The 1,064,591-nt window shown below is 42.8% G+C and overlaps 1 protein-coding gene, 7 long non-coding RNA genes, 1 other non-coding gene and 1 pseudogene across 13 annotated transcripts; 5 read left to right on the top strand and 5 right to left on the bottom strand.

Moving 5' to 3' along the window:
- The first annotated feature begins 48,381 nt into the window (after positions 1-48,381).
- Positions 48,382-48,517, top strand: LOC112661959 (U8 small nucleolar RNA). Its single transcript, XR_003138113.1, has one exon. It is a non-coding gene; the product is annotated as a U8 small nucleolar RNA (small nucleolar RNA).
- A 46,637-nt stretch (positions 48,518-95,154) lies between these two features.
- LOC112661583 (ATP synthase F(0) complex subunit C2, mitochondrial-like) lies at positions 95,155-95,635 on the bottom strand (annotated as a pseudogene).
- Positions 95,636-172,295: 76,660 nt separating this feature from the next.
- On the bottom strand, positions 172,296-178,718 carry LOC125754165 (uncharacterized). The gene is made up of 3 exons (XR_007407692.1): positions 178,589-178,718; positions 175,574-175,624; positions 172,296-175,251 (listed from the first exon to the last, which is right to left on the bottom strand). It is a non-coding gene; the product is annotated as an uncharacterized LOC125754165 (long non-coding RNA).
- Positions 177,684-187,408, top strand: LOC112661882 (uncharacterized). Its single transcript, XR_003138066.3, has 3 exons — positions 177,684-177,870; positions 178,476-178,700; positions 186,637-187,408. It is a non-coding gene; the product is annotated as an uncharacterized LOC112661882 (long non-coding RNA).
- A 95,354-nt stretch (positions 187,409-282,762) lies between these two features.
- On the top strand, positions 282,763-1,016,941 carry DSCAM (DS cell adhesion molecule). 3 transcript variants are annotated; one of them, XM_035709183.2, is made up of 33 exons: positions 282,763-282,889; positions 404,273-404,590; positions 422,327-422,473; positions 711,351-711,497; positions 719,140-719,418; positions 723,221-723,496; positions 730,907-731,203; positions 731,959-732,234; positions 754,228-754,506; positions 777,736-777,855; positions 797,637-797,810; positions 878,443-878,639; positions 879,651-879,747; positions 880,432-880,560; positions 890,030-890,197; positions 898,075-898,145; positions 916,098-916,338; positions 917,908-918,054; positions 924,276-924,431; positions 936,088-936,221; positions 954,893-955,046; positions 957,518-957,635; positions 958,936-959,099; positions 960,733-960,831; positions 964,348-964,536; positions 965,753-966,043; positions 969,470-969,646; positions 981,856-981,886; positions 988,936-989,051; positions 992,581-992,730; positions 1,000,835-1,001,032; positions 1,002,350-1,002,652; positions 1,015,977-1,016,941. In XM_035709183.2, exons 1-33 carry the CDS (start codon positions 282,847-282,849, stop codon positions 1,016,327-1,016,329), a joined length of 6,039 nt encoding a protein of 2,012 aa, XP_035565076.1. In that variant the 5' UTR covers positions 282,763-282,846; the 3' UTR covers positions 1,016,330-1,016,941. The 3 variants fall into 3 exon arrangements, with proteins under 3 accessions (XP_035565076.1, XP_048960737.1, XP_035565077.1); XM_049104780.1 differs by lacking the exons at positions 960,733-960,831; positions 964,348-964,536; positions 965,753-966,043; ... (5 more) ...; positions 1,002,350-1,002,652; positions 1,015,977-1,016,941 and having other exon boundaries at positions 958,932-959,069; XM_035709184.2 differs by lacking the exons at positions 917,908-918,054; positions 924,276-924,431; positions 936,088-936,221; ... (11 more) ...; positions 1,002,350-1,002,652; positions 1,015,977-1,016,941 and having other exon boundaries at positions 890,121-890,197; positions 916,098-916,299.
- LOC112661593 (uncharacterized) lies at positions 307,567-318,145 on the bottom strand. The gene is made up of 3 exons (XR_003137825.2): positions 318,022-318,145; positions 314,820-314,949; positions 307,567-308,433 (listed from the first exon to the last, which is right to left on the bottom strand). It is a non-coding gene; the product is annotated as an uncharacterized LOC112661593 (long non-coding RNA).
- On the top strand, positions 318,227-355,347 carry LOC125754164 (uncharacterized). The gene is made up of 3 exons (XR_007407690.1): positions 318,227-318,321; positions 353,915-354,069; positions 354,717-355,347. It is a non-coding gene; the product is annotated as an uncharacterized LOC125754164 (long non-coding RNA).
- On the top strand, positions 588,420-604,080 carry LOC112661594 (uncharacterized). Its single transcript, XR_003137826.3, has 3 exons — positions 588,420-588,488; positions 590,324-590,474; positions 603,705-604,080. It is a non-coding gene; the product is annotated as an uncharacterized LOC112661594 (long non-coding RNA).
- LOC112661592 (uncharacterized) lies at positions 994,866-1,005,278 on the bottom strand. Of its 2 annotated transcripts, none has more exons than XR_007407691.1 (3): positions 1,005,054-1,005,278; positions 997,161-997,279; positions 994,866-995,340 (listed from the first exon to the last, which is right to left on the bottom strand). It is a non-coding gene; the product is annotated as an uncharacterized LOC112661592 (long non-coding RNA). The 2 variants fall into 2 exon arrangements; XR_003137824.3 differs by lacking the exon at positions 1,005,054-1,005,278 and adding an exon at positions 997,793-1,001,089.
- Positions 1,013,290-1,047,427, bottom strand: LOC112661589 (uncharacterized). 2 transcript variants are annotated; one of them, XR_003137820.3, is made up of 4 exons: positions 1,046,947-1,047,427; positions 1,039,489-1,039,636; positions 1,022,780-1,022,923; positions 1,013,290-1,014,299 (listed from the first exon to the last, which is right to left on the bottom strand). It is a non-coding gene; the product is annotated as an uncharacterized LOC112661589 (long non-coding RNA). The 2 variants fall into 2 exon arrangements; XR_003137819.3 differs by lacking the exon at positions 1,022,780-1,022,923 and having other exon boundaries at positions 1,013,299-1,014,299; positions 1,046,947-1,047,391.
- Positions 1,047,428-1,064,591: the final 17,164 nt, after the last annotated feature.

Raw genomic sequence — 1,064,591 nt, 5'->3', positions numbered from 1 at the left:
CCCCGCGGCCAAGGTCACCGCGGCGCGCGGGGTCCCCCGGGGCGCCCCGGGCGCGCCCTGCGCAGCCCCGGCGGCTCTCGGGCCGCGCCCCTTCCCCGGGAAACTCGGGGCCCGACTCCCCTCGGAACGCGCCCCGCGGCCGCGGCCAACGGATGTGACGAGGCTCATCTGATACCAGGGGGAAAGTTTCGGGAACGCTTAAAGGGGCAGCGAGGGCCGGAGCCCCGCGCGCCAGGGGGGCCCCCGCAGCGGCGGGGGTGGGCGGGCTTGGGGCGCGGAGAGGGGAGCGGCGGGCGGGCGGGCGGCCGCGAGCATCCCCAGGAGCCGCGCCTGCCCCCGCCGGCTCGGTCCCCGCCGCTCTCAGGCGCTCGGGAGTCGGGCTGCGCCTCCGGGCCTTGCCCCCGCCGCGCCCTGCTCGGTCCCGCGCCGCATCCCCACTCCCCGGCTGCAGGGGGCTGGGCAGGCGGGGAGAGCGCGACGGCTTCGGGGACTTCTCCCTAGAAATCTTGGGCGCGGGGGGAGGGGACCTGGCTGCCGGCCCGGGCCTCGCTTCCCCTGGAGCCCCCCGTTACCGCCTGGGTGGGGGTGGGGGTGGGGGTGGGGGGGAGGCGTCTGCTGCTGCCTTGCAGCTTGGGCTCCTCAGCCCCAATGCAGAGGAGAAGCTGCTCCCTCACCTCCCCCAGGACTCGCTCGGTCCACCCAGCAAGTTGCAGTCACGATGCAAACATCAGGGCGGCCGAGTCTGCACCGCTGCGCGCCTCCCCCTCCCCCTCCCCATCCCCCTCCGCCGGCCCTCGGCGCATGATCTAATTAATACTTGCTTAGCCCTGGACCCCGAGACCAAAGAAGTGGCACAGGAGTGCGAGCAACGAGGCTTATTTTATTTTAGGTACTAAACGCGGGAGGGACAGTTGCACAAGCTAGAGTCGGTCCATTTCTTTTGAAACAAAGAGCAGAAAAATCCTACCTCCTCCAGCTGAATTATGTCCGCTATTTTAAAAAAAAACAAACACACACACACACACACACACACATGCACTTCAAACAGTGGAAAGGTTGGAGGGAAGCTTCACTCCCTGCAAGTTCCAGATTGGATATTTTATCCCTGCCTTCTCGATTTTAGAATCAGGTCTTAACTCTGCAAGAGACCCCCCCCCACACACACACACACACACACACGTGGGAGAGCTTCAGCAGGTGTATGTGAAAATCACATCTTCCCAAAACTATATCCCCACTTTAACACATTCCCAGCCTCAAAAAGAAAGGCCTACCCGGGCCTGTGATGTAACCTAAATCGTTATCCTCATAAATCTGCATAGTAATTCCAGAGCTATTATATTCATATATTCACATTTCAAATTCAAGGTTGGAGAGGAAGTATAATTTTTAAAGAATGGTTATTTATACTCCTTAGTGTCCAGTCGTGAGGGGTTCAGAGAGACGTGCAGACAGTTCTCAGGAGAACACAACCTTGTAAAAAAAACAAATGGAATTTATTAAGGACGTTGGCATAGGGGCTACATGACTCTGAAGTTCAACATTAGAGACATTTGCTCTAATAATTAAACACCACAGGGGAACGTTTGAAAAATCAAGTCTAATTAAGGTTTGTCCTTCATGGAACGCCTGACTCCACCTAGTGTGAGCTTTTCATTTTGAAAGGGCTAGTTTAGGTTTACCGGAAAACAGATGCATTAAGATATAGTCACAGAGGAGCTCATGCAGTTTTAATGGACGACAGAGCTGTCTCATCAGAAAATAATACGGCTGAAGTGACAGCATCTGATGACTGTCCCCCTGGCTGGCTGTTTTATGAATGGTCTCCGAGTTCTTGACCCCTCCTCAGAACCAGGGTGCTGGCTGGGCCTGGGAGGGAATCATTTTACCTGCCAGGTGTTCTCACTCAAACCCAGGGGGCAGCCTTAGAAGCCCTTGATATGGGGAGCATATCAAGGCTTAGATCAGTGGAAGCACTGATCTAAGAAGCCACTTCCCATAGCATTCATAAGCAGTGGGGAGAAGGTGGACCCCTCACACCCCTAGACCACCCCTGCATCCTCTTCAAAATGTCGCTTCCCCGCCCACACCCTACCCCACCCCATCCCACCCCACCGTGCACTGAGGGCTCCTTGCTGAGACTGGCCCATCCTCCTTGTAAAGAGCAAACATCCTCACCAAGAACTGCCCTGGACAGTTGAAGGTGAGGACGGGTCTCACCTCCCATCCAAGGAACCAGCCAGGGACTCATTGCAAAAGTATGTGGTGCTTGGCCAGGAACATTGTCATCGGCGTGTTTATGTTCACTGGCTCTTGCCACTAGCTCTGAGTCCTTTTACACCAGCCGTTCTCAGACTTTTGGGTCCCAGGACCCTTTAACTCTTAAAAACTGGGGACTGCCATGGGGCACCTGGGTGACTCAGCAGTTGAGCATATTCTTTTGGTTCAGGTTATGATCTCAGGGTCCAGGGATCAAGTCCCGCATCAGGCTTCCCACGAGGGGGAGCCTCCTTCTCCCTCTGCCTATGTCTCTGCCTCTCTCTCTGTCTCTCATGAATAAATAAATTAAAATTTTTTTAAAAAATTGGGGACAGCCATGGAGCACCTGGGTTAAGTGTAGGTTAAGTAGGTTGTGTCCCACTCTTGATCTTAGCTCAGGTCTTGATCTCAGGGTTGTGAGTTCAAGCCCCACAATGGATTTAGAGATTACTTAAAAATAAAATCTAAAAAAAAAAAAAAGATTGAGGACCCCAAGGAGTTTTTATTTAAGTAAATCATATCTATGAATAGTTACCAAATTAGAAATTAAAACAGAAATTTTAATATGCAAAAATGCATTTAAAAATAATGTAATAAACCCATTATACAACAACCCATTTCATTAAAATAACATTTCAATGGAAACTAATCTTTTCAAAAAGTGAGAAGAATGGCTATTTTGCATTTTTGCAAGTCTCTTTATCTGGCTTAACGGAAGGTAGCTGGGTTCTTATATATGCTTCTGCATTCAGTCTGTTAGGAAGCCTCGGGAAAATTCTAACCAGCACATAGAACTGAACAAAAGTGAAAAAGACAACACTTTAGAATCATCATAAAAATAGTTTTGCGCTAGAAGGCCCTCTGAAAGGGTCAGATCATACTTGGAGAACGGCTGCTTTGCACTATCTTTGGTTTCTACGTTTGCATCTACATTTTCAACAGATAATGACTCCTCTCTATCAGGCACTGTGTCAGCGACTGGGAGGGAAAGGCGGAGTACGATCTGGTCCTTGCTCTTAAGTTTGCAGACTCAATCAAAGGGCTCCTTCCTCTATCTGATTGCCTCCCACACTTAGCAAGAGGAGGACACCAGCCACCTGCAGCTAGCTCCGTGAAAGCTTATCAGCTCATCTCCTTATTCTCCTGTAGCTTCATTTTCTGCCTGCCTCCTGGTTCCTTCCCAGAAACTTAGCAAACATGCTTACAGCCCCCACTTCTCTTTTTTTAAAACCATCTTCATCCCACTTCTGCCGGTTACTGGCCCTTATCTTCCTCCCCTTATAGCCACACTTGATGAAAGAGCTGCCTGCCCTCCTTACCTCGACTTCCTCCGCCTTCAGTCACTCTGCACCCTACAAAACCCAACTCCCAAAAGGTCGGACCCGTAGACATCTCTCCGTCTTTATTCCTACCCGGCCCCTGGGCAGCACTCCATGCTGGTTCTTCAGAGCCAAGCCTGGCCGCTCAGTGAATCACCTGGGGGATCCTGCCTGCACCTCTTCCCCTTCAGACGATTTGGGGCCAGCTTCCAGAACTGCTGGTTTGAAAGCTCCTCAGGTGAGCCAAGAAGTAGACTGTGGAAGAAAGAGGGTAAGGTGTCAGACTGAAGAGATTCAGGAGCTGCGTGGTCCTGAATTGGTTTGGAAATTTCAGTAAGTATTCCTGAGATCTTTCATATTAAAAAAAAAAAATGCCTCGGGGTAGCTGAGTGTCTCAGTGGGCTGAGCATCTGACTCTTGGTTTTGGCTTGGATCATGATCTCAGGGTGGTGACGTCCAGCCCCACACTGGTCTCTGCACCTAGCGAGGGGTCTGCTGTCTCCCAGTCTCTCTCCCTCTCCTTCTGCTGCTCTCCCTGCTTGAGTTCTCTCTTTCTCTCTCAAATGAATAAATAAAATCTTTAAAAAAATGATAATAAGCCTTGCTGTGTCTACTGGATAGGTCTACACACAAATGAGCACCCATAGTGCCTGCATTAGGGCTTCTAAGTATCACTTCCCCATGAAGCAAACCTTGGCTCTCCAGAGAATGTGGGTTTCAGGTCCGTGGAAGAAACCAAGCAAGGTGACCCTAGAACATCTTGTCATACCAGAAAGCGAGGGTGTTATCAAAGACTCTGGAAGCCCTGTCCAGAGCTGGGGCAGAGCTGGGACAATTAAAACATCATTAAAGGTAGTAACCATAATGGTCCAATACGCTTCAATTACGTTGAAACCTATTCGTTCATGATGTCCTCTGAAAAAGTACATTGATTGTTTCTGAAGACTGCTAAGGAGCCCGTCGCATTATTTTTTTAAAACTGGCAGAAAAAGGAAAAGAATCAAGCATTTATTATCTTGACTTTCCTGTACAAACTCTACCTCAGTAGAACCAAATAATTGATGAGGGGAAATTTCTCTTTATGGAAGGATTACAGCTAATACGTGAAGAAAAAATGATGGGATTGGAATATTGCCACCGAGCAGCCCCTCATGAATTCATAGATCTAGGCATTGAGCATACTTGGCTGATAACTTCGCACACAAAACAAGAGACCATTCAACATTCTGTGATTCCTGATGGAAGTCCAGAATGCTACCAGTGAAATGTTCTCACCAGAAAATCAAACCTGAATCTGACTAAGCTTCTGTGTCACAGATTGACATGTTACATCCTGGGCCAGCTCAGCCCTGCTGCCTGTTTGTGCGAATAAAGCTTTATTGAAACACAGCCATGCCCATTTGTCTAAGTAGTTGCAACAGAGATGATTTGGCTTTGAGGGCTGAAATATTTACCATCCAACCCTTTACGGAAAATGTTTGCCAACCTTTGCTATAGATCAAAAGAGTCCCAAGACTCTTATCAATCAGTTGTGATAGAAGGACCATATTGAAATCCTGATTGAACAAAAGGAAAATTTACTTACAAGACAATTAGAGAAATTTGAACACTGTTCAAATGTTATGGAATTATTAATAATTTTAGATGTATACGTATGAGCTCCCAAGGGTTCCAACCAGGTGGCTTCACTGAACTCCTGCTTTTGTAAATTATTTTTTTTTACTATTGCTGGAAGTGTCCCACCTGCTGCTCCCAATAAAGGCAGATGTGTGGCCGTCAAAAAATAATAATAATAATTTTAGATGTAATAATGGTATTGAGGGGCACCTGAGTGGCTCAGTGGTTGAGCATCTGCCTTTGGCTCATGATCCCAAGTCCTGGGATTGGTCCCACATTGGGTTCCCCACAGGGAGCCTGCCTATGTCTCTGCCTCCCTCTCTCCCTGTCTCTCATGAATAAATAAATAATTTTAAAAAATAATGGCATTGAGTGTGTGTGTATGTGTATAAGAGGTATGATCTAGGGCAGACATGCTGCAATATTTATAAATGTAATGAGATTTATTTCAAAATAACATAGGTTAATAGAGAACATGCCAGTCAGTATTCTCAGTGAAATGTATAATCCTACTAATAACTCTGTTAGTAGGCATCATTATTATTCCCATTTTACAGATGAGAACCAGAGGCACAGAGTTGTTATTTGACTGCTGAGTAATGGGGCTGGAATTCAGATCCTGGGGACCTCAGAGCCTGTGCTCCTTAGCACCCCTTCAATGCGGCCCTTTCTGAAGGATCACAGCGTGTCTAGCTGGAGAGGACCCCCCGGGAACACCCGCCCGGGGAGCATACAGAAGGTGAAGCCACCAGGCGGTCCTACATGCAGCATCCCCGTAGCTCGTTTCATGACAAGCTGAGCCCTTCTCTGTGCCACTGACCACATCAGAGCTGGAGCCACGTGGGACGAATGGCCCCTTCCATCAGAGATGACAGTGTAGCAGGACACGTACCAGAGATACATCTTCGCTTTGGAAACACCACTCGGGCTTGGGTGGAGGAGGGATGGGTGGGGGTGAGCCCATGACGGGGAGACCAGTTAGGAGGCTGTGGCAAGACCCCGTGAGGAGGTGACAAGGGGCATGGAGAGGGTGGAGTCAGCATTTAGTGTGGAGGGAGGAGGACTCACGGGTGCTCTCCAGACACGTGCATTTCTTCCGTTTGCTGGGGGCCATCCCCGTGCCACTGAGTTTGCACGTGATGTCACAAACCCTGCTCGTTCTGACTCTTGGACAGTGAGAAGCAGGGAGGCTGGCAGCGGTCCCCACTTTCGGAGGGACAGCAGTGCTGAGCTCCCAGCACCTCCTGGACGCTGACTGCTTCCCATCCTCTGCCCCTCGGGGGCAGGCAGACCTCCGGCAAGGGGACACCAAGGCACGGGGCACTGAAGATCTGCCCAGGGGCCCTGTGTGTAATGATGAGCCAGATCTGCACTCGGTCAGTCAGCCACCGAAGCCCGTGTCCTTTTACCTGAGCCAGGCTGCTTCTTAAAATGACTAATCAGGCACGTTCTAGGACAGAGGGCAATAGGACTCACCTCCGTCCGACTTCCCGTTAAATACCAAGTACCCTTCCTGCATTAGAAGTAGGGCCCCCTGTGCAGGAAGCCTGGCCACTCTCAGGAACACGGTGGCTGGATACACAGGGCCCATCAGGGGAACACTACACCTGCTGGGGCCGCCCCGCAAGGCTCTGTCTGGAGAGGCGGGCTCCAAATCACGGAGGTTTCCGAGTGGTTTGTCCACCGCAACCCCGCTCTTTCGGCCAGCGGAGGGAACAGCCAATGACCACTGCACCGGCCTGAGCCCTGAGCCCCGGGATGAATGGCTCATTCTGCCGCAGACCACGGGACTGTGCCCAGCACCTTTCCTGTGCTCTCACCTGGATTTCCTTCCACGTGGGTCTGCTGCTCACCTCCATGGGGTGTTCTCAGAGCTTCAGCACGAATGGGGTCCCATTGTGCAGCAGCATGGCCTATTTACTTGCTTTAGTGGGATCCTCGTTAGGATCAAATTATATCCCAGGACACGTGGGTGGCTCACTTGGTGAAGCGTTTGCCTTCAGCTCAGGTCATGATCCCGGGGTCCTGGGATGGAGCCCTGGGTCAGGCACCCTGCTCAGCAGGGAGTCTGCTTCTCCCTCTCCCTCTGCTCCTCCCCTCACTTGTGCTCTCCCTTTCTCTCTCAAATAAATACAATCTTTACTTTAAAAAAAAAAAGAGTTCAATTATATCCCATAGCCCCTTGAGTCTATTGACACTTAACCACTCCAAAGCCAGGACGCAGGCTTCGTTACCTGTGAAGGCATGTATTTGACGGGTATTCCTGGTGCCATGGTTGAAAACCACTCCCCCTCAACACTTGTAACCAAACAATTGAAGGATCATTTGTGAAACGTGTGTGAGTTTGGGGTTTGTCTCAAACTTTCTGTTGATACTTTCAAGCAATGTCAAGAAAGCCCAGTGTGAATGCTTACAAGAAGGTGTCTGGGGCTGGGAGTCTCCTGGAGACCCCAGGAGGGAACCACTTGTGTGAGGCAGGATAATGGCCTCTTAAGGATGCCCACATCCCAAATCCCAGGATCTGTAAGTTACCTTCTGTGCCAGAAGGGACTTTGCAGGTGTGACTAAGTTAAGGCCCTTGGGGACGGGCAAAGTATCCCGGACTATCCAGTTGGGCCCAGTCTAACCTTGTGCATCTTTAAAATCAGAGAACCTTTCCCAGCTGTGGCCAGAGGGATGGGGTTTTGTTAGCTTTGAAAGGGGAGGACAGGGCCATGAGCCACGGAATGCAGGTGGCCTGAGAAATTTGTAAGGATGAGGAATGCCACTGTCCCCTCGAGCCACCAGAAAGGAAAGCAACCCCACCTACTCCTTGACCTTAGCCCAGTGAGGCCCAGGTGAGACCTCTGACCTCTTAACATACAGGTGTCAGATAATAAAATCCACATGTTTCAGCCACTGAGTTCGTGGAAATTTGTTACAGCAGCAAGAGGATACAGATACACCACTTTCAGGAAGCGATCACCTCACACCTTACTGGCCCAGAGGATGATATTTATATCGAAAACATGGATAGTGACCACTACAAGTCCAAGAATGGGCCAGAATATGAAAAATTTTGAGAATAACTTACCAGTCTATTCACCTGTATTTTAGGTTCACACAGGAATGTCTAAATAGGGCTACAATTCTCTTTCATAGATATAAAACAGAAATCCTGAGTGATAAGAGAGTATCCTATCATGGGTTAATGGTAACATATCCTTTTCAAAAAATTTTTTAAAGATTTTGTTTATTTATTCATGAGAGACACACAGAGAGAGGCAGAGGCACAGGCAGAGGCAGAAGCAGGCTCCATGAGGGGAACCCGATGTGGGACTCGATCCCGGGACCCGGGGGTCACGCCCTGAGCCAAAGGCAAGATGCTCAACCCCTGAGCCACCCGGGCACCCAACATATCCTTTTCTTAGTCATTCATGAAATAATGGTTCTTTCCACTGAAGTGTGTATTTTTTTTTTTAATTAATGAATTAGGGGAGCAAGGAAAGGGAGAGAGAGAGTCTCAAGTGGACTTCCTACCACGTGTGGAGTGCATCGGGGGCCTCGTCTCCTGGCCCTGAGATCATGACCTGAGCTGAAACCAAGAATCGGATGCTTATCCGACTGAGCCCCCCAGTACCCCTAGGAGCGTATTTTACCATCATGATGGTCAGGGACATAGAATAACCCATATGGGCATGCTCGTTACATAGGAGTCATTGGGTTAACATTTGCTTTCCTGAAAATGTCTTGGATTTTAAGACTTGGCCCCTCAGCTGCGTGTTTTTGGGGTTTTGGAGGTGCCTACCTGCACCGTCATCCTTCCTCACCTGTAGGGCTTGGTGTGAATGGCCTCCTTCTCTCTCTGTAATGGAGCTGCTCTGTCATTCTCATCGTTCTGGGAACCACTTCTTGTCCTCATTCTGGAGCCTGGTAGTCATTTGGCTAAGACCCCACAGGTGAGAGGCGGGGGAATCCTCCTTCCCGGGGTTAGCATCCTTCTGGAGTCCACAGCGGTCCCGTGTACTTCGAATTTTACATCATCAGAATTAGTTGATAATAACGCCAAGGCCGGTGGAGTCCCAGAGTGGCGGAATGAGAAGCGGCTTGGCGGCCCCCAAACGACACGTTCGGCTGCACACACATCTTATTGTCCTGTAATAATGTCCTGTGTTTATTTTGGTCACCTTCCGAAAGCCTCGACTGCGTCCCTTTCCTGGTAAAAGTCTGGAGGAAGACAAATTCCAGCATCTGTTTGGACAGGGGCCATTTGGAGAATGGGACTGTCCTCTGCGAGGATTTATGAGTGTGTTGGAGACACAAAGAGCGCAGAAGGGACACAGGGAAGGTGACAAGTAAGGAAGAAAGTGCAGAGAAGTCGCCAGCCTCTGCACTGTCACCACTGCCCCTGTGGTTCTCGGGCTTCAGCGGGATTTCGGAGCCCTTGGCTGGTCCAGTGTTGCCCCGTCCCATCTCCGCTGGAGGCTAGGAAACCACCTGCCCTCAAGCATGGGGCACACAACCCCACCGCCCACCTACAAGCTGAGGGGGTACAGCAGCCCACAGTGGGTCCTCTGGGGGAGGTTGGAGGAGGGGATGGCAAGGGAGCTTTGGAGACCCCCCTGTCTGAAAAGCAGCCAAACCTAGCATTTGACCTGCTTGCCCCTGGGGGCTGCCTGCTGGAGGGGTGGGACTTCTGGTCTGGCAGGGCTCTTACAGAAAAGCAAGGAAAGGACCCGGAGGGGTTGGGGGGGGGGGCTCTGCAGTTCATTTTAGGATGCCATAGTCAAAATGCCCAAGCATGCCCATCCCCTGCCATGAGCCTCTCCGGCTTTCCTTTGACCTCTTAGAGACACACCCCTGAAGTCCCATCAGCACCGAGGCCTGAAGGGTGGGTGGGCAGACGGGGAGCGGTTATGGGAGTACTCATGAGAAATCTGAGCAATTTCGTCAGAGAGTCGCACACAGAGTGACCGGCAGCCTCTGCCTGCAGACTCAAGGGCTCACAGCCACCCACTTGGCTCAAAATGGCAGCCACCCCCTGCGAGCGGGCTCTTAGCTCTTGCCCACCTGTCCCCATCCTGCCTCTGCACCATTTCCAAGAGGAAGCATGTCAGCTCACCCCCACCTCCAATTTCATTCTCTGCTCTCTCCTGAGGACTCCCACTCAACTGGCTACAGAGAGAGCCCATGCCAGCCACCGGAATTCATCAGGCTGAGCTTTGGCTTGTAAGTGTGCGCAGACAAGGAGAAGCTCCCAGACACACAAAGAGAGTCGGTGGCTGAAAGGGGCCATTGAGCCAATATTTCTGAGCTAATTTTGAGCTAATTTTTCCCCCCGGGGAAATTTCAGGAGCTATTCATGCGAAGGGAAAAACAGATTTTACTCTGTGTGTGTGTGTGTGTGTGTGTGTGTTTAAATGAGCAATTGGAGCTCAAAGAATTCTTGGAGCAAAAGCCATGATTTTTGAGAATAAAAGAAAAACTTGAGTAGAGACCACAAATGGCAGAAAGGACGGAGCTAAAAGCCTGATGCCAGCGCTGGATTAGCAGCTCAACGGAACTCGGGTTCTTGTTGCCACCCCAGAGCGAGAGGGCCCCGAGGAGGGAACAACCATGAAAGGCAGTATTTACGACCCCGAGACCAAGGGGAAATCCATGAGCTCTTGTCTTTCAGGACGAGAGAGGAGAGGCGAAGCAGGGTTCAGAGAAACAAGTGTTCGTTGAGCTGAAGACGTCGGATCACAAGTGCTCCCCAGGGGCTGGGTGGGATTATTTCAAAAGGTACTTAGGAATTCTGAAGACAAAAATTCTTTGCATCCGCCCATATGGGCTCATCTCTAGGACCCCGAATGGCTGAAGACAGAAGCACAGCAGGTCCGAGGTGAAGAGGGTTGGTCCCAGACTCTGTCTACCACCACCACCCCCGGGGGAGGGAAGTGAGGGGAGTACGGGGTGCAGAAGTGGGCCCTGCCTGCCTGGCAAGGCTCTTCCTCAAGACGCCCTCCAACCAAATGAAAGAGAAATGAGGCAGGAGGAGGCCTTCCAGACCAGGAAGGTGGGGTGTGTGAGCAGCAGTGTGACCCCGCATGGCCCTGACGCTGACAGCTGAATCCAAACAGCTGTTGACAATAGACCCAGAGAGAAGGAAGTAGTGTGATTGTGAAGAAGGAATTCTTGAAACAGGAGAGGCCGGTGGAGACCCAAACCCCAGGTGTCACCCACTCTCCCAGTTGGGCAGGACAGGGTGGGGATGAAGAGGAAGGGCCCAGAGTCTGGGGGGGGTGTGTGTGGGGGATGCGGTGGGGTTGGATGGGGCCTGTGGCCGGGAGTGCAGGGAGGGGAGGGTTATCTGAAGAGGGAGGGAGACGTCCTGGTCACACACACACACACACACACACACACACACACACGCCAGGGCTGAGTTCTGACACCATCTGTTGTGCCTCCTCACGCTGCCTTGGCTTCCCCGCCTGTGAGGTGGGAGATGAAGCCCACTGCGTTGGACGCCGTGGAATGAAGACACAGTACCTGCCAATCGCCTCACTCGGAGCTGGCGCATTTCAAGCGCTTTAGCTATGATTTCAGTTCATGACAGTCACTGTTATTGACGGGGATGGGAACACGTAAGTTAAGCCACGCTGAAAACTTTTTTGAAATTTAAGAACCTAGGATTTCAGGGGATCCCTGGGGGGCTCCGCGGTTTAGCGCCTGCCTTGGGCCCAGGGCGTGATCCTGGAGTCCCGGGATCGAGTCCCACGTGGGCTCCCTGCATGGAGCCTGCTTCTCCCTCTGCCTCTGTCTCTGCCTCTCTCTCTCTCTCTCTCTCTCTGTGTGTGTGTCTGTGTCTTTCATGAATAAATAAATATAATCTTAAAAAAAAAAAAGGAAAAAAAAAGAACCTAGGATTTCAAGGATGCCCTTATGAGAAGTTACCGGAAGCTGGGGGGCCCCTGGCCGGCTCAGTGGGTGGTGGGTGGCATGTGACTCTTGGTCTCGTGGTCATGGGTTGGCGACCCATGCTGGGCTTACAGCTTACTTAAAAAAAAAAAAAAAAAAAAGATATCAGGTGTCAGAGATCCTTTCAATGTACCCTTCTGGGAGTGGAATATTGACATCCCCACCCAGGTGACAAACCTGTGCCCTACCCCCCTGCTGAGTCCTATGTCCTGAAACACTCTCCCGAAGCCCTGGGAGAGGCGGGTGAGGTGTGTCCGGCCTCTGAGTAAGCCCCGTGAGGAGTCCGGCTGGCTTAGGGCTGGGTTGGGTCAGCTTTGGAGGGTGGAGTTTGTTTGCTTTCTTTTCAGGGAGGTTGGGACCGAATCCAGAGCCAACAAGAAAGTCATAGGAAAGTTCTGCTTCGTGCAAAGAGCAGGATGTAGGCCTGTGTACACAGTGAGAGGATAATTATTTGGGGTTTTCTTAAGAACTTTTTTTCACTTTTTCCATTTTTTTCATTTATTCATGAGAGGCAGAGACACAGGCAGAGGGAGAAGCAAGCTCCCTGCAGGGGAGCCCGATGCAGGACTCGATCCCAGGACCCTGGGACCACGATCTGAGCTGAAGGCAGACGCTCAACCATTGAGCCACCCAAGTGCCCTGATGATAACTGGTTTTTTTTTTTTTTTTAAGATTTTATTTGTTTATTTGAGAGAGAGGAAGAGAGCACACAAGCAGGGGAGTTGGAGGGGTGAGAGCAGAGGGTGGGAGAGAAGCAAATGCCCCACTGAGCAGGGTGACAGGACTCAGGGCTGGATCCTGAGATGGTGACCTGAGCGAAGGCAGATGCCAGCGCTATCCTCGGCAGCTCCCTTCAGCCACCCAAACTCCTCTGAAGGGCCACACTCCCTTCTATGCTGCAAAAAAAGGTCCCAGTGGCCTCTCCCAGAGGCCTGGACACCAGAGAGTCTCACCTGGACATCCCTCCCTTAGGGGTCACTTGGGACAGTGGAGGGGTTGGTCGTGGGCAGACCCGCTGCTATTAGGATCTGACTTTGGGGCTTCCCGGGGACTTGGGGGATGAGCCCTCTGGGAGAAATTTATCTTCTCAAAAAAAAAAAAAAAAGAAATTTCTCTTCTTGGGACGTGTGCTTAAAGCTGCCAATCTCCATCATGACAGTTACTATTTATCAGCTGCCATATGCCAGGCTCTCGCACACTTTCTCCCATTTACTCCTTAAGCAACTGTGGACCGTGAGCATCATGATCCCCAATGGACACGCCAGGCCGCAGAGCCCTGGAGAGTGAGGAGCTGGCCCCGTACTAGGTGGAGGGGACGCAGGACCCCGGTCCCGGATCCCCCAATCACTTCAGGAAGAATTTGGAGATTGTTCCTTCATCGGAATTTTTAGTGTTTCCATTCCAGGGAAGCTTTTTATTGGGTCTTGAAAGCAGATACTCCAAGGTAGGTAGCTACCTGTCCTGTATGAGGGCGGAGGAGACCAGTATCGCCCCCCCACGAAGTGCAATCTTGCCCCACTGGTTCTTGGAGGCTGGCGGCTTTCTACTTAGGAATGAGGCCATTGGGTGCTGCACCTGCCTTTCCGCCTGGACCCAGCGGGCTCCGGGCCGTTGCTGGTTTTCTAGCTCTCAGTGGTGATAACTCGGGGCTGGGGCATTTTGTCCTCCAAGCTGGAGGCCAAACAAATAAGCTCATGACCTTGAGTACCTGTTGTCCCCACATTGGACATTAAACTTGATGGAGTCCCTTGACGGAAGCCAATTGTGGACCCCGGGGATGGGCTTGCACCACCCAGGGAAGGACAACCAAGGTGGTGAAAGTCATCTTTGGGTCCGAGCCCCAGAACCCAGTGGGGGGCTCCCGCCTGACCCGCGCCCTCGGCTGCACTTGATCCAGGGCTGACAGTTTGTCTTTTCTCCCGGGTTCTCTGCCATCCTCCGTCCCTCTGTCCTCCTCAGCCTCTCCTGAGGCTCTGGGGCCTCCCCAGGGGCCTGGCACCCGAGGCCCCTCTGCCCCCGTGCAGCTCGAAGCCCTCGGCCTTCAGGACTTACCAGGAGCTGCCCGCCTTCCTCTGGCTCCTCCACCGTCACCCACCTGCCCCCCAGCCTCCCAGAGGGCACCCTGGCCCACACACCTGTCCACACCTGTCCCCGGGCTTAGTCCCCTGCCCGCCACCCCCCCCAGCTCCTGCAAGGATGTCTGCAGGGACCCACGTCTTTGGGGGAGCAGGGAGGCCCTCCTCTCCTCTCAGGCTCACCCCAGCTGCGCTGGGGTCAGGGGAGTCTACCCTCAGGGCCTCCTTGCTGCTTCCTCCCTCGGGAGCACCTGCTCCGTCCGGGATGCTCCCCGCGACAGCTCCTGCACTGCACCCCCCCCCCACCAAACTCTGCTCCCAGGTTCCCTGGTTCCACTCCCGGCCAGCAGCTCCCTCCCTGTCCTGCCCAGGTCTCCCCTGCCACTTCCTCTTCCAACCTCACTCCCCCACTTCCTCAAGTCTCCCCTCCGTCCTCTTCCCCACCCTTTCCATCACCTTTCCCTCCCCCACCTGGTCCCTCCTCCCCTCCCCCACCTTCTCTCCCTTCCCCTCTCTTCTCCCTTACCCCTATCCTTCCTCCTCCCCTCCTCCCTCTCCCTCCCTCACCCCCTCTTCCTCCTCCTTCCTTCCCCTCCCCCACCCCTTCTCCTTCCTTCCTCCATCCCCCTCTCAACCCCACCTCCAGTCATCCTCTGTCCCTCCTTCCTTTCATTCCCTCTTTCTTTCCCTCCACAGCACTTACACTTTATAATAAAGCCACACAAATGAATCCGTCGTTCTATTTGTAGTTGACCATCCGCTGTCTCTGCGGCTACCCCCTCCTGCAGCACCTGAAGTCCACCCGGGCCACGGTCCTTGCCCATCTTGGGTATTGACACATCCCAAATGCCCAGAACAGAGGTCGGCCCGCCCAGGTGCTCAGCACATATTTATTGAACTGATGAAGGAGGGCTCCTCCTCCTTCCTACAGTCCCAGGGTGTCCTCCAGCCCGGTGGCCCTTAAAAGTCCTCTTGACCCCTCTGTTCTCTGGCACTGATGTGAGAAACAAAGGGAGAAGGAAATGGAGACAAAATTAAGTGTCCTTATAACCTGCAGCCCATTGACAAGTACTGGAGGCCGGCAGAGTAGAAAGTTCCTCCAGGAAGCTCCCTAGGGTCTTAGTGTTAATGCCCGTTAGAGGGAAAAACAACCTTGGTTTGACCAGAGCGGGGCCTCCTTAGCCTGTGAAAGTCCTTTTGGAGCTTCCCTTCCCTTTATTTCCCCCAACCCCAAAGTATATAACAGTCACCCCTCCCAATCCCAGGGCACCAGCTCTTTCTGCACCTGGTCCTGTCTTCCTGCTTTACTGAAGTCACCTTTTTGCACCAAAGATGGCTCAAGAATTCTTTCTTGGCCATCGGCCCTGGACCCCAGCAACACTGCCCCCAAAACACATCATCACCACCACAGGCTGCGCTTGATGCACCACTGGGGTGAGCCCAGCCGCGTCCCTCTCGTGAGTGGGAGGCTGTGTTGCCTCCTGGTTGAGCTGAACCGTCCAGTAAACTAAGACAATGACCGTGCCTTGCAAATACCGGTGGTTGGAACCCTTGGAACCCGCTGTTTATCTTCTGGGCGGGAGGTATTTCAGGTGCAAAGTGAAAGAAAAAGTCTAGAAGAGCAAGCTGAGGACACCGAAATTCTTGTTTCTTTTATTTATTTATTTTTCTTCTTCTTTTTAAAGGGAAGAGGGTCAGAGGGAGAGAGGGAGAGAGAGAGAGAGAGAGAGAGAGAGGATTTTTTTTTTTAGATTTTTATTTATTTATTCATGAGAGACACAGAGAGAAGCAGAGACACAGGCTTCATGCAGGGAGCCCGATGCGGGACTCGATCCCAGGACCCCGGCATCATGGCCTGAGCCAAAGGCTGAAACTCAACCACTTAGCTACCCAGTCATCCCAAAGAGAGAGAGAGAATCTTTTTTTAATTAATTAATTTATTTTTATTTATTTATTTTTATTTTTTATTGGAGTTCAGTTTGCCAACATATAGCATAACCCCCAGTGCTCATCCCATCAAGTGCCCCCCTCAGTGCCTGTCACCCAGTCACCCACACCCCCCCGCCCACCTCCCTTTCTACCACCCCTTGTTTATTTCCCAGAATTAGGAGTGAGAGAGAGACAATCTTAAGGAAAATCCACACCCAGTGTGAAGTCCGATGTGGGTCCCAATCTCACGACCCCAAGATCATGACCTGAGCTGAAATCAAACTGACTGAGCCATCCAGGCTCAGAGGTATAAAAACATAATAGTATATAATATAGGAAATTGTCAGAGTGAGAAATAAATGGACTTAAAAAAAAAAAACCATGCCTTAGAAAAGTGTTTCCCATACATAACCCATGAATACCTTCAATATTTAGTGACAAAACAATGAAAAATTATATTAGTCTTTTGCCAAAAATTACGTTTCTGTGCCCGTTCACTTGAAAATCACTTAAACCCCTATGACATTACGTTATGTTTTTATACCTTAGGGATACTTTATATACTTTAAAATGTCTTTTAGGGGCACCTGGGTGGCTCAGGTCATGATCTCAAGGTCATGAGATCGACCAGCCAGGCTCCACCCTCAGTTGGGGGTCTGCTTGAGTTTTTTTTTTCTCTCTCTCTCTCCCTCTGCTCCTCCCCCATTCCTTTCTCTCTTTAAAATAAATAAATAAATAAAATTAAAATAAATTTCTTTTTGAAAAGTCCTGGGGTGCCTGAGTAGCTCCATCAGTTGAGTGACCAATTCTTGATTTCAGCTCAAGTCATGATCTCAGGGTCCTGGGTCATGAGACTGAGCCCCGAGTCTGGCTCCACGGTCAGCACAGAGTCTGCTTGGGATTCTCTCTCTCTCTCTGCCTTTAGCCTCCCCACTCCCTCACATTCTCTGTGTCTCTAAAATAAGTAAAAACTCTTTAAAAAATTTTTTTCCTTGTGTTCTTTTGGAATTAAGATACACAAGCTCTGAAAACACTGCTAATGTGAGCACGTCTGGATGTGCAAGTTCAGGGTATGTGGTTTTTCGACTATACATCTGGCGACAGAGAACACAAGAAGGTGCTGGATGCGCCCAGACTTCCATGTGCTTGGAAATTCTGCTGGGAAGAAGGCAGGAGAGGAGAACAGGGACATGCTACTTTGTATCTGGGTCCACGTCAGGTCCATCTTTCCCATCCTTAGCACAGCTGGGCTCTCTCTCTCTCTCTCTCTTCCTCCTTCTTCTTTGCTCCTTTGCACGTCCTGAGGCTCCTTCCATGGTTGCCTTCTATCAACCAGGCCAACTGGCCCTAGAACCAAGCATCGGGGGTAAAGCAGAGAACTTGCCCTGATGGAGTTCCGGTTCCATCTCCAAGATGCAGACCAGCTTGGGAGGCTGGCTAACACTTACTGGGCACTCAGCGGGCACGCAGGTATAGACACCCCACCTTTACCAGGTCACTTATAAACCATCAGCCAGGATGCCTGGGTATCTCAGTAGTTGAACATCTGCCTTGGGCTCAGGGCATGTCCCCAGGGTCCTGGGATCAAGTCCCACATCGGGCTCCTTGCATGGAGCTTCCTTCTCCCTCTGCCTGTGTCTCTGCCTCTCTCTCTCTGTGTCTCTCATAAGTAAATAAATACAATCTTAAAAAAAAAAAGTCAACCCAGTTGCACAGCAGAGGAAACTACAGGGCATGGGAGCTAAGTACATGAACCGCAGGGTAAGTGATGGGTAGGTACCCAGGGCACAGTGATTTTGTATAAACGTAAGATCCTACGCAAAGTTAAAGAAGCCATCAGAGCTTTGTTACGAGTGCGTCTCTGGAGGATAAGAAGATTAGATTATTCTAATCCCCGAATACAACACTTTGCTGCATGAGTATTTTACAATATTAAAAGACAACATTGCAGGGCGTGATTAACAAGATCATTAGGGGCTTTGCTAGCGCTCTGGAGCTCTTACCCTGTAACAGGAGCTTTCTGTACCATCCCCGCTGTCACAACCATCCCAAGGGCCCTTCACTATCACATCATGGTGAGAAGATCCCACTCGGGGGCTCAGTCACCTCTGCAGGGGTGTCTTGAGCTCCTGCTGGCCAGGCCTTCCCGTCTACAGCTGCTCCCTGGGGGTGACCTAGAGTGTGTGCTTCTCCCAGATGGCACCTCCAATGGGGCTCTGACCATCACCGTCTGAGAAGCACTACCAAGCCCCAGCATTACCCGAAAGTGGGTTCGCCCCTTGTTGGCCTCTGGGAGCCAAAGGGCGCGACCAACCAAGCCAAAGAATAGGACAAGGACAAGAATAGTGTCCTTGGAGGAAGCAAAGGGGAACACGGGGGCTATTTCCCCAAGCAGCGCCTCCTCAAACAACACAACTGGGCAAGGTTTAAGCTGGGGCGCTTGCATGTTCACGAGGGGGCGCGTGCAGTGGGGAGCGCAGCGTGCAATTGGGGCAAAAGCCATCTTTTTTTTGTTTTTCTCTCTTTTTTTTGGCTCCACAACCCAGCGTGGAGCCCAACGCAGGGCTTGAACTCAAGACCCTGAGATCAAGAGCCGGTGCTTAGCTGACTGAGCCACCCAGGCGCCCCAGGGGCAAAAGCCATGTTAAGCGCCAGAGTCGGGGTGCTGGGCGGCGGAAGCCACGGGGCCGGCCAGAGGCGACGCCGTCAGTTCTGCACCCCAGTTGGTCTGGCACCTGAGCGCTCAGGGGGTTCGGATCCTGCAGTGACAGCTCAGGAGCGTGTTGGCCAATCTTTGTTTTGAGCCGACGCTGGGACCGATTGACTGTCCCTGATCCCACGAGGCTCTCTCCTGGCTTCCTAGTGGCAGCTGCTTCTTTCGTTCTTTTCTTGCCTTAAAATCCTTAACTACTGGGCAGCCCGGGTGGCTCAGCAGTTTAGGGCCTGCCTACGGCCCAGGGTGTGATCCTGGAGACCCGGGATCGAGTCTCGCATTGGGCTCCCTGCATGGAGCCTGCTTCTCCCTCTGCCTGTGTCTCTGCCTCTCATGATTAAATAAATAATTTTTTTTTAAAAATCCTTAACTACTGGGGTCTATTCTTGTGCAATTTCGACATATCCCAGGGTGTTCTGGAAGAAACGTGCTTTGGGGAAGTAGTGCTGGTCAGGCCTAGATCCCGGGGTGGCCGGGGCCTAACGTGACCTTTCTGATGTCGAGAAAGCTGTAGCTCATCTATCTTTTTCTGGGGACCCCTAACTCTGCTTGCATAGGCCCCTGAGGAAGGCTTCTCAAGCCCCCAGTGCACAGGGGCCTCTGCCCTCCTTCATCACGCGCACACACACACACACACCCTGCACACACACATACACAAACCCCGCACACACGACATATCACACACACACACCACACACAGAGTGCACACATACCACACTACGTACACACTGCACACACATCACACCACACACACACCATACCGCACACATACACACCCTACACACACACATGACATATCATATACACACCACACACACAGTACATACACACCACACTACATATACATACAGCATGTGCCACACACACACACACACACGCACTACACACCACACTAAACACACATGCATCACACCACGCAAGAGCAGACAATCTACGGACCAAACGAGAGCCATCAGCCCCTTGGCATCTGCTCAATGTGCTCAAACATGGGGCGGGTGTCTCTAGAATGAAGAAAGGCAAGTCTGCCAAGAGCACCAGCAGAGACTAGTTAGTCTGACTTTCTTTGGGGCCCACGGGGCTGTGGTTTGGAACTTGGGGCCGCTGTTCTCAGGGGCCGCTGCAGGGGACACCGCCCTGTCCTCCCTGAAAAGCTGCACCACCCCTGCCCCCATCCGCTGCTGTGCCCAGGCCCACCCTCCACCCCCCCACCCCAGCTCAGCACCAGCCGCTCTGGCATTGAACTCACAGGAAATGCTTTGTGTTTGAGGAAAATTGAGAGTTTGCATACCCAAGATGTGTGGAGGCCGAGAAAAATCAAGGCCATCCCACCTCAAGTTTAGCATTAGCACAAGTACAGCCATCTTAGGCCCCTGGGAATAAGAGCTGAATTTTATAGCAAAAACTGCAGAATGTCCTCAATGTCCTCGGCAGGGAATCCCATATCAGAAAGACAACAGAGCCCACACCCGTGGTAGCAAGTCCCATATTAGAATGAGAACAGAGCTCAACGCCCTTGAAAGCCCCACATCAGAATGTAAACAGAACTTGAGAAATTCCTCCACCCCTTCTGAAAATCCCCTAGGCCAGCCTATAAAAAAAACCAGCTGTAACCCACTTCGGGGTCCAAGTCCCTGCTCCGCTGCGTCGGGCCCAAGCTCGAGCTTGTAAATAAACCCTTGTGTGTTTGCATGCGGGTCGGCTCCTCGGTGGTTTCTCGGATTCGCAATCTTGGGCACAAAAGATGCATCTCCCCACGGCAGGGATTTATGCATCGGGGCCACAGTTTATCTGCAGGTACTTCTCCCCCTTCCCAATCACTTAATGGCAGATCTGCACTTTGTCTTTGGCCTGCAGGTCTGGTCTCCCGGTCGAAGGGATCGGCCAGGTCTTGTCTGCAATCCGTCTTCAGAAATGCGGGAACAGTTGAAATTCATTCCAGTGACACTAGGGTCGGTTTATAAACAGGTCCATCTTGGGAAATCACTTTTATGGCAAATGTTCATGTTTTCCGGGGTCCCCTGCTTCGGTGGGCAGGGTGGTTATGCATGGGGTTCCCTCTTAAAATGTAGGTGTGGGTATCAGATCGGTTTGAGTAAGTTTAGCCCCTGGCTGATTTTTCCTCCCCCTGAATTAAACTTTTTCTTCTGCTAAAATCTATTGGGAAAAATTAAAGAGAAGAAGAAAAAGAAGAAGAAGAAGAAGAAGAAGAAGAAGAAGACGATGGCATGCGTTGGTTTGTCTGCTGTATGCGTTTCTTTCAGCAGAATCAATGAATCCCTCTTTGTTCGCAGCTGCAAGCCAGGGCTTTAAGCTCCCCCATGGTTGTGTCCATGTGTAGCACTGTACCAGGTAACGAAAGGGTTTTTCCAATGTTTCCGTTCTTTGTTTTCAAGGAACAACAGAGAGGGGGTGTTTCTAAGCAAGTAAGTTCCCAGAAGCGAGTGGCCGAGGCCCCTGAATCCTGGGAAGCAGAGTTGAGTTGGAGAAAGCGGCCGCCACATTTCCTATAAGCTGCCTCTTCCCTTTCCTCCCCGAGGAGTGGCCTCGGGTGCTCCTCACTAGCAGGTGTGCACAGGGTCGTTTCCCGTCCCGAGCCACCTGAGCCTCTGGGAGCCAACTTCCAGACCCTGCTCGGGCTGGTCCGGGTGGAGTCTGGTGGCCCTGGGGTGGCCCTGGGGAGCCCTGGGGGAGCCGTTTCCCAGGGAAATGAGAAGCTGGGGCCATTCCAGTCTACACCCTACTCCTCAGGGGGCCTCTTCTGCTCTAACACCTGGCTCTGAGCCTAGGAAAATACCAGCTTGTCATGCTAATTAGTTAACGATCCATCAGTCTTTGGGAATCGCTTTGACCTCCCTGCTGAGCCCCGACAGCCCCTCAGGGAGCCCCTAGCTGCCCATCCTGCCCCCCCACAATGTGTCCAAAAGTCTTTAGCTCCCAGGGGACTCTGAGCCAGCCCCGCAACTCTCACAGGTGTCACCTGCTTCCTTATCCCCTCCTGGCGGGTGTTCCGGGATGCAGAGGCGACGCGGTAACTGCGCTCAGCTAGCGGAGTGGGATCCGTGAACACGACGGTGAGACGTGACGGGCTTGGCAGCTGCGGGCTCGCAGATCAGGGGAGAAGGTGGGCAGGTAGATACCTCGTCCTAGGATTTTGAGCCTAACGGCTGGCCGGTGTCCGCCGAGGCAGCACAGGTGTCCCAGAACTTGTTCTGAGCCCAGAGCTTCGCGCGCCCAGGGGCTCTGGATACTCCTGTCCCCTGCCCAGGGCGGTCCGGTGCTCGGGGGCGCCCGGAGGCGAGCCAGGCTTTTGACGGAGGTACTAGTTCCATCAGGGGCCCTCCCCGCCCAGGGGACTCTGTGCACTGGCCCCTGCGTGCTTGTCCACCTCCCCCCATCCCCTGTCATGGTTAGCACCCTGCACCCACCCATCTTCCCTTCTCCGCCAGTGGCCATCCTGACCTCCCCTGGGGGCTCTCAGGACGGTCACGTCACCGCCCCCGTGGCCTAAACCACCAGGGACAGTCATGCCCGCTCTTCGGAGGTCACAGAAGGTTTCATCCTCACGATACCCTGTGTTCCCCACCTGGAAATGGGTAGACTTTGGATTGTTTTTCTAAAGGTGCCTTTATTAGTTTTTCTTTATACAATTCAGGATTTAATTAATTAACTAATTCAGCTTTGAAGATTTTGTTCTCGGGAACTCTCTACCCCCAACGTGGGGCTCGAACTCACAACCCTGAGATCAAGGGTGACACGCTCCCCCCCGACTGAGGCAGCCAGGCGCTCCACATTTATTAAGTTTTATTTATTTATTTTAAAAGATTTTATTTATTTATATGAGAGAGAGAAAGCGCAAGGGCAGGGGGAGAGGGAGAAGCCCCCACCCCTGAGCAGGAAGCCTGATTCAGGGCTCGATCTCAGGACCCCAAGATCATGGTCTGAGCAGAAGGCAGAGGCTTCACCAACCGAGCCACCCAGGCCCCCTCTTAGGTTTTAATAAACATGTTGTTGTTTTCAGGCATCACATATTTGAAAAAAAAAAAAAAAGTGTGTTGTTGTCTTGGATCAATACACACACAGTGAAGCTCTTCAGAGGGTTATATAACCCACAGGCCGTCTTTACTATCACAAAACTGGGAGGAGGTTGTGGCTATAGTAACGCCTGCCCATCACGCTAATTCTCTTTATCCTGCAGGGAAAGAATACCTTGTATTTTTTTACAGTTCTTTATATTTTAAAAAAACCCACCCATATTCAATTCACAGGACAATTGGATAGTCTTCGCAATCTCGAGAGGCCTGGGGAGCAAAATGACTGTCTCTGGTTTCCACGCTGAGGACACTGAGGCTTATATAAGGCCCAGTGATCTGTTTGGACTCACAACTAATAGATAACACAGCTAGAATTTGATTTTAGATTTTTTTTTCTTTCTCTCTCTTTTTTTTTTAAGTGTAGGGTTTTTTGTTTCTTTTTATTTTTAAGATTTTTTAATGTATTCATCTGAGAGAGAGACAGAGAGACCACAAGCAAGGGCAGAGGCAGAGGGAGAAGCAGGGTCCCCGCTGAGCAGGGAGCCCGATGCGGAACTCCATCTCAGGACCCCGGGATCAGGACCTGAACCTAAGGCAGATGCTCAACCATCTGGGCCACCCAGGCGCCCCAATTGTGGATTTTCTGACTCTTTCAACTAAAGATCTAATTTCTTTCCTAAAACTCCGGTTTTTGGGTGTAGTTACAAAAAAAGCAAGTGCTCAGGGCCTGTGCACACTCTCCCCTCACGATCCTTTCTCCGGGTCACCCCATGTGTTAGAGAACACAATTCACCTGAGTGCATCTTAAGATCTAATTGGCTTATTACGCGATTCACGAACGAGGCAGAGGCAGCATTCCATCCAGCAAGCGGAGGGGAGCTCTGGGGAACTGTGACAACGTGGAGGGTTTTTATAGGAAGGACAGTGGGGCAAGGACGTTATTAGCAAAAGAAAAGAGAGGATTGGGACGCCTGGGTGGCTCAGCAGCCGAGTGGTTGAGTGTTTGTGGCTCAGGTTGTGATCGTGACCCCGGGGGTCCTGGGATCGAGTCCCACATCGGGATCCCCGCAGGAAGCCTGCTTCTCCCTCTGCCTGTGTCTCTGTCTCTCGGTGTCTCTCCTGAATAAATAAATAAAATATTAAAAAAAAAAGAAAAGAAAAGAGAGGATTATTTTAGGTCACCTTCCCTGTGTGGGAAGGGTGGGTGGGGGTGGGTGTCTATTCTGCAGATTCCCTCCTCTTCCTTGTGGGGAGTGAGAAGGCCCAGCAGACCCAGTTCCCTTGCTGGTGAGGACAGGACATTCCTGACTGGCCAGTTCAGACCACATTTCTGGGGGAGGGTGGGACTGCAGTTCGGGTAGGGATGAAACCTCGGTTTGGGGACTTGGCCTAAGTGGCTCCATTTGGGGGCTGCGGTTTTCTGTGTAATCCACGGAAGCTGACGTCTTCAAACACACTCTATGCTGGGTGGCCCCACCCTCCAAAGGTGGCAGGCCTCACCTTAGGAGCCGGGAGTGGAGTCTCTCTGGATACTTTTCCTGATTTAAGAAAATCCTTGTCACGGGAAATCCGAGAGGGAGACAAACCCTAAGAGACTCTTAATCATAGGAAACAAACTGAGGGTCACTGGAGGGGACCTAGTTTGGGGTAACTGGGTGATGGGCATGAAGGAGGGCACAGCGATGGGATGAGCTCTGGGTGTTATATGAGTGATGGATCACAGACCTCTACCTCCAATAATACATTATATGTTAATTAAATTTAAATTAAAAAAAATAATTACTAAATTCAAAAGTTGAAAATAAAAAAAGTTTTAGAAAGAAAATCCTTAAGACTCCTAACTCTGGGAAACGAACTAGGGGTGGTGGAAGGGGAGGTGGGCGGGGGGTGGGGGTGACTGGGTGACGGGCACTGAGGGGGGCACTTGACGGGATGAACACTGGGTGTTATTCTGTACGTTGGCAAATTGAACACCAATAAAAAAATAAATTTATTATTTAAAAAAACAAATAAATGAGGCAATATTTCATTGCATAAAAAAAGAAAATCCTTGTCACTGCTTTTCCAATGTATTACCTCCAATAACACATTATATGTTAATTAGTTGAATTTAAATTAAAAAAAAACTACTAAATTCACAAGTTGAAAATAAAACAAAATTTTAAAAAGAAAGTCCTTGTCACTGCTTTTCCTGCTGGAAGCACTGGTGGCAGGATTGTCATAGCAGTAGGACCCTTTTACTGGACGGTGACCAGATAGAGGTCTTGTCCACCCTGAGTGTCGCAGAGTCCCAAGTGCCCCGAGCTCCCGGAGGAGGGACAGGGTGTCCACCCTGCGCTCGGTGGATGTGGGGCCCCGAAAGGGGCCTGTGCACACTCTCCCCTCATGTTCCTTTCTCTAGGTCACCCCATGTGTTAGAGAACACAATTCACCCGAGTGCATCTCAGGATGCATCCCCGGAGCCTGGGGAAAAGGGGCCCTGGAGAGATGGCACCTGCTGGATTAGCTCAGGTAGGAACTGGAGGTGAAAGCAAGGAGGGGTGGCTGTTGGATCCGAGACACACCCGGGCCTGGGGAAGAAGTGAGGGAAGAGAGGGGACAGTAAGGAGGAGGCTTGAGCAAGAGTCCTGGCAGGGGACCAGCTGGTGGCCACGGGGTGATCCTGCAGAGGGTCAGTCGTAGCTGAACGAGGAGGGCGAGGAGGGCCCGCTGTGTCTCCAGGGCTGCTGGGCTCACTCCCAGATGTAAGAAAACACCAGAAAAACACGTTTTGTGACTTGATATGCTACTTTCTTCTGTACTCTTTCGACTGAACTCTGGAAGTCTTGCTATAGGAAACGGGTGTGCGCCCTCCACCCTGACACAAAGCCCCAGGCCCCAGCTCCCTCTCCCAACCGGGTGCTCCGGGATTTGTTTGAGCTCCGCTGTGCTCTCTTGTTCCCCTTTCCACGCAGCGATCCCACAGTCACGTAGGTTCCTACGGGTAGGATTCGCCTCCGTTTGATCACAGCTCCCCCAGTGGGTTTGCTTCCTATTCCTGCCTCGGTGGATGTGACCAGTGAACGCTGGTTTCCGGAGGCTCCGCTGATGGGGGGCGTTCGTTTCTCCTCCGCCTTCCTGGATGGAGGAGCACACGAGCTCAGCTCAGCAGCGAGTCAGAAACCTTCGCCTTGTGTCTGGGAAGGGCACGGACTTGGAAGGCCGACAAGACTTAGGCCATCCTGGTGCCTAGCTCTCGGGGTCTCAGTTTCCTGCTCCGTGATTGGGGACAATCGTCCTCTCCGTGGGACAGCCGTCATGCATAAGCTGGCACACACGGCCTGGCGTGCGGGCTCCTCCAAGGTGACCCCGCTTCCCCGGCCCTCTTCCCAGCACGTTAGTCCCAGGACTAGAAAAGTCACCGCTGATTCTGTGAATCTTTAAAAACTGTCAGTAACAGCCACACTGGAACGCAGCGGTCTGCTCCGCGCTTCTTGTGCACAAAACGAACAACTCAGGGGCACCCCCGGTGGCTCAGCAGTTGAGCACCTGCCTTCAGCCCAGGGCGTGACCCTGGGGTCCTGGGATCGAGTCCCTCATCGGGGTCCCTGCAGGAAGCCTGCTTCTCCCTCTGCCTGTGTCTCTGCCCCTCTCTCTCTCTCTCTGTGTCTCCCGAATAAATAAATACAATCTTAAAAAAAAAAACCCACAAAAATAAACAAGAAAAAAACAAAATGAACAACTCAGAAAATCTCTGCTTTCACACTGAAACCCCGGGTGCATCAGAGGCCACGGTCGTTGGCACCGTTAAGTGCGAGGAGAACAATTGAGAGGTTGGCGAAAACACCTGGTGGTGAGTTAGGGACAATGGGGCTAGGCAGGGAAAGATGAGGGGAAGGCCCAGAGTCGGGCTCCCATACATCCCAAGGACACCAAATGGCCCAGAGTCAGGCTCCTACCCATCCCAAGGACACAGAGATAAGACCATAAAAACAGAAAAAATAACCAAAAAAAAAAAAAAAAAAAAAAAAAAAAAGAAAAGAAAAAATAACCAAATCAGGCTCCCTAGCTCCAAAGTGTTAGGGAGTATCCCCCTTTCGATGGTTACCAGACGATCCCAGAGCTTCTCCAGACCCCAAAACAGCCAGAGGTCAATCCCCTGAGACGGCACAAAGGCATCTCAAGGCCTTGGGCTTCCCAGTTAGGTTCCCAGTAAAAGGTCAGCCAAAAAGCCCTCAGGGGCAACCCTGGGGGGGCCCCTCTCGGTCCTGAGAGCTTCTCTGTGTCTCTGCCTAATACACCCATAGCCCTTTACTCACGCTCCTGGGTCGGTGAGATTCATGCTTCGGCCCCGGGAGACAAGCACCAAGCTCCCCCATGTTAGTCGGACTCTTCTCCCAGCGCCAGGCCGTGAGCATATTGGGGTGCCCGCTGGGGCTTCGGGTGCTCACGCTGGGTGCCGGCACCCCCCGACCAGGCTCCTTCTCTGCCTACGTCCTGCCACCTCCGACACCCGTTGGGAAGTCAGGTTTGCAGATGACGGTGGCAGCGTGACTCCCAGGATGGAGACTCGATGTGGGCTTCAGGGCACCCAGTGGGCCCCTCCGGTCCCCAGGCAGCGAAGGCACGTCTGAGCTTTGCTCACTTACGCCCAGGGAGCCCTTTCCTCGCCCCCTGAGCTGCCGGACTGTGCTGGTCACAGAAGCCACTACTTACGCAGAGGTGCTTCCACTTGGGGCTGCCTTGGCCCAAATTAGGCAAAGCCCTTGGGCAGAGTTGGTCAGGGGGCTCACCAGAGGGCTCCTCACTCCGGGCCCGGGAGGCAGTGCCTGTGGCCTGGCCGGTCCGGGCAGGGTGGGGGTGTGTGGGGTGGGTGTCGGGGTGCCGCTGCCTGCTGCAATGTGCATCTGGAGTTTGGGGTGATGCCGTGATGGGGGGTGCTGCACCAGGGTGAGTGAGAGCACCTCTACCGCTGGAGGTGCCCGGTGAGGCCTTCCATGCTCCAGGTGGCTGGACTGTGACATCCTGCACAGATGCCACAGGCCACTAGGGCAGCCTCACAGACAAATGAAGCCCATGCGTGCCCCCTGGGCCCCCGCAGGTGTGCATGGCGCTGCATGGGGGGCTCGGGATTTTTCCACAGTGGGATGCTTCAGGCAGAGATCCGGGTGACACTTCTGCAAGCCAAGGAGCACCAAAGATGGCCAGCAAACCCCCAGAAGCTGGGGTGGGGTGTGGGGAGCCTGGAGCAGAGTCTCCCTCCGTCAGAGGGACCCAACCCTGCTGACCCCTTGATCTCAGACTTCGGCCTCCTGAACTGAGAGTACATTTTTGTTGCTTTGAGTCCCTGGAGGTGCTTTGTTACAGCAGCCCTAGGACCTTTGTGCAAGAGTCATGTCTGGGGGTGAGCGGGGGGTCAGTTCTGGGCCTCATCTCCTCCCTGGGGACACGCACGCCTTGAGAGAAGCCCCACCGCCTTGGAGCAGGGGCAGCACGCTCCTGCCCCTTTGGCCACCGACCCCCGCACCTGGGTGCTGTTGGGATGGAGACGACTCCCCTGTGGCGGAGGCTGGATGCCGCGGGGTGGCTTCTGGTCCCGAAACTTCTAGCCCAGGGGGAATGTTGTCCCTCCTCCTGCTGGCGGGCCTGACACTGGTTTCTGAGTCAGATCTCCGGGAGGAAAAGTCCTCTGGGGGGAAAAGTGGATTCAAGCTGGGGGCCCGGGTCCCACGGCCCCCTCCAGCCTCACCCGGGGTTTTCTCCTCTGCGACCTGTGGCCCCCGCTCTCCCGACGTCAGCTCCAGCGGGCAGAGGTGGTACTGGGCGCCCTCCGGGCCCGGTCAGGCGGAGTCCACGCTTACTTGCAGGCCTCGCAGCTCCCCCCCGCCCTTCCTGCCTCTTTCTTCGCAGCAGAGCCTCGGCCACGTCTGTACGGTCCGTTCCTCTTCTCTCTCCCCCCAGTGAAGCCATAGCTAACCATTCCCCCGGGCTCGTTTGGCCACGTCGTCGGGCACCAAGTGTTTCTGAGGCCATAGAGCCCTGGGGCCGGTAACTGACCATCTGGGAAACAGACAGGCATTTACAACCAAATAATTACCGAAATTATCCGCAAAGCAAATGTGAACGGTGACCAACAGCAATAAAACCGAGGACATTGGACGCTGTGCCTTCCCGATGTTTCGTACAAGATCTACCGCCAAACTTGAGAGTCTAACATGTACTTGAAAAAACTCTCCTTATTCCCCAAACATGCAGGGCCTGCCCCCAGCCCTGCCTGTCAAGTGAACAGAGCAAGGATGGGAGAGTCGTCTTGGATTTTGTAGAATGACGAGTGTGCTAGAGCCTGGCACGGGTGGGGGTCCGAAGTAGTCAGAAGGGGAGCCTGGCTGGGTCAGTGGGTAGAGCATCTGCCTTTGGCTTGGGTCATGACCCTGGGGTCCTGGGATCGAGTCCCGCATCGAGCTCCCTGCATGGAGCCTGCTTCTCCCTCTGCCTGCATCTCTGCCTCTCTCTCTCTCTGTGTCTCTCATGAATAAATAAATAAAATCTGTTTTAAAAAAAAGGAATAATATCAACCTTACAGTTTGCATAGCGACGATTAGAATAGGCCGACTGTTAGGTTGTAAGCACGCTGGTCTGGGAGGCGAACATATGAAGCAGCGGGGGGCAGAGGGGCAGCTGCCCGCGGCCACTGGGTGACAAGACGACAGGCACTTGGGGGAGGAGTGCCCCGCGAAGGGGACCGCTGGACAAACTCTACCTGCTTCACCGTATCTGTTTCCCACCCCGGTTCTCTCGATCAGAATGGGAATGTCATGTCAGACGCACACTGTGGATTCCTTTTCCTGCCAAAACGCCTCTTCTAAGCAGTGAGCAAGAAAGTCGTTTGAGTGAATAAAGCCAAAAGCCCATTTGGCAAGAATGCTGTTTTGGAAAACGATCAGCGGTGTGGGTTGGGATGAGGTTTTCTGTGCATTTCCATTATTTCTCCAGCTTTGCGTAACCCTGACTGAGCAATGTTCCGCTGAGCGAAGGCTGGGCAGCAGATGGACAGAGATTCTTCTCTAAACTCTGTTCTGAGCCAATTTCAAAATACAGAGGAAGAGGGGGGGAAAAACCCAACACCCCTTGTTTTACCTTTTCAGTTTTGAGAGGTTTCATGTGAAGACACAATTTTAAAATTTCTTTCTTTCCCCCCAGTGAGATATTTGGAGGTGGTGTTCCGGGAATGGGATGGAATTGGTATTTACCGAGGAGTTTCTCACCCCGAAGCCCATACCATTCCTGGACTTTTCACTGCCCATAATTCAAGAAGTGGGCGGGTGGGGGTTTTTGCTAAAGAGTATGCATGTGTGCGTGTGCGTGTGCGTGTGTGTAGAAGACATATTATGGAGGCATGTTCAAAATGACCGCAGTGAACGCCAGTTTGGATTAATTCTGTGCACGTAATGAGTCCTGAGTTTTCAGTCTGCTGATTTGCTAGCCCGCCTGGGTCGGCCATCCTTTGACTGAGGGATGGACTCATTCCAGTACTGGCCGAGGGCCCACGACAGCCACACCGGGGTTGAGGCGCTGGGGATCCAGAAATTAAAAAGCAGGAAAAAAGCCTGGCTTTGTGGACCTGACCCCTTTGCGCAGTGGTTGCACAGGAGCCGCCCCATCGCGGGCCGCCCTAAACACGGTCCATGACCCTGGCTTGGGACTCTCTGCTTGCGCTTCCGGTTTCCCCGGGCCGTGTCCGTCTCTGGCTCCCCACGCAGATGAGAACCCCCATCCCTGCCTCCTTTTGGGAATTAGATACGGCGGCCGGGGTCAAATGGAGGCTGGGCCGCTTACCAGCGGAGGCGCCCATCCGATCAGTCCCCGCTGCGAGACTCAGTCTCCACATATGTAAGATGGAGCAGACAGCTCCATAGAGATGGCATGAGGACAGGGACACAGTGCCCGGCTCAGGGCTGGGCCCGGTTCCTGCTCCGTAGGTGCCCACCAGGGTTACTGTTCCTCCTGCATCTCAGGGCTGAGGAGCCCCGAGGGAGCACAGAACCTGTCCTTTGTCCAGAACCCACAAACAGAGGGATGGAGCTGTGGCCACTGCCCACCCTGGGGGAGGTAGGCAGCGGTGAAGGGGTACCCCACAGGATCGGGCCGGCCCCGAGAGGTCAGGGTGAGGACCAAGGGGACTCCAGGGCTTTCTTAGCCAGCTAGGTGGTACGGACCCTTCTTCTGCTGGACAGCTGGCTCCCATATGTTTGTGTCCACTTGTCCAGCGGGTGTCCGTGGTCCAGCTGCCCCTTCTGTACTGGGGAGAGTCGAGAACTGCTGAGCTGCCGGGGGGCGCAGAGGTCCTCCATGTGCGACCGGGGAAGAGCCAGGGTGCAAAGGGGAATGGACGTCCACCTGCCAGCTCTCAGCCTCGGTTTCCGGCAGGCCTGGGGGTGGGGGTGGGGGGGCTGCAGGGAACCTCACAGAGATGGAAGAGCCTGCCCGCCTCTCTGGATTCATTGGTCCCCTGGGACACTACGGGCTGACCTTAAAGCCGGGCACCTACTTCCGACAAGGGGCCAGGGGTACTCCTGCAGTTATTCCCCACCTCAGGGCCCGGCGAGTCAGGCCATACCCACCTGCAGAAGGCCGTTCCGCAGGGCAATGTTGGCGAGGCCATCTGCCTGCCCCGCACCCCAGAGTGCAGAGCTCTGAGTGGCCCCTGGGAGCCCCAAACCCGCGATGGGAAGAGTCCAGAGCACAGAACCAGGTGGAGCTGGTGGCCAGGTGGACGGTGCTGCCTAGCAGTGCTGCTCCTGCAGGGATACCCCTTGGCCCCGGGGTCCTACACTCCTGGCTCTGTCCCCCCCATCTCCTCCGACCCCTCCATCACCTCCGACCCCGCCTCCAACTCCTCTGTCCCTTCCTCCATCTCCTCCATCCCTGCCTCCATCTCCTCTGTCCCTGCCTCCATCTCCTCCATCCCCCCTCCATCTCCTCCGACCCCGCCTCCATCTCCTCCATCCCCCCTCCATCACCTCCATCCCCGCCTCCATCTCCTCCGTCCCGTCTCCATCTCTTCTGTCCCTGCCTCCATCACCTCTGTCCCCCCCAACTCCTCCGTCCCCTCTCCATCACCTCTGTACCCCCTTCATCTCCTCCGACCCTACCTCCATCTCTTCCGTCCCCGCCTCCATCACCTCTGTTGTACCCTCCTTCCTTCAGGCATGAGCTACCGTGCCCACAGGCAGTTTGTGGGGCGTTGCCAGTTTCCAGGTATGAAGGTGGAGGCCAGGGACCCACTGTGGCCTACACCCGGTATTCTTGCAGCAGCAGGTGGGAGGCAGGAGGCAGGGCTCCTTCACCTGAAGCTGAGGCCACACGCGGATGCCCAACTCAGCCAAGCTGTCCTAAAAGGGAGATGGGTGCCCTGGGTGACTCAGAGGTCGGTGCACAGGCATGCCTGGGAGAGGCCCAGCTTGGGCCATCGGCTTATAGACTTCCAGGCTAAGAAAGGGATTCTGCTGACAGTCTCCTGATTTTCTGCAGAGCATCACCCAAGGTCGTGAGTTAGAGCCCCTAGACTGGTAGTTCTCACTTTTGAATGTACTTAAGAATCAGCAGGTGGTGGGGGGTGAAGGTGCTTGAGTAGGTCAGTCAGCTGGGCATCCGACTCTTGATTTCAGCTCGGGTCATGATCTCAGGGTCCTGGGATCCACTGGAGTCTGGCCCCACCCTCAGTAGGGAGTCTGCTTGAGATCCTCTCCCTCTGGCTCTGCACCCCCCTACCACACATGCTCTCTCTCCCAAATAAATTTTTTAAAAAATCACCCAGGGTGACTGCACAGGGATTTCAGACGCACAGCCAGGACCCCAGGGAACCGGGTTCTGAGGTCTGGCTTCTGCAGCCCAGGGTTCTTTACCTTGACCATTGCCTCCAGGCACTCTGCTGCAGGGGGTGCATGTGGTCCCCCCAGGAGTCCCCCTACCCCACCACTCACCCTCTGTGAGGTATTATTGGGGCAGTGGCCAGAGTAAAGGCAGGTGGTGGCCTGCCTAGGTTTTCTGCGGCGTGCCACGTCCAGAATATTTTCTTGAAGATGGATAATAAATCACAAACACAACCTGTCCACCCGGCGCCTCCATGCTCCACCCCCTGTTCTGTGAAAGACCCTAGAGCTCAGGCTCTGGAGATAGTTTGGGAGAATCAGGTAAATAGCTAAGTTTGAGAACGTTTTCCATCTGTCTGCTGTTGCTGCCACAGATGCTCCCAGGTCGTTGCTGGATGACCGTAGCTGGTCCAAACAACTGCAAGTAGCAGCAATCAACTGCAGACAGAGCGGCCCTGAGAAATTGGTAATTAAAGCCTTGAGAACTGAATAAAAACGAAGGTCAGCAACATCAGGGAAAGAAACAGGGTCTTTCCTCATTTTGAAGAGTTGTCACCAGCGGCAGCTTCTCGGTGGCCACCAGATGTCAGTATAATGTAGGCCTAGCAGGACGCTGCCTCCAGAGGAGGCCAAGGGCTCCAGGAGCACCTGCCCTCAGACGTCCACGGTCCCAAGAATCAAAGGACTGGCCTAGACCTGCAAAATCATGGCAGCTTGTATTCCTGCCTTTGCCACAATGTGAGCAAGTGTTTGGGGGAAGCTTGCTTCCTATTTTATTTATTCATGAAAGACACACAGAGAGAGAGAGACAGAGAGAGACTGAGACACAGGCAGAGGGAGAAACAGGCTCCATGCAGGGAGCCTGACGCTTGCTTCCTATTTTAAAGAAAATTCAAGAGATATTCAAAGGACCAGAGAAACATTTTACCTAGACTGACCTCGTTCGAAGTCTGAAAGCGAATACAGGCTGAAGAAGAGGCAAAGAAATCTGACATGCTACGATATTCCAGAACCGTCTGGGAATACGCTTGTGGCTATAAAAGGTGTCGATAGCATGTTCTCGATATTTTTAAAAAATAGGTTACATTAGCATGTATAATGTAATCCTTTTTAGAAAATGTACATTCTATACATTTTAATTTAAAAAAAATAAAAATATTTTCTTTTGCACAAAAATAATAAAGTTCTTAAAGGAACAAACTGTGTGGCTTCTCTCACACAAAGTTACGCACATGGAAACGTTGTGGCGACGGGAGTTTCAGGTTTTTTTTTTATGATTTCATTTATTCATGAGAGAGAGAGAGAGAGACAGAACCCGAGCAGGGAGGACGGGTAGCAGGAGAAGCAGACTCCCCCACTGAGCAGGGAGCCCCATGCATGACTCGATCCTAGGACCCTGGGATTATGACCTGAGCAGAAGGCAGATGCTCAACCACTGAGCCACCCAGTCTTCCCCAACTTGCCCTTTCTTGGTGAGCATCCTTCTCTGAGGCTGGAAAGCAGGTAGACCAGGTGTCCCCTTTATACCTTATCCCATATTTTTTGACCTTAGATTTTTCTAGCCCCACACAAAAGGAACAGATGCTCGAGAAAGGTTAGTTGAATAAAAAGATCAATAAGATTTAATCACGTCCCATGGGAACTCACACCCCGTGGGGAATAAAACAGACACACACAGAATCCTAATGCGTGTGGTTAATGTTGGTCCTTTGCCTGGGATGCTCTGCTCGGTCCTCCTCCTTGCTTGGATCGACTTTCGCTTGTGCACTCGCATCTCCAGGAAGCCTTGAGCTCCTCCGGTTGCCTAAGGGCACCATCCACTCTCGTACCTGCCTCGCTGCCCCAGGACCTTTCCACAGCCAGAGCACGGGGCTATCTGAATGTGCCAGAAAATAGGCCTGTGCGGGGCTGCCCTTCATCAGTGGTGGATGGGAGATGGTGATGAACACCCAGCACCTCTCCCCCTGGCAGGACCCCCTGGGTCTCCCAGACATCCCTGGTGGGGTGGACCTAGATGCTCACAGTGGCAACCACGTACCATGTATGGACTCCTCTTCTGTATCTCATCTCTCCATCCCCCCACCAGCGCTTCATAGGATCGCCTCCCAAATACACTGTTAATTCAAATTCTTGTCTCAAGGGTGGCCTCTGGGGGAATCAAGCCTAGAACATGAAATATCTCTATTCTTGCATGCATAGACTGCATTAATTGCACCCATTTTGGGACGCCTGGGTGGCTCAGCGGTTGAGCGTCTGCCTTTAGCTCAGGGCGTGATCCCGGGTCCAGGATCGAGTCCCACTTCAGACTCCCTGCGAGGAGTCTGCTTCTCCCTCTGCCAGTGTCTCTGCCTCTCTCTGTGTGTCTCTTATGAATAAATCAATAAAATTAAAAAAAAATATGCCCATTTTCTGGGTGGGTTCCCCCCAGGCTATGAACTCTATGACAACAACAGCCCTGTCTAGGTCCAGTTCTGTCTCTGGAACATAATAGTTTCTCGATAATTTTTTATTGACCCCTTGAGTCTCTCTAGAACTCAGTCTATAATTACTGACTTGAAAGAGGGGGAACTTGGGACGCCTAGGTGGCTCTGCGGTGGAGTATCTGAGATCCTGGAGTCCCGGGATCGAGTCCCGCATCGGGCTCCCTGCATGGAGCCTGCTTCTCCCTCTGTCTGTGTCTCTGCCTCTCCCTCTCTCTCTGTGTCTCTCATGAATAAATAAACAAAATTAAAAAAAAGAAAGAAAGAAAGAAAGAAAGAAAGAAAGAAAGAAAGAAAGAAAGAGAGAAAGAAAAAGAGAGAAAGAAAGAAAGAGAAAGAAAGAAAGAAAGAAAGAAAGAAAGAAAGAAAGAAAGGAAGGAAGGCAGGCGGGGAGCTTTCTTATTCCAGACTTTTCTTTGCCTAACTAATTGGAGAATAGTTTTGGTCAAAATCTACTCCTGAGCAGGAGAGGCCAACACATTCTAGATTTGTTTCAATCTGTGACCTATTAGAGCTGTTTTCTTGCTCTTTCTCTTCTCTTCTCTTCTCTTCTCTTCTCTTCTCTTCTCTTCTCTTCTCTTCTTTCTCTTCTCTTCTCTTCTCTTCTCTTCTCTTCTCTTCTCTTCTCTTCTCTTCTCTTCTCTTCTCTTCTCTTCTCTTCTTTCTCCTCTCCTCTCCTCTCCTCTCCTCTCCTCTCCTCTCCTCTCCTCTCCTCTCCTCTCCTCTTCTCTTCTCTTCTCTTTCTTTTTTCCCATGCAAAGTCCTCTCTCTTCTGGGTTTGGATACTGATTCCCACACATGTCCTCCTACAGGAGTAGGCTGGTTCCCATTGCCCTGTGGCCCACCTCGTGTTCCTCTGCCTGGAATGTCCCCTCCCCTCTCCCCCTTCCCCACTCCTTCCTTCCTGCCTCTGCCTGACTCCTACTTGTCCTTCCCAACCCAGAGTATCATTTTCTCTGAAAAGCTTTCATTCACCCACAGGTAGATGTTCCTTCAGGGCTTCCCCGTACAGCACAGTTTGGTCAAGATCAATAAGGAAAGCACCATGACCTGATGGTGGAGAACACGACTCTGGAGCCAGACCGCCAGGGTCCTCATCTCAGCTCCATCGCCGCCAGCTGTGCGACATGGGCAAGGTACTTCACCTCCCCAGGTCACAGTTTCTTTATTTAAAATTGAAGACAGGGGATCCCTGGGTGGCTCAGTGGTTTAGCACCTGCCTTTGGCCCAAGGCACAATCTTGGAGTCCCGGGATGGAGCCCCGGGATTGAGTCCCATGTCGGGCTCCCTGCATGGAGCCTGCTTCTCCCTCCTCCTGTGTCTCCACTTCTCTCTCTCTCTATGTCTATCAAAAATAAATAAATAAATCTTTAAAAAAAATTGAAGACAATGCATGATTTTTTTCATAAGGCAAGAGGAAGTGCCATATGCATTTCTGCAGGAAGTGTGCATCCTTTGGTGTGAGGATTTGGTCAGTTTCCCCTTAAGGCCAAGAATCAGGGATTCTGGGGGCCCAGGACAGGAAAACGTGTGGTGGCACTAGACTGTGCTCCGTGAAGTGAAGACATACTGACCAAAACGTGAAATGAATGTGGGTGAATTGTGTAACACACACACACACACACACACGCACACATATTGAGCACACAGTTTATTTTTATTTATTTTTAAATTTTATTTATTATTCATGAGAGACACACAGAGAGAGAAAGAGGCAGAGACACAGGCAGAAGGAGAAGCAGGCTCCCTGCAGGGAGCCCGATGCAGGACTCGATCCCGGGACCCCGGGGTCACGCCCTGAGCCAAAGGCAGATGCTCCACCACGGAGCCACCCAGGCATCCCTCAGCCCACGGTTTAAATACACACATTTTTCTTTTCTTTCTGAGTAAACTCTACCCCCCAATGTGGGGCTCCAACTCACAACCCCGAGATCAAGAGTTGCACGGTCCACTAAGGAAGTCGGCCAAGTGCCCTCAAAATGAGCATATTTTTTCTCGTGAATGCTTTACCCCACATTCTTTACTCCAGCCAGTGGCCTGGTGTCTGCGGTTGACACCTCCTTCTCCCTTCTGTAGGAGCTTCGCTCTCTTAGCTTGGTCCCTTGGCACATGCTGTTCCTTCTGCCTGGAGCTGTTCCCTGGCAGCCGCCCCACCCCCGTCACCTGGTCCTGGCCAACCTCTCCTTCCTGACCTGGCTTACACACCTGCTCTGAAATGCTTTGTTTATACAAAGGTCTGCAGAAGCAGGCCCACCCCAGGGTGCCCCTCTCCCTCAGGGCGGGGCTCTGTTGCTGACTTGACCTTGATGCCTTTCCCACCCGGTGCTTCACTCTCCCTCTTGGTCATTGCTCAGAATGTACAATAAACACCGTCCAACAGCATAATTCCTCCTCCACCGTCGCTTCTGGTACGTGTGCTGTACATTTTACTTCTTCAAATGTTACTAACCCCACGGTTATAATGGTTGTTTTTCACACGTTCATTAACTCGTAAAGATATTACTTTAAAAAAAAAAGAAAAAAGTTTAATGCCTGCCTTCATCTTTGACTCATTTTTCTGTTTCTGGAATTCTGCATTGCTTCATGCACAGCTGTTTGCACCTGGGAGCTTTTCATTCCCTGAAAAACTTTCCAAAATATTTCTAGTTGTTCCTGTGTCTGAACATTCTCTTATTTCACTTTTCTTCTTCTTATTTTTTTTTATTTCACTTTTCTTAATGATATTTTCTCTGGATGTGAAATCCTTAGGTTGATGAACTCTTTTCCTTTTTTCTTTCTTTTTTTTATAAAGATATTGCTCCATTAACATATGGCCTCCTTTATTTCCGATGGCAAAGACAGTGTTCATACATCTCATCATTGCTCCCCTGTATGTAATGAATCTCTTTTTCTCCGGCTGCTTTTTTTTTCTTTTTAAAGATTTTATTTATTTATTTATTTATTTATTTATTTATTTATTTATTTATTCATTCATTCATTCATTCATTCATTCATTCAGAGAGGCTGTGTGAGCAGGAGATGGGTGGGGGGCACAGAGGGAGAGAGAGAAGCTCAAGCAGACTCCCTCCCTTCTGTGCGTGGAGCCGGAAGCAGAGCTCAATCAGATCCCGTGACTCCGAGATCACGACCTGAGCCCAAATCAAATGAGAGTCGGACACTCAACCGACTGAGCCCCCCGGGCCCCCGGGCGCCCCTCTCAGTCTGCTTTTAAGATGACCCATTTATCGCTACTTCTCAGCAACTTGATATCGTGCACCTTGGGGTGACTTTTCTTTGTGTTTCTTCTCTCTGAGGGTTTGTGAGTTTCTGTTTTTCATCAAATCTGGAAATATTTTGGCCATTGTTTCTCTACTTTTTCTTTTTCTTCGTATTGAAGTATAATTAACACAGTGTCAGGTGTACAATATAGTGCTCCAACACTTGCATATATCACCTGGTGCTCATCAGGACAGGTGCACTCTTTCACTCCGTCACCTGTTTGATTCATCCCCCATCCTTCTCCCCTCTGGTGACCATCAGTGTGTTCTCTGTAGTTAAGAGTCTGTTTTTCTTTAGAAGATGTTATTTTTGGGCACCCGGGGGGCTCAGTGGTTGAGCATCTGCCTTTGGCTCAGGTCATGATTCTGGGGTTCTGGGATCAAGTCCCACATCGGGCTCCCTGTGAGGAGCCTGCTTCTCCCTCTGCCTGTCTCTGCCTCTCTCTCTTTGTTTCTCATGAGTAAATAAATAAAAATTTTAAATTAAAGCTCTTGGTATATGTCTTTCTCTGTCTGATTTATTTCCCTCAGCCCGATACCCTCTAGGTCCACCCATGTTGTTGCAAATGACCAGTTTTTATTCCTTTTCATGGCTGAGTACTTGGCTATTATTTCTTCAAAAATTTTTTAGCTCCAATATCTCATTTATCTTCTTCTGAGACTCCAATTACTTGTTTATTAGATCACTTTATTTTGTCCCACAGACTACTGGGGCTCTCTTCAGTTTCCTTCAGCCAGACCCAGCCAATGAGTATTTTATTTTACACACTACATTTTTCTGTTCTAAAATTTCCACTGTGTTCTTCTTTTTAATAGTTTCCACTTCTCTACTGAGATTTATCATATGTTCCATCATTATGCTCATGTTTTTGCTTTAAGTCTGCAACCATAATTGTAACAGTTGTTTTAAAGTCCTTGCATGCTAATTCTGTAATTCTGGGTATGTCTGGGTCTTTTCTTGATGATTGGCATTTTTTTCCTCCCTAGGTAACAGATCACATCATCCTGCCTGTTTGCATACCTAGAAATACTTACATTTTATGCTGAGCATTGTGGATGCTAGCTTGTTAAGTGCTTGAACTATCTCATCTTTCATAAAGAGCGCTGAATTTTGTTCTGGCAAGTAGCTAATTTGTAGTTCAGCATGAACCTTTCTTTTTTTTATAATTTTTTAAATTATTATTCATGAGAGACACACAGAGAGAGGCAGAGACACAGGCAGAGGGAGAAGCAGGCTCCCTGTGAGGAGCCCGATGTGGGACTCGATCCCAGAGCCCCAGGATCACGACCTGAGCCAAAGGCAGACGCTCAACTGTTGAGCCACCCAGGCGTCCCCAGTGTGAACCTTTCAAGGCTTGTCTTTAAGCTTCATCAGGCTGGCTATAGAGTAGCTTTTACTCCAGGACTAGTGATCCACAGCTTCTGAGGCATGGCACTCCTCAGGTGTCAACTGAGTTCCCAGGGTGTTCACTGAGACTGATGGATTCTGGCAAGGTGGAACACCTGTCTTCCACTTTTTTTTGCAAGTTTTGGAATCTCTGTTTGGCTCACAGCAACCTGGCCTTGACACACCCACCACTCAGCACTCAGCCAGACTCAAGGGGGGTCCCCCTGCAGATTTCTGGAGCCCCTTCTGTGAAGCTCCCTCCTGCCTTACACTCTGTCGCACGCTCATTCCCATCATCTTAGCAGCCAAACTGCTCCAAAACATGCTGCGCTCTGCTTGGGCTCGCCTTTCCTGGGCCACTATCCAGAAAGTGCCTTAAGGCGGAAAACCGGGGAAATCATAGGGCTCGCCTGATTTCCCTCTCAGAGATCCATCCTGCTGTGTCTGATGTCCAATATCTGGGACCTTCTGTTTCACATACTTCATCTGTTCTCATAGCTGTTTCTGGTGGGAGGGCTGGTCTGGTACCTCTTACTCTCCCCAATCCCTCTGGATGTTGCGAGAATTATTCAAGAGACAGTGATGGGGATTTCACATCTGTGCACCCCCAGCTCTTACAGAGCTTACGCACCCCTCATGCCTGTGAGAGGGTGAATAATGGTCCCACCCAAAGATGCTCATAGGCTAGTCTCCAGAAACAGTGACTATGTTACCTCCTATGGCAAAGGGGACTTTGCAGGTGTGATTAAATTAAGGATCTCTAATTGGGTGACTCAGCAGCTAAGCGTCTGCCTTCGGCTCAGGGCATGACCCTGGAGTCCTGGGATCGAGTTCCTCATTGGGCTCCTTTTGGGGAGCCTGCTTCTCCCTCTGCTTGTGTCTCTGCCTCTCTCTGTCTCTCCTGAATAAATAAATTAAAATCTTAAAAAAAGAAATAAGGATCTTGGGCAGCCCCAGTGGCTCAGCAGTTTAGCGCCTGCCTTTGGCCCAGGGCATGATCCTGGAGACCCAGGATCAAGTCCCACATCGGGCTCCCTGCATGGAGCCTGCTTTTCCCTCTGCCTGTGTCTCTGCCTCTCTCTCTCTCTCTCTCTCTCTCTCTTTGTCTCTCATGAATAAATAAAATATTAAATTTTTTTATAAAAATTAGAATTTAATAAATAAAATCTTTAAAAAAATTAAGGATGTGCGATGACCCTGAACTGTTTGGGTGTGCCAGGGTCATCACAAGGTCTTTACAAGAGAGGGAGGCAGGAGGGCCTGGGCTGACAGAAGTGATGAGGGAAGCAGAGGTTGGCGAGGGGTTCTTTGAAGGGGCCACAAAATAATCCCCACTCCCCTCTCTGAAGCTTCCAGAAGGAATGCAGCCCTGCCGGCAGGTTGATATTCCACTTCTGACACCTGGAACTCGGAGAATAAACTCGCCTTGTTTTGAACCACAAAGTCGTGGTCGTCTGTTACAGCAGCAATAGGAAATTAATTTAGCCTTATAGATATAGTTCAATGGAAAAAGTTGTGAAGACCTGGAGTCATGTATACAAGTGCCTCGGGGATAATTAGCTCATAATCCTCTCCGTTGTTCGCAGCTTTTGAGAAGTTCTCTAGAGAAGGAAGCGAGGACCTTCCAAGAGATGAAGAGCTGAGAAGAGGAGGAAACGGTCCAGAATGTCAATGTGACTTGAGCAACAGGGTCAGGGAGGAGAGGTGCCCGTCCCTTGACCCAGTAGTATGAGGGAGGGGAGCCCCGTTCCACGGGGTCAGAAGGGTAGCCACCTTTAATGCAAAAGTCCTGAGGTGGTCAGCTACGTTAGTGGGGATGGAAACTATTTTCAGATACATCGTACTTCGGAGATCTATGTAAGTGGTTTGAATTAAGCACTCACTGAGGTGGGATTCAAACCTGGGCCCTTCTGACCCCAGAGCTCAGGGCCTGGGCCACCGTGCAACTTTGCCTCCGTAGAGAACCAAGGCCGCAGAAACCTCTTGGGGACATTGCTCTGGCTCTGCTTGATTGCTGCGCCAAGTCCTTCCACTCATTCCCGTGTCCTTCCACCGAGGAACCAACCACGTGCCTATCATACGCCTCAATTCTCCCTCCTTGGAAACACAACCCAGCTCTGTTCCTATGAAAAGAGTGATTTTATTCATGAGCCACCAGCCTCTGCCTTCCCCAAAATTCCTCTTTGGGTCGCCTCTCTTCTGCAAGGAGCTAAAATATTCAACGCAGCAAGGGAATCCAAGAAAAGAGGCTGCAGGGCTCTTTCCAGGCTCACCTCTGTCTGCCAAGACTAGCTGGGGGTTGACAGCCGAAAGCCATGGCCCACACGGGTCCCCTGCGAAGGCGTGTCCCTTGCTGCGAGGCCACAAGTCTGTGAGCTCTGCCCTGAGACCCGTGGGTGGTGTGGGCTCCTCGGCCGATAACTGGCAGCTGCCCACCTACAACTCAGCCCCGGAGCTACAAATGCCTCTTTGCCCCCAATTACTTGACCACCCAGCCTCAGAGTGATTATAAATAACTCCATCCGCTCCAGGACCAGTAAGTCAAGACTCACACTCTGGTTGCCACATGATCGTGATTATATAATCACGTCCGCGTGCGCCGCCGGAGTTTGAAAGTGAGGTGATCAAGATCTGCTTGCTGACACCCAGGACCCGCACCTCGGCTACGGCACTTGTGTTTCTTCTCATCCCCGGGAAACGCATAGGCCAGATGTTCAGCGATTGTGGAATCTTGCACATGAGGTTCAAAATGCCCCTTGCAAGAACTAGAAAAAGACCTTTCGGTGCATTGGAAGTTGATCTTTTCTGAGGTAACTGAAAATATGAGAGGGAGAGCAGGTGGGGGGAGTATTTCCTGTTAGGCTCACAGACAAAATTAGTGCTAGGTGTGGCTGGATGTGCGAGATGTGGCTAGCTGTGCTCGATGTCGCGCTGACTTTAGAAAGCTCGTCATGTGCTGTGACTGTGGACGGTGATGTTAATATTCCTCTGTGCCTGGCTGGTAAACATTTCACTGAAGATTTTATTAAGGGTATCTTCTGGGGACCCGTGTTGATTTAGTGCTTGTTCCCCAGCTGGTCAGGTGCTGGGCAGGTGCTCGGGCATATTTCCGGCAAAAGTGAAAAGCAAACAGAGCTGTTTCTAAGATGATCGTCTTTGTTTGATTTATGCTAATGTCTTGTTAGCATTTAAAATCAATTCCTTACTTTGATTTGGTATTAAATATTGGGTACCCTCCAAAGGGCAGGAAAACGAACGGGAGACCGCTTATTTGAACACCTGATGGGCTCATTCCTAAATTTAATGTGAAGACGTGGTTGGGTAATAATACACGTGCTCTTGCAAGGATTTATATTTGAATTTTTTCTTTCTTTTTTTTTTTTTTTCTTAAGAGTTCATGTGAGAGTGGGGAGGAGGGGCAGAGGGAGACCCTCAAGCAGGCTCCGCATCCAGCGCTGACTCAGGGCACCATCTCACAACCCTGAGACCATGACCTGAGCTGAAATCAAGATTCTCAGATGCTAAAAAAAAAAAAAAAAAAAGATTCTCAGATGCTAACCAACCAGGCCACCCAGGTGCCCCTTGAAATTTATTTATTATTATTTTTTAGATTATTATTATTATTTTTTATTCTTGAGAGACACACAGAGAGACAGAGACACAGGCAGAGGGAGAAGCAGGCTCCCTGCCGGGAGCCTGATGTGGGACTTGATCCTGGACACCGGAATCTCGCCCTGAGCCGAAGGCAGGTGCACAAACGCTGAGTCACCCAGGCATCCCACCCCTTGAAATTTAAACGAGCAAGATACTTGCCTCTGATGAGTGACTCCAATGTATTTTTTCTTTATCTGTTTGGACTGCTATCTCCACACGCTCTTGGAGGGTGCCACACGTTTGAAAGCTGCATGCATCCTAACTGCGCACACACATTTGAAAACCCCTGCTCTTATTCCATTGTTTATTTATGGATGTGTTCATTTCTTTCACTTTTTAAAAAATATTTTATTTATTTATTCATGAGAGACACACAGAGAGAGAGAGGCAGAGACACAGGCAGAGGGAGAAGCAGGCTCCATGCAGGGAGCCTGATGCGGGACTTGACCCTGGGACTCCAGGATCACGCCCTGGGCTGAAGGCAGGTGCTAAACCACTGAGCCACCCAGGGATCCCCTGTTCATTTCTTTCTTGTCTTTATTCCCCATCTCCATAGACAATCATAGTAAAATGTGCTTAATGCACATATTTAATTGAAGGCGATCCTTTAAAAAGGTACAATCTTGCTTCACGGGTGCAGGTTTTAGTTTCATGTAAACAAGGAAGAATGTGGCCTCTTGAGCCAGACAGCTTGGATTCAAACCCACGCCCTGCCACGTACCGACTGTTGATCTAGATCTACTTAACGTTGCCTTTGTGGGTCTCTGTTTCATCTTCCATAAAATGGCTTTGATAATAGCAACCTGCAGCCCTGGCTGGCTTGTGATGATTAAATTAGTGAGTACAAGTGAGGTCCTTGGAGGGGAGTCCGGTGGGTAGTCAGCCCTCCACAGGGGTTAGCTACTGTCATGACTAGTCTGTCTTTAAAGACAGGCTGATCTTTGTATTCCTCACCAAATGCTAGAGAGAGACATTGATTAATTTAGTTGATTGGCACTTGTTCATCAGGCGTGCGTGTTTCTCACCAGCTGATGTGTGGGCTCCTTTGAGGTCAGTTGCTCAGCCCCGAGGCCAAATAAGTGGCCCCTCTGGGCAGAGAACAGCCTAATGGCATTTGCTGAGCAGGGCCTTTGGGCAGGACCTCGGTGGTTAAAAGTCTGAGTCCAGTGAAATGATAGCAGCCACACAGTGGGCGAAACAGGGCAAATTTAATATAAAGAACACTGGCTGTGACAAAAGAGTAACTACGTCCTAAAGCAATGCCAAGGAAGGACAGACTCAGGAGTTCAGATCTCCCGGAGAAGGTGTGGTTCAGCCGCGGGGCAGCAGGAAGGTGGTTGCTGGTTCGGGCCAGGCCAGAGCTGGTGAAGCTGCTGGACCAGCCCTAGGTCACCCCCCCGGAGGCACAGGTCCTGGCGTGGGGCGGAGAGGGGAGCCCTTCAGAGCTCGGGGGCTGCAGGATCTCAAGGGAATGTCCCGCTGGAGGTCCTCACAACACCCACACCCCTTCTACGCTGGAAGTAGGAAGCCTCTTCCTTCTCCGTGTCCCTCCAGCACCCTCTACTGAGAAATCTTAGCACAGCGCTTACTTTAAGGAGATGCTTGAAGAAATCCCAGGGAGGATCCAGAACATCACACAGAGAAGGATGTGCGCATCTCTGAGAGGCCATGCACAGCCGCTGACGCACACGCCGTGCTCCACTCACTGTCAGGCTAAGTCACGGGGCAACCACCCGTCTGCGTCGGCGCTGGGCCCTTCTGAAAATCACTGGAATAAGTCTGATATTTTTTGCATTGACCATGTGCCAGGTGCCGCCGTCCTGGTGCTGAGGGGGCCGACGGGAACGATGCGATGCACAAGGGTCTTGTGCTCACGGGGCCCACATTCTAGAAAAGGAAGCCGATAAGCTAAGATACAACAAGATGTTAGGCAATGGCCAGTGCCGTGTTGGATAAAACAGGCTGGTGGGCAGGTCAAGGAAGTGCTCTCTGAAGGGGTGACATTGAACCCGAGGGGTGGGTGTCAGGAGGGGACCTGAGGTGGGCGGAGGGGTGGAGGAAAGGCATCCCAGCCCGAAATGCTAAAATACATCCCTGGGATTCCAAGCATCCCTAAGGTACCAACACTTCCTGTTTCGCAGATAAGAAAATCCTATGTATGAGCTGATAACTGAATCTATTCCTTCACATCTATTTATGTGTTATTTTGACGTGAGTTAAAAAAAAAAGCCCACTTGCACCATGTTGCTGTATTTCCTTGCAGAGGCTTAGATGTTCCACGTGAAGTTTATTTGTGGCTCAGTGGCTGGGTCGGCCCACCTGAGGGGCTGGGGTAGGAGACGAGGAGTGGCTTTTAGGATGCGCCTCCACCCCACGCCTGGCTTCTCAGAGATTGTCCTTCCTCCCTTCCTTCTCTAGCACCTTCGTGCTCCGCCTTCCTGCAGGAACCTGTCTCCGGGGGACAGCTGTGCCCTCCCGCTCTGTTGACACAGGCCTCCGTTAAGTACTTTTCTCCCGGGAAGAGCGCACGGTGAAGTCTCCCTCATCCTTCTTCCGTCTCTGCCATCAGATCTCCTGTGTCACCAGCGACCACTTCTCAGATTGTCGCAGCCCCGCTCTGCGCTACCGTGTAGAGGAGCACACGCTTTAGCGTGTTACTTCGTCCCAGGCGTATCCGGGACACAGAATTTCCTACAGTGCTGCCTTTGGCATAAACTGCAGGCAGATGGAAGAGGTATTTGTGGCTCCGGGTAGGGGATTTACCCATCTATGTATGCTCAAGGCTGGTCCAAGATAAAACCAAATGAGGCCGTTTTTGTTTCTTGCGTGTGATCCAACGATCTCATTTTCTGTTCCCGTTGGACCTCCTGGTTGACACACAAAATAAACAGCGATGGATGAATGGGTCAACAGAACATGGTCTATACTTACAATGGAGTAGCATTCAGCCTTAAGAAGGAAGGATCTAGGGCAGCCCGGGGGGCTCAGCGGTTTAGCGCAGCCTTCAGCCCAGGGCGTGATCCTGGAGACCCGAGATCGAGTCCCACGTCGGGCTCCCTGCGTGGAGCCTGCTTCTCCCTCTGCCTGTGTCTCTGCCTCTCTCTGTGTTTCTCATGAATAAATAAATAAAATCTTAAAAAAAAAAAAAGAAGGACCTACTGACACCTGCCACAGCATGAATGAACCTTGAGGACATGATGGTGAGTGAAATAAGCCAGGCCCGAAAGACGAGTGCTGTGTGATGTCTCCCACATGAGGCCTCTGGAATAGTCAGATCCATAGGGGCAGAAAGTAAAATCGGATGTGTCGGGGTGGGGGTGTGTGCAAGGGGTGGGTAGGAGGGATGGGGGAGTCAGTGCTTCATGGAGACAGAGTTTCAGTTTGGGGCAGGCCAAGAGTTCTGGAGCCGGACGGTGGGGATGGCGGGGATGGCGGGGATGGTGGCACCGCGGTATGCATTTCTCAACGCTACTGAACAGTACGCTGAAAAGTGGTCGAGATGGTAGATTTTATGTTATGTATATTTAATGGTGGTCAAAATAAAATGGGAAGGACACGTGTCCTGAGGCTGCAGACTCTGCTAGTTTGGCCTGGAAGGAGAGGGGAGGAGTAGCAGGTATGGAGTCCCTAAAGCTGCCGGGGACAGCCTGAGGCTCTCCGGGGCAGCTCATTCTCCAGGGAAGAAGCACCTTTCCTTTCCTTTCCTTTCCTTTCCTTTCCTTTCCTTTCCTTTCCTTCCCCTTCCCCTTCCCCTTCCCCTTCCCCTTCCCCTTCCCCTTCCCCTTTCCTTTCCCCTTCCCCTTTCCTTTTCCCTTCCCCTTTCCCTCTTTCTTTGCTTTTCTCCCTGGCCAGCACTGTTTCTGCAAATGACATTCTCCACATCCTAATCCCAGTACCACCTGAGCACAGAGCTCAGAGCTCCGACACTGCAGATGGTTGTGCCTCCTGCGCAGTTATTGTTGAGGAAGGCGAGCCCCACCCCAACTAGTGGAGCTTGCATGGGGTCCTTCCTTCCTCATTCGTGCTTCTGAAGAAGGTTTTGCAAATATAAACTGGCCATTCTTGACAGATTGTATCTCTTACTGAATGTGTCTTGGGGCTGTAATTTGGCGGAGTCTTGAGCATGTTGCAATATGCATCCCGCCAAAGGACTTCCCTGGGTTTCTCCCATTTCCCAGGATGTACATAAAGGGATGGCTATTCCCCATAATTGCATCTATAACGTCTATGAAATGCACATTTACCAATCAGCAAGCCAGGTAGGTGGCCAACTCTTAAGGGTCTGATGGACTGAAGCCACTCCAAAGATCAAGTTGCGTCAGGCCTCGGATCGCCGTGGTCCGCAGTAGATTATTTCATGTTTGTTCTGTGCAGACGCTGGTTTCCTCAGAAGTCTATGTGCTCCTAGAAGGAGTCGAACCGCTAAGGTTTGGAATCCTAGAACATCTGGAAGAAGAAACAGCCCCGAGTCACGAGTCTCCGACATTGGCCCGTTGCTGTGGTATTTGAAGGAGTCCAACAGAGGTGACAGTGTCGGTGATCGGTTGTGCGCCGTCCCCGGTGTGGGCACGCTCTAGCAAATCAGGCGTGCAACCAGTGCATTTCCCCAGTTCCAGTTCCCTCCGGTTTGAGAGCGGAGACACCCTCTGGAATGAGCAACGGAGCTCCTACAATTTGCCCGTCATGGATCGCACACATTCTTCTTTCTGCTTTTCTTCATTTTTGAGAGACTTTATAAAAACAAATACCCGTGGAAGCACAGCGCTTCCTTCCGATGACGCATCCTGTCGGGCTTGGAGTCAGCCCTTGCGTGTGGTCGGTCAGGTCACCGCCCGCTGCAGATGCTGCCTCAGAACTTGGTGACACGGGATCGTCGGGTAGGATCATCGTTACCTGTTCCCCCTTCGGGAGGGCAGATGTGAACGTGATGATCAGAGCTCGTGTGATTCGTGGTTAGTGTCTCGGTGTGGCCAGGACCTGCAGCACCTTGGTCACTCCTGTATGATTCTCCATGGGAAATAATAATAATAATAATAATAATAATAATAATAATAATAATAAAAAGAACCGGGGACGCCTGGGTGGCTCAGTGGTTGAGCGTCTGCCTTCGGCTCAGGTCGTGATCCCAGAGTCTTGGGATCGAATCCCATATTGGGCTCCCCTGCAGGGAGCCTGCTTCTCCCTCTGCCTGTGTCTCTGCTTCTCTCTGTGTGTCTCTCATGAATAAATAAATAAAATCTAAAAGAGAGAGAGAGAGAAAGACACAAAGCTTGCTGAGTGGCCACGGGTGGGGGTGGGGGTGGGCGGCGATGGGAGGGGAGTGAGTAGTGAACATGCATCCGCACATGCCTTGTGCAGTCTACCACACATGCACCCTAGAGGTGCAGCGCGAAACCTGCGCAACTGCATTCGGTAGCCCTGCGTTAGCTGGTGGCTGCAGGGAAGGATCCTCCTGCGCAGGTTATGGGAGGTAAAGTCGAAACAGTACACCGTCCCTGGGATGTGGAGCTGGGAGGACCACATCCAGACCTTGAAGATTTTCTAGGGGACGGATGACTTCACCTACAAAGTGGATGTTTGGAGGGTGAGTCAGCATTTGCAGGCGGGATGACTGTGGGCTGAGCAGGGCAGGGAAGCTGTGACACCAGACGAAGCTTTGAGCCGAGTATTGGTTGTCAAAGCTCCCTCATGGTCCCTTCCCTGCTCTCTCTGAGGAAGTCCTTTGGCCACCCCCACAGACCTGGAGCTGCTTCTGGAACATCACATACCCTGTGAATGTCTGCTCTGACCGTTACAGGCCGGCTCGTTCCTAAATGCCGCCTCCTCTGCTGAGTCTCAGATGAGGCCGGACACGTGGCGTTTGCTCCAAAGGCTCCTTCTGGTGACTCGCATCTCAGCTCCTAAGGCACGAGCCCCCCAACCGCCCCCCCCCCCCAGGCAGCAAGGAGCCAGAGGTTGCAAGATGTAACCTTCTTATTTCACTGGTGAGGAAATTGAATCCAAAAGGACAACGGCTCTGGAGAGGACACTTGTGGAGGCAGGAGTGAAACCCACACAGACGTGTGGAAGTGCCGTCCCCCGGGATGACGCGGAGTGCGTGTGGGGTCAAGGAGAGAACCTCTCTGGTGACTCCCCAGCCAGCCCGAGCCCCCCGGTTCAGCTCACCTTGTCTCGGAGGTCCCCATGCCACATACCTCGGCTCCATGGTCATGACGCCAACGCGCCCATCGATGACCACGTTAGGGAGTCTGGACGCCCCGGTCCGACCGTAACTCCCAGGACTGCCGAGGCGCCCGAGGCCGGGAGACGGGTGGTGGACGATTCTCCAGCCCCCGGGAAGAGCCAGCACCTCGCTGCCGGACGTCTGGCCTCCAGGGTCGCCAGAGAATAAAGTCCTGTCGTCTCAAGTCCCCCAGATTTTGGAAACTCGTTGGTGGTCACGCTAGGAAATGGACACAAGCACGATGCAAGATTCCTTTGTGATTCTGTGCTGGAACCAAAGTCCTCGAAGAGGATGTGTGCTGCGGTGCCTGCTGGGACCACGGGCGTGCCTGTCATTCTCCAGTCATGGAGATTTCTCCGTGGGGAATGTGGGAGCCCGTCTTCATGCCATCGGTGTCCTCAGCAGAGCCAACTCGGAGGCCCCTGGGAGTGCCCTGCTCCGGCTACTCCGGGCCGCCCCCTGCCCACCTGCCCGCCTGGCCCTGGGGAGCCCGTCTGTGCACGTCGTGTATCCTCTGCTGGGTACTCGCACCAGCCAACCACGCCGTGTCCGCTCGCCCTCTCCCGTGGGTCTTGCCCCTCTTGGCTCTGCCGACACCTGCTTCTAGCTGAGGACAAGTGTCCCATGGCCTGCTCTTGGTGCTCGGGACCCCAGGGCAGGGGGCTGGGCAGTGCTAGTCCCGGTCTGCCTGCCCTGGTGCTTAGGAGGCCCACACCTCCTTACATCACTGCGCCCATCTCTTCTATTGTCCTCTGGGCCATGCCCCTTGTTGTGGGGGTGGAGGGCCTCGGCCCTGGATGCATGGTCTTCCTCTGCGCTCTGCACCCTGGCGTCCTCACCCATGCCAACCTCCCCCTCCTCCCTGGTGGCTTCTCACCCTATGCCAGTTTTCCTTCTCAGATGTTGTCATTTCCAGAACCCTCCCCTGTTCTTCACAGCCAGACTTGGTGGGAAATCACCTGCACCCAAGGCTTCCATCCCCCACAACCCCCAGCTCCCCATCACCCAGCATCTTAGCCCCGAAATGGCTGCTAAGTCCATGAATCCTGCAGCCTGTGTCACCGTGAACCTCACTCTCCCTAAGAAGATGTTCATCCCAGATCCTTAGCACTTACACACTCGCCTGGTCCCTGTCTCCCTGCCCGCTCTTGCGCCTCCATGTGTTTATGACATGGTCCTTTCGCCCTCGGATGCTGAATGTCAGGGCTCCTCAGGGTGGCCCAATCTCAGGCATGTCTGTCGTTTCACTAAAAACCCATCCTGATAACTCCTCGAGGTGCATCTATGTCCCAGACCCTGTCCTGAGCTCCTGCTCCGGGGAGCCACCCTCACCCACAGGACAACTCCATGTGGTTTCTTGGGTTGCTCCAACTCAAATGTGTGACCTCAAATGAAAATGAATTCTGGTTTTTACCTTCTTGAATTTCTGTCTCTGTCTTTGGGAACACGGTAACATCTTCTATCAAGTCACCCAAGCCAGAGACCTGGGTGTTTTCTTTGACTGTGCTTCCTCTCCCTCACTTCCCACATCCACTCCTTCATCTCATGTTGCTTCTAGAAGTGTCTCTAGATACTCCAGTTCTCTCCATTTCCTCAACAACTACCTCCTCTGCCACCTTGGATCTGGATGGTTGCCGCAGCTCCCAACTGTGCTTCCAGCCATGAGCCTCTGCAATGCTCTCCAAACTGCAGCTGGAATGTTCTATCAGAAATGCAGGTATGATCATGCCTCAATTTGCTTAAACCCTTCAGAGGCTCCCCATGGTCTCGTTAGTGCTGTAGGATGCCTTACTGTCCAGAGCCCCCTCTTGTCCCTAGAACTCTGACCCCTATCATGGTGTACTGCTCGTGGTGCATGGCCATGGCAGCCATTCTTGCTCTCTCCTCTCCTCTCCACTCCTCTCCTCTCCTCTCCTCTCCTCTCCTCTCCTCTCCTCTCCTCTCCTCTCCTCTCCTCGTCTCTCTCACTGCTAAGCTAAGCCTTTGTCTTTAGATTTTCCTCTGTTTGGGCCACCTGGCTCTCCCTCTGCCTCCATCTCTTGTTGACCCAGCCAACTCTTATCATCCATCCATCAGAACTGACTCCACCCTCTCTCTGCAATGGTCCTCAATCCCTCCCCTGGGTGACACGGTCTCACTTAACTCTTTGTCACCCTTGCATGTAGCTTACAATGCCTCTTCACTTGTTGTGTTGCCCTCCAATCTGTCAGCTCTGATCTGTACCTGTTTTGCTCACTATTCTGTCCTTGGTGATTAGCACATCACTGTTGTTTAGGAAGTATTTATTCAATGAATGAATAAATGTGAGTTAAATGGGTTGGATACCCCATGGGGCTCATATCCAGCTCATTTAGAGACAGGTAGATAGTTTGACTATTTTAGATTCTTCATATAAGTGGGATAACATAATAGTAGTTCTTCTGTGTCTGGCTTATTTTACTCAGCATAAACATCCTCCAGGCTCACCCATTTTGTCCCATATGGCAGGACTTCCTTCTTTCTGAAAGCAGAAAGTAGGGTGGTGGTTGCCAGGGTCTAGGGGGAAGTGGGTGGGAGATGTTTAGCTAAAGGTACAAGGCTTTAGTTATACAACTTCTAGAGACCTACTGTGCAGCGTAGTGCCTACAGTGAATAATTTCGTATTGCATACTATGGTGCATACATGTGTGAAGGGGAAGATCTTATGCTAAGTGTTCTTACACACAAAAAGAAAGTGGACAGGAGAAAATTTTTGGAGGCGATGGATATATTCAGGTCATTGATGATGGTCATAGGTTTGTGGGTGTATATTCCAACATTGAGGTATGTACTAAATATGTACAGCTGTTTGTAAGTCAGTCATATCTCAATCAAGTGGTTTTAGAAAATAAGAACACAGGTAGACAGTATTACTTCTGTGTGATAATGCTAAGCCTGTGCACATGGGGTTGGAGCATCATTGCTATGGCACTCAGTGGGTACGTGAAGGTCACATCAGGACTCTGCCTGGGGGCTTCTGTTCCAGGATAAGAGTCAGGGCTTGCAATAGCTCAGTTGCCTGAAGAAATGGTTCAAGTCATAGCTGGATGTGGTTTCCTGTCCCTCATGGGAAATGTCACCTTGTTTCACATCAAAGCCCATGTTCCTGCCACTTCTCAGGGAGATGCTTGGAGCCCTGCAGCACCAGTGCTGGAAAGAGGATGGGGCATCAGAAAAGACATGGTCTTGGGCCAAGTGAAGGGCCGACCTTGTCACCTTCAGATGGCACTTTGGCCTGTGGGGACTTCTCTGGAGAAGAAGGAAGAATGCTGAAATTCACTTTTGGGGAATTTAAAGACACACCAAAGCATTTTTAGGACATTGTTCAATGATTCTCCATGATTTTGTTTGGTCAACTTGCAGAAATATTCTCTCTAATCTTAGACAGATTTCCTACACTTTTTCCACACTCAGTTTCCTCATCTGTAAGGTGGGGGCAATGTCTGCTCATCTCAGAAGGATGGCTTCCAGAGTACAAGGGATGGAAGGACACCTTATCCCCCATATTTACTTGTGATGGGCACCTAGCTCTTTCCCAGTAAATGCAGACCAGCTCAGCACTGGAGATGGAGCCCACAAATGCATGGAGTCCCAGGTGGTACCCAGGTTAGATACTTGCTCATTAGGAGCACTGGGCCAGGCACCTCTTTGATGTGCAGGGTATCTTAGCTTGTGGTTTGGGTCACAAAAGGAAGGATGAAATGGAATGAAGACCATCTTGTACCCAGGCTGTTGAGTTAACTGACTGTAAGCAGATTTCCCTACCAGTAAGGAGGCAGGTTGCAGACCCTGGAACAAGGCTGCTGGGGCTCCAAGATCCTCTTCCACTTCCCGCTGTGGTCAAGCAGTGTGTAGCAGTTTCTTTATCTGCAAACCCATGAAGTAGAGGTGAAGTTAAATGAACTAATGTATGTAGGGCGCTTGGAGCATGGACTGGCTCAGGATTAGCATATGGTGGATGCTAGCTGTCATCATCATCATCACCACCACCATTACCACCACTATTACCACCATCATAATCATCACCATCACCACCACTATCACCACCATTATCACCACCATCATCACTATCATCATCATCATCGGCACCATCATCATCATCACCATCACCATCACCACCATCTTCATCATCATTACCACCATCACCATCACCACCACCACCATCATCATCATCACCACCATCATAACCACATCATCATCATCATCATCATCATCACTATCATCACCACCACCACCACCATCATCATCACCATCACCACCACTGTCACCACTATCATAACCACCATCATCATCACCATTATCACTATCATCATCACCATCATCACCACCATCTTCATCATCATTACCACATCACTATCACCACCATCACCATCATCATCATCACCATCATAACCACAATCATCATCAGCATTATCACTATCATCGTCATCGACACCATCATCATCACCATCACCACCATCTTCATCATCACCACCACCATTACCATCATTATCATCACCATCACCACCATTATTACCACTATCATAACCACCACCACCATCATCATCATCATCATTATCAGTGAAAGGATGAGGAAATCCAGCTTATACATAGCCTGTTGCTTTGCGTGACTCGGGAGTTAAAGTGAGGTTAATACATCACTGAAGAGCAGAGTGATGATTTAAAGGTCTCTGTGACCAGCGAGAATGGGGAAAATTAATAAGGCAGGAAACCACAAATGTTGGAGAGGATGCAGAGAAAAGGGAACCCTCTTACACTGTTGGTGGGAATGTGAACTGGTGCAGCCACTGTGGAAAACTGTGTGGAGGTTCCTCAAAGAGTTAAAAATAGACCTGCCCTACGACCCAGCAATTGCACTGCTGGGGATTTACCCCAAAGATGCAGATGCAATGAAACGCCGGGACACCTGCACCCCGATGTTTCTAGCAGCAATGTCCACAATAGCCAAACTGTGGAAGGAGCCTCGGTGTCCATCGAAAGAGGAATGGATAAAGAAGATGTGGTCTATGTATACAATGGAATATTCCTCAGCCATTAGAAATGACAAATACCCACCATTTGCTTCAACGTGGATGGAACTGGAGGGTATTATGCTGAGTGAAGTAAGTCAGTCGGAGAAGGACAAACATTGTATGTTCTCATTCATTTGGGGAATATAAATAATAGTGAAAGGGAATAGAAGGGAAGGGAGAAGAAATGGGTAGGACATATCAGAAAGGGAGACAGAACATGAAGACTCCTAACTCTGGGAAACGAACTAGAGGTAGTGGAAGGGGAGGAGGGCAGGGGGTGGGGGTGAATGGGTGACGGACACTGAGGGGGGGCACTTGACGGGATGAGCACTGGGTGTTATTCTGTATGTTGGCAAATTGAACACCAATAAAAAATAAATTTATTATTTAAAAAAAAAAAGGTCTCTGTGATTACTCATACCAAATAAGCACTGATCCAGATGTTGTGTGGCAGGAGATGCTGTGGCTTCAAGTCCAGCAGTAAAAGAGCAAGAGATAGGTAGGAATATCTGGTTCAGGAAGCCCAAGCATCAGGATTTGGGGCTGTGGCCATCATTCCATTTCTGAGCACTGAGCTCCAAAATCTTTGGAAAAGAAATGCTATTATCCTGAGAGATGCGATTCTGACAACAGGAGTTTACCTGGTTGCTGAAATTCTACATTCAGGTAGTTGTTTTCTTATTCAAAGGTGGTGGTTGTTTTACTTACATAAATATGGATTTGTGTTATCTTATTGCAAATGTATTTTGTAAAAAAATTGCCTTGAAGGTAGGTCATTACATGACAACCATCCAATCTGAGCTTTAGAGAAAGCTTCTCCTCCCTCACTTCTTTGCTTTTATTTTCCTTCATTCTTTTTCTCTGATATAGCAAAAACCACTTGCTTTTTAAGTTAGGTATGTAATTGTTATTTTTTTTAGTTAGATACATAATTAAAAATAAATTTAGATATTAAAATTAAATACATAACAGTTTTAACAGATTCAAACAATTGTTCTAATGAATTCAAACAAAGTCACATTAAATGTGTAAAATGTGTTTCCCACCAAATCCTAAATCACCTATTCTCGGACTTCTCAGTAACCTCGTGGGTCTCCACTGCCCACAGCCATAGCCACTTTTATAACTCTCTCTCCCTTTCTCCCCCTCTCCTCCTCCTTCTCCTAACCACTTACCTATGTACTTACTTATCTTTCACGACAATTTCTTTTAAAGTAGGCTCCCTGGGATCCCTGGGTGGCGCAGCGGTTTGGCGCCTGCCTTTGGCCTAGGGCGCGATCCTGGAGACCCGGGATCGAATCCCACATCGGGCTCCCGGTGCATGGAGCCTGCTTCTCCCTCTGCCTGTGACTCTGCCTCCCTCTCTCTCTCTCTGTAACTAACATAAATAAATAAAAAAAAAATAAAGTAGGCTCCCTGCCCAATGTGGAGCCCAGTGCAGAGCTTGAACTTATGACCTGAGATTAAGATCTGAGCTGAGATCAAGAGTTGGATGCTTAACTGACTGAGCCACCCAGGCACCCCAACTATTTTCTTTCATTAATAATATACTGTAATCTTTCAACATCATTGCTTACACTTCATTTTGAAAACAATTACATTTTTATTCCTGGTACAAATACAGATTATTCCCATTTTCAGTATTGGTGTTAACTGTTACAAACAGAGCTTTCAAGAATGACCTCTTACAGATTATCTTTGCTTACTTGCGCTGCTATTTCTCTAGGATAGAAATGACATTGCTCTGACAAAGTGTGTGCATGTTTACAATTTTGGAACTGACATATTTTCCCTCTCCAAAATGTTTGTATCTGTTTATACTTTCACCAATAATATGTGAAAGTGATAATTTCCTTAGAGCACCACAAACAAATATTTTCAATCTTTAAATTTTATGTCAATCTCATGGGCAAAAAAAATATTCGTCTTAGTACTGGCTCTAATCATGTGTTTGTTTGCTTTTTTGGTAAAGATGTGCAAATATTTTCTTCCAGCCTGCCATTTGTCAACTTGGCTAAGTTGGAACTCTGTATCTCCCAATCCATCCTTGTGTGTGATATCAGATAGAAATCACTCAGGGAGTTTGCTTGAGATGTGGGAGAGGAAAGAAAGCCTCAGTATTACTGTCTCTACAGGTTGTTTCTGTAGACAAGAGGCAGACAGGACCAGCCAGTGGTGGCCAGAGGCTCTCAATATTCCTTGAGTTCTTCTGCTCCTGGTTCAGCTCATCCCCACTGACTGGCTGACTGCACAACCTGTCACAAGCCTCCCTTTCTCAGCCTGACTGGGGAGCTAGCTGGATATGCTCAGCTGCTCAGAGTGGTTGGTGGTTTACTCCTTTGCTCCTCCGCTTCTCCCTTACCACACAGTCTGCATCTTACTGCAAGCCTCTGACCCCAAAATGCATACAGATGACTCCATGGCCATGCCTGTACCATCTTTTTCACTTGGGTCATGGATCTTTTGCCACATAGGATTTTGCATTTTTTTAAAAAATTTATTTTAATTTTATAATTTTTAAAGATTTTATTTATTCATGAGAGGCACAGAGAGGCAGAAGCACAGGCAAAGGGAGAACCAGGCTCCCTGCAGGAAGCCCGATGTGGGACTTGATCCCAGGACCCCAGGATCACGCCCTGAGCTGAAGGCAGATGCTCAACCACTGAGTGACCCAAGCATCCCTGCATTTTTAATTTTAAAAAATATTTTATTTATTTATTTGGGAGAGCAGAGTGAGAGAGTGTAAACGGTGGGGAGGGGCGGAGGGAAAGGAAGAAGCAGGCTCCCCACTGAACACTGAGCCTGATGATACAGAGCTTGATTTCAGGACCCTGGGATCATGACCTAAACTGAAGGCAACTGCTTAACCTACTGAGTCACACAGGTGCCCCAGACTTTGCATTTTTTAAAAAATATTTTATTTATTTATTTCAGATAGAGAGTGAGAGAGAGGGAGAGAGAGAGAGAGAGCAACAGCCAGGGGGCAGAGGGAGAGGGAGAAGCAGATTCCCTATTGAGCAGGGAGCCCAATGGTGGCTCGATCCCAGGACCTCAGGATTACGATCTGAGCCCAAGGCAGATGCTTAACCTACTGAGCCACCCAACTGCCCTGGATTTTGCATTTTTAAATACTCAACTTTGTGTGAGTCTTGGCTTTCCTTTCCTTTCCTTTATGACTTCTGGCTTGTGTCTTGCTGCGAGACATCTCCTACACTCTAAGATTGTAGAAAAAAGTATTTTCATATTAAATGCTTTCATAACCTGTAAAGATATATAGATCTTTAGTCCATGTAGAATATCAGCCTAAGATACGAGGTAGAGATTTAACTCATTTTACCTACATGATTGGCCAATCATCCCAACAACATTTGGTGAATGATCCATTGTTTCCCTACTGATGTGAGTGGCAAGCCTAAATTCAAAGCCCTGCTCTGCCACTTACCCATATAACCCTCAAACCTCCCTGCCTCTTCCTGCCTTAGCTTTCTCATGCATAGGTTGGGGGGCCTCTCCTGGACTCTGTTCATTGGAAGAGTGGGCTCTTCTGAATGGGCTGGTTCATGGAAAGTGCCTACCACATCCTAACTTCTCAGTAAAGGTTAACTCTTCTTAATTCTGTGGTTATGAAGTCTTTGCACTGAGGAATAACATCTCACCTATTATTCACAACTTCCTTTATGGCCTTCCAGAAAGATTTGCATTTTCTTCATATGTCTTGTGCATTGTTGTTCAGCTTATTCTTGGATATTTTATACATTTGGTTGGTGTTGTGTGTGGCCTCTTCATTTTGTCATATCTTGTAGTTAGTGATTCCTTGTGTGTGTATGTGTGTATATATATATATATTTTTTTTTGTGTGTGTGTATATATATATATATATTTTTTTTTTTTGTATATTTATTTTGGATCCTGCTTCCTTACTAACTCTGACAATGGGTCCTCATAGTTTCAGAATTAATTTATTTAGATTTCCTAGGTAGGTGTGTGTTATATGGAAAGAACTATACCTTCATGACTTTTATTCTAATAGTTAGACATTTTGTTCCCTACCTTCACCCCATCTTGTGGTATTAAGACCTCCAGGCCACTGCTGTCTGATAAAAATGTCTGTAGTCATGGAAATATTCTATATCTACACTGTTTGATATGTAAACCATTAGCCACTTGTGGGCTATTGAACACTTGAAATGTGGCTACTGATACTGGTGAATTGGATTTTATTTTATTTTATTTTTTAATAAATTTATTTTTTATTGATGTTCAATTTGCCAATATATAGAATAATACCCAGTGCTCATCCCGTCAAGTGCCCCCCTCAGTGCCCGTCACCCAGTCACCCCCACCCCCCTCCCACCTCCCCTTCCACCACCCCTAGTTCGTTTCCCAGAGTTAGGAGTCTTTCATGTTCTGTCTCCCTTGGTGAATTGGATTTTAAATTTTATATTTAATTTTTATTTTTTTAAAGATTGTATTTGTTTATTCATGAGAGACACAGAGAGAAGCAGAGACATAGGTAGAGGGAGAAGTAGGCTCCTCATGGGGAGCCCAATGCAGGACTCAATCCCAGGACCCCAGGATCATGATCTGAGCTGAAGGCAGACGCTCAACCATTGAGCCACCTAAGAGCTCCTATATTTAATTTTAAATAATAAAAACTTACATAGCTGACTCTCCCTCCTGGTGGTTCATCCCCTGTATGGGTAAGATGGTGTAAATTTGAATCCCACAACTATATGAAGCACAGCCATGAGCTTTTTTTTTTTTTTTTTTTTTTTTACATGTCACAGGGCTACCCACAGCGACTGGACTGGTTGGTGGTTGGACTGGTGTCTGCTTCCTTGCTCCTTAGGAGAAGTGGCCAAAGCATTTGGAATCCCGTTTTTTTTTAAAGGAAGAGTGACTCCTGAGGGCTCCAGCCTCCTTCAGAGATCTCAGTTCTTGCTTCTCACTTCTCACTTCCCTTGGCTCAGCTTGCATTTAGTCCCTGGGCTCTCATCCCAGGGCTGATATCTGGGTCCTGTTGGCCACATTAGAGTCGGCTCATGCTTCGTACTTTGGCTTACAATTTCCCCTCATTTCTGGCCTCTGATGTTTTCTCCTTTTTTTTTTTTTTTTTTGGTGTGTGTGTTTTCTCCTTCTTATTTGAGATTGCCGTGTTATTTATTTACTTATTTAAAAATTAAAAAAAAATTTGAGTAATCTCTCCCCTCAATGTGGGGCTCACGCCCACAACCCCGAGATCAAGAGTTGCACATTCCACTGATTGACCCAGCCAGACGCCCTGAGATTGTAGTGTTTAAAACAAAACCTGCTGACTTTGTGTTATATTTAACCCACCTTTTCTCTGTGTTTTTGTATAGTGTGTGGGGGCAGTTGTCCATATTACCGGAAATTCCTCCTTTATCATCCTTAATGTTATGATGTAAGTCAGACTTGCTAGATGTTAGTCTATTTTGCTGGTCTTTGTAAAGAATTAGCTCTTGCTTTTATCAATTTGCTAACTTTTCAAGGGGGAGGGGAGGAGGGGACAAGGGAGGAGGAGCCTTCTATTTATTTTTTCCCTCTTATCCTCATTAATTCTTTCCTTTAGGCTTACTGTTGTTTAGTTGTATTGACTATTTGTGTTAAACGCTTAGCTCATTTATTTTTAATCTCTATTGTTTTCCTATAAAGCCATAATTGTTCTTTGGATTACTAATTTGCTGCATCCTATAGGTGTTGATAGCTAGTGCTCACTTGACAATTTCCCCAATAATAGAAGAGCCATTGAGCAAACTGCTGTTAAGACATCCAATGACTGGACTTTGGGGGTGGGAGGGTGCTAATTTAGAGTGTTTTGACATTGAGATCAGAAATCACGCTCACATAAGATTTCTGCTGTGTGGAAAACTGTGAGCTTTCCTCTGCAGAGAAGGATGGAGAAAGTAGGAAGGATGAATTTGGAAAGGGAAGGAAGGGCAGGAAATCTGGGGGAGATGAGTATATCTGAGCTTCCTTTCTTCCTGGGATTTGGCAGGTGTGGAGACAGAGAGCCTCACAGGGAGATTTATCCCACGGGCTCAAGTGTCAGCGTCACCATGCAAGTGAGGGTGCCAAGTAGCTCTCCTACTCCCTCCCTTCCTTCTGAGGGTGGTACCTGTTTTCCCAGGCATGTGTCACTGGGAAAAGGCCTCTCTTCCTGCTGTGTTCCCTGCTTTGTCGCAGCAGGAGGGCTAATGAGGAGCGGACCAAGCATGCATTCAGCACACGCCCAGGTTCCAGGCTCTGCACCCTGGACGGGCCACCTCTGCCAGCCGCCGTGGGCCACACCTATGGTACGTGGCGAGCGAGGCCCTTCCCCAGGCCCACGGGGCTCTGCAGTGCTGAGACAGGCAGGCACACGTCAACAAGCCAAGCGAGGACTGAGAGGAGCCGCATGGCAAGGTGGGCCGCGCCTGGGCCCATATCCCCACCTATTAGGCATCGGGCATTGGTGGTGGGAGCCGGGGAGGGTCCTGAGCCTGGGTTTTCCCACCTGTAAGGATCTCTACCCGGTGATGTTGATGCAAGAGCAGGAAGCAGGAGTGTGGTTAGCACCCTGCTCAGGACCCAGTACGTGACTGACTGGGCCAGGTGCATCCTCCTCGACCTCCCTGCAGCGCTGAGCCCTGAGGGAGCTGCATCCCAGGGGAGCCTCCTGCGTCCCCAGGATGCTGCTCTCCCATCCTCTCCCGCCCCTGCGGAGCTCTCTCCAGGGTCCTGCCCTGGCCCTGCTGGTGGCTCTCCCATCCCTTAAGGGCAGCCTCTGCGGAAGATGTGCCCGGGGCCCCATCCCTTCCCTTGCCAGGGGTCTCCTGCTCCCCGTTTTAACTCGTGCACGTGGTCAGAGGATCCCCCAGGGGGTGTCTGACCCAGAGGCAGTGCCTCTGTTCCCCTTTCCTGCCTGGCACCTCCATTCCTGCTGTGTGAGCCCAGCTTCCTCCTGCTTTCCCAGGCAGGAAACCTCTGAGTCAGACACACTTAACTTCTCCCTCTTCATGTCTTCCACAGTCCCTCAGCTGTCACATCCTGTCAGGCCTGATTCTGGGGCCTCTCGCATCAGCTGTGGCATCTGGCCCCTCGTTTCCATTCCCATTACCGTCCCTGTAATGCAGACCCTCATCACCCTACCCGCGGCCCCAGGCAGCTGCCGGCGCCCCCGTCTCTGCCTTCCTTCCACCCTGCATGCTGCTCATGCGAATCCGGGTGAAGTCCAGCTCTGCGTCCATCCATGCCTCATGCATGGATTTCTAGTGGGTTTTCTCGGCCTCCTGGAAGTGGCCACATTGCACACCTGCCATTCAGGTCTTCTGGATTGGAAGTGATCGCTGACTCCAAGCTGTTGCTCCGTGCCATCCTTCCTGGGTCCGTGGTCCACTTAGACAGACTCCTCCTGGTTCTCCCAGATGGTCAACAATGGTCTGTGCCTTGACTGACTCTCCTCCACTCTCCACTTCCCTTCTCTCCCCTCCTCTTGTGACTCTCTCTCCAGTTGCCCCATGCAGTGACAGCACCCTCCTCAGGTCCTGCACCCATCCTGTCTTGCACCTCCAAGCAGACATCAAGCTGTAGAGCACCATCCATGCTCTAGGAAGCCACCATCTTCAAGTCTGTAACGCGCCTTTGTGCACATCTGGCTGTGGGAACTTGGAGGAGCTACTTTCCCTCACTGGATCTGTTTATTCACCAACAACACTGTTATTTCATAGTGCTGTGGAAAGGACTAAATAAGATAGCATCTAAACACGGGGGACCCAGAGGGTCAGGTTCTTTCCCTTAGGAAATCTTTTATTTTGTGCCTGATATTATCAGTCAGAGACATCTGGGTCTCTTCTAACTGGAGTGTGCATGCAAATGGCTTCGCCCAGAGTCTGCCACATGCTCCACAAATTTTTTTTGTTGTGGTTATTGTTACTTGTGAAGGTTGTGCTTTATGTCCTCTGGGTAAGTGAGAGAGAAATTAGACCTTACTTGACAAATATAAAATGTTGGTAATGGTTAGGGATATATCAATGTTTTCAAATTTGAATATTTGTTTTTGAATTGCTAACTTTAACTCTGCCTGAATTCCTTGAAGTTTATTTTCCTTTAAAATCGTTGTGGTTGATGATGAGCCCAAGCTCGCCTGCAGTGCCATCATAGCATGAAGCCATAGCTGGGTCACTATCAAAGAAGGAGCAAGTGCATTACATAGTCACCAAATGGTCACGTATTATTTAAACAGCAATATCGATGTATGTAGGCTCAAAGGGATTTTTTATTTTGGTCCCCATGCACCAGATAGTTCTTACTCTTCTAAATTCTTGATTCCCTTGTTTAGAAGAGGGAGATCTAAACAAGTAATTGTTTGTGGTTTGAGCATACATATTATTTCAATCTCATTTTAAAACACCAAGAATTTGAGGGGGTAACTGTTGTTATTTTGCACAGGAGGCTCCCTTCTGTCCAACTCGTCATCCAGGACTCAAGGCAGCAGCCTCCGACTCAACCAATACTGAACCTGAGGTTGGCAAAATAATGGCCCTCCAAAGATGTCCACGTGATCCTTGGAAACCAAAGATAGGTTACCTAACGTGGCAAAGGGGAACTGAAGCTTCAGATGGAATTATGGTTGCTTGACAGTTGACCTTAAAAATATCCTGGATTACCAAAGTGAACCGAATATAACCACAAGATTAATTAAAACCCGAAGAGAGAGTCAGAGTCAGAGTCAGAGTCAGAGGAGAAGATGTGAGAATAATCTCAAGACCAGAGTCGTGTGCTTGCTGTCTTTGAAGGCAGAGGAGTCGGGTCATGCACCAAGGAATGCTGACATCCTCTAAAAGTTGGAAAAGACAAGAAAACAGATTCTCTGTCAGGGCTTCCAGGAGGAATTCAGCCCTGCAGACTTCTTTATTTTAGCTCAGTGAGACCCATTTCAGACTTCTGGCCTCTGGAACTATAAGCTAATACACTTGAGTTGCTTGAAGACCACAAATGTGAATTTGTTACAGCAGTGATAGAAAATTAATACAGTCTTTGATACCAGGAATGTGGTGCTGATGTAAAAAACGTGTATTTTTCTTTTTTAAGAACTGTAAATGGTTTTGGACTTGGCAGTGGGCCGAGGCTTGAAGAATTTTGAGGAGTGTGATACACCATTCATAGAGATATGGAAGTTTCAGAGTGCCAGCGAGGGCTCACAAGGGAGTGAGAAACTGGTGAAGAAGAAATGTAAATCGTGGCAAACAGACTGTTGGTAAAAATATGGGTGCTAGAGGTGCTGCAAGTGAGAACTCAGAAGGAACTGAGGAGCCTGTCCCAGGAAACTGGGGGAGCAGAGCCTTGCTGTGTGGTGGCACAAAGCTTGGTGGATTCTTGTCTTGTTCCCATAACAGAGTCTTTTGTGTGAAAAGTAGAATGAGTAAAGAACGAACTTGCAGATTTATTTATTTTTAAAGATTTTATTTATTTATTCATGAGAAACACACAGAGAGAGAGGCAGAAACACAGGCAGAGGGAGAAGCAGGCTCCCTGTGGGGAACCTGATGCAGGACTTGATCCTAGGACCCCGGAATCACGCCCTGAGCCAAAGGCAGATTCTCAACAACTGAGCCGCCCGGGTGCCCCAAACTTGTAGATTTAATGGAGGAGATCAACAAGCAAAGTGTTGAAAGTACAACTTGGCTTCTCCTTGCTGTTTAGGGTAAAATTCAAGATGAATGAGATAAATGGAGAGGAGACATGTTAAAGAGGAATCAGAACTCGTCGGTTTTGAACATTCTCATCCCCACAATGAAGATGATGCTAAAATGAAGGGATTTACTGTCAGGAAAACATGCTCTAGAAAAAGCTCAGGGAGTGGCTGCACGATCTTTTCCTGATGTCTTCCAAAAATCAAAAGATCCTAGTATTCAGTCGCACAAACATTTCTTTGAAGAGATTATGAGTGTGACTCACAGATTTCCTAGATAAATCAGAGGACTTCTGGGAAGCTTGGGAGCATGGCCTCATACTATCTCAAGTGGAAACCAGAGATGAGGTTATTCAGGAAGACTTGTGCACGACTCATGGAATTAGTCCCCATGATATAAATGGGAGACCCATAAAGTTCTTGAGAACTTAACTGCCAATTTGGACTAGAAAGGAAAGACAGGCTGAAAGTAGTGTTGTTGGCATTACAGGCAGGGGACAGCTTGCTAAAACCACTCATGATACTTTTCATGAAAGAGGAAGGATGCCACAAAGGTGGAGCCAGGATGGAACCAAGAGCCATGCAGGATTAGTCCCATGCTTCATACCCAGTGGAATTTGTCTGACTGGATTTCCAAGTCAATTGGGACCCATGACTCCTCTCTTCCCTCCATTTTTTCCCCCTTTGACCTGAGTGTCTATGGCTGGGGTCCTTGCGTGTCCCATCATTATCTATTGGAGCAGATCACTTGTTCTCTGGTTTTGTAGATCTACCGATGGAGGGGAATTTTGCTCTGGGATGAATTGCACCCAGAGTATCACCCATTCTTGATTTAAATAATGAAATTTGGGACTTCCCATCTGATGAGAGTTAGACAGGGTTTTGGACTTGGCCCTGATTCTGTGATGGGTTGAGACTTTTAGGGGCACTGGGATGGGGGTCAATGTACTTTTCACTGTAACAGAATTGTTATGATAAAACACGGGGCTGTGCAGTGTGAGATTATGGGTAGACGCCAGGGGAAAGGGTTCAAATTTCACTCTATGTAAAGTGGGAAGCCTCTGTAAGTGCAGCAGTACAAATGAGTGGGATATAGCTAAGCTGATGGAATTTGGGAGGAAACAATACTCTGTATCCAGACCTCAGTTTCAACCTTAGAAAGAAACAATCATTATTTAAAAGGAAGTGGCCAGCACGTTATCCCAAGCTCCTGGAATATTTGACTTCTTTAGGCTTTTCCTCCATCTAGTATAGATACTCTGGTCAAAAAGAAGAAGGTCTCCCAGACAATAAGCAAGAATGCTTTAGTCATGGATCTCAAGAAAGGAAGATAGTGTGATTTTGATAATGATTATCACATGACTCTAGTGAGGGTCTAGAAGGCAGGGAACTGGGCTGTGGGCTTCAGGTCCCTCAAACAAACATTCCTGTTTGGCATGGAGAGCCACCTTGCTGGTGTTCATCACCGCACGGATGGTGCATTTTTGCAAACTTCCCTGTCATGCCTCCCTAGGTGTCAATCCAGTTGATTCTTAGGACTGTAGTCAAACTTACAACTCCTGTATTGATCATGTGAGTGGAAACAGGCACCCCCTACAAGCCCCCAGTCTGTCTTCCACGCTGTATTGTCTCCACCTGTCCTTGTAGTTGCTCTAGCTCTGGTCCCAGCATCAACCCGTATGACCTGCCGAATTTCCATCTGGAGACCAGAAGATGCCATTCATATTTGAGGTGCCCCCAACCTGCACATATCACCTTCACCTGAAACCTGCTCTCATCTTTGTCCCCTGATTTCTCCTTAGTGACTTCTCCACCCATAGGAACTTCCACATTAGAAACCTGGGCACTCTCTTAGTCTTCCTTCCTCTTTCATGCAATTTGTTCAATCAGCCCAGGTACTGCTAATTCTGGTTCTTCAATGTCTCTCGATTCGGAGCTCCTCCTTCCTCTCAGCACTCCCTTTGTTCTAGTCTTCATCATGCCTTGCCTGGACACATACCCGCTCAGTGAGTGCCAGTTGCTGGATCTCCCCAACAGTCCGCATCCTGCTCCTTGTGGCTGCTCATTCCTGTGCACTGGTTCCAGTGGGGTAACCCATTGTCCGACTCTGGCCACATGGATTCTAACATGGTGAGAACATGTTCTGGATACTTTCTGTGTTTGAATGGATGGGTGAGTATCCATTGTTGAATGGCGGGGCTTGTAAGACACAAGCCCAGGGAACATGCACAGGCAGCCATTCTTCCAGCCCTTGAAAAAGCAGGGGAGCAATCAAATGAGCCAGATCAAATGGGCCCAATCAAATGGGCCAGAGCTGACACAAAGAGAGAAACTGAGACCAGAGGGCCCAGAGAGGGGATCTGGCTCGCTGAGTCCCCAGGTATTGGTGTCATGGCTGTGTCTTTGTTCTTCCTTTCCATGAGAGCCAATACATCGACCATGCCCTGCAAGGGTTTCGTTTGTGCTTCTGTCACAGTATTAATTTTGCTGTCCCTCTCTGTTTCTAAATGGCCCCTTTGTTTCTCATTACTAGTAGAGGAAGTTCCAGCTTGTTGGCATAGCTTTTTATCTCACCTCTGACTTCCTCTTTGCTCTGGCATCCTTTCACATCATTCACCTCTACTTTACATCAGAGGAAGAAAAACAAGCAGATTATGGGTGTTGCCTCACATCTGAGTATTTGTCAGTGCTCCCTCCCCACCTTCCTTGACACCTCCCCCACCTTCTGCCTGGGGTTCTTGGGGCCTGTTCCTCTGTTGGGAAATCCTTATTTCTTCAAATTATGGCTCTAATGTCTTCTTTAAGAAGCTTCCTCTGAGCAGGCCTTCCGATAAAATTATTTATTTCCGTCTGTGCAATCTCTGTGATGTGCATTTCCTTCCTTTGTTGGTTGGTTCACATTGTAAGTGAGCTCATGGGCTTAGCTGCCTGGTTCCCTGATGGGAATGGGAACTCCTTCAAGCAGAGGCCATCTTTGAGCACAATGCTTGGCACATGATGGGCGGTCAACAATTACTCAACTGAGAATTTAAATGAAAAAGAACTTAACAAAGGCACATGGGCATATTCCTGTGAATTCATGTTGATCCCAGGGATCAGGACTCTTTCCTAAGTTCCCTCAAAGCCAGTGTAACTGTGCCTCTCATAATCTGTCTGGTGATCAGAGTGAACCACACTCATCTGAAGCTTTCATCTGCTGTGGTCTGTCTCCTGACATCACCGGACTCAGCGGGATCACTCAAGTAGCCAGGGGGCTGTGATGGGCTGAATGTGTCCCCAAAATTTATATGTCAGAGTTCCGGCACCTCACAGGGTAACTGTATTTGGAGATGGGGTCTTTAGAGAGGTAAATGAGGTCACTAGTGTGGCCCTGCTCCATTCTGACTGGAATAAGAATAAGAAAATAAGATCCCTCTCTGTTTCTAAATGGCCCCTGAGTATTGAGTAATGACTGGGGTCCTTATCAGAAGAGGGGATCAAAGAGAGATGGTATGAGGACAGAGGGAGAAAGGATGGGGTCTACATGCCCAGGAGAGGCCTCAGGAGGAATCAGCCCTAGTGACCCTGCCCCCCCTCCCCCAACCTCAGTCATCTAGCCTCAGGACTACGAGAGAATAGAGGCATTTGGTTAAGCCCCCCTTCCATCTGCAGAACTCATTATGGTGACCCAAGCTGACTACTACAGATGCCCTATGACTTCACCTCAATTTCAGGATCCTGGGTGGAGACTGGATAGGCTTGGGGATATGGCCCATTTCAGCAGTTCAGAGTCTCTAACTGAACCCCCACCTACTCTGAGCTTTTGCTCCCTGGGTGTCTTTATTTTATTATTTTTTATTTTTAAAATATATTTATTTATTTATTCATGAAAGATACAGAGAGAGAAATTGAGAGAGAGAGAGAGAGAGAGAGAGAAGCAGAGACACAGGCAGAGGGAGAAGCAGGCTCCATGCAGGGAGCCCGACATGGGACTTGATCCTGGGACTCCAGGGTCATGCTCCCTGAGTGTCTTTAGTCTGCTGTTCTGGTTTAGCCGCAGCCACAGCTAACTCTATTGGGTTGCTCTTGTGGGCAAGCTCTGCCAAAGTGCATTATCTCATAAAATCTTCCCCACACTTTCTATGGCATAGATTCTATTATTGGCCTCAGTGTAAAGATGAGAAAATGAGATCCAAATAGAGCCAGTGACTTGCCTTAGGTCAGAAGAAGGAGCAGAGCTGAGCTCCAAACTAGGTACGAGCCCTTGTGTCTCTAATGGTTGATTCTCCTTGGAGCTCAATTCAGAAGGAAAGCTGGCATTGATTAATTGTATTTTTTACTCTGTCATTTTGTACTCTTATCCACGTAGCATGTGCCTATTCATCGTCCTCATGCATTTATTGAGTGCTTTCTACATGTCAGCACAAGCCTCGCCTATTCCTCCTGGATTTTCTCCTTGACCATCATGGCTTTATGAAAAACAATGGTCATCCTCAGAATGTTAACAAGTGCTCATTCTGCAGTGTTGTCCTTGGGGCATCACTCTTGCCTGAATGTCTCACACGTGTGGACCTTTCCTGGAATACTGAGCTGGTGTGGGATGCCTCCTTGATCTGTTGGATGTGGCTTTCACAATCTGTTTATCCAAGAGAGTGGGGCAGTGGTCACACATGCCTCTCACTCCTATAGGGACAGTCTGTGGCTGCTTCATTCAGCCTCTTCATCTCTTCAGAGGCTTTTCTCTGAGCTTTCATAGCATCTCTGCTGTCCCATTCTCTTGTAACTTCACTCACGACTCTGTGTTTCTCTTGTGCCCAGTAAGAAATTGCCAAGGCCTAATGTGTCTGTCCATCCAATGGCCATGGTGCCTTCTGTCGTTCTGGCTCTGGCAAACTCTTGCCAGGACTATTCACAATTTCTTCTATAATGATCACTTTTCCTCGCCATGTGGCCTCTTCAGTTGAACCGCAATCATGTTTGATGCATCATGTTCCCTCCTGTCCCAGGAACCTTGCACATGCTGTTTTCTCTGCCTGAAATGCTTTTGCCCCCTCTCTCCTACTCACTTATTTCCTGAGAGCACTGTTTCCAGATAACTTCAGACAATTGAGTTCCCCACATGCAATGAGTTGAATTGTGTCCCCCACATAAGTCATATGTTGAAGTCCTCACCCATCTACCTCGGATTGTGATCTTATTTAGAAAGAAGGTCATTGCATTAGTTAACATGAGCTCATGCTAGAGTTGGATAAGTCCCTAATCCACTCATATGACTGAGGTCCTTATAAAAAAGGGAAGTGTGGACACAGACACACACATGGGCAGAGAGGGAATGTCACATGAAGATGCAGGGAGAGATGGGGCAATGGTTCTACAAGCCAAGGAACATATCAAAAGCTGGGGAAGAGGATGGAACAGATTCTCCCTCACATCCTCAGGAGGAGTCAGTCCTGCCCAGACTTTGGCTTCCAGCATCCAGAGCTGAGGGACAACACATTTCTCTTGGTCAAGCTGCTCAGTTTGCTGTCCTGTTACAGAACCCCGGGAAAGCAACACACCATTTACAGGTCTCTCTGTCAAACTATCCTTCTGCCTAAGCATGACCATCATTATAAGAATTTATTCAATGTTGATGCTTCCACCATCAAGTCAAGGATAACATCTATTGGCTACCATGTATTCATAGAACTCAGAACGAGGCATAGTGCGTGCTCAAGAGTTGTCCATTAAGATGTGAAAGAAAGAAAGAGAAGAAAATAAATGGCAGTAAAGTCTTTAAAAGTTATTTACTAGTCCAGTGGTTTTTCTTTGAATTAGGAAAAATGCTATTATATTTGAATTTAAAGATTATCATTCAATTCAGCTCAGAAGTCTGCAGTGTTCCAAGGGAGCAAAGTTTGAGGATCACTAATCTAAAAACGATGTAGTGTTTACTTTCCTTTAACCCCTTCCATTTCCATGTCTCTATCCACACTATTCCTTCTGCTGAGGGTTTTCATGATTCCTTCTTTCCGTACCAAATTTTACCCATCCTTCAGAACTCAGTCCAAATGTTCCTCTTTCCCACCATGATGTCTTCCTGGATGCGCCATTGGAATGATCTCGGATATATTTTGCCTCTAATGCACAGCACCATTGGAAGCAGAAGCTGGGAGACGCAGTCCTCCTATGCATTTAGAAGGAGAGAGAAATTGCTTTGGTAGGTAGTGTAGCCAGTCACAGTCCTAGTTGTTTCCAGATGACTCTGGCATGCCCACATGGTGGGGTTTCTCCCCACAATTGAGAATCACTGTCCTAAACTGAAAGTCATCTCTCCCTTCTTAAATTCCCAGATAAAATTTTCTTAGCCATAGTCTGATAAGAACTTCCACTTCTAAACTTTGGCTATACTTGTTTATGTATGTGACATTTTTTCTCCAGTTTGAGAACAACAGGGCACATGTGAATGCTTTGTCGCTATAGGTTCTCTCAACACAGTAACCTTCATCTCTGCAGCCAGGGACGCATGGGGCCACATGTCACATTCACTTGCTTAGCCACTTAATATTTCAGATGTGTTTTCATGATCCGACTCAGATCATGTACTTAAACAGGGCCTTTTTTGGTGAGCTGGGACTGAGTGAAATTCTGGGAGACTGATGGGTGTGGTGGGTCAAACACAGGGAAATGATACCTTAGTTGTTAATGGGGAAGCATCTACAGAGAGGTCTGGTGCCTCTGCTCCCCTCTGCACCATGTCCTTTATGTCCTTATGTGCTGCTTAGCTTGCTTTTCTAAAAAAGTATTTCTAAGTACAGCAATACATTATTTCATTTTATTTCATTGAAGTTACTCTGCTGAGATTGTCATATTTATAATTACAACGTGTGCTTAGAGAGACAGAGAGAGGGTGTGTGCATGTAGGAGAAGAAAGAGATCCTTATATATTATTCTGCGAGTGTCTGCTGGCTGAGGTGAGGACGGCCCTGCTTCCATTATCAGCTAAGTTTTGACTGATGTGTGTCATTGAAGTCAGCCTGACTGATTATATACAGGAGATCTTGGTAACTACGGATTCATTAGGCTGGCCAAGAAGCCTGGATTGATAGTCAAAAGCTACGCCAATGCTTCTGGAAAAGTATTTTATTCCAAAAAGTGCTTTCTTCTGGGAAAACAGAAAGGAGATGACCTATAATCCTATTTCTATTTATTCTCTGAAAAGTATCATCTTTTATGTTGACCTTAGAATTACAAATTTGGGCTGCATGTTTTCTGCTCTTAGGAAGTAAATGAATCTAATACTTAGTGTTTTTTATATACTTGCAGACCTGTTAGGACCAGTTGTGAGATCATATTACAATGTAGTCTGGAGTGTTGGTTAGACTTGGTGGATTGTATGCAATATTCATTGTGTGAGTTAGATTATCTATTACACATCATATTTATTGGATCCGTATGTAAAGGGTTAATGCATTCCTGATGGTTTTTAACTTCCATTTGTAAATACTTACTACAAAAAAAGTGATTTTTTAAAAAGATTTCATTTATTTATTTATCTATGAGACACACACACACACACACACACACACAGAGGCAGAGACACAGGCAGAGGGAGAAGCAGGCTCCATCCAGGGAGCCCGATGCGGGACCCGATCCCAGGACCCCAGGATTGCCCCCTGGGCCAAAAGCAGGTGCCAAACCACTGAGCCACCCAGGGATCCCCCAAAACAGTGATTTCATATAAATAGTGAGTCTCAATTTTATAAAACAAGCTGGGTTTGTAGCAATGGGGTAGTGGCCGTGATGTGTACTTGGAACAACATTGCTTCCTTTTGGCCCAATAGCGCCCTGATAAGGATCCTCCCCTCCCTTGTAGGAGACCAGGTTTGGTCCATGGCATCAGCTTCTCCTCCCAAGGTTGACAGACTGTGGAATTTGATGCTGGTGGTGCTTCCTGCCCTATGGGTAGGGGTGAGCTTGCATCCATGAGCTAGATCTCCTCCAGCTCATTAAGGTCCTGCCTCAAAGGGATCCCCTCTTTGTGTGCCAGAAGCAATATGGCTCCTCAGCAGAAAGATGTGGAAAGACAGTGAGAGAGACTTTGGAGAGACTTGTAACAGCCCCATGCATTCCTGGGTAAAAACCAAACGAAACAAGGTTGGTTTCTGTCCTCACCAGTTTGCAGCAGCAAAGCTAGACATGAAGGGGATTTTCTCATCTTTGGTTTTCTGGCTTCAGATAGGCCCACATGTCAATGATCACCCACACATTTACGTGGCTTGTTTTCAAAGAGCTGAAAGATCAGATTCTGTGATTGTTCCAGAGAGCAATGCACGTTATATATCTGCAGTGAAATGTTGGCTGGTTAATAGCACTGGCTGGCTCTGATCATAAGGGACTCAGCGTCTCACAGAAGTAAAAATAAGAAGTGACTGGTCTAGCTGATGACAAGAGAATTACTACATTAAAAGACATACATTAGAGGGTTTTTTTTCTTTTTTCTTTTTTTTGGTCATACTGAAGTCTGGGAGTTACATGTGAAAGCAAAAACAATTGAACAATTGAACATCAGTAGAGAAAGAGAAAGACACCAGACCATCCATATGATACTCTCAGTCATTTTATTTATTTATTTATTTTATTTTATTTTATTTTATTTTATTTTAATTTATTTATTTTTACTCTCAGTCATTTTAAAGAGAAGTTTCGCTGCCTTTCCATATCATATACCTTTTTTTTTCTGGAAGTGGGCAAGTCCATAGATGCATAGATGTCCATACGTGTCCCCAAAGAATCTTGCATGCTCCTCATCTCTTTCAGTGGAGCCAGTGGAAGGGCCCTGATGCTGTGAATGTGTGTTTTGCCTGCAAAATTTGGTGCAGGTGGGACTAGAGGTACCAGCCTCCTTCATGGATGGCTGAGACTGGCGGCAGGGGGCCATAGCCCAGGTGACGACTGGAATGCCTATGAAACCAGACTTCTGTCTCAAATTGCCAAGAGCTACTGATGACTCTCAGAAACCCTAGCAAAGTCCAGCTGAAGGCTTGTGCTCTGTGCTCCAGCCTCTCTGGTCTGTCTGCTGCATCTCAGACCCAATGCACACCCTTGTTTCTTCCTGTTTCCCACAGATTGTTCTGGCTTTCTCCCAGAAACACCTTCCTTACCTTGGACGTTTGACCAGATGTAAAATTCAACTCATGTAGATGTTCTGGGACATGTCCTTCTTGGTCACCTATGCCCCTTCCCCCAGCCTCATGTAAGATATATCACCCTCATATGGGTCCCAGGGCACCCTGTGTTTTCCCCATTGCAGCTCTTTCCCAGCCCTCTGCTGCTTGATGTTCTCTCTCCCAGGATGGAGCCTTTGTAGGCATTTCTACAGCAGAGCTTCTGGGTGCCAGAGGCGACTGGATGGTAGGGCGCAACCCGGAGGCTATGTTCTGGCATGTGCACACATTATGTGATATATCGACTATTGCAATATGGAGATGTCTCTCTTACATGCGTGCTAAGCGGCACTCGTTAAATATGTGTCTTATCTGTTTGTCCTGACATTGGAATGTAGGTGTTAGGTGTGGACGAAGGACAGGGAATCTCAGAGAAAATTGTTTTGGAGTGGTTTCTGCTGTGCCCATCCAGGGAATGAAGTTCCAGAGGGAGAGGTTGTAGGAACTCAACACAGACCTGCAGACAGAGAAACGTGGCCTAGACACATAATTGTGGTTCTTCGTGATGAGTCATGTCACAAAAATGACTCCTGCACAAAAGAGCAGAAGTTTCCCAGTCATAGGAGAAAATGTGTCCCAAAAGCATTAAAGGACCTTTCAGGCCAGAAGTGATGGTGCTTCTTCTTTCAGTGGAAGAGAATAAACAACTCTAGGTTTTAGGGTCTGAACTTTACTCATTGGATTTGGAGTAACGCAGGCATCTTTCTCTCTTTGGTTGGAAGCTCCCAAGAGGACAGCTTGAATTTTATTATGCTTCTTAGAATGTTTACCCCCTTTCTTGGGAGCACTGGGGACTCATAGCCTACTGCGTCAGGGCACTGGACTAGCATCTGAGAGGAGAATTGGATTTCCTACTTGATGCAGCAGATGTGTAGAGCCAGGTGAGGTGGGTGGAGAGGTGGGGGTTTAGTGAGGCTGAATCCAACTATGTGCTATTAATGTCTGCCTAACATTCCTGCTTTGGGAGGAAATTGCTCCCTTATGATTAACTGTATTATTATAGGATATTACAGGTACCTGCTGGGCTGTCGGGCAGGGTACATGGTCCCCCTTTGGCCAGAAGAGATCACATTGCCCATGCTGAGTTGGTCACCTACTGCCACTTCTTAGATGCAGGGATTACTTAGCAAGAGAGTGAATTCTTCACTGAGGCTGATGCAATTAGAGTCCTGTGAATTTCTGAACCAAAGAAGAATGTTGTTCTGGGATCATGGCAACAACTCTCTGCCGTGGGAAGAGAGATTGCAGACAGAGAGCAGGGGAGACCAGCCAGTGTTAAAAATCAGTACAGGGAGGGAGCGCTGTGGTAGTGCTGAGTCCCAAGTCTAGCTTCCAGGTATACAAACTGAGTAACAACATTCTCTCCCTTACTCCTCCCTTCTCAAAGGTACCTGCTTTAGTCAGGATTCTCCAGAGAGCTAGATCTAATCAGACGTTTTTTTAAAAAAATTAATTAATTATTGGAATTGGCTCCTATGATTATAGAGACTGAAAGGTCCCAAGATCTGCAGGTGGCAAGTCAGCAATCCTGGAGAGCCCTGGTGTGGTTGCAGTCTGAAGGCAGGCAGGCTCGAGACCCAGGAAGAACCAGTGTTTATGTTTGAGTGTGAAGTAAGGAAAAAACCAATATCCCAGTTAGAAGAGTCTGGTAGGAGGGGTTCCTTCTTTCTCATCCTTTTCCATCTATTTAATAGGCCTTCAATTGACAGGATGAGGCCTAGGTGCACTGGAGAGGGGACACTCAGCTTTACTCAGATCATCAACTGAAATGCAAATCTCATCCAGAAAACCCCTCACAGACACACCTAGAGTAGTGTTTGAGGAAATATTTAGATACTCTGTGGCTCAGTCAAGTTGACATGTGAAATTAATCATCCAAAGTCCACCCCTTGTCAACTTGGCACTCATCTGTGTCTCTTTAAACCATACTTACTTAATCTCCTAATATAAATGTAAACACACACAAATAACAAAATAAGGAAGAAATCCCCATGATAATTACAGTTCCCATTTCTGGAATTGATCACATGGTCTTAGCACCTCAGTGGGTTGTGGTTCTTTCTTTGCCTGCTGGAGTGACCCAAACCTTCATTTCCGAAGGGTCTGGGCCATTAGTAATCCTACTGGGTTGGGTCATTGTGGTTTTTCACTGACCTTAATCACAGGGCTTGGTAATACCAAGAAACACCCTAAAGCATCGCCTATATTCTGGACACACTCTTCCTTCTCTCCATTGTGGTAGGCAGGATCAGTTACCCCAGCAACACAGCACTCTCCTCTTTGCCTGTTGACTCAGAGGCACGAGGAGCCCAATGTGGCTGGCAATCTCAACTTTCAGTTCAGTGGAATCATTGTTGTGTCTACTGGTGAAGGGAACATAAATTTGGATCAGATAAAATTTATCTATCTATTATCTATCTATCTATCTATCTATCATCTATCTATTATCTATCTATCATCCATCTATCTACCTATCTTTCTATCATCTGTCTATTATCAAACTTATTGATAGGGACTCACCAAGCAGAGATTCTACAGTTAATGTTGCAGCTAATGGAGTTATAAAGGACCCTACCTTTCAAACCAGTTGGTTTGGTTGGTTGGCTGAAACATGGACCAAAATTTGGCCCACAGTAAACAAGTCAGAAAAACTTGGCCTACCTTGATTTGATGTAGAGGAAGGGATCCAAAGACCTGGGGGTATTGGAGAGTTGGACTGAATTTATCATTTAAGACCTACTCACCTGCCTTGGGGGACACATCTCTTTTTGTCACAGTTGTGAGAAATAAATTTGTGAAGGGGGCCTCAGTATCCTTGAAGAGCTCTCTGATTGTTCTTCTGTGCAGCCCAGACCTTGCATTGAGAAGGGCAGTCACAGGATTGGGAGGCCTAAATGCAGTGGGAGCAATTGGGTCCCAGAGTGGCGGGGGCCAAGAGGTGGCTCTCAGTGGCCAAAGGTAAGGTGAGCAGAGACCATAATGGACAGCTGAGTCAAAGCAGCAATCAGGCTAGTTTGACTCCCATGGGCCTTTGCCATTGATCATGGTGTTTCCAAAACTGAAATACAAAGCCTACTCAATCTTACTTAGTCTGCATTAGCAGAAAAATTCTAGGTTGAATGAACAAAAGCCTAACTTGAATCATAAAAGCAGAGATAGCCCTTCCATCAATTCCCACACTTAAGCCAATTTACAGACCCCAAAATGTGTATTACTCATCTTTCTCCTAGCCTTTCCCAAAGAGATCTATGGCCTTTAACTGCACATCGGTGAAGAGGATATAATCCTGACACTGATTCCAGGAGACCCAAAATGACTCTACGGCCCACTAGTTAGGGTAGGTGCTTGTGGAGGTTAGGTGATCAATGGAGTTTTGGCTTGGATCCATTTCACAGTGGGCCCAGGTGGTCTCTGAACCTGTCCTGTGGTTTTTTCCTCCAGTTCTGGAATGCACAATTAGAACAGATGTACTCAGCAGCTGGGAGAATCACCACACTGGTTCCCTCACCTGGGGAGTAAGGGAGGTTCTAGGAGCACCACTGAGGATTTAAAGGTTGCGGGGGTGGTGATTCCCATAACATCCCCATTCAGCTGGCCTCTTTGGCCTGTGCAGAAAACATATGGGTCCTGGAGATGGCAGCGGATGACCATAAACTCAACCAAGTGGAGGCTCCAATGGCAGCTCCTGTACCAGAGGTGGTGTCACTGCATGAGCAAATTTACACATCCCCTGGTCCTGGGTATAGAACTACTGATATGAAAGAAAAATGTTTCTTTTATTCATGCCTATTTATAAGGTCCACCAGAAGCTAGCAAGGCTAGCAATGCACTGACCTACTTCAGGGGTCTATTAGCTCTCCAGCACTATGTCATTATTTAGTTCTCAGGGATCTTGACCCCCTTTCCCTGCCACAAGTTATCACTCTGGCCCATTTCATTGATGACATTATGCTGATTCGACCTAGTGAGCAAGAAGTAGCAACTACCCTAGACTTATCAGTAGACATTTGTGGGTTTGAGGGTAGGAAATAAATTGGGCAAAAATTTGTGGACCTTCTACCTCAGTGAAATTTCTAGGGGTCCAGTGGTGAAGGGCATGCCAAGATATCCCTTCTAGGTGAGGTATACATTGTTGCATCTGGCCTCTCTTACAACCAAAAAAAGAAGCACAAGTCCTAGTGGGTCTCTTTGGATTCTAGAGGCAACATATTCCTGGTTTAGGGGTGCTGCTCTTGCCCATTTACCAAGTGACCCAAAGAGCTGCTAGTTTTGAGTGGGCCCCAAACAGGATTCTTAGTGGGTCCAGGCTGCTTTGCAGACTGCTCTGTCACTTGGACCATATGATCCAGCAGATTTGGTGGTGCTTGAATCATCAGTGGCAGGTAGTGATGCTATTTGTAGACTTTGTCAGGCCCCTATATGTGAATCAGTGCAGAACCTTAGGGTTTTGGAGCAAAGTCTTGCCATCTTGTACTGATAACTACTCTCCTTTTGAGAAACAGCTCCTTGCCTGCTAGTAGGCTTTAGTAGAGACTGAATGGTTAATGGTAGGCCATCAGATTACCGCAACATGACCCTCCTACCCCAAGGCATAGATTTGAGGATGTGCAACAGCACTCCATCATCAATGAAAGTGATATATATGCATGTTGGGGCCAAGAGGGCCCTGAAAGTACAGTAAGCTATATGAAGAGGTGGTCCAAATACCCATGGTCACCACTCCTGCTACACTGCTTTCTCTCTCCCAGTCTGCATCTGTGGCCTTGTGGGGAGTTCCCTGCAATTAACCGACAGAGGAAGAGAAAACTTGGGCCTGGTCTTCAGATTATTCTGCTTGCTATGCAGGTACTATCTGAAGGTGGATAGTTTCAGCATCATAGCCCCTTTGCAGGACATCCCCAAAGGGTAGTGATGAAGGGAAATCCACCCAGTGGGTAAACTTAGAGGAATGTACTTATCCATTCAGTTTACTTGAAGGAAGAAATGGCGGACATGTGATTACACGTTTATCATTGACTGTGGCCAATAGTTTGGCTGAGTGGTCAGGGACTTTGAAGGAATATGATTGGAAAATTGTTGACAAGGAAATTTGGGGAAGAGAAGTCTGGATAGACTTTTCTGAATGGGCAAAAACTATGAAGATATTAGTGTCCTATGTGAATACTTACCAAAGGGTAAGCTCAGCCAAAGAGGATTTTAATGATCAAGTGGATAGAATGACCCATTCTGTGACTACAAGCCAGCCTCTTTCCCTGTCCACCCCACCATCATCCATTGGCTTGTGAACAAAGTAGCCGTACTATACTCAGCTCAGGCCACAACTGTGTATCCCACAGACTGGGTAGTTTAAACAACAGAAATCTGTTTTCTCAAAATTCTGGAACTGAGATGTCCAAATTCAAGATGTTGACTGATTTCAGACCTTGATGAGAGCTCTCCTGTTGGCTTGCAGATGACCATCTTCTTACAGTGTCCTCACATGGCTGAGATAAGAAGAGTTTTGGTGTTTCTTCCTCCTTTAACAAGGGCACCAGCCCTATTGGATTATGGACCCACTGTTATGATCTCATTTAACCTTTATTACCTCTTGACAGCCCAATTCTCCAAATACAGTCACATTGAGGATTAGGGATTCAAATATATGAATTTGGGAGGGGGCACATTTCAATCCAAAGCATTCTAATCTGGTTCCCCAAATTCCTGTCTTTCTCACATGCAGAATACATTCATTCCTCTGCAACAGCCCCCAAAAGTCTCAACATGATATCAACAACTCTAAAATCCAGAGTCTCATCTAAACATCATCTAAGCCAGATGTGGATGAGACTAAGGTACAAATCCCCCCGAGGCAAATTCCCCTTCAGTTGTGAAACCAGACAAGGGACATGTTTTGAACATACAACGGTGTAAAAATTATTGCAAAATTTTCAGCTCTTATTGTGTATTTACTCTTCCAGATGAAATTCAGGGTCATTTATTAAGTTAAAAACATTTTAAAAAGCATTTCAATTGGCACTGCATTGAATTTATAGAACAATTTAGGGAGACTGACATCTTTTTAGTATTCAATCATTTTATCTGAAAAATGTGTTTTTGTTTCTGTTTTTCAGTCACTAAAGTAATTTTTATAACCCTTAGATTATACAATTTTTTTCATGTAGGTTCAGCATGTTATTTGTAATGTTTCTGTCTGGGTATGTCATAATTTTAGATGAAAATTATGAAGGAATTTTTCCTTTTCTAATATTTTCTAGTAATATATGGAAAATGTATATAGGAAATCTATTAATTTTACAAATGAACTTTGTGGACTTTTTCTAATTTATCTTTAATATTTTAATTTTTTTCTTTTGATTTTCTCGGTGTAAAATAATATTCAACAATAATCATAATTATGTTTCCTCATTTGCAATGTTGATCTTCTTTTTATTTCTCTAGTTGCATTGATCAATATTTCTAGATCAAAGCTAAATAATAGTGGTTACGGTGGGAATCACTGCCAATCCCTAATGTTAAAGAGAGCACTTCCAGCGGTTCCCTAGATTACCAGAAAATATATGGTTGTGATAAAATATCATAAAATCATAAAATCATAAAATAGTCATCTTAACCATTTTTAAGTATACAGATCAGGGGCATCAAGCACATTCACATTGTTGTGCAACCATCCCACCATCCACCTCCAGGACTCTTTCTTCTCCAACTGAAATTCTCTCTCCATCAAATACTAACTCTCCATCCCCTCCCCTAGCTCCTGGGAACTACCATTTGGTTTCTGTTTCTGTGAATTTAACTATGCTAGAGACCTCATGTAAGTGGAATCATACAGTATTTCTCTTTTTGTGACTGGCTTATTTTACTCACATAATGTCTTCAAAATTAATCCATGTTGTAGCAGATGTCAGAAAATCCCTCTTTGTAAGATTCAATAATATTCCACTGTGTGGATAGATCACATTTTATGTATCCATTCCTCTTCAAGGAATGCTTGGTTTGTTTCCATCTTTGGTTACTGTGAATAATGCTTCTATGAATGTAGGTTTACGAAGGTTCCTCACTCTTTAATTTGAGATCTATATGGTCAGGAGAGGAGCGAGGGCCATGTGGACAGAATTGAGACTTGGTGTGTGTGGATCAGATTCAAGGTCACGTTTCCAAATTGGAGATCATGGAAGCACCTGAGGTTGGAGCTTTAATGAAAAATTTGAATGGGGCCATGCCCTTGTAGTGAAAATTAGAACATTGTGGGTTAAAAGCACTTAGACAAGCTAAAACCAGGACCTGATGAGTAGGAGGGAAGGATAAGGATAAGAGTAGAGCAATGAACGGGTTGAGATTCTTTCCCTCTGCTCCTCCCCCAACTCATGCTCACCCTCTCTCTCTCTCTCTCTCTCTCTCTCTCTCAAATAAATAAATAAAATCTTAAAAAAAAGCATAGAACAATGACTCCATCTGAAGGTCCAGATATACCATATGGAGATTAGATATACCATATGATATACCATACCAGAAGGTTAGATATACCATATGGAGACATCACCCCCTGCAAGACCTCAACCACTGCTTCGCTGCCAAGTTTTATAAAATGTCTCTGTGTCAAGAACAAAACCCTTAATAGCCAACGTAGGCATTGGAATTAGGACCAGGTAATTATTATTTTAAAGCTGAGAATGGTACTAACTACCAGTTATTGAACTCTTTCTGTGTAACAGTAATAAGAAGGGCTTTACGATCCTTATCCCATTTTAATAATCCAGGAAGCTCCTGCACAGAGAAGAGAGTTAAGAGCTAGGTTATGGTGATGAACTGACAAATAGTAGCCAGATTCAAGTCCAGTTTTACTCCTGAGCTGGGCTCATTCATAGCCACTGGGATCTTCTGCCTCAACTCCTGACCTGAAACTAATAGATCACTGGACATAAACTTAGTCAGCTGGGGTTGCTTGTTCAAACTGCAAATGTACATATATTTTTAAAGAAAGTTGGATTGGATCATTGGTTCATAAGCCTGGCTGTACACTGGGATCACTTGGGTACTTATCAAAATTCCACAAGCCTGGGTTATACCCCCAAACAACTTTGAGTCTCATAATTCTATAGATTGTTCTAATAGATATATGGGAAATATTTTTAAAAGATTTTATTTATTAAGACATTTATTTATTTATTTGAGAGAGAAAGGGAACACAAGCGAGGTGAGGGGAGAAGGAGAAGTAGACTCCCCACTGAGCAGGGAGATTGATGTGGGGCTTGATCCCAGGTCCCCAGGATCATGACCTGAGCTGAAGACAGATGCATAACTGATTAAGCCACCCCAGGTGTCCCTATGGGAGGTATTTTTAAAAACACATTGTCAGTAAAAGACAGGTTCTAGTCTTACATGGGCAGATGTCATTGTTTTATGCTGGATCCCTGGTACTCTGGAAGTAAACATGAGAAAAGCCTGAGTCAGAGGCAGCCAACGTTGGGATCTAGGCTGTGTCTCCTGGAAAGACCATTTAGTTAATGAAGTTTCACACCAAATTAATCAGAGTTTGTTTGACCTTTAACTATATATATATATATATAACTTAAAACAGATTCATGATTATGTGAAACCTTGAAATCAGGAGAAATACAGACAGATCTATCTATCTCAGTTACACACTCTTAGTTTTGCAGAGATGTCTCCTCTCCCCACAATCTAGATTAAGTCATTTCCTGGGCATAATCACGAACATCAATGAAATACAAATAAGAAAGTCTCCTTTTGACTATATCTTTTATTATTCTTCTCTTTAAAGGAAGGAGAGAAGAAATTTGGCCTTTTTTTTTTTTACTTCTATGGAAAAATGATTTATTTATTGGAACATCAAGGGAAAATAACCTATGAGAAAGATTTTGTCCCTCAAAATAACAGACGTGTGAATCCTCTGAGCTTAAAGAGGTAAGAGTTTGTGCTCATAAGCCTAGATGTTGTGGTTCCCAGTTGGGAAGAAAATGGTTAATGTTTTGGTTTACCTCTATTCTCCCACTCTTTGTGAACAAATCTAAAAATGCTCCCACGTTGTTTAATTTAAATGCACCGCTCCCATTCCAGTCAGAGTGCTCATTCCCGAAGATAGTGGCCAAGTGGGTAATTCCTGGTTTAGGCCTTGAACATCTGGTGGCCTTTGAATTTGATGGCATGTAATTACAGCAGGGGTGGTGGGACAGTTGGGGATTAAAGGGATGTTGTTTAATCTTCCACCATATGTTCCCATTTAACCTCTCCTCCCTCTCCCCTGCACCTGGGTGCTCAGGAAGCATCTTGTGGCTGCCTCTGAAGCCTGACCCTTGGAGATTTACAGTTTAAAGACAGGCCATCTCTTCCCTTCCAGTACTCAGTGGTTCTGATTTTACGGTCCCTTGTATTTCCATGCCCTGTTCACAAGTTCACTAATCTAAGCAGTATAATTGTGACCCAGAAAGCAAAGAATCTTAGAATTGATTAAGTCTCCCTGGGAAAAAGTACCAGTTCTGCTTTGTCACAGTAACTGCTACCTCATATGCTTCCAGACCTTGCTCACGTAACTTTGTACGTCTTCACGGATGGCGAGTGGGTGGATGGCTGTTAGAAGTTTTTCAGAGCCAGACATAAGCCATATGTTTTTGGGCTAAGATGTTGGAGCTACCTGGTTGGAGGCGTGATGTTCCCACCAGGATGAATGCCAGGGGGTGCATACAAGTGATCAGGCACAGGATGCTCTATTAGATGTCCAGACATCATAAGCACCTCTGAGTCATCTTCTTAGAGCTGTTCTTGGCACATGGTGGAGCTTATAAACGGTGGCTATTCTAGGTGTGTGGAAGCGTGCGAGACTGAAGTGCAAACAGCTGCTTTGGGAAATAAAGGCAGGTACAAGAATATGAGTCAGCAAAGCAAAGACTTATGCCCACCGTCCTCTGACTTTTTTCCCATTCCACTACATGTCCTTGGCGCTGGGGAGTCCGGTAGCCAAAAACCACATGTGTTGGTTCTCAAGTAACAATGATTAATGATAATTCTTTTTTTTTTTTTAATAACACTCTCAGGCTTTATATAGAACAAAGATCCTGGGAAAATTGAGTAATGAAACAAACACTCACAAAACTGTCAAGTAAACCAGACTGTTGCTCTATTCTCCATGGGCTCATAGTGTGAGCGCTGGGGGCAGCAGGTGTCACAGACTGAGCAGGAGTGCCCAGAGCTCTCTGGAATCCTGTCTCTGAGCTTGTCATGTAGTCTGTTGTCATGGCAGGGTTTCTAACCCAACCTGTCGGGCTCTGCCGACTGCTACCAAAAATGGCCTCACCTGTGCCCTTGGAAACTTCTGTTCTGATTCTGGTAGATTGTACAATGATCCCTCAAGATGTCCATTCCCTAAACTCTGGAACCTGTGACTGTTCCCTTAGATGGCAGATTTTGCAGATATGATTCAATTAAGGCTTTTGAGATTGTCCTGGATTACCTGGGTGAGCCGTAAATGCAGCAGCAAGTGTCCTTATAAGAAAGAGGCAGATGCAGAGGCAGATTTGACACAGAGGAAGGAGGAGAGGCCCATACAACTGTGGAGACAGAAATAAGAGAGACGTAGCCACCAGCCAAGGAATGCTGGTGGCTGCTGGAAGCTGGAAGAAGCAAGAAATAGATTCTACTCTAGATATTCCCAAGGGAGCATAGCCCCGGCCACACTCTGGTTTCAGTTCAGTGATGTCAAGTCCAGTTCTGGCCTCTAGAGTTGTGAGAGAATAAATTTCTGCTCTTTAAAGCCATCAAACCTTTGATAATTTGTTACAACAGCCACAAGAGGGGATCCCTGGGTGGCTCAGCGGTTTAGCACCACCTCTGGCCCAGGGCATGATCCTGGAGACCCGGGATCGAGTCCCATATCGGGCTCCCTGCATGGACCTGCTTCTTCCTCTGCCTGTGTCTCAGCCTCTCTCTCTCTTTCTCTCTCTGTGTCTCTCATGAATAAATAAATAAAATCTTAAAAAAAAAAAAACAGCCACAAGAAATGAATACTCTAACAGAAGGTTAGAGGGACTTGGGCAGTATTTTTTCTTTTTTTTAGTATCACATATTTGGCTATGTAGTTTTTCTATAAAATATAAACTGAGGGCAGCCCGGGTGGCTCAGCGGTTTAGCGCCTGCCTTCAGCCTGGGACGTGATCCTGGAGTTCTGGGATCGAGACCCAAGTCGTGCTCCCTGCATGGAGCCTGCTTCTCCCTCTGCCTTGTGTCTCTGAGCCTCTCTCTCTCTCTGTGTCTCTCATGAATAAATAAATAAAATCTTTAAAATATATATATATAAACTGAGAGTCTAGTATGGGCTAGATGCCAGGAGGTAGAGAAGCATGAAAATGACATAAAACAAATAATATGCTGAATCATATTATATTGCTAATATTCAACCATTTTGACCTACAAAGTGGTAGTTTTCTACGACTAAGTTATCAGAGGCAACACAGCCACCACCTGGTTCTCTTAGACACTTACTTTGTAGCTCTGAGCCAACATGTAGAAAGTCTGAGGCTGCCATGCTGTGGGGAAGCCACATGTAGGTGTTCTGCTCAACATCTCCAGCTGAAATCCCAGGTGACAGTAAACAGTAACCTGCAGACACACGAGTGACGATGCCTCAGAAGAATCTTGCCGCCAGACGTTGAGTCACATCTGATCTTCTCGTCGCCCAGATGAGATCCAGACATTCTGGAGCCTGGACGCTCTATTTAAGCTCTATCCCTTCTTACTTCTTGAATCAAGAATGTGTGAGCATAATAAAATGATTTCTTAAAGCTGTAAAGTTTGGGGATAATTTGTTACACAGCAACAAATAACTAAACAGCTTATTTTTTTTCCCCCATGAAAAAAGGAAGCATGTCTACAACATTGTTTTCTGTTGAATAAGAAAGGAGAAAATGGGAATAAAAGCATCTAGGAGTATACTGACAGGGAACAATGACTCATCCTATCCTGGTTCTCTTTGCTTTGGCATCAAAGGTCTTATGATTTAAGGGATGAAATGGATATCACAAATAAGAGGCAGTATTAGGTAATGAGCCATCTAAGCAGTTGTAACAAAGAAATCCCCAAGTACAGTGGCTTAAAGAGAATAGAAGTTGACTTCCCTCTCACGTAACAGTCTAAGACATGGAATAGCTTTTCTCTATGTGATCATTCCTGGAAGCGAGCGATTCCTTTCATCTTGTTCTACTGTTCCCAATGGCTTTGTGCTCATCTGCAAGTTGATCATGTTCCAGCTTAAGGGGAGAGAGAGAGAAAGGGGCTAGTTGATTATTTTCCATTAAATGAGGCAGAAACCACATATTAGTTTTGCTCATAGATGCACATAGCCACACTTAGCTGTGAAGGAAATTGGGCACACATAGCTTCTAGAGGGGCCTCCACTGCCCCCTGTAACTCTAGTTCTATGGACAAAAGGGAGAATGAATTTCAATGGGCAAGACACAATTTTTGACATAGATAAAATGGAAAAGGTCTGTAACTGAAGTGAAAAGAAGATAGGACTTGTCACTAGTTTGGGCTTAAAATTTCGGATTCGGCTTTAAGTAGGAAGCACCAGTCACTTGAAGGAAGAGCAGGGTTTCAATGGTAGATATTCCCTTTAATAAGTATGCCAGTGTGAATGAACGACACGCTCCTCTGACTCATTTTGCCTTATTTTAATCATAGTGGTTCTTTTTTTTTTTTTTTTAATCATAGTGGTTCTTAAGCAATCAACCAGTTCCCAAGAGCTGACCCTCTCTGGTTCGTGATTCTTTGAGACTTGAAGTTCACTTGACATTGCTCTCAAAAGGATCCCCAGGAGCCAAGGGCACCACTGTTATGTGGCCCTCCTGAGATACACAACTACTGAAGAGTCATGGTGCCACAGTGACTTAACGACTCTGATGTCATTTGCCATGTCCCCAAATTTCAGAATCTGGCTTCACACTTTCATCACTCTTTCCAGAGAAGTCACCTGTGGTGATCAGAATAGGGAATACATAAATATATGATTATTGTCTACATAACTTGGATACTAACAAGGGAAAACTCCCGAAGCTACATGACATATAAGAGAAGGTTTCTTAGAGAATACAGCTTTCAGAGAGATTCTGGTAGTTTGTTAACATTTTAAAACACATGCACAATAACTGGAAGAGCAATTAATTGCTTTGGGTGGTGGTCGAAGAGTCTCTCTGCATGTTGGTGGAAGTTTGGATAGATTGCTCTGGTTGGAAGTGGATTCTCTGGTTCCTGGACTCCCCTGGAGTTTAGGACTGAGGTGAGCAGGCCTAGGATTGAGCTGCCTCAGGAGACAGGTGCAGATACCAGTTGGGGCTGGGCACTGCTTAGCTATGGGAACAATGGGAAACGGGACCCCTGGTTGATGAGATGAGAAGGGGAAAGGCATGGCTTGTTGAAGAGTGCCCTGTAGGTTTATAATATAAAAGTTCTCCCAGTCTGCCAATATTGTCTGGAAATTCTATGCTGCCCTTTAAAGTTAATGGAAAGTTCATTTATTTGCAGGAACCCGAAGAGGAGGGAGTGGGATTGATGTGCGCCAATCCCAAGGCTCAATCTCTGATTATTCTCAAGTATTAAGAAGCAGTTCCATATTCATTTCATCATGCATTTCATTTGGGAAACGAACACCTACTCTGTTAAAGGAAATGTGTTTTGGGCATGGAAAAGTAAATTTCAAGTACCTTCTACTTCTTATATTTCTTTGGGAGTTCTCCTTCGGAGACAGTGAGAGGAATTACTGAGGAAGGCTGGTTTAGCAAATGCTTTTGAGTTGTGTTCAACCTCAGAGGCACAGGCTCCACCCGTGAGAATGTCCAGTGTGCTGGTGTGTTGCTGTGGAGCCAAGAAAGGAACATTTCTAAGTTTCTTCCTAAGAGCTGAGCCATCGTAATGCTAATTTCTCCTTAATTTCATCATTTCTGAATCGGAGTCTCATGATTTCAAACTTACCTGGAGCTAAGTAAGCGTATATGCTTTTTTTCATTTATTTGCAACAGAGAGGCTGGAAGTGGGCTTGAAAGAATGCTATTCTATTTGGATAAGCTAATTGTTAAAAGAAAAATAACTCCCACATCCCAGTGGCTTAACACAGGCTTATTTCTTGCTCTTGGGAGTCTGATGGGGTTCCATGGCTTTCCTGGGTGGTTTTCCTCCAGATGCTAATTGGAGGATGCAGGTTTCTATCATCAAATGGTTCTCAGAGTCCTTCATATTTGATGTCATGGCTGGGAGAGGTGGAATGTACATGACTATACGGGATTCTCTAGGGGCCAGGTGGAAGTGGTATTGCACCTTCATTAATTGACCAGAGCCTAGTAGGATGGTCCCAACCAAATTGCTAAGCAGGTTGGAAAATTGTGACTTCTGTGTGCCCAGGAAGGCACATAGGGATTTGGTGGGCAGCCAGCTAATACCTGACCTTCATAATTAAGGAAAGTTTTATTTTATTTATTTATTTATTTATTTATTTATTTATTTATTTATTTATTTATTTATTTTTTATTTATTTTTTATTTATTTATTTTTAAAGATTTTATTTATTTATTCATGAGAGACACACACAGAGAGAGGCAGAGACACAAGCAGAGGGAGAAGCAGGCTCCATGCAGGAAGCCAAATGTTGGGCTCCATCCCAGGACCCCAGGATCACGCCCTGAGCCAAAGGCAGATGCCCAACTGCTGAGCCACCCAGGCATCCCTTAAGGAAACTTTTATGTCATTGATGATTACCAATGATGTGTGCAACCCCCCCACCCCGCCAGGGTAACGTATATATTGTTCTTTTGTTCCTCTAGGGCAGAGTTGGGGGCACAATACAGAAGATCATGGTGCACTCCTCATTGCTGTGAGGCTCATCTTTATTTGCCTCACTCCCCTTCTTCTTCCTCTTTCTCCACTAGCCACCCACTCCAATGTGTCTACTATATGTTCGTGGATACTTGTGTATTCTGTAGAACAAGCAGTGTGGGACATCTTTTCCAACCCTTAATATCAGTATTCATTCTGTTTGTACCATGGTCTCTCACTGTGGTTTATTTGTGTTATTTTGATCACTAGCGATTTTAATACCCATTTGTATATATTCATCTACAATTGCTTATTCAATTTCTCTCTAGGGTTTTAACTTTCTATGGGTTTTAAAAATTGATTTATAATGGTCCTTATGTATTCTGGACATTAATATGCTATTGACAGTTGATGTAGCAAGTGTTTCCTCTTAGTGTGTCTTTTCCCTGGGAACTTTGTGGTGCTCATCACTAGCAAGAAGCTTTAATTTTGATGCCATCAAGTTGGTCCATTAACATATTACTTTGAGGTTTATTCTTTTTGGTTCCTGTTTAAAAAGTCTTGTGCTGATTTTGAGTCATGAAGATGTATTCTTGAATCTTTGCAATTCTCTTTAACTTTCGGGGTTTTAAAGAGTCTGAAGATGACATTTTTACAGGGGATCAGTTGTGAATACAGCTTCATTTTCTCCACAGTAATTCAACTTCTTGCAAGTTATCTGCTAAAGAATTTCTTTTCCCCCATTGCTTTGTGGTGTTGCCTTTATCATACATAAAGCTGGCATGGGATGATCTCTGAGCTTCAGATGTTCCATTGGTCTATTTGTCCAAATCTGTACTAGAACCATCTTGCTTTTATTACAATGGTTTTCTCAAGTCAAGTCCTGACCTTGTTCTTTATTTTCAAGAAGCATTTTAGCATTTTGTGGATCTTATCCCTTCATATAAATGTTAGAGTTCTTATGTTGAATTCATAAAAAAAATCTAGCTGGAATGTTCATTAAGATTGCTCTGAGTGTATATATGAATTTAGGAATAATTGGTATAGCTAGTATATTGAATTGGTTAATTGCTATATTTACTATATTAGGTTTACTGCATTGTGCTAATTTATACCAGAAAGACAGCATAACATTTATTCAGATGATTAAATGAAAAATTTTCCATAAAGGCATTGTGTACTCACTCAAGCTAATTTTTTAAGACATGGATACCACTTTAACAAAATTTAATTGGGGACGTATTCACGTGAGGAGCTTCTATCATATTCCATCACAAATGTCTACGGAAACATGTCCCTTTAAGCCAGAGTTGGCACGCCCTACTTCCATCTCCAACCTCCCTCTCAGATGGAGCTCTTCAGAAAAGTAAAAAGCACCAATCAGTTCAAATACATTAACTGCATTCTGGGGATATAGATTTAAGACATGAACTCTGCCTGAGTAGAAAAATTTCAGCATGTTGGCAGCCCAACAAGACTTAAACAGCATGAACGCTCCGGGAGCTCTGAAACCTCTGTTTTGCTTATCAGAGTAATGCTCATTAAGAACCGAGAAAGCTGAGCGAGCTGTAATGAGTGCTCTTTTGAAGGAAGACTCAACACTCCTCAAACTTCTCCACCAGCATCCTTTGGAACAGAGAGAAAGGAGAATATACACCACAAATGGGCCTACACAGCCAAGGACGGTGTGAGGCCCGTGCAGATTTTCTCTTGAAGGTCTGGGTTTATAGAGTAAAATTTTATTGAAAATTTTAATTCTTCTCCAAAATATGATGATATGATGATTACAGGTTTTTCTAGGCATCATACAGTCTGAAGTAAAGTGGACTCTGGGGCAGGTAGTGCTGTGACTTTGGGTATTTCCAATCCTGCTGTCCAGGGGCCCAATTTGAAGGGAATGGCACTATAATTTTTTTGGTAAGAGTTGGCTTAGGGGTTGTTATGAGCTGAATTGTGTCCCCCTCCAAATTCATATGTTGAAGCTCTGACTCTAATACCATAGGATGTGGCCATATTTGGAGACGAGGCCTTTAAAGCAAATGAGGTCATTAGAATGGACCCTAATCCTTTCTGACTGAGTTCTTATGAGAAGAGAAGGACACGGATGCACACAGGGACCCTGTGAGGACACAGGGAGAGGATGGCATCTACATGCCCAGGAGAGAGGCCTCAGGAGGAAGCAGCCCTGCCCACACCTTGACCTCAGATGTCCAGCCTCCAGGACCATGAATAAAACAAGTCCCCTGTGCCAGCCCCCAGTCTGTGCTATTCATTATGGCCGCCTGAGCCCTCTGAACATCCGTATAGGGATGGAGGGCAGAATTACAGGAATGTGGGTTAGCTCAGATTTTTATGAGCTATGTTTCCAACTTGGTGGTTCTCTATCCTGGTTGTGTCCTTCTACAAATTACGGGCTCTTGGTATAAAGACAGTAGAGAGGTTGGCATGGGTCCAAGGAGAGAAGAAGGGTATGGGAAGATTAGTGGGTGGTGTAGGGTACATGATAATGGGGAGCTGGGAACTCTATCTAGAGGGGAAGTAGTGACTTTCTAGAGAATGCCGAGGAAAGAGGGTGCACTGCTCCCACCATGACCCATATGAAGCATTAGCATAATAAACAGGAAAGATTGTTCCGGTGGTGCCAGGGCCTGGGTGACCGATAGGACTTGGAGGCAGCACAGCTAGGGACAAACAGAGCTGGGCTTTAAATGAACCAATCTGAGAGCCGCTGGCCGCCCAGGGGTGACAGCGAAGGGAAGTTCAGTGAAGCATGGTTTTCTCAGCATGGACTGGAAAGGAGGCCGGGTGTGGGTCATCGCTGGGAACCTGCGTGGCAGGGGGCTCAGAATCTATGGTCTGGGGGTGGGAGGGCTGAGCAGCAGGGGCAGGAACCTCACTGACCTCACACACACAGCTCACAGGAAGCTGGGAAGGCACTCAAGCCAAGCAGGACATTGGCTGGTGCATTTTCAACAACCTTTACGAGGGCTTCCTCCTGACTCAGGGAAGGTTCTGGAAGGGAAATCGACCTGTGGTCCAGTCACATCAGCCACTGCACTGGGATGTGTTCACTTTGCCTCTCCTGGACACTGAGCTGCTCTGGGCGCTTGAGTGGGGCCTGGGCGACAGGCATGGGAAGCAGCGTCAGCTTCTGGAAGGTGAAGGATCAGGGAGAGGACAACAGGTGGTCATACAAGGAGGGACCCGGCAGCAGTTTTTGGGGTGATTTGCAGGGAGGACGGAGGCCTGTGACTGGACCGTAGAATCCGTCCACAGGGAGACGGGAGCCTGTCGGTGATATTACAGAACCCGAAGCTGTAAGATTTGAAAACAAACAATTATTTTAGCAGAAAATGAGAGACCAGCTTCAAGTTTTCTTGTTAAGGGCTTGTTTCTAAACAGCTGAATAATTACTGTCGTCTATTTAAGATTTCCAGATGGTTTCTAAAATTTTCTGCTTTCTTCAAAATTTCTCAGTCTTTTTACACTTGTCTCAAAGATTGCTATAACATTTCTAATTGGATCATTGCATTTACAACAAACATTTCTGGAAGGCCCACTCTGCTAAGCGCTGGTGAGTGAGATGCATAATAACTTCCAGGGTTTATTTTAAGAGGAGACGGTGCTTGTATGACTTGGTGTTCTTAGGATTTTGTTTTGTTCATAATATTCACTGTTAAATCGGCATTGACAAATACAATAGTGATTTGATAAATTCTCTAGTTCTGGATAAAATGGAACACTTCATACTTTTGCCCTAAGAATGGTATTTTAAGTTGACCTTAAAACACAGTTTAGTAACAACTCGCACTTTCTTACTCTACATGAGTAGTATGGATTTTTGTTTTCTTGCAGAAAAATTAAGTCTTTTTGAGGATTCTATAGTTTCTGATTTTTTTCGCTTAGAAAATTAAGCAAGTCTATCTCAAGTTCTTGGAGTGGTCACCGCAGACATGACCTTGTCTGTTATAAATATTTGTCATCGACGTTATGTTTCGGGACCATTAGGGACAGAGGGGATCCAGGGCTGCGGCCCCTACACCCTTCCCAGCCTCCCTCACCTGGTTCACGCAGCTGATTCCACAAGTCTGTGTCAGGGGCCGCTGAGCCTCCTGCCTTTTCCAAACACAGTCTTGCATTTCCTGCATTTTTCCATTCCCTTTCTACTGATTCTGCGAAGTCTTTCCTGAGAGTCCTCACGGAGTACATGTTTTCTTCCCTTTGTGTATTCACTACATTCTTAACTTTCTTTTGAGGGACCGTATTTCCGTTTTGAATTATAGATACGTTCCTATACAGATACGTTCCTACTGCTCTTGATAAATTACAATTTTTGAAGACTATGGCTGCTAAAGATAGACAGACACATGGCGAGAGATACGAATATAGAAAAAGATACAGAAATAAACATAAATACAGGTATAGATATTGCTCCTTCAGTAGAGCCTGTGCCCTATGAGGCCAGGGAGTTTTGTCTGCTTCGATCGTTGCAGCACTCCCAGCATCTAGAACACACCTGTTCTGGGTTGAACGCCCACCTGTGTGTCATTGGAGCGCCCAGAGCTCTCCTGCATGGGGTGCACGCGCACACTGAGATGTGATCACCTGTTCCCTGTCCCTTCCCCACTGCGTCCCGAGCTCCTTAAGGGCAGGCCTGGGCATCATTTATTGTTGTGTTCCTGTATTTTCTACTATGTGATTGACAATTATAAACATACAAGATGGAGATGTATCTGGAGTGTCCCCAAGAACTGAGAGATGGATGACATTGGTGATCGGATGCAAATCTCATGGCTCAGTCACACCTTCCTTCATGTCTTTACGCAATGTCACTTCAAGAGTGAGGTCTCCCTAGGGGTGTCGCCCTGAAAGTAAGACCAGTGTGCTCCCCCACTCCGCACTCCCTTTGCCCTTTTATTTTCCTCCAAAATACTTATGAGCACACCCTACGTTTGCAGTTTTTTTCTTACCTGCCTCCATGAAGTCAGGGATTCTCTTCTCTCCCTGCACAGATAGCAGGTGCTCCAAATATTTGCTGCATGAATGGGAGGCTGAAGTATGTTATCAAAATATACCTTAGGAATCATTCAAGACTTTTTATGATTTTTAAAAATAAACATTTAAAATCAGCCATGAGGAAAGGACAGGCTTGTCTTTTCTCTGAATATGTTCCAGGCCCATGTTTTTTTTTTTTTTTTTTTCTGTTTGGGACTCAGACTTCTGGTTTGAAGTTTCCATTGTTGGAGCAAACTTCCCCAGGTGGTGTGCCACTTGTGCCCCCCTCCCGAGCTTCACTTCTCCCCTGCTTGGAGCACCTCAGCCCTTCACCTAATCTCCTTGCTCCCACTACCAACCCCACCCCCCCATGTACTGTGAGGATAAAGGAGTTGGATATAGAGGGTTCTTTTTTTTTTTTTAAAGATTTTATTTATTCGTGAGACACACACACACACACACACACACACACACACACACAGAGGCAGAGACACAGGCAGAGGGAGAAGCAGGCTCCATGCAGGGAGCCCGACGTGGGACTCGATCCTGGGTCTCCAGGATCAGGCCCTGGACTGAAGGTGGTGCTAAACCACTGAGCCACCCGGGCTGCCCCCAGATAGTTCTTTAAAGGCCTTGGTGGCTTCATTCTTGGGGATGCCATGAGTCTCTCTCATGCTCTGGAGAGGGTGAGGGGGTTAGATGGAGCGGAGGACCCCTGAGCCCCTGTGTCCGCCCCAGCCCCTCTGGGGCCTGGCCTCCTCTTCTTGGCTTCATCCCCTCCCCAGCCAGGGACCATCCCAGGGTACTAGCTATGATCTCTGTGTCCAGGGCCCGGAGACCCCGCCAGCAGCACACAAGAGGCGTTCACGAAGATCAGGGACCATGGGTCACATATACTCAGAGGCCTGTGATGTGCTCTTCATTTCACTTGTTTTCACTGGCTCCATTTTGTGTTTGTTATTTTTTTTTATTGTGATGAAATACATGTAACATAAAATGCACTATTTGATCCATTCTTAAATGTATAATTCAGGGGCCCTGAGCACCTTCATGTTGCGCCCCCATCACACCGTCCTGTGTGTGTGCCATCTTTTGACATTTGCGTCCTAACCAATTATTTCTGGCTCTCTGTCAGTCATCGGGGACAGAGCTGGACAGTGAGGGGCATTCAATAAAAAATGAGGTTTAAGGAAAAATGGCTCTGCAGGAAACAGGTGAAACGCAGGGAGGCTCATTCCTCCTGGTCACTTCCACTCAGGGCCAGCAGAGGGGGCCGGTGGGCCAAGTCCCTGCGCATCCCGCCCGGAGGAGGAAGACGGGGCGGCAGGTGCCTGGGAGCCAGGCCAGCATACCCCACAGCAGAAGCTCCACACCGTGTAGGGAAACTGAGCCAAGCCACGTTGTAGTTGTTCAAAGTCAACTTTTCCCACCAATTTTCATCGTTTAAAGAAATAATCAAAGACGAACAAGGCGGGGGGGGGGGGGCTTCTTTCTTGGATTCCCAGGCTTTTTGCCCCAGGGGGTAGTTAGCAGCATCACTTGGGTATTTTTTTTTCTTATTAATACAGTATTTATTTGTCTTCCTTGTGTCAAACCCTGAGCCGACCACTTTCCCCAGGCTGCCGGGGGACGTATAGGGAAAGGAACACACGGGGCAGACAAGACGTGGGAGCAAGACCTATGGGAGGTGGAGACGACTCCTTCACATGGCCAAGAGGATGAGAAAGGCCCCCATCAGGCAAAAGAGCCCCGTGGCCTCCGAGAGCGCAAAGCCCAGAATGGCGTTGAGAGGGGCTGTTGCTTCAGAGAGGGATTCCTGGCATAACCAATGAGGAGGCTCCCAAACACAGTCCCAGTTCCAGCCCCGGAGACAGCCGGCCCTACAGTGGCAGCCCCAGCCCCAGCCCCAATGGACTTGGCTGCTGTGTCCATGTCCCTTGAAATGGTGCTGGTTTGGAAGCTGCGGCTGGGAAGAAGTGAGGTCAGGGGACGTGGGGCTGCCCAGCTGCCGAGGCTTAATCTGTCCGTGTCTCCGGTGGTTTTAGCATCACTGCAGACAGGGATGGGCCCAACAGCTGAGAGGTGCTCCGGACCAAGAAGGGGGTGGAGATGAACTTTGCACAGGTGTGCATTTCCAGGGGATGAGGGGCTGTAGCAGGAGAGCTGCTCCCGGTGCAGAGACGACAGAGAGCCACTTGGGTATTTTAAACTGGACAGATCTTGGGTGTTCTAGTGCCACCTGAGTCGGGGAGAAAGACCCATGCTGGGCTGCCAATCTCAGTGTGAAATTTAAGGAGTAAGGGAAAGTGAGGATATGGAGCAGGCGTCTCTTGTGTCTGGAATGGTGTGGGGCATGTCTGTGAACGCCGGGGGCCGCCACGGAGTGTCACCGCGTGGCACCTGCAGCTGCTCACTATGTTCCTTGGAGAAGACGAAGAAGTCAGGACTCCCCGGCTCCTCGCTCCCGAAGTGAACTTGGCTGTGAGTAACAGAAGGCCAGTCCATCTGCCCGGAGCGTCTATGTGGGCCAGCCACGTTCCACGGTCCACACAGGCAGCTAGAACGTTTTTTTAGCAGATCACCCAAGGTAGAAAATAGAATCCTGGCGATTACAGCCACGGACAGATACGAATGGGTGGGGATTGTCAACAAAGAAAGTAAAGAAGACAACTCAATTCTGTTTAAACCTGATCACTTAGAATTAGTTGAGAAGAAAACTCAAACACAAAGCTACAAAAAAATCCAAGCAAAAAAAAAAAAAAAAAAAAAAGAACCATTAATTCTTGACGAACCTTTACTAGAAAAACCTCATTATTTTACAGATGGAGAAGTACTTTCCTCCTTGACTATTCACTGTGCCTTATCTATGGACAATTTCAGAGTTAAAGGCAACAAAACAAAACAAAAAGCAGCGAACACCGAAAACCCACTCTGAGTTGCTTTTCATCATCCCAGTTTGGATTGCATTTTGTTTTTCCAGACCATCTTGCTTTGCAATTAGCAAACAGGCACTGAACGTTGCGACTCTCTTTCTTTCTTATCCCTCCCTGGAAAATGGAGTTCTCTATGCAAATTATTGCCCTATGTCTGACTGTCTTGGGTCCACGTAATGGGGTTGCTGACATTTCTCTGACCTCCTAGTGGAATAATTAGGTGCTCTAGTTACCAAGCAACAAAAAGTCGTATGACCCAGAGAGTCCTGAGCAGACTCAGTGGAGGGATGGAGTCTGCTTCCAGAAGAGCTTCCACCAGCCATGGGGGTGGTGATCTTCCTGCCAGGGTAGCCGACACTCTCAGGTGGCCAGGTCACCTCCGCTGTCCCCAGGCATGGCTCTGACAGGATGCCGGCCTGCCCATCAGCTGATTACCTGCTCTTCACACAGTAGTCCATGTGCAGGGTTCAGGGAACCCTTTTGAATTTTTATTGATTCATTTAACCTATTTTATTATAACAAATGCCATACACACAGAACCTGAGATCTACCCTCTTAACAAATATTTAAGTGTCAGGTACAGCATCGTTGCTGTAAAGACGGTGATGTGCGGCATGTCTCTGGAACGTTTCCTTGCACGGCTGACAGGATGCACACTGCACAGCAGCTCCCCACTCTCCCTCCCCCAGCTCCTGGCCACCACCGTGTACTCTCTGCTTCTATGAGTTTGACCACCTTAGCTACCGTGCACAAGAGCAATCATGCTGTATTTGTCCTTCTGTGACTGGCTTATTTCACTTAGTGTCAGGGCTGCTCGGAGAGCTTGGTGCTGGGAGGAGACACCACCTGTTCGGGACTGACCCCGTGCACTGGCAGTGGTGGTAGGTATTTCTGAATGACAGGTTTTGTGATTCCGACTGCAAAACCCCTGAAAGGAAGAAGGGCAGCACCAGAAGATGTTGTCCCGTAAACCTAGTGACTCCTTACTGCGGCATATCAAGAACAGAGCTGAAAAGAAGAGCATCACGCAGTCATGTATATAGAGTACCTGTGTCTGAAAATGTGTGTTTCCTTAAGAAAAAACTTCCATAAAAGCTATGTCCCAGATATCAACTGTGATGATGTCATGTCAATGTGTTGACATTATAGGATCATGAGTAACCCTTACTTATGTGTATACTTTTCTATATTTTTCAAATGTCCCACAGTCGACATTGCTTTTATATGAGCAAAATGTGTGTGTAATGTGTGTGTGTAATGACAGGGGTTTCCTGTCAAAAATGGGATTCTCTTTGTAAGAATGAGTTATTACCGCATAAATCTACTTATTCAGGGGGAGAAGTAAAAAACTCTATTTTGAGCAGTGACTCAAACTGCCTAGAAAACAGAGGGGAGGGACGCCGGGGTGGCTCAGAGGTTGGGCGGCTGCCTTTGGTCCAGGTTGTGATCCTGGGATCCGGGATTGAGTCCCGCATCGGGCTCCTGTGGGGAGCCTGCTTCTCCCTCTGCCTGTCTGTGTGTGTGTGTGTGTGTGTGTGTGTCTCTCATGAATAAATAGATAAATCTTCAAAAAAAAAAAAAGGAAAAAAAGAAAACAGAGGGGATTATCCACAAGAGTCAGACTCTAAAGACGGGAAACCTTGCCCATTTCAACCACCTTCCTGCGGCAGACTCTCCGGCCGTAATTCATACACATGATACCCAAGGTTCCCTGAGCGCTCACCACGTTCCAGACCTGCTAACCATTGTCCCTGTTAATCCTACACCAAGCCCGAGAGGGAGGTTCTGTTATCATCCCCATTTTCCAGGTGAGAAAAGAGAGGCACAGAGTGGTCAAGTGACCTGGCGAAGCTGCGGGCAGTGAGCTGGGTCCAGGAAGGGGCCTCCAGAGCTCATACTCCCCCACTAGGCCGTGCTGCCTCTTCAAGGTGGGGTGATGGGCCACAGGACGCCCCACCGGGATGTGTGGGGCTTACAAAGTCAGTGGCATTGGAGAGGCCCTTGGGAATGAAATGGCATAGCAAGAGGAGCTATTTATAATTCATTTAAGATGTTGATTCTTGTAGGAGAGTTCCTGTACGTGGGATTTCCTAGGACCGGCGTGAGATGCTAGCCAGCTCTCTGGCCTCTTTTAATTAATTAATTAATTTATTCATTCTTTTTAAAAATTTAAATTCAAAAAGTTAGCATATGTAGTGTATTATTAGTTTCAGAGGTAGAGTTCAGGGATTCATCAGTTGCCTATAGCACTCAGTGTTCACACATCATGTGCCCTCCTTCATGCCCGTCATCCATATATCCCATCTCCCCACCCTCCTTCCCTCCAGTGACTCTCAGTTTGTTTCTTATGATTAAGAATCTCTTATGGTCTATCTCTCTGATTTTGTCTTGTTTTATTTTTCCCTCCTTTTCTCTATGCTCATCTGTTTTGTTTCTTAAATTCCACATATGAGTGAGATCATATGATATTTGTCTTTCTCTGACTGACTTATTTGGCTCAGCATAATACCCTCTAGTTCTATCCATGTCATTGCAAATGGCAAGATTTCATTCCTTTCTGATGGCTGAGTAATATTCTGTTGTGTATATACAGACCACATCTTTATCCATTCATCAATGTGTATGTGTGTGTGTGTGTAAGGCTAAGAGGCAGCTCGGGTCAGGGTTTAATAGAACCATTTTTGGACTAAATGCATTTCACCAATGTCTTTGGAGCTGGCCTGGCTAAGCCAGAGCTGAGCACAAACAAGATCTGAATTACGTGCAATTAGAAACTTCCCTCCTCTTTGTCTGGCTTTGTCCTCATCAAATTCCATTTCTTGCTCTCATGGCCATCATCTACCCTGGCATCAGCTTAGCAGAACAACATTCATGAAATTAAATTCACAAAGGCCTTGGCAGCTTATTTTGAACCCAGCCCTGATAATAGTTTTGGCCCTGGTGACAAGGACATGAGGCAGGCGGCCAGCACCCCATCTGTAGACCTCCCTGTGAACGCTGTCTGGGGGGGTAGGGAGGGTGGCAGGAGGCTAGGTGATATACAGAGTAACTCTGGACATTACTGGAAACCCTGTTTCCTTCTTCTAAAACTCTAATCCTTGTGTTTTTAGTAAAGAAGTCCTGGAGAGAGTCTTTTCATCAAGTCACGCCGAAGGTTAATAAGTTGCTTCAAGACACCCAGTGCTAGGAACCTAGAATCCCAGAAGCTATTTCCATGACCATGTTTTAGGGCTTGAAAATCCCTACCATCCTATATTGTCCCTGCTTCTTTTCTCCAGCTGAATGATTTGGTGTAAAACAGAGGTACAAAAGGTGATTGTGTTGAGCCTTTTGGAGGATGGACTACACAACGGGCCTTTCAATTCCCAGGAACATAGCTTGTTTTATGCAAAATATATTGTACCATTCACTTCACAACTTAGCCATTTTGTTCTGATGCAGCCTCCTTTCAGATCCGACATACAGTATGTAGATGTGAGCCAACAACCAAAATCTCCTTTCTAAAACTGAAAATGTTCATATTTTTCTTTGAAGATCGTCACCTCTCTTCGGCAGGGAATTACTGTCAACTTTCTTGCTGCCTGGCGGCAGTTAACTGAGCTTTTTCTCCAATTTTTTTTTCCAAAGGAAATATTGTGCCAAGGACCATTTCTAGAAATACGTCTATATTTAAAAATCATTATCTTTGAAAACTAGCATCAGGAGTCATTGATGGTGCTGTATTCACATCAAGGAGCCAGAGTCCAGGTTAAACATCTTTTCATTGTATGTGAACTTGGTAACTCTTGGTCTATTTTAGAATGCTTTAGTTCAGTGTAATTACTACGGCTTCTGAAGGCGTATCTGTGTAATTACCATGTAGTTTATTTCATGGTAACTATGCAATTAACTTGTCCCACTTCCCTAAATGGAAAATACTATAATTCAGATAAGAATGGTTTGGATGCTAGTTTTCTCAACCGTACTTTAAAAATATCTATATTTTAAATACTTTTCTTCATAATCTCCCTTCTCTTTCTTCAAATAACCTATCTGGTCTAGTTAATTATTTTTTGCTTCTTTAGACCAAAAAAAAAGTCAGGAGTGCTAAAATTTTGTGAGGCAGCCCTGCATTATCAAGAAATCTTTTGAGGTATATATAAAAAAATAACAATGAGAGTTAAATTGTCCACATAGATGAGTACTGGGTTGGGGTCATTGAAGAGTCTGTTGAGGTCTGGGAGAAATTAGGTTGTGAGCCCCAAGAAAACATCTACATTTGTCTCTATTTTTCATTATGTCAGAATTAGCTTTGGGAGGATGTTTGCTTGATTTGGGTCCTTTGTATTTTCTGGCATGAAGGTGAGAGTGGCCTTTGAAGAATGTCTCAGGGGGCATTCCTTCTTGTTTAAGGCACACGTTAGAGTGATGGACCAGGGCACTAATATGAAGCTTTAGGAAAGTGAATGTAACCCCTAGGTTGCTAATTACAACTTAGGAGAAGATGGGAAGTGTCAACACATAGATTTTTTTTTTCAAAACATCATTTTGCTTGTTGCTGTCTGTACGACCAGCTTGGATGGCATTTATATTGAGATGATTGAGGAATTAACTCCAAAAAGCAAATCCTCTTACCTATCAAAATGTGGGCCCCAGGGCCAGTCATGGGCATAATTCTTATTCTCCTAATCTAATAAATCCACCTGCCCATCCAGATATCCAAATATCTAATATATATGGACTACCTAGATGCTGGGGTTAAAAAAAGACATGCCTCTCCCCTTGAGGACCTCACAGCCCATTTAGGGAGGCAGTGGGGCCACAGTGATTAGAGTATAGATAGCAACAGGGCACCATGATAGCAAAAGTAGATGTTCGAAGAGTACACAGTCACCCATGTTGCAAATATTCTACGAATGTGCTAAGTGCCTCCTATGTGCTGGGCACTATTCTCAATCATGGAGATACAGCAAAGAATGAATCTCATAAGATCCTGGTCCTAATGGTACTTCTATTTTAGTAGAGAGGCAGAAAATAAACAGGTCAACAAGTAAAATGAGCACCAATTGCCGGCAATGCCATATTCTACAAGGGGATGACAAAAGGATGGAGAAAGGAAGGTTGTGCTGGATACGATGGTCTTCGGAAGGTTCTCTAAGAAAGTGACATTTGAGCAGAGATGTACATAAAGTTGGGGCATGAATCTTGTGGAGGTGTGAAGGAGCCAGTCTCTGAGGTGGGATCCCAAAGTGCCAAAGCAGAGGAGGCTTTTGCTTGAGGAGTGGGGAGGCTGGAGAGCAGTGAGCCAGCATACATGCCACTAGAAATGAGGCCAGAGAGAGGCTGCGTATCAGCATGTGGGGCACATGGACACTGCAGGGAATTTGGGTTTTTATTTGTTGTTTTTCATTTGTTTGGTTTTTGCATGGGATAGGAAGTCATGGGAAGATTTTGTGCAAGGATCAGACAAGATCTGATTTTTTTTAAAAAAGTTAAATTCAATTTGCCAACATATAGTATTACACCTAGTGCTCATCCCATCAAGTGTGATTTTTTTTTTTAAAGAAAAGCACCACTCTTTGGCTCCCACATTAAAACCAGACTGAAGGAGGATCAAGAGAGGATGACAATGCCAGTCTGTAGAGCATTCTGGGTGAAGGGTGATGGCAGCTTAGGTTTGAGTGGTTGTGGGGTGCTGTACAAAGTACAAAGGCCCTGGATATGTTTTAAATATACACCAAATGCTGAGTTGGGTGGAAGGGGACAGAGAATGAAGGAGGCAAAGATGGCATCTAGGATTTTGGCTTGAGAAACCAGAAGAATGGATTTGCTAAAGTGGGGAAGACTTTGGGAGTGGTGGGGTTGGAGTTGATGAACCAGGGTTCATTCTTGGACATGCTGTGTTTGTGATGTCTGGTTGACATCAAAATGGAGATATTGGATAGACCACTGAACACATGAATCTAGAGTTGGGGAGGGAGTTTGGGTCAGGAATATAAATTAGGGAACTGTGAGCATGCAGGAGGCATTTAGGTAATGCTTAAATGGCAGCAGGACTGGATAAGCTCAGCAAGAGAGTAGGTGAAGGAAGAGAAGGGTCTGAAGTCTGAACATGGAGCCTGCTATGTTGACATGCTGGCAAGAGAAGGAAGAGCAAGAATCAGCAAGTGAGGCTGAGAAGAGGCAGACATGGAGATAGGAAGAAAACTAGGAGGGCTTGAAGTCAAGGGAAGCAAGGAAAGGAAGTGTTCAAAAGGAAGAAGATGAAAACCTATGTGAAATGCACAGAGGGATCCCTGGGTGGCGCAGCGGTTTAGCGCCTGCCTTTGGCCCAGGGCGCGATCCTGGAGACCCGGGATCGAGTCCCACGTCGGGCTCCCGGTGCATGGAGCCTGCTTCTCTCTCTGCCTCTCTCTCTCTCTCTCTCTCTCTCTCTGTGTGACTATCATAAATAAATTTAAAAAAAAAAAAAAAAAAAAAAAGAAATGCACAGAGAGGTCAAAGGAGGATGAGTGAACCACCCACTAGGTTTGACAAGATGGAGGTCACTGTCATTCTTGACAATGAGGATTCAGAGGCATGTTTGGGAACAAAAATCTAAGAGTAGGAGTAAGTAATAGTAGAGAGGTGGTGGAAACAGCCAGTACCCATTACCCTTTTGGGAAATTTAGCTATGAAGAGGAGAAGAGGAGGAGAGGTGTGATATGGTAGATGGAGGTAAGCATGGGGCCTAGGGAGATCTTCTTAAGGGTATTGCAGCACATTTGTGGGTTAAGGAAATCACTCCATGGAGGATGGAGGACTTGACAATGTACAGGGTGGGGAGGTGAGCTCAGAAGGCAAGGTGAGTCCCAGAGCAAGTCTGAGCAGAAACAGCTCTCATGGCAGAGGAGACCGAGTATGTGCGTACAGAGGCAGAGAGGGCACACGGAGGCTGGAGGAGAGAGCAGCAGCAAGCTCAGAAAGGCAGGTGACCTGAGACTCACTCATCCAGGGTCACACCGAAGGTGGCAGCCGAGCCACCTACAACCTGCTTTTCCTGGCTCCAGGCTGGTGCTCCTCATTCAAGTGCTCTCTATTGCCAAGGTGGGGAGCCTCTACCTCTCTCCTTCTTCTCCAGGCCAGTAGGACTTTTAACCAGCCTCCATTTCTGGACAATCTTCATTCTTGCCCTTCATTCAAAGCCCTTGCTGGTGTGTGCATGGTAGGCAGAACAATGGCCACTCAAAAATGTCTGTGCCCTAATCCCTAAAACCCGTGAATGTTACTTTAAGTGACAAAAGGGACTTTGCAGATGTAACTGAGTTAAGGATTTTGAATTGGGGAGATTATCCTGGATTATCTGGGTGGGCGGACACAGCGTCCTTTTATTTTTATTTTTTTATTTTTTTATTTTTTAAAATTTTTATTTATTTATGATAGTCACAGAGAGAGAGAGAGAGGCAGAGACACAGGCAGAGGGAGAAGCAGGCTCCATACACTAGGAGCCCGATGTGGGATTCGATCCCGGGTCTCCAGGATCGCGCCCTGGGCCAAAGGCAGGCGCCAAACCGCTGCGCCACCCAGGAATCCCCACAGCGTCCTTTTAGGAGGCAAGCAGGAGGGTCAGAGTCATAAAAGAAGACATGACAATGGAAGCAGAGGTTGGAGAGATGCACTTTGAGGTCTGAGAACGGGGCCACAAACCAAGGAGTGTAGGCTGACTCTAGAACCCTGGACAAGGCAAGGAAATTGATTTTTTTCTGGATAGTCCAGAAGGAACACCACCCTGCAGAAACCTCGATTTTAGTCTTATAAGATTCGTTTCAAACTTCTGCCTCTCCAACAGAAAGAGAATTGATTTGTGTTGTTTTAAGCCACTAAGTCTGGGGGTGTGTGCTACAGTGGCAACAGGACACTTGTCCATCTTTGATGAGAGTTACCCAGGTCTGAGATCCGCACTTTTGGAGCCCTGTTCCCACACACACGGTGCGCTAATCTTTGTGAAGGCATTGAACCTACGGATGGCCACTCCTCTTTTGGAGATGAAGACAGGCTGCTAAGAGAGCAAAGGTGAGTGAACAGCTTCTGGCATGCATCATATCAAGAGGCTAGTCAGGCCACAGGCATAGCTACATGGGCCCCATCTGTGACTTCTGCTTTGACAATGCTCACAATAAAGTGAGTCATTTCAGTAGCATTGCGGCCACGACAAGGGGAAGGGAACAATCTCAGCTCTGCACTCTATCCCGTGCTCCAGAGGCCAAGACACTGATCCTATCTTTCTTGCCACTTTCACAAACAGAAAGTCTGTGGGGTCTGTGGATGCCTTAGGCTTCAGGGTGGCATATGGATGTCCTTCCACTTCAACTCATTGGGATTTACATCATTTTTCTCTATTCATAAAGTTGAGACTTCTCCAAGGTCATGTCAAGAAGGCTGCCATTGGGTGGCTGTATGTCCCTGCTGCTGTTCTTAAACTAGTTTAAGTTATTAATCACCTTCCTTCCCTAATGTTTTTATTACTAAAATTAATGTGTTTGTTTTCTCCGTGTGTACCCTTGGATGATTTTGTCTTGGGTGGAATTTTAGAAACCAGAGATTCACGTGTATTGTGATCATCAGTGGGAGCATGAATGATCTGGCCACAGAGACAATGCGATGTTTCCCATAATACTCCGGGAGTGGGTGTTTTCATTCTTCCTTTGAACTTTCTATTTCCAGTGCTGCTGCCCTTTGTGGTTAGAAACGGGAAAACAATAGCATTCCATGTTCTCTCACTCATACGGGATGGGAAACTATAGTCCTAAAGTGAGAATTAAAATATTGTCCAATCACAGCTCAGCCAGTCCTGAGACATCGCTAAATATTATGAAATGAGATACATTTTCAATCTGAATTGCAACACTAGAGTGCTTCAAGTGAGTCTATAAATTAAAACAAACAGCATGCATGCAATATGAGAGAACCTGAAGATGACTCTGGGTAACTCAAGAGTCAGGTGTTTGGAGACAAAGGAGGAGGGAAAGAACTCTGGTCAGCTAAACCCATATTCTTCAGTTTTTCAGGCTCTGGTGAGTAAGGGGGTCAAGCTCGTGGTTCAAGCCATTGAGGATGAGGCATTTCAGAGCTTCAGCTCCTTTGTCTATGAGCATAGGAGCCCTCCAGAGAGGGATGCACAACTTCCAGAGATGACCATGGTGGGAAGCCCCAATTGTGGGAGACAGGATGGGCTACCCCAGGACTGTTGGTAGGGCATGGAGGTGACCTCTACTGAAAACAACGGTTTTTCAGTGGATTAGCACCTTGGGGACCTCTTCAGTGAAAGTTTTTTTTTTTTTTTTTTTTTTTAAACACCCTCCAGTCCCATCCCAGAGGAGAAATTGATCACTGCTTCTGGGTTTCCATGGTACCCCTCCCACACTTCCCTGGGTCTGCTGTTTGAACGTCTCTGTCCTCATTAGAGGACAAGCTTCTTAAGAGCTGAGTCAATGCGTTATAAATCCCATAACCACAGTGTGCCTCCCAATGCCTGGCTCATTGTTGATGCTCAGCAAATGTTTGCATGAACAAGGGGGATCCTTTAAGTCAGGGGTTGATATGCTCTGGGCCTTGGATCAAATCTGGCTTCTAACTTGACTTTATAAATAAAGTTTTATTGAGACACAACTGCATTCATTCATTTACATTTTGTCCATGGCACCCTACAACGGCAGTTTTGGGTAGGTGCTACTCTATCACTCATAATGCCCAAAATCGTTGCTTTCTGGCCATTTACATGAATGGTTTACTGACCCACACTGGGTAATTGCATCTTCTCTCAGTGACTGTATCTTTCTCGCTTTCTTTTTTTATTTTTTTTTAAGATTTTATTTATTTACTTGAGAGACAGAATGAGCGTGAGGGAGAGCCCATGATCAGGGACAGAGGAAGAGAGAAAAGCAGACTCCCCACTGAGCAGGGAGCCCGATGTTGGGCTGGATCCCAGGAGCCTGGGATTATGACCTGAGTCGAAAGCAGACGCTTAACCAACTAAGCCATCCAGGAGCCCCTTAGTGGTTGTATCTTAAAGCAAATTACAATGATATACTGAGAATCTTTTGGAACTTTCCTAATTTATCATTCCCACTAATCAGAGACAGCCTGATCTCGATACACTGGGGGCTGAGAATGAACACTGTTTCCTTTGTTCAGAGATGGACTGTCCTTGGACTCTGAAGGACTCCCTGTCCCCCAAGGTCTTGAGAGGGTTCATCTGGGCTAGTCTTATACAGGAAATCCTGAAAACAGCTTTCTGACTCTAAATTATTTCCTTGTTCACTTGTGCACATCACCTAAAATTTCATCAAACACCCCCATGAGTATTAAGGATAATATTGTTTTATTTTTCAGTCCAAGTGCTTTCCTCTCCCCTCTGGTCTGAGGTTGGTAACACTGTGAAATGCTGTGAGAGGCGTATGTGGTGGTGGGAGGGTGGGAAACGAGGAGGATTGCAGTTACTTTGGAGGTGGAATCTCTGGAGGGAGGAGGGCCTGAGCAGTTCCACGGAGTTGGGACTTTGAATGAAGAGAGGCCAACCTGTGCTGGGGCCTGGAGAGGTGGGAGGAGACATGCAGAGGAGGACCGTGGGGACAAGGGGCGTGTCATGCGTCTCTGCTTCCTTCAGTGTGTCCTGTGTTAACGGCTGCAAACGGACCGTTTTACCAGCTGGGCAAATACATCTAATCCAGTGGCTCCCAACAGGGAGTGATTCTGCCCCCCTGGAGCATATTTGGCAACGTCTAGAAACATTTTGGTTGTCAAAACCGTAGGTGGATGAGAGCACTTGTCCTCTAGTGAGTAAAAATCGGGGATGCCTCTAAAGATCCTACAAGACTCAGGGAAGGCTTTCCCCTCCGTCCCTACACACACACATACACAGGCGCACACACACGCACACAGAGCAAAAAATCATCTGGCTCTACCTGTCGGTGGTGCTGCAGTTGAGAACCCCGGTCACATCCTTGGCGTGTTCACACAGTTCCTCTGACACCACGAGAGACACTTGGAGGGGAGTTGTGTGTGAAAAGGTACATGCTTGGCTGGGGCCGAGTGAAATTTTTTGCCTAGAAGATTGCGAAGTAATTAGATGGGGCATCTACATTCTGTTTTGGGAGAAAAGGAAGAATTATCTTGTCATCACAGGGCAATTATCCTGTGAATATTTTGGCAGCACATTATGTTTTGCTATGTAATTGCAATTAACATGTAAGTGATCTAGTGCTTCTGGTGTGTGTCATCCCTACTGTGGAAAATATATGAGTAATGTCACGGTGACAGCTACACATGGGAGACATATGTCTAAAGAAGAGGTGGCATGGAAATCAGGCACATTGTTGGCTTCTTACCCAGCCCCCCAAGTGCTCATATGGTCATGTTTTTAGATGAATTTTACGTAAGAATGTACAGAAGGGGCTTGAAAAGCGGTAGTAAGTTATCCACATTGAGAGTGGTTGTGTGATTTTTCTGTCTCTGAGAAACACGTTCAGGTTCAACACTGTTTGTCGGCTTCTTGGAAGGCGAGCATATTCTTGATGGCACGGAATATTCTATCCCTTGTACCAAAAGAATATCATTTCTCTTCCCATACCTTTAAATGTTCCTATCTGGATTAAATCCCTTCCCCCTGAATATAGACTTCAATTTTCCATTAGAATTCTTTTTTTTTAATAAAGATTTTATTTATTTATTCACGAGAGATACACAGAGAGAGAGAGGCAGAGACACAGGCAGAGGGAGAAGCAGGCTCCATGCAGGGAGCCCGACGTGGGACTCCATCCAGGGTCTCCAAGATCACACCCCAGGCTGAAGGTGGTGCTAAACCGCTGGGCCACCGGGGCTGCCCGGAAAGTGTTTTATTTTGAATTGGATTTCTTTCCTCCTCTGTCCTGATTTCCAGCAGAAAGTTACAGAGGGTGTTTGGGTGCTGAGGGGCACTCTGGCTACACCCTGGCATGCTGCTCACTCTAAGTGGAGTGTCTGGGCTTGGCATGCATGCCCAGCTCCCTGTGGGCAGCTGGTTGGCATTAGGTAGGAGGCCTTGCCTTTTGCTAAGCCTGGTTGTCTCCTCTTGCACGTAGCTGAGAGTTAGGCTGGTGGGGACACCCCAGCTCTGCTGCCCATCCTTCTGGATCTAGAAACACAATTTCGTCAGAGCCTGTGAGGATCCTCAGGCCTTTGGAAACCTTCCTCACAGGGGCTAACCTGCACAAGGTAGATGCGTAAGCACTCAGGCCAAGATGGTGATTTCAATGATTCTAGCACTTGGGTTCCTCCAAGGAGACAGAGTTGGTTATGGTCCCCTGTCCCACTGCATATATACCCTTACCAGGCCTCCCTTCCTAACTACCCATTTTTTTTTCAAGGACAGTGGTATCTTTTAAGTCATCCGGGCTCACTTTTGTTGGTTTCTGATGCCTGAGGTCTTTATCTCCCATATACAACCAGCCACCTGGTGATGCGCTCACTGCTACTTTGTGGTGCTCTGTGTCTCTGTGTGTGCTCTTGGCTCCCACAGCCTCATAATCTAGGTCAGGCCAGTGCCACTGCCAGCACCTCCTGGACACAGCCGGGTATATCCTCCATAGCCCAAACACGCAAATCACGAAACTCAAGGGAAAAGCATCACTCTTCACTTATAAAAGAGATAATCATTGTTTATTTTACTATCATTGTGATTGTACATATTAAGTTTTTAAAAAATCAGTGTAGATGTACAGTCACAGATAAGCTTTGCAGACCTTGTTATTACTAATCACTGCTATTTTTGTGCTTTAAACATTTTCTGAACATTCATATATGCATGATCTCCCTGGGTACCTTTAAAGGATAATTCAATTTTCCAAAAAGAAATTTGCACACAGCCCTCAGAAATGTACACAATATACCTACTACGATTGCACAAAGCCGTAAGTGGGGACTGTATGTGGGTTTGAAAATGTGGTCTTCATCACGCAGTTTTATGGTCAAGCACAGGACCAGACATGAGGCTTCACTCTGAATCCAAACCCCTTCCCTGGATCCATTTGCTGGTTTCGGATACCCATCGGGCTCCCCGTATCCTGTCTAATTAGGCTCCAGCCCTGCAATATCCGTTCCGTACAATCATTTCATAATGGTTGCATCGAAGCTGCTAGTTTAATAATCTAGATAATAACACACTTTGTGCAGAATCATTGATAATAGCTGTGCATTTATAATCCATGCTGTGAATGCTTTCATCTTTTGAAACACGATAGTGTATTTCTCATACCAATTTTGAATCCCCACATGATCTTATTTTCTTCTCAACTGCTGATTTCATCTTGTTGCTGTTGCTGTTGTCATCCGGACTAGTGCTACCGGGGACACCCCTCTGGTCTCTCGCCCGCACACCTGCAACACTTTGCCTCCGTCTCTTCAAATGTCCTTGACGTCCATTCACTGATTCAGTACTTGCTGCATTTAGGGAACACTCCAGTGTCTCTGGTTTTATTTTATACACTCTAACTGTTGGAATCAAAAAATTAACAGTCCATGTCCTGCTTATGAGTGCTTTAAAGTTTTTTTTGTTTGTTTGCTTGTTTTTTTGTAGGATGCCTTGTGCTTTCCCTCAGCTCTGAGGAGGTGACACACCTGCTCATGGGGTTGGGAGGGCGCCCTAGCCGTCCTGCTGATTTGGCCTGAACAGCCATGTTCTGATTTTTCGTGGCTCCATCCAGGAGAGTAGTGGTGAGCACGGCTGATCGGCTGGCTCTTGGGTGGCGGGGGGACCGCTGGCTTTGTCCCCTTTGCACTTGCTGATCTCACCAGTCACACTTTGAGTCATTTATCAAAACATTGTAACTGTGGTTTCTATTTAGTTCTATGCAAAGGTGGTGTAAAATGTTTATAAAGAGAAAATTTTGATAGCTTTTTTTAAAAAAGATTTTATTTAGTTATTTGACAGAGAGAGAGCAAGAGAGCACAGGCAGGGGGAGTGGCAGAGGGAGAGGGAGAAGCAGACTCCCCACTGAACAGAGAGCTCTAAGTTCAGGTGTTTTGGGGTTTGTTTGGGATTTTTTAGATTTTATTTGTTTATTTGACAGAGAGAGCAAGAGTACAAGCAGGGGGAGCAAGGAGAGGGAGAAAAAGACTCTCCACTGAGCAGGGAGCTTGATGCAGAGCTTGATCCCAGGACCCTGGGATCATGACCTGAGCCAGGCAGATGCTTAACTGAGCCACCCAGGTGGCCCACATTTTGATATCTTTGAAGGAAAAAAAGCACAACAGCTTGGACAAGCCCACCGTGAGCTCATAATAGGTAAAAAATCTGAGTTTAGCTGTTTTTTTTTTTTTTTTTGAAGCTAATGAGACATGAATCAGAAAAAGCCAAGAACTTGTATAAGAGCTGGATAACAGCTGGCTTGCAAATACATTGATAAAGGAGTGTCTGTCCCCAGGAACTGAAGGGATTTGCTCCATACAAATCAAAGATGGAGACCAGTTAGCTGAGCTCAGCACAGAACATGCAAACCACATCCTGTGTCCTGCAGACTTCCTCCTAACCCATTGCACGTATTTCTGTTAAGTGCTATTGGTTAATGTCATTGCACGTATTTCTGTTAAGTGCTATTGCTATTTAAAATTGTGAAAACTTAATGGAAATAAGGAATTAAAACCAAGGCCAAGTTATAAACCAAATCCTGTGTTGTGCTTTAAAACATGAACTTAGGGGTGCCTGGGTGGCTCAGTCGGTTAAGCGTCTGCTTTGAGCTCGGGTCATGATCTCAGGGTCCTGGGATCAAGCTCTGCATCAGGCTCCCTGCTCAGTGGAGTGTCTGTTTCTCCCTCTCCTTGCTCCCCCTGCTTGTACTCTTGCTCTCTCTGTCAAATAAACAAATAAAATCTAAAAAATCCCAAACAAACCCCAAAACACCTGAACTTAGAGCATGTACCATTGGCAAAGGGTCTGGAGGAACAGTGAAGAGAATGGAAATTGAAACATTTGCTTTATAGATGTTTATTTGTGTTTCACCATCGAAATACATGTCCATTGTAGGATATTTCAAAAGTAGAAAAAGTGCAGAGATGCCAAAAACCCACCACCTCAGAACAAGCTCTGTTGAGATTTGGTGTATTTCCTTCCAGCAGGTTTTTATATGCTTTTTCTTTTTTTAAGGTAGTTGAGAAAAATGTGGGTATTAATCCTCACAGGCAAAAAATATTGGGCAGAGGCCCACAAAATAAATTCAAATACGGATGAATGGAAATTCTGATATTTTGTTCAGTAAGCACTTTTTACAGATACAAGTTTAGGGAGGCTTGGCTTCACATCAATTTAAGTGCTGAATATCTTGTTTTTCTTTGTTTGTTTTTAGTAGACAGCAAACTGAATATGGGGAAATATTGCCAACATAATCTTAAAATTAACTGAAGAAAGTACTGTGTCCAGATCAAGGGAGATAATCAAGGGCATTTTTGATTATGCACTACTATTTGGAAACAATTTTGAGTGTGTGCTGTGCCTTAATGGAGATATATTTATGGGTATATATTTATTTACTAACTATACACATGCAACTATAGTAATGTATTTTACCTCTATGTATGATCATTTTTACCCACTGCATATACATATATACACGCATATATACACACATATCTAATTACACACATGTAACTACGGTAATATATGAGTGTATAATAATATATATTCATGTTGGAACTCATATATTTTTTTAAATTTATTTATTTATGAGAGACACAAAGAGAGAGAGAGAGAGAGAGAGGCAGAGACAGCTGCAGGCTCCATGCAGGGAGCCTGATGCGGGACTCGATCCTCGGACTCCAGGATCATGCCCTGGGCCCAAGGCAGGCGCTAAACCACTGAGCCACCCAGGGATCCCCTGGAACTCATGTATTTAAAATAGTGTGGCTTGCTCTGGGCATCCCAGATCATGGGTAACTCTTACTAAAGACCGTTGCCAGGGACTGCAAGGGTCTGCAGCCCCGTCAGAGACTTGAGACCCTATGGGTCACTGAAAGTCCCTGTGTTCTGGTACCAAGGGGATGAGTCGGCTTCATCCCTCCCTCTGTACCTTTTTACCTCTTCTGTGACCATCCCACTGTGTACAATGTGAAACTTACATCATATCCTAGCGTTTCCAGAATATGAGCAGGAGGCTTGGTCAGCTATTTTTTTAAAAAGATTTTATTTATTTATTCATGAGAGATACCGAGAGAGGCAGAGACACAGGCAGAGGGAGAAGCAGGCTCCCTGTAGGGAGCCCGATGGGGACTTGATCCCCAGACCTGGGACCATGCCCTGAGCCGAAGGCAGACGCCCAACTGCTGAGCCACCTAGACGTCCCGGTCAGCTATTCTTAACACTCAAAAGGCCAACTGGACACACTGCATGGTTGTAAAGGTGGCCCCAATCAGCCAATCATTCTTTTTTTTTTTTTTTTGCCAATCATTCATGTTAGCACTCACAATCATATCCCATCCCCATGATCAAGATGCTTATTTTTTAAAAAATCGCATTCTCATTTCTGGAAATTTTAGGCATGATAAGGATGGGGGAAGTGATATGAAAGACCTTTGATATTCTTAAAAGATATGTCTTGAGATCTTAATACCTACTCCAGTTCTCAAATGCAATAGTAACATAATTCCATCCATGGAAAAGCATATGGTGGGCTTGCCAGAGACCCAAGCATAGCTGAATTGCCACCTCACTCCTCAGTATGTGCTGTGTCCACACTCTGAGACAGAATGCTTCCTGAGGCTGCCTTTCTCTTCAGTCCCACCACCAGCCCTAGCCAATGGCTTGCCTTTGGGGTCATTTATTCCTCTAGGAAGAGGAAGGGTTCCATCAATTCATAAGAGCTACTCGCTGTGACAGGAAGCAGAGAACCACCTGGGTTTCTGCAAATGGGGATGCTGGGTGGTCAGCAGGCTCCTTCCCCAGCCAAATGGTTTCCTCCAACATGCCAGCTCCCTAACTGGCATCCAGACCCGAGCCTTAGCAGAGTCACAGGTTACCGTATGCCATGGACTCTGGGGACGGGAAAGAACGGTGAATGCCATTCTTGAATGTGGAAGGGAAAGTGTGACCCCTGCTGTTTCTCCTTTACTTAACTGGAGGTGTCCTCAGCCTTCTTGAGAAGTAGTCATACGGTAGCAGAGGCTTAAGGTATCTTAAAAATGATCTTCTTAGCCATCTCATTTGGCAGAAGAGGAATTCTGGGCTGGAGGTTGTCACAGAGAGCTGGTAGGAGAACCCCAACCCGCAGTTCCCTAACCGTCCATTCCCCCCACCTGCACAATGGCATGGTCAGAGAGGGTTGGAGCTAATTTGCATCATGTGCTCGGAATTAATAAGACAATCGATGGAAATGATCCCTTCTAAATCAGCATTAAAATCCACAATTCCAGAGTCATGACCCTGGTGCTTCTTCCAAGCCGCAGCTATGGCGTTGCCATCTGTCCAAAGCTATCGGCTTGACCCATGGCCGTGGAAATGCTGTCTACAACTCTTAATGACGCAGGGGCATTATCTTTCCCAAAATCACCATTTTTCCATTTCATTTCTTTCTGCATGGTCATTTGTGGGAACCCTATGTTCGGAGGGAATAATGTCATGGATGAGTTATGTAACTCAGTACAAAATTTCCCTTCACTAAGATATGAATGAAAATCTCTCCGTAATAAACAAAAAGTATTGTGTATAATTTCCCACCGGTCTTTTTTGTTAATTGGGCTCTTGCTGTTGAAGCCTTTAATGTGGAGAATAAATGAATAACTGGCTTTTATGCACAGACTCCTTTCATTATGTACAAGGGCTCAAAATTTAAAGTGAACTATTTTTAGATCTTACATTATGATATAAAAGATTGTTTATTGCTGGTAATGCAGGAAGCAAATTGCATTTCTGCTTCTGCCTGGTTTTTTCCCGTGGCGGGTTGTGTGAGCTTCCATTCTTGCTGATTCATTCGTTATGTCCAAAAATGACTTGAGGAAAGTCCCATCCTTTTTAATGTGGAATGTGGTTCTCAAACATTTCTGGCACAATTCAAGTTCAAATTCTGCTTTGGCCCATCAGGGTGGTGGTCCTTAGATGAATCAAATTAAAATTTTCTTCTGTGAGCCCTGTTGGGGTAAAAACATAAGAAGTGGGATGAGGAAGGAACAAAATCCTCATGATGGCTCTGGCCCCAAATACGGGTTCTCTATGCCTCTCTCTCCTTTCTTCTCCTCCCCCAAACCCTTCTTCCTCTGCAGTTTTCCTTCTCTTCCTTCTGTCTCATGTTGCAAAATTACAGATCTTCATGTGACAAAATGTCATGGAACCTCACTGGTGGCTCTCGTACTTGTAGTCCCCGACATTGGTAGATGCAGAGCATACAAGAAACACTGTCATGCTCAACAACCTCTTATGATGAATCTTATTGAATTCATCACAATGGTTTCTATATACATTTTTAACATGTTACACATACATATACGAAAAATCATGTTTTTGATTTGTGAGCCAACATGGACCCCAGGACATGTCACAGCACAGCAGCAGTGGCCCATGGGTTGGGAGCCAGTGGGCCTATTGGACATACCTTTTCATATTTATTTATTCACTGCTTACTGGCTCCCAGTTATTCACTGGGCACTACGGGGAGATAGATGGCCAAGAGACGACTCTTGCCTGCAGGTAGACGTGTGTGAACCAGTGAGAAGCTGGGTGTGCGGTGCCCAGCTGGAGCACCTCCCCAGTGCATGGTCGCTGCCTCACATTGCATGGGTTGGTTCATCTCTTTGTGCATCAGTTTTCTCATCCATAAAATGGAGATAGCATTCCTCCTTCATTGGGCCGTGGCAAGAATTTAATGAGTGACGGCACATAAAGCATTTGGAGTGGCTGGTGCCTAAGTACTGTGCATGGCTGTCATTATTTGTTCCCGGGGAAGGGGGTGGCTGTGTGCCCCAGCCCCTCCAGCCGGTATGTGCCTATGAGGACCTTGCTGTTGGATGTATGATGACTCTCAGCCCCTTCTCCTCAGCAGGTGTGCCCCTTTTGTCTTCTGGGAAGAGGTTACCAAGGTTGAATAGGAAGGGCAAGAGGGTTACTGGGTAGTCAGACAGAGGAGCAGGGTTTTGGTCCTGGGTCTCAAGAGTGGCTCCTCATGCCCAAAGTCTCTCCAAACAGGTCCCTGGTGAGCACAGCCATCAACTCCCAGTCCAACCCCTCTGCTCAGGGCAGGCACGGGTACCAGCCCTTCCTTTGGTCTCTCCATCTCTAGCTCCTCTTCTATTCCCAGGCGTCTCTGCCTCCACAAGCTAGCAGGGCCCGCTGCTCCCCCTTTCCACCTAACCCTGCTCCCTCCATGCCTACTCGGGCCACTGTGGATGTTCCACTAGCCCTCAGCCACCTCGGCGGGGTTCAGGACTCCCAGGGAAGGCTTCCTCCCAGAGGGAGCCCCTTCCTGAAGGATGGATGGGAGATAGTGGCAGGTGGTGGGGGAGGCAAGTGCACTCCAGAGCGGGCCTGTGGGACCAAGGAACAGAACCTCCTACCCCTTCACTTCTCTGTCATGCATGTGGCCATCCTAGCCTCTGCCTTTAGGGAGCAAGTGAGGCCTTTCTACTGCGGGGGCAAGGCAGCTAGCTTGCTATTTCTCCTGGACAAAGACTTGCACCTTGAGGAGCAAAAAGATTGTTTTTGGAGCACCTTCTCTGTTTTCTCTGTGGGTAGGTGTTAGTGTCGCACAGTGGGAACAGGGCAAGGAAATCCAGTAGCTGTTTTTCCCCAAAGTAACACTTGCTAAGAGCACAGGTGCATGCTCAGTGGTTCTCTGACTTGGGGGGGCCTTCAAGTCACCTGGAGGGCTTGTTGAAACCCAGGTGGCTGTGCGCCACCCAGAGCTTCTCATTCAGTGTGTCTGGGGTAGGGCTCAAGAACCTGCTGTCTTTCTTCATTTTATTATATTTTTTAAGGTTTTATTTATTTATTCATGAGAGACACTGAGAGAGGCAGAGACACAGGCAGAGGGAGAAGCAAGTTCTGATGTAGGATTAGATCCCGGGACTCCAGGATCACGCCCTGAGCCAAAGGCAGATGCTCAACCACTGAGCCACCTAGGCGTCCCAAGAACCTGCTTTCTTAACAAGTTCCCAGGTGAGGCTGATATCACTGGTCTGGGGACCACAGTTTGAGAACCACCGTGTCCACCATAACCCAGCCATCGTGTGGACTTGGGGGCTTTCCATATCCTGACTCTCTGAGGAGACTGCCTCCCCGATGACACCAAAATGTTACTGCCTCCTTGACGAGGGCTGACAGTTACTGATTTATAGAGAGCCCCTTTAGGTATGTCTTGAAGATGCTCCTTTCTTAGCCAACTATCCCTTTCCTGGGTCAATGTAAATGATTTAATTTTCCTCTTATCTTGGACTATAACAGCAAAGGTCATTATTGCCTTTTCATTTCCCATTTTGTCAAATTGTATTTCCAGATTCAGGGTGTTGATGGATGGAGACAAACCAATCAATGTCTCCCAGTTGCTGCCCGCCCCCCACTGCCCAGGCTGGAGCCCCCAGCTGTACCCCTCCTGCTCACAACAGCTAATTCCACCAACTTGCTGATCAAGACACAGCAAACAAGATTAGTCGGGTTAATTGGATAAGACTCCAAGCCTAACTTCTCAGGTCTGGGAGCCCACTGGTGCATCTGAGAAGGTGCAGGCAACCCTGCCCTCCTGCCTTCTCCAACCCCCAGTCCTGCTGCCTGTTTCTAGAACATACAGCTGCTAGCCCCAAGAGTTAGTGCTATGGCCAGAGGGCCGTTCTTTGGGTAAGATCCCTCCAGTTACAAGAATAATCTGTGAGCGACCGAAGCACTGAGCTTTTTGGACACCGAAACATTCCCTGACCCAGACAACAGCAGCACTTTCTGCTGTTTCTAGAAAGTGAAGTTTATTTCTGGAATTTGGTTGGAGATCTCACTCAAAATCACCGCAGCACTGACGTCATCCATTCCATAACCCTCCGCTCTAGCACACAACCCAGAACTACCTGCAGGGATGTAGATAATTTTAAGGGAGAAGTATGTGATGTGAAACATTTAGCCCGACTTGGAGTCATTTCTGTACCACATTTTGATTTCCAAACAAAAGGAAGTAAAGTGGAATTTGGGCATCGGTGCCCTGCGGATGGCCAGGTGCGCCCTGCATGTCGGGGGGGGGGTGGGGGGTGGGGGGGTGGGGGGGGTGGGGACCTGCCAGCAGGTGGGAGGGGAGTGTGGCTCCCTCCTGCTGCATACAGGGAGCAGAGAGAGAGAGAGAGCAGCGAGGTGCCTCTGCTGGAGAGCAAGCTGCGGGGGGATGCAGAGACTATCCCAGGGTCGGTGCAGTGCGGTGACTTCATGCGAGGCTCTCACTCCCGTGGTGGTTCTCGGGGCGCTGACTCCCAGCCCCTGGCCTAGGGCGTGCCAGGCCCAGGCCATTCATCCACAGGCACGGCTCTCCTGCTCCGTCACTGTCCCCTGGAACCTGCCCTCCTTCCAGTCGACCCGTGTGTAACAGAATAAGTTCTCTTTCTGCTCACCCTGCCTCTGTCCATGTTCCATCCTACTTCTACCTTCATTAAAATTTGAGTATCAAATATCCATAAAATAACACAACTGCCTTTAGGAGGGAAGATGTTGTGACTGAGTTTTTATTTGTACCTGACTTGCGGTCGTGGGATCATTATGAAAAGACCCTGAGCCAGCACAAGCAATTAGCATGTGCCTTGTTGCAAAGGCACCCCGTGGGGTTGACCTACTTAGGGTCTGTCCATGGCTCCATTATGATGGCCCTTCTCAAGGGGCTGACCCCATCAACTGGTCATTGCCACCCACTCTGGGCTGTGAGGTAATTGGTCACAGTTTTGGATCTTTGGAGTTTCTTTAATTTTTAAATGCTAGTATTTGTCTTTTTAGAAGCATGTGATGAAAGGCAGTACTTTTTTTTAATAGGGGCATAAGATGATTAAAAAGTTATTGCTACCGGATGTATCCCATTGCTCATGCTCGTGAGAAGTGCCTCTTCCTGCACGACCCACTGCTCCAGCTCCTGCCAGCTGCCCTGCCTCCCATGAGTCTTAGGAAGCAAACCACAGCTACAGTTTGCACAATTAGGATTATGCAATTGCCTCACCATATGGGCAGAAATTGGTCTTAAAAAAAAGAATTCTGTATGAGGTTCAACTCCATTCCCATATTCCTTTTTGTGTCAGACCTGCATTGGAGATTTAAAGTATTTTTGACTCTGTTAAATAGAGGACTGGTAAGGAGACATGAACAATTTTTTAATCTGGGGGATAAGCCTAGATGTTTTGAGGAGCCAACCACTTCCTTCTCCCAACACATTTAATTTCTGGAGATACGCAGATAGTGGGTCGTTGTCTGTGTTCTCCTCTGCTCTGAGGCCACAGTTTGTTGGAATCAGAGTCCTGCCCCCTATTTCTCCATCTGCAGGTGGTTTGTCTGGTATTTTCTCTATTTGGCTCCATGCCTGAGCCTCACAAATCTGGTTGTGAAATTCCAGACACTGTATTTGTTCGTCTACACGTGGGCCTCCTTCTGCACATTATTTTCACCTGTGTCCGCTGCTCTTTGCCTTGCTGCCCATACCTTATCCCTTCTAGAAGTATTTCCTTAGCTCCTTCCACCTCTCCATTAGGTAAACTCCTACTGTAGGTTCATGGCACCTCTGTGAGGCTTTCTCCAACCCTCCAGGGCAGAACTAATGGCCAACTCTCTCTATTTGGGTATTTACCTGTTATAACCAGTCATGTCTTCCTTTCTTGAGCAACTGTACCCCTTGGGTCAAAGAGCTGCTTGCCTTAGGAAAGTTCCACAGAGGAGAGGCTGGGTGATTTTATTTAAAAATAAAAATTGGGGCACGTGGGTGGCTCAGTCTGCTAAGCATCTGCCTTCAGCTCAGGTCATGATCTTAGGATCCTGGAATAGAGCCCAGTGTCCTTGCTCAACAGGGAGTCTGCTTCTCCTTCTGCCCCTCTTCCATGCCCGTGCATGCACACGTGCTCTCTCTGTCTCTCAAATAAACAAATAAAATCTTTTTAAAAATAAAAATAAAAGGGAAAGATAAGGAAAAAGGAACTTGAAAGCTGCATAAGAGTGAAGGGAGTGGCTGGAAAGAAAACAGACACAGGTAATGACAGGTAACTAATAAGAACCTAGGCTCCCAGAGCACGAAAGTGCCTTAGAAACGGGGCAGTGAGGTCCTTAGCAGGTTGGGCAGGGTTTCTCGCAGGCACTGTGCTCCTTGGTGTGCATCTGCATGTAGACCCTGCAAGTTGGGCTTCCCAGCCATTTCTCTTCACAGAGGACTTTTGGGATGATCACTGTCAGCTCAGGGGCCATGGATTAATATGATCCATACCCTCAGAGATGCTTCTACTGAACTGTGGGAGCAAAACTGGCATGCGTGGGGAAATATATTAACACAAGAGGAAGAGGAGGCCTGGTCAGCATGTGCTGTCTGGGGGAGACCAAGGACAGAGTCCTTATTCTGGCCATGGTTCACATGAATTGCTACTTTCTTTGTACATTATTTACATGTTTCTCAACATCAGGATGGGTACACTGGACCTAGCAAGGCTGGAGGAACATAGGTCATAGGATCACCCTAGAGTATTGGACAGAGCACATAGGTTTCCTTTTCAGGTCCAGAGTGTACACCTTGTGCTGACGTGTGTGGGGCCTGGGATGTGACCCGTTTGAATGGCTTGTCCATTTGTATCTCCTGGCAGGAGCCTCTCTGCATATTTTTTGCCCAGTTATAATCCCCTCTCTTTTGACACTGATGTAACTATTGACCTAACCTTCATAACTAATCAGTCCATAAACACATAAACATGATGCAATGACAGGATAGTTTGCAGAATGAGAAGTCTGTCATGAGCGTCAGTCTTCTCACCCATTAAATGGGGTGGTTGGGAAGATCAAATGACCTGATAGGAGTAAAGCTTTTAGCTCAGTGCCAGGCACATAATAGATGCTCATTTCATGTTTGCTCTGCTGATGGTGGTGACAGTGATAGTGACAATGAAGAAGAAGAGAGGGAGAAAACAGAAGAAGAAGGGAGGGTGGGGGAAGAGACACACAATGCTTAACACAAACATGTTTGTGCATATATGCTTATACTTGTACACACAAACACGTGTAATATCACCTTCAATTTTATTTTCTTATCAAAACTTTACATGTATATACAGCATCACTGTGTATCACAGGAAACCCAATATTGGACTTATTGGGGGTATTTTCAATGGTATATACTTTTTTAAAGATTAATTTATTTATTTTAGAGAGAGAGAGCAAGAGAGTACAAGCAGGAGGGACAGAGGGAGAGAGAGAGAATCTCAAGCAGACTCCCCAATGAGCACGGAGCCTGATACAAACTCGATCCCATGACCCTGAGATCATAAACTGAGCTGAAACCAAAAGTGGGATGCTGAACTGACTGAGCCCCCAGGTGTCCTTGTTATGTGCTTTTTTTTTTTTAAATGATTTTTTAAATCATTATTGTCTTTCTTACTCTTTGGGAAAGCCTGTACTACAGAATGAATAATTAAAGTAGAAATATTTTTAGAGAATCTCAAATATAAAGCATTTGACGTACCCACTGCCCTGCCACCACGGTGACGAGGAGTATACTTCTGTCTGACAACCTTCTGGGCAGGGGGTATACCATGGAAATCATGTAGCCCTGATGCACTGACTCCACCAGCCCTTTGCCCAGCCCTCACTTCAATCTGCTGTATGTCTCACGAGTGAATTGTGGGTGCAGGTAAAAAATGTGCACTGATTCTTTGCAGCCTCCCCCACTAAGAGGCAGAGTCCATCCCTCAACTCTTGAGTCTGGGATGGCCCCTTCACTTGTTTCCACCAGTAGGAAGCAGCAGAAATAATGCTGTAGGAGTTCCGTGTCTGGGCCGGGGTGGGGGGGTAGGGGGTGGGGGGCTTTGCAGCTCCTCCTGTCACTCCATGAGAGGAGTGACTGCCATGTCCAGAAGCCTGGGCTAGCCAGCTGGAGAGCTCCTCTGCTGAGTTTGTGGGTGCCTTCCTCATGGACCACCATCCCTGTTGAACTGTCAGGTGACCTCACACCAGACCAGCAGAAGAACTGCTGGACCACAGAATTGAGAGCAAATAAAATGATTGCCATTGAGATATGGGTTTGAGGCTCCCTGTGCTTTGCCCATGGTCATCATGGACCCCATCTCTTGTGGGGTTTCTCAGACTTTCCACTGGGAACCAAAGTGCTGGTCCTGGGATGTGGGCTCACTCATGAACCTCTCTCAGTTTCTGCGTCCATGGTGCCCCTCCACCCTCCTCTGCTGACCTCGTCTCACCCCTGGCTGGGGAGCACTCTTGGGCAAGCCATTTGAAAAGATGCTGCAGCGAACGCATAGCAGATCCTGTCTTTTGGGTCATCATCTTAGTAATAACACCTGTGACCCTGTCCCATGGTGGCCAGATGACAAATGCCCCTGCGTTCTCATTCCTCGGGTGGGCAGTTGAAGTGGGTTCCTTGCCGTGTCTCTGAGGATCCTCAGCAGGCACTTACAAAAGTGAGTTGTTCAGATTCCCTGTAACTCCCCTTGGCACTTTTACTGACAGCCTTCCTCCCTTTCCTACACACACTCCCCACAGTCACCTCTCATATAAACACCTGTGTCTCTGGGTCCACTCTGAAGGATGCTTAATGTGAGAGGAGACACATCTACACTCCTCTTTGGTGGAAGCATGATTAGCTCCCACAGTGGCCACCATACTTGTTCAGCTGCTGGAGTCTCCCACCCACACACCTCCCAGCTCCCAGACACTGGGCTCCCTGGGTCAAGGGACAAACGATAAGATCCCTGAGGTCCTCTTGGGGCTCTCCTTTGGGCTCTGAAGCTATAGGACAACAGAGTGTCCCACCCCTTCCTCACGGGGTGTGGGATAAGGAAAGAGCAACGGTATTGCAAAATCGTTGCTCACAAAGAAAAGTTCTTTGGAGCAGAGTTTTGTGTTAAGTGTATAGTCATCTGTTTATGAGATGAGAGAGAGGGAGGGAGGGAGGGAGAAAGATGATAAGGAATCAGCTCATGTGATTGTGGAGGCTGACAAGTCCCAAATCTGTAGAGCTGGTGTCCCAGTTGGAGTCTGAAGGCTGGAAGCTGCTGTAGAACCAGAAGAGCTGATGCTTCAGTACAAGAGCAGCCAGGAGAAGGTCAGCCTTCCTTCTCTCCAGGTTGTCAGTCGCTTGGATGGGGACCACCCACACTGAGGAGGGCACCCTACTTCATTCAATGTTGGTGTCCCACTGAAATGTCCTTGCAGACACACCCAGGACGTGTGTCCACGTACCCAGGCACCCTGTGGCTGAGAGTCAAGCTGACATGTAAAATCAACCACCACAACTACCAAATTTTTAAAAACCAGCAAAATCTGGGATCATCGGCGAATGATTAAAACCCAGATCAAACTTTTATGAAGGATTCTGATGAGAAGGATGGACCATCTACTGCGCCTGAGCATTTTCTTATAACTTCTTGTTGAATGCCGTGCACAGACCTGTGCATGAGGATTATCATTGCCAATTCACCCTGGGGGGGGCGGCGGGGGGCTGGGAACCAAGGCTCAGAGAGGTGGAAGGACCTTCCCAAGCCCATGTGATTGTGATCTGCAAGAAGGACAGGACAAGGCAATGATTTTGGAACGGGGCCTTGTCATCTTTCCAGAGCAAATACCCTTTGCAGCCAACCTGTGATGACACGTGGGTTTAGTTTCCTAGCGCGGCCATCAGATTACTGCAAACCGGATGCCTTAAAATAATATATTATTTTCTTACAGTTCAGGCCAGAAATCCAAAATCAAGGTGACAGCCGAGCAGTGTTCCCTCTGAAGGCTCTGGGGGTGTGTGGTGGGGAAGCTTCCTTGTCTTTTCCTAGCTTGGGGGGTGGGCGCCATCTCTAGCATTCCTTGGCTTAGAGGTGCAATACTCTGATCACATGATGGACTCTGTGCCTTTACATCATCTTCCCTCTGTGTCTGTGTCCAATTTGCTCCTTCTTACAGGGACACCAGCCACTGGGGATTTAGGGCTCACCATAGCCCAGGGTGACCTCATCCTGACTTGGATTGCATCTGCAAAGACCCAATATCCCAGTAAGGTCATATTCACAGGTACCAGGGTGGTGGTGGTTAGGAGTTCAACTTTTTGTGGGGGAATCAGTCCTACTCACTGCCTACATTGACAGGCAGTTTCTCCCTGAGATTAGGATTTGCTGCTGGAGGAGACGGGATTGGAAGGCAAGCAAAGGGGAAGGTTTGGGTGGCCATGTGGTTTGAAGCTGCAGAGCTGAGGATCACCAGGTCAGACTATTTGGGAAAGGTCTGGAGCCTCACCCTCCTAGGCACTGCTGTTCTGATAGTGTGCATGAGTGTAAGTAAGTGATGTCCTAGCAGACCCTTATGATCTTTTATTTTTTTTTTTTAGATTTTATCTTACTTATTTGAGAAAGAGAGAAACAAAGGGAGAGGGAGAAGCAGACTCCCCACTGAGCAGGGATCCCAGTGTGGGGCTCGATCCCAGGACCCCGAGATCATGACCTGAGCTGAAGACAGCAGCTTAACTGACTGAAGCCCCCAGGCACCCTCCCTTACACACCGCCTTTATCTCTGTCTGGGTCACAGCGTTCCCCAGTTGCAGTCCGAACAAAATAGCCCCCCACGTGTGATCCCAACATCCTTGCTTACACACTGGCCAATTTTAAAACTGGGTCACTGTCAGATCTGGGGCTGTTCAAAGGGGGCTAATTTAAAGAGCTGATGAGAATTCTCCAAAATAGCAAGAGCAATTTTCCGAATAGTCTGTGCACTAAGGAACAAAGTTTGTGTTCAGTTTGTAATTGATTAGCTCTGTCTTAACTTGGACTCCATCCTTTTGTGTCAACTCATCTTGAGGCGCCGTGATGTGTCTCATAGGCCCTGTTCTCTGTGCTCACGACATTTCGTATCCCTTAATAGCTGTAGTGAACAAGCATACGCTAGAAAAATAATGAAGCGCTGTGAGCCATGAATACAAAGTTTGCCTCTTTGGTGCAAATAAATTCAGAGGTATCTGTGATCTTGGGTGACTAAGTAAGGAGTAAGACTTGGTTAGTTCGCCTTCATCAAGTTTCTTCTTGTCTGAATTCACTTTGGAAACAGTCCCTTTAGGATAAGTACCAGATTCTTAAAAATTTATTGTCTAAAGGTAAATGTGTTGGAAGGTTTTCAATAATTCAAAATATGGGCTTATGATGGAATCAGGTCTGGAAACTCCACAAGCCCCGTGGGACCGCGCCTGTGGAGCTGGGCTGTGCTGATCACAGGTGCTGGGGAAAAAGTGAACGGGGTGACCAAGCTTCCCGTCGGCGCTTCTGCTGGAACGCGAGTGCGGAGCAGGTCATCTGTGATACCTCCTAAGGGGTGTGAAAGCGGGATGACCCTTTCAGGTAGGACCTTTGTGAAAAAGGGGAGTTCCCACGAATATGATCTTCTTCTTACCCGAACATGAAAACTGCTGTGTTGGATTAAGTGAGTTTCCATGGTATCACAGAAAGGATATTTTCTGCTTCCTAGCTTGGATCCAGTATTTAACTTGTCAATATAACTCCTCATTTTTGTCAAATCATTTTGAAATCTTGAGCATGCTTTACTAGGTAGTCGTCGGATGTTTCGAACCGTTGCTACATGGTTTATGGACTCTCAGCCTATGTCGGGACTTCGGCAATTACTCATGTCGAGCCAAGTCCCGGGTATGTAGTGAGTGCTTAATAGGAGATGTGTAATTAATTCATGAACAGGTAAATGAAGGAGTGGATGGCCTGTTCTGCACAGGACTGGGTGCCAGGGGGGTGTCCTGCTCAGCAGCACTGGGATGGGATGTGGCTCAGGGTATTTCGGGGCTCAAGGTTCGTTGCTGGAACAGCAGGACATGTGATATAGCCAGTGTTTATAAGGCACCCACTATGTGCAGGGCCCTGAGTGTTGGCAGAGAGGGGAGTTTTGTGGGACATGCTAACTGCCTTTGAGCCAGGCACTCCTCCGCCACATCTGAAAAAGGAGATGAAAATAACACGAGTCACAAAAATACACTCAAAGGGGAGTTTGCAAGGCAAGTGAGCCTGCATGCCACATGCCACTCATGCTGAATTTCCTCAGTAAAATCGATGTGAATCATACTCAGCCTGCAAAATGCATCTCTGAGGGTGAAGATGGCCCCATTCGTAATTGCTCCCCAAGTTCCTTAGCACCCAATGCAATACTTACCTGGTGCTTTATTTACTTGGGTGCATGTCTGAGTCCACCATAATGTTGCACGAAGTGCAAGGAGTGCAGAAGTCCCTATCAGCTGTCCTTTCACACCTCTGGTGTCAGGGCACGTGGTAGGGATACATGAAACAGAACCGTGTAGGGAGAGCTGGTGACTTGAAAGAAGGCAGGCAGTGACTTTTCCAGGGCTGGCATGAGGGCGTTTGTGTGTCATTTCATGCCCCAGCCAGAGTGTCTCCTCTTCACACACCGTGTAACCTCTCATCTGACAGCCCTTTGTTTTTGTATAATAATTATTTTTACATTGTGCTAAATAAAATACACATATAAATTTTTACAATTTCAACTGTTTTAAGCATACAGGTCAGTGGCATTGAGGACATTCACACTGTTGTGCAACCATCCCCATCATCCATCTCCAGAACCTTTCTCATCCTGCAAACAGAAAACTCTGTATCTGTTAAACGATACCTTCCCATTCCCCCCTCCCCAGCCCCTGGAAACCACACGTTTTTATACCTGAGATGAAAAATACAAATAGTGAGGCATGTAAAATGCATAAATATTATGTGAATAGCTGGATGGAATTTTACACATCTGTAAACTGTGTAAAACTGTCAAGGTTGAGATAGAGAATATGCTCATCATCCCAGAAAGCTCCAGAATGATCCTTCCCACTCAATACTCTCCCAAGAGATAACCACTACTGTGAATTCAAACCCCATTGATTAGTTTCATCTGTTTGTGAACTTTAAAATAAGTGGAATCATGGGGTGGCCACTCTTTTGATTACGACTTTTTTTTTTAAACTCACTATAATGTCTATGAGATCTCGCCAGGCTTTTTTTGTGTATCAATAAATTAGTTTTTTCTTATGGAATGATATTCCAACGAATGGATGGGAAGGGTCTGTAAAAGGCATCTTTCTATTTTTAAAATCTGATATTTTGCCTTTTTAAAATTGACTTGTAGATAACCCATAAATGTTTGTGACACGGGTCCTTTGTCGGACCTATGCCTCATGAATATTGCCTCTGACTCTGTGGTGTGTTTTTCACTTTTTAAACGAAGTCATTTGGTGGAACTGAAATTCTCGACTGAATTGAAGTCCAATGTACCAATGATTTATTTTTTTAGTTTGTGCGCATTGGGTCAAATTTCAGGAATTTTTGCCAAAGTTATGAAGATCTTGTTGTAGATTTTCTTCTAGAAGCCTTAGTGTTTTGCTTTCATAATTTCCCATCTCAAATTAAAGTTGATGTATAATATGAGGTAGGAGTTCAAGGCTCATTTCCCCCCACGTTGGTATCTTATTACTCTGGTACCATTTATGGAGAAGATCATTATTTCTTCCCTGGATTGCATGGGTGCCTGTGTTGTAAACCAGGAGACTGTGTGGGGCAGTTTCTGGACTCTCTATTCTGTTCCATTGATCTATTTGTCTCTCTTTGGGCCAATACCAAAATGCTCCAATTGATGAATTTTTGTAGAAAGTCTTGAAATCTGGTCATGGAAGTCCTCCGATATTGTTCTTTTTCCAGGTTATGCAGACCATTCTTGGTCCTTTGCTCTTTCACAGACTTTTTGGAAGCACTTTGTCAACTTACACACATACGCATGCACACACCTGTTGGGATTTTAACCAGAATTGTGTTGAATTTGTAGATTGGTTTGGGGAGAATAGACATCTTTACAACATTAAGCGTTCCTGTTTGTGATCAAAGTGTACTTCTCCACATATTATGTCTTCTTTAATTTCTTAGTAGTTATTTTAGCTTTCATTTCAATGGTTTTGTCTAGATTTTGCTAGACTGATTCTTAAGCATTTGATGTTTTTGAATGCTATTGTAGATAGTATTTTTTAAAATTTATTTTAAAATTATTTTTTGCTTTAGAAGCCTAGGGTTGAGTATGGATGCTCCCATTTACTAGCTTTGTGTCTTTGGACACAATCCCTTATCTGCCTCAGTTTCCCCACTTATAAAGACGTTATAACAGTTTCTCCAATACTGTATTGTCACAAGGATCTGCTAAGATGCCAGTGCCAGACCAAGAGATACTCAAATCCTGCTCTGCTGAGAAGATATGTTGGGCAAGTCAGTTGTGGGCCTTTCTGAGGTTCAAGCTTTAGGAAAACTCAAGAATTACTAGTTCCTTCCTACATGCCCCCTTGTAAAGTGAGAGGTTCTCTCTCTATGAGAGAATAAAATTGTCAAATCTTTAGAGAGGGAGAGGCCCTGTCCAAGTGCTGCGTGAATGAGTCCATGCTATTGGTTTTAAGCCTTTGAATTTTGCGAGGGGAGAGAGTACCTTTCTTGAATTATCACTTTTGCAATTCCTTTCAAAGATGCCGTTTTAAGAGCTCGCTGGTGGCCTTCTGCAGAGCATTCTGTCTCATGACCACCGTTTAGAACATACTTAATGCCCAAATCTACCGAGCAAATGTTCTGCATGAGTTATTTTTCTAAGTAGATGGTTTTCCTTTGATCATAGTAATTGAAACTCCAATCCCTTAAGGGGTTTCTGGAAAGTGTGCATTTGGTGGACAATTGCTCACAGAGCAGGGGGAAATTATCCGAGAGGCTGTGCTTCCTGGTGGCTTGTTGATTATGGAAAATAAGCTTCCTGAAAATAGGTTCATCAGCTTAGCTGCCACTTTGATCCCCCACTACCCATATTTTTGTCCAGGTCTGGTAGGGCCCTCACTCGTTCCCTCCATTTTCTTTGCCATATCTTTTGGGCTTTAACTTCCCTGTATACCATTCAGGGATGTGCAGTTCATTAGGGGGATGCCATATGAAGACTTACATTTTCCTCCTTCCAGGAGTATTCTTTCCTTGTCCACACTCAGACCCACTCTGCCACTGGGAGATGCCCTCTGCTACAGAAGCTCCTGTCCCCCCGGATCCCCACCCCCAGAAGGCAGCTTAGGAACTGCCAGAGGGCCCTCTGCCTTTGGCTTGATGGAGCATTCCTAGTCTCACATTATCTTTTTTCCCCTTGGCCTTACTCTCTCTCCATGCTACTTACTACCTCTCCAGCCACTACATGTAGAATCAGAGCCTTGCCACACTGCCTTCATCCCACCTTACACAGGCACCTTTTATGGACACTGTTCCAGATGTTAATCCAGGGTCCCACCATTCTAGATGTAAATCTAGATGTAAATAGAGGAGAAAAGGTAAATTATTCAAATTTGAAGTTTGACAACTCAGAATATAACTGTCAATCACATTAAATTGTGTCTCATTCCCAGAAAAAAAAAATTTAGAAAACGTTCCTTGTTATTTGTAAAACCTAGAGTCACCAAAGTTCTGGGGATGCTTGTGATGCTTGGAGCAGGGGGCTTGCATTCCATTTCAGAAACCAGATGCAGTTTTCCCCATATTTTGAGCCTGCGGTTAATGGTGGGTAATGACTCTAGTGGCATGCAGGCACTCAGGCATGCACGGTGCCCTAGGCCTGCGTGTCCCAACAGCTCATAAACCTCAGGCAGATTTTAGCTGTGTCAGTTCCTTTGGATCCCATGGCTAATCTGGACCTTCACTGAGAAGTATCTCCAGAATTTCCCTCCAGAGTAGGAATACTTGGTGAGAAGAGGAGCCTCTGGGAGTAGAATGTTTGTTCTTTTGTGTAATAGGAAAGAAGGAAATCTGCCTTATTTCAGGGCTCCTCTGAATCCTTTGTCACAGGGACACCGGTACACACTGAGAAACATTTGGACTTTGCGCACAGAAGACAACTTGATTATCTTTAATTCCTAGCACATGGTTGACTCTTAGCAAATGGTTGTTGAATAAAATCACATGTGCTGGAGCTGACAGGGGATCTTTGAGGCTAGTTTCTAGATTAAAAAAAAACAAAAAACAAAAAACAGAGCCTCAGATTGGCTCCCCAGTTGCAGAGTAGTTCAATAATGACATCTAGGCTTTGGGTCTTCTCCCCACAATCACCCCTTTGCCAGCTAGGCCACGGGGCCTCCTAGAGTCTCAAACAGAAGGAAGTCATCCAGGGGTGGCTCAGCATGAGCCAAATCTGCACACCTTTTGTGCTCACTTACTTTGCATAGAAAAGCAGTAACTGCTCCCCAACCCCATCCTACCCCCCTGCTGCTAGCAGCGGCATGGGGCAGTGGTGGGCAGCTAAGCTGCCTGCAGGAAGTTAGGCTAAAGGGTTTGTAGCAACATTCACAGGACCATGTGCATCCACGGGCCCCTTTTCAAAAAATAGGGGTGCTGCTGCAATTTCTCCAGTGTACTGAAGAGAGCAGACATAAAAGGCTTCCTCGTGCCTATGCCTCCGGGTCTTTATCTACCACGGGGATGACATGAATACCTGCTCCCTGGGTTTTTATAAGGATGTATGGCTTTCATCAGTGGCTTACTTGGAAGATATGAGGGGTATTTATTATTCTTGGTTATAGAAAGGCTTGGTCTGCTGACCAAGCATATAGCAGGGCGGTGGAAACGGGGGTCCTCCACCTGATCGGAGGGTCAGGAGACCTCCTCTTTGTCAAGGACACTGGAAGACATTCCATATCTAACTGCTTGCAAATGGCTACACGGCAGCTCTGGGTTTCTATGGGTCTCCCTGTTTAAGATAATCTGTAAAATGTTTTAAAGATAAAGGAGAGAGAAAGATTATGTTGTCAGGGATTTTCAATATATATATATTTTAATCGGATGCTATGTGGCAAATAAATGAGACTCTCTGTTCTCTCATATCAGGGATATTTTGAAAGCTAAAATAACTCCAACTCCTGATTTCCTTTAAAAAACCCTAAAAAACCCTTCATCTCAGTTTATACTCTCTCTTTTTTTCTTTTTTTGCTAACGCTAAATTTTAAATCGTAGACTCAGATTATCAATGTTCACCCAGAGGATTGTAGCAGAGTCATTAAATCTTATTACAAAGCGAAGTGCAGAAAGTAATTGCACATATTTGTAAGAAGCTTAGAATTGATTAAAAATGCATAAAGAAAAGCTGCAAAATTCTCTGCAGGCCCAAGGATGCTACCCCCTCAGGGAGACCATCCCAGCTGCTCATTCTCTGAGTGGCCTTCACGGTTTCCCTGTGAACAGGCAGGAAGGCAGCCCCCGGCCCTTCAGAGAAGAGAGGTTGCTATGGCTTGGAAAGCCTGGGGAGAGTGGAATTCATATTCCTTTTGGGAGGCATGAGGAAAGCTCATCACACGGGATTGATGGAGTCTTACCCCCTCATCGTCCCGACCTCAAAGGCTGTGTTTTTGCAAGGTAGCATTTGCTCCAAGGGCGTATTGCAAGGGGGAGAAATGGAGACAAAGTGCGAGGGGGAGGGTCCATCCACATGCGTGCGGAAGGCACAGCAGTTTTGCTGATGTTTTTCACGGGGTTGCAGCAACACTGTAAGAAAATGCCCCGATATTTGTCAGTCCCATTTATAGGCTCTTGGCAATCACTTCCTGCAGCCATCAATCAACCGTCATGTGGGTTCAGGGCCCGCTGTACACACCCCACTGCTTGGCACAGGAGGGTGAGACAGGACGTCACTCAACATACATTTGATGAACACCTGTGATGAACCAACAACTGTTCTTTTCTTCATTTTATTAATTGGAGTATCATCGACACACATTGTTATATTAGCTTCAGGTGTACAGCATAGCGACTCGACAATTCTGTGTCCATTACATGACGCTCCTGTGGTCGGTGTGGTCACTATCTGTCACCAAACAGTTATCACACTATTGTTGACTACATTTCCCGTGTTGTACATTTCATCTCCCTGACTTATCTACTCAAGAACTGTGTAGGGTGTAGGGTATGAAGAAACACCACCATCATTAAGAAGTCCACACTATGGGGGAAGGAGGGGCATTGTTATCGACGGCTGTCTATGTCATGGTATTAGACACGTCTTTAAAAAGAATGATTTTTGAGGTATTCTTTTTTCTTTTTGTTTCTTCATTTTTAAAAAATAGATATGTATCAAACTGTATACTACAAACCCCATGAATCCAGCAAGGGGACATTTCCTAAAGTAGAAACACCTCTGTCAATAGCACCCAGATCAAGAAAGAAAACATTTGCTACTCAAAGTCCTGGTTTGTACCCCCATCAGTCATTATGGTCCCTAACTCGTGTTATAGACTATTTTTTTTGTGTTTTGATCTTTACCTATAAAAGCATATTTTCTACAGAAGAAGATGACAATGTGCTTTGAATTGTACATAAGTTTTAAGAATGACCAAACATATCTGAACGCACCTAGGTATGGGTTTTGGCACAACAGTCTAATTTGGCTGCAAAATCACAACTAAAGGTAGGCACACTACCTCCCTTACACTGTGTTTGACTCATTTAAAAGCCGTGAATTCTCTTGGTTTACTTAGAGTTCAAGGTCTCTACCCCTGGAAGGCCACTTCTCTTCCTTTACAGCCCTTTGGCCATTCTTTTTTTTTTTTTCCTGGCAATTCACATATGATTCTTTTTTCTTACTCTCAAAACCCTATGGAAAAGAGAGTTAGAGAATGAAAAATGGATTAGCTTACAACCATAAAGAGAATTGGAAGGGAGCTGACGATGAATGACAGCTAGCTCTGGGTTTCCCGCAGGTGAAAGCAGGTGGAGTGGTGGTGATGAATAATCAATCAGGGGTGGAGGGTCCAGAGGGAAATGTAACTGGGAGGGACCCTACCCTTTACACCTTACCAACACCCTGCAGAACCCCACGGAGGCCTGCAGTTCAGAGACACTATGGAGGATGGGAGTAAGATTTGGCAGGGATGAACCAGGACCTGAGTCCTGACAAGTCTCTTCCTCACCTTTGAGCACAGAACAGCCAACAGGCAGATGTTTACCCCTCAGGCAAAAAAGCAAAGGATTCTCCACTAAGCAAACAGCAAATTGAGCAGTAGCAGCGCAGTGAGCGAGCAGGCGCCAGGAGCAGCGTGCTCTGAGACCTGGGAGGTAGGGCTGTTCCCATCCTGCTCAGGCTGCAGTGAAACCTTCCATGAGGGGCATCATTTGCAGACACTGAGCTACCAGCTGCTGTTTATTTAAAATATAAATAGGGGTGCATGGATGGCTCAGTGGTGTAGGCCTCTGACTCTTGATTCTGGCTCAGGTCATGATTTCAGGGTTGTGAGATCAAGCCTTATCTTGGGCTTCATGCTCAGCAGGAAATCTGCTTGAGATTCTCTCTCTGCCTCTCCTGCCACTCATGCTTGCATGTCTCTCTCTCTAAAATAAATAAATAAATAGTAAACAAATAAAATGGGTAGCAGGGGGTCATGGACATTTAAGGAAAGCCTGTAATGTAAAGGAAAAAGGCAAAGATAAACAACCAGAAGAAAGTGATCCAGGAGGAAACAAATAATTCAAGGGGTGAAAGTGTACTTTAAAAAATCCTAATTGGGGGATCCCTGGGTGGCGCAGCGGTTTGGCGCCTGCCTTTGGCCCAGGGCGCGATCCTGGAGACCCAGGATCGAGTCCCACGTCGGGCTCCCGGTGCATGGAGCCTGCTTCTCCCTCTGCCTGTGTCTCTGCCTCTCTCTCTCTCTCTCTGTGACTATCATAAATAAATAAAAATTAAAAAAAAAATCCTAATTGGTGTCCTCTGAGAGAGCAATTTGAGAAGGTATAAAAGCCATAACATATCAATGGGATTTAACAAAGAAAGACTCCTAGAGAACAAGAATGATCTCTTAGAAAGCCAAAAATTATTTTCAAACTACAAAACTCAATACAAATTTCCACAATGAAATCCAGAAAGCCTCCTATAAAGTAAAACAAAAACATAGCACAAAAACAGGGTAGAAATGTGTGCAAGTGCCCGAGATGACAAATACCAGTGTAAAAGTCCAAGGTAATCAAGAGAATTTTTAGAAACAGAGACAAAAGAAAGCACAATTTTCAGAGGAATAATACTAGATGATTTTCTAGAAGTGAGGAAAGCACACATTCCTGGACAGAAATCATCCTCTGACCCCAGCAGAAGGGGACATTGAGGCACATTGACAAAAGGTCATAGTATACCAGTCAGTACGAGGTTCTGAAAGCCTCCAGAGAGTATGAAACTATTTCCTTACCAAGACTTAGAGTCAGACTGCCTGTGGATTTCTTACAAGCTCGGTGTTACCAGACAAGGAGGAATGTCTTCTCAGTTCTAAGGGATTTATAGCCTGGAATTATATATATGCAACAAAATTATCAACTAAGTGTGAAGACAGATTGTGCAAGAACCCAGATTTTTTCCCCCAAGGGAAACATTGTGACAAAGCTATTCTAGGATGTACTCCAGCAAAACAGGCACTGTACCAAAAGAGGAAGACTTAAGGTCCAAGAGGAAGAGATTTTATCCAGGATGATAACACTACAACAGAGCTGGGGAGAGATTAGTCTAGGGCCAAAGAGCTCAGTAAAGATAAGTGGAGGAAGAGAGTTCTGTATATCTGGAAATGTCCTTGAGATAGATAATGGTAAGGATATGATAAAAGTAGACATTACAAGACATGTTTAAGTTGATTGACAGATAGACAATAGATTATTAAGTATTTCAGGAAAAATAAAATCCATCAAAAAGGGGAAATTACTTATAATGTTATTTTTGACGTTACTGATTTTTACCTTTTAGAAGACCAATCATTGGACCAGAGACTAATCACGAGAATGGTTATAGAACAAAAGGTATATAGTGTTAACCTTGGCAATGAGAAAAGCAAAAGTTTAAAAGTCTGGGAAGTGTGTAAACCTGGATTTAAAATCAATCATGTATTTCTAAGTTTCCCCCTCGAGTATTCCAGAGTAAGGAGATAAGGTGTTCTGACCCCTGCATTTTCTTAGATGCTTCCATTGTGTGCCAGTGAATGTTACACAATGAGGATAGAGGCACCTGCACTTATACCATCCTTCTCTCTTCTCTCTCTCTCTCTCTCTCTCTCTCTCTTGTCTTTTAGAGGGGGAGGGGCAGAAGGAGAGGGAGAAAGAGAATCTCAAGCCGACTACCCAACATGGGGCTCAATCTCACAACCCAGAGATCATGACCCAAGCTGAAATCAAGAGTCGGATGCCTAACCATGAGCCACCCAGGCACCCCTATATCATCTTTCTCTTTGGGATTCAGCACATTCAAGGTGGGATTCAAAGAGGTGATAATCCAGGTGTATGCAATAATCTAGATGAACGCAATTATTATTCCTGTAGTGGTAATGGGGCTGGGTGGGTGTGACTGGGTTTTATTGCCTCCTTATTTTATTCATCTGCATTATTAGTGTTTTTTCTTAGTGTTTGAAACTGGCTTTTGCCAGGCTAAACACATGTATAGGCCTATAGCACAGAGCATCATGTGCATATTTCTGTTTTTTTGCAAGTAGTAGAAACAGGCATCTCTATATCCATCCATTCAGACCATGTAGTAGGTGGGGATTTGTCTCAGTTTGTTCAACTTCCTGCGTAGGACATGACCATGGTAAGAGTGTGGGGGGAGAAGGAGGTCCTAGACTTGATGTCAGTTAAGTGGCACTTGGTCTGACCTTCAGGAGGAGGGGCAGTCTCTTGCTGATGCGGGTCATGCCCCTTCCTCTGATGGCACAACTCGGGGGGACCCCCAGCACCTGGAGCAGTGCCCACCCTTCCCTTTCTCTTATTGACATCTGGGCACAAGCACTGACATGCAGGTGTACAAGGGATGTGTGGAAGGTGTGTTGATGAACTAGAGGCAGGGTGTGGCCTGTACTCCGTTATATGCGTGTAAATATATATATATATTTTCTATTAATTTTCGAAACATGCATGTTCATTGTAAAATGACAAACCCTTCAGAGGTACATTTGAATGCCACGTACAGAAGGTCAGTGTATCTCCCCTGGACAGTTTGCTCTTCTTGTTCTGAAATTCCTTTTTCTTTTGTCCTGTGGCATTTCTGCCATTGACAAACACGTCTAAATCTGAAGGTGGCTGGTCCCCAACATTCTCTCCATGCGCGCTGAAGACTGCCTGTCCACTTAGCTACCTTTGCCAGCACCCCGTGTGGCTCTTCAGTGCTGTGTTCATCGCTCCTGAGCTCTGGCTGGCATCCCGACAATCCACCACGATCAGCAGTGTGCGGGGCTGTGCCCAAAGGGGACATCTGGTTACCTCACTGTGGGCGGCTCATTGTCCTGCTGCCCAGGCTTCAAACCACACTGAATAATTTCCTTGCATCAGCTTTCTTAAAGGAAGGAGGCTGTGCTGTGTGTGTGTGTGTGCTTGTGTGTGTGTGTGCGTGTTTACATGATGAGTTTGGAAACATTTAAAATAGAATTTCACTTACATACACACGCAGATAATTCTGAAGAAAGGCATCAGCTCTCTAAATACTGAGGTCTCAGACGGGCTTTTGGGGGTGCAAATACCATACATTATGCTCAAGACAGATGCTCACTTGATTTCCAAAATACTCTTACCCTTCCTAGAACGCCCCACATTTTATTCCTAGTGTCTAGCATGCCCATACCCGTTCTGTAGTCACTGGAGTGAGGACGTCTGTCTGTGGCTCACGTTCAGAGCATGATCATTTATGGAGATACAGCTCTTACTTTTCCCTCTCCTCCTCTTTATGCAGGCAATAAATGCTGGGAGGCATAGGGACAAAATAGAACTGCTTTTTCATCTACTTGGGGGTTGAGCAAGATTGGGCCAAACAGCATGATCTCTACCATTTTTTGGGAAAAGCCTATTTTCTCCAGCTGCCTGGGTTTAATACATGGTGCGTTAGCCAGCCCGCTGGATGCAGGAGCACCCAGCAGTGGGTTGGCGCTCAGTGAATGCCATTGCTGAGAGAACTAACCAGGGTGGGCCTGGACATCACAGTAGTGACGCCCGTGATGACCATGGTGATGGCGGTTACCCAGCTGGAACCTGAATAAAGTGGGTGAAGGAGTCCACTAGGAGTACATTTTTCTCTCGTTCCTCACAGTGGGCATTAGGGAAATATAGGAGAACCAAGAACTTGCTCAACTTGCTCAGTCACTTTTCTCCTGCCTATTATTATAGTTTAACATGCTTAGCATTGTAAACAGGCTGATTAGATGTGCTACATTTTTGGGGGGACATTAAAGAATTTAATGTTTTCCCTTCTACAAAAAGAATGCATTTTTTAACAGAAAAAAAAAATCAGAAAATAAAAACAAAGTAAAATAACCACACTTGTTACCTCCCGCATCCCCAAGGGACTCTGGTTTATAGAATTCTCAATTTTCGTCCATTTAACAAATCACAAAAAATTACATGCCACTGCACAGTTTTGTAGACTTTTTTTTTTTCCACTTAAAATTGGCACCCTGGTGTCCCTGGATGTTGTGCTACAACAGTGGTGAGACCTGCAATCATTTTAGGGATAGTCCGTAGTTTAATTAGCTCCTTGGTATGATATTTAGTTTTCTTAATGTGAAAAATGGATTAGATAAGCATTATTACCGTTTTATGAATGATCCAGCCTGAATTCTGCTTTGACTTTAACGATTCAAACGAGGGAGGGAAGAAAATGGAAGTAGTCTAGTGTAGTGTGCGGGTGTGGGGGGTGGAGGTCACAGCCTCTTTTCTGGGTAAGTGGTTGAGGTTCCGCTTCCTTTCGTCCCACCTGGAGGGGGCACCACAGGGAAGCACCCATCAGGCTGTATTGGCAGGTTCACGTTCTAGAAACCCCACGGTCAGGTTTTCCATCACCTAAGATGCTGTTAAGTCAACACTGCCCCTCAGCCAGAATCCAAGCACAACCGTCCTCAGGAACAGAACAAACACATCTTCATGAAAAATCATGACTTCAGGGGAGACTTTGAGCCCTGGGATACCCTAACCTTTATAGCTGGTGTAGGTACACAGTTGTGCGGTTTAGCTCAATAAAACCTTCATGATATCTCAGGATGAGGCCAGAGGTTTCCACGGCAACTGAAATGCTACGCGAGCCCTCAGAACAGGGTGTCTCAGCACCTTCACCACCTTCCTGCATCTCATCTCCTCTGTGCCCCCTTGTCCTCTCTCAGCTCCACCCTGTTGGAGCATCCTGGGGATCTCCACCTGGCCCCTGAGCCAGGGAGCATGTCACAGAGCATCCTTTCTGTCCTTCCTTACCTGGCACAGGCTCTTTCTCTGCCACCTCTTTAAGGACTGGTAGTGCTGACCTGGAGGCACTACCATGCCAGAGGTCGTGGAGGGTAAATAATTTGTTGTCGATGAGATGTCCTTAACAATATCTTGCATTAATAGGCTGCTTCGCCTGGGGATTGGCAAATAGGTTTCCTTGGGAGTGGAGATCCATCCTTGATTGTTGACTATGGTGTCAGGAGTGATGAGCCCGTGGGCAGGCTGGGAGGGAAGTGTGTCGTGATCAAGTAGTGACACCTGCCACGTGTGTGGGAAGGAAGCTGATGATGGGTGAGCCACCTACCTGGTTCCCCTCCTTTAACCCAACTGTGGAATATCAGTAGGAAGCCTGGGGATAGGGATAAAAATACACTGGTTGAGGGACTCTGATCCGTTGGCACGGGAGCATTCTTGTTCACACAACAGTGTAAATACCCTTCCCCCATTACACATCCTCACATCATCTGAGTCCTGGGGCGTAGTGACAAATCAGATGATGAGAAAAAAGGAACCAACAAGCTGTCTCCCCTGTTAACGTCCATATATAAACTTGGGTCTGAAAAGATGTTTTTTTTTTTCTTATTTCTAGTCATCTTGACAATCCCCTCAAGTCATAAGAAAATACGTTCTAGAACTTGAGTCCTTGGAAGGAAAAAGTCTCCTCTCACTTTGGCAAGAGAAATGCCTGGTCTCATGAAAATGGTTTATACACGCTTCAAAGTTTGCTTCTCGTTCGCACAGACACTTGGAAGTTAGGGCCAAATACCTCCCCCAGTGAGACTCACATGTGATGTCTAGAATATGGTCTGTTAGAAGCTTAAAACTGTCCTCAAATTTAGTTTCTATCTAGTTATACCGCAGCCAAAAATGGAGCACAGGCCTCCAGAATACCAATCACATTTCAAGATTGTATTGTTTGGGGTGAAAAGCTGAAAGTCTGGGAAGGCAGAGTCAGCCATGGCAGCACGTGGGGGAGCGAGTGTCTCTCATGTGTCCAAGTGGCAGGGACAGCGAGCCCCCACGGAGGAGGCAGCCGATGCCAACAGGGGTGGCAAGGGCCCTGGTGCTTTCTCAGGATCTCCAAATGCGCTATTTTCCTGGAGCTGTTGTAACAAACCAGCACCAAGCCAGTGACTTCAAACAACACACACTGACTGTCTTGCAGTTTTGGAGGTCAGGAGTCCTGGCATCAAGGTGTCAGTAGGGCCGGTTCCTTCTCATGTCTCAGTGGGGGTGGGGGTGAGAGAGGGGAGCTGTTAACAGTCTTTCCCAGCTTTTTGGAATCATCTTTGTTTTGGTCTCGTGGCTTTTCCCTCCACCTTTAAAGCCCACTGTGTAGCATCTTCCAGGCTCTCCCTTCTCTAGGACTCAGACCTCTGGTCCCATTGTCCCATCCCTCTGTGTCTCTGACCCTCCTGCCCCCGTCTTGTAGCCATTGCTGTGATTAATTACATCAGGGCCAACTCAGATCACACAGGAAAGTCTCCATCTCAATGTTCTTAATCGTATCTGCAAATTCACTTCTGCCATGAAAGGTAGCAACGTCCCAGGCCCCAGGGACTAGGATGTGAGCATCCTTAGGGGGCCATCATTCTGCTACCACACCAAGGGGCAGGGATTGTCCCCTGCGGCCCAATCTCAGCCCGGTTGAGCAGCCCAGCTGACATGTTGCCAGTTCTGTGTCGTCAGTGGCTGAGCTCCCGTGAAATTGTGCCCTGATGACCTACTTTCACCTTGAAGACAGCAACAGAAAACCCTATGATAAAAAAAACAAAAACAAAAACAAAAAAACAAAGAAAAAAGAAAACCCTACGATATGTTAAAGAGCATTAATTCTGTAATTAAAATGTAAATAATTTCTATCCTAAGTACTATCCGTGGCTCTTTACATATTACAGCAATTGGATCTTTAGAAACAAAACCAAGGCTCTCAAAACAGGTGACTCCTCCCCTTCCCCCAAATACAGTCCATGGTAACATTTACATGAGTTTCCAGGCTCTTCTGGCTTCAGAGGGAGGTGCATTTGTCTTGATGAGAGCCAAGTGATGCTTGTGTTTTGTTTTTTCTCTTCAGAATTCCACCCCTGATATCAAGAGGTCTAATCTGGAAACTCAGTGAACTGGTCACTGCAGAGGCACCCCCATTGATTCTATGCTCTTGTCCGCTGTTGCCTTTCCGCCCCCAGCTCGGCTCGAATCCTTTTTCAACAAAACAGTAAGAGAGGTTTGATTGCCTTCGGAAGGAGCGGGCTCAGGTATGTAATCAGGCCTTAATTGGAAGCGCTGAGTGCTGAGTCTGGCCTGTCAGATGAGCAGATGCCCTCCAGGGGGAAGGATGAGTGCAGACCTCTTGAAGCCCCTCTGTGCTAAATAATAGAAACGGAAGGCTCCCTGAATGGGCCCATCTAGGCAATCAACACAGCTGTTTTCCGCTGCATAAAACAATTTCAACCAACTCAGTAAACTCAATTAATCCTCTTTAGAAGATACTGAGTGGAAGAAAAGAGATTTATTTTGAATATCCTCCCTAGAGCTGTCAGCACTGGGGCTCGGCAGGACAAATATGAGCTGGAGAAAGAAGGACCCACGCAGGCGTGGACTCAACCACAAATCGTAGTCTACAGATGTGGAGAGGCCACCCAGTGAGACTCTCCAAGTCTGGGTCGGGGCCAGAGGGAAGCTCTCTGGTTTCTGTCAAGGGACCTCTTTTTCCTTCCCTGTGATGTGACCCCTCAGGTATGGTCTCTGCCTAACTTTGAGTGGGGTGCCCCGCTTGTCCCCAGGGCAGCCTTGAGAGGGGCCCACCAGTGCTCCTCTCTGACATTCCCTCTTCTGGACACAGCTGTGGGTTTTTTGAGTGTCCACACTCTTCCTAGATCTGCCCCAAGCCATGGCTTCCAACCTTGAGACAGAGACGAAGTTCCCACTCTCTCCTGGTTGCCCTGTGTGAACTCTTGGAGGAACTCAGATTCTCTCACTTAAGACAGAACAAGTTGTGACTTTCAGTAGCTTCTGTCTTCTGACTGAGACAAGGAAATACTAAGACCAGTCATCTTCCTGAAATAGAGGAGGGGAAAGGGGGGGTGGAATCCATGTTTACATTTCAGGTGATTCTGCTACAAGATGGACATTGTGGATGCTGAGGATGTGAGAGGTCCTCTGTGATGTGAGAGGTCCAGGTGGGCAGTTTCAGCCCTGATGGATGGGAGGATGGTGTGGTGTGGAGTGAGGAGAATGAGTGGGGCAGGGCCAGCCACTAGGGCCAGGCACTTGGTCCTGCAGGACTTGAGATCCTGAGAGGGTTGGTTGGGAGAAGGCTGGGCTCAGGTGCCCAGAAGTAGGACCCAGCAGGAACTGGGCTCACTGAGACCCAGACCCTGGCCCTGAGGCATATGAGGGAGATTTGGTCAGAAGCTCTAGACAATAAAACGGAGATACAGGGTCCAACAGAACAATCAGAAGTTCAAGGGTGCTGAGCTTCTACCTATGAGTTCCTTAAATCCTTGATGACAAGAGTCATGGTTCCCAAGCCGGGGGCAGGGTTTCCTCATCACTGTATCCTATTCATGTTCACCTCTACTCTGCATGGGCAACAGCTTGCTTGAGTGGCTGATGAATAGTGTCACATTGGTTGGACTATGAGTTGGCTTGCCTGGTAGATTGGACCGCCCTGACTGCTGAATTAGCAAACCTCAGCACCCTTCCCTACTTGCTGGGGTGGTGAGCACTCCTGCTGGGTCCATCCCCCTCCCACCTGCATGGTTCTTGATATAAACAGCCATGTCTTGCTATAACCAAGGCTCATCCCTCAAGACTTTGCTCAAATACCACCCACTTTATGAAGCCCATGCAGTTCAATCACGTCATAGTTCTCTCCATATCTGTGGTTGTTCCCAACTTCCTAATAGATATTAATCTTTGGGGTTTGAGAATGAGAAATCTTAATTTGGGGGAATTTTCAGGAATGCCCATGATCATAAGCTATTTTTTTTAAAGATTTTATTTATTTATTCATGAGAGACACAGGGAGGGAGAGAGGCAGAGACATAGCAGAGGGAGAAGCAGGCTCCATGCAGGGAGCCCGATGCGGGACCCGACCCTGGGTCTCCAGGATCACACCCTGGGCCGAAGGCAGGTGTTAAACCGCTGAGCCACCCAGGGATCCTTCATAAGTTACTTTTAAAATACTTCCAATGTTCTTCATACTCTTTGCTCACTGTTAACGATACCTAAAATATTCTCATAAATAAGGAATATCAGGGGTGCCTGGGTGACTCAGTCAGTTATGCATCTGCCTTCAGCTCAGGTCAGGATCCCAGGGTCTTGGATAGAGCCCAGAGTCAGGCTACCTGCTTGGTAGGGGAGTAGGCTTCTCCCTCTCCCCCACACCCTCCTAATCGTTCTCTCTAAGTAAGTAAGTAAGTAAGTAAGTAAGTAAGTAAATAAATAAATAAATAAAATCTTTAAAAAATAAGAAATATCAAATTCAGCAGTATTTTCAAAGAATTGCAGCCTACAGCAAATATTCAAATCCCAGGAAATGCTAGTGAAGATAAGTAAAACTATGGAAAATTTGGACTCCTACCCAGATTGATAGTGCTTCATAGAATGGATAATTTAAGGACTTATTTCACTTTCAGCATTTATTATTCCTTGGCACACCACTTATAAGATTTGTAGAAAGTAAATATATGATAAACCAGTTTCCAGGAGCGCCTCACTATTAGCATCCAGGAACACATGCTGCTACAAAATGGCAGCAGGTGCAGGCTTGAGGGACAGTTGAGGACATGACCATTTATCTCCCGCCTACTCCGGCCCCAGTTACCCGAAATGTGGATCTTAGCTGTCAACTCCTTGTGTCAAGGTTTCCTGCTCCTGCCTTCAATGTGATGTCAACAGATGCCTTCAAAATAGTCACATCTCTCTTTTTTTTTTTTAAGATTTTATTTATTTATTCATGAGAGACACAGAGAGAGAGGCAGAGACACAGGCAGAAGGAGAAGCAGGGTCCCTGCGGGGAGCCCGATGTGAGACTCCATCCCTGGACCTCGGGATCATGACATGAGCCAAAGGCAGATGCTCAAGCACTGAGCCACCCAGGGGTCCCCAAACAGTCACATCTTTCTGTTGATCGTTCAACTTATAGTCACAGAAGAATTCTGATACTTATTTCTGGTTTCCTGTTTCTTGACCTAATTTTTCTGAACTTGGGGATTTGGAAAAATAAATTTCCAGAGAAACTTTAGGAAGGAATTCCTGAAGCACTTGGCATGTGTATCTGTGTTAGTGTTGTACAGTACAGTTAGTGCAGGACAGTAGATGTGTATCTGTCTACAGTATCGGATATTCTTCCCCTTAGTTGTTTATGAACTTAACCGGGAGCAAACCAATGTCCGATGATGTCAACAACTGTGATGTTCTCATGTTATTGAGCTGTTATTAAATAAGTTTTGTTGCCAAATAAATATTTTTAAAAGCCTCTTTATTTATTTAGGTCATCTCTACATCCAGCATGGGGCTCGAACTCAAAACCCCAAGAGTCACATGCTCTTCCAGCCAAGCACACCACCAAATAAACATTTTTATGAAATAAACTTAATAATCATAACTTCTTCTTCCTCTTTTTTCTTCTTCTCCTCTTCTTTTCCTCCTCATCTCCTCCTCATTCCTTAGGCATTTGCTATGTGGCAGATGCACACACTGCGGTGTAATTTATATCTGTAAAATGCACTCTTTGAGGTATACAGCTCAAGAGATTTTTTAAAAAGATTTTATTTATTTATTTTTAGGAGGAAAGGGGCAGAGGAAGAGGGAGCAGGAGAAGCAGGTTTCTCTCTGAGCGTGAAGCCCACTGCCAGGGTTGATCCCATGACCGTGAGATCATGACCTGAGTTGAAATCAAGAGTTGGATGCTTAACTGACTGAGCCACCCAAGAACCCCTAGTTCAAGAGATTTGACAAGTTTTTAAGCCATGTCACGGCCACTACAATCTTGACATTGAACATTTTCAACACTTCTGAAAGTTCCCTTCTTCTGTTGCAGCCCAGGTAGGCAATGCCCTGCTTTCTGACACTGTAAATTAGGTTTGCTTTTCTAGAAACTCAGGTGTATGGGTTTATCGAAATGGACTCTTTGAGGTCTTACTTCTTTTGCTGACCATGCCTCTGAGATTCATCCAAGCTGCTGAATGTACCAGTAAGCCATTCCATTCCTTTCTTCTCCCTCCCTTCCTTCTTACTGAGTCATATCCATTGTGTATGTAGACTATAATTGGTTTATCTACTCAACTTATTTTGGACATTTGAGTTGTTTCCAGTTTTGAGCTACTATGAATAAAGCTGCTGTAAACGTCCATGTATAAGATTTTATGTGGACACACATTTTTATCTGGATAAATACTTAGGATTGGAATTGTGGGTTGTATGCTAAATATATGTTTAACTTTGTATGAAATAGCAAAACTGTTTTCAAAAGTGGTAAAACCATTTTACTTTACCATCAGCAATGTAGGAGACTTCCAAATGCTTTACAACCTTGCCAATTTGGCATTGTCTGTCTTTTTAATTTTGGACATTAAGGGATCTGTAATGGTATCTGAGTGTGGTTTTATTCGCATTTTCCTAATGGCTAATGATCTTGAACATTTTTCAACACATTTAGAGGCCATTCCTATATCTGCTTTTGTAATACAGCTGTTCAAATCCTATGCTCGTGTTTTCATTGGGGTGTTTGCCTTATTATTGATTTGTGCACTTTTTAAAAAATATTTCTGGATATAAATTCTTCCTCATATACATGTGTTATGAGAACTTATTCCCAAACTATGGTTTATCTTCTCTTTCTTTCTTTCTTTTCTTTCTTTCTTTCTTTCTTTCTTTCTTTCTTTCTTTCTTTCTTTCTTTCTTCTTTCTTTCTTTCTTTCTTTCTTTCTTTCTTTCTTTCTTTCTTTCTTTCTTTCTCTTTCTTTCTTCTTTCTTCTTTTTTTTTTAGGTTTATTTACTTGGGAGAGAGAGAGCACACGAGTGACAGGGCAGGGAGAGGGAAAGCATCTCAAGCAGATTCTGGGCTGAGCTTGGAGCCCAAGGCCAGGCTCATGACCCTGAGATCATGACCTGAGCTGAAATCAAGAGTTGCTTTAACCACCTGGGCCACCCAGTTTCCTTTAGTCATTTTCTGATTAGGAACAGAAGATTTTAAATTTGATTAAGTCCAATTTATATATTTTTTTTCCTTTTGTTTGTGCTTTTTCTGTTTGGCTAAAAAAAATCCACTGCAAGAGCACAAATCTGACCCCCCACCCCCACCCCATATTCTTCTACAAGATTTAAAATAGTAATTTTAGGTTTAGATCTAGAATCTATTTCAAGCACATTCCTGGTGGTTTTGTTGTTGTTGTTGTTGTTGTTGTTTTCTTTGTTTTATTTTTTTGTTTGTTTGTTTGTTTTTTTTTGGTAAGAGTGGAGCTTCTCCCACCATCGCCCACCATCATGGATATCCAAATGTTCTGGTGCCAATTGTTGCAAGACTCTCCTTTTTTCAGTGAGTTGTCTTGATGCCTTTTGGAAAGTCAGTTGACTATATATTCATGGGTTTATTTCTTAACTCTCTCTCTCTCTCTCTCTCTCTCTCTCTCTCTCTCTCACTGAACTTGTGATTTCCTGGTAAAGCCCAACACAGTGCCTGGCCTAAAAGGTAAGTCAAGATTCGTTGAAGTGATATCAGCATATACAATTGCTGTCATAAGGGCCTCAGCTTATGTGGGGGGAGGCTCTCACTTCCTTACTAACCCTCTCAGCCCACTTTATAGTTTCTCTGCTCATGCAGCTTTGGCTTGGTTGCTTCCCATAACACGGAACTAGTTATCACTCAAGGCAGCACATCCCATTTTGGAAGTCTAATTAACTGCAAAATTCCCCAGCCAGGACACAAGTGGATACTAGGCAGGTAAAAGAGTACAGAGATTTCCTGCAGAGGAGAAAAGGTGCAGAGCAGGGAGCTTGGGAGCATGAAGATAAATTTCACTGAGCCTCTTTCCCAGCACCGGCTCAGTCTCAGTGGTTATCTTCAGGTGTTGGGTCCCTCCCTCTGTATCCTTATGCAGTGGCTGGTGACAGCTCATCAGAGATGCTGTGTCAGGAATTTATGTGTGCTGCTTGAGTAGTGGACTGGGGCTGGGCTGCACTGGGTGACCCCACCGTGTCTCCTGACTTCCAAGAGCCTTCAACTCTACTTCCTTTTTCCACTTCTCTTCAGAAGTGTTATTTACAGCCAGGCCTAAAAAGTCAGAAAAGCTCATCCAGTAAGTACGTCGTCCTGTATATCTTTTGGCTAGAACATATGAAGGGTTTATTTAAAGCGTCTTCAGGATTGTTCTCTGTGCTGGATGATCTAATTTCATCTGGCCTGTTTCCACATCTTCCTCGTATAACTCTGAGTCCTCGCTTCCACCTCCAAATTATCTTGTGCAGTTGATCTGGAATCTCAGAGTCAACAAGACTGTTCCCAGTAGCAAAGACTCTAGAAATCCATGTCCCATTGTCTCTGCTTGGGCCTTGGACAGGCATCCAGCAAGTCAGGTCTGCCATGTATATGTTTGTAAACTGAGGAGTTTCTTAAGAAAGTTTTATTTATTTTAATAAAATATTTTAATTTTCCTTCGAAGAAAACAAAAAAAATCTAATTGAAAATAAAGAATAAGATTACCCTATGAATAACATTCCTCTATCATAGTGATTTCTGGCTTTGAATAACCTTGTTAATTCAATTCAACTGTGTGCCTGGGCTAGCTGAGCTGACGCTTAATCCAAGGAGACAATGGAGTAAATTGGATTGCTTTAGCTAAAGCACACTTCCTGTCCTGCTGGCCTGCTTCTCTCAAAGGACAACAGATGATGCAAACCTTTCAGCTTTAGCCATGAGTGCACCACCTGCTCGACTAATAGAGAAATATATTTAACTGTGGGTATGGACATTTAGAATAAAATATGATTGTAAGATTACTTCTCATGTAAATATTTCAAATGCAACGTATGTGACATAAATATTGATTGCCAGGACTGGCAGTATTGAACATCAAATGAGCCTTTGCCACGCCTAACCTAATTCATTCATCCAGCCAGACTAACCTCTATGAGGCCTCATTTGCAAGTGTCCAGCCAAGGATTTGCAAGGCTATCAGTGATTGTGGTCGAAAGTCCAAATTTCTGGAACATATAGTCTGACTTTCAAAATGTGCTATGATCTGATATTGAAATGCATGACCTCTGTTTGGTTGGAAAACACACATAGTTTCCCCACTAATAGTCTTTCTGCTTAATTTAACTACTTTGGCCATTTGCACCTCTCATTAACCAAACAGGCATCTTAACCCTTGATATCAGGAAATTGATTTTCCAAGAAATTCTCTTGACATGGCCTTGCATGAATAGTACCAATTATTTTTGCTCTTTATATTCCCCCCCACCAAGCCACATCCTGACCTTTTATCTTTTTTTTTTCCCTCCAAAGAATTAACCCTGTACATGAAAACAAATGTACTTTTTGAAGGGGGAAGATAGTTTTGGAGATCACCCAGTTTATTGTTTTTTTTTGCTTTTTAAAATCTCGTGTTATAAAACATGGGAGATCCAGGAAGCCACATAGGACACATGCATAGCCAATTCATCACTGTGATGTGAACACAGTCATAATCAATGCCCACATCAAAAACAGCACTTTGCCAACAACCCAGAAGCTTCCCCATGTGCCCCATTTCAATCATACCAAATGCCTCCAAAGTAATCACCATCCTGACTTTTGTGGTGATAACTTTCTTACATTTCTTTCTAGTTTGTGAATCCCTAAATAGTAGAGTTTCATCTCAACTGTTTCTTTTCTCTAGTTTGACAGACTCTTGTTATTCACAGGTTTCTCCTCCACCCTTCCATCCCCTTTCTTGTCCTTCCAATTTACCTGTTGAGACTACTGAGCTCTTTGAACTGTGGTGTTTCCCAGTCTTGATTTTCTTGGATGTACACACATGGTGCGGTCCTGCATAATGTTCTTCCCTCCCTGCACTTTGGGAGCTGGATCTTAGGGTTTGATTACACGTAGACTTTCAGATTTGGTCCCTTTGGCAAGACGGGAAGAAGTGGTGGAGTGTTCTTTCATCAGGAGGCACATGGTGTCTGCTTATCTTTTCCTTGTTTATTTATTTATTTATTTATTTATTTATTTATTTATTTATTATTTTTTTTTTCTTTATTTTTTTAAAATGAATGTTTGTAGTCATTGGTGCTCATTGCCTCAATCTGTTAATTCATGGGCTTTTTCATTTGTTTTATTTTCTTTTGTGGTGGGAGAAGTTTGCAAATTGGTGATTTCTTTTTCATTTGTTAGCTGGGATACTTTAATAGAGACACTTCCTACTTTGCTATTTGGCTACCCAATAGTTTAGTTGATATATATAAACAGCAATAAATACTATATTTTTCCCTTGTTTGCCAGTTTTCAAGATAAATGCTGTATTCTTCCTCCTTTACCAGTTATAAAAATAATTAATTGGCTCCTTGTCATTGTTCAAAGGTGACCAAGTAGCTTTATAAGAAATATCATTAGGAAAGAATAGATTTTTAGTATATTTACTAGGTTTTGATGCCTGGTAATTGCTTTTGTGTTTCTTAAAAATATTTTATTTATTTTAGAGGGTGAAGAGAGCACACAGAGGGAGAGGGAAAAGCAGACTCCCTGCTGCGCAGTGAGCCTGATGTGGGACCCTGGGATCATGACCTGAGCCACTTAACCAACTGAGTTATCCAGATGCCTCTTGTTTTGCTTTTGTTTTTGTTTTAATTGAAGTTGAAATTGCTCTATCTTTGGTCAGTGGGAGCTTTTCATGTTATTCTTTGACGTGATCTATACTTTATGATGTGAAAAGATATTTTAGGTTCATCTTGTGCATTTCCTATGCCAAACCACCATCACCCATTTCTTTTAGAAGTCTTTGTTTCTTTTAATGGAAAACGTTATTTCTCATCACAGTAACCAATGTGGTTTGAGGGATGTGGATGCTGCTGGAGTTGGTCATTGTTTCAAGCCTTAAGCCATTTTAGTGGAAATGTGTAGGACGCACACACACACACACATATAATCTTATGAATGTAATTTGACACTTTTATTAAAAATAAAATTACAACATGCTCTTACAATCCAGCTATCATTCTCCTTGGTATTTACCAAAGGAGTTGAAAACTTATATCCACACAGAAACGTGCACATGGATGCTTGTAGCAGCTTTATTCATAGTTGTTCAAAACTTGGAAGAAATCAGAATGTCCTTTAGTAGGTGAATGGATAAATAAACTGTGGCCCATCAAGAGAGTGGCATATTATTCAGTGATGGAAAGAAATGAGCCATGAAAAGATATAAAGGGATTTTAAGTGCATATTACTAAGTGAAAGAAGCCATCTGAAAAGGCTGTGTACTGTATGACTCCAACTATATGGCATTCTGAGAAAAAAACTATGGAGACAGTAAAAAGTTGCCAGGAGTTGGGGAGGGGGAGGAATAAATAGACACATTACAGAGGATTTTTAGGGCATTTATCCAAAAACTATAAAATGTACAACATCAAGAGTGATGTAAAGGTAAACTATGGACATCGGCTCATTAATTGTGACAATTGTACCACTCTGGTGGAGAATGTTTATGTGTGTGTGGGTGCTGTGTGTGTGTGTGTGGGGGGCAGATGAACTCTCTGTACCTTCCCCTCAATTTTTATGTGAACCTAAAACTGCTCCAAAAAAATAAAGTCTCATTAAAAAATATAAGCAAATAAATAAACAAAAAAGAGACAACCTAACCTCTCCTCTACCACATCTATCTATATCTCCTTTCTTCCAAACTAAGAATACTAGTTTCCAATGACAAGGGGAATGATAGACTCAGAGCACCCATAATTGTTTGTTTATCCCACTTTGCACACACAAAATCTCAGAAAACCTATACAAATACTGTCACCATCAGTATGATTGCTGGAAGCATGAAACTTCTTGTTGGCACATTTTTTTCCTATTTGTCCTTGATACTAGGTCTACATTGTCAGAACAGCCAATTCACACCACACTCTCTCCCTCGAACCCACGTTAAGACCTCGCTCTAGAAGTCATTATACATTTAATGCTTGTCAATAGTAGTTGCATCAAGTAATCATTTTGATTTCTGAAGTTGTTTTCTTAGCAAGTTCCCCAAGAAGAGCTCATGCATGCGGAAAACAGTGTTTTTGTGCCTTTGATACTTGGAAATCAGCTTGTTGACTATAAACCTTGGACTCACATTTTTTTTTTTAAATCTTAAATGTGAAAAATCAGCAAATAGATACTACACCCAGCAGAAGAAGAGAGTTAATTAAGATTTGAGCAGAACTCAACAAAATCGAGACCAGAAGAACTGTGGAACAGATCAACAAAACCAGGAGTTGGTTCTTTGAAAGAATTAATAAGATAGATAAACCATTAGCCAGCCTTATTAAAAAGAAGAGAGAGAAGACTCAAATTAATAAAATCATGAATGAGAAAGGAGAGATCACTACCAACACCAAGGAAATACAAACGATTTTAAAAACATACTATGAACAGCTATATGCCAATAAATTAGGCAATCTAGAAGAAATGGACGCATTCCTGGAAAGCCACAAACTACCAAAACTGGAACAGGAAGAAATAGAAAACCTGTACATGGCCAATAACCAGGGAGGAAATTGAAGCAGTCATCAAAAACCTCCCAAGACACAAGAGTCCAGGGCCAGATGGCTTCCCAGGGGAATTCTATCAAACGTTTAAAGAAGAAACCATACCTATTCTCCTAAAGCTGTTTGGAAAGATAGAAAGAGATGGAGTACTTCCAAATTCGTTCTATGAGGCCAGCATCACCTTAATTCCAAAACCAGAAAAGACCCCACCAAAAAAGAGAATTACAGACCAATATCCCTGATGAACATGGATGCAAAAATTCTCAACAAGATACTAGCCAATAGGATCCAACAGTACATTAAGAAAATTATTCACCATGACCAAGTAGGATTTATCCCCGGGACTCAAGGCTGGTTCAACACTCGTAAAACAATCAATGTGATTCATCATATCAGTAAGAGAAAGACCAAGAACCATATGACCCTCTCATTAGATGCAGAGAAAACATTTGACAAAATACAGCATCCATTCCTGATCAAAACTCTTCAGAGTGGAGGGATAGAGGGAACATTCCTCAACATCTTAAAAGCCAACTACGAAAAGCCCACAGCAAATATTATTCTCAATGGGGAAGTAGTGGGAGCCTTTCCCCAAAGATCTGGAACAAGACAGGGATGTCCACTCTCACCACTGCTATTCAACATAGTACTGGAAGTCCTAGCCTCAGCAATCAGACAACAAAAAGACATTAAAGGCATTCAAATTGGCAAAGAAGAAGTCAAACTCTCCCTCTTCACTGATGACATGATACTCTACATAGAAAACCCAAAAGCCCCACCCCAAGATTGCTAGAACTCATACAGCAATTCGGTAGCGTGGCAGGATACAAAATCAGTGCCCAGAAATCAATGGCATTTCTATATACTAACAATGAGACTGAAGAAAGAGAAATTAAGGAGTCAATCCCATTTACAATTGCACCCAAAAGCATAAGATACCTAGGAATAAACCTAACCAAAGGATCTATACCCTAAAAACTATAGAACACTTCTGAAAGAAATTGAGGAAGACACAAAGAGATGGAAAAATATTCCATGCTCGTGGATTGGCAGAATTAATATTGTGAAAATGTCAATGTTACCCAGGGCAATGTACACGTTTAACGCAATCCCTATCAAAATACCATGGACTTTCTTCAGAGAGTTAGAACAAATTATTTTAAGATTTGTGTGGAATCAGAAAAGACCCCGAACAGCCAGGGGAATTTTAAAAAAGAAAACCATAGCTGGGGACATCACAATGCCAGATTTCAGGTTGTACTACAAGGTTGTGGTCATCAAGACAGTGTGGTACTGGCACAAAAACAGACACATAGATCAATGGAACAGAATAGAGAATCCAGAAGTGGACCCTCAACTTTATGGTCAACTAATAATCGATAAAGGAGGAAAGACTATCCATTGGAAGAAAGACAGTCTCTTCAATAGATGGTGCTGGGAACATTGGACATCCACATGCAGAAGAATGAAACTGGACCACTCTCTTGCACCAGACACAAAGATAAACTCAAAATGGATGAAAGATCTAAATGTGAGACAAGATTCCATCAAAATCCTAGAGGAAAACACAGGCAACACCCTTTTTGAACTTGGCCACAGTAACTTCTTGCAAGATACATCCACGAAGGCAAAAGAAACAAAAGCAAAAATGAACTACTGGGACTTCATCAAGATAAGAAGCTTTTGCACAGCAAAGGATACAGTCAACAAAACTCAAAGACAACCTACAGAATGGGAGAAGATATTTGCAAATGACGTATCAGATAAAGGGCTAGTTTCCAAGATCTATAAAGAACTTATTAAACTCAACAGCAAAGAAACAAACAATCCAATCATGAAATGGGCAAAAGACATGAAGAGAAATCTCACAGAGGAAGACATAGACATGGCCAACATGCACATGAGAAAATGCTCTGCATCACTTGCCATCAGGGAAATACAAATCCAAACCACAATGAGATACCACCTCACACCAGTGAGAATGAGGAAAATTAACAAGGCAGGAAACCACAAATGTTGGAGAGGATGCAGAGAAAGGGGAACCCTCTTACACTGTTGGTGGGAATGTGACCTGGTGCAGCCACTCTGGAAAACTGTGTGGAGGTTCCTCAAAGAGTTAAAAATAGACCTGCCCTACGACCCAGCAATTGCACTGCTGGGGATTTACCCCAAAGATTCAGATGGAATGAAACGCAGGGACACCTGCACCCCTATGTTTCTAGCAGCAATGGCCACAATAGCCAAACTGTGGAAGGAGCCTCAGTGTCCATCGAAAGATGAATGGATAAAGAAGATGTGGTTTATGTATACAATGGAATATTCCTCAGCCATTAGAAATGACAAATACCCACCATTTGCTTCGACGTGGATGGAACTGAGGGTACTATGCTGAGTGAAGTAAGTCAATCGGAGAAGGACAAATATTATATGTTCTCATTCATTTGGGGAATATAAATAATAGTGAAAGGGAATATAAGGGAAGGGAGAAGAAATGTGTGGGAAATATCAGAAAGGGAGACAGAACATAAAGACTCCTAACTCTGGGAAACGAACTAGGGGTGGTGGAAGGGGAGGAGGGCGGGGGGTGGGGGTGACTGGGTGACGGGCACTGAGGGGGCACTTGACGGGATGAGCACTGGGTGTTATTCTGTATGTTGGCAAATTGAACACCAATAAAAAAATAAATTTATTATTAAAAAAATCTTAAATGTTATGTCATTTTCTTAGGGCATAAACAATCGCTCTCAAAAAGCCCGTTAATAATCTTATTTCCCCCCCTTGTGAAGCACTTGTTCCTTTTGCCTACATTCCAAATAACCTTTTATTTGGGGGAAGGGAGGGGCAGAGGGAGAGGGAATGAATGAACCTCAGGTGGATTCCGTGCTGAGCACAGAGCACAACACAGGGCTTCATCTCACTACCCTGACTGAGATCACGACCTGAGCCAGAACCAAGAGTCCGATGCTCAACCGACTGAGCCACCCGTGTGGTGTGCAGCAACTAATTTCCTGAAGTTCAGTAATCTTGGTATATGTATTGGTAGGATAGGATGTGTCTTGGTCATTCTGGGTCAATATGGTCAGATACACAATATTGTCATGTTTCCACGTGTAACTTCCATGTGTAGTGTGTGTACATAACTGTTTATGGAAGCAATATTTTTATGTGCATAACCACCTATCAACATTTAGTGGGACAGTAGCATTAGATTCTGGAATTTTGCGCACAAAGTTTGGGGAAGTTTCTAGAGCAAGAGTCATCTAATTGCAGCCTCTGAGCCAAATTCCTTGAGGCCTACAAACTAAGAATGATTTTTACATTTTTATTTTTTATTTTTATTTATTTATTTATTTTTTTGATTTTTACATTTTTTAAATAGTTAAATTTGAAATGGTTACGTAAGTTCCTACTTGATATTTTCCATATTCCCTTTTGGCCCTCAAAGCCTAAAGTATTTACTATCTGGCCCTTTAAAAAAAGTATTTGACCTCTGTTTTATAAGAACTGTTGCAATAAATGAGGGAAAGTATCCAGGGGACATGATGGAGCCTCTCAAACCATGAAATGAAGTACATTTGTCTCAGACACTGCAGGCTGGTGTCTCCTAGCTTCTGCCTAAGACATCCTGCAGGGACCCCGAACCCTTACTCCCTGATTCTTTCTACATCTCTAGAAAGCTCCTCTCACTATGGGGACTTAGGATTTCATTCACACTCAGGTGTAAAAACACACTGGGAAATATTGCCCATTCAGAGAATTTTCATCTTAACAAAAGGGAACAATAGCTTTAAGAAAAAAGGAACAGGTGCTTGATTATTTTTAATTGCAGGATTCAACCTGTGTGTGTATGTGTGTGTATGGGGGGCACTCACATATGCACAGTGGCCATGGTGTAGCAAAATTAAATGATTACATGTGGGAGAAAAAGCCTGAAAATTACCTGGAAAATAATTAGAACAGTAGTGGGGAAATTTATACTACATTTATTTAGCATAATCAAATCAATATTGTTTTAGCCTGGGAACACATGAATTAATGTCATAGAACAGGATCTCGAAGTCAATTCTCATATGCAGGAAAATTTAATTTATGATAAAGATAGAATTGATATTTATTTGGAAAAGCTGGCTTACTCGAAAAATGATTCTGGAGAAACTTATTGACTGTCCATCTGGAAAACAGTAACATTGTTAAGTCAGATCAGACCCCAAAATAAACTGCAGATTGATTAAAGAAATATGATTTTTTAAAGAACCAACAAAAATCGTGGAAGGAATTCTAAGAGTAGAGAGCATTTGTTAACCAAGAAAACGGAAAAGCAATGGAATAAAGATACTCATATTTTCTATATACAGACTCATGTGGTAGGAAGATGCCATGAATAAAATAAAAAGTGAATCATTTGGCAAAATGTTTGCAACGGAGATGCTACATTAAGCTCTGGTGTTTTATAAAGATGAACAGAGAAAAGGGAACAATGCAACAGGATGGTGGGTTGTGTATGAAATAAGACAGGGAGTGTCCCAAAGCAGGACTAGGCATGAGGAGGTTTGCACAGTGGGGCTCATGGTGGAAATCATCATTACTCACTTCGAGGGCTCCTTTCAATGTCTCCAAACCCCTGCCCACTGCTTGTCCTCCCCCAGGGACTGAGCTCCTGCCTTTCCTCCGGGACGCTGACCTGTAGCCCTGCCAGGTGTCCCAGCCAGCTCTGAGGTTTCCTGCACTGATGCATTTCTCTCTCCCCTCTAGATGTGAAGCTCTAGAAGCTTCTAGAAACTCCGTGGTAATAGAAACCATGACTTTTCAGCATTTTCTGCCAAGACATCACAAGGAGATCAATTGAGTGCTGTCGCTTGGGGGATACATGTCAACATGTATGAGTTTTACTTGCCCCCTTTTTAGTCAATTGGGGCCAACATTTAAAATGATCTTTTATTAGATTATTAATAATAATCTTTTATTATTTTATTATTATCTATTATCGTTTTTCATAGATGAAAAAGGCCCTTTACAAAAGGCGCACCTGGCCGCGTGTGCCCGCATGGTCGGGCGCTGCAGCGTCAGTGCTGGAGCTGCCGAGTCCCCCCTCCCTGGGCCAGGCTCCCTCCCTGGTGGCTGGCACCGGAGTCTGATGGCTTGGGGTCTGGCTTCACACCCACTTCCTCACATATACCCTAGCTGTTAGCCTGCTGCGGGAGGGCTCCCCGGAGGTTTCTGGAATGAGTCTTTACCTGGCCCTACCATGAATTTTGATTTTGCTTAAACCTAAGTTTGCTTTGGTTGGTTTTTGCCTTTAGACTCAGTAGACCAGGCTCCTGTATTCCCAGCTTCTGAAAATGTCAAGTTTTATGGTGTGTGTCTGTCTTCCGGCCTGTCCATCTATCTATCCGCCATCCATTCATCTACCTACTTTTTTAAAAAATTTATCCATCATCCATCCATCCATCCATCCATCCATCCATCCATCCATCATCCATCCATCCACACATGTGTACATACATACATGGCTACACATACATTTATATGTAGGTACAAATAGATGTGTGTGTACACATACGCGTGCACATGGGCACACCCATACATATACTTTAACTTTTCTGTACATAGGTACATGCTCTCACACACATAGCTGTACCCATACACCTATGCCCTAGACCCATATTTCTATCTGTGTCTATACAATAGCTTTTAGGCTATTTCTCTCCAGGCATCAGGACTTATTTTCCTGCTGCAGAAAGACCTTCCTGCCCTTCATTCAGGGGACATTTGTGCCTCCTCCCCGTGCTCTCCTAGTTGGGAGCTCTGCCCTCCCAAGCAGCAGCGCTGCAGACCCCAGGTGGGGGCGGGAGCAAAGCCTCAGGAGAGCCCCCAGCCTGCCAGCTCCAGGGAGAGTCTCCAGTCTTAAGAGCTCTTATAGAAACCAGAACCAAAAAGCAAAAGTAAAACAAAACAAAGCTTTGAAACTCATACGAAAAACTTAGGCTTCTGTTAAAAAAACAAAGTCTTCTTTCCTCTCATGATACATCACCCTCCCAAGCTGCATTTTCATATCCCTCATTTATAGAATAATTAGAAAAGAAAATTATGAGGTAAAGTGCAGGGAGACTGAGCTGATAATTTTTAGGCATTTGCAAAATCAGTGTCCAGGTTGCATTTTTTTCATTAGCCAGTGCCCCCTCCCCCTTTCTTTTCTGGTTTGTTTTTACTGAACTCAGGTTTCGCTTGTGCCCGGTGCCTATTTTTCACAAACCCCAGACGTCCAGATTACGAGCATGTACATTGTAATGCTGCTGAGTTCCCGCACGTCACGTCTGCGGACCTGGAGGTTCATTACCCACAAGGTAATTACCTTGCATTTGCGGGAGCTAGAACTTTCGAGAAGCAGCACTCATTTTTATAGTGAACACATACTTCCCCTGGGGATGAAGGAGTCTTTGTGGCCCATCCTCTGTCTTGTCTGGGGCAGTCATGGCTGGAATAGGCAGTCAGAGAGGGTGGGGTCTCTGACTTGCTCCTTAATTACGGGGGTGGTGTCTAAGCCCCTGCAGAGGCTGTACTGTCTTGAGGCCTCCTCCCCTGGCTCTGGTTCTCTTGCCCCCCATCTCCCAGGCTATGCTGGGTTTCCACTCTTGGGGTACACCCAGATGCCCAGGTCAATGATGAGAAGACTGGTGCTGTGCCTCTCCTGCCTTCTCGTAGGCTCTCTTGGGAACATCTATCCTTCTGGGCGTCTCCAGTTCTCAGGCCCACATGCCTCTGGTTTTGTTGGGCAGTCTCATGTGCCAAATTGTGTCCCCCATCTCCCTGAAAATGCATATGCTGAAACTCTAACCCTTTAAGTGACTGTATTTGGAGACCAGAGTCTTTACAGAGGTAATTAAGGTAAAACGAGATCATTAGACTGGGTTCCAATTCAATAGGACTGGTGTCTCTAGAAAAACAGCAGAAACCCGGGGAAGACGGCCGTCCACAAGCCCAGGAGGGAGGCCTCAGGAGTAACCGGCTCTGTCCACACCTTGACCTCAGACTTCCAGCCCCCGGGACAGAGAGACAGTAGGTTTCTGTAGTTTGAGGCACCAGGGTGTGAAACCTCGATGTGGCCACCCGAGTAGACTAAAATAGGCATGAAATGCAAGGGGCCAAAAGTCAGTTTTGACTCTCCCTCACTTTGAGTAAGCAGAGTAATAAATGCAGAACTGTCAGCAAGCATCTGCTCTACTCTGGGGACTTGAGGTGGATACTGTACTTTTAGGGGGAGCAGGGGAGGGACAAGGGTATATATAGCACAGTGACCCAGGATATTCTTGCAATGAGTGATCCACTCCATACACTCCAAATTACATAACTACTATTACATTTAAATAAATGATTTTAATAAGAAACATAGTACTTCCTTTTAATTAATTAATTAATTAAGCATTTTCACTCTCGGTTTTCTTTCGTTTGTTTTTTAACTCTGGGAAACGAACTAGGGGTGGTGGAAGGGGAGGAGGGCGGGGGGTGGGGGTGAATGAGTGACGGGCACTGAGGGGGGCACTTGACGGGATGAGCACTGGGTGTTATTCTGTATGTTGGCAAATTGAACACCAATAAAAAATAAATTTATTATAAAAAAAAAGTAAGAGAGATATTCAGAGTTCTGGCAATAAATTACAAGAATCCTCGTTGGATTCAAAGGGAATAGCTCCTTGGTTGGTACCTTTTGTTCTTACCTCCTGTCTTTTGAGAATGAATTAACCACAGGAAAGATGTACACAGAAGACAACTGAAGTAAGAAGGAAGATTTCTTTAACATTCACAGATTACTTTTATTTTATTGTTATATTTTAAGATTTTTAAAAAAGATTTTATTTATTTATTCATGAGAGATCCAGAGAGAGGCAGAGACACAGGCAGAGGGAGAAGCAGGCTCCATGCCGGGAGCCCGACGTGGGACTCGATCCTGGGACCCCGGGATCATGCCCTGAGTTGAAGGTAGACGCTCAACCGCTGAGCCACCCAGGTGTTCTAAGATTTTATTTATTTATTCATTTTAGAAAGAGAGTATGCATGAGGAGGGGCAGAGGGAAAGGGAGAAGAGGAGGGAAAGAATCTCAAGCATAACTGGTGAACTCAGAGCCAGACACGGGGTTTGATCTCATGACCCTGAGATCGCAGTCCGAAATGAAACCAAGAGTTGGACGCTTAACTGACTGAGCCACCCAGGTGCCCCACAGATTTTTTTCTTTAAAAAGAACCAAGTGACACCATGTTAATTTATTTTATCTGAGAAAGAAAATACCTTTCTGTAAAACATCCCACTGGGTTCTCCTGGAACATGACATGTATTTCCAGGCTGCCTATATATGTTCAAATCTCCAAACATGGAGTTCCTTCCTGAATATCCTAGGGCTTTGGACAAGGATGGGCAAACAGATGACATCCACCTCTCTCGGGTGCCAACCACAGTCCCATACACACAGCACGGGGCCTCCACACATGCACGCTCATTTCTGGGTGGGACATGAATGAAGTCAGGTTGGCTTTCATTTTCTTACTGCCCTGAACATGCCAAGATACAAAATAGCAGCACAGAGAATCAGGTGGTTTAAGCCCCGTTGTCCATGTGATGGAGTCCAGTGAATGTAGTTGCCCTTAGAAACCCAAGTTCATTATCAATGCCTGTCCTCCACTTATCTTCTCATGAAAATATAAATCTGAGAACAATACTGTCGTGCTTTAAACCCCTCAGAGACTCTGTTTTGCACAGAGAATAAAATCCGGATGTCTCAGCAAGGCCAAGGGGGTCCTCAGGGATTCCCCCTTGTTGGTGTCTTAGGCTTGACTTAGACTGTTTGTCTTCTCTGAAGACCATTGTCGAGTTTTTCATACATGCGAAACCCTTTACAGCTTGGGAGTTCTTCTGTCCAGAGACCACACGGAGGTCCCTCCAACTTTCCAACCTGAACCATGAGCCCTGTTCAGTCACTTCACAGTTTCCTATACTTTTCCTTTATGTCGCCTGTCTTGGTTACGAAAATACCTAATTTTGTGTGATCCTGGAATATCTAAGCTCTAAGTAGCATGAAGGAGGAGCCCTGTCTATTTTGTTCAGTTTCCCTCTGAGCTACTTGTGGTCCATCCTCGTGGTCTCATTACGTCCTCACAATATAGGAATTAAGGAAGCGCAGCCCTATTACCTGGCACCTGACTGTCATTTTAATGAAAGTGTGTCCAGACTTCCTGAGCCTTTCTTCTTTACGAAAAGAATGCTATCTTGGGATACTCCATATTTTGCTGATTTTCATTAGCAGCTGGGAATGAATTTTCAAGCAGTTTGAATACGGTGACGTATTCATCACCAGATGGGAGGGATTACTCCTTCCTAGTCTTTTATTTATTTCTTATTTTCTATTTTTTCTTTTTAAAAAATTTAGTTAAATTCAATCAATTAACATATAGTGTATCATTAGTTTTAGAGGTAGAGTAAAATGATTCATCTGTTGCATATAACACCCAGTGCTCATCACATTGCGTGCCCCTCCTTCATGCCCATCACCCAGTTACCCCATCCTCCCAAACCCCTGCCTTCCAGCCACCCTCAGTTTGTTTCCTAGAGTTCAGAGTCTCTCATGGTTTATCTCCCTCTCTGGTTTCATCTTATTTCATTTTTCCCTCCCTTGCCCTATGATCCTCTGTTTTGTTTCTTAAATTCCACAAATGACTGAAATCCTATGATAATTGTCCTTCTCTGACTGCCTTATTTTGCTCAGCATAATACCCTCTAGTTCCTTCCATGTCAATGCAAATGGTATGATTTCATTCTTTGGATGGCTGAGTAATACTCCACTGTATGTATATACCACATCCTTCCTAGTCTTTTTTTTTTTTTTCCTTCCTAGTCTTAAACGAGGTCTCCTAAGGACGGTTTGATCTTAGACAGCTCCCTTGACCTTGGGCAACTGTGAATTACCTCCCACGCAAAAGATGTCACGTTGATCCCCTTTTCTGGGCCCCAGCCTTAACATTTGATGAGACCATAAACAACGATAAGAGAATGCCTTTGTGTAGCGTTTCATCATTTACAAAAGGGCAGTTTCATTTTGCAGCACGTTTTCCTGGGGAGAAACTGTTCCCATGGAGACTTCACTGTATCCAGGCCTCAATCTTGGGGGTCCCCACTGATCACTACTGCCCATGACCTCCTTGGTTCACCCCAAGGGTCTGTAAACTCCAGGCCATGGACCAGATCTGGTCTGCTGTCCTGCTGTCTGTCTGTATAACCTGTGAGCTGACAATGGAGTCTACATTTTCAGCTGGCAGAGAAAAAGCGTCGAAGGATGAATACTTTGTGACACAAGAAAATTCTATGGAGTTCAGATTTCAGCATCCACAAATAAATTTTTGGGGAAGTGCATCCTCTCTTATTTGTTTACTTGTCCGTGGCTTGTGCTATATCACAGCAGAGTTGAGTCGTTGGGACAGGCAGGGCCTGCAAAGCTGAAGATATTTTCCAGGTGGTCCTTTGTAAAGAGAGTTTGCCAGCACCTCACTCATGTGGGGGTTTTCTATAAGGTTTTTGCCTCGCCTGCCTGTCATCTGAGCTTCTCTCTCACCCTTCAGCATCTCGGGGTCACTGTCATTGCTTCTGGGAAGCCCCTCGACCCCTGTTTACTTGAGGAGGTCCCCATTCTTTATTTTCTTGTGATCCCCTCCCCTTCCCCTGCCTGCGCTGAGTCTTCCGTCTTTCCATCCTAACACTTGCTGTGGTTAATACCGGTGGGATTAGGGGATTCAAATCCATATTCCTCCACCAGCAGAGCTTTGTGACAGGGGGTCCGCGTCTGGTTTTGTGCAGCATTATATCAGCAATGCTCAGCAAAGCACAGAGAGATATTGATAGACCATATGACTGAGGTTTTAAGGCCATCTCACATCAAAGAAAACAACTTCATATACAAGAAAAGGAGCTTTGAGAACTCAGACAATCAGAACCCATCCTTATACCAGCAATTATTTCTGATCATGGGCCACAAGACACGGCTAATCAGATCCACAGGCAGAAACCTCCTACTTAAACTCAGGAAATCTCCCAGAGGTTACTAATCAGAAGCAGATCAGCCCATGTTTATACTGCTTGGCAGAAATTTTACCAAACCACGGAGCAGAAATTTTATCAAACCAAGCAACCCAAATGGGGATTTCACTTTGATTGGGCACTTATGCTACACGTTAGGGCTAATTCTATGGGCATCAGTAGTCCACTAGACCCATTTTATAGATGCGAAATGCAGGCAGAGGAGTCACATTGAGTTAGGGACAAACGGGGCTAGGCAGGGCTAGGCCACAGAAGCAGGCTCACAAAAATCCTAAAAATGCTGAGGTGTAAGAAAAGCAGAGATAAATGAACAAGCCAGACCGCTCTGCCCTAGGGTGTGGGTGGGGAAGGTGTCTTGTTATAACAGCTACTTGAGACCAACAAAGAATAACCAGACCCTAAAGAAGAAGTAAGCCATTAAAGATGTTACCAATAGTCCTTACTCAATGGTGATACCAATGGAGATGTTAAAAGTATTTAGGTTCCCTGATTAGGCTCTCAATGAAAGGCCAACCCTACAAACCCTCAGTGGCCAACCCTGTCAGAACCCCTCTCACTCCTGAGAGCTTTCTCTGTATCTTTGCTTAATAAACTTCTATCCCTTTACTCACTCTCCTGGGTCCCCAAGATTAATTCGACTCTGTGAGACAAGAACCAAGCTCTCCCAGATCAATATCCTTGTCCAGAGTCTGTATTAAAATCTAGATCCACTTATCCCATGGCCCGATAAACGCGATAGGGTTGAGCATAAGTGTCCTTCACCACATGTTAATTGCAAAAACTTGCCAACACTTTGGCATCCCTTGGGGCTATCAGGTGCTGTCAGACATGTGGAAAGTGGGCTCCAAAGGGCAGCTGAGGGATCCAGTAGTTGCTGATGGCTGCAGGGTACCTTACCTGGGGCTAAGGGTATGTTGACCACACAGTGCTGTGAAAATTATCCATTTAGAAGGTATTTGTCTCAAGATTTCCCTTGGGTAATCCTGAAGGGCAAAGTCATTTCGAGCCTGGAAGCCCGAGATGTTGACTGCACCACCTTGTAATGTAAATCATGTCAGTCTAACTGGTTGGGGCCTCTGAGTTCAAAATCAAGTGAAGGGGTACGTGTAATAGATTGTCGTCGTCGTCTTCTTCTTCTTGACTGTTTTCTTCTAACGCTGGGTGATGCTTACAAGCCACACATATTGAACATGGTGAACACAACACAACTTTTGGCCATCATTAGCTACACCACTCCCATCAGTAAGTTTATTGTCACCTCCATATCCAACCCGACGGGAAGCCTGGATGTTTTGTATTTTATTTATTTATTTTTTTTGCCATCAACATGCAAAGAGCTTGGAAGTCATCTTTACAACAAGACAAAAGCTAAGAATCAACACCTTTGTTTGGCCTCATCAGAGAAGGGAAACCAGACACTGCAGAATCTGGAGAGATGATGCCTTTGGGGAGAGAGACAGCCACAGAGGTGTGCTTACCTGGAGCAGAATCGCCGCAGCGGCCGCACGGGGGCAGGAGCACTTAAACAGTATTTCTGATGAATTGCTGGAGGCTGAGTGTGGATAGTCTGAGGGGAGCAAAGTCCCAGGAGACCCTGTCCTTGGGGCCCCCACATTGAAGAGCCACTGATGATCCTCTTGGGTGTCTGGCAAGGGGAGGGGCAATGTGCCGAGGGCGTTCCCCAAAACGCAGGTCCCAGGAAAGACTTAATCAAAACCTTATTCCAACATCCATCCCCTTTAGCCTTTTGGGTCTCCTAGAAGGGCGGGGAGGAGCTAGGCAACCCTTGCGAAGATCACAGGTCCACCCAAACACTAGGCTGCGATTGCAGGTTCTGTGACCCGCACGGTCCCCATCCCAGGACAGCACCGTCCTCCCTTCCACACACACAGCTGTGCAGTCATCTCTCGGCCTTCACTCACCAGCAGGGCAGCAAACCTCAGGTGTGCGTCTTACACTCTACATCTGGATCTGCTCTGCTCCCCCCCTCCACTGGTCTGGTATGTCCTCCTTTCGAAGCTTGCAAATAATGTGAAGGGGATGGTCATAGGATTGCTGTGACTTCGGCAAGACGATGAAATCCATGCCTGACACAGAGTAGACTTGCTGGGAATCTTAGCTGCGGCCGATAAAGGTGCTGGGTTTGGCTCTTTGGCTCCTGAGCGGGGCCTGGCGTCGTTCTCCTCAGCAAAGGTGATTTCTCCGTCTTCCTGGGACGCTCAGCCAGCAGGGGTCCTGTGTTTTCTTGATGACGAAGAGATCTTTCTGGTTCTCCGGAGGCCACATGACCACCGGCCAAGGCCGTGGGGGCTACATTTGCTGCAATAATGCAGAGAAAGTGCAACAGGACTGCCAGGTGTGTGGCAGGCCCACACCCTTCATATGAAGCAGCTGTGATCACAGTATTGTTTTTATCCTTTTTTTAAGATTTTATTTACTTATTCATGAGAGACACAGAGAGAGAGGCAGAGACACAGGCAGAGGGAGAAGCAGGCTCCATGCAGGGAGCCTGACGCGGGACTCGATCCTGGGACCCTGGGAGCACGCCTGAGCCGAAGGCACTGAGCCGCCCCTGACAGTATTGCATTTAATCACACAGAGAGTGGGATCCCTGGGTGGCGCAGCGGTTTGGTGCCTGCCTTTGGCCCAGGGCGCGATCCTGGAGACCCGGGATCGAATCCCACGTCAGGCTCCCGGTGCATGGAGCCTGCTTCTCCCTCTGCCTGTGTCTCTGCCTCTCTCTCTCTCTCTGTAACTATCATAAATAAATAAAAATTAAAAAAAAAAAATCACACAGAGAGTGTGTCATTCACTTGCAAAAAAAGTAGATGACGCTATCCACTATGTTCTCCTACACTAACAACACTGTTTCTGGACTTTTCCCTTCATTCCAATCCGTGCCACGAGGCATCTATGTAAAATATCACCGGCGTGAAATAGGAGGGAAATGTTCCTATTTCATCCGTGCGTTCCATAGCCAGCTTCCATCTCCTTCCCGCCGAGGAAGATCTGAGGGCCTGGTGGATGAGCCTCAGCACCTTCTACCGGCTCCTCACAGAAGGCAGGGCATACAGGACTTCCCCAGCGTGGCTCTTTTTAGAAGAAAATTAGTTGGTTTTTTTTTTAAGGGAGGTGTGCAAAAGCTGAATCTTCTGATGCGCACGTGCATCATGCACTGTGTCCCCCGGTTTGGAATAATGCTCTGGAAACACATGCTTTCCCCCCCCCATAAAAAAGCCCCCAGGGAGTACGTGATGTGACTGTTTAGGTAGGGTTACCTGTACGCGTGGTCAGTGACAAGCTGGGAGAGATGCTTTCACCTGGACAAGGGGACCCCTGGGACCCCAGCCGAGCGGGGCTGGAATAGTGAAGTGCTTTCTAAGAAAAGCAATGAGAGTGGGACCCCTGGGTGGCTCAGCAGTTGAGGGTCTGCCTTTGGCTCAGGGCGTGATCCCAGGGTCCTGGGATTGAGTCCCGCATCAGGCTACCTGCAGGGAGCCTGCTTCTTCCTCTGCCTCTCTCTCTCTCTCTCTCTCTCTCTCTCTGTGTCTCCTGAATAAATAAGGAAAATCTTAAAAAAAAAAAAAAAAAAAAAAAAAAAGAAAGAAAGAAAAAAGCAATGAGAGCCTGACGGAAACCACTTTCTTGCCTCTCGCCATGCATCGGTGTGGCCAGCACCCCAGAGTCCTGTCTGTCGTCTCCTCCTTCTGTCTGTTTTCATGCCCAGCCCCATCCCAAGCAGACCAGACGTCAGCGGGTGCTGTGGGCCAGAAGGGGGAGGCTGCTTGCCTTTGCACTGACCTATGGTTGTGACCTCACTGTCCGAATACTTTGGCAACCAAGGGGCCACGTGAGGTTTCAAGAAATGCTCGGCCTTCAAATTCCTGCCTTGTTACAAGTTACAAAACGCTTGGTTGTCACATTGCGGTCCCTCCGGAGGTGAGTCAGGCTTCCCGCTCCTCGCTACTCACAGGTGGAGAGCTTCCCAGGCCCCCTGCCTCTCCGGGTTTGCTCTGTGACAGGCTGGTGGGCACTGCACACGCAGATGCATGTGTAACAGCCCGCTACCCACACTGTCTCACTCCTGGCGATGCCATTTCATTGGGGAGGGCCTGGGAGAGGTTTGGCTGTCAGAAGGGGGGTGCAACAGGGCCTGGGAGAGGTTTGGCTGTCAGAAGGGGGGTGGGCCTGGGGTCCCAGGCACCTACTGGGTGCTGTGCAACGTGTGTGCGGTGTGTGTGCACGTGTGTGAGATGCATATGCGGTGTGTGATATGTGTGTTGCATGGACTGTATGTTGGGTATTAATGTGTGTTGTATGTGCACATGTGTGAGCATGTGTGATGTATGTGTGGTGTGTGATGTGTGTGGTGTGTGTGCACCTGTGCGATATGTGTGTGGTGTACGTCTGTGCATGTGCATGTGTGTGTTACACTCTCGCCCTTCCCAGGTGAGGGTCGGGGGCTTCAAGGGAATGACTCATATACACTGGGAAAGGGAGCAGAGGATAGCGACAGAGCCCCGCACTCTTTCCCCCAAATACTTAAGGTGCCAGTGTCTTCCTCTTGCTCCTGAACTAAGGCTGGTCACTCAGATTGTCTCGTAATCACAGAAGTTTTTTCTACAAAGTAACACTGACACATACACATTCAATGGAGGATCACTTAAGTGAAAAAGCAATTTTGTCTGTTTTTATTGGAGAAAAGTGTTTGATGTTGCACTATAAAAACTTCAAATAGAATAGGCAAATTCTACTGAATACAAACAACAAATTAAAGAGCTACCTTATGAGTTACTATGCTTATTTTTTTATTTTATGTTTTTAAAAGATTTTATTTATTTATTTGAGAGAGAAAGATCACAGAAGGAGAGGGAGAAGCAGACTTCACATTGACCAGGGAGCCCCAGGTGGGGCTGGATCCCAGGACCCCAAGACCATGACCCAACTTGAAGGCAGACACTTAACCGGCTGAGCTGAGCCACCCAGGCGCCCCAACCATATTATGTTTAGAAGAGGGGTAGGAGATCCTAAAATGGAGATCCGAAGAAAGATGGGAAGGAAGGTCAACTGTGAGTTTGCATGGGCTCCAGGAAACTACCCTCTAACTAATTCTCATTTACAAATTCTACAAGTATATTCCATTCCAGTGGGTGACACTCGACTGGTCTAACTGGTCTACCCATGAGGTGCTATCCCACTGCCTTAATTCCTGTACTTCTATCATGAGGCTTAAAATCTGGTAGTATCATCTTCCAACTTTGCTCTTCTTTTTCATGATTTTCTTCAATATTCCAGGTCCTTTGAATTTCTCAGTCCATTAAAATTTTGAATTCGGATTGTTAATTTTTCCCAAAAATATCTGCTGGGATTTTGACAGGAATTTTACTGATATTACTACAAAATGTGGGGACCTTAAAATATTCCAATTGAGTTATATATTTCATTAAAAAACTTCTGTAGTGTCTGGTTTGCAGTATAGAGTTCATGCATATCATTGGTTAGATTTGTTCTCAAGCATTGTTATTTTCTAATATGATTTGCAATGATATTTAAATTTTTCATGTTGTGATTCTTTGTTGATAGTATCTAGACAAACATTTGATACTTCTATATTTATCATTTGTTCAGCAAATTTGGTAAATTCACTTTTTAATGCTGTTACTTCTGCAGATTCACTTTGCTTTTTAAATATACAATCATGTCATCTGTGAATAATGACAGTTTTATTTGGTTCCTTCTAACATTTAGACATTTCATTCTTTATCTTGCTTTTTTGCACTGTGTAGGGTCTCAAGCACAATGTTGGATGGAAGTGATGACAGTGGAATCCTTGTTTTTTTTTTTTTTTCTAAATTTTAGAGAAGGATTTTAATATTTCATCACTAAGTATTATATTAGCTGTTGGGTATTTTTTGGTAAACATCTTCAACAGACTAAAGAAGATTCCTTCCATTTCTAGTTTGCAGAAAGTTTTTTTTTTTTTTTAATATCATGAATGTTGTTGGATCCTATCGATGGCTTTTCTGCATCCACCGAGATGAACATATCATTTTTCTCCTTTATTCTTTTAACGTAGTGCATTAAACAGATCAATTGTCAATGTTAACGCATCCTTTTATTCCTAGAATAACCTTCCTGTGACCATATTTTGTCTTTTATATATAGGACTGGATTTTATTTTATTTTATTTAACAACAAGTTTATACTTCAATTCCAGTTATTTAACATAAAGTGGAATTTTCGCTTCGGTGTTAATGTGGTAATTTTAAAAAAGACTTTTGCATCTATAGACAAAAGAGAGGTTGGCCCATAACTTTCCTTCCTTGAAATGACCATGTCTGGTTTTATCATCAAGATTTGGGGCACTTGGTTAGTCCAGTTGGTTAAGTGTCTGACTCTTGGTTTCAGCTTAGGTCATGACCTCAGGGTATTGCAGTGAGCCTTGTGTTGGGCTTAGTGCAGGGTCTGCTTAAGATTCTCTCCCCCTCTCGCTCTGCTCCCACCCTGTACATGCTCATTTTCTCTCTAAAGATAAATAAATAATTTTAAAAATCTTATAAAATTATTTGGGATGAATTCCTCAGTCCTGTATTTTCTAAAACTGGTTTGTAAAAAAAAAAAAAAACAAAACTTTTATTTATTCCTTAAATATTTTGAAGAGTTCACCCATGAGGTCACCTTAGTTTGAAATTTTTGGTGGAAAATTTTTAATGAGATCAACTCTTTAGAAAATATTGAATTTTTCAGGTTTTCTGATTTTTTCTGACAGTTTTAGTAGTATGTGTTTTAAAAATCTTGTCCATTTAATTTTTGAAAGAATTGGCATAAAATCATTAATAATACTTTCTTCTTATTTTTTAAAGCCCATTGGATTTGTAGTAATGTTCTTTTTAAAATATTGATACTGGTTATTTTTGTCTTTTTTCATTTTTCTTGGATGGTCTTATAGGTGGTTTAACAATACCATTAATCTTTGCAAAGTATCTACTGGCTTTATTGATTTTCTCTATTAAATGTTTGCTTTCTATTAAATTGATTTCTGTTCTTAATTTTACTCTTTCTGTCTTTTGACTTTTGTTGGGTTTAATTTTCTTTTCTTTTTTTTTTAGCTTATTCAGATGCAATTTTAGATAATTAATTATTTTAAAACACATTTATTCAAAGCCATAAATTTTCTCCTGCTTCTTTGGCATTATTCTACAAGATTGGAAATGTTAAATCTTCATTATTATTTCGTTGAAAACATTTTCTAATTTCCATTTTGGTTCCTTATTTGACTCAGTGTTATTTAGACATGTTTAATTTTCAAGTGCTTGAGAATATTTTAGTTACCTGTCATTGATAGTCCAAGTTGATCCTACTGGGGCAGAGAATGAATAGGCTTTGTATGATTTTGACTCTTTGGAATTTGCTGAGATCTACTTTATGGCCCACCCTATTCATTTATTTTGCTGAATGTTCTATATGAACTGGAAACATATGTATTTGGTATGTCAGGATTAGTTTTCCATAATGTTGATTGGGTCAATGCAATTAATCATCTTGTTTAATTCTTCTGTAGCCTATTTCCCCCCCGCCCCGGTTGTTGTCTATTCTATCAGTTACCAGGAGAGATTTGGTAAAATCTTTTTTTTTTTTTTTTTTTTGAGATTTGGTAAAATCTTGATAGCACATTGTTTATTTTTCTTTTTACTTCTGCAAAGGTCTGTATTAGGTACGTTTTAGTTGTGTTATTAAGTGCATACACATTTAGGATTAGTTTTATCTTCTGGCTCACTGGATCCTTGTATTATTATGGTAGGTCCTTCCTAGTCTCTGAAACAAGAATGTTAGTACTATAGAATATGGCCGCAACAGCCTCTCCTGGTTCTGTTTGAGCATTGTAGTCACTTTCATCTTTTTACTTTTCCATGACAATATTCATATATTATTGTCTTTTGCAACCACTAAATTATTGGTGCTTGTTTTTTAATAAATTATTTGTCATTTAATTAGATTGTATAGTCCTTTTGTAGGGAATGTAATTAATAATATAGTTGATTTTAATTTTATCATCTTTTCGTTGTTTTCTATCCATCCCATCTGTTGTTGGTTTTTTAAAATTTATCCTTTCCTGATTTTTTCAAAGTTTTTCACTCTTTTAGATTTTTGTTTATATATTCTTACTATTGTTATAGCCGTACTTTAGGAAATTAATGATCATTCCAGATAAATACTTACCTTTACCACTTCTGGAATAATGGAAGAGTCCTATCCCAGTATGATTCTACCCATGCTCAGCACCTGTGTGCTTGTCCTCATACATTTGTGCTTCTGCATATGCTATAAACCACAGAAAATACTATCATCACTTTTTGGATTAATTCGTTATTAAGATTAAGTTATTTTCGTTAAACAGTTAACATCATTTGTGTTTACCCTTGTATCGACTCCTGCCAAGACTCTTCAAAGTTCTATTCTTTTATCAAGGTTCATTTGCCTTCAGCCTGAAGAACTGCCTTTAGTATTGTTATTTATCATTCCAATCTCTGGCAGCAAATTGATTTAGCATTTACTTTCCTAAATATATCTTTATTTCATGCATTTTTGAAGGACACTTATGAATTTATGATGGAATAAAATTCTAGGTTGGAAGGTCTTTTTTTCTTCCCTCAGCAATTTAAAGACATCACCTGTTGTTTCTGGCTTCCACATATTGCTTTTTGGAAGGTTATATGTCTTTTCTTGTTGGAAAGATTTTCTTCCTGTATCTGGTTTTCACTATTTTAAATAAACCTGTTCTGGTATGATTTTTTTTTTTAGAGGGAATAATTATCCTGCTGATGTCTTACTGAGTTTCTATAATATGTGGATTGAGACCTTTTATCAGTTTTGAGAAATTCTTAGCCATTATCCCTTCAAATATTTTTCTGCCCACCCTCTCTCCTCCTCGCTTTCTGGAACTCCAATTACACATTTATTAGAACTTTGAACTATGTCTTGATTTGTCCATGCTTTGAATTGTTTTTCCATTCTTTTAATGTGTTTCAGTCTAGATATTTTCCGTGTACCATCACTGAATTCATTACTGCTGTTTTCTGCTATGTTGAGTCTTCTGTTAAGTCTATACAACCTCAGATATTTATTTTTTCCATTCTATTTTATTTTATTAAAAATTTCTTTTTATTTAAATTCAATTTGCCAGCATAAGCCTCAGATATTTAAAAAAAATTCCAGAATGTCCACTTGATTATGTTGTATACTCCTACTTTACAGTAATACTCTCTATCCTTTCATTAATTTTACTAATATTTTTCTTTCTATGACTTAACATATTAATTATAGTTATTTTAAAGTCCTTGTCAACTGTGTTCAATATCTGGATCTTCTGTGTGTGTGCCTCTATTTTTTGAATATTTATCATCTTCTTTAAAATAAACTTTTTATTTTAGAATAGTTTTATGGTTACAAAAAGGTATGAAAATAATGCCAAGATTTTCTATGTGTTCTGAACCCAGTTTCCCTTATTACCATTATAATTCTTGAAAGATTTTACTTATTTATTTATTAGATAGATAGATAGATAGATAGATAGATAGATAGATAGATAGAGATTGAGAGAGAGAGAGAGAGAGAACAAGCAGGAAGGAGCAGCAGAGGAAGAGGGAGAAGCAGATGCCCCCTGAGCAAGGAGCCTGATGTGGGGCTCCATCCCAGGACCCTGGGATCATGACCTAAGCCAAAGGCAGACACTTAACCAACTGATCCACCCAGGCATCCCATTCCCATGCACATATCTAGGATACATATCGTCAATGTGACTTCATGATTGGTGTTAACCTTAGTCCTCAGCTGTGTTCTACAGACTCCTCCATATTGCACTTTTTTGGAAGGAAAATACTAAGCACAGTCCATGCTTAAGTAGGAGTTATGCTCTGCTTTCCTAAAGATAAAGTATCTACATAAATTATTTGGGATTCTTCTGCATGGGAGATTTGTCTGTTCTCTACTCACTTTTCAATCATTTGTTAATATTTGGTATAGACTAATGGGTATATATGTTATATTTTATAATCCAATATTACTTTATTTTTATGCCTAAATTATTTCTAGCTTTGACCAGTTGATTCATCAGTTCCTTTGACATATCCTACAATTTCTTTTTTTTTTTTTTTGAGCATTTCTTTACATTCTGTTAACACAAAAAGCTGCAGGCTTATCTTCAGGATTTTCTGCTCTGATCCTAGAATCAGACATTTCTCCAGGGAGTCTTGGTTGCTTTGATTAGAAAGTGGTATTAGAAACCAAGTTTTGGGGCTAGATATGCTACTTGACAACTTATCGACAAACATTTCCATACATAACTGTGTCTGTATTCAGCTAAATGTGAGTTTATACTGGTGGCTCTAACTTTAATCCATTATTACCTGGATCATTCTAGCCCCCTCCTTGCTTATCTGTAACCTCCCACTGCAACAGTGGGACACCTGCCACTCTTGCTGAGTTGTGTTAGTTCTGGTATGCACCTGTAGTGTCTTCAGAATTAACCCATAGTCCTGGGGGGGGAACAAGATTACCAGCCAGAGCACTGGGCCTATGTGCTATTTCTTTTACTTTTAGACTTACCAGTTTCACTCACTCCCAAAGCTTAGGTTAGTATATTTTTTCACCCTTCTCTTCACTGAGTTTGTTTCATACAGTTTAATATAGCTCGGTCCTTTTGTTATATTCTACATTCCATGCTGGGATCACTGAGCTCCTAAGTGACTTAAAATTTGTATACATTAAGTTTCCCTCTTTGTGTGATAAAGTTTAATGGGTTTTGGCAAGTACATAGTACCATGTATCCAACAATACAGTATCAGAGAGAATTGTTTCACCAAGTCCAAATGTAGGGCTACTCCACATATACTAAACTGTATGTTGAATTTCATCAAGGCCAGCACTACTTAAGTATTCGACATGGTATAAGGTTCCTAGGTGCCCCTTCCAGACATGACAACATCTAATGTGTATTTTTTTGCGTCTCGTTTGAAGTGTATAATATCAGAGGATATTTTGCTTATATAGAATTATAAGTTGATTCTTTTTTTCCCCAAATTTTAATATTTAATTTCACATTCTTCTTACTTAACGCTGTTTCTGATGAGACACCTGCTGTAATTTTATCCTTGTTCCACTGTAAGTTAGATGATTTCTTTTCCCCTGGCTTTTTTTCAAGATTTTTTTCTCTTTCTTTTTCTTTTCTTTCTTTCTTTTCTTTTCTTTTTTTTTTTTTTGTGGTTTGAATTCAGTGTGTTTGGTATTTTGGGGAGAGGGGTGGTGTTATCTCACTAGGTGTTCTTTGACCTTCCTGGGTCTGTGGCTTAGCATCTGCTATTTATTTTGGAAAATTCTTGGCCATTATTATGTCAAATGTTCTCTATTTCTTCTGGTGTACCAATTGCACATATGGTACAACTTTGAAATCATTCCACAGTTTTTGGATATTCTATTTCTGGATTGCTTTCTTTCATTCCTTTTTTTCTTTTTGAATTTCAGTTTGGGAAGTTTTTCTTGATTTGTCTTCAAGTTCACGAGTGCCTTGGCTCTCTTGCATCGACAGATGAGCCCATCCACATAGCCTTCGTTTCTCTTACAGTATTATTCCTAACATTTGTCTTTTTATTCTTAGAGTTTCCAACTCCGTGCTTACATCACTCATCTGTTTTTTTGCATGTTGTCTGCATTTTTCTCCTATACACATTAGCAGAGAAATCATATTTTAAATATCCATCTTTTCAGATTTTGCTTCTTCTTGCTTTTTTTGGACTCCTGGTAATTTATTGTGGAGAGCTGGATATAGCATGTCAGCTGGCTGTAACAGGTACTAAAGTATATGGTGCTAGGTGTTATGTTAATCTGGACAAGAGTGCTTGATACTTGTTGCACTAGGTGCCAGAAACTTCCTACGCCTTCAGTGTCATTGTTTTCTCCTCCCATACTGACTTAGAGCTTCCCTAGTTACTCTTCCCTATATAAAGTCTGTGTTCTGCAGCCCTTTCATCTTTAACCCACTGTTTTTTCATACTGTAGCCCTGCTAGTATGGAGGTAAGGTATGGGGGATGGGAAGCATTTTATAATCTCATGGTTTAGTCTCGCTGTTTAGTGGGGCTGTGACCTTCACAGGTGTTTCTCTAGCAGCCTAGTTTCTCCCTTTGGCCCTTGCTTCCTGCTCTGTTCTGTAGCTACAGCAATTCCCAATCTACTTCTTTGAAGTCTTGTGCCTTGATGACTGGGTTTTTCCACTTAGATGAGACAGGAAGGCTACATGGGGCTTGACTGGAAGGAATACCCTTCTGCAGCTGAGCTACAGTTCTGACAAGGTCTTTCCCACTGGACAGTAGTCCTGTCTTATGGATAAGATTGCCACATTTTGCAATGATTGCCTTTCTCTACCAGAGCCAGGAGGACGTCTTTCTCAAATCTTCACCATGAAAACCTGGTGTGGTTCCTAGAAGGAACGCTCACAAATGTATCCCCTCCAACCCCAACACACACACACATGCACACTAAGACGATGGCCCCCAGGAATTTCTCAGTCTTGTGCTAGCCTCTACTTCAGCCTCTAGCAATTCATCAAAATTGCCAATTAAACATTTCTAGCAGTCTGCAGCTCCAGTGGCTTCTGCTCCGGAGAAGCAGATTTCAGCTGTGATTCTCATATTTGCCCGTCTCTCTAGATTTTTGTGGTAGTGGCTTAACCTGTGACCTCTATTTTCTCGTCAGTTCAAGGAAAAGCATTGATTTTAAGTTTGTCCAGATTTTTGTTGGTGGTGATAAGTATAGAATGATGATTTCCAGATTCTTTGTATGCTTGAGCTAAAATCATATACCTCTAATTAAAAAAACTTTTCCTCTTGATTGTTGATCCAATCATTTATCCAATGATATTTTTTGCTATATCCCAAACATGGCATATAAATAGATCATGTGTGCTCTAGATAATATCTTTAGCCAGTGAGGGTTCCCTTTTCCTCTTGTGGGCATATAGAATGAGAAGCTCATGACTGCAATCCAATTGAGATTATCTTGGGTTGGGGCTGGGTTGGAATTTTATCAAGATTTGTTCATATTTGGTAAATCCTTGTTTCTTGGGTTGTGGTGCTCCCCAGTTGTTTTTTTTTTTTTTTAATCTCTTCAGCCTTACCAGAATGCTCTACCCTTCAGAGTTTTTTAGCTTAGTTCTTGCTTCACATAAGTTCAAGTATGGCTAATGACTGCAAAGGAAGACTGGCTTTGTGTTTGCTGCAGAACTTCTCTCTCTAATGGGACTTAGTTTCTTAAACACTGTATGAAATTTCAGTCTGTGTTTTTGTCTACGTCCTCAGTTTCCAGCAGTGCAGTAGAGTTCAGCAAATGTCTCAAGGGGAAGACATGCTTCTTGGGGAATATCCTTTCAATACATCACTTCATCCACAGATGTCCACCCAAAGTCTTCCAGAAGCATCCCTCCATTTGGGCCAAGCTTAATCTTCATCTCATATTCAGAATTGGCAAATGCATCAAGAGAAGAAAACAGTCAGCAATTAGCATCTCCTCTAGGAAAAGCTCTTGTATCTCTCTGGCTTAAGTTCTTTTGGTCTTCATCACTTTTGGACCTCTCCAATCCTTTAAAAATATGAGATGTATAATTTCTCCAATTAAAAAAATTACAGTGGTAATACAGATCTGCATGTCTACAGTATCTATTTGGAATCAGATGATATAGATCACATTTTTTTCAGAGGAAAAATTAGGATTCTTTCATTGGCATTTGCCTGTATGTACCATGCTAGTAGTAGGTATCAGCAAAGCTACCTAATTCTACCCATTGACTCACAAATTAGCTAGATATCTGCAATCATCTCCACATGTTTAGTGTTGGACTGTCAACAAGAGTAGGCATCCAATATCTGTGTTTCAAACTTTGAGAAGTATAATAAGCATGTACCTATGGTTCTGATGGGAATTCAAGGCAGCCCAGTGGAGGAGAGTTCTGCATCTGTAAAGAGGAGCAGAAAGCATAATAGACAAAATTGCACAATATTACATGAAGCAGAAGAAAACAGGGGTATCCTGAGGGACACTTTAATTAAAGCCCAGAAAATTGCAATTTCTTTAGAAAGAACACAAAGAACAGGAAACATCCGGTATAGATTCACAAAGGACTACTTAGAGGTATACCAAAAAAATTATACTGGAAATGATGAACAGAGGAGGGAAACTCAGAAATAAAAGAAAAAAAAAAAGAAACATGAGCTTCAAAAAAAAAAATCTCAAACTGTTTCAACATTGTATAATGCCAATGAGGTCAGTGTGCTGCAGAAAACTACCACATTAATTTCTCAATGTCTCTGGCAAGGATATGAGCTGTCAAGTCCTTAGGAAAATGTGAAACAAATAATCTATATTGAATTCAACTTGGTTGGAGTGCAGGATAGATGGTGGAGGTTAGTGAAGGTATAAGTTTCCAACTGCAAAGAGATCTTTGTTCGTTTTTGGCATTCCCCAAGATTGAAAGGTCTGCCTGTGCAAAATGTAGAGGAGCATTATACACATGTATTTGTGGTGTGTGTATGTGTGCAGTAGGGTAAAGGCTGAAGAATTGTGTGTCATCAATTTCCCCCATAAATATGAGAACTCTCCTTTCCAAACGCAAATGAAAAACAATCTGACAAGTGGCACATGTACTTACGGTTCAAGGGACACAGTATTTAAAATCAATGATGTTCTATAAAACTCAAGGCACTTTGGGATGCCATACTGGAGTGGTAGACTGAGGGTAGATTCTGGAGTCAGACTCAGGTGCAAATCCTGACACCACACTGAACAAATAAGTGAGCATGGGAAGGTCATTAACTTCTCTGAGCTCGTCTTTTCACATGTAGAGTGGAGATAACATCTACTTCCTAGGGTTTCTGTGGTGATTAAGCAATACACAGTGAACGCTAAGCATAATGCCAGGTACCACCAGATAGACACCCAAGAAATGACACCACTCGTGAGTATGCAGTGCAGTGCATGTGGGAGAAGAAAATATCAAGTTGAGGTGGCAAGGGCATTACTAGAAGGAACGTTTCAGGTTAAGAGGGAGGGACAGTCGTGGCTGTGTCCTAAATGAAGTCACTAGGAGATTAGAGGTGGGGGAGCAGAGGTAGAGGGTGAAGGATTCTGGTACTGATATTATCAGAAAACAGGAGTTCTAGGGAGGCAAGAAATAAAAATGATAAAATGCAAAACACAGGTGGGAAGGCCCCAGATGCAATTTCCTGAGTCTGGCCTGTTTCAAGATTCTTCTGAGCTATGGTTCAGTTGTGAGCCTGTCTCCATGAGGTCACAACAAATCTGGTAATCCAAGGATCCTACAATGTGACTGTGTCTTCATGGTTGCCTTCCCATGAAGCCACTACAGTGTCTGCTAATTTCAGGATCCTGTGTGATCTGATCCTTCTCTCAGTAAAGTCACCACAGGGCCCCTGGCAGGCCACTCGGCTGCAGCATTCCCACTAGCCACATTGGCAGGACAAGGGGTTGATATCTTTGAAAGTTTTTTCAAAGCTAAAATCCATGATCCATAAGTTGAAATACCTTGTAATTTTTTTTAAAAAGATCAAAATAAGAAGCATATAAGTGTAATATGCAAGAAGAGATAAAATCAGTTATAAATGACTTCTGTGAGAATAAGAGGAAAACAATGCAGAGGTTATTGTGGGGGTACAAGCCACACACATATCTTTATTTGTGGTCTTGCTGAAGAATGGAGATTAATCAGAGGCAGGGGATGGGGAGAAGGAGCGATTCCAACTGGTGCAATCTGGTTGAATCACCCTCCTTAGAGCCCAGTGCTTCTAGGTAGAGAAAGGGGGGCTACCTCTTCCTTGACAAGGAGTCATCCATAGAGAGGTTTAGAATGTGATTCATCTTTGCTTCTGTGGCTTGAAAGACTTCCTCTCCTTCTATTTTTAGCCTTCAGCCCAGGTGTGATTGGGCTCACTGAGTGACTGGCCTTTTAATTAATTTACCTGATAAAGGAAACATTTTGTGCTTAGTCAAACAGTGGGTGAGGACTGGGTCTGAAAACACACCATCGGGATGGAACAAACCTACTTCTAATGAGGTCAGGAAAGAATAAGGATTAAGAGAAATTGACCAGAGTGGATGAGGGCAGCACCAATCAGATTTCCAGGAGCAGAAGATTGTGAATGTGACCCTTCATTAAAAAAGATGTTGGCTCTGACAAAGCTTCAGGTAAAGGGCTCGGTCTTGCCCAGGGATGGGAAAGAGGGAGGGTCAGTGTGATTTCAGTTTTCCTGCCAGGAAACAGTGCACCAAAAGTTTACACATTTACTCATCAGCATTCCAAACCTGGGTTTCTGTAGTGATAGACTTTCTCCCCCTTCCCCTAACTCCACTCTGTTTAGGCAGCAGGTCACAGTCATGAATGAGATAGGACCAGAGACCTATCACAGTAAGAGCTGCTGCATGGAAAAGGAAACTCATCCCACAGTTCAGTTTTCCCCTTATCTTTCCCATAAGTGGGGGGAATGTCAGAATTGTGGCAAAGTGATGGTAACCATGTTCCTGGTGCACAACTGCTGGGAAGAGTTGTTACAATTAGATTTTATTATGATTTTCCCTCCTGTGGTGAATAGATACTAAGGTAATCCCCAGTGAGCCCTGCCTCCTGGTGTTCCCGGCTTTGTGAAATGCTCCTTTCACTGAGTTTAGGTGGGATCCATGGCTTGTTTTTAATCAATAGAATATGGCAAAGGTGGCAGGAGGTGTGTCCTGTGATTGTACTGTGTTGTGTAAGACTCTGTCTCACTAACAAACTCACTGTTGCTCTCCTGCAGGCCCCAGAGAAGCAATATACCATGCTGTGGACTGCCTGTGGAGAGAGAATTGTGGGCACCTGTAGCGGCTAAGGGCAACCTCTGGCCAACACCCATCGAGGAATTCTGCTAACCTGTGCAAGCTTGGAAGTGAAGTCCTCCTCCACTCAACTTCCAGATGAGAACACAGCCCAGCAGATTGGGCTACTTAATTGTAGCCTTGTGAGACCGTGAGCAGAGGGCCAGGTAAGCTGTGCTTGGAAGTCCTGAACTTCAGAAACTGAGATAGTGAACAGATAAGCCACTAAAGCACTAAGGTTGTGGTAATCTGTTATGCACCATAGAAAATGACTATGTCTCCTTAGACCGTATTTTGCCTGGGGATTTTGACATCTTCATGTTGAGAGTCCTTGAGGTCTTGGGTGATGGTGCCCAACCCTCCCCTTCTGTTGGCTGTCTACGCTGGCAACTAGGAATGGCTTTCCGTGATTGGATGTCCTTCTGAAACACATCTTCGACCTTGAGGCACAGCCACCAGCAGTGGTAGATATGCTAAACAAAGCTTTATTAACACAGTGCTTCCCTTTGGCATGGATTCCCCTATTTTATGATCCTCCTATTATGTCAGACCCTGGGTCAGGCACCTCAGCAAAAATATTCATGGTGAAGCCCAGAACTGCCTACAGAATTCTAGAATCCTGTAGAAGAGAGGCGTGTTGAGATAAATGCCTGTTGTCCAGGCAATAAGGCAATCGTAAGGAAGATATGAACCCCACCACTTTGAGCATTTCCTTCCTCATTTTGGTTGCACTGTCTAGGCAGCCAGTCCTCCCATGCTCACATGTTCTCATTTGAGCTGCTTTTCTGCCCATTGCTTCCTGTCTTAACAAAGGGGGTGCAAGTGGGCCTCCCTTCCCTTGGGAGAGCCCACTGGGCTTTTATGATGTTCTTGAATGCTGTGTGTTTTGTTTTCTAAGTGATTCCATATTCAGTGGTGTTCATTCTTTGCAAAATTTTGTATGGGGTGAACGTAGTCTTTAGCACCATTGCTCTTCGGTTTCTACAACTTTCCTCTATTTTCGCTAGTTCCTCTTTCTCCTTCAGGACTCTGATCCTTCCCTTTCTATCAAATGCTGATCTCAAAAAGAGGACCAGCTGTGTTAGTCATCCAGCCTGGCAGTCTCTTCCAAGCAGACTATACAGCGGTGGTACCTTTCACAGGGATGTTTGTAGATTTGGCTTAATCACTGTGGGTGAAAGAGGTTGGCTATCATTTGAATGGATTAATTATGTGGGTGTCTAGGAAGATCTCTTCAGACAAGGAGGAAATAATCTGGTTGGCTTGTGCATAAAAACAGTTATCATCTCACTTGTGACCAGTACCATGTGAAATGTATGGATATGTGGTGTCACGTGTGCATTTACAATAGTGGTTCTCAACTGGAGCGATTTTGCCCCCTACTGGACATTCGGCAATGTCTGGGGACATTTTTTGGTTGTCACAAGCCCGGGGGAGGGGATGTGTCTACTGGTATCGGGTTTCAGAGGCCAGGATTGCTGCTAAATCACCTCCAATGCATAGGACAGTCCCCAAGATAAGGAGTTATCTAGCCCAACTTGATAGCAGGGTTGAGGTAGGGAACCCCTGATTTAACAGACTCAAATTCAATGCCATATATTGTGGCAAAGAAAAAAAGCAAAAGCAACAAATGCAGATAAAGTAAGAATTCCCTCCACTCACCCCATTTTTACCCTTCAGAACGGTTTTTCCCTCCCCTTGACCAGCCACAAGTGAAGCCCACAGAGAAATAAAGTAGGCTATCTTCTTTGCTTTGAACTGCTGTTAAGATTTAACATTCATCTTTATTAACTTTATCCTGAAAGTGTACATGAGAATGTGTATTCTGGATTAGAGACAGGTGATCATTATTCATTTAGAAAGCAAATAACGTCTGCAGGGTTCCTGTGCCTTGATTCTCACCCCCGGGGTGAGGTGGGGAGAAGTAGGCCAATGCCATACACAGACATAAACACAAAATCTGCATCTGAGCAAAGAATGAATTTTCTCTCCTGATGCACAGGAGAAAGAGGCAGCTGCCTCCTGTCCCCTCCCAGGAGGAGGGAGGAAAACCTTTGCTCCTAGAGATGGAGCCCTAGAGCATCCTGGGTTCTCATTCTATCTAGAGTGTAAATACATCCCTTCCAAGGCTAGGTGAGCTCTGGAGTCTAGTTTTGAAGGCCTAGAGATATTTCTGTCTCTAGACTTGAAACGTCAACAGCCAGACAGAGTTAGTACATCTCTTTGGGGTTTTCTTACTCGCTGCAGTTGTACATTAACTTCTTCCTGAGGCTTTCTCTGAGCCCCCATTTGCAGGCAAAGTTATTCAGAAAGCCCCAACACCACCAGAACACACACATATTTCTTCACACCCAGCCATCCCCAGGGCTTCTGAGGACTTAAGGATCTCACTGATGACCTGCTTTTCCTTTTGTGGCTGCCCCAAGTAGGGTAGGAACTCTCCTGCCATGAAGAAGACTGCACCCTTGAGCAGAGTCCTCCCTTGCCACATTCCATGAAGGTTCTTTCCACAAATCTGATCAGAAAGCTCTACTGGATTAGTAGAGCACTGACCTTTCTGCAGATGGTATGTTTACAGTTGAGAAGGAGCCTTGTGGAGACGATATTCCACCCAAAGATTGTGTCAGGGCAGGAATGTGGCCCTGGAACTAACTGGTGCTGGGAATGCTTCTAAGATCCCCTGAAAATAGTCTAAGGGAGTTGTCATTTGCACCCAAGTGATTGGCATTTTTTGGATTCCTTTAGCCATTGCCACGCACACAGCTCACACAGTCAGCAGCCTGTTCAAGGACAGTCGTAACACACTCTTGGCCTTTGGGGATTTTTAGAAACAGTGCTAAAAATGAAGGGAAAGTCATTTTAAGATTCCTTCAAATTGCACTATTTGGGGGTAAATGTGTTCTAAATGATTCCCAAGGGAAAAAAATAATGCTGTTAAGTTGCTACTCCATACCTAGAATACAAGATACTGAATAGCACATACTAGGAAGCAGGTGCTTATCGTTTATGAAATAAAGCCTGAAGGTGAAACATTCAGTATATTACTTACACTTTGTTTTGGAGGTTTAAGTATTCGCTGGGGAGAAATTGATAAGAAGCCAGAAGCTGAGCTTGGATCCTGTCATCCATGCTTGACCTCCCAAGTGTGAGGGGCCGTTCAGCTCAAGTTCATTTCAGGAGGTGGGTGGCAAACCAGGCTGTCTGACTCCAGAGGTGCGCCAAGCCTCATTTTACCCAGAGAGCAAGAGACAATGGTAGTGAGTTGTAAATATTAGCTGTTGAGCTCTGTATTCCGTGATCCCATCATTCTGAAACTCATTCTGTTTTTTTTTTTTTTTTTTTTAAGTAATAAGTAGATATTTTCAAAGAGGCTCAGTTAGCACCAAAACTCAGGAAGGACCTACACCAGTTGCCATCCAAAGGTATCCATTCAGCTTGTAATTGTCCTAGGGTGATGCAAGTTAAGACTACCTGAGTCCTGCTTCCTAGGAACTTCCAATCCATAGTGGGGAGAAGAGCTACTGAACAGGAAATTGGGCATCTGCCTGTGGGTTTATCTCCAACTAGAGATCTTCCCCTGCTTTAGGTTGGAGGGTGAGGTGTATTCTCTGGAAAAATTTAACAGACTAAAGGTTCCATTTCTCCAAGATCAGCATCAACATGGACCTCTGTGAAGTTACTATTAGATGAGATGGTTTCAAGACTCTTCCATTTTACCTGAGTTAAATAAATGGCACTTGGAGCCCAGGGTTTTGAAGACCATTGAGGCCAGGAAGCCAAGGAAACTCTTCCTGGATTGGTTGGTTACTGCTCTTTTCTCAAGAAGCCAATCAAGCCATGTTTTCAAAATCTCAGTACATGCTCAACCCAGGAAGAAAGTAAGAAAGGGCACAATATCCTCTGGTTTCAGGAGAACACAGAACCCATCACCTGCATCTAAGTGAGCCTGAAAATATTTAATGAGGCACCCAGAGCTCACTGATTCAACTGTTTAGTGACCAGGAGGCTCAGGGAATTAGATTAGGAACATGGCCGATATAATCCTTTTCCCCACAGAGTTTATAATTTAATAGTGAAAGTGAAAGAGGGTGGCAACCACAATGTGTAGTTGAGGGAAAGAGCCAGCTTGTTTCAGGAGTCGTGGGAGGTCTCCCTAAGAAACAGTGCCAGAAGAAGGCCTACCCATGGCCAACAGACACATGAGAAAATGTTCCATATCATTTGGCATCAGGGAAATACAAATCAAAGCCACAATGAGATTCCACCCCACACCAGTGAGAATGGCTAAAATTAACAAGACAGGAAACAACAAATGTTGACGAGGATGCAGAGAAAGGGGAACCCTCTTACACTGTTGGTGGGAATGCAAGTTGGTGCAACCACTCTGGAAAACAGTGTAGAGGTTCCTCAAGAAGTTAAAAATGGAGCTACCCTATGGCCCAGCAATTGCACTGCTGGGGATTTACCCCAAGGATACAGATGTAGTGAAAGGAAGGGGCACCTGCACCCCAATGATCATAACAGCAGTGTCCACAATAGCCACCTGGCGGAGGAGCTGAGATGTCCTTTGACAGATGAATGGATAAAGAAGATGTGGTGTCTATATACAATGGGATATTACTCAGCCATCAGAAAGGACAAATACTCACCATTTACTTCGATATGGATGAACTGGAGGGTATTATGCTGAGTGAAATAAGTCAATCAGAGAAGGACAATAATCATGTGGTTTCACTCATATGAGGAATATAAGAAATAGTGTAAGGGACTATAAGGGAAAGGAGGAAACTGAGTGGAGAAAATTAGAGGGAGACAAACCATGATAGACTCCTAACTCTGGGAAACAAACTGAGGGTGTAGAAGGGCTGGGAGTGGAGTAATTAGGTGGAAGGCATTAAGGGGGGCACTTTTGGGATGGGCACTGGCTGTTATACTATAAGTTGGAAAATTGAATTTGTTTTATTTTAATTTTTTAAAGATTTTATTTATTTATTCATGAAAGACACACAGAGAGAGGTAGAGACACAGGCAGAGGGAGAAGCAGACTCCTCACAGGGAACCTGATGTGGGGCTTGATTCCAGGACCCCAGGATCATGCCCTGAGCCAAAGGCAGACTCTCAATCAGGGAGCCACCCAGGTGCCCTGGCAAATAGAACTTAAATAAAATATTAAAAAAAGAAGCAGTGCCAGAACGCAGGGTGAGTCTGGGGCAACCCTGCCAAGCAGATGGCCTGCAATGCTGGCTGCTGCCCTGGGACATGCCCCACAGAGTGCAGGGTTCTGAGCAACCAGGGACTCTTGAGGTAACATAGCTGAAGATTTATTCTTCTGTCTCCTCTAATTGGAGAAACACCACACCTCTCCTGCTGCAACTGTGGAGACCATGTTATAGGAAACACTGTTTTTTGTTTGCTTTTTTTTTTTTAATTTCTCTCTTCCTCCTTTCCTCCAGTCTCATTCCTTCTCTCTTGTCTCTCAGTACAAAATATAAGCCAAGCTCATTCATACCTATGAGGGCATGTCTCTGTGGTGTTTCAGCATCTGCTCAGAACTGCTCAGCAACCAGATGTCCTGCTGGAGAAGTGGTTGTAGAGAGGTGTAGAGATTGAAATTTTGGCACTGGAGGATGAAATCACTAGGTGAGAGGGATGGACCACCAGAAGCAAACTCTGGTTGTGCATATATCTGATGGTGCTTAGCAGCTGTTGGCAAACAATTTTATAAAACATTAAAAACATATTTATTTATCTATTCCTGAAAGAGAGAGAGAGGAGAGAGGAGAGAGGAGAGAGGAGAGAGGAGAGAGGAGAGAGAGAGAGAGAGAGAGAGAGAGAGAGAGAGAGAGAGAGAATTCCAAGCAGACACCCCACACTGAGTATAGAGTCCAATGCAGGGCTCGATCTCATACCCTGAGATCATGACCTGAGCTGGAACCAAGAGTCAGACACTTAACCAACTAAGCCACCCAGGAGCCTCATGATCTTTGATGTATATTTGGCTCTTCTCTGTTAATGTTCGTGCTTTGTCTTTATAAAATCTGATGACGCAGCCCATCCCTGCTCATGTAGAATGGGATGGATGAATGAGAACTGGATCTGGTGTGAGAGCCACTGGTCCAGTGTCCAGGGAAACAGCCTTCATTACAAAATGGCACCTTAATGGAAGACCAGGAGACTTCTTTCCATTACAGGCTCCCAGCATGAGTTTCCTAGGGAGAAAGAACCAGGCATGATGGCCTCTTTCTTCTTCTTGCTCTGAGAACTTTGGGCCTGTGGAATGGAGCTTTGCCAGGCTCTGGGCTTTCCTGGATATGAAGGAGGAAAGTCCTCCAGTCCTTGCAGAGACAGCAGGGCATCTCTGGAGGTGCTCACAATGTATCAGGGTCAGGTGAAACAAAACATGGCCCCATTTCACCATGACTCATTAATTAGGGGATGAAAAATAGGTCACAGTGATGTTTCAACATATGGTGGCTCATGGAAATTCAAATAACATACAAATAAGAATTTTGTGCCACAAGATAATCTTTTCATGTACGTCAGGTGTGCTGACCTGGACAGTTATGGTGACATAAATGCTATTAGTGAGCATAATCTTTGAGCCTTGAGGTGTGACTTAATGGTCCCAGGCTCAGACTTTCAATCAGTAATTTTGTAAGTCTCTTTTTCCTTTTTTTGAGAAAGGCAAATGTGGGCCATTATTCCTATGGCCCCACATTAATGCTGGCGTGCCTGGCAAGAAATCTCATTACATTACTGATTTCAGAGTCAAAGTGCTTATGTTATAAAGAAGCTAAAATTTCACCTGTAGGAAAATTGGCACAATTTCTTATTTTACCATCCTCAGTGCCAAGCATAAAAAATGCACTTTCTGTTTGGGTAATTTTGCACAGCAGGAACTTTAAATTATTTACAGCTTTCCTTGTCTGGAAGCAGAGGAAACACACCATTTTCCAGGCCACAATTTATACTGTGAAATGTTCTTAGAAAAAAAAAAAGGGAGTAAATTACTGATGTGTGCAAGAATCAGAGAAAGAACACGGGAGTGTCAAAAAACAAGGGGTGTCTTTCTCTTGCTATAACCAAGGTGGATCTGAGGGACCTGCAGGGCAGTTAAACATCAAGATGCCTGGAAATTGCACTGTTCTTGGAGGCTTCTGCAAAATGATTCCAAAACTATCGTGAATGACCAAAAACTGGAATGAAATGATGAAAACCTGGCTGTGAAAGCAGTGCTGGACAGAGGAGAGCACTGGTGGCTAAGAACTCATGAAGGTTGGTCCATGTCTCATGGGAGCCAGCCAGGGATATGCATTTTGGGAACTCAGTCCCCTAATTTTCAGGCAGAGCATTTGCATGCCTGGGGAGGTAAATGAAGGACCCAAAGTCATTTTCCTTTCTTCTCTTGCCAGCCTTCTGTGTCCCACCAGCCTCGTGCCCAATAGCCTCGTGCTATTCCTACTGAATAGCTGGTGTGCCTGGAGCATCCTCCACACAGCATCACTAAGCATTGCCATCTGCTCATCAGTATTAGTCCCCATTGCTGATGAAGAGCTTCACATCTTGGTTTTGAACTGATCACCTGCCAACTTAATTAGTGAAAATGAGTCCATTAAGGTTAAGGTTCTGGACCTGCATGGTTAGAGACCTCACCTGGTGGTGGAGAGAGGGGTCTGTCCACATGCCATTCTTCTTGGGCTTCACTTCTAATTCTATTAATTGACTTGAGTCCAACTAAACAAAATAACAATAATGCTTTACATTCATTGAGCAGCATTATGATGAGTATCGTGGGATTAACCTCCCTTAATCCTTATCTCAAATACACAGACTAATTCCAACTTTATAGTTGTGTAAACTGATTCTCGCATAGATAGGAAGAGGTGTTGGTGGGATTCAGACTAGACACTCTGCCTGTAGAGACCACCCTCTCCACTGCCCTGCTGTCCTGAGTAGCAAGCAAACCCTCCTCAGCTGGAAGTTAGCATTGGATGTAACTCATGAAGCATTTACTTACCATCCATTTATCACAATGGCACATTCAGAAACATGCCTAGTAGGGGTCAGGTACAAGCAAAATAAATATATCTTTTCTTTCGACAGTCTTACTGCTTCTGTTCTCCGTTGGCTGGGGAGAAACAAAGGCTAAAATAATTAATCCATGTTCATAGATAAGAAGGAACATTCCTCCTGCTTGGAACATGATCTGGACCCCTCCTCCACAGACAGTTCCCAGGTGGTTCAAGAAGAACTCACTTCATTCAGGATGACTAGTCAAAAGTAAACCACTGTAGGATCTATTTAAAGGCCCTTCAAGGAAGAGCCAGAAGACGTGGCAGTTCAAGAATACTCACTCGGCAACATTTGTTGTTTCCTGCCTTATTAATTTTCCCATTCTCACTGGTGTGAGGTGGTATCTTATTGTGGTTTTGATTTGTATTTCCCTGATGACGAGTGATGCAGAGCATTTTCTCATGTTCTTGTTGGCCATGTCTATGTCTTCCTCTGTGAGATTTCTGCTCATGTCTTTTGCCTATTTCATGATTCAATGTCCACAATAATCAAACGGTGGAAGGAGCCTCGGTGTCCATCGAAAGATGAATGGATAAAGAAGCTGTGGTCTATGTATACAATGGAATATTACTCAGCCATTAGAAACGACAAATACCCACCATTTGCTTCGATGTGGATGGAACTGGAGGGTATTATGCTGAGTGAAATAAGTCAATAGGAGAAGAACAAACATTACATGGTCTCATTCATTTGGGGAATATAAAAAATAGTGAAAGGGAATAAAGGGGAAAGGAGAAAAAAATGAGTGGGAAATATCAGAAAGGAAGACAGAACATGAGAGACTCCTAACTCTGGGAAACGAACTAGGGGTGGTAGAAAGGGAGGTGGGTGGGGGGGGTGACTGGGTGATGGGCACTGAGGGGGTACTTGATGGGATGAACACTGGGTGTTATTCTATATGTTGGCAAATAGAACACCAATAAAAATAAATTTATTAAAAAAAAAGAATACTCACTCAGTCAATACTTTCAGGTCAAGAAGAAAGTGACCATAGAACAGGCTCAACCTATCTTCAGAAAATCTTTGAAATCTTAATTAAGCTATCACCATCAAACAACATGAAGTGAAAGAGAAAAAAACCCAGACATTCAAGAGCTCAGGGAACACCTAGAGAGAGTGAGAGCTAAGATAGGGAGCTAAGAGAGAGAGAAGGTGAAAGATGGAAGTTGCTCTCCTGCAGAGCAGAGAGCAACCTGAGTTACAGCCCCAGTGTGTGCAGGTATCACAGCAGGAGAGCTGGTTTGTAGGGGGAGCACTCACCCTCTTGCTAGCAGAACTGCCTCCAGCACTATTTAAACTATTTCAAGACATAGAAAAAGAAAGAACATCTTCCTTTTCAAAAAAATTGAAGCAAACGGGGTGCTTAGGTGGCACTGTTAAGTGTCAGACTCTTGGTTTTGGTTCAGGGTGTGACCTCAGGGTCGTGAGATCAAGCTCTGCTTTCAGAGCAGAGTCTGCTTGAGGTTCTCTCTCCCTCTCACTTTGCCCCTTCTGCTCGTGCTTTCTCATTCTCTCTCTCTCTTTCTAAGATAAATAAATAAATCTTTTAAAAAATTGAAGCAAATACAGCTTTGTTATCAAAGGTTAAAAAGAAAAAGCAACGTGAGAAACAAAAACCACAGGCAAATCTTACTGAATAATAGTTTCTAGTAACACATTAGAAAAAATCATATTAAGAGAATTTTGTTCTCAGAATACAAACTTCCTTCAATATTAGGAAACCTTTTAGTAATAACTCACCACATTAATAGAGCAAAAGAGAAAAGGTTCCCATTAGATGCTGGAAAAACAGCTGATAATGCTACATCTAAGTTATGAATGGAAAAGAGTAAGAATTGCTTTCTCAGCAATATGAAATATATTCAACACAAGATATAACAAGCCAAATGAAATTTGTGATTTTTGATTGTTTCTTGCCATAAAATCCATTTTGTGGTCAATTGGACGCATTTGAAAAAATGTGGGTATTATTATAATAAAGCTAGATATTATACTAATTACTAATTTTGTTTTGTTTAATAATGATTTGTGTCCATATAGAGGAATAGCTTACTTTTTTGGATTTTCATGATTTCTGTTATTTACTTGAAATCAGTCAGCAATGTGTGTGTATACACATGGTGTGTGTGTAAAGCAAGTAAGAAAGAATGTTAGCAACCGTTGAATCTAGATTCTTTGGTTTATCATGTTTACTTTCTAGTAAACATCTATACTTTCTAATTTTATTTATATTTTAAGTGTTCATGATAAAATATTTTAAAATAGTCATCTCAATCTGAAAGGCACCTTAATGCTTTGTAGGGCAACACTGAAAGCATCCCCATCAGGTTGAGAGTAAGACAAAAGGACATGAAATGTTATCTGGTTCATCACTACAACTAGAAAGGAAAAGGAAATTAGAGTGGATGAAGTATTGTTGTCCTTACGGAAAAAAGTGGAAAAAGCAAGAAGAAACAGTTGAAAAGCAATTATACACAAGAGAATCCAGAAAGGGTCAGAATAGAACAATTAATATACAGATACTAATTGCTGTCTTACACTCAGCAGAGGGAGGTTACGGTCAGAGAGAAATCCATTTATAACATCGACAAAAAACATGACATAGCTGAGGGTGAGCTTACCAGGAAATGGTGAAGATCGTGCTGAAGAAAACATTAAAACATTATGAAAGGACAAGACAGACTTGATAAATGGGAAAGCACTCTGCTTGGACAGGACTCAGCTTCTTGGAATGACCAACTATCCCTTGGTGAATCTATACATTTAATATAATGGCATTTTTTAAAGGGAGGAATAAACAACCTTTCTGAAAATAATTTTAAAATAAAATTGCAATAATTAAATCAATGTGATGCTGTGTGATTAGGAAAGACAGACAAATGGAAAAGAGACACAGTACAGGCCCAATTAGGTAAAGAATTTAAAGATGTGATTTTAAATTAGAGAGGAAAATATTAATTAATTATTAAATAATGATTGTATTTGGAAAAACTAAATAGTATCTGGAAAAAATAAATTGTAGAAAACAAATTTTCAATAGCTCAAACTATATATATAAAGAATATATATAAAGTGTGTCTATGCATATATATGTATATATAAACCATAAAAGCACTATAAGAAAGCATAGGAATGAAGAATTTCTCTTCAGCTATTACACCAGAACTAGACTGATAAATTTGACTGCATATAGCCCTGAATTGGGAAAAACTTTATCACAAACGAACTCAAAACGAAGCAACAATCTTGCAAAAAAATGCAGTTTATATCATGATCAAAGGGTTGGTTTTTCTAACAAACTAATAAGAAAATATTTAAAATAAAATAGAAATTGAGTGGAGGGAATACGCAGATAGTTTCCACCATTTTACCCAATACAATATAGAAAGCTCCTAGACACTTGGAGATGTGTTCTGAGTCACACGAGTCAGGATTCATGCATATCTAAATGTTACCCTGACTCTGTTGTTCACCTGTCAGGTTGACATGGACCAGAGACAACAGCACTTGGGGAAGTTAGGGGGAGACGGACATGCTCTTGTTTTGTGGCTAGAAATTGTCACTTGGTACATCTCTCGAAGATAAATTTGGAAATTTTTATTATAAATTTTAATTATGTTTAATTAATCACATTTTCTTATCAGGATACATTTATAATATTTGATGATCCGGCAATAGCATTATTTACTGATTGTAAATATTTATATATAAATATGTAATATTTATATATGACTATATTATACAAATATAAATATAACACAAATATAAAATATTACTAATCAATCATATATAATTAGTAATATTTTATATTTATGTTATATTTGTATTTGTATAACATCTTTATTAGGAAGCCTGTATGTAAATCCATGATGACATATTCATTTAGTGGCAGCTCTTACAAAGGATGAGAGAAGTCTTTGGTGCTTGCATTGAAACATCTGCAAAATAAATGTGAAGTGAAAAACAGCAAACTCAGGAATATGGTGATGAGCAGGCTATTATGTGTATATTTTCCACTCGTATGATTGTCTTGCCCAAGTACAGGATATCCACCTCTGTGAGGCTCTGCAAACAGCTGGTAGCAGTGCTCGCCTCGGGGGCCAGGCTGTGGAAAGAGGATTGGTGGTCAGAAGCCTACATCCCGCCATATAACACGTTTATCCTAACTTTGGTGTCATTTGCACATAGTATTTATGCAAATCATGACTACGATTTTGAAGACAATAACTTTAAGAGCAAGCACATGCATTCACCACGGGCCAGGTGCCCCTCAGATGGGCTTAGACTTCTCGGGTCACACCAGCCTCACAGCCGCAGGAGGCAAGCGCAGTTGTAATGGATGATAAATGCAGTGCAAGGCGCACGGTGCTCAGGGGACAGTGACACTGGGATCCTTCCAGCCATTTGCTTTGGAGTCTCTGCTGCATCAGATGTTTGTGGAGGAACCCCAGTAGAACAGGGTTTTTACTCTGGCTTGTGACACTAGTTACAGAGGATGGAAAGGAAGCCCCTTTCCAGAGGTGTGAGTGAATGGGGCCCAGACTCAAGGCTGGGTGGAGCTGGCTCAGAAAGAAGGACCCTGCTCTTTTAAGAAGTGAGGGATCTGGTGAGGATCGATGCCATCAGCACGTGATTTGCATGGCTGGTGGTCAGATGCTTCAAGGTCAGCTCCAATGACCTACCTCATCCTTTATAACAGCTGTTCCTAAATAAACGCATTGTGATGGATTTACACATTTCATAACATAAGCATTTGGTTTGTTTGTTTACTAGCCTTCTATTACAGTCGTATTGCATTTTATATGTTATGTATTTCCATTATATTTTTATTTATGCTCTATGCAATATACACATCTGTAAATATCATCATATTATATGTACTATGACCGTATGAAATCAGTAGTGACGTAAGAGGGTTCAAGTCCCTGAGGACTAAGCCTTACTAATCAAAGCCACAGTGAGGTAAAGATTCACCCCAATCAGGATGGCTAGAATCCAAAAGAGAGACAATAACGGGTGTGGGTCAGGATGTAGAGAAACTGGAAGCCTCTCCGTGCAGGTGGGAATGTAAAATGGTGCAACCACTTTGGAAAACAGTCTGGCTGTTTTTCAAATGGCTAAACACACAGTCACCATATGACCCAACAATCTCACTCCTAGGTGTATATGCAAGACAAATAAAAACATCTGTCTACACAAAAACTTGTACAAGAATGTTTATAGCAGCCCATCCCCATAATAGCCAAAAAGTGAAATAACCCAAATGTCTTCTGTCAACTGAGAATGGGTAAAGTGTGGTGCACCCACGTGATGGAGTCATTGAGAACCTGACGCAACATGGATGCACCTTGAAAAACATTCTGTCATGCGAAAAACAGCCAGTCATAAAGGCCACATATATGATCCTATTTTTATGAAATAGGCAAATATACAGAGATATAAAGTAGATGAGTAGTCACTTAGACTGGGGATGGGGACAGTGGAGAATGGGGAGCGAGTGCTTCACAGGTATAGGGTTTCTTTTTTTTTTAATTTTTATTTATTTATGATAGTCACACAGGGAGAGTGAGAGGCAGAGACACAGGCAGAGGGAGAAGCAGGCTCCATGCACCGGGAACCCGACGTGGGATTCGATCCCGGGTCTCCAGGATCGCGCCCTGGGCCAAAGGCAGGCGCCAGACCGCTGCGCCACCCAGGGATCCCTAGGGTTTCTTTTGGGATGATGGAAAGGTCCTGTGATTGACAGACTTGACAGTTGCCTAATTCCGTGAATATAGTAAAATCATAGAACTGGACACGTCAAACCAGGATTGTGCAGTATATGCATCACATCGCTATGAGGCAATTTCTGAGTTCTTTGTGAAATAGTGAAGTTGTCTCCTCTAAGAATGCAGGCCAGGCAGCAAGGAGCAGCCTTAGGGAGGGAATGAGGTTTGAAGCAGCTTTTGTGGCCATGAATGGGGACTCTGACCAGCGACCAGAGAAGGATACAGGGCTGCAGGCTGGGGTCTCAGAAGCAGTCAGCATCCTAGGATTCATAGGACACCAGTCCTCAAAGATGTGTGATTTCCCCAGCAGCCCCAGTGGACAAGGTGCAGGAGTGTCCTCCTGGTTTTAAACAGAAGCTCCAAGAATGCAGGACTTTACTTGCTGAACATTGTATGTCCCCTGGGGTGGGTGGGACTCATTTGCAGGGACACTGGGTGGAGCGGTGCCTGACAGCCCTGTGCCCTGATAACACAGACATCACCAGCCACATGCTCCCAGGAGGCCACTGCACCCCCACTCTGCCCATCAGCCCAGATTCCTTCCCAGCAGTAATCACCATGTTTGAAAAACAAATACAGTGTGCCCTTAGTTGGTTCCAGCAGCTATGAGAGCACCTTTGCACAGATGGCTTTTGATTTCTGCAGCAAGAAGAATGTTATCACAGCCCTGTATGGATGGTGGCCAAGACTCAGGGGTGGTGGGTGACATATACTCAGACCCCTCCTCTTGCAAGCTTTGAGGTTTGAGTCTGACGTGGGTCCCACGTCCCGGTGGGTAAGATTTCCACCATCCCAAGCCACATCTTCATTTGTTCCATGAGTATTAAGTGCCCATGCATGCCAGGCCCCCAGCTTGGCGGTGAGAATATAGAGATGGCCTCCAGGAACTCACAGACCAGCTGGGGAGACTGCCCTCCCATGTGGTACCCCTTGCAGCCCCGCCACTGGTAGGAAGCAGACCTAGGTAGGCAAGCGTTTGACTTGCTGGACATATTGATGCCACGGGTTGACATTAGTTGGGTCATGATGACTCTGTCAACATGTAAAATCACAGCTCTTTAAAATACCAAAACACTGCTTGCAACAGCTCAGCGGTTGAGCATCTGCCTTTGGCTCAGGTTATGATCCAGAGGACCCAGGATTGAGTCCCACATCGAGCTCCCTGCAGGGAGCCTGCTTCTCCCTCAGCCTGTGTTTCTGACTTTCTCTCTCTCTGAGTCTCTCATGAATAAATTTAAAAAATATATTAAAAAAAACACACACACACAAAAACAGCCATTCCTGGGCCTGACTACATCCCGAACTCCCACCCTCGCCAAAATCTGTTTCCATTTGCTGTGGTAGCAATTTCTAGAGAGTACTTTCTCTCTCTCTCTCTTTTTTTTTCCTTGACAAGGTATTGCTTTTATGATCAGAAAAGTAATAAGGATTTTTTAAAGTTTATTAGAACTAGACTCACTTCTAAGCCCAGTTGCCCCAAATCATACTTTTAAAAGGGATTTTATGATACTAAATATATTACAGAGACTATAGAAAGGACATTCAGTTATTGAATTGAGGATTTTCTGTGATAGCTGGACTCAGAATAAAGGATAATTTTGTGGCACTGATTCCCTTTCCTTGTGACTCAACAGCCCAGTGGCTAAAGTAGGTGTAGTCAATCAGGAGGGGAGCGGATTGTGAGCCAGCGCAGAGCAGGGTCTGCAGTGGGGATGACTGCTTGTTTCTGTTTTTAATAATATTTTATTTTAGATGATACATTTTTACAACTTTTAGATTATACATTTATTTGCACAGTGGTCACAAAATAGAAAAGAGGTGAAATTTTTCTTCCAGGCCACCCAGTTCTCTTCCCTAGAGGCAACAGAGGTTCCAGAATCCTGGCCGAGCAATTACCCACACAAACCAGCCAATGGTTAGGTGTGAGTGAGTCCAGACACATGGATATACAGATATGCATGTGAACATATATGCATATAAGTGCATATAACACATGTGTCCCTAGCACAGATGTGGTGTAGACTACAGATAGAGATGATATATTTCTACATGAATTGGAGCAACAGTACACATTGTTTCCTGCTTTGCTTTCATCGCTTCTCCCAAAACCTGCTGTAATGGACAGTCTTCTACAAACTGAGTTCGGCTAAACTAAGATGCCTCGATATTAAGACATCCTATTATTTTAGGTGCCATGGACAAAGAAAAAAAACACCGCTAATTAAAACATGCCACAGCATTGAGAGTCAAACTCACCCAATTTCCAAAATGCATCTTAAAAATCGATAAACTATAGCCTATTGTCACTCAAGGCTGTCGGGTAAACTCCCAGGAGTGGATCTGCAAGGTCAAAATGTAAGTTTATTTGTAATCTTTAAATATCTGGTTGTGACCACTGAGGCTCTCCCAATTTACACCTGAATGTGTGAAAATGCCCGACTGCCCGCTTCTTCTCAAATTTAGTATCCAAACAAGCTCTTAAAATTTTTTTTCTAATAGATGAAAAAATGGTGTAGTTTCATTTTTGCTCTTTTTTCTTATGTGTGATGTTGAATTTCACTTAAGAGCTGTTTGAGTTTTCTGTTCTGAGAGCCATTAAAGTTCTTTGCTCATTTTTCTATTGACTTGTTGCTTTTCATATGGTTTTGTGGGTGTTTTTTTCTCATATTAGGAAGTTAGCCCTTTGTGTTATGAATTACACATTTTTCCCCCAGAGTCTTCTATTTGTCTTTTACTTTAATTATGGTGTTTTGCTTTGTAGATTTTTTTTTCTTTTTCTTTTTTTCTTTGTTTTTTTTTAGAGAGAGAGAGAGAGAGAACAGTGGGGGAGGGCATGCAGAGAGAGAAGGAAAGAATCTCAAGCAGACTCCAATGTGGGGCTCTATCTCAGGACCCTGAGGTCATGACCTAGCTGAAACCAAGAGCCAGACAGTTAACCAATTGAACCAGCCAGGCCCGCTGCTTTGTAGATCTTTTAAAATTTTTTTCTCATGTTGTCTAATGCATCTGTCTTCTCTTTTGTGGCTTCTAGGTTTTGTGTCACACTCAGGGGCCTTTTGAGTTGTGAGATAATTAAACACAATCCATCCATACTTATTTATGATGCTTTTATAATTTCTTTTAAAAGCTTTTTCCTGGGGATCCCTGGGTGGCGCAGCGGTTTGGCGCCTGCCTTTGGCCCAGGGCGCGATCCTGGAGACCCGGGATCGAATCCCACGTCGGGCTCCCGGTGCATGGAGCCTGCTTCTCCCTCTGCCTGTGTCTCTGCCTCATTTTCTCTCTCTCTCTGTGACTATCACAAATAAATAAAAACTAAAAAAAATAAAATAAAAATAAAAGCTTTTTCCTGGAATTTGTTTAGATTTATGGTTTTAAGTACAAATTCATAATATTTTTTTTTCTGAATGGCTATCAAATTGTCCTGGTGACATGACATGCTGCCCTAAACATGTAATAGCATCCCCTGTGCATTTGGATCTGTTTTTGGAATCCTCCCAAATTCTTATGATATTATCACTTGCTATCTCTCTTGAATCTTGTATCTTTCTACTGGATTCTATCCCTTGGCTTCTGCATTTGGATGCAGTTTATTTCCCACAAAATAATAGCCCCTCTCAATACTACATTACCCCACATTGGAATCTATGCTTTTTCACTTTATATAGCCAAGCTTCCAGAAAGAAAACAATTTCATATTTTCTCTCTCTAATTTCCTGACTTTTGCTTTACTTTTCTGTTCTCTGTGATTCCACCCAATGACACATTAAAATTGTTCTTATTAAAGTCACCAATAACCTTGGGTTCTCATCATACTTGAATCACTTAGAAGCTTTCAATGGTGCTGACAGCTTTTTGCACCTTGGCCTCTTTGGTGGCACCATGTATGGCATCACTCATCCTTTGAGTGGACTGTCCTCGATTCCATTTGCAGGCTTGTTCTTCTCTGGCCATTCAGTGGTGCTTCTCAAGCCTGGGCTCAGCTCCTCCTCCTCTTTCACTTTTTACTCTCCCCAGAGAATCTGAGGCCCATCACTTTTTACTATCCACCCACTGATGACTTTTCCTTTCTTTCTTCTTCCCTGGGGTTCCTCTGAGCTCTGGCCTTATGTTTCCAGTTGCTAATTGGCCATCTCCACATGGAAGTTTTTTTGACATGTCAAACTTGACATGCCTGATTCTAATTCCATGATCCCAACTGCATGCCTCCACTGTCTATGCTGTGTCCCCTTTCTGAATGAACGACAGGCCATCTATCCAATTGTGCAAACAAAGTTTCTAGCATCCTTCCTGGAATGACTCTTTCTGTGCTAGTTGTGTGATGAATTGGTCTGTATTCAACTCATTACAAGTGATTGTTAAATTTTCCAGAATTTTGTGAACTGGTTGTTAAAAGCCAGGTGACAAAAAATTAATTATTAAAAATAAATGATACTGACTTACAAGTAAGCAAATTGTACTGAAACAAAGGTAATAAATATTTGCAACCATCACTTCCTAACTATTTTATTGCATTTTATGATCATCTTTGTTCTAGAGATTATTGCCTGGTGGGAATCCTATATCCTTCATGCACCTCTTCTCAATCCTGCCTTCAGTGACGTCACATTGGCGGCCTGAAATATGTCACGGTGGGAGTATTTTCACCATAGAAATTGGTAAATGTTACTAACCAGAGCTGGACTTATTGCTTTATTAGTTGTGCAGACTTAAGGTGTTGGAGAAAATGTCAATGATGTGGATCACACTTTGAAGGGTGGCACACCTTTTAGTCATTATGATGCTAATAACTCAAACACTTGAGGAAGCCAGCTTTCAGTATTCAAAAATTACTAGCCTGCCCAGCAAAGAACTAGGTCAGGTCTTTGGCCAATGATAGCAAGTTCTGACCTACATCGTCATTATTCCACTTTGTGTTTCTTCTAAATGAAAGTAGCAACCAGTATTTATATCAGAAACTTTATCAGTTGGAACATAGGTTCTCTCGAGATTTAAGAGTTCTGCCAAAATAAATAAAACATATTGTGAAGATCACTTTACTATGTGGAATTGACAATAATAAATATTAGGCACATTGTTATTATTTGTAAATTGTGTGCTGTAGTCTCTTATGACCATAAAATTCCCTGCCTTAGCCCAATCACTGTCTCCTCTCAGATGAATTACAGTGCTGACCCCACGGCCTCCTGGCAGCCACTTTTGCTCCACCTCTTCTTCTGGAAATCCGAATGTGATCGTTCATCTTTCTTGCAGTCAGTACTGCGAGAAAATACTCTTTAATATAAAGAAGGCCTACTATGTGTGCTTCTTTAGGGGCTAGCCATCAGTGGATAAAATAAACATCAGTCCTTGTCCTCATGGATTTTGTATTCTAGAAAATTAAAATTTAGTAAGTGCTATAAAGACAAATTGAGCAGGGGTGGCCATGAGGGAGAGCACATAGCAGGTTTGCAGAAAAAATAATGAGAATCACACAAGAATATGGCTGCATACCAGTGATCCAGAGACCTGCTCGGGCTCTGCCCCAGTGTCACCCCTGAAACCCGCTGTACCATCCTGCTTGGCCTCCATGGCCTTCTCCCCAAGCCCCACACATTGGGGGCTTTCCTTAGTCCCTTGTTCCCACTGAGCCATTGAGAAGCCTGCCTGGTGAAAGCCTCAGGCTTAAGAGTTTGCCCGAGATAAGAATTTGAATAAAAATCTGGAGCCTTATTCTTACTTCAAGTATGATTTGTTACCCAACAGTGATTGCTAGAGGGGAAATGTCTAGGGTGAACAAATGTGTCATAGGAAGTGCACATATTTTAAATGAAGGAGGTGGAATTGCATTGTTACTGCAGGAAGACTGTGTCACAGAAGCTGTGTCCTATACAGATGAGCCTTACTCTCTGGACTCTACCTCTATTGTCAATGGGGAACACTGGCCAAGGCACCTGTATTTGTCTTGTTGAGTGGGAAGAAGAGACTCTCCCTTCACAGTGGCTGAACAAGTGCATTCATTTCCTATTGCTGCTCTAACAAATCACCACTAACTCTGTGGCTTATAACACAAATCTCATATATCACATTTCTGTGGATCAGAGGCCCAACATGGTGTAGCTTGGTTCTCTTCCCAGGGCCTTGCAAGGCCAGAGTTGAGGAGTCGAGGTATTGGCTACGCTGGTTTTTTTTTTTTTTTAAGATTTTATTTATTTATTCATGAGAGACACACAGAGAGAGGCAGAGACACAAGCAGAGGGAGAAACAGGCTCCCTGAGGGGACCTGATGTGGAACTCGATCCCAGGACCCTGGGATCATGACCTGAGCTGAAGGCAGATGCTCAACCACTGAGCCACCCAGGAGCTCCAGATAGGCTGCGTTTATCTGGAGGCTCTGTGGAAAAATCGTCTTCCAAGCTTCCAAGCTTGCTCAGGTATTGCAAGAATTCAGTTCCATGCATCTGCAAGACAGAAGTCCCTGTTCCCTTGCTGGATGGTGGCCTCCACATTCTTTGGCTTATGGCTCCTCCATCTTCAAAGCCAGTGATGGTCTATCAAATACTTCTCCTGATGCAAATCCTTCTGCTTCTTCTCCCTCTTCTTCTTCTTCTTTTAAGGGCTCATGTGATGACATTGGGCCCCCCAGGATAATCCAGCATAATCTTGCTATCTCAAGGTCTTCTTATTAGTAGCCTTAATTACATCTGAGAAGTCCCTTTTGCCAAGTTATTTGTGGGCATAGCACCAGGGGTCAAAGTCATGGGGATCAAATTCAACCTACCCTGGTCAGCCTTGGGTTCTCAAGACCTCATGCATTCTAGAGCCCTCAAAGTCCCCACCCCATCACAGGATCGGCCCAAGGTCCAAAATCTCATCTAAATCTCATTGATTCTGGAGACCAGCATTCACCACCTGAATCAGGTGCAGCTCCTGGGAACATTCCTCCCCATCTACAGGCCAGTGACTGAGGACAAATTACGCGTCTCCAACACAGAGTGGTGGCACATGCACAAGTTAACAGTCGCAGATATTCCTCTTCAAAATCGTGCAACACGGACGGTGAGGTGAAGTCTTGGGTCCAAAGCAATTTTGAAACCCAACCAGGTGAAGTCTCTTAGATTTCCAGGCCTGGGGATAACCTGTGGCTCTCAGCTCTGTCTCTGGGCTCTTTGTCTTGCTCTGAGTCACCTTCCCTTTTTTATGAAAGCCAGCATATTTTTTAGCTCAACAGTTTTATCAGCCTGCTTCCTGCCAATAGAGTTGTTGGGTGGGGGTGGGGGGGTGGTTAGGGTCCAACAGCTTCCTCTCAACTCATCCTCTTTCTGTCCCTTCTGGTCCAAACTGGCATCACTTCCGCTGATCTAAAATTCTCGAGAACTGTGTGGGCCTGTTGGGAATGTCCCAGAGTTAACACCATGGAACAAAAGCCTCATTCATGGGTCCCTCATCTTAAAATGCCAGTGTCATCGCAAAATCATCATCATGGAATTTCTTCTTTATGATGTCTTCATTCCCACCTGCCCCCCCCCTCCCACAATTTTGGCAAATTAATCAAGGAGTGAAATGAGAGCACAGTGTTCATTTGTTTTAAGTGAACTTGATTTCTGAAAATCTGATTTTAGGAAAGTAATAAAGCAGGGAAGTAACTTGGTTCTCCTTAACCTTGTGGTTACAGAATTTGGCACTACTACAGCCATGAGCCCCTGTGGGTGATTTGTTTTTTTTTGTTTTCCACAACTGTGGATTATTTCATATCATGAATAAGAATATGACAAAATAGCACTCAAAATTGCATTTTGAGAACACCTGGTTGGAGATAAATAACAAAATAACACATATGTAAATTAGACAGGCATGGTTTAGGTGTATTCATGGTTGTCCCTTGAAAAGGTGGGTAATTTGGCACAGGCAGCCACCGAGCCATCCACCAAACACAGAATATTGTGAATGAGAAACAGCAGATTGAGGATCAAGGAAACAAGGAATCAAGGAAACACACTGTCATTATCAAGAACGAAGTGTTAGGGATGCCTGGGTGGCTCAGGGCGTGACTCCGGGGTCCTGGGATCGAGTCCTGCATCGGGCCCCCTGCAGGGAGCCTAATTCTCCCTCTGCCTGTGTCTTTGCTTCTATCTCTGTCCCTCATGAATAAATAAATAAAATTTCTAAAAAGAAGAATGAAACACCAAAATTCAACAGAATTAATACGGAAGCAGGAAGTTTAACAAATAATCAGAGAAACATTACAGAAGCATCTTGATTGGGGTGTGTGCAAAGGCGTTTAAAGAGTGTCTCACTCCTCAGTGTGACCCTTAATGAGACTCTCTGAGAGTAGAAAGGATTAGAGAATGAAGTAATTGGAAGGTTAAGAGAACATAAGCCCAAATACAGGAAACATTCAAGAAGACACTTTGGGATTTCTGGTAATGCTGTGTGTGTGTGTGTGTGTGTGTGTGTGTGTGTACAGGTATCTTCCATTTTTCAAAAGCTTAAGTTAAACAACTTTGCTTTTACAAAAGACCTACATTAGTACCTGTCCTCACTACTCAAAAGAAATCCAGAGGGGATTTTCACTTTTATAAAAATGGTGAAAAGTGAAAACAGTGTCCAGCAGCAGGTTTGCAGTGAGCTGCAGGGAAGGTAGTGTGCACCCCATGCAGTGAGCAATGACCCCCTGGACTTCCTGCCCCACACACCACCTGCAGCATCTCAGCTTCTGGTCCTCAGGGCTCTGAACGGTGTCTGTTAGCATCTGGGCATGATCTCAACTGCTTCTGTGTATTCATTAGCTAAATGTGCTCTGGGAATCAGAAAAACCTAAAAGAGGTGATATTTTTTGGGGTCTGGGAAAGCTCAAAAGTTTTCCATGTAAACTAATGTTAATTGTTCCTTTGCTTTACATCATTTTGCATGGTGGGGGCAACCTCTATATGGATGCACACACACACACACACACACACACACACACACACTCCAAATATTTGATTCTGTTATTTCTCTAACGCACCTGAGCTGAAATCTGAACATGGCCACAAAATACAGGAAAGTTCATCATTTAGCAGGTTGACCTTCATCTCTGCATTTCAAGAATCAGGAAAGGTTTTCAAATTAAACCCCTAGGACCATCCCAAAGATGGTAATTCCTAAGAAGAACCTGATATTCAAATGTAGAGGTTCCCAGTCTTGGTAACAGATGGAAAATACTGTGTCAGTGGGGCTAAGGAGTATTTCCTGTCCTCAGTACACGAGAAGATACTCTTCTGAGTTACTTATTTATCAGTTTATGTGGGAAAAAATGTCACTGATAGCATCGAATGGGTTTCCACTGCTTTTCCTTTCCTTAACCTATTAATCAGATTTCTTTCTAAGCCTGCTGCAGAAGAGGGGCAATTGTTAGGAGTCCAGATGCTCTGCATCAATTCACATAGGACAGAAAACGAGATTAGTTGGGGAAGAGGAAAAGAAGAAAAAAAAGAATCAGGGTGGGCAGCATTAGGAAGAATATGGTGGATGTCATGGGGACACGCCAGGACCATGCGCTATTTTTCTGATGGATATCAAGTGTGATGAGGTTACATGGTGACCCCCAAAGGATACATCCAACTGAGGCCTGTGAGAGTGGTCTTGTTTGGAAAAAGGGTCTTTGCAGATGTAATTAAGGATCTTGGATAGGATCATCCTGACTCAGGATGGACCCCGGATGAGTGGCAAGTGTTCTTATCAGAGAACAGAAGGGAGAAAACAGACAGGGAGAAGATGGTGAAGGTGATGAAGGAGGAGAGACAAGGATTTGGCTACAAATCAAAGAACACCATGGGCCGCCGCAGCCACGGGAAGTTGCAGGAGTCGTGGAACAGATTCTCCTCACAGCCCGGTGAAGAAACCAACCCAACTCACACCTTGATTTCAGACTTGTACCCTCCAGAACTGTGGGAGGACACCTTTCTCTTGCGGTAAGCCACCCTGCTTGTGGTAAATTGTTTTGGCAGCTACTGGAAACCAATGCATTGTGATGCCATGGGGTGGGGGCAGGGAAGAGAGTGAGAGCGAGTGGGAAGGCGGGCAGGGGGAGAAGAAAGAAAAAAACATATAATGGAGATTTCATCCTTTTTTTTTAAAGATTTTATTCATTTATTCATAGAGACACACACAGAGAGAGAAAAAGAGAGAGAGAGAGGCAGAGACACAGCCAGAGGGAGAAGCAGGCTCCATGCAGGAAGCCTGACGTGGGACTCGATCCCGGGACTCCAGGACCACGCCCTGGACCGAAAGCGGTGCTAAACCTTTGAGCCACCCGGGCTGCCCGAGATTTCATCCTTTATCGGAATTTAGTAAGTATATTTCTTACCAATAGTTTAGATTCATTTAATAAATATTTCTGAAGTCCCTACTTGATGCCTGGGACTCTTCCAGGCACTTGGATTTTAATAGCTCATGGGATAGGTGCAGACACTTGCCCTCTTGGAACTTATGTTCTGGGTTGTTTTTGTTTATTTTTGTTTATTTTTGTGGAGGGAAGGGAGAGAGGTTGAGCAGTGCAGCGGGGCAGAAGAGAGAGAGAGAGATTGAGAATCTCAAGCAGACTCCATGCTGAGTGCAGAGCCTGACACAGGGCTCGATCTCATGACCCTGACATCATGACCTGAGCTGAAATCAAAATGGGATGCTTCAGTGACTGAGCCACCTAGGAGCCACTTCCATTTTGTTATTAAATGTCACATCATCTTAAGGTAAGGACTAAGATATGCACCTTCATGAGTCGTATATTCTGGGGGTCCACCTGTGAATGGATTTGAGGCACACTCCAACCCTGAGTTACCAGCAGCCTGGAGGCAGGCACGACCATGTGGTGGGCTGGTGAGGCGGGTGACACGGGTGAGTGGTGGAGGTTTGTGTCCCCCAGCGGAGCTAGCAGAAAACCACGAAAGAGATCGAGGTAGTCATGGCAATGCATTAGAGGACACACGAGATGGATCTGAAGGAGAACCCAAACTTCACTGTGTTACACAAATCCCTGAGCTGAGGAGGGTTGAGAAACTTCTTGCGGAATTGCTAGCTGGAATTAGTAGTTATCCTGGTCTCCATGGACAGCCAGTTTCTTGAGAAATTTGAGTCTTTTCTGGACAGAGAGAGGAGACTTGCAGGGACCAAGGCTTGGTTTCCTCCCGTGGAATCACTGATAGATGTAGTTACCAGCAGGGAGCTGGGAAATCCACTGGGAGCAGGGCACAGGTGAGGGGCATGGAAGCAGGGGTGGATGAAGGCAGGGACTGAATTAGAGGCCACAGGGGCCAGGGGGCTGTTGTTCATGGTCTCAGAGCCATAGGTCTTCTGTTGTCATAGCAGATGGCATCCCCGCCAGGGAATAGGCACAAGGAGAGGAGAACCCAGGATCATCAGGGAGACATCATCATACAGAATGTTCAGGTGGGGGAAGCACAGGACTGACCCTGATCACAAGGAATGTTGGGAACACAGGGTCAGGTGAGACCAGGAAGGTCAACCAGCAGTTGGAAACCAAGGTGTGGGCAGAGTGGGCTCCTTCTTGGGGGTTCTGAGAGAGAATAGGTCTGGGCATCTCTCCCGGTTTCTGGCCCTAGGCAATCCTCGGGGTTCCTTAGCTTGTAGATGAATCAATCTAGTCTCTAGATTGAGACCGCCTAGTCTCTAGATTGTGGACACCGTCTCCACATGGTGTCCTCCTTGTGTGAATGTCCACCTGGCTTCTCTTCTTAACAGGATGCCAATCATTGGATTTAGAGCCCTCCCTAATCCAGGATGACCTCATCTCAAGACCCTTAGCTTGAAAAAAAAATAAGTACACATTCATAGGAATGGAGGTTAGCAAATCTTTGTTAGAGTAGCAATGGAACCTAGTAGTTTGGCCTGATGCCCACTCCAGCCTGCCTTCTCAACAGGGTGGGGGAAATGAGCTGTTGGGGGTGGGCCTGGAGGGAGTGTAGGACAGGTCCAGTGGTGCCAGGCTTGAGAGAGCCTGGACGAGAGAGAGGAGAGGATATTGAGAGATCTGGGGGTGAGAAATGCAGAAAGAGCCTCAGGGAAAGGGAAGATCTGAAGGTATCAACATTGCGCACCTCACACCACGAGTGGATCCTTCCTTTGTCAAGTTTTAAAGACTCGCTGAAAGATTTAAATTGCATTTCAATAATCATCTGGTAGCCAGACTGAGGATTCTTTGACACTGTCCCCACTATATAGAAGTGGTCCTTCAGGTGGAGCAAGAGGGCCTGGTTTTATATTCAGCTACATTTGGAGCAGACCTAAAACGATGTCCCCCCCCATCCACTCCCCACTTAGGGTAGTAGTCCAAAAACCTTGTATTGATTTACGTGTGTTTTTCCTACAGGCCAGAAAGAGTTCATTCCAAGGAGTCAAGAGATGTTGCCCAATAATCCAGAGACTGAATCCTAAAGCCTGAGCTAGGAAGATTCTCCCCCTGCTTCCTCTGTGTCTGGGCTGCCACGCTACACCTGGTAGCATCTCTTCATACGGAGAAACACATTTTCTGGAAGACTCACGCTTCCATCCTCCATCTTCCTCTGAGGAGCACCCATGTTTGGCGGTCTCTGGTTCCCTTCTGGAAACCTCCTCAGTAAATCTGGTTCGCAACTGAGCAGAGAGCATGAGCCTGCCTTAAAAGCCATGACCTGACTGGCAAAGAGAATAGCCGCATCTCAGTTTCAGCTACATTACAAATAATAAGCTCTTGTTGCATGGGACTGGGGATCCACAATTTCTCTCTCTGTCTTTTTTTTTTTTTTGATCCACCACAATATCTTAATGAATCCTTATTTTTTATTTATTTATTTTTTTTATTGGTGTTCAATTTACTAACATACAGAATAACCCCCAGTGCCCGTCACCCATTCACTCCCACCCCCCGCCCTCCTCCCCTTCCAACACCCCTAGTTCGTTTCCCAGAGTTAGCAGTCTTTACGTTCTGTCTCCCTTTCTGATATTTCCCACACATTTCTTCCCCCTTCCCTTATATTCCCTTTCACTATTATTTATTTTTATTTTCTTTTTTTCCATGGAAGCAAATGTTGCCTGGAAAAATAGTAATCAGAAATGTATCCCATGGATATGTCATTTCTTCTATCTCCTAGCCTTGATTTAGTTAGTTTTCATTCATTCATTCAGCAAATAAATTTTCTTGAATCCCTACTGTGTGCCAAGCTTGGCTGAGCTGGTCGACCCAACACGTCATTTCTCATGCTTCTGGCAGCTGAATCCGTATTTCAGGGCTCGCTGTTTCTCGTGTTTCATCACGGTGCATGGCCTCGTTTAGCTTCCTGTTGCTCAAGATGTATATTGTTAAAATCTGAATTCCCTTCTCCCACTTTTCTAAAGCAGTAGTAATAATGGTCACAGTCAGAGGAGGTCAAGCCTATTTACTATATTAAAATATTAACTTGCTAGCCAATTTCAACGCCAACCGATTTAAAACCGCGCATATAAAAAGGGTTAAATGTGACAAGAAAAATAGAAAACTCAGGTACATTGTGCCCATCAATGACCTTGGGAGCCTGTCAGAAAATCTCTCAGATTTTGAAAGGATAAAATAAATGGTTGGAGGGAGACATTTAAAGAAATCATATGCAGTTGTAACAATACATCCCACCAACAATGGGGGCCTGTTTGCAGTAATGAACCAACCTGACGTCCATCAGCCATGCATCGGTTCAGTGGTAACAATGGTGACATTGTGTGCTCGTGGCACACAGAAGGTTGTGATGTGAAAATTATCCTTCATTCGGCTCCTTCCACCCTGGTTCCAAATTGAACCCTTAGAGAAATATTTGGTTGGGCCTGTGCTTTCAAAATAAAGCAAATGCACTTTAAAAACATTAAAATAAGTCAGAGACAATGGCTTTACCAGAACCATGTGGATTAGGTGGATTTAGCTGTAATTTTAGACGAAACAAGGTTAGCTTCAGGAAAGGCTCCAACCGTAGTTTTGAAAAGTTAAACAAAACATGCCAGTAGGTTGGAATTCCATGCTGGCTGCCCGGGGATAGGATGAAGGAGTGGCCTCAGACAGAACCAGCTCAGAACTATAATAAATGACTTATTAAGACCCAGGGAAATGAACAGGTGTAGGGTATACCTAGAGTGTTTAAAGGAGTTTAATGCTTTTGACTGAAATTGCCTAATATCAGTAGACAAAGATGAATTTGCACCGGGTCTTCCAGTGGTGGGTCAAAGCAAGCATTAGACAAGGCAGCTCAAGAGGAACACTTCTCTGAAATGAAACAAAACCCAACCTGTCTGATAGGGAAGCAGAAAGGGGGTCGTTCTGCCCAGAGTGTGGAGATTAACTACGGGTACCGACCTCCCCGATGTCACCTCATCCCACACAGGGCCTGGAAGGTCTGGATGGCGAGGCTGGCTCATTACAGCGGGTCTGCTCTTCTCCCAACAGCCTCCTGACATCCGTGCTCGTGTGGCCAGTTGTCTCTTCCAGCCTGAGTGTCGCTGATGGCGAGGCTCCCTCTTGCCTCTTCCCTTTTCTTTCCAAACCTTCTGTCTTTCCTCTCGGCCCAGCAGCCCCCATGTTCATTAAGACCATGAGTCCTTGGCGCTCGTTAACTCTGAAAACCCCTGTCCTCTCTGTATGGGCCTGACGTTTCTACTGTTTTCCTGTGGCTGGTGTAACGAATGCCTACAGATGTTGTAGCTCCAGACAGCAAGAATTTGTTCTCTGGTGGTTCTGGAAGTCAGGCATCCAAGAGGGGTCTCATGGGGCTAATATCAAGGTGCACCAGGCCTGGTTGCTTCTGGAGACTCCAGGGGGAGACTCTACCCCTTTGCTTCTCTTATGGTCTACGTGTCTGTGTCCCTCCAAATTCATACACTGAAATCCTAGCCTCCAGTGTGATGGTGTGAGGAAGTAGGCTTTTGGGAGGTGATTAATAATGAGTGTGGGGCCCCACGATGGGATCAGTGCCCTTATGAAAGGGATCCCCGAGGTCTCTCACCTCCCCTTCCACGGCAGGGTGGATGGGGTGGGGGTCACAGGGAGACACTTGCCATCTGCAACCCATAAGAGGACATGGCCCAGATCACCACCAAACAGGTGCCGGATCATAGAGGGCCGGCCTCCAGACCTGTGAGAAATACATGTTTGTGTTGTGGGTCCTCTGGTCTGTGGGGCCCTGTCACAGCAGCCCTAACTGAGGAAGGCACTGGCCTTTCTTTGGTGCGGGCCCTCCTCTTCACATGACCTGACCTCGGCTCCCCTCTCTACTGCCTCCTTTTTATAAAAATCCTTGTGCTCACATTGGACCCACCCCGATAACCCAAGATAAGCTCCCCATCACAACTTTAACCACATCTGCAAGTCTTCCCCCCACCCTCCCCAGTAAGGAAGGTAGCCTCATCACTGGGATTAGGATGTGGACAACATCAGAGGCCATCTCTCTGCCCTCCACGGGGCTCACCAAATTCTCCACCACAAAGCATGTCTTATCTCCTCCAGCAGCTGTGACTGGATGTCTGCCTGAGAAGTTCCCGGCCCTCACACTGCGTGTTGGCCGCCCTCTGCTCCTCACTGCAGTGGGGCTGGTCTCAGGCTGGCTTCCTGCAGGGGGAGGGAGAGACAGCCCAGGGCATCTCACATCTCTCTAGGTGGGTGAAGCTCCTGGCATCAGCTGCATGCCCTCCACGGTTTCCGTCCTGCTGGTGGACCCACCCCTGCCTTTGCCTCCTGCCCTTGGACTCCACCCCAGGGGTGGCACTGGCTCCGTGGTGCTGCTAATCTCTGCAATGCCTCACAGCCCTGTGCTCTATTTCAATTCTTCTAAGCACCTTTGTATTTATTTTTTTATTTTTTATTTATTAATTTTTTTGCACCTTTGTATTTAATTCTCCAAGTTACAGTCCCTCTCTTTAATTTATCTGGTAGGGATTTGGCTTCTTGGCTAGACCCTGATGGACGCACTATTTCCACAGTGTGGGGGAGGTAGAGCTACAAAGTGGCTTGACCTTTGCTCCCAGAAGTTGACAGTATGGCCAAGGACACAGAACAAACGGCGTTGTGCAAATCGGGGTGAGTGAGGCCACAATCCTGCATCAACAGGACGCTGTGGGGCATAGAGACAGGGCCCTTCTGGAGACGTGAAGCTGAATGTGCGCTTGATTTTCGAGGATGGAGAGAATTCCAAGACAGTAAAGTGGGGTAGGACGTTTCAGGAAGAGGGAGGAAGTAGGCAGGACCCCAGAGGCAGGACTGGGCAGGGGTACTGGGGAGTGGAGGGGAGCCCAGTGTGGCACGCACCCCTGGTGGAGGATGACGGTGGGAGGGAAGTGGTAGTGAAAGGTCGCAGGGCTGTCACTCAGTGTCCTGGGGCTGCTGCAGTAAGTCACTCCGAACCTGAACTGGTGGCTTAAACCAACAGGAATCTATTGTCTCACATTTTGCAAAGCCAGAGTCCCATGTGAAGATGCTGGCTTGCTCTGCTCCGAGCGCTTCTCCAGCTTCTGGTGGCTGCCGGCAGCACTCGGGGTTCCCCTGGCTTGTGGCTGCCTCTCTCCTGTCTCTACCTGGGTTGTCACAAGTCACCCCCAGCAGGTGTGTCTCTATGTTCTTGCCCAAATCCCCCTCTTCTCACAAGGACACCAGCCATTGGAGTCAGGGCCACCCAGCTCCAGTCTTGACCTCCCCCTACATGCATGACATCTGGAAAGTTGACTTATGAACTGCACAGGTTTAAAATTCATGGATCCACTTAGATGCATAATTTTTACATTTTGGGGTAAATATGGCTTAACATTCTAAATGTATTTTCTTTTATGATTTTCTTAATAACATTGTCTTTTCTCTAGCTTACTTTATTGTAGGGACACCATGTATAATATGTATGACATACAAAATATGTGCTAATCTACCTTTTTATGTTATCTGTGGGGTCAACAGTAGGCTATTAGAGGTTTGGGATAGTCAAAAGTTATGCATAGAATTTTAGCTGCACCAGGGGTCTGGGGGTTTTTCAAGGGACAGTGCATTTCTAAATAACATCACACCCACAAATACTGGGGGGTCAGGCCCTCACCATATCTTTTTAGGGGACACAATTCAGTCCACAGCAGGCTGGTTTGTGGAGACCCCCCAGTGCCTTGCTGAGGCATGCATATTTGATGACAAGCTATGGCTTTATTGGGGCAGGAACACAAGGGAACTCTTGTCTGCTGGCCCATTTTCATGAACTTTTCAACCAACCCAGTCTTTTATTAGCAAAACCAAAACAAAACAGTAACCTTCCCAACCCCACAAGTCCACATGTCTCTCTTCCTCTCAAGAGACAACTTGTGCACACTTGGTGCCTCCCCCAACCTCCCCGCCCTGTTCACCTCCCATCTACTCCTTTACCTGCTGGTTCTGCTTCCCGTGCTCTCCGTGTCATCACCCACCATCTCTCCATGTGCTTGCGGATGGCCCTCCACCCTGCTAAACAGTGCTGCTTACCTGTCCTGCCCCCACCTGCAACTCAACTTCTCCAAAACAGAACCACCTACCTCCCCGGCCTTGAGTCCCCCTTGGTAATGACTGACCCTGCTAATCCCCCAGCTTTCCAGCCAGCCCTGTGGTCACTGCCAATGCCCTCCTCTCACCCAAGCCATGTGTCCCCTCGTCCTTGAAACTCATCATCTCCGGTGGGCATTGCTCAACCGTCTCCTAAATGATTCCTGTTCCTCAGACTGTCTCCTAAATGATCCCCAAACTCCTCAGAGCAGCCCCAGTGATTTTTCTTGAATGTGAATCTGCCAGCTGTCTCAGGCTGCCTATAAGGCGCAGACCGGCTGCCGGTCCTGTGGAGCAGGCTGCAGGGGCTGAGCCTGGCCCGCTTCCATTTCTCACCACGCGGGTGTGTGCTGCCTGAGTGCAGCCACTCAGATGCTGCGCTACTCACCTTTCCATCCCCTAAATATGCTGCTTCTTGCTTCCTTACTGCAAGGCTTTTGTCTAACAGAGGAACTTTCTTTCCTCTTCACCCAGCCAAAGCCTACTTATTTCATTTTAATGAGGCGGTAAGCAGAGAGAGCAAGTCAGAAACAGAAGATTGCAATTATCTTCCTGTGACTACGTACTCCTTCCTAGTCTCTCCACTTTGGACAAACCCCAGGTGGCCTCTCTGCTAACATCACAGGACCAAGCCTGACGCAAATGCAGAACCAGCTGCTGGCCCATCTCCACTGTGCACACCGAGAGACGCTTTCCTCAACGATGGGAGCATTTCAAATACTTGTCGGATCCCAGGTGGAGGAGGAAGAGCTGGTGGTTCAAATAACTCTCTGATTTCCAAGCCAAGAAGATGGAATTTACATAAATGACAGAAAATGCATGCTCCTTTACATCAAAGCCCTGTGCAGTTGTGCATGGACCCGACCATCTGTGAAGGGTTTGGCTAACAGAATCCACTTCTGAAAGCGCATCCCAGGGAAATTCACTGATTTATATTTGGGGAGAGACCAATAATATCCCTGCTGAAAGGGGCCTTGGCTATCACCTGTGCAGCCATGCTGCTCTCTATAGGCGAGAGCAGATGGGTGCAGGGACAGATGACTCACTCAAGGTGACTCAGCTCGTCAAGGGAACAGGGGACACAGGTGCTGGGTGTCACTTTCCCAGGCACTTGTTCTTCCTGACACTTCTGGCCCCCATCACAGCATAGAGAAGAAGTCAACAGAGGCCTGGAATCTAATCCCAAGAGTTGCTCTCCATCTCTGTGATCCTGGGGAAGCTACCTGTGTAAGCACAGGTATCCCAAGGGGATAGAGATCTCTTTCCTGCCAACCTCAGGAGCTGTTCAGCCAGTCATTATTGGTCTATTCCAACATTTATTCATTATGTTGTTTGAGCATTGGGTACCATGCTGTGTGCTGTAATTCCAACCAGATAAAATGTGGTCCCAAAAGGAACCTCCAGATCTATCCCCCCAGCTCGTGGAAACTTGGATTGCTCCCGACACACATAGGAAGCATCGTGGCTACGGCCTGCTTGTGAAGATATTCTTGGCTGTACTTCTGACATCAGGCCCTGGTCCCAGTACTCTCCAGGTGCTTCACGCCAAGGCTGCTGTGATGGCAGGTGCCAGTCTGCTTGGGCTGCCGTAACAAAACACTGTGGCCTAGGGGCTTAAACAACAGACATTTATTTCCTCAGAGTGCTGGAGGCTAAAAGTGCAAGATCAAGGTGCTGGCTGATTAGATTTCTGGCGAGGCCTCTCTTCTTGGCTTGCAGACGGCCACCTTCCCACTTTGTCCTCACATGACCTTTCCTCATGCATGTCAGGGAAAGAAAGAGAGAGAGAGAGATCCCTGGTGTCTTCCTCATAAGGACACTCATCCTATGGAATCAGGGCCTTCTCTGTGACCTCATTCAGCCTTAATTACCTTCTGAGGCCCCATTTCCAAATGAAGCCATTTTGGGGTTTAGGGTTTCAACAAACAAATTGAGGGAAGGAGTGCAGTCCATGCACCCAGGGGCAGGAGCTATTCTGCTCCATGAGGCGAATGCTCCTCTGCTGCCCAAGTAGCTTGTACTGTGACACACATACAGTGCTCCTTTGGTGTTCCCAGAGAAATGCACAGCTCTTACAGACTTTATGCTTCATTTGTTCAGGAGAGCAGGAGAGCAATCTTCAAGATGTTGGTTTGTTTCTCTGGAATGGAAATTACTGTCCTCCTATTAGCTGAATTGACATGGTAGGGGTGGGACAGCTTTGCTGGCCACCTCCCAGGATTTTCCTCCTCTTCCTCGGTGGCAGTTGGGTGCATCATGTCCTGAGTAAAGACTGCATTTCTCAGCCTTCTGTGCAGAGTTGACTCCCACTGTGGATCCTGGATGGCTGAAAGGTCAGCAGTGAAATGTATATGGAAAAAAACAAAACTGACCTGGGAGAGATGGGTGCAAGGAAAGGATGGTGGGCACAGTGCAAAAATGCACAGCTACACCGAATTCAGACTGAACTGCAAAAACAACATAAAAATATTTTATGTTGATCAATATGGACTTCAAACTAGGCAACAATAGTAAGAGGAAATCAGCTTCATCATATGATTGGGTAGGATTGAGCTACTGAAATAAGAAAAATTAATTCTATACCCTGTTAGAATTATAATGAAGTTTAGGTATTAACAATTTCATTTATTTATTTTCTTCAAGATTTATTTATTTATTTGAGAGAGAGAGAGGGAAGGAGAGAGTGCATGAATGGGGGCAGGACCGAGGAAGAAGGAGAGAGAATCCTCAGGCAAACTCCATGTGAGCACAGAGCATGATGTGAGGCTCGATCTCACAACCCTGAGATCTTGACCTGAGCCAAAATCAAGAGTTGGATGCTCAACCGACTGAGCCACCAGAGAGCCCATAGGTGATAACAATTATGGAGCAACAATCGAAGAACAGAAAAAAATTTTGACTTCCTAATTGAAGAGGATAAGTGCTGGTGAAGAAAACTTAAAGAAATCAATGCAACAAAAGGCAAAAAAAATAATCAAAGGGGAAAAGCAGGATAAAAAGCATAACATAGCAGAAATAAATAAAATTATGTCACAGAAAATATTAGGTTGAATGTCATGAGATTGTCATTTTTTTCAGTAAGAATATTTAAATATTAGTAATTGCTTATGGCTTAACCTATTATAAAGCATGACTGTGTTTCCTCATGAATAAAAGACAACAAATAAGGGAATGGATTTTTAAAAATTCAACTTGATGATGTTAAAAAAGGTGTGTTTAAACAGACCACGGGAGAAAGGCTGGAAGCACAGCTCAGGAACAGATGCACAGTCAGTACTGACCAAAATGAAGCTGATGCAGCTGCCATCATGCCACCGAAATTGACTTTAAGGCAGAAAGCATTATTTAGGGATGAACAGAGATGCAGTAATAATAAACCCTACATTTTCCTGAGAACGTGCCACAACCACAAGCCTGTGCACATCTGAAAAATATGTGGCTTACTGTATATAGAGAAGGCAAACTATAAGCCTAAGTCACTGACTCATCTATCTATCTATCTATCTATCTATCTATCTATCTATCTATCTATCATCTGTCATCTATCATCTGTCTATCTCAGAAAAGCACAAGAGGAAGCAGACCTATGCATAATCTCACTGAGAAAATTTAATACAACTCTACCAGAAATTGATAGAACAGAAGAATATATCACAATGTTGTGAAAGAGGTGAAAAATACCATTCTGCACAATTGATTGGAAAAAAAATATATCCCTGCACTGAAAAAGTGGAAGATAGACATTCTTTTCAAGTTCAAGTTATGTAGTTTATTAAACTCAGCCTGAATCACACAGAGGGAAGCAAGGGGAGAGAGGAAGGGTAAGTTAACACACTTGAGAGCTGGTGAACTCCTTGAATCCTAGGTATGTGGTACTTATGGGAATTCTCATCCTGCTGGATCAGCCTTCCCCCTGAGGACGTGGTTATGAGGACAGAACTGAGGTTTGAATAAGCAGCTCCACAAACAGAAAGTTCCCTGGGTCACTAGCACCTGATACCTGCCTCATGGGAGAGACACAGAGGCAAGGAAGGCTGGCGTGGCCACAGCTCACTAGGTAGTCTGCTGATTAGCTGTGGTTTTCATCTGAGCTTCTTGGGCAGAGCACCGGGGCTGTGGAGAGACCATAAAGGGTGTCATTGGTGGCTGGCTGAATCTGAGGGACACACCATCACTTGCCTAGAGGTGGCACCATCATGACCTGTTCTCCAGGCCTTCCCTGCTTTATGCCAGCATCTACTTTATTACATCATATTTTAAGGATTTGTTCTATCTAACCTTGATACGTCATACAGGCCACTAACTTAACTTTCTCTATGTAACATATCTATCAATTTTACTGTTTCACGAGCTACTTAAAATATTCATTATCTATATTTAACTTACACTATGGTTTTAATAAATATCATAAAACTAATAGCTTATTTAAGATCTAGGCTTAACTCTTCTTGTGAGTTTTGTAAGAAAATCCACATGGTCTCTGGACTGCCTGAATGATCCCTTTCTTCAAAGCACTCAAAGGTTTTAGTATGGGTACAGACCCAAGGGACTCATTCCTGCTCATAGAAACACACACACACACACACACACACATGCATTCTGATTGTTTTCTTTATAGATGAATTGGATATTCTCCGATAACACAGCAAACACACATTATACTTTTCCTAAATAATTTTTTTGCTAATGGAAAAAATATCAGTGGAAATTGTGAAGTAGTTAGAACAACAATGGAACACTGCTTGATATGACTTGTGGGATGCAGCTAAAGCAGTACTTAGGTGTACATTTATAGCCCCAGCTACTTTATTGAAAATAAGACTAGCAAATGTGAATTGAGCATTCAATTAAAGAAGCTAGATAAAGAAAAACAGAGAAAAAGTAAAGAAGTCAAATAGAGAAGGCTTTGATTAATAAGAAAGCCTAGGTAGTTTTAGTTAATGGAAATCTCCATGGCCCTAATGGGGGCTGAATTAAACAAAGGCAGTCTGAAGCTTAATATAAATAAAATGCTGTATGTGAAAGGCAGTGATTGCTATAGAATATCCTACATTGCTCAGTTCGTCTCCAGGGCTTTCAGTTAATATACTGGCACATGAAAAATAGTGAATTGTTCAGGAGTTACAGTGGAAACTGGGAATGTTTAGCCTGTTTAAAAGATCTATGGGAGAATCTGTAAGAGGATGGATTAGACTCAAGTTGTTCGGTAATTTAGGAATAATTTAACTGTTTGGAATTATAGAAAGTCAAATGTCAGGTTGTCATAAGTAAAGACATTTATCTAACAATGAGGAGTGTTTGAAATGGTGTAGGTTGCCATGTAGAGCAGCTCTTTTCAGTTCTTTTCTGATGGAATTCGAGGGGCTGAACCCTCTTGTGAGTAATGGAGAGAAGCAGTGTAGAGTCTCCCACCTTGGGAGACATGGGGTCATTTTCAGTCCAAAGAGTTTATTAATCTAGAATAATAATAGCATGCTGGCATGGAGGCAATCCTGTATTTAAACACTGGTTTCTTCCAACAAAACTCTTGTAAATTATAAAAGTTAGACAACTCTCATATCACAACATGTTCCTGGGTTATGAGTCACCTTGGATTGGGTGACTTTCTTAAGCACCCATCATGATCATAAATGATCTTGTTTCTTATTTGCTTATTCAAATACTCTATTTATTCTCCTCCCTGAAGGCAGGGACTGGTGTATCGCAGATTTTGAAATACCTGGCACCTGGAAATGAGCTGGGACATAGTACATATTTGATAAATATTTGCTCAAAGAATGTATCTAGGTTTGTTAATTCCAAATTATCAGTAGATCTTCTTCAAGGGATTCACAAACTCACAAACTTTCCAAATTTGTGTCTGAATTGGGTCTATGGGGAAAGAAGGTCCATAGATTTACGAGGAGCTTAAATGGGCCCTACATCTAAGCAAGGTTGAGAACTATCAATTTAGTGAGGCCAAGAAGAGACAAAGAGGGGTTTATTTGTCTTCTAAACATTATGGAAAAGATAGATTTCATGGAGTTTCAGTTGACTGTTAATATGCTTGCCTTATTGGAAAATTATATGAATTTTCTAGAAGTTGATAATCTTTATAGGATGTAAATTTGATAACTCATCCTTAACCACAATATTTGATTAGATAAATTCCTTCTCCTGCCACATCAGATTTGTTATAGATTCTTTTCAATTTTCAAGAATATTTGTATAACATATTTGTTTAATATCTTAATAGCATAGAAAATTTAAAAGATCTCTGGAGCATCTGAATTGCCTTTTTCTTTAAAGCACTCAAAGATTTTAGCCTGGGTTCACTCCTGGGACAGAATTGCTGTCAGACAGATAGGCAGACAGACAGACACACAGAAAACACACATACATACACAGAATCAGTACACCAAAGAGGGAAAGAAAAAAAGGGAAAGAAAGTGACTTTGGGCAGTTTAGATGGTTAATCTGCATCATTTTTGTTCCTGAATAGGTAATTTATCATTATGTGATTATGAGGATGATTATGGCGAGCCCCATTCTGTTAGCAGTTAAGAACACACAATGAATCCTACTGTCAGCTGTGACTGGAATGTAAAAATAAAGTATTTTATAATATTTATATCCTACTATTATAAATATTTGTATTATATTATTTTTATCATTATCATATTGTAATATTGATAGGATATCCTACAATCTTATGGGCTTTTTCCCTGCAACTGTCCTTATGTGTGTTACTCTATGCCTGAAGATCACACATTCTCCCTTCCCTCATGCTTATTATTTGCATTACCGTAAAATCACAGAAAATTACAATCCAACTCAAGAATATTATGTTGGCCCTAAAATGCTCATCTTCTTGCTCTGGCACCGGTTTTCTTCTTAGAAGGTTGGTTTGACACACAACAAAATGAATCAGGCACATCTCCTCATTCTTCCGAAAGATAAGCCCTTGTCTAATCCTGAACTGCAAATACAAGAACCCCACCTGAGATGCTTGTGAATAGTCTCACATGCAGGAAAAGAGAGTGTCCCCCTACCTGTCCACACAGGTGAATGTGGGAGCCTCCTTACTGTCCAACATGGCATTCATTCAAGAATGGATAAGAATTTTAAAAATGTAAAAATAGGATCTCATACTGCTCTTTCCATTTTGTCCTTTGGTAAGAAGATAAGAAATTAGTAAGAGTGACTTTTTTTTATTCCGAGGGCAGGGGTGGGATGGGGGAGGGGGACAAACATCTTGCTTTCTGCTTCCAAAATGGGAAACACTTCCCAATTGGTTAGAAGAACAAACTCTGTTTAAGTAAAAAAATTAGACTATGAATTGGAGAGAGATTGCTTTTTCATAGGCCTTGCCTCTGTCCAAGCATATGTGAATCTCTTTATATGTGGAGCATCTGGGATTTTCAATGATTATAAGGAAGCTCAGAGCCAGATCCTTCCTTGAGGAGCCCAAAGAGATTTAGGCTGCAGGTTCTGTGCAAGCCCTGGCATTCAGTAACATTTCCAATACATTGGTCTAACTCTGGCATTTTAGATTTATATGGTGGCAAGGAATGGCAAGGCAAATGCAAGAGGAATAAATAAATAAAGGTGTGAGTGAAGAGGGGTTGGCAGGTCTCAGGTACTCCCCCACCGCCCCCAGGACAATGTTTTTTGCAGTTCTTTATACAAACAACCATCATGACATACAGGTCAAGCGTCTAGCTCCATCATTTGTTCTGGGCAGCCCCTGTGCTGCTGCCCCTTCCCCCACCTGCCGTGCCTTTCTCAGTAAGATCCAGATGGCATTCCCTGGCCTCACATGGGGATAAGCTTCACCAGTGCCTGCTGCCTCTCCTCCCTACCTTTGTGATTGAATAGCATATTTTTCTTGTTGTCTTCCTTTTTTTTTTTTTTTCCCACATGCCCCAACTCTTGTTGCCTCCTATGTCCTCTAATGAATGAAGTCTGTGAGTTCATGATCTCCTGGGGCAAGTGGAAATTCCTCTCCCACTTTCCAATACCACATTTGAAGGGAGTTCAACTTCCCTCGGTTCTGATTCATAGAATGGACTTGACTATTCAAAGCATCCTAGTGTGAAAAGGCAGCAAATGTGGTCACCTAGACACTGAGCTAAAGGATGGTGTGTGCATAAAACTGCACCAATGCACCATAGCAAAATGGCATCTCTAGTGTGCAGGGCAGTCCTGTAAGTAGGGTGCAAGCATGCTTTGAAGCTATCGCTGTGCATGTCAATTATACTTCCCCCAGGAAATCCACCGTGCCGGATCCAAGGGCAGGGACTCCCACCCCTCTCACACCAGGCTTCCTTCAGTACTTACCAGCTGGAAGTGTCAGGCAAGGACAGCCACAGACCCTCCTCCTTGGTTCCTTCTGGCATTTACATCTTTACTTCCCAACAAACATATACTTACATCCCTTTTCTTATACGACAACGAGGCAGCTGGTCAACCTGACACTAACAGTAGGTTAAGGCAAAGAGGGAAAATAATGAGAACGGGAAACATTCTTCAGAGCCCCAAAGCAAGAAGCTTATTTACTTTTTTGCATTTCTGTAGACATTCAAAACAATTCCTGAACGTTAAAAATCGTGCACCCATTTGGAATAATTGAAATTGAAATGCGGAAGGTGTTACGTTGCGCTAATCCATTTACAGTGGTGTGAATTGCTTCTCATAGCCAACTGCCAGATGAGCTGCTTTATTTAATAACTTGAATGCTAAAGTTCCCTCGGGTGAGGAGACAGTTTTGCCACCAACTGTGGAATTTTTCCCCTTTTTCCGTTGTCCTGAGGTGGCCTGGCTGTGGTCCAGGCTCTCCCGAGATCTCAGCCAGCAGGAGCGGTACCTGCACAGCCTCTTCCCAGCACGGCCCATGCTTCATCCTGTACCTGCAGAGTCTTGAGGAGACAAAAAGGGGATAACGAACACGTCCTGTTTTGTGATGGCTCAGTTCTCATAATTTATAGGAATAAAATATGCATGGCTGTTATACCTGAAGAGAAGGAACAGGAATCGTTAGCAATTTGTCCATAGATATCATCATCAGAGAAAGCTTCAGAACCAGGGACCCCTGGGGGAACTGGTGTCAGGAAGACAGCTGAGGCTGAGCAGCACCAGGCTCTGGGGATTGCTTCTCCTAAGAAAGCATTCAGGGGCCCAACCAGGATGGCCCTCCTGATTTGATAGCGAGTCCATTTGTTTGCCTTGTCATGAAGGTTTGAGATTACAGAAATGTCCGGGGAAGGTGTGAGGACTCTCTCCAGGTGTGGGCCACGGGCCTCTGGGAATATCAGAACTCAAAATACTTTCACAGTGCAGTATCACATCATCAAAATGATTTTCTTAATGTGATACAAGGAGGCTATTTGCCTTTTTTTTTCTGAATTGACTTTAATGATGCAGATGCATTAATAGATATATTACAGTCTCCAGAGAAACAGAACCAATAGGATGTGTGTGTGTGTGTGTGTGTGTGTAGAGAGAGAGAGAAACAGTGTTATTTGGTGAGATAATACAAATATATGTAATGTAGATTAGATAGATAGGTATAGATAATACACAAATGAGAGAGAGAGAGAGAGAGAGAGAGAGAGATTTTAAGGAATTGGCTCACATGATTATGGGAACTAACATGTTCAAAATCTGCAGGGCAGGCCAGCAGGCTGGAGACCCAGGGAAGAGTGAAGAAAGGAAGGAAGAAAGGAAGGAAGGAAAGAAAATAAGGAAGGAAGGAAGAAATGAAAAAAGGAAGAAAAGAAGGAAGGGAAGTTAGTTTCATTTAAGAATATCCTTGGGATCCCTGGGTGGCGCAGCGGTTTGGTGCCTGCCTTTGGCCCAGAGCGCGATCCTGGAGACCCGGGATCGAATCCCACATCAGGCTCCCGGTGCATGGAGCCTGCTTCTCCCTCTGCCTATGTCTCTGCCTCTCTCTCTCTCTCTGTGACTATCATAAATAAATAAAAATTAAAAAAAAAAGAATATCCTTGATGAAATACTAAAACTAACTGATTTTATTAAATCCCAACACTCGAGTTCACATCTCTTACTATTACGCCGCTTCTACCTGAAGGAACACCTGACAGGTACACTGCAGCTTCAGACTTGGGTGTTCAGCAGACATTGTCAAATAAATGAATATACCGAGCCTGTCATTTCAAAGAACAACTGACAGTATTTGTTGTTAATTACAAAATTCATTTTTTTTCTTTTTTTTTATAAATTTATTTTTTATTGGTGTAAATTTACCAACATATAGAATAACACCCAGTGCTCATCCCGTCAAGTGCCCACCTCAGTGCCCGTTAAAATTCATTTTTTTGAGTAAAAGTGAGAATTTAAAAAATATGAGCTTAACACTCTCCCAATATATAGACTTTCCTGACGTTATACTAGTAATTGTGATTTTTTTGGTATTGTATCATGCATGCTTTGGCGAAGCAGTATTTTCCAATGACCAGTGCACGATGTTGCACGGGGGCCCGTGGCAGTGTAAGTGAGTATGGCAAGGCCACTGCTTCTGATCTCTTCCCACAGGGAAGGGATGGCACCACTCCTGGGAGATGGATGTGAGGACAGGACTGCAGAGTGGAGGGTCCCTCCCAGGAGACAAACCAGGTACTAGGATGTACCACCCAGGACTGTTACAAGAGACCTGGTTTGGATTAGAGAGAAAGTTCTTGAGATGATGTTGGGTTGTCCTTTTACCAAATCCCAGGAAAGGCTAGAGAGCATCTGAGTCTCCAGGAGCCATGGAAATGATGTTTCACACAGCCGTGGCGCCTGTGTGTTCTCTCTGCTTCTCCCTGTGTCACCCTCCCGCCTGTCTTCCTTCCCTGTTGGCTTTCTTCACACTGTGCCCACGTGGCTGCTGACACTCCACATCACTTGCCATGCTAGAATATGCTTCCATAGCTCCAGTTTGAAAAATTCTAGAGAAAAATTTGATTCACCCTGTTTAGGTCTGATGGTAGTCCCTGGATGGATCATTTAAATACAAAGGTGTGGGGGATAGGATCATGGAATACGGACGTGGTCCCTGGTGCCCATCTGTGTTGAAGCATCCTTTCTAGAGAAGGAGATGCGCAGAGGGCAGGGCAGTGCCTACTTGCTGTGGACTAAGAATGGGAGAGGTCTCTGAGCGTCAGGGAGCTGATCTGTCTCATAAGATAGATTTGGTGTCATGTCACCACGTGTGGCAGTCCCTTCATATTATCTCTTGTTGCCAAATTCCAGTTAGTAATCAACTGAGCTATGTGGAATTAAGCAGAAGACTCCACGTCCAATTGAAGTAGGAGCATGGTGGGGAACTCTTGTATCCCTTGAGAGTGCAGTGGTGGCCATGGCTGTTAGAGAGAGACCCCACTGAAAGGTCAAGGGCAAGAGTCCATGGTTCAACTGTCCTCCACCCTACCCCAACCTGGGGCATCTCTCTGCATAGGCAATCTTTCATTTTGTCATGGAAGAATGAGGGAGGAAGGGGTTCCTTCACTTGGGCATGGGTGGGCACGAGTAGAAGACCCTTTGCCGTCATTGGTAGGGTTTGGAGGCCAGCTGATGGAGACTGGTAGGTGGGAAGAAGTGTGTGTCTGAGTGGGCCCTGATTCCTGCACTGAGTCACTCGCTGACTGGCTGGAGGCTCCTTTGCATGAAATATAGAGGAAGAGATGTGTTTGAAGGGAGAATTGTAAGTTCAATGTAGGGCATGTCTTGTCTCAGGGGTGTGTGACATCCACGTGGAGATGTCGTATGTGCAGTTGGAAATTTGAGGGGAAGCTCCAAAGAGAGGTCTTCCTGGAGATCATGTCAAGACAGCAGCGCATGCTGGGAGCTGAAGCCATTGGCATTGAGCCACTTCTTGCAGCTCACCAGTGTCAACCTGGTGACAACCACTAGTGAGCAGGCAGGTAGATTCCAGAAGCTTTCATCCTTGCCATGGGGTCCCCTTAATCAATAAAAAATACTCTAATTTTATGTCCCCCCCTATCTCATTCTAGCCACATTTATCCAGAAATCTTCTAGATTTCTTATTTTGGCTCCTATGATCACTCATTTTGCCCCACTGGTGAGCAAGCTACCTCTTTGGCCAACCCAGCTGAGATCACCATGCGCCGTGCCAAATCTGTGCCATCTGCCCACCATGCCTCGGACCCTAGGCCCCTTTCCTGGACAATCTCATCCTTTTCTATTATTTTAATCATCACCTCTCTGCTGACCACTCTGGAATCACTGGTTCCTGGCCAGCTCACCCTTCCGGCCCTTCATTAGACCCTCAGCACCCCTTACTCGGGCTAGGCACACGTGAATCCAGCTCAGAGCCTTCCCACATGTTTCTTCTGTCAGGAGCCTTCTTGTGTTTAGATAGTTCAGGCTCTCCCTTCCCTCCTCATGTATCCTCATCTCTGGGACCCTCCCTGGACTCCCTGTGGAAAGGGACACCAGGCCATTCACTGTCCTTTCCTTCATGGTGTCCCATCACGTGCCATCAGGCTTCTCACGTTCTTCTTCCTTATTCATTCTTTTCCTCTTCCCCTAGAAGATGAGCCCAGGGAGTGCAGACATTTGCCTGTTTCATTCATAGACTTCTCAGCTTTCCCGAAAATGGTGCCTGGCACAGGGCAGGGGCTCAGGAAATGCTTGTTGACCAAGTGAATTCACTCATAAAAGTCTAATTCTAGAAATATGATCCTAGTGGCTTTATGGCATGCAGTCCCATGGATATAGTGGAGCTAACTGACCAGCTCCAGCCAGTGAACATGTAGTTTGCTGGTGTTTCCCCACCACCAGGACTCCCCTCCATTCCCTGGCCCTCCGTGTGAAACCTCACATGTGAGCGCATCCCCTTGGCCTCCACAGAAGCTTTGACCTCCGCCGCTCTAGTCCCATGGAGACCATGAGGAGCAGCAAGGAGTGACTGGCATCACTGATGGCTTTCATGTATTTGCAATTTCTGTGGCCCTATTACATCTGAGTCTGAGTAGGATCTTGCACCAGCGCCAACGACGGCAAAGTCAGAGCTCGGTCACTTGACATTCGTGGATCGGTGCTTGTCCTCTCCATCCATGCCTGATTGTCCGCACCAGTGAGGGTGAGGTGCAGTCTACACAGGAAGACACCAATGTTACCAGTCCTGCCCCCTTCCCCAACCCTCCATCGGAGCATGCACAGTCTTACTTGTCTGTTGTGCAATCCTCAGGAGAGACCGCCGCTGCTTGCGTGCATTTTGCAGATAACAGAAGCTCACTCCTTTGGCTGCCATGACCTGGAGCACTTGTGGCCGCTTCTAATGTGAATATGCTCTAATTCAGCTTATACAGGGCAGGGATTTGGTTGTCCCAATATTCCCAGGGTTTAGAAGACTACGTGGCCTATGGTTAGGCACTGAACACACAGCAGTTTGTTCAACAAACACAGGATAGTGGTTAAGTTTGCTTCAGGCTGCTGCAAAGCGAAGCTGCCTTAGGCTTTTTGCATGGCTCAGGATGATGCTTCTCAACCACCGCCAACCCTGCCTGGGCTGATGGCACGGGGTGACCCACGTCTGCTCCTGCAGTGGGAAGCCTCAGCTCTCCTTCCTCGGGTTTGCTCCTTCTCTTGGTGGCTTTCCCCTCTCTCCCCACTGCCTTTTCCTGTCCTTTCACCATTGCTTATGTCTTGTCGGCAGCAGCTTCTCATCTGATGGGAGCCGATCATTACCAATGGATGCTCAAATGCTCGTGAATAGTACGGTTGGGAAAGTGCTTCTTGCATACACGGTGGAGAAGAATAGGCAAGGAAGCTTATTAATGTTTTAAGGGCATTTCCTGTGATGTCTGAGGAGCTCTTTGGCACAGAGCAGGGGCTCAGGAAATGCTTATTGCCCAACGAGGACAAAATGCTTTGCCCTCCGAGGACAAACCTGTGGCCTGTAGAGCTGTCCGGAGGGGCTGGCCAAGCCACAGGGGTCATGAGGACTGGCCGAGGACCGCGCATCTGGCTCCATTTTCAGATGCACATAGACGCTTGTTCCAATTCATACTGTGCCTTGAATGGTGGTATTGGCGCTTCTAAAGAAAGAGCGCATTTATCAGAATGGGAGCAGGAGAGGAACAGCGGCCAGAAAGGAATACAGTCTCACACATTGCCTGCGGAGGGGGTGGCTTCTGGAAGCCTGATGCAAACATAGAGAAAGAGGGGCTTCTCTGTTTTAGGTGATCCCACCTGCTGGGTGCTTGGCGCAGCTTGGTGCCTCAAAGCTTCCAGTCTTCCCTGGTCCTTGTGTGGTTCAGGATCCTCCAGGAAGCTGTGTCTAGAGCGATGAGACGAGTAAGAGGCTTACTGGAGGATATCTGCATGGGATGAACTGGAGAAGGAGCACGAGCAGGTGGGGTGGGCTCCCCGGGTGCAGGGCAGGGCTGCCCCTCCTGCACACAGAGCGAGAAGACCGGGGACCATGTGGGGAGGGCCTCACCCTGAGCCACGGCACCAAGAAAGTCTTGGCGAGGCTGACAGAGCACCTTAGTGTAGAAACAGCCTGAGGGCAGCGATGTGTTGGGCGAAAATGGCCTGGCTCTTGCACCCAACCAAGGCCATCCCAGTGAGCATGTGGCCTCAGAGCCACATGGGGGGGGGGGCGGTGGCTGGGCACTGCCTACTATATGCCTTGCGGCTGGTTTCTCTTGAACAGCGAGCTGATTGGGGCCTGCCTGCAGCTGCCTTCATGACCTCACAGGCATAGGTGCCCCGGGGAGGGGGACTTCAGGGGTGGCCCTCTTTCCCTGCCCTCTGACTGGTCCGGAGCTGTCATCATATGGCTGGCCCTGGCTGTGTGCAGATCCTGTCCAGGCTCCCCTAGGACCAATCAGAGAGGGGGCCACAGTGAGAAGAAGATGTGGCTAATTTAAGAGTCATCAGGAAGGTGCCACGGAGGAAAGCATAGGATCATGACATTATTTGCAAACAGTTACTGGAGAAGGGCCTTAGACTATAACCGAGTGATTGAGGGAGAGTGAGTCCTTGGACACAAACCATAGTAGGGTTGGTGAAAGAAACACACAGAGGAGGGGATACAAAGCCCTGGGGCTTGGGGGGGTAGAGCTGGCATGATTGAAAAGCTGCGGCCGGGTGAGTCATTATATATGGCTAATAGCTTTGGTTGCTTTTCTTTTCCAAGAGCATTGGTCAAATTTATAATGTCTTGCACAGAAAGGTACTTTTTCGATGCTAGCTGGGATGAGGCCACTACTCTATACTGCGGTTCCTCCTGCCGTGATGCAGTGCACAACCTGGAGCACTGTGCCCTGCTGCCCTGGGCCCTGGGCAGCTGGGGCCTGAGCTGAGATTAGCAGTCACAGCTATGGTGGCACCTTCTAGCGAGAAGCATGAGGACACATGCTGAGAGCCATGGCAGCAGCTGCATCTTTCCAGAAAAGGGAGGTAGCTCTAGATAGGTGAACCTACAGCACTTACGTTTCTGGGCTGTCCCTGCCCCTGTCTCTTAGCTCCTGGGCTTTCACCTGTTTTGGGTCCTGGGTGTTACCGTTACATTCGGCCTTGCTGGGCTCTATGTTCCCACCTGGAATTTGACCTTGCATCTGGTTCTGCTCTGGTTCACGGACCCCCTGGATCCCTACAGATATATTCAATATGTATTCATTTATGTAGTTACCTAAAGATTTATATTTATTGGGTTCAAATTTATTTATTTAAGCTTAGTGAGCATCAGATGTTTACTTCTTTTACATTCGAAACATAATTTCACGTTAAGACATGTTCACTGGTTCCTAGGAGTGTTTCAAGCACAATGGTTTTCCTGATATGCCACGGATTGCTTCCTACGGCGGCCTTAGGGTTTGAGCCTGGGAGCATTCTATAACCAAAATGCTTATTTACCCAACGATGGCATATATTTCTTTTTTTTTTATTTTTTATTAAACACAACACAGTCACTTAGGAGTTTATTTAGGATTATTACCTAAATACTGTTTTTTTCTTTCACAACACTGTTTTCTTTTTCTTTGATCTTCTTTTTTTATTTTCTTTTTAAAAAATTTTTTAAAATTTAAATTCAATTTGCCAACATATAGTGTAACGCACGGTGCTCATCCCATCAAGTGCCCTCCTCAGGGCCCATCACCCAGTTACCCTGTGCCCACCCCCCCCCCCTTCACACCCCTTTGTTTGTTTCAGGTAAACTGTTTATCACATGATCAACCTTTGATGTGCACATTTCTTACAGTCCCACTACTGGGGGTTTAATCATGGGGGCGGGGGCCCTGGTGAAACACCTCTCCAAGGAGGCTCTGTAACCAGGGAAAAATGGGAACTGGAAATGTTTCAGGAAGATTTTCATCCTCCAGTTGCTGTTAGCCAGGTCAGTGAGGAGACATGAGGAATTCTTACCAAGTATAGAGACCAACTAGGTGCCAAATGAGAGGCAGTAACATTAAATTCAATGCAAGGGGTGAGAGTCTCTGGCAATGTCACATCTGGCTTCTTGCTGTCCTCATGCAGCAGACATTGCATCTAATTACTGTGATAGTGTCTGAGTGGAGTATTGTGGGCAAAGGCTCCCCAGACGGAGAGGGTATGAAGAAGTGACAAGGAGCCACGTGGAACTCCGGGCAGGGAACCACACCGAGAAGTGCCAGGTGGCTGAGGGTGGCGCTCTGACCCATTTGGTTGAAGCAAAGGGTTCATTAAGGTGGGGCAGGTGAGAAACGAGTCTGGAAATGAAAGCAGACACCTCCGGGCTGCTAGTTCCAAGATGAACAATAAATTCTCCAAGTGGTGTGCTGCATTTCAGCAGAGGTGGCCAGCCTAGCCATAGCCCGTGACTCATTAGTGTCTCTGCCATAATTTTATGCAAAGAGTTGTAATCCGATGTGCCCACTGATCCTTTGATTTGGAGTTTCAGCGGCCCGAATTTTCAGCCAAAAATAAGGGGTGGTGCCTAACGGGAAAAGATGCATGTTCTAGAGGCGTGTACAGTGCGAGCGGGGGACTCTCGGGACTTGAAATGCTTAACACGTGCTGGGCATGAGTTTCTGTTTTATGAGCATCTTCTAAAGTCTATGTCTTAGTCCGTTTCAGCTGCGGTGACAGACTGGGTGACCTAAAACTACAGAAATTTATTGCTCACAGTGCTGGAGCCTGGAGGTCTGCGATCAGGGTGCCTATGTGTGGTCGGATGAGGGTGGCTGACTTCTCGTGTGTCCTCACAGGGGGAGACAGGTAGGGAGGCCTGTGGGACCTCTTTGGTGAGAGCATGGATCCCACTCACGGAGGCTCTGACCCCCCTGACCTGGTCATGCTCAGAGGCACCAGCCCCTGGAGTCCCCACATTTGAGCGTCAGGATGGCAGCGTATGAATTTTGTCTGGACACAGAGGTTTACTGTCATTGCCAGAGTTGTTCTTTTCCCACCATGTATTAAAACGATTTCCTTTCTTTCACTCTTCCACTTCCACTTACTTTCCTCGCCGGCCATATCCGAGTTAAAGCTGGTGGCTGGAAAAGCCATTTTGTTCAGCAAATTGGTTTCATTTCCTATAATATCTTGCTTCATGACCATTCAGTGAAGAAGTGGACATAACGTTGTTAGAAGCTCGGGTGTGGGACTTGCTGCTCCGATCAAGTCCCGTTGGGGAAAATGAGAAAGTCCCTGTGCCCGCTGAGATTGGCCCATCCCAGGTTCTCTGCTCTGCTGCACCTGGAGGCTGACCCCCATGGAGCGTCCCCCCAGCACCTTTGCCCTCTGGCTTCTGATGGGGTCACCAGTGGGAGGTGGGCCAAAGGACTTGAGGGTAGAAGGGGAGAGAGAGACTTGCAAATGCCTTCCAGTGGTCATCCCCAGGTACTTGGCATCCTCCTTGGCTGCTGCCTCTCAGAAGATGGTTCTTCTATTGAACTATCTTCCAAGAGACCTAGGAGAAGCTGAAGACATTTCCCCCCTTAATCTCCAGTGGGGAGGGACTTCCAAAAAAAAAAAAAAGGCCAATCCTTTCTCCGTGCCATGGATCAGGTACTAAGCCATGAGCACCTCAGCATTACACACATTATCTTATTTCCTTCTCACAGCAACCCCTTGGGTTTTGAGGCCATTTGGCAGAATGGGCAGGGGAGGCTGAAACCTGGGGTATCGGAATCTGCAGACCACATCCATCCGTACCTATATTTCTCTCTATAATCCTTCCATGTCCTGAATTTTCTTCGGTTTCCTCCTAGAGATTTCCTACTTTCTTCATATCCATTCATAGCTAAATGGAGCATCATTTTGAAATCTTGAACTATTTATTCCAGTTCAGAAATGTGGGAACAAGAATGTCACTTTGGTCATTTATTTCTGGATTTTTTTTCAGTTCTTTTAACTTGTGTATTAAATTGTTCAAAGGAAAGGCATCTGGGTGGCTCAGTAACTTACTTAAGTGTCTGCCTTCGGCTCAGGACATGATCTCAGGGTCCTGGGGTTGAGCCCAGCATCAGGCTCCCTGCTCGTGAGGAGCCTGCTCCTCCCTCTCCCTCTGACCCTCCTCCCCACTTGTGCTTTCTCTCTCTCTGTCTCAAATAAATAAATAAAATCTTAAAAAAAATAAATTGTTCAAAGGACTCTGCTTCATTTGTCACAGTAGCAGACTTCGTTCTGTGATGTGTGCCAATAACAAGGTAGTGTTTCTAAATCTCATGGAGGCATTTGGATAAAAGTTGTTATGCAAAGTTAAGCAAACAGATTCAGAATATAATATCCAGTGAAAGACATGCATAACAGGGCCATACGTATGGTCAAACGTGTAAGCCGACTTCACTCATATGCTTTGTTAGTGTGATTTATTTGTAAAGATTATTTTTATAAATAAATTGGTCAATCATAAATGTTTTTAATACTGGGTTCTCTTTTTGGTTTAAACCACAGATATTTATTTACATTCTTTTGTATTAAAAGATAATACTTTCCCCCCGCCCTAAAATTGGGTTCTTACTCGAATGTGTTGCTTATACTGAAATGATGGCTTACACTCTCCTCTTCACAGGTCCCCTTCCCTGAACTTGAAACCAGCACAAAAAGGAAATGAAATGTCCCTCACACCTTCTCTAAATGCGTTCTTGTTTTCAAACTCATCACGAGCGGAATGACACTTAACACCAAAAATTTGTCGTAACACAGCCAGAGGGGAGACGCTGTACCTTGGTGTTTAGCATTGCCACCAAAACGAATTTTCATGGGATAAGGCTGTTTGACTTGACTGTGACCACCTTTTTTGGTTTTGTCTTGCATTATTTATTGTGTTAAAATATACATAATACGAAATACGCCGTGTTAGCTGCTTTGGGTGAACAGGTCAGTAGCATTCAGTACGTGCACACTGTTGTGTGACCAGCAGCACCACCCGCCTGCAGAGCTTCCCCGTTCCCCTGCTGAAGCTCAACCCCAGGGCAGCAGTGGTTTTAAAGCTTGATTCTGCATTTGGGGTAGGATCACCTGTAATAGTTGGTGTCACAGGGACAGTCGATGAGCACACTGTCCTCATCCAACTTGTTGATGAAATATGAGTGCAGGAAGTCAAGATTATGGTCCTTTACTATCCCAGTAGAGAATCCACCTGTCCCTGTAATAACCTGTAGCCCAGCTGTCTGGAGGTGGTGCACACCCGGCCACCATCAAACAATTCAAGGTATCTTTCTGCTCACGGGGCTCCACTGAACTGGAGTGACATTCCAGTGACATTTGGACACTTTATCCAAAAGTGGAGAATGTCGCTTCTTTGTCAAAGGACTTGCTGAACTCAAGCTAACCTCCCCTTGTGATCTTGGCCCCTAAGATCTAACAGATTCACCCAATCTAACCAGACCCGTAATCTTGGTTGTTGTCGTTTCTTTTTTTTTTTTTTTTTAAGATGCGTTTGGCAGGACTTCCTCTTTATGACTCCACGCTGGCTCTTAATTACTATCTTTTGCTCATAAACACCTCTGCAGGGCCCGTATGTCCACCATGCTCAGTTGTTTTCATCGGGGAGTCAGGGCCTACTTGTCCATGCCGTAAAACGACAGGTTCAGTCTCATCTTCATTACTGGAGACAGTGTCTGACGAGGTCACCTCCTCCAGCGCTGCACTGCCTGGCGTGGTGCGCTCACGAGTACGCTGGAGCTGTCTGATGCATGCCCCCACTGTCGATGCCTGCTGCCCTCTCCATACCCTGGCACTGCCTGACACCCCCTGGGCTGCCTGCCGGACCATCAGGCATCTCTGGACCTTCCCAACTGCCACCATCTCCTGCACTTCTTTTGTGATGATGCTCCTTCTGAATTTTCTGGGTAGCTCAGACTCACCATTTCTCAACCAGGTTTGCAGGTCTGCTTATTCTCACAGAACCTACCTCTTGGCAGCATTGTTGTAAACTTTCGATCCTCACAACAACCTTTTGGACTAAGTACTATTTATAGCCTTCCTCTTCAAGTGAGGGGTTGGTCGTGGAAAGGCTAAGGAGCCAACTGCCCAAGAACTGGCACCATGTGAGGCTCCAGTGTCCCTGCCCCAGCCTGCGCTCTACTTGGACTCCTCAACAAACCAGTTCTGAGCTGATTTCGTATTCAACGTCTCCTCGTCTCTTCTTAATCTTCTGAGATACAATTTTTAGCCTTGCTGGCAAGCCAAAGATGTAGTAGATGCTGTCACCTAGATGAATGAGGCTTTCTCCAGATGCTCACCTGGTGGAAACCCCCGGCGCTGTGGTCACACACTAATACAGATGGTGCTTTCTTCTGACTGGTTCCAGGGGATCCCCTCTTTGCTCCTCAGCCACATGCTCTTCACTGTAGAATCACACTCGGGTCACGGACAGTTAGATAGTCAGGTGTCCTCTGGGCATAGAGGGCCTCAACTTCATCTCCTCCATTAAATATGGAGTTTGGAAAGGAATAAAGCAACAGTAAGTGTCACAAGACCCAAAGGAGAAGTATTCACATCTTTGATCTGAGATTGCAAGTGATATTTATATAATGCCTAGAGCACCTCACATTGTCCACCCTTCGCGTTCACCTGGGATGTAGGCTGGCAGGAAGGGAGCTGCATCGCAGGATTGCTGTGGACATAATCCATAACTATCAACTAATTTGCAAAGCTGTAGCAGCTGCTGGGGCATAATTATGGCTCCTTATCCTTCTCCCTAATATTTTTCCCCCCAGAAATGATTCTAAAGACAATTTTAACTTAAATACATCAGGTGTATTTTATCTGCAATTTATTTTTCCTCCTAATACGTTTAAATGGCTGCTTAAGTCAAAAGGCTCTGAAATCCAGTCTTTCTTTAACAAGTGATCCAAGTACAAAGAAGATGGACCTAGGTACTTACTGCATAAATACAACAAGCCAGAGAGATTTTTAGTAAGTTCAAAGAAATTACTGGAGTTTTAAAAAACCTCTGAAGTCTTATAGTTCTTGGCTCTGAGGAAGCATGGGCTAAAACCCGAAGCTTCAGGAAACCAGACACTTCTTAATGATAAGAGGTTTCCTGTCTTTATAACATCAGTAGCTTAAATATTTTGTTATTCATGTTCGTACGCTCAGAAGTCACTCTTAGACTTGTGGCCCTTCTGATTTCCTCTTTGTGAGGTTTGTCATAAACGGATGCTTCCTGAAGGATGTTTACCTGCCTCGGACTTCCCGCAGAATAGAATTCCTGGAACAGAAGAGATTCTTGTTGAACAGAGCTTTATGAATTACGAATCTTCTCATATCACTGCCAGCAGCCCGGAGGGGTTGTGTTCCTTTGCCCATTTCAGGATTCAAAAACTAAGGCTGTAGATGCCCACCCATCTGTGGGGCTCCTACCAAAGTAGGATTTTTACTTGGAGGCCTGGAGGGGTTGATGAGCTCAGATAACTCTCGTTATAATTTGGGGGGAAATCATGTGTCTCTACCAGATGTGGTCTCTTCCTTTTCGAGGCCAGAGGTTTCAACGAATGATCTGTGAGTTCATTTCTTGGATCAATAGTCTACGATTCCAAGCTGCCAGAATCAAAATATCCATGTGTACCACACGGATTAACCTCTTTGCCTTTCTGGGTTATTGTGTTTGATTCCACTTGTCCCTAAAAAGTTAGGTTTCAGGCTTTTCAGAAGCAAGTTCCGCCAATTCTTTTGTAGTTTGATTCAGAGACGGCTAGGCTCACGTGTTCCTTCACCCTGTCCCCAGCTCTCTTAGACACACTGATGTGGGTTCCCCCCACCCCCATTAACAAGCTATTTTTAAGAGCACTTTTAGGTTCCCAAAAAGTTTTGAGTGGAAAGTTTATAAAGTTTCCCCACATCCCCTGTCCACACCCAGCTGCAGCACCCCTCACCACACCAGAGGGGTGCATTTGTTGCAGTCAATGAACCCACTCATCATTATCACCCAAAGGTCATGGTTACTTACATTGGGGTTCCCTCTTGGCATTGCACCTTCTTTTTTTATTTTTTATTTTTATTTATTTATTTTTCTTTTTGTTTTTAAGATTTTATTTATTTATTCATGAAAGACACAGAGAGAGAGGCAGAGACACAGGCAGTGGGAGAAGCAGGCTCCCTGAAGGGAGCCCGATGCGGGACTCGATCCCAGGACTCCAGGATGATGACCTGAGCCAAAGGCAGATGGACACTCAACCACTGAGCCACCTGGGTGCCCCCCTCTTTTGGTTTTGAGAAATGCAAAAGTGACACATGTCCACCACTACAGCATCACACAGAGTAGTTTCATCGGCCTAAAAACCCTCTGTGCTCTGCCTAATTGTCCCTCTTTCCTTCAGCCCCTGCAACCACTGATCTTTTACTGTCTCCATAGTTTTGCCTTTTCTAGCATGTTCTATGGTTGGAGTCATACAGTATGCAGCCTTTTCAGACTGGCGTCGTTCACTGAGTGACATGGATAAGGTTCCCCCATGTCTTTTTCATGGTTTGATAGCTCACTTCTTTCTAACATTGAATCATTTTCCATTGTCTGTATTTACCTGTTTATTTATCCTTTCAGCTACTGGAAGACATGGCGGTTGCTTCCAAGTGTGACGATCATAAATACAGCTTCGATAAACACCGTGTGCAGGTTTTTGCATGGACATAAGTTTTCAACTCTGCTGGGCAAATACCAAGGAGCAGCAGATGTGGTTTTTAACGCCTAGTGATAAATGTTTGGTTGAGCACTGGGCAGAGCTTCTTGAGAAGTGAGAGCATGTCAGTGTCATCCCCTTACCCCTTGGGCCCTGCCACTTGGCGGGTATGACAAAACGAGCCCCTACCACATGAACAGTGCTGTTGAGTGCTTGCGGGAGAGACAAAATGTGTCCCGTGTGGAGACTGCTCCCAAGGACCAGGAAGTGAGACGTGGACTCCCTAGGGTACAAGAGCAATACTGCGAGTGGTCAGTCAGGAGGGCTCTGATGGGGAGGGGTGTAATGGTCTGTGCTGGGCTGAACTGGAAAGCTCTGGGAGGAGCTGGTGTGCACCTGTGCTCTGGAGGAGGGAGAGACTAGGCCCTCATCTTGGAGGATGGAACACATGAGAAGGTGTGCTGGACCATGACCTGCAGTGACCTTCATGGGGAGGAGTTTTAAAGGAAACTGAGGGCTGCAAGGATGAAGACATCTGCCTGGACCTCTTGAGGTGTCTACTTCCTTCCCAGAATTACCCCCTGGATGCTGCAGTCGCTGGGCTACTGATGGGCATCAGGGTCCTGCCAACGGCATTCAGCCTGACTAGGGGGCTGCTGGATTTTCTTTTTTTTTTTTAATTTTTATTTGCTTATGATAGTCACAGAGAAAGAGAGAGAGGCAGAGACACAGGCAGAGGGAGAAGCAGGCCCCAGGCACCGGGAGCCCGACGTGGGATTCGATCCTGGGTCTCCAGGATCACGCCCTGGGCCAAAGGCAGGCGCTAAACTGCGCCATGGAGGGATCCCTGGATTTTCTTTAGTAAAAAACAGATGCTGTTGGGACGCCTGGGTGGCTCAGTGGTTGAGCGTCTGCCTTCAGCTCAGGGTGTGGTCCTGGGATCCAGTTTCGCATCGGGGTCCCCTCAGGGAGCCTGCTTCTCCCTCTGCCTGTGTCTCTGCCTCTCTCTGTATATGTCTCTGGTGAATAAATAAATAAACTCTCAAAAAAAAAAAAGGCAGATGCTGTTTTTCTTCTAGGTAGAAGAGAGGAAGACATGGAGGCCATGCTTGGAGACCAAACAAGGAGGGCGGCATCATGCCAACCGCTGCAAAGGGAGGCAGGAGAGGTGCTGGAGAGGGAGAGTCCTGGTGAATGGGAGCAGAATTACCAGTAAGGAAGCAGAACCAAGGGGGTGGAATGACTCAAAATTGCAGGCACCCGACATTCAGCCATAATAAGTATGAGTGATCATACTTTCCTCTCTCACCACCCCCCCCCCCCACCATGTTGTCTCTTTTGTTTTAAATATTAAACGTTTTCTATCTTATCCAGTATTAGACATCAAAGTGCTAAGACACAGTTCTGTATGGCCCTGGGACAATGAACACGTTTTGAAAACTCATCTTTGAGATATTTCTTATAAACACGCACAAGTCATGATTTCCCGGTTGCACAAAGCATGATTTAGGACATTGGTTACTTTGTCTTCTTCTGCTTTTTCAGATGTAGTGAATAGTGAATGGTCTATTGCTACTGATCTTGGCAATGCCCGTGTGCCTTGGCAGGGTTCAATCCCGGCCCCATTGGCAGTAGGAGATAAGCCGTGTCCCCGGGGGGGCAGTGCACAGGATAGACTCCAACCTGGCATCTTTCCTTTGCTGTCTTCATAAGCGCTCCCTGGAAACACCATTTCCAATCCCAGTGATGAATGCACTGTGGAAAAACACGTATTTGTGTGAAACCTAAAAACTTCCCAGTCACCACCGTTCACGAGGAAGCAGCTGCTCAGACAATCTGATGTGATCAGTTGGATTCAGTGGGGCAACCACGGACATCATGTGATTCCCAAATGCTACGGGGACAGATCTGTAGCATCAAAACCCCATTTTTGGCAGGTCAGGTTGCTGACGGTCTTGGAGTTTGGGGCCAGGGTCATGTCAACTCTTTTTTGATTTGTACTTTTTGACAGATTATGGCTTCTGTGGTCTACCTGTATCCTGACCACTCTGTTCTGCGTTACACGTTGCTCTCCAAACATTGTGCTTCCCACCTGGTCTGAAATGGCCAGGCCTCCAGTGACAACAGCCTAGGGTCTTCCTTGGGGACCCGGCCACAGAGTCAAATGCAGGAATTGCTGTCACCCCACCAGTAGAAACACAAAACTTAGCAGACAAACCATGCTAGTGTCTTTTTTAAAAAAAGATTATTTATTTATTTATTTATTTATTTATTTATTTATTTATTTATTTATGAAAGACACAGAGAGAGAGGCAGAGACACAGGCAGAGGGAGAAGCAGGCTCCATGCAGGGAGCCCGACGTGGGACTCGATCCCAGGACCCCGGGATCATGCCCTGGGCCGAAGGCAGGCGCTAAACCACTGAGCCACCCAGGGATCCCCATGCTAGTGTCTTTATACCTATATATGCAGCCTGTCTTTGGCCTAGCTCTTGGATTTGAAATTTTGGAGATTAGATCTTTCGTCTCTACTCCGGGCTTGGCCTTCTGTCCCAGAACGAGAGGTATCTTTTCTTCTTTCTGGTTTCCTGCACTTTGAATGCAGTTTGATTGGACGGTGGAATGGAAATCTCCGAACCAACATAGGCTCCTTAAAAGGAAATCATCTCTTTCTGTCGTATCTATATATACGTACACATATGCATATATACGGAAATATTCTACTTTTTCCCTTTAAAAACTGTGCATGTTTACGTTACTTTTCTTAAGCATCCAAATAGGATGCCAAAAAGTGAATCGGCTTCCTTCTCATCATGTCCTAAAAATCTAGAGAGATGAGAGAGGGGTGGAGGGCAGCCGCTATCAAAACTGTTGAGACCGTTAACCTGAGCGTTTTCCTGTGGGAAAAGCCCAAGACACGATGCGTACCTGAGCTTGATGACCAATGAAGCGTCTGTTCCCTGGAGATGATCATTCTGGAAAAGGAACAGCCCGTGGCCGTGAACCCTTGTCATTCCTGGGGCTGAAGGGGGGATGACCCGGGACCACTTTAAACACAGAAAGGACATTAGAGGGATGATAAGGGTGCACAAAAATAAAATAAAAAAAAGGATGATTTTGATTCTGATTGTAGAGGTTGGGAGGGAAGCTGCCGTAACAATATGTAGGGGTCACCAGGGAGAGTAGCCATAAAGCACGCACACTGTAGGGCACCCAGGTGGAGCGGATTACGTCAACGGGATGCAGAGTTTGAGGGTGTACCCTGGACGGGCCTTACCGAAAAGATCGGCTTCCTTCTCTGCAAGTGAACGAATCCAGGTGGCACGAAGGGCTTTTGTGTTTTATTGTTTGTTCTTACAGTCTAGCCTTGGTGTGGGTTCATCCTCTTAAAGGTGCAAATATATAATCACCCCCGTGCCCAGATAGACTGCCTTTGGAGACTCCCTGCAGAGCAGAAACCAATGCAACCGGTTTGGGGCTTTGCGAGCCACGCGCTGGTTAACATCTGGGGTCCTGTCCCCGCCTCGGGGCCAGGTGCGGCTGGACCACTTAGCCGAGCCGGTAACTCCAACAGCTCGCGGAGCTTGGCTCTGGATCTCACGGATCTCACCTGGAGATCCCGGCTTTTGCCAAAGTAAGGCGACGTCAATGGAATCTCAGATGCATTTCGACAGCACGGTGATTTCGTAAGCTTGCCTCCCACGCGTGTGCCCCATCTGGGTACTGATCGGTGAGGGGTCCTTGGAAGTGGCCCCTTGCGTTTGGTCATTGACCTTCCCTCTCGAGCTGCTGAAATGAGAGATGGACAAGTTGGATCCCAGCTGGACATTTCTGGGACGTCATCTGTGCCCAGCGTGCGCATTCCTGCCACGGCTCTCAACAGGCCCCACCGGGGCTAGCACTCCTGGGATTCCACGCTCCCGAGCGAGCCGAGTGAGCACAGCAGTCTGTGTCCAGGCCTCTGGGGGAGGCCGAGTTGCCTGACCATCTCCCCCCGCCCCCGAGCGCAGGGCTGCGGGGGAATGTTGTGCGTGGATGGCCTGACCAGCGGGGCTGAGAATCGGAATGAAGAGATCCTAGTGGTGGCGTCCACCAGCTTCGAGCGCTTTCAGGGTGCAGGTTGGCTTCATCCTCGCCGCAGCCCCGAGGGGCCAGGCGGCAGGTGGGGCTTGGCCGGGACAGTCGGGAGCCCTCAGGTGCCTGCAGTAGCCAGGTGCTGGGTCCTCAGGAAGATGTTTGGAAGCCCCTGGCAGGCCCCCACCCCGATGCCTGCACGGCTGCCATCGCGGGAGCCCTGGTCCCCCTGGGAACAGCCTGCAGGAGCCCCTCCTGGACAGAATCCAACAGCCCCCCCACCCCGGGGCAGAGGCGGTGGAGGGCGAGTCTCCAGGCTTCATCCCTGGGGAGGGAGGGGAGCCCGGTACTGAAGGTCAACACCTAACACCCAGGACAGGGCAGTACTGCTGTGGTCTCCACGTATGGATGGGAAACTGAGGCACAGAGAGATCAACTCACCTGGGACTTGTCCACTTGTCCAGGGTGTACGACTAGTACGTGGAACCCGAACCCAGGCCATCAGCTCCGTGGGCCGTGCTCTCAGCCACCTTGACCACGCTGTCTTTCTGCTAGAGGCCACGGGAGACAGCTGCTGTGGCCAGGGCTTCAGCGCACCACTTGGCTGCATATGCTCATGGCAGCTGGTGTGACCCCACCACAGGAGCTAGGTCCTGTGACTGTCCCCGAGGAAGAGGTCAGGAAACACACCTGAAGGCGTGGGCTCACCGAGCCTGCAGGCAGCTTCCTGGCAGCAACTGTGTCCTTCCCCGCACTGGGCTGACGCTGCAGAAGGAGGCTGTGCCGAGGTCGCCAAGAAAGGGCTTTTGCCCTTGAGCAGCAGCCCAGGTGAGCCACAGCAGGTGCCCATCACAGAGGGTGTGAGGCACGGAGCTGGCCTCGGGGCGTCTGCCCTGATGCAGGACCTCAGACCTCACCCTCAGACTCGAGAGGCAGCCTTGTGTCTCCCATCCTCCTGCTTCCTTCTCGCTCAGTCCTGGAGGCCTCCGGGAGGCGGCGGTGGCGGAAAGATGATCAAGGAGGGATGACCCGACGCCCTGCAGGTTCCTTGCAGACTTTCAAACCTAAGTCACAGCTGAACCGTGAGAAAATCAGGAAGGTGCTGAGATTTAGGAATTAGGCAAGGCTGCGGAAACTAAGCCTGAAGAGGATGGAGAAGCTGTGGGCTTCCCAGGAGCATCATCCAACTGTGGGAAAGAGGGACCTGGAAGCGGGTTTGGAGACAATGATGCGGTGAAAGCAGTTAGGACTGTTTCCTGACTACCCCACCCCGGGTCCCCCCCTTTCCATGTACTGGTTGTGCAGACATCATCGTCTCCATCCTCTCAAAACACTCGGGGGGTGACGGCATTATCCCCATTTTACAGGTGAGAAAACAGGTTTAGAGCTCAGCTGACTGGACTGAGACACAGACAAGCCATCGGGTTCACACCGTGAAGCTGGATGGAGTCGGCCTGAAGTCGTTCCAGCTGATTGATCTCTCCCGAGACAGCTCATTCCTGGCTTGATGCTGGACACTTGGCGATGGTATCGTAATAACGCCTTGTGGAAGCCAGTACATCAGTCCTCATGGGGAAGCTGATGTACAGTTAATGAATCCTTAATACTCCAGCGAAGCAGCCACTAATTGTGATATTGGGTGAAGAATCCAAGTCTAAGGAACCACTAATGCTCCAATCTGACGTTGATTTATTCAGAAGGGCATTAAAGAGGTGTTTTATGACTTGGCATGAGAGGGACCTGGCCAACGTGACCGATCTGAGCGGCCAGGAATACCTGGGGGATGGACCAGTGATCAGCGAGGGGAAGAAAGGAATCGTGAGAAGTGCGGGAGTGGAAAGACGGTCATTGTAGACGCAGTGCCAGTGCCGTCAAGGTGGTGCCCAGGTGGGAACCCGCTACACTGGGAGTTCTGATGCTGCGAGGCACGGAGAGGAAGCTGGCAAGTCAAATCTTTTTTTTTTTTAAGGATTTTATTTATTTATTCATGACACACACACACAGAGGCAGAGACACAGGCAGAGGGAGAAGCAGGCTCCATGCAGGGAGCCCGATGCTGGACTTGATCCCAGTCAAGTCCTTGCTGCCATTAAGAGCCGCCTCTGCAGGTGAGTGATGCCAGCACCATCGTTGAGCCAGCCCCGGCGCTGCTGAGCCAGCTCAGGGCGTCCCTAGCACCCCACTGCCTGCAAACCTACGTGTCCCTTCTCTGCCTTCAGGATTTTGCCTGTTTGCGTGTCTATTTGCTCCAAATTGCTGTTGTCACCACCACTAACCACTACACTGGAAGTGCCCCCAGTCTCCAGTATATCTGAGCTTCTCTCCCCATCACATTAATGCTGGAAATCACATGACTTTGTCCCACAGAACCCCCAAGCACGGCAACCACGCAGGAGTGCTAACAATCCCACAACTTAAAAGTTGTAAGAAAACACGAAAAGTGTAATACGAAATTACACGCACTTTCAAAATGAAACATGGGGACCATGAACGGAGGAGCCGAGTGCAAAGCCAACTATTAGCATCAAGATACCTCATTGTGTTTCTTTTTCATCTGGTCTTGTACGTGTGAATCTACGCGCCTGCTGAAAAGAGAACATAAAAGGCTCATGTCTTGGGGCAAAACTTCCTGACTTAGAGCAAAAATGGACCAATTACTACTAAATCAAATGAAAGTGTATCAGTGGCTCATAATTCTGTGCCCCAGGCCATTAACAAAGTTTCGAGGCAACGTGCAAACAGTGTCTTGCATGACCTTGAGGGAGAGCGTCGGGGCGCGATCCTAAAGCAGCCGTCCCACACCAGCCAGGGAGGCGGGGTGCCGACTGGTCTCCCACCCCACAGAGCTCTGGGGAGCTCTACCAGGGGGTGGGGGATGGAGCCCACAGGGGACAGCTGGATTCGATTTCGTTACCCTCAGGCATGAAACTCCAAGAAGGAATGGCAGCTCAGAAGTCACTTTCAAAGGTAAAGCGTAAAGCTGGGTTAAGGGTGCACACGATGTGCACACCGAGGACACTGATGTTAGACGCGCCGGTGGAACAGGGTGATAGAACGGTTGCTTTGTGGTTTATGGGTTTTCGTGCATTTTGCTTCCAAATCAAATAGAAGCCACGTGCAATTCTTTCTGCAGCCCTTTCTCCCTCCCGGGGACAGACCTACCCGTTCAAGATCGAGTGAGCCGTGAGCCGAAAGGAATAGGATCCTGGGAGGTGCACGACGCTGGTTCTGGAGTACTGATGGGGACGGCAAGACACTAAGCACTCTATTTCCAGGATCTATTTAAGACTAATTACTTAGCGATGGATGAGTTGGATGAGTTTAAGATAGTTTCCATAATCAGCTTGGGTAGGGACAGGGTAAAAATCTTTGCTGTTAATATTATGTCATTCAGGAGCCTAAAATATTAAGTCACTGAAAATAAAATTCCGTAATCCACCCGTACGTCCAATTACGGGTACTTGGAGCTAAATATTTTTAGGTTTGAAAATCACGAATAATGAATCCATTATTTTAACTAATTTAGATAGGATTTTACATTTTTTGTCATGAGACACCAATATCTCCAACCGTGGCTTTACGAAGCAGTGGTGGTTTAAACCTAACAAGCTTACTATGCAACAACACCCTTTTAACTAGAATTCTCTGTTAGCTAAAAAAAAAAGGAGGGGGGGGCAGCCCGGGTGGCTCAGTGGTTTAGCGCAGCCTTTGGCCCAGGGCGTGATCCTGGGGACCCAGGATCGCGCTCCGCGTCGGGCTCCCTGCATGGAGCCTGCTTCTCCCTCTGCCTGTGTCTCTGCCTCTCTCTCTGTCTCTCATGAATAAATAAATAAAATCTTAAAAAAAAATCTATCCACTCTGAAAATTAATGTCCAGAATAATGACCATGAAAAGGGAACAGGTGACTCGGTTGAGTGTGACTTTGAGGGCCCTGGCCTGACATTCTGGATTCTTCTCCTAGATAATGTTTCCTTTTCTTTTTATTTTTTTTCCTTCCCTCAGAATTTAAGAACTTTTTGTCTCCCAGTAAAGTTCTGCTTTTGTATAAGTACATGTGCTTAAGGGGGTCTGATGTGCACTTGCTTCTAGGTGTAACCAAGGTCTACCTGCAAGCAGGTGCTCAAGGCACAGAAATGAAATAGTGACTCAAAAAAAAAAAAAATTCTAGGCACTGAATTGTAGGAAACGTATTAGTGGGGGAGACCCAGGAATACAATCTGGCATCCCTGAAGCCATGTTACAGAGACTGCCGTCCTGTTTGAAAACTCCTGTGGACTCATAAGGACAGAATTGTATCCTGGTGGTTGAGATGCAAGGAACTTTAGCACAGCCTTCTGCATTTAAAAAAACACAATCCACTTATAGAGGATATTAATTTTTTTATAAATTTATTTTTTATTGGTGTTCAATTTGCCAACATACAGATATTAATGTTTTTAAGAGTCTGCATCCATGCAGCGCCAGACATTGTGTTGAGTCTTTGCACATTTGTTGTCTCATGTAAGCCAACTCTCGCACCTGCCCGGACACCACTGCACCCCCCCACACACACCCTCTGGACGCATGCCGGGTCCTTGACCTTCACTGACCTTACTTTTGCAGCCTCTCCGGCCTCATGTTTTACATGAGGCCCACCCCCATCCTCAGTCCCATTGATAGCATTACACTTCTGGTTTCAGACATTAGCGCGGGGCTCTGCAAACCACAACAAATCCAGCCAGCCACAGGAGTGGCTTTAACATGGTTAAAAAGTTAGAAAACCCAAAGAGGCCTATGTGTGATGTGTGAAGATTGTGAGATTTAGATCTGTGTCTGTGAATGAAGTTTTGTGGGCGCAGCCTCACGAGCGTTCATTTTGTTGTGTGGGTTTGCTTTTGTGCTCCTAAGTCAGCAGAGTTGAGTCGTGGGGACTGAGACTGTGTGTGGACCACCAATTTAACATATTTACTATCTGGTACTTTCAGAAGGACTTTGCAGACCCCTACGCCAGGCCTCACCCCCACCCCCAGGCCTTCAGCCTCTCAGTTCATGCCTTGAATTTTTACTGACCTTGTCACAAAAGGGAGCATGGGCTTTGGCCTGGGTTCATATGAGGCATAAGAAGTGATTCCCAAGAAAGATGGATAATTCAGAGTGGATTATTGGGATCTGACTCAATGTTGGAAAATGTAGTCAAAGCAATACAGACACTGGCCGCATTTACCTAGTGCTACCGATGATCTAGACTCTGTAAAACTGCTCCATTTTATCATCACTTCTGCCCTGCGTGGAAAGTATTATCGCACCCATTTTACAGATGAGAAAACTCAGGCCCAGACTGGTTAAGGGATTTCCAAAGGTCAGCTGGCCAGATGTGGAGGGTGACTTTGAAACCAAATCGACTGGCCCGAGAGACCACAATCCCAGCCACTTTGTCCTCCTGTCTTGAACCTTTAGTGAAAGTGAAACACCCATTTCAAATCCTAGCTCCCCCGGTGATGAGCTGTGTGACCTTGGTGAGTCCTCAACCTCACACAGGTTTGTCGTGAGGCTCAGAGAGGTGGGTGTCTGAGGACGTGTCTGGTGGGCCTCATGTAAAACATGGTGGTCAAATCTCAGCGAATTATGGGCTTTATAAAATATCCCAATGACCAGCAGCATTTATTCTTGATTTTAAATTCTGTTAGTCATAGTATTTACTTATTTTGTGGTTTTAAAAATGATGTGTCTAGCGGCTTTGATGTTGGTCTACCTTGTTGGGGGAGGCACCTGCCGCAGACCCTAGGACCGGAGTCTGGTGTCTTGTGCCAGTTTCAAGAAACAGGAATAGGCTCAGGTGTTGGCATATACGTGGGGTCAAGGGTCTTTTCCTTCATGGTGCTTGATCCTTCATGGTGCTTGATCTACAAGTGCTGCTGGTTTATCGGGATACACACAGCAATTGATAAAAATATGTGGGGGCACCTGGTGGATCAGTCAGTTAAACGTCTGCCTTCGGCTCAGGTCCTGATCCCAGGGTCCTGGGATCGAGCCTTGTGTCGGGCTTCCTGCTCAGCGAGGAGTCTGCTTCTCACTCTCCCTTGCTGCTCATGCTCTCTTTCTCTCTTTGTCAAATAATTAAATCTTTAAAAAAAAAAGTGTATGGACCCTTCAATAGTTGATTGTACTCACAAAATAGTTTTCTGGGGCATGAGTGAATAATGGTAATAATAATGCTATGCGTCTGGAGTGTACTGAGTCAAGCACTGTTTGATGTGCTTTGTCTGCGTCTCATTTATCGCTAAAAGCACCTCTATGCGGTGGTGCTACTGCCACCATCATCTGTGGAGGAGGGGATGGAGGCCGAGAAGCTGTGCCAGGTGGCCACAGTTCCACAGCTAGTGGGTAGTGGGAGTGGGATCAAACTCCACTCTCCTGACGGGGGCCTGGACTCCTTCCTCCTGAGCAGTGCAGCTCACATCAGGTAACCAGAGTACTGGGCCCCCCAGAGAGACGTGGACAGAAAATTCGAGGAATAATATTCCATTGTATACATAAACCACATCTTCTTTATCCATTCATCTTTCGATGGACACCGAGGCTCCTTCCACAGTTTGGCTATTGTGGACATTGCTGCTATTATTCAGCTATTAGAAGCACAAAATAAACTTTTCTAAGTACTTCAAAAAAAAATTAGAAACGACAAATACCCACCATTTGCTTCAACGTGGATGGAACTGGAGGGTATTATGCTGAGTGAAGTAAGTCAATCGGAGAAGGACAAACATTATATGGTCTCATTCATTTGGGGAATTAAATAATAGTGAAAGGGAATATAAGGGAAGGGAGAAGAAATGGGTAGGAAATATCAGAAAAGGAGACAACATAAAGACTCCTAACTCTGGGAAATGAACTAAGGGTGGTGGAAGGGGAGGAGGGTGGGGAGTGAGGGTGAATGAGTGACGGGCACTGAAGGGGGCACTGGGTGTTATTCCGTATGTTGGTAAATTGAACACCAATAAAAAATAAATTTATTATATATATAAAAAAAGAAAATTTGGGGAAGTGAGCTCTGGCCGGGCTTTCAGTCATAATGGTGCCAGGACCTTCTGCAAGCCCTGAGCTCTCGCCAGGCCTCCCAGGGGCTCCCCAAAGTCTTCCCTACTCTGGATTATACCACCTTCAAAAAAAAAAGTGTTACTTATGACCCTGTACACATACAACAAGTTTTCACATTGAGGAGAAATGGGATCTTAAAAAAAAAAAAAAAAAAAAAGAGGAAATGATATAGATCTGTTTGAAAGAAATTTGAAAAAAAATCTGGAAAAAGTCTGAGTTCAAAATACTGATTTTTTTACCAACAGGGAAGCAAAGGCTAGACTGTTAGTGTGCCCACGCGTACCAAATGGTTTGGCTAGATTGAGAAGAAAAAGTTAAATTCCGTAACGTTGTCAGACACGTGGGGCAGTTGAATGGTTTATTCCGTCCTCGGATGGTGTTGGTATTCCAGATGCGACGGGACAGGAGGCCCAGCCCGGCAGGCAGAGGTCTGGGAGGGCACTGACCCTGCAAAAATGCCGGCTCCTGCCCACGGGGCCTGCAGCAGGTGGGGGTCTGTGCCACCCGTTCCAGTAGAGGGCAAACATTTCCAAGGTGCCCATTGGCAGCCCCAAAGGCCAAGGGCAGGCTTGGAGCCTGGCCAGAGGAATCAACCAGAATCCCTAAAGTCTGAAATGAGAGGATCTGAGAAGAAAGGGTACGTGGAGTGTGACCTGAGGAGAAGACCCAGATGCGACTTTCACACTATCCTCAAGGTCATTGAGAGCATTTTTGGGACAAGGAGTCCTATTCTAGAATTTCGCTAGATTGTAATAAACGAAAGCAAATTGTAGCCACAGGGAGCTAGGGGAAGAGAAAAGACACAACTTTTTTTTTTTTTTTTTTTCCTGTAAGAAAAGATTTGTTAAATCTTTTTGAACTGACAAAAAAAAAAAAAAAAAAAAAAAAGGCAATTTGTCTTGGGCTGCTAAAGAAATAGATTGTCAATCTTTTTTTTTTTTTTTTTTTTTTTTTTAGCTGAACATATGTAGCTTCAAAAAACTCTAGAAAGTAGTAGAAAGTAGGAAGGGAACAAAGAAAAGATTCATGGACGGGAACCCTTTGGTGGTCTAATTTTTGTTCTACGGTACAAGGTGACGCGTGGTTGGTTGGGCCAGGCTGGGTTGGTGGTTCTTTTTTCTCAGATTTAGGCATTGCTCTGGCTTATGACCCTCTTGTCCCTTAAATGTTTTACAATTTTTATTATTTAAAAAAATAAAATTTTTATTATTTTAAGAAGAAATATAGTTACTCTGAGTCATTTAAAGTTAAAACAGTCATCCTCCTGCTGTGCGCCTGCAACGGAGAGTGATTTTAGAGAATTCAGGTATGACACGGGTGGTGGGCAGCTCTGATTCCCTCTCCAGGGGAGGAAGGACCCGGGGAGAAGGTTTGAGACTAGGAGGGGAAATGTCAGGAGATCCCAACTCAAAAAGTGGGAAGATAAAGGACGGGCCGCCTCGTTCCCATATTTCCCTATTTACGCTGCTCGGATCAAACCCCATCAAACAGGTGCTCTGTCACCAGGACAGTCCAGGGATTGCTGCTACTTTTCTGGGAGGCCTGGAGAACCCTGCAAACCCCGAACCTGTCATCACTAGGTAGACCTGTGTAGGCATCGGCCACTAGGTGGTGCCCAACCGCACAAAGGACCAGCCCAGATCTGGCCACGTGCCCAGAACACCTGGACAGGTGAGCTCACCTTGGTTATTCATCAGCTCTCAGAGAATGCCACCCCGCATTGACACCAATTGATTCATTTTATTTTTTTTAAGATTTTATTTATTTATTCGTAAGAGAGAGAGAGAGAGAGGCAGAGACACAGGCAGAGGGAGAAGCAGGCTCCATGCAGAGAGCCCGACGTGGGACTCGATCCCAGGACCCTGGAGTCATGCCCTGAGACGAAGGCAGACGCTCACCCACTGAGCCATCCTGGTGTCCCCATTGATTTATTTCAAACACCATGATTTTTTAAACGTCATTTTACTCTGGCTTTCTTGGATTTAAAAACACTGTGTTTTCTGCATTTTGTTCTGGTGAGGAAACTATCGGCTTCCTTGCTCTGGTCAACGGGGTTTTGGTTCTCCTACACGTCCTCCTACCACCTGAGAGGCCGCCTGCCTTCCCTGCTTCCTCCCGGGGTGCTGGGGTGAGGACTTGGGGTAATTCAGTCCCACAGTTCCCGTACAGGTCACGGTTGAGCCCATCGAGTGCCACGGTCACATTTCCTTTCTTGTAGCGGTTTTGTTAATCCCGGAGGTAACAGGTGCTCCATTTCTTCCCTTTGCCTTGTTTTCTCTCACTTCCGTTAATCAGTCCCAGACCTTCAAGCAGAAGGAATTCGCTCCATTCACTCGGAAACGCCAGGAACCTGCGAGCAGCTGTCTGTCCCGGGAGCCTCACTCTAGAACCTCGCTCAGGAGCCTCGCTCTGGAGCTCTCTATGCCCTGCTCCAGTCCTCACCAGTGCTCGACACTCTTGTCCTGGGACCCGCCTTATTAGTTCTTCTGGGGCTTTCCTTGGCCTTACTCTTGTAGGGATCCCTTCTTCCTGAAGGGAGGGTGCAGGGGATGTCTCTCCCTTCCATGCTTCACTCCCTGGTTTTGGTGGAGGAAGACTTCCAGGAGCTTCCAAGAAGGATTCATGGAGGGGGGTGGTGTAGCAGAGCGGATCAGAGCTCTGGTGTATCTTCATTCTACCCCTGCACTGGGAGATTGGGCGAGGCTACTGATTCTTTCTCTTTAGATTATTCTTCTTTTCTTTTCTTTTCTTTTCTTTTCTTTTCTTTTCTTTTCTTTTCTTTTCTTTTCTTTTCTTTTCTTTTCTTTTTTCTTTTCTTCTCTTCTCTTCTCTTCTTTTCTTTTCTTTCTTTTCTTTTCTTTCTTTCTTTCTTTCTTTTTTCTTTCTTTCTTTCTTTCTTTCTTTCTTTCTTTCTTTCTTTCTTTCTTTCTTTCTTCTTTTCTTTCTTTCTTTCTTTCTTTCTTTTTCTTTCTCCCTTCCTTCTTTCCTTCCTTCCTTCCTTCCTTTCCTTCTTTCTTTCTTCTTCTTTTTTTTTTTTTACAGCAGGGGGAGAGAGAGAATGTCAAGCAGGCTCCACATCCAATGCAGAGCCTGATGCAGGGCTCGATCCCATGACCCTGAGATCATGACCTGAGCCAAAACCAAGAGTTGGGTGCAGAACTAACTGAGCCACTCAGGCTCCCCTCTCCTCAGATGTTTAGACATTGCTCCTATGTTAGGACATTTGGGATTGATATTGAGAAAGACCGTGCTCCTCTGAACCATTATCCTTTAACATGGATAAATATAGGGCATTTTATTATATTCTCCTTATCCCTAGTGGTCAGAAATTTTTTGAGTGATTTGGAATTTATTTGTTTGTTTGTTTGTTTATTTATTTATTTATTTATTTATTTATTTATTTATTTATTTATGTATGTTCAGGGTACTCAGTATGCCTTTTTATTCCAACAGCTCACATGCTTCAGTCCTGGGACAATTTCTTCCATAATTTCCTTCATATTATATATATATATATATATATATATATATATATATAAAGATTTTTAAAATTTATTTATTCATGAGAGACACAGAGAGAAAGAGAGGCAGAGCCACAGGCAGAGGGAGAAGCAGGCTCCTGGCAGGGAGCCCAATGTGGAACTTGATCCTGGGTCTCCAGGGTCACACCCTGGGCTGAAGGTGGCCCTAAACCTCTGAGCCACCCAGGCTGCCCTCATGATATATTTTTCAAAGATTTTATTTAATTATTTTTCAGAGAGAGAGAGAGAGAGAGACAGAGAGAGAGAATGAGCAGGGGGAAGGGCAGAGGGAGAGAGAGAAGCAGACTCCCCATTGAGCAGGGACCCCAATGTGGGGCTTGATCCCAAGACCCTGAGATCATGCCCTGACTGAAGGCAGATGCTTCACTGACTGAGTCACCCAGGCATCCCTCCTTGATAATATTTTAATCTCTAAATTCTTTACTTTCTTCTTTTGGAAATTCATATAATTCAGATATTGGAAACCCTTGATCCATTTTCAAAGTATCTGTTTCTCTCCCTGTTTTCCATCCCTCTCCTCTTTGGGAGATTTGGTCACAACTTTTCACCTTCCAATCACCCTATTGACCTCATGAGGTTTCAATTCTCAGGAGCTCATTCTTACTTTTTAAGTGATGCTCTCACAACATGGTGTTCTTGTTTCACAGTTGAAAATGTTTTGGCTATTTCCCTGGGGGCATTCATTGTAGACTCTTTTGTTTTTTTGTTTTTTACATTCCTCAGCTTCCTTTATTTTTTATTTTTTATTTTTTTTGTTCAGTGTTTCCTCCCACTTGTCTCTGTCTTTTGTGTTGGAACTTGCCTAAAACTGTCTGTTAATCCTTGCGGGTACATTTACATTTCAGAAAGAGAATCCCAGTATTGAAAGTACTGATAGGGAACTCTGTGTATCATGCGTGTGGGGTGGGATGGAGGGGCCTGTGCAATGGTGGGCTTTTCTCCAGAGGCGTTAGTTGGCTTGACCACGGGGGAGCTGCAATGCCAGTGTCTGTGGGTCTTTTCACCTGTGAGGATCACGTCCCCAAAGAGCAGTCTGAGTCTCGTGGAGGGAGTGGAGGGTGCAGGCAGCACTAGTGTAAGTTTTGCTACCTGCATTCTGGAGCCTAAGCCAGCAGAAGGGAGAGGATACCAACCTGGGGATGCGGATTTCAACTGAATTTCTCTTTCTAGGGGAAGGACCGCTCCTCTCCATGGGGTTTCCGGCGACTGAGTCTAGATGCTTTCGAGAGGTTTGCCTAAGTCGCCTGCCAGCATCTGGGAGACACCTGCATCAGGCTGCCTGCAGAAGGGGGTACCTGGGATTCACCTGCTTCTCGAAGACTCTCTCCTCAGAGCATCTGTGCCTCCAAGCACCTCGGTCATTCCAGGGCCCTAGAGGGGCAACCCCCTTGCTTCTTGCTGGCCGTTCCTCCCCAGAAAAGGAGCCAGCTTCTCCCCCTACCAAGTCAGCACGCAAACCTCCCCTTCCATGCCTGTTCAAATTCTATGAGCATCTTTTGCCTGCGGCCATTCCTTTCCACCACTCACTTTGTCCTTTTGGATTCTTTGTCTACTGTCATTTGAGTGAGGTTCCTGAAGGGTGCTTGTGTCCAGCTCTCTGTGGTTCCTGGAGATCCCTCAGCTTCTATCATATATTGCATACTTTTAGGCCTTTAGAGAATGATCCCCCAAGGATTTAGGAAATGTTTGCCAAAAAATTTAGGGAACGTGAGGACAACGTGAGCAAGCCACAGAACGCTGGCCAGCAGTTGGAAAGACTGAACTTGGCTCGTCAACCCCTTGCTTACTCGTGAACAGGTCGCATTTCTCTAAATCTGTTTTATCCTCTGGAAAATGAGTCTAATCTACTAATATCTGCATCATTCAGCTACTCCAAGGCAGGGGGCGGGCGGGGGGGTATGAGGAGCAACCAGGAATGTTAATGCTCTCTGGAAAGTCAGACGTGTTTCACTATAAGCAAGCCTATTTTGATCACCAGTCAGAGATGGCACATTTATGAGAACAACGCAGTATTTCTTTAGCCTTTTGGAAAAATGGTTGCTAGGAACAATGATGTCAGGCTAGATTTGGATACATAACCCGGACTATACCTAGGGGCAGATGGGTGTACTTTTAAATTTTGGGGCAGCCTGGGTGGCTCAGTGGTTAAGCGCCGCCTTCAGCCCAGAGCATGATCCAGGAGACGTAGGATTGAGTCCCACGTCGGGCTCCCTGCATGGAGCCTGCTTCTCCCTCTGCCTGTGTCTCTGTCTCTCTCTCTCTGTATCTCATGAATGAATAAATAAAATCTTAAAAAAATAAATTTTGCTGGATTGAGCATCCTCCCTCCCTGCTGTTCCAGCCTCCCTGGAGTCCTTGGTTCTCAGCTGCTGCTTTAAGGCTGCAGAGCGCCCTGGTGGCCAGAGAGGCAGGGCAGGGGGTCCCCGCCTGCCACCTCCCAGGCAGGGAAGGTTAGGAGGGAGCACTGCGATTCGGGCCGCGGGAGAGGAGAGATGAGCCTGCCCGCCCGCCTGCTGCCTGGATGTGGAGGCTGAGGGCTGACGTACGCTCCTTCTAAACAGGTTTCAGTGATTTGCCCTCTTTTGTGTGACCAGCTCATCCCCTGCAAACCACGGTGCCCCTTTTCACACTGGATGCGCTAGCAAAGCCACAGCAACCCATCTAAACTTTCGGTGAATGGCCCTTTGATTTTCTCAGTGCTCCTGTCCCCTCCCACGCCACCTGCACCTGTCCCCTCCTTTTCCTAATATTGCAGGACAGCCTCAATTTCCTGCCAGGTTCCTCCTCGCACTGGCTCGATAGGGACCGATTCTGGGGTTGTGCTCAGTAGAAGCACTCCATCATATGCTGTTGAAAACGCTCGGGGTAAAAAATCCAGTCAGGGGCCACATGGTGATGTTTTTACTCCACTTGGGCTTATGTTAGGGCTACCACCACCCATCGCTGAATTTAACTCACTTTTTGGTTTTTGCTTTTTGGGTGGCCTGAGAGCATGCATCAGTGCTGAGTTGTTCCCCGGACAGGACAGGAAGTGAAACGGGCTATTTCTGGCCATTCTCCACTAAGGTTGGTGTTTTTATGGAACCCAGGATGCTGCAGGTTTGGGTTCCTTGCTGTCCTAAAGCAATGTCTGGGAAAGGCGTCCTGATGAACCAGGTGTTTCAAGGTCTGGCCGAATACTCTCACTTTGGTCCCACACCTGGTGTGGTTGTCCTCTGTGGACAGTCTTCTCAATGCTCTTTCCCTCACTAGTATCTGTGACCAAACTTGCTATTCCTTACTGACTCATGCTGTTCCCTGCATGTGCTCAGGGCAGAGAAGAGAAGTAGCTTCTCATCCAAAAGCTGGTTCCTCTCTGTCTGCCCTAACTTACTGATACTCCTGTAGCGGACCTGCCCTGTTTAGGGCACAATAATGATGAGTGTTCTGTAATTCATGTGTTTTGGTTACTTTGGTTGTCTTCCTACTGATGAGCAGGCACATGGCAGGCCTGCAGCACTGCCTGAGCACCTGCTGTATACTCTCAGCCCTGGGCTGCTACCCTGTAGGTATCAGCTTGGTTGATCCACACATGGACCTAAATAGGCAGACACTGTTCTCCCCACGGTGCAGGCCCAGTGCCGCTGTTGGCAGGTAACTTGCCCAAAGTCACACAGCAGTAGGTTCACAACATACATAATCTAAGAGAGAGGCTCTCCAAAAATCAGCCCTGACCTTTGTACATTGATGGTGGAAATGCACAATGGTGTAGTCAATGGTGTCAGAAGTTGTTGGAGTTCCTGACAAAGTTAGAAATTGTGTTACCGTATGACCCAACGCTTCCATTCCTAGGTATCTGCCCAAGAGCAATGAAAAGGAGGCTCCACACAAACCCCTATATGTGAATATTCAGAGCAGCATTCTTTAGAGCATCCCAAAGTGCGAACAACTCCAATGTCCGTCAACTGATAAATCAAATGTGGAATATAATGCAATGGGTTATTATGGAGCCATAAAAAGGAATGAAGTATTGGCACTACTACAGCACGGAGGGATCTATCTTTTTTTTTTTTGAGATTATTTATGTATTTATTCAGAGAGAGGCAGAGACATAGGCAGAGGGAGAAGCAGGCTCTCTGCAGGACTCAATCCCAGGACCCCATGATCATGACCTGAGCCAAAGGCAGATGCTCAACCACTGAACCACCCAGGTGTCCCTTGGAGGGACCTTGAAAACCTTGTGTTAAGTGAAAGAAGTCAGTCACAAAAGGGCACATACTGTATGGCTCCATTTATATGGCATGCCCATATAGGCAAATCCACAGAGAAAGCAAGTAGAATGGGGCTTGTCTATGGCTGTGTGTGTGTGTGTGGGGGGGGGGGGGGAGGATGGGGAGAGGTGGCTCATGGGTACAAGGTTTCTTTCTAGGGATGATGAATATCTTCTAAATTTAGATCTGATGATGTTTGCACAACTCTGTATACATACCAAATTACTGTATTGTATAGCTTAAATGGGTCAAGTGTAAGCTGTGAATTATCTTTCAATAATGCTGTTATATAAAATATCAGCTCTGTGGGTCATAATCACTTGGGCATATTGCATGTACAGGAGTCCCCCTCCCGTTATCTGCAGGGATCTGTTCCCCCTTATCTGACAGAAACTGCAGATAGTACCGAGTCCTACGTATACTATGTTCTTTCCTATACACACATTCCTGAGAAATGAGGAGAAAGGAGCAAGAATAAGGGGGAAGGAAGGACACCACTGTAAGCGATTTAGGGCCTGGGAAAAAAATACTCCTCCTGAAAAGGGAGGAACAGAAAAAAAAATTGCCCTTTTGGAATCTGAGAGGTATTCTGTGGATTTATTGACACAGGAGTACAGATCTGAAAACTTGTCACCATTCTTTCCTGAGTAAAATATTAATCTGTGTTTGTATGAACGAATGGGTAATAATCAATCCATGCTATTTGTCCCTTAATTTGGTTCAATGAGGAAACAAACAACTGCTGCTGGAATGCCATGGGATAAAAGACTTCTTTAGTATTTGAAGGAAACGTAAATCCTTAGAATTTAAACATTAATATGCCAAACATAATCCCTGCTTTCTATTTCTTAATTCATAGTAATAAAAGTAGGGAGTTAATAACAGTAATCTGATATCCCTATAGGCTTTCATAGAAACTTAATAATGTTTAAGTATTCTATTTTTTTTAATTTTAAAAATATATGAGAAAAATAGCATGAGCAATATTATTCCCATTTGACAGGTGCTTAATATCAAGAGCTGGAGAGATTAAGTGATTTATGTCAACTGAATTTGCTGAGGTGAGCCTAAAATCCAGGGCACCACTCCCCTGCTTTATCATACCGGGCTGCATCATTTTAAAGCAAAGAGGTGACTTTTTATCCCCCATCCTATGGCCAATGACACATGCCTGGAGATTGCTTTATATTTAAAATCCCCTCTCTAATCCTAGTCCTCAGTTTATATATGCATTCAGGCTCCTAAAAATCAAATGGAACATTGGAGAGAACACTGAGACCGGTGCTCCTGGGTAAAATATCTCCCTGTGGAATCTCCTGGCCCTACCCCATTTCCGAGCCTGAGGAACCCCTTCCCCAGCTCACAGCTGACTGAGGGCTGGAGCTATAAAGAGACAAGCAAAGTTAGACCATGTCTGCGTTCCTTACCCATGTCTGGCCATGGGCCTCCTATCCAGAGAGGAGGTGCTGTGTGTTGTGGAGAGCTGGGGATGCATACTGGGTTGGGACACCTCGGTCTGATCTTCACCCATTGCCACTCGTCCTCATCCTGAGCGAACCCTGGTTGGTTCTGATTATTTGCACCTACCAACCAGAGCTGGCTTGCTGAGGATCTCTGTGGAGGCAGTGCCCAGAAAGGCAGTTTGTTCACTCTAAACCAAACGTGGCTGTGCCCCATGGAAGCTGGACTGGACATTTTCTGTCGTGTTAATAATGTGCACAGCCTGGGGCTAACCAAAGTGGTGGAGGGGTGAGGCTTACCCTTGACGTCCCTGCATCAGTGTCCTCTTGGCACACCCTGACCCACTCAAACCTCACACATCCAACCCCCATCCTTCCGACTTTGGGAAGAAGGAAGGCATGTGTGAGTCTACTGAGTTTCTGGCACTCTGTTAGGAAGTTGACATCTGGTCAACCTGCTATGCGGTTGATAACAGAGGCTATATCAGGTAACCTGGTAAGGAATTAAGCTTTATTAAATTAAGTAGCAGTCCTGCCAGCTCCCTGGGGGGTACACAGATAAGAGACTCACACTGCCAGCCTCGTGAGGAGCATATGATTTAATGTTGGCCTCCCAGGATGAGTGTGGGCACCCAGAGCTGGCCTGGCAGGATGAGCATCTTGGCTCCAGTGACCCCCCACCATGTAACTTGGGGCAAGTTCTGTGACTTTTCCACATTTTGGCTTCCTGGTCAGTACAATGGGGGAAGGAGTTCTCTTTCTCTCCTAGGATACGAGGAGGACACTTGTAAACAGCTTCAATGGGCGGGACAAAGAGTGCTCAGTAAAGAGCTGATATTCTTGAATGTGATTCAAGCCTGTGAGTACTTGATGGCCCATGTATGGTGGGTGAGCAGCCAGCTGTGTGGAAGATGTGGGGGACCAGGGAGGGGGCTAGATCTCAGTCTGGGTGACAGGAGGTGACATTTGACTGAGTCCAGAAGGGCTCAGGGTAGGCTCTCCCCAGGCAGAAGAAAGGAGGAAACTTTTGGCAAGAGAAACCAGCATGATGTATTTGGTGAATTTGGGGAGTTCTGGATATCTGGTGATGCTGGCCCTGAGCGTCCCTGCACCCGAGTGACGTGGGGGGCGGGCTGAGTGTCCAGGCTGGGATGAGCGATCCAAGAGCCTTCTATGTTATAGGAAGGAGGCTGAATTTTATCAGTGGGAAACAGGTTTAAAGTAGAATTCCCAAAATATGTTCCTGGAACACTAATTCTATAGGACCGCCTTTTACGTTTAAATGCTTGGTATTAAGTTTCTTACAGCAAACTACCTAAGTAGTACATATTGATGCAATAAGTAAAATGATGCCGTATAAAATGTTAATAGTCTATCTCCTGCCAAGTCCCTGCCCATCTAGTTCCATCCTCTGAGGTGACAAAAGTAGACAGCTGGCTGGTGTCTTTCTCCACACTCATACACATGTAGACACACATTTAGAGAAACCCCTGATTAAGGGAATGACCCTTTCAGAGCAGAGTGTCCAGGGGAGGGGTTGCTCTTCTCATCCAAGGACTCTGCCTGGAGGTCCTTCAATCACACCATCCCCATGACCGATTTCTTTTGAAGTCGTCCTTTGTGGAGGTCACAACGAGATAGGCTCATGATAAATGAAACACCAAAAATATTTCTTGATAGCCTTTTGGTTGCTATAGAGAAAAAGCTTCTAAATACATCTCCAGCCAGCATGTTAATGATGACATCTGATATATTACAACCGGAAGGAAAAGAGGCACACAGACCACATTTACAGTTAATCCATTTGGGAGGAAGAATTGGGCTTCTAAATACAACTCAGTCACTTGTAAGATCATCTCCTGACAACCTAGAAGGAAAGGCCACCAAGTAGACCCTGTTATACACATCCTGGTCTGCCAACGTGAATCTGCACGGTCAGGGGCTACTTGGGGTTTGCAGGGACGCAGATGCCCAAGGCCAGATGTGATGTGATGAGTCTGAATGGTGGAACTAATTCTTCCTTTGACCTCAGGGGGTTCATGTTGAGGAAGGAACTCATGTGAAATGCCCTGTTCTCCATGGAGGCCCCAACAAGAAGCAGATGGGGGATACAGTGAAGGGCAGGGTACTGAGGTGACACTCCAGTGGGAGATGATGAAGTGATCAAGGCATGGTCCCAGTAGACAGCTTTTGCACCTCTAAGAATGAAGGAGCCAGGGGAACTGGAAGGTAGTATAGGACCCCGAGACAGAACTGTGGAGGACAGGATGGTGGGGGACAGAGGTTGTGGTCACAAGGAACTCAGCTGTTGACAAACCACGGTGTGGCAGGGAGGATGAGGGATACTGAATCAGACCTGTCTTTTCCTGCCTTCTGATCACCTCCCTTCTCTACTGGCTAAGCTGGTGGAGCCTGGATGGTGCAGTCCATGGAGGTCAGACGCTTGAAGCACTGGTGCCAGAAAAGGTGGAGGGTTAAATGGAGATCAACCAGCATACGCAATACCTGCAATATAAGTCATCAGATCTGCATCCTCACTGTATTCTTAAAGTTATAAATAAAAATGAGTTAAACTTACATTTTATTTATATTTCTAAGCTTGTATTTTTTTGAGGTTTTTTTGGGGGGGGCAATCTGAACACCCAAGCTATAGGCTTGAACCTATAGCCCCGAGATCAAGTGTTGCATGCTCTACTAACTGAGCCAGTCAGGTGCCCCATGATTTCTTTAAAGTTTGTTTGTTTGTTTGTTTATTTATTTATTTATTTATTTATTTATTTATTTATTTATTATCTAGTAATCTCAACACCCAACATGAAGCTTAAAGTCATGACCCCAAGATCGAGTCACATGCTCTTCTGACTGAGCCAGCCAGAAAGTCCTGTTAAACTTGTATATTTAAGAGGTAATGAGCCATCGCTATGAAATACTTGATCTCACATGAAGAATATCCTGGTTTCGGGGTGAAAAAAAACCACGTAATAAACAAAGATTATCTATGCTCACCGAGAAATTTTAGTAAATATAGTCTGCAACATTCTATCTGCCTCTTGCTTATGTTTTTTTTTTTTTAACCATCATGAGATATAAATCACATACCATGCAATTTACTCACTTCAGGTGTACAACTCAATGGCTTTTATACTATTCCCAGAAATGTACATCCATTACATAACAAATCCAATTTCAGGACATTTTTTGCGACCCCCAAAAGAAACCATTTACCCATTATCAGTCAATTCCCCTCCCCTTATTGCACCTCCCCAGCCCAAGGCAACCACTAATCTATCCTCTCCCTCTATGAATTTGCAACTTCTGGACACTCGCTATAAATGGAATCATATAGTACATGGTCCTTTGTGACAGGCTTCTCTTTCAGTTAGCACAGTGGTTTTTTTAATCCATGTTGTAACATGCATCAGAGCTTCACACCTTTTTATTTTTGAATATTTCATCATATGGATATATCATATTTTATCTAGTCATCATGATAATTATGAATGATTATGAATATTATCTCTAAAATATTTATGTACAAGTTTTTACGCAGCCGTAAGTTTTCATTTCTCTTGAATAGATACCTAGGAGTGGAATTTCTAGATCATATGGTAACTCTTTGTTTATTTATTTATTTTTTTAGGGAACTCACAAACTGTTTTCCAAAGTGGCTGTATCATTTTATATTTCTACCAACAGCGAATGAGGGTTTCAGTTTCTTCAAATGTGCAAACATTTGTTATTATCTCTTTCTGATACTTAGTGAAATGTCTTCTCATTGAGGCTTTGATTTGTATTTTCCTGATAACTAATGATGTTGAGTGTATTTTCATGTGTTATTGTCCATTTGAATATTGTCTTTGAAAGAATATCTAAGATCTCATATTTAATTGGATTATTTATTTCTAATTTAATTAATTTAAATTATTGTGAGGTAAGAGTTTTTTAAAAAAAAATCTAGTTTGGCTATAAATACCTTATCACCTATATGATTTGGAAATATTCTCCTATTCCAGGGGTTGTGTATTAAGTTTTTTGATGGTATTATTTGCAGCACAAAAACTTTTATTTTTGGTACAGTCTGATTCATGCATTTGTCTTTTGTCCCTTGTGCTTTTGGTGGTCTACCTAATAAGGTTTTGCCTAATGCGAGGTCACCAAGATTTACGCCTATGTTTTATAATTGTAGCTCTTAGAGTTATTTTGGTCTGTGATCATTTTGAGTTAATTTTTATGCATAGTGTGAGGTAGGGGTCCAGTTTCATTCTTTTGTATGGGGATATCAAATTGTCTCACATCAGTTGCTGAAAAAATTATTCTTCCTCCCCCCTTGAATTGTCTTAGCATTCTTGTGAAAATGAAAGGATTTGCTTCTGGACTCTCAATTCTGTTCCATGGATTTCCAGAGCACACTGTCTTCATAACTGAAGCTTTGTCATAAGCTCTTCCTTCCAATTTTATTGAGATATAATTGACATATAACATTGTGAAAGTTAAGGTGTGCAAAATGATGATATGAAATATGTATATATTATAAAAATGATTACCTCAATAAGTTTAGTTAACCTCTGTCACTTTACATAGTTACAATGTTTTCCCCCTTATGATAAGAACTTTTAAGATCTACTCTTTTTGTAATAAGTTTTGAATTGAAAGTGTGAATCCTCCAACTTTATTCTTCCTTGTAAAATTTTGACAATTAATTAATTTATTTTAAAAATTTTTTTATTTATTTATGATAGTCACACAGAGAGAGAGAGAGAGAGAGAGAGAGAGGCAGAGAGATAGGCAGAGGGAGAAGCAGGCTCCATGCACTGGGAGCCCGACGTGGGATTTGATCCCGGGTCTCCAGGATCACGCCCTGGGCCAAAGGCAGGCGCTAAACCGCTGCCCCACCCAGGGATCCCTTGACTATTAATTTATTTATAAATTTAGTTTGCTAATTTCTGCAAGAAAGCCAGCTAGTACACTGATAGGGAATACATTGAATCTGTAGATAAATTTGGGGAACATCATCATCTTAATGATATTGTCTACTTTTCTATGAACATGGGATGTTTTTCTTCTTTAATTTTTCTTTTTTTTTTTTTTTTAAACATTTTTTTAATTTTTATTTATTTATGAGAGTCTCACAGAGAGAGAGAGAGGCAGAGACACAGACAGAGGGAGAAGCAGGCTCCATGCACCCGGAGCCCGATGTGGGATTCGATCCCGGGTCTCCAGGATCGCGCCCTGGGCCAAAGGCAGGCGCCAAACCGTTGCGCCACCCAGGGATCCCCTTCTTTAATTTTTCAATAACGTTTTATAATTTTCAGAGTGCATGCTTTTTTATTTTTTATTTTTATTTTTTAAAGATTTTATTTATTTATTCATGAGATACAGAGAGAGAAAGAGAGGCAGAGACACAGGCAGAGGGAGAAGAAGGCTCCATGCAGGGAGCTTGATGTGGGACTCGATCCCAGGACTCCAGGATCATGCTGAAGGTAGGTGCCAAACCACTGAGCCACCCAGGGATCCCTACATTTCTTTTTTAAAAATATTTTATTTATTTATTCATAAGAGTCACAGAAAGAGAGGCAGAGACACAAGCAGAGGGAGAAGCAGGCTCCATGCAGGGAGCCCGATGTGGAACTCAATCCTGGGACTCCAGGATCATGCCCTGGGCTGAAGGCAGGCACTAAACTGCTGAGCAACCGAGGTGTCCCCCTACATTTCTTTTTTAAATGTCATTTTATTTTTTACTTTTTAAAAAAGTAAACTCTATGCCAATGTGGAACTTGAACTCAAAACCTCAAACTCAAAAGTCTCATTCACTGACTGATCCAGCCAGACACTCCAGCATTAAATATATTACCAAGTTTTTTTTTTTGATGCTATTGTAAATAGAATTGTTTTCTTATTTCACGTTCAGGTTTTTGTTGAAACTGTATAGAACTACGATGGATTTTTGTAAATTGACCCCATATCCTGCAAACTTGCTCAAGTTGTTTACTTGTTCTAATAGTTTAATCTACTTAAAGTAGATTCCTTAGGATTTTCTCTATACAAGTTTATGTAAATTGCAAATAGAGATAGTTTTATTTTTTCCTTTGTCGTCTGGATGCCTTTTATTTATTTTCTTGCCCAACTTTGTGGAGAAAATTTTCTTGACTAGCAGAGGTAAGAGCATATTATCCTTGCCATGTTATTGATCTTGGGGGAAAAGCATTAATTATTTCACCATTAATTATGATATGAAGCTGTGGTTTTTGTATATGTCCTTTATCAGACTAAGAAAATTCACTTTGTTCCTAGTTTGCTAAATGCTTTCATCATGGAAGGGTGTTGAGTTTTGACAAATGCTTTCTCTCATCTGATGAGGTGATCCTGTGGTTTTGGTCCTGTATTCTATTGACATGTATTATATTAGCTGATTTTCAGATGTTAAACCAACCTTGCATTCCTAGCATAAATGCCATTTGGTTATGGTGTACAGTTATTTTTACATATTGCTGGATTCAGTGTGTGGCATTTGGTTGCATCTTCTTACATCTATATTCACAACTGATATTGATCTGTAGTTTTCTTGTAAAATATTACAAGATCTTATAATATTGGCTGGTTTTAGCATCAATTGTATATTGGCCTAATATGAGTTGGGAATGTCTCTTCTAATTTTTGGAAGAGAGTTTTTTATGAAGAGTTAGTATTATTTATTCTTTAAGTGTTTGGTAGAATTAGCCAGTGAAGCCATCTGAGTCTGAGCATTTTTAGTGGGTTTTTGGTTATTAATTCAATCTATTTACTTGTTATGGGTCTATTAATATTTTCCATTTATTTTTGAGTAGTGTCAGGACTTTGTTTTTCTAGGAATTTTTTCACTTGGTATAAGTTATATAATCTATTGGTATGTATTTGTTCACTTATTCCATCATAATACTTTATAGCAGATCAATAATTTCCCATTTATTTCCTAATTTTAGTAAATTGAGTCTTTTTTTTCTTAGTTAATTAAAAAAAAAAGCATGTTGGAGCATCAGGCTGGCTCATAGGTAGAGCATATGACTCGATCTCAGGATTGTGAATTCAAGCCCCATACTGGGTGTAGAGATTACTTAAATTTAAAAAAAAATCAAAGGATTTAAAAAAGCATGTCACTTTTTTTATCAATTCAGGGAACTTTTTATTTTATTGACTTTCTCTATTGTTTTTTCGATTTTCTGTTTCATTAATTTCTCTCTAATCCATATGCTTGCTTTATGCTTAGCTAGTGAGGTTTTTTTTTTTTTTTTTTTTTTTTTTTTTTTAACTCCAGCATCTTGGGACACAGAGATTTAAGACTAATTTGAGATCATTCTTCTTCATTTTTCTTTTGAAATTCTGTGGAACTTGCATTTATCCATTAACTATAGTTTTGATGATATCTCTCATATTTTTTTAAAGATCTATTTATTTGTTTTAGAGAGAGGGAAAGAACATGAGTAGGGCGAGGGGCACAGGAAAAGGGAGAGAGAATCTTCAAGCAGACTCCCTGCTGAGTGCAGAGCCCTACATTGGACTCAATCTCAGGATCCTGAGATCATGACCTGAGCCAAAGGCAAATAAGTAACCAAGTTATGTAGGTGCTCCTTTTTTTAAATTTTAAAGTCTATTTCATATATTTATATATATATGCTCCCATTCTTTTATGGTTGTTGTATATCTTTTCCACCCTTTTACTTTCAACCTGTTTATATATTTGCACTTAAAATGTGTCCTCTGTAGATACCATGTAGTTAGACCTTGTTTTTGTTTTGTCCTGACTGACAACCTCTGCTTTTGGTTAGATTGCATAATCCATTCACCTTTAGTAGTGTTATTGATATAGTTGAATTTATATGCCCTTTTACTTTATTTTCTGTTTGTCTTATGTCTTTTTTGTTTATTCCTTATTTACTGATTTCTTTTACATTAAGCAAACATTTTCTAATGTTAATTTCTTTAATCACTTCCACAATATATTATCTGGGAATTTTTTCCTACCGATAGCTCTAGACTTATGATATACATCTTATCAAAATCTATTTTAGATTTAGACCAGCTCAATTCAAGTGAGATTATTAAAATGTAACTCCATTCCTCCCTCCCTTTTTTTGCACATTAGAAGTTTGTTATATTTACCTTCTTATTCACCATTTCTGATTTTCTTCATTTTTTTCCTATGCTTTGAGTTATCTTCTTGTATCATTTTCTTCCTCCCATACAATTTTATTCCTCCCTGCCTCCTTTGTGTTGTTATTGTCAAATACATTACAATTTTATAGGTTATAGGACCATTGATGCAATTACATGCATAATATTTTATGATTTTTAAAACTAGTTAGGAGAGGAAAGGAGAAGATATATGGGATTAACTCTCTCTATATATATTTATAATATGTTATATATAAATAACCAGAATATATATATGTATATGTATATATAACTAGAATAACACTTAACTATATGATTATAGTTATATAATCATATTGGTCCTTTTTGTTTCTTTGTATGAATTTGAATTACTGTCTGGTGTCAGGTTCCTAAGAAACTTCCTTTAGTATTTATTTTAAGTCAAATCTGCTTGAAATGAAATTTCTGTTATCGTTTTTTTCCCCCTAGGAATGTATTATAGCACTTTCACTTTGCAAAGATAGACTTGGTAGATATAAAATCCTTGGTTGACAGTATTTTTTTTTTCAATTTAGCAATTTGAAGAGGGACGAGCCCCTCTGCCACACAAGTGAAGCCTGGAGGATTAATTCTAGAGAAGGATACAGAGTCTCTGGACAAGGTGGCAGCAGAGACAGTTGAGAACTAGGTATAAACTGGAAACAGGAGGTTAAAGAACTCTTTGTGCCTTGAATGCTGACTTCCTAAGTCCTTCCCTACTCAGGCTCTCCCAAGTTTGGCAGCCACAATCACCCTGGGATTGCTGGTCAGTCTAAGGAGAAGGGTAAAGACACTGACATGCACAATTCCTCTAGTGAGACCATCCAGGCACACCACCCCACACCCTTCATTGCTTCTCAAACTACAGCATGAATAACTATTATGAAGGAAGGGGCATTAAAATACAGACTCCTGGGCCCCACCACCAGAAATTCTGATTCAGAAGGTCTAGGAAAGGCTCGAGAACCTGCATGTCTAATAAGCCCCTGGGAATACTGGCACTGCTTGTACATGGACCACACTTTGAGAATCACAGCTCTCAAGGAAAGTCCATGAGCTTCCAACTGACATTTTAGAATTCTGCTCTTAAATACAAATGGCGGTTAATCACAAGGCAGACACTCAACCAACTGAGCCATCCAGGCACCCCCAAATGCTATTTTTTAAAAAGGAAAAGTCAAGGCGGCCGAGTGGTGCGGTTGTTTGAGCTTTCAATTCTTGGTTTTGTCTTAGGTTGGTCCCGATCTTGGTCATGGGATCCACCAGCCTTGCATCCAACTTCACGCTCAGTGGGGAGTGTGCCTGGGATTCTCTCTCCTCGCACTAACCCTCTCACTTGCATCCTCTTTCTCTCTAAAATAAATTTAAAAATATTTATGAAATCAAAAAAGGAAAACTCAAACCAAAGTTCTTAGAAACTAAAAAAAATATGATAGCAGAATTAGAAAATCCAATGGAAGGGCTAGAAAGCATGATGTAGAAAGTAAAACAAAAATTTAGAGAGAGAGCAAGAGCTATTTTTTTTTTAAATTAGAAGACTGGTCCATGGAGCCTAACATCTGAATTAAAGGAGATATAGAACAAGGAAAATCATGTGAAAAGAAGAGAGTCATCAAAGAAATAATTCAAGAAACTTTTTTAGATCCAAAGGACAAGGAACTGAATTTCTGCACTGAAGGGGACCATCAAATATCCAGCAAAACAGATGAAAATAGACCTACACCTAAGCACACAAAATTTTAGAGCATGGACCAAAGATACTGGAAACTCTTAGAAAAAAAAAAAACCAACAACAGTGGATATAATACACAGGATTAAGAATCAGCATAGCATTGGATTTCTCAAAACTGGTATTAGAGGGATGCCTGGGTGGCTCAGCGGTTGGGCACCTGCCCCTGGCTCAGGGCGTGATCCGCAGTCTCAGGATCGAGTCCCACATTGGGCTCCCTGCCTGGAGCCTGCTTCTCCCTCTGCCTACATCTCTGCCTTTCCCTCTGTGTGTCTTTCATGAATAAATCAATAAAATCTTTAGAAAAAAAGCTGATATTAGAAATTAGAAAACAGAAGAGTATGTCATACAAAATCATAGATAAGGGATGCCTGAGTGGCTCAGTGGTTGAGCATCTGCCTTTGGCTCAGGTCATGATCCTGGGGTCCTGGGATAGAGTGCTGCATTGGGTTCCCCACAAGAAGCCTGCTTCTCCTTCTGGCTATATCTCTGCCTCTCTTTCTGTGTCTTTCATGAATAAATAAATAAAATCTTAAAAAAAAATCATAGACAAAGTTATTTCCAACCTAGAATCCCAAGTCCAGGTAAACCAACTGTTAATAATTGGCACCAACACTTTTTCATAATATAACATTTGAAAAAAATATACTTCCCCTACACCCTTTATCAAGGAGGTACTGACAGATGAGACCCACTAAACTGAAATTGGAAACCAAGAGAGAAGACATGACATACAGGAAAGAAACAAGGTCTAAAACAAGACAGAGATACAGGCAGTCTCTAGGATGATAGTGAGAACCCTAGGAAGCAGCCATAACACAACCCTAGAGGGCAAGGAGGCCAGATAGTGTCTGATAAGAGGCTCTTGGAGAGACATCTTCAGAGAGATGAAACAAGTAGAACATCTGGGTGTTTGAATCCACTGAGAGGAGAATTAGACAAATGGAAGGTTTGGAAGTAAGCACATTGGAGACCAAGCAAACAAAAGACCCAAATGAATGTTCATTCTAAAGAATTTTAAGGAAAAAATGTTTAAAAATGGGCTACATCTTCTTTACCCATTCATCTGTCAATGCACATCTGGGGTCTTTCCATATTTTGGCTATTGTGGACACTGCTGCTATAAACACTGGGGCACAAGAGTCCCTTTGGATTACTATGTTTGTATCCTTTGGGTAAATAAAACTGGAATATTATTTAAAGATTCTGTATAAGCCTGCTACTTCTAAACAAGGAGATAACTTTTTAAGTAAGTTAAAAACAGTTGAGTTTTAGCAAACCCTGTAAACAATATGACTCTTCAAATTTAGTACAAGTCTGAGAAAAAAATTGAATATCTAAAAATCTAAAGAAAAATAGACAAATAACATATAGAGTGACACTTCCCGGAATGGTGACATGTGGAGCTACATATACTCTCTCCCCAGTGAAATAACCTTAATTGGCCAATCAAGGAAAATTAAGTATTGAATATGAATTGACCAATTAAGGTTATTTCACTTATTTTTTTTTTAAAAACTAGTTTTTGGAAATTGTCCTAAAGGACTACAGCCGACATATATGAAAGAAACATTTATCTAATAAAATCTACTACATCTGGGTTAAAACAGTAAATGTCTGTAACATCTCTGCCATGATTTGCTCAGTCCACACTCCACTCCCACCTCAGTGTGACAGAAGGTCAACTTCAAGCAGGTACACTCCAAAACACGATACTCTCACTTCCCATCCAGATTTTGGATTTAGCAGGTAATAACTTCAAAGCATATGTTGTAAATATGTTCAAAGAGTTAAAGGATGCCAAGCTTAAAGGATTAAATGATGGTATGATAACAGTGTCTCATCAAATAGAGAATATTAACAAAGAGAGATAAATCATAGAAACAAACCAACTGAGAATTCTGGAGTTGAAAAGAATAATAATCAAAAAACTCACTAGAGATGTTCAAGAGTATGTATGAGTTGGCAGAAGAAAGTATCAATGAGCTTAAACATAGGTCAATAGAGATCATACAATCTGAAGAACAGAGAAAAAAGAATGAGAAAAATAAACAGAGTCTCAGTAAGTACGGAAAATTATTAAGCACACCAATATAAGGGTAATGAGTGCATCAGAAGAAGAGAAAGAAACACAAAAGATATTCAAAAACAATGGTTGAAAACTGCTCAGATTTGATGAAAATCTTTAATCTACATATTTCAGAAGTTCAGTGAACTGCAAGTCAGATAAATGCAAAAGATCCAAACCCATATCTGTTATAGAGAAGAGTTTGAGTTCCAAAGACAAAGATAAATCTTGAAAATAGCAAGAGAAAACAATTTATCACATATGAAGGAACCCCAACAATATTAACAGCTGATTATCAGCAACAATAGAGGCCAACACAGTGGGGATGATTGTCCATCTTGCTGGCTGTGCTACACCTCACCCTCCATGACCCTGGTTTCTGACTCCCCATTTTGGTTCCCACATTCTGTTTAAAGCCTGCCAGAGCCTTACGGGATTGGGCTGCTGCCTGCGCCCCTGCACCTCTTCCCCTTGCTTACCCCAAGCCTGCACCAGGGGCTTCCAGCTGTTCCATCACTTAGCAGCCCTCTAGGCTGGTGGCTTTGGCACAAGCTTCCTCTCTAGTTATGCTTTCTTCTGCATCCTGCTTCAACTAGCCAAATTCCTTGCCGCATATAATGGGTTGAAATGTGCCCCTACCCCCACCCCAGAAGATACTGAAGTCCTAACCCTCAGCATCTGAGAATATGACTTAATTGGAAATAAGGACTTTGCAGATGATCATGTTAAGATGAGATCATTAGAGTGGCCCTAATCCAATAATCCAATAAAATGGGGAAATCTGGACAGAAACAGGGATGCATACAGAGAAAGCACCGTGTGAACACAAAGGCAAGAATTTGGGTGATGCTTCTACAAGGCAAGGAACATGGAGTATTGCCAGCAAACTACCAGAAGCTGGGAGAGAGGCCTAGAACAGAGTCTTCTTCAAGGCCCTCAGAGGGAACTAACCCTGTTGACATCTTGATCGTTGACTTCTGGTCTCCAGAACTGGGAAAGAACACACATTTCTGTTGTCTGGACTGCCCAGTCTGTGGTAGGTTCTTACACTAGTCCTAGCAGAGTGAAACACTACCCTCTGGCCCTCCTCAGTGATGCCTGGTCTGCTCTCCCAGCCTTGGTTAAGGAACCCTTTGGGGTATATCTCTAGCTTACGCTTTTTCACCAAAGTACTGGTCTCAGTACAATTATTTAATTACTTCATTTTTTGTGTGTGTGTGCAGTTATTGGTTTTATTTGCTCCACATGGGTCTCTTGCATTCAAGGGATTGAGGCAATATCTGTCCTATTCACTAATATGCCCCAGTGTCCACCAGCATCTGATGACCTTGGTTAGCACTAGATGAAGGACCACCTTTGCCTTTTTTTTTTTTTATTTTTTTTTTATTTTTTATTTTTTTACCTTTCAGCTTCCCTTGGGAGGCTGGGCTGGCTTTGGATTTAGAAAACAGTCTGTGACCTTGGGCCATCTGTTGGACAGGATGTCCTGAGCTGCCCTCCAACACCACTTATTGCTGGTGGGTCACCTATTGTACCTCCTGGGCTGCCAGCAGAGAATGAGAATGAGGGAATTGACTCTCCCTGACGGGGTGGGCTCCACTGGCCCCCTGGACTCATCTGGGCCAACTACTGTTGCAGTTTCTGGAGCCCCGATCCCCTTCCAGACCAATCTTCCTGGGTGATTCTAACATGAGAATCACCGACTGGACGTCTTAAGCAGAATAGTAACTTATTTGGTCACCTGGATTCCTGTCTCATAGCAGATTGAAATAAACCAATATGGAAGGGGAGATTTACTAAAAACTGGTCCCAAATACCAAACCGCATAGAGTTCCCCAAATGCAACAGGATCACTAAGTATAGGGACCTATACCTTCATTGTGAGGCTCCTAATGATGGGTTTAAGTCATCAGGAAAAATATTATAGCATCATATGGGCTCCTTAAGAAGTCAGGACACAACAAATCACCATCACCAGCCCTGCCGTGTAGAGCATTTCTGACATTCTAGGCATACCTCTGAGCAGAGAGGATGCTTCATTTAAACCTCACAAGAGCCTTACAGATTATGTTCCATTGATATCCCTGTTTTGCAGATGAGGTAGCTGAGGCCTTGAGAGATGGCCTGAGCTGCTTGAAGTCCTTTTACTAGTAACTGGAGGGATGAATAGCCCTTATCTGTCTGACTCTAAAGTTGCTGATATTAATTTTTATTTGAAGAAGTTCCTTTTGTTGACATAAAAGACACATTTGTTAAAAGTAATTTATTGGGGCACCTGAGTGGCTTAGTAGTTGAGCTCAGGGCGTGATCCTGGGGTCCTGGGATCGAGTCCCACATTGAGCTCCCCACAGGCAGCCTGCTTTACCCTCTGCCTGTGTCTCTGCCTCTTCCTGTGTGTCTCTCATAAATAAATAAATAAAATCTTTTAAAAAAGAGAGAAAATTAATTCATGAAGAACATGTTGTGACTTATCAACACTGTGTTAATGAACCACTGTTATGTTTACTTAAAAATTACCCATAGGATGGATTGGGTAATGGTTGACAAATGTGAAATTTTTAATACTTAATTTATAATCAGAGCACTTTGGTGGATAAATAGAAGAACAGAACTATCATGTTTCACTCCTTTGCAGCTTCTAAATTGCAGCAGATCCACACTGGGGATGTATTTGCTGTATTTCCACAGTCTGAGTAACACTGAGCAGCAGAAGAATGCTCTTTTACCACATCTTCCCTCTGCTGGCCTGTTTGAGGCTATCCCCGTGAAGTGCCTTGCCTGGCACAGGTTGCTCTGTGTCAGCGGGGCTAGCCCCACTTTTTCCTCACTGTCTGCATGGCAAGTTCAGGTCAGGTTGCTATGATAAGCCTCTCTCAGATAAGTCTTTGAATAAGAAAAAAAGGAGAGCTTGGGTCTCCGGGGTGGCTCAGCCGTTGAGTGTCTGCTTTTGGCTCAGGGTGTGATCCCGGAGTCCCAGGATCGTGTCCCACATTGGGCTTCCTGCATGGAGCCTGCTTCTCCCTCTCCCTGTGTCTCTGCCTCTCTCTCTCTCTCCCTCCCTGTTTCTCATGAATAAATAAATAAAATCTTTAAAAAAAGAAAGAAAAAAGGAGAGCTTGCAGCATTGGGAGATTTGCATTCTTCTCCTGGTAGCAAGAAGCTCATCTGGATACCTGCCGGCAGGTAAGTCCACAGCTTTGTGCTTTCTCTGCAGCTTCCAAGTTCTGTCCTCTGAGACAGGTCATCGAAGTTTCTTCTAGGAAGTCCAAGAATAGAAAAAGGAAACTGAGTGAAAGAGCATTTTTGTATTCATCCCCACTTCTTTCTCTAGCGGTTGATTATGGAAACCCCCAACCTAACAGATGGTTGGGTGTGGGGCTATGTTGAAGATACTATTATTAACGGATGATATGCACGTGTCCTCTGCAGAGACTCCTAGGAGGCCAGCTCTCCAGCCAGCTGATGCTCTGATACTTTATTGTCTGGGACTAAAGCAGCTCTATGCATGGAAGAGAAAATTTTAGAATAAGCTATGCTCTCTCTGAAGGGCAAGGATAAGAACTGATTCTGCATTTATCTTTTCACTAACCGGAAGAAGGAAACTTCTACGTCTTAGAGGTTGCTTTCTTGGCATTTGACTGACCAAGACCTCAGTGTGAATGACTGGAAAATATTTAAATTCCTACTGGGCTGATTAAGAAATACAAATGCAGTTTTCAGAGTAGACATAGGTGGGCAATCCTTGACTGGTTTGTTGGTTCTTTGTAGTTTGTTGAATCAGATTTGCTAACAACCTTTAGGGATCCCTCATGACTCAAGCTGAATTCTTAGCTGGGATTGTATTTGTGGCTTCTCAGAATTGGGAGAGTCCTCATCAGCCTAAACAAGTTAGAGCTTAAGAGATCTAAAAAAGGGAGAAAGTTTTAGTATTTATACAGTAATGGAAAAAAATAGGATGATTCTGGGCTGTCACTTATTTTTATTACTTTATGCTTGCAAAAAGCATTCACAAATATTGATGAATTTAGGTTGCCAGGGGGCAAAAGTACCCAGACTTTGTAATACTTACAATATATGCAAAATATTTTAGAACTATAAGTTGTGACACCGTAAAAAGTGGAAGGGATGAGTTTCTCATGTTCAGGCTCATTAACAAGGGGTGAGAGAGAGAGGGAGAGATGTACATCAATGCCTGTCTTTTTCTATAAGGCAAAATGTGTTCCATATTTCTCTTTTCCATGCATTCTACTAGGAAGGGCGAAGGTTGAGATATTTCAAGAAAAAATTCTCTGGCTCTAGGTCCGTGAAGAGTATCCAGTGCTGTCCAATATAACTGTCAATAATGGAAGTGTTCTAAGTACTCACCATCAATGTGCTAACCACTAGGCACACATGATCACTGAGCACTTGAAACGCAGGCACTGCAACTGAGAAACTAAATTTTCGTTTTATTTTAATTAATTCACCTTTAAATATAAATAACCTCATGTGGCTAGTGGCTGAGATATTGATTGTGATGTATTGGACAGAGCTATAGGCCATAGCTTCCTAATGCTCATTATATTTTTTTTTTTTGGCTAATGACTTCTAATTGGAAAAGTATAAATATGCATGGCAAAATGACAGAAGATTAACAAGAAAACATCTATTTGATAAAAAAAAGATGATTTCATGAAATTACGTATTCTGTTTCCCTCCAGTCTCCCCTGAGATGAAACTATTGATAATAGCTTCTTTTATCTCTGTCCCCAACTTGTCTATGCATGTATAAATATGTAAATGTACATACATTTCATTATGTAATGATGTAATGAGAACATACAGTATCTTCTCTTTTCCCCACCCTATTTCTCTCACTTCAAGACATCCTAATCTTGGTGTATGGGCTGTAAAGCTGCCTCATCTTTTTGATGACTGCATAATATTCCAGATTTGCTAGTTGCATCATATTTAACTGGCCCCAATGGTGGAGAAATATCTATATCTATATCTATCTATATCTATATCTATATCTATATCTATATCTATATCTATATCATCTATCATCTATCTATCTATCTATCATCTATCATCTATCTATCTTTACTTCCTGTTGCTATTACAAATATCAATTTAATGACTATCCATCCACTTACATCTTTGCACGTATGGCTGGTCTTTTCTATGATAGCGAATTGCATAAGAAGTAGAGTCTCTCAGACAACACCAGAATACAAATCAGTTAGGATTCAATAGGATTCAATAGATGAGCACTGGGTGTTATTCTGTATGTCGGCAAATTGAACACCAATAAAAAATAAATTTATTATAAAAAAAATAAATGATCATCCTTGTGTTGCTCTCTGAAATAAACCAGAGTGAGCAAGTGATGGCTGTCACGTTGTCACGCTGTCCTACTGACTCTGTGGATGAGAGAAGTAGCGGCTGCCTATTTTGTTCGCTTGTGCCCACAGTCCTAGCCACAGCACAAGCTCAGCAAATCTTTGTCAAATGATGAGGAGATGCTCCAGTTGTACATCATACTCTGAGGTCTTTCGCCTCCCTTGGAAGACATCGGCTGAAGATTGGATGGGTTCCCTTTGTCATAAAGAGCAAATGCTATCAATAGCTCTGGCAATCAAATATTATTTATTTTTTAATTGCTTCCTACCCATTCTTGAAATAGCATCCCCACAGTTCCTAGAGAAATAGGAATAAAGAAGATGAAATATGGAGAGTTGCTTTTCAAAAGTTTGCTTAAAATTTTGTAAAGTTCCTCTGGAAATTGGATTGGGTAAAGATGTCATGGCCCATTTTATGGAGTATGAGTTCTGTTGGGCTGCTCCTTTGGGTCTTCTTGGGCTGAAAGGGCCCTGCCAGCTGCCACTGCAGCGCAGCGCAGGCCACATTTCTGCAAGACAGTGGATGGGAGCGTGGCACAGAAGGGGAAGCTGAGGTTGTCTGGTTGATCATGGGGATGATTTCCAAGATCAGGCTTCTCCTTTCCAGCTTTTCCTACCACTGCGCTCCAGGAACACTCTTGGCCTTTCTTCCATAACCACCTAAGCTCCCCTCTCCCTTTCCCTGGAGCCGCTCACCTATTCAGGGGCTTGTGCCAGGTCAGCCCCGGGGACAGGCCTGCTTTCCTCCTGTCACCTCCTCTGAGGGTTGGCTTCTGACCCCTCCTCTACCTCGTGGCTTAGTCCTCTGTGGGGAGTGGGGAAGTGAACTTCCCTTGAGGATTTTTATAATGAGAGAAAAGCAGAATGAGCTCCCATCTGACTCATCATCAGTGTCCTGGGAGCGGCAGAGTGAAGCATAGGCTGGAGTCCAGCAGGGCCCTTGGAGGCCGTGATGACAAGAAGGAGAAGGACTACACGATACAGAGAGAAGAGGCTCTTGATTCCACATTTCAGTTTCAGGGAGGCAGGACCAGAAAGGTCAGGAGAAAAGGAGACCAGTGAAGATGGACCCTTTGGGTCAGCACACGTACTCTGCATGCACCCCTGTATTACAGCACACAGACCCCATCAGGCTTCCTGGATAACTATTTTTCTTTCATTATTGTCTTTTCATTTCAGATATTCTTTTTTTTAAGATTTTATTTATTTATTCCAGAGAGAGAGAAAGAGAGAGAGAGAGAGAGAGACAGAGAGAGAGAGACAGAGGGAGAAGCAGGCTCCATACAGGGAGCCTGATGTGGGACATGATCCCGGGCCAAAGGCAGACACTCAACCACTGAGCCTCCTAGGCGTTATTTTAGATATTCTTTTTTTAAAAAAATTATTTATTTGAGAGAGAGAGAGAGAATGTGAGTGGGAGAGGAACAGAGAGGGAGGGAGAGAGCCAAGCAGATCCCCCACTGAGCTGGGAGTACAACACAGGGCTCGATCCCAGGACCCTGAGATGATGACCTGACCTGAAACCAGAAGTCGTTGCTTAACCGACCGAGTCACCCAGGTGCCCCTTGGATGTTCTTATCAAGAAAATAAAAAGGATCAAACAACCCAGGAAAGGTAATAAAACCAGTAAAACGTGGATCTCCCGCTACATGGATGACTACCATTAATATTTTCATTGTGACATATTTCACATAAAAGTGCTCAGGTTATATATTGTTATACGTGCTAAATCAACCTTTCCTTATTTTTTTCCATAAGTTTCTTCTTTCTCTCTCCCTGGGCTCCCCCTCTCCATCCTCTGCCCCATCCCATAACAAATATTTATTCATGGTGTGCAACATTTCCCCACCCTTAGGAAGGTGCTTGTTCACACATAACACATACACTTACACAGATATGGGGTTTCTGTTGTTTGATCTACAAAAATGAGATATTTTATTTAAAAATTTTTTTTTAAATTTTTAAAAAGATTTTTATTTATTTGAGAGAGACAGAGGGAGAAGGAGTGAGGGGAAACGTCGAGAGAGAAGCGGACGCCTTGCTGAGCAGGGAGCCTGATGCAGGGCTTGATCCCAGGACCCCAAGATCATGACCTGAGCCGAAGGCAGTCTCTGAACCGACTGAGCCACCCAGACGCCCCTGAAATGAAATATATTATGTATTCCTCGGCCTCTTCCTTTTCTCAGTTAAATGTGGTCGAAATGTCCTCACATCACTGATTCATTTTAGTTTTTGACTGTGACGTTCCAATGTTTGCATGCTCCAAAATGTATTCAGTATCCTTCCTTGATGGGCACTCAGATGATGTTTTTTTTTTTTCTTTTTCGTTTTTCTTTCCTTTTTTCTGTCTATTGTCTCAGCAAACAACGCTGCAGCAGATAGCATTGTACAAATAGCTTTAAGTACCGGTTATTTTTCACCTCAGTGGGGGAGATTCCCAAGAGTAGGATTGCTAAGTTGAAGGTAAGTGTATTTTTGTTTTGTTTTGTTTTGTTTTTTTTTCTTTTAATAGAAATCGCCAGAATCCGTTAACAGTAAAGAAAGCTACGAACACATCACACCGCCACCAGCAACATCTGAAAGCGCCCTTCTTCCCTGCATCCTGCCAACATTACAATCCCCCCGTTTTCTTTCTCATTTTGTGGTGAGAAGCAATATCGAATTATTTGAATTTACATTTTGTGGCTATTAGTGTGGTTGAGCATCTCCTCAGGTTTACTGGCTGTGTTGTTTTCTTCTGTGAAGGGTCCTATTCAAATCCTGTGCCCGTTTTTCTATTGGCTTGATGGCCCTTTTGTTACCGTCCTTTAAGTGATCCTTCACAGTTGATGTCAGGGCCTTGGCTGTCCTGCAGGTGGTCCCCGTTCCCCCCATCCACCTTGCATCTGTCCTCCCCGCTGTGTCGCTATATTTTGCTGTTCCACAAAGGTTTGTACTCGATGGTCTTTTATTTTATAGCTTCTGGGCTTTCTATCATGCTTACAGGTGTCTCCCGGGCCCCCGGATTGCACATTCTCCAGGACAGTCTACTATCTGAATTGCTTGGTTCAAAAATCATTTTTTTTAAATCTTTCAAATGTGGGGATTTTTAATTTCATTTTTGTTTTATTTTATTTTATTTATTAAGATTTTATTTATTTATTTGTCAGAGACAGAGAGAGAGAGAGAGAGAGAGGCAGAAACACAGGCAGAGGGAGAATCAGGCTCCCTGTGGGGATCCCAATCTGGGGACATGATCCCAGGACCCTGGGACCATGACCTGAGCCAAAGGCAGACACTCAACCACTGAGCCACCCGGGGGCCCCTTTGTTTCCTTTTTAAACCAAGCATTTAAATATGCCTGAAACGAGGTAAAGGTCTACTTTTACCTTATTCTGTTTGACTTCTCTAAAGACATTCAATTTTGGGGCACCGGGGGGCCTCAGTCGGTTGAGTGACTCTTGATTTCAGCTCAGGTCACGATCCCGGGGTCCTGGGATGGGGCCTGTGTCAGGCTCCCTGCTCAGCGATGAGTGTGCTTGAAGTCCTCTCTCTCTCCCTCTCCGCCTGACCCTCCCCTTGCTCTCTCCCTCTCAAAGAAATCAATAAATCTTAAAAAAAAAAAAAAAAAAAGACATTCAGCTTTGGTTCATGTAAATTGAAAGGAAACCTCTGGAATGTTTTCTTCTTCACCCACTTAAGCTTTCTGATTCTCCCTTTACCCTATCTTCTCCACGTTCCCGCTCTGTCCCACTGCTGGTGGCACTTACTGTTTTTTCTGCTATTTTTTGCCTTAAGCTATAAAACCTCACTCAGGACACCAACAACCGCAGCAATATCACTAGTGCTTACTTACATTTACTGGACTTGCTGTCTGCACGCCAGGCACCGTTCTCGGCGCTCTGCAGGTGTTAACTCACGGCGTGGTCACGGCAGCCCCGTGGCATCAGGAGGCCACCACCCAGGGCCCCACACTCAGTGGCACTGCACGGGGCCCAGCCCCACAGTCCCCATCCTAACCGCTGTGCCACACATGCCACAGGAAGCCAAGCTGGTCCCCCCTGCCCTTCCTACTTGTGATTGGCCCCTGCTCCTCTCTGTCCTGTCCCTCCAGTAACGACAGTGGCCCCTGGGCCCTCCTCAGCATCTGTTCGGTGGCATCAGGGGTGCTGAAGCCACGGGGCTGAGCTGTGGCTGGGGACGCGGGTGTCGCCCTATGGCCTGCGCTGCTTCCCCTAGGGTCACCCTAGGGCCACACTGGGTCACACAATGCCAAAGCTGTGGGCTAACCCACATGTGATCTCTTGTCCCCGTCCAGAACTGAGACACCCCGAAACGAGGTTCAAACCCCGCCACCTCCAACGTCTCCCATCTCCGGGAATTTGGTATGAACATGAGGCTCCCATGAGGGGGCAGTTTGCACACTTGGTTGTGGACCCAGGCTGGCTTCCAGGGGCTCAGTGGGCCCAGCAGACCCGGTCCTGCTCTCCCATGGGCCCTCCTCCCATCCAGCACCCTCCCCACACTTCCTGGTGCTGTGGTCCCTGCTCCCCAGACACCCCAGGTATGCATCTGCCTTCACCCCCTCTTATAATTCACCTCCCTAGACTCCGGGCCACGGCCTCTGAAAAACAACTTGTTAGAGGGACGCCCGGGGGGCTCAGCAGTTCAGCATCTGCCTTCGGTTCAGCATCTGCCTTCGGCCCAGGGCGTGACCCAAGGGTCCCGGGATTGAGCCCCAGGTCAGGCTCCCCGCAGGGAGCCTGCTTCTCCCTCTGCCTGTGTGTCTGCCTCTCTCTGTGTCTCTCTTGAATAAATAAATAAAATCTTAAAAAAAAATAACGTGAGAGCCTCCATCAGCAAGCCACCTGCCTGGTGGGGAGTAGAGAAATATTTGTTTCGATGAAATGTTTCTGTCGGGAGCCCAGGCACCTCCTCAATGGCAGGTGCTCGCGGAGTCTTGGCCTGGTGTGCGGAGTCCCCCTGCCTCCGAGGGGGTGCACCCAGGGGTAAATACCTCCAGTTACGGGGAGCCCCGGGGGCTGCACACTGCAGGGGGGTAGGTAAAGGCCCTGGGGGAGAGGGCGTGGGAGGTGGGAGGGCACCGGGGGTGTCTGGAGGGCGGGCGTGCTGCTGTGCTTGAGGAAGGTCAGGGAACCCGTGGGGAGGGTGGCAGTGGGGCCGCGGCGGGAGACCTGCCCTCAGAGCAGGGTGGAGGCGCCCACGGGTCGGGGCCTGCAGCCTGGTGGGGCCTCGGTCGGAGCAGGGCGCAGGGGCTGGTGCGCAGAGCTTCCTGTGGTCAGGAGCGAGTGTGTGTGCGCGGGGTGTGTGTGTGCAAGGCCGCGCTGCCTGCCCCACAGAGGATGGGCTGTGGGTGGAAGACAAGAGGAACAGTAAGCGCCCGGACGTGAGGGTGAACTAGTTTTGGGAGGTGCCCTCTGTCCACACAGACATCCCCGATGGAATGATCCAGGATGGGGTCATCTTGGAGCCTTCCCTCTCCCTCACCATTTCCTCCCTCTCTCACCACTTCCACCCTCTCTCCCACCACTTCCTCCCTCTCTCCCACCACTTCCTCCCTCTCCCTACCACTTCTTCCCTCTCTCACCACTTATTCCTTCTCCCTCCCCGCTTCCTCGCTCTCTCCCCACTTCCTCCCTCTCTCTCACCACTTCCTCCCTCTCTCCCCACTTCCACCCTCTCTCCCCACTTCTTCCCGCTCTCCCCACTTCCACCCTCTCCCTCCCCACTTCCTCCCTCTCCCCCACCACTTCCTCCCTCTCCCTCACCACTCCCTCCCTCTCTCCCCACTTATTCCTTCTCCCTCCCCACTTCCTCCCTCTCTCCCCACTTCCTCCCTCTCCCCCACCACTTCCTCCCTCTCTCACCACATCCTCCTTCTCCCTCCCCACTTCCTTCTTCTCCCCCACCACTTCCACCTTCTCTCCCACCACTTCCTCCCTCTCCCTCCCCACTTCCTCCCTCTCTCTCCACTTCCACCCTCTCTCCCACCACTTCCTCCCTCTCCCTCACCACTTCTTCCCTCTCTCACCACTTATTCCTTCTCCCTCCCCGCTTCCTCGCTCTCTCCCCACTTCCTCCCTCTCTCACCACTTCCTCCCTTTCTCCCTCTCACTACTTCCTCTCACTCTCACCTCTTCCTCTCTCACCACCTTCTCCCTCTCCCTCACTACTTCTTCCCTTCTCCTCCCCACTTCCTCCCTCTCTCTCATCACTTCCTCCCTTTCTCTCTCATACTTCCTCCCTCTCTCTCACCACTTCCTCTCCCTCTTTTTCACCTCTCCCTCCTCTCCCTCACCACTTCCTCCTTATCTCTCTCTTACCACTTCCTGCCATCTCTTCCCTGTTCAGAGGAGACTGATCCTTACCTGACCTACGAAGGTTGTACTTGGGTTCTGGCTCTGCTACTACCTAACTGGCTCACTGCTACAGGGCAGTTTCTGGACCTTTCTGAGCTGAGGCTCCCCATCCGAAGAATGGGGATGACAGTAATAGCACTTATCTCACTGACGAGAATTGAATTTGGTAAGCATCCACTCACTCAGCATGGAGCTGGACATGCCAGTGCTGAATAAACGCCAGTGCCGAGCTGAAGGACCACCGCATTGACGGTGACAGCGGCTGTCATCACCATTACCAGTACTTCTAAGTTCCCATGGTCTCACCTTCCTACTGTCTCCTGATATTATAAGATGTAAATGTCTTCATCCCTGTACCATGGCTTTCATCGGGTCTCAATCGTTTTCCATTGGACTCAGGCTAATTTTCTGACAGTGTCCTTGTGACCTCCTCAAATCCCCAGGCCATTCTCCACTGGGTCCGTAGCAGGGAATGTTTCCAAAACATAAATCTCATCATATCACTTCCTACTTACCATATGTCAGTAGCTTCCTCTCACCTTCATGATGAAGTCCAAACACCTCCTGCACCCATTCTTCTGTTTCTGTCCCGTGTTCTGCACACGTACTCCCAACACACACACACACACACACACACAACTAGCTGATTTAGATGTGCCACTCCCTCAATGATAGAGTTTATTTCATCAAATTATCGCAGCCATTATTTGAATCCCTTCTGAATTGTGAGGTTAGCGGGGACTGTCCAGCCACTGTTTTTTTTTTTTAATTTTTATTTATTTATGATAGTCACAGAGAGAGAAATAGAGAGAGGCAGAGACATAGGCAGAGGGAGAAGCAGGCTCCATGCACAGGGAGCCCGATGTGGGATTCGATCCCTGGTCTCCAGGATCGCGCCCTGGGCCAAAGGCAGGCGCCAAACCGCTGCGCCACCCAGGGATCCCCCCCTTTTTTTTTTTAATACACCGTTGAGTGTGTGAGTGCACTAATCTTAAGTGTGTATCTTGATGAATTTTTATATGTGTATGTATCCTTGTGACTTTCACCCAGATCCAGACAGAGAGCATGTCAAGCAGCCCAGAGGCTCCCGAAGGCCCTCCACCGCCTGGTCCATACTTCCTTGTCTTTAAGCTGCCTGGGGACCATGAGAGCCACTGTGGGTAGCAGGCATGCTCTGAGTATTTGTGGAAGGTCTCCATCAGTTCACTGGAGGAAGAAAGGGATGGCCCACTGACACTCTTGACCATCTCTGTCCTTTGCAGTTCTCAGAGATATAATAATGCCTGATTTCAATTTCATCAAAGTACCAGTCGCTGCGATAATAAATGTATTCAAAATGTTTCCACAGGCCTGGCTGCAGACAGTAGTCCCTGCAGATGGTGGTTCCCTGTGTAACTCTCATCAAGTCAGCTCCCATACCTCATTTTATCATCTCAACAATATGTAGGGTAAGAAGAGCAGGTATGGTTATTTCATCTTCCAAGGGAAGGCCCTGAGACTCCAGATAGTCTGAACTCCTGGGCACGTGCACCACAAAGGGGCATCTGGTGCAAGCAAGAGGTGTGAGGCCCATTGCCCATTTCTGTGGGGACAACCTTCTCATCCGTCTTGCTTTTTGATTTCAGGCTTCTTGGGTCCTATTATGGGGTCAGTTGTGTCTCTCCCAAAGCATATATTGAAACCCTAACGCCCACCCAGTATCTCAGAGTGTGGCCATGTTAAGAAGCAAGGTCATTACAAGTTGCGGATGTAATAAGATGAGGCCATGCTGGATTCGGGTGAGTCCCTCATCAAATATGGCTGCTGTCCTTATAAGAAGAGCAGGAGAGACACAGACACACGGAGTGGGAAGAGGCCACGTGAAGCTACGGACTAGATGGAGTGGGGCATCTACAAACCAAGGAACGCTGCGTGCTGCTGACCACTAGAAGCTGAGAGAGGCAGTTAGGGTTCTCCTATGTGTCAAAAGATAGCCCAACCAACACCATAACTTTGGACTTCTGTCCTCCAGGACTATGAGGTAGGAAATTTCCGTGGTTTTAAGTCATCCAGTTTGTGGTACTCATTTTAGCAGCCTGAGGACACGACCACACATCCCATTTGGGCAACGCCTTGTCCTCCTGGTCAAAAAGGAGCGAGCCTCCCCACTATGGACACCGTTGACATTTCCACCCAAAGTGCCAACTCAGCCATCGCGTCTATGTGCAACCCCAATCCCTCCTTTAGGACATGGCTCAAATGCCACCACTCCAGAGATGCTCTTCTTGATCCTGCAAGAGAACATGGAGGAGTAGACGGCGAAATTTGGGTGCTGGTGCTCTCCCAATGTCTGTTGCTTTTTATTTAGCATGATTCAGGTGGGTGAAAAGTGGCGTCCTGGACTTTGCCTCTCTTCTGCTTGGTAGGAGGACAGAGTCTGGGGAGCAGTGGGGGGAAGATTCCTTATGAGATGCTTTCTGGCCATTAGGTTGGAATACAAGAAAAGGAGAATTGTTGGAAGAAGTCATGGAGAGGACTCGACCTCTGGTAGATGGAGAGCTGGGCCTAGAGTCCTGTCCCCCCTCCTGCACCCCCAGAAGCCACTTCAAGGATACAACCTTGAGAGAGTAAGGTGCACTTGAGACCATCTGGAGGGTACCAGGAACTGAATCTCTTTAAGACCTCTGTATCAACTTTTAGGGCTCTGGAGGGCAAGATGGAGATGCAGTTCTCTGCATCCACATGTGGTTTTATATTGAAATAGGTTCTAAAAGTTTTTGTGACAAGGGTGCTGTGTTAGGCCTATTCGAGATCACTATTATCTTAGTCAGTCTGGGGCAGATGCATTTGGTAGACCCCACAGACCACTGGTTTCACGGGGTATGGGACCAGTGTATTGGCACTGGGATCCTGCATCCTGGAAGGGCCTGCATTTGGGCTCCGAAGCTCTGCCATTGCTGTCTTGAAAATTCTTATTACTTTTAGACATTTAAAAATTTATTACTTTAAAAAATTGCTTTTATTACCTAGAAAAATCTTTCCTACGTTTCTGGCTCCTGCACTGTCCTGCCTCCTGCCGCCCTCTCTGGAGGGCTTCTTGCCTGCCCACTCCCTCCCTCCATGGTGCCCCCCGGGGTCTTGACCAGGCTCCTCCCGACCCCATCCTGCAATCACTGCTGCTCTGCCATCGGGTGGCATCTGGGTAATGTTGGAAGAGGAGGCCCAGATTCTGCTATCACCCTCAGTCTGCCTGGTGGGGGCCCGGGTGTGCACTCTGGGAGTGTTGAGATAGGGCGTGCACCACCGTGTGCTGGTTGAGGGCAGCGCCGGGTAGCCACTGTCCCTACTCTAGGCTGCCCTTGCCGTGAGCTATTCCACTAGCGACTTGCCAGGGGCCGGACTGTCACTGCCTCTGATCCAGATACAAGTACTTGCCAGCTTGGAGACGGAAGCCCCTTGAGGATCTCCTGTGCACTGTGCACGGGGCAGTGGTCTGTGGGGAAGGGAAAGCCCTGCGGGGGGCACAGTGGGGGTGGAGGTGGTAGATATGAGCTCTTGGTGCTGCCCTGAGTCACAGCCGCTGGCCAGGGACTGTTCTCATGCCTAAGGGAGCCTGGCATTTAGTAGGGAAGGAAAAACACCATGACGAGTTGAGAGAGACGGAGAAAGAAAGGGGAACGTTTGGTATTTTAGTAACTTTGATAGCACTTTTTCCCTTTTTGAGAAAGGAGCTCCCCATTTTCATTCTGCAGGGGATCCTGCCGCCAGCCCCGCTCCCCAACCCAGCAATAGCCACGGGGCGACTTACTACAGTGACCACACCTGCTAGGGATAGGCCGTCGCATCTCCACCAGCACGTGGGCGAGGAACCGTGGTCCTTTTTGCTCTAGGTGGCTAAGGAGGCGCCGGCTGCACATCAGGTAGGTGGCCAGACTGTGCTCCGGGGTTGTCTGACCCCCGGGGCACCTGACCCCCGAGGCTGCGGAGAGCCGCACCCAGGCGTGGCAGGGCGTTGAGATTCTGAGACCTGAAGGAACAGGTGCAGGTGCAGGTGCAGGTGCGGGATGCGGGGGCTGCAGTCAGGCCATCACCTGTCCTCCTGGACTGCCTTTGGGGAAGCCCGGGGAGCCAGCCCCAGGCGTGCAAAGCCAGAGGACACGGGGCGTGTGGTCGGGCAGGGCTGGGCCTGCGGTCCTGAGTGGGTGGCAGCACGTGACCCCCTGCAGCTGCAGAGCTGTGGCGAGCTCAGCCTCACCGGCTGGCTGGCCCTTCCTCCCACACGGGGCCTGGCCATCTTGTGCCCAGCTCTGGTAAAGCACCATTTTGTTTCTGCCTCACCATTTGCTTTTCCTGTTATTTTGCGAGCTGCTTTAGGTGTGCTTATTTCCCCCTTTTTGCGGATAGAGGGAAACGTGGGGCCTGGGCCACACGCCCAGTGCCCGGGAGGCCCGCTCCTTTCCCACGAGACCTCCCTCCTTGGCCCCAGCCACCTCTCCTGGTCTTGATTGCCCCATCTCTGAGCTTTCTACCTTGGATCCTAGATGGGGGTGCATGCCAGCTTTTTTTTTTTTTTTTTTGTTGCAAAGTGATAAAATATGGATGCATGCCCTTGTTAAAGCTTTGATTTTAATATGCTTATGACTTCAAGAACCATACAGAACGTTCAGGAAATATAATCATGCTGGCTTTTCACAGTAATGTGGAAGGGGTCCTGTTTGGAATTAACTCAGATTATCAGCAATTTTAATCAGTTTCTTTCTTTCTTTTTTTTTTTTTTTGCACCCTTCAGAGAGCAAAATCAGGATTGCCTGTTTGTGTGCGACAGTGTATTTTGAGATAATTAAAAATTAGCCCGTGAAGCCATAGAGATCTTTACAGGAGCAGGAAGGTTCCGGAGGCAGCTTTTTCCCCCCTCCAGGCAGGCACACGAGCTGGACTTTTATATGAGGGTAAACACGAAATCCGAACCCAGCTGCACATTTTATGAAAACTGCTTAACATTTCATGGTCACCTCTGCTTGGCTGGCAGCCTTCCGGAAGAGTCACCCCTGGCCGCGTCTTATTAGCAACCTGCAAGGAAATAACTAAAAATAATCGGCCGCTTGAAATGATTCTTGAAGCCTCTGAGAAATGCATCCTGATAGATGACGGTGCGTGACTCCGCGGTGGCTGCGCGCTCTCCTCCATCCTGCCTCCAGTCCGGCTCCACTTCTCCGCTGCTGCTTTAAGACTGCAGAGCGCCCCAGCGGCCAGAGGCAGGGGAGGGGGGTCCCCGCTCGCCTCCGCGCCGCCCGCTCGCTCCGCGCCCGCCCGCCCGCCTCCCAGGCAGGGAAGGTTAGGAGGGAGCACTGCGATTCGGGCCGCGGGAGAGGAAAGATGAGCCTGCCCGCCCGCCTGCTGCCTGGATGTGGAGGCTGAGGGCTGGCGCACGGGAGGCCGCTTGCTGCGCATCGGGGGCGCCGGGTGCCCGGGATGAGCTCACGCCCGCGTCTGCGGCTCTGTCCACCTCCACCTGCAGACCTGCCGGCGGCCCCCTGAGCTGACGGCGCACCTGGGCTGCAGCCCCGCCGGCCCGCTCTGGCCGCAGCGTTGGGCGCGGCGCCCGGGAGCAGGTGTGCAGGAGCGCAGCGCGCGGGGAGCGCAGCCCTCGCCCCGGAGCCCGGCCGCGCCGCGTGCCCGGGCGGCTCGGCGGCAGCAGCAGCGGCGGCGGCGGGCGGGCGGCGGCCCCCGGGCAGGTGGCGAGCGAGCGGAGCCGGGCGGAGCGCGGGGGGCGAGGCCGGCGCGTCGCTCGCGGGAGGCCGGGGAGCAGCAGGGGCATGTGGATACTGGCTCTCTCCTTGTTCCAGAGCTTCGCGAATGGTGAGCCTTTCGGTTTGTGGCGAATCTCATTGCTCGGATGGACCGGAGCGTGGAGACGGGGTGCGGGGAGGCATTGGGTGCATGGGTGCATAGGTGCATGGGTGCATAGGTGCATGGGTGCATGGGTGCATGGGTGCATGGGTGCATGGGTGAAGTCTTTCCCTCCTTCTCCTCCCCCCCCACCCCAATCTGTGCTTAAATGATCATGCATTTCTTTCCTTTTTTTTTTTTTAATATTTTTATTTCTTTTGGGAGGAGAGGAGGCAATGTAGGGAGGCCGGGAGGTGTGTGTGTGTGTGGGGGGGGGTTGCAAAAAAATTGCTCTGTAATCATTTAAAGGAGCTTACCTAGCAAAGTGACAGCTCCGAGCTAACTCCAGTACTAGATAGCTAGCTCGTTTCAGAATAAACCAGGTTTGGCGACAGGAGGAGAGACTGGCGGAGATTCGTCGCCACTTTGACACGTTACAACCTCAAAGGGACACGGCATTCCAAGTGTGGGCAGGAGGAGGGTCAATTAAGAACACTTGCTTTCGCATTCAAAGCGTTTTCAGCTTTTAAAAGGTGTGCTTTAAATCAGCTGCAATTCGTCTCTCCGGCAGCAATGAAGCCTTTAAGAAAGATCTGTCCTTCCACTCCCCCCACCCCCCACCTCCAACCTTCTGGGTACTACATATTCCTCACAGTCATCTATGTAAAAATATGCACTCATAAGCATGACATCATCTGAGATGTTGACAAATTTTTCAGAAACACCTGTACAGTTGTACAAATGACATCAGTGAATATCGTAAATAAGCATTCCTTTCCTCGCGCCCAGCAATATTGCATTTTGAAATGCTTTCTTCCTGGGGATTTGGAAAGCTATTGCTCTTGCCTGAGTCAGACCCAATTAGTAAGTGTGATTGCACCTTAGGTTGCCTGTCACCGCGTAAATATGAACTTACATGTATGAATGGCTTCCTCTCATTTGGGAACTGGGGGAAATTGTCATCATTTGGCATTGCCTGGGAGTAGCTAGCTACAGCCTAAATTCCCATTTCAAATTTTGGAACACAAATCTGCATAAAATGTATGGCTTGCTGACAGTTAAAATTAAACCATTAAGCCGAATCCCCTACCCAGGAGAGAGAGAGAGCGAGAGCGAGAGCGAGAGCAAGAGAGAGAGAGAGAGAGAGAGAGCAAGGGGGTGGGGGTGGGAGGCAGGAAATCTCGCCCTGGTGAGAAAATGCCAGAAGCCAAGGGGAGGCTCTAAGATTTTCTTGGAAGATGCACAGGGAAGCTCTGAGTGTTAGCTGCATAGGGGTGCATTTTCTTTGCCTCTCTAGATAGCATCCTAGCAATCATCACACTGACAGGCCGGAGGAGACGCATAAACTTTGTAAAATTAAAAAAAAAATGATGACTAAGAAAAGGTAGAGCTGAACCAAGGCGCTCCTGGAATTAACATGGAAACGAGGCTTTGCTCTCTAATATAACCTAAAGCCAAGTGTTCAAAACTTTCATTTGGAGGTTTCCCAGCAGGAGAGAATCGCAACAAGTTCTGACATGACCCCATCTTTCCCAGAGGGCACTCTACCTCTTGTGCAGCCTCGTGGGAATTTACCTTGGGGGAGAGATCTGCTGTAGCTAATGTGTGGTGATGCATCAGGAAAGTCGGCCCTTGATGCTGCTCTGCTAATGTGAACTCAGAGAAAATGGAAAAATCACATATGTCGGCCGGTGCCTCCGAGCCTTGACGGCCTGTCTCACCTGTCAGGGTGTACGTCTCCGGACTCCTAGGAAAGGCCAGGATCATAGGATGAGATAAAATCTGCATCCTGTTGCGAAGTGTGTGTTTCAGGATGAGGGAAGACTTTGTGCTTCTGAATGGCAGTCAATTAGTGTTTTACAGTTTCACAGAGGTGACAAAAATAGTATGGGCGAATTTCTTGTTCAGGGATGCTGTGAATGTGCGTGACTTAAAAAAAATTAATTTTCCTACTAAAATCATCACGAGAGACTCCTATATAGGGAGACAATTGTGTAAAACCTCCAATAGTCTATATAGAAAATAAATGCAAAGAATATGCATGTGCATATGTATGTCCATTATCTTCTTACACCTTTTTCGAGACCTTTAAAGTTGATTGATAATCCCCATTATTGGGATTGTGATGAACACAGGTAGATTTCACAATATAAGCCTGTACATGTAAATGAATATTTTACATGGCCGTATTATGTGGCCTGATGCTATCTGTCAGAAGGCTGTGGAAAAGGCTGTGGAACTCTCTTATATAAAAATGGCCCTCTCTTTATATGACCAAGCATTAAAAAAAAAAAAATTAAAAAAAGAAAGACCCGACTGTAGAGCTTTGGGCTCTTTCATTTTTTTTTTTTTTTTTTGGAGGGGGGTTGGTGGTGGTGGTGGTGGAGGAGGAATTAGCTTTAAAGAGTTTCTCAATGAATGATGTTCAATGCACACTGTGCAAAGGATCATAAAATACATGGTCATGTGAAAATAGAATAAAGGTCCAATTTGGAATGCTTGCCCGTTCATAGGACCACATTTCAAAAATGTGAAATCAAATGGTTCTTACCTATCTGAATGAGACTTGGAAAAAAAAAAAAAAGAAAGAAAAAAATTTTCAAAAAAAATTTTCAACAACTATCATAGCTTGGTCTCCCTGAAATTTGAAAAATTCCTGAACGTGGGTGATAAGAGATCTATGAATTCTAATACCCAAGCTGATTACCGCTAGGCCTCAAACAGCAAAATGTCTGACATGATTTCAAAAAAATCTATTTGTAACAGATTATGCAGTTTGATATTTTGGGGTGCTGACAAAATAAGAACCGCGCAAGGCATCTGCATTTTCACAATAGGCAACAGCATTTTTTTTTTTCCCACTGAGGTAATCGGATGTACATTTATTTCTTAATAAAAGCACGGTGGCTGGACAGGCTGCCGACAGTGTTTTGGGTGACAGAAATGAGAGAGCAGTCCCTTCATGGGTTAAACCCTTGAATGAATTACCTCACCTGATCAGGTGCTGTCATCAGGTTTAAAGCAGTCAACTTGTTCTGCAGTGTTCTGGAAATACTCACGGGAGACCTTCGGTTATAGTGCAAGGAATCGAGGTCCACATATGTGCAGACACACATCCACACACACGTCCCCGGCTGCCTCTTCAGGACAGGATCATGCTGCATTGTGTTTGAGCACAATTTCTCATGGTTTTAACCCCACTGAGCCACATTCTAGTTTAAGATTCTCATTAAAGGCATAGACAGGCCTCCGGATAAGCAGAATGATGAGCAATAAGCATATTCATTACATATAATACATTTTTGCCGGTATCTTTGCCTCTCTTTTGATGGACCCACGTGTCCCTGACATCTTTTCTTAGGCCATGGAAGCTTGACCTTTGCCGTTTTGCTCTTTTCGTGGGGCTCGTGGAGATTAGGGATGGTGGGTGGTGGGAGAGAGACAGGTGCTCTTCAGAGCGGAGGTAGGGTGTCAGCCCCCCGAGTTCATCTCCAACAGGGTATCTCAGACTGCAGACTGGACATTGTATTTAAATGTAGGAGTAGACCTTTGTGAGCACAAATGCGCCTTGGGGGCTTTTAAAGTGACTTTTATTTTGCTCATGTAAATACACACAAGTAAACGATGTCATTAGGTGAAAAATTTCAGGGCCTCCTGTGTTTTTATTAAACGGATTCGAATTCTATCTCAGAATTTCAGAGCTCACCTGAAATTGCTCGGTTCCTTAAGCTGTGAGCCCCCGCCAGATGCCCTCGGTAGGAAAACAAAATGCCATACAGACCTTTAATAAATGCCAGCCCATCCTTCTCTACTTCTTGACTCCCTCCTGGATGCCACTTTGGCGTGACCACAGTTCATTGCTGCCCCGGGGAATCAGGGACCCGCTGGTACGGCATACAGCACTCTGGTAGGGGAAATAATTTTGTCAAAAAAAAAAAAAAAAAGACCCATCTGAATCCCTAATTAGTGGACCTCCACGTAGCTATCAAAGTGTTTTATCACTGATGGGTCTGAGATGAGATGCAGTGAGGATTTCCTGAAGAGACTCATGCAGTGTACATTGAAACTTGATGTAGAAGGACTGAGAGAGAGAAAGAGAGAGAGAGAGAGAGAGAGAGAGAGAGAGAGAGAGAGAGAGATGGAGAAGGTCATTTTATAAGGAGAGACCTATCAACACTGCAGGAGACTAGATACTTAATGTTTGGAAAATTAAAGGATGGGTATCTCAGGGGATGCATTTACAAAATCAACGGCATCCAAAATTTCACAAAATTAGCTGACTTCTCCGGGTGAGATTATGAACATGCCTCATCAATAATTAATAGGCAGTGAAGATGATACATTCCGGGTTAGCTCCGGCGGGGCGTCCAGGAGCGTTCCCTGGGTTTGCATGTGTGTTGGGTGCAGCGGGCACACCAGGCAGGGGCCGCCGTGTCTGGGCATTTTCTTGGCTGCTGGGCGGAAGTGCCTGCCCGCTCTTGGTGACCGGCTCCAGCGGCCGGCCTAGGAGATGGAGAGGTGGTGCTACCTGCATGTCAATTGTGTCCCTGCCATAGGACACTAGTGGGCGGCAAACCTCGCAAGACTGGTGCAGCCAGCCTTCAGCAAAGCGGGCAGACCCGCCGCCTCCGGGGAAGCAGTGTCGTGCGCGGAGGCTGGGCCATCAGAGGCTCCCCTCCCCGCCGATCTCTCCGGTTCCTGGGCCCTGTCGCCCTCGGCTCGGTGCACTTGTCCCGGGAGCAGTGCTAGGGCTGTGGCACGGAGGCCGTGTCCGGCCGTCTTTGTTTCCGAACGTATAAAGGGCCACCGTGCTCATAGCCCTGTTGCGAAGCCTAGAAGGTGCCTAGCGAGGAAGGTGCATTTGCATAGCCCCTTCCAAAGTGGCGGCGGCGGTGGGGTGGTGGTGGGGTGGGGGGCCCAGGCTTGCGTGCCTCTTGGAGGTGGCAGCTCCGGAGCAGCCCCGCGCCTGATTGGCTGACCTTCCAATGTCATTCCAGGAGGCGCTGCTGGCTTCCCCTCCTGCTGCTGGTGACAGGGGTGATGCTGCTGCTCCTGTGCCTCTGCAGTCCGACTGTCTCACTGCCCCGGGTGTGGGGGGGCAGGGCTGGGGGGAGGCGGTGGCCAGGAGCCCCCTCCCTGCCGCTCCCCCAGGCAGGCTGGGCAGCACCTGTTCACCTGGGCTGCTGTTAACTCTTCACCTCCCAGAGACCTGGGCCCAGAAATCCTCATCATCCATCTCCCTCCCCCCATATTTGTGTTCTTGTTCATGTTTTGAAAATAGGAGAAAATTCAGAGTGGCCTTTCCCTCCCTGAATTTATGGGTTAATTGAGATAAGACGGTGGGAATGGAAGATTCCTGCAACCTGACATGTACCGGTTCTGGACTCCCAGGGTGTAGCACGCAGGGCGCCTTCGGCAGGTGACATTGTCCGCCGAGGGGGCAGGAGGGAAGTACCACGGGGCAAATAGATGACCGGTTTCTGGCTGGGAGGCCAGGATGTTGGGCAGGGCTGGATTCAGAGATCTGCTCCCCCAGAGTAGGTCCCTACCTCATCCTCTTTCGTGGAGCCTTGGCCATTCCCTCGACAGGATCAAGGGCAGTCCATACTGTTTATTTCTTTGGTGCTAATTTGGCTGGTGGCTTGTGTCTCACTCTCTAGAGGGTAAGGTCCACCGTTTAGTCCCACCGTGCGGAGCACATGCACGGAGCAGGTGGAAATAGATGTTGGCTGACTGAGTGAATGAAGGGACAGATGAGAGAACCCTTCTCCCTGCCGTGCCCTTCCCTTCTCCCTCCCACCCACCCGTCTCCCATCCTCTTCACCCTTCCTTGGCTCCTTCTGGGCCCCAGGCCCTAAACCATGGTGCGAAAGGTACTAAGCAACTGTGTGGATTCCTTGGTTCCTGCCATCTCCATCTGATGCACGGACTCGATTTATTCCCTAGAAATACTTCTAGAGCATTTCCCTCTCTTTTCCGAAATGGATTTGCCTTTGGAATATGCTCCAGGACTCCATCACAGGGACATTATGGTGATGTGGTTGCTTTTGGTGCTCTTCTTGACGAGGATTGGCTCCAATGTCCATACGTGCACCAACCGCCTCGTTCGCAAGCATAGGCTGCTAAGTGCATGATTTAGAAATCCCATACGATGTCTACCACCCAGTTGCGTTCTGAAAACCAGTCAGAAGCATGAAATGGACACAGAGGTTTCCCTCGGGATTCTTGGGAATTCATTTCTTCATCAAAGAGCCACCCAGGGCATCAAAACAAAGCTCAGTTTCTTAGGCCTTAGTTGTCTTACAAACATCACATTACGATTTTCTTAAGTCTCCCGTTAATTTAGGACTTTCTCAGCATTCTCTCTTTTTTCCCTTCGTTTTGCAGCAGAACCAAATGTAAAAGTTAGTCCCTTCTTCAAAGTTACATGAGAGGAATGCGTTTTATTCATTACCAAAGTTTTGACTTTTGTTTAAATACAAGAATCAGATTAGGTGTCATAGTTTGCAATGCTGGCTATCTTTTGATATTTGGAGGTCTGTATTTGTTCTGTGTTGATCAATAATTATGGTATTTTTAGGGGCACCGGGGTGGTTCAGCGGTTTGGCACCGGCCTTCAGCTCAGGGTGTGACCCCAGGGTCCTGGGATCGAGTCCCACATCGGGGTCCCTGCAGGGAGCCTGCTTCTCCCTCTGCCTGTGTCTCAGCCTCTCTCTCTCTCTCTGTCTCTCATGAATAAATAAATAAAATCTTTAAAAAAACTTATGGTATTTAAAAAAAAGTCATTTGACTGGGTGAGGTTTTGGTCTTTAAGTCCTGTGGAATATGTAAATCATATGTATCCTGGTTTAGCAGAGAGGGGAGAAATGGGGTCAGCGAGGTGTTTGTCAGGATAAGAGGAAGGAAGAGGCTTCTGCACAGAGAGGAAGAATGACAGAGATTAATAAATCTTGCCTGCATCCCTATTTAAGTTATTTTTACGCAGACAACAGTGAGTAAGATTTAAGAGTGAGCAAGCAGTCCTATTTATAGAAAGCCGTTTTTAAATGCAGTGGTTGAGACAGTGAAAGAATTGAAAACGCCAGAGATCACCTTTGTGCTGAACAGCAGCTTCTCCTAACTTCCCGGCACGGGACAGGAGTTTTGGAGGAGACCAAAAGGGCATACCAGCCCTGGCGGGAGTATTCAGAAATTGCTTTTAGATGCTGCAGAATGTTCTAGAACTCCCAGGGTTGAAGTCTGTGTCTGACTTGGGGGAGGGGTGGGGAGCCAGTGTACATATGGTTTGGAAATGGGTCCTGGGTAGGTGTGGACAGGGCAGCGCAGGGTGGGCGCGGAGTGTGCCGTGTGGCCACAGGTGCTCCCTGGGCAGCGCGCATTGCCTCTCTCGCAGATGGTCGGCCCCAAGGAGTGTGGGAGGGCCGAATATGCATGCATGTTTGTAGCAGAGCAATGACTGAGAGAGGGGTTCAGGTTTAGGCTCCCTCGATGATCACAGGACCCTCTGTGTTAATCGCTTAACTAAATTCCGGAGATTTAAATTGTGCTATTCGCTCCTCAAAATGGTCAGTCCAGATGGGCAGGCCAAGTCCCCATAAGCTGCTTGCTTGGCATAAATGTCACAGGACAAAGGGAAAAGAACACACCTGCTCTTAAAAATGAAAATCGTCTTCCTTCCTAGGACTGCATCTGCTCCTTGGAACAGTTTGGTTTTACTGGTCTCAAGTGGGCCTTATTTCCTATTAAGAAGAACTCTTGAATTTGGAAATACTGCTGGTTTACAGGTTGGAAATGTGAACAAAAGCCACGGCCACGTCCTGGCCCACCCTTGGGCACGATGCTGTGAAAAGCATTTGCCTCTTGTCCCGGGAGGAAGCACCTGTACAATGGGCCATTTTGTGGTCGGCCTCTCCGGACTGTGGAATGGGCCTGTCTGCGGAGGTGGTTGGAAGGAGATGTGAACTCTCTAATTACCGATTTTGAGAGGTGTGAGAGCCTTGCCTCTTTTAATATTGAAATGAGGAACCAGGAAATAGTTTTAAGTCTCATTTTACATAGAATTTAAACAATTCTTCTTGTCCGCTGTGTGCAAATACAGTGAACGTTTATAGTTCTCTAGATACCTGAACTCTCAAGTTCCTGGATACTTCTGCAAAACTACAGGAGTGATGGCATTCCCAGGGAAGATCCTGATGCCCTCAGGGTCCCCAGGTGCTCTCTGCGTCCTCTGGGGACCTCCGTGAGGAGCACGTAAGGCTAGGCCTAGAACCCCCAGCAGGCAGGATGCTTGCCGAGGTGGCCTGCATCACGCACACTGAGGAGCTGGGCCATGTGAAATAGCCGATGGCCGTGGAGACCCTCACCACTCACACCTTTTCTTAATACTGAATAAAGCATAGACGTCCCTCGTGAAATCTCTGCTTCCCTCACCCGCTGAATGAACTTCAGGGCGATGGCAAGATTTCTGTGATTATGTCATAAGACAAAAAACAAAGTCTGAAGATAATTAGAACCACTGCAGTTCTGTGTGTTTTTATATTTTATTCCCCTCCCCCTCCTTTTTTTTTTTTTTTTTCTGCATAAAGGCCCTGACTTATGCTGTGGAAACTTTTGAGTAAACATATTTTCTCATTAGAGAGATCCGAGATTCATTTCTTCTCTCCACTGCGGCCTGATTTGATCTTGGGTTCCCGCAGGACACTAGAAACCCCAAATCCCAGCCTGCTTAATTACAGTGTTTATTTCTTAATATTGGCTGTAGAGCAGTTTTAATAACTGATTTGTAGCTGCCAGGGTAGAAATAACAATGCTTTGTAATATTACATGTGAGACTTCGGGGGTGAGACAAAGACCCCCCCCCAACTCCAACTTGGGCAACTTGACACCATGGAGAGGGCGCCATGGTTAACCTGTCACACGTACTGGACCCAGTCATCGTGGTTCCTGCAAAGGGTAGTCGTTTGCCTCTCTGGTGGCCAGGGAACAAGAAATGTGTAACAAATGTGAAATGCTCTCTAAGGAAAAGAATTATTCTTTCATAAATTATTCAGGTTGGGGAAACCCAAGTTAGCACTTCCTGTCTGGCACCTTGACGTGAGAGCAGAAGGCAAGTGGGATGGTTACTTACCAGACATGCGCATGCGTATTATGACTCCCCTGAATCAATACCTATGAAGTCTTTGGTGGCTACCGTTTACAATAGACTTGATGGATATTTACATAGAAAACTGGGAAGACAAAATTTGACCTACATGTGATGTTGGTCTTTGTCTTGGGCAGCTACTTTGATTAACGGTTCATTTGTGTCTGCGGCATCTCACATTACCCGCCTTGTGATTTATGGTCACAAGAGACCCCCTCGTTCTCCCTCTTGGCCCTCGCTGATGATGGGAGTGGGAGAGTACGCTGTAGGCTTTGCTGGCATCAGGTGCTTGGAGGCAGTGGGAGTAAAGGTATGGGAAGACCAAGGATATGGAGAAAGGGGCTGCACCAGCCCCCATGTCATGACCATGGAACAGACAGGGGAGGAAGGAGGAGGCGAGGTGTCTCCAGGCCATAGTCTCTTGACACCTTGGGCCCTGTTCTAGTTAATGTGCCTCCTTCTGGACCTTCTTAGCTGTGGATCAAGGCCACTGGTTCTCATTGCCCCAGGGGCTGAGGCAGGGAGGAAGAAGTTAAGGAAACTTCCCAGAGAGATTTTCCCCTTATGAGTCTTGGAGATTCTGATGCCAGCACCATTTTGGGAGTGGGCTGTAGTTGGAAAGTTCCTCAGGTCTCCTTCCAACACGTACCTTTGCCAACTTTTTCTCCATCCCTGTAGGTTCTCAACTTTGTGCAGAAGACTCAGCTAATAGTTTGTATAGTTTCCTGGCTCTCATGACCAGAAAGTCTTGTTCTGCAGCTCTGGGATGTGCATGGTTTAGGAAATGGCCTTATTTTTCTGATCCAGGGGGCCCATAATATCCCTCTGGAGTAACACACACTTGGCAAGGGACTTGTTGGCCCCTGTTTGACATGAGGGCCAGACACTGGCTAAAAGTCAACCCAAGGATGTTTCAAGTGGACCTCAATTCTTGGGGAACTCTGTATTGAGTAGTGGTTTATCAGCAGGGCTGAACACGTGTGGGGTTAGGTAGTCATTGACTACCATACAGACTTGGGTGGGTTTCGGGATAGATGACAGTAAAAGCTGGAAACAGGGAAGACCCTGAGTGGGGGACGATGTCATCCCATCAGGGGCACTTCTAATTTGGATGCTCAGGAATCATTTATGTGTCTCTCTGATATCTATATACCTTAGCGTCTAAGCATATACATGTGGGCATGTGGGCCATTTTTTTTCTTATTGAGTTTGTTGGATGTTCAGGTTTATTGCTAGCATGTGCTTTGCTTATGGGCTTGGTTCCCTTTGCATTTTTTGCACTGACCCCTTCCTTGCTAGCAGCTGGAGTCTGAGAAGAGAAGCCCTTGGAAACCTACATGTGGCCCCATTGCTCCAAGCAGGAAGCCCATAGTGCGAATCCGAGCAGGTGACTGGTGAGCAATTTTGAGTGATGATCAAGGGCAGATTGAGACAGGACAGGAGAATGAATCTATTTGCAGCTTGAGGTTTTGCTTCGGTGCCAACCCGGGAATGCGGCATATGCCTTCATTCAAATATCGGTGCTCAAGCTCCTTCCAAAGCCAGATATAAACGACTTGGGGATGGTTTACTCTTTTGGGTTTTCTTGGTCTCTTCCTCCTTCTTTGAGACAGATCACCCCAAATTGACTATATTTATCAAAGGGAGCATGTGCCGTCATGCCAAGTCTTCATAAAAAGAGAAAATGGCATATAAGGACATATATGCATTTTTAGACCTTGTCGCATGTATGATAAAATTGAGGACAATTACTAGTGTCAGAATCATCCTTTCAAAACACCGTGTCCTTGATTTTTGAACTAAAATAGACTTGAACGTGTGCTGGAGAGAGGCCTAAATTCGGAGCCTTAAAAAATATCCTTTTGTGTCCTGAGATCTTATTTTAGATAATATTAAAAATAACTTTCCCTCCTAGGCATCTTAAACAAGTTTGATGTTATAATGCTTTGGCGATTTTATTGTGATTCACTGCAGAGATAATCTTTCAGAGCGGCTGTTTTGATACTTAGCTTTAGAAGAAAAACGGTATGAAAGTCATCGCGGGCTGAAGAAATGTGATTTCTGCTTACTCAGAACTACAGGAATTAGGGGAGACCCCGTTTCTTTGCAACAATAGTCTCCTACTCCTACGTTCCTCTAAAAAGGGGGCATTGTGCTAGGAAGTCAGCAGCTCTACCGAGAGAGTTCGTGGAAGATCTGGTCTAAAATAGCTCCCAACCCGTCTCTGATCTAGAGCTTTCGAAACCTCCACGGTCTGTACAGACTGTTCTCTTCAAAATTTCGTACCGGCGTAGGTCACTGTCTTTTGATCTCTCCCCTGTGGGAAGGGTATAAATATTTCCATCATCAAGTTTAATGACCTGCAAGGGACTCACGAGTCATTGTAAATGGTTAAACACTTTCCTTAGAAAAAATACAAATGAGAGGTTGTGTGACTCAGATTTATTTTTAGAGCCAATCACCTTAACCCATAGAAGATATTTATTACATGCCGTAGTAGGTGTTGAGCGCTTTCCCCTTCGGTTGGTAGCATCTGCGTCCCTCTGCAAGCAGCAGGCATGAGCATCCTCAAGGCCCGTGTGTCTCAGGGCTGAGCGGCTTAGGGCCGTGCACTGAGCCTCCTGCAATGGAGATGGATTTGCGGGGACCAGAGGGGCTTTCTGCACTTAGTCCCTTGTCATTATTTTCACCTTCTCTCTCTCTCCTTGGAAACTGGAGCAAATATTAGAACTTAGGTGCACCCATGAGAGAGAGAAGAGAGCTGTATGGCCCCAGGATCCAAGGCCTCTGCTGGCTCAGGCAGCTGGAAGGACCTGGGGGGGGGGGGGCGGTTTCCCTCAGATGAAGTCTGGGGGCAAGGGACAGTGTCCTTTCAGCCGATGGGTGACCCACTCAGGAGTGCCCGTGGAAGTCTGGAGATCTTTGCAAGGGTGGGAAACTGATATTTAAATATTCTTCTGAAGCATCCAGGCATTGGCATTCTCGGTTATTGTGAAGCTCTGAACGAACCATGAGACACAAAGTAAACTCTGTGGAGCTATTATTTTAGGCTCATTATTTTTGGCAGCTGGAAATAAAAGACACCCTTCCACCCCTCCCCACCCTTTTGTGATCTGATCATTTAAAAAAGTGGTATGATCTTGACAAAATGTGGTCTTCAGCCAAATCAGTGGTTCTAACCAGGGGCAGTTTCATCCCCCAAGTGATAATGAGCAATATCTGGAAACATTTTCAGTTGTCACGATTCTCATGGGGGAGGGGATGCCACTGGCATCTAGTGGGTGGAGGCCAGAGATGTTGCTCAACACCCCACAGTGTACAGGACAGACCCGACCCCTAACCCCCCCACTCACCCAAAAAATGATTTTCTGATCCAAAATGTCAGCAGTGCAGAGGTTGAGCAACCCTGAGTTAAATCATTTTAAGGCCTAGTTCCTACAATAGAATATCAGGTCTGTGCTTTTCTGTGGATGCCACAGCGGCCCCGGAGAGACAGCAAGAAGGAAGATGTTCTGAATCTCAGTTCTGATTCCTTGGCTACCAGACTCCAAGCTGGTAATGCTTGTGGTTGATGAAGCTTTATTTACTACTCACTTCTGATTTTTTGTCACGAGTAAAAAAGAAGAAAACCAAATCTGTATCCCCTTTTTGGCCGAATCAGTAAGAACAGGAGCATCGAGGTGTTGTTCCTCTAGCCCTTTTTCCCCCTCAAGTGATTATGCTAATTAGTGTTTGATCAGATGATTAAATTATAATTCGATTAATCCTGCGTGCACAGCGCTCAGAATGCATTTCTCTCGCCTGGTTACCTTGTGCCCGGAGCACCCTGTTCTGGCCGACGGAGGCTTGCTCTTCCTGAAGATGTGGATTTCTGTTTTCAAAGCACTGCAAATCCTTTGTTGCGTGGTACAAGGGAGAGGGGATATTTCTGTAACCTGTTCTCCCAGGCAGAGGCTGGACTGCGGAGGCCTCTGGGAAATGTGGAAACCCTAGCTAGGAAGCACCAATTATTTGGAGAAATGAGATGCAGAGAGGTGCTGCAAGGGCAGGGAGCTCCCCCACCCAAAGGAGGCTCTGGGCCCCACCCCCAAGACCACCAGCTGGGCCTTTGGCTCTAGGAGACACCTTCCCTGACACCTTCCTCCCAGGGCTGGGGGTCATCGTCGGGGAGAGCTGCTTTAGTGCGTGCTGGGCCTAGAGGCATGTTCTCTGTGTTTATTTCAAGTGTGTTTTTCCTGAAAAAAGTGTTCCACCATTTTGTGTTGGTGTGTTTGGGTGTTTAATAGTGCAGCTTAAAGCATTGGTGTTCACCACTGTTTCTAGGTAGTGACCTCTTGTCTACGCCTAGAGCTTTCGTCTAGGTGCCTCGCAGCTGTGTTGAATGAAGGCCTGTGACATGCCCCCTGATAGGAGAAATCTGAGATGAGTTGGGAAGAGCATGCATGGAAAGTACTGATGGCAGTTCCACTGTGAATAGATTTCGCCTCCAGGATGGGAGGTTGCGTGGCTCATTTTGTGGTTTCAGGAGCTTGGCAGTGGTGGGGTTTTTGTTTACACACTGTCCCTATTTTCTCCCTTTACATTTATGCAGTGGGGGTCGTCTGGTTACTAAAACATCAGTATTTAGGATATGTATTCTTTTTTCTATCAGAATGCACGTGTGTTTGGATCTGCCTGGAACTTACGGCATTTGCATTTAAGACCAGGCCAGAAGATGAGACATAAGTCATCAGTCCCACATCTCTTGTCCTGAGGACCACTGGGACCACAGAATCAATGACAATATAGGGACTAAATACCTGCTAAGATTTTCATATCTCCCCTACTCTGAGAAGTGTGAAGTATCATTTTTATTTATTTATTTATTTATTTATTTAATTTTTAATTTATTTATGATACTCACAGAGAGAGAGAGAGAGAGGCAGAGACACAGGCAGAGGGAGAAGCAGGCTCCATGCACCGGGAGCCTGACGTGGGATTTGATCCCGGGTCTCCAGGATCGTGTCCTGGGCCAAAGGCAGGCGCCAAACCGCTGCGCCACCCAGGGATCCCTGAAGTATCATTTTTAAAAGGATTTTATTTATTTGTGTAAAGAGAGCATGGGGGTGGGTAGGGACAGAGAGAGAGGGAGAATCTCAAGCAGACTCATTGGTGAACATGGACCCCAATGCAGGGCTCTATCACCTGACCTTGAGAGCATGACCTGAGCTGAAATTAAGAGTGGAACAAGGGGTGGTGGAAGGGAGGTGGGTGGGGGATGGGGTGACTGGGGGATGGGCATTGAGGGGGGCACTTGATGGGATGAACACTGTTATACTATATGTTGATAAATCAAACTCTAATAAAAAATATACAAAAAAAAGAGTCGACACTTGACGGACTGAGCCATGCGGGCGTCCCGTGTGCAATGGCATTTATAAGAGATTGCCATCTTTTGATTTTCTTTGAAGAATGAAGCTCTACTTGTTATTATTCACACAAAAAATGAAAGTAAGAGGAAACTCTCATTTGCTGAGCATCTGAAGTGTGCTTACTATCTTATGTGCACTTGTGCTTCTTAGTGATAGGAGTGATGATGATGTCATTGGCAGTCACTGGCATTACTTACTACTAAGATGTGAGGTATGACTTTAAGAGTTTATGGTAGTGCCTGTAATGCCCGAAGCTGGGAGGTAGGCATTAATACCATATTACAGAGGTGCCTGGGAGGCTCAGTGGTTGAGCATCTGCCTTTGGCTCAAGGCATGATCCCGAGGTCCAGAGATCGAGTCCCTCATCGAGTTCCCTGCAGGGAGCCTGCTTCTCCCTCTGCCTGCGTCTCTGCCTCTCTCTCTGAGTCTCTCATTAATAAATAAATAAAATCTTTTAAAAAAATACCACCATTACCACCATAAGGTGGGGTCTACGGCCTCCACGCATCCTCACACAGCCCAGTGAGAAAGTACTCCCAGTGTCAGTTTTGGACAATAAGAGCCCAGGGTTTGGGGATCCCTGGGTGGCGCAGCGGTTTGGCGCCTGCCTTTGGCCCAGGGCGCGATCCTGGAGACCCGGGATCGAATCCCACATCAGGCTCCCGGTGCATGGAGCCTGCTTCTCCCTCTGCCTGTTGTGTCTCTGCCTCTCTCTCTCTCTCTCTGTATGACTATCATAAATAAATTTAAAAAAAATGTTTAAAAAAAAAAAAAAGAGCCCAGGGTTTGCAGATGTTGGATGTGGGCTGTGGTCAGTTAGGGCCTGTTGATTTGAGGTCCCCGTTATCCTGCATTGTGAGCATCCCCGAGATCCTCCAAACAAAGCCATCTTTACTCCTTTGACTTTTTTTCCCTAAACTTTGAAAATGATGACATTAATCTTGCTTTAAAAGTTGAGCAATAAAAATTTGTTTTGAGAAAGTGAAATATGATCTCTGAAGAATGAGTGTATAAATGGGTAAAATTCATTTACTTTTCCTTGTCAGCCGTGGTTTTATGCACTTGCGCTAAGTTAGGCAAGTAAGGGACAGGTTAATTAACTTTTATCCACTTCGGTGGTGGAGCTGTTTCATGGCATCATGCTCTATTGTCAGTGTGCTTAAGAGTGACATTTATATTCTGTTCATGTTACGTGGTGGGACCTTCCCCAGCCCCCCAGTTTAAATCGTGTATCTTTTTAAATATATTATGTTTGTTCTCGATAGACCGTCCGTTCTCTCAGGTCAAAATGTTAGAATAAAACCAGTTTGTGAAGTGGGTTATGAAGACTGGTAATCAAGTGTGAACTTAGCATCAACCGGGCTGTTAGGAAGAAAGACACAAATTAGTTCTGGGCACACAAGTCTGAATCTTACCAGCACAGCTGAATTATTTTACCAGCTTGTCCATGAGACATGTATTCTGAAGAGTGGAGCAAATACTACCTAGACGTTCAGGTTCATGGGAAGTAAGGATAATGCATGTGCGTACACCTGCCATGCCAGGGCCACATTCTTGTTATTCGATGCTTGTGTAACGTTTGAACCAGTTTCTCACACAGGATATATTTGCCTTCCATGGAACATAGGAAACACCAATGCTCTGATGTGATGACAATAGCCCAACCTTGTCGGTGCTCAGAGATTGAATGGCCCATACTTCACTTAGCTGTAGCTGTTTATTGCCTGGGTGGCCTCTTGGCACTACACCCACCACTTGGAGTTCATCAATAGGAGGTGCTCATGGAGTCAAGGCCTGGATCCCCCAGGTGGACTCCTGTCTCAAGGTCTGCCTTTATTTCTATCCACTCAGCCACTTCTCACACCTTGAGTACTGGTCTCACACAAGACCGGACCACAGAGAGGTGAGAAGATATTGAGATATTGGGCGTCCTCTGTATGGGCCAAGCAACCTGAAGTTTGTGGTATTAGTATGCCCGTAGAGTCACTGTGGTGTGGCGTGCTGACCAAACCTATTTATAATAATTGCTAATATTTACAGAACACTGACCATGGGCCACTGACCATGGGCTATGCTAAGTGCTTGATTGTATCATCTCATTGAATCTTCAGTCAAGTCTTTGAGATATTTACTCATATTATCCTTGGGGGGAATCAAGGTCATAAAAGTGTTGTAAAACTTGTAAAAGTGAAGAGGCTTTCTGAAAGTCACATATCAAGCTAGTGGTGAAGGCAAGTTTTGAACCCGGGCAGTCTAGTTCCAGAATGCCTACGTTGACTATCTGCCTATACTTGTCTGTGAATGAGTTCTGGATATCTGGGCTGGCTCCTGAGCACACATCCCAGTTGAAGTGGCGATACGTATCTGGGGAGGTGGAAATATGGCTTATGCCAGAGAGTTGGGATGGGCCAGAGAGCAAGCATCGCTTTCTTAAGTTTTCTTGGAGGAAGATGCTGGAAGAATGTGGCAACGTGGGTACCGTATGGGACTTTCGGGGTTTGTTTCAATCGCAACATTTCTAGGATCTCAGCTCTTTGCCAAGTTAGGATGCTCAGTTGGTGAAGTAGCACCAAGCACACAGTGCCTGTCCCATGCTGTCAAGGACCAGTCACCAACACGTCCCAGCCTGTAGCATGTGTCCCTTATCTTTCCATATCTATTCCCATGGTGTATGGAAAAAAATTAAACCCTGCAGATTTCAGCAGATGGTGCCCAAAGCCTTATCTGGTGCATCACCTGACAGTTGGCCTTGATGTTTTCTCTCTAACACCTCTTCTTCTGATCCCTTTCACTTGGAGGTTCAGGCCTACCCTGAATTCCAGAACACACTGCCATTTTCTGACAGGTCTTTGGTTACGGCCGCATCCTCCGGTGGGCCCTTAGATCTGCCCTCGGCCTCATTTGACTGCCTGTCACTTCCTGTTTCTGTGGGAAGACAATTTTCCACCTTCTTCTTCTTCCACAAACCTCAAACTCTCCTTCCTTTTCTACTTGCAGTTGATGATCTCAATTCTTTTACCAAGAACCTAGATGAAGCCAGTTAACTACTTGGAATACTCCCTCCTCCTCACCTCAGTTTATCATGGCATCGTGTTTGTGCCTGGTGTGATGGTTTCCCTTCAGCTCATTAGTGAAGGAGAGATTCAGTTAGAGGGATGACTAGGCACCTGAGTACATGAGGTCCACAGCCAGTTTTTAGCCATGTGTGCTCATGGCCCATGGGATGAAGATATCTGCATGGTGCAAGGTGGCGGTGGTACCAGGGAACAGAGTGGGCCACAGAGGAGACTTTGCAGTGTGGAGGGTGAGTGCACCCTGGTTCACATGGAGGACGTGGTTGGCTTGTTGGAATGACTCTGCGGGCACACTGGCTGGCAGGGAGCTGACACCTGCTGCTCGGGGGTGAGCAGGGGCTGTGCCCTGTCCCCTGACAAGGAGGCTTATTGGCTGGGGGTCTGTCTGTGGGAGCAGAGGAGGACAGGTGGCCCAGCCCTTCCGATTTTACCAGGTGTGGAGGCAGAGCTTAACACTCAACATTCATTTCAGGTCCTGCACCCCAACACCCATGTACACTGACTGCCTTCTGCCCCTGACAGTGGAAGCAACTGCCTTGATCCCCTCAAAGGCTGAGGCCTCCATCCATACCCAGAATTTCACTGCTTTCCATCCACTCAGGGGCTTTGGCCTCATGTCTGTGTTCCCACTCGCAGACATGTCCTGGTTTCCCTGTCTTCCGGGTGACATACCACACGACATTATCTCTCCCATCAACACACTGGCATGTAGAATGCACTACCACGTGGAACATATGAGCATGTAAGATGTTAACATGTGGAATGCACTAGTGTGCAGAGCCTGCTAACTTTCAGAACACACTAATGTGTAAATACACTAACAGGTAGACTAGACCATACCAGCTGGTAAAAGGCTAACATCTTAAACACACTAAACATGCAGAACACACTGAAATGTCGAACATGCTAACGTGGAGGACACTGACACGCAGAACACAGTAACACAACACACTGATACGCAGAACACACTACCAGCTGAGCCTGTTCCTCCCAGCACCACCCTCACCTGCCTCCTTTCTCTGACATGGTTTAAAATAAACCTACCCAGCAGAGTTGCACGTGGCAATACTTCTTGCACAGTGGAGCTGAGGATTTGGGTTTCGACATCAGCACTACTGATCCGCGTGAGGCCTGCAGGACATGCCTGGCACCTGCACACGAGCCCCACGGTCCCTGAAGCACTTGAACCCCAGTGGCCAAGAACGGAGGCCATGGATCCACTCTTCTGGACCATGCCCCTCCGTGTTCGTCTTCCCCTCACTGCAGATGAGAGATGAGCTGTTGGCCTGTGCACGCTGAAGGCTGTCTACATACCCCTTACAACCCCATGTGTCTCAGTCTCTCAGACACATTCCCATCTGTGTCTGCTGCCCAGCTCCACTGTCAGTGTTTTGTCAGGGTCACCAATGACCACCATGTTTCCCGTCTTCATCTTGCAAGATCCTCAGCAGCTTTTGATGCAACAGGTCACTTTCCGTCTTGAACCACTTGCCCCGGGATTATGGGTATCACCCTCTTTGGGTTTGTCTACTGCCTCTCTGATTTCTCCTTCCTATTGTCTTTGCTGGTCTCCTCTCTAGTCAAATATGAAGGATTGCAGTACTCCAGGGCTCCCCTCACCTCCCCATCTTTCCTTTCTGTGATTTAACTTAGGCTGCGGCGTGAAATATCTGTATGCCGGTGATGTCCACATTTAGATCTCTGTCCACGGCTTCCCTCTGGGTTTCCACTCAGACCTTCCAACCCACTGCCTACTCAACATCTCCCCTTAGAAATCCTGTGGGCATCTCAGATTTTGACCCAACACAGAGCTCCTGGATTTTTCTCACCATCTGCTCCTGTCCCAGGTCCCCTGCTCATTCACTGCTCAGGACAGAGCCTTGGAATCACTGACTTCCTCCTTCCTTCCTGACTCATGCAAACCATCAGCAGGTCTAGTGACTCTACTTTCAGAACATGACCATTTCTCCCACTTCCATGTCACTTGACGCTATTATCTCTTAGCAGGCTCTGCAATAACTGGCCAACTAGTCTGTCTGTGGACACTCTCACCTCCCAGTTGGGTTTCCATACAGTGGCCACAGGGACCTGCTTAAGTTGTAAATCTGACCATATCACCCGTCTGCTTAAAGCTGGTAGGAATGTCTCCCATCAGCCCTAAAATAAGCCCGCCATTCCTTACCATAACCTGAGGGCCCTCCAGGATCTGGCTCAGGTTGTCCACACCACGCTGCCTCCTCTTCAGCCACGCTAGACTTCTGGATGTTCCTCCAATGTGCTGAACTTGGGCACGCTCGGTGACTCAACTTTCCACCCACTCCTTTTTCTTCCTGGGATGCTCTATTCTGGATCTTTCCACTGTCTGCTTTTTCATTCAGTTCTCTGCCCTGATACGATCTCCTAAGAGAGATCTCCCTTAATCATGTTCTTGATAACTCTGTTCCTCTTTGCTGCATGCACTCTGTGTTTCTTCAGAGCAGTTATAGGTGCCTGGAATAATGTGGCGGTTTGTCTGGTATCTGTCTCTTCCCACCGGGAAAGTAGGGACCTTGTCTTCTGTGCCCATCTCTGTGTCTTTGGCCCCAGGAGGGTTACTAAACACTGCAGGTGCCCATAAGTATTTACTGATTGAATGATTAAGTCAATGAATGCTCTTTCCAGGGATATAACTCTTAGGGGCTTGATGTCATTGCTGTCTTTAATTCTATTATCTCTTTTCCCCATGGAGTGATAATATCTCTCTGCATACCAGAAGCTTCTTCTTATGGAAGATGGGGACATGCATATTGATAGGAAGGTCAGCAAGCATCATGCCCTGCAATTTTCAATCTGACCCATTCTCAGAGGCATAACAGTAAAAAATACCTTAATTAAAACAATTTTGGTCACCAGACTGAGGACAGTGTGAGAAAGAAGACCATTTTTGTAGGTCTTCTGTAGATCATGGCAAAGTCCCAGGGAAGAGAGGACAGACTCACGACTGTAGAAGGTGCTGCCGGCGGTAATGATCACCATGTTGGACACACAGGGAAGGTTCTGCAGTGTTTGTGGAGGCAGAAGCAACTTCTGATTAGACTGTTTAAAAAGTGCTTCAAGGAGAAGGTGGTTTTAAGACTTGGCTTTTAAGTAGGTGCAGATTTTCACTGGATAAGAAGCACACTAAAGCGATGGTGGGAGCAGAGGGAAAAAGCAGGGAAGTCCCAGATGTGGAGCGGGAGGCAGTAGCTCCATTCAGCTTCTGTGCAACGTCAGAGGGGGACTATGCAGTGTCAGAGGGGGAGATACATCTAACATGGGACAGGGAGCAGAATACGGGGAATTCGAATTCGAATTCAAATTCAATTTGTATCTAAGGTTTTTGTGTTAGGATCATAGTCTAGGTCATATGAGTGATCGGTGCTGTATCTTGCCTGGGGTGCAGAGCAAAGCAGAGCTGAGGACATTGGTGGAAGGGTGGCCAAGCGGTGCTAGGTTGCTGTGCAGGAAGGGGAGAGCCTGCATTGGGATGGTGGTGGGTGGCTGGGTGCTGACCAAGAGGAAAGTAATGGTGAGAATCTAAGCCTGACTCCTGGTGATGTGGGGTCTAGATGATCCCCGTGGACCATCTCACTATGTAGAGTTGCTGGTAAACTAAAGATGTGAATAAATGGATAGGTTTGCAGCCTTGTACAGGCATTACTGCCCAGACTCCTCCTCTTGAATTTTTTTTTTTGAGACTATATGGAATCAGCCCACCTGAACACTGTATGCCACTGACGGGGTTTTACAATGCTCGGTGAGAGCCATTCCATGATTTGGTTATCCCAGCATAACGTGAGAGGGGCTGGAAACTGGACAGCAGATTGTACAGGTCAGGAGCACAGTCTGAGTGATGAACTAATGCATTCGAACCAATGGGAAACCAGCAATCTTCATTTCTTTTAGTTTTCCTATTTCTCTTGAAATTAAAGCATCCAAAAGTTTAATATTGACTGAGTTTGGATTACAGTTCCATGGTGGCAACCACCATCTATTATTTGTCAGTAATTGAGCAACATTTTGGTTTCTTTTCATGTGAACCTGTTTGGGTTCTGTAGACACCAGAAGATGAAGGGTCAAGCAGAGGCATGAAGATTTAGAATTTCTGTCATGGACTGTAACTAGATGAACCTTAAGAGGCACCAGTTTGTGTTGTCGGCACCCAAACATCCATTTTCTCTGATTTGTAAACTGTGCTCCACAGAAATCTATGGTATGGTTAAAAAATTATGAAGTTAAAAACTTTATTCCATATTGTGAGTTTCCCGAAATCTCTCCATTTTTTTTATTTTTAAAAGATTTTATTTATTTATTCATGAGACAGAGAGAGAGAGGCAGAGACACAGGCAGAGGGAGAAGCAGGCTCCCTGCGGGGAACCCAATGTGGGACTCGATCCCAGGTCTCCAGGATCACTACCTGAGCCAAAAGCAGATGCTCAGTTACTGAGCCACCCAGGCATCCCAAATCTCTCCATTCTTAACTCAAATTTAGATCCAGCAGAATTCAACTTAGTATAGCTTCAACCTCAAAATAATTTGCGGCTAAGTTCATAATTTGCATTCGTGGTCTCATTTCTTGTTGTGAGACTTACAGAGTGTCTTTTATGATTTATCTCTTTCGTCAACTTCTTTCCTCTTTCCTTTCTCTCCTTGCCTTCTACACGTATTCACACTCACTCACACACTATGTGTCCTCAGAGTAAGCATTATTTCTTACAATGCATTTATCAGAAACTCCTTTGCTTTTGTAGTTACTGAAAAAGAGTTGTGTTTTCAAAGCCGAAAATTGAAAAACTCAAGTTTTCAAAACCGAAAATCATACGTGTATTTGATTCATGATACAGATTGTGATAAATTGTGATGATCTCAAGGGACCGATCATTGGTAGCACAGTGTTACTAATGGCTGATCATGGAACCAACATAAACTCACCAATGGGTTTTCTTAGGAGAGGATTTCTTAATTAACCATAAAATATTTACTGTGCATATTTTATGCCCATTGGGAATATGGAATAAGAGAAGAACAGTAGAGATTTCTGTCCTTAAAGAATTGGCCATTTCATTGGGAAATCATGACATAATGTAAGTACAAGGAAACAAGATCTTATTTTATTTTATTTATTTATTTTTGGTTTTTGAAAGAAGATCTTTTTAAAACTAAAGTATAAACTGATAAGATCAACTGGGTTATCTAATTTAGTTACGTTGAAAAATGATTTGCTGATGGTTCAGATAAGACAGTAAACTTAAGAAAAAAGATGAGGAAGCAAGCTTTGCAAGGTGAAGTCAGGGAAGGCTTCATGAAAGAACAGCTTCAGCAGAATCCTACGGGGTTTGGATCAGGGCTGGAACAGCAATTTGAGAATGGGCTGAGCATTAGCGGCAATGGTGTGTGTGTACATTTGTGTATTTGTGAACACAAGTGTATGCATGAGCGTGTGTACGTGCAGCTTATAAGCTTGAAAACAGGGCTGAGCATTATAAATCAGGAGACTGATCCATGGTTTTGCAGCAGGCTGAGAAGCAAAATTCAAGGCACTTAGAGAGGGTCAGAAGCACATGCACTGGACCCAGACTTGTGGCAAACAGCCATGGTATGAAGGTAGCAATGACTGCAGCTCTTTCAAAAATCCCCAGAATTGGCACCAAGTTTTTACAACGTGGAAAGGAAAGGGTTTTAGTTTAAGGCAGGAGAAGATGAATGGAGGAAATAAAATAAAATAAAGTAAGAAGATGTAGTGAATCCCCCGTCACTTACAAATGAAGAGCTTTACAAAAGGTAAAATTTATGACCTCTCCGTATGCTAACATCAGCCATGTTTTATGATCCCGTAATTACCTAAAATATCTTCTCTTGATGTCTGTACACACAGAGGGTTTACACAGTAGACAGAACGAGTAAAGGCAAAGTCTGTGCTGAGAGGATTTGCCCAGAAGAGGGTCTCTAACACCCTGCTTGAGGAGTGTTAGGGGGAAAAAATTGATCTTTAATTATTCATCCAAATTATAACCTAGTCAAATTTAGTCTTATTGGAGACCTTCTCCTTCAGCTTTCAGACATAAATTGGATTTATATTTTACATCTCTGGCTCTCCTTTTGTTCATGGTGACCCCTACCTTCCCCATCAGCATGTCTGAGTGTCCAGCTCGTTTGCTATATTTTTCCTGTATTTAGATGCCCTTCCTAAAGACAGACTTACATTTTTTACAAGGAGGAATAGGTATTTTTTCCTCCAGGACTGAGTGTCTTTTGTCAAAGGTCAAAGTCCAGAAAGAGTGATTCTATTCTCTAAATTTCTACTTCAGTGACTCATTGAATGGTGTCCTTGGAAGGACATCCCACAAGTGACACACAGGAGCGGCAGAGCTTGGGGAGCCTTGAAGGGGACAGGGAGCTGGGCGTGAAAAGTGGGGATCCTGGGTGAGGGGCAAGCCCTGGAGGGAGGTTGCAGGATGACATTGACAACATCGTGACTTCTAGGGTGGGAAGAGTAAAAACAATGACCGCTTGGCAAAATCAAAATGCAGAGATGTTTTGAGAAAGTAAATGTGTGTGCCACACTGGGGTCAAGGTACTTCCCTGATTATGGATGGTGGAGTTTAAAGCCATTCACTACGTGAAAGACATAGATTATGGCTTGTTATTAGGCTTTAGAGAAGTGACTGCTTTCATGAGGGAATGAATATTAATTTGCACACCAAACCCGTGAGGTCCCTCATGTTAAGCTGGGCTCCTCATCCGAAGACCCTCCCTCTTGTCTGTCTTTCCATGATCTTTTTCGTGCCTGTGGACTTCAACTTTAAGGTAATGTTTTGTTTTGTTTTTTTCCTCAATATACACATGTGGCTCTCACCTTTTACCCAGGTGGTCTTTTTACCTTGCTTCTCACCTGCAGAAAGCCTTCATTCATATATGTCCCAATGTATAGGGTCTTCCCCCACAGATCTTCACCTTCCCACTTCATCACGTTCCTGACAGCAACACCCTCCTTTTTTTTAAAAAATGATTTTATTTATTCATTTGAGAGAGAGAGAGAGAGAGAGAATGAGAGTGCAAGTGGGGGTGGGGCAAGAGGGAGAGAGAGAAGCAGACTCCTTACTGAGCAGGGAGCCTGATACGGGACTTGATCCCAGGACCCTGTGATCATGACCCGAGCTGAAAGCAGATGCTTAACCAACTGAGCCACCCAGGTGCCCCGGCACCCTACTTTTTGAGGCGTAACACCTCAAAGTCCTTAGAGCCATGGACAATGGGAGGTGGAAGGGACCCTGGCAGCCAGCTCTCCAACTTCTGTTTGAGAGGCCAGAGGGGAGGGGACCAAACGTAGCAGACTTCTTTCATAAGACACATTATGATTTGGACAGAGCTAGGACTCCCCCGACTGAGCTGCCTCCCATTTGCAGATAATTTTCATCATGCTGAATGCATGAAGGGGACAGATATTAGAAGAAACTGGAAAGTCACACAGAGGCCAGGGTGGATCAATATGTGCGCCTGATGTCTCCTAACAGCTTGGCTCATGATGCTCTCCTTGGTCGGCTGAGATGGTTTCTCTATACCAGAAGTTTGTCAGGATTAGTAGTTACATGGCGTCAGCCCTGTGTTCCTAAATTCGTGGCCTAATGCTAAATATGGTTATGGTTGGAAACATCCACAGCCGGTACGTGGTTTGGTCCCTGCATTTTTCCTCCAGGACTGAATGTCTTTTGTCAAAGTCCAGAAAAATGTTCTAGTGACAGGGACACTCCCCCCGTTGTGTGGGAGGAATTAACATGGGGACGCAAGGTGTCCATCTCTGGGTGAGACCCCGCACAGCGCTGTGGCTCAAGGAGATCTGCGTTCAGTTCTGGGAAGACATTAAATTAGCTGAAAGAGAAATTTTCTGGTTACTTGAGTTGAGTTTTGGACTTCATTAATTATTTGCTCATTAAATCATTTACATTAACTCTTTCTCAGTAGTCTGAAAATAACCGGGAGGCTTACTGTTCTGTGTTTCTCACTCAGGCTTTGTGGACAAGTAACCCTGGGCCGTGGAAAAGAATCCCCCGCACATTAAGGTGCTCAGTGTCGAGCGAATGGGTGGAAGCAAAAATATGCCGCGTGCAGTGTATCAGATCCCACATTCTGGTTTCTTTTCCTACTTCAGTGGGAAAATATCACAGGTGCACTTCAGATCCAAGTTTTATTTTAAATCCAGAAGAAGCTCTTTCTTATGAAATAATCGGTCATTTTAAAGGAACAATGTCTCATTCCAAAGAAACACAAAACCCCAAAACATCTGTTTTCTTTTTTTGTGCATCCATCTCTTGTTTCCAAGGAAGTTGAGTTGTTACATGAATTTGGCGTTCTTTTAGGGATTATCATATCTTCTAAAAACGAAGTTTTAGAATAAAGGATGTTTTCGATGCTGTTCCATCCTCAGTCCATCTTTGTGGAGAACTGGAAAAGCAGATAGGATGTCAGGGATCTCTAAACTTTGAGTTGACTTTGGCTCTTCCAAGAGCAAATCATTCTGCTCCTGTGTGAGCCCGGAGGAAACGCCTGCTGTGGCTCTGTCGTTTTGTTAGCAGAAGAGCCACGCGTGGCCTGGGGAGGTCCATGGGCCTGCGAGCCTGCGGGGACCGGCTGGCTGTTGCCTCTTCCAATTTGAGGCCTGGGGAGCTTTCGTCACCAGGAGGTTTGTGAAGTGATGAGGTGTGTGGCATTATACTCTTCTTACCTTCTTCCTTTTCCTATAAATGATGACAAATTGCCTCCCTGTAAATTTGAAAGTCCCTAAATGGCATTTTTGTCAAAGCCTTTATAACAAAATGCTTACTCAGAGAGATTTTTAGGTATTGGGAGCTGGGGTGGCTGGGAGCAGGCCTAATTATTATGCATCATGACACAATGCATTATGCATCGCCCTTGCTTTTCTGCTTTTTAAACACTTGTTATGGATGATGAAACTAATTTAAATGGACAAACAGGGCGCTCTCCTTCACATTATTCCTGTGATGTCATATTCTCCTTCCAGGGGGTTTCATCGATGCCTCCCATGGAAGCCCCTCAAACATGCCCATTTTAATAAGACACTTTAATAATTAGCTTAGAGATAATTGTCAGTCAGGGGAAAATAACCTTTTATCAAAGGTGCCTTGAAAGTGGCGTGTTCAGAGAGGAAACAAGTGCTCTCATTTGCACTTATGCTTGCTTCCCTTTTCCCTCCTCGCATTTCTACAGAGTAAAATGCTACAAACGGGAAGAATTGTAAAAGAAGGGAGAGGGTGGGTGTGCAAGGGGAAGGGAGCTGTCACATTGTTAAGACAAATGGGGCTTAGAGAATCCTAATTAAACCTCAAATTGCTTAGAAACGGGAAGTATGTATTCCTAATTGTTGGCACCGTGAAAAAAATCTAATTTACCGCATATCTTTAAATAAGGGGAACCCGTTCCTTGGCCGTGTGAGATTTCAAGCCTCACCTATTGCGTAGGCAAAGGGCATGACTTACAGGCTGTGGAGTGCGCCTCCGATGCTGAGCATCCGATGTCACAGACGCACTGAGAGAGAGAGAGAGAGAGAGAGCAGAGCTGGGAAGTGTGTGCAGATTTGGGTTCTGAGTTTTCTTCTCCTGGAAGCGTTCTAGTTGTATCCGGCGATAATTTTAGTGCATTCAAGCTCTCTGCAATGTTATTTGAATATCAGAAAAATAATACAAGTAGGGGTCCATATTCCTGAGAGTCAAGGTGTATATTCTCAAGAAAATAGGTTTGTTTTGAAGGCAACCCTCTTATGTTGCTTTAAAAATTGTAAAATGTGGGGCACCCGGGTGGCTCAGTGGTTGAGCATCTGCCTTCAGCTCTGGGCATGATCCTGGGGCCCTGGGATCGAGTCCCACATCGGGCTCCCTGCAGGGAGCTTCTCCCTCTGCCTGTGTCTCTGCCTCTCTGTGTCTCTCATGAGTGAATAAATAAAATCTTTTAAAAAAATTGTAAAATGTGGCCCCCTGGGACTTTGGTTTCTGTGGAGGTGCTGACGGTCTCTGATGCAGAGGGCGACCGTGTTTTCTCCTGTCACTCACCTCTTGATGCAGGTCATCAGCCCCCCTTTCCACTAGGGAGGCTGGAAGGCTTCCAGCACTGCAGAATCTTGACTTCATCCTGACACAGTCAGGGGACAGAGCTAAGCACAAACCACTACCATGTTTTTTTAGCCTTTGCCCAAGCTTCAAACCATACTTCTCTTTCTATGGGACTTTGACTTCTCTTTATTTAAATACACATGTAACACAAGCTCCCACCCTTTAATAAGACTCTTTTTTTTAAGTTGTTTCCATGGTAGATCAGAAGAGGTGCTAGACCGGGTGTAGGAGCCATGGTTGTGTCTCTAACTTTGGGCTTCTTCTGTTTCTGGTTGAGTCTTTGTCTCTGGGATCTAGTGGGACCTCAGCAAGTTTCCTCATCTGTGGCAATAACACCAATGACAGATATAGTATTGACAGCGACTGTCTGCCGAGCACTTGCTCAATGCCAGGCACTGCACTAGGACGCTCACGTTTACTTCTCACTGGCAGCCCTTTCTTTCCTAGCTCTCTGCTCTTTACGGCGAGCAAACTGAATCTCAGGAAGGCTGAGAAAGTTGCTCAAGGTCAGGTTGAACCCAGATCTCCCAACTCAGGACCAGTGTTATTAACCCCCTCCGGAAGTTGTGGCTCATCCTGCCTTTCGCGTGTACTGCACGAAGTCATTGTGAGCCTCAAACCAAATGGTCATAATGCATGTGAAAATACCCTGAAAAAAAGATGTTATCCTGGCGTCTGTCACGCTGCTCTTATTACTACTTTCTCATCTGTGAAGCAGACACAATCGCAGCTGCCCTGGAAGACATTGGTGCTCATTAAGTGGAAGAGAATTGATTAGTGTTGGAAAATGTTGTCTTTTAATTTTTCCAGCAGAGGTTGGTGCCAGCATTATCCTGGGAGATAAAGGGACCTCCATTTGCTCATATTCACTGAATACATTCTTGAGTCTCAGCGAGGCAGTGGCCTGCCTTGGAGGCCTTATCTGTGTCATCCCGGGTTGTGGGCTCCAGGAGTGGAGCTGCGGGCTGAAATCAGTGAGCTTTGTTTGTCAAAGTGTGGAGGGGAGAGCTTTATCTTGTGGTAATCTGTGCATTCCTGTTTGTCCCGAGGAAGTCACCAAGCACCAAGCGATGGGCCCCTCACGGTGTACAAACGGTTCAGATGGAGATTGCTTTTTAAGATGTGGACTTCTTTTGTCTTGGCAACTAGAAATAACATGGCAGCAGTAGGAAGGTCGAAATTGGTGACCGTTGGCCTCTTTCCTCCATTCAGCTCTAACCTCCTGTCCCCTCACACTGGGGTAGCATTTGAGCTTTTCCTGCAGGGACAGGTTGGTTCATGTTTTGAGGATTTGATATGTGGCTCTTCTCAAGTGCTGGTTTTTAACTTGTGCTTATTTTAAACTTGTAAATTGCAATCGTGTTTTTAAATATTGCCATTGGTGTATTCTCCTAAAAATACGAGATAAATAGGCCCTCACAGTGCTTCGTTATGCCATTATATGGCTGAAGGTCAATGTATGAAGCACCTGGGCGTTTCAGTTATCTGGTCTACCTCCTGTTCACTGGGTGGCCTAGTTGCTTCTTGTGCATGGTCCTAGTATTTTTATGTCTGCCTGTTTGACAGCAAGGCTGTGGCTCCAAGTCAATCAGTCTCCAGTCAACATTTCATCTTGTTCTTCCATTATATCCTTTTCTCCCTCTACCCTAAAACTAACTAAAATCTCCTGACGTCAGTGGGCTGTTTGTCAGTGTTGCTGCTAAGCCTTCAGCACCAACACAGTAGAGATAAACAGTGCCCTTGCTCATCAGTGCACATCTTTGTGTGAGCTTTTAAAATAGCTCTTAGATGTAACTGAGCAAAAGCAGTATTTCTTTTCACAGCGAGTCTTTTCACGGGAGATTCCAGCACTTTTAACTTTGATCCTTTTTCTACTACGCTAGGAGGCGGGGCTCCCACACGGATCATTCTTAAGATTTCAGCGATAACATGGATAAAGCTTCAAGCATGGTAGCTTCAGGTTGAACACTGAACACGTTTTCTAAAGGGGCTCTGAGAGGTGCACCTGGCCATGGATGCAGCTGGAGAGGCGTCATGGTTCTGTGGCTCTCCATGTGCAGGAAAACTGTGCAGTTGGCACACCCAGCCCCTTGTTTGGGGCACAAGAAAAGCTGTTTTTCAGAATGTTTCAGTTGCATTCTGATCACATATGCTTATTAGTGCCTCTGCTTTCCGCTTCCTCTTGGGTATTCTGTGGTCGCTGGGCTGGAGCACTGAATTTCAGCTGTGTCTATGTGACCACTGAAAAATCGCAAGTGACCAAAAGAGCTAGTGAATCAGGCCTGCTTCATATTTCAGATTAATAACCATATGTTTGGTCTCATCGGCTTCCATTCTTTTGCCAACCGTGGTCTTTTTGTCAAAGCAACGTGGCTTCATATTCAATCAGCTCATCCCTTAGCCTCTTGTGGAATGGAAACCATACTTCTTATACTCTTTAGTGTATATTTGGCTGCATTTTCATGCAAATTTGCTCTTTGTTGTTTACTCCACTTGCTACTGCCCTCTTGGTGTACTAGAAGTGGAATTTCTCTAAACACGTCTACACTCACTGCTCCCATGTTGTACTCACTCAACATCCCATCTGTCAGCTCCATGCAGCCCTTTCCCTCCATGAAGACTGCTCCCAGGTCAGCAGGGACTTCCACCTTGCCAGATTCGGATGCTGGTTCACATGCAGTCTTCACAGTCCTTTTCAAAATGGGCAAGTCCCCCTTCCTCACTGGGACAACCTCTTCCTTGGCTCCCAAACTCCTTCACTGTCTTGCTTTCTCTTATCTCTCCAGTCATCTTTGCCAGCTCATGCCTGGTCTTTTGGCATTAGACCCTCCACCCCACTCTACCCCTCTGTCTTCATCCTCTCCTCTCTTTCGTGGATGATGAAATGCATGCACACAACTTACTATTTCCTGCTTTCCTCTGACTCTCAGACCTGTATGCTCAGTTGTCAAGACATGTCCCCTTGAATTCAGAGTCATTTCTAAAGCAAGTCATCAATAGTCCCAGCCAAATACTGTTTCCTCTCTCTGACCCCCACCCACAAATAGCCATAAGATGTGGGTAAAGATGGTTCAGGTGTATCTATAAAGAGAGCATAGGACATGGGAGGGAAGTTAGGGGTCTTGGGGGCTCCAGGAGTGATTGTCTTTGAGCGCTGTGGTGGTAGGGATGGTTGTCTGGGTGTTAGGGGACAGTTCCAGGTGTAGTACATGGGCTTCTGAGCTGACGACTTGGGTACGAGAAGATTACCTGGGAATGATGGTGTTTGCCCTGAGACACTACAGTGCAAGTAAAAAGGTTGGTTTCTTATTACAAAAGGCTGTTTAGGGTGAGGAGTTTGTGGGTCAAATTCTAGGGATTTCTGGCTACCATCTATTTGTTATATTACTCTGGTTCTGCCCCTCCTTGGTTGTTTTCCCCATCTAAATTTGTACCTGTCCTTATAAGCCATCCCTCTGCACCCTAATACCAGGAGGTTAGAGGATAGAGAAAGAATATTATCTTTACACTGGAGCACCAGTGCCTCAGACGGAGAACATAGTGATTGTGAATCTCAATCCAAAGGGGGTAGAAGTGAGAAAGACCAGAACCAAAACCAAGCTGGACTTGTGATGATCCAGGTACCTGTCCTATGTGAGATCCCACATGAGTCTTCGAAAAATCTACTCTGCTTGGCTCAACCCTAAGGGAGGTTAAGCAGGAGCTACAGATATCTCAAGGGTGGATTTCTCAAAATGAGAAAGTAAGGCCAGACCCAAAAAGTGACCCAGAACTGGTCTCCAGGCTCACAGTGTTTTACCCTGTTTCTCCTGGAGTGTTGGATTTATCCCCTGTCTGAAGATTTTCTTTATCTGCTTCTTGAGCCTGGGCCACTGGTTCTGTAGTCCCAGGGCTCCTTTTCTAGTGCCTGGTGGAAAGAACCTATCCTTGTTTTAAGTCTATCTTTTGGGTGAAATAATCTTTTTATAATACAGTTTCCTCTTTATGATTCATGTTGGTGAACTTATGGGAATAATTAAGTTAATTAAAATTCAATGAGCAGTATTGAGCATTTGGAAGATATCAAACACTTGGCCAAGTGAAGTCAGGATTTATTCTTGGAGGGTAAAAGTTTGAAGAAGACATACTCACTCGAAGTGATGGTTCTCTAAAACACAGAGCCGCCGATACTGATGCTGGGGTTCTGGCTAAAACACAATTACCTCAAAAAGTCAGTCTGAGTTCCAATATCATACGAGGCTCTTTTTCTTCCTTTCTGAGTCTGCGTGTTCAAGCATGCAAAGAGGATGAGTCAGACTCTCTCCTCTCTGGCAGACACACCCTGGAAAGGTCGTTTGAAACCCCAACCAAGGACACACCTTTGATGACTGGCTGCACCAGTGTCTCATTCATTTAATGTAATGACTTGCTTTTCTGTGGGGGCTCCCAGCACCTAGCTGAGTGTTTCCCACATGATGCCATCATTGTGTCATGGTATGCTCCTTGCAAACCAGTAATGACCTTGTGCATGAGGGGGAAAACAGGTCCAGGCAGGCTACAGGTGGGCAGCTAGTAACTGAGGGGGCTGGGACCCGAGCCCAGGTCTCAGACCCCACAGCCTGGACACTGTACCCACCCACCTACATCCCTGGCTCAGAAATTCCCCATCAGGAGTAGGCTGGGCCTCCTGGCCACAGAGAGCTCACAAATGAGTCCTCTCTCTCTTTTAATATATAAATATAAACATTTTATTTTATTTTATTTTAATCCTCTCTTGATATAAGTCTCTGTCTCTTTTAATATATAAATATAAACATTTTATTTATTTTATTTTATTTTATTTTATTTTATTTTAATCCTCTTTTGATATAAGTCCCTTTGCAGAGAAAACCAACAACTTACATTCCCCTGGGGAGAACTCCCTTCAGAATATTTTTAAAAATTAAAAAAAAAAAAAAAAATTTTAGGGATCCCTGGGTGGCGCAGTGGTTTAGCGCCTGCCTTTGGCCCAGGGCGCGATCCTGGAGACCTGGGATCGAATCCCACGTCAGGCTCCTGGTGCATGGAGCCTGCTTCTCCCTCTGCCTGTGTCTCTGCCTCTCTCTCTCTCTCTCTGTGACTATCATAAATAAATAAAAATTAAAAAAAAAAAAAAAAAAGAATATTTTTGCACCATCCCTGCCATGTGCAGTTTCCAGGGTGCAGAGCTTCTGCAGGGGGTGCGGGTGTGTGTGTGTGTGGGGGGGGGTCCAGTGACAGATTTCACCCGGATAGAGGCTCCCATGCATCACTGTTGTCTGCAAGGACATGCACAGCAAGCTTTAGACAAAAATGCAAAACAGCTTCAGCTGTGTTTCCTGTCCACAAGTTCAGCCACATGGGCTGTAATCTGATGGTTTCAGCAGAGGAGCCAGCAGCCCCTGGCATTGTGCAGCAGCGGCCGGATGGCTGCCCCTTCTGGAGCGCCACTGTCAGCTGGCCTGAAATCAGGACACAACACCATATTCACTGCTGATGGTTGTTTGTCCCCCCCCGCCCGAAAGACTGATTTGCTGGGTCTTTAGCTAAATGTCATCTTCTCACACCCACATCATTGCACTTTTCCTCCACAGAGCGAGTCACTTACAAGGGGTCATTTGGGGAAAGGGTTTCTGAAACCTTTTTTTAAAAAAGCATTATTCTTATGTCCAGAAGAAAAAACCTCTTTCTCCCCTCTACTAGGGTTCAGTTGAACAAATAATTGTTGAATGATAGCTATAGGCAAGGAACTCTGCTCTGAATATAACAAAGATGAAATGGCAGTTGACAGCCTAAAATCTCACTGGGGATACAGACACATACCAACTCTTAGGCCGAGGTGGGGTGGGGTCTGTGCTGGGTGATCACAGGCTCAGTTTATTTACTACTTACCTACTTCTTAATTTTATTTTTATATTTTTAACATTTTTACTGAGGTATAACTTACATGGCGTATGATGTGCTTGTTTTTGGTGTATGATTCACTGACTTTTAGTAAGTTTACAGGGTTGTATAGATAGCACCACAATCTAATTTTAGAATCACCCCAAAATATTCCTGCATCACCCGAAAATACATTTCATGCCTATTTGCAGGCATTTGCCATTCCCACCCTTACCCCTAGCGTCAGGCAACAATCTCTACTCCATCTTATGTATAGACTGGCTTTTTCTGCACATTTTGTCTCAGTGGAATCGTGTAATCTACAGTCTGCTGACTGGCGTCTTTCACTTACCATCATGTTTTTGAGATTCATCCATGTTGTTGGCCATGTTATCAGTGCTTTGTTCCTTTTTATCGCCAAATAATATTCTATCATATGGATGGACCACATTTTGTTTATCCATTCTCCAGTTGATGGACATTTGGGTTGCTTGTGCTTTTTGGCTACTATGAAGAATGTGGTGCTATGAAAATTCATGTGGCAGCTTTTGTGTGGACATATGTCTTCGTTTCTCTCGGGTGTATACTGGGAGCGGGATATCTGGGTCATGTGGTAAACTTCTGTTGAACTTTTTAAGAAACTACCAAGCTGTTTTTTCCTAAACGGGTGCACCACTCTACATTCCCACCAGCACCGTGTGAGGGTTCAAGTTTCTCCACCTCTTTGTCAGCTCTGGTTTTGTTTATCTTTTTTTATTGTGCTATTTTCCTGGGTGCGAAGTGGTATCTCATGGTGGTGTTATTTTACATTTCCCTAAAGGCATAACATGAAGCATGTTTTCATATGCTTACTGGCTGTTTGTGTGTACATTTTAGGTGAAATGTCCACTCAAACCATTTGCTCATTGTTTCCTGTTGCTTTTTTTAAAGGAAAGTGTGGAGAAAGTTGAGCAATGTAGAAGTCCCCAGGTGTAGGTGGTCAGATGTAGAAAGTACCACCAATACTACTTGCCCTACATTCTGGCTTATTCTTTCTTGTTGTTGAAATCCATCATCATCCATCTTGTTGTTGAAATCCATAATCCACTTCAACAACCACAGCAGGGTGGCAGACTTAATCAGTCTATATCATGGCAGGAGTGGGGAGACAGTGGAGAGGATATGGAGTGTGCTGGTCATCTAACATGCTACCGGCCCTAGCAGATGCTGGACTGACAACCACCTAGGTATCCAGATCTTACTGCGTCAGTGTTGTCTGAAGATTTCCAACTGTCAGCATCTGCCTGCTACTGCCCATGGCACCTTGCCCACAAGGTTGGTCTGTCCATATAGGGCAGGCTGGAAGTTTCAGAGAATGAACACCCTCATAGCAGCTCTTAACCAACAACCAATGATTGGTGGTAGGCCTTAGTTCAGGTTTCTATAACAAAGAAGTATTCACATAGTGACTTACCAACAGGAAGAAGGTATTTCTCACAGTTCTGGAGGTTGGAAGTCTAAGATCAGGATGGTCAGGTTCTCACATGGCAGAAAAAGAGGGAGAGACAGCTCTCTGGGGGTCTTTTGTATTAGGGCACTCATCCCATTCATGAGAGTCCTACCTTTATGACCTAATCACCTCCCAAAGTCCCTACCTCCTAATACCATCACAATAGGGTCTAGGATTTCAACATATGAGTTGGGGGGAGGGGCAGCACAAATATTCAGTCCATGGCAGTGGGTCTATAAATAACCTGACTCTCTCCAACCACAAGTAAGAATTATGGGGTGTATGTTTTGTACTATTTTCTCAGAGCTTTCCTGCAGGATGAAGCTCCAGGTGCAGTCAGACTGAAGACTTGACAATGTACCCTCCCTGGGGGACAGAGACAGTAGATATGTTGCGCTTGAACTCTTGAATTAGGATCTGCCTCTGGAGAACCCATACCAACATTGACCCTTGTCTAGAATTATGGGCTGCTGGTCCTGCCCTCGGATAGGGTGGCAAATGCTTCCTCTTGCCTCTGCTGTGATAGTGATTGTCTTGTCCTGGGACACCCTGAGCATTTTGGTATGGATCCCAAATAACCTGAGCTAGTGGATGCAAACTGACTGTTAGGGTGGGGCAGGGCTCTCATCCAGTGAGAAAAGAAACATCAGAGATTGTTCAGGGATGGTCAGGTGGCATGGGGAATGGTCGGTGGAGGGGGTGTAGAGCAGTCTCTGGGATGAAAGAGGCTAGACAAAGCTTGAGGAGGGTGAATTTGATGGTTTAGATGGGTAATACCACTATACAAGTCAGAGGGCCAGCCATCTGTGGCTGGCACGTGCTCTGGGCTTGATTCCAACCCACACTGAACAACCGGTGAATGTGGGACCCCCAAAGTCTTTTTCAACTCTAATATTATAAGGGTTCTTGTATAAAGGGCAGGCCTGCTATGATCCCCAGGTCAAAGATCAGCTTTAGTGGGCATTTTTGGGCCTGCTGGTCTCCCTGAGGCCTGGTAACTAAAAGACAATAAGGATGAAGCCTCCATTGCTTCAATATTTTAGTAGGGAGTGTTTATGTTTTAGGTCAGATCCAGGGAGACAGATCATGGGAAGATCTGCATGCAGTAAATTTTGGGGAAATGCTCTCAGGAGCCACACCTGTGAGGAAATTAAGCCACAAATATTGGGCAAAAGAGAAGCCTGAGCTGATCCCGTCAGTAACCCTATAGCTGACGTGACCCTCAGCGCTGTCCGGGATTGGGTTAGGCTCCCGCACTGCCTTTGACCAATCATCAGATAAGTGATGTCTTCTTCTGGTTGAGGTCAATTCCCTGAAAGGACTCTGCTGTGAGCTGTCAGCAGGCAACATGTCTGGGAAGTAGGGGCTGAGTACCCAAAACTGGAAGTGGGAATCTGCAGCAGGTTACAGCATCCACTACAGATAACAACAGCCAAAGCCCCTCAGCTCAGTGGACATGAAGCCAAGGGGCACCAGTGGTCAGCCAGCAACCGAGTTAAAAAATAGTGAACCACTCATCATATATTTATGTTGCATTTCATTGTATATTACCTGGAGTCTGCTATGCAAAACTAATTTCATAGGATGATGAAACAAATGGGATCCAGCCCTTAAATGTGTCTGTACATATTGAGCTTTCATAAGTTTTTTGGACCTCATGACTGAGTCCAAAATGAAGGATGAATTTTGAATACCTCTAGGATTTAGAAGTAAACAATGTCACTTTACCTCAGGCTACCCAAAGCTATTTGTGTAGCATTGCTACATATATTATACAAGAGCTAGAATGGAACTTTAAATAGTATCAGATATTCACCAGGAGACTGTAAACTTGGAGAGATGATATTGTTGGGCAACACTATTTATTGAGTTCCTACAGGGCACCAGGTGCTGAGGGAATTGGGTGCTACCCAAATGGTCCCTGACCTTGTGGGCATAATGCTAAAGAGCTACTTTGGCAGCATTTCAGATGACATCAGCACCAAAGTAGACCACACATTGGGAGCATGTAGTGGGGGACTTAATTTACCCTGTGGATCAGGCAGGGCAGAAAGCCCAGCCTTGGTTGTGACATGGCCTCCAGGGATATAAAACATGGCATGCTGGTGGATCTGAGGAAAGGTCATCAGGGTTGGAGAGCAGACTATGAAGGTATACCAGACAAGATTCCTACAGGAAAATGATGGCGCTCAAAGAGGGGAAAGCACCAGGAATGTCTAATAAAGGAACCATTTATGAGGGTGTAGGCTGGGTGTCAGGAAAGCACAAAGGGTGTTGCAGTGGCTCAGGTCCTGTGATGGCCATCTTGTCACTGTCTGTATGCCTGGTGGGGTCAGAGCATGATGGACTGGTTTCTAAAACCTGGAAGGAGAGGACTACTTTTACAGGATGTGTGACCTTTGGTTGATGGGTGCAACAAGATAAGGAGACTCATCAGGGAGTTAATAAGTGACTCCACTCTCCTACTCACCTCTGATCTCCTGTGAAGGCTTCTGCCACCCTGAGTCCACCAAAAGCCAGATGGCATGGGCAGCTCATTGATGTAGTCAGTACCGGTCAGAGGACCAGGTGAGGAGGAGAAGAGGATGAACAAACAGAAAGGGATCTTCCCAAGAGGGAGAGAGACACAGATTGGAATGGAGGCAAGGACAGTGGCCAAACTGTAAAGAGATGGTTGGCTCATGTCAAAGGTTAAGTGTCAGTCAAATGCTCTCAAGCATTTAAGCAAGGGAGTATTGTGACCAGGTATTACAGGAAGATAATGAAGTAGCAAAGTAGAGGATAGATTTGTAAGATGCAAGAATGGATTCTGGAAGGCCATTTAGGAGGTGATTACAGCTCATTAGGAGAGACAGTGGGGTCTTGGACTAGCTGAGCCATGTGGCTGGGGAGAAGTGAGTCAATTTGAAATGCATTTAGGGGAGTCTAGTTTGGGCAGCTGGGTGGATGTGTCTGTCACTGATGCAGGGAACATTGGAGCTGGAGCAGTTTGGGGAGTGAGGAAGGAGAGCACATGAGTTCCAGTGTGGTCCTGGTCAGTTCACATGCCTACAAGTTCATGCAAGTGGACTGTCCAGTAGCAGTTGGAGGTGCAGGATGGGTGTGGCCTGAGTGGAGAGTTGACCTGTAGATGGTAATTGAGGCACTGGGTGTGCCTGAGGTCTCTAAAGAGCAAATGTAGGGTGAACTGAGAAGAGGTCCCAGGTTAGAATGCCTGAAAGTACCAACATTTGGGGATTGGGCAGAGAAAGGTGACCCAGCAAAGAAGACTGAGAGGCAGTGTCCATGGATGGCAGAAAATTGAGGCCTGGGATGGGCAGGGTGTCAGGCTGGGTGGTGGAGCATCAGAGAAATGAAGACATGGAGCCTGGGATGTTTGCATCTTCCCAGGGAATGGGAGTGAGAGCAATCATGGGCAGTTAGTAGTGGAGGGTGGTGGGGGCAGAGGGAGAGCTCTACTCCATGAGAGGACCTGAGCATACTAGATGGTGACATGAGTGAGCAGAGAGCCAGTGACGATGGAGAGGCAAGGAGGAGCCAGAAAGTTCGAGAGAAAGGGAGACACTAACGCCAAAGCCTTACCACCCTGCAGAGCTTCCATCTCCAGGCTTCCTCACCCTCTGGAGCACAGCTTCTACACTTCCATGTGAAGGAAGGTTTGCAGACTTGGGGCTCTCCCAATTCTGAACCAAACCCAGCATCAGCAAGGCCACGCCCACTCTCAGAACTGTGGGAGCTAGTCACCCATCTCCCTATGGACACCGTGGAGAGAGGGTGCCTTGTACTGGCCAGGTCAGCATGTCCATTCCAACCCTTGTGAGGGAAGAGTGGATGAGACCCTGCAGCATCTGTAGAGGAGGGTGTGGCGAGGCAGTGAAAGGGATTTTTTAAAAACTATTTCCCACGTTTCTCTTTAAAGAGGGAGGGAAGACTGGTTCCTGAGAATAAGGAATTTGAGGCTTGAGAGGTTATGGAAGGTAAAGGGGCCATTTTGGAGAGTGGGAGAGAGACCTCTCCTTGGGGACACAGAGGGAGGGGCCTGTGTAGGTTAGTGACCACATGTTTGTTATGACACAAGTTTTTCCAACTGTGTGATTTTTCTCCAGCAACATTCAGGGTCCAGAAACAGGCAAGAGAGTGGCTTTTCCCCGTTCTCTCGCCCTTTGTTCCTTCCTATGCTGTCCAAAGGGTGATTACCAGTAGTGATTACCAACTCACCAAACAACTCAGAGATTTGGTGAGCATAGAGACACATGAGCTCATGAAGAGAAAGATAAGGGAAAAGCAGAGGCCTGAGGTTAGTTTACGGGGGAGTGTTGTGAAGGCGCAAGTGTCTCATGAGTGGGCGTCCTCTGCATGGTGGCCCCGCCACAGCAAAGAACCCAAACATTTTCTATTCTTCTTTACTGGACTTTGAGCTTCCTTCATTGATTGCTGTGGTTGGCCTTGTTTTCTCAGGCCCGGGGTGGGTGCCAGGGGTGGCACGCGTGTGTTCACATGGCAGAGTGTGTTCTTATCGTCTCCCTGCCTTCTCAGCAGAGAGGCCATCAGAAAGTCAAAAGCATCATTTGCATTTGTGAAGAAAAAGCCGCTGCTCACATCTGTATCTGCCATATGGCACACGTGCCGTAATTGTTTTTAAAACCCGAGTTTTCAGCTGTGCAGCACTCAGCAGAGACTTGGGGAAAGAGCAAGGAATTTAAGAATGAGTATTCTTTTCCCTCTTAGAAACCCACTCACGTGACCTACCTTCAATGTAGTGCTTCTGAAGAGAATCCTGGTTTGTCGTAATTCTAGCATATTGACAAAGAGGTACCAAGAAGAGGGATTCTGTAGTTTGGACCTTGCCTAGCTGACTAGCAGGTGTGGCCTGAATTATGTGGCCACATCCCCCAGGATGGCCATGTGTTAACCCCTGGATCCTGTGGATAGGACTCGGCCAAAGAGATTTTGCGAGAGAATTTAAATTCAGGTTCTGGACATGGGGAGAGTATGCTGGATTAGATAATCAGGAAGGCTTGATATATTCACAAGGATCCTTCTAGGAGGGAGGCAGGTAATCAGAGGGACAGGGGGAGATGTGATGGTGGAATAAAAGGGTGGAGGGATGTGAGTAGGGATCGCTAACCAAGATATACAGGTGGTCTCAAGGCACTGGAGAGGTCAAGGAAAGATATTCTCCCCTGGAGCCTCCAGAGAGGTACAGGTCTGCTGATAACCCTCTCTTTAGCCCTGTGAAACTGATCTTGGACTTCTGGCCTCCAGAAGTATAACAGAATAAAGTTGTGGTGTTTGAAGCCACCAAATGTGTGTTGGTGTATCACACTGGTAACAAAATAATACTGTAGAATAATTCATTATGAGTTTTTTTCCCCCTTATGTTTCACCAATCAGTTACCCTGGTGAATTTACATGATTGGTTTTCCTGGATCAGAGGAAGTGATGCAAGCAGCGAACTCGGGTTGATGTGATAGTTTCTGTCTTAACCTATTGGCAGCCCCTGTAGATGTAGATGCAGAAGTAGTGAGGAGGCACCTCCAACATAAAACACCAGCAGTCTGATCCTGTCAACCCAGCACGCTCCAGGATGCAGCAGGTATCCTGGCAGGAGAGTCATTTTGAAAACACAGACACTGAATTTAGGTAATGGATTTCCTTTTGGTCCAAGATATATCTTTATCTTGGAGATACCTTACCTTGGAGTCACGTGGCATGTGACTCAGCATTGTCCTCAATATAGCTTCTGATATCTAAAAATGTCCATATGGGTGAAAGATATTTGTCTAAAATATGCCAGTGTATGCTTACAAGTAAGATATATCAATGGTTTAGATAATTTGATAGGATTGGGAAGAATTTTTATGCTAAAATGTTTAATTTGCTTCCATTTTAAATTCTTTTGATTTTTTGATGCTTATTATTTTTTCTAACTGAAAACCAATATATACTGAATGGGTAAAATTTGTAAAACACTTGAATGCAAGCCAAAAAGGCAGAAAACACTTGTAGTTCTACAATGTGGAGATAGATACTGTTAACCTGTAAAATACTTTTGTCAGATACTAATAATCAGGTGCTTGTCTGATTGTTCTGCTCCCTGAATATTTCTCCATGTCAATATATATTCCTTTGTAGTGTGGTTTTATAATAGCAGCATCTCATTTTATGATATATATCTTTCACAGTTTACTTAGCCAGTTTACATGCACCCCCTAATGTGCATTTATGTTGTCCCTCCAGTTTTAGTGCTGCCTGTTCATGTGCATTGCCCATTTCTTTTTTGGTATGTTATTCAAAAAATAGATTTGCAAGCTTTTTGTTGTTGTATGTTAGGGTTATTAATGTTTTAAACAAATATGTACAACTTTGAAGGTCATCATTTGCATTTTAATTTTGTTTATAGTGATCTTTTTTTGGACATATACGTCTTAAATTTTTATATACTCTAAACTATTTGGCTTTTCCTTTTTGGGCATGTCTGTGATAATTTCTATTCTCTATTATTTACAGACTGATTTTCTTCAGTTACAATGGCATGCCAGATCTTAACTAGCTTTTCCTTTTAGAGCAAATGCAACTTTCCTTGTTCATGGTAGACCAGTGATGTTTCTAACCCTTAACCAACCACTTAGTTCAATGTTAAAAATAGCTTTTTTTTTCCTTTAGCATATTTTGACTCTTAATTTCCTCTGTTGGCTAATTTGATTGCTTGACCATATAATCTCATCCCTTAGCAGCTCCAGGCTGAATTCAGAATATACAGGAATCAGTATTATGTGAATCTGAAAGTGCACATACTTATATTTATATTGTGAGTTAAATACCTATGAAAAGTAATTTGCATCTAATGAAGAGCCTTTTTCCCCCAAGATGATAATGAAAGAGAAAATACCTAGTATATGGCTTCTATTTTCCACATTGAAGTGATGTCCCTACTCTAAACAACATAAACTGATAAATTAGAAAAAAAAATCAGATCCTTCCAATTGCATTTAAAATTTGAAGAAAAAGAAATGATTTCTTTCTAACAAGGCAGGAAAAAAACCCCAAGCTGAATAAGCTCTGGGCTTCTGGAATTTCCCATTCAGCTCTTTCTCTGCTTATGTTCCAAACAATTGCATAAAAGCAATCCTAAACAAATGTTTATAGAGGCTGCACTCTGAAATACTGATAATGAATTCTACATAACAAGCACACTCTTTCCCCCGGCTGTTTGAATTTAAAGTATACATTTTGCAGTAATTTTGATGACTTCATTTTGAAACGGTTCTTAACAGACATTTTGGAAATGTCTCATGTCATGAATTTATTCATAAACCAGCCTGTCAAAACCCTTAGCTTTCACTTGGGAGAACGTGTCTTAGATGCATGGGTACTTGTTCTGCCTCTATCATCCGCCATCTTGAAAGATCATTACTCATTTCCATTACCACTTGGATGTTCTGGCTCACTGCCACTGGATTTTAGGACGTGTGGAGAAGAGATCATGGCTGAATTTTCAGCTGTGTAGCACCTGGTAAGGAGTATATTCCTCTTCTGATTATTATAATAACTTGTGCTTGGGAAGCTGTGGTGTGTACTGTTATGGTTAGTGGTCAATGTCACTCATCAAAAGAGTGATAAACCAATAATGAGATTTTGGAACAGGAGAGTAAGATAAGCACAATGTATCTTTTTTTTCACATGCTAACAGTCCCTAATGAGGACTAATAGGCCCTCATGTTTATTTGTTCAGTAAACAAGCCATTGAGTTGTGAACAAGAGGTCAGCATAGCCAGCCGTGAGGTGTGAGCTGCTCCATCAAAGAGCATTATTTGGTGGCTGGAGCAAGTACCAGACTGTATTTGAGTGCTGCCATGGTAGTTACTGCACAGATCCCTCCTCCTTGATCTCTAATTGGAGAGTGAAATAAGGTGATGGTTCTGCCTTTTCATTTCCAATTTGTGGCCCTTTGATCTTGCCCTTTCATGAAGTATGACATTCATGTGGGTGTATTAAGCTAGCACTTTGTATACTTTAGTGTTAACATACATCACCTGAGGATTTTGTTACAATGCAGATTCTGGAGTAAGAGGTTAAGATCCTACATTTTTTGACCAACTCCCAGGTATCGTTTATGTCTGTTGTTGCAGACAGACTACACTGAATAGTATGCTCATTCCACTTTGCTGGACAGAGAACCCCACTAAAGTAGGTTTAGGATGCATAGGGGGATAACTGTGTAGGCTCTGAGCATGAATCCTGGCTCTGCAATTGCTGAGTTTTTGGTAGTAACAATCATAGTCAGAAAGAGGAATTGTGGGGCACTTGGGTGGCTCAGTCAGTTAAGCGTCTTTGGTTCAGGTCATGATCCCAGGTTCCTGGGACCGAGCCCTGTGACAAGCTCCTTGCTCAGCAGGGAGTCTGCTTCTCCTTTTGCCCCTCCGCATGCTCATGCTCTCTCTCTCAACCTCAATGTATAGAAGGAAGAGTGTAGCCCAAAGCATATGTAGTACTTAATGCTGAAGGGTAAGATCTTTGTTAATGCAATGACTCATCTTACCAGGTGGGTAATTTTTTCCCCAGTTTGACTAAGAATAATAGGCACCCTGTATTTGCGACTCTCTGTTTTTGGAGCAGCATGTTGCAAAACAAAGTTAATGTGTTAAATTTAACTGTGATTTTAATTGACGTTGCCTGAGTCTCCAGAGACCAATGAAACACAAGCGGGGTGGGAAAAGCAGCCACTTCTATTGTTGCCCTAATGATAGAGAAGATTGAAAATCAAAGGCATTGGGTTAGCCTCACTGTGCAGCAAGGAACAAAACCGAATTAATTATAAATAAGATGAATAAATAATTTAAATATATCACTTATTGCCTCTTTATTGCTCAACACTTGAAAAATTATTTCAATTAGAAACTTAAACTCAGTTTGATAGACGATGAAGAGTGTGCAGCTCAAGATAAATGCAAATCCTTTTGTGATATAAAAATTTGATTTTCAGTATGAGGTCTATTAAAAAGAAATTAATAATCTCCAGAAAAAAGAGGTAGTGCCAAGAAAGGTTGGATTTTTCCCTACAGAATATTGCTTATTTTAAGAGGAAAAAAAATCAATAAGCTTATTACAGAGATTTAAAAAAGAAAAACAAAAACTACAAAATTCTAAGCACCAACCTCACAACAAAACCAATAAACATTTGTTTCTTTGGTTTTCATATTAACATCATAGAAGGCATGTACTACTTATATTACACATGATCTTAATTTTCTTCTATGCCCAAGGAAACAATTCATTCTCTCTCTGTGTTTGTTGGTTTCATAAAGCACAGCAGAGCATGCTTTCATTTGTTGCACCAGCAAAGTTAGGGATTTGTCTGACTGAAGCCATACTGGGTAGTTTGCAAGATGAGAATATCCTAGAAAGTTGGTTTGATCTCTATGCTTCCATGTTCTGGTGCTGCAAAGCTCTCCTTCCACCATCCCTGATAGATATGGTTAATTGATGAGAGCACTATCTTTTGTATGTTTGATCCTCAGAATCCTTACCATCACAAGACTCAAGGCAGTTACTTTTAGTTGATCAGAGTAGGCTTGTGACATAAAACCTACCTGCCATCTGTCTGAGGATCTAAATTTGATAATATTTGTCTGGAATATTAACAATTTGTCTGATTTGTTAACTATGTACAAACATCTATTGCCTTATGTTTTAGTTCAGCCTGTAGAAATGAGTCCTTTTCATATATGGACAGTAAAGACTAGCAGTAAATTTTTAAGGCAATTAAATGATATATGTACTTTATCTTTTGTACCTACATATACATCTGAGGGAACTAAATATGTGGTAAGAATCATCTTCCCCTCCACTCCTCATCCCATAGGAAATGGAATACTCATTACCTGACAAAACAAACACAAAACAAATGAACACCCACTGGGTCACCAGTGCTAGTCCAGACAGTTTTCAACTGATTTTGAAAGTTGAAGATGGCAGTGTAGGAAGATCCTGAACTTGCCTCCTTCCATGGGCCCAACAAATCTACAACTACATGTGGAGTAATTATCTCTGACGGGGGTGTAGGAACTGGATGAACAGAGCCATTATGACAGGGGACAGCAATGAAACAGATAAAAAGAGTCAGAGATACAGTCCTACTAAGGGAGAAAGTACACTCCAGGCATGGCATCCTATGGTTGGGAGGGATCTCAAAGGTATGGAAATTTTCAATGAGGAGCAAGAGATTTGACCCTAGGCACCCCAATCCCTAGATCCTGTGTTGGAGGGATGAGCCCCAAAACACCTGGCTTTGGAAGTCAACAAGGAATACATCCAAGTATACAACTATAGAGAAAGGAAAACACACTTTTAGAGGGCTCAGTGCAGACTCAGTCAAACTGGAAACCAGCACAAAACACCAGAACAAAAAGTGCATAGACCATAGGTTAAGGAGACCTACTCTTGGAGTGCCTGCCAGAGAAGTAGGAGGCATCCAGGCCTCTGACTAGGGACTAAGACTGGTAGCAGCCATTTTTGCCACCTCTTTCTGCCAGCTGGTCTTGAAGAATCCTCCCTCTAGGATGGATGTTCATGCCAGGGAGTGTTTCTCATTGAGAGCCCAGCACAACTCTACACCTCAGCTGGGCTTCACAGCTGACCACAGAAGTCATGCCCTGCCACAACAGGAGACACATACAGCCACACAGGGGACACCTCTCAAGCACCTGGCCATGGTGGTCAGGGGAGATTGTGCTTCTGGATCCCACAAGACATCTCCTTCATAAGACCACTCCTTCAGGACTGGGAAATATAGCTGAACTACCAGTACATAGAAGCAAACAGAGTTAAACACAATAAAGAGAAAGAGGAATATGTCCCAAATGAAAGAAGAAGACAACATCTCAGAAAAAGAACCAAATTAAACACATATAAGCAATCTACATTATAAAGGGTTCAAAGTAATAGTCATATAGATGCTTATTGAGCTTGTGTGAAGACTGGATGAACACAGAACTGTATCAAAGGGATAGAAAAAATAAGAAAGTACTAGCCAGAGTTGAAGAATACAAGAACAGAAATGAAAAATACACTAGAGGGAATAAACAGCAGATTAGGTGATACAGAAAAAAAAAAAAAACATCAGTGATCTGGAAGATAAGGTAATGGAAATCACTCAGACTAAGCAGTAAAAAGGAAGGAGAATTATTTATTTATTTATTTATTTATTTATTTATTTATTTATTTATTTATGATGGTCATACAGAGAGAGAGAGAGGCAGAGATACAGGCAGAGGGAGAAGGAGGCTCCATGCACCGGGAGCCCGACATGGGACTTGATCCCGGGTCTCCAGGATCGCGCCCTGGGCCAAAGGCAGGCGCCAAACCGCTGCGCCACCCAGGGATCCCGGAAGGAGAATTTTTTAAAATGATAATTTAAGGGACCTCTGTGACAAAATCAAGCTACTAACATTGACATTATAATGGTCACCGAAGGAGAACGGAGATAGAAAAGGTAGAAAACTTATTTGAAGAAATAATAGTTGAAAATTTCCCAAATCTGGGGAAGGAAACAGATATCCAGGTCCAGGAAGCACAGAGAATCCCAAATAAGGTCAACCCAAAGAGAACCATAGCAAGAAACATTATAATTGAAATGCCAAAATTTAAAAATAAACAATGAATCTTAAAAGTAGCAAGATAAAAGCAATTAATTACATGTAAGGGAATGCTTGTAAGACTATGAATGGATTTTCCCCCCAGAAACTTTGCAGGACAGAAAGACATGATGACGTATTCAGAGTGCTAAAAGGAAGAAACAACTAAGAATACTCTTACCCAGAAAAGTTATTATTTAGAATTGAAGGAGAGGTAAAGCATCCTCAGACAAACAAAGGAGTTCATCACCACTAAACCAACATTACAAGAAATATTAAAGGGGCTTCTTTTAGTAATAAAGAAAAGACTATAACTAGAAATGAGAAGATACATGAAGAAAGAGGGAAAAACTCACTGGTAAAGACAAATATATGTGTGTATGTAATACATATTATTCAGCCATCAAAGGGAATGAAATCTTCCCATTTATAATGATGTGAATTGAGCTAGAGTGTATTATGCTAAGCGAAATAAGTCAGAGGAAGACAAATATCCTATGATTTCACTCAAATGAGGAATTTAAGAAATAAAATGGATATATGGGAAGAGGAAAAAAGAGAGGCCCTTAATGATAGAGAACAAACTGAGAGTTGATGAAGGAAGATGGGTGGGGGATGCTTTAAATGGGTAATGAGTATTAATAAAGGCACTTGTGTTGAGCATGGGGTGTTATATGTAACTGATGAATCACTAACTTCTACTCCTGAAACCAATATTACATTATATGCTAACTAACTAGAATTTAAATAAAAATTTGAAAAAAAGAAAGCAAAGAAACAAACCCCCAAGAAACAGCAAAAGCAAAATAACAGCAAAAAAGAACAACACAAAAAACCCACAAAACTAAAACAAAAGAACCAAAAGCCTGTGATGAGAGAAAAAGAAGGGCATTACATAATAATAAAAGGACCAATCCAACAAAAAGGTATAACACTTATAAATATTTAGGCTGTCAACATAGGAGCAGCTAAACATGTAAAGCAAATATTAACATACCTAAAGGTAGAAATTTAAAGTAATACAACAATAGTAGGATACATTAACACCCTAGTTACATCAATGGATATGCCATCCAGACAGCAAATCAATATGGAAACATTGGCCTTAAATGACATATTAGACCAGATGACTCAACAGATAGATAACATTCCATCAAAAAACAGCAGAATATACATTCTTCTCAAGTGCATGTGAAACGTTCTCCAGGATGGATCACATGCTGGCCCACAAAACAAATCTTGATAAATTTAAGAAGATTGAAATCATATCAGGCATCCTTTCCAGCTACAATTGTATGAAACCAGATATCCATTTCAGGAAGAAAATTGGAAAAAAAGCCCCAAAACACATGAAGACTAAACAACATGCTACTAAACAAGCAATGGGTCAACAAAGAATTCAAAGAGGAAATAAAAAAAATACATGGAGACAAATGAATATGAAAACAAATATTCCAAAATCTTTGAGACACAGTGAAAGAGGTCCTAAAAGGGAAGTTCATAATGATACAGACCCACCTGAAGTAACAAGAAAAATCTCAAATAATCTAACCTTACACCTAAAGGAACTAGAAAAAAGATGAACAAACAACACTTAAAGTTAGGAGGAGGAAGAAAATAATAAAGAATAAGAATGGAAATAAATGAAATAGAAGAGAAAAAAATCAGAAATTATCAGTGAAACCAAGAACTGCTTCTTTGAAAAGATAAACAAAATCAATGAACCTTCAGTAAGACTTGCCAAGGAAAAAAGAAGACTCAAATCAGAAATGGAAGAGGAGAAGTTATAATTAATACCACAGAAATGTGAAGGATCATAAAGGACTGCTATAAATAATTATATGCCAACAAATTGGACAATCTAGAAAAAAGTGGATAAATTCTCAAAATCATACAATTTTCCAAAATGGAATCAGGAATAAATAGAAAATCTGAACAGATCAATTGCTAGTAATGAGTTGAATCAGTAGTTAAACCCCTCCAAACAAAATAAAACAAAACTCCACATAGACAAAAGCCTAGTACCAGTCAGCTTCAAAAGTGAATTCTATCAAACATTTAAAGAAGTTAATACCTATTCCTCTCAAAATATTACAAAAATTTGAAGAGGAAGGCATGCTTCCAAGCTCATTCTGTGAAGCCAGCATTACTCTGATAACTAAACCAAAGATACTACAAAGAAAGAAAATTACAGGCCAATATCCTTGATGAACAGTGATGCAAAAATCCTGGAAAATCCTCAATATTAGCAAAATATTTGAACAATATGTTCAACAATACCTTAAAGTGATAATACACCATCATCAAGTGGGATTTTTTTCCAAGGATGGTTTAGTATCCACAAATTAATCAACATGATGCACTCCATCAACAAAACAATGGACAAAATCACATTATCATCTCAATAGATGCAGAAAAAGCATTTGACAAAATTCAACATTTGTGATAAAAATTATCAACAAAATGGGTATATTGGAAATGTAATTTAACATAATAAAGGCCATATATGACAAACCCACAGCTAACATTGTACTTAATGGTAAAAATTGAAAGCCTTTTTCCCCCCTAAGAGTAGGAATAAGAACAAGGATGCCCACTATTGCCATTTTCACTCAACATCATATTAGGAGTCCTAGCCATAGCAATTAGGTAAGACAAATAAATAAAGTGTGTCTAAATTGAAAAGAAAGAAGTAAAACTATTACTCTTTGCATCTAGAAAACTCTAAAACCTCCACAAAAAAAAACTATTAGAACTGATAAATGAATTCAGAAAATCACAAGATAAAAAAATGAACATGGAAAAATAGATGCATTTCTATACACTAATAATGAACTATTAGAGAGAAATTAAAGCAATCCCATTTATAATTGCATCAAAAAGAATAAAAAAGTTAGGAATAAATTTAACCGGGGGGGTTAAAGACCTGTACTCTGGAAATTATGAGACCTTGATGAGAGTAATTGAAGATGGCCTCTGAATAAGTGGAAAGATACACTATTCTCATGGATTGGAAAAAGTAATGTTGAATGTTCATACTACCCAAAGAAATCTACAGATTCAGTGCAATTCCTGTCAAAATATCAATGGCATTTTTTTTTCACAGATCTAGAAAAAATAATTCTAAAATTTGTATGGAACCACAAAAGACACCCAAATAACCAAAGCAATCTTGAGAAAGAATAAAGCTGGGGGTATCAGGCCTCCAGATTTTAAACTATACTACAAAGCTACAGTATTCAAAACAGTATAGTGCTGGCATGAAATAGACACGTGGGTCTGTGGAACAGAATAGAGAACCTAGAAATAAATTCACACTTATATGGTCATTTAATCTATGACAAAGGAGGCAATAACGTACAAAGGGAAAAGACTGTCTCTTCAATAAATGGTGCTGGGAATACTGGACAGCTCTGTGCCAAAGAATGAAATTGGACCACTTTCTTATACTATATACAAGTTGTATAATATCATAATCAAAATGGATTAAAGACTCAAATGTAAGACCAGAAACAGTAAAAAGTCTAGGAGAATACTATAGGCAGTAAACTATTTGACATTGGTTTTACTGATTTTTTTTTTTTTTTTGGCACGGGCAGTATAAGGAAAAAATAAACACATAGGACTACATCAAATGGAAAGGCTTTTTGCACAGTGAAGGAAACCATCATCCAAACTAAAGGGCAACCCATTGAATGGGAGAAATTATTCTCAAATGATATATTAAGTAAGGGGTTAGCATCCAAAATATATAAAAAACTCATAAAACTTGGTGTCAAAAAAATAATCTGATTGAAAAATGGGCAGAGGACCCAAAAAGACATTTTTACAAAGAAAACACAGATGGTCAACAGACACATGAAAAGATTCTCAACATCACTAATCTTCAGGGAAATACAAATCAAAACCACAATGAGGAGTCACTTCACACCAGTCAGAATGGTGGGAACCAAACCTGCTGGCACCTCCGTCTTGGATGTCTGGGCTCTCGAACTGTTGAAGCCACCTGCTCTGTTCATTGGATCAAGCCAAGACACCTCTCCTACTCCTCAAAGTATGGGTAGAACTGCAATAATCTCTGCCCAGGGCTGAGACGGTGCCCATGTCAGGACACTCTGCCCCCAGGGAACCCCTCAGAACTCTTTATGTTTCTCTCTTTCTCTGAGGGTCTAAAGAACCACCTTGATTCCAGAGCAAGCAGGGACTCAATGGAAATCCAAAAGACCTCGAGGCTTCTTGCAAGAAACTGGATTTTTTAAAAAAAGAGTGATATCATTTTACTTTGATATTTGGCGACGTCAGAGGAAAAGATAGGGCATTAAAATTGGTTGCATTCTTTCTCTGTACCCCCCTCCTCCTCCACCCCACCTGCTGAGGAGACACCTGTGTTGGACAGGAAGCTAGTGACTTCCTAGGGACCCATGGTCGAGTGAAGCAAAAGTTAGAGACCCCAGACAACTCAGGTGTTTTACAGTGGGGAGGGCAGAGAGCCGTTGGTTGAGGAGAATCCCTGTAGGAAACGGAGGGAGAAACAGAGTGGGGCCCAGTCAGAGACTGTGGCCCAGTTAGAGACCTTGTATTTGAGGAGCTTGAAGGTGATGGGAGAGTAATCTGGCTGGTCAGCCTATGTGCATGTGTGTGTGCCTGTGTGTGTGCCTGTGTGTGCACAGACATGTATATGTGTGTACATGAGTGTCTGTGTGTGCATGTGTGCACGTGTATGTGTCTCTGCTGGGGAGAATGAAGACTCTAAGTCTTTTTGACTTTGCATAATGAGCACAGTTGCCCTTTGGCTTGCTCCCAGACATTTCTTAACACTTTAATTTTACTCAAATTGTCTTAGCTTGTCAGCCTTGTGTGTTTTTTTTTCTTTCTGATTTTTTTTCCCCAAATAGACTGACTTTAATTCATTCATGTTAAGTCACCTGAAATTATATCTGTTGCATTTAAATGCTCATTAATGTTAATGGCTGAACAAATCCATTTATATGGATATTCAATACCCCACATAGTTAAGTCAGCCTAAAATGTTTTTTGGTATTTCTTTACCTAATGTCATGGGTGGTGGTGTCTTAGCAGGATCTACATGTGTATCTATGTATACATGTTAATGCACACACATATATACACACATACATATGTGTTTGTAAGTGCCTATACATAAAATTAAAATGTTTTTGGCTTATAGTGTCATGTGAGTTTGCCAGGGTTGCCCTAGCAAAGCACCACAGGCTGGAGCCTACACCTCAGACACTGTCTCCCAGTCCTGGAGGCCAGAAGTCTGAGATCCAGGTGCCAGTGGTGCTGGTTCTTTTTTAGGCTGGGAGGGACGATCTGTTTCAAACCCCTCTCTCTAACTTTTGGTGGTTTGCTGGCAAATTCTGGGATCATTGGCTTATCGTTTCATGTCTTTCTCCCTGTTTTCATGTGTCCATGTCCAAATTTTCACTTTTCGTAGGGACACCAGTCATTTTGTGTTAGGGGCCCACCCTGCTCCAGACTAATTATGTTTGCAATAATTCTATTTCCAAACAAGGTCATATTTTGAAGTCCTGGGGGTCAGGACTTCAACATAATGTTTTTTGGGGGGCATAATTCAACCCACAGCACAAGCTAAGCTATGTACCTAACAACTATCAAATGACGATTTTCTATACTATGAAAGAAGATCTAATAGAGCTCCAGCAAAATAATGAGCATTTCTTTTTCCTTTCTGATTTGTGTTCTTGAAGGATGCATAATTCAGCTTCCTTAGCTGAGCAGTGTGAGGAGAGAAGGGGCAGGGCACACTTGGGAAGCATGCCTGGATCACTTTGTGAGCTTGAGGAGATGCCTGCAGTTTTGGGCTTCGTGACCATGATTCCTGAGCTTGGGATTAAGACAACGTGAGCAGAAGCATATCTCTTTGTAGTTCAAATAGTTATGTAGTCCCTTAGGAACAGGATGAGAAACCGTCTCACTCGATCCCGACTCTAAGAATGAAAATGGCATCTGTCGATACTTTATTATTTTATTTATTATACAAATAACCAGCAAGACTATGACTACTTAAGAGGGTATTGTCACAGTCCTGCAAGCTATCTGTTTTCCTCCTTGATTTATTCAGGCCTCTTAGAAGATAAATGCATCCTACCCTCCATCCATCTATGTGAGTGCACATAAAGGCTCTGCTTCCATCAGCCAGTCGGTGCTAAAGATATTTCCATAAAGATATTTTTTTGCCATTACATGAAGCATCAAGTGTGCATTCTGGGCTAATGACAAGTATAAGTGGTATATTTGCTATTTATTATATGATGCTAGAAAATTTACAAATTCTCATTTATTTGTTATACTCTACCTTTTTTAATAAAAATATTTTATTTATTTATTTATTTGAGAGGGAGAGTGAGTGAGAGAGAGAGAACACGAACGGGGGGGAGGGGTAGGAAGAAGCAGGCTCCCCACTGAGCAGGGAACCCAATGCAGGGCCTGATTCCGGGGCCCTGAGATCATGACCTGAGCCAAAAGCAGGTGCTTAACCAACTGAACCACCCAAGTGCCCCTGTTATACTCCATCCTATAGCATCTCAAATATCTTCAGTGCTTTTTTACACTAGAATCAACATACTCACATGTGTGCACGCACACATGCACGCGTGTGTGCACACACACACACGATTTTCTTCAAGAGTCAACCAACCCCAGTGGTCTATTCAAGTGATTTCATATAATAGGGTGATGCGAATATGAGCCTCGAAAGGCCATGATGGAAATCATTTAGATAAATTTATCCAATCTAGTGTTCTTTAAATTTCAAGCATTTGGAAGGGTGAGGAATTGTGAAAGAGGGCAAAACAAGTTGTTACGACCAGTACGGGTTTTTTCACACTTGAGATAAATTTAATTTTAATTAAAAAATTAAAAATTAAAAAAATTAATTTTAATCAGAGCCTCTGGGCAAGGTTACTTACAACAGGCTTTATTGAGGTAAACATTCACATTATGGGGGAACTTTTTAACAGAAATGTTTGAAGGTCTTGTGAGTTCTGGACAGTGACTTGAGAACCTCTGATATTGGGAAAAAATATGAATCATGCATCCTGGTACCAAGCCTTAAAAGCAAAGGCTCAGCTCCAGTTGGGAGGCACAGACAGGTGCCACGGATGCCAGGTTGGCTGAAGCGCCCATCAGAGCCATGCAGATGGTGTGTGGACGGTCCAGGCTCCCAGCACAGAGGCTGGGAGGGAACGTCTGACTTTAAGAAGTAGAGCAGAAAAAATCAATCTACTCTTCTGCATCATGTGTGACATTTTAATTACCTAGGCAGCTTATCAGGACATAATGAAGCAGCTGCTATGATTATGGAATTTTGTCCCAATTATTTACAAAGCAACACAGCCACTTAAATGTCGCTGTTGTCACATCTAGCATGTTGGGTTCTGAGTAGGTGTTAAGCCTGATTTATTGTCCAACTCAGATAATTATTCCATTGCTTTTTTTTTTTTTGGAGTCAAAGGATTAAGATTTGACTTATTCTCTAAAAGTGTGATTCATTTTTATCTCAAGTGTCTTCTCCTGCTATCGGTTATCTTCCCTCATGTTCTGGGTTGTCTCGATGCTTCTCTGGTATCATTCTGTCCTCTGAAAGTATCTGCAACCTCAGCTCCTCTGTCAGTATACTTACAGCAGGTGTGGGTGTGCACTATTCCCTAATGATTGCCAAGGATAAGATGAAGCATTTATAGTAAAATGCTTTCTGTGGGTTCTTCGCAATATATTGTTGTTTCAAATATAATGAGTGCAACTGTGTGCCAAGCAGTGACCTAAAAGTATTAATATTTTGCTGTTAGAAATTCTAGACCTAGATTCTGATTGCTGAGTAGAAAACAATCCTTTTAAAGGGAAAATCTAAAACTATGGGGCTGTTGTATTGTTACATCGCACCATGAAACAGTGTAAAGAAGATACAATGCTAAATTAATCTTTTTGATTGATGACTCATGCCTTCCTCAATAATCTACTTTAAAATAAAAGTTGGATTATGGATTTAGATTTAAATCATCATAGATTCCCCTCCATATGTCTTTACAGTAAAGGATTCTGGTATTAAAACAAAATCCACATGTGATCTTCTTTAGGGACTTAGGTATACTATATTGTGTCCAAATCACTGAATTTATAGGACACTGGAGTTTGGAGAAAGCGGTTAAAAATAACCATTGCCAGAAATCACTTGATGTGATGAGCTCTGGGGCAGGGAAGTTGGAGACCAGAACCAGTGATCCCAATTCAAAATGAAGCAGAAGTGGACTGACGTGGATGAGAGATGTGCTAAGTTTATGAGGCCATGCTTACGCTTCTGTTTTGCTGGGGACTGCCGAGCTACAGTATGTTCTCCAGCAAAGCCATGAAATGAAAGTTCTTTGTCCTCTACCCCAAAGTTACACTTGGGGGGAACCAATTTTATTTACAAACACATCAGATAGGCAGTGTCACGCCCCTATTGCCTGAATTTTCATAATGTTCTTTTGGGTGAAAAAGAAATGTGTGCCGGTTACACATTTAATTTTATTCAGAACACAGAAATGCAGATGTAGAAAAAAATTAGGATCAACTTATGGAATGACATTTGCTAGGATAGAGCCTATATTCATGTGAGAGTTAAACACGGTTAGCTTATTGTGAATATTTTAGGAATTCTTGGACGAGAGGTGAGGGAAGTAGAAGGCATTTCTGATTCTGGTGTCACTTTGCTTGGTGTTACACACAGATGGACAGTCAGCTTTCTCTACAGCAAACCAAATCCTTCACTCTGGGTCAACTTTGCCAGCTGGCGGAGGGAATCTTCATTCCTGTTCACGCAGTAGTGTCCATATTTCTGTGGCTTCTTTTCCTACTTGGGGTTGGCTGTTAATGATCATTTATTACTGATTTCCTCAGTAGAAAATTGGTGGTACAGTGGAGAAGATGAAAATCCATAGCCTGTTTTCTCCCATATCTTCTGAGTCTGACCTTGAATTCTTTTTTTTTTTTTTGACCTTGAATTCTGATCCTTCCACTCCCTCAGGCTGGCCATGGATAGAATGTTGTATTAGAATATGCTTGAATGGCTGCCATGGCTGGGTCACATTAATTTTGGTTTGGGAAGATCGTAATTATAAATGTGAAGAGCTTCATATGACAGTGAACGGTTTCTTGGCACTTAGTTGGGACTCAGTGGATAGGTTCAGGATGGATGGATAACAGTGAAGGCATATGAAAATACCATGACTGTGTGGATTCTAAATTCAAGTTTAAACAATCCGAGACAACCCAAGAATTTTGACATTAAGAACAGTGAATCTGTACTTGAGAAAAGGTGTGGGATGGAAGTCCCAAGCATGTTATGAGCACGTGATGACTCCGTCTGTACCAGCTATTTAGGGACAATGGAAGGAGGTCACAGAAGGCTGCACTGTGTGTCTTGATTAGGCCTCATACAGTCTTTACATCGTATATGATAGTGGCATGCCCATAAAAACAGAGATAATTGAACAAGATGTAACCAGTGTGCTGGGCCTGGAGGAAACCCTTAAATTGTTTTGTGACCCACTGAATGGCTGGGAGGTAAATCTCACATTCAAAATTGACATCACATTTGGTGGTACCCTGGCTTCACACTGCTGGGGCCTTCTGCCTCTGGAGTATAGGTCTGATGCACTATGGAAGATCTTGTTTCTGAGAAAGAGCTTCCCAAACTGTGTTTTATGGACTAGTCCTATATGATTTTGATAAAATAGAAAAAAACTACATCCATGTTGGGAGAAAATTAGTGATTGAATATAAACAGCCACAAGTTTCTAATTGGGCCTTTGGGCTTTAGAATCAGGTGGGGCTAGGTTCTAATCCTAGTTGGTGATTTGCTGGTTGTGTCATCTTGAAAAAATTACTCAGCCTCTCTGAGCTTCAGATTTCTAATTTGAACAACGAGAACAATAACACCTAATTTTTAGGTTCCTCTGAAGAGTAATACAATTCTCTCTATTCCTATTTATAGCTATATCTAGAACATAGCCTATAGTAAGTAACTGTATGAATATTAGTTTTCATTCTTATTATAATTGCACAGGAACAAGGACTTGTAACTGTGTCTTTGCAGTTTTCATCTTAGTGGTTTTTTTTAGATGAAGTAATCTTATATAGGCAGTAGGGACAGAGTGTCATCTCAGTGGAAGACACTGAGGAATGCGCACAGAGGAGAGATACACCTAGTGTACGGTTTAGGCGAGGCGTGGATGATATGACTGTCTTGCCCTTTCCACTAAGCTCCCTGTGGAGAGGTTCGTGTTGATTTTCTCACCACTGTGTCCCCAGTGCTTACAGCTTCTCTTGGCATCACACACATAGAGGAGAGCAGTAAATAAATGCTCATTTGGAAAAGTCATGGAGTTGAGGTGTCCCACAGATTTGTCTGGACATATGTGCTGGTTCCTGTGTACAGCTTTGAACCTCACCAGAAATAGCTGATGTTTGTAGTTCAAAATAAATGGCTTTGCCCAAATGTAAATTTATTTCTGTTTTTTTTTTTATTTCTGTTTTGATTGTATTGGTCTTTACTTCTAAAAAAAATTTTCCTGTGGAATCATTCAGTTTATTTGGAAACTGTGTTTCGAGACTTCGTGAGCTAGAGGATTAGCTGGTGTATTTTAAGCGGGTAACCAAAAGCACAATGTTAATAAAATATGCCATGGTATGTCTAGAATGAATATTTACACAAAACTGATGCTAATGAATATTGACTTATTTCTAGAAATGAATCTGAAGATGTTTTGTATATTCTCTAATAAAATGCAGCACTTGAGTTATAAGAAAAAACAAAACACTTGCCTTAAGACAAAATTTTCCTTACCTCCCCAAGCACTGCATGTTCATTAGATTATATACAGAATCAAATTTGACTTTTTAAATATTTTAAAGGCATATGTAAGAAGAAAGAGGGAAAGCAGTTTGGGCAGCTACTTTGGGATGTGACCCCAAACAGATGTGTGTGGAATGCAATAGGCTCTTCAAAGTAGGTATTGTCAAAGTGTAATGATCATTTGCTCTTAACAGTTTTGTGCTCATGGACACAGGACAGACAGTTTTAGGCAAGTATAAGTGTGGGGAGTTAAAAATGCCATCAAGGAGTTGTGTCGTACTAGTCAGACAAGGCAGTCCATTGCTCTGGCTTGCTGTACGACAATTGCAGAGATTTTTGGCAGTTTGTTTTTTTTGTGTTCCATGTGACTCTATGAATGTCCCTCCTTTGTTTCCAACACTGGAGAATTGCTTTTCCATTTGAAATTCCCTCAAAGAATGCCCGTCTCTAAGAGCAGAATTGAGGACTTCTTGTGGTTTGCTGTTTTACACACACACACACACACACACACACACACACACACACACACAGTGGTAGGTTTAAAGCTACATACATGTACAGTAGCCAATCACACCCCACCCATTTCTTTACAAATGCGTGAGTACAGCTTGGAAATGACCAATAAACACATCAGGTCATCCGTGAAGTGACACGTGTTGCTGCTGGTCAATAGGGGAAGGGCTGCGACCCCTCCTCTTATGCTGGAATTGACCCTGGGCTTCAGGGAGTTGCCTCCTGGAGAGAGAACTAGGTGTACACCTGAGCAAATTCTGACTCCTTCACAAGAATATTTTTATTTGATTGGGCTTTCTCTCAGTCCCATCTTTATCGTCTCCTCTCTCTTCTCTCCAAATAATTTGGTTTGTCTGGAGGATGAAGCACAATACCAATATATACACTGGGTGCCTTTCTGATAGGTTCAAGGTGTGAGATCCATGGTCTGAACCTTTCACACATATGCCATGGAGGCAGGGATTGGATGGCTGTTGTAGTCAGCCTCAACTAAAGCACACCATACGAAAAATAAGTGGAAAATGCTACTGATGAGTTATTTTAAACACAACTGATGATAATTCAAGAGATAAATGTTTAACAACCCATTTTCTTTTTGTAGGATTTAATTCAATAAATCACCATACATGGCCTCAGAAATATTTCAATATTCAATATAGCATTGATATATATTTAAGTGCTCCATGGATTAGTTTGCTTGGCTGCCATGACAAAGTACCACGACAGGGGTTGTGGGGGCTTTGTCAACATTTATTTCCTCATAGTACTAGAGGCTGGAAGTCTGAGGTCAAGGTGTCTAGTGACTTCCTTTCACCTTAATTGCCTCTTTCAAGGCCATATCTACAAATACAGTTAAAACCAAAGGTCCTGAGGGTCAAGACTTCAACATAGACATTTTGGGAGGACACAGATCAGTCCATGACACTGCACACACATGGCTTTCCATTGCTTGAAATGTTAAGGCAGAAGAAGAGGCTGTGGCTACGAAGGAGCAGTTGGAGTGGTGGACCTTGCCTCCTGTTGGCTTGGACTGTGGCTATCAAATTCACAGTAGTCATCTCAGGGAAGAGTTTTCTCTGTGAAGGTCATCGTCCAAAGATGGGTATCTGAGATTCATTCTGTACTTTAAGGTGACATGGTTGCTCCTTCTTTGGGATCATGGAAATAATCCCTTGATTTTTTAAAAAAATATTTATTTATTTATTCATGAGAGACACAAAGAGAAAGCAGAGACATAGGCAGAGGGGGAGGCAGGCTCCCTGTGGGGAGCCTGATGTAGGGCTCGATTCCAGGACCCCGGGATCATGCCCTGAGCCACAGGCAGATGCTCAACCTTTGAGACACCCAGGTGCCCCATCCTTTGACTTTTTGATTGTGATTTCTTCTTCTGGTGGAACTCTTAAAGGGCCACCTGAAGCTAGAAATAGTTTACCCAGCTTTCTGTTCAATCAGAGATCCCAGCCCCAGTCATCCATCTCCAGGCTGCTTCGGACATAGCCGTTCGGTTGTGATTGATTACCACCTCCTCTCTCCTTGTTGTTACCCCTGGGAAGCTGGTTCCATAGTGAAGAGCAAATGCATAGGAAAACCGGATTGTTATAAACTCAAGCCATGCATTTAGATTCCCCCCTTTCTCCATTCTTCCTCCACTCAGCTCTGCTCCTTAATCTCCTTTTAAAGAGAGAAAAAAAAATGACTGTGCATCTCTCGTTTCAGCCTGCAATATTAACATTTGAAGATAGAAACCAGTGTTTCATTTTTTGCAAGGCTAAAGAACATTTTCTGAGCTCAGTCTTTCCAAGTAAGGGAAGCCATCTATCCAAAAGATTATAAAATAGAATACTCTAATCTTTGGTGCCTTTTTCTTCCAAGCAGCCCAAGTGGTGTCAGAGGAAAGATAAATCCCTTGCCTGTGCACAGGGAGATGGTAGCAAATTTGGTGATTTGATCTCCCCCCACTTTGCTCTTCTACAGCTCTATTGGGTTAATGTGGACATTTGGTATAAATAATGCATGATGCAAATTTAAACCGAGGCCTCTGATTTTTTACATAAGAAACGCAGATGGGTGACGGAAGACACTTGGAAGTCTTCCCAGTCTGATCCTGTGGCAAATGAGACAGTATTCCATAATCATTCAATGGATGGGCACACTTCGGACTTGAGGTGGATGACAGTGGCAGCTGCAGAATGCAGCTGAGGTCATTCTTGTAATGTGCCACCCCCCAAAATTACTCAGGAGGCATTACAGCATAGGGGTAGAGAGCAGGGCCCCTGGCTTCAAATCTTGGCTGGGTTGCTGAGGAGCTAGATGACCCTGGGCATGTTACTGAGTCTCTCTGCCTCAGGACCCCATCTGCAAAAGGAAGTTAATGATAGTAATAATACTCCTCAAAAGGGCTGCTTGTGATTATCGAATGAGTGAATATATAAATGGTAGAATGGTACCTGGCACATAGTAAGAAATACATAAATATTGGCCACTATTACTGTTGTCTGTTGGCGTCATGCCTCACCTTGATGCCCAGAATTTCCAGAACATTCTAGTCCTCATATAGATAATGTGTGACAAGGCCTCCAAGAAAGAATAATTTCTTGTTTCCTGACTTGCGAGGATCACCTTTTGGGATTTTATACCGTACAACTAATGAATCTTTGTCACTGAGTCTGTGCGTGTAGGGGACTGGCATCTTTATCCCTTGTCTGGATGAACACAGCTGGGAAGACTTTTTAAAAATTTAATTTAATTAAATAATTTTTTTAAAGGAAGACTTTTTGAAACACATTAGAAGAATAAAGCCAGAGCTCAGTTCCAACTCTGTGTGTGCACACTTATGCTTATTAAAGTTCACTAACAGGGTAGTTGAACCGGAGAGGAGATCAGCATAAGATGTGAGGCTGAGTCATAGAACATCTTGCCCCTAAACTTTAACACACTAAATAAAGAATAGCAAAGTGTATGCGTGCAGAAGCTAACAATGGGACAGGGGGTGACGGTCTGACCTTCAGGTGGGTCCTCTCCAGGTAAGGGAAGGCAGGCCATCTCTGGAAGTAACTCTTGACCGCAGCCTTCACGGCTGTGGGCAGAAGGGCCAGGAAAGGAGAATGGACAATGTTTTCTGAAAAACCTCAAGAGTAGACACATCCCCACCAAATTTGGAGAGAATCAGACTGATGGTGAAATCCAGTCAACCAAGCTAGAATCCAAGAATGGAACTCAGGAATGGAGGAGCGGTGGCAGTTCTGAAAAAATACTTGTAATAGTGACAAGAAAGAGATGTAACAAAGAACTAACTTTCTTCTTTTATCAAGAATGCTTCAAATGAATAAAGCGATGATAGAAAAATGAGCAAAGCATATGAATGGGCAGACAGCCCCAAATGAAATGGGAATGTCCAGTACAGACATGAAAATGGCCCAACTCTCATGGTTAAAGAATTGCAAATTAAATCAGCACCATGCCTTTTTTTATTAACCAGATGGGTAAAAATGGAAATTTGCCATTGCATTAGCATGGATATGGGGACAGGCCCTGCAGTGTTGTATGGAAGCACCCAGCATGCTCTCTGCTTGGAATACTCTGTGATATTCTCATCACACAAGGGATGTGTACAACATTATTCATGCAGCAGTATTGGTAGCAATAAAAATAGGAAGCGGCGATACAGTAAAGTAAAATAAACTTCCATTAAAATTAATGGAATGAGGTAGATCCATGTGCACTGACCAAAACAGTAGATTATCAAATAACAAAAATGGGGTGCCATTACAGTAGCATGCATATTTTTATCTTATTTGTGTATTTCAAAAGTACATACAGATTATGTACTTTTAACATACATATATACTTCTGAAAGAATTCATAGGAAAATGTTACCTATGGTTTTCTCCTTTTGTACTTGAAGTTGGGAGTTGTAAAGGTAATGTTTTGCTCCTAATTTATATATTTCTGTACTTTAAAACATGTTTTACCGTGGACGTTAAAAAAGCAAATCATGGGCAGCGCCGGTGGCTCAGCGGTTTAGTGCCGCCTGCAGCCCAGGGTGTGATCCTGGATCAAGTCCCACGTCCGGCTCCCTCCATGGAGCCTGCTTCTCCCTCTGCCTGTGTCTCTGCCTCTCTCTCTCTCTCTCCTCTCTGTGTATTCTCATGAATAAATAAATAAAATCTTAAAAAAAAAAGCAAATCATAACTTTCAAAAAAATGAATGAAGCCATTTTAATGGCTGCTAGTAAGAGGTTTTGAGTTCATCTGTGCATGTTGAGGGTGATCCTGACTCTGAAGTAGCTTCTGGGGAGTATGTCCTGGTGCTGATAGGGAAGGGGAAAGGCAGTATGTGTCCCATCAAGGCTCTACCTCTGTATCTTTGGGGTAAAGATGGGGGCACTTGACGGGATGAGCATTGGGTGTTATTCTGTATGTTGGTAAATTGAACACCAATAAAAAATAAATTTATCTATAAAAAAAAGGCTCTACCTCTGCTCATCTGCCCAGAATAATCTCCAGCTGTGCTTCTGTGATCCTGCAGAGTCTAAAATTCAAATCCATCTCCTACAGCCAAAGACAAAGGCTCAGGAGATTTCTTTTCACTGAAATTTGCTAATTTTAGAGAATGATGGGCCCAGATCTTTGTTGAACTTTTTCCTCTGCTTAATTATGCAAACATTATTCCTTTAATGTGATCTCCCAATGTAGTCAACTCGGCATTCAAAACGGAAACCCTTGCACTGCCTGACATCGCATACCCATTGCTGGTTGGAGTTTCCTTTCAAATTTTTTCTCAAGTTTTCTTTTCAAAAGACCTCTGTGTCTTTTATGACCTCTGTGTTGGGTGAGGATCCTTCAGACTCCCATGCACCAGTGGTCACTGTTCGATTCCTTCTTTCCAGTTCATTTGAAAATGTTCGAAAGCCATTGCAGTCACCCACTTTTGGCTTGTGTATCCAGGACAGACCCCCAAAGTCCTTTTATAAGCCTCATTTCTGCCTTAAAAACTTACTGTGAAATAGTCATGACAAATATTATCATTCTGAATTTAAAGAGGAGTTGGTAATTAGTAGAATCAGAGTTTATTATTACAAGGGGAAGCAAGACTGTCAGAAACAACCATTTCTAGTGTGAGAATAGACGTAGTAGCAATTAATTAATTAAAATGTAATTCTTACCTGCAATGGCTACTTCACCATAGGATGCTGCCATACGAAGTTTTCTTTTCTTTTTAAAAATATTCTATTTATTCATGAAAGAGAGGGAGAGAGAGAGAGAGAGAGAGAGAGGCAGAGACACAGGCAGAGGAAGAAGCAGGTTCCCTGTGGGGAGCCCCATGCGGGACTCGATCCCAGGACCCCAGGATCACACCCTGAGCTGAAGGCAGACACTCAACCCCTGAGCCCCCCAGGTGCCCCCATATGACATTTTCCTTGCTCTCTCATTTTCTCCTAACAATTATTTTTTGTTGATATGTCAGATGTATGATCATAATATACATATAATTTGGAAGTAGGTGACTCCTCAAATCCTGTGGTTAATGAAGTCATGAAAACCATGTCCCCTTTATGAGTTTTACAAGCTTGCTTGAGGCATTGCTTGTTGGTTTCTTTTTTTTTTTTAAATTTTATTTATTTATGATAGAGAGAGAGGCAGAGATACAGGCAGAGGGAGAAGCAGGCTCCATGCACCAGGAGCCCGACGTGGGATTCGATCCCGGGTCTCCAGGGTCGCGCCCTGGGCCAAAGGCAGGCACTAAACCGCTGTGCCACCCAGGGATCCCCTGCTTGTTGGTTTCTAAAGCCTCATCCCAATGTCAGTGTACAAGCCAGTGTCCCTTGGCTCACGGTAGCAAGAACATGAACTTTGAAAGTCAGTGCAATGTGGGTTTAAAGCTAGACTCTGCTTCTTGGAAGCTGTGTGACTTGTCTTGCTCAGATTCTGCTTCCTAACATGACAATGGAGGTGATGTTGTCTGCGTCTGCTGTTTGTTGTCATGATTGAAGAGATGTTGTATATGAACTCCAAGAGCACATAATAACACTAAAGTTGAGATCCCTGACTCATTTTTTTGTATATATTTTTTTAATGGAGTTCAATTTGCCAACATATAGTATAACACCCAGTGCTCATCCCATCAAGATCCCTGACTCTTGGGAAGGAAGACACAATTAGGGTTTGACATGCTCATCAGTATCTTTCTTGCCCCCTGCCCTTCCCCATAGACATGGGTGTGTATGTGAATCTTGGTCATCTCGTTGGAAGGAGCCCACTCAACCTGTCAGTCATCATACACCGGCCACATGGACACTTCTTTCCTGGAGCTGTGCCCCGGGAATTCTGCTTCACAGCCTACCCACTGCCACCCCTCTGCCAGGGAGGCTCTTCCTCCCGGTCACTCAAGTCCTGGCTCAGGAGACCTTCATTGACTCAGACCTCGAAGTCCCAGCTCATCAGTGCAGCTATTTTATCTTCCCATAACATTTTGTTGTCTGAAATGATTATTTCTTTTATTTTTTTTTTAAATATTTTATTTATTTATTCATGAGAGAGACAGAGAGAGAGAGAGAGAGAGAGGCAGAGACACAGGAGGAGGGAGAAGCAGGCTCCATGCTAGGAGCCCGATGCGGGACTCCATCCGGGGTCTCCAGGATCACGCCCTGGGCTGAAGGTGGCGCTAAACCACTGAGCCACCCGGGCTGCCCCTGAAATGATTATTTCTTGATGTAGTTTTCGTGTGGTTTGCCTTCCTCCCCAACTGGCGTGGAATGGTAGATCCGCAAGGATGTGGCTTTTGTCTGTGTCATTCCCTCTTGTGATCTAGAACAGTGCCTGCACTTGGTTCAAATGCAATAAGAATTTAACAAGACTATTTATAAATAATGTGATAGCACTGAAGGGGGCCGACTTCCAAGAGAGAACCTTGAGCAATTCCTACTGAAAATGAGAAACTCTTTGACCTCAATTTTTCTTCCTCAGAATTTGTTCTGTGGACACAGTTGAGGATGTCCTGGAAAAGGTGACTCTAAGTGTATTAGTCATCACCTGCATAGGCTGCTGTAATGACATTCTGATATCCAGCCTGGGTCCCCCCATTCTCTTTTCTCATACTTAACCCAAGAATATTTTATTCCCCTTTAAAACATTTTTTGTTTTGTTTTGACAAAAATGATCCTGGTTAAAAAGGTAAAGCCCGGTGGACTGGAAACCATTGGTTTGCTGTCCCATTTCTCCTGGGCCCTTCTAGAGAGGCCTGCACAAACTCTAACTTTGTCCATATCCATTCATTGTCATGATGACATATTGAACTTCCTTTTCCTACCTTACTTTTTTTCGACTTTGTTGTATTCAGACTTTCTCCTGTCTTTCTTTGTGTGATGATTTTTTTTCCTTTCTTTCTTTCTCTGCATGTTTAGGATTTATGTTTTCTATTTCTCTATGTTTAAATGTCACCTTGGAATTCTATATGTGCATATAGAATAGTGACACCTACGCTTAAAGAATCACCTAACTCCTCCATGAAGCACTGCCCAGTCTGCTTGTTTTTGAAAGAGCATTCTCATCACATTAACCTCTTGCTGGAAGCATGCTAGTTACCCAGAGAACAGAGACCAGGATGCTTGCTTTGGTCTCCAAGGTTCTTGGTCACTTTCTCCCCACATGGATTTTCAGCCTTACCTTATTTTTAAAAATTATTTTATTTATCCATTCATGAGAGACAGAGAGAGAGAGGCAGAGACACAGGCAGAGAGAGAAGCAAGCTCCATTCAGGGAGCCCGATGTGGGACCCAATCCTGGGACCCCAGGATCACGACCTGAGCCAAAGGTAGATGTTCAACCATTGAGCACCCAGGTGTCCCTCAGCCTTCTCTTAAATCACTCTCTGTCCTGATGCCAGTGCTGTTTTTGCTTCCTGTGGCATCTCAGGGATCTGCACACATCCCATTCCCTCTGTCTGAAGAGCCTTCTCCCTCGGGCCCTCTCAGCCCCTGACTCTTTCCACCATAGCCCCCAAATAAATAAAATCACCCTTGTAAATAGCCTCATAGCATCATTTATCCTTCGTGGCACTTCTCAGAAGTGTAATTCCACTTCTGTTTCAATGATCATTTGATCAAACCTGTCTCACTCTCAGCGCTGTAAGGAGAGTAATCATATCTGACTTTGCTTACCAGCCTCTTCTCCAGTTTCTGTCGAGTGAGCAAACACATGAAGGAATGTAGATGAGTAATAGCAATGAGGGACTTTGGATGGTCTATCTCAACCTGTTTTTTGAGGCTACTTAAGAGATGTAGCTCATCACTCATGACCATTGATTGTGATCATGGCAAGATGTTTCAAGAATCTTAGACTCATCTGAAAAACAAGTGAGACCAAGTAATGATCCATGTGGCTTCCAGTGTAAAGATGCTTTATTTATATCTAAGGTTCTTAATATAGTGTCACAGATCCTCATAGCTTTGTGGGGTTCTCTGTCGGTTCCTTATAATGCTCTGGTGCATGCTGGACTCAGATCAATGGCAAGTAATGGAAGTTGGTTGTAAAGGAGGCATTTGGATATGAGGATGCTAGGAGCCTCAGCTACCTGACCAGGTATCAAAGAGGAAAAGGAACAGTTGCCCAGGTGGACTTTCCAGAACTGGAAGGGGACTGAGGTTCCCCGACAACTCTGGAGACCATGTTGTTTCCTTGACCCTCCATGTGCAACTCATGGGTCTTCCCTCAGGTTCCCACCATTAACTTTGGCCAGGCTCTGGGCATAGCTGCTTTTACCTGCTGTGTCTCTTATTTCACTGCCCGCTGTGGAGTCTGCATGTTCTCCTCCTTTATCGTTTTGGTGCTCTTTGCCTCTGTATTTTTTTTTATAAATTTATTTTTTATTGGTGTTCAATTTGCCAACATATAGAATAACACCCAGTGCTCATCCCGTCAAGTGCCCACCTCAGTGCCTGTCACCCAGTCACCCCCACCCTACGCCCACCTCCCCTTCCACCACCCCTACTTCATGCCTCTGTATTTTATGAGACTTTCAGAATGAAAAGATGGATCTTATGGCAAAGTGGTCACAGTAAGCAGGTCCCAGACTGACCGTCCTTGTAGGAAGTGGTACAAAAAGCATAGCTGTCTGAAGGAGCTCTGGGTTCTCCCTCCCTTGTTCTGGATGGTGTCTCTACTGCTGTTTTCCCTTATTGCCAGTGGTGGGGGGTTCAAACCAATTTCAGCTTCCCATGGGACCAGTGGCTTCCTGCCTCCTGAGGGTGCACCTGAACCCAGCTTTCTACAGCCCCCTAGGCTCCTACATGCTGGGTATCCAACCTTCCCAAACAACTGCTGCAAACAGCAGGCATCTAAACCCACACTCCTGTGCCCCAGTAGCCTGACTTTTCCCTTGCTCACAAGATTTCTGTCATACTTGTCATCCTTGTGAAGGAGAGCAGCGTAGTGGAGGGGAAGGCCCCTGAAAGCCACGGCCATGCTGCCTGTCCATCATGGGGTTTGGCCCTGTGTAACTTGCTATGGGGTCAGAGCAGAGATCAGAGGACCTCTGCCTCCTCTGGCTGACTCTAGCTTGTAGGTACTTTGCTCAGTTGTCTTAGTTTGCTATAATGGGTTAAAAATTGTCCTCTCTCCCCAAAATTTTGTGTTCACTTGGAATCTCAGGATGTGACTTCTGTAAATAAGGTCTCCAGATCGAGTGATGATTGAGAAAGAGAATCAGGTGGATTTAGGGGTGGGCCTCTAAATTCAATAACTGGTGTCCTTATAAGAGAAAGTGGAGGGGGATTTAGACAGAGATACAGGGAGAAGGCCGTGTGAAGGTGGGGGCAGCGATTGGAATGACGTATCAGCAGGCCAGGGTTTGCTCAGGATTGCTGACAGAACCAGAAGCTAGGAAGGCATGGGATGGTCCCTTCCTCAGCGTCTTCCAAATCCCAACTCCACCTATACCTCAGTTTCAGACTTCTGGCCTCCAGAACTGAGAGAGAATAAATTCTGGATGTTTTAAGCCACTCTGTTTGTGGGGATTTGTTACGGCTGCCGCAGGGTTTCCAAGAAGCAGAAACTGAGCAGGAGCTTCTTGGGCAGGATACTGAGGGATTGGTGGAGGAAGGGCAGCACGAGGAGCCAGGTAAGCCAGGAGTGGGGTTCCAGCTGGACTCAGCCTGACCTTGCCGGGGTGCCCTGGAAGCACAAAGTGTCCGCAGCATTTGTTCAGCTGTGGCAATTGGGCCAACCCCTTGAACCCTACCTAGGTCAGCCAGATATGGACCGTGGGCTGCCAGAGAGGCGTGGGAGGTGCTGGTTCTCATTTGGTGGAGACACTTCTCTGGGGTGAGGGGCGTCTAGGTGAAGTTGAGGTCTTAGCTGCTAACACTCAGCTGGAAGATGGCTACGCGGGCTCTGTGCCTGGTTACCACTGCTTCGACCATGCCAATAATTATTTATCTAAATCCTGATGTGTGACAAGTGGCAATCACTTTGCCTGGCAGGAGACACCCCCAAAGGATACCGTGTTGCACAGCACAGCAGGTGCTCCCCATTCTTCCTGCTGTCTGTAGTTGGGAGGGGGACATCACCTGCTATGGAGAGGTACCAGGTGCCAGGAGTGTGGTTGCAGAGGCTCAAGAGCCTAGAGGGAGACATGGAGGTGGATGGGTCTCCTGCGGGGGGCAGGGCTGGGGCATCTCCTAAAACTGCCTGAGCAACCTGCAGAGGCAGGAGCAGCTGGGGGCTGGGGTCTGAAACACCATTAGCACAAAGGAGAGAGAGAGATAGAGGCTGTGATCACCAAATTGCTTCTTCATCTGTTACTCACAAGACATTTAATAACAAAAACTCAGGAATTGGATTTGCGTTGATGCAGCAGGACATTGCATCAGTCTTTATTACGAAAATTCTATGTCAATTCCTGTCCATCTTATTTTGCCGTTATCAGCACGTGCAGCAGAAGTGACCATTTTTCATGGCTTCTTTCCCATGAACGGGGTCACATTTTACACAATAACCAAGAACGCTCCCATAAAGACGGCATCGTAAACGCTGGTCTCCAATTTTTTTCTCTTCTCCACTGTGTGCAACATGTGTATTTTCCCTGCACATAAAACATGCATGTAAAATTAAATTACTTGACAATTTTAGGTGGCATCTCCAGTGTACCCACTCGGGCTGCCTTTCCAAATCAAAAATGGTTCTTGAGGCAGTAACAACAGCATCACAGATCAAACAGATCGGCTTCAACATTTTGCCTACAGTAATCGAGAGTAACGAAAGCATTATACCTTCATACTTCCTTTCACTGCACCTGATTTGCTTAGGGGTGGCAGTTTGGGTGGTAACGAGCCCCACTCTCAGAGACAGAGAAGGTAGACTGAGCAGGTTCTGGCCTTGGCTTGCATTCACCACGCAAGTGCGCCGCGCGGAGATGGGGTCGAGGGACTGCCCTGTCTCATCTGGTGCAGGTGTCAAGAGATAATGTGCTCACAGTCCTAGGGAGTGGCACACGCAGTCCATGTTTTCAAAGAGTTCTGCTTTCAAAATGTGGCGTTTAAAAAAAGCTTCCAAAGGCACAGTGCTCTTTGAGATGACTTTCGTGGTTTTCCATTCCTGGTCCTACCTCCCTGCATCCGGTTCCCTCCATCTCAGCAGCCTGAGCATGACCGAAGCCCGTGGAGGACACCCAGCCTGGTGCCCACTCAAAGAGGATGCCTGGTGGCATGAGCTGCGCGGTCCTTGTCCTGAAGGCTCTTTTCCTTACACAGTCCGTCTGTCCCTCCTGCGCTCAGTGCACCAAGCCAGCCCTTTTCTTCCCATATGGAGCTTAGCTAAACCTGGATGTCTGTCCAGCCCTACTTACCACTGATGCTCTGCAGCCCCCACCCTCCAGCAGGTGCATCTGAGGCTGCCCAGCCCGGGACTGTATGTCATGTTCACATCCATGCTTGCTCCCAAGCTGCCTTATGCCCCTCGACATTTTTCAACCTATGCCCTCATCTTCCATATCTGCTTTTTTTTTTTCTTTCTAGACGTCCTGAATCTTTTTGCAAGTTTGCAGAAGAAAAGACTCCCTAGATCCTCATGTGCTCCTCACCTTGGCAACTTTTGACCTCTTCTTTCATTTTTCACACTCTGTTTATGTCCTCAACATGCTTTTGCTTTTGCTTAGGAACTGCTAAAAGGTTTCCTCATTGGGCTATAAATATCTCAGGGTTGGAAGCTCCATTCCTCCTCATGCCAGCTCTATGGCTCTGGCAGCTTACCTGTTTTGTGCCTCCGTTTTCTCATCTGGAAAGTGGGGGTTGGTAAGAACATCTGCCTCCCGTAGGATTGCTGTAGGTTTGTGCCCTATAAAAAGGTTTACAGTGGTGCCTGGCCAATTGTAGGTGGTGAATGCTCTCCTTGTTCCTCCTCTGAGACGATGCAGAGGGCTGCACGACCTCAATTGGCCACACCAGTGACTCTGACTGTCTTACACTCTGATTTCATGGAGAAAACTCAAGGAAGGACTACTTATGGGCAAGGCTCTGTGTTGATGCACAACCTCTCCTGTATTCCTGGGTCCTGGACGCAGGTTGGATGCTTGCAGGTGACTTCACCAGTCCCTCGGGCTCTGAGTTGTGAGCCCCAACATGCTACCCTGACACTGACTGTCACGTGCCAGTAGAGGAAAATGTGTTGAAAAGTGTTCGGAACTGATTCCAGATTTAGTTTTCATACGTCAGTGAATGTGAGGTGACACCAAAACAATTGAGGGAAAAGACTCCTTTAAAAAAATATGAAAGGCGACTTCTTGTATCCCAGGGATAATGAAGACCGGTTATGTAATACCTCCTTTTTATTTTTAGGAGGATGTAATTTAGAAGATGTTCCTTGGTTTGACTTGGGGAAGAGCTCAGGGTTCTCTGGAACTGAACACAGGATGCCCGACTGTGCTTGAAGGGGAACTGGCCTGGGATTCAGGGCTCTCTGCAGGGCTCTTGCAATGATGACATCACTGCTGGTAATGCTCACCCTGTGCTGGGGTGGGTGTTGGCGGTGGGGGGTGGGGGGGTGATGCTTACCTCCTTTGCCCTGTGGATACAGCACAATGGGCCAGTCTCAGTTCCTGAGGTCATCTTTAAGTCTCTGGTCAGGACCCCCCATGCTTCCCAACTGGAAAATAGGATGTGAACATATAAGGTGCTACACCATCTTTTCTAGAAGGCTGCTCAGAAAAATCTAAACTATTAAGAATATTTATTTATAGGGCAACAAGCAGTATATCACAGAGGTGTAAATATCCCTCTGTTTCTGGAATGTTCCTGGGGAGGGGAGGGATCTGACACCAAAGGGCCACTTAGAGCCTCGGAGGAGATTGCAGAGGACGGAGGCAGGACCCCAAAGATTCTAAGATGTTGACTCCAGTGCTTTAATATGAGCAAACATCCCCCAGTTGCCCTCTGGAGATGGGTCTAATTGTTTTAGCCCCTAAATACATCACCCTGACATTGAAAGAGGTCTCTAACTTCCATATTTAATATCAGTCCCTCTGATAAACCTGCCCATTTGGAGAAACTTCAGACATATCCCATGAAGCTCCAACCTTCCCTTCCAAAGAAAAGCAGTTTTACTCTTCTTCGCCATTAACCAACCCTCCTCCATCCCCAGGCTGTGCTCAACTGCTGTCCCTGGAAGCTGCTGGCTTCACTCTCATTACAATTAGCATGGTTCCTCGTTCCTCGGGAAGCCTGCTTTTACCTTGAAGCACTTCCAGACTGGGCGATCAAAGTGCATGGGAGCTGCTAGCAGCAGATGGATTTCTAAATTTACCAGGGAAAGGCTGTCCCATGATGTTCACTGAACCTGGAAAACACCTGGAGGTGGAAACTGTTGTATGACAAGAATACACTCCGGTCGGGTTTGTTTATTAAGCCCAAGATATTGGCTGGCCACTGGTCTTGTCCCATTGGGTTTGCGCTGCAGGAATAGCTGGGAGGGATGGAGAGCAATCATTTCCACTCCATGATGTCATGGTGACCAGTGTTGGATCAGACAATGCCATAAAATCATGGGGAAACTTCCATATAAACACAGGACAAATATATATCAAGATGCCGTAAACTGATGGGGCAGGTGGACACGTCCTGTCTAGCGGCTCAGAGCTTCCATCTGGGGTGCAGAGTAGACCCGGGGTGACCTTGTTTCCTTTAGTGGTGTCACAGCCTACATGCAAAAAGCCTGGATGAATTTCTGAAATCCACCTTTCTGTGGCCTACCATTATTAGTCAACATCAGTGTTTTATACGTTGTTTGTCCTTAGCCACATTCTTTGTTATTCTTGTGTTTTTGTTTTTTTTTTTTCATTTTCTCCCTGTCACCAAACCTCTGCATATGTAGGAAACATAACATTTGGTATATCTCTTGGTGAAATGAGAGAGAGAGAGAGAGAGCAAGCAAGAGAGAGCAGGGGGTTGGGGAGAGGGGGAGAGAGGGAGAGACAATGGTGAGCAACGTACCGAGGATCCTTTTTTTTTTTTAATTTATTTTTTATTGGTGTTCAATTTACTAACATACAGAATAACACCCAGTGCCCGTCACCCATTCACTCCCACCCCCCGCCCTCCTCCCCTTCTACCACCCCTAGTTCGTTTCCCAGAGTTAGCAGTCTTTACGTTCTGTCTCCCTTTCTGATATTTCCCACACATTTCTTCTCCCTTCCCTTATAGTCCCTTTCACTATTATTTATATTCCCCAAAAGAATGAGAACATATAATGTTTGTCCTTCTCCGATTGACTTACTTCACTCAGCATAATATCCTCCAGTTCCATCCACGTTGAAGCAAATGGTGGGTATTTGTCATTTCTAATAGCTGAGTAATATTCCATTGTATACATAAACCGAGGATCCTAATCGGCAAACCGGCAACGTCAAGTCACCGTAGAGTGTATCGCTCATAAGATCCCAAGTCACCGTAGAGTGTATCGCTCATAAGATCCCAAATGTCCCATGGGGGCCACCGGCAGCACAACTGGCGGTTCATCCCGTCAATTACTTGTGATGTCCAGGACCAAATAGTAGCAAGGCTGGAATTAATTACCAAGCGATCATTTGCATTTGAAATGTGCTCAGGAGCCATCAGGAGATAGCCAGTCCTGGGGTCGCGGTTCCCAACACGGGCTGGGCTGACCCTTGAGAGAGTGTTTATAATCCCAGAGGTTGAGAGGGCACATGCCCTTCTGTGCATTGTCCTTGCTGCAGAAGCTTCGGTATATATGTCATCCTAAAGGTCAACTTTTCTGGGTGGAGAAAGAAAACAGGCCATCAGGTGAGGCAGGCGAGTGTCAGGCAGGCCTCGGTGGGTGCAGGGAGCCCCCTCCATGCCCGGCCGCTGCTGAGTGTCCAGCAGCCACTTTGTGCCTGGCTGTGAGCTGGATCCAAGGGATTTGAACCCCAAGTTACTAGCAGCACCCTAGTTTTGCCTGACTCCATCCCTCCCATCGGGCTGGGGCTAGGTTCGAGGTGACAGTGAAACCCGGCTGTGAATTCCGATGGCTCTCCCCTCTCTCCAGCGTCCCTTCCTGTAAGTCTTATCTTCTCTATTGAGCATCTGTGTTTTGAAAACAGCCTGCAAGAGAATTAAGAGGCTTTTATTGTTGTTGACATATATATATGTCAAAATATATGACAAAATATATATATATATATATATATTTTTATGAGCCATAGTGATTAAAACTCGGAAATTGTCATTTCCGAGAGGTTTCCAAGGTTATGGTTCTCTCCATTTGATGCCTCACCAGCAATCATTTACTTGCAGTAAAAATCATATGGGAAAAGAATTCGAGATGACCTACTTTATCAATGAAATCAAGGCTTCATGTTCATATTCAATGTTGCTACCTACCGCCTCACCTTCCGTCGAGTGTAAGGATGTCGAACCGCACGTACACCCTGTTCGGCTACGTTTTGAGTTCTTTGATACATATCCAGAAATGCCAAACACATATAAAGTGGGAAGTGGGAAGAGTATATTTTGTATTTTGATATACAGGGCGGGGTGGTGGTGGGGAGAAATGGGGAGAATTTCACCTGACTTGGCGATTTGGCCCTACCAGTTCATTATTTTTAATAAGTAGCGATCTTACCCACAGTACTTTCCCATCGTAGATTTAATTAGTCTTTTTTTTTTCTCCCCCTCCCTTTTGCTAGTTGACAGAGCTGAGAGGAGGGAAGCGGCAGCAATTTGAAACCTTGTTAGAAATTTATGAAGTGCTAAAATGTTTTATTCCCAGAGGCTGGCTTGCCAGCTGTCACCGGAACGCGCTCGTTGTCTGCCTCCCCGCGGCCCGGGAAGCAGGGTGGAGGTAGGCTGCCCCGAGTGCGGGCGCGGGCCTGGGTAAATGATGCTTTCCATAATTAGCACTGGGTAGAGGGAAGCTAATTATTTCTCTCCCCCAACCCCCCACAATTGACCAGTGGTGTGTAAGACGAGAGATGAGTGGCATCTGGAGAAGAGATTGCAGAGCCAGAGATTAAGACCCTTGGCTGCCTTTAGTAAAATACGCTGGCGGGGCAGTGAGAGGGGTCAGCTTTGGGGGTGGACCTCAAAACACATAAACACCTAGCTCATGGGGGCTTCCAGCAGACACTTGGCTAGACATTTCTAGCAAAATGGCCCCAAATTATTATTATTTTTTTTTCTTGTAGAAAATGCCTTCTTGCAAGTCTCACAAGATGTCAAGGGCGATGTTGTAACGGGCCGTATCTTACCTGCAGTGTCCTGATGCACTCAAGTCCTCTCCCCATGCCCGCCTCTCCAGTGCCTCCAATTTCTTTCTCGGGGGACATTTTCATAGTTGCTCTTAATTGGAGGTATCGCATGTGACCACAGACACCCTGGACAATATGCTTCTTATAATAAAGGTGTCATGTGGGACATGATGGGGACCAGGGACAGACCAGGGACAAGGAAGGGGCCTTGCTGTCCCTTCAGAGTTTGCCCCTGGCCGTGCTCTGTGCAGGGAGGAGCTGCGCCATCCTAAGGGCAGCATCCTCTGCAGGTGCCAGACACCTCACGGCGGGACGGTCAGTCTTCGCTTCCATCTCCGTGCACTGAGAGGTGGCCAGGACGCTGGTGGGAAGTGGCACCCGGAGCACTCCCACGCCACCTGCCCCTCTGTCTCTGCCTCTCCAAGGACCAAAACGTTTTTGCTGGCACAGAACCTCCTGACATCTTATTTGCAGGGCGCCTGGGTGGCTCAGCTGGTTGAGCGTCTGACTCTTGATTTCGGCCCAGGTTGTGATCTCAGGGTCGTGGGTTAGAGCCTGGTGTCGGTTCGGTGCTAGGTGCAGAGTCTGCTTGTCCTTCTCCCTCTGTTCCTCCCTGGCTCATGCTCTCTTTCTAATTCAGATAGATAATAATAATGATATAATAATAATAATAATGATGATGATGATGATGATGGCGGCTTATGCTCTCTCATTCAGATAATAATAATAATGATAATAATAATAATGATGATAGATAACAATGATGATGATAATAATAATGAGGATGATGATAGGTAGATAAAATCTTCAAAAAATATCTTATTTGCAGTGTACCAGGACATTCTCTAATTAGCAGATTCACTCTCTGTATTAGTTTGCTGGGACTGTTTTTTTTTTTTTTTTATTGGTGTTCAATTTACTAACATACAGAATAACACCCAGTGCCCGTCACCCATTCACTCCCACCCCCCGCCCTCCTCCCCTTCTACCACCCCTAGTTCGTTTCCCAGAGTTAGCAGTCTTTACGTTATGTCTCCCTTTCTGATATTTCCCACACATTTCTTCTCCCTTCCCTTATGTTGCAACGGGGCCCCACAAACCAGCCACCTTCAGTAGCAAATGTTCCCGGTGTCAGTTCGCTCTGGGCTGCAAGGGAAGAATATGGTCCAGGCCTCTCCCCTTGACTCGTCAATGGCCATCTTCATCTTCACATGGCTCTCTCCCTGTGTGTGTGTCTGGGTCCAAATGCCCCCTTTTTATGCCCAAAGATACACCAGTCTTTTTGGATGACAACACACCCTATGACCTTATTTTATGTGATTACTTTTGTAAAGATGGTGGTCTCCAAATAAGGTCACATTCTGAGTCAGTGGGGGTTAGGGTTTCAATATATATGAATTTTTAAGGGACACTACACCGTCCATTCATTTATCCAAGAACTGCATGTCAAGTGGCCAGAAGCACAAGGAAGGCCTTTCAAGATAGGTCAGGATCCCTAGCTCCTACCCCGTGAGTCTGCCCAGCTCTCCATGGGGCCTGGGTCATGGCACAGGTGGAGACTATTGTAGGCCAAGTAATGGGCCCCAAAAGGTCCTGATCCTGGGACCTGTGCATAATGCCACCTCACGGGGCAATGAGAACTTTGCAGGTGCAGCTAAGTTAAGAATCTTGGGATGGGGAGATCATCTGGGTCCCTGCAAGAGGAAAGCAGAAGGGAGAGAGGGATGAAGGCAAAGAGAGAAAGGAGAGAGAAGGTGGAGGGAGGGGCCACAGCCCAGCACTGCAGGTGGCTTTACAAGCCCGCAAAGACCTGAAAACACCTGCTTCTCTGTAGCCTTTGGAAGGAACAGAGCCCTGCCAACCCATTGGGTTTCTGACCTCGAGAACTGTAAGATACATCTGTGTTATTTTAAGCCACTGAGTTTGTGGTTACAACAGCAATGGGAAGCTACTGCAGGTACTGAGCTGGGGGGCTGCGAGGAAAGGTGGTGACATCCACTATTCTGGAAAAGCAAGGACAGCACTGACGGCTCGGCTTAGGGACCCTCACTAGCAACATTCAAGCCCCCCCCCCCCAGTTCCATCCAATTCAGATTCCAGGTCTCCTTGTTCCATAGGAAGTTAGCGGGTCGCCGACAGGATGGAGGCACCCCAGGGGCACGGGGAGGCTCGGCAGTGAGTCCTGTGAGGCACGAGGAGCTAGGAGAAGAGGTGCACGTTGAGCAATGATGCAGGAATCTCGAGATTCTGAGTCCTAAGCCCAAAGCTTCCCTTTTGGAGCACAGCCCATGTATACATACACACACACACACACACACACACACCATATGCACACGTATGCCCACCGTGGGGCGTGAGTGGGTTGACTCGCAGCGGTGACTTGGGGAGTCCTGTTCTAATTACGTGGGAGCTCCAGCTGGGAGGAGGTAGGGATGGATGGAAGGGCACTTTGGGGTCAGGCAGGCAGATGGAGGTGCAGGAGGGCCAGGGTGCTCTGTTCCCAGAGGCCCCTGGGAGAGTCACATCCAGCTTCCCAGCGACAGAGGACAGTCAGGTGGGGCATGGGCGCCACAGCTGCATGGGCTTCCCGGCAGTTCCCTGCCCCACCATGGCAAAGCCTCCGTGCTGCATGTGACGCTGAACATCTGGAGCATCTCCAAATTCTGCTCTAAGTGATCTGCGGATTTCCTGCAAGGTCAGCACCCCTCTCGGCCTCAGTTTTCCTATCTGAGCAATGGGAATGCTCCTGTAATGTCTGGAGCAGGACTGCGGCAAGGACCAACAGGATGGATGGGTGTGAACTTACCAAATGCGACGCCTGATTTTCTGCGGGGTTCTCGGAGGCGGATGCTACTTTCCGGCACGTCCCTCCTATGGGTGCAGAGGGCGGTGGCTGTGGTAGTGATGCTGAGGTGGTGGTGGGAAGGGCGGTGCTGAAGGTGGGGTTGCCACCCCGGGCACCTTGCTGACTTCCACCAGGGAGCGGGCTCACAGAGATGCCGGGGAGAGGGAATGGGCTAGTTTGGGCTGCTGGTATTTGAGGCAGGGTTAGCTGGTTGTCATGCTCATTTACCAAGTGGCCTGGGGTCCTGAGTCCCACCAACCAGCCCAGCAATATGAGAATAGGACTGGGTCTGTGCTGAAGGCAGCATAGAAGGGTCTGTGCTGGGGTCCTGGGGGGCTCAGTCAGTGAAGCATCTGCCTTCAGCTCAGGTCATAATCTCAGGGTCCTGGGATCGTGCCCCGCATCAGGCTCCCTGCTCAGTGGGGAGGCTGCTTCTCCCTCTGCCTCTGCCCCTTCCCCTGCTCATGCTCTCTCACTCACTCAAATAAATAAACAAAAATTTTTTTTTTAAGAAGACTCTGTGTCCCCTGGTGTCTTTTGACTAGAGGAGGAAGAGGATGAGACAGGTTGGCCAGGGGGCTGCTCTCAAGAACATGGGCATTTGCCAGCCACTGGCAGGGCAGAGAGGAGACTTACAGTTTAAAGGGCTCTAAAGAATATAGTGAAAAGGATTATAAGGGGAAGGAGGGGAACTGAGTGGGAAAAATTGTAGAGGGAGACAAATCATGAGAGATTCTCAACTCTGAGAAACAAAGGGTTGCAGAAGGGGAGGGAGGTAGGTGGCAGGTTGGGGTAACTGGGTGACGGGCACTGAGGAGGGCACTTGATGGGATGAGCACTGGGTGTTATACTATATGTTGGCAAATTTTATTTATTTATTTATTTATTTATTTATTTATTTATTTATTTATAAAGATTTTATTTATTTATTCATGAGAGACACAGAGAGTAGAGAGAGACAGACAGAGAGGCAGAGACACAGGCAGAGGGAGAAGCAGGCTCCATGCAGGGAGCCTGACGTGGGACTCGATCCTGGGTCTCCAGGATCACGCCCTGGGCTGATGGCGGCACTAAACCACTGAGCCTCCAGGGCTGCCCAGCAAATATAATTTAAATAAAAAATGTAAAAAAGGGGGGCTCTACAGGTTGTCCTGCTGGTTATTTTACTCAGATTTCAAAAAAAAAAAATGTAATCCAATCCATAGAGACTTGAAAGGATGAAGAGGAAGCCAGAGTAGAGCTGGCTCCTGGGCTGCCATGACGTTGCAGGACTTAGGAGCAGTAGGGATACCTGATTGATTGGGTTTTAGATAGCGGTGGGGCTGAGGTGGGACATAGAGGATGGGGTGAGGGCATGGAAGAGTTTGAAAGCCTGAGGAGTGTGGTATTGAGCCTGAGGGAGCCTATGCTCCCTTCTGGATTTTTGGTTTTCATTCCCTTCTGGGAAGATTAAACATGCAGGACGTAGGACCGAGAGAAGCCATATCTTCCTCTTCCCATCCCTCTCTCTGTTCCTTTGCTCCCTTCTCTCCCCTACAGGGCTCTATCTCCCATCCATACCCAACACCGCTTTGGCAGCCCTATGCGGCCTAGACCTCTCTCCTCTGAGGAATGTCCCAAGTGCACATTCTGGTTCTTCATGGGTAGTTTATCCACTAGGATAAGCATTTGGAAGCGAGCCAGGTGGAGAGCTACAGAGCAAAAGTTTTCCTTACCGTCACCTGCTGGGGCGGGGGAGCATCCCAGGCAGGACCTGTGAAAGAAGCCTGTTTCTCCTGAATTTCTGCCAGATGTGTCTTGCCTGGAAGGAAGACAAGACAACTTGGGATGTACGGGCTTGGGGTAAAGCATCTTTTACCTCTGTGGTTGGTTGGTTCCTCTGTGTTTTTCTTTTTGGTTCCTCTGTGTTTTTCTTTTTCTCCGGCCCAGATGTATGTATTAATGTCCTGGGGCTGTCACAGAGTACCTCAGAGTGGCTTAGCACAAAATAAATTGACGGTCTCACAGTTCTGGTGGCCAGAAGTCTGAGTTGAGGTGTTGGCAGGGTTGGTTCCTTCTGGAGAATCCAAGGGAGAATCTGCTCCCCGTGTCCCAGCTCCTGTGGTCGACGGCCACCCGTAGCTTGTGGCCACCTCACTCCAGTCTGTGCCTCTGTTATCACAGGGGGTCCTCCTGGTGTCTCCGTTCCCACATCTCTGGATCTGGGATTACATCTGCAAAGACCCTCGTTCTGTGTAAGGACATGTTCACAGGGATTGAGATTGGGACTTGTTCAAACCTTGTTGGGGGACCCTGTTCTCCCCCCAGTGCTGTGTCTACTTCACACACACAGTGCCAGGCACATAGGGAGGACCGCATGAATCCACCCAAAAGACCAGGCAATAGAAAGCAAATGTCGCAGGTCATTCTTGATCCACTTTATTCAAATAAAGGGATCATGAGTGCTCTCTGTCACTAAGGCACGATGGGTTTCCTGTCTGTGGACAGGAGATCCCAGCACTCAGGGCTGTGGGGCTGGTGGAGAGGGCTCAGATTCATGTGTGTGTTGTGTGTGTGTTTGGAGTAGTTTTGTAGTGGGGTGGGGTAAACTGATACAAGCACGAGTAAGACCTTACCAAGGAGATACTGGGTAGAAAGAAGTGACAAGAATATTCCTCACCTGAATCAAGGTAATCAAGCTGAAGTGTAAGCAGGGTACGGGGTGGGTGCAAAGCGAGAGCTGTGGGTTCCCATCCCCGGAACCAGAGGGGGCTTCATGGGCAGGTGGTACATATATCTGTTTCTTGTACTTAGAACTGGAAACAACCCAAATGTACCATCTTGCAGTTCTGCAGGTCAGACATCTGAACATAGATTGCATTGGGTCAGAACCAGGGTTTCAGCAAGGCCTGGAGGCACTCTGGAGAGAATGTGTCCCTGACCTTTTCCAGCCTCTGCAGGCCGCCTGCATCCCCTAGCCGGTGGCCTCCTGGTAATCATTCCAGTCTGGCCTCTGCTTCTGCTGTCACAGCTCCTCCTCCAGCACTGACCTTCCTGCTTCCCTCTTAAAAGGACCCACCTGCACAATCCAGGATGATCTTCCACCTCAAAATGCTTAACTGAATCACACCTGCAAGGTCCTTTTGGCTGTGCCAGGTCACGTATTCCCAGGTCCTATAAGTTCAGGCGTGGGCATCTTTAGGGGAGCCATTATTCTTCCAGCCACAGATGGGTAGGGTTGTTTAGGCAAAGGAGATTTCTAGGCTTGGAGATAAGCCTGAGCCAGGAGAGAAGGCTGGAAGTACAAGGTATATTTGGGAAGCAGCGGTGAAGCTATGTCCAGTGGGTAGAGCATGAGGAGGGAGGGAGGGGGAGACAAAGCAGAAAAGTAGAGCTGATCTGTGCAGGGTCTTGAATGCCAGGCTGAGGCCAGAGAGGGAGGTTAAGGCAGAGGGGGCAGTGGTCACTGAAAAGTTTCAAAGAGATGTATCAGATATTCATGGTTGGGAACAAACCATGCCAGGACTTAGTGACTTAAGGCAGCCATCATGATGAATTCATGGTTTTATGGGGTGGCCAGGCAGTCCTTGCAGTCAGGGCAGGTTCTGCTGGGGAGTTGGACTCATTGCATGTCTGGGCTTCAGCGGGGGTGGCTGGGACCACTGGGCTTCTCCATGTCTTTCCTATCCCCCAGAGGCTAGCATAGCTTGTCCACATGGTGGCCATCCCACGTCTCCAGCAAGCGCCAGCGCGCGTGGATTTTTCAGACCTTTCCCCTGTTACACTTGTCAGTGTCCCATTGGTTAAAGCAAGTCCCATAGCCAAGCCCAGATTCAAGGAATGGAACCAAAAAAGTCATATGGCATCGGACGTCCACAGCGCAATGGGAGAATTTACTACAGCCATTTTTCACAAATAATCTATCACAGAAGTTGAGTGACATGATCTTATGTATTTGTAGTGGAGTAAAAATAATGTTTATATCAGCTCTTGGTAACTTTTCTTACAGAACTCTAGAATATTCTAGAAATTAGTTGCACAAGCTTGTGAGCTACATCGCCTGGGTTGTAATTCTGGCTCCAAGACACACAGACTGTATGGCCTTTGATCAACTTTCTGTGCCTCAGTTTCTTTATCTGCCAAATGGAAGTGGTAATACTTCCTTCCTAGGGATGTGGTTGGTAAGGATCAAATGAGTGAAAATACGGAAGGCGTTTATCACAGTATCTAGCATATTGCAGCTATTGCACAGATGCTATTTGTTTTAATTACTATTTCATTTTGCTCTTGGACTCACATGTCACTTTATGTGTGTATGGTGCATGAGTGTGTGCGCATGTGTGCACATGCATATGTGTTGGGGGATCCCCTATACACCCCACCCAGGCCATGGCAAATCATGGGGCTACCTCGACCCTGCTCTGCTGTGTCCTTCCATTTACCATTTCCACCCTGTTGTGGCCTCTCAGGGGAGGGGGAAGTTTCCCTTTCCTTTTGGTTGTCCCAATCTCAAACTGTTCCTCTCCTGCCCAGGGCTAAGCTCCCTCTCAAGAACTTCATTTTATCCTCCCACATCTCTCTGCATCCTGCATACTGTCATCCTCACCTCTCTTCAGGATGCAGGATCTCCATCCTGAGGGCATATCTTTGGTCTTCCCCATACCATGTCCAATAGCTGGACTCCATCACCAGACCTCCAAACCTTAATTTAGGATGAAAATTTTAGGATTTAGAAGATTCTTTTTTCCCTCTCAGGAGTTCCATAAAGGCTGGATTTCAAACTCTTATCTCTCATTCAAGAAACAAAATCAAGAGCCCAGAGCTGAATCTGGGTGTACCTGTCCTCTCTAACCCAAAGGCCACCATCTCCTTGGTGGACAAAGGAACCAAAGGACAATTAGTAAATGAAAATACATGGTTTTGTCACAGATGGTATTGGTGGCTGCCCAGACCCTCTCAGTCTTTAGCTTTTCCTGGTAGGTGGTAGAGCTACACTTTGCCTGAGGGCTCCAGCTGGAGGGCTGGGGGATTGACTCTCAGGAGTCGCCTTCAACCAGTGACTGTAGGAGTTAATGACACGTACCTGAGCCTCTCAGGCAGGCTAACCGTGGTATGGTTCTACACTGGGTCTCACAGTGTTCTGAAGATTAAGTTACAGTTGCTCATAGTGGTGACTTGTTTGCAAACTCACCCTTCACTGGCCATCTTCTGTCTTCTGACACCCTTGCCCCATTCAGTGATTCCTGAAGACACCTCCTAAAGACTGCTTTCACTTGAATCCCTGTCTCAGGGTCTTCTGAGGGGACCCAGGGGTAAAACAATATAACGTGTCAGATGTGTTTCTCTCACAGCAGTAGCACCTGTTAGCACAGTGGAGGGTGAAGTGATGAAGAGGAGGCTTTGTGGTTCTGCTGGTCCTGTGTGTCCCGGGGGGTGGTCATGACATCAGGAGGACAGGATATTGGCAGGGCAGCAGGAGGATGGGACATGAGTCTTAGGAGTCAGGTGAGGTGATTGGGAGCATGTTGGTCCCTCCAGTGGAGCTGAGCTTGGCAGGGTGGAGCTGGCCTGATGGCAAGAAAGTCTTGGCCGCTGTTCTTTCCATTCTTGTCCCTGCCATGTTCATGCATGTGCTGCCCATAGCAATGGAAAGAAATGTCACACACTCCCACAATTCCTTTCGATTTGCAGGTAGATATTTGAAGTGTGGGGAGACGGAGTGGCAAGCTCAAGGTCATAAGGGTAGCAAGCTGCAGAACCATGAACCATAAGATGGTGACTAGGGCCAGCTTTGCTTCAAGGGCAGTTCAGATTTTTGCTTGTCTTAATTCATTCTACAGAGCTTATTTTTTTTTATTTTTTATTTTTATTTTTTTTACTTTTCACTTCTTGACTCTTCCAGTTGTCCTTTGTATTCATATTAGGCGTGTGTCTCCCATTAGGTTGATCTATAGCATAATTTCTACAATGGAAAAGGGAGTTAATGGGACATTTGAGATGACTGTACTCATCTTAAGGTTATTTAAAAGCAATTACTACCATTAGTGGGAAGTGCTACCTCAGGCTACTCTGATAGGAATGTGCACCTAACAATCCAATTAGTTTGTAAATGGATTAGTCAGTTTCTTGACCAATGCATTTGCCTAAATTCAGTACAATATAGGTCTAAAGAGGGTCAGTTTTATCTGTTTATCCTTTGTATAGATGTATTGTTTCATTTTTAGGTAGAGGATTTACTCGTTCCCTCCCCCATCGAGTGTTAACTCCTTTATATTTTTGCTTCCTAAACTCCAGTTCATGTATTTATTCCTTGATCCTTATTAAATCATTTTAGCCCTTTCTGTAGTTTTAAGGTTTTCTAGCTGGCTTATTCTCAGTGATCCCAGGAGAAGGTGATACTGTTAGTATCAAATCACATGCTAACCCAGTGCCATCCAATGCAACTTTCTGTGATGATAGAAATGTTTTAGAACATTAAGCCATATAGTGCCTGGTAGCCATTAGGCAGATTTGATGATGGAGCACTTGAAATGTGGATAGAACGGGTGAGGAGTGGCATTATTAATTTCGTTTAATTTCAGTGATTTTGAATTTAATGATCATACATGGCCAATGGTTGCCATATCAGAGAGCACAGTTCTGGAGGACCAAGAACTGTTGTGGCTGAGCTATGGAAGGTTTTGACCAACTCACACTCTTTGTAGTCCAGAGATATCGGTCTTAGCATCACCACTTTGGACTCACCAGGGACAGCTAGGTCTTTCATGCAATGTGGTCATTTTCTGGGATCCAGATAGATCTCTGTAGATACCCTCCCAAAACATATATTGATTAAGTAAAACATTGTTTCTCAAGCACCTGCCTTGGAGCAGGAGCACAGATAGGCTGGCTTCCAGAAGAGAATAGGCCCAGCATTTAGGAGACAGATGCAAAATGCATGTTCACCTGAGCTTTGCCACATAGTGGAAACTGAAGGGCCATCTGTATAGATACATGTGTAGGATAACAAGATGTTAAAGATTTTGGACCATATTTTATCATGTTGTTCAACATCCATTATTTCATTCATTCATTTGATAGATATTTCTAGAATGTCTATTATTTCATAATTGCTGGGGATACACTAGTGACCAAAACAGACTCCATTTCATCTATTATCTATCTATCTATCTATCTATCTATCTATCTATCTATCTATCTATCATCTATCATCCATCCATCATCTATCCATTCATCATCCATCCATCCATCCATCCATCCATCCATCCATCCATCATCAATCCATCCATCCATCATCCATCCATCATCCAACCATCATCCATCCATCCATCCATCCATCCATCATTTATCCATCTATTTATTCCCTGTCTAGCTTTCATCTATCATTTATCTATCAGCTATGTGTCTATCTATTGATCAGCTATCATCTATCATTTGTTTATTTCCTTGAGCTTTATTCACAGGGATTTATTTGAATGTCTGGGTTCTTATTCAGTGTCACAATAGTGTTTTAACAATAACTGCATGTTTGCTCACATATTGCCTCTAAACTTCTTGGTCTTCATCCTGAATTGTCAGATATTAGTGGAGCTACAGGTCATTTTCCTAAGGAAGGATATTGAGGGAGTCTCTGCCTCAGGAAACAGTTTTTTGGCTATGTGAATATGTGTGGGAGAGGGGCCCAGCTGCTTTCAGGCAAGAGGAAGTTGAGCTGGCTTTTGAGAAAAGGTGGGGGATACAGAAGAAAGGAAGCACCCACTCTTGACAAAGTCTTTGGGAACCCATTCTCCTTTCTGGGTACAAACCCTTATGCTACTAAGTCAAATCTGTGGTTTGTATAATTAATCATTAGACACTGTTTTTTATCATTGCCACGTACAAAGTGTTGTCAGAGGATTCAAAATGAGAGGCAGCCTTCATTTTTTTACCTTGACTGTTCTTGGGGGTCAGTCATCTGGGATGGGTTTTTGCCATCCTGTTGGACTATGGGACAAAGTACAGGTAGCCAGGTTCCGCTGCACAGTGAGTTGGTGATACAGCCACATAAATAGAGCAGAGCACAGATCGGTGGCGGGGCCATTTGTATTATGAATGTCGGGTTCCAAAGAAGTGATGTGGTTGGATGTGCTCTAAATGACTTTTCTTGTCTTTAAAATGCAACTTAAAAATTCATTGTGCTAACAATATAAACATGCAGAGAACCTCCCTGTGTTAAGAAATAGGAGTGTCCTTGAAAAGCCCCTGTGTGCCCCTCTCCAACCACATCCCTTCCCAAGGAGGGAACCCCTCCTGAATTCAGTGTTAGTTCACCCCTGCTTTTCTCTCCACACGTACTTACGGCCCTAAGTGGTATCTTGCTATGATGTGTATGCTCTTGGTGCCATTACTGTGACAGAGGGGGTGTTCTTCTGGGACTGGCTTTGTTCTCTACGTTCTTGCTTTGAGATTTACCCAGGATAATGTTTGTCATTTGTCCATCCATTTAACAAATAATTTTCTGGGCAATTAACAAGTGCTGCACATTGACTCTAGGTGCTGGGGAAACAGAGTGAACAAAATAGGCAAACCCCATGTCCTAACATAGCTTCATTCTAAGGGAACAAGGGGCCAGTCCACAAGATAAATAGAATTTGTAGCACTTGGTTGATATAAGGAGAAAACTGAAGCCATGAAGAAGAGTCATTTTAGGGGAGATGTGGTGTTTCAGGGAGGGAGGCTAAGAGGGGGACTTCTGAGTGAAAATCTGGAGTGGCAAGGGAGAGAGGTTAGAGATGCTGGGGAGAGCACTCCAGGTGGAGCAAAATGGCAAGTGGCAAAGCCCTGCAGCAGTCTTGTGTCTGGAGTTTGAAGTGCTGTAAAGGGGAGCAGGGTAAGTTGCGGGGGTGCAGGAGGAGGAGGTGAGGACAGAGAGGAAGTGGGAGATGGATACCACCAGAAGGGTGTGAGCAGTGACGTTGTGTGATGTTGCGGACTGGCGTTTTGACACCATGTCTGTGGTTGCAGCGAGAAGAGACATGGGAGGACATGGAGCCAGCCCCCAGGTAGGACTCCCTTACCACTAATGAGAGATGGCACGACCCTGTGAAAGGGGGTCACCTTGTTGGTGTATGCATATAAAGGCCATGTGCTGGCTTGCTCTGATGGTTGGGTTTGGGCTGACAGAGAAAGCAACTTAATTCTATTCCCACTTCTGATTGCTGAAGGCTGAGCAATAGGATGGCAGAGGGGCAGGTGCTGAGCGGAGGAGCACAGAGAGAGAAGCAGGTGGAGGGAGGAGGGAAAGACCAGGGCTCAGCTGGGAGCCTGTTCGGCTTGTTATGTGAATTCCACATGCCCGGTGGAGGTGGGGGCAGCATGGAGGGGGCTTCACAGGAGAGGTCCAGGCTAGAACTGAATATGTAGGAGTCACCAATCTAGAGACACTACTGAAACCCTGAGAGTGTGTGTAAGCATCAAGGGAGCAGGTGTACAGAGGGCGGAGAAAGGTCCCCAGGCGGAGTGCTGGGACACTCAAGTTCTGAGTCAGGAAAGGAGCGTGAACCAGGCATCATCGGCAGTGCCCAATACCCCTGCTAGGGTGACGTGCGGTCACTGGTGACTTCTATAACAGTGCTGGTCGAGTGGTGGGGACACAAATCCACTCAGAGTGGGAGAATAGGAGGCTGGAGGGAAAAGTGGAGGAACGACAATACTTCACGTGTGTATATGCACTTAGGAATGACCTAGCAGAGAAGGGGAATTTGGTTATTTAAAAAAGAAAAGGAAAAATTGCTCTATATAGTATCCATAGTTAGGTAGATGATTGATGGATGGATAGCTAGCTAGCTAGCTAATGAGTAGATAATTGGTAATTATATTCTGTTGTTGACAGGCTTTTGGATATCCCATCAATTTTGGGTTTTTGTGCAAATATATACTAGCAACATAAGCATATTTTCTTTTCCGTTACTCCAGGTCCTGGCCAGCACTTGGTATTGTCAGACTTCCTAATTTGTACCAATTTCACATGAAATCTACATTTCTCTTTTAACTAATAAGGTTGAGTATCTTTTCATGTGTATGGACCTTACATGTTGCTAGTTCTGTGAGATGCCAGCTGGTGCCTTCTGCCCATTTGTTATTGTTAATGGAGGGTTTACTTTCTTCCTCTCTCTCTCTTTTTGTTTTTGGAGTTAATTATATATTGTTTATGCTAATCCTCTGTTAGTTACATGGTTATAAGTGCTTCATTTTTCCATTTGTGGTTTTTATTTCACCTTCTTGGTTCTTTCTTTGATGAAACGGTGATCTTAGATTCATTTCACAATCTTTTGTTAGTGTTTCATGCCTTAAAAAAAAATGGCTTCCTACCATAAGTTTTCCTATTTTTTTTTCTAGAATAGTTTGTGTTGGCTTTCATTTCTGTAAGTCCTTAATGGGGTCAATTTTTGTATGGTGAGAGACAGAAATTGGATTTCATTTGCCTCCATCAAGAGAACAAACAGTCCCAGAATTGTTCAGTGGGCATTTCTTCCTATTGTGCCACACACCTCCCTCATGCATGTGGGTTTCCACATATGTGCAATCTTTACTGGCATCTTCTGTTTGTTCTAGAGGCCCGCTGATGTGGCCCTGCATCAGCACCTCACTGGCTCTGTGACCCTGGCTTTATGAGTAGTCTGCTTCTCTTGGCTCTTTAGGCTTTTGTGTAAATTGTGAATTGAGATATCCATACTTCTCTGAAATTCCTTTTAGAACTTTGTTGAGACATTAAAATATTGTGTTTTAGAAGACTCTGGGGTCAAAATCCTTAGCATAGAATTATACCTCTTAGTAGCTCTGTGCTTCAGATCCATCATCTGCAGAACAGAGATGATAGAAATATTTCCTCATAATGGGAAGAGTAAAGAGTTGCCATCTGTGAAGCCCTGGAATATTGCCTGGTATATGGGAATTGCTAAGTAAGTGTAAGGTGTCATAATTGTTGCTATTTTATTTGGACTTATTTTTAACCTATTGATCCATTTAGAGAACTCTGACCTCTTTATATCACAAAGACAAATACAAATGTTGAGGAGTGACTGGGAGGACTCATTGGATCCAGGACTTGTGAGAGATCTTGAGAACTTTTGACCAGATAGAAACATCATATCTGAGTATCCATCTATGTCATTGAAGATCACTTATTTATGAAAGCATAAATCCTGAAATAAAATTCATAGAGACTTATTTATTTTAAAATGAATCCCATATCTTACTTTTTTTGTATACGTTGGATTTTTCCCTACTGATATGAGCAAATTTGTTTTTTGGAGGATGTGAAATTCAATCTCTCTAGTAGGTTAACCTCTGGTATTATGTCAGGGTAGGGAACAAGTACAGGAAAATATAGTTTGTGAAGAAAATTCTCTCATTTTCTGGGACTCATAAAGACCTTATTTGTTCCAGGTGACAGGTCCCGAGTGGGATAAAAGGACATTATTGTGAGAAATGGCAACTCAAGTATAGCAAAGTTGCTGCCAGGAGTTGATGATGTAGAAACAATTTCTTTTAGGCAGGGTGGTACTGAATGGGGAGTTATTAATAGCATTTAAACATGTTAATTTCTGTATGAACAGTGTCGATGGGACCACCCATCACGTTTATCTGTGTGCTGTTCTTTGCAGGTTTCTACCATAAAACCTACTCTGTTGCTCTTCAAAAGTTGCTTCACTTTGCTTTCAGGCCATAAAGACCATTAATTGGTTCCCTGATATGTTTGTTCTAATTGGAGTAAAATCTTATAGCTGAATGCAAAAATATAAAATAAAAATATTGATAAATATTAATGATGGCGATGATGAAGATGGTGGTGATGAAGATGACAATAATGATGATGAGGATGGTGATGATGATGGTGATAGTTATGATGGTGGTAGTGATAAGATGAAGATGGTGATGAAGATGATGGTGATAATGAAGATGGAGTTGATGACAGTAATGGTGATAATATCACCTTTCTCGTGGCTCTTGTGAGCTTGAGACCTAATCCATGTAAAATAACCAGCACAGAGCCTGGCCCACTAAAGTTGATACATTAAATTTCAGCTGCTCTGAACTTCTTTCCAAGCTTTCTGTTCTGTTCTTCTGGATTTTCTTTATTTGGGTACATAGAAATATATCAGTTTTATATTGTTGCTATATCAAATAATTATACATTTGATTACTTAAAGCAATATATATTTGCTTTTCTTGTAGTCTGGAGGTCAGAGGTCTGAAATCAGATTCACTGGGCTGGAATTGGTTTGTTGGGAACACCATGTTCTCTCCAGAGGCTGTAGGAAGAGAATCCATTGCTTTGTCTTCGCTTGCTCTAGAGTCTGTTCTTTGGCTCCCAGCTCTGTCCTCCAGTGTAGCATCTTATTTCAGTGATGACGTTGTTTTATTCTTCTGTATCAAATATACCTCTGTCTCTCTCTTACAAGGACATGTGTGATTACATTTATGGTCCACCCAATAATTTCCCCATTCAAGCCTTTAACTTAATCACATTTATGAAGGCTTATCATCATATAAGAAAATGTTTACCAGTTCCAGGGATTAAGGCCTAGATAACTTTGGGGGGCCACTATTTAGTCTACCACAGTAAGAATAAAGTAAATTCAAAATGAAAACACTTCATATTGGTGCCAGTTTACTACAAAATAAAACTATCATGCTCAGCAAAGTCATATTTCACACAGTATCCCTCATCCACTAGTAAATATAGGAGTTCTACGCAGCAGAGTGATAAGAAATCAATTCACTGGCTTTGGTCCCCAGGAGGATTCCTGTGAAGACTTCAGCGATGCCAAGAGTTGAGGGTAAACCTGGTTTGAATTTACATATCCTACATCTTATGGTGCCAAGATTACCTTGGGCTTTGACCCTGGATAGTGTGTGTGGCCTGACAGGTTGTATATAAAGATGTGAGCGGTTCCCACTAGAGTTGTGCAGTGTACAACTTGTGTGGTTGTAAATGGTGGGCTTTTTGTGATGCCCAGCAGACCCTAATCTCCAGAAACATCTGGTCTGTGTCTATCTTGTAACCCCACTACCTACTATAGTGCTGGGCATAGAGTAGGCATTCATATTTAGGGAAACAAAGAAATGAACAGGTGGGTTTTCTGTGTGAGAACCACCAAGTAACTCCTCATCCATGATGTGCCCAGAACAATGGTTTCTCAGCATTGGTTGCACATTACATTAACCTGAGGGAGATCTTAAACAGAAAGTTCTGGACCTTGTTCCTATTCACAGAGATTCTGATTTTTTTTGGTCTGGGTGGGGCCTTGGTATTACAACTCATTTTAAAAAGATCCCAGGTGAATCTACTGTGCAGCCAGGTAGTTAACCAGCTGTCTGGCATTGTGGTTCTCTAAATGTTAGTGTGCATTAGAACTACTGGGGAGCTAGTTGGGACACAGTTTTCTGGAGTGAGGGGCTGAGATAAAGGTTTCCAACAGGCCTGTGGGTAAGGCTGATGCAGATGGTCCGTGGAACTACACTTTGAGCCTCACTGCTTTGGAAGGCAATTGAGAAGGTAAGTCCCTTTGGTATGCACAGAAGCAAAATAGTTGGTGGCATCAATCTGAAAATGTGTGTGTTTGTGTGTGTGTGGTTTATGCAGATGTTAGATGTATTGAGCACCTACTCTCTGAATTTAAAATAATATCATTCCTTCTATCCAACACCCTGTTGAGGTAGGCATTTTTAATCTTCGGTATTTTTTTTTTAAATTTGTCTTTTAGCTGACAAATTAAAAAACTAAGGAGGTGAATGATTTTGCTTAAGCCATGCTTGACATCTCAAATCTGGAAGGAGGCCTCTGTATTCGTTTGTTCCTCCCCACAGTGGCTTGAGTTTCATCGATAGCAACGTTTACAGAGTACTGTTTTAGGTGCTTCAAGCAGAGGCTTAAAGGGTTATCAGCTGCAGAGTTTGCCTCTGCTTATGTACACCTGTTGCTGTAGTTCTCGAATTAGAGATTGGTGTACGTTTGCTTGTCAAGGCTTGCTGTGGCTCTTGCTTTATTTATTTTTAAAGATTTATTTATGTATTTTTCAGAGAGAGAGAACAAGCAGGGGAGGGGCAGAGGGAAAGAAAGAGGGAAGCAGATTCCCCACTGAGCATGGAGCCTGATGCAGGTCTTGATCCTTGGATCCTGACCTGAGCTGAAACTAAGAGTCAGATGCTCAACTGACCAAGCCACCCGGGGGCCCCATCGTGGCTGTGGCTCTTGCTTTAAATGATGGCCAGAGAGCACCTCACCCATCTCTCCCAGGGCTGGTCTGCCTAATGAGTGTTTCCACCTGTGACCATGGGCTGGCTGTTGCAGATTGGGTCTGAAAACTGTAAACTGAGGCAAAGTGAGCAACTGAGGCTCACCTGCTTGCCAGATTTTGAGTTTCTTTGCTGGAAAAACTCTAATCTACATGCTGGGACGCACTGACTATGGGAGGTACAGGCTGCATCTTATCCTCAGCGTTATGGGCTGGGTTGTGTCCCGCCCCAGACTCTTACATGGAAGTCCCAATCCCCAGCACCTGAAAATGTGACTGGATTTGGAGATAGGGCCTTTAAAGAGGTCATTAAGTTAAAACGATGTCACAAGGCTGGGCTTGAATCCAATGTGATTAGCGTCCTTCTAGGTCAAGGGGAATAGGACACAGACACACACAGAGGATCGGCCATGTGGGACATGGGGAGAAGATGTCATCCATATGCCAAGGGGAGAGGCCTCAGGAACCACCAAACCCGCCAACACCTTGATGACCCCTTGCTGTCAGATTTCTGGCCTCCAGAACTGTAAGTTTCTGTTGGTTAAGCCCCTGGTCTGTGGTGCTTTGTCGTGGTGGCCCAACAAACCAATAACCCCAGATGTAATTAATGCAAGAGAAGGAGAAGTTGCTAGTGAACACAGCCCTTCCCATGCCTGCTTCTGCCAGTTACTGCCCTGCCCGCAGGTGGAGTTTCTCTGTCAGGGTCCTCTGTGGCCAGACCCTGAGTCTTCCCTTCCCGTTGTTCCTGTAGACCATGGCCCTCCCTCTGCCACCTGCCTGGATTTGGTGCACCCCTTCTTTCCCTTTGTCAGTGGGTCAGATAAGGGAAAGTGACCAGAGGGAATGTCCTCTTCAGCCTCAGTGTGCAAAGCAATCGCCGTTTGTTTAAGATCTGGAGAAAGGGAGCACAGCTTTCTGGAAGGATTCATAACAAGGACACTAGTTCTGTGAAGACAGACCAGCCCCTGGCAGAGGTGACCCCCTCCCCACCAGGACTCCTGCCATCTGATGGACTTGGCACTGTCCCTTGGGGCGGGGCTGGGGGTCCCTGTGACTAGCCCCTGCAGAACCAAATTGAACTGAAGTCACTCCTGAACCTCAGTGAAGTAGGATGAGTATTTCTCTGTGCTCTGTTGCTTCTCCACTGGCTGGACTCATGGCACTGTTTCCCGGCCAGCTGCATCAGCATCACTCAGGGGCTCAGTGCCTGCTCCTGATCCACTGAATCAGATACTCTTAGGTGGGGCTCAGCAGTCTCTTATCAAGCCCCCTCCCCCCCAGAGATTCTGATCATCCCCTAGTTTGAGAACCGATGTCTTAAGGAATGAGGAAACACCAGGAAAATTCTAGAGAGCCTGAAGAGAGTGAGACACTGTTGCTGCCTTCAAGGTGCTAATCCTTGAGGATTGTTCTCCTGAGACAAGGTGTAGGAGGGTGAGTCTGTGAGCCCAGAGTCTGCATGCCAGGACCAGACAAGAACCCACCTGTCCTTTGTAAGCCATGCTGGTTTTGAGTTTGTATTAGATGTATGCAGAGAAACAGAACCAGCAACATGTGTGTATGTGATGTGTGTGCACACAGAGAAGGGTTTGTTCTAAGGAACTGGTTCATGTGATGGTGGAGGCTTGCTCAGGCCATCTGCAGGGTAGGCTGGAGGTCAGAGGAGAGTTGTGGCTCCAGTCCAAAGGTCATTTGCTGATGGAATTCCCTCTTGCTTATGGTGGGTTAGCCTTTTTGGTTGATTAAATCCTTCAACTGATTGGATGAGGCCCATTCATATTAGGGAGGGTGATCTGCTTGATTCAGAGTCCACAGACTCAAATGTTAACCTCATCAAAACAAAAACAAACAAACAAAACAAACAAACAAACAAACAAAAAACACCCTTATCGGAACAGAAACTTCTAGAATAATGCCTAACCGAATATGTGTACTGTGGCCCAGCCAAGTTGACATGGAAAATGAGTCCTCTCAAGCTCCTTGTATTCTTTTTATTTCTGTTCCCTTTTTTGTTGTCAAGGTGATTAAGTGACACCTCTCTCATAGCTGCAGCCTGTCTCCCTGTTATAAACAATCAGCATCTTGACAGAAAACAAAGGACAGCCCTGGGTCACCACGTGCCGCTTGCCAATGCCGAACGCTCCCCCGTGCAACCCGCTTTACTGATCGCAAAGTCAGCTCTGCTGTTGTCTCAGTCCTCAAGACACAGCAAGGGAGGCAGCCGAAAGATCCTTAAGTTACAGGAAGTCACATGTTTGGAACGTAGGAGAGCAAGATGCTAGGTAGTTTAATTCTGGAGTGTTCCTAACCACCTGTCTGAGATCTTGTAGGAGGAAGGAATCAGGTGTGTCAGTGAGTGTGTGTTTGGGTGGCCAAAGATAGGAGCAGATGGGTGGAAAGATGCCCCGCTTTCCAAACAAAGGGAGGGAGGGACAAAGAGCTGGAAGCCAACTCCTGCTGGTAAACAACATCCATCAGTAGACCTGGGCCCCCTGAAATGTACTAATTTTTAATCAGGTGGCAGTATTATCAGCATTGGGTTCTCTATCATTGCCACTGAGTTAGTGCTAATAATAGTGACTACCCTTCATTAAACATTTATTAGCCATAAATAACACTAAGTGCCTAAAATAAATATAAGCCAGTTACAATGAGTCCCATTTTAGTGAAAAATAAATTGAGGCTTGGATAAATTAATCTGCCCTACAGTCCCATGGCTGTTAGGCTAAACAGATCATACAGAGCTGCCCCCCGCCCCCCCAAAAAATAGAATGGTCCAAAAAAAAAAAAAAAAACTCTAGCAAGAAGTTTGGTAAGGGCCATACATGTCCCCTGAGGCAAACATACAGTTGGGAAGCAGCTGCCTCAGGCTCTCTCTCTTCCTGGTAAGTCCTGGCCTACGATTCATCAGAAGGGGAGACCAAGGTGATGCTGAGGCAGGATTGAGCCGGGATGGTTCCTCCCTCCTTATAGCTTATTGCCATACCCTATAATTAGGTGTTGATCCACGACATATGAATCAACTGCCGCTCAGAGAGACTGCTGAGTTTTAGGTGCAAACGTCTCCAATAACAGGGGCAAAGTGGTATTTCCTTATTAAGCTCTGTCTCTCTTTTTCACAAGCATCCTATAATCCTATAATATGCATCATTTCTGCCTTACGATGAAATCAAAACCTGCCTTTATAACAGTCAAGATTCAAGAAATCCATTAGTGAAAACAAGACATTGGAATAAGGGGAAATCTTTTATCGTCTTAATTCTCATAATTCTAGAATGTTCCTTACAGTCCTTTTTCTACAAACTTATTTTTCTAATTGAAATCGCAGTGCAATCACAATTTTGCTTTCTGCTTAGCATGGTATCTCACATATTTTTCTATGGTGTTTTGTGGTCTTTTTTTAAATTTTATTATTATTATTTATTTATGATAGTCATAGAGAGAGAGAGGCAGAGATACAGGCAGAGGGAGAAGCAGGCTCCACGCACCGGGAGCCTGATGTGGGACTCGATCCTGGGTCTCCAGGATCGCGCCCTGGGCCAAAGGCAGGCGCCAAACCACTGCGCCACCCAGGGATCCCTTTTGTGGTCTTTTTAAAATAGAAGTTTTGACCCATCATATTCCATTAAACTAATGTTTCACAATTAATTGTTTTCTTCTGTGGTTTATTTAGATAATTTCCAACTTTGCAGAATTTTAAATAAGATTGAAACGAATAAGCTGGTGAAGAAAAAATATATGTTAGGGGCATCTGGGTGGCTCAGTGGGTTGTGTCTGCCTTTGGTTCAGGTCAAGATCCCAGGGTCCTGGGATCAAGCCCCATGTCAGGCTCCCTGCAATGGGGAACCTATTTGTCTCTGCCCTTCCCCCCTGCTCTCTGTCTCCCTCATTCAAATAAATAAATAAAATCTTAGAAAATATGTTATTTAATATTATAACCTTGGAATTCAATATAGAAGAAAATGCCCACAGATCTGGTTTTGAATCATGGCTCTGCCTCTCCAGTCACAAGGCTCTCAGGGCCTGCCTTCTGTATTGTAGCTAATGTCTGAGAACCTCTGCTTTCTCATTCTTCAGATGGGACTACTGCCTACCCATGAGGTTGTTGTGGTCATCACCTTTTGAGGATCAAAGACATTTGAAGAATCTCATCACAGTTGTAACAAGGTCCTTCACTAGTGGTGAAATAGTATTATAAAAGATTCCTGAAAGCAGAAATATTGGAAAAATTTCAAGATATTGATCCCTATTACCAAATTGCTTTCTAGAATGTGCACCCACTTCCATCTCAAATGAGTGCAGATCCATTTTAAATTGCCATGGCTCTATGTGGTATTTCTTTAATTGCTAGAAATTCTCTATGTCCCTGAAGTAGTTGTATTTCCTCTTCTGTGATTTGTCTGTTCCTCCATCCTTTGACTTGGATTTAATTCCTAGTAAACAATATTGGAGGGATCCCTGGGTGGCGCAGCGGTTTGGTGCCTGCCTTTGGCCCAGGGCGCGATCCTGGAGACCCGGGATCGAATCCCACGTCAGGCTCCTGGTGCATGGAGCCTGCTTCTCCCTCTGCCTGTGTCTCTGCCTCTCTCTCTCTCTCTCTCTCTGTGTGACTATCATAAATAAATAAAATTAAAAAAAAAAACAAAAAAACAATATTGGAGTATCTGTGTTGGCACTTGGCTACATGTTGGTAATGCAGGGGTGAATGGCATATCGTCCTTGCCTCTCTGGACTGATCAGTCTCTTGGGGGAGGAAGACGAGCCCAGGAATCAGTAGTGCCATCCACAGAATAGCGGGCATGTAGGGTGACAGTGCGTCATTCCCTTGCTGATTTACTTCTGGGGGCCATCCTGGATTTTAAAATTGATTTGTGAAGAGTTGATCAGTTTACATTTCAAACCAATGAGCATTTCTCTTTTGCCTCATGGATGCAAACGAAGATGAGGAGTCCGTACCCCAGATCCTCATACTTTGTCTGCTTGTTCTCTTCCTCCTCCCTAGACACGTGGTAATGCCTCACGGCCTGGGAGGTGGAGCTGCTGAAGCTGCAGGGACAGAGGAGGCTGCATAGGTGAAGCAAGCAGAAAAGCCACCTCTGTGGTCTGCATTTTCACATGACGTTCACGAGGAAAGGGGATATTCACTGAAAAGAAAGCCCTGGAAAATTAAGAGTGAACCACTCGTATCGAAACAAGTGGAATGAAGGACTTCATTGAATTTTTAGAGCCAAGGCTGCCATACATTATTTTCCTATTTTGTGAACAGTTCCATTTACATTGAGAGAGGCAGATCAGATGCCTGCTTCTGTGGGCGGAAGGGAAGTGCAGTGATTTACATGAGTGCCATCCTCATCCTCAGAGGCAGGGTGCTTTTTTTTTTTTTTTTTTTAGGCAGGGTGCTTTTGCACTTGTTCATAGTTTGACTCCAGGCTTGGGCCATCGTCTCCTAAAGTGGCCTTTTCTCTTCCTTTTTCTTTTTTTTTTTTTTTAAGATTTTATTTATTTATTCATGAGAGACACAGAGAGAAGGATAGAGACAGAGGAAGAGGGAGAAGCAGGTTTCATGCAGGGAGCCCAATGCGGGACTCAATCCCAGGACCACTCAGTTTACCACATGAGTGAGGGCAGACCAGAGGAGGTGCTTCCTGCAGGGAGATGGGTGCCAGTGGGTGAGGTAAGAAAAGGAGATGTGCTCTTTCCTTTTCCCAAACTCACCTCTTGTCTGAGGGAGGGAGCGTCCGAAAGTGCATGGATATTACACTTGAGTGCAGGCTTCTTCAACTGTGGACCACTGATATTTGGAGCTGCATAACTGTGTGGGGGCCTGTTCTGTGCATTGTGGGATGTTCAGCAGCACCCCAGCCTCTACTGTCTAGATACCTTAACACCTCGCTGCTCCCAGCTGTGATGATCATTGGTGTCTCCTGGCATTGGCCAATGTTCTCTGGGGGCAAAATTGCCTCAGTGGAAAAGTGCTCCTCCAATATAGGGACCCTTTTTCCTTCCAAATGGAGGAAAAAGCAGAAGTATCCTCCCCAGGACTCCTCCCAATCCCAACAGGCAGGATCCACTGCCTCTTCTGTTCCATCCAAGCTCCCTGAGTATGCCTCTTCCCTCCCATTTCTACATCTCCCCCTTGTAATTACTGTCACCTGTGGATTATTGCAAAGACAGCAGCAACCCGACTTTGTGTCCCTCAAGGGCTTTCATGCACCTCTATACCCTCCCAGGGCCCCCATAGCCCTTGGTATCATGTGGCCTTGTGTGGATGGTGGTATTGATTTTAGAGAATGTTTTTCAGCTATTGGAAGAAAAATGGATGTGAACATTTTCCCATATAAATACTTAGCTGTCAGTGTTATTCCTCCTAATCATTTTATGCATTCATCTGACCTGCCAGATACACGGATCTTACCCAGCACAAAAAGCAGAGACTCTTGAAACAGTGGAAAGAATAGCAAGTCATATCCGTGGTGCTGGCTCCAAGCCCAGTCCTCGCTGGCACAGTGTACCATTAAATAGTGATAATAGTCACATAGATTACCTTCCTCACATGTGATTCCTCTCAAAAAAGTGTTTTTTATTCATCATTCTTAGGCTTTTATCTTGGATTCAAGCTATAATCTTCTCGTTATATGATACATGTAGCTAATTAGGACTAGTTTGGGGGCAAAAAAGCAACTTACTTTGCAAAGCATGTTCACTTGAAAATTGTCTCAATGATTCTATGAACTATTTTAGGAATGAGGGCTAATATGTAATTAATTGCAGGACTTGTTCACATCACTCAGAAAGGGAGCTTCTGAGAGATTAAAATAACAAAAATAAACTGAGTAAATTTGAAGATCTAACTGGTTTTATTCATTGATCCATGAAATGGGCAGCCCTCCCATCCAGCATGTACAAGGGGAGCTCAGAGATGTATAGTATGGAAGGTTTTTATAGGAAGGGGGGTGAGGAGGAAATTATTAGCAAAGGAAAGGATTGTTTCAGGGAAGGTCACCTTCCTTCAGAGGGAAGAGCAGGGGTTTGATCCTGCAGATTCCCTCTTCCTCCTTTGGGGGAGGGAGGAGGACCCATGGGGACAGATGATCTCTTTGGTCCCCACTGAAGATTCCTCACTGGCCAGTTACGACTACGTTCCTGGGGGATGTTGGAACTGCAGTTAGGTTAGGGATGAAGCCCTGGTATGGTGACTTGGCCTAAGTGACTGCATTTTGGGGCTGTGGTTTTCTTTTCCACAGGGACAAAGTTATAGAATCAACATCTCTTTTCCAAGGCAGAGAAATATGCATCTCTTTAGTTATTTCATGCATCTTAACAGAAGGTGTGAAATAACTAATCATTGTCTAATCAACATTCAGGGCACCCCACTGCACCAATAAATCCTGCCCACTGCCCCCCACCCTGCCGCCAAAATATTGCAACACTAGCCTCAGTAGTAGGCAGTTCTCTAATTGTCAGAACATTCTACTTACATGGAGACAAACTCTGCCTGCCTTGGACTTCCTTCTGGAGGGTCCTGGGGCCACAGAGAACATCTCATGCTCTTGTTCATAGCAAAGGTTGCAAAATGCTCAGGATTCTTTTGTCACATTGTCCCAAATTGTCTCTCCTCATGCCTCCAGCTATTATGGGATGAATTGTGTCTCCTCCTCCCCCCATTCACGCTCACTTCTCAGAGTGTGGCTATGTTGGACATACAGCCTTGGAAGAGGCGATTAAGTTGACATGATGCCTTAATCCAATCTGACTGGTGTCCTTGTAAGAAGAGGAAATTTGGACCTTCAGAGGGATGTTGGGGATGTGCATGCACAGGGGGAAGGCCATGTGAGGACATGGAGAAGCTGGCCATGTGTGAGCCACAGAGAGAGGCCTCAGGAGAAAACAAGCCTGCTGGTGCCTTCATCTTGGATCTCCAGACTCTGAGAGAATAGATGTGTGTTATTTAAGCCACCAAGTCTGTATCTTGTTATGGCTGCTGGAGCTGACTTATACACGCTCTACCCCTGACTGTGAGTGTGACCTGTTAGTGTCCTGTATCCCCTTCTCTCTGTGTAATAAAGTCAGCAATAGCACCTTCCCCCTGGGGCTGGCGGGAGATTACTGGAGATAATGAATAGCATCTGGCACAGTATTGGATGAATGTTACTTCTTGTTAACATGATCATTCCTATTGTTATAGCGTTACATTATATTTGCTTAAGTAATAAAAATATTAAATAAGACGTGGATAGGTCAAATCTAAATGCCATGATACTTCAGAATTTCTGTAAGGTTCACTTTGACCCATTCCTAAATACTTCCTCAGATATTTATACTTTCAATTGCCGTCCTTGTTTCCATACATTCCTGATTGAAATTTAGGTTCGTGGCCTCTGATGTTTTCCCAGTTTACTGGACTCTTATGTTTTAAAGAAGTGATTAGCAACATTTAAGTTATTTTGTTTTTAAGTGTGTGGAGTTGGCCCAAATGTACAAACATGAAAATTATTCTTGTGATGGTTACTTCAGATCATGGGCTTACTTTCCATTGGCTTAAATTTTCCTAATAGTAATAGTCTCACATTATAATATTTCCCAATGGTATCCACATTGGGCTTCGATAACCATGAATGAGTTACTTGCACCATGTTGTTAATATACCATAGCCATGCCCAAATACATAAACAAAGACATTACTGACTTAGAAGCCAGAGTCTGGGTTCTTTCTACCTCCATCTCTCCTCCTCTCTTGCACTTTGCATTGCTTTGGAAACCTTGCATCTCACATCAGTTTATTCTCATGTGGAGACAGATGTAATAGGATCATGAGCATGCCAGGCCTGTGGTCCTTGGGCATCCTTTGATAGGCTGTATGGGTACTATTTCTTCCTTTCTTAAGGAAGAAAATATATACTCAGAAGTATACCATCTGAGGTTAGAACTATTTTGTCTTTACACATAAGATTTGATTTTTATCCAACACTAGGAAATGCTATGACTGGCACTGTCCTCATGCTCCCTCTTGGAAATGAATGAGGCTGGGTTGGTTTAATTTAAAACGTTCCAGTAATAACTTTCAGACGTTACAACTCAATTTGATTTTCTGAAGTCATCATGAAGGGAATATTTTAAAAGTCTTACTCCTTTAAGTTTAAAAATGCTCTGCAGAATTAATGTGGCAACAGCCAGCCACCTAGTCCAACCCCAACCTTCTAGAAAAGATATGCCTCCAGGACATTTCTCTAAATGAAGTGTCAAATCCAAATCAAGTCAAATTTTCAGTGCAGGATAATGGACTCTATTTTATGACTTTCTTCTGTGCCCCAGGGGGTCCTTGGGCCCATTACACAGCTGGTTGGTATATATTAGGTATATTAGCAGAGGGACTTGAGTGGCTGTGGGCTCTTTACTTGGTGAAGCCCAAGCCACATTTCACAGGTTCTGGGGTTATTAACGGTGTGCCTGATTTCCCCGAGAATGCTCAAATTCCATTCTGTTATGAATACTTAATAGCAAGGAGAATGTGATTCTTCTCTTTTTAGGGAAGTTTCTGTGACTCAGCAAGCCCATTCTAGTGCGATAGGCAAACTGTCAAAATTAATGAGTGCCGAGTGAGATTTGGTCCCTACAGGGAGAAACCTGTTGTGGTTGTAAATTAACATTAATGCCCCCACGTATTTTGAACATGCTGCATTTTCACCACGGATTCAGGCCTAGTGGATGTCTTTAGAGGAAAGCACTCTGAAAATTGTGTTTTCTGGTTTGGTTGTTTCAACCTTAATCATAGTTTAAATTCGGGGGAGAAGTACACTGAGGTAGATAATCCAAATTTTCTAGAACTGAAAAAAAAGGACGAAGAACTACTGACAAAGATATTTCAATGGCCAAGATTTGTTTGTTTGGGTTTTTGTGCAGCTCCAGGTTAAGGCTGTCATTGCTGAAGGAAAGGGCCTACACAGATGGTGGGTGACCCAGACGAGGGTGGCAAGGCTTTGGAGTGAGCCTCACTCGATTGTGAGAATTTTATATCATTATTCTGCAGTGATATTTAGATCAAAGGTGTCCAACTTAGGGATTTAAAAAGGTGTCCTAAAAAAATAAAATAAAATAAATAAATAAATAAATAAATAAATAAATAAATAAATAAATAGGTGTCCTTTTAAGGGGCTGAACATGGACTGGTGGGTGCTTTTGCCCCCCTTCTGAGAGCACACTCAGCATGTGCCCCTCATTCTTGGAGGAGCCTGGGTCCAAACACAGTCCCCACTGAGATGACTCCTGAGAGCGAATCCCATGTCTGTGGAGTTCAAACTTCATAAGGTTTCTCATCTCTAACATGAAAGTAGAAACGAAAGCTGCCTGTAAGATTGGTTTTGAGGATTCTTTTTTTTTTTTTTTTTTAGGATTTTATTTGAGAGAGAGAGGACGAGTAGGGGGAGAGGCAGAGGGACAAGCAGGCTCCCTCCTGAACAGGGAGCCCAATGTGGGGCTCAATCCCAGGATCTGGAAATCATGGCCTGAGCCAAAGGCAGATGCTTAATTGACTGAGCCACCTGGGCACCCTTAAGGATTTGTTTTATGTTAAAATACTGAATGTAATAACATATTCAATGAATAGTCATTCAACTACACCCAAAAATGAAAGTAGTAGTGGAAGATTTAACTAAATTTAAAGTTTAGTTATGTACTTGGTGTTACTGTCTTGGTAGAAGTGAGGCCAGCAAGGCACGAAAGTTGAGATGACAGTAATGTCATACATGGATTCAGCCACTAAGTGAAGGGGACACACTCTCATCTTTGTACTGCCCAGGACACAAATGTGAGATCTGGGATAACTAACCCTCTTCCTTCTCTCTGGCCTTTGTCTTCTGATCTTGTACAGTGTCTACCAATAAACTCTGGTGATTTAAGGGAGCAGGGCTGGAAGGAAATGCATTGGTATGGGATAAAATGGTCTATCAATGTATAGGTGGAATAATTAATCATTTCTCATGAAAGCTAATTTTAGAATGTTTTATTTTATTTCACTGAGATTTATTTATTTGTATTTGGTTGACTTCAGTCAAGCAGCCATGTATTTAAGAAGCATTTCTTGGAATTCTATTGCATGCTAGAAACTGTTGGAGGGATTGGCGATCTGTCAGGGAATTCAACCAATCAAATGTCTATCGTTTAGGAACACAAATTTTTAGGAGCGAGAGAGATAATCAAAAAAGCAAATTATACAGTATGCCAAAAAGTGATTGCCATTGTGGAGACATTGGATGAGGGCAATCGGGAGTATGCACAGTGGTGGATGGAGGGGTGAGAGTAAGCCTCGTGGAGAACGAGGGCACTCAGCAAAGACTAGAGAAGGTGGGGGAACCAGCCACATGCTTTCTGGAAGAGGAGCATTCCAGGCAGAGGGAGGAGCCTGTGGGATGCTGTAGGCACTTCCAGAAGGTCTCCTGGCTGGAGGGGAAGGAGCAAAGGGGAGGAGTAGGAGGTGACAGCAGACAAGGAACAGGGAGCATGGGTCCCCCTAGGAAAATGGCGGCTTTTATGCCAGAGAATGGGGACCCTGGGGGGTTCTCAGCAGGGGAGGAGAGACAACCTGACACGTTCGCCTGGATGGCACTGGCTGGTGGATTAGTGCACGTGTACAAGTGGGTGCCAGAGAGCCATGGGGCATCACTGTGACAATCCAGGGGAGAGAGGTGGTGCTTTGGACGAGAGAAATGGTAGAAGAGATGGCAGGTAGCTGATTCTGATCATATTTTGGAGGTGTAGCCAATGGACCCCCTCATGCAGTGAGTGTAAGGGATGAGAAAAAGAGGGGTGTCGAGGGGGACCCCAAGTGTTTGGACTGAGCGACTGTAAGAACAGATGGCTTTTAGCTCTTCTGTTCAAAAATGGATTATTTCACGGATGGAATATTTTTGTATGTAACTTGTGTGGATGTAATTGATCTCCTTCTGAAATATTAATAAATATGTGAAAGAATCACATGGAAGAGAGCAGGAAGGTAAAAGAAATTCATGAATGTGAATATGTTCACAATGCTGGATCCCAGAAAATGGTTGTAATGGTGGTGGGGGGGGGGTGGGGACCAGGAAACAAGAGCAACAGTTTACCAGGGTTGCAATCAACCGATTTTCCCTCTTAAAGTGTTAAATGTTTGAGATTCTCAAATAAGGCTGTGTAGGTGGGATTTCTACATCCTATGGTCCACCTTCCAGAGCCTGTGGGGTGCCATTAGGCCCCATGCTGGCTGATGAGGGGTGAGCACCAGTCACCCTGTGATTCATACACATGGGGGGCATTGTTGTACATAAGGGTTGCTTAGGGCTGCTTAGCATGATTGGAATGGAGCGCTCTCTAGCAACACATTCACCTACTGACTTTGCTTTCTATATCTTTTTTCCTTTTTAAGTTTTTCTCCTAGGATTCACCTCTGTATTTTCAAATTCTCTGTTTACACTGAAGTACTTCATTTTTGAGGGTTAGATATCTACTTAATTTTATGGACTCTGAATGCCGGCCCTCCTTATCTTCTACTTTTTTTCATACAACGATATTACCGTTTTGGGTTAAATCAATATTTAGGGTTTACATTATTATAACCATGTAAATATTAGCTACTGCTGAGCCACCTAGCACATTATGAATGCTTTCTTTTTCTATTACAGCTTTGTGTTTTCCCTGGGATTAATAATCACTGACTTTTTTGTTTACTTAGTCTTCACTGCATGTGTAACTAAGTCATCCCCCAAATTCTCTGACAGGACTAAGTACTCCTTTTTAATACATTCAGATACATCAGGGTCTTCAAATGTTTTTTATTTTTATTTTTTGAAACATCTCTGGGAGCCCTCTCTCTGCACCAGGCTGGACTAATTTCTACTCTACAGCTGCTTTCTTGGAACCTTTCAGGACTCTGGAAATTCCTTTTGTGTAATTCCTTACCTGCATCTGAGTCTCTATCTCCTCTCTATGTCATAAACTTCCCTCCCTTGGTTTGCTATCTTTTTTATACATTCCAGTAGCTTTCTGAATAGGATGCACAAGAGGTAAAATTTTGGGGTTTGCATTATTTAAAAATGTCTTTGTCTGCTTGCTCGATACTGTGGGTATAGAATTCTAGGTCGGTCCCATGACTTTTATAATCGGGGTTCAGAGGTTAAAGATCAGGTCTTCGGCCTTCCTACTGTTGTATGTCAGACAGCAGGTTTGAACTATGGAGAGCCCCAAGGAAGATGGCACCTTTTGTGCAAAGAAATGCCTTTCTCCATCAATGGAGACCTGGCTTGAGTTCTATTTAAGTGTCCACTGCATTACCTATGTACTCAGTCCTGTGCAAGCAGATGACATGCAAGGGTGTAATGTCCCCTGTGTTGCATCCATGGTACAAATGTTTGATCAATGAATGAAGTCACATAAATGAACCTTATCTTGATGAAACAAGGGCAAAAAAGTGAAAGGCTAGATCAGCTGGTGTGAAAGTTCAGATGATGGTGGACACAGGTGAGTTCTGTACAATGCTCCCCAGTGTTCTATGGAAAGACGGAGGAGTATATCATACCTGGAACTCAGACACAGGTTCTTCATGTCACTGCTTTGGAGATAGTAGGCCTTGCTGGTAAGACAAGACAACCCAACATCTAGACTCTGTCATTGTTCATTCATTCTGCCCCTGAAACTCCATTCAAATGGTAATAAAGGCATTTATATGTGATCCTAAGGACAAAGAAGATGGGAGGTTAAGGTGGTGGCAGCCATGAGTTGGCAGTGGTGCTAGATGAGTTGCCCATGATTGAACATACTGGAGAAAGCTGAAGAAAGTGACACAAGAGAAAGCCCAAGAGCAGGTCTCTAACTCAGGCTGGTGAACCAAAGGAGCCAGCTGAGACTAGAGTCAATCCTCTGAGAGTCTTTCTAGTTGAAAAGTTTGTTGTTACTTACCACTTAGGCACCCTTGCAGTTATCCGAATGGTCATTCATTTTGTTACTGAAACACAAAGGTAAATCTGTGCATTACCTGGAAAAATAAATTACTTTAAAAAGGAGGCTTATGGAAGTCCTTAGGCCAGAGCAAAATGGAAAATTGAGTACTTCTGAGTTCTAGCAAACGAGAATGATGCTGTACAATGAGATCAAGAAGTATGTGTGTGTGTGTGTTTTTTTTTAATCATTATACTTCAGTGCTTTCACTTAACACTAGAGCCACGATTTCACTTCTGAATTAGATTTTACATCTTTCTGTTGGGGTCTCATTGCAATCTCTGGCTTTAATTTATTTTGTTCTTTAATCATAGGACAGGTGATTCAGTTGGCTTCAGTTAATTTCATTCCATTCCTCGCTTCAATAGTCTCATTTTATTGCTTTGCTTTTCTGTTTGTTTCTGGTTCACAGTGCTATGTTTTTGGACATAATATTTTCTCTCTTCCCAAGTCTTTTCATCTTTAGGAAACAATTTTGTCAACATAGTTATGATGTTAGCTTTATTTCCCACTCTCCTTTCCTGATGATTTTTTTTAATAATAAATTTATTTTTTATTGGTGTTCAATTTGCCAACATACAGAATAACACCCAGTGCTCATCCTGTAAAGTGATTTTTTTAAATTTATACTTCCCCGTGTACATCTGCAGTCATGCTTTTTTCATTAATTTATCCTATTTTTGTTCCCAGATTTCTTCCCAAATGCTGCCAAATGCTAAGGAGTCATTGACATCAGTTTGGTTTATTCATATGCTTCATTGCTTATGGTCATAATTTCCAGAGTGCTTTCTGCTCTTTCCAAATCACTAGCTACTTTCATGACATTGGAAAGCTTTGAGCCTAAAATGTAAATGTTGGAACATAGCAAAGGACATACATATTATTCATTATAGTGTCTGTATTCTCTAAAAATATACACTTAACCGCCAGCAGTGTTACTGTGAGTGACTTTCATCCATCCAAAGGGACAGTGAGACTTTATCTCTAAAATGAATTCCCTGTACACATATGGAAATAATTCTCTAGAAGGATATTGCAAACAATACTTAGACATTTTCTGAGCAAAAACATTAACATTTTTCTTATTTTTTTCCTCCAGAGATTTGTAAAACACATAGCAAAATTGAGCTTTTTTCCCCTTTGTTGAAAAATCAGTACAAATATTGGATGAAAAGAACATTTTTTACACACGGTAGCTAAATCTCATAAATGTGTTCTTCTTATAATATCTGAGAAATTCGTTTTCTCTGTTACTGTCCCTTGACATCTATATAATGGAATTTTGATTATAATAGATGATGCATATGAAATACAGATTAAATATTGTTCCTTAAAAGGATATTTTTTGGCCATGTACACTATGAAAATCATAATATTTTTTGTGCATTTATTCACTAGGAATTTGAGAGCCTCCATTAGGTATGAGTCAGGGTACCAAGTACCAGGAATACGGTTGTGTCATCTCTATGCAGTGCCCCTCTTGTAGATTACAGTTTTTGTGGGAGGACCACACCAAACAACAAAGAAAAGAGTTATGAATGAATCGTGCAGGAAGCTGAGAGGTAGGACACAGAGTCTAGTCTGGGAGGTGGAAGACCAGGAGTACATTTCTAAGAAATCGATGGGTAAGCCAAGATTCAAAGAATGAGTAGTATCTCTTGGAGCAAAGGATGGTGAAGTATTTCAGCAAAGGGTGCAGGATCTGTGAGACCCTGATGTGGGAAGAGAATTGGGGACCCAAGGCACTGGGAAGCCCAGTGTGGAAATTAGTCCAGCCTGGTGCAGAGAGAGGGCTCCCAGAGATGTTTCAAAATATAATGCCACTATAAACATTGGGGTGCATGTATCTCCCTTTGAATTAGCACTTTTTTTGTTCTTTGGGTAAATACCCAGTAGTGCGATTGCTGGGTTGTAGAGTAGCTCTAGTGTTTACTTTTTTTTTCTTTTAACTTTTTAAAAAATTTTAGTTTTTAGAATAAACTCTACCCCCAACCTGGGGCTCAAACCTATGACCCTAAGATCAAGAGTCATATGCTCTGCTGACTGAGCCAGCCAGGCACCTCTATTTTTAACTTTCTAAGGATTCTCCATACTGTTTTCCAGAGTGGCTGCACCAGTTTGCATTCCTACCAACAGTACACAAGGGTTCCCCTTTCTCCATATCCTTGCCAACACCTGTTGTTCCAGTTTTTTTTTTAAGTAGTATTAGCATGAGATATTTTTATCCTTTTACTTTTAATTTACTTATTTCTTTGTATTTTATAATGAATTTCTCCTAGATAATATATAGTTAGGTCTTGAGTTTTTTCATCCAATCTGACAGTTTCTGCCTTTTACTTGTAATGTTCAGCGATTTACATGTAATGTGAACATCAGTTTAGTTGAGCAATTTTATTTATTTTTTTTAATTTATTTTTTATTGGTGTTCAATTTACTAACATACAGAATAACCCCCAGTGCCCGTCACCCATTCACTCCCACCCCCCGCCCTCCTCCCCTTCTACCACCCCTAGTTCGTTTCCCAGAGTTAGCAGTCTTTACATTCTGTCTCCCTTTCTGATATTTCCCACACATTTCTTCCCCCTTCCCTTATATTCCCTTTCACTATTATTTATATTCCCCAAATGAATGAGAACATATAATGTTTGTCCTTCTCCGACTGGCTTACTTCACTCAGCATAATACCCTCCAGTTCCATCCACGTTGAAGCAAATGGTGGGTATTTGTCATTTCTAATAGCTGAGTAATATTCCATTGTATACATAAACCACATCTTCTTTATCCATTCATCTTTCGTTGGACACCGAGGCTCCTTCCACAGTTTGGCTATCGTGGCCATTGCTGCTATAAACATCAGGGTGCAGGTGTCCCGGCGTTTCATTGCATTTGTATCTTTGGGGTAAATCCCCAACAGTGCAATTGCTGGGTCGTAGGGCAGGTCTATTTTTAACTGTTTGAGGAACCTCCACACAGTTTTCCAGAGTGGCTGCACCAGTTCACATTCCCACCAACAGTGTAAGAGGGTTCCCTTTTCTCCACATCCTCTCCAACATTTGTGGTTTCCTGCCTTGTTAATTTTCCCCATTCTCACTGGTGTGAGGTGGTATCTCATTGTGGTTTTGATTTGTATTTCCCTGATGGCAAGTGATGCAGAGCATTTTCTCATATGCATGTTGGCCATGTCTATGTCTTCCTCTGTGAGATTTCTCTTCATGTCTTTTGCCCATTTCATGATTGGATTGTTTGTTTCTTTGGTGTTGAGTTTAATAAGTTCTTTATAGATCTTGGAAACTAGCCCTTTATCTGATATGTCATTTGCAAATATCTTCTCCCATTCTGTAGGTTGTCTTTGAGTTTTGTTGACTGTATCCTTTGCTGTGCAAAAGCTTCTTATCTTGATGAAGTCCCAATAGTTCATTTTTGCTTTTGTTTCTTTTGCCTTCGTGGATGTATCTTGCAAGAAGTTACTATGGCCGAGTTCAAAAAGGGTGTTGCCTGTGTTCTTCTCTAGGATTTGGATGGAATCTTGTCTCACATTTAGATCTTTCATCCATTTTGAGTTTATCTTTGTGTATGGTGAAAGAGAGTGGTCTAGTTTCATTCTTCTGCATGTGGATGTCCAATTTTCCCAGCACCATTTGTTGAAGAGACTGTCTTTCTTCCAATGGATAGTCTTTCCTCCTTTATCGAATATTAGTTGCCCATAAAGTTCAGGGTCCACTTCTGGATTCTCTATTCTGTTCCACTGATCTATGTGTCTGTTTTTGTGCCAGTACCACACTGTCTTGATGACCACAGCTTTGTAGTACAACCTGAAATCTGGCATTGTGATGCCCCCAGATATGGTTTTCTTTTTTAAAATTCCCCTGGCTATTCGGGGTCTTTTCTGATTCCACACAAATCTTAAAATAATTTGTTCTAACTCTCTGAAGAAAGTCCATGGTATTTTGATAGGGATTGCATTAAACGTGTACATTGCCTGGGTAACATTGACATTTTCACAATATTAATTCTGCCAGTCCATGAGCATGGAATATTTTTCCATCTCTTTGTGTCTTCCTCAATTTCTTTCAGAAGTGTTCTATAGTTTTGAGGGTATAGATCCTTTACATCTTTGGTGAGGTTTATTCCTAGGTATCTTATGCTTTTGGGTGCAATTGTAAATGGGATTGACTCCTTAATTTCTCTTTCTTCAGTCTCATTGTTAGTGTATAGAAATGCCACTGATTTCTGGGCATTGATTTTGTATCCTGCCACGCTACCGAATTGCTGTATGAGTTCTAGCAATCTTGGGGTGGAGACTTTTGGGTTTTCTATGTAGAGTATCATGTCATCAGCGAAGAGGGAGAGTTTGACTTCTTCTTTGCCAATTTGAATGCCTTTAATGTCTTTTTGTTGTCTGATTGCTGAGGCTAGGACTTCCAGTACTATGTTGAACAGCAGTGGTGAGAGTGGACATCCCTGTCTTGTTCCTGATCTTAGGGGAAAGGCTCCCAGTGCTTCCCCATTGAGAATGATATTTGCTGTGGGCTTTTCATAGATGGCTTTTAAGATGTCGAGGAATGTTCCCTCTATCCCTACACTCTGAAGAGTTTTGATCAGGAATGGATGCTGTATTTTGTCAAATGCTTTCTCTGCATCTAATGAGAGGATCATATGGTTCTTGGTTTTTCTCTTGCTGATATGATGAATCACATTGATTGTTTTACGGGTGTTGAACCAGCCTTGTGTCCCAGGGATAAATCCTACTTGGTCATGGTGAATAGTTTTTTTAATGTACTGTTGGATCCTATTGGCCAGTATCTTGTTGAGAATTTTTGCATCCATGTTCATCAGGGATATTGGTCTGTAATTCTCCTTTTTGGTGGGGTCTTTGTCTGGTTTTGGAATTAAGGTGATGCTGGCCTCATAGAACGAATTTGGAAGTACTCCATCTCTTTCTATCTTTCCAAACAGCTTTAGGAGAATAGATATGGTTTCTTCTTTAAACGTTTGATAGAATTCCCCTGGGAAGCCATCTGGCCCTGGACTCTTGTGTCTTGGGAGGTTTTTGATGACTGCTTCAATTTCCTCCCTGGTTATTGGCCTGTTCAGGTTTTCTATTTCTTCCTGTTCCAGTTTTGGTAGTTTCTGGCTTTCCAGGAATGCGTCCATTTCTTCTAGATTGCCTAATTTATTGGCGTATAGCTGTTCATAATATGTTTTTAAAATCGTTTGTATTTCCTTGGTGTTGGTAGTGATCTCTCCTTTCTCATTCATGATTTTATTAATTTGAGTCTTCTCTCTCTTCTTTTTAATAAGGCTGGCTAATGGTTTATCTATCTTGTTAATTCTTTCAAAGAACCAACTTCTGGTTTTGTTGATCTGTTCCACAGTTCTTCTGGTCTCGATTTCGTTGAGTTCTGCTCGAATCTTTATTAACTCCCTTCTTCTCTTGGGTGTAGGATCTATTTGCTGTTTTTTCTCTAGCTCCTTTATGTGTAAGGTTAGCTTTTGTATTTGAGTTCTTTCCAGTTTTTGAATGGATGCTTGTATTGCGATGTATTTCCCCCTTAGGACTGCTTTTGCTGCATCCCAAAGATTTTGAACGGTTGTATCTTCATTCTCATTAGTTTCCATGAATCTATTTAATTCTTCCTTAATTTCCTGGTTGACCCTTTTATCTTTTAGCAGGATGGTCCTTAACCTCCACGTGTTTGAGGTCCTTCCAAACTTCTTGTTGTGATTTAGTTCTAATTTCAAGGCATTATGGTCTGAGAATATGCAAGGGACAATCCCAATCTTTTGGTATCAGTTCAGACCCGATTTGTGACCCAATATGTGGTCTATTCTGGAGAAAGTTCCATGTGTGCTTGAGAAGAATGTGTATTCAGTTGAGTTTGGATGTAAAGTTCTGTGAACATCAGTTTAGATTGAAATCTACCATCTTGATACTTGCTTCCTATTTATCTATTTTCTGGTCTTTTTTCTTGTCTCCTTTTGGATTAGTGGAGTATTTTTTTAATGATCAATTTCATCTAGCTAATGGATTAATATCTAAGTTTTGTTTTGCTTTACTTTTTTTGTTTCTTTTTTAAGTGGTTGCTTTAGAGTTTGTAATATATGTCTTTAAATTAACATGGCCTACTTCCAAGTGATATTATAGCATTTAATGTGTAGTGGGAGAAACTTATAGCAGTAGATTGTCATTTCCCTCCTCCCACTAGCCTTTGTCCTAATACTGTCATTCATTTTATCTCCATATATGTTGTAAACCCCTAATACATTACTATCATTTTTGCTGTAAACAGTAAATTTTTCTTTTGATGAGGTTTTTAAGTGAGGAAATACATTTCTTAAATATTTAGTTACATACATATCATCTTTTGGCACACTTCATTTCTTTCGGGAGATCATAATATTTATCTGGTATTTTCCTTCTGCCCCAAAGACTTCCTTTAACATTTATTATATTTGTGACCTACTGTCCCTGAGTTCTCTTAGCTTATGGATATGTGAAAAGTCATTATTTTTTTTTAAGATTTACTTATTTATTCATGAGAGACAGACAGAGAGAGAGAGAGAGGCAGAGACATAGGCAGAGGGAGAAGAAGACTCCTCGCAGGGAGCCTGATGTGGGACTCAATCCTGGATTCTGGGATCACACCCTGAGCTGAAGGCAGACGCTTAACCACTGAGCCACCCAGGTGTCCCTGAAAAGTCATTATTATTTCACCTTCATTTATGAAAGTATTTTAAGCTGTGTATAGATTTTTAGATTAGCAGGTTTTTTTTCTCTATTCTTTTAAAATAATGTTTTAATTTTTTTTTCCTCCACTGTCTTCTGGTTTGCATTGTTTCTGAGAAGTCAGCCATCATTCTTATTTTATTTCTCTGTCTATAGTGTGTATTTTACTTAGCTATCTGGCTGCCTTTAAGATTTTTCTCTTCATCATTGGCCTTCAGAAATATAATGATGATGTTTCATGGTGTGATTTCTTTTCATGTTTCTTCTGTTTGGTGTTCATTGATTTATGGGATATTTGGAGTTCCAGTACTCATTAAATGTTGAAAATGTTGGATGTTAAAATTTTTCTATATTACTTTTCCCTTCTGGAACTCCAATTTTACATATATTGGGCCATGTGAGTTAGCCCCTCATCTCACTAAATTTTTTTTGAGAGAGGAAGCAAGAGAGTTTGCACATGTGTATGAGTTGGGGGGAAGGGGAAAAGGGAGAGAGAATCTCAAGCAGACTCCCCGCTGAGCATGGAGCCCAATATGGGGATCACTCCCATGTCACTGAGATCAGGACTTGAGCCAAAATCCCAAATCAGATGCTTAACTGACTGAGCTACCCAGGTACCCCTCACTATTTTTTTTTTGTTTGTTGTCTTTAGACCTTTTTTCTTTGCTTTTTGATTTGTATAGTTTCAACTGTTCCATCTTCATTCACTGACATTTTCTTCTGTAAGATCTAATCTGCTGTTAATTTCATTTGCATGTTTTCATTTCATATATTATATTTTTAATCTCAAGAAATTCTATCTTAGCTATTTATATGGTCTCCATTTCTTTCATCAGTATGCCTTTGCTTTTTCCTGCTATTTTGGAGGTATTGGGAGATTATTTATAACAGCTACTTTATAGTCCATGTCCATGACTGCTAGTTATATCATTTCTCTTTTTTGTGTCTGTTTCTATTGAATGAATCTATTCTTGATAATAGATCATATTTTCCTGCTTGGGTCCACTTTTTTAATTGAATACCAGACCTTGAAAATGTTACATTATTGATTACCAGATTTTGTTCCTTTCCATGAACTAGTATTGAAATATGTTTTCTGGCAGTGAAGTTACTTGGAATCAATTTAATTCCTTCTGAGATACATTCAATGTTGTGCTGATACACTTCTGAGTTCTCTATCTGATACCCCATGTATTAGTTCTTTCCACTCTGGCCAGCTGGAATATGAACCTGTTTCTCCTCCACATGAGCTTCAGGGATTTTCCACTTGTTCCTTTCTGGTGTTCCTTATCCATAATTTCCTCACATACATGCAAATAGCTAAAGACTCATTGAAGGGAACCTTCTTTGGGTCTCCGGAACTCCCCATCTATGCAACTTCCTTCTCTCTGGCTGTAAATTTAGTGGTCTTGGCTTCCCCACACCTCACGTTTGGTCTCCTCAGCTCAGAAATTCCACCAACATCTACTTAGGTTTCCTCTTTTTGAAAGGATTTGGGAACTCTCTCCAGGCAGTAAGCTGGGAACTTGTAGGGCCCAGTACATTTGTCTCCTCTTTTTCATGGTTTACAGTTCCATATTCCCTGAAATGTTTACTTGTTGGAGGGTAAATCCAGTTCCTGGCTTTTTGTTTGTTTTATTTTATTGTGGACAGAAATGGAATTTCATATTTCAGTGTTTTATACCATTGTGAAGTTTTATCCATTTCTTATTCAGGAGAACAGTTGCACCATTGCTTTAGTGCTGGGGAATAGATAGAATAATTGAAATATATTAGAGTTAAATGCATAACATATGAGAATACTTTTATAGCTTGCCGTGGAATTATTTTATAGAAGTTTGGAATGCTTTCCAAGTCATTATGAGACCATTCCTTTATCTGCTTCCAGATCATCTGATCAAAATGACACTAAATTTCAAAGCAGTTATTCAAACATAAAAACATTTTGGAGTCTGAACCAGTGAAGGGTTCTGCTTTCTAGATAATATTTACCTAAGGCTAAGTTATATCCCTTTTCATTTTGTAAGACCTTTACAGAAGTAGTTCATTTTACTAAGCACATCTGCTCACATATTCTTATAAAATCAATACAAGTATTTTAGTCCTAAATGGCATTTCCATTCAAAATGAATATACCAAATTTGCAAATTGAATGCTCTGTTTTGGTTCTCATGTTTTCTGATTGCTCTGAAGCAGTTGACACGGTTGGAAACCATGGGTTGACTTCCCAAAATGCTATCCTTTTCTTTCTAAGGTATCTCTCTCTGGGATTTGGACTCCCAATTTCATAATTTCTTCTTAATCATCAGGATGGATTTTTATTTTTCAATTTCTTTAAAATATTTAACTTAAGTATAGAATATATACATGAAAGTGTACATATCATAGTGAATAGCTCAGTGAAATTTTCATTAGTTTAGCACATCAGTATACCCAGTACTCAGATCCAGGAAATGAACACAGCCAGCAGCCTGAATGCCCCTATATCTTTTTATTCTCTATACCCAGACCAACCTGTGATTCTTAACATCAAAGATTAGTGTTTTCTGTCTTTATGCTTGGTATAAATGGAATAATACATTATTTACTCTTGTTGTGTCTATTTGCTTTGGTTCAACATTATAGCTGTGAGATTTATATTTTTTGTAATTATAGATTATTTATTCCTACTGTTATATAGTAATTCAGTGTACAAATGCATCATACTATTCACTATTGATGGATATTTGAGTTATTTCCAGTTTGGGGCTTTTACAAATAGCACTGCTATGAATATTCCTGTATGTGTATATATATATATATATACACTTTTTTTTTTTGGTGAGCGTATGCATACATTTCGGTTGGATAAATACCTTGCAGGTGAATTGTTGAGTCATAGGATATGCATATGTTCTGCTTTAGTAGATATCAGTGAGCAGTTTTACACACTGATTTTATCAGATTATACTCTCACCTACAGCATCTGCGATTCCTTTTGCTCCTTATTCTTGACACTCAGTATATCCTATCTTTTCAACTTTAATCATTCAGAAGGTAGTATAGTGGTAATTCCTTATGCTTTTTTAAAATAAAGAATATTTTATCTATTTGCAAGAGAGCATGAGCACAAACTGGGTGGGGGGAGGCAGAGGCAGAGGGAGAGGGTGAAGCAGACTCCCCATTGAGCAGGGAGCCCGACACGGGGCTTGACCCCAGGACCCTGGGATCATGATATAAGCTGAAGGTAGACGCTTCACTGAGCCACCCAGGTGCCCCTCTTCTTGCTTTTAATTTTACTTTTCTGATAACTAGTTACATTCAGTACTTTTTCATTTGGGTAGTGGCTATTTGTAAAATGGCTTTTGTGAAGTGACTAAGTCTTTTGTACATTTTTTTATCAGATTCTCTTTTTCTTATTGATTTGTAGGAGTTAGTTATGGATTTTGCATGCCAGTCCTAGGTCAGATAGCCTTTGCTCACCTTTTATATATTAAGTATCCCTGAGGATCCATCTCTGTTTTTTTAACTTTTATTTTTAAATGTTTAATTCCAGCATAGTCAATGTACAGTATTATACTAATTTCAGATATGCAATGTAGTGATATCACAATATGTTAGTTCTCATCAAGATAAGTGTACTCCACGGGACGCCTGGGTGGCTCAGTGGTTGAGCATCTGCCTTTGGCTCAGGTCATGATCCCGGGGTTCTGGGATCAGGTCCCATGTCAAGCTCCCCACAGGGAGCCTGCTTCTCCCTCTGCCTGTGTCTCTGCCTCTCTCTCTCTGTCTCTCATGAAGAAATAAATAAAATCTTTAAAAAAAGATAAGTATACTCTTAATCCACTTCACCTATTTCACCCAGCTCCCCCACCCCACCTCATTTCTGACTTTTGTGTCTTCTGGTTCTTTACACTCTCCTTGGTACACCTCACCCAATGGTGGGCTCAGTTTCTCTGATTGTGGCATCTCTCTCTGGCATCTTAGACCCCTATACCCACCTCACTAGTGAGTGGTCCAAAGGCAGTGCCCCCCCTAACCTGAATGAGTCTGATGTCATTGTTTGCTCTACCCAACTAGCTCTGCCTTATATGTTGTCTATTTTTGTTCACAGTGCAATGATGTGGCCAGGTGTGCAAACTATTGAATTTGACCATAATGACTTTTTCTTCTTCCTCCTGCTCATTCCTCCCAAGGCCCTGCCCACAAATTCTGGCAGGTTCACATCAGATGTGTTCATATAGTTTAGAATTCCCTCTATCTTGATCCCACCAATGAGTGGGCAGGTCTTGGATGCCCCCACAGCAGCCTAATCGGACTTCCTGCCTCTAGTCTCCACTCCTTGTAAACTGAGTTTTTACTTTCTAAAACTACAATTAGGGAAAGTGCTTGTTCTGCCTCAGAACTTTCAGATTCTCTATGATTTTTTTTTAGACAGCTATATCGAGGTATCAGTTACAGAGAATAAAATCCATGTGTACAATTCAGTAATTTTTCATAAGTTTACAGGTATGTGTGACTTTCACTGCGGTCAAGTTTAGACCATTTTCATCACCTCACAAAGGAACTCTGCATCCCTTAGCTACCATGCTCTCCCCCTCTCGCCCTCACCCACAGCTCTAAGGAAACCACTCCTCTCCATCCCTGTAGAGTTGTCTCTTCTGAATGTTTCATGGGAATGTCCTCATACAGTGTGTGGCCTTTTGTGATTGGCTTTTTCATTTAGCGTGATATTATCAAGGATCATCCACACCTGTCGCATGCGTCAGTATTTCCTTTCTCATCGCTGCTGAATACAATTCCACTGGATGGACACACCAGCTATTATTTATCTGTTCTTCAGTTGATGGACGCTGCAATTGCTCCTACGTTTGGCTATTGGAAATGATGCTCCTTTTAACACTTGAGGACAGGTCTTTGCATGGACATGTGTATTCATTTCTCTTGGCTATATACCCTCGAATGGGACTTCCTGTTGCCCACAGAAGTAAGCACATGCTTTTTAGCATGAGATCGGATACCACTTATGGCCCAGACTTTATAATAAGCATCTGAAATGGAAACTTCCTGAGATCAACCTCCGAGCTTTGGTTGGTAGGCTGTCCCCAGGCCTTAGCACAGCGCCAGGTCGTTAGCAGGTGATGAGCACGTATGTACAGCATAAGTGGATATAAAGACTCCCAGGCTCTCTCTCCTAAATTCTGCATCACTGTTGGTTCAGCCCTGAAGTTCCTGTTATCCTATATCTTCTCACTTCTCTCCATCTGGGATGACTCAGTGTCCTAACATTTTTACGTCCTCTGCCTAAAATCTACTTTCCTCTTTTCTTCTGGACAGTTTCCCTCATCTTCCCCAGTTTGGGGTAGTAGCTCTCATTTCTGCTCCTGTATCATTTTGTGAATAATTCCTCCACAGTACTCAGCAAAGAATTAGCACCAACCTCTTTACTGACCAGGGCCCCCTCTAGAGCAAACAAATCCTTGCGATCTGTACCCTGACTCACGTGAATTTGCATTCCTGGGCCCTTGCATGAAGCCTGGAACAGGGTAGGTGCTCCATAAATACCACTGCAAGCAGGAGCATTCGTGTCATTGCTTCCTATAACATTTCCTTCATGTGTCTTCACCTCGCCAGATCTGGTTTTTAAGGAAAGCAATGTAGACTTATTTTTCTTTTTAGCGTAACATTCTTCTTTATGTTGTCACTGGAGCCCTGCTTATACCATCTGTTATAACGATATAAAGTGTGAAGAAATCTGCAGATGAAAGAACAATCCTCCAAAGCCCCTTACTTCAGCGTCCTTAGTGTCCGTACCCCAGGATTTTATATGCCTTAATTTTGCAGCAAGATTATGCCAAATGTTTTGTTTAGCTTTCAGTTATTAAACTGCAGTTAGTTTCAGGGAAATTTCACACACACGTAATTCACAGCGAGATTGCCCATGCCCTTACTGGAGGGAGCAAATGTTGCTGTATTCAAAGTGCATGCAGCATGCCATAAAATGAAGTACTATTATTTAAGCAGATGGATGGCCCCTTAGATGGAAGAAACAGAAGCTGCTGGAATGTAGTTTGGGTTTTCTCTTGCCTGTGGCCATATGATGTGTATCTTAGAGAATGAGTTTATGTTACATTATTAAACCCGGTGGTGTGAAATAGAGAGACTAATGCAAAATACCTTTAAAAAAATGTAAGGAGAAGTGACAGTAATCCCCTGTGGGTCACTTATCTCCTTAACTGCTAGGATTAAACATTTATTTTGCATTTTTCTCACAGTCATTTAAATAATTTCGCATTTATGTATGAAATATTTCTTACATACGTTCAGTTTTCAAAGACCTGCTATTCTTAACAAGGCTACTTTTATGAGACACGAGAATGAATTCAGATATGACTAAATTTTATTTAGTTTAAATTACCCAAATCCAGTTGACAGAAGAGTCATGTGGGGAGGGAACAAAAAGGAATCTGGGTGGAATTAATTAGCTCGAAGAGTGACAGTTACCTCACTCCTAACAATGTGTTTGGGGTGATGTCAGTTTCCTAGAAAGCTCAAATGTAAAATCACAGTGCCACTATCAGCATTTTTATTTGAGTTGAAAGCTGTAATGTTTAACTATTAACTGTGCTTCCGATCTGAGCCAATTTCTTAGTTGGCAATAATTTTCATATTCTGATTTATGGAGCATTGCTAAAGTCTTTAGTTATGGTTGGGAGAGAAAGCCATCAAACAGTTACTACTTGATGAACACCCCTGGCTGTCTTCTTTTTGAGTAAATCTATCGCTTTTACAAAGTGGATTTTTTCCCCCTGCCATCTTTTGATACATGGCATTCCCTCTGTTTGTCTGTTCAGAGACAGTCAGCACTGGGCCCAGTGGGCAAGCTGGTGGGCACTGCCCGGAAGAGAGATGAAGGGGAAGTGGGTGGATGTTCAGGTGAGATGTCCAGGGGATGCTGAGTCTCATAGACACAGCTTCCCTGGGAATTAGTTGGCTTTATAGAGTAAAGGCAGCCATATAATGAGATTAAATCTTCATCAGAAAGACTGAATCCTGCATCTGTGACCTCCTGGCCCCGAATCCTTGGTCAAGCGACAACCCTTCTGAATCTCCACATCTTCTTCTGCAGAGTGGAGGCTACACTCATCTGGCACAGATGCTGTTCACAAGACTAGAATTACATCTTGAGTATCGTAACATCGTCTGATACAGTACAGGTGCTCCATAACTCATATTCACACCTCTGCTTAGTGAGATTAATTCCAAGTATCAAGGGCTTCTTTTCTCTCTTGTGAATATGTGCCGAGGTGTGCATTTGTTTCTGGGAAGTCATATATAAGCACAAACATCTGAGAAGTGGGTCTTTGTGGCATTTTAAAATCTTCCAGTTAATTTTTGAATTCTAGAAGTTGTTTCCTCTGTTCGCGTAAATGACACTGTGTGACTGTTTGTTCCCGAGTGCAACATAAGCCCTAGTAAATGAATTAAAAAACCAAATATGTGTGAACTGGTTTGTATACATTTTGTTTGTAGCAATGAACACAGAAACAATTTAAATAACTAAGACCAGGAAAATAGTTTAGAAAATCCTATTAGATAAAAACGTACATCCACTATTTACTTGTAAGGCCTGTATAAGAAGTATGGAGTTTTTGTATATGAAATAACAGAGAATGAAGCGTAGCCTACCACAAGTGCATTATTTTACGTATACACATTATTACACAGAGTAATCATGTAGGCACACCATGTAGGCCGATGAACCTGAAGAGGAAATATGAAAATCAAAACAGAAATTGTCACAGGCTGGTGGAATTGACTGATGCTTCGGTCAAAGTTCTTTATATTATTGCTGCACCTTTTCAATAAAAAAGAAAAGGGCATCGTTGATTGGACACTATTTTTAGGAAACCAATTGTGCTTTTTAAAATGTTTTACCTGTAAATATAGATTTTAATTTTTAAAAACAGTGTGACTGATTTCATTCAAGAGTATCTCTCCACGTACCTCCCAACCAGAGCAATCTGGTCAGAGAGACTGGACCTCATCATTCATCCTTTTAGCTTCTGTTCATCCAGCACCTGTTGGGTGTTAGGCTGTGCCCTCTGGGGAAGAGCATGAACAAATGGTGACATCGTTCTCATGTGGCTCATGTTCTAGAGGTAGAGACCAGCAGTAGTGAATACAAAATCCATAGCATGAATCTCAGTAGCAGCCAGACAGTACTGTGGAGGCCGAGCAGGGTGTCGGGAACGGGGTGGTAAATGATCTATTAAAAGCCAACAATCCAGGGGCCCCTAGGTGGCTCAGTGGTTGAGTGTCTTGCCTTTGGCTCAGGTCATGATCCCGGGGTCCTGGGATCAAGTCCCACATTGGGCTCCCAACAGAGAGCCTCCTTCTCCCTCTGCCTGTGCGCCTGCCTCTCTGTGTCACTCGTGAATAAATAAATGAAAATATTAAAAAAAGGTTACAATCCAGGATAACCTATCAGCTTATGCACAAGGTATGGAGTGAGGACAGTAGCTCTTTAGTACCAGCCCCTCTGCCCATTTTGAAGTGTTTCATTTTAGCCAAGCCTGGCGATTGTTTCCCAGAACAACCTCCTGAGGCCAGGCTGACTTGAAGGCCAAGTTCGGAACATGCGCCCGACTGACCGATTCTTGTGTTGTCTTTTTGTAGTTTTCAGTGAGGACCTTCACTCCAGCCTCTACTTTGTCAATGCATCTCTGCAAGAGGTAGTGTTCGCGAGCACCACGGGGACCCTGGTGCCCTGTCCCGCTGCAGGCGTCCCTCCTGTGTCTCTCAGATGGTACCTAGCGACGGGCGAGGAGATCTACGATGTCCCCGGGATCCGCCACGTCCACCCCAACGGCACTCTCCAAATTTTTCCCTTCCCTCCTTCAAGCTTTAGTACCTTAATCCATGATAATACTTATTATTGCACAGCTGAAAATCCTTCAGGGAAAATTAGAAGTCAGGATGTCCACATCAAGGCTGGTGAGTACGGTTCCTCCGCGTTTTCCTTCTGTGGTTGGGGAGGTGGTGGCGGTGGTGGTCGTGGTGGGGTGTGTGTGTGTGATGAACAGTAAGGTGCCATCAGCTGAGAAAACCTAAAGTGAAATCCCTGTCCTCTGTTCATTCTGACACTGCCCGTGACTTCTTCTTTAATATGTTCAAGCATCCTTTGACTGAGTTTCCAAATGCTCTGTGTCCCTGAAACTAAGACGTGAAATTCGTGATGGCAGTGGGGCAGGTGTAAAGTGTAACCCAAATTGTATTGTACTTTGGCTGATGGATGCTCTGACTCAGACTCTCAGGGTCTCAAACCCAGTGTGTCTGCGTCCAGCTTCGACTCCCCATCCGCCCTCCCCATATGGAGGCCTAGAGGCCTAGAGGCAGGCAGTCGGGGAGTGGGGAGGACGGAGGGAGGACACACAGTTGTGAGTCCAGTAAAACCTATCCTATAACTGCAACAGAACCAAATATCCTTGTATTCCCTGTGAAATTAAAAACAAACAAACAAAAAACAAACAAACAAAAAAAAAACACATCCTTTTCCACGTTTTTTTCTTTTTTTTTCTTTTTTGACTGGGTCACATGTTGCCAGGATGTTGCCGGTGAATAAATCCTGAGTTGGTTGTGTCCCTTTTAACAATATATACCTTAAAAAATGACATTCTTGTATGTCAACCTGGGAATACGGTCTGAGATTCACAGACATGAAAAAGGTGTACATAACAGAACATATCGTGCGTGTCACATTATAGATTTAACAGAGGCCCCCAGAAACAGACTCACAGCTAGACTCTAGTTAGCAAGCAGTGTTTTAACTTTTTTTTAAACTTCACCTCACAAATACTACGGCACACCGACACGATGTAATGTCGGGGCAAAGAGAAGGTGACTTTGATTGTTGTCTTACGCACCAGGTAGCTGGGGGAGCTTTGTAATAATTTCCGCAGCAAGCAAGGAGGTGCTGCTGGAAGTCTGCACCGCATGAGCAAATTATGAAATGTTTCTGAATTCCTGCATATGATCTCTTTGATGTAAGCAATCAAACATTAGACTACGGTTCCTTCTGCTAGCTAGTCGTCTTCCCGACTGTATTTTGATCTCCATGACATGCTCGTGAATTCCAGCACCTGAGCAAGAGCACGCTTAGGAGAGCAAGAAAAAGATTGCCTTTAATCAAGAGATATGAAAAGTCGGTACCCCAAATAATTAAAATGAAGCAAATGAAATTTGCACAGAGACCTCTACACTTGACAAACAGGAGGAGAGAGCGAGCACCTTTTACTTGGCAGGCGGAAAATGTTAATGAGGCGTTATAGAAACATATTTGTAATCTACAAAGTGCCACTTATCGAAAAACCTGGAACTTCAGACAGCTCTGCTTGTACGTGTGAATCCACTCTCTCTTTCTTGGGTTTCCTGTCAGATCAAGGAATTAAACGCTTCCTCCTGTTTTACCTGCCATTTTTGAAACCTGTCCTGGAATTGATTACTTTTGCGCGCCACTGAATGTGTTTTTAGGGGGGTGGAAATGGCATCACCTGGTCTGGCGGCCGTGCCCCTCTCCACTCCCGCCTAAGTGCGTTCCTGGCCTGGTGCTGGCATTCCCGACACCCGGGGCCTCCTGCGTACATGTCCAACAAACACGTGATTGCTGCATCAGCGTGAGCTTACAAGACGGACACTCACGTTTGCCCGCATGGAATCTCTTTTCGCATTTAATTGGACTTCTTGTCGTGGAGACGTTTATGACTGCAACAGTCTTTTAGAGTTTTTTATTGGATGCTTGAAAATCTGGCTTCACCATTTTTATGTAGATGCTACTATAGAACTGAATGGCTGTGCAGAAGGGCAGGTGTGTGTGGGTTTCTGTGGGGTGTCCTGTCTACACTACCCAGTGCCAGCTGTAGTGCAAGATCTGAGCAGAGTGACAACTGGCTCACAGGGTGGCACCTACACATCAGGTGTCCCTAAGCGTCTCCTTGTCCCTCTCGATTGGTGTTGGAGTTTTCCTGGAATAATCCATTAGGGGAAATGGCCTCAGAAGCTGTCCTTTGGCAGGACAGGACATTTTCATTCTTCACAGTTTTCAGCAACTTTGACTCAGGCCTGGGTATCTGCAAAAGTGGGATTTTTCATCTGTCACGTCTTAGGAATTCGCAAAGCTAGGTCACCTTGCATGCACATACACATCAGCACTCAAATACCTTCTTCCGCTTTTTGTTGCAAGGACCGGAATGCAGACAGACCTCTTGAAGCAGTACCGTCCCTGGCCCCTAGCAAATAGTAATAAGCAGTATGACCTTGGCAAATAAAAAAAAAAAAATCTAGTGATTGTTTCCTCTTTCATTTACTGTGATTAATAGAATCTGACTGAGACTTTTGCTCCTGGCCAGGATAGAATGGCAGGGGTCAAATTTACCCTTTTCTCTGAAATAATAACATGCAGACAAGACCGAGAGAGCCACAGTTGTCAAGACTGGCCACCGGGCAATAGAGGAAAGTGATCCTTGGGAAGCTGTAAGAAGCAGGTGAGCTCTTTGAGTGCCCCCGTGCACTGCCTTGAGTTTCCAGATGGAGGACACAAAACCTACACACGAATTTTTATAGCAGCTTTATGCATAATTGCTGACACTTGGAAGCAACAAAGAAGTCCTTCAGTATGCGAGTGGGTAATAACAAAGACACTCTCCTTGCCTAAGCTGGAGTCAGGCTGCATGTGAGCCCTCTTCTTGACTAGTCTTTGACCTTGAACCTCTGTCCTCCCCCAGCCTAGTTATAGGAAGACTCCTTCTCAGTCATCCCCTCCCTTTGACATCCAGCTACTCTGATATCTGATCAAGCTCCTCATCTTACTTTGATGTGTGAGTCAGTCTTGCCTTTAGCTTTTAGGTCTCCTCTGGGTAATCTATGAACTCATCCCCTCACTGCCTCTGCCATTTGGCTGGAAATCCCCACTTGTCCTTGCTCTATTTGGAGGTGAGAAAAATCTCTCTCCCTTATTGGAGTAGTCATGAGTCCTACTACAATAGCCTTAAAGTCCTCCGTCACATTTTAGCAAGCATCAGAATAATTTTTTCTTTAATAATAAACAAACTAGGGTAAATCCATACAATGGAGCATCACTTAGCAAGGTAAAGAAACAAGCCATGCAGCCATGAAAAAGATAGGAGGAACCATAGATGCATATTACTAAGAGAAAGAAGCCAATCTGAAAAGGCTATGAAATATATGGTCCCAAGTATATGACGTTCTGGGAAGGGCAAAACTATAGAGACAGTGAAAAGATCAGTGATTTCCAGGGGCTGCCAGGTAGGAGAAGAGGGATGAGTAAGTAGATCACAGGACATTTTTAAGCAAGGAAACTTCTGGATGATACCTTAGTGGTGGATCCAGGACATTCTTCATAGAGCTGTACAGCACAGAAGGAAGCTTCATGTAAACTATGGGCTTTACTTAATAATAACATTATTATTATTATTAATACTGGTTCATGAATGCAACAAAAGTATAACATTAATGCAACCTGCTAATAATGAGAGAGACTAGAGAGACTGGCCTGGGTGGGTAAAGGCAGTGTATGGGAACGCTCTGTACTTTCTGTACTTTGAAAATTTTCTGTAAACCTAAAACCACCCTAAAAAATAAAATCTATCCCAAAGAAAATTGGAAAAAAATATTTCACGTAGTTTGATACACAAATAGAGTCCCCCAAAGGAATGGACGGTGAGAGAAATGAGCAAAACAAATACATAGTTGAAATACTGGTCAATTCTTTTCACATTTGATGGAAACTATAAACTTACAGATCCAAGGAGCTCTACAAACCCCAAGTACAAGATATCAGAAGAAAAATACACCAAAGTGTATGATAATCAGATTTCTCAGGACCAGTCTACAGATAAAATGTTAAAAACAACCAGGAGGGAAAATACGTTAGTGGAACAAAAACAAGGATGACAACCAACAGATTACCCTTCAGAATCAACGTAAAAGAACAGAGAAGCAATATCTTTAAAGTACTGGAAGGAGGGTGCCTGGGTGGCTCAGTGGTTGAGCGTCTGCCTTTGGCTCAGGGCATGATCTCGGGCTCCTGGGATCAAGTCCCGCATCGGGCTCCCCTCAGGGAGCCTTCTTCTCCCTCTGCCTGTGACTCTACTTCTCTCTCTCTGTCTCTTCATGAGTAAATAAATAAAATGTTTTAAAAAAAAGTATCGAAAGGAAATATAATTTGTAAATCTAGAAATCTAGATCTATATCTAGTAGAATATTTTTATTTCAAAATAAAGACTTTTTATTGGGCACACAAAAGCTGAAAGAATTTATCAGCAGCTGACCTGCACCAGTAGAAATCTTAAAGGAAATCCTCCAGTCAGAAGACAAATGACAGTGGGATCTCAGATCTACTTAGATCTACTTAGAGGGAAGAACAGTGAAAATAGGGGCAGCCCAGGTGGCTCAGGGTTTAGCACCGCCTTTAGCCCAGGGTGTGATCCTGGAGACCCGGGGTCAAGTCCCATGTCAGGCTTCCTGCATGGAGCCTGCTTCTCCCTCTGCCTGTGTCTCTGCCTCTCTCTCTCTGTTTCTCTCATGAATAAAAATAAATAAAATCTTAAAAGAAAAAAGATTCCTGATCCACAGAAATTATGAGATAATAAATGTGTGTTGTTTTTTTTAAAAAAAAAGAACAGTGAAAAAGTAACCAATGTGGGTAAATTAGATTTTTCTAAAAGTGAACCGATGTACAATATTCTATTACTTTCAGGTGTTCATCATAGTGATTTAATATTTTTATATATTAAAAAAATTATCCTCCTGGTAAGTATAGTTACCATCTATCACCAGAAAGCGTTATTATAACATTATTGCCTAATTCCCTATGCTATATGATGTAATGTACATCCCCATAACATATTTATTTTATGACTAAAAGTTTGTACCTCTGAATCCCCTTCACCTAGTTCTCCACCCTGCTCTGGTAACCAACAGTTTGTCCTCTGTATCTCTGAGTCTACTCCTATTTTATTTTTTTGCTCATTTGCTCTGTTTTTTTTTTTTTTTTTAGATTCTATATATGAGTGAAATCATATAGTGTCTGTCTTTCTTTGATTTATTTCACTTAGCATAACACCCTATAGGTCCATCCATGTTGTCACAAATGGCAACATTTCATTTTCTTATATCTGAGTAATATTGTTTTACACACACACACACACACACACACACACACACACACACACCTCATATATTCTTCATCCACTTATCTATGGAAACTTAGGTTATTTCCATATCTTGGCTATTGTAAATATCACCACAGGACACATGGGGTGCATGTATCTCTTTGAATTGGTGTTTTTGTTTATGTTTCAGATAAATACCCAGAAGTAGAAGTGCTGGATTCTAGGGTAGTTCTATTTTGAATTTTTTGAGGAAGCTCCATACTGTTTTCCACTTTACATTCCCACCAACAGTGCACAAGGGCTCCCTTTTCTCTACATCCTCATCAGGACTTGTTATTTCTTGTCTTTTAGACAATAGGAAATCTGAGCAGTGTGAGATAAAACCTCATTTCCCTGATGATCAATGTTATGAATGATCCTTTCATGTACCTGTTGGTCATCTGGATGTCTTTGGAAAAATGTATGTTCCAGTCCTTTGCCCAATCTATAACAGATTATGTTTTTGTGTTTGTTGTTATGGTTGTGATATTAAGTTGTGTGAGTTCTTTATATATTTTGAATATTAACCTTTTTAAGATGTTTGATTTGCAAATATCTTCTCGCATTCAGTGGGTTGCTTTTTCATTTCGTTAATGGTTTCTTTGTGTGAAAACCTCAATGGAGTTCCATTTGTTTATTTTAGTTTTTTTCTTCCTTGTATGAGGAGACTGGTCTAAAAAAATACTGCTAAGACAAATGTCAAAGAGCTTACTGCCTATGTTTTTCTCTAGGAGTACTGTCCATGTTTTCTTCTAGGAGTTTTATGGTTTCAGGTCATACATTTAAGGCTTTAACCCATTTTGAGTTGAACTAGTGTGTTGGTATGCTGTAAGAAAGTGGTCCAATTTCATTCTTTTGCATGTGGCTGTCCAGTTTTCCCAGTTCCATTTATTGAAGAGACTGTCTTTTCCCCCATTGTATATTCTTGCCTTCTTTGTCATAGATTAACTGACCATATATGAATGAGTTTATTTCTGGGCTCCTTATTTTTTTTTTCATTGATCTAGGTGTCTGTTTTTGTGTCAGTGCCATACTTTTTGGATTACTATAGCTTTGTAGTATAGTTTGAAATCAGGGAGCATGATAACCTCTGGCTTTGTCTTTCTCAAGATTGCTTTGGCGATTCATGGTCTTTTGTGGTTCCACAAAAAGTTTAGGGTTGTGTAAAAAATGTCATTAGTTCTGTGAAAAATGCCATTGGTATTTTGCTGGGTTCACATCAAATCTCTACATTGCATTATATCATAATTTTTTGGTATTTAAAATCTTTTAGAAGACAATTGACTATTTAAACAAAAAGTAATTGTAATGTTTTGTGGGGTTTGCAATGTATGTATAAGTAAAGTGTATGGTAATAATAGCATTAAGGCCTGGAGTAAAGATGCGAAGTTTAATATCATAAGGCTTGTCTTATATGTGAGCTTATATAATATTATCTAAATATAGATTATGGTAAGTTACAGAGGTATGCTATAAAATGTAAAGCAATCACTATAGCAAAACAGAGTTATAGCTAATAAGCTTTATCATAAAGGAGAGAAAAAATGGAATCTTTAAGAAAATCCTCAATTCTAAACATAGAATAAAAAAATAGGAAAAAGGAAAGAAAGAATAAATGGCAAAAATAGAAATAAAAAACCCAAGATGATGGACTTAAACTTAACCATACCAATATTCACATTAAATATAAATGCTCCAATTATCTGATTTAAAAGACAGAAATTGCTAGATTAGTTTCAAATACTGCTTAAAAGAAATGTACTTTAAATATAAAGATACAGATATGGTAAAGGTAATAGGATGGGAAAATATGTACTATGCTCATCAAATCAAATAAATCTAATCAAAAAGTATTTAAAAATTGGAGTAAGTACGTTAATATCGAAGTATATTTCAGAGCAAAGAATATTACTGGGGCTAACGTTCATTTCATAATATAAAGGAGTCATTTAATTCAGAAGATATGACTATTCCAAATGTTTAAGCCCTCAATAACAGCACTTCAAAATATGTGAAGTAAAAATGGTTAGAACTTCAAGGAGAAGCAGACAAATCAAAATTTATCATTAGAGATTTCAACACCCCTCTTTATTAATTAGCAGTAGGCAGAATTGACAAGGATAAAGACTATTTGAACAACACTATTATATATTTGATAATATCAACATTTAAATAGAGAACACTGAATCCAATAATAGCACAATACACATTATTTTCAAGATCACACAGAAATTTACCAATATAAACCATGTTATATGAATGAAGAGAGTCTCGGGTGAGTTTTTTAAAATAGAATTATATAAAATATGTTCTTTACCTGCAAGGGAATTAAAATAGCAATCACCAACTCCAGGAAATCCCCAAATATTAGGATACAAAATAACACACTTCTAAATAGTCTGTGCAAAAGAAAAGGCAGAAGGAAAATTAGAAGTTATTTTGAATGGAATGAAAATGAAAACACAATATCTAAGAAAGAATTTTGGGGATGGCACTAAAACAGTGCTTGGGGAGACATTTATAGTTTTAAAAACCCTGATTAGAAATAAAATAATGGTCTGAAATACTGGTCTCAGCTTCCATCTTAAAACTAGGAAAGAAGAACAAATTAAAACCAATATAGATAGAAAGGAAAGAATAAAATTCAGAGCCAAAATCAGTGAATTATCAAACATATAAAGTTTGTGAAACCAAAACTTAGTTTTCTGGGAAAAAAATCAGCAAGTTGAGAAACTTCTGGCCTGGCTATAAAGTAAAATAAAGCAGACAAATGACCAATGTCAAGAATGAGAAAGATTATATCAATACATATTCTACAGATATTAAGATTATAATAAACTATTAAGGACAGGTGTATGTCAATAAATTCAGCAACTCAGATGAAATGAGAAACTCCTTGAAAGACATAAAATACCCCTCAGTGCCCGTCACCCATTCACCCCCACCCCCTGCCCTCCTCCCCTTCCATCACCCCTAGTTCGTTTCCCAGAGTTAGGAGTCTTTATGTTCTGTCTCCCTTTCTGATATTTCCTACTCATTTCTCCCCCCTTCCCTTCTATTCCCTTTCACTATTATTTATATTTCCCAAATGAATGAGAACATATAATGTTTGTCCTTCTCCGATTGGGTGTTATTCTGTATGTTGGCAAATTGAACACCAATAAAAAATAAATTTATTATTAAAATAAATAAAATAAAAAGACAAAAAAAGACATAAAATACCAAAACTTTTTCAAGAAGAAATAAAGTGAAAAGCCCTGTATCTTTTAAAGAATTCAAATTTATAATAAAAAATTTTTCTACAATGATATTCTAAGCTCAAATGGATTTACTATTGAATTCTACCAAACGCAGGGAGGAAATAATAAAAATTGTACACAAACTCTTCCAGAAAACTGACAAGGAGAAAATACTGAAATCATTTTATGCGATCATTGCTACCTTGCTAATAAAACAGCATAAAGGCATTACAAGAGGAAAATAGAAGCATAAATATCTCTCACGAGTATAGATGTAAAAAATCTAAACAAAATTTTAGCAAAGTAAATTCAACAACAAAGAAAAAGGATGTGCATCCTGATTATGTAGGCCTTACCTCCAGAATGTAAGGTTAGTTTCACATTTGAAAATTAATCCAGGTAATTTACCCTATTAACATAGTTAAAAAAAACCCATGTCATCATTTCAATCAATACAAAAAAGCATTTACAAAATACAGCATTCACTTATAAAAATTCTCAGAAAATTGGGAGTAGAGGTGAACTTCCTCATGCTAATAAAAAGCACTTATAGGAATCCTACTATAGCTAACATCTTAATGATGAAAGATTGCTTTTCCTCTAAAGATGAAGAATACAAGGATGTGTGCTGTGTGCTTTCACCACTTTTCAACATTGTACTGGAGGTGGTGACCACTGCAATATGGCAAGAACAAGAAGTAAAAGGCATTGTGATTGCAAAGAAACAAGTTCACCTATCTTTATTTGTAGATGACAATCATATATATGTTAGAAAATCTGATGGAATCTACAAAAAATCTACTGGAACTAATAAGTGAGTTTATCAAAACAGCAGTATGTAAGATCAACACACACACAATTGGTCGATAATTTTTAAAATGCTACTTAAAATAGCATCAAAAATAAGAAATACTTATGTGTATATTTGACCTCAAATGTGAAAAAACCTTTACATTGAAAATTGTAAAGCATTGCTAAGAGAAATTAAAGAAGAGGTAAGTAAAAGGAGAAAAAAATATTGTTTTCATTATGTGGAGGATTCAGTATTATTAAGATGTTAGTTCCCCCTCAAATGGTCTACAGATTCAACACAATCTAAATGAAAACCCCAGCAGCCTTTAAAAACAAACAGAAACTGATGAGTTTATTCTAAAATTTATGTAGAAATACAAGGGACCTAGACTAGCCAAAAGAACCCTGAAAAGAGAATAGTAATTTAAGAAGGCTAACACTACTTGACTTTTAAGACTTATTATAAACCTAAATAATATAAAAGAGTACAGAAATTGACCAGTACATGTAGGGACACCTTAAATCTGACAAAAGTGCAAATCAGTTCAGTGAAAGAAGAATAGTTTCAACAAATGATGCTGGAAAAACTGTATATCCATTTGCAAAATAAATAAATAAATATTGTGCGTTTCAATCCATACTTTGCATCAAATACAAAACCTGACATGGATCGTAGATCCAAATATAAACCTATCAACTTTTTGAAGAAAATGGGAGAAAAATCTTTGCCATCTTGTGTTATATAACACTTTCTTAGATAGGACACCCAAAGCACAATCCATAAAAGAACAAATTGCTATTTTGGATTTTATCAAAATTTAAAACTTTTGCTCCTCTAAAATCATTGCTAGGAGAATAAAAAGGTAGGTCACAGCCTAGCAGGAAATACTTCCAAAACATATATCTGTTAAAGGGCCTTTATCCAGAAATACAATGAAATCTAAAAACTCCATCATTTGAAAACAAACGACCTATTTAAAAATGAGTTAAAAGTTCTGGAGAGACACGGCAACAGAGGCAATATGCAATGGCTAGCAGCCTCATGAAAATATGTTTAACATCATCAACCTTTGAGGAAATGCAGATTACAACTGCAGATTTGTAGATTACTCTACAAATCTAAAAGTAAACACAATGGCCGGACCAAGTGTTAGTGAGGAGATGCATTGACTGGGACCCTCATGCACTTCTGGTGATCATGTAAGATGGTACAGCCTCTTTGGAAAATATTTTGGCATTTTCTTTAAAAGATGAATATTAAAACCTGCCATATATTCCAATCGTTTCAGTCTTAGATATTTAACCAAAGCATATGCCCATACAAAGACTCTTACAGGGATGTTCATAGCAGCTTTATTTGTAATAGCCAGAAATGGGTCAAAGTCAATCAACAGATGAACGAGTAAACAAATTGTGATTTATCCATAAAACTGAAGTAAAGGAATTGATTACAGAGCCTCCCACACTCCTTATGCACTGGGGATGTGTTCCAAGGTGCCCAGTGCATGCCTGAAACCATGGATAGTAACAAGGTCTATATATACCATGTGTTTTCCTATACAGTTTAACGTATAGATTAGGCACAGTAAGACATTAGCAACAACAATCCTAAAATCGGCCAATTAAAACAATGTGCTATAATAAAAGTTATGTGAATGTGCTCTGTCTCAAGATATCTTATTGTGCTGGACTCACCCTTCTTGTGATGATGTGAGGTGTTAAAATGCCTCTGTGATGAGACGAAGTGAGATGAATGATATACACATTGTGATGTGGCGTGAGACTACCATTGCGCTTCTGATGATATGTCAGAAACAGGATCATGTGCTTCCAGACTGGGGGTTGACCACAGGTAACTGAAACCACGAAAAGGAAAGATAAGGAGGGAGTACTGTATTGATAAATACAGTAGGAGGGAGAAGTCTCAAAATAACTATACTTAGTGAAAAAAGCCAGATAAAAATGTTTGTACTGTGTGATTCCATTTACATAAGACTAAAATGTGTGAATTAATCTGTAATTATGGAAAGGGCATCAGCAGTTGCCTGTGAAAGGGAGTGGAAAGGACAGCTCACAAAGGACAAGTTCACTTTTCAGGTGATGGGTCTGGTCATTATCTTGATTGTGGCGGTGACCTCATGGGTGTGTACATATGTCAGAACTTACCAGTAAACACGTTCTAGTGTATTTCAATTGTATCTTGATAAAGTTGTTTTAAGAAAAAGCAAGTAATAATACTTGGCTGACCTATTTACTTAGGAGTTGTCTTGACGTTCATAGAGTAATAGTAGCTATTAGTAGCTGTGTGTCTCTATGCCTCTCTGCCCAGTGCACGGTCAGCCCCCGAGCTGTCTCTTGCATACATATCACACAAAATAGTTGGGAACCTCTGGTCATAGGTGATCCTACTGAGGAAGAGCAGCTAACCAGGCTGCTCCATCGGTTTCTCTGCTTTCTGGTTTTTTTTTTTTTTTCAAGATTTTATTTATTCATGAGAGACACAGAGAGGCAGAGACACAGGCAGAGGGAGAAGCAGGCTCCATCCCGGGAGCCCAACGCAGGACTTGATCCCGGGTCTCCAGGATCACTCCCTGGGCCAAAGGTGGCACTAAACCGCTGAGCCACCCGGGCTGCCCCTGCTTTCTGGTTTTGAAATGGAAATCTTGAGAGAGCGTCTATCTATTCTCTGGATGCTTGGGAACTGTGTGGGTTGAGCACACGGACCAGAAACACAGAGGAAGCCTGCCCATGGAAAAAGAGAAGGGTGAAGTCAGAATCAAAGAGAAAGAGGTTGTAGGGCCCTTCCCAGGGCCCAGTTGTGGTTGCAAAGCAATCGTGTCTTCAGAGGTGCTCCACTTTCAGCTTCAGGTAGCTCAGATCAGCTCCTCTTGCCAGCAATCAGAGAGACTCTGAATAAAGCAGTTATGGGCTGGACATTGTGCCAAGTACATTAAGGTGTTCTCTGTTTCGATCTGCACAACCATGCGAGGTAGATCTTATTTTCATTTTCAGACGAAGGAAGGGAGGTTGCTGTGAGCCTCTTGTTGCCTGTTCATAGGAGTTGTGGTTGGAAGCCCGTTTAGCTAAAAGGTGCTGGTTCAGTGCCTCATAGTCTCTTGGATATGCCCTACTCATGTGACCCTCAGCTTTCTCCCTTTTCCCCCTCCATGTCTAGGTCCTCCTGTGTTTTGGGCCAGCTCAAGTGCCTCCTTCCCCACCAGCTACTCACCACTCACCAGGCTCACTGGTTCTGTCTTTCTCTAGATTCTTTTTTTTTTTTTAAGATTTTATTTATTTATTAGAATGAGAGAGGGCGATCATAAGCAGAGGGCAGGGAGAGGAGAATCAGGTTTCCCACTAAGTAGGGAACCCAATGCGGGGCTCAATCCCAGGACCCTGAGATCATGATCTGAGCTGAAGGCAGACATTCAACCGACTGAGCCACCCAATGTGCCCACTTCCATAGATTTTTATTACCTGTGGTGACTCTCACCTGTGCCCATCAATCTTTGATTATTTTCTTCTAGTTGTTCTGCTGTCTGAATTTTCTTGCTTTAGCTCATCATTCCGTAAGTCTAAGGATCTCCATAGTCCCTGAGACTGTGCTTGACATGAGGATGTGTTCAAGATGTAATTAATTCTTTGAGGCACATCTCAATTGATTAAGCAATCTGCTACAAAATATAATGGAACAAAAACCAACTTCTACAAACCTAATGTGCCTTGAGGTCACCCGGTGCCTCAGATTACCATTTCCTAAACAGGAAAGACAAGCGTCAACCCTCTTCCCAGCCCTAAGTCCTCTGATGTTCCAGAGAAATCCAGCACATGAGCATTTGCTTATGTTTTATCACTTTAGATGTAAGAATCAAAGGGGTGGGAACAATCCAAATCCAACCCATCAGGAGAGGGGGCCACCCAGATCCTCATCCCCTGTGGTGCCCAATTCTTCAGACTTTCCCCTGACTTCTGTCCATCATCTGATTGCTGCATGGACAGAGTTTGAATCAGGACCGACCTCACAGGATGGGAGCCATCACATACGGCCCAGCGTCAAGAAGGTCCCAGAGTTCAGGCTGCATGCTCTCCTGTTGCCATCTTGAAACATTATAATGCTTTTATCTTTCCATTTGTGTTTCATAAGTGAAGTGCAGTGGGACAATGGAACATGCTCTGGGCGCTTGGTACCTCAGTTCTTGCAGGGTCCCGCCTCATGCCACCTCCCTCGGAGGGTTCTCAGTGGTCCTCTCTAGTTTCTGAATGCCCAGAGCTCCACTTAGCTTCCACCTCCCTAACCCCAGTACGACCACTGCTGCCTCTCCCATCCCGGTGCTCTGGCCCTGCCTGGCCTCTCTTCCCTGCCCCTGTTCAGCAACCACAGGGCTGGGGCAGGAGTGTGGGCACGAGTGGGTGCACACACACTCTGACACGGGGCATGGCGGAAGCAACCCCTCCCTCAAGGGAGCTGTAATTGGAGGCTGTAATTCCTTAGAGGTCACCTGTCCCCCGTGGGAGGGGTAAAGGAGAAAGGAGATTGCCTTTCCCATTCCCAGCTGGGGCATGATGCATGAGCCCAGACACTGGCAGGAGCCTCCACCTGTAGCTGGTGGGCTGTGCGTGCCCAGTGGAGTGTGGTCCAGAGTGCCTGTGAGGGCCTGCACCTGTTCTGTGATTGCCCTGTGTCCCAGTGACTGTGACAGTGAGCAAAAAATGAAAAATGTTATGACAGGTTGAGAGAAAGACCACAGAAGAAAAAATAATTTTATTATCTTCGTGGCACTCCCCCCTCCTTTGTAAATAAGAGGTCCTGGATTTTCACTTTGCTCCGAGCCCCATGAGTTACGTGCTTGGCCTCTCTCGGTTAAATTCATTTTCATAGTAGAATATGAAATGAGACTATTCCTCATTTACTACTATTTAACATGTTCAAGGGTCTTTCCATTTGGAAGGATGAAGTCTAAGAGAGGGGTGGGCTCTGCAAACACACAGCAGCTGTGTGATCCCCGCTCAGTCTACGCACCTGACTTCGCCCCAAAGCCACATCCCTGTGGATTCTCATTTCTGATCCTCTTAACCATACTCGATCTTACGGAAAGGCTTCAAAGCTTGTAAATTTGACTAAGGAGGATGAAGTTGACTGTCATGGCCACTGTTGGCAGCTCCTTGAGTCAGATCCCCTGGCTTTGCAGGCTGGTTGCTAAGAACCCTCATGGAGAGCCTTCAGCGGATCGTTGCACACACACACACACACACACACACGGGGAAGTCCCTGGGACCAGCCCCAAGCCAGGGCCAAAATGCCCTAAGGATAAAGTTCCATCTCCAGGCAAGGAGTGAGAGGAGCTCTGAGGTGTGACTCTTATTCACAGCTCCCCTTGGGATCAGTGGAGGCTGGGACTGCCCTGAAATCACACCCTGGCTTTGCTGCTGGCCCTGCCCTGCAAGGCTTCCCCAGCCTCTCCCTCCTTGGTCCTCATGGGATCCTGGTTCTCCTAGGATCAAGTCTTCAATCAGTCACTCTCACCCAGTTCCTCGGCTCCAGCCTGCTTCTAGGGAGAGCCCAGCTTAGGACACATGGTGCAAGGGTCACACCTCCTGTAATGCAAATGCCAATTGCATTTAAAATAACATTTAGTTTTTGCCTGCATCTTAGGTTTGTAGCTCGGTCTCTGTTCCCCTGAGTAGTGGTAGTAGGGGCTAGAGGTCCCCAGGTATCTTGGGGAAGCTCACCGTGATCCTGGGAGACTTGTACTGTGAGAGGTATATTCCCATAGAGAGCAGTGTTGGCTTCTCAAGTTAGGGTGGTGGGGGGCTCAGGAGGAAACATTTTCATTGATGGGGTGGAGATCGGTAATGAAAACCCAAGTTGCTTTTTAAAACAATCGACGATGATTATGTTCTACAACAGGGTTAGAAGTACTTGCAACAGGGAAGCTCTGTGATTTTTATTCATTCATTCTCTAAGCATTCATTGAGCATCTACTGTGTGCCAAGCATTGTTAGAAAGTCCCATGGTAATTTCTTTTTTTAAAGGCTCCATGTATGGTCAATCTTTGTCCAAAGAAGAACCTAATGAGGGAGTGGAGCATTTCTTTCCATGTCCCATTCTTTCTGTGCTGAGTGGAGTGTGGTGCACCCAGGTTATGTTCCTGCTTCTAGAATGTTCTGGGCTCTTTGGGGCTGACTTGGGGCCTAGAGGGAGCAAAAGTCATAGAGTTTTTATACTGAGGGCTGCAGTGCTGAAGGGGAGAGGGTGCCCCATGGTATATGTGTGACAGGCCAGGCCTGAGGAGTTCTGAGGGTGCAGACTTTGGGTGCAAACAGGGGAAATCCCCTACTGGGTCCCTCTATGTGGCTCCGGAGACCAGGCCTGGCATATGACTGCATGCCCGCTGGGAAAGCACTTCCTCTGCTCCTTATGGGCATCTTCTCTTGTCCCTGCTCTTCCCTGGCCGGGACAGAGAAATAGGCTCCCTGATGTTGGTTTCCATTAGAAATTCCTTAACCTGAGCCATTTGTGTGTGAAGTGGAGTTCACTGGAAGTTTGGGGACGTGAAGTGACTTTATAGTTTACAGCCAGCATCGCACAAATACACAGACTTACATTAGTCTCCTGCACCTGCTCCGCTGACCCTATCCTTGTGCTAACAGACCCTTTGGCCCTGGGCCACCTTGTCCAATCCCTTTATCTTCTGTTCTTGACCCCTTCCTCTCGTCTGTCTTCTTCTCTCCACCACACTCAAATTCTCGTTTATTAATGAGTTTGGTTACTTTTACCTCTTTGTTGTGCCTTTCTGATCTATGACTGTGGACCCCTACTCTCCCCAGTTTTACAGATCAGGGAATTTCCCGTACAAAGGTTCTTGCTCCTGTGTATGATGATTATGTTTCTGAGGCCAGGCTCTTGGGCACCCTGAACCTTTGCCCTGGGGACTTTTTGACAAGTGATGTGGAATTGCCACCTGGCACGTTGCATTGGACCTTTATGGCATGCAGGGATGGGGGTCTCAGAAGAGTCCCAAACTTCTGAAAATCTCTTTGGTTGGAGACAGGAATGAAAAAATTCTCCAAGTTGGGAAAATATTAAATACTAACGTTAAAAGTGGGGCTTGGGGAGCAATACTCTGAATAAAATGACATATTCTAATACTAAAATACTCAGCATATCATAGAACTAGCGCTGATCTTTTTTTTTTAAAGATTTTATTTATTCATGAAAGACACACACACACACACACACAGAGAGAGAGAGGCAGAGATATAGGCAGAGAGAGAAGCAGGCTCCCTGCGGGGAACCCGATGTGGGACTCGATCCCAGGACCCCAGGATCAGGACCTGAGCTGAAGGCAGACACTCAACCACTGAGCCACCCAGGCGTCCCACTACTGCCAATCTCAATAATGCTTCTTCTAGAGCATTCAACACTGCCTATTAAGAGATTTCCCTTTAGAAACTCATTCCCATTTTTGTTGGTATGCCAATTTCGTGAAAAAGTAGTCCCATGGCCAGTTTCCTTGACACATATTGGTCTAGTAAATGACTGGAACATTAAGACAGCTGAATAGATGATGCGAGAGGTTGTGTCTGCAGCTCTCTTAGAAAACCACAGAGATTTCTAAAACTCAGATTCTGAGAATCTTCCTGTCCCAACTGCCTCACTTTAAGTTTGAAGAAAATAAAGCTCGGGAGAAACGAGGCATGCCCCCATACTTAATGAGTTGGGGTGAGGGAAATAGTTGCTTCCAAGAGTCCAACTGTCAAAAAAAAAAAAATTACCTATGCAGAGTTGCTTTAATTGTCACATAGTTTTTAAGAATTCCCGGGAGAGGTTGCCTCTCTTGTTTTTTTTTTTTAAGATTTTATTTATTTATTCATAGGAGACACACAGAGAGAGGCAGAGACACAGGCAGAGAAAGAAGCAGGCTCCATTCTGGGAGCCCAATGTAGGACTTGATCCCAGGACTCCAGGATCACGCTCTGGGCCGAAGGCAGGCGCTCAACCGCTGAGCCACCCAGGCGTCCAAACCTCTCTTGATTTTTTGAATTCTTTTTCTTTATAGTCCAAAAATTCTTCCTTTGTCCTCAGATGACAGGGGGAGCAGTGTCCCATATGATCAGAACTTCATTAAGAAGCTCCTACTTTCCACTGCCAGGTGCATTTAGGGAGCAGATGAGCCATTTTTAGGCATGCTCTTGCCCTTTAGAAAACAGTGTGACAGGCACTGAGGGCACTGGCTGTTATATTATATGTTGGCAAATCGAATTTCAATTAAAAAAAGAGAGAGAACGGTGTAGTTTATGAATGGGATGAAAATTTTTAAGACACGAACTGCAGGTTTCTTCAATCCCCCCCGCCTCCCTAACTGTATTCGGTGCAATTACTCTATGTGAGCTACAATGCATATATTTGAATGAGGTTCTCCCCAAATGAGCCAAGGTGTCTTACCAAGGGTCCTCTCCTTGCCTTCCAGTTTTACGGGAGCCCTATACAGTCCGTGTGGAGGACCAGAAAACCATGAGAGGCAATGTTGCGGTCTTCAAGTGCATTATCCCCTCCTCGGTGGAGGCGTACGTCACCGTCGTCTCCTGGGAGAAAGACACCGTGTCACTCATCTCAGGTAGGTGGGGCATGTCCGGGATGCAGAGTGCGGGGCTGACCTTCTTAGAGGCTGTTTCAGGTACTGAACTGGGTCTCTGGCTATGTATCCATCCTAACTGTGAATCAGCGTATGGATGGTTGGTGGGTGTCTGATGATTGTGTGCCATCAGTGCTTTATATTGGTTTTGTGGCATGAGTCAGATATTCTCCAGTGAATTGACTGATGGGTGGAAATTAGTTACCGTACATCTAGCCATCGTGTTACTTCTCTGAGGCAACTTTGGCTTATTTCTCCTGAAAATAGGGCAGTAGGGTTTTTGCACCTGTGAGACTCCTCAGCCATATGCTTATGGCTAATATCCTGAAACTATAATCTGAAAATAGAAGCTCTGGTTTCGACTATTGTGACCCTTTCAGATATCTTAAGATCTATGTGATGCCTTTGACTTCTTGAAGATTCAATTCAGAATATGTATTCAGCACAGATATATCTATATATAGATATAGATCTATGTAATTTATTGGTTTATTTTCAGAACCTGGAAATGATGCAACTGAAATTTTGCTTCTAAGATGTTATGGTTCCTTTCTTATGGTGTTTAAGTTGATTTCTGGCCTCCTTGGCTATTGATCTGGAAAGGCCTTGTAGGCAGGGTTCACTGCTCCTGTTTTGCTCATCTTTGGATCATAAGTGACTGTGGGCTGGTTTTTGGAGAACAGTGGTGATGAGCATCTGATATGTTGTAAGAGGTTATAAATGCTGGCTTTTCTTTACATGTCTGTGTGAATGTGTGTGCAAGTGCACACACGCTGCTTTCATGCAGTTCTTAAATACCACCAAAATTTTGCTCATTTATAGAATAAGAGATTGGAACTAAACTCTCACAGTGACTTAGCACTTCTGTTTTTCAGCTTATTGATTTTCTAGACAGTGTCGGTTACCATACAAGGACCATTAAAACAATCATTAAACCATGAGAAAAAATTAAATCTTTGGGCTTTAAAGTATATCCAGCAAACTAGCGTGTAACGGATGTTTGCAGGTTTTACTCAACACTCTCAAGTCAGAGTCCCTTGAACTTCACTGAATATATGCCTTGCTGTTGTGTTGATTAATCATCATAATTTAACTTAAAGTATTGAGAAAATACTGAGCTTAATGGCTGCATGTGATTGCAAATAATCATAATAGACTCACTTGTACACTTGTAGTTGTTGTGTGGTTTTTTAAAATTGTATTTATTTATTTTTGGTAATCGCTAAACCAAACATGGGGTTTGAACTCATGACCAAGCGTTGTGCTTTCCTGACTGAGGCAGCCAGATGCCCGTATTTGTTGTTTTAGATTAATGGTCTTAATGGCTTCTCTTTTGAGGTCATTTTAGTTTTTTAATAGCAGATGGAGAGATTCGATGACAAGTCCCTCTGGCTGAGCCCAGGCTCAGAGTGAAGGGTACTCCCACTCACATAGTGAGGGCTTGTGGGTGTGCCGAGGGGCAAGATGTGGGACAGTATTTGTGATCTCCCACACTCAAGAATCTGGGTGGATGGAGTCTGGACCATCACAGCACAGCCATCAAACAGCCTCCAGGATTTGCTGTGGAGGGAGTGTCAGGAGGGAGGGTTATAAACTGCCTCCCTGTGCTTCTAATTGAGGACACATATGCCATTTCTGTTAATATTTGATTGGCCCAAGCAAGTCACATGGCATATCTGACTTCAGTGAGATGTGCCTGGAAGGAGAGAACAGCTGGAGATGTGGGTGAGAACTAGAAATATCTACCGAAGGCTTTATATGCCTATCGATGTGGCTATCCATATCTATAGATATGTTTTATATGTTCATAATATAGGTTATATTTATAAAATGTTCTGTGTGCATCCTTATGTTTCGTTGGCATCTTTAATTAGTTTTATAGCTCTTCAGGTTTCATCTTGGTGCAATGGATATGAAGACAATTTTTCTTCAAACATGAACCTAACTAAATAAAATAAAAAGAATTGTATATCTGGTGAGCGGGGAGAGGGTGCTGATATGCAAATGCAGAGTTGGTGTCTTGCTGATAGGTTCTGAGGATACCCACATCTCCTCAATCATGCTTTACCCTTTGGCAAAAATTTAGAAAACGATGTGTGTACCATGGATGAGCACTTGGCTTTTCTTTTTTCTCACAAAAATGTCCAGAAAACCAATATCCTATAGGCTTTTTATCTCATTAAGGAATACTTCAGTAGCAAGTTTTTGTTTGTTTTTCAGGAAGCCGTTTAATCAAACACAAGGTAGTCCCACGATCCTCCACGTGGCTCCGATGGTGTCTGTGTGCACGTGTGTGTGTGTGTGTGTGTGTGTGTGTGTGTGTGTGTAGAGAGAGAGAGAGAGAGACTGAGACACATGCAGAAAGAGAGTGAGTCAGAGTTGTTTTCATTCTCAGGGAGTTCAACCTGAGAACAGGGCTCCGGAGCAGTGTTATGATCTGTAAGTAGGAACCTAGTCTGGAAATTAACCCTGTAATGCAACTTGCCGTAGCTTACTGTTGGACCCTGTTTCCAGCGCCTGAGCTCAACCCATCGGAGCTGCCAAAAAATGCCCAGGGAAGGAGGTTATGATGCCACTGGAGGTAATAATATGGTTTAAAACATGGTGGTGGGGGGGAATCTTAATTAATAAACTAGTTTTGGATGGTTTTGGTGGAGTAGGATTACATTTCTCCCAGGTGGCCAGAGCCCTGAGTGGGGCAGGGCACAGATAACCACATAAAGGAGACAGGGAGGTTTAGAGGATGAGCCTGGGGCCTCCCTCCTGTAGGCAGCAGGCACTAAGTGGTGAGGGAGTGCCAGGGATTCTCAGCAGTAGGGGCAGCCTGGCACAGTGCAGAGGTCCCAGGGATCCAGCAGCTTTTCTGAGTTAGTGCTCAACTCCAGCAAAGATATCCCGAGTGTATGCACGGCAGGTGGTCTGCAAAAGTTTAATTTGTCTGTGATTTGTAAATAAACTCATGACCCCGGTGCCTCCTTGCTGAACTGGTTAGATTTGGTGGTTGGCAGGGCGATCACCCCAGGTCAGTCTTTCTGGGATTCCGGGACAGCCCAGCCGACAGTGAATCTGGCTGGGAAAGCTCCCAGGAAACACGCCTGCTCTACACACATCGCTTCCTTCAATGGAGGAAGGGCAGGAACTAAATCCACCATGGAAACGAGGCTGTGTGAATATCCCACCACAGTGGGTAGAGTGGGAAGAGAAGACTGGGAGCGGGGCTGATCCAAGAAAGCCAGAGCTCCCACAGGCCACACAAGGCCTTGGCCAGTGTCCCTGCATGCCTGGGGCTTGCAGCAGAAAGTTGCCTGCACAGGGAGAGGCCTGCCCGCTGGGGGTCCACTCTTGTCCCATCAGCGTGGGTCCTACTACTCAGCCTCTTGGGTCTAGGGCACCCCAGGGGAAGGCCAGAGCGGAAAGGCCTGCTCTCGGTCGGTGAGCATATGGCTTCTGCAGACCTTCTAAGCCAGGGCTCTTTGGAATCTAGGCCAAGGTAAGTGGGTATCTACCACCTAGGAAATCCTACCAATGAAAAAAAATTAAATATCGGTGTATTCTTATAAAAAGAAAGGAATGGCTTCTCTGGGTACGTCTCACTAATTTTTGCCCTTTACTTTGGTTGAGCAAATCAATGGCTGGGCTATGTTCTTGCCGGAGTCAGAAGCACCAGTCATGTCTGTCTGGGCTTCAACGTGAGCTGCATGGATTCATCAGCTGTTCCGACAGTTGTGTTCATTAGCTTCTTACACATGAAGTCATGCACTGATTTCTTTCTGGGGAGTTTTTGGTTGGCCTGACTCTAGACTCAGGAATCAAGCTGTGCCTCTTTGTCAGATAAGGTCATTAGATCACTGTATTAAGCACCTAAATGAGTTCACTTCTTTTAAACGATCTTTGGAAAGAATCCTCCAATGGTCTTGTTATGGACTGAATGTTCATGTCTCCTTAAAATCCATATGTTGAGGTCCCAACCTCCACTGTGATGGTATTTGGAGGTGGAGCCTTTGGAGGGGATTAGGGTTTGAGGAGGTCATGAGGGTGGGGCCCTCCCTATGGGATTAGTGTCCTTAAAAGAAGAGACACTAGGGCTCTCCCTGTCCACCGTATGAGGACAGTGAGCAAGTGGCCATCTAAATCTCAGAAGAAGGCTCTTCCCACAACCCGACCTTTCAGGCAGCCTGATCTTGGACTCCCAGCCTCCAGAACTGTACAAAATAAATGCTTCTTGTTGGGATGCCTGGGTGGCTCAGCAGTTGAGTATCTGCCTTTGGCTAAGGGTGTGATCCCGGGATCCGGGATGGAGTCCCGCATGGGGCTTCTTGCAGGAGGCCTGCTTCTCTCTGCCTCTCTCTCTCTGTCTCTCATGAATAAATAAATAAAATCTTTAAAAAACAAATGCTTCTTGTTGAAGCCACCCAGTCTGTGGGTGTGTGTGTGTATATGAATTTATATATATATAAAAATATATAAATATATATTTATATTATATATAATATTTTAAATATTTAATATTTATATTTAAAATATAAATATATTTATATTTTATATATAATATATTCATATATTATATATAAAATATTTATATTTTATCTATATGTAAATATAGATATAAAATGGTAGCCGGAGCTGAAAGTAGCAATCCTATAATTCCCCCAGGGGAAGGAGAGGCACATTATGAGTATCACATAATGATACTGCTGTGCCCTCTGCTTTGTTATCTTCCTGGGCTCTTCACCTGGCCACAGGGTAGCACATGGTCAACCTTCACACTCATCCTCTGGCAAATGGATGATAGGAACTGGTGACTGTATGGAGGGAACGCACCTCAGGGACAGGTGCACACTGTGCATCGAATGTCCTCAATGAACAGGATGGATCCTTCTTACCTAACAAAAGAGCCAGGAGAAGCAAGGGCGGTGATGTCCATGTGCATTTTCAAACGTCCTTATCGCTTCTCTTTCTCTAAGCACAAATGAGAGACTTTTAAATTTCAGAATATTAATGCAGCCCAATAAAAATGTAGTAGCTTGGATAGCGATGTGCCTTGGGAGGTAGTGCTGATGGGGAGATACCTAAGAGCCCAGCTCGGCAAAGAACAATATCGACAGCTTCATATTTGGGTTTTCGCTCAGTGGCCTGTTGTGAGTTTCTAACCGATTAGGGAGGCTGGCGACGAGAGAGCCCAGCATTCTGTGTCTGTTTCCTCTGATAAAATTCTGAGAATCTCACTGGGGGTTTAGCTACATTAACATCAAAGACACAGCCCAAGGGTAACCGGATTTGGAAAATGGAAACAGTGAACATATTACTATTCCCTGAGACTCTGCCTCCCTCTTTAGCACTGGCCCAATTTTCTGCTGCGCTATTTCCCATATGAACACCTTTATTAGCGATGACTCAAGGAGAATTTTATCTCTTAGGATCAATGAGTTCAAGTCCACGGATGATGATCTTTTTCCTGTGTTTTGGGCAAAAGTGAGCAATTTTCTGCCCACATTAAATATCAGAGGACATTAGCCCAGCACTTGACATGAAACCCTCGCTGCAGTTTATGGATGCAGTATTTGGGTCTGGTCAGCGTAGATAAGGCAGGATCTGTGCCCCCCCTCCCCCGGGGGTGGCTTCTGCTCTCAGGGAGTTGAAGGGTGAGATTACCCAGTTGAGTGTGGTGTGAGCTTGGTGACGGGCAGGGGGACACACACCTTCAGCGTTTTTGCCTGGGGAGGTACGGAAGTTTTCACAGAAGTGGTGGTCCTTTTAAGAAAATGTTGGTGTGCATTTTAGGATGCAGAGACTAACTACATCATAGATCCAGTCACCCCAGTTAGGCAAGGTTTTCATGTTTCAGCAAATGTAAACGAAGAGCAGGTTTGATGTGCTCTGTTGTCTTCTGGAGTGCGGTGGGGACACAGCTGCCGGGGGCAAGGACAGCTGTCATGTGGCCGGGTGTCTCTGTGGTCGTGCTCCTGCAACCATAAGACCATGTGTGATCTCGCCCGCCTTCTAAGACACTCGGATTTTCCCTTTACTAGTCACCGAGCATTTTCAAGGCAATCTGAGACAAAGCTGCTCAAGTTGCCATGGTGATAAGACCCAGTTCTGCCCTCAAGGTGCTTCTGAGTGAAGGGAATGAGATCAGAATGATTAAGGGGACAGGCCGTTCCGTGGCCTGAAAGCCGGGTCTTTGATTTTTTTTGTTTTTGTTTTTGTTTTTGTTTTTGTTTTTGTTTTTTTTTTTAATTTATTTTTTTTATTGGTGTTCAATTTACTAACATACAGAATAACACCCAGTGCCCGTCACCCATTCACTCCCACCCCCCACCCTTCTCCCCTTCTACCACCCCTAGTTCGTTTCCCAGAGTTAGCAGTCTTTACATTCTGTCTCCCTTTCTGATATTTCCCACACATTTCTTCCCCCCCCCTTCCCTTATTTTCCCTTTCACTATTATTTATATTCCCCAAATGAATGAGAACATATAATGTTTGTCCTTCTCCGACTGACTTACTTCACTCAGCATAATTTTAAAGGTACCAGGGATGTGATGAGCACTGGGTGTTGTATGCAACTGAGGAATTACTAAAGTCTACATCTGAAACTAATGACGTGGACTTTGTTGGCTAATTTAATTTAGATAAATAAAAATAAAAGTACCAGGGAGTTGCAGGAACAAAGAAAGATTGCTTTCTCGTTTGCTGAAAAAGAAATTTGTAGGTCCAAATGGAAGCTGTTAAAGGAACTTTCTTTTTCTTTTCTTTTCTCTTTTCTTTTCTTTCTTTTCCTTTCCTTTTCCTTTTCTTTCTTTTCTTCCTTCCATCCTTTCATCCTGCCTGCCTTCCTCCCATTCATTCATCCATGCACCAATATCTATCTAACATCTATCAATGTATCTATCTTCTTTCTTTTTCTTTTTCTTTTCCTTTTTCTTTCTTTCTTTCTTTTTTCTTTCTTTCTTTCTTTCTTTCTTTCTTTCTTTCTTTCTTTCTTTCTTCTTTCTTTCTTTCTTTCTTTCTTTCTTCTTTCTTTCTTTCTTTCTTTCTTCTTTCTTTTCTTTCTTTCTTTCTTTCTTTCTTTCTTTCTTTCTTTCTTTCTTTCTTTCTTTCTTTCTTTCTTCTTTCTTCTTTTTCTTTCTTATCTATCTATCTATCTATCTATCTATCTATCTATCTATCTATCATCTATCTTGATTTTCAGCAAGTAGGAGCCTCATTGCAAACACTGGATATTAGCACAGGAGGGATGTAGCAGACTAGAATTCGGAAGATGCAGAGGTGTAATATTTTCACTGTGCTGTATTTTGGGCAAGTGCACAGGAAGGGAAGTGCCTGGTCTCTTTCTTTGTTACAGCCATTAATTGATTGTCCTTTCTCCACTTAAGTCTATTTTCACTAAATTAGTCTTTGCATGTTACTCCACTGCCACCTGAAAGTAATTAAAAACTTTGCGGTGCAGAGGAAACCCTCCTGACCCTGGGAACGAAGGTCATGTTAGATGAGTGGCTCAGGTCTGGCAGTCCGGAAATAAACCACTGGTGAGATCCTGGAAGGCCCAGAGTGAACAGAAGGTCTACTAAGTGTCAGCCTTCAGAGAGAAGACGCATTCCCGTTCTCAAAATTGGAAATTGTATTGAAGATTATAGCTCAAAACAACAACAAAAAAAGTTTTTGACTTTTGAACTTCTGGGACAAGTAGACACATGGCTAAAGACATGTTAACATAATATAAGAAAGAAAGAAAGAAAGAAAGAAAGAAAGAAAGAAAGAAAGAAAGAAAGAAAGAAAGAAAGAAAGAAAACAAAACAAAGGCAAGGGTGGTAGCAAATTTATCCCAGAGCATCTCAGGATGTGTGTGTGTCTGTGTGTGTGTGTGTGTGTGTGTGTGTGTGTGTGTGTGTGAAACACCCCTTCTTCCAGGAAAGTACTGGGTTGTTAGGTCAGCCTAACACTGCTTGGTTTCCCACCAAGAACCACCAGGGGACTAGGGCTGCTGATTGCAGCTCCCACAGATTAGCTGGTGACTAGGGAGCAAGCGTTTTTTTTTTTTTTTTTCCCTGCCTCAGCTCCCTTATGTGGAGAAAAGATGGCTTTCCTGGTCCCCCTCCTAATAAAATAACAGATTATTAAAATTCAAAATTGAATGTTTCATTTCTCAAGTCAACTTTTTTTTTTTCTATCTTAGATTGAACCTCACAGAATATTTACTTTATGCATTTGTTGGAGGTTCAGTGGTTTCCTAGGAGGACTCCCAGGATGCAGCAGATATTTTTACTCACCTCTGTGATTTATTACAGGAAGAGGATACAGAGCAAAATCAGCAAAGGGAAAAGGCGTGTGGAGAGTTGTCTGAAGGAAACCAGGCACAGGCTTCCAGGAGTCACATAGTCACTTAATCCCCGTAGCAGGGAACAATGACAACGAACATGAAATACTATCTACTAGGGAACTCATTAGAGAATCAGCGTCCAAGGATTTTACTGGAGGCAGGTCACGTGGGCACCCTCTGCCTGGCAGGTACCAAAATTCCAGAGTCCCAGGAGGAAAGCAGGTGTTTAGGTGTTCAAGAAACCATATCATTTGTATAGTTTAGACACAGTGAGGTGGTGGGAACCCTCCTGAAATTCCAGTTCCTGGACACCAACCCAGCGTCAGCCTTGCAAACAGGTCTGTTAGGGAAAAGCAATTCCAGACCTATCATGTTAACTCCTTTCTACACAGGGCAGTTTTCTCGGTGATGGTGGCTCATTGCTCGTCACCCATTCAACAGTCACTTTTTGGATGTGCCCAGCACCAAATGCTGGAGAAAGCACATGAGTAACATTGTCTATACTCTAAGGGTTTTATCGCCTCATCACATCCATGTTTCTCCAAGCCTTTAGGTTGCTCTCACTCCCATTTTTTTTTAATATCCCAAAACATATAGATCCAGAGTCTTCCTCTCTCTACCTAAATGTAAACGGAGTTTCATTTGGTCTCTGGCTTTTAGGGACCTCCTGTCTGCTCTCTCTATAGGGTTTGGTTCTCTCTAGACATAAGACACAGATGGTCACCCATGTCAGTCAGTTATGATTTGGACCCAAGTGCACTTTCTGGTCTCTTGTTCATCTGTGAGATTTTATTTCAGGAACGTTGAAGGCAATGAAGACAATCATACGGTCATTAATATTACTATCGTCCAGCTGATGCTGCATCAAAGCATCAAAGCATGATGTCATGCATCAAAGTATGTTTAGGCAGCATACGACCGTGTAAGAAAGCAGGATTCAAGATTTGTAGACATCATTTTTGACTCAGGATAAGAGATCAACATGAATTCAAGGTGAAGACCTGAGTTAAGCGTGGACTGTATCATATGGGGCTTTTGGTGCTGTTTCCCTTGTGCTGGGCCAGCCCAAGTGGAGGAGAGTCCCTCCCTAGGTGGACAGGTGGCAGGGGCCCCAGAAAACTACCAGGTGGTGTCACAGGGCCTGTCAGCCCATTGTGGCTTCAGTTCTGGGCAGATAAGACAGGACCGCAAAGCTCCCAGCTCCCTAGACTTCCTCTGTCCTCAGTAGCCACATGACCAGGAGAATCCCCAGCCCACACGGTTGACACCGTTTTGTTTTCTGACCTCAGGCCTTCTGGGCATCATGAGAGCCTAGGTACACTGGCCATTCACACCAGTTAGTTTTCACTGGTCCTTTTCCAGTTCCCAGATCTTTGGAGGTTTCTGTTGATTGCTCTTGTGTTGCTGCTGGTGTATTTCCCAAGCTTTTCCTCAGGTATCTGAAAATTGACACTCACAATCGCTCATGGATCCATTCTCCAGTCCTCAAGAGGTAGTCTCTTTCTGTTTCTGGAATCTGAACCCCGCTCTCAAAGACAACTCCTCCTATCCTAGATGTTGTCTTCATGTTTCCCGTCACAGATGATCCTCCTTCCTTGTGGTCTGTTCCTTGATCACATGCTGTTGTCATGACACCTCTTGCTTGTCTCGGACCTGTTTTTACCAGTGCTCTCCTCTGGGGCTTCTGCCATCATCTCTTTAGTGATTATCATATTTCTTATGACACAGATGTTTAGGCTCTCCAATTTTAAAGAAATCTTTCCCTTTCTCAACTTTCCATGTGTGTGTTATTATTTTTTTTTCCTGGAAAATTTGTTGAAAGGAGAGGCTGAACTCACTACTCTTCCTAATCTTGTGTGGTCTGGGCTCTACCACTTGCATGCTGTTGAAACTTAGATTTTCAAGGTCATCCATGACTTCTTAATGTCAAATCCCAATGGCAAGTTCTCTCTGACTTCCTTGAAGAATCTACACTGTTGACCCTCCTCTTCCATTGGTTGCCCTCCTTTGATTGGTGAACTGTACTACGTTGTCCTGGTTGACTTTCTCCTCTCTGATTATGTCTGAACTATTTCCTAACTTATCTTTTCCTCTGCTCAGAAATATGAATAGACCCCCAAATTCAATCTTCACTCCCAGCTCCTTCCAATATTCACTTTATCAGTCATTTCATTTTTTTTCCCCAGGGCTTTATCCATCATGTCTATGTAGATGATCCTAACTTTGGGCCTGTCTTCTCTCCTGGGCTTGCTTATTCCCAACTGTCTGCTCCCCTCTTGCTCCCTTCTTGCCCCCTCCAACAGAGCATAACTAAAGCAGAATTCAGCATTCATTCTAACCACTAATGAATTTGTCTTTGAATTACTCCTTTCTTTTTTATCCCCCTGGATTTTAACTATTCGCTTCCAAAGTTTCACAAACTAGTGATAAATAACACACCTTAAAACGAAAGAAGTGTATACTATCATGGTTCTGGAGGCTAGAAGTGCAAGATCAAACTATCAGCAGAGCCATGGTCTCTCTGAAGTCTCTAGGGAACAATCCATTCTATGCATTTCTTCTGGCAGTTCAGCCAGTCCTTGGCATTCCTCAGCTTACAGATCTTTGCATCACTGCACTGTCTGCCTCTTTTGTCACCTAGCTTTTGTCCTGGGTATGTCCCTGTGTCTCTTCCCTTCTTATGAGTACACCAGTCAGGTTGGATTAAGGGCACACCCTACTCCGGTATGATCTCGTCTTAACTAATCACATTCATGACGACCATCTTTCCAAATGAGGTCATACTTTGAGGTTCCAGGAAGGACATGAATTTGGGGAGGATGCTCTGCAACCCTGTGTGTTAATAAATCCTTCTGGTTTCTTTTGACCCTCTCTCACACCTATTTTACATCTTGCTATCACCTGCTTGACAGCTAACAAATTTGTATCAGGTAAGATCTTGAAATAAAAACAATCTCAAAAGGAAGGAAACAAAGAACAGAGACTTTCAGTGCGAAGTGCCCATACCTGAATGACCGTTCCCGTGCTGGCTCCTTTGCCCTGGCTCAGCTGTGTTAGAATGCCAGCTGGCAGACACACCATCAGCTGCTTCTCCCTCAGCTGTGTGTAGCCTGCCCTTGTGTCAGACTGGGCTGGAGCCAGGATGGGGACAGAATCAAGATGTTCCATGCCAAGACACCAGGGACTATAGGCAAACTGCTTGACTTGTATTTTCAGATCATTCTATGGACTGAATTGTGTCCCCACACTCATAAGCCCTAACCCCTGATATTTGGAGATAGGGTCTTTAAATGGTAATTAAGAGTAAATGAGGTTTTAAGGATTGAGCTCTAATCCAGTAGGACTATGGCCTTAGAAAAAGAAAGAGACTTGTGAACACAAAGTGAGAAGGAAAAAGGGCTCTTACCAGAAACTCGCCCAACCAGCACCCTAATCTCTGATTCCCAGCCTCCAGAACTGTGAAAAGTACATTCCAGTTGTTTAAACCAGTCTATGGCTTAAAGTCTATGGTACTTTGTTATGGCAGCCTGAGCCGACTCATGTAGATAATATGCATATACATTCACTTTCTCAGTCTACTTCTGCCACTTTGGAACTCTGCATGTTAACATTGCTCCCCCACCTGGTTTTCTGGATAACACTGAACATTAATAAATAACATAAATGAAACAGCTCTCATGCTTTTGATAAATGATTCTATTTTCAAGTGCAGTGGATATTTTTGTAATTTAAAGTTCTACTCTTCCCTCCCCTAAGGGAAAAGGAGACATTTATTAATGGAAAAATGAATAATAAATTTCCCAAATGGCTAGTCATCTGAAAACTTATATGCAATACCAAATTTCCCATGCGAGTAAAATCATATGGTATTTATTGTACACCTAAAACCAATGTAACCTTGTTGTCAACTATATTCAAATTAAAAAAATTAAAAATTTCCCCCAAAGTACCCAAATTCAAGTCAATCCCAAAATAACTATTTCTATTGTATAAATAATTATTTAGGATTGAAACATCTACAACTAAGCTTGATTTGTACTGACCTTGCTGTGTCCATGTGTGGGGAACTAATGAGAATATTTACATAAGTCCTTGACTGGCTCAGTTGATAGAACATGTGATTCTTGATCTCAGGGTCATGACTTCAAGCCCCACAATGAGCACAGAGCTTACTTTTAAAAAGGGGATTTTTAGAGAATATTTTTGTCTGTTTAGTTTCTGGAAACATAGTGATGATGCATACTATTAACCATCCAGAATTGGGCCTGTTTAAAGAATTGAAAATTTCCAGCTGCTCTGTGTGAGCACAGTCAAGATGTTCTTTGTGGAGAAGCTAATAAGCAGATACAGTAAATAAACAAAGACTGTTTTTAAAATACTCTTCCAGGGAAAGCTTCAGGCTCCTCACCTTTCATTTTACCAACAGTCTGTGTGACATCTTGGGTTGGAACTTAGAGAGATCTGGCTTTGGGTCCCAACTTCACAGCTGTGAGAGCTTCAACAATTAATTACCTTTCTGTGGAATTGGACAGTGTTTTGATACAGATGAGAAATGCCAAGGGAGGTGCTCTATGAATTAGAAGTACCTAGCCAATTCCTGGTCTCTAGCTATGCATTTGTCTATCTAGTCGGAAGGCATGAGGATGGTCTCTAAAGCTGATGTATAGGTACACATTCCCAATCCACCACAGCCCACACTGTGGCCTTGGGCTAATCACATAATTTTCTATGCCTCAGTTTCCTCAATTGGAAAACGACAGCAACAGCAATAACTATATCATCAGATGGTTGTAATGATTAAATGAGTTACTTTACGTATAATGCTTAGAGCAGTGTTTGACATAAATGTTGTTGTTGTTACTTATCTTCTGTCTAAAGTATCCCTGCTCCAGAAAGCAGGTGCTCAGGACTACGTGGTTTCCAAACAATAAGAAACTGCTTGTATGAGCTTATTATGGACTAAAAGCAGACATAATTCTATTTAAGAGGAATTATTAAAATGCCAGGTATGCCAAATGATCTGAAATCCTGCAGTTTCAACATGAAGGCATTAGAATGCTACTGAACTAATAATCTATTGGGTTTTATCAAAATAAACAACACTTGCTTTTTTAAATGTTTACTTTTCTTAAACAGAAATCAGGTAATGTAAAATGAGCAATGAACTAGAATGAGAGTCTCTTTACTTTTTACCTTACCCTCAGAGAGAAATTAGAAGACCTGTTTGAGGAAAGGTTTGAGCTTATTTAAAACACTTGCAACACTTTTGGGTTAATAAATGGCTGATGATATATGTCAGGTTCTATTGAACAATTTCTAATTGCCCCATAGGTGGTTATTCTCAGCAACCCCACTTCTCAGATAAGAATACTGAGCCTCACCCACACCCTTACCTTGTAGTTCTCCTTCTCTAGAAAGTAGAGATTTTGTCTTTTGAAAAGTCTTTTGGTTTTCTATAGCACCCAAGTGTGTGTGAGTCAACAAAGGTTGTCAGTTGAATGACAAACAACTTCTAATAGCTATAACTTGAGAACAGGGACTTATTTAAACAAGAAAAACATTTTCCAATATGGTATGATTCTGGATAGTTGACATATCTAGGACATTTCATGTGGTTTGGAGACAATATGCTTAATGTTTTTTAAAACAATATTCTGCAACTAGAGAAAAATCCAAATAGAGAAACTGTCTAGGATAAAAATAATTTTCTTAATTTCAGTTTAAAATTGTTCCTTCCTTGGGCTGCCTGGGGGGTTCAGCAGTTGAGCATCTGCCTTCTGCTCAGGGTACGATCCCATAGTCCTGGGATCAAGTCTCACATCGGGCTCCCCGCGGGAAGCCTGCTTCTCCTTCTGCCTGTGTCTCTGCCTCTCTCTCTGTGTCTCTCATGAATAAATATATAAAATCTTTAAAATAAAAATAAAATAAAATAAAATAAATAAAATAAAATAAAATAAAATAAAATAAAATAAAATAAAATAAAATCGTCCCTTCGTCCTCAAGTATAACATTAGGATACCTGGCATATAATAGTAGCTTGATAAATATTTATCAAATTGAATCTTCAATGAGCAACTGTTCCCTTAAAATTATGGTATTTTCTTTCAAATTATTCTTAATGCTTTAAGAAGAGCTTTTACTTTCACATATATATATTTACTACTCTGAAGCTCAGTTTCACATCAGCTTCTTCTCCCAGTATGAAGAAATGTCTGGGCAGGCCAAATCTCATGCAACCTGGTTTCACAGCAGACTTTCACAAAATGATGATGTTTTAAGGGAAACAGATATTCCCAAATCCCCAATATTTATTATTCCCAAAGCAAAAGCTGTCCCCCATTATTTTCATGAAATTATTTTTGTGAACTTACAGTTCCATGCTGTGACATTTATTAAAATATAGCATTGATGGGTGAGTGTACAAGACAAAGGAGATTCTTACATGCCAAGACATTTAGGGGCCTTTTAGAGCATTTCCTAATGCACCAAGTCCACCGCCAAACCATCATTCCTCATGTTTTATTTTACTAATTTCTCTAAAGGGAGCTACACACACATCATCCCTCGGTAAACCCAGTCAACTCTTCTGTCTGGCTTTTGTGGGAGGAGTGCCTGTTTCAAACGTGGATCAGCATGCTTCACCAATTTCTGTTGCCACATATGAAAACTTTAGAATTTCTGTGTGGAGGAGGGTCAGAACATCTTTCTGATGTGGATGAGGGAGCCTTAGAAAGAAGGTCACATGACCAGCAGCAGGAGTAGTGGCTGTCTAGCTGGTGGGCTCACCCGTGTGAGTCCAGGTGATGATGGTAATGTTGCCTAGAGCATCGTTTATCTCTATCACAGGATCAGATTTGTGTTGAAAAGTTATTTAATGCAAAAAGGAGTCGTCTGGGGAGTGGATGGCAAAGTGGAGACTCAAACCTGGGATTTTCTTTGTGTGTGTGATTGTTTTGCCCTAGTAACTTAAAGATCTTTTATTACTTACATAAGGCATTGTATTTATTTTTTTAAGATTTCATTTATTTATTAGAGAAGGAAGGAGAGAGAGCACAAGCAGGGGGGGAGTGGGGAGCCTGCTCAGGGCTCTATCCCAGGACCCTGAGATCATGACCTGAGCCAAAGGCAGATACTTAACTGACTGAGCCACCCAGGCACCCCAAGGCATTGTTTTCAAAGTCACCATTTGTGATTATATGACTCTTGTAAGAGATGCACAGGCGAGATAAAAGTACCCGATCAGGGCTTATTTCAAGTCAGTGAGCTTACAGTAGTTGAAGGAGCTGCCCTCACTACTTCCGGCTTGGAACTGTTGATTTAAAAGAAGCTCATTGAAAATAGTGCTTCTCAACATAAGTCATTTTGAAATAGACTTACAATCCTGAGCTTCTGAGTTTTATTTCAATATCAAATATCTCAAATGCATTTTGATGCAAACAAGATGTTGCAGAGCTTGGAATGTGTGCTGGTAGCTTCTAAAATATAAATATATTCCTTTTGAGGCAGAAGTGTCCTTAGATAGATGTTTCTAGACTTTTTTTTTTTTTGGATCAGGGACCAGCTGAGGAAGTAATGCAAACTATAGGACAGTGGATCCCCAGGTAGCACATAAGCACCCAAACCTGCATGAATTCTGAAACCTCTCTGCTTCTCTTCAGATTTGCTACTCGTCTAACTCTCCCAACACCATCCTTACCTGTCCTCACCCAGACTAACTGGGTGTTTATCCCAGGTGAAACCCTCTGATAGACACATCAGGTGGTATGTTTTTCTCTTTTCTTTTCTTTTCTTTTCTTTTCTTTTCTTTTCTTTTCTTTTCTTTTTTTCTTTCTTTTCTTTTCTTTTCTTTTCTTTCTTTTCTTTTCTTTTCTTTCTTTCTTTTTTCTTTTCTTTTCTTTCTTTTCTTTTCTTTTCTTTTCTTTTCTTTCTTTTCTTTTTTTCTTTCTTTTCTTTAGTTCCTTTTTCTTTTTCTTTTTCTTTTCTTTTCTTTTCTTTTCTTTTCTTTTCTTTTCTTTTCTTTTCTTTCTTTCTTTTAATAAGTTTGACCTTGAAATCTTCAGCCTGATCCTTTTTCTGATCTTTTATTTGTCCCTGCTCCTTCTGCTCCCTTTGTTATGCATACATTTCCTCCACTGCTGTGCCCACTTCATTGTACCAGTAGCTTTCACTGCAATTGTTCTTGTGCAGGGAAAAGTGAGGGGCTTTTATAAAAAGCCTTCATCAAGTCATTTTCAAACTACAGATGATATTAGGAAAGAAGGGCTGTACTGAGTTTCCCCCTCCCTAATTAGATGGTGAAATTTTTAGTTCTTGGCATTGTTATCCATTTGAATTGAAACCCTATTATTGAAAAAGCCAAATGAACTTGAAATTGAGGAGGGCCATTTCCCAAAAGGGAATGCAGCCAGACTTGAGCCCTCTGCAGAAAGCCAAAGCAACACACCATCTGGGTGCACGTGACACGTGTCTGTGGTTCCGGGTTCTGAGTTTCAAGTAATAGTTTTTAAAAAAATTACTGGATTCTGGATTTAAAAAAAAAGTCTATATTGCAGATTCCCACCGCAAATAATCAAATGTTGAAGGAAAACAGTATCTCAGCCTTGCAGAGAGCCTTTAAATGATCCACAAAATTTATTCAGGGCCTATACACTTTGCTTTGTCTCCATTTCCTGTCACGCTTGTCCCATCCGTGTCCCAACTATGTCCTTCTTCTGCTGACTTCCACTTTATCTCCTGCCATTAAGTGAGGAGATATACCAGTGCATGTTTCACCCATTTCCTCTTTTGCAGAATTGTGTGCCATCCCATCAGCTAGTGAAGGAAGCCTGAACACACCATCACTGGCCATGTGCTCAGCGGCTCTCCAGCAAAAGGTTTCCACAGAGCTCCAAAGTCTATTTTATATGCGAGATGCACAGAGCCTCTGATTTCCTTAGTGATGAGTGATTTTCATGGGCTTCCTTGCATAATATATTTGCGGTCCTGAACATGTGAACCCAGGTGTATTTTCCTGAATCTTTGGCTCTTTGTTTACCGGATTTGATTTGTTGCTACAAAAGATGAATGCATATATGCTCCTCTCTTCCATTATCAAAATTACCAGAACGTTTATTTTAATTGTCTTTAATTTTATGTTGAGGTTTCAAAAAGAATTCCTGTGTAGATGGCGAGGGGATGCCCAATTATTATCTTTCAAGGAAAAGTAATGAAGCAGTACAAGCCGTTCTAGGTACTTAAAACATACACGTACTGTGCATTCATCACTGATAATCTCTAATTTTATACCTGTTTGCTGTACGTGGCAAAAATATATCTATAGTTGCCTCAGTTTTCAATTTAGAATCTAAGATTGAATTACTTCTTAACTAATAGTGGTTAATGTTTTTATAGATCTTTGATACGTACCTCTGGGAGATAGTTATTTAGAAGTAGGATCTGAAGGCCTAGGGATTGTGATTTAGGGTATGTCTGTTTTGGAGGATTGTTAAATTGTGACAGCATGAGTGTCAATGCTCCTAAACCCCACATGTAAGAGCAGGATGTTTAGGGTGAGGGGGCTTTGAACCTATGTAAAGGTTCAGTAAAGTTCTTTGTGTACATAAGGCTATTACATGAGATGTAAATCCCATTTTACAGAGAAGTGTGTTTGCTTGTTATCGACTATATCATATGTGACCAGAATGTAAAGCAATTTAGGATGGTGCGTTTTTTCCTTTCATTTAAATTTGGCTCATTTGTCTCCAGGCTCAAATCCTTTCCCAAAAGAATCAGGTGGGATAGAAACTATAAATTAGGGACAGTTACCTGCACTCAGTTATTGGAGTGGGTGTCCCTGCGAGGGTGTGCACACCAGGCTGAAATGAGGGAAGTGCTGGGAGAGCAGAAGGCACGTTAGCCGTCTGTATGGGTCTCCTCCTGCGCCCCCATATTCTCCCCGACGGCTGTGTGATTCATTCAAAGGCTTATTGATTTTTTTCTTCTCTGCACTAGCCTGCTGACCTGCTTTGTTGACAGGTTTGTGTGCATCAAACCGAGCTGACAGTCCAAACTGTGCTACTGGATTAGTCCCTGTGGTCTGGGACAAATATTTCATACCTCATCAGCAGTAAGAGAGAGGTCCATTAACACACCTTCCTGTGCCATGTCGTGAATTCGGAGACAGCAGCTTACAATTGGAAGCAGCTGGAACTACTTGTCGTAGTAAATGTGCAAAGTGTGTGTGTATTTATATGTGCACTTATGTGTGGCTGTATGATAGAGCAAGAGCAGTGGCTCTCTCACCCTTAGAAACAAACATTAGCCAAGATTTAGTTCTTAAAAAATACCTTTTTAATACCTAGGATTTATTTCAAATTAATCCAGGTATGTGGGGTAGTTGAGGCTGGGTGTGGCAGGAGGGGACCATTGCTGAAATGAGTGGCGGGTACATGGATACTCATTATGATCATATTTATCTTTTGTGTATGTTGAAATACCTATAATGAGAAGTTGAAGGAAAAAAACCCTGGATAACAAACCATAATACTTTATATTTGAACCTTCAGAGTACATGGTTAAACATGAACAATTGGCACATCATCAAGCCAGAAATAGGCAGATTATGAATGTCATATTTTAAAAATTAATGATACATTAAGTGAAGTGTTGTATTCCTGCTGGTTATGAGCTCTGAAATTCTGGGACAACACTAGAACCATAAAAAAAAATGTCCTTTAAAATTAGTGATGCTTCTCCAAGTTGATAGTGTTCCTTCTCAGTTAATGAGATATTTTCAACCAGCATTTTCTCCGCTGTGTCCATGGAAAGGTTAAGAGGCTAGAAAATGTTCATGTGGATTCTGGGCTTTAAAGAATTAGGAAAGTATATATTAAACAATAGGGACTCTGTTTAATAGGACTGGACACCACATACAGGAACACAGTTCCTATTGTTTAATTGGGCCGGCATCACAAATCCTCGTGATCATGGCAATTTTTATTTTTATTTACTTTTATCTTCCAAGACCATTCATGACATTCTGAGGCTACAATTTGGGAAGTGGTGTGTTAGAACTTAAGGTCACTAAAGCTAGTTTGTAAAAAAAAAAAAAAAAAAAAAAAAAGTGGTGTTCCTTTAAACCTTAGGTTTAAATGATTAATGATGATTAATGGTTAAGTATGGTCCAGATGATGTCATAGAACCAAATGCCACCTATGGGTAGAACAAATCTGAAAATTCTGTTTTTCTAGAGCCTAACATAGAGGTGTCTCAGATTTTATCAGGTTTGGGTTCTATTTTGTACCTCTCTAGACATCATTTTTCTCCTTTGTACTGTAAACCAAGACACCATCATGGCCAGCTCCAGAACAGTCTGGTATGGAGAGGGAAGGGGTATGTGTTTATGCTGAGCTGGAATAGCAAGAGGGCACCAGCAATATGGGTTCCTCAAGTGAGGCAAAGGTACCCAAGAGGGACAAGTTGTGGGAAGTGAGGCTGGGAGGTGGGCAGGCCCAATGCATGAACAGCCTTCTTTGCCCAGTCAAGGAGTTTGGATTTTTTTGTAGGGATGAAGGCAAAACTGTTATAATGTGGGTAGGGTGATGATGTGACTGTGGCTGCTGTATGGACAACAGTGGGGCGTGGGGAGTGAATGGGTCACTGGATGAGTGAGTACGAGGCATGTTGGAGACTTGATCAGATCAGCAGACATGGGGACAGAGAGAAGAGGACGGATCTGGGAGATGTTTGGGGAAGATTTGGGATGTTGGCTGATAGAGTGGGTGTGACAGGTGACAGAGCAAAGTCCTTGAGGACGACTCAGGTTGTTGGTGTAGGGAGTTTAGCAGATGGTAGTACTGTGAACAAGTGGGGGAAACCTTATTATTTAATTTCATCAGTCAGAAATTGATCAGCTTTAGGGGCACCAGGATGTCCTAGTTGGTTAAGCATCTGCCTTTGGCTCAGGTCATGATCCCAGGGTTCTGGGTCTGAACCCCGCATCCGGCTCCCTGCTCAGCAGGGAGCCTGCTTTTCCTTCACTCTGACCCTCCCTACTGCTCATGCTCTCACTCAATCACTCTCTCTCTCTCAAATGAATAAATTTAAAAAACCCTTAAAAAGAAATTGGTCAGCTTGAGTAATAGGGAAAGCCCCTTAGGGATGCTCTTCTTGTGGGGGGTGGGAGAGAAGGCCTGTAAGCCCTGTATGATCACCAAAAATATCTATGGGAAGCTGGCTCAGGATGTGGTTCTCTTGCTTCTTTGTTTTGATCATCCTGTGGTCTTTATTCTGTGTCACCGTAGGCTTCACCTGACTTCTGGAGCCTCCATCCCACCACTGACTTCACCCTGTTCTTGACTGATTCAGGTTGGTCCAAATAAAGGCCAGTGGACAGTTCAGGCATCTGAGATAAGAAGGGAGGTGATGGGCTTCTCTTCTCAGCTGCCCTGCTCCAGACCCCAGGGACAACAGCCGAGCACTCATGGTGGTGATCACTCACTGTTTAATTTCACTACATAGATTTGAGCTCAAAGTAAAAACACCACAGGCACCTTTCTGCTCTTCGGTGTGACTGTGTGGATGTGGTTTCTCAGGGAAGAGCTGTGCTATGTCCCCTTGCCCACTGTGCTCAGCTTCCATGGAGCTTCCACATCATCTGGCCCTGATTCATCTTCACAATTTCAAACTATTTTTCTGCTTTGTCCATAGTCATCTGCTTCTCTATTCTTGTTTAGTATGTGCAGAAATTGTTTTCTTCCCCAGGCTACTGTATTAGCTTATCTTCTTTAGGAGACATTATTTTAACTTCTAAGTTTTATAATTTCCAAACTTCGGATCATTTTCTTCAATGCCTGTGATCTTACTCTGAATATTACTTCGTTAAGAACAGTGCATAAGTTTTCTTCTAGACTCATGAGGAGAGGAAAATAAAGTTTTATATCTTTGTAAGAAAGTAAAAGTGGTGAAAGGCTATCATGGAGTTTCTTTGCAGAAACTTTATGGGGTCATGCTTCTAATTAGAACATTAATCTAAATCATGTCCTTTCAACTTGTTTCATGCCTTGTCCTGCGTGAGACCTTCTCAGCTTCTGCTTTAAATTGGGGTGAGCTTGGGGGCACCTGGGTGGCTAAGTGGTTGAGCGTCTGCCTTTGGCTCAGGTCAAGATCTTGGGGTCCTGGGATTGAGTCCCACCTCGGGCTCCCATTAGGGTCCCTGCTTCTCCCTCTGCCTGTGTCTCTCCCTCTCTCTGTGTGTCTCTTATGAGTAAATAAAATCTTAACAAAATACCAGGGTGTGCTCCTTCCTAACGGGATAGCAGAGTTACTTGGTGAACACCAAGCATTTTCTCTGGTACAAGTTACATGAAAAACACACATTTGACTTGTCTTCCCTTTGTTCTAACTGATGGTGGTTTAAGGAGAAATGCTGTCACTTGTGCAAAAGCAATTAGAGACTGGTTTTTAAAAATAAATTGTGGAGGAGATACTTGCAACCCATGTTCATAACAGCACTGTTCACAACAGCCAAACAGTGGGAGCAGCCTAAGTGCCCATTGACAGATGATTGGAGAAATGCAATGTGATACATACAAGAGAATATTATTGAGCCTGGGGGAAAATAAAAAGACAATTCTGACCCATGCTACAGCATGGATAGGTGTTGAGGACATGCTTTTGAATGGAATAGGGCAGTCACAACATGACAAAGACTGTATGATTCTACTTATGTGTGCTCCCTAAAGAAGTCAAATTCTCATAGACACAGAAAGTAGAATGGGGGTGCCAAAGACTGGGGAATGGGGGGAAGTGGGGAGCTGTTGTTTAAAGGGGATAGAGCTTCAGGTTTTCAAGATGAAAATCCCTGGAAATGGATAGTGGTGATGATTGCACAATAACAAAAATGTATTTGACACTACTGAACTGTACTCTTAAAAATGGTTAAGATGGCAAATTTTATATTATACATATTTGACCACAATTAAAAAATTTAAAAAGCAAATTATTGAATCTCCCCCTTTTAAATAATTGCATGGAAAAATGGGAAAACTGATTTTGTTCATAGATAAGACCTAGGTGACTAAATAGGATTGTATGTGTAACACTGTATTTTACAAACTACTTCAAAAACCATCATAAGAATTATTTTGTCCTAGTATTTTGTAAAAGAATGTGGTTGATGATGTTGAATTTAGATTTTTTTTAAAATTATAGCTGTATTGGAAAATGCCCTTAGAAAATGATAAAAAAAAAAGTAAATGATAGACTTCAAAATTGTAATAACAATTGAAAAATATGGTCGTAATTTTATTGTCTTTAACCCTATGGTTATCTGAATGGTATATAACTGGGTTATAAGCTGCAAGAAAGCAGGGATTTTGATCTGTTTTGTTAATGTGTAGAACGGTAGCTGGCACAGGGTACAAACTCAATGAGTATTTGTTCAACAAGTTGCTTGGGGGATCTGTGTACTAGTTGCCACTTGAGTGTGTGGTGTAAAAATAGTAGGTTCCTAAACCAGTCGTACAGACCTTCAGAGATGAGGAGCCTTCCTTGCATCCAGCACATAATTACTTACCAGTGAGCATTTAGTTGCTAAGTATCTTATATCTCACGGTAAGTAATTTAAGCAGATTGTATAGATGAAAACACTGAAAAGCAGAGGGGCAGAGAGATTTGTCCATTATCTCATAATAGATGAGTAACAGAGGCACCCTCTGCTCACGACACTAAATCAGACAAACCATGTTTAGTGAGCACCTATCGTGTGCAAGCCCCGTGTGTGGCTTTGCAAATGTCACTGTGAATAAAGAGATAAGGAATGTGTGATCTGATGTGTGTGTGGAGGGGGATATAACTACTTTCTGAGGTTCTGCTGTACTGCCTCGTGTTACCACCAATATTTGTACTTGATTTTTTTCCCCTAATTACAGTCTTTTGGTGGGAGCATCCCTCAAGAGAGAGAGTAGGGGCCTGCATCATCTCTGTGTGGTCTGGAGTGACCTACATCTTACACGTTGTTATATGGTTGTTCATTTCTGACAAGGATATGACAGGCGGCCTCCTGTAGGGTGATCTATTAATTCGGTAAAGTTTTATCTAAGGTACTATCCTAGAACCATGTTTCTTAAACTGTTATGTGCATGTGGATCACCGGGACATCTTGTTAACATGGATTCTCATTCAGGTGTTCAGGGCAGGGTCTGGGACTGTGATTTTCTAACGAGCTCCTGGGTGCTGCTGACTCGGCTAGCCCCGGGGCCACACTGTGAGCGGCAAAACTGTAGGTCTCAGCCCTACCTGCACATTAGAACCACCTGGGTGGATTTTTATAAATACTGATGCCCTGTGCTTACAGACTCACCTTAAGGTGCAGGGCCCTAGCACCCATTATTTTAAAAGCTCGCCAGGTAATTTGAATGAACTGCTGGCCCTGAAGACCACTGCCATGGACAAGCCCAGCTGCCACTTGGCCGTCACCCTGTGTAACCGAATCCACTGATGAGACCTGGTGTAGACCAATGTTGCCTGTGGTCTGAGGAAGGTGGGGGAATTATCATAAGCCAGCTGCCGGCACAGGGACTAGTGTATAGGAATACGTTTGCAGGGCAAGTGAGTGATCATTTTCAGACATTGTAGACAACTGGTGAGTGACTTGATCCCATGACTGTGGTCTGGTGCTCCCGGCCCTGACTTCATGGAGGAAGGAGGTCTTGTGCTCTGGATAAAAGTTGGGAGGGAAACTGGAAAGAAAGTGGTGGAAAAATAAGTTTATATCTGTGGCAGATGAATGATGAATAGATGGGTGGATGATGGATGGATAGATAGATTATAGATAAAATAAAACAGGAAATAAATGAAACGAAGATCAACAGTACAGAATGGAGAGGCATAAATCCACAGTAGCTTGCCAGGCACTGAAGTCAGGGGGACAGACAGACACTCTGGGCGCGTCATTTCAACAAACACTCAGCAATATAAACGAGCATTTCTCTCTTGGTAGCATGTTTAAATAAAAGTAGAAACCAAGCCTTAAAAAGTTGCTTCTGGGTAAAGATAAGTTTCTCTTGCTAAGGACTCCTTTTCAGGTACCGTCCATTTGCTTCTCAGACATGACACTGTCTCAAGAAGCATGACCTCAAGTGCAGGGTGGGGGCGGGGACATGTGTTTTTCCATCTGAGCAGAAAGCACTTTCTGGCTGTTTCCTGAGATACTACTTTTATTGTGTTCTCAGATCCACACAGGAAGTAGCTTCCGTGTGGTTTTACCTTCCTGACTATGCTCCTGATGTACCTGTTAGGAAACGTTTTCCTGGGGTGCCTGGGTGGCTCAGCGTTTGAGCGTCTGCCTTCTGCTCAGGTCATGATCCCGGAGTCCCAGGATCGAGTCCCACATCGGGCTCCCTGCACGGAGCCTGCTTCTCCCTCTGCCTGTGTCTCTGCCTCTCTCTGTGTGTCTCTCATGAATAAATAAATAAAATCTTAAAAAAAAAAAAAAAGGAACATTTTCCTCAGCAGGCCTGCTTCTTCAGGAGGCGCAGGGTCAGTGAGATAATGCACGGCCTACGTGGTTTTGAGGGTGACCCCAGCAGGTGGCCCCTACAGACAGGAAGGCCACTCCAGGAGCTTTGCAGTGTCCGTCTCGCAAAACACCTGCTGTTCTTTCCTGCAAGGGTTACAGCATGAGGCCGACCGAGGAAGCCGGCTAACAGGAGAACATGATGTTAAACGAGAATTCACTGACCACAGTGGCTTTTGGCAATTCTCGAAATGCCTTGCTGCACCTCACTTTGAGCCAATCCGTAGAGGCCTTGCTCGGGTGCCTGGAGCCTGGGCTTTGTGTCTCTCAGTGAGTGGCTCTGCAGACTGAGACAGCAGGGCCGGGCCATGAGTGCTGATGGCTTCACCACTTCAAGGACCACAGGGACAGGAAGACAGCCGCCGGGGACATCCCATACTCATCAGAATGCACCATCCCAAAGGGAAGGCTGGCTGTCATGATGGAGGACAGAAGGGGCCCCTGTCCGTGCAGGGAGGGGATGAGCAGGTGAGAATGCATGGAAGCCCGGTCCAGGCAAGGCAGCGTACTCAGGGAGGGCAGCTATGATCTGCCGTCTAGCCACCCGGGATCCGGGCTGTGCCACTTCCCCTCTCGTGATCCTGGGCAAGTTACTCAGCACCTCTGCACCTCGGTTTCCTCCTCCGCAACATGAGGATGCTGCTACCACTCTTCTTCTAGGGTTGTTTTATGGATTCAGTGGGATACTGGCTGGAAAGTACTGTCAGGGCTTGGGATGCATGATGTGCATGGCCATCATCATCCTCATGGTTAGAGTGCTCTACCTACCAAGCTCATCCGCCGCCAGGATGTGGGTGCAGGGATGGGGATGGGAGAAAAGTTTCTTGCTCCCTTACTTGGTAGGTTTGAGGTGTGGTTGGTCCCTTCAGGTCATCTTTGATGACAGAAGGTCCCTAGAGGGAAGAAGCAGCCAATGATACCAGCACCTACTGTCCTGGGCTGGCCCTTGGGCAGGTGAGAAGCAGGAGAGAAGCTTGCCAAGTGCAAGCTGGGGGAAAGCAGACACTGCATCCGACTCATCTTCAAGCCACGGGGACAGTGGACAAGAGACATTCAGAGGTGCAGGGCAACAGGTCTGACCACTGTCCTGACATCTTTCCATCCAATGTCATGGCCACAAGAATTCTCTATCTTTTAGAGACAGGGCTGAACGTATTAGTTAAAGCTCAGTCAGTGACTCATTGGAGGAGTGTTCATTGGGTGTGGCCACAAGTCAGGTGTTGCATGGGTGGTGCATAGGGTGGAACAGTGAGCAGAAGTGTGGGGCATCCTGGTCTCATTGGCCTGTGGTCCTGGGGAGGCCTCAAACCGTCATGCAAATGGCTCTCCAGTTATTCCTGTGGGACATGAGGGATGTGCCCCATAGATAGTGGCAAGTAGTCATTTAGCTGGGTAGAAGGCAAGGTGGGAAGGGAGCATTTGGGCAGGGAATGGCATGTGTGGGGCCCCTGAGGTAGGAGGTTTGAAGGAGGAGGGGACAGCCGTTCCCTGGTCACTGAGTCCAGTCTTGTCAGCTTGGTCCTGCTTTGGGATTTTTTTCTCATGCAGTCTACCACCAGGACATTCTGTCCCCAGAGAGTCACAGGGTCTGTTTGGTCCCTTCTTGCCCTTCAAATCATAGTGAGGAACACACTTTCATTGTACACCTGCCATTCCCACCACCCAGCCACTCACTGCCTCTTCTTCATAGAAGTTACTACCCTGGGAAGTTCTGTTGTTCACTTACTTCTTTGCTTGCTCCTCTTCTAAATGAAAGCCTCTGGAAGTAGGCCCTTTGTCATGTCTGGTGCTCTTCCTGGTGTTTAAAACAATGCCTGTATGTAAGAATGAAATGTCTATATTTTAGATACATCTCAGGAAGGAAGTCAATATTTTTGAGTTGAGAGGGAATTGAAGGAGGACTTTTATTTTTCACTCTTAATATTTCTATGTTGTTTAAATGTTTTACAACAGATATGCTTTACTTGAAGTTCGACAGCTATAAAAATGTTGAAAAAAATCCACACTGATTCTTTTATTTTGCATTGTGTTTACTATACTACTATGGTCTAGCAAAAATATCCTTTGATATCAGGTGGAATGTTTATGGTGTATATGCTTCACAAAATAATAATTAAGCAATAAACTTATCCTTCAAATAAAGTTTCCTTCATATTACTACTAAAAAAAATAATAAAATAAAACAGTGCCTGGCACACAGTAGGCACTCACTGTTTATGCAACAACGGAGGAGGGTTTCTAGCATGGCCAAAGTTCCAGAAACACAGCAGCATAAAAATGCCTCCACTCATAGGGCAAATACACGGAGTGAGTTTGCATTGAAGTTCTGGGCATGGCTGACTCACTGTGGCTGCTTGGCTGGTCCAGGTCACTTCTTTGGGGACCTTGAGCCTGCCAAGCAATAGGGAAGAGAGGGTGAGGCTTGCTCTCTCAGCCTGCTTGCAATCCGTGTTTCTCTTAGAGCACATTTATAACCCTCAGGTGTTCGCAACCAGGCGTGCCTTCCTCCCGGCCTGGTGGGCCCTTGGCCAGCTTACCATGAGAAGAAGGTCTCTCCAGAGGACACCGTTGTCAGGAAGAGGGTCCCCTTCTCTCAAGGAGTCTGTTGCTCTGTTCCCACCAGACCCAAACTCATGGTTTTCGTCAATTTTTCAGAAGCAGAATTGCAGTCCCCATAATCCACACTTCCATCCATGGGGAAACCTGGCAACCTTCTTCACGAGTGATTTTAATGATGCAGGGAAGCATACTCCAGTCTTGATGATGATATCCACTAATATGATGAGAAATCCTGTCAGTCCTGGTGGAAGGACCCCACTCTCTACTCCCTCCTTCCATGAAAGTACAGATTCTTCTATATTCTTCACAGCTGGTTCTATGTATGCTGGGTGGCATTGGGAGGCATTTCTTAGCCCTTTAGAAGAATCCACTTCTCTTATCCCAGGCTGTGGCCAAAAGGTCATTTGCAGATGGAGCCAGACTTCCAAAGAAGAGGAACACTGGCTTTGTAAATCCAAATATATAATTTGAGCATATGTTGTAGTCAGACAATATTTGGGCAGGTTGACATCTGAATACATTTTTACAGCATAATATGAGCTTATTCTTCAAAAGTATTTGTTTTTGCAGCAATAAATGGAGTTCAGGATCTGGGCAATCATTTGTATTAGGGCTGTTTTGATCACAGATGACAAATAAGAACCCAAAAGGATGTTATGGGCTCACACAGCTGAAAAAGTCCAACAGTAACCACCTTCTGGTCCAGCTGGATCAAGGTGTTCAAGCAACACTGATGGGAGCCTCTTGCTGTTGGCCTCACTGTGCTTGGATTTCCTCTGGGTTAGACTGGCCCCTTGGCAGGCAGGTGAAGGACACTCGTTACCAGCAGCAGCTCGGCACCTGAGGAGAGACAAAGTCCTCTTTCTCCAGTCCCTGAGATAGACTCATGTCATGTGCCCATCTATGAACTACTCCCTATGTATAGGGATGTCATGGTGGTGACATTGGTCCCATATCAGTGATGGAGGGCACCTCATAAGACCCAGGTGCTCTTACCTTGAGAGGGGGAGGTGGATGCCTTGAACAAAAATTACAAATGCCCATGAACCAATATTTAAGGGTCAGAAGAAGAGTGTTGGCCATGTGGATGGTGCCATGATGTGTGGGATGGCCCATGCATGGCCAGGTGGCCCTGGGCACTCGTATTGACCTGCCCCCCCATCATTGACAACCAGAGCAAGCCCTTGTGTGTTCTGAACCCCTAAAGTTGGATTTCTGATGAGCACCTTGGCACTCTGCTGCTTCCGTTTCTTTTCCTATTCTTTTATTAAGTGCCTTGAAAGGGAGCTAAGTCAATCCTAGTGGTATCTTTTGGGGTAAAGCAAAACTTGGGGAGGGCTGTACCTGATCCCCATTCTCCAGGTACACCTTTGGAGGTAAGTCTCTCTCTCTCTCTCTCTCTCTCTCTCTCTTTCACTCTGTCAAATACATAAATAAAATATTAAAAAAAAAGATAGCCAAGATTATAGCTTTTAAGAAGAAATAGCAGTGAACTTCCTTTGGATGTTAGTTTCTTATAAAATTATAGATGCTCATAAATTCTACTGCTTTTGTCTCTTAAAAAAAAAGACTATTTGAGAGAGAGAGAGCGAGAGAACACAGGAGGAGGGGGAGGAGCAGAGGGAAAGGGAGAAGCAGACTCCATGCTGAGCACTGAGCAGGGAGCCTGATATAAGACCCAATTCCAGGATCCTGGGACCTCAGCCGACTGAACCACTCAGGCACCCCTGTTTTTTTTTATTTTTTTTATTTTTAATAATAAATTTATTTTTTATTCATGTTCAATTTGCCAACATACAGAATAACACCCAGTGCTCATCCCGTCAAGTGCCCCCCTCAGTGCCTGCCACCCAGTCACCCCCAACCCCCGCCCTCCTCCCCTTCCACCACCCCTAGTTCGTTTCCCAGAGTCTTTATGTTCCGTCTCCCTTTCTGATATTTCCTACCCATTTCTTCTCCCTTCCCTTCTATTCCCTTTCACTATTATTTATATTCCCCAAATGAATAATGAGACCATATAATGTTTGTCCTTCTCCGACTGACTTATTTCACTCAGCATAATACCCTCCAGTTCCATCCATGTTGAAGCAAATGGTGGGTATTTGTCATTTCTAATGCCTGCTTTTGTTTCTTTGCAAAGCTTTTTTTTTTTTTTTTTTTTACAACTTAATGCCATCAGGTTTACATTTTTAGAATATCTCCATAACACTGACCAAACACTAATTCCCAGGGGCTCCCAAGAGAGTGACTATCTGCTTTTACACTCTAACCCTGTGTGTATGAGTACTTTGAAAAAATAAGTTTATCTTCATAGGAATATTCTAAGTACTTCCTATATTGTTTACACTTATTTACCAGGCAAAAACCTTTGTTCAGAGAATTGGCCCAGTTTTGGAAAATGGAATTGGACATGGTCTGTTTTTATGCTGCATTGTGTCCCTTTGAGGACATCCAGAGTGGAGATCCTGCTCACAGCAGAAATGCCCACCTTGCCTGTCCCTCCTTCCCTCCCACCCTTCCTGCCTGGTAGCCCCTGACATTTCTGGTCAGTTTGAAGATATGTCCATTTTGTAAGGGAAATCTATTATCATTAATTATTTTATCAGTTTACACTCTACTAAAAACAAATAAGCAAATCAGCATCGTTCCCATCTATGCAGAGAAAAGTGACTTTGTTTTCTAGACCTAAGAAGACACAGTCAATTCATATAATTTTTTCTTATGAACTGTAAAACCTTTCAAATAGGGATTTTTGTCTGTTTTCTCCCTCAATCTGCTCCATGTCTGGCACAGGGCTGGCATTCAGTGAGGATGATTTTTGTTGAGACAAATGCTGAATGAACAAATGCATTCCAACTAAACAGAAAAAGAGAATGATAGAAGCAGGTGTTTCAGCCCAACACAGAGACAGAGATTCCTACTATGTCACATTTTATTCATTCTTCTCATAAATAATAATGTGAGAAGTAGGGTCCCACTGATATTTTTATGCGTATTTTGATACTTCACAATATATTTATGACTCCGTCAACCACAGTCGCTATTACTTGTTGGGTTTGAAAATGTGTAGAATTGCTAACACACACACACACACACACACACACACACACACATCAAGATTCACCCTTAGGTTTCTTATAAATCATTTCTCTGAAACCTCTCTATTTTTGCACAGAAACTGTGCACCAAAATATTGTGCTTCCCAGTCGAGGGTTGGTGAGCCTGAGGGACACAATGTAATCAGGGTCCAGAAGTGGCTGTCCTTGGGCTCAAACTAAACTGGGTTATGAAATTAGCCTGGAGGGGAGAAAGGATGATGTCAGATCCTAATGTGATAACATTGCCATGAGTCCTCCTGGCAACAGAGAAGGATGCTTTTTTTTTCCCCCTCACCCCCACCCCCATCCATCAGTTATTGAGATGTATGTTCCTTTTGTCATTAAGTTTCTGTCATTGCTGATTTGGCTTTGACCAGAAGTCATTTGCTTGTTGCTCTGATTGTGAAGGACATTTCATGGCAGGGGGTGCTTTGGGTCACTGGATGCTACGTGTTCTCAGCCCCTGTCCAAACCTTGGAGGCTAAATATGTCTCAGAATTTCTTGGATTTCAGGCAGCTGATATTGTGCACACCCTGGGTGTTTCCTACACCCACCGGTGGAGCATGGGCACGACCGCTCCAGTATTTCTCTGCAGCAGGACTTTGGAGTTTTCATTCTGAGTGGGATAAACAAGGACCAAGTGGAGTCTCTTGTCAATTCAGGCCAGGTTTTGCTGACAGGTGAATCATGAACATTCTTTCTCAGTTTTCGGGTATCTTTCCATTGTAGGATTGCAGATAAGAGATTGGAGATGTTTGTGATTGTAATTATGATTATTTCATTATAAATTCACACACTTTCTGGCCAGTTGATGGCATCGTGCCCTGATTTCTGGCACGGACTCAGATTCTCCTTCCCTCCCATCTATCTCCTCCTCTCCCTCCCTCCCTTTCTTCCTCCCTTCCTCCCTCCCTTCCTTCCATCCTTCCTTCCTTCCTTCTCTGGTTATTTCATCAAGATTTGGAGACAGGCAGCAGCGCGTATGGTCTTTAAGGACCCGGGTTTTAAAGTCACAGATCTGTGGTCCTATTCTGTTTCTGTTACTCATTGCCTATATGAACACTGTTCCATGTAACTCCTGGGACTTGTTTCCTGAGATAACCATTGCATCTACCTCCTTGTGGATTCTGTGAAGACACAAGATGAAGGGTGTGAAAATACTTAAAACACTTCCTAGCATATAGCTGGTGCTCAGTGAATAACGACTGTAGTTATCATGCCATGCAGCATCACTCCACATTTGTTCTTCTAAGCAATGAGTTTGCTCACATTTAGGTTTTTTTTTATTGTGAAATGATTTTGGTTTTTGCTGACATGTAAGTTATTCTGAAAATATTATATGAAAATATTATCCATAATGGTTATCTTCATCAGCCTTAGATTTAAATGTTATGTGAGGGTCTATTGCAAATAGCCATGCCTGACCATGTAAGGATGTACAGCTGCTACAACCTGTGCATTATAGATGAATGGATGGATGGATGGATCTATAGATATATAGATAGATATGGATAAATGATAAGTCATGGAATAATAAATAATTGATGAGTGGGTAGATGGATGGATAGATATGGATAAAAAATAAGTGATGGAATAATTGATGAGTGGGTGGTTGAGTGGATAGATGGATAGATAAGTAGGTCAATAGATAGTAGATAGATATGGATAAATAAGTATGGGATAATTGATGAGTGTGTGGTTGAGTGGATAGATGGATAGATAGAGAGGTAGGTAGGAGATAGTAGATAGATAGATAAAGATGGATGATAAATGGATGATGGGTGGATGGATAGATGAGTAGATATTCATCTGAACCTCCAGTGGTTGGGAACAGGAAATGCCAGGACATACTCTGGGATTCTATATTTACTATGAACGAGAGCACACTGGAGAATCTTTCTAAAAGGGGAAAAGGAAGAATTCATATTGCTGGAGGTTGTTTCTTTGCTTGGAAATCACAGCCCACCAGAGTAAATTACCTCCATTTTTATCAAATGGTTAGACACACACATGCAGTTTTGATCCTGGAGGACACGTTGGCACATCTCTGCAGGCACGGCGCTGCTGCCGAAAGCTCTGTTGCTCAAGTCTCCCCAGTCTCTATTCTTTCAAGATGCTTCCCTTCCTCTCTGGAGGAGCACTTAGGATTTCAAGTTGGTTATTTGCAGGGGCTTAAAGACAGAACCTCATTTGGCCCTATTATTGAACAGATGGGATGTGCGTGCAGCCTTGGCGACTTCGTAGTCATCTCTGTAACTAAAATCTGTATTATCTTTAGGACTAATGTCTTAAATGTGTGATTTTATTTGCTTCTTTATTCACCAATTTGAATGTTATGGTTGATTACAAGTACATAATAAGCCCCTTTCTGTGATTGGCGCTTTCATTTTTCTGGGTAAGTAGAGTGCCTCTTGATATGTTTTTAGTTATCTTTCCTTTTCCCCCCCGAGTTCCCTTTCACTTGTGCTTCTCTGCATACACTGCCGGGGGATCTCAAGAGGACCAGCATCTCCTTGTTCACGTTTCAGACTTGAAAGTAGTATTCAAATGCAGCCGTATTTTACAGATTGGCAATTTTGCTATAATTAAGCTTCATGAATATGAAGATTCTTGTAGAATTCCCACGATGCCCCATGGTGAGGATTTGCAATAAAATTCCTTCTCAGCTCACTGTGCCCTATTAGAGTGTCAGTTTGGCTCAGTTGCAGCCTGATGTTTGCTCCTAGGAAGGGCACACCACATATCAGATCATTTTTAAACCTTGGCAGAAGCAGCCTGAGAGGCACGTTTGTTCAGAGGGCTTGACAAAAAAAAAAAAAAAACACATAAAAACCAGAGAAGGTCAGTGTCTTCACAGATCTGGGGATATTCAGATATTAAATTCTAATGTTATGGACCTGGGAAGAGGTGACATTTGTGGAATGGCTTGTGTGACGTTTCCTTCTGCTGTGACTGGATGTGTCCCTGCAAAATCTAAGAAATGAGCCGACTTCTCTGTGTTTGAAATGAGCTTCTTCCTCGAGGATGGCTGTTTGGTGACAGCTCTGGACAGGGAAGCATCACCCGGCCAATTCGTTCCCCCCTCCCCCAAGGAGCGTCTTGTGAATTGGAGATCACTGTTGGCTTGCTCTGGGTAGTCTATTTACTCTGTAAATAGGTGATACTGTTCATAATCCAAAACTCAAAAAAGTTATTTAAAAACAAATATAGGGATCCCTGGGTGGCGCAGCGGTTTGGCACCTGCCTTTGGCCCAGGGCGTGATCCTGGAGATCCGGGATCGAATCCCACGTCGGGCTCCCGGTGCATGGAGCCTGCTTCTCCCTCTGCCTGTGTCTCTGCCTCTCTCTCTCTCTCTGTGTGACTATCATAAATAAATAAAAATTAAAAAAAAAATAAAAACAAATATAGAGGGAATTCGAGTCCCAAGGCAGAGCCTCACGGTAACTCCCAGGTATGCATCCCCTACCCTCAAGGAGGTACCTATTGTCATGCCCATTCGCTTGTTTCCTGTCCTTCCAGAAATTCTCTGTGCATATATAAACAAATGAAAATGTATTGCTTTGTCCCACCTATCGGCATGGCATTGGCCTTCCAGCGGAGCACTCCCAAATCTAACTGCCACATTCTGGAAGGCATATTTCTGACTGTCCATGGAGGATCTCCAGGAAGTGTACTGGCTGTGTTGTTTCAGCACGAGTCCTCAGCTGCTGCTTTGTGGCTCTCCTGTTATCAGCTGCAAGTAAAATCCTGGACTTCATCCATTTCACTTTTTTTTTTCCTTGCAGTTTGAAAGGCACTTGAAGTAGCCCCCTGATGTTGCTTTTAACATCTTTTACATTTTGAAAAGAGTTGTACTCCAGTTTATTTGCTTTTATTGTCTGTGAAAATGGCCCGAATAATTAGGCCAACAGAGAATTGCATCTTAAGGGCTAATTATTGATGTATTCCTCATGTCAGCCCTACACTAACCTCTGGGGATGGAAGATTAGATGGAGCATCCCTGCCCACGAACAAACACTTCTCATAACTCTGTAAGCTTTGGTCCATCCAGGATCATGCAAAGGTGATTTATACTTTCCACTGTGGTTTAGAAAGATGGCCACCAACCATGTGGTGTGTGTAGACAGCAAATCAACTCACTCCTGCCCAAAACTTCCTTTAAGGCAAGATTTGGCTAAAACAGAGGTATTTGAAAGCCTTAAAATGTTTTATTAAGCAATACAATTTTTTATTCATAAGATTTTATTGAATATTTATTTAATTTTTTAAAAGTTTTTATTTATTTATTCATTAGAGACACACAGGCAGAGACACAGGCAGAGGGAGAAACAGGTTTCTGTGGGGAGCCTGATGCGGGACTCGATCCAGGACCCCAGGATCACAACCTAAGCCAAAGGCAGACGCTCAACCACTGAGCCACCCAGGTGTACCTTATTTATTTAATTTTAAAAATAGTTGCTTCTATTTTTTTGATAGACATAAAGTTTGGGGGGCAGTTAGCACCCTTACATTAAGAGGGTACATAGAACAGCACTTCCTATGCAGCTGGCACGTAGTCTTTTCAACTCAGATCTATATTAGTTAAGAAAACAGACTCCTAACTCTGGGAAACGAACAAGGGGTGGTGGAAAGGGAGGTGGGCGGGGGGAAGGGGTGACTGGGTGATGGACACTGAGGGGGGCACTTGATGGGACGAGCACTGAGTGTTACGCTATATGTTGGCAAATTGAACTCCAATAAAATAAATAGATAGACAGACAGACAGATGGATGGATGGAAGATAAAATAAGGGACATCCCGGGATCCCTGGGTGGCGCAGCGGTTTGGCGCCTGCCTTTGGCCCAGGGCACGATCCTGGAGACCCGGGATCGAATCCCACATCAGGCTCCCGGTGCATGGAGCCTGCTTCTCCCTCTGCCTATGTCTCTGCCTCTCTCTCTCTCTCTCTCTCTCTCTCTCTCTCTCTCTGTGACTATCATAAATAAATAAAAATTAAAAAAAAAATTAAAAAAAAATAAGGGACATCCCACCCTCTCACCCTTGTGTAAAGTGAGCTGAAAGGATCCTGTTGGTTTCTATTGCTTGCTTTCCTCACCATGGGTGTGGAGTGACCAGGCCTGGCTGTTTTGTCCCTGTGTCATATGTAATTAAACTCCAGCCTTTAAATTGCCAACAGCAAAGACAGCTAGGAAGAAAAATTATATTATTGCAATTCATTGTCTTGAGGTGGAAGCCACAATGAAAGTGGTGCAGAATTGTGGCATTGATAGTGCACAAAATGATCCATCCTGTTCCATTTCAGGCTTGTGCCGACAAACACTCTTTGTATGGAAGCATCTAGCTGTGCGTTCCGCTTCCCCTGTCAACTTGAGGCCCAAGCGAAGAAATAACACAGAGAAACCATTTGACCGTGCAGCCTCTCATGGAGCAAGTGACAAGAGCTTTTGCTCAGGCACAACAGGGCTTGGCTGTGAGGTTTGCAAAGACAGATGAAATTTTTTCACGTTAGGATCTAGGAGGGACTTGGGAGGAACCTGGAAGTCATTAGCATTTATGCGTGAAAATAAATAGAAACTCTAAAAAAAAAAAAAAAAAGATTGACTGTAACCTTTAAAAGGGGGTAAAGAGGACAAGTGAAATGAGAGTGATATTTTAGCTTCCTGATGAAGGGAACGAGCGAGAGGCATAATCCTTAAGCATCCAGTTTCTGGCAGGATGTCGACGTGCGTGTGGCGTGTCTGGGACTGTGTCCTGCATAAATGGGAGAGTCAGAGTCTGTCCTCCTCTGGCTGCCTCAGAGCCCGAGTAAACCAGTGATCCCATAGTACAAGCACGTATTTCCTTGGTTATGTCCCTGTCTGGACTGAGCACCTTGATGGCAGAGATGATGATTTCATTCGTAAGGTCATGTTTTAACCCCTGGACCAGATTCTCATACTTACTAAATGTGGTCAGCAGAGTAATTGGTCCCAGAGATGCCCACGTCCTCATTTCCAGGACCTGGGACAGTGTTAGCTTACACAGTGAAAAGGGCTTTGCAGATGTGATTAAGACTTGTGTGAGCATGTTGGCCATGTCTATGTCTTCCTCTGTGAGATTTCTGTTCATGTCTTTTGCCCATTTCATGATTGGATTGTTTGTTTCTTTGCTGTTGAGTTTAATAAGTTCTTTATAGATCTTGGAAACTAGCCCTTTATCTGATACGTCATTTGCAAATATCTTCTCCCATTCTGTAGGTTGTCTTTTAGTTTTGTTGACTGTATCCTTTGCTGTGCAAAAGCTTCTTATCTTGATGAAGTCCCAATAGTTCATTTTTGCTTTTGTTTCTTGAGAAAATGCTCTGCATCACTTGCCATCAGGGAAATACAAATCAAAACCACAATGAGATCCCACCTCACACCAGTGAGAATGGGGCAAATTAACAAGGCAGGAAACAACAAATGTTGGAGAGGATGCGGAGAAAAGGGAACCCTCCTGCACTGTGGGTGGAAATGTGAACTGGTGCAGCCACTCTGGAAAATTGTGTGGAGGTTCCTCAAAGAGTTAAAAATAGACCTGCCCTATGACCAGCAATTGCACTGTTGGGGATTTACCCCAAAGATACAGATGCAATGAAACGCCAGGACACCTGCACCCGATGTTTATAGCAGCAATGTCCACAATAGCCACACTGTGGAAGGAGCCTCGGTGTCCATCAAAAGATGATGGATAAAGAAGATGTGGTCTATGTATACAATGGAATATTCCTCAGCCAATAGAAACAACAAATACCCACCATTTGCTTCAACGTGGATGGAACTGGAGGGTATTATGCTGAGTGAAGTAAGTCAATCGGAGAAGGACAAACAGTGTATGTTCTCATTCATTTGGGGAATATAAATAATAGTGAAAGGGAATATAAGGGAAGGGAGAAGAAATGTGTGGGAAGTATCAGAAAGGGAGACAGAACATAGAGACTCCTAACTCTGGGAAATGAACTAGGGGTGGTAGAAGGGGAGGAGGGCAGGGGGTGGGGGCGACTTGGTGATGGGCACTGAGGGGGGCACTTGACGGGATGAGCATTGGGTGTTATTCTGTATGTTGGCAAATTGCACACCACAAAAAATAAATTTGTTATTTAAAAAAAAGACTTGTGTGAGATGGGGAGCACACCCTGGATTATCTAGTGGGTCCCATGGAATCACTAGGGTCCAGGGAAAGAGGAGGCGGGAGGGTCAGACTCAGAGGGATCCAAGGTGAGAAAGACTCTGCTCACCCTCGCTAGCTCTGATGGTGGAGGAAAGGGCCACGAGCCAGGGAATGTGGACAGCCTCTTGAGGCTGGGAAAGGCAGGGAGCAGGCTTTCCCTAGGAGCTTCCAGAAGGAGCAACCCGGCCAACACCTGATGTTAGCCAGCGAGACCCATTTACACATGCACCTGATCTGTAATTCCATAAGGTAATAAATCTGTGGTTTTGTCAGCCACCAAGTTTGTGATAATTTGTTGCAGCCACCATAGGAAACTGATAAACACAGTAAGCAACCAAAATGGAACGGATCCCTTGCTGCGCACGACCTGGGACGCATGCCGGGAGCGAAGCCATGCCCCAACCCTGCACAAATGCTGGAAAGGCATCCATCTAGAAACCGCTGGAAACATTTCCATCTAGAAACCTGTCTCTTTTGCAGTTGTTAACAGGGGCTTTTTCTTGAATGTCTGGTGTTTGTCTCCGGATAGCCTACGCAATTTGTAGGGAAAAACGAAAAGATCTTCACCAACCTTAGGATTATTGTATTGGTGACTGGGTCAAGGAATTACCATCTCTTTATGTGTGACCCGAGTCTTTCTGGCATATTCAGGACTTCCTCCTTGGGGGGCAGGGCATGACGGCATAGGTAATTGTTGCCTGAGCACTTTCACTCCAACAAGGTGATAAGCCTCCCCATCTCATGTAGCCAAAGCACTTGGGTAATGAGAGGAAATGTTGCGTCTAGCATAATGCAAAACGTGACAGGTGGGCAGTAAGTGCTCAGAGATGCTCACATGACAATATGGTCTACCCCAAACGAAAGGCTTGTTTTCAACATTTGACCTCTGGAAGCAGTTCCAGGCGGAAGAAGAACAAGTCCCCAGCCATGATTCGGTGGCACCACATGAAATGCTACTTTACCCCTCCCCTTCTCCGAGACCCTGGTGAGTTGTGTTCTTTCTCCTCTGGGCTGCTCGCCCCTCCCGTAGGAGCCTGGAAGTGGAAAAGCCCACCTCTGGGGTCCCCGGGTGTGCACCTGGAGCCAGCGCCGTCTCCCTCTCCGGGTCTCTTTCCAGGAGGCAGTGCCACGAGGCAGAGCAGGTGAGGCATCGTGAAGCGCAAAGTGACACTGGTGCCTGCTCATCCTGAGAACGTCCAGACTGGCCTGCAGTGCTCTGGGCGCAATAGCATCTCTCTTTGGTGACCACCTCTCTCATGCAGCTTCCAGGCCACATGTTTTTCTACACTACTGAGCATTGTTTGCATGCCATCATTCTCATTTCCAGGTGGTTCTATTGGGGTTTCATTGCCAGGGACAAAGGGACCTTATATTCAGAGTAGGCATGCAGCTGATACACAACCACGTGACATTATCTGTTGTTAAATATATATATTTATATTTAACTTTTTAAAAGATTTTATTTATTTATTCATGAGAGACACAGAGAGAGTGAGAGAGGCAGAGACACAGGCAGAGGGAGAAGCAAGCTCCACGCAGAGAGCCTGACGTGGGACTCGATCCCAGGACTCCGGGATCACTCCCTGGGCTGAAGGCGGCGCTAACCCGCTGAGCCACCCAGGCTGCCCTATATTTAACTTTTAAAATTTGTTTTATTTACTTTTTTTTTTTTTTAAAGCAGGCTCCATGCCCAGTGTGGAGCCCAATGAAGAATTTGGTTTCACTATCCTGAGATCGAAACCTGAGCTGAGATCAAAAGTCGGATGCTTAACCAACTGAGCCACCCAGACACCCCTTAATATATTTTTAAAAATTCTTCTGTACCATTTGGTAAACAGAAATTGTCCGCTTATTAGGACTTCTAGGGTTCTAGTGGCATTGCCCTGTGGGGGCCATGGAGGTGGTGAGGACGTGGGAGTGGGGATATTTTAGATGTGGACAGAGATGGAGGTTAGAGGCAGGGGGACATGTGATGCCCTTGCCGCTCGAGAAGGTGGAGACCGTGAATGAGTGAGGGGCTGAAGGCAGTGGAGGGGAACTGGGATTGGGGTCAAGAGACTGGCCCAGGCCACGTGGAAACTGCTGGCACCCAGGGAACATCCCACCCAGATACCTCGCCTGCAACCAGGGGAGGTCATGACAGTGTCTGGTGCCAAATCCCGGCTCATCAGCCAGCTGGGGCAGAGGCAGCGAACAAACTATCACACCGGCAATTTCCAAAATCAGAAGTATCGGAATCATTTGGTAAACAGTTGGTGCTACAGCTTCGGTCACCTGCTGAGTGGTTGTAGTGTGCGTGCCAGGGTGTGCAGACATACAAAGTCAGGAAAAAAAAGGTGAAGGAAAATGTTTAATGATGTCACTTAACTAATGATTTATGTAATTGTACAGGTGGTTGGATATGTTACTACTACTCATGGGAATATGTGCGGTGTGGTAGTTACTCTTCTGCTCTACTATTTCAAAATCCTATTTTTTTAAATTGTCGCGAGAAGGGCAGCCTGGATGGCTCAGTGGTTTAGGCACCACCTTCAGCCCAGGGTGTGATCCTGGAGACCCGAGATCGAGTCCCACGTCGGGCTCCCTGCATGGAGCCTGCTTCTCCCTCTGCCTGTGTCTCTGCCTCTCTCTCTCTCTGATGAATAAATAAATAAAATCTTTAAAAAAAATAAGAAAAATAAATTGTTGCAAGAATGCAAAATATGCCACTTTTGACATTTTTGGTTTTCCATATGTTTTTTGTCTCAGTCTGTACATGCTCTCTTGCATGTGCCAACTTAACTCACATTATTTCTCTCGGAACATTGACGTCTTTTCCTCCCCTTATGTAGGATGTTGGTGCTCACTCGCCATCACTATTTAGCACCTTTCAATGTGCAAGACACATGGGTCCAACAGTCCAGAGCATCTGGACCTTTACATACTCCTGGATGATACGCAGTGTCTTTTGTTGTTGTTGTTGTTATTTTTTTATTGAAGTTCGATTTGCCAACATATAGTATAACACCCAGTGCTCATCCCATCAAGTGCCCTCCTCAGTGCCTGTCACCCCGTCATTCCATCCCCCCACCCAAGTCCCCTTCCACAACCCTTTGTTCATTTCCCAGAGTCATGCATCTCTCATGTTTTATCTCCCTCTCTACCCCACTCAGTTCCCCTCCTTTCCCCTATAATCCCTTTCACTATTTCTTATATTCCCCGTATGAGTGAGACCATATAATGATTGTCCTTATCTTTCTTTTCGTGCAGATGTGTGATACTATATAAACCAGCCACATTTTTGGATGTGTTGAAAGTCCTGTTTGTTTTTTTTTAAGATTTTATTTATTTATTCATGAGAGACACAGAGAAAGAGGCAAAGAGAGAAGCAGGCTTCATGTAGGGAGCCTGATGTGGGACTCGATCCCAGGACTCCGGGATCACTCCCCGGGCCAAAGGCAGGCACTCTCAACCGCTGAGCCACCCAGGGGTCCCAAATCCTGGGGTTTCTGAGTCATGAAATGAAAAATAACTGTCACTTAGCGTAATCTGCTGAGTTTCAAAGATAAAAAGTTTCAGAAGGAATATTTCCAATGGGCATGATTTGTTAAGTGACATATAGTTTACATTCTAACTATACCAAAGGTACTGTCTTATAACTAGGCAGGTGCTGTTAATTCTTTGTCCTGTCCCTCACGATTTTACCATTTTAGGTAAGGAAACCAGCCTTTGGATAATGGGATGGGATTTCTTGGAGGGCAGTCAAATTTATTTAGTGGTAACAAAAACTTACATAAAATTCACCATAATCCATCAAATGTCACTTTTGTATTATTAACCTAAAACTGATGTTTGATCCGATTTTTTTTTTTGAACCCTTAGGACTGGAAACATTTGATGGGCTACTTATAGCTATTTTCTTAAATATGTCTGATATACAAAGAAGATTCAAGATCACTTTGCAGAAGTGGGGGTATGATTATCAGAAACAGTACGCATACGCATAGGGGCTAAGGGAAAGATCGTTGCATTTATAATTTAGGAGCAAACTGATTGGCCTTTCCAAGCTATAATTATAGGTATAGGTCTTTACAGTAACATTTGGCTGATGTGAGTCTTGTGAATTTTAACAACTCCTACAGTGCAGAAACCAATAAAGTGATAATTATAGGATTTGAAAACTTACCTTCACAATGATAAATTAGCATCGCCCAAGTGAATATTCATGGCCTGAACTTTTCCTCCCTGAAAAAGCCAGAGTAAAATTTAAGCAACTTTGTGTGTTTCAGGGGTTAGAGATTCTCAGGGAGAATGCACATGGCTAAGAGCAAAGAGAAGCTTTGGAAGAAGACCCAGGGACTGGGCGGGAGTGCAGCTTCCTATCTGTTGCACACGCCTGGAGGGGTGCCTGCACACGCTGGGGTGGAGGGAAGGGGGCACTGAGCCACTCAGAAGCTCTGGGGGTGCTTGGGGGACAGCTGAGTTCTCCCTGGAGACATCCCTGGCCTTCGGAGCAAGCACAGTAGCCCCCTGAGATCCAACCCCCTGCCAGTTCTTCACATATTGTACTTATTCCATGTTTCCTTCTCCCCATCATCCTTTCTCCTTGCTCATCTTTTCTCATAGATATTTTATGTTTGAGGTCACGACTGCTGTCATGTCTAAATATTTCATCCAAGGGAGAAAGCTAAGATGAAGTCAAAGGAGGGAAGTGTTGTTGGGAGGAAGTTCAGTGGGTGCAGCACCGACTCTGGACCAAGCCCATGACTCATTATTTCTCTTTGGGAACAAGAAATCAGGGTTACCATGTGAACACGTGCTTCTTTCAGTGATTTGCAAGGTGGTTAAGGTCTGGCTTTATTCTTCAGCCACATGTCTCTCTCTTCGGTTGTGACTTCCTTCCATGGCTGGGATGCCGAGGTGGCACTCAATCCCTGGCCTCCTCCCTGACAAGGGTCTCGCCGTGGTGGACACAGTGAGTTTCATGGCCCGGAGCATACAGGGTTATAGCAGATGTGTAGTTTTCATTCCATGTCATCCTCCCTGTACCTGTTACCCTCTATGGAGGATAGATCTTCGGTGTCACGAGGCTGCTCAAACAATCCATTGCTTTGGAATAGCCCTTGTACCAAACGACACACTTTTCTTTCAATCGAAGTGGCATTTGCTTTCCTTCCTCCTTCCACCCTCCTCCTTGCCCATGACTTGCCTTTAGTTTACCAAGAAACCATGATAAATACACTCTTCTTAAATGGTTTTCCTTCCTTCCTTCCTTCCTTCCTTCCTTCCTTCCTTCCTTCCTTCCTTCCTTCCTTCCTTCCTTCCCCCTTCCCTTCCCTTCCCTTTCTTTTTCTTTTCTTTTCTTTTCTTTTCTTTTCTTTTCTTTTCTTTTCTTTTCTTTTCTTTTCTTTTCTTTTCTTTTCTTTTCTTTTCTCTTTTCTTTTCTTTTCTTTTCTTTTCTTTTCTTTCTTTTCTTTTCTTTCTTTCTCTTTTAAATTGAGTCAGATGTAAAAGTGAGTGGGATAAATGGCCTGTGTAATAACTACATGGTGTTTAGGCCCTTGACCCAATACCACCACACATGACCCTATTTTGCCCAGATCACACCAAAGAGGAAGCGGGGGCACTCTGTGGTCTTGCCGAATGACTGTGGGGCTATGGGGGCTCCTTCTCCCTGCTTGTTCTCACTTTACTGGTGGACATAAACTAACGAATGAGTGCCCCAGGATAGGACGGCATCGAGGCATCACAGGATTCCATAAATATGGATCTGCTTCTGTCTTCGCTGTTTCTCATCATCCAGCTGACAGCCTTCTACACTGCAGCCGAATTTCATCTTTGTGTGTCATCATCACTAATAAAATCTTTTGCTCTTGGTTCTTGGTTTACATGGCTCCTTATCAGGGACTCCTGTGTTCAGTTACTGTGTCTTTGTGGCTCTGAATGCCTGTGTAGCGTATTAAGTCACCAAAACCACGAGAAACCATGTGGATTGTGAGTGCTATGCTCAATGGTTTCCTTAATTGCTGCAGCTTCTAGGACATCAAACCACCAGTGGAGAAGGAAGAAAGTGGGAGATATTAGGGAGAAAAGTTGTAGAAAGAGAGTATATAAATTCTTCACGAAAGGCTCCATTATACTGTTACACCAGGAAAATGCCATTGGTTTGACAGCTCCCCCCTCCCCATGTGTTTGTGTGGCCAAACCTGGAATAAAATGAAGCTCCCCCCAACCCCCGAGTATCCCTATATGTAAAATGTAATAAAAACAATGTGAGTGATTGACTTTTAGTTACTTTGAAAACAATTTTATAAATCTTGAGGTTTTAAGAAAATCTATTTTTAAGTAAAAAAATATCCTAGACTCTCTCAGATTGTAGGTTGTGTATCCCATCCCTTTGTTCCAAGATTTTCATGTTTGTCCGTGTGCTCGTGAGGGTCTTCACTACACACAGGTTACCTCAGTCTTAGCTTACCCACTAATTGCTGCGGTGAGAAATGCCATGAAATATGAGTTTGGCTTTGTACTCTTATCAGAAAGCGTTCATTCGTTCATTCATCCTGGAAGTATTCACGGAGCATGTCCTCTGTGGTGTTCTCACTGTCAGGCCGTGAGATCTCAGCACAGCTCTGAAACCACCCACGTTCTCTGTCTTGGACCAGCTGAATCAGAACCTCCGGGCCTCCGGGCTGAGCCTTGAGAAATTGGGAGTTGAACAAAGTCCAAAGTCCACAATGATTTTATCTTTTTACTCAATATTTTTTTCTACTTTGATTAAGCAATCATTGACATACAACATTGTATTGGTTTCAGGTGGACCGCGTGTTGGTTTGATTATGTATATTGTGAAGTGATCACCAAAATAGGTTTAGTGAACATCCATCACCTCACACAGATACAATAAAAAGAAAAGAAAGATGTTGCCTTGTGATGGTAACTCTTCGGCTGTCTCCATGACTTTCTTGTGTGTTCTGCAGCAGTGTTAGCCTGCAGTCTAGTCATGATGTTGTGCGTTGTGTCCCCAGCACATTATTTATGTCATAACCATAAGTTTGTACCTGTGGACCACCTCCCTCCAGCTCTCCCTTTCCTCACCCCCACAATGATTCATGTGCACAGTGAGCCTAACAGTCTCAGTGGAGTAGAGGTGGACCAAAGGGAGCGTGTTGGAGTTTACTTGGGCTGTCACACCAAATTGCACAGACTTGGTGACTTAAACAACCGAGGTGTATTGTCTCATGGTCTCAAGGCTGGAGGTTCAAGATCAGGTTGTTGGCTGGGCTGGTTCTTCCTGAGGGCTCTCTCCTTGGCTTGTAGATGGCTGCCTTCCTGATGCCTCTTCCTCTGTGTGCACACCCCTGGCATCCGTGTGCTCAAATTACCTCTCACAAGGACATGGTCGGATTGTATTAGGATGAGCTCTAAGGCCTCGTTTTATCTAAACTCTTTGAAGACCCCGTCTCTGCCTATGGTCACATTCTGTATTGCTGGGGTCAAGATGTCAATGTGTGAATGGGGGATTGTGGAGGCAGGTCAGCCCATGGCAGGGCAAAAGCATCTGCCCTTGGCTGAATTGGCTGTGTTCCTAGCTGGTGTTCCAGTCTGCTCTTTGGAGCAAGGCAGAGCAGGACACTGAGATGTTAAGGCTCTCAGAGTTCCTCCCAGGGAGGCTTGTAAATTGAACACAGAGTATCTCAAGCTATTGGATCACCAGGCTCCAGTGTTTGCACACTTGCTATTGATAACACATTGATCACTTGGAAGATAGGTTGTCTCTCTGAGTTAGAGAAAATGAAACAAGAAGGCCTCTGACTGGAGGCCACCCAGGTGTGAGTCAGGGGTGAGAAGAGCAACTAGTTTTACTTAATTTAAGATATTGAAAAATATTAAGTATCTCTTCATACACAGTAGCCATCAGGCACATCCAACTTCTGTAGATATGAGCTGCATTTAAGAATTGTATTATATTCATCCCTACATGTCCTTCACCTACCATCCACCTACTCACCATCCACTTGAAAGCATTTTCTTCTACTCAAGATTTTCTTTTATTTATTTAAATTCAATTTGCCAACATATAGCACATCATTAGTTTCAGATGTAGTTTTCAATAATTTGCTAGATTTTGCTACATGCTAGAAACACAAAGCCCTAATCTATGCACTTACAGAGCCCAGAGTCCAGGTTCCGTGCTCTTATCAGAGTAAATACAACCCCCTCATGGCTCTCCGGGGGGGCTTCTAGCATCATGGTCCCTAGGCTCATGGCAGGTGTACCATGATCACAGGAGAGCTTGTAAAAAGGCTTCCTCTGGGACTCATCATTTTTCTCCAGAACGAGCGTCTCCTATGAGTGAGAGTAGAGACTGTTTCTAAATGTGAATGTCTGCAATTTCAACTCTCATGGCTTTTAACAGGAGCTTTCCACCATGGCCTGGGGCAGTCCTTCCTGACTTCTACCTCCACTGCAGTGCTCTTCCCCTGGGCATCTCTTCATCCCGTAGACCAGCAGTGGCCTCTTTTCTACTGTGAAGCCCACTTAGGGGCTAAAGTCAATATAGAGATTTTCATCTCTGAGTTCCTTCTGGGTTGTGGAGTTCAACAGCCAGGGCTCAGCTGTGTCATTCCAAGATTAAGTGGCCCTGGGCAAATTACTTTACGTCTCTGAACCTCCACTTTTGTATCCAAGAGCCCAAGTGTGAATAATGATAGTTACATTGTAAAGACACCATAAAGATAAATGAGAGGACATCTGTCAATCGTCCTGTGCAATATTGGCACATAGTAGGCCCACAGGAAATGGTACATCCTCCTGTGGTTTGTGCCAGCATTGGATTTTGCTGCCTTTTGTTATTCTCTGGGTCAAAAGATTTATAATAACAATGACAAAAATTAATAAAAAAGGAGTTGGAAAGAAGGGGAACCATTAAAAAAACCCTACAAAATGCTGGTCTTTTTTACTCCTAGTATATTATAGCTTCATTCAGAGGAACAACTTTGCACTTTACTTGATTCTGTTCTCACAGTGTCTGGCAAAGCATTTGGCACATTATAGATGTTTAGTGTATACTATCAAAGGGACTCACCCTGAAAGGAAACAGTAATGAGTCTGACATGAGTGCTAGCATTGGGAATGTACATCTCTGAGGTTGTGCTCACCTCTCTCCAATTTAACTTTGTACAACATCCTTTATCACTTGATGCCATATAATATATGGGTATGCTCTGAAAAATGATACCATTATGTATAATTGTCAATGGTCATAGTAGTGATTCAACTATTTTATTATCTTTTGCTTCAAAACAAATATTATCTGGGCTTTTACCAATCTGTAAGTAGCTGTTTCAGAAAAGAAAAATCTGCTGAATTGGACATAAATAATTTTTTAAAAAACTATTTATTTACTTATTTTAGATAGAGAGTGCAAATGGAGGGAGGAGCAGAGGGGGAGGGAAAAGGAGAGGGGGAAAGATTCCCCAGCAGACTCTATGCTGAGTGCAGAGACCCATGTGGGGCTCAATCTCATGACCCTGAGATCATGACCTGAGATGAAATCAAGAGTTGGCCACTGAACCTCCCATTCAGGAACCCTGGAACCAAATAAATTCTTATCCGAAGCTTTAAGATTATTCTAGAACTTCACTTCTAGATATTGTATTACGTTTTTTGTGATACATATTTAAAAGAAGGTAAGGGAAGCCAGTGGCCTCTAATGACTAAAGTGAAACTCCTAAAATGAGAGAAGCATTCTGGATGTTTCCATTGAGTGACGACCATCTCCTTGACTTAAATATGACCTGTTCGATGGGCATTAATGCATGAAACATGAACTCCTTTTGACCATCTAGAGGAAGAGGAAGCATCTCTGAATACTTAATCAAGATGCCTTTTCCTACCAGTAGCTCCTGTGTCTTTCCTGTCTTTGCTTTTCCGTGTTCAGCACTAGGAGCATTGTGGTGACGTACATAGACCACACTGATGCAGCCACCAAGACCATAATGTGGCTTCCTGGATGCATCTTATCCACAGGCCACACACTCCATTCATCTCATTAGGAAGGCCCTTTCATGTTTAATAAGGCAAGAAGATAAATAAACACTAACTTACACATATAAAACTTTATGCCATGTGTCCCCTTATGTATCACAGGGAGCAAGTGTTTGAGGTGAGGATGAGATCTTTCTCCTCCACAAGCCATAGGGCTTCCCACACTTATGCTCTTCCGACCTGAACACAGTGCAGTGGGTAACAGTGCCTGTTTATATTTCTTTCAGAAAGTGGAAATGTTTTCCTAAATTGCTTTCACGTACTGTTTGAAAACATTATAGAATTTTTTAGCAGCTTATCCAAGATCTCTTCTTCTAGAGTGTGTGTGTGGTATGAGGAGGGTGTGATATGTATAGGGGATGCAATGTGAGATATGTTTGTGAGAGATGTGTGTGGTTGTGTGAGTTATGTGTGTGTAGTATTGTGATGTGTATGTGCTTTTTGTGTTTATGTGTTGGGTGACTGTGGTGTGTATTTTTTGTGTTGTGTGTAATGTGTGATGTGCATATAGTGTGGTAAGATGTGTGTGATGTATGTATATTTGTGTGTGTGCAGTATGTGTGTTTTCTATGTGGTATGTACAGCGTGTATGTATGTGGTATGGTATGTGTGTGTTTTTGTGTATGTTGTGTGTGCAGAGTGTGAGATGTGTGTGGTGTGGTATGTTTGCGGTATGTGTGTAGTGCATATGGTTTTTTGTGTGTGTTGTGTGTATGGTGTATGTATACCTGGTGTGTATAGTATGTATGGTTTTTTTGCACGTGATTTGTGTGTGTATTTGTTTGCATGGCATGTGTGGTGTGTGCGATGTGTGTGTGGCTTTTGTGAGTGTGTGTACTTGTGTATTTGCGTGTGTGGCGTGCGGTGTGTGTGGGGTGTGTTTTGTGGTGGCAAAGGCAGGGGAAGCAGGCCCAGAGTAAAGGGGGAGCTCTCCGATCCATTCTTTTTCTGCCTCCTTCCTTTCTCTGTATCACTTTCTGGATACTTCTACCAACGACTGAGGGCAGATCGGGTCCTTCCAGGCCCAAGGGTCTCCCCAGTCTCCTGCACCCACACCTCCTCTTCTTTCTTTCCTGTGCTCCCCTTTGCCTTAACGGCTGGCCTCCTGGAGACCCAGCCCCGTCCCTCCCACTTGTGCATCATCGGCCACTGGCTCCCCGGGAACCGAACTCACTCTCTCAATGGCTTCATGTGATTTACCTCCTCGAGCACATTTCTAGCAAAAACTGGGTGATGCACTTTACGCACAATGAAGACGGGGATGGCTGCATCATTTCCCCCTCTCCCTCCTTTGCGGGAAGCTGTGCATCGGGAGGGGAGGCTTAGGGTTACACAAATGGGGTGTAGAATTTTTTAGCAGCTTATCCCACATTTCTTCTTCTAGAAGCAGTGTGTGTGTGGTATGAGGAGGGTGTGATATGTATAGGGGATGGACTCCGGATCTGATCTGACCCCAGCTGGTTCGGGACCACTCATGCTGGCGACTGGGTCTCCACGTCGCCCTGCCCCGTCCTCCCATCATCCGGGGAGGAAGCCCGGGCTCTAACAAAGCTGCAACAGCTCCTAAAAGAGAAAAGATGCCTCTGCTTCCAGCTTGGCTCTCGGTTCCACGCCTCCCACATTTTTCTGCCACTTGCATTTCTCGGCTTCCTTCTTGATGGCTGCTACGAGGCAGGTTTCCTCCAGTTGCACACTTAGCCCTGCTTTACATTCTGCATATTGGTAACAGCACAATCGGAGGCTCATTAAGGGAACTAATCAATTCCGTGCAGTACCCTAGCACAGCAGATCACCACACAGGCAGAGCCATTAGCAAGTCGGTGCATTAACACATGGCATGGCCGTGAATCAATATGGAGCCCATGTACAACAAGCCGTGGGTGTGTTTTTTCTCCCATTAAGAAAAACTGATGCCAGAAACAACTTTTCAGGTGTTTTCAAGTAGGCCTTGTAGGAAGGGGAAAACATTGTTTTTTTTTTTCTTGCAAAATCATGCTTTTGTGGGGGCCAGTCGTGGACCATGATGGCTTTTATTTCTCCTGGGACTGGATCATCCAGGCCTTGGAATTTGGAGTTGCACCCTTGGTAGTCATGAGCCACAAAATGTCTTTAAAGCATCCCATGCACACACAAAAACTGTACAAATGGAGAGCACGTTATTTTACACAGGGGGACTTATTCTGAAAGAGGTACCATGTTTAAGATTAGCTAAAATCTGCGCTCAAGGAGTGATAGTTCAGCCTGGGCCCTTCTGTCATTAACATTTCTTTTAAAATAGTATGATTTTTTTTTTTTTAGCCCACATAAATTAATAATACCAGCTAGAAACAAGGTTGCTGAAAATGAATTCAAGTGGATTTCCCCACTGGTGTAATCAATACTGCTGATGCTTTGTCAGGAACTACAATGGAAATATCATAGGATCTTAAAATTGATGTCGCCTATGCCGAAGGGCTTTAGAGAGAGATTTGAGTAAGGAACTCCATATTATTGTTTACTGGACAATGTCTATTAAGTTATTCTACAAGGATGGGAGGGAAGTAGACTTTGAGCCCTAAAATCCATGAAAACAATAGCCATGGTGAATTTTGCATTACTTGCTTTGCTGCAGACACAGGTGAATTTCTGCTTTACTTGTTCACTGGATACACAAGAAGGGCGCTTGCGGGAGGTGGCGCCTGTGATGACCCAAATAATTAGTACCCACAAAAATCCCCTTCTGAAGAGCCGGCACGGAAATGAAAACTGCCTCAAAGTATTTTAAGAAGACTCACATCGTTTCAATAGGATCTAAAATGAGAGTTCTATCCGTATAGATCGGAAGGAAGGGCCTCCTTCTATTTTTAAAACATACCCAACATTCATATTTTTCATATTTTTCTAGGCTGTAATTACTCTTAATCAAAGCACAACAAATAGTAAACAGTAAAAATGAAATAAATGTGGTGACAGTTTGCCAATAACGAGGAGAGAATGTTCCATCTGTCTAGCCGCGAGTAAAATGGGTGTAATTACTGCTCATTTTTCTCGTAATTGCTGAGTTATTAGTTTAAAGCTTACACCCAACTGGTGTACAGTGAGTACTACCCATTCCCTAATTACACCCCAGCTTTGCCGAGCTTCAAATCAGGGAACACAAGAGCCGAGAAAACGACCTGAATTAACCCTGAGCGCTTGCATAGCATTGTGACTGTCAGTTTAATTTGAATTTGATAAACTCCCGTTTTCTTTGCCACCCAAATATTCAACCGCAGTGCTTGTCGTTCTGTTTCAAATTACAATTTATTTTTGGCCAATCGTCTTGAATCCATTTCCAGGGACAAACTCATGAGGTTATTGTCGCTAGAAATGATCCAAGCCGACTTCCCCCTTTGCATCATAAGTGTTACAGTTATGCAGTTTATTTATGTTATGGGGTTATAAGCACATCGTGTTATTGAGGAAATTCCGTTTGGAAGTTCAGGATTACACGTGGGTGGTAACACCTGACAGTACAGATTACATAGCGGGGCACATACAGAAAGGAAGACTCTTCCTTGATCATTTCTGTTTTAGTACAAATTGGAGCACGAAGGCAAACATCGCTGCGATTTCTTCTCATACATTGTCTTATCTCTGAGGGTCACATAATGAAAGACTAAGCTCAATTATGTTCTCATCAGAAAAGGGAAGTCTGTAGATACCTTTGCCTGTGACAGTTGTAGCAAGAGTGGATTTTTCTGGGTTCAGTCTATCTGGGTCCCTCTTTCGGTCCACACTTCACCGTTGTTCCCTTCGGACAAAGACTGTGTTTGAGTGATGAAGATAGGCTCCATCTATATTGATCACTGGGGTCTTGGGGCCTTCTTAATGAGAGCTGACTTGCAGTGCAATTCTGAGAACAGGGATGACAGGAACATTTATTTGAGGGGCAGAGTCTCAAGCCATGGGGTGTTTGTTGAATGAGATGCTATGCAAAGAAGCCATGAGATTCCTAGACGAAAATCTTCAGACTCCAGTGGTATTTCTTGTCTCAGCAGGTCATTCAAGTTACAGGGGAAGAGACAATGGAAATCTAGCACATTGTGTTCATTTCATTCCCCTTAGCCTAATACGATAGCAGAGCATATTTTTCTGTGTTAGAGATACAAAGCTGAAAAAAAAAAAAAAGAAAAAAAATAACAGCTAGGGTAAAATTTGGTGTGGAATATTCCCTGGTGTAAACCTCACACTTTCAGAGGGAGGGAAGATGAGGAAGGGCCTTAGTGGTTATTAGAAAACCTAAAATCAAAGAATCAAAGTCATTTCCATTCCTGGCTGCAGGAGCAGCAAATCCCACCCCCCCCACCCCCCCACCCTCCACCTCTTTCTGCAGAAGAGAGAGACTATTTAACCTCTTGGTTGAGATAAGCTGGTGAAAATCATGGAACTGTATTTTAACAATCTTCATTCTAAGCCCCCGAGACCTGCAGTATCCAGATCCTTCTGAGCTCCGCATAAACGTCTTTGCTGCTGGATCGGGAGTGCATTACGCATAATCCTTTGGTTGTGCTCGCCAGCTGGGGAGCAGAGATAGGGAATGTTGGGGGTTTACAGCTTTAAAATGGTGCTGATACTTCACCCAAAAGCGGAGAAATGAGATGAGTATTTGCATAATCTATCAGAGTTTCTCAGCTTTCTTTCCATCTTCTTATCATGTTTTAAAAAAAATCTATTAAGAGAATATTAGAACAAAGTGTATTTGCCTCTTCAGAGAATTCATTTTGCCTCTGTCTTTGGTCCTATAGGGCTTTTTCATTTGTTTTAATTTTTTATGCAGGGTATTTTTTTTTCCTTTGTTCCTACTATTCTTTGTTTGAGTTGCCAGCGCATGTAGGTCAATTCTTTTGACCTGGAGACTTAGTTCTGAGCTATCTTAAAATTATTATCTAAAAAGGTTCTAAATAAATTGAAGTGTGGACACTGTGATATGTTATCTCCTAGAATTGAAATAGAGAAACCAAAATTCACTGTGTCAACGGTTAATTTCTCCCATTTCCTTAAAGGAACATGTGGTGAGGTTAGTTCTTCTGGAATTGAAAGGACTACTCCTGGATTTTCCACCATCCTGTTGGTCAGACACACAAACACACAGACACCTGCCCCCTCACCGACACACACACTCAGATGCACACACCCGTGCATACACACCGACACACACTCGCTCAGATACGCATGCTCACTCAAGACATACAGATGCACACACATTGGCAGATACACACAGCGAAGCAGACAGGCAGACACACACACCAACATACAACTCTGAGCACAATAAACCTTCTTTCTAGATGCTGGGCTGCTAAGACTGCTGGCCAGCCTGCTCCCGCCTAGCTCTTCTCAGATTATTTTTATTAAATAAGACTATTTTCTAAATCTTTCCTTTAACTTCTTAGCAATTTGCCGTCTGGTTGGCTCATTGTGCCCAAACTACTCTCTTGACGGTCGCTATTCCCTGCTTAATTGTGTCATTGGGTCATGGCTGCACTGCCGGACCTCACTCAGGCCATTGGCCTTGTTTGCTGTCTCACCTTCTCCTTCCAAGAGCCTTCCCGTCACAGCTCACCCCCATCCTCTCTCTTGATTTTCCCTATTGCCACTTTCTTTGACGGAGTTCCTCTCCTTTCTCCAGCCCTGGGTGCCCCCATCTGTGTCCCGTCCTCATCAAACTCTGACTTCTGTAGACACCATCCCCAGTGCACTCATTCTTTCATTCCTCAAATGTGCACAGAGTCCCTTGCATGTGCCAGGGGCCGTTCCAAGGTCTGCAAGATGAGACAGCCACACCTCCCTTCACATCACTGCTGTGAGCACGGAGACCCACAGCTCAGATGCAATAGGGCCCCATCTCTCTATTCTATAGAATAGAGAACCACAAGGAGGAAGTTCCTGTCCTCCAGGCGCTTGCCCTCCAGGGAGGGAAGAAGCCCCAGCACCATGAGGAAGACCACATAGACCACGGCATGCTTGCTGAGAAGGGCCGTAGAAGCAAACTGGGGGAGCATGATCAGAGGTGTGGACTAACACCTGCAGTAGGATGGAGGGTGAAGCCTCTTGCAGAGGCAGGTGTCTAGATAGACATGAGGGGAAAGGATGGGAGTGTATTTGGAGAAAGAGCCTCCCAGGCAGGGAGAAAGTGGATAATTAGTGCTGTTACATTCTGGAGCATTCTCTGTGGCTACAGAGGGCCCTGAGTCTGTAGAGCAAAGACTGGGAGAGCATCGCACTGGAGTCACAAGGTCCCACTGCACACATGGAGAGAGATGGGGGACAGCTCTGTGCACAGTGTGAAGTGCTAGCACCTTAGCTGGTGCCTGGACCAAGAGGACAACCATTCCTCAGTCATCTTTAAATAGAGAACCTTACATTTTGCATCTTTGAGACTTTTTTAAAGGAACGTGTCCCAACGTATTTGAAAAGAAATGGTTGCTGAATTTTTCTTTTTAAAGAAATTAGTCTATGTTCCTGAGTCAAGGAGAAGGCAAATCCATCATGTCCTTTCTTTGGAGAATGTAAACTTGTATTTTCTGTATGTGATTCCCTCCAAGGTACACATGTGCAAAGGTCTCCTGCTGTTGAACATTCCTTCCCACAACTCACTCAGCCCTCATGGTTTTTCTCTACGTGTCCCCATCAAATTGTTCTTAACCAAAATCCTAACTGAGGCCCTTTATGGGCAATGATCATATCCACAATTTCTGTTTAGTCTCCTTTTCTTCCCATTCCCTTATTGGCCCAAATGGAAGAATCTGTATGAGTACTTGCTAAGTACATAAAGATGGACATAAAGATTTCAACCTAATAGAGTGAAATGAACACATTACTTGCCACTGAGATTTTCAAAAGAATTATTTTGGATTTATTGATTTGACTTATGCATCTTTTATTTTATTGAGGGCTTATATAATTTATTTAAATGCTATTTTATTTCCAGAAACTACTGATAGTGAATAACGGGTGACATGTTTGAAATCATGGTGACCCTGTTGCATCTGAGCTGTGGGTCTCCATGCTCACAGCAGTGATGTGAAGGGAGGTGTGGCTGTCTCATCTTGCCGAGTCATTGTGTGTCCCCTACCCCCAGGGTGACCACCATTTGATGGTGAGGGCTGTGCATTCCTCCATGACCCCGTGAGGGATGCTATCAAAAAAATCATTTCAGGCTGTTGCTCTTTCCTTCCAAAACCAAGTATCACATTCAGAAGTGTAATCTATTAAAGTAATTGTCGTTCAATATTTTTTAAAAATTCTCTAGTGACGATATATTAAATAAGGGAGAACCACAGACTGGAAAGATACCAATAAACAATTTAAAAGGCTGTTTTGAATAACAAATCAATGTGGAACAATGAATGTAGGCAATACTAGGAAATGGATAATTAACTCACGTACGTGCTATTTTACAAAATCCCTGGGAATAAATTCTCTTAGGACAAATAAAAGGGAAAACTGATGCAGGTGAAAACCTTAAGCAAATGATGTAAGTATTTGTACCTCAAATGATCTGAATCATTGAGGTACAAATGGAGCAGAGTGTGTAAATGGAATTCACACCTCCTTGAAAGGGGTTCACACTTGGTCACATTCTTGTTTTAAATTTCAAAGCTTCTGGACTTTGTGTTGGTCCAGTGCAGTGTTGTGCTCCTTCTTTCTAAAACCACTGTCCAAAGTCAATGTTGAATAAAAATAGGTTTAGAGATAAAGAGTGAGTGAGAGTGAAAGCACTTGCATATTCCACGCGAGCAGTTTCAATGCTGTAATATGATCGTGTCCTCCCAATAGGCACAGCGCCTGATTTCATTTGGGACTTGGAATTTGATACACTATGGGCGGTTAGATTATCCCATGTTTGTAGTACACTCACAGGGACTGTTAGACAGTTTATATGTCTTACATCTTTAGTGTATGTATTTGTGTGTGTGAAACAACCCTTGGTATATGTGGGTATATAAGACAACTCTACTATGTGTGTGTGTGTACACGTGTTTTCTATGTGTGTACATATATAATCACCCAGTGTTATGTATATATGCACATATGTGTGCACTTATGTTTGCATGCATATATGTACATACGTGTGTACAAGCATGTATATGTGTACATGCATGTAAGGGAGTCTGTGTGTATATGTGAAGTGATCATGCTAAATAGCCACTGTTACTCTTCCCATTTTACAGATGGGAACTCCACTTGCTGGGGGGCCCACTTGTGGGACCATCAGGGATTCCTAGCCTGTAGGGGCCGTACTTCATCACTCTCTGTGGACAACTCTGATGGGCCACTATGTAAGTGGGTAGATTTTTCTCTTCAATTATGCTTTATAGGTATCTGATTAAATGTGGCCATCTCTCTAATCAATGCTGAGACGCATTCCCAAGATGGTCCTGATGAAGAGATAGAAAGAAGAGCCATGTTTCCACCTCCTCCAGCCACTCAGCCTCGTGTACTGTGCCCCATGTCAGGACCTCGAGGATGGCCTTTATTTACTTCCTGAAAGAGATTCAGGGCTATCCTTTGGTTAATAGTTCCAGTCCTCAGTCTATTACTCATCATGTTTTTGTGATAAAGTCAGTAAACCAAATAAGATTTAAAAGATACTATATTTAATGTGATTTTTTTGACTCAACCACAAACAGCTGTAAACTCTTCTGTCCTTCCATATTCTATTCAGTGTCTCTGGGTAAACATTTACTGAATGCCTGCTACATGACAGTCTGTGCCAGGGTCCAGAGAGGGAGGTCCTTATAGATCTTACTGTTTAAGAGATAAATAAATGGCTTCCAGCCACACAGTGATGAATCCACTGGTCCTGTCACTGGTCCACATGGCCATTTGTCACTGCTATAACAAAGTCAAACACAACTAAGTCACTATCTTCAAGGAGATCAGAATTAGGTAGACAGGAAAACAGATGCATCCACTAACTATAAAATAAAGCACAAAGTCAATTGTATGGTAGGGGAGGACAGTAAACCACTAGGGGAGTTGAGATGCCACACTCCCACCCCCATGAGGAGACAGGGAAGGTATCAGAAAATACTGTGCGGTTGGTGGAGGGGAGGTTGGTGGAGGGATAGGATAACTAGATGATGGGTATTAAGGGAACATGTGAGCACTGGGTATTATATGCAATGAATGAATAACTGAACTCTACATTTGAAACTATTGATACATTATATGTTAACTAATTGAGTTTAAATAAAATAAGCTAAAAAAGGAGAGAAAAAAATGCTATATTACTACGGGCCTTTTATCTCTGCCACAATCCTGCTCCCAGATTCTGACATCTCTGTTCTTTGCCACAACTTTGTAACAGTCTTGCTCTGTCTCACTTTCTGGGTTCCATTCTCATCACAACTTGACATTTTTAGTATAAATGAATTCTGTTAGAACTTTGCCTTATTCATTCACCTCCAGACCCTGACGCTGCTTGTCTGTCGAATGAAGTATTGGTTCTGTTAACCTTAAAAAATGAAACAGCCCATTATCTTACCAGCAAAATGAGTTTATGCAGGAATAGCAAAGGATTGTAATTTGGTACATGCAAACTATGACAAAACCATAAACAAGTCCAACAGATAAAGGAGAGGAATGTTGTTTTGTGGAGAAGAAGAAGGAAGCTGCTTTGAGTGATACTTGTTTGGAGAAAAGCAGGTGTTCAGGGTGATGGTGGTTTCTTGTTGGCTGAGTTGCAGGGGTAGCTGACTGCTTGTAGGAGATGTGGTTCCTGGTTGGGGCCCGTAATGGATGATTCTTTCCTTTTGAGGATTCTTCTGTTGAGTCTGTAATTGACAGCTCTTCCTGTAATTGATGTGGAGTGGTGAAGCTTTCCCTCTGGGCTCCCCTTCTGGCCTTCTAACTCCATTTTAGTGAGGTTTCCCTTTATTCATTTTCACAAGTCACATCAGAATTTGCTTTAACCAATGTGCTTCTAAAAAGCATTTTGATTCAAGCGTATTGAATCTCAGACGTTGTAGGAGCCATTTACCTTTATGTATGCCTCTTGGTTTTTATATAAACTACTAATTTAATATTTAAATATGTTTGTTTAAAGTATATCTGAGTTAGGGCTGGGGTATTTAGAAATCTCTGAAGTGTATCAAAGTGTGCTCTTTTGGAAGAGAACACCAACTTCAGTTTTTTGTTCAGACCAGCAGCAGCACTGTTGCACACCTTTTTTCTTTCCCTTTCTTTGTCACAAGGTTAGCAGTGGTGCAGAGAGTGAGGGAACACTTAGTGGAGACCTTGCTACACAGGAATGTAGAAAGCCAGGCCGGGCCCCTCTTTGCTGCCGTGCCTGCTATGGGGTGCACTGAGATTAATAAAAGCGATGTGGTGAATAGACCTGCCTAATAAGCGCTACTGAAAGAAAAACAAAGATCATCAAGAAGCTTCCAGCTTTGAGGCAAAGCAGCCAAGTTTTATAGCCAGGGACAAATCAAGGAGAGCCTAGTGGACCAAAGTGCCACTGAGGTGTCCATCAGTGCTCTCAAGTGGCTCAGGATGGCCACAAGTGGACAGGGAGCAGCTGCAGTGGGAGAAGCATCTCATCTCAGGTGAGGAGGTGCTCACAGGGACACCCAGATGTGCTGACTCAGTTAGGTGGCACAGAGTGCCTTTCTTCTGGGCCAGCGGATGGCTGCTGTGGGGGGTGCTGATAAATGAAGCCCTCTTTGAGCACTGGGAGGAGAAGCTGATCCCTGGGTGGGCCTTGGGCATGAGCTTCACATGTTCCCAAGTATGGGAAGACATACCATTCCCAGACATCTGAATCATGCCCTTTGATGGGTTCCTTGCTAAGTCTTTCTACTTAGCTGCTTCTGGCTTTCCTCCCCTTCTTGTACAACCTCCTTGAGGGAGCCCTGACATCTGGGGTCCCACTCCCACTGGCAGCCTCTCTCTTTCTTTCCATCCCTTTCTCCCTCTTCCTCCTTTCGGCCTTCCTTCCAATCTCTCTCTCTCCCCAGCCCTGACTTGCTTTTGATCTTGTGGTAAACTGCTTTCTCTACATCTTCATTTATATAGAGAACAATAGATACTGATACAACCAGGCATAGCCAAATTCTACAGTGGGCTATGGTAGCTGGACTCGTTTGGGGGTGATTTCAATTATTACTTCTGCCCCTCCTATGTCCAAAAGGCCTCTGAAACCTGGTTATTGCAGTCACAGGGCCTCACCCAGGAGTGCTTCCATAAGCACTGGGATCAGCAGTTCTAGAAGCTGGCACAGCTCCTTGGAGGCCTCACGCACGGCTGGAGCTGCTCTTGCAAACTCAAAACTGTAAAGGGACGCCTGCTTCCACTGCATGAACACATGCTTCCAAAGGCCCACACTTATAGAACCTTCCAGTGTGCAGGGAGGCAGGCATTGCCACTGTTTCTATTTTATAAGGAAAGCCTTGAGATGAGAGAGTTTGAGGCACCTGCTCACAGTTCCCAGGCTGGTGTCATGTCCTGGTTTCCAGCCCGGGGCTCCTGTTACTATTAGTTCTTTTCCTCCTTCTGCAGTATAAGCCTGTATCTCATGTTACACTGGGAAGCCTCATGGACAGTGAGGTTCACAGAGACTGAATGATCACATGTTGTCATAAATCCCTAGTTTAGAGCAGAGACAATCATCGAGACTTACCTAGCTCTCCCAGCTCTAAGAGTCTATCATCATTTCATTTGGGCAATATGGAAAACCACCTGTGTTGTTCCCAAGTGAACAGAGATTATCTCTTTACATGACAGATTCCAGTGTTTCAGCTCCTTCTCATAATTGCCTTTATTATGGGGTGTGAGAGGGGACAAGGAAAGAAACGATTCTGCAAAGTTATTTTGGGGTCACAAAGGTGCAGAGTCAGAGGAAAACTGTATGAGCAACCTGACCATCACTTGAGCCCAGAATCCCACCCAAAAGCCATGCCCAGGAAAACTAAAAATTTTTCTTTAGAATAAATGACACATGGTCGATGAGTTAGATGTGGGAAGGAACAATTTACTGGAACCGATCTGAAAGCTGGGGAAGGGAAGGTGAGCTATTAGAGCAGGTAAGTAACTGGTTTAAATATTAGTTTGCCAAGAAGAGTCACTTAAGAACCAAGAAGACAAATGAGGGAGTGCAGGAAGTGTGGCATGGTTGAGCTGACCTGCAGACCCATGAAAGTGAGGGTGAGAGCCTTCTGAGCCATGTGGAGAAGGCACGGGGTGCCCCTAGAAAGCTATGCCTATAAAATAATTCCAGGTGACTTGGCACAAATATGTAAGTGCAGAGGGTAGGGTTCAATTCAATACTGACACAAAATTTCTACTTAATAATGCAGCATATTTAATGGTTTGTAACTGCTTAAAAGCATGGGGAAGAAGTTATGTTATCTAATTTTAGAAAATGATAGTCCTTTCACTTTTCAGATTTATTACAAAGCTGTTCCTACTTCCAGGATTTTTCCTTGGTCAGCTGCTTGACCTGAGTTCTCTGTGGGGTCTTCTTTCCCTGGTCAGCCTCAAAAAGCCACTCTTGTCTGACTTTCTGGGCATCCTGCCTCCCCCAGGCCCATAAGCTCCTCCTCCTCCTCTTCCATCAGTTGGTTGGAGACCAAGGACTTATGTCCTCCATATTTCTCAATTGAATGTCTTCAAGAGCCCTGGTTAAACATCAAATTATGTTGTGATTATCTGTCCACTTTTATAACACGGAATTGGGCAAAGCAAGTCATATGGCCAGTCCTGATGTCAGTAGATATGTGACTTTCCTCAAAGGAGTTTGAATGGAAGTCATTGAGCTCGATATATAGTCTGCATACAAAAGACTCATAATTATATATTCTCACGAGACTTAATCTTTTGAAGAAGTCAATTTTTTAAAAAAATTATTTAATGGAGAGAGAGAGAGAGAGAGAGAGAGAGCACATGCACAAGTAGGGAAGTGTCAGGGGGAGAGGGAGAAGCAGGCTTCCCGCTGAGCAGGGTACCTGATACAGGACTCATTCTCAGGATCCTGGGATCATGACCTGAGCTAAAGTCAGGTGCTCAACCAGCTGAGCCACCCTGGTTCCCCCTGAAGAAGTCAATTTCATTGTAATTTTCATTTCCCAAATAAGAGTGCTCGAGGAAATTTATTAGGATAATGTCATCCAATTCCAGGACTGTTTGACCCACAGTTCCCAAACTCTGGGCCTCTGTCAGGGGGCAGGGACTGAATAATATCAGAGAGCAAGCAGTTCTGCATATACCCTAGTACTTCCCATAGACTGACAACCATCACACACACACACACACACACACACACACACTCACACTCACACACACAATGATAGACAGGCAGGCCGGCAGATAGATAATAGATAAAAGATGATAAGTAAATGGATAGATAGATAAATAGATGGATAGACACATAGATACATAGATGCTTATGAGATGCCAGTGACTGTTCTAAGTGCTAAACATATATTAACTCAAGAGTTAACACACTTTTTCTGTGAAGGGACAGATACTAAATATTTTATTTTAGTCTTTGGGGCCATGAGATCTATGTCTTAACTACATAACTCTGGCATCATAGAGCAAAAGCAACTATGAATACTCTGTAAACAGATGAGCATGGCTGTGTTCCAATACAAATTTGTTCACAAAAGCAGACAGTGAGCTGGTTTGACTCCTGAGTGGTCATTTGTCCACCCCTGTATTTGCTTAGTTTTTCCTTATGACCACCTCATTGTTATTCTCATTTTGTAGAAAAAGAAACTGAGGCTCATAGAGGTGCAGTAGCTTATAAGAGGTCACCCAGCTAGTAAGTTGGGGGGAGCAGGTTTAGATAAGGCTGCCTGGCAATGACCCATGTTCCTGACCATTGGGACACACAGCTTCTCTGTGATATTGCTCTGGTGTGTTCAGATAGGCCGTTGAAGAGTAGATCAGATAAAGAGGGCTTGGTTTGCCAGGTATTTAATAGTTTGGTCTTTTTTTGGTGATCCTCTTGCTATCTACACAAAGACACAAGTTATTCAAGCTTCCCTCATGCTGGGGTTGCATGCCCTGGTTAACACAAGCACACTAGGCACAAAACTGGAAAATATACAAAGTGGTAGCAATGTGCCATCTGAGTGTTTTCCACCATTCACGTACACACAGCTGAGGGGACCTTCAGGTTTCTTTGTGGTGCCTCTCCACAAGGGTGGAATAAAAGGCAAAACCACCACAGAAGAACTCCATCCAGGAGTGAGGAAGAGTCGGTGTGGGAGGCAGCTGAGGTTGGAGGGGCTGAATGTGAGTGTCCATTAGTAGTTTCTGTGGTGGGGTCATGCACAAAGCCTGGTACTTCAATAACTGAAGTTTTCTCTTCTAAAAATTGAGCTAAGATATTTACCTATAGATATGCTATGAATACTTGAGGAGTGTAGGTAAATGCAAGTGTTGGGTGAGTTAGAACACTCCCAGACATGTAAGGAATCCTCACCACCTTGGTTGCCTTCATGGTACAGTTTTACTTTTGTTGTATTTCTCGGGTTGATCACATTTATAGAGGGAAGGCTTCAAACAAGTACTGAGTGCAAATGAGTCATTTAAGTTTGAATTGCTCATACTTGTTTAAGGAAGACAATGAACTCTAAATCTCAAGCGATTTTCTGGAAGAATCAGAATGTTCAGGATCTCTAGAGCATATTTTCTTTTAAGTAATGGTGGAAGCTGTCAGCTTCGCTCCTGTGGATTCTCTTGTGTGGACAGCTTTCTTTACATTTTCTGCTTGTTCTGGTACTACGTAACTTTTAAGACTTGGCTTGCTCAGTTGTTATTATGATCTCCAAGTATGTCTGTCACTGATTCTTCTGTCCCTACCTGGTTCTTTGTATTTACCTCTATTTATGAGGGGTTATCGGGTTACTTTTGTTTACGAGAGGCTACCTTTATTTACGAGAGGTTACTTTTGTTTGTTCATTCATTCAACAAATACGAAGTTGACTGCTACAGGTTAGGCAACCTGCTAGCTGCTGAGAAAGCAAAGGCAGTGAAATATGAAATAGAAGTGTCTCCTGTCCTCAGTACCTCTCTCTCTCTCCCCCCAGTGAAAATTGGAAAGACTTGCACAACAGGTACTTTCCTGTTTTACTGAGGATCCAATTTATTTTTGTTATTATTTTCCTGGTATATAAAGCAAGAATCTAAGAACTCAAGGTATTTTTTATGAATAAAGTTTTTGAGTTTGATAGGATTGGCTTTGTATTACCTGTTATGACCTCACTGAGAAGTTTTATTTCCACTAGTCTCCAAATTCCATATCGTTTCAGCAGCAAATACTTATTTAGCATCTGGTCACTCTGGGAAACCAATGGCAAATTCTCATCATGAACTACTGCCTTCAAGAAGCTTATATTCCAATAGCAAAAATGGGGGGAATCCAATAACTGAAACATACAATAAATGAAAATAGTGCCATCAATGTGCAGGATGAGTTGGAGGAGAGAGAGACAAGGCAAGGCAAGGGGATTACCCCGAGGGTCATCGTAGCTAAGGAAAACTAAATAGAAATCATACAATTTTCCAAATACAAAGGTGAAAGGCATTACTTCGCAGTCAGAAAAGCTATTTCAGGAAAATAATTGCAATAATTAGGGATTTTTGTAAATGTTCCAAAGATAACAAACATGGAAGAGAGATAGAATAGTGGCACAGGGTGGGAGAGCATCTATTTTGAGTGAGTTGACAGGAAGGGTCGTCCATGTTCTGAAGAATGGGAAATGATTGGCCACTTGAAGAGCAGAGGGTGGCATTAATGAGGGATGCGAGGAGACATTGTGGCTGGAATTGAGTGAGACCAGAAAGGAGACAAGCTCACAGAGAGAGGTGCTTGGGTTACCAGAGGCTGGGAGGCAATGGGAAAAGTTTTGATTTTATTTTAAGTTCAATGGGAAGTCAGTGAAGGATTTTGACAAAGAGCATGATGTGATTTGATGTTGGGTTAAAGAGGTTACTCTCACTAATGAAGATAAGGAGAAATAAATTATAGAAGAGAAAGTGTGAATGCAGACAGACTAGTTAGGGAGCTATTGCAAATGTCGACCTAAGAGAAGATGATGACCTGAACTGGAAGTAGAGGCACATGGACTGAGATCCGAAATTTATTTTGGAAATGGAAAGAATCATATCTGTTATAGGAGATGTTGAGGTAGGATGAGAGGAAGGAAGAAACACAAAGGCAGGAAGATGGTGAAATCAAGAATGATTCCTGGGCTGAGGGGTTGGGTGAATGGTGGTCCATTTCCCTAAGAAGAAGAAATGTGAGAGAGGTTGGAGGGGGAAAATTAAGAACGCTTTTAAACCGATTATGTTTTTTGAAAAGATTTTATTTATTTATTCATGAGAGACAGAGAGAGGCAGAGACACAGGCAGAGGGAGAAGCAGGATCCATGCAGGGAGCCCGATATGGGACTCAATCCACAGACCCCAGGATCACACCCTGAGCTGACGGCAGGCGCTCAACCACTGAGCCACCCAGGCATCCCCAGATCATGTTTTAAATATAAATGACACTCATGTAGAAGAGCCAAGTTGGCAGTTGGATATGTTGATTATGTGACCACATAAATCTGTGAGTCTTCAGCTATATAATTGTATCTAAAGTCATTGGATGAATGTGATGCTCTATGAGGGGAGAAAAGAGAGCCCATGATGAATTCCTGAAGAACGCTAACAATTAGAGATCAGACAAAGAGGGAAGAGACCTCAGTGGAGCACCCAATGGATTGGGATGAAATGTGAGAATGTGGGATATCATGGACATCAATCAATAGAATAATGATACGGAGGCTGTATTAGATGCTGCTGAGAGGTCAAGATGAGATCCGTGAAGTATTCACTCAATTTAGCCCCATCAAAATCATCAGAGTCCTAGACAAGAGCATCTTGGAGGGCAGAAGCTATATTGAAGAAGTTGAAGGTAAATGGCCAGAGACGATGTGAAGATGAATGTTTGATCTACTCCTTTGAAAAACATGGTTGTGTATGAGGAGCAAAAAAAAAGGGGGAGCGGATAGTAGAGAGTAAAGGAGAAAGTCTAGTAAAGGGAATTTGATTTTATTGTTGTTACTTGTTTATGTGTTTTTCTTAAAACAAATAGCAAGCATGTTTGCATAATAAGCACAGTAATCCCATAGAGATGAGGATACTGAGAAACAAAGGAAGAACACAGGACTGAGGTCCTCAAGAAACCCACAAGGTGGGGGCTTTTCAGAGCTCCAGCAGGAGGATCTGGCTTGGGATAAACTGGAGATGGGTACAGAGTTGTGGGAGATTCTAACTCAGGAAGTTTAAGATGAGGTTTCTGTTCAGAGAAAAGGTGGGGAAAGGCCTTGGGAGAGCTTTTAGTAGAGAAGGCAGGGATGAGAAACTGAAAATCCTGTCTCAGGGAGATGGAAAGAAGCCTGCTAGATACAGGGTTGTAGACCCCTGTTGAGCGACTGCTTCAGATGAGGAACGCTTTGGGACAGCTGGTTTCGGGAGGATTTAAATGTAACTGGATTATGCATTATAGTGCATCTTTATGTAAAATCCTTCTCTTATTCCCCAAGATTTTTTATTTTCCTTCAGAGAACCTGGACAAATTGGTCTCCATGTTTATCTCACTGGTGTCCCCACTCCTAGGTTAATTGCATTTTGGGTTTTGTATCTGTTGAATTTCATAAATGCCTCTCATTTTTCCAGGTCACTCATTTCTCTTTCAGACATTGCATAAATGTTCATTTTTCCAAATTGGGACACCTCCAAAATAAAGATTTAACATAGAACTTTACCCGACTTCAAGACGCATATTTTATTTGCATCTTTTATAATACGAATATATTTGAACAATATATATCAAAACATGAACAACTACCACAATAAACGTACTCTTAGATTATGAAAGCTCATTTCAATTTGTATAAACAAAGGTTGTTTTCCTTTATGTTGCTTAAGCAATGAGTGCAATGAACAAGCCATTTGGAAAATTGTTCCGTTAATTATACTGTCACATTTTTTTCAAAGTATATTTGAAATATTTTATAATTTGGATTTGCCTGTAAAGATGGCATGCATGCATGTGTGTGTGTGTGTGTCTGTGTGTGTCTGCATGCACCAAGATCTCCTCATGACATTTCCTTGGAATAAATAAATATCTGTTAGAGTCAATAAAAGCCAATGTTTAATAACACAAGAGGCACCAGCATTGATGATCATCTGCCTCTGTGTTTCTCTCCTTTCTCTGGAAGTGTGTGCTGCAGACCCTGCTCTGTGTATCTATAAGATGCCACACCACACTGTTCAGATGCCCATCACCTCATCTGGAGACAAGGCTGCTTTATTTGCCTACTTTCTGTAAACCTTGGCCTCCATTCTAGGGATCTGGGGGAGGAAATGAAAAACCTTGTGGGTTTTTAAAAAATTTGATTACTTCCCAGCAATGCTGGGAACATATTATTCTAGATAGGTGCTCACATAAGACAGAGCTGAAAAAACGATTCTGGATCTCTGTGCTTTATTCACCTACTTCTAACTTGTATTACTGGAAGTTAATTGAGAGCCAGTTTTGTTTTATTCCACATGAGCGCAATGGTGGAGGCAAAAGGCAAGTTTCCATGTTTCCATGTCTGTCCATAGAGAGGCAGACAATGAGTAGGGAGGCTGAGGGCCAAAGCGGGGTCTGGACGGAGGGCCAGCGAGTCCCGCATTCTGTTGACGTGCTGTGCTGCCGGGGTAGGTGGGCACCCACTTGGGATGGGTGTATGGATGTGTTCAGAACATGGCCCCAAATCAGTGTCAAGGTCTAGCCCCACACGAATACTGGAAACAAACCAACCCTTTAAGAGTGAACTCATTGGAAAAATCCTATGCCTTAAATATTCCAAGAGGAGCCCATCCCTTGGGCTGTAGGACTACTAGTGAGTGGTGAAGGTCGTGATCAAACCAGTTGGAGGTGGGTTCTTCGCAGACAAAGCTGCAGTGTCATCAAACCTTCAACAACAACAACAACGCAAAACCCAAACAACCACTGTGCCTTGGCCAGTGTGTTCTCTGGACCACATCCATATTCATATGGACGAGTCTATCCTAGGGGAGGAAGAAAGCAGCAAATGATTACAGAGCTGCCCTCAGAACCTGCAGTTCTTTCAAAAGGCCTGCTTTTCCAGGGTGAGCCCTCTGCAGCCTTGTGTTTGCAGAGCCTCAATCGGCCCTATATTTATTTAGCCCCTTATTTGAAAAGAAGCTTTCCTCTTGCCTCAGAAGAAGCTCATTACAGATAGACTTCACCTTTCTGTTGCCAAAGATGTCTCCTTGAAATGAAAATGTAAAGAATGTTAGATCAGTAGCATGTAGCTGCGAGGCTATCCCTTTGATCCAGTTCGGAATGCATTTGTTAAAAAGCTGCTTTATTGATTTTTTTTAGCTGCTTTTTGCTATGTTTGGATCATTTGTACATATGCACATCACAATTTTTGCTACATCAAAGTGCTTAATAAGTTCACTGCATTCGGGAAGTAGCTTACAACACAGAGGGACTTGTCTCTGTAAAGACTCCTGCCACTTAACCTCCAGTACAAAAGTTGTTTTTAATGCGGTCCTTCAGAATATTTCATGCGGTCTTTGGTGAAACCAGAGTCCACCCTCCAACCTGCTTCTCAGAAAATGGTGCCACGTAGAGAAAGAGGAGTTTCAGAGAGCAAGGAAACGCATTTCATGTCCCTTCTGTTGGACAAGAGTCATTTCACTTCAATTAATTATTTAATTGGTTACATTTGTGGTGGCACCAGCTTCCAGGAAAGTGTTGACAATATTTGATGTATGTGAGGACAGCTGTTAATTCAGTAATAAATTGAAATTTATTTAGGTAACTCATGTGATGTTTCTTTATTAGGTCCAATTATATGATCAGCGGTGAGCACAGTATCACTTTTTTTTTTTTTTTTTTTTTTTTTTTTTTGGTCAGGGGTACACACCAATCTGTATTAAGTGCTTTTAATTCAAAACAAATATTTCCCGAGGGCAGCCTTGGGAACCAGCTCAGGGACAAGCACTACTAGGAGGGCAGAGCGGGGTTTGGTCCAGTCCCCGGGGTTTATAGAAAAGGAGGCTTACAGCACCAGGAACCTCTCGAGTCCTCCAAACAGAGGCAGGCCCAGGTGGCAGCTTAGGGTAGGCAGCTGCCACACACCTGTCCGTGAAAGACCCCTCCTGCAGGTATAGAAGTGAACACGTGTTAAAGATTTTATGTAATTTATTTAATAAGGGAGCAGAGAAGATGTCCTGACTGGTTCTAACAGTCCTCGGGAATATTGGGATGAGTGTGCCTTTTCCGTGTGGGGGTGCCGGGGATGGCCGGGGCGGGGGAGAGGGAGTCACTTCAACCCTCACCAGTTGAGACAGAACTTGTGTCCATCAGTTACCTCCAAAACTACAGAATTGTGAAATAGCTCAAAGGTAATGAAGGCCCAGAATACTCCGCACATTTTGCAGCTTTTCATTGAGCACAGGTTTGGCTTTTTTTTTTTTTAATTATTATTATTTTTTATTTCCCTTGCTGCACCTCCGAAGAACTGGCTGATATTCAAATCCTTTATTTGGCTTAAAAAACTAGGAAAGTGGGGACGCCCGGGTGGCTCAACAGTTTAGTGCCTGCCTTCGATCCAGGGCATGATCTTGGAGATCTGGGATCAAGTCCCACATCGGCTCCCTTCATGGAAACTGCTTCTGCCTGGATCTCTGCCTCTCTCTCTCTCTCTCTCTCTCTCTGTCTCATAAATAAATAAATAAATAAATAAATAAATAAATAAATAATAAATAAATAAATAAAATCTTTAAAAAAAGAAAACTAGGAAAGCTCTTGAGTCAGGAGCACTCGCTGAAGGTCAAGGAGTAAGAAGAGAGCAGGAAGGTGATAATGTGGGGAGCAGAAGAAATTCAGCCTAAAATTAGAAGCCCATCAACTTGGTATTTTTTAAAGATTTTATTTATTTATTCATGAGAGACAGGAGAGAGAGAGAGAGAGTCAGAGACACAGGCAGAGGGAGAAGCAGGCTCCATGCAGGGAGCCCAACACAGGACTCGATCCTGGGTCTCTAGGATTACGCCCTGGGCCAAAGGTGGCACTAAACCACTGAGCCACCAGGGCTGCCCGTCATCAACTTGGTATTTAAACATCTTTTGTCTCTTAGAGGATTTTTTTTTTTAGGGTGGCTCTCCCCTTCCTCACTCCTGCCTCTTGTACTGTTCATGCGGCTGGTCCATGACTCAGTACCTGCCCTCACTCACACTCTGATCCTTCTCTGTGAGGCCGACGCTTCGTAAAAGCAGTCCCTAGTCTCACAGCTGGATGGGCATCCGGGGCCATCTCTATGCCCTGCCTGCAGTTAGATTTACCAAATACCCTTGGTGCAAAATCGCCATCCCTCCCCAGCAGCTTAAAAGATACAAAGAGCGCTCAGTAGCCAAGGCCTGGCACCTGCTGGTCAGGGATCCAGGGATCATTATTCTGTAAATTAGAGCTTCTGGTTCAGAGTTCCTTATGCCTCTCCCAGCTGTGTTGTGGGGATGATACACATCCCCCCCACTTTTTAAAGATTTTATTTATTTATTTATGAGAGACACAGGGAGAGGCAGAGACACAGGCAGAGGGAGAAGCAGGCTCCCTGCGGGGAGCCTGACGTGGGACTCGATCCCAGGATCCCGGGATCGCGACCTGAGCTGAAGGCAGATGCTCAACCACTGGGCCACCCAGATGTCCCACTGATACACTCTCCTGAGATGTTCATTTTCTTGCTCTTTTCTTGTGGGGCCCAAATGAAATATCACTCCAGGCAGTAGAATGTTGACGTGACCTCCATGACGGGTTTATGACAGGCTCCTTGGGAGTCCTGTTGTGATCCCCCAAAGGCTGAAATGTGGGACAGGAGGTCCAGAAGAACATCTGGCATGAGGAGAACACCCCACGTCACTATTCCTAAGCTCAACTCACCTCGAAATTGCTGATTTTGTGATCGCACACGGGCCAGTTTTCCTTTTTCTTTTTATGAAGATATAATTACATTATAAAAAATTTCATCCTTTCAAATGTACACTTCTGCAGGTTTTGACAAATGCATCGAGTCATAAAGCCACGGCCACAATCAGAGAGCACTGACGTCAGATCCAAGTCGTCTGGGGCCACCTCATAGTCAGTACTCATTTCTGCACCCCCGCCCTGTCCCCTCAGGTGCCAACTCTGGTGGCCTCTGAGCCTGGCTTCTTTCACCTGAGGTTTGTCCTCATTACTACATACATCAGTGCATGCTGAATAGAATTATACATTGCTGAGAGGTAGTCCATTGTAGGGATATACAGGCTTTTTATTATCTCACCTGTGGAAGGACATTTGGGTTTTGTTTTTGTTTTGTTTTTTAGTTATGGGGGATTATGAATAGAGCCGTTATGAACATTCATTTACAGGCTTTTATGTGAACATAGGTTGTTATTTCACTTGGGTGAATACCTGGGAGCAGCCTTTCTGAGTTGTAGTGTCGGTGAATGTTTAACTTTGTAAAAAACTGTCAAATGTTTTCCAGAACGGCTAATTCATTTTGAATTCCCACCAGCAACCGATGAGAATCCCACTTGCTCCCCTGTCTTCATATCTTCACCAGTACTTGAAACTGTCAGATTATCTTCCCTCCCTCCTCTCTGGCCTCCCTTCCTTCTCTCTTTGCCATCCTTGTGGACGTGTAGTATTGTCTCATATGATTTAAATGGCATTTCCTTGAAACTAATACATTGGAGCTTCCCCCCCAAACCTACCCCTTTGCTTACTTACTATTTGTATATTTTCTTTACGGAAGCATCTATTCAAACCTTCTGACTGGGCTTTTCCAAAAAGAGTTTTCCCATTCAAATTTTATCTTTCACAAGACAAAAATGCATCGAGTCTAGCAACTATGGATTGGCGTATTTACAAGGCCCGTGGACGTGATGGGAAAGCAAACTTCTAGGACAGATTATTTTGTAGATCCTTTAGGAGTAGATATTAAATAAAGTCGTAATCAACAGAAGCCTTCCCTAAAAATGAAATATGCCAGAGGGACCTGATTTCCTTCCTTTCTGATGAGTTAATTAAATTGTATATTAAAATAATTTCATAGATATAACATTGTATTTCAGACTTGTGAACAAAATGGAGAAATGTGGGCTGCATAACATTAAGATTAGAGTGAATTGTATTTTGTTGAAATAATATTACCCTAAGATATTGATTTTTTCTTTTTTGAGTCTGTCCACCTGGAGGGATGTTCTTGATCCAATGTAACTTACTCATCTGTAATATTCAAATTAAGTCATCTAGAATTAAGTGCCGCGTAGATTATATGTGACAGGGCCTACGTGTGCAGCAAAGCCTTCGGCAGAATGAACCCAGACGTTCAGAGGGTGGATTTATGGTCCTCCCTCCACCGCCCCTCCCCAGGCCACCAATGTGAAGGTAGGGGTGGTATGTGCTGGGAGGAGAACTATAAGGTACAGCCCGTCTTCATCCTGCTCATAGGACGGCTGCTGCCAACCTGCCATGCTCCTTCCATCCTTCCTTAGACCACGTCCAATGTGCATTGTTTTAAGGGCAGAGACCACAGAGTTTATCTGTGGATTTCATGAGGCAACATTTTAAAATGCATTTATTCACTCTCTGTTTAGATTTTATGAAAAAGGAGCACACATTTTGAGAGGCATTGAGAAGCTTATTGATTTTACGTGCACTAACTAGCAATTTTCTTCTTATCAAAGATGTTTATTGAAACATGATGCTTTAATTTCTTAAAGCAAACCATATTTTAATCAGTGCCACACAGCTCTGAATTCAGGAGGCAGAAAGTAAGGAAAATACCCTTTGGAAAGCAGACATAACATTTCTATTGCTTTCACCTGTTCCCTGCAACAAAGGCAGCCACACCGATGAAGACCCTGAGGGGGTTTCAAGGTGGACGATGCCGCCCATCTGAATACACTTCCTCTGGCTGAGGATTTGTCTGCCCAAACCATAGGAGTTTTGGTGGAGAGAGGAAATAGTAGAGGCTGAGTCAGCAGAGTCTCAGTTTCCAGATGTGCTTGTAGCTACCACTGGCCCCCTGACTTAGCTTCTTCTAAGTCAGTAGTTCCCAACCAGAGGTGATTTGACAGTGTCAGCAGACACTTGATGGTCATGATCTGGAGGGAGCTACTGGCATATCTAGTGTGTAGAGGACAGGAGGACTGTTGACACCTTACGATGCTCAGAATGTCCCCACAACAAAGAGCTATGTGGCCCTCCACGTCTACAGTGCTGAGATTAAGAAACCCTGTGGTACCTGGGAGCCAGTGAAGTCAAGAAGTAGGGGATCTCAGGTCCATTGTGACAGCAGATCATTGGACATCCAAGACAGTCATGGAATCAGGGCCACAGGGGTCTCCAGGGCCTGGTTCTGGTGGTAGTTGGGACTGGAGGGAGCAGGCTGTGGCCTCTGGTGTCCAGGGATACTGGCAGTGGTGTCCACTCTGCCCTGGTCCTTGACTTCTGTTGGGCCTGCTTCTTCTGTGTCTGGCATCCTATGACATCCCTCAAATGTAGGGACTCATGGGAAGGGCTTAGGACTCAGAGGCAGTTTGTTACATTGGAAATATATCCAGCCCAGTCACTGAAGGGAGAAGACCAGGAAAAATCTGGAGGACACCAGGCACCGGCTTCCAGAGTCCTCCCCATGTAATTGTTCAGGACACACTTATCCCACTTATTCATGATCTGTGTGACAGATATGCAGGGTTCCAAGGCCAGGGAAGCACACTTGAGTTTCAGAGGCCACAGCTTTTTGGAGGTGTGGTCACTTAGGCACACACAGCCAGAGGCAAGCTGGTGAACACCATTGATCACACTCATGGTACAGGCGGGCCAGGTAAGCTAGTGCAGCATATTTCTGGCCCCTGGTGTACAAAACAGCCTTATTAATGAGCAGCATAGGGAAGATTTCAAGGGCTAAGGCCATGGTCAGTTATGCAAGCAGGCCCCCGAAACTCAGGAGATGAGTGACATCACCTTTTGTTTCCCACACAGTGGGGTCATCAGCTCCTCTCTATCAAGCCTTCGTGTTTAAATCAGACAGGTTTGGTTCCTGGTGCTTGTATCCAACAAGCAGGCGCTGGCACATGCACGATGTCATTCAAAAATAACAACCAAGGCCAATTTTGGGCTTTGCATCGATTGTGTGTTATTTCAAACTGATATCTTTATCTTTTCTATCAAAGGTGAGGTCTTTGAAGGCTCCGCTGGAGACCATACATGAGTCAATGGAGAGAGTGTAATAGGGAATTCCACTGACTTCCTTGTGGCTCTTAAAAATTTGTATTTAAAATACCTTTTTAAAAAATAAATAAAATACGTTTAAAATTTTTTTATTTAAAAAAACTATTTAAATTCAATTTGCCAACATATAGTATAACACCCAGTGTTCATCTCTTCACATGCCCACCTTCGTGCCTGTCCCCCAATCACCCTATTGCTCCAGCCTCCTCCCCTTCCACAACCCTTTGTTCATTTCTCAGTTAGGAGTCACTCATGGTTCGTCTTCCTCTCTAATTTTCCCCACTCAGTTCCCTTCCTTTCCCTTATAGTCTCTTTCACTATTTCTTATATTCCACATATAAGTGAAACCATATGATGTTTGTCCTTCTCCGATTGACTTATTTCACTCAGCATAATAGCCTCCAGTTCCATCCATGTCAAAGCAAATCGTGGGCATTCATCCTTTCTGATTCCCCCCTTTTTTTAGAAAGAGAGAGAGACAGAGAACACACACAGGGGCGAGGAGCTGAGGGAGAGAGAATCTCAAGCAGCCTCCCCACTGAGCACAGAGCCTGATGTGGGGCTCGATCTCATGACCCTGAGATCATGACCTGAGCCGAAACCAAGAGTAGGATGCTTAACCAACCGAGCCCTCCAAGTGCCCAATATTTTCTCTTTTTTTTTCCCTCTCTTTTTAAAAATAGACTAGATCCAGCAGACCTGCACAGGCATTGCCCATATCACATTTAGACCTTTGTTGATGTGCAGCTCTGTGCCTCAGGGCGCCTTTAGCACTTGTGTCTGGGTGTGTCTGTGCATGTCCCAGACTACTCCAGGGGTCCGCCATTGCTGTGGTCTGAGGCATCCTGCTTTTCTTATGTGTGTACTGAATGTATGTGTATAGTGCAGATCATAATCTCTGAGGAAAGCAATATTACCACTCTCAATAATGACAAAATTCAGTCTGAGATGTTAGACCATGGTTGGGGTATATTTGTCCAATTTTCTCCCACAAGAGTCTCTTCTCTCTCTCTTCCTAAGACATTGAAGAGGATGAGGACACTACTCTTAAGATACTTTTCCCCTCTTCTTTTCAGATTATAAAAGTAATTCAGAATTATTATTAAAAATATAAAAACACAGGAAGGTATGAAGTGGATCATAAAAATAACTCATAATTCTATTATTCAGAGAATTGCTAAGATTTTGGTGTATAATTGTCCCATCTACTTTGAAGGCATATAGATGGGGATGATATATGTGTGGTGTGTGTGTATGTATGTACACACACACGTACGCCTAGGAATATGCACCCATAGAGTTGTAACTTACATATAATTTATAGCATTTGGATCCTGTTGATGTCCTTCTATGACCTGCTTTTCATTTGTCTTATTGATGCTAACTATATCAACATTACATATTCATCCAAATTGTTGAAGAATGTTACCTGGCCTCATGAGCTATGCCATAGTTAGAAGTTCTGGTATTGGACATACAGCTATTTCCATGTGTTATGTCAAATGTCATGCTGTGATGACAATCTACCATCAAATCTCAGTGCACGTATGACTTTCCCTCAAGGTTCTTACTGGTGGGATTTCTGAATGAAAGGATATGCACATTTTTCCAATTAAAACTTACAGCCAGTTCTCCTGCATAGAAGTTGTTCCAAATTTCACAGAGGGCCTGTTTTCTCATAAATTTACCGATTTTTAGTGATTAGCGCATGTGTGTATATGTATACTTGGTGTGAAGTGACTCCCATTATAATTAAATGTAAAATAATTTTGATCAGTAAGGAACTGCCAGAAAGCCTTTAAATGAACTTCATTGTTTTCTCTTTTAACCAAGATGTCAGCCTGTTCAAATTTACCAAATAATGTGAAGAAGTAAACAAAATAGTTTTTTGACCCTAAAGAAGCAATTGGCATACATGATCACCTGACTTCCCAGACTTTCGCGACCAGGGCCCAGTTACTCCTGCTGGAAGCTTTGGTTCTATGGGCACTGAGTAAGCCAGGTGTGGGCTCCACCACAGGCAGGGTCTACAGGGCCAGATCCTGGAGCTGGGGTTGGGTTCTGGTTTATGGGGCACCTCTCAATTTATCTCTGAATCTCAGGGGGCCATCTTGGTTGGTATGCTTTTCTCCCTGGGCGGGACTGATTTTCAGGACTCACAGAGACATTTTCTTCATGTGTAGAAGAAGTAATTTGTTCTCCAGATTTTGATTATGTCACACTTATTCCTTTTCTAATTATCCCTTATTTGTTCAATATAAGATAATAAATTCTGACAAACAATCAGTGGATGGGCACCAAGTGATGTGCTTCATTTTAATTGGCTTGCTTTTTTTTCTTCTCTGCTAAATTATAGCCCATCAGCATGAGGTTCCCTGTGGTGAACAGCTAATAATATGCCCAGGTGCAGCCAATTTTACTTCCTAAATAAGAAATAATAGCTACGGATCCCCCAAATGTGAAGTGGAAAAGTGGGCCGTAATATCTCTTCTCAGCGGTGTGCATGCTAGGGCAAGTTATACATCCCAATCTCTATTCTAACAATTTCCCTTTAAAAATGTGATCGCAATTAATTTGCAATACACTGATGAATTAAAAACTGTGGCCTTCATTGATGCACAGAAGGCTTTCTTAGAGACTTCTGAGAAATCTCTTGTTTACATTAGCCTTAGATTTCACAGTTTAAAAAAAAAACTGCTTTAAGAATTGAGACTATAAAACTACTATAGATAAATACAAATGAAAATATACCTGTTAAATGACCCAATTAAACAAGATTCCACTACATTTTTTTTCCCCAAAATGGTGCTAGGAGGGGGTGCTGCATTGGTGCACCAACCCCCGGCAAACTTAACCAATGGGATGCCAGTTACTGGAACTTGTTCCTCTTGCAACTTGACCACTAGTAATACTTATTTCCTACTTAGAGACACTGTAATGGTTTTTGATTAGGGTAGGATGTTTTCAATTTTTTCTTAGATAAATTTTATTATTTCTTAAACCACCTGACCATGGAAGCACAGTTTCCAGTAAATCCAAGCATCCTCTTCCCAAGGATGAATCGACAGGCATTTTATCCATTGTGACATCTAAGTTATTTTTTTTTTTTTTTTTTTTTTTATTGGTGTTCAATTTACTAACATACAGAATAACACCCAGTGCCCGTCACCCATTCACTCCCACCCCCCGCCCTCCTCCCCTTCTACCACCCCTAGTTCGTTTCCCAGAGTTAGCAGTCTTTATGTTCTGTCTCCCTTTCTGATATTTCCCACACATTTCTTCTCCCTTCCCTTATTTTCCCTTTCACTATTATTTATATTCCCCAAATGAATGAGAACATATAATGTTTGTCCTTCTCCGACTGACTTACTTCACTCAGCATAATACCCTCCAGTTCCATCCACGTTGAAGCAAATGGTGGGTATTTGTCATTTCTAATAGCTGAGTAATATTCCATTGTATACATAGACCACATCTTCTTTATCCATTCATCTTTCGTTGGACACCGAGGCTCCTTCCACAGTTTGGCTATCGTGGCCATTGCTGCTAGAAACATCGGGGTGCAGGTGTCCCGGCGTTTCATTGCATTTGTATCTTTGGGGTAAATCCCCAACAGTGCAATTGCTGGGTCGTAGGGCAGGTCTATTTTTAACTGTTTGAGGAACCTCCACACAGTTTTCCAGAGTGGCTGCACCAGTTCACATTCCCACCAACAGTGTAAGAGGGTTCCCTTTTCTCCACATCCTCTCCAACATTTGTTGTTTCCTGCCTTGTTAATTTTTCCCATTCTCACTGGTGTGAGGTGGTATCTCATTGTGGTTTTGATTTGTATTTCCCTGATGGCAAGTGATGCAGAGCATTTTCTCATGTGCATGTTGGCCATGTCTATGTCTTCTTCTGTGAGATTTCTGCAATCCCTATCAAAATACCATGGACTTTCTTCAGAGAGTTAGAACAAATTATTTTAAGATTTGTGTGGAATCAGAAAAGACCCCGAATAGCCAGGGGAATTTTAAAAAAGAAAACCATATCTGGGGGCATCACAATGCCAGATTTCAGGTTGTACTACAAAGCTGTGGTCATCAAGACAGTGTGGTACTGGCACAAAAACAGACACATAGATCAGTGGAACAGAATAGAGAATCCAGAAGTGGACCCTGAACTTTATGGGCAACTAATATTCGATAAAGGAGGAAAGACTATCCATTGGAAGAAAGACAGTCTCTTCAATAAATGGTGCTGGGAAAATTGGACATCCACATGCAGAAGAATGAAACTAGACCACTCTCTTTCACCATACACAAAGATAAACTCAAAATGGATGAAAGATCTAAATGTGAGACAAGATTCCATCAAAATCCTAGAGAAGAACACAGGCAACACCCTTTTTGAACTCGGCCATAGTAACTTCTTGCAAGATACATCCACGAAGGCAAAAGAAACAAAAGCAAAAATGAACTATTGGGACTTCATCAAGATAAGAAGCTTTTGCACAGCAAAGGATACAGTCAACAAAACTCAAAGACAACCTACAGAATGGGAGAAGATATTTGCAAATGACATATCAGATAAAGGGCTAGTTTCCAAGATCTATAAAGAACTTATTAAACTCAACACCAAAGAAACAAACAATCCAATCATGAAATGGGCAAAAGACATGAACAGAAATCTCACAGAAGAAGACTAAGTTATTTTTATAGCTGTGTGGATACAGACACTCTTGAGCCCCCCAAAAACATATGAGAAAGGTAGCAAAAGAAAGGGGATTAAAATTAATGATCCTTATCTTTGTTCTCCAATGCTGTAAGTAAGATTATGGATGAGGGGAGCCTGGGTGACTCAGTCCATTAAGCATCGGACTCTTGATTTCAGCTCAGGTCATGATCTCAGCAGGGTCCTGGCATTGAGCCCCACATTGGGCTCTATGCTCAGTGAGGAGTCTGCTTAAGATTCTCTCTCCCTTTGTTCCTCAAATTAAATAAATAATTCTTTCGGAAAAAAATTACAAATGAGAAAGCTAAAATGAAGACAATAATGTATGTTGCTGACCACTTCCCTCCTTATCTACTGCAAAGTTCTGGCTCAGTGACTATTTTCCACATGCCCTGTTCCCTTGTAGGCTACCTCCACACTGCAGCCAAAAGATTATCAGAAACTATTCAAAATATACATTGTTGCGAAACAAACATTTCCAAACTTGGTAGCTTAAAATAACTACTATTTGCTTCCTTCATGGGCAGGAGATTTTGAGCAGAGCTCAGTAGAACGGTTCACCTCTCCTCTGGGATGCGTGGACCTCAGCTGTGATGGCATGAATGACCAGCAGGATGAAAATCTGTTCTTTCCTTGGGGCAAGGCTGATTTGGAGAGTAGCAGAAACTTTTCTCATGCACAGGATGAGCATTTAGCTCTTTCTTTAGCTCATTGCCTTCAGTCCTTTCCCCATGGTACAGCTCTTGATTTGGTTCTCTTGCAGTAGTTAGGTTTCTTATACAGTGGTTCGGGTTTCCTAGGGAGAGTGAGCCCAGTGACTAGGCTGAGGCTGCAAGGCTTCTTATAACTTGGTCTTGGAAATCCCAGAACGTGACATCCACCAAATTCTCTTGGCTAAGCAGATCATTAAGGTCAACGTGGATTAAAAGAGAGGAATTAGACTCCAACTCTTGATGAGAACTGTAGTAAAGAATTTGCATCTATTTTTAATTCTTCACAAAAACATGATGGATCTTTCCAGTCTAGCTTAAACCCCCCGCTAAGGCTTCCCAGTGCTTTTCAGATAAAATATGGTATTGGTTTGGAGCATCCTGAGTGTTTCTGTGGACTAGCCATCTAACCATGGCTCTCCCAGGCTCTGCTCTCTCCATTTTAATAACTCAACTTTCTTCCATTTCTTTGAACTACAGTGGTTTTTCCCACCTCATGTTCTCTTTGTACGTTGTCTGGCAAAGCCCAAGTAGCTTCCAGCATTGGCTTAAATGTCACGTGGTTGGGGAAGCTTTCACTGACTCCTGGCTCTGCAGTGTCCTTTCTTAGCACTCAGTATTGAATGTTAATTGTGTGATCCAGTGCTTGCATACCTCACTGGAATGAAAGCCTCATTAAGCAAGAGGGTTTTTAATGCTGTTCCACGCTATTTCTATAGCAGCTAGCCCAGTGTCTTGCATACAGTACGCATCTAATAAATATTTATTGAGTCAACATCCTATGAGCCTAAATCCAGAAGTAGTGCTTACATGTACTTCCCAAATCACACCAATTTCATGAAACAGTTTTCTCCTAAGATATTATGGACCTGCACCGTCCAGTGAGGTAGCCATGGCTGTACTTGATGCTGTGCTAGATCCCAGACATGTGGCTGGTCTGAACTGAGAGTGTTGAAAGAGTGAACTACATACTGCATTCCACAAAAGAAAAAAAAAGAATGTAAATGTTCTCATTAATAAAATTTTATACAGACTACATGTTGAAACAATAATAATTTTGATATACTGGGTTAATGAAGTATATTAAAATTAATTCCACCTGCTTTTTATATTTTTACTTTCTACCTAAAATCACATGCATGGCTATCATTTGGGGGTCATGTTATATTTCCATTGAACAATTCTGCCCTAGACAGAAGGTTCTTTGGTAAAATATGTTAGAATTAATGCTACAAGAAGTCTTCTCTTTTAGAAGGTTTATAATGAATGTATCTAAGGTGCTGAGAAGTCCTGCAAGGAGACACCTGTTTACTTTAGGCCAATGTTTTTGGAAGTGATTTGACCATGCATGGGATCCATTCTTTTTAGTATATTATCTTCCATGAAACACACTTCGGGAAACATGGTTAGGTACCTGTTACCAGAATGCCTGATTCTAGAGTCATGGATGTGGTTCATATAATACTGACTCTCATTACAAAAATTAGAAGCCAAATCTACTACTGTGTGCCTCCTCATTTGTGGTAGGAGGTGGAATGGGGGGATGTTCAATAGAAAGCCAGATTTGGGGACTCTCTCAGAATCACAAAATATCTCACATAGAGTCACATAAAATGACCGTTTCCCTGGGTGCTGGAAGTTATGTTCACTTGGACAGACAGAGCCTCATCAGCCTCAGAGTTCTGAATAGCCCACACTGGGCTCTTGGCAGAAGTCTGGGCCATTTTTTTTCTTTAGTTTACTTTGTTTACCTAGTTTGTTTTAGTTTGCTGAAGAGGCAAACTCAAGATGTAGCATACTATTTCTGCTATACAATGTGTATGGAGAGGTGTGTCCAAGGGATGGGGTGGAGAGAGAATAGATGTAGACTGTGTCATGGTCAAAGTGCCATATTGTCCTGCAGTTTCCTTGAACTGGCTGCCGGAAATGTGGGCATTTTATTCAACCATCAATGATGGATATTTTCTCACTGGGCATTCCACATTTTGATCTTGATGGGAGAGGCAAGAGATGTAAATGTGCCATTTCTCGACACAGAATCCTCAAGATTGCCACTTGAACTGTGTCCTGTGCCTTGTTTTTGTTTCAAAGGTATTTAGGCCTCATGCAATTGTGTTCTGCAGCTCTCTGAATCTGGGAAACCATCCATCTCCCCATAAGGAAGCATCTTAGAAATTAATCCCCAGAGCACCATGACACTCTTTGATGGGCTGCTACTAGAATGATCTTGATGTAAGAGCACAGAGTGAGAAGAATTCTAACCAGAGCTTGAGACAGTCTTGACAATCTCACCCCTTTCTGCCCATCCTGGGATTAGCTTTTCCTAGTAAGGGCCCACCCGCCCTTTGCCAGAGCCAGTACTGACCTCCCATTTCCACCCAATTTCAATAAAATATTTCCCTTTTAGAGCTATCCTCTTTAATCAGCCTCTCCAATGTCATTTTCATCTACTTTTCCAAGATTTTTCTTGTTCTTGTGGAGGTTCAGCTTTCCTCCCCACTGTGTGATTAAAAGGAACATTGCACTGTGTTATTCTACTTGCAGCAGAGATGCAAAGCATTTCCTATAAGCATAAATCTTAATTGCCATTGTTCCTATAAATCATAAATAACCTTCACACAAGTATCATCTCACATAAGAATGAAGAAGGCCAGAACAGAACATAAAAAGGTATTAATTGATAACTAACCAGGTGTTCTATCTCGCTTCAGTATAAATTTTATGACAACAATTTTGTGTTAATTGCTTCTTCTGGCATTGAAAATTACATATGAGGTGCACATTTTAACTCTTTCTAGACCCACCTGCAAAGAAAACACTGATTTGGAAATACAAAGCAGTTTATCACATTCAAAATATTTTACACAGAAAGAACATGAGAATTTGACCAGGTATAAAATCAGTGGTGGCTCCTAGAACTGGTACCTTCTATTTAAGGAAGGAGGGAAGAAAAGGTGACCTGGTGCTGTTATAACCAAAATGGCTGCATAATTTAAGAAAATAGCAAATTTAAATTCTTCATATATGAAGTTGTTATTTCAGTTTGCCAACAAATAAAATAAATCAGCATTTCCCAAATTATGATGTTCTATTAAATACTTCTTTGGGAGAATTTATACTTTGTGCACTTGACTACGGGCTTTGATGGTCAACAGATTTGAAAAATATTTCATAGCAGAATTCTCTTGTTGCGGGTGCAATGCATCAAGCATAGTAAAAGTGATAAGAGATTTTGTAATAAAATTTTTATTTTTATGTTTAACTTTATCTAACTGCATTTTCACAACCTGTTTGGGCACAAAACAATTTGTTTTGAGCCACATCTCTTATTTTTCCTTAGAATAGCAATTTGGGAAATGCTAAAATACACAGTTATGGGGTATGTGTGTATGTGCACGTGCGCACACATGAGTGGATGCACACATGGGTGTGTGTGATGGGTTGGTCTCTTTTTTGTTATTCTGCAGTAGGCCAAGCTATTTCTAATTTTATTGAATGCATTGGATTACAATATTTTCTTGTTTTTTCTAGCTTAAAAATATATTTTTAAATATCCAGTCCTTATACCTAACCCCATTAAAAAGTACTTCTATGGCAATCCAAAATTATAGTAATGAAACATAATATGATGTCAGCAGATTTTTAGGATAATTATTTTTCTGCTTTTGATATGAAAATCTTTCCATTAAGCTCATAATGATTGTTTGTATGTCATAATCAGTCAATTTCTACCAGTTGTAGTGCCTTTTAGAGTTGATACTTCTCTCTTTTGAAAAGCTCCCAATCTAAAGCTCTAAGTAGAGGGCAACAAGGAATGCAAGCCTGGACTGTCTGTAAGTCCTCCTGTGAAAGCTCTACCCTCTACCCTCTTCCCTGTCTGTCTACCCACCACTGTCAGCCTCCATGAAGCCATGTTGTCCCTACGACTTTGGGCCAACTTCCTACTCCATCTGGGGTAGTGTGCAGTGGGTGGGGACATTCTAACCATTATTCTGTTCTTGTTTTGCCCTTGAAATCCATAGAAAGATTAAAGTTTTTTAGAGCAGTTCAGAAATAAGCAAGACTCTGTTGCACGGGGAATTAAGATATGAATAAATTGAAACACATTTTTTGAGTAAGATGTTCTTTGCAGACTTCCTGTAACTGATTGGAATCATTTATCTTGCTGTGATTTCACAGCACAAACATAATTGTGATTGTTGTTCTTTGCTGATTTAAGTGAAATATAATTGTACTCTGAAAAAAAATGAAAAAAATTATGCAGTTGGTTAATTTAAAAAGCTACTTAGGAATGTAAGCATGGAAATTATTGATATTGTGAGTGGAAGAAAGTGACACAGTGGCCAGACCAAAAACAGAGGAGGGGATGTTAATCCTGTGGAGGCTGAAGGTGTATTTAATGTGACATATGAACAGACTCAGAGATGTGGTCTACTCAGCAGCTAAAGCACATATCACACCCGGCCATCTCAAGGCTGAATGACCTTGGGAAAGTTCTTGGCTCCTAGACCCCCTTTGGCAAAACTTGGAGTTGTCCTAGATGGGAGGACAAATTCAACCCAGAGACAACTTCAACCAGCTAGAATATTTGTATTTTGTGTACACACTGTTGGCCTGTATGATACTTGAAAGTTTATTTTGAATAATTGGCAACGTTTAAAATGGTACGGGTGCTATAAAATCCAGATTTCCAGCTTCTCTTGAAAAACTAATTCTGGCATTACAGACTCATATTTCTATGGGTCAGGAGCTGTCTGTGGCTGCAGTGTCCTGCTTCCCAGTTCAGAAAAGTCCCCACCACCTCCTATGTCCCTGGAACTGAGACAAACTGCTAGTTGCCAATTATATTCACAATGTGTGCTGTTTGCTTATAGTCTTTTAGAATTATTAAATGATTGGTGGTACCCACATTTCTATCCAAAATAAAATATTTTTTCAAGAAAAATTAGATATACCCTATTACCTTTTTAAATTTTTATTTATTTATTCATGAGAGAGAGAGAGAGAGAGAGAGAGAGAGGCAGAGACACAGGCAGAGGGAGAAGCAGGCTCCATGCAGGGAGCCCGATGTGGGACTCCATCCCAGGTCTCCAGGATCACACCCTGGGCTGAAGGTGGCGCTAAACCGCTGAGCCACCCAGGCTGCCCTGCCCTATTACTTTGTATAAATAAAGAGTATGTATTTAATATATAAACAAAGTGTATAGTATTTTTTGTTGATAACCCATCCAACTTTGCTCAGGTTTGCTACCATCTTGGCCCCAGATGACATTTCAGTTTGTGGCCTTTAGTCTAAAGCTGGGGTTGGTAAACTGTGGTCTTCTTTCGCCTGTTTTTGTAAATAAAGTTTTATTGGGACATGATATACTTATTCATTTGCATATTGTCTATGATTGCTTTCACATTCTAGTTACAGACTTGAGTACCCACAATAAAGACTATATATCTGACAAAGCCAAAAACATTTATTATTTGACCCTTTATAGAAAAAGCTTGATGACTTTTTGTTTTGAAACTTCAGCTCTGACATGTATAGAAATTGGGAGTCATCACTCAACTTCTTACAACAAGAAGAAAGCTGAACAAACTGAAAATTGATGGCTTTTCTTAGATCCACCAGAGAATTGAAGTCATAGGGCAAAGAGCCATTCTAAAATCTGGAGGGACTGCCCAAAACAGAGAATGGCATCTAAGGTCAGTTTACCAGGAGCAGAGCTGGTTGGAACATTTAAATGGTAATTTTGACAAATTGCTGACAGCAAGTGTGGATACCTAAAGAGGTAACATTTCTTGGAGGCTCCCATATACTTTCCTTCATTTTACCTCCAGGAGCCTCATCAAGTTCTCACATGCACATCAGAGAAAACCCCCTTTTTGTTTTGAACATGGGGAGTGGAAAAACCAACCATTTGAAATAAGCCCAGTACATTATCTATAATGAAGCCTGTTTTCTGAGGGAAATTATTTTGCTCGTACCCTACCCAGCCTAGGGAAGAGCACTTAGCCAACAGCAGCCCCCTCTAGCTTTCTTATCTCACATAAAGCGAGAAAATATTAAACAAACAAACAAAACCTGAAAGTTACAACCCAGGGACTCAGGGTTGCTAAAAACTGAGATTTAATCCGAAGATTATAGAAAGCTTCCCCTTCTCAGCCCCTTTCCACCATGTCAACAGGGGTCCAACATAATAGCAGTATATTACAAATAGGAGAGCTGTAAGACACACTCCAAAGAATTCCTACAGAGACACAGAGAACAGAAGAGAAAATAAAGTAAAATAAGAAAGCTAGAGGCAGCTGAAGTCTCTGGTCCCTGTAACTATCTCAGTATTAAATATAGTCCAACTGCTGCCCAGATTCACATAAAATGTCACAATAAAATCCTAATTAGCTCAGTTCCTATAACTCTATAGATCATGTCAGACTTTCAATAAAAATTTTACAAGGAATGAAATACAAGAAAAGACATATATGAAGAGACAAAGTAAACCTCAGAACCAGAGTCAGGTATGACACAGATGTTAGAATGATCAGACTTGGAATGTAAAATAGCTTTGATTAATATGCTGAGGCATCCAGTGGAAAAGGTAGGCAACATGCAAGAGTAGATAGGTAAGATAAACAGAGAGATGAAAACTCTAAAGAAGAATCAAAAGAAATGCTAAAACAAAAAACAGTGTAACAGAAATGAAGAATGCCTTTAAGGGGCTCACTGCTAGACTGGGCACAATCAAGAAAGAATAGTAAGCCTGAAGATATGTCCTTAGAAATGTCTCAAACTGAAATGCAAAGAAAAAAATAAAAAGGAACAGAATGTCTAAGAATTGTGGGAAAATTAATTACAAAAGATATAACATATGCATAATGTGAATGCCAGAGGAAAAAAAAGATTCAGAAGAAACATCTCAAGAAATGATAGCTAAGAATTGTCTGAAATTGATGGACTTAAAATCAGAGATCCAAGAAGCTCAGAGAACACCAAGTGTGATAAATACCCCCAAATTCTACACTTTAAGCATATTATATCCAAACAGCAGAAACCAAAGAAAAAGATAAAATATTAAAAGTCCTTGGGAGTGGGGGGGGGGCATCTTACCTGTAAAGGAACTAGGACAAGAACTATATTGTCCTTTTTGCTACAAACAACACAAGCAAGAGAGTGGAAAGAAATATGTAATGTGCTGAGAGAAAAAACAAAAGCTGTGAACATAGAATTGTATATCCAATATAATTATTCTTCAAAAATGAAAGATAAATATTTTCTTAGACAAATAAAAACTGAGGATTTGTCAACAGTAGACCCACCTTGTAAGAAATGTTAAAAGATATTCTTCAGAGAGAAGGAAAATAACTAGTCAGAAACTCAGATCTATATACGGAAAAGAGGCACATCACGGATGGAATAAATGATAGTAAAATAATATTTGCAAGAAAATAATGGAAAAATCCACCATTATACAGACGTTAACACTATCAGTAATTGACAGAGCTAGCAGGCAGAAAATGAGTAAGGATATAGTTGACCTGAACACTACCATCAAACAACTGAATCTAATTGACATTTATAGAATACTTCATTAGCAGCAGAATACACATTCTTTTCAAGTGGTATATTCACCCAGTTCACATTCTGGGCCATAAAGCACACTTCAATAAATTTAAGATCATTGAATCACAGAAAATATGGTCTCACACTACAACAGAATTAAACTACAAGGGAATTAAATTTAATTCAATAGCAGAAACGTAGAAAAAATCTCTGAATATTTGGAGAGTTAAAACACTTCTAAATAACACATGAGTCAAAGGAAAAGTTGCAAAGGAAATTTTAAAACATTTTGAACTAAATAAAAATGAAAATACAACTTTGGACTGTGTGGGATTCAATGAGACCATTGCTCAACAAAAACTTACAGCATTTAATGTGTATATTAGAAAAGAAGGAATATCTGAAGTCAATCATATAAACTTCCAACTTTGGAAACTAGAGAAGGAAGTACAATATAAGCCTAAAGCAAGCACAAGAAAAAAAAAAGTATTGAAAAAATCAGGGAAGAAATCAATTACATTGAAAGTGGGAAGCCAGTACGAAAAATCAACAAAACTAAAATCTAGTTCTATGAAAAGATCAATAAAATTGGCTCCAGCTACATTGCCAAGAAAAAAGGAGAGAAGATGCAAATAACTAATATTAGAAATGAAAGAGAGGTCATCACTAATGATTCCATGAACCTTAAAATGGTAATAAAGGAGTATTATGAAAAACCCAATGCCCACAAATTTGATAACTTAAATGAAAAAAAAAAAAACAAACCCTAATTTCCTGGAGGACACAAACTACCAAAATTCATGGAAGGAAAAATAGATCTTAATGGGGTTATATATATTAAAGAAATTGAATAAGTAATTAAGAACCTTCCAAAAAAGACAGTAGCAGGTCCAGATGGTTTCACTGGTGAATTTTTCCAACCATTTACAGAAGAAATGATACCAATTCTCTACAATCTTTTCCTAAAACGAAAAGCAGAGGAAATAAAAGGTACACATAATAGGCAAGAAGAAATAACACTATCTTTGTTCACAGATAACATAATTGAAAACTCAAAAAAATCAATAATGAAACTCCTGAAAGTAATAAGCAGTTATGACAAGGTTTCAGGGTATAAGACTAATATACAAAGTCAACTCCTTTACTTTGTATCAGCAATAAGCAATTGAAATTTGAAATTAAAAACAGATCATTTGCATTAGAGCATCCAAATTAAAATAAAAAGACTTAGATATTAATCTAATAGGATCTATCTGATGCAAACTGCAAGATCTATCTGATGAAAACTGTAAAACTCTAATGAAAGAAATCTAAGGTCTCATAAATGGAAAGATATTCCATGTTCATGAATGGGAAGATTCAATATTGCAAAGATGTCATTTCCTCCCAACTTGACCCATAGATTCAGTGCAATCCCAATTAAAATCTTAGCAAGTCAATTTTTGCATATCAGCTAATTGATTCTGAAGCTTATTTGGAGAGTCAAAAGACTCATAGAAGAATAGAGTTAGAGCACTACGACTCCTGGACTTTAAGACTTCCTTGATCATGACAGCATGCTGTTGGCAGAGGGATAGTCAAATACATTAATGGAACAGAATTAGGAGCTAAGAAGTAGATCCACACAAATACATTCAACTGAGTTCTGACAAATGAGCAAAGGCAATTCAATGGGAAAATACAGTCTTTACAACCAATGGTGCTGAACACAATGGACATCCATCCATATGCAACAATAACAACAACAACAAACCCCAAAACCAAAAACTAGACATAAACTTTTACAATAATATTACAGTTTGCTTTCATAAAAATTAACTCAAAGTGGATTATAAAATTAAATATAAAATGCAAAATTATATAATGTCTGGAATGCAGAAGAAAATCTAAATGACTTTGGATTTGGCTATGACTTCTTAGATACAAGCACAGAGGCACAGTCCATGAAAGAAAAAAAAAACTGTCAGGCTTTATTAAAATTAAAAAGTCCTGCTCTGCAAAAGACACTGTTATGAGCATCAAAGGACAAGCCATCAACTGGGAGAAAACCTTTGCAAAACATACATCTGAAAAAGACTTGTATCCAAAATATGTAAAGAACCCTTAAAATTCAGCAATAAGAAAAACAATCCAGGTTTATTTATCTATTTTTATTTTTATTTATTTATTCATGAGAGGTGCAGAGAGAGGCAGAGACAGAAGCAGGCTCCCTGCGGGGAGCCTAATGCAGGACTCAACCCCAGGATCCTGGGATCACGACCTGAGCCATAGGCAGGCACTAAACTACTGAGCCACCCAGATGCCCAACAATCCAGTTTTAAAAAGGACAAAAGGTATGAATAGACACTTCACTAAAGACGATATACATAGTGAATAAGCGTATGAAAAGATACTCATCATCATACATCATCAAGGAATTGCAAATTAAAACAACAGTGAGGTACTGGTATGTGTCTGTTAAAATGGCTAGAATCCAAAACCCTGATGATACCAAATGCTGATGAGGAGATGGAGCGATAGGAAACTTTCTTTCATCTCTGGTAGAAATCTGAAACGGTAGAGCTACTTTCAAAGATAGGCTGTCAGTTTCTTTTAAACTACTGTGAAATCTTACTGCACAATCCATTAATCACGTTCCTAGGTATTTACTCAACGAGTGGAAAACTTATGTCTAAACAAAAATCTGCAAACAATGTTTAGAGAAACTTTATTTATAATTGCCCCAAAACTGGCAGAAACCAAAATGTCCTTCAAAATGGAAAGGATAAAAAAAAAAATGGAAAGGATAAGCATCCCGTGGTGTATCTAGACAATGGAATACTATATAGCAATAAAAAGAAATGAGCTATCAAACTATGAAAAGACTTGGAGGAACCTTAAATGCATATTGCTAAATGAAGATACCCTGTCTGAAAAGGTTATATACTGTATGATTCCAATGATATTCTGGAAAATTCAAGCTATAGAGACCGTAGAAAGGATCAGGGGTTTCAGAGTATGGGCCATAAAAAGATAAATAGGTGAAGTATGGAGGATCTTTAGGGCAGTAAAACTATTCTGTGTGATACCATAATGGTGAATACATGGCGTTATGTATTTTTAAAAACCTATCAAGTGTAAAAGACAGAGTGAAGTTTAATATAAACTGTGTTCTGCAGTTAATAGTTTATCAGTAGAGCTTCTTCCATTATAATGAATTCGCCACACTGATTCAAGATTTTTTTTTAATTTTTTTTATTTATTTATGATAGTCACAGAGAGAGAGAGAGAGAGAGAGAGAGAGAGAGAGGCAGAGACACAGGCAGAGGGAGAAGCAGGCTCCATGCACCAGGACCCCGATGTTGGATTCGATCCCGGGTCTCCAGGATCGTGCCCTGGGCCAAAGGCAGGCACCAAACCACTGCGCCACCCAGGGATCCCCTGATTCAAGATTTTAACAAGAGGGGAATCTTATATGGGGAGCAGTATATGGAAACTCTCTGTGCTATCTGCTCAATTTTTCTATAAATTTACAACTGTTCTAAAAAAATGAAATCTAATTATCAAAAGAAAAGTGGAAAAAATTTTTTTACCAGTTTTTGTCTGGAGCCATGAACCTTCCTGTCCTAAAACTCAGTGAGATGCTTGGTACCCATTCCTGTAATCACACCCACAGAGGAGATCTTTAATTTGTTTGAAGAAGACATTTTTCCACGAGATCAAACTTCAGTGTAAAATATACAAGGTCATTTGTACTTTGGGAAAGTAGGTTATTTTGATTTGCCGTATATGCTATTTGCACTTGACACCTAATGGTGATATCTTAACAGGCAGAAGCTAGTTTAAGCCAGCAACAGCCAAACTGGCTTAGATATGAGAGCATAAATATATTCTATGTGTTATGAGTGCTTACAATTTATTAAAGGAGCATTGCGGTATTTGATTGTGGATTCTTAAAATATGTTAAAATATTTAGATTGGTTAAAAAAACTAGTAAAAAACATGAAAAAAAAAACCCTCCACAGAACCTTCAGTGCAAAGAAAATTGTAAAATGTTTTCAGTACAAGGACAAATCCAGAATACAATGTTGTTCAATCAATCAATTAATTAAAAATGTATTTATTTATTTTAGAGAGAGACAGAGTGAGGGGGGGGCAGAGGGAGAGAGAGGATATCAAGCAGATTCAGCGCTGACCATGGAGCCCATGTGGGACTTGATCCCACGATCCCCGAGACCATGACCTGAGCCAAAATCAGGACTCAGAGGCTTAACCAACTGAGCCACCCAGGCACATATATTTTATTTTTAATGTAGCCTCACATTGACTTACCTATTGTGATGGATTCCGGAACATGGACCAACATGAGCATACGTATATATTCATATTTATATATATTTATACATATAATTTATATTCATATGATATATTCAAGAAATGAGGCACATATGAGCTATTTCATTTTCCCTCAAGAGTGATTTTTAGCTATGAAACTGTCATGGGAGCCAGGCCTTAAATCACAGTAAAAAGCATTATATTTCCCTTAAAAATGACGTGAATAGAGTTCAGCCATTTTTCTGAGTGTGTACTTTTAGTATCACCCAGATTGTTTTGGAGGGCGGATGTTGGAGAATGTTTTCTTGTGGTGAGGAATTACCACAATTATATACTCTGTTTTCTTGTGTGGTCATCTTTCTTCCTAAGATACCTACCTGCCAAGCACACAGCATGTTTGGTCTTCCCACCTCTCTAGTAAAGACTCAGTTTCCTTGTGTTGTAGAGTTCTGACATACAATAGAGATTTCTTCTTTTTATCCAAACCAAAAAAAATTGGTGGAAAATTTCAGGAAACTCTTGAACAAAGAATGAGCATCAAGGGCTTCTGAGTCTCCAGCTCCCACCTTCAGTGAATAATCAGTGTTGGCTCTGCTGTGCTTTTAAAGCAGTACATCCTTAAAAGGTTATCATTCGGAGGGAGTGTTTTTTTTTTTTTTCAGATTTTATTTATTTGTGAGAGACACAGAGAGAGGCAGAGACACAGGCAGAGGGAGAAGCAGGCTACCCGCGGGGATCCTGATATGGGACTCGATCCCAGGACCTGAGCCAAAGGCAGACGCTCAACCACTGAGCCACCCAGGCGTCCCCAGGGACAGCATTTTTGTATTTGAAAATTTCTGAAAGTTTGATATTGTAACCAGTCCTGTGGATATAGAGTTATTTTGGTCATTTTTCTAAAACATACTCTTTTATAGGTAGTGGGTATGTATTCTCATAGAACAAGTGAGTCAGCTGTGTTCATATGACAATATTAGGGGGTTTCTAGCTCTACGCTCCACCATTTTTAAGGCCTGTGCTAGTGCTTATGCTCAGTGAACCACTGCAGGGAAATGGGTTTCTCAGAGTGCCCTGCCTTGTTAGTCTTTGTCCAAAAGTAAAACCAGAGGGGAGCTGGGATATAAGCATAAGACCAGATGCACACACACCCGGAACAAAGAAGACACACTTTGCTGCAACCTATATCCTATTAGCAGTAGGGGTGACATTACAGGCTAGGACACTCAAGCTCATAAATTTTACTTTGCTGGAAGAATTTATCATTAGTGTTGTTTATGTCCTAGGACCATTAAAAATGTGGGATTTCCTTCCTTCCTTCCTTCCTTCCTTCCTTCCTTCCTTCCTTCCTTCCTTCCTTCCTTCCTTCCTTCCTTCCTTCCTTCCTTCATGTTGTGTGGTCAAACATTCCTTTCAGTGTAACATTAAACAGAATTTGGATCTGGTCCAAATCCTTATAAACTGGAACCCTAACAGGGTTGACTTTTGCCTTTTCTTTTCTGTTGATAAACATTCCTTCTTTCGATTGAATTGCCAGAAGCCATGAATTAAACATTAGCTGATCCGATAAGCCAAATATTGAAAGCTTTTCCCTCAAAGAAAGGAGTCATTCCACTTAAGATGCGCCTATCAAATTTACAGTCGGTGTAGATTAAATGGAAGTGAACAAATCAATGTTTTTTTTCCTGGGTCAGAAAGGTTTTCTAGCAAGTGTATGCTGCTAGAGTGTATGCTATGTAAATAAATACATGCACGCATCGGTGTGTGCATCTGTGTAGTTTTGATCTTTTCAACAACTCAATCTATTTCCCAATATATCAAAGTAACACTGTGCCATTATTTTGAAAGGAAATTCAGTTAAAGACAGGGATCTTTGGCAGCAGTTTCACAGATGTTCATCAACATATTCGGGCTACCCACCCCCCCCTAAAAAAAAGTTTATGCTGAATTCTGAGAGATTAAAAAAAAAGTAGCTTTTGTTTATGGTAAAAGGAAATAGATTATCAGGAAGAGTTAATTATGTGGGGGGTTTCTGACGAATTTATTGACTTTCGAGTAAGAAGGGCACATTCATATTCCTTAGCCAAGCAGAACTTCCTAGCTCTGTGCTGCAGGGCACGTTGCAAGTGTGAACTTGCAACACACCTTTAAATGGAGATGGTTCTTTAGAACCTCAGTATGGGGCGGCCCTGGTGGTTCAGCAGTTTAGCACCACCTTCAGCCCAGGGTGTGTTCCTGGAGACCCAGGATCGAGTCCCACGTCGGACTCCCTGCACGGAGCCTGCTTCTCCCTCTGCCTGTGTCTCTGCTTCTCTCTCTCTCTCTCTCTCTCTCTCTCTCTCTCATAAATAAATAAAATCTTTAAAAAAAAAAGAACCTCAGTATGTTCCCTTCCCAGGAAGAATGCAGAGAAGGTATATATAATTATCCATTCATCTGTTGTGACACACCTATCATAGCCTAGGTGTTGTTTCAGATTAAATTTTAAAGAGAAGCAATTTCTGACACCTACAAGGTGGATGAGTGGTTATGGGAAGAAATAAATAAGGAGGGGGATATGGTAAAGTAAGAGGTGAACACAGAGATACGTGGTGGCACCAAACAAGGCATGATCAGTGCTGCCTGGGACCAGGACAAGTCCAACAAGGGCCCGGTGAGAAGGTGCAAGTGAACGCAGACCACCTCACCTAACCCAGTCTCAGCAGAGAGGGCACAGAGTTAGAACCAAGAGTGTGAAGCATTCTTCAGTGGTATCCTTGAGCGTATGTAGACCCCTGCAGAAGGGCTGTGGTTGCCTTCTTGGCATCAGCTCCCAAAAGCACCACCGTCACATGATTTCTTCTCACCCCTTGGTTTCCATTGCAGCGCCCAGTGGAGAGACCACATCTTTGTATGGCGGACAGCCCGGTTATGACACTCCTTGGTGGCGACTAGCTGTGTTCCGACGGCCTCTTCACAGTCTCTTCCCCAGTATGGACAGAGAAGCTAGCATGCATTCACCCACCCCCCCATCCAGTGCCAAATATTGTGCCCACAGCCTTACAAAATGGCATTTCACCTAATGCTCCTAACAACCTTAAGAGACCATCACTAGTGTTTTTCTTTTTCAGACGATAAGAAGTGAGTCTCCCAGACTTAAGTGTCTTCCCACGGTCGTACTCTGGATAGGACAGAACTGGGAATAACACCCATGTGAGCTGACTCCAATCCCAGGTTCCACCTATCACGATGTCCCATTAATCTACACCCCTCTGTACACGTCCTGGTCACCTTCCAGGGACTCGTGGCTCTGTAGAGTCTCTGCCAGCAACATATTTCCAAACTCCATTGCGTACTGCAGATTGTTTTAAATCTAGTATTGGTTCCTATTTTCCTGGTTTACCTTTCAGCACATAACCCCTATTATCCTTATTCCAGTAATGTTACGGGGGGACACGGGTGGGGGGGGCATCTTCCTGTAGGCTTTACATGTGAAACTGTGCAAATTTCAGTGCCATAGCACCTGTGTTCAACTGAAAGGGGACCTGTGAGAAGTGACAGTTTTGTATCGAATGTTGTGTTATGTACACAAGAACTGAAGCACTTTTCTAAAAACAAAACAAGAAATAATATCATACCTTTTAACTCGTGTTCACGGAGCGGATTTAGGATTCTGTTTGGAATGTCAGATACAGTGGAAAACATTGCAGCTTAGCTACTGGATGTTAGCAGAGACATGAGATCTACACCTAGCTTCCCATTGAACGTCAGAAAAGGGTCAACTTGGAATTCAGCCTTCCTGGTCAGCTGTTCAGAGGTGCTGAACGGGCTCAGATTGCTCTACCCAGGGGTTCTAGCTCAGAATAGTTCAATGACGATTATTAACCCCCATGTGCACATGCAGTCGTGAGGCAAGCTGAGCAAGTTGAGTGAGTGTAGGACCTCACCTGCTTGAAGTTCCCAGGGCAGCTGGAACAGCCCAGAAGCCACGTGCCTCACCTGTGCCCCTTTCTCTCCCTTCATATTAAACATGTGAACAACTTGCTACGCTAACCCCATTATTGCTCCTTCCCCTCAGTTTTCACACATTTTCCCTGGCAGAGCCTGCAGGTGACAGCAATTCTGAATCATCATTTTCATTTTTTGAAATGCCTGTGAGCCCTCCTTTCGTGGTCACTGGCTTCCTCCCTGGCATTGCATGACGCTCCAGTGAAACCCTGGAGAGTGGGCATTCCTGCTTTGTGTGGTCACCCCAGACTAGGGTTGTCCTCCTGGCTCTATGTCCACTAATCCGTGATCTTGAATAAAACATAGCCCTCGATGTTAATCGGTTGGAGCTCTCCTAGAGGCATGGCACTGAATGATGTTTTCAGGTCATTTCAAATAGTTTTGTAATATTGAAGCGTCTCATGCAAAGGTGGAGATTGGAGGCCAACAGGTGAGATTGCCAAATCATGATGTAAGTCTAGGAGCTCAAACTTTATTCCATGGGTCAGTAGTTTCTAAAGTTATTAATAAGGGGGCGCCTGGGTGGCTCAGCAGTTGAGCATCTGTTTTTGGCTCAGGGCATGACCCCAGGGTCCTGGGATCAAATCCCGCATTGGGCTCCCTGCAGGGAGCCTGCTTCTCCCTCTGCCTGTGTCTCTGCCTCTCTCTCTGTGTCTCTAATGACTAATAAATAAAATCTTTTAAAAAGTTATTAATAAGACTTAAAATTACAAGTAACTTTATGAAGTTCTGATATATAAAACATATACTTTACCTCATAATTATCCAGTGTGGTTTTAAGTTAACTAAAAGGTTTTAAGGCAGTTCTAAACTTCAACTGTGAGCAGAGAATATTTTTTTTGTTCTAATTCTAAACAACAATTCAGGACCTGTTGTGGTTCTTCACACGTTTAAATTAGTCAAACGTGTTTTGTTTTGCATATTTTCTTATTTCAGCTTAACTGCTAATGAAGTATCCATGGTTTGTTGATGCAACAAATATTGAGTGCTTGTGATGAGTTCCTATGAACTCTTCTAGGGGTTATGGACAGCAGTGTATTAGAACAAGGTGTGTGCCTTCATGGGGCTTCCGTTCTGTGAGAATGGTGTTAATATACCATCAGCGGGGATGCCAACATTGTACTGTAGGAGATGACCCAGGGTGTGGGGCTAGGGAGGACCTGGGGTGGCCTGATAGAAGGGACAGTCACCAAGAATTCTCTAAGGGTTCCCTGAGCAAGTGGCACCTTCGTCAAGACCCAAATGGAAGGGATATTTCTTTCCAGCCAGGCAAAGGGAACAGCATCAGCAAATGCACAGAAGCAGGGAGAGGCTGGGTGTCCTGGAAGACAGAGAGAATGTTTGTTTTGGAAAGACCAGTTGAGCAGGAGGATGGTTTAAGGTGAAGTGTGAGAGACCTTGGGGGTGAGATCAAACTGAGCTTTGTGGGTTGAACAGGGGCATTCACATCTTATTGTAATCATAACAGGAAACCATTGACCAAAACCAGGTAACAGTTTGCCCCTCTATTGACAATGGGAGTCTCTTCAGCTTATTACAAATGTTGTTGAGATACACAAGACAATGCAACCTGTGTGATATTGGATAGACCTTCAGCTAACGGAGTTTCTTTTCCTGTCCAGAGGGTGTTTTCTAGATTTTGAAATATCCTTATCAGTACATTGACTTAGGAGAAACATCAGAATTCCTTGGGGAACAATCATATTTTAAGGGTGATTCTTTGCCTGAAAAATATAACATCAATGTACACTTTTAGTCAGATTTTTAAAAAATTACATTTTTTGCTAACACTCTCCTGGGATATCTATCATCCCCTTCCTGGAAGGCGTAGATCTTCTTGAATGTGGCACTTGTAGCAATTCTGAATACTGCTGGGCAGCTAGGCTGTGATGAATGTCCCTGACTGAGTGAGGTCTTAGTAAGTCCTGCCGCTTCCTGTGTTTTTCTTGGGCAGATCATGTAATTTCTCTGCCATGTGATTCCTTCATTTGTACAGCGGGGCTAAGATCTGGTTCATGGATTTACTGCAATCTGATACATGGGGAAATGATGGGCAAGCTGTTAAATGACATACAAATCCAAGGCATCTTCTCCAGATATCCTGGACCATTCATATTGTCAACACGTACGTGGTATATGATTAAGGGATTGAGATGGAAATTATTAAATCAGAACTCAATACGTCCCTACCGCCGTAGCTACGAACACCTCCGCAGAATGACTCTCGAGTTTATGTATGTTCACACTCTTTTAGCCAGCCTGGTTCTTTCAGAACTCATCTGAACAAGAATTACCCCAGGACTCTTCACCTGGTGGTCACTTGGCTTCTCACTCCTGGTACATCCCTCCGACCCCCAGGAGTCTCAAGTGTCTGTAATACTGTCACAGAATCTAAGCTAAATAATATTTTCCAGCTTTACCCAAATTGAATGTATAGCCCCAAATGACAAGGGGGCTTCTATCAAATGGCATTATACGCAAATAGTTTTGTGTCTAGGTGGCATGTGGTGGTTCTGTTCTTCCCCAGACAATGGCAATGGCCGTTGCTTATTCATGGACACCAGAAATACAGATTTTTACTATGGAAGATCTGTGATTTCTTTTCTGTCACTTTTACCAGGGCTACCTGATGGAAAGCTTTCAAAACTTAGTAAAGTTGGTAAGGAACTTCCCCTAATTAGGATCTAATGCATATGAATTCAGTCAGCTAAAGTCCTGACCCTGTTGACATTTGCCTTCTTTAATATTTATAGTTGTGGTTTTTTTTCCTGTGAAAACCCTGTTTGTTGAAACTGGGCTTTCAGCAGGTTCCCCCTGAGGTGTGAGAAATCCACATGTCACAAATGTCTTCTTTTCTTGCCTTTGTGAGGTTTCAGTGGTGAGAAAACCGTGACCTTAATGGGACAAGATGTAGAATGAACCGGATGGGAAAGGAAAGTGCAGCTGACTTGAGCCCTGACCCCTGCATCCAGGCCCAGGTGTGTTTGGGCCCCAGCAGATGTGCAGTGACTCGACTTCTCTATGTGTGAAGTCACCATGGCTGGAAGGTGGCCATGTCGTTTTCCTTCCCAAATGATAGTACTGCTTGTCAACCCTGAGATTCTGTTTCTTCGCATCACACTTTCCAAATTGAAGACGGTGTTTAAGAACCGGTGAAGTTAGAAAACTCTGTGTGTATAAGAGGATATTGAAAAAAGAAAAACACCTGAAAAATTTCCCCACGCTTTTCCATCACACGGGGCAAAGCCATTGCTTTATTCCCATCTCCCTCTGTCATTGGTTGCCTCCTCCTGGAAGCTCCCTACTCACTGCCCTGGCTGCCAGCACCCCACCATTCTTCATTTTGCCACTCTGCCTGTTGCAGAGTGATCACTACTGAGTGGGACACCCCACATCTCTCTGTGTATTTATTTATCCTCTCTAGAAGGGAGGCTCCCCAAGGGTGGAGATGTGCTGCGCTTAGTGCACCACGGTGTCCCTAACTCCCAGGAGGGCGGTTGGATAGAGCACACACTCAGTTATGTCAGATGCATGAAGGCTAGGTGAGGGATTCACCTCATCGCCACCTCTTTGTGAAAGGATGTCCTGATCACACTGCTCAGAGGCAAGATGTGAACCCTCTAAGGTGATTTCTGGTCTGAGAAGTGAGGCTGACTGTATTGCACAGGACTTTTACTAGTGAAAAATCATCCAAAGACTCCTATTTACAAAGGAAGACGCCAGAGATAGTCTCTTGCTAGTGTTTCAGTATTTTTGACTTTGGAACATATTTCACGAGGTAACATTAAGTGATATTATTGCTATTGCAAGCAGTAGGCTGTTCCCCCCCACCCTTGTATCTATGAGAAATCTGAAGTCTGAGGGTTTAGTTAACTCCTTAGTGTTCACACAGTTTGCAAAGTGGGATTTGATGCTGGGTCTCAGTGCATTGGGTGGAAGCCCTATAGGGCCTGCATGAATGGTGGACATGCCTGTGCCTGGGTGAAAAAAAAAAGTGAACATAATGGTAGAGCACTAAATAGGGATATTAGAAACTCCCATTTTTCAAATTGTGAGTTTTCCTACATTATGTTGATATTCTAATTTACATACTTCTGAGTAAGCTGAAGACTACACATATGAAGCTAGGGTTTTGACTGCAGGCTTTGGGTATGAATACTGTTTCCTTTTGGGTCTATTTCTTAGGTATACCGAAGCTTCAGTTCAAGTGTGTGAACTCTCTTATGAGTTGTCAGAAATCACCTGTCAGCCTCTATTAATTCAGTTCTGGGGAAGAGGAATTATCTCTTTAGATTTATTTTTTGCATCCTTAAAAAAACCTGGCCCTGGCCAGTGAAGGGAAAGGGGCTAATTTATAATAATAGATTAAAGGAGAAGCCAATTCATTTGTATAGAATTTTTGGCTGCATTATCCAGACATCAGCCACCAGAGGATGAATGAATACAATGTATCTATTATTTTTAAAAATAGCTTGTATTCAGAAGTTTAGTGATGAGAATGGTTTGTGGTGATTATAGGCGCTAGGTTCCAAGCTCCGTACTTCCATCATTGGTACACATTTGATGTCATACTCACTGCTAAAGATGATTTCAAAAATTACAAGTTTCTTTTTTTTTTTTTACTTATGTGAAATACCTCTATCTTAAAAGAATGGTAATTCATTTCTGTTTTTTTCTCTTTCTTTCTTTCTTTTTTCTTTTTTTGTTTCTTTTTCTTTTTTTGTTTCTTGTTTTGTTTTGTCTTCTTTCTTTTTTCTTCTTTTGGCAAGGAAGCATGAATAAAACATTAATCCAAAGTTTATAAATCATATTTTGGAGGCAAGAGCTGCAGGCCCTGTTGCTGTTTCTTCACTGATTATTTCTATGGAAAAAGTGACTTGTTGATAGATTGCAATTCTGTTGTGAATAATTGTTTCTTTCATGGTCTTTGAGAAACAATGCAGAAGAGTAGAAAGGGCTGCACTTAGCAGAGCTGTGATGGGTCACATGGTATCACTTGCCTGGGTCTTCTTTTTTCCACACAAATACAGTCCTGAGTTCCTAATTAGTAAGATGGAAAATTCAGCTCTTGAAAATACAACTACTATAGAATAATGATAATTGACTGCGATTTCTTTTTCTTCACATCAATTGCTTCACTTTCTTTTCTATGAGAATGAAGATTTTCTTCCTTTTTCCTCAGTCAAAATAATTTCCTTTGTTCTTATTCAGTTATTTTCCTTGTTAAACATTTTTCCACATATGGAATAGCACCAACTGAATAGAACACCCAGAAAAAGAAAATCCTTTTATTTTCTTTTGTCTAAGTCATGGGAGAGTGAAAGACTAGAATATTTATGAACATGTAATACTATAATTATATATATTAAATGATCATTATTTATAACTTGTGTAATCAATCATTTTTATCAATCATTTATAATGAATTTGTCATAAAACAAAGATTCAGCCTCTGTGATTTCAACAAGGAGAGTCCATTGCTCTGAAAATGGTAATTTCAATATAGTTTCCCCCGCCACCACTAGCTGAAACTTATGGCATCCATTGATGCTTACAAAATCTTTTATCATCCTGGTTCCCATCTGAGATTAATTATAAGTATATCCTCCTATTTAAACATGTCCTGAAAGACATAGACATGGCCAACACGCACATGAGAAAATGCTCCGCATCACTTGCCATCAGGGAAATACAAATCAAAACCACAATGAGATCCCACCTCACACCAGTGAGAATGGGGAAGATTAACAAGGCAGGAAACCACAAATGTTGGAGAGGATGCGGAGAAAAGGGAACCCTCTTACACTGTGGGTGGGAATGTGAACTGGTGCAGCCACTCTGGAAAACTGTGTGGAGGTTCCTCAAAGAGCTAAAAGTAGACCTGCCCTACGACCCAGCAATTGCCCTGCTGGGGATTTACTCCAAAGATACAGATGCAATGAAACGCCGGGACACCTGCACCCCGATGTTTCTAGCAGCAATGGCCACGATAGCCAAACTGTGGAAGGAGCCTCGGTGTCCACCGAAAGATGAATGGATAAAGAAGATGTGGTCTATGTATACAATGGAATATTCCTCAGCCATTAGAAACGACAAATACCCACCATTTCCTTCGACGTGAATGGAACTGGAGGGTATTATGCTGAGTGAAATAAGTCAATCGGAGAAGGACAAACATTATATGGTCTCATTCATTTGGGGAATATAAAAAATAGTGAAAGGGAATAAAGGGGAAAGGAGAAAAAATGAGTGGGAAATATCAGAAAGGGAGAACATGAGAGACTCCTAACTCTGGGAAACAAACTAGGGGTGGTGGAAGGGGAGGAGGGTGGGGGGTGAGGGTGACTGGGTGACGGGCACTGAGGGGGGCACTTGACGGGATGAGCACTGGGTGTTATTCTGTATGTTGGCAAATTGAACACCAATAAAAAATAAATTTATAAAAAAAAAACATGTCCTGACCAATATTGATATTAACCAAGTGATAGTCACAGAGTAGTTTTTCCAGAGCATGTATAATATCACGAGGTTACACAATGTGGTTGAAAGAAAGTGGACTCTGAGATCTGATGGACCCCACTTCTTCCTGGAAAGGCCAAGTAGAAACCCAAGGTCCATGGCTCATCCACGTTGTGAGCCCACCCCTAACAGCTCCACATCATGTCACTTGCTCACTAGGCAGGACGAGAGGGGAAGGCTTTCATCAGTATTTTCTATCACTGAATTTTGAGCACGGGTCGCATTTTAGATTCCCCTTGTATCAATTTTGCAAAATCCCTGAAATACCTGGAACCTAACACCTCCCAGGCAGGTGGAAACAGGGCTGTATGAAGTCATAACCGTGTGGGCAGCACTGAGCCAGGAGGAGCTCTTTGTACTCAAGAATCAAATGATTGGCTGTTGGCAGGGATTAAAACCAAGGCTCCCTGAGCGTGGGGGCTTTGATCTTCCCCAAATCCACTGAGACAGCTGAAATTTCATGGGAAAGTGACAAGGATTTCCTAAGCCAAATGCAAATAGATGTTTAACTTTCAACTCAACCTCTTGCCCAAAGGCTTTGCAAGTGCATGAAAAGAACACCCTGGTTTGTAAATCAGAAAATGTTGATTTTTTTTTGCAACATATTCCAACATGAATAAATTAAAATGGAAATTGTGGAATCCTTAAAAATTTGTTTTAGTTGTTATGGAGCTGAACATTCTTTTAATACTATTTCAATGGTAGATATTTATGAAGTGGAGATAATGTTATTTCTGGTTTTATTAAAATTTGGAAAGGAAGTGTTTACCATATGGCAAATTTAACCTTTTGTGATAAAGACCAAACATTCTCATTCTTCTGGTAATGCAGCCAGTTATGGACTACACATTATCTTTTTCCTTTAATTAACTGATGCTAATGAATATTGTATAAAACTTAATAAACACAGCAAACGTTTTCTGACGTGAATACGTGTTATGGTGAACTTAAAATTGTGAGTGCCTCATTAAAAAAATCAGGATGTAAGTAGACTAACATTTATGTTGGTAAAAATATGTAGTTAGGTGAGCTATAGCCCAAATTTTGTCATTAGAATCATAAGCTCTAGCCCCAGCCATGGCCCTAGTTTTCTGGTCAGAAAAAATATGGGTTATCAAAAATTCCATGATTTCAAGGTAATTTACAGTTGGAAGTCTGCAGTCTGATGTGGACGGGGTTATCACTCATGTTACTATTACTAATTTGCTCACAAAAGCAATCATTCTCCTTTTTGTATGTTTTGTTAGTATTTGGTATACTTTTTAAGTAAAATTATTAAATTTCTTTTTAATTTTTGGAAAAGATTGTATCCTCTGTGAACCCTTTGAATCACCTACTTTTTAATTTTGCATGAAGGAATTAGTGCCTTGTTCTTTTTTTCTGAATGCCATGTAATGTGGCCCCAGATGTCATCTTTGCTGCCATTTGGGGTCTAGCATTATGGTTCAATTTTATGCTTTCGTGATTGGAATTTGGAAGTGTATTAGTAGGCACAGAAATTTGCTTTGGAAATGAATTGAAGGTTGCATACACATTGAGGAATCAGCACCCCTTTCTGCAGTAGTTCATGGATTTTTGCCCACTGGTTTTGTCCACACTCCTCCTGCCTTCTTTGCAGGTATTTGCTGCTGTGCTGCCAGAAACATCTCACTCCCTGAAAGGGTGTCTGGGGTTGTCAGCATCACCCAGAAGCTGGTCAGAAGTGCAAAGTCTCAGGCCCTGCCCCAGAGCTCCTGAACCTGGATGTGCATGTTAGCAAATCCTCAGGTGATTCTCAGACACTGGAGTCTGAGAAGCATGGAGCTAAGATGTCCTTGTCTTTCGAGTTAACCTTGGGCTGGGCTTTTCTGAATGCTCCCTCCTACTGTGCAGTTTTCCATTCTTAATCAGGTCTGCTCTGGGACACTGAACAATCCAACACAACCCTCTCATTTCATTGGCCTCCACTGATTGGACGTGCGTGAGGTTATTCTCCTTTTAGCACTAAATAGGGGGAAAATAAACTATTCCCCAAATCACCTGTTTCTTGCTGTTGCATTGATACACTGAAAAGAAAAATAACCTTATAAACATATTAATACTTAGGTCTTTTAAGAATATAACTTTTAATATAGGTCTTTTTTTAGCATTTTAAAAACATATAATTTTTTGCTCATGGATCTAATGCGCTCTGATAAGTCCCATCTCTCTGACCCTTTTTTGTGTTCTTCTATCTGTGGATCCTCAGAATCACCAAGATAGGATTTGACCATTCCAGTTTCACAATCCACACCCCCAGAGCTTCCTTTGGACCACAGAGCCCCAGACACTGGTAGTTGTGGCAAACTTCTGCAGGGGTTTCTGGTGGTCGGCCCTGTTGGGAGCCTACTGACCTGACTTGCAGAGCCTCTGTTTCTTCTTGGAGTGATGAGTGCAGAGTGAATACCAGTTACGGTGATGACCTGTGAGAGCGCTTCACAAACTGCCCGTGCTTCCTCCCATTGGCACAGGTACCCTTTGCTTTTTCCTGCCATTCTGCAACTCTGGCCAAGTTCATAGGTCTCCGCTCTTCCCAGTACCTCCCCTACCCCATTGCTGACACGTGCGAGATGGCAGTTAACTTCAGTCCTTGTCGTTATAACAACACTCTGGCTTTGTGCCTTGAGCCAATCCCAAATCGTCTTTCATCTGACTGCAGATGAATTTGCAAAAATATATGTAATTCATTTATCCCTCAGCCCTGACTCACTGATGTCTACCACCAGGGAACTCACATCCAGGGCTTAGAAGCTAGGACCATCAGGTCTTCTGTTGAGCTATGCTAAAACCCCGACATGGCATCAAGGAAAGGAGCCCATAGAAGGCTTATGGGAGGCATATCACATTTCCTGTGGTGCTTTTCTTACAGATTTCTCCATGACACACGTGGGCAGTGGATATCAAGTTATGAGTCTTCCTCTGATTAATACAGAATTATTTTCCCTTTTAGTTTTCTTGAGGCAAAATTCCATCCACACCAGCAATTTTGCTTTATTCCTTAATGCATAATAGTCATTCCCTTCAAAACACAGAAAGACCCTTCATCACTGAATTTTACTCCTTTTGATCCTTACTACATCTATCTATCTATCTATCTATCTATCTATCTATCTATCTATCTATCTATCTATCATCTATCTATCTAATCTATCTACCATGCTCTGAGTGATGTCCAATGGTCAAACTGAGATGCTTGGGACTTTGAACATTCACTTTGAACATGAATCCATGAACTCAGTGAACTGACCTTGCTGATGTGAGCCCCAAACATTACCTCACTATTAAGAGTGCATGGTTCCCAGGCTCCCTGGGCTACTAGATGTCTTCAAGAACGGAATGGAGTTGAGACCGTGAATTGATGAGTATACTGGGGAATTTTTTAAATTTGTGATTTTCCTTTTTAAAAGCGTGTGATTTTCTTCCATATAAAAGAAAGATTTCCTTCATCACTGACCATGCTCGTGGGCTATGCAACAACACACTAAGAAAATCATGCTGGAGTCAGCCAATACCTCCAGGATTTAACTCCATCATCTATAATACAAGAGGATGCTCACAACCAGAATGTTCTACATTCTGCTCTCCAGGGTCTATAGGAGAACTCATTCATGATGCCGGCACAAGAGCACAGTTCTTCAATGTACTTCTGAGACTGATTATTACATTGGCTTCATTGAAAGTTTTGGAAAGACTCGAGGATTTCCTATGGAGATAGTTGGCCAGGCAAAAGGAAATTTACATTTTTTTAACCTGGATATTTTCTTGCTCTTTGCACATTTCTGTTTTCTCCTACTCATTTCCCTGCGCCCAGAGTTGGGGTAATGTCAGCTGAGGACAGGTGTTGGGGTGTGAGGGAAGAAAGGAAGACAGAAGGGGAGCTCACATTCCCTTTGCCATTCATACCCACAAGTACGTTTGTGTCTGTGGGTTCATTTGTGGCCTTGAGTTCTGAAAACTGATATGCCACAAATGTGACTCTCTGGATGTTGAGTGATCAAACATTAAGTCGATGGAAATCAAATCCAGCCTGGAATTGTTAATATGATCTGTCTCCAACCTGGAAACCCAGCAACTGCTTTGGGTGATATAATGTGTGTTTGCCTCAAGTAGCCCTCTATTTGGGGTAGGGCACATTACCTACCACTGCTTTCTGTTTATGAAATGGGTTTCTTGAAATATACAGGACTGGTTTTATAAACATATTTTTATGATTTCATCTTGTATTTTTCCAAGGTCTTAAGTGGTCTTTCTTCAATAGTTTATATGCAGTCAGTTGTCCTTGGTCTTTTTTTTTTTAATTGCTTTCTACAGTTTTGTGGTACATATAATTCAGTTCTCTCATCTAGTCATGACTTTGGCAGTGTGTTCCAAATATTGCATTCCTTTCCTATTGCTTGATGGTCCATGTGTAGTCTCTATGAAGATAATACTTTTGCTGATTTATGGATGGTCTTTTATTTATTCTACCTGTTGTAGAACAGGGTACAGGGTACAGGCTCCTCTCACTTATGCTTCCTTCTGAACCTGGAATACTTTGACCTAAATACTGGCATTTTGTTTTTAGTTAGGCCATATTCAGGACACCATTTCAATTTCTAGCAAGGATTTATGAGTAAGGCCATGTGTTAACCAGAGTTTCAATTTCTTTGAATTTTATCTTCATGTGCCTGGGCTATATACAGAATCCCAATGACTGGAAATCCCTGAAATATTTATTCTGTGTGTTTGTATCTGTTCCTCCAAATTGCTGTCTCTCTTCCTCTGCTTACTGGCGCATTTTAAAAATACTCTGTGAGAATTGTCACCAAGGCTGTATTTACCGTATATATGTTTAGAGCATATAACCTAGCAATGTTTTCTTTTTTGCTCTTTGTTAGGGATGTTATCTTGCTTTCTGAATCTGGAGTGTGTGTTTCCTTGTGTGTTTTGTCCCATTTTGGCTTTGAAAGAAAATAGAAGACCTACAAACTGAAAGTCAAAGTGACAATATTTGATTCAGGTGCATATTGATATATGCCTTTCAAGTATGCATTCTCATTACTTAAATGCAACTGTGTCTACTGGTTCTGCTCTTGCTGGTGTCTGACATAAATGTTTGGATTTAGATATGAAATCATCCCCTGGGATAGATGATGCATCAGAACTGACTGATGAATGAGTCATTTTGTTGGGTTTTGTTACATACAGCCCCCAGGACTATATGGCCAATCCAAGGAGGTCTGAATCGGACATCGTTAAAAACTGGACTCAGGACCAGAATCCTAAACCACAGAATGACATTTATCTAAAGTAATTACCTATGACTCAACCACAGTTCACTATGATTTTGCTCTTCTCACCAGCATATGGGATCAGGGAATTAAAAATATGACGCAGAGGAAATAAATTACATTTTACAGCTTCCTTAGAGAATACTGTGAGACTCCGGAAGTGAAAATATATTTGACTGAGTTATTTGTTTATAATTTTTTAAAGACTAAAAATAAACGAATTCTACTAATATGAAGGTGTCATTATTAAGCTTTAAAAGACAGACTACATTCATTAGCTATATATTACCAGCTTCGGATTCTAGTGAATCCTGGAAGGCCTTGGATGTGTGTGGGCCCACCTAACAGTGGGAAAATATCCTGCAACAGGCTGACAACACCGGAAGGTCACATTTTATCAAAAGTGAAGGAAAACTTAAAGCATGACCTTATGTTTCCTCCCTGTTTCTCTCCCTATCCCAGCTTCCCTACACTTACCCCTGGGAGAAACTGTGAAAGGTGCTGTAGTTTTAGGATTATGAGACAGGGTGGTAATCAAATTTGACCATAAATTCTATCAAGTTTTTTTTTTTCATAACTGAGCCATCGCATTTCAGGGCATTTTAAGATTTTCTTGTGCAACAACTAATTTTAAATACTCTTTTTTTGCTAATGTGCTTATAGTGAGAGTTGTGTGTTTGTGGATATCATTTTGTGTCAAATCAGCTAGAAATTGGTATATTTTTAATATTAATTAATTTGTCATTCTTTAGAGGCTTGTAGAAATTACAATGAGACAATCCTGAGTTTGGAACCTGGCTTCTTCGCTAACTAGCTGAGCAAGTATGGATGTGTTATCTCTGTCCAAAGGCCCCTGTGTCCTCACCTGCAAAACAGGGGTGATAGTGCTGACCTCATTGCTGCTGAAGATTTAAAAAGGTGATGAGGGGACACTTCTGGCTCGGTGTTACAGAGCCTCATTACTAGATACAGAGCCCAGATACTGGAGCAGTGTTCAAGTAGTAGCAGTGTTCATCACTGGCAAAAGGTGCCCCTGTGCATTAAGAAGAAAACCGTACTTCCTGGCACTGCAGGGCATGCACTGAATTTTAAGAGAGGACCAAAGAGTAATCTTTTCCTTTGAATTATTTGCTTATGATTGAAAAGGACCTGGTTGACCCATAGTCTCCTTCTTCATCCCTGTTTATTACTTGTGCCTTGTTGAAATAGTTTTCGCTATTATTAATCTCTTTAAAAACATAACTTTTGTTTTAATTTAATATCTCATTTTGTGTTTTGTATCTTCCTTCTAATTTCTTTGGGTTTTCCTTATTTTTCTAGCTTATAGAATGAATATTTAGCTAATTTGTTTCTCGTCTTTCTTTTAAAAAGAAATACATAAAGATATAAATCTCTCCAATGAACACTACAGCTGCACTTCACAAGATTTTTTTAATATGTCGTTTTTAGTAAACCTCCTTAAATACATTTATATTTTCTTGAATTTATGATACACTTGGCATTTTCCATGTATCACACTTCGTTCTTGATTCTCCTCCTACCTTCTGGAACTTTCCTGTTGCTGTTAGGTTGCTAGCATTCTTCCTATTTCTTCTATTGGTAAGAAAGTTGTAAGTCCATGTCTAGTATTTATTGGTCTAGTGACTTTGACATCTATATCTCACTTACAAAGCTTGCAGTCAATGAGCATATTTTTCTCCTGAACTTGACTTTGTTCATTCTGATCTCTTTCTCCTACTTTCATGTTGTTTTGTCTAGAATTATAATTCTACCTTTTTTTTAACATGCTCATTTGTCTTTTTCTTTTTTTAATAATAAATTTATTTTTTATTGGTGTTCAATTTGCCAACATACAGAACACCCATTTGTCTTTTTAAAAGTGAACCCTTATTTAAATTCACCATCATATTCATGGAGTTCTTTATTCATCATTGCTTCTGGTGGGATGGTCTGAATAATTGAGATCTTGTATGTTGTCTAGCCAGTTGGGATAGAGGCCTGACCAGTCAGAGCAGGCATGGATCAGTAGGTTGGGCATAGTTGCAGAACCCTCCCCCCCTTTTTAAGATTTTATTTATTTATTCATGAAGTACACAGAGAGAGAGAGAGGCAGAGGGAGGAGCAGGCTCCATGCAGGGAGCCCAATGTGGGACTCGATCCTGGGTCTCCAGGATCACACCCTGGGCTGAAGGTGGTGCTAAACCGCTGGGCCACTGTGGCTTCCCCAAAGATATGGTGTTTCTTTTTTTTAAAGATTTTATTGATTATTAGAAACAGGGAGAGGGTGCCTGGCTGGCTCAGTCAGTAGAGCACACAACTCTTGATCCCGGGGTCATGAGTTCAAGTCTCATGTTGGGGGATAGAGTTTACTTAATAGAAACAGAGAGAGAGAGAGAGAGGCAGAGACACAGGCAGAGAGAGAAGCAGGCTCCATACAGGGAGCCTGACATGGGACTCGATCCTGGACCTCCAGGATCATACCCTGGGCTGAAGGTGGCACTAAACTGCTAAGCCATTGGGGCCACCCCAGAAAACCCCCCTGTTGCTGCAGGAATCATTTCCTTCTTGGTGAGGTATAATCTTCAATAGTTTCTTCAGTGACAATCTGAGAGTAAGAAGTTCTGGCATTCTTTTATGTCTCAAAAGATTTTTGTTTTGCTTCATTTTGGGCTGATAATATAGCTGGGTATTGAATTTTATATTGGCATCTACTTTCCTTCAGAATTTTTGTGATATCTTCTCATGATTTTCTTACCTATTTTATTGCTGATAAGCAGTCTGTTGTCAGTGTATCTGTCCTTAATTTGCTGGTAATATTTTCTTCTCTGATGGGATTTAATATTTTTACCTGGCTCTGTGATGATATATAGTTTCATATAGTTAAGACAGGGATTTAGAAAAAAAAAATTATTCCACAACAGCCAATATGGAAAGGGCCCAGATGTTCATCGGCAGATTAATGAATAAAGAAGATGTGGTGGGTTGAACACCTGCCTTTGGCTCAGGGCATGATCCTGGATTCCCAGGTTTGAGTCCCGCATCAGGGTCCCCACAGGAAGCCTCCTTCTCCCTCTGCCTGTTTCTCTGCCTCTCTCTCTGTCTCTCATGAATAAATAAATAAACTCTTAAAAAGAGAAGATGTGGTGTGTGTGTGTGTGTGTGTATACACATTTATTATGTATATGTACAATGGAATATTACTCAGCCATCAAAAAGAATGAAATCTTACCATTCGTAATGATGTAGCTGGAACTAGAGAGTGTTATGCTGAGTGAAATAAGTCAGTCAGAGAAAGACAATTATATCATTTCACTCATATGTGGAATTTAAGAAACATAACAGAGGATCATTGGGGAAGGTAGGGAGAAATAAAATATGACAAATTCAAAGAGAGAGACAAACCATAAAAGACTCTTAATCATAGGAAACAAACTGAGGTTGCTGAAGGGGAGGGAATGGGGATTGGAGTAACTGAGTGATGGTTATTGAGGACAGCATGTGATGTCATGAGCACTGGGTGTTATATACAACTGATGAATCACTGAGCTCTACCTCTGAAACTAATAATACACTATATGTTAATTAATTGAATTTAAATAAAAAACTCATAAAAATATTTGTTCTGCTTGGCTTGTAATATTTCTGGAATTTGAAGATTTGTGGAATTTTCTTCAGGAATATTGTCCCTCCTGTTTTCTTCTTCCAAGATTCCTATTAAAGATGCTTTAGAATTTGTTACTCTTTTCCAATTTAGCTCCTCTTTCACAGTGTTCAATCTTTACCTCTACGGGTTGTACCCTGGGTGATTTTATCATATCAACTTTTTTCTCCATTGTCCCCTCTTCTATGTTTTTGTTAAGTTTTGTTTAATTTTGTCTGTTTGGATTTGGTTTGTGAGGACTCAGCTACTCTGCTGTCGTTCTGTGACACACTGTGGTCTGGACTCAATGAGAGTCTCATCCCTTCTACTGTTTATTTCCTTTTATTTATTCCCATCACCCACTTCCTTCTAGGCTCCCCCCTCATTTGAAATGTGCTAATATTCTTAAAATGCATCTTTTTGTATGTATTTCTGTACACTGTGCAAGGTTACTGTGTGCAAATGTTGGTTTTAGTTTGTGTAATCAAAAGATATAATACATCTTTATTTTTACAAAGAGTTTCTTAAAGATGTATTTATTTATTTGAGAAAAAGAGAGAATGGTGGAAGTGGCAGAAGGACAGTATCATCAAGTAGACTCCTGACTGAGCATGGAGTCCGATGTAGGGCTCAATCTCATGACCTATGAAATCATGACTTGATCTGAAATCACGAATCAGACACTTAACTGACTGAACCACTCAGGTGCCCCCTGAAAGTGTAATACATCTTTTAATTTCAATCATTGCTACAAGTTTGGAATTATTCCATGTTGCTATGTATAAATTGAATTTCTTGCACCTTACAGATGCATTGCATCCTGTGGTTTGGTAACCACCACATTTTATTTATCTATTTCTGCAGACATGGATACCCAATATATCTTTAAGCCTTCCCACCACAAATTTTACTACAGTGAATATCCTTTTATTTCTCCCTTCTGGACCGTGACCAGAGTTTCTTGGGGAGATATACACAGGATGATTTAACCAAATATCACCAGATTGCTCTGTGCCATGGCTACGTTATTAGTCTGCATTCTTTCTTACAAGGCATGAGAGTTCCCGTGTTCCCCTATTCTTGCCAACTCTTGGATATATTTGGTTTTCTAATTTTTGATAGCTGAAAAAGCATTAAAATAATATTTCATCTTAATTTTTATTTTTTTCTGATTACTAATTAATTTTAGGATTTTAAAAAACATTCATTTGAACCTTATGGGTTTTCTTTTCAAAAAATTGCCCATTCACATCCTATGTTACCAGTGGAGTGTCTTTTTCTTTTTGATTTTCAGGAGTTCTATGTATATTTAAGCATTAGGTTTTGTTAACTTTAGATGCTGAAAATATCTTATTTCATTCTGTTACTGTTTTAACTTTGTCCATGCATTAAACAGATACTCATACTTTTTCTTAGTTTATTTTTGTGTTGTAATCTATGTACAATCAAATGCACTAATGACAATTTTTCAGCTTAATGTGTTTTCTCATTTGAATGAACTTATATTCATTATCACCATCCAAACAAAATAAGATGTAGAACATTTCAATTAAGTATCATCATGGAAAGTTTGCTTGTTTCCATTACCAATCAAGTCTCCAAATGCAACCCCTCTTTGGATTCTTCCAACAAGGTAGTTTTACCTATTCCTGGACTTTATATAAATAGAATCAAGTTGTATGCATTCTTTGATACTAGGCTTCTTTTTCTCAGCATAATAATTATGAAATTCACAGATATTGTTTCTGTTTCAGAAGTTTGTTCCTTTATTAAAATACATTGTTTTCATTCTTCTGTTGCTAGACTTTTGTTCTATTTCTAGTCCTTGACTAATATGAGAAAGACTGGTTGAAAATTTTTGTAACAGTCTTTTTGTGGACATATTTTAGTATTTTGGGGAGGGGGGTAAATAGTTGGAGTGGGGTTGTGTGTTTTTAACTTTATAAGAAACTTCCAAAAGACACCATTTAAAGTACTGCTAGAAATGTATGATAGTTCTCATTTCTTTACATTTTCCCCAACTTTTGTTATGACGCTATTTTAATACTTTCAATTATATGAAATAATATTTTATTATGGTTTTAATTCACATTTACCTGATCATTTAATGATAACTGTTTCAAGTGCTCATTTGCCATCATATATCTTCTTTTGTGAAGTGACTAACTTTTTTTTTTTTTTTTTTTTTTAGTGACTAACTTTAATTGGGTTATTTTTTTTATAATTGAGTTGTAGGATTTTCTTCATATATTTAGGATATGAATCATTTGTGTGGTATAATATTTTGTTTTTTGTAGTATATGCATTTTATCAGTAGTGCTTTTCAATGAACAAATTAAGAAAACTTGATAAAGTTGAATTTATAATTTTTTTATGGTTACTGCCTAAAAAAAGTATTTTCTTATTCCAAAGTTGTAAAGATATTCTCCAAGGCCTTCTTTTATAAACATGTAGTTAAAGCTTTTACATTTAAATCTTAAGATTTCTTTTCAATTAATTTTTACATAAAGAGTGAGGTAGGTCTCCAGGATCATTTCTTTTTCCATCTGTTTATCTTATTCTTACAACAATATTTGTGCAAAAGACTTTCTTCCCACCCCCCACTCCCATTTGATTGATTTTGTACCTTGGTTTAAAAAATCAATTAATCATATATGTGATGTATCTTTATTCTTTTTCACTGATCACTTTGTTAATATTCATGCCAATTCCACAGTTTTAATTATATATGGTTAGTCTAAAAAATCAAGCCATGCAATTTTTTGAAGGTGGTTTTGCCTATACTCTCTTGATTGCTAAAGATGATAATGATTGCAATCATAAAAATCAGGTACTATAAGTGATATTTTTGAGATTATTTTGGCTTTTTGAATTTTATTTTCTTGATTTATTACACTAGCTAGGATTTCTAGTACAATGTTAAATGTTGGTTAGAAATGACTAAAACTAATAAGGATGGATTCCTTTGCACTTTCCAATCCTAAGGGTTGAAAGTATTCAATGTTACTTCAGCATTAGATACAAAGTTATTTATATATTTTCCACAAAATATATTGTGGAAGTTTTCTGTTCTTGGTTTTCTGAGGGTTCTCTCATGAATGGGGTTAAATTTTGTCCTATGACTTTTCTGTATATGAAATTCTTCTTTATTCTGTTATAATCAATTATTTTTATTGGTTTTTAAATGTTAAGCCAATTTTGTATTTTTAGGATAAACTCTGCCTGGTCAAGATGTATTATATTTTTTTATGTTTATAGCATGTAATTGCTAATATTTTAATTTTTGGATATATGTTCATGATGGATATTGCTTATTATTTTTTATCTTATACTGTCTTCATTAGTTTTTATTTTATTTTATTTTATTTTATTTTATTTTAATTTTATTTTTTTATTGGTGTTCAATTTACCAACATACAGAATAACCCCCAGTGCCCATCACCCAATCACTCCCACCCCCCGCCCTCCTCCCCTTCTACCACCCCTAGTTCGTTTCCCAGAGTTAGCAGTCTTTACGTTATGTCTCCCTTTCTGATATTTCCCACACATTTCTTCTCCCTTCCCTTATATTCCCTTTCACTATTATTTATATTCCCCACATGAATGAGAACATATAATGTTTGTCCTTCTCCAACTGACTTACTTCACTCAGCATAATACCCTCCAGTTCCATCCACGTTGAAGCAAATGGTGGGTATTTGTCATTTCTAATAGCTGAGTAATATTCCATTGTATACATAGACCACATCTTCTTTATCCACTCATCTTTCGATGGACACCGAGGCTCCTTCCACAGTTTGGCTATTGTGGCCATCGCTGCTATAAACATTGTGGTGCAGGTGTCCCGGCGTTTCATTGCATCTGTATCTTTGGGGTAAATCCCCAGCAGTGCAATTGCTGGGTCGTAGGGCAGATCTATTTTTAACTCTTTGAGGAACCTCCACACAGTTTTTCATTAGTTTTTAATGAAAAACTTATGCAGCCTCAGAAAATTATTTGGGAAATGTTCCTTCTTCCTCTAATGTCTAAAAGAAATTTGTGAAGGGTTGGTGTCATTCCTTCCTTCTAATTGCAAGTTTCATTTCTTTAGCAGGTATTGAACTACTTAGATTTTTTTTTAATTCTTGTATCAGTTGTTATGTGTTTCTCAAGGTACTCATCCACAAATATAAGTGTGGAATTTATTGGCATAAGTTGTTTATAGTATCTTTGTATTATTAAATACCTGTAGGAGCTAGAGATGTGTATCTCTTTTATTCTTAATATGGATAATTTGCATTTTCTTTCTTTTTTTCCTTGAACAGTTTTGCTAGTCATATCAGTTTTATTAATCTTTTCAGGAAACCAACTTTCCATATTGTTGATTTTCTTTTTTGTTTATAATGTATTTTTATTTTAATATCTACCCTATTGCTTTTATCATTCTCTAACCTCTGCTTTATTTTTTTGTTGTTGCTTGTTAAGCTAGCAGCCTAAGCTTTTTATTTTATAACACGTTTTTCATATTTGAATAGGTGATTAAAACTGTATATCTCCCTCTAAGCACTGCTTTCATTACGTTCCATATATTTTGATATATTGTACTTATTACCATTCAATTTAAAATATTTTCTGTTTTTCCCTGTGGTTTTCCTTTTTTTTATTCATTATTTTATTGGAGTTCAATTTGCCAACATATAGCATAACACCCAGTGTTCATCCCGTCAAGTGCCCCCCTCAGTGCCCATCACCCAGTCACCCCAAGCCCCCTCCCACCTCCCTTGCCACTACCCCTTGTTCATTTCCCAGAGTTAGGAGTCTCTCATGTTCTGTCTCCCTCTCAGATATTTTCACTCATTTTCTCTCCTTTTCCCTTTATTCCCTTTCACTATTTTTTATATTCCCCAGATGAATGAGACAATATAATGTTTGTCCTTCTCTGATTTACTTACTTCACTCAGCAATAATACCCTCCAATTCTATCAATGTCGAAGCAAATGGTGGGTATTTGTCATTTCTAATGGCTGAGTAATATTCCATTGTATCCCTGTGGTTTTCCATTAGTCATCACTCATTTAGAAATGCTTATCTTACAAATATTTCTAGAGCTATATTATTATTATTGATTTTAATTTTAAGGCTTTGTTGTCAGAGAACATACTTTGGATTACTATAATTTGAGGGTTTTGAAAATAAAATGTTTAATAAAAATAATATGATTTATATATATATTTCTACATTTTTTGAATTTTTGGTCTACTTGTTTCATTAGGCATAAGGAGAGCATGTTAATTTCTCCCACTATGAAAATAAGCTTAAAAAGCAGTCCTTTTCTTAGTTCTGTTGATTATTGCATTTTATGTTTTGAAGCTCTTTTGTTAAGTGCATCCAAATTTAGGGTTGTTATTTATTCTTGACAGAGTGACTCTTAGCAATAAGAAATAATTTTTTATATCTATTACTGTTTTCTTAAGTTATCTTATGTCTTACATAAACATAGCCATCTAGATTTATGATGCATAGTGATTGAGTAGTTGGTTGCTTTTCAACATTTTATTTTCAATCATTGTGTGTGTGTGTGTGTGTGTTCTAAGTGTATTTCTTATAAGAGGCATAAATTTGGGTTTGGCTTTTTTGTCTAACCTTTAAGTGACGTTAGTCCATTTATACTTAATGTAACTATCAATTCAATTGTGTTTAAGTCTTTCACTTTGGTATATGTTTCTCTCATTTCCTGCCTTATTTTGAATGAGAAAGAAATTATTTAACTCTATTTACTTTTGGGGGTTGTTGTTTTAGAGTAATTAATCAAAATGTATTTTTTCCTACTGAAGATATCAGAAAAAGTTTCAATTTACAATTAAATTAATGTAATTTCAAGCGAGTGGTTAGAATGGTGATCAAATGTGACATAAATTCTATCTTTTTTTTTTTCATAAGTGAGCCATCACATTTCAGGGCATTTCAAGATTTCCTTGTGCAGCAACTCATTTTAAATACTCAATTTTTGCTAATGTCCTTATAGTGACATGAATCATGTGTTATATTTGTAGATATCATTATTTTGTGTCAAATCAGCTAGAGATTGGTATTTTTAAAAATATTCATTATTTTATTATTAGATGTTTGTAGAAATTACAGTACATATCTTTAACTTAGCATCATCTAATTTCCAATTATATTAAACTCTTTTTAAAAAGTAAAAACCTCATGGTTGTATAATTCCATTCCTCCCTCTTACCTCTGTGCTTTTATTCCTCTGTGTTCTATGAACATATATATAAATATACATATGTATACATATGAACACACATTTTAGAAATAATAAATGGGTCCTTTATTTTTACCCATGTATTGCATTTCCTATATTTTCATTTTTTCCTACAGAATAGTGCTTATGTCTGGTATCACATCTCTTCACCCTGAAGAAATTCTTTAGTTCTTTAGTACTTTTGTAGCACAGGTCTTCTTGCTGTAAAAATCTGAGTTTTTCTATGGCCAAAAATGGCTTTATTTAGTTCTTGTGTTTGATGCATACTTTTGGCTATATATAGAATTCTATATTGGCAGCATTTTTTTTTCTTTTGGCACTTTGCAAATTCCATTTCATGGTGAGAAATTCAACCATCGTTCTTTTCATGCTTCCTCTGCAGATGACATGGGTTGTTTTGGGGGCTACTATTAAGAGTTCCTTTCCATTTTCCAATTTGCCTCTGATGTACTAGGTGTAATTTTAAGAATATTTTTAAAAGAATTGTATTTATGGTTTCCTGAGCTTCTTGGATATGTATGCTGGTGTATTTCATCAATTTAAAAATTATTAAACAATTGTTTCTGAAAATATTTTTTCTTCTATATCTCTCTCCTCTCCATTTTATATTCCAATTATTTATATTGTTTATAGTATATTACAGGTCTGGATGCTTTGCTTTTTTTTTCATTTTTTATTCTCCTTTTGTTTCAATTTACATGGTGTCTGTTGGCCCACCTTTGATTTCACTGTTCTTTCCTCTACTGTACCCATTCTGCTAGTAAATCCATCTCTTCCTCTCTGGTATTATATTATTTCACTTTAAGAGTTCCATTTGATCTTTATCTTTTCTGTTTCCCCTTCTGTGCTGGAATTCCTTACCTTGTTCACACTTGTCAACATGTTCCTCTAGATCCTTCATCATAATTACTTTAAAGTCCCTGAATTGTAATTTAGACATCTGGGCCATTGCCACATTTGCTACTATGAACTTTTCCTCTTAAATTCAGGCCCCATTTTCTCACTTTGTGTATCTTGTGATTTTTATTTTATGTTGAACATTGTTTGGGGGATAAGGTATAGTTACCTCCTGAGAAAGACTTGGTGCTCTGTCAGGCTGATGGTGTGAGACTGAGCCAGAACAACAGTAGCTGAGCTGCTCCTGGACTCTGCAGCAGAGTTAGAGTCTTTAGGTGATTCAGTTCACCTGTTGTGAAGGTGGGGCTGAAACTCTGCCTTCAGAAGGGTCTGGGATCTGAACACCAGCCAGATTCTTTAGATCTCTTCATGCTTTGCAGGGCCAGCACCAGCTTTCTAAACTATGGGAATTCTCTTTCTGCTTTATAGCCTACCTGCCAACTTTTTGAGTTTCTGGAGCTTTCTCTTTACTCTCTGGATCCTTTCCTAGCTTTGTTTATATGAAGGCATCTCTTTTTCCCTTGTAGCCCTGTCCTCAGTCTTTACAGAGCCACGTCAGCGTACTTGGTATGTGTACAGGGATCTTTGCAGGATTTATCTCTGTCCCCTCAGCCCTTCTCCCAGCTTTTGGCATTTTTTTTGTTTGTTAAATGTATTCTTGCCTTTTTGCTTTCTTACTATTAACTTATTTTTGATATTTTTAAATTATTAATAAAGATTCCATGCGTTATTTTTATATTTTCAATTTATGATACCTTGCTATGTTGATATCCTAAATCCAAATTGGAAAGGGGGACATAAAATAACAAAGAAGCAAATGAATGTGTGGTGGGTGGATAGAAAAGTTTCATAAACTTTATCCAAAGAGGTCATGTATCATTTATATAGAACTTAAGCTTATGAAAAACATTATATAGCTTTGATGCAAAGCAGATGTACCAATCAAGGTCTTCCAGAGGAACAGAATAGAACAGATAGATAGATGGGTGGATTTCAAGGTATTGGCTCATGGAAAAAAAATAGAGTTGAGATGAACAAGCTTGAAATCTGTAGTGAAGGCCAAGGACTGACTCAAAACTCCAGAGACCACGTTGTGGTTCACATGTAGAATTTCCTCTTCTGCAGGGAAATGACGGTTCCATTCTTAAGGCCCTGCAACTGATTAGATAATGTCAACTCAGATTATCCAAGGTCATCTCCTTTACATAAGATTGGTTGTTGATGTTAACCATATCTGCAGAGTACCTCCACAGCAATATCTAGATTAGCCTTTGACTAAACAACTTGGTGCTACCACCTAGCTATACGTTGATTCACGAAATCGACTTATTATGGTGGTTAAAGGCATATTGCACAATATGGTACAGCACGTGCTAAACAATAATTTTTAAGGAAGAAAATAAATGTAAGCAAGAAAATGAAAGGTTTCTTAATTCAGTCATCATCCCAAGGGAGGTATGCTGGGGTTGGGTATCCTGGACAGTGGGTTGGTCTATGTTCAGTTAGGGGCCCCTCTATACCCTCTGATTCTCCTTTTTATGAACCTGAGAGAAATCCTAGTAAACAGGGGGACAGGCATACCATCTGGGTTTAAGCATCAGCTGCTACTGGAGTCGTCTGGGAGAGCCAGCTGCCTAGCACCTAGAGACTCAGAGGCCCAAGGGAAGGTGCTATCCCTTCTGTCAGGGGAAAAGAAGTCTCGTTCAGATGCAGCCTCTATGGCAGCAGAAAGGGCGTTCCTGTTTCCAGTTGGCTTACCATCCAGGCTAGCCCAAGTGAACTCCCAGGGCCACCTCAGATCCTTCTGCTCATTGCACCCAGTCGATGAGGTGTACATCAAAATGTTAACGGAAGGCATTTTGTTTCTTCAAGATGTCATTATGTGATAATGGGTCATTTTTTCTACCTTTCCATGTTTAATAAAGTTTTTACAGTGTAAATATTTTAATTTTATAATTAAGTAAATACAACTATTAACATTTTGAATAAACAAGGAAATGAGTTTGCATTCTATAAGGAAGAAAATGAGATTCTTAATATTTTTCTTTTTCTGTAAGTCTCCACCAATAATTACCATAAGCAACATTTGAATGTACAATGCCTTGTGGTGGCAGTGGTTCATGGGGATGACAAAGGACATCCTAAACCTTGAGAGAGTCCCCTATGTGGGAAATGGGGCAGTTTCTGTGCTCAGGATATTAGAAATAATTAATCCGAAGTTATTGTCTTTTTTTTCAAGTAGAGCAGCAGTTCTAAAAGGAAAAATATATATATATTTGAACCATATTCTCAAATACCTTGTGCTTTAATAAGTTAACCCTATTAATTTTGCTGATGTGATCTCTTTGTCCTTCTTGCTCTATGGAAAACTGTCAAATTATCATAATGTTTCAATAAGAAATTCTAGCACATAAAAAAGAATTTGGCAGGGGAAGAAGGGAGTGGTATACATGCATTCTGCATCCTTTGCTGAACATTTTTTTTAAGATTTTATTTTTTGAGAGAGAACAAGTAATGGGAAGGGGCAGAGAGAGAGAGAGATTGACAGAGAGAAGCAGACTCCCTGATGAGCAGAAAGCCTGATGTGGGGCTCAATCCCATGATCCAGAGATCATGCCCTTTGCTGAAGGCAGACACTTAACTGGCTGAGCCACCCCCTTTGCTGAACTTTTCAGTCAAAAATAGTTTATATATGAGATATGGAAAGAGGAATAGACAGAAAAAAATATCCTACATTATTAGAATTACTTTATCAAGAATTATAGTTTGTAGAGAAGAAATTTTCATAGAAAGTAACAAAAATATTCTAAAGGCTGGATTTTAATGCTTTTGAAACTAGTGCTTCTGATAATTTTCAAATCAATTCAGTTTAACAGGTAGTATTCACTGAATGTGTATGTTGTGACTGACACTGATCTAAGTGTCAGGAATAATAATATAGCAGTAAACAAAATATACCAACACTTGCCCTTACAGAGCTAATGCACCAGTGAGGAGAGACAGATGATGAGCAGAATGAACAAATTGATTATAAAATATTTTTAAAGAAATAAGGACGATAAAAGCTGGGGAGGTGTGAAGTTTGGTGTAAAATAATTATTTCAGGGGGGGAATAAAGATCCTATTTACTACATTCCTTGAATGTAGTCCTGGTGGTTTGTGTACTGAACAGTGAGTGACTGATGAAAACAACTCCATTCTCATAGGATTTACTCAATCTCAATGCTCTCATGTCTCCTGAGCTCCAAAGGAGAGACGTCTGTGACCTTGCCACCCTTAGTATTTGGTAGCTTCCAGGGTCAATTATTATTTTTGTGGTTATTTGCGGGGCAAGGAGAAGCAGGCACAGAGTCCTAGCTATGTCCCAGGCACTAAGATACATGGTTTCATTGCCATTTTATAACTCAGTAGTAGAGACAGGAGGTGCAAAGAAGTGAGCTATTGTGTGCAAGGGCATTATGGTGAATGGTGTTGGAAGACTGAGATGCAGGTGTGAGTGACCACAAAGTCAGAGCCTACTTATTCCCAAGCACAGTATGCACAGCATCTAGGGCCCTGGTAATTTTAAGAGTCAATGAAAATATCTTAATCTCTTTTAAAACCAGCAAGAAAGGTTGAACATAAACCATTCCCCCAAGATCTTGTTTGTCTTTATACTGATGCAGTCATAAAATGTAATCTCCTAACAACTTTTTATGGAAGAAGGACCCATGAATGTCCTAATATGGCATGGCCCAGAACCCCATGTCTTTCATAGATTGATGGCCAACACTTCTTCCTTCTGTTTTGTTGCTGTTTGGCATTTCTTCTTTACATTGAATAAAAGATGCTTATGTGTTTGGAATGGGGTCATCTTCAACCCATGCCCATGCCCACCTTCCTTGTGTGCCATAGAAGGATGTCTACAGAGGAGCAATGAGGCCAACCAACACAGTCACAGTGCATACTGCCCAGCACTTGGTAGTCCTGTGATGTCTATCTGTTAAAAAGGTGAGGGGGTGCCTGGGTGGCTCAGTCGGCTGAGTGTCTGACTCTTCATTTCAGCTCAGATCATGTTCGAGCCCCTCATTTGGCTCCATGCTCAGTGGGGAGTCTGCTTGAGATTCTTTCCCTCTGCCTCTTCTCCCACTCATGCTTACAGTCTCTCTCAAATAAATAAGTATTTTTTTAAAAAATATTTAAAAATTAAAAATAAATGGGTGAGTATGGGGATCCCTGGGTGGCGCAGCGGTTTGGCGCCTGCCTTTGGCCCAGGGCGCGATCCTGGAGACCCGGGATCGAATCCCACGTCGGACTCCCAGTGCATGGAGCCTGCTTCTCCCTCTGCCTATGTCTCTGCTTCTCTCTCTTTCTGTGTGACTATCATAAATAAATAAAAATTTAAAAAAATTTAAAAAAAAAAATAAAAAAATTAAAAATAAATGGGTGAGTAAACAGACGAATGAATGCTTGGATGAATAAATGAATGAATGAATAAATGCTTGGATGGATGAATGAATGCATAAATCAATGAGTGAATGAATAAGTACGTGAATTAATGCATGAATGTGAATGTGAGTGAAAATTGCAATGCCAGGGTTGGTGGCGGGGGTGATGGTACTTCTTTTTTTCCCTAGCTGACTTTTTTTTTCGGAGGAATGTAGCACCCACTCACTGAATGTTTTGGACAATGACGTGATTTTAAAAGCCTTCTGTGGCACATAATGCATACTGCCTTGAACTAAAAGGAGAAAGAAATCATTTGGAACTCAGTTCAAAATAAATGTACTAAATCCAGTCCATGATAAATTCAAATTACTTTTGAGCAGTGAAGAATGAATGGTGAGCAGCTGTGCCGAAAGCCAAATTTTGATGCACCCATGCCTGACCAGTCAGTACCTAGACCAATAAGTAGCTAGATAATTTTAAACAATTTAGGAGCCATTGAGGGTCAAAAGTTGAGTCATTTATGTCTTTTCACTTAGACCAGGTTACATGGACTTGCCATGGTTGTGTTATTAAGATTTCATTGTAGGGATCCCTGGGTGGCGCAGCGGTTTGGCGCCTGCCTTTGGCCCAGGGCGCGATCCTGGAGACCCGGGATCGAATCCCACATCAGGCTCCCGGTGCATGGAGCCTGCTTCTCTCTCTGCCTGTGTCTCTGCCTCTCTCTCTCTCTCTCTGTGACTATCATGAATAAATAAAAAAAATAAAAAAAAAAAGATTTCATTGTATTACTATGGATCTTCTTTCCTCCTCTGGGTGTTAGGCTATGGCGCCCTGCTACCATCTTAGGAGGTCCTCCCCAACACGGCGCTCTCCTGGCTCCAACAGCAACCCATGCTTCTGTGCCAGCCCTGGAAGCACATGCTTATGGTAGGCTTATTAGAAAACCCTGAGCCATGATATTCAGGATGATAATAACATGCAAGATGAAACGGGATGGGAACAGAATGAAAGCTAAAGGACCCATTCAAGGGAGGAAATGGAACGGGGTTTAAATCTGGACTTTGATATCTACCATTGTGTTTTGAGAATTCATATTTTTGCTTTATTTATGTGCCTTCCCCCCGCTCCTCCCCAGAAGCTTCGTATTAGCTGGTGTGTCAAGTTTATCTACAAGGACACATGTTGTAGGTGTGTACGCTGGGGGTGGGCACATGCATGTGTGGAGTTGACAGGGGTTATAAATAGTCCAATTTTCTAGGTCGGAGCCTGAAGGTTTGGAGGAAGACCTAAATGTGGATGAAAGTGATTCATTAGAATGTATTTTCCCTTTCTTAAAGTTAAATCTTGCCTTTTTATATAACGTTAAATAACGGTGTGAAGGAACCATGAGCCCTTCCACAGATAAGGAAATCTGGCTGGTGTTTTTATACATCTTAGAGACCCCAAGGCACTGATTGCAAACATATGGCTGTTGATGGTAATTCAGAAGCCGTTTACAAGGTAGGGACAGCAGTTGAGCTTCGTGGAAATAAATTCCAATTTAAATCGGGTATGTTTTTTTTTTTTTTTTTTTTAAATTTTTATTTATTTATGATAGTCACAGAGAGAGAGAGAGAGAGGCAGAGACATAGGCAGAGGGAGAAGCAGGCTCCATGCACCGGGAGCCCGATGTGGGATTCGATCCCGGGTCTCCAGGATCGTGCCCTGGGCCAAAGGCAGGCGCCAAACCGCTGCGCCACCCAGGGATCCCGGGTATGTTTCTTCTCCCAGAATGTTCCTTATGTGATGCTTATCTCTATGGCAAGTATCACAAGGCTTCTCTATGAACATATTAGCATCTTAGCATTCGTTTGTGGGAATTGTCATCAGCCAGGTGACTGGTATCTTGGATAGTGTAGAGTCAATTCAAAGACCCATGGTCGCCCCCCTCCCACCACCAAGAGTTTATTATTACAGAGCTTACAAATGGCGTCTTCTCCTTCCTTTGAGAATAGGCCCTCTTCTCTTTTGTTCTCTTCTCCAAGTGGTGTGTCTTTTCATCTAACTGCCTCAGATGACTGCTAAACTCTCAGGTGATATAAACCTCATTGGGTACACTGGTCATTCAGCCATAGATGCCTAGCAGCCCTGGGACATGAGAACAGGTGTCACAAGAAGAGAAGCCCATACCTTGGCTGGCAGGAGCTAAGCAGGTACAAAGGCTACATTCCTTGTCTCCCATCTTGTGTCATGTCGTAATCTTAACAACATATGACCTTAAGTATTAATGGAAAGGGGCTACTCTACTGTAACATGCTTTAGGGAAGCAGCATTCACCTTGTACTCTGCCCTTGCTTGCCACACCCCTGCCTCCTTCACTTCCAGTTTCCAGGTACCCATCCTGGAGGCCTGGGAATGAACAGAATCAACATGGCACATCTTCATACCACATCATTTCTCACCCCAATTCTGTGTCACAGTAAGCTTGCATATATTATGCACAAAATGTGGGCTCCTGCATTTTTAAGTCAAGACACAAAACTTCAAGAAATTTGGTACCCATGATAAGACACTGGAGGCTCTGTCTTTGGCAGTACCCATCCTTGTGTGGGAGCTGTTTGAGCCCATCATGGTGCTTCACACTCCTTATGCCTCTCTCTTCTCTTCCTGCCAGAGCCAGCTTTCTCCTTTCCTCTCCTGTCAGGGCTTCTACTACCTCAGGCCTCTATCTGGCTGCCTTTCAGCTCCTACCTCGTCCATGTCTGCTGATAGTCTTTGTAGGTCAACCACTTAGCCTCCCCGGGCAGAGGGTCTGCTATTCAACATGCCACACAGGGCACAGCCCTCCCCACTGGCTTGTCTCAGGTCCAAACAGCCACGGCCAAGGAGCTGAGTCCCATAGTGCAAGGTCTGACCTTCTCGAAGGAAATGCTGGAGTCTGAGGAGATCAGGGAGCCTTTCTGAATTTCTCTGTTGGGGCCAAGGAGCTATAGGCTCTGCTGCATAGTTTGACTGCTATGGCTTTGGATTCCACCCAGTTCCCTCCTTGTCCCCTGTCAGGGGCTATTTCTCTCTGTGTGCTATGTGCTGTTTTTAGCATCATTCCTACTTCCACCTGCTAACATAGGCTGTGAATCTCACCCTTGAATAAACCTTGAGGGCCAAGTACCTTTGTCCCACAAGAAAACCAGGAAAGTTCCATGCTTTAGGAAGCATGTGAGCTTTAAGATGTGACCTTGAGTGGGGTGACGTGGGAAGCTGAGGACAGCCCAGTGCTGAGTCTCTCCTAGAGGCAGATAACCCAGGAATGGATCCATGTCTGCCTTGCACCATGGGCATGAGCTTGGGTAGTTTATTCAACCTCTCTGAGGTTATATCTAAGAGGCAATATCATAGGCCAGAATGTGTGTGATGATTAAAAGACTTAACACCACTAGTAGATCCTAACACCATCAAGTCCAACTTCCCTTTTGATGACAAATATTTTAGAATAACACTTTACTTCCTGGCAAGAAATTTGTAATATTATCTACCTACCCACATATCAGGTCTGAGTTCGTAGACCTCACATGAATAGGCATTCGATGAGGGGGGCAAACCTCTGGCCTCTTGTGTCTGAGCATCTGCATAGTGAAATATACCTTTTGTTAAATAATATTTATTTTATCTTCTCTTTAGATTATAATTAATTCATTATATTGAGTTTTTAATAGTTTTATTTAGGTATGATTTTCCTATCATTTCACTTCCTTCTACATGTTCAAGTCAATAGTGTTTATATTTACAGATTTATGAAACCATACCAGAATATAATTTTAGAAGATTCCCATCAACCCAAAAAGAAATTCCTTATGCATTAACCATCTCTCCCCATTCCATGTCCAGCCTTAGGCAACCACCGATCTACTTCTTATCCCATAGACTTGTCTTCTTTGAACTTTTCACGCAAATGGAATTATATCATACCTGAGATCTTTTATGTCTTATTTTTCACTTTCCATAATGTTTTTGAGGAGCTATCAATACTTTGTTCTTTTTTATTATAAAATATTATTACACTGTGTGGATATATTACATTTCAGTTATTCCTTCACAAGTTATAAATGATGATCCTATGAACACTTGTACACAAGTTTTTGCAAGTGTTTAAACATTACATGAGTAAGAAGGTAATATTATTTATTACTTTTTAAAAGTGCCACTGGTGTCTTTAAAAGGTCGAAAGACCCTTTAGAAAGTTCTGAATTGAAAAACATACTTCCTTTAGTTTACACGGTGATCACATTCTTGAAAAATTCATGACAAATTAGAACTAGGTACAAAATACTCATGTTTGTAAGCCCCATAGAGTTAGAGTCTAGGCTCTGATAATGGTCAACAGTGACACAAGTTTTCAAGGGGGAAACACCATCAAAGATGTTTTAGGGTGATTTCTTTTTCCATCTTTGGGAAGCCTAATCAAATATATTTATTGTGGTAGTCATTAAATGCTTGGTATTTAAAAACAGGAGGACAAAAATTAAAAAAAAAATAAAAAAAAAACAGGAGAACAGATTTTGGTAGATGGAAGACTGAGAATCAGGGAAGTCTAGCCATTCATTGCCTCATGCTATGTCTGGGCCTTGAAGTCATAGCTTCAGCTTTTCATTCCAACTTCTGGCTTCTCCATTGGGATGCGCTTTAATTGGAGGCTTTTTTTGTTTGTTTGTTTGGTTGGTTTCCCCATTTTTAAAGGTCTGCTTCTAAGCATGCAACTGAAAACCTTGAGTTACTAAAACAGCTGGAGGCGTCCACTAAGAAATTTTATAATACATCTTTGTTATATTCCTGTCCCCCCCCTCCCCAATTTAGGGAATATCATTGATCTAGTGGAAATTTGCCAATTCCTGGAATGGTCCCTATTGCTTTTCTAGCATGTGTCCCTCGGTCTCATGGTCTCAAGTGACTTTAAACAGGATGACTAACCATCCTGGTTAGGCAGGGACAAAGGGGATAACCAGGGTGCATGCCTTTCAGTGCAAAAACTTGAACAATTCTGGGCAAACCTGGACAGTTGGTCACATTCAAAATGGGGTCAGTGAGCAAGAGTATCCTGGAAATTTTGTCATTTTAAGACATCGTGCCCCTTCTTCCCCCGCCACTGATGTCAGACTCTCTTCCACTTCCATGTAAGCTTTTCTTAGAGAGAAGTCAGCCTGCTTGACATCCACTGGCCACTGCCTCCATATGCCAGATTCTTGACTATGCTTTATTTTAGCAACTCTCTCCCGTCTGTTGATTTTCAGCATGTGGGCTGCAGAAGTCCCACCACTGGGACCTCTGATGGTCCCTTTTCTAGGGCACTGTGCAGTAAAAAATGAGGTTCTGTGTGTATTGCAGCGAGGGAGCATTTCCCTTTTTCCCTTTAAAGGCCATCAAGGTGACCTCCAACAGCACTGTGTTGGAGAATACAGGGCTTCAGCTTCCCACACTCAGAGACAGAGCTAGCACTCTGTTGAAGGTCTGTATAATTTTGTGTGATTGTATTCAATTGCTCACTCACTCTCTGATCACTTTCTAATGAGCTGTTATTTTCAGAGGTAGTAGAAAAATCAGTTCAGGAGGAGAGGATGATGTGAGAAGGGACTGGTAAAGGGGAATGTGTTTTCTCTGAGCAAGGGCTGCGACCGGGGAGGGGCAGGCTGTATGATGTTGGAGGACATTGAAAAGCACAAGATTATATAGGAGCTGAGCATCATTTACAAAGAGAGGCTAATATGTGGGGAAAGTTAGAAAAATGGACAGATGGCTGGGTTTGTTCAGTCTTTGAAAAAGTCAGCAAAGTCATTGTTCTTTTTAAGAAGTCTTTTGAAGACTTTAGTTTTTTAGAGCAGTTTTAGGTTCATACCAAAATTAAGGGGAAGATGTAGAAATTTCTTATATCTCCCTGCCCCTACTTGTACCCAGCCTCCCCTACTATCAAACCCACCAGAAGGTACATTTCTTACCAGTGATGAACGTGCACTGATATTATCATCATCACCATGAGTCCATAGTTTACATCAAGTTCATTCTTGGTGTTGTGCATTCTATGGGTTTGGAGAAAGAGGTAATGACCAGTGTTCACAATTATAGTATCACACTGAGTAGTTTCATTGCCTTAAATATCCTCTGTAATCTCTCTTTACATCCATCCCTCTACTCCAAATGTTGGCCATCACTGATCTTTTAACTGTTCCATAATTTTGTCTTTTCCAGAATGTCATAGAGTTGAAATCATACAGTATGGACACTTCTCATTGGCTTCTTTTGCCTAGTAGTATGTGTGTAAGATTCCTTCATGTCTCTTCCTAGCTTAGTTGTTTATTTCTTGTTAGTGCAAAATTCTATCCCACTGTCTGGTGTACCAGTTTCTCTCTCCATTCAGCACTAAAGGACATCTTGTTTGCTTCCAAGTTTTGGCAATTATGATTGAAGTTTAATAATGAAAAAATATGTGAATTGAAATATCAAAAGTGAGCTATGTCTGGATGTGATAAAAATTGAAGTGTACACAAAGGGCCTCCAAATCCAGGCTCACTTCATGCTATTGCCACTGGTTCTGCTTCCCTCTAAGCAATATCAGAAACTCCCTGTACATGCCTCCCCATCTCCAAAAATAAAAACAACTACTTTGTCTAGTTGCTTTTGTCATTATTGTGTTTCATAAAAGGATATCATGATTGCTGGAGGATTTGTTTATGAGCTAATATTGAAACCAAAAAACAAATGAGAGAGAGAGAGAGAAGAGAAAAACTTCTCATTATGACAAAGCCCCTATTTCATTACAATGTAAATAAACAATTTGAAGAGAAGTCAGAGGAAAAGAGAGGAAATGAGGTGTCATCCCACCAAACAAAAGCTGAAGGGTGACCATGTAAATTGTCTCAAATGGCAGCCCAGAAAGCAGTGATCTGTCACTGTGGGAACGGAGTTAGCAGAAACAGACTTAGATGAAAACAAGGTGGTTTAGGTTCTTCCTAAGACACTCTGCCCATGAGAAAATGGCGGAACAACATGTATGCAAAACACACACCTGGACATATTCTTGTCAGTTATACTTTCACAGGACTTATGTTCCCCTGAAGAGGTCCATTGCATGTGGGATATGTTGCCACCAGGGGGCACTGACTGTGTGCATCATTCCTCACTGGATTTCCATTGGAGATTGGTTACCACCTTTAGCCCAGGTCAGTGGACAGGTGTGGGGATGGAGATGACACCACCCAGGATCTGGCCCAGCTGTTCATCAATCGAAAAGCTAACCCCTTAATGTTCATTAACTCATGACCCCAAGTGTGGTTCCCATCAACAAAGAGGACTTAGTATAATATTAACAATGGATTGACCAAAAACACCCTTGTCCTCACCTGGTTCAGTGTTGTCAGCGTCAAGGTGGTTGTGGATAGTCTCAGGAACACAGCGTCAAGAATCTGAAGCTGGCCAGGAATTTCTAGGTCATGTCTTCCAAATCCCTGCCCAACGCAGGAGTCTCCCCAAGGACCATTTGTCTCCCTGACTGTCTTCTACTCATGCTCTGAGATCTTCTAGGCACATCTTATTACACAAGGGACTCATTCCATTGAGTGACAGACAGTCCTTCCTTGTATTGGGATAACATGGGAGGACAACCTGGGAATTCTGCTACTCGACTCTGACATCTTTTCATCTTACTCTTCTAACAGCAGTGGAGGATGACAGTTGTTGAGTTTAAAACACAGAAAATTTAAAAAAAAATAATAATAAATAAAAAAAAATAAAACACAGAAAATTTTGAAAGCACAAAAGACCTTAATTAAGTAGTCAACAAAGTACTTATATATCGTTGTACTGCTCCATTTCGATAGATTCCATAATGACTTTTGCATGACTTGTATGTCCTGAATCATATTTTATGCTTGCAGATTTTTGTCTGCTATGTAAATGAGACCATCAGGCCCCAGAACTACAACATGAGCTTCTAATGAACTTCTAATGAGTTCTGTTTCTACACACGTGGGGGAAACTCATCATTTCCTTTCTACTTCCTACTGATGCCCATAAAGAAAAAGGTATCAACTTACAATGCCACCTACACTTTAGTGCAAAATGGAAAAAACAAGACAATTTCAATGATGAATTATTTTATACACATGCACACACATTCATTCTGTTAGCAATGAACTAATTTGTCAAATGTGCCCCAGAAGAAACAAAGAAAAAATAATAACTAAAAACAATCTTTTAGTATGAGTTCTCAAAACTGGTAGTTCAAAGCAATTCTAATTTGTTTTGGCTGTGTCAGGTAGACAATAAATAATAATCTCTTCTTGACCATATGCTGATATCCAGGAGATAAAGGGTAACAAATTGCTTGTTGTTGCCTTTATGTCGAAGAAAATACAACCCATTCTAATATTTGATTTGCCTTAATTAATTGGCAGAAAGAGAAAACAAGAGGGAGGCTCTCTATGATACCCAGTTTATGTTCCCACTGGGAACCCTCCCGCCCCGCCCTGAGAAAAAAATCACACTGGGAATCCTCAGAATGGCTGCTGGGAAATTCAGAAACCAGGAGACTTTTATACTCTGGGCCCCAGAAGAGCTGAAGAGGACATCAGGAAGCATCACTAAGCTCTGAGCAGACGGTGCTCTGTAACTGACATCCCCAAGCTCATGTCTGCTCAGCGGGCAGCTAACATTCACTTGTCCATGTGGGCAATCCTTCCCAATGTCACTTGCAGGAATTACATTGCCAGGAACTCATGGTCAGATGGTGCATTATTCTCACTGGAAACAAGGAGGACATTTGTAGGGCTGCCTGGAATGGAGCTCCCATTACTGTGAGGTGACCTGACCTGCCTGAGGTGGGGAACTTGGTGCTTTTCTAAAGTGAAAAGTTGCTGGGTGTGAGGGTCTTGGCAAAGTTCAGGCTGATCTGTGGACATCTTTGAAACATTGATTTTTCAAAGTGAGTAACAATAATTTAGAGATCTCTAGAAATGCAGATGCCTAGATCTGCTCTCCCATCACATTCACACATGCACACACATACATATAACACACACACACAGAATCAATCTTAGGAAAGGATTAGGAATATGGATTTGGGTTCCCCACTGAAACTTTGAGACTCTGCCCTTGATCCTGCCTGCTGGTTAGGACTTGATTTCTTTTTTCTCATGTCATCTCATTGAGCATTTAAAAAATTAACTCACATGTATATTTATGCGCATTTATATACGTACACATACGTCTTTTTAAAAGATGCAGGTATAGGATTTGGAGAGCATTCATGCAGTAAAATAGCTCTACCTGATTTTTAAAAATATAACCAAAAACATGCAATGCATTTATTCACACAGTTGCCATTACTATCTGAGTAAATCATTTCTTCTCACTCATATTCTTGTGCTATGTAGTGCTCTAAATGCTATATTTTTTCCTTTTTCTTGTTAATTGTTGGTTTTAAAATAGATTTTTCTATTAATAGGTTTTCTTAATTCCTAAAAGAAATGAAATACAATGTAATACGTGTTCTCTTTCTCTCTTTTTTCCTCTCCCACATAGAAAGTACTGAGGGAGATACTCACCTTGGCCTTCTCTAATAGGGTATGGTCTTACTCTTACTCTTAATCTCTAGTAGGGTATGGTCTTACTGTAGGTATTTGTTTATGATAAGCCTCAAATTCTGAATATGATTTTGGATTCCAGATCTACTGACATTTGGTTTAACTTGGGAGAGTATGGAGTCACTCTTACAAATTGACAAGATTGTGGACCCCATAAGGTACTCAGAATATGACAGGATGTTTCTCTCAGTTTCTTATTCTGCTTATAATCATTTGTCTGCACTTGTACTGTCCTTAACCTGGCAGGTTTATTCTCCAAATATTCCCATTGGTGTGTTCGTGGCTTTACTTAATTTCATCTCTTGATGTTTCAAGGATTTCCATTTTATTTTTTATGTTTTTTTTTTAATATTTTATTTATTTATTTATTCATGAGAGACAAAGAGAGGCGGAGACACAGGCAAAGGGAAAAGCAGGTTCCCTGAGGAAAGCCTGATGCGGGACTCTATCCTAGGACCCCAGGACCTGACCCAAAGGCAGATACTCAACCATTGAGACACTCAGGTGCCCCTCAAGGATTTCCATTTTAAACTTTAAGTTTCTTATAAGGTTACCTTAAGAAAGAAAGCCTATTTTCTGGAGTGACATAGGACAGGTTGTCAGGGGACAATGTGGCTGTCCTTTAATCGGGTACTGTTTTATGTACATAATAAAAATGATTTCTGCCAGCTTATCAGATCTATGTATGGGCTCATAAATTCACTTCATCCTGGTGTCCCTAGTGAAGGACATTTCTCCATGTGCTGCCAAGAATAATCAAGGTTTAAAATCATTTTCGGAGGTGATAAAATAACCAAGATGGTTTGTGAAAAGGGATGGAAACTTGATAAAAAGTAGCATTAAGTACCTCACAATATAGAGTGAGAAAGACCAGCTCTTTTAGAAGGTAGCAATGAAATGTCCCAATATCCATTTTTATCTAAATGAAGCTACAAAGAGAACCATCAGTGTTTCTGTCGGGCAGTGAGGTCTGTCTGATGGGACCTGGACCACTTGGTCATCAGCTTGTGATCTGGCTTCTCTGTGTTTCCGAACACAGTCACCATCTCCTCCTGCAGGTTGCCTTCCTGAATAGGAATCAAGACTTTTTCAATATAATTAACTGAGATCATTTTAGTGACAAATGATAAAGGTACAACCAGGTGCTGACATCATTTCTTTATTGATATAAATGTACAGTGGAAAGTTTCTGAGGCTGAAGAAAGGGATAGATATTCATTTATCTAATGATCCTTGGATACTAGTCATTTAATTTAGGTAGACTCATCTATACAAAGACACAAGATTTTTTTTAAACATTGTCCTTGAGTATATGCCCCACAGCATATATATTAAATGCAGCTATAAATCAAAATATTGTCAGATCACAAAGCAGGTACCCCTAATACTTGTAGTCAAAGTATATTGACCCATGTTGGATCTTTCAGACACATTCCAGTAAGCTGTCCATGTGTATATAGTCTTATGTCCGCCCTGGGCTGAAGGTGGTGCTAAACCGCTGAGCCACCTGGGCTGCTCTGAAGCAAATATTTGAAGGAAGTATTATATATCACCTTTTGTTTTATATATTCTTTTTTTTTCTTACTGACAGAATTGTTTCTTCAGTATCTAACAGTATTATCCAATTGGTACCTCTTTCACCCAACCAATTTTCTACTATCAGGACAAAACTTGGTATAAAATTGGTTAAAGTGTCCTGCATTCACATCTAGAATAATCATTTTATATAAGAAACTTAAATTAATATTTTATCTTCTGTAACTTAAAATATTTCAGGGGTTGATGATCAAATTTTTATTCTGATTTTGTTGTCAGTAAAGCATTAATTAGTATGACTAAATCTTGATTTTTAAGCAGATTTCCAATTAAATACTGCCTTTGGTAACTCAGTACTGTAGAGATGAGGTGTGATAGGTCTCTGGTAGTGGAGCAAAGACCTTTGCTTTTTGGATTTTGCCATCAAAACGTTTTTCTGTACATTTACAAAATACAAGCTTGAGCAAAGGCATCTGTATTTTAAACACTCAAGATCATGTGTACTTTTTATGTTTGTGGGGTTCCCTGAGCAGATGGAGTGTTACCTGGATTCCAGCTTTGGTTTTCTCATGTGGAGCCTGTACAAATCTGAGCTAGTGACTCAACTTCATCACCTGTCTGAAAAATGGAGATAGCAAGGCCTGAATATTGAATTTTAAAATATGTATGTCAATAATTTATAGTGTTTTAGAATATAAGATATTATTTCATTCACACTCATTCATGGATTCATTAATGGATTCATTGATTCATATGTCAACCATTTATTGAATGCCTTCTGTGTGCTAGGATCTGGGCTTGCTTTTAGGTACTAAAAAACAAATAAGATGTTGTCTGTAAAAAGCTTTGAGTATCATGGAAGGGACGGGGAAGTAATACACAATCCCAACACAATGTGCTGAGTGATAATTCCAATACAGTGTGTCAGCAGTTATGGAAAAGCCGTGATATATCATAGGAGTAGGGGAATCACGCTTGGTATCCTACTGAAGTTTACAAAAATACATTTCATACCTCACATATAGTTGAGTCTGCCATCTTTTAAGAATACATAAAAATAGGAATAAGTTGTGCAATTATTAAAAACATAATTCAGTGGAATACACCCTACGATAAGCGCACATATGTGAGTAGAATAACTATCTCTCTATAATTTTCTGAATGGGGATTACAATTCATATTCTTAACTCAATACCACATTCAGGACACAGTGAAATCCCATTTATCACTGGTCAAGTGACTCAAAATTTGTCTGATTTCCCCAACATTTCTCACATGGCCCCAGGGGCCTTAGTGGCTGGGATCACACAGCAGCATCCTCCAGGGAACCCAGGGAACCCACTGGCAGCAAAAATTCCTGTAGCTGGAAACAGACATTTCCAAGGTGCTTTAAGCCATCTTGTTTTCACTTATGTAAGAGTGATAGCTACCTTGGGTCTTCCACCTAAATAACACTTCAGCAGAAAATGATCCAATTTTGTTCAGCTTGAAGTTATGTTCTAGAACTTCTTAAATTAGTTCAATATAACATTTTGAAGTATCATTAAAAAAAAAAAAAACAATCACATTAAGAAACATTACCACAGGGACAGCCCAGGTGGCTCAGTAGTTTAGCATCGCCATCAGCCCGGGGCCTGATCCTGGAGACCAGGGATCGAGTCTCACATCGGGCTCCCTGCATGGAGCCTGCTTCTCCCTCTGCCTGTGTCTCTGCCTCTCTCTCTCTCTCTCTCTCTCTCTCTGTCTCTCATAAATAAATAATAAAAAAGAAATATTACCATAAACTTAAGTTCTACACATGTGAAGATGCAAGCACCCTACTGTGGGATTTGGGATTTTTTTGGTTTCCTCTCAACTTGACTCTGCTACTTGCTGAGACCCAGACAACTCAAGTAACCTCTTGGGACTCAGTTTTATCATATGTTAGAAGAGGAAATGAACTAAGTCATTCTCCTGGGAAACTTCCACTGCTAAGTCATGCTTTAGTAATACTATGAATCTGCCTTACAATGCTAAAAAGAAATAACTCCTAAGAAAAAAATTACAGGTGAAACTGGATTTGAAAATTGCAGTAAGAATCTCTGGCACATGTGTGCAGTATACTTTTGGGTTCACATTGGCGTGCCATCTTGAGAATTAAGAATGAGAAGGGTTTCCATATATTAGCACATCTTGCTTGAGAGAGGAGGGACTGGTTAGAGAAGAGGTGAATGTGGGTTTGGTTTAGGAATAACAAAAATATATCTTATCTGTTTGAAAAAGTTTAAGAAAAAGAAATACCTGCATGTTCCTCTGTTAGGTGTTATAATGCAGGGGCTCCCCACTCATTCAGCGCCAGGAGGCCCTTTCACATAGAATGATCTCTTAGGAGCCCTGGTGGAGTGGCTCATCTCCATGAGCCGTTCCACATGAAATGCTGATCAAAAGAGATGCTGTTATCACCCGGGTCTCTGGAATTCACTGGAAATTCTCAGAAGGGAGGAGTTGATTGCAGACAGTGCACATGCCCTTTCTGAGATATAAAAGATAAGCCCTTCAGTACTTTTAATAAAAATACCACTCGAATATAGCAACAAAAAGCCTCAATGGACTTTTAAAATCAGTAAAGAAATGTTGGGTTATGTGCTCTTTTTTTTTTTTTTAATTTTTAAGTTCCACCAATAGAGACTATTGCTAAGAGGGTTTGTCCTTTAATCCTTGCTGATGGTTACACGATTTGTTGTCTTGCAATTAAGTGCAGATGGTTTCGAGCAGTAATCAGATAAACAACGATGCGGTTTAGGGATGGTTCAATTTCCGGGTTGGATTTACATCCTAATCCTAGACTAAAAAAAATTAGAAAACTGTTTCCAGATGATCTGTAATGTTCTTTTGCAACATTAGCTTCAGAAGTCCTTGAGCATGGGAAATAATGCCCATAAGGTGTTGGGTGAAAAGAATACTGATATGATCGCAGGCTCAGCACCGTGTGGCATAAATCATCACAAAATTAGTTCACGACGTAGGTAAAAATGTAAAGACGCATCCAGGGTGTGCAAGTGCCAATTTCTCTAGATAAGAAGGAGTGAAAGAATTTTCCATGCAAATCTGGTCAGCGAGAATAGATTTTTAAAAAAAGATTTTATTTATTTATTCATAAGAGACAGAGGGAGAGAGAGAGAGAGAGAAAGAGAGAGAGAGAGAGGCAGAGACACCGACAGAGGGAGAAGCAGGCTCTATGCATGGAGCCCGATGTGGGACTCGATCCTGGGACTCCAGGATCACGCCCCGGGCTGAAGGCAGGTGCTTAACTGCTGAGCCACCCAGGGATCCTCACCAGAATAGATTTAAATGTAGGTTGAGCTCTTGGGTCCAATGGAAAGTGGATGGAGCAGTTGATCTTTGGCAGAAACGTGCTGGTGTGACTGCTGAGATTTGATTACCAGGTGATTGAGGAAGATGGAAACATTTTTAACACAGAGGATGGCAGGACAAGGTGGCGGGTTCTCAGTGCTGCCCAAGCTGGGAGCAGTGGGTAGATACACACAGGCTCCTCAGTGAACTTTCGTTTCACAGAGATGTGAGTTTCAGGTTGAGTTGGAGTTGAGAAATATAATGCGCAGAAGCCCACCCAACCCGATTCTGATTGTAGATCTTAAGATGGGATGGATGTGGGGGTGGGCCCGGTGATTTTTTCTGCTTTTCTCACTTGGAACTTCCATTTTTGTTTTGGTTGTTTCTCTTTCCACTTTGGGAGCCCTGGTGCCTCTCTGAGGACAGGATGTGACAGCTTGCTTCTAGAGCTGTGTCTGCTGGTCCTCATCTATTCAGCTTTGCCTCTCGATCCAGCTAAACAAGAAGAATCATGCTTTAGAACCTGGTCTGAGATCAGCTTTCACAGTGCAGTTTTCACATGTAGAGAGGAAACAGATGTGGTCCGCTCAGCTCTTGCCTCTTGCACACACGGATCAGGCTTGTACATCACAGACCCTGCTGGGGTTACTGGGGAGCCATGATATAGGCCGAGAGAGCCTCCCTGCCTCCACAATTTAATTTTGTCTTCAAAATATTCCAAGAGGTTGAAGTTTTGATCTGAGTGTGATTCTTCTAAGAATTTAGTTTTATCAAGACTTAGCTTGGGCCTTTCTTGCAAGCCTGACAAAATTCCCTGGGAATTCTCAAGATTCCTTAAAAGAGCGGAAGGAATTTCCTACATGCTGGTTGTGGTAGGCAGAGTTCTTGATGACCTCCAAAGACCCTTGCCCTTGCAGAACTTCTTCCCATTGGAAGTCGGGAAACCTACAGGTGATGATGTTATATTCTGTGGCAAAAGGGATTTTGTGGATGTGATTAAAGTCCCACATAAGCTGACCTCAAGCTAGGGAGATTATCAGGGTGGGCCTGGCCTAAACATATGCTCCCTTTGAGTCAGAGTCAGAGGTCAGAGCATGAGAGGAAATTGAGGTCCTCCCCTCAATAGGAGCTGAGAATCGCCAGCCTCCAGGGGGCAGCCAGCAAGAAAACAGGGTTCTCTGTCCCCAAACCACAAGGGACTGACTGAATTCTGAAAACAAGAATGATCTTGGAAGTAGATTTTTTTCCCCAGAGCCTCCTGATGAAAACCTCACCTGGCTCACACCTTGATTTCAGGCTTGTGACATCCTGAACGGACAACCCAGCCAGCCATGCCCCAGCGAGCATCTCTTGTGCACAACTGTGAACCAATAAGTGGTCATTATTGTAAGCTGCTGAGCACATGGGGCTTTGTCCGCCACAATAGAACACTAACACACAGCCACAAGTCTAGTCAATGGGACCATTTCATATCTTGGGTTAAGAATTTTGGCTCTGACTGACCCTCTCTACTCTATGTGCTGGTCCCAAGGCTGGGATTTTGCAAATCTATCTTCTCCTTCACCAGCTGTGCTTCCCAGCTCTGCCAGTCGGGACCCCTGGGTGTGGAGGCTGGCAGAGAGGGGAGGGTGAGTTCCCGCTTACTGACTTCTGTTTATCTCAGTAGCAGCTGAACTTGATCTAGCAATGGCACTGGGCTCCTGGGGGTCACATTCAGTTTCAGTTTGCAGGGTTATCATTTCTGCACCTTATGGCACTCCCTCGGAGATGCAGATGCCAGCAGGGAGCATCATTTACTTCCAGGTCTGAATTTACAAGGTCCCTCTTCTGAGTTCCTAAGGTTCGATCATCTGCCAGCCACCAAGAGGTTAACTCATGAGTCCCTTGGAGGCTGGAGTCCAGTTCTGGGGACCCTTTCCCCAGGCCTCCACCTTCTAGTGACTCCAGCTGTTCATGTCTGTTCTTTAGGGGCCCTGAAGTCACCAACTCTCTGAAGCTGCAAGGCCTCCTCCGTGCCTTTCTGCTCTCTAGCACCTGGTTAACAGTTCATTGTATTAAAGTCTTCCTGTGAGGATAACAGAAGGGGTTTTCATGGTCCTGACTTGACCCTCACCGATACGCTTTTCACTGTCTTATTGAGTCTACATGAAGTGGCCAGGAATCAGGGCTACAAAACCTCATGGTGACTACCCTAGCTCCCTTTTGAAGAGAGGGGCTTTGATACTTCTGGATCTCACTCCCTCAGCTGCCACCCCATGCAACATGTTTTCATAGTCTGATGACAAATGCAGCCATCCCAGAGAAAGTCGGGGGGAATGGACAGGTGTTTGGGGGTAAGGAGTCTATAAGCAAACCCCTATAAGGTAGTAAGGAAACAACCTATGTGCTGTGAGCCCAAGGAGCACATCCTTTTCCCAGTCAACTGACTTCCAATTCCCCTGGAGTGGCTGGCCCTCCTGTCAAAGGATGAATATTTTTGTTTTATTAAAGATTTTATTTATTTGAGAGAGAAAGAGAGAGTGCTTAAGCGGGGTGGGGGGGAGGGCAGAGGCAGAGGGAGAAGCAGACTCCCTGCTGAGCAGGGAGCCTGACATGGAGCTCAGTCCCAGGACCCTTAAATCATGACCTGAGCCAAAGACAGACACCTAATCAGCTGAGCCACCCAGGCACCCTGCACATGAGTATCTTTGGAAACACCCTCTGTTTCAGAAGTGTAGACTCTGATGAACACTCTGGGGTGGTCCTGATTGGGGGGGGGGACTTCAGCTATTTCCCCTCTCATCAATGAAAGCCTGAGTAAGAAATCTGAGGTCCAGGTGATGGCAGGGGTGGTGGAGCATGAGGCTGCAGTGCGGCCTTGCCTACCCGTCCCAGCCAGTCTGTCATCCATCACCTTGCATGACCCTTTCTCATGAACCTCAGGCCCAGGATCTGCTGGCTTAGAAGAATCCTCCCAGTGTATCTTTGAGGTATAGCTGCAGTGGCCAAGCATCCTGGAAAGTAGTACTTTACAAAAGTGCTCCCCAAAGAGAGTGGTGTGTTTGTTGGGAAGGTCTCCTCCAAGGGGAAGAAGGGGGAGTAGAAGGTGTCTAGTGTTAGTTACTTGGCAAGGATCTTTATGAAAAAGCGATTTTTACAAGCAAAGGGATCTACAAACGCTGTGCAAACTTTTATTAAGCATCTCAGTAAAATATTTTTTTTTAGTGAAATATTTTTTAATGCAGTGTATAAGAAGTAGATGTCACAGGGAGGACGGGTCTGAGAAAGGATATGGAGTCAAGCTGAGTGTCAAGCTTGGGCTTATGAGTTGGTCTGGAGCGGGAGTCCAAATGTCCAATTACCACGTGGTTGATGGTGGACATTTCCTGGCCACAGGGTAGGCACTCTGATGGGGTTGTGTTCACAGGCCAATGAGATGAACAACAGAGGACCAGCCTCATTAGTTTCAAGTCAATGAGAAGAACAAAAGACCAAGCAGGGTGCTTGGTACTTCCTAGACATCCCATAAAGCCAGGCTCTTATCATTTCATCCACCTCAACACTTTGTTCATTAACTTGTGTGCGTGGTGGAACATGGAGGATGTAGTCATGTCTTGACTTAGCGGGTACCTTTGTCAGCCTGGAGTTCGGTATCTGTCAGCAGTGTCTTGTGCAGCACTCCTCCTGGTGCTTTGTCTCTCATCCCCCACGTCAGCCCACTCTTGTCTCCACTGGTGTGGCTGGAGGGTCAGAACCTCCATATGACAGATACAGTCTCTTTGTTAAATAAGGGGGACCGTCCAGGTGACTCCTTGCCAAATTTCACACCTATGGAAGGGACGGGGCTGGCACCTGGGTCTTCCCATCCCAGGGGTGAGCCCCCTTATGATGCCACACCACCTCAATCCCATCAGAATAAATGTGTGGCTTATTTTACTTGGCACCACAAACATTCCTTGTGAGGAGCTTTATTTTATTTAGAGAGAGAGTCCCATAAGGACCACTGTTATCCTTCTCAGCTGCTGTCTGTTCATCAGCACAGCTTCCCAACCTTGTGTGCATTTTGTGATCTCCAAGTAGGGGACTGAAGAACCTGCTGGAATTTTCTAGAATGAACACTTAATACCTTGACCTGTTTGGAGCTCAGTCAGTCCCTTGGGAATGTTTTATCAAGCTTGGTTTAGTGAAAAATTGAGTTTGTGCCTTGATTCATCATCAATTTTTTTTTTTTGTATTTTCTCAAAACAAGATAAAAGCAGTTCTTTCTGGTTTGCCTTATTTCAACTCTTAGATGGCTTTTGGAAAATGCATTTGGTTTTTAATTCCCTGGACCACTTTCAGATAAAATTTCAATGTGTACTACTCTTGACATGTTAATTTACCTGATAAAAGACAATCGTGTATGTCAAAGTTGTGCCTATTTAATGGTATTTGGAAGAAAGGACTTAATTTAATGATCACTGTAGGGGAAGTGAAGGAGCCCTGACCTCACCCTTTCAAACCCTCTTCATTCGACTCAGTAAATTGAGAAAGGATTTTAAGAGGAGAAGAACCTCCTTTTTGGCACCGGAATCAAATGACTGCCCTAATAACATTGGAAGTGGTTTTGGGAGCTAGCTTCTGCTATTGAGCTCTTTTCTTGGTACTTCAGAAGAGGAAATAAAAATATAATACATATTTTAACATAAATCATAAATAATATATATTTTTAATGTGACATATATTCTACTAGTGTACTTTATATATATATATATATGTACGTATATACACACATACATATATACACACATTGTACTAGTTCTTTTTTTTTTTTTTCAATTGGAAATTAATTACCCCAGGATTCTAAATTGCTCATGGCTCATTACCAGTCACCTACAATCTTGCAGCAGAGCCGGAAATCAGACGCAGGCGCTTTAAGCCAAGCTGGTTTGGCATTTACTTACTTAGTTAAAGATCATCACCAAGCAGAAATCCCTTGGGAAGAGTCGCTGGCTCATTGAGCCCCATGGGGAGGGCGGTAATTAAACTCTGAAGGCAGCACTGATGTTCAGCTAAAAGCTTGTCTTTAAATAGTAATACACTTGCGTTGTAAAGTGGTAGGCCCTCGGGTGGCTGTTGACACAGTGTGAGGAGCTGGCACTTTTTTATATAAAAGCCAAATTGAAGAAACTGTTATGAGCTCATCTGCATAAAGCAATATGATTGTGCCTGAGGGTGCAGGCAACGGGGAGTGATTAGCCAACCGGCTCTCTGCCTCTTCCTCCACGGCTCTGCTAGCGTGCCACTTGTCACTAAAAAATTGGAGATGCCATATGCCAGGCTGCCTCTGCCGGGCGCCCCTTCTGACGACACGTGGAGGGATTCCTCCCCAGCTCATGGCGCCCTGGGAGCCCCTGGCAAAGTCTGCCCCTGCGCCCCCTTCCCTCCCTGCCTTTCCTGAGGAAGGCCCATTGTTCCCCGGAATGTGGTGGGGAACCTGGGGAGTTTGCTTAACCCATCTGGTGCACATTTGAAGGACCAGGAAGCTTTACTTTTTTAAAGATTTTATTTATTTATTCATGAGAGAGAGAGAGAGAGAGAGAGAGGGGCAGAGACACAGGCAGAGGGAGAAGCAGGCTCCATGCAGGGAGCCCGATGCAGGACTCGATCCCAGGACCTCGGGATCATGCCCTGGGCCAAAGGCAGGTGCCAAACTGCTGAGCCACCTGGGAATCCCCAAGCTTTACTCTTAAACCTGCCAGGCTCCCTGCGCCACTGAGGGTGGCAGCATTGGGATCGGGGTCCCCTGTGACCGTTAGAAGCAAGAGGCACCTGACTTTGATTCCCGTGGTTTCTTTGCAGCTGTGCAGGACACGTCAGGAGGGCATCTTTTCTCCTTCACAGACAGTCTTTCTCTAAAACATATTTTTGTGCATTGGCTCTCAATTTTCTGTGCTCTATTAATTATGCAAACCTCTTTTGCTTCGATGTGTAAACAGTGCATTAAAATTTTAACCTTGAGGAGAATGGTTTTTATGCGGCCTGACAGCTGGATCCCAGGGCTTTGAAAGGGAGATGAGTGCATTTGGCTTTTGAGGAATTCCCTTTCAGGTCCCTCCAGGTGATAGGTTTGGGTGCACGGTGGTTTCTGGGCTTGATTCGATTTGAAGCTGCCTTTTCATGCTTCCTTCTATCACCCGGATCAAGACCCTTCTAACAGCAGGCGCTTGAGAAAGGGAAGGGAGCTGTAGGGTGGGCGTGTGAGGGGCAAAGGCACACAGGAGACAGCAGAGGCCACCTTCCTGCCCCACTGGCCCTTCACCCTGGGGACAGTGAGGTCATATCTTCCTGAGGATGGGTGGGGGTCCTCCGAGGAGCAGATGGTAAGACTCCTCTCTGACCAAGAGCTGGCTGTTCTTGGGCACCATTTTGGTGGTTCTGCATGGCCTTTTGGAAGTTTGTAGCAGGGGCTGTGTTAGGCTTGAGAAGAAATGTTCACCAGTGATGCTTCTCCCCCATAACTAGGTGTCAGTCTTCATAAAATATCCTCCAGACCCCACCCCAGCCCCAGTCACCAGAGCAAAGCCACCGACTCACTAGTGTTCTCCTGAAAAGGTACTTTGGGAGAGTACAAGATGTGACTTTCCTTAGAAAGACTCACATTTTTCTTTTTTTCTAGATGGGTTTTGGGGCAAGGCTGGCAGTGACTTGATCCCAATAAATATTACATGAGTCACAAACCCAACATTAGGAAATGTCACCTATAGATTTAAAAAAATTGAACTTATTTTTTAAGTCAATAGGCTGCATCTCAAAGGAATAAAACTAACATACACACTGAAGGCCATTTGAGGCCTGTGAATAGACTGGGGAAGGGGACCCCATTGATTTACTGCCCTCCCTCAGCCGGGAGCTGTGCTCATGAGGAGTGGGCCCTGTGGTGTAGGTGTTATCATCCCATATCTGCTTGTGCAAACTGAGGCCCAGAAAAGTCTCAGCGACTTGTCCAAGGTCAAGAGGCAGGGAGGTGGCTGTCATTCAAAGCCAGATCTGTCCCACCCAGAGCCCATAGTCCCTTGGTCACATTCATTTCCCTTTTGGCCAGAGCTTGCCCAGCTTACGATAGTGACATTGCTAACTTGGCGGGGGCCTTGCACCAGAAATCCCCCTTGACCCAGTGAAGTGTGGCCTCCTGGAAGCTACACGCTGTACCCCTCCATGGTTTCTTACCCTAAATCTCTGCCCTGTAGACACGTGAAATTCATTTCACCCAGGACATGGACTCTTTCTCCACACTAGCCCTCTTAAAATGCCTGTGTCTTAGAAAAAGGAGGATCTCAAAGGAATAAAACTAACATACACACTGAAGGCGATTTGAGGCCTGTGAATAGACTGAGGAAGGGGACCCGTAAAGCTCCAGTCTGAGTTTTATGCAGGGAGTGTTGGAAGGGAAGATGGAAGTGACTCACTCCCATACAGGCCCCCGGCACTGTATTGCCTCATTTAAGTTTGAAGATAACCCCTCTTATTGGGCATTATCATGATCCTCATTAGCAGAGAAGGGGTGAAGGCTTAGCAAAGCGAGGAAAACCTCCCAAGGTCATGTGCCCACATGGGAGGCCCAGACTGGAGCCGACTCTCTGCCCCTAAAGCCATTGGCTTGCCACCGAGGCCATAGGTTTGCTTTCCTCCATAACAGGCTCACCCTGCCACATGAGGGGTTGGGGGATCTGAGGCCACTGCAGTGGACAAATGGGGACAACATTCAGAAATGCCACGGATGGCTGGAGACACATGTCCTGCCTCCAAATTGCTTCTGGTGTCATTTGGGAAGTTACGGACTGAGTCAGCTCTCTGACGCATGCCTTCCTCACCCCTGCAAGCAGTAACTGTGGCTAGCTGATGCCTGAGGTCGCTCCCCCAACTCTGCAGCCCTGCCTGCCATGCTGGGTGGGCTGTGCACCTGCACGTTGTGTCACACTTGCTCACATCCCCAGCAAGGCCTCCCGGCTGAGGAGCCCCAGGCTCCCTGGAGTGGGTGGCAGGTGCACAGACCATGCTTCTGGTCACTGCTCTGCAGCCTCTATGGCTGCAAATGGCATTTTCTGTCTTTTGTAAAGTCTTGGTGGAACAGGTGGGACTTGCAACCAAGGCTTTTTTGTTTGCTAGAGGGAAATTTGAGAAATCACAGGGCCTGGTATCTCCAGTGGAGGATCTCAGGGAAGAAATATTTTTCCTGATCTGTGAAGATGGATAATCATTGGGTTGGTCCTTCAGTTTGGAATGCTGACCCCTTGTCCACTTTGCTTTGCATGCTTTTAATTAAATGATCATGAACACATGTCTTACTTTCCTTATTTGGGAAAAAAAAAAAAAAAGATACCTGCCTCCCAAGTGCACTTTGACTATCAATGCACATAGAGAGATAATTTTCATCTGGAAAGGTTCAACTGATCTGTCGACAGCCATGATGGTAATGGCCACTATATGAGTTTCCCATGGCTGGCCTAACACATTAGCATGAACTGGTCGCTTAAAAGAGCAGAAATGTGTTCTCTCACAGTTGTGAAGTCCAGAATCCAAAATCAAGGTGCCAGCCTCCCTCTAAAAGCTCGAGGGGAGGATCCTTTCTGTCCTGTGCAAGTTCTAATGTCTGCAGAATCATCGTCATTTTTTGGCTTGGAGACATGTTGCACCATATCTCCTCTGTCATCACCTGGCCCTCTTGTCTGTGTCTCTCTGTGTCTTTATTTCTCATAAAGATCTTTTTTAGGGGATCCCTGGGTGGCTCAGCGGTTTGGTGCCTGCCTTCAGCCATGACCCCAGGGTCCTGGGATTGAGTCCCACGTCGGGCTCCTTGCATGGAGCCTGCTTCTCCCTCTGCCTGTGTGTCTGCCTCTCTCTCTCTCTCTCTCTCTCTCTCTGTGTGTGTGTGTCTCCTGAATAAATGAATAAAATCTTTAAAAATAAAGATCTTTTTAAAAAATTAATCAGTTTAAAGAAAAATGAAAAGCCTCCAACCAAAGGAATAAAAACCCACAAACCAAAAGCTATTTGAAGCTTTCTGTTCTTCCCACGTGCATGCCATATAAAATGTACAAGAGCTGCTCTGGCTGAATCATAGTGAACTTTCCCTGACACAGTCCCCACATTCAGAGACCCTCCTCATTTTCCTGAGACTCCTGGGAGCACAATTTGGAAACCATTGGTACAACTTCTGCGTTGTGTGAGAGAAGGCACCAGGCCAGCAGATGTGTTCCTTGTGACATGCTTACCCCTAAACATTTTATTTTATTACAAATTCACAGGTTCAAATTTACAGTGAATAGAGCACTTCTACCCATGTCTACAAATATCATTTTAGCTTTCATCTTTCGAGATTAAATATTTATTTTTGAACGGTTCTATAGATGTTGAATAATCAAGCACCTCTTCCAAAATCAATTAGAGAACACGAGAAAGGTGGCCTCAGTGAGAAAGAAGGGAAGTAGAAATGAAATGTGTTTTTTAGAAAAGCGGTTTCTCTCGTTAAACCTTTGAGCCACTGTGACTTTTTCTCCACCTTCTTCTTTGTGTGCTTTGCTCTTTCTTTGTTTCTAGCTTCTGACCTATGCAGGTGGAATTCTTCTTGAGCATCAGGGTTACCATGTTACTCAAACTGACTTCTCTTGTTTTAAGAGGTTTGCATAACCAAACACAGTTGCTGTTCATTGTGATATCTCCCATGTCCAAAGCAAATATAACTAGATTTACCCCAAATGCCTATTCTATATTCTACTCTGTTCGGGGCAGTAAATGTTGCAGAATTTTGATGCATTTCTCCAGAGTCTTTCTGGACATCAATATGCTGGACAGATGGTTCTTTGTTAAGAATAGTCCTACTGTTTTACTTGTTAAAATTCATTTTGATAGATTTAATAATATTACAACTTTCAAAAAGTTGGCCATAGGTCTTATAATGCATATATCTCTGTGCATACATATATCTATGCATACCTATATCTGAAAACCCACAGGACTGTAGATGTTAGCCCCAAGGATTTTCTTCTTAACTATGTCTTGATTTTCTTTATTATTTCTGGCTCCCTGTATTCTTTTTTCAATACTTTTCAAAATTCATATATGTGGTGTGTCTCAGACTTAAGACCCTATCAGAAAGGAAAATCCATCCCTATACATTACATAAACCCACTGCCTAATAATGATAAGCACACATTTCAAAAATTTTTAGCGAGTGTGTTTAAAAGTTCAACTCTGGAAAATACCTCTATTCATTTAGTTCGCAAGAAAACAATCTTTAATTTGTGAAGAAAGTGGACCAAAAGAATGGCAAAAACAATGGTTTGTGAAGAGATTGTTAAGATTCCTCTCTTAAAATCCTTGCATTTGAGCTTTCCTGTTTATTCTTGTGTATTTAGAACATTTATTATCTGATGCTTATTTTACATGCCTTATACTGTTTATAAGTTCACCCTCCACCTGAAATGTTGAAAGCATGGAGTAGATGCTGAAATGGACTTCGCTGCAGAAACTTCCGAATTTGTTAGACTATAGTAATGTGAATGATTTTCTCTTAGCGAAGGTTTGTATGTGTTCTTCCTATAATGTATAGAAGACATAGATAAGCAAAAATAAAACATAACGGTGGCCTGTAAAAATAATGACACTTGTTAATATTTTGATGTATAGAAAGGCCTCTCCCTGCCAAGATGATATTGACATGCAACTGCATTTTCTTCCAGAACATTCATGTTTAATTTTTAACATATATTTATGATTTCTTTTAATAGAGTATGTTCTCTCAGTGGTTCAGTGGTTCTCTCAGTATTACTTGTTGGTGGAGTTAATGTGGCTGAAACCAGACAGGAGTACATCCAAGGAAGCAGAAAAGGAGCAGGACCCTTTTAGGACATTTTGGCATGAAGAGGAGGGACTACAAGGGGAGGGGTAGACCAAAGGGTAGATGGTTTCTTTTTATAAGTACTTGTTTATTATCAGTCTTTTTCTGACTAACATTTTTCAGTTTTTGTATCCTAGAAAATTGTACTTGTTGGCTCCTTTACCAAGCTTCTTACAATTTGGAAGAATGAAGGCCATATATAATGAGAGCGGAACACACAAAGAAAATAAACCATGGTTCTAGTACTCCGGCTCAGTCCCATGTGGGACAATGGGAAGGACAGACTTGGTAATGAAGATCGACAGGAAGCAGATTGTATCTTGTGTTAGAGTGGAATCTCTGAGTCCCAGGGGAGAAGGAGAGAGAGAGATTGGTTCTATCTGGGCAATCAATGGAGGCTTCTTAGAAGAATTGCTGTTTGATCTCTACCTTCTCGAGAATCTAAATATGCCTTAATTAATGTTTAGTGAATGAATTAATGAATAGAGAGTGCTTTGTTTTTCTGTGTTTTGGTTGTTCATGGAAAGGGGAGGTGAGCAGGCTTCAGATGTAGAAGGAACAGCACATAAGCCTGACAGCTGATAATTAGTCAATATTTGTTAAGAATTCATGAATTCTAATAAGGATGTTGAGGATGGGTCATACATGAAAATAAGGCATCCTTAAATGAATAATGCAACTCAGTGTTAAAAATATTTGCGAAAAGTTATCCATACTAAAATTATAGTTAGTTACCTTGAGCCTAAAGACGGTGTCTTCTTTATCATATTTTTCCCACAGCATGAAGAAAAAATAAATACTAATAAAGACCTTAGGTAAAGTGAGACACACCGGGAATGCTCTGGATTATGTCCACATACAGAGAATATGCCTTAATCTAAATGAAGATACCTATGCCATGTTTCCATTTTTCAAAAACTTCCAAATTGATTTTTATAAATTTACCTACTACAATAATGTTTCTCATCCTGTGAAAAGCATATACACAGGAAAGAAAACAGAGTTCTTGCTCCAGCTTGGCCACTAATTCTAGGTGATTTTAGCTATATTCCATCTTGCTGTGATTCTATTTATTTAATTTACAAATGGTGATAGGATTGCAGACTTGTCATTAAGCAATGAAGTCTTGTTCTCACATAAAATCTCAGTATTTCTAACAGACAATCTCTAGCTGATGCTCTGGTTGAGCCTTGTGAACATCTAGAGATCCAGAGTCCACTCTGCTCAGCCACTGCCCCCTACCCCCACCCCACCCCCACCTGTTCTTTCTCTGGGGGCTCCTGGTGTGTGGGGCTCCCCAAATAGCCACTAGACTACAATCATGAGGTTCCTCCCTAGCACTAAATCCTGATCTATAAGAAGTCTGTGTCTGGATTTCTTTTTATCCCATACAGGGCAAGTGTTTCTCTTCTGTATATGAGTTAATTTACCTTAATGCTATCTTTATCCTCCACCACCTTTGCCTGTGTAAGAAAGATGGAACCCAGAGAAACAGATCTCAATCTTTATTGTGTAGAACCACTTGAATAGTTCATTGGAATGCAAGGTGCTATCCTGTTTCTCCCTCTGTATGCCCTGCTTCCCAGTCTTATTGAGCAAGTCTGGCTGAGAGGCCATAGATCTGATTTGAAAACAACATCCCTGGTGATTTTTATTTTTTTTATTTTTTTTAATTTTTTTTTTAAATTTTTATTTATTTATGATAGTCACAGAATGAGAGAGAGAGGCAGAGACACAGGCAGAGGGAGAAGCAGGCTCCATGCACTGGGAGCCTGATGTGGGATTCGATCCCGGGTCTCCAGGATCGCGCCCTGGGCCAAAGGCAGGCGCTAAACCACTGCGCCACCCAGGGATCCCCCCTGGTGATTTTAATAGCAGGTGGTCCAGAGATTACTTAGGAGAAAAAACAAACAAACAGAAAAAAAAAAAAAAAATAAGATCATCACTGGGGGTTCATAGGATGGCAAACAGAGAGGAAGCACAGTTATCAAAATGAGTTTTCTTTTCATACTTAGGGATTGTTCCCTTTTAGGTTTGATCCAAAATCTACTTGTCACCACAAGGGAGAAATCAGAATCTTTTATTAAGGTGGAATTTTTTTCCCAAGAATGATTTAAAACGTGAGTATTTTATAGTCTGGAGCTGTGATAATAAGTATCGTGCATGAGGAGCTTGCATATTGTGGCGTAGGCACCAGCTCCCATTCCCATACTACAGCACTGGATGGATGCAAGAGATCCGATGGCATTTATACTCCTCCTCTCTTCCATCATTCCTTGTGATTTGCTTTGCATTCAGTAAGGATTCCATTGTCCCTATGGGCTAGAAAAGAAGGGACACTAAAATGCTGCTTGCTATCAAAACTGTGGCTTCTCTGTGTAGAAAGCAGAGGGTTCTCAGGTAAGTGACCTGAGGGTGGAGGGGTTACCTTCATTATTTAATGGGCAGGCAGACTTTTCTTTACCCAGTGGAGTAGCCCCTGCTCTGCTCCAATGTTAGGTAAGCCCTGCATCTGTCCCTGGAGCCATTCCCTGCCTCATCAGCTCACTCACCTAGTAGTCGGCATTGACTCAACACTCTCTGAGGCCCAAAGTTGAATACCCCTGAGCTCCTCTCCAAGGACCTCTAAAGCCCTACAGAAGAAAGACAGATACTTTATATCATGCAAAAGTGCTTGGGAAGTGCATCAGTTTGCTAAGGCAGCTGTGACAAAGTCCCACACACTGATGGCTTACACAACAAATGTCTCGTGTCACGGTTCTGGAGACCGGAAGTCCAAGATCAAGGTGCGGAAGGGCTGATTCCTCCTGAGGGCAGAGAGGGAGCATCTACTCCATCGTCTCCCCTGGCTTTTGGTGTATTCTTTAGCATTCCTTGGCTTGTAGCCACACCACCCCATCTCTGTCAGCATCCTCACAGGAGTCAGGGTCCACCCTAATCCAGAGGATCTCGTGTCTGATGATATTTTTGGCGATCCTATCAGCACTCCTATTTCCAAATCACGGTCTGAAGTACTAGAGATTAGAAATACCATATTTGCTCAACATGATTTGGTCATTAGGGGTTTGAAAAAGGGAAGTGGATGGTGAGAGAGGGAGGGGAGAAGAGGGAGGGGGACTGACTTATGAATGGGTGATTATTGCCTCTGTCCTTGCAAACATTTCCAGAAATGGGCAGTACTTTCAAAAAAAAAAAAAAAAAAACTATGAGAAAACCAAAATTGTTCTTTTCCTTGGGGCAGATCTAATGTTACAAGCATAAATTAATGAAGGGAAAGACTAAACTGTGGCTCCCAAATCCACATGTTGAGAATGATTCCCTCTGCCTCCTCCCTCTCCTAGGTATCTCCTCCAGCAGAACTGATGGATAGTGGATGGAATGATTTTATGAAAATAAAAGCTAGGGCATACTCTCTGCTCACACTCTCTGATGACATTCTGTTTCATGAGAGAAGCCAAAGTTCTAGAAAGTTCTTCCTCAGCTCTGTCCCTCACCTCTGACTCCCCATAACCCTAACACTGTGTGACCCCACATGCACCTTCTTCTCCCTTCCTGCCTCCCCACCCAGCGGCCACCCGCTGTTCTGTCCACTGGTCGGTTGGCTGCTCTGGCCCTAGCATATGGGGCAGTGCCTGCCCTGGGTGAGCACTTTCTCAAAAGTAGCTGCTGTGTCAGTGAGTGGACCTAGGACTTGGAAGCTAGAGGGACACATGTCAACACCAGGTGGACCGTGACCACCCTTTGTGAGATGGGTTGCACAGAGAGGATTTTACCCAGGTCATCCTACCTTGCAGAGCATATTTCTCTCACCTGTGTGATGGGCATACTGATTTCTCTGGGCTTCGGTTTCTCCATCTGAAAAATGGAGACACCAGTTGTACCAGCCCCTTGGGTCATCAGAGGGTTCAGTAGCACAAATTGTGAAGTTCTAAGTCACTGCTTGTGTTAGGTGAAAACAGCCAACTTAATAAATTTTCACATCTTTATTCCCTTTCTGTTTCTTTTGAAGTTTTCTCTGATGAACATGAATTGCTTTTATGATCAGAATTCTAAAAAGCTGCATTAAAAAAAAAAAACCAAAGGCAATGCAATGATCATATAATGTCTGGTTTAAACGTTGGTGCCTAAGAGCATTGTTCTAAGTTCAGGTTTGCACCAGGGGACTTTGTTGCCAAAGACAACTATGGAGAGGCCAGAGCTCCTAAGTCCCCTATGGCTCTCCCCCCTACCCCACCCCAGTTAACAATATGCTTTATGGCAACAGATTACACTGCCTGCATAGAGGTCCCTCTTATTATATTTTCCAATGTGAAAGATCTAAATAGCATGTATTATCCTCTTGATCCTCAAAGCAATCCCATAGGGAAAATAAACCTTTTTTTTTAATAACATGGAATTGGAGGCTCAGATTTTTGCCCCAAATCATATCACTAGAAGATGCCCGAAATAAATACCAAGTGGTCCAACTTCAATTATTGTTCTCTTGCTCAAAGCTGCCTCCTTTCTGGCCATAATTCCTCTTTCTGATAAATCTCTTTAAAACCATGTCCAAATAATTTTTTAAAAAGTCTCCCCAGTCAGAATAGTATGAGGGAGTTAGGATGTTTGGAAGACAATTTTGATGTCTTTTATAAAATCTAATGACCTTTTTGAACTTTGACATCAGGAAGAGTTTTAGGAATAAGTGTAAGGTCCATTAAAGTTAAAGTTATATTCTCAAAAAAAAATCCAATTTTAATTTTTTTTCCGTTGCCACACAAACAAATGGGTTGTGTCCAGGCCTGCCAAAGTGGTATTCTGTTCCAAACAAGCCTGCGAAGCATATGTGAAACAGATGAGAATTTGTGCTTTGCCCTAATCGAGGTGTCCTATCCAACACCCATGTGATCCACTAACTTATCCAGCTCACACCCACAGGCTCCAGGTGCATTACATATTTATCTGCCAGTCATTCCTATTAGACTTCAAGCTTCTCAAGAACAGAAACCAGCTCTTAAAAATCCACATACTCACTGTCAAGCACGTAGTATATGTTCAATTAATGTGTTTTAAGAATTGAGACAAATATAGTTTTTAAAAATATATTCTCCTATCTAAAGTCATTGAATTTCCATGGAATTTATGATGGTAATAATTTATTTTTTGACCCTATCGTATATCATAAATATCATGTCCTAATTAGCAAATGCAGAGGAAGGTTATAAAGGAAGCTAACGCTGATGGAGATGGAACTAGGATTGGCAGGTGTTTGCTGGGAACAAATCATGAGCCATTATTACAGCTGATCCTCACCCTAACTCTGGTCCTGGTTTTGCCTGATGATGGATGAGGACAGGGGTCTAGGGTACATTATTTGCCCATGTTCCTACATGTTAAAATAAGAGTAAACATTTCTTTTTAGTGCTTACTCTACAGGAGGCACACTTCTAAACCTTCTGACCTGTGTTATCTCATGTAATTCTCTCCCAAACCTTTAGGATAGGAGTATCATTGCATTCACTTTACAAATAAGGCCAATTTAGACACAGAGGATATAAGTACAGATGCAGATTAGACTAGAATAAGTGGTGGATCATGAACATGAACAAACTCCAGTGTCGTGGTATCAAAGGTCACACTCTTAACCCTGACCACCTCTTAGGGAACCAGGTCTAACCCAGGCATGTCTGTCATAGAAGTCCATCTGCTTCCCCCAAACTAGAATATTCTATTTTTCTTGACCTATATTAGATGACTCCACATAAGTTCAGAGACTTGATTATAATGCTATTATGGCTGTAGAGGTAACACTGGCAGAGATCATTATGGCCACTCACTATTTGATACCATTCTATACATTATTTCCAAATCAGAGGGTAATAAAAAATAGCTAAAATAATACAGAAAATTATATGGGCTAAATATCCTATAGAAAAATATTGAGTAAAATGATGAATAAATTAAAAAAACACCACTCCTAAATAATTGTTTTGGATAATATTGTTTATTAACTACTCTTCAAATGAAAATAATGTTGGTCAAGAAATATGTCCGTGAAAGCAAGCTTTTGGGGGTGAATGCCATTGGCCTGCAAGTGAGAGGGCAAAGCAGGTCCATGCCTGCGGAGTTCAGGTTGACATCTGCAAGCAGGGCCTATGCGCTCAATGCAGGTGAATACTGTCAAGATGCCAGAGGCCCCTTGGGCTACAGTTGAGATGCATGTGTTTTCTCGTTGATCTTCCTCTTTTTTCTTTTTTCTCATAAACGAGAGAAAGTAAAACCTTGACTTTCTTCTGAACTGTCACAAATGACATTTACTTTTTTCCCTGCGGAAACCACTCAAAATAATTAATATCCAAGAATATAATCTTTATACAACTACTTTGCTTCTAGAGAAATCCGAAGGTTAGAAAATGTCAAAAAGAATCTGAATTGATTTTGCCACCTGGGGTGAAATTTTCTATTCTCGTTACTAAAGTCAGTTTTCATAAAAAAAAATTCATATACAGTAACTTGGGAATATCTTAATTTTGATGGATTAAAAAAGCATATCGTTGCCTATTTACATTTTTCTTTTAATATAGAGCATTGGTGATAAGAGTTTATCAGCTATTTTATAAGCTTCTGATCTTCTATAGGAATAAAGTCAAAACAAAGTCACTCAAGTAAATTTTAAAATAATGATTCAATGCTTTGAATCACGGATGTGTAGACGGGTATATGGGTAGATGGATAGGTGGGTGGTGGGTGAATGGATGTAGATGGGTAAGTGGGTGGTTGGAGGGGTGGATGAATGGAAGGTTGGGAGGGTACGTGGATGAGTGAAATGAATAGATAGGTGGATTGGTTTATTTGAACAATGCTTATACATTGGTTAAACATTGTGCCTCTTTCTCTAGTTAGGAAAGTGGAGAAAGAGAGCAATTTTTAGATAGGTTTGGGATATTTAAAATGTCATATGCCTGTATATTTATAGCGCACTACAAAGAAATGATTTTCACGTGCATTTACACATGCATAGATATAATCACACTTGCAGGCAGGAGATAAGGGCAGTTTTGATCATTCATAAGCTTTGGTAATTGAATAGTATTGTGTTGAAAGTATCCTGAAACAATCTAGGGATCCTTAAAATCATTTTTTTATTTTTTACTCAGCTTCCCTGCCCTTGCCGACCAGTTACAAGTGGGATATTTTTCTGTCCTACTGGTAAAGTCAGTCAAATCGAATGGTATTCTTTCTGTTAACACATACACACATCTAGGCTTAGGCCCAACCATCATCACAAACTCAGGCTTTCTCAGTGCTCCCTAGGGCACCGTGAGATGTCCTTTTGCCCTTGGACTTTGCCTTCTGTTCCTGTCTTCTTGACTCACTCCACAACATCTTTTAGATGTTTCCAAACACTCTGTGTACACGTCTGCCTCAGTGTCCTTCTATTTGTAGGTGTTTCTGCCAGGGATGCTCTCTCCCCAGATGACCACTGTCTCTCTCTCTCTCTCTCCCCCTCTCTCCTTCTTTCCCTCTCTTCCTCTCTCCCTCCCTCTCTCCCTCCCTCTCTTTGAGTCTGTGCCCTGGGTCACCTTATGGCCCTAACCATCTCATATCACTGCACACCCACCACCCTCAATCCTCAATCTCCCTTCCCTGATTCTTTTTTGGTCCAGAGCCTCCTTGGCCCCTCCATGTAACCCATCTGACCACTGTATTTACAATCATGAGTGAATAGGACATTTCTTCTCACTTCTGTTTCTCTTTCTCTCTACCAGGCATTCATGCCACCCCACACAGTCCTTTATCTTGTTTAGTGCCTGTGTCACTCTTGTCCAGGCACGCATGTCACCTGCCCATTCAGTGACATATCCCCAGTCCCTGGAATAGAGCCTCATAACAGTTGATGGGATTTGGGAGTGGGGGTGAGGTACGATTAACCATTAGCTTTACTAGAACCTGAAGCTGTCTTATCTGAGATTTATTGGTATTTCAGCTTCATTGTTCATTCTCCATGTTGCCCACCAATGTGAATTCTGAAGGAATTTCTTTATGTATTTACAACAACCTCTTTTATATAACAATGTTGATTTGGAGCCACTTGATTTATATGACCTTTAAAAAAAAAAAGACAGTAATGACAGTATAAAAGAATTTACTAAAACATAAAGTAAAAACTCTTGAGTATTTGGGAATGTTCGCCTTCAATTATATTACAGATTTTTCAGTTGCTAGGCTTTGGCGTCCAGGGTGGTCAGACCCCAGCTCTGCCTCCTGGTGGCCCATTGTCCTGGACTCCACATTTATCCTTCTCCAGCCCAGTGGCCCACCTTCGAGTGACACCCACATCAGTCACTGGTGCAGAGGACCAAAAGTAGGGTGTTGAAATGCATTTCCTTGTTGTTGGTTCATCGGTTTCATTGAATTTCTGTCTGAAATGAAGGCAGGGAAGGGGCAGGACCAGCATTGTCTACCATGTGGCTTGGGTTCTGATGGCTAGAGCCCTGTTCCCTCCACCTCTGGTGGAGGAGGCTCAGGGATCAGGGTGGACAACTCTATTTGCTTCTGTGGCCTCCCTGGAATTTTGGGTTGGAATTCCCTGGAGGAATCCACCTTGTCCTTTGCTTGCCCCAGGCTTACTGAGCATCCCCCCTGTGAGCCAGAAATTGCCAGGCATGGGGCCCAAGGGTAGGAGACACCAACATTGGCCCTTCTCCTCCGTCTGTGGTGCAGGGGGTGACACCCACAAGGCTCCAGTGAGACAGATGTGCTGGTGCCAGGAGAAGAAATGGTCAGGACTCATGAGCATGTCACCTGTAGGAAAAGGCAAGCACACAGGGGAAGATTTGAAGCGAGACAAATGTGGTGGCAGAGGCAATGTGTCAGACAGAGGGGACCTGGAGGAGAGAGAGAGAGTGTGGTGTGCTGGAGGTGGGGAAAGGCCTGGGCAAGGGGACTGATCAGGTGCAGAAGGTGAGGCTGCAGATGCAAGCAAGCACTTACCCTGTGATGATGTCCTGTGAGCCATGGTAATGGTCCTGTTAGTGTTGAGAAGACACAGAGACTTCATTGCTGAGGAGGTGCAATCGCCTTTGCAATATAAATGTTCACTCTGCCTGCAGTATAGCAGGTGGTTGGGGAAAGGGGCTGACCTGCTCCAGATGTGGGGCATGCTTGGGTCATAATCCCGGTGAGAGTTAGGGAGAGCTTGACTCAGAGGATAGGACTCTGGCCGAGCTGAGGGATGACGTGGCATGGAGTGGAATGGACTTGGTGACATGGTGGATAATGGCAGGGAGAAAAAAAGAGGGCAAGTGAAGTGACCTCCTTACTTAGGTACAGGGTGAGTGGTGGAAAGTTTGACTCACATGGAGGGAACCAGGTGAAGTCTGGGCTTTGGGTGGAGAAAGAGGAGTTTGGTTATCAGAGGGTTTGATTTTGAAGTTTCTCCAGGATTTCTCCATAGAGAGGAGACTGTATATGAGAAAGCATATCTTCTTTAGGAAAATAGGCTATTTGCTGTTATATATCAGGAACTTGAGTCCTTTCATAGGGTGGTTGTGAGATAATTCAGAAATTTCCTAATGTGACATAAAATGGGGCAGAGGATTTACTTTCAGTGCAAAAGAACTACCACCTGAAATCAAAACTCCTAATGAATAAATCGTAGACAACTGGTCAACTAAAGTGATAGGAATTTTTTCTCCTCTTGATGATATGAAAGTATGTTCTGGCCCACACTCTATTTTTCCAACAAGGCTAAGATGGAGAAAACAGCTGGTCAAGTCTGTATGTGTCTCTGAAGAGCAGAAGAGGAGGATCAAGCCCAGCATAAGCTATTTGGGGGGGGGGAGTTATTGGGAGTTATTGGGAGTTATTGGGAGAACTGATGGTGCTTTTTTTCTTAGAACTGAATTTGTATCTCACAATTTCCACTTTCTTGTGCATTTTGTTTGATCCAGCCCCTTTCAAGGGCAGTGTGGAGCTAAGAAGTAGACCTGGGGCAATTGTGAAAGGTTTCGTGTGTGTTATTTCATCTTTGCAGTACGGTACCCCTTGGAAATAGTACCCTCAGAGTTAAGACAGTACATCCCCAATACATAAATTGTCTCTTCAAAGTATTGCTGGAGGCAGTGGGAAATAAAAAAGATATCAAACCTGTTTCTATAAACTTTATTATCTCCCATAACTGTGCTTTCTAGGTAAATAAAGATTCTTAGGTTTTTTTTTTTTTTCTGCATTAAGAAAGAGGAGAGATGGCCAAAGGGAGAGCTGCCCAAGGGTTCTTCTAATCCTCTGATATTTTATAGTGAAAAAAAATTCCTCTAAGAAGTAAGGTATATTTCCAAGGCAGTTATGAACATTATTCCAAATCCAAAGACATATCTGCAACATTCTTAAAGCTCTTTTATACCTAAATGGCTAAGAAGCTTAGGAATTCACCTCAAATGTTTCTCATCGCACCAGATTAGGGTCGGATAGGAGCTGATGTGAGAGAGATGATTGTAAAATATCCACTGACAGACAGAAATGACCACCAGTCTCTGAGGATCAGGATGTGGACCTTTGATTGGCTAGATACTTAGTATTAAGGAGATCTATATGGCTTTGAAAGGCTTTGAAAGGATCCAAGACTTTTAAGATAAGGTTACTCCTAATCAACACAAGCAAATATTAGAGCTTGGAGTGAAATCTCTGCAAACATATTCCTATTCAAGAGAAAAAACTATTTTAACAGCCACCAAGAAACCCCACCATGTTCTGTGATAGAAACATGCAAAACTCATGATAGATGTATGTCAGTGCCTTTTTAGCACTGAAGGGTGTGATGAATGCTTTCTGGTGACTCACTCAAGAACCTTCCCGAAGGTAAGTGCCATGGCAAACTTTGAGAAAGAGAAGAGTCCAAAAATGGAAAGCCTTGACATTGCTAAGGACAAACTATGTCTTTAATCACACCCATGATGATTCTCTGACTACTACTCACTCTCTATCTTCGGAGATTCTGAAATCAGAGACATTGCTTTACAAGGTGATTTATTGACACCAACTCAGCAAAGACAAAAAACACAATCAGTGTCCCTCAGCAGGGGAGGAGAGACATAAGAGGGTATTTCTCAAGCCTGTGGCCTTAAGAAACCGAGCATTTAATTAGAAAGATGAGGCACAGTCACACACAATTTATCAGTAATGTGAGACAGTGGTGCCGACAATGTCCGAACACGAAGATTATAAAACAATTCTTTCTTTTAGTTCAAGGAAGAACATTATCCAGTATATATTGGGAAGGGATATTTTAAATCAGGGCTGTCCTAGAAAATCCAGAGCAAATGTTGATGCATATTCTGCTTGTAAAAAAAAAAAGTTTTTATTTTTTACACTTCCTAAATGTGTATAATAAAATATCAGAGGCCAGGAGTTAATATAGCAGAATGATTCCATGATGTTTTTAGACTTTAGTCCTAAAATCAGTGTGATGAGTCTTGCTTTGTGTCTCTTATGTCTTATTTGAGCCCCATGCAGGAATGGAATGGAATTCTGGAATTCACCATTCAGTGTGTCCCAGGACTTGTGGCTGTGGCCGTGTCCACATCATGGAGATCTCTGTGAAGTGAAATCAGTGGTAATTTATCAAGTCATCCTGAGCACTTCAAGGAATACTTCACCCCAGTGCTGAAGGATTGCTTTTTTGGCTTAGAGTTTTGAAATGGGGCCCTGATATTTTGGGACACAAAGATGGTTGCCCACTCGTGTCACTTTACACCATGGAAATCTCAGGGAAGTCCGGATGAGAGGCTTGCTCCCGTGTTCTCATTCCTCTGAGGAATGCATTCTTCAGAGAGGAGGGGGAGCAGGGTGTAGGGCTCCTGTCTCAGACTTCCACCCAAGATTCCTCCTTGGGAGGCGAGAGTGGCTTCAGATTTCCTTTGAACCAGTAGCTGTGACAGCCAAAAAAAGGCACTGCTGGATTTGTCCCAGGATATTTCAGTTATCCATCGCTGTGAAATAAACCACCTCAGAACTCAGTGTCTTCAGATAAGAGCTATTTATTTAGTTCATGCTTCTCTAAGTTGGCAGTTTGGGCTAGGCTCAGCTGGGCTTGGGCATGAGGCTGTGACAGCTTCTTGTTGGGAAGATGGCTCTGTTTTTGGGTTGGGGTTGCCCAGCTGTGCATCTGGATGATGGGAGGAATGGAGCCAATTGCCTCTTGTTAGCAGCAGCCTAACCTGGGCTTGTTCATGGGGTATCTCAGCAGAGTTCAGGGAGAGAGAGAGTGCTTAAGGTCTCCTAACACCCTAGCTGGGTGCCGGCACACAGTAACTTCTTCCTCATTATATAGGTTGATGTCACATGCAATGTCCCTGCATGTGGTTCTCTCCAAACTGTCTCAGTGTCTGGTCAGCAAAGTTCCTGGCTCTCTGGCAGGTGCTTAGACTGCTTTCATTGTCTTCAGTACCCCCAAGTCCCACCCACCGGCCATGCCGACCCTCAGCCCAACTCTTTCCTGAAAGAGGCCTTCTATCTACATAGCTAAAAAGAAGAACACAATAGAACAATTGTGCTTAATATTCTCATCACAGGACCAGCATCCTTAAGGCCAGGACTCCCTGAGAAGCCCCCATCTCCCTAGCCTGAACAAGCCAAAAAAAGGGTAAAGGTAATTTGAGCTTTCCTGGAAGGTTTGACCTTATGCTAAGTCACATACAGCTCTCCTCTATACTCAGGGCTCCCTCAGAAAAAATCTAGTCCCCTCCAACTGCTCAGGGGCATCTAGGTGAGTACCACCTAGCCCTAGGGACATCATAGTTCTGCATCTGGTGTCATTTTCCATTTAAAGAGCTGATGCAGCCTCCCTGAAACCCCAAGACAAGAAATTGAGTGTGAGCAGTTTATTTCAGAGGCAGGGAATTAGGACAAGAAAAGAAAGAAGATAGTAAAGCGATTGTTGTCCAGTGGGTTACTGGACATCTGAGATTGGTGGCTCAGCCCCACCTGGGATGCTGAGAAACCTGGTCCTTCCTTAAGGAAGGATCACACCTGAGGTACAACAAACCTGCCTTATCTATGGTTGAGGGTTGTTCCTGGGGACTTTGGCCCCCAGCACTGCCTGTCCTGCTTGCTGGCTAGAGAAGGCTCCGAGGTATAGGGTGCAGCTGTGTGCAGTGGGACCCCTCTGGGCTGAAACTGGAACATGGTTGCCTCAAAGCATTAAGCGAACTTCATGAGGCCACACAGCCAGGAACCAAGTCTGACTTTAAAGTCCTTGCTCTTTCTTACTGCACTAGGCACCATTCCAACCACAGAATGCAATGCCCCCAAAGGGGAAAAAAAGACCAGAGCAACTGAGTGTGCTAGGCCTTTGCACACTCTGGAATCCACTCTGCAATCCTTCCCTGCTGGGCAGAGAGCCTGGCAGGGCTGAGGGCCCTAAGGATGGAAGAACTGATGTTGTGGAAATGGAGAGCAAGTCAGCAAGCCAGAAAAGAGTAGGAGAGAAGAATTAATGATACGCCTGTGGTTAGGGATCCATGGGAGTCCCTGGGTGTGCAGAAGGCTTGGTGACGAAAACCAAACTCATTCTGAAAAGTGACTGTTTTAATATCTTAGCAAACCACTGATACATTCAGAGAAGGGTTTACAGGAGTGTGTAATTGTTCTTCTTACCCAAACCATGTTTGTTTCATGGCAGTCTGAGGCCTAGAGCATGAAGCCCCACATTCTGTGGTGATCTATTCTGATCTTTTCTAACTGCACCCCTGCCTACTGCTAGACAAAAACAGGGACACTGCTCCTCCAAAATCTGGAGGCATGGCGTCACTTTTTTTTCTTTTATATAACTTTTTTTTTTTTTACTTAAATTCAATTTGCCAACATATAGTATAACACCCAGTGCTCATCCCATCAAGTGCCCTCGTCAGTGCCCATCACCCAGTCACTCCATCCCCCCCCCCCCACCTCCCCTTCTGCAACCCTTTATTTGTTTCCCAGAGTTAGGAGTCTCTCATGGTTTGTCTCCCTCTCTAATTTTTCCCCACTCAGTTTCCCCTTTTCCCTTGTATTCCCTTTCACTATTTCTTATATTCCACATATGAGTGAAACCATATGATTATTGTCCTTCTCCGATTGGCTTCTTTCACTCAGCATAATACCCTCCAATTCCATCCATGTAGAAGCAGATCATAGGTATTCATCCTTTCTGATGGCTGAGTAATGTTCCATTGTGTATATAGACCACATCTTCTTTATCCATCCATCGAAGGACATCATGGCTTCTTCCACAGTTTGGCTGTTGTGGACGTTGCTGCTATGAACATCGGCGCTCCTTCCTTTCACTACATCTATATCTTTGGGGTAAATCCCCAGTAGTGCAATTGATGGCTTATAGGGTAGCTCTGTTTTTAACTTCTTGAGGAACCTCTACACTGTTTTCTAGAGTGGCTGCAGCAGCTTGCGTTCCCCCCAACAGTGTAAGAGGGTTCCCCTTCTCTGCATCCTCTCCAATATTTGTTGTTTCCTGTCTTGTCAATTTTTGCCATGATCACCGGTGTGAGGTGGGATCCCATTGTGGTTTTGATTTGTATTTCCCTGATGGCAAGTGATGCAGTGCATTTTTTCATGTGCATGTTGGCCATGTGTAGGTCTTCTTTGGAGATATGTCTGTTCATGTCTGCTGGCATGGCGTCAATCTTTAATTTTGCATCCCCGGGTATATTTATTTGATGTCCTATGATTTGTATATACTTGCATGAGATAAATACACCACAAATAAAGATCCACTTTGGGAATAGTATCTATAAACACAAATCATATGAATTGAGCATGCTTATTTGTGAAGTTATGATAAATTTTTCTAAGGTCTCTCTAGCATATTACTGGTATCACTATCATGTAAATTAACATAATGTACTTGAATTTTACAAGTATCTATGAATTTTTCTCCCCTGAGCCAAATAAGGCACCTTTCACCAGAAAACTTAAGGAAAAAAATGAATTAGTTTTGCTAGCCCAAATAACGTGTGTAGCGGACATATTGTATACTAAGAGCTTGTCCTGATTGTTAATTCATGGCAACACACCCACAAAAATGCTGGAAAAGCTTAAATCCACATAAGATATTTATATATATTTTTATTGTTTATATTTATATATGTATATGTATAAACATTTTACATAGAATTAGGATTTTTATATTAAGAGAAGCTAATTAAAATGTATATGTATATGTGATATTTATGTAATAAAATTTTTACAATTATGTACAATTTTAAAAATCTAATATGTTGAATTTTTTATCAATCACGAGCAACAAAAGGAGGGAAAGACTTTACAAATAGTTATTATGTTACTTCTGTGCATTTAGCATCTTTGTACTAGTAAAACTGGTGGAAAAGTTTAAAAATAAAGACACGGAAAAGGAAAGGAGAAAGACAATTCTCCCATTGATACGGATTTCTGAATACTAATGATACGGATTTCTGAATATCTGTTTTTACTTTTCCAAATTTTATATTTTTTGGAAAAAAAATGTTGGAAAATACCAAATTTTTAAAAAGCTTAATTTGGGAGAGTTTGTTGATGAAAATTCTAGCTTTTAAGTTGCTCATGATCTAAATTTTCTTAGGTATCAAAACTGCTGCTACCAGTTTATTTTTAAAGGTAGACATGGCATTAAAAAAAAAAAAACGAATTCTTTTCATCAGCCTCTCATATTTATTCAAGTTCTTGAGACAGTCTTGATATCATTGGACTCTATTCCCTATGCTGTATTTTTTATCCCTATGATTTATTTATTTTATAATTGGATGTTTGTGCCTCTTTATCTTCATCACCTATTTTGCCCATCCCCTCTGTTTGTTCTTTGTACTTATGAGTCTGTTTCTGTTTTTTGTTTGTTGTTTGGTTGGTTTGGTCTTTATATTCTACGCATTAAGTGAAATGATATATTTGTCATTCTCTAACTTATTTTATAATACCCTCTAGGTCTATCCATGTTGTCACAAATGGCAAGATTTCATTCTTTTTTATAGCTGAGGATATTCCATTGTACATAGATATCCCTCATCTTCTTTATCCATCCATCTATTGATGAGCACTTGGGCTGCTTCCATATCTTGGCTACTGTAAATATGCTGCAATAAACACAGGGGTGCATATATTTTTTTTCAAACAGCCCCCTGTAGATATAGAGATTTAATAGCTTCCTAAAATGAATTTTGTTTTGCTCATGACCGACTATAGACACCGGCTGGTGAATTTTGTGTACTCCGGTTCAAAAAGACTCACCAAGTAGAACTCTCCAGTTTCAAAACTGAGGAGTTGAAACCCAAAGAGATAACGTGACCTTGATTTAGTTATCAATATTTATTGTTTTGAAAGGGGGAAAAATCAAATTAATGAAGGCATTGGAAACTACATCGCATTCTTATTAAATACATTTTGTAGGATTTGTGCTTGATGATCATGAACATCAAATCTGACTTCCCTGTTGAGCAAAATGAACTATAATCAAGTGGAACAAATCGCATTGCTATTATCCCTTCTTGTGGATCTGAGCTAACACATGATAACCGAGCTGAAATGGTCTTTGTTTGCTTAGCTCCCTTCCTCAGGACAACTGCATGCGTTTTGCGCTTGGAGTTTATACCAATTTTTGATCTACTAACTGCCTGGTACTTACTGCCCTCAATTTAATCTAGAGTTCTGTCTCCCTCTTCAGTTTAATTATAACACATGCCAGTGGGAAGCACATACTTTATGCTGAATTTTGTTCTAGAGTGCTTGTCAACCTCAGCACTGTTGACATTCTGGGCCAGATGATTCTTTGCTCTAGGGGAAGGGGAGCCAGCTATCCTGGGCATTTTAAGATAGTGAGCAGCATCCCTGGCTTCTACCCACTAGATGTCAGTATCACCCATCCTCCCACTCCCAGTTATGACCAAAAGTATTTCCAGATATTCACCCAAGTATCCTCTGGAGTGCAAAGTGGCTCCCAGTTGAGAACCAATGTTGTAGGTAGAGTAGGTGTTGTAGGATTATTGTAAGACCCCAGAGACAGAAGGTGTTTCAGGAGTCTCTTGCAATCTTATTTTATTAAATCTGTTAGAAGCTTTGCAGATAAGGACTGTTTCAATTTAGCTATCAGGTGCTAACTCGAATTTAATCATTTAGGATGTTTGATATATACACGCCATGTATTTCTTTATTCAGTCTTAGTGGGGTATGTTTGTTTTGTGCCCTTAAGAACTTATACAAGTATAAACACGCTTAAGACATTTAGATCTTTGATGGCAATCTTTGATTTTGAAACACTTTCATGGGAAACATATTTGCTGGAATATGGTAGCATTGCATTTAACCTCGCCCCCCATTTGACTTGCTATGCTTATAGAGATTCATTTCTTCTAAAAGAAGGAGGGTTATTAAAAAGTAAGGCAGGCCTACTGACATGCAAACCTGACATATGTGTGGGCATTTCCCAGTACCCCTGAAATTCAACTTATATAGGTCTATGGCTCATCGAGTTTCTTCCAATGGAAATATATCCCTACATTCATGCCTCATGTAGGGCCAATGACTAAGGCCTCTCAGGCAACATATTGGATCAGAGTAGTTAGATGTCTTCTAATAGATGAGATGTCTGAAATAATGGGAGTGTTCACTGATATTAGGGGTCCGGGGCTGTAAGTGTTGCAGTCCAGAGGATGCAAGAAGGTAAGGCACCTGTTTTGTGATCTGAATTACCCAGGTGAATGATGTGAGCTTCAAAGGGGCCTGTGTGGTGGTGGTGTTTAGGTTTCATTGTTCAAACATTAGGCAAAAATCTATCGTATGAGGGTTCTCTAGAGGAATAGAACCAATAGGATCTGTGTGTGTGTGTGTGTACATGTACATACACACCTGCACCACCAGATCCTGGGTATGCCCTCCCTCTGCATTAAGTACAAGTATCTCTGCAAACCAGAGTAGCTGAAGGTCAGGCCCAGCTGCTGTGCCAAAGCAGTGATTCAAGGTGAGAGCAGTGGGCTGGATCCAGGAAAATAGCAGCAGGCTGCCCCTCCTGGTTCCCACAGGCAGGGGAATAGAGGGCCCTGTTGCCTGGCCATCCCATGGTCGGCCTTCCTGCTGTTGTCCCAGGAGCTAAGAGCCACAGGCCCCAGCACCAGTACCACACTACAGCCCGAAAGCAGGGGAAAGGAAGAGGGAGTCATCTTCTACTGGTTTGCTATTCTTACATCCATGGCCCTGTTTCCATGGACTTAAATCATGACATTTCAGTTTAGGTCTGGGCAGAACGGGCTAATACCTATTAACACTGAAAGCAGAATGTTAAATAGCCTCATGGAAATCTTCAACGGGGATGGTTTAGTGATCACCTGGGTCACCTTCCTCAAGTGACAGCAAGGGAAACGGACCCCTGAAGATGTTAGGTAGCAGGCCAGCAAAGGCTGGTTTTAGGATCCAGGGTGGAAAATGCTTGAATTCACTACTGTCTAGAAAGAAAAGAGAAAGAGAGAGAGGAAAGAAAAGAGGGGGGAGAAGAGAGAGAAAGAGAGGAGAGAGAAAGAGAGGGAAGATAGAGGACAGAGAGAGAAAGGAGAGAGAAAAGGAAGGAGGAGAGGGAGAGAGAAGAGGGAGGAGAGAGGAGAGAAAGAGGGAGAGAGAGAGAGGAGAGAAGGGAAAGGGGGAGGAGAGAGAATGCAGAGAGGAAGGAGAAGGAGAGAGAGGGGAAGAGAGAGAAGAGGGAGAGGGAGGAGAGAGAGGAGAGAAAGAGGGAGAGAGGGAGAGAAGAGAGGGGAAGAGAGGGAGAGAGAATGCAGAGAGGAGGGAGGAGAAAGAGAGAGAGAGAGGAAGGGGGAGAAGAGAGAAGAGAGGGGAAGAGAGAGGAGAGGGAGAGAGGGAGGGAGAGAAAGAGAAGGAGAGGAGAGGGGAAGAGATAGGAGGAGAGAGAGAGAGAATGCAGAGAGGAGGGAGGAGGAGAGAGGGAGGAGGAGGGAGAAGAGAGGGGAAGAGAGAGCAGGCAAGAGGGAGAGGAGAGGAGGGAGGAGAGGGAGAGATTTGGCCCCCAATGGCCCTGTGTGTGAATGTGAATGTCTCCACCTAGAAAGCAGACCGGATTGTGCGACCCTACCGGGTGCAGGGCGCCACCGAAGCCCCCCTGCTCCGTTTCTTCCCTTTCTGACCCCTGCCTGGTGGCAGAGAGAGATGGATTTTGACAGAACCAGGAAGAGTTGTCCTATTTCCATGGCAACATCAATTCACATTCTGCAGGTATATCGCGGCCACTTAGGCCACGGACTCAGTGAAGGCTCCTGAAGGTTCTGGCCAAAAATAACTCGGTATGCCTCGGTTCCTCCCAGCCCCACGGAGAGGGGTGCCATCTGTCAGCAAACCCCCCCCCCCAGCTGGAGATGAGGGGCAGGGCTTGCAGGTGCACCAGCAGGTGCAGGGCGCGGGGGCTGCTCCACTGTTTCCACTCTGGGAAGAGCTGGGTGGAACGTGAGATACCTTCTCCCTGCCTCACCCCAGGGGCACCAGATACTTAGTATTTCAGCAGAAGTATTATAATTACATAGCTTAGAGTTAGAATTAATTAGCATTTGGGGAAGTAGTGATAAAACCAAGCTGTTATTAAAAAATTAATTTTTATAGAAGTTCAGTTTGGAGAGTCTTGCTTTTCCTTTGAAGGCTAGATTTATTCTTTTGTTTATGAATGAATGACAGTGGGGGGAGGGAGTAAGAGGATAACAGGATTTCATAATCCCATGATCAACCTAAACTAATAACTCCCTTCTCTCCCCTCCGCCCCCAGCATTACCAGTGGTAACAATGGGATAGTTATTACCAGTGGTAACTTTCACTGGATATTAAACATCCAAACCAATGGCACACAGGCCCAGCATACTTAAAAAAAAATAAATCAAGACCCAAGACTTCTGGTCATGTTTGCGGGATCTGTAGGAAAAGAATGTTTTGTAATCATCCTTTAAAAAAGCAAGTAATTTCCCAAATGATGAGTTATATCAACGTTGAAACATAAGCATAGTGGAGAATCAGCTCCCATGTCTGTTCTAGGCACACAAGGTACTCAACAGGCATCACACGGTGTCAGGCAGTCAGCAAATACTGTCTTTGCATGTTCCCCGGGGGCTTCTCGACACCTGGGAAGAATAAGGAAGGCAAATCATTGCCCTCAGGAATTTTACTCTGCTTAGTTCCTTGGCATGAGGAGTCAGAAAAATACTGGTTTATAATGAAGGAAAAGTATTTTTACTTTTGATTGGAGTTCAGTGACTCTACCACTTAAGACCAAAGACAGTCACAGTAAAATCTTAATTTCCTGAAATTGTTCATTATTCTATGCTTATATAAAAGCCTGTTTTTACTTGGAAGATAATGTTGAAGTGTTTGAGGTAAAAGGGCATCAGGTATGCAACATACTTTTAATTTTTTTTTATTTTTCTTTTAAAGATTTTATTTATTTATTTATTTATTTATTTATTTATTTATTTATTTATTTATTTATTTATTTATTCGAGAGAGAGAGACAGCATGAGCAGAGGGGTGGTGTGGAGGAGTAGAGGGACAAGCAGACTCCCTGCTGAGCAGGGAGCCTGACCTGGGGCTCGATCCCAGGACCCTGGGATCATGACCTGAGCCAAAGGCAGACACTTAACTGACTGAGCCACTCAGACACCCTTGCAACATGTTTGTAAATTGTTCAGTGGCAACAATGGTTATTGTCTCTCTTTTATTTATTTTTTTTTATTATTATTATTATTTTTTTTTATTTTCATTTTTTTTTATTGGTGTTCAATTTACTAACATACAGAATAACACCCAGTGCCCGTCACCCATTCACTCCCACCCCCCGCCCTCCTCCCCTTCTACCGCCCCTAGTTCGTTTCCCAGAGTTAGCAGTCTTTACGTTCTGTCTCCCTTTCTGATATTTCCGTGGCAGTATCGTAGCCAATGAGGTTTATCCGAGTGTCTCTCTTTTAAAAAGTGTCAGTGGTGGCAGCAGGTGGCAAATTGTCATTGAGTGGCCAGATTAGTGAAAGAGATGCTTCAGGTCGCCCTACGGTTTTTTAGTAACTGACCCTTTGTAACTTTTCAAAATTATAAGTTGAAAACTAATGGAGTATATAGCTTTTGATGAAGTGACCTTTTTCAGATTTTCAGAAACAAAGTTTAAGAAAACCATTGCTTTGGAAATGGTGCTACCTCAGAAAATGGGATGCATTCAGCAAAAGCTTTTTTCCTATTTTGGAGGAACAGCAGAGTAGTTTCTGCTGTGTTCTGAAAACTGTAGAAGTGATGAACTTGTAAGTATTAATGTTCTAGATTTTAATACTGGGAGCTCGCTCTTTAAGGAAAAATAGAAATCGCTTGGGCACACTGCCTCTTCTTAGAAACGAAATTTCACCATCTCTTCCCCCATGCAGTCCTTGACCTCACCCTTGCCAGTGTTTTAGGATCAAACGATCAGATGATTCACTTAGCACTTTCATATCTAAGTTGGGTTATTCCCTTCAGAAGGCCCTTTGGAAAAAATACCTGGGATTTCACAAGCTCTGTTGATAAACCTGTTTTAGTCATGGTTTAACAACTACTATTATTTAACACATTACGTATTTTCTAAAATTTTTTATTAATTTAGTTTTTAAATAGTCTCTATGCTCAGCATGGAGCCCAATGCAGGGCTTGAACCCATAACACTAAGGTCAAGACCTGAGCTGAGATCAAGAGTCAGATGCTCAACCGACTGAGCCACGCAGGTGCCCCAACACATATTTACATATTTATGTGACAATATTACATATTACATTTACTAAATGAGAGAGAGAACAAGGAACAAAAGCAAATTCTTCTGCAGAGTCCATTTTTGTATCCTATCACCATGCTCCATAAAATAAAAAAAAAAAACTTTAACATCTAAACACATGTTGGCATTTTTCATCTTACCACTGGATATGGCCACAGAGCATTAGGATGTACACTGGTGCAGCCTGTGTTGTCTGACTATTGTTTTTGGAAAATTCTTATAGGTTTTATGCAATATTAAGAGGAAAAATAAAGGTCCAGGGGTTCCGTGGTTCATTTTGAGTAAGGAGACAGTCTCTTATATTTTGATGTATTGAGCTGGAGCTTAGGATGTTTTCTTAATAATCCAGAGTTTTAGCAGTGAACTACATTTTAAGAGGAATAAGTATGTATCACTCAAATTAATCAGGGAACCTTGTTCATGTTCCCTGGGATGATGAAGCACTGCATGACTTCCTGGTCCAGTGACAACATATAGTGAGAGAAAAGGTGATTCTGGAATTGTAAATGGAGCACAGAGGACTGAGGGAAGAGCTTTCCTGTAATTCTTTAGAAACAAGGAGTATGGTTTGCCCATATTTGTCAGATTTTCTTTGTACATGCCCTGCTTTTCTTAAATTATTTCAGAAGGTTGCTTTCATTTTTTGAAAGGCAAATTTTGTGTGTGTGTGTGTGTGTGTGTGTTTAATTTTATTTATCAGAATGAGAGAGAGATAACAAGCAGGAGGCTGGGCAGAGGAAGAGGGAAAAGCAGAGTCCCTGCTTTTGGGGAGCCCAAGGTGGGGCTTGATCCCAGGACCCTGAGATCACCACCTGAGCTGAAGGCAGACGCTTAACAGACTGAGGCACTCAGGAGGCAAAGGCAAATTTTTGAAAACAAATGTATGCCTGCTAGTTCCTGCCCAGCTGATGCCTGCCCGCGCTTGCACAAGCAGCCTTGGATTTTTCCATGTGGGTTCTGTATACCATCTATCACCACATCGTTTACCTAGCAGTCCTGAGACTAGAGTGTCAACCGTTTATGAAGTGCCTTTCTGTTTCCTCATCCAATCTATGATCTGGTTTCCAGAAAATAGTTTGACTATTTTCAACTGAACTTATGTTTTCTTCATTGTTACATACATTTTCCAGCTTTTAAAGTCTCCTTCTAAAAATGTTATTTTTCTTGTAATCTCTCCATTTATTCAACACCCATATGCGTGTTTTTGCTCTTAGATTTTTGTTTGTTCCCAAGATGGAGTTTATTCTTTCAACCACCGTGGCTCCTGCACGCTGATGTAAATAGTGTGCACATATGTTTTGGGGTGGTAATTTCCATCCTGTCTTGGCAAGATGCCCTGAATCGCCCACCTCTTTCCTTCCAGGGGCAAATTACATCTCCTTAGAGATGATGCATGACCTGAGTGAGGAAACATCACTGTCTCCTGCTATGATGTGTATTCCCTGTGGTTGAGAATTACCTCTCTGCACAGGGTGAGACTCAGTGGCATTCATGGCAAGGAGGAAAAGACAGGAAGAGAAGGCAGGTTGAGTGAAGTAGAATAGGTAACAAAAGATAGGAGGATGCAAGAAGACAGACAAGTACCAGTGAGGAAAAAAAAAAAAAAAAAGAAATAATAAGAAAAGGTAGGGGAGAGGAACATGATGCCTAACTGAGCCCTGTGGTCAGAGAGAAGTTTTGGAGGAATTACTGAAAACTGGACAGATCTGCTGTCCCCTCTCAGCAGGTCTAAAGGGCAGCCACCAAGGACATAGTGGTGCTGTTAACAGCGCTAATGGAGGGGGCCTGTCCAGATGTGAGCAGAAGAGGCTAGAGACTACTACTCCCAAGGCCTATAAGGATGAAATGATATAAATTCACTATAAAAAGGTAAAATATGCAGTGAGATTTAAATATTATGTGCAAGGGTGCAAATGGAGGTGTATTTCCATTACTGATAACCAGGTAGTCCAAAGCTGATGCTTCCCAAACACTGTCCAGTTACAGGAACCCTTCTGAGATCTACTTGTTCCTGGCGATCAATGGCATGGAATAATGTGGTGTGAAGGAAGCTTCACACGCTCTCCTCTGCCCCTTCTTTTACAAGCTTTGACTACTATTGAATTTTACTCTCTCTGACAATTTAGACTCCAGAACATCACAAGAGGCCCATATTTCCAACAGCTGGAAGTAATAGATGTAAGATTGGGAAGGACAATGAGAATGCCTGTCTATTTGCCGTTGTATCCCCAATGGGCAGCAGGGGGACCACCACGAGTAAATGTTAAATTAACATTGGTGAACGGATAAATAAGAAAGAAAATAGACTCCATCATTTTTGTGAGTGGGAAAGAACAGGGCTCATTCAGGGTAGGATGGACAAATGCCTTTCTTCTCCTTGGCAGTCACTGAATGGAGTTCAGGTAGAAGGAGATCATTGTTAGATTGATTCAAACACACTCACCCTCTTATTGCAAAACCGTGTGGCCTGTCTCCCTCTCTGTTCTCATTCTGTTCAACTTCTTTCTGTGCACAGGTCATTTCTATGGAAACAAGACCTCAATCTGATACCTGCTAGGTGACAAAATGGCGGCTGATGTTCAGCCAAAGGTGGAAGGGGCTGGCTTTGGTGGAAGCTCAGGACCCTGACTTTATTCATGAGAGTACAAAGTTCATAGACTCATGGGATGTTTGAGCTGAATGGGACATTAATGATTTGATTTGGGGTCAATCCTTTTCACTTCTTTTGTAGTTGAAGAAGGCTTTCTTTTTGAAGAAGAGCTAAAGTTGCCCAACCAAGATCATGTTCAGTTATTTTTAAGTAACATGCACTGAATTTACGGAACTTCTTTTTCAAAGGGAACTCTCATGTTACTCTGATAAATTCATGTGATAACTTATATAAAGCTTAATTCCTTTTATTCTTAGTTGTATTTATATGAATATATTTTTAACATTGGTTCTTAACAGCTGTGTTTTCTTGGGAGCTGTTAGAAAATATCAATTTCTTTATCTGTAAAATGGATACAGGAATATTTGTTCTGTTCTCCTTTCTTAAGAATAACTGAGAACCGGTGAAAACACTTTATAAACTATAAAGCAATATACCACATACAGAGTCACAGAAATTAATAGGATTTTACTATCCACCAAATAAATCCAATCTGTAATATTAACAGATGTGTGCACAATACAAAATTATTCTGATAAATTTTTTTAAATGAGGATTTTATGGAGTTTTTGGACTGTAGAACAAACATGATGTGATTTTTCGCAAAAAAAAAAAAAAATTTCTAGGAACGTCTGGGTGGCTCAGGGTGTGATCCCAGAGTCCCAGGATGGAGTCCCATATCAGGCTCCCTGCCTGGAACCGCTTCTCCCTTTGCCTGTGTCTCTGCCTCTCTCTGGGTCTCTCAGGAAAAAAATAAATAAAATCTTTTTTAAAAATTTCTTGCTTCTATTCTAATATGTAAATAAGCATGGTACTAATTCCTGAACAACTTACTATTTAAAAATTAAGCTATTTCTTAGTTCAGACAAGGGAGATTAATTATAAGGCAATACCTAGTCATGTCTGTCTACACAGCTGGAATATTAGTGATAAAAGCACTAGCTCCACTGAAATTAATAAATATCCTTCTAAATTTGATTGCCTGTCATTGAAGTATAGCCCCTCCAGAGTTTGTTTCTGTATTGGATTTAGCCATGCCCTTTAGTGATTTCACAGTGAATTTTTGTTTTTTAATTTCTGTTATGTTCAGGGGTTAATTTTGGAGTCCCTCAGGGGGGAAAAAAAAAACTTTCGAACATTTCTTATCGAATTCATTTTCTGGTTTAGTTGGGGTTTTTTGTTTTTCTTCAAAATGCACATATGCAATTTTTTTAACTTCACAAAGTGTGAAGTCATTGTGCTGGAGCTTTTATTCCTGCTTTTGAGTGTGATTCTCTATGACTGTTTAACAGAATTTTCACTGGCCAGCTGCTGTATGTGTAAAGCTCTATGTATTGACCGGGTCCTTGTCCGTGTCCGATCTCCTTGTCAATCTGCACCCACTGCGTGTTGACATTTGCCCTTGGGGTGAGCATGTGAAATGCCCCTGGGAAATCAGAGACAGCCCCCTGGCTTTTAGTGAAATGAACAAAGGGGAGACATCTTTCCTTCCTCAATGCCCTCCAGTGAAGAACAGAAAATCAAATCTCTAGGCCATTGAATGTTGGCAGGGATCTGCCAGCTATTTCTTTATGCTTAAGTGTAAAAGAGAAGCAATCTTAGAAAAGGACCCTTTGCTAATCAGTAGGTTACTGGGGAATGGTGGCAAGGTTTGACATCATCTCGGGCGTCTGGGCTCACTGTCCATACTCCTTTTAAATTCTACTTAATGGTTTATTTTCTTGGCTTCTATGGCTACCGATGGCTGTGCTCTTGGAAACAGAGGGCTGAACAAAAAAGCCTTTCCCTTTCCTGTGTAACACACAACTCCCACTGAAAAATGTTTTTTACCAGATTCTTACTACTCAGCAACCAAAGGTTTATGTCTGAAATGCATCATTCTGCCATTATTCCTTCTATTGGACTGTTGTTTTCCTGTATGTTTATACGCCAAGTGATTTAGTTAGCATATTTTAAATTTGATTTAAATTTATCTATGCTTGGGATCCTTTTACCATTACTAGTTTGCATTTTAACGATTATAAATAAGTTATTCTGATAATCATAACCAGCTCTTTGGATCTTTTACTTTCTCCGTTGGGTTATAAATAGCATTTAAAGTGTGAATTCCCATTTAAAGTGTGGATAAAGTATGAATCTCAACATATTCCATTCTATCCATTCCATTATTGATTTATTTATTTTCTAAAAGTTACAAAAGTGAATGTCCCTTTGCTTTCCCAGTCAAACAATTCGGAATAGTGAGTACCCAAAGTTAAGACTCTCCTTCCATTTCTGGTAGTGCGATCCCAACACACACTTCCCTATATCCAGATTAAATATGCCTTCTCAATTGAAGGTTGTTCCACTTTAGGGAAAAAAAATAAGCAACACATTCATCCCTGCCCATTTCTTTAAAAAGATTTTATTTATTTATTTGAGAGAGAGAAAGAGCGTGCACATGAGCAAGTGTGTGCATGAGTAGAGGGAGGGGCAGAGGGAGAGAGAGAAGCAGGCTCCATGGGGCTTGATTCCAGAACCTCAGGATCATGACCTGAGCTGAAGGCAGATGCTTAACAGACTGAGCCACCCAGGTGCCCCTTTGCCCATTTTCCACAACTACCTTTAGTAAATATCTGTGAATTTCTGGCCATGAAGATCTACAGATTAGTGCTTTTGTACAGCAGTTCTATAAGGAGTCATGGAACAGTCCTGACCAGCTCCTATAAATGCAAGGTATTTTAATCAATAGGAAGCACACATTAGAAATGCATGATTTTGCTACGTAAAAACAGCAGAGTATATGTAAATATGTGAACGTGGTGTTTGTCATCCATAAGTCAAATAGAAGAATGATAAGACTATTGTCTAAAATCAGACCCTGGTATTTAATAAAGATTGATGGCATTTTAACAAGGGAAGTCTATTATCAAATTAAAGTGTAGCTTCTCTGATGCTTTATATTTGTTGTTAATGTTTTAGTGACAGTGGGGCAAAATATGTTTTCTTCCCCTGTTTTGACTATGACTAGATCAGTACCTTCTATGTTATTTTTGGGGTTAATATTTTGCTGATACAGTAAGATCAAAAATATATTTTTCCTCCTAGAAAGTCACCCTTTCCTTTGGCCATATATATGGACATGACATTTTGGTGAGTAAGCATGATGTCAGATGTGTAGAAAGGGCTACTAATTCTCCCAAATTTGCTGCCTTCAGTTAGTGATTGTTTTTCAAATATGGTTTATTGCTTCATATTTGAATTAAGCAGATTTTGAACCACGTGGTTTTTCTAATTAAGCAAGATTAGCAAATAGGTGGTCCAACAACCTCAGTTTCTTTCATCTTTTCTCTGTGAGGTTAGTGGGTCAGAAGTTCCCATTGGCATTTTCTGTGTATATCAGGGAAGCCATGGGCAGTTGTGGGCTCCGGGAAATGGTATCAAACCTTCAAATGAAAGATCTGATTTGCTGGAATACTCATTCTTGGTTTGTTTGTTTGTTTTTTGTTTTTATTGAAGTTCGTTTTACCAACATATAGTATAATCTCCAGTCCTCATCCTGTCAAGTGCCCTTCTCAGTGCCCTTCACTCAGTTACCCCAACCCCTCACCCACCTCCCCTTCTGCAACCCTTTGTTCCTTTCCCAGAGTTAGGAGTCTCTCATTGGAATACACATTTTTTATTCTGTATCTGAAAACCAGATGCCATAGGCATTGCTGCTGTCCAGGCATGCAAGCTTGACAGTCGAGATCCGTGGTGAGAAAGCCTTGACAATGCTCATTTGTCTTTGAGATTAACAGGGTAGCTTATAAAATGGGTTACATATTTTTGAAATGCAAACATGCAGTGCATTAACAACAAAGCTTCTGCGGTAAGCCTTTAAGAATCTCAAAGGAAGTACAAGTTGGTTCAAGAGTACTATATTCAATTTTTACTGTACAGTTGGCAATTTGTCTCTTTTTTTAATGGTTCTTTGCATCATTTTAAGCATCTTCCTGAATGAAAAAGAGCTGAATATAGCTACTTTGCTCATTTCAAAGATACACACTTTGATTAATAGTTATTGGCGAAGTGCTAAAAGTCAAGGATGCTGTTACCATCACACACAGAGGGACTGGATCTGCGAACTGTGGTGGGATTTCACGAGAGGAATGCTGCATATCACAATCATTAAACAACTCCCTGTGTGACTTTATGTGATGAGCTGAGATCCCCAAAGAGCAATTTAATCAGCATAGCTCGAGCTAGAAAGTTCTGACGGCTACCTTCTACCTTAGCAACAGACTAGTCTCTCGGTAATATGGGTATTCCTGTAAACAGGTGGAGAGATTAAGGGACTCCAGTGTTCATGAAGTGGAGAAAACTCACGATAGCATGTGCCACTTCAGGTGTTCTCTGAGATCTGTAAGGGAGAGTTGAAGGAAGCAACAAGCAGTTGTAAAGCAATTGAGAAAGGTCTGAAAAATAGAATCTTTCTTAGAATTTGTCTGACTTTTTCTCAGAATGGTATGAATGAATATTACAAGATCTCTAGAGTTCCCTATTCTAATCAAATAGCAAATAAACCTGTTAAAAATAACTGGAAGAAAGTTTTAGCATGTGAGAATACCTGCCTACACAGAAATAGCTCTATCCCCGCTGTCTGCTTTTGCGAGGTAGAATGGCTCAGCATTACAGTTTATTACAGTTTTATAATGGGGCTGAAATTCTGACAGATTCTGGATTCACCTGCCTGTATGGATTGGGTCTCCCTGTACTTCATGCATGATAGGCTAAATCCGTTTCCACTGATCCTCAAACACTTTCTTCTCCAGGTGTCTCAAAGCCTTTGCAGTGTATCCACCACCCATGTAAAGGGAAGCAGGTTGTGGGGCACGGTTGCAACCCCAAAGCCAAATCATGAACAGAGCCTCATCTCCTGTTTTGCAGAGGAGAACGTGAGAGCTGGTATAGCATATATCTTCCACTACGTCTTTTTCTCTTTTTTATATATAATAGGATCTTTTTTTTTCATCTTTGTATTTCTTTAAAAAATAACTTAAATAATTTTTGTTTGATTACAAAATAATACATGTGTCCTTTGGAACGTTAAAAACTATAAAGAAATTCCTCTCCTCCTCCCTCCTCTATCCCCATTCCTCTTCTGTTCTATCCTCACCTCTTCTTTTTCCTTCCTTCCCTGTTCTAGGCATGCAGTATGTGAGCCTCTAAAACTAGCTAGAGGAGACAGTGAGCATGAGATGTTTGTGCCCCAAGCCTGGTTCTTCCAACACTCATCAGAGCTGTTACTGAGAAGTTTGAGCTATTACACAATAACACCTTTTTTTTTGGGGGGGGGGTCAGCCTCAAAGAGAAGTTCTGCTAATCGATGACCCAGGGGTGATGATCAATAGCAGTGGTAACTGAATGATAATCAGTCCACAATGACAATAAGTCAATGCTGAACTCAGAGCGGAGTCTCAGTGTATCCACCAGGTTCCAAGTGACATGGTGAAGATGCTTTCCAGCATTAAGGCAGCACAGAGTCAGATCTTAATCTCTGTGGCTTGAACAATCCAGAGGAAATAGAATCCTGATGAAATACTCCAATTAAAGAGACCAGTCATCAGTGACAAAAAGTTGGGCTCCAGATCTCAGTTTGTATTTGTTGGTGAGGCACTCAGCTAGGGAGACAGTACTGCCTTGTCATAAATTCATGTTAATAAGTTCTTCTTTGATATGAGAGAAAGCTAGCAACAGAAGTGATTGGCATTTGTTTTTCAAATATTTTTTTCAACACTGGTCAGATAAATTAGGAAGAGGGGGGAAAACACCAGTCGCTGATATCAATACTAATCCGTCTTAGTTGGTAAGTGGATATATTGCGATGTAAAAAGACTTAAAGGAGAATTCTCAGCTCATGGGATAGCAGAGCGCTTTGAATTCAGCTCTGCAACTCATCAGCAATGTGGCCAGGAGCAAATCGCTCTCTGCCACCCTAGTTTCCTCAGCTAAAAAAATACTTAATAAAGCATCTAATTGTGGAAAGTTGCTGGGAGGTAGGCGTTAAAGAGAATACGTGAAAAGTGCCTTTGAGCAGATGCTTCATTAGAGGAAGTGGTGGTCAGAGTTGTCAGCTTCACTGTCTGTAGGTTCAAGTGTTCTTAATCTTTTGGTGTCATGGAGCTCCTCAGAGGTCTGACGAAGCCTGTAGAACCCTCCTCAGGATAGTGTTCTAAGTGTATAAAACAAACTCCATTGTGTTATAAAGGAAGTCATTTATCAAGTTTGTGTGTGTATACACATACACACACACATACACACACACAGAATCATGACTCCCAAAGATGCCTAGGTTCTACTCCAGGACCTACCTGTGAGTATGCTAAGTTACATGGCAAGGGGGGTTGAAGGTTGCAGTTGGAATTAAGGTTGCTAATCAGTTGCCCTTTCAATAAAAGGAGAAAAGTTTCATGAAAGATTCACAAGTAATAATTGTTAGATGACCTCCATTACTTTGGGGCTAGAAAATAGTCAAGGTGGGCTGTGGGGGTGGGGCACCTGACTGGCTCAGTTAGTTAAGCATCTGCCTATGGCTCAGGTCATGATCTCGGGATCCTGGGATTGAGCCCCAGGTCAAGCTCCCTCCTCAGCAGAGGGTCTGCATCTCCCTCTGCCCCTGGCACTCCTCATGCACATGCTCTTTTTCTCTCAAATAAATAAATAAAATCTAAAAAAAAAAAAAAAGCAGGGGGGGGGCATGGAGCGTTACACACACAAAGATGAGCAGAAGCTGAAATGTCAGTGAAGCTAGAACACGGAGCATATCTCTGAATGCTTCCCCCAGACCAGGGCATAAGTATTCAATCATGATTTACCTGACCCATCAACAAGAATGCAGAAATACACAGACAGGAGAATAAATCTAAATATTGACCACTAAAATAAAAGATGAATTAACTCAAAAGTGACAGATGTTTCCATCTCTTTATTATCACTTAATGAATATTTGGGGATCTCAAAGAGGTCTTCCTTGATAACATAGTGCCAGCAGGTAGATTTCTGCTTTCTCAAAGGCAGCTGACTCAAACTTCCATTGCTTTCCTTCCTGTGTATCTTGACCTAAGATCAGCAAAAGTTCAACAATTACATTATCTTTAGTGCTGCACACATAGGGTACCAAGTTGAAAATCTTAGACTGTGTGGTTGCAGTGAATTCTGGAAATGAGGATAATTTTTTATTTTGAGCTTAAGAAAGCCTAAGTGGTAGGCACTAAAAAGGCTCATCTTGACCTTTGAGCTTGGCTACCATTTTTCAGAACCACCTGGTTCATTAAGTCTGGGCCATAATGGACTGGTATGGGTATGGGTTGAGTCCTATCCCTGCACCGAATTCAGTTATCCAAGTCCTGACCCTCAGCACCTGAGAATGTGACCTTATTTGGAAATAGGGTCACTGTAAATGTAATTAGCTAAGTTAAGATGGGGCATATCGGGGGTAGGGTGGGCCCCTAATCTAGAATGACTCACGTCCTTATAAAAGGGGAAATATGAACACACATGTACACAGAGAAAGTCATGTCAAGATGAGTTACACTGCCACAAGCCAAGGAACTACCACAACTTAGGAGAGGAGCCTGGAACAGATCCTTCCTTGGAGTCTTCAGAGGAAGCATGGCCCTGTGACCCTTGATCTCTGACTTCTAGCCTCCAGAGCTAGGGTTAGGCTACTTCATTTACAGTAGTTAGTTGTGACATCTCTAGAAAACCAATATCAACCCTTTCAGCACACTCCAGCCAAATTTAACCCACACGTGTACAAGCAGTTCAGACACTAGGCACATTATCCCATAAAAAAAGACAGGAAAGGCATGGCATCTCATGCAATAGCTAATTTTAACATCTTTATTAATCATTTAATTTGTCTAGGGCTCAAGTTTTATTCATCTGTTAATTGAGGAGGCTTAGTTTTTCTGAAATCCTCCCATTTGCCTGCCCTGAGGGCGATATAACATAAACCCCAGAGAGTTTGGGATTTGCCCAAAGTAGCCCACTACCAGCTTAAACCATCTGTGAAAACTGTATTAAGTCTTGAAGATTTGTGTGGATTTAATTCTTTTCCACATTATATGTGTTTGGTTTAATATTAAGTGATATTTGAAATTGCTTACCATTGAAGCATTAGTCTTATGAACTGTGCTTATACCCGAGATTCATATTCCTTTACACACTATCACATGTCTCTGTTATTGGGACTGTTTGGGAACAGTGGGTCTATGCTATCTGTGGTCCTTCTAGCCCTAAAACCCTGGACTCCAGGGACTGTTCATATATGGCTTGCATCATTAAATATCAGATTATGTCTCTGTGTGTGAGACCTCCAGATGAGTCCATCTTTGTCTTTGTGGATCCCCAAATACACACTTTCAGAATTAATTAATATAAAATTAAAATACCGCTCATTGAAACTATTTCACTGGCTCATGTAAAAAGTATGTGCCTAAGTATGTTTCTGCTGGGTGGCTCCACAGTAAGGCACTTTGATCATGGCAAATTGCTTAAGGAATCTGTTCATTTTGTGTATAGGAAATTAGGACAGTTGGGAAAAATGCCTCAAATTAGATTCAGTAATCATATGCCATTGCCTTTTCCACAGAAGTAACTTGTGATAAAATCACTTAAAACCAGAGTCATCACGCACAGCCTCACACTCACAGGAAGGGAGGAGCTCCCCATGGAGCTGGGCTTTGCAATGGGCTCTGCCGAAACCCCTCTCAACTTGGCAAGTTTCCTCATCTTTGAAATTGGGGAAACAATTCATTTTGGGTCTACTGTGAAAACTAAATACAATAATATATATCCAGTCCTTTTTATAAAATTTAAAGGGCTGCATGGCTGTCAGGAATTTTGTGCATTTTTAAATAGACCCAGAAGACGTTAATGGGGTTGCCAGCAGGGCTGATACGCCTTGTGCTCAGGACCGTTTAGTCTATGATGAACTTAACCAAGGAGGATGAGACAGAGAACGAGCATCTCAAGGCTTCAATTAATGTAAACATTTTCAGGGAAAATAAGAGTGACTCTAAGACTGAAGAAGTTTAGAGACCTATTGGTAAAAGGGTCAACAAATATTAAATACACTTTTTAATATTGGGTGGTATGTCTTCTGAAGAAGACAGTGAGTTTGTATTGTTGAAGTACCAGCAAGACCATTAACAAAACTCAAATGGGGTAATACTGTGTGTTAAAGGTGAAATTAAATGAACAACAAAAATATTGGATGAACTGATTACTTGTCTGCATGGTTAGATACCAGACTTTGATGATGTTGGCACCCAATTCCAATTCATTTTGATTTTAATGATTATTAAAAACCAAAAAAAAAAAAGAAGAAAGAAAAGAAAAAGAAGAGGGCAGGTGGTGTGGTTCTATTAGTTATCTGGAGGTGCACTCTTCAAGTGATGGATACTTGCAAAGCCAGAAGGTGAACACAGCTTACAGTTTATATCTTTTGAGTAAGTATGCGGTGTGATATCTCTCAGGATGGAGACCTTACACCAATTTGTGATCTTCATGTGCTGTGAGGAGACACTAGCTATATAGCAGTAGATTTAAAAAGAAGACAAAAAAACCTGGTCTCATGAAGCTTATATTCTATAGAGAGGAAGATAGACAAATGATCACCTCACAGGGAGGTGATGGTCTATGTGTAGAAGAAAAATAAAATAGGTAAAGGGTCAGAGAATAGTGGAAGTGGTGCTATTTTAAAGGGGCTGATTAGGGAAGGCCATAAAAAATGAGGGAGCAAGGAAATGGACCCTGTCAAAATGAGGGAGCAGGGAGTAAAAAACAGCAGGTCAGGAGCCCTGTCATGGTTGTGTACCTATAAAATTCAGGACCCCTTAGAAGATCAGTGTGGCTGAAGGAGAACAGGTAGGAAAATGAAGACAGAAGAGTTGAGATATGAGGATACAGGGCCAAGTCATGAGAAGTCCTGTGAGGACTTAGGGCTTTACTAGAGAGATGGAATTCAACTGGGGAGCTATCGAGAGGTAAATGGGAGGGAGAAGGAGACACCTTCTGTGTGTCCTTCCACTTACTGGCTTCTCCCTCTTCACCCAGCCTTGGCCATGGGGTCTCCTCTTCTCCCTCAGCATCTCCGTGGACAAGTGAGAAGCACTGTTGGCACCATGAAAATAAAGTTTCTAGAATGGTCAAGCTCTAATCCCTCCTGAAGATGGTCTTTCCTTTACTAAACCCCTGGAAGCCTCTGGAGCTGTGGACCACTGTCTTGCCTGCTCTTATATGAGTTTCTATAGATTCATATGTTTCTTATCTCTGGAAGCATACTGAAGATCCCTGAATGAGGACTCATTTTTAAAGTCCGTATTTCCCACTTGCACACAGAAGACATGTAACAAAACTTCACTACCATGCAGGAGAACACTAAGTTTAATGCCTTTTTAAAAAAATGTATTCTCATGAGAATAGAAGCAATTCACGGATGACCTCAATGAGAATAAAATTGGTACATTCTCAATGGAGATAGTCTTTATATATCACAATGAGTAAAAATAGAGAGCATAATTTTTTAAAAGGGAGAATCCGAGAATTAAATTGGAAAGGGTAGCAAAAATATGAAACTCACAAGATTAATACTAAATATAACACACTTGATGGAAATTCATCATTTGCCCTCATCCTCTGGGACAGAAGTCATAACTTTATACAAAGGCATAGGGTTCTCAGATTAAATATGGGGTACTGAGTTAAATTTGAGTTTCTGACAAATAGTAAATAACGTGAGTGTAAGCAAATATCAAATATACTCAAAATTACACGTTCTCAGAAATTCAGATTTAATTGGTGTCCTGCATTTTTTTTAGCTAACTCTGGCAATCCTACAAAGAAGAGGCTATTGATTCATTATCTCTAGACTATGAAGAATCATTGCTGCAGTAGTAGCAAGAGGTTGTGTTGGGACTCCTTGCAACCACCAATCTTTTTGACTTTGTTCTGGCTTAGGAAGTGCATCCTGGGCTGCACACCTTCCCTATGCCTCTCCACGTCCACTATATCACCTGTCTCTGTCTTGCTTTGGGTCCCAAGTGGCTGTGTACATCAATGGGCTCCCTGGTCACTGGCTTCCCATTGGGCTCAGCTAATGGGAGGCACCGGAAGGAGATGGGGAGAAGAGTGCTGACAGCGTATTTATTTTATTTCCACCAGCTCCCTCCCTGCCAGGTTGTTGAGACTCCTGCTCGGTTCCCATTCACTCTTCAGTCCCAGGGCAGGTAGCAGCTTTGAGTTGCTCTCAGCCCCTGGGCACTGCACTAACTTTGTAAAGTGTCCCTTTGTAGATTCCCCTCAAATTACTGAGCCTAGGGTGCCATCTCCTCTCTACTGGAACCTTAACACAGTATAGGCTGTTCAATAGATATCCAAGGTCAAGTGTATGATCTGTGATCATGGAAGCATGAATTAGAAAGAAAAAAACAAAGATTTGGGAAGGAAACAGCAAAGTTAGCATTTTGGCTGTGCCATTCAGATGGTGAGGTCCTGGTGGGCACTTAATCTCCATTATAAAATGGATATCTGCTCCTAAAAAGTTCTGGAGGAATGAATAGAAATGGGAACCTTAATCAGCAGGGGCAGGGGGCAGGGGGGAGAAGAAGAAGAAAAAAGCTCTGTGGGAAAAAAGCAATTTATCACTAGAATGCCCATGTCCTCCATAGAACAAGATCATAAATCCTGTATTTATAGAACCTGTGTTTTTAAGAGGATTTCTTCAGAAAATCCAGAAATCAAAATGTTTAGTAAATGAAAAGGAAAAACTAACAGGCAAGTCACATCTTGTCTTGTGCCATTCTTTCCTACAGCCCCTCCTTCCTGCCTGTCCTTCACTGTGCTACTGAGTTCTATTCCCCAAAAAGGGTGCTAATGACTTCACTTCTGACTCAGAACTTGGATGACACTTTTCAATGAACCTAGTAGGTTTTCAAGAAATATTTGTTAATTTTAATTGCATTTCTATTCCTTTGACCCAATTGTCTCAAATGTGGTTGGGAGAAAAGCAGCAGAGAAATAGCTAAATCCCCTAATTATTTCTCTAAACTTTCTCAGTGAATTCGCAGACATATTGAAGCATGGCCGATCCCACACAGTAGAAAAGACACACCAGGCCAGTGGGCGGATTCTTAATTAAGAGCAGGGATCTTTTATTTAGAGGCTGGCCCAAATTCTAGCTACTATCGTTCATACATGTAGGAGAGTTCCAAGAGTTTGTTTGGTTTCATTTGGTTTTACTTTGAGTATTCAAGCAAGGTGGTCGAAAGGGCAAGAGTCCTAGCAATCAGTGAAGAGATTGATTGGTCTTGTCACAATTCTTCAGCCCTGATAAATTTGTGGGCTAGAATTGCTGCATTGTTGGGTCGGGATTCCTCGGCAGCTTTCTCCATATCTGCCATATTGTGTTTTCCTCTCTCATGCCATATGATTACATAAACAGATATAAGAGTTTCTTCTCAATCTTTCATAGTTTGCAAGTATCTATACATGAATTTCAGTGTAGTCTGTTTTCTAGCTTAGGTAAATTTAGTTGATCTCATTTAACTGAGTTGATCTGTTTTATTCCCAGCTAATTTTTCCTGTAACTATTACCCCTCTTAATGATGTTCTAGAGAGCCCCAGCTCTCTTACTTGGTACAGGATGGGCGGTGTATCATATTGTCGTAATGAGAAACTCTCTTAATGTTCTAATTAATCTCCCCTTTTAAGATGGCTTTGGTCATTGTGTGGATTCTTAAATTCTATTTGAGAATTTCTATAGTGTTTATTTATTCTCCTTTTAATATTTGTTATCTTTTCTCAATACTGGTGATGGATACACAAATAAAATATTTTGTATTATGATATAGGTATGCATAATCTTAAAATATAATTTCTTAGAGATCTTATAAATTCTGAACAATGGTAGTCAGCTGTTTCTTGATCATATCAATTAATTTCTACCAATTTTCCTCTGGTCCTACAGAAATTATGTCCAAAAAAACCTTGTGTAAAGGGAAGGGAAGTCAAAACCTGAACCCTTTACTGGCCGTTCACTACATTCAGCTCTTTTTTTTTTTAAGATTTTATTTATTTATTTATTCATGAGAGACACACAGAGAGAGAAAGAGAGGTAGAGACACAGGCAGAGAGAGAAGCAGGCTCCATGCAGGGACCCCGACATGGGACTCAATCCTGGGTCTCCAGGATCATACCCTGGGCTGAAGGCAGTGCTAAACCCGGGCTGCCCCTGCACATGTTCTTGACCCTATGTTATATGTCCTACCTTGTGCTCATCTTTTATGAATACATCGGATGACACACCAAGGATTCTCTCCTTGAAATTCTATTCGTATTTCACAATTGCAGTAGTTCGAAAATTGCACTTCAACAGAGCGTGGTGGCATTTCCCAACATTAGTTGGAGATCTATGTTAGAAATAAGCTGCTCTTTAGTGACATAGAGCTGTGCAAAGGCAAATGTATATACCTGATTTTTATTGGGAGCAAATATCCTAATTAACGTTAGATTGGAGTTCCTTGGAGCACAAGTGTGCAATGTTGAATTTTTGTTGAGAGAGAGAAGAGTGACATATATAATAAGTGCTAACTGTGGCAAATTTTGAAAGCGTGGTTTGAATTGTTTATGTTTATTCAGTCATGAAGAGTAAATTAGTTAAATGCTTGCTGCAGAAAGATGAGTTAGAAGTACACCATTCAAATGTGCTCTCATGTAAAGAGAATGATTGCCTTCTAATTGGAACATTACTATTATCTTCTGGACGCTGTATGCCCCACAGTTTGGATCTCAAACCAGCTGACTTGGGCACTCTGTGCTGTGCCTGTTTGAGCTTCTATATCCTGTGTGGGTGTCAAGGCAGATCCTCACTGATGTCTGACGGCAGAGCTTGAAGGAAAGATACAGCCTGCCACTGAAAGACATGCAAGCAAAGGTGAGGAGGTCAGAGCAGGCGGGAGCCCTCTGTTCTGGGCGTGGGAAGTGAGCCTTATGCTCAATTATTTCCCCGTTCTTATTTTTATATAATTGTCCTCCCCTGACCTGCATGACTCTTCAAGGCATTCAGATACAAAGCAAACCAAGTTTTTAATTTAAATGGAACTGATCTTCATTATGTGTAATATATACCTAATAATTTATGTATCCTTTAAATGGAATTTACCAATGACTCTGGAGCCTGGAATAACATTTTTCCCCTTAAAATAATGAAAAAAAAATACTTGATTTATTCAAAAGAGATTATTGAGTGCATATTAAACACTAATCACTGTTCTAGGTGTCCAGGACCTTTGCAGCATGGGGAGCCACTGGGAATTTGAGCAGAGGGTTGACATCTGTTTTAGAAACTACTGTGGCAACTGAGTTGAAAAAGACAGTGGTAGGGATGGGCATGGTCAAGACTAGAAACAGGGGACCATGAGCAGGAGTCCTGGCAGTAAAAGACAGCATGGCAGTGACAGCAATGAGGTGGGCAGAAGGGATCACACTCTGGTGTACTTCGAATGAATGGGATTTGCTGATGACCTGGATATGAGATGTGAGAAAAAGAGCTCAATTAACAATGACTCCCCAGTGCTTTGGATCATTTACAGTCAAGTAGAAAAACAGATTTTTCACTAGAAAATATTTATTCTTGTGAAGAGAATTACATTTGAAATGTACATAATCCCAGGGCAGTATGGCCAAGAGTATGGGGCCAAAAGGAAAGCAAAGAAAGGAGATTAATGGCAGATCCAAGTCCTGCTGCATGCCAGCGACTTTGCCAATACTAGTCCACCTGTCCAGTTCCTCTGGGGCATCCACATAGGATTATTACTCTAGTCTGGATACAAGGAATTCCAGGCAGAGCTCAGATCTTTTCTCACCAATGTGGGGGCGGTAAAGTGTGAGTGGGGGAAGAGGGAGGAGGGGCCCTAAGGACACCCCTGCCCTTCCCTTCCTCCCTCCTTACTCCTTGTTCCTGATACGCCCTGATCAGGAACCAGGTGGTGCACCAGTGGCCCCAAAGTGGGAAGTCATGGTATTGAGATCCATGTAATGGAAGCATGATTGTGGATTTGATTAAGTAAAAAATAAAAATATCTGGATTCCAATTATAGATCTAGATTTAAAAAAAAACAAGCTACATTTATCATGCACAACACTGCTCTTAGCAAATCAGACACACCCACAGAATCTCCCAATATATCCTGGTTGAAACACTATATCTTTTATCTTTATTTACATTTCCAAAATTTAGGAGATAAAAGATTTTTTTCTTTATGCATATTTTATAGCATTATTTTTTTTTCAAAGCATATTTCTAGAGAAGAGTGGCCCATGGTTTTTGCCTATCCAGTTACATATGAATATAGCACAGTGTGGTAGGAACTCATATAATATTCTTTGCACATAGCTGGCGGATCTCTGTGAATTTTCTTTCAAATCTCTGTGAACTCTCCTGAACACGTCTTTGTTGCCTTTCGGTGGGGAGGTATCTAGAATTTAAATTGTGTTTGCTGAGGATGATTCTGGAAATGAAACCAAGGGAAAACAAACCATTTTATTAATCCTTGGATGTGCGTGAGAGTTGGAGCAGAGAATAATAAAATTAGGGTTTTCCTTTCTCTGCTGAAGCTACAATCGGGATAATTCTCCCTCCCTTCCAGGTTAGAGGTTTTTGCCAATAATCTTCGAAGAGAACTCTCATCAGAATGGTGTCCGTTGTGGGATAATTTATCCTTCCTCTCTTCTTTGGCTGGAAGGCTGTCTTTTCTTTATGATGTGCACCTGTTGTTCAGTGTCCATGAAGCCAGAAAAGGATTAAAAAGCTTATCCCTCCTCCTCCTATGTAACAGAGTCAAACCTGAGAGCCAAGTGTTTTTTGTCTTTTTTTTTTCCAAACTGACAGAGAACCTCGGACATGACTGAGTATCCAAATAATAGTTAACAGAGGCCAAAGCCTTTTCCCCCTAGTCCCCAGGATGGGGAAGAGCCATGGTCTCCATGGAGACCTCTCAGACCCATTGGCTCTGCAGCAGCAGCAGCAGCAGCAGCAGCAGCATCCCTATCTTTGGAAATGGGAGCACAGGGAGGGGAGGGCTTTGCTCTGGGTGCTGGTTTTCTCAACAAAGTTATGTGTATCTACTGCAGGCCACCATTACTGTTCCAGGTGTGAGGCATGGAGCGCAAACGCTCTCATGGGGTACAGGATAGGTTTGTTGAGGACTGGTGCCTACAGAGGAAGGTTTGGATGAATCTGGAGCCTTAATACAAATCTGGTCCCTGGACCAACAGCATAGGCATCACCTGGGAGCTAGTTCAAGAGGCAGAAACTTCCAGACATCCTGAATCAGAGTCTGTGTTTAATAAGATGAGCAGGGGATTCGAGTGTGCATTTGGCCGGGGGTTGAGAAGTGCTGGTCCAGCATGCACAGAAGCTAGAACTTCGGGCTTTGACCACATTTGCTGCAGCAGCCCCTCTGCTTGCCACAGCCCTGTTCCCCCATAGTTCTCTTGCCATGAAAAGCATCCCTTTATCCCAGTCCCCAGAGCCTGAGTGGCTCTCTAAAAACCACTGTCACCTCCCTCACTGCTACTCTGCAGTGTCCCTCCAGATGATCTCCAGAAGCTGCCCAGCCTCACAGACACTACTTTGGTTCCCTGGCTCAGATCACTAACCTTTGCATAGTTTTTTTGTTTGTTTGTTTGTTTTGTTTTTGTTTTGTTTGTTTGTTTGTTTGTTTGTTTTTTGCCTCCACTCTGACTCCCTACCAGTGGATTCCCCCACTCTGCAGTCATGCTGATTTTGCTAAAATTCAAATCTGTTCAAGCTCTGCTTAAAGAGCTTGAATTGCCTTCCCATTGCTCTCAAAGAAAATCCACACTGCCTGGGTGGCTTCCAAGATCCAAGGGATGTCATTCCCCTCCAGCCTTGCCTCACGCAACACCCCAAACACCCACACCTGCCTGAGTTAGACAAAGGCACTTTACCAGGTAAGTCTTATGGCTACCTGGCATGCTTACCTTGCACCTGTAGACAGAAAGTGAGCAAGCGAACAAGAGAAATTGAGGAAAGGAGAGAGAGAAAGAAAAAGGGGGAGACACAGAGATCTTCCTCACCCTGACATTATCCAGAAAATGGTCCACTTTATCATATCATGCTGCATGTGGGTGTTACCTCCTCGCCTCCTGGTGCTGCCGGCCCCCGCCCCCAGGAACAGAAAATGAGCTAAAGCAGGTGCCAGTGCCACCAAGCCAGGGGCAGGTGCCTCAGAAGGAGTAGAAGCCCAATAAGGAGCAGAGCAGGAGCTCAGAGGAGCTCACGGGAGTGCAACTGCTCCACAAGTGTGCAAGTGTGTGCTGTGATGTTAGCTTATTGCAAGTGGTGTTTGATGACTGCTACTGAGCACAAGGACTGCAGGCTTGTGCAGCTCAGGGGATATGAGATGCCAGAGGGGGTGCCTGCATGCTCAGTTGATGAAGCATCTGCCTTTGGCTCAGGTCATGATGTCGGAGTCCTGGGATCGAGCCCTGTCTAAGGATCCCTATTCAGCAGAGAGTCTGCTTCTCCCTCTCCCTCTGCTGCTCCCCCTGTTCACCCTCTCTCTCTCTCTCTCAAATAAATAAATAAAATATTAAAAAAAAAAAGGAGCTGGAAAGGAAGTATTGCCTGGTCTCCTGGTATACCTGGTTTACTCCATGGAAATGCAAGCGTTCATTGTAATGCTAAAACACTGCTGTATTATGGGCCAGAGCACAAGATCTGTATGCATTTCAAGGCGAAAACATAAACTTTAAAATATCCTCTAGCACAGTGTGGGCCCCTTTTTATTCTACGACCCCAGGCCCCAAAATAAAGCCAGGTAACCACAGTAGCCTTCTGTCAGTAGTGTTTTGGGAAATTTGTGCGTCACACTTGGTGTCATACCAGATGGGGAAAGGTCAGCAGCTACAAAGATGACATAGCCAGCAGGAAACGAGAGCAAAAAGCTACTCACAAACTCCATTAAAGGATTTTTCTTTTTAGGAGTTAAAATCATGGCACTCACACAAGCACGATTGTGAATCAAAGATTTTTATTTAACGTATGTATTTACTAATGAGCGAACTGGTAAGGTGTAAACTGGTTCAGTTGAGGATTTGACCCACCAGATTTGTATTATCTGCAGGAAAACTCTCCTGCACCTCCCTGAACAGACAGAAATGTTCATATTGTAACCTGTCTTCTATTAACGTCTTCCTTTGTGGAGTTGTAAAAGCCCAATCACAGGCAAACAAAGGTATGGACAGCCAAGATGGGTGAATGGAAAGACACCCAAAGGCCACTTAATCATTTCTTGCCCATTTTAATCCTTCACAGTGTTTCCTGACAACATATTTGAGGTGGTGAAATATTGGATCTGACCACTCACAGTCCTTAGATTTGGTCTGTCTACAGGTAGGATGCCTGCTGAAGATCAGAAGACATTGTAGGGTTGGGACATTCTTGAAAGCAAGAACCATGCCCAGTCTTCCATCCATCAGGACCCTTCCTACTCCATAGAATTAATAATCTATAAATATTGGGCAATTTTGGAAATATTGAGATTAAAATAGCCTGATCCCTGGAAAAATAAAGTCCTTGCTTGGGGCCATGATAGGGAAAGGAATAGCATGCTTAAATACCAAATGTTTGAACTTCCCATTCAAATTTTAAAAGAAACACAGTCATGAACTCCTTTTCAGGGAAGCTTACCAGTACTCAAGAGAAGTCTACCGCAGAGTGACTGAGGCATGTTTCAGCTCTATTATTAAAATAATAAGGAAAGCAGGCAAGCTTTCATACCCAACCTGGAGATGAGACTTTCAATGGAAAAATAGCAATCCACGTTTATTCACAGATATTCATAGTTGCTAAATGAACTATATAATAATGTGTCTGATAAACAGCTTAAGCAGTCTTAACTGTATATGTTTGATTATAATATCCCTCTATTATGTAGGAAAATAACATGCTATTAAGAATAAATTTTTCATAGCTACTTAATTTGATGAAGTCATCATGTCTTGTCAATCCACACAATAAAATTTTTATGAAAATTAGCTGATAAAGATATAATTCCCATTGAAATTTCTGGCCAAAGGCTTAGGTCAATGACATTAAAACCAAACCAACTTAACTCTTAAATCATTGCTGCCCATTTAGCTTGATTTTCTCTTAAAAAAATGATAATTTTTTAAATGACTAAGACCATGCTTATGTGTAACAGGTTTCTTGTAAATGTTTGTTCTGCCTTCCTTACTTTGCAAATAGAATGAAAATGCAATTAAAATATAATCTTAGAATGCTGAAACACTTTTGGAAATGTTTAGATAGATAATTGTTATTTTTTTATGTTATGTAAAATCTTGTGGAATTCTTCCTTATGTGTGTCTGCACATGTGTGTTTGCTTTTCCACAAAACTATATTTCATTATGTTTCTAATCTAGAAACAAAGAAGAGTCATGGTTTTTTTTTTTTTTTTTAATTAGTCACAACTAAATCATTGTCAAATTTTATGAGATGTCTTTCACTGGCAGAGTCGATCAATATATAACAAGCCAGTCAGATATATTTTTGAAAATAATCCCATCCACAGGAGAGCAGCACTACTTTAATTATATTTTCACAATTAGGCTGGCTGCATGTCATTAGTCTCCCTGATAGCATTCCGCATATCATCACCTCATTTTCAAGCACACATCTGTTGGAGGCAAGCCACCCCACACACTTTATTCTTCTCTGCTTCACACTTCTGTGAAGTGCGTGGCAGTGCTGAGACTTACAAATTGTCTTGCTAAAATGCTTTGGGAAAAAACACAGGAGCCTTACGCAGGATATAAACAAAGGGAATAAAAAATTCTAGGATCAGAGGATGGATTGCCCTCCTGTCAGGCCCAACCTCAGGGACTGCGGGCTACCTTTTGCACTAATTCTTTCTGACATGGCTTCAGAAAATGGGGAAATGTAGTGATTTCTCTGGTCTTGCTCAGAACCAATGAAGTTTTCCTTTAGTCCAATTTCAAAAACATGAAATTCTTTCACACAATGCTGGAGCTGTAGTGAGAAACAATTCTGAGCAATTCTCTATTTTAAAATTAAAAAAGAAAAAACTATTGAGCCTGGAGAAGATAGGGAGGAAAGGGCAGTGTGAAACATCTACACGTGACAGAAGCAATTGCTAGTTTTATTATTTGGGGGTTAAGTGTGCTTTAAATGTGTTCAAAGAAAACAGGCCCAATTTAATTGTGCTCCCCTATAGCTCTAAATACATAAAATTCAGAATCTATTAGAAAAGGTGCTTTGTAGAGTAGAGTAGATATGTATACAGTAGTGATGTTTAGAATATTGGTTAAAATGGCCACATTAAGAAATTCTGAGGTAATAGGAAGAAATTTACATATGTGAATGAAGAGGCCAGGAATGATCTTCACTTATATGAAAGTGTGGCCATAGAGGGGTGGTGGTGGTGGTGAGCCATTTCCATGTATGAATAAATGAGCAGTAGCTCACAGGCATGAGAGAGAGCACTCTGGTTCTTCGAGTTGTGTTGCTCTAATAATAATTAGAGTGATTTCAGCAACTTTGGAGAGTTCTTGTTTCCTGCTCGACTGGGGACCAGGAATGGACCTGCTGGGGTGAGAGCCCAGCTTTTTGGATCAGTAGCCAGTGCAGTGGCTCCCAGCTCTTATCTGTCATTCATTTGTTTGCAGCTTAATGAAATTGCTCATCCATCACTCAGCTGCCTCCCTCCAAGGGAACCTGAGACCCATCCTGTTGGCCTCTTGGAGTAGTCAGTTATGGTGGCCCCATGCCCAAATTCTAACAAAGTGACTGGGCATTGCATGTGAATTAAGACAGTGCTGCTGCTTGTCATAATTTGCTCTTTGCACCACAGAGCGTGGTTCTGGTTTTATTGTACCTTTTTAAAAATGGAAGGAAATCATACTCTTGTAGTTTCGTTGAATTATTTTGGTCATTGTCACCAATACTGAATAATGTTGGATATTTGAGTATATCTCAGTATTCCTGAGCAAGGCTCTTGTTAAAAGAGAATTTAATAGCTTTAACATAGTTTTTATTCCCACTTGATGAATAGACATTGTTATCTCTTTTCCAAATCAATGTATATGGTAGGTTGACTAAAATGTTTTCCAATTACATTAGAGAAAATATATACGAATATTAATATCTGGAATGTCCTCTGTCCTTGAACCAATATAATCTTCAAGGTCCAATTAATCAAAGTTTTAGTAGGGATTACTGGTGGCCTTCCTACAGTACACACTTCTGTATGTGTTGCTGTAAAATATGAGAAAGGGAGACAGAACGTAAAGACTGCTAACTCTGGGAAACGAACTAGGGGTGGTAGAAGGGGAGGAGGGCGGGGGGTGGGAGTGAATGGGTGACGGGCACTGGGGGTTATTCTGTATGTTAGTAAATTGAACACCAATAAAAAATAAATTAAAAAAAAAAACAAACTGTATGGCACATTGCTCTGTGATAATAACACAGTCTAGCATTGGCCCCAATTTACTGGCTTTCAGCAAAAACAGTACCAAAAACTAGCCCTTTATCTGATATGTCATTTGCAAATATCTTCTCCCATTCTGTAGGTTGTCTTTTAGTTTTGTTGACTGTATCCTTTGCTGTGCAAAAGCTTCTCATCTTGATGAAGTCCCAATAGTTCATTTTTGCTTTTGTTTCTTTTGCCTTCGTGGATGTATCTTGCAAGAAGTTACTGTGGATGAGTTCAACAGTACCAAATTTCTGCCAAAGCTGTATGTATTTCTGCTATCAAAACATAACTAGAGAGCAGCCCGGGTGGCTCAGCAGTTTAGCGCCACCTTCAGCCCAGGGCATGATCCTGAAGACCCAGGATGGAGTCCCAAGTCAGGCTCCCTGCATGGAGCCTGCTTTCTCCCTCTGCCTGTGTCTCTGCTTCTCTCTCTCTCTTTCTCATAAATAAATAAAATCTTTAAAAAAAAAACATAACTAGACATGTTTTAATACAGGATGTATGCGAGAGATAAGGATTTTCTATAATGGCTAAAATGCATCCTCTTAAAACATTTTTATTGCAATATCGTTGACTCATTTAGTTGGCAGATAAAAAGTAAAACAGATACAACAACTATGCAAAACTATCAATATCTTATAAAGCTAATCATATGCTGCCCTATGACAAAGCCATTCCAGACCCAAATCTGTCTCTAATGGAAGTACTCACTTTTGCTTACAATGCGCATGGGCTAGAATGTTCTTAGCAGCATTCTTCATAAGAGCCCCAAACAGGAAGCCACCTAAATTCCCCAAAAAGCTAAATGGAGAGGAATCAAGATACTTTCACACAATACATGATACTTAACAAAGAAACAAGGATGAATGGCCACCAGCTACACACATGTGGATGAGTCTTACAAAGGCAATATTGAGTGAAGGGAACCAGACAAAAAAGGATATGTATTATGTGTTTCTATTTATATAAAGTTCAAAACCAGGCAAAACCAACCTAATGTTGTTAGAAGTCAGGAAATGGTGACCTTGGAGGGTGATCACCACAAAGGCATTCCGCTGGGGGAGGGGGTCCTCAGGAATGCTGGTCATTTATTGTTTCTTGACCTAAGCATTTCTTACTGCTGAGGTCAGTTGGGGAAAATTCAATGAACTGTTCATTTAAAATAAATGTACTCTTTTTTAAGTATATTACACTTTACTAGCAAGTTTAAAAAATAATGCAGAAAAATATCAATACAGAAACTAGATCATTTGTATTTTTTAAAATACTGAATACAGGGGTACCAGAATGGCTCAGTTGGTTGTGTCTGACTCTTGATCTCACCTCAGGTCTTGATCTCAGGTTCATGAGTTCAAACCCCACATTGGGCTCCATCCCAGCATGGAGCCTACTAAAAAAAAAATTTTTTTGAATTACTGAATATGGTTTTAACAGTTTAAATGGAAATGTGTATTTGGGTTTTAAGTTAATTATATAATTTTGATAAAATTCTAAATGGTTATAAATTTGTGCTCAAATTAAAAGCATGCCTCTCAATTTTGATAGACACTATCCTTAACAGAGCACACCAAGTACGGTGGGTTATCACTTCCTTCCAAAACAGAGAGAAGTGAAACATTCTAGTGGGTAGGTTTGTTGGAGAAGATGTAAATACACGTGTTGGAAATAATTGTAGGCCATTCATAAGCATTAATGGAAATCAAACATTCCTTTGGAATTCCAGTGTTGAATACCAGAAGAATACAAAGTTCTACTGTAGAGAAGACGAGCAGATCAATATTGTTTTAGCCATTATCATGTTTTGTTTTGTTTTGTTTTTTTAACTTTCTTCTCCTTCTCCTCTCCCTCCTCTTCCTCTTCTTCTTCCTCCCTTTCCTCCTTCTTTTCTTCTTTTTCACCCCCTCCTCTCCTTGTATGGGATCTCCTTTCTCCCCCATTCCCTTTTCTGGTTCTTATCTTTCATTACATCAGGTTGGAGCTTTCCAGGCAGATAGTCATTTTTATTTTTCTAGACTGTTAAGTCAAAAGGAATTATTTTCATGTTCCTTTTAATTTGGAAGTATGTGTCAATGAGGTTTGAACAAATATATTTTGAAAATTTACTTATAAATTGCATTACATCTCATATTTTTCTACATTGAGATCCTAAATGCATGTAGGATGGCTTTAGTCCTCATTAAAATGCTTTTTAACCCACTTGTGGAAAGCACAGAATAATGTATAAGTTTGTCAAATCAGTAGATTAATTAGATTGTACACTTGAAGCTAATGTAACATTAGCTTTTGTGCCAACAATGCATAAAAAATATAAACACACAAACTTTTTAAGAAGATCTAGAACTTTTGGTCTTTGGACTTTTCCACATATCTCAATTTCATGCAATGAAAATGATTGCTTTTTGATTTGAACTTAAAGATACGTTAGATAAAATTAGAAATAAATATGGTTTGAACTTAAAAATAGGTTAGATAAAATTAGAAATAATTTTTTATGAGGTCTAGGTTTGTCAAAACAGTGGTCTCTGGATGAAGGAGATGGAATAAACTTTCTCACTGCCCCCTCTGAACTTCCTGTCAAGTTTACTTCCCAGTTCATGGTTAATTGCCTTGATCATATAGATTTGGCCTTCATAAACACTCAAAAACTATTTAGTTGTTTAGGCCACACACACTTGATTTTATTTTTTAAAATATTTTATTTATTTATTTGAGAGAGAGAGAGTGAGAGAAAGCACAAGCAGGAGGAGAGGCAGAGGGAGAGGGTGAAGCAGACTCCCCACTGAGCAGGGAGCCTGACATGGGGCTTGATCCCAGGACCCTAAGATCATGACCTGAGCTGAAGGCAGATGCTCTACCAACTGAGCCACCGAGGTGCCCCAGGCCACACATACTTTAGCGGACAAAGTTGTGAGCAAACTCTGTTTAAACCCACATTTTATTAAATGTTTGCAGTCATCATTATTACTATCTTCACCAATATTATCATTATAACTTAATTACTCTGTGCTAGGTACTTAGCTGTGCATTTTGCTTCCATTATCTAAATATAAAATAGCTCTAAAAAGAAAACTTTCCATTTGTTTTTTTATATATATGTAAATATATATAAGACATATATAAACATATATATAAACATATATATAAACATATATAAACATATATATAAACATATATATATGTTGATACATATATCAACTGATAAAAGAAAAGCAATTTCTGTATGTATCAGATACTAACTCAGTTGCTGACTTAATACACAAATGAAATTGTTTCATTGTTGTATGAGTACATAGGTGGATAGGTGTTTAGAGTCTGAGAAGTTCTGTTTTTGGATCTCACACACTCCAGTGCTTATTACAAAAAAAATGACTTTAAAAATATAATTAATACATTAATTATATTGTGACAACCCAATGGGTGTTATTAGCCCCATCTAACAGAGAAGGAAACTAAGTCATAAGGGACTTAAAGTTAAGAAATGGTCCAACGTCACATCACTAATGAATAGCTGAGCTGGACATTCACACTCACAGCTGACTGTGCTTTCCCCATATGATCTTGTTTTTCTCCAATTTATCAGTGTATCTTAACTAAGTCCCTTCTAGTGGGGACACTTCAACAGAAATAAAAAGAAGTCTCAAAGACTGTTCCTTCTCCCCTGATGGTCCTAGTCCAGCTGTGGAGTGAAGCAGCATCGACCCAAAGATAAAACATAATATAGACTACAGCAGCCTGTAGTATTGGATAATCAATCAACAACGAATAATGCGATGATGCTACAAAATCAAGGGGATGAAAATGAAAAACCAAGGAACCTTTGAACGACCCAGATTGAACGGGTAGGACCATTTTGTACGTGAAGGTGAGCACGCTCACGAATGAACACATCGATAATGCAACTGAGGGTAACCTGCTCCAAATATACTAAGTGGACCAGCAGGAGGGCGACGGAAGGAGCCCCTGACTCTAGCCTGCAATCACAAGAAAGGCCCCAGTCCTATTCTGAGAGGAGCTTTCCCTGCCACATCGAATTAAGAGCTTTACAAGGGGAGGAATCTTGCAGGGCCAGTTAGCCCTCAAAGATGCAATGCGCTGCCCTACTGTCCTTCTGAAGGACACCGGTCTGAATGTTAAGACCTAAATCAAAGCCGAGTTGGAGGGTTTAAACACAGAGTAAACTCAGGAGCATCCCAGGAGAGCCGACTGAAGTGCTAATGCCCTAAGAAATGAAAGTGTGTCATTAATTGTGCATGGCTGGCTGGAGGAGGGATGCAGAGCGCCTCACTGCTGGAGGAGCTTCTGAAACTTCCAGGTGCTCTTCAGAATCCAGGGCAGGTGAGGGAGCCGCAAGCCTTGTTATGGGTGGGGTGATGGGCATCTTTCCCCGTGGTGATGCAGAGCTGCAGATGCCCTTGAGAGTCTGCAGAGCGAAGCTGGAGGTTGCAGGACTCGGGATTGTTCATCTACCTCCGCTGGGTATTTTCAGGGCAGGCTTCCTACGTGGGGGAGAGGGGTCTCCCTGCAGGGACCCTCAGTGGACACATCAAGAGCAACTTCTCCCTCTGTCTCTATGGACTCAGACCCTCCTTCCCACACATGCATGTACACACACACACACACACACACACACACGTCATTCTGGCTGCACAAGCCTTGAGGTCATCATTATTTATTATGTCTGAGGGAATGCTACTGTCCCCCGTGACAACTGTGATTAATGATAATGTGCAAACCTGAGGTAATTTGCTGACATATTAGATCTTTGTGAGGCACCAGAATGGGAGCAGCATTTTTCAAGCACTGCTCTGCTGGAGCCCCAGGGCCTGCACTGGCTCCCGGTGGAAGGGGTGGGGGGTGGAGGCTCCCCTGGCTGCTGCTCCATGTTTAGCAATTTTATGTGTTTATTTGTTTATAACTGTTTGTTAATATTTTGGATCAAGAAAAGTAAGCACTGTCTACAAAAATAAAAAAAGTTTGGAGACAATGGCATGGAATATTATATTATGCTGCAAAGAAACATCCCAAGGGAATGCTTGGACTGTTCTCTAGAATCTTCTAGACCTTTGTGGGTGTGTGTCTGTTTGGAGATCATCTATATTTGTTTGCTTGGGGCCCCATGACAAAGGACCACAGGCTGGGGCTCAAACAACAGAAGTTTATTTTCTCATAGTTCTAGAGGCCAGAAGTCCATAGTCAAGGGGTCTACAGGGTTGGTTTCTCAAGAGACTTCTCTGCTTGGCTGATAGACACCATTTCTCCCTGTGTCCTCACATGGTCGTCCCTCTGTGTGTGTCTGTGTCCTGATGTCCTCTTCTTAGAAGGACACTAGCCTTTGGATTGAGGCCCACACCAGAGACCTTGTTTTTAGCACCTCTTTAAAGACCCCATCTCCAGGGACACCTGGGTGGCTCAGTGATTGAGCATATCTGCCTTTGGCTTGGGTTGTGTGATTCTGGAGTCCTGGGATCGAGTCCCGCATCTGGCTCCCTGCAGGGAACCTGCTTCTCCCTCTGCCTGTGTCTCTGCTTCTCTCATGAATAAGTAAATAAAATTGTAAAGAAAAAAAAAAAAAAAGGGACCCCATCTCCAAATACTCCGAGGTATTGAGAATTAGGACTTCAACATTTGATTTTGGGGGAGATTCAGCCCATTGTCTGAAAAAGTTGTCTATGGGTTTTGTGATCACAGAGTCTATGGGTTCTGCCCGTGGGTGGCCTCTACCCCATTTCAGAGTCCTCTTTTTGGTCACATTCTATTGATTCCAGTGTGTCAGACAGCCTGGTTGCCTTCGTCGGCCTGCTTTGTTGTCTAATGACTTCTTACTCATCCTCACCTTCATTCAGTTACTGCATATTTCAGTGGGAGATCCTCCCTAAGTTTCACAGCAAATCCCAATATTTGTCTCATTATATTAAAACTGTGCATTTGATATAACTTTCATCACCTGTAGGCCCAAAAGAACGCGCCTCTCTGCCACGAGTGCAGGTCGTTCTGTGTTTCTGAGTCAGTCTGTCTGACAGGTTCTGTCCATGAACTGAAGTCAGCTGGTGGTTCTTGCCAGCGGGTAAACTGAGTGACTGGCTGCTTTTTAAACAAGGTCTCTGCCAGTTTGGTGACCTGCCTCTTTGTTCTCCTTGAACGACATTGATACTTCTGCTCAACAATATTAGTGCCCCCTATGGACTGTGTTGTTTGCTGGGAAATATTCATAGCCCACTGTGAGGGCTGACCGGTATGACCTTTGCAACAAAAATACCAAGGTCCTGCCGTGTTTGTGCTGACAAGCAGTGGGAAGCTGTGTGTGCTCCCTTCTCATGTCCCTTCCTGGGGGTGTACGTTAGCCTGCACACAACTTCTGTATCACGCACACGTTCAGGGACAGTTCGTGTTCTAGATGGGGACAGGATAGGAGGCGCAACATGTAATTGTCTTGTGAAATGAGTAATAGGGGCTCTTGGTCTTAAATTCAAAAACACTGGGTGTTATACTATATTTTGGCAATTTGAATTTAAATATAAAAGATATAAAAATAAGGGAAACAATTCAAAAACACATTAACACACAAAACTTAACCATCCCCTCAAAGAAGCCACCCCTTCCAGAACAAACAGACAAATGATTCAAACCTAATCAACCATTCTTGTGTTTGATTTGGAACTGCCCTCAAATTCCCCCAGACCCCGCATTTCAAAATCTGAGAGAAAATCATTCCAAAATGAAGTTTTACCATTCTTTTGTTTTTCTGTTTCAGGAACAATATGCCCAATACAACAAGATGCGTGCGTGTCTCCAGTTAGCTAAGACACATTTATGAAAATTAGAACGGATACACGGATAGCTTAGAAGATGATTATTTCCCAAAAGTTTTCTTTAGCTGAAAAAGTGATTTACTTCAGGATTGCTTTAAATAGCTCTCCGTGAATGTAAAATATGATTCAATGTGAGAAAAAAAAAAACAAAAAAAAAACTTCACAGCCTTCTCCTCAGGAACATACGTTTTGAAATGCGGTGTAAGCCTGTGTTCTAAATCTAAGAAGTGAAGGGTGAAGCGTCCGCGTTCCCGTACTTATGCACAGAAGCACTCCTTTCCTTGACACATCTAGGTGACATCACAGCACTAAAAGCTGCCTCGGAGAGTAAGGGTCAGAAAAGCAAGTTGTCGTCCAGCTTTATCTCTGGGCCATGGGTAATTGGGTACTTGGGCCATCTCTGCTCCTCTGGGCTTTCCCTCTTGGGAAAATGATGGAGCAGGACGTTTGTCCCTCGAAGCCCAGGATCTGATGTGATAGTAGCTTCGTGGGCTGTGCAGCTGGACGACCTAGAAGTGAAGCTGTGCGGCCTTGGGCAGGTGGTGTGCACATTCTCAGTTTCTCCATCCAAAAAGCAAGAACAAAAAGTAGTCCCCAGCTCATCAGCTTGCCGTGGAGGATTGAATTATTTAATCCCCGTGAAACACCTACATCAGGATTGGGACCCTGGTGTCACTCCAACACAGTTGCCGTGGTTGTTGTTCTACAAGCAGTGGGTTAAAAATCACGGTAGCTGAGATCTGCCACGAGCAGCTGATGGCAAGAGGGCAGATTCTCCCCAGCTGTGTCACAGGGAGCGGTTCATGGCCTTGACCCCATTAAGTCAACTGGTCTCCGCCTGCAGTGTAAAGTGGCTTGGCAGTGTTGACGTGAGCTCGGTTCTCTGGCACACGAACAAAACGCTTTTTGTGTGCGTGAGGTCAGAATTTCAGCAAGGAGCGTAAATTGCTGGGATAATTTGGCACTAATTGGTCAGAGTTCATGTTGATTCAGCTAAACCTTGGAAAAGAAAGTTGCCATTTATAGAGCTTTACCAATTACATGTTACCCCCTCTGATGCGTTAAAAGGAAAAAATACCAAAAATGAAACGGCTAACTAAAATTGAATATGACAACCGGAGTCTAGGGAAGGAAAACCATGAAATGTCCATAATGAGAGTAAAGTTGCTAAACAAAACCAAAATAATTCACAATGATTTTTCTTATGTATGCGGCTTTCTGAGGCTGCTAGTTTAAGATTATGAGCTCTTTGTTAGCCTTGAATTAATCTTGTCAATTAAAAGAAAACCAAAACTCTTCAGGCTTTATGACTCGGAGTAACCGTAGTGCTGGGCTTAAAATGTGGGACCCCTATGAAGGGCCAACGGGACACTGATGTTCTTCTGTGTTACTTCACAGTTGACCCCGTTGGAGACCAGGTGCAGAAAGCTCTGGAATCCCAAGAGCCACCTTCATTTAGCAAGCAAACCTTGTCTGTGGCAGGAAGCACCGAACAGTGCTGATCTCTTTGGTGGGACATTACTGTAAGCCTATCCCTGGCATAAATTGTAGAGTTCAAGGCTCTTGGATATTCAGCATCCGCGCGCGTGTGTGTGTGTGTGTGTGTGTGTGTTTTATGAGGTAGAAACATGAAACTCATTGCCTAGTAGAGCCCTTGATGTTTGTCGTATATACTAAACTCTCATTGGTTGGAAAGCTCTCTGTACTGCATCAGGTGACAGAGCTTTTCCTTTTGCAGCCAAATCTGAGATAAATAAAATATATCGGTTTTATTATTTTTATTCAGTAACACTTATATTAATTCTATCACTTTTAGGGGAAAAAAAAAAACCAAAGATGTACTGCAAAATATTTAGAAACAGGAATGACTGTTAAAAAATGAGGAACCCCTGTCATCCTGTGCCCCAGAAGTGAACATTTTCAAACATGTTGGAGTAGATTTATCCAGCTTTCTTCCTAAGATAATATGTGAAATTATGTCATTTTACAACTTTTGCTTTTCCTACAGGACCTATTAAAAACACTTTTCCTTAGAGTACATATGCCTCACTGGCATTTTCTGTCTTTTCTTTTTTTAAGATTTTTATTTATTCAAAGAGATTGATTTTATTTATTTATTTATTTATTTATTTATTTATCCATCCATTCATTCATTTATTTATTCATTCATTTAATGTGCAACTCTCTGGGGGGCAGAGGGAGAAAGAGAACCCCAAGCAGACTTCCTGCTGAGTGTGGAGCCCAATGTGGGGCTCTGTCTCATGACCCTGAGATCATGACCAGGGCTGAAATTGAGTCAAATGGTCAACCAACTGAACCACCCAGGCTCCCCTCACTGGTATATTCTGAATCAGACACCACATGTAAATAATTGCAGGGTCACCTCATTATAAAGAGCTTGTATACAGCTTCCCCCCCCCATTTTTGTCCATAGAGGCAACCACTTTCTCCTACAGCCAATCCATTATAACCATGGAAATGTTATTAATGATTGAGGCAGGTAGAGCACCATGCTTTCTTTGCACGGTGATGCCTCCCACACTCCAGAGCATAGCTCTGTTTTGTACCTGGTCAGGTCTGGCAGGTGGGTGGTCGGTCCTGGCTTGTTTTCTCAGCAGAGGGGTCTCCTGGCACCCCCTCCTGGCTTCCAGGCTGAGCCTCTATCCGTGGGCAGACCCGGCTTTGTGTGTTCTGCCTGTGCTGTGTTCTCCCCACCTCTCCAGAACCTGCTTCCTGATTTCCTAAGTCCTGAATCTTCCTCTGAATCCTCTTTCTCTCTCCTTTCAGTGGGACACAGCCTCCAGCCAATCATTTCGGAGAAAGGCTGCATGAGAAGTGCATTTTGAAGAACGTATGTTTGCAAAAAGAATTTAAGTTCCAGGATACTTTGTCTTTCAGAAATGTAAAATAATTTTATACGAAATCATTTCCCCATTGTCTTTTGGCTTCCAGGGTAGTTGCTATTCTGATTCCTGACCTTTGGGTATAAATTTGCTTTCTGTTTTCTCTTTGGAACCAACTAGGCCCTTCTCTTAATCCCTGAGATTCCTGTAATGTTATGAGGATGTGTTTGGCTGCTCCCTTGTTTCACTCATGGTGCTAATCTTTGAGCAGGCTCTTGCAGACACACTCCTGTCCTTCACGGTGGGGTGACTGCCTTACGTGGCTTCTTGGGTGTTTCCCTCCCCACTCAGTCCACCTTCTGCCACACTGGGACTCCTGCCATTCGGGTGTTAGACCTCCCGGATGGAGATGATGATGTCTTAAGTCTTTATTCTTTTGTTGTCCAGATTTTATCATCCTTGTTGTTGGAGAGCCTACAAATTTCTCCCAACTTTTTTTCTTCTTGTTGTTATATTAAGTTAAAAAAAATCCACTTAGCTTCTAATCACCCCCAAATTCTGTTTCTGCTTATTAGCCAGAGAACAAACCTTTAGGCTTCAGAGTGGGTGAGACAGGGGCGGTCACAGAATATAGGGTAGGGGAGGAGGACCCAGGCATTTTCAGGCAGTATCTTCTGGTTCAGCCCCTACTCACTCCACATCTCAGAAGGATCTGGTGTCTCCAGTTCCTGAGGTGTTCAAAGGTTCTATGTGTGCAAGGAAAGGGTGTCCCCAGATAGCCTTCCTCCCCCATCCTTCCATGTACACACCTGCTGCTCTTCCATCTACCCCTGGCCCTGGAGAGTGGAGCCAGTGTGTGTGGATATTTCACTCTAGCTCTGCAGGATTCAATGTCTCTGCAGCGGGATGCCCTCCCTTCCTCTTCTTCATCTCCTCGTCCTTCTGTGGCTCTCCCGCCCTCCCCAAGGAATTGCAAACTTGCATTTATAAAACTACTTTCTTATAATATATGAATTTTGCATATAGCCAGTATGTACAAGAGCATTCACTTTGCTCTTCTCTTCCCAAATGGAAGAAAGAGCACTAGCTCCTCTTTTGTCATCTTTGGCTTGATAGGTAAATTAATTTCATCGAATTGTCATCACTTGTACTGCTGAATATGCCTCCAGGTAGGCACGTGTTTCTGAAAATAGAGCATTCACTCTTTCACATAAAATAGTCACATGGCAGTTTCTACAGATATAGACCACATATCATATAATCTTAAATAAATGTATGGATAAGGAGCAATTAACTATTCTGTCCCTTTTTGGATTAAATCTCTGTGTGTGTTCATAGATGTAAGGACACAGTGTGTTGAGGATAGGAAACAAAGACAAATCATTTAAAAAAATTTTGAGGTCTCTTTGTGTAACAGCTTATGTTTCAATTTGATGACTATTTCCACAAATTGCCTTTATTTTCTTAATTCTTTAAATATAGGCGAAGTACTGATGACCAAAATATGGGAGCCCTCTGGTGGTGGTTGGTGGTGAAAATATGTTTAGATTCAGACTAACATATTCATTCATCCTTAGGCTTAAATTCTAGGTTCATGAGATCTAGTTATTTTAAAATTCCTGAAAATGTAGAAATAAATTAAATTTTAAAAATGAACAAAACTAACTAAAACTTTACAAACTTTTGAATATAACTGCACTAGGAAAAAAATATGACTTTTAAAGGGGGTGATCAGCTGAGTTCAACCAAGTTCTTATGACTACTCTTGGAAGCCAATGGAACTGGAACCCAATTCTATGTTGGGTCACAGAGGAGCCCCAATGTCCTTGGGGCCTTGCTGTCTACTCTCAGCAGTTCAGAGGCCTTGAGATGGGCCCAAGAAATTGCTACTGAGTGGCCTTGAAAGAAGTAAGGTATGTAAGCTGCAGTAAAGAGGAATTGTGTTAGTTATCGCCATGGTCACAGGGGCCATATTTGCCATGTGACTCCTCTCCTCACCTGGCCAGTGAAGACGGAAGTAGAAGCTGGGTGGGAGGTAACAGTTTCCAGTCCCTATAAGGAACAACTTACTATGAAAAAAGAATATTTCAAAAAACTGGGAATGGGCTGCCTTGGGAAAGTAGCGAGTTCCCCATGACTGTGAGTATTCAAGCAGAGGATGGAGACCTGCTTGTCAGAGGGGCCTTGCAGGGATTCAGGCTTTCAGGGATTGTCCTGGGCTCTGTGATCCTTTCTGACTCTCCGACCCTAGTCCTACGTGGGTTAATAATCAATAGCCATGTGGGAGCAGCTGAAGGCATCGGAGGCTTTCTGTTTATGGGAGTTTCAGGAATGCAAGGCAGTATTAGTGCATGAAGTGGGTCTCAGCAGGGGTGAATGTCGTTTGTCTCCAGTTCCAGGAGAGTAGATGTATCTAGGCTATGTGTTGCCTTATTTCTGAAAGGGTAACCAGCACAGATCACTCCTGATCTCTGGGAACTCTCTAGCTGTTCAGGAGCCATGAATTTAGAATCACAGATGGGATCATGCATATGTCTGTGGGATGCTGGCATTCCTTTCTGAGCAACAGTTCCAATTATATTGCACTCCTTGTGACCACATCTGCATATTTCACAGTCTTTTTGAGATCCTTGTAGGCATGATTTTGTCACCCAAAACAGCAAGGATATGCTCCTCTTTTATTTTTATGCTTTCAAAAACAAACAGACCTTAGAATTTGACAAGCTTGCAGAAAATATTTTTCACCAACTGTGTTTGTAATCCAACAAGTTGTTACAGCAAGGGGTCATTGTTCCTTCCTTAACTATCTCAAGAGTTAGCCGTAATGCCCTTTGAAGAGAGAACATAATTCCATTCTCTAGAAGGGGGGGATGAGTGAACTCCACACGTTATTTTAATTGGACGCAGTTTCTAAAGTTAATCTATATCAATTTGAATAGCTTATTTTACAGATACCTACCTTACGAATTGAGTCGTTCTAATTCAGTTGGTCTGAAGGGGAACCAGGCCATTGAGAATTCATCGAAAGCCCAAAGCAATTCCAATGTCCTGTGAAGTTTGGGAGTCAGGGCTCAGCCTAAACCAACAGCTACCTTAAGCGAGTGGTTCTCCAACATTCATCACACCCAAATTACCCCAAGGGCTTGTTAACCCAGATTATTGGCTTCCACTTTTAGAATATCTGATTGGAGACATCTGATGAGGGATCCAAGAAGTTGCTTTTGTAACCAGTTCTGGGGTGACCCTGCCACTGCTGGTCTGGGGACCACACCAGCTACCATGCTCAGCTGATAGAAGCACATGTGTCTGCTTGCAGGTGGTCTGGCCAGAAGCTCATATATGCCCTGCATGAAATCTTAGAGCAACTTGCAGGAAGGGACTTCCTAGAGGAGAGAAGTGGGTTTAAATCCTATCTGCCCCCTACCGCCTTCCTATGTTCCTGTGATCATTCTTCTCTTCTTATCCACTGTATTAATTTCCTGTTGCTTTAACAAATTAGCATAGATCTCAGTTGCTTAAGACAACACAAAGTTATTATCTTACAGTTCTGGATGTGGGCTAAGTGAGTCTCAAATGGGCCAGCATCAAGGGGTTGGCAGAGCTGTGCTTCCTTCTGGAGTCCCCAAAGGATTGATGTCCTTGCCTTTTGCAGCTCCCATAGACCACCTGCATTCCTTGACTCACCTCTCCCTCTATCTTCAAATCCAGCAGTGCTGGTAAAGTCTTTCTGACATTGCATCATTCTGAACCCTCTTCACTTCCACTTTTGAGACCACTTGTGATTGCGCTGGGTAAACTGGGATAACTCAGAATAATCTTCCTCCTTTAAGATCAGCTGACTGAGGATGCCTGGGTGGCTCAGTGGTTGAGCCTCTGTCTTTGGCTCGGGTCCTGATCCTGGGGTCCTGGGATCTAGTCCCACAACAGGCTCCCCGGAGGGAACCTGCTTCTCCCTCTGCCTGTGTCTCTACCTCTCTCTCTCTCTGTGTCTCTCATGAATAAATAAATAAAATTAAAAAAAAAAAAGATCAGCTGATTGATTCACAGGTTCTGGGGATTGGAATGTGAACACCTTTGGAGACCATTATTCTGTTGCCATCCCTGACCTCTGGATTGCCTGACTCCAGAGGCAGCTTTAGTGTCAAATCATTAAACCAGCTCTATGGCTTCAAAGCTGGGTGGGGTGCCCAGGGCAAGATATTGAACTTCTCTAAATTTCTGGATGTCAAAGAATTAAAGTGCTTACCTCCCAATATTGAGACACTGGTGAATATGTGGATATTTTAGATAGGTGGCAGGCAAGTAGAAATAAATATGTGATGCTGGCAAAGGGATGTTAGAAACCTTAGCTATTCTTTTATTTTTTTAAATCATCATCATCATCATCATTTTTATTAAGAATTTTACAGTGAACTGGGATCCCTGGGTGGCGCAGCGGTTTGGCACCTGCCTTTGGCCCAGGGCGCGATCCTGGAGACCCGGGATCGAATCCCACATCGGGATCCCGGTGCATGGAGCCTGCTTCTCCTTCTGCCTGTGTCTCTGCCTCTCTCTCTCTCTCTCTGTGACTATCATGAATAAATAAATAAAATCTTAAAAAAAAATTAAAAAAAAAAAGAATTTTACAGTGAACTACAGTCACCCAGAATTTGTAGACAAATACTATTACTAGTTCTTGGGGCAACCTTTCAGAGATGTTGTCTGCGGGTACAAACATAGGCAAATATCTAATTTATCTGTGCAAGTGGTAGACTGTAATGCACTTTTCTGAATACTAATTCAGTTAACATCACCTCCCTCACTCTTTGAACAGCCATATAGTTTCTATTTTTTTTTCATATAGTTTCTATTTTATGAATGTACTTCAATTTACTCAGCCAGTCCTTTATTGACGAACATGGAGTGTTCCGTTCTTTGCAATTAGGAACAAGGCTGTAACTAATATTCTTATAAATGAACCAGTTCGTACATGGTCCGTGTATCTGTTATATCCTGGAAGTGAATCTTCTGAATCAAAGGTAATAACGTGCTTTAAAAATTTGAGGGTCTCGAGATCTCTTCTCCATTTTCATTCACATCAACACAGTGTGTGTGTGTGTGTGTGTCCACATTCCCGGCTGGCTCATGTCATGAAGGATCTTTATTTCACAGTGACAGGTGAAAACACTACCATGCATTACATTAACATCATTCATTATGAGTGAGACTAGCATCTTTTCATATATTCCTTTGCAGTCCTATTATTTTCCCAATTAACCATCATCAATTTATGTCTCTCATCCACATTTCTTTTGAATCTTGGATTTTGTTCCTTATGGATTGATAGAATTTCATCACAGTTTAGGAACTATTTTTTTTTTCCATGATAGAAACTACAAAAATTTTTCTCACTTAGTTTGCTTTTCATTTTTGCCTCACAGAAATATTTGATTTTTATGTGGTTGCATTTATGTATTGTTTATAACATTACAGTTTTGTATTATACTTAGAAAACTGTTTCCTATCTTAGGTAACATAAGACAAAAAATGTCTTATTTTTCCTATAATAATTATGTTATTTGTGGTGTTTAAATCTCTGAAACTTGTTTTGATTCGATGAGTTAAGGTAGGGATATGGTTTCCATTTTTTGTATGGAAAAAAAATGGGGCCTCAACACCATTTATTGACTGATTTTTTTCTTTCTAATGACAGACAGCACCATTTTTATCACATGTTACAAATTTATATATATATATTTTTTCCTGGCCTCCCCTTTTTGTTCCATGTTTCTCTTTATTCACAGACCCTGCTACACCCTTGAAACGCATTTATATATCTGGCAGATTTATTTCTGCCTTATTTACTCATTTTTTGAAGATTTTTTCCTGGCTGTTTTTGCATGATTGTTTTAAAATTAGATCTTCTATCTGTCTGGAAAAAAAAAATGTGTTTGGTATTTTGTTAGTGTGGTCTGCAATGTATAGATTCATTCAAGAATTGCCCCTCTTGGGATATTGTGTTCTCATCTAAACTAGGGCCTGCCATTCTACTTATCCAAATGTCCTCTTGAATATCTGAGAAGCAATTCAGTATGTCTTTGGGGGTTCATACATATTCGTTACCTTTGTTCTTGTCCCTGTCGTGAATGTGAATAGGATCCTGGCTTCAGAGGAGTGGTTGTATGTACTTAGGCAGCCTCCTGTCACCCTGTCACCGCACCCCCACCCCCCCTTTTTTTATTTAACTCCACAGAGTATCTTTACCGTTTGTAATGGTTTTTCAATTGATTCTCATGGATTTTTCAGTTGTGCAATTATTCTGGGTGCGAGCAATGCTAAGCCCCTTCTCCATTTTAGTAGACGTTGTTCTAATGTCCTTCTCTCAACACATTGGACACATTCGATCTTGCCACTCTCTGTAGCTCATTCCCCACTGCCATTGTTAATTTTGTGTGTCTTGTCCTTCTTTTCCCGATTAGCTGAACCATTTTTTCTATTTTATTAATTATTTTAAAACTTTAGATCTGTGCAATAGTCCTAACATCAGTGTGCTTTGAATACATTGATTCTTGAGTATTTATTTTTCGCTAGCTTTCTCTTTTTTGCTTTATCTGTATTTTATTCATCTTTTTTTCTGACTTTTTCATTGGATTCTTAACTCATTTATTTCCTTTCTTTCTTGTTATTGATTTAAGTGTGCAAGGTTTTAAAATTTCTTCCAAGTGTTTTTGGTATATCACGTAGGTTCCAAAATGAACGATACCCATTACCATTACTTTTTCTTAACTGTTTGGGTTTCTGTTTTATTTCAAGTTTTTATTTAAATTTAAGTTAGTTAACCAATAGGGTAACTTTGGTTTCAAGAATAGAATTCAGTGATTCATCCCTTATATCTGACACCCAGGGCTTATCACAAGTGTCCTTGTTTTTTGGATGTTCTCCAATGTCTGCTTTGGTTTCTGTGGTAACTTAAAATTAAAACTGGGAAATCCTATTTAGTTGCAGTTCTGTACCAAGTTCTGAGACTACTCTCTTCTATACCATTTCTACTTGCGGAAATTTAATGTCTGATGTGTCTTCAAAATTGGCAGTGTTTTTCTGTGGATGATGGAGAGGAGGACAGATTATCTATCTTCAGGTTATGGGATTCAATAAATTACATACTTATTCTAAGTGAATAAGATCTAACTTATTCACTGTGTTGTGTGAAACTTCATTATCATTTTATGTATATTTGATCAATCATGGGCTGAGAAAGGTAAATTAAAATCTGCTACTAACATTGCTGTCTTTTTTTCTTACATGAATTTGACTGTGATATTTACACGATGTATTGATATTCATACCTCTATATGTTTGTTGCAGATTATATCCTTTGCCATCATAAAGGGCCATTCTTTGTCACAGTAACGCTCACTACCCTATTTTGTCTGTTACTTGAGAATATGACCAGTTATTTTCCCTTTTTTGCATTTGCCTGATATGCCTTTCCATATTTTTAATATTCAGTACTTTCAATCACTTTAAAATTCACCAAAATAGTACATAATTAAATTTGTGATCCAATATGGGAGTAAGGTTAGCAAATCTACATTTTGTATTCTATCATATTGCATGTTAGGCTTTTCTTTATATGGTTTCTTTTATCCACCTTCCCCCTTTGTTTTTGGTGTGTGTTTAGTTCTTTTTAGTTACAGAATCCTGATGAACTGTTTTTAGTTCTTACAATGGCTAACTCTGTAATTATACATTTATGAGATGTACTTGGTCTTTGTTTGTGTGTCTAAAGACAGTATCACCCCTCCACAATGACTTGTGAAGAAATTATGAAGTATCTTAAGAATTCCATCCATCAATTTTACTTGATTATATTTATCCTGGTTCCTCGAGTGTTTACATTTATATCTTGATTAATATATCACCATTAAAGGATCTGTATTTGATCCCTGATTATAAACATCACTCTACTTCCTATCTCCTCTCTCCTATTATTTTTTGTTATAGCAATTTTAAATTGCCATGATGTAAAACATTGATTTCTATAATTCCCAGCTTTACTCTTAATCCCATAAATGAACTAATACCAAGCCAATGCTTTTCCCTCAATTTCTTGATTCATCTTCCCATCATTTTATTATGAACATTTTTAAACATATAGAAAAATTAAAATAGTTGTATAGTGAACACATTTTAACCATTATCTAGATTCTACAATTGATATTTGCTATCTATGCTTAATCATCTGACTATCCCTTTAGCGATTCCTCTACCATCTATCCATCTTATTTCTTGATGCATTTCAGAATAATTTGCAGGTTTCAGTAGATTCTTAAGCAGTTCAGCCAACACATCATTAAGTAGAGTTCAATATTAATAGTCTTCATTCAGTTTTTCCATTAGCTATTTTTTTCCTAATTGTCAGAACAATTTCACAGCAACTGTAATTTCTGACTATGTTTCCATTTGAAAATGTGCTCTGAAGTCTTTATAATTTAATGCTATTTTGCTTGGGTATAACATTTTATTTCCATGAATATTTTACATTGTCCCACTATCTTCAAATGTGGGATGTCATTGTGAAATGAAGATGAGTATAATTGTGATTTACTTTCCTCTTTTAAGTGACTTTCTGGTATTCCTTTTTTTCACCCAATTACAAAGAAAAAATATTTATCTTCAAAAGTCGTGTAAAATCTTAATAGAGATAAGGTTCTTGACTTTTCTCTCAAATATTCTTGGTACAATATAACCATTTTAATGTGTATATTCAAGTCTTCTTATCCTGATATTTCTGCATTACATCCTAAATAACATATTTAATACTTTTTAGTTCATTCATATGTTTTTCTTACTCAGGCACACCAGTTATGTGGATTTTGGATCTTCCAAAAGATCCACACCAGTTATGTGGATTTTGGATCTTCTTTTCTTCCTTATCTGCTCTGAGTCCTTTTTAATTATCTGTCTGTCTGTCTATCTATCTATCTATCTACCTACCTACTTACTTAGACTATTTTCCTAATCTAATCCTACATGTTAAGGACAATGTCTACTTCCCTTGTGCTATTTACAACATGACAGTTTGTGATTTAAAAAAAATATCCCTTCCTTTTCTTTGCTTTTAAATAGCTTGTATTCCATCTCCTTGTCTGCACTGAGCCTTTACCTGCTCGAAGTTCTCTACATGTTTCCTTTCATTATTTTTATTCATTGTTGTGTATTTTGTTTAAATGATTCTTTGGCTCAGTAACTACCTTTTCTGGTTAAGTGTTGATGTTTCACTTGTTTTTCCAATATTTTCCATAACCTTGTCTTGTGTTATAATTATATAAACAGTTCCATGCTGGGAACTTTTTGATTTATGTCATACCCTTTGATAGAAGACCTTTCTAGATCAGGTACTTGTAAAAAGGTTTATTCAGGAGTGAAACCATAACCAGATTAGCAAGAATTATTTCCACTTCATAGTGAAGCAACTTCTGACATGGGCTTATTTTCATGTGTGAGTTATTTTGTCTTCACTTTTCTCCAGCCAACAGAAGTCAGATCCTGGGCTGCTCCTAATGCTGAATATCCTTTGGAGATGGGGATAGAAATTACCCAGCCCTACCTCTCTTGTTGTTCCAACATGCCAGATAAGCTCTGGAGAAGCTCCCATTAGCAGCCCACCATCATATTACTGAAGTTTGTGATTAATTAAGCCATTAGATATTCCTATAGTGTAATTCCCACACTTTGAGAAGGATGCTTTGTTGGCTCTGCCTGAATTGCTACAGATAACTTTTTTGTGATCACTTTTCATAGTTTCCTCTCTTTCCCCCTGCTTTTAGAAGATCATTTGAGTTAATAGAAATATCTTTGGTTTTTTTTTTTTGAAGACAAATTGTATGTGGAAACAACCTTTTAGTGAATTTCTTCCATTTGGAAATGCTCCTCCTTGCTAGAAATATGTACATGCCATCCTTCCACTTCTTTTTGGTAGAGCTCCTCCGTTCTGTGTAGTGTCTTTAAAGTTTTTGTACTGCCTTTTCAGTTTTATTCCTGCATTTTTAAAGGCAGGAAATTTGGATAATTGAAAATTATTGAACGTGTTTCCTTCAGAGTAGTCCTGACATAAAACTTCTACATATATAGTTTGCTTTCATCTTTTCAACCATCCTTCAAAGTGGGCATACCCGTCCTCATTTTATAGATGAACAGAAGAACCTCTGATAAAGCACATGCCATGGCCAATGTCACACCGCTAATACATAGCAGAGTGAGCTTCAGATAGCCCTCTTCATTTCAGCACACCACCCCTCTAAGCCGGGAACTGAACACAAACACAAGAAACAGCCCTCAGAACTTGGTGAGAGCTTTGACATTTGAGATAGATTAGAGAAAATAGAAAATTGCTCTTATTTATCATGAGCAGACTTTGCCATGGTGACAGACTGTCTAATTGGCTCATCTATATCTTTCCATTTCAGTATATGATTCCACTCATTAGTATGCAATCCTCTCCATCCCCACTGGGCAGGGATCCGAGGGCACTTATGGACCTTGTTTCCGGACTAGGGCCCCCTTAGAAAGTGCATTGGCTTTTGTGTGACACGAAAAGTCCCAGCCAAGGACTCCCCCTTTCTGTGCTTAGACACAATGAGTACCTTTGCTAATCCAGGGGCCAAGGCTTTTACTTCTCTTTCAGTCGTATTGGTGAGTGATCAGTTGTCCCCTGATCTTTTCCATTAAGATAACTCTACAGGAGGGCAAAATCTGTTTGCTTTTGATATGCCTCAGTGCTTTAAGCATTTTAACTGCTGTATAAATGTTTTGTAATTGAATGTTATCTATTCTGAAGGAAAGAGCTGTGGCACTTTTAGTGTTTTACTTTTCTTTATCTTTCATCATTATCAATAATACATAATTATTGATGTTGTACTAACCAGTGCTCAGATGGATGGTAAATTTCTTGTTCAAATGTACTCAATCAAGAAATGAGCAATGGTCCCCAAGAATGGCTGAAAGAAGTTTGGGGGCAAGTGAAACTTTTCTGAAGTGTTTCTGAAAATGCAAAGGAACACATACATTTTGTTGTTGCAGGCATTTTGCAGTGAGAAGGTAGAGTCATGCACAGTCATAATACAGAATCCTCCAGAACTGCAGCGATCAGCTTGTCATCATGACCTTTTCTAGTGTCACATGCCATGGGGTTTTATGTCACACAAAGATAATACAACAGAAGACCGTGCATTACTCTTTCAGTAAGTCTACCCATTCTCCTTATCCTCTCAAGAAGGAATATCTACTGAAAGAGAAAAGGCACATATTCATCCCATATCAACCCCATGAGCTCAGGAAACAAAGGGAAAGTACATGTTAATTAAACTTTGTTTTATGCAGTTCTATGCATGAGTGTGTGATGGTACTTGTGTCCATCAAGTCCATCAAGTTCAGAAACATAGGCAGCCATCTTTCTGCCTCACATTAGAAAAAAAAAAAGATTGGAAGTACCAAAACTCTTTTTAAATGTCATTCTGAATTTAATAGGAATTATCAAATTAAATCTAATTGAATAATTGAGAAATAAATTACTAATTTCAGCCCCAGCTAGAATTTTGCAGATTTGTCCCATTTTCCTATATAGAATATAACATTTGGCACAAATCCTAGATCAGATCTTCTCTGCAGCTGCATAACTAAATATTAGGCTTGATAGAGAATTATTTGCGTCATGCCTCAGGAAAAATGTCCTTACAGATCCAGTTTCTTCTTTTCTGCTGGTAGAGAGCTCTCATACACAATGATACCCCATAACCTAGTAGTATCCCACTGCTTACCTGAGCCGTGAATGCCATGTTGTGAGCTTTATGTCGACAAAATATGGTCTTGCTCTTACCAAAATCAGAAAATATATTTCATACTTTGGATCATAGTAATAGGTTGTTAGAATAACGAAGTCACTTTTTAACATAAAGTATATTTGCACAGTAAAACAAGGACTACAAGTGATATTGCTCTTTATTCAATTTCATTCATTTCATATTTTAACATCACTAAAATATCTTAAATGTATTCATGTCTATGTACAGACATCTCTGAAACCAGCTAGTATAAGATAATAATTGTGCTCAAATCCATTTTGAATATTAAATTTACTTCACAAGTTAGATTGATGCATTTACAGGGTATTTTCCAGAATAACCTTTCCTTGGCATATTTATTTAGTGCTCTGTATCTACATCTCTCATGCATTTTTCTCTGTTATTTTAATCATCTTGATTTTGTGTAGATAGCTACATTTTATTTATTTTTATTTCATTAAGTCTTAAAATTTTAATTCCAGTTAGTTAACATACAGTGTAATATTAGTTTCAGATGTACAATATAATGATCCAACACTTCCATACAACACCCAGTGCTCAACACAACAGGTGTTCTCCTTTATCCCCGTTACCTATTTCACCCATACCCCCACCCACTTCCCCTCTGGTGCCCATCCGTGTGTTCTCAATAGTTAAGAGTCTGTTTCTTGATTTGCCTCTCTCTTTTTTGCTTTCCTCATTTGTGTTGTTTCTTAAATTCCACATGAGTGAGATCATAAGGTGTTTGTCTTTCTCTGACTGACTTATTTCACTTAGGATAATATACACTAGTTCCATTGATGTTGTTGCAAATAGCGTGATTTCATTTCTTTCTTTGGCTGAATAATATTCATATATGTATAATGTGCATACAATGATATATACATATATAATGAAATATTCAATTGTATAATGGAATAATTATAAATGTGTGTGTATATATACATATATGTGTATATATATACATATATGTGTGTGTATGTATATATATATATATACATATATATACATATGGCACATCTTCTTTATTCATCCATACATCTATGAATAGACACTAGGACTGCTTCCATAGTTTGGCTATTATAAATAATACTGCAATAAACATTGGAGTGCATATATTCAGTGCACCACTGAATTGGTGTTTTTGTATTTTTTGGGTAAATACCCAGTAGTGTGATTGTTGGATTGTAGGATAGTTCTATTTTTAACCTTTTGAGGAACCTCCATACTGTCCTCCAGAGTGGCTGCATCAGTTTGCATTTCCACTAGCAGTGAAGAGAATTCCCCTTTCTCCACAACTTTACCAACACCTGATGTTTCTGATATTGTTGATTTTAGCCATTCTGAGAAATGTGAGGTTATATCTCATTTTTATTATTATTACATTGAGTGATGTTGAGCATCTTTTCATGTGTCTTTTGGCCATCTGAATATTTTGAACAAATAATTCTAAAACTTGTATTAAACCACAAAATACCCTAACTAACCAAAGCAATCTTGAAAAACAAAACTGAAAGTGTTACAATTCCAGATTTCAAGTTATGTTACAAAGCTGTAGTAATGAAAACAGTATGGTACTGACACAAAAATAGGTACGTGGATCAATGGAACAGGATAGAAGACCCGGAAATAAACCCACAATTATATGGTAAATTAATCTTCAACAAAGGAGTAAAGAATATATATGATGGGAAAAAGACAGTCTTTTCAACAAATGTTGGGAATAGGACAGCTACGTATGAAAGAATGAAACTGGACCACTTTCTTTGACTTATTTTAGATTACAAAAATAATCTAAAAATGGATTAAGAACCTAAATGTGAGACCTGAAACCATAAAAACTCTAGAAGAGAGCACCAGCAATGAAGTCTCTGACATTGGCCATAGCAACATTTTTTTAGATACATCTCCTCAGGTAGGGGAAATAAAAGCAAAAATAAACTGTTGGGACTTCATCAAAATTAAAAAGCTTCTGGACAGAGAAGGAAATAATCAACAAAACTAAAAGGCAACCTATGGAATGGGAGGAGATATTTGCAAATGACATATCTGATAAAACGTTAATATCCAAAATATATAAAGAACTGAAAGAACTCAACACACAAGAAACAAATAATCCAGTTAAATGGGCAAGAAACATGAATAAATTTTAGTTTTGAAGTTTTACCAAGTTGAGGAGCCTCTTGGTACATCAACATCTTAGGAGGTAATATAATTGGTATCTTTCAGCTGCAACACTAACTATGGAGGAACCTGGCTGTCCTAACCAGTATCCACAGTGAAGGAGTAATCCTTTGTTAAATACCACATTTGTAATAATCTTCCAAATAGTTTCTGGTACACACAAATAGTGTAGCTATCCCTAAACTCTACTGTAGTGATTTGATTTATTTGTACACTTGAAAGAAGTCCAGCGTGTGGTCTGCTGGAAACATTTGTGGCTAAATTGCTATCATTATTGTGCTTTACCACACTGATGTTTGATGTAATTGAGAAAGCAATTTTAATTTATTCTGACAACTGTATATACTGGGTACAGACTTCATACGATTCGAGGCAAGCGTGCACATTCACACATGATTCTTATAAATATACCACATGGATATGGACATGGACCAAGAAACACTCAGTGTCTCATGCATTTGGTGTGGAAATTCCTTCACTGCCCCAAATCTGCTGCTTTGATATACCACTGAAGCAGCTCTCCTAATCTGTTATGAAGATTTCCATTTCTTTCAACAAGAAATGATATCAAGGCTAGTAGAAACCATCACGGGGAGCTGGACTATAATTCTCTCCTTTCATTAAAATAACATCTGGTTCCTTTTACAAACCCTGGAACCCGGCCTTCTCTTTCACCATGGCTAGGAGTCTGAACAGTTTAACCTCAACTACTCAATGGGAGGCCCAGATTCCAATGGGGAAGTTTTTAGATGAGGCTGAATGCCCAAGGATGGCTTGCTGAACATCTCAGAAATCTTCCACCTTCCTGCCTCCTTCACCATATTCACTGTGCTATGTGAAAACTGAAGGATTATTTATAGACCTGGCCTTGAGAGCAAGGCTACAGACTTTGGTATATCCTGGAATGGCCCAACTCAGCCAACTGGTTAGAACACCCACCAACAGGACAAAATCTTTAGCAGGAGGCAAGTGAACTATAAGAGATTAACAGATTTACAAAAAAATAATGAAATCCTAAGGTGCAAAAAAAACAAAACCAAAACCAAAACCCAAACATGAAAGATCAATCAACAGATAGATATAGAAATACAACTATAGTCCAGTTTTTGCCAGAAATTTCCATATGAACTCTATATGAATAAGCAGCCTCCTAAACACTTTTTTTCGAAGCTCAAATGATGTCAGCAATAAAACATACCATCTGTCAAGTCTCAATATGCTTCATAAAAACTGTGAATAACCTGAACTTGCGAGTCCTGATACCTTTGATAAACCTAATGCATGTGAAAGACAGAAGCTCAAAACTTTACAAATACACTTCATTTCTTATATCATTTTCTTTTTAAAATAAGCTTCATTCTTGAATTAGATAAAAATATGGGCAATTAATCAAATATTTGGAAGTCATTATGGGTTAAAACCACATGGAATGTTAAATCCAGAGCTGTATCCTTGAATATACTCTTTCTCAAGGTCATTAGGCTTGCCTTTATGGTAAATAACAATGTTATGGAAAATGACATTTATTGTATTACCAAAAGCAAGATACTGAGTATCTTCATATAGCTGTAAGTGAATAAATGAGATTTTGGCTAGAATATGAAACAGTAGTGTATCAAAGACATTTGGGGTCCATTTTCTTTCTTTTTTAAAAGAATTTATTTATTTATTTATTTATTTATTTATTTATTTATTTATGATTTATTTATTTATTTATTTAAGACACACAGAGAGAGGCAGAGACTTAGGCAGAGGGAGAAGTAGGCTTCCCACAGGGAGCCTGATGCAGAACTCGATCCCAGGATTCTGGGATCACGACCTGAGCCGAAGGCAGACGCTTGACTGCTGAACCACCCAGGCACCCTGGAGTCCATTTTCAAGTGCTTGCCTGGGTTCAGGAAAGCCAAAAGTTTCAGATTCTACACAGTCTTTAGCAAAGCACATCTGGTTTGTTCTGGCTTTCCCAGTATTCAAGTCAAGGAGAAATCCCCACACATATATGTTATGTGGTTTGGCTTGGTTTATAAAGGTGCTGAGTCCCATGTGTACCAAGAAAAAAAAAATCCAAGGAAGACTGTCAAAGTAACTTGTTAACCAGTTCCTGTATAGCATTCTAAAACTTTCTCATATTTACTGACATTTATGTTGATATCCATTTAGAAATGTCATTAACCATTTCATGGACTTGTTATTCTGTATATCTCAATCAGAGCTTTCTTAAACAAACAGAGAAAAACTCAAAACTGAAAAACTTTTTCAGGATTATTCTAATTGCTGTAGATACTGTAGATGTAGCCATTTTATTTAAAACTGTGTTGATTTACAGGGTTAATAAAAATAGGCTTAAGTCAAATATCTAATAGTGAGAAGTCTCACTAGGAAAGGAAAGCCCAACCTTTATTTAATTTTTTCTGAGAGAGAAAGAGAACACAAGTGGGGGAAGGGCCTAAGAGAGAAGAAGAGAGAAACCCCAGCACAGCCCAGTACAGGGCTTGATCCCCTGATCCTGAGATCACACCTTGAATCTGACGCTTAACCAACTGAGCCACCCAGGTGCTCCAGAAGCCTAACCTTTATTAAAAATCAAGGTTCCTTTTATCTGGGAACTTTGGGCAGTAAAGAAGTCATTAGATTTTAGCTACACTGATTATTTTAACTCAAAGGCTTTGTGTCTTTGTTTCTCCAATGAAAAATGCCAGCAAAAGAATATGGACATAAGCTTACTGTGAGTAAGTGACTGTGAGTCAGTAAATAGTACCTTTTTTTTTTTTTACCGTTTCTTCCTTTTATTTATTTTTTTAAGTTTTTATTTAAATTCCCATTAGTTAACATACAATGTAATATTCGTTTCAGGTGTACAATATAGTGATTCATCACTTCCATACAATACCTGGTGCCCATCACTACAAGTGCCCTCCTTAATCCCCAATATGTCTCCCATTCTCTTACCCACATCCTCTCCAGTGACCATCCCTTTGTACTCTATATTTAAGAGTCTGTTTCTTGATTTGTCTCTCTCTCTCTCTCTTTTTTTGCTCATTTGTTTTGTTTCTTAAATTCCACATATGAATGAGATCACATGGTATTTATCTTTCTCTGACTGACTTATTTTGCCTAGCATAATATCCTCTAGCGCCATCTATGTCATTGAAAATGCAAGATTTCATTGCTTTTTATGATTGAGTAATATTCCATTGTGTATATATACCACAACTTCTTTACCCATTCATCAGTGGTTGGACAGTTGGCCTGTTTCCAGAGCTTGGCTATTGTTGATAATGCTGCTATAAGCATTGGAGTGCATGTATCCCTTTGAATTAGTGTTTTTGTGTTCTTTGGGTAAATACCAAGTAGTGGAGTTGCTGAATGGCAGGGTAATTCTAACTTTTTGAGTAACCTCCATACTGTTTTCCAAAGTGGTTGCATTAGTTTGCATTCCCACCAACAGTGCATGAGCATTCTCCACATCCTCACCAACACTTGTTTCTTGTGTTGTTGATCTTAGCTATTCTGATTGGTGCAAGGTGTTATATTATTGTGGTTTTCATTTATATCTTCCTGATGATGAGTGTTGTTGAATACCTTTTCATGTGTCTGTTGGCCATCTGGATGTCTTCTTTGGAAAAATATCTATTCATGTCTTCTGCCCATTTTTAATCGGATTATTCAATTTTTGGTATTGAGTTTTATAAGTTCTTCATATATTTTGAATACTAACCCTTTATCATATATGTCACTTGTAAATATCTTCTCCAGTAATAATTCCTTTTTAAAAATCTGCTCAATTACTATTTAGAATATAGCATTAAAGAATATGCCATAGATGACTTATGAAATCAGTTATTATTGCTACACATGAAAATCTGTGGCAGGTGAAACTTTGTTTTGATTCCTAAAAAATGATTTGATGATGTCTTCTTTCCCATCTCTGACTTCTGAGACTGTGAGAATACAGATTGGTATAATGAGCTTATATTTGGCATTGTGAGATACAGTTTTTATAGGTGGGGCATTATTTCAGAAAAGTAATTATATACATAAAGATACTGTGGTAGGCAGAAAAATGACCTCCCAAAGGCACCTACATCCCCTAAACTTGTGAATATGGAGCATTACATGGCATAAGGGGTTACAGATGCAATTAAATAACCTTGAGATGGAGAGATTATTTTAGATTGATTATCCAGATGGGCCCAATCTAATCACACAAGACCTTACAAGCAGAAGACCTCTCCCAGGTGTGGTCAGAGGAAGATGTGATCACAGAAGGGTCAGAGAAAGGCAATGGGACTGAACTTGGAAATTCAAGAAGAGACCACAGCCAAGAAGTTCAAGTCGTCCCTAAAAGCTGGAAAAGGCAAAACCCCCAGAATGGACACAGGCCCACCCACCTCAGTTTTAACTCAGTAAGACTCATGTCCAATTTCTAAGTTCTACAAGAGTAAGATAATGAACTTGTGCTGTTTTAAGCCAAGAAGTATGTGGTAATGAGTTACAGAAGCAACAGGAAATCTATACTGATGTGAGTAAGATTTAGCATTCTCTCCCTCAACCCTAAGATAAAACTCTAAGAGCTATATTTTAAAGTTGTTATGGGGGTGAGGTGGGGCAATATAACCCCTTGGAATGAGAGGAGCAGGTTTTATGTTTGCAGAGTAAATAGACCATAGCACAGTTACTTCCATGTTGAGAGAATAAAGGAACTCAACCTTCATATTGTCTTTTGTCTGAGAGACACAAGAAACATTTGTTTTATTAGGCCAATATTCCAGAAACCAGAGGAATGAAAGTCTGCATGATCAGGAATTCTCTCAGGTAAAGCAGATAGGTTTTTAAGAGTAGAGCAATCACATAAAATTTCAGTGTTGAGGGTTTTTTTTTCCTATAAAAATTTCAAGTAGGTTGAGGTTGGTTGATACATATATCACACCCTTGCTTGTTAAGACGCAGTTGTACTTTGTGCAATATCTTATGTGAGAAAATACTTATTCATAAATAAGTTGTTTAGGATAAAAAATATATTAATACCAACATAAATGTGGTTATTCTTTCAAGGATGATTATTGCCCCTGGAAGTACAAATATATCACATTCTGAGTGTACAATGAACACAGTGATGTGTTGTATGAAGAGTATGGACTTGTTTGGAAAGCAAAGAGGGGACAGTTGGCCATAGAATTTGGCTGTGTAGGTTCTAGGAATGTCTCAAATATTTTTTTTTCCCAATTTGAGCAGTATTTTCCTAATCATGGGTTACTCCTTACTCACTTCTACTCTACACAGAAGTTGCTTATGGTTTTTAAACCATAAAGTACATGGAGAAGTATCAGTTCCCATTAAGGAAAGAACAAATGTTTCACTGGTCTGTGGAAAAAAAAAAAAAAACTATGTATTTTTAGTTGTTCTTGGTCTTTGTCCTAGACCATTTAGAACCAAAATGGAACTAGGGATTTTAGAAGGAAATTGTGGATCTTTGGTTCTGTGTTGGTAATATGGCCTACTATGCTTTCCACAATGAGACCCCCACTTGGGTGTGAGAGCCCTGGTCATTGAAGGGATAGTACTTCATTCACCCACCTACCCAACTTTAACAGGATGAGTAATCCTCCATTCCAAGGAAGAAATGTCATTAGGGGTTCTGTATAGTGAGTGGTAAGGGTGCTGGGAAGAGATCCCATGAGCATTCTGCACCAGCCCTCCCAGAGCATGAAGAAACCAGTGTAACATAGGAACACAGGAGATGACATGAAAGGAAGGGCATTCCTGACGGATGGGCTTTCTAGTTGGCAGAGGACAAGACACCAGGTCTTCTGCAGCATTGAGTCCTTGCCATGTGCTGATGTGCAGTACCATGCAGAGCTACTACTGTCACCAGAATTTCCCAACAGCACCTTCAGCATAATAAGGATTTAAATTTTCATTCTCAAATACAATTTCCAATATGAGAATTCCAGGTGTCTTAGGTGGAAACTACTCTGCTTCATTGGTTGGAACTAAACATTATTCATTGTGAGGTAGTCAGCAGAATTATTTCCTTTGGGGAAAAGCCATATCCATGAGTTGCTAAGAATGATTCTTAAATGAGATTCACTTTGCAACTTGGTCAGAGTCCATTCTGGCCATTGGAAACCACATACTGAGTGATTTGTGATTTGGCTGTTTCTCAGCAGCATGCTGACTAGGAATGACTTCTTCTTAATGCAGCTGAGCACTATGTTGCACAGGGGCCCAGGATGCTTAATGAAGGATAACCAGGAGGATGCTGGGTTGTATATGAGAACCAGTGAGGCACTGTGTGTAGGAAAGATTTCCTCTGAAACATCCAAGACCCACCAACATTCCCTGACCTGGTGCCCTTAGAATTGAGCCTCCCATCAGATCCCATGCCATGGCCTTCACAGAGTCCAGTGTTGCCCTGACTGACAATGAAGTAGGGCAGAAAGGCAGGCATGTCATTGCAGTGTGAGCTGTCAACGAGGCATGACTCTCTGAAGTAGACTTGAGTTCCCTAATTTGTATAAACCAGTGACTTTGACCACCCTTTCTGTGACTAAGTAAATCACACAATGCACAGAAGTCCCAGTATCTTTTACCACCATTTCTAGATGGCCTACTGAAAAGATAGAGTGGGGAGGGATGGCCCCAACAAGGTTGGTGGGAGGACAGATGCTCCAGGAGTGGGTGTAAGCAGTGGTCTGGATAGAGGGAGATTCCCCAGCTGTTGCTGGTGTTCCATTTTCTCCAATTGATTTGACTCCTTGGCATATTGCCAGGGTCACTCATTTTCTCATTATTCATTTGTCTTTGACCAAAAGCAGATGGTATGGGCACCTCCCCTGTTGAAGGGTAAACTAGAATTTACCCAGTTTATCCAGTTTATCCTAACTGAATCCATCAGTCCCCTGATTTGGCCCTGGCTGTGTCTGCAGTCTCTCTCCAACCTCCCTCACTGACTCTCGGGTCTCCAAATCACCAGCCTCTTCCTTGACTTAGTCTTCAAAAGTGTGCCCCCACCTCTTCCCTTCCAAGACCTTTGTCTAACTGACTGTTCTACTCAGCCTGGAGGTCTCAAAGAGAAAGGTCTTCCCTGACAGCTGGAGCCCAGCATTTTCCTCTTGCCAGTATCATGACCTTTAATTATGTAGTGATTTACATGAGTGCATGTTTACATTATGATTTTTTTATTAGATGCTACACTCCATGAAGGCAGATCCACGTCTATCCCCCTTTTTTCCAATAGCCCAGCATGTGCCTGAATGGCTGTGCTGACCTTATCTGCCAAGGATCCTGTTGCTCAGAGAGCTGGCATCTACCTGGGGAGACACACAGCTAAACAGAGGGTCCTGCAGGCACCAGTGTACTTAGGCTCTTCTTCTTCATCCATGGTCTTCTCCTTTCCTCCAGTAAATTAAGACTCTTAACATCGTATAGGACATGGGGTTTGTTAAGAGACAAAAGGAAAAGGCTGGCAGAGAGTCAGGTATAAAATCAAAGAAGCAAATGCTTGCTGTTATTTGTCACAGTGCTTGATACATGTAAGATATGGGGTGAAATCAGCTCTAAACACACTCTTGGTGCTCCTTGGTACTGAGCCCCTTCCAGAGGACCCCAAAGTGGTGGTGTCTGAGCAGTCCACATTTGCAGGAGCTTCCAGCCTTGCTCCTTGGCCACTTCCCCCGCCCCCCCAGGAGTCTTTAAGTAAGTTCTGCCCTCCCCACATAAGAATAGTACACTATACATTTTCTTGAGAAAAGTTCACACAGAGCCAAGACATGAAAACATTTTAAAACTTTTAATTTAAATTCAATTTAGTTAACATATATTGTATTATTAGTTTCGGGCATAGAATTTAGTGGTTCATCAGTTGCATATAAAATAGAACTACCCTACAACCCAGCAATTGCACTACTAGATATTTATCAAAAGGTTACAAACATAGTGATTCGAAGAGGCCCATGCACCCCAATGTTTATAGCAGCAAGGTCCACAATAGCCAAAGTATGCAAAGAGCCCAGATGTCCATTGACTGATGAATGAATAAAGAAGACGTGGTGTATATGCACAGTGGAATACTACTCAGCCATCGGAAAGAATGAAATCTTGCCATTTGCAAGAACATGAAGATTTTTAAAATCTTCTACTAAAGATTAAAAAGACTGTCATAATTAATGTAGTGTAAGGAAGCTAAAGGGCTGGACCTCAAAATATTCACATAAATGATACTAACGAACCCTGATAAACTTATTTTTTAATATCAGGATCTATTATTTGAACGATTGAATAATCTTTCAGGAGGGTTGCAAAAAGCTGTATTCAGCTTGGAAGTATACTTGGTGTCACTTCTCTGTGCCTGTTGGGTAATAAGATCCCAGACAGGAATACAAAGCTAACTATTCTGTTTAACCTTTCTTTCCCGGGCTAAAGATGTTTTGCTGAGACATTAATATACAGGCAAGTTGATTCTTCATTAAGTAATGTATTAATCTTAACATATATGAATATATCATATATATTTAATATGTTTTTATATCTTTTCTCTCATACAGAAATGAATTTCTTAGACTAATTGGACATCTTTGCACTTAAAGTAATAGAATCTGGCAAGAGCTTTTGGCAAAAATATATGTATCACATCATTTTTATCCACATTTATCTATCAATGGACACTTCAGTTGCTCTAATTTCTTAGCTATTATAAATGCTGCAATAAAAATTGGGGCATATATCTTTTCCAATTTTGCATATATTTTTTCAAATTAGCATTTTTGTTTTATTTGGGTAAATACCCAGTAGTGCTATTCCTGCATCATATGGTAATTCTGTTTTTTAAGGCACTTCCATCCTGTTTTCCACAATGGTTGCATCATCTTACATCCCCACCAAAAGCATATAAGGGTTCCTTTTTCTCCATGTCCTTGCCAAAATTTGTAATTTTTTGTGTTTTAGATTCCAGCCATTCTTACAGGTATAAGGTGATATAACTTTGTGCTTACAAAATAAATAAGTCACAGAGACGAAAAGTAAAGCATAGGGAATATATTCAATAATATGGTAATAATGTTGCCTGGGAACAGATGGTGACTACATTTACCATGGTGATCACTGAGTCACGTATAGAATTGCTACATCATTATAATGTACATCTGAAACTAACACAACACTGTATGTTAATGATACCTCAATCGAAAAAAAAAAGAGAGAGAAAGAAAGTTAATAATAGAGCCTGGTGATATCCATTCATCATGAACTGCACAACCTGAATCATTAGAGAAAACATGACTACATTTCCCTTTCCAAGAAAATTGAGCGTGTTTGATATATTCTTAGTTGCAAAGTATCGTAGTTATTGTGTAGTGAAGGTTATGTGGAGGAGATGCAGATTCTTCAAAGTAAAGGTTAAGTTAACTGCCATCTAGAAAGCAGCCCATCACAGTTCTAAATCCTAACTGGATTTCTGGAGGACGCTCAGGGGCAGCAGATTTTGTATATGACCTTGTGTGCCAGACCTACATACTTGAGTGTTGTTCTCTCTTTTCACTAGAAATGAGTTGAGGAAATGAGGGGAGGCACCTGTTTAAGAAAAGACTTTTGTACTAAACTGTAGATTCAACCCAAAATATAAATTCAGCTGTCTAGTAATGCTGTATACAATGACTGGTTCCAGGCTTTGCAGCTTACATACCCCAAAGGGTTTAACAAAGACTTCCTGCCAGTGCTATTAATTGCTTATCAAAGAAGGTGTTCCTTTTTGCCTTTTAAATAATGTGGAGGCCAGTGGCAAATCAGATAACTTGGAGAAGGATTTCCAGAAGAAGAAGATAGAAGGGAATTTGCATTTAGAAAGGCAAAGATGTGAAATTAGGCAGTCTTTTAACCTTATAGTATTTCAGAGAAGTGAGGCACAGCGGAGTGGACCAACCGGGATGCTGGAGACAGAAGGAAGGAAGCTGGTGCTGAGTGTTTCAGTATGGACCATGAGCTTCTGGTTGCCAACTTCCAGTGGGGAAGAGTGCCCACTAGCGACTGGCATCACAAGGAGGCTACCTGGTCTGGGTGCTTCCTAAAACTGCTCAACATAGGTGGGGAGACTGTACAAGAAAGACATTTATTTTGAACAATTGTGAGGATTTGACATCGTAATCACTCTCATAAATACAGCACTGCTTAGGGGCTGTCATGTGCAATCTCATATCTCTGATAATTCTCCAGGAATACTGTCAGACACCTATCCAGTTACTGGGAGGAAACTAATGTTAAATAAATTTCTCCAGATTGTATTGCTGTTACAAGAGAGGGAAAGACTAGACTTCCTGCCCTCTCTGTCTGGCTGCTTTTCATACTTGGGAACCCTCAACATGGGTAAATCTGAAGGCTGCCGATGAAAAAATAAATGTAGTAAAATAAGTGTTTAGGTAGGAAGGAAGGAATGCAGTGTGTGCTGTTGTTTCTCTTTTGCGTGGGGACTGCTTCGAGTTGAAAGTGGTAGTGGACACACTCGTGAAACCAAGAAAGGGAAAAAGATCCATGTGCAGAACGAAGTTGGAGAAACGGGTTAGGAACTAATGTGGAATCCTTCACTGATGAGATCACTGGGTGAATCTGTTGGGGGGTCAGCCTACCTGGGTCGGTCAACTCAAGGGACGTGAGCTGACCTGAGAGATGCAACGGATTGTGTGGCTTTGTTCATGCACAGGTCAGAGGAGCTTTCACAAGGCATTTTATGAGCAGGGGCACCACGTGCAGAGTAAAACTTTGGCGGCACTGAGTACATTTTTAAAGAGAAGTAATACTTATTTTGGGGAGCCCACTGAGGAGATTCTTGAAGGTCTTGAACTATAAGCTTCAGCCCTAGAGAGAGTAATGAGGTGATCAAAGAGAAGCTGTTCAGGAGATAGAAAAATGTTCAATGGACTGAGCTTTCAAAGCAATGGAGAGAGAAGTGGTTCTGGTGTGAATAGTCTCACTACCACTATAGTTACAAAAGAAAAATCTATTTGTGTTGGATTTTTACCAACTTCTAGACATTTTGACTTGGGCCTCAGATATGTTAAGAACTCTCTTTCTCTCCCTCTCCCTTAAAATAATGGGGAAGGTGTGGGATGATGTACCCTCAAGACTCCATGGAACTGTGAGATCCTGTAATTCTAAAAATTAACTCTGAGATCTGGAAAGTTATATAGGATAACAACAAACAAATGAAAAAGAATGTGATGGAAAGAGATGTCCAATTAAGTCGTAGCCCTGAAACAGACGCATCTTTGCGTTATCCCAGAGTGAGCTGAGTCACCCGAGTCAGCCCAGAGTCCAGCATACAGCAGAGGCTTATGGGGTTGCCAAGTGGATATCGTAGCAAACTCTGAGGACAATATAGATCAATCCAAGATGGGGAAGCCTGGGGGAGGGAAGGAGGAGAGAGTGGGCAGACAAGAATGAGGCACACTTGAAGCAGGGAGGTAGACCGTATAATCCAGGGCTCTTAACAAAAATCCATGCCAGTCTGGAATCTGCCATGCTCAGTCGGGGAAAAGCACGGAGTATCAGGAGACCTGGTTCCTACTCTCTCCTATACTTTGGAGCAAGTTGCAAGTTTTGAGCCTCAGTGTCCTCATCTACCAAAAGAGAGGAGCAGGTCCAGATGGTCACTTTAGTTCCTGTTCAGTCTTTGAACATATTATGCTACAACTCTGTTTTTAACAGATTGTGTATTAGTCAGCTACTTCTGGAATAATGCAGTATAACAAATAGTCCCCCCTGAATCTAGAACCATTTATCTCTCTTTCCCTTGAATTCCTAGTTGGCTGGGTATTGGCTGACCTCAGCTAGGTCAGGCTGGAATGGACTTGTCTCCAAGGTACCAGATGGGGCCAGGTCAGCTCCACTTGATTCTGTTCCTCTCTGGACCAACAGGATTGTGGGATTTGTTTTGCTCAGGGCAGGTCACAGTAGCATCAGAAGCATGGCAAACCATGCAAACACTCAAGAGCCGCTGTTCCAGACACTTTGCTGACATGATCTTGGCTGTAAGTCACATATCCATGCCTCACTCTAGAGGCACTAAGAAATGCATGCTTCCTCCCACATGAGGCTGGCCATTGAAGGGAACAATAAAGGATCAACCACAATCTAGTATCCTGACTCTCCCAGTTTAGCTATTTATCCACCCATGAGCGTGTTTTGGCATGTTTTAAAGTTGAGAAAGAAAGAGTAGCTTCTGTTGATATTATAAAGGCAAGAGGGGGAAAAACATTTTTTTTTTCTAGTACTGTACATGATCTCTTCTCTGAAAGAAATCTTCAGTCTACACAAAGTCAAGTATTTACGCGTTTTCCCTTCACCTACTTTTAAATTCTCAATTCTGAGCCCCTGGGTGGCTTAGTCAGTTAAGTGTTGGCCTTCAGCTCAGGTCATGATCCCAGGATCGAGCCCCTTGTCAGGCTCCCAGCTCAGCAGGGAGCCTCTTCTCCTACTCTCTCCTGCTCATTCTCTCTCTCTCAATAAATAAAATCTTTAAAAAAATAAATTCTCAATAAAAATATTGGGTTAATAGTCAGAGAGCTTGACACAAATGCCTGTTTATCAACTTTGTAAAGTGACTAGGAATATAAGCATGATGTGGAGCCACTGTAATTTCAGCAGAATTATTAAAATGTTAAAGTATTTCATGCTGTTGTCACCCATAATGGCTACAACAGTAGGAGCGATATAAGGCCAGAGTACCCACATTTCCTCCACCAGTATTTGTGATGAGGATATTACATTTCCTTGTTCTTGATTCTGTCAGTGGAATTATGTTGACCCAAAGAAAAAGCCATAGATTGCCAATGTGATTTTACTTTATCGAGATAATGTTGGACTCCATTTGGACATGCAGGTGGTGACATAAAGCTGGATTTTATTGTGATAATGAAGTAGCCTCAGGATGGGGGAGTGGAGCCATGGAGAGCTGGCTCCCCCCGCAGGGACACAGATGCAAACACAGACCCCGTGTGAGTGGAGTCCTGTAATCCACCGGTGGCTTTGACTCTCTACATTGAGGTTGTATGAAAATTCATGTTAATCAGATGATGTTAAGGTATTGCCAGATATGAAATATTACCAAAATAAAGGATTCTCAACAGCTTTACCAATCTAGTACAGTATAAATCCATTGACCAAGAAAGGAACATCGTGTGGATTTATGCCCATAGCAATACAAGTTTTAATTAAAACCTTGTTTAAATTTTTTATTTTGGAATGAGTTAGCATTTTATAGCAGCATAAGAAGTTGATTAAATAAAGTACATAAATTAGCCAATGCTCAGAAGAGCCACGCAGTCTTCCTGCTCCTCGTACGATTCCTGTCTTCGACAGCACTTCGACCCACACATGTGTAAGCAGACACAAAGTAGGAAATGAGAAGTCTGTAGCCCTGATTTATATGTCTGAGCATTTCTCCATCTCCTGGCTTACAATAGGACTTATGAGCTATCCCTGCTGTTTTATGAGCTTTTGTTTCATGCTTATGCACATACATGGGGGGAAGTGGAGGGGTTCATAGATGTATCATGTGTGGTTTCTTTCATTAAAAAATATATATTCCATTTGAGGAGTCTAGACATTAATCATAAACTTAAGTAACTCGGGGATTTTAAATTGCATTATGTTCTTTAAAAAATATTTAAACATAAGTAGTACATATCCATTACTGAAAAATGAAGAGGTACAAATTAGTAAATTTAAAAAATAAAATCACTCCATGCCAGCAAACTAAGATGAATAATGTGAGCATCTCAGTTTCTACATCTAGATTTGTTTTTTTCACATGTGTATATAACTGTCTGTAAAATTCTACACGTGGGTATCTTACAAATATCTTTTAAGAGGGATCACATAGTATCTAATGCACTTTTATAATGCGCTTACTCAACAATATATTATGAACTCCTTTTCTCTTATTAATGAATATACTTGTTTATCGATTCACTCTTTCTGCAAATATTTTTTGGTCCCTTTTAGTATGCCCCCCTACCTGGTGAGACTATTCATCTGTGTTCATAATCGCTATCTTCTGGACCTGCAGTCTCAAGGAAAAGACATTTGCTGATGAGTAAACAAATAGCGCATAATTACAAGCGGTGGTAAATGTTATGAAGCAAAATAATGAGCGAACAATGAGAGAGAACACTGGCAGAGTGGGGATGGGTGGTGAATGGAAGCTCAGGATGGATTGCCAGGGAACTCAGGGGTAATTCTGTTGGGGGACCCACATGTACAAAGGTGTTTCTTCTTCATGAGATCTTCCTTTCATCAGATGCAGAGTTATCAGAATATACTGATTTTATTAGAACCTACTGCACTTTCGCTATCTTCCAGAAAAAAAGGTTTTAAAAACGTGTATTAGGAGGTCAATATTCTCAGTGCATAGGGGTTAGAGTTATGAAGTTTAACTCCACTGGCCCCGCACACATTATGTGCCTCATGAGAGAGCAAAGGTCTGCATGTTGTCAAAAGGTGCCTGAAGATACACTGATTTTTGAAAACCGAAATATGTCATCTCACTCAGTCCCCACTTCTTAGGTTGTTGACACCAAATGAAGGCCAAGTGAAGCTTTCCCTTAGACTGACGTGAAAGCTTTCACCTCAGAGACTGTGTGGATCCTGCTCATGAGTTCCTGTGACCAGCGATATGTCCAATGACTGAAGGCTGGTAGGACTTTTGACATTGAAGTTGACCAAGACCAAGTAAAATTGCAGGATTCTATTTGGTGTCATGATTTGTGAGGCTTCTAAAAATATGTAATGTTCATTTGCTCTGTGTTGGATTATGGAATTCTCTCATTTGTTTAACTTACCATTCATTCATTCAACTCATAAATGGTTGAGAACCTACTGTGTGTCAGGCACTGTTCTAAACTGTCAAGATACCAGGATACACACAAGACATGATCTTTACCCTTAGGAAATGTATATTCTAGATTTATTTTGCTTTGGATACAATCATAAACTATATCTTATTGTGTTCAATCATTTTAGAGTTGAAAAGGACTGGAGATACTATTTTATCCTCATTCAAAAAAAATTTATTTATTTATTTGAGGGAGAAAGAAAATGAGTGAGTGTGCACGTGCGCGCGCACACACACATGCACAAGTGGGGGGAGGAGAAGAGGAAGAGGGAGAGAGAGAATCCCAAGCAGAATCTTGCAACCTTGAGATTACAACCTGAGCTGAAATCTGAAGTTGGACACCTAACCTACTGAGCCATCCAGGAGCCCCTGCCATCCTCATTTTAAACTCAGTAATAGAGTGGTTTCCTTAGGGTCACCGAGTTAGTCCGAGACATAACCCAGATCAGACCCTGTGTTCTCAGGCTCCTGGTCTTGGGCTTGTTACTACTGCCAAAGATTGGACTTTAATCAGGTCCTGGGCTTGGGAGCCAGACTGCCTGGGCCTTTCTTCCTAGGTGTTGAACTTGGGAAGGTTACTTAGCCTCTCTGTGCTTCAGTTCCTCACTTGTGAAGAAGGGGTGATGATAGAGCTTGCTGCAAGATTCTCGCCCAGATTTTGAGATTGTTTCTGGGAAGCCTTATGCCTGTCCCATGGCTAGAACTTGATAAATTTTGGCCATTATTATTATTATCACTCCTGTGGTTATATGAACATCATCACATGGTCTAGAGCTTAAGGTCTTCCTTCTGGGGATTCTCAGGGCAGAAGTTTCCCCCCATAGACCTGCCCTTGTTTGAAACCCATCCTAGGGCAGCCCCAGTGGTTTAGCGCCGCCTGCAGCTCAGGGCCTGATCCTGGAGACCTGGGATCGAGTCCCATGTCAGGCTCCCTGCATGGAGCCTGCTTCTCCCCTCAGCCTGTGTCTCTGCCTCTCTCTCTCTCTGTCTCTGTGTGTGTGTGTGTGTGTGTGTGTGTGTGTGTGTGTGTGTGTGTGTCTATGAGTAAATAAATAAAATCTCTATGAGTAAATAAATAAAATCTTTTAAAAAACCATCCTAAATATGAACTGACTGGTGGCCACGCCAGAGACCTCTATTTGAAGAGCATTCATGAAAATAATTATTTCAGTCTATATTCTTGATTTTGACCATTTTCAGGAATGCTGAAAATAAATTCCTACATTTTTACTCAAATGTAATCCACTTTCTGTGTCTTTTAGGTACGATATCTTATCATAGGTACAGGGTGCATCTATAACAATTGTGATGCAGGTTTCCCAAAATACAGTGACAACACACACATGCACACATACATAACCAAATCCATCTGAAAAACAGCGCAGCCCCTTCCTGGAAATCAAAATTATGACAGCTTATTAAAAACTCTGCAAAGTACAAAAGGTTACAAAAGCTGAATTCTACAGCTTATTTGAGCACAGAACACCTCAGGGTCAGCTCCAGTAGGCATGTGACTTATACAGTCACATGGACCATGCTCCTAAAAGGATCCAGTGCTTGACTTAATGCTCTGTTGTTGTCGTCTTGAAATTCTTAGTAATTTTTTTAATTAGTTTCAGAGGTAGAATTTAGTGATTCATAAGTTGTATATAATATCCAGTGCTCATCACATCACATGCCCTCCTTAATGCCTGTCATCCAGTTACCCCATGCTCCACTGCACCCTCACCCCAGCAATCTTCAGTTTGTTTCCTAGAGTTTAGCATCTCTTATGGTTTGCCTCCCTCTCAATTTTCATCTTATTTTATTTTCTTAGTAATTTTAAACAAGGAGATATTCATTTTTATTTTCCACAGAATCTCACAAGTTAAGCAGCTCTTCTTGACATCCTCATTCATATTCCAAAGAGATGGCATTCTTCCAAATTGTCTCTGGTGAGACCCTCAGTGCCTGCCTCTCTTTGGGGGCACTGTCTGGTCCCAAGGTACATATTGCTTCCCTGTCATCTGGGACAGTGGGAGAAAAACTCAATGAAGAGCCAGGACTCTACCTTGATTGTTAAAAATACACACCAGATTTCCAAATCTAAAACATATATGCACTTGCTACTAAATGCCTGCATGCCAGCCAAGGTACTGAATGCTTTGCTGGATAGGATTTAGTTTAACCTTGTTTTGATAACCAAAGTTCAGGTTCTTCCCCAAAGGACAATAACTGGTCACTTAAACCAGGAAAATATGACTTATAAGCTAAGCACTTTAAGGGGGCTGTTCCCCAAATTCATCTTTACGTAGTTACTGAGTTATAATACTATTTTTAGATGAAGAAATACATTGTCTGTAATTGATATTGAAACACTTTAAATTGGCACAAAGGTAAGTTTAAATTTTCTACAAGCTGATGGAGGGCTGGATGTACATACAGATCAGCGGAACAGAACCTGGAAACAGACCCAGACATATGTGCCCAACTGATTTCTGACAAAGGTTGCAAAACCAGCTCTATGGAGGAAAGATTGTCTTTTAAAAAAAAATGTTCCTAGAGCAATTAGACATCTATAGGAAAAAAAATTGACCTTAACCTAAACCTCATACATCCTAACCTTATACAAAAATTACCTCAAACTGGGTCATAGGCTTAACTATAAAGCACAAATGCATATTCCCAACTAAATCAAACAAAAATGTGGAATTTGACAGCCTGAGCAAACTTTACAAATTATCCAGCAAGGAGCTTTTCCTGTGACCCCAGCAGTTACAAACAAGGAGCTGTGGGCTTATGGGACCTTCTGTCCGCCAGGGTTTGAGCTCGGCATCTGTAAAGCAAGGCCACCAGTATGCCATGTCACCTTGCTCCTCAGCCACTAAATCTAAGAACTGGAGAATATGGATTCTGGAGTAGTCTTGCTCCATCTCCTGCCTAATGGAAAGTTCCCTGTGCCCTTGATATTCTATTATTGCTGATCCATCCCATTATTGGAAGGCTTTCTAGAACATTATGGGGGAAAATGTGAGTCTTTAGAGACAGGTAATCCTAGGGTCAGACCCCCTTTTTTTAAATCTCCTACTAGCCCCAATCTGCAAGTGAACAGAATTGTGGCTTCTTTTCAACATTATGAGAAAAAATAAACCAGTGATTGATAGCCAGAATGGGACTTGCAGATAGTTTTTATGATTATCCTCCCCAGAAGATTTTGATATGGCATCTAGTCAGGTGTTCCTTGTGAGACTTGGTGTATTGCTGATGATCAATATAAGTTTATTGAGAATAATAACTAATTACACAAATCCAAAAATCCTTTTATGTCTCCATACGCGGGGTATATTACAATTGCTTTTTGTAATTATAATTGGGGTGCCGCCACGTTAGTTTGTTTAATTATTTCCACTTGATGGCCTGATTAGCAAAATTGCTCACACTGTTTTCCTTGCATAATGCGCCATTATGAGGAGCAATTACTGAAGAGCCTGTGTCCCAAACCCCCAGCTGAGCAACCATCCCAAAGTGAGCTCGGCGTTGCCAGTATCCCGAAGGATTTTTGAGTTCAATCACTTGATTTCAAGACTCTCAATTCAAATACTCTGGTTTTCTTTTTTTTTTTTTTTAAGATTTTATTTATTTATTCATGAGAGAGAGAGAGAGAGAGGCAGAGACACAGGCAAAGGGAGAAGCAGGCTCCATGCAGGGAGCCCAATGTGGGACTCGATCCCAGGGCTTCCAGGATCACACCCTGGGCTGAAGACGGCGCTAAACCGCTGAGCCACCCAGGCTGCCCTAAATACTCTGGTTTTCAAACTAGGTATTTTGAAGTCCAAGACACTGGGAAGCTGATCCACTATTTTGCATTTGCTGATGGGTTCCCATCTTTTGCATCCCAGTGTTGGATGTGTTGACATTCTCCCTGCCTTCAAGTTGTTTGTTCACGTGTGCTCTGGCCAAAAGAGCTGCAAGGGTTATTTTTTCCTGTACTTGTTCATCACTGTTACTGTAAATATATTATCTCCTGGTGGATTTTGTGCAGCATTGGTGTTTGAGGATAGGTGTGTCGTGTCTCTAAATTCTGCGTGTGTAAACCCTCTTAAGAAGGAAAATAATGATGAAGTGGTTGGAATGTTTTGGAATTGCATGGGCTGATTAACATAGTAGCTAGGACAGGAACCCAAGGGAAGGCTGGAACAAACAGGCCGAGTCAGAAAGTAGAAAGACACTCTAGATATGCCCTGACGTCACTGGCCCCTCTGGAACTGTGCGGCTTTGACTTGGGTGATACTGTCCAGTCTTCACTAACCATTAGCCTAGACTGAGGAAAGGTAAGAAAGATGAGTCCTGGTTCTTCCACCAGCTGGCAGCATTAACAACCAGCTTTTATTTTCTTTCACTGATCATTAGATTTTCGGAAAATGGTTTTCCCAAGAAAATAAAAATTTCGTGCATGGATTATGGGCAGTCCAAGCAGGAGCAGCAGGTGAGCCAGCAGGTGCCAAGCTTTGTCAGTCCCACACAGCACCTTGAGAGGCCACTGCCTTGTATGCCATAGGTGCTCATTTAGTTTTTGATGGATGCATTAACGAAGGAGAAAGGTGGTTTTTGTTGTACCTGTAAGGTGCTGGTGACTTGAGACAAATAAAAAATGTGTAGCAGTTATGGCAGAAATTATGCTTTTCACAATCCAGAACAAAGAATAAATAAGAGGGGCAGCTTGTGGTCCTGGTTATGAGAATAAGCTTCGCACTCATGTGACCTGGGTGCAAAACCCAGCCCAGCAGCCCTGGAACCTGGGCAAATGACTTAATCATCTGGGTGTTTGTTTTTCACCTAAATGACAGAGATGACCACACCTAGACCATGGGGTTGCTTTGAGTAGACGTGCAGCAAATGGAAGTTATTTGCTTGCATGCATGTATGCATGCATGCCTGCTTGCATTTATTTATTTATTTATTTATTTATTTATTTATTTATTTATACCTACTGAGGGCTCATTTTCTGGCTTTGTGGTGAACAAAAGCATTCTGCTTCAGGGTAAGATGACTACTAGCTTTGCCTAACCTCGTAGACTGAGTAATGGTTCCCAGAATATGTCCAGGTCTTAAATTCCAGGAATCTGTGAAATATTACCTTGTATGGCAAAGGAAATGTTGCAGATATGTTTAAGTTAAGGATCTTGAGGTGTGAGAAGTTGGTCTTGGATTATGGGAGTGGGGCGGGGAAGATCAGTGAGAGAGAAAGTGTTTGCAGGAGGGAAACAGATGGATGATGGCCAAGGAGCCAAGAAATGCCATAGCCTCCCAGGGGGAAGAGGCCAGGGGCAGCTTCTCCCCTGGCATCTAGCAGGAACCAGCCCTGCCGACATGTTAACTTTAGGCTTCCATTCTTCAGAACTGAAAGAGAATGAATTGCTATTGTTTCAAGCCTTTATGTGGTGATTTGTTATAGCAGCAAGAGAAAACTAATACACCCTATTTCATCTGATTTCAGTTAGTAGGGATGGAGGTTTTTCTGAAAGTTATTGCATAATATTAGCCTTTTCAAAGAAACAATGATGAAGGCATAGCAGGGTAGCTACTTCTGTTCTATTTCCCTCTGCACAGATTCTGTGTGACAGAGACATTCGGGTTGTTTTGCATTTTGGCTGGTGGTTCTGCCTTGGAAGGCCTTCCAGCTATAGTTCTTCCCCTACCATGTCAGGCCTGCCTCTACTTACCACCATCCCACCCTATCATCTCCGATGGATGCACAACTGGGTAATAAGTAGTAATAACAGGGAGCATGTACTTGCCTTGAGCTCAGCCTAAGCATGTCACATGCTTCATCTCACTTAACCCTGCAGCAACCTCTTGAGGAGGAAGCTGTTCTGAACCTATTTACAGATTACGAAACTGAGGTCCATGGGGGCCAAGCAGGCACTAATGCTCCCGGGAATGAAGATGAGCTTGAGCCCTGGAAACCATTCCAAGCTGCCTCAACATCCATTCCAAACAATGTGGTCTAGCTGGAAGTGTCCCTAGAAGCTCTGAGCTAGGCTAAATGAAAAAGGCCAGTTCCCCATCAAATACATGTGCATGGAGTTGTTTCCTTGTGTCGGCGCTGATTTGGGTAACAGGTGGGGCTTCAGTAGCCATTCCCCCAAGCATAGGAAAGCATTCTTTAAACTCTAAGCATTATGGAAACATTAATTTTTGTTCATTTGTGTTTTTTTGCACAGGCACTTAATGACTTTGGTTCGAGTTTATCAATTCTTAGCTAGGTATTTGTGGGTTTAATTCTTACAGGGTGAAGTTCCATTAGGGGCAGAGCCCATGCCTCACTGTCTTCTGTATTTCAGCATCCAGAGCAGTGCCCAGCATGGAAAAGCCCAGAAAGTGTTTATCAAATAACTAAAATAGGTAACATACCTTGTGGTACTTCAGGGTAGCCAGCTGAGCCCTTACTGTGTACCAGCCAGGAGACCAGGTGCAGTTCTTGTATTAACTTACTGATCCTTCAGTCAACATCATGAGGGTCCAAGTACTGGGGGAGAGGGAGTTAGTTACTCTTTAGATTGCAGGTGGCAGGCTTGGGATGGGAGCCCAGGCTGCCTGCATCCACAGTTTGCACTTTTAAACTGGATACAACATCACCTTTCTAAAGTCTATAAATAGAGCACTTTACATGATACTTTGCAAATGCAAAAATTTGCAAAGCTGTAGTTTTGTTTGCAATGAAATAATTCTCCTCTGATGCCATATAATAGCACATAAAGTTTGGGTACAACAGCAAGCTCCATGGGAGTAAAGATTTTGTCTGGTTAACTGGTTTATCTAGTAAGCCTAGAACCCAGTATATAGTATCTGCTCAATAAATGTGTGTTGGCCTTAAAAATCATCATGTTACAAGGGATTCCAACAATATTTGTAAAAGTGTCTAAGAATAAGTTTTCAAACACACTGAGGCAATTTCTGGTTTATATTTTATCTTTCTAATGAAAGGATTCACATGGTACAGATTATGTCTCTGTGCATGTGCACATGTGTAGATGTGTGTGGGTGTGTGTGTGTGTCTGTGTGTGTATTGGGCCATTGAACAAAAAGGGAAGTGTCATAATATTCCTAACAGCAAAATAGGGGTATTCGCTCTAAAGAGAATTTACATTTGCATATCACATTTGGAAATAGTTTGGTTTTCCTGTTCAGTCCTGAGTTGTCTTAGATTCTCTATAAAGACTCACCCACACCCTAATAATTGATCAAAAGGTAATATTTGTGCTCTTTGTTGGCCCAGCTGTAGAGAGAACAGAGAATAAGTAAATCTGTGGGCAGATATGTATTTGGGGAGTAAGACGGGAGGAACACACCAAGCCCACTCTCTAGAGAATGAAATTCAGGTGGAATTTCAGGAATTGAGGAGGATAATGTGCCTTCATAATGAATCAGATTGAACCAGAAATCAATCCATTAGATTGAGGCAGATGCTTCTCTCTGCATGGATGAGACAGGATGGTTTGAGGCATCACTGGTAGAAGACTAGAACCATTTAGAAGCAAGACTGAGCAGATCCATCAGTATCATTTGGAGAATTCCCATGGAAGAATGGGGCTTCCTGTCCAGAGCACCGATATTTGCCTGGACACAGTAGCTTGGTAGACTTAATCACATCACCAATCAAATCTCACGGAAAAATAACAGCAGTTAGGGCAGCAGATAGCAGCCAAAAATCGAGGCTAGCTTTGTGGGTTTTAGTCTTGTTTGTTCTGATGCATAGGAACAAGAATCTGTGACATTCTTTCAGGGATGGAGCAGATATGGGGTGGTTGATGTTCTCCTCCCTCCTTTGCCTGTGTCTCCTGCACTGCAGAGATTTGGAACAGGATATTCTGAGGGGGCAGTAGTCTCAGTCCCCATAAGGAGGGCTGGAGGGTCCTGGCACATTTGGCAAACCTCTCATACCTGAGGCCTTGCTCTCCTGCTTGGAGGATCAGGGAAGCCTTCCTGATACTGCCCAGGTTTGAAGAGATTTGGGAATTTTGCCTCACATTAGCAAAGCTGATAGGAGCTCTGAGTCCTCCAGCACACCAGTGAGTGAATGGCTGGGTCCGAGGCTGGGGGTCAGGTGAGACAGAGAAGCCCACTTGTGCTCTTCAGGGAGGCTCATGGCATGGAAGACGCCTGGCCAGAAGGCTGCTCGGTGAGCTTGCTTGTTCTCTCAAAGGGTTGATGACCCCAGATTCTAAGACCACACCCAGGGATGACTCGGTGATTTTTTTTTTCCCACCAAATATAACTATGACCTTGCATAATGGATTTCTTTCAAATGGTTAACCAAGCCCTGGTGAAGGAAGACCAATGTGAGCTAAGACAGCAGTTCGTGGTGGTCTAAGGAAACAACTGTGCACTCCTTTGGACTCCCACACTGGTGCCATTTTGGGTGTCACGTTGACGGTGGTGATGAGCTAGGTTCCCAGGAAGCAGAGAGGAAAGCTCTGGGTGTCTTCCAGAGGCCAGCCCTTTGAGTTCATGCCTGTGGGAGTGTATCTGGTTCTCCACATGATCACTCATGTCATGGTATTCTCTACAACAATGATCTTTATGGGGACGCCTGGGGGGCTCAGTAGTTGAGCATCTACCTTTGGCTCAAGATGTGATCCTGGGATCGAGTCTTGCATCTGGCTCCCCGCAGGGGGCCTGCTTTTCCCTCTGCCTGTGTCTCTGCCTCTCTCTCTGTGTCTTTCATGAATAAACAAATACAAAAATCTTAAAAAAAACAAACAATGACCTTTAATGGTATCCACATTTAAAAACTAGATTGTGAAACATGGTCCTTGACAATGTCAATGATGCTATTTACATTATTATTCTTTAAATATTTACAATACATTAGAAAATGCTGAGTCCCTAAATATTTTGACAAGTAGTAACAAGGAGTAATGCTCTCATGCTCTCATTTCTACCATATGCAGTTTCCATCTGGGAAAGTCCCCTCAGGAACTACCTGGCCACATACTGAGTGATCACTGCGAGGGTGAATAGAGAAAAGGAAGGGTCAAAGGTTTCCTAGAAAACTGCCCATTGGTCTTATGAGGTAGGAACACATGTGACTTTTGTATGCAAATGTGTTCAGCTTGTAGAAACCATGACTGCAACTCTGGCTCCTGAGGACTAGCCCCCAGCCACGAGCCCCAGTCTCTGCACAAGCTTTGCTAGACGCACTCTTGGGCTGTGCATTCCTTCAGTGTGCCAACAGTGTAAAACTGGCCTTGCCCCATTCCTGCACTCAGGCCCACAACTGCCAACAAATGTAAAAATCAACCGTAAGGTTCAGAGAAGCTGTTTTTTTCACCAGCAGGCAAAGTGATCTTTCTGAAGACTTCAAATTATTTGAAAAATTTAACCTTTTTTATCCTTTCTTTTGCTGAAAACTATGTCCGTATGTGGCATGCATATATTTATATGTATATAATATGTGTATACATATGTACACATACATAATATATCTGATATATAACAAATATATGCTTAACATATATACATATACCCTATACACATGCTATATAGACATACTGTTCCTATGTATGCATCTATGTGTGTGTTTGTGTGTGTGTCTATATGTATACACACACAAGGTTGATTAGGAACTATAAAATTTATTTATTTTTTAAGATTTTATTTATTTATTCATGAGAGACAGAGAGAGAGAGAGAGAGAGGCAGAGACACAGGCAGAGGGAGAAGCAGGCCTATGCAGGGAGCCCGATGTGGGACTCGATCCCTGGTCTCCAGGATCACACCCTGGGCAGAAGGCAGGCGCTAAACCACTGAGCCACTCAGGGATCCCCAGGAACTATAAAGTTTAAAGTAAATACATATCTTAGAATTTAGTAAAAAAGATGTTGTACTCCAACTAAGTTTATGATTGAACGAGAAACTTTGGGAAAGAGAACTTTAATCTCAGCTACAACATTAACTTTGTGACCCTAATATTCATTTAAATGACCCACTGTCAGATCCTACATGGTAGGATGACATCGTTGTTGAAGCCTTAACTGGCATTATATTCTGGAAATAGGTATTTTATCTTTAATTCACGGTAAATTGTATTAGCATCCTTATTTGGCTGCCAAAACAAGTTACCAAAACCTGCATGGTTTAAAACAGCAGGAATTTATTCTCTGTCTTCTGGAGTCCAGAAGTCTGAAATCTAGGTGTCTGCAGGGCCACCCCCCTCATTGCTCTGGGGCAGGGGAGGGGGTCCTTCCTGCCTCTTCAGTGCCTGGTGTTGCCAGTAGCTCTCAGCAATCCTTGCCTTGAAGATTGGGCGCTCTGATCATGTGACAGGCTTCTTCCTCAGTCTTGGCATCCCTGTGTGTCTGTCTCTGGGTCCAAGTTTCCCATTATTATTATTATTATTATTTATTTTTATAAAAACAAAGACTTCAGTCCTATGGATTAGAGCTACACCTCTACTTAATAACCACAATAAAGACTCTTGTGTCCCAGTAGGATACATTCTAAGGTTCTGGTGTTAGCACTTCAATATATTTTTGGAGGGAGGAACACAATTTAACCCATAACAAAAATTCTAAAAGGAAAAAATAAGATAAAATATATATATAATCTTTTTTAAAGATTTTATTTATTTATTCATGAGAGACAAATAGAAAGAGGCAGAGACATAGGCAGAGGTAGAAGCAGGCTCCCTGTGGGGAGCCCAGTGCAGGACTTGATCTTAGGACCCCGGGATCACTCCCTGAGCCAAAGGAAGATAGATGTTCAACAACTGAGCCACCCAGGTGTCCCAAGAGAAATATATTTTAAAAGAAATGTCATGTTGCTAATATCTGCACATGAACAAGATTCCAAGTCTGGTTATCTATGTCTACAAATTTGAAAAATAGACTAATTACACTTTTAACTTTACATTTTAAAAAATAAATTATTATTTTTCATGTTATTTGATTTTTTAAAGTGGAAAAATGTGTTTGCTATTTCTAAGAAGATAAAGAACACTGGAAAAGAAATGAAATATGAAATTTTGTTTATAGCATTACTCTAAATTTTCATCCCAACATCCCACCTCCACTCTTAGATTTTTACCCATAAGATTGATAGTAGGAACATTTATAAAGTGTTTTTATTAATTTTATTTTACTATCCAGTTTGGCCCAAATGCAGTCTGTCAAATTGTGTGTGCATGTTTTCAGGTATGACTCTGGATGGAAACGGAGTCTCCAGCTGATTTTGAAGCTGAAGGGGAGGGGTTTTCTGTAATACAAGAGCCCAGTGCCTTTGTACTAGCTCTGGTCTTAATAGCAAATTCCTGCCATTTCAAGCATAGCTGTAAATATGACCCGTTGGGATGCTCTATTCCAAAAATGTAGTTATTTGAGACACGAGCTGTACCTAGCACTTCATTAAAATTGCTTAATTATAGTGGAACATGTAGCATTGCTTAGGGATATTGATTCTTGTAAGTTTCTGAATAGAGAAATCTATATTGTTTACATATGTGTTTTCTTTTTTTCTCTCTCTGTCTCTTATGCCTTATGGATGATGAATCAATTAAAAATTAGTGATTTGTCTTGTTAATGAAAACTAGTGTACAGTATTTCTATTCAAAATATTCATCAACAGAATCAATATTGAGAATAGATACCCACTTGATATAAAATGCCTCCAGAATCTCGTATATGCCACTGCCCTGCAAAGTCAGAAAAGGGTAAATAAATTACCCAGGAAATACCTTCTATGCCCTCTGGACTTGTAGGCCTTGTTAGTGTCTAAGGTTACAGAAAAAAGAAATGGAACACTGGGGTTGCCACGGAGACACCCAAGTCCTGTCAACAGCTCTTGCTCTAATAGTGACAAATGGTACTTATTACATCAGGACTAATTTCATCGGATTCTGCTCAGATAAATATACTTAACCTTTACTGATAAAATTGTGTCATTATAATTACTTAGTAAAAGACCTTATTAGACAGCAGTAGTCTATGTCGATAGATGAATGTTTTATTGAGGTTTATTATATATAATTTTGATGGCATATTTGAAAGGTTGCTTTTCCTGCAACACCTTTAACTATTGGAAAAACCTGCAGCAATGAGATTTTGGTTTTGTAGCTGCTTTGTTTGGAAAACATGAAAAGTGTGGTTTCTGCAAGTTCTGCTGAACATTTCATTATATTCTGTTTCCATCTCCTTCATTTGTCCCTTTTTTCCCCGTTTTTCTATATATGGCTTTTCTCTAGAAATTTGAAAGGCATGCATTCAGTATTTAGTTTACTAATTATTACTCACAAATTTTATATAGAGTCATTCAAACATATCTTTCTAGTTATAAATGCCCCCCAAATTTTTAAGTGTCTGTGTGCCTCTTGAGTATTAGGTGAGTAATTTAGTATACTTTTAAGCCAGGGCTTTATTTCAATAGTAACAGTCTGAAACTTCCTATCATGTTGATAGTGACAGCAACAGAATTGATTGTTGCCATTTTATTGTTTTACAAGAGTATCAGTAACACATATTTGGACCTAGTTTATATTTAACTGAATTATTGTAAGTCATGCCATATGCTATTGAGTTCTTCCTTCCATCTTTTGATAAGCTGGAATATGATAGTGATTTTTCCGGGAGAAGGACATAAGTGGTGTAGCTAATGTGATCCTGAATGCAGATGATGGAAGACAATACGGCTGGGTATAGAAGTTTGCTTGCAGAGCTGTACATTCTGCTCCACTTAAAGATAATGTGTTTTATCTGCCTGAGTAGTTAGAAGACTTTCTATTCCCTTATTTTTCAAAAAATGTCTTCAAAGTATGTTTAAAAATCTTCTATTTTTGATACACTTGCCTGATAATTCATGAGCTCTTTCTATCTGAAAGTGTAGGATTTTGTGAGGTCCTGAATAGCTTTTTAAACCATTTTCTTAGTTTTTAAATTACGTCAGTGTTTTAATTTTTCATTCTTTTTTTTTTAATAAATTTTTATTTATTTATGATAGTCACAGAGAGAGAGAGAGAGGCAGAGACACAGGCAGAGGGAGAAGCAGGCTCCATGCACCGGGAGCCTGACGTGGGATTCGATCCTGGGTCTCCAGGATCGCGCCCTGGGCCAAAGGCAGGCGCTAAACCGCTGCGCCACCCAGGGATCCCTAATTTTTCATTCTTTATTGTCAGTGGAATTTAGTTTTCTTCCTTTACCCCACCAATTCCATTTTATGCAATATCTCATCTTCTTTATATGGTGTTTAATTCAGGAAACAATTTTTTTTCATCCCCACCAAATCAATTTGCTTTTATCCCAGCTTGTCCTTTTATTTTAGCAGATTGTTCTAGTTTTGTATATGCAATGCCTTTTTTATTTATATTGGGACTAGTAACACATTTTCTAAAGCTGTGTTCCATGTGTACTTTCTACTAAAACATTCATACTTTGCTGTCTAGTCCTGGCAGTCCTTATCAAGATAGAGCTTGTCTTCACTGAAAATAAATCCCATTTTCTTATGGCCAGAATCCCACTTGACCTTCCCTGGGATGGTACAAAATTCTATGCCCAGCTATGGAACTATAAGAATTGGATTCACAGAGCTTGTTTATTTGAGCCTCTTCATCTTGACTCTGAGCTATAATCAAACCTTACTGGTGGATTAAACATGAGCTATTTTTATACAACATGTTTTGCTAGGTAGCATGCAAAAGTTGAATTTCATGGAATCTTTTGCTCTGGCCAACTTACATCAATGTCTTCACAACTGGACAATTTGCCAGGATGTGAGGTAAACAATGTAGAATCTGCCCAACACACTTGATTGTCTGGTCTCATTTAACCTCTGTGTGTTCATGGAAGTGATAGCAAAGATGCTGTTACATCAGGGGCTACTCCCAAGGGAGTTTTCTCATCTTTTATTGAGAAACATTTGTGCGGAAAAAGCACACAGTCAAGCAAAACATCTAATTTTCAGTGTGTATGAGCCATGGATTCATTGAGTGACTTTAGGCAAGAGATTTTCTCATTTGGAGCCTTTTACTTCATTTGTATGTAGGGATCATAATGGAGAACAGGATTTTTTCTTAAGAATAAATAACATAATATATGTGACAAAGTTTATCTTTTAATATTCTGATCATCCTTGTCCATGACCTAGGGTGACTTATTGTCTGACTGGGATTTTTCTTTAAAAATTTTTATATTCTTGTGACTAACATTTATTAAGCACAGTGATTATTATTTACTGAGTTACACAGAATTAAATGCCTCATATATTAGAACCGTACCAAAAATCTCTGAGTGGTGATTGTAGCTAAATTTCACTCTACAACAGTAAGATAAAATTTGAGTTTTTTACTGTCTGATATGGACATAATATATGGCCCTGTATATCTCTTTATTTCTATTGTCTTTATCAAATATCAAATCCGATATTAGATGCAATAATTAACTTGTGTCATGTTTCTGAAATGAATTCTAGTGTGTTTTCTACTGTACTCAAATTTAATATTTCTTTGCAAAATATCATTTAGAAATCACTTATGTCTTATGTCGTAAAAAATGGCTTTTAAACCAAAGGAACAAAATCTGTGTGAAATATATATGATCAATAAAAATAAAAGCAAACATGAAACACGTATAGATAGCCACTCAGTTCTTACAACTCTATAATGCTATTAAAATGGTTATTTTAGGAAGCTTTCTACTTAATTAGGAATGGTTATATAGGGAAGAAAATATAGACACCAGCATTACATATAATCAGATGCCTCAACCACGTCTGACCAATGTCACCTTTTCAGGTGACCGAGTATTGGATCAAAAAATCCTGAAGGAATATTAAGCATTGCAGCATCCTTTGATTTTCACATACAGTAGTATTAGTTATATAAGAAGTTCTCAAGTTTTCAAATCATACAGCATTTTCACGAATGTTCATTATTGATATTTTGATATATCAATTGATATATTGATATTTGAATGTTATGTACCCTTACACTCTTTGCCTTTCTAAAAAATCCTACATTTGTTCTGCAAGTGTCTTGCTCTAAATCCGACCACTAGAGAGTACTGTAATACCTAGACACTGTCAGTCATGAAATATTATTTTAATTCTTCAATATAGTATCTTCCTTATTTTATTTTACAAATTCAAATTAAGTTAACCTTGATATCAGTCCCCATGATTTTCTTTGCAAATAGCTGAAAATATCCTGCCCCTCCCCCCAAAAAAAATCCTGAAAGAGTTTGCCAAATTGTTATCTTTCATTTTGATCTCTCTTTGTCTTAAAATAGAAAGTTTGTGTTTTGGTCCTGCCCCCATACTATTTGCCTACTTATTTTAGCAAAACAATATTTACATGAGAAATGATCAGAGGGATGTCTCTTTTGTTTATGAGATGTAAATTCAACAGGCATCCATTAATCCCTAAGAACCTACCATGCACAAGGCATTGCCTACTGGTGTGTCTACAAATAATTACAAGGCTTCTCCTTGGTTGGTAAAGCACATGGAGATGAATAAAGACATGATCTTGATCTTTTATACAAGATGTTTTGCTAGGTAGCATGCAAAAGTTGAATTTCATGGAATCTTTTGCTCTGGCCAACATACATCACTGTCTTCACAACTGGACAATTTGCCAGGATGTGAGGTAAACAATGTAGAATCTGCCAAACACACTTGATTGTCTGGTCTCATTTAACCTCTGTGTGTTCATGGAAGTGATAGCAAAGATGCTGTTACATCAGGGGCTACTGTGAGTAGGGCTAAGTGAGTCAGGTTAAGAGATTGACACAGAAGAGGGGAACCAGGGATTGGGGATGGGGAAGAAGCTAGCACAGTAGGGAGGTTAGGAAGATACCACAGAAAATACAGAGAAGAGGGAACCCACCTTAGAACAACAGGTAGGAATAAAAAAAGTTACATCAAAGAAGCATAATACAGAAAAAGAATGATCCTAATATTCAGGCAATGCAGGGCTTTTCAGCCTATAAGTGAAATAGAGTGTGCAGGTCATCTCATTGAAAGAAAATGTTTGCCCGCCCAGTCTGATGATGTGTGGATTATGAACTGCCTCTCATGTCAGCTTTAGGAATTTGAATACAATCCTTTGTGCCATAAGGTTGTAACTTTTTTTCCACCTAAAAAAAATCCAAGCTAGGGATCCCTGGGTGGCGCAGCGGTTTGGCGCCTGCCTTTGGCCCAGGTCGCAATCCTGGAGACCCGGGATCGAATCCCACGTCAGGCTCCCGGTGCATGGAGCCTGCTTCTCCCTCTGCCTGTGTCTCTGCCTCTCTCTCTCTCTCTCTGTGAGACTATCATAAATAAATAAAATTTATTTAAAAAAAAATCCAAGCTATTAACAGACACATGTCACTAATAAAACTGAATGGTCCTAATGACTTAAATATATATACAATTTTATTCCTTGCTTAAACCTCAATAAAGTTGATGATGGCAGGAAGTGGATATCATGGCAGGGTTGCATGACATGGTTGTGCCCTCCTGGGGTTGAGGTAGGGTGGAGGTGTGTGTAGGGATGATGGTGAGGGTGAGGAGAGCCTAGAGAAAGGAAGTGGCCTATTGAGTGTGAGAAGACCTCCCAAGTGCGTCTCAGGTGCCTGCTAGAGAACATCTGTGAAGGGTACCTCTTAGTGATTACAAGGATATGGGCTCTGGTGCAGATCAGAGCTCATTTCTTTTTCTGGCCTCTGGACAACTTCCCTGTCCAGGTGTGGGCCAATTTTCTTGTCCCCCCAGGACCCTAGACCTTTGTTCTGGTATTCCACACAGTCTCCTAATCAACACACTCTAACACACTGTGCTCCTTGCAAACATCTGGTCTGTCCCCCTAGCATCCTGCAAGTAGTCTTCCATCCCCGGGAAGTTCTTTGATTGCTTCACCTGTTCTCCACTTCCTCTTTAGATAGGTCTAGAAATTTCATATAGCAACTTCATCTACAGTGTAAACAGAAATAGTGGGGCTACCACCTCTTGGAGAGAGCTCTAGTAGGAGACCGACCATAGATGAAAATATCCTTTGGCATTCAGCGATTTTCATTGCTATTTTGTACTAGAATGTGAGTTGTCATCTTTCTTACAATAACTATTAAAAATCATGACTCTCATTTAGTTTTAATTATAAAAAGGATTTGGTTGGAAAAAAATCAATTTTTTATAACAATCCTTAGTATTAGCTTAATAAATTATTGTTGAGTGTCTAACATGGGCAAAACATGTACAAATCAAATTCTAGGTATTTTTCTCTTTCTCCTGAGTAACTTTTTCATTTCCTTCCACTAGTCATATGTTGTGTCTATAGACACGATCCTGGAAAAGTTTCAGGTGTATATCACAAATCCTGCTATATGTAATTGTGGATATATATTTTATTGAGCATGAGGAAATTTTCTCTCAGTTACTCAAGAATATCTATATGCTGAGTATTAAATATTTCTTCCTTCCTTTCTCCTATGCCTTGATAAATCTCTTTAGCTTTGAGGCCTTGCCATTTACCTGGTACCTTATCCGAACACTTTGTAGCCTCAGGCAGGTTTGTGTTAGCAGGTGAGTGACTTGTTTGAGATCTTCCCTGCACTGTGATTATTTATAGTAACCTGTGATTTTCAACACATGCCTATATTGCTCACTGGATCCATATATTTCACACTGCAGGTTTAATTGAAATATTTGCCTTCCTACTGTTGATTCTAAGAATTCTCTATTATTGTAGATTCAAGTCCTTTACCAGAGAGATGCTTTGCAAAGATTTTCTTTTAATCTGTGGTTGGACTTCTCATTTTTTAAATAGTGATTTTGAAGAGTAGATTTGGAAATTGTGAGGAAATTTGTTTCATCAATATTTGTTCTTTTCTAATTATTTCGTGTCTGTAACGAAACATCTGTTAGCCCAAGGTCATTTCAGTTGTCTTCAATGTCTTCTTCTAGAAGTGCTACAGTTTCAGCTCTTCCTTTTGGGTCTGTGATCAACTTCAAGTTAGTTCTACGTATGGTTTGAAGTAAATATTTAGGCCCATTTTTGGCATATAGACATCTAACCTATTTTGCATATCCATACCTAGATCTTTTAGCACTGTTTTTCTGAACACATCTTTTCTTTCCCCATTGATTTACCTATGAAATCAGTCAAAAATCAACAGACCATGTATATCAGATGTCCTGGCTTTTATTCAGTTCCACCGGCCTATATGTTTACTTTAATGGCAATAATATACTGTCTTGATTGTGCAATTCTAAAATAGTCTGTAACCAGCTAGTCCAAGTCTTTCAACTGTATTCTTACTAAAAGTCATTTTAGCTATTCTCTATCTTTTGAATGTCTTTACAAATTTTAGAATTCATTTGTCTTCCAAGATTATGATTGGAATTGTGTTAAATCTAAAGATAAATTTAGGAAGAATTGACATCTTAATAATATTGTGTCTTCTTACCCATGATTGTGATTTCTCCCTCCATTTATTTAAGTTTATTTTCATTTCTCTCATCAATAATGTATAGATTTTAGTGCATAGAACTTGTGTACTTAAATTTTTTATGTCATATTATTCATCCTATTATAAATGGTCTTGTTTGGATGTTCATTGCTAGTACACAGAAATACATTTTTACTTTCTGGTATATTGGTATATTGATTCTCACTTGGTAGTTCTGGTATTTCCTCAGGCATATTACTTAAGTTTTTAGGTTAACCATTATGTCACCTATGAATATATAGTTTTATTTTTTGCTTGCCAATCTGCATGCATTTTATTTCTTTGCTTTGTTTTACTGCACTAGCTAGGACCTCTATTACAATGTTGAATGGAAGTGCTGACAGCAGACATCCTTGTTGCTCCTGATCTCAGGGGAAATACATTCAGCTTTTTTTTTTTTTTTTTGCATTGTGTTGAGATGATCATATGGTTTTTCTGGGGTCTCCTAAGAGGCTGCCAAAACAGAAGCAAGTTGCAAAAAAAATGTATTAGGGGAAAGGCTTGTTAAAGAAATAGGGCATCATTAACAGGAGGAGGAGGGGAGGCTTTCAAAACCACAGTGCTAGTCTGACACCTGTGAATGGATAGATGGAGTAGAAAGAGCTGCAGATGGCTGTGCATATCTGGGAAATTCTCGGCCAGGCTGATGAGGAACCCCAGAACAAATATTGCTTGGCAGAAGTGTCCTACATCTAGCAGAAATGACACATTTAGTGCCCCCATCCCTATTTCTTTTTTTTTTAATTTATTTTTTATTGGTGTTCAATTTACTAACATACAGAATAACCCCCAGTGCCCGTCACCCATTCACTCCCACCCCCCGCCCTCCTCCCCTTCCACCACCCCTAGTTCGTTTCCCAGAGTTAGCAGTCTTTACGTTCTGTCTCCCTTTCTGATATCTTTGCTGGGAGCAGCCTGAGTACAGTGTGGCTTCAGCATTACTGCTATAATGTTATCTGAAGTCATCTCAGGTGGTGGCGGTCAGTGAACTGCATCACCCACAGTGGATTCTCTTGGAAAGATATCAGACTGGCATGTCTCATCACTAATTCTGTCAGACTCTGCAAATCTGGCAAATTACACCGGTTGATTTTCACATGTTAAACCAATTTTTCCCTAACCAAGATAAATATCACTTGGCTATGGTGTATTATCTTGGAACATATATCATTGGATTCAACCTGCTAATATTTTGTTGGGGGACTTTTCCCCCTGTAATGTTTTTGGTTTGGGAATAAAATTAATATCGGACTTATAAAATGAGTTCAGAGATGTTTCCTCCTCTTCTGTTTTCTGGAAGATATGAAATAGCATTGTGTTATGTCTTTCTGAAAGGTTTCGTAGAATTTGCCAGTTAAACAATCATTGCCTAGGGATTTTGAGGAAAAGTTTTTAATTGTAAATTCAAGTACTTTAATAGTTATAGGATTCTGTGGGTAAATATTAGTTTGTAGCTCTTTGAGAAAGTGACTCATTTAAGTTCATGAATTTATGTGCATGATAATGTCCATATTAATCCTTTACTATCCTAATGATATCTAGGAGGTCTGAGCAATATAGCCCTTTTTATTTCTGATATTGAATAATTTGTGTCTCCTCTATTAATCACTTTGTCAATCTTGCAATAAGTTTATTAATTTTATTTTATATTAGTTGTATATCAATGTTTGGGGCCAGGCTAGCTTTCTGATGAGTACTATTTACATGCTTATTTTTAGACTATCTCTTTGCTTCCAATCTCTGTGTGACTTAAGATTTAAAGTACATTTCTTTTATGCAGCATATGTCTGGGTCTTGTTTTTTTGTGCAATCTCACAATATCTGCCTTTTAATTGAAACATTTACATTGTCTTTACTTAACGTGATTATTGACAATGTTAGGTTTAAATCTATCATTTTGCTATTTGTTTTCCGTTTGTCCCATTTATTCTTTGTGCTTTCCTCTTTTATTACAATATTTTGGATTAGGTGTATATATATTTATTAACTACATAATGTTTTATATTCTTTACTTTAAGCTTATTCTGTTTTGTTGTTGTGTATTTGTTTTTATTATTTTGTTATTTTGTGTTTTCTTTATGAACTAAATATATCTGTTGAACAGACTACAATGTATCTTCGACTAATATTATACCTTGTCATATATGTTATAAGAATATGACAGGGGCACCTGGGGTAGTTCAGTCAGTTAAGCTTTTGGCTAAGGTCATGATCCCAGGGTCCTGGGATTGAGCCCAGTAACGGGCTCCCTGCTCAGCAGGGGGTTCTGCTTCTCTCTTTCCCTCTGCCCCTCCCCCCCCATTCATGTGTTCTCACTCTCTCTCTCTCTCTGTCAAATAAATAAATTTAAAATTTTTAAAAGAATATAATGACAAAAAAATAAGTTCAGTTTTTTTCCCTCCTGAGCTTCTTCATTATTGTTGCTCTGCATTTTATTTCTATATATGGTATAAACTCCACAATATCTTCTGGTTTCTATTTTAAATGGCCATGTATCTTTGAAAGAAATTTTAAAACTGAGAAAAAAAGATTTTATATTTAACCTCATATTTTTCATTTCTGGTGCACTTCATTCATTCATGTAGATTCAAGTCTTCATCTGGTTCCCTTTTCCTTGTGCCAGAAAGAGTCTTAATTCTGTAGGTCTGCTGGCAGTGAGTTATCTCCCCTTTTGTTAGTCTTAATAAATATTTATTTTATCTTTTCTGAGATTTTTTTTATGGGTAGGGAATTCTACATTGACAGTTTTTCTTTCAGAACTTTACAGATGTGACTCCATTGTCTCTGGCTTGTGTGGTAAGCCTGTTGTCATCCTTACAGTCACCTGAGTATACTGCAAACTCTGACTCTTGTACTTTTTATCACTGGATTTCAGCAATTTGATAGGGTTGTGTTTTAATCTTATTTTCTTCATGGGTCCTTGGCTTAAGATTCATTGAGTGTTTTGAAGTTATGGTTATATAATTTTGTGAAATTTGGTTCTATTTCTTTCCTTTTTCTATTTTCTTCAATTATATAATTTTTTTTTCTGTTCTGTTTCTGATTTTCCTCACTTTCTGGATCTTCAGTTGTACATATTCTATACTGCTTGATATTGTCCCACAGGTCATTGAGGCTTTGTTCATTTATTTTTCAGTCTTTTTTTTTCTGTTCATAATTCACTTTAGATAGTTTCTACTGCTATGTTTTCAAGTACATTGATGGTTTCTTTGACATTGTCCAATGTTCTCTTAATCTCATCCAGTAATCATTTTTTTATTTCAAAAATTATATATCCTGAAATCTCATGTGAGTCTCAGTTATATATTCCATTTCTCTCCTCCTCTTTCCTTTACCTTCTTGAATAAATGGTATACACTTGTAATTGTTTTAATTTCTTCATATGTCAATTCTGTCATATGTTTCACTTCCTGGGCTGTTAAAATTTCTATTTTCGGCATGTTCGGACATTTTTCATTGGATGCCAGACATCTTAAACTTTATGTTTAGATACTTTTGTTTTCTTTCAAGATTGTTGGACAGTTTCCTGGAATGCAATTGAGTTACTTGGCGTCACTATGCTCTCATTAAACCTTGATTTTTAAGTCATCTTTGCATGACTTCAGTCTAGAGCTGATAGAGTGATGCTATGAACTAGAAATGCCCAGGAATACTCACTCGCACCTGTCCTCATGGTGAGTTTCCATAAACATTTCCCTACCCAGAACCAGTGCTATGGCTGGACTGGCTCTTCTGCTTCTTATGATTGCAAGATACGCCTCAGCAACAACCATCAGAGGACTTTGAAGAACAAGGTTTATTACTCACAAACCTGGAAGATACACAGCATGCCTGGGTCCATAAAGCAAGATCCTGGGGAGAGAGACAGAGACAGAGACAGTGGAGACTTGGGGTTCAGCCTTTATTGGGGTTGGATAGGGTACATAGGGGCTTGGGATTCATTTTTAAATTTCAAACATAACAGCAGGGATTAAAGCACAAGAAGAGAAAAGCAGGTCCAGTCCACTCAAGAGGCCAGCTATCTAGGTCATCCACAGCTCTCTAAAAGGAAAAATTTGTGGGCGGGGTGGCCTGGTTCTTTATCTAGTTGTGAGCTGGAAATATGCTTATTCAATAGTGTGTCTTTGAAGTGGATGCTTTGGCAATTAAAAGCTCAATGTCAGGCACTTATATTGCAATCAGAAAAGCTAATTGTTAGGTACTTACACTACATCACTACAGGGTCCTCCTCCGGTGTTTTCCCTATAAATTCTAGCAGTCTTGCCCTCCTCAAACTTGGAACTATATTCTTGCAACTTAGGGGAGAATCCATCAGGTTGCGCATTGTGGCTAGGGACCTCTTTTTGGTCAGCAGTCCATGGCAGTCGTAGTGATGTCTTCATTGGATTTCCTTCTCCAGGGGCTCACTGCACTGTGCTGCTTGCTTTTCATCCCTGTAAACCATTATTTCCTAGATCTGGTCCATTGATTAAGATTGTTTAAGATGAGAGGGTAAATATGGAATTTGTTACTCAGTCGTGGCTGAATATGGAAGTGATTATTATACACTTTTGCACTTAATATCCAAATAACTATCTAATAAAATTTTTAATTCTAAAGTTCTCAATATCCAAGAATTGAAAGTATTGTCAGTATCTACTCTAAAATGGACATCTGGAAATAGTATTTAATAGTATTTAGTAAAGTATTTAAATTCCATTTATGGTTGCCATGTTTTCTTTTCCTCCATAAGCATTAATATTGGGCCATAACACTGCTATTTAAAGAAATATTAAGTGATTTCTTAGTGAAAAAAATAGCCACAAATCACCTAAACACCTAGACAGGTAATATTCAAATCCCATTCATAAGTCACAGAAAATGCACTATTTTAAGTTGCTATCTGATAGAGAACAAATACTTCATTAATCAAAATGACATCAGCCTAAGCACACCAGGAATGTCATTGAAGATGATGAGTGCCATCATGGGGCACCTGGCGTACTGTGCTGTATGCATGAGTGAGCACATCTATTGGTCCTCACTCTGCATGTGTTACAGAGCCAGTCCCATACAAATCATCCTGTGTGAGTAAATAGACCCAGGAAAGGAAAACACAGAGCAATCTGACAAGCAAAAGCAAAACCTACTAAATACCCCTTTTAATAAATTGTTTAGCTGAACCTTAGTATAAAAGAAATGTCCAAAAAGAGCAGATACTACTTTAAAATCATTGAACATCTGCTGTTAAGTTAGAACTACAAAATATTCAGCATCCAGATTGCCAGTGTCTCTCATTATACACGTCTTCAAAACTGGGATGTGATGCCCAGGAGTGACCTTCTGTCCTCCTTCACTCTGAGTCCCAGAGCATTTTCTGTTAAATATTGCATAACTAGCATTTTCCTTTGTATTATTTGTAAATCCTTTGCAATCTCTGAAACCTTTATTATTTCTCTCATCTAATATATTCCTTATTAACATTTCCTTTATTAACATTCCCTTTATTAATATATTCCTTATTAACATTTCCTTTATTATTTCTCTCATTTAATATATTCCTTATTAACATTTCCTTAATTTTTTTTTGTTTTGTTTTTACTATTTATACTCTATTTTGGGGCAGTAAAATGGCCCAGTGCTCAAAATGTTCCATGTCCCTTAGTACCAGTACAAGCTTACTGCCAGGCATGATGTGCAAACTCTTTTATCTATGTTGTTAATAACTCGGTGGGCATGAACCCACCAAGTAGTCAAAGGGCCTTATAAAGAACAGGGTTCCTTTAATCGGATCCTTAAAAGGCAGCATTGTACTGTCAAGTGGCTCATTTGGATCTGGTTAATGTACAGAAGGGTCATGCGAGTTATTAATAGAGGCTTACTAATTACTCTGAAACTTAGTGCCTAAGAAAAACATTATTCAATGGCTCAGGATTTTTGGGATAGGGAACTGAACAGGACACGTTCTCTGCGCCTTGTGGTGTCTGCTAGATTCAGGCTGGGGTTTCAAAGGCAGCCTTCCCACCTGCCTAAGCCTTAGCTTACATGGCTCAAACTTCTGGCTCACCTGCTTTCCTTTCATGCAACCTTTCTCTTTATATGGGGTGGCTTGTCCTACAGGGTCTCCCTTCCATGTGGCCTCTTTCCATCAGGGTAGCTTCAACTCCTTCATATGGCTGCTAGGTTCTACCTGGACAAAGAGAAAGCTGTAAGATCTCTAAATGGATGGCCTTGAAACTCCCATGATGTCATCCATGAGGCACTATTTTAGTCAAAGGAAGTTACAAGACCATCCCAGATTCAGGGGAGAGGAGGGGACATAGACTTCCCCCTTGAATCTGGGATTCAAGGCATAGACACATCACAGAGGGAGTGTTGACACAGAAGCCTGATTTATTGGGGACCATTTTGAACATGTATCACGAAAGCTTATCCCCAAGACTGCACCAGTGATTATAATTCTAGGTCACGATAAATAGCACAACTTCTAAATTTAAATGTAACTATTATACACGTATGGTCTCAGAAGGATAAGATGATCAGATAGCTTCTCTGGTCCCACTTAGATGGGCAGAGGGCCCTGTTACGTTTTCCCAGAGTGCCTTGTGCTTAGTGCCCCCAGAATATCAGTATCATTCGGTCAGAGAATTGTCTTTTTACTTGACTGTCTCCACTAGACTCAGTTCCGGGGGCCATAGGCCATGTCCTGTTCTCCTTTGACTCTCCAGAAGTTGGCAAGACACTCTTTATATAGGAACTATTTGTTGGCTGGATGAAAAATGACTGTACTTAAATAATATGTGTTTGGCATGGAACTAAATTAAAATCCTTATTGTCCCCAGATTAGGTTATTTTTCATATATCTTAGATCTTACATCTAGTAATCTAAGACTTGAATGAAAAATAATGTTTTATTTTATTTTTTTAAGGATTTTATTTATTTATTTGAGGGAGAGTGAGAGAGAAATCATGGAGGAAGAAGCAGACTTCCCACTGAGCAGAGACCCTGATGCTGGGCTTGATCCCAGGGCCCTGAGATTTGACCTAAACTGAAGGCAGATGCTTACCTGACTGAGCCACCCAAGTGTCCCTAAAAATATTTTAAACACAGATAAGATTCTGTTCTGTATTCCCCATACTGCATAGAATGTGGCTTGTCTCTTATGACTCAGAAGGCTCTTACAAGGCTTCCCTTGGTCTAAGTGACAGTCGAAGCTGAAATAGAATTTCATTCAATCATTTTATTCTTCCATATAAAATAAGCATGATAATATGTGCTAGGTATGCCTGCCGACCTCATAAATATCAGTCATTCAAGGGAAGAGGACCCATTCATTGAATCAAAATGGAAATGAATACAAAACAAACAATGTCAGGAGTACCAGCTGAAGAGCCTTTCCTAGACAGTGACAACGTGATAACCTCTAGTCAAGAAGAGACCAAACCCTCTTCTGCTCATCCTATTCCCAGCTGCTGGTGTAGAGCCTGGTGGATGAGGGGGACCCTGGTTGTAAAATGGAGGTTAAGCAATCTTAGAACTTTCTAAAGAGAATATCTAAAAGTTGAATTCTTCCCCATGTTTATTTTTTTTAAATGAAGTACAATTCATAGAGCAGATTTCTAGACACACAGCAGGCACATGGAAAACATGTGACATCCAAAGGGGATGCTGTATTGAAGAAGCATCTTGTTTCCAAGGAAACACTCTTAGCCTTGTGCTCAACCTTTGGCCTCCAGTCTTGAGAGGCCACATGAGAACACAATAGTCTCTAGTTGAGAGACTGGGTCTGAGGTGCTCATTTGCAAAATTTTACCCAATGTCACAAACTTCCTCTAAGCCTTTGATTTAACAGATCTTCAACCTTTTCTTTGTTAACAGAATCTGAAAGACGAAGGTGAGTATGGGTATCTAAATCCTTACCCTTCTGCTATTCATGTACATTTTCCAGAACATTTTGCAAACGTGAAGTGTTTTTGCAGCAGCATTTTGTTTATGTCACAGAATGATCCCTTTGAAATTAACCCTCAGTGAGACAGTTGTCAAGTGATGTGTAAGGAAGTTGTATACACAGAAGACAAGAGAGGTGTCAGATAGAAGTCGATATAAGAGAGTCAACATGAGAAACTGAAATCCATCTCTGAGCTTTTTCATTTAGGGTGGTGAGATATTGCACACCAAATGTTTGTGGCCTCTCATATTCATATACTAGAACCTAACCCTCAGTATGATAGTCTTTGAAGGTGGAGCCTTTGGGAGACAACTGGATGATGAGGGGGAACTCTCATGAATGCGATCATTGCCCTTATAAAAGAAACCCCAGAAATTTCCCTAATCCCCCTGCCTTATGAGGACACAGTGAGAAGATGGCCATCTATGAACCAGGAAGCAGGTCCTCACCAGACACAGTCTGTAAATGCCTTGATCTTGGACTTTCAGCCTCCCGAACTGTAAGAAATAAATTAATGTTGTTTATGAGCCAGCTAGTGAGTGAGAGTTTTGTCACAGCAGCCTGAATAGACTGAGACATTGGTGAATTAAATTAGATCATCTATGCGCATTACTCAGCACAGAGCTTATCATGCAGTTCAATAAATTGTGGCCATGATGACGATGATGATGGTTAATGTTATAAAACAAAAATGCCTGAATTTCATATTATCTTCTAAAATATTTTCTTAGTCAAATTTCCTGAGCATTTAAAACCATAACTGCTGTTTTCTTGAGAAATATTTAAGAGAACAACCAATTCTCAAGCTTTGGTGAGAAACTTAATATGTTTATCAACCATCAGATCTAGGGTCCCCTCTCAACATTTTAGGCTCTAGTGGATTCTACTTGATTTGTGATTAGTGTTGTCATGACAAAATGTGGGATCCTGGTAGGAGAAAGAAGTATATGTGTACGTGTGTGTATGCTGTGTGTGTGTGTACATTGATGATAAGAATGATGTTGGTGTCACAGCAATGAGTGGATGTCGCTGTGGAATGCAGGTCATACCTGGAGTGCCTCTCCCTGTTTTCTTTCAGGCAGACATCTTCTATCTAAAGCTGCCAGTGTATTAACATCAGACTGGCAAACCATCTATGTAAGAACAGGACTGTATAGGACGTGCTGGTAAACTACAGGTCTAATTTTTTTTTATTTTTTTAATAATAAATTTATTTTTTATTGGCGTTCAATTTGCCAACATACAGAATAACACCCAGTGCTCATCCCGTCAAGTGCCCACCTCAGTGCCCGTCACCCATTCACCCCACCTCCCTGCCCTCCTCCCCTTCCACCACCCCTAGTTCGTTTCCCAGAGTTAGGAGTCTCTATGTTCTGTCTCCCTTTCTGATATTTCCTGCCCATTTCTTCTCCCTTCCCTTCTATTCCCTTTCACTATTATTTATATTCCCCAAATGAATGAGTACAGGTCTAATTTTTAAGCTAATTCCAGTGAGCATTGTCTTTAATTTGTTCTTTTGGAAAAGAGATTTACTAACCACTTGTACTTTTAAAATGATTATCTGTTGTTGTATGCTGTATACATGCATGTGCATGTTCCCTTAGAGCATGCTAGTTTATTGATACATTTTCCTTTGTGGTATTTTAAAGGATCATTGCTAATATGTAATGGTGATTTTATATGTCATTTTATATATACAGACATATAATTATGTCCATTCTTATGATTCTGCGTCACTGAGCACTTTGTCGACTACATATCTACCCACCACGTGTCAGGTGTGTGCTTGATGGAAATGACACAGTGGTGGGCACGTTATAGGATATGCCTTGTTTCAGTGGCTGGTGGAGGAGATAGACAGATAATTAAATGGGCCATGATAGGGAAGGGCCATGATAGGGAGACAGAGGCATAATATATTCTCCAATTTGTTAATTCATCTTTTCCTCAACTTATGGCTCTCAGGTGATATGAAGAGATGATTTATTACTTGCTATTATGTTGCTGAGTTTTAGCATTTTATTAAAATCAAGCCTTATATTTTTGTATTTGAGAAGGTAAAAAGAAAAGTTAATATAGTGAGGACCTGTTTTCCTAAAATCAAAATTCAAATATATGCATATATTTGAATCAAATGAACTTAGAACTTTTCCCTTAAGAAATAGTTATTAAACATAAATGGACAAATCTAATGGTAATGTTGAAGTAGTTCCATCGTTTATCTTGTTTGCCTGCAGGGAGCCATAGTTGCCTAACCTCAGGTAAAGAAAACCAGTATGCTTTGGAAATACACAGATGTTTTACTCTCTTAGGAAAAATAGTCTTTTCTCCATTTAGAAACTATTTCATATTTAAATTCTCCAGACGTTTTCTTTTTCACTAAGCAGGTACTTTTTATAATAATCTGAGATATCTAAAATTACTTGTTCAGAACCAAATGTCGTCTATCCAAAAAAAGAATAAAACTCACATAACCACTTAGAAGTTATGATGGTTTCCTGTCACCCACACTGGGAGGTTTTTTTTTTTTTTTTAAGATCTTATTTATTTATTTGAGAGAGTGAGCATGACAGTGAGTGAGCACAGGTGGGATGAGGAGCAGAGAGAGAAACAGAAGGAGAAGTAGGCTCCCTTCTGGGAGCCTGATGTGGGACTCCCTCCCAGGACCCCAGGATCACGCCCTGAGCCAGAGGCAGATGCTCAAACACTGAGCCACCCAGGAGTCCCATACACTGGGAGTTTTAAAAAGGTGAACCATTTGTTTCTTTTCCAGCACTGTTGTACTTTGTGTGAGATGCTGACAGCAAGGTCAGTTAGATGGCCCTCTGTAAAAAGACCTAGGAAAGTTAGCAAGACTGGTGCTTGGTGGGTCACCAGAGATGGAGATGGGGTGGGTCTGGAAGGCAGAGCTTTGGAAGTTCTGGACTTTGCTCTCTGCATGCGACCCTGATGGAACCATTCTGTCTAAACTTCTCTTGTCTTCTAACATGATGTGAACCCATAACAAACTTTGAATCCTAATGCCAAAGAGCAACCATTCTCAACATGTAGCCCGAGACCCCTGAGGGTCTCCCAGATTCTTGTAGGGACATGCAATGTCAAAAGTATTTTCACAATAATACTAACATGTTCTTTGCCTGCTTCACTACTTTGACATTTGCAATGATGGGTAAACTACTGGTGCCTTAGCACAAATAGGGACCTGGGACCCAGTCACACTCGTATTGCACAAGTGTTATAATGTATTCTCCACTGTCACACACACATAGGAAAAAGCAACTTGAGAATGTCCCTTATGCAGCCATAAGACTATTAATTTTATTAAATCTCCATCCTTAAACACATGTCTTCTTAATACTCTATGTGAAGAAATGGGAAGTTCACACAAAATAATTTGGGAGCATTCACAAATAGGATGAGTGTGTCAAGGAAGAGCACTGTGCAGTTGAGTTGTAAGCTGAATTATTGGGTTTTATTTTGTGTTTGTTTTTAATGGAACACTACTTTTACTTTAAAGGGCAATGAATAGTAAAACTGATTATTGAGACTATAGATATTTAGCAGATGTTTTCTTAAAAACGATTCAAGGTAAGCCTGTCACTTCAAGGAAGATAACTGACAGAATTTGGTCCAGCGGTAAAATTTGACCTTTCAAATAAAAATTAAAATTTTGAAAAACCTTTATCCCCTACTGTATGCTTGACAGTCTCCCAATATCAGAAAGACTTTTCCGATAAGATTGGTGATGATATTCACAAATATGACTTTTTGATATTGCATACTGAAGTCTGTCAACATCTAGAAGATCTGCATAATTCAGTGAATAATACTCTATCAGTGACTAACGCAAGATGATAGGAGTCATGCATCCATAGTAGATCCACTCAGATTTGAAGAAGAACTTTGAGCGATGAAGTTTAATAGAACATGAGAAGACCATTGCAACTAACCTTTCAGAAACTACCAAAGAATATCCACAGGGATCTGTATAAGTTATGAATGCAGTCCTTTCTTTTCCAGCTACCCATGTGTGAGACTGGTTCATCTGGATAGACTTCCGCCAAATCAACTTACTGCAGGAGAGAGTGAATGCAGAAGCAGATATGAGAATTGCAGTCTTCTATTAAGAGAAACATTACAAAGACTTACAAAAATGGAACAATGTCACTGTTTCCCCCATTTTTTAATTTCAGAAAATATAGTTATTTTCATTAAAAGAATGTTTATATTAACATTAATGTTAATTATTATATTAACATGTAATGGATTACTATTCATTTTTTTAAAGAGTTAACAAATATTCTCCAACTTTAAAGATTTCTGCCCCACTAAATATTGACAAATCACATAATCAAAGGCTCATTGAGGTCCTCAGTAATTTGTAAGCATCTATAAAGAGGTCCTTAGACATGCTGCATGAGGTACAGAGGAAGATGCCTCTGAAATCGGAGTAACCTTGGCCCACGATCCCTGCTTCAATCAGCAGATTCACTAGTGACTGTTTTTCATCTGGGATTTTATGTAAAACCCCACTGGTAGAACCCATAACACATCTATGTAAAATTTAGAAATATATTCTCTGGAACAAAGAAATCTGAGACAGAAAAAAAATCATCACTTAATTTTACCTGTTTGTCTACCCAAAAAATGAGTAATTATTTCAAATACTTCTAAGGGCAGCACGGAGTTTATGTGAGTTAGTGTTAGTGATGCACTTAGAACATGACACTACTAAATTTATATATTTGTTGAATAAAAATGAATTAATAAACAAACAGCTTCTAACATCAGTTTCTGTCATCAAGTGATGACATATTTGCCAGTCATATCACTAGGAAGGTAACTAGGTTCACTCTTGAACCCTGGGATTCAGGAAGTTTGTCCAAGCCAGGAAGGTTCAGGGAGAACATCTTTAGATGTTTGAGTTCCAATAGATATTCTCTTATAAACATGGTGACATATAAAGAGCATAAAAGGCTACGTTGATCAACTACCAGGCACATAAGGAATTAGCAACCCCGATTGTCCAATTTAAGTGGGCTGGTCCTCCCAGAGCCCTAATTCTGTTTAGAAACTAAGAGAAACTCAGCTTCCAATAGAGCTCTCCACCCCTACCCCCTAAAGCAGTGTGAAACACCTACTGGCTGTGGGATCTTTGGCTTCCAATCTGACTGAGTCATTCACTTCTCCAACAATGAATGTTTACTATGGGTGATACAAAACAAAACAGAACACTGCCTTTTCTTGAAAGAAAGTCCTGATCTCATAGTGCAGATTTCAATATGCATGCATATGTTCAAAATGAACGTGGCAGACAGAGCATGGAGGTTGCAACTGTAGAGCCCTAGAGAGACGTACTAAAGTCCAGCTCTAAGGATTTCTTAGCTTGGCTACCAGGAGCAACTTATTTATCATTTAAACACAAGATGGGGAATTGGTAGCTTCTGACTTTTCAGGAAAAGAAAATGAGTAATGAGAATGAAAGTTTTAGCTTAGGGCAAAAAAAGTGCAGAGTATGTTGGGGAGCCATTTGGAGTCAGCTGCAAAAGGTTAGGATTTGAGATAAGGTCAAGTTTAATGTGATCTTGAACTTTCAGGACAACCATTTGCACTTTGCTCAGAAGCACTGAAGGACCATTAAAACTGGTCACTTTTAAAAAATATCTGAATGAAAGTGGCAGGTCCCCAAAGAGCATGCAAGTCCCCAGAGGTCAAGGATTTTATAGGCCGCCTGTGGCCCTGTACCAGGGAATTTAGGTAGGTGTTTTCAGTAACAGCCAACTGAGTACAAATATCCTCAGTAGGTGTTGTAAATGACATCACAGTAAACTGAATTTTTTAAAGATATATTGCATTGCTAATGCTGCTACTGTTGCTATGGAAGTAGCAGATCTAAAGGGGCTTGTAAGGGGTAGTAGAGAGATTTAAGTACCTTTATTTACCATATTTTCTTCACATGAAGAGCCACAGCCATTTCAAGTTAGGTATTTTACTGATAGTACACACTCAATTCTGGAACATATCAACGGACACAGATGTGAGTTGCTCCTAAGCAGTGTATTTTCACCTGTAATCCCCCTCATCACTCAATGAAACTACCAAAACCAATCAACACCATCCTTGTGTTTGCAAGTCATCCTTATTATAGTGGATTAGTGAGAACTGAATCTGATGTAACTAAATTTAGCTAATTCCCAAGGTTAGAAATTTTTTGGAAAGTAGGCAAATTGTGAAGAATCCCTTTTATGTAGTTTCTGTTTTGAGTGATTTTCATTGAGATTCAGTTACATTCTTGTTTGCTGTTTAAACATCATTTAACCTGTTTTTGTGAACTAAGTATATAATTTAGAATTTGAATTGAAGTTGCCTTTTGGTAGGATGTAGTAACAATGAAGACAAAAGTAAACAAAATCCCCCTAATAAGTTCAAATTTAAAATTGCAAATGTCCCCTTGGTTTAGGAGGTTAACATTGTCAATGCTATTCTGAAGCATAATGAGTTGCCCTGGAGTTGGAAGCCTTGATGAGGTGCATTTACATCATGCAGGCACCAAGACACAGCTTTCCCTCACTAATGGCTTAGAAGGGGCTTCAGAGAGAGTCCTGGTAATCAGGTTTGACATTCTGAATTGATGGATGATGGGGTGTAAGGGCCAAGGTACTGAGTGATCTCAGGGACTTTTAATAAGACTTGGCAAATAATCAGGACACACAGTCAATCATACAGCAAAAGCCAATACCACACCCCCCCCCAATCTATTTCTTAAGGTGGCCCCTGAGCAAAAAATAAAATTAATTTAAAATAAAACAAAAATAGTAAAATAAAGTAAAAACGAACCACAAACACAAAGAATCTTTAATAGAATTTTGTTTACAGAGAGTGATTCTTTCATAAAACTGCTTTATTGTCCAGTTTCTTCATGTTCATTGGAGATAAAACTAATAGCAAGGTCTCAGTATTTCTGTGGGTTTTTTTTTTTTTAAGTTTTATGATTTAAGAAAAATTCCTTGCAAAGACAACTATGGCATCTACACAGAAGTCTCCAAATTGTATCATTAAACCAATTGTCACTAATTTAGTGATCCTAAAATATGAACTTAAAAATTGCTCTCAACCCTTCCAACCTAAAATAGAGGCAAATGTTACAATCTCCAGGTTAAAAAAAAAAAAAACCTTGCTTCATCTTAAAGCTGGATACCAAAGAGACTGAATTTTTGATCCAAAAAAAAAAAAAAAAAATCTGGAAGTAAAAATAAACCTGACCTTTGAAGAGAGAAATTTCTTGCCTTCAAAAATGACTTTCATTTTTTCCAATAAAAATGAAAATAAACATAAAATAAAAAAGAATGTCCCAGAATAGCCTCTTGTCAAATTAAAAGTATGGAGCCGCATTACATTATTTTTGGAACCAGCCAAGAAAGGAAAAGGAGGAGGAAGTTCGAATATAATGTATTTCCATTTCATATGGGAGTTAGTTTTCATAAAAATCTTGCAAGTTTTTTGGCAAATGAAACTACCTCGACTCAGTATAGTTGTATCACCTGTAGTAATAAGGATCCTTTGACCCCTCATTCCCAGTTTATGCATGACATCTAATTCTATCTTTCCCTTCTTTTAAATCTGTCTTATAGTGCCCTTGGGAAATAAGTAACACATATTAAAGATCTGGAGTTCACTGATTTTTAAAGCCCACTCCCACTTAGGACTGCCTATCTCTCTATCATAATCTCTCTTATGTTCCCCAATTACACACAAAACCCCCAAGTGTGAACTTGTGTGGGCTGGCATGGGAAAATTTCCCTCTACCCTTCCAGGTTCTTTGGCTGGTCTAATAATCAAATTGACATGAGACGGACGAACAGGAGAAAATCAAACAGAAGTTTGATAGCATGCATTCCTCCTGGTTAGATGGGAGAGACCCAGGAAAACTGAGTAAGATTTGCTGGATGGCTGAGGTCATCGCCTTATATTCCATCTTCAACTAAAGACAAAAGATTCCGGGAATGGGGAGGTCAGTTAGTTATGAGAACTGACCAGGAAAAGTACAATGAAAAGGTTACTAAGGTTGTTATGCAGATTTGAGTCTCTGCTGACTCTATTGATAACAGTTTCTAGAGATTTAGTTATTCCCCTTTTCCTGATACTGGGAGGGAGATACCTTATATGCAGAGATTTACTTTATACATGTAAATGTCTCTTACAAAAGGGTAACTTTTACTCAGTTTTCAGAGCTTCTCTTGTGTCTGCAGTTTCTTTCTTTCTTTTTTCTTTCTTTCTTTTTTTTTTTTTTTTTTTAAGGTTCATCTATTCATTAGAGAGAATAGAGAGAGAGGGCATGGCAGGGGATGGTAGAGAATCCCAAGCAGACTCCCTGCTGAGTGCAGTTCCAGACATGGGGCAAGATCTCACAACCCCCAGATCATGACCTGATCCAAAATCAAGAGTTGGATGCTTAATGGACTGAGCTACCCAGGTGCCCCTTATATTTGCAGTTTCTCAAAAACAACCAGCTTAAAATAATAAATATGCCAAAGAAGCAAAGCTTGGGGTGGCAAAATTTGTTCCCACACATGCCTTTGGTCCTACAATTCTGTGTTGAAAATCCTCCTCTCGTTGTCCTTTGAGTGAAATTCATCCATCTTTTCAAAACTTTCAGCACAAGACAGAGGCTTTCCCAATCTGTCCTCCTCAAGGAAAGAGATGGCTTTGCCATCCTCTGTGCTCTCTCTTCTGTAAATATTTCTGCCTGAACAAGGGCTTGGATTGCTCAGCATGCATTCCCACCTCCTTCTGGTTTGTCAGCTGGGGTGAGGCTCAGGAAAGCAAAAAGCGACCTTCCTCAGTTCCTTTGTTTCCAGGGCTCTGGGAGGGATTAGGATACTGTCAGAGGCATAGGGAGTGAGGCGGGTCCATGTTCCATCATTTTTTCACCTTAACTACATGAAAGCCATCTGGTTTGGTGTAGTGGAAAGAAAGTGGCACTGAGAGTTAGGAAGACCTGGGTTAAGGCCCTTGTGTTGAACCACTCAACAATTGTACGGTAGAATTTTTTTCATTAACTCTTCTAAAACTTCACCAATTTAATGTCTTTCTTTAAAAAAAGTATAGGTTTGGCCCTGGAAACTTTACTTTGAGGAGCTAATTAAGGAAATAATTAGAAATACAGATAAAGATCTATGTGGAGAGTTTTATTTTATTTTAATTATAACGGTGAAATGTTAGAAGCACCCAAGAGTAGATAGGTTAATTAAATTATTGTATATCCACCCAGTGGATTAGTACACAGTATTAAAATGATGTATTAAAACCTTTCAGTGACAGGAAATCATTATTTTGTAACATTCATACAATATCCATCCATTTTGTAACATTCGTACATATTGTGATAAAAATATCAATTAAATAAACTGAAGGCAAAGCTATTTAAATAACAATATGATCTCAATTATCCGAATATACCTACATATATATGTAGAAAATATATAGAAGGAATATGCAAAAATGTTGATAGCAGTGAGCTCTTGGCCTGCTGTAGTGGCCAGTTGGTAATGGAATTGTGAGGGATTCATATTTTATTCCTTAATGTTTCTTTATTTTTCAGATTTTTCACAGTGTGCTTCTATTATATTTGTAATCAGAAAAAAATGTAATTTAAAAACCTTATAAACATGAAGAAATGGACTTCTATAAACCTTGGTTTTTAAATACATGCCGATAAAAATATAAATTTGATAGTTTATCTCAAGCTAGAATTTTCTTTGTGTTTTTGCCTATAAAATATAAACTCCCAAGGGCTGGGAATATGTCATTTTATGCTTAAATCCCAGCTCACTTCTTGGGGGAAATTCATTCATTTTTCACTTTTCCTGCAACTCATATTTATGGACTGCCACTGTGCCAGATGCTGTGTGCTTGTGTCCTGAGAAATTCTTAGATGTGAGGGGGTTTTTGGGGTGTGACTTCCAGTAGTGGGTGAATTTGACAAGTCAGTTTATTCACTACATTGTAGTTCTCTGACTTTGAACTTGATTCTAGGCCATTCTAAACCTTTCATCCAAGAAGACTTTAATGGTCACAGTCTGAAGTTGGTATTAGAGAACCACACATTTAATGCTTTAAATATGGTCTTACTTTTGACCTAAAGGAAGCAGAGTTTGAGTGATGTGTACCTAACTGATGCACTAAAGTTCATTTCTGTACATTTTTATCATCTCATGGCTCTTTGTAATACTTGGTTTTGGGGTGGCAGATTTTATTATCTTTTGAATGTACTTTTTTGTAATTCTTGATTTAAATTCAATTTATTTAATATATAGTAAACTATATAGTAACTATATTATTAATTTCAGGGGTAAAATTTAGTGATTCATCAGTTGCATATAACACCCAGCACTCATATTACATGCCCTCCTTAATGCTGGTCACCTAGTTACCCTGTCCCACCCACCCACCTCCCCTTCAGCAACCCTCAGTTTGTTTCTTAGACTTCAGCGTCTCTTACTTTTAAAATATATTTTTCATTATTAGAAATTGACCTGGTGGCTCACCTAACATTGATACTCTCGAAGGAGTAGAAGCTTCTGGCAGTGCTCATTGTGTGTGTACTTACTTTGCTTTTCACCTGTGACACGTTTTTAAGAATCTGACGGAGTCAGAACCATTGCTTCTGAGGTTGTGATCGCTGTGAGGTTGCTGTTTGGTCCTTTGTGGGAAGCATCTCTACAGCTGCATTTCATGGAGTCTGGTGAGAGCCAAGGGAAGAATCTCTGTGTTTGGTGTAGACTCAGAGGTTTCTCCGACCCACACATGGCTGCTCCTTTCCCTTGAGTCATGATGCAGAACACATTCTCCATCCTAGAATTGGGGGTGTTACAGGAACTTGTAATGCTATTCTCTTCTGTGACTTAGAGGGATAAATTCATGGGATTATTCCTTTCTAAGTCTTCTTGGGATCATTTCTTAGAAAAATAGTTCAAGCATCTACTGTATAGGACTATTACTTTCTAATCCATTCTCATCTTGTAACTATTTTAAATGTATTTCATTTTAGAAAGGTTATGGCCAATAGATGACTTTGATCTAGTCATTTAGGGTTGTTTCATAGGTGTTTGTGCTTTTTGATTACTTACCAAATCCCATTTCTCTTTAACCCTCACTGGGATAATAAATAACGCTTAGGATCTTGATAAATATATGTAATTATTTACTACTTACGGCATTTTATGGCATCAATAGAATTATTGGATTAATAGGATTACGTGTTTGGGAAGCATGGGGCACTAGTTATCAGGAATTCCTATTCATTATTCCCTATTCAAGTATGAGATTTGAAAAATGTATGGATTGTTTGAGACAGAATGTAGAATAATCATGGAGAAGAGGGTAATTAGAAAGTACTTTAGAAAGGAGTGATGAAGAAGTGGGTTTTCATCCTCTGGTAGTGGTTTGGTAAATATAGGTCCCCACAGCCCAGACTCCCTTCTCAGAACATCTGCCACCCCTCAGAGGGGAAGAAGGAAGGGACTGGCTATAATTCCTTTCATCCGAGATGACTCAGGGCACATTCTGAGTCCTAGTATATGCAAACCCTAACATACTCCACCCAAGTATTATGGAGTTAGCAATTCTTCATTTTTTGTGTGTGTGTGTGATAAGAACTTCCAGTAAAATCAATGGAATGATACATTCTCTAAACACTGTTGATAAGCAAGTATTTATTGAATGAACATGTGCCATCCTCTGTGAGGTACTGGGAGGGATATCAGCTTGCACCAGTTCTATAAGGAGCATGCATTCTGGGGATGTCCTGCATTGACATTGCACTCACTCTCACACTTGCCTAGAGAAAAACTCCATGGTGAGCATGAACATTGAAGAGAGGGCTAAATCTCAGTATGAGCTGAAAAAATTAAGTATTCCTCCCCAAAGAAAGAAAATTAGAATACTTTGTAGCTGTACTTTGAAATCACTCGCGGGTACATTATTTCATTTGATTAAACTGAGCCAGGGGTTCTTTGATGTTCTGCACTTCTTGCCTTTAATTTGTATTAAGAACTACAGTGTTCTTTTCTCACAGAGGAAGTGGGCACGTTGTCTAAAATTCAGCATCCGTCAAGCTTTCTGTGTTTTGTGTTTATGCACCCACAGACTTTTTAATATAGCCTTGGCTTTTTGTCTAAAACTCACTGGAATGAGTAAATAAACATTGATGCTCATTCTAGGGTAAGAGCGCCTGTGTGTACACACACTTATCATATGGCAGTTACTGCTGAGGTGACCCAAGCTCCATGGAATGTGTTCAAGACTACAGAGATTTCATGCAACTTGATCCATCTGATAGGAATTGTTATATATCTTGAAATTGTTTTCCATGATAAAGCTATTCTCTTAGGAGAAACTCTCTCTCCTCCTTCCCTCCTTTGCAAAAAACTATGGGTATAGTTTTTTCCCTCTTGTTTTAACCTTGTTATACATGAGATAGACAGAGGTGAGCTGCTTTGAGATGCCACTATAGGTTAAATTGTGTCCTCCAAAATTATATGTTGAAGCCCTCACCTGCCAGTAGCCCAGAATGTGACTGTATTTGAAAATAGATAATTTCAGATGTAATCCGTTAAGAAGAGGTCAGACTGAAGTTGTGTGGCCCTTGATCCAACATGGCTGGTGTCCTTGTAAGAAGGGGGAAAACAGGGCACAGACATAGGGAAAATGGTCATGTGAGGACAGAGGTAGAGACTGGAATTATATGGACACAAGCCAAGCAATGCACAGAGCTACCAGAACCTGGTGGAGGTAGAGAAGCATCTCAGTCTAGAGGCTTTGGGGGGAGTGGGGGGAGTATGGCCCTGCCGGCAACTTGAATTCATACTCTTGGTCTCCAGAAATGTGAGAGAAGAAATCTGTGTGGTTTAAACCACACAGTTGGTGGTACTTTGTTATGGCTGCCCAAAGAAACTAACACAGATGCCATATTGAAAGATGAAGCCAAAGGCAAGACACAAAACAAGTTGCTCTGGCAAACAACCATCAAAGGCTTCCGTCTTCCTGCCATGAATTATTCAGATCTCCTTTTTGCACCTGTCAGTTTGAAAACGAAGATTGTCATCTCTTGGTTGGCTATTACAGATCCTTCTAAAATTGTTGCTGTCTAACAGATGACTGATAGACTCCATGTTCTTTGCTTCCATGCAGCAGAGAAAAAAATGAACAAAAATTGAGCTTTGACTGAATATTTAAATTAGGCTCACTTGCTTCCTGCAAAACTCTGAATTTGATACTAGGCTAGAGACATCAGAAGAAATATGGTTAAGCAACCAGAGATACCATCAGGCTCTCCCTCCCACATCTGCTTGCAACTCCCCTCCCCAAGAGGTTTCCACAGGGACAGAAGATAGAGCCAGCTGATGAACAGGCAACAATTGGGATTTATTCTCAATAATACATAACAGTGATCCTCAAGATGGTGAACTCCCAGGCTCATGTCTCTGACCACATAATCTGCCTTCCTTGAAAGGTACATTTTCTCTCATTTATTCCCCCCTCAACTGCATACATGTCCTATCACTTCCACATTCTTACAAAAATTCTGCTCTCAAGTTTTCCTCTACACGATGAGTGAACTCTGTGTGCCATAAGGTGTAGGGTGGCACTTGAGTAGGAAATCTGGCAAAAAAAAAGTTGGTGAGGGTACATGAAGGTGATTTTCTGGGGAGTTCTTATCCATCCAATGATCATAACATGTTCTATTTTCTTCTTAGAGCAAGAGTTAAGGATACTCTTTTCTAATCCCTTTCATTAATCCACATCAACTGAATCCAGATTTTTGTTGCACTTTAGCTCCTGTTTTTGTTCTGTTTTTTTTAAGTGAAATCAATATTTTTATTTTATTCATTCAAAAATTTCATTATATAAAGGTAACATGTTACCTATGGTTTTGATGGTAAGACCCTTGTCAACTTGATTCATATGGTTAAAAAAATTGGGGAATTTAACAAAGAAGATAGTAAATATGCCTAGAAAGAATTACTGTTAATATATCTGTGATGGAATTTCATCTCTGTTTTTGTATAATCCTTTGTGGTATTTGTTATATACAGTAGATAACTTTAGAATGAGTCAGGAAAGTAGTACCCTCCAGTCAGATGTCTTTTTTATAGCACTAGCTTCTTCCTCATGGTCTTCATTTATGCTATTTCTCTCTGTAAAATATTGGTTATTTAAGGGGATATTCTGTAATTAAAATTTAATATCAAGAAATGAAAGAAAGATGGCTTCAATGCTAGACATTTATAACGACTTTATTATATCCTCGCTCAAATGACAAGTTGAAGTTTTCTCAGCATGACATGAGAATAATTTATCAGAAGGTATCAAAATGAGTAAAATGTATGTTGGAAAAAGCCCTTTTGTACTCTCTCTCAAGAAGAGAGCAAATCATCTTAAAATGCAAGGAATTTTTATTCATCCTTCATAGAGGATTACCCTGCTCTGATTAAATACATGTTGAATTAGATTGAAGGAGAGGGTAAATTTATCATGTTGTACTCCACCAGTGTTTGAATGATACAGGATGGTTACACTGTACGCTGTATTTACTGTGAGAAATGTTCATATAAGCCAATATGAAATGAACGTGTTCCACGTGGAATTTGTAAGGAATTACTAGGGGAGAAAATGTACGGAATTTAAGAAAAAAGAAAAAGAAAGATTTGCTTACCCAAGAGCAACGAATTCATGTAACCATACCCCATTTGCATTGGAATGCATTCTAATAGGCTTTAGTAAGATTGGACACACTTCTCAAAATGTAATGTTGGCATATCTTAGAATCGTATCAAATATTTTCAAAGAACACAGTCTGAGTAATCAATGGAGAATAGGGGTTTGTGTCTTAAAATGGCTTTTATTTTCATGGTTTTGTTATGAAGATTCAATATTGTAATGGCTAATAAAACTTTGTAAACTGCAAAGCACATGGTTGGGTTTCTCAAATAGTCAGTAGATGCCTGCCAGGTGAAGACATGAGTGGAATGGCATTTGTGGATCGGTATCATCCTACAGTGATTGCTTCCCTCTGGTTGTAGATGTAATGCCACTGGCCTCCCTCATGCTGCGGAACACAGGATTTCTGAACACCCTAACTCCTGTGACATCCCTTCCATCTTAGGTTGGAAATGTGAGAAATGTTACTGTGAGAAATGTTCATATAAGCCAATATGAACACTCCAATATGGAGTTCCCTCCAGTGTTTTAGGTGAATCTTGGTTTTTCATCTATCTTTTAAGTTGTTATGATGATCACTTTATACAGGCATTATTTGTTTAGAGTTACCCATTCATAGCAGTGCCTTTGCTCATCACTCCCTTGGGCCCTCCCTCTTTGAGTACCTGGCTTTCCTGGGAGCTCATCCTGGAATCCCAGGAGAGTATGAATTACTGGCAAACTCCTTCTGTTCTTATAAATTCTGGGACGTTGTCTGGTCCTTTTCTCCAAATGTTGCTTGTCTGCCGTGTTTTCTACTTCTCCTTCCTGGACTTCAACATTGACACCTTTCTTCCAAGTGTCTTAACCTCTCATTCATATTTATGTTTCTTTTTCTCTTTAAGCGATATTTTGGGTAATTTCTTTAGATTTATTTTACTCTACATGAATCTCTCTGTGTCTTAGCTAAGTATTTATATCAAAGATTACTTTTTATTTTTAATCATTGTTTTCTTTATCTAACTTATCTTTTTTCGTGCTTTCTTTTCCTTATTCTTTTTTTTTTTAAGATTTTATTTATTCATGAGAGACACAAAGAAAGAGGCAGAGACATAGGCAGAGGGAGAAGCAGGCTCCCTGTGGGGAACCCTATGTAGGACTTGATCTCAGGACCCCGGGATCATGCCCTGAGCTGAAAGCAGATGCTCAACTGCTGAGGCACCCAGACATCCCTCTTTTTCTTATCCTTGATTCAATTTTATATTTCTGCAAACATTTCAAAAATACTAATGAGTAATCTGTATCCAGTTATTCCATTATCTGGGGTCTCTGTTGTTTTTTCTGGCTTTTCTTAGAGTAATTTGTTCTTTGATACGTTCTGTGGTTTTGGATTGGGAACTCAGGATTAGAACGAAGGAGTGAGGTTTAAGCAACTCTGGTAGCTTGGTTCTCCAGGGAAGACCGACCTTTGTTTCTCTCCCTTGCTCATGGAAACTAGGTCACTCTATGCTAATTTCTGGGCATAAAGCTTCTTAGGGGCCTGCAGATAGTGTAAATCTAAACCCTAAACCTGAGCAAGCCTCGTGTTGTGGTGAGACGTGTTTCCTACCCAAAGTTCAGGCAGGAACAAGCAAGAGTGCTCACTGAGAATTGTTCTTTTCTGGTCTGCCCCTTGGAGGAGGTTTTGACTTTCTGCAGAGGCTTCCTCACCTCGTGTCGGACTAAAGCCTTCTTTTTTCTTTGCTCTAGAGTGTTCGGTTTATTCCTCACTTATAGATCCCTGAGAGTTTTCCTTACCTTACAGCTCTGCTGCTCATTTAAATGGATGTTTATTATATTGACCCACCATCTCTAGTTTCTTCTACACAAACATATCATAATAATTAATCTTTTACGTTGTCAGAAATGAACGTTGCTACAACTCACATTTGACTTGTTGACCGTATTAAACTATTTGAAAGAAAAACAGTAAGATAATATTCTAAATAATATACCATATTTTCATGACATAAATGACCAAAAGGAACCCAAGGAGGGATGTTATCTAAATATTCTAAAGGAAAATTCATTAGATGGTTGTATAGCAAAAATGAAATTAAAAGTAATGATTAAGAGGCTGGTCTGAGCGCAGTGGTGTTTACAATTAATTGATCACATCCAGTTACAGATTTCTTTGCTCCTTCTCCACTCCCACTGTTTCGCTTGACTAGCCTAAAATAATAACAACAATAGTTAAGAAATATATGTGGAATTGAGAATCATGATTGCTCATGCTTTAAACTGAAAAGTAATCTGACAGGGTACCATTAAAAAATAGAATTCTGCTGACCACTAGTTTCTATCAGAGCCCAAGAGGGAATGAACAGGAATTGGTTAGAGATTAATAAAGTAGAAATCAGCTATCATTATGAGGAAGTATCGAGGTCATGCAAATCCAAAGGAATTTGCTATTTTGTTTCTGCGAGTGTTTCTCACACTGTGTTTCCTACCACATATGGGTTCAATCCTTTCCCCAGGGTGAGCCTGTGGGCCCCAGATAGGCCAGCAGGGGTGCTAGGTCCTCTCCACCTAGTGACGGGGCTTGGGCAGCAGCTCAGATGCTTGGCCAAGGAGACTCCACATCACACCAGTCCCTGTGCAGCAAATGACACCCATGCATGCTCAAAACAAGTCTTGGCAAAAGCCTTGTACTTCCACAATTGCCTACGACTGAAGGCTCAGAATTTGAAAATCTTTGCAGAGACTTAGGATCTTGTATATGTTTTCCTTTTAATTGCTCCAAAGAGGTTACAAAGCTCATTAAGAGTTGTTTTGCAGCGAAAAATCAGTATGTTTTATTCAAGTGTTCCTTCCTTTTCAAAAACCTCATTTCATTTATATTTGCCTGGGAAGTGGCCTAAGGAAAAAGGAAATAAAAGTACTGTGTTAGGATCTACAAGGCTAGTACATGGCCACGGGTGTAATTAATGGAGCATGATATTGCTTTTACATGGTGATGTGACGTTTATCCAGTACACTCCTGGCATGATGGTAAGGGCTAGTTCCACCCTGAGCTTGTTGTTACCACTGACAACCCTGGTTAAACAGAGATCCTGCTTTAAGGCTATATTGACAACAATACTCCATTGGCCCAAAGAGGATCCCTGTCCCTGGCTGTGAATCGTTATACCCACTTATTTTATATTTAGGATTATTTCATTACTTGGAATAATTCCACCTCTCCTTTCTCATAAAGGTTTATCGATTTTTAAAGGTTCATTTTAAAGACAAAGAGAACACTTGGGATGGGGAGGGGCCGAGGGAGAGGGAGAGAGTGAGTTTCAAGCAGACTCTGCACTGAGCATGGAGCCTGATGTGGGGCTCCATCTCACAATCCTGAGATCATGACCTTAGCCAAAACCAAGAGTCAGATGCTTAACTGATTGAACCACCCAGGTGCCCTCAAGATTGATCAATTTAAAAATGTATACTGGGGAGAAAGAGGCATTGCAACCCCAGCAACGTGCACTCTGACTCTGCCCTCGGAGGGTTCACAAAACCAGTCTCCTCAGCCAAAGCAGTGCCCCACAGTATGAAATGTCAGGCCTTTCAGAAGTCACACAGCACTGCAGAGGATCCAGGAAAATTGAAAACACAACCTCTCGACCCAATAATTACATATGTAGGAAGATATGTCAGTGGGACATTCAATGTGTGCCAGAGAAATCTTGTTAAACTTGTCTGAGGAGACTCTTTGGAAGACTGGACTATTGACATCCCAAAGTCCATGATTAATGGAACGAAAGGATCCATTCATTTTTGGACATATACTTAGTGATCAACTACTGTGTGTATGTGTGTATGTGTGTGTGTTGCATTGTTCTAGGTGCTGAGACAACAGCAATGAAAAAAAAACAAAACCCAAAAGACACATGCCTCCAGTGAGCTCCATTGCAGTGGTTTGCATGACTTACATTTATACAATATGATGCTATATTTATATTAAAAAGAATGAATTAGATTTCCCTGTATCCACATGGGGAGAGCTTAAAAAGCATAACATTGGGTGGAAAAAGCAAAATTTTCCATGATAAACAGTAAGCTATTTATGTAAATTTAAAAAAAAAAGAAAATACAGAACAATAGATGTCCACTTCATGGATGCATATAGGTGTGTGTGATGGAATAAAAGCTGAACAGAATACATGTGATCAACTCCTGATAACAATGGCTTTTTAAGAGGAAAAGATAGGACAGGAGAGGGAACAAAGAGAGGAATTTACTTTTTTTCTGTAAAGTGTCATTTCTTTCATTAAAATAAAGAGAAGCTCATAATAGTGTTAACAGTGATCAATTCTGAGTGATGGGCACACAGATGAGCATTTTGTGTCTGCGGGTGGCTTGTACTTCTTCAATTATGTGGGAAATGGGAAGAGGATGAGGGATTGAGGACACAGGAGGAGGGCGGGTCAGAAGAAATAGGTCACTGTGAGGCCAGAGCCTCCTTTAAAGGATGGGTCCCTTCTGGACCAGTGACCCCTGGTCATGAAGCTGAGCCGTCCACTCTGTCCCACTGCCTGGCTTTGACAACATCCTTTACATCTCCCGGGCCCTGTTCCCTCTTCAACCACAATTTGACATCGGCTTCATTTGGGTTTACCTCTTGCCTTACGATCTGAAAGCATCTGCCACTCTCCTGGCACCATTGCCTGGACCTCCAGGAAGCCCTAGTGTAGACCATTCACAACCTCAGCGGTGACTTTCCTGGACGTGGGAGACCTAGTGACAAAAAAAACAGCCTGATCTCCAGGTGCTGAGCTGTGCCCTTCATACACTTTTTACTCGACTCACAGCAAGAAACACACAGTGAGAAAGACATTTTGCATCGGAACCCGGGGCGCACGTCTGTCTAGATGGACACACGTGTGCACAGACGTTGACACGTCTGCAATCCTCTATGGGCACCTGTGAACTCAGACAAAGCTTTCATAAAATACCCCTCCTATTTGTGATGCATGCCAATTTGTTCTAGCTCCTCTATTTTATTTTTTAAAAAACAAAGTTACAGTCCATGAAATTGATTTCACAGCCCATTAATAGGTCACTGCCCACCGTGGGAAGAGCCATTACCCTGTAATATTAAGTGGCCACTGTGTCTATTTTCGGACCTAACGGTTCCTATTTTCCTAAATTCCTCCCCGTAACCATATGTCATATGCATGAGGCAGACTAACTTTATGATTAATTTTCACTGTGTCTCACCCATAAACACAGGCACTTCCGTTCCTCTTGAGTCCACGGTGTGGTGAGACCATGTAAGTGCAATCATTGCAGACCCAAGCTTTGTGCTTTGTTCTTCTTTCTCTTTCTTTTCCTTTCTGAACATGTTGCTTTTTAATGAGCACCATATCGGGATGCCTGGGTGGCTCAGTGGTTGAGCCATCTGCCTTCGGCTCAGAGTGTGATCCTGGGGTCCTGGGATCGAGTCCCGCATTAAGCTCCCTGCATGGAGCCTGCTTCTCCCTCTGCCTGTGTCTCTGCCTCTCTGTGTGTCTCTCATGAATCAAAAAATAAAATCTTTAAAAAAAATGAGCACCATAGCATGCAGCCTGGAACAGGTGATCACCATGAAATATGCATTCTCTTTCAGCCTCAGAGTCAGAAATCGGGCGGGACAGGGAATACTGTTGATGCATCTTTCCAAATGCGAGTTACCATGAGACAGCAAGCACACCTCATGGTTTTCTTTTTCTTAACCTTTGCCATAATCTGTTAAAGCCCAGAAGTTCAAAATAAGTCACCCATGGACAAGCAGCACCATGTCTCCAGGCTTCACCTTTCCAGCAAAGGCTTTCCTCTCCAGGCATCTGGAATCCCTCCCCAAAACTACAAATCGCTTTTGACCTCACCCGAGCCTCTAGGCCAAATCCGTGTCCAGTCAATTCTATTTTCAAAGCATATCTTATTTCAAAAGCTCCTTGAACATGCCACCATTTCCGCACCCCAGGACTCTTGCACATGCTTTCCTACTTCCTTCTTGGCCCTACTCTCCCATCCACATGCCTCCTCTGAAAAGCACCCTCCACAGAAACCCTTCCTCCCCAGCTCTGTCTAAACAACAGTTCTTTTTACATGGATTCAAATGCTGTGCCTTCATTCTCTTAAGAGAGCTTATCACATTTTGTAATTATTTTCTTTGTCTATTTACTTGCTTTGATTCTCCCCTCCGCCCCCCTGAAAGCTGAAATACTTGTTCCTAGATGTCAGGACCCCAATGCATTTTTTTTGTTCATCATATAAACGAAGACCTACAATTCAAGTTTTATAAGCTTCTTTGGCTCTTTAAAAAAAAAATACTTAAAATAATTCCTTTAAAAATCAAATTCTATTCTTTCCAAGGATTTATTCTTTTAAATAACTAGGAATCTAACTAGAGGAAAGATTAATGGCAGACTGAGCTATCTGCTCAAGAACGAAGATCTGATCATTAACAGACTAAATAGGGTAATTAGGTATACAGTTGGAATGCTGTGTGCGGGCTGAAATTAGTAGTGTATAATTGAGCCTCATTTAACTGCAGGAGAATTTCACCAAGAGAATTTTATTTACATAAGAAAAATGTCTTCGATTGCTCTGAGAGAATTTAAACATATATATGCCAAATCGCTCCTCACTCCTCGAATCCAGCCCAGGATTCCTAGTTTCTTCTTCACGCCCTGTGTGGTAGGGGTCATTTCAGCCTTTCTGCCCAAGCGATTTCTTCCAGGTGGCCCAAGGTCCAAGTTGGTGCTTCGCGATTCCCTTGAATATCTTGGTGATACTTTTGTAAGCATTGCAGATCCCGACAGTTATGATGCCCTCTGTACAGAGCCTGTTTTTCCGGGAAAAATCCAAAATAAGTATGTCATCAGTATTCCAATGAGCATTTAATTCAACACTGTGCGAGGCAGAGGCAAACAGCAGTAAGTAAGGCAAACAGGAGGATTAGCCTGCCCCGGAGAGGCTGCTGTCACTGGGGGAGGCAGGACTAGCCACGCAAACAGACTAGATGGGATGCAATTAGGGTGTGAAGTCCCGTGTTACTGAGTAAGGCCGAGGATTAGGAAATCCACTACCTGCTGGCTGAGACGCTGGGGTTGGGTGTTTGGAGGGGGAGGATTACAAAGACCAGCGTAAATATTGAAAGCCCCCCTTATGCTTTTATGTATGCGTCGGTGCAATCAGATTGAAAACCAACCTAAACAAAAGGCCATCTTTTGACACATTTACTCCCAACATAAATATTATCCTGGGTTTCTCTTCTTCCCCTCTGCCGTGCTGCTCAAATGAGTTTGGTCTACGCCTGCTGCGTCCATATGCTCACCACCCACTGACACCTTCTTCAAAATAAATTTCAACGGTGCAAGTAGTCTACTAATAGAGTCTTCTTTTAAGATATTCAAATACATGAGACTACAAAGTAGAACCTATAATTCCCCCTCCCCTTCCCCTAATCCAGTGGTGACTTCAGAGGCCGCTACAGCTAACATTTTGGTGCATCTTCTGACACCTTCCTCTCTGTACATTTACATACACAAATCCACACGGATAGGCACGCATTCCTTGCCTTTCGTACGGAACATTCGGTATTGTTCTATACTCATTTGATGTCTTGCAGATCTTCACATGCCGTCTGCATACGTTTACCCTACTGTCTTTTAAAGGGCTGCATAAAAAAAAAATAAATAAATAAAGGGCTGCATAGCGTGGATACACCCTAAGGCCATTTATTCACCCTTTGATTGGCATTTAGGTTTGCCGACAGTTTCTCATTTCTAAACCAGGCTGCAGTGCACCTCTTATGCGTGCATCAGTGTGTGCATGTGTATGGGGGTTTCCATAGGGCAGGCCCTTAGAAGGGTCAAGCTGCAGTGAAGTGCATGCAGTTCTCACATTTGAAATAGGTTACCGGAGTGCCCACCAAAAAAAACGAGATTTCACCAATTTACACTCCTACTTGTAGGTGTGCCTTCCCCCATGCCCTGCAAGGACTACATATTATCAAATATTTTAAGTTTCTTTTTCTATTCTCCTGGATGAAGAATCACATCTTGCGCAGCCCCGCTGGCTCAGTGGTTTAGCACCGCCTGCAGCCCAGGGCATAATCCTGGAGTCCCAGGATTGAGTCCTACGTCGGGCTCCCTGTGTGGAGGCTGCTTCTCCCTCTGCCTGTGTCTCTGCCTCTCTCTCTCTCTCTCTCTCTCTGTGTGTGTGTGTCCCTCATGAATAAATAAATAAAAATCTTTTTTTTCAAAAAAAATCACATCTTGTTTTAATCTGCATTGATTTTGTCAAGTTCTAGATAAATTCTGTTCCAAAATCAATCAACATGCAATTAATTTCATTTGTGGAAGACTGACATTTTTGCAGTATCAAGCTGTCTAATCCTGGGATTCACACCTCTCCATTTACCCAAGTCTTATTCTGATAAGCTCTTTGGTAATGATTTGCAGTGTTCTTTAAGGTCATCGTGTGTATGACTAGCTGTTTACAGGTAGATATTTAATATTTTTATTGATCCAGCCAAGTGGGATACTTTATCATGATATTTTATTGCAGATTACAATGACTTTAGAGCACCTTTCTCCAGCAGGCACTTACATGGACATTTTTATTGAACATCACAATATTCTGGGGGTTGTATTGCCCCGTTGTACAGAAGAGGACATAGAGGCTCTTTCAGATTGCATGTGTATTCTAGTTTATGCTAACAGGGAGATGCAGAGCTGACGTCTGCACCATCCTTTTTAGAAGTTTCCCCACCCCCGGTTTCATAATCCCACATCCTTCTGGATTTCTGTCCGTCCTTTCTCTTGCCGTGTCTTCCTGGCCCTATTCGTCTACTCCTGACCCAGTGTGGGGGGTGTTCCTGGGCATGAGCTCACATAAAGGGCTTCGCAGTGTGTGGAGCTTGATCCTAAAGCTCTGCCTCTGGCTTGACTCTCATCACACACCCTAAGTGACCCAGCGTGTCTTCCCTATAAAAATAGACACCCTGCCTGGCTTCTCCACCTGCCAATACCACCATCATCCTGTGGGTCTCTCAGACTGAGCATTTGGAGCACTTTTTGTCCTAATCAGTTCTGTGGTTTCTTTTTTTTTTTAAGATTTTATTTATTTATTAATGAGAGATACAGAGAGAGGGGCAGAGACACAGAGGGAGAAGCAGAAACCCTGAGGGGAGGCTGATACAGGATTCGATCCCAGGACCTCAGGATCACTCCTTAAGCCAAAGGTAGACACTCATGCATCCCTGTTCTGTTGATTCCTTAGTTTAAATAATTCTGGGTGTGTCACTTCTGTTCCACTACCCTGTTCCTGTGCTCTGCTGTCCCACCAGGGCCACAACCCAGAGCCAGGGAGTGTGGTGGCTGAGGGTGTGGGCTTCCGGCCACAATTCCAGGGCATCACGCAGGCAGGGATACCACAAGTTGTATGAACACGGGCAAGTCACTAAATCTCCGTTCCTTACTTTTCTCATCTGTCAAGTGGGAATAGTAATAGCACCAGCCTCGTGGGGTCGTTGTGAGAACATAGGATGTTCATACTAAGCATGCAATACCTGCTGGCTCTGATTAGGGTTGGTATCAATATCCAGGTGTCTCTGGGTCCAAATTTCTACTTTTTATGACAACTATCACATTCGATTAGGGATGCACTCTGCTCCAACATGACCTCATCTTAAGGAATTACATCTGTAATGAGCCTGTTTCCGAATAAGGCCATATTCTGAGGTCTTGGGGGTTAGGCCTTAACTTCTAAATTTTGGAGGGAACACACTTCAACCTATAATACCAGATTAGAAATCTCATCTTAAGGGGCTACTACTTTCCCTTATAGGTAGCTTTCAGCATAATTTTCTTTGAATGATCATTTTCACCAGGCCACTCAGTTGCCCAAGAAATGGCTGCAGCTCCTTCACACCTGCATCTAATTATGGCTCGGCACCCACCCATCACATCACACCACAGACCTACCTCAGAACCAAGCGAAGAGTTCAATTCTATTCTCGTCTACATCTCAATTAAGGAAGGTCATAACTTTAAGATTATCATAGATTATATAAATATACTATCTATATCTATCTATATCTGTTTTCTGGTTCCACTTCTATTTTAGTTAATGCTAATTCAACTTTCAAACTAAAAAAAGTTAAGATATTCCTTTGGAGGCTCCTCTTGTTTCTACTGCCATATACTTCAAACTCAGATTTCAGTCTTCCTCTTATTTATCAGAGGCTGTTATGGAAACTGCCCGGGACAAAGCTCAGTTTTATTATACAGTTGGCTGTCAATTGGAGGTGGCAGGCACAGCTGATAAAAGTTTCATTGTGTTATGCTACCATTTGGCATCTTATTAGAAGAACCATCTGTTCTTTTAATTACTATTAACTCAGTTCAGATTGCAGTAGCAAAAAAAAAAAAAAAAGACCCTAAGATATATTTCTAAGTGAAAAATCAAATATGCTTTTAAAATCTTCCTGAAAATAGTATTGTCCTAATTGAAGATCTAACAGCTCAGCTGCACAGGAAAAAGCCAGAGAGCATAAAGAATAATTAACATCAAAATCTTAAAATATGCTCATTTTCATATAAGAATATGTTAAAGTCACTCCTAGAGAGGAAAAATACTGTTTTTATGTATTATGCATGAGGAAGTTTCATGCTGAAACCTAAAAAGAGGTATTTCAGCTTGCTTTCTTTTTTACCCAGACTTAAGAGGAGACGTTTTGTATACAAGCAATGATAGACTGTTTCATCCGCCCATCTCTTGAACAAATATTTCCAGATAGCATAGCTAGGCACTGCTCTGTGTAATGGAGATGAAAAATTGAGCAAGACAAATCATGTTTCTGCTGTTCTAGTTAGAGGAGAGAAATGTTAAGGCCATCTTAAGCACACACAAGGCAACCTCACATTGATGTAATCAAGCTCTTGTGAGCAGGAGTGACCATGGATAAGTTAATGTGGGAAGTTGATTTAGGACCTGAGGCCAGAAAGATAAGAAGGAGCCAGCCAGGTTTCATTACACAGGGTCTTGCAGGTAGAGCCAGTAAGAGGCCAGGGTGGCTGGGGCCTGGTGGCAGAGGGAGAGAGGGGATGAATGGCTTTTGGAAATACCATCAAAGCCTGAACCATCGTAGGCCACCATGAACAATTCAGTCTAGTGGGACCTAACTGACAGTAATGACCTGCCTGATGTACTGTGCTGAATGACCATGGCTGATGAGGAGCAGGACTGGAAACAGAGTGAGAGAAGACTGGGCCCCCCAGATCTGACTGTGTTATGGAGATGGGGAAATGGACCATTCTGGATATATTTTAGAAGAAGGAACAGAAGGACCTTGTGTTGGCTGAGATATGAGGGGTAAGGAACGGTTAATTTAGAAAACTTCAGAGTACGTATCTTACGTTTAGATACTGACAAACATGCCATAGAATTGCCATGATTCGTGCCAGAAATTGGGATTCTCATCCCAATCACGTTAACGATGAGAGGAAAACCTTGAGTTTCCATGAATGTCCCCGTTTGTGGTAGGAAGGCTTTCCCAGGATGTCTGTACAGCCCTCTGCTGCCCCACAGCCCCACACTGGATGTAGGAAGCAACTCCGTGGGCCTTGTTCTGTGTCTCTTCACCCTGGTACTAAGTACCCTGTTGTGTGATCCTGGCTCACCGGGATTCAGGAAGTAGTTTGTCCGTGGCGACACAGCTCCACGTGGCAGGAGTGGGATACAAAACTTAGCCATGTTATTTCCACTTTGGTGCTTTTTCTGATCCATGAGGCTGGCTTCACAGAAGTTAGCAAGTAAATGAATAATCATATATTAAGTCCGTGCACCTGGGCTCCTGCCTTCCTGGCTCAGGCAGCTGATGGCCCTGGGCAGCTTTGTGTGTACATCCTGTAGGTAGACTGATGACTGATCTATCCCATCAGAACAGCAGGATAGCAAACATGACGCTTGCTTTTATAGATACCCTACGTAATGCAGGACTATCTGTGCGATGATGTCCAGGCATCAGTCTAAGCTTCAACACCTGAACAAAGAGGATGCTATTCACCATCTGTCTTTCATAGATGAACATGCAAAAGTTTAAAGAGGCTGAATGTCTTGTCTGAGGTCACGCAGCTGGAAAGTGACTTTGACAGGTTTGGAATTCGGAGCCACCGGATTCCAAAACCCAGCGCTTCTCTTCCGCAATGAGAAATCTTTCCAGGTGGGTGAGCTTGTTCTATCTGGTACCAAGGAAAAGATCTTTTTAGCTTGATTCTTTCAAAGAATGAGAAAAAAAAAATTCGCTGAGTAGATTGAACAAGATGATTGATGAAGTTTTAACATATGAAATTAAGGGATGCCTGGGTGGCTCAGTGGTTGAGCATCTGCCTTCGGCTCAGGTCGTGATCCCGGAGTCCTGGGATCAAGTCCCACATCGGGCTCCCTGCAAGGAGCCTGCTTCTCCCTCTGCCTGTGTCTCTGCCCCTTTCTGTGTGTCTCTCATGAATAAATAAGTAAAATCTTAAAAAAAAACTTATAAAGTTAATTATTTATGTCAGAGCAATCTGCAAGGGTATAGGCAGGTTTGCTAATAATACAGCTTTCCTCTCTGGGTACCAATAGTTACCTCCATCCAGGTGAGATGAGGTATCCTGATTGCACCCCAATTTTTTCCCTCCCATCCTGTTTTCTCACATTGATGCCATGTCTCCAACCCTAATACTTAAAGCTGTTTAGATCATAAGCTCCCTGAAGACAGAGACTGTGTCGCATTCCTTTCTGGATCCCCAGAGCCCAGGAGAGTGCTGGCGCAGTGAATGGTGTACCATTCGACTCTGGTTTTCCTAGAATCAATATCCATGTGCTTGCTTCTGGAGGTCTCTGATGCCTGATTTCTGCAGCTCAGATCTTCAGCTATACGTAACTGGGCAAATGAGTGTCTAGAACCATTGCTGTTTTAATTTCTGCCCCTGATGCTATGGCACAGAAAACTTGCAAAGGCACTAGGTCTGAGCCTCAGGAGCCTGTGCTCTCTGGGCCTTCTCCACTGCTCAGCATGGCAGCAGCAGCAGGAGTGTGGCTGTAGGGCTTCTACTCTGAGTGTTCCTATAATACTCCCAATTTTGCAGATTTGCTGGTTTTATGTCTCTAGATGGAAATATCCCTCTAGTCTCTGTGCTGAGCTGTCTGACCTGGTACCAAACTGTGGGTTTGTTAGTGGCGCTGACATACAAGTTCACGTCCATATGTTGGAGAACCACACTGGCACTTACTCGTGCCTCACTAACTCTTAGTTAATGGAGAGCTCTAACAGCTGTGGTATCTCTAGTTTCTACCTCTCTGCAGACCGAATGCATCACCTTGTGAATGTATTGATGGGGACACGGGAGGGCAGAGAGAAGTAATCATTCTTGGTTTGCCTGGTAGCAAAGGAAGGAACAGATACATTATTAAAAACAGAACTGGGGCTTAAACATCTGAGAGCCATTTAGTGAGTGTTGAGAAGCCAAGATAGGCTCTGAGACACCCCTCTAATAACTCAGCAGTGTAGCTCAGTAAATGATGTCCACGATGAACCCCACAATCATTCACTGTTGTTCAGTTGACTGATGTGCAGGTGCTTAACATGACACAAAGCATGCACTGTGTTTTCCAAGGAAAATAAAGTCACTTATAAAATTTTGGCTTTTAAAAAAAATAAATAAATAAAATAAAAAAAATAAAATTTTGGCTTTTTGCACAGTTGTATGTTACCAGACAGGAGTGAGTAGCAAAGGGTGTGTGTGTGTGTGTGTGTGTGTGTGTGCGTGCAGTTTATTGATATCAACATTTTGTTTCTTCATGTTTGCTTATTTTAACAGAAGCACATTCGCTAATCCCATTTCAGGATGTGAACAAACCATTTATTCTATATGATACAAAAGGCTCCGATGGTGTAAGGCAGGAAGTGGCATGTGGTGGCAAGTTAAGGAGCAGTTGAGATGATTTTTTATCACCATGGAGACAAGACATCTGGTGCTCTAAAGACTCTGTATGCCCTCGTTGCCCCTGAAAATTCCACACATCTTGGGAGTTCAGACTGAACCCCAGGATCGTGGGTCTCCAAGGTCATCTCTTAGTTGAGGGCTTTTGTTCTTCATCTTTATTTTGTTTTAAAATGTTGATCGATTTTGAAATGGGTTTCTGGGAAATGAGGGGCTAGATGGAGCCGGTTTAAATGAGGTGCAGTAATTGGGTCAATCCCTTCGTCCTGTGAACATCTCAGGAATGTTTAAAACAAATAAGGTTCAAGTTCTTCTGAAACAACGTGTCTTAAGGGTTGTATTTGGCATGCTAAGTGAGTAACAACAAAAAAAAAGTGAGATATTACAGGAGCAAGTGAGTGATTAAATTAAATGTGCCTGGAGAATAGAGCCCTCTCAGGAATCGGCAGCCTAATGAATGCACACGGCTGCCCCATCCTCGTGCATTTCCCAACACTTCTGAGCAGCGGTACACAGAGTGCTTTCCACTTACATTTCACCACTGCTGATGGCCTGTCAATTCTAATGAAACTGCTCTGTGTTAGAAAGGTGACAGGAATTACATACATTATCTTTTTGTTCCTCTTTTCTACTGTTCAGTCCTTTAAAGGAGCTGGTTATTAAGACATTATGTAAGTATGCAAAATACGTTGAAAGAAAAAAAATATTTTGAGTATACACAATATTTATTGGTAGGAAATATGACATATGACAATGACATATGACAAGTGGTAAAAGGTATTTTTAGTTGGTCTCTCTTTGGGAGAGGATAACGCAAAAATATCTAGAAATATACATAACTTGTTTTTCTAGCTGTTCTAATATTTAGCATATTTATAATATATTTTTAAATATATTTTTAAATAATTTTATTTTTTAAATTTATAATAAATTTTTTAAATAAGTAAATAAGTTCTAAAATATATTTTTAGAACTAGCTGTCCTAATATTTAGCATATTTATAATATATTTTTTAAATAAATTGAAACAGTTTAAAAAGTGAATTTTTGCCTTCAAGATTTTTGTGCTTTTTTGTTTGTTTAATTGGCATTCTTTTAAAAAGCTTATTCTAGATTCGTCTGTTTTGTGATTTTTTTTTCTTACTTTTTCATGCCCTTTTGAATTGCTCTTATTTGCATAAGAAATCATTAGCCATTTTTATTTTATGTGAACAACTGACCTATGAATAAATTATGGTCTTTACAAGAAATAATCAAGGGCTATAGGAATTGTGTTTATAACTTAAATATTTGAGAGCTAAAATTCCTGGTAAGTTCTGGTTCAAATAAACCAAAGGAAGTTCCAAATGAGGGATGCCTGGGTGGCTCAGCGGTTGGGTGGCTGCCTTTGGCTCAGGTCGTGATCCCAAGATCTGGGATCGAGTCCCTCATTGGGCTTCTGAGAAGAGCCTGCTTCTCCCTCTGCTTATGTATGCCTCTGCCTCTCTCTCTCTCTCTCTCTCTCTCTCTCTCTCTCTCTCTCTCTCTCTGTGTGTGTCTCATAAATAAATAAATCTTTAAGAAAAATTTCAAATGAACCTAAAGACAACAAACAATAAAAAAAAAGTTAATTATTGGCATTTTAGTCTTTCCCTAAAGAGAGAAAATCGCATTATCCTGCTACTAGAATTCTCTCACTGTAAGAGAGTCTAACAGTGTCAGAGAGTGGTGTCCTGGGTTATTCACCATAGGAGCGCCACAGCTTGCTTTGGGGTTTGTTCCTTTGCCTTCATTTGCTTTATCATCAAATTATAACTGAACAGTAAAAATTATCTTCAGACATTTACATTTTCAAAGGAAAAATTGTCTTTACACTTCTTAAAGCAGCCCTGACATTTGCTCTTTTAATGCGGACAGTTCTGTACAGGCACACACCCCAGGAGGGAAAGTGGTGATTGACAATTGTTGGAGTAGTGATTAAGAACCCGCAGAGTCCTCCAGAACAGTGATGACAGGGGAATTGATCTTAGTCTTAGAATCGAGTGTTAAGTGTTGGTTATTATTATGAGGAGGTAAGACAGTCCTTCCTGGGAAGTTTGTAGATATTTTATCGCTTTATGGCCTAACATTTGTGGGTTTGAAACACTTCAGGCTGAAGCAAAAGTTCATGGTCCTTCCTGTAAGGTAGAAGTTCACTAAAGAAAGTTAATACTCCCTTGAAGGATTTGTCACATGCTAAATAAGAGAGAAACAGTCATCAGAGAAAATCTGCTAAATTAGCTGCCCATGCGTTATATGCCAATTCTGTTGCTCTAAAGATAAATACATGACCTGAAAACTTAATTCATGAGACTAGATTTTCTAAGTATATATTTATTGTGTAGTGTACTTACTTGAAACTCCTAATTTAGGGTAATTGAAAAATTAAAATAGCCTGGACCATAAAAGTAACCAGCACACTCCTATCATTGGCCTTTGCCTAAGCTTCCTTCAAGTGGGAAGAAAAATATTCAATGTCTTTGTTTATGTGATTTGAGTTGCCTTTGTTCTATTTTAATCAGGAAATCATTTTCTTCTATTTCAGGATCTAGATTTCTCATCACATCCACGGGAGCCTTGTATATTAAAGATGTACAGAATGAAGATGGATTGTATAACTACCGCTGTATCACGCGGCACAGATATACTGGGGAAAGCAGGCACAGTAACAGCGCTAGACTTTTTGTATCAGGTAAAAACCCATCAAGACTGTGTTTATCATTTCTGTTATTCATATGTTAGTGTCCTGAGTCAACCAGACTTGTAGAATTCATGATTTAGATAAAGACTTCTTTTTTTCCCCAAAAAATATTTTAGCAACTAAAGTTTCTTTAAAAAAAATACTAATACTACATATGCTATATGCTACAAATATAGATATTCCAAGTGAAGTCATTTCAGGTTTTATAATATTGCACATTCCCTTGAACCAGTATGGCTTCTGTTTGGAAGATAAGGCCTTCTTGCCCAGTGTATTTGTGTTCTGTCCATCAGCACCATGAGGCTTCCTGTGATGCATAACTCCAATGGAGAAGGGCGGGAGCACAGAGAACACACCTCTTGCTCCCCATATGGTGTCTGACAATATTGGGGAAATCACCCACTTCTAAAGTTAAAGGGCTAGTCACTCCCTCCCACCTCCTTCCAGGATCATTCTCAAGGGAAGAAAGCCTGAAGGCAGTTGATTCCTTTCTGCTGTAAATATGTCAGTTTTGTGCCTTTTTCTATGGCATTTATACTTCGAGAGAATACCAACCTTTTGCATAATCTTCACAACTGGCTTGTTACTGGTCCATTTGTCAAATAAGTAAACAATCCGCTCATACTGCGATGTGCTAGCTCTTCACAGAGCCAATTAGAATGTGAGATGTCCATCCCGGTCCTAGAAATCTAGTGCAAAATATCGGACCTTTGCCCTTTCAGCTTTAGAAGGTAAAACTGCTCCGTGACGTGAGTATCTGATGCTTTGTGAGGGAGAAGTGTTGGAAAGCTCTTGACCATTGGGGTAATTAAAAACATTGTTGCCCCAACACTCACTTATTGCCCTTTCATTCTATCTGGGTTCCTCTTTCGCATTCGTGTCCCTAAAACAGCCTGAGCCCACCTGTGTTGCCAAGGGTGTCACAAACAGAAGTCAGAATTAAGTGATTTCTCCTTTGCACACAAAAATATTTTTTCTTTACCTCTTCTTTTTCATGTCAATTTACTTTACGCTTTGTTTTTAGCTCCTCATTGTTGCTTCTGTTAAGGGCAAGAACAATCAGTACAGTAAAATTATACTCCATTAAAAAAAAGATTGGAGAAATACAAATGATAAAGTGAATGACATCTTAGTCCATGGTGACTTTAACGACAGCACAGTATTCCACTTGCTCAGCATATCCTAGAAAAGATCTTGTGTGCAGTCAAGAGGAATGTCATAACAGCATTGGGACAAGAAGAGGGAAGGATTGGAAAGTGGATCTGGATCCAAGATTAAATTGAATTTTAGCAAAAGAAGCAAAAAGCATTTCTCCATCCCAAAAAAGTGAATTAACGGATGGTAACCTGAAAGCCCATCTTTCTTGAAAGAAAAACCTAAAAAGAAAATCTGAAAAGAAGACTGAGGAAAAAAAGAGAGAGAATCCTGAAATGTGGGCTTCTTTGTCTCTACTCTAAATTATTAAGTTTTTATTTTCAAATTTAACTCTTTGGATTGGAGAGGCAAATTTACTTTTCTTAATTCCAATTTTTTTGTTGTTGTTGTTGTTTTGTTTTTATAGAAAGTTTTACTAATGTTTGAAACATTGACAGCAGAACCCATGAGCACTTGGTCACCGTGGAAGTAAGTGGGGTCCATGAGGTCACCTAGTGAGCATTTGTGATGGGAATTTAGGAGCCTCAAGGCACAGTCTCATGAATGAATGTCTCACATTAGAGACATTGAATGTTTGGGGTTATAGGGGGAGCTCTAGGCTCAACAGAGTCAAGTCATGGAAAGGCTCTTGAGAGAGTCTCTGGATGTAGCACATAACTGTTAGGACTTTTTGTCACAGAAATGTTAATAACATAGTTTAGGGAGGAAATTGTTAATGCTAGAAAATGAGACCATAAACACTGAGTGCAGATGACTATTCTAGAAGTCTAAGCTTTGAAAGAAAAAGAAAAATTCATTTACTTTAGATTTAAATGTCTTTAAAAATACACACATGGGCTTGGGTCACGTGGGGCATGTTAGTGACCAAGTTTTTACTGATCTTAAACTCCTCCTGAAACTAAAACAGACCCCGTATAATGACAGAAGAAAAAGCACATGGACAAGGCCTTCAGTAGCTCTCTGTGGAACCTGAACGTGGGTTGGTGTGGACAGAGTGCTGACAGCAGTGAGGGCATGCAGGAATGGCAGCAGTGTCGCGGCAGTGGTGGGCAGCAAAGGGGCACAACAGGGGGACTCCACAGAGTCAGTCACAGAACAGCAAAATAGTCAGCAAATTCTCCAAAACAGATGATCAACTCTTGCATGGATCCTGGGGAAAAGTGTCTGGGAGTATTATCCACACTTAGAGAGACCTGCCTGAGTTTGGAGTTGAATGAGTGATGAGTTGATGAGTGCAAATGGCCATGAGAGCAGTCAGTGATGACCACGTTGCTCAGTGGTGGCCTGGCTCCTCAAAGATCTCACAAGTATCCATCAAATACTCCTTTCAGAAGAGCAGAGTTACCCCAACAGAACTGCTAGCTTTAGGAATCAACTTGAGTCAGAGTGGCTCAGAGTGACTCCGCATTACTAAGGGTGATAGGGGAAGCTCAGGTGGCATGGGAGGCCCTAGAGGAATGCCATCCTGTAAAATACTGTAATGTGTAACAAAGTAGGGGATAGAGAGAGGTTAATTATGCTTATGCTACTTTTATTTGGGACCAAGATTTTCAGTGTAAGAAAAGATAAAAATATAAAATCCTTGAAATGTCCAATAGATGCTATCAGTACACACTTGCTATATTCTTATGAATGTGTCCCCAAGGTCTTTACACTGAAAAGGCCCAGAAGCGATAGGCAATGGACAACAATGACCTCTAATATCTAAATACTAGTGTCTTTTAAATACTCCTCCTAAAGGGGACCATGGCTCCTTGGAAGGATGGTAGATTATAGTGTCTGGGATAGGAATGTAGAAGATGAGCCCGAAACATTAATGAGGTCTTGTCAAAATGATACCGGGGACAACTTCTGAAGAGGCTCTTGTTGGCTGAGAGTGTGAGGAGTTGAATTTCAAAAATAATGATTGCATTTGATTATTAACCATTAAACATTTAAAAACTTTGAGTTCATTATGAATATACACATGTGTGTACACACACACACACACACACACATACTTACGTTCGTATATACTTAGATACACACACAAATAATATTTAATAATAACCAAAGCAATAGTAAGAATCTCATTGGCCTATGTAGAGGAAACTAGGGCACCAATTCTTGATTTTGATACTTGGAGATTAAAAAGAATCACAATTCTCCTCCCCGTCTTTCCTATGACTACTGTATTTCAAAATAACAAAAAAATCCTAGTTCAAGAAGGAAAGTTCTTATTTGTGGAATAGTTACATCTACTGAATGTGAAGGTGCTATGACAATTAGAAAATCATTTAAACCCTTAATAAAATAACTAATTCAGACAAACTTGATAACCTGAACTTGCTGATCAATTCAGCCTCACTGAGTATGGGAAAGCTGCATGTTAAATGCATACAGAGAGAAAGGAAAAAGGTTGAATTTGATCTAATCTGCTCATGAGAAATAGATTCTAGTTTATGAGAAAAATATCCAGAGGAACATGTTAAATGTCACCATCAAGAAAGAAATTCAGACCATGGGGTTCTTTACAAAACAATTCACCTGGCTTCTTTGACAAGTCAAAGACATGAGAGAGAAAAGAAGGAGGAGCCTGCTTTGGATTAAAAGAAAATCAAAAGACAGCTGTTAATTATAGAATAATGCTGATTTAATTAGCACAATTGTAAATAATAATGATGTGATTTTAGTTCATCAGGAGAAAGTGATTATGGAATAGATACTAGATGGTACGACCAGGTTATTATGACTCTTGTATGCTACTGACATTGAGGTTTTATAATAGATACTAGATGGTACGACCAGGTTATTATGACTCTTGTATGCTACTGACATTGAGGTTTTATAAGAAAAATTTTATTCTTATTAGAAAAACATACTTATGATAGAGTGATAAGATGACTGGTTCTATGATTTGACTCAATAAGATAGCACCAAAAGCAAAGACTACAAAGAAATAAACAGATGATAAAAAATGTTGATGCCTCTTGCATCTAGGTGATGAATATATGAGATGCATTATATTATTTTTTCTACTCTTGTGAGAGTTTGCAAGTTCTTCTGGTAAAAAAAATATTTTTAAATTTAGATAAACAGATGAAAGATGAGAGGATAAACATTAAATACAGTGCTCCTTGGTTGTACTAATCTTATACATGACCAACTATTACCCAGAGAGCCTGTCTCAAGCATTGCTGAAATTGTGTGCTTAAACTATCGAAGAAATGTGCCACACTCCTTCTTTGTAAAGTGGTTTTATTGAGATTTAATTTACCATCCATAAACCTCACCGATATTAAGTATCCAAGCCAGTGATTTTAGTAAATATAGAAAGTGGTGCAACATGAGTGTCATCCAATTTTAGAATATTTCCACCACCCAGAAAACTCCCTGTGACCTATTTGAAGTCAATTCTAATTCCCATCTCCAGCCCCAGGCAACCACTAATCCACTGCCTATTTCTACAATTGTGCGCTTTCTGAATATTTCCTATAAACCATACTCATAACATATGGCTTTGTATCAGGCTTCTTTTATTTAGCATAATCTTTTGTGGTTCATCCATGTTGTAAGGTGTATCAGTTGAGTTCACTCTTTGCTGAAGAACATTCCATTGCATGTACATACACATCTCACTTATCCCTTTACTAACTGGGGGACATTTGGGTGTTTTCTGCTTATTAGCTGTTTTGGAAACTCCTGCCAGGAACATCTGTATACAAGTATTTGAATAAACACAGCTTCATTTGTCTAGGATAGATCCCTAGGAGTGGACCCTATGGAAAATTGAAGTTGAGCATTTTGAGAAACTGCCAAACTGTTTTCCAAAATGGTTGTACCATTTTACTTTTTATCACGAGTGAATGGGAGTTCTAATTTCTTCACTTCCTCATGAGCACTTGTTCATATTCATGTTTTTTATTTTAACCATCCTAGCAGGTGTGAAGTAGTATCTCACTGTAGTTTTAATTGGCGTTTCCCTAGTGGCTAATGACACTGAGCATCTTCCTAAATGCTTATTAGTCATTTATATCTTCTTTGGTGATATATCTATTCAGATCATTTGTCCATTTTAAAATTTTCTCTCTTATCATAGAGATGTCCAGGTTCTTTATATTTTTTGAAGAGAAGTCCTTTACCAGAAATATTATTTGCAATATGTCCTCCCAGTAGGTTGCTCCTTACATTTTTTCCCTTAATGATATCTTGGAAAGTTAAAATATTTTAATTGTCATGAAGCATAGCATATTGATTTTTTGCCACTTAGGTTGTTGGTGTCCTGTCTTAGAACTCTTCCAGACCCAAGGTCATAAAGATCGTTTTCCTACCTTTTCATCTAAAAGTCTTATGGATTTAACTCCTACATTTAGATCTATGATCCATTTTTAAATTTTGTAGGTGGTGTGAGGTCAGGTTTCTAAATTCTTCTTTTTGATATGGATATCCAGTTGCCCCATCCCTACTTTTTAAAAAAGTCAGACTTACACAGAACTATCTTAAGGATATTTGAGAAATTTCTATTAATAATTAGTTGCAGAACAAAAATTTAAGTGCAATCATCAGGTATTGCTTTCTGTGACTGCTGTTAGAAGTGGGCCCCTTTTGTTTCCTGGGTTGTGGACTTGTTTTGCAAAAAAAAAAAAAAAAAATTTAACCACACCCAACAAAGGAGTGATACCTTCATTGTGTCACCTTCTCCAGCACCAACCTTAATTCCTACTCTAAGCAAAGCAACATATCTTGTAACTACGTAGTCCATAAGGAAGTTACTTGCTCTTCAACACTTTCCAAGGTCCATCTAACTTCCTTCAGGAGATTGAAGCAATGAGGACTCTGCTAGCAAGGGCTATGCACCTGCTTTTGTGAGCCTATTATCTGTAATCCTCTGGAGTCCCCCACCCAGACATGTGAGTGAGCATAATTATGGGCTATGGAATTCTTTCATTAAAGTGGATGATAGACCTGCAGAAGAGTCAAAGAAACTCGGTCGGTTACATATTCTTTAAGAGATTATTAAGTTCATTCATTATATCCCATGAGAAGATTCACATTGTTCTCATAAAGCGCCAGGGAGGCGAGAAGAGCAGGGAGTTTGTCATGGATTTTATCTCCAATGGTCGCAAAGGAAAGCCCTGGCATAAGCAGCTTCTGCTCAAGGGGTTTGCCACTTTCACTCGGGTCTACTGACTGCCCCCAGTGGCTGACTGAAGAATCACCTCACTTTAAAAAGCCATTCCAGAGAGTTCTTTAATAGGATAGAAGATATCCAGTCCTTTGCTTTGAGTTTACTGCAGGCAGATCGCAACAGCTATGGTGCTTTTCTAACTAAGGCAAAAATAGAGTTCAGGAGCCAGGAGCCCATACCTGTTCTGTATATCTGTGTGGAGACCAGTGTGACCGCTCATGTATGTGGTTAGTGCAAGTTCTGAATAGAAAAAGGGTAAGAGAGGGCAAGGGAAGGTCACTGACTTTTATGTTGGACATCCAAAAGGGGACCTCTATTTTTACATTCTTCATAATATTCCCTGAGAACATTGATTCCTCAAAGTAAGCTTGATCATTGAGCCGTATGGTTTCCACTGACCCAGATCTTGAGAGCATTTAGTTCTTTTCCTCGTTGGGCTTGAGAACATAATACCAGCTAAACATCATCTGAGAGAACAGGTGAATTATACGCTGTTGCATTTTAAAAGCAAGGCTGTGTGGTAAGTAATAACCATTTTATTTTTGCCACACCTTAATTGTCTTCGTTTCTTCATCTGTCCTCAGCGATTGTGAAGGACATCCATGAAGATTGCCCTTAAGTCCCCCTCATCCTCCAACACAACCACTTGCACACACTCTATTGTGTCAGGCTTTTCTGTTCTTTGTTGCACCTACTTCAAGCCACACTGTCTTTATGTATTTCTGTATTTGCACATTGCCCACCACCCCCACTCGTGCAATTGGATGTAAGTTCCATGAGGGCCTCATCATTTCCTGTCTCATTGGCCACCGTGTCTCCAATTCCTGACTGTATGCTGTCCTTGGACGTGAGGCTCAAACAATATTGTGAAATAAATAAATAAAATACTTTCAAATTCAGTGACTATAAGACTCTTCGAGTGTATGAAATAAATTTTACTAATCTCAAACAACTATCTCCACTACTGTTGTTCTTTTTAAAGGGGAAGTCTGACATTCTCTGGTCACAAGACAATCCAGTTTTTGTCCTAGGCTGGAAACTCCTGCAGAAGCATGCTGATTCTGGAGCTATTAGTTATTTAGTGGGAAATGAAAAGCAGAACCTTTTCTGCTTCAGCCTTTGGAAAATTCTGAGCAGAAGAAATCTCTACCAGTAGGGTTTTTCTTTCTGTTCATTAATGAAATCTTAAAGATCTATTGTCAATAGTTAGCATGATGTATATAGAATTTAACCTGTATATGAGGTCCTATGATTCTAAATTACCACTTCAACTCATTGACCATGTCTAAGAGTTTTTTTTTTCTTCCTCAGACCCAGCGAACTCAGCCCCATCCATACTGGATGGGTTTGATCATCGCAAAGCCATGGCAGGGCAGCGTGTGGAGTTGCCTTGCAAAGCGCTTGGACATCCTGAGCCAGATTATCGCTGGCTGAAGGACAATATGCCCCTGGAACTTTCTGGAAGATTCCAGAAGACCGTGACAGGGCTGCTCATCGAGAACACTCGTCCTTCAGACTCAGGCAGCTATGTGTGTGAAGTTTCCAACAGATACGGCACTGCTAAGGTGATAGGCCGCCTGTACGTGAAACGTAAGTTGGCGGTAGCTTGGAATGGTGATGTTGACCACCATTGGTGGACCTCTTGTTACAAGATGACTTCCAGGCTCTCATTATAGCCTTTTATTAATCCTCACAACAGTCCTGCTGAGACCAGTATTACCCCATTTTGCAGATGAGGAAATGAATGCCCAGGTGGGTTGCTCAAGATTACACAGCTGAGGAGTTTGGGACTTAGGTTTTGAATTCAGGTCTGTCTGAACCTCCAAGATTTCCATTAGGCTACAAGATACATATCTGAGATCACATCATCTAGCTGTTGAATTAATAATGGCCACCTTGTCTGAATGCTGACAGAGGAAGAGGGCCAGGCTTGTGATGTTAGCACAAGTGACGGTAGTCAGATCACAGTGGGTGTCCTTTGCTGGCTTTCAGATACTACTTTATGTTCTTGAATGGGGCTCTTACCAGGATAAATATAGGGCTCTAAATTCTCAAAATATTGGGCTTGGACTCATTATTACATATCATTTAGTTCAAATATGGTGGGTATATTTCATCTCCAATTTATTTGTAGTGACTGTCTTGAGGAAGGTGTCGAGGAGGATGCTGAAGCCAACCGCAGAGGAGGGAGAGGTGTGACTGCAGTGGGAAATACTTTGGTCAGACACCCTCAATTTTACTCATGTAGAAACCAAATTAAAGTGAGTTACACAAGAGCACATGGCCATGATTGACTGACAGAATTTTGGTCAAAATAGGTGGCTATTAGAAGTGAATGAAATGTTCTTTTCATCATATATAATATTATTACATATTACATGAGATAAAATATGCATTTTTAAAATTTGATGAAGTACGTGACTGAACAAGCTAAATCACAAGAGTGAACATTGAAAGGGGAGGCATTCTCTGGGCACCTGGGTGGCTCAGTGGTTGAGCGCCTACTTTTGGCTCAGGTCATGATCCTGGGGTCCTGGGATCGAGTCCTGCATCGGGCTCCCCACAGGGAGCCTGCTTCTCCCTCTGCCTATGTCTCTGCCTCTCTCTGTGTGTCTCAAATGAATGAATGAGTAAACAAATAATAAATAAAATCTTAAAAAAAAACAAAGGGGAGGCATTCTCTTCTTATCATCTGTGTGTGTGTGTGTGTGTGTGTTTCCAATCTCATACCTGTTTGTGGAACTGTCATTTCCATGTCATCTTGAGTGTGGACTGTTCTAGCACAATACCATCCCAACAAAACGCATGACAGTAGATATCCCCGGTACTGCCTAGAACCAGCTAGCCCAGGGTGGGTCCTGCAAATATCATGCAAACATGCTTAGGCTGGGCTTAGGGAGAAATGGAAGATAAGCTCTATATCTGTAGCCAAAGGACCTTCTAGATGCAATGATGCAGCACTGGACAGCAAGTAAAACATATCCCCACAAGCTCAAAAATCTCTATGTTAAAACACCTTTCATGGCTTCACATTTCCTGCTGAATGAGTTTATATTTTAGGATGGTATCAAAATCATCCCAAATAAGCCTGCCTGGTCCTATTGCCCATAGTTTTGCTTCAAAGAAAAAGCTACTCTCATGAAATCTAATTTCTGCCTATTCCCTGTACAAGCCCATCCCTATCCTGATCACAGGCCATGCTGCTCCCTCCGCATGGAAGATGGTTTTCAAATACTTGAAGGTCTAACACTTCCCATCTTTCAAAGCTCGGTGCAGTGCCCTCCCCAGAAACATCCCCACCCCTAAGCATCTCATGCTAAGCTCTCAGGGTTTAATGTATTGCTTTCTCTGTAAAGGCATTTGTCACTATCTACATTTTAAAAGTTATTTGTGGAAAAATTTTAATTCTGACTGTGCTTATTTTCATTACTGTGTTCTTCTGCCATGTCTGGACAAGTCCTCAAATGCCTCTTGAATGTTTCCCACCTCCCTCTGACTTCATTTTTGTCTTTCCTCTCTAGATAGAAAGCATTCTCTTGGGTTCCAAATCCAAAACCCAATTCTTTTTTTTTTTTTTTTCCAAAACCCAATTCTTATCCATCTCTTCCCTCCTGGTGCTTTTTTTATTTGTATGGCTCCAGATTCTTCTCCTCTGAGAACAAGCCCTAGATCTGCATGCTTAGCCTCAGCTTCCATCTTGAGAGTTAGATGAGTCTATCTCCCAATTTTAGATCAGATGTTTTTCTGGCACTTCAAAACAACAGTATTGCAAACCAAACTCCCCACCATTTCTACCTTGTCAATGGCTTTTCTTATTCGAGATGTCTTCCCACCTTGAGCCCCCCAACGTCAGGCTTTAAATCTTAGATATTCCTTAGGTCTTTTCTTTCTGAGTCCAAATCCTGCCAAGTTTTAGAGATTGTAACTCATTGTGTTTCTCAGCCACACTCCCCAAACCCATCCTATCCTAAACTGAGTCTTAATTGTACCTCAACTAGACATTTGCAATGTACCCTTACTAATTACCCTACTCTAGGCTTTCCAATACAACACAAACAATTCTTCTAAAAATGTGTTTGACTATATTCTCACTTGCTAAAAATTTTTGTATGCTTCCTTTAGTCCCCTCTGATTTAATTCCAAAATCTTGAGGCCTTTTTTCAATCTCGTTCCAGATTGCCTTTGTAATTTACAAAGGAAAATCCATAAATTTCCTACAGAGATGCTGTGTTGCATCCAAACTGAGCAGACACGCTCTTCCTGTGACGTGGCCTTGCTTTATGCCCTAATTCCCAAAATGTTCCTTCATTCCAGCTGGGCTCAGTTCTATCCATCCTTGATATCTAAGGACTTTCCTGATCTTTGGAAAGTCCTAAGTTCTATGGATCCCTTTCCACATTTATATGTCTCTGATGAACCCTGTACTACTACTTGGCTACTACATCTACTCTCATATTTGTCTCATTCACAAAAAGACTGAACTCCTTGGAGGTGGACTCTTTGGTGTTGTAGCATGAGATGTCAGGAATACTTGGGGGTAAGCAAAACAAAACAAAACAAAAATGTATTTTGCCATTTGCCTGTTGAGTGGATTTGGTTAAACTAATCTCGCTGAATAAGCACTTCCTCTTCTGTAAAATGGATATGATAAAACATGCAGGACTGTGGGAAAACTGACTTAAATAATGTACAAAAGACATTCAGTAATTGTATGGCCATGCCTATTATGCCACAATTTTAATTCATCTTTGTCTTACTTGTAAGTTTAACCCCACTTTTGGCATTGAGTAAATGCTCAATAAATGAACTTGCTACATAAAATTGGATTTATTGAATTAAAATGTTGAATGTCAAATAGGAGAGTTCCAGCTGTGTACAAATCAGTTAGCCTCATGTTAAATAACAACCCTGTTACGTGGCCACAAATTCAAACATCAACTTGTTTTCTTACAGCTGTGTGTTACGGGCCCTGATTAAACCACACAGGGTGTGTGAACAAGTGTATGAGTGTGTGAGAATGTCCCAGAGAAACCCATCAGTGCTACCTTGGGACAAGCAGATGGGTTTTAAATATTCAATACCTCTGTTCTTACTGGTAACCAGAACAGGGCGTTTCTTATTGTCAGTGGGTTAATCCTCACATTTACTCTGTGAGAAAGCAGCTTGACCAATGCCACTACACAGAGAAGGAAGGCCAGGAAAGACAGTGAAGATGGTGCTCCTGAACAAAATGGTGCACTATGACATAATGCTGAACATGAGAACTATATAGAGTATGCTTACTATGATGCATGTGCCTTGTCGAAAGCTTAGCGTGTTGTTGAAATGATGTCTACCTATGTGATGTTTTTACCTTCTTCTTTTTTTTTTTTTCTCTTACCAATATTTCCAGAGCCACTGAAAGCTACCATCAGCCCCAGGAAAGTTAAAAGCAGCGTGGGTAGCCAGGTTTCCTTGTCCTGCAGCGTGACAGGCAGTGAGGACCAGGAACTCTCCTGGTACCGAAACGGTGAAATCCTCAACCCCGGAAAAAATGTGAGGATCACAGGGATCAACCACGAAAACCTTATAATGGATCACATGGTCAAAAGTGACGGGGGCGCATACCAGTGCTTTGTGCGCAAGGATAAGCTGTCCGCTCAAGACTATGTGCAGGTGGTCCTTGAAGGTCAGTGGGCCTCGTTATAGGGTTCAGCTGCAAAAGAACCCAAACCCAGAGCACTCAGAAGGATAATGAAGCAGTGCTGATAACTCCCAGTGTTATGATTTCTATCTGATTAGCTAATAACTCTGCCCTAATTTTTCAGGAAAAAATCGGGCTAATGAAAGAACAAGTGCTGGCAAAATTGTAAGTGGTAGAAATAACAAAAGTAATTTCACATAAAGTTAAGTAATATAAATGTTCCCCACCCATGTGTTTAGTGACTTATCAAGATACAGACCTCAGAAACTTGAAACCAAGTTTGGTAGACTGGATTTTCTCAGTGATGCTTTGTGTGAAGGGCCAATTTATGTGCTATGGGTGTTTAACAGCATCTCTGGCCTCTGCCCAGCACTCCCTCTCCAAATTGTGATGACCAAAAATACCTCCAAATATTGCCGAATTTCCTGGTGGGGGTAATAGACTCCAGCTGAGAAATACAATTTGACAGGCAAAATGTAGGGCAAAATTCCAATATGATCCTCAGTGGAAAGGAAAAAGTGGCATTTGATTTGTATAGTTGTCCCTGGTTGGGTCCAGATATTCATAAATATAGGTGAGTGGGATTTGTGAGTAATGACCTCAGGTTGTCACAATAGGTCATAGGTATGTTTTCTTTTCTTAGTGGCCTGCTTACATTTTCAAGCTTATTCATCAGCCAGGGAACAAAAACTATCAAGGTAACATTCAAGAGAGACATATGTTTATCACCAGATAATTGAACTGGCTTTTATCTGTATATTTGTGCATCTTGTTGGAAATTGTGTCTTAACATATAATTTAAAATTCACTTGGTATAAATTGATTAAAATAATTACATGACTTTCATATAGTCTAAAGACAGGAATAAATATTTACATATGAAAATAAGTTGAAATATGTCTTGATGCTCTTAGAGGATATTCCTATTAATTTTTTTAACATTAGCTAATGTTTAGGAAGAAGGAGGCTTAGCAATGAGGGTCTTATTTTGATTCAAGCATTTCCTTTCTTAAAGCAGAGATGAAATTAGCTGAAGGCATGGAACCCATATTAAATGCCTGACACTGCGATCCCCATAATAATTAAGTGCAGAAAGTAATCAATTTGTACAGAGTCGGTTTGCTGCTGCTGCACTATAGTCCTTACACATCACTATTTTTAGATTCTTTGTGGAAGAGGGAGAGAATACCTGTCTAGGCCTAGTTACCTTGGCAACTATCTTGTGTGACTAAGAAAACCTAAAGAGCATATTGATAATCCATAATGATGTCGAAAGATTTCAGGTTATCAGAGAGTGACAGCAAGAAAGATTTCAAAGACATTTAGGTCTCACTGGGAAAATAATGTCTGCTTTCATCTCCAAAAAAGCCTGTCACTTGAATAAAAAAGGGGGGCAGAGGAGCATACTGAGCATACTCACCGATTTATTTGTTGCATGTCAGTTTCCATTCAGGACAAGAAGCTTCACTTTATTTTTTTCTCTTCTGAGAGATGACAGTGCTAATGTAGCAAAAGAGAGCAGAAGTGTAATTATAAATGCATATCTAGTATTTGCCTTAAAATGGTGTCTAACTAGTATCCTTGGATATAGGCTCCTATTATTCCCATTGAAATGGCTTTAGATTGATGTAAATTATAAAAACTCACAATACTATGAGCTAAGAATTGCCATTGATATAGTGCAGATTCTGGGAATATTTTCTGTGAGGCCAAAGAAACTGGAATAGAAGTCTAAGGAAACTGAAATCTAATAATTATAGGTTCAAGATGAAACCACAGTAACCAGAAAATGGAATAATAGAAAAGAATAAGAACATGTCCTATTTTGGGAAATGATAGAATAGCATGTATCAGACTAAACTACAAGCAGATAAAAATTATGAACTTGAGGAAAAACAAAACTTGGGAGAGACACTCAAAGCAGAAAGAAAAGAAGAGGAAGGGGTTGGGTTATAGATGTCATGGTACCGCTTTTCCCTTGAGGACATTCTCCAGTCTTTATTGTGAGATGCGGGGGGAGGGGGGGCGCGTAGAATACTAGAAGAAAAACAGAAAGCTATAGTCTTATGGGATTGAAGTATAGAAGAACAAAAGTCCATACTGTTGAATCACCTGCAGTTGAGGGAGATGCATTGAAATTACAGGAAGGAAAGTTATCCTAAATCCCTAACAGTGGAGAGTACTAAACTCTAAAAATAAACATCCTTGAAAAACTTATTTGACACCTGAACTGGAAAATGTGGAGGATAATCCAATAAAAATAAAAAAATAAATAAAACAAATAGGTCTAATTGATTGAATTAAAGAAAAACCCAGCTAGACATACAAAAAAAAAAAAAATTGGATACTGCTAGCTGAAGTCAAAAGACAAAGTAGGCAATAGAGATAGACCTTGAGAGAACCCAGATGAATGAGCAGACAAAAAAGTTTAAAAGCTTTTATTTAAAATATATTCAATACCTTAAAGGAAAATAAGATCATAATGAATAGATATCTGGGAAAGATCAGAAGAGAAAATGAAAACTTTAAAAAGGAACCTGGAGCAATATAAAAATTCAGTGTATTGGCTTTAACAGAAGATTGGAGAAAAAAGAAAGGATCAGTGAACCTAAAGATAAATTAAAATCAAGTATCTCATTTGAAGCACAGAGAGAAAGAAGACTACAAAGGAAATGACTAGAGCCTCAGTGACTTGGGACATTCATCAGATGGCCAAATCCACATATAATTAGAGGCTCAGAAAAATAGGAGACTGGCACTGGGGAAGAAAAAATATTTGAAGAAATAATAGCTACAGTTTTGTTATAAAAAATAAAGTTACAGAGTGAAGAAGCAGTAGACCCCAAGAGAATAAATACAAAGAAAATCACTTGTAGGCACATTAGAGTCCCGTTGCTGAAAACCAAAGATAAATAAAAAGTCTTGTAATTCTGAGGGAGGAGAAATATTAAGTGAATGGAGATATCAATTTGGGTGATGGATGACTTCTCATCAAATATTTTGGAGGACAGAAGACAATGTAGCAACATCTTTAAAATGTTAAAAAGGATTTTAAAAAATCCCTGTCCACCTAGGCTCCCATATCTAGTAAAAAATAGTCTTTAAAAATCAACAAGAGTAAAGATATTTCCAGTAAACAAAAGATGAAAGAAAGTGACACCAGAAGAAATGACACATGAAATCATTGAAGGTGAAGGGAAATGACCTAAAATGGAAATTCAGATCTATAGACATAAAAGCCATGTGGAAAGGCAGGAAATACATTAATAAATATTTAGAAAAAGTTTTTTTCTTTTAATATCTTTAGATAATAATAGACAATTATAAAATTTTGACACTGTATTATAGAGTTTGGACATAAACAGATGTAATAACACAAAGGAGAATATAAATTAAATTACTTTAAATTATTTGTACCAGGTATTTTACATTTCACATGACGTAGCATAATATTCACATGCACAAATATATGTCAGTATTGATATACACATAAATATTTATATGTTTATGTATATCTACATAAATATGTATATGTTGCTCTATCCAACTGTATCTATATCAGTGTAAAACTTAGTTGGAGTTTGTCCCATACACGTAATATTGGCAAAACATTAAAAAACAAAATTTATCTATGTGTGTGTAAGGCATCATATTAATAGAATATAGGAGAAAAGCCAACTGATGACTTCAGGATATCCAGAAAAATACTATTTGACAAAATTCAACATCCACTCAAAATAAAATATTCTCAGCAAACTAGAAATATAAGGAACTTCCTTGACCTGATAAATGGCATTTATGAATATTCTATAGTGAAAACCATGTTTAATGGTTGAACCCTAAATATTTTTCATTTACTATTTGGACCAAGGCAAGGATGTTCACAATCACTACTTCTGTTTAACACTATACTATAAGTCATAGGCAGGTATGAATAAGAAATAAAATACATAAATTTTGGAAAGAAAAGATTTCAGCTGTCTTTAAACAGAAACTTTGTTGTTTACATAGAAAATCTCAAGAAATCTATAAAATAATTTCTAGATGCATAAGTGGGTTTAAAAACTAGTAGGATATAAAAACATAAAATTTGTTTTACTTTTATATAGTAGGAACCAAAAATTGGAAAATAATATTTTAAAATTCCATTTACATTAGCATTAAACAACTGACACAGAAATAAATATAACAACAGATGTGAAAGATTTCAACATGTAAACTGTACAACTATAAATTTCTAATGTAAAATACTGGAAAATATACCATATGCAAGGACCAAAAAACTAAATATTCTTAAGGTGACAATTTTCTGTAACATGATCAATGTAATCTCAATGAAAATCTCAACAGCTTTTATAGAATGACTTTTTAATTTATGTAGAAATGTTTAAGTCCTATAGTCTAAGTTGATTTTTAAAACATGTATGGGAAAGTAAAGGACTGGGAGTTGTGGAAATAATCTTAAAAAAAAAGAGAATAAAGTTGGACAAATCATATACTAGCTACATTCAATGAGATCGATACATAGCTCAATAGAACATACTGGATGGTCTAGAGATATGTCCACACATATACGATATATGGATTTGCAAGAGAGTCCATAATATTCCAAAGCTAAAAGAAAGTCTTTTTTGACAAACAACACTGAAACTACTTAATGAATGGAACACACAAAAATTAATATCAACTCCTACCTCACACCTTATACCTTATGAATATTTTATTTGCATAAATTATAGACTGGGCTATAAAAATCCAAAACTATGAAGTCTCTAAAAGGACACATAGAAGAATTCATCATTTGGAGAGTAGGCAAAGCTTTCTTAGGATATAGAAAGCACTAAAAGTCAAAGGCAAATGCATCATTAAGAAACTAAAAGGCAACTACAAACTAAAAGAAATCATTTTACACATTCAAACACACACAGCTATACTATGTGCTATATATATATGTCTAGCACACATTATATGTACTTAATATACCTGAAAAATAAAAAAAAAACAAAAAAAAAACAAAAAAAATATACCTGAAAAATATATTTGGCCATTAGAAAATAGCTGGATCTGGTAAATGCTTATATCAGCATACAGAACTCCTACAAGTCAATTAAAAGGTAGTCTAACATAACAATGGACAAAAGATTTGAGTAGATATTTCATAAAAGGAGATACACAAATGGCCAATAAGCACATAAAGACATTACTTCTGTGATACTCCTGCCAAAAATCCATAATTTGCATCTAATTATGTGGAAATAGAAGGAAAAAACCAGTTTGAGCAACTAGCTATGGAATAATTATTCGAAATGTCAAAGTCAAGAAATACAAAAGAGATGAAAGAATGATCCAGATTGAAGGAAACTAAAGAAACATGACATGTAAATGGGATGTGTGATACTGGTTGGGCTGGGGAAAATAGCTGTGAGGGACAGGATCAATCAGCTGGCAGACTTCCAATATGGACTTCAGCTTAGGTGATGGTACTGTTCCCATGTTACATTTCTTAATTTCACTGACTGTGTTAAGGCGATGGTGGTATATCTGCCATATAGAGAGCACACATTCTATGACTACGTGGTTTTGAAGCTCAATAACTGGCAAACTAGGTCATGGTAAAGGAAATCAGGAAAGTGACTGCCTCTGATGGGAGAGGATTGATTGAAAGGAGCCCTAGGAATGTTGCAGGGTAATGACATGCCTTACATCATGCTCACTTGAGTGGTTATGCAGTGTACATATTTAACAAACTCATTCTGTTAGTACACTTAAGATCTGTACATTTCACTGTATGTAAACTTTACCTACAAAAAAGGTATAACTGAAGAAAACTTTCTGAAATAGATTTTAAAAAAGACAAATTTTCAATGTGTAGCGTAAAAATCAGTGCAAAGAAATTTGCAGCTCAGCACGTCCTGACTAAAAGGTGAATCATAAGATTAAATAAAATCACATTCCTAAGCATCGACAGCCAATTATGTACAAAGAATAACAATCACTGTGACGTCCAACTTCTTTGGAAATAAAGGCAGAGCACACTGAAGCAGTGTCTGCAGGATCCTAAGCGCAAAGGCACAGTTCCTCACTTCAATATTATGAAGTCCTTTTTTTTTCATCTTTCATATTAAAGCAAGATGCTTGCAATCCGTGAACACTGGGATATGTCACTTATGATTGTGTGGGGGGGAAAAACTCCAGTCACCCAGGAGTGGGAATGGAGTTGACACTCAGGAATTTGCAAGAGGAAGGATGATAGAGGGTTCGGCGCAGCACCCCCATCAGGAGAACCCTACACGGCTGGCCTCGTTGGCTACAGAAGTAGGCTTCCAGGTTTTCCAGTAGGCTGTTGGGGATGAGAAATTATTCAGGACTACTTGGAAGTGTTAACAGTTATATTTCTGTGATGGCACTGCAAGCTAGCTTCAGGTGTACCCCCTCCATTTGTTTTGCTTTCCAATTTGTCAGCAATGCATTTGTGATTACTACCATACAGTATGAGGGAAATGGTCCATATATGTGATAGAAAAACAATGGAGTATAAACATTTTATCTTTATTGAAAATATTGGAAGTTCCTATGGAAAATTTCCTAAGACCTAGATCTTACCTAGATCCTACTTTGCCTGGGACAGTCTGAGGTTGCGCCTGTCTCCTAGCATAATTACTCCTAGTATCTGTTTCATCCTAAAAAGTGTTGCAGGTTGGATGATAAATTATACAGCCACCAACTTAAGATATTTAGAAAGATACTTAATGTACACTGGAGGGGTCAAACTTTGGCTTTTACCCATTCTCAGAGCTTTCATGGACATTTACCTGGACTTACTATTTATCATTAAAACTATAAAGGATGATTTCTTTTTTAATTTAAATTCAATTGGCCAGTATACAGTACGTCATTAGTTTCAGATGTAGAGTTCAATAATTAAAGGATGATTTCTTAGGAGAAAATGAATAAGGTGAGATAATCAATCCCTGAGTCTTTCCTTTATTCCCTGGTGAGCAAGCCCTAATTATCTCAGAAGTGGAAAGCCAATGTGACCATTTAGAAGGGTGAATTTCCTCTGTGTCTATAACTTCTGGTGAGGACATGACAGTCCCGGATTATAGACTTGTTGGTAGCTGACGTTGTCTAACATGAGCATCTGGGTTGCATGATTGTTCTTCTTATGCCAACCAGGAAATATATAAGTAATTTATTAAAGCTTGCTAATGCGTATTTGCCTATTTTGAAAATAAAATCTTGTTCTGCTTGGAATTTAGCTTTACCGCTAAAACCAGTCTTTCTTTGTACTGTTTAATCACCACCACATCTACCTCTTAATCGTTAAATAATGGACTTGGAAGTTGTTTAATTATTTGTATGTGCCACTTCCTTCCATAATTTGTCTTCCCGCAGATGGAACTCCCAAAATTATTTCTGCCTTTAGTGAAAAAGTGGTGAGTCCAGCAGAACCAGTTTCCCTCATGTGCAATGTGAAGGGAACTCCATTGCCCACCATCACGTGGACCCTGGACGATGACCCGATCCTCAAGGGTGGCAGTCACCGCATCAGCCAGATGATCACGTCAGAGGGAAACGTGGTCAGCTACCTGAACATCTCCAGCTCTCAGGTCCGGGATGGGGGAGTCTACCGCTGTACTGCCAACAACTCGGCGGGAGTCGTCCTGTACCAGGCTCGAATAAACGTAAGAGGTGCTTGTCAAATCAGCTCCTCAAAAAAACACACATAACTCATGTAGTGGAGAAGAAGGTTTCTGCATGCACCGAGCTGAGTCTTGGAATGCCAAAACAGATTAACTGTTGCTTCCCATTCCCTGCCCTTTCCTTCTGACTCCAGAATGGCCCTGATTGGGTTAATGTGAAAAATGGCATTTTGGTTTCTTTAGTCAGCTTGTTCTCTTTGTCACTCTGAGATTTGTCCACTTGATCTGTCCTTTCCCGGTTTATGCTCTGCATGCTCTCTCCTTCCTCCTCTTCTTCTGTTCTTCCACATTCATGGTAAGCCTTCATGTACATGGTATTTTAACTTACATTCATAGTGCAACATGGCATAACCTCCATCTTCATAACCTATTTTACAGAGAGTTTAAAAACTGAATTGCTACCACTGTTTTCCCAAAAACAGCATGATGGTTCAGTGCAGACTAGTTACTTTTTGTTGATTAAATTGCCTCTTATCTTGTAATTCAAAATGTTCTAATAGAAGTAGTTGGTAATGAAAGTATTTAAAACACTCATTCAATTCATTTGAAAGTAATGAAGCTAAAAGGAAAAAAAAAGAACGTCTTAGTAGAAAAATCCAAATGCAGAAAAAATTGTTTAATTGAAAATGATGTTTTTACATGAAAATAATCTACATTTTTTTTAACTCAAGGAAAAGTGTACCCATTTCCACACATGAGATGTACCGTTAAATTATTTTCAAGAGTTTCTTTGTGTCTCTCTAGGGCCTGCAAGCATTCGACCAATGAAAAATATCACAGCAATAGCAGGACGGGACACGTACATCCACTGTCGTGTGATTGGCTATCCGTATTACTCCATCAAATGGTACAAGAACTCTAATCTGCTTCCTTTCAACCATCGCCAAGTGGCATTTGAGAACAATGGCACTCTAAAACTCTCGGATGTGCAAAAGGAAGTGGATGAGGGAGAGTACACGTGCAATGTGCTGGTTCAACCACAGCTCTCCACCAGCCAGAGTGTCCACGTGACAGTCAAAGGTAAGGCTGCTCTTCCTATCCTCACGCAGCTTGCCATTATTCAGCTCTTTCCCCAGAGCCACGAATTGGGGGGGGGGGGGGGCTAAGAAGCTGCATATCTTCAGGAGGACAGTTACAAAGACAAGAATGATAGAGCACGTCAGGTGTTCTGAGCCCTTTACTCCTGCATCTGCACAAGACCTGTGGTTGATGTAATTTTCTCTTCATATGGATATTTGGTTTGTTCTCCAGAGGATATGCGTGGTCAGTATCACCATAGAAAAAATAGACGTCACTGGCTTGGTTACCTAGTTGTCTGACACATCATTTTAAAACACATACAGATGTTCCTCCACTTGTGATGGGGAAATGTCCCAATAAACTCACTATAAGTTATATATACAGTAAGTCAAAAATGTAATATATCTCTCTTAACAAACATCGTAGCTTAGTCTAGCATACCTGAAATACGCTCAGAATACTTAACATTAGTCTACAGTTGGGCAAAACCATCCAATGGAAATCCAACTGTATAACAAAGTGTTGAGTAGATCATGTAATTTATTGAATACTATACTGAAAATGAAGAACGGGGGGGGGGTTGTATGGGTTAAGAATGGTTGTCATTTTTTATTGTTTACCCTCCTGACCACTGGCTGACTGGGAGCTGTGGTTCATTCGCTGTTGCTGCCCGGCATCCTGACAGAGTATTTACTGCATATCATCAGTTCTGGGGGAAAAGCTAGATCTAAAATTCAAAGTACAGTTTCTACAGAGTGCACACATCTTCCACACCATCATGAAGTGGAAAAAATAGAAGCTAATGCATTCTAATTTGGGCACCATCTGAATCTTTCTTTCCCTAAAAACTCCTAAAGTAAGTTCCTTTAGAATCCAACCAGAAGAGATTTTCTGTAACAGATGAGGGCTTCAAAGAATCTTCTCATCATGAATAGTTGAATAGGTCAAAACAATATAGGAATTGTATGATTAAAGGAACCCACAGAAAAATTTCTTGACTTCTAAGTGATTCTTTACATCATGGAATCTAACCATCAGGATGAACTTTAGAGGTCATGAAGCTCAACCACAATTTCTTTATCAGTAAAAACTAGTAATATGACAAGACCCACCCCAGGACACACAGCTTTGTAGTGGAAGACCCTTATGAGAAGGCGTCTCTTCTGTCCCCCAAGTCAGTTTCTTGAGCTGAACATAAAATGAAAATTTTCAATTATGTAGGTAATTACATGAAGCAGGTAATGAAAATAACTCTAAAATATTATGAAACAATTTCAAAATTATGTAGCAATAGCTTTCTGCATGCTAAGCTGTCTGGGCTGTCCCTACATACCAATAATTGTCTTTTAATGTCATGTGTGCAAAGTTGCATAGGTTTTCCACGGTCTTCCCCAAACTTTTTCTCCCCACAAACTTCTTTAGTTTACCTTTTTAGGATGCATATAAAGACACACACACATGCATGCACACACACGCATGCATGCATACATACAATCTATGTAATATGTATTATATGTCATATAACATGTATAATGTATTAGATACACTTGCGCATAAATATTTTTGAGTCTTTTAAAAACAGTTACATATCTTAAGAATTTCCTCAAATCATTAGAATTTCTAGGTAAATCAGACCATAATAGCTATATAAAAGTTCATTTTGTGGTTGTATTTATTTCTGTACCATTTATGAAACATCTGTTTGATGCTAGGTTTTACTCTAGGCATTGAGGAAAAAGGATGAAGAAGGTAGACAAGCTTCTTTCCCTGTGGAGCTTTCATTCCAATCAAGAGAGACAAACAGTAAACAAACAAAACAAGTGAATAAATCAGAAAATATTTTCTACTATTCAGTACTATGCAAAGATTTTAAACATGGTGATATCTTAAAGATTAGCTGCACTGGAAAATTAGAAGCTGTATTAAAAAATGTTTGTTACTCTGCTACCTTAAAATTCATCAGTCTATAATGCCCTTAGAATGAATGTCATATCCATACTTTGTTTTGTAACAGGATAAGTTGATCATTTGGAAATTACTGGTTTGCTGAGTTACGTGGATCTTTAAAACATTGACAGAATTTATTGAGTAAAATCAAAGTATCACCATAGTCTCATCAGAAAAGTCTTTAAGCATTGAGAAGCTGAGAGGCTCATAACAACAGATACAAGTTTTACAAAATTCTACTTTTGTGCTTGAAAGTGTGAATTTCATTATTTGCAACAAACATAGTTGTGATCATAGGAGAGGAAGGCTTGTACCCTTTTTTCCCCCCAGGACAATGTCTGCCAGCTGCACAAGCCTGAATACCTATCGTTTTTAGGTAGCCATTCTTTCAAGATACAAGAGAATTCCATGAAAAGAGTGGCTAGTTAAGCTTGTAACTCAAACAAGTACACAGGTATTTTGCTTCAAGACAGCAAACAGAAGTGTTTTGGGCGTTCTTCCCATTTTGTTACACAGAGCATAGAACACTGAAAATGATGTGAACTCAGAGTTTAAGTTTTATTTAAAATTATTATTTTTATGGCTTCATCAAGTGTTTTTAAATGAAACTGGTTTAAAAAAAATTAGAATTGTGTGGTGGTAAAAAAACACAGTGATGACTTGCCATGATTTGTGCTAAGGCCCCAGCAATTTTACCCATTGTTATTTTTGAGTATCTATCCAGATGTCAAGCCAATGAGAAAAGTAAATAATATCTCAGTGTTACAATGAAAATGGTTATCTTCTTACAAACCCCTGAAAATATTTTCAGAAGCTCTTAAGGGTCTCAGACTACATTTAGAAAATATCTATTCCAGTGCTAAACATTTCAATTATTTCTAAGGTTTAACAATTTTGGATGATGTGTCAAATGAATTTCTCCATGCATTTCTCTTTATCTACTTGTAAGATTATTTCTTTCAGGAAAAGTTGCCAGAAGTTATGATTGTTAGATAAATGGATACAAATACTTTAAATTTTAGAAAAAAAATGAATTCAAACAAAAATCATTTGAATCATTCACTTTTATTTTAAAAATCTTCTAGACCGGCATAAATCAGTGTATTAACCTTGATCCTTTTGATTTTAAGTGGCAGAAACCAACTTCAACTAGCTTACACCCAAAAGGAGAATTTATTGGCTCTTATAACCGAAGTATCCATCATTTTAGGGAACAATTTAATCAGATAGTTTTGTTTTCAAAACTTCTAAATGTGTATTCATTTTACATAGTAAAATGTACTCAATAAAGAAAGGTCCCCAAGCCGATCAGCACCTCAGAAAATAAATTCTATCCAAATAAACCAAATCCAGGGATCAGAAGACTCATGTTAGACTGTGGAGGCCAAGCAGAGACCACTGATAGAAAGTGTGAGGGAGGCGGCCTGGGGAGCTCACTTGGTGAAGCATCTGCCCTTGGCTCAGGTCATGATCTCAGGGTCCTGGGATTGAGCCCTGCATCAGGCTCCCTGCTCAGCGGGGCATCTGCATCTCCCTCTCCTTCTGCCCCTCCTCACCACTTGTGTTCTCTTTCCGTCTCAAATAAATAAAATCTCTAAAGGAAAAAAAAAAAAAAGAAAGAAAGAAAATGTGAAGGAAAGGGCCAGATGGAAGGAGGATGTCAGGTGAATCAACCAAATCAGACAGACAAGTAGAAAGCCCTCTAAATGCAAGATGACATTGAAACCGAGCAGATCCCTATGAAACCTACAATGACCAAAGGAGCAAAGCTAGAGACATCCCTGGAAGTCTCTAGCAGTAGCCTTCTAGGTGACAGGTTACATCTTTCCATGGAGCCCACCTTATGGGAATACCACACACTAACAAAAATTTGATTGGAAAGACTTTAACGGTGGGTTTGCCAAGAAGCCTGGAATACTGAACTTGTGAAAAACTGTGTTCAGTTGGTGTTGATGAGATGTCTATAAGTTTTTTCTGCAGATATCTGGGCAGAGGAGAGAGCATATCCTTTTGGAAAATCTTTGCTTCAAAAAATGTTTTAAAAGGAGCATTTTCAAAAAAAAAAAAGGAGCATTTTCTGGGGGTTCCTGGGTGGCTCAGTGGTTGAGCATTTGCCTTTGGCTCAGGGCATGATCCCGGAGTCCTGGGATCGAGTCCCACATCGGGCTCCCCACAGGGAGCCTGCTTCTCCCTCTGCCTGTGTCTCTGCCTCTCTCTCTCTGTGTCTCTCATAAATAAATAAATCATCTTTTTTTTAAAGGAACATTTTCTAAACTAAATACAGTTGTTGGCTCTCAGTACTCCAGAGTATTCTATCTTATATTTATTTAATTTCATCTTTTCTGTGTTGACAGATGAAACTGTAGACACCTAAAGAGGAAATTGCAGGCTAAATGGGCAGCATTAACCCTGTGTAAGCATGTGTGGGACTTCCCAGGTGACAAAAATTACAGTCTGGGTTCCTGTATATCACCTGACATCACCTTTATTTACTGATTCATCGGTCATAGTTCCCAGCTTTGCCCCCTAGATAATCGAGTAATTCAGCTTAAGATACCACTTCCATTTCTTGCTTAAGATGACTTTTAACTTTTAACTTATACACCATGAATAATTTTAGCCTTTACTCAGATGTCGTTAGAAAGGTTGTAACCAGAATGACTTCTGAACATGTACATTTGAATTTTAAAATGTTTTGAGATGAAATATGCAAATTAAGCCACACTCCGGTGGTCGGGATTGTAGTCTATCCATGCTTTTAAAAAATTAATAACCCTTACTGATTTCAATTATGATAAAGATTATGATAAGGGAAGAGATAAGAAATCAACTGAATTAGAGAAGACAGATTTTTTTTTCCTTTCTCTGCGAATCAGAGTGGGAAAGCAGTCTGTTCTTATAATATTTATATAAATAGAGCTCGATTACTTTTCTTGTGAGACTGTGCAGTGAATATTTTATTTAGATAATTTCAGAATAGTAAATACGATGGCTCATAATTTGGCTTCCTTGCAAAGTGGACTCACTCGTTTCCGTCAGTAATGCCACAAAGGGCGGGGGGACACTCTTTTCATCTCGTGACCTGACCGGGGGTTCTCTATTAACACTAAATGCTGCGCTGTTTGTGTGTGAGTTTATATGTAAGTATGTGTGAGTGTGTATATATTAGATTATATTTGGAAACAATTCTATTTTCCAGTTGTGTCTTTTTTGCTAATAGTCTTGGCCCTTTGCTTATTTTGTAGCATTGACTTAGGAAATTTGAAAAAAAAGAAAAAAACCTTCAAAGATCGATTTAAATACCCTGTTAATTATTGATAATGCCTAAACCTTAAGCAGTTCTGAGTTATATTAACCAATCAGAAGCACAATTGTGCTGCTTTCAAACCAGTTGGGAGAAATGAAAGTCAAAATCCCCCCCCCTTTTTTAAATTTCATTTCAATTTAACAAGCAGGGTTATATTTAACACATTTCAGAGCATTTTTTCCCTCATTTTAGGTGCCATATTGAACTTGAGTGGTGCCTAATTGAGTGTTTTAATTGCTAGGGACCAGCACTGCCAGGAAAGTTAATTGGCTGCTACATAAAAATGTCACCTTCTATTTATATTTATATAAAACTTTATAGTTTACAAACACTTTCATATGTGTGACCTTAATTAATGCTCACAGTGACTCTGCAATGTAGATAAAGGATAAGCAGGAAAACAGAATTAAGAGCAAGCAGGAGGCTTGCTCAGAGATGTCCAGGATTCAGGATTCAAATACACATCTTTGGATTCCAATACCACCCTGTAGTGTGTTTTAGAAAAGCAATCTGCATTGCAGTGGGAAGCCAGGAGGAAAGTGAGGAGAAATTAAGGCAAAGAACACAGGAAGCAGGCTGCTTAAAAAGTTAAGAAAAAAAGGATTATGTGAAAAGAAAAGGTGTGAGGCTACTGAGAGCTTCATTTAAGAAAGGGAATGAGACCTAGTGACACTGATGAGAAGTAAAAGGGGAAATGGATTTGGAAAATGAGGGTGGGGGAGGACCCAGGGCCACTTCAGAAGTCCTGGTCTGGGTGACGGAGAGCCTGAGACAGGGAACCTACGGTGTTAGTGGCTTGGATGAGGTGTATGGAAGGTAGGGTTTGGTTGAAAACATCAGGACCAGCGTTCTGGATCCAGACCATGAAAACTCTGAAATACAGACTTGGAGGGATCACATTAGTAGAGAGAGGCAGTCGACACTATAGGTAGTCAAGAGTGTCTGAGAAGCATCAAGCTTTCGGAATTATTTTTCATGAGTTTTTTAAATAAATGTTTGCCAGTAATGAGATGAGATGATGATGCTCGAAACACAGCAAGAGCGATCACAAACATTAGCTCCTTCATATTTCATTTCAGCACAGTACTTGTAGTGTTTTCCCTTCCTGATTTAACATGCAGCTTTCTCATGCCTGATTCCAAACCGAGGGAAGAATTAGGTGTCATTGGCAGCGTTTCCGACTAAACCGTAGGGACCCTTTGTGTTCTGCTGCCTGACAGGGATGAGCCTCTGCACAATCTGACATGCAGATCCTGCCTCCGGTGTGGCTCTTTATCGAACGCTGCACCTGCTCTGTGAACGTAGTGGCCTGGCAGTGTGGCCGTGGCTGCAGCTGGGGAGGTGAATGCTAAATTAAAAATAGGGCTCCGCGCCCTTTTCTCGGTGAGTGGCCAGGAGCATTGCCTGCTAACGATATCATTCTTCAGGAGCTCCTGACAGCTGATGTCTCTTGGCCTGGGCAGAGACAGAGCTCTGTGCAGAGACAACTTTGGCAGCGCCACCCAATTCCCCTTCCCATTGCCGACTCTTGCTCCTTTGCTGTACCAGCTAGAGCACCACCAGCCTCCCTGCTGTTCCAACTAGGCCCAGAACCTCCCTCTGACCGGGATGATGTTCCTCTCTCTTGGTCCCTTACACCTGTTCCTGCAGTCACTGATAGTACTGTTTGTAGAAAACGTGGTGTTTCAAGCTAGTTTTCTCCTTCAAGTGCCACCTTAAAGTTGAGCAGTATTTAACTTAGGGTCCTGTTTGCTGGGTCTTGTGTGGCCATGAACTGTAGTCACTCACAAAATTGTATTGACTTTCAGCAACTACGTAGGGAAGGTATCGTTCCTATTATGAATAATATGGGAGGAAACAGATCTAGTAAAGGAACGTAGGGGAAGACGTTAAATGTGTAATCCTTTTGTGGGACTTTATGATTTCAACTGGGAATTTAGAGTCTCTAGGTTAATTTAATATCCCAATGTGACAGAGGAAGGCTGATGAGATGGAGAACTTGCACCACCCTTGCTTGCTGAACTACCACCCTTCCTTGCTGACTGATGGGCCCAATGGCTGCATTTACTCCCCTGGCTGAGTATTCATGCTCTCGCTCTCGAGCTCCTACAAGAGAGAACTGCTTTGCTTTCATTAGGATGTCAGAATTGAGCTCCGAAATCCACTTGAGTGTCTTCTTCAGATGGGTTTGTCCTGGAGGTAGAAGGCCTTGTAATTTCCCCCTAATTCTGGAAAATTAAGCTGGTACCTTTCTTCAAGGAAACCCTTCATTAATTTTTTTTTTTTTTTTTTTTAGGAAAAACTACCCCACATTGTTTTTCTCTAGGTAGAGGAAAAGAGGAAGATTGTGTATTGGATTTGTTTTGAAGTGAAAGGATGCTGGTTTTTACTCAGTTAAAATTATGATAGTAGGAGAAATCACATTTTGCAATACTTGTGCTTGTTAAACATGGGAACTAGAAGAGGGAAATAATTAAGTAGAGATGAGAAAAAAAAGAATGACAAAAATTATTACACTTCTGCTGCCTAACCCATAATCAATCTCTTTGCAAATATGCACACTTGTGCGCATACCCATGCACACACGCATAGATAAAGACCCTCAGGGAGTGCTTAAGCAATAATGTTCTGATGATATTCTAAGTTAGAAAAAAAAAACCTTTTTTCAATGATCCAAAATCATACAGTAGGATCTTTTATGTAGATTGGCATATAACACAACTATACATGTTTGTGCACATGTGATATATGACATAAATGCTATTTGTGTATTTTACTTACATGTAACTGTAAAATATATGCATGGGTTAAAGTCATGTGTAAATAAATATTTATGTGCATTATATTCATATATAGATAGACATAAATGAATATATGAGAGATGCCAACATAGCATGAATAGACGGTACAAAGATAGAGCCAGAGGGTATAAATGAATGTAGAGATCACATACATGAGACTACCATGTAATACTTGCCTTGCCCTAGACTTACCTGAATTTTTCTAGACTCTGTCTGCACACGGTCTGTGCATATCCCACTCCAAGCTCTGAGCCCATCCTGATTCATGATCACCACACAGTTCTTCCACTTGTTGGATGCAAATCTGCCTTCTCTAGCTATCCCCTTTCTCCCTGGTCACATTACTCCCTCCAGGGCAGCACTGGACAACTCTCCTCTTTTTCCATTAAGCTCCCAAAGGAGTAGAACAGTGAGTCATTGTCTTCCAGCTAACCATCTCTCACATCCCTGGGAGAGAAGACAGGTGTGTCTGTTTCCTTTCAGAGAAACCCATCTTTCTAGGCCTTTTTTTCTTTTAAAAAAAATTTACTTAAATTCATTTTAATTAACATATAGTGTATTATTAGTTTCAGAGGTAGAGCTTAGTTATTCATCAGTTGCATGTTAACACCCAGTGCTCATTGAATCAAGTGCCTTCCTTCATGCCCAGCACCCAGTTACCCCATCTCCCCACCACACTCCTATCCAGTGACCATCAGTTTATTACCTAGAGTTCAGAGTCTCTTATGGTTTGCCTCCCTCTCTGTTTTCATCTTATTTTATTTTTCCTTTCCATCCCTTATGTTCATCTGTTTTGTTTCTTAAATTCCACATCTGTGTGAAGTCATATGATAATTGTCTTCCTCTTATTGACTTATTTCCCTCAGCATGATACCCTCTATTTCTATCCACATCATTGCAAATGGAAAGATTTCATTCTTTCTGATGGCTGAGTGATATTACATTATATAAATATACAACATCATCTTTATCCATTCATCTGTCAAGGGACATCTGGGCTCTTTCCATAGTTTGGCTATCGTGGACTTTGCTGCTGTGAACATTGGGGTGTATGTTCCTTCGAATCACTATGTTTGTATCCTTTGGATAAATACCTAATGGTGCATGGTAGATTTTTTTCCCCATTTCTTCAACTCTTGGTTTTCTGTAGCCTTTTGTTTTACAATGCTGAATGAATCCAATTGTTATTAGTGTATGTATATGACTTTTGAAACATGTCTACATGTTTCAAACACTTGTGTGTTTATTTTAATTAATCTTATTAAAGATTAATATTATTAAAGATTAGTCAGAAGTTATTTTAGATATTAGTTATATCGATAGTCCCATGGTTTCCATTTATTCTCTATTTCCTGTTCTCTACCTTCCCTCTGTACCAGATAGACTCATTCAAGGACTAATAGTTAGGTTTAAAATATGTGTTTATACTAAATGGTCATTAATATATTTCTCATCATATTTCCACACACATGAGGTTCTTTGTCCTAATTATTCAGTTCAGTCACAGAATTTGTTAATTTATTCAAGAAAGAACTAGTTGCTTGTTATGTGTATTAATCTAAGCATGGGGACAAAATATCCTGGTTCTACAGACCCGAGTTTTTCAAGGTGTCTAGGAATGATAACAACACCTCCGCATCATTCACTCAAAGACTCAGAACATGTTAGTGCTAAAACTCATCTAGTCTGAATCCTCACCATGAAGAAATTGAAAAAGTTGCAGAGAGTGCACAGTTGCATAGCTGGCCTGACTGCACGGACAGCAGTCTATGTAATCAGTTCTGCAAATTTATACTGATGTGAATATTGTGTGGATGGAATACAGAGGGACAAATATACTATTTCTCTCTTTTAGGCAATTAATGATATTGCTCCTTCATTACATCGCTAATTCAGTGCCCTGAAATTTATCAAACAAACTTAATTGACCTAGGGCTTAATTAAAATAGTGTAACTGCCTTTTTATACCCTTGTTTCACTATGACGTATTTCAGTATTTTTTTTTAGAGGGCGGGAGAGAGTATCCCAAGCAACCTCCATGCTCAGTGCAGAGGCTGGTGTGGTTGGGACTCCATCTCGCAAACCCTGAGATCATGACCTGAGCCAAAATCAAGAGTCAGATATTTAACTGACTGAGCCACCCAGGCACCCTGTATCTCAGCATTTTGCTCAAGAAATGCAGCAACTTGAAGTCAGTTATAATTAATAACCAAGCTTCTAAAGAAGGGTGACCTTTTCTCAGTCAGTGTCATGGAAAATACTTCTCAAGTAAATAACATGCTATTACTGACAATCCTTGTAAAAAAAGCTACTTGGAAAAATGAGCTAAGTTTTAAAATGAATGCCAGTGCTTTTACGAATCTTTCTTATCCCTGTCATGTAGCTTCACTGTCATCCCCGCTGGTTAGAGTCACATGGCTTTGCTTCCATCGATATAAACACAAAGTAATTGAAGCCCATTTGGATGAGTCTTTTCTCCACCTGGATTAGCAAGACCTGAGCTATGTTTCATTTTCCCTTTTTTTTATACTCATTTTATTTAAGTTCAATTAACCGGTATATAGTATATCATTAGTCTCAGATGTAGAGTTCAATAACTCATCAGTTGCATATAACACCCAGTGTCATTCCATCACGTGCCCTCCTTAATGCCCATCACCCTGTTACTTCCTCCCCCTACCCCTCTCCCCTCCATCAATCCTCAGTTTGTTTCCTAGATTTAAGAGTCTCTTATGGTTTGTCTCCCTCTATGATATTGTAGGTTGCATTTTCTTGATGCCATGATGATTTAAATAGCTTTTCTTTTAAATATTAGAGATGCCAGTTAGTCTGGATATGTCAGAAGATGGCTCAGTTTTATACTAAGTGTTCTGTATAAACACATTATTGCGTGGGGGAAAGGGGAAAGTAACCTGGCATCCTCCTCAGTCCAAGGTGACTCTAATAGTTAAATGCATAAATTCTCATGAATTCTCAAGTTGTTTATCATTTTTTAAATGTTAAAGAAGTGATTCATTTCAGCATGATATGGCTATGGCCATGAATACCTTCCATGAAGAAACATCTCTCATGACTAGGGATGAGAATCTCTTCTGGAAACCATCCAGGTCCTTACACCACAGCATGGTTGACAACCATTGGTTGACAATAGCAGAAGTGACCCGTGCTTTTTGAAAGTGCTTTTGAAGGAAATGCTGTCACCTTATCAGAGTTAGTTTTAGTGTTTTACCCCCACAAATTCTAAGCAATTTGTCTTTCCTCTTCTTTATGTGCAATTTGTAACTTTCCAGCTGATGGGAACAACAGTTCCTTTTTCTCTTCATTATAATTCTACATTGTGCCTTAAGGATTTTTTTCTTCCTAGGAATGCTTTAATTGTATTTTCTCCCATGGGCTTAATTTGTAATTTTAAACAATTTGGGGAGAAAAAGTTATTTTTCTTACCTATCTACTTATGTTGTCATATTTATGGCTCTGTGGGTCTCACAATCTGATCATCCAAAACACTTTGTTTCAAAAATCACTATAGAAGAGATAGTTACTATTGTCTTTGATTTATTCCAAAGTTACACCATGTTTTATGTCAACTGACTACTCTGTTGGCTAGTATTCAGCTTAGGGACCTTATACTTTAGGCCTCCACCTGCTAGGAACCCTTTCTCTGGTGCAAGCAGGGTGTGTATATGCTTGGCACTCGTGCATATGTGTGTTATTTTTTATATTTGTCGTGCTCTCTTGTATTTCTGAATTGAGCCTTTTGGGAGTCCTTGAGCTCTGACTCCAATATTAGCACTGAATTCTTACTCACTTTAGTTCTGTTTGATGTATATTAGTGAGCTTATGAATATGCATAACCCCGTGTGAAAGACAAAATTTCAGTTCTGGACACTGGCTGAACCTGGGACACCTAAATAAGTACAAACTAACCAACCAACCAACAAATAAACACAGACTTTTTAAAGGTAATGAGCAGTAAATATTTTTAAGATTTAATTATTTATTTTAGAGAGAGAGAGAGCATGAGCAAGGAGAAGCAGAGCAAGAGAGAGAGAGAGAAAGAAAGAGAGAGAAGCAGATTCCCCGCTGGCCATGGAGCCCAATGTGGGGCTCATTCTCACAACCCCTGAGATCACGACTTGAGCCGAAACCAAGAGTTGGGTGCTCAACTGACTGAGCCACTCAGATGCCCCAGAATCTTAAAATTATACTTTCAAACAATTTTTTCCTTGCTTCTATCAATGACAGAATATTTCTATTCTGTAGGAGAATAGGAAGATATTGTCAATCAAATACATAAGGGTCTTAATAAAGGAGAACCCAGCACACACAATGATTATCCTCTGGTCATAATCTGAAATGAGTAAAAACAACATGGATGGGTGGGTGGATGGATGGATGGATGGATGGATGGTTGCTTGGTTGGATAGATGGATGGTTGGATGGAGTATATATGGGCAGTTTTACAAATAGATTTGGCTTTGTTATTGACAGTAGATCAATTTTCACTTTTGGTGAAGCAAATTCTTGTAGGTTTGGTTCTCCAGGAAGCAAACTCTCTCCCTCTAAGAGAGAGTTTAGTGTATAAGGTGTTTATCAAGGAGTACTCCAACAATCAATGCTGTGGAAGGAAAGCAAAGAAGAGGGATTGGGCACAGGGAGGAGATGAGCTGTGGTACAGGCTGGTGACAGACTTAGCATCCCTGCAGGGAGCTCTGGAGAAAGAAGAGTCCTTCAGAGCTGTTGCGTTGGGACAGAATTGCCCTCCTTGATCAGTCATTGGAGGTAGTCACCCCAGAAAGAGCATGTCCCTTGTGAAGTGGATCTCTGCAGCTGGAACAGTCTTCAGAGTAGCTGATAACTGAAGGGTACTACCTGACATCATTCCCAGACTCTGGGGCACACATCTTTTCTTGAAAAAGAATCTGAGCTACATGTCTCCATATGCATCAACTCCTACCACTTACATAGATGCCAAACAGCTAGAGATATGCATCTTAAACACTTTCCCTAAAAATGTTTTCCTTAAATTGCTCCCACTTTCTATAATGACATTAATTCAATATTTCAAACAAGAAATGGAAAGGGGGGCACCTGGGTGGCTCAGTTGGATGGACATCTGTCTGCCTTCAGCTCAGGTCATGATCTTAGGTTCTGGGATCTAGTCATGTGTCTGGCTCTCTGCTCAGCGGGGAGCCATCTTCTTCCTCTCCTTCTGCCCTTCCCTCCATGCTCTCACTCTCTCTATAAATAAATTAGTAAAATCTTTTTAAAATAGAGAAATGAAAAGGATCACAGTGTATGATGGTCACCTAACTGAAGTAGACTTTTGTCATCAAAACAATTTGTAAGCCAGAGAACCTCTTCAGTTCTTTGATTCCTGTGATTTCTTTAATTTATTCAGGTAATATCTGTGCATTTACTGTTAATGGGCTGGAATTAGTAGGAGAACCTACAGATAAATAACTACTTCATAGCAGCAGGTAGTAGATGTCTTGAAAAGGAAGCAGCACAGGATGAGAAATATTTCAGCTCACTGTGAGAGAGCAGTGGGTAGATGAATAAGGAAAGCACTGATTTCAACATAACACCATCAAATAAATATGTATGCATGAGATCTTTTAGAAATAGAGATGATGACATCTACCATTCTGCTAGTGAGGTGGGATGGGAAGTCTGGAGTCAAGAAAAGGTTTCCTTTTTCAAGAGAAACTGAGTTGAGTCTCAAAGGAGCCTGAAGAGGTCTACAAAGTAGCTAACCTATGAGTTGAGTGTTCACGCCACAAGATGGTAGGGGTGGGAATGAGGTCCAGATGGGGAAGAGGCAGTAATCGGGGAAGGGTGGAGTTCCTTACATTCAGAGTCAATAAGACTGAAACAAAGAATCCCCAGTGGAGGCAAGCAGGATGAGTCAGTATAGAGACAGGCTTCAGATCTTGCGGTGTTTGTTACCTCTGCTTGCTTTCACCACCTAAAAGTGGTGACATAATGGAGTCAGAGGGACGTGAGCAGAGGGACATACAGCTGTGTTTCAAGATATTAATATTGTTGAAGTATGTACATAAGATGGATTGGAATGCAGAAAGATGAAAAAATAGGAAGCTTCATTAGGCTCAATTGAAAAAGTTTTAATAAAAGGTGGAGGTTGTGTGTTTGGAAGAAAAGGAGCCAGAGCAGGAGATATTGAGAAATGAAGTAGAAGAGACATAGCAGCCCACTGCTAGTGGCTGGAGAGAAGACAAATGCACAACTAGCAAGGCTTTTATTTTTTCTGAGCTTCTTGCAGTTAGGAGGTTTTTAGACAGAAAGAGAATGTGAAAGATGAAGCTTAGATTAATGGAAAACTCGTATGTTTGGTTGGGAATTTGAGATGCTTATGGGACATCAAGATGAAGAGAGTAGCAGACAACTAAACAAGCAGGCATGAAGTTTGAGAAGGAGTTTTTGGTTGATTGGTAGATTGGGGAATCAGTGGCATGGAGCTGACATTGGAGTGGAGGGGTAGGTAGTCATCAGGGAAATAGGAACGAAGGCCAGGATGGGGCATCAAGAAATGAGGTTTCTACCAGCATAGAATCAGTAGGGGGAACATGGCTGAACTACTTACTTCAGGTTTTTAACCTCCTTTCTGGTTTGTTGTATGAATTTTTCCAATGAATGAGGCACCCACCCTCACGTCATTTTGCCGTGGGATCTGTGAACTCGTAAACTTTTATAAAACACTCACCTGTTTATAAACACCCATAAGAGGCAGAGGTTGTGGCAACATTTATTATTCCTGAGAATATATTACTGGTTCATTTAATTTGCTTAAAAATAATTTCAAATTATATTTATCATACCAATAATTGAATAAACCTAATTCTAATTCTATACAGATGTATCTGTCTCTCTTGCCTCATGCCTGTCCTTCTCCAGCAGACACAGGTTTAAGACCAGCAACATAATTCATGGTGATTCGGGAGCTGCTCTGGCTCAGAAGATCAAGCTCACATAGCAGTTCTCAACTGGCCCAGATGGCCATGCCTAAATAAGCAAGGCTAGGTCTAACTTTATCTACCCAACTCACCCTGCCAGTAGGAGGAGAGATGGCTCAGTGGGACTTCAAGTTAGAAGTCCTGAGCTCTTACACTAATCAGACTATGAAACAGAGCCTCACCTTTGTCCTTATCATCTTGTTATTATTATGTCCTGGATATATTTCCCTTTCTATTCACAAATTCAGGCTTGTCTAATGTTCAGAGTATAAACACAAGTTCATTGTCACCTCTAAAAGGTATTTTCAAAACCTGTTATGCAGTTAAGATATACAAGGCACTATTCTTTCCACTAATTGTGGGAAGTATAGGTAGACTCAATACATCTTCTGCCTCTTTGGTCACTCTACGTAAGGAAATAGGCATGTGCACAGACTGCTATACTCATACTCACATGCCATCCATCCTGTGATACTTTCCACTGTACAATCTTGAATAGCAGCCTCTTGGAATGGGTAGAAGAGAGTTTAATCATGTTGTGATAACAGAGTAGAGAACTATACAGCATAGGGCTAGTAATTGACAATTTGGGAATCTAAAGCATGTTGTAAAGTAGCAGAATTGGACAAATAACTGGTCTTATGGGTGGAGAGACAGATGAATGATGTGCTCAACTCACAAGCCACACATGCTCATCAGCCTGATGATTTTAGAGCACAGCTTCCATTTCAGTGGACAGAATAAGGCTGTAAGCCTGTGAGGGTCCTGGGTATATCTAGTGGAGGACAGGCACCGAAGATGCATGTGTAATTGGAACTGAACTCTGAGAAATCAGCCATGGGATTTGCATTCCCATAATGGATAGTATTTACAGATACAATTTTTGGAGACTTTGGGAAGCAGGCAAGATATAAAACAGGAAAACTTCTTGAAGGATAAAAAGAGAGAGGTTGCTGGATGGAATGGGGAAGGGGAATTGGGAAGATGAGAATACCCATTGCTGTAACCCAGAAGACTGGCTTGAGGCAGGCTCCTTGAGCAGTCTGAGATCAGGAGCTATCAACCTGAGGACTGTGTGGAGCCCCAAGGCATTGAAGTACCATCAGAGAAGAGATGACAAATGTGGAGTTAATAAAATTATATATAGTGGTACAAACACAGCCCCTGTGTGTGTCAACATCCATGTAATGTATTTGACTTTTCCCAGTGGGCTCTGGGACAAAAAAAAAAAAGGTAGAAAGAGGAAAGAGAGCAATGCAAACTGAGCATCTTCTGTGCACCCCTAGGCCCTATGCCTGAGTGTTATGTGAAGCCCCCACCAACACTCATTAATTATATTCCTTGTCATCACTTTATGCAGGAAGAAATCAAATTGCGGACTTAGAGAAAGTGGATGAGGTAAACACTGCAAATTACCCAAGTTTGGCTGACACCCAACCCATGTTTCTTTTCTATGTCATACTTCCCCCTGGGAAGAAATAAAAGCTCTTTTTTTTTTCCCTGTGAAGAAGAATATACAGTTAATTCTTGAGAGACAACACATAGAAATGTATTACCCTGAGTTAACATTCTTGTTCAGGGTTTAGAAAGAGATAGAGTAGAAACTAACGTTTGGCTGCATTCATAGTTCCCAACTGCCTAGGAGAGAGGAGCCCCACAAGCAAAGGGAAATGAAATAGCAAACCTGGTCATTAGTGACATTTAGCAGATATTTACATGCTTCATGTAGGAAGGTTAAGTCCCAACCTGTTGTAGGTCACATTCCAGATTTCTGCTCCTGTGATATTACAAGCCTTCGCTGTCAACAAGATTCAGAGGATTTACCTTAAGAGGTGTACTAATGAACCATATAAAGCGAGCAGTGTGACTTTACCAAAGTTTTTACAAGCGTTTTTTGAATCACTTGGTTTACTTTTTGCCTTCAATTCTATAACTTACGAATGTAAAATATACAATTTGGGGACCTTTAAGAAAACTTAAGGGGCACGTAGGGTGGCTCAGTGGTTTAAGCATCTGCCTTCCACTCAGGTCATAATCTCAAGGTTCTGGGGTCCACCCCCATATAGGGTTTCTTGCTCAGCAGGGAGTCTCCCTCTGCCCTTCCCCCTTGCTCCTGCTATCTGTCCCTCTCAAATAAATAAATTAATTAAATATTTTTTTAAAAATATAATCAATGTATACACCAGACATGTGTTTATGGCTAAAGTGCTGGAGATAGTGAGATGAAAAGTGATATAATCCACAAATCTGTCTGATGGCTTAATCTCCATTTTAAAAGGCGCATCCTGATGTAATGTGGCAAGTAAAACAACAAATAATAAACTTGATTCTGACGTTATCCTGGGAAAATGACTTTTCCCTCTAACTGAATCCTCTTTTTTTAATCATGGAAATCTTTAATTATTTTGGATAGTTTTTTTTCCTTAAATATATTTTAAAATATTTTATTATTTTTCCTTTATAGTGACACCCCTCAATGTTTTATGTTACTAATGTTAAATTACATTTCTGGATGATATATAGCCATTAAGAGTTTCATAGATTTTATGGTCATATGTGGAATAAAAGAAACTGGGCAGAGGACCATAGAGGAAGGGAAGGAAAACTGAATGGGAAGTCATCAGAGAAGAAGAAAAACCATGAGAGACTCTTAACTCTAGGAAACAAACTGACGATTGGTGGAGGGGAGGTGGGTGGGGAGATGGGGTCACTGGGTGATGGGCGTGAAGGAGGACAGTTGATGCAATGAGCACTAGGTGTTACATGCAACTAAGAAATTATTAAACACTACATTTGAAATGAATGATGTACTATATGTTGCCTAGTTGAAATTAAATAAGAGAAATTCCATACAGGAATTAAAAGTGGATTTACACATGAAAATTGCAATAATATAGTATTCTATATTTGCTCATATATTTACTCTCACCAGAGAACCGCATACTTTCACATGGCCTTGTGTTATAGCCTAGTGTCCTTTCATTTCAACTTGAAATAGTTCCTTTAGCATCTCTTATAGGGCAGCCCCAGTGGTGAACTCCCTCTGTTTTGTTTATCTATGAAAATCTGTCTCTTCTCAATTTTTGAATTACAGTTTTGCTGGGTGCAGCATTCTTGACTGGCTGCATTTTCTTCTATTAACTTTTATTAAAAGATTTTATTTATTTATTTGAGAGAGAGAGAGAGAACAAAAGCAAGGGAGCAGCAAAAGGAGAGGGAAAAGCTGAGCAGGGAGCCAGATACAACATGGGGCTGGATCCCAGGACTTTGAGATCATGACCTGAGCCAAAGGCAGATGCTTAACTGACTCAGATATGCATGTGCCTTTTGGCTGGCTATATTTTAAAATATTTCAGATATATATTTTTCACTATATAATACATTCACTATAACTTATGATTTGGAGTATGTAACTAGACACTTAATTACATACTGTGATTATGTATTAATTGTGAACATGCTGGCGGTTAAGGGCAGTGTCCCCCAGCTGCTGTGCATGTTGTGTTCTTGGGTCTACTCTTTATAAGGTTTACGCCTGGTCACTTGCCCTCTTGTTTGCTAACTGTGCCTTCTCACTGAGCCTGCCTGAGTATGTCTGCATTCTTGGCATCTGGTCTAGGCTAAGAATGAGACAGCTGAGTGTTGTGATAGTTTAAAACACAGTGTTGAATGGAAGGACTGTGCTTTGAGCAGCACAAGTGAGAGTAAGTAGGCACATGGGCTTTCTAGTGTTTGTTTTCACTGCCTTGGAGATGGCGTCTTTAGACATGGCTCTTCAGGAGTGTTTTTCTATGTTTCAAGTTTTTGAAACGTACTCGTGGGACTACAGTTATATCCCTTACAGTTCTATAAACCAATGAAGTCCAGAAATTTTGAAATGATAGAATTTGTTTTTGTTTTCTTTTTAAATCACGATTATTTTTGGGGTGTCTGGGTGGCTCAGTCGGTTAAGCATCCAACTCTTGACTTTGACTGAGGTCATGATTTCAGGGTTCTGAGACTGAGCCCCATGGTTGGCTCCATGCTGAGCATGGAGCCTGCTTAAGATTCTCCCTCTGTCTCTCTCTTTCTGCCCCTCCCCGTAACTCATGTGCACCCACTAAATAAATAAATAAATAAATAAATAAATAAATAAATAAATAAATAATCAATCAATCAATCAATCCTGGTAGCTACTTCTTGTTTCTGTTCTTGAAAGTAACATGCACCTGATCTCCCTATTCTAGAACTTTCTTTCACTCTAAAAGTAGACAGTTTTATAATTAATAATCAGTGTACATCCTACATATTGTGTTCTTATTAAATAGATTGAGAATATGCTATGTCTTTCTTTCTTGAGCTGGGAAATAGAAAGTATGTCCTTATATTTGTCTTCTCCCTATTATAACTGGTAGAAATGGAGTCCTTTCCCTTGCCAATTCATCTTTCAACTTAACTGTTTTGTTTTTTTCCTCACCTTAAAGCCTCATAAAATAAAGCCAACACTAAGCAATGGATTTGTTGCTTGCAAGTGTCCTTGGAAGTTCCTGAACTCCCTGCTAACTCATTCACACCTCACAGAAACCCCTTTCTTCTACCAATAAGGAAATGGAGGCACAGAGGGGAGTTAAAGACTTTAGTTAGTGGCATAGCTGGACTTAACCCAGGTAGTCTGGGTCCGAAGTTCTTATCTTAAAAGAAATATGATTTACAACTCAGATAGCCAGTAAGTTCTTAGGTTTGTCTGAGGAGACTGACAATAAGTTTTGATAAGTAAGGAACCAAACAAGAGGAAATATAGTTACTTTTTTATTTTAAAAAAGATAGTTTATTCAGTGTTAATAATATGTATACCAGTAGTAAACATTTATGCCATTTGGAGCAACATTTAGAGAAACCCAAGCACTTTGCTACAAATTGTCACTTTCCCTGCCTAATATCAACTATGAATAACCACGGCCTAATCCAACCTGATCTTTTCTACTAGCACCAGGTAGCACCACAACCCAAGATCTTTTTTTCCCAGTGTCAGATCAATGCACTGCAGATTCAAAGCTCTAAGTTTACATGGAGAATCGCTGTCAGCAGTTTTGACATTGAATGCACTGGCACCTTAAACTTTTTTTTGTTGGTTGGCTTGTTGGTTTCTTTGGTAAGACCTGACTTGAGCCATCTATTCACTAGTCCTTCCAACTGGCTGTATTTGCAATTCTGTGTCCTAGATCCTATGCTCTTGAAAGCATATAGTAGTAGTAATAATAATATTAAATAGCAGAATAGCCACAGCTCTGCTCTGTTGACATCTGCTGCTGCCTATGACTATGTATGAAAGCTCCACTGGGCAGAGACTGATATATTATGTTCATTGCTGTGTGCCTAGCACACACAGTGTCATCAAGCACGTACCAGGAGCTCAATGAATGGTTTCCATTCAGATGTGTCTCAGGTTGATCGCTTACATCTCCCCCAAGTTGATAATTGAAATGTACTTACAATTGATATAGTGAACAAATTCTGTAGATATCCTTCTATTTAATAATTTCCTTCTATAAAATCAGCTGGTATAATAATTGGTTCATATTAAGTTATTGCATGGTTAATAATCTCAGTTTACAACCTTGCACATTTCCAAGTCTATGAAATAAAATTGGGAAGGTCTGAGCTCTTACTCTGGACTAGTTTTATGGCCAAAGGCAAAGTAATATCTTTGAGAATTACTTTCTCCATCTGCAAAGTGACACTGTGCATAATAACCCTCTAGGGCTGATAGGAAGAGCATATTGATACTCTTGACCCACACATGACCCCACAACCAATAAGTAACAAAGGTAGGATTCAAAGTTGTCCCATGACCCCACAACCAATAAGTAACAAAGGTAGGATTCAAAGTTGGCTTCTCTGGCTCCAATTTAACAGTTTATGACTCTGAAAACCTGTGAAAACATCTAGGAAGTTATTGAGGAAGAGTGGTCCTGAGGCAAGAGGGTAAACAGGAGTTTATCAGGAAAATTAAATCAGAAAAGAGCTTTCCAGACTGAGCTTGGCTGTGTCCATGGCTGGCCAAGTTGAAAGCTGTGACCTTGTCCTCATTAGCAACACATCTCAGCAACTCAGAAAACTGGCCATGGATCAGTTCATAACTTAAGGTCATGCACATGGACTGTGTAAAATTGAGGGGTACAGAGTAAAGATGTGATTATCCTAACATAAAATAAGTCTTTTTCCATTAACATTTGCTATTAGTTGGATGTTAGTCCTACAAAAAAATGTTTAATGGTGAAACTAGAATCTCTTTTTTGAACAGGCTTAAAGTATGCCTATTAGCAAGCCATGGAATGCATTAAAGGGGGAATGGAAATTATTGTGCTAGTACTCGCAGAGCAGGAAAGAAATCTTTTTTTTATACATCATTTTCAAAAGCATCTAAGAGAAAATCAAATCCAAATGTCTCTTTCACAGTATTTACATGAAGAGTGCAGAGCCTGAAATATTTTCATTCAAAAATGATTATTTTTGGGATCCCTGGGTGGCGCAGTGGTTTAGCGCCTGCCTTTGGCCCAGGGCGTGATCCTGGAGACCCGGGATCGAATCCCACGTCGGGCTCCCAGTGCATGGAGCCTGCTTCTTCCTCTGCCTATGTCTCTGCCTCTCTCTCTCACTGTGTGCCTATCATAAATAAATAAAATAAAATAATTTAAAAAAAAAAAAAAAAAAAAAAAAAATGATTATTTTTAAAAAGTCTATTGAAATAAATTAAGCATGTTTGCTGAAGTACAAATTAAGCCATGATTTTCATTTAGAACGATGAGAAAAATCAAGTAACAGGATAGTGCAATTTCAAATCTTCTAGTTCATGTATTTACATGCTATAGCAGTGACTGTATTCCCCTTTCAATGTCATGCATGAGGTCTGAAGGAAAAGAGAATGTAAAGCATGTGGGCAGTTTGTTGCCATCTTTATTATGTTTTCTCTTCTTTCTTTCAGTTCCACCTTTTATCCAGCCTTTTGAGTTTCCAAGATTCTCCATTGGACAGCGTGTCTTTATCCCATGTGTTGTGGTCTCAGGGGACTTACCCATCACAATCACCTGGCAGAAGGATGGCCGGCCAATCCCAGCAAGCCTTGGGGTGACCATCGACAACATTGACTTCACGAGCTCCTTACGGATTTCCAATCTCTCCCTCATGCACAATGGGAATTATACCTGCATAGCCCGGAATGAGGCAGCGGCTGTGGAGCACCAAAGCCAGCTGATTGTGAGAGGTAAGGAGAGGGACACAGGATGCGTGGCATTGATGTGGTTAAATTCAACAATGCTCACAGAGAGTGTTCACTTGAAAAAATTTGAAAATAGGGCAGCCTGGGTGGCTCAGCCGTTTAGCGCTGCCTTAAGCCCAGGGCCTGATCCTCGAGTCCCACATCAGGCTCCCTGCGTGGAGCCTGCTTCTCCCTCTGCCTCTCTCTCTCTCTCTCTCTCTCTCTCTCTGTCTCTGTGTGTGTGTGTCTCATGAATAAATAAATAAAATCTTTTTAAAAAATTTTTGAAAATAATTAGAATTCATAGAATTTGCTGAAATCCCATTAAAATAAACCCCACAACTGTAGAAACCAACTACAAACTCCACTAACACCAAAACCAAGATTTTATTTACCTAAAACATGAAGCCTCAAATAATTAGCACCTAAGAAATGTGTGCTAGAAGAAGTGTGAGTAGGACTTAATTAATAACTAGGCTTTCCCTACATTAACCCATAAAGTTCATGAGCTCCTACTGTATTATATTTACTCTATTTAGCACTTTTTATAATATTATTATTTAGATTGATGGTTTTACAAATGTTTATCAAATATTTTTTGTCAGATCACAATTTTTATTTGTTTTTAATTAAAATTTACTTATTTGAGAGAGCAAGCATGAGCAGGGGGAGGGGTGGAAGGAGAAGCAGACTCTCTGCTGAGCAGGGAGCCCGACGCTGGGCTGAATCCCAGAACCCCAGGATCATGATCTGAGCCAAAGGCATATGCTTAATCAACTGAGCCACTCAGGTCTCCCTCAATCACACTTTTTCTGATGATTCATAAAATAGTAACTTTTTATTTTTTTAAATTTGTTTTACTGAAGTACAGTTGACACATAGCAAATAGTAGCTTATTGTGTTTTTTTAGTTCTAGAACTGTGAAGCTAGCTTCAGTTTAGAAATATGTTTTCCTCTGCCCTTCTGTTAAGTATTAGACCTCTCATTAATTTAGGAGGCTATAACAACATTTATTAAATTAAACAAAGTGGGGTACCACTCATTTAGAAATTAAAATAGGGTGGTGTAGCTTGTAGATAAAATTGTCAGGGAACTTGATGCATCTAAAATGTAAGTATTGAAAAAAATAAATAAATAAAAATAAAAAAAAAAATAAATAAAAAAATAAAATGTAAGTATTGGTCTCATTTCAAATCTTTAGTCTAGTCATCAAATTCCCATGAAGGTTCTACTTATCTGCAAAATGAGCTGCTGCTATTCTGTAAAGTCTCTTGGCTACACACATGTGATTTTATGATTCTGTAAGAGCTGTATGTGTTCATCTCCTACTATAGTTCTCACCTGCATTGCAAAAATAATTGTATTAAATTAAATTCTTATGTTAATGTTGATTATTTGCATTTTAAAATCTCCATAATTGGACTCTCAGAGTAATTGTTGGGAGAGGTTGATTTCCATTATTTTCCAGGTAGTTGATAGATCTGAGCAGATTCTTTCTTGGGCAGCAGATTCCTATGTCCTTTCTCAATCTTTGGACCTTGTCCTCATGACATCTCTTCTGGATGATGAGTAATGTACTTTCTGTGGACTTGCCAACAAAAGAAACTGAAGCATACTTAGAGTTTATATAAAGAAACCAACTTTGTATTTGTAAAAAAGATTTTCCCTGAGTAAGAAAATATATTTTCAGTCGCATACAAACTAAAAATACAAGTGACATTTTTTCTCTTTCTACCTTGTGCTTTTGAGTATAAGAATAGGAATGCATGAATCTGTTTCTCATTTTTTGAAGACAAATAAAAATGGGAGCCAATGTAGTATCCATTTCCCAAATGTTTTCTTATAAGAGGAATTGACTCTTATCGTTATTTGTGAAGGGCAAAGCAGTACATCAGCCTATTTCCTGAATAATCTTCTCTGAAGGCTGCAAGTCAGGGAAAAGAATTGTTAGACAAAAATGGACATGCATGCTGTTTGTATCACTTGCCCTTACAGGGAAGGTAACCAGATTTTTTTGACCAAAGGCAGAGCTCAGATTAACTGAAGTTGAACCTACCCATCTGGGGTGATGTGGTTGATCACAATCTGATTAGTGGCTTCATGTGGTTGTTCTTCAAATATGTCAAATAAGCTTCTGTAAATCACCAATGAGTGAAGATAGTTCTGAAAAAAGGAATGTGCTTCACAAGTAGGTCAGTGGTTGGGGAAGTAGCCAAGGACAAGATGATTTGGGACAGTAATCTCAGTCTAGACTTAACCATAGAATCTCTTAAGAGTCTTAAGAAAATGCTGATAACTATTTTCTGGCCCCAATTAATCCCAATTAAAGAATAATCTTTAAGAGTAGATCCACCTTTCATATCTCTGGGGTATTCCCTCCTCCTACCCCCCCCCCCAAAATCACCTGTTGGTGGTTCTTACATTTTGTCACACATTAGAATTACATGAGGAGCTTTAAAAGTCCTGATGTCTAAGTTGCAGCCCATACTAATTAAATAGCCATCTTTGGAGGTGGGGCCCAGGGATCAGTAATTTGTAAAATCCCCAAACTGACTTAGTATACAGCAAAGTCAAGTCCTATCACCCCAGGTAATTTAAATGTGGAGCTAATCATTTCTTGGCCTTTTGGCTAAGATCAAGTGTTGAATATGGAGCTATTTTAGAAGCCTGGACTTTTTTTATAAATGTGAAGAGATGTCATTAGTGACTTTAACCAGGTCAGTGACATGGCCTGATTTAGCTTTTTAATTATAACACTAGCAGTTGTTTTAAGAATGGACTGGTCCAGGAAGTAAGGGTAAGAGTTAAGAGTCTATTTTGGAAGTTTAGGTAAGATGAAAAGTGCCCTGAATGAAGGTGGTAATAATTAAAGTAATGAGAAGCAGTTGAATTTGCAATACATTTTGAAGGCAAAGCAAACAAAACATGTTTATAAAGTGAATGTTGTGAATGAGAGGAAGCACATGTATTGCTTAATAAGGTAAATAGAACTCTTTAACAGAAGTGGGGAAGCAGCAAAGAATAGCAGTGTAACATAGGGAACAATGACATGGGAGAAGCAAGAGGGTCCGGACCCAAGGCATTCCAGCATTTGAGATTCCAGGAAACAGAAAAGGAAAAGGAGAAGCCAGTGAAGTAAGAGAAGTCCAGCAGACTGTGGGGCCCTGGAAACAAATTAGGAAGTATATCAAGAAACACAGGTAATAATGTATGTAAAATCCCACTGGAAATAGAAAAAGGATATCCAAGAATTGGTCATGGGCAGGGGTGGGGGGATTGGTCACTGGACATAGACAGATGGACTTGTTTATAACCATGAAGAGTTGTTCATGGTTATAAACTAGCCCTGATTAGTAGGGCTAATGAACACAAAGGGAGGTGAATAAATGTGTGGAAATTCAAGAAAATATGATTATTTTAATATTTGCAGAAACATTGCTATCATGGGAAGCAGAAAAATGGAGAGGAAATTGAAGAGGACATGAGACAAGAGAAGCTTACATGCTAATGGGAATTAGTAGAGAGGAAAGAAGTATGTGGCAAAGATAATGAGATAATTATAGGATCAAATCCTTGAGTTAGTGAATGGAGATTGGATTCTTTGCACCAATAGAATATGTTAAAAGCAGTATAGTAAGAACTATTGTGGTGGTATTCCAAAAGATAGAATCAACTGAAATGGTTGGAAATTTCAGGGAGGCAGATTTTGGTTCATGTACCGTGAAACACAAATTAGAAAATCTATTGAATGGGGCCATCAAAGAGTAACAGGTAATGGATCTGTCCTCCCACCATTAAAAATAATCTATAAAACTGGGGGAAAATTTTATAAAACAACCATTTCCAGGCAGTGGAACAGGAGGCAGAGGGTCGTGATCCTTGAAAAAATGGAAGTATATGAATTGAGCTCCAAAATCTACCCCAATTTACCCCAAATTTCTGCATGGGGCACATTCCAAACCATGGCAGAGGGATACAGAGCCCAAGCAGATAACAGTGATCTTGCTGGGTGGAGAATACAGATAGAAATTTATAACTATTGAGGTGTGGGATTTTTCAGGACAGAATACTGGGGAGTGGTGAGCTGTTCAGAGAAAGATTTCTAAAAATTTCCTTTTGAGTCTTCAGCTGAATACTACACTTCACATGCATAGATGAGACTTCATGAAGTCTGCTGGAGAACAGCTACCAGGTAGATGTGAAATGAATAAAAACTTCAGAGGTTACACAGTGCTGGGATATATTGGAGTTCTGAATAGCCAGAGTAGAGAACACATGGGAATTCAGGTAAAAGCTCAAAGAGGTCAATAAGAGGAGGGCTAATCCATCTCTAAAAGAAGGACTACTCTATACAAAGGCCTAAAAAGGCCTTGAGAGAGGCCTTGACAAAATAAAACTTCACCAGTAAATTAAATGTCTGCAAGAATAACATTCAACACTCTTAAAAGGAAGTAAACAAAATGCATACTCTCAATCGCATATTCACAATGTGTTACACATAGTTACTAGATATGTGAAGGAGGAAAATGTGAGCCAAAAACAGAAGGAAAAACAATTAAAAAGCCAGACTAATGGGCATACAGAGGTTGGAATTAGCAGGAAATTTTTCAAGCAGCTATCATCTTATTTCAATGTTTCAAATGAAAAGATATGTGCAATAAGTGAATACATAGGGAATGAAATAAGGGAGATGTAAAACTTTTTTTTTGTAAAACATTTTTTTAAGAATTAGAAAGAAATTCTAGATCTGAAAGACATATCTGAAATGAGAAATTCACTGGATTCATTTATATATAAAATACTAGATACTGCAGAGTAGAGGATTACTGAACTTGAAAAGAGGGTAAGAGAAATTATTCAGATATTTTCATGGAGAGGTAAAAGATGGAAAACACAGTAAACACTGACTCACTGAATTTGGGAAAATATCAAACACTCTGATGTATACATAGTTAGAATCTCAGAAAGAGGTGGAGGGAAAAATTTATTTGAATAGTAATGATTGGAAATTTTCCAAATGTTAAGAAAAATATAAATCTATACATCAAAATGACCAAAGAAACCCTCAAAAAATAAGCACAAAGAAAAACCATGCCATGGCACATTCTAATTAAATTATTAAAAAATAATAATAAAGTACTAAAAGTAACCAGAGAAATTTGACTTGTTACATCAAAATGGCCAGTAATAAAACTATAGACTACTCATCAGAAACAATTCAAGCCAGAACAGAATGAAACAATATCTTTAAAGTGCTGAAAGGAGGGGTAGAGGAGGAACATTTATCAGTCTAGGATTCTATAACCTGCAAAACATATTCTTCAAAAATGGAGGTGAAATAAATACATTTTTAGACAAATAAAGGTTTAAAGAATCACTAACTATATATTTACTGCAATAAATATTAAAGAATGCTCTTTGAACTAAAAGAAAAGAATTCCATGTAAACTGATCTATAGGAGGAATGAGGATTGCTTGGTATGATAAATTTATGGCTAAAGAGAACATACACCTTATTACCATTTTTGTTTCTTTTTTGTTTTGTTTTGTTTTTTTATATTTTGTTTTTTTATAAATTTATTTTTTATTGGTGTTCAATTTGCCAACATATAGAATAACACCCAGTGCTCATCCCATCAAGTGCCCCCCTCAGTGCCCATCACCCAGTCACCCCCACCCCCCGCCCACCTCCCCTTCCACCACCCCTAGTTTGATTCCCAGAGTTCATTTCCTTTAAAAATATTTAGAGGTTTAAACAGTAATAATTTATAACATGCAAAAATAAAATATGCAATAATATCACAAAGAACAGGAAGAAGGAAAGTGGAATTGTACTGCTGTAAAATTCATTCTGTTATACATGAAGTGTTATGTGATTTGAACATAGATGCTGCTAGTTAAATATGTCCAATGCAAACTCTTGAGCAATTATCAAGAATGAAACAAATAAGTATAGATATTAATCCAACAGAATAAGTAAAAGAACATTAAAATATCCCCAATTAGCTATGGGAAGAAGGTAGGAAAAGAGAGACAAAATAAAAAGAACAGATGGAAAATAGATGGAAAACTTTGATACAACTATATCAATACTTTATTAGGTATAAATGTACTAAACATGTCAGTTAAAAAGCAAAGATTACCAATCTAATTAAAAAGCAAGATTCAAGTACATGGTATGCCATGGTAAATATAAAAACATAAATAGTGAAATATAAAATGGCATAAAAGACAAATCATAAAAAGCATGATTGGATGTATTAATATTAAATTAAATCTCAGGTAAGGAATATTACTATAAGCAAATAAGGACATGTTAAAATAATAAAATGGTTAGTTCATCCATAAGACATATAAATCTGAAATACACTGGGGGTTATTCTGTATGTTAGTAAATTGAACACCAATAAAAAATTTTAAAAAAATAATAAATATTCAACATACAAAAAAAAAAAAAAAGAAAGAAATACAGATGCACCTAATAACAGAAATCCAAACACATGATTACAAAAGAAAACTGAAAGGAATAACAGACAAATAAATAATGACAATTAGGAATTTCAGCTCTCCTTTCTCAATAATTATTAGGATCAGAAGGAAAAAAAATCAGTAAGAATAGAGATTTAGACTACACTATCAACCCATATAACCTAATTGATATTTATGAATTATATCCAACAACTACAGAATACACATTCTAGAATTCTGATCACCTGAACATAAGAATGTAAATTTTGTTGTTTAAAGCTATTAAGTTTGTTGTGATTTATTGCAGCAGCTATAGAAAACTAATGCAAAGACAAACATCACTATAGTTCCTGCAGACATTAATTAAAAGGATAATAAATGTTTTGGATAATTTTATATCAGTATATTTGACAATTTAGATCAAATGATCAATGATTTCAAAGACATAAACTATCCGATTAGATACAAAAAAGAAAATTTGATTAGCCCCATGTCTGTTAAAAGTTTGAATTTATTATAAGAAAACTTTCTCACAAAAACTGAAGGCTGAGAGAGCCTAATTTGTAAGTTTTAGCAAGAATTAAAGAAAGAAATAATAGCACCTTTATGCAAACTCCTTCAGATAATCCAGGAAAAGGGAAGAGTTCCCAAATTTTTAGACACCGCATAACCCTAAGATAAAAGTTAATAAAGACATTGCATGCAAAAAATTTTACAAACTGTTATTGATCGTAAATATAGGTGCAAAAAAATTACAGTAATGTAAAGAAAGGATAGCATATTATGACAAAGTGGGCTTTATCACAGGAATAAAAGCTTGGTTTAATATTCAAAAACTAATCCATTGAATTTACCATATTAACAAAATAAAAAGGAAAAATCACAGATATAAATAAGATAGATGAAAGGAACTTACTGCAATTCAATATCCATTCTAGATTTTTAAAAAACACTCTCAATTAACAAACAATAGTAACTGTCTCACTAGAATAAAAGGTACCTATGAAAAATCCATGTTTCGTACTCTTTATCCTTATGATTAAAAAAGAGATAAGAATGTCTACTCTCAATATTTCTATCAGTACTTTAGTGGTTATAGCCTTTGCGCTTAGACAAGAAAAAGAAATACAAGGCATAGCATTTGTGATAAAAGGCACAAATGTACCTACATGTGCTGATGACATGGCTGTGTACAGAAAAATGTTAACAAATATACCAATACACAAAAGAAAAAGAGAAAGGAGTCAAAGTACATCAATATTAAAACACAATGAAACACAAAGGAAGACTGTAACAGAGGAAGTAAGAGACAAAAAAAAAAAAACAAGACAAATATAAATGTATTTGTAAATGCCCATAACAAGTCAGTCCTCCCCTATCAATAATTACTTTAAATGTAAATAGAATAGACTACTGATACCCATAAAACATAGATGACTCTGAAGAACAATATACTGAGTAAAAGAAGCCAGACACGTAAAAAGAGTAACATATTCTACACATAACATATCATAACATATTCTATTTGTATCCATTTATAAGACACTCCAGCATAGAAAACTAATCAACAGAGGTAAAAATCAGAATGGTTGCCACTGGGAAGAAAAATTTGGAACTGACAAGGAATGGATATGAGGAAACTTTTGGGAGGCAATGGAGATATTCTAAATCTTTATGGGGTATGGGTTTTGTGGATTTATGCATTTGTCAAAACCTATCAAACTGTACACTTTAAAGCTGTTTATATATAAATTGTACTTCAATTTTTAAAATATTAAAAGATAATATTCCTAAGGTTCAAAACTCTTTGAAAATGAAATAATTAACTAACTTACTTTCTAAAATAACAACTTTCCTACCAAAAGAGGTTTGTTAAAAATGGGATTGTGTTTTGAAAGGAACTGTATAATAGAAATAGATGTCACAAGTTAGTGATTGTCCTCAATAAATAGAGCCTCCCTTCTGGCTCTAGTGCTCAATGATTTAAAATGAAAGGCTATTATTTAAGCATTCTCTTCCTCACAGGCTGTATCATCTTTTATAACACATGTAGAAAATAATCTAGCTTCAACATGACTTTTAGTAAATCTATTTTTGTTAATTCTTTTTAAAAAGATTTTGTTATTTGAGAAAGAGGGAGAGAAAGCACAAGCTGGGGAAGGGGCAGAGGGAGAGGGAGAAGCAAACTCTCTGCTGAGTGGGGAGCCTGACATAGGGCTTCATCCCAGGACTCTGGGTTCGTGACCTGAGCTGAAGGCAGATGCTTAGCTGACTGAGCTACCTGGTGCTCCTATTTTTGTTTTCTTTTAAAGATTTTATTTATTTATTCATGACAGAAAGACACACACACAGAGGCAGAGACATAGCAGAGGGAGGAGAAGCAGGCTCCCTGCAGGGAGCCAGATGTGGGACTCCATCCTGGAACTCTGGGATCACACCCTGAGCCAAAGGCAGAGGCTCAACTACTGAGCCACCCAGGCACCCCCCTTCATCCTTCTCTTATTTCATCATGAAACAGCAGTGTATTCAGCAGATACTTGTAATTGCTAGGCTCTAGAATAGTCACTAGGATGATGAATGGTCATTTCTTCCCAGTGAGAGCCCCCATCTAGTGGGAGAGAGACAGGTGACATCCTCACATGGTGATGTAACAAGCTGCAGAAAACTATGAAAGAAGAGGAAAGTTACAAAATTTAGGTTAGGAGACATGTGAGGCAGGTTTCTGGGGGACGGGAGGGACCCTGAGGCATTAAAAAATACAGCAGGGAGTTACAAAAGAAAGGAAGGCAATATGTTCCTGGAAGAAGGTCAGTCATCTGCAATGGTAGGGTGGCTTGAGACAGCAGATGCGCTTATTTCCCTAGTGTGGTAGAATGGTGTGGCTGGAGAGCAATAGGATGAAGGGTGAAACTCAGAGCTAATGATCTAAAGCAAAAAAAAAAAAAAAAAGGAGTCATACAGAATAAAGTGAGACCAGGAGGTCAGAAGCCCAGAGGGGAAGCCTCCATGGTCCACATGAAAAGTGGTGATGGTTGAAGCTAAGGTGATAGTAGCAGGGATGGCAAACGTGGGGTTAATTCAGAAGATATTTTGTAGGAATTGGTGGTCAATTGTTGAGAAAAATGTTTGAGAGGCCTTGATGACAGACGTTCTCCCCAAGAGTACCTGGCCAAGGACTATGGTGGGTGTTGGAGTGGAACTTGGGATATCTCATTGTCTCCTCCATTCTCTATCTGCCCACAATACAGAATAATTGGGACAGGGAACTTTCTCTGTGGATGGCTCAGGCCTGCTGTGAGTGACAGCCTCTTGCCTTCGATTGCTAGAAATTAGGCAGCTGCTCAAATTTCAGCCTTTAATTTGAATGGCCAAGTAGTTGAAGTTCATCATCACTTCAGCTGGATCATATTCTGAATCAGCTAAATAGACATTTTTGGTAAGATGAAGATGAAAAATCTTATCATTTTATTGCCATTTAGAATTAAAGACTATTCACATTGCAAAGTGTGGACTTACCAATTAACTTTGGAACACAGTTGGTTCATGAAAAAAATGCAAAGGTATAGTTGGGGAAACAACCCATGTGAAAATAGCAAAAAGCATTAGAGGATAATTATATAGGTCTTTAGTTAAATCTTTGAGTTAAGAAGTGTTTTTCTTTTGATGGCTTTAAGTTTTAGGTCCAAGATGCAGCTTGGAAAAAACAGAACTAGAATTGAGAAGCTTAGAGACCTTGAAATTGCCTTGTCACAGCAAGGGTGGTTTGGGAGCCTTCAAGTGATAGACTATTAATTACAAGAGCAAAATGAACTCTAATAAGGGAAAGACCAGTGCTTGATATGTTCAAAGAAGGCTTCATGGAAGGAGTGAGCTCCATCAGCCTTGATGTGAGTAGGAGTTAGATGGAGAATAAAAATGCAACAATCTGAGCTACTGTCTGGCTCCCATACAACTTTATCATTAGCATCTTTCATCTAAATAATTCACTAAAATGTTATAAAGGAGTCTTGCTTCTCCACCAAATACCCCTTCTCTCTGTATCATAGAAATAATAATAATAAAAGAAATAATAATAATAAATAATAAAAGAAAATTCAGCTTGGGTAAAAAAAAAAATTCAACTGTTGGTCTCTCTGTAAGAAAATCAAGGTCCACATTTCTACTTGTGCATTTTCTATGTGACTTTGAGAATGTGATTGAATCTTTCTGATCTTCAATTTCCTAATATGTAAAATAGGAACAATGAGGCTTACCTCTTGGAGTTGCTGAGATAATTTAACTAGGTAACAATTGGTATGCCCTTGGCACCTGGCTGGCAGCAGAGCTCTCGGATTACTTTCCATGGATAAGTAGAGGGGACACAGGTATCCAGGCATATGTTTTGAGGTCAGGGAGAGATAGCACCAGCCAAGACATAGAGGCTGTGCCATAGAGTTTGCCCATCTGTCTATTGTTATCAGCAAGTATGTACTTGATGGAAGAAGTGATGGGGAACTACAAATGTCCTTGAATGGATTACCTTAAGAAAGAAAGACCAGTCTGGTAACAGTTGATTGGCTGTGCTGTGTGGACAGGAGAGCCAAGGCTGCTTGGCCTGCAAGCCTGCCTCCCCAGACCTCTTCTCTGCCTCCCTTCTTTCTTCTTTTCTTGTTTTCAGCCCTGGAAAACTGTTAGTTGTGTAAGTTTAAAAAAAAAATCCTTAGCCCCTCTTTACCTCCATTCTCTTACTCATAAAATGGAATAATACCTAATTGAGATTTCTTTTTTTTTTTTCTAATTGAGATTTCTGAGGGAAATAAAATAGTGCGTTTATCACAATGCTTGGCATAGAATAAGCACTCGGTGGATGATGATACCCCTCTACCCTTGTCCCTCTGTCTGTCCCTTCCTGCCATTCATATCCACACAGTTTTGGAACATGATTGAGGACACACTACATAGAAGAGGCCATGGGGCAATCCAAGCATTAGGCAATTCATTAGAATGAAGGCATTGGGAATATAGTCTAAGGGAAAAGTAGAATATGTTTTTGAAGAAACCACAGCAGTTGGGGTAAATTGCATTCAAGAGGTAAAGGTGACAACGAAGATAATTCAGCTGAGGTGTAAAATAAATGGGTATGACAGCAATGGAGTTTGGAGGCTGATTCCTAGTTATTCCTTCTATTACAGTCCTATGACCTAGGGTCATTATAGATCTTAGCTCAGTTTTTGATTGTCTGGGTCATTGGCAAGATTTATAGAGACTTAATGTAAAATACATTAGCTGTTATCATAGGGGAAATTAAAAGAAAAAAGAAAACAAAACAATCCTTAGCTCTTATGTGCGTGCCCCATGGCTTACACTGGCTGTGGACCAATGATCTCCCCAATGTCATGCTCAGTCGAGTGACCTTGGCATTAATGAAGCCATTTGGAGGAAAAGCACTAGACTTAATGACAGAACATACCTGCCCTTTGCTTCCTGTTATTGACTCTGCATCACCAAGAGGAAAGCTGCCGACCTGATGGTTTTCTGTGATTCTAAAGGAGGTCAGTGTTCTCATACTTGTTTATGTCCAATGAAGTATCTGTTGTTTCTGGCTCTTAATGATGAGCTGCCACATGGAAAACAAATGCTACACAAAAGACATCTAGTTAGCCTTTATTTAGCAAGGAAAATAAGTTATATGAGGCCACTATCTTATTGCTATGTTCAGTGACCCAATTTTTGATACCATATATGTACTATCCTTTTACGTCATCCATTGATGCTTCCAACAAATATTTATTAAGCATGTGTTTTATTCAGATATTCTGAGTGTGGGGTAGAGTGGTGATCAAAGCAGAGATACCAAGTTCTTGCCCCATAAAACTTATATTCCAATGAAAGACAGAGACAATAAACAAACAATGTTAGGTATCTGTATGCACTATGAAATCAAAACTCCATAGGAGGATTGAGAGTGATAGGGATAGGAAAAGTATGTCAGGTCAGATGGACAGGGAAAGCCTTTCTGATGACTTTTGAGCAGACATGACTAAGATGAGAGGACAAGTCTCAGGGAGCTCCAGGCAGAAGGACCAAGCATGAAGACCCCAGATCGGAGTGTGCTTTGTGTGTTCAAAGAGCAGCAAAGAGGCCAGCGGGCTCCGTGTTGCCTAAGGGAGGAGGGAAAGGTTGGGGGGCAAGGGCCAGGCCATCTTTCTGGCTGTGACAGGAAGCCATTGGATTTTAGTTTCCACTGTCATAAATTAAGTCTTACCTAGACTTTGACCAATTACCATCTTGACTAAATGCCATCCAGTAGAGAATGGCAAGATTTATGAGCATGCCCCCCCTCTCTTCCTCCCCACCACCAAATAACTCCCAGTTTTACGTTCAGTAAAACTGAATCCCTGTCCATTTTGACAGCTTAGGGAAGTTTACATCCATTCTTTGGAAATATATAGTTTCCTGGAGGCCATGAAGTCCAAACATAAAAAAAAAAGGACTATATCTAAGATTGAAAAAGACCTGTCCTATTATAAGCATACTACTATTCTTCTCTTAAAAGCTACAAAATATTTCTTCCTTGTAAAAAACAAACAAAAAAAAACAGACCAAGCCAAAGATCACTATTTTGAACGGCCCCCATTTTAGACAAGGTGAGCAGAAAACACCCTCCAAGGAATCCCTGGGGTCTTCAGATACCGTCAGACCCCATGGGTCCTATGACATGATTTGGGTATTTTGGGAGATATGTATCTCAAATTACTCTTTTTGGGGGGATAGAGGTAATGTTCATGCAGTTATCATTCACACAAGTGAATGGTAAGAATGGTTTATGTTGCCTTTAGGGGATGTGACATAGTTATTTGCTTGAATCTATCCTTTTCATTTTCTTAATCACCCTTCTCCCCACTGAAAAGCCTTTCTATTGGAAAACCAACTATATCAGCAAACATGCTCACTACAACATAAAGTCTTACACAAATAAAAGGAAACCAAAATATAATTTTATTTTTTCAAAGATTTTATTTATTTATTTATTTATTTATTTATTTATTTATTTGAGAGAGAGAGAGAGAGAGAGCACAAGCTGGAGGGAGGGCCAGAGTGCAGAAGAAGAGGGAAAGATAATCTGAAGTAGATTTTATGCTAAGCACAGAGATGGACATGAGGCTTGATCTCACAACCTCAAGATTGTGACCACAGCCAAGACCAAGAGTTGGCCATTTAACTAACTACGCCACTCAGATACCCCCAAAATATAATTTTAAAAAAAGGAAACAGGGACACCTGGGTAGATCAGAGGTTGAGCATCTGCCTTTGGCTCAGGGCATGATCCTGGAGTCCTGGGATCGAGTCCCACATCAGGTTCCCTGCATGGAAACTGCTTTTCCCTCTACCTGTCTCTGCCTCTGTGTGTGTGTGTGTGTGTGTGTGTGTGTGTGTGTGATGAATAAATAAATAAAATATTTAAAAATAAATAAATAAATAAACAAACAATTTAGGGTAATTATAAGCCAGACAATACTGAGTATTAAGTCTTTGGGTCGTATCGTGAGTTTTAGCTAAAATTGGAACAGTTCTACCTCTAGTCTGTATCTCCTTGGCCAGAATCCTCCTATAATGCTTAATACTCTCCTCCCTGAGAAGAAAGTAGGGCTATCCTACTCAAAGCCTTTGGGCATTGAGGTCACTCTGATGTGTAGTATTAACTTAGCCATGCTACTTTGGACAAAGTCTATTTTCCTATTCCATAAAACTGTAACAATAATACCTATTAGTTGTTTGTTCAACAGATATTTTCAGAGTACTTTCTGTGTTCCATTGCTGTGCTGCATGCTGGGGATACAATGGTCTGTGGGAAATGAATGGTTCTTATTCTCATATGGTGTAAAGCATGATGGAGGACACGGGCAATGAAACCAGCAATACCAGACATGCTTGATAAAGGCAATAGCAGGGTAACATGGTTCTGTGGGGATACTTAATCTCGTCAATAGGATCAGAAAGAGTATTTCAGACAAAATGGGCTTTGAGCTGAGATGTAAATAAGAGAAAAACTGTTAAAGAAATTCAGAAGTTCGTGTGAAAACCCAGAAGCAAGAGCAATCTTAGGAGCTGGATAATAGAGTTTTAGCACACTAGAGAAAAGCCTGCAAGAGGGGAATGTTGAGAGATGAAGCTGGAGACCAGGAACCCTCATAAAAATCCTTCAAAATAGTCTGGACTTTATCAAGGGATAATGGGAATGCACTGGTGATTTTAAGTAGGAAGTCACTTCATGCAGTTAGTGTCTTGCATTCTTCAAGCCACTGAGTGGAGAACAGATTCAAGTTGGGCAGTAGGTTCCAGGTAGACAAGTGAGGATGCTACTTGAGAATCCAGCCAAGAACACTACTGGCCTAGTCTCAAGGGGAGTTCCTCTGAAAGCAGAGTTTGAGGTATATGATTGGCTGCCAGTCACTTGTTTGAGATGTGATTCCTGGATTCCGGATTGAGAAATGGGGAAGAGGAGAATGAGATCAGAAAGGGAGGAAAAATCAATTAAAGTTGCTTTAGTGGGATTGTTGATGCTGTGGGCAGTTGGGGCTCATTTGTACTGGGAATCCTCTGAGGAATCACACAAAACAATGATTCTCAAAGTGTTGTCTTTGGACCAGCAGCCTCAGCATCACTGGTAGCTTTCTTACTTCAAGAAACATAGTGTCCTGGATCCCTTCTCAGATCTACTGAGTTAAAACTTTGCAAGATAGGGTTCAGAACTTGTGTTTTAGTCAGGTGATTCTAATGCCCTTTAATGTTTGAGAAACACAGACACAGAATGTGCCTCAGAACCATTCCATGGGATTGGAGAATGGAGAGGAGGGGGATGCTCCCTCCACCATCTTTCATTGTTATATGTTTGCCTCCCACATTTCTGGGTTGCACCAGTGAAAGTGAGTAAGCACTTGTGACTCTGGAGAAGGTCCTGAGACAGCAAAGAGAGACTCATCATGCTCTTGGTGTCATATCCTGGCAAGTACATGGAAGTGTCCAGCCATTGGTGTGCTGAAACCATATGGATAGAAGATACATGGCATTTTACCACACACCATGTCTACCCATTGTGACTAGAGTCTGGCAGTGAAGATGAAGATAATTTGAGGACATGTGATAGATTTTCAAGGAAGAACCATCAGTACCTGATACAAGTAGTTGAAAGAGGAAGATATGAAAGATGATTCTCAGTTTTATGGGCCATTTCCATCTGTAATTACCTTACACTTGCAATATGTCAATGGTTATTTCCCATGTAAACCTCTTTGATAAGTTTTTAAGTAATGTCCCTTTGGATTAGAATCAAATTGAGGGGAGGGGTCATAGATCAATTATAATTAGATGTACTTCCAGAGGAAATACAGGAGATTAGTTACCCCGTTCATTTGACAAGGGGTTTCCTTCTCTTAGCAGATTTTAGCCAAATAGAGCATAGACTACAGATGACTGCATATTTACCTTCCACCTGACAAGAGTGATTTTGGCATGGTGTCTTAAACTTTGCAATCTATCCTCAATGTTGATTACTTTTACCAGAAAACTTTGCTCTATATGATCTCCAGAATTTTTCCTAGAAATACTTTTCTTGGCATGAGATAGTCCTCCTTTATCACCTAATTTTAAATATATTTACATTTTATTGAATATGTATGTCTCAGAACACCATCTAAATGAAGTAAAATTGCTTACTGGTTAAGCAATACTGAACAGACCCATTGGTTATATAAATTATTTAATTTGCAAGTTGGGAATTGTGTTTGTTAAGGATATGTTAAAGCTGGACATACCTACATTTATTAAATTAACCAGTACTCCTAGGACAGTTAATATCCTCCAGGCACTGTTCTGAGAACATCTGTAATCTTAATTCATTTGATCCCGATACCAATCCTATAAAATAAGTGCTGTAATTATCCCTAATTTGCAGATAAGGAAATTGAAGCCAAGAGTCATTTGATAACTTGCACCAGATCATCCAACTAGAAGAAGCAGGGCTGTAGCTCAAACCCTGGTGTTTAGTCCTTGGCTCCATACTCCTAGCCATCACTTGTCTCTTTCAGAAACATAGCAGTGAGTTCCATCTCTAGCTGCTTCTTGTGTTTTGCTGTCATTCCCTCCTCCTTGGCTGTTTATGACAAAAACAATATTCACTATGGTTCAAATCATTTCAACATGCTTCTAAGCTTCTAGCTAACCTAGACTTTGATCTTACTCCCAGTCCATTCATGTGATGGTTATAATCTCTATTGATCTGTACCACATAGACCCATGTTTCTGTCTCAAAATAATAATTCTGAAAATTGCAAGTCAGACAAGAGTCGCTTTACCAGGAACTATGGAAAGGAGGGGAAGAATGCTCACATTTGCTAGATGTCTGACATAGCATGGACACAATACATCTCCTCTCACATAATCCTGTGACTGTCTTTTTGGAAGTTCATCCCATAATTAATCATTGACTTTTATGGAAAACGTTCTGAGATTCTAAAACCTTCCAATGCTGCCTTTTCTAGAAGTATCTGTATCTTCTCTTTAAGAGAACACTCAAGGGGGGGCAGGGCAAGATGGTGGAAGAGTAGGGTCCCCGAGTCACCTGTCCCCACAAACTTACCTAGATAATTTTCAAATCATCCTGAAAACCTATGAATTTGGCCTGAGGTTTAAAGAGAGAACAGCTGAAACGCTACAGAGAGAAGAGTTTGCACTTCTAGCATGTACAACTTGTTTTTAGCCACTCTGCACTGAGCAAAATGACTAGAAAGAAGAACTTACCACAAAAGAAAGAATCAGAAACAGTACTCTCTGCCACAGAGTTACAGAATTTGGATTACAATTCAGTGTCAGAAAGCCAATTCAGAAGCACAATTATAAAGCTATTGGTGGCTCTGGAAAAAAAGCATAAAGGATTCAAGAGACTTCATGACTGCAGAATTTAGATCTAATCAGGCCGAAATTAAAAATCAATTAAATGAGATGCAATCCAAACTGGAGGTCCTAACGATGAGGGTTAATGATATAGAAGAAAGAGTGAATGACATAGAAGACAAGTTGATGGCAAGGAAAGAAGCTGAGGAAAAAAGAGAAAAACAATTAAAAGATCATGAGGAATCATTAAGGGAAATGAATGACAGACTCAGAAGAAAAAAGTCTACATTTAATTGGGGTTCCAGAGGGCGCCAAAAGAAACAGAGGACCAGAAAGTGTATTTGAACAAATAATAGCTGAGAATTTCCCTAACTTGGGGAGGGAAACAGGCATTCAGATCCAGGAGATAGAGAGATCCCCCCTAAAATCAATAAAAAACATTCAACACCTCGACATTTAATAGTGAAACTTGCAAATTCCACAGATAAAGAGAAAATCCTTAAAGCAGCAAGAGACAAGAGATCCCTAACTTATATGTGGAGAAATATTAGAGTAACAGTAGACCTCTCCACAGAGACATGGCAGGCCAGAAAGGGCTGGCAGGATATATTCAGGGTCCTAAGTGAGAAGAACATGCAGCCAAGAATACCCTATCCAGCAAGGCTCTCATTCAGAATAGAAGGAGAGATAAAGAGCTTCCAAGATAGGCAGAAACTGAAAGAATATGTGACCACCAAACCAGCTCTGCAAGAAATGTTAAGGGGGACTCTGTAAAAGAAAGAGGAAGTCCAAAGAAATAATCCACACAAACAGGGACTGAATAGGTATTATGATGACACTAAATTCATATCTTTCAATAGTAACTCTGAACGCAAATGGGCTTAATGATCCTATCAAAAGACGCAGGGTTTCAGACTGGATAAAAAAGCAAGACCCATCTATTTACTGTCTACAAAAGACTCATTTTAGACATAAGGACACCTACAGCCTGAAAATAAAAGGTTGGAGAACAATTTACCATTCAGATGGTCCTCAAAAGAAAGCAAGGGTACCAATCCTCATATCAGATAAATTAAAGTTTATCCCAAAGACTGTAGTAAGAGATGAAGAGGGACACTATATCATACTTAAAGGATCTATCCAACAAGAGGACCTAACAATCATGAATATTTATGCCCCTAATGTGGGAGCTGCCAAGTATATCAATTAATAACCAAAGTAAAGACATACTTAAATAATAATACATTTATACTGGGAGACCTCAACATAGCACTTCCTGAAAATGACAGATCTTCTAAGCACAACATCTCTAAAGAAACAAGAGCTTTAAATGATACACTGGATCAGATGGATTTCACAGATATTTACAGAACTTTACGTCCAAACGCACATGAATACACATTATTATCAAGTGTACATGGAACTTTCTCCAGAATAGACCACATACTGGGTCACAAATCAGGTCTTAACAGATAGCAAAAGATTGGGATTGTACCCTGCATATTTTCAGACCATAATGCTTTGAAACTCGAACTCAATTACAAGAAGAAATGTGAAAGAAACTCAAACACATGGAGGTTAAATACCATCCTGCTAAGAGATGAAAGGGTCAACCAGGAAATTAGAGAAGAATTAAAAAGATTCATGGAAACTAATCAGAATGAAGATACAACCGTTCAAAAATCTTTGGGATACAGCAAAAGTAGTCCTGAGAGGGAAATACATAGCAATACAAGCATCCCTCAAAAAACTGGAAAAAACTCAAATACACAAGCTAGCCTTGCACCTAAAGGAACTGGATAAAGAACAGCAAATAAAACCTACACCCAGCAGAAGAGATTTAATAAAGATTTGAGCAGAATTCAATGAAATAGAGACCAAAAGAACTGTAGAACAGATCAACAAAACCAGGAGTTGGTTCTTTGAAAGAATTAATAAGATAGATAAACCATTAGCCAGCCTTTTTAAAAAGAAGAGAGAAAAAACTCTAATTAATAAAATCACGAATGAAAAATCACAACCAATACCAAGGAAATACAAACGATTTTAAAAACATATTATGAGCAATATGCCAATAAATTAGGTAATCTAAAAGAAATGGATGCATTTCTGGAAAACCACAAACTACCAAAACTGGAACAGGAAGAAATAGAAAACCTGAACAGGCCAATAACCAGGCAAGAAATTGAAGCAGTCATCAAAAACCTCCCAAGACACAAAAGTCCAGGGCCAGATGGCTTCCCAGGGGGAATTCTATCAAACATTTAAAGAAGAAACAATACCTATTCTACTAAAGCTGTTCTGAAAGATAGAAAGGGATGGAATACTCCCAAACTTGTTCTATGAGGCCAGCATCACTTTAATTCCAGAACCAGACAAATACCCCACCAAAAGGAGAAGTAAAGACCTATATCCCTGATGAACACAGATGCAAAAATCTCAACAAGATATAGTCAATAGGATTGAACAGTACATTAAGAAGATTATTCACCATGACCAAGTGGGATTTATCCCCAGGATGCAAGGCTGGTTCAACACTCGTAAAGCAATCAATGTGATAGATCATATCAATAAGAGAAAAAACAAGAACCATATGATCCGGGCAGCCCAGGTGGTGCAGCGGTTTAGCACCACCTGCAGCCTAGGGCGTGATCCTGGAGACCCTGGATCGAGTCCCATGTCGGGCTCCCAGAATGAAGCCTGCTTCTCCCTCTGCTTGTGTCTCTGCCTCTCTCTCTCTCTGTCTCTATGAATAAATAAAAAATCTTTAAAAAAAGAACCATATGATCCTCTCAATAGATGCAGAGAAAGCATTTGACAAAATACAGCACCCATTCCTGATCAAAACTCTTCAGAGTGTAGGGATAGAGGGAACATTCCTCAACATCTTAAAAGCCATCTACAAAAAGCCCACAGCAAATATCATTCTCAATGGGGAAACACTGGGAGCCTTTTCCCTAAGATCAGGAACACGACAAGAATGTCCACTCTCACCACTGCTATTCAACATAGTACTAGAAGTCCTATTCTCAGCAATCAGGCAACAAAAAGAAATAAAAAGCATTCAAATTGGCAAAGAAGAAGTCAAACTCTCCCTCTTTTCAGATGACATGATACTGTACATAGAAAACCCAAAAGACTCCACACCAAGATTGCTAGAACTCATACAGCAGTTCGACAATGTGGCAGGATACAAAAATCAATGCCCAGAAATCAGTGGCATTTCTATACACTAACAATGAGACTGAAGAAAGAGAAATTAAGGAGTCAATCCCATTTACAATGGCACCCAAAAGCATAAGATACCTAGGAATAAACCTAACCAAAGAGGTAAAGCATCTATACCCTAAAAACTACAGAACACTTCTGAAAGAAATTGAGGAAGACATAAAGAGATGGAAAAATGTTCCATGCTCATGGATTGGAAGAATTAACATTGTGACAATGTCAACGCTACCCAGGGAAATTTACACATTTAATGCAATCCCTACCAAAATACCATGGATTTTCTTCAGAGAGTTGGAACAAATAATCTTAAGAGTTGTGTGGAATCAGAAAAGACCCCAAATAGCCAGAGGAATATTGATAAAGAAAACCATAGCTGGGGACATCACAATACCAGACTTCAGGTTGTACTACAAAGCTGTGGTCATCAAGACAGTGTGGTGCTGGCACAAAAACAGACACATAGATCAATGGAGCAGAATAGAGAACCCAGAAATGAGCCCTCAACTCCATGGTCAACTAATATTTGACAAAGCAGGAAAGACTATCCACTGGAAAAAGGACAGTCTCTTCAACAAATGGTGGTAGGAAAATTGGACAGCCATGTGCAGAAGAATGAAACTAGACCATTCTCTTACACCATACACAAAGATAAAGTCAAAATGGATGAAAGATCTAAATATGAGACAAGAATCCACCAAAATCCTAGAGGAGAACACAGGCAACACCCTTTTTGAACTTGGCCACAGCAACTTCTTGCAAGACACATCTATGAAGGCAAGGGAAACAAAAGCAAAAATGAGTTATTGGGACTTCATCAAGGTACAAATCTTCTGCATAGCCAAAGAAACAGTCAACAAAACGTAGAGACAACCTACAGAATGGGAGAAGATATTTGCAAATGACCTATTAGACAAAGGGCTAGTATCCAAGATCTATAAAGAACTAATTAAACTCAACAGCAAAGAAACAAACAATCCAATCATGAAATGGGAAAAGACAGGAACAGAAATCTCACGGAGGAAGACATAGACATGGCCAACATGCACATGAGAAAATGCTCTGCATCACTTGCCGTCAGGGAAATACAAATCAAAACCACAATGAGATCCCACCTGACACCAGTGAGAATGGGGAAAATTAACAAGGCAGGAAACCACAAATGTTGGAGAGGATGTGGAGAAAAGGGGACCCTCTTACCTCGTTGGTGGGAATGTGAACTGGTGCAGCCTCTCTGGAAAACCGTGTGGAGGTTTCTCCAATAGTTAAAAATAGATCTGCCCTATGACCCAGCAATTGCACTGCTGGGGATTTACCCCAAAGATATAGATGCAATGAAACAGCAGGACACCTGCACCCCGATGTTTCTAGCAGCAATGTCCACAATAGCCAAACTGTGGAAGGAACCTTGGTGTCCATCGACAGATGATGGATAGAGAAGCTGTGGTCTATGTAAACAGTGGAATATTAGCCATTATAAAAAACGAATACCCACCATTTGCTTCAACATGGATGGAATGGGAGGGTATTATGCTGAGTGAAGTAAGTCAGTCATAGAAGGACAAACATTATATGGTCTCATTCATTTCGGGAATATAAAAAATAGTGAAAGGGATTATAGGAGAAAGGAGAGAAAATGAGTGGGAAATATCAGAGAGCAAGACAGAACATGAGAGACTCCTAACTCTGGGAAATGAACAAGGGGTAGTGGAAAGGGTGGTGGGTAGGGGGATGGGGTGACTGGATGACAGGCACTGAGGGAGCACTTGGCGGGATGAGCACAGGGTGATATGCTATATGTTGGCTAATTGAACTCCAATAAAAAATATATCAAAAAATAATAAAAATAAATAAGAGAAGACTCAAATACTCCTAGAATCACAATAACTTAACTCAAAGCATTTGCTTTCTCTTGGCAGGTATGTTCTAAACAAAATGCATGTATATGTTTCAAGTTAAGAAGCATTTTTTTCAGCATTTCACAAAACTCACCAAAAACTCAGTTAATCTGTTTTTTAATAGGCGCACTTTAAAGCCATCATGGTACCTGACTTCAGTTAGCCTCCATTGTGTCCCATTGGCTCAGAAGAGTGCTAACATCAGGAATAATGGTCTATGTGTCTTCATCAGATTTTTGGGAAAAGTTCAATATCATGCTGTGTTCTTTATTGCCTTTAGGGGTTGCCTATTAATTTTCCCTTCATCTCCTGTTAGAAGAAGAAGAATAGATACCAACTGCTTTGGGCAGTGCACACCCAAGGGGAATAGTTACTCTTAATAATTACTCTTTGTTAAGTTGTGGTCCTGATTCTGTTTTCCATGGAGTGGATTGCTGAAGATCTTCCATAACCAAATAAAAAACAGAATGTCATATTCGTTTGGTTAATTCAAACTCCCACACATGAGCTCAGTTTTTCCCCAGGGCAGAGTAAACTTCAGTGTGCAGAATCTCATTGGTCTAAATAAGAAAAATTTCTTACACTGAGGTTGCTTTCCTAATGTGTTCCAGCTCACACAAATACTGTGTTTCAATTTTCCATATATGTCACATGTTTTTTTAATATATTTCCATGTTCATTAAAATTCTTGGAATCCTTAAAATCATACCTAAAGGTATTAAAATAAGTTGTGTTCTTGTGTTAATTAAGGGTGATATTTCTCTCTTTTCAGTTCCTCCCAAGTTTGTGGTTCAGCCACGGGACCAGGATGGGATTTATGGCAAGGCTGTCATCCTCAATTGCTCAGCTGAGGGCTATCCTGTACCCACCATAGTGTGGAAATTCTCTAAAGGTATGAAGTTACTTGGTTTGCTTGTTGTCTGCCAAACATGTAATCGAAAGAATTAGATGAGCATTTTGAGTCTGTCCAGACATGTTTCTGGCAAGTAGATATGTTCCCACCTATACCAAGTCTGTCCTCTCACCTTCTGGCCCAACCTAAGTGTTTTTATTTGGACCAGGAAACTGGTCCTGTAGAGCATGCTCTGGGAAAGATCATGGATGAGGCAGGTGATTCGATGGAATTTATTTCAGTACCGGGAAAGCTCTGCATCTCCTACCTGTGTAGGCATAACCGTGATCCTCTTGGAGAGCATGGCACATCCCTACATGTGCAGGCACAAGAACTAATTGTCAGAATTGCTAATTGTTTGAAAAGCATTTCCCCAGGATTTGTACATATGACATTAAGTGGGTTTAGAAGGTTAAGAAAATAAAAATTTTTGATGGATTTATATACCTGGTTATCTTAGAATACACAAATTCCATATCATCCGCCTGGTATATTCTTTTAAAAGCACATACATCCATGCCTTATTTTGAGCATCCAGTGTTCTTTGTCTTCACTCCTAATCATGCTTTCTCTGCAAAGGTGAAGCAGCTTCCTCAGTTTTAAAGTAACGCTGTAAACCTTGCAGGAATAGAAACATGTCTTTGGGAATATTCTAGACACCATGAAGATCATTTTGTCCATCTTATCATCTTCTCTAGGGAAGGATTCTTAACTGTGCTTATCAACATATTGGAGTTCTTTCTCTTTTCTCATTGCCTCATTTTCACTCAGTAATTTATTTATCAAATGGTTGAAGGTCAAAAGCATGTGGGTGGGATAAACAAACAAATAAATCATTGTCTCTTTTCCTAACAATCTAAGGCCTACTACGTGTGCTTAATTGTTCTGAGTGTATTATTTGTTTGCTCTATTACGATTTGTATTCCAGATGTTGCTTCTTAAAGTAACATGTTGCATTTTCTTATTATGAAAATAACAGTGAAACAAGAGCAAAAACAAATGGGTCACTTCCTCCTCTTTCCTGCTATATTTCCTTCCGGGGGGGAAGAGAAGAGGGAGGGAAGAGGGTGTGAGAAACCACTTCATTGCAGGAGGGACTCAATTAAATTTTTAAGAATTCCCTGAGGCTACTCCCCTGTAGCCTGCCGCAAACATTGTCCATGTGAAAGCACTTTATTCAGAAAGCTAAAGCCTGTTATTCAGAGTATCTGCCCACATGCCTTTTTACTTTATTTTTTTACTTTTTACTTTAGGCTGTATTTGAAGCCTCGTGTTGTATTACATGAAAACAAATAGCATGCATTTAACTTAGTTTATATACATGTTCATATATGATATTATGAACATTTTCCACAACACTTGCCTTCTTCAGAATTATTTCTTGTATTTGGCATTGTGCTAGGCTCCCTCTTTCTCCTTGAGATTGTTTTCAGTTTCTCACTAATATAAACTCCACAGGGTGAACATCCTTGGATGTGATGTGCATATGTGTGATTGTTTTCTTCAGGTCAATTCTTAAAAAAAAAAAAAAAAAAAAAAAAAAGAGATTTTATTTATTTAGAGAGAGAGCGAGAGAGAGTGTGAACGGTGGGGAGGCACAGAGGGCGAAGGAGAAGCGGCCTGCAGCCTCCCTGCTGAACAGAGAGCCTGACTTGGGCTCTATCCCAGGACCCTGAGATCATGACCTGAGCCAAATGCAGGCACTTAACCAACTGAGCCACCCAGGCTTAGTAGCATGATCACATTTAAGGCTTTTGGTCTGTACTAGCCCAGGGTCCTTTGGAAAATATTGCAGCAATTTGCATGCCTATGAGCAGTTTGAGGTTGTGTGGGTCCCTGCATCGTCACCAATTCAAAAGGATCTTTTTATTCTTAATCTTTAAAATGTGATGGTTGAAGAAATGGCTTTCTGTTTTAATTTGTATACTTGGATTACTAACAATGTTAAACATTTTTTTTTAATTTAAATTCAATTGTCCTATGGTTACTGACCACTTCTTCCCTTTTGGGAAAATTTCTTTTTTTTTTTTTTTAAGATTTTTATTTATTTATTCATTAGAGATACAGAGAGAGAGAGGCAGAGACACAGGCAGAGGGAGAAGCAGGCTCCGTGCAGGGAGCCCGACATGGGACTCGATCCCGGGTCTCCAGGATCACGCCCTGTGCTGAAGCCAGGCGCTAAACTGCTGAGCTGCCCCCAAGGGGAATTTCTTATTCATGTTATTTTACATGCTTCTCTCCATGTCTTATTTATTTGTAAGAGTGTTTTTCATAAATGAAATTGTGTTTCATCTGTCATGGATCTGATAGACATTTTATTCCTTCCCATCACTGACGTGTGAATTAAGTCACAGTAGCCTTTTTTTATTTTTAAGTTTTATGTGCGATATGAAATCATCAAAGAAACAAATAGAAATTGCAACAAATTTTTATAAAGTTACATTCCCCCCAGATAGCATCATTCAGAGATAAACAAAGATAACTATTCTCAGTGTGTTTGGCTAGCCTTTCAGGCCTGTCCCCCAGAAAATATATATATCCGCAGCTATGTGTGTAATTTTGTGAGCTTTGTAAATTGATCATATGATTCTTTCTGACTTATAATCTCCTTTCTTTAGTTACCAATATGTTGGGAATGTCTCTCCATGTCAATAAACATGGGTGTTCACTATGACTTTTGAATACCTGTCTAGAGTTCACATTAATACTTCCTTACGTCCATCTAACTATCTCTTTGCCTTTGTTAGGATTGGGCTCAGTGCCTTAAAGCTACAGGGTTTACTCTTTCTCCTGTGAGGAGTCTGGGCAGATAGTTCAGGACCAGTTTGTTTTTTCCTCTAGGGTATCAGGAACCCAAACTGCTCATATCTTTGTTCTGCCCCTGTTGGCAAACAGCTCCCACCACTGAGCTCCATGGCCACTTCTACTTTTCCATGGAAGAGGAAGAGCAAAGGGAGAGAGTTCTACTGGACCTGAGTCATCTGCCCACAAGGACCTCTCCAGAATATGCTTAAATCAGTTCTGCTGGTCTGTACCCTGGGTCACCCCACCCCCCACCCCTACCAGCACCTGGCCTTCTCTGCTGGCTCTGTTGCATCCCTAGTTCCCCCACTCCAATCTCATTTTTATGGTCAAACTGATTGCAAAACAATGAAACTGTAAACCATATGTGTCTTAATTCTCTCCAGAGGTTCTCTGCGCTCAGCCCCCTTTGTCTGGCTTGTGATAATGCCAAGAACAGCTTCACCTGGCACAGAACTCTGTCTTGGTCAAACCCAGAGCCTGGGCACCTGTTTAACTGTGTGGCCACCACTGGTCCCAAATAACATATGCAGCCCCACCCCTGCTCCCCATCCCCACTGCACTTCCTTCTTTTTACTCTGAAGAGAGATCCCTCTAATAAATTGAGTAATAAGCATCAAAACAAACAAGCAAACAGAAACCCCATAGGGGTCTGCTAGATGCTTTGTAGCTACTCGCACAGCCACCATCCTACAATTTGGGCTATTTCACGAAGAAGGGACACTTGGCACTTAGGTGTGTCCAACACTATTGTTAGATGGTGTATGTTAGCTTTTTTCTGAGTTCTCACTATCATAAAAAGGTCCCAGTGATTCTATCTCATCGATCCTTGTGCGTGTCCATTTTTTCCAGGGATAAATTTCTATGAGTAAAATTGCTGGCTCAGAGTAAGCAATTTCTATAGCTTTCAATACGCCTTGGCCACCAGCCAGTATTGTATTCCTGTTTACAACCTTCCAGAGTTTACAGTCTTGTCTGTTTCTTACAATGAAAATAATACCAGGCGTTATGCTTATTTTTATTATTTTTTTTAAATAAGTGGTCTACTACTTTATTTTTAAAGATTTGAGAGGTGAGGGAAGGGACAGCACATAAGTTGGGGGATGGATAGGGGAAGAGAGAGAGAATTCTCAAATCAAATCTATGCTGAACACGAAGCCCAATGTGGGGTTCAAACCCACGACCTGGAGATCATGACCTGAGTTGAAATCAAGAGTTGGGCATGTAACCAACTGAGCCACTCAGGTGCCCCAATGCTTATTTTTAAATATCTTCCAAGAGAAAATGGGGAGATTGTAAAGTATTATTTTAATTATACAACTAATAAAGACATTTCTTAAGAAAAATTTAAGCTTGTTTATGGAGCATGCTTCCAGTAATCAAATATTCACTAGGGGCATAAGGGCACCTTCCTTACATGTGACAAAAAAAGATATAAACAAAATAGACTTGGGTTGTTTGGTTTAATCCTGAGGCTGAAGAATTCCAGAGTAAATGCAGTGACTTAAAGGTAGCTGGTGTCGGAAGGAAACAATCTTTGTGGGACAATAACATCCTTACATCTTTGACCTTGAGTCTTGCGCCAAGTCTGAAACATCCAATTCTATCTCCTGATTTTTTTTTTTTGTCCTTTGATATGCACAAACAAGGCCTCTCGTCTAAAGAGAATTTTTTAAATCAGGGCTGAATATCATAGTGGGCCTCATCTGTGCTCCCAGAGATGTATAGAGGCAGGAACGGGTTTCAGGTGCTGTCCTGGGGACCATCCCCAAGGAGGGCCTGCCATGGTAAGAAACGGCCAGTGCTCTGGCCCATGGCCTCCTGTGGCGACCTTTGCTCCATGGCTGCCCATGGACAAGGCTACTTCTGACCTCCAGGGAAGCTTCGTCATGGAAACGTTCGAGGGCAAGTGTCAGAGACACACGCCTAGGTGTGTCAGGGGCAGAGAGAAATGGGGAGAAGTTTGCATTTCCTGGGAAGGCCCAGGAAAAGGTAATATTAGCAAAGCCTGAAAGAAGCAGGAGATGAGCTTTGTGCACATCAACAAGGAAATCACCAAAGGTCAAGGGGGCAACTGGTACCAAAGCCAGGGGCAGAAGTGTTTATGCCTGGAATGTTCTGGAAACACTGAGCAAGCCTCTAAATCTTAGGCAGAATGAAAGAAGATCCTAGAGAGGTTCCAGGAGGTCAGATTTCCCATCTATCGAGGTGGGGGTGAGTGGGGGTCAGTATAGTGGTGATGACGCTCTCCCCTTTCTTCCACTGCCATGCTGACCCCAGAGCTAGGAGGCTGTTGGAACAATCCAGGAGGGGTGGTGGGGTCCGTGCATTGGCTCTGTGTGTTGAACACAGACTATATGGAGGCAGGACTTGCAGCTGGAGCCTGTGAGGAGGCCCGAGCTGTGACATGGATTGGATTGGGGTGACAGCAGTGCAGGAGGGGCAGCAGTTCAGAACCCGCTAGGCTGATGGGCTGGCCGTGGGAATGAGCAAAGGGGAGGCATCTTTGAGAAGAGCTGGAGCACTCCCAGTGGGCTGTGGTCAGTGTGTGCCCCTCTTTCTGTAGACATAGCCCTCAAGTCCCAGAATAAGCAATGAGGAATCTTACAAGAAGACTCAAAAAACATTTTTTTATTAATGCTTTCTCCACTGTCGGAGCTCGTACCTTCCACCTTCTGGTCTACCGCCATTGGCCCAACTTTAGATTTGCTTCCGTTCTGTGACATTGACCCTGTGCCATCACTAGTCCTCAGCCACCAGTGAGGACTATTTTTTCCAGTGAGCACTATTCCACGCTCCGCTTTGTTCACAATGGCGTGTCTGCTCCTTTCTCACACATAAAGCCAGTTTGGCCGGTAGGAGACTGGTGGCTCACATTATTTTCCGGGAGGGAACAGAGGCTGCCCGACTTCCTGGTGGAGGGGACTGAATCACTTTACTGCATGTACCAAAGAGCTGACTTCGGAGTCTGGCCAATGTAGAAGTTGGTGCCTTGATGTTGCTCATTTGGGGTCGGTTTTCCCACAGCTGTGGTGTGCTATTCAATACGTAGATGCTAAGCATCTTTGTTTAAGAAAACAATTCTTAAATTACATCTGTAAATATTTGTTCTCTCCCCTGCCTTTCATTTTCTTCTGCAGGGTCCCCACTGTGGCATCATACGGCTCCCTTCATCTATCTGCTAGAGGGGCCATTTTCTCTGATTTTTTTTTTAGCCATTGACTCGAATTTGATATTTTAATGTTTATTCTCCACGCCTCTTACCCCAGCCAAGTCTGTTCTTCTTTGCACTCTCTCCAATTTTTCCTTCACGTTTGTGATTTGATGTTCCCTCCTCCTTCCTGCACTCCTGCTGGTTCATACTTCACTCTTGCTTGAGCTCTTGCTTCTGAACAAAACAAACGGCTGTTTTGTTCACAGCTTTCATCTAACTCCTGGCAACATTTTTCTGGTGCGATCTCATTACCTGACTTTCCCCCCACTACCCCCACCTTTCTCTATCATAGTATCTTTGCTAGATCCTGGCTTCCTTTTGAGAACTCCCATTTGAGAAATACTCATATCCCCCAGAAAGAGATTGCTTTGTGCAAATATCTGGTTGCTCGTTTAATTCTGCCTCTCTGATTCTAAGAGCCACAGCAGGTGCAGGGAAGCTCCTGCCCCACCCAGACTGGGCACACTGTGGTCCCTGGTGCCCGGAGTGCCCCCTAGAGGTGCCCCCAACTCTGACAACGCATCCTTTGCTGATGCTTGCTCAGATTCACAGCCATGGCTCTCTGTCCCTGTCCTTTTTTTTTTTTTTTTTAAGATTTTATTTATTTATTCACGAGAAACAGGGAGGGAGGCAGAGACATAGGCAGCGGGAGAAACAGGCTCCCTGCAGGGAACCCAATGTAGAACTTGATCCCGGGACCCCAGAATCACGACCTGGGCCAAAGGCAGACCTTCAACCCCTGAATACACCCGGGTGCCCCTGTCCTTGCCTTTCTGCACACAGCTCTGCTCGAGGTACACTTTTTTTGTTTTTTTGTGTTTTTTTTTTTGTTTGTTTTTTGGTTTTTTTTGGTTTTTTTTCTGAGGTACACTTTTGGTTGACCATTTACCTACTTTGTGGTTGAGATATTCCATCCCTCTTTCTCCTACTTGTGCTTGTATGATTTCCAGGAAGAGAGGAAATGCTTGTTTTATGCTGCCTTCTGTAAACCCTAAACCCTATTGTTTATATTCTAAGCTGTATTAAATTTGGGCTTTCTTTTAGAAAAATCAGTGAAGCGGGAATCTAGGAGAAGCGGTTAAGAACTCATCAGTTAAGAGACTCACCTGAGTTCAGACCCCTCCAGACACCACGCAGTCTGGCTGTGTCACTGCAAGAAAATTACTTAACCTGTGTGAACCACAGCTTCCTCGTTGTGTCTGGCAGATGAAATAAGGGGATTAATGCAATGATTTAGTAAGATGATTCATAGAAAGCATTTATGCTGCTGCCTGGCACATAGCAATTAGTCAATAACATCATCTGTCATCATCCTTAGCTCACATGGGTAGCCAGTTGTCCTAAAACCATATATTGAATAGCCCAACCTTTCCCCCACTAACATGAACTGCTTTGTAGCCTATGGGGGAAAAAAATGTCTCCACTGACATCTGTTTTTGATCCTCTCTTTTACTCTGTCCATTCTGGCATCAGGACCATGTGTCTTAGAGGGTTATCTCTTCCAAATACGTTTTGTCATCCAGTACAATGATACTCTCCTCATTTGCTTTCTAAAAATGTTCTGTGTTTCTCACATGAAGTTTTTTTTTTTTTTTTCTAGATGAATGTTAGGATAATCTTATCAAGTTCCAGGAAAAGTTATTCTGAAAACTTTGGGAGATTGTAGTAAATTTAAAGGTTTATGTGGAGAAGAAGGGCCTTATTGAAATATCTAGCCTTCCCAGCCAATATCATGGACACTAGTTATTTAAATCTTTTTTAAAATGTCCATTATAATGTAATTGCTTTCTCTCCGTGTGCCTCTGGCAGTGAGTCTTTGTAAGCTTCTGTCAAAAAGTGTCTTTGGTCCTTTTCAGTTTTCTGGGTGGCATCTGGGCCACCCGTGTCTCTTCTCCCAGGGAAGGAAAGGTTGCCCCTAATTTGGAAGATTTCCTATTTTCTTCCACTCTCTAGGGCACACGGAAGCCTGCAGTTGGGGTGGGGCCCTGCTTCACTTGCCCGTCACTCTCAGATTGCTTCTCTCCCCGCCTCTACCTGTGTCCTTTTCTCCCTCAGCAAAGGCACATTCACATGGGAGCGAAGCTTCCCCAGCAGCAGTTTTCCCTGGAGACTTCAGAGCATCCACCGCTGCTTGGTGCAAGGCAGTTTTGCTTGTGTTCAGTCATCGCCACTGTACCCAGAGAGCCATTCACAGGTGCCATCTGTCAGAGGGCCTGGCTGTCCCTCACCACCAAGGTCCCAGGAGTGTCCTCTACTGCTTGATGTCAAACCCCTTGCCCTAACCCTCCTCTCTTGTTGTAGACTCTTTATAGAGGCCAACAGGGACTTGACTCTATGGTTAGAAATCCACAGAAATGCTGAGCAAAATAAGTCAATCGGAAAAAGACAATCATCACACAATCTCACTCATCTGTGGAATTTCAAGAAACAAAAGAGACGATCATAAGGGAAGGGAGGAAAAATAAAATAAGATGAAATCAGAGAGGGGGGGAAAACCACAAGCTACTTTTAACTCTAGGAAACAAACTGAGGGTTGCTGGAGGGGAGGGGTGGGTGGGGGATTGGGTAACTGGAGGATGGGCATTAAGGAAGGCACTTGACTAGGTGTTATATGAGACTGATAAATCACCTCTTAAACTAATAATATACTATATGATAACTAAATTTAAATAAAATAAGTTAATTTTTTAAATCCATAGAAATAAAAGCTGACACTTGGAACAGTTCTCTGGGTGTTGCCATTCACTCTGCTCAATTCCGGACTGAGAAACAAATGCTATGCTTAGTATTTGGTCAAACTGCTCAAGTGACCTCTCTGGAGCCTCCTCCTACTTCAGGGGCTTGTCCCTGGATGCCTCCCCTTGGTTCTGCTCACCCCTTCCCTCCCAAGGTCAAGGTGACATCCCAGGGCCATTCAGAGCCCCCCAAGGCCTATGTCTCAGGGTGACATGAAGAACATGCAGCGTGGGACAAGTCCCTCAGGTGCTCCTGGGCTCACCACTTATCCTGCTCTTTGTGTGGGCAGAGTGCCCAGAGTCTCTAACCCCATGGGTTCAACCTCTCCTCTGCCTTTGGTTTGCTGGACCAACAGCAAACTTCCTATGTCTTTCCAGTAATATCTACTTCAAGCTTGTGGACTAGGCACAGCCAGGCCCAACTGCTAGCCAGAGTTCCTGTTCCTACTAGCCCATAAATATGTGACAAGAATCTGAAATTAATACAGGGAAAGAGCTCAAAGCATCTAAGAAGAAGACAGCCTCTCCCCAGGACATAGTGGTGAAAATAAACCCACAGCTTCAAGGCCTAATGTAGGGCTCCCTGTATGAGGAAAAAGCAGCCCCACTTATATGGTCCCCACATGGGGACAATGAGTCTCGCTGAGCATAGTGAGTTCTTGGAAAAGAATTGTGTGTAGAAGAGAGGGGTTCAGTACTCAACATACTGTTTTGTTTTCTTCCTTTGATGGTAGAGTAAAACTCACCAGGGATGAAAATCTTCTGCCTTCGTCTGTGCAAAAATGAGTAGAGCCTCAGGGCCCTGAGAGGTGCTCTAAGATATGTATTGCTCCCCACCCCAACCCACAGAAGCTGCAGTTTCCCTGAGACGTAGTAGCATCACCAGGACAACAGGCCCCAGGCCCATCTTGCCTTCCCTTCCCTTCTTTCTCTCTGTTCCTTCCTCTGCCCTCTTCCTTGTTGCTCCTATCGATGGAGGCAGCCACACCAGGAGCAAGTGTCGGGGGAGCTCTTGCTCCAGGGAAGAGGTAGCTGAAGGCCTTGTGTGCTCGATGCAGCTGCAGAGGCTCCTGCCAGCCCACAATTCCAATGCAAAGCCATGGTGGCATCAGCATCATGCAACCACTTAAACTCCAGGCAGGGTCACACATCCTGTCAGCAAGTGCTAACTCTTGTCAGTTCATGGTTCTATTTTTTTAATATGCACATGAGGGGCCAGGTGTTCCATCTTACTGATGGAATCCTTGCCAGTTAGGTATAGAGTTAAAGTCATGCAGTTGGCATGCCAAGCTAGTGGGTCTCGTTAAGACCTGGGCAGGTACGAAGCTAGTCCACCTAAGTGAGGTGGTTTCTCCTAGAGAGCCGCCTTCAGTAGAGACATAAAGTGATGAAGGGAACGGGACTGCTGCACAGTGAGCACAATTATATGCAGATCTACAAAACAGGTAACCTTAATGCTGTCCCACTTCAGATGCTTTATCAAGAAATGATTTAATACCGGGAATTAGATTCATCCAAAATTTTGGGAAGTGTGGGATAAACCCAGCTACCTTTAAGGAACTCGAGAAATATGGGGATTGTGAGAAGCTGCTCCCATCTGTGGCTAGAGCTGCATCTGGCAGGTGAGCAGTGATAGGTTCTCCCGGAAGTAATGTTCGGTATCCACCTGTTCCCCAGCTTATTGCTTCTGAAGGAGGATGGTGGGTTTTTTTTCCTTCCCTGCACCTTCCAAACTGTATTCCAGTGTCTCTCACTGGTGAAACAGAAACCAGAGCCTGGTGACAATTCAGCAGGAAATGGTTTTTTTCTGGCTTCCAGTCCCTGTAATTTAGGGAAGTGATGAGAAGGGAACCAGGAGGCTGAGGGTAGAAAGACAGTATCTGATATGGACATAGAGACAAGCATGTGGGCAAAATGTCACATGCCTACACTGTACAGCCCAAAAGCTTCTTTCTCTGGGCTTGGAAATAGCTCTCCAGCCAGAACCTTGGAGCAGTGCCTCTGGAGTTTGCCTCTGCCCACTTCTGGGGGCTTCTCCAGAACAAGACACCAGAACTCAGCACCCAGTCACTGAGCAGTGGTTCCTTTTGCAGCTGCTCACCCTGGAGCAGGTATGATGCTGCTGCTGTTGCTACTTCCCCTTCCCCCTCCCATCACCACATCTGTCTTCATAGCTACTCATTCCTGCAACCCACCAACTCTTCCCAGACAAGGAAAACCTCCTTGTGCAAGCAAAGCAAACTCATTCCTCCGGGAAACACCATCCTCTCCATAAGGATAAAAGAGATTATGTTTTTGATTCCCTGGTGTAGAGAGGGCTGTGCTCCTAGCCTTACAGACCAGGGAATGTAGAGAGATCTCCTTCCATCCATGGTTCAGTTTGACTTCAAATCAATGTTATTCGGCCCTTCTGGAGAGACTCTCTGCATGTGGTCTTTGACGAACTTCTTTGGTTCTTGTGTGGGTATTTATATTCACATTCATAGACCCTTGCCTTCTTTGGTGAACAACAATCTATAGAGCATGGAAATGCATTGTTCTTCATTTCATATGAGATGAAATTAAGGGTGCAGAAAGAGTAAGCTACTTTCTCAGGGGCACTGTTTGTAAATTTCCAGTTCTTTTGACTCTTAGTCAAGTGCTCTTGTTACAGACCAGCAACAACTCAAGAGTGGAAGAAAAGGTGACTCAATCACCATCTTCACTGTTGTCTTCAAAGTGGGTTCCCTTGGTGACAAAGTGGGTTCTCTTCACCCTGTGCCCACTCCCTCAGTCCTTGGAAACACTGCTAAGCATATCTTTCCATAAATAAGTAAGGTCACACAGCATTAACACCCCCAGTAATTCAGTGTGTGCCTTACATAATGCTTTAACATTTTCCTTTCGTGTAATAGAGCATTAAAATTGTCCCCACTTGACCCCAGCTATCCACAGAAAATTGACAGCTTTTTAATTAATGACTTCTGGCTGCTATAGTGTATCTTCTAGCTAATTATCCAGAGTGCTTGCCTCATGCCAACAAGATTACAGAATTTTGAAAATTGTATGCACCGTGTAAAATTTTGCTCTTTATAAAATAATGATAAACCCAAAGTGGATGACCAATAATTGTATCAAACTGTGACAAAGTCTACTTCCCTCAAATTAAACAAATACTAACCCTTGGACTGCTGTACTTATGGTAGATGAATTGGTTCACTATTATTCTGTTTAGTAAGTATGATCAGATTTATAAATTGTGTGACCCTTCAAGTGAGGTTCATTTCCTCATGAAAAAAACATTTAATGTTTTTCCAAATGCATTTATATTTTATTTCTGTCTTTGTTAAGACCTTTTAGTAATGAAGAGGCTTCTTTCAGTCTAGATAGGAATTAATAAATAATCCTTGTCCGCTATTTAATTTAGACATCTTAGCAACATAGTTAAATCCTATATTGTAATTCTTTGGTATAAATGTGTCAAATATAACAAGTATTTTTCTGTTGAAAATTCTTCAAGGAAAGGAAAACTAACGTTTTTTACATGAATGATCCTATAACCAGCTCATACTCTCTATCAGCATTTCATTAGATTTTTTAGGGTCTTGTACATAGTTTTACATAATCTACAAATCCCATTGCATCTTCAGATTTCCTGGTTTTCTGTCTTATGGATATATTCTTTAAATCCTACATTTGGCTGAATTTTAGGCTGCATGTTTTGAACTAGATCTAGCTCTCTTCTTACAGTTAACTTTGGGAAAGGCATCAATAGCCATTACAGATTTTCAAAATGTGGACCAAATTTAAGCTCTTAAATAAACATTACGGGGTTTTTCTTTGATTCTAAGTTCTAATATATCCTTTTATACTGACCCTAAAGAAAATGTTATCCATAAGAAGGAATTTTACAATTTATAAAACCAAATTTTTAAAACATACAATCAACTTTTATTGGATAAAAAGCACATGATCATTTCAATAGATAATAAAAGATAGATGATAATATTTGACATCTAATTCTGATTTTAAAAAGAATAACAATACATTTATGTAAAATAGGAATATAGAAATACTTTTTAAGATCCAAAGTGCTTTGGCAAATAAAGAAGAAAAAGAAAGTCCAGTAGATACCTAGGCCAAGACTGTGGATGGACTGTTCACAAAAAAAAAAAAAAAAAAGAAGTACAAATTGCCAATACATTCATGAAAAGATGTTCAAAAACAAAGAAAAATATTAAAATAGTCAAAATGTGCAAATTAAAATGAGATATATACTTTATTGTTGAAGATCAAAAAGATCAATCATGTACATGCATGAGGAAAAAATGAACCTTCAGCCAGCACTGATGGAAATGAAACTGATGTATCTTTCAGTAAGTACCTTAGCCATGTATTTCAACCATAAACAAGCGAGTTTCCACTCCAGGTCTTAACCCAAGAGATCACCTACCATTCTATTGGTGGATTGACTGATAAGTAGAAAGGGTCCTTGAAGGAGTTTCTGTATTATCTCCACTTCTACAGGTGAGAACACTGAGCAACCAAAAGGTTACCTTATTATCTAGTTTCTCAGTGTATTGATGATCTGTTGCTCTATAACAAATTACCCCCAAAATTAGTGGCTTGAAATAAAGCACATTTATTCTCTCCATATGTTCTGTGGATCTGGAATCTGTGTATGACTTAACTGAGTCCTCTGGTTCAAGGTCTCTCCCACCACTGCAATTAAAGTGTTGGTCAGGGAGGCAGTCATGTCAAAGTTCAACCTGGGAAGAGTCTCCCCCCAAGCCCACTCATGTGGTTGTTGAGCTGTGTGGCAGGATTCAGGTCCTCAAAGACTGTTGGTTAGAGGACACCCTTATTGGATTCTCTCCATAGGGTAGCTCACATTCCCCAAAGTGAGGCCACTAGCCTCAGAAAGAGAGAAGGATTGAAATAGAGGAAACAGTCTTTTGTGAGAATAGCTACACTCAGTATCTGCTCCACTGAAGGTGCTCAGTAATTGAACAATAAATCCTATTTATGTAAAAACATAGCATATTTTTATATGGGCTTACTAAATGCTAGGAAAGAAAAATTATGAGATTGGGAACATGAGGAGTAAAAAGGGACATTTACTTTTTACTGTTTGAATTTTTGACCAAAAATTCTCAGATCCCTAATATGGGATTCTCGTGTTTTATACCATACTAGGTAAGCTGGCAGGTAGCTTTCATTAATTATTTTTTTTCAAAAGCAATCATTGGTTTACTGACATGTTCATAATTCATGAAATATTTGTTAAAATCTTCTGTGAATTTTATGTGAATTAATTTTAAAGGATACATCTTATACATGTTTCTAAGTTTACATTTTCTACATTTTGACAACTTCTCCATTCCCAAAGGGTGAATGGATTAAGATTGGTTTTGTTCATTTTGTCTCACTTCGGAAAATATTCAGTAGCTGATACTGTAGAAAGCAACATGTTGGAATTATAAAAGAAAAATACTATTATGTCTTTAGAACTTCTCATCCCTGATTTTGAATTCTTTAAGAGCAATATAAATTTAATTTTTTTTCCACTTAAGTTATGTTTGTTATGATATTTCATACATAAGATATGTGATACAAAACTAATCCATATATATATTATTTTTATATGTTCCAACTTCCAACTTTACAATTATCTTACAGCTGTGTGTTCCTTACACACCTTGATATGTTCTCATTCATTTGGGGAATATAAATAATAGTGAAAGGGAATATAAGGGAAGGGGGAAGAAATGTGTGAGAAATATCAGAAAGGGAGACAGAACGTAAAGACTGCTAACTCTGGGAAACGAACTAGGGGTGTTGGAAGGGGAGGAGGGCGGGGGGTGGGAGTGAATGTGTGACGGGCACTGGGGGTTAATCTGTATGTTAGTAAATTGAACACCAATAAAAAAAAATAAAAATAAAATAAAATAAAAAAAATAAAAACTGATTACCAGTAAAAAAAAAAAAAAAGAAACCACATGTCAGCTAGATAAAGGGTATGAGTCAAATCCTGCCCACAAGCAGTCTTTCTAAATAGATGTTATTGGAGCCCAATTACACTATTTTGTTTGTATATTTTCTGCAGCTACTCTTGTATTCTAGTGGCAGAAGTATGTAATTGTAGTAGTGTGGCCTATAAAGCCTAAAATATTTACTATTTGGCCCTTTATGGAAAAAGATTTGCTCCTATTGTTTATATTGAGAATTTTTATCCATGAGCATGGTGTCATGCTTCATTGATTGGGTCTTCATTACTTTCCGTTCTCGAAAACAGTAGAGAGGTTCCTAAAGAAGTTAAAAATAGATCTACCCAATGATCAGCAATTACACCGCTGGATAATTGTACAGATGTACAAAGATACAAATGTATTGATCTGAAGGGTCACCTGCACCCCAATGTTTATAACAGCAATATCCACAAGACAAAGTATGAAAAGAGCCCAGATGTCCATCAATAGAAGAATGGATAAAGAAGATGTGGTATATATATATATTTATATTTATACAATGGAATGCTACTCAGCCATTAAAAAAAATGGCTGAAATGGCATGAAATCTTGCCCTTTGCAACAATGTGGATGGAACTGGAGGGTATTATGTTGAGCAAAATAAGTCAATCAGAGAAAGACAATTATCAAATGGTTTCACTCATACGTGGAATATAAGAAACAGTGCAGAGGATCATAGGGGGAGAGAGGGAAAACTGAATGGGAAGTCATCAGAGAGGGAGAAAAACCATGAGAGACTCTTAGCCTAGGAAACAAACTGAGGGTTGCTGGAGGGGAGGTGGGTGGGGGGATGGGGTAACTGGGTGATGGGCATGAAGGGGGGCACGTGATGGGATGAGCACTGGGTATTATAGGCAAGTGAGAAATTATTGAACACTACATCTGAAATGAATGATGTACTATATGTTGTCTATTTGAATTTAAATTAAAAATGTTGGCAATGGGATGCCTGGGTGGCTCAGCTGTTGAGCTGCCTTTGGCTCAGGGCATGATCCTGGATTCCCAGGATTTGAGTCCCACATCGGGCTCCTTGCATGGAGCCTGCTTCTCTCTTTGCCTGTGTCTCTGCCTCTCTCTGTGTGTCTCTCATAAATGAATAAATAAAATCCTTTTTTTTTTTAATAAATAAAATCCTTAAAAAAATATATTGTTGGCAAGAACATTTGTAATCCTTATGGGCCAGTTTTGTACATACCATTTCAAATGAATCTCTAAACACTTAATCTTTTATGCAAATGTATTATTTTTATTTCAGTTTCCAACTGCTTGTTACTAATATATGTATAAACAAAATTAATTCTGAATTGTGTATATTGATATATCCCATGACTTTGCTAAGCTCACTATGATTCTAGCAATTATTTGTAGGTTCTTTTAGATTATGGATGATTTCATTACAAGTTTTCTGTAGAAACCTTTTATCAGGCTAATTCATCTTCTTTCTAGTTTGCTATGAGATTTTATTATGATGTTGAATTCTGTAAAAAAAAATTTGTGTGTATTCAATTGGTGACGTTGTATTTCTTTTTGATCTGTTGATATAGTGAGTTTCATTGACTAATTTCTGAATTTAAACCAACCTTACATTCTTGGAGTAAATCTCATTTGGTTGATACATTATTGTGTGTATGTTGATATATCTGATTTGGTAATGGTTGGCTAAGGATATTTATGTCTGTGCTCATTAGGAATATTGGTCTGTAGTTCTCTCTTCTCATAAGGTTTTTGTCTGACTTTGGTACCAAGAGGATGCTTGCCTCATAAAGTCAGTTGTAAAGTGATTTTATATTTTCTGTAAGAGTTTGTGTAAAATTGGTTGTATTTCTTCTCTAAGTGTTAAGTAATATTTACTAGCAAAGCTGCCAGAGCTTTGGGTGTTATTTGTGGAAGGCTTAACTATAAGTTAAATTTATTTGTAGATATAGGACTATTAACTTTACCCACTTTTTATTGAGTGCTCTTTGATAGTTTGTGTCTTTCAAGAAATGTATCTGTTTAATTTATCAAATTCACCGGCACAAAGTTATTTCTGATATGCTGCTATCATCCTTTTAATTCAAGTAGGTGCTGTAGTGATGGCCTCTTTCATTATGGTTATTTGTAACTTGTGTCTTTTCTTCATCAGTTGTCCAGCTGGAAGCTCACTAATTATATTGTTTTTATTTTTTCAAAGAACTGACTTTTGGTTTTATTGATTTTTCTCTATTGTTTTTCTGTTTTGTATTTCGCCAATTTCAATTTTCCTCTTTATTATTTTCTTCCTCCTCCTCACTTTGGGTTTTCCTTGTCCTTCTCGGAATAACGTAAGGTGGATGCTTAGATAGTTGATTTGTGATCTCCTTCCTTTTCTAATACAATAATTTAATACTACCATCTTCCATCTAAGTATTGCTTTTAGCTACATACCGCAAATTTTGTTATGGTATTTTTATAATTTTTCAACTCAAAATATATGTATTTTTCTAATTACTTGGTAATTTCTTCTTTGACTCATGAGTTATTTACAAACGTGTTGTTTGATTTTCAAATATTTGGGTTTTTTCCAGATATATTTGTTATTGGTTTCAATTTTAGTTTTGCTATGAAAGTAGAACCTAACATGTTTTATTTTTATCTCATAACATCTACTGAGATTTGTATTATGACTAACAATATCATCTATTTTGATAAGTGTCAAATGTCCCCTCAAAACCAGTATGTAGGATCCCTGGGTGGCGCAGCGGTTTGGCGCCTGCCTTTGGCCCAGGGCGCGATCCTGGAGACCTGGGATCGAGTCCCACGTCGGGCTCCCGGTGCATGGAGACTGCTTCTCCCTCTGCCTGTGTCTCTGCCTCTCTCTCTCTGTGTGACTATCATAAATAAATAAAAATTTTTTTTTAAATTATAAAAAAAAAAAAACCCAGTATGTATTATGCTGTTGTGGGATGCAGAGTTCTGTAAATGTCGGTTAAGTCAAATCGATAAATAGTGGTATTCAAGTCCTCTGTATTTCAAGTTTTCTTCTTTTGCTCCTTTCTTCTCTTTTTGAAACTATAATTCTCAATGTTAGAGCATTTGATATACTTTTAGAACTGCAGGACAATCCATTTTGTATTTTTCACCCTTTTGCACTTTTTCTTGAACTTTGGATGTTTTCCATCCACCTAGCTTCAAATTCATTATTTTTTCCCAATTAGCTTGTTTAAGCATTTCTTCACATCTAATATTGTGGGGTTTTTTTTGTTTTTATCACTCTGCCTCTTTTATAGTTTTAGGATTCTTTCTGAACCCTCACCTGTTTATGGATGTTAATCATAATTATTATATTATAAAGTCCCTGTCTGAGAGCTCCATGCCAAAGTTCTGTTGATACTTTTTTCTCTGGTTCTTCTTTCTTGCTTTTTTGTGTGTCTCTTAATATTTTATTGAATTCTGGCACTGGTGCATAAAAGAAAAGTAGAGATTGTGGCAGGTTATGTTTATTTCCAGTTCTTCACTTCTTGTCTGTTTTATGCCAAAGATGGAATTTTTTATGTACTCCACATCTCCTTGCAGGGCTTTTAACTCTTTGCAAGAGTTGAGTTGACCTAGTCACCAGTGACTTCAATTTTCTGTGTTCTTCAAAGAATGATTTTGTAGATTAACAGGTTCTCTTCTTTGTTGTTAGAATGGATGTGACATTCTTTTGTGTCTTTCTCTATACTTAGCAGTAGTGGAACTCTTTTTTTTTTTAATTCAAGTTTTCATATGTCCTCTGTAGCAGTTCTGTTTTGATAGAAACCACCTGTCATAGGGATTCTACTTGTCCTTATTTAGTGAAAAAAATGTCCCCTTGATACATTATAAATTCCCCTGACTCTTTGTTGGGGCTGGGATTCCTTGTGTAGAAATGAGGGAAGGGAAATCACAGCCATAGTCTCTGCCACTGTGAACTGAGACATACCAATAGGTAAGTGGTCAGTTTGGTGTAGAGACAGCAGGAGGAAGAGTCTCCTTCTCCTGTCCCCAGATGTGAAGTCTGAAGTTTCCTGCATGAGGAATATGGTGATAAGGCACGTGCTTAACTTCCATGCAGGATCTGGGGCCATGGAGACCAACAGGCCATTTCTAGAGTACATGCCTGGCTCATGTTATGGGTTTTCTCCAGGAAGATAGAATTGGTCCTCAGCCCTGCACCCTCTCCCCAAATCCTCACACTCAGGTCACAAAATAGAGAGGTTCTGTGAGCTCTTCAAGGCTTGGATCATGTCCTCCTAGTACCACCCAATGCCCCTCACACAGGGGCAAGCAACATAATAAGTAAATTGAAACCATCATCTTCCCTGAACTCTTCCCAGACCATAGTCCTACTTTTCATTATTTCTAAAAGATTTAGTTTCATAAGAATCTCCCCTATGAGTCATGTCACATCTATGACCACAGAATTATCACCTTGAGTGCAATACTCAGAGGAAAGTGATGTTTTAAATCTGTGCTATCTTAGTGGCCTGACCTGACTTATTTATTTAAATAACTCTAAATGATATTAACATGCATATGTTTCTAGACTGAAATATATGACTGTGCTTAGAAAAGAAACCTTCAATACTTATATTCTCCTGTAGACTCAGGTGTGTGCAGCAAGAGAAGTCTTCAAATGCCGTGTCCCTGGAGTACTCCTTGTTTACATTCATATTAATTCCCTGGGGACACAAGGCTTCTATTTAGTCTCAGGAGAGACATCTACTTCTGTGCTCATTCCACAGCGATGCCTTTGAATAATTTATCAGCTACTTAACACTCATCACACTTGGCTTTTTATGTAGAAACTACCTGTAAGGTCTCTTACACTTTCTCTCAGGTTTGAAATAGTACATTTGAAGTAAATGTATTTCTCTGTAAACAGGAATTTCCACATTGGAAAAAAAATTGGTGGATCTCATGACTGCCCTCTGTTTGCTAAATACCTCTCCTTTCTCTTTACTAGTCTGGTGAACTTGAGCTCACCGTCTCCCCATATTTGCTCACATTGCATAATTCTCCCTCCTTTCTATTGTACTCCAGGTGCTGGGGTTCCCCAGTTCCAACCAATTGCCCTCAATGGCCGAATTCAGGTCCTGAGCAACGGGTCCTTGTTGATCAAGCATGTCGTGGAGGAAGACAGCGGCTACTACCTGTGCAAGGTCAGCAACGATGTGGGCGCGGACGTCAGCAAGTCCATGTACCTCACGGTGAAAAGTAAGGAAGAAGAACGCTTTGTTTTACCTAAATAGGTCTTTTTGTGGTTAAATTTGCAATTGTCTCCATACACACTTGTTTAAAAACAAAACAAAACATTAGTTCGCTATAGCTGAGGTTTGAGGTTTTGCTCTCCCAGGAACACAGCTGAAGGCGAGGGCAAAAATCCAGCCAGTTGCAATAGCCTGACCTTGTGTCCCAGTATCTGGGGCCATGTGCTCCTCCTCTTTTGGGTCCTATGGTCAGGTACAGGCTCTGGGCAACCTAGCAGGTGAGTGGGCCTCTGCCTTTAGCACCCGCATTCCTACTCTGTTTTTATTGTGGAAAAGCCTAACATGTGTTCTAAAATGTGCTCTTTCCCAAGGTCTGTTTCCATGCATTTTATTATTTGCAAGCGGCTTTTCCGTAGGTTTCCTTTTAAAGATCCTTATGAAATCAAGCAACCGGAAACCTTATTACCAAAGAAACATAACTACAATAAAACAGAAACACGTAACTCTATACCTAGGGTCCATATTACTGACCCATTTTGTAGGAGAGGGCAACATATAATGAAATTATTTTTATACTTTGGGAACTGAACCACCAAAGAAGGGACATAGAGTGGGCCAACTTTTACTGGGTACTGCTTTTTAGCAAATGGGTGTGCATCTAGTTTTCAGCGAATGACTTGTCTTTGTCCATGTACATAATTTTGTTGGAAAAATTGTGATTTCTTACTGACAAGGCTTTGATCAACCTTTCTCTTTTTTATTTTAATTGTATTATTGATAGGCTGGAAAGGACCTCTACCATTTCACTTTTTAGGGGTATTGAATTTAAAAGTGAAACTCAGTGGTGTGTATAGGTGTGTGTGTGAGAAAGAGAGAGAGAGAGAGATTTAAGCTGGCTGCACAAAGATTAGTATCTATTCTATTTTACTAAGGATTTATTCTAGTTAATCCATTATTTCCAACATAACAATGAAAACATCAAGCTGTTTATCTGCTATACTTTTACATCATGAAAAAAATCACAGTTCTGGTATAGGGTTGCTTTAAAATATGTTTCGTAGATATCCAGCTCATAAATTTGACTTCTAAATTTTATAGTCTGGAGGAACTGATTTGCAAGAATCTAAAGACAAATTATCATATCATATTATTTAAGTCCAAAGTTGAAATAGTAATTTAAAAAATAACAAATTAATGAAATATTAAGGGAAATCAAGAGGTGAGAGCCAATGGTAACCAATATTGATCCATCTTTCCCCCAGTAAATCTATTTTTTAATTTGATTATATTTAATCCAATTTATTTGATTTATAAATTTGATTATATTTTTGTAACTTTGATGTATTTTTAAATTATAAAAATCCTTCCATTCCATAAGTACCTAGGTGTGCTCTAATAGATTCAAGACCCTATAAAGGATGTAAAAACATCATCCATGGGCTTTACCCTCATGAATGAAAGAGCTTAGTTTTTAGAAGAGGAGATAACAAGGAAGAATATAGAGCTTACTAATATTAATGCAAAATGGAAAATAATATAATATGTGCCATAGATGTGCCTTTCAGAGGAAGATAGAACTGTCATTTTGAAGGGATTAAGGAGAGCTTCATGGGAAAAAAATCCTTTACAAGTGGGTGGAATTTTTAAAAATGCAGAAGCTGACTTTCCCTATATTTCCTCTCCCCACACTCTTAGTGCTACTAGTAGAGCATGGAGGGGGACCACAAAGATGTCTCTCTGCCCTTAGTGAACTTCCTTTCTTGTGGGATGATCAGGAATGATTGTGTACAACTCCTATCTAGTAGAATCCACTAGAAAAAAGTACAGAACACTAAGGTGCACAGACAAATGTGTGATTTATGTTCGTGTATAGGATCAGAGACTGAAGAGTGAAAACATAGTCCTAGAGGATACAGTGGATTTCAATAGGTACAGTCTCTGAGGGTAAATACAAGAGCATGAGGGAGAGGGAACAGAGAGCAGATAGAAGAAACCAAAATTCCAAGGCAGGGCACGTGGGTGTGCAATCAGTGAAGCATCTGACTCTCTCAGCTTAGGTCTTGATCTCAGGATCATGAGTTCAAGCCCCGTATTGGGCTCCACGCTGTGCATGGACCATACTTAAAATAGCTACCTACCTACATACATAAAAATAAAACTCCCAAGGCTGTTTACCCGTTGGTAATTTTGTCTGAATGTTGTACCTCATACATGGAGGAGGAAGTTAGATAGGGAAATGGTTAAAGTGAGCACACATCAAAGGGAAATGGTTTTTAGAGTTGGCCAATTTTAGATTCCCTCAAACCATACCATCTATTAGCAGAGACGGGCATTTATAGAAGAGTCAATTTTACCAATTTTTAATAACCCTTGGTGCTTTTACAATTAGTTCAGCATCAAATCCCTGGTATTTTTTAGCCCTTTATAATCATAATATTTAAATTCTGGGGGGGAAAAAAAGATTTGAGACAGAGATATAGAAGCACAAAGACAGGAGATATATGGTAAATAGGTCTATCTCTCAAATGATAGCATTCAAACAACAGCTGTAAACAGGGGAATGACTTTGCTTTTTTGCCTGTATTTGTTTGACCAGACCATTAAATGGGTTAAAGTGGATGAATGGAGGCAGCACAAATAGTAATGGGAGATCTCCTGCTTGGTGTACAGCTATTTTACTAAGAAAATAGGAAGGAAGTTGAAGCATAGAGCATACCCGGATGATTTAATGCCCCTCTGAATGGGAACAAGATTATACCTGGTACCACAGCAAGGCAGGTTCTAGGCTCTTCTCATCTGACAGTAACCAGACTTTCATCAGGCACTTTCTTTAGTGTTTTATTGTTAACGTCTGTAGATGAGAGAAGGGGCGCACTAAAACGCAGACACACATCCACATGCTCATGTCAATTTACAGTGTGTACACACCAAACCCAGATGCCTTTCAGGTAGAAGAAGTGGAAAAACCATCATCCCATTATCTTGTATTTTAATCAATCTCTCTCTCTCTCTCTCTCTTCCTTTTTTTTTTTTTTGAGAGAGAGAGAATGAGTGATGGCAGAGGGAGAGGGAGAGAGAGAATCTTAAGTAGGGTCCACACCCAGCATGGAGCCTGATGCAGGGGCTGGATCCCACAACCCTGAAATCATGACCTGAGCCAAAATCAAGAGTTAGATGCTTAACCAATGAGCCACGCAGGCACCCTTTATTTTAATCTCTTAATAAGGCCCTAAATATGGCATATACCCACACTCATGAACACACACACACACACACACACACACACACACAGAATTCTATATAAACATGGAAAAATCATCCCAAATGAACTAAAACTATCTATTCCAAGGGACACCACTGGCCAACCCCCGGGAAAACCATTGCATGGGATCACTAAAGAAAAAACAAAGTTTCCTCCCCCTTTTCCCCAAACAGTTGATTACAATCTTTCAGACACTAAAGAATTTCTCAGTATTGTTGGAATTTATTACATAAAACTGGTAGCAAGTCTACTTTGAGGTGGTAATCACTATTTTGACTACCCTCACGCAGTAGCCCCTAACTGAAAACCCCATTGGGGAAAAGCAGGGAACCCTAAGTTCTGGGTCAAAATTAGTAAATTCATCAAAGCCTATGTGAGATGGACATGAGGGTAGAGAATGAAGCACAGTATAATCAACAGGGAGCCCAGGGTTTGGTGAAAAGACTCCTGGGGTTGCACCCCACAGCAGCCTGGTTCTTCTGGTTTTCCACTTCTCATTAGCGATCTGGGACAAAATGCTTTACTTCTCTGAACCTGCAAAATAGGAAGAATCACACCTTCCTCGGGGGAAGAAAATTAAATGGGACAAAATCTGTGAAGATTCACCATAAAACGGAAAGCACTCTGTGTATGTGTCTATTCCAGTACATACAAATAATAGGTGATCCCGTTGTTTGGAGAGAAAAAGAAATCAAAGGTGCTGATGGTGGTGTGTGCTGGAGTATTTCCAAAAAATCACTCTGAAGGAGAAAATTAAAAGTTTGTAGGGTCATAAGAAAGAAGAGGAAACATGATTTCCAAGATCCAGGGGGAAGAAGCTTCACTGTCCATGTGATATTGATCCATGGGAGTGGCGCCTTCAGAAACTCAGACAGCCAGCATCTTTTTCCTAACTCCACTTGTTTACAAATCAATGATAGATAGATAGATAGATAGATAGATAGATAGATAGATAGATAGATAGATAGATATTTCAAACTGAAAGAAAAATATTTTGATAGGAAATTTCGTGGCTTTAAATAAAAATATGATAATTCTCTCATTTCTGTAAGTCATATAAAAGAAGTGGGCAGCAAATATTTCTGAATTTAGTAGGAGAGAACTTTGCCCGATTAAGTGATGTCAGGAAATGAATGCAGGTTCTCAGGTGAGGGATCTGGATTCCCAGGATGGCTGGTGCTGGGTTTTATACACATTTTAATGACCTGAACTCTCTCAACTGGGCATGCTGTCGGGGGCTCACTGGAGATGCGGGGAACCATCTATTGTGGGCTGAGTCTCTTGCAATAGTAGAGCGATTGGACAGCGAAGCCTCCCAACACACACACACACACACACACACACACACACACACACATCTTCAAAATCAGATGTGAGGAGTCTGTGGGCAGAGATGAGGCAATCAAGTTGGGACGAGTGATCAGGGGCAGCAATCAGTGGGATAGGAAAATAACTAGAGCAAATCCTTTCGATTTTGTTGGTCTTGCTGCTTCTGATTCTTCATATGATAGAATATTCCTCAGCCATCAGAAAGGATGAATACCTACCATTTACATCGACATGGATGGAATTGGAGAGTGTTATGCTAAGTGAAATAAATCAATCAGAGAAAGACAATTACCATATGATTTCACTCATATGTGAATATCATCTCAATTATAGTTTAGCTTTTACCAAAACTCATCCCTGGCATAGAGACTCAAAACCTCAGAGGTTGTTAAAGACTTTGGCAGAAAAGACAGAGACCAAGCTCTATTTTTTATCTTATTTGGCCTCTGGGACAACACTGCAGCCCCCCACCCCAGGGCCACCAGGGGCTACAGAGACTCTTCCCTCCATACCCAGACCATGCGGGTTCTGGGGCATCTGGTCATTGTGATAAGAAAAGAGCTCCCCCAAACTGCTAGGTCTCTCAAACGATGAGCTGTCATCCCTAATGTTTCTCCTAGGTGCCAAAATTACACCCTCCCCTCACAGCCTTCTGCCTCCGGGCCTGTGTGCTCCCAGGAACACTGAATTCCAAATGGATCTGAGGCCCCAGTGCATAGGCAGCTCCTCTCCTGTCACTGCATACAGTATGAAAAGAGCATCCCTTATCAAACAGGAGTAGGAATGTCCCTGGAGAGGTGGTACTTTCAGAATCCAGTGAACACCCCTGCCTCCCAGAACCACCCCACAGGCTCCAGTGGGGCCGTGGTCTCCGGGCCTCCCTCTGTCAGGCTCATCCTGGGCAGGTCCCTGGGTGCCAGGCCCACCTCTCTTTGCGGCCAGGATTCAGGCACACAGGCCTTGTCAGCTTTGGTCAGGTCCCAGGACCTTGGCCATTTCTGGACAGACATTGGTGATGGGATGGAACCTCAGGCCACTCGAGTCTTGCCATTTCCAGGGAGAATATATTGGAGATGGCATCAGTTAATCTACCACCACCTTTGAGAATCTACCCCTAGATATTCAATTCAACCTTCAGGACTTCCTGCCTTCATACTCTGCTCCTGAGACCCACAAACCTTTACTCCACACCTAGTTATCTCAATAAAAATCTCCTCTAGTCCTGGTGGCTGTTCTGTGAGACACCTAGAAGGAAGGAGCACAGACCCATGCTGCTGCTCCATGAAGCTTTGATGGCCTTAATCAGACCCACAGAGGCTTTTTGGTCTCCTCATGGTCCCTCTTACAGGATACCCTTTCCTCTAAGAACAAGGTGAAGGCTGGTTTTGCTCTTACAGAGAGGGGGAAAGAGAGTTGTTGTTTTTTTTTTTTTTAAGATTTTATCTATTCATAGAGACACAGAGAGAGAATGAGACGCAGAGACACAGGCAGAGGGAGAAGCACGCTCCACGCAGGGAGCCCGACGTGGGACTCGATCCCGGGTCTCCAGGATCACGCCCTGGGCTGCAGGCGGCTCTAAACCGCTGTACCACCGGGGCTGCCTGGAAAGAGAGTTTGAATATGAGCATTACTAAATTTAAATTGTTTTATTTCCTAAACTACCAAGATAATGGAGTGAGTCTTACACCGATGCTATTTTCCCCGATATTTTAATTCAGGAGCTTCTGGATCAAGCTTTGACTCATGGGCTCCTGTGGGCTGTGGTTATCCCATGAGGGTTCTTGATATCATGTGCAAAAATATTTTTTTTCTGAGAGAAAATACTGGCCTTCATATATCCTCGAAGGGTTCTATGATGGAAAGAAGGCCAAGAACTACTGTTCTGGAAAATCATACCCTGGATGTCCTTATTGTGTTTTCCTTGTAACCCACCTGCCCCCACCCATCAGAGCACTGGACTGGAAGAAATCAGGCACAAAATGAGAGGATACAAGGGGATAAGGAGTGGTAAATAACCATAAATCAGGCAGCAGACTGGACTCTGTTGAAGACTAGGTTTTGATATTGCACTACCTTCCCTTCATGATCGCACTCTTACTACAGTCCTATGCCACATGTGACATAAATGAGTGAAAATGATGTAACTCAGGTTGTAGTCAGGCTTCAGACTCACGATGTCTGGGCTCTATCCCCTCCCAGCTGTGTTACCCAGAGCAAGCAACTTATCCTCTCACCAGGCCTCTGTAGACTAGAGACAGTGAAAATACCTCTCTCATGGGGTTGCTGTTAGGCTAACATGAGCCATCACTCCTGACATCCAGTTGATGCAGAGCAATGGTGGCCCCTGTTGTAGTTGATGTCAGTACTGTTGTTACAATCATCATCATTTCTGAGTTACAGTCTATGACTAACCCCAAACAAGACAAATTAGTGTCGGTGATAGAATATGAGGTGTCCCTGACTCAAAAACACCCAGTTGACACATTTTCATGGCTTTAGCATATACCAGCCTCCACTCCAATTTATTCTAACACATATGTCCACACTTATATCCCCCACTCTTCACCTCTGGAGTCCAACTGTCAAACATATCTGCAGTTTTCATGGGAATGTCTGGGTGCAAAAGCAGAGGATGGGAAGAATCATGGGAATGTAAAAATGGAAACACGGTGTGGGGGGCAACTGTTAGCCATTGGAAGACCCCCATGGCTATAATGCTGATGGTGGATGGTGGCTCCTTCCAGGTAGAGCATCTTGTATTCCACATAAACATTTACATTTTACTTCTTAAATGAACCTGAAAAAAATAATAAATAAACCTGAAGTTATATGAGCTGAAGATTCTTTGAGGTTAATAAGGAATTTGTAAAATGGGAAGATGAATTGAGCAGCTGTAATTTGTTGGCAACTCCGGTTTCAATCTCCTTCATCTCTTTTTTTTTTATTTAAGTCTTTTTTTTATTATTGGAGTTCCATTTGCCAACATATAGCATAACACCCAGTGCTCATCCCATCAAGTGCCCCCCCTCAGTGCCCGTCACCTACTCACCCCCACCCCTGCCCACCTCCCTTTCTACCACCCCTTGTTCGTTTCCCTAAGTTAGGAGTCTCTCACGTTCTGTCTCCCTTTCTGATATTTCCCACTCATTTTTTCTCCTTTCCCCTTTATTCCCTTTCACTATTTTTTATATTCCCCAAATGAATGAGACCATATAATGTTTGTCCTTCTCCAATTGACTTATTTCACTCAGCATAATACCCTCCAGTTCCATCCACGGTGAATGGATAAAGAAGATATGGTATATGTATACAATGGAATATTACTCAGCCATTAGAATCTCCTTCATCCCTTACAGAGATTCATAAAGCATGATGCTTTAGGGTGGGGGTAGTACAGGTCTGTGAGAGGAAGGGCGTTTGACAGTCAATGACAATGTGCAGGCCTGGAGAATGTCTGGTGTCCCAGAGCAGGGAGTGACTGGTGGAGGAAGGATGACAGATTCAAACAGCGTTTTTAAAAAATGTTCCTTTACACCAGTGAGAACGGCTAAAATTAACAAGGCAATAAACAACAAATGTTGGTGAGGATGTGGAGAAAGAAGAACCCTCATGCACTGTTGGTGGGAATGCAAGCTGGTGCAGCTACTCTGGAAAACAGTATGGAGGTTCTTCAAGAAGTTAAAAATAGAGCTACCCTATGACCCAGCAATTGCGCTACTATTTACCCCAAAGATACAGATGTAGTGAAAGGAAGGGGCACCTGCACCCTGATGTTCATTGCAGGAATGTCCACAATAGCCAAACTGTGGAAAGAGCGGAGATGTACTTTGACAGATGAATGGATGAAGAAGATGTGGTCTATGTATACCATGGGATATTACTCAGCCATCAGAAAGGGTGAATACCCACCATTTGCATTGACATGGATGGAGCGGGAGGCTATTGAGTTTGAAATAAGTTTTGAATGAGTTTTAAAATAATTCAAAGAAAGACAATTATCATATGGTTTCACTCATATGTGGAATATAAGAAATAGTGCAGATGACCATAAGGGAAGGAGGGGAAACTGAGTGGGGAAAAATTAGAGAAGAAAACCCTGTGAGACTTCTGACTCTGGGAAACAAATACAGGGTTTCAGAAGGGGAGGAGATAGCATATGGGGTAACTGAATGATGGACATTAAGGAGGGCCCATGATGTGATAAGCACTGGGTATTATCCTATATGTTGACAAATTAAATTTAAATTAAAAAAATTTTTTTAAATGTTTTTTGGGATGGTTGGCACTCCTCCAAGAAAAAGAAAGTGTATTTTTTTCTTTTGCTTATTTGATTCTTCTTTCTCCTCCTTCTGCTTGAAGGCTCCCTTCTACCCAGCAGCTGAAAAGTTATTTTTTGCTTTTTAGGGGTAATCTCAGCTATTTCAGGGTTTCTCCGTTGATTTAAGAACCTCCCTCCCCCACGGCCTTCTGTGGGTGTTGGCATCAGTGTTCTGAGTCTAGTTAGCTGTCACCCTCCACGCTGGCACTTACTGAGATGCTTGCATTCCTATCTGGTTCCTGTCTGTGGGGCCACTGCCTAGAGGCCCCCCCTTTGGTCCTCAGGCTACCATTGTGGTATCTGTCCACTCACCAGTCAGCAGTATCCACTGAAGTCCACTAGCATCCAGGATAGTTCTAGACACTCTGTATTGATCGAACAAGACAGAATTGGTTAACTGTCATGGAGCATGCATTTCCATAGAGAGAACGGCAGGCGCATCGGTATATAATGTAATGCCCAGCAGAGAACAGAATGAAGGGAGGAAATAAGGTGAACATATGCTTGGAGAGAGCATTCCAGGCAAACGGAATAGCAAGTGCAAAGGCTCCAGGTAGAAACCGATTACGTTTGAGGAGCCCCAAGGAGGCCATGTGCTTGAAGCGCAAGGTACGCAATGAAGCCAAGAGAGCTAGGAAAGGGCTAGATCCATGGTCAACCTTTGAACTTTATTTCAGTTATGATGAGACACCATTGGAGGATTTTGAGCAGAGGAAAAGTGTTATGACAGTGATAGCTGCAATTTGCTGTAAACAAGAGTATTGTCTAATTCTGACACACTCCAAACTTTCTATTACATCTGACTTTTTGGGAGGTGCTCAGGGAGGCAGGAGAGCCGGCCAGCAGAGCAGGTGGCAGTCTTGGGGCAGTCCCAGGAGACTGGGGGGATTGCATCTGCCCCTGTAGCTCCAGGATTTACTTGGATTCTGCTTCTCATGGTCTGTGGTTAGAAAGGCTGCCTTTTAGAAAGGATCCCTCCAGCCCCCATGTTGAACCTGTGAAGCCCAGGGCTCCTTTATGGGACCCTCCTCAGTGACTAGCTCCCTGCTGTTCTTCGTCTCCACCTCCACCACCACCCATTTCCCCAAAGCACTGATCTCTGCAGTCCTTCCAGGAATGTAGCTTTGTTTTGGAGGCAGTTCTCCTGACTTCCACTTGGCCTTTCCTGTCATCACAGCCCTCACTCAATGGTTTGAGAACCATGTGGCCATTTTACCAGTTACCAAGTGCCACATTCTGGAACTGCGGGAATAACCACAGAATGGATTTGAAGACTCACCAGGTCCTCTGTAAACGTGACCTGAGCCAATATGCATTGCCCCCTGACCTATATAAGCCCCTGACTGGAGAACCAGGGTAGTGTTTTGGTTTTCCAAGAATCAGCGTCCATCCAGGGTTATCATCCCTACACTTGATGGGGCCCTTTTCTCTGGCTGCTTTTAAGATTTTCTTTCTCTTGGGATTTCAGAGTTTGACTGTGATGCACCTATATGTTGTTTCTTTTGTATTTATGTTGATTTGAATTGAGAAGTTGCTTGGATCTTTGAAAAGTCTTCAACTATTACTTCTTCATGTGATTTTTTGTTGTTGTTTTGTTCTCTCTTGGCTGCCACTCCAGGACACATATGTTAGTCTACTTGATATTGCCCCAGGACTAAGGTTTCTGATACTTAGACAATTTTTCTTCATTCTTTTGCCTCTGTCATCAGATTGCCTATTTTTTAAAAGATTTCATTTATTTATTCCTAAGAGATATACAGAGAGAGAGGCAGAGACACAGGCAGAGGGAGAAGCAGGCCCCATGCAGGGAGCCCGACATGGGACTTGATCCCGGGACTCCAGGATCATGCCTTGGGCTGAAGGCAGGTGCCAAACTGCTGAACCACCCAGGGATCCCCCAGATTGCTTTTTTTTTTAATTATTTATTTATTGTGAGGAAGGATGGGGAGGCACAGAGGGTGAGAGAGAATCTTAAGCAGACTCTGTGCTGAGCCCATCACGGGGTTTGATTTCATGACCCGGAGATCACAACGTGAGCTGAAACCAAGAGTTGGGTGTTTAACTGACTGAGCCCTGCAGGTGCCCCCAGATTGCCTATTTTTAAATCTTTTTTTTTTTTCATTACTGATCCTTTCTCCAGCTCTCTACAGTGCGTATTAAGCCCATGCCCTCAAGTCCTTATTCAAGTTACTGCACTCTTCAGTTCTAGGATTTTATTTAGCTCCTTTCTTCATATATTCTGTTTCTTTGCTGAATTTCTAATTTGCCTAAGTTCAAAACCCAGACTCTTAACAACTGTTACGCAGGCCCATTAGAAGTTGCTAGATATTCTGGCTTTTTTTAAAAAATTATACCTTTATTGAGGTATAATTCACATACATGAAAGTCATGTTTTAAAATGTATGGTTTGATATGTGTACATAGATTTTTGTGGTTGTTTTAAATAAAGATTTATCTATTTTTTTAAAGAAAGAGTGCATGAGTGGGAGGGTCAGAGGGAGAGAAAATCTCAAGTGGAATCCACACTGAGCCCAGAGCCCAACAGGGGGTTCAATCTAAGGACCCTGAGATCATGACCTGAGCCAAAACCAAGAGTCAGATGCTCAATTGACTGCACTACCCAGGCACCTGTAGCTCTGTTGTTGTTTTTTTATGCCCATATCCACGTCGTATGGTTACATAATTGTATCTTAATAATATTTTAAATGTGTGATAGCACAAGCCCTGTTTCTCTCTGACCCCTCCACTTACAGCCCTTTCCCTTTGCCATTACTTGAAATTGTCTTTGTTCTGCTCTCGTGTGCATTCTTCCGTAGGGTGGGGAACCCACATCTGTTTAATGTTGAGGCCTCCCAAGAAAGAAACATGAAACTTCCCTTCCTTCTCTCTGGTTGTAGGTCCCTTACTGGAGGTGCACAATTTTTTTCCCATTTGGGACCAAGACATACTTTAATATTTTTCCCCACAAAATTTTGAAGTCCATATGATATATATATCCTTCCCCTATTATTTGTAGAGTTAAAGCCATTGCTCATTTAAAGCACTATTTAGCCTCCCCCTATTATTTGTATAGTTGAAGTCATTGCTTTCATTCATTTAGCAAACATTTGCTGAGTTCCTGCCAGGTGCTAGGGAATCAGTCAAGCATCTGATCTACATTCCCAAACCTCTGCACTCCCACCTCCTTTCTATCAATGCCCTGCAGCCATAGCCAACCAGCCACAGGTAGAGGAACATGTTGGGTTTATTCTTGACATAGGAGAGGATGCACAGCACAGGGTGCCAGTGGGGTGTCTCCATAAGATGGTACCAGAAAGGATGTATCATATGTCTGGGTCTCTGTTAGGTGATTTGGGCAAAGGGTCAAGGAAGCAGAATTTGGCTCTAGACTGGTTGCTGTGGGGAGTAGGGGCAGTTCTATGATTAGGTATTTTAATGAATCTTATCTCTAAGTGGGGAGGGATGAAACCAGGCCAAAGCTTAATAAAGATGTAGCAGCCACTCATATTCATCAGGGTAGTGGTTGTTTAGCCATGTCTTGGTTTATTTCAACAGCATTCATGCTATTGACTGTGTTCAGACACAATAGAGTGGGTGTGGTTTATCTTGATCCACCTCAGCCACAGAGTGGTTTGGTCTGATGTCAATATTTTGTGAAATTGTTACTCTTAAGAAGAGAACACTAAGGCCCACCTGGGAGTTCCTAGCCAGCTCCTGGACATCAGGGGCTGCTTTTCTGTTCCTCATTTCTCTTCCTCATTGCTATCACTTCATTGGTTTTAATGTAATTCATCTCGAAAAGGACTCAGAAGGTAATGGGTAGTTTTGTTTAAGCACACCTAAAGGAAAGCAGCTAGAGATAAATGTCCTCAAGAGCTACGGGCCAGTTTTTTTGCAAGCTCAGCTGCAATGAGCTCAGAAATCATCTGATCTGCCATGGACCTTGTGAACAGGTACATGGTAATGAGCTTACAGAAATGTGAGGCTTGAAGACTTCCCTCTGATAATTTATTCTACGTGGAGTATGGTGTCTGGGCTCTGATGCTTACTTTTCTCTTGAGGACTCCAGGTTTGACCCTCTGCGGGGGCAATCTGAACTACTCATGTTAGGACGCATCCAAAGACAACAGCCCTAGAGAAGAGTTTGCTGATGAATGCTTGTAATGCAATGGTAGGTCATGGCAGGATGCCCATGACCACCAGGGCAGTGACCAGCCATCTGCTCTTTGCAGTTCCAGCTAGGGCTGCAGCAGAAATATGGAGCCAGGTTGGCAGTGGGTCTCTGAATATACTATTTCCCCCACCTATTCATTTAAATTCCCACATGCCTAGCCGATTGTTTCTAACGCTGCAAGCTAGGTATCCACGTGTGTGCATCTGCCTACTGACATTAAGGCCCATTTTGGAGGAGTACAGCCCATATACACACAGGTCAAAAGGAATCACCTCATCAGAAAAGGTCACCTGATTTTTAACTCATTCTGGGCCCCAGAGCATGACTGTAATTATCAGTGTTGTAGGTTATACACCAAAGGACCATACGTAACTTATACACATGGCAGACTCAGATGCATTGGTTGAGAATAGCTGTCTCTGTACTCTTATTCTCTCCAAAGAGAACTCTAAGGTAAATAGTATTCATCTAATTCTAATTTGAGTCTTCGCCTTAAGGAAATAGAGAGAACCCTTAGCTTAGGAGCCAGAGGCACCACTTCCTGCTGGTGTGACCTGATTCTTATTGCTGGGCAGTGCTGTGGGATCTGGTCTGTACTGAGAAGTCCGCATCGTGCTTCCTGCTTTTTATTACTTAGCTTCTGTATTTGCTCAGAGTGGTGTCTTTAGTGAATAGGGAAGAAGTTGTGTATATTCTGGGAAAAAGTCACAGCCAGTGCAAAGGCCCTGAGGTGGGAGAGAACTTGGTGTGTCCTTTCAGTGATGCTGCTGGTGGAAAGAACAGAGTTCAGCAGAGAGGGGACAAAGCCCTTACAACAGAGCATCAAGGGTATGACATTGCAGTCTGGGTTAGCGGCACAGCCTCTTCTGCTCTTTCTTCTAGTGGGTGCATCTGTATGTGTCAGCTTCCTCTTTGAAAAAAAATTAAAGCACACAACATATGTTGGTTGATTCAATTTTTTAAGTTAATAACATATCCCAGTTGTCTTTCGAGATAGCTACACATAGCTCCTGTTTATTCCTTCTAATGGTGCGCCCTGATTCACTGTGTAGCTCAATTTATCTCTTAGTGGACATTCAGCATGGAAACAACTTCATGGGTTCAGGTCCTTTGAGAATGACCTACTCCAGGCCCTAGGTGGTAGGTTCTCACCACTCCTTGCAGCAGGAATGGTGCAGGATAGAGGGAGCAGGGGAGCTGAAGCCAGAGCTTGGAAGACCCTTGGGGGGAGTTTCAGAATATGTGTTTTCAGGTTTTCTGCACATTTTGCATACTGTTGAGTGCTATTAGAGAACAGTATTTCCCCCAGACATGCAGCACAAATGCCTCATCTTCTGTGGCTCATTTATAGATATGATGCAGAAAAGGCCCTTGGCTGGGAAATGGAAACAGAGTCTCCAGAAAGTGACTTGCATTCTGAGTCTGTAGCCTTTCATTCTGAGCAGGAGAGGGGAGGGAAGGCACTTTGAGGTAAAGCCTACTGATCAGCTCCAAGAGGTGGACTCGTCCCTCTGTGAAGAGAAAGAGGAGAATGAGGCATTCTCTGACTTTAAAATGCTTTAGTAAGTACCCCGCTTGTTGTCACCATCATCACACCATGCCGCCAGTGCCATGTTGCCTTAGCCATGTTGGGGACATATATGACCATTAAGAAAATTTATGCTTCCTGAGTGTCCCCAGGATTACTTCCTGACACTTCCTATGAACCTGCCTCTCCCACGTGCCTACAGCTATAAAAACTGCTGTAATAATTACCTCACAGGGTATTGGTGTTAGTGTGTTAAGTGTTATCTAATGAGTTCCTTTGGTTCATGCAGGCTCATCTCCCCAGGAGAGGCAGGGGCCAGGCAGTGAGTTTGGCACATGTGCACGTGCACACACAGAGCACATATATACACATATCTATTCGTCTACACACACACAGCAATGACCTTTGTTTTCTTCCCTCTCTTACCCCCTCATCATACGACATAGGATGCATTGAGTTAATATCATAGTGTGTCATCTATGGGATAGCAAAGAGAAGAGTGAACATCCTCCAGGGTCTTGACATTCTCTTTTAGAGGAGGGATTAGTGTTCTTATTCTTACACAGGATAGTTGCATCATGTTAGGTGAAAGTATGACTTTGCTGTCACCTTTATTTGGGGATGAAGTATGGTTTAAGGAATGTGTGTGAGTGCCATTGACAAGGGGTGGACTTTGATGATTAATGTTACATGTCAACTTGGCTAGGCAGTGGTGTCCCATTGTGTCTAGTTTTTGGTAATTTGTTATGGTTGCCAGAGAGAACAAAGACAGTAGGTATCCAGTAGATATTTCTGACTTGAATTTTTAAAACTGGGTATTGTCAAATTAAAAGGCAGCAGACCCTGAGTATTCATAGAGAGAACATTCTCAGTTCCAACTCGTAGTAAACAATATGGAATTTCCGTGGCATGTTAAGATACATGATTTTGTGGGGGGAGATGTTTAGGTTGTAAGCACTGCAAGGCATGTGTGTGGAAATACAATCCTTCCTGAGCATCCAGGCCACCTGCTTCAAAGTCTGTATCAGTCAGGGGCCTCCAGGGAAACAGAACCGATGGGATAGATACATGGATAGAGAGATTTACCTTAGGAGCAGGCTCACTCAATCATGGGGACTGGCAAGTCCAAAATCTGCAGGGCAGGTTGGAGGTCCAGGGGAGAGTCGATGTTATAGCTCAAGTTTGAAGGTTGCCTGGGGGCAGTATCCTTTCTTGCTGCAGAAAACCCAATCTTTTCCCTCTGAAGGTTTTTAACTGATTGGGTGAGGCCCACCCACATTATGGAGGGAAATCTGACTTACTCAAAGACCATGGATTTTAATGTCAGTCACATCTAAGAAATACCTTCACAGCCACATCTAGACTGGAGACCATCAAAGTCTGTAGCCTACATTCCAGTACCTTTCTCTGACCCCAATTGGGTGTCCTATAATTCAATTCTATTCTAATGCTAACTACCCACAGTTAGTGTCTGATCCCAGAAATTAAAGGACTCAGTCCTTCACTGTCCTAGCTTCAGATACCAGCACTGAGTGTAGTCCCCAGGCCACATACTTTTGCATGGCCAGCTACAAATTAGGGGTTTCTTATGACTAACCTGCTCCATTTCAGGAGTTCTCTGGAATGACTCACAGAACTCACAAAAGCGCTGTGCTTAAAAATTACTGTTTTATTGAAAAGGATAGGAATGAACAGCCAGGTGAATGAGTACATAGACAAGATTGAGAGGAGTCCTAAGTGCAGGAGCTTCTCTCCCTGTAGAGCTGAGGCACATCACCATCCCAGTACATTGAGGTGTTCAAAATCAGGAAGTTCTCCAAGCCTTGCTGTTAAGGATTTTTAAATAAGTTCCATTGCTGAGGCATGATTGGTCAGAGCATGATGGAACTCAATCTCCAGCCCTCTCTTCCTTGGGGGTCAGGGGGTGAGAGTTTGGACCCTCTAATTACACTCTGTCCTTCTGGCATGGCCAGTCTCTACCTCAAGCTACCTGAGAGCTCACCAGGGGTCACCTCATTAGCATAAACTCACATATGGCAGAATGGGGAAGAAAGTAGCAAAAAAAAAAAAGAAAGAAAGAAAGAAAGAAAGTAGCACCTGGGGAGTATGAATTGCCTTCTCCCACTGGTTTGGCACTCCCAACCTCTGAGTCTCTCTTGTAGGTTCCTTCCATTGGATTCAGAGCAGGGGGGCAAGTGATACAAGCCATAACACTCTCTCATAACTTAGGACAGTTTTCTCTTCTCTCTCTCCCCCAACTTTATTTTCTGCAGTAGGAAAGAATGGGGCCTGACGTAATGGTTGTAAGTAGCAAAGTTTAGTAAGTCCTTAGTGGGAATCTGGTCCTGGTATTCTTTTGAAAATTGAAGGACAGGACATCTTAATCCTCAACCTCGAGTCATAGAAATGAAATCTGAGGTAATAGTAAAAGTCCTTCTCAGCACCCACTTGTACTTTCTTGGCAACCTAGCTGGCCCTTTAGGTAAAAAAAAAAAATTCTGTTTATAATGATTACATATGTTCCTAGATCTTTTGAAATTTGTGTGATAAGAGAAAAGGTAGAAAAATCTTCCCTGATCCCAACTTTCAAATAGAGTGTTTTAAAGGAGGCCCTTTAGAAGTATTTCTCTTTTTCCTGCCTAAGATCTGAAAAATGTGAAAAAGAAAAGGAATCAAATATTAGCATATCATTCATTGCTGATAAAACTGATTTGAGACAGGGATGTTTACATCTGGGGGCAAATGAACTTCCTAACTTGAGCCAGGAATTCAATAGACTCACCCAGGCAGTCCTAAGCAAGAGTAGACTCCTGACAGCTTTTGTGCCTCACCAAAGCATAGACCCACCATGCGTACCTTACAGCACGGAAGTGTATATTCATTTCTATGGCTTTGTGACAAATTATCCCAGACTTAGCAACTTGAAACAACACACATTTATCATCTCCCAGTGTCCATGGGTCAGGAGTCCAGGCACAGCTTACCTGAGTCTTGTCTCTCAAGGCTGGAATCAAGGTGTGAGACATGGCTGAGGTCTCATCTGAAGGTTCACCTAGAGAAGGCCCCGCTTCCAACTTCATGTAGTTGGTGTCAGGATTCATTCCTCCCCAGATATTGGACTGAGGACCTCAGTTCCTTCTTGGCTATTGGCCAGAGCCTGCCCTCCATTCCTTGCAATGAAGATGTCTCCATCATGGCTGTTTGCTTTACCAAAACATGCAAGAGAGTCATAAGATGGAAGTTAGAGTCTCATGTAACCTACGCACAGAAGCAACATCCCATGACATTTGCCATGCTCTGTTGGTTAGAGTAGCAGGCCCTGCCCATGCTCAAGAGGGAGGGATTCCATGGGGGTATTGAAAAGGGATCACGAGAAAGAAATGCTTCCAATAGGAATGCTGGCCAGTGGTTGTCAGTTTAGGACATTCTTCACTGTCAAATCCTGTTTCTCACTTCTTTGATATGAACATCAGCTGACAGGCACTGAATGCAAAGCCTTCTCCATTGAGGTTTTATGCAGGCAACATAGCTCTTCATAGCAAAGCAGTCTGAAAAATTGCCACCTGCAGGATTTGCATGCGAAAAAACCCGAGTCAGTTGCATTTTACCAGATGGAGTCTATTCTGTAAGTTATGTAAGTTCAGCAAGAAAAGTTATTTATTTGTTACTGTTTGGGCATTTAAAAGTTCTTTGTTTTATGGACACCTTATTCCTCATGTAGTGATGCACAGACTTAACTAGAGGCAGTGTCACTGGAGGCCATCATTTTTTTCTGCCATTCAGCATTCTTCTGATATGCGGTTCATAGTCATGTCCACTCTCCATCACATGCTAGCCCTGTGTCTATTTGGACCTGTGTTTGGCAGCCAGTTTGGTTGTGGCTTCATACCATTTCCAAGCCGCCTCAACAACATGGCAGCCTGCACATATTCCACTGATCACACACTCCAGAACAAGGACATGGGAGCTCAGAATGTACTACCTTTCAGGATGTCACGAGATGGAGAGCGAGCTGGTGCTCAGTGGCCACGGCAGCCCCTGGAACTGGCATGATGGGCAGGGAAGGGTGCCTGGAAGGAGAAGGTCTCAGAGACATTGGGGCAGATAACAGTGCCCATGGCCCCACCCTCACCCTTTCACCATTCAGGTCTTAGATGTACTCTTGTAACCCTTCATTGAAGCAGCACCTAATTACTTCTGGCAGCCTCTGTGGACACGGCATGTCAGTAATCTTTCAAATAGTCTCATTAGCAGTGAGGCTGGACACGTCAGCCGCACCCAGTGCAGCATGGTGGCCGTCACCAGGCCGGCGAGGGCACTTCAGCAGTGTCATCACGTGAGTGTTGCCCTTTTACTGATTAGCCACAGAGATAAAAGGAGGCTGTAGCGAGGCTGTCCGGGGATTCAGGAATTCAGGGTTGAGCCTTCTGGAGGAAATGGAAAATAGCTGCATTTTGCACTACGTTAGCAGGCGTGTGTACACAGCATCGCGTATGTCCACTGTGAACATGGGATATTAAAACAATTAAAAAAAAAAAACAAAAAAATAAAACAATTTCAAGCAAACAACAGAAGATGCATCAAGTTAGCCTAAAATTTCAGTTCCCAGTTCCCACACAGCACCATATTCCTACCCATCCCTCCCCCTGACATCTTCCAATGTAATAGCCTTTGTCCCCTTTCCCCACGCACCTGACCCACGCCCCTGACTTCTCTGTAAAACTCCTTACTCTTGCAGGAATATTTTGCAGATATTATAAGGTGCTGCATGGATTAAGCTTGCCACGGGGCCCATGAATCCCCAGGCTTCTATGGGTCTATCCACCCGAACTCTGGAACTGCAGGACCCAGCCAAGTACATGAACACTCTTGGATTTAAATTCAAAGGTTGTGAAGTCAAGGTCACTGTGAGCAGAACCTCTTCAAAAGCAGCACAAGGCGATGATGTACTGGGCTTAAAAGTCAACGGCATTTATTCAAAACCTTTCTTCCCAACTGAGACCCAGGTTGGCGTGAGGGCCTCTCACTCAAGTGGCCTAGTCCAGCACGGTCTGTCTCCGAGAAGACAGTCCCTGGATGCAGCCTCCAGAGGCATAGGAATCTCTTGCGCACCAGCCAAGGCCATCCTGGGGCTCACTCACCACAGCAGACAATAGGCCTCAAAGCCCCCCATTTCCTGGAGCTGCTTGCCCCCATCCCACCTCCATCATGTATTGTGGAGGAGATGGTTCTGTTCTTTCCTGGCTGCACACAACCACTGGTTTTCCCATGTCAGGGATCATGATCACCTCAAGTCTGTGCTCCCCTAAACTTAAACCCCAGCATCCAGGCTACAAAGAGTGTTTCTATCTAACCCCATGCCTGGAAACCTTGCTCATCTCATACTTCAGAGCAACAGCTGCCATCACCAACAACATCCTTGAACCTTTTGGAATATTCACACATGTCCTTGTTCATAGTACTGCAGAACTTCCTTCCTGGAAGTCCTGGACTCTCCAGAGGGAAAGGACCTCAGCTGGTCCCCTGGTCTAACATGAGGCTTCAACTCCCTTCAGCAACACAGGAAGGGTCTCATCTGGCCTTGGCTTGTATGTGTCTATTGACAGAGAGCTTACTACTTTTAGAGGCATCTTATTCTAATTGAAGTATCATGAACTATTTTTATAATACTATTACTGAACCCATGTGTTGCTCTAGGAAACACACCAGACACTTACGATACACTTACATGCTAATACACAACAACACTGCACTTTGGGTCACGGCATTTGCCATGATTCAGATGATATAACTGGTGTCCATCAAGGTTAAAGATGGACTCAAGGTCACATATAGGGTAACCGTCCTGGTTTGCCTGGGACTCTCAGTTTTAGCGTGAAAAATCTAGCATCTTGGGGATTCCTCACAAGAGGAAGTTCAGGAGCTGAGATGTGAACCTTTGCTCGTCCAGGCCACATACCATGAATGTATGGCCTGTTCTAATTCTGTTCTTTACTGTCTTGCTCACTGTTCCGCTTTCCCTCTGTGCTGACTCCATTGCCGCTCCATCTTGAGTAGGACATGTCACCCACTGCAGAGTCCTGTTTTGCTGGGGCCACTGTTTTGGCCATCCCTGTCTTTGCTAGGCATTTGGGAAGTGGTCAGGGATCCTTGCTCATGCTCACTCAAGCCCCCTGGACATGCTTCTTGATGAGACTTTAAGGATCAGGAACCTGGAGACTGTCCTTCCTCTGCTGCCCCAGTCCCTCCCCCTGGCTACACCAGCATGGCAGCAGAAAGCCTCAGTGGTCGGTCCAGTTTTAGAATGCCACAAAGCTTAGAGCCTGCAGCTCACTAGATGTTCCCTAACCTGGCTCAGAGGGACCTGCAGAAGATGACTTCCTCACTCACTGAGCCCTGGGATGAAGGGAAAGGGGACGTGATGAGCTCCACCTGTTCAAGCCACCCTCCCTGGCAGCACCAACCTGAAAGGGAGGGAAACAGAGAAGGGGACACTGCTTTCACTGCTTCAGCCACTGCTTCGGCCCCCAGGAAATTTCCCTACCTGCTCCTGTCCTGTGTCCCCTCTCCCCTGGGGGCCTCTCTGCGGGGTGGGGGTAAAGGAGGGGGTCTGCAAAGCCATGCTAATGCCCAGCAAGCTGTGGCTGACTCTCCTCCCTTTCTCTCATGCACAGGCCAGGAGCTCAGGTAAATCTACAAACCCAAGAAGGTTTCCAGGTACAGGACTCGCTCTTGTTAGGATAGCAGGCTTTTCTTTTCTTTTCTTTTCTTTTCTTTTCTTTTCTTTTCTTTTCTTTTCTTTTCTTTTCTTTTTTTTTTTTCCTAATGGTCCCCCCACTCAGAGGGGTGAGCAAGCTCCCAGGGCTGTTTGCTGCCTTTTCTGACCATCAGCACAGCTTTGATTCAAGGACGTGCACTTTAATCACCCATCATGTGTCATTAGCCCGACAGGCGGCAGCAGCCGCAAGACATAGGCGCCAATAAATCGCGCTGAAAGTCGCTGGAGCAACCCTTTGTTGATTTTCTCTCAGCTATTCCATACAGCTCGGCCATTGTCAAGACAACACAGCGACTTTTGCAGCGGCGGGGGAAGGGGGTGGGTTCAAGGGAGCCCATGGAAAGAAGTAGCCCTCTTTCTCTCTCTTGGCTTCCTTCCTCTGGGCTGCACTCTCGGGAGGTCAAGCTAGCAATTAGCAGAAATGAGCACTGTTTTGTTAAATAATTGCCAGGACAGAATTTCAAGCACTTCTGCATGCAAATTATGACAGCACTGAGCTTTCTTGCTTTTTATGACCCTGCCTTCATCCACCCCACTGCTGGCTGCTGGGGGAAAATGAGGCTTGTTACAAACTGCATGTCTGCTGACTATGGGGCTTCCCTGCCTGGCTTTTCCCACCTAAGGGCACCCCCACCTGAGTAAGGCACCTACCTCTAGGTGCTCCTTGGTAGCCCAGGCTCCTGCTTATCGAGCTTTGACAGAGCACACCTCCAGCAGCTTTCCTGCAGCCCCCCCACCATCCCTTGGGAATTTATCTCTGAGACCTCTTGGGTCTGCATCATGAAAAATGAGATGCAAAACAGGCACAAGGTCTTAAGAAAATGATTAAGCACAGAATAGCCAATGGCAGCACGGTTGTGAATTATAACAGCTATTCAGCTGCTGCCCATGTGATAAAAGATGCGGGGTATTAGAGCACTACGGCTGAGTACCGTATAGGAATGGCCTCCACACCCAATCCCCCACCGTGTTGTCTCAACGTGGAAAGGAGAATCCATTTGGGCACAGAGGTACATTTATTTCCTGCTTTCCTTTAGCTGTGTGTTCTGGGGTAGACAGGGTTGCAATGCATGTCCCAGATGGGAACTGCGAGGTGGACCCCTGAGAGGTCCCTCCCTCTGCTGCCTGCGTGGACCCCTGTCACTGCAGGCCTTCTCTGTGACACTGCAGGGCATGAATGGGATGACAAGGAATGGTGGCTGATGGGCTGGAGGATTCCTCACTTTCTTTGCAGCATCCCTTTCTCCTCCAGAGATGCTGGTCTAACTCGGGTGCTGCAACTCCACACTCTCCGTGGTTATGGACTATAATACGGAACAAAGTGTGCGAGAGTCAGAGGTATTCTAGAGTCTTGCAAGGCTTCTCTGTTATTAGCAGGGCTGGTTTTTAAATGCAAGGGAAGTGCCCGGAGCCCTGAAAGGTCTCATGCTTGAGTCAAAGCTTTGCTGTCACTGTTTGGAAATTCTTTTTTTTTTAATTAAATTAAATTAATTTTAAAAAACATTTTAAGAGTTTATTTGAGCAAAAATTTATTCCAATGGGGGCAGTGCCAAACCAGAAGTGGTTAGGAGTGCTCTGTGGACAAGGAACCAGGGGAAAGACATATATAGAGAAGGTGCAGAAGCAAAGAAAGGAAGTCATTTGATTGACCGCAGCTTAAAGTCCGGATGGCTGTTTGTGTTTGATTGCCCTTAGCATTTTGATTTTGTAACCTTGGCACATTTTCAGGCTCAGATTCTGGTTTGCTTCTGTAGGTACATCATGGGTTTAAAGTCACATCAGTCTAATGGCCTGCTTTTTTAATGAATTTAGCTGAAGCTTGTGTAAATGCCACTTTGGCAGCACTGCAAAGGGGGTGCCCGCTTTTTCATCTTGTGCATGACATTCTACATCAGAGGTCTCCCTGCCTACACGCTGGCCTTAAGGCCCTGACTTGGCTCCAGCTACTTTCCCCTCTTTATTTTTTATTTTTATTTATTTATTTTTTTTACTTTCCCCTCTTTAGAGATGGGGCCTCATCCTCAACAGTCCTGGAGTACAGCAGGTCCGTGTCAGATCTTTCATTGTAGTCATTTCTTGTCTGGGCTGAAGGATGATCTTATAGTCCAGGCAGTTCCTTTCCTCTCTCAGCTTACGTTTGAGCACCATTTGGGCTCTGGGAAGGTTTTGGATACTCTTGCATAGCAATAGCAATCTGGGGACCATGGAGATCCAGGGTCACATATGTAGATGTTTCTCTCTTCTCTATGATTGTTACTCCATGAGGCTGTCGGGAGCTTCTACACCCCCTCAGCATACACTCGACTTTGAGATCTCTGTTCTTGGCTCCCCCAAAGTTAAACGGAGTTCTTAAATATCCACCCATCCTGAAACTCCACTTTCAGGATTCTTGTGTAATGCCAGGAGTGCTTTTGGTTGCAAGAAACTGATAATCTGACAGTAACTTAATAAAGATCTATGTTTTTTCACAAGCAAGAGTGGTGCAGTGACTCCATAATATCATTCATGTTCTAGGGCAGCGCTGTCCAAAAGAAACACAATGTGAATCACGTATATAATTTAAACACTTCAGTAGTGATATAAAAAAAAAGTAAATAGGCAAAATTATATATCATTTAACTCAATATATTCCAAATACTGTCTTTTAAATATGCAATCAGAGGGATCCCTGGGTGGCGCAGTGGTTTGGTGCCTGCCTTTGGCCCAGGGCACAATCCTGGAGACTCGGGATCGAATCCCACGTCGGGCTCCCTGCATGGAGCCTGCTTCTCCCTCTGCCTGTGTCTCTGCCTCTCTCTCTCTCTGTGACTATCATGAATAAATAAATAAAATCTTTTAAAATAAATAAATAAATAAATAAATAAATAAATATGCGATCAGAAATAACATTATTTCAGAGATATTTATATTTTGGAGGTCCTAATTCTTTAAAATTTTACATGTATTTTATACTTATGGCACATCTTCATTTGAAGTAGCTGTATTTCAATTGCTTAGGAGCCTCAAGTGGCTAGTAGTATTTACTATATTGGACAGAATAGGTCTAAGGCTTTTATCTTTTTATGTTTTATTTTATTTTTTTAGTTAAATCAATTTAGCTAACATATAATGTATTATTGGTTTCAGAGGTAGAATTTAGTGATTCATTAGTTGCATATAACACCCAGTGCTCATTACATCACATACCCTCCTTCATGCCTGTCACCCAGTTACCCCATCCCCCCAACCCCCTCTCCTCCAGCAACCCTCAGTTTGTTTCCTAGACTTCAGCACCTCACAGTTTGCCTCCTTCTCTGTTTTTATCTTATTTTATTTTTCCTGCCTATGTTTTGTTTCTTAAATTCTATCTGTTTTGTTTCTTAAATTTCACATTTGTGTGAAATCATATGGTATTTGTCTTTCTCTGACTAAATTTCACTTAGCAATAATACCCTCTAGTCCCATCCATGTTGTTGCAAATGGCAAGTCCACCATAGCCAAAATATGAAAAGAACCCAGATGTCCATTGACAGATGAATGAATAAAGATGTGGGATATTTATATATATAATATTGGGGTATATATATATATACCAATTGGTTTATATTGGGGTATATATACATATATATCTATATATATAATGGAATATTACTTAGCCATCAAAAAGACTGCTCGGACATTCTTAGTAATTTTTGAAAAAGGGAGTCCACATTTTCATTTTGCATTGAGCCCTGTAAATTTCACATTTATAGCTAACAGATATGAAACTAGCATTTTTAAAGATATTAATTTCTTTCTTCCTTCACTGCCTTTCACTAGTTAAAAAATAAAAAGAAGCCTTGGGTCTTCTTTACTAGAACAAAATAAGCCAACCAACCCAGTGTCCTCCACCCCTCAAAATCTCTTCCTCCAAAGATTTATTTTCCTTTCTGAAAAAAACACTCCATTACTTTTTTTCTCTTTCTCTATGATTTGTTCACTTGCTTTAGTTCTAAACTATAAAATGTAGCAAGGACTCTTGCAGAAAGACCTTTCCTCCTGAGCTCCAGTGTTCCAAAGTTGGCATGAACATTTGAGAACATTAGCCATATGTAGCACATTCAAATTAGAGGTAATCCCAGAGTTGGGGCCCACAGATGACCCAGCTGTGAGCTGTGGGCCCAGAGGTCATTAGCTGTAAACAGAAAATAAGATGTAAAGCTTTAGACACGGGACAGTGCTGTTAGGTTACAAAACTAGGATGGTGATGAGGGATCATCATCAAGGTAAGAGGTGGAAGAAAGGGATATGGTTATGGCTGGAAGGGTTAACCAAGAGATGGAAACAAGCAGGGTGGAAGAGAGGCCTGGGGGCCCATACCAGTGAGTATAGAGGGGTTATGCCCTAGTAACAAGCAGCCTGCAATTCTCAGCAGCTTACCACAGAATTCTTGATTTCTCATGCACACAGTAGGGAGAATGTGGGGGCCTGCTTATTGTAGTGGGGCTCTCTCAAGCTCCCAGACAATGAAGCAGGCACTGTCTTAGAGTTGCCTCTCACAATGTCATTGGGCAAGTGTGTTCTCAGTGGTTTTGTCCTAGCAAGTAGATAGTCCCACCTGGAAGCCATACGTGTTACTTTTGCTCACAACTCATTGGCCATATCTAGTCACCTACTAATCTCTTCCTGCCACTGCCAACCACAAGGGACCAAGAAAAGCATATCTTCTAGGTGCTCAGAAGATAGAAAACCTGAAGCCTGTGGTGAACAGCATTCATGACCCCTGCAAAGCCTAAAGTACAACTTTTTTACTTGCTTGTTTTGACCATCTATCCATCCATTACTCTGTCCATCCTTCCATCCCTCCATCCCTCCCTCCATCCTCCTATTCCCTCCATCCCCAATTCCAGGAGTCCCTCTAACAAAGTCTTTTTCTGTGTGTAGGATGTCATGCTAAATCTTGATGGAATCTTCAGAATCTCTGCACCCAGAGTTCATGTTTGTTGGGGGAGCCACACATACGTTGTGAGGAGGAGAGCCATGACGTGTGTCACAAATGTCATGTCTATCATGAAGGCAATTTTCTATGGGAGTTGAGAGGAGGAAGCCAATATATTTTCTTTGTGACATCAGTGGGTGCTTCACAGAAGTGGCATCAAAGCTGCATATTAAGAATGTATGCAGTTGCAATAAGCAGAGATAAGGAGGATGGGGAAGGCATTTCTAACATTGAGAGTAGCCTGAACAAAAATGTAGATGCTAGAAAACAAGCTATTTTAGCTGTAAAAAGAGCTTTCAGGAGGGGAGGTCAGCAGGAATGAGAGTGATCAGTCAAGAAGGGGGGAAGGGAAACAGGTAGCACCCATGGAGGGCAGCTCTAGATCTGGCCTGGGTCCAGACTCTAAGCACCAACTGGCCTATTCAATTTTAGAAAGAGGGAGGAAGGAAATAGAAAAAAAAAAAGAAAGAAAGAGGGAGGGAGGAGTTACAGGTAGTGTGGAACTTCACAAAACACAGCAATCATTAGAAGGTGATCACCTGCATGTTTAGTCTGAGTTCCCAAGAAACAGAATCACTAGGATATATAGATGTAGATGTAGATATATGGAATAGCTATATGTAATAGGATATCTGTATCGATAGATGATAGATAGATAGATAGATAGATAGATAGATAGATAGATAGATAGATAATGCAAAGTTGATTCACATAATGGAGTCTGAGAAGTCCCACTATCTGACATCTGCAAGCCAGAGACCCAAGAAACCCAATTCCAGTCTGAGAGGCAAAAGGAGCAGATTCCTTCTTCCTCCAACTTTTTGTTCTCTTTAGGCCCTCACTGGATTGCATGATGCCCCCTACTTTGGGGAAAGCAATCTAGTTTCCTAAATCCACTGATTCAAATGCTAATCTCATTTGGAAAAAACTTCATTGGTACACTCAGAAATAATGTTTAATCTGGGTGATGTTTAATCTGGTCCAAGTTGACTAACCATCACAGGAGATAAACGTCTCCTTGGAGGTAGGAGTGTCAATGGAGATACAGACCTTGGGGAGGTAGAGGTCCCTGTGGTATAGGCACATCTCACAGGATAGGAGGTGGCTAACTTTTACCTCTTCAGGTTGAGCCTTAATCCTGATGTGGTCTGAGGATCCACAGCATCAGTGTCACTGGGCTCTGCAAATTATCCTGGAGTGGAGCTCAGGAGTTTGTGCTCTCTCAAGGTCCCTGGGCAATTTGTGGGTGCATCGAAGTCTGGGAAGCTAGGGTGTGTTAGTGTGCTGAGTGCGCCAGAACAAAATACTGTAGACAAGGTTTAAACTATAGGCATTTATTTCTCTTAGTTCTGGAGGCTAGAAGTCCAAGATCAAGGCATTGGCCAATTCAATTCCTGGTAAGGGCTTTCTTTTGGGTTCACACATAGCTATCTTCTTACTTTGTCCTCACATGGCTTTCAGTGCATGTTTGTGTGTACATGTGTGCAGAGAAAGAGAGCTCTCTTCCTCTTCCTCTTCATATAGGGCCACCATGCTATCAATTTGGAGCCCACCTTTATGACTGCATTTAACCTTCCTTAGCTCCGGAGAGCCCTAATACAATCAACCTGGGGAAGTACAACCAGAGCCCTGCAGATGGGCCCCTGAAATTGACAGAGATTAGGCAAGTACCAAACACATAAAAAGTGGCCAGTATAAGAGCACTCAAGGTCACTATTAAAATATCTCAAGTATCTAAGTCCTTCTCCATTTGCAATTACCAACTTTTAGATGCTTGTGGACTCTCTCAGAGCTGCATTACCTAATACACTCGTTGACTATGCCACTTCCAAGGGAAGCAGTCATATTGCCCCAAATTAAGTGCCTTTGGAAGTTTCCTGTAAGAATTTAGGCACTTATGCTCAGTTATGTAACTTCTTACCAGCAGAGGACAGCTACCTAATCTAAACAATACAATCCACCTGAGGCTGAAAAAAAGCATTACATTTTGTTTCTTCTCCATAGTTTATTTCCTTTAAAAACTTAGATGGTGTCCTTTAGTTCAGATTTGCTATTTGCTGGTTTCATCCTGCAGAAAAGTTGACTAAGTCATACTTAAGAAAGTGTACCTCCAACACTCATATGAAACAGGCTCCCTTCTTCACCTTTTGATCTAAAGCAAAAGCATTATTGGCTCTCTTCCTGAGAGATTTGTGATGTCAAAAATTCTGTTTCCAATATATATTGTTGTTATTTCTCCTCACTTTGGGAAAAAGGCTAATTTCTCTCTCCTCTACTAGAGCCAAAATGATCTTTCAGTATCTTAACTATCTTATTAGCATTTAGGATTTTGACTTCTTGAAAGGTTGCAATTCTCCAGATAAGACGTTTGAAATAGACCTTCTAGAGATGTAGAAATCAGTGAAAACCCATCATACTTGCTTGACTGCCCTCTGGACACACAACTGTTCTCCACATCTGAGGTCATGCTTAGGGAGAATTTAAAGGATTATAAGTTAGACAGTGAATGGCACATGTAATGAGCACATTAAAACTCACTCTTTTTTTGGAAAATGTATGGCTGCTCCTCTCACATCAAGGGAAGTGGGTAAATCACCTGGTATGGGGGCTTATTTCACTGCCAGAGGCTCAGGTGAGAATGACAGTAATTCCCCCCACTTGAAGGTGGTATAGTTCTATATCTTTGGGTAAATACCCAGGAGTGGAATTACTATATCATATGGTAATTCTACATTTAATTTTTTGAGGAACGTCCATACTGTTTTCCACAGTGGCTGCGCCAGTTTGCATTCCCACCAAAAGTTCATGAGGATTCCTTTTTACCCCACATCTTCATCAACACTTGTTATTTCTTGTTTTCTTTATTTTAGCCATTCTGACAGGTGTGAAGTGATAGCCCATTGTGGTTTTGATTTGCATTTCCCTGATGATGAGTGATGGAGATACAGGCTTCCGATTATGGAATGCTTAAGTCACAGGGATGAAAAGTCTGGCATTGGGGATATAGTCTATGGTATTGTAAGAGCATGTATGGTGCTAGAGAGCAGTTGCACTTGTGGTGAGTGTTGCATGATATATAGACTTGTCATATTGCTGGTGGACACCTGAAACCAATGTACCATTGTGTGTCAACTATGCTCGAAAAGAAAAGAAAAAAGAAAAGAGAAGAGAAGAGAAGAGAAGAGAAGAGAAGAGAAGAGAAGAGAAGAGAAAAATAAAAGAAAGAATGGGGTAAGGTTCTAGAAAATCATGGAAGTGCTTCCATTTCTTCCCAGACACTGTACTGTCACCTCTGGTGGCTCTCATAAAAAAGAACAATATCTCTCCATTAAGTACACGCAAAGCCACAGGTTATATTTAGTTAGGGCATGGAAAAGGAAGGACATGCTACCCATGTCATTGTTAATTTAGACAATAGAAAAATGAGTTGATTTTCCTGTCTTCCTGCTGCCACAAAAGCACCCCATGGAGTGGAGGAGAAACAACTAAAATTTATCCACTTGGAGCACTTCACTCATTCTTCTTCCTAGGGGCCAACCAGGCCAGGCTCACCTGTTTCAGGTTTATCCCAGCTGCAGGTGGAGTTTGGGGGTTAAACACCTTTACCCTCTTGCCTGCTCAGTGTTAGACCCAATGTCCCCAGAAGCTATCCAGCTCTCCCACCGACCTGATTCTAAACCCCAGAGGCAGGGACTGTGGGGTACCACTTAAGCAGGAGGATCCCCTGAGGGTCAGTCTCTAGAAGATGATGGTGTTGAGAGGCCTACAGCTCCAAACCACTGAGGTATCCCTAAGGTCAAATGAACATAAAACACAGGAGAGGAGCAGTTGTCACTTCCCAATGGATCTTTAAGATAAGGCTTTATAAGCTGATGGCATTTTATCCTCATATATATATTTTAAAATAACCCACAGAAATTATATGATAAGGCTTATCTTGAGTGCATTACCTCTGAAACCAGGTTTCAGAGAGATGATGTGATTTTCCCAGTCACTCAGTCCACGAGGCAAAGTCAGATTTCCATGCCAGGTTTGTTGACGGAGATTCCATGATGATCATCCTATCAACTGCTCAAGGTCCTCTTGTTCCTAGAGAAGCTATGTATTTGAATCAATTTAGTATTCCTTTGAGGTCTTGACCCCAATTCTTAATAATTACTCCTGAACAAAAGTATGGTTTGACATATGGGCTCCCCACCCACTATACTGCGCTGTGCCAAGCTCCTGATCCATTTTTTTTCCCATTAATCTCCTGGTTTGCTACAGTGAGGAGCTGTGACCTCCCTTCTAGGATGGGCCTGCCACATTTACAACATACAAAATAAAGCAAGTTACCAAATTATTTAATACCATAAGAGAAATTCCAGGGACTGCTGACCATACATACCCAGATTGGGTTAATGAAAGGTGTACAGATTTATATTGCTCAAACAGTCATGAATGTCTCCTGGGTGCTCCTTCTCACTCCTTTCTTCTCATTGTTTGGCTTCTCTATTGAACCTGACCCTTGAGGTCACTGCCAGTTTTTACTAATTTGACCCTAGTTCCTTCATTTTCTCTAATCTTTCAATTCCTCTGTTCCTAGGGAAGAAGTCTGGACCTTGGCTCTCAGTCATCATATTGACTTTGAGTTAATCAAGGAGTCTTGTGCCCATGTTGACCTTTACCTGCAGATGCACCAATAATTGGTGCTTTTTCTGTATTGAGGTTTTGGGACAGAACTAACTCACTGAGTTAGTTCTGTCCCAAAACCTCATCTTTCCATTGCTTACTCACACAGAGACCCACATCTGAATTGATTTTTTTCTCTCAAACTTCCAAAACCTCTGTTGTAGACAGAGTAACGACCTGCACAAAGATGTCTATGCTCTAATCCATGGAACCTATGAATATGTCACCTCGCATGACTGTGATTAAGTTAAGGGTCTTGATATGGAGAAATCCCAGGATTATCTGGGGGGCCCGATGTAGGCCCAATGTAGTCACAGGGGTCTTTTTTTTTAAGATTTATTTATTTATTTATTCATGAGAGACACAGAGAGAGAGAGAGAGAGAGAGAGGCAGAAACACAGGCAGAGGGAGAAGCAGGCTCCATGCAGGGATCCCAATGTGGGACTCGATCCCGAGACTCTAGGATCATGCCCTGAGCCAAAGGCAGACGCTTTAACTGCTGAGCCACTCAGGTGTCCCATCACAGGGGTGTTTCTAAGAGAGAGGTAGAAGGATCAAAGTCAAAGAAAGAGATGTTACAATGGAAGCAAATTTGGAGTTGGGGATTTTGAAGGTGGAGGAGGGGTCATGACCCAAGGAATGCAGGTGCCTCTAGAACCTGGAGGAAACAAGGACACAGATTTTCCCTTAGAACTTCCAGAAGGAACACAGCCCTGCTGACATCCTGATTTTAGACTTCGTACCCCCAGAACCGTAAGAGAATACATTTGATTTAAGTCACTATATTTGTGATAACCTCACATCAGCAGTAAAAAACTAATACAACACTGTAGCACTTTTGCAACATTATTTCTAGCAAAGCCCAATGAATATCTTCATGCAACAGACAATATGCAAGCTCTGGGAGTGAATGACGGGCACTGGGGCTCCCGGACTCCAGGTGTTGAGACGGGGGTTGGACATTCAGTTGTTGTGAGATATTTGATGGCACTGCTACAATAAAGCTGCCCCATGGCTTCCCATTCAGGTCTCCCAGATGCCTAGCCCAGTGGCATTGGTGGCCGTTGTCTCCTTTCAGACATTGCTAAGATGGAGCATCTGTGACTCACTGATCTGAGAATAATTCAGTGGACACTTATTTGATGCCTCCTGTGTACCATTCTCTCAAGCCCTTTAACAATATAACTTGTTGAATCACTATTCCATCATGATGTTGTAGTTACAATTAACTCCCACTTTAAAAATGAGGAAACTGAGACCCAGAGAACTTACCTAAGACCACTAGGCTTGTATGAAGCAGAGCCAGTATGCATGTCTGAGCAGCACATTCTCGGGGGTCTCAATCTGAACCCTCATTTGCTACATCCCTGCTAGGCTCAGGCATTTCCTTCCTTGAGCCACAGGGACTGAGAGGTCTAGGTTCTTACTCCCCATCTTTGTCCCACTGGAATAATACCCTACATAACTGGGAGTTCTGCAAAAGTGTGGAATGATAAACTACCCTACACCCACAGATAATCATCAGAATAGAAAAGGGCCAGAAAGCCATTAGCTCAGGTGATCTTATAACATGATGGAAGATGCCACATGCTCTGGTGCTCTTCAGAATAGACACTTGGGGAAGCACATTTTGATTTATCCACTTATCAGGTATTGGTTGAGTCTCCACTTGAGCCAACCCCTGGGCTCTATGCGTACAATACATAGAGAAGAGGAAGCTGTTTCTAGAACGTGGGCAGGAAACATGGCAGCCAAGATCAAGGCTTAGAATCTCCTTGTAACATATGCAGTTGTGTAGGAAGAAACAAGTCATTTTCTACCTTGGTGTGCAGATCAGAGTAGATGTACAGAGGAATAGCGCTGTTTCATTCCCAGTATTGTGCTTGGTAATAAAGCCCCCATGGTACTTCATTACCCAGAGCTTTGTTAATTTTTATTTGAGCAAAACAACCTTCCTTTTGAGTAATGGAAAAATTACCCATGCAATAGTGAGCTTTTTTTTTTTTAGTTCCATTCATGATACAAACATTCATTTAGACTATCTAAAGTGATAGAGCTCTTATATATAATAATGATGGCCTCTAGGGTGGTGTAAATCTGATTTTTGTTTTCCTGAAAAGAAATGCAAGCCTGATGCATTATCATTAGTTTTTTTTGTTGCACTGTTATCCAGAGTGAAACTACATTTGCTTGTGAATGAACATATTTGAAGAAGTGACAGATGAGGGGGTCTGTAAGCAGGGGAAGAAAAGATATTTGAGGGAAGACAGTGGTGGACCCTCTTGGAGGTGGTACCATTTCCTCCCTCCAGTTTGAATTCTATTTCCCATCTCATTGACTGAGCTCTCTGGCTGAAAAGGAAAGATGAACGAAGAGATCAGAAGGTTCCTTTTTCTTTTTAGAAGGTTCCTTACATAGTTTTAAGTGGTAGGTCTTTCAGTCATAATTATTGGCATTTCTGTAACATTGTCCAAATTAAATATGAGAGAAAATACATCATATTTTTTCAAACCTGCCACTTTTCTCTCTTGTGTCTTCCTGCATCATAAGTGGATGCATTTCTTTGTGGTGGCTCTTACAGATGGTTAATTGTGGAACATAAGGCTGCTGTTTTGGGATTTCATGTATGTCTTGGTTCTGTGGCCACTGTTGGCTTCCAAATGTGTCCTGCAGAAGGGGAACAGTTGCATAGTAATGGGTCACCCCTGCCACAGAGCAATATGAAAATACCCAACCTGCTGTGCGTAGTCTGTCAGAGGTTCTCCAGCCACACAGGCATGTATATTACCCCTAACACTATCACATTTCTGAAAAAGCCAGTTTCATATGACTATGGGCAGGTGATGGTGATTATATTAACAAAGTTTACCATTGTTGTAGACTTAAGACAATGAAGTCATCATATCCCTGGTGTCCACATAAAGGTTTGGAGCTGGAAGGGGATGGAGAAGTTGAGCAGATTGAAGCCTGTTGTTTGAGACAGGAGGAGAAGACCTGCACTTGGGGTTAGCAACCTGCCTCCAATCCTGGGCTTTATGGACACATCTTATTCTCATTGCATTTTAGGAAAAAACAACTCAGGGGTGTGGTTCAGGATATAAGAGGTAGTGTCACATAAAAATAAAAACACATATATACTTGAAGAATTGCCAGTTGAATGCTTTTAAAAGTGCCAGGAAAATGACAGGGACCATGACATTGCAGGAAATTGAGCGAAGGGATCCCTGGGTGGTTCAGCGGTTTAGAGCCTGCCCTCAGTCTAGGGCATGATCCTGGAGTCCTGGGATCAAGTCCCACATCAGGCTCCCTGCATGGAGCCTGCTTCTCCCTCTGCCTGTGTCTCTGCCTCTCTTTCTGTGTCTCTCATGAATAAATAAATAAAATCTTAAAAAAAAAAAAAAAGAAAATTGAGAGAAAAGTGTAGCAGTGAGCCAGATAATGGAAAATATCATGGAATAGCAAGGAACAACGAAAGGAAGCAGGAAAAGAAGGAATAAGGCCACAACAAACAGGAGTTAAAGATAGCCATATAATTGTTCATCTACCTTATTTTATAAAAATTCAAAAAACAACCACATCTTACACCAAAATTACCAAGAATGGAAAAGCACATAATAGCTTGATTTACTAATTGTCCACTAAGAGCCGGGCCCAGTGGGAACTGCTCTGCTCATCTAACCTGTGCATCCTTCCATCAGCCTCTGAGGTGGGATGTGCCCATGACCTCCGTTTTATGGATGAAGAAACTGGTTCAGAGATGATGAGCAAGCTGACCAAAGCCATGGAGCTGTTCTGTACTGCAGACTGGATTTGACACCAAAGCCTACCCTCTATACCACTCACCTGGACAACTTAACTTGACTGGATTCCAATCAGCAGGATAACCTCATTTGCCCTGACCCCTAACACTTAAGTCAACAACAACAACAAAATTTACTTTATGCCTAAAATGGAAAAATAAATAAAAATCGAGATCATGAGACAAATATGAGGCTATGGGAGCACAGCCACATTTAGGTCTCCCCCGCTCTGCAGGCTGACTTTGTGCAAGGGCTGTTTTGTGCTTCTGGATATTTAAGGATGGGCCTTCTGGTTATGGAGTTTGGGTATGTTTCGCTTGAGAGCTGAGATAGGAGGCATGAAGAGGTGGACAGGCAAGAATAGATCATACAGCATCCAGGGTGAGGTAGAGAGGATTCTGCAGTCTTTCCCTGAGGCTGTCAGTTGTTGGCCCATTTGGAGGCATCTTAACCTGTAAGGGATATTACACAGCAGTGAATAAAAGGGAATCAGAACTGTACCAGGCTAAGTGGAATCGCCAGGGGCTATTGCTGTGTAAGAAAATTAATATGCAGAGAAATATGTATAGTAGATACCCTTTTATCAAATGAACTATGATCAAAAATCTATGCACTGTGCACATATGTGTTGTGAATGCGTTTGGCGGGAGGATTGTACGAATACAGAGAAAAATATAGAAGGATGCACTTGAAGTCATAACAGAGTCTCCCGAGGGCAGAGGTGAGAGAGAGTGTGTCCCTGTGGAAGGGAGAGAGAGAAATGAAATGCCCATCATTAGATAAACAGCAAACAAGGCACAACTTGTATGTTATACAAGTTCTATAAATGTGTGTGTGCACATGTGTGCCTATATATATATATAAAGAGGGCTGTAAAAGTATGATCCCCCAAACTTTGACAGTAATGTTTCAAGGTGATTGAATTTTAGTTTAGTTTATTTAGTTTTTATTTAAAATCCAGTTAGTTAACATATAACATAATATTAGCTTCAGGTGTACATTTAGTGATTTATCACATACATACGACAGCCAGTGCTCATCACAACAGATGCCCTGCTTAATGCCCATCCCCTATTTAGCTCATCCTCCCCACCACATCCACCTCCCTCCATCAGCCCTCAGTTTGTTCTCTATGGTTAAAGAGTCTCTTTTGGTTTTCCTCTTTTTTTCCTTCCCCTATCTTTATCTTTTTTGTTTCTTATATTCCACATATGAGTGAAATAATATGGTATTTGTCTTTCTCTGAGTGATTTGTTTGGCTTAGCATAATACTCTCTAGTTCTATTCATGTTGTTGCAAATGGCAAGATTTTATTCTTTCTGATGGCTGAGTAATATTCTATTGTGTATATAGACTACATCTTCTTTATCCATTCATCTGTTGATGGACATTTGGACTTTTTCCATAGTTTGGCTACTGCGGACATTGCTGCTATAAACATTCAGGTGCATGTATCCCTCTGAATCTGTATTTTTTTATCCTTTGGGTAAATACCTAGTAGTGCGATTGCTGAGTTGTACGGTAGTTCTAGTTTTAACTTTTTGAGGAACCTCCAGACTATTTTCAAGAGTGGCTGTACCAGTCTGCATTCCCACCAACAGCTAATATTAATAACACAGGAAACAACTGTTTCAGTGATTCATCAGTTGTATACAACACCCAGTGCTCATCACATCAAGTGCCCTCTTAATTCCCATCACCCAAGTACCCCATCCCCTGCCCCCATCCCTCCAGCCACCCTCAATTTGTTTCCTAGAGTTCAGAGTCTCTTAGAGTTTGTCTCCCTCTCCGATTTAAATTTTTTATTTTTCCCTCTCTTCCTCTATGATCCTCTATTTTGTTTCTTAAACTCTACCTATGAGTGAAACCATATGTTAGACAGTCTTCAGGTACTACATGATTATGGACTGCAGGTGTGTCTCACCTGGGAGCTTGAATAAAGAAAAAACCATTTAAATTATTACTTTGCCTTTAATAATTAATGTGGCCATTTATTAAAGTATAAATGCAAAGCCTCTCTATCTTCCTTTCACTTTTAGTTCAACTGAAAAATCTTGCTGTGTATATATCTAGCAAATTTGAACAAGTACTTTTAAGCTACTTTTGATTAATGTTATGTGTGTTCCATGTACAAACTTAGTTCATTTTTCATCTTTGTGGACTAAACTATATTTATAAATTAAATACACTTGATTTCCTTTTAAGTACTCCAATTATCTAACAAAAGTATTTAATAAATAACTTTTATAAATAGCTTTTATAAATCAAGTATATTAAACTTACAAGTAAATTTAGTTAGTCTTATAATTGCTTAAATGTTATTATATCCAACCTCAGTAGGAGTTAGTTACACCTACTATTAACTATCTAAATCAATTACTCCATTATACATTATAATCGGAATTACAAATCTGGTATGGAACACTAATACATCTCATAAACATTTAAACTGCACTTGTATTGTAAAAATAATAATATTTGCATTTTCTTCTCTAAAACATTACTGTATTCTAAATCTTTCTGGAGCCAGAGATATTTATCTGCTGAGGAAACATGTCAAAAATTTGAGAGGGCAGCTTCTTGAGCATCTTCACACATATTATCTCAGTGGACTAAACTTTCTCTTTTTTAAGATTTATTTATTTATTTGAGAAAGAGAGAGAGCATGTGCAGGGGGAAGGGAGAGAAAGAGGGAGAGAGAGAAAGAATCTCAGGCAGACTTTGCACTGAGCACAGAGACTGACCTGAGGCTCAATCTCACAACCCCGAGATCATGACCTGGGCCAAAATCAAGAGTTGGATATTCAATCAACTGTGCCAACTAGGTGCCCCTGTGGACTAAACTTTCTTAAACAGGGAAGCCCCTTGTAAAGACAGTGGCTGGTTCTAGTTTTGAAACTAAATCTCACCTTGTTCTATGGTTGCTGCATCATGGCTTCTCAAATGGGATTTGCCATACTCCGTGCTCCCTAAAGTCATGTAACTCATTGTCTGATTCCATGGCTCCACTCCTTAGGTCTCTAACCCTTAGGTTGCTAACTTGATTTGATTCAACAAATGCATTTTGACTCTATTATTACATTTGAATTATTTTCATATACCTTCTGTCTTTAGGGTCTTAACAAGTATAATTCAATGTCTAGTGCATAGTGCATGACTTTGTCTGACTCCCAGTGTATAGGTTGCAGATACAAAGAGGGGAAATTCAATCATTCTATAAACACGTGCTATCATAAACCATCAAAGGAAGGAAGGAGAGAAAAGATAAAGGACAAAGGGAAGATAATAATGTTAGTATGTTAGAGGGACATAGGAGTCAACCTAGAGAGTGCTCAGTGGCTAACTCTGGAACAATTTGAGCAAGGAACTAAAGTTGTGTTGGATTATAATCCAAAGTGTAAAATAAATATCTGTGAGTCCACACTGATGTAAATAAATGATTGAATGGGTAAATAAATAAACAAGTTTCTTTGGCAGAAGAATTCCCGATAATTTATGTAGACACACCGCCTCAAAGACATTGCATGATTCTCACTCTAGTGTTCTGTGCATGGTGAGTTCTCCCAAAGTGCACAAGATGGGAAATGGAGTGGGCACAGTAACTTCACAGTGGGCAAACCCAACCCATATGACCTCAGCCAGGTGACCCAGGTCAATACCAAGAGTGATGAATTACATTGATAGTATGGACACGTGACATGCAGTGGTGACAATGGCACTGTGCCTCTGCTGCCTCCTACTCAAAAACCTCAAAATCCCAGTCTGATAATGAGAAAAACATTAGACAAACCCCAACTGAGGGACATTCTACAAAATACTTGACCAGCACTCTTTAAAATTGTTAGTGATTAAAAACAAGGAAAATCTGAGAAACTGTTAACAACCAAGAGGAGCACAAGGAGACAGGATGACTAGATATAATGTGGCTCATGGATGAGATATTGAAACAGAAAAGGTGAATTAAAATTAAGGAAATCTGAATAAAATATGAACATTAGTTAACCATGTGTCAAGAGCCATTTAATCATTAAATAATGTAAGATGTATATAACAGGAAAAGCTGGGTGTTATGTATATGAGCAATTGCATGTATTATCTTCACAACTTGTCTGTAAATCTAAGTACATTCTAAAATGTAAAGTTTATTTTTTAAAGATTTTATTATTCATGAGAGACACAGAGAGAGGCAGAGACCCAGGCAGAGGGACAAGCAGGCTCCCTGAGGGTAGGTAGCTCGATGCGGGACTCGATCCTAGGATCCCATGATCCTAGGATCATGCCCTGTTATGTTAGGCAGATACTAAACCACTGAGCCACCCAGACATCCCTATTTTTTAAAAAGCCAGCACAAAGGGGCACTTTAGTGGCTTAGTTGGTTGAATGTCTGTCTCTTAATCTTGGCTCAGATCTTGATCTCATAGTTATGAGTTCAAGCCCCATGTTGAGTTCTATGCTAGGCATGGAGCCTACCTAAAAAAAAAAAGTCAGTAAAGAGGAGGAATTCTCCCCAAGTGGATGAGGCAGGTGGGAGTGGGGAGAACAGAAGCGCTTTTAGCTACAGTTTTTAAAACATCTCTCTGATCTCAGGATAGAGCTGGGGCATTTCAGATTCTGAGAGAATGACAATGACCTGGGCACAAATATTGGGCATTTAGGAAAAGTTTGCCCTAGATGTGTCTAGTATTATAAAGCAGCCCCTCCTATAAACTTCAGGTTTCTGAGGAGCCACAAAGATGACCTTTTGCCAAAGACCTGGTTGAAACGTTCTGAGCTGCCTTCCACTGTCTTCAGGAAAGCGGGAATTGGGGACCATGCACTGTGGTTGTCAGTCTTCTCTAAAAGCTTGGAAGCCCCCACTCACTTGAGTACTGAGTCTTCAGGGATGGAGCCTCTGCTCATTACCCCCAACTCATGTAAACATGAGTCCTTGATTCCTAAGTGATTTCTTCCCTTCCAAAAAGCCTGAGAGATTACATAAACATGAAAGATACTAAGTCCACCTTTTAAAATATATTCTGCATTTCACAGAAGCTTCCCAACATTTGAGTATGATTTGGGTTCATGTGTTACAACTTGGCACAGTTGGATCTTTGTGGATGGCTGCATGGGTTTGGAACATTTTGTTGCCTGCAGGCTTCCTACATTCAGCATGCAGCTGTTTTTCTTTCATTTTATAGCAAAGTGGAATAATCAGTACCATTTTAATATCACATCTTTTTTGCTGCTTATTACCTCTCTCAGCAGTGAAATATGGCTCCCTAAAGAAATGTGAGACAGTGAACTGAGCTATCGTAAAGTCAGTATTCAAGACAGAAATTTCTGTTTCAGCCCAAGAAAGTATGGACAACCCACTAAATTACAAAGGATTATTTACCAAATAGTAAGCAAAATAACGTGTTCCACATTTTTATTGATATTCTGTTCCCCAATTCTCTGTAAATCTTACCTGCATGCCTAATTTCACAGGTAACCATCATTTTGAGATATGGCCAAGGGAACAGATCCTAGGAACCAAAGTGCCTGGGTTCTGGATACCACGTCTATTATGTATTAACTTTTCCGGCCTCAGTTCCCTCTACTCTACAACAGGAATAGTGAGAACCTACCTCATTGGATTGATGGGTGGATATACGAGAGAAAATATACATGAAGCACTTAGCAGATAGGTTCTACTGACATGTGAGAGGTTATTGTCACACCCATGTAAGAAAGGATGTGCTTTCATGTTGAGATGAGCATCATTCAAATTTGGAATACATCAATATGATGAAATGGGGCTGAGGTTTCATGGCTGATGGAGTGGCACCAGCATACTTGTCTCTGATTCCAAAAAAGGTGTTGGCACAGGTAGAGCCTCTGGAGGTCGATGAAAGGGTCCACTATCTCTGTCTCTCTCCATTGTCCAAGTGAAGATGAGGAGGACCCCACCGGCATAGGGATCGGGGAGGAAGAAGCAGCTTGCCTCCTGAGCAGCAGAGATTTTACCCCCAAGTTCTGCATTTTATCAGAGCTGATGTGTGGTCTCTTAATTGAGGGACGTGGGAGGTGGCTTTCAAGCTCACACACAAACAACAGCAGGAAAGAAGGTGCCACAGCTTCCCTCCCATGTGGTAGGTCTTTGACATTTTGAAGATATGAGAAGGTGGTGTGTGGGTGAGAAAGTGGAAGGTAGGAAAATGAGGACTTGTGAGGTGTTGGGGAATAACACTGGGAGTGGCTGTGAGATGTTGAGGGACTTTGCCTAGGGGTGACTGGAGGGAAGAGGTTTGAATGGAGATGAGCTACCAAACCAACGAAGGCTTCTCTGGCTTACCCCAAAGGGCCACCGAGTGGTGATGAAGGCCAGGTAGTCAGGGACCAAACAAACAGGACAAAAGACAGTAAATAAAAGAGAAAAACATATATGTACATATATGCACTTAGATTTCTTATGGGCAGCATGTGAAGGAAGGTCTGAGTTAGAGAATGGGCAGTGTCTTTCATGCAGTTGACCTGTCCAGACCCCCTTGGGCTGGGAGTTCTCATCATTTTTCAATAAGCCAACTGAGTGTGTCATGTATGTATGATACATGTGTGTCACGTACCAGCACATGATAGCATGTACCCTGCAGCTTTGAGTCAATCCGATTTATGTTATCAAGAGTACATGTTCAACTATGCTTGAGATCAAATATTTAAGTGACCCACAGTATATATAATATAATATAATATAATATAATATAATATAATATAATATAATATAATATACAAAGGTCCATGAATGCTTCCTCTTGATGTCATTCTTTCTTCTTTAACCTGAAATCTAGGATATGCACAGGGATCCCCAGCATATGTGTGTGTGTGTGTGTGTGTTGGGGGAGGTTCATCTTGAAACTTACCATCCTTCATGCCCACAGCTGGTCTGAACAGGTGGGAAGTGTGGCTTTTCTGAGGCTCACCTGTTGCAGAGAGGTCTCTATGTGTGTTCACCCATTGTCATGTTCTTAGCCAGAAACCCTTCTGATCTTCACACATAAGTGTAACCTTTTCCTAATGTCACTTTTTAAAATTTCCTGTTAAAAGACTTTGCCTAGGCACTTTATTAAGTCACGCTGACAACCACTCTTGAAGGTGTCAAAGATAGGAATACAATCCATGCTAATAGATGTATGGATGTATCTGCAAATGCGTTTCTGATTATAACATGCAAGTGTGATGTGACAATAATATAGGTGATTTGGATGTTGGTTGAAGCTTTTTTTTTAAATGTCCTTCTGGTCTGAGCTTAGATGTCCTTGCTGATTTGAGTTTTTGACCTGTTTCTGTGAAACCAAGATGTCACAAGGCAAGAAAGGTGGAAAAGTCTCTAAGAGCTAAAAATATCAGTTCCAATAGGAGCAGCTGGCTGGAAACTGGTGGTAGCTGGTGTGGTATGGCTGAGGAGGCTATCAGGCCCTGATGATGGGCAGGGCTCTGGGCCTCAGGATAAAGGACAATACCCAGGTGCTACCTGGGGAACAGGGACAAGCAGTATGGCCCTGGACTCTTAGCCAGAGTTAAGGACACTGGAGAGGCATGAGAAAGACTTGGAGGCCCTAGCAGAGAGGTTGCAGCTAACACACATAGCATGGAGAACATGACTAACAAAGCTACAGGGGGTGGGGACCTGGAGACAGGGGAGGGGAGGTGGCCTGCTTGGAGAGAACAAAGAACATTCCCAGGGATTAAAGTTGAGTTGGAAAAACATCCACCAGACTTTAAGCCCTGGAAGCACATCAAAACAGACTTTGAATTTTTAAACTTTCTCAATTATATAGAAGGGCACTTCTCAAATGTTTTGGTCTCAGGATGGCTTTATACTTTTAAAAATTGCTGAGGACTCCACCCCAAGTGCTTTTATTTATGTGAGTTTTATCTATCATATATAAATATCTATCTATATTTATTGTAGTAGAAATTCAACTAGGAATTTTTTAAAACCCTTAAATGACAGCAATAAACAGACGTGTTACTATAAATTCCACTTTTTAATGAAAACTAACTAGATTGTCTAAAAGAGCACCTAGATGGTTCAGTCAGTTAAGCAATGGACTCTTGGTTTCATCTCAGGTCCTGATCTCACAATCATGAGATTGAGCCCGGCGTGGGCTCTGTGCACTGGATGTGAAGCTTGCTTGGGATTCTCTCTTCCTCTTCCTCTGCTCCTCCCCCACCACCCCTGCTCATGAACACACTCTCTCTAAAAAATTTTAAAAAATAAATAAATCACTAAAGAAGAAAAATCCTCTATTGTCCAAAATGAAACAAGTTTAATGAGAAGGGAGGTATTATTTTACATTTTTGGAAGTCTCTTTAAATGTCTGGCTTACAGCTGGGCAGCATAGATGCTTCTGAATCCAATTTGCTGTGACATGTTATTTTGATTGGAGTTATGTTATGTATGTTAAGAGAAAACAGCTGCACAGCAAGATGTAGCTGGAAAAGGAAGGGGCAATAATTGCCTCGTAAGATGGTTGTGGCTTCTCCTCCTAATACTACACCAAAATTTGACAGGAGGCAGTCTTTAACGGTTAATTGCACTGATTCAGAAACCGTAACAATGGCCTTATTTATATTGTTACATTAAAATCTGTTGGCTATTTTTCATGTTGAATGGATCTTTTGCACATGCATGGTTTTGCAACACCCAGCACTGAGCTTTTGAAAAACATTGATTTAGTTGTGTGGGTATTCCAGACATTGATCTATTTCATTACACAATATTTTTTAAAGCACAGTTTTTAATATCACCACTAAAATCATCCAAAAGTCTTTTAAGTGTTAGGAAGTTGTATTATGTGCATGATGGAGAGTACTAGTTTTTCAGAATCAAATTTTGACGTGAGAGCTCAGATTTTCTCATCGGCAACAAACACATCACTGTTTTTCCTTGAAGTGACGGCTCACTTCATTCATTTCGAGAAAATGTTTGTCAAATAACCAAACAGAAATGACTTACCAGTTTTCCTTCAGTAAAAATGGTGTTGCATGAAGAAAGCAGCTAACGAGTCACACAACAGTACTTTCTCTTGATCACCCATATGTATGCACTTTATACATGCTTGCCACTCTGTCACATGAAATATTAAAGGGACATGTCCTCAAGAGTCAAAACAGAACGACACGAAATGGTTTTTACTACTCTGTCAAGGTCATACTTAAGTGGAGCTGGCAACTGATGTGCTTGTTTTTGCTGTGAGTGCATGATGGTGAGGACACAGGCCATCAGCGCAGGTGACCACCACCACCCGAATCACACCAACACTCCAACAGCCTGGCCACTGTTCTTTTTATTATTTGTTTAATTTTTAAACAAATTAAAATTTAAATTCAATTTGCCAACATATAGTATAATCCCCAGTGATCATCCCATCAAGTGCCCTCCTTAGTGCCCATCAGCCAGTTACCCCAACCCCCTGCCCACCTCCCCTTCCACAACCCTTTGTTAGTTTCCCTGAGTCAGGAGTCTCTCATGGTTTGTCTTCCTTTCTAATTTTTCCCTACTCCGTTTTCTTCCTTTTCCTTATAATCCCTTTCACTATTTCTTATAGTCCACACACAATTGAAACCATAGGATGATTGTTCTTCTCTGACTTATTTCACTCAGCATAATACCCTCCAGTTCCATCCATGTTGAAGAAACCACTGTCCATTTTAATAAATACTGTCTAGTATTATTCTGAAAATAGCTTTTAATCTCACAAGTCCCCTGAAAGATTCTTGGGGATGCCCGGTATGTGCTGAGTATACCCAAAGTCATCTGAGAACAATTGATAGTAACAGTAATCATAGTAATCCTATGATTACTTTATGTGTGTGTGTTTATAGAGATAAAATTTTTAACTTTTTAAAATATTTTATTTATTTATTTGACAGAGAGAGAGAGCACAAGCAGGGGGAGTGGGAGGCAGAGGGAGAGGGAGAAGCAGGCTCCCCACCATGTAGAGAGCCCAACCTGGGGCTCCATCCCAGGACCCTGGGATCACAACCTGAGCCAGAGGCAGATGCCCAACTGACTAAGCCACCCAGGCATCCTATATATATATATTTTAATATTTTTTCAGTTTATACAGATCTCAAATCTGAGTATTCCAACCAGATTGGATTTCAGGTTTCCCTGCAGGGTATAGGGTGGGGGTGCCATAGGCAGGTAGTGTAGTGCTGAAGGGATCTATCTATTATTCTTGTGACACTAATGAGATTGCATCCTTTTGCATAATAATGAATAGAGGCTTTGGAATCAAACAAAAATGCATTGAAATCCTGATTTGGCTTCTCACCAGCTGTGTGATTTGTATGTAGCATGTGTCTGGACCTTTCAGTTTCTGTATCTGTGGAATGGAGATAATATAGTTAACTCCTAGGACTGTTTGAAGATGAATGAGATAGAAAATCCTCTGATGGAGAGTCTTCAGAAGACATATTATAAAAGTTGTCTTCTCTAGCCCCATGGTCCAGTGAGCCCAGAAAAGAACATAGGCAGATGGTCACCTTTTAGTTAGATGATGGTGTAGGCCCATAAGTGAGGGCTGCTCCATTTTCTTCAGCTTTCGCTCTATGCACAAACACCCCTGTCAACTTTGGTGTGTGAATGAGGAATTGGGTGCTTCACCTCTTTCCTTGGGGAGAGTGTCATACTTTCTCACCATTGCATGACACCAAGATTATGGAGATTTTTCATAAATAGGATTCTGAAGTATTAGAGTTTATCACAGGAGAGCTTGCAAGGCATCAAGTTCCTTTATAATTCAATTTAAATATCATGGAAAAAACAATCTTAATTAACAGGTAGAACTAGCTAATTTCTCTCTTGAATACCAAACACCTTAACCTCAAAACTCAGGCTAAGACCATGCTTACAAATACACAATACTTTTAGAGAAGAGAAAATGATGATTTGAGTTCACATTTTATTTTGCACTCAATTCAGCATCTTTATTTTACATTTTTTAAATTAAATAAATTTAAATTAAATTCACTCTAAACTTCTCTGATTCTTGGCTATGTTTGGAAAATAGCCACCCGGGGTTAGTTACAGAGAAAGAAGATAGCTGGCTGCACAGAAACACTAGTCCACCCTTGCTTAAACACATGATGTCCACATTTTCCAGTACCTGCCCACAGGAGTCCAGTGGGTGGGACTGAAGAAATGAGGCAAAACTGAAAGGCAAATTAATGTTGCTCAGTCTTTCATGCGAGAGTTAAAAAAAAAAAAAAGAAGAAGATGATGAAGACAGAATCTAAACCTGCCAAACATAAACAGTTTACAGATGTTAGAAAAGTTCATTAACTCCTTAGATTCAGGTGATTCTAATTTGCTCTGTCTCATTGCTACCCATAACTGAGATCATAATGCATTAATACTATAGTGATTTTATAAGAGATTTTTGTTTCATAGATGCTTAAAGCTAATTTCCCCAGAACTATACAGATCTTTTATGGAGAAAAAGAAAATTTATGTCTGATTTGTATCCAGCATATCCAAAATAATATTATTTGGCATATTTAACAAAATAAAACAAATGCCAGATTTAAACATATTGATACATATTAATTCTCAAAAGATGAATTGTTTATGAAGTTGAATACTATCTAAAAAGTTGAGTACTATCTAAAAATGAATTTTACTTCACAACTTACTGAGCATTGGCTTTATTACTAAACATGTAGGGAAACAAAAAATTGGTGAAATAGAATGCTGGCAGAGATGAATAAAGATGTGCATTCTGATATGCCATTTGGTAGCAAACTCTCTAAGACATTTGACAACATATATCAAAAGCCATAAAAACTTTCATCTCTCTTGATCCACTAATTTCAACTTTAATTATCCATACCAAAGAAATAAAGTGTGCAAAGATTTATGCAAAACGAGTCAACATCGCCCCTTATAATAATATAATAAAAAACTTCTCTTTGCATAGCCAATTAAGTGAATGCATGTGTGAATTTTATAGTGCCTCAACCTAATTGATTAGTATGTGATAATTTTACATGATGCTTCTAAAAGGTTCCTTAATGTAGGGGAAAGTCATATGATACCGCTAAATTATTAAAAAGCAGGATCTAGAATATATAAACAGTATAATCTTGACAGTGGGAGGAAAAGTACAGGAGAAAGATGAGCAGGAAATGCCAGTGTTAAAAATGGTCATTTCTATGGATCACAACTATGGATGATATATTTTTGTGCTGAATGTGCCCCCCTAAATTCATGTGTTGAAGCTCTGCCTGATGGTATGTGGAAGTGAGGCCTGTGGGAGGTAATTAGGTTTAGAGGAGGTCAGGAGGGTGGGATCCCCACAATAGAATACAGGTCTATAAGATGAGGAAGAGACCAGAGCTCCCCCTGTCTTCCAGGGGGGATTGTGATGAGAAGGTGGCCCTCTGCAAGTCAGGAAGGGAGTCCTCACCAGAACTCAAACCTGCTGGCCCCTGATCTCAGACTCCCAGCCTCCAGAACTGTAAGAAATAATTTTCTGATGTTTAAAATACCCAGCCTATGGTATTGTTTTTATGGCAAACCAAAGTAGGCCATACTTCTTTATATTTTTCTGCATTTTCCAAATTTTCTAAATCAAACTTCTAGTCGGCCATCAGGGAAAATTAGTCAAGAAATGTAATAAAATATTATGAAATATGCATTGTCCTCCAGATCATTGGAAATGAAATAATCTTGAAATTATAAAATGATAAAAAATTTTCTCATAAAATTTTTGAGAAAGGGAGAAGAAATGTTCTCTTGTAGAAAGTCAGCATGCTTTTTATAGTCAGATGAGAAAAATCTATCCACTGGGCCTTTCTCCACACAAAGGGGGGTCATTAGTTCTGTTCAATTTTTCAGATCCAGTGATCTTTGTTTTCCACTAACGGAAACTGACTTTTAAAGAATAAGGCAAATGACATTAAATTCTCAGCCAGGAAGAGTCATTTGTCATTTAGCCCTGCCGAGGTGCAGGGCAGCAGCTCCAGGTGAGACATCAGGCATCATGCCGCCTTCTCGTCCACGGGCTGGGGCTGTTCTGGTCATCTGTACGAATGGCCCCCTGGCTGCACTGCTGGGCATCATCCATGATGTGCCATAAGCCAAGCCCTCTCTGCCTGTCACAAAATTCTGTGATCCTCTGATAAACTATTTAAATGAGTTTACTCATGGTTCTGAGGATGCTCTTGCTCCAAAAGTCTTGCCAAAAGGCAAGACTTAAGAGAGTGGATATGTAGATAAGATAAGATATGAAGTGTGGTTTATGGTCTATTTAAAAATCTATAGCAAAAGACTGTGCTAAAAGTATTTAAATTAGGAGTCCCTGCAGGGAGATGGCTGTGAGGTGGCCAGGCTGGCTGATGGTTGTGACTGGCTGGAGAGAAGGCAGTGTTTATTCAGCCAAAGTGGGCTGGGCAGAAAACTATCTGAAAAGCATTATGAGCAGGAGAGGAAGGGAGGCTTTGTTTTAGAAACCCAGGTATCACTGACTGCTCTACACCTTACCCTGTGCGTGTTGGTTGTTTTATCGTCTGTCTAGAGAGGGAAGCTGTAGAGAGATAGTAACTCTGATGATCCTGATCACTGCCCTGGTGCCAACACCTGGTACAGTGCCTGACACAGTGGGCACTTGATAAATATTTGTAAAATTGAAGGAATGAATGAGTGAGTGAATGAGGAACTAGGTGTTTGAGTTAACTAGCTAAAAATGAGGGAGGGCATGACCAGTAGTGAGCCCATGCACACCAGCACATGCGTGCTGGCGGAGGCCAAGCAGCTACCCAGAGAAGCATTTGAACCCAAACCAAAATAAAAAAACTAGAACATCTACAGGGGGTAGTGTGAAGAGAAGGGTCAGAACTCTGGCACATTATAAGGGAAAGACACATGCAGGAGGCCCCCAGAGGCAGGGGCGAGGTATTCAGAGGAGAAGCTTCTCTGCTCTTACCCTGGAAAAACTGGGGCAAAACCAAGATGAAGACAGGTAGTAGCACAAAAACTAGGACACAGGTTTGGTAGCTATTAAAACAATCTTTATCAATAGTGGCTTAATGGAGACAAGAATATCTTTTTGGCCCATATGACATCTGCATATCTGAAGTCCAGTCTCAAAGGAAGTTTGTAGAGGGACTACCCTGCCCATCAGTGCTAATTATGAGAAAAGTAAGAGGAAGATGACTCCCGCATCAGGATTGGGATGAACGTTGTAGCTGGACTGTTGGGGCAAAGTAGATATAGGACCAAGAAACTCAAACTAAAGTCAAAAGCAAGCCCAGTGTCCAAACCCTCCTGGCTCATGTGTGGTGAGTCACAGAAAGAAAGGATTGGAGGTTAATTGGAAGCATGGGGTGCTTCCCTCTGTCCCCTCCATCTATCTCTGCCTAAAGGAAGGTTCTGGAAAGAAAGTGGAAAAGAAAGAGCATTGTGCCCTATTGTTGAAGGCTGGAGTTGCTGGGGCTGGGTGCTTGCAGTGTCAGAGTTTGCTAAGGAGACTTTGTCTTCCAACACTGCCCTCCCTTAGCTGCAGGTTGGAATGACCCCTAATGACCAGGTGAAGGCCCTGAGGTGCCCCTAGAGAACAGAAGCTGAAAGGTAGGGACCCAGAGGTTATCCCTTCAGGGGAGAAACCCTGCACCATTCCTGGAGATGGCCTCCTTATGCCCATCCTTTGTCTCAGCGTATGTTCAGGACAAGGAGTCTATCCTTCCATTTCTTCTTTAACTGGTTCTGTCCTACCTTCTCCTCCCCTCTGTCTCCAGAGACCTATCAGTGTCTCTTAGCTTCTAGAAATGATTTGTAATGGCCTTGTAAGATGCCTCCTAGATAGGTAGATACAGCTAGCTAGCTAGCTAGATATGTCTGTACATACTATGTATCTATATGGAGATAGATAGATAATGGATGATAGATAGATATGTACAGAGTAGAAATGTATGGTGGAAACAAACATCTTAAGATGTATTTTGGTGGCAACTTAAAAGCTGTTTCTAAAGCTTCCTTGTTCATGCACTTTCATTAGCCAACTAACAGCAACGCCTGACTCTAACCTGGGGAAGTACACGGGGAAGCAGAGGCCGTGAAGAAGCAGTAGGACTCTTCACTTCATTGCTGGCTCAGGGTACACTATTTAGCCCATCTGCTAATGCTCATGATCCTAGGTTGAGAAAAATATATCTCACAAACCTTGATACACAAAATAAATATATATAATATGAAATTTAAAAAACATGAAATAGTAAGTAAAGCTTTCATGACATGAAATTTCATGTGTTATTTAAATTTAGGGATTGCATTCATCCCATAGGGCTGCCAGAACAAATTCCCACAAGTGGGTGGCTTAAAAAAACAGAGATGTATTTATTCTCTGTATATAGTCTCCAATATATTTATTCAGACTTCCCATTCAGAAGTCTGAAATCAAGATGTCACCAGAGTTGGTTTCTTCTGGAGTGTCCAAAGGAGAATTCATTTTTACCTCTCTCCTAGCTTCTGGCATCTGCTGGCAATCCTTGGTGGTCTTCGGCCCATAGACGCATCACTTCAGTATGTCTCTGACCATGTGTGGCTTTCTTTCCTGCATCGCTTGTGTCTTTTTCCTCTTCTGTCTCTTATGAAGACACTCTTCATTGGATTTAGGACCTACCCTAATCCCAGATGCTCTCATCTGGAGAGCCATACCTTATTTACATTTGCAAAAACCCTTATACCAAATAAAACCACATTCGGGGGATCCAAGGTTGAGGATATAGACATATATTTTGGGGCTCACAACTCAACCCACTGCAAGGATGAAAATTAAAATGGAGAATACTGACCCTCCAGAAGAATTGTTTTATTGCCAAGCATGTATAAATGTCTCAGTGTCACAGTATCCAAGGGAGGACTCACAAAGCAGGTGTGTGAGAATGGTGGGAAAGCAGAGAAGCAGCTTGGGATGTGCAAAGTAATGTGTTATCTCATTACCATGAGTGATACACATTCGCATGGCTTAGGAAGAAAAGCAACAGTAACCATTCTAAAAGCATTTCCCAGCAAGGATGGCATCCTAAAAACCCAACTCAGAATGCTGGAACAAGGGGGATATTTTCAAGCCTTATTTCCTAGTTCACTGTCTATTCCCTTCTAGCACTGTGATGACTGTCTGAGCAATTTAACTGCATTAGGTTCATTGGAAAAATGAGCAGGATTGATTTGCCTTTAGGATACTGTTGGGAGAGCATGACAGAAGGGCTTGCAGTGCATTTATGGAGGCATCTCTGTTTCTGATCTCCAGAAATACATTGTCATGTATTACAAGATCCCTGTGAATGTCAGGTCTATGAACAGTAATAGATTACCATCACCATATAGCACCCATGGCTGTTACACAGTCACTGAAGTTTCTAGAAAAGGTGCTCACTCCACAGTGATCCAAGTACTGTAGATAGTGTCTCCTCACAAGAAATCCCACAGGGCATCATTCAATGCCCTGGTGAGATTGCCATGGTACTTGCTACTCAGCTCGGAACTGCATTTGGGCATTTATAATGGGTTTGTCCTCAAATCAGCCAAATACACGAGACTAATTAGAACTGGAGCTGTCCCCCCTTCCAGTAGATGGAGGCACATGAGAAGCCAAAGGATTGCCAGAAAGGGCTTGGCATGACTAGAATCAAAATAGGGGACACTAGAAACAGAGACATATATTTATTTCTTTCAAATTTTATTTATTCACGAGAGACACATAGAGAGAGTCAGAGACATAGGTAGAGGGAGAAGTAGGCTTCCTGTGGGGAGCCTGACATGGGACATGATCCCAGGACCCTGGGATCACACCCTGAAGGCAGATGCTCAACCACTGAGCCACCCAGACATCCCAGAAATATACTGCTGGCCAGCAGAGCTGCTCTCCATTGCCTTACACTTTGGGTGCTCTGCGAATCCAACCCTAATGCTTGACGTTTTGGGGTCAAGCTTTCCTCTGTTCCTTCCTCTGTTCTAGAAGGAACATAGAAAGCCCCTTCCATGCTTCCATTTGCTCTTTTTTCTTTGCCTCCATAGCTGTGAACACCCTCATACTGACATCTTCTTTCTCTAGATTTCCTTATAGGTATAGTTAGGTCATAGCCAAATCTTGCTGCTCTGGGGTAATCTTTGCCTTTAAAGCAAACATTTGGAAATTTGGGAATCGTGGACCTCTTTAAACATCAGAAGATAGCTCTGGCTTCTTGTCATAGAAAAATCATACATGTATATACAAACTGGAGTTCCATTTATGATCCCCTAAGGACCCATGGAACCCTGACTAAGAATTCCTACCATAAGTATCTCTGCTCTAGGCCAGCACAGACTGCTGTACAAGTGCCTTATCTCTTTGGTTCTTGGGACCCTTTATGTTTGGCCCTATATACTCCCTCTACAAGTAGACAAAGACGAAGAACTATAAATGGTAGTTCCCCTTTGACTGTTAGATATATAAATTAAAATAAATTACATTTAATAAACTTACTTGTTTACTTTAATAAACTTACTAATTAAATGTAAATTATTACATTTAATAAACTTACTTTATTACTTACTTGTGTAAGTAATAAACTTACTTTACTTTAATAAACTTACAGTTTACTTTGGAGTGTGGGAGATAGAAGAAAGGAAGCTTAAATTCTTTTTTCGAGAGGATAGTGCAAGACCTAGGTATAATTTTAGGAAAGAACATTGTGGAAACATGAACCTTTCACAGAGTTCTAAATAGATAAGTATGGACACTTCATTACTGTACTCACCATCAATGTGCAATACATGTTCATCATGTAGACTGGCCATGAGATTTGAGCATATGCCATAAAGTAGCATCAGTTCTCTCTGCTCCTGCCCACTCTAGTTTAGCTCTCTCTGGACAAGCCAGATGGAATGGACCATTTTCTTAAAAAATACAATCTGCCAAAACTCACTTAAGAAGAAATAGACGATCTGAATAGGACTGTATCTATTAAAGGCGTTGAATCAATAATAACCTTCCAAAACAGAAAGTACCAGGCCCAGAGGGATTCCCTGGTGAATTACATCAAACATTTAAAGAGTAAATTATACCAGTTCTCTACGATATCTTTCAGAGACTAGAAGCAGAGGGAATAGTTCTTAACTCATTCTATGCGACCAGCATTACCCTAATACCAAAATCAGATAAAGATATTCCAGGGAAAGAAAACTGAGACTCGCGAAATACATACAAAAGTCATCAACAAATATTAGCAAATTGAATCTTAATAAGTTTAAAAGAAAACAATTATACTCCATGACCAAATGAAATTTATCCCTGGTTCAACATTTGAAGATTAATTAATGTAATCCATCATTTCAGCAGGCTACAAAAGAAAAATCACATGATCATATGGACAGATGCAGAGAAAAAAATTGACAAAATTCAACATGAAGTAATGATAACACTCTCAGTAAATCAGTAAGCTAGGAACAGAGGGGAATGTTTTCAACTTGATAAAGACTATAAAATAAGCTTTCAGCTAACATCATACTCAATGGTGAGAAACATGAAGCTTTCCTCCTAAGATCAGGAACAAGGTAAGGATGCCCTTTCTCACTACTCCTTTTCAACACTGTCCTGGGAGTCCTTGATAATGCAATAAAGTAAGAAAAGGAAAACGAAGGAATATAGATTGGGAAGGAAAATAAATTTGTCCTTGTGTGTAGGTGTCATGTTCATCTCTGTAGAAAATCTCAAAGAATGGACAAAAAGATTCCTGAAACTAATAAGTGTTTAAAGCAGGGCTTCAAAATACTAGGTTATTATACAACAGTCATTACCTTCCCATATACAAATAATTAACAACCAGAATTTATAATTAAAAACATAATGTCATTAACATTACCATGCAAAAAATGAAATACTTAGATATGAATATCCCAAAATATATACAACATGTATAATGAGGAAAATTATAAAACTCTGATGAGCAAAATCAAATAATTAGATAAATGGAGAGATATTTTATGTTCATGGATAGGAAGATGCAATGTCAGTTCTTCTCAGGTTGATTTACAGATTCAGTGCAATCCAATATAAATCTCAACAAGTCCTTTTATGGATATCGACAAACTGATTCCAAAATTTATATGGAGAGGCAAAAGACCCAGAATAGTTAACATAAGATTATAGAAGAAGAAAGTTGCAGGACTAATGCTCCCTGGCTTCAAGGCTTACTATAAAGTTACAGTAATCAAGACAGTGTGATATTGGCAAAAGACAGACAAATAGATCACTGGAACAGAATAGAAAACACAGAAATAGATCCACATGAATACAGCCAACTGATCTTTGACAAAGGAGCAAAGGCAATACAAGGGAGCAAAGATAGCCTCTTTAACAAATGGTGCTACAACCACTGGAGGTATAACATGTATAAAAAAGGAATCTAGACACAAATCTTATACCCTTCACAAAAATTACCTCAAAATGAGTCATAGAGCTAAATGTAAAATTCAAAGCTATAAAATTCTAGAAGATAACATAGAGGAAGACCTACATGATCTTGGGTATGGTGATGACATTTTCGATAACAACAGCAAGGACATGATCCATGGAAGTGATTAATTAATAAGCTAGACTTCATTAAAGTTAAAAACTTGTTATAAACAATATAAATAGGATTAAAAGACAAGCCACAAGAAAGTATTTGCAAAAGTCACGTTTGATAAAGAACTGTTATCCAAAATATACAAAGAATAATTTTTAGAAGATTTTATTTATTTATTTATTTATTTATTTATTTATTTATTTATTTGATAGAGAGTGTAAGCAGGAGGGAGAGGGAGAATCTGAAACAGACTCTACACTAAGCTCAGAGCCTGATATGGAACTTGATCGCACCACTGTGAGATCATGACCAGAGCTGAAACTGAGAGTCAGATGCTTAACTGACTAAGCCACCCAGGTGTCCCTACAAAGAATTTTTAAAACCTAAAAATGAGAAAACAAACAACCCAATTTGAAAATGGGCCAAATATCTTACCAGATACTTCACCAAAGAATATCTACGCATGGTAATAAAACCCATAGAAAGATGTTCTACATCATGTGTCATCAGGTTAAAACAAGATACTACTTACTACACACCTATTAGAATGGACAAAATCCAGAAAACTGACAATACCAAATGCTGACAGAGATGTGGAGGAATGGAAACATCCATATATTATATGAGATATTCATACAAAACTAAAAATATCCTTAACCATGCCACCCAGCAATATCTCTCCTTTGTATTTACCCATGGGAGCTGAAAATTTTATGTTCACACAAAACTGTACTTGGATGTGTAGTTAAGCTTTATTCATAATTGCCGAAACTTGAAGGCAACCAAGATGTCTTTCAGTAGGTGAACAGATAAATGCACTGTGGTGCAACCAAACAAGGGAATATGATTCAGTGCTGCAAAGAAATGAGCTATGAAGCTCTGAAGAGACATGGAAAAACCTTAAAAGTGAATGAAGCCAATATGAGAAGACTTCATACTATATGATTCCAACTCTATGACATTCTGGAAAAGGCAAAACTACTGGAGACAGTAAAAAATTCAGAGGTTGCCAGGGGTGGGCAGGGCGAGAGATGAACAGAGAGAACACGGAGGATTTTGGGGGCAGAAAAAATGTTCTGTGTGACGTTATAATGATGAATGGATGTCATGACACATTAGTTCAAACTCATCGACACCAAGTGTAAACCTGTAGGTAAACTATGGACTTTGGGTGATTACAATGTGCCAATGCAGGTTCCCCCTTGCTAAAAAAAAAAATGTACCATTCTGGTGAGTAATGTTGATAATGGGGGAGACTAGGCAACTGTAGGGCAAGAGGTATGTGGGAAATCTCTGTACCTTGATCTCAATTATATTGTAAACCTAAAACCGCTCTAAAAAATAAAATCTCTTTTTAAAACTTAGCATATGACAATATTACAATAATAAATAAATTTTGCAGTTGCCTGTCACTGGATAGCCTCCAGACTGAATGGCCCTGATGTCCCAGTAGGAACCGAGGGTCAGGAGAGTAGAGATGAGCAGTGACCTGGGGCCACGTGATGGCAATGTTTATCCATGAAGGCATACAGAAATTCATTCATTATTCTCTGTTTTTCTTTGTTGGAATGAAATATTTCCTAATAAATTATAAGAGTACATATAACAGCATTCAATATAAAAAATTGAGTGTTTGTGCTGTTACTGGAAAATGTGATCATTCACATTCCCACCATAACAAGTCAGAGGGAGGAAGCCTACCTGGTCTGTAGGAGAGCTGTGAGCTTACAGATGGACATCTGGTATACCAAGAACTGTGAGGACTTCACTGATAATCAGAATAACAGGAGGTCACTTTGACCTACTACGTCAACTGCTAGGATTCAGACACATTAAAGTCTGATGGAGCACTTCCACTGGAGGTCCTTCTGTACCATAGGATGAGTAGGGGAAAAGAAGTAGGTAAGTTTAATTAAGCTTAATGAAAATAGTTGGTCTTCAAAGGTTCTATCTACATAATATTCCCAAAGAATGAAACTACAGAGATAGAGAATAATTTATTAGGAGACAGAGAAATAGGTTGGGGTGTGGCCAGATACAAATACAAAAAGGTAGCAACAGGGACTTCTTTTGTGGTGAGGGAACCATCCTGTATCTTGTCCTGACTGTGGTGATAAGTACGTGGATCTCTAATTAGATAAAGTTACATAGAGCTATACACACACACAAACACACACACACACACTCACGTGGGTTTAACAATGGTGAAAACCAAATAAGGTATATATTTCAGTGAACAGAAATGTTCCGGTGCCAGTTTTCTGGTTTTAATATTGTGCCACAGTTACGTAAAATCTCAACATTGGTGGAAGCTGGGTGAAGGGCACATAAGACTCAATACCATTTTTACAAATCTCTGTGAGTCTGTATCTCAAAATAAGTAGTTTTTGATAAGTAATACCCCTCAATACATAATACCAAATACAGAAAGACAGAAGGTGGATGTGTGGAATATATGGGATATAGATGTGACGATGTTCGGAGAAGACAGATCATCTTGGGGAAGTGAGGTCAGGGCAGGTTTTGGGGTGGGAGATGGAATGTGAGTTAACGAGGGAGGATGGGTGGCAGTCAGGTTGGAGACACGGAGGTGACTTGGGGAAAGGCAGAGCAGTGCCAGCCAGCTGTGCTGGAAGAAGGGAAAGGATGTTCCCATATGGGATCAGAGAGGTAGAGGAACGCATAAAGTGAATTTGAGTGCAAGAGCAGGATGTTTGGTTAAAGGGGGAATTAACTGGTAGGTGGAAACACAGGCTTCAACAAGATTCCAAATGTCTTAGACTTGAAGCTGTGGAAACAGAGCAGATAGTGAGAAATCACTGTCATACTAGAAGTGGCATTTGCAGAGCTGAACTGGGCAGAGGTTTGGAGTAGATCGGAGTGGGGCGAGATAGAGAGGGGCAGGCAAAGGGACTAGGACACTTGCCACAGCCCAGCGCAGGCTTCCAGATTAAGGCTTGGACCAAGGTGGCAGTTGGGAGACCACCAAGGACACATCTGGTGTGAAAGATGCTATGAACATTCGCCACACAGAATCAGGTCACCGATGAGCGTGGGGACCTAAAGCCAGTCCAAGGTTGAGCCTGGGATGCAGTAATAGAGAGAGGGAAGGATTCGGGGGGGAGAGTTGCCACATTTTGTTTTGTCCGTGTGGAGGGGGTACCGTGCCATCCATTTGCAAATGTCTGGATGACTTCAGAGTCGTGAGATGGAAGCTGAAAACAGGTGCGTCACTGCTTCAGAATAACTCATCGCAAGAGCCCACGCAGGTGGGATCTGCAAGGGTGAGCCTGGACAGGAGAGGGGACAGCGTAGGAGAGAGGGGTGGAAGCCCCTGCACATGCAGACATCCCCCTACAGAGTCTAGAAAATAAATAAACCCTTCTTCACTTCACCTTCTTCTTCTTCTTCTGTCATTTTGTTCAAAGCCTGCCATCATCCTAGACAGGTCCAGGCTTGGCTGCATCCCCTGAATAACCCGCTCACTCGCCCCCACCACTTCCTTAACAAGCTCCTGCCACAGGCTGTTGTCAGGTGCATTTCATCAGCCATAGCAACCAGCCCTGCGCGTCCCCGATGCCAGAGACGAGGTGAAAATCGCTCTTTGTTCAAGTGGCTACAGGCAGCCTCTCTAAACCCACAGAACCTCGTCTCCACAATTAATCCTGATTGCAAGTTCTCAGAATTGTACCCCCTCATTTAGCTGCCAGCTCCCTTGCACTTAGAGCTTCCAGAAAGAAATCACAATAGCTCAGACCTTGTTTGGGGGGCTGTTTGTTTTGAGGGCTTTTTCCTTCATTGGAGGTGGAGGGATGCTTCCCATCAATAGCAAACATTTCTCAGGTCTCCCTAGAAGATCAGGGCAGCCCGTTTTATGTTGCTGTTTGTTTTTTAATAAGAGGGTGAGAAGAGGAAGGAGGAAGGGGACACATAGGAAAGTTTCCAAATGGGAGGCTGCAGCTGCCTCCCTATATCTGGGCTGTGTGACCCAAGAGAATTTCAGCTGGTGCTAAATTGGACCTGCCTATAGAGAGTGGTCATCTCAGGATAACTTTCTACGTGTTCTCACCATGCTCAAAATGCTCCTTCATATGCAAGATGGAAAGGAAACATTGCTCCTTTTTCCCAGCTGGATGAGAACTCCTGACCTTTTAGGAACATGAGGGCATGTTTGAGCTCCTTGGAAAAAAGGCACAAGGCACGAGCTCAGTGGGAGAGTCTGTGTGTCCACCCAGAGACCTCTTGATATTTTCTGCCATTTGTCTGACAATGGATGTGGCCTGATTCAGCCCAGCAGTGCTGCCTCTGGAAGAGTCTTCAGCCAGGGCTTAAAGACATTTTGATGCACTTTTTTTTTTTCCAGATGATCTCTGTGCTGCCCACATTTGAATCTGGGATATTGTAATGGGACCTTAAACTCAAGCCATTAAGCTCATAATATAAAAAAAATAAAATGTTTTCTGCTCATAAAAGTAAATATGTTTATTAGAAATGATTCAAAGAAATATATTAATAATGCGATAATAAAGAAATAAATGTAGTGAATATACCTAACATTCCTCTCATTAATATATTTACGATTTTTTAGGACATTTAACTTTTTATTCCTATATATAGATTTGTTTGCATACAAAGAGGGGAGAGGAGAGAATGAGAAAGAGAGAGAGGTTCTTAAATACAGTTTTAAAAGATTTTATGTATTTACTTATTTTAGAAAGAGAGAGAGTATGCAAGTGGGGTGAGGGGCAGGGGAAGGGGGAGAGAGAGAACCTCGAGCAGACTCCCCTCTGAGCATGGAGCCTGACACGGGGCTCAATCTCATGGCCCTGAGATCACGACCTGAGCCAAAATCAAGAGTCAGGGCAGCCCCGGTAGCAGAGCGGTTTAGCGCCGCCTGCAGCCCGGGGTTTGATCCTGGGGACCCTGGATCGAGTCCCACATCAGGCTCCCTGCATGGAGCTTGTTTCTCCCTCTGCCTGTGCCTCTGCCTCTCTCTCTCTCCCCACCCCCTCTCTGTGTCTCTATGAATAAATAAATAAAATCATTAAAAAAAATCAAGAGTCAGATGCTTAACCAATTGAGCTACCTAGGTGCCCCTAAATACATTTTTAAGAACAAAAGTAGTTATGGCTTATAGGCTTTTTTATTCAATAGATAATGGATTGTTATGGACTGAATTGTACACCTCTCCAAAAAAACATTCTTATTTTGAAGTCCTAATCACCGCTCCCCCCCCCCACCCGCAATGTGACTGCATTTGGCATAAGACCTTTAAAAAGGTAACTAAGGTTAAACGATGTCATAAAGAGTGAGGCTCTAATGCAGTAGGGCTCGTGTTATTTTAAGAAGAGGGGGAGGCCCATGGGATGTAGCACAGAGGTCTTATGAAGACACAGCAAGAAGGTAGCCATTGGCAAGCCAAGGAGCAACCAAACCTGCAGGCACCTTGGTCTTGGACTTCCAGCCTCTAGAACTGTGAGAAAGTCATTTTTGTGATTTAAGTCACCCAGTCTGTGGTATACTGTCCTGGCAGCCCAAACAAACTACTAGAGGCATCTTTTCACTGTTTTAAGGGCTGGATCGTATTCTGTTCTATGGCTATGTAACCTCTTATTTAAACAATCGTGAATATTTACATTGTGCCTGAAGGTTTTTATTATAAGCAAGGTCGCAAGAAACATCCGTGTACGTATACATATACCAAATCCTTTTACAGGGTAAAATATGAGAAGTGGAGTTGCAGGGTCAAAAGATGTGTTCTTGAGAAATTGTGTCACACGTGGCCAGACTGGATTCCAAAAAGGCAATGCCAACCAGCATCTCCATTTGCAGGGTTTAAGTACTAGTGCCCCTACCTCCTAGTCAACCAGACACTTTGAGTCTCTAACCTGCTCTGCATCTGTTGGCAAAAGCGATCATTTAATTTCATAACAAAAGAAGTTGAGTATCTGGATATCTGCTTACTGAAATTTTCATTTCTACTTTGTAAGTGATTTCTCTTTGTAAATGATTTTCACTTTTTTTCCAATGTTCTGTGTCTCGATATTTATCAAGGGAGGATCCTTTCTCTGGTATATGTTACGGTATCTCTTCCCATTTGCCGTTTTTCCTTTCATTTTGTTTTGCTCAGTGGTTTGCTTGCTTATCAGTAGAAAGAATTCTTAAATCGTTGTGTCCTGGGATCTACTAAGCTTTACTGGCACAGTTTCTGGCTTGGATATCATGCACACATGTTTTTCTTCTTCTTCTCAAAAAATTCACCTAAATTTCTTCTGAGTAAATATCAAGGGGAATGGAGGGGTTAAGGATGTTTGCTACACCATTATTTGGAATTAAAAAACAACAACAGTATTTATACTTTTTGATGTAGCACGTCCAATTAGCCATGCCAAAGTGCGTAGGATTTGTTTGGTGCTAGAGTCACCCAATCCTCTGGGCCAGTGGATCCCCACGTGGGGTCACTGGGAATGTGTGGGACATGCGGACTCCTCTCTACACCTGCAGGATCAGACACTCAGCGAGGCCAGGTCATCTGTGCTTCTACACACCTGCCATTGACTCAGAAGCAGGTTCCAGCCTGAACACCGCTGCTCTGGCTGCTGCAGACAGAGCCTCCCTGGGACTTCATGTGCATTCCCAGGCAGCACCCAGAGGTTTAAAACCTTCCAGTTCTATCCCTGACATTAGGGACACATCCACTTGAATGAGGGCTTTTCCTTGTGGCTCATTTGCTATTGACATATGCACAGACAAACACACACATGTTTGAAAGCGCTCGTTACATACGTGCACTGACATTACTTATTCTGAGCGGATTTCAGAAAGACAAGGTTGAATGTTGAGCCAGAACCCACAATCCCTCCTCCTGGGGCATCCAGGGCTCTCTGGATGGAGGAGGAAGCAGGTGCCTCTGCCAGCACCAAGAAGCGTCTGCAGACATGATGCTCCCGCCTTAAATATAAGAAGTCAACGAGGTAACCCCCTGCACCTGTTGCGGGAATGCTCTCCCAGCAGGATGGGATGCAGAGAATGCCGCTATACTCTTCCTTCATGGGGAGCTATCAAATGCTCTTGAACATGCCTGGGTATCTTGTGACGGGCTGAAATACTTCCTGTACCTGTTTTCTACATGAATTGGGGGAAACACACAGTATAAATATCCTTCTGCAAGGACAGCACATTGGGGAAACCCTAAAGGAGAGCTTTGTTAGCACCTTGGTGACCTTGTGGCCTTGGAGCCCAGGGCGGGGGCTGCTAGAGACCGGGTCTACGGGCCGCAGTGCACACTTGCTTGCATGAACGAGCAGTGAGTGAAAACCACTCACGTCCTGGCCTGCACCGCTGGCAGCACTCATTTCGCTGGAGCTGAGCCTTCCTAGCGGGTTTCTGCTTCATTTAGAGCCGTCAATACCTCAATTAGAGCCTGCTCGCCGGCCCTGGGAGGGACGGTTACACATTTCACTTCACAGGCCTCTGAAATCTAAAAACCCCCTGAGAGCTGCTCGGTCATAAAATACCTCCTGATTAACAGCGCTGTTTGCCAAGCATCCCTTGCTCCTTTCCGTTTCTTCCTTTGTAAGATTTATCAACTGCCATAAACAGAAGACACCAAGAGGTGCCGCCTGCCAGCAGTGACGCTGAAAATATCCCCCCCTCGAGCCGCGAGCCGGGTGAGGGCTGGCTGATTTTGTGCCTGGATCGGACTCCCAAGTCCACAGCAAGAGAACAAGGAAAAGCACTGATGTGAGCTGTGTATGTGCGTGTGTGTGCGTGTGCACTCGCGTATCCTAGAATTGGCTCGTGAGCTAGGACGTGACCTCCACCCTTCAGCATCATCGACCCTATAGTTCAGTATGTGGAGAGAATTTTCCTTGCCTTGAGTGAAGGAAAGAAAGAAAGGTGGCGGGTGCAGGTCCCCACAAGGCCGTGTTTAGCGCTGCTGCTGGTTCCTTCAGAAAAGGTGTTTTTTTCTGTCTGCAAAGTCATTGGTGCTATTCTGCTTTTTTCCAAGCAGACATTGCTTTAGCAAACCTATAAAAAGAGGGCAAGAGACCATCTGAGCCCTTTATTTTTTTTTCTTTATGAAAGAGAAAGCTCTTAAGAGAGGACTATATAATGGCATATTTATTTTCTAATCAACATTATGAAAAATGCTTGTGAGTTTGGCTCTCATAGAAAATTTGGGAGAAAGAATGTTAAGGTAATTCAAATTCTCCGGTGGCTGAGGAATTGCCCTGCATGCCTCCAACACACACACGTACAGGTGTGCATATACACACACGTGTGCGTACACATGTATGCACACTGTGCACCTGTAGAAGAATGCACACACATGCACACAATCACACAGGCACACTCAAGTACACGTGAATGCACACATATACACAAATATAGACCCTTCTAGCCACCTATGGCAGTAATCCCCTTGAGAATAACACTCAAAACCTTCTTCTTGGAAAGGAAGCAAGCCATCAATCCCATTCTCTTCCTATCAAGGGATCAGAATTTAGCACTGAGAAAACACTTTCCTTTTCCTTTTTTTTTTTTTTAACCTATGCTGTCAAATTTCTAGATAATGTGATGGACACAGCCATTATATTATTTACCAAATCCATTAATATTTCATTTAGAACCTATACAAGTGAAATTTATTTTTAAACATGTTTCATTTATTGCTCAGACATTACGAAAACCACGTTGACATGGCTGGCTCTTTAAAATCTCTATAATCCCAGCACCCTAATGGGGATTTGTTTTGCTTTGCTTTTCCTTCTGGTCCTTGCCTATATACGTATATATGAACTGCTCTTCAGCCTTGGTGGAATGTAAATCTAGGCAGGAAAACGAGTCACGGATGCAAATATTAGCTAGAGAAAAAATAACTAACATTATAAGCCCTTACAATCTACAAAGGACTTCCCGTGTGTTTGATCTCTGCAGCTCCTCTGTACGGAGGAGGCATCACCATGGTACCCACTGAGGAATCAGGCTCAGAGTATAAACATGCATGGAAGTTTATAGTTCACAAATTGGCAGAGCCAGAACTCAGTCAGCTCTTCTGATTCCAAATCCTGTGCTATTTCTGCACGACACTCTCACAAGACCTTACAGTAATGCCCTGGGTGATGGAGGTTCAGGGGCCATGCCAAGGACAGCTCTAAAATCGTGGTTCTCACACTCTGGCATGTAGCCAGATCTCATGGACAGTTGTTCAGGCTGCCAGCCCTAGGGTTGCAATTCTAGAAAGTTCCCAGGTGCTGTTCTTGCCGCTGGTTCAGGAGTCACTCTTGAAGAACCACCGTTGTCGACAAATTAATCACAAAGATTGATAGTGAGACTGCAAATGTGTATAGCTATTTTTGTATTGTCTCATAAACCTAGAGAAATACGCATACCTTAGCTTTCTGTATACATTCCCTAAAGAAATTCATGCATAGATTTCCAGGGTTCATATACAGAAATGTGCACAGTCATGTAGAATCTGAAACTTCTGAAATAAATAAACCATAGAATATTCATACAAAGAAATATTATACAGTAATGAAAACACCTGCAGGCTCTCTCTATATGTTGTAGATACCAGATAAACTAACACAGAATAAAAGAAGGGAGACACAAAACAGTACAGATGGTGTGATCCTATTGTATAGACAATTCAAGAACAAGCAAGATTAATTCAGTTGTTCCTGGATACATAACCAGGTGGGAATAGTCTAAGCTGCCTGTGTTGTAATTCTAGTTCCACTGCTTACTACCTGTGTGGCCTTGAATGAGTCATTCAGCCTGTCTTTGCCTCAGTTTCTGCACATGTAAAAATCAGGGTAAAAATAGCACCTACCTCCTAGGGTTGCAGTAAAAGTGAAAAGCAGATAAAATTCTCAACATAGGGCTTAATCTATGTTAGCTATAATTATCATCATCTTTATTACACCAGATGTTTTTCAAAGGGCATTTTATGTCCTTGATACTAACACAACAAGTGAAAAAGACACACAGGGAAAAAAAGTATAACCAAAAGAAAAAAAAAATGTTATAACCAAATCCAGATAATCAAGTTAACAAAAACACATATCTATTTGTGCAAGCAAATGAAAACATACATTAGGAGCCAATTAAGAGGGTTCTGTGGGAATGGACATTGACACAGGATGAAGAGCAAGTGGTCAAAATGGCTTCAAGGGGGTCACTTGGATGGCTCAGCGGTTGAGCGTCTGCCTTGGGCTCAGGTCATGATCCCTGGATCCTGGGATCAAGCCCTACATCGGGCTCCTCACGGAGCCTGCTTCTCCCTCTGCCTGTGTCTCTGCCTCTCTCTCTCTGTGTCTCTCATGAATAAATAAATAAAATCTTTAAAAAGAAAAACAAGAGAAAATGGCTTCAAGGAAAAGGCAAAACATCACAAATTGAAAACAGGGTGGGGATTGCAGGGTCAACGGCAAGACTGAGGTCCTGGGCATTGGCCTGTCTCAGACAAGAATCTTTAGGTGAAAGAAGCCCCTGGGGTGCCCTCGAGAGGGAGGAGGTGTGATCTCCACTGCCAGGGGACACTGGCCGGCACTCCAGGGAGCCACAAGGCAATATGCTGTTGCAGCTGATAGCGGCAGAATGTGGCTGAGGCCACCACCAAGAGTGTTGGTGGGAATAATGGCTTATCTTCTCTCTCTGTGCCTCTCTGTCTCCATGAAAAACAGCTGAACATAAAACATTTGCTCAAAAGTTAGAACATGGCTTTGGACCCAACTATTCTGTGTATCCATCCCCAAGCCACCGGAAGCAGCTGGTTCTGTTTCCATGGAGACATCTTGCCTTCCAAGAACCGTGTCCAAATATGTAAGAAGAGGAAAGGCTTGAGTGGTGGAGAATCTGTTTGCCAGCTCCCACCCAGGTTGTTGACCGGCCTAGGATCTTTTCAGGCTGTTGGCCAGAAACTTCCATTCCTCGTGGTCCTCTGCAGCCACCTGTGTGTCCTGGTGATGTGATGGCAAGCTTCCCTGGAGCAAGTGATCACACACACATATACACAGGTGCTCCAGTGCCCAAGATGGAAGCTTCCATCTATAATCTAATCTGAGTTATTTACCAGTCCTACTGCCAGATACCACTGCTCACGTGGACCAAGGACCCTGGTAAAATATGGGAAAGACTATTCAAGCGTTTGCAAACCAGAATGTGAGGATCCTTGGGAATCACCTTGGCGGATACCCAACACCACTGATTTTTTTTTTCTCATGAATATTCTAGACCTCATCCCATTTTGCATGGCAACACAACCTATTTTCTTACGTTTTTAGATTTACTTTATACCATCACTGTCAGCAGGAAATCAAAGTCGATTTACTATTGTCCTCTTCTTACCTAATTACTAGGAAGTTTTGTTAGGTAGAATGTACCATCTGTGTACATGGCCAGACAGGAGGGAAAAAAAGGGAAGAAATGTCCTGCCTATCTCTCTGTGAATTGGTGGGGGGGTGGGGAGGAATACTGTTTTTAATATCTTTTGGTTAATATTCACACTTGTCATGCAAAGTAAATCAACTTTCTTCTAATAATGTCACTTGAAACAAGTTCAGAGTGACTATAATATGAATCCTAAATGTTTTCTATCTTTGCCCTGACACATTTAATCATGTCATGAGGCCCTGGCCAAGCTGCCAGGAAGTAGAGCTGTTGCCACTCTTGTTAAAGTTTAACATCAAATACAGCCCACTGTAGCTTGGAAACACGGATTTGATTAATGGTTATAATCAAAGTAACTTCATTATGTAAGCGTAATAACCCAGCCAAGAAGATATTTTAGTATGTGCTAAGAACTTATTAATTCCTGGCTGGAGAAATCATTTTCTTTATGGGGATTAGAGCTGCCCAGTAGGTAGCCTTACTTGCTAAAACTTTTATGAACAATAAGTATTTGGACAGGAGGAATTTTTGATTCTGCAGCAGTGATAATAGCACTTTGTGTTTCTGCGGGGCCTTTCTTCTGACACACTCAGTGGGTTCCACTAACATAATCTCATTAATCCTGATCACAGCCTCAGGAGGCTGGAGGTCTCATTGTTCTTACAGATGAAGAAATGGAGATGAAGCTGAGAGGCAGGGACCCCAGACAGAGAAAAAGCCACTCAGCCTTTGAAAGCCTTGAGAAGAAACGGGCACAGAATTGGAAACCATTTTCTCTTGCAAAGTGCTGTAGGTGTTTTCAAGAATAATGACCATAGAAGTATTATTCGCAATGGTCAAAAGGTGAAAGCCGTGCAAGGGTCCATGGATGGATGAACGGATAAACAAAATGTGGCATAAACACACAATAGGATGTTACTCAGACTATAAAAGGAAGGACATTCTGACACACGCTATGACATGGATGAACCATGATCACATTATGCTAAATGAAATAAGCCAGTCACAGAAGGACAAATACTGCAGGATTCCACTTCTGTGAGGTCCCTTCAGGAGTCAGATCCATGGAAATGGAAAGGAGAATGGTGGGTGCCAGGGGCTGTAAAGGGGGGAATAGGAGTTAGTTTTTAAAGGGGACCCACTTTTAGTTTGGGAAGATGGAAAAGTTCTGGAGACAGGCGTTGGTGATGGTTGCACAACACTGTGAGTGTACTTAACCTCACTGACCTGTACACTTAGAAGTGGTTAAGATGGTAACTTTGGGGGACCTGGGTGGCTCAGTGGTTGAGCGTCTGCCTTTGACTCAGGTCGTGACCCTGGAGTTCTGGGATCAAGTCCCACATTGGGCTCCCCGCAGGGAGCCTGCTTCTCCCTCTGCTTGTGTCTCTGCCTCTCTTTCTGTATCTCTCATGAATAAATAATAAAATCTTAAAAAAAAAAAAAAAGATGGTAACTTTGATGTTAGGTGTGCTGGGAGGACATGTGCTTGCTGTGGCTGGAAAGTGTGACTGTGGGCTCCTTGATGGCTCCAGGTGATGTCAGGACAGGAACCATAATTACACAAATTACAGTGAAAGATAATGTTGTCGGGTTGTATTGTATCAGAAGGGATTAACCACTTTTCTCGTTAGGCTTTGCCCTGTGTGCATGCCCTTCATCATAGCAATAGAGAAAAAAGAAGGCTGCTGGCTGCACATCTTCCAAACTGTGGCTGGTTATGCCCAAATCTTGCCCAAGAGACTGCCTCCTTCCAGCTTCTTTTCTCCCATCAGGTGACTAGAGAACAGCAGCGGCTGCCTAAAAGGCTGAGTACACATCAGCTTGCAGGGCCAGCATCTTGGGTACGTGATAAGTTCAGTGGCATGAGCCCATGAGCTCTCAAGAGCCTTATACTTGGGGTTTAATGTTCTTCAGCAGCCCTCTTGAGATTCTTAATACTTTGTCTTTACATTTGTGTTTGTATGTGAAGTCTGATGGAACACTGGAGCTTGAACTGGGGACTTAGAACCTCAGCTCCAGGATCATCCACCTCCCACTGCCACCTATCTCCTGGTTCTCCCATTCTCTGAGCCTCAGGCTATCCCTTCCTACTATCACCCATTAACAATCCCCAATGTCCTCCTCACCCGGAGACCTTAGGGTGTGTTGGAAGATCAAGGTCAGGCTCCTTAGAGCATCTCCATTCCCTCCCTGCCTGGAGGTGGCAACAAGGAGCTTTCAGAAGGTGACTCAGAATACCGTCAGGATCACGCTTCCCAGATCCAAGAATGATGGTCATTCTGGTGGAAGGTAGACCTGGCAGCTGGTCTGGTGCACACATATGCATGCCAAGTCCCAGGCTTTATCCAGATGCCTGGGAAGGCCGGCACTCGGCCAGCCCCAAGCCCAAGGGAACACAACATTAAATAGAAAACGTAAACCATTATGACATGTGGGAGAGAGAGACCACACAAGAATGAAAAAAGCTTTATATTTTAGAACTTGAATGCCACCTTTTTCCTGCTTTTTGAACAAAGGGCCCCACATTTTCATTTTGCTCTGAGTCCAGAAATCATGTAGCCAGTCCTGCCAAGCAGTCTCAAAAATACAGTAGGCTTACCGGAGGGATGTTATTTTACAGCTGAGGAACTGGAACCATCAAAGATATCATGGAGAGTTTCTCCCAAATGGAGAGTCTCCCCCAAATGAATCTCCCCCAATCTGGATCTCCCAGATCCAGGGGCTTCCAAGGATGCTCTGGCTGCCTCATACCTTGTGTTCTGAAGAGGGCCAGCCTCTGGTTCTCCACTATGGCTGGACAGAGAGACCTTGCACTTGGATTCAGGAGATCTAGGGTCCTCTTTTGGATTTCCCACTTACTTCCTAGTTGCATGGCTCTAGGCTTATTACGTCCCTTGCCCAATCCTCTTTTAGTATGGGTAAATGGAATTAAGAATTCCAGGGAGGGCAGGGTGGGGAAAACTGTTTATGCTAGATATTAAAGAAGATAACTTTGCTGCATTACTTTCATGGTGAAACTGATGTTTTAAAAATCTTACAAGATGTGGACATTGCTGCTATAAACATTGGGGTGCATGTATGTTAAATAAATTGAGTTTAAATAAAAAAAACTTGAAGATGCTTTCTAAGAAAAAAAAATCCTACAAGATGAAATAGATCATTGGATTATGGGTAGGAAAGGAGTGCAAAGGGCATGTATTCCAGTGTAATCAGCCTTAAACCCTCTGGTTCTCTGTGTCCTTGCTTATAAATATAAAGGGGAGAAGATGCTAGGTATTAAATGAATCTTAGCATTTGCTTCCACTTTATTTTCTCCCAATTCAAGATAGGTATTTGTGTATGGTTCTCTTGGATCATCTGCATGGGCATCTGTTAATATAAATTTAAATCCAATGAACGTGCTAAAAATATTATTTCTACATCTCTCACACATATTTATAGCAAAATTTAGAATCTACTTAAAATGAAACTTACAAATAGATCTTGGGTCATTTCTATGGCCAGAATGTCTATCCCATCAGGTTGTTACATGGGTTAAATACATGTGGGGCTTATGAGAAAGTTTCCGGCACAAGGTCAGCACTCACACAGGTTAGCTATTGTTGTTGTTGTTGTTGTTGTTGTTGTTGTTGTTGTTGTTGTTGCTAGAGAAAGAGAGAGAGAAAAAAAGGTGAGAAAATTAAGGAAGGAAGGTGGAAAGGGGAATAATGAGGCAGAATGGGAAGGAAAGAGACAGGGAATGCAGAGGAGCATGAGAGCTCTCAAAGGCTCGAGAGCTGACCCCACAGAATTGTTGCAGCCCAGGCTGTATATTAGGATCACTTGGAGAGCTTCAAATAAACCAATTCCTGAACCCCACCCCCCAGAGACTCTGACTCAGTTGGTCTGGGGTAGGACCTGGGCACTAGTCTATTTTTAAAACTACTCAAGTGATTCCTACTCCTGAGATACAGCCCAGGTTGAGAGTGTCTGGTCCCATTCAGCCCCCTCTAGGGAGTCAGGAAAGAACAGAGGCCCAGGGCAGTCAGTGGTCTTCCCACTCATAGCATGTCCTGGATGGTGTGAGGTTGGGGTCCAGGCTCCTTGCTCCGAGTCCCCTCACATGTCGCCCTCTGATATGATATGTGTGAGAGTGGCACCAGACCCCAAGTTGTATCTGCAGAGTCCACAGGAAAGCACATGCAGTGAGTCTCCACCCCGAGCAGCGGAATTCAGGAAGAGGGCTGCCATATTAGTGCCTTAGTGTCTTAGAGAGCTTCAGGATGCTCACTGATTCATGTTTTCAGCCAGTCTATTTTAAGATAAAATAATGAAGATTCTGCATTCAGTACATTTTGATTGGCTGATGAGAAACACTGAAATAAATTTAGACTCAAATCTGTGCATGAAATATTCATTGTGGAATCCAGGCAGTGGGTATATGGCTGTTCAATTTTCCATATGGTTGAAAATTTTTTCCAGTCAAATGTAGGGGGCGAGTTGTAGGAAAAGGTACTTGAAAATAGTACCTGGGTGGCTCAGTCAGTTGAGCATCCAACTCTTGATTTAGGCTCAGGTTATGATCTCAGGGTTTGGGGATTGAGCCCCACAATAGGCAGTTCCACCTCTAGCACTGAATCTGCTTAAGATTCCCTCTCCCTCTGCCCTTTCCCCACCTCTCTCTCAAAAAAAAGAAAAGAAAAAAGAAATATTTGAAAAAGTAGGTTTGAAACATGTGTTCATGTCTGAGAACATCTACCTCCCTGGCCCCCCCAACCATAAGCCCTTTGCCCCTGCCTCTGTTTTCCAGCTTGGGCTTTGGGGCAACCTTGTTGCTTTATCCTTGGACCACACCCTCTTCTGCTGCCTCTGTTTGGACAGAGTGAAAGACTGAGGGACTCCCCCGTCCCCAGGAGGCAGTGCTTGCCTGCTCAAACATGGGAAGTCCTAGGCCATCGGGAAGGTTAGCCATTCTCTATTGGGATCAATATTGATGATGGTAATGGTGGTTTTAGGATAGGATTCAAATCTAAGTCAGATCCTGGTTGACTACTTTCCAGGGCTTTGACACCCACTTCTCTATTTGGGTTTTCTCTTCTTAAAATGAAGGAATTGAAACAGGTGATCATGATGGGCAGGTTGTCTAGTTAGAGATTATCCAGGCTGCTTGGTATTTTGTTTTGCTTCTTTTTCTATGCTAGTTCAGCACAGCTGGGGAGGGAAAAAAGAAATAAAAAAATAAGGGCCCCTAGGTGGCCCGGTGGTTGAGCTCCTCCTGCCTTTGGCTCAAGTAGTGATCCCAGAGTCCCGGGATCAAGTCCCAGGATCAAGTCCCACAACGGACTCCCCGCAGAGAGCTTGCTTCTCCCTCTGCTTCTGTCTCTGCCTCTCTCTGTGCTCTTATGAATAATTTTTTTTAAAAAAGAAAAAATGTATTAGAATCGGTTTTGTGCCATTAAAAGACAAGAGTAATATTTGGAACTAATCTTGAATATCAGTGGTTTATTAATATAAATGTCCACCCTCCAATATCCCTGAGTTGAGAAAGCAACATATGCATCCCCTCTTCACCAAATCACCTACTGAAACACACAGTGATGTGCTGTTCACACTCATAGAGTTTACTGTTATGCATTAAAGTGGTTATGGCTCTCAGGTGAACTCACCACCTTCTCAGTGTCCCTGTATTATGACAACACTCCTTAAAAGCATCCATATGGTGACACACTCCCCTATGCTGTCTTCTGATCAGTGTTAAACAGCAAAACCTGTTGGGGGGTGGAGAGAGGGAAGAGAGCCCTGACTTGCAGTGTTTGCCAATGTCTATGGTGTAAATCCTTCCACAGTTGCCAATTTCATGCTAAATAGGTCACATCCCATGAGTGTGTGTTGAGCTGCAGTGTTCATAGCTTTCCCTGGCCTGTGGCAGTGGCTGCACTACACCCCTGTATCTTTCTACTTTGCAGAAAGTAGGTCAGGTGATGCTCCCTTGAGCCATAAGAACGCAGATTTCCTGAACATTGAGATACTGTTAAATGATAATCATGGTTTATGAAGGAAATTTATAAACCAGTGTTATCGTGATATAAAATGGCACCTTCCTTAGCGGGTAATTTTGCAGGGGAAGCACACAGCACACAGTCTCTGAACAAAGCTCTCTTGGTCTAGATTTCCTTTGCCCCCACCAGCAGGGTTTGCCCACAGCCTCTGCATGGTACCAATCCCTGTTAAATTACCCCATCCATTTGTCATGCTTCCAAAATCCTTGCAAAAAGCCCTGCTTGCTGATATGTCATCTCTCAGCACCCATGACCATGACAAGTGGAAAAGTCATACCGTCAAACATTAACATTGCAAGGAGCCATGATAATGATCCATTTTTAAAAAGCCTTTTCGACCATTTCTTTACAGGGCTGAAAAGATTTGGGTGGGATAGAACAAGGGCCGGTCAGCACATTTCTGACCAAATGCTGAGTTTTTTCACCAGACCTATTTTGGTGGGACACTCTTCCAAAGGAGAAATGTGAGTAGGAAGAGAAGCATCTTTTGCAGTGTAAGATGGGCAAACCACGAACAAGCCAGAGGTTGACTATTTCATGGCATGGTTCCCATATGGAATGCAATTAAGCTTTTCCTTATGAGGAAAAGGAAAGAACAGGAAAAAAGTCCTCAGAGTAACACTGCATTTTTCTTAGGGAGCAATAACATATTCTTCCAGTGGATTGTTTTCAAAGAAGTAGGAAGTTACCTCTGGGCCAACAGCATCCTTCATAGTACATAGTGATTTGCTCCCTCACGTAGTATAAGGTAGGGCAAAAACCCATTATTTCAGAATGGGTTCACTCTCAGAAGAAGAAATGATAAAATACCATGGACTTGCCAAGTCCTCATGGGAAATTTCTCTGTTTTATTTTTTTTATTTAAGTTCAATTAGTCAATATATAGTACACCATTAGTTTCAGATGTAGTTTTCAATAATTCATCACTGTGTATAACACCCAGTGCCCATCTCATCACGTGCCCTCCTTCACACCTATCACCCAGTTACCCCACCCCCCCACCTACCTCCTCTCCAGTGACCCTCAGTTTGTTTCCAAGAGTTAAAAGTCTCTCATGGTTTGTCCCCTTCTCTGATTTTTTCACATTTAGTTTTCCCATCCTTTCCTTATGGTCCTTTTCACTATTCTTTATATTTCATATATGAGTAAAACCATATGATTATTGTCTTTCTCTGATTGACTTATTTCACTCAGCATAATACCCTCCAATTCCATCCACATCAGTGCAAATGGTGGGTATTCATCCTTTCTGATGGCTGAGTAATGTTCCATTGTATATATAGACCACATCTTCTTTATCCATTCATCTGTCAAAGGACATCTCAGCTCCTTCCACAGTTTGGCTATTGTGGACATTGCTGGTATAAACATTCGGGTGCAGGTGCTCGTTCGTTTCACTACATCTGTATCTTTGGCATAAAGACCCAGTAGTGCAAATACAGGGTTGTAGGGTAGCTCAATTTTTAACTTCTTGAGGAACCTCCACTGTTTTCCACAGTGGCTGCACCAGTTTGCATTCCCACCCACAGTGCAAGAGGGTTCCTCTTTCTCTGCATCTTCACCAACATCTGTTGTTTCCTGACTCATTAATTTTAGTCATTCTCACTGGTGTAAATTGGTATCTCATTGTGGTTTTGATTTGTATTTCCCTGGCGACAAGTGGTATAGAGCATTTTTTCGTGTATCTATTGGCCATTTGTAGGTCTTCTTTGGAGAAATGTCTCTTCTTCTCTTCTGCCCATTTCTTGACTAGATTATTTGTTTTTTGGGTGTTGAGTTTGATAAGTTCTTTATAGATCTTGGATACTAGCCCTTTATCTGACATGTCATTTACAAATTTCTTCTCCCATTTTGTAGGTTGCCTTTTAGATTTGTCGACTGTTTCCTTCTCTGTTTTCATTCTCTGCCAATTTACCAACTTCTTTTTCCTGCCTGGCAGCAAACTCTCCCCATTGTAGCCCTTACACACCCAAGACACTATGATTTGCTAGCATGAACTGGTCTCTAGAACCCATCTCTGCCACCAGAGTTCCTCCATTCTGTGTTCTTCTCAGGAGGCAGCAGGAATCAGGCTCCTAACTGATGGGAATAGGGGGGTCATGTTTCAAAGCTCAATTATATGTGAGTTTCACAGTTTCTAACTCATGTTCCCCAGCTCTGAGAGGACAAATGAGAAGTAAGTATATTTTTCTTCTTGGACCCACAGCAGATTTATTCACAGTTTTGCAAGGTCACGTTTGGTGGCTGTGGGATCTTTAATTATCATGATTTAGTACTTGGCTCTTGTGAGAAAAAAAAAATCTTGGTTAATGGATTTGAGCCCAAACTGAAAATGTTTTTAGTAAAGAAGCTTTATGAAGGAGATGTGCCCCAAATCCTGAGCAGACCACAGACCCCAAACTAAAGTCCACATTTGTTCCTCATCTGAAGATGCCACCTACCTTCAGGCCATGAAGAGATAAGTCCCTGCCATCAGAGATATGGAGATGCCATCAGTATATGCTTAATGGCCCTGCCTTTGTGCTGTCGGCTGGCTTCGTTAATCTCTCAACAATCATTATCTCCCTGTGACAAAGAACAAAATGGAGGCACAGAGTGGTTAAGTGACTAGGGTCACATAGTGAGCAAGCAGCATGTCTAAGATTCACACTCAGGCAACTAGCATGTTATATAGGCTGATGATAACCCAACCTACAACAACAATTTTGCAACTGGGGATCACTTTGGAAACTAGATGTGCTTTACATTATATCTTTTTCTGCAAAGCCATCCAGTAGAAATCTTTTTTCTTTTTCCAATATAGACCATCTGCCATATTCTCCCAAAGAGCCAAGACCTATGATTAAGGTCAGCTGAAAACAATTCTTACTCTCCTAGTATAGAAAAAGCAAACATAATAATAAAGAAACATAATGGTTTACTTCCTTCTCACATAAATGTTTTCTGGAGTGAGGCAGGCCAGTTTGTACATGATAGCTTCGTGGTGTCACCAAGGACCCAGACTCCCATCTCCAGAGTCATCTCATATTCGGAGATGACAGCTAGCACTCAGGTATTAGATCTGATGTCAGGCTGGCACAGGAGGAATTTAGAGAAAGCCCAAAGGGATTCCAACTAGCAGAGCTTGCCTCCCAGGAGACGTAGATGCATTATTGCCTTGCTGTCAATAGTCAACTATAAGAAAAACTAGGAAACACATTCCTTTATTCAGGTATATTTTTAATAATGTCTCTTCTTAAAAACTGGGGGAAAATGGAAAATGGGCTTCCAGAGGCAACTGGAGATTTCTGCTCAGACAACAATCCATACCTACTGTCTGCATTTCAAAGGGTCCAATAAATAATAACCCTGAATTCAGAATCAAGCAAGAGATAGACACAGGAGAAGGATGGTTTGATCTTATCTTTCTGGAGACTGTGTGTTTGCAGATGCTATACTCTATAATTAAGGAAGCTTAGCCACCCAGTCTCTGCCAGAGCTGGAGACACACACATCTCTTGCTTGGGGGCATCCTCTTCCACTACAAGAAGTTTATAGATCAGAATATGTGCCTTCGGCCAACAGATAACTGGGAGGGACTTGCCACACTTACCAGTTCCTCCCCAACTCCCAAATAAGATTAGCCACTGCCCCTCCATTCAAGAGAGGGGTCAGGAGTGTTGCTTTAATAGAAGATCCCCCCACATGGAAGCATAAGAAGCAGAGGGCATTTCTTCCCAAAATCACCTGCCCATTTTGACTGCTAGGACCTCACTTTTTTTTTTAATGATGTTCCTGTTGTTTTTTTTGTTTTTTTGTTTTGTTTTGTTTTGTTTTAATTTCTGGTCTGCAGGTTTTTCTGGATACATCCAACCATATGCTAGGAAATGTTTAACCACCAGATCTCCAAAAAAATGTACAAATAATAAAATATACTCAGCATCATCAATTCCATAGAGCCAATTCCTTCTCATAAAAGACTTTAATTGCCTTTCAATGAACTTAATGCATTGAGCATACCTGAATACATTCTAAGTAGCCAGTACCCCACCCCTGAGGACATCATGCCAAGAGTCCATGTACTGCTAGCCCTGCCAGGATTCAACAGGTGCCCCTGATTCTTTCTCCAAATCTCTTGGGGGAAAGCGGCACTACCACCTTCCTTACTTGGATATTTTTTAAGAGAAGACAATGGAGAGATGTGAGTTCATCACACACCTTCACATGAATAAAATGTCCACACAACCAACTTCTCTTACCCTCTTGGACACATAAAATGTGTTTTTTTTTTTTCTATTAGCCATTTTGGAAAGAGATCTTCTCAAGTACTTGAAATAGTTCTATCTCTTATTAAACAAACCACACCAGGACAGTTTAACATTTTCTTAGTGGTTAAGGATCATCATTTGAAAACCCATGTTGATGGTCTTCTGGGTGTGGAGAATGATGAGTGCAGGGTGAGGAGAAGAGGGACTCTGTGTTTGCCAGCCCCAAGCGGTCCTGGCCACTATGATCTTGAGGTGTGTATTGTTCCCTCATCTTCTCCCATGTTGGGCTCTCTGGCATTTCTGCTTTTCTTGGTGGCTCCACTGTGGCAGCCTGCTGCTCTCTCCAGGGTAGGTTTTAATCTGCCATTGGCGGGGAAGCAATTTAACCATATTCATCTGTCCTGCATATAAACAGGAAGCAACTTTGAGAGAGCATCTAAAGCTTTCTCCTACTGCTAAAATGTTTGCATTTGGTAGATATTTTAGGGCTCCTTTGGATTTCTTAGACATAGTTTATGATTGCTTCATCTTTCCCACAGAGAAATTCCCATAATTATGTTTCCTACAGTTGAGGTTACTCAGGAAAGAAATGCCACTCTAAAGAAAATTTTCACTTTATGTTTAAAGAGAAAGTGATAAGGAGATGTATCAGAAGAGCCTCACAGGTTGGTCTGGCCTCTCCCCATAACTGTGTTCAGGAATGTGGTTCCCAGGGCCATAATGAGTGTGCATCACAGTGAAATGGACAGGGGGGGATGACACACAAGGCTCCATGCAAGAAAGCAAATGTTCCACCACTACCCCAGGGCACAAGTATTCAGTGCTCCTGTCTACCCCCCCTTTGGTCAAGGTGTGAGCTTCTCTTTCAGCTGTCCCTTCCACACATGGGATGTTCGCACCCCACACCTCCTGTTCAAAGGTTTTCAGCAGCATTTAGAACCCTTTGATGGTGGATGGTGCAAAGTTGCAGGTGAGAGTATCAGATGAGGGGGAGTGGTCTACTCTGCTCCCTGCTCCCTCGGAGACTCCCCGGCCTCCTCTCCTACAAAGGGTGCCCTTGGAGAGGGACACCATGTCTCCCTTTGGCCCCTCCTAATGGAGTGCCTGTTCAGCCTTCTCTCTGGGTGACTATCAGGAGCAGCTAATGGGGCTCTTGAACTCCGGGGGGCTTTAGTCCCTTCCCCCAGTGGGGTGGGGGATTAGAATACATTGCAAAAGTCCCCATCTGACATTCCAGGCTCACAGCTCAATGGACCCTTCTCGTGCTGCTCCTCAGTTGCCACAAGAAGCCTTCTGTTCAATCTCAGAGAAGGAAGGGCTTCAGCCCCTGTGTTTGCTTAATCCTCTAAGATGACACATGTCAACCTCTCCTGGAACCTTCCTCATCACCATTCCGCTCCTCTGCAGGGGCAGCACTGTGGTGGCCATGGGGTTTCTACTTCATGGGGTATCAAGCTGGTGCCCACCTCACAGCTTTACCCTACATGTGGTTGAAGGGGAACATTCCTCTCCCGCACCATAAACTCTGAATCCTAACCACTCCTCCCCTTTCCTCTTCTGTGCTCAGTCTTCTGACACAGAGATTGTAAAAATGGTGAAGCCCCTTGGGAAGACCGTGTGGTAGTTTCTCAAAATGTGAAACATAAAATCTCCATGTGACACAGAAGTTCCTCCCTTAGGGATCTACCCGGAGAAAGTGAAACCATAGGTCCTTGCAAGAATCCACACCCAGATATTGCTAGCAACATTATCCATGATATCCCCAAAACAGAAACAATACCAGTGTGCACCAACTGATGGATGAATAAGCAAAACGTGGAAATCCCATGACTCAGCAACAAAACAAAGAGCTGATACACGCTGCAGTATGGATGAACCTGGAAAATATGCTCAGTGAGAAAAAGCTAGACAGACACAAAAGAATACCTACTACAGGATCCCATTTATAGAAAATGTCTAGAAAATGCCAATCAAAAAGGAGAGAATGTCCATCAGTGGTTGCCTGGGACAGGAGTGGGAAAGGACTATGAAGGGGCAGGGGAATCCTTTTGGGGTAATGTAAATGCTCTAAAACCTGATGTGGTGGTAATCATACAACTCTATACACTTGGGTTGGGTTGTAATAGTGTGTGTATGCATGCATGTGTGTTGGATAATGTAAATATGCTTGTGTTGCCCCCCCTAATTCATGCCCACCTGAACCTCAGAACATGACTTCATGTAGAAATAAGTTATTTGCAGCTATAACTAGTTAACATGAAGTCATAATGCATGAGGGTAGGTTCTAAGTCCAATGACTAGTATCCTTATAAGAAATCCATATGAAGACAGTAAAACCCTCACGGAAGAACATGATATGAAGTAGGGGCAGGGATGGGATTGATGCAGCCACAAGCCAAGGAGCAGCAGCAGAGCCACCAAAAGCCAGAAGAGGCAAGGAAAGATTCTTCCCTAGAACTTCAGAGGGAGCACAGCCCTGCCATCATCTTGATTTTGGACTGGCCTCCAGGAGTGTGAGAGAACAGATTTCTGTTGTTGAAAGCCACCCAGCTCACCCTGGTCTGTTATGACCGCCCTAGGAAACTAACACAATATTAAAATCTATTCAGCTCTATATACTTAAAACAGGTGTATTTTATGGTATGTAAATGAGACCTCAATAAATCTGTTGATCAAAATTAAACTTATTCTCAAAGCAGCTAGAGGAAGTGAGTCATCAGGACCAAAGGCTGGGGCTCACTGGTCTCACTGGTGCCAGCCTGGCTGCCTCTCAGTTGTTCTGAAAGAGGAATCATACCACAGATAGATAAAACATGGGACTCACAGTGCTGCTTTCCCCCAGTTTGTTCTCTCTGTGCCTCCTCCTCTCTGCCACAGACCTGCTGACGGTGTGGGTTCTCCTGTGAGTGTCCAGGCTACAGAGCTAGGAGATGTTTTTACTCGTTATGGCATGTCTCAAACCATTCCACTCCTCTGTAGGGGAAGACAGGACCCAGTGCATGCCAGTCTTAAAAGATTTCATGGTGTTTCTCTGGTCACCTGCCCAAGGAGCAGTGGAGAGCACACAAGTGTGAGCTTGATTTAGAAATCAGGCAGGGCCTTTCTTCCCATGATGGTGGACATGAGGCACAAAACAGGTAAAACATATAGATTGATTCTGGTTATTTTTCAAATCCCCTCGGTCCTTTTTGAGAGCATCTTATTCTCTTCTCGTGTTTTTTGAAACTCTTTAAACATTTTGCGCATAATTATTTTATGGTCTCTGTCTGATGATTCTAGCATTTGAAGTGCTTGGGCTGATTCCCAGTCACAGTGGGTTGTCTTCTCGTGTGTTTTACACTTTTGGTTTGTTAGCTCATGTTCAGCAGATGTTTATCTTGGAGAATTCCAATGAGCCTGGATGGAGTTTGCCTCCCTCCGGAGAGTGTTTGTGTTTGTTTTGCTAGGATCTTCAGGCCTGTGGCCAAAGTAGGATCACCAGCATCTTGAACCTTTAGCAGGACACCAAGTCCAAATCTATGTAGAGTCAGCCCAGCTATGGATTCTCAGGGGAGACCTTTTCTTCTTCGCTCATAACACAAGTCAAGGCAGTTTGCTTCTCCCTTTGCCAGTGTGGATTTTGTTGTAATTGTTGCAAGTACTTGCTCTGGAGATGGAGCTTTTTGAGGAGCCTGGTTTGAAGGGCCCACTTTTAACTCCCTGCCTCTCAGGTAGTCAGGGCACCAATATCCTAATACCTCTGGTCTTTGAACATCCACTTCTGTTTCTGGCTCCTGGGATTTCCCTCACTTTCTTATAAGCTCAGTGTGCGTTTAAAAAGATGCTCGTTCTGTGCTGCCCTGCATTTCTACGTGGTGTGTGGAATGGAGCAGGACCTTATGTCATCCAGCATAATGCCAAGAATGGAAGTCTTTGAATTAATTTTGAAGTGGAAGAGCAGGAACTTGAGAAGTTCACAAATAAAGCTTTCTGTTTTCTTGGTAAATTGGGGTTGAGGTTCCTTGCCATACGTTATGGGAGAAGGGTGGGTCTGAGGTCTTCAGTTGACTGTGATAGTTTGTAACAACTGTGGAAGATGGGCATATCTCGAAGTCACCTCAAAGAGTCATCAGCAGAGATCAGAGCCCCAACCTAAGTTGATTAGTAAGGTTTCAGAGCCCCACAATTGAAAATGATAGTTAGAAACTGTCATTTAATGGGAGCTCCCTCTCCAGTCTATTCAGAAGAAAAATCATTTTCCTATGTGTCCTGGGGGACATGGGCTATGCTCCGTGACCCACGTATGCCCGCAGTGGGCTGGGAACACATAAACACTCACACACACACACACACACACACACACACACACACCAGATATGAAATCCTGCAGCAACTTCTGAGTGAGTGAGCTGAGGGCTCATTGCATCAGGTTTCACTTTTCTGCCACCTTCCCTCTACTTTGTTCATGATTCCCACTCAGCAGTCCCTTGAATACATTTTATTTCAGAGAAACACCTCTTTAAGCATTATGGTGGGGAAGTCAAGAATGCTGCTTTGCCAAATAAGTCGTGTCCCTTTTGGGTTTTCAGTTCCTGCGATGATCACGTCCTATCCAAACACAACCCTGGCCACTCAGGGTCAGAAGAAAGAAATGAGCTGTGCAGCCCATGGCGAGAAGCCCATCATAGTCCGCTGGGAGAAGGAGGACCGGATCATTAACCCCGAGATGGCCCGTTACCTCGTGTCCACCAAGGAGGTGGGAGAGGAGGTGATCTCTACTCTGCAGGTAAAACGCGGTGAACACAGAAGATCAGAATCTAACTTCATTGGCAGCATAACCCTGTCCTTTCACCTAAGTGGGTGCATGTGGGTGATAAACAGCAAATAATGTTTCAGAACTTATTTATGAACAACCATTTCTCTATGGCTCTTTACAACAATGTTACTGAGTAGCCGGCAAAAATAGTGCTTGATATTAAGTGTTATTAAGAATAAAATGATGATGAACATGCTAGGGAACACAACTCTAATAGAAAAAAATGGGAGGAATCGAATGTCTTAATGACAGTTAATCCCGGAGGAATGACATCCTATGCCATGCACCTGTTTTAACATCCTGCAGAAAGAAAAATTAGATGGGCTTTAGAAGGGAAAAATGTCTGGCTTTTTTTTTTTTTTTGGAAAAATCCAACCAACATAAAAGCTTTTGTCCTTCATATAGGATCACAAAAGCTAGAAAAAAATTTATTATAGCCCCATATTTTTTTAGTACTATTGGTAGTTAACTGAGTGGTGTTTTTAGTGGGGGAGAAATGATGCTGTAGCACACATGGAAAAACAGTCCCTGTGTTTGAAACACTGGTATTGATTCACATGCAGGTCCAATCCTGGGGTCCTTCTAGAGAGAGCTCTAATGAGGGTCCTGCAGGACCAAGCATTTACTGCAGGATTTATAGATCTTCTTTCGGCAGGGTTGCTTTGGATGTTCTAAGGGCACACCATGAGGAAAAAAAAATGTGTATGTGGAATATACATCAACCTGACCATGGCATCCTACATAAATTACACATCCAACTTAATGACCTGGCAGCTGACAGTGATAACGTACATCGAACCTGTCCATCCACACCCTTACAATCGCACTGAAATAATTTGCTCTCAGGGGTGTGTGTGTGCACGCGCGCTGGGGGTGTAGGAAGGGTGGGAGTGGAGAGATGTGTTTACAGACAAAAGCCCTTTTAGTTATTCTCGCTCCATGCTACTGGATAAGATGGATTTCTTTCTGCTTTGCACATAGATTTTGCCAACTGTTAGAGAAGATTCTGGCTTCTTCTCCTGTCATGCTATCAATTCTTATGGGGAGGACCGTGGAATAATTCAGCTCACAGTGCAAGGTAGGAAGGAGACCAAACTGGGGGAAAACACGGCTTTTAGGACAGTAAGTGTATGCCCAGGCTCGGACCTCTGTGTGCGCTAAGCTTGCTATGTAACACCTCCCGATGCCCAGAAAACTTTGAATATGTTCAAAGTTGGTGTTAAAACTGTATTTTGCAGTGTGCATGATTGTGTCACTGGGCAGCCCGACAACACAGGCAACAGAGTCCTGAAGGGAATGGGGTCAGATGACCCCGCAGACCCAGAGACTGTACCAAGTGGAGGAGTGCACCTGCTTAGTTAGCTGAATGGTAGGAATCCTTATGCTGGTCCATCCCAATGAGAAGAGAAATTTAACCTCTGAAGCCAAAATAGTTTTGGAGTTATGGATTCCAAACCAGAAGAGTGACATTTAATCCATATCCCTCTTTGGCCCAGGCCCACAACAAAAGCCTGTCATATGCCCCTGCTGTAAACACCTGCAGTTTGGGAAAGTGCAATTTTACTCCCTGAAATGCCATTAGGAAAAAAAAATGAAAAAAAAATAAAATAATAAAAAATTTTTAAAAAATGCTTCCCGGCAAACGCGTCCGCCGCCGTTGAAGGCTGACAAAGCTCTTCTGAGCCATACTCAGCATTTCCACCCGCGTTTTCTGTTTGAGCCGTGTTTGAACTAAGCCCGGGTTTTCCTGTCGATTGCACAGAGCCCCCAGACCCTCCCGAAATTGAGATCAAAGACGTGAAAGCACGCACAATCACCCTCAGGTGGACCATGGGGTTTGACGGCAACAGCCCCATCACGGGCTACGATATTGAATGCAAAAATAAATCAGGTAAGTCTTTTATTTCCCCCAGCTTTATTCTCACTTCAAAAAGCCCTTTCATTGTTTTCCTCTGTTATTCATGACTACCTGTAAGAGTAAACCTGGGCTCCCCGAGACTCAGAGGGGGCTCTTTCTACCAGCTTCTCCTTTCTTGCTCAGAGCATGGGTCCTTTGTGGGGTGGGGTCTGTCTCTGCCTCAGCCCTCCTTCCTTTCCCTCCAGCCCCTAGGCTTGCTGTCCACCCGCCACGCTGGTCTTCTTGCCACCAAGCAGCAGGTGGGCAGCTCCTGGCAGCACCTGGCCAGCGGTGTTATGCTTTCTGCCCCCCACCCTGTCCCTCGTGTCCCATTTCCCCAGCCAGGTGGCTGCTCTAGACAGGGACTTCTGTCTAGAGCCTGGACTTCAGCTGTGTTCAGAGTCTGTAGGGCGAGTTTGTGCAGAGACAAGAGAGCTGCTCCTTGTGGAGACGGGCACTGACCCTTCAGCGAAGTCCTGGAAGTGCCCCGGGGCCGAGCCAGAGGCACTTGCTCCCGCTTGGAGCATCACCTGTTTCCCCAGGGCCCACAGGTGGCCAGGTCAGCAGAGGCACCATAAATAGACCCAGGAGTCAGGATCACGGCAGGTGTGTGTGTTTGTCCCCTTAAGGTGGCAATGCCAGCATTGCTTGGAACTTTAGGATCCGTCGGGCTGAGGGTAGAAAGCCACCCCTGTGGCCTCTGGTCGGGACTTGGACTGTGTCTCATAAAAGAGATGAGGAATCAGAGCAGCACCAGGATGTGTAGGGACCATGCGTGTAGCCTTATTTTTCACCTCCTGGGCACCATACTTTCTTTACTCAGGTTACACAGCGGTGACCTATTCAGGATATTTGAGCTGAGGCCATAGTGACAACAAAGCTCTAGGCAGCTGGAGGCAGGCCCTGAGTGAGGGCGTGGTTCGGGACAAGCGTGCAAGGGGCAGGACAAGAGAGTGGCAGGAGCTGGACGGGACTGCGGAGGGTGGAGTGTCCCAGGAGCATAGCGTGAACCCTAAAAGGAATACGCTTCACACCCAGAATCGTGGCTTTAGAAATAGCATGTGATGGGCAGCCTGGGTGGCTCAGCGGTTTAGCCGCTTTCAGCCCAGGGCATTGTGACCCCGGGGTCCTGGGATCGAGTCCCGCATCGGGCTCCCTGCATGGAGCCTGCTTCTCCCTCTGCCTGTGTCTCTGCCTCTCTCTCTGTGTCTCTCATGAATAAATAAATAAAATCAGAAAGAAGAAAGAAAGAAAGAAAGAAAGAAAGAAAGAAAGAAAGAAAGAAAGAAAGAAAGAAAGAAAGAAAGAAAGAAAGAAGAAATAGCATGTGAGACTTGCAATACGCAGCTGCACTGGGAATGCACGTAAGAGAGGCTGGTTCAGAAAAAAAAAAAAAAAGAGGCTGGTTCGCCCAGAGTCAGGACAGGCCCAGCAGCGAGGCGAGAATGCGTGCCCAGGGCCCGGGGCTTGGAACCAGGAGTGCAGTGGCTGCCAGTGGCAAGGCCACCAGGGGATGGGACAGCTGGGCAGCCTGGGGGCAGGGTGCACCGTGACAAGCTGAAGATAGTGCGGGCCCAAACAGGGCTCTTTTGGGAACTAGGACAGACGGGCTTCCCCAGGGCCAAAGGGAAGAGAGGACACCTGCCTTTGTTCTAAAGACGTAGGTGGGGAAGGAGCCAAAGAATTCCAAGTTCGGAGACGCGCATCATGAAGTGGAGGAAGTGCTTCTTAGGCGAGGCAAGCACGTGCTGGCCGGGAATGGCCCGGAACCGGTGGCGACCAGGAGAACCCCAGAGAAATGCAGACGCGCATCATGGGGACAGTCCCCAGAGGCCCCAGGACGGGTGGCCCTGACCGTCCCTGGCTGAGCACGGACTGCAGGACCGTGGGCTTCTGTGCCCACGGGGGTGGGCGGTCAGGGGGGCCTCTCAGGGGAACAGTTCAGTGCCTCCCTGTCTTCAGGGGCCATCGATCGTTTCCGGGTGCTGGTGATGATCCATTGGTTGCACAACCCGTCCCGACCCTGTGCTGGCGCTGCTCTAACTAGCCGTGTGCCCTCATCAGCCCCCCGCCCTCAGCATTCCCCTCTGTGAAATGGGGTACCATAGCATCTCCCTGTGACAGGAGTCCCTCAAAGGCCACAAGCTGCCCATAGGCTGGAGAAGCCCCCCTTTCCCTGGGCCACCCGGTTCCTGTGCTTACCACCACCTGGTCCTTAGATGTCACCTTTCCTGTCATCATATTCCTGGCCCACACCCAAGGCCAGGCCTCCCATCACGTGCTCCTACAGCATCACCTCCCTTCCTTCCCGGCTGGACCATCACGGGCGATCGTAGAGCTACTCCTGCGCTTGTGATTGGGGTTTTTTTTTTTTTTTCTTTCCAAAGTTATCAACATTTTCTTTTTTTTTTTTTTTTTTCAACATTTTCTTTTATCGCATCTGGATTTTGAGTCAAGTTAGGAAAGCTGTTCTCTGCCGCCAGGCTGTAAAGGAATCCCCCCTGCTTTCTATTTGTATTTCTATCTCGCTCTTGCCTTTAGCTCTCTGATCCATTTGGACTTGATTCTTGTGTGTGCTGGGAGGTAGGGATCCAGTCCGATCTTTTCCCAGACGGAAATCCTGCTGCCCTCACGTGACTCATTAAAAAAGTCCACCTCTCCCCGGGGGTGTCAGATGCCACCTCTATCACCGATCAGCTTCCTATGTGCTCCTCTATTTCTGGACGTTCCAGTCTATTCCATCGTTTTGTCTGTCTGTGACCGCCTCAGCACCAGCCTGCGCTCATCATGTTCCAGCTTCCTGTAGGGCTCGTCTGCCCTTCCCACTTTTCCTTTCCGTATTTTTGTAGCTTTCCACACGCGATCCTTAGGAGCGACTGGTCTAACTCCATAAAAACACTCTTGGCTTTTTTTTTTTTATTGGGATTGCGTCAAATTTGTTAATGAACTTAGGGAGAGCTGACATCTTTGTGACGTTGTCGTGGGTTGAATTGTGTCCGCCGGGAAGGTACGTTGAAGTTTCTAAGCCCTGGCTCCACAGAATGTGACCGTTTTGGGGAAAATAGGGCCACGGCGCTTGTGACTTCTGATCGACGCGTCGTCTCCACTGGGTAGAACGTTCCTGTGTTATCAGGTCTACTTTTCCCCAACCCCCAGCACCCAGCATAGCACCCAGCATAGCACCCAGCACTCTGTGGGCACACAATGTGCGCTTGGTGGGTACTCTTTTTTTTTTTTTTCTTTTGCCTTTTATTTTTTTTTAATTTATTTTTTATTGGTGTTCAATTTACTAACATACAGAATAACCCCCAGTGCCCGTCACCCATTCACTCCCACCCCCCGCCCTCCTCCCCTTCCACCACCCCTAGTTCGTTTCCCAGAGTTAGGAGTCTTTACGTTCTGTCTCCCTTTCTGATATTTCCCACACATTTCTTCCCCCTTCCCTTATATTCCCTTTCACTATTATTTATATTCCCCAAATGAATGAGAACATATAATGTTTGTCCTTCTCCGACTGGGTGGGTACTCTTTAACAAGAGAGTTGCTTTGAAGCGCTTCCCCCAGGGTCTGGGGCAAATATCTACTAAATGACAGCTCTGAGGATCACTCTGGTGTGCACACAGTGCTTATAAATAAAATGCTTCGAAAACCATCTGCATCCCCCACTGGAGAATCCTCAGTACCCCCCAGCACTGCCTGTGGGCTCCCCAAAGGCAGGAACTCTGCTGTCGTGTGGCCCTGGATCCCAGCACCTAGCACAGTGCCTGCCGAGTTAGGAGCACCTCGCTAACTACTTGTGGCATTGAATGTACCTGCGATCCAAACCTGAGAATCAAAAAAAAAAAAAAAAAAAACACCTAAGAATCATCTCCACAGCATTGCCTAACTCTAAATTGATCGGGCTCTGCACGACCCACGAGTCCAACCCAGTTGGAGTTAGAATGAGTTCCAGGAGAGTCACTGGGGAAGAGCCCATGGGACAGGCGGGCCTGAGTCCATGACCTCAGGTCTCCAGCAGGGCCCTCCAGCCCCTCCACAGCTTTTGGTTTGGAAGGCCTGGGCAGCAGGAGCTACGCTGGTAGCATGCAGTCATTGTATTCACTGCCATAAAAATTGGGTCAGTCTGTTCATGTATTAGCTGCTTCCTCAATAAGTTTTGGGTGGGTAAAAAAGACAACTATAATTTAAGCTAGTGCAGCTTATAGGCTGTATACATAGAAAACCGATCCTTGAAATCACAGCTTAAATGTCACTTCCTCCAGGAAGCCTTCCCTGACCACCCTTTTTAGGGCGTGCCCCTTCCTCTGTGCATCTGGCATCCTGCCCCTCCCTGGAACATTTGGTGGGCTTGTGACTGCTTATTCAATAACCCGGATCCTCTACTGGGAAGATGGTCAATATCTGTCTCCCCTACTGGGAAGCTCTAGTGACCACTCGGGGCAGGGACCGTGCCTGAGGAGCCCTATGCAATGACCCTGCATCCCCCAGTAAGCAGCACACACCGGACACCGTAATGCACATCTGTGAACTTGTTAAGCCACGAAATCGTGCCCCAAAGACACATCCATCTACTCTTTGTTCGTTTGCCAAGAGCGTAAGGTATTGCTGTACTTGGCGTTCTTAACCGACGGGGTCCCTGCAAGGGGTCATTGGTCCGTGCTTGAACTATCCCTGCGATGCAAACTCACTGGCCCCAGGAAAGCACAACTCTGCCCTGGGCCGACCATGACTGTCACAACGTTTCTCGCCCTGAAACAGACCTTCCTGAATCTGGCGGTCCCTTTCCCCACCCCCAAGACCTTTGGTCCTATGACCCTCCTCCCAGGATTTGAAGACAGAGGACTCTCCCGGCTCCCTGTTTTCCAGGAAATATGTGACACCCCAAGTCCCTTTATTTGTATCTCCTATGCCCACCCCCTGGCCCTCTCGACCTGGCCCTGCCAGTGTCATCGACTTCCCTTCTTGTGGCCCATGGCTCCATGGGCTGCTCTGGCTGCCATGTAGCTTTGTTCCTGGCGCCCACTGCTTCTCCTCCAGATGGACACAAAACCCCCTTTGCCATCCTATTCCACATCCCACCCTGTCTGTGCCGCTGGCTCCATCCCGCACTTTGCTTCATCCGCCTCCTTCCCCTCTCTGGAGGACAGCCGGCCTTGTGCCCACGTCCCCCTCCCGGGCACCTGTCTCCTCCTTAGGACCCCACAGATCGCCGAGTGGGCTCCAGGGCCTCGGCACACCCTCTAGTCCCGGAACGTAACCATCCAGCCAGGAAGCACAGCCTCTCTTATGCAGGTGGGTGCTGTCTTCCAGAGCCTTCTTTCCCCAGCCTCCCTTCGCCATCTCCTCCATGGAGCACACAGAGCAGAAGGGGCTTTCCCCGTGCCCTTCTGTCTCCCTTCTAGTAGCCAGTGCCGTAAAAACTGGTCCTTCTCTGAGCTGCCTCTTAGTTTTTAAACTTTTAGAGTCATTTTGCCTCCAGGACACCCATCTGGTCACCCTCACTCCTCCTGGTCTTTGGCATCTAACTGCTTCTTCAGATCAAATTCAGATCAAAATTTCATGTTTGTCCTTGGTGATCTGCCCTCCCCTTGACTTGGGGTGTCAGACCCCCAAGCAGGGCTCCCACTACAACCACCCTGGCCCCCAACGGCTCCCTCAGTCCTTTCCCACGAGGTTATTTGGCATTTCAGAGGCATGAATGAGAGTCTGAACTTTTCTATCCTCTCCCACCACCTTTGTCGCTCTGGGGCACGTCGGAGAACCCTGCCAACTGTTTCAGGGAATGCTTCTGACATCTCCTTTCTAAACCAGGGTCCAAGTCTGAGCACGCACAGCTCTCCCCACTTCCGTTCCTACATGCTCATAGGCGTTACAATCATTCTTGGCCATAGTTCCCCTCCCTTGCACTTGGCTAAACTCCTGGTCGAGTTTAGCTGAGTCAAGCACTTGTCTGAAAGTCTGCATCTGAACATATGAGATATCTGGAAAAGGGAAATCCAGTCTCATTAGGTGTCCTGCGGAGACTATGTAGAGGTCACATGCTACAGGAGAATGACCTGGAACTCTGGGACAACACAGGTGAGGTGAGACCTCAGCCCCACTCCACGCTGGCCAGGTAACATGCCTGAGTTTCTTGACCTTCGCGATGATAATAAAAATCCCTACCTCACCAGGATGTTGTAATAATTCAATCAGATAAAGCGCTCCAAACTCTAGCTGTGCATCAGAATGACCCAGAGAGAGGCTTTTTAAAAGCGCCGGTTTCTGGGCCCCAGTACACAGTGATTCTGATTCAGTAGATCTGAAAATGCCGTTATCGAAAGGCTCCGGGGTGTTTCTAATGTGCCCACACATTTGGGGACTGCAGGAGTCGTGCTTGCAAAATGCCTAGCACGGCACCGGGTGAGCAGACGCCACTCCACAAGCGTGAGTTCCCTCTGCTGTGGGGTTTTCTCCGGCTGCTGCCTTGACCTACCCCGCAAACCCATCCATGGTCTGCCTTTCTCTGGGAGGCTGAACTCCGCTTCTGACATCTCCTGCAACACGCAGACTTTTTTCCCGTCTGACCTCCCCTTGGGCTCGCGCAGCAGCAGACATGCAAAATGAATCAGAATCAGGATCAAGGATCCTGGCAGCGGCTGGGTTCTGTGTGTGTGGCTTCGTCAAGGGTTCCTCTTCTGAGGTCCCAGCCCTGTCTGGACTCTGGCAACACTGTCCCTTCCTTCCCTTCAGCCCTGCTGACCCCAGAGGGAGCATCTCCCCACTCTTGCTAGATGCCCAGAGCCTCAGCATCCCCTGCAAGTTCCTCTAACCCAGCCCACACCTCAGTAAATAGTCCCCTTGTGAAGGATCTTCCAGGTGTGACTTATAAACCCCCCTTGACACTTCATTCGTTCTCTGCATCTGGAAACCACCCTCTCCCTCCAACATGGGGCAAGGGGACCTGTGATAAATTCCCCAACAACTTCATTTCTTCCCCCTTTGCAGCACTCTCCATGTGTGCTCCAGCCCTCAGATTCCCAAACATGCATTTCTGTTTGGGACATATGCCTAAGTTTCTTTATTTTGTCTGTGGTATGCCCTTCCCAGGCGTACTTGCGTTTCAATCTGCATTTGCATCCTCTCAAGTGTCAGGATCGCTCTATAATTGTTTGCACATAATGCCCGGTGTTATATTTTCCAGCACATTTTGCTAATAATCCACGTCCTACCTGTCTGTCTGCACATCAGCATCTGAGATCAGAAGCAGTATTTCCAATTCCTGTCCCGACTCTTTTCTCCTGGGTAGTCACCTCCTTGTTTTTATTCCTCCTTTGATGCTCTATCATTTGCCAGAGGGTGTCTGGGGATTTAACTCGACTTTCTTCTCCGTTCAGTTACTTTCAAATCCTCCGGGATAAAACATTCTTTCTCATCTTCTTGACCTTTAGCTCAAAATCCATCCTGTGTTGTTTTGAACCTTATTCTAATAATCATGATCATTGACATCATCTTTTTCTATCAAAGTGTGATAACTGTAGGAAAGAAGCTAAAAACACGGCTCCTTCTTGGAGCACCTTGTCCTTCCTGACTGTTCCCCCAACCTACCCCCTCCCCCATCCCCACCCCACCTTGGCCACACCCCTGCCTTGGCCACGCCCCCATGGGCTAGTCCTGAGTTGATTGACAGGAGGAAGAGCTGGTCAGTGGATATTAATATGCCTCCTTGGGCCCCTTTGCTGCCTCCCAGACACACTCAATGAAGATGGCCACGTCTTCATGGACCTGGCAGTTCCAGAAACGTCCCCATGGCGCTGGGCAGAGCCATCAACCACTACAAGTACCTGCTTCCACCTGGGATGGGTTAACCACTTTTTCTGCACCTTGCAGTGCCGCAGAATTCCTCTCTTGTCCTAGATGTCTTCTCCAGAAGTATTGGCCTTCTCCTGTGGGACAGGGTCCATATTTATGTGTCAGTCAATTGGTACTAAACCCCCACCACTTTGGATCCCATTCTTCACTTCCACCATGTGATTTTGCAGCATCTTCTCTTTCTTTTTTTTTTTAAGATTTTATTTATTTATTCATGAGAGACACATTGAGAGAGGCAGAGACACAGGCAGAGGGAGAAGCAAGCTCCCTGTGGGGAACCCAATGTAGGACTCGATCTCGGAACTCTAGGATCACGCCCTGGGCTGAAGGCAGACGCTCAACCGCTGAGGCACCCAGCATCCCAGCATCTTCTCTTTCTATGTCAGTGTTCTTCAACCTTCAATCTTCTTGACTCAAGGGATACTTTTCCTTTCTGATGGAATATTCATTGTCAGTCTTTATTATGCCCTGTTCCCTGATTAGTCACAGCATTCCAAGGCAGCCTTGAAGAGACATATTTTTGTACAAGTCCAGAAGACCTCTTATATTTATGGTTACTTTTAGGCAGACCAGCCCTCTAAGCTTCATGTTCATGGTTAATGTGGAAAGGGAAGGGAACCCTTCCCAGGCCTCAGAGGCCTGTGTATTTGTCATTTGTGTATTCATATGTTAAACATGCATTTCTTATGTGTTGTCTGCTACACACGAGGCACTTGCAAGCATGCTGTCTGCTGCCATAGAGCTCAGAATCTAGCAAGGAACACAGAATCTCAGTGAGATTCCTACAGGCATGGTGAATGCCACCTATGAGGACATGGGGGACTGTGGGAGTGTAGAACCATCATCTCTGTCCACCACCTTAGTTTCTTGTGCTCCCACAACTGACATCATCTCTTGGCCCCTCACCCCTGATTAGCCACCACCCACCCTCTTTCTGAAATAAGAACCACTTATTCCTCATTGATTGAAGCTCTAAACTCGGCCGGTATACATTGTCACATATTCAATGATATCTCTTCATATGAGGCATGTGCTCTTGTTAAGTAGCTGTGGTTGAAGATAATTCTTACAATAAAACATTTGAGACTAAATGTTTTTATGTAAGTATGTTTATCAATATGCTCCTGGAGAAGGAAGGATCGGACATAGCTAGAGGTTCAGCTGGTCTTCAAGTACCTTTTAGAATCAGAGGTGGTTGTAGGGGGTGGGGGGAGCATCCAAACCAAAATTCCTTTAACTGTCTCGTACAATGAGTGCCTCGATGTGGCTGTTTCACACCTCACTGACACGATGTCCTTCAGTGACACGTCCATCAGTGCACCCATTGCATTGCCTCAGATGTCCCCTTGGACCTCAACTATATGCAGCCCTCATCCCCCTCAGCATGGGTAATGAGTGTGTGATGTCCCCCTCTGATAGCCAGCCCACTGGCACACTGGGAGCACCGCTCTGAGAATTCACTTTGAGTTATAACTATTCTTTTATTTCCTCTTCCTTCCTCTGTGTGTGTGTGTGTATGTGTGTGTGTTTAATTCCACTTGTGAACTTTCAGAGGCAGAGAAAAAAAACTCACGTCTCTATCTCTTCTTTTTTGAAAAACAAAACCCAAAAGACTCCTGGGATTCCGCTCAGAGAACCAAAGATGTTTCCCCTCAGCTGAACTCGGCCACCATCATTGATATCCACCCTTCCTCCACCTACAGCATCCGCATGTACGCCAAGAACCGGATTGGCAAGAGCGAGCCCAGCAACGAGCTCTCCATCACCGCGGATGAGGCAGGTGCGTGTGAGCGGGCGAGGCCCCCATCCCAGAGCCCCGGAGCTGGCCCTCAGGGCTCAGATGGCTAACATAGAATCAGGCCACTGCCTGCACCTGGTGGAGGCTGTTTGAAGAGCACCTTCCACTGTGCCATGCCCTGTTAGGGATGCAGACAGCACTCCGCCTCCTACTTTGAGGGCATTGTTATTCAAATAGGACTTCATTTAGGGTTCTCATATATAAGAATTAAAAGGCAGACCTAGGAAACTACCAATCTGGTGATATTGAAGGAGCTGGGCCATTTTTTCAATTCCTTTGTTTGGATGCCTGGAATCCACATGGACAGGAAAACCACTAGTGTAGGTCTTGCCCAAGCCCTAAGCAGTCCAGTTGTAGGAGCATCAAATGATGCTAGGAAATGTCAAGAATATTCTGTGTGAGGAGCTGGGGGGACAATGGGCAAGGATATTTTATTGACTAGAAATGTCAATACTTCTAATATATTTTTTTTTATTTATTTATGACAGTCACACAGAGAGAGAGAGAGAGAGAGAGAGGCAGAGACACAGGCAGAGGGAGAAGCAGGCTCCATGCACCGGGAGCCTGACGTGGGATTCGATCCCGGATCTCCAGGATCGCGCCCTGGGCCAAAGGCAGGCGCCAAACCGCTGCGCCACCCAGGGATCCCCCGAAATGTCAATACTTCTATAGTAAACTTTATTGTTCTCCTTCCTATTACAAAGAGTTTCATATTCAGTTGAAAATTTAGAAGATAGAGATACGCATTTTGAAGAAGGGAAAAGGCAAAACTGTTTCCATAATCCCACCACCTGGAGCTACCTGTGGGCACGGTGATATCACCTACTGAATCATTCATCACGCAGGAACACACACACACACATGCATGCACATGCACCCATGCACACACACACATGCACGCATGGCTACCGGGGGTGAATTGACTGGTTTGTAGAGGTCTGAGCCTAGGCAGTGCCAGGGAAGGCTGGCTGTCAATCCACCTCCTGGCAGGAGAGAAGGAAGGCAGCAGCCTGGCTCATCTCTTGGGAGGAGTGTCCTGCTCCAAACCCAGCTTTTCTTTCCCTGCCAGAAATCAGAGCTAATCAGCCATTTATCTACTGCAAAGGTGAAATTGGGAACTTAGTCTCAGATCCCTTCTTCAACCAGGCTTAAAGGTGATCATCCCCAAATGAGTGAGAGTCCACAGGAGGTTTGTTTCAGCTTTCAGCTAAGGAATTAGAGTTGTTGTTGACTTCCTTCCCTCCACCCACCTCTCTTCGACCCTCATGAACGGCATTCCAAAAACACATCACTCTTATATACCCCTTAAGTACTTGTCTGTGATTCATAATGTACCTTCCACAATCTATTTAACAAATCCACAATCTATTAGACATGTCTGTGGTTTTCCATTTTTTATTACTATAAATGCCACAGTGATGAGTATCCTTTGTGGCCTATCTTTCGCCACTTTGGATTGTTCTCTTGGGTTAAATTCCAAGCAGTAAGATTGCTAGAGCAAAACAAATGCAAACACTTAACTCTTCTGATATGTGTATAGTCAATACTGACCACAAGGAAATAGGATGAAACCGACAATCCTTCCTGCACTGGGGATGAGCACTTAATTCTCCACCCGGGAACACAACGGCTCTTGAAAATTATTTTTAAGGACAGGTGATAGGATACGCTTAAGTGTCTGAGGATGAGCCATTTCTGTTGCTTAGAAGTGACGTGATTTCTCATCTGCAAAATGGACATAAGGATGCCTTTCCCCTCCTTGTCACAAACACATTGGATAATTGAGGGGAAAAAATGCAAGCTCTAAAAGTACTTTGTATTTCTCAGAAACAAGTGAGAAATGAGTGTCAACATGCTCCTGCAGAAATAGAATCTTATTTAAATATTTAAACAACCCACTAACTTCCTGGAATTTCATTACGTTGTATATTCAGGGAGGATACGCTGCCCCCAAAATATAATCTTTGACGCGCTACTCAAACTTCTCCTTCTTAACCCTTGCTCTAACTGTGCCCCATCCACACATCCTTCTCAGGACCACTGTATTTTCTGGTGGTGCATTTGGTGGCTGCTTTCCCGACTGCCACGATGACTCCTGCTGCTGTTGCTATTTCTTTGGCTTTCTGTGGCCTCCTCTGCAGCTGGCAGTTGCCATGGCAGCGTCTCTCTCCCAGCCAGGAGGCCAGGTGAACAGCCACTCCCGGTCGCTGGCCTGCAGTGCCGCTCCCTGGCATCTCTGTAGACAGTCTGATGCAGAAGCCACCTTCTGGGCTGCTGGGGCTGGACCCCTGGATTTTACCTGCACGCTGGCTGCTGGTGGCCCCACAGCACCTCTCTGATTTACTATTCAGAGGAGCTAGGGGAAAATGCAAGGAAGGGAACAAGTAGAGCAAAGTGAAGCTCCAAAACAGAATTTGTCTTTGCCCTGGTGCATAGGTTTTATGGCTGCAATGAAAAAAATCAGGTTTTCTTACAACGTGACTCATGTAGAATGAAGAGCAGTTGTCCTGACCAAAGATCCTCTCGTTAGAATTGCCTACAGTGGCCTTGGATTGCCACTGCCGCTTCCCAGCAGGGATACCCAAAGGCATGTCTTTTGAGAACGGCTATCATCTCAAGGTGACCTTTTTCCATCCTTATTGGCCACTTTGCCTAAGGAAAAAAGACACTAACTCTCAAGCAGGCCATCTCTCTCAGATGGAAGCTTCTGGAAGGTGTAGACCCATTCACTTTTATGGGTATAATACAGTGTCCAGATCTCGAGCATCAGGGAACATCTCTCAGCACTCAACTGGAAATGTGTCTCTGGAATGGTTAGGTCTGGGTCTTCTCCCACCTTCTCCACTTGAAGCTACACTTGACTTCCTACAGCCCTTCCCTGGCCCCAGTCCTTTGCATGTGTGCTGCATCCTGTGTCTGGAAGACCCTCCCAAGTTTCCTATCTCCACGGATGACATTAGTGCCTCTCCCCCAGCACTAAGTAGCACTAAGACAACTGCCTTTGAGGCATGGCCTCCTTTCTCCATGGACCCCGGTGTCCTGGGTGATGCTGTGGCATAAAGCCAGGAGATGGCTTCCTGGAGGAGAGGATATTTCGAGAGCACAGAGGGAAGTGCTGAGGCTGGAGTCTTGTGTTCACCTATTGGAAGTGAGAGACAGGGCCATCCATAGAGACGATCCATTGACAGTGACTGTCAGGGAAGCAGGGAGCAGGAGAGGAGCCAGCTTAGGAGGTAGGGATGCAGAGCCAGCCCTGGTGCCCAGAAGAAAAAAGCAAGAGCAGAGGTCTGCACATTTGGCAGTTAGGATCACTGTGTCTTGAGCCAAACAGAATTAGGAAGAGTATTAGGAACTGTAAATATCATCTTCAACTACTACTGTTTTGCAGATTGAACAGTTTTGGCTTCTGGAGAAACGCAGAGATTATTTATTTCAGAAAATCACATTCATTATCAATCCTTACCTCCTAGCCTTCTCCTCTTGCAAGAAAAAGCAAAATATTCTGGTTTAAAAACGGAAGAAGAAACTATGCTTTCTATGTGTAGTATAGCTTTAGTTCAAGAGCATGTAAATATATTCTTAAATGTCAAGTGTCAATACAATTTTCAAAATTAGTTAAATAAATGAGTACTTAATGGTTGATCTTGAAGACTTTCAGCTCTTGAGAATTCAGTCTGCCTTAGGTTAAATTTTACAGAAATTGTCTGTTTGCTATGATACGAGGACCTATGGAATAATTATGGCTCAGGAGCTTTTTATGGGAAGCATGATAGCTGTGAAAGCAGACTCTTTTTTTTTTTTTAGATATATAGTTTTAAAAGGTTCTTCCTATAATGCATTAGAAAATTTAGAGTGGAAAATTCAGTGCCCAAACAAACAAAAACACTTCCTAATTATATTGGGCATGACTCTCGTGTGTGAGCATAGATTATATCCTTTTGGCGTTTGTCTTTGACATTGTTTCTATCACTTTATTCTTAAGAGAGAGATCTGAATCCACTCACTTCAGAGAACACGCAGACCAATAAATTAATTACTAGCAAACTACTGAAGTATTGATAGGCCAAGTAAAAAAGGTGCCGTGTTGGGGCACCTGGGTGGCTCAGCCATTGAGCATCTGCCTTCAGCTCAGGTCGTGATCCCAGGGTCCTGGGATCGAGTCCCACATCATGCTTCTCCCTCTGCCTGTGTCTCTGCCTCTCTCTGTGTGTCTCATGAATAAATAAATAAAATCTTAAAAAAAAGAAAGTGCCATTTGTGTAAACATGGTCAGGTCTGTCCTGGAGATAGGGACTGGCGGCCTTCAAGAAATACCAGACCGGATGGGAAAAACAAATTCTCCCCAATTCATGACTACATCATTGGTTTCATGTTTTCTGATAGAATCAAGGCCATTGTGTAAACACTATCTTCATATCTTTGTTTTCAAGCCTGACTATATCTCACCAAGGATGCGAAAGCTATACTTATAGCTTGCCTCCCCCCTGCCCAGAAGGCAGCACCAAAGGCCACAGCCCAGACACACCCAGAGGATGCAGGGTGAGGTCCTGCCCCCACATTGCCTCCTGTTCCTCACACACAGGATCTTTCATTTATCACAATTAAAATAATTAAGGACCAATATAGCTGTCAGACCACAGAATCATTTTTTCAAGATGGATTTTCGTGGATGAACCACATACTTCTTGATGACCACAGAATTATCAGGGTGAGAGAAATCTGCTACATGGGTTTTCTTTGGAGCTTGTATCAAAAGGCCCCCGCATTAAGGGCATGATCCTGTGAGCAGAAATTAGGTACAGAGATCTAAGTCCATTACAGCAGGTAGCTGGATGCCAGCCCCTCCCCTGGTCCCTGCTCTGGAGACGGCTTCAGTGCTGACAAGCCTTTTCACTTGGGGAATCATGGATGGGTGCAAGAGGCTGCAGCACCCACAGCAAGCCAGCTGTCCCCAGACCTGCCGGGCTGAGAGAGGTGTGCTCTGCGTTTCAGTCGGCACATTGCTTTACCCTTCAAAGTGGGCACTTGCTCCAGACCCAGATTGGGAGGCCATGCAGCTCAGGGTCAGCTGGGGGAAGACAGCCCGGTGCAAAGGTGGCTCTGCACAAGTGCCCAGCACCACTGTGATTGTCGGGGTCCCCACGGTCCCCATGCTACCAACGGGTAGACGGTGGAGGCAGGCAATGCCGATGGAGGGAAAAGGTCAGATCTCCTCACGTGTGCTTGGGTTCTACTGAGATGTTGGCCGCGGCTGGGGCAGGGGGTGCATGGCATGGGGGGGGTCAGGGTGCAGAACAGAAGCGTACAGAGGGAAGCAGGACACAGAACACCAAACACAGGGGAATTAGTATGGTAAGTGAGCAGTTTGAAAGGTGCTCTGGGCCCATGTCCCCTTTAAGAGGGGTAAAGTGGAGACCAGAATCAGTGTTTAGGAACCAAATGAAAACCGGCATGAGCCACTGATGCGGGGCTGGAGCAGGCTGTCGGGGGAGGCTGAGAGCCTCGGTGGGCACAGCAGCAGGCCAAGCACGGGACTTGCAGACTAGATGTCAGGGCCGGTGTTAGCAGGATGGAACGAGGCGTGGAGAAGGGAGCCAACTGCACACTCGACTCTCTTCTTGCTCTCCCAGCCCTTGTAAACATTTCCAGCTCCAATATCGAGTCCCTTCGAGTTCATATTCGTAAAACATAATGAACCATGTTTCCCAGCAATTCGGCTTCCTCTCTTAGCATTCTCATTCTCCCCTGGCCCCGTCATCCCTGGCCTCTGGAGTCAGCCCCACACCCCCATCCCTGCCTTCTTCCTCATGTAGGGAACCAGGGGATCCCATTGCCCCTCCTCCAGTAGAAGTTGGGCACCTGCTTCTTCCTGCCCAGCATCAATGCTCACCCCAGTCCCCCTGCGTACTCTGCCTACACCTGTCGGTGCCTTCATGAAGGCCCACACGCGGGCCTCTCCCCATGTTATGTTCACATGCCAAGCCGGGGCTCCGTGCTCCTCTCTGCTGGGCGAGGCACACTTTTCCATAGGCCACTGCCATTCCCCAAGCCCTTGTGTTCCTAAAGCCATGGCCCTCCTTCCTTCTCCCATTCTGACTTCCTGACTTTGCCTCTTATTTTTTTAATTTAAGATTTTATTTATTTAAGAGAGAGAGAGAGCACACATGAGGAGGAGGAGGGCAGTGGGAGAGGGAGAAGTAGAACCCTGCTGAGCGGGGAGCCCGACACGGGGCTCCATCCCAGGACCCCAGGATCATGACCTGAGACGAAGGCAGACACTTCACTGACTGAGCCACCCTGGTGCCCCTGACCTTGCCTCTTATTATTTTGCTAAGAAAACACAAACAGGTTTGAGCCTGCTTCCCTCAACCAGCAAGTCCACCAGAAACTCCCCCATCATTTCCTCCCTCCTCCCACCCCAGAGATGGTTGCTCGGATGTCTCTGGTCTCCACCACCTCTGTTCCTATTACTGCCCTTGCATCTGTGCTCAGACATCGTTATTTCAAGGGTACCTTTTCTTGTCATTGTATGAATTTCCTCTTTTACCTCCCCTTACATCAAACACCCAATGATAATAATTGTTATTACTTGTGTTTACCAAGTATATTATTTTCATTACAATCCTATGGCATGCATTTTATTGTCCTGTTATATAAAAAACTGAGACCCAGGGAAATGAAGTTAACCACACAGCTTGCTAAGTGAGAGAGCCAGAATTTTGAACTCAGGCAGAAAGACTGAAACACCCATCAACTTAGCCACATCACCAACAGGTATTGCTCAAAACTTCTTCTCCTGAACCGAGGAGATCACGTTTCCCTTGACCTTGCCTCTTCCCCTAATCTGACCTTTAGCTTTATTTACCCTTCCATTGACTTCCAGACCCTTCGAACTAGTTCACGTTCACCACTTCGGCTTTCTCATCTGCCGTGTGCCCCTCCCCCTTCTGCAGCTGGCATCTCCGCATCCACAGAAATGGGTGTCACACAAGTGTCAATCCCACAGCATATTTTCACCCAGAGGGGTCTCTCCTTCTGAGTCCTGAGTTCCCAGGTGCTTCCACTTCTCGGAAGATGTTTGAGTAACCGCCACGCGGTAGGCTGGTCTTTCTCCCGGCACGTGCATTGTGCTTTCTGGTGAACACGTGCACTCTGGGTGGGCAGAAACATTTTCCCCCCACTTCTACACTGCGTGTCTAGGGCTAGCAACTGGAACTGGAACATAATTGGAATCTCTACAAGCATTGGAAATAGGGTGGTGTGAGTTGTATGCTTTGACTCTTCTTTGCTTCTGCCTTCTGAGGCTATAGCCCCTGGGTATTGAGAGTTTTACATCAGAAAGTGTGAAAACCCAAAGCCATCAAAGGGACTCAAAAGCAGAAGAATCCTGATTTTTTTTTTTTTTTGCCCCAATAACCCCGAGCAACCTGAGTGACCCTAATGCCAGGTCACTAAGCATGACTTCCAAGGAAAAGGGAAGGGTCTTTGACAGCCATCGCAGGGTTTCACAAAAGAAATGTTGTCTTTCTCCTTCCCACTTTACCTATGAAGTTGCTCAGACTTGAACTTTGTTAATCACGTTGTCAAAGGGATGGTGAAGAAGAACACAAGGACAGGTCCTCAAGGCTCATATTTACCGGGAGGGAGTAAATATGTGCAGGGTACCTCAGGGTACCCTGAGTACCCTGCACAGGGTAAATGCAGTCCACAGCGATGCGGCCAACATGGTCTGTTCCCTGAAGTGGCTAACACGCTTCTCTGCACTGCTGGGGGACTGCCTTCTGGGCCTGTGTGTTGTGTAGACTTCAGTCTGCTCTGGAACTCGGTGCTAACCGGCCTGTGGGTTTTGGTCTTCACAGCTCCTGACGGCCCACCTCAGGAAGTCCACCTGGAGCCCCTCTCATCTCAGAGCATCAGAGTCACCTGGAAGGTAAACCAAACCAACGCTTGTATTCCTGGCGATATTCTCATGGGGTGAGCACATCACTCAGGTTAAGAGTCATGATGCCAAGGCACTAACACCTGGTGAAGCTTTTGTTTTGCAAAATTAGATTAAAAGCCCCTTTCTTAAAATCCGGTATATGTGTCCACATTGTGAATCCGTTGACAGCAAATTCGATATGCGCAGAGAGCGAAGTTGTTAGGTCTTGTTTTCATTCTTTGCATTTGATTGAGTCCTGAGAGCTGGTTTTTGTACAAATGGTGGAAACAGACGCACCGGGCACATTTGAAGCTTTTTCTAACTGCAAGTCTGAGTATGGAAGATAGTCCACTGAGCTGCCAGAAAGGACTGTCGCCCTCCCTGTGCCACCAGCCAGCAGTGTCCTGGAGAACGCCCTTCATTTCCTCCTCAGTGAGGTGGCCTTTGGAGCCAGCTACCATCCCAGGCAGTGGTGCTCGCATGTGGCCACAAATGTGGACTGGCCGCTGGTCAGCCAAGGGCTTGCTGCCAGTCACTGGGAGAGACCCCTTGAGCTACAAGGCAACTACACGGCACAGCTTCTTCCAGCTGCCATGTTTTTCCTAGCAAAGCCATTGGTGAGGGAAGCAGTGTTGGTTTACGTGCTGGAGCAAGCTGGTCACAAGCAGCAGGTCAGGTGCCATCGTCCCAGGGATCTTGAGGTCACTAACCCGGTGGCGGAAACTGTCTTGAGAATTAGTCATCCTTGGATGTGCTCTTGCAGTTGATGATAAGAGGCCCAATCCCTTTTACCTAGAATGCTCTTCTTGGGTCCAAACTTGTGCACGTTGCACTGGTTCTTCCAGTTCTGGGTTTCCCTCTCCTCTCTTCTCACCCTTTCCCTACATTCTCACTCAGAGGAGAAGTCAACAACCTCTGTGGGGTCCTCAAGTGGCCTGCCTATAAAACCATTAGAGACTTAACTCATCACACCCGTTACTGGTGCTTTTCTTCGGGTTCCAGCTCTTTTGTAAAGTGAACTGCATCTGTAACAAAAAAAGGATCCTCGTTGTCGGGGTGGCTACCCTCTTCAATGCCTTAGCCCCTACGTGTGCGCTCCTATACCCCAGCCGGTGCAGCGGCTGCGGCGGACAGCAGGCTGGGACTGTTTAGCCGCACAGACAGTGCAGGCCAAGCAGTGTGGGAGGGGTGGCGTTCGCCTTTGTGAGCACATCCACCAGCTGAGAGCATCACACACTGTATCATAAAAGGCACGCAGCAAGCCATAACCCTGCACATATCCCGGCCACTCTACAGACGGAATGCTGACTCACTCTGTCTCAAATTAAAGGCTCTGTGAGCTTTATCCACTGGCTCTGCACAGTCTCACATGTTGCCACTGAAAAAGGCCAGCTATGCCGGTGGCCCCTAAAGCTTTCTGGGTTCTGCATGAGAAAGGTATCTATTCACAGAGGCCTTACAACTCAAAATGGAAACTTTCCAGACTTTAGAGGCATGACGTCCTTTCTGTCTCCAGAGGCGGGGGAAAGAAAAGCAAAAGTCAGTAAATTGCAGTTAAATCTCTTCTTACTGCCAAAAGAATGAACATGTTGTGGGCTATTAAAAGAAAGCCTTGCTTCCATTAGATCATGAGCCAATTGTAATGCATGGTTCATGGAGCAGTGGTTTTTCTCGGAGCAGCGGGCAGATGTTGTGTGTCCTGTCAGTGTGCAGACAGGTGTACAGGTGATTTAACAGACTGAATGAGGTAAGGACCGCCGTTTGCTGGCTCATCATTTCACATTGGCCTGATTATGTAATGGAAGTACGTCACTGATTCAACTAAACTATGCTTTTATCTACAACCCAAAGGATCTGCAAAGGACAATATGTTGCATGAAATATGTCTTGATTTTATGGTGTTAAAGTCCCAGATTTACATTTTGTGTAAGGAGACTGACCAGAAAGGGCAAGAGAGAAGGAAATAAAGAAAGAAAGAGAAATCACATTAACCCAGAGAGGGAGCCCCGCACCCCGTCAGCAGGATAGAAATACGGGAGCTGTGGGAGGACGGAGCTGGAAACTCATTCAGGGTCACAGGACAACTGACAGAAGTAAAATGTGCACTAAGTGGAGAGAGGAGACAGTGGGGAGAACAGTGCTGGGGCTTTGGTGGCAAGACAGCCGTTTTAGACTCTCAAACTCTTAAAGGTCTGGGACATGTTGGTGACCTACTGGACCTGGATATTGTTTGCCTAATTATTGTATAAACAACACTTCTATGACATTCCCCTTCTGTTGAATAAAATAAACAACACAACTTTACCTTTTTATGTTAGCCGTACCCTTCACCATAGAAAAGATTCAAATTTTTAAAGTTTCAAGTCTAGTGAAGGTTCCCTGTGGCCCACTGAATGTAGACCAAGAGCCATAGGTCTCATGAGGCCATTCAGTATTGGCTGCAGGCTGTCACCCCCACCTTGCCCCTGTTACAACAGGCCATTCACGTGCCCACAGCTGGCGTCCCCCTCCTCCTTTGCTGTCATTGCCAACACCATTGATAACACTCCCCCCCCCCCCCGTCCTGTGCTGCATGACTCTCAGTGAAGATGTGTGCTGCATCTCCAAAATGTAAGTAATTGTCTGAGCCTCTGTGGGACCCTCACTCTTGGGGACAGCTCAGTGAGGCCCCCATCACATGGGTTCTATCTTCTGTTTGCCTGCACCTCTTCTGTTGTTCTGTGACCTGCTTAAGATCAGGGAGTATTGTTCATCTCTGGTCCCCAATAGCTGGCATGTTGGCATAAATGAAAGAATGAATGAATGAGGGAACAAATGATCGGGTGAGGACATCTGCGAGTTGAGAATGATGAGGTCCACAGCACAAGTGTTCCAAATCACAGTAGCCTCTGAAGCATTAGGTCTTTCAGACACGGCTGTAGAGAAGGTACCCAGCTTTGAGGAACTCTGAACCCCAGGCTGTAATATTCTCTCATCCTCCAGTGAAGTTCCCTGGAGCCTACTCTGGTGGGTGCCCAAAGCTGTGATCACCACTCAGGCGAGCACACAGATGAACCACTTTACATATGGCTTTCTACTGTAATTTATCGAAAAATAAATGACAGTAATGGTTCAAAAAATTTGTGATAAGTGTCAGAGGAAATGGCCCTCTGCATGTCACATCAAATGTCAGCCTTCAGGAGGACGTCCAAGATCCAGTGCCATATTAAATTGGGCTTTTAATACCTTTATGCCTTTGGAGTGAAATAAAAATGCTGAACAGTGCCTTGACAGGAACTTGAGAGATAACATAAGTGGTTCTAAATAAATAAAAAGGAAGTAAATAATAATAAAGATTCATGTTCTAGCTCTTGTTCCTCCTCTTTGAAAAATAGAAGGGTTTGCATAAGCAAATACAATTTCTTGTCGTTTTGTAGGGATTATTCAGAATCAGAAAGAATATGGGGGTGCCTGGGTGGCTCAGTCAGTTAGGTGTCTGACTCCTGATTTCATCTGAAGTCATGATCTCAGGGTTGTGAGATCGAGCCCCGTGTTGGGCTTGGCGCTCAGTGGAGAGTCTGCTCATCCCTTTCCCTCTGCTCCCTGCTTCTCATCTCAAATAAATAAACAAAATCTTAAAAAATCAGCAACAATACTTAAAGTTACTGATTATTGATGATATATCTGTTTACATACATGTAAATTGTAAAACTAAAGGAGAATTCTTTGATTTTTCAGAAAATTATGGTCTATTTCCTTAAGTGTCAAAATATTGATAGAACAAGCCTCTTTTGAACAGTGTCTGCCACTTTCTCTTCTGCTCAGTCTCAGAATCAATGTATCCCATTTTATTACAAATGAAGGGCAGTTTGCTTGCTATTTGCATGTGGTCATAACATAAAACCTTAAGTATCCGAAATATTTAACATTACTAAGTATCTCAAAACATTTCTAAAGAGGATGCAATTTAAGGCAGAGATTTTTTTTCCTATTGATGTAAATATTTCCTTTTGTTTTAGATAAGGAGTCTTTTTTAGAGCCATACACTATCCCAAAACTATGAAATTCTCAATTGTTTAAATATTCCAGTGCTAAAAATGGTTGTCCGACTGATGACTCCGGAGAAAGTCCTGAAAATGATTTTGCCACTTTCTGGCCGCTCTATATCAAACCGTCTGGCTGGATTTTATTTAAAATGAGCAATGTTGCCAAAGGATACCTATTTCCATAAAATTTGAACATTGCATATTTAGGGATTTAATTAAATTTAAGTAATCCAAAGATTACTTTTAACTAAAACACCACATCTGCACAATCCCCAGTAATTCCAGCTAATTGAGGCATCATTGCAATATGTTATGTTTCCCAGATGAGCTCTTACAGTGGGAAAGTGGCTTAGCTTGTCATTTAAAAACAGAACTGCGTTATTGCCAGTGACCTTCATCATAATGATTTAATAAACTGCAGGCTCCTCTTGACTCCTGCATCTAAATCCCTCTACCCCCCAAAAAATAAATAAATAAAAATAAAAATAAAAATAAATAAATAAAAATAAATAAATAAATCCCTCTACCCAGGAAATGGCATGCCACATTGGAAGAGGACTGTCTTCTAGAATAGTATTTCCTGGCTGGGATCCCTGGGAAAGCAGTCTTTCTGAGTTTTTGCCCCCAGCCAGGCATGGTACTCAACTTTGCATACATTATGCCATTAGATCTGTGCACTGGGTATACTGGGTTTTGTACAAACTCCTGACATTGGAGGGATTTTCCTGAAATCTGGGGGCTTCGGACTGTCAGACTGAGGACCCTCCGAGGTTTTCTGACCAGTTTCTAAGCAACCGATAAGCTAAGGTACATGAAGTGCCAAGATTGTGGCTTGCGCTTAGTAAGTTCAACCAATATTAGTATCTTGTCCTGTTCCTTCTAACTTCATGTTATAAATTTTACTCAACTTTAATATTAGAGAAAATAGGAAAAAAATGTAATTTCTCCCTCCTCTCTCTTTCTTTCCAAATGTAAACTTAACCTTGGCATAGCTGGAGTAGTAGGTCAACATCCCTTTTTCCAACAGCCGTTGAAACTCAAAAGGGTTGGCTTGAAATTAATTTTATTTCATTCCTTGACTCTCACTTTAATCCTCAGGCTAGGAAAAATTACAAAATTTACATTTCTTAATCAATTTGTTCTAGGGCTGGATTTACAGCAGCTTTATTAAAAAATCCCAGTGACCAACATGTCTTACAAATATTTAAGGAACCGTCAGCCCTTCTCATATTAACAAGGCAGCCTCTTTCCCCTCTAACAAGAGAAGAAAAATTCAAACTGATTTCAAAACCTCTTGGTCATCCACATATCCGAGGAGTATTCTCTCTCCTGACAGTTGACTAGCTCTATGAGAGTAGAGGGCATATTTTTATTTTGTTTGTTTTGTTTTTGTTTGGTCACTATATCCCCAGAAGTATATTTAAATATTTGTTAAATGAATACACGAGGTATTTATTTTGTTTACATTCATGTTAAAATATTCATATCAAGAGGGGCTACCTTTTCTTTTGGAAACCCTCCGATTCAATTCCCATCTTTTTTGTGCATGTATAAAATATACAAATCCCTTTAATAAAAGCATTCATTGCTTATTTGCCTCATTTGACATATATTCCTCATCTCTCTCCATCTATCCCTTGGATTAGCCCTCCTGGTTTAGCCATGTGACTGGCTTTCACCAGTGACCCTAGTTATCTCTCCCAGAGCAGAGCCAGCCTGCCCAAAGGGTCCTGGCTGGCCTCCCAACCTAAGCAGGCAATTCTCCTGGTTCCCAACCCCTGAGGACAGAAAAAGGATGCTGGCCACCTTTCCAAAGGCTGCTCAGCCGCCAGGAGTGTGGGTCCAGGTCTGACACCAGGCATGCTGGAGAGGTTGGCTTGGACTCAGCATAGGAGGCATATCCCAGTGTAGCGCTCCAGCTAATTGACCCTGACAGGACACAAATTGGGCTTGGACTAAGGACTAGGACCCAGGCCATCTCTATCCATCAGCTGGAAGTCCTTTCAGATGGTTTGTTCTGAAAGCTTCACACTGAGCCTGGATGAAGCTGACAATGCAAGACGTCAGAGAGCAGGCACTTCCGTGATTCTGTTTCAGAGCTGTTAGATTCTAAACTGCTAGGTTACAATGAGTCAGGAGGCATGGATGGTATTTTTGCCTTGACAGAGAACATATTGTCAAAATGCAAATAAGAACAATGCGTAAGAATTGTGAGGTCATAACTAAAAGAGCATTCTGGACGTTTACTGGTAACCAGTCATGGGTCTTTCTTTGTCTGATACATCAACATCACATTTTACAAGTGAATTACATCCTAAAGTTGGGACATCAGGAAAAAAGTTGCTCATGATTGAATAATATTGAAGATTACTTATTAAGTACACTGTGCATAATTTTTGCTATGAAATCTTATGGGGATATATATATATATGAATATATAATACTTTCAGTGAAAAATGAAGAGTATATACAAAAATATCACTGGACAACACTTCATTATGCATTGAGTAGGATCAACATAAGTTAAAAGTATCTACAAGTTACACATAATAAGAATATATAATATAATATATAAAATAATATAAAAAGTACTGGAGTAGACTTCAGGAAAAAAATTTTTTGCGATTTTATTTATTTATTTGGCAGAGAATGAGAGAGCACAATCAGGTGGAGGGTCAGAGGGAGAAGGAGAAACAGGCTCCTTGCTGACCAGGGAGCCTGACATAGGGCTTGATCCCAGGACCATGGGATTGTGACCTGAGCTGAAGGCAGATGCTTAACCTACTGAGCCACTCAGGTGCCCCTAGACTTTAGGAAAATTAGATATTACTCCCATTTCTACACCTAATAGAAATGACCCCAAGCAAGTTAGTCTTTACTGAAACTCAAACCCTTTTACACTAGTTCTGTTCCAAAAATGCCTGAGTATTATGTTCCCCACTCATCTCTCAGCACTGACTGGGTAACAGAGAGGATGAAGGACATCAGGGCACTGTAGCATCTCTAGGTTGGGCCCTTGAATGACAGTCTTCATTTTGATCTTCATCCTGGATGCTGGCACCCTGGTGGCTCTGGATGACACAGCCCTTCCTGCTAACAGTACACCCCAGTAAATGTAAATATTGTGAAATTTGTCTGACAAAAATAAATAAATAAATAAATAAAAATTTTATTTTAAATAATTGATTAATTCCTAATAGTTGATGGGCAGGTAGTGATTTTAAGAAAAATACTCATAAAACTGTCTCAGGTGTAGTTTTACTCGTTCTCATGAAATGCTAACTCCATTTTAAACAGAACAAACCAGAAATTCAAGTTATAGTGAATTTGGAGCGAAGTATTATAAATGAGCTGATTGGCATCCATCAAGTGAGCAAGTGAGTAGAAACACAATATTTTATGTGCCTCCTTTTCCTAGAGAGCACTCATTAAGCCATTTTGCTGATAACACATTTCTCATCAAAGAAATCAAATAAGGTAGATAAGTTAGTAAATGAGCACAGGTGTTAGAAGGAAAAATCAAACGAATAAAGGAAAACATGTCCAACCAAGAATGTCATAGACCTCAGATGACACCTGTTACATCATGGACCTGTCTCCTAAGGCAAAGGAAGAAATCTGATGTTGCCTTTATCATTTAAAACCAGGCTGGACAAAGTTCTTTGTGGTCTGTTTCAGGAAGAACTCCAGCCAGGACAGCATGAGCCAGTTGCTGTAGGACACTTCTCTGCATCTAGTTTCCACATTCTGTTTTCATGGTAACATGAAACAGAACAGAAAAAACACAATGTATGCTTTCAGATTCATTTCACCAATACAAATGCATTTAACTTAATGCACTAAGATGTAATGAACTAACTCTACCTCAGGGTAACCTCCCATAATTTTTTTATTTTATTTTTTTAAGATTTTATTTATTCATTCATGACAGACACAGAGAGAGAGGCAGAGACACAGGCAGAGGGAGAAGCAGGCTCCATGCAGGGAGCCCAATGCGGAACTCGATCCCAGGACCCCAGGGTCACGCCCTGAGCCGAAGGCAGATGCTCAACCACTGAGCCACCCAGGTGTCCCCCATAATTTTTTTAAAAGCCAGCTCCTCTTTGTATTAAAATCTTTGAAAACTAGTTTTACATTCTTGTGACTCTTGCGATGCATTCCTCCCGTGAGCACATTCTTTTGAAAATTTTAACTTCTGCTGTGAAATAAAAGTGCCGTGTGCTTAGGGTAATCGTAGGAATATAGGAAACTAAACAATTCTACCTTTTAAAGATATATTGTCATTTTTGTTTTTCCCTGAAAGTTACAATCTGAAGCTGGCAATGAGCCCCATTTTTTATATAAATAACAGAAGAAATCAGGAGGCATATTGCTATGAATGTCTGGAAGTCATCCAAGAGAGGAAGGTATGAGGGCAGAGAATGAGCAGTGTCACCCCCGGGGCTCTGTACAGGACCTGAGGCTCTCTCTGCATTTGGGCTTGTGTCAGGCACATCCCCTCTCTGAGAACCAGAGTGCTCCCTGGGGTATCTCATGTCCAGGATAGCATGTTTCTGACAGAAGAACCTATCCTATTGGACATTCCCTCAATGCTCTTCTCCTCCATTATCCATTCATGAGTGTTCACGCCTGAAATCCCTTCAGTTGGGGCTAAAGCTTTTCACTACCCAAGCACAGATAAGAGACAAAGGTAAATAGCTCCATGGAAACAATGCCACTCTCGGCTTCAATCATGACATAAAGTGTACATGGTAGATAGTAAATCCATGACCAAAAGTCTGCCGTTGATGCAGGCCTTGCGGGTCTTCTTCTGATAGAACAGGGGTTAGAACTTTGCCATCCCAGCAAGAATTGCACTACAGCCATCAAGCACCCAGCCCAAACCCTGGCCTCCATCTGACTCTGCGCTCATGGAGGTGCCTCGCCTTCCACCTTTGCTGACCTCCCACCTACCCCACCTCCAACCCCAGCCCGCCCCAGGAATTTCTACCCTGCACCCTACTCGTTGATTCAGTCTACAACACTGTGTCCTACCTCCTTAGCTAAGGGCCATATAGAAGACATGGCCAAATAGACTTGGCCCTGGGACCATAAGTTTGTCAACCATGCTTTACTGAACACGACAACACCCGGGAAGCGGCCACGGGCAATTGGAATACGTCACAAAGAGCTTCCTGTTACTTGGCTCTTTGAACAGAGAGTTAAAGCACCAACGGGCTCTTTCCAGGCGTGAAGTTAAAGCCTTCCTTTCATTCAGCAGTTCCTTCTGAACTTCAGATCTTCTTCGGTCCTTCAGGACAGACCTTACCCTTCAGAAGTTACAAAGACAATGACAGCAGCAACTCTTCATACCACTGAGGCAGGCCATTCCTTTACAAAGACTCTAATACTTTTGAAAACACTGCCTTTTGCGCTTGGTTAGCAGATCTGGACCAGCTGTGCCCCCCAGATCTCCATGGCCACCCTGCCATCCCCCACGTAGTAAAAGCTACTGTAGGTTGTGTCCTTCAGTCTGCATAGGAGGCACCAAGTCTTTTCAGATCACTCAGCTACCACTAAACAGTTGGGATCCCAGCCTTATGCTCACAGACTAGTATACATCCTTCTTGGCATCCTAACCCAAACCGCTTTCCCTCCACATCCCTATTGCCTGCACAGTGTCTAGACATACAGGTGAGACTGTCTCCCAAAACTACACAGTCTCCAGGTGCATTCTTTCCTGGCTGGGCCCTGCCTACACCTCTTGTTGGCCTGTGGAAAGGTCTTCCTCCCACTGTCTCCCTGCTCTTTCCTTGCCCCGAACCTGGGCACCTCCACTCTCTGCATTACTTCTCTCCATTGTACTCCACCCCCAGACTCTGGGACACTATGGGCCATCACTCTTCTGGCCAACTCTGTCTCTCAGAAACATCGAGACATCTAGAGGCTCTGAACATTAAATATGAGATATTCAGGAGACCAGCTCTCAGAGCTGCTACATATAACACCAGGTAGGGTCTATGTATGTGCTATGAATTCCTTTGTTAGGTCTTTGGCAGAAACCACTGGATAAGGCTTTAAGGCTGCTGAGAAATGCTGGTGTGTGGTTACCAGACAGTGTGGGATGCAAAGAACAGAGAAATTCAGAAACAAGAGGACGCCCAGCAAGAGTAGCTCTTCCACATGTTGGTTGGTTGGCTGGTTGGTTGGTTGGATGAATGAATGAATGAATGAATGAATAAAGTGAGAGCCACCCCACACTTTAGAAATTAAATAAAGTCCTGTTATGTAATAGTTAACCTCAATTTCATCCCATAAAATTGTGAGAGCCTGTTTCTATAATTCTACATGTGTTTTCCAAGCACACGCTTGGCCGCCGCCTCCACCCCAGCTGCCAGATCTGACTAGAACACAGTGACTACCAGCTTTGAGTCAACTTCTTGGCCTCTCACTAGTGTGCATCTTTCAAAGCTCCATCATTCCTCCTTAATTTCTCAGACCTGGGCTCAGTAGCTGCTGTGTTCTGAGCACGTCTCATGGTCAGATCATCCGTCCACTTTATTTCATAACATGTGGCCCCTCACTCTGTCCTGGCCGCTCAGTGGACAGTCGCCGTGCATGCCCCTCAGAGGAGACCTATGGTGTGGCCTTTGTATTTAGTGCAGCCCGAAGGGCAGGTCCAGGAGTGCAAACATGCTCCAGCGCAATGATGGGAGCACCCTCCACTCCGGCGCCGCTTCCTCAGAACCCACCATCTATGCACCTGCAGCAGCTGCTCCACCAGGGCTCCATCCAGCAAGGCAGCTGTTCGTCCCCCAACCGGGCCCCCCCCGCAGCACAGCCCCTTCACTGCTGTGCCACTCATAGGACCATGAAGGTCTGTTAGTCATTGCATTTGTTCCTTTTTGTTCTGAAAAAAAAAAGACCAGGAAGACGGGTTATTAGTGACCTGAAAAATTGGAAACGTGCAATTGTTGCTTTGGACTACGTCATCCATCCTAAGTGAGGCCGATACTCAACCTTGTAATGATGCCCCAAGATGGTAACCGTGGTTCTCAGACTTGAGCGTGCACCAGAATCCCCCGGGGGTTTCCCTAGCTTCCTGCACACCACCACCCACCACCTTCTATGCCCACCCCCACGGTCACCGCTGAAACCTTCTGAAGGCTCACTTGGAGCTATTCCTTCTAGTGGCATCTCCAGTTATCTCGCCCGAGTGCTGTGGGGCAGGCTGATTGCATGCCTGTGAGGCTGTCCCTCCGCAGCAACGGCTGCTCTTCCTAGAGGCTCAGATGAAGTGCCCCTTCTCTGGGAATCTTTCTGCCACAAGGGGAAAAGGCACCTGCCCCTTTCCCCTTCCATGCTACCCTGTGCCAGCCCTCCGCCCTGCAAGCGCCGTGTTCTACTTTCATCACAGGTTCACTTTCAGGCCTCCCCTTGCAGAGGACAGGCACCTGTGCATACTGCTCACTTGAACGCATCCTGTTCCCTGAGCCGGCTTACCAAGTAGCTGCTATTTATGTTGGGGAACAGGGACGGGGGTGGAGGGAGTACACAGAGATAAGAAAGACAGTCCACAACCCCCTGTAATAAAAGGGGAATGAGGACAGGTTACATTTTAAGTGAATTTGGAGGAAGCTGAGAGGAAAATGTTCAATTCATTTTTCACCTGAGTTACTCAACATGACCGAGTAATATGGTGGGTGTTCTTGGAGTGCAGGAACCTGCAGTCGAGGTTTGTGCTCTCCCGGTTGGTCAGCGGGCAAATCCTGGCATTGAGCACAGTCCATTCACCTGTGCTGGGCAGGGGGGAGGGAAGTGTGCCAGAAACAGGACCTGGCCGGTGGCTTCCTAAAGAAGAGATGGCCTGTTCTAATCACTCAGGTCCTTGATGGTGCTGTGAGCGTTCCCACACCCCTGTTTTTACCAACTTTTTAAAGACCTCTGTATCCACCACAGGCAGCTCCAAGGCTCATTTGGACGGACACATGCAATGCAGGCAATGGCACACCACGCACATACACTGATGTGGTGCTGCTGTTGTCATGGAGATCAAAAGAGACAGTTTCTTAAAGGGAGTGGGAGTTGGGGGGTGGGGGGCAGAGGCTGGTGGAAGGACATTTGGAAGGGATGAAAGAAGGCTGTTTAGAGAGACTACAGGAGGAAAAAAAAATGCCAGGGCTAGACAGGGGAGAGAGCACCCCAGATGGCAGATCAATGAGACAAATGGAAAGAAACCAGGCTCATTACCGGATCCAAAGGTAAATGAAAGGAAGAGTAGTATTCAACACAGAAAAATAATTAACCCCTACATGGGAAACACAATAGTGGATAGAGAAGGGCTTTTCTCAGAACTGTAGTCCCCTCGAAGGGGCTTGAGAGAAGATAGAAACAGAACATGCGTGAATCAGAGTGGTCTGTAAATAACAGCATCTTCCAGCAAAGAAAGGGCCTCAGATTGTTGAATTCAGTGACACACAGTGAACTTTAGACTTTCCTTCTTTTTTTCTTTTTTTCTTTTTTTCTTTTTTCCATTCACTTACCCTCCAAAGTCTTCCTTTATTAAGTATTAAGAGGACTGGTTGCCAAGTGAGATTTGCTGTCAATCTGTGAGTCTGGCTTAAATGATCCTTATTCTAAAAAAACATGTAACCCATGAGCTGCCCGGAACAAGTGAACAAACTCTAGAATCACTGTTTTAAAAAGGAAAAGAAAAAGGATGACATTGTCCAAGTAAGTTGGCTCTCCAGGTGTTATTTTCTTCCCTTGATGGGGTCTGAGAAATGAAGCTGGACCCCTCTAAGTCGTGCCTGTGTCTCTCATCCTGACACATGAGCCGCCATGCTGAGCGACCACATGGAAGCCAGCTCTCAATTTGGGTCTGAGTCGCACGGTACCCCTGAGAGATCCTTCTGTATTGGCTAGTCCAGGCCTCTGACCAACAGCTACATCATGGGCCTGGAGTCTGGGCATCTCTTCTATCTTCAAACTGTTCTCATTAGCCCTGTACCCAGATTATAAACCTGCAACTGACGTCATTTCTACCCATCACTATTTTTGTGCCCCATATATGCTCAAAACCATTCTTTTCTGCATCTACAGTAACATTTTCTGAGAATGCCCACTGTGCTGAAGGCCTGTTTTGGACAAGTGAGTGGGTGAGATTTCAAACCTATCTGTGAGAATCCTTAGGCACTTGGAGCTTGCAATCAAGTCCTCGGAAAGCAGACATTCAATATGGAATAGTGGCGACAGGAAAGGATGGAAGTGGTCAGTTGTTGCCGAGCTGATGGTGAATCAGTGAGTGCAGGCGGAGTCCTGGAGGATAGAGAACTCCTTGGATGCAGGCAGTTGAAGGAAGCAGATGAGCTGGAAGTTGAGCTGGCTATGAAGAATGCGTTGGGCTTTGATAGAGGAGGAAGAAAGGCAGTCTCTGATGAGGCCTTTCATGAGATGGGAAAACACAAGAAAGTTGGGACTTCCATGCTTGTTGAAGCAGCCAGAGAGAATCCTAGGTCACCAGGGAACATCCAAGGGACATTTCCCTGGAAAGACTGCGGCCAGGCTTAAATCTCACAATGGTTACTGCTGAGATGTGGGGAGAAGGGGGCGTGATTGAAGTGGTTTCTTAGGACATTAGCCGTCTCCGGTATCTGCAACCCAGATTCAAAGTATCTTCAGGATCTCTACCAGATTTCCTCTTTTTCTTTTCTTCCTACTCCACTATTAATTTCATTCATTTAGTTTCATGAAACAAATAATTATTTTTGACCCATTGTGTCAGTCACAATTTGATGTTGTTTAACGGCTAGAGAATTGTATTCTAAAACTGTCTTCCCCACTAGGATCTCTCCCTTACACACACCTACCTTTATCCCAGGTAAGTGCGTACTCCAAGGCACAGATGTTTAAAGCATCATCTAAAACCCGTTTTAAGTAAAAGATACCCATGGGATGACATGAGGCCCATTGCCAGACTACTCCATACACCCTGTCACCGCTGGTTTCTTGTCCATTCAAGTCAGAGACAGTCTCCAGGGTCACTCTCAAAACCCTTTGCAATTTGTGCCACAGTCCCTAAAATTCCCTATACTGAATGTATAAAACTCCTCTATTTATGTACTTTTAAAAAGAAATCTGAGTTTTCAGTATGTTCTCAAGGATTTCTTTAATGTAAACACATCCCTAAGTAGAAATCTGTCCAGCCGACAAAATAATAATAAAACTTAAACTTTGCCTGACATAGTTAGAATTTTGACTTGTTTTTGTGCACAAAAACAATACTTTCTCTTCATGTGATTTGTTAAATGTTTCTTTGGTTAAAAATGTCCATCATAATTAAGCCAGTTAGAATGTATTCTCACCCGTGGGAGGGGAAAAAAGAAGTCTTCTCCACCCTACGTGTGCAACCAGATCAAATCATTAATCCCCCAAACCCAAGATGCTAGGAGTCAGCAAGCAGTCCCTCTCCTTGTGGAAGATTTAACTACATTAGCTGCTGCTCTATGTGAACATTTTCTTTTTTTTTTAATTTTTTTATGTGAACATTTTCTGATGGGCATTTGCATCTACCCCCTTCACTTGCTTCTTGACCTGATGCCATAACCACCACACTGTGATCCTTAGTAGGATCTTAACGCTATACAGGGAGCCAGTTGAAAAACTAGAATATTTAATGGGCATAAACTAATCTTAAAAAAGATATAGCATTTATATTTGGGTCACTGTATTTAAATTTTAAAAACTATGTGAAATAAGAAAAATGTCATGATACCTGGGTGACTTAGTGGTTGAGCATCTGCCTTTGGCTCAGGTCGTGATCCCAGGGTCCTGGGATGGAGTCCTGCATCAGGTTCCCCTCCCCACAGGGAGCCTGCTTCTCCCTCTACCTGTGTCTCTGCTTCTCTCTCTCTGTGTCTCACAAATAAATAAAGAAAATCTTTAAAACTAAATACATAAAAATATCTGTTTTAAATTTGACTTATAGATAAGTCTTGCAGGGAAATAAATTTTATTAATTATATGGCATAAATGCAAATTCAGTGGTTGTGGTAAAACAATTTCCACGGAATTCACATTTTCAAAATCTGAGATATTTTTTGAAATTTTTTTGTTAATTTTTAAAGATTTTATTTATTTATTCATGAGAGACACAGAGAGAGACAGAGACACAGGCAGAAGGAGAAGCAGGCTCCCTGCGGGGAGCCTGATATGGAACTTGATCCCAGGACACCAGGACCACGCCCTGGGCCCAAGGCAGGTGCTCAACCACCGAGCCACCCAGGTACCCCCCAAATCTAAGATCTTTAGATCTGATTTCATACAAAGTGAAAAGTCATAGCTCATCACTGGAAAAACAAGATTGCATAGAGATTTGCTTGTAAAAAAGAGAAAAGCCGTCATGTCAGGGTGTAACAGTGCCAACTTGACGCAGAAAGTAATGATTTACGGGACTGTTTCATGGATCCCCACTGGACCCGTGTACATGCGTGAAGTCAGACTGGTTGTTGAAAGCAGTTCCAATCCAAGAAAACCAGAAATGAAGAAGCTTGCTTTTAAGAATGTGAGTTTCCTGCTCCTGTACAGCTCAGACCAACAAACACCCAAACACAGCGGGCGCCATCTGATCCCCGGGGGTGGGCGGGGGGCATATTAGGCAATGCATAAATATTGGCTGAAATTCATTAGTGCTGCCTGGAGCCTCCTTCTGCTGCCCCCTGTGTGGACCCGCTGGCTCGAATCGTGCCCATCCAGCAGCCCTGCCCTGTCTGTTAGCCGCTCCCGATCCTCAGGGCTGTGTGCCGGGCACCCTCCACTCCCCCCGCTGTTTCTGCAGGCCCCCCGCGCCCTGCCCACCTCCCAGTCGCCGGCCCTGGCCACGCTTCCAAGCCCACGGGGCAGCCTCTTCCAACCGCTGAGTTTGCCACTGCCTGGCTGTCCGCGCCTTCACTGCCCGGAGCCGGACGCTTGCACACTCGAGACTCTCTGTGGTTTCCTAGGGTTTAACCCCCTTCCAGATGGGCGCCTGGCGCTTCCCGGGCAGAGGAAGCCTTTCATGGCTCTGAGAGATCCAAATCCATGGTTTGCGGTGAAACACAGACACACACGTCCATACACACATGTGCTCACACACATGCACACAGACAACACACATGCACACTTGCATAGTACACTCATGTGCTCACACACATGCACACACAGATGTAACACACATGCACACTTGCATACATATACTCACGTACTCACATGCACACTTGCATACATATACTCACGTACTCACATGCACACTTGCATACATACACTCACATACTCACACACATGCACACACAGACGTAACACACATGCACACTTGCATACATATACTCACATACTCGCACACATGCACACAGACATAACACACATGCACACTTGCATACATATACTCACGTACTCACATGCACACGTGCATACATACACCCACGTACTCACACACATGCACACACAGATGTAACACACATGCACACTTGCATACATACACTCACATACTTGCACACATGCACACAGACATAACACACATGCACACTTGCATACGTACACTCACATGCTCACACACATGCACACACGGATGTAACACACATGCACACTTGCATAGTACACTCATGTACTCACACACATGCACACACAGATGTAACACACATGCACACTTGCATACATACACTCACGTACTCATACACATGCACACACAGACGTAACACATGCACACTTGCATACATACACTCATGTACTCACACATCCACACACAGACATAAGACCTATGCACACTTGCTCACCCACTCACGTATTACACACATGCACACACAGACAGCACACATATACACGTGCTCATACACACATACACACGTACTCACACATGCACACTTGCTCAGTCACATACACACAGACACAACACACATACACATGTTCATACACTCACATACACACATGCACACAGATACGACACACATATACACATGCTCACACACTCATATACATATACACATGTACTCACAAATGCACACACAGACATAACACATTACACACATACATATATATGTACTCACACACATGCACACAGAGACAGAACACACATACACACTTGCTCACACACATACACCCATGTCACAGACATAACACACACATACACATCTGCACATGTACTCACAAATGCACAGACACAACATACTTGCTCACACACATACATACATGCACTCGCACACAGCCATAACACACTCATGCATTCACACTTGCACACACACATACCTCTTGACTGCCTGAAAGTCTACAAAACATTTATTAACTTTAGAGCATTGCTGCTGTGTTATACTTGAAAAGTTTCTTTTAAAAGTCCAAGATACCGGCTAAAGTATTCTGTCTTTGACTGAGAAGACCCTTTGTCCTTAGCAGAGAGCAGCTGACTATAGCCTCACCCCTGCCCCATTTAGATCACCATGAAATGATCCCAAAATCATTTCTGCCTTCATGTCAGTGGCAGACTCCTTCCACATGCAGCTTTCAACTGGAAACAACTCTATTCTGGAACGTTCCATTAGAGTGTAAGCTCCACAAGGGCAGGGACCCTTTTGTAAAAAATCATTCCTGCTCCCCCCTCACCTCGAACAAGCTGGCAGAGTAGCTCTAACTCAGGAGATTTTGCTGGTGAGGTGTGAAGAGCAGTGTCCCTGGATGATGGCCGGTGTCCCTGAGGCAACATGAATGCCCCCGGTGTTTCAGTCTTCCCAAGGGAGAGCACCTGGCCAACAGCAAGCTGTGCCTGGGTTCATGGCTAGCAGCCCTGACTCTACGCCCACTAGGACACCTCCTGCTACTATTTCCATGACCATCTCACTTTATTCTGCTTCCCTGAGAGGCAGTGGGTGCTGCTTCCCGTCCTGGTGTTGCTCGAGAATTCCTTACTGTCTGCTTTTCTTTTCCTCCTTAGGCTCCCAAGAAACATTTGCAAAATGGGATTATCCGTGGCTACCAAATAGGTTACCGCGAGTACAGCACTGGGGGCAACTTCCAATTCAACATTATCAGTATTGACACCACTGGGGACAGTGAGATCTACACCCTCGACAACCTCAATAAGTTCACCCAGTACGGCCTGGTGGTGCAGGCCTGCAACCGGGCCGGGACGGGACCTTCTTCTCAGGAAATCATCACCACCACCCTCGAGGATGGTAGGTTCTGGTGGCCGCCGCTCGCGCCTCTCCTTCCTCAGAGGTTTGCTGATGTCCCTCTGGCCCCCCACAGCCTGGCTCGTGCTGGCTGTGCAGTGACAAAAGTGCCAGGCCTGGGGGATGGGGGTTCCAGGAAAGTGTGTCTTAATTCCCTCGCCGGCTGCACAGAGTGGGCCTCGCCTTTGACAGAGCTTGATTGCAAAGCCCAAATCCGTTCCCTCTGCAGCATCTCATTTATTCCAAGCACGAGATTTGGGCTTTTCTCCGAGTGCATCCAAGTCTCTCCCTAGGACTGCAGAAGCCTGACCAGAATGTGGAAATCTGATTTTCTAAGAATTTCTCCAAATCATGTTAAGGAGGAGAACCAACCTTTCCTCCCTTCCTTCCTTCCTTCCTTCCTTCCTTCCTTCCTTCCTTCCTTCCTTCCTTCCTTCCTTCCTTCCTTCCTTCCTTCCTTCCTTCCTTTTTTCCTTCCTTCCATCCTTCCTTTCTTTCCAATGCTTTCTATTTTCAAGCACTCTGGAGAAGAGCAAGGAATGAGCAGGTTTCCTGGAGCAAATCTCACAGTGACCGAGCGCCGCCTAGTGACCACGAGGAATTAATTCACCTTCTCCCATGACGTGCAGGATCCTGTGCTTGAAAAGCAAAGGAGAGCCCTGTGTCCAGAGACCCCACGTTAGGGGCAGAGATAAGATACCTGCTTCATTGCAGCACTGCGTGTAGATTTTAAGGCAGCCAGTTTGCACCACAATGACCTCGTGTGCCGTTAGCCAGGTGATCATAGGTTTGAGGGGGCACAGGGTGACTTGCCTCCATAATCTGTGACCATTTTTACAGGGAGAGAAGCCTTAGAAAACCAGAAACCTGAACACTGGGTTTTCTGTCCAGCATCATGATCTCTGCCATCATGATCACATCTGCCTTGGTTTTCACCTCAGTGCTCATTCTTCATTGGTGTGTGTGGTTCTGCTGTTATTTGGTCTCTTCTCTGAGCCCCAGCATTCAAGATCTGCATAAACTCGATGTGAAAAACAAGCAGCCCCCATTGTGCCCATTTGCTCTCTTTCCTCCAGCAGAGGGTGACAGTTTTGCAAGAGGGGCTGACCGGGGTGGGGGTGGTGAGTAAGCTACGACTTCGTGTCTGCTTTTCAACACCTTTCAATAGCTAGGCTTCCGATTTATGTGCCGGATAGCACGAAATACAGAGGGCATAGTCCTCCATAAAGCAAATGTAACTTCCAACAGTCACAAGAGTGGTAAAGGCCTTTTACGCCTGCCCTGAGATCAGAAGTGTTCTCCACTCAGTCCCGGGACAGCCTTCTTCAACATGAGCCAGTTAAACTGGAAAGAGAGACTAGGACAGATGTGCAAACTCATGTTACCTTATAGAGTTATCATACTATTTGTATAGGGAAGTGGAACTCACCTTTTCTCCCTAATTTTGTGGATTGAGTATGACTTTTTTCTTTTGCTTGCATATCGACGTGTTAAACTAATATTGCCTATTCGGTATTGCTTTGCCACTTAAACCACCCGCAGTTATTACAGACTCTAATTATTTAATTTCAGTGCCGAGTTACCCCCCTGAAAATGTCCAAGCCATAGCAACATCGCCAGAGAGCATATCCATATCCTGGTCCACGCTTTCCAAGGAAGCCTTGAATGGAATTCTCCAGGGGTTCAGAGTCATTTACTGGGCCAACCTGATGGATGGAGGTAAGAGGATGAAAACAAGGCATATGAGTTTGCCCCAAAGGATGCCTGGTGGGATTAGCAGAGCCCCGCTCCTAATATGGGTTTCAGGGTGTGGAGGGCACATCTTTATCAATGGACAATTGCCCACTCTCCCCATGTCTCTCTCTTCTTACCTGTCATGTTATGTGCTCACAGGTGTATTCAGCTGCTTGAAGCATCATGTATCCTCAAAAAAGCAATTTGAGGCATCGGAGAGGGGTGGCATTTGAGATATGTAGGCATAGATGTGCTTTCCTAGAGGAGTATCTATGCAGAGCCTCTGCAGGCCACACCAAGATCTAGAAAGTTCTATGTGATGTGTATCCTAAAAGGTTGACCTCTTCCAATTTCCTGATAAAACTCAGCAGGGAAACTTGCTCAGTCCCTGGAGTTGACCCATGAGAGGGTTCAGGAGCACCTCGCCAGGAGTATTGTTATTCCTCGAGAGGAGCCATTCAATCCCAGACCCTCTGTTTTGTCTCCTTCTGTCTTGTTCTCCTCCGTCCCCTCTTTCTGTTTCTCTTTCTTCCTTCTTGCTTCTCTGTTTGTTTGTTTGTTTGTTTCAAGTTATAGGACAAAATCTTTCTGTCTGTTTGGGCAAGAATGAGTGAGAGTGTCATCCTCTCAGTTCGTGGAGAGATTAGGGCCAGAAGTTTCTCAGGGAGAGTGTGTCTGAGGGTGGTGATGCCTTTCAGGTGGTGGGTGCTCCTGAACCAGACTGAGCCCCCCTCTGTGAGCAGGATAGGAACACCCCCCCTACTGCGGCCTGCACAGGGAAGCTGTGAAGGTCGGCTCACTGCCTGCATCCCAACACCTGCGTAGCCCACACCCCCTTTCCTGTCCCCAGGTACCTCCTCCACCCCTGCTCTGGGGGCCGTGCCTCACCTCCCGCCTGGGCCTTCTTTCAACCCCTCTGACTGCATGTGGCCTCCTGGTGCATGCTCACTTCTGAGTTTGGGCAAACACAGCCAGAGGCCCAGGTATGTCCCACCCCTGTTCGGGCCACTTGAGTCTGCTCTCCAAGCAGGTGGCTGTCCCCACCCAGGTAAACAGAACACATAGGGCTCTAATAATGGCCAGAACAAAGGAAGAAAGACACTTAGCTAAATAAGCTTCATCTGCTAAACAAAGAGCAGTTTTTGGAGGCTTCCACCTGCTTCTCAAGGCTGAGGACCAGACCTGGTTCCTCTTGATGCTGAGTGTAGCTCCTCACCCAGCACCCAGCAACTAGAGCCATTCTGTAAAGATTCACTGGCTTGACCCGAGGCAGACACGTTAACTGAGCACCTACCCTGTGCTGGGCTCATGCTGGACACAGAGGATGCAGCGTCTGCCCTCTTGGGTGTTTGAGACCAGTGAGCGAGGGACAATCACGTGAATGTAGAGCCGCAAGCCCAATAACGCACAGCCAGCCCCAGAGACGGACAGACCTACATAGACAATTCTTTGGCAGCTCCACCCTCTTGTGCCCCCAAAAAGCCTGTACACACCCCAGAGACATAAAGACTGCAGCAATGAAAATTGGTAAAATGTCCCTCTTATTGACCCGATACCAGGCTATATCACCGTGTGTGTTTTATTCTGGTTTCTCCTCCGCGTCTTGAATGAGGTGAAACCAAACACCTTACTTAGCTCACTCACCTAGAGGCAACGTGACACTGAAATTGTTCTGTTGTTCTTGTTGGAAATATTTCCCGAATCCAGTGGCGGCTCCTCATCTGTGTCATCCGTACCTTCACACATCACTCATACTTGCTAATGCTGCCCACCAACACCTGAGCTGTACGGAGGGTAACGTGGTTAATGCAGTTCTTCGGACTCGATGCTTTCAAAGCTTTAAAAACTTGAATATTCAAAAACACGGAAGTCTTCACATAAGGCTGCTCAGAAATGCATACAGTTCCTAAAGATCCTCTGCTCACTGTAGGAAGATCCGAGTGATGTGCTTAATGCCTGGTGCAGGAGTCCTACATGTAGTCTCTAAACGGTGAGAAAGAAACCCGTGGAGACATAAGCCTGCTATGAACGCTCTCGCCTCACCTGCTACTTATAAAAAGTGACAGGTATGAATTAGCAGGTAATTCCATGGGATTACTGGAAGCTTCCACGGAGACTCCACAGGCTGCCACCCTGAGGTTCCCACCGACGGAAAACATGTGACTGTGTAAAGGACTGGACCCACTGATCCCGAGAAAACACCACACATACACTCTCACACTGACACACACACACATTCAGACACGCATTCAAGGACACACACACACAGACTCACACACCCTCACACATAATCCCCTCACGCTCACAGACCCACATGCAACCCTCACACATGCATCCCCTTACGCTCACAGACCCACACAGAACCTTCACACATGCATCCCCTCATGCTCACACTTACACACAACCTTTACACATACATCCCCTCATGCTCACAGACCCACACACAACCATCACACATGCATCCCCTTACGCTCACAGATCCACATACAACCCTCACACATACATCCCCTCAGGCTCACAGACTTATACACAATCCTCACACATACATCCCCTCACGCTCACAGACTTATATACAACCCTCACACATGCATCCTCTCATGCTCATAGGTACACACTCACAGGCATACACATCCAGATTCACATACAACCCTCACACATGCATACAGTCACTCTCACAGACACACATGCTCAGACTCACACATACATCTGCTCATGCACACTCATAGGCACACACACTCACAGAGTCACACACAACCCTACACGCACATCCACTCACTTTCACAGGCACACACTCACAGCCTGAGAGACACAGATTGTTACTACCACTATGATTAGCAATTGCCTCAAATACGTATGTAGCAAAGCGTTTTGTCATTATTAATGGGGTCTATAAAAGTGGCTAATAGGGCAGGCTCACCATACAATATCTTGATGAAATTTCTGAGAATTTTATCATAATCTGAAAGGTCAATACTTTTCAAGGCCTGACAAAGCCATTCATCCGTGATTGCTAGACTATTGTCTACTTTGAAGGCACATCACCATCTGAATCTGAACTATTCATCATTTCTTCTGTGTTTCCCCAAGATGACGCGGTGCCTCTGAAGCGAGTCAGCATTTAGTGCTAACTGGATGTTTGCTTTGGTGGTGGGCCAGTTGGCAGTACTTTAGAAATGTCATTTGCACCCCTCTTTTTTGCCTTGAGACCCTTTGAGAATGAGGAAAGGTATGAATACGTAAAATAATTTGTTTCAAAACAGAAAGTTAAAAAATTTGTAGTAGAAGTAATATGTCTAAATTTACTTTATATATTCATTTCACATTATTTTATTCATGGTTTCAACTGAACATCATTCTTTAGTTCCTGTTTTTTTTTTTTAATAACCCCATGGAGGCTGTAAAAGGTAGATGATAGAAATCCTGCTTAAGCCATAAAAAAAAAAAAAAAGCCCTAAAGAATGGCAAATGAAGCATGATGTTTTGATTGGGCTTTTTGTCATAATTTTTCTATTTTCTTTTCTATTTTCTCCATATCTGCTAAGCATCAAGTATCTGCCAGCCAGGAAAATGCCCCTCCATCAGTAAGAGCAGAGTGCACAAGAGCTGCCTGGACCATCAGGAAGCTCTGGGGGGTAATCATGAGTGGGGGTTCTGACTCCAGTGGTATTCCTGGTTCATGAATAAATCAGCTCATCAAAGCAATATGAACCCCAAGATGAGTAAACATCCAAGTGTTCATTCTGATCCGTATCGGGCTTCATGAGTAGATGGAATTCTTCTGCGTTGATTGTTGTTTTCTTTAAACAGAGGGGATGGTCCACTTCTTTTTGTCCCTTGTAGCCACCCTCTTCCTCATCACTGTGTCTTATCCAGGAACTGCCCTGATGAATCAGCACCATTTCCTCCTGCAGCAAAGGACTGGCGCCTACTTTCTCCTGGAGGGAGAGATCTCTGGGCCCTTCTTAAAGATAAATACTTAAAAACAAAAGCAAAAACCCAGAGTCCCCAGAGGTCAAATGATTTAGACAAAGCATCATAACTAGCTGCTGGCACGCAGCCCTGTGGAACCCTGTTTTCCCTGGTGTGCGTGTGTGTGTGTGTGTGATCTTTGACCCAATGTAGAAATTCCTAAATATGAGAAGATCTTGCTGAGATCTATACTTAAATTTCTTCTATTTTCACTTGAGTTTTTTATCCTAATCCACTTGATCCATATTAGATCTATTCAGGAAAATGAACATCATAAGCAGATAATATAATGCAAAGAGCCCTGGTGGTCAGTGGTGGACCCCCCCCCACTTCAGAAGGGAGACTTCCTAACCCATCAGGCCTGATGACTGTCCACCTTCTAAACGTGCAGCGACCCCACACATGAGCAAATGTGTTTTTACTTTCGAAAGCCATCTCTTGAGGCTTCCAAATTGTGGCCCCAAAAAGTCTTCACCCTTTGACCCCAGGCCAAAGACACCTTCTGGGGACCACCTTCCTTGCCTGAAGCCTGTAGGCTTGGTGTGCTGGTTAAATAAGTTAGCATTTGAGCCCAGAACGATGCTGACCCTTAAGTGAGCATGCAAGTGGCTGTCTGTACCAAGGCAAGAGGGAGAGAAGCTGACAGACAGCCCTACCTCTCGCTAACTGTATGCACAGGTGGCCTTTACTATAGCCAGCCACCCAATGAGGAATCCCTCCTGGACCTGCTCCCTGTCAGTCCCCTTAGTAACTGGGCACACAGGCTTGCAGGCAGTGTCAACACTCTGCGGATAGTTGTGCCCGGGGGTGAGCAGTCCTCACACCTCTCTCTCTTGCTCCAGCTGCTCTGTAGGTGGCTCATTTCAAAATCCAGAACACCCATGGAGGCATTTAACACCTCACTGTAAGTTTTCTCAAATTGCCCTGTCTCATATGCCTAAGATGGGAGAGCATAACATTCCGTCTTTGAATATTATTAGCTGATCCCACTCCAGAAATTGAAGCATTTTTAGCTAATGCCAAGTTTCTGACACATCAGCATGTCACTTCAGCAAGGATGCTGGGGGGGGGGGGTTCACTCCAGGTAAGAGGAGCAGTTTGCTGAGCCACCTCATCTCAGTTCAGATACCCAAGAGCCTAGGTACTTTAGAAATACACGGACATTAGGGTTTGTTATTTTTAACAGAAAAACAAAACTCAACTTGCAGAAGTTTCATTTTTTTTAATTTAAATTCAATTAGCCAACAAATACTACATCATTAGTTTCAGATGTAGTCTTCAGTTATTCATCAGTTGGTTATAACACCCAGTGCTCATCCCATCAAGTGCCCCCCTCAGTGCCGATCACCCAGTCACCTCATCCCCCCACCCACCTCCCCTTCTGCATCCCTTTGTTTGTTTCCTAGAGTTAGGCGTCTCTCATGTTTCCCCTCCCTCTAATTTTGCCCACTCAATTCCCCTCCTTTCCCTTATAACCCCTTTCACTATTTCTTATAGTCCCCATATGAGTGAAACCATATGATAATTGTCTTTCTCCGATTGACTTATTTCACTCAGCATAATATCCTCCAGTCCTATCCACATTGGTGTAAATGGTAGGTATTCATCCTTTCTGATGGCTGAGTAATATTTTATATATAGACCACATCCTCTTTATCCATTCATCTGCTGATGGGCATCTTGGCTCCTTCCAGTCATTTCTTGATCAGCAATTAAAGATGCACCTGCAGGGATGCCTGGCTGGCTCAGTGGCGGAGCATCTGCCTTTGGCTCAGAGTGTGACCCCGGGGTCATGGGATCAAGTCCTGCATCAGGCTCCCCACAGGGACCCTGCTTCTCCCTCTGCCTGTGTCTCTGCCTCTCTCTGTGTGTCTCTCATGAATAAATAAATAAAACCTTTAAAAAAAAAAAAAGGAAGAAATGCACCGCAGAATGAGCTCTGCAGTCCCAAGCTCCCCGGGTCCAGCAGCGGTGTGTGTGGTGGGGGGCACGCTGGATTGGCGGCTGGGGGACTTGGGTCCCAGTAGTTGGTGTTGGGTTTTCACACCTAACTCGGAGTGAATTGCTCTGCTTTTCAGACCAACCTTCTGTCCGGTGTCCTGTGGCCATTCAGTGTGAATGAGTCCCTTCGAGGGACTTCAGGGTGTGGAGGCTGAAGAACGAGCCTCAGGGATGGACAGCGGGCACAGGGTGCTCACAGCCAGTCACCAGATCGTGTTCTCTTGTCCTCCCTCCAGAACTGGGCGAGATTAAAAATGTCACCACGACGCAGCCTTCTCTAGAGCTGGACGGGCTGGAGAAGTACACCAACTACAGCATCCAGGTGCTGGCCTTCACCCGTGCCGGGGACGGCGTCAGGAGTGAGCAGATCTTCACTCGGACCAAAGAGGATGGTGAGGGACGGGGCAAATGTGGGGCGGATGCCAGGGGACCTGCAGGGCCCCACCGAGCGACAGCACCTGGGGCAGAAGCTATTGTTGGGAGGGCCGGGTCCTAGGGCCTGATGTCCCTTCATCGGGCTGACCTTGACTTCACTCCGGGCAAACCATCTGCTGTCCTCCCAAAATATTCCAGCACAACTGAGACCATCTACCCCATGTCGCTTTTGCTCGATGTATCCATCGTCCATCCTCCCTCCCAGAATTTTTCTTCTTTTTAAAATTTTTTTGGCAGAGTATTATTTAACTGAAAATGCCTTTTATGGCAGAGGTGTAACACACATCCTACCATCAGAATAATCCCAGTGACTCCAGCTGTCAGTATATAGGCTCAGAGTAGTTCCATCCTCCACTGTAAAATTACCTAACGGTCTAAGTCATGTTATTCTACACCAGCTTTAGAATCACCTTAGTTTGAGGGCTTCATGTTGATTTTTTAAAATTTCTTAGAGGAATTCATAACAACTTAGTAACATTTTAAATTGCAGCTCACTTTGGTTCAGACCATTAATTTTTGCTGTGCCATGTCAGCAAAATGGTTGTACAACTTGGTTGTACGACTATTTCCCAAACCTGCAAAAACTATATGGCAAGTGTTGGTGGGGGGAGGTGTTGTATTATTCTAAGGGAAACTCTGAGGTGCCATATCTGAGTCTGTTAATTTTTTTTTACATTTTATATATATATTTTTTATTGAAGTTCAATTTGCCAACATATAGTATCACACCCAGTGCTCCTCAATGCCCATCACCCAGTCACCCCATGCCCCCACCTGCCTCCCTGAACCTGTTAAGTTCTGATAAATATAGCAAAGTGAGAAAAGCCGTCTCCACCTTAAACAACTGGTATTAAATGATACCCATGTGGGACTCTCCAAATCAGAGCACAGAATTATACAAAATTGGGTTGAGATGAGATAACAGTGCCCCTAAATTCTGTGCAGATTTTGGCTCCACACCTTCTGTCTTCTTTCTAGGATTCTGCTCCCGGGAAGCTGGGCAGAGCACAGTGGGGGGAAGTGCTACCCATTCTTATGACCTCCCATTGCTTATGCAACCTGCTTCACTACACAGAGTACCAAACACACAACGGTTCCACCCATATCCATCCTCTGGAAGCAAAGCTGGGGATCCAGGCTCAGAGATCTGACCCCTGACAAGGCTTCTCTGACACCCATAGCATACTATGTCCCATCCTACTCTCTGCCCTCACCTCTGCAGACCCAGCCCTCCCTCCTCCCCCAACCGGTCTCTTCCATCTACTCTCACACATTATTCTCCTTGTCTCTGGAGCCCTTCTTGCTTCATTGGGGGTGCACACAAATTCATCCTCATTGGCTTTAGCTTTTCCAGAACACACAATTAATTCTTCCCAGGAATGTGCAGGTATCGGCCCATTCTGATCAAAGAAATTAGGCTATTTAGGGAAATCTAAAGGCAAAATGAAATGCCATTAAAAAGTATGGAGAGACCTACAAATTTATGCCCTAAGTGAAGGTGGTCATAATTTAGTTTCTAAAAATGCCATAAACAACGAGCCATGTCGAGATGCTGGCTCTGTTACTTGCTGCCCAGGGTACTTTGGGCACCTTACCTAACCTCTGAACTGAACTCACGTACAAAAGTGCCATCATAATCAGACTGCACAGAGTTAAGATATAAAAAGTCAAGTGATGTGTGCAAACACCTAACTTGACACATAGTGGGTTGGTTCCTGACACTAGATATTTGATTATTTGATCTCCACTCCTTCAGAGTGGGGGTGGCACATTCTTTTGCATTGCTAAGCAATAACACAAATGTCACTAGAATTATTATTTAAAGAGCAAATTGATCCGCAACATAAATTTTGACACCTGCAGTTTTCAGATGAATGTACAGAAATCCATTAAGAAGGGAAGGCTCTCCACAGCTTATTGACTGGTGATTTGGGATCAATTTTTAATTAATCCTCCACTTTTAGAAATCCTGGGGTTCTCCCTCAAAACTTGACCCTGAGGCCTAAAGTCTAATTTGTCAATCAATTATTCTCTGCTTTCCTATCCAATGCTGATGATATATGGAGATGCCACTGATGGTGAATGACCCCACCTTAGGTCTTAACAGTTTCCCTGGGAAGGAGGTGGAGAATCCCACTTATGCTGGTGTGCATCACAAAGAGCAGTGCAGAACCGAAAGTCAGTATTTACTTGGGATAAATCATCAGCATTTTCAAAAAGAAGCAGAGTGGAGATTAGGGGGAAGTAGAGAAAAACTGGTATAATAATGAGCTTATCTCCCAGATCCACATGAAAAATTCACCAATATGAGACAGTGAAGAATTGTGCTAGCCACTTTTCTAAACTCAATACCAAATGCAAATAGGCATTTGAACAGTTTAGAGAACTGAATGCAAGTTTGTCTCTAATTGGAAGAAGGGGCAAGGCTAATTATCATAGAAGGAGTGCTTACTCAAATTGAGAATATAGATCCTGTTTGAACTTCTGCAAAATCTTACAGTTTGCAAGTTTGGATTAACTTGCCAGATTCAATTAAATGATGTAAGGTTGTGGATGAAATTCAAGTAAAATACTAATTGCCAACATTCACTAAATTCTTCCTCAGGAAAGCACTAGTCTAGGCACAGATTGAAGTTTCAGAGTTTATTGATATTCTCATGGGGAAAGAAATATTAATTAGTGCATTGACACCAAGCATTCAATCTGGTCCTCTATGCCCAATATATTTCTTTTTTTTTTAAGATTTTTATATTTGAGAGTGGCTGCACCAGTTCACAGTCCCACCAACAGTGAAACGAACTAGGGGTGGTAGAAGGGGAGGAGGGCGGGGGGTGGGAGTGAATGGGTGACGGGCACTGGGTGTTATTCTGTATGTTAGTAAATTGAACACCAATAAAAAATAAATTTAAAAAAAAAGATTTTTATATTTGAGAGAGAAAGAGAGAAAAAGCATGAGTAGAGACTGGGCAGAGAGAGAAGGAGACTCTCCCCTGAGCAGGGAGCCGGACAGGGGCTCATTCCCAGGATCCTGAGATCATGACCTGAGCTGAAGGCAGACACTTAACCCACTGAGCCACCCAATGCCCCGCCCAGTACATTTCTTAAACAAGATCCTAAAACCCCCAGTGTCAGGAGGTCTAGAGTTTAAGCAGTGTTGTTTGGTCACTGGTCATCTTAAGAAGGGAAAATGTATCAGCTGCTAATAAAACACACAACAATAGAATAAAATAGTAACTAGAAATAAATACAATAAATACATCAAATCAAAAGTTAAGACATTTTGTAGAAGTTTACTTCTGCCAGAGATAATTTGCAATTGAAATGTTTGCTCAGAGAACAAGTTTTCTGTGCCTTTCAGCAGTTTCTCAGCCTCCATAAAGAATCTTGGGCCAGGAGAAAGATTCTTAAATCCGTAGACATAGTCTTGGGTCCATAAACTACACAATCTTGGACCCGCAGACATCGTCCCAGGTCCGTGGACATATTCTTGGGGTCCTCAAGAATTGCTCAGGCTTCAGATTCTCTTCCCAGGACTGCTCCGTCAATCAGAACGTGTACCTTTGTTACTCTGCAAGAACGCAAAAGATTATTTGCTGATCTGGCTTTCTGTTCTTGAACACAAGACAACTAATTCTGAATTCGAAAAGGTTTGTGAGATCCTAATGCCATTTTGTTTGCTGAGACTGTAATCTGAGCAAGGCCTGGGGGAAAGAGAACACAAACAAAACACAATCTATTAATTTTTCGATTGCTATTTATATTCTGCAGGCGTAGCGTAGTTACAACCCTGGCCCTTTTCTGCAAAAGTCAACATTGTATATGTATAAATATTGATGGTTGTGTTTAAATTCAAATATTTGCTGAGTGCATTACTAAGGCACATAACTCTGTAAATCATTTTATATGGGAAGGCGGCCAGGGGGAGGTGCAGGGTATGAACTTTGCTCCACCTGCCCCGTGATTAGCACTGTCTTTGAGGGGAGGGGGATGTGCGTCTGAAAGCATAGCTAAGAGCAAGGGAACAGTGAACAGACATCAGGCTGTCTCTGAACCCTCAGACCCTCCAAATCTTGAGCCATACATTCTCTTGAAGGCACGGATCATCTGTTCTCAGATGGTTGTGTGACCACACCTCAGCGTGCTGTAAAAGCAATGGACTCCATGTGCATGTCTATTTGCCTAACCACCAAAAGTGGTTGTTAGCCTCCTCAGCCTCCTCAGCCCAACAGCTACTGAGCACATGGTGGTGCTGGGCTCTGTGTGGTAGCAGGTACACCAACGGCACACAGACCAGAGTATCCCAGAAGGCCTCCCACCATGAGGATGTCAGGGCTCCGTCCCCTGCAGTGATTCTCAGGCAGGGCCCCAGAGGTGCCTCGTGGGGGGCTCCACACTGCCCACTGGACTTCAAGAGAAGCCACTCCACATCCCCTTGTGCTTGTCTGTTGGTTCACCGCATGATGCCATAGTGAATTGTCTACTTTAAAGAATGTCTAAAAAATACCTCTCTTGTAAGAGCAAAGGCCAGATGTATCAGCATCTTGTGGAAATGGGGAAGACGTGTGCTTTGTATGAACGTGATGACAGTTGTGGACAGTTCCTTCTAACACCATGTGGTCTGCACATGTCTTAGGGGGGCCTCGGGGCAGCATTAGGCTCAGGTAGGTCTGGCTACCATGGCAGATCACATAGGCACAGGCTCGCATGCACACGCATGCACACACATGCACACCCCTGCCTATACCTCATCACCGAAGACCAGAGAAATGATCATGACAATAGTGAAGTTGGATGAAGTATCTGTGTGTGTGCCTGGTCAGGCTTATAATTCAAACCAAAGCAGTATTTTTTCAAAGCACTGACTTTGATGTTTTACATTAAGATATATCATTAGATTGCAAAACAAAACAAAACAAAACAAAAAAACGATATATCATTAGAGGCCTCAACTGTATGGACTCATTTTCTACTTTCTATGCTACATGACAAATCACCTCAAACTTAGCACCTTCAATTAACAAAAATTTATTCTCTCACCATCTCCATGGTTTAGAGGTCCAGGTCTAGGTCCGTTGGGCCCTCTGCTGGGGGTCTCACAGGCTGAAATCAAGGTGTTGGCTGGGGCAGCGGGCTCGTTTGAGGTCAAGTCCTCTCCTAAGCTCACTGGTTATCAGCAGGGTTGGGTTCCTTGTGTGTGTAGGACTGGTGACCATCTCCTCAGTTCCCAGAGGCCACCTGCCATTCCCTGCCATATAGCCTCTCTATAGCAGCAAGATGGTTTGCTTCTTCAAGACCAATGGGAGAGCATCTCTACTGCTTCAAATCTCTCTGACTTATTGCCTCTCTGACCCTCCTAGACCCTCTTGTTAAAGGGCTCCTCTGTTTAGGTCAGGCCCAACCAGAATACTCCTCTCTTGGTTAACTTTTTTTTTTTTAAGATTTTATTTATTTACGGGATCCCTGGGTGGCGCAGCGGTTTAGCACCTGCCTTTGGCCCAGGGCGCGATCCTGGAGACCCGGGATTGAATCCCACATCGGGCTCCTGGTGCATGGAGCCTGCTTCTCCCTCTGCCTGTGTCTTTGCCTCTCTCTCTCTCTCTCTCTCTCTCTCTCTCTCTGTGACTATCATAAATAAATAAAAATTTTAAAAAAATAAAATAAAATAAAGATTTTATTTATTTATTCATGAGAGACACAGAGAGAGGCACAGACACAGGCAGAGGGAGAAGCAGGCTCCATGCAGGGAGCCTGACGTGGGACGAGATCCCGGGTCTCCAGGATCACACCCTGGGCTGAAGGCGGTGCTAAACCACTGAGCCACCTGGGCTGCCCCTCTCTTGGTTAACTTAAATTCAACTAATTAGAACATTAATTATATCTGCAAAATCCCTTTACCTTTGTCACATAACATAACCTGATCATGGGAATAATCCGTCCATCTATAGTGACAGTTACCACCTGTATTCAATGGGAAGGAGTTATACAGGTATGTATACCAAAAGATGAGAATCTTGGGCACCATCTTAGAATTCTTCCTACTACACAATAGCTGATAAACTCATTTTTCTATGCACTTAGAAAATCTGCATTGAGGATTAGTATGTTCCAGATACTGCTCCAGCCACTGGGGATACAGTAGAGAACAGGATGGGCCTGGTGAGGCTTGTAGGCTGATGGAGAAGACAGATATTTGAGTGCATCCTGCCATGAAGGAGAAGGGTCTTAAAAAAGAACATGGGAGCCCTGACTTAATCTAGGCTAGTGGTCAGGGAAGATTTTCTCAAGGAGTGATTTTTTTTTAATAATAAATTTATTTTTTATTGGTGTTCAATTTGCCAACATACAGAATAACACCCAGTGCTCATCCCGTCAAGTGCCCCCCTCAGTGATATTTAATAGAAACTGATAGATGAGTAAGAGTTGCCAACGAAAAGAAAGAGAGTAGGAAAAGATTCAAACAAAAGGAACCTAAGGACCCTAGGTCATCCTGTGTCAAGGTCCTGGAGTGGGACAAGCATGCCACTTCCAGAGACCTAAAAAGTGGTCTGATGTTATAGAACAACACTAAGCTAGAAGGAGAGGCCAACTACTAACTGTGTCTATGTGGAGGTCTAAAAGGCTCACTAACCTTACACATCCCCTGTGGGGTGGTAGCTGCAGGGAGAGAATTCTAGGTTCTGGCTTTTGCAACCAAGGCCATAGCTGTCCCTTTACCTATAATGGGTACAGAAGGATGGGGAAGTTTGGAAGGGAAGATGATGATCCCAGTTTGGGACATGGTTGGTCTAAGGCACCCGTGAATCTGAGTGGAGATCTCAGACAGAGTGGAGATCTCAGACAGAGTGGAGATCTCTGACAATTGGATATGTGATCTCTAAGAGCTTCTGCAATACAGTAAGGAGGTGTGGGCAAATTGGAACCGTAGAAGAGATGATTCTATGCTGTGTTCTTTACTTCAACCAATCAGATCTGAAGTCAGAAATTCACTCCACATTGGTAGGAATTCATGAAAATAACCTAAACTTGCCTGTATTTTCATTAAAAAAAAAAAGAATCAGATTACCAAAATGTAATCTGATGACTAAGAATGTTTTAAGAAAATATGTTCTAGACAGACCATCCTATGCCATCTGTTTTCTGCAACTCTCAACATCTGGTGTTTATAGTTCAATGCTGGGTCACAAAGGAAAGGCTAGGATCCCTGAGTGATGTGAAATGTAAGAAAATGAAGATTGCCCTTAAAAATGATAGCTAGAATTTATTTGATGCCTGCTGTATGCAAAACTCCATATATATTCTTTAGATGAATTATCACTCATAATCCTAGCAACAAAGCCGGAAACAGGTACAATTATTGTTCCAGCTTCATAGATGAGGAGACTAAGATTTGTTGGAGAAGGTAATGAATTTGCCCAGGACAGAGAACTAAGTGGTAGAGCTAAACAAAAGCCCTCAGTGGGACTGCAGGGCTCACACCTTCCACCACTGGGGTATAATCCAAACCACTACAATTTTTTTTAACACAAATTAAGGAAATCTGTATTTTCAGTGTTTCCATCACTGCATTTTGTGTTTCCTTTTTTTTATAATAAATTTATTTTTTATTGGTGTTCAATTTACCAACATACAGAATAACACCCAATGCTCATCCTTAAATTATAATCTTTTTTTTAATTTATTTTTTATTGGTGTTCAATTTACTAACATACAGAATAACCCCCAGTGCCCATCACCCATTCACTCCCACCCCCCGCCCTCCTCCCCTTCTACCACCCCTAGTTCGTTTCCCAGAGCTAGCAGTCTTTACGTTCTGTCTCCCTTTCTGATATTTCCCACACATTTCTTCCCCCTTCCCTTATATTCCCTTTCACTATTATTTATATTCCCCAAATGAATGAGAACATATAATGTTTGTCCTTCTCCGACTGACTTACTTCACTCAGCATAATACCCTCCAGTTCCATCCACGTTGAAGCAAATGGTGGGTATTTGTCGTTTCTAATGGCTGAGTAATATTCCATTGTATACATAAACCACATCTTCTTTATCCATTCATCTTTCGTTGGACACCGAGGCTCCTTCCACAGTTTGGCTATCGTGGCCATTGCTGCTATAAACATTGGGGTGCAGGTGTCCTGGCGTTTCATTGCATTTGTCTCTTTGGGGTAAATCCCCAACAGTGCAATTGCTGGGTACGGCTCAGTGATTGAGAACTTTTCCAGAATGTTTTGTTCCTCAAAATTTCTGTGTACTTACTCCTTTGTTGTATAAAATCCCAATTTAGAAGAAAAGACTGCACAAGATAGATCATACATCAGTGTGTGAGGAGTCAGATGGGAATTTACACAGTAAAAGCAGTGAAAGCCCTTTGATCTGATATAATCAAGTCAAGTTAATGAGGGGCCCCTGGGTGGCTCAGTGGTTGAGCATCTGCCTCCGGCTCAGGTCATGACCTTGGGGTCCTGGAATCGAGTCCTGCATCAGGTTCCCCTTCCTGTAGGGAGCCTGCTTCTCCCTTTGCCTGTGTCTCTGCCTCTCTCTGTATATCTCTCATGAATAAAAAAAAAAAATCAGATCTTAAAAAAAAAAAAGACAAATTAATGGAAATAACCAAATAAAGCAAGGAGTCACTAAGGTTTATAGTGACCAACAGATGTACCTTAAATATTGCATTTTAAGTTAAAATTTACAAATAGAGATTGATTCTCTATTCATTCTTTAAGTAAATAATGTAGTCTCATTTCCTTAAGTCTTGGATGAAGAGATCTCTATGTCATCGGTTCCATGAACTGTTTCCATCATGGATCCTCTGCCATTTCCAGCTTTCGTTTCCTGATAGTGGGGTAAAGCCTATTGCCATTTGCTGATAATCTCTTTGCTAGATTTTTTAAAATCTATTTGTCTTGATTTTTCCCCATGTGTATCATTTTTCTCTATGGTTTTGGCCTGAACCTAGCCAAACTTTTTTTTTTTTTTTTAACTTACCTTTGAGAAAGCTTTGCCAAAGAAGTCCCATTAACTGTCATGGAAACAGCTTTCTTCGGCACTCATAGTTGAATGGTTTACATAATGAATTAAATCGTATTACCATGACAAGTATAATTATCACAAACAAAGTAGAAACAAGCATGACTGACTTTTGCTAAGCAGCCACTCGGGTAGTTGCTGCCCAAGCACTTGGGCTTCTAGAAGGAAGCTGTCCAGAGGGAGTATTGGGTGTGGTGAACACCAGCCAGGTGGTTGCTTACAGAAAGAATGGAAAGTGTTGGCAAATGTGGAGCATCCGTTAGGATGTAAAGGTTAAGCAAATGTCCACTCTACCCTTGGTGTTCAAGAGGAACACTTACGGGTCTGAACCAGGTTGCAGGTCAGTGAATGTCTTGACTGAAACCCTCACCGATGGAAAATAAATGCCCTCCATGCTTGGGACAACAGTGCCTTTTTCCTAAGGACTTAGAAATTCAGGTGTCATCGCTTACGTGTGCCCCCTTCTCTAGACCCTCTGCTGCCAGGGGGACTTGCCAAAAACTGATCCCAAGATTTCATATTTTCAAGTGCTGATGATGTCCAACCCACGTTAGCTCTCACCGTGGCTGCTGGCTTTGTCGTTTTGACCTAGAAGAGTTCAGATGGCAATTGTGAGACACACATTCAACTCCAAAAATATTTACTGAGCGGTTCTGTTGTTATTGGAACCAGAAGACACTCAAAGATACCTCCAGGGGGCTCACAAGGGATTTAATGTTGGTTAGAATTTGAAGACCTCTATCAAGGTGGGAACCATCCTCCACGTGGACAGTCAGAACAAAGAGAAACAAAACAAGATCCTCAAAGCTTACTGAGTAGCAACATTAATGCTCTTTTCCCTTCTCCGTGTAGTCTTCCTACCTCACTCCATCCTCCCTCTTCAACCTGGAAATCAGAAAGACAGGGAGAGAGTACATGCAGTCTCACTCCCAAATTATGCTTAATGCTGTTAGCATTTCCTGCCTTCCTAGTTGGTTTATATAGAAGAGTGTTTTTGTCCACACGAGCTGTGAATCATTGACACAAAAACCCATTCTCATAAAAAGTGTTTCTCTAAAAAAAAAAAAAAAAAAGTGTTTCTCTACCTCCCCTCAGCCAAAAAGGGTGCCATTATAAAGTGTTGCAGGCAAGGAAGAGTGGTCCCTGAAGGCTGTGGAAGTTTGCTCTCATTCTTCCAAGGCGAGATGTACATCCCCAGCCTGTTCAAAGCCAGACACTAGAACAGCACAAGAAGCTCAATTCTCCAACTGTTCAGAGGCAGGAAATCACGAGGGACAGAAATGGGTAGGGAAGGCTCCCAGGAAGACAGGGACTTGAACTGAATGTATGAGTTCTGTTGCAGAAACGGTTATTCATGGCACTCATTAAAGAGCAGCAACGCAGACTTTATTCAGGGGGCCTGCTGTGAGGTGTATGTGTGGGGACCACCTCAGTGGGGGGTTGCGGTAAGGGAGAGAGACTAGGCTCCACTTCAAATACAACAAATGAAAGTGGGAATGTATAGCCAAGGAGTGGAGGGAACGGAGTGGGGTCCCTGGGTGGAAAATTTTGAAAAGGAGACATCAGGGATGAGGGGCACTCTGACTCAATCAATCGAACAAGACTTTTGCTAAAGGCACACTAGGATGATCGGATATTACGTGGGGTATGGTAGAGAATGAAGACATTGATTATGTATGAGGGGTGACCAATTATTGAGGCGACTCTGGCTGAACTGACTTAGCAGGATTCTTGCTAAAATTGGGCCCTTAGAGGACATGCCTAGGACAGGGCTGGTGGGGTTCGCAGGTCACTCGTCCAAGACAGACTCTGTCACTCTGTCAGTTCCTAGGGCTACTACAACAGGGTACCACAGACGGGGGCGGGCTCCAAGAACAGAAATGCATTGCCTCATGGTTTGGAGGCCAGACATCCAAAATCAAGGTGTGGGCCAAGTTGGTTCGCTCTGAGGGCTGTGAGGGAGAGTCTGTTCCAGACTTCTGTTCTTGGCTTATAGACAGCCACCTGCTCCCCGTGTCCTCACATTGTCTTCTCTCTAAGCACTTCTCTGTGTCCACATTGCTCCTTGTTTCATAAGGATGCCAGTCAAAAATGACCACAGCTGGGATCCCTGGGTGGCGCAGCGGTTTGGCGCCTGCCTTTGGCCCAGGGCGCGATCCTGGAGACCCGGGATCGAATCCCACGTCGGGCTCCCGGTGCATGGAGCCTGCTTCTCCCTCTGCCTATGTCTCTGCCTCTCTCTCTCTCTCTCTCTCTCTCTCTCTCTCTCTGTGACTATCATAAATAAATAAAAATTAAAAAAAAAAAACTTAAAAATGACCACAGCTTAACTCGGTCATCTCTATAGAGACCCCTTCTCCGAACAAGGTCACAATCTGAGCTTCTGGGGGTTGGGGCTTCAACATGCAGATTCTGAGGGGACTCAGGTGAGCCCTATCTCCAGTCAGCCCCAATACTTGAGGAACGGACCCAAGACAGTGGCTGGGCCCAGCGAAGGGGGTGAGGGGCTGAGCTATGTTGCTCAGCGTGGGCCTACACGCCTGGTCGGAAGCCCCGTCTCTGTGACTAAATGCACGGCTCTTCTAGTTCCAGGTCCTCCTGCAGGAGTGAAGGCAGCTGCGGCCTCAGCCTCCATGGTCTTCGTCTCCTGGCTTCCCCCTCTCAAGCTGAACGGCATCATCCGAAAGTACACTGTATTCTGCTCCCACCCCTACCCCACAGTAAGTTGGTAAATAACCAAGTGCCTTTCAAGCACCTTCGAGAAATGAGCTGCGAGTGCTCATTTGGGACAGTTTTGTTCCTTTGTTTCCCACCTACTTGGGTCTTTCCAGTGGTTTTATTTTTCTCCCGTTGTCTCCGCCACAAAGCTACATCCTCATTTATACCTCATCTGAAAGTACCCATCTGAATCATTGTAAGGTACACAATTGTCTAGAATTATTGTTTATGGGGTGATGACTTCCCACAAAACTGCCAGCAGCCTTCTCAAAACCAAAACCCAGAGCTCTTAATTGTGCCTTAATTGGTAGTCAGTGGACAACACCTATTGATTTTGCTGTTGGACGCGTCATTGTATGCACCCCAGGCCCTCCCTGCCTCCCTCCTTCCCTCCGCCCTCCCTCCTGTGCTCCTACTTCCCACCCTTTCTTCCTGCCAGGCCCCATCCTCCACTGAGGGAGAGGAGGCAAGCCCCTGTGGGGCCGGACACGAGGACCTCTACTGAGGATCTGTGACCCTGACAATTACGTGGTCCGCCTTGTTCATTGTGACAAAATTAAAAGTTAGGGTAATTAATACTTCCAAATGCTGTATTTATTTTCATTAATATTATTACTACCAAGTCATAATTATAGAGCTACACTGTTCCTTAGACCAGATACAAAAGCAGATCCAGAAGGGAAATATGAGAGAAAAGAAAGCTAAAGTGATACAGCAAAATTCGCGATATCTTCACAGGAACATATAAGGCATTTTCTGAGGTTGGCACCGTGTCGTAGCCCTCTTTCTGTGCCCCAGCTGGGCATAGAACGAGACATGCATAGTCATGCATAGTCATTCTGGAAGTATCTGTGACATGAGTACATGGACTAATGTTGGTTTTTATCGTAAAATACCTTCACATAAAATTTACCATTTTAATCATTTCTAAGTGTCCAGGTCAGTGACATTAAGTACATTCACACTGTCCTGCAACCATCCCCACCGGCCACCTCCAGAACATTCTCATCCTCCCAAACTGAAACTTCCCATTCCCCATCCTTCCAGCACTATCAGCCACCATTCTTCTGTCTGCCTCTGTGGATCTGACTTGCTCTAGGGACCTCTTATAAGTGGAATCATACAGCTTCTGTTGTTCTGCATGTGGCTTACTTCACTGAGCATAATGTCCTCAAGGGTCATCATGTTGTAGCAGGTGTCAGGATTTCCTTCCTTTAAAAAAAAAAAAGATTTTATTTATTTATTCATGAGAGACAGAGACAGAGACAGAAAGACAGACACAGGCAGATGGAGAAGCAGGCTCCACGCAGGGAGCCCGACATGGGACTCGATCCTAGGACTCCAGGATCACGCCCTGGGCTGAAGGCCGCACTAAATCACTGAGCCACCTGGGCTGCCCGATTTCCTTCCTTTTGAAGGCTGAAGAATATTCTCCAACTATTTATTAATTAATTATCTAATTAAAGTGATACATTTTCCAAAGTCTAGAGTCTGTAGGGAACCCCCAGGCCTTATAGTGCCCCAGGCAGTGAGCATGATTAACAGTGGCAGGTGGAGAGACAGGAGAGAGCACGTGTTCAGCTCACGGAGGTCTGCCTCCCTGCTGGAGAATGTCAACAGCCGCCCCTCTGGAGCTGAAGTGAAGATTTACACGTAAATGGTCAGAGTCAAGCTCCAGAACTTTCTTGTGGGTTCCTTCTTTGGTTTCAAACATGCTGTTAAGTCTTTTTTTTTTTTAATGATAAATTTATTTTTGCTGAGTGAAGTAAGCCAGTCGGAGAAGGACAAACATTATATGTTCTCATTCATTTGGGGAGTATAAATAATAGTGAAAGGGAATATAAGGGAAGGGGGAAGAAATGTGTGGGAAATATCAGAAAGGGAGACAGAACGTAAAGACTGCTAACTCTGGGAAACGAACTAGGGGTGGTGGAAGGGGAGGAGGGCGGGGGGTGGGAGTGAATGGGTGATGGGCACTGGGGGTTATTCTGTATGTTAGTAAATTGAACACCAATAAAAAATAAATTAAAAAAAAAAACAAAAGTAATCATAGTAATACAACAGCCCATTGTATTAACTTTATAATAAAATGGTTAAGTAAATTAAAAAAATATATAAATCTCTAGTAAACTTGTCCCATAAAAAAAAATAAATAAATTTATTTTTTATTGTTGTTCAATTTGCCAACATATAGAATAACACCCAGTGCTCATCCCGTCAAGTGCCCCCCTCAGTGCCCGTCACCCATGCTGTTAATTCTCACCTGCCAAATCCTACCGTCGAAGTGTAGACATGCTACACAGTGCCGGGATGATGCTCTAGACAGTCATATTCTGCTACTCAGAGAGGGGATTCACGGAGGACCCCTGTGTGGCCCCTGATTCTCTCATTAGCCCCAACATATAGCCAGTCCTCCAAAGAGAGACAAAATCACCGCTAAAGTAAAAAATACCTGTGTTCCACTGGGATTTGAAATGTTTCTTTGTTTTTACTCACTCATTCATCCATCTATCTGCTGGAGGACTCACATTTGCTGTTCTGACTGCAGCAACCTAGGAAGAGACTAGCAGGGTACCCAGAACGCCAGCAGTTCCCCTCAATCTGCTCTTTGTCTCTAAGCTAAAACAAAAACAAAACAAAAAAACCCCACAAACACCAGCCTGGATTATTTATTTGCAATTGGTCCTAACAGATCCATACTTGAGTAAGACAGCCCCACTTGTGGATGCTGTAGGCCAGGATGGTTCCCGTCCTCCCAGCCCATGAATTACACACAATAGAACAGAGGGAGTTACAATCCTGAACTTGTGATCAAACCATCTGCAGGATGGAGAAGAGAAGATGTGCCCAGGGATTTCCACGGCGTCTCCATGCACAGGACAATGAGGTTTGACCACCTAGTACCTCCCCAACAAGACCCTTCCAAAAATGACAATCCTATTATCAAACTAACCAGAAAAGATGGAAATTAAGAACCAAAATTTTCACCTACTTACTGTCTGACTGCCACTACCTGGGTGTCTCTGTGCTGCCTTTGACTATATTGAAAAGCATATAGATTCAGAAATATGATCATTACAAGGTGCCAGTGGTCTTCAGGGCAGCACCATGGGAGTTTTGCAAAGAAGGTCCAGAATCCCAGAGCTGTCCTCAATAAAGTGAAGTGAACCAGAATTAGGCTTATTCCATCTCTAGAATTAGGCTCATTCCATTGCTGCTCATCTACTTCAAAGATCACTTAAGACCACGAGGCCAAGATTTTTTAATAGACCTTATTTTAAAAGCAGTTTTAGGGTGACAGAAAGCGGAGTGGGAGGTACAGAGATTTCCCATACAAGGGCTATTTTTTTAAATAAAATAATACCGTTTTAGGTAAAGATCAGAAAGGACTAATTAATATATTTCCCTTTGGAGGGAAACACTTGAAAATACCACCTATTATTTTGGGGTTTTTTTCACATGGAATTAGTAAGGGAGTACAAATTACTGGAAAGAGGAACTTTGTTTCCATCTCGATTTTCTGTAATTTGACGTTAAGTCACAAGACGAGACTGTCCCCTTTTGTGAGGCTTTTACATTTCTGCCTATGCGGCCAAATAAACACCAGAGGGCAGTGCAAGCTCTGTATATTTTTGCTGCTCCGCTATCTAACTTTTTCTTTTCTTTGAAATGATTTCATAGTTGAATGTAGAACATAGGAGGATAAATGAGGACACAACACACTCTGTAATTTGTTGCTCTGTATGGGAGTCCCTTGGCTGACTTCCTCGCTGATATAAATTTCCCCTTAGACCCCCATGAAAGGACCTGTTATAAGCCCCAGGCTCTTCCCTCTAATGGGTAAAGCCCATTTTCTAATAATAGGTACTTATTTCATTGTGTTCTCTTGAGTTAGCTTAGTCAAAGATATTAATTGGAAATTTCACATGTTGGGCCAGACAAGAAACTGCAAGTTCATCTAAAGTCTGGTGGTGCTGGATAAACACGAGTCTCCCTATAAAGGTCCAGCAGATGCCCTGAGATGTCAACCTCCCCAGACAGAGATTCTAACAGCAAAATCTTAAAAATCATTTGATTCAGGAGCTCATCCATATAATGCTTGGGCCGTGGCTATTAATTTTCACATGTGATGATTTGAACAATCAATTCACACACTTGTACGGTCCCAGGGAGAAAGGAGCAAGGCTGGATCTCCTCTCTAGCGCTCCTCCCTGTGTAAACACAGCCCAGCCCGTGGGAAATGCCATATGTTAACGAAGCACGAGGATGGAGAAGGAACGTGTGTCCCTTTTCCAGCGCTAAGCTGATTGAGACAGGACTCAGAAATGTGAAATTAAGACAGCACAGACTTCTCAGCAATTAGGAGCAAAATCCGAAGGCCTACAATAATGGTATCGATGAGCTATGACCCACATCAAACATCCCAGTTTCTGATGATACTGTGATCCAGTCCCTGCATGTGACAGGTATTCGGTCGATGGTGCTGAATGAGCAAATGAGAATGTTCCAGTACTCTTCTTCTCCGGAGGGTGACTTTCAGCAACTAGACTCCCCACAGTGTAGCCCACAATTTAGAAGTAAGCAAGTCTGCAGAGAAACAAGGAAAGTAATCTTGGCCAGGTCTGGGTAACTTCCAAGCCAAGGTAGCAAGTGTGCGTTTGCCCCATATCCATCCACCTGACCCGGGGGCCTATACTCAATAAATCACGGGCCAGAGGACGAGGGAGAGTGGCTTCAGAAATCCAGAAGTGTTGAGTAGTCTCAGGTCAAACAATGGTGCTGTGATGGAATCATCAAGTGTGGTCAACCTGAACATCCATATTTATAATGCTGTCCATCTCACTGGCCTCGGCTCCTGTCTCTGAAGCCACCGTGGACCCCCTGGATGTACGAGGCCATGGCCTCCGAGGGAAGCAGCACTCTCCCTGGTTCTGCTGCCACGTAGCATGCTGTCATACTGCTATCTGCATTAATATTCTTTCTGTCTCAACCTCCCTTCTCTTTAGTCTTTCTCTTCTGTTGTCTCCTCCAGCTCGACACCCACCCTTAAATGTACGCCTTCCTCAACACTCTCCCTGCATCCTCTTTTCCTGTTCTTTATTATCTCCATGAATCATTGAATCTGTTTTTATAATTTAAGTATACCTGAGGTTACAAAGGTCAAATGTGTTTCTCCAAACCCAACCATCTTAGAGGACCAATCAGACCCGTATTTACAACTTCTTCCATCCATGTCCATGGAGACTCCACTGCATCTAGTGTATCCAGAACCAAATTCATTCCTGTTCCTCTTCTCTCCCTGTTTCCCAGCCAAGCTAATGATCTAACAATACCCTCTGTGCCTCTCCGGAGGGTGTGACACACCCATAACCTGGCCTCCCCCAACCACAGGGGAACCAGAAAGCAGAATTCCAACACATACCTGGTAGACAGGAAAACCAGAGCAACTTGGGGAAGAGCTCTCCTGGCCACCACAGGACTGCAGTGATAAAGGATAGAGGGTCTGCCTTTCTTGAGAAGTTCCTGGTTCTAGGGAGGGAAGAAAATACCAGAGATTGTCATTGTTCTTGCGATGGGTGAGGGACACAGCCGGGGTATGTAGAGTACAGAATGACATGGAGCACAGGCAAGGGGGTGTCACTCAAACAGAGGGTCAGAGACCATTTCTTGGGATGTACACACAGCCCTGCCTTATAGGTGGAGAAGTTTTACCGGACACGAGGGTATTATGACCAGAGGAAACAGCATCTGTGAAGTGACATTGTGTCATGAGAATTCTGTCTCCACAATATCTTTTTAACCCTCTTCCTTCTTTTCACACCCACCACCACTGCATTGGTTCAGGTCTTCAGCTGGGGAACCAAACTAGGTCAGAAGCCTTCCCACTGCCAGTCTTAAGGGCCAGTCCAGTGTCTGCATTGCTGTCATAATCATTCTTTCACATTCTAGATCTGACCATATCACTCACTTGGGCAAATTCTTGGATGACTTCTCCCTTTTTAACCTGAAACAAAGTTCAAAATCCTCAAGATGACCTAAGCAGATCTCCACCATCCAGCTCCAACTCCTGTCCAGTCTCCTATCTCCTGTTCTATTACCCTACCCAGCTAGCTCTTTAACCATATCACGTCTCGTGTGTCTGGGTCCTCCTTGCCTTTTCTCTCTCATCCTTTTCCCACTTAAAGTCTTTATTCTAAAGGTTCAACTTAAATGCTCTATTGTTTATTCCACCATTTTTGAACATTGGCCAAATTCTAGCCACCATTTGTTAAACATTTTATGACTATGGTTTCCAAACTTTTTTTTCATGACTCACAATAGGGAATATATCTTACAATCATAATCCAGGACCCACACAATAAAAGCTTCATAACATTTACACTTGTTCCACATGATGCACTCTGATATTTCCCATTCTGTTAGGTTTTTTTCTCTTCCATTTTATTTTGTAAATGATTGTCATAACTCACAAAATTGCTTCTATGACGCACCACTTTAAAAATACTGGCTTTTATCAGTTAATCCTCTTGATTACCGTATGCAGGTGGGGTTATTATGACCTCACAGTAGTGGTACTGAAATGGAGCAGCATGTGCTGTCTGACAAGGACCATGCAGTTTGCAAGGTAAAAGCAGGGGCTGCATCCCACTTGTCTGAGCTCAGAGCCCAGGCCTTTCACCCTGACATCCTGCAGTCTTTCCTGGGAAGTTGGCTCCCATCTCATCTCAAAGGCCCCAGAACTGGTTTTAAGCCTTGCTTTGGCATAACTACAACCTCTTGCATTATTGTCAGATGAGGACATAGTTGGGCCCCCATGGTGGCTTGTCAGCTTAAGTGCAGGCCACCCAGTTAGTCACTGTTCGGACTTTAGAAAGCCTGGTATTATGCTGAAATAGTGGATGTTCAGCAAATGTTGTCTAAATTAAATTTTATGGATAGTGGCTGTGAGTCATCCAATAGAGGTTAAACTGTATAATGAAATTTCTGGTTCATGAGGCAGGAAAGTATCTTATATACTTGGGGATGCTTTTGATCTCACAAGGAATTAGATAAAATGCCTGTGCTTTTAAATCACTCACATGGAAATCATCCTCCCATAGTTCCATCCAAAAGGCCTGATGGTGGATCTCTCTTTACTGTGATGGCAAAGCTAGAAATTATGGAGCAGCCAAAAGTTGGCTAAGAATGCATGGGCTTGTTCCATTTGCACATGTACAATGAATTACTTGTTCATCATCAAATAAGTGATAGCAATCAGCCAGATTAATAAAGCACTTTTACAGATAGATCATTTGCACAGCAGATGGATGAAAGCAGAGAAGAAATGAGGCAAAATTGTAGTGAATAGAGGCAATTTTGTTTAAAAAAAAAAAAAGGTTGGGAAAAGTAAGGACCGACCCTGTGATGCCAGTCTGGCTAACTGGACAGTGCTGATTCTAAACAGTAATATGGAGACACTAGCTTTTTCTGTACCTTTTCTGGATATCAGCTTACATGTGCTTGCAAAATAATAATTTTTATATTTGGAAAGCCAAAATATTTTGTTTAGAAGACTTTTTTAAAAGTAGCCAACAGGCATAAATACAACAGCAGTTACAGTCATCTCAGGAAAGTACAAAGGAAACCACCAAAATTGACTTGGATAAAGCAAGTAGATTGAATATGCTCTTCCCACTCAGGACGCTGACCATCCCAGTCTATCCCTGCAGGGTGATCTTCGCCATCCATTGTCTTCTTTTATTTTTCTTTAAAGATTTTACTCATTTATTCATGAGAGACACAGAGAGTGAAAGAGGCAGAGACACAGGCAGAGGGAGAAGCAGGCTCCATGCAGGGAGCCCGACGGGACTCCAGGATCACGCCCTGGGCCGAAGGTGGTGCTAAACCACTGGGCCACCGAGGCTGCCCCATTATCTTCTTTTAGAAGTGAAAATAGTGAAATAAAATGAAAACCAGATCATAATGTATTATAAGTAAGAATTTAAAGAACAAAGACAAATCTTAAATTGATCCAGCTAACTCCTTATTCTTAACGTAATCCAGGTCATTTCTCTGCCACTAAACAGAAAGGTTTTATATGTCCTCAAAGTGTCGTTATCCCATAATTAAAAGAGCTGCCTATTTTGCTTATTCTGCTCTGGGGGAGGTTTTTTAAATCACTGCTGTGAACATGCTATCTATAAAATCAGAACATTCGAGGCTTTTTTTTTAAATAATTAGATATTAGAGCTTTTTAAAGCATGATACCTCTTTAACAGAATTAGTTTTTCATTAAAAAGTTAATTGAAATTTTTTAAGTGGAATTCTTTTTATAACCATGAGATACACTGAATAATTTGATCTGAGCAGCCTGTGAATCCATAGTCATTCTCTACATAGTTATTCTCGATTGTATTCAAATAATTTCTAGGTCATTAGTCAACTTAATGCAACAGGTGTTCTGGTTAGTGGCGATTGGGTCCTGACTCTAATGCTGGGACCTAAGATCCCCGAGGAATCAGAGAGGGAGTCCTTAGAGAGCCTGAACTCCATCCAGCATGGGAGAGGTGGTAAGGACATGCAAGACCGTAATCCAAAGGGGGATAAAGATCAGGACTGTAAACCAAGGGCAGATGTGGGACCCAAAGGGGAGAGGCTGAGAGAAGGCTACAAGGCTTTGCAAGTCACCCATGGAGCTAAATAGGATGAAGGGTTTGGGAATGAATCCAGAAAATAATGGGGAAAATCCAGTTTTATAAAAATCATTAAAGAGCATTGAAAGTAATTCATTGTGATTAATTTTATCTTATTTACTCTTACAAAGTGTCTTAAACATGAAAGGAAGATGATTGCATCAAGACCACAAGGAAAAATAGTTATGTGGTGAAAGTAGATCTAGCAGACCCTGTTCTCAGGCTTTTTGGGGGGTGACACTGAAGCACCAAGAGAAAGCCAACCTTCCAGCAACCTCTACATTCTTTTGAGGAGTATACTGTTGACTTCCTCAGAAATCCGTGATGCCACCCAGACCTAAAGCACTAGTAAGAAAGGCAGAAGAGGTGAATGTGAGCTTTCTGGTCTGAGCATTGCAGGGTTTATATCATGAGCTGTTTTTTCTACTCTTGGTACAATTTTCAGGAAGCCAACATGTCTGAAGTTTGTTTTTTTTTTAATTTATTTTTTATTGGTGTTCAATTTACTAACATACAGAATAACCCCCAGTACCTGTCACCCATTCACTCCCACCCCCCGCCCTCCTCCCCTTCTACCACCCCTAGTTCGTTTCCCTGTCTGAAGTTTTATTAAAGAAACTTGCAATACATATTTTTTAAACGAAATACATGAAGTCTTTATTTATTTTCCTAGGTGTCTTGTAAATATTAATCATGTCCTCAACTACAACTGGAGTCGTTTTAGAAACGGAATTCAAATGATTTTTATTTCTAGATTTTAGCAGAACTTGTCAGAATTTTACTCTGCCTCATTTAATTAATCCTCTGTTTGCCAAGCTATGATCATTTCTTGTTCCCTTGGGGGCAGGACCTTACCTTATGGTCTATGCACTGGACTGGAACTCAGTAAATGCCTATGAATTCAAACACAGCAACTATTTATGACTGTTTCTCATTACGGGCATGGTGCTAAGAGCCCTCGCATACATTTTCTTTGTAAGACCCAAAGGAAAAATCTGTAGTCCAATGAGATTATATGGCTGTCCCCACGTGCCCTCTTCCTCTGGCCATCCCTTATCAGCCTAGTTATAGCCATCCATTCAAGATTAATTCACGTCGTAGGCATAATCAAATCTTCTTGAGTGGCTAATATCCCTGTCTTAACTTTGAAGATGAGACGACAGAGTTATAGATCTGCCTGCAGAAAATTAAATATTTAGAGATTTAAATATTTAAATATTGAGAAAAGTGTCTCTCTCTCCTCCCTACCAATGTCTTCTTTTGCCACTTTCCCTAGGATTCATTCATCCTAGGAACCCACATTTGGTGTGTGTTTTTCCTCAGGCTATCATTTTCTGTCTTGCTGCCCTTTTTTTTTTTTATAAATTTTTATTTATTATGATAGTGTCACAGAGAGAGAGAGAGAGAGAGAGGCAGAGACACAGGCAGAGGGAGAAGCAGGCTCCATGCACCGGGAGCCCGACGTGGGATTCGATCCCGGGTCTCCAGGATCGCGCCCTGGGCCAAAGGCAGGCGCCAAACCGCTGCGCCACCCAGGGATCCCTCTTGCTGCCCTTTAAAGAGGAATTTTCCTGTTCTTTTCTACATATTCTCAACGTTTCTGAGACTCCGATGCGCCAGTGCAGCTGAAGTATCAGGAGAAACCTGGAAATAAAATCGATCCCTTCTCACTGACCAGGGTTTGGGAGGGAGTGACACATAATAGGGTGCACATAGAAATTAGCAAGTCAGCTCAAACAGGATTAGATCATTGTATTGGAGAATCTGGTATCCAATAAAAAGGCAATTGACAATTGACGAAAAGTAAATATAGTCAGTTATTGTAGCTCATATAAAATATTGAGGAAAATGTTTCATAAGGAAGCAATATTCATCCTCTTTCTGAGAACAAGCGTTTTTGGCTGAGCATTAAGGGGAAGGCTTTAAAGAAATGGATTTGCTTCACTACCTCACATGAACTTCTGATTATCTTTTTTCCCATTTATCTCTTTTTCTCTTACCATTTCCACCTCTTTGAACTTGTTAATAATGTTTGAATTAGGCACCATCTATAGATAAGTGATTATGGGATTCACAGTACACGCCTCTGTAGGAGGCATCTCACACCTCTGGAGACATCCAATCATGCCCTCCTCTGTAGCACCTACGTGTAAGCTTTCCTAACCTACCACACTAGAAGTGACAGCCAGCCCCAACACAACCTGCTCTCCTGCTGGGAGCAGGGCTAGCCTTTGCCACTCTGCAGAGCCTTTGGCTTCCTCACCAACTCTATGACTCACTATGTTCTTCCAGACCTCAGGCTCTTCCAGTGGTTTTCTTAGAGCTCAGAACTCCCTAGCATCCCTATGTGGAAATGCACACAGACTGCTCTCAACAAGAATATCCTATTCCTGACTTAGCCTCTTATGGGGCCCAGAGATGGATGATGGACAAAACATCAGAAAGCCCTGCATAGGTGGTCTCACATTTTTTATTAGGAAGGAAGGTACCAGCATCATTGGGACTATTCTCACTTATTAAACCCATTGCCAAAACTTTAAGACAAAAAAGTCACATTTAATATCCAGTTACATATATTATGAAGAGAACAAATAAACTCTTCTATTGTTTAAGTTGTTTGGTTGGCAACCTTCTGATTACACTTCCAAGAGCCAAAAAATGGTGCCTAATTATGGCAGTCATCAGGGGACTAGAGTGGCATCAGAGGGTGATAACACCAGGGCAACTAAATTTCCCAAATAACCAACAGGAACCCCTAGACAGCTTGACTATTATTTCTCATCCTAATCTATAGAGAAATGTCATTCCAAAAAGAGTAAGTTTCTATAAACAAAAACTTTGGCTTTTGGTTGATCTCGTATATAAACAATGAAACAAATGTTGCTGCAGAAGAAATTATATTTTTATCATTGATTTTAGCATGCCTTGGGTGGCAGGTAAAAATTACATAAAATGCTTATTTTGGAGGTAGTCAAAGACCAATTGTACCTAATAGACAGGATGCTTATTAAGTTTTAACAAAAAGCTATGTACTCTTCACAGAAAATCCTTAGTTTGTAAATATATTTTATTTTTTTTTTTTTTTTTTTTTTTTTTTTTTTTTTTTTTTTAAAAAGATTTTATTTATTCATGAGAGGCAGAGAGAGAGAGAGAGAGAGAGAGGCAGAGACACAGGCAGAGGGAGAAGCAGGCTCCATGTACCGGGAGCCCGACGTGGGATTCGATCCCGGGTCTCCAGGATCACGCCCTGGGCCAAAGGCAGGCGCCAAACCGTTGCGCCACCCAGGGATCCCTGTAAATATATTTTAATGCTCTGTTGATGCTTAATGTTCAATAGGAGCAATTGTTATAATTTGCACATCATTAAGCTTTGTAAAATTAATTTGGCAACAACACAGCCTTGGAACATTACAGAATACAAATATACACAGTCTTGGGATTGTCTCCTCAGATTGCTAGGAAGCAAGCCAAATTCCCTCTGAAATTCTAGAAGGATTAGATTTTCCCATGATTTTCTGAACACAGGACAGGACTGGTATAAGTGAGGGTGGAGGTGGCAAAGGGGCAGTACGGTGACAAGAGCTCATGAACTCTAAAGCATATATGCACACCTGGGGAATCTGTGCAAGGGCCCTATGGTCTCCCTTTAATCATCTGACACTGTGTATACAGAAGTTGGATATTTGACAATGGGAAATTTTCTGATTTTATTTTTTACTTAGGGAATATGGGATCTGTGACAACAAAGGGATATAGTTTACATTTGCACCCCCTGATTAATTGTAGAGCTGGTGTTGCAGCCCATGCAGCCTACTGACCTACACAAGGTTTATTTAACAGCTTGGAAGGGTAAAAGTAAGCCTTTTGTGCATTTGGTTGCTTGTAACTGCCAGCATGAAGTGTGAGGGAGCAGTGCTGGACTCCAACCAGAGGCACTGAGCTTGAGCCTCTACTCACCCGCCTGCCACTCTGACCCCAGTGAGTCACATAGTCTATACCTTAGTTTCCTTGTGTGGGTCCACTTGTATAACAAAATACCACACTGGGTGGCTTAAACAACAGATCTTTATTTCTAATAGTTCAGGAAATTAGGTCCAAGATCAAGGCATCCTCAGACCCAGTGGCTGGTGGGGACCCTTTTCCTGGATTTTCATTGTATCCTCATATGGCAGAGAGAGAGAGACCTCCGGTCTTTTCATCCCCTTATAAGGGCACAAATCCCATTCATGAGGGCTCCACCCTCATGACCCAATTACCTCCTAATGTCATCACATTAGAGGTTAGGATTTCAACATATGCATTCATTTAGGGGGGGAGGGGGCACAGACATTCAGTCCATTCTGTCCCTAGCCCCACAAGATCCATTTTCTTCTGAAGTGCAAAATACATTCACTCCATCCCTATAACCCCATAAGTGTTAACTCATTGCGCCAGCTACTCCAAAGCCCAAAGTCTTATCTATGTACCAGCTGAATTAGGTATGGGTGAGACTCCAGGTACATTCATCCAGAGGCAAAATACTCTCCAGCTGTGAACCCACAAAAGTTATGTTTCCAAAATACAAGGGTGGGACACACATAGGAGAGACATTCCCATTCCAAAGGGAAGAAATAGAAAAGAAGGAAGGATTGATGGCTCCTGTGTAAATCCAAAACGTAGCAAGACAAATCCCACTGGATCTTAAGGCACAGGAATAATCCTCTTTGGTTCAATGCTCTGCCCTCAAGACCTCTCGGGATTGCAGTGTATTCCAGACTACTGAGTCAGCCCACCCCACAGCTCTCTACAGAGGCTTTGTCCATTTTGCAACTCTGAAGGGCAGAGTAGAATCCCCAGGGCTCTACCAAGCAGGGGTCTCCATGACTCAGCTTCCGGAGGTCCTACCCTCAGGGCTTCAAGTGGAGGCTGTCTGACCTGTTGAAACCCTGGTGGTGGTGACCCTGATGATCTCAATATCCTTCAGAGCCATTCTTCCCTTTTCTTGAAGAACAGGACGAGTTCAGGGCCAAATAGCTCAGTCATCCTGTCCTATAGAATCTAAGGACTCAGAGAACCCCATTTAACTCTATCCCATCTCAGTGTCCTTCAGTGCAAACTGGCAATGCTCCTGCTGGTGTGGCTGATTCAGACACACTTTCTCCTGTTTTTGCAATGGACGGGCTGAGAATTTCCCAAATCTTCAAGTTCTGGTTTCTCTTTGTTTAACAATTCCTTCTTCAATTTACTTCTCTCTTTTTGCATTTTACCATAGGCATTCAGGAGGAACCACAGTGCCACTCTTACACTTCACTTAGAAATCTTAGCTAAAATGTTTAATTTCATCGCTTGCATATTCTACTTTCCACAAAACACTAGAACATAAAGACAGTTCAAGCAAGCTCTTTGCCACCTTCTGGCATGGATTGCCTTTTCCCATTATCCAATGCCATGTTCCCAATTTCCATCTGAGGCCTCACTAAAATGGCTCTTACCACCCATATTTCTAGTGACATTCTATAAGTAGTCATTTATATGTTTTCTTCAGGAAAGGGAGGCTTTCCCTCCAGCTCTCCCCTACTTCCTAAGCCCTCATCAGAATCACCTGTAACAGTTCTTTCATGGGATCTCAACTTTTTTGGGATCAACTTCAAAACTCTCCCTACTTCTACCCAGTTCAAAGCCACTTCCACATGTTTGGTGCTTGTTACAGCAACACCCTACTTCTCAGTACTAAGTTTTGTATTTGTCTGCTCTAGTTGCTGTAATGATATACCACACTGGTTGGCTTAAATAATTGACACTTATTTCTCACAGCTCAGAAGGCCGGAAGTACAAGATCAAGGTCCAATAGATCCAGTGTCTGTTGTCTTCCTGGCTTACAGATGGCCACCTTCTTGCTGTGTCTTCACATGGTAGAGAGGGAAAGTTCTTGTGTCTCTTCCTTTTTTTTTTTTTTTAATAAGGAATGGCATTAATTCTATCATGAGAGCCCTACCCTCATGGCCTAATCTAATCCCCTAAAGACTCCACTTCCAAATACCATTACACTAGAGGTTAGTACTTCAACATATGAAGTTTTGGGGAACAAATATTCAACCCATAATACTCCTCATTTGTAAAATGGATCTGATACCAGCCTACCTATATCATATGGCTTCCTTAAGAGGTGTGACCTGTCTGAATCTACATCTCCTGAAGTTCCACAGTTCTTGCCTCATGTATTGTGAAGTTTTGTCACTAAGCTCATAAATGTTAAGGAATGTTATGTCCTCAAGATGAATTGATCTTTTATCATTATGAAATTACCTTCTTTATCACTGACAATATTCTTTCCTCAAAAATCTATTTTGTCTGATATGAATATAGCCACTCGAGCTTCCTTGTGATTAATATTAGTGTGGGATAACTTTTCTGTCCTTTTATTTCTAACCTACTTGTATTTTTATATTTGAAAAAGATTTATAATAGGCAGCATATAGCTGTGTATTGCTTTTATATTCATTCTTACAATCTATGCTGTTAATGAGGATTTTAGGTCATTTACACTTATTATAGTTACTGATATATTGATACAGGTTTAAATCTGTAATCTTGCTACTTGGTTTTTTATTGTCCTATTTGTTTCCTTTCTATTTTTTTTTTTTTTGCCTCTTTTGGATTAATTGAACATTTTTTCCCAATAATTCCATTTTATTTGTTTGGCTGGCCCATTAGATTCATTTTACTCCTTATTTTGTAATTTCAGTGATTTCTTTAGGATTAAAAGCATATGTATCTAACTTACCACTTTCCACTTTTTCTAGTGATATTTTTTACTGTGCATATAGTATAAGGACCTTATAATATTATGCCTGTTTTTTTTCCCTTCTCAATATTTGTGCAATTATTGTCATACATTTTATACTTTTGTAACATACTTTTATATGTTACAAATCTCACACTACGTCATTATCTTTTGATTATCAATGGAATAATTTGATGGGATTTAGAGAAGAAGAAAAAACCATATATTTACCTATGTAGTTACCAATTCTGGTACTTTACATCCCTCTATGGACATTTATATTTCTATCTGGTATCATTTCCCTTCTGACTGAAGGACTTTCCTTAACATTTCTTATAGCACATGTGGTTCTACTGATGATTAATTCTTTTAGCTGTTTATATTTTGAAAAAGTCTTTATTTCTTAGTTTTGAAATATTTGTTTGTTGAGTGTAGAAATCTAGGTTGACTTTTTTTTTCTTTCAATGCTTTAAAAATGCTGTTGTACTCTCTTCTTACTTAGTATCTTAGCTTAGGCTGCAATAACAAAAATATGATAGATTCGGTAGCTCATAAATAACAGAGATGTATTTCTCACAGTTCTAGATACTGGATATCTGAGACATTGGTGCCATCATGGTGGGGTTATGGTGAGAGACCTCTTCTGGGCTGCAGATTTCTCATTGTGTCCTCACATGGTGGAAGGGGGCAAGAGAGCTCTCTGGGGTCTCTTTTATAAGAACACTAATTCCATGACCTAATCACCTCCCAAAGGCCCCACCTCCTAATACTCTCACCTTGGGGATTAGGTTTCAGTGTACAAATTATGGTGAAACATTCATTAGCATTTGGATTGTTTTTAACAAGAAGTCTGCTAACATCATTTCTTTTGTTTCTCCACATATAACATGTCCTTTCTCTGACTACTTTTAAGATTTTCTATCACTGGTTTTGAGCAATTTGATTATGATATGCTTTAGTATGGTTTTCTTCATATTTTTGTGGCTCAAATTCATTAAGATTCTTGGCTCTCTGTGTTTATAGTTTTCATCAAATTTGGAAAAATTTCAGCCACTATTTCATCAAACATTTTTCTATTGTGCCTCCTTTCCCTCTTTTAGCAATTCTAATTACATGTGTACGAGGCTGCTCCATGTCGTCCTTTAGCTCACTAAAGCTTTGTTAAATTTTGTACTCTCTTTTCTCCCTGTGATTCATTTATTAATATATCTTCAAGTTCACTGACCTTTTTTTTTAAAGATTTATTTATTTATTTATTCATGAGAGACACAGAGAGAGAGAGAGAGAGGCAGAGACACAGGCAGAGGGAGAAGCAGGCTCCATGCAGGGAGCCCGACATGGGACTCGATCCCAGGTCTCCAGGATCACGCCCTAGACTGGAAGGCAACGCTAAACCACTGAGCCACCCGGGCTGCCCTCACTGACCTTTTATTTCTGAAAATCTAGTCTACTATTAATCTAATCCAGTGTATATTTCATTTCACATATTGTAATTTCACCTCAAGTTTGACTTGGGTCTTTTTATATCATTCATGTATCTATTTAAATTCTTGAAGATCTATAGTTATAAACAGCTATAATACAATTATAATAACTATTACAATGCCCATATTTGCTAAATTTAATATCTGTGTCAATTATAGGTCAAATATGATTGATTGAATTATATTTTCTTTATGAAAGAAATGCTTCTCTGGGCTTTTTTTTTTTGCATTCTTGAAATTTTTTTTCTAACAGTTTTTTTGAAGTTTAATTTACATACGATAAAATTCATGCTTTTAATGTGTGCAATTCAATGGCTTTTAGTATATTCATAGAGTTACACAACCACCACCATTATCTAATTTTAGAACATTCATCATCATCACCCAAAAAATCCTTATACCCCATTGCAGTCATTATCCATTCTGTCCCAACCCCACCCTGCCCCCTGGAAACACTAGTCTACTTTCTGATTCTGGATTTGCCTATTCTGGAAATTTCATGAAAAGGGAATAAGTATGTAATCTTTTATGATTGGCTTCTTTCACTTAGTATAATACTTTCAAGATTTATCCAAGTTAAAAATGTATTATACTCCATTTCTTTCTATTGTTGAATAATACTCTCTGGTATGGATACAACACATTTTGTTTATCCATTCACCAGTTGATGGATATTTGGGTTGTTCTTATCTGGGAAATTTTTATTGGATGTAGAACATTATGAACTTTACCTTATTGAGTACTGGATATTTTTACTCCTGTAAATATTCTGACTTCTGTTCTGGGGTGCAGTTCCTTAGTGAAAATTTCATCTATATGAATTTTGCTTTTAATATTTGTTAGGCAATACCACTGTGGTGTTCAATCTAGGCCTAGTTATTCCCCACCACCAAGGTAAGACCCTGATGTACTGTATCCAATGCTCCATGAATCTTGAGGTCTTCCACTCTGGTTGGTAGGACAGGCACTATCCCCAGCCCTGTGTAAATGTTGGGCACTGTGACTTCCTATCCATTCAGTTAGTTCTTTCTCTAGTTTCTGTTAGCTTCCCACCATGCGTGCACAGATCTGCTTGGCTAAATACCCATGTGAGATGCTCTTCAGATCCCCAGCATTCTCTCTGTGTGTAGCTCTGTCCTACGAACTCCAGCTTCTTTCCAGTCTCTTGGGTGTGAATTCTCAACTCTGTCCTATGAGCTCCAGCTTCTTCCCAGTCTCTCAGGTGTGAATCCTCAACTCAGGGAAGCTGCTGGCCTCCTCCTGGGCTCCCTCTCTGTGCCAGGGCCTGGAGACTCTCACAAAAAAATGTAAAAGCCCTGCAATAATAAGCTTATTTCATTTGTCTCCCATATTTCAGAGGGCCTTGTACTTCATAACCTGATGTACAATGCCTTTGAGACTGTGGTTTCATATACTCCATGTGTTCTTAGGTCATTTTGGGTAGGAGGGTAAATTTGTTTTTGTGACTCTATTTCAACAGAAAACAGATGTACCATGACCCATAATTAAAAAGGTTAAGCTACTTCATGGTAGCTGTCAAAGCTGCTGCACAGAGAAATATAAACTTTCTACATATGACATCTCTATATATGAGATGTCGATATTGATATTGATATATTCCTGCATTTTGGAAAAAGATTAGCTGTGTCTTTTGTTTCTTTTGGTAGATAATATGTTAATAACTGTGCCTTTAGGAAATCCATGTGTGCCATTTACCTCCTTGAATGTGGGAACATTTATGTCTCCTCTCACAGGTGATCAGCGAGTTTGAAGCCTCTCCTGACTCATTTTCCTACAGAATTCCCAACCTGAGTCGGAACCGTCAGTACAGCGTCTGGGTGGTAGCTGTGACTTCGGCTGGGAGAGGCAACAGCAGTGAAATCATCATGGTGGAGCCATTAGCTAAAGGTGTGCCACTGTAGTAAAGACCTCATTTCCCACTCTAATTGGACTGTGTTTAAATCCCTATTCTACCAGAAATAAAGCTTACAATGCCCTAAAAATCACTAGAAAATCAGAACATCACGTGTTATCACATTTCAGCTTAAGAAATAAGGTTGCTGCTAGTTAGCACTGGGCTTTTATGCAAATCAGAAAAGAATCCTTCTAGAAGTGAACATAGCACTGAGAGTGAGTGGCTTTACAACTCAAAGTGTCTTAAGGAAAGTGAGGAAAAAGAGCCTCCACTCACCCCTTGGGTGGGTGAAAATCACTACATACCAACTTCCCAAGGAAATTCTACTTTCATCAAAAGCAATCATCATACTTCTTAAAGAGGAAGTGCTTATTTTAGGGTCTGTGGAATTTGGAAATTTATGAATATAAGAAAATCTTTGGCTCTTCTTCCATTGATGGAATGCTATAAAAAAAAAGACCTTAATTAACAGTGGGAAGTCAAAGTCACCAAAGAATAAAAGTTCCCAAAAATTAATGTAGAATCAGCACACTGAAATGTTATACTGGTCCTAAAAAGCACGTATAGGCACAGAATATTCTTATTCTACTTCTGTTAATTGCTACCACCCAGTGTTTAGGGTACCACTAAATTACCAGTTTTCACTAGTAAATATACTAACATCATAATTCCAGGCCAGCAGGAGATGCCTCCTGATTTTGGAATACACCACATTGGCAATTGGTTACTAACAAGGCTGCTAGGTGCCTAAAAGAGAAAAGAGAACATTCCAAGATTGCAATTTTACCTCTAAGAGATCTTGATAACATGCTTATTAATGTGATAATTATGAAAAGGTCAGAATACAATAGTGAGGGAGAAAAAGAGAATGCTGTCACATTTTTTTTACAAAATTGCAGATAAAAAGTAAATATGTTGTTGGCAAGGAAAACAAATTCATGGATTTTTTTTTTGTTTATTGGGGCTCTTTGATTATGATATCCAGCCACCCTGAACACACACTCTCACATTTAGAAAGCAGTGATTATCAATGAGTATAAGGATTGTATCATGGGATCAAAGCAAACCAGCAGCATGAGATGCAGGGTTAGGCAATAGCTTTACCTCGTCTCTACTTCTGTGTGTTGAGTGTCAGGCAGGCAGTTGGGAAAGTCATTTTTCTCAAGAGACCTCCAGCAGGAGTCAGATATGGAGAGGTGTCAGCACCCAGATACCCATCTGGGAAGAACCCACCTGGGAAATAGAGTCAAGTCCTTGAGTAGTTTTGCGGAGTATCAGCTTGCTCTGGGGAGGGAGAAGCACATGTTGCTGGTTTGCTTTGATCCCATGATACAATCCTTATGCTCATTGATAATCATTGCTTTCTAAATGTGAGAGTGTGTGTTCAGGGTGGCTGGATATCATAATCAAAGAGTCCAATAAACAAAAAAAGATCCGTGAATTTATTTAACTTGCCAACAACATATTTACTTTTTATCTGCATTTGTGTTTAAAACTGTGACAGCATTCTCTTTTCCCCCCTCACTATTGTATTCTGACCTTTTCTTAATTATCACATTAATAAGCATGTTATCAAGATCTCTTAGAGGTAAAATTGCAATCTTGGAATGTGATGTCTATGACTGCATCTGGCCTGGCTACGCTTTCAGAGGGAATGTCCCAGAAGACAGTATCCCAATGTATGGCAAAGGTGGGGCACATTGCTTTGCCTCTGGAGGACTTGTGTCTTGGTGTCAGCTTTTATGTCTCCCTTAAGAAGGTAGCTCTAAGAACCTGTCAGTTCCAGGCTTCTCAGTCTTCAAGGAGAACCCTGCTGACAAAGGTCCACCTGGGCTTTTTCCTCTCTGCTCCTGCTACTTTGGGACTGTGCTGATGTCACATGTCTCAGGCCAATGCTCCTGTTGGAGTATCTGAATCTCTATCCCAAGCAAACAGTTGCTTCAGAAGAAGCTGTTCAGAAAACATTCATTTTTTCTTAACATTTGTGCTGAAGATCAAGTTAATTCAATAAAGTCAGGAAAGTTCCACAAAATTGATAAATAGAAGCTGTTCCTGTTTTACTTCTCCATCTTTTGGGGCTTTATACTTTGTGTAGTCTATTCTCTCAGATATTAAAAGTATATTTTAATGTGTGATTTTTGGAGTTAAGATAAATTGCTTAATAAAGTGCTCTGACAAATAATTGGGCTCATAGAAAACACAGCTTGGGGCTGCTAGGCTTATGAAAACCCAAATATTTAATTTGGGCTCCTCAAGTTTAGTCAAAAGATGGGGGAAATGCCACAATAGAAATTTTCAGCTATTTGTATGTTCTTAACAAATAAACCTCTTTTACATATATCATTATTTGGCTATGCTGCATTCACCCTTTTTGGGAGTGTTACTATATGGGGGAAGGTCATTTTGGCTTTTGTATAGATGAGGCTGTGGCATAATTGGGTTTCTGCTGTGTTTGGTGCCCCAGCTCCTGCACGAATCCTGACCTTCAGTGGCACAGTGACTACTCCATGGATGAAGGACATCGCCTTGCCTTGTAAAGCTGTTGGGGACCCTTCTCCTGCAGTAAAGTGGATGAAAGACAGGTAACCAGTAACCTAATGTATGCCTTTAGTGAAACTCTAGAGATTACATCAGACATACCAAGTTGGGTCTAGTGGTCTAATTTTCTATCCATTGACACTCATGAAAATTCCAGGAAACACCAAATCTTCTGAGATGGAAGAGGAGGTGTGGGCATGGAGTAGGATCTTGACTTTAGCACTAAAAAGGTCTGGCATTTTGTGTCAATCTTCCATAAATTCAGATCCTTTAAGTTCAACAGAACGCTTGCAAGGAAAATAGTCTGACCAATCCAATCATCTCTGTACTTTATCATGTGAATTTCCCATATAACTGAGATAAAGAAGGCCAATGTCACCTGAGACCTGCCAACTATCTTTCTCCTTCTAAGATAACGGTTCAACCAACCCTACCTCAAATGCTCTGAGAAATAATGTCAAGAAATGGAATGCATTAGGACTTTGCTAACATAAAATCTGGTTTTGCATACTCAATAGTAATTATTAGAATAATCGCAGCCAAGATAGGAGGCAGAAAGTGGGTGAGATGTATTCTGTCCTATAACTTTTCTAAGTGCTTTCTCTATGTTCAGAGGAAGAAATTAGGATATAAATTAAGGGCTGACAATTCACTAATGAGCATGGAGATTTGATATAAAATGGTTTCAGAGGAGTGCCTATTTTAAACAAAAGCCCTTAAAAGACATAAACTATTGAAATAACAGTCTTGGTCCAGGGACCACTTTTCTCCTCTTTTAAAATCAGTTTATCCAAAGAAATAAATAAGCTCCCAAGGTCAGGCATCCTGCCTAATGTGGGGATGGCTGGACAGTTGCCACCATGGCTGCAGTTACAATGGCGAGGGAACTCTTTTTATTCTAGGACCAACTCATCACCCTCTTGAGAGACCATGGTTCATGGGGTCAAAATCATTAACAACTGTAGATCTAAGCAAGTCTACAGGAGATTCCCACATTTAGTTGTCCCTATGTGATTGTGTCAAAATGGCACTTCTGTCCCAGAAGGAATTCCCAAGAGGAAGTGGTTGGTGCCTATATGGTGGAGGAGGGAGAGGCCCATTCAGCATGTGATGAACATTGCCATATGTGAGAGCCAGAATCCAAGCCCCTGGCACAAATCTACCCTCCACATGGCGTGTTTTACAATGAATGAAATTCAGCTATTTGATTGTTTTTGTCATGTAATCACAATTTAGTTCCAAATGTGTTGTTTACCTCAGAGAGAGTCTTTATGCTTTTCCCCAGCCTCAGCTAATTTGGATTGTAATTTCTTTAATCTGTGCCCTTTTCTTCCTGTGAGGTAGTAACGGGACACCCAGCCTAGTAACGATTGATGGGCGGAGGAGCATCTTCAGCAACGGGAGCTTCATTATCCGTACAGTGAAGGCGGAAGATTCTGGCTATTATAGCTGCATTGCCAATAACAACTGGGGATCTGATGAAATTATTTTAAATTTACAAGTACAAGGTACAATAATTGGGGACTCTTCTTAATGATATTTTTATATGCATGCCTATATGCAAAGAGTAAAATTGAACAAATTTAAAAATCAGCCTTTCTAAAGAGCTAATTGCTATTTTCATATTACAAAAAAAATGTTCATTTCAGAAAATGTAACGCAGCAAATCAAAAAACATTCATAATCCGAAAGATAACACTATTCATATTTTTGTGCATAGAGAGCCTAGTCTCATTTTTCTTTATGTGTGCATCGCTAAGTTCTTGATAATTTCAGCTAATTGCACGGTTTAGTCTACATATGTGTCAGTAGAACCCAGAAAACACACACACAAAAAAAAATTAGTCTGAACTGAAGTCTGTTATCTGCTGAGTAACTAAACTTTTATATGTAATGTACATTAAGAGGTCATCAGATGAAAATCTAAGCATATTGCTATAACAATTAGTTGAATCTTTAATACAGCATATGTGGTTTTTTCTTGATATCAAACAGAAAAAGCACGTGACAAATTCAAGATAATTAAATTAAAATTGTACCTAAAATCCCAAATGACCATTGAGCGGGTTCATGTTTGGGTGCACAGCCATATTTTATTAGTAGAAAAATCAAAGGGTATGTATGCTTCTTTGGACTTAAGTGTTGTCACATTAATAAATCAGAGAGAGTAAAAATAAAATTGGTATTGCGAGGGAAGAGGAGGAGAACAACCATATTTTTAAAAAAATAATGCAATATTGGTCTGAAATTCCAAGTAAATTGGAGTCGAGGGAATTCCATTGTGTTTCAGAAAATTGGCATGATATTGTGACTCTAACAGACAGGTCAGGTTTTCCCACCTTTGGGTTAATATATATGGGCCTTTCTCAGAGGAAAAGAGATGAGCATTTTATGGGAAGTTTCTATACAATTTGGATAACCTGATTCTGAAATCCTTCAATGTTTCTGTCCTCGGTTCTGATCCAAAATAATATTGAGCCCCATTAGTTAGAAGTATGTATTCTTCAAAACCTCATATGAGTGTGCAAGTTCACGTGCAGACACCCAATGGCACACCTTTGATTTTCAGAGCTGTGTGTAGGTGTGTGTGTGTATGTGTTGCATCTTGGGGGAGTAGCTTAAAAAGTGAAAATTTTTGCTATTCTTTTTCCCACTAGCCACTGTGCCCTCCCCCACTCCCCCTCCCTTAAATTTCCCTCACCCAGTCTTCCCTCCCCTACTCTCTCCTCCCCCTTCGCATCCCTGGGAACAGAACAGCTAAGTGGATGCCATTTATCTTTTTCCCTTGGATCATGGCTGAAATTCAGAGCAATGCACACATCCTCAGTAAGCGTAAAGAAGATTTCAATCAGTGATGAACGACTCAGAAATTCAAGGAATCAGTGAGGAAATGAGTTAGACATAAATCCAAGGAGAAATGCAGTTGAATTTTCATTAAATAATAGACTCACTCTGCTCTGTCTCTTTAACCAAGGACCTCAACTAAATAGACATTTTGACAGAAGTGAATTGCATATTTTGGCAACCTAAAACACTTATTTAATAAATGGCTGTTAAAAATGATTTGGTAAATGGCTGTTAAGGCAGATTAAAGACTGTGAAAAACTAATTCTTGTTTTCTAAAAACTGTTTCCTATCTAGTTCCACCCGATCAGCCTCGGCTTACAGTGTCCAAAACAACATCTTCTTCCATCACGCTCTCATGGCTCCCTGGAGACAACGGGGGCAGTTCTATCAGAGGTAATGAGCAATAGGTGCCCACAGTAGTTGATTGTCACTATCCTCAGGCTGAGAAGTGACACATCTCCATCAAGTAATTGTTATGTGTCAATTATAATTAATGGTCCCACCACCTAAACAGCAAGCCACGCGTCTATTTTTATGGTATTTACCGAAACCCATCATTCATCCAAGGCATCCCATTCACAAAATTACCATTGTGCATCCAACCCGAGAGGAAGATTAATGAAGGCAGGAAAGAAAGAATTTGGTAACCTCCCCCACCCAAGATTCTTCTTCCCCATGTTGTCAACACTCCATCATTCATTCACTCCTTTACTCAATCACTCATTTGAATAATTAATAATTACTAATTTAATTAGTAATTAAGCAGTTACTGTTATAATTTTTAAAGCACGAAAAGATGGAGAACCTAGAGTTTAGGTGAGAAATGATCCATTTGTACAAAGCTTTTGAAAGTAGTCCATAGCAGAAAAGAATAAAGGAAGTCTGTTCTGAGGAATGAGATAGCATGATAATTCTGCATAGAGTTGGAGCAAGCTGTGGCCACAGGAAAGGGAGAGAATCCAGAGCAACAGACAAAAGATGCACATTATATGGTCTCATTCATTTGGGGAATATAAAAATTAGTAAAAGGAAGTAAAGGGAAAGGAGAGGAAATGAGTGAAAATATCAGTGAGGGTGACAAAGCATGAGAGACACCTAACTCTGGGAAATGAGCAAGGGGTAGTGCAAGGGGAAGTGGGCGGGGGGTTGGGGTGATGGACACTGAGGGGGGCACTGGGCAGGATGAGCACTGGGTGTTATGCTATATGTTGGCAAATTGAACTCCAATTTAAAAAAGTAAAATAAATTTAAAAAAAAAGAGTTGGGGAGGGGGGCTTGGTCCTAGAGCATGGGCAGGGAATTCCAAAGAGAGAGGACATTCCTTCCTCTGAGTGAGGAGGGTGATAGACAACCAGAAATAGCGAGCCATTTCAGGGTGAAGCCAGCAGTGTGCTGGAGCCAGCTCCTTCCAGCTCATGAGAGCAAACTGTCCTATCTCTTCCCCGCCTTAAACTCAGTTACTGCACCCAGGCTAGGGATTGTCACACACACCAAAAATCAGAAATGCTACTGGTCAGGGCTCTTTTTTATTTAAGATTTTATTTATTTATTTATTTATTTATTTATTTATTTATTTATTTAAGAGGGAGAGAGAGAGAAAGCAGGGAGGAGGAGCAGAGGAAAAGGGAGAAGCAGACTCCCCTCTGAGCAGGGAGCCCAATGGAGGATTCAATCCCAGAACCCTGAGATCATGACCTGACCTGAAGGCAGACACTTAACTAACTAAGCCACCCAGGCACCTCTCTACTTTTTTTTTTTTTTTAACAATCAGTTGGTGAATATTTATTACCCTTCACTGAGTAAATGGGAGGATGTTCCCTTTTTGGGAAGGGGGAGAGAAAAAGGCGAGATTATATTTTTAAATAATTGGCTGACTTGAGGTGAAATTATGCTTGTAGTTTTGAGGAATATGGGGAAGATTTGTAACAGCTACCGTGTGAAATGCACAGGGAGTCATTAATAGAGCAAAAAAGTCATTGCCAAGAGGGAGCGAGGCCCCAGCTGCATATAAATTGCCTAAATTGTGGTCACAGTTTTCCCAGTTTAATGACTTTGTCAAGTAGTGCCAGACACCTGGAAGAAAAAGTGAATCACAGGTTACCAGAGCCGGTGACTGGAAGAATAAGTGTGGCCAAAGTCAGAGGAGTGAGTGAAAATAGGCCCATGGTGGAAATGGTTTACAGAAGGTTCTAGGCTGGTTAGAGAACATCGTTATGGAAAAAAAAAAAAATGGGGCATTGAGGGGAGAGTTAGAGGGACTCTAGGACTTCAGGCTCAAATGAAATAAAGTTTTGGTTCTGTAAGTATGAGAGCCTGGGAGAGGTGGTACAGGAAGTGTCAGAGCAGAAGGTCATGAAGGTGAAGCCAATTTTAGTAATGAAGGGTTTCTAAGCAAAGACAATCCCCTGATTGTCCCTGAAACACAATGGTAGCCAAAGCTGTTGGCATGGGGTCTCCTATTGCCAAGGGTTAGAGGAGCTTCCCAGATGTGATTTGGGTGGAGGAAATTAGAAGGAAAGTGTTCTTCCCCATGACATTCAGAGCAGCAGGGAGGTGGTTTGGGCAGAGCTGGAGTTGAAGCCAGGAGATGACATGGGAGCATGGAGAACACAGATCCGTCACCCATCTGTCAGGTGCTGTAGGAGCTTTGAGACGTGCAGATCAGGAATGCTCAAAGAGAAAATGAGTCTCGGAAAGGAGGAGGGACCCCAAGGCAGCAGAGGCCCAGAGGGGAGGGAAGGAGTAAAGAGTAGGGAAGATGTGGACCCTGACCACAGAAGAGGAATCAAGGACAGATGACCTCCATGTGAGAGGTCCGCAAAACACTTGATGCTGCCTGTGTGGGCTTGGGAGTCTCTGCAGTGCTTTGCCCATGTCAAAAATGGAGCCCGGAGGATAGCAGTCCACTCGGGGGGGGGGGGGGGGGGGTTGAGGACACCATGCACCAGGCAGGCTGGTCCTTGATTGCCTGGGTGTGAATGTGGAGGAGGCAGGGACGGAGAAAACAGGACCTGTTTGCCCCCCAGGAAGTGATTGGGGTAACAGGATGATGGCCATAACAAGGAGGAATGTCTCAATGATCACAAGGGCCAAGAGTGCTGGCTTCAGTTTCTGAAGGTGGGGTTTGAATCTCACTTACTTTAGCGGGCCGTCAAATGGTCACCTAACCTCTCTGGACCTCAGTGTCTTGCTCTGTGCTGTGGGGATAAAAATCACTATCTTCTAGGGTTATGTGAAGTAATGAACCTAGTGGGCTGAGGACGGTGCTTGGCACATGGTGAACACTCAGGAAATGGACAGTTAATGTTCATGCTAGTGGAAGTACAGGTGGTAGTGGTCATGTACAGAAATGAATTTTTGGAGGGATTTTTCAGACAAAGGAGAGGCCAGGTCACCATGGAAATGTTGGAATGAATACAGGGTTTAGAGCCAGTTCCCTTGGTGATTATGGCCTGGGTGGGGGGTTGTTGAGGAGATTCCTACCCCCTTGATAACATACCCCTTTTCTGGAGCTTTAGTTCTCTTAAATGTAAGTCAGCTTCAGAGCATGCTGATACCCAAGGATTCAGGCATGTGTTCCCTGAGGGCCAATATCTAGAGACCTAGTGTCCATTCCCTGCTGCTTGCTACACCCTTTAAAAGGAAATGGGGAGAAAGTGGTTTTATTTTCACCACACCAATTAGCAATACACCATAGTAATGTCTGGTGTGGCCTAAATACTAATCAAAACATCATCATAGCCCTCCTCCCAGCCTGGGTTCAATTTCCTGGCATCAGGGAGACTTTAACTGTTTTCTTCCAAAGATGCATGAGTGCTGAGAACTCTCATCCCCTACAAAATACAAACGTCCACCAACTTTTAGTAGAAAGGAAATAAGACTCTTTCAAATATGTCTTGTGCTCTGTAGGATACATATTGCAGTACTCCGAGGATAACAGTGAGCAGTGGGGAAGTTTTCCAATCAGCCCAAGTGAACGTTCTTACCGCTTGGAAAATCTGAAGTGTGGTACTTGGTATAAGTTCACTCTTACTGCCCAAAATGGAGTGGGACCGGGACGCATAAGTGAAATCATAGAAGCAAAAACATTGGGGAAAGGTATGTGTGCTTCCTGGTGTCTACATTTCCTCTACTTTCAAGATTTAATTTGGGGACTGGAACCACAGAAGATGTCATTATATTTGCATGTTTGTTTGTGAGTTTGAACTTTGTTATTCCCAAAACGGGTTTGGAAGTGTTGCGGTGCAATGAGAGGAATGGCCCGTCTTCACAGAATATCCTGATTCCCTTCCTTCGTTATCTCACCTGCCGTGAAAAAGACAAGTGCCATTTGCAAATCAAGGGTTTCAGTGCCAACATAAAGTGCCCCAGCTGGGTCACCATGAAATATGACATTTACCCCTCACCTTCTTCTACTGTGATCTTCCCCCTCTCCATCGCCCGATGCCCCCTCTATCCATAACTCGCATTTTGCCTCCAAGGCCCCACTTTTCAGGTGAGAAGTGACTGATATAGACTGTTGACTTTTAATGTGAATTGATTTTTAATCTGAAACATGAATATTTGAGGAGATGAACCCCTGGGGATGGAGGGATCAGTGCTCAGCAGTGAAATTGTAGTCTGGGGACACCAATAAGGGGAGGAGCACAGTGGCACAGAAGAGTGAGTGAGGCAGTGAAGAGAGGGTCTTTGGAACTTCTTCTCATGTCTGACTCTCATCGAGTGCATGGAGCCACACTGGATAGCAGCAAAGAGTGAGAGATGGGAAGGCAAAGGTGCTACCTGGACCTGGCACCTGAGTTTTGGATAAGATGCAGCAAGGCTTCAGAGGATGAGGGATTTATTTATGCAGAAGTATGTCCACTAGATCCCTGGGTTCCAGTAGGAATTGTTTAGATAGCAAGGGACACCCGTTGGTACTTCCCAAATCCAACTAGGCTATTCTTGAGTCAGGTCCATCCACCCCAGAGTGGAAACAGGTCAGCTCAGCACACAGCACTGGTTCCTTCAGAACCACTCAAGGAAATGCATACATGAAAGTAGCACTGTTCTTCAAGAGCTCTGACATACACAAAGATAGCCTCTACCCACCCAGTTTTCCCTCTAGTACCTACGTAGGGAGATAGTTGGAGATTGCCCATTGGTTTATAGGTCCCAATAAATAGTGGACAAATTGGGAGTTGTCTATGACCAAGACTTGGACTGAGCTCCTTACCCAGGTGGGGAAAGCAGCCAAAGAGGAAATGTGTGACTATGCAGATGGCCTTCATTTGTGTATCCCATGAGCTGACCTCCACTGTGCACTCTCCTACAGAGCCCCAATTTTCAAAGGAGCAAGAACTCTTTGCCAGCATCAACACCACGCGCGTGAGGCTGAACCTCATTGGCTGGAATGATGGCGGCTGTCCCATCACCTCCTTCACACTGGAGTACAGACCCTTTGGGACCACAGTCTGGACCACAGCTCAGCGGACCTCTCTTTCCAAGTCGTACATTTTGTACGACCTGCAAGAAGCCACGTGGTATGAGCTACAGATGAGGGTGTGCAACAGTGCCGGCTGTGCAGAGAAGCAGGCCAACTTCGCCACGCTGAACTACGATGGCAGTAAGCTGGCTGGCTTTATGGCCCTCCTCTTTGTGTCACAGGACATGTGCATGTGCTTACTGTCCCTTTCCCATGCAACATTCATCCTTGGCACAGAGTGACCAGTGCTCACAGATCCCTTTAGGCTTCGGGGCCATTCAGTCGGCTCCCTGTGGGGCTCCCTAGTTCACGGTGTTCCCGAGACCATGGCTCTGTTCCAGAAATACGGAACTGAGGGCTAATGGGAATCTCCTTAGGGATTCTTGGTGCAGAAGTGGTTTCTCTTTGGGCTGAAGGATTCTTTACCTTCACTTACCAAACATGTGCTTCTGTGCATTTGTCAATGACTATGTGCTAACATTGCTTTTGTTGTCTCCCTACCCATTCCCCACCCCATCCCAACCCACATAACTCCGCCTTTGCTCTCATTTAGCCCTTAGACTGCATGTGCCAAAACAGTCTTCATGGTAAAGAAGCTTATGGCAGTCCCTAAGCAGAAATGCAGGCACTGATGAAAGCAGTATATCATAGGATATTAGCATGTGTCCCACCCCACACACACATGCACATGCAATTTGCATGGACTTTCTGAAAACCAGGCAAGGTATCTTGTGATGGTTGGTGAACCAAAAATAAATGATACAGATTTTTATCCTTTTTTTTTCTACAACTTGTATCAAAGGCTATTTATTGATATCTGAACAAATGTCCAGCCCAGTGAGGTGAAAGATAGTGGGTCATTGATGGTTATGCAGTTAGGGAACTTTAGAAAGTCTCAAACAGCATGTTGGTGCTGATTTCTACAGCTTTGCAGTGACTTTGACTCAGGGAAAAGCAGTGATTGAGTTAGCTGCTCAAACACAAGGTAAGACCCACTACAGTTCATCAGGATATTGGGAGCGCCTGGCTTAGTTAGCATCCCCCACCCCTCCGAGTCTTCTGGCCAATGCCACTGATCAGGTCAGACCACAGTGTTGGATGGCTTAGCCCAGGAAGTGTGTACCTGAGCAAACACCACCCATACTTTATTCATCATCAGTAGGCAGGCTAAAGGGTCTTCCCTCTTCTGCCTGTGTGTATTTGGGATCTTGCTTAATTAAAGCTCCAGCAAGAACCTCCTTGGAGCACAGGTTTTACAATCTTAACAAGAATATCCATGAACCCAAGAACTCTCATAAACAACCAAAGGAAGCTAACCAGGTGATGTTGACTGGGATCCTCATTTGGTCATTTTCTCCTAGACTGTCATGGATGACCCAGAATGAGTTCTTTCTGCTCTGGCACACTGGCAACCCACTCCTAAGTTTCCTATCCAGGGCCATGTCACCACAAAGTCTTCCCCAGCCAACACCCTATCTGGCCTCCAGCATTTCAGGCCTGGGGCACATGAAAGTAGGAAGGGCCTTAGGTGGAAGCCTTCCTGGTATTGGTTACTCCAGCCTGGGGTTCTGCAACTGCAGTGTACTCTGCGCCATGGCTCTGGAATGGCTAGCTCAGCAACTGGATTGTAACCCTTCTGCTCAAGAGCTGATGCTCTTCGTGGGCCACCTCTAACTTTCTAGCCCTCAGTTGCAAGTAATGTCATTCAAGGGTGTCCCAACCCCAAGTACCAACCATAGTCAGAGTAGCCCTTCCCCGTGGCTTTCTCCTCCAACATGATTTAATTCTTTGATCTTATGAAATAAAGGACTTTGATTTACCAAACTTTACTTTGCATTTAAGAGTTCCCCCAAAGTCCTCTGCTAGCAGGTACATATTCGGGCAGAAAGCATATTTCTTACTTTAGCTTATTGGCTTACATTAATTGACTTACAATAATCACATGCTGGCATGTAGCTTCTCTATAATCTGTGTAGGTGCCAGAGCACTGGGCTTCACTGTGCATATTGATGATATGGTCATGCTAATCTTTTAATGAGAAATCACTCACAGGCAAAATTTGAAACTGTAATTCAAACTTACAAAGCACTCTGCAGAATTTAAGTGCTTGTCTTCTAAAAAAAAAAGAAAAAAGAAAAAAATGATGCTCTCATTTTATCCTGGATCTTAGGTTATAATCATGCAAAAGTTTTGTGAGCTACATTTAAATTTCTGAAATCTGAAATGATTTTATTACACTAGGATATAAAAATACATATTTGCATTTTCATTGAAAAGGATTGTGGATTTCTTGGAACTGATCTCATAGATATATAGCTTTAATATCTCTTTTATCATATCTGACTGAAGATTTTTCTTTCATTTTGGGAGAAACAAACATTGACAGCCTCACACCTATACCAGTCAGGTCTCAGATTCTTCTGTGTCTTTATTTGACTCTTTCTTCTGCCATTTCCTTGGCAAAATGTTTGCATGCATCCTTGTGTTGCCTTGGTTTTGCAGACCAGCTTCACCTGCATCTCCTTATGTGGGTTCTGAGCAACCACAGACATGGTTTCCAGCTGAAAACACTGCACAGTTCAAAGAACACTTTTCTTGGCCTGGGCAGATAACATAGGGCACTGGGATTCTATTATCCCTGCTCTACTTACTAACTGCAGGATAAAGACCATTTTTGCTCAGGGGGGAAATTGTATTATTTTTGCATTATTTTTCCTAAACCACTGACTTCCTGGCCCTTGTTTTACATGAAAAATATAGTGAGATGGAGCTTCTTACATAATGGAAGGTGCCAATATGCGTGCCCCATAAAAGTGTGGATGCATGTTTGAATCTCTGTGCCCATTATATTCAGCCTCTGCATAGACAGCAGCTTCAAATATAGCTCAGAGTCCAGTCTACTTAGGTGTTTCCTTATGATTCTAAATAATCTGAATTTCATAACACTGTATAATAATGCATGATCGTTAAGGAGTGTGCTTTGGAGACCTAGATGTTTCCTTTTTGAAAATTTATCTTCAGTCTTTACACCCTAAAATGAGAGTTTCTAAAGTAGATAAAAAGCAAGTGAATAACCAAACAGAAAGGGACGTTAGGCTTCTTTAAACCAGTGTATCTGGAACAGTCTCCCTGCAGACTCCTGTCCACTTGCCAGACCTACTGTTCCTTCTTTGATGTGCAGGTTTTTCAAGTAGCCTCTATAAGTTGTACTATAGGTGACAATTCCAGCTAAATGCATGTGGCTTTTTTAAGCACTAGCCTGGACATTGTGCTTTCAAGTGCCTGCACCCAGCAGTACATTGCAAAATGAGTCCCTTTCAAAGAAATGGGCTTCACCCTTTGTGCAGATCGTGATTTGATGTGCTGTCAAGTAAGTTGCAAGTTGGGCAGAGGAGGGGTGTGAGAAAATAAATAAATTAGCAAGGACCTAGATAAAGAACTCCTCTCATTGCTCATCACCCTGGACACCCTTGGATCACACAATGTGCCTCTTGTAACCGTCATCCCTAAAACCTCCGCCATGCTGTCTTCATTAATAGTCATCTAACACCACGGCCCTGCTTTCAGGTACAATCCCTCCACTCATTAAGTCAGTTGTCCAAAGTGAAGAAGGGCTGACAACCAACGAAGGGCTCAAGATGCTGGTGACCATCTCCTGCATCCTGGTGGGGGTCTTGCTGCTGTTTGTGCTCCTGCTTGTGGTACGGAGGAGGAGGCGGGAGCAGAGACTGAAGAGGCTGAGAGGTGAGTGGTGGCCCCACAGTCAACTGCTCGTGCCACCATTGCTGGACAGCCAGCCTGGTGGGAGCTAACCCCCAAGAGAAGGGCTTTTACTCTCCAGGCCAGGTCTTCCAGCTGCCTGACTCTGTGCTGTGCCTTCATCAGGGTCACAGAGCATTAGGGGAAGAGTCACACAGATGCTACTACTCAACACCATCAGAAATTGAGTGAGGGTCAACCTCACACAGGTCTCCTAGGCAAATAAAATGATTTTCTCATGGGTTTTCAACCCCCCTCTCTTTAATTCTAACCATTCCAGCAGTGCCATCAATTACGACTTCCTTTAAAAAGATCTATCACATTTGCTGTGGCAATGAGAACTATTTTATTGCCGGGAAGCGGAAATTGAGGGCTTATGGTAAAGCATTGTGAGACAGAAAACACACACTTTCCCAAATTAGAAATTTGAGCTGAAGCCCAGTGTAAGAGTTTCACTCAAACCATAAAAAAAACCATGGAAGACAAGAGCCTAGGCCAGACGAGAGCCATTGTGAGCAGACACCATTATTATAATGTCCAGCTCTGTGAGGTCCTGGTGACAAAGCTATTTCCAGCTTCTGGCTAGAGCCTTTCCTTGCCTTTGCCCTTGCCCTGCAGTGTGAGGAAAATGAGCTCTTTCCAACATGAAACTCAACGCAGGAAGAGTATTTTTAAGTCTTTTGCTTTTCACCGTCAGGATATTTAACCAAGCCACATTTTTGATAAAATGCATGAACACAATGTTCGCATTTAATCAGTCCAGTGTGGAGTAATGTCATGCAGCATCCTGCATATTCCTCAGAGTTACATCTTAGGGACAAGTTTGAAAGCCCTGTCCCCAGTACTTATCTGGGATATACCCCAGACATTGTGGGGATATTGAAACATTGGCATCTTCTACAAACACTTCAGTTGGCTATAATCTGATTAGAGCAGCAGAACATGCTGATACTTTCTCCTGTCTGCACTTATGGGAAGCATTTCTCTTTATGTGGCCCTAACACATTTTCCTATCAATTTGCTTCCACTTCACTGACAAATTAAAATATTTGAAGTACATCATGCTCCATCTGTACACGTTAATAGCGCTTCCATTCAAATCTCCTGCAGCCCCATAATTCAGATGAGCCATCGATCTCATTGAAATATCCTTCCTAAATCACATTAACCACTTATTTAGTTTTGCAGACTTACCTTAGTAAATCCTATATATTCTAAGCATTATGCTTAGTGCTTGATGTATCAAAATGAAGAGAAAGAACCTTCTGAACTTTAGGTTTAGTGTAGGAGGCAGACACATGAGCATCTACCAGGAAAAGAACAAAAATGTCATGAATGCTAAAATAGGGCTTCAAACAAATCCTACATAAGCACAAAGGAGGGAGCAATTAATCCAAACTGGGGAGAGAAGGGGAGGCCGTCTAAGAGCTATGAAAAAGCAACATATTGCTTAATAAGTTGAGAAATCCAACATAAAGTGAATTGTGTTGGATTACATCCACAAGTGCTCATCACTATAAGGACCAAAGGATGTCCTTATAACTCTTTCAGGGACAACAAAATCCCACATCCAGGTCTTTAGGGGCAAGGGGCAATTTTATTGAGGAGCCAATAACTGACAGACCCAGCAAGGGTCTGTCCTTATTGCGTTTAGACAGCCAGATCTAACTAACTGCATTTCAAAGGCTATCCATTGTTCATAAAACATCGTATAAAATCAGCAGTAATTTTTTATTAATAATTTCCATTTGATCACAAGGGTTTGGCAGCAAATGCATTAAACATGAAGGCACTCCTTCCTAGAATTCTACTACCTTCTGCCAAATTCACCGTTCCTCCCCTCACCCTGGCCCTATTGCTTACTCCTTCCTTCCCAGCTATTGTTTGATTTGACCTATTCTACTTATAACTTAAGCACCTCAGCCTCTAAAGATGCTAAAGGTGCTGTTCTTACCAACATAATGCGCTGGACCAATGGCAGGCCCATGGACCCTTTCTTGTCGTTCTTAACCATGCCGGGTGATTCAGTGGTTGCTTTGCAAGGGCTCTGGCCAGAAAATATCCTGGGACTGGCATTATCACTGTGGGCATCTCTACTCCTAGTCACCAGTATTTCAGGGTGAATCTTGATAAAGAAAGCAATACATCACATCAGAGAGCAGGGCCTTTCCCTCCCCAGAAACGGTTTTGTTTTCTTTGTGCATGAGGAAAGACAGATCCGGCACAAAGGTTTCAGCAGGAAGAAAACAAGTACTGTGAGAAAGGGGGCATATTTACGCAAGATGTCAGGGAGCAAAGAGTTCCAGGGAAGTACCTTGCCGGAGTACAGTAGTGTCTGCAGTCTTGCATTTTGTACGTGCTTTGTAAAGGTTGGACAAATGCAGCAAGAATGCAAAGGACCATGAACCCAATTCCACGCTCTTTCTAACAGCAAGTTTTTTTTTAATTTATTTTTTATTGGTGTTCAATTTACTAACATACAGAATAACCCCCAGTGCCCGTCACCCATTCACTCCCACCCCCCGCCCTCCTCCCCTTCTACCACCCCTAGTTCATTTCCCAGAGTTAGCAGTCTTTTTTTTTTTTATTGGTGTTCAATTTACTAACATACAGAATAACACCCAGTGCCCGTCACCCATTCACTCCCACCCCCCGCCCTCCTCCCCTTCTACCACCCCTAGTTCGTTTCCCAGAGTTAGCAGTCTTTACGTTCTGTCTCCCTTTCTGATATTTCCCACACATTTCTTCTCCCTTCCCTTATTTTCCCTTTCACTATAAGTTTTAATGTGTATGGATCACAGAAGTAAATTTAATTCAACAAGCCATTGTTGATCACCTGCCATGTGCTGGGTATAACAGTTTTTTTTAATTATATATTTTTTATTGGAGTTCAATTTGCCAACATATAGCGTAACACCCAGTGCTCATCCCATCAAGTGCCCCCTCAGTGCCCATCACTCAGTCACCCCATCCCCCTGCCCACCTCCCCTTCCACTACCCCTCGTTCATTTCCCAGAGTTAGGAGTCTCTCATGTTCTGTCTCCCTCTATGATATTTCCCACTCATTTTCTCTCCTTTCCCCTATAATCCCTTTCACTATTTTTATATTCCCCAAATTAAAGAGACCATATAATGTTTGTCCTTCTATGACTGACTTACTTCACTCAGCATAATACCCTTCAGTTCTATCCACGTCAAAGCAAATGGTGGGTATTTGTCATTTCTAATGGCTGAGGAATATTCCACTGTATACATAGACCGCATCTTCTTTATCCATCTGTTGAGGGACACCGAGGCTCCTTCCACAGTTTGGCTATTGTGGACTTTGCTGCTATAAACATTGGGGTGCAGGCGTCCTGCTGTTTCACTGCATCTGTTTCTTTGGGGTAAATCCCCAGCAATGCAATTCCTGGGTTGTAGGGCAGTTCTAGTTTTAACTCTTTGAGGAACCTCCACACAAGGCCAAATCTTGCCCCAAAAACATCTTTCTCTTGTAGTCCAGCAGAGCCCCCAAAATGTTAGTTAATGACAAAAAAAGTGTTTACAACTCACTCATAGAGGAAAACTGTAGCCAGAGCTTAATGTAGTAGGTGCCTACCTATTAAACAGAACTCAGCAGTAGAATCACCTAGTTACAACCTGACCCACATAAGATACAGATCCTGTGCCTGGATTAGAATGAGTTCAAATATATTTACAGATTCAACAGGAAGAGTTGCTTCATACAATATTTTTATTGCCCCAAATAAGGACCTTTCTAATAATATGTCAATGTTGCTTGAACAACCACCAATGAGGATCAAAACTGGAAATAAAATTTGGATTATAGAAAAACATTGTGAGGGTTCTAATGGACACTGTTAGAGTTGCTATTTAAGGTCAATTTCGTATTGTTGACCTTGTTTGATTGCTAGAAACTACTAAATGTTTATAAGCAAGATATGTTTTACCATGTAGACAAGCAATCTAGTTAGGTGAATATAACATAACATTCTTTTATGTAAAAATTAAGAAAAGAAGGAAAAAGGAGGGAGGGAAGGAGGGAGGGAGGAAAGAAGAAAAGAAGGAAGGAAAGAATATGAGACTCAAGCAATTTAGCAACTTATATTTCTTCCTTCCTGAGAACTTTACTAATTTTAGAGCATAGCGACCTCCTAAAGTCTAAATTGTCTGCAAGTGGTATGTTTTTTAAAAAATCTATAACCTTATCCAGGAGTCCAGAAGTCACATTTTGCTTGTAATCATGCCCTGATTTTTCTCCACTTCTAAATCCTTTAAAGTGCAAGGTTACAGAACAAATCCCTGGCTGGGTCCATGATCTCAGGAGCCCCAACCTTATAAAAACCACAAAATTTGATTCCCATGTCAAGTAATCAATGCCAGTATCACTAAAAACTTCCTTCTTTAGTGTGAGTCTACCCAAGAAGGTGCAATGTTGGCACCAGCCAGTTGGGTCAACTGGCATGCCAAGCCTAAAAGCTACTTCTGGCACTTCAAATAAGCTAAAGATAAAAATCAATGGATGATATAAAATTTGACCATGCTTCTGTGGCAAAATGCCTTTCTTCCCGTGAACAGAAGCAAGGTTATTTTAAGCATGCTTTGAAATGTGTTAATATTATAAAAACAAATCAGTTACAGAAGGCCATTCCCAGAGAGTATGTGGCCTCATGGTTCTACAAGGGCACAGAAGAAGGGGCAGGCTATGAGGGATGATCATCATCTACTGAGCTCTAACATCCATTCATCTCTTCTGCAAATGAGCTAAAAGCTTTCCTTATTTGTAGGACTAAATATTAGCTTGGTCTTTAATAATCTAAAGGAAGAATAGTGTAGAGACTTCTTAATTAAGCTAATAAATGCCCAGTTGTGGATCTCCTCCAATAGGAGATCATAAGCATATGCTCTGAAACTTCATTTCTATACTTTGTTTCCTTCCTTCTTTCTTTCCTTCTTTCCCTTCCTCTTTCCTTCCCTCCTTTTTTTTCTTTTTCAAACCTTAATTTCTTAATAAAACTATTCTTTTAAAATTCCAAATTTGCAATGGAAGGATTGAGTAAAAGTGGCCTCCATATCAAAGAGTGGAGAGCAAAGGAACATTAGGATGGTGGCAGGGCCAAGCCAAGGGCAGCCAGTGGAGCAAAGGACAAAGAGTGAGGACAAAGAGTCCGGAGGGAGAGAGTTGGCGTCAGCCCTGGTGCTTTGCCCTGCCTGGGTGTTCTACTTGGTCCATATTTGTACTTGCAGTTTTCTCAGATTTTCTCAGAAAAATCAGGGCATGATTACAAGCAAAATGTGACTTCTGGACTCCTGGATAAGGTTATAGATTTTCTTTTTTGACTATTTATTTAGTCATAGTTTTCGGATCAGCTTTCATAGCATGCTGATGATTGGAAGTCCTATTTGTCATCTGGTAAAAACATAAATGCAGGCTCATAACCCTCACAAAAATAGCTACTTTACGAGTCCCATTTCAATTCCACAGAAAAGCAGGGATTGTTGTGAGGCAGCTTGCAAAGAACACTTGATAGATAGTAAAGCTAGGCAAAATCTGCTACTCCCAAACTGTTTTTTTGTTTGTTTGTTTGTTCGTTCGTTTGTTTTTGTGGGTATGTGCAGGTAGCTGCCCAACAGAAGTATTAACCTAAACATATTCCATTTTACCTAACTAGAAACTTCAGAAATGAAAGTGTAGTCATGTGGCTATGAATGAGATTTCTCTTTTTTAATGAAACATTTGGGCACGCAAAATGGGAAACAGCTCAGATTCTCAGTTGGCACAGCTGCTGTTCTTGAGATTTGCCTTGTGCTCCCCTGACACACCGTGATAGCACTGCCTGGTGGATGAGACTCTTCCAGGATGGGAAGTGATCTACAAAAAGAACATGGGAACTGGGCGAGACCACGCTATAATATTAGTTACCCAACAGGGGTGCCTCTTCCCAAGAGCCCACTGTATCATGCAGTAATCAACAGAGGACTCATATCTTCTACTTTTGCACTGCCCTTGTCTTTCATAATGCTTTACTCTATGCTGCCTTGTCTTAGTCTCTCCATAGCCATGCAAACAGGTAGATTATAAACTTGATATATATTATACCCTATTTTGCTGACATGAAACCTTAAGGGAACTTGTCCAAAAATCACATATCAAGACAAGGCTAGAGAAAGAGCTCTGATCACTGCTGCCATACCCTGTTCTCTTTCCATGAAACTGCCTAAGACTTGGGACTCCCAGATAAAGAAACAGGACATCCCATCAATATTGTTGGCTTTGAAAGGGTTGTCAATGAAGCATGGAGTCAGAAGAATATATTAACACAGAATCAATAACTACTTCATAATTTTATTTTTTTCCAATGGAAAATGTTTGGTTTATTCATTTTTATCTCTATATTTGATATATCTACCTTCCCCATAATATTAAAAAATATAGATTCTTTCTTGTTTGCATATTTTCTACCTACCACCCTTTTCTCTACTGCTTCTCCTCACTGGATTATTGAAAGACTTCCATACTCAGCTGCATCAGTTCTCACTGGCTCCTGAATCCTCACAGTCTCACTTCCACCCCCACCCACCAAATGCTCTCCTGAAGGCAGATGACCAGTTACCTTCTGATCACCAAATTCTCCTTCCAGTTACCATTTTCTAGGACACTTTACAATTCAGTGTGTTAGCAAATGTTATTTTTTGAAACCCCTTCTTTCCAAATATCCTGGCACTATTTCTCTATCACTCCCAAGATTAACGGGGAAACACAGAGCCAGGGATGTATATGTAGGTGTAGCAAAGGGCTTTAGGAAAGGTGTCACAAAGTCTAAATCTCAGATTGAGCTGAAATTTGTGGGGAAAAAAATGTGACAGGCAACACAAGAGGCTGTTTAGCAAGAACAAGCCTTGAGATGATGTTCTCATATTAACAGATGGCAGGTAGAAAGAACGACTCAATGTCTGCTTTGCTTTGATGTGCACCAGGAGAAGTGCTATTCAAATCATAAAATGTGGAACAAGAATTATAAAAACGGAAGGAAAGGACAGAGAGGGAGCAGGAAGGAGGATAGGAGAGGGGAGAGAGGGAGGGAGGGAAAGAAAGCAGGGATAGAAGGAAAGAAGGGAGGATGGAAGAAAGGAAGGAAGGAAGGAAGGAAGGAAGGAAGGAAGGAAGGAAGGAAGGAAGGAAGGAAGGAAGGAAGAGCTTAAGAAAATAACCAGAGCCCTTGATCATTTAAATTTACTTATTCTTTCAAAGCCTACTATGTTCCAGTCATTATGGGAGCAAAAGATGGGATGTCGCATAAAATAATAGTTCTGATATCTTGCTAGTGAGGAGGAAGGCATATTTACAACTAACTATTACACAAATTCTAAATGATAAGCACCATACTATGGGCACCAATAAATGCTACGATAATACACTAAAGGGGAAGATTTTGTTTCCCCCCCACAGGAAATATTAGGAAGGATATCACATGGTACTGGTTCCTAGACCCCAAATGATGATGTCTTAGGATTCTGGACAAAGATGTTCTGGATATAATCCCAAAAATAATTGTGGATAATCTTTGAACAATCAAAGGTATAGGAAAATAGTTACACTCCATACCCATTTTCAAAAACAATAAATTCTAGAAGTTACAGATTGAGATAAAGTAGTTTAGGTTATAGAAAGGATGCTTTGCCAGCAATCGGGAAATTATAGGGATGAGCAAAGGCCCAGACAATCTCACTTCCCTTTGGACAGGGCTGACTGATTATGGGATACCAGGCTGAGGCTAAAGTCAGAGCAGGCTGAGCCATTTTGGAAGTGGCACAACTCCAAGGGTGAAAGCTAATGTATTAGTGGGAAGAATCCAAATTTGAAGAGCTTTTGAAAGGCTGGAACCAAAGAGATAAAATGTAATAGGGAAAACTGTAAGATCTTCTATATAAGTTGTAAAAATTCATTTACAACACACATAATGAGCATTGTGTCCTCACGGGTGTGCAAGAAAGAGAATATCAAAAAATGACCAGTTTCTGTGCTCGGCCTCATTTAATAAAGGACAATAAGAAATCACAGGTCTTTCATAGAAGAGTCCCAGATAGAGAATTACCTAGAAATTATGCCATCTGAGGAGGGATTGAGAAAATTAGAAACTTCAACTTGGAAAAGAAACAGGTGGCAGGCAGCTGCATGGAGATATTCTCATGGCCTATGAATGACTCCAGGTGTCCTCGTTATGTCCAGGTAGAAATTACAGCAAGGGATTTCAGCACAAGAGCAGAGAGATGTTTCCCACAATTAAATGTATCCCCAAGAAAAGCTTGTGCGACCTCCATATGGAGCAGAGATTGGGCTGAAGCTGGGGAGGCAGATGACTCAGGCCAGTGGAGAGAGGACATGGGGACAGGAAACCACCATGGGAAGTGGGAAAGGGTATGCTGGATGCTGTGCAGAGGTGTGCGAAGTCCAGAGAACCAAAGCACCAACTTCACCTGGCGGGGCTTGGGAGAGTGCACAGGGCAAGTCGCATCTGCGTACACTGAAGCGACAAAGGAGCCATATCATGGGGTCTACAGAGAATGCAATAGCAAGAACCTCAGAGAGGGCTGGAGGCAAGACATGAGGGGCAGGAGGGCTGGAAAGACAGCTTGGGACCAGCATGAGCAGGCTCTTGCTTTGTGCTGAGTCCTGTTGGCAGGGAGGTCCCTCCGAGAGTTTCAAAGCACAGTTGTGACACAGTGAGGGGTGTGTTTCAGATCCATCACCCTTCCCGCAGGTGGATGTCACTTACAGGACTGACACATTGGAGGTGGGGAGGCCAGGGAGGGGGCTGCTGCCTGGTAATTTGATTCGAACTGAGGAGAAAGAAAAAAGCAAAGGTCCCATGGGGACGTGTTGAGGTGACATATCAACAGACTTGACATCAAATCAGACCTGAGAGTGAGAGGTGCTATGTGGTAGCGACAGCATGGACCCCCCTCTCCCCAGAGTGCTAAGTAGCCCATCTCATTTTAACATCTGCCCAAGACACTGTAGCATGGAGACAAACATTTACTGCAGGGATGATTTGAAGAGTCTTTAATGCTCTTAAGATTCTATGATTTCATGATTTTAAAAATGTTCTTCACTTGCCCCAGATTTTCTTCTCACCACTAAACAAAAGTATATCCGAGATTTTGTCATCTCTTTTCACTGTCCCTACATGAATATGAAGAAGACCCTGGACCCCATCTCAGTCCTGATATCTCTCTTAAACTTGATTCCAAATCTGCCTTGAACAGCCTCACCTCATGTCCCCCAGCCTATATTAATATGGTGGAGTACCGCAGTAGGTTTGAAGCCAAGCACCTTGGCTCCACCCACATTGCTGCTTCTGTGTCCTTCCAGACTCCTGTCATTTGTGTTACCATACCCAGCCCTGAATATCCTAAATCTTGTCATTTTTCTGGACTCCCTGCAGACCCTCCATACCCAGTGGGTCCTGATTCTTGCAGATACCATCAATCTGTTATAGCATCAAACACTCTCTGTCCCCCTGTTCACTGCAGCCAACCATCCCAGCCTCTCACCTTCACCACCAACTCCTTGTCCCCAGCCCCCATTCCATGTACTCCGGATGGATTGATGCTAGTACACAGCACCTACACCCACCCACCACTACCTCTGCCCTCCTCCTCTCCTCTTGGTCCATATTATGGCCAGTAACCCAAAGTCACACCTTCTTAGCTCTGTATGCCTTGACCAACCCTAATTCACAACCTTTCCTGGAAACCTCTCTCCAGTCAAACTGACCTACTCCATACTTCCTAAAGGAGCTCAAATTACAGGACACACTAATTTTGTGTCATGGAGCTCTCTTACCATTGGAGTCTATGCTCTCCAAGTCCCATGCTCCTTTTAAGGTGAGGGCAGTCTTGGATATTTCCCAGATTGACTCAGCCTGAAACAGGTGATCCTGGGATCATCTTCCTCAGTCAGCAGGTACCAGGTGTCTGTACCCCTATGTCCCTGAAGTTATGACACAAATCCCACTCTATGTATACAGAACCTTAAAAGTAGTAATGGAAAAGAAGTTTGAACCAACTGACATTGGTTATGAATTCCTGCTCAGCTGTAAGAAATTACTGAACATATCTGGGTCCCAATTTCCTGATTTCTGAAAGAAGACATAATAATTCCCAGGTAGAGACTGGCACAATCCAGATTCCTAGTACATGTTCCATTGTGACTGCAGCCCACCTTGTGTCTGCTCCCAGAAGACATTCACACACAGTCCCTGGTGCCACTTGTGCTGTAAAACTCCACCAGCGATTCTCAAAGGAGAATTCACAGAAGTGAATTTCAATTAATATCATTTTTCTCACAATTTCAGATGACATCAGGAGGAGGACATAGTAACTAGATAGAAAGAGAAAAGGATCTATTGTAAGATGATAAGCATAGGGAAGTGTGGACCAAAATGGTTCAGGGTGCCCACAGCTGTAGACCAGCTTAACCACAGCAAAGATGCCTGCTAATTGTAGATGAAAAGAACTTGCTGTTAGAGCATGCCGATATTTGAGGGGAACTCTGTTCTCACTTGTTGGATGCCACAATTCCTTAGCACATGGATATGAAAAAAAAAATCACAGAACAGAAAACTGTGCTGACTTCAGGAACAGAAAAAGTGTGATGATAATGAGCAAAACGAGGAAACCAGGTCCATTCTGAAGACATTGGGGACTGAGTTACCTTCCAATCATGAGCTGAAGTACAGTGTGTACTCCTTAAATTTCCCCCTCTTTTTTAGACCGTTGAGTTAGCCACTGCTTGGCTGTTACATAGAGCTAATTAATCCCACGCTTTTGACTTTATATATATATTTACTTTGCAAGTGTTAAATCATTCAGGAAGAGAAGAAATTCATATCTGCTTGGTCTTTGGAGAGAAAGACATGAACTAGGAAGTTAAATGTTGTTTTGCTTTCTTTGCTTCACCATATGAGTGGGGTAGAAAGGAGCTGTTTTCGTTTCCCAGACTGAACCCATCTGTGCACAGAATGTGTGAGGTTACCAGTAGGAGCTGGCATGGCTGATTTGAATAACTGAACTTCGGCTTACAGAGATGCCAGCCCATGGGTGGTTATCCCTGTGACTGCCCGAGCACCTCAATAATACCATGCTGCTCCCCGGCTTGACAATGATTGCACTTAAATGTCAGCCTCTAAAAGATGAAAGATGAGATGAAAATGCTTCAACATACTCTTTTCTCCACTATAGAGCCAGCCACATAGCTGAATCCATTTCCAGAAATTTCTGTTCATTGAATACTACATTTAACATCTAGATTTTTTTAGAAAGCAGTGTGGGGAGGGGGGGAAGCAAGAAGAAGGCTTTTGTATTCTAAGAAAAAAAAACATTCATTTTTTTTTTTTTTGCCAGGACAAAATGTGTAAAAAGAAAAACAAATTATGTTTTAAGGGAGATGAGAATTTCAAAGCAATGTCACCAAAAATGTAGACTTCTTTTCTACATCATTTTTAGGCAGAATTTCTTTTGTCAGGAGTGGTAACCAAGACTTGATAAACAATGTTTTCAGAGACAAAAAAAAAATATAAAGAAAATTTTTACTTTGGGGTTTGAAACAAGCATCTGAGTTTCAAGACACAATGATATGTCATTTATACAATTCTTTGATCAACCTAGGGGACTCAGAGCTCTGTAATAATGCTTTCTTAAAGTCATCTATGTGTCATAAGTTTTTAAATTTTGATATTTTGATAAAACAAGTAGAATATATACTACATAAATAAACTACTTTCAAAATGTTAATTTTCTGACTACTGAAAATAAAATTGGGTTTTCAAAAATTGGCAAATAAATACACTGTAAGAAGACTTTAACAGATGTCTGATAAATGTTATGGTCCCAGAGAGTTATGCTCTTTTTGTAATATATATATGCACACACACACACACACACACACCATATATATATATATATGACATATGATTGCATATATACAACATTATTGCATGAATATCACATACATATGTGTAGAAGAAATAAGGAATCCACTAAACTTTTGGTTATTAGTAGTGATATGTGGAATGATAGTTACATTTTAAAGTGGTTATTGTCATCTGACTCTGTAGAATATTGGTCATAAATGCCTAAGTGAATGTTAATGAGTTGTTTATCATGTACTAATATTAACTTTTTTTCCCCAGATGCAAAGAGTTTAGCTGAAATGCTCATGAGGTAAGAACAAAACCTACTATCTTATATATCATGTTTAAAAGGATAATTTCCAACTTGCTTTGATGTTTTTTTAAATGATTGTCTGAAATTGATAGCACATTTTATTTTTGACACATAAATTTCATTCTGTGTACCAAATATCCATGTTATGCCTAATAGGATATATAGATAGCAAATAATATACTTCTGTACATGCCATAGATTGTTTTCTTGTCGATCAGACTCAACCAGTGGAATGTTTCCCATAAAGCTGGGAATACAAAAGCACATTATAAGTAAATAGCTTTGGTTTTGTTTCCACCCAAATATACCACTTTTGAGGTTGAGACTTTCACTTTAGCAGAGTTAGGCAAGTGAAAAGAAAACCTGAAAAGGAAATGCACTGTGCACTGTGCCCTTCCAAAGAGATGGGATGATCAAGAAAGATTCCCCTTGTCCTCAGCAGCCATGGCATCCTGAGCACCCCTCCACTAGAGCACTCACCAATTTCTGCTACAATTATCTATTCACTGTCTGGTCTTAGAGGTCATAGCCTGATATGTTGTCCTCATGTTAAAAATACCAGAACTATAGTAGATGAATAAGTAAGTTGTGGTAGTTGAATGAGTAAGTGAATTTTCAAGGCTGTAGAAGACACCTCAGTATTTGCAGTTTAAGCCTTTTATATTGTAATGATTAAACCAGAAGTGAAAAAGGATAATCAGAGTCTGGAAATCAGATTAAGATAAATGTCAAGAATCCTGACAGTATTGCCATTTTAGGATATTTACTGTAGGGGAAAAAGAAGATGGGTATGGGGCCTACTCCCCACCCCACCACAGTTGGATTTAACTTCCTTCCCCATCTTTGCATATAAAATTGGTGTTCATTTATTATTCACAAAGAGCCCATAACCCATATCACCAGTATCTTTGAAGACCTAAGACAGAGATCAATTGCCATTGGCCCATGAATTACATTTTCCACAGACATCTTTGTTTGCAATAGTATGTGTTAAAACTATGTGTACTATAAGTAATGGATATGGAGAACTCAAGATTACTCTAAAAAATTTGGAGTGAGCAATTAAATAAACATAAGTGTCATTTGCTAGGATTAGGAATTAGGAGGGTAGATGCAGGGTACAGACTTTTATTATTATTTTTTTTTTTGTAGGACAGGGAAAAGGGAATGTTGATGGAAATGAAAAGACTTGTATGGGTCATGTTGAATTTGGGATGCTTTCCAAGTGTCGAATAGCTGGTAGCAGGAATCTAGAGCCAAGAGAGAACTCAGAAATGCAAATGGCCTGTAAAATATATCTTCCATAATAGGAACTTAGCCACATCCTTCTAGGTCAAACTTGCATGAGAAGAATAAAAAAATCTATATTTTTATAGAAGATTGAATCCATGCTCTAATGCAAATCTGTACTTATTTGCTAAGCAAGTATTAGGACATTTCTGTGGTCATGGAAGGTATCCAGACACATGTGCACCTGTGCAGAGCAAATCTGGCAAATATTTAGAAAACAAAAAACAAACCAGAGTCTTTCAATTTATAATAACTTCGAAACAAAATGAATTTTCTAATGTTGACTTAAAAATATGAATTCATATGATTCATGAAATCAAGAGATTTCATATAAGATTGTGGCTTGCTTTCTTCTCTTGAAAATGCTCTGACCGTACTGGGCACAGTCTAGAGATTATGGCTGTCTGGAGCTACATGAAGTGCTCCCTTTAGACTGGGTGTGAATTTTTTTTTAATTTAAATTCATTTAACCAATATATAGTACATCATTAGTTTCAGATGTAGTTTTCAATAATTCACAGTTGTGTGATGAACACCCAGTGCTCATCCCATCACATGCCCTCCTTAATGTCATCACCCAGTTACCCCATCTCCCCACCCATCGCTCCTTCAGCAACTCCAGAATTAAGAGTCTCTCATGGTTTGGCTCCTTCTCTGATTTTTTCCCATTCAGTTTCCTCTCCCTCTTTATGGTCCTCTACACTCTTTCTTATATTCTGCATATAAGTGAAACCATATGATAATTGTCTTTCTCTGACTGACTTATTTCACTCAGCATAATACCCTCCAGTTCCATCCACATCAAAGTAAATGGTAGGTTTTTTTGCTCTGTATAAAAAGTCACCATCCCCATCCCCACTCCAGTCTGCTTCACTGGTTTGTACCCAGCCTGGGTCCCGCAGCCATCTCAGAGATCTTCTGGCTACTTCCTTCAGAGATTATGCCTCTGCTCAAAGCTCGTGACACTGGAATCTGTGTTTTCCGACATATTCAACATTTGTTCGGTTAGGATGAGTTCTATTAGCTTCTCTGATGTCCTAGAATGCATCCCTCCCCCTTCTCATTAGCCCCAAGTGAGACATCAAAAATATCTTCTACATTAATAGGCCAATCACTGTGCTTGAAAAACCACCTGTTGAGGAAAGCAGGCATTAATAGTGGTATTTGAGGTTAACAGTTGCCAACATGAAATTAGGAACATTAAAGCTAGTAATTACTCCCACTTAAGGTAGTTGAGGTGGTTTTCCTCCAGAGGATACAGTGATTGAAAAGGAAGAGAATTTCCAAACTTCTCAAATAGGTGGATTTTTATGGATTAATTTAGAAATAAAAGCAATGCTTTTATCATGAAGGGTCAGTTCAATCTGAGTTTGGTTAACAAAGCCTAACAACCAAAGACTCTGTCACCTTCCTGGAGATCTAAGGGCCAACCATATTTCAAATGTGGCTTGGAAAACCTAGGCAAGTCATATATCCACTGGTACAGAGAAGGCTACAGAACCACTATCTCTCACCTTCGCTGCTGCTTGCAAGGGAAGTTGAGGACTTAGCAGCCTGGTGCAGTAAGAGCATAGAGAACTGCAAGTCTATGTTGTAGGCTTCAAGTTGCCCCCAGCTGGTTTTGTGATCTTGGGCAAGTCATTTTCCCTCTGTATTCCCTACTTTTCTCATTTTTTTTTAGATTTATTTACTTATTTTTGAAAGAGAGATTGCACGCTCTCGAGCCTGAGTGGGATCAGGGGCCAAGGGAGGAGAGAGTGTCTTAAGCAGACTCCATGCTAAGTACAGAGACTGATGGGGGCTTGATCTCAGAATCCTGAGATCATGACCGGAGCTGATATCAAGAGTCAGGTGCTTAAGCAGCTAAACCACCCAAGCACTCCCCTACTTTTCTCATTTAAAAATAATAATTTGAAATTGTTCCTAGATTTATCATTCTGTGATCTTGGTGAAGGTAACGTTATTTTCCAACCACATTCCACAAAAAAGTATCTGCATACTTTACTGGGATTAGCTGTTCTAGGGCCAGAAAGGCAGATGCTACTGTAGGACAAACACAGATAAGCTGGTGCCAGGGTACCCCCACACGGTGTCATCTCCCTTCGCTGGGCTTCGTGCTTCTGCCCACTCATCTATTTTACCCAAGCAAATCACCCCCCACAGAGAGAGAGAGAGAGAAAAGAGACCTCACTCACCATGACCAGATAGAAAGGATTTTCCTTTTTTATGATTAGGTGAAAATAATTTTTAAAAATATACCAGCTATATAAGAGTAAAACTAGCCTGCTTTAAGGCACTAGCCAATGCATGGTTAATATCCAAAGACCAATATTATTTAGAGCTAGCTATAAGTGGAAAAGGATGAAGAAGAGTCAAATTGAGAATTTAGATAAGTTTAGCTTTTTTTGATGTTCATATCTTTAGACATATAGAAAAAAAACCCACTCAGCTATTATAATGAAATATGGTCCTGATAACCCTACAATTATTCTGAACTTATAGAATGCTTCATAGCACATTTCGGAAGGTAGATAGTGTACACACTTTTTCATTAGTTTTTTCTCCCCACAAAGCTTAAGAAAATACTAAGACTTTAAGGAGTTTTAACAACTGCAAGTAATTTATTGACTAAGCTGGGAAATACCATCCTCTGTGAATGAGGGTCAGCTCTCTGTCACTATAATCAGACAACCAAATGGCAAATGGATGGCGGAAGATTATATTTCAATAATAACTAACATATTTAACATGCTCCCATATCATATAAAAGATGCAATTTTGTATGGTGAAATATACAGAACCTTTTCACAAAAGAGGTTTCTTCAACTAGTTTTTTTTTGAAGGTTGGCTGCTGCTTTAATGACCAATTGTTATAATTTTAGAGAATCAGCCTTCCTATAACAATAGATTATAGAATATGGCAGCCTCATTAAGAAAGTTGAGACCTAGTAATCTTTTAAAATGAGAAGAGTATTAGTGCCTCTAGGACATGTCACTCACTACCACTGTACCCCCAAAACAACATGATTTATTCAACAAGCTTTAACAAATATTTATTTAGCTCCTACTTCAGTCACATACTGCTCTAATTCCAGGGATATAGAGGGTACAAAACAGAAGGAACTATTCCTTATATAATTCCTATTCCAGTGGAAGAGACCGATCACAAACAAGATAAGTCCATTAAACATATGCTTGAGTATTAAGTGCTGAGGAAACAAAATTCACCAGAGGATGGGGAGGGGAACATCAGCAGTGCCCATAGCTGGGCCAACCTGGCTCCATTGAAAAGACTCCACCTGCATCAAGCCCTGAAGCCAGGGAGGGAGCCAGTCACATGGCCACTGGGATAGGGCTAGGGAACATTTCTTCTAAGCAAAGAGAACAGCAAGTTCCAAGGGAGAAGGGAACAATTAGCTCCTGAATCTCAAGGTTTGTTGGGCCACATTCTCGCCTTCCCACTGTAGGGCTTGACAGCATGCAATCCTTCAAGGAGGAAGTAAAGTTTTACCTCCAGCTTTCATTGTCTTTGTTAATGAAGTTCCATCATATTCTAAGTCCTCATGCCAATGGCAGTGGTGCACAGTAGCTATTTAGCATGCTTCCTGTGTCAGTCTGACAGTGGACCCCTTATTGTTAAGTATAGTTTGCACTTGGGTTCATAGTGTTTAATAGAGCAGCCGCTGACTGCCTCATAACTATTCATGATGAGCAGAAGGAACTAGCTCACATTTCTATTTTTGGTGCAAGGACAAGCTCAAGTCCCTAGTGGAGTTTCTAAACAGACCTTTCGGATACTCACAGAGGAGTAGTTCCCCATCTGTTTTTGAGGAAATAGAGCTTGTCTAAACATGACATAACTGCAGCCCCCCAAGTCACCAAAATGTTCTTCATTTTATACAAGTATTTGAATTTTTGCTTTAAAAAACACACACAAATAAAGTGAAAACATAGATAAGTAAATAATTTTTTAAAGTATGCAGTTCATGTGAAAAATTCAGGCCAAATGTTTGAATTTGGGCTCTGCATAATTAGCATGATCTAGCTACATAACCCAGTTACTCATCTGCAGAGCAAGAAATCTGGTTCAAGATCAAGTCCTAAGTAGGAATGGTGCACCTTTCAGAAGCTGTTGTTTTTGTAGGTTGTTTTGTTTATACTCAAATGAAGGAAGGGCAATTACAAAATATTCAGAATATTAACACAGACTTCAACATGCAAATATCTACAGGGGTTCTTGAGTGAACTTGACCTTCAGATTATTAACATTCTGTCAGCTACAGGGTTCAAGAGTAGATGAATCCTCATCAACAAGAAAGGATCTAGGACTCTTAGTGAATGCTTAGTTGGGAAGAAAAATATTTAAGATCCAGAATAGATACCCTCTTTGTTGTTCTCTACTAAAAGTAACAAACACAGAGGAAAATCATTGAGTGAAGTAGGCTCCAGAAATCTTTCTCAAAGTAGATTTTGTCAATTATTGAGCTGGATTTATGGATGCCATAGTTTATCACATTGATGTATTATTCTGAATCTTTGTTGCTCATTAGAAGTTATTTTCATATAAAGCTGACCTTTGAACAATAGAACTTACATTGAACAATGTAATCATTAAGGATACTGAGCTCTACATACAGTCGAAAATCCACATGCAACTTTTGATTTCCCCAAAATTCCACTGCTAATAGTATACTGTTGCCCAGAAGCCTGACCCTTAACATAAACAATCAATGAACACATATTTTGCATATTCTATGATTTATATGCTGTATTCTTACAATATAATAAGCTAGAGAAAAGAAAACCTTATTAAGATCATACGGGAAAAAAAAGAAGAAGATCATACGGAAGGGAAAATATTACAGTACTAGACTGTATTTATCAAGGAAAATCCACATGTAAATGGACCCATACAGTTCAAACCCTTGATGTTCAAGGGTCAACTGTACATATTTTGAAATCATCTAAGTTCTTACAACTGTGCAAAGACTGAACAATCACTTCTGCAATGTAGATTTCTAATTAAAGCCTTTATTGACTTTTTTTGAGTTTTTGTGAAATACACAGATTTTTTTTATTTGCTATCAGCTGTAACTGAGTTTGATGATCCCATGCCGTTTTACTACCTATTTTCATTTACTTCTAGAAGACAGCTTGCTCTAAGAGTAATTTTCTGGTACACAAATTCTTACAGTAGTTGGGTTTTTCTTTTAATTCTAAAATGTGATATCAGGATAAACTAGTGTCAAGAAAGTTAACAAGGTTTATGATTTGTTACCAGAACAAAAATAAAATGACACCAGATATAAATACAAATCCATTAGTAGAAACCCCACCCATTTAGCAGCCAACACACATGCTTCCTCCCTTGCCATCACTGGAATATCTCATATCTGACAAACAAAAGTGTTGTTGGGTTTAGAAACCACTTTTTTTTTTTTGTTTTACTTAGCTTTACACAGAAAAGGGGAAATTCCAAAGGTTCTATCAATATGGAACCAATGTCTATAGACAATTTTTTTTCTGTGAACCTCACAACTAACTACTGAAACCTAATATTAGTAAATATCATTTGAATGAAGGAAAAATATTTTTTCTTTTCCTTTTCCCCTTTTCCTTCATTGCTTTTTCCCCCTTGCCTGCTCACAAGGCATTCAAATAATTAGGTACTAAACCCAGTTGATATACAAGCACGTGTTGGCATAATGTGACTCTGAACTGCATTTGCTCATGCATCCCCTCTATTTTATTCCCAGTAAGAATACTCGGACTTCGGATACCTTGAGCAAGCAACAACAAACCTTGAGAATGCACATTGACATACCCAGGGCTCAGCTTTTGATTGAAGAGAGAGACACAATGGAGACCATAGGTAAGGTACCCTGTTATGGCTTCACACAATGTGGCTGCTACAGCCATGTCCTCTCAGCCCAAACCCCTTTAGACATGGGAACATCTTGAGTGCTACACAAGCAAAGGTAGAAGGTAGATAATTGTTATTGAGGAGAATAATGAATACCAGCAAATGTGGGGTGGGGGGAGAATGAAATTATATGTACCTCCAAGGTCACCTGAGACAGGAGTTCCCCAACTTTGATCCATGCTGGATCTTTTCTGGGGAGATTATTGGTGCCTCTCCAAAGAACAAACACCTGTAATCAAATAAACCTAGAAGGGCCATACACTAAAGCCCCATCTTGGAAATCCACTCAGTGCTTTCTTCTTCAGCTCCAGAAAGGCCTTCATTAAAGCAAACATTTAAACTCTACCTAGCAGTTAACAAACAAGTGTCTTTGCACGGGCTGCCTTTTCTGCATCCCCCAGCATCCTATAGACACCCTGGAATGGGTTCCTTGGCAGTGCTTTGGGAAACACCAAGATCCCTGTTCTACCCAGAGAGCTTTTTGGCTGGTTTATCCAGAATCCCATTGTCTTAATTCCTTCCAGCCCTTTCCATTCAAAATCCACCATTCCACACTGCCTTCTGACACAGGTCTATTTATTCCAGAATCAGATACTTTATATTTCCATTGTGATAATGATCAGAAGAATAGCTAATGTTTACTGAGGGCTCTTTAATGTCACCTACTTTTTAAAGCACATTATGTGCATCATTTCATTCAACCCACCCAAGCAACATAGGAAAAAGATACTACTTTGTAATTGGGGCATTGAGAAGTTACATAGCTTGCAGGTCACATAGACTAGAGCAGAACCAAGGTAGGGCCCCCACCCAGCCACCAGCTTAGTTTCCTGTAACTGTCACCACTTGCTTCCATATCAATAAGCTACTTCCCAGAAGCCCTCACCTTAGAAATACCACTCAGCTTTCCAGTATCCATGGAAACAGAATCTGAGGCAGGTTGCCAATTTGGCCCTTTACAAACTTTGCTCTGCATTTGTTCTGGAAGGTGTTTGCTGGCACTTGGTCCCAGGGCAACCCTATCCTGTGGTTTGGCTAAAACTACCCAACTTCTGGCAACTACACTGGCAACTAGAAACCTCCTGTCAGAAAAAAAGTGGTAAATGGCCAAATTGGCAAAACATCTGCATTGCTCCTTGCCCCCACCCTGCATGATTATGTTCTAATGGAACAGCAGAGACATCTTGACTTAAAGGCTTCAAAGTCCTAAGGCCTGGGATGGTCTTGCTGGATTCAAATTTGGTCCAAGCATAATAGCACTTGGAGAAAGTTGGTCAAGCCCAGTGTGGCCCTCGATCAACCAAATTCGGTTAAATACTACCCGTGTTGTCCGAGGGCTCACTCCTAAAATATACAAGATTTTATTAGCTGGCTCACATCAGGACAAAAACACCATGCTTCATTTTTAATAATCATTATCTTTCAGTAGTATAGCTGGCATCTCTTTTATTAAACTCAATAGGTTGGGCATTAAAACCAAAACTTCCTTTGAAATACTACTTCAAAAATAAAAACATAATTTCTTTGCCCTTATAATATAGTTTCAACATTTAGTAAACATTCCTCATCAGGCTTGTTCATCATTGTACCTCCAGTGGTTAAAATAGATAGGTAGTCGTTGTTGACCTAAGACCAGAGAAAGGTCTGCCCATCCTCTGTCCATAGTCACTGCCCTTAGTCAAAGGTGCATCTTATTCTACACAGGATCATCTATCACCAGGAATCGTTTACCTCCTGGTGATGCCTGACAGCTGGTCGATGGCATTTTCTAATTTGGGGGAAGTAGAAATGTGATGCTTTAAAACAATGCAATATGAGAGTGCCATTAGTTTCTAGCCAGAATGAATGATTAAGCTCACAAACTGACAGGCACCTGAAATTTCCCATTAAAAATTTGTGACCTAGCCCCACAGATCGTAGCATAGCCCCAAAGATTATCTGGAGTGCTCTCAGCGGGGCTACATGTTAGAAACCACAACACGTCAGTGTCAGGCTCCGGATACCAGGTCCAATTGTAAGAATCTGTTTCTGCATAAAGGCCGCCCAATCTGGGGACCAGCGAAGGCTGCGACTGACCCCCAGGCCGAACCCCAGCTCCTGCTGCGGTAGCAACCCGCACTGCATCACACGCTGGGATGCCAGCAGACACCTTGGCAGTCTTTCCTCTATTTCTCTGCCAAGAAATTTTATTCTAACTTCAAGAGGCTTTCCTCTCCTGCCAGAGCCTGAGTAATTGGATTTTGTAAGGTTCATTCTGTTCAGAGCCTTTTTTGGGCACAGAAGTCTAGCTGTGTTGTTTATGACTTTCACATCACCGTTCCGTGTCAAGGCACGCTGTAACGTGGTCCCGGCTGACTGATAAACTCATATGAACAGCATCCCGGGCTGCGGTGCTTGAAAATGTATGAATCTATCCATATATCCTAACGGAAGTTTCCCTTGGAGTAAAAAAGCTCTTAAGGAAGTGTGAAAAGTATCACAACAAAGTAATGAAAACCTTGAGACAACCAAATAATGACACACAGCTCAACCAAGTGCTTCCTTTCCAAGCACTAAAATGCTCTAAATTCATCTGAACCCAGGCTCCTGCTTCTCCAATCTTCAAACGCCAATTGGGCTTGGAAATCTGACAAGTGAGTCATTTTGAAAAATCAATTAAAGGATGTTCTAGAGTAATTAAAGCTCAGAAGAGGTGGGAAGAAAAGGAACGTACCTCAGAACCTTTAAAATAGAAGAATCAATAAACTCTGAAGACCAGCTCCCTCTTCCCCTCCCTTCACCCCAACCCCAAACATTTGCCAAGTTCAGCATGAGAGCCACTCAAGTGTAGACAGCTGTGGCAGAGCTTTTCTAGTACTGCACACCAAGCTTATTTGCAATGACAGCCCCATCGCTGAGTGATGCTGGCATCTCTGGTGACATCTCAGGTGAGCTTTTGACAAACACAGAATTCCCAAACTCTATTATAAACAGGTAGCTGCAACAAGTCTCCCCAAATCAGCATTTGCTTCTTTTTTATGAATTTGTTTTTTTTTTTATTTTTATTTATTTATTCATGAGAATACACAGAGAGGAGAGAGACAGAGGCAGAGACACAGGCAGAAGGAGAAGCAGGCTCCATGCAGGGAGCCCGATGCAGGACTCAATCCTGGGACCCCAGGATCATGCCCTGAGCCGAAGGCAGATGCTCAACCACTGAGCCACCCAGGCATCCCAGCATTTGCTTCTTGAGAAGACCTCTCTCTGTGGTCACTCTCTTTCATTCATGCTCTGAAAGCCAACCATTAAAGATAATCTACTTTCAGCATCCTACAGTGGTTCTAACACAGTGCTTGAATTTCTAGTTGTTCTTGCTTCTTTAGATGAAGTCGTAATTGTTGTAATCAACAATAACACAGGGACCTAGGGAAGAGAAGGCAAGGGAGCCATTGAAAGCGGGTAAACGTGTCTGGTTGCCTGTGTTCCTACTGTTCTGCAGATGATCGCTCCACGGTCCTGTTAACGGATGCTGACTTTGGGGAGGCAGCAAAACAGAAGTCCCTGACAGTGACACACACGGTACACTACCAGTCGGTGTCACAGGCCACCGGCCCCCTGGTAGATGTTTCGGACGCTCGACCGGGAACAAGTAAGTAGTCAAACAACACAAACTGTGTGGCTGTTATCAATGCTGACAAAACACTGATGCTCTGTCCCCATCAAACAGAAGTGGGGCTCATTGGCCCCGTGCCTAAGGGGCCAATATGATAGGATCTTTCATTGGGACATTGAGTTTTTAGTGTTTGAGCTAAGCTGGTATTAAAATTGTGTCAGTTGAAGCCCTTGGTATTGATTCACTATGAAAGGGCTAGAAATTTCAGGTCAAGGTATTTTTTTTTTAATTTGGATGACTCAGGAAAAGAGGAAGGTAATTGACTTTAGTGAGTATCTACTCTGTGCCAGGATTAGGATAAAAAGGTAATGTCATGTATGTTATCTGTAAGGCAACCCTGCCAGATACCTACTTATAATAGGTTTGAAAAGATATGATAGCCTCTACAGGTTAAAAAAAAATGGGTTCTCAGAGAAGTTAGGTAAACAGCACAAAGTCGCACACACAATGTGTAGTGAAGCCAAGATTTAGTCATAGATCTGTCCATCCTTGGAGCTTATGCTCTTCTCCTGTACACGCTGTTTGAGAAAAATTGTAGTCCTGGCTAATCTGGGGATTATGTGTGATTTGGTTATTAATATCTGCATCCATAATATATGGGAATTAATTACTGCAATGAAATTAAATCCCCTAATATGTATCTAGAGCTTATTAATTAGATATTCTCATTTCTTCATAATTGAAATGGTTTCTAAATCTCTTTAAAGACTGAGAAATTGATGTCCTGATTATTATCTTTTTGGAAGCTTTGATGTCTAGCTTTTAAATCTCTAATCGCTTTGCAAAAATTTACATTCTCGGAGTGTTATAATTAGAAAAATATTACAACGTTAGGAGCTGTTTTTCATAAGTTCTGACTCAAAAGGCACTTGTGAAATGCACCAAGCGTTATGAAGCAAACCAGTTGATTCCTAATAACATTGTCATTTGAGGGAAAATAATTTCAAGTGTTACTGAAATTCATTTGAAAAAAATGTGCTCAAGAGCATGCTCAAGAAATCTTTTATTCTTGCTTTTGTGTAACCTCAACCCCTTCCTTCCTTGATGACATTAGCATACACTGAAGATACAAACGAGCCATGAGTGAGAGTTAACTTTTCACAAGGGTGTTGGAGCAAGAGCCTTGCTCTTAGAAACTGCTTCATGGTCCTTGACATTCTCTCTAGCTACTGGTTTCCCCATCATCATCTGCCTGGTTGAGCTTCTGGATACTTCGGGACACTGTATTGATGGGTTTCTAAGCCACTGATTGCTATTCAGTGAAGGAAAGACTGTAGACCCAGGGGGACTGAAATGGATGGATCCTTGACCTCAGAGTTCCTCCCATCACCAGGAAACATGGAAACTGATGGAAACATTAGCAGGAAAATAAGAAAGAGGCAGAGGACAGATGTCCAGGTATTAGTTCGCAGACTTTCATGTGCATCAGGATCACTCAGGATGTCTGTTCAAAACACCCATCCAGGGTTCCATCCCCAGAGGTTCTGATTCACTTGGCCTAGGGAAGAGCCCCAGGAACCTGCATTGTAAACAAACATTCTGGGGAATTCTGATGCTGATTGTCTGGAGCCCTCACTGACAAATACTTCCCCAGTTGTTAGGTTTTATGTCCCTGCCCTTTAGTGCAGTGGGACAGGACCTCTCAACCTTGCCACACTCACAGCACATAACTTCTTTCTGCCAAGTAAAACAAGCAAGCATTCCTACCTCCTTTTCAATGTTCAACTGGCAGAGAAATGCAAAGAGGCCAGCCTTAAATAGGGGAGAGGGAATAGTTAGACCAAAGCCCTGGGAACCTCCCAACTGCATGATCACCCCCCGACTCATAGAAGCATTGATTCAATGACATTCAGAATATCAGCAGAGATGTGAATGTCCATCACAAGCATAAACTAGAACCAGCAAGAGGCAAGTGGAAGCAGCAGGTCCATGTCTCTCACACCTGCAATACTGGAAGCATAACTGGGGAAATTTAAGGATTCGTGCTTTCAGACTCAGAAATATTTACTAAGATTTTGCTTTACATATGGCCCAGTGATGGGGGTACATCCTAAGATGCAAAAAGACTTTCATTTCATCTTAGTGCAGGAATCATACAGCAAACAAAGAACTCAAGCATTTTTCGTTATCTAAAAGAACTAGGGAAAAATAGGACACAGTGATGAGATGGTGAGTCAGGGGTCTGAGAGGGATGATGGGAGGGACCCTTCAGATGCCAGTCTGGGGAGACCACCATTGAGGAGAAAACCTGAGTTGTGATCAGGAGCTGGCCTGCCAGGCCGAGTAAAGAGGAAGGAAAACCTCCTAAGGCCTGTTGAGGCAGAAGCATCACGGAATGCAGTGGGTGACAGGGAAAGGGGGAGGGAGAGAGCCAGAGAAAGAGCTGGCCAACCTCCTGGGCCAGCCTCATGAGTTTGCGCTTCATCCTGAGAATGTTGGGATGCTCCACCAGGGTTCAGCCTGATGATCACATCACACTGAAGCAACCACGGCTTCCAGAACGCAGCTTCTTTCATTTGTGATGAACTTCATCCAACAGTTGTTTACAAACATTAGGCAAATCTACTCAAATACATGCATCAGTCTCTAGTTCCAAAAGAGAGAGAGAGAGAGAGAGAGAGATTCATTTAGCATCTGCACAACATTCTCTATTAGTAAAAGATCTTTGGGATAATTTTTTCATTATTAAATATTCCTTCTAGAACCACATTATGAGGGACTAAGAAATCTTGTTTTTCATTTAGAAGTAGAAACAATGAACATCTGCCCCCCACCCCAGCAGATGACCCCCCGCAGAAGTCTTTCTGGGAACTTTCCAAAGCCCAACTCTCTGCTTGGGTCCTGCACCCCAGAGTTTATCGTTGGTGCACACATGGGGCACCTGTGTCATCTCAGGCCCATGTGGTGGGTTCTCCACACTGTAGCATGGTGCATTTGCAGAGACAGTCTGTTTCCTCAACTGCAAATGGCATTGCTACTCTGTCCTAATGATGCTAGGACCATGTCCTCAGTGTGGGCGCTCTTCAGTTTTAAGAAGAGCATCTATGATATATTGTTTGCACACTATCATGGCTGCATCACAGAAGCTATGTTTCTAGGCACATTTTTTCTTTGTTTAATTTTCCAGAGTTGCAGCAAAGATTCATTATGAGGATGGGAGAAATACCAATAATTGGCTATTTAGCTCTTCAACCAGAGGAAACAGATGCCTTGGTTGTGTCTACAGCTCTGTTTGCTTCCCTGTCTCTCCTGTGAATTAGGGTACACTTGAAATTGGGGCCTCTGTTGGTGTCTGTGTCTGTATTCCCCAACCCCTGGCTCTAGCCACAGGGTCTGACACACAGTAGGCACTCAGTAAATACACTTAAATATCAATCCACGCCAAGTTCTGAAATCACAGTAAAAGGAGTGGAAAAGAAAGAATGTTTAGCATTTTGGACAGGACTTGGGCAGTCCACTTGGCACCTCTCCTTGTTCTCCATTTTCTGCAACATCTCATAGGCTGGGTGTCTGGATGCCAGCTGATTAGAGGTTTGTAAGTATGTACACGGTCTCTCCCCAGGACACTTTTTGGAGACGTACCAATGAGATTGTCACAGGAGAACTTAAATCAAATTTCTTGTACAAAGGTATGAGGACAAATGAAGCAAACAATGTTAGACTTGACCTGGGTTCTTGGGTTGTATTTACCTGGAAGCCATTCCTTTGTCACCATATACCCACCTGGGCCAAGAGCATTACAAGAGCCCTTGATGAGAGCAGGCTAGACTGGGCATGAATACGATGCACACCTATCCTTACCAGCTCAATTCTTCAGCTCTTTTCTGCAGTGTGGGAACTCTCCAGGATCCAGTTTTATGATATTTAATGGTATTTTTTTGGTATTTAAAAAATACCAAATGGTATATGCTTTACGGTATTTTTTTTCTGACAAATTGTCTAAATTTCTAGCCTTCCTGATCAATCTACTAAATCTCCACAATCCTCTTTCCAATAAGCACAATGTGTTCCAACTCTTACCAGGTGTTTGTCACTCAGGAATTACAGGCCAGGCCCTGAAATCTATTGAGCCCCCCAACATGTCACAACAACCGTACAGGTGGGTGAGGTGATAACCCCACTCTCAGAGATGAGGGAAATGGACACGTCTGGTGAGCTCACAGCCAGCAAGTAGTGGAACTGGGTCAAAGGCAGGCAACGTAACTCAACCACTCCATGTTGCTGTTAAGTGGAGATGATGCTTCTTAGAGGACATCTAGGGACGGAGCAGACTTTATATATATAAAGTTCATAACATGGACTGAAAAGTTTATAACATGGACTGACTTTTTTTTGTTGGGACTTTGAAAACAAATTCACATTCCATCACCCAGAATTGTATTCGACATCACACTGCAGGAAAATACCTGATGGAGGCGAGGAGTGTCCTGTGTACAATGAGCCCTTGATAAATGTATGCTCCTTATGTGATGGGAATGTTCAGGCCCCACAGCATCATCACCACGTGAAGCTAAGGCCACAGCACCTACAAGATAGGACATCGAATGCCAGAGAATAAAAATAGATTAATACCCAGATCACAGTGCACATGACATGTTTTATAACCCTATTAGCCACAAAAATCCTCTCTTATTCTGAGTTCAGGATGATTAAAATAATTTGATTCAATGGGCAGAAAAGCTTAATTTAGGTTCAGACTCGGTGTTGAAAGGCCAAGAGTGATTTGTATCACTTACCTTGTAATTTGTTAGCTGTTTAGCAAGTGTGATGGCTCGTCACTCAGTTGTATATATATCAGAATGTTGGAGAGTCAAATAAAATGCTTTCCATGCAGGGGCAGTAAATCTCAACATTTATTTCCTTAGTAGATTACCTGGTAAGGACTACCAAGGAGGCTACCAAGTGGATTCCAAGTCAAGTTTTTATTTTAGCTGCCATCTTAGGAGCTATCATACAGAAGAGTTCAACTCAGGTACAAAACAGCTCCCAAAACCTGATTATTAAAAAAATGTGTCAACCACCCCAATATTCTACCTACCGAGATAATTTTGCCTCTAGGATGCTTGCTTAGAGCAGAACAGAATTGCAGGATGTGGTTCAAGGAAAGTAATATCATGACCTATATTTCTAACATTATCAGGCCACTGGTAAAACTGTCCTCATCTAAAAAAAAGGATAATGAACAAAATTAACTTGAAAAGAGTTCTGGCTTTGAATAGAGGCTGATATGCACAACGTGACCATGAAATTTTCCACATTGGGGTGATCTCAGTGAGAAAGGGGTTACAGCTTTGCCCCACTGTGGGTGGGCAAGTCAGTGGGAGGAAACACAGGGGAGCAGTTGGATATTTGAAGAAATTGTGATCCTTGAAGTGGGAAGATCAAACTGATACCCACCCTCCACCCCTGCCCAAGCATCCATGCCAGGAGTAAATCTGATCCATAGTTGTAGTTGCAAGAAACATAAAGAATAAAAATGAGAACCTTGAAGAATTTTTTTAAATAAGAACCCTCAAATCTTATGTAAGGGCAGGGTCATTTTTGGGGGGAAAGTTTCATTAGCATTTAAATAACAAGCTCCAAAAAAAATAATAACAAGCTCCATTTATTGAAGCTCTATTTAGGAAGTCCATCATACCTGGAAGATATTTAGCCTCCTATCTGTGAGAATAGTTTTCTATCTCTTTGAGGACCTCTCTCCTAGCATTTCAGTGAAGAAACACAATTATCATTCACACCTTGCTGTCCAGAGGGGTTGGCACTCGAGCATAACACATTTACATTCTAATTAAGGCCAAAAAAATATATCTTCCGACAAAGTCTGCTGTGGAATTTGCAAGTAGGGATAAAATGTGTCTTAAAAATCAATGCCCCAAAGAATATGCACCAAGATGAAGCATTTTGATGACCCAGGAAATCTTAAAACATATCGATTTGGTTGCCATCTTAATGCTTCTCTCCAGCATTGTAGAATGATGGATTAGGCTCAAAGCCCAATAACTAGAATTTGCAAAGAGGAAAATCCTCCATTTAAAAAGAAACTCATTTCGCCACTTTCAAATGATCCAACCTGGCATTAAAAAGGAGCCAGTGTCGTGGGACACTGTATTAGATACTTAGATATCCAGGGTGGTCAAGTGCTGGGCAATCTCTGAACCAATCCATGGAGTCTTGGGCTCCATTTTTACCACTTATCCTCTCTGAGTTTCCATTGCTTCATCCATAAAGTGACCCTGGGCTATCTGTATTCATCCAGGGGACTATGTGTACCAGAAATTATTGTAGACCCCATGAATGAACCCAAGGATGAACACTCTTGCCCTTACCCTTACCCTTTCCTTAGAGAGACTTCCAGGCCTACAGAAGCACATAAGTAAGTCATTGTCACAATGCCAAGGATTGGCCCTCTCAGTGTTGATCTTTTAATACCGCTTCATTAGTCCTGAGCCATAAATATAGACTGCAGTGTTTAGAAAGGGCCAGGCCACTTTGAAATATAACTGCCTAAAATTCCTTTTTGAGAAGCAGAGAATTCAATGGTGGATGAGGCCCATCTAGGACCTTGTGTTGCTTTCAGGCTTGAGCCCGAGAAAAATCACTCCAGGTCACTGAGCCTCTCCCCTATTCCACAGAATTCCAGAAAAGACAGTTTTGTGATCCACTCCAGTGTCCAGCCAAAGAGCTGAACCAAGAACTCTGCCTACCCCATTGACCTGCTGCTTTTGGTTCCAGATTTAGAAAAAAATGAAACCCACCTGGCACCGGCCTCTATGTATGTAAATTTCTGTATTCTTGAGGACAGCAGACATATAAAATCCAGATATCATTAACTGTGTGTGCTCCGCATTGAATGACCTGTGTCTTTGACAAAGTTCAGACAATCCTACTGAAAAGATATGTTACCATATGCAAAGGACTAAGAGAGTCTTTAGACAAAAAAAAAAATCATCCTTCTGGTCTAAGAACATACAATTTAGTTGATGAGTAAAACAGTCATACTCAAGGAAACGAGTAAATACAAAACCACCATAACACTTATTGTTTCCTACAACTGCTATAACAATATACCATAAACTACAGTGGCCTAACAGAATTTTAGTTCTGGGGCCCAGAAGTCCAAATTCAAGATATGAGCAGGGTCACATTCTTTCTGAAACCTGTAGAGAAGGATCCCTCCTCACTTCTTCCTAGTTTCTGGTGGTTGCTGCTGACGATCTTTGACATTCCTGGGCTTACACCTGCAGCACCTCAATCTCTACCTCCATTGGTCCAGGGCTGTCTTCCCTCTGTGTGTCTGTCTCCTGTTCTTATAAGAACACTAGTCACGTTAGATTGAAGGCCACCCTACTCCCATCTGACTTTATCATAACTAATGACATTTGCTGTGACCCTATTTCCAAGTAAGGTCACATTCTGAGGTACTCGGGGTTAGGATGTGGACATATCTTTGGAAGGGACATGATCTAACCCATAATAACACCTTAAGATAGGAGACCTATAAAAAAGAGGCCATGTTAGAGTATATTTGGCCAAGCATGGAAGATGGTGGTTATTCTCTGGAAGCTTAAGTGATATGTGTTGATTCACAGAAACATTTAAGGGCAAACGGCAAGGTTTGAGTCCATAATCCCTGAGTCCAAATCTAATGTTCTTTCTCTCACAGGACTTTTTTTTAAAATTATTTTATTTTATTTATTTATGATAGGCACAGTGAGAGAGAGAGGCAGAGACATAGGCAGAGGGAGAAGCAGGCTCCATGCACTGGGAGCCCGACGTGGGATTCGATCCCGGGTCTCCAGGATCACGCCCTGGGCCAAAGGCAGGCGCTAAACCGCTGCGCCACCCAGGGATCCCTCTCACAGGACTTTTTAAAATGCTTAAGTATCACATAAATATCTCAGGCCATAAGAGGAAGGAAATGAATGCTCTGGATAGGGGCACTCTGGGAAGGCTTCCTGGAAGTATGAGTCCTGCAGGATGGAGTCTTAGGACTGGGTGGAGAGAACCACTCTCAACACTTTGATCATAACTAGCCATACCCCTAGGGACTAAGACAAACATTATTCTTGGCTCTTCACAGATCCTACCACCAGGAGGAATGCAAAGGCAGGACCCACAGCAAGAAATCGGTATGCCAGCCAGTGGACCCTCAACAGACCCCACCCCACCATTTCAGCACACACCCTCACCACAGACTGGAGGCTGCCGACGCCCAGGGCTGCAGGATCAATGGACAAGGAGAGTGACAGCTACAGTGTCAGCCCTTCACAAGACACAGGTAGGGTCTGCACGCCTCCTCCTCAACCCTGGGGACAAGTGTGGCCCACAGATGGGCCTCAGAGGCTTCTACTCATGCTCCTTCAAGGTCACTTTCAAATTTTCAGGCATTTATCTAACAGGTACCAATATGATGATATCCAGGGCCCAATGATTTTTGTAAAGCAGAACTGAAAGGCATCTATTTTGCAGGTGTCCTGAATCTCATACTCATGCTCCTCTCTTGTTTTAGTTCCTACCCCGCTGAGAGAAACACAGATACTTCAAAATTTTTACCCACACGATTGCAGTAGTTCCTGATTATACTCTGAGGGCACATGACCCACTATCATCTCTGGGTTTAAGATGCTACACTTGAAATTTCATGACAAGGTCATAGCACCCTCTATAGGGAGCATAGGCTGATCCTTTTGACAATTAAACAGGAGTTGATTATAAGGTAAGTCATCTAGTCTGTGCCATCAACCACTTAGATTTCATTTCTGAGAGAAGACAGGGCCTATGAATAGCACCAGGTTGCCCCATCCCCCCACCTTAACTTTTGAAAAGAAATTATATCTGAATCTAATAGCTGTAGGAAATTTTAATACTCATTTTCTTTTGTTCTGGATGATATACTTTAAAAATAGTGTTCTAAAGGTGGAGTGTTACCCTGTACATTTATTTTTATGGCTGTTATTTCTCTTAGAAGAGTCTCAGAGTTCCACAGAGGTGATTCAAAACTTTTTAGTGTGTAAAATAGAGATTCCTCTGACCAAGATGCTTCTCCTTTTGTCCTGGCCACTCTCTGGGACCCATAAAGGATGGCAGTCACAAAAAGATAAGTCCGAAGGACCAGGGGCCATTCTTCCTACTGGCCAATTTCATGCAACGTTGCAGCTTCATTTCCAGCCGCTGTCACAACCTCATTGCCAAGCTAGGGCTGGAGAAGCTGAATGCAGAGCTCAAATCATTCGTGCCAATTAGAGTCTCTACGGAACAGACTGACTGACAAGTCAGAGCAGGGGGTAGACACTGCTGTCCATTTTCACTGTGTTCCTGATCATTTTAACTAAACACAGACTTCTTCAGCACTGCTGATTTACCAAAGTGTCCCAGGCTGGGAACAATTCAGCTGAAACAAAGTTCCCTGAGCCCACCTTACAGAGGTGCAGAAATAGGGCCCCACAGTGACAAAGGCAGTTCTCAGTCAAAGACCCAGGACCCCTGACGGGTTGCATAAGGATCTGGGAGAGACAGCCACAAGCCAGAGATGGCCATTCTCTGGGTGCATGCCCAAGGCAATCATTTATCCATCTTGTTCTCTTTCACGCTGCAGATCGAGCGCGAAGCAGCATGGTCTCCACAGAAAGTGCCTCCTCCACTTACGAAGAACTGGCCAGGGCCTACGAGCACGCCAAGATGGAAGAGCAGCTGAGGCACGCCAAGTTCACCATCACAGAGTGCTTCATATCAGACACATCATCTGAACAGTTGACGGCAGGGACAAACGAGTACACAGACAGTCTGACCTCCAGCACCCCTTCAGAATCGGGGATCTGCAGGTTCACTGCATCTCCCCCCAAACCTCAGGATGGAGGTCGAGTGATGAACATGGCGGTTCCAAAGGCACACCGGCCAGGTGAGGAAAGCAATGCTTGGGCCACTGTTTAGGAGACTCGTCTTCCTGAGGCACACCCGTGCCCTAAGAAAGCCCATCCTGGTGTTTGGACTCGGTGCTCTGTTTACAGGTTGCTGTGTAATGAACCACTCTGGAGCTTATTGGTTTCCAACAGTGACAATCACTTAACTTATTTACAAATCTGAAATCTAGTCAAGGCTTAGTGAGGACAGCTCCTCTCTTCTCCAGCTGGGTCAGCTGAGGAGGCTCCCTTAGGTCTGGAGGAGCCTTCCCAGATGGCTCCCTCACCTGGCAGCTTGGCACTGGCCATGTCCTTCCCTGGGGTGGGTTTCTCCATCAGGTTCTTGGGCTTCTTCATATCATGGCAGTTTGGTTCTAAGCAAGCTTCCCAGCAGGCAAACAGAAATATCTGGTCTATTAAGAGTGGGCCTGGAAAGTGACACATCGCTTACTATATTCTGTTGTGCAATCGTCAAAGAGCCCAAGGAGCTCAGATTGGAGATGGAGACCCCAACACATGAGGAGAGGAGGCTCAAAGACAGGGGGCTTATGTTTTAAAGCTGCTGTACCGAGGGTTTTCCAAAGGAGAGAAGTCTTACTGGTGGGCCAGTGCTTGGGCCTTGGTTTCATTGAGCTACCCAAAGTGACAATGACTGGCTTGGGTTTGGTCAGCCACTGGTTTGGGCTTTGCCTTGAGCGTGTGAGAGTGGACTGGGTATGTGGATGGCAGCTCTGGGTTTTAAGGCCTCAGGGCCTGGCAGATGGCATGCATTAGTGAAGAGGTTGCAGAGCAGGGAGATGATGCAGGATGAACAATTTAAGGGTTCAAAGACTATCTAGAGGGGAGAGACACCAGCATGTTCCCACCAACTAATCCCAAGTGGAAATGGGGGGCCAGTATGAGCGACTTTCAAGAGAAGCCAGAAATCTTGGTTTTCTATGAAGACTCACAGTTTTCAAGTGTTGGGTCAGATATTTGCAAACCACTGTACAGGGCAAACAAACACTCTATATACTGAATCCGGCCATGGCGATGAGTGGTACTTCTCATGTGAAGAATCACTTCTTCTTCTTCTTCTTCACCCTTAAATAGCTGCCTGTAGACTTTCCTTTGCGGACCAGCCCCTCCATTCTTGTCGAATCCAGTTTTATTTCCTTTTTTCCCATTTTCCGAACCAGTATACTAGCCCTATTTCAAAAATTTATCTTCACTGTTAAATTACTGCAATTCCCTTGGGTTTTATGGCGTATAGCCCAGCTGAAATGAGCCTTATAAATGCATAAAAATATATAAAATAAGAATTGTCTATCCAGCAACTAATCTTCCAAACTGAGTCAAGACTCATGCCAGCATACAATAAAGAATGATGGCTTCATTTATTTTCATTCTGTCTACCTCCTCGGGGAGAAGATGAGCTGTTATTTGTGGGTGTTTTTATTTCAAGCATTTCTTGTTGGCATTTATTTGCAAAGCGAATGCAGAAAAACATAGGATCAAAACATAAGCTCTTTGTGGCTGTTAAGCCTGAGAGGGAGGAAGATGGGAAAGGAGAAAATGTGCCTCTGGGCATGTTGTTTAACCTTGCTGAAGCTTTCAGGTGCCCCATCTTTGAAATGGACCTGACATTGGTATAAGATGTGTGTAGCATAATTTGGGTGAAGTGGTTAGCAGTTGCTTCTGTCGTTGCCTTGTTGACGCTGTTGTTGGGATTCTCATAGTGACTCCAATGTGGTCTCCAGATGAGCGCTGGCTCCTCTCCTTCCCTCTTTTATTTCCCTTCAGTGGCCATGGACCCCCCCCACCCCCCAGGAAGCATCTGCCTCTTTGTATATCACCTAGTTAAGTACGCCATGCTTCCATTGGCAACCATCTTCCCTTGCATACAGGAGTTCCTGGTGAAGTAATGGTCCTATTTATGCAAGCTTTGAATTAATTAAAGGCTTGAGTTTCTTTCTGATGTCTTGTTGTTCCTATTGTTAGGCTCGTATTAAAAAAAAAAGTTTGAACTTTTGTTATGACATCGTTGACATCGTTGCCTGCATCCATCAGAACAACTGAAAGATCACAACTAAGTGAAGTAGTATAGTCTTAAAATGCTATTAAGACTAAAATGATTTAAAAAAAAGACTAAAATGATTTTATGACTTTAGGTATGAGTAACTTTTTAAATCAACACAAGTCCTAATGCATATAAACTTTGTTTTGTCCACCCTGGATGGCTGCATTATTATTATTGAATATTTGATATGCTTTTAGGAAAACCTTTCTCTTGTCCCTTTATAATGAAACTAAATTCAAGACCAGGCACAAAAACCAAGGTGACAATTTAGTATTTTGCTGACTGGAGGCTGCGTCAAAATCATCAGTTCCTGGGGCTGTGCTTTCAAACCTCATTCTTACCTGTGTCGCGTAGCTCTAGAGGGCGTCGGTCAATCAATGTGTGTCTCCATGAAGTCTTCCAAGTCTCTGTACATATTTCTCCTTACAATCGGGTCTTCTTGTTTGATGGTCTTTCCTCCACTTGTGATCCAAACCTTTTAAACACTCCATAGATCAAGTCAGGATCCAGTTAAACCAACTAGGCCAGATCCTGGCTCCAGGAAGATAGAAAATATGTCTTCATTGCCTTCATACTTCTCTCCTAGTGTCTAACAGATAACTGGCAGCACAGTAAGTGCTCAAGAAATATTTTAAATGATTTAGTGAATGAATATATGCTCCTACCATTGTGTCTGACACATATAGTAGGTGCTTAATAAATATATTGAATGAATGTACATATCATAGCTGTGATAATGATAAGACTGACCAATTGGTTAAAATATTACTATTATTAGAAGTTTTCAGTAAAACATAAGAGAACACTTAAGTCTACCCCATCTTCCAGCAGTGATTCATTTTCTATTCTTGCTCTCAACAAATCAAAAAGCAATCTCTTCCACAGATAAAGGGGAGCTCCTCATGAACTGTAATGGCTCGCACGTAAGGCAAACATCAGAATCTCGCTTTAGATGTTTAATAATACTTGACTTTTGAATGTACTGAATTTTTAGGGCTTTTTGATTTTAAATAAAATGCCAGTTGTGCTATGGTTTTATTTTCTCCAATAAGGGATGGTTATTTCCATCTTTAGAAACAAATGACAAACCAAACAAATAAAACTCTATCTTCCTCTGAGAAATAGAGGGAAGATTTAACAACTTTTTTCCCTCTTGGTCAAAGCAATTTCCAACACTTTGATTACAATACCTGTTCTTGGATTCAGGTAGCATTCTGAACTGATTTTTAACCTTCTCGGACTGTTGCTCCTCCTTTATTCATGAGTTTATCCTATGCAATCAAGAAATGCTTTCGCACAAAGCTACTTAAAACTTCACATATGCAGCCTAGTGCATCCTGGCCCCACGAAGAGTAGGAGAAGGGTCAGCCCCTTTAGATTCCTGCACTCACACTCTGGGACACCAGCCTTAAATACACACACATCAGCCCCTCTCGTGATGAACACACTTGAAGTTTTCCAGCTGGCAATGGTCACTGCCTACTGTCAACTTGTTGGTTCTCTGAACAATCAGCTACATAAAGCAGTTTTTGGCTTTCGGATCCATTCATGCCATCCCTCGTGCCCTCCTGGATGTGAGCATTTAACCAAAGAGAAGAGCGTGGAGTGAGAGGTGCTTACCTGAAGGACCTGCTGACCTCTGCTCTGGTGGTGCCCTCAAGTGAAGTCTGTTCTTCCTGTTCTCAGCTATCACTCTGAACATACTGCTTCCCCTGAAGCCCATGTGGTTTTCATGCTGGCTCTTGAATCAGAATTAGACTCTGGAGGTTTTCACTGTCCAGAATCCCCCTCCACAGCTGTGTTCTACTTGCATCTCCCTCACCACCTGAGGACATGAGTTCTGTTCCCAGCAGGTCACCTGACATAGACTCTCTCTCCTCCTGACCCAAGGCACCACACTTGGTTCCTCTCAAGCAGTTCTGTGTCCTTCTTCCCCTCACTTCTTAGGGTCGGTGATGGGGGCCGCATGCCTCAGGTTTGCATCCTTCTCCTCTTTTTTGCACTCATTACAATTAGATTTTGAAATTTCTATCATGAGTGTTATTCTAAGAGCTATAGAAATTGTCTCCTTTGAAGCACAAGTATCTTTGATACTTCCATATGCACAAGAACATGTGTACACCATGCACACGCACACACACATGCACACTGAGTTTCTCTGGCCTCCATCCTTCCAGAGATGCTCCTGATTCTTCCCTCCCAGCCTCCCAGCCTCCCAGCCTCCCAGCTTGCTTTCTAATATCAGCATGTCTTTTTTGAGATCCCACTCCCATTGTATCTCACAGCTAGAGATACAATGGTAGATGAGACCCACAAAGACCCCATCTTAAGGGAGTTTATATTCCTGATGGGAGAAAATAAGCAAATAACACAGTTTCAGATTATGGTAAGTTCTGGGAAGAGAAGTAATTGGAGAAGGTGATCAAGTCTGGCAGAGATTGGGAGTTGGGGAGAATGGTCAAGGAAAGCCTCTTGAAGCAATGAGATGTGGGCTGAGATCTAAGTGGTAGATGGGGCAGAAAGCCTGGTAGACATCCTAAAGGCACAGTGGTGTGGGGAGAGGGGAGAGCAAAGTCAGGAGATTGGAATCAGCCTCACATTCACCACATGGAGCAAGAGCTCACTCTGAACTGACTAACTTTCAAATATTCCCATAGTAATTAAAGTTAGAGAGGTACCTGGGTGGCTCAGTGGATTAAGCATCTGCCTTCAGCTCAGGTCATGATCCCAGGGTCCTGGGATGGAGCCCTGTGTTAGATTCCCTGCTCAGTGAGGAGTCTGCTCTTCCCTCTCCCTCTGCCTCACCCCTGCCCACTCATGCACACTTGCTCTCTCTCTCTCTCTCAAATAAATGAATGAAATCTTTGGGAAAAATCAATAAATAAAGTTTGAAGGACCCAGAGGCCATTAACAGCACCTCCACATATTGCTATGCACCTGCCCTGAGTAAACCTAAAGATTTCACCATGCTTGTCCTGGCTCACTGCTCGGAAACTGATCTCTTTGACATACATTTGTGATTTCATCTTCTTAAAGACCGTCTTGTTATTTTATCTGATCTCTCTAGGACACATGAAGTGGATGGTAGGACTTATTACAAAGAGTCCCAAACTTGGAATTCAAAGCCCACTTGACTTTTGCACCAACTTCCTCTCCTTTCTGTCTCTGACAGTGACTTTCTGTCATTGATTCCAGGTGCCTGAGTCTTCTTACCTTTCCAAGTGTTCTTAAGGATTTTTCAAAGATGCTGCTGTTATGTGTGTCCCCCAATTCCTAAGTGCATTCTTTTGCTCTGACTGCCTTTTCTCTGACTCCTATCCCCTTAACTCACTGTTTTCCTTGGTTGGCTTATTGGACTTCAGCTTTAGTTGCTGGGGAGCTCATGGGTGGTACAAGGTAGGGAAGAGGTCTGTGCCTGATAACTTGTAAGGGAGCAGTAGGAAGCCCACCTGTGTCCTGTTGAGTGGCCAGAAGGAAGTTTCTAGATTCCAGTGCAAAGGGTGATGAGCAAAAAGGCTCATCATAGTGAAAGTTCACTGCATCTCCAGAAAGACCCTGTGAAAACACAAATCTATTGCACTCACTTATTTAACCCATAGTTATTGAATATCTTCTCTGTAAAAAAAAAAAAAATACCAGGTATTATCCTAAGACTTAAAACTGTTAATATATTAAACCAACACTTCCCATAGGCTCCTTAATTCATCAGAATACCATGTAGTATCATAAACGGCACTAAAGACACAAGACAGATAAATGAGGAAATCCAGGAAACAAGGCAAAAAAAAAAATCCAGCTCTGGAAGACAGAGACCTCCCCAACACACACACAAACCCCAGTAAGATGTCATGAAGCCATGACCAACCCGACGGTGCTAGGAATATGCAAAAAGGTAAAAAGACAGCAAAGACCATCATATTTCAATGGGGTCCTGTGTGAACACAGCTGGCACCAACTTCTAATGCATCCTATATCCCAAACTGGGAACCAACAAACTTTAAATTCAAGTGGTGTAGTTGACGCTCTCATGTTGAAATCCCTTGTGAAGATGCCCACTGCTCAGGATAGAGACTCATAGGGCTTCAAGAAGCCAGCCCTGTCTCCTTACTGGTCATGACCCTTGCTCTCTGGGTTCCTAAAGTCCACAAATGTATATTCCTTCTGCCTAGAATCTTCTCGTTTCCAGATTAACTAAGTCCTTCTACGAGATGAGTCAAGATGCACAGGGTTGTTGAGAAAGGTCTGCCAGCCCCACAAGGGAACAGGTACAGGCACCCAACCACACTTCCTCCTCAGTGGTCCCCAGTGTGTGTGTCCTTGTCAGTCTTATGTGGGAGCTGGAGGTTCTTTGAGCCTCATGGACCTTTCCTCACTGAGTGCTCCAAATGCCTTGCCAAGTGATTCCACCCTGGCCTAAGTGCTGGGTTTTCCAATCCTGTTTCTCACACAGAACTATTTTATTTCAGAAGAATTGTGAGCAGCAACAAACTCAAAGCCCCACTTCATACCTCAGTGTAGTTGCTAAAGTTCACCAGTGAGTAGGAGGATGACAATATTGATGCGCTCTTAAAAATGCATGAAGCCTCCTAAGTACAAGCCAAGAATGGTAATAGAATCCGCATACACAGACCTCTGGTATCAATCTCACATTATTTATTTAGGGGTTTTCCTGGTGGCCATTTGGGAGTGAAGATTCATTTACCAAAAGAGGTTCATTTACAAGGTTTCATTACCTTGCTTCAGCATTAATATTAAACTAAAAAAGTGTTAGATCTCATTTGCCTCCAGAATGGGCAGACTCTATACTCTCGCTTTGTAACTAGCTCTTTGATGCTGTAACCATCATTACAAGTCTGATCTGTGTGGTTCTTATTGAAATTGCTAGAAGTCAAGGTAAGCATCCTTTGCTTCTTACCTTTGCATCAATACCCAGCTCCATCCAAGCATAGATGTGAAGCCTTATTAGAAATTGATGAAAGTTCCTTTTTATATGGCCCCAGAGGAGAGCTAATCCCCAGGGACTCTGATTAGCTTTCTCTCCAGGACTTTGTTGTGAAAGCATATGCACGGTTTCACAGGTGCTAATGAAGTATTACATAAGAGGGGGAAGAAGGCTATTACAATATGCCTCAGAATTTTAGGCTCCTAAAAATGCATTCGTTTCATACTTATCCTCAAATTCCTAATACATTGTGCTCCTCCAGTTTTCACAGGTGAGATGGTAAAGAGCATAAGAAAGACTCTTTCAAACTTTAAGATGCCCTTAGAAATAACCTTGCCCCCTTCACTTGATAAAGATGCAAAATTTGAAGGGGTCACAGAACCATTTAGAGGTAAAAGCAGAATTTTTTCAGGAAGCCTAGAAGACTCTAACTCATGCTCTTACCCCATCCTAAGCTCCAACCTCATCAGACCAACTTGGAAGAAGACCTTATGACCACTGCTCCATGGGATACATCTTTCACATTCTCCCAGGATCTGAGGTCATAACTCCTGGTGGACTAGAAGAAGCTGGGCAATAGTTTCTTGTTCCTTAAAGTAGAATAAAGGCCCACTTGGAATAGTGAACATTGGCCCCTTTAAGCTATGGTTTCTCAGTAGCAACACAATGAGCATTGAAGGATTGGAGGCAGGGGAGGAGGGTCTGTGGGGTTCTGTGTTTAATAGGATGTTGGGCAGCATCCTTAGCCTGTGTCCAGTAAAGGCTACTGGTGGCTACTGAGCAGCTACCCTCCAACTGTAACACCTGAATAGTCTTTAGACATTGACACATGCCTCCTGGGGGCGGAATCACTCTTTGCTGAGAACTACTGCTAAACTCTAGATGCTTCCTCCCCAAGGGTGTGCACACCAAATGGCAGGAAGCATCGTCTGAGAATAGATTCATGGATGCACATCTATTATAGATTTTCTGAATGGATGCATTCTTGCTCTTTTTTAATATCGATTTTTGCCATCCTTCTTCGAGCCTAAAGTGCATTCAAACTTTGTGTGCTTCTGAGTATACTGAGAAAGTTCGGGAAACTTTGCTTTCCTAATAGGAAGGTGCATCTCCTGCAGGAGGTGCTCTTACTAGAGCAGTTTTGACACAGTTGGGCCAACCATGGCTTGCAGGTCCCTGTTGGTGAGCATGGCAAGCTTTGAGCACCCACCTGCTGGTGGATGTCTGCTGGTGGATCAGGGAGTCTGGGGGCGAGGAATTGTGAGGGCACCAGTGAGCAAGGTGGTTAGGGACAGATGGAGAAACTGATGACACTTGTTTAGTGTGAACTTTCAGAGATACTAGGGGCACCAAAGTCCCAGGGGCGGTGACAGGAAAATAAGGAATGGGCCGTGATTTCAATAATATTGAATAATGACCTTCCATGGTGCCTCCAGGTGGGAGTCACAGGGGAGGGCCAGCCTGTGATCTGGGGGCTGCAGGCTGAGGAGGCAAAGAGGGAGAAATACTCAGGACTCAGAGACCACGGGGGTGGTGGCCAGGTAAGGGGACAGGGCCATATCCTTACTCATGATCCACACCCTGGGGGTCCCGTGGCAGTATCCTCCCCACACTCCTCTGCTGAGTCCTATCTGCTTTTCTCTCTTTATGACTCTTTGTTTCCCATTTTCATGGGAGATTTCCTCCCTCTTTCAACCTCGCCCCCAGTCCTATGTCTTGTGTTGCTTCCCTCCGCTTCCCCGTGTAGGTGTTTCCATCTCTCTCATCTCCCCTCTGTCTCTGTCTCTCCATCATACTCTGTCTCTCTCTCTGTCTCATCTCTGTCTCTTTCTGTGTCTCTCAGATCTGTCTCTCATCTCTCTATCCCTCTCTGTTTCTCTCTCTCTCATCTCTTTATCTCTGTTTCCCTCCATCTCTCTCATCTCTGTCTCTCCCATTTCTGTCTTTGTGTGTGTCTCACAGCTGTCTCTTTCAGTCTCTGTCTTTATCTCTTTCTCTGTCTCTCTGTCTCTCCATCTCTCTATGTCTTTCCACCTCTCCCCATTTCTCTCTGTCTCTGACATCTCTTTCTCTGTCTCTGTGTCTCTCTCTGTCTCTCTAATCTCTCTTGTCTCCCTGTCCATCTCTCTGCCCTTCTCAGCCCCATTCCCACTCGCCCCTCCCTGACCACCCATCTCAGCCCCTCTGCCTCGGGTTTAGTCCAGCACCTCAGCCCCTAAGCTCAGCTTCTCAGAGCCCCTTCTTCCTGTGGGTGTCTCAGCCCCTCCACCCTCGCCCTCACCCCATGTTTCTGACTCAAGGCCTCAGGGGCAGAGCACAGCGGGTGACTGTTCATGACACACAATTGTGTGAATAAGCACCACAAGAATCAGCAAGTGGAGTGTGCCCCTAAGGCCTATCAGGACTCTTAGCCCCTTGTCACCATGTTTCACTCATGCTGGATTTGGGAAAGTAGCTAATGGGTTTAGCTAACTAGGAAAGTGCTACAAATGTGAGAAATAAGGTAAGCAGAGCAAAAGGAAGGCATGGAAGGGAGTCCCCAGATCCTTTCCCTTCCAGCATCTGAATGTGAGCCCAGGTCCTCCTGACACCTGTGCCTTTCTCCTGCGCACCTTGTCTTCTCCTTGTGGGGTCTGCTTCTCCCCCAACCTGTGGGTTTTCCTTCCGTCTGTCTTTGTGTCACACACACACACACATAAATGTACACACATACACATAAACACATATACACAAACACATGTGCACATGCACACACACATATACACACATGAACAAATATAAATATATGTGCACACACAGACATTTACACGCACATATGCACAAATACATGTGCACACATGCACACAGACACACATACACACATGAACAAATACACATACACAGGGACATATGAATATACTCGCACACACACATACCACACTCTCCTTGACATCATGCCCTGGTTGCTGCCTGTCATCTCCTTACCCCCTCTCCAACCCACACTGTCTGTTTCATCTCTTTCCTCCACCTTGTATTCCACAGAGGAGAGAGTCAGCAGAAGGAAAACAAAACAAGGAGAAAGACAGAAAGGGCAGAGGTAACGCAGAGTAAAGCAAAAAGAGGGAACCTAAATGATTAAATCCTTGCTGGAATTGGAGGTGAACTCCACTGTAACTGGTTTTACTGGAAATGCACTAAGGCCAGGTTTTGGCTCTGCCCATATTTGTGGCAATGGTGGGTTTACGCACAAGGAGACCAAGGCCGTGTGTGCCGACAGAGGTGACCGTAGAGCTCAAAGTGAAAAAGATCCTTGAATGACTCCTGGATCACTGCTACTTTCTCACACATGGGATAACTCCAGGGGTTCCTGGTGGATTAGCTTCAGGGCATGTTGCTCCACAGAGCATGGAGAGGGTTAGGTGGCCAGGGGTGGGTCGGCTGGGGAGGGCTGGACTATGAGGAACCAAGAGACCTGCTCCCTGTGGAGACAGAGGCCTTCATAGAGGCTTCCGCTCCCTTGTGAGGGAGACCCCAGGAAAGCCAGCCTCCCTGAGCGGGGGCTTTGAGAGCCAGCTGGACAGGTGTGTGCTTTCCCAGAGAGCAGGGGAACTGGGGGAAGAGGTGTTGCCTTGGTCTCTGTAAGGAGGAAAGGTGGGTGACGGGTCAGAGCACAGGGTGGGAACACCGCAAACCACAACTATGTCGGCTGCTGTTACTGGTCTCTAAAGAGAAATTCCCTCCTTTCCTGTAATTGGTATAAGCAGAGACTGTTCCCAGACAGTAGGAGTATTCAGAGAGGCTTCACATGAAGTACCCAGGGCATCCCAGCCAAGAAGAAAGGACATCTGTGTGAGTGTCCTGTGGCTGGCATAACAAAGTACCTCAAACTGGGTGCTCAAAACAACACGAATTTATTCTCACAGTTCTAAGGGAAGAATTCCAAAATCCAGTGTCAACAGGGCTGTGGTCCTTCCAGGAACTCTAGGAAACAATCCCTTCCATGCCTCCTCCAGCTCCATCCTTTTGTGGATGCATTTTGTGGCTTGTGGCTGCATCTCTCCATCCTCACATGGCTTCTCCCCTCTGCTCTGTCTCCAGCCTCCTTCTCTCTTTTCCTATAAGGACACCTGCTACCTTGAGTCCTAATGATTTCGTCTCAAGATCCTTAATTATTTCTCCAACTAAGTTCATGTTCACAGGTCCTGAGGGTTGAGACACAGACATATCTTTTGGAAGGGGTGGACTGTAATCAACCCACCGAAGATAGAAACCAATGTAGAAAGAAGAGTTCCTGGCTCATTCCCCTGGCTGGTCCAGCTCCTAACAATGGACCTTCTGAGAAGGGAGGTGTCTGACAGTAAACATTTCACATGCATTACCTAATTAAATCCTCACCTCAACTCTATGTGGTAGATTCTAGTATTATTTCCATTTTTATGAGTGAGGAGATTGAGCCTAGATTAAATGCAGGCAATGCCTTCCAGACCTCTACTCCTAATCCCCACCAGTAGAATCCTTGTTTAGGTTCTCCGTGGGAATAGGCAGATGGAAGGCGGGAGGCTGAGAAAAGCAGGTGTGCCAACATCCAGACTGTCACCACGGTTTCCATTCCTCTTCTTTCTCGCTGGAGTAATAAGCACACAAGTTGCCTTGGATCTGTAGGCATCTGAAGAACATAGAAAATGCATGGATGATTAGATAGCCCAGTTTCCCAAGTGGTACTTGGATCAGCACATGGGGTGGGATTTTAATGGACATAAAGTGCCTTTAATAAACCAAGTTCACCACCGATTACTCTGGTGCTTTCTTCCACATAAGTGCATGAATTATTAAGAGGACACATTTGCAGCATTCGCACTGTCAAAAGGGCTAATTAGAGCATCATGCAACTTAATTCAGCTTTGCCTGAAAAACTGGATCGCCCGGAGACATTGGATATTCAGAGATAGTTGGCAGACCTGCAGTATGCAAGTGCAAGTAGCCCTGCTATATGAAGATGTGGGCGCCGGACTGTTTCCGTTATTAAGGATTTTCCATTTTCACCCACCTTTCTCAGCTACCCTCACCCTCCTGATCACTAAATCTAATGTGAGAGCCCCTGCAGGCAGAGGGCAGCTATCATGGGTTTTGTCTTTTGATTTCAAACACATTTGTTCCTCCTAATCTAGGACCTGAGCATCCTGTAATCCAGCTGGGACCAAAAGGCTATAGATTTTTGAAGGCTTAATAAGCCCTGCTCATTCAGTGGGGAGTTGCTGGGATAGAGACTCATTCCCAAATCTGTTACAACACATTACAAATATGTCAAGTTTCAAGATTTAGTTGGGTCTCAGAAACAGCATGAGGCACTCTTGACCTACATTTTAAAATAACCTTAGAGGTAAATGAATTCCACGTTTTCTCGGGTATGTGAAAAAGAAAAAAAAAAACAATTAAAGACTAATAGCCATGTGAGTAAATAAAAGAGCAAATTAATATAATTTGCTTATTAAAGTTTTTAGAATAAGGTCAGGTCATCACTTTTAGGAACCTGGATATATAAAAATCCACACATCCTTCCCTGTCACCCTCCCACTATCCTCCATTCGGAAACCATGATCCTTGGGCCCCTTTTTAGGCCTCACCATTACATTCCCTCTGACATTCTGTGGATGTCTTCTGAGCTCAGGCCATCACCATGCCTCCCCCAACCTGCACATCCTCCTTCCTGGTCTCTTGGCTTGAGGACGGCACACCCGCAGCCCATTTCTTAGCCAGAGCTGTCCACCCAGGAGTTACAAGTGAGCCAAAATAGTGAGTTCCTCAATCCCCAGATGGCTGGGAAGAGCCCCCTGCATTCACCCAGCTTGCTGCTACACAAACGCTCCCTTGTCTGCATGTGTCTTGGGGTGGAGAAGACTGGAAGCACTGAGCTAGCCAATGAGCTTGACCCTTGCTTCCTTGGCATCCTTGCCTTCCTCCTCGAGCCCTATGCTCCCCTGAGCACTTCCGATCACATACGGGGTCTGGTCCATCACCCTTTATACCTGGGGGTGCACTGTTGCCTTTGATGTATGCTTTTCTTTCCATTGTGAGGTTTTGAAGGATCTTGTTACTGCTCTTTCTCTGGCTGAAGTATGACCCTTAAAAGCCTAAGTTAATGTGCCGTAGGAAAGCCAGCTCATCTTATGCCTGGTGGGACGGGTGTGAGGAGGGTTCCACCTGCCTTTGCGGTGAGCTCTGACAAGGGGTCTCACAAAGCACAGCCAGGTACAGTGACATCTCCAGCTCTGAACCCCAAAGGGCACTCGGCACCTGCTGAGCAAGTGAGGAAGCCAACTAACTGCTCTGTGTTTCTTTGCAGGTGACCTCATACATTTGCCTCCATACCTTAGAATGGACTTTTTGTTAAACCGAAGCGGTGCAGGCACCAGCAGGGACCTGAGTTTAGGGCAAGCGTGCTTGGAACCTCAGAAAAGTCGGACCCTGAAGCGCCCCACGGTCCTTGAGCCAATCCCCATGGAGGCCTCCTCCTCCACGTCCTCCACAAGAGAGGGACAGCAGTGGCAGCAAGGGACTGTGGCCACATTACCTCAGCGAGAGGGAGCAGAGCTGGGACAGGCAGCTAAGATGAGCAGCTCCCAAGAATCCCTGCTCGACTCTCGGGGCCATTTGAAAGGAAACAATCCCTACGCAAAATCCTACACCCTGGTATAACAAACAGCATGACTGGACAGCAGTTGTAAATACAATTTAAAAAATTCAATCAAAGCTACCTTTTTTTTACGGAATTCCAATATTTATAATTAAAGAAAATTGCCAAAATATATTAAAAAAAAGAGAAAATACTGAAACCACAGACAGTGCAAAGACTCTCCTGCTTTTTTTCTGTCTGAGTGTGAGCTCCATCTGCCTGGGCATCTGATTTTTTGGGAAAGAAGTCCAGTTTTATGATCTTCACAGGTTATTGCATTTTTACTGATTTTCTACAAAGTGCATGGGGGACTAACTAAACCTTCTGACTGGAAGTTCTATCACACAAGATTTAAGAATGAAAATGGGGAAAAAATCACCCTCTTTGTGAATTTAAAAGGAACATTGATTTGGGGGCAGGGGGGAGACTTTAGTCATGTTTGCACACCTTTCTTTCCCATTAGAAACTGGGTCCTCAATTTGACCTCCTTCTGTTGTGAATTAGGATGAGTGCCGTCAGTGAAGGGGTGGGGGGGGAATCAATTTGATTTTCTTTTCTGTTTATTTTTTAATTTAATGAGACACTCTTTGCATTTTGTCTAAGCGAAATAAAAAAGAAAAGGTGGTCTGCCTTTATTTCGATGTCTACCTCTCTCGTCTCCCACTGATTGCTGGGTCCTCCTTCCTCCCGATGCTTGTGTTTGCAAACACGAGGGCTGAACCCAGAGCCCAGTTGAATAAACCAGAGAGGACACCAACACTCCAAGCTCCTCAGGAATGGCTGGGAAGAGCACAGATGATGCAGCTGGTCGTGACCATAACCAGGGGCTGGCCAGGTACTCGAAGCCTCCCAGATGTTCTGCTCCTTCCTTGCCTCTCCACAGCACCTCACTCTCTAGCTAGACCAGGGGTCAGCAAACCATGGCCCATGAGCCAAATCCAGCCCACTCGCTGCTTTTATAAATAATATTTTATTGGAAAACAGCCATGTGCACCATTTGCATTTTGCCTATGGCTATTCCGTGCTATGACAACAGAGTTGAATAGTTACAACCGAAATGGTATAGCCTGCAAAGCAGAAAATATTTACCATCTGGCCCGATACAGAAAAAGTTTGCAGACCCCTACTCTAGAGTCTCACAGTTAGCATCAGCTTTCTGGAGAAAAGAAGAGAGGACCAGGGAATTCCATGCCTCTTACCCTCTAAGACCTGTCCTGTCACTGCCATGACTGGTATCTAAATTTGCAATAGACCATCTTAGTATATGTTGCCTCTGGTTCACTTCTCTGTACCAGGAGGGAAACCAGCCAACAGTAAGTGATGTCCTCTGAAATCTAAATTTTTCTTCTTCTTTCAAGTTTAAATTATTTATCATGTGGCTTATCCTAACAGAGAACGTACTCTTAAGTACCCTGGACTGCATTCTTCTGCCCCATGACCTTTACACAGTGTGTTTTAGAAAGACCACATCATCCTCCCATGGCACCTGCACCCCATTGCAGACTTTCTTAGGTCTCCACCACAGAAGTTTGAAATTCACCAGAAAATTTGATCAAATGCCCATAGCAGCTCAGTGGCCCAGGTAACAGACTACCCGAGTACTTTCCTCTCTCTTAATATTCTCTACAGGCTCCCATTTAAGTCACCAGCATAGACGGGTGCCAGTTATTACCATATGGGAACATGTTCAGAAACGTATTTCCTGTTCTCCCCTCCTCTCTCCCTGCCTGCTTCCCTCCTACCTCCTTCTTTCCTATCACTGCTTCTTTCCATTTGTTTTCCAGGCAGGCACATTTGCCTACATAGATGCAGTGATACTGAGCACCTGCAGAACAGGGCCAGGACTCTGTCAAGACCACCTGCTGGCATGAATAGTAGATGACTCTATGCTTCTGAAGTGTGTGTGTGTGTGTGTGTGTGTGTGTGTGTTTTCTTGCCATGGTTTCAGAATTTGAAACATGTCGACAGCTTATTGTCTGCACCCTCACAGATCCTCACAGACTGCTTTTGTATGCAAAAGAAATTAAATGCTACTTTCTGGGAAAAATTAAAACTATCTTTCATCAGTTTAAAACTCCTATATTTCCCAAACTTAGAAGTTTACCATATTTTCTTTTTTTCTCAAGCTGTGCAAAAATAAAGATTCTACATAATGCTTGCCTCTGTAATGGATTACTTTCAATAACTCTGCTTTCGTGATGTTCATTAAAATGAGTTCGACACACAAGCCTTGTATCAAAAAGTCCAATTCCCTACCTCTCAGGAAGAGGTCCAGTATTGATGACCACAAAGAGATCCAGATTTATAGATTAAAGGGGGCACTGTGTAGTAAAACAACCATTATTGAGTGATAATGATTAATTTTCCTCTGGACCTTTGCCTGTCTCTAACCTGATTTAAAATGTTTCTGAGAGGTCATTTTATTAGGCTAAGTCTGAAACCAGACTGCGGTATCTTAGAGCACTGGAACTCTGATAAGTTCTTTATCCTCTGCCAATAGCTAGAGGGTCAATGAACAATAGCCATTGGGGTCAATGGAGAATAGTTATGGGGTCAATGCATGATAGTTGGCAGGCTGATGGAGAATAGGTACAGAGTCAATGAACAATACTATTGGGTCAATGGGCTGAGTTTCCTCTAAGGCATCCCTCAGCTAACAGTCTGAAAAATGCCCACTTTCCTAAAGCAAGCAAGGCCTTTTTGTAATAAATTCCCAGTAAATCACACAGCCCTCAGTACTCATACATCTACAGAAACCCTGGTTCTTCCATTCAGTTCACATGTACGTCAGCTCACTTTCTTGTATCCACATCTGCCATGACCACCCATGAGGAGAAGGAAGCGGAGAAACGGAGGTGGGGAAAGATGGAGGAGTAAAATGATACAAAGCTTATCACAGGTCAGACTGGATAAGCTCTCATCCCATCATCATTGTACACATACCACAGAGAATCTTGATAATACTTAAAGACATAAAAAAAAAAACATACGGTTGCTTCAATTGTTCTTAAGCAGGAGATAACACTCACTTAAGGTCTCTCTGATTTGGGACCTTGATTCTCCATAAGCCAAAAGCTTCGTGTGATTTTTAAGGAAATGACTGAAGCCTTCCAAAAAAAATGTGAACTCTATAAATCTATTTCTAGCAAAGGTGGACAGCCTTCAAGGACTAGGATTGGAAATCCAAGGACTAGCTGATTATACTCACCTGCCCTGGAAAGTTTGATGGATGCTGATGGTATGTTCATGTTCAAAAGCCTCTCTCAGTTACCTAAAGAATGTGGTCTGGAGGGTATCATCAGCTCTCCAAAGGTCTCTTGGGAAGATTATCAACAATTTAATATCCCAAGGTCCTTGAGCCCCATGATGCTATTCCACCCATTGGCTCAAAGTGACCTGTCAAACAGCAGAGTCAGAGGAATGAAGCTGGAGTGAAAGAAAAGTCTTCTTCAGCTCTTGGAAACCAGGCTGTTGCAATCTTAACTAGGGTATGAGTCAAGGCATCTTCAGGTTTATGTAGAACTGTGTCTGTTTGCTCTTGTATGTTATTTGAGGAGAAGATTTGTGATAGTAGAGCTCTTGAGTTCTCAACAGGAATTTCTGAGCCTGCCAGCCAGGGCTAGGATGGAGTTAGATAGTAACTAAGGACGGGGTCCTGACTGAGCCCCTCTCCCCTCTACAAACTGGGACTGAGGATTGGAGGGACCTCAGTTAGTTAGCTGGGTCACTCAAGTATCATCAAGCATGAGAGTGGAGAATAATTGCTGAGAAACAATCTTTCATGATTCTCTTGCATTTGTGCATGTCTTCTGAGTAGAGGTATTAATAGATTCTGTTCTGTAGTATCTTTTCAAGGATACTATCTGCATAAAGGATAGCTTCAGAAGATAGAGCTATATCTCCCTGCTGGGCAAAAGGCAGATCTGTGTGCTGACTGAGATAATAAAAACAATGTCTCCCTCCAAGGCAAAATTTGACAGGTTTGCCAGCAAATTCTTTCTTAAGTTTAAAGTTTCCTAGGCATTAAACATAGGCATTCACATCCTCAAGCTTCCCTGATCGTCTGCATGGCCTCAGGCAGGTTCCTTCATGTTCTTCCATCTTCACTCCAATTTCATCTTCTCAGCGAAGCCCTCTCTGAACACCCTATTTATACTGTATCCAGCCCCCTCCCAGCATTCCTGCTCCCACATCTTCTGTAGCTCTCAGTCCATACCCTTCTCATCTTCTGATTTACTATGTAATTTACTTATTTATAATGGTTCTTTTTCACTATCTGTCTTTTCCAACAAGAAGTTTAACTACAGAGGTGCCTGGGTGGCTCAGTCAGTTAAGTATCTGCCTTCAGCTCAAGGCATGATCCTAAGGTTCCTTGCTCAGCAGGAAGTCTGCTTCTCCCTCTCCCTCTGCCTTCTGCTCTCCCTGCTTATTCTCTCTGTCTCTCTCTCTCTCTCTCTTTCATTCTCTCTCTCTCTCCAAATCCAAATGGATCCAAATCCAAATCCTTGGATCTCTCATCCAAATCCAAGAAGTCCTTGGATTTTTCAAATAAATAAATAAATAAAATCTTTAAAAAAAAAAGTCAGCCACGCAAGGACAGAACTCCATTTTTCTCATTGTGTCCTCCATTCCTAGATCAGCACCTGGTCCACAGTAGGCACCCTACAAATATTTGTTGAAATGGAAAAGATGCTCAATTTTTCTCAACTTCATGGTTCATCAACTGTGACACAAACTTACTGTGTGCACAGAGTCTACCTAGCACCTCTGCGTTACCCTGTGGGCCTTGAGGGCACAAGGGAACTGATGAGAGTGTGGCACTCTTGCCAATCACTGTGCTGTAATACTACATTGGGTCTCTGACAGGAGACTCATGTCCTCTTCCAGCATCCATGGAACTGTGGCGAGCCAACCTGTTAGTTTTTGAGTATGGTACCCTCTACAGATCCCTGACAATGGCAAACTAGACATGGAGAGTGCCCGCCTCCTCTACTCCCTAACAGAATTCCTGCAGCTTAGGCTTCTGGGTGTGATCCACTCAGTCACAACTTTTTTTTGCAATTTGATGAGAATGTTGTTGTTATTGTTGTTTTGCTTTTCTCAATATCTCACTTTCAGAAAGGGGGAAAGCTAGGGAAAAGTAACTTTGAGCACATGGCAAGGAGTGTCTGTTTCATCTCCCAAGACAAGCTTGGCAAAGCTGGAAAGCTCTTTGTGTTCCAGAAACTTCAAGCCAACTGTAAGAAGAAAAGGCAATGTTTATTGTCTCTGGCTTTGTGCCTCCCCAGAGAGGGTTGTGTTCTGCTTCAAAGAAAACCCTACCACAGAGAGAGAAACAACTGAGATATACAATCCTGTGTGTAATAAAGGGAAGGTGCTCAGAAATGTCCTTGAGATGACAGGGCCCAAGGCTATGCTACCACAGAGGGGTTACCAAGACCACCTGGGCATCACAATCAGAGGGAAGGCAGCATTTCCATTCATGCTGAATGTGGGCACAAAGTTAGGTTCTCAAAGAGTTATTAATTCAGTATTTGTCTTAATTTGTCATTCTCTGAGGTTTCCCTAAGGGCTGAATGCCTTAGTAAAAAGATGGGACCTCCTTTTGCCACACCAGGAAGAAATATTTAGCAATCTATTAAAAAGACACTTCCTGTTTCCAGATCCAAAATTTTAAGTGTCTTACAAAGTTCAGCTTCTGAGATGGAGCAATAATGGTGCCAGCATGCTGATCTAGCACTCAACCCTTGACCTGAGCGAGAGCACAGTCTTCCATGCAACCACTGTGCCCACACCCAATAACACACAGATAAAACATATCACACACACCATGTCAGCAAACTCCAACATCTATGTTCCCGTCAAGGTGGGAACTTGCCCTGCCATTGACCAGGAAAGGAATCTGCTGACAGTCCAAACAGATGCACTCTGCACATGCAGAGCAAAGCACAAGTTAAGTAAAGACATACTGTTAGGCCAACACTACCTATTTTTCTGCTTGGCCACATGGCAAAAGAACATTCCTGTTCTACTAAAACTTCCACTTAACTTTTCTCATAATCTTCAGCATGGTGGACCTTGGTGAAGACATTCAGCTCAATCATGTGGCAAGAACTAACCTTCAACATCAAGGAGATTATGTTTCCTTTAAGAGTAGTTAAGAGTCTTTTGTGTCAAACCAAGCATAATGAAGATGCTTCCAATAACGGTTACCAGAGCAAGCAGCAAGGGGACATTCTAGCGGCTATAGAGCTAACCGGAAACCCTCCAGCATCCATTCTAGCCAAAAATTGTTCTCAAGATGCCTTTGTCTCTTTGCCTCCCTATGTGTCCATTCTGCTGAACATGAAAATTTTGTATGTTTAATGGTATTGAGTCATAGGAGGATTTGGGGCTGGCAAGGCACGTGGTATAATAACAAGAACATTGTGCAGAGAGACTCAGCTGTAGCACCAACAAGTCCAGGAACTCACCGTGAGATCTTGTGCTTGGCCATCTGGTTTAGACATCTGCAAACAGACCTGATTGGATCAGCTCTCCAGGGCCCTTCCAGCTCAACAAGGAGATGATCCTTCTTGGTGTCAATCTCATTGGGCAAATATCTGAGCTCTTTGGAACTGTGTATGAGAGGTGAGGGCTGCATTACATTCTTTTTATTTTTTTTTAACTCCTACATCCAGCCCAGGCATCAGCCAATACCAGTAAATGTTTTTAAATGATGTTTATGAAGTGAATGTAGATGTGCAGATGTTTTGTAAAATTCAAAAAGGGTGCTCTAAATATGTGTAAGCCCAGGGTATAAGGCAGATTTTAACCTTTTTAATAAACTCCTAAATTCAGCTAATTATTGTGTGTGTGTGCTCTCTATCCTGAGGGGAGGGGAAAGTAAAGAAGCCTGATTCTGACTTCCTGGCCACGTGACAAGAGAATATGACTGTTTCATCAAAACTTCCACTTCTGAAGGTTTCAGGTAACAGCGACTTCACTGCATGTTGCATAAAATCTCGCATACTGATGTTGAAGAGATTGACCTTCCCTCAGGTCCTTCTAAATAAGTTTCTTTTTACATTTAGCAGATTTCTAAGTTTGTGCTGGTAACCCTTTTGTGAGAGTCACAGAAAATTGACTTTTGTTGTTGTTGCCACCATTGGTAACAAGGCTGGTGTCTGTATGTCCTTGGTGGGTACAGCCCCAGTGACTCATATTTGCCAGGACGTCACATTTCTCACTCTTGGAAATGTACACCAGTGTTCTGTAACTGAGGCTCCTAGAAGGCCAGCACTTCTGATGCTACCCCAGTTCCACCTGGGTCAGGCCAAACCATCAGGACCTTCTCCAAACCCCTATCCCATCTCCTGCCCTCACTTCTAGCAGACAGCAACCAAGAAAAAGCTTCCTTTTCCTACACACACCGCCAAACTCTTCTGAGCCTACACCCACCCTTACTCTTGCCTTCCTAGGGCAGTAGGAAAAGTGTCCCCCTCCTACCTGCAGCTCATCTATCCATCTGTAGTCTGGATCTCAAACTCTCCCACCTTTATAAGACCCACACTCCCCTGTTCAGTCCTATCTCTTCTCGTTTTCATATGTAAAAATATTCAAGTCTTTCACATCAAGAAAAAAAAATCTCTCCTTCAATTCTCCACTCACTATAGGCACTGCCTGTCCCCATTCTCCTTGTCAATGAAGCACCTTGAAGTGTGCACCAACGTCACGTGCCCTCACCACCTATTTTCGTACCCTGAAGTTGACTTCCTCAAAAACATAGAAGACTTCCTTGAGCCCTGGTCCCATGGCCCCTCAGTTTGGTCAACTTCCTCCATAGCACTGGAGAAATTTCTTCCTGATTTCTGGTTCTTCTGCATTTTGGGATAAGTCTTCTCAATTTTATTGATGAGGTTCTCATTCTCCAAAGCTCCTTTCAAAAGTGTATTTTCCCAGATGTCCACCCTCACCCTTGTGCATTTATTTCTCACCCTTGACTATTTTATTTTATTTTATTTTATTTTTTCACCCTTGACAATTTTAGTATCCCATCTGCAATCATAGCTTTAATTATCATCTGCATTCTACTGATTCCTAATTTATTTCTCCAGCTTGAACTTCTACACTGAGTTGTCAGTCCACATCCAGCAGCCTCCTGGACATCTCCATTTAGACGTAGCATGCAAAACTCAAAATCAGTCTACTCAACACTGATGACTATGTATGACCTCACTCCTCTTGGCTCCCTTCATCTTGAGTCCCTATCCCAGTTATAGCTTTACCATCCAATCCAGGACTCTCCTTCACCTCCACAGCTACTAACCATGTCTCTTATCCTCTCATACTTCCCCCATGCTTCTTAATCTCTCCACAACTGCTCTGTTCTTCTTCACATGGATTATCGCGATGACTTCCTGGAATAGGTCTTAGTATCTCCAATATTATACACTATCGGATCTCACCCTCTATACCAGTGCCATACTAGCCTTCTTAGCATGCAATTTTCATTGAGAAATTTATTGCTTAATATTTTTTAATTATTTTCTATTGCCTTGAATAAAATATCCAAACTCTTCAGTATGGCATTTAAGACCATTCATCATCTGGTTCTCATCTAGTGTAGTCTGCCTAAACTAGACTACTCTTTCATCTCTATCAACACCCCCTTTATCTCCCACCATACTCTACACCTACACGTACACACACACACTTTTCTTTCAGTTTCTTAAATACTTGAAATGAGTCTCTCATCCTCATGACTTTACACATGCCTGTTTGTCTACCTGGAACCTGTCTATCCCCTTTTCCATTTGTCTGAATAATCCTTGCCCATCTTTATGAGCTCAGCTCAACTCAGAGGTCACCTCTTGGTACATAATTATTCCTTTTTCTTCTCACACTCTTGAGCCCAAGGAAGAGACAGGCTCACTGACCCTGGAATTGCCTGCCTTTGCCTCTGTTATGGCACTTACCACTCTGAATTATAACAGTTTGCTTAGGGTTTGTGTCTCTTCTCAGCCATGAGCAAACACTGTCTGCACTTCATCTATGACTCCTCACATCTCTTTTACTCAAGTCCTCTGCCCATCTTCTGGCTTCAAATATCTGTACATGTGACTCATTTTGGAAGAACTCTCTTTAGTTGCTGGAGCCACTTTTTACATACAAGTGAAGAGAGCAAGAGGTGCCTGGGAGTTTATGTTCTGGGATGAAGAGACCTTACCAGTGATTGACTGGCATAGGGTGTGGAATCCAAAGTGCCTTGCTTATGAGCAGGACAACTACCCTGCTAAGCTGTACCTTACCCTTCAGTTCTCTCTGAGATGAAAGTCTGAGCGCAGGACTTTGAAGTATAATGTGTTTCACATCTTCCTTATTCTTTTCTAGCTTGGAAAGGGCAGTGAATCATGATCAAGATTCACATACATCATTTTGCTCTTCCTGCCCCAATGCTGAGGTCCACAGATCAGAGAGCCGGAGTAACAAATGTACCAACATGGGGTCCCAAGTAACAAAATATTGTCTAGAACAAAGGGACTACTGGGGTGCCTGGGTGGCTCAGTTGGTTAAGTGTCTGCCTTCAGCCTAGGTCATGGTCCTGGGGTCCTGGGATTGAGACTCACATTGGGCTCCTTGCTCAGAGGGGAGCCTGCTTCTCCTTTTCCCTCTGCCTGCTGCTCCCCCTACTTATGTTCATTCTCTCTCTCTCTGTCTCTCTCTGTCTCTCTGTCTCTCTCTCTCTCTCTCAAATAAATAAATAAATAAAATCTTAAAAAAATAAACATATAGAAAGAAGGGACCACTAATGGCAAAGAAAGTGTGACACTGGGCACATGATGATGGGTCTACTGGTCCTACAATGTGTATAAGTAATAATAGAGCATGATAATGGTATTTTGAAGATGTGGCTAAGATTTTAGAATGGAGACAACACCCTATGAAGTTGGGGGTACTGTGGTCCTCCAGGATGTAGTACATATCTTAAACCAACAGTCATTATATGGTACTAAGATCCCAGTGGTAAAAGACATGGATCCAGAAACCAAAATTTGGAAGGAATGACCTTACTGACCATCACCTCCAGCAACTCACAAGGGAATTTGTGATTTTATCCCCAAAACTTTAGGTTCTACAGATCTAGAGGCCACTTACCAGAGGAGAGCTCTTTCCAACAGGAGACATAGTAAAAGCCATGTTAAACTTAAAGCCATAGCTGCTACCTAGTCATTTGAGGTTCTCTCTAACAGCAGATCAGCAGTACTTGACCTTGATCATCATAAGGAGGCAGGGTTTTCATGTCCCAAGTGCAGAAAGGGATGTATTCACCATGCAGTTGATTCACTAGGGCATCTCTTGGTGCTCCCGTGCCCATTTTTAACTGTGCTTGGGCAGTTACAACAACCACAGCGATAGTCACCAGAGGCTCCATCCTCAGGGATGAGTGTCTTGGTGACTTCGCTAAACAAACCACCCAGTCCAGCAGAAGTGATAGCCAATGGCAAAGGTTATCTAGAATGGATGCCAGAGGAAATAGATAACAAACATCAGATACTGCTTTGGGATCACCTACAGCAGCAGGGGCTACATTTTGTCCCACTAACTCTCTTCTTATAGGGTTTCCCACAGAAATTGAACTCAGTCCCAGTCTTGAAGAAGCCATGATAGGCTGGAGGGAATGTAACGTGAAAAGGAAGTAAATCTAGACAGAATATGGGCTGGACTATACGGACATGTTGGCGCTTCACCTAGACTCCTCAAATATCTTCTTAATCTTTCCAAGTGCCCACACATCAGCTTTGGTGGGCTGCTCTCCTAGAGGCAGCCCCTACAACTTCTATCAGTGCACTGCTCTTGAGCTCCTGGGATTACCTTTCCTACAAGCACAGAGAATCAACATGCCTGGAAATTAACATTTCCTAGAAAGAATTTAGCCAGTGATCAACAAGCACAGGACTATGGAAGTCCAGCTCCCTTGCCTCCATATGAAGCAAAATCCAAACTGCAGTTTATGCTCCAAAACTCCATGAAACCATCTAAACTGGGACTTTGCCAGATATCACTGCTTCTTCTTCCAACTTCCTTCCCCCACTCTTGCTTTGCTTTCTTCTGGTAGCATTGTAATAAATTTTTTGCATATAAATTTACATCCCAAGTTCTATTGCTAGGAAGGCATACCTAATGCCGGGTCTCATATTTCGTTCTACCCCAGTACCTATCCTAGTGCCTAGTATGTATTACATGTTCAATAATATTTTTGGGGGGGATCCCTGCATGGCTCAGTGGTTTAGTGCCTGCCTTCGGCCCAGGGAGCAATCCTGGAGTCCCAGGATCGAGTCCTGCATTGGGCTCCCTGCATAGAGCCTGCTTCTCCCTCTGCCTGTGTCTCTGCCTCTGTGTGTGTGTGTGTGTGTGTCTAATAAATAAATAAATAAATAAATAAATAAATAAATAAATAAAATCTTTTAAATAATAATAATATTTGACAAGGGAGTCAAAAATACTCAATGGTATAGTATACTCAAGTATACTCAATACTCAATGATTCTATTTATTTATTCATTCATGAGAGAGACACACAGAGAGAGAGAGAGAGAGAGAGAGAGGCAGAGACACAGGCAGAGGGAGAAGCAGGCTCCATGCAGGGAGCCCAAAGCGGGACTCGATCCTGGACCCCAGGGTTAATGCCCCAAGCCGAAGGCACACCCCAACCGCCAAGCCACCCAAGCGTCCATGTTCAATAAATATTGGGCAATAAAGATATAAATGAATAGGTAGGGGATCCCTGGGTGGCGCAGTGGTTTGGCGCCTGCCTTTGGCCCAGGGCGCGATCCTGGAGACCCGGGATCGAGTCCCACGTCGGGCTCCCGGTGCATGGAGCCTGCTTCTCCCTCTGCCTGTGTCTCTGCCCCTCTCTCTCTCTCTCTCTCTCTTTCTCTGTGTGACTATCATAAATAAATAAAAATTAAAAAAAAAAATAAATAAATGAATAGGTAGCATCACAGATGTTAATACCTTTTTTCTTATTATTTTCATTAAGGAATATTATTATAATTATAATTATGATTATGATTAATCTTATTATGATTTTTCCTGGGAGAAGTTTGCTGATTGCTTTCTGAACTTTTCCACATGTGATGCAAGTAAATCTTGGCCAAAAGTAAAGGACAAAGCATAAGCTCAAATCCTTTTATTTTCTTTTATTTTTACCTTCTTTTCTTTTTTTAATTAAATAAATTTTACATGTAACATTGTGTAAATTTAAGATGTACAGCATGTGATACATTTATGTCTTGTACATTTGATACATTCCATTGCCATTGTAATATTTGTCACATTATGTACTTCTAGTACAATATTACTATCTATATTCGGTATGCCATACATTAGTTCTTTATGGCTTATTGAGTATATGGCTTATTGAGTACTTGTTACAAGTTTGCACCCTTAAAGGTCATCAATCTTTTTTTTTTTAAGATTTTATTTATTTATTCATGAGAGAGAGAGAGGCAGAGACACAGGCAGAGGGAGAAGCAGCTCCATGCAGGGAGCCCCACGACTCAATCCTGGGTCTTCAGGATCAGGCCCTGGGCTGAAGAGGGCGCTAAACCGCTGAGCCACCTGGGCTGCCCAAAGGTCATCAATCTTAACTCCTACCCTTCACTCCCTAGTAGCCACCATATTTACTCTCTGAAATGTAAAATGCTCTTCTGCATTCTTAAGGTGACAGAAGTCAGCTTTGGAGAATCTGCTCCGAAGCTGACCTGAGAGCCTGGGGCAGGCAAATGGGAACCAGTGTGAGAGCCCAATGATGTTGTCTCTAATAGAAAGTTAGGTGGAAGCTTGTTCTGCATTAATCTTGCCACCACCACCATCACCCCTCACCACCCCCCCACCACCCTGGCCCAGGCCTTCTCACAGATGAAGAACTGATAAGACACTGCTAAAGCAGAAACTCCACAAAGGATATTTTTCATTTGGATTGATAGGCTTGAGGAATAGGTAAATCAGTCAGGGCTTTGAAGTCAAGGAGAAGTCATTGGTTTCTTCAGCAGGGTTGGACTCAGCTAGGAAGCATCCAATTTTATAGTTTGTCTTTTATCTTTGACAACAAAATCCTTTCCAGGTTTATAACCTAATGAGGATTAACATTTGGACCAACAGTAAAGGTTTTCAAATACAGAAGATGAGATATTTATAGGTCTTGCAATACATGTGGAACCTTTAACATCATTTCCAGAAATCTGACTTTGGTTTTTTTTTAAGGCTTCTTTTGTAATACCCCACTTTGTGGCTGATTCATCCTTCCAGCTCCCTGCTAAGAGAAACTCAATATTGCTAACACATGGGGCAAGAGATTGTTGACTTAGTTGAGCACAATATTTTTAAAAAGGGCCAAAAAAAGATGCCACTTCACACAACGTTATCATGAGCTAGGCTTTGGGCCAAAAATAGTAAATATAGGAAAATGGGCTTCATTAGAACCTGCCCCATTATACATATGGAAACCACTAAAGCTTGAGCGCACAGCACACCAGGGTCTTTACATCAAGCAGTTAATCTTGAGACTTAATGAAATAGCTCAAAGAGGTCTTACTTTTCTTTAGGTCATTCCAAAGACTGAGTTTGCACTGACTTGCACACGTGCACTAACCCTCCTGGAATCTTAAAACATAGTGATTAAGGGTATGAGATCTATAGTCATATTACTGGATTTGATTCTGGACTCTACCATGGATAAGCTTGTAACCTTTGGGCAGTTGCTTCCCATGTTTCAATTTCATTATATGTAAAGCATGGAAAATAATACCAACTTCTTTCAGGGGTGTTGGAGTATGGAATGATTTAACACATCTAAAAGGCTCAGAACAAGTGTTTGGCATGTATAGGTGATTAATAAGTGTTTACAATTGTGGTTAATTATTCCTTTGACCCACGTATATAAGACCATGGATGCCGAGTAACATCTGTCAATGGAGAACGTCCCAACAAGCATCCCACTCATTTCCAAACACTATTTCAACATTTGGACTGAGAAGGGTCATTTTGTTATATTTGTGTATATATATATATATATATATATATATATATATATATATATACATATCAGCATAAGGCAAACACTCCCAGGAGCTTTCTATTTGGTGAATGTCCATGGTACTGAAATCAGTTCCTAGCCCAAGAGCATATATGTAAGTGTGCTTAATCATGTTTAAATGTTTAATTATGCAGTGCCTTTCAATTTTATATCATGTCTTCTGGTGATGTGAGCCAGTTTGGTTCATAAAACTAATTATATCAACATATATTAAGGAAGAAGGAGGAGGGGAGAAGGCTGTAGAGGGGCTGGAGAGGGATACAAAGAGAAGCTAATTAAAGCCACTTCTTAAAGGTTGTCTACCAAAAATGTATAAACGGCAGCATTTATGGGGTTAAACTTCAAAAGAAACTGTTCCACTATCACTCTAAAAGAAGCATGCTTAAAAATTTTAAGTAGTCATTAATGTCATGTAGCTATGTGTTCTCCTGTATTTTCTTATTTATCACTCTTAATAAAAGTAGCAAAAACAAGTTCTTGTTTCTCAAATGTTATATCTTTCCTTTAATAGCCAAATTATATTGAGTAATGCTTGACTAAACACATATAAGCATCCATTTGGACCCTGGCGGCATATGAAACGGTCACAGCACACCCACTTGGAACTCGTTCCTTCTTGCAGCCTCCTCAGAGTCCTGCTTCCTTTCCCATCTTTCAGCAGTGAGGTAGGATTTACGGGGCTTCCATGTGAAGTTCCACAGAGAGCTTCTATAACTCCTATAACCTTTAAAAGAACTTTACAAAACTGGCAAGACTTCACTGAAGTCATTGGTCAGTGGTTACTGACCTCATACACTAGAAGGAAAGCTGTATGCAGCCAATGGTGCATGTATAGCAAATTTGAAGATTTGCATATAGTCACAGACAGACCCTTAGGTGCCCCACCTCCCTTGACCCTTGCCTTCTGCTATTTATTATGTCTTTGTGCAATCCCCTTCCTCTGAGTGTAGCCAGCACCTGTGATGTTCTTTCTACCAACAGAATGTGGCAAAGGTGATCATTGGTCACTCCCATGATTAGGTCATTTAAGACTTGACCTTGCTCACCACCTCGCTTTCACTTTCCTGTCAGCCTTTAGGAGGTAGATGCCATGCTGTGAACTACCCATGGGGAGGACTGCATGACAGGGGACTGTGGGGAGGCCCTGCAAGCTGAGGGCAGCCTCCAGCCAACAGTTGGTCCTCAGTCTTGTAGGTACAAGGAAATGTGTTCTGCCAAAAACTTGAACAAACTTGGAAATGCTTTCTTCTCCCAAAGAACATTTGTATGAGATCTTAGGTCCTGTCAGTCCCTTCATTACAGCTTGGTGAGACCCTGAAGCTGGGAACCCAGCTACCTCCCACCCCAAACTCTCACTAACAAAAACCATGAGACTATGACTCTGCATTGTCCTCAGCCGCTTAAGTTACACAGTGAGAGGTAACTAATACACATATTAAGAAGCCTCAGCTATGTACAGATGTAACTATCTTGTTCCTCCATAACTGAGCTCAGCTTCCATTTAAATTGGTGATTAAAAATTAAAACTGGGGGTGCCTGGGGTGCTCAGTCAGTTAAGCATCTGCCTTTGGCTCAGGTCATGATCCCAGGGTCCTGGGATCGAGCCCCATGTTGTGCTCTCTGCTCAGTGGGGAGTCTCCCTCTCCCTCTCCCTCTCCCTCTCCCTCTCCCTCTTCCTCTCCCTCTCCCTCTCCCTCTCCCTCTCTCTCTCTCTCTCTCTCTCTCTCTCTCTCTCTCAAATAAATAAATAAATAAATAAATAAATAAATAAATAAAATCTTTAAAAAATTAAAACTCATTCCAAGGAAATTAGCCACTTCCAATTTAGGACTCAGCCTGTTGGGGGTAAGTAGTTATCCAAATGAAGGACTCCTTCCTGCCCCTTCTTTGTGTCTTTGTGGTGACCTAAGTTCTGGGAGAGGAAGTTCAGGACAGGCTAGCAGGGGTGAGGGTTGGCTTCCAGCCCCTGCTACAACCTAGATCTCGGTGAAGCTGCCCCTCATGGTCTTTCGGTGTTCTATGCTGACAGCCAGTGAGTGCTAAGGCCCGTGGTCCCTGCGACAGCCACTATGTTCCCCTGTTCTGACTTGGTGGGCACTCTGGTCCCCCTGGGGGCCTGCCCCTCCCTGGAATGTGCGGGACCTTGAGATTGCCTTGGGACCTATCTGGCTAAATACCTGCATCAACCTTAGGTCATCTATTTAGGATCTGTTTGCAGTGTTTCCAGATTGTTCTTATCGGGATCCTCAAACCCCTGTGCATGATTCTTGCCTCTTTAGAGTTTAAAATTGCCTCCAGGAGTCTTCTCAGACAGCTACAAACAGCTCTGTTCTAATCTCGTTGCCTCCAAAGCACCTTGCTTGTTGAATGCTTACTTTCCTTTGCAAGGAGTGGCCTTTGCATTACATTCTGTTGTCTTCTACAGAAATCAGGCTTATTTTATTCTCTCTGTACTCGGTCCTCCAAGCTTTCCTGCCCAAACTCACAAATCCTTTTGTTTTTCAACAAAGCCCAACTCTTACATATCAAAAATCCCTTGGTTTGTAAAGATATTATCTTTACAGTGAATTTCAAGAACCACTTTTGAAACTCCAAGTAAAAAATTTGGCCTTAAAAAAAAAAAATTGGCCTTTATGCTAGACAGCGTCACCTCCTCCCTTGAAATCTGAGAGACATAAAGTTGCCTGAACACTTGTGGAAAGACAGGAGGAATGGAGAGGACAATATCAAGATAATCATATTATGCCACATATGGCCACGTGTAAGTGTAGAGTGGGAAGATTATGTCCCCCTCAAAATATGTTGAAGTCAAAAAAAATATATATGTTGAAGTCCTAACTCTGGTACCTAAATGTGACCTTATTTCAAAACAGACTCAAATTTAATTGAAGTCATAATCCACTAGAGTGGGCCCTAGTGTAATATGATTGTTCTCCTTAGACACTGACACACAGAGAAACAACCATGTGATGCTGGAGGAAGATTGGGGTGCTGCATCTATAAGCCACAGAACACCAAGGATTACCAAAATCATCAAGAGCAAGCAATAGATTCTCCCTCAGAGCCTTCAGAGGGAACATGGCCCTACCAACACCTTGATTTCAGACTTCTTGCCTCCAGAACTTTGAGAGAATAAATTTCTGTTGATGTAAGCCACCCAGTTGGTGCAACTTATTAGGGCAACCTGAGGACACCAATATAGACAGCTAGACAGGGTCTGGTCACTACCACACAGTGACAGCCTGCTCCACCTCTCTTCTCCACCACCAGACTCCAAATTCCATGAATGTTCAGTTATCATCCTTCAGACTCAAGTAAGTGAACACGCAACAAACATATCCTGATTTAAGTGACAAAAAGATTCGTTAGCTCAAGTCAAGATTTGGAGAATGGATCCGATCAGCTTTAGGAGAGCCTGGGTACAGGTTCTCAAACACTTAGTATCACCTTGCAACTTTGTCTTTTTCTCCTCTTGTCCCTCATCCTTCAAAGGTCAGCCTTTCCACTTGGGCTATTGATCCCATCCTTTCATTCCTTCTTTACTATTGACTTCCAGTAATTATCCTTTCTTTTTTCTCTGTCCACCTAATCAGTCAACCACATAATCAATTTTAATCCTGAAAACTCATTTGGCATTGGACAGGGTTGCATGGTGATTAGGAGCCAGTCTCCCAGCCAACCGTTAGCTCTGTGTTCTTGGGTGAGTTATTAGCATCTCTGAGCCTCATTTGTAAAATGAAAATAATAAAACTAATCACCTCACAGTGTTGCTTTGAGAATTAAGTTGAAAGGCATTTAGTACATGCACCTCAGTAAGTTAATATGCATTTAAGTGGAGAGTAAGACCTGACAAACAGTAAGTACCATATATGTGTCCCTACTTACAGAAGTAGCTGTATATCATGCAAAGTCCTTTTAAGTTAATAGTAAAACCTTTCAAAGCAAGCCTGCGAGATACACTTATCATTCTCAGAAGTTACACAATGAAGAAAATGAAGCTCAGAGAGATTTGGTATCTTGTCCAAGATCACCATGTTACCAAAAAGTATAGCCAATATTCCAAAATAGGTTTCTCATTTCTGAGTGTGGAAATCTCTCCCTTTATTTGGGTCTTTCTCCTCTGTGTTCCAAAACGCTCAAGTTTCCCTGGCCTAAACATATCTTTCCCTCCTGCTGCTAGATTCTGAATGTCCCCCGTAGGCCCTAAAGCTTCTGTCATCTGTCCCCACTTCTATTTAGTAAGATCTCGTAGAAGTGGCTGACACTCAGCACTCCCATATTCCTGATCCTTGCTTACTTCCCAGCCCTTTACAATCTTGTTTTCTTTCTACATCCTCCCCAAAACACTCTCTTGAAGGTCAGGAAATATCCCTGAGTGTGGCATCAAATGGCCTTCCCAAGGCCCAGCCTTCCTGACCACCTGGAGAGGGGCACCTGTCCCTGACTCTCCTTTGGAATCAGCTCTCACCCATGGTTCACCTGTTGTCTTGGTATGTTTGAGCTGCCATGCAAATGCCACAGATGGAGTGGCTTAAATGACACTTGTTTCTCACAGTTCTGGAGGCAGAAAGTCCCAGACCAAGGGGCCCACAGATTGGATACTTGGTGAGGCCTCCTTTCCTGGCTTCCTTCTTGCTGTGTCCTCTCATGGCCTTTCCTCAGTGAGTAGACACAGGCATGAGGACCTCTGGTTTCCATTCTTAATCTGATAAGGGTGCTAATCCCACCATGGGTTTCCACCCTCATGATCTCATCTAAACCTAATTATCTTCCCAAAACCCCATCTCCAAATATCGTCATATTGGAACTTAGGGATTTGACATATGGATTTGAGGACACACAGATATTTAGTTCATAACACTAGGTTCTGCATCTCTCTTGACCTCCATCTGGGATTTTAGAATGTGATGTGTGCCCTCCTTCCCCACTGGCTCCATAGCCGTCTGCAGTTGGAACTAGAGGATGCCATTGCTTCAAAACAAAGTCACAGGTCATTCGGAAAGAAATAAGAAAGATGTCAAGTTCTTAACATCTGAGAGCGATTTTTTTTTTTTTTAAGCAATAGCTCCAGGAAAAAAACGAAGTGATTTTAAAAATACTTGCTTTTCCTGAGAGAAAAGTAGTCTTTAAACCAGAAAAGAGATGGGAAAGGAAAATAATTAGATGTGTACAAGATGTCTGAGAAGGAGTCATGAACCCACCCCAGAACTAGCCCCAAGGGGAGAAGGTAGCCTCTGATGTGATGGGGATCAGAGAGTTGAGGAGACGTGGGGGCCCATCTGCATGGAATGCTGAGCCTAAGAGCACAGGGTCAGCTCACAGAACCCCCACTCCTGATTGACTGGAGAGGAAAGGAACCTGAATATTCACTGTGTTTACTGTGAATTAGGGAGATTATGTTTTTGCTACTGGCAGAAAAGGGCCTCCAGGGAGACAAAGTAAGTTATATGACCCATGCATTGATCCACGCAGTTCTGGAAACTGATCCCTGAAAAGCTATGGGTTTTGGTCTGATGCTGGTCCTTAACATCCACAAGGAAGAAGACCGTGAGTGGGGAAGGAAGGATTGGTATCAGATGGGAGAGAGCAAGGACAAGTGGAACCCACATGCTAGAACCTGAATCCATGAGAACATGGGAACCTGTGTGGATCTCTGTTTTGAACACGGCTTCTTTACCTCACTGGTGAGGGGAGGAATACAACCGCAGGGTTATGGGATGATCAAACACATAGCACCTGACACTAGACAGGTAAGACTGGCAGCAGCTTGTTAGTCACGCACCCTCACAGCCAGGGGAGGATGACACGACACACCATGCAGGGCCACGTGAGGGTTACACTCAAGAACAGAGTGAACAACCAGGGCTGTGTGAGCAGGCTTTGTAGGATCAGGAGGACATGGTTGGCTTGTTTGAGTAATTCTGCAGGCTGGCAGGGAACTAAATCCTGCTGCCAGCAATGAGCAGGCTCTCTGCCTGGTCCCCATGATAAAGAGAGTGGTTTAGCTAGGGGACCTTATCCACAGGAGCACAATGGGGAGGCAGGTTTGCAGTTACGCCATTGGAGGCCCTCCTGTGTTTTCCCAGGGGTGAGAGATAGGCCCTGTCCCTGTCTGTAACAGGTGGCAGGGTATCCTGCAGAAAAAGGTGGCACTTTTTGTGATGGAGCCAAGCCCACTCCCATCTAGGAGCTGGAAAAGCAGAGTGGACATTCAGTGGAAGCCACCTCAGCTAAGCCAGCAGATAAGGACAATGTAAACAAGTGGTGCCTGGATACTTTACTGACCTCCCAAAGGCTGAAATAACATGGTTGTTGCTTCTTCTTTACCTTCAAAATTTCATGGAAATGCCCCATGGCCCAGTTTAACTCGACTGTACACATGGAGCTGGATCCTGGGAAACAGCTGCCACTTGGCCATGTCAGAGTGGTGAAGCCACCATACAACCCCCGCCTTTCCCCCAGGTCCAGAGCAAGTCCCATGTCCTACAGGGGAAGGCTCTCCTAATTATCTCAGCTGAAAATGATCCCTTCCTCCTGGGAACCTTATCCTTAACACCTTATCCTTCCCCAATAGTGCTCCTGATTCTGTGCTACACAACTATTTGAAATTATTTTGCACCTCCCCTGATGATAATTAAGCCACTGCCTGCAACCTCTTGCCATGTGTCACCCCTAAACCTCCTCTAGTGCCCCAGAAAGTAAGCATCATCATCCCCATTTTGTAGGTGAGCAACCACAATTCAGGGAAGGTGAGAAACTTGCCTAAGGTGGTGACGTAGGAAGGAGCAGCAGGGTGAGTGTTGTAGCCAGACTTCTCGGATTCTACCTTGGGCTCCTTCCCCAGTTGTCAGGTCCCTGAGCCAAGGGACTGAGCTTTATCTGGGTGACTTTCATAGCAACTAGTTCTGCAGCTTGGATAGGATCAGAATGCCCTTAGGATCTATTCAAATCCTCTTCCTGGCTGCAAAGCCCAGCATCTCTTTTCATAGGACCCAGAACTACAAATGGCAAAACCTCAAATAGGACCCCTCCTGATTTACATGGCCTCACACTATTCTGATGACCCTTGCCACAGGCTGAGTCTGGGCCACCTGACCAAACCTCAGGCTCCTGGTGCCTTGTTCTGCAAACTCATTCCCTTGTTAGATGCCCACATGGCCCAGGGGAAGGTGCTACTAGTCCCAGTTCAGTGTGAGAAAACCAAGGCTTGCAGATAGTCACTTGGTCAAGGTCAGAGACTATAAAGAGTGGAAGGTGGGATTTCAGGCAGCCAGACACCTCAACCCCCTCAGAGTTGTTCTTTCTCCTAATCACCATTACAGGTGGAGGGCTTCACTCCATGCTGCACAATGAGAGTGCCCATGCCCACCAATTCCAATGTTCCTGTCCTCCCCCTTCTCTCCTCTGGACACCTCCGCCCCCACCTTCAGTGCTATTAGCTCTGTCCACACCAACCTCCTATCACTGTGGTCTCTTCCTACGTGCCCAGCCCCCACCCCCCTGTGGGAGCCCATTTTTCACAAAAACAAGAGGTTCTCACTCTCTCCATGGGGTGTTCCTCCCAAATTCACAATGGAAGCCAGTCTCTTCCTCATACTTGTGGAAAACCTATCCTCCTGAGACAAAAATATCATCAAAATAGTTCCTCTCCTTACATTTTTTGGTGACTTCCCATTATCCCTGGACACCATCTCTGATTGGACACATTCACTGCCTACCTAGCGTCAGTGACTCCAGACCCCTCCATGCCCCTCCAAACCTCAGGGCCTCTGCTCAAGCTCTCCCTGTCAAGGGAAACATTTTGTTATGTCCACCTCTCACCCAGCCTTCAGAATTCCTTGCAGGTGTCTCCCTCAGAGCCCACATCTGGGCAGATGCTCCCAAATATCCCAGGAATCCTCCATCAAGGTCGGGATCACTCTGATCTCTCATGGTGCACATATTTGTCTACTCCTTTCAGACTGTGAGCTTCTAGGACCAAGGGACTCATCATTTCCTCTTGATATCCCAAGTGGCCTAGACTGACACCTGAAGCATAGTAGGATCTCAGCAAAGATTTGTGGAATAAAAATAACAATAAAACAGTTATTGTGGATTGAGTCCCTCTTGTGTGCCAGGCACCTAGAAAGCCCTTCCTAGGCATTACTTCCTGTGATCCTCCTGACAACCCTATGAGACAGGAATCTTTGATTTACAGATATTGAAACAGAGGTGTGGAAAGTTGCTGCAACTTCTCTAACACCGCTGACAAGTGGCAGAGGGCAGGAAGTGTGACTGCACAGCTTGGATTCTGGCCACGATACCAGTTGCTGAGCTGACATGCAGGGGCTGGAGCAGGCTGCCAGGACCTGCTCCAGATGGGAAGCTAGGCAATAAGATCCATTGCAAAGTCAGGGTTAACTCACCTAAAACAAGCTCCTCAAAGGCTCTTTGAAGACAGCAGGGTGTTATTTACCGAGGGATCATTTTCAGGATTTGAGTGATAGAAATTAGCCAGCAAGACTTAAGTCTGTTTATGAACTCAAGGGGGTCTCTTCAACCTTGAAGAGGGTCAATAACTTAATGCACAAGGAAAAGCAGTGCACAGTTAATCAAAAGGATATTCATACCCATTTTACTGAGGGAGGAATATATGATCAAAGATTTCACAGAAATGGGGCTGATGCACTACAGAGACGCCACTCCGCTCCTCACTTTGCAGAGATGCAGTGCTTCTTGGGGTGACAGGTCCCTTTGCAGAAGAGATTATTCTGTGGGCACAGCCTTGCATGCCAATAAAGTATTTCACGTGGCTATTGTTCTCAGTTGTCAAGGCTTATCATTAGAATGAAAGCAAATCTGACACTGCAAGCAGTTTAAAGACCCTCCCCTAAGAGGAAAATTCTCTCAAAGCAGTAAGCAATGGCTATTTTTAATTAAAGTTTCTCTGCTAATGTTTCATGACTTTCAAGTAACTATTCAAGTTGATATTTTCAGCCAAAGGATGCACTTAAGTTGAGACTCAAATGAGCAATTTGTGAAAGATTAAGATTTTCTTTGTTTAAATGCCTCTGGTTTAATGAGTTCTTTTTAAATGGTTTTACTTTTTCCCCCCCTTTTTACCTTGGGCCTTGGATGGCTTAAGCTCTTCTAACAGCTGGCATGCCTTCAGTTTCCTTTTCTAACGACTGGGTACTCTCTGTGCTCTGCATTCAAGGCAACGCAATTAGTCTCCACACCAGATTCACCACAAAGGCAGGGCTCATGGCATCTGGAGTACAATGAGAGGTCACGGGGATACTACATTCCGGTCTCCCTACAAACTCAAGTGAGGAGTAAGTTTAAGTTCATAAATGTCAATCAGAATGCTTTTGTGGAAACATTTTCAAACACGCTCAGAAAAACTCAGCAATAATAAAAAAGAATCCAATTAATGGTACATGGGAAAATATTGTGCATACAAATGCCAGGGTTTTGTTTGTTTGTTTGTTTGTTCGTTTAGTCAGGTTTTCTTATCATCAGCATCAATATTTTGATGTGTGCATCAGATGGAGCAACACAACTTTTTGATTTCTTGTGCAAATGTGAGTCACCATAAGAGGGCACAAAACATAAACAACAGCAGTCTTTTTCCCCTCACCCACTCTTGGGCTGCTGCAGGCTGGAGAACCTTTGATAAGTCAGCACTCCAGCACCCATATCCCCTCTGCATGTATGCAAAGATATCAATGGCAGAAATTGTATGAAGACATTGTGAGATCAGATGAGTTGGCCAAAGATGACTTGACCCACCATTAATAAGCAATCATAGAGATGGGAAATCCATGTCTAGCTGATCCCAATTTTTGCCTTTGTCTGTCCCAAAACCAGAGTGGATTATAGAACTCAGCCACTTAAATCATGAGGAGAAAACTAGAGCCATTCCTGGGAAGGAGCAGTCAGGACCTTGTGCGGAACTTTGGGGGATTTATGCCTCTTCCAGTTTCTTCAAGGGACCTCTACCTTAGCACAAATGGTGGTGGGCGTTTAATTCATGAAAACTCTATATTTTAAAGTCAGTATCTTAAGCCATAATTCCTGGCTAGATGAAGGCCTTGCTGCCATTTTTATATCAGCCAGACTACAAGTATTTGCCCATCCAATGTAGTTCAGTGAAGGGCCAGAAAGAGGAGCAGGGTCACCACAGAGCTGAATGTAGGGAAGTAGCAGCAAGAATGGGATGGAGGTGAAGTCACTCACGTTCCCCCAATGCTTAGGGGAGACTACGTTTGTGCTTAGTAACAAGAAAGGGATTGTTCTTATGACTACATAGGGTTTTATACACATATCAGAGCTGACATTTCCTGCTTATTAATATATAAATGTAAATATACATTTTCCATACTATGGTGTTGGTTCCTCTCAACCATACCCTTGGATTTCTCTATAAGGTACTGATGAGAGAGCCTTTTCCAGGGAGATTAAGGAGTTGTAGAACAAAACATCCAGCTATGATTTGCAGGTTCTGGATCTCAGAATACATGGGCCAGGGAATCTCCTCTTGTGCATTTGAATGGGGCCTCACTTTGGTTCAATCTGCCAAAGGTCATTCATTTATCAATAGAATGATAAGAAGGTGATGGGAGGATCCATCCATCATGGGTCTCTTCAAGGCCATTAGAGTTGTCCATAAAAAGGAGTTAAAGGAATTACGTGAGTAATCCAAGCTTCCAAAACTAGTGCAGGCTGCCTTTTTGGGTCAATCAAGAAATATTTTTAAGGTACCTACTAAACGTCTAGCATTTTTTAGTCAATTAAAAAGAGAGTGTAAGTCTCAGAAGATGTGATTCTCATCTTCAAATAATTCACCATCGTGTGAGGGAAAAAAGACAAATATACTTGATAGATAAAATAGGATGAAAACAGATTAAACCAGGTGCCAAATTAAGTATCCAGGAGGAAAGACCATAAAGGTCAGGCTAATCATGGGAAGTTTCAAGAGGTTGTTATTTCTGTCTCAGTAGGAGGACAGGTAGAAAGTGTGTAAAGATACACAAATGTGTGGGATGTTCTCTCATCTTTACCTTGAGGACATCAACCCTCTCAGTCTTATTGGGATATCTGTGAGAAGCAATTTTAGGTAGATAGCATATTTCTATTCAAGGCTGATGATGGACACAAAAACCATGTAGTTCACATGAGAATGACTATCCGCAACCAGTCAGGAGATTCACCTGGAAGCCTCCATCTTTTCTTGAGCAGCCTGCTGGCTTCACCATCCCAACTCTACCCACTGCTCCCTCATAGGCTTTCCTCAGGGTGAGAAGATGAGTCCATGAGCTCTTTCATGAGCACAGCTACTGTGTCACCTCCTCTCACTCTTCCTAACTCAAGCAGAACATCACCATTCCTCTATGATGACCATGGAGGACTGTTCAAGATGGGGCACTTGGAGCAATCTGAACCTGTACCATCTGATGTTGCAAGAATCCAGGAGTTCCCTGAGGGTTGAGCAAACACCTCAACATTATAATGACTTGTGGAGATCTAATCAAGAGAGGATCTGCCCCTGGAGCAGTGACAGTCTAGGGATGAAACTTCCTGAAGTAGGGGCTGAAGAGAGAGAGAGATCCATAGGGTCCTCCAAAGAACCACCTGAGGACACCTGAGTGTCTACCCCATGAGAGCCCAAGCATTTGAATTCTCAGATGAAGAAGAACACAAAAGGTCATCAGTGTCAGCCAGAGAGGCAACAATAGCCGGCAGAACAGACTGCCCTTTCGCCTACTCAAACCAGGAGAATTTTGCCTTTTTCTCCCAACCTCTTGCCCATCCTCAGAGAATCCGGTGCCTAGAGGTGAAAGAGGGAGGAGGAGGAAGATGAAGGGGAGGAATGTGAGGAGGATGTGTGACCTGCTTTGTGGGGAGAAGAGAGGCATAAATACATCTTGAGAGCAATGTCTGCAAAGGAACAACACTGAGCCTTGAGACTGTTCTAAGAACCAAAGGGGCTGACACAGACGTGCAAATTGTATTCAGAGAGCTGTGCTTGGAGAAAAGGAGAGTTCAGAAGGTGCCTAATGGGAAAAATAAAACTACAGGTTTCCTGTTCATCATCCCAACACACTGACACTTCACAAGAGACCAATTCCACTGCAAATGTGAGCAAATGGATGTGTTCACATTTCAGAAAGTTAGAATTTTGAATTTGTAGATAAACCTATGGCTCAAACTTAGTCAATATTATCACAGGTGGGTCTTATCATGGAATAAGACAGAACAAGTAACGAGTCACTGGCTTGGTAATAAGAGCCTAAGATACATAATTCATAATGCTATCTTCTTCCCCTTCCCCTGTTGTGTCTCTAAGTTCCAAAATGACCCAAGTCTACGGCCATACCACCCTGAACGCACCCGATCTAGTCTAAAATGACCCAAAAAGGGTTATTTTCTTTCATTCACAGCAACCTCAATTTCAGTTGAGAGAAAATTCTCAAACAATGGTCGTTTTGGTGAACATGGCTTTTACCTTACAAAGACATTAAATATATATGCAAAAATCTGTATTTATATAAATAAGAATCCTCTAAACTCAACCACTAGCTACAAGGCAGGTTTCAGGACTTGCCATTTTAGGTACTTTAATCATGGGAGAATTACTTGAATGGGGGAATCATTATGGCCCACATATTCAAAAAGTCCCAATTACCTGTAGAAAAAAAAGTTCACCAAAAAAAAAAACGTGATGATCTATATAATTTTTTCGGTTATATTTCATTTTTTATGACTAAGTTGCAATTTACTCCATAATGCTTTGGCACCTTGGCATTAAAACATTAATGAGTATGCTCAAAGGTTCACTGTGAGAAGTACCTATAGTGTCATTCACATTAGACCCCAATAAGCTGCTCTAAGGTCCTGTTATTTATTTTTGACATACAGCAAGGCCTTTCTTTGTTTTGTTTTGTTTTGTTTTGTTTTGTTTTCAGCAAAGCCTTTCTTGTGTGAGTTTCCTTCTCATGTGTGAGCTCCCCTTCACAACAAGGGAAGCAAATCAGAGGGAGTCCAATTGCTTTGCCCAAGGTCACAAAGCAGGTACTTCAAAGGATGAAATGGATATGTTCTTGGTGGTCTTGCCAGGTTAGCATCCACACGGAGGACTTCTTAACACAGTGAGGTCATGAGGGGCCATCACCCTTACTTCTCCAATGTAAAGAGCATAGAGAAACTCTGCAGCCTGGCCTTGGGCTGTGACTCTGGACAATAGACAGTCACTTCCTGAAAATGGTAGATGTGAAGCACCATGCAAGTTATTCTGTTTTTTCTGTATAAAATTTCCCAACTCCCAATGAAAGCTAAAGTATGTTGGTAACAAAACATCAGTGCTTTTTGCTTGACTGTTTAACTTGAGTGCTGGTCCTGCCCATGCTCTCTCATCACACACAGAAGCACAGGGAATCTGTTTACACCACTGCCATAATACATGGCCATGGATCTAAGTGGGTCCGGACCAAGGAAGTTAGCGTTACCAGATCTGATGGCAACAGTAAGATAAATCAGCTTGAAGGTGTCTTTTGGGCAGCTAGCCTGATCCCTAAAAACCAAAGATTGTTGCAAATTTTATTTTCTTATCCCCCTATCAATGAAGACAAGTGGTCACTGCAAACCTAACTTCAATATCCCAAGGTGGATCATTTTCAATATATCCTAGAACTTAACATTCTTCGGATAAAGTTTCTGAAAACCAAGCAGACAGATGAGCACGTGCGAGCATGGCCTGGGTTGAATGGCTACTTCCAAAAAGAGACATTGAGGTCACAACCCCCATACCTGTGAAGGTGACCTCATTTGGACATAGGGTCTCTGCAGATGTGATCAAGGCAACATGAGGTCATACTGGATGGTGGGGGGCAGGTGGGCAATGACTGGTGTCCTTACAAGGAAAGCAGAATTTAAACACGGGGAGAGCACCATGTAATGACAGAGGCAGAGATGGGGAGTGACACAGGTACAAACCAAGCAATGCCAAAGAGCAACGACCAGCATCAGGAGCTAGGAAGAGGCAAAAGGAGTGGCCCATCCCTGCCCTGAGAGTCTCAGAGGGAGAAGAGCCCCTTCAGGACCTTGATCTCAAGCTTCCGGCCTCCAGAACTGGGGCAGAATCACTATCTGTTGTTTAAACCACCCAGCTTGTAGTACATTGTGTCAGCAGCCCAAGGAAACTAACACAGCATTACGTAGGTTCTAGGTTATTTTCTGTTCATTTTTTTAAAACTTTGCTCATTAAAAAGCACATATTTAAGAGGTTTGCAGACCTCACTGTCATATCTGTGTCTCACTTGCAGAAGCTCATAAGTAGGAAAACCCCCATCCCATGAGCCTCTCCCAGCAGCTCCATGTCTTGTCTTCTTTAGTTCAAGGCTACAGTGGGTCTTATCTGGAATGAGAAACAACCTCCAGACCCACCATGCCCGCTGCACATCTAGATCTTGGATACAAGGCATCCCTGGAATCAACTTGTTCAACAGCAGGGCCAATCCCAAAATGTCAAGGTTTTGAAAACCCAGTGTGTGTGTGCTCCAGGGCAGCAATGGATAATATAAAGCACACCAAGTGAAATTCCTTGAAGGCCTCATGCAAGACAGGCAGAGAAAACACGGACACGCTGAAATTGCAGTGACAGGTGTCTCCAAATTTGGTCAACCTAGACAGAGTAGGGCTAAAAGTTGGAACACAGGGCCAAGAGTCAGAAATGTTGGCATCCCTCTTTCTAGATCGTCACTGCTCTGCAGAGCATCTGCCCATGAACCAGCCGATCCAGGCCCCCGGAGCCCCAATATACCTACACCTGATTTCCCAGTACATCAGATTACCACATTATCGTGAAATCACATGAGAAGCAAGGAGTCACATTACATCTAGCAAATAATAATAACTTGAGCTCCTCAGAACCGGGAGAAGAGAAGCATATTCTGAATATTTGGTTTTTTAAAATCCCACGCCTGTATTTCAAGCGAACAGATGCTGGAGAGAATAACGATTCTGGAGATGACATTGACTCTGAGCAGTCACCCTGTGATAATTGTTATTAATAGACAGGCTTGATCTCCAAACCTGTAACATCCTGCACACGGGCCAGATCCTGGCCTGCTGCGTACATCTGAGCATCCCAAAACTGCATCCAGAAGGCCAAGCACTTGTAGCACTCTGGCCAGACAAGCAAAAATAAAGCAAATAAAGCACAACCTCTCTGAGACGACCTCAAAACTCAAAGTACAGCTGTCCTGTAAAAACCAGTGAGCAGCAGCTGATTGCATTGAGGATTCCTGATTACAGGAGGCCAAAGGGGTTCCAAGCACAGACGTGAATGTAAATGGCCCACACTGGAGAAGGAAGAGCTGGCTAAAGGAAGACCCTTTTGGGCTAATTCCAAATCGTCTGAGATGAGCACAGAAACCAGAACAACAGTTAAATGTTGTTGTGTGTTGAATTGTGGGCTCTCCCAAAAAGACATGTGTGAGTCCTAGTCCCCAGTACCTCAGGATGAACCTTACTAGGAGATTGGGTCTGCAGAGAGAAAATTGAGTTAAATGAGGCCACTATGGTAACCCTAATCCAATCTAATGGTGTCCTTGCAGAAGGGGATATTTGGACACAGAGACTCATAGAGGAAAGAGGATGTGACAAAAAGCCATCTGCAAGCCAAGGCGTGAAGCCTGGAGCAGATCCTCCCTCACAGCCTCCTGGCCCCCTCAAGTTGTGAGACCAGAAAAGTTGGTGGTACTTTGCTACAGTGGCCCCAGGAAGCTGATATAAATGGTCATCTCCAAAACCCTCCAATGCTTCTATTAACCAGAATGATTTTTCCATCTTATGTTTTTAGGGGGAAAATATATATGAAAACACATCAGTAGCCTTGATTCACCCTTTATTTTTACCCATAAGGCTTGTTCTACCCAGCACTGTTCTAAACACTTTATGAAAATTAAGCCATGCATTCCCCAGGACTCCTCTGTGAGGCAGGATCACTGTCATCACCTGTAGTGTGTGAATGAGGAAACCAAATCGTAGAGGGGGAAGGAGCGCGCCCAGAGACAAGGACACGGCATGTACACACAAGAGCGGGGCCAGCGTCAATGCCCTTGACCAATGTGTGACCCTGCCTGTCCTAAACTCCCCTCCTTCTGGCAATCGACACACCACCCTCTGATGGCTCTAGTCCTGCCCTGCACAGGTTCCAACATTCAGCTTGAGGGTTTGGGGAAATATAAGACCTCATGTCACTCAAACAAAAGCCCCCCCCCCGCCGCTGGGCAAAAGCGCATTTAATCCAATCAAATAGTGCAGTTAAATTGACTGCATCTGGTTTCAAAATGAAATTATTGCCACCAGTATCCAATGCTGGGCAGCCCTTAACTTTGACCCTTTTCCCCAGCATAGTGGGCTGGCAACGTCACAGTAGGGCAGGAGCTTGACACCCTGGCTCTCTCCTTTCCTACTCAACAAAGTACAGAGTGGGCTGAGAACTAGAAACAGCTTCTGTTGGGATGCAGAACCGGGCTGCACCCCTGCCAGTGCTCACCCCTGAATGCCACCTCTTACCTGCTCGGGTGGTCTGGGGCTCCCCAGTGGGCTGCAGCTGGTTGAGGCCACTCTACAGGCTGGGGAGGTGCTCCTCATGTGGCAAAATAAAATACACATGTCGAAATTGTTTTCCCTTCCCTCTAGATAAATTACAGAAAGGGATGTGTTCAGCACCCTGGGGAGTCAGGGGTTTAGAATCTGGGCTTCCTGGATTAACTGTGAAATGTTAACTGACTCACCCACCATAAGCATTCCTACTTGACACTTATCTGGGAACATGAGCGCGCATATAACAAGGCGTTCGGGGGTTTCCATTCATTAAAATTAATTTCACTGCTAAAATTAAAATGTGGTTGCAGATGGAAAGTAAAACTGTTTGTTGAACAGGCAGGCTGTAAGATTGTGGAAGCATGGACTACAGGAGAAGTGAGACAAGAGGGCAGAGAGGGTTTGGATGGGGTGTGGGACCCCAGGTCAGGGCTGCCCCTCCCCAGGAGTGTCTGTGGCCATGGGGCAAAGCAGGTGGTCTCTGCTCAAGGTGAAGTCCGTTCCCATCAAAAACCCAACTCCTCTCAACTGACATTTGGTAGAGGGTTTATAAACCCTTGAAAATGGTCAAGTTCAGTGATTCTCAGACTTAGTAGATCAGAATCACCTGGAGGGCTTAAACACATACACACACACACACACACACACACACACACATTTCTGAATCCAGAGCAACTGGTTCAGAATATCTAGGGTAGGCCTCGAGACCCTGCATTGCTAACAAGAGCTGATGTGGAAACTGCTTACCCATGCACTCCATGCTCATAACGCCTTGAGAACCACTGGTTTGGATAGTAGTGGCAGAGGGAGGAAATAGGAATGGTGTCCCCTTGGGAGCAGGTCAAGGACACCTGTGAAGACACCCAAGGGCAGTGTGCATAGAATAGAGGCAGATTCCATTTTTCGCTTCTCTGCAGGCAGCTCCTCCACACACATGGTGAGCCTGGTCTTTCTGGAAACCCCCTCCTGCTACTGTTCAACTGATGCTCAGTGCATTTACTGGCTGCACCGCTGGGGCACATGTCCTAACCTCCCTGAGCCTTGCATTCCTCAACTAACAAAAGTGAACTAATACATGTTAAATGCTTGGCTTAGCGCCTGGCACATAGGAAAGTGCAATAAATGTTAGAATCGGTATTATGATGACTGATTACTAATAATAAAGAATGATAAAATGTATCAGCTGCCACAGCTACAGGTGCCCCTCGCCAGCCTTTGACCTTCAGGCCATCACATGCTCTACTGAAAAAGCAGACACTCCTCCAGAGACCAAGGGACCAACCTCTGTCTGCTTCACAGAGTTCTGCCCTTTAAAGAAGTTTCCAGGACTTATTTCATTACAGAAGCTGGAAAGCCCGTTTTGGCCCAGGGACCATGAGGCCACCACCAAGAATCTCTACCCTCTTACATCACTTATATACAGGGTCAGTGAGGATTCTAAGACTTACTCGAGCAGGAAATGGAAGAAAATATATGAAATTGTAAATATGACAATATTTACAATCCCTTTTCCCCTCTCTACTTGCTATGGATTGAGTTGTGTGCCTCTGTTGAAGGGCTAGCCCCCTAGAACCTCACAATGCGACCTTATTTGGAAATAGGGTCATTGAGGATATAATTAGTTAAAATGAGGTCACACCAGAGTAAAATGACCCCAATCCAATATGACTGGTGTCCTTATAAAGGGGGGAATTTGGACACTGACAGGTACTCAGGGACACCGCCATGTGAAGATGAAGTAAGAGGTCCAGGTATTGCTTCTACAAGCCCAGGAGTGCCAAAGGCTACCTGCAAACCTCCAGAAGCTATGGGAGAGGCCTGGAGCTGATTTTTCTCCACAGCCCTCAGAGGGAGCTGACCTGCAGAAATTCCAATTTCAGACTCTGGTTTCCAGGACTGTGAGATGGTACTTTTGTGAGACTCTGTGACAGCAGCCCCAGGAAGCAAATGCATTTACTAAACAGGAGCAGTTCTTTGCTTTTCTCACTCGTGCTGTGTCCCTGAAGGAGGTGATGGGCAGAGGAGAAATTCAGGAGACAAGAAAAGACCAGATGTCTCTACCTGGCAAAAATGGGGAACACCTGAAAGAGGCTGGAAGAACAAGGATGAGAGAGACCAACAAGGAGGAGGAAAGGGATGTGGGGTGTCCCAGGAGAGGAGCCAATGAGGAAGAGAAGGAGGCATTTAAAGAGAACATGAAGGAAGTTGTGTTGGGTGATGTGTGACATGCGTCCTTCTTGTCCTCCCAAGAAACCTTCAGCAAACACGCTGATCTTCCACACTTGCCACATTAGGACTGCATGCCCTTGAGAGTGTGCATAAGCTTGTGAGGGTGTGTGGATAGCAGTGTGAGGCCAGTTCTGCAGCCTGTGCCAGAGCACAGTGACATGAGCCTTGGCAATTCCCAGTTGAGTGTTTGTGCAGCTCCTCACGGGCTGGGCCCTTGTCCAGGTGCAAGAGCTACACATGTCGATGCCTTAGATTAGAGCACTGGTCAAAGGATGGAGCTGATTTTTAGCAACAGAATGTTTGCATTTGGGTATATTTGTCTGAGGCCCCACATGCCTCTAGATCCAGGGTTTGGAGCTAAGAAATCCAGGCTAGAGAGTTTGAGCCTCAACAATGTGGAGATAGCATTTGAAGCCATAGGGGTGGATGGAACCATCCTGAAGAAAAACATGAAGTGAGGAGGGAAGAAGTAATGTTTTCATAGGCAACCAGAAAAGAGGGATCTGAGGGCAAAAGACAGAATGGTAGATGAGGTATGAGGGGAACCAAAGTCTAGCCTCCAATAGCTATGGGGAGCTTCCATAGGAGCAAGAAGATTCCAGCAAATGGACTGAGAGGAAATGGAGGGGACTATCCATGGGGTACAGCACCCCAGGGACCACTGGAGAACCTGACTCAGTTGATGGAAGACCAAGAAGCCAGATGGCAGTGGGCTGAGACACAGGTATGATGTGACCCCAATACTGCAGGTATGCTAGGTGTGCACTTCCTATCTCAATGAAAACTATGTCATTTTTGGGGGAAAAATAGCATGAAATTGGATCCTGACCCATGTTTCAAAATCTCCATAGATGATTTGGCAACTTGTTATGGCTCTGAGTTTCTACTGTGACCTTCTGTGTCTGGGGTAAGAGGCCCCTCCCACCTAGTCCTCTTCATCCTATGGCTCTTCTCATGGTTAAAGGGAGAGTCTGTGCTGCAGTGGCATCAAGAAACACAGGCTACTGCTGAAGGGAGTTTGGATGAGATGAGAGGGAGAGAAATTTGCTACAGAGTGATGGACATCAGGAAAGGGATTTTTTTTAAAGGTCCAGGAGTCTTGAACTTTCAAACAGAACCTTGGAAAATATCCAAGAGAATGAGGGAAAGATTGAGGGTGGGCTGAGAGCAGAGGCAGCACAGGACATCCATAGAATGGGCCACACCACAACTCCCAACACAGGCTGGGAATATCAATCCTTTGTCTGATGGCTGCTGGGACCATGGTGAGTCTATCTGCCATATCTAGAGAGATTAACCAACTATAGAATGTAAAGGACACTGTGTGCCGCCGATCCCCCTTGAGAACTAAAGCCATGGCTCACAGCTGAGATACTCTCCAGGATTGGCCGTAGTTGGGGCAGGAGCTGCCTGGCCTGTGATGACACCCCTTCTCTCGCCAGCTGGCATCCAAGGACTGGTCCGTGCTGGCATCCAAGTCAAGGTCCTTCAGCCTTCACTCGGGAGGACTCTGAAGGCAGCCTCACTCAGGAACCCCCTGTGAGTCTGGCTGAGGCCTCTTGCAACTTCACTTCAGCTCATCATCTCCCTCTGCGTAGGCCTGCTGCCCACTCCCTTGCAGGTGCCGCTCCCCAGGACATGCCCCAGGAAGTCTTCTGCACACTGTCTCCATTAGACCTGCTTGCCGAGGAACTCCTTAGATGCTAAATCATGATATTCCCAGTGGGAAGACAGCAGATTGGCAAATTGGGTTACAATGGGATCATAACATTCATTTTAGAGATTTTTTTTTCAAAAGACCAGGTATAGATAAGAATTGAGAAGATAATGCTAATTTCTGAGGAAATTTTGGAGAAGGAAAACTATCTCAGCAGGTTGGATGAGCAAGCGAGCCATTGTAAAGTGGCTTATTGGTTCAGAGAGGCCGTGGTGTTCCCTGCTTTGTGTCAAGTCTGTGCTGAGTTAGGGGGACCCATGATGGGGTGAGGGGATCTTGTCCTCCAGGACTTTATAGGCCATTGGGCATCACTGTCAGAGATTAGGAGGTAGCTCAAAATTCTTCTGCTCATCCCACAAACACTTCTGGCCTGCCTGGCATTTCTTGTGGAGACATTCTGTAGTCTTTCCTATGGTTGCCTTTGCAGAGACATAGCAAGGAACTTGCAAACTGGCTGCCAGTGGTTGGTCAATGTGAGCATACTCCCCATCATCCAGAGGCAACTGAGGTGTCCATTCGGAGAAGGAGAGCAGGGAAGTTCACTGTTACATGTAGATAGGGTACTGGACTCACAAGCAGATTCAGTGGGTTCCAGTCCTAGCTAAGCCACTGAGGAGCTATGTCACCACAGACTTGGGTAGACATTTTACCTCTCCTTGTACCTCTTTTTTTCTGACATATGAAGTAAGGCATTTGGACTAGGGAGTCTCTCATTCCCTTACTGATGCTGTGAGATTCTTGTATTTGGAATGTCAAAGGGTTTTAAATATAAAGGTGTGGTAGATGACCTATGGGTTGCCCAGAACCCTTTTCAGGACAGAGGATTTCTTTCTCCCAGCTGCTGAGAGTGTTGGTGGCTGAAGATCTCAAAAGCATCTAGCTGATGAGTACCCTCTCATTGGCTGTTCTGTACCTCCCCAGGGACAGTTAACATCCAATGATAGGTCACTGCAGGGTGTTGTTAAGGTCCAGACTCCCTGCCTCAGGTTGTCAAGTTGAGTACCACCCCAGGCCCTATGACTCCCTGTGGATCACATAGGTCCACCATTCCCTCTGCCTCATACCTGCTTCCCTGGAGCCCATCCAGGGAAAATACCTCTCAGAAACAAACGGCAGTGCTGTAGCAAGCAACAGAAGGGGGAATTGACATAAAGTGGAGTACAAGATGGCAAAGGGACACAGTCAGGTGGTGCCCAGGTCTCCCTGGGGCATGGAGGAGCAAGAGAGGCAACATCTCCATTACCCACTGTCACCAAAAAGCAAGACGAGGTGGTGATGTTCCCTGCTTGTCTGTGAGAATCTCAGACGTGCTGAGACCCAGTACAGGTAGTCGGGTTACCACCACATGCTTCCTGGGCTAGCATTCAAGGGGTGGATGGAGCCAATCACTGCCTGGTTCTGAGGGCAAGGAAGATGAGGGTGCCACATTCCACATGGGGTGGTTCATGAATGGGGCTGCCCAGCTCCCTCCCTCCTCTTTCTAATGCTTTCCTCCCTCGGTGGACCTGACAGGAGTGGTAGAGTTTCTGCTTTCTCAGACAGAGTTCCCAAACTTTCTATCAGCACAAATCCCCCTCAGCACTCCTTCCCCACCCACCCCACCAACCAATCTTTTAAATCACTTAAAAGATTTGGCCATCTAAAAAAAGGTCACATTCCAAGTGGAGAGGTCATTCAAGGGCCTGGGTCAGATGCAGCATGTATGGTATGTGTGTCTGTGTGGTATGATGTATGTGATGTGCATATCCACACATGGAATGTCTATATCTGTGTTTGTGGTGTCATGTGTGTGCATGGTGTAGGGTGTATGAGTGGGCATGTGTCTGTGTGGTATGAGGCATATGATGTCCGTATCTACCTGTGGGATGTATGTATCTATGTGGTGTGATGTTTTGTGTCTGCACAGTGTAGGGTGTGTGTGTCTGGGTGTGTGTCTGTGTGGTGTAATGTGTATGATGTGTATGTGTAATGTGTATGTTTTCACGGCGTGTGTGTGTGTGTGTGTGTGTGTGTAAGTACTTCGTGTAGGAACCAGTCAGAGCTGTAACTGAAAAGGTCAGAGTGACCATGATCATGAAGTATGACTTCCTGCTAAAAAGCTGGATTTTATCTTAGGGGGCCACAAACATGTCTGAGCAGATGAATGTGATCCTATCAAGCCAATCAATACTTCTGAGAACAATGAGGGCAGCAGGTGGTGGATGGGTGGAAGGGGGAGGGATGAAGGTCAAGGGGATGATAATCCCATCTTTGGTGAGGAGTGCCTTAACTCAGACATCAGGTTTGGGGCCTGATACATCTCATAGCATCATGTAGGTGCTATAAGAGACATCTGGGAGACAGATTACAAGAAAACAAAAACACAACAACGAAATCCAGGCCTGGGCAAAGGTGAAAGAGAGGGGAGTTTAGAGGACTAGGTAGGTGATAGTGATAGGAAACCATGTCCAGTGGAGAACATGGTTTTAGGCTTAGAATTCTTACCTTTGGTGGGCAGAGGATGGGGGTGTCAGGATTTGGACCTCATCTCTGACATCCATTAGATATAAGCTTGGCTACTTACCAACCTCACTATTATTCCAGTTCTTGCACACAGAAATGGGAGATGTTAACACATCCCACCTCAGCAGACCACTGCAATAATGATGAGCAACAATTCAAGCAAAGTACTTGCAACAATGCCAGGCACAAGGTAAGCACTCACTAAACATTAGCTGTGATGACAGAAGGGGGCACTGGGGACCACTTTGAAAGTCTGATAAAACCTACATACTTTCTTCTCAGAAAAGTGCACACAGACATCCTGTCATCATCCCTGGACTCCTATGGATCCATAAATACCTATGGATCCAGGCTGAAAAATTCTAGTCTGAATTCCAGAGGCTAGTCCAGGACTGGAGAAGAGCACTTGGGAGTGCCCAGAATTGCACAAATTGTGAGCACTAAAGACATCCCCCAGGAATGGGAGGGAGAAGGAAGTACAGCAGGCTGTGGCAGGAACCTGGAAGAAAGTGTGTATTCCACAGGCAAGTGGGGCCATCGAAGAAGGGGCCAGCAAAACACAGAAGCAGCACCCAATAGCATTGCGTGTGCATTGCACACAGTAAATTTTAACCATAGTTGGATCATGTCTCAGGAACACAAATCAACATGATGAAATCTCATATGCAGTTATTTCAACTTTCATTGAACTGCATTTCACCATAATATCCTTCTGTCTTACTTAGAGGCTGAAATTTTTTTCTAGCTTGTTTCCCCAGCTGTTCAATTTAAATTTGTCCCTTTGTGTCATCTCTAAAAATTGTATTTCCCAAAGCAAAATCATGGCACGCATTTAGAAACAAGAATTTTTTATGATTTATGAATTTATTTATGAGAAGTTTTACAAGCATACAAAAATAGCATTTAGTCATGTATATTTAGCAAATTGACTTTATTGAAATGAACAAAATTATGTGAAAACATAAGGATTCTGGAAAATAACATGTGTGTTTGGGGAGATTTGGGAAGAGTCCAGTATGTACCCCTGGTGGGCAGAGAGTAGTAGTCCAATACATATTAGCTTCTCTTCTCTCTTTTTGACTTCAGTTTCAGAAAACAAAGAGGAAGGAAGGAAGGAAGGAAGGAAGGAAGGAAGGAAGGAAGGAAGGAAGGAAGGAAGGAAGGAAGGAAGGAAGGAAGGAAGGAAAGGAGGGAGGGAGGGAGGGAGGAGAGAAGGAATACAAAGATCATGACAAGTCATGAAGAGCATATGATGCAGAAGGAGTGAGGTGATTGTACCTGTTGACGTGGACTTCACACTTACTTAGATGCTGGAATTTGTAGGACTATCTTGTCACCAAGTTCCATGGTAGTTGGTGTCCATGGGCTTTTAGTTTTGTTGTCCTAGTTCTTCTGTATGGTCCTATGAGGAAATTAGGGAATTTCCAAAGTAATGCCCTCTTCTTTCTCTTTGATGTTTTATCCAATAAACTTGTTAAGGATAATTTGGTGATGGAAGTAAGTACCATTGTTAGTTAGAAATTTTTCCATGACCCATCCTGGTAAGCATAGCATTAAAACTCGCAGAAAATCTGGAGACAGTTGCTGATCACTCTTAGCAGATCTACTGCATCACCACTGGCACAGAGGGCATGTGGTATTAAAAAACAGATACTGATGACTAAGAAAAAAAGAAGACTTAGGCCCCAAATCTCAATCTGAAGTTGAGGATAAACTCCCACAATATAGCTGGATAGTTGTGTCATGACACTCTAAACAGGGTGTGTAATGGGTGGCCTCCTCCCACCTTGAGAACAGGAACCCTGTCTTAATCATGTTTTACCCCCAGAGTACAGTGGTAGTCCCTGACACATAGACACATTTTTTATAAGATTTTTTAAAATTTAAAAAAAAAAAAAAGATTTTTTTAAATTTACTCATGAGAGGCACAGAGAGAAAGAGAGAGAGAGAGAGAGACAGGCAGAGGGAGAAGCAGGCTCCTTGCAGGGAGCCCGACGTGGGACTCGATCCCAGGTCTCCAGGATCAGGCCCTGGGCTGAAGGTGGCACTAAACTGCTGAGCCACCAGGGTTGCCCCATAGACACATTTTTAAAAAGATCTATTAAATGGAAGAATGATCTGAGTCTCATCAACCAAATCTTATGAAATGCTTTTCTTCATGCACAAAATCCAACCTGCTTATATTTCCAGGGAATGGGAACAATGTGTGACAACAAAGCTCTCTGATGGAATGGTATCTTTGGAGGCATCCACTGGAATTGGCATCATTATCCTTGGTGGCACTGGAGGTCATTCTGTAAACACCCTTCAGTTGAAAGAGTTACTTACTTCTAGGATGTAAGATGAAAATGTGCATATTCCTGTGTCACAATGTCAGAATCATCTTAATCTCCCTCCCCAGGAATGGCAGATCAGGGGACTACTCTTAAATATTTTGTGCCCAACAGCACATGGCATACAGGAAAACCATATTCATTCATTTACTTACACATTCAATAAATATTTGTTCACTACCTGCCACATGCAGGCAGTAACAATATAGCAGTGAACAATGGTTATACACCCAACACATGTATTTTAGAGAGAAGATACATTTATGAAATAGAACCTAAACGTGACTAATCATCTCACTGATCATGATCCATGCAATATGAAGATGTCTTCTCATAAATAATATGAGATCACTGTGATGTAATAAAACATAAATATTTGGTCTCTGTCCCCAGTTCCAGGCACACAGCTCCTGAAATTTTGCAATCTCCCAAGTGATAAGAGTGTCTTTTGTGTGCTATGGAGATGACTGGTGGTTGGAGGACCCACAACAGCTCCAGGTCTGTGCAGCAGAAAGACCAAGACATGATTAGAGGGTTGCAACTTTCAGCCCCATCCCACTCCTACCTTAAGAGAAGGGAAAGGGTCTGGAGGTTGAGTTCGATCACCAATAGCCTGTGACATAATCAATCATGCTAATGTAAGAAAACCTTCATAAAAGCCCCTAAACAATGGGGTTCAGAGAACTTCCAAGTTGAGGAACACATCTCGGTGTTAGAAAGGTAAGATGCCCAGAGAGGACATAGAAGCTTCACATACCCCATTCCTCATATCTTGTGTCCTCATACACTCCTCATATCTATGTATCTCTTTAATTTGACTGAGTGGTATCCTCTATAATAAATTATTAATTGTAAGAAAAGTGTTTTCATGACTTCTGTGACTCATTCTAGCAAATCACTGAACTGGAAAGGGACAGGGAATTATAGGAACCCTCAACTTTGTAGCCAAGAAGTATAGATACAGCATAATAAGAAATATATTTGGTCTTTGCCCCTATTCTTGGCACAGGGCTCCCCAAACACTTGGAATTTCCTGAGTGAAAAGAATCTTTTTTCATTCATAATAAGGCCCTTTTGATCACAGCAGAATTTATGCTAAAGGGGTGACTTATGTCAGGCACCCTCAATAGCCTGTGAGGGGCTGGTCACCAGAAAGTGATTCAAGGGTTGGAACTTATAGTTCCATACATAGATTTCTGGGAAAGGGATTGAAGCGTTGGACATTAAGCTCTGTAAGAACTCATGAATGAGGTGATGAGCATCTGGGTATGTGAGTACAATCCACATGGAGGTGCTTAGGGAGTGGCAAAACCGGAGAAGGCTTGGAAGCTTCACACAAGCTTCCCATACCTAGCCCTGTCCATGGCTTCCATTTGGCTGTTCCTGAACTGTATCCTTTATAATAAACTAATAAATGGAAGTGAAATGTTTTCCTGAGTTCTGTGAGCCCTTCTAGCAAATGACAGATCTAATTCAGGAGTCAAAGGAACCCCTGATTTACAGCTGGTCAGTAAGAAGTACCAGTGGCCTGGACTTGGAACCAAAGTCTGAAATAGAGGCAGTCTTGTGGTGCTGAACTCTTAGTTTTAGGGTTTAACCCTAACTCTGGATAGTTAGTGTCAGAACTGAATTGAATTTAGGACACCTTGCTGGCTTTCTCAGAAAACTGAAGAATTGCATGGTGTGGAAAACCCCCACAGATTTGGTGTCAGAGTGCAGTTAGTAAAAACAGTTCAAACATTTTGGAGTAATTCATGTGCATCTATCCCAAAGTTGTGCATTTATAGGCAAAGTAGGCAGAGGTGGCTCTCCATATAACAGAACCTTACATAGGGAAGACCCCTGGGGGAAATTTTCTGTGCTAAAGTGTATAAAGTATACTTCTATGTCTAGGATATTTCAGTTCCCCTTTAAGATCCTAGAACCTTGCTCTTTTTTGGTTTTCTTTTATTAGGGTACTCAAAGGGTCTTTTTGAGCTTGGTGTGGTATGAGCTTCCACTAATGGGGAATTCCATGGTCTAAATGAGTATTAAATAGAAACAGACAGGGGCGCCTGAGTGGCTCAGTCAGCTAGGCATCCAATTCTTGGTTTCAGCTCAAGTTGTGATCTCAGGGTTGTGGGATTGAGCCTGGAATCAGGCACTATGCTCAGGGAGGAGTCTGCTTGGGATTCTCTCTCCCTCTCCCTCTGCCCCTCACCTCCATCTGTGCTCTTGCTCGCTTGCTTTCTCAAATAAATAAATAAACAAATAAATAAATATTTTAAAATAAATAAATAGCTAGAAACACACCCTGAAAACGATCTGGTTTAATGTCTGTACCACAGATATGAGGACACTGTGGCTCAGCATAATTAGAGGACTTTCAGCAGTTCACCAACTAGTTAGAGGCAGAACCAGATCTAAAAGCCAGATAGGCTGATTCTCAGTCCAGGATGTCTTAGTTAAGACTATAAGTCTTGGTTGAAAAGAAAAACAGGGGATCCCTGGGTGGCTCAATGGTTTAGCACCTGCCTTTGGCCCAGGGTGTGATCTGGAGTCCCGGGATCGAGTCCCACATCAGGCTCCCTGCATGGAGACTGCTTCTCCCTCTGCTTGTGTCTCTGCCCCTCTCTCTCTCTCTCTCTCTCTCTCTCTCTGTGGTGTGTATGTGTCTCATGAATAAATAAATAAAATCTGAAAGAAAGAAAGAAAGAAAGAAAGAAAGAAAGAAAGAAAGAAAGAAAGAAAGAAAGAAAGAGAGAGAAAAGAAAAACAGAAAGCAGGGAACACTCAAGGGATGCTTCTCCAAAGAAAGAAAAATTACTATTTTCAGACAAGCTGTATATATAAGCAGAGGCTCTGACATCTATCATGTTGATTTTGAGAGAAGGCTGGTAGATCAAGAATGATCCTTACAGTCCTGATTGAAGACTGGAAAATAAATAGACCATCCTGTCCTTTCTTGAGAACACTTTCTTTTTAGCTGGTCTGATTATGCAAAGGAGAATATCTAAGTGCTTTCACCCCATCAGTTCTATACATTTTGAAATCTACATATTTCACTGGAAGCAGCATCCACAGTTCTGATCTGCAGAACCATGACCTACAAGATTTTCTGGCCACCTGCAGGGCTTCTTATCTAAAGGACCTAATGTGCTGTAAGTATTGACTCTTCAAATCTAGCCTAGGTTTTCATATTGGGTTCCTCTGTTGTTAACTGAATAGCAGTAAATAGAAAACAGAGCACTTAATGGTTGGAATAAAAGTGGTAAACACATTTGGGAGACATTTGGATGCTGGGCATATGTAGGGTGCCCTCAGGCTGGTGCAGGTGAAAGAAAAAAGAATAGCTTTCTTTAATGTCCTTAATGGATGTGGCAATTTGCTTCTTCTAGTCAAGAATCAGCGTAAATTAGTTGCCTTTAACAACTGCCAGCCGTTGAAATTAATTCTTGGTTACTCTACTTATTTCCTAAATGGAAAATACCTATTAGCATGAATATTCAAATGGCACTGCAGGCCATTAAAACTTCATTTGTTCTACAAACAGAGCACTTGAGGATTTTGGAACCAGCCACTTTTAAGTAGCATCAACAACAGAAACTTCTAGATCTCTGAAGTTAATCTTTTGAGCTCACAATAAGAGGCAGGATTGTATCCATTTACTGGAGTTGTTACGCTGAAGATCTGGGAATTACTCTTTCTCCCTGATTTCCCAGGGTCTTTAGACTTCTGAACTCTATAATATCCCAACTCCGTAATAGCAGTCAGTGGAGCTTGGACCAAATTGTTTGTTTCCTATAACTCAGTAGAGCAATCACCTAGAGATGCACTGGGACCACCAGTGAGTTTGTTGGATTCTGCCGAGATTTTTATAGCTCCAAAAGATGACTTTTGCCCAGAGAAGCTCCATGCTGCGGCGATTTCAAAGGAAAGTCACTGCATGTCAGCAAGTTCAGAACATAGAAAGATTGAATAAGAAACATGAAACTCAGAAACCCTTGGAGAAAAGACACAGATTTCTTAAGTGGGTTGTCATGCCATCACCACTGATTTCTTGTCATATTCCCTTTGTCGGATGCCATCTGGCTACCTTATTCCAGGAAGAGCCTGTCCAGGGAAGGTAGGGAAAAAGACCAAGGGAAGGGGTCTCTGAGGCAGTTAGAGCATACGCATGGGTTAACCATGATGAACTTTCCCCTCTGGTCCAGTATGAAGAATTTGCCCCATCTTTTATGGTCAATGTGTGGACTAATAAAATGCATATGACTCTATGTGACCGTAAAGACAGAAACTGGTGGTACATGGCCACAAGCCAAGGAACACTGAGGCCACCGGGAGCCGGAGAAGGTATGGAAGGATCCTCCCCTACAGCCTCAGAGGGAGTATGGCTGTGCTGACACCTTGACTTTGGACTTCTTCCCCAGAACCAAGAGGATACAGTGCTGCAGGTGTAAACCACCCAGCTGGAGATCCTTTGTTACAGCAGCCCCAGGACACTAGCAGACGGAGCCAGAAGACACCTCTGACCACAACCATCTTTCCATCTACTCTTCAGGAAACCTACATGCCATTACTTGACACGAGTCCTTGTGTGTTTTGAAAGTTTTTCAGTTTTCAGAAGCTACATATTTTAAAAATCGCTTAAGATGCTAAAAAGCTTAGTGGATATTAGTCTTCCAACATGACAGCCAGCAAAATAATAACTCATAGACATGAAATCCCATATAAGTGCCTGTAGGGGAAATACAGAGTACAGGGTGGAGGCCAGGTGCCTGGTGGAGGCCAAGACAGGAGGCATATGAAATGAAGGTCACCCACTGGACATGTTTGCGTCACACACACACTCATATACACATACATGAGATGAAAAATGACTTTTAAATCCATGATGGTGACTTCAATTTTCCCCGAGAGCTGAATGTGCCTTATGATTGTGACATAGTTTTTAATGATTCACAAAATCTATGAATCTTTAATTTGCAATTGATGCACCGAGCCCAGATGCAAGTAAATGGGAGACATTTACTGAGGCTGTTGTTGGGTTTTCCTAATTAGATGCTCTAGAGCACAGATCTCCCACTTAGCACATGCCTCTTTTATGTGAAATCAACCACCCCACAAATTCAGTGCAACTGGCACTTTTGTTTATCCATAGACCATCAATGGAAGTTAGCTGAAATAATTTAAAGAGGCAGTTACGTGCTGCTGGCAAAAAATGAAAAATAAATCAGCATTCCACGGCTCTTAGCTACCCTGAGCTGAAAGTATGCTAGGTTGCAGCAGTTTCCTTCTGCCTGAGGTTGACTGTGCATGTTTTCAAATGGTGGTGGAACCCTCAGGAATGGCTTTCTGGTCAGGAGCATTTAGTGGGGAGGCGGGGGAGGTACAAAGGCAAGAGCGTTTGTGTTTCCTGACTCAGTGGGTCAGCTCAAAGGGAGGGAGCTACAGGGCTGAAGAGAAGCTGACCCTCTCCTCAGAGAGATGGATGTGGTCTGGGGTTTATCAAAGGTGTGGCTCCAGGCTATATAGGTAGCCTTGAATGGCAAACATTTTAGGATTTACCCTTTGGACAGACATGAGGTTGCTGGCCAAACCTCAAGCCAGCTGTCCTCGCGACATTGATGTATTTGAGGCAAATGAGGACTCCCAGAAAGTGGGAGTAGATAACAAACTCAAGAGTACATAGAACATTCTAGAAATACACACATCCAAACTAATGTTGGATATTTTTTTAAGCACAGGCTACATAACTAAGCAAATTTGAATCTTTGCAAAGATATTGGTGATGGAAAGGAATAGAAATTACCCCATCAGGAGAGAGATTTGTGAATCAGCTCACAGGCATGGCTGAGGGGAGCCATGGCACCCAGGATGTCCAAAGGGGAAAGGGCAAAATGAAAGAATATCAGGTTGAAAGGGATGGCTTGACCAAATAATGTAAGAGAGTTAAAGGCTATTTCAAGTCCAAGAAGGTACCTAGACCCACTCCCCCCAGGGGCAAGCATTTCCACTAACAGCCATAACTTACCGTTGCATTCCATGAAGACACCAAAAGGGAATTCAGCAGAATCAGCAGTCTCAACAGCACCATAATTCCAAAATAACCTGCAACATCAGACCCAACATTTATCCTTCTAGTTCTTTGGGAACCCTTCGTAAGTCTTTGTGGAGTCTTGGAGGCTACTCCTTTTCTCTGAGTTATCTCAACAGAGGCCCTAACCCACTGAGAATTAACTTCTCTGTCCAAGCCCCAGAGATGCTGGGGGAAGAGGGTAGATGTTAAAAAAGGGAGCAAATACTTTGCTAAAAAAATAAAACCCCTATGCTGTGTCATTAGAAAGAAAGAAGTCATGGCTCTCAGTTCCTTAAAGAAACAGTGTTCGACAAATTAACTTTGAACTTGATTTCTGAGAGCTCATTAAACCATCAATTAAAAGGTCATCTACCCTGATGATGCCAGTCTTCAGCAAATGTCTTCACTTAAAAGGCTTTCTCGGCATTTCAGAGATTTTTGTTTGCACCAGATAAAAGCTGCTTTAGAACACAAAGGTCACATTTTCAGTGATTTATCTTTTAAAAGGAGGCATGCTGGGTGTCTTTTAAATGAAGCAATTCAGGAGAGATTGTGAGAAAATCTTTAAATGGCCAGTTGATGGCTGTTGGCTTGGGGAGGATCATCTCCTGAAACTTCTTTTGGAAGAACTTCTTTCTTCCAAAACTTCTTATCTACTGGGCACAGCCAGTAGATAGCTGCCATCTTTGATCCTTGCCAAGAAAATTGATTTTGTTTTCTTCCACTATTAATACAATGACACTTGTGTATGGTGGGCCCACTATGTGCCTGGCGCGTCCCCTGCCCTCTCTCCAATCTCCAGGAAGCGGATGTTGTGATCTCCCATCTGCAGACTTGTGGACCTTGAATCACTTGCTTATTTGCAGACACAAGACTTGAAATCAGGCTTTTCTGTCTCCTACACCTTGTGCTTACTGGGCACTTAATCCTTACTATAACCCCTCAGATTGTCCCTCCCACCACGTATTGAAACTAAGGTCTTGTAAAGATTTATTCAGTTCAGCTTAATTAGTTGGGCACTGAATAGTCACAGGTAAAAAAATAAAAAAAAAATAAAAAATAAAAAATAAAAACAGTTCTTGGCCTCATGGAACTCAAAACACTTTAGATTAAGATTTCTGATGGTTAATTTTATGGGTCAACTTGACTGGGGCACGAGTACCCAGCATTTGGTCAAACATTATTTTGGGTGTACCTGTGAGGATGCCTCTGGATGAGATCAACACTTGAATTGGTAGATCGAGTATCACCCATTGTCCTGGCCCATATGGGTGGGTCTGCTCCAGCCAGTTAAAGGCCTACATAGAACAAAAAGACTACATTAGAGAGAACATCTCTGTCTTCCTGACTGCACCTGGGACACTAGTCTTCTGTCTTCACACTTGAACTCGGAGTAGAACAATACCATCAGCTTTCTTGGGTGCTCAGCCTGAGGACTATAGATCTTGGACTTGTCAGCCTCCATAATGACATAAGCCAATCATATACACATCCTAATAGTTCTGTTTCCTTGGAGAATCTTGATTAACACAGGACTCCTCGACAGTCTTCAAGTTATTTTCCTTATCATTGAGTGGGCAGGAGTCTCAAGAACCAGCACTGGAAGAATGTGCTATTAGATGGAAGGTTCATTAGTTTGATCCATAGCCCCCAGCATGAGCTGTGGGTTAGTTGACTCTGAACCTTGGTTTTCCCACTTGAAAATCAGGAGGATAATAACAGTAATAGCTGCCTCAAAGACTGTGACATGCATAGAGGAGATAGTCCATTCAAAGCATTTTGGTCTGCACTCAACATGTACTCCTGTAACGTGTGCTTACTTTATTGAATGGCAGTAAGTGTCACCATTAAAGATTCATTCACTGGGCCTTGCAAACTTTAAGATCTTCACAAGCTCATGGTATAAATATAAATAGTCCTCCATTTAAGCCCTTCTCAGTGTAAACTACTTTAACAAACATTTGTTGGGATACCTGGGTGGCTCAGCGGTTGGGCAGCTGCCTTTGGTTCAGGTCGTGATCCCAGGATCCAGGATTGAGTCCTGCACTGGGCTCCTGCGAAGAGGAGGAGTCCTGCTTCTCCCTCTGCCTATGTCTCTGATCTCTCTGTGTGTCTCTCATGAATAAATAAATAAATCTTCAAAAAAAATTAGTTGACCACCAGCAACAAAGACGACCCTGAGGCATAGGGAAAGAGAATCAAGCAGCACAGAAAGACTGGGGATGGAAAGGAGGTGGATGGGAGAGAGTTGAAAATGCAGGGAGTTGGGGGTATCTGAGACAAAATTCCCCTGCTACACTCAATTTCACGGATGGTTATTACCTACTATTTTAAAAATATAAGCAAATCCCTATTATTAATAATGATGTCTGTCATGAGCCCAACTCTCTGCTAAGTGGCTCCATACAAACATAATCTTGCTTTCTTTGGTATTAAGCTGATTTCATTCCTGTAAAACTACATTTGCTCAACAGTCATTGCAACACAGCAATGAACATCATTGGGGGGGTTTGCTCACCAGGCTTTTGAACACAGTCCTCTTTGGGGGAAATTCCCACATTGCATTAATTTTGGTAGATGGCAGGGCCAGGCATGCCACCCTGAGTGCTACCAAGTGGGTTTGTGACTTCCACTCAACCAACAAGAAGCTCCTGCCTGAGGAGGGTGACCCAAAGATGCTGGGATGGAGGAAAAATTGCTCATGGTGCCTGCCACGCAGAGACAGATGTCCAGCGCAGCCTTTGCCCCTGGGCCATGTCAGGTCTGACATTAGATA

The sequence above is a fragment of the Canis lupus genome, chromosome 31 (assembly GCF_003254725.2).
Source record: "Canis lupus dingo isolate Sandy chromosome 31, ASM325472v2, whole genome shotgun sequence".
In the NCBI taxonomy this organism is placed as follows: domain Eukaryota; kingdom Metazoa; phylum Chordata; class Mammalia; order Carnivora; family Canidae; genus Canis; species Canis lupus.
Note: the sequence above shows the minus strand (reverse complement) of the source record. Positions and strands in the feature narration are given on the sequence as shown.

Coding starts and splice junctions, on each gene's coding strand:
- DSCAM (XM_035709183.2), top strand. CDS start 282,847: ATGTGGATACTGGCTCTCTCCTTGTTCCAGAGCTTCGCGAATG. Junction 966,044..969,469: donor CACGCTGAACTACGATGGCA/GTAAGCTGGCTG, acceptor CCCTGCTTTCAG/GTACAATCCCTCCACTCATT. Junction 981,887..988,935: donor TTAGCTGAAATGCTCATGAG/GTAAGAACAAAA, acceptor TTTTATTCCCAG/TAAGAATACTCGGACTTCGG.